Genomic DNA, 1,153,433 nt, shown 5'->3' on the forward strand with positions numbered 1-1,153,433 from the left:
AGCCCAGTGTATCAAAATACCATGGCAAGTGTTTTAATAAGCAAAAAACCTGTGCTTGCTAAGCAAACTCTGCCTTAAGATAATTCCACTATCCTTCCCTTGGCCTCTCTCAGCCATTCCCACACCCCCAAATCTTAGAGTTACCTGTGAGTCAGAGTCTTACATCCATCAGTGATAAAAATTTCTTTCATTGTATTTCTTGTAGACTAAGAAATAACATTTTGGAAGATTATGTTTGTATTGATTTTTATATATAGGTATAAAACTAGACTGAGCAGAAGCCAACTGCATTCTGGAAAGGCCTGCGTGTAAATAGGTCTCTTGGTAGAGAGCTGTCTATTTACATGCAGTTAGAGAAGGCATTTGTGAGAAGTGAACCGTTAGGGGAATTTCAGCTCTGTGTGGTGGGAATATAAGTTTGCTCTAGCTAAATCCTCAGTTGTGGTGACATTTCGTTTAGCGTTTCAAAAAGTTGTAGAAAGATAATACAGTTCCTCCAAGCCCACATAATACGTGGGCTGCCATTTCTTTAGTGATATGTCACTTGAGAATAATCTTGGAGTCATAAAACCTTATTTCCTTTATTAATCCAAGTCAGTGTGACTTGAACTGCATAAAATATTTTATGTCTTTTATGGATCTTAGGCACATAGAGTAAATTCATATGTAGACCTATGACTGGCTTCCATGGCTAACGAGGTGCCCATAGAAGCTATATCTTTTTCTTAAAATTGGCACTTACCTCACACCACAGATGAGACAGCCATCCAATAAAGGCCCATCAGTTGCCCCTCCAGAGAGGGTGTTAACTATATAACAAAATAGTTTCTGTTTTCCTTCAGTGGTTCATGCAGCAACATCAACACACAAAATGGCTGGGATGGTAGGATAGTCTGCAGGCAGCCACCTATGTCACACTTTTATTTTCCATTTAAATGCAAATCTGGAAAGAGTTAGTCAATTTGACATATTAACAGCCTTAGGGGAAGAAATGAAAGTAAGAGGGGAAAATTCCCTAACTGGTCATCTTTCCCAGGTATAAAATTCTGCCTATCATATTTTTCAGTGTGGACAGGATGCATCTACTACTCCTTGGGGTAAAATGTAACTCTCTATCATCCTGCCTCAGATTTCCTTTTCTTCATTCTAGGTTTTTGCTGCATTTACTGTTCTAAATAGTTCTTCTGTCTTTGGAGTTGTCGGTGTTAAGACTTCTAATATTGACTCTTCTATGGTTTCTTTCTTTTTTTTTTTAATTAAATCATACTTGTATACATTAACGCAATTATGGGGTACAATGTGCTAGTTTTATATACTATTTGAAATATTTTCATCCAACTGGTTAACATAGCCTTCATGGCATTTTCTTAGTTATTGTGTTAAGACATATATACTCTGCACTTAGTAAATTTAACCTCTACCCGGGTGGCGCCTGTGGCTCAGTGAGTAGGGCGCCGGTCCCATATGCCAGAGGTGGCTGGTTCAAACCCAGCCCCGGCCAAAAACCACACACACACACAAAAAAAAAATTTAACCTCTACCCTTGTAAAAACCCTCCCTCCATCCATCCTCGTCCCTCCTCTCTCTTCCCTCTCTTCTTTCCCCTTCTTCTTGGGCTATAGTTGGGTTATAACTTTCATATGATTGGTTTATAGTAGGGCTGAATACATTGGATACTTTTTCTTCCATTCTTGAGATACTATGCTAACAAGAATATGTAAACATGAAAGAGGTAAAGTCTCCGTCTTTTTTTAAGGCTGCAAAATATTCCATGGTGTACATATACCACAATTTTTTTATTTTTTATATTAAATCATAGCTGTGTACATTAATGCGATCATGGGGTACCATACACTGGTTTTATAGACCGTTTGACACATTTTCATCACACTGGTTAACATAGCCTTCTTGGCATTTTCTTAGTTATTGTGTTAAGACATTTACATTCTACATTTACTAAGTTTCACATATACCCTTGTAAGATGCACTGCAGGTGTAATCCCACCAATCACCCTCCATCCGCCCACCTCCCTTCTCCCTCCTCTCCCTTTCCCCCTTCCCCCTATTCTTAGGGGTTATAACTGGGTTATAGCTTTCATGTGAAAGCCATAAATTAGTTTCATAGTAGGGCTGAATACATTGGATACTTTTTCTTCCATTCTTGAGATACTTTGCAAAGTATCCGTCTTTCTTTAATGCTGCATAATATTCCATGGTGTATATATACCATAATTTATTAATCCATTCATGGATCGATGGGCACTTGGGATTTTTCCATGACTTAGCAATTATGAATTGGGCTGCAATAAATATTCTGATACAAATATCTTTGTTACGATGTGATTTTTGGACTTCTGACTATATGCCTAGTAGAGGAATTATAGGATTGAATGGCAGGTCTATTTTTAGATCTCTAAGGGTTCTCCAAACATCTTTCCAAAAGGAATGTATTAATTTGCATTCCCACCAGCAGTGTAGAAGCATTCCCTTTTCTCCACATCAACGCCAACATCTCTGGTCTTGTGATTTTGTGATATGGGCTAATCTTACTGGAGTTAGATGATATCGCAAAGCAGTTTTGATTTGCATTTCTATGATGATTAAAGATGATAAGTATTTTCTCATGTGTCTGTAGGCCGTGTGCCTGTATTCTTCAGAGAAGGTTCTCTTCAAATCCCTTGCCCAGCCTGCAATGGGATCCCTTCTTCTTTTCTTGCTAATGCATTTGAGTTCTCTGTGGATTCTGGTTATTAAACCTTTGTCGGAGACATAACCTGCAAATATCTTCTCCCATTCTGAGGGCTGTATGCTTGCTTTACTTACTGTGTTCTTGGCTGTACAGAAGCTTTTTAGTTTGATCAAGTCCCAGTAGTGTATTTTTGAAGCTCCTTCAATTGCCCGGGAGTCCTCCTCATAAAATACTCGCCCAGACCAATTTCTTCAAGGGTTTTCCCTGCACTCTCCTCTAGCATTTTTATAGTTTCATGTCTTAAGTTTAAATCTTTAATCCAGTGAGAGTCTATCTTAGTTAATGCTGAAAGGTGTGGGTCCAGTTTCAGTCTTCTGCAGGTAGCCAGCCAGTTCACCCAGCACCATTTGTTCAATAGGGAATCTTTTCCCCACTGAATGTTTTTAATTGGCTTTTCAAAGATTAAATAATGGTAAGTAGCTGGATTCATCTCTTGGTACTCTTTTCTGTTCCAGACATCTACTTCTCTGTTTTTGTGCCAATACCATGCTGTTTTGATCACTATCGATTTGTAGTATAGTCTGGGGTCTGGTAGCGTAATTCCTCCTGCTTTGTTTTTATTTCTGAATATTGTCTTGGCTATTCGAGGTTTTTTCTGATTCCATATAAAACAAAGTTGTTTTTTTTTTCAAGATCTTTAAAGTATGACAGTGGAGCTTTAATAGGGATTGCATTGAAATTATATATTGCTTTGGGTAGTATGGACATTTTAACAATGTTGATTCTTCCCAGCCATGAGCATGTTATGTTTTTCCATTTGTTAACATTTTCAGCCTTTTCTTTTCTTCGAGTTTCATAGTTCTCTTTATAGAGATCTTTCATGTCCTTTGTCAAATAAATTTCCAAATATTTCATCTTCTTTGGCACTGTGAATGAGATAGAATCCTTAACTGTTTTTTCAACTTGACTATTGTTGGTATATATAAAGGCTACTGATTTACGAATGTTGAGTTTGTAACCTGAGACGCTACTGTATTCCTTGATCACTTCTAAGAGTTTTGTAGTAGAGTCCCTAGTGTTTTCCAGATATACGATCATATCATCTGCGAAGAGCTAAAGTTTGATCTCTTCTGACCCTATATGGATACCCTTGATTCACCTTTTCTTCCCTAATCGCGGTGGCTAAAACTTCCATTACAATGTTAAAAAGCAATGGAGACAATGGGCAGCCTTGTCTGGTTCCTGATCTGAGTGGAAATGATTCCAATTTAATTCCATTCAATATGATATTGGCTGTGGGTTTGCTGTAGATGGTCTCTATCAGTTTAAGAAATGTCCCTTCTGAACACTTTTACACTGCTGGTGGGACAGCAAACTAGTACAACCTTTCTGGAAGGAAGTATGGAGAAACCTCAAAGCACTCAAGCTAGACCTCCCATTTGATCCTGCAATCCCATTACTGGGCATCTACCCAGAAGGAAAAAAATCCTTTTATCATAAGGACACTTGTACTAGACTGTTTATTGCAGCTCAATTTACAATCGCCAAAATGTGGAAACAGCCTAAATGCCCACCAACCCAGAAATGGATTAACAAGCTGTGGTATATATATACCATGGAATACTATTCAGCCATTAAAAAAAATGGAGACTTTACATCCTTTGTATTAACCTGGATGGACGTGGAAGACATTATTCTTAGTAAAGCATCACAAGAATGGAGAAGCATGAATCCTATGTACTCAATTTTGATATGAGGACAATTAATGACAATTAAGGTTATGGGGGGAAGCAGAGAGGGGGGTGGAGCCTTCGTGTGTGTCACACTTTATGGGGTCAAGACATGATTGCAAGAGGGACTTTACCTAACAATTGCAATCAGTGTAACCTGGCTTATTGTACCCTCAATGAATCCCCAACAATAAAAAAAGAAAAAAAGAAATGCCCCTTCTATACCTATGTTCTTAAGTGTTCTGATCATGAAGGGATGCTGGATATTATCAAAAGCTTTTTCTGCATCGATTGAGAGAATCATATGGTCTTTGTTTTTTAATTTGTTTATGTGCTGTATTACATTTATAGATTTGTGTATATTGAACCAGCCTTTAGACCCTGGGATAAAACCGACTTGGTCATGCTGTATAATTAGTTTGATGTGTTGCTGGATTCTGTTTGTTAGGATCTTGTTGAATATTTTTGCATCTATATTCATTAGTGATATCGGTCTACAATATTCTTCTCTTGTTTGGTCTTTTCCTGATTTGGGGATTTGAGTGATGTTTGCTTCATAGAACGTGTTAGGTAGTCTTCCTTCTTTTTCTACCTTTTGGAACAGGTTGAACAATATAGGTACTAATTCCTCCTTAAATGTTTGGTAGAATTCTGATGTGAAACCATCTGATCCCGGGCTTGTCTTTTTAGGGAGGTTTTGTATGGTTGATGCTATTTCCGAACTTGATATGGGCCTGTTCAACATTTCCACTTGATTCTGGCTAAGTCTTGGAAGGTGGCGTGCTTCCAAGTATCAGTCAATTTCCTTCAGATTTTCACATTTCTGAGAATAAAGTTTCTTGTAATATTCATTAAGGATTTTTTTGATTTCTGAGGAGTCTGTTGTTATTTCGTCTTTGTCGTTTCTGAATGGATGAGATTAGAGATTTTACTCTTTTTTTCCTGATTAGGTTGGCCAATGGTTTATCAATTTTATTGACCTCTTCGAAAAACTAGCTTTTTGATTTATTGATCTGTTGTATTATTCTTTTGTTTTCAATTTCATTTAATTCTGCTCTAATTTTGGTTTTTTTTTTTTTTTTTTTTTTTTTTTTTTTGGTTTTTGGCCGGGGCTAGGTTTGAACCTGCCACCTCCGGCATATGGGACTGGCGTCCTACTCCTTGAGCCACAGGCGCCACCTAATTTTGGTTATTTCTTTAGTTCTACTGGGTTTGGGGTTGGAATGTTCTTCCTTTTCCAGTTCCTTGAGATGTCCCATCAAAGTTGTTAACTTCCTCTCTTTCCGTTCTCTTGAGGAAGGCTTGCAGTGCTATAAATTTCCCTTTTAGGACTGCCTTTGTGGTGTCCCAGAGTTTGTGATAGTTCGTGTCTTCATTGTCGTTTTGTTCCCAAATATTGAGGATTTCTTTCTTAATCTCATCTCTGACCCAGCTATCATTCTGCATAAGGTTATTTAACTTCCACGTTTTTGTATGAGTATGCAGATTCCTGTTGTTACTAAGCTCAAGTTTTATTCCATGGTGGTCTGAGAAGATGCATGGAATAATTTCTATTCCTTTAAATTTACTGAGGTTAGACTTGTGACCTAAGATGTGATCGATCTTGGAGTAAGTTCCGTGGGCTGATTAGAAGTATGTGTATTCAGTTTTGTTGGGATGAAATGTTCTGGAGATGTCTGCTAAATCTAAATGCTGGATCGTTAGGTTTAAATCTAAGATTACTTTGCTCAGCTTCTTGTTGGACCATCGATCCAACACTGCCAAAGGAGTGTTGAAATCTCTGACTATTATGGAGCTGGAGGAAATCACGTTGCTCAGGTCTGTTTGAGTTTCTCTTAAAATTGAGGTGCATTCTGGTTGGGTGCATAGATATTAATAATTGAGATTTCATCATATTGAGTATTACCCTTAACAAATATGAAGTGACCATTCTTGTCCTTCCTTACTTTTGTTGGTTTAAAGCCTATTGTATCTGCAAATAAAATTGCAACACCTGCTTTTTTCTGATTACCATTTGCCTGAAATATGGATGACCATCCTTTCACCCTGAGTCTGTATTTGTCTTTTAAGTTAAGATGTAACTCTTGTATGCAACAGATATCTGGCCTGAGTTTTTGTATCCGGTCAGCTAACCTATGCCTCCTTAGAGGACAATTTAAGCCGTTCACATTAATGCAGAATATTGATGAATCTGGTGAAGTTTTGGGTATCGAGTTTTTCAAAAGTCCAGTGGACATTTTTTATCCTTTCGCCAGTATGAAATTTGGAGTTTGATTGAAGTTTCTGAGTGAGTTTACTTTTGTGGTATAGGATTGGGTTGGTCATTATGGAGGATAGGTCTGAGAATATCCTGAAGAGCTGGTTTGGTTATGGAAAATTTCTTCAACATGTGAATTAAAGTATTTAATTTCTCCAGTATAAATGAAACTCAGTTTAGCTGGATACAAGATCCGGGGTTGAAAGTTATTTTGCTTTAGGAGATTAAAAGTCGTTGACCACCCTCTTCTGGCTTGAAAAGCTTCAGCACAGAGATCTGCAGTCATTCTAATATTCTTCTCTTTGAAGATAATGGTTTTTTTTCTCCTGGCAGCTTTGAGAATTTTCTCCTTCATATTAACTTTAGTGAAGTTAATTATGATATGCCTGAGGGATGTCTTATTGGGGTTGAGTCGTGCTGGGGTTCTGAAGCTGTCTGCTATCTGAATTTCAGAATCTCTAGGCATGTCTGGAAAATTCTCTTTCATAATTTCATGCAGAAGGGCCTCTGTGCCCAGCGAGGCCACTTCATCTGTTTCAGGAACTCCAATTATTCAGATATTCACCTTCTTCAAATTATCCCAGAGCTCTCTGAGAGAATGACCCGTTTTTGCTCTCCATTTCTCTTCCTCTTTGAGAGTTTGGGAGCGTTCAATGGCTTTATCTTGGATGTCAGAAATCCTTTCTTCTGCTGAGGGATTCTACTGTATGTTTTATATCTTTGAGGGCTGCAAATTCTTGCTTTAGTGTGTCTAAGTCTTTGGTGGTTTTGTCTTTAAATTCGTTAAATTCTTGAGACAACTTTTGAATTTCTCCTCGAATTCCTAATTCCACTTTATTAATCTTGTCTTCAATCCAAATTCTGAATTTGATTTCTGTCATCTCAGCCAGTTGTTTATGAACAGGATCTTCAATTACATCTGCTATATCTTTCCTTGGGGGGGTGTTGATCTATTCTGGTTATTCATGTTACCAGAGCTTTTCCACTGATTCCGCCCCATGGTTGTTTTACTCCCCTTGATTTTTTCCCCTGGGGCCTGTACAGTGTTGTGGCCTGAGAAACTGGGGCCCTGTCTGGTATGGTGGGGCTAAGTGGTTCTGTCTTGTTTTCAGCTGGTTTCTAATGAAATAGATACTCTGGATTGAAGTCTCAGCTGTGGAGAAATATCAGCAATTAAGTCACCCTGCCCCCCACCGGAAAACAATTCGAAAGGAAAAATCAAACCTTCCTACCACCGTGTACCCAGGGCACCACCTGATTTGTCCTCAGGCGATTGGTTCAGTTCAAAAAGTCCAAATCAATTGTCTCAGTCTGCACCTGTCTCGGGTGAGAGAGTTTAAGAGGTCTCTGGGAACTGGAACACAGGGGTCTAGTGACTACTCTGGTGTGGTTTGCTCCAGTGCTGCATGGAGTCAGGAGGAGCCACCCAGCCAATAGATCAGTCTGGGAAGGTTGATGCCTCCTTCCCCACCTTGCACCGCTGTCACACCCAGTCACTGATAGCCCTGCAGTTGGCTGACCCAGTTGCCTGTAGTGAATTGGTACTCCAAGAGTTTGCACCTGCCTGAATCACAAGGAAGTCTGCCAGGCCACTGCACTCTGCCTCTCTCTAGCAGGAGGAGGTGAGGCCTGACAACCTCGGGTGCTTGATGAAGGTTGGGGGGTTTTCATTCAGGTCCAGTCTCGCCCCTGATTAATGTTGCTGACAGAACAGAACAGAACAACTTTGTGGTTCCCCTGCAGAAGAGAAGCTGAATTGAGTTCCAAATCAGCTTGTCTTTGCTCTTGTATTGTCTATAGGCTGACAATCCCCTGAGGGCCAGGTGCATCTTAGGTTCAGTAAAGCAGACCTCTGGGTCAGCCCCACCCTGGGAGTTTCCCTGGTTTGCAAGTTGTAGTTGCCTCAGGAAAATCCTATATTCAGAGTCTCTGGTTGCCCAGGGAGACAGGGGGTGTTGGCTTCAGAATATTTGGTAGTGAGCCATATTGCTAGCAAAAGAGGGCTGCTGTTTTATGCCTCAGGGAACTGCTGCTCCGGTGCAGCTCCCTTCTGGCCAACCATCCTCTCTCTGCTCCTGCGCCCCAGAGTCTGCACTGACCAGCTGCAGCCCCAGGACTGTCCACACCCCTCGAGCAATCGCCAAAGAGTCTGCACCCTGGGGGACAGGCCTCCAGACCTTGGAGCGAGAGCAGAGGGGAACGCTGGGAGCCTGGGGTTGTGGGCAGAGAACACACACAGTTCTATACAGTTTTATGCCTGGCCATATTGTCGCCAAAAGACGGCTGTTGCACTGTGCCTCAGCAAACTGCAACTCCAGCGTGGTCCCCTCTCCGCCAACCGTCCTCTCCTCACTCCCGTGCCCCGGAGCCGGCACCAACCAGCTGCAGTCCAGGCACCGTCCACACCCCTCGAGAAATCACCCAAGACTCTCAACTCCTGGGGTACTGGCCTCCAGACTTCAGTGTGAGTGGAGAGGAGCGCTGGGAGCTCAGATCTCCAGGCAGAGACTATAAAACAGTTTTATACAGTTTTATGCCTAGCAGGAGGATTCTGTGGCACCCTAGTAGGGAGATAGGTCCAGTTTTTAGAGGGTCTCTCCCATGAAGTGTAGTGGGAGGACCTTTGAACTCTGCCCGATTGTGGGGCACTCCGAGCCATTCTCATGGGGGAGGGGGACTTCCGTCTGCTCAGTTATGGATTTTGTACCTTATGTTTGTATACTTGTGGTCGCAGTTTACCTCAGCGGGGTTGACATGCATTCTTCAACCTTCTCTCTTAGTGCCGCTCAAATCCACCTGGTTACTTGCTGAATTTTTGTCCTTTAACTCTCCTTCTGGACGGGAGCCTCTGTGGAAAGCTGGCTTCAGTCAGCCATCTTGTCTCCTCCCTCCGCACCATTTGTTAAATAGGGAATCTTTTCCCCACTGAATGTTTTTTTTTTTTTTTTCTGTTTTTGGCCGAGGCTGGATTCAAACCCACCACCTCTGTCATATGGGGCCAGTGCCCCACTTCTTTGAGCCACAGGTGCCACCCCCCACTGAATGTTTTTAATTGGCTTGTCAAAGATCAAATAACGGTAAGTTACTGGATTCATCTCTTGGTTCTCTATTCTGTTCCAGACATCCACTTGTCTGTTTTTGTGCCAGTACCATGCTTTTTTGATCACTAACGATTTATAGTATAGTCTGAGGTCTTGTAGCGTGATTCCTCCTGCTTTGTTTTTATTTCTGAGTAATGTCTGGCTATTCTAGGTTTTTTTCTGATTCCATATGAAACAAAGTATTTTTTTCAAGATCTTTAAAGTATGACAGTGGGTCTTTAATAGGGATTGCATTAAAATTGTATATTGCTTTGGGTAGTATGGACATTTTAACAATGTTGATTCTTCCCAGCCATGAGCATGGTATGTTCTTCCATTTGTTAACATTTTCAGCTGTTTCTTTTCTTAGAGTTTCATAGTTCTTTTTATAGAGATCTTTCACGTCCTTTGTTAGATAAACTCCCAAATATTTCATCTTCTTTGACACTACTGTGAATGGAATAGAGTTCTTACCTGTTTTTTCAGCTTGACTATTGTTGGTATATATAAGGCTACCAATTTATGAATGTTGAGTTTGTAACCTGAGTTGCTGCTGTGTTCCTTTATCACTTCTAAGAGTTTTGTAGTAGAATCCCTGGTGTTTTCCAGATATACAATCATATTATCTGTGAAGAGCAAAAGTTTGATCTCTTCTGACCCTATATGGATACCCTTGATCGTCTTTTGTTCCCTAATAGCGGTGGCTGAAACTTCCATTACAATGTTAAAAAGCAGCGGAGAAAATTTGCAGCCTTGTCTGGTTCCTGATCTGAATGGAAATGATTTCAATTTAACTCCATTCAATATGATATTGGCTGTGGGTTTACTGTAGATGGTCTCTATCTATTTAAGAAATGTCACTTCTATACCACTTCTCTTAAGTGTTCTGATCATGAAGGGATGCTGGATATTATCAAAAGCTTTTTCTGCATCAATCGAGAGAATCATATGGTCTTTGTTTTTTTAACTTGTTTATATGCTGAATTATACTTATAGATTTACATATATTGTACCAGCCTTGAGACCCTGGGATAAAACCAACTTGGTCATGATGTTTGATGTGTTGCTGGATTCTGTTTGTTCGGACCTCGTGGAATATTTTTGCATCTATATTCATTAGTGATATTGGTCTATAATTTTCTTTTCTTATTGGGTCTTTTCCTGATTTGGGAATCAGGGTGATGTTTGCTTCATTGAACGTGTTGGGTAGTCTTTCTTCTTTTTCTACATTTTGGAACAGGTTGAGTAGCATAGGTACTAATTCCTCTTTAAAGGTTTGGTAGAATTCTGACATGAAGCCTTCTGGTCCTCGGCTTTTCTTTTTAGGGAGGTTTTGTATTGTTGATGCTAATTTAGAACTTGATATGGGCCTGTTCAAAATTTACACTTGAGTTTGGCTAAATGTTGGAGGGGGATGTGCTTCCAAGTATTGGTCAATTGCCTTCAGATTTTCATATTTCTGATAATAAATTTCTTGTAATATTCATTAAGGATTTTTTTAATTTCTGAGGAGTCTGTTGTTATTTCGTCTTTGTCATTTCTGATTGATGAGATTAGAGATTTTACATTTTGTTTCCTGGTTATGTTAGCCAAAGGTTTATCTATTTTATTGACCTTTTCGAAAAACCAGCTTTTTGATTTATTGATCTGTTGTATGATTCTTTTGTTTTCAATCATTTAAATCTGCTCTAATTTTGGTTATTTCTTTACTTCTACAGGGTTTGGGGTTGGAATGTTCTTCCTTTTCCAGTTGCTGGAGATGTCCCATTAAGTTGTTAACTACCTCTCTTTCCGTTCTCTTGAGGAAGGCTTGTAGTGCTATAAATTTCCCTCTTAGGACTGCCTTTGCGGTATCTCAGAGGTTCTGATAATTTGTCTCTTCATTGTCATTTTGTTCCCAATTTAGGCAGTTTCCTTCTTAATCTCTTCTCTGACCCAGCTATCATACAGCATAAGGTTACTTAAATTCCATGTTTTTGTATGAGTATGCAGATTCCTGTTGTTACTCAGCTCAAGTTTTATTCCATGGTGGTCTGAGAAGATGCAAGGAATAATTTCTATTGCTTTAAATTTACTGAGGTTAGACTTGTGACTTAAGATGTGATCGATTTTGGAGTAAGTTCCATGGGCTGATGAGAAGTATGTGTATTCAGTTTTGTTGGGATGAAATGTTCTGGAGATGTCTGCTAAATCCATATGTTGGATGGTTAGGTTTAAATCCAGCATTTCTTTGCTTAGCTTCCTTTTTTTTTTTTTTTGTAGAGACAGAGTCTCTCTTTATGGCCCTTGGTAGAGTGCTGTGGCCTCACACAGCTCACAGCAACCTCCAACTCCTGGGCTTAAGCGATTCTCTTGCCTCAGCCTCCAGAGTAGCTGGGACTACAGGCGCCCGCCAGAACGCCCGGCTATTGCTTAGCTTCTTATTGGAGGATCAATCCAACACTTCCAAAAGAGTGTTGAAATCTCCAACTATTATGGAGCTGGAGGAAATCAAGTTGCTCATGTCTGTTAGAGTTTCTCTTGTAAATTGAGGTGCATTCTGTTTGGATGCATAGATATAGATATTAATAATTGAAATCTCATCATATTGAGTATTACCCTTAACAAATATGAAGTGACCATTCTTATCTTTTCTTAATTTTGTTGGTTTAAAGCCTATTATATTTGCAAATAAAATTACAACACCTTCTTTTTTTTTGATTCCCATTTGCCTGAAATATGGATGACCATCTTTTCACCCTGAGTCTATATTTGTCTTTTAAGGTAAGATGTGAGTCTTGTATGCAGCAAATATCTGGCCTGAGTTTTTGTGTCCAGTCAGCTAACCTCTAAAGAGGACATTTTAAGCCGTTCACATTAATGGAGAATATGATAAGTCTGGTACAATTTTGGGTATTGAGTTTTTCGGAAGTCCAGTGGACATTTTTAATTCTTTCACCACTGTGGAAGTTGCAGTTTGATCAAAAGTTTCTGAGTGAGTTTACTTTTGTGGTATTGGAATGATCTGGTCATTATGGAGGATAGGTCTGAGAATATTCTTTTTTTTTGTAGAGACAGAGTCTCACTTTATGGCCCTCGGTAGAGTGCCGTGGCCTCACACAGCTCACAGCAACCACCAACTCCTGGGCTTAAGCGATTCTGTTGCCTCAGCCTCCCGAGTAGCTGGGACTACAGGCGCCCACCACAACGCCCAGCTATTTTTTGGTTGCAGTTTGGCCGGGGCCGGGTTTGAACCCGTCACCCTTGGTATATGGGGCCAGCGCCTTACCGACTGAGCCACAGGCGCCGCCTGAGGTCTGAGAATATTCTAAAGAGCTGTTTTGGTTATGGCAAATTTCTTCAACATGTGAATGTCATTGAAGTATTTAATTTCTCCATCATAAATGAAACTCAGTTTAGCTGGATACAGGATCCGGGGTTGAAAGTTATTTTACTGTAGGAGATTAAAAGTTGATGACCACCTTCTTCTGCCTTGAAAAGTTTCAGCAGAGAGATCTGCAGTCATTCTAATATTCTTCCCTTTGTAGGTAATGGATTTCTTACATCTGGCTGCTTTCAGAATTTTCTCCTTCATATTAACTTTAGTGAAGTTAATTATGATATGCCTGGGGGATGTCTTATTTGGATTGAGTCATACTGGGGTTCTGAAACTGTCTGCTATCTGAATTTCAGAATCTCTAGGCATGTCTGGAAAATTCTCTTTCATAAATTCATGGGGAAGGGCCTCTGTGCCTAGGCGAGGCCACTTCATCACTTTCAGGGATTTTACTGAGGCAGATATTAGCCTTCTTCAAATTATCCCAGAGCTCTCTGTGAGAATGATCCGTTTTTGCTCTCCATTTCTATTCCTCTTTGAGAGTTTAGGAGTGTTCAACTGCTTTGCCTTTAATGTCAGAAATCCTTTCTTCTGCTTGCTCCACTCTGTTACTGAGGGATTCTTCTGTATTTTTCAGATCTGAGGGCTGCAAATTCTTGCTTCAGGGCGTCAAAATCTTTGGTAGTTTTGTCTTTAAATTCATTAAATTCTTGAGACAACTTTTGAATTTCTCCTCAAATTTCTAACTCCTACTTTTGAATTGCTGCTCAAATTTCTAATTCCAAATTTTCCTCCATTTTATTAATCTTGTTTGCAATCCAAATTCTGAATTCGATTTTTGACATCTCGGCCAGCTGTTTATGAATGGGATCTTTAGTTACATCTGCCATATCTTTCCTTGGGCGGGGTTGATCTATTCTGGTTATTCATGTCACCAGAGTTCTTCCGCTGATGCCACCTCATGATTGTTTTACACCATTTGATTTTTCCCCTGGAGCTTTGTCGAAGACCCATACAGTGCTATGGCCTGAGAAACTGGGGACCTGTTTGGTGTGGTGGGGCTAAGTGGTTCTGTCTTGTTTTCAGCTGGTCTCTGTTTGACCCTAGTGAAACAGTTACTCTGGGTTGAAGTGTCAGCTGTGGAGAAATACCAGCAATTAAGTCACTTCGCCCTCCAGAGGCAACAATTGGAAAAGGACAATCAAACCTTTTACGACCACACACTCAGGGCACCACCTGAATAGTCCTCAGGAGATTGGTTTTGAACTAAGATTGGTCTTAGTTCAAAAGGTCCAAATCAATTGTCTCAGTCAGCACCTGTCTCAGGTGGGAGAGTTTAAATGTCTCTGGCAACTGGATCGCAGGGGTCTTGTGACTACTCTGATATGGCTTGCTCCAGTGCTTTGTGGAGTCAGGAGGGCCCACCCAGCAAATTTATCAGTCTGGGAAGGTTGATGCCTCCTTCCTCACCTTGAACCTCTGTCACACCCTGTCATTGATAGTCCCGCAGGGCTTTGACCCCATTGCCTGTAGTGAATAGATAGTCCAGGGGTTTGCACCTGCCTGAATCACAAGGAAATCTATTTCTGCTCAGCCAGGCCGCTGCACTCTGCCTCTATCTAGCAGGGGGAGGTGAGGCCTGCCAACCTCAGGCCTTGATGGAGGCTGGGGGGTATTCACTGAGTTCTAGCCCTGCCCCTGATTTATGTTACTGATGGAACAGAACAGAACAACTTTGAGGGAATATTTTTCTGTCCCTGCTAAATTCTGCTGTAGAAGAGTGCTGTTTTGAGTTCCCAGAACCTGCGCCTCAGGCCCTGTCTTTACTCCTAAAGGTTTACATTCGGTTACCTGTCAGTTCTAGCCTCCTGTCTTCCTTTGTCTATAGGCTGATGATCTCCTGAGGGCCAGGTGCATCTTAGGCTCAGTAAAGCAGTCCTCTCGGTCAGCCCCGCCCTGAGAATTTCCCAGCTCTGCTCGTGCATTTCTATTCCCTGCGCTCCACCCAGGCCGGTACCGCCTAAGGCAAACCCTTTACTCACAGGGCCTGCATTTCCCTCCCAGATCTGTTCCATGATGGTTGCCACCTGAGTAGATGCCCGGCCTCCTCTGGTTGCCCAGGCAGACAGGGGCTGTGGCTTCAGAATATCTGCGAGTGAGCCCTATTGTTGCTAAAACACGGCTGCTGCTATGTGCCTCGGGGCACTGCCACTCCCGTCCAGTTCCCTCTCAGCCAACCATCCTCTCTTCACTCCCATGTCCCAGAGTCAGTACTGACCAGCTGCAGTTTAGGCCCTGTCCCCACCCCTCAAGAAATCACCCAAGAATCTGGACTCCTGGGGGCAGGCCTCCAGACCTCAGAGTGAGAGTGGAGGGAGTGCTGGGAGCTTAGAGTTGCAGGTAGAGAATATATACAGTCTTATACAGTTCTATGCCTGGCAGCAGAACGCCGTGGCACCCTAGTAGAGGACGTAGGTCCAGTTTTTAGAGGGTCTCTCCCGTGGAGTGTAGTGGGAGGAACTTTGAACTCTGCTGATTTGTTTGCGGGGCACTCCAAGCTATTCTCATAGGGGAGGGGACTCCCGTCCGCTTGGTGATGGATTTTGTACTTTTTGTTTGTATCCTTCGCGTTGCAGCTCACCTCAGCAGGGTTGATGTGCATTCTTCAAACTTCTCTCTTGGTGCAGCTCAAATCCACCAGGTTCCTTGCTAAATTTCTGTCCTTTAACTCTCCTTCTGGACAAGAGCCTGTGTAGAAACTGGCTTCAGTCAGCCATCTCTACCACAATTTATTGATCCATTCATGTGTTGATGAGCACTTGGGCTTCTTCCATGACTTAGCAATTATGAATTGGGCTGCAATAAACATTCTAGCAAATATCTTTGTTATAAAGTGATTTTTGGTCTTCTGGATATACGCCGAATAAAGGAATTGTAGGATTGAATAGCAGATCTATTTTTAGATCCCTGAGTGATCTCCAAACTTCTTTCCAAAAGGAACGTATTAGTTTGCATTCCCACCAGCAGTGTAGAAGTGTTTCCTTTTTTCCACATCCATGCCAACATTTCTGGTTTTGGGATTTGGTGATATGGGTTAATCTTACTGGAGTAAGGTAGTATCTCAAAGTGGTTTTGATTTGCATTTCTCTGATGATTAAGGATAATGAGCATTTTTTCATGTGTCTGTAGGCCTTGCACCTGTCTTCTTCAAAGAAGTTTCTCTTCCAATCCTTTGCCCAGCCTGAGATGGGATCACTTTTTCTTTTCTTGCTAATACATTTGAGTTCACTGTGGATTCTGGTTATTAAACCTTTATTTTAGACATAACCTGCAAATATCTTCTCCCATTCTGAGTGCCATCTGTTTGCTTTACTTAATTTTATCAGAATTTCAATAATATATTTTTGGTGTTGCTTCAGTTGCCCCGGGGGTCTTCCTCATAAAATATTTGCCCAGACTGATTTCTTGAAGAATTTTCCCTGCAGTCTCTTCTAGTATTTTTATAGTTTTATGTCTTAAGTTTAAATTTTTAATCCAGTGAGAATCTTTCTTAGTTAATGCTGAAAGGTATGGGTCCAGTTTCAGTCTTCTACAGGTCTCCAGCCAGTTCACCCAGCACCATTTGTTAAATAGGGAATCTTTTCCCCACTGAACATTTTTAATTGGCTTGTCAAAGATCAAATAACGGTAAGTAGCTAGGTTCATCTCTTGGTTCTTTATTCTGTTCCATACATTTACCTCTCTGTCTTTGTGACAGTACCATGCAGTTTTGATCACTATTGATTTATAATATAATCTGAGGTCTGGAAGCATAATTCCTCCTGCTTTGTTTTTATTTCTGAGTAATGTCTTGGCTATTTGAGGTTTTTTCTGATTCCATATAAAACAAAATATTTTTTTTGAGACCTTTAAAGTATGACAGTGGAGCTTTAATAGGGATTGCATTAAAATTGTATATTGCTTTAGGTAATATGGACATTTTAACAATGTTGATTCTTCCCAGCCATGAGCATGGTATGTTTTTCCATTTGTTAACATTGTCAGCTATTTCTTTTCTTAGATTTTCATAGTTCTCTTTCACGTCCTTGTTTAGATAAACTCCCAAATATTACATCATCTTCTATGGTTTCTTCTTAGCCCCAAAAGCAAGAGTTGCCAGGGCTCTTTTGTTGTTTGTGAATAGAAGCAAATCATATTGAACCTCAAGGAAAGTTAGTTTTTTAAGTGTACTTATTTTAAAATTTCCTCTAAGGTTGAAAAACTATGTCTTAAGAGGGATATTCTCAGCCAGAGACAGTTTCTCCCTCAACTGGGCATTCAACGCCTGAGCACCTTTCTTGTCCTCACACATTGGAGGGGTTACTGGCATCTTGGGGGTGAGTGCTAGGGATACTGCCACATATCCCACAAAGCACAGGACAATCTCCTACAATAAGGATTTATTTGGCCCCAATGTCAAGACTACTAAGTGTAGCAGCCCTGTAGCCTATGGCTAGGAGGAATGAGAGTTATAAGTAACACCTGTATAGCTTGGTGAAAAGGGTATGGGGAGGGATTTAGCTCTCTTAACAAGCATGAGAGCTCGCCAGACAAGAGCATTAGTGAATTGGCAGTCTCTACACCTGTGGTGTAAAAAGTCACGAAATCAACTCTATATTAGGCTGGAGGAGCAGGCAGTCAGGAGTGCGTATTCTATTACAGACTGCTCACTCTGGCTTTGGCACTTTTCCTGCCTGCAGGACGCCAGTGCAGTGTCTCTCTGCTAAAGATTGCTAAGCTCTCTTCTTCTAAGACTGCTTTACTTTCTCAAAGACTCTCTCTCTCTCTCTCTCTCTCTCTCTCCTACTAAAGTAAATAGCCCTTGGGCACCTAAGAGCAATTGTTTCTGAGCAAGATAACAGCATAGGGTCAGTGTCAGGAACCTAGATAAACAGGGGGCTGGAGACCTGGCCAGTCCCAGTAACCTGGCCAGTCCTGGGCTGACCAGTGGCAACAACTAAGGTTGAAAAGCTGCTATGGAAACAGTGTATATTTTTCAGTAGTTCTTTTCAGGCTTCCCTCTTGTTTTTTTACTTCATTTTCTTCATAGTTTCTTTTGTGTTGAAATAGTGCCAATATTTCATATTGGAGATCTGGAGGTAAGAGTTAAGAATGGAAACAACCTTTCTTTTCAGCACTTGCCTCACCATTAACATCGGACATGACCAAATCCTATCCAGTCTTATTCCCAATTGGCTCTCCAATTTAGAACCTTCTCTCTACAACCATGGATCATCATCAATTTCTTTATAGTTTAATGGTATTGTGAATATAGAAATCTTGGGAAGTTGATTAAAAACACAGGCTTTTAACCCCACCTCTAGGATATTCTGGTATCATAAGTCTAGCATGGGGCTTAGAAAACCATACTTTAACAAAGTTGCTCTTGGGGTGATTGTGATAAACAAGCAGTATGAAGGAACTGCTAGTCTAAACAAGCTTCCTACCTATTCTCACCTTTAATTGGCTCATACTCTTGCTTTCTCTGCCACCTGGGGAACTTCACTGTTGGAACTGATACAAAATACAGTGTGTAAGCATTTTGAATGGGCCTTCACTGGCGGTCACCGCACAGGCCAGGTACTTTTTCACACCATTGCCATCTTCTTTCCCTACATACTCTTTCAAAATTCCACTTGTCTGTAACCCTAGCACTCTGGGAGCTGAAGCGAATGGATTGCCTGTGCTCAGGAGTTTGAGATCAGACTGAGCAAGAATGAGACCCTGTCTCTAAAAATAGCCAGGCGTTGTGGTGGGCACCTGTAGTCCCAGCTAATCAGGAGGCTGAGGCAAGAGGATCACTTGAGCCCAAGAGTTTGAGGTTGCTGTGAGCTATGATGCCATAGCACTCTACTGGAAGCAAGAAAGTGAAACTTTGTCTCAAAAAAAAAAAAAAGTTCAACTTATTTTTCAAGGTCAACCTCAAAGGACTCCTCACTCTGAGGTCCTTTCCATCCTGATCCCTATAGTCAGGGCTTGAAGTGCTCTGGGGGACCCTGAGGCCTGGGAGTGGAGCCACTATTGGTATTTCAGTAGCTCTGTCTCCAACAAAATTCAAATATAACAATGAGTCTTCCATACGCAATCAGCACAATAATTTTAAAGGAAAATAAATCTGTGTATCTTGTCATCCAACTTTTAATGTTGTCTAAAATGAGCTGGGCATGGGGAATGAATTAGCACAAATGACACTTTCAGGTTACACGTAGACACGTTAGGCCCAGAAAGAGCTAATGTGACAATAATCATTTCCTGAGAGCTACGCTTGTGACATCCACTGGGCCATTGCCATTTGATTCACATATTTTATTCCCTCTTCAGTATAACTGAAGGGGAAGCAATCACCATCATCTCTAGTCTGCAGATGAATAAATGAAGGCAGAGAGAGACAGTCTTCCCCACCACAGAACGTGGCCAGCTATGCCATTCAGTTGCTCAAGCCAAAGGCCTTAGAGTTGTCCTTGATTTCTCTTTGTCACAAGTCCTGCTGGATTCACTTTTTCTCACTGTGGCCAAAGTGATCCCTTTCAGTTAACAGTCTGGCCACACATTCATCCTCTCATCCTTGTACCTCAGATTCCTTGCGGTGGCCTGATGCTGGCTCATGCTTCTCTCTTCCTCTACCTGGGAAATGGAAAGTTCTTCCCCAGATACCCCTCTCTCACCTTTTCAAATGTCTCCTCACACCTCTTCTCTACAATCCTCTATAGACTAGTGGTGCTTCCCCTTCCATTATACTGTTGTACTATTCTCCACAGTCTATATTACCTTTAGACATATTATTTATTTACCTGTATCTCCAAACTCTTTCCCTTTGTAGAAGTTAGTAAACCATGGCTGTTGGCCAAATCCAGGTGTTGGCCTGTTACTGTATGTGTGGCCTGTGAATGGGTTTTACACTTTTAAATGGCCACAGAAAGCAAAAAAAATTTCCTAACACATGAAAGTTATAGAAAATTCAAATTTCAGTGTCTATAAGTGATGTTTTATGGGAATGGAACAAAGCAACAGCCATTAGTTCATCTATAGTCTGCTGCTGCATTTGTGAATAAAATAAAGGCAGAGTTGAGTGGCAGCTGCAGTGGCTGTATGGCCTGCAAAGCTGAACAACAGAGTTACCACATTAAATCCTTCACAGAAAAGGTTTTCCAGTCCTTGCTTTAGAACTGCAGTCCTCAACTGCAGGCTGCTGAGTGGCACTGGTCCAGGCTGCAAAGCAGGAGGTGAGATGCAGCAGGTGAGCAAATTTACAGCTGCTTCCCATCCCTGGTAGCGCCCCTGAACTCCGCCTCCTGTCACATCAGCAGTGGACTGGATTCTCACAGGCATGGGAACCCTACTGTAAACTGCATGTGAGCCATCTAGATGCACACTCCTCATGAGAATTGAATCCCTATCACCTCTGTCCAAAACTGTCTTCCATGAAACCCATCCCTGGTGCCAAAAAGTTTGGGGAATGCCACTCTAGAACACGAGTTTCATGAGGGTAGGGTGTTTGTTTCACTTGCTTCAGTCTACTGGGCACAAACAAAAGAGCAACTATATGAATTAATGGCCTATGTCAGGTCATAACAAGCCTGAGGTTTGAATAAGTATCTGATTGGGTCTAAAGACCAGGCATGATGAATATACTATCAGTTTACCTTGAAAATATTTTTGTAGTGTGATGGAAAGTCTTAGGTTTTCTTTTCTCCTAGAGCTGGTGTATTGATTGATCGACCTATAAAATATCTTATTTGACCAAGCTATAGAAACGACTATTCTGCTTTCTTAGATTATATGCAACGAGCCTGGTTATTTAAAGATGAAAAACACCTTCTTATGGATGCATGTTTACCAGTAAATATAGCCATTTCATAAAATGATCTATTTTAATACCATACAGTTAACTATCACTTTTTTAAAAGGAAACAAAGACATCTTGACAAACACTGATTTTAATTAGCATTCATTTAAAAATTTTTAGCACCATTAACAAAACATGTTCAGCATGTGTGAGTTGATGGGTGATGAGTGAACCTAATCAGATGGGATGTTTATAATCTCACGAAATACAAAGTTAAGGTGCCTTCTACCTTTTCATGGAGGCCTTTGTGTAAGTTTTCCTTGCGACATAGAAGCAAGGAAGAATTTGAACAGTTGATTTGGTATTGTTGCTTGCAGGTAAAGGTACAAACTGATAAACTATACAGACATAGGGTCTTATTTATCCTGATTGTAGAAATGGCTATTTTTGTGGGATGTCGAATGCTCGCTTATTTTTATTTTTATTTTAGGTAACACGGTAGCAAAGACAGAGGTGTGCTTCAGTCCTGGAGCTCCCTTGCTTGGATTACCATCCTGGCCCCTTTGTGGAAAATTGTCCTGGATTTCAGCAACTGTGTATATGTGTGCTGTAAGAATTGGAATTCACTTAAAACTGGCCCAGCCCTCTCAGCTTCATGATATTATTGCATTGAATTGTAACCACAAGATGCCATGCATTTGTCATCCTATCTGGACTCCAAAGGAAGAGATCTCCCAGGAAACAAACCAGGGACTTCACAATGGATCACTACTAAGGGAACATTTGGTCTTCAATTTCTTTCTGCCTTTATAAGAGTCCTCATTGTGTTCCTCCTTTGAACTTTTCCTTTAGCCCTTGTATTAAAGTGGTTTATAAAGAGTCTAAGTAATGAGGGTGATAAAGCGAAACTCTGTCTCTACAAAAAAAAAAAGAGAGAGAAAGAGAGTCTAAATAACAAAAGGATTTTAGCAAACTTTGCAGATGCAGATTAACTGGTAAAAAAATTTATTTTCTGAACCTTGAACAATAGAGAACTTAGCAGGGTTCTTGTGTATGCATTTGTATTTTTACTTTTGATAATTAAAAATTTTTGCATTTTGCATTTTCCTTTCCATTGTCAGGTTAGCAAAGGTAAAACGGGAGTGCACCATTTTAATACTCAGTGCACCATTTAAAACGGGAGTATTACTTTTGTAATACTCAGTGCACCACTTCAGTGCACCATTTTACTTAGTGCTAAGGAAGTATATAAATTCCAATATTTTATAACCAAAGCTCTATCATGACATATTTATAAAATAAATAAAACTCATTGAAATTTTTATAGCTTATATGTAATCATATAGGTAAATCATTTAAAATATAAAACAGTCTGTGTTTAGATCAAGGGTGATTTCTTAGACCCATCGTATGCCAATTATTTGAAAATATTTTGTTGATGCCTGGACAGGAGACTTTCAGTGCTAAACTTTTAGACTGTAAATGATTTCATCTTAACTTCTTGTTTGTTTGTTTGTTTGTTTGTTTTTTGTAGAGACAGGGTCTCACTGTACCGCTCTCGGTAGAGTGCCGTGGTGTCACACGGCTCACAGCAACCTCTAACTCTTGGGCTTACGCGATTCTCTTGCCTCAGCCTCCCAAGCAGCTGGGACTACAGGCGCCCGCCACAACACCCGGCTATTTTTTTTGTTGCAGTTTGGCCGGGGCTGGGTTTGAACCCGCCACCCTCGGCATATGGGGCCAGCGCCCTACTCACTGAGCCACAGGCGCCGCCCCTCATCTTAACTTCTTACCTCTTTCCCTACTTATTTGTTAGCCATCTTAGTTCTTTAAATGTTAGTAAAATCTGAGGTATTTTTATGGTTTTAATAATATTGCAGCAGGCATGTCTCCACATATTCTCATATGCTGTCATGCAGAAATATATGAAACAGATGAAGAGCAACTGACCCAGATTTTAAATGCATAATATTATTAAACACATATAATATGTTTACATATACACATATACTATAATAATATAAGATGGATTTTAAAGATTAAGAAATGCCCCAAACATTTTCTGCACTGAGTTAGTTAATTATACCTCTCTTTTCACAATTATGGCAGGAAAAAAATCAGTACTATTTATAGTGCTAACAATTACTTTATCCTTGCAGAAGGACTGGAAATAGGTGATATCCATTGGTTTGCAAAATTTTGTTTGAATTTGACTGACTAGATGCTTACCACATTTGTTATGCTCATACTAAGTAAAAAATTCATTCTGATGGTGTATAAGTTTTTGTGATTATTTTATGCCTTAAGATGTTAACATCTTACGCTTGCAAATTTTAGATGTAAATGTGAAAAACAACTTTGGGGTTATAAACTTGGAGGACATGAGATATATGTCAAAGGTATGTCAAAGATATGTTTGGGTGGCTACTTAGTTTCTTCTCCCATATCTACATAGCATTAAGGAGGATTTAAAATCTGGGGTGGTTTAGTTACATTTAGGCATACTTTTGATATTTTACACATACTCTGCTTTTTTTAGTATAAGGCCTCTTGTTAAAAGAAGGTTTAAAAACATGAAATTTTACAGCATATGAAATAATGACTTAGTTTGTTAGCCTCCACATCTGATCTTGTACACATACCCCAAGTGAGACCAAACTAATGACACTACTTCACAAGGAGGTACATTTCTAGAGAGTAAACCACTGTCAGGGCATCAGTGGTCTCTTACCTCATTCAAAAGTAAGCTTGAAAATGGAGTTTCCTTTGAGAAGCATTTTAATGTTGTTATTCCTATTCCTTTCCAGTAGGAACATACATAAGGGACTTTTCTATATTTTTACAGAATTTAAAGCAAAGATACCAAGGGATTGTGAGGCTGTGGTCATGTCAGCATTAGGTCCTGTGCCTGGCACATGAGTTCTCAACATCTGAGAAACCATCGATTGTTGTACCTGGGTGGATACAGCCAATCTCTCTCTAGAGGAGTGTTTTTCAACTTTTTTTTTTTAATTTCACGGCACACTTGAACCTATAGTTAAACTTCCATGGCACACTTAAATTATATTCATCAACAAAAGAGTAAAACAAGAATATACTTACTGTGCTTTGAACGTTAATGAAAATAATTTAATTAATGATGTTTAAAAAATTTTGCAGCACACCTAAGATCCTCTCACAGCATGCCAGTGAGCTGCAGTGCACTAGTTGAAAATCATAGCTCTAAAGGATGAGTAACTGCCTAGATTTTTATGTCTGTCCCTCATGTCCAGAAGTGCTGCTCCAAACTGGGTATACCTTTTCATTGTCCACCAAGGAAAAGTGGAACTCTGTTTCTACGTTAAATTCAACAGACACTTAATGAACCTCTCCAAACTACCCTGAGTTATTGGCAAAATTCTCTGTCCCTATACAAACAAATATATTTTTCCATTCAATTTGGGAAACATTTTATGAATGTTATTTCATAGAAGAGAATTTGAGACCCAGTAAAATTTAAGATTCAAACTCACACAGTGAGTTATTATTGGAAATTATACAATGAAGGGTCATGATAAAATACAGGAAATTATAGATTTCTCTTTAAGTACTTGTAGAAGAACACAGACTGGTCTGTATTTCTACATGTCAGGGAGTATCTGACCCTGATATATTTATTATATAGCACCTGCGTCTTTGCTATTACCTCATAATATATCAATAAACTGATGAAGATCATGCTACTAACATTTTTTAAATGAGTAAAATAATCATAACTGAATTTCTACTTGAGTTTAAAAGAATACCTGCACGGCGCCTGTGGCTCAGTGAGTAGGGCGCGGGCCCCATATGCCGAGGGTGGCGGGTTCGGACCCAGCCCCGGCCAAACTGCAACAGAAAAATAGCCGGGCGTTGTGGCACGCGCCTGTAATCCCAGCTGCTTGGGAGGCTGAGGCAAGAGAATCGCGTAAGCCCAAGAGAGAGGTTGCTGTGAGCTGTGTGACGCCACGGCACTCTACCTGAGGGCTGTACAGTGAGACTCTGTCTCTACAAACAAACAAACAAACAAACAAAAAAGAATACCTGCATTATTTTTATTTATTTGAAGGAAACTGTTGGCCAGGGAGAATATTTAAAATACTGTAATGCTCTGTACTTTGTCTTGGACTACAGGCCTCTCCTAGGGTCATCTTTATCACTGTGCTTATTGGCAGAGCCCCATACTTTCTGGAATCCAGCATGTGTTACGTGGCTTTTCAAGGCTTCTGGACTAAGATGTGGCAACATTGAGTCCATGTGTTCCCACGTCAGCACTATCGGATGGAGAAGAGAAGTGGCTCTCTTGATGGGTACCCTCTTCCCAGTTCCCCACCATCACCACTGTTTGGCCAACTTTCCTCATTTGAATTCTTGCCCATACTCTTCTATTCTTTCTTTCTTTTTTTTTGGAAAGCCCTTATTGGTGTCCAAGTTGGGAATTTATCCTTTAAAGTGGCAATGGAAAAAACTATGCCAAATGCCTATTTCATTCATTAAATGTTTTAGGATTAGAAAATGCTTCTGCACAAAATTCTTTGTGGGCTATTAGGGACCCACTGTCCCAGGATGAGTCCAATGCTAGTCTGATCATTAAATTCACCATTTAGGACAATAAATTCATTTTTCAAACAGTGTGCTGCAAATTTTTTTAAAGATTATTAATTAAATTATTTTCAAAAAGTTCGAAGCACAGTCAGTACATTATTTTTTTACTCTTTTCTTTGATCACCATAATGTAAGTATGCTATGTAAGTCTGTTATAGGTTCAAGTGTGCCATGAGATGAAAAACGTTGAAAAACACTGATTTAGGGGCTTTCTGAAGGAGACAAAACAGTTTTAACAGTTGTAGCTAAAGCATGTGGATTCTTCTACACTAGAGGATGGCAAACCCAATACGTCAAACCCAGCCTGCCTATTTTTGTAAATAAAGTCTTACTGTTACTCAGCCTCCCCATTCATTATGTATTATCTCTGGCCACTTTCACACCACAATGCAGGGTGGATTAGTTGTATCAGAGACCACAGGGCCTGCAAAGCCTAAAATATTTACTCTTTGGCCTTTTAAATAAAAAAATTTGCTGATCTCTGTTCTACTCAGTGGAGACACATGACACTTTAAACTCAGTTCACTGACACCATCATAGCAAAGGGTTCAGAAGCTGGAAGCAAACAAGCCTGAGTTTGAATCACAACTCTGCTACTTCCAAAGCTTCATACTCTATGAATTTCATTTTCTCTGCTTGTAAAATGGAAATAATATAAATACCTAATAGGAGTTTTTGTAAGAGTTTTTTGTATCATAAAAAAAAATCTTAGCATGGTGGTTAGGAAGCACAGTTTTTTCCCTCATTAGGGAATTGATTCTAGGAATACCACTGGACACCAAAATTTGCAGATGATCATATCCCTGATATAAAATGGCATAGTATTTACATCCTTACATATATTCTCTTTAGATCATATCTAGATTACATATAATACCTAGTACAAAGTAAATGCTATGTAAATGTTTGTAAAGATGTGTTATGTAGGGAATAATTTCAGGAAAGATAGTCTACATGTTGGTACTCAGTCACGGCATGGGGCAGGCATGGGAGCTGCACATGCCCTCCCGGTGCACACACCTGTCTGAGTGGCACAGTGAGCCTAGGCCCAGACAGGCTGCTCAGCGTGAATTTAGATAAAATGAGAATAAGATTTGGAAATCTTCATTCCTTTTTTAAGGTCTGAGTTTCTGGGGCAGCTCCACAAGGATAAGATGATTCATCTGTAAAGCCTAGGCACTTCTCTTTAAATGTTTCAGGAAAGAAGTGAAGAAATGGACTACAAGATTTTCTACCATAAATAACAAGGGTATTATCAGTAAGTAGGATGAATATGCCTCTGAATACTCTATCAGGGATATCCATGCCTGTTTGCACATTAAAAGCTCCAAGAAGGGGGCGGAGACAAGATGGCTGACTGAAGCCAGCTTTCCACAGAGGCTTTCAGAAGGAGAGTTAAAGGATAGAAATTTAGCAAGTAACCTGGTGGATTAAAGCTGCACCAAAAGAGAAGGTTGAAGAATGCACATCAACCCTGTTGAGGTGAGCTATGACCCCAAGGATACAAACGAAATGTACAAAATCCATCACCAAGCAGACAGGAAACCCCTCCCCCATGAGAACATCTCAGAGTAGTCCATACAAACAAATGAGCAGAGTTCAAAAGTCCGCCCATTATATCCCTGGGGAAAGACCCTCTAAAACCTGGACCTACTTCCCCTAATAGGGTCCCATGGTGCTCTCCTGCCAGGCATAAAACTGTATATATTCTCTACCTGCAATTCTGAACTCCCAGCACTCCCCACCACTCTCACTCTGAGGTCTGCAAGTCTGTCCCCCAGCATGGTGGTTAGGAAGATACTTGGGTATTTTCTTGAGATGTGTGGACAGGGCATGGTCAGTGCTGATTCTGCAGCATGGAAGTGAGAGGAGGATGGTTGGCTGAGAGGGAACAATACAGGAGTGGCGATGCCCCGAGACACAGAGCAGCAGCCACAACAGCAACAATAAGGCTCACCCCTGGATTATTCCAGAGTCACACCCCCATCTCACTGGGCAACCAGTGGAGGCCAGGCATCTTCTCTGGTGGCAGCCCATGGTGGAACAGATCTGGAATGGAAACATAGGCCCTGTGAGTAAACGGGTTGCCTGAGGCAGTACCAGCCTAGGCAGAGCGCAGGGACTAGAACCAGACATAGAGAATCTGTGACACAAAGCTGGCAGATTCCCAGGGCGGGGCTAACACAAAGGACTGCTTTACTGAGCCTGGGATACGCCTGACCCTCAGGGGATCATTAGCTGAGACAAAGGAGGGCAGGCAGAGGCTGGAACTGACAGCTAATCATGCGGTGACCGAGACTGGGCAGCAGCACAAACAGGGCCTGAGGCACAGTTTCTGCTTCTCTTCTGCAGGGGAATATAGCTGGGACAGAAACAAATTCTGCGAAGTTCTGTTCTGTCAGTAACATCAATTGGGGGCAGGCTGGTACTGAGTGAACAGCCCCAGTCTCCATTAAGCACCCAAGGTTGTCAGGCCTTACCTACCCCTGCTGGATAGTGGCAGAGAGCAGCAGCCTGGCAGAGGAGACATAGATCTCCCTGTGATTCAGGCAGATACAAACCCTTGGAGTATCTGCTCATTGGAGGCAACTGGGTCACAGCCCTGAGGGGTTATCAGCGACTGAATGTGGCAGAGGTGCAAGGTGGGGAAGGAGGCATCAACCTTCCCAGACTAATCTATTTGCTGGGTGGGTACTCCTGACCTCACGGAACACCAGAGCGAGTCATATTTGACTTGTCAGCAGACCCCTGTGATCTAGTTGCCAGAGGTCTTTTAAACTCTTCCACGTGAGACAGGTACTGACCAAGACAATTGATTTGGACTTCTTGAACTGGGCCCATTGCGCAAGGACTATCCAAGTGATACCCTGGGTGTGTGATTGTGGGAAGGTTTGATTTTCTTCTTCCAAATGTTGCCTGTGGGGGGTGGGGTGACTTGATTGCCAGTATTTCTCCACAGCTCAGATTTCAACCCACAGTAAATAATTCACTAGGAGAGGACAGAGACAAACCAAAAACAAGACAGAGACCATGAGCCCCACCACAACAAGCAGGTCCCAAGTTTCTCAGGCTGTAGCAAAGGGTCCTTGGCAAAGGTGCAGGGTAAAAGGTACACACACCAGTCCCAGATAATGGGCAAAGGACTGGTAAATCACTACTCCTGGAGCCCCAAATCTAACTTCTCTTTATCTGCTCATCTAGTCAAATGGTGTAAAATAATCATAAGGTGGAATCAGAGGAAAAACTCCAGTAAAATGAATAACCAGACTAGATCAACCTCCCCCGCCCCCCAAGAAAAGATATGGGAGATGCAACTGAAGATCCCATTCATAAACAGATGGCTGAGATGTCAGAAGTCAAATTCAGAATTTGGATTGCAAACAAGATTGATAGAATGGAGGAAAAGGTGGAATTAAAAATTCCACGAGTAATTCAAAAGTTGTCTTAAGAATTCAAAGAATTAAAAGACAAAATCACCAAAGATTTTGACATATTGAGTCGAATTTGCAGCCCTCGAAGATCTAAAAGATACAGTAGAATCCCTCAGTAACAGAGTGGAGGAAGCAGAAGAAAAGATTTCTGACATTGAAGACAAAGCTTTTGAACTCAGCCAAACTCTCAAAGAAGAAGAGAAATGGAGAACAAAAATGGATCATTCTCTCAGAGAGCTCTGGAATAATTCGAAGTAAGCTAATATTCACCTCATTGGAATCCCTGAAAGTGAAGAAGTGGCTTCACAAGGCACAGAAGATCTTCTCCATAAAATTATGAAAGAGAATTTTCCAGACATGCCAAGATTCTGAAATTCAGATAGCAGGAAGTTTCAGAACCCCAGCACAACTCAACCTGAATAAGACATCCCCCAGGCACATCATAATTAACTTCACTAAAGTTAATATGAAGAAGAGCATTCTGAAAGCAGCCGGATGTGAGAAAACCATAACCTACAAAGGGAAGAATATTAGAATGACTGCAGATCTCTCTGCTGAAGCCTTTCAAGCCAGAAGAGGGTGGTCATCAACTTTTAATCTCCTAAAACAAAATAACTTTCAACCCAGGATCCTGTATCCAGCTAAACTGAGTTTCATTTATGATGGAGAAATTTAATACTTTAATGACATTCACATGTGGAAGAAATTCGCCATAACCAGAACAGCTCTCCAGGATATTCTCAGACCTATCCTCCATAATGACCAGCCCAATCCTCTAATACAAAAGTAAACTCACTCAGAAACTTGATTAAACTCCAAATTCCACAGTGGTGAAAGGATTAAAAATGTCCACTGGACTTTCAACAAACTCGATACCCAAAATTTTATCAGATTTATCAATATTCTCCATTAATGTGAATGGCTTAGCCTGTCCTCTAAACAGGCACAGGTTGGCTGACTGAATATGAAACCTCAGGCCACATATCTGTTGCACAGAAGAATCTCATCTTACCTAAAAAGATAAATATAGAGACTTGGGGTAAAAAGATTCTAGTCCATATTTTGGGCAAATGGAAATCAGAAAAAAGCAGGTGTTGCAATTCCATTTGCAGATACAATAGGCTTTAAACCAACAAAAGTAAGGAAGGATAAGAATGGTCACTTCATATTTGTTAAGGGTCATACTCAATATGATGAGATTTCAATAATTAATATTTATGTACCAACCAGAATCCGCCTCAATTTATAAGAGCAATGCTAACAGACATGAGCAACTTGATTTCCTCCAGCTCCATAATAGAGATTTCAGCATTCCTTTGCAGTGTTGGATAGATCCTCCAATAAGAAGCTGAGTGGGGCGGCGCCTGTGGCTCAGTCAGTAAGGCGCCGGCCCCATATACCGAGGGTGGCGGGTTCAAACCCGGCCCCGGCCAAACTGCAACCAAAAAATAGCCGGGTGTTGTGGCGGGCGCCTGTAGTCCCAGCTACTCGGGAGGCTGAGGCAAGAGAATCGCGGAAGCCCAAGAGCTGGAGGTTGCTGTGAGCTGTGTGAGGCCATGGCATTCTACCGAGGGCCATAAAGTGAGACTCTGTCTCTACAAAAAAAAAAAAAAAAGAAGCTGAGTGAAGAAATTTTAGATATAATCCTTACCATTCAACATTTGGATTTAACAGATATCTACAGAACATTTAATCCCAACAAAACTGAATACACATACTTCTCATCAGCTGATGGAACATACTTCAAAATCGATCACATCTTAGGTCACATGTCTAACCTCAGTAAATTTTGAAAAATAAAAATTATTCCTTCCATCTTCTCAGACACCATGGAATAAAAGTCGAACTCAGTAACAACATAAATGTTCATATTCATACAAAAATATGGAAGTTAAATATCCTTATGTTGAATGACAGCTGGGTCACAGACAAGTTTACCAAATTTTTGGAACAAAATGACGGTGAAGACACAAATTATCGGAACCTCTGGGATACCACAAAGGCAGTCCTAAAAGGGAAATTTATGGCACTGTAAGCCTTCATTAAAAGAATGCAAAGAAGGCGGTGCCTGTGGCTCAAAGGGTAGGACACCGGTCCCATATGCTGGAGGTGGTGGGTTCAAACCCAATCCCGGCCAAAATGAAAAAAAAAAAAAAAAGTTCAAAAGAATGCAAAGACAGGAAGTTAACAACTTAATAGGACATCTCAGCAACAGGAAAAGGAAAAACATTGCAACCCCAAACCCAGTAGAAGAAAAGAAATAACCAAAATAAGAGCAGAATTAAACGAAACTGAAAAAGAAAGAATTATACAACAGATCAATAAATCAAAAAGTTGGTTTGTTGAAAAGGTCAATAAAGATAAACCTCTTACTAACATAACCAGGAAAAAAAGAGTAAAATCTCTAATCTTATCAATCAGAAAAGACAAAATAACAACAGACATCTCAATAATTAAAAAAATCCTTAATGAATATTACAGGAAAATTATTCTCAGAAATATGAAATTCTGAAGGAAATTGACCAATACTTGGAAGTACGTCACCTTCCAAGACTTAGCCAGAATCAAGTGGAAATGTTGAACAGGCCCATATCAAGTTCGGAAATAGCATCAACCATACAAAATCTCCCTAATAAGAAAAGCCCGTGAACAGATGGCTTCACATCAGAATTCTGCCAAACCTTTAAAGAGGAATTAGCACCTATATTACTCAACCTATTCCAAAATATAGAAAAAGAAGGAAGACTACCCAAAACTTTCTATGAAGCAAACATCACCCTGATCCCCAAATCAGGAAAAGACCCAACAAGAAAAGAAAATTATAGACCAATATAATTAATGAATATAGATGCAAAAATATTCAACAAGATCCTAACAAACAGAATCCAGCAACACATCAAACGAACAATATATCATGATCAAGTTGGTTTTATCCCAGGGCCTCAAGGCTGTTTCAATATATGTAAATCTATAAATACAATTCCTCACATACACAAATTTAAAAACAAAGACCATATGATCCTCTCAATTGATGCAGAAAAAGCTTTTGATACTATCCAGCATCCCTTCATGATCAGAACACTGTAGAAAATTGGTATAGAAGGGACATTCCTTAAACTGATAGAAGCCATCTACAGCAAACACACAGCCAATATCATATTGAATAGAGTTAAGTAGAAATCATTTTGACTCAGATCAGGAACCAAGCAAGGTTGCCATTGTCTCCACTGCTCTTTAACATTGTAATGGAAGTTTTAGCCATCGCAATTAGGGAAGAAAAGGTGATCAAGGGTATCCACATAGGACTTTACCTCTTACATGTTTACATGGATGGAGCTGGAACATATTCTTCTTAGTAAAGTATCTTAAGAATGGAAGAGAAAGTATTCAATGTAATCAGCCATACCATGACACTAATTTATAGCTTTCATATGAAAGCTATAACCCAATTATAGCCTAAGAATATTGGGAAGGGGGAGAAGAAGGGGAGGGGAGGGTGAGGATAGGTGGAGGGAGGATGATTGGTGGAACCACGCCTACAGTGCATCTTACAAGGGTAAATATGAAACTTACTAAATGTCTCAACATATTAACTAAGATGAAAATATGTCAAATGGTATATAAAACCAGTGTATGAAGCCCAATGATTGCATTAATGTACACAGCTATGTTTTTTTTTATTAATATTATTATTTTTTTTTGTCCGGGGCTGGGTTTGAAACCACCACCTCTGACATATGGGACTGGCACCCTACTCCTTGAGCCACAGGCGCTGCCCAGCTATGTTTTAATAATAAATAAAAAAAATTAAAATAAAAAAGCTCCGACGGAGGAGAGCAAGATGGCGACCGAGTAACAGCTTCCTTGCATCTGGGCACTGTGAATCCAGGGAGATAGGACTCCAGGCATCTCTGGCTGGTGGGATCTGCCTATCATCACCCCTGTGATACAGGGAGTCAGCGAGAGACTTCTGGACCCCAAGAGGAGGACTAAAACAGTGGAAAAACGGCAAGTGGTCACGTGTGTTCAACGGTCTAAACCCACCCGCAACTGTAAGTTCAGTAGCAGCGAGACTGCAAACCGGAAAGGCCTTACCTGTGAACTGTTTTGGTGTCTTTGGACTTGGCACTCAGTTGAACTGCCTTGGGGAGATCCTGAGCGGGAATGTAGAGAAATTTGGCCATTGTCTAGGGCTCCAGGTTGAGCCGCTGAGCCAGACGGAGCTAATAGTGTTTGGCTGTGGCGACAGGGAGTCATTGTGAGTGATGTGCCCCGGCAAGCTCTGCCCTCAGGGTCACAGAGCTAGAGTCAGGTGGGAGCTGGTACCCCAGTGACCGAGTAGCCTAAGGGTGGGGTCTGAGCCGCCTTGCAGACCTAACCCTCAGGGGCAGAGTGAGACCGGGTTTGGCACACTGGGTAAGTGGATAGCCACTTCAGCGACAAGCACTTTCCTGGGAAAGCTTCTGCTCAGCAAGTTTACAAGTTCAAAGTGACTTTTAAGTGGGCTGAAAAGAGATTTAGGGTGTCTACCTGCTGGGGTTTGAGAAATCAGCAGCCTCCAGTCGTATCAGAACTGTGATTAACATCTCATTTCCCAGAAGACCACGGGTTGCCCAGACAATATTCAACAACATATACATACTGCTTTGTTTTTGGTTGTGGTTTTTTTTTTTGGTTTGGTAGTTTTTTTTGTTTATTTTGATGTTGTTGTTGTATTTGATGATGTTTTGTATTTTAATTTCAACCTTTTCTGTACAGATCTTTTTTCTTTCTCAGTTTTTCTAGTTTAATTATAATTTCCCATTGCTGCCTTTTTCAATAACTAGAACTTCATTTTTGCTAGTGTTTCTACTGCTATTATTTGGTTTTTCACCCAATTTTATCCCGTAAAGTTTTCTGTTTGCTTGTTTTGGTTTGATTTATAGCATTTTTGTCTTTCCTCTCTACTTGGTGGAGGTGGGGTACTGTGTCTGATCAGGTTAGCAAAGAGCTGCTGACCTCAAGAGAACCACCCAATTGGGCATCCCCAGAGGTGGGTTTTTTGTTAAAGGTTGTGTGAAAGTACCCTACTATATACCTCTATTGCTCTGTCTCCCTCTTTCTGTGCCTCTCTTCTTTTTGTCAATATTCCTTTAACCCACCACCTCTCCTTTCTCTATTTTTTTTTTCTTTTCACTCTGTCCTCCTTTTTTCATCCCTTTCTTGCTCTTCAACCTTCTCACCCTTCTGGTCCTGTACCAAAAGGACTCATCGAACCCTTAGTCCACATGCAGGAGAACTTAAGGAATAAGAGGAAGTGAAAGGAAAATTGGGGCAAGGAAACAGATAAAAGAAATCACTCATGAGGAAGAATCAGCAGAAAACTCCAGGCAACATGAAGAACCAGTCCAGAACAACTCCGCCAAGGTACCATGAGGTAGCTACTGCAGAGATTTCCACCTATAAAGAAATGTTAGGAATGACAGAAAAGGAATTTAGAATACACATGATGAAAACAATGAAAGAAATGATGGAAACAATGAAGGAAACTGCTAATAAAGTGGAAAATAACCAAAAGGAAATCCAAAACAGAATCAAATAAGACATGAACGATATGAAGAATATAAAAAGGATATAGCAGAGCTGAAGGAACTGAAACAGTCAATTAGGGACCTTAAAGATGCAATGGAAAGCATCAGCAACAGTTCTGTTTAGACCATGCAGAAGAAAGAATTTCAGAGGTAGAAGACAAAGTTCTTGAGATACCTCAGATAGTAAAAGAGGCAGAAAAGAAGAGAGAGAAAGCAGAACGTTCACTGTCAGAATTATGGGACCTTATGAAGCGTTCCAACATACAAGGTATAGAAATCCCAGAAGGGGAAGAAGAATGCCCCAGAGGAATGGAAGCCATACTAGAGAATATTATAAAAGAAAATTTCCCAAATATCACCAAAGATTCTGCACACTGCTTTCAGAGGGATATCGGACCAAAGGTCACCTCAACTCTAACCGAGCTTCACCAAGACACATTGTGATGAACCTGTCCAAAGTCAAGACAAAAGAAAAAATTCTCCAAGCTGCCAGGAGTAAGCGCCAGTTGACCTACAGGGGCAAATCCATCAGAGTGACTGGAGACTTCACTAATAAAACTTTCCAAGCAAGAAGACAATGGTCATCTACCTTTAACCTACTTAAACAGAACAATTTCCAGCTCAGAATTCTGTACCCTGCTAAGCTAAGCTTAAAAATTGATGGAGAAATCAAATCATTTACAGATATACAAACATTGAGGAAATTCACCACAAGACCAGCTCTACAGAAATACTTCAACCTGTTCTGCACACTGATCAGCACAATGGATCAGCAGCAAAGTAAGATCTCAGAAATTAAAGGACAGAACTTAACCTCCACACTGATGCAAAAGATAAAACTAAGCAATGGACTCTCACAAAATAAGATGAGTAGAATACTACCACACTAATCAGTTATCTCAATAAATGTGAATGGCTTGAATTCCCCACTGAAGAGACATAGATTGGCTGACTGGATTAAAAAACACAAGCCATCCATTTGCTGTCTGCAAGAAACACACCTGGCTTCAAAAGACAAATTAAAGCTCTGAGTCAAGGGTTGGAAGACAATTTTTCAGACAAATGGAATTCAGAAGAAAAGAGGAGTTGCAATCTTATTTTCAGATACATGTGGATTTAAAGTAACTAAGTCAAAAAAGACAAACATGGTCACTTTATGACCACTTTATGACCATGGTCAAGGGAAAAATACAACAAGATGTTCAATTCTAAATATTTATGCACCCAATTTAAATGCTCCCAGATTCTTGAAACAGACCTTATTCAGTCTGAGCAATATGATATCTGATAATACAATAATAACGGGACATTAACACTCCTCTTACAGAGCTGGACAGATCCTCTAAACAAAAATTAAACAAAGATATAAGAGATTTAAATGAGACCCTAGAACAACTGTGCTTGACAGACGCATATAGAACATTCCATCCCACAGATAGAGAATACACATTGTTCTCATCACCTCATGGAACATTCTCCAAAATTGATCATATCCTGGGACACAAAACAAATATCAGCAGAATCAAAAGAATTAAAATTTTACCTTGTATCTTCTCAGGCACTAAAGGTGGAACTCAACTCTAACAAAAATGCTCAACCCCACACAAAGGCATGGAAATTAAACAATCTTCTGGTGAATAGCCGACGGGTGCAGGAAGAAATAAAACAGGAAATCATTAACTTCCTTGAGCATAACAACAATGAAGACACAAGCTACCAAAATCTGTGGGATACTGCAAAAGCAGTTTTGAGAGCAAACTTCATCGCTTAAGATGCCTACATTCGAAAAACAGAAAGAGAGCACATCAACAATCTCACAAGAGATCTTATGGAATTGGAAAAAGAACAATCTAAGCCTAAACTCAGTAGAAGAAAAGAAACATCCAAAATCAAATCAGAGACCAATGAAATTGAAAACAAAAGAATCATTCAGAAAATTAATGAAACAAGGAGTTGGTTTTTTGAAAAAATTAATAAAATAGATAAACCATTGGCCAGACTAACAAGAAATAGAAAAGTAAAATCTCTAGTAACCTGAATCAGAAAAGATAAAGGGGAAATAACAACTGATCCCACAGAGATACAAGAGATCATCTCTGAATACTGCCAGAAACTCTATGCCCAGAAATTTGACAATGTGAAGGAAATGGATCAATATTTGGAATCACACCCTCTCCCTAGACTTAGCCAGGAAGAAATAGAGCTCCTGAACAGATCAATTTCAAGCACTGAGATCAAAGAAACAATAAAAAAATCTTCCAACCAGATTTGGATTAAAGATGGCGACCAAGTATCAGCTTCCCTGCAACTGGGCACGGTGAGTCTGGGGAGATACGACTCCAGAAATCTCTGGCTGGTGAGATCTGCCTATAATCATCCCTTTGGGGATACAGAGAGTCAGCAGGGGGCTTCTGGACTCCAAGAGGACGACAAAAACATTGGGAAACTGGTAAGTGGTTGCGTGTGTTCGATCGACCTAATCACACCAGCAAGCGTGAGTACAAGCAGCAGTGAGACTGCAAACCAGAAAGGCCTTACCTGTGAACTGTTTTGGTGTTTTTGAACTTGGCACTCAGTTGAACTGCCTTGGAGAGAGCTTAGGCAGGAGTGCGGAGAACTTTGGGCATTGTCTGGGGCCCCAGACAGAGCTACTGAGCTGGGCTGCAGGGAGCCACTGTGTGAGAGAACTGCCCTGGCAAGCTCCGCCCTCAGGGTCCCAGAGCAAGGAGTAGGCGGGACCTAGTAACCTATCAACTGAGCAGCTTAAAGGCGGGGACTGAGCTGCCTTACAGCCTCAACCCTTAGGGGCAGAGTGAGACGGTTTTGGCACACTGGAGGCTTGGGCTGTTGCCCTGGGTACAGTGCCATGGTGTCACAACCCATAGCAACCTCAAATTCCTGAGCTAGGTGATCTGTGCCACTACCCCGCACAAACCAGGCCTCCGCATGCCCTGACAGAAAGTGCGGGAGCCATGCAACCCTGCGTCCTCCTTGCTGTGTCCTCCCAGCCTCCACACGGACCCACTCATCTGGTCAGGGATACTGGTAGCTGCGTGCCCTCTGGAGGACTCCCTGCCTCTATGCAGAGCCCTTCTCCTGGCCAGAGACTGCTGGAGCCTTGGGCTCTCTGTGCCAAAGTCACTGGGTGCCAGGCACTCCCAGAACTGTGCACACCACCTCCTGCCCTGTTGCTGGATCCAGGTGTATCACACGCCGGAGCTGCTTCCACAACCAGAACTTCCTAGCTGAAGCAGCCCCAGAGGAATGACACAGGGTCACTCCCTACAAAGATCAAGCAATAGAGTGATCCCGCTGGTATCTAGGAGAGACACCTTCCCAACTCTGAGGACAGCCAGAGGCAACAGTGAAAAACAATCATGAGGCAAAATCAACAGAAAAACTCTGGCAATATGAATAATCAGAGTAGATCAACTCCCCCAAGGATCAATGGGGTAGACACAGGGCAAGATCCCATGCACAAATAGCTGAGAGGTCAGAAATCGAATTCAGAATCTGCATCGCAAATGAGATTGAATTAGAACTCCAAGCAGTAACCCAAAGATATCTCAAGAATTCAACAAATTCAAAAACCAAATGACCAAAGATTTTGACACATTGAGACAAGAAGTTCCAGCCCTCAAAGATCTGAGAAAAACAGTAGAATCCCTCAGTAACAGAATGGAGCAAGCAGAAGAAAGGATTTCTGACATTGAAGACACAGTATTTGAACGCTCCCAAACTCTAAAAGAGGATAAGAAATAGAGGGCAAAAACAGATCACTCTCTCAGAGAGCTCTGAGATAATTTGAAGAAAACCAATGTTCGTCTTATAGGGATCCCCAAAAGCGACAAAGTGGCTACACACGACACAGAGTCTCTTGTCCATGAGATTATAAAGGAGAACTTTCCAGACATGCCAAGAGATTCTGAAATTCAGATAGCAGACAGTTTCAGAACTCCAGCACTACTCTACCCTAATAAGACATCCCCCAGACACATCACAATCAATTTCACTAAAGTTAATATGAAGGAGAAAATTCTGAAAGCAGCCAGACGAAAGAAAACCTACACGGGGAAGAATATTAGAAAAACTGCAGATCTTTCTGCTGAACCCTTTCAAGATAGAAGAGGATGGTCATCGACTTTTAATCTCCTAAAACAAAATAATTTTCAACCCAGGATCCTGTACCCAGCTAAACGGAGTTTCATTTATGATGGAAAAATTAAATACTTCAATGACATTCACATGTTGAAGAAATTTGCGATAACTAAACCAGCTCTGCAGGATATTCTCATACCTATCCTCCATAAAGACCAGCATAATCCACCACAAATGTAAACTCACCCAGAAAATTTTGATCAAATTCCAACTTCCACAGTCGCAAAAGGATTGACAATGTCCACTGGACTCTCAAAAGGCTTACCAATATTCTCAATTAATGTGAATGGTTTAAACCTCTAAAGAGGCACAGGTTAGATGACTGGATACAAAAACTCAAGCCAGATATCTGCTGCATACAAGAATCGCATCTTACATTAAAAGACAAATATAGACTCAAGGTGAAGGGATGGTCATCTATATTCCAGGCAAATGGAAAACACAAAAAAGCAGGCATTGCAATCCTGTTTGCAGACACAATAGGCTTTAAACTACCAAAATAATTAAGGATAAGGATGGACACTTTATATTCATTAAAGGTAATACTCAATATGATGAGATCTCTATTATTAATATTTAGACACCCAATCACAACGCACCTCAAACTCTAACAGATATGAGCAACTCGATTTCCTCCACTTCCATAGTAGTTGGAGATTTTAACACCCCTATAGCAGTGCTGGATAGATCCTCCAAAAAGAAGATAAGCAAAGAAATTTTAGATTTAGGGGCGGCACCTGTGGCTCAGTCGGTGGGGCACTGGCCCCATGTACCGAGGGTGGCGGGTTCAGGCCCGGCCCCAGCCAAACTGCAACCAGAAAATAGCAGGGCATTGTGGCAGGTGCCTATAGTCCCAGCTGCTCAGGAGGCTGAGGCAAGAGAATCGCTTAAGCCCAGGAGTTGGAGGTTGCTGTGGGCTGTGTGAGGCCACAGCACTTTACCGAGGGCCATAAAGTGAGACTCTGTCTCTACAAAAAAAAAAAAAAGAAAGAAATTTTAGATTTTAAACTCAACCATACAACATCTGGACTTAACGGGCATCTACAGAACATTTCATCCCAACAAAACTGAATTCACATTCTTCTCATAAGACCACAGAACATACTCCAAAATCGACAACATCCTAGGTCACAAATCTAACCTCAGCAAATTTAAAAAAATAGAAATTATTTCTTGCATCTTCTCAGACCATCATGGAATAAAAGTTGAACTCAATAACAACAGGAACCTGCATACACATACAAGAACATGGAAGCTAAACAACCTTATGCTGAAGGATAGATGGGTTATAGACGAGATCAAGAAGGAAATCACCAAATTTTTTGAACTAAACAACAATCAAGACACGATTTACCAGAACCTCTGGGATACTGCAAAGGCAGTCCTAAGAGGGAAATATATAGTAATGCAAGCCTTCCTCAACAAAATGGAAAGAGAGAAAGTTGGGACATCTCAAGCAACTGGAGAAGGAAGAACATTCCAACCCCGAACCCAGCAGAAAAAAAAGAAATAATCAGAGCAGAGCTAAATGAAATTGAAAACAAAAGAATTATAAAACAGATCAATAAATCCAAAAGTTGGTTTTTTGAAAAATCAATAAAATAGATAAAACTTTGCCCAACCTAACCAGGAAAATAAGAGTAAAATTTCTAATTTCATCAATCGGAAATGGTAATGATGAAATAACAACAGCTCCTCAGAAATTCAAAAAATCCTTAACGAATAGTACAAGAAACTCTACTCTCAGAAATACGAAAATCTGAAAGAAATAGACCAATACCTGGAAGTACACCACCTACCAAGACTTAGCAAGAATGAAGTGGAAATGTTGAACAGGTCTATATCAAGTTCTGAAATAGCATCAACTATACAAAATCTCCCTAAAAAGAAAAGCCCAGGAACAGATGGCTTTACATCAGAATGCTACCAAACCTTTACAGGAGAACTATATTAGAGGAATATAGAATAAGAAGAATATAGAAGAACTATATTATAGAAGAAATTACAAAATCTCTTCCAAAATATACTAAAATAATATTAACCAACACATCTACGAAGCAAACATCACCTTGATCCGCAAAAGGGAAAGCTCCAACGAGAAAAGAAAATTACAGACCAATATCACTAATGAATATTGATGTTATTCATTAATATTGATGTTATTCTAACATTAATATTGATGTTATTCTAACAATCAGAATCCAACAACACATCAAAAAAATTATACACCATGACCAAGTGGGATTTATCCAGGTCTCAAGGCTGGTTCAATATACATAAATCTATAAATGTAATTCAACACATAAACAAACTAAAAAATGACCATATGATTCTTTCAATCGATGCAGAAAAAGCATTTGATAATATCCAGCATCCATTCATGAACAGAACACTGAAGAAAATAGGTAAGGAAGGGACATTTCTTAAACGAATAGAGGTCATCCACAGCAAACCCACAGCCAATATCGCAATGAATGGAGTTAAATTGAAATCAAGAACCAGGAAAGGTTGCCCATTGTCTCCACTGCTCTTTAACATTTTAATGGAAGTTTTAGCCACTGCAATTAGGGAAGAAAAGGCGATCAAGGGTATCCAAATAGGGTCAGAAGAGATCAAACTTTCACTCCTCGCAGATGATATGATCGTTTATCTGGAAAACACTAGGGATTCTACTACAAAACTTTTAGAAGTGATCAAGGAATACAGCTATGTCTCAGGGTACAAAATCAACACCCAGAAATCTGTAGCCTTTATATATACGAACAATAACCAAGCCGAAAAAAGCAGTCAAGGACTCTATTCCTTCCACAGTAGTGCCAAAGAAGATGAAATACTTGGGAGTATATCTAACAAAGGATGTGAAAGATCTGTACAAAGAGAACTATGAAACCTTAAGAAAAGAAATAGCTAAAGATGTTAACAGATGGAAAAACATACCATGCTCATGGCTGGGAAGAATCAACATTGTTAAAATGTCCATAATAGCCAAAGCAATATCCAATGTTAATGCAATTCCCATTAAAGCTCCATTGTCATATTTTAAAGATCTTGAAAAAATAATACTTCGTTTTATATGGAATCAGTAAAAAACCCGAATAGCCAAAACATTACTCAGCAATAAAAACAAAGCAGGAGGAATCATGCTACCAGACCTGAGACTGTACTATAAATCAATAGTGATCAAAACAGCATGGTACTAGCACAAAAGCAGAGAAGTAGATGTCTGGAACAGAATAGAGAAGCAAGAGATGAATCCAGCTACTTACCGCTATTTGATCTTTGACAAGCCAATTAAAAACATTCAGTGGGGAAAACAGTCCCTATTTTACAAATGGTGCTGGGTTAACTGGCTGGCAACCTGTAGAAGATAGAAACTGGACCCACACATTTCACCATTAACTAAGATAGACTCTCACTGGATAAAAGATTTAAACTTAAGACTTGAAACTATAAAAATACTTGAAGAAAGTGCAGGGAAAACTCTTGAAGGAATCGGCCTGGGTGAATATTTTATGAGGAGGACTCCCCAGGCATATGAAGCAGTATCAAAAATACACCACTGGGACCTGATCAAACTAAAAAGCTTCTGCACAGCCAAGAACATAGTGAGTAAAGCAAGCAGACAGCCCTCAGAATGGGAGAAAATATTTGCAGGATATACCTCCAATAAAGGTCTAATAACCAGAATCCACAGAGAACCCAAAAGTATTAGCAAGAAAAGAACACGTGATCCCATCTCAGGGTGGGAAAGGGACTTGAACAGAAACTTCTCTAAAGAAGACAGATGCAAAATCTACAAACACATGAAAAAAAGCTCATCATCCTTAATCTTCAGAGAAATGCAAATCAAAACTACTCTGAGATATCACCTAACCCCAGTAAGAGTAGCCCAACATAAAGAATCCCAAAACCAGAGATGTTGGCGTGGATGTGGAGAAAAGGGCACACTTCTACACTGCTGGTGGGAATGCACACTAATACGTTCCTTCTGGAAGGATGTGTGTAGAATACTTAGAGACCTAAAAATAGACCTGCCATTTGATCCTATAATTTCTTAACTAGGTTTATAACCCAAAGACCAAAAGTCACAATATAACAAAGACATCTGTACCAGAAGTTTTATTGCAGCCCAATTCATTATTGCTAAGTCATGGAAGAAGCCCAAGTGTCCATCGACCCACGAAAGGACTAGCAAATTGTGGTACACCTATACCATGGAATATTATGTAGCCTTACTCTGCTATGAAGCTAAATTATAGCTTTCACATGAACCCAACTATAGCACAAGACTATGGGGAAAGGGCCAAGGAGGGGGAAGGGAGGTTGGAGGTTTTGGTGGAGGGAGGGTAGTTAGGTGGGGCCACCATGTATGGTGCATCTTAGAATGGGTACAGGCGAAACTTACTAAATGCAGAATACAAATGCCTACATACAGTAAGTAAGAAAATGCCATGAAGGCTACGTTGAACAGTTTGATGAGAATATTTCAGATTGTATATGAAACCCGCACATTGTACCCCTTGATTGCACTAATGTACAGAGCTATTATTTAACAATAAAAAGAATAAAAAGAAAATCTTCCAACCAAAAAAATGCCCTGGTCCAAATGGCTTCACACCAGAATACTATCAAACCTTCAAGAAAGAGCTTATTCATGTACTGCAGAAATTATTTCAAAAAATTGAGGATGAAGGAATACTTCACAACACATTCTATGAAGCAAACATCACCCTGATACCAAAACCAGGAAAAGATCCAAACAAAAAGGAGAATTTCACACCAATCTCACTCATAAATATAGATGCAAAAATTCTCAAAAAAATCCAGCCAATAGATTACAGCTTATCATCAAAAAAGTCAATCATCATGATCACGTATGCCTCATCCCAGGGATGCAAGGCTGGTTTAACATACGCAAGTCTATAAACATTATCCACCATATTAACAGAGGCAAAAATAAAGATCACATGATCCTCTCAATAGATGCAGAAAAAGCATTTGATAAAATCCAGCCTCCTTTTCTAATTAGAACGCTGAAGAGTATAGGCATAGGTGGCGTATTTCTAAAACTGATTGAAGCTATCTATGACAAACCCACAGCTCATATTTTCCTCAGTGGAGTAAAACTGAAAGCTTTTCCTCTTAGAACTGGAACCACACAAGGTGGTCCTCTCACAACTTTACTATTCAACAAAGTGCTGGACATTCTAGCCAATACAATTAGGCAAGACAAGAAAATAAAGGGAATCCAAATGGGAGCAGAGGAGGTCAAACTCTCCCTCTTGGCTGACGACATGATCTTATACTTAGAGAACCCCAAAGACTCAACCACAAGACTCCTAGAAATAATTGAAAAATACAGTCATGTTTCAGGATATAAAATCAATGTCCACAAGTCAGAAGGATATGTATATGCCAAAAACAGTGAAGATGAGAAGCTAATTAAGGACACAGCTCCCTTCTCCATAGTTTCAAAGAAAATGAAATACCTAGGAATATACGTAATGAAGGAGGTGAAGCACCTCCATAAAGAAAATTATGAAATCCTAAGAAAGGAAATAGCAGAGGTTATAAACAAATGGAAGTACACACCATGCTCATGGATGGGAGGAATCAACATTGTTAAAATGTCTATACTTCCCAAAGTAATCTACCTATTCAATGCCATTCCTATCAAAATACCAACATCATACTTTCAAGACTTGGAGAAAATGATTCTGCATTTTGTATGGAACCGGAAAAAAACCCGTATAGCTAAGGCAGTTCTTAGTAATAAAAATAAGGCTGGGGGCATCAGCATACCAGATTTTAGTCTATACTACAAAGCCATAGTGGTCAAGACAGCATGGTATTGGCACAAAAACAGAAAATTGTTTAATTTCCATGCCTTTGTGTGGGGTCGAGCGTTTTTGTTAAAGTTGAGTTCCACCTTTAGTGCCTTATGGTCTGAGAAGATACATGGTAAAATTTCAATTCTTTTGATTCTGTTGGTATTTGTTTTGTGTCCCAGGATATGATCAATTTTGGAGAATATTCCATGGGGTGATGAGAAGAATGTATATTCTTTATCTTTGGGATGGAGTGTTCTATATGCGTCTATCAAGCACAGTTCTTCTAGGGTCTCATTTAAATCTCTTATATCCTTGTTTAATTTCTGTTTAGAGGATCTGTCCACCTCTGTAAGAGCAGTGTTAAAGTCCCCTGTTATTGTGGTATTATCAGATATCATATTGCTCAGACTGAGTAAGGTCTGTTTCAAGAATCTGGGATCATTTAAATTAGGTGCATAAATATTTAGAATTGAAATGTCTTCTTGTTGTATTTTTCCCTTGACCAATATAAAGTGGCCATCTTTCTCTTTTTTGACTTTAGTTGCTTTAAATCCACATATATCTGAAAATAAGATTGCAACTCCCCTTTTCTTCTGAATTCCATTTGCCTGAAAAATTGTCTTCCAACCCATGACTTGGAGCTTTAATTTGTCTTTTGTAGCCAGGTGTGTTTCTTGCAGAAAGGAAATGGATGGCTTGTGTTTTTTAATCCAGTCATCCAATCTATGTCTCTTCAGTGGGGAATTCAAGCCATAAATATTTATTGAGATAATTGATAAGTGTGGTTGTATCCTATTCATCTTATTTGGTGAGAGTCCATTGCTTAGTTTTATCTTTTGCATCAGTGTGGAGATTCTGTTCTGTCCTTTAATTTTTGAGTTCTCACTTTGCTGCTGATCCTTTGTGATGGTCATTGTGCAGAACAGGTTGAAGTATTTCCTGTAGAGCTGGTCTTGTTGTGGCGAATTTCCTCAATGTTTGTATATCCGTAAATGATTTGATTTCTCCGTCAATTTTGAAGCTTAGCTTAGCAGGGTACAGAATTCTGGGCTGAAAATTGTTCTGTTTAAGTAGATTAAAGGTAGATGACCATTGTCTTCTTGCTTGGAAAGTTTCATTAGAGAAGTCTGCGGTCACTCTGATGGATTTGCCCCTGTAGGTCAACTGGCGCTTACTCCTGGCAGCTTGCAGAATCTTTTCTTTTGTCTTGACTTTGGACAGGTTCATCACAATGTGTCTTGGAGAAGCTCGGTTAGAGTTGAGGCGACCTGGGGTCCGATAACCCTCTGAGAGCAGTGTGTCAGAATCTTTGGTGATATTTGGGAAATTTTCTAATATTCTCTAGTATGGCTTCCATTGCTCTGGGGCATTCTTCTTCCCCTTCTGGGATTCCTATAACTCGTATGTTGGAACGCTTCATAAAGTCCTATAATTCTGACAGTGAATGTTCTGCTATCTCTCTCTTCTTTTCTGCCTCTTTTACTATCTGAATTATCTCAAGAACTTTGTCTTCTACCTCTGAAATTCTTTCTTCTGCATGGTCTAACCTGTTACTGATACTTTCCATTGTATTTCTACGTTCCCTAATTGACCATTTGCATTCCTTCAGGTCCTTTCTATATTCTTTTTTTTTTTTTGGCCAGGGGCAGCGTTTGAAACCGCCACCTCCAGCATATGGGACTAGCGCCCTACTCCTTGAGCCACAGGTGCTGCCCTCCTTTCTATATTCTTCATATCATTCATCTCTTAGCTTATTCTGTTTTTGGATTTCCTTTTGGTTATTTTCCACTTTATTAGTAGTTTCCTTCATTGTTTCCATTATTTCTTTCATTGTTTTCATCATGTGTATTCTAAATTCCCTTTCTGTCATTCCTAACATTTCTTTATAGGTGGAATCCTCTGCTGTAGCTACCTCATGGTCCCTTGGTGGGGTTGTTCTGGATTGGTTCTCCATGTTGCCTGGAGTTTTCTGCTGATTCTTCCTCATGAGTGATTTCTTTTATCTGTTTCCTTGCCCTAATTCTCCTTTCACTTCCTCTTGCTCTTTAAGTTCAAGTGCCTGTGGACTAAGGTTTCGATGAGTCCTTTTGGTACAGGACCAGAAGGATGAGAAGGTCGAAGAGCAAGAATGGGATGAAAGAAAGGAGGACCGGGTGAAAGGAAAAAAAATAGAGAAAGGAGAAGGGGTGGGTAAAAGGAATATTGACAAAAGAAGAGAGGCACAGAAAGAGGGAGACAAAGCAATAGAGGTGTACAATAGGGTACTTTGACACAACCTTTAAAAAACCCCACCTTCTGGGGGTGCCCAGTTAGGTGGTTTCCTTGAGGTCAGAAGCTCTTTGCTAACCTGATCAGACACAGTACCCCACCTCCACCAAGTGGAGAGGAAAGAAAAGAATGCTATAAAACAAGCAAACAGAAAACTTTACAGTATAAAATTATGTGAAAAACCAAATAATATCGGTAGAAACACTAGCAAAAATGAAGTTCTAGTTATTGAAAAAGGCAGCAATGGAAAATTATACTTAAACTAGAAAAGTTGAGAAAGAAATATCTGTACGGAAAAGGTTGAAATTAAAATACAAAACAAATCAACAACATCAAAAAAAAAAATAAAAAAAACCAACCAAACCAAAAAAAAAAAAAACACAACCAAAAACAAAGCAGTATGTATATGTTGTTGAATATTGTCTGGGCAACCCGTGGTCTTCTGGGATATGAGATGTTAATCACAGTTCTGATACGACTGGAGGCTGCTGATTTCTCAAACCCCAGCAGGTAGACACCCTAAATCTCTCTTCAGCCCACTTAAAAGGCACTTTGAACTTGTAAACTTGCTGAGCAGAAGCTTTCCCGGGAAAGTGCTTGTCGCTGGAATCACTGCTGAAGTAGCTATCCACTTACCCAGTGTGCCAAAACTGGTCTCACTCTGCCCCTGAGGGTTAGGGCTGTAAGGTGGCTCAGACCCCGCCCTTAGGCTACTCATTTGCTAGGTTACCAGCTCCCACCCATACTTGCTCTGCAACACTGAGGGCGGAGCTTTGCATGGCAGATCGCTCACAATGGTTCCCTGTGGCCCACAGGCAAACACTATTAGCTCCATCTGGCTCAGCAGCTCAGACTGGGGCCCTAGACAATGGCCAAAGTTTTCCGCACTCCCTCTCAGGCTCTCCCCAAGGCAGTTCAACTGAGTGCCAAGTCCAAAGACACCAAAGCTGTTCACAGGTAAGGCCTTTCCTGTTTGCAGCCTCACTGCTACTGAACTTACAGTTGCCGGTGGGTTTAGACCAATTGAACACACACGACCACTTGCTGGTTTTCCACTGTCTTAGTCCCCTTCTTAGGGTCCAGAATTCTCTCGCTGACTCCTTGTATCCTCACAGGGATGATTATAGGCAGATCCCACCAGCCAGAGATGCCTGGAGTACTATCTCCCCAGACTCATGGCGCCCAGATGCAACGAAGCTGTTACTCAGCTGCCATCTTGCTCTCTACCTTGGAATATTTAAATATTCACAAGTGCTCTATGTCTAACAGAGGACTGAAACTGATTCTTAATCCCCCAGTAATCATAGTAAAACCATGAAGCTTCAGCTTGAGAAAACTCTTGAAACTGTCGGAAAAATTGGTATTTGATGCTGCCATGTGCTATTTCCATCACTGTCTTTCCTGATTCACTTCTGGAGCACAGACAAGGAGTGGGAATGGAGCGGATAGCTTTGAGGGAGGTCTGACAAGGGAATGGGACTGGCTCTGATTTGCCAGTGTAGACATTTGGGCTGGGTTCAAAAAGAATGATGTAGGCAGTGGTTGAGTTTCTTTTTGGAGGGCTTTTGTTTTAGAAAAACGAGCAGGAAAAGAAGACTCATGTAGAAGACCTTCCTATTTGTTACTGCATTTATCTTTCTTTGATCTAAAGAATGCTATGTTGGCTTTTCTTTTCCCTCCCAACACTTCAAATGCAAAAAGGTGTCAGGAGAGGGATCAAAAAAGAGTAGTTTCCTAACTCTTCTGGTTTGCAGTAGGACCTGGAAGGCAGATCTACCCAATAGAAAATATTCATAAAAATGGATAGATCTAGTACAGAAAAAAACAAAACCTTAAATATGGCAAAACCATATAAACAAAACTCAAGTCAAACTGGGAATAGTATTTATATTTGCATGGCAGACAATAAAACCCCAGTGATAGGTATGCGAACATTTTGCGAACCAGTAAGCAGAAGGTGAACACCTCAATAGAAAATGAAAAAAGATGTTAATAATTAACAAGAGAAATCTAAAAATGCTAAACGTTTGCAATTTTTGATGGGTAGTTGAGATTGAACAGTCTTTCATGCATCAGTTTGACCAAAATTAAAAAATAGAGAATTTAAGAAGAATTACAGGGGTATAGTGCTGCACTATACATATTTCATATCAAAAGCTTACTAGTGTATCACCTATTGACTTTAATATTTCTAGTTGGAATTTACCTTAAGGGATTAAGAGGCCATGTGGCATGAGCAAGAATATGACTCATAGTGTCATTCATAAGACCAAAAACAAAAAAAATCAGAAATCCAAAGCAGTCATCCAAAGGGCATTGGCTGTAATTCTGGTTCTGGGCAAGGTGTACTCCATTTCATTCCTGCTCATCACAACAAAAATCTCTGGCAAAACACATAAGTAACCTAGAGGAGGACTTATGTGTGTTGGCAATCACAAAAGAGTCTGGGAGTGAGGTCCTGTGTTTAATTTGTTTTTTCTTATTTCCTGCATACACTAGGTTGGAACTAGAGAAGCCGGCAACTCAGCAATATCAATAGATCCAGACAAAGAATAACCCCAAGTATTCTCCCACATTCTCCCCCTCCAAAATTGGTAAAGGTGCAACTCCATAACAGAAATCTTTAGTGAATATTTACCTGTTCTTGAGATAAATATCATGAAAAAAAAACCTTTCTCTACTCTCCCATCACAATGGGTAAGAGTCTGTAAGTGGAACCATTTTGTTCTTTCATTTCCTTGTCCTACAGTGCTGAGATACCCTTTCTCTGCAGATCCTGTGGATGGGCGGTGCCTGTAGTTCAGAGGGTAGGGCACCGGACCCATATACCCAGGGCTGTGGGTTCAAACTCGACCTTGGCCAAACTGCAACAAAAAAATAACCGGGTGTTGTAGCAGGCAGCTGTAGGCCCAGCTACTCAGGAGGCCAAGGCAAGAGAATAATGGCACTCTGGCCAGGGTGATAGCTTGAGGCTCTTTAAAAAAAAAAGGTACTGTGGATGAACTGACTTCCATCACTCTTGTATAAACCCCAACCCCAGCACTACAGTCATGAGGCAGCATACCTGACCCTGCTTTCTGGATACTGTGGACAAGATTGTGACTGCATGCCCTCTGCAAGAAGAAAACAACTCCCTTGCCCAGATGGGTCAGTATGTAAAACCCATTCTTCTTTCCCCATCCTAAAGTAGTGAGGGGATGATTCCCATACCTCCTTTAGCCACTGCAAAGGACAGTGTATTGTGAAAGCTGGTCATCTAAGCAACACACAAGAGGGGTGAACCAGAATAAGACTTCAGAAGCATTACAGTTAAATAGACATTTGAATCATGGCCACAGAAGTGAGCTGAACATGGCATGAAAACAGATTGAATAATAGTCAAAATTAATTCACATAGGAACCAGGGATTGATACCAAAATATTCAAAATATCATGAGCACTGGGGAGGAGACAAGATGGCTGACTGAAGCCAGCTTTCCACAGAGGCTCCAGTCCAGCAGCGGAGTTAAAGGACAAAAATTCAGCAAGTAACCTGGTGGATTTGAGCTGCACTAAGAAAGAAGGTTGAGGAACGCACGTCAACGCCGGTGAGGCGAGCTGTGTCTTTTGAAAAACTCTATACCCAAAACTTCACCAGACTCATCAATATTCTCCATTAATGTGAATGGTAAACTGTCCTCTAAAGAGGCATAGGATAGCTGACTGGATACAAAAACTCAGGTCAGATATCTCTTGCATACAAGAGTCACATCTTAACTTAAAAGACAAATACAGACTCAGGGTGAAAGGATGGTCATCCATATTTCAGGCAAATGGTAATCAGAAAAAAGCCGGTGTTGCAATTTTATTAGCAGATACACTAGGCTTTAAACCAACAAAAGTAAAGAAGGACAAGAATGGTCACTTCATATTTGTTAAGGGTAATACTCAATATGATGAAATCTCATTAATATCTATGCACCCAACCAGAATGCACCTCAATTTATAAGAGAAACTCAAACAGACCTGAGCAACGTGATTTCCTCCAGCTCCATAATAGTCGGAGATTTCAACACTCCTTTGGCAGTGTTGGATCCATCCTCCAACAAGAAGCTGAGCAAAGTAATCTTAGATTTAAACCTAACGATCCAGCATTTAGATTTACAGACATCTACAGAACATTTTATCCCAACAAAACTGAATACACATAATTCCCATCAGCCCATGGAACTTACTCCAAAATTGACCACATTTTAGGTCACAAGTCTAACCACAGTAAATTTAAAGGAATAGAAATTATTCCATTCATCTTCTCGGACCACCATGGAATAAAACGAGCTGAGTAACAACAGGAATCTGCATACTCATACAAAACATGGAAGTTAAATAACCTTATGCTGAATGATAGCTGGGTCAGAGATGAGATTAAGAAAGAAATCTCCAATTTTGGGGAAGAAAACAACAATGAAGACACGAACTATCAGAACCTCTGGGACACGGCAAACGCAGTTCTAAGAGGGAAATTCATAGCACTGCAAGCCTTCCTCGAGATAATGGAAAGAGAGGAAGTTGACAATGTAATGGGATATCTCAAGCAACTGGAAAAAGAAGAACATTCCAACCCCAAACCCAGTAGAAGAAAAGAAATAACCAAAATTAGAGCAGAATTAAAAGAAATTGAAAACAAAAGAATAATAAATAAAAAGATCAATAAATAAAAAAGCTGTTTTTTTGAAAAGTTCAATAAAATAGATAAACCTTTGACCAACCTTATCAGGAAAAAGAGTGAAATCTCTCTGTTTTTTTTTTTTTTTTGAACTCGTACCTGTGTACTAATCTATCATCTCTAATCTCATCAATGAGAAACGACAAAGGCAAAATAAAAGATGCCTCAGAAATCTAAAAAAATTCTTATTGAATATTACAAGGAACTTTATCGTCAGAAATATGAAAATCTGAAGGAAATTGACTGATACTTGGAAGCATGTCACCTTCCAAGACTTAGCCACAATCAAGTGGAAATGAACAGGCCTATATCAAGTTTGGAAATAGCGTCAACCATACAAAAACTACCTAAAAAGAAATGCCCGGGACCAGATGGCTTCATGTCAGAACTCTACCAAACATTTAAAGAGGAATTAGTACCTATATTACTCAACCTGTTGCAAAAGGTAGAAAAAGAAGGAAGACTAACACGTTCTATGAAGCAAACATCACCCTGATCCCAAAACCAGGAAAAGACCCAAAAAGAAAAGAAAATAATAGACTGATATCAATAGTGAATATAGATGCAAAAATATTCAACAAGATTCTAACAAACAGAATACGGCAACACATAAAACAAATGACCAAGTTGGTTTTATACCAGGGTCTCAAGGCTGTTTGAATATACGTAAATCTATAAATGTAATCCAGCACATAAACAAATTAAAAAACGAAGACTATATGATTCTCTCATTCGATGCAGAATAAGCTTTTGATGATATCCATCATCCTTTCATGATCAGAACACTTAAGAAAATTGGTATAGAAGCAATATTTCTTAAACTCATAGAAGCCATGTACAGCACACCACACCCAACATCATATTGAATGGAGTTAAATTGGAATCATTTCCACTCAGATCAGAAACCAGAAAAGGCTGCCCATTGTCTGCACTGTTTTTTAAGATTGTAATGGAAGTTTTACCCACCGCAATTAAGGAAGAAAAGGCGAATCAAGAGTATTCATATAGGGTCAGAAGAGATCAAACTTTGGCTCTTCGCAGATGATCTGATAGTATATCTGGAAAACACTAGGGACTCTACTACAAAACTCTTAGACGTGATCAAGGAATACAGTAGCGTCTCAGGTTACAAAATCAACATTTATAAATCAGTAGCCTTTATATATACCAACAATAGTCAAGTTGTAAAAACAGTTAAGTAGTCTATCTCATTCACAGTAATGCCAAAGAAGATGAAATATTTGGGAATTTATCTAACAAAGGATGTGAAAGATGTCTATAAAGAGAACTATGAAAAGAAATAGCTGAAAATGTTAACAAATGGAAAACATACCATGCTCATGGCTGGAAGGAATCAACATTGTTAAAATGTCCATAACACCCAAAGCAATATATAATTTCAATGCAATCCTTATTGCATTGCAATCCACTGTCCTACTTTAAAGATCTTTAGAAAACAATACTCCGTTTTAAAAGGAATAAGAAAAAAACCTCGAATAGCCAAGACATTACTCAGAAATAAAAACAAAGTAGGAGGAATTACGCTACCAGACCTCAGACTATACTACAAATCAATAGTGATCAATGAAGCATGGTATTGGCACAAAAACAGAGAAGTAGATGTCTGGAACAGAGTAGAGAACCAGGAGATGAACCCAGCTACTTACCGTTATTTAATCTTTGACAAGCCAATTAAAAACATTCAGTGGGGAAAAGATTCCCTATTTAACAAATGGTGCTGGGCGAACTGGCTGGCAACCTGTAGAAGACTGAAACTGGACCCACACCTTTAACTATTAACTAAGATAGACTCTCACTGTATCAAAGATTTAAACTTAAGACATGAAACTGTAAAGATACTAGAGGAGAGTGCAGTGAAAACCCTTGAAGAAATCGGTCTGGGCGAGTATTTTATGAGGAGGACCCCTGGGCAATTGAAGCAGCTTCAAAAATACACTACTGGGACTTGATCAAACTAAAAAGCTTCTGCACAGCCAAGAACACAGTACGTAAAGCAAGCAGACAGCCCTCAGAATGGGAGAAGATATTTGCAGGTTATGTCTCCGACAAAGGTTTAATAACCAGAATCCACAGAGAATTCAAACGCGTTAGCAAGTATAGGAGAAGGGATCCCTTCGCAGGCTGGGCAAGAGATTTGAAGAGAAACGTCTCTGAAGAAGACAGGCGCGCGGCCGTCAGAGATATGAAAAAAGTTAATAAAATTAATGTGCCAAAAGCCATGGCACAGTGAGAACAGGAGTTTAGTCTCGCTTCAGCATATAAGTGGCAGCGTGCTTTTGGACAAAAGAACAGTTTACTTTCCTCAAGAAGGGTTACAGAATTAACCGGGAAAGACTTCTGCCAACTTCCATAACTCCTTGCGAATACAGAAAATTCATCTTCAAGTTCCTCCTTAAACACAATTCAGCGTGTTTGCACAGTGCAAACGCTACCAGAGAATACTTGTATGTATCGTACATGGAACTCAACACACCTCCTGAGGGAACCCATGTGAATTAATTCCTCAGCAGGAATTTTAGGAGAGTTATATGTGCGATCACTACAAGTATGCTGCGAAATAGATTGCACTTTGAAACAGGCTGAAGTGTTCATAATGAAAGCACATGTGCTCCTATGTCGGTGTGCCGATTGCATTGGTTATAAGTGCATGACTTCAGTAACAGTGGATCATTGCTCCCTTAAGCCAGCATATAACCGGCAGTATGCTTTTCAAAACAGTCCTAACATCCCATTTCTGACTGCGTGCATCCAAATAGCAATCCTTTTCCAGAGCACTTGCATCCTCAACATTCCTTTCAGCTAGTGTGAATCCAGCATGCACTCCTCTCCTTAAAAAATGCGAGTCATCACCTCCTTTTTCTGTAATTGTACATCCAGTGAGTAATGCTCTCCAAGGAGATCCGAATCCTCACATTGCCTTTCTGCTAGTTTATAAGAACTGTTGTATTCACGCACTTGAGGTCTAAGGAGAGTTGAGGGTTCAGGAGCTCTATCAGAGAACACAGGTCTTGCATACTAGCCGAAGGGAGTGATGAGGACAAAGTTAGCCAATGGCTATTCAAAGCTACGTAGGGTGTCCCTGAGATGAGCAGATCACCAGTGCGCCAGCTTATAACCGGCAGTATCTTACTGACAGAGAAAAGTAGTTTCTTCTCTTACGTCATGAATTACAGAGCAACTCACAGACGCCGTTTTCAATATCGCCCAATACCCTGGTTCCCAGACGGTTCATAGGCGCTTTCTTTATGAACACGTCAGCCTGTTTCAAAGTGCAATGTATTCTGTAGCATACTTGTACTGATCGCACATGTAACTCTCTGAAAATTCCTGCTGAGGCTACATCAATATACGTGAGTCCTGCACAAATAAAGTTAATATGCTGAGAACAGGAGTTTAGCCTCTTTTGAGTGTATATGTGGCAGCGTGCTTATGGAAGGAAGAACAGTTTCCTTCCTCAAGAACGCTTACAGAACTACCCGGGAAAGACGTTTCCAACTTCCATAATTCTTGCATATACAGAAAGTTCATCCTCAATTTCCTCCTTAGACACAATTCAGCGTGTTTCCACATTGCAAATGCTACCAGAGAATACTTGTATTGATCGTACATGTAACTCAACACTCCTGCTGAGGGAACTTCAATGCACATGTTGCTCCTATGTCGGTGTGCCGACTGCATTGCTTATAAGAGCACGCTTTCGGTGACAGTAGAACTTTGCTCCTTTAGCACAGCATATAACTGGCAGTATTCTTTGCATGAGATTTCCATCCTAACATCACATTTCTGACTGTGTGCTTCCAAACAGCACTCCTTTCCCAAAGCGCTTGCATCTTTAATATTCCTTTCTGCCAGTGTGAACCCAGCTAGCACTCCTGTCGTCCCTAAATGATGCCAGTCATCACCTCGTTTTTCTGTTTCTGTGCATCCTGTAATCCAATCCTTTTCAGGGTGATTCGAATCCTCACGTCGCCTTTCTGCTATGGTATAGTGTGCGAGTTATCCTCTCCAGGGTGATCCGAGTCCTCACATGGCCTTTGTGCTAGGGTACAGAGGGGAGTAGTCCTCTGCAGGGAGATCCGAGTCTTCACATCGTCTTTCTGCTAGTTTATAAGAACTGTTGTATTCACGCACTTGAGGTCTAAGGAGAGTTGAAGACTCAGGAACTCTATCAGAGGAGTCTGGTGTTGCATACTAGCCGAAGGGAGAGATGAAGAGAAAGTTAGCCAATGGCTATTCAAAGCTGTGTATGGTGTCCCTGAGATGAGCAGATTACCAGTGCTCCAGCTTATAACCGGCAGTATCTTACTGACATTGAAAAGCAGTTTCTTACGTCGTGATATTTAGAGCTACTCACGGACGCCTTTTTCAATATCACCCAATACCGTGGTTCCCAGATGGTTCATAGGCACTTTCTTTAAGAACACGTCAGCCTGTTTGAAAGTGCAATGTATTCCATCGCATACTTGTACTGATAGCACATGTAACTCTCTGAAAATTCCAGCTGAGGCTACATTAATACCCGTGAATCCCGGTACAATGAAGTTAATTTGCCAAAAGGCATGGCAGAGTGAGAGCAGGGGTTTAGCCGAGCTTCAGCATATAAGCGGCAGCATGCTTTTGGAGGGAATAACACTTTTTTTCCTCACGTTCACTTACAGAACTACCCAGGAAAGACTTTTCCACCTTTCACAAGGCCTTGCTATATACAGGTAGTTCCACTATGGACACAATTCAGCGTGTTTCCACAGTGCAACCGTTACCACAGAATACTTGTATTGATCGTACATGTAACTCAACACTCCTGCTGAGGGAATTTCAATGCACATGTTGCTCCTATGTCGGTGTGCGGACTGCATTGCTTATAAGTGCATGCCTTCAGTAACAGTATATCTTTGCTCCTTTAACCGAGTAGTATGCTTTTCAAAACAGTCGTAACATCCCATTTCTGACAGCGTGCATCCAAAGGGCAATCCTTTCCCAGAGCACTTGCATTTTCAACATTCCTTTCAGCTAGTGTGTATTCAGCATGCACATCTCTCCCTAAAGGATGCGAGTCATCACCTCATTTTTCTGTTTCTGTACGTCCAATGAGTAACCCTCTTCAGGGTAATTCGAATCCTTACGTCGCCTTTCTGCTGTGGTACAGCGTGCGAGTAATCCTCTCTAGGGTGATCTGATTCCTCACATTGCCTTTCTGCTAGGCTACAGCAGAGGAGTAATTCTCTGAAAGGTGATCCAAGTCCTCACATCACTTTCCAGAGAGTAATCCTCCAGGGTGATCTGATTCCTCATATATTCTTTCTGCTTGGGTACAGAGGGCAAGTAATCCTCTGCAGGGTGATCCGAGTCCTCACCTCACTTTTCTGTTTCGTTACGCAGGGCCAGTAATCCTCTGCAGGTTGATCCGTGTCCTCACATCGCCTTTCTGCTAGTTTGTAAGAACTGTTGTATTCAAGCACTTGGGGTCTACGGAGAGTTGAGGACTCAGGAACTCTATCAGAGCAGTCGGGGTTGCCTACTTGTCGAAGGGAGAGATAAGGACAGCGTTAGCCAATGTGTATGGTGTCACTGATATAAGCAAATCGCCAGTCCTCCAGCTTATATCTGGCAGTATCTTACTGACAGAGAAAAGCATTTTCTTCTCTTAAGAGAAGCACCATGCTATTTAGAGCTACTCATGGATGCCTTTTTCAAAGTCACCCAATGCCCTGGTTCCCAGAAGGTTCATAGGCACTTTCATTATGAACAAGTCAGCCTGTTTCAAATTGCAATCTATTTCGCAGCATACTTGTAGTTATCGCAGATACAACTCTCTGAAAATTACTGCTGAGGCTACAATACTACACATGAGTCCCGCACCAATAATGTTGATGTGCCAAAAGATATAGTGAGGCACAGTGAGAACAGGTGTTTAGCCTCGTTTCAGCATATAAGCTGCAGCATGCTTTTGGAAGGAAGAACAGTTTCTTTTCGTCAAGAACGTTTACAGAACTACCCAGGAAAGACGTTTCCCAACTTCCATAATGCTTACATATACAGAAAATTCATCAAGTTCCTCCTTAGACACAATTCAGTCTGTTTCCACAGTGCAAAGGCCACCAGAGAATACTTGTATTAATCGTACATGTAACTCAACACTCCTGCTGAGGGAACTTCAATGCACATGTGCTCCTATGTCGGTGTGTCAACTGGTTGCTTATAATTGCACGCTTTCTGTGACAGTAGAACTTTGCTCCCTTAGCCCAGCATATAACTGGCAGTATTATTGGCATGAGATTTCCATCCTAACACACCATTTATGACTGTGTGCTTCCAAACAGCACTCCTTTCCCAGAGCGTTTGCATCTTTCTGCTAGTGTGAACCCAGCTAGCACTCCTGTCCCTAAAGGATGCCAGTCATCACCTCGTTTTTCTGCTGCCATACATCCAGCAAATCATCCTCTTTAGGGTGATCCCAGTCCTCACCTCGCCTTTCTGCTAGTCTATATGTAGTGTTGTCTTCACGTACTTCAGGTCTATGGAGAGTTTTGGACACAGGAACTCTATCCGAGGAGTCATGTCTTGCATACTACGAAGGAGAGATGAGGACAAACCTAGCCAGTGGCTATTCAAAGTTGTGTATGTTGTCACTGAGATGAGCAGATAGCCAGTGCTGCAGCCTATATCCGGCAGTATCTTACTGACAGAGAAAAGCAGTTTCTTCTCTTAAGTCATGCTATTTAGAGCTACACAAGGACGCCTTTTTCTTTCTTTTTTGGGGGTGGGGAACGGTAGGAGACATACAATTGCCAGCATGAATTGCCCCATTCTGGAGATTTGACCTTGAGAAGCCTTAGAAGTTTTGCTTCTTCTGGTATTTTGTATCTATGACACAGAGCAGATTTTGGCCAACAAAATATTTCCAGATTGATTCAGATTATTATTAGTATTAATTTTTGGGTTTAGGCCGGGGCTGGGTTTGAACCCGCCACCTCCGGCATATCGGACCAGCACCCTACTCCTTGAGCCACAGGTTTTGCCCGGACGCCTTTTTCGAAATCGTCCAATTCCTCGTTCGTAGAATGTTCATAGGCAATTTCATTATGAACATGTTAGCCTGTTTCGAAGTGCGATCTATTTCGCAGCATACTTGTTGTGGTGACATATATAACTCTCCTAACGTTCCTGCTGAGGCTACATTAATACACGTGAGTCCCGCATCAATAAAGTTAATGTGCCAAAACCCTGGCACAGTGGGAACAGGAGTTTATCCACCCTTCAGCATATAAGCGGCAGCATGGTTTTGGAAGGAAGAACAGTTTCCTTCTGTCAAGAACGCTTACAGAACTACCCGGGAAAGACTTTTACCAACTTCCATAACTCCTTGCATATACAGAAAAGTCAGCTTCAAGATCCTCTTCAGACACAATTCAGCGGGTTTCCACAGTGCAAATGCTACCAGAGAATACTTGTACTGATCTTACATGTAACTCAACACTCCTGCTGAAGAACATCAATGCACTTGTGCTCCTATGTCGTTGTGCTGACTGCATTGCTTGTAAGAGCACGCTTTAAGTGACAGTAGAACTTTGCTCCCTTAGCCCAGCATATAACCGGCAGTATTCTTGGCATAAGATTTCCATCCTAACATCCTGTTACTGTCATTGTGCTTCCAAACAGCACTCCTTTCCCAGAGCGCTTGCATCTTCAATATTCCTTTCTGCTAGTGTGAACACAGCTAGCACTCCAGTCCCTAAAGGATGCAAGTCATCACCTCGGTTTTCTGCTGCCGTACATCCAGGGTGATCCCAGTCCTCTTTAGGGTGAGCCCAGTCCTCACCTTGTCTTTGTGCTAGTTTATATGTAGTGTTGTCTTCACGCACTTCAGGTCTATGGAGAGTTGCGGATACAGGAACTCTATCCGAGGAGTCATGTCTTGCATACTAGCCTAGGGGAGAGATGAGGACAAAGCCAAAGGCTAGTCAAAGCTGTGTATGGTGTCAGTGAGATGATCAGATGGCCCCTGACTGGTCTTGCTTACATCCGGCAGTATCTTATTGGAAGAGAAAAGCAATTTCTTCTCTTAAGTCATGCTATTTAGAGTTACCCATTAATGCTTTTTCAAAAATCCCACAATACCTTGTTTCCCAGCTGGTTTATAGGCACTTTTTTGAAAAACATGTCAGCCTGTTTCATAGTGCATACTGCTGTTTATTTGTTCACATGAGGGTGCATCTCCAGACTGTTATGCACACTCTAAAACAGAAAGAAGTTGAGACTCGGCAAGATATGAGAGGGATGCAATTTATGAACTATTTACTAAACTTCCCATCAGAAAGGCAGAAACTCAGAGGAAGTTCATAACAGTAACTGCTGCATAACCAGCCTAATTATCAGCTACATTTAGCAGCCAGAAATTCATTTTTTTTTTTTTTTTTGGCTGGGGCTAGGTTTGAACCCGCCACCTTTGGCATATGGGAACAGCGCCCTACTCCTTGAGCCACAGGCACCGCCCTCAGAAATTCATTCTTAGAACGCCTACAAAATAAACTAAATAGAAAAAAAAATAAAGGCACCGTTGGCTCAAAATCCCTGGCAAGGTAACTTGATTCATTATCTGTAACACTTCCAATTTCCAGGCAAGGGAAGAATGACGTTTTAAAATATGAAAAGTTGCCTCTACTGCAGAGGATTTATCTTAGGTTGGAATTTTCTTGAAATGATAGTTTGATTTCAACCTGTCAACATCAAGGAAAAGCCAGAGTGGTCACTTACCTTCAACCCCACCTTCTGTCCCTCCATCCTACTTTTCCAACTGCTGCTTTCCTATTCTTGAGAGAGTTGAATGGGTAACAAGCTGTGGTTCAGTGTGGCTTTGAAGTTCAGTAGACTTCCCACATTCCCCAGGCATTATTTCTCTCATTGAGAGTTGCTTTGAGCTCGAGGTAAAGTTTAATATTCTCAGAAGACTAAAAGAAACAAATTCATTGGGTGTGTGATATGATATGCCTCCTGCTTTCTAATCAGTTCATCCATCTGGAGGACAGGCCAGTGGGAAGGCTGGAACAAAGGTGAGGCCAAATTACCACTGCTTCTAATGTTGGCTATTGCTCCAGGAAACCCACTGATGGCCCCATAAAGTGAGCTGGAAAGGAGAAGAGATAAAGATGGCTGTGAGAACAAAGGGTATGGTAGACAAGGACTAATATTTCCTTAGGGCTAGTATGGACCAAATATTTTATAAAAATGACAGCAAAAAAAAAACAGTAGCAATACCAGTAAGAAAAAACCCTGCTCTTTAATTGGGTTCCTGCTATGCCCCAGGTATATAAAGTGCATCATATACATGGACTCATTTTTACAGGTGAGGCAATAGAGGTTAACAGAGGTTAGTGATTTGTCCTGTTACTTAACTAGAATGATTCAGAATTGGGACTCAAACCCAGATGTCTCACTCGACAGCCCTTCATCACACTAGATCTGAAAGACATTTTCATTGTAGTCTTATTTCTCTGTCTTCCCTGATTCCGAGGGCTTACATGAAGGAAGATGAAGCTGGCACTGGGTTACCCATTTTCCTGCGAGAGTGAGAGAGCTTGAAATATTTTCGTGTTTAAAGCTAAAATTAATCTGAATCGTAATGTGTTGGCAATAGGGAAATGGAGTGGTGATGTTTGCAGCTGAGGAGCTTAGGAAATGTCACCCCAATATATGACTCCTTGCTGTAATATATTTTGAATTAAAGGCTCTTATAGATTTACAGGCCATCAGAAGAGGCTTTCCCTCTGTCTGCATAATCTGGACTGACCTGATCAAAAGAGATCAAAGGTGACAATGGACTGCTTTTGCTCTCAATATACCCCAAGAAAGATTTAAAAATGCCTGGCCCAAATAATTTGAAATGTATTATTCAAGTCAATCTGTTTCCCCATCCATTTATCCTCCCTAGCAACCATTATTGCCTCTAAATAGAATTATTTACACTACTAATTTCCTCCCCTTCCCTCTAAAAAGTATGTATCAAAATATCTGATCTTCCTTGGGATAGTGTGTAATTGCTATGCAATTCTCCATGTTCATGGAATCAGTAAATAAACATTTCTCTTATTTATCTGCTTTAATTGTAAGTTGATCTTTCAGCAAACTTTCAGGGGAGAGGGCATGTTTCCGCTCACCCCTACACAGTCTAGTAGCAGATGAATAGCAGGTGTAGATGTGCCCATAGAGACACCAAGCCAAATGGAGCACCAAGCACATTTAGAACACTGATAAGTTACAGTTGGCTGGGCAGAAGAGATAGACTCAGAATAGGTTTCATGGAGGAGGTGGCTTTTGATTGGTGCCTTGAAGGCATGACTATGCTCTAAAAATTCTAACAGTGGAATTCTAATTTGTTGCATCCTAGAGATTTTTAGGTCAAGAGAAACTTGCATTTACTAACCTAGCAGTTTGTAAGATTGGATATCATGACACTCAAGTAGAAAAGACTTAGAATAGAAGGCCCGGTTTCCAGTTATAATTTTTGCACTGAGACGGCACTTAACCACACTGAGACTTAATTCCTTCCACTGTAAATCTGTAATAGACTCTACTCTACATTCCTTCCAGCATGGAAAATATCAAATGAGATAAAGTAGATGACCAGGTTGTAAGTGTAAGGATTTGTGGAAATTTTGTTTCCCTAGTCCACTCTGGGCATTTCTGGAGCTAAGGGTTTCCTCAGAAAATTTCCTTCAAGTTCCATTAGCTAAATGCCTTACCATAGGTCATTTAACTAAGTCAAATCTTTCAAGGTGTCTGAGTTTCTGAAACCAGTAAAAAAGTCTCAAACTATGATTATTTTGGTAGACTTTATCCTATTGTCACAGAATCATACTATATTATATATTACATATTATATATTGTAATGGAATCATACTCATTGTTGATTTCAATCTCTGAATTGCTTTAATGAATTATCAGAAATTTTAGTACCTTAAAGGTTGCAATGCTAACTTAGATGTCAAAACACTATGCTTCAAACCCTGTGCTGTTGGGAGGGAAGGCCTGTATTCATCAGTATTTTCCAAGTTAATGGGAATTTAGGGTTTGTGTGCTTACCCCAAGTACTCAGGAGGGCTTTGAGATTCGAGAACAAAATTACCTAAAAGATGAAAACTGGAATCATCCTTATATAAAACTTTGGGGGAGGAGAAACATGACAGGAGATAGAATGCTATAAAAATAATGAAGAGTAACACACAGCTAACAAAGTCTTCCTGCTGAACTTTGAAGAGACAGAATACCAGTGGTTGAATAACTGTACTGAATTGACAAACAAACAAATAAATGAATTAATTAATTACCTTGCCCATATGTTGTGCCTTTACAACACATCTATATGATCTCATTTAAGGAGGCAGGTATTATCATGCTCATTTTGCCATTCTAAGTTTTAAAGTTAAATAATTTGCCCAAGTTAGCTACTTTGTGGTAGAGGTGGCATTCTAACACAGAACTGTTTTGTCACAAAAGCTCAATTCTCTCACTTTATTGATCATTTGTACAAAAGATTAGAGATCTATTCGTTACAGAGGAGCCAAAATCTATACCTTAAAAAGTTAAACCAGATTACGTCTTTCTCCTTCTAATGCTGTTAGATAATTTCCCAACACTCAGAGAATAAAATCCAGACTTCTAGCTGGGGCTGAGCTGAATCTAACTTCAATAGGATTTTTGGTTTTTGCTGTTAAGACAGAATAAAACTTTAATTGATTCATCACAGAATCACTGAACAAAATGGTTAAGAATTTTAAATAGTGCAGAAAACGATATTAAACATTTGCACAATTACACACATTTTTAACACTTTCACATTCCTTTTTGAACCCAGGCTTTTAAATTTTGAAAACATGCTAACTTACAACAAAAAGAATGCAGATGAACTGATTCTATAGTTATAACAGTGCTACTTACTGTAGTCTTATTACCACACAGTAGTTAAACAATCTTTTAGAATCAAAGGAATCTGAATTTTTTTTTGATTTACCAAGAAAGCATGAAAGAATTATATTAGAAAAATGTGTACGTATTTAGGTGTAGTTACACAATGTCATATTCCCTGGTGTACTAGCTTAGATATATTTACTAACCTTGGTTCTGTTACCATAAATTTCGTAAAGATGCCAGATATCTCCAGAACAAGCAAAAAGTTCAAAAATGAAACCAAATGAACTAGGAACCATTTTGTTATTGACATCCATTTCCAGTAACAAGTTGCTAACTATCAATATTTTCACAGAACAAAATGAATGTAATAGTGTAAAGTATTGCAAAGTATAATTTTAATTAAATTTGATGGATTGATTTGATTTTCAAAAATTAAAACATTAAGCCATGAAATTCTGCTCTACGTAAGTGGACATGGGCTAGCTTGCTCATTCCTTGCCATCTTTTCTTGTTAACAAACGAGAAACTCAATATACATTCTAATTACATTTGGACTGAGTCGTAATGGAGAAGTGCCCATAATTTGAGACTTTCATATATAGAATTCAGGAGTTACCTTTAAACTTTAAGCATGGAATTTTTTGCCTGGGTTTAAATTTAACTCTGCTTCTGATGTGGCATGAAATAACCCTGGTCTACAGGTATGCTTTATAAAAGACTATATCGGCGCACTTTTTCTCAGGACCTCTTGAGGCAATGTGCTCCTGGCTGGTTACACACATTCAGTTCAAAATAGATCTATTTAAATTACATAAAACAAAAACACCTCCTCCCCTTAAAGACGATATCAAATTTCCTTGTCAACACCTCTGATAACACCTTGCTTTGTCAATTCTCGTTATAGGGGTAAAGTGATTATCCAGTGCTAGCTATAAAGTTTCATAACAAAGGAATCAGAATGCTAATCATTAACTAGTACATCACCTTGAAATTTTCCTCTGAATCCATAGATAATCTTTTAGCAAATTTCAAATCATATGAAACAGAACTGTGGTAGGTTTGCATGCCTGTGTGTCTGAATCTCAGTATTGTATTTGTACTGATCCACATAGTAACTATTTTGTATTTGAAATCAACTTTAACTATTAAAATTGTATACCAGGAAATTAGAGGTGTTGCAATACTTGGTTGCAAATAATTTGCCATCTGGTGTTGGGTCAGAGAACGCTATTTCATCAGTGCCGAGAAACAGCCAAAAATGAAACAATTTCTGAGAGAATCTACCAGTCGTCTTGCAATGCGCTTCCTTCTCTTCAATTTGAAAAATTCTACTTATCCCACAGACTGCAAGTTCTGGTTCATTTAAACATTGCCATACCCTAAGATATTCTTTAGAGCTTAAGGATTGTGGGCCACTTGGTTCAGGCAGGACCCGAAAGGCTTGTTTTATGGGCTCTGCAATTAAATACCGACTACTCTCTTTTCATCAGCTATAAAAAGAAAAGTTTTGGTTTTGCTTGGACTTCTAGAAACAACTTGCTGAAAGCCCAATTCACTATCAACAAGTTCTTGGACATCTTCTAACTTTCTGACAGCATAACTTGGATCATATGTCAGGACCAACACGATTTTCTCATCCCAATACTCGCTACTACTCGCTCTTTCTTCCATCTCACATATTTGATTCCTTCAAGAAATCTGTGGTGATACTGGACATGGTATATTTCATCCTCAGGGTGGGAAGCAGTATATATCATGCCACAAGACTTACACATAGTAGCTCCAAAATGTTTCTGACCTGCATCAGTGATGAGCTGCTATTTTGGTTCTTTATTTGTATCTCTGGCATTGCTACTTTTCTGGGTACTGGCATGTTTCAAGAAGTACATATAACAAAAGACTGATCTTCAGCTAGAAATTTTTTTGTATTGCCTGAAGACACATTGAAGATGGGATAGATGATGGACTCAGGAGAAATTGTCTTGGTCCCACCAAGAGAATCCTCTGAAGAAAAAAATACACTTATTTTTCTTTTCATTGTGGTTTATTTTCTTAAACTTAACTTCTATTTTATTTTATTTTTTTTTTTGTAGAGACAGAGTTTCACTTTATTGCCCTTGGTAGTGTGCCGTGGCCTCACACAGCTCACAGCAACGTCCAACTCCTGGGCTTACGCGATTCTCCTGCCTCAGCCTCCCGAACAGCTGGAACTACAGGCGCTCGCCACAACACCCGGCTCTTTTTTTTGTTGCAGTTTGGCTGGGGCTGGGTTTGAACTCGCCACCCTCAGTATATGGGGCCGGCGCCCTGCTCACTGAGCCACAGGTGCCGCCTAAACTTAACTTCTAAAAGAAAAAATTTTAAGGTCTTTTAAGGGTTAGAACTAATTTTAAGGGTTAGAACTAAGTGTATAATAATGTTAAAAGGATGACTTGTGCCTAAATAATTTAGGTTTGTGAACTTTTGAACAGGAATTTATCGAGTAAATTCTGCTAAGAAGGAATTAGGATCAACACTGATATCTCCTTTGGAAGACTTGAGAGTTAGGTATGTGAGTTTGAAAGAGAAAATACACAAGGGCATAACACTTGAAGAGCTGCCCCCATTCTCAGTAGAATCAAAATTGTTATCTGTCTTCTCTACTTTTACTTCCATAGTATGTATGCATGTATTAGAGGAAAAAATTTTACCTCATTTACACAGGAAACATACTAAACAGATTTTTTTTTTCTATCTTTATAGCTCATGAAAGAAGAATCACATGTGTAAGTTAATCTCGTCTAATTTAGAATTCATTAAATCTTAATTCAGTTAACATTAAATTTTCTGTTTTGGTCCCTATTTAAAGGATTGATGAATCCTTTAATGCAGTGTTTATTTTTTATTGGTATGTAATATTTGTACATATTTGTAGGATACATATAATATTTTGTTACATGCATAGGATGTGTAATAACCACGTCAGTGTATTTACACTATAAATCACATAATATATTTATTATTTCTGTGTTGAGAACATTTCAAGCCCTCTATTCTAGCTGTTTTAAAATATAAAGTGCATTGTTAATGATAGTCTGCTATCATTTAGCTCTTCAGGAGCAAATTCTGAACTGGACAATCAAGGTGCTCAAGATGATATTTCCTCAAACCTGAAAAAGACACCCTCTCAAGTAAGATTTTAAGAAAGTTTATCTGTATAAATTTTTAATTTTATGGCTTAAGTAAACTGTAATTTTCAGAAACTCTTGACTGTCCTTTTCACTCAACTAGGTTACTTTGTATACTACCGTTTGTGGGATGTAATTGAATAGAAGGAATATAATGATATATTTAAGTCCAGTCAAAATACACTTATTTTTATCAACTTCACATTCCCCTTGAAGAAACTACTCCACCTGATGAATCTTTTATTAACTTGTCTTCATTTTTGTTTTTCTCACTCATTAGCTAAACGTTCAATTTCCTTTCCAGGAATAAGCTTGTCTCTAAAGGTTTCATTTCACTGAAAGTTTCCACATCAGAACCTTCAATTATTACTGATTTATTCTTTTGGGTGAGTCCCAGTGACTCATTTTCCTGAGAAAATTTTTTCCTGAGAACAGCGGATTTTTTTCTACTAACAAAAAAAAATGCTGCTCCATCCTGGAGTGTAACCTGTGATTTTCTTTTTTGGCTTAGAACTCGTGGAACTTTAGGATTATTTTTAGCTGAATAACAATTATTCTCTTTCTCCATAATTGGCTTACAGGCCACTCAATTTTGCTCAAAACTTTTGCTCTAAACCTGTGCCATGCTGTGCTTACTCTCTTGACTCTCTGACTTTCTCTGAAATGACCACATTTGGTTTTGCTGGTCTTATTATCCTCTCATCCCCTTCTATTTGTCCAGAACATCTCAACTCAAGTGTTTTAATTCCATTTAGCAAATACAAGTGGAAAGAATAAAAAAGAGATATACGTCAAACACGAGACAGACAAAAATAAGTTCTCCTGGTGAACAGACATGTGTCCCATTAAACAGCTGCTGAGAATCTTCTGGGAAACTTTGCACAACTGCTTAGATCCAGTGAAGCACATATTTGTGGGCTTGCATGCTGTGGGTAAATGGAAGGATGATGGGGCTCTGATGACCTTTCTCTGAGATCCTCCATTATATTGCTATTCATTTGTGCACAATTAAGAAGCAATATATTTTTGTACCTCTTTCGAAAATACAGTACCACACACCTATATATTGATACAAGTGTAGATACAGGCATAGATGATCTGTATGAGAGATACAACACAAAAATGTTATATACATAGGAATTATGCATTAGTATGGAATTTTATGCACTCCCAAATTATGCCAGATTTTTTGACGCATCAATACCAGTAGAAAATAAATCCCAACTTCCTATGTGTTTCAGTTTTTCTATGGTATAACTTCAAATTCAATGTGATTTCAAGTAAGCTCCCAGTATCTTCAGAATCCTAAAGGGAGACTAACCAAACTCTATGTAGCAGATACTCTGACTTCCAATCATACCATCTGCATCTGTTTTTCTGAGTTTAGCCCTTGGTAGCTGAAACATTGGCTCTGCTTGTGCTCCAGGCAAGCCAGAAGTACCAGGGAACTAACACCCCTAGGAGTAGCCCTCTACCAATGATTGATGAATGCTGGCTTATATTACCGTTAGGTTATCTCTGAGGCTCCTGTTCTACAGTGGCTTCTACAGTGAATCCCAGCAAAATTCATATCCAGTTCCATCTGGCTCTTCTGCAACTTGCTTAATAACAGTCATGTTGTTTTCCTTTCTCTCTTCTCCCTTTCCTCCCAGTGTTTCCTGGGTTTACCTCTCACGTGAACCATTTACATTCAAAGCTTTGTGTCTGGGTCTATTTCTGGGAGACTTTATCCTGGTTGGATGTGTCACAAACCTTATTCCGACTGGAAAAGTGGGGACCACTTCAGCTCTGCACTAGTCACTGCAGCCTGGAGGTTTGTTATGACTATTAGTCAGATGTGGATCACAGTGGATCTGTGGGGCCAAGAGACCGCCCCAAGCAAAAAGCATGTGGACTACAGTTGGGGGATGATTATGTCCAAAGGACATCAAAGGAAATAGATCCTGAGTAGCACAGAAAATAAAATCAGCAATGCCCACTGCTACCTATGTCTTCATATTGCCATCAGGTAAGTATAGTTGCGTGTTCACTTCGGGGCACTAAATGATATATGTTATGGTCAGAGAGATCTTCTTTAGTGCAAATGACCTAGAAAAGAGGTCAGCAAACTATACTTTCGTGGGTCAAACACAGCTGGTATTTTTTGTAAAATAAAGTTTTATGGGAACCTGGCCACGCTCCTTTATTTATGCATTGTCTCTGGATGTTTTTATGTTCCAACACTGAAATTAAATATTTGAAACAGAAACCTTTGTTCACAAATTGTGAAATATTTGCTATCTGGCCCATTACAGAAAACCTTTTCAACCCTTGGGTTCGACAGTAGCTACTTTGATTTCCAGAAGTTGTCTCCCAGGTTCTAAGCCCATGAAGAATTATGATCCTCAACTTTTTCATTTGCCTTTTCTGTTCCTTCCATCTGAGGAGTAGCACCCGAGCAAATGGTGATTAATTTAGCCGATTCAACCTGTAATACTTCCTCAGGCATGAACCCTATATTAAATCACACAATCCTCAAGCTATTTTCAGTAGCTCAGTACCCACAGTACTGCTAATAGAATGCACTTAATACAAAAAGAAATTCAAGCTCTTCTAAACACAATTGTCAGCTGGAGAGAGTGAGTGAAAGACAAATGCTGATGGATTATGAACCTACAGTGACAAACTCAGGTGCACAAAAATTAACTTTGTTTCTATAAAACGCTTTGATTTTCTGACTCATAATTCCTCCAGAGAAAAGTTTAATATTAAGGATTTTCTCAATCCAATCCAGATAATTTTATTTAGCTACTTCTGGGTTAAAACTCAGTACCAACCATTCACATAACCATCTTGAGGTTCTATTCTTTCCTCTAATTAACTTCTGGTTTTAAATGCAGACAATTTCTGCAAGATGCCACTAGGGAGCCAAGTCCAGATCTTAGTATTTTGCTAGTTTTTTTTAATAGTGCAATCTGTCTTGCCCAAGTCTCAGATGTGCTACCCTGTCTATACTGGCACTTCACCTTCATAGTTTATAGTCATTGGCTTCTAGGTTCTCTGTCCTCTGAGATGTACAATATTTTATCCTAGCTCTGATCATCACGTTCTCATGTTATTCTCTGTGCTCTGCATCCCTCTATATTCAATTTCAGAATTTTCAGCCCAACCTCAGTGCCTCTGAGGGAACTGTTTCTTTTGTGGCAGTTTGTTGCCCTTCATCATTTGCAAATTACTGTTTTCTCCGACAGTGTACTCCCAGAGCATGAAACAAAATAGAATTCCAATCCTCTTTGTGAAGATTAAAATCAAACGGGAAACCGTTTTTCCCTCTCCACTGCCAGGATATGTTCTCAGAGGGGAGACAGAGTAAGTGGACCCTGCAACTTACTCCGTCTCTGGGTGAGAAATGGGAAATGTCTGAAGAAAAATTCTTTTCTTCGTCTTCAGGACAGAGGACGTTTTATAAAATCTGGGGACTGTACGAAAGCATTTTTTCCTGCGCATTCCACCTTTTAGAAGGATACCACCTTTGTTCTTAGCAGTAGACAATCTCTTCTGCAATGGTATTCATCCATTTGGCTACCAAAGACTGTTAGTGGTGTACTGGGAGGCAGTAAGTAGTCCTTCAGTTAATTATAGTTTGAAATATTCTTCTGTCCCATTGAGTAATAGCTGACATCCACAAAAGGTAGAGGGCTGCTCTACATGATAGTTATAGTTAGCATTTCTTGGATGCAAAGAATATGCTAGACTTTATCCTAAATTTTTCATAAACATTTCTCGTCTAAGTATCGCAAATCCCTAATTGGATAAGTGTGCTTATAATTTTCATTTTTAGAGGGGAGGAGTTTGAGAATATTGAGTTAGGTTATTTACACAAGACCATATGACCTCCTGTGGCAGAGATGGTGCTTGATCCCAGTCCCTTGCTTTCTTTTAAAGAGGAATTAGTACTTATATTACTCAAGTTGTTCCAAAAGGTAGAAAAAGAAGGAAGACTACCCAACACATTCTGTGAAGCAAACATCACCCAGATCCCCAAACCAGGCAAACACCCAACAGGAAAAGAAAATTATAGCCCGATATCAGTGATGAATATAGAAGCAAAAATATTCAAGATGATCCTAACAGAATCCAGCAACACATCAAACAAATTATACATCATGACAATATCGGTTTTATTCCAGGGTTTCAAGGCTGGTTCAATATACGTAAATCTATAATTTAGCACATAAACAAATTAAAAAAATAAAGACCACATGATTCTCCCAATTGCAGAAAAAGCTTTTGATAATATCCAGCATCCTTTCATGATCAGAACCCTGAAGAAAATTGGTATAAAAGGACATTTCTTTTTTTAATTTTTAACGTTGTGTTTTTTTTTATTAATGATAAATCATAGCTGTGTACATTAATGCAATCATGGGGCACCATACATTGGTTTTATAAACAGTTTGACACATTTTCTTCACACTGGTTATTATGTCCTTCCTGGCATTTTCTTAGTTTTTGTGTTAAGACAGTTATATTCTACATTTACTAAGTTTCACATGTACCCTTGTACAAGATTAACTAAGAAGGAACATTTCTTAAACTGATAGAGGTCGTCTACAGCAAACCCACAGTCAATATCATATTGAATGGAGATAAATTGAAATCATTTACACTCAGATCAGGAACCCAGCAAGGCTGTCCTTGTCTCCACTGCTCTTTAACATTGTAATTTAAGTTGTAGCCATTGCAATTAGGGAAGAAAAGGTGATCAAGGGTATCCATATAGGGTCAGAAAAGATCAAAATTTCAATCTTCGCAGATGGTATGATTATAAATCTGGGAAACACCAGGGATTCTATCACAAAACTCTTAGAAGTGATCAAGGTTCTCAGGTTTGCAGCGTCTCAAGTTACAAAGTCAACATTCATAAATCGGTAGCCTTTATATACACCAACAACAGTCAGGCTGAAAAAACAGTTAGGACTCTATTCCATTCACAGTAGTGCCAAAGAAGATGAAATATTTGGGAGTTTATCTAACAAAGGACGTGAAAGATCTCTATAAAGAGAACTATGAAACTCTAAGAAAAGAAATAGCTGAAAATGTTAACAAATGGAAAAATATACCATGTTCATGGCTGGGAAGAATCAACATTGTTAAAATGTCCATATTACCCAAGGCAATATACAATTTGAATGCAATCCCTATTGAAGCTCCACTGTCATACTTTAAAGATCTTGAAAAAAATAATACATCACTTTATATGGAATCAGAAAAAACCTCAGAAATAAAAACAAAGCAGGAGAAATCATGCTACCAGACCTCAGACTATACTGTAAATCGATAGTGATCAAAGCAGTATGGTACTTGTACAAATACAGAGAGGTAGATGTATGGAACAGAATAGATAGCCAAGAGATGAACCCAGTTACTTACCATGATTTGATCTTTGACAAGCCAATTAAAAACATTCAGTGGGGGAAAGGATTCCGTATTTAACAAATGGTGTTGGGTGAACTGGCTGGCAACCTGTAGAAGACTGAAACTGAAACACCTTTCACCATTAACTAAGATAGACTCTCACTGTATTTAAGATTTAAACTTAAGACATGAGACTATAAAAATACTAGAAGAGAGGGCAGGGAAAACCCTTGAAGAAATCCGTCTGAAGAAGAATATGTTCCAGCTCCATCTTATTTTATGAGGCGTACCCCCCTGGGCAATTGAAGCAGCTTCAAAAATACACTGCTAGGACCTGATGAAACTAAAATCTTCTGCACAGCCAAGAACACAGTAAGTAAAGGAAGCAGACAGGTTGTTTCTGCTTCTCACATTGGGAGAAGATATTTTCAGGCTATGTCTTTCACATAGGTTTAATAACCAGAATCCACAGAGAACTCAAACGTATAAAGCAAGAAAAAAACAAGTGATCCCATCACAGGCTGGACAAGGGACTTGAAGAGAAACGTCTCTGAAGAAGACAGGTGCATGGCCTACAGACATATGAAAAATGCTCATTATCCTTAATCATCAGAGAAATACAAATCAAAACTTATTTGAGATATCATTGAACTCCAGTAGGATTAGTCCATATCACAACCTCCTAAAACCAGAGAGGTTGGCGTGGATGTGGAGGAAAGGGAACACTTCTATACTGCTGCTGGGAATGCAAATTAATACATTCCTTTTTGGAAAGAGATATGGAGAACACTTAGAGATCTAAAAATAGATCTGCCATTCAATCCTGCAATCCCTCTACTGGGCATATACCCAGAAGACCAAAAATCACCTCATAACAAAGATATTTGTATCAGAATATTTATTGCAGCCCTATTTGTATTTGCTAAGTCATGGAAAAAGCCCAAGTGCCCATCGATCCATGAATGGATTAATAAATTGTGGTATATGTACACCATGGAATACTATGCAGCCTTAAAGAAAGATGGAGACTTTACCTCTTTCATGTTTATTTGGATGGAGCTGGAACATATTCTTCTTAGTAAAGTATCTCAAGAATGGAGGAAAAAGTATCCAATGCCCTATTATGAAACTAATTTATGGCTTTCATATGAAAGCTATAACTCAGTTATAACCTAAGAATCTGGGGAAGAGGGAGATGCAGGTGAAGGATGGGGGAGTTTTGGCAGAGGGAGGGTGATTGGTGGGATTATATTATACCTGCGATGCATCTTACAAGGGTACATGTGAATCTTAGTAAATGTAGAATATAAATGTCTTAACACAATAAGAAAATTGTAAGGAAGGCTATATTAACCATTGTGATGAAAATATGTCAAATGGTCTGTAAAACAGTGTATGGTGCCCCAGGATCGCATTAATGTACATAGCTATGATTTAATTTAAAAAAAGATGGAGACTTTACATCTTTTGTATAAATCTGGATGGAGTCAAAGAATATTCTCCTTAATAAAGTGCCACAGGAGTGGAAAAGGAAGTATTCAATGTACTCAATACTTATGTGAAACCAATAGACAAGCAGCTACATACCCAGATGAAAGAAAAACACTCCGTTAGAGTGAGGATGGGGGAGAGAAATGGGAAAAGGAAGGAGGGGGGAGTTGTTAAGTTTTCATCTAATGGACACAGCTTAAGGATACATAGCACACTTCCTGGGTGCAGGGCTCAACTACAACTTCGCCTTTACCTAACAAAAGGAAACAATGTAATCTTTTGTAACCTTGTACTAATTCTAAATTAAAAAAATCAAAAATACAATACACAATTTCTTAGGTCTTTGGCACTAGTTATTCCTGTCTGCCAACCTTATACATGTACCATTTTCTTTCAGTTCCCAAACTTGAGACTATAGAAACTGACCTCATTTACTCTATCCTAGTATAGTGATTAATTCCTTTTTGTGAACTTGACATACACCCAATGGAGGACAACTAACGCCCCTTTGTGTGCCCAAAGCTCCCTTAGTTGTGGGTTAGTGCCAGCAAACTAATTCTGGCTCCACTATTTTTTCCCTACCATCAGAGGAAGCACAGGAGAATGCAGATGCAGCAGAACAATGTAATTTTAGGTCAGATTTGCAAACTGCTGTTTTACAGACGTCAGCCACATCTTTTTAATAAAATTTTAATGGGTTATAAGCAAGTGAAATTTGGACACATTGAATCATGATATAGTGAAACATCATAGAACCTCCAAAGTAATGTCTTTTTGTATGCCAATGAGTTGACTGATGGCTGGGGCCCTGTGGATAGGGCTGGTCACTGACATTAGAGGCTTGGGACTTACTTCCAGCCCCCCCCCACTCCAACATCCCTGGAGGGGAGAGGGGCTGACGGTGAAGCTTATTAACAATGGGCAATGCTTTAATCAATTATGCCTATGTAATGAAATCTCGGAAACACACAAAGGGACGGTGTTTGGACCACTTCTAGATAGCTAAGTTCCTGGAAGTTGGAGCACCTGGGAGAGCATAGAAGCTCCCCACCCTTTCCCATACCTTGCCCTGTGTGTCTCTTCATCAGAATCTTCTGTAATATCTTTTCTAATAAACTGGTAAATGTGTTTCCCTGAGGTCCACGAGCCAATCCAGAAAATTATTCAAATCCAAGGAGGGTGTGTTGGGAACCTTAATATGTATAGCTGGCTGGTCAGAAGCAAGGGGGCTCGCAATTGGCATTAGAAATAGGGGGCAGCTAGGGAAGCTGGTAAGATCTGCCAATCTCACCCTTCGGGATCTGATGATAGGTCCAGGGAGAGTGTCAAAATTGAATTGAATTAGAAGACCCCCAGCTGTAGAATTGATTGCTTGCTTAGTGTGAAACACCTTTTTATGGGTAATCTATCTTCACATTTTCATAACTGTGTCATGGCATATGAGATGGGTCTACTGTCAGGTGGTAGCTTCTCTAAACCCATGAAAATCAGGGCTGGATAATTATTGCCTGTTCTGTAAATATACTCAGTTAGGGTTGGGGTCCTTGCTTTCACATTTGGTGATTGGTTATTTATATTTAGGCATTTATTTTTGTAAATGATATGACTAATAAATGAGAATAAATGAGAACTTAGTGTTTTTCAAAAATCAAACAAATTACCTAAGTAGAGCCACTCACTGTCCAATAACGCAAGCATGTCATAACATTCAATGAATGACATGTTCCTTAGCTCTTTTGCAAGGAAGAAAAATTTCTCGGCCTTTTCAAATTAAAATCTCTAAATCTTTAATAGCAGACTTATTGGAGGTGTGAATATGTGTGCAAATAATGGCTTTCTTGTTAATATTCTTTGAAGTGTGAGCATGATTCTGTTTCATCACTTTTGTATTATGCCTATGGGGGCTAGGCATTATATCTATCCCCGCTGCTACCAATTCTGACTTCTCACATTCCTTCTCCCATTCACTATATATATGGCTTTGGGAAAGTAATATTCTATTTGATTAAAAAAAAAAAAGATGTTGAATTGTGTGTTGGTGAAAACATTCTTTTATCATTCTATAACGAAAAAAATCCAAGTAGTAAACTTCTCAGTGTACTTGGCCAGTCGGTTAATAGATAAATCCAATCACCCAAAATGTCAACAAATAAGCTTTAACCCTACTTGAAAATCTTCATCTTATGAAACAAGTCCTATTTCTCCTTTCACCAAGAGAAGGGCTCTGGATGGAACTCTTTGCCTTCACTCTAATTATGTCGTAATGTTATTCATTATTCTAGATGCACAAGTTTAAAATCAATATTAGTTATACCACATCGAGATCTTTATTAGAAATATGGGATGTAAGTTTTTTTCATCAGAAATGATCACATTCAATAAGCAGATGTTTGATACTGAATTCCCCAAACTGAAGCAAGATAAATTTAAACAAAATTTGTCTTCACACATTTGTGAAGGGTAAGTGACTTGAATGTGAAGTGCTATCTCCAAGAAAACTAGAACTTAATTAGATATTTCCTTCTTATAAACACTTGCTAACTGTCAAAAAGAGAAGATGGTGAATAACTTCTTTGGGGGAAGGTGAGCCCTAAATCATCCCCATGACCAATACACAGGCCAGATAATGGGATTTGATGTTTTATCTTGATGACCACAGGCCTGCAAATACAGTAATGATTTTCTCATTTTCAAAATAGTGGGATTGAAAAAAATCACCATGATAGAAGCAAAGACCTTGTGGAAACAGTTTTGGTTGAATATGAGTCCCTGGGCAGGGTGTTCTTCAGATTTAGTTAAATTCAGTAAAAGTAAACGGCAAATAAAGAGGACAAGAAGGGTTAGAAAGAAGTTATTTACCACTTTAATAGGGCTGTCCAACATTTGGTCACATAGATCATTCTAAAAACCAGTTGCTTTCATGGCCTTTCTATCTCACCAGAGGTTATCTGAATACTCTTGGAAGAAAGCAAAGTAAACCAGAGGACATTTCTGCAGTCTAGGACAATGATACAAAGCCTTAAGACATTGTATTTACAGGACTTATTAATACAAGGATCCATATACTACCATAACTCTGCCAGAGTGTTAATAGCATGGTGGAGCAGCTCCCTCAAGGACCCTCATTTTCTTGTACATGGAAAAGCTAGTAGTTCTAAAAATATTTTCGTTGAAGAGGTTAGAACGGTTATTACACGTCGATTGAATATAAAGTATGGTTATGTAAGCCAGGCTTGCATGCTAATATTGCACAGGGTAGAAAGCAATAAAACAGGATGAAGTTCTTCTTTGGGCCATCCAGTAGAAACAGAAGTAAGCTCTTGACTCAGAATCATTATGATGCCTCAATTCCAGGAGTCCACCTGTATCTGGCCTTCCAGTGTCCGCGCCATTCTTGAATTCTTCCAAGGACAATTCCTATCCTTGTTGATAGGAAAAGAAATGACAAACGAAACAAAGCAAAATAGACCAAACATCCAAAACTCAAAGGGGGTAGGTACACCAGCCGACTCAAACTGTGGTAGTACTGTTCGTTTCTTGAAGAGAATATATAATATTTAAAAATATTATATATATACATATATTTCAAATGGTACAAAGTAACTATAGATTCAAATTAGAAGATCGTTCTTCATGATGCCGAAAAATTTCACTGAGAAAACCCTTTTTTAAAACCCACTTTCCATGGTGTTGCCAAAACTCTGAGTCTTCTCACTATACGATATTTTGTTATGTACACTAAATGCACTGTGATTATCTACTAACCAGAGTGCAAATAAGAAATCCATTTGGCTTGTAAATGTGTAAGATGTTTTCAATTCTCAAAGTGCTTTTTCCTCAGGGTTGGTTTTTCTTTACTAAGATAGATGCTTCTGTTAGGTTCTTGGGTGAATCTGAAACCAAAGAAAGAAAGAAAATTCAGGGAGAGCAGCACAAAACGAAGCCACAAAGAAATGTGAGGACTTCCTGGATTTTCAGGATGTCGACTCTAAGTGATTAGAATGCAGAAATCTTAAAAGTTTAGCGCAGTAGTTTATTCCAATGTGATCAAAGCATATTGACAGATATTTTCATCACTACATTAAATGAATTTTTGTCACAACTGAGAAGACTCTTGGAGCACTGTCTTTTACAATCATTTACTGATCATTTACAAATCACGTGTAGTCCTCTATCTTATGAGAATTTGGTTGAATAGGTCTTTCACTCCATGGGCTTGTCAAGTTGGCCTGTTGTAAGATGCAGAGGGTGAGCGTGATGTAAAATTGTTACCAAAGTTGGATCACATCTACATAAGAAAACAGGACATATTTTCACGGTGAGAAACTGTTCCACTCAATGGCACAGTGTCAAGGTCAATCAGATATAATCCTACAACTGTAGATATATTTTAATCCATTTGGATATGGTCTCAAGGACTATTTGTTTTAAAAATGCATGCACAGAGAATCACTAAGCGCACAAATAACAATTCTAGTAGGGTGGAAGCCTCTATTCTAGAGTTTGAAGAAATAAGGCATTTTTCTTTATCTGTTAATTGCTTTTAGTTTTTGAAATTAAATGTTCAGAGTCCAGGGTGGAAGCTCATTTAAAGCTTTTAGTGTTAGGAACAATAATGAAAGTCTAAATTCAAAAGGTGATTGGGTTAGGGGTAGAATGCAGGAGAAATCTCCATACATTAATTTTCTTTTCTTCATAAGTAGTAGCTTCTTCTTCCAAACCTAGGTTTCCTACATTCCAGTGGACTTCATCACCTTTTGTTTATATTGTCTTCTTTTTCACCAAAAGTGACATTTACAAAACTCTTCATGGGTCACACACTCATAAAGCAGGTCCCCAATAAGATAGTAATCTAAGAGTCTCCCCAATTTTGGGCCCTATAGAAAACGAGGGACTCTGTCATGTTCACAACCACACAACACATGACTACATTTAGATAATATAAATGTAAGTACAGGCTTACATTATTTATTAGCTAAAGAAATGATTGAATTCACTTAGAGCCAAGGGCAATTGTGATTATGTAAATTGGTTTATATATATGTTCTTCCTGCAATCTGCAAATCTCTCAACATTTTCCAAGTCTTTCAATGTCTCCTTCTTATTTTCCTATTCTTTACCCTTCTGGACAGTTATTGTTCATATTTCTTTAGATCTTTCTCTCTCTCTTTCATTTTCTCTTTAAAATAGACTGCAGTCATAATTGTAAAGTTATAGGTTCTCAATTTCAGATTAATACAAACATCAAGGTGATTAGAATGGGTGGAGGTATGCAAAGGCACAGTTGTCATTAAGAGGATGGACCTGGGAGAGTGTGGGCAAAGGATTGTGGTAGATATGTATTGGGCCAGTCACATAAAACACAGATTTAAGAAGATGGCTATTGAGTGTACTTGTGAAATGTAAGGTCTATTAACTCTTCCTTTTAGGGAATGAAACTTGATTTTCTGTTTTGCTGTAACTATTGATTGTCTCACCCTTTTGAGTGACATTCACATACTGGAATGGAGGAAATCCAAAGATGCTTGACATTTCCTCTGGTATAACTCTAGACTATGATCTGCTGTTTTAAATTGTTAATTTCTCTTTTCAAGTGACTTCGGTTGTCTCCTCCTTTCATCCTTTTCCTCTACCTATTCTTACACAATTGTTGTTCAGCTTTTAGCTGAAACTATTATAGCATTGTGAAATGACTAAATAGTCCCCAACCTTTTTGGCACCAGGGACTGGTTTCATGGAAGACAGTTATTCCATGGATTGGGGTGAGAGGGATTAGATACTAATAAGGAGCACATAACCTAGATCCTTTGTATGTGCAGTTTACAGCAGTGCTCCTGCTCCTATGAGAATCTACTGCTGCTGCTGATCTGACAGAAGGTGGAGCTCAGGCAGTGATGCAAGCAATGAGGAGTGGCTGTGAATACAGGTGAAGCTACACTGGCTCCCCTGTTTACTGCTCACCTGCTGCTGAGCAGGCCAGTTTCTAGTACACCATGAACTGGTACCATTGCACAGCTTAGGAGTTGGGGATCGCATCTGTAGTGGAACTCTGTCTTTCTAAATTAAGCCTGAGTAATTTAGAAAGACATTGTTCCTGAATATGAAAGATATAAATGTGTCCCTGAATGCATGGGTGGTAGCTTTCACAACATTCAACTGTATGCATTTGATTTATAAATTCAATGAAAAGAAATTAATGAAGAGGGATCTAAAGCCTATCTTTAGAAGGAAAAGATCTCTTTTCAATAATTAGGGTGTTAGTCTTGCTACTAACTACCAACAAATGAAACAATTTAAGCAATGATTAAGCAGAAATAGAGTTAAAATGTGGCCATGAAATGTCCCCAGATTAATTATTAAGCTTTGTCCCCAGGAGAATATGGAAATCTCTCTAGGGCAGGGATTTTTCAACCTGTGTGTCGCGACCCCTTTTTAAATGAAAATACATTGCAGCATTAGAAAGGTTGAAAACCACTGCTTTAGTGTAACTACTTCCTTTCTATAGTATGGCATGCAGAAATCATCCTCTCTTCCCAGGATTTAGTCCTCCAACTTTCTCAAACAGAAAGGATTTGCCCAATTCCACTGCCCCATTCTCCTTTCTGTGGGTTATATTGTTACAAAGAGCCAATGTCCCAGAGGTTTTCCTTGAGACAGTGGCCCATTACACAGGCTAGTCCATGTTCTGGGGTGTCTGGTGGTTTGTATGTAACGTTGAATTTCTAATTTTTACCCTCATTAAAAATTGAACACCATAAAATGTTAAATTAGATCATACTTTGAAACACCATTTGTTTATCTACATTTCAGAGAATTCTGAGAATTTTTTCTTAGGCTGATTATTTTAGAAGTGACCTACAGAGTAGAAAGATTTGGAAAAATCCTTTAAAGCAATGGTTGTCAACCTTCCTAAGGCTGCAATGTATTTTCATTGTTACAAAGGGGTCACGACCCAGAGGTTGAAAACAACTGTTTTATTTATTATTTTTACTTTTTTATTAAGTCAGAGAACTGCTGTTTTAAAGAGAAGGACAATGAACTTCCAAGAAGCTTTCCTGCTGTTATCTTTATATTGGAGTGACTTTCAAAATAAGAGTATGAAGAAAAGGCTCAGTTCCCATTAACAATCTGGGTGTGTTTCTTCAGCTTCTCTTTCGCTCTCTTTTTTTGTTTTTGGAGAAAAATCTTTTTGAATCAATCTTACAAAAAGAAAGAACAAAAGAGGTGACTTTATCTTTCTCATCTCTTTGATTAAAACAATGAAAACGTGACATAATCATTAAAGCACATCTGTGAATTAAAGTATTTTAAAAATAAAAAGGATAGAGTCAGTATTTGAAGTGTGTAGGCATATTCGTGCTCTGATGGGAAAAATACATAGGGCATGCAAGAAAAATTAACGTAAGTCCTATTTTCAGAGCATATGATCTAAGCACTGGTGTTTGGCCTTTGTGTTTAATAGTACTTATTTCGTTGTGAGTTTCTCAGGAAGGAGGGTGGAAAATATATGTTGGCAGCTGTGTGTGAGTCCTTTTAAGGTTTAAAAACTATAGCTTTTAAACAGTGTCCTCTTTTTCCTTCTCTAAAGACAGACGAGACTTCTCAGTAGACTGATAAGCAACTCACGTTGTGTAGAGCAGACCAACTGCAGGGTGATTTATTTCTCTTGTACTTTTGACTGGCTGAGTGCAATTTACCCTGCATAGCAGGGTACTTTAATTCACCAGTCAAGTGATAACACAACTCGTGACCGTACTTTTAAAATACTGACGTAATTTTGTGTTAGTGGGTAAATAATTACTACTTAAGTGTTCTGAGCATCTCCCTACCCTTGTCCCCATTAGGAGTCCCAGATTATCCAGTATTTAAGGGATAAGGTCTTATTGGTTGGGCCTTTCTGCCTTGTCCAGCATCAGGGCACCAATTATGATAGGCTGGAGCAGCTCACCCTAAAGGTTTTTATGTCTTTTGAGGAGCACTCCATACTCAACCAAAGAAAACAAGGAATGATTATTCACTTTAAAAAACATTTTCAGTTCTCTAAATCATTAAATAATTCTCTTAAAGAACCTTTTGAAAATGGTGGTACATAAGTGTAGATCTTTTCAGCATCCATGTGAATTGGGCAACACCTTTATTTGATCATCATCCTGAGCACCAGAGACATTGGGTAAATTATCCAAATAGTAACCTCACTACTCTTCTTTCCACTGGCTATGGCAATGCAATTTAATTTAGGACTCAGAAACTGCTAGGCATAGGAGAGTCAAGTTCATGCTCTAATTTCTTATTCATGGATGCATACTGATGATAATTAAGAATGTTTTCTGTAGGGGAAGAGTCATTCTCTCCTGTTCCAAGTGTCTCTACATGTTCTTGGTACAACATAAAGACAAATAGTATAGTGTGTAATATGCACTAGACATATGAAATTAGCAAACTTACCCGTGTGGTCTTAATTTTGTTGCCTGTAGCACACATCCATCCGGAATTGTCAGGGAGTGTCTTACATTCTTCTCCCTCTAGGCAAGGCTCCATCTCACACCACCACTTCCCAATCACTATGGAGGCTGTGCAGGGAACAGGAAACAATTATGTCTGCATGTCACCCAAACAACTGAGCGGTGACTCTGTGTTCCTCAACAGACATTCTTATTCTTTGAAGCACCCTACGTCCTCTTAATCTTCCATGACTAACTATGAAATATCTATTAAGAAAAATGTGAGATGGGTGGAGGGAGGGTGATTGGTGGGATTACACCTGCAGTGCATCTTACAAGGGTACATGTGAAACAGTAAATGTAGAATATAAATGTCTTAACACAATAACTAAGAAAATGCCAGGAAGGCTATGTTAACCAGTGTTACGAAAATGTGTCAAACGGTGTATAAAACCAGTGACTGGTACCCCATTAAGGATTTCATTCAAAAATCCTTAATGAATATTACAAGAAACTTTATTCTCAGAAACATGAAAATCTGAAGGAAATTGACCAATACTTGGAAGAACGTCACCTTCCAAGACTTAGTCAGAGTCAAGTGGAAATTTTGAACAGGCCCATATCAACTTCTGAAATAGCATCAACCATACAAGATCTACATAAAGAGAAAAGCCTGCGACCAGATGGCTTCACGTCAGAATTCTACCAACCTTTTAAAGAGGAATTACTATCTCTATTAGTACCTATATTAGTCAACCTGTTCCAAAATGTAGAAAATGAAGGAAGACTAACAAACACGTTCTATGAAGCAAACATCATCCTGAACCCCAAACCAGGAAAACACCCAAAAAGAAAAGAAAATTTTAGACCAATATCACTAATGAATATAGATGCAAAAATATGCACAAGATCCTAACAAACAGAATCCAGCTACACATCAAACAAATTATATATCATAACCAAGTTGGTTTTATCCCAACTTGGGATAAAGGCAGGTTCAATATACGTAAATCTATAAATGTAATTCAGCACATAAACTAATTAAAAAGCAAAGATCATATAATTCTCTCAATTGATGCATAAAAAGCTTTTAATAATATCCAGTATTTCTTCATGATCAGAACACTTAAGAAAATTGTTATAGAAGGGACATTTCTTAAACTGATAGAGGCCATCCACAGCAAACCCACAGCTAATGTCATATTGAATAGAGTTAAACTGGAATCATTTCCACTCAGATCTGGAACCAGACAAGGCTGCCCATTGTCTCCAGTGCTCTTTAACATTGTAATGGAAGTTTTAGCCACCGCAATTAGGGAAGAAAAGGCGGTCAAGGGTATCCATATAGGGTCAGAAGAGATCAAACTTTCACTCTTCGCAGATGATATGATTGTATACCTGGAAAATACCAGGGATTTTACCACAAAACTCTTAGAAGTGATCAAGGAATAAAGCAGAGTCTCAGGTTACAAAATCAACATTCATAAATCGGTAGCCTTTATATATAACAACAGTCAAGCTGAAAAAACAGTTAAGGATTGTATTCCACGCACAGCAGTGCCAAAAAAGATTAAATATTTGGGAGTTCATCTAACAAAGGATGTGAAAGATCTCTATAAAGAGAACTATGAAACTCTCAGAAAAGAAATAGTGGAAAATGTTAACAAATGGAGAAACATACCATGCTCATGGTTGGGAAGAATCAACATTGTTAAAATGTCCATACTACCCAAAGCAATATACAATTTTAATGCAATCCCTATTAAATCTCCACAGTCATACTTTAAAGATCTTGAAAAAATAATACTTCATTTTATATGGAATCAGAAAAACCTGAAATAGCAGCACATAACTCAGAAATAAAAACAAAGCAGGAGGATTCACACTACCAGAGACCTCATAGTGTACTATAAATCAATAGTGATCAAAACAACACGGTACTGGCACAAAAACAGAGAAGTAGATGTCTGGAACAGAATAGAGAGCCAAGAGACGAATCAAGCTACTTACTATTATTTGATCTTTGACAAGCCAATTAAAAAAAACGTTCAGTGGGGGGAAAAGATTACCTATTTAACAAATGGTGTTCCGTGAACTGGCTGGCAACTTGCAGAAGAATGAAACTGGACCCACACCTTTCAGGATTTACTAAGATAGACTCTCACTGGATTAAAGATTTAAACCATACTTGCACCCCTGATCTCACTTGATTTTGGTGGATTATCTTTTTGATCCTAGAAATTTGTTGAAGATTTTTGCATCTACATTCGTAAGAGATATTGGTCTGTAGTTTTCCTTTTCTGTTCTGCTTTGAAATCAAGGCGATATCAGCTTCATAGAATGAGTTAAGGAGAATTACCTCCTTCTTGATGTTATGGAAGGGTTTCAGTAGAATTTGTGCCAGGTCTTTGCATGTCTGTTAGAATTTCTCTGTGACCCATCTGAGCCAGGGATTTTTTTTTTTTTTTTGCTGGATATTTTATTACCATTTTAGTGTTGCTACTCATTATTGGTCAGTTCAGAATTTCTATTCCTTCCTGAATCAGGCTTGGAAGTCTGTGTGTTTATAAGAATGTATCAATTTCCTCAAGCTCTTCTAGTTTTTGTGTGTAGAAGTTTTTTATAGTATAGAGTTTGTACTTCTGCTGTATCAGTTGTAATGTTTCCTATTCGTTTCTAATTAAGCTTATTTTAGTTTTCTTTCTTCTATTTTTGGTTAATCCAGCTATTGGCGCATCAATTTTTTATTTTCACAGAGCCATCTTTCTGTTTTGTTGATCCATTGTATTTTTTTCTTTTTTGTATTTCACTTTTTTAGTTCTTCCTTGAACTTTGTTATTTCTTTCCTTCTGCCAGCTCTAGGTTTGCTTTGTTCTTCTTTTTCTAGTTCCTTTAAGTGTGACATTAGGTTGTTAATTTGTGATCTTTCTAACTTTTTATATTTAAGCATATTAGGCTATGAATTTTCCACTTAGCCTTCTTTTGCTGTATCCTGTAGATTCTGGAAGTAGTGTCACCTTTCTTCTTCAATTTGACTTTTTTAAAATTTCTGTCTTGATTTTGTCAATAATCTAAGGATTATTCAGCTGTGGGTTGTTTTTTTTTCCATGGTTTTGAGAGTTCTTCTTGGAATTGATTTCTAGTCATTCCACTATTGTTTGAAAAGACAAAAGGTATGATATAAATTTTTCTAGATTTGTTGAGACTTGTTTTGTGGCTTATCATATGATCTTTCTCAGAAAATGTTCCATACGTTGGTGAGAAAGTATATTCTGCAGTTTGTGTAAACTTGTATTAGGGCCATTTGCTTTAGAGTCCCATTTACATAAGTATTTCTTTCCTTTCTTTCTTTTTTTAATTAAATCATAGCTAGGTACCGTAATGCAATTATGGGGTATAATGTACTGGTTTTATATACAAATTGAAATACTTTCATGAAACTGGTTAACATAGCCTCACTGCATTTTCTTAGTTTTTGTGTTATTTTCATGACACGTAGCTTTCACCACAGTTTCTTTTCTCTTTTTCTTTTTTTTTGTAGAGACAGAGTCTCACTTTATGGCCCTCGGTAGATTGCCGTGGCCTCACGCAGCTCACAGCAACCTCCAACTCCTGGGCTTAAGCGATTCTCTTGCCTCAGCCTCCCGAGTAGCTGGGACTACAGGCGCCCGCCACAACGCCCGGCTATCACCACAGTTTCTTAGTTATAGTCTACACTTAGTAGATTTAACATGTACCCTTGTAAAATACACCATAGGCACCATTGGAGGGAAGGTAATACTACCAATTATTTTCCTTCCTCCCATCCTCCACCCTTACATTAGTATTTCTCTGTTGATGTTCTGTCACAATGATCTGTCTAGTTCTGTCAGTGGATTGTCATCCATCTACTAGGATGTTGTTGAGATCTAGTAGAATTTGCTTTGTGAATTTGGAACTCGTGTGTTACCTGTGTATAGTATATTGAAGATTATTATATCTTTCTGTTGAACTGATCCCTTTATCCATCTTTGTCTCTACTTGACAGGAGAATATCTACTACTGCTCACTTTTGGTTTCCATTTGCGTGGAACCTTTTTTCCACCCCTTAACTTTGAGTCTATGAAGATATTTGCAAATTAAATGGGTTTCTTGGAGACATAATATAAGACCACTTACATCTATGTTAGTATTGATATGTGAGATACAGTTCTGGTCATCATTTTGATTAATACTGACTTGCTCTGTTCTCTCCCTTTTGTTACTGTTTTATAAGACTTTTGTATTTTAACTTTTGGGTATTTTTATACCAGTATGTATTAGTTTTTCTGCTCCATGTCTGGCACACTTTTAAAGCATTTCTTGTAGGCAAGTCTAGTGGTGATCTATTCCCTTAGTATATGCTTATTTCTTAGTGTTTCATTATCTCTCCTTTATTTATGAAACAGTTTTCCAAGGTAAAAAAATTCTCGACTAGCAGTTATTATGTTCACCGATACTAAATATAGAACCACATTTCATTCTGGTTTTAAATTTCTGTTGAGAAGTCTCATGCGTTTTCGTCTCATGAGTTTTTTCCTTTGTAAGTTATTTAATGTTTTCACTTCACATCTCATAGTGTTCCCTCCTTCACATTCCCTTTGGCCAGTCTGATGATTTTTTGAGTCTGTTTTCCTTTTTCTCTTAGACATAATTGAGCTTCTTTAAAATCCATATCTGGAATTCTTTATCTGTCATTTCAGTATTTTAATTTTAGTTGGAATCCATTGCTGGAGAACTGGTGTGTTATTTGTGTGGGAGGGTTCCCTCATTCTGCTTTTTCATGCTTCTAGAGTTCTTACACCGATTTCTTCTCACCTGGAGCATTTGTCATTTCTTGTTTTGGAATTTTCTTTTGTTTCAATGGGACTCTAATTCCCCCCTCACTCTTAAGAGTGTGTTTTGTAACATATGTAGGGTACAAATCATTTGCTTTGTTTGTGGGTTCTCTAATGGGAATCTAGGTTGTCAATGAATAGTTTGGTTATAGATATGCTTAATGCAGTGGTTTTCTCGATGCTAGTTATTTGTAGATTGCAGCACTAGTGTATTGTGTGTGGGGGCAGAGTCCCTGTTTTTTATCAACACAGATGGAAGTCTTTGAAAACCTTTCTCTTTCATGGGCTTGGAACCACACACCACTTTCCTTTTAGTTATGTTGGCACAGCTCTGGCAAGTTTAGTTTCTAAGATTAGTTCATGTATCCCAGCTCTGTTCCTTGTTTCCCAAGATTAGTTCATATAGCTCACCTCTGTGCCTCCAAGCAACAGAATCAAGTCTTGGGAGGCCTGAAGGCTGTTCTCTAATCTCTCAGGTTCAATCGCTGATCATGCCAGGGAAAAACATGCTGGTCCTTAGTTGACGAGTGCTTAAGCAGGATCCATGGCCTTCCTCTTGGGAGAATGACCTGCCCTGCTGAAATATCCAGACAGGCAGCACTGGGGAGAGCTGATGGACAGGGAGCTCACCGTCTTAAGCACTTATTCATCCACCGCAGGTCTTTAAGAGGAAATGTAAATGCTAATCTCTGTGGGAGCCTGGGTGTGGTAGATGCACCAAAATCCAGGCTTCCTGGCTTAATTATCCCTTGGAGCACATAAATCAATTCATGTGGGAACTTCCATGGTGGTAGGGGAGGGGTGGAGGAGGAAAGAATCTGATGGGACAAGATTTGGCGCTCAGCTCCCCTTTGTCCTGGGCAGCCTTCCTTTGCAATTTGTACTCCCCTCTGTCCTGAAGGCAGCTTGCCCTAAATGTCCAAACTCTGGGATAACACAGTTATCCCAGGATTCACTAGCCCCCTGTGCTCACCACTGTCTGGGCAGGGGCTGAGATATGTTTTGTGGGGACAAGTGATGGGAAAACTAAAGGGATGATGTTTCCTTGGCAGGACAAAGGCACACTTTTTAGCAAAGTATCTCAAGAATGGGAGAAAAAGTATCCAATGTACTCAGCCCTGTTATGAGGCTAAATTGTAGCTTTCATATGAAGGCTATAACCCAACTATAGCACAAGAATATGGGGAAAGGCCAAGAGAGGTGAAAGGAGGGCAGAAGTCAGGGTGGAGGGAGGGTAATGATTGGGGCCACACCTACGGTGCATCTTAGAATGGGTACAGGCGAAACATACTAAATGCTGAATACAAATATCTACATACAATAACTAAGAAAATGCCATGAAGGCTATGTTGAACAGTTTGTATATGTTCAGACTGTATATGAAACCAGCACATTGTACCCCTTGATTGTACAAATGTACACAGCTATGATTTAACAATAAAAATAATAAACAAACAAAAAGCACATGTACTGGCAGCAAGAAAAATGGATATTGTTAAAAGGGATGAAAAATAAATTGTAAAACTTCTGGTAACATAAGATACAAATCAAAATTTGCCTGTCTTTAGTGAAAATCTATAATCATAATCTATAACCTTTTGGCCAGTGCTTAATCGGTACCAGCTAGATCATATTTATAAGCACCAGTTATAATACTTATCTGCTTAAAGCCCACCTAATATTCATAGAATTAGAAAACTATCAATTGGCCTGTGAATGAATTCTTTCTGCTGTATTCCTATTGAAAATAAAGTTCACATAAAACACAAACACTTGAGGAAAAGAACAACATTTAGTTTCTTTTAAAATTTAGTTAATTCAATAATTTTGGTTAGAGCCAGTTTATTACACTTGTTTCTTCCTGGTCTGTGTTACACATTGCTTGATTTCATTAGTTACAGCATTGTAATAGAAATTCCCACAAGTGAACAATTTCTGAAGCCAAGAGAAAATGTGAGGTATCTGTAGTTGTGTAACTGCTACAAGGACTTTTTATCCCCCTGAAGAAGTAAGTTAATTAAATGCCAACTACAAAATGCAATTTCTCTTATCTGTAGTGATTATGAAAGAGGCTCTTTAAGGTCTCTTTTAATCCTGAGGTTCTGGGATTTGCTGTATGAATTTTCCATGCTCAGGAAAACATCTGATCTTCAACTCCTTCCAGAATGTTCATCTTTCTTCAAGAGATTTTTTGAAACCACTAAAGCCACTTTAATCCTGAGTCTTTATTTCTCCCTTACATCAGGTCATGTTATTGTAGAGTGAAAGACAGCCTGTTAAAAGAGAATCAATCCATTTCTTTGTACAAGTCCTAAGTAGAAGAGAAAACCTTTTTTGTTTTTGCTGTTGTTCACTGATGAGAGATTTTCCCATGGAAACATAATGAGACACTAATAAGCAAGAGGCTTAATAAATGCAGCAAATAACATTATATTAACTAATAACTGTAGTCTTATTTATCCTTTCCATGTATAATATTTGAATTTCAATTCAGCAAATGTTTATTAAAACACTACTGATTTACCTGGAGTGATAAAATAAAGGACATGACATAGCTTAGACATCAAAGCTTATGGTTTATCTTAGGGTTTCTCAATATGGGTACTATCATTTTGGCTGAAATTGCATTAAGTATGTATAAATGCTCAAACTGCTCCTTTAGTAGTATACATATTATTACACTAAAAGAGCAAGCTCACACTGGGGAGCAGGAAGAGAAAACTTGCTATAGTTTGCATGTTTGTCCTCTCCAAAATTCAGGCTGAAATTTTGTCCCCAATGTTGGTGGTGGAGCCTAATGTGAGTTGTTTGGGTTATAGTAGTGGATCCTTCACTCATAAATTGAATAAAACATTCCCTGGGTGAGTTTTCCCTGTAATGTTTCCCAGTGCAGCCTATCTGCACTAAAACTGGCAGTTCCCCTACTCCTTTCTTCCTCCCTTGCCATGTGATCTCTGCACATGTCAGCTCCCCTTGGTCTTTGCCATTAGTAGAAGCAGCAGATATTTATTCTTCCAGCTAGCAGAATCATGAGCCAAATTACGTATTTTTACTTTTTTGTAAATTACCTATCTTCAGCTATTTCTTTCTAGCCAGACAAGTGGAACTTAACAAGGAAGATTATGAAACTCTTAAAAAAACAAGGGGCATGGGCTACTTTTGTTTAAAGGCATGGCAAATATAGATTCTATAAGTAAAAGGAAAGAAAATTATTAAATGAGGTAGTTGGGGAGGTGGAATTGGCAGTGGTGTGCAAGAGGGAGAAGGAAGTAACAGAAATGCCAGTTAAGTGCCACTGCATTCAAAGAGAAAAGGGATAATATCTTGATTTCAGATGCCTGCACTATAATTGCAAAATAAGGGCAAAGCTGAAAGCAATGTCCTAAACAACTACGGAAACACTGCAGCCTATCTATTTGCAATATACGGTTAGTTCCTTAAGTGAAACAATCACACTGCACTTATCTTTGAACGTCACAGAGTAAGTTAAGACAGGTTACAAATTTTTAAATGACTGGATTTTTATAAATGAAATTAAATGAGAAAGAAAAACATAGTCCTTGTATCAGGGTTGTGAGGATTCCAGGATAAAATACATTCAAAGCAGTTAGTAGTCAGTAAATGTTTGTTAAATGTTAGCTATCATCTTTTTTATTCCTCTAAGGAATAATGTCACAGCAATTGAAATTCTTCACCAAGTTAGAGAGTAAAACATATATTATTTTTGATGTTATGCCAAACTCTCAGCTTGCTTTCATGAATTATGAGTTTCAGAATTAATTAAATAGTTAAACATATGATTGCATGCATGTTCCCAGAGGTAGTACATCAATCAAGACAAATTTCCAGCCTCGTTCTTGTGCAACCTGTGATGCGATTTAAAGCATTGGTTAGAGCTCCACTAGAGGGATGGGACAGCATACCAAGACTGGCTTGCTCACATGTTGTTGAAACAACTGTTATAATTCTTTAAAAGATCTAGAGGTGACTCATGGTGTATTATTTTTATCAGAGCAAATAGGAAATTAAAGGCATTGAATACTCTTCCCTGAAGTCATTCCAAACCTCCTCTTTCTTATGTGCGCAAATTTAAAGACAGGATCCAATTTGGCGGCATTATTTATTGGTTATAACTGTAAACTCTTTGGTAGGTGATATGGGCACAATTATTTGAATAGTCACTCCACAACTTGCTAGTAGAATTGTTTTGGATAGTTGCTTAGCTCAAGATTCGGGTTCCTGGAGGCCTGTCCTCGACCTTCAGCCCTGCTGCTACCACCATGTTCTCTAGGACTGGCGTCGTGGGGCTCTCGGCCTGGGCCGTGCAGCCACAATGGGTCCAAGTTCGAAATATGGCAAGTTTGAAAGATATTACCAGGCGACTAAAGTCCATCAAAAACATCCAGAAAATTGGTAGTCTATGAAAATGGTAGCAGCAGCAAAATACGCTCGAGCTGAGAGGGAGCTAAAACCGGCTCGAGTATACGGAGTAGGATCTTTGGCTCTGTATGAAAAACCTGATATTAAGGTACCTGAAGACAAGAAGAAGCATTCTGTGTCGTCAGATCGAGGACTTTGTGGTGCTATCCATTCCTCAGTTGCCAAGCAGATGAAAAATGAGGTGGCTGCACTCACAGCGGCTGGGAAAGAAGTTATGATTGTTGGAATTGGTGATAAAATCAGGGGCATACTTCAAAGGACTCGTTCCGACCAGTTTCTGGTGACATTCAAAGAAGTGGGAAGAAAGCCCCCCACTTTGGGGGATGCGTCACTCATTGCCCTAGAGTTGTTAAATTCTGGATATGAGTTTGATGAAAGCTCTATCATCTTTAATCTGTGCAGGTCTGTCATCTCCTATAAGACGGAAGAGAAACCCATTTTCTGCCTTAATACTACTGCAAGTGCTGAGAGCATGTGTATCTATGATGATATTGATGCTGATGTGCTGCTGAATTACCAGGAGTACAACCTGGCCAACATCATCTACTACTCTGAAGGAGTCCTCCACCAGTGAACAGAGTGGGAGGATGACGGCCATGGATTACGCCAGCAAGAACGGAGATGATTGATAAATTGACTTTGATGTTCAACCGCACCCGCCAGGCTGTTATCACAAAAGAGTTGATTGAAATTATCTCCGGGGCTGCAGCTCTGGATTAATGAAAATCAACTTCCGTCCTCAGACAAGAGGTAAAGAAGGAAAATTCAGCCAGCTGATTATGTTTTTAGCTTACTGCTGTCTTTGGAAGAAGTTGCTCCTTTGTATTACTGAAGACAGCAGATATTTGTAAATTATCTTACAATAAACAACTTACAATAAAAAAGAAAAAGATTCGTGTTCCTGAGTTTTAAATAGACTTAAAAATTAGAACAGATTATTGTGAATTTTAGATGAGATACAACAGCATAATGCCTATTAAACTTTATCCTCCATACATGGCTGGTATTACTATAATTTACCCATGTGTCCATTATTCAGCCATGTATAATTACTTTTATACAGAGTTGATGCCTTATTTCTCATTCAAATTTATACTAATTCTGGGATTATATTCATTTCTTTTTTACAGATTAGATTGTAATTTTTAGAGAATCCATAAGACATCTCAAGGACCTATAGGGAATTAACAGCTAATTATGTAATTGATTAACATCGCATATCCTCTACAAATTCTATTCTACTAGTGCTGTTTAAACTGAGGCAATTTTATCTTGGAGAAGGTGGAAATGAAGGTATAGATGGTGAAAGGTGCAGCATTCAAAGCCAAGTGTGGTAGAATTACTTTGAGGGGTAGTTTTCCTGGGAGGTATTTGAGACAAAAGTCATCTTTTATTCATTCAAAAGCTATCCCTTAAGTACTATGCTAGATGTAAAATAGTTCCTAGTGAAGAAAGAAAAGAACTTTTATCGAGGAATACAAGTCTTTTTAAGTTCTCAGGCCCAGAGAGATATTAAAATGAGACAGTAGTCAGGTCCTCCTCTTCCCTTCAAGCCATGGACTCTTCTCTTAAAACCACTTGCTATTGTCAGAGGTAGGTGTAAATTAACATATCGGACTGTCACAGCAGAAAAATATTTTTCCTTGGAGCCATGGTATTTTATTAGTGTGAGTTTTACACACTTCATGAGACTCTGGGCTGAAAACCAGCATATATTAAATGTAACTCACATGGCAGTTAATGCATTAGCTTAATAAGCCATACTACCCACACCTTATAGCTGAACAATGTATAGACAATCACTAATCAATGTTATTTATATAAAACATTGAGAATTCCTGACAAAACTTCTTTTAAAATTTTTTTTATTAAATCATAGCTGTGTACATTAGCATGATCATGGGGCTTCATACACTTGGTTCATAGACCGTTTGACACATTTTCATCACATTAGTTGACATAGCTTTCGTGGCATTTTCTTAGTTATTTTGCTAAGACGTTTACATTGCACATTTACTAGGATTCACATATTCCCTTGTAAGATGCACGACAGGTGTAATCCCATTAATCCCCATCCCTCCACCTACATCCCCCCTCCCTCCCCTCCCTTTCCCCCTTCTCCCTATTCTTAGGTTGTAACTGGGTTATAGCTTTCATGTGAAGGTCCTACATTAGTTTCATAATAAGGGTGGGTACTTTTTCTTCCATTGTTGCAACACTTTACTAAGAAGAATATGTTCCAACTCCATCCATGTAAATGCGAAAGAGGTAAAAACGCCATCATTTCTTAAGGCTGCATAATATTCCATGGTGTACATATACCACAATTTATTGTTATTTTTTTTTTCCAAGCCAAACTGTATCCAGCTTTATTAAAGATACTTTTCATAAACAATCATGGTATTTCAGGCAGGACATGGGCAGACGATCGTTAACAGTATACAACAACTTTCAAACTCCCTTCTTCAATGTTCTACCAAAAATCAGAAAGCCACTATAAAACCCAATGAAGTCTTCATTTGATGCTCTGAACAGGGAAGTTTAGAGTGAGGGTTGACATTTCACATTTAGCATGTTGTTTAACAACTTTTCACAAGCCGACCCTAACTTTCAGGAAATGAAATGAAAATGGTAGAATTTATCTGAAGATCCAACAATCTACAAATGGAACCGCTGCTCTTTTGAGGGATGCATCTCAGTGGTATTATTGAAAAAGTCCAGATTCCTTGATATACTGGTAACCAATTATTGGGAGTCAGGTCCCAAGAGGTGACTGGGTTTAAGGGAGTTAAGACTATGCTGAAGACTGAGGGAGAATAGGACATAAAAACAAATTAGTTTTTCCATACCACAAGGCATTTGTGCCAAGGTAGCTGTGTGTCAACATCAGGGAATCCCTCCTCTTGGGAGCCAAGAGGAAGTCTCTCAAAACTAGAGGGAAAAACATTTTCCCTCATATCAATCTAGCTTTGGAGACATTCTATTAGTGACATATGCCCCTTTCCCAAAAAACAATGAAGTGTTCTGTGTGCTAACAACATAGATTAAAAAAAAAAAAAAAAAAGTAAAACAAAATTCTGCATTTTTATAAAACTTGATAAAAAATAGTATTTCAAACTGTACAGTCACCAGAAGTACACAGTTATCAAAAATGCACACACTTCACTTGGCATCTCCAGCACCTTCAGCTTTCTGTGCCTGGTCTGTTTTGGCATCTCCGTTTTCTGCAGGGTTATTCCCCTCCTTGCCAGCGTCAGCTTTTCCCTTTTTCCCTTTGGGTACCTTCTCTCCCTTCTTTGCAGGGGCCTTTTTAGGCTTGGGCTCTGGCTTTGGAGGAGCAGGTTTAGCAGACAACCTTGCGGATCTTCTCTGTGGTTCGTCCTTTGCCTTGGCTTTATCTCCTTTAGCATCCCCTTCAGCCTTTCTCTTGGGCATGGTGGCAACGGCGGCGGGACGTAGGCGCTGTACGCAGGGATGCAGCGACGCGCGAGCTTTGGTCGGTCCGGGGGTCGTTCTCGCCTCCTCTTCTTCACACTGCTCCTATACCACAATTTATTAATCCATTCGTGGATCGATGGGCAGTTGGGCTTTTTCCATGACTTAGCAGTTATGAATAGGGCGGCAATAAATATTCTGATACAAATATCTTTGTTATGATGTGATTTTTGGTCTTCTGGGTATATGCCCAGTAGAGGGATTACAGGATTGAATGGCAGGTCTATTTTTAGATCTCTAAGTGTTCTCCATATCTCTTTTAAAAGGAATTGATTAATTTGCATTCCAACCAGCAGTGCAAAAGTGTTCCCTTTTCTCCACATCCACGGCAACATCTCTGGTCTTGGGATTTTGTGATGTAGGCTAGTCTCACTGGAGTTAGAGGATATCTCAAAGTAGTTTTGATTTGCATTTCTCTGATGATTAAAGATGATGAGCATTTTTCACATGTCTGTAGGCCATGCGACTGTCTTCTTCAGAGAAGTTTCTCTTCAAGTCCCTTGCCCAGCCTGCGATGGGATCCCTTGTTTTTTTCTTGCTAATGCCTTTGAGTTCTCTGTGGATTCTTGTTATTAAACCTTTGTCGGAGACATAACCTGCAAACATACCATCTGCGAAGAGCGAAATTTTGATCTCTTCTGACCCCACGTGGATACCCTTGATTGCCTTTTCTTCCCTAATTGTGGTGGCTGAAACTTCCGTTATAATGTTAAAGAGCAATGGAGACAATGGGCAGCCTTGTCTGTTTCCAGATCTGAGTGGAAATGTTTCCAATTTAACTACATTCAATATGATATTTGCTGTGGGTTTGCTGTAGATGGCCTCTATCAGTTTATGCAGTGTCCCTTCTATACCAATTTCCTTAAGTTTTCTGATCATGAAGGGATGTTGGATGTTATCAAAGCTTTTTCTGCATCAATTGAGAGAATCATATGGTCTTTGTTTTTTAATTTGTTTATGTGCTGAATTACATTTATAGATTTACGTATATTGAACCAAGCCTTGAGACCCTGCGATAAAACCGACTTAGTCATGATGTATGATTTGTTTGGTATGTTGCTGGATTCTGTTTGTTAGGATCTTGTTCAATATTTTGCATCTATATTCATTTAGTGATATTGGTCTGTAATTTTCTTTTCTTGTTGGGTCTTTTCCTGGTTTGGGGATCAGGGTGATGTTTGCTTCATAGAACGTGTTGGGTAGTCTTCCTTCTGTTTCTACCTTTTGGAACAGGTTGAGTAGTATAGGTACTAATTCCTCTTTAAAGGTTTGGTAGAATTCTGATGTAAAACCATCTGATCCCGGGCTTTTCTTTTGGGGGAGATTTTGTATCGTTGATGTTATTTCTGAACTTGATATGGGTCTGTTCAAGATTTCCACTTGATTTTGGTTCCGTCTTGGAAGGAAACGTGCTTCCAAGTAACGGTCAATTTCCTTCAGATGTTTGTATTTCTGAGAGTAAATTTTCTTGTAATATTCATTAAGAATTTTTTTGATTTCTGAGGAGTCTGTTGCTATTTCTCTTTGTTATTTCTGATTGATGATATTAGAGATTTTAGTCTTTTTTTCCTGATTAGGTTGGCCAAAGGTTTATCTACTTTGTTGACCTATTCAAAAAACAAGCTTTTTGATTTATTGATGTGTTGTATTATTCTTTTGTTTTCAATTTCATTTAGTTCTGCTCTTTTAGTTTTTTCTTTTCTTCTGGATTTGGGGTTGGAGTGGTCTTCCATTTCCAGTCTCTTGAGATTTCCCTTTTTTTTGGCCGGGGCTGGGTTTGAACCCGCCACCTTCTGCATATGTGACCCGCGCTCTACCCCTTTGAGCCACAGGCGCCACCCGAGATGTCCCATTAAGTTGCTTACTTCCTCTCTTTCCGTTCTCTTGAGGAAGGCTTGTAGTGCTATAAATTTCTCTCTTAGAACTGCCTTTGCGGAGTCCCAGAGGTTCTGATCATGTATTCATTGTCTTTTTATTCCAGAAATTTGGCAATTTTCTTCTTCATCTCGTCTCTGACCCAGATATCACACAGCATAAGGTTAACTTCCATGTTTTTGTATGAGTATGCAGATTCCTGTTGTTACTCAGCTAGTTTTATTCCATGATGGTCTGAGAAGATGCATGGAATGATTTCTATTCCTTTAAATTTACTGAGGTTATACTTGTGACCTAAGGTGTGGAGGAAATCAAGTTGCTCATGTCTGTTAGGCAGTTCTAAGAGAGAAAATCTTAAGGACATTGACCGTTATTTGGAAGCACGTTTACTTCCAAGACTGAACCAAAATCAAGTGGAAATGTTGAACAGGCCCATATCAAGTTTGAAAATAACATCAACCATACAAAATCTCCCCCAAAAGAAAAGCCCGGGAACATATGGTTTTACGTCAGAATTCTACCAAACCTTTAAAGAGGAATTAGTACCTATACTACTCAACCTGTTCCAAAAGGTAGAAACAGAAGGAAGACTACCCAACACGTTCTATGAAGCAAACATCACCCCGATCTTCAAACCAGGAAAAGACCGATCAAGAGAAGAAAATAGTAGACTGATAGCACTAATGAATATAGATGCAAAAATATTCAACACGATGCTAACAAACAGAATCCAGCAACTCATCATAAGCAAGTCACTTTTATCCCAGGGTCTCATGGTTCAATATCCATAAATCTATAAATGTAATTCATAACATAAACAAATCAAAAAAAACAAAGGCCATACGATTCTCTCAATTGATGCTGAAAAAGCTTTTGATATTATCCAGTATTCCTTCATGATCAGAGCTCTTAAGAAACTGGGTATAGAAGGGATATTTCTAAAATGTATAGAAGCCATCTACAGCAAACCCACAGCCAATATCGTATTGAATGGAGTTAAATTGAAAACATTTAGGAAAGAAATGGCGATCCAGCATATCCATATAGGGTCAGAAGAGATCAAACTGTAGTTCTTTGCAGATTATAAATTGTACATCTGTAATACATCAGGGATTCTATTACAAAACCCTCAGAAATGATCAAGGAATACTGCAGTGTCTCAGGTTACAAAATCATAAGGTAGTTGCCACGAATATCAGGCAATCATTAGCAATTTTGTCTGTCCATTCAGGCTTCTCTAGCAAAATACCATAAAATCAGCATCTTTTAAGGGACAGAAATTTATTTCTCACTATTTTGCAGGTTGTGTAGTCCAAGATCAATTCTTCCTTTTCCTATCCTTGCCTCCTCCTTCTCCTTCTGCTCCTCCTCCTCCTTCTTTTTTTTTGTTGACAGAGTGTCACTCTGTACCCAGGCCAGAGTGCCATAGTGTTATATCCTCAAAGTCCTCGGCTCAAATATTTCTCCTGCCTCCTGAGTATCTGGGACTTCAGATACCCATCATATTACCTGGCTGATTTTGTCCATTTTTTGTAGCGACTGGGCCTTGCTCCTTTTCTGGAACTCCTGAGCTCAAGCAATCCTCCCACTTTGGTCTCCCAGAGTTGCTAGGTGCAAGCCACCAGTAGGTTCTGTGTTTTGTGAGGGCCTACACTCTGGGTCCTACATGGTGCCTTGTTGCTGCATCCTTACATTACAGAAAGAGGCAAGACTGCTCCCTGGGCTTCTTTCATTAATATAAGTGTACCCATTCTAGTCATGACAGTTCTGCCCTCAAGATCTAATCTCTTCTAAAAGGCCCACATTACATAAGTGCAATTGCTATGGCAAATCAAAAATGCCACAAGAAATGATCCCTTTTGATCTGGAGCATGTTCTCTCTTGGTTCAGGCAGTACTATTCTGGCAGATGAATTTCCCCTTCTGGGCCATGCTTCTGCATTTGCAAAGAGCAATTTTATAGGCAGCATTGGGGATAAATTAATTTGACAGGAGCAAGCATTCTATCCTCATCAAATATTTCCTTCTGTCCAGATCTCTATCAGATGCTGCTTGGAGGATACTTGTTCAGTGTTCGTACTGTTTATCTTATTACAGGCCACTTGACTGCACACTTGCACAGCTTCCCTGCACCCAGTTCCCAAAACAAACTGGGGATTCTTGGTTTATGAACAAAGAACCAGGCAAAAGCCAAAGCAAAAAAAAATAAGAACTATACAAGGCCACGACCAAAGCAAAGTGCTCCACCTGAATTTTAAAACAAAGAGTGTCTCTTTTAGGAACTACTTCCTTTAGTAAATGAATTTGTATAAAAAAGATATGTTAATTCCTAACCATAAATGGAAAGCCAGTGATATATGCGGTAATGTCAATATAAAGCAAATAACGCAATAACAAAAATGTGACATGGGTCTAGAGTGAAGTCCTCAGTCTGTTTTGAAAAGCTGGAGATGAAGACTCATCAGAGAGGAGCTAAAGATGCGAGAGTACAAAACTGAGATTTTCCTCTTAAAGATATCAAAGGGATTGAAGAAAATGAAAAAGGAATAATTTATTTACATCAATTGTTATTTAATGCCACCTCTATTATTACTGCAAATGACCTTATTAATCATCAGTAGTGTGACTCCAACACACTGAACACAGTGAAACCTCCTTTTCTTGTCTCTTTTAGTGCATTTTCTTGTAGCACAAGAGAGACTAAATCAATTTGCAGATGCCACGCAATATCTTGATGACATTCAATCTAAGATAATTTTTAGATTAAATTCAAGAATGAGGCACACTAATTGAAAAGTTATACAAACAAAACTGTAAAAGATGGAAGAGCAGCCAGTTATGCAGAGTAAGTTTTCAGCTGGTGTTCATATTAAAAAAATGCTTCAACTGGGCATGGTGGCTCAAACCTGTGACCCTAGCACTCTGGGAGGACCTGGTGGGTGGATCGTTGGAGCTCAGGAGTTTGAGACCAGCCTGAGAAAGAGGGAGACCTCATCTCTACAAAAAATAGAAAAACTAGCCTAGCATTGTGGAGGGTGCCAGTAGCCCCAGCTACTTAGAGAGAATGAAGCAAGTTGATAGCTTGAGTCCAGGAGTTTGAGGTGGTTGTGTTGAAGGTGAGCTGGTGAGCTGTGATGAAGCCATGACATTGCTACCCAGTGTGACAGAGTTAGACTGTCTCATAAGAAAAAAAATGAATAACCAAGGCTAACATTTCTCGATGGAAAACTCAGTTTCAGCAGCAACTTCATGATGAAATACACTAGACTGAGAAGTCATCTATCTAGTTGTGTTAAGACACATTTAATCATTGAATTTGGAAGACAGCTTCTAGCACCTGTGAGTCCCAGAAAAAATTTTAAACAATAAAATTTTATCAGTGATGACCAATAAAAGAGAAAAGCTAAAGTCAGCCCTAGATTTCATTATCAAGATGGGTTGAGCAACCTCCAGTATCTTTAAAGGACTGACGGCCTTGAAGGTTTTGGATTCTGAGAGAAATGCATCTATGGTGCAACTTACATGTACATGTGAAACTTATGAAACTTATGAAATGTAGAATATAAATGTCTTAACACAATAACTAAGAAAATGCCAGGAAGGGTATGTTAACCAGTGTGATGAAAATATGTCAAATGGTATATAAAACCTGTGTATGGTGCCCCATGATAGCATTAATGTACACAGCTATGATTTAATAATATAAATAAATAAAAAATGAAATGAGAAAGACTATGTCATGGCAAAGACATATAGAGGCACTCTCTTATGTAAACAGAGACTGAACTCAATGTACTTTTACTGATCAATGTGAAAATGTGAATTTGGGATATAAGGACCAATGTATCTTGGGAACCATGTTCGGTTTCTACACATTTGAAATCCTTGGGCTACTACGTTTCATGTTGCTCCCAAAAAGGTGCTAATTTCAAGAGGTTCCATCATAAAAAAAAGGAAATAAATGCTGAGCAAATTCTAAGTGTTGTGCCTCATCTAATGTGTGCAACCACCCTACAAAAGGTCATTACTATCTGCATTTTATTAATAAGGAAAGGATGGTTCAGATTTTGAGTAATTAGCCCAAGTTAGAGAATGGCAGAGTTTAAGATGTAAGCCTTTATAAATTCCAAATTTTAGTATCGTTTTTATTCCATAATGCCTGTTAGAATCACAAGGGTTGGTGATGTTAACAGCAATTTGTAACTTCGATCTTAGCATCTTCAACCTCGTCTTTTGGCAACAATAATTTTTCTTTGAGGCACTCCTCTACCCACGGTTAGTCAGATGTTTCAGGTACAGCTGACCTACCTCACTCCCTGAAAACAGAGATGCTCAAACATGACCAGGCTTGTCCAATCAGTGCATTCCATCTCTTTGTAGATTAAACATTGGTACAAAAAATGTAGCTACTCTGAACATTGATCAATGTTCCATTCCTATTGAACCTGGGTTGGCCCTAATGATTAGCTTGAATAATAGAATATGACTAAAGTATGGTGTAGGATTTCTTAAGATAGATCATAAGATATCTCACACTTCCACTCATCCTTCTTAAAATCTTTTGTGTGGGAGTCCCGAGACATCCCGTAAAAAGTCCAAAAAACTGAGATGACCATACTGCAAAGGGGACATGTGGATGCAAAGTTCAGTCTCCTTCCTTCTGTTCCATCCCCTTGGAGCCAAGGAAAATGGGGCATTTTGGGTTTCCTAAGGTAAATGAGTAACATGGAGTAACATCTGGCCGAGCCATGTAGAACAGAAGAATAACCTTTCTAAAGTTTATCCAAATTACTAATACAATCATGAGATGTAATAAAATGGTTATTGTTTTAAACCATGATGTTTTGGAGATATAATGTAGCAATTAAAAAGTGGAACGGTAGTGACTGATTTAGAGATGGGCTTGTGACATGAGCCAACAGATGATTTTTAATTACAGAATTTTTGCTAATGCTATCACGAAAGAGATGCTTTGGCTGGGTGTGTGTAGCTCAATGGTAAAAGCCCCAGCCCAGTGTAGGGGTGGTAAGTTTGAACCCAGCCTGGGCCTGCTAAACAGACATACATAGTTTGATCAAAAGCTATTAGGGAGAAAATAATAAGCAGAAGAGCATGATGGCCAAAACTATCAGCTGTGACTCAGTGGGCAAGCTACATTCATTTATGGCCTGAGTTTTACATAATACCTTTCCTGCTTCCTTCACAGGATTTTATTTTTGTTTTGAGATAGAGTCTCACTCTGTCATCTGGGCATAGCTCACTGCAACTTCAAACTTCTAGGCTCAAATCATCCTCCTGCCTCAGCCTCCTGAGTAGCTGGGACCCACCATAAGATCTGGCTGATTTTTCTATTTTTTGTAGAGAGAGAGTGTCTCACTCTTGCTCAGGCTGTTCTCAAATTCTTTTCTGCTCAAGTGAACTTCCTGGTCTGTTCTCCCAAAGTGCTAGTGTTATGGATGTGCATCACCATGTCTGTGTGTGTGTGTGTGTACACGTGTGTGTTTGTGTTTTTTGGAAGCAATTTGAAACAGAAACTAAAGTCATGTTTGGAGTCATAGTTTTTAGGGATTTATTTGAGTGCATCAGTTAAATGGATTAATTTAGTTAAGTTTAAATTAATTAAAAGTGAATTAATTTAAAATTCCTCTTTAGTCATAATAGCCACATTTTATGTGCAAAACAGCCAAATGTGGCTATTGGACAATACAGAGTGGAACATTGCCATCAGGACAGATAGTACTATTGGACAGCAGTGAGCTACAACACCTGACATTCCATCTGCCTGGCTTCCATTAGCCACCACTTGGCACAAACCCACCTACTCCTTCACCCCAGCTGCTCCAGGGGTAGGAAGTCTAATCTTCACCTTCCTTTCATGTGTTATGTTCATTGCTCTACACTTGTTTGTGCATGATGAGTGGAATGGAATCATTATGAGACGTGGCTCTGATACCATGTCTACCATGGATGTTGGTAAAAACTCCCAAAAATAATGTCATGTTATCAAGCCTCAGATTCTCATTCACAGTGTGGGTCTACCTCCCACTTGGCACAGTTGTTGACACTACAGGAAAGAACATCCATGCTTTGAACTCTATACAAAGATCGAGATTGACCAAGTCTTCAAAAGGTGACACTTTTTTTTAAAAAAAGGAATTTCTCAAGACTTATTTCTATAGTTAATGTAGTAACATAATCAAGATCGTGAGCTCTGACACCCAGGGAAACATGTTTTCTGTTTGTTTATTTAATCCCATTTTTGATCACGTACTAGTTGTAAGATCTTATAAACATTTTAAGCTCTTCTAACCTCATTTCATAGAATGAAGGAAAGAGACTAGTGATTTTGTGACTATAAAATAAAAAACGTTTATGATATTTTATCTGGAATACAGAATGGACTAAAAATTACTAGCTAACTCTCTGGGCCTGATCTCCCTCTGCTATTTCATACACATTGATCAGTATGTGTGCACTCTAGCTATGGGAGTGCACCTGTACTTTTGATGGTGGGTGGAGGAAATTGCAGAGAGTTATTTTCCAGCATCTAATTTTTTTTTAAAAGTACGTTTTGTTAAGCTAGCTGCCCACTGATGGTTCTCTATTCTATTCCAGATATCTACTTCTCTGTTTTTGTGCCAATACCATGCTGTTTTGATCGCTATTGATTTGTAGTAAAGTCTGAGGTCTGGTAGTGTGATTCCTCCTGTTTTGTTTTTATTTCTGAGTAATGTCTTGGCTATTCGAGGTTTTTTCTGATTCCATATAAAACGAAGTAATGTTTTTTCAAGATCTTTAAAATATGACAGTGGAGCTTTAATAGGGAGTGCGTTGAAATTATATATTGCTTTGGGTAGTACGGACATTTTGATAATGTTGATTCTTCCTAGCCATGAGCATGGTATGTTTTTCCATTTGTTAACATTTTCAGCTATTTCTTTTCTTAGAGTTTCATAGTTCTCTTTATAGAGATCTTTCACGTCTTTTGTTAGGTAAATTCCCAAATATTTCATCTTCTTTGGCACTACTGTGTATGGGATAGAGTCCTTAACTTCTTTTTCAACTTGACTGTTGTTGGTGTATTGTAAAGGCTACCAATTTATGGATGTTGATTTTGTAACTTGCGACGCTGCTGTATTCCTTGATCACTTCTAGGAGTTTTGTAGTAGAGTCCCTAGTGTTTTCCAGATACACAACCATATCTGCGAAGAGCGAGAGTTTGATCTCTTCTGACCCTATATGGATACCGACGAGCGTTTTTTCATATGTCTGTAGGCCGTGAGCCTGTCTTCTTCAGAGAAGTTTCTTTTCAAGTCCCTTGCCCAGCCTGCGATGGGATCACTTGTTTGAGTACTCTTGGATTCTGGTTATTAAACCTTTGTCAGAGACATAACCTTCAAATATCTTCTCCCATTCTGAGCGCTGTCTGCTTGCTTTACTTACTGTGGTTTCACAAGTTTTAAATTCCTTTTTCTTGTTTTATTTCAGGTTACTATGAAGATAAAAACAACCAAATCACAATATTTGAATTTCTTAGGTAGAATCCCTTTTGTAGCTATGTCTTGGATCCAGAAGGTGTGCCATACACTCCTATGGAGTGCTCCAAAAGCTGCCTTCCTTTTCTCCCCTACCCTCCAACTTGAATCGTAATTTGTTTTTCTCCTATGTTAGCATGAATTGGATCATCTACTGACTTTATATTAGTATTGACTACATTGGATACTTGCTTTTCCGTTCTTGTAATACTTTCCTGAGAAGATTATGTTTCAACTCCATTTGTGTTAATACAAAAGATGTGAAGTCACCATGTTTTTTATGGTTGTATAGTATTTCACACTATGCATATACCACAGCTTGTTAATCCATTCCTGAGTTGATAGTCATTTAGGTTGTTTCCATGTCTTGATGATTGTAAATTGAGGTGTGATAAACAATCTAATGTCTAGCTTCATAGCAGATAGCTACCATTACATATGTACTTGTGCATTCGATCTATTGCTGTTTTGCTTGAAGTACATTGAGAAAATATAGTCTCATATAGATATGCAATAGGAAAAGGGGTAGTATTATGTGATGATATAATTGCCTTTTAAGATAATTGTGGATATTCTTCTTTGGTATTTAAAAATCAAAACATAGTAGAATAGTTTCTTAAAGTTTAATTGCTATGTAGCTCTGACACTTTATCAATGAACTTTTAATACTAAGTTACCTGAAAATCCACTGGTCTCTGTTATACTTTAAATGATTGTATATGCATGATTTTGTAATATGTGTATGATAAATTATTTATTGAAAAATATTGGTTCCCTGAGTTAAGCAGATTTTTGAAATGTTTACATTCTTTCACTGTATAATGTAAAAAATTGTGCTACCTAACATTGTGACCAATCACATCAGAAAAGTCGGGACTCTGTCAAGCTAAAGTTTTTCAAATTTTTAATTTTTCACTTGTAAGCATGAGCTTTATCACCAGCAATAAATAGTATCTGTTATTTTCCTTGAAAGTGACAGTCTCACTTTTTGAGAAAAAGCCTGCCAAATCTGAATACTCATAGTTTGTCAAGTTTTCATTTAAGTAAAAATAATATGCCATAAAAAAGGTGGCTGGCCCAGCTTGCTATTTTATCAATGGCAATATTTTCTTAAGCCATTGTAGCTTTTAAAAATTAAACTGATTTAAGCATGAACCCTTAATAATCAGGAGATTTCATGTCAAAATCTATGTTCTAGACTTTTCTTGATCAATTATAGGACCTGATATAAGTGGCTCTGCATTCATTCATGGCAATAATGGCTGCCCCTTACCCACTCCTTCTCCGTTGCCACAGTTCCCATCTGCTTTATTTCATTCATTACCTTTATCTTCCTCGGTATGAAGCAATCTGAGTCTATGTATCCTATGATGAAAAGCAAAGCCTTTGAGTTGAATATGCATGAGTTAAAAATCCCAAACTCTTTTCCCTGTTAGCTATGTGACTCATGTAGTAATTTTTATTCTCACTTTTCTTACCTTCCTAATGGGAATAATGACACAAAAATTATAAGGATTAAATGAGATTGTGCAAGCAGTTAGCACAGAGCCTGTTAAATCTACAAATTCATAGTAAGTGTTAGTAAATGTTGGTTCTATTGGCAATGCCCACTGTAATAGAACCACAGGTCCACTCTGTCCTCATAGATATGCGGTATGTATTTCCATTTTAGAAATGAGGAAACTGGGTCACAGAAAGATTAAGAGACTTTCTCCAAATTCGATCATTAATAAAGAGAAACAGCTTGAATACCACCACTAATAACAAGGAGATAATAATGGCATGTATTAAACACTTGCCATATTATCTCATTTAATCTTTATAAAACTCTGTGACGGAACGATTTTATTGGAATGAGACCCAGAGAATTTAAGGAATTTGCTTTATATCAACTGGAGAGCCCGAGTTTGGACCCAGGTAGGGCTACAGTGTTTTTGTCCTCATATCCCTGAGTACTGCTCTCCACAAATACTAGCAGGTGCTGAGAAATATGCTTCTATCATTTTTACTAGAACTCTATCACTGGTAAGCAGAGGCATCTGCAAAGAAGAACTCTTGTGCTCCTTACTGCCAGCCTCTGGGTGCCAAACTACACAGGCACTTCTTTCTGTGGGAACCCTTCAATATGTGTCAATAACAAGCAGAAACACCCTCACAGGCTGTTTCAATAAAATTAATTTATAATTGACCACTTCACCTTTTTGGTACACAGAATAGTTTAACACTATTAAGGTAGTGAACCTGGCTACCAAAAGAGATGTGGTGTAGTCTGTAAACTACAGCTGCAGAAATGGTTATTTGTTCTGGGTGAGCTACAGGCCCTGAGGCTGGGGACTGCAACCAATGGGCCCTTTCATGACTACTCTGTCTGTCTAGAAATAGTCACACCTACCTTCTTGAAACTGCAATAATACCTTTACTTTTGCACGAGTGTGTGTTTCTCTGGAAGGTAATCAAAACATGGGTTAGACTAGCCCTGGTTATGATTCTTGCCTTGAAATTAAACCTCAGCCAGATAATTGTTTCCATTTTCCCTGAGAAGATTTTAAATCCAATTTATTTGAGTTTTCTATTTAAATTGGAAAATACTGTAGCATCTCATGCAAAGTGAAATCAATCTCTTTAGAAACAAGGGGGAGGAGAAAGGGAGAATGTGGGCCAAGTGTGTAAAGATTAAAACTTGCTTTTTCGAACATTCTGAAATATTAGAAACTACTTCTGCCTGTAAGATTAATGATGGATCCATGGGACAGAAGTACACTGTTCAATTGCTTTCCTGGGTGCCTAATAGGTATCTTGAACATAATAGATTTAAACCCAAGCTCCTCATTCGGCTTCTGCTTCTTTTTCACAGAAGATTTGCTCATTCAGAAATGGAACCAACAGTCTAGTTGCTTATGCCTACCCTGGAATAATTGTTCTCTTACCCCACCCCCTGCTAAAACCAGTTCATTGAACCAACCTTACAACAAGTCCTAAACTAACCTCTCTCTGCTACTTTCACCCTGGACCAAGCCCTTTCACCTAGACCACTGCAACAGCCTCCTCACTGGTCCCCTTGCTCTCACCCATATTCTAGGGATTTCATTTCCTGCTCTGTAGTCACAGAGATCTTTCTGAAACTATGCCATTTGACATGGTAGACATTATACACATGATGTGCCTCTAAGCCTGAATAGGTGGCTAGTTTCAGCTGAGACGTGCCTTGGGTCTAAAATACATACAGACTTCTTTCCAAAAGGAATTGTAGGCTGGAAAGGTAGGTCTACTTTTAGTTTCTTGAGTGTTCTTCAAACTTCTTTCCGAAAAGGTCATATTAACTTGAACTCCCACCAGCTGTGTAGAAGTGTTCCCTTCTCTCCACATCCATGCTAACATCTGTAGTTTTGGGATTTTGTGATTGTGGGCTAATTTTACTGGAGTTAGATGATATCTCAGAGTAGTTTTGATTTGCATTTCTCTGATGATTAAGGATGATGAGTATTTTTTCACGTGTTTGTAGGCCATGCACCTATATTCATCAGAGCAGTTTCTGTTCCAGACTCTTGCCTACATAGAAATGGGGTTGTTTATTCTTTTCATTTTGTTTACTTTGAGTTCCCTGTAGATTCTAGTTATCAGACCATTGTCGGAAGCATAACCTGTGAAAATCTTCTCCCATTCTGAAGGCTGTGTTTTTGCTTTACTTACTGTGCTCTTGGCTGTGACCCAGTAATGTATTTTTGGTGTTACTTCAATTTCCGGGGGGGGGGGTGTCTTTGGAAAAAAGTTTGACGAACACTCAAGGAAGTAAAAGTAGACCTACTGTTCAATCTTGAAATTCCTCTACTAGGTATATACCCAGATGATCAAAAATTATTTTAAAACAAAGATGTTTGCAGCAGAATATTTATTGCAGTCCAATTCATAATATCCAAGACATGGAAAAAGCCCAGGTATCCATCGACTCATGAATGGATTAACAAATTGTGGTATATGTACACCATGGAATACTGTGCAGCCATAATAAAGGAGGAGACGTCACATCTTTTATGTTTACCTGGCTAGAGCTGGATAATAGTCTTCTTAGTAAAGTACCTCAAGAATGGGAAAAAAAGTATCCAGTGTACTCAATACTACTTATGAAATCAATATATACTCCCATACACACTCATACGAATGGCAAAACATAACTATAGTCCCGAAAGTAGAAGGAAAGAGGACAGAGAGGGGAGGGGAAGAGGGGTATGGAAGGAGGAAGGGCATTTGGGGGACGTCATCTAACATGCATGATGCAATAATTGTGATGGATGTGTTACTTAGTTCAATGTAAGCATTTCACATTGTACATCAAAGCAGTACCCTGAACTCTGTAAATGCATCAATGTACAAAGTTATGATTTAATAAAAAACAATTAAAAATACTATTCCAACATAATAAAATACACACAGAATTTTAAAGATTTAATATGAAGAAAAAATGCAAAATATCTCATTCATTTTTTATATTGATTATATGTTGAAGTGACAATATTTTAGATGCATGTGGAATATTATCAAAATTGACTTCTTCTGCATCTTTATTTTTAAATGTGGTTGCTAGAAAATTCAAATTTATGTGTCCCTATTATATAAGGTGGGAAACAAGTTCTTCAACTCATCTTAGAAAAAGTACTACACAACTCATTGCTGAATATCACTATGGTCACCTTCAAGGCACTATCCTTGGGAAGCTATGCACTGATGCCAGTGCCTAGTCTACCCTTCAGATAAATTTTGGAACTCTTTCTGCAACGTCCATCAGAGTTGTCATTATAAGAAAGGTCTGACTATGAAGTTCACAAATTCTAGAAAAAGTGCTACATACTTAATTGCTGACTATCACCACGGTACTCCCCATTGCCATCACATGACTATAGTGATATTCAGTAATGAGGTACATAGCACTTTTTCTACGATGAGTTCACAAACTTAATTGTCTGACAGCTTGGACAATGTTATTTTCAAATGTATGTATCAAGTCATGTCTTTTCCTCCTTACTGTCCTTCAGCAGCTTCCCAAGGCTTACTACCTCAGCCAATAGAGCCCATAGTGGCCTGGACATGATCTACTCTGCCTCTCTATAGAGAGTATTTTATACTCGTGTAAAAGATGTTATCCTCTTGTCCTTCTCTTCCCATTTTCCCCCACCTCAACTGGAATAAAATTTCCCCTAGAGCTAAACATAACTTCACAGTCACATACTACTACTGAGCACACAGCGGTTTAGTGGGCTAGATGTACACAGGCTTTGTAACCCACACAGTGTTATACAGATCAGGAAATGTATTGTCTGTGATTGATTTCCTGCTACGTGGGCAGAACTGAGTAGTTTTGAAAAAAATATATAGCCAAAAATATTGGCCTCTTTACAGAAAATGTTTGCTGATCTCTGATAAATACCCTGTTTCCCTTTAAGGTATGCTCCCAAAGATGCGCAAGGTCTTATTTTCAAGGGATGTCTTATCTTTCATGTAAGTAGCTCTTACTTTCGGTGGATGTCTTATTTTCTGGGAAACGGTATGACTTTTATTTAAAGTTATACAGGATCCTTTGGGAATTGGGCATTGTCTTTCTCTGGTGGCTTTCTTCTAAGTTACTTCCTCACTCCCATCCTATGCTGTGGCTAAGGCAGACCATTTGCTGAGGCCTGAACACCTTTTTCTTCCAGGGAGCATGTCTTTCTACCTGTTGAGTCTCCGGCTGGAAATACTTGTCTTCCATATACTTGGTGGCTTAAGAAAGAAGTTGAATTCAGCAACTCTGTGCCCTGAAGTAGGAACCTAACTTTAGGAACTATCAGGTCTAAGGGATTAATATGCACCAACAGAATTTAATGTCTTTCTCTCTATTGCTCTATTCTTCCCCTTTATCTCAACAGATTTTTTACTTGTGCTTGCAAGAAGTCTTCTATAAGCTCCCAAAGCCCAGAACCCATCATTCTAGCATCATTCATCATGCTAGAAGAGCATGCTATTTTAATAGGCTGAAAACTAGGATAAGCGTCAGCCTGCTGAGAGAGGTCTGCGGACCTACAAAAAGTAGAGAGTAGGGGAGGCAATCTTACTGGGGGAGAATCAGGACTTTGTGACCAGAAGCAGCAGGAAATACAAGCTGTGTGGAGAAATTCTTGGATGTCCTTTAAGACAGTGGAAATGCTATCGTCTTTTGGAAGTTTTTTCCAACCGCTTACTTCCCCCTGTTGTAATAATTCCTACACCCAGTTTGGTCTCCCTGGGTTTCCTCCAGGTCAGCACTGCTAGTAATAATCACTTAACTTGGCTCTCTCCTGCCAAGGCTTCCGGCTTCTTGAAGGGCCTCTGACATTGTTCTTGGGGTCCACAATATTTAAACACAGTGCCTGGTATATGGGAGGATACCAGTAAATGCCAAATTAATGCTGTATCTACTCTTTTCTTAAGTGAGGGATCCTGTATTAAAGTCGTATTTTAGGAGAATTAGTCTGGTAGTAAATTGTAGGGTAAGTTTGGAAAGATTGCATCTTGAGGATCATCCCTGTGTTCTGGGGCGAAAAGAAGAGGAATAAGACAAAGGGCTGGGCAGTAGCAGAAGGAAAAAGATGAAGGAATTTGACGTCCAGAAATTCTTTCTCTGTGTTAATGATTTAGACACAAATTTCTGACTATTGATCAAAAACTTAGAACAATTTAAAAAATCTGTTGTTAATATCCTATGCATTAGACACTGTGTTATCTGCTTCATATAAACTAACAAATTAGGATCTCTCAATACACCCTGAAGGTCTTACTCTTTCCTATTAGAAATAGGAAAGGGTTTCAGCAATGCTAAGCAATGTGTTCAAGGTTATTCAGTGAGTTAGAGCAGAATCTAGCAGAAATTCTGCTTTTGAAGGTTGTATGTCTTTAAGGCCAAAAGAGGTATTATAATATCATCCAATTCTTCTAGAACTCCTAATTTCAAGATGAGTTACTTGAGATTGACAGTCTATATTAAGTCCTAGCAATTTGAGGAAGGTACCACTTGTTTGTGGAAATACTCTTTAGATACTCACCATATAAAGTCTCTCACTGTTAATAGATCCCCAAAGTCTATCCTCATAATAAAGTCTCAGTAGATGTCCCTGATAGAATCAGGTAAAGTCAGAATCCACAGAATGGTTGAGAATTGAATAGGGAGAGAGCTCACAGCTTTGTTTTCACAGGGCCAAATTTAAGATCTGCCAGTCAAAGAGATACTGAAAGTCTGTCATTAGGTATAAAAATATGACAGTTTGTAAAGTAGCATAGACCCGGCATACACCCCAGTTCGTACAGGGATTCTCATAGCCCTCATTCCCTTTTTATTTGCTATATGAAGTGATGGCTACTGAAAATTGGCTTTCTCATCTACCTTTTGTTCTTCAAAAGCTTACACTGAAAAAGAAAGGAAAGAAGTTCTTGGGGATTTGAGAGGTTCATAAAATATTGGGAGGGATATTACAAAACATTTATGTCAGTAGTTCTCAAAATTTAATGTGCTTTAGATAACTTGGAAGACATTCCCAGAATTCCTGATGCAGCTGGTCCTGGGCAGACCCCACAAATTAACATTTCCCACAATATCCAGGTCAGCTGATGCTATTTGTAGGGGAACATTATGAGAACCACCGATTTGGGCCAAATACCTCATTTTGTGAATGAGATAATCCAAGCCCGGAGAAGTGAAAGACTTTCCTCAAACTGTATTAGCTAATGTCACAGCTGAAAATAAGGCCAATAAGTTGTGGGTTTCTACCTAAAGTGGAAATACATATGTGAGAATTTGTGTACACAGGTGTGTGAGTGTGAATGTGGATGTATGCAGTTGTGTATATATAGGATTTATTTTTTTGGCCTATGAAGCATCCATTCCTCCTCCATTACTCTGATTAAAACAGTGCCTCCCATCCTCTCACTCTCTATGATTTGAATAAAGTTGACATTATGCACATCTGCAGAGAAAACAGTGTAGGGGAAAAAAACCTGGATATAATTTCCAAATTCACATAATCCCTATGATTGAGCATGTACATTTTCCAGAATATAGCCTACAAATCCATGTCTCACGGATGTCAAGTACGGATGTTTGTTCCAGTGTTGTTATAGAGAAAAATCACAAAGTACCACAAGCTTTATTAAAGAAAGACTGTTCAAATGAATTATAGTAGACATCTGTAAAGGAATTAGTATATATGTGATTCCTAAAAGGTAATGTGTATTTAAATTTTTAAAAAAATTTTCTTTTTGCAATCTTTTATAATATAGAAGTACAGAATTAACAATTTGCATACGTAACACCTATTTTTCAGGAAGTCATTTATTCATTTCAATATTTTTTTGATTACTTATACACTTAACATGTTACAGTTCAGGTTGTTCTAACATTAATTTTAAGATGTGCTTCCTGCAGATAGCAAATAGATGGCTGTTTTTAAAAGTTAAATCATAGCTGTGTACATTAATGTGATCATGGGGCACCATGCACTGACTTTATATACAATTTGAAATATTTTCAGCAAACTGGTTAACATAGCCTTCCTGGCATGTTTTTAGTCATTGTGATAAGACATTTATATTCTACATTTAGTAAGTTTCACATGTAGCCTTGTAGGATGCACCGTAGGTGTGGTCCCACCAATTACCCACCCTCCACCAATCCTCCACCCAGCCTCCCTTCCCTTTCCCCTTTCCCAATATTCTTAGGTTATAATTGGGTAATAGCTTTCAAACTATAAATTAGTTTCATAGTAGGGCCAAGTACATTGGACACTTTTTCTTCCATTACATTGGACACTTTTTCTTCCATTCTTGAGATACTTTGCTAAGAAGAATATGTTCCAGCTCTATCCATGTAAACACGAAAGAGGTGAAGTCTCCATCTTTCTTTAAGGCTGCATATTATTCCATGGTGTACATATACCACAATTTATTAATCCATTCATGGGTTGATGGGCACTTGGGCTTCTTCCATGATTTAGCAATTGTGAATTGGGCTGTAATAAACATCCTGGCACAAGTACTTTTGTTATAATGCAATTTTTGGTCTTCTGGCTTTATACCTAGTACAGGAATTGTAGGATTGAATGGCAGGTCTATTTTTAGATCTCTAAGTGTTCTCCAAACATGTTTCCAAAAAGAATGTATTAGTTTGCATTCCCACCAGCAGTGTAGCAGTGTTCCCTTTTCTCCACATCCATGCCACATCTCTGGTCTTGGGTTTTGTGATATGGGCTAATCTTACTGGAGTTAGATGACATGTCCAAATAGTTTTGATTTGCATTTTTCTGATGATTAAGAACGATGAGCATTTTTTCATTTCTGTAGGCCGTGTGTTTGTCTTCTTCAGAGAAGTTTCTCTTCAAAACCTTGCCCAGCCTGAGATGTGTTCACTTGTCCTTTCTTGCTAATATGTTTGCGTTCTCTGTGGATTCTGGTTATAAAACCTTCATCGGAGACATAGCCTACGAATATCTTCTCCCATTCTGAGGGCTGTATGCTTGGTTTACTTACTGTGTTCTTGGCTGTGCAGAAGCTTTTTAGTTTGATCAGGTCCTAGTAGTATATCTTTGATGCTGCTTCAATTCCCCGGGTGGTCCTCTCCATAAAATATTCACCCAGGCAGATTTCTTGAAGAGTTTTCCCTGCACTCTCTTCTAGTATTTTTATAGTTTCAAGTCTGAAGTTTAAATCTTTAATCCAGTGAGAGTCTATCTTGGTGAATGGTGAAAGATGTGGGTTCAGTTTCAATCTTCTACAGGTCACCAGCCAGTTCACCCAGCACCATTTGTTAAATAGGGAATCTTTTCCCCACTGAGTGTTTTTAAATGGCTTGTCAAAGATCAAGTAATGGTAAGTAGCTGGGCTAGTCTCTTGGTTCTATACTCTGTTCCATACATCTACCTCTTGTATTTGTGCCAGTACCATGTTGTTTTGATCACTATCGATTTATAGTAGCGTGATTCCTCATGCTTTGTTTTAATTTCTGAGTAATGTCTTGGCTATTCGTGGTTTTCTCTGATTCCATATAAAACAATGTATTATTTTTTCAGGATCTTTAGTATGTTGTTCTATTAGTTAATATCTTCAGCTATTTCTTTTCATAGAGTTTCATAGTTCTATGTATAGAGATTTTTAACGTGCTTTGTTAGATAAACTCCCAAATATTTCATCTTCTTTGGCACTACTATGAATGGAATAGAGTTTTTGATTGTTTTCTCAGCTTGACTATTTTTGGTACATATAAAGGCTACAAATTTATGAGTGTTATTTTGTAACCTGAGACACTGCTGTATTCCTTGATCACTTCTAATAGTTTTGTGGTAGAATCCCTGGTGTTTTCCAGATATACAATTATATCGTCTGCAAAGAGCAAAAGTTTGATCTCTTCTGACCCTATATGGATACCCTTGATCACCTTTTCTTCCCTAATTGCACCAGCTAAAACTTCCATTACAATGTTAAAGAGCAGTGGAGACAATGGGCAGCCTTGTTTCGTTCCAGATCTGAGTGGAAAGGATTTCAATTTAACTCCCTTCAATAGAATATTGGGTGTGGGTTTGCTGTAGACGGCCTCTATCAGTTTTAGAAATGTCCCTTCTATACCATTTTTCTTAAGTTTTCTGATCATGAAGGGATGCTGGATATTATCAAAAACTTTTTCTGCATCAATTAAGGGAATCATATGGTCTTTGTTTTTAAATTTGTTTATGTGCTGAATTATATCTATAGATTTACGTATATTGAATGAGACTTGAGACCCTGGGATAAAACCCACTTGGTCATGGTGTAAAATTTATTTGATGTGTTGTTAGATTCTGTTTGTTACGATCTTGTTGAATATTTTTGCATCAATATTAATTAGTGATATTGGTCTATAATTTTCTTTTCTTGTTGGGTCTTTTCCTGGTTTCATGATCAAGGTGATGTTTGTTTCATAAAATGTGTTGGTTAGTATTCCTTCTTTTTGTATATTTTCGAAAAGGTTGAGTAATATAGGTAGTAGTTCCTCTTAAAATGTTTGATACATTCCTGACGTGAAGCCATCTGGTCCTGGGCTTTTCCTTTTAGCGAGATTTTGTAACTTGATATAGGCCTATTCAGCATTTTCACTCAATGCTGGCTAAGTCTTGGAATGTGGAGTGCTTCTAAGTATTAGTCAATTTCCTTCAGATTTTCATAATTCTGAGAATAAAGTTTTTGTAATATTCAATAAGGATTTTTTGAATTTCTGAGGCGTCTGTGGTTATTTCATCTTTCTCATTTTTGATTGATGAAATTAGAGATTTTAGTCTTTTTTTTCTAGTTAGGTTAGCCAAAGGTTTATCTATTTTGTTGACCTTTTCAAAAAACCAATTTTTTGATTTATTGATCTGTAGTATAATTCTTTTGTTTTCAATTTCATTTAATTCTGCTCTATTTTTGGTTTTTTTTTCTTCTACTGGGTTTGGGATTGGAAAGTTCTTCCTCTTCCAGTTGCTTAAGATGGGAATTAAGTTATTAAATGTTTCTGTTCTCTTGAAAATGGCTTGCAATGCTGTAAGTTTCCCTCTTTCCGCCTTTGCAGTATCCCTGAGGTTCTGATAATTCATGTCTTCATTATCGTTTTGTTCCAAAAATTTGGTCATTTCCTCCTTAATCTCGTCTATGAACCAGATATCATTCACCATAAGGTTATTAGATTCCATGTTTTTATATGAGTATGCTGATTCCTGTTGTTACTGCGTTCAACTTTTATTCCATGGTGGTCTGAGAAGATGTAAGGGATAATTTCTATTCCTTAAATTTACTGAGGTTAGACGTATGACGAATGATGGGTTCGATTTTGGAGTATGTTCCATGGACTGAAGAGAAGAACGTGTATTCAGTTTTGTTTGGATGAAATGTTCTGTAGATGTCTGTTAATTCCAAATGTTGGATGGTTAGGTTTAAATCTAAAATTTCTTTGCTCAGCTTTTTTTTTTCTTTTCCTTTTTTTTTTATTGTTAAATCATAGCTGTGTACATTAGTGAAATTGCCTGTACCCATTCTAAGATGCACCATAGATGTGGCCCCACCCATTACCCACCCTCCACCAAAACCTCCCCCCTCCCTTCCCCTTCCTTGGCACTTTCCCCATAGTCTTGTGCTATAGTTGGGTTATAGGCTTCATGTGAAAGCTATAATTTAGCTTCATAGTAGGGCTGAGTACATTGGATACTTTTTCTTCCATTCCTGAGATACTTTGCTAAGAAGAGTATGTTCCAGCTCCATCCATGTAAACATGAAAGAGGTAAAGTCTCCATCTTTCTTTAAGGCTGCATAATATTCCATGGGATACCTGTACCACAATTTGCTAGTCCATTCATGGGTCGATGGGCACTTGGGCTTCTCCCATGACTTAGCAATTATGAATTGGGCTGCAATAAACATTCTGGTACAGATGTCTTTGTTATATTGTGACTTTTGGTCTTCTGGATATAAACCTAGTAAAGGAATTATAGGATTGAATAGCAGGTCTATTTTTAGGTCTCTAAGTGTTCTCCAAACATCCTTCCAGAAGGAACGTATTAGTGGGCATTCCCACCAGCAGTGGAGTAGTGTGCCCATTCCTCCATACCCACGCCAATATTTCTGGTTTTGGGATTTTGTTATGTGGGCTACTCTTACTGGGGTTAGGTTATATCTCAGAGTAGTTTTGATTTGCATTTCTCTGATGATTAAGGATGATGAGCTTATTTTCATTTGTTTGTAGATCTTGCGTCGATCTTCTTTAGAGACGTTTCTCTTCAAGTCCCTTGCCCACGCTGAGATGGGGTCACATGTTCTTTTCTTGCTAATAAATTTGAGTTCTCTGTGGATTCTGGTTATTAGACCTTTATCGGAGGTATAACCTGCAAATATTTTCTCCCATTCTGAGGGCTGTCTGCTTGCTTTACTCACTATGTTCTTGGCTGTGCAGAAGCTTTTTAGTTTGATCAGGTCCCAGTAGTGTATTTTTGATACTGCTTCAATTGCCTGGGAGTCCTCCTCATAAAATATTCTCCCAGGCCGATTCCTTCAAGAGTTTTCCCTGCACTTTCTTCAAGTATTTTTTATAGTTTCATGTCTTAAGTTTAAATCTTTTATCCAGTGAGAGTCTATCTTAGTTAATGGTGAAAGGTGTGGGTCCAATTTCAATCTTCTACAGGTTGCCAGCCATTTACACAGCACCATTTGTTAAATAGGGAATCTTTTCCCCACTGAATGTTTTTAATTGGCTTGTGAAAGATCAAATAACGGTAAGTAGCTGGATCCATCTCTTGGTTCTCTATTCTGTTCCAGACATCTACTTCTCTGTTTTTGTGCCAGTACCATGTTGTTTTGATCACTATGGATTTATAGTACAGTCTCAGGTCTGGTAGCGTGATTCCTCCTGCTTTGTTTTTATTGCTCAGTAATGTTTTGGTTATTCGAGGTTTTTTCTCATTCCATATAAAATAAAGTATTATTTTTTCAAGATCTTTAAAGTATGACAATGGAGCTTTAATAGGAATTGCATTAAAGTTATTTATTGCTTTGGGCAGTATGGACATTTTAACAATGTTCATTCTTCCTAGCCATGAGCATGGTATGATATTCCATCTGTTAACATCTTCGGCTATTTTTTTCTTAGTGTTTCATAGTTCTCTTTGTAGAGATCTTTCATGTCCTTTGTTAGGTATACTCCCAAATATTTCATCTTCTTTGGCACTACTGTGAAAGGAATAGAGTCCTTGACTATTTCTTTTAGCTTGGCTATTGTTGGTATATATAAAGGCTACAGATTTATGGGTGTTGATTTTGTAGCCTGAAACATTGCTATATTCCTTGATCACTTCTAAAAGTTTTGTAGTAGAATCCCTAGTGTTTTCCAGATATACGACAATATCATCTGCGAAGAACGAAAGTTTGATCTCTTCAGACCCTTGTTCGCCTTTTCTTCCCTAATTGCAATGGCTAGAACTTCCATTACAATGTTAAGGAGCAAGATTGCAATGTCTGCTTTTTTCCGCTTTCCATTTGCCTGGAATATAGATGACCATCCCTTCGCCTTGAGTCTAAATTTGTCTTTTAATGTCAGATGAGATTCTTGTAGGCAGCAGATATCTGGCTTGAGTTTTTGTATCCAGTCAGCCAACCTGTGCCTCTTTAGAGGACAGTTTAAACCATTCACATTAATTGAGCCTATTGATAAGCCTTTGGAGAGTCCAGTGGATATTTTTAATCCTTTTGTGACTGTGGAAGTTGGAATTTGATCAAAATTTTTTGGGTAAGTTTACTTTTGTGGTGGAGGATTATGCTGCTCTTTATGGAGGATAGGTCTGAGATTATCCTGTTTAGTTATCACAAATTTCTTCAACATGTGAATGTCGTTGAAGTATTTAATTACTCCGTCATAAATGAAGCTCAGTTTAGCTGGGTGCAGGACACTGGGTTGAAAGTTATTTTGTTTTAGGAGATTAAAAGTCGATGACCATCGTCTTCTAGCTTGAAAGGTTTCAGCAGAGAGATCTGCAGTTATTCTGATATTCTTCCCCTTGTAGGTAATGGGTTTTTTTTCATCTGGTAGCTTTCAGAATTTTCTCCTTCATATTAACTTTAGTGAAATTGATTATTATGTGTCTGGGGGATGTTTTATTTAGGTTGAGTCGTGCTGGAGTTCTGAAAATGTCTGCTATCTGAATTTCAGAATCTCTTGGCATGTCTGGAAAGTTCTTCATAATCTCATGGAGAAGAGACTCTGTGCCTTGTGAAGCCACTGCGTCACTTTCGGGGATCCCTATAAGACGAATATTGGTTTTCTTCAAATTATCCGAGAGCTCTCTGAGAGAGTGGTCTGTTTTTGCTCTCCATTTCTCTTCTTCTTTGAGGGTTTGGGAGCGTTCGAAAGCTTTGTCTTCAATGTCAGAAATCCTTTCTTCTGTTTGCTCCATTCTGTTACTGAGGGATTCTACTGTGTTTCTTAGATCTTTGAGGGATGCAACTTCTTGTCTCAATGTGTCAAAATCTTTGGTCATTTGGTCTTTGAATCCGTTGAATTCTTGAGATAACTTTTGGAATTCTAATTCAATCTTATTTGCTATCCAGATCCTGAATTCAATTTCTGACATCTCAGCTATTTGTTTGTCCATGGGGTCTTGTGCTGTTTCTTCCCCATTGATCCTTGGGGGAGTTGATCTACTCTGATTATTCATATTGCCGGAGTTTTTCCATTGATTTCACCTCATGATTGTTTTTCACTGTTGCCTCTGGCTGTCCTCAGAGTTGGGGAAGTGTCTCTTCAAGATTAGACCCCAGAGGGATCACTCTATTGTTGCTGGATCTTTGTAGGTAGTGACTCTGTGTAGTTCCTCTGGGGTGCTCTAGCTAGGGAGTTGTGGTTGTGGAAGCAGCTCTGGTTTGTGACACACCCGGATCCAGCAACAGGGCTGGGGGTGGTGCACATGGTTCTGTGAGTGCCAGGCCCCCATTGACTTCAGTGTTCTAATTAGAAAAGGATGCTGGATTTTATCAAATGCTTTTTCTGCATCTATTGAGAGGATCATGTGATCTTTATTTTTGCCTCTGTTAATATGGTGGATAACGTTTATTGACTTGCGTATGTTAAACCAGCCTTGCATCCCTGGGATGAAGCCTACTTGATCATGATGAATGACTTTTTTGATGATAAGCTGTAATCTATTGGCTAGGATTTTGTTGAGAATTTTTGCGTCTATGTTCATGAGTGAGATTGGTCTGAAATTCTTCTTTCTGTTTGGGTCTTTTCCTGGTTTTGGTATCAGGGTGATGTTTGCTTCACAGAATGTGTTGGGGAAGATTCCTTCTTCCTCAATTTTTTGGAATAATTTCTGCAGTACAGTAATAAGCTCTTCCTTGAAGGTTTGATAGAATTCTGGTGTGAAGCCATCTGGACCAGGGCATTTTTTGGTTGGAAGATTTTTTATTGTTTCTTGATCTCAGTGCTTGAAATTGGTCTGTTCAGGAGCTCTGTTTCTTCCTGGCTGAGTCTAGGGAGAGGGTGTGATTCCAAATATTGATCCATTTCTTTCACATTGTCAAATTTCTGGGCATAGAGTTTCTGGTAGTATTCAGAGATGATCTCTTGTATCTCTGTGGGATCAGTTGTTATTTCCCCTTTATCATTTCTGATTGAGGTTACTAGAGATTTTACTTTTCTATTCCTCGTTAGTCTGGCCAATGGTTTATCTATTTTATTTATTTTTTCAAAAAACCAACTCCTTATTTCGTTAATTTTCTGAATCTTTTGTTTTGAATTTCATTGATCTCTGATTTGATTTTGGATATTTCTTTTCTTCTACTGAGTTTAGGCTTAGATTGTTCTTCATTTTCCAGTTCCATAAGATCTCTTGTGAGATTGTTGATGTGCTCTCTTTCTGTTTTTCGAATGTAGGCATCTAAAGCAATGAATTTTCCTCTCAAAACTGCTTTTGCAGTATCCCACAGGTTTTGGTAGCTTGTGTCTTCATTGTTGTTATACTCAAGGAAGTTAATGATTCCCTGTTTTATTTCTTCCTTCACCCATCTTTTATTCAACAGAAGATTGTTTAGTTTCCATGCCTTTGGGTGGGGTCGAGCATTTTTGTTAGAGTTGAGTTCCACCTTTAGTGCCTTATGGTCTGAGAAGATACAGGGTAAAATTTCAATTCTTTTGATTCTGTTGATATTTGTTTTGTGTCCCAGGATATGATCAATTTTGGAGAATGTTCCATGGGGTGATGAAAAGAATGTATATTCTTTATCTTTGGGATGGAGTGTTCTATATGCGTCTATCAAGCACAGTTGTTCTAGGGTCTCATTTAAGCCTCTTATATCCCCCTTGTTTAATTTCTGTTTAGAGGATCTGTCCAGCTCTGTAAGAGGAGTGTTAAGGTCCCCTGTTATTATGGTATTATCAGATATCATATTGCTCAGACTGAGTAAGGTCTGTTTCAAGAATCTGGGAGCATTTAAATTGGGTGCATAAATATTTAGAATTGAAATGTCTTCTTGTTGTAGTTTTCCCTTGACCAATATAAAGTGACAATCTTTGTCTTTTTGACTGTAGTTGCTTTAAATCCACATGTATCTGAAAATAAGATTGCAACTCCTCTTTTCTTCTGAATTCCATTTGCCTGAAAAATTGTCTTCCAACCCTTGACATGGAGCTTTACTTTGTCTTTTGAAGCCAGGTGTGTTTCTTGCAGACAGCAAACGGATGGCTTGTGTTTTTTAATCCAGTCAGCCAATCTATGTCTCTTCAGTGGGGAATTCAAGCCATTAACATTTACTGAGATAATTGATAAGTGTGGTAGTATTCTATTCGTCTTATTTCGTGAGAGTCCATTGCTTAGTTTTATCTTTTGCATCAGTGTGGAGGTTTGGTTCTGTCCTTTAATTTCTGAGTTCTTACTTTGCTGCTGATCCATTGTGGTGGTCAGTGTGCAGAACAGGTTGAAGTATTTCCTGTAGAGCTGGTCTTGTGGCGAATTTCCTCAATGTTTGTATATCCGTAAATGATTTGGTTTCTCCGTCAATTTTGAAGCTTAGCTTAGCAGGGTACAGAATTCTGGGCTGAAAATTGTTCTAAGTAGATTAAAGGTAGATGACCATTGTCTTCTTCCTTGGAAAGTTTCATTAGAGAAATCTGTGGTCAATCTGATGGATTTTCCCCTGTAGGTCAACTGGCGCTTACTCCTGGCAGCTTGCAGAATCTTTTCTTTTGTCTTGACTTTGGACAGGTTCATCACAATGTGTCTTGGAGAAGCTCGGTTAGAGTTGAGGTGACCTGGGATCCAATATCCCTCTGAAAGCAGTGTGTCAGAATCTTTGGTGATATTTGGGAAATTTTCTTTTATAATATTCTCTAGTATGGCTTCCATTCCTCTGGGGCATTCTTCTTCCCCTTCTGGAATTCCTATAACTCGTATGTTGGAACGCTTCATAAAGTCCCATAATTCTGACAGTGAACGTTCTGCTTTCTCTCTCCTCTTTTCTGCCTCTTTTACTATCTGAGTTATCTCAAAAACTTAGTCTTCTACCTCTGAAATTCTTTGTTCTGCATGGTCTAACCTGTTGCTGATACTTTCCATTGCATCTTTAAGTTCCCTGATTGTTTCACTTCCTTCAGCTCTGCTATATCCTTTTTATATTCTTCATATTGTTCATGTCTGAGTTGATTCTGTTTTTGAATTTCCTTTTGGTTATTTTCCACTTTATTAGCAGTTTCCTTCATTGTTTCCATCATTTCTTTCATTGTTTTCAACATGTGTATTCTCAATTCCCTTTCTGTCATTCCTAACATTTCTGTATAGGTGGAATCCTCTGCAGTAGCTACCTCATGGTCCCTTGGCGGGGTTGTTCTGGACTGGTTCTTCATGTTGCCTGGAGTTTTCTGCTGATTCTTCCTCATGGGTGATTTCTTTTATCTGTTTCCTTGCCTTAATTTTCCTTTCACTTTCTTTTGCTCTTTAAGTTCTTGTGCCTGTGGTTTAAGGGTTACAGGACCAGAAGTGTGAGAAGGTTTAAGAGCAAAAAAGGGATGAAAGAAAGGAGGACCGAGTGATAAGAAAAAAAAAAAGAAAAATAGAGAAAGGAGAGGGGGTGGGGAAAAGGAATATTGAAAAAAAGAAGAGAGGCACAGAAAGAGGGAGACAGAGCAATATAGGTATACAGTAGGATACTTTGATACAACCTTAAAAAAAAATCCACCTTCTGGGGGTGCCCAGTGGGGTGGTTCCCTTGAGATCAGCAGCTCTTTGCTAACCTGATGAGACACAGTATCCTACCTCCACCAAGTAGAGAGGAAAGACAAAAATACTATAAATCAAACCAAAACAAGCAAAGAGAAAACTTTATGGGATAAAATTGGCTGGAAAAACCAAATGATAGTGGTAAAAACACTAACAAAAATGAAGTTCTAATTATTGAAATAGGCAGCAGTGGAAAATTATAATTAAACTAGAAAAATTGAGAAAGAAAAAGAATCTATATGGAAAAGGTTGAACTTAAAAAACAAAACAACAATCCACAACATCAAAATAAACAAAAAAAACAACCAAACAAAAAAAAAAAAAGCAAAAAAAAAAAAAACACAAGTAAAAACAAAGCAGTATGTATATGTTATTGAATATTGTCTGGGCAACACGTGGTCTTCTGGGGTATGAGATGTTAATCACTGTTCTGATACGACTGGAGGCTGCTAGTTTCTCAAACCCCAGCAGGTAGACACCCTAAATCTCTCTACAGCCCACGTAAAAGGCACTTTGAACTTGTTCACTTACTGAGCAGAAGCTTTCTCAGGGAAGTGCTTGTCGCTGGAATCACTGCTGAAGTGGCTAGCCACTTACCCTGTGTGTCAAAACTGGTCTCCCTCTGCCCCCGAGGGTTAGGGCTGCAAGGCGGCTCAGACCCCGCCCTTAGGCTACTTGGTCGCTGGGTTACCAGCTCTCACCCAATTCCAGCCCTGCGACCCTGAGGGCAGAGCTTGCTGGGGCAGATCACTCACAATGTCTGCCTGTGACCCAGAGCCAAACACTATTAGCTCCGTCTGGCTCAGCAGCTCAGACTGGGGCCCTAGACAAAGGCCAAAGTTCTCCACACTCCCGCTCAGGCTCTCCCCAAGGCAGTTCAGCTGAGTGCCAAGTCCAAAGACACCAAAACAGTTCACAGGTAAGGGCTTTCTGGTTTGCAGTCTCGCTGCTACTGAACTTACAGTTGTGGGCGGGTTTAGATGGATTGAACACACGCGACCACTTGCCGGTTTTCCACTGTTTTAGTCCTCCTCTTGGGGTCCAGAAGTCTCTCGCTGACTCCCTGTATCCTCTCAGGGGTGATGATAGGCAGATCCCACCAGCCAGAGATGCCTGGAGTCCTATATCCCCAGACTCACGGTGCCCAGATGCAAGGAAGCTGTTACTCGGCTGCCATCTTGCTCCGCCTCCTCAGAAGTGAAGGCAACCTTTTCTGAGTCAAAGATATTTTTGACTCAACCTTCTCTGAGTCAAATTAAAACTGAGAGTTAAAGGTTGGAAGTCATTTTTTTAGGCAAAATTAATTCAGAAGAAAAGAGGGGTTGCAATCTTATTTTCAGGTACATGTGGATTTAAAGCAACTAAAGTCAAAAAAGACAATGATGGTCACTTCATATTGGTCAAGGGAAAAGTACAACAAAAAACATTTCATTCTAAGTATTTATGCACCGAATTTAAATGCTCCCAGATTCTTGAAACAGACCTTGCTTAGTTTGAGCAATATGATATCCTATAACACCATAATAACAGGGACTTCAATACCCCCTCTCAGAGCAGGACAGATCCTCTAAACAGAAATTAAACAAAGATGCTAGAGATTTAAATGAGACCCTAGGACACCTATGCTTGATAGACGTATATACAACACTCTATCCAAAAGATAAATAATATACAGTCTTCTCATTGTCCCATGGAACATTCTCCAAAATTGATCATAGTCTAGGACACAAAACAAACCTCAGCAGAATCAAAAAATCAAAATTCTACCTTGCATCTTTGCAGGACACAAGGCACTGAAAGTGGAACTCAACTCCAACAAAAATGCTCAACCTCACACAAAGGCATGGAAGTTAAACAACCTTATGCTGAATGACAGTTGTGTGTGGGAAGAAAGAAAAAAATAAATCATTAACTTCCTCGAGTATAACAACAATGAGGACACAAGTTACCAAAACCTACGGAATACAGCAAAACTAGTCCTGAGAGTAAACATCAACAAACTCACAAGCCATCTGATGGAATTGGAAAAAGAAGAACAATCTAAGCCTAAACCCAGTAGAGGAAAAGAAAATCCAAAATTAAATCAGAAATTAATCAAATTGAAAACAAAAGAATCATTCAGAAAATTAATGAAACAAGGAGTTGGTTTTTTGAAAAAATAAATAAAATAGATAAACCTTTGGGTAGACTAACTAGAAATAAAAAAGTAAAATATCTAGTAACCTTAATCAGAAATTATAAAGGGGAAATAACAACTGATCCCACAGAGATACAAGAGATTATCTCTGAATACTATAGGAAACTTTATGCACAGAAATTTGACAATGTGAAGGAAATGGATCAATATTTGGAATCACACCCTCTCCCTAGACTTACCCCAGATGAAATAGAGCTCCTCAACAGACCAATTTCAAGCACTGAGATCAAAAAACAAAAAATTCTTCCAAGAAAAAAATGCCCTGGTCCAGATGGCTTCACACCAGAATTTTATCAAACCTTCCAAGAAGAGTTTATTCCTATACTGAAAAAATTATTTCAAAAAATTGAGGAGGAAGAAATCTTCCCCAACACGTTTTATGAAGCAAACATCACCCTGATACCAAAAACAGGAAAAGACCCAACTAAAAAGGAAAAATTCAGACCAATTTCACTAATAAATATAGATGCAAAAATTCTCAACAAAAGCTTAGCCAATAGATTACAACTTGTCATCAAAAAAATCATACTTCATGATCAAGTAGGTTTCATCCCAGGGATGCAAGGCTGGTTTAATATACTTAGTCTATAAACATTATTCACCATATCAACAGAAGCAAAACCAGAAACTGTCAACAAAAGATTAGATCATGGAGAAGAAAGAATCTCAGAGGTAGAGGACAAAGCTCTTGAGATAACTCAGATAGTTAAAGAGGCAGAAAAGAAGAGAGAGAAAGCAGAACATTCACTGACAGAATTATGGGACTATATGAAGCATTCAAACATATGAGTTATAGGTATCCTAGAAGGGGAAGAGGAATACCCCAGAGGAATGGAAGCGATACTAGAGAATAGTATAACTGAAAGTATCCCAAATATCATCAAACATTCTGACATACTCCTTTCAGAGGGATATAGGTCCCCTGGTTGCCTCAATTCAAGTAGAGCTCCTCCAAGGTACATTGTGATGAATTTATCTAAAGTCAAGACAAAAGTAAAGATTTTGCAAGCAGCCAGGAGTAAGCACCAACTAACCTACAGGGGTAAATCCATCAGGGTGACCATGGACTTCTCTTATGAAACTTTTCAAGCCAGAAGACAATTGTCATCTGTCTTTAATCTACTTAAACAGAACAACTTCCAGCACAAAATTCTATATCCCACTAAGCTAAGTGTTAAAATTGATGGAGAAATCAAATATTTAGTGATATACAAACATTGAGGAAATTTGCCACAACAAGACCAGTTTTACAGGAAATATTTCAACCTGTTATACACACTGACCATCACAATGGACCTTCAAGCAAAGTAAACACCCAAATATGAAATGACTGAACATAGTTTCCACAATGATGCAAAAGACAAAACTAAGCAATGGGCTTTCACAAAATAAGATGAATAGAATGCTACCACACTTATCAATTACCTCAATAAATGTTAATGGCTTGAATTCCCCATTGAAGAGGGAAAGATTGGCTGATTGGTTTAAAAACCACAAGCCAGGGGTGGAGGCAAGATGGCTGACTGGAGCCAGTTTTCCAAAGAGGCTCCCATCCAGAAGGAGAGTTAAGGGACAGAAGTTTAGCAAGCAAGCCAATGGTTTGGAGCTGAGCCAAGAGAGAAGGTTGAAGAGCATATATCAACCCTGCTGAGGTGAGCTGCAATCTGAAGGATACAAATAAAAGGTACAAAATCCATCACCAAGCAGACAGAAGTCACTTCCCCCATGAGAAGGGCTCGCAGTACTCCATACAAACAAGCAAGCAGAGTCCAGATGTCCTCCCATTTTACCCACGGGAGAGACCCTCTGAAAACCAGACCTACTTCCCCTAGCAGGGTGCCATGGCACTCTCCTTCCAGGAATAAAACTGTATAATACTGTATATATTCTCTAACTGCAATTCTCAACTCCCAGCACTCCCTTCCACTCACACCCTGAGGTCTGTACCCATGAGGATGAGATTCTTGAGTATTTTCTCAAGAGGTGTGGAGAGGGCATGGACTGTTGCTAGTCACTGCTGATTCTGCAGCACGGGAGTAGGGAGAGGATGGCCAGCTAAGAGAGAACGGTAAAGGAGCTGCGGTGCCCTGAGGCACAGAGCAGCAGCTGAGGCAAGAACAATAGGGTTTACACCCCTGGGGATATTCCGGAATCACACCCCCTGTCTCTCTGGGCAACCAGAGGAGGCCGGCATCTTCTCTGGTGCCAGCAACTGGTGGAACAGATCTGGGAAGGAAATGCGGATCCCTTGAGTAAAGTGTATGCCTGAAGAGGTACAGGCCTGGGTGGAGCATGGGGACTAGAATACACATGTGCAGAACTGACATATGCCCAGGTCGGGGCTGACCCAGAGGACCACTTTACTGAGCCTAAGATGCACCTGGCCCTCAGGGGATCATAGCTTGAGACAAAGGCAGGCAGGCAGGCAGAGGCTGGAACTGACAACTAAGTCTGAGCATAACTGGCCTACCCCAACTCAAACAGCAGCCAATACCGGGCTGCAGCACAAACCAAGGCTGACTCGTAGTTTCTGCCAACTCCAAAAGCATCTGATCCAAAGGGGAATATAGTCAGGACACAAACAAATTCTGCGAAGTTGTTCTCTTCTGTCAGCCACATCAATCAGGGGTGGGGCTGGAACTGAGTGAACTGCCCTAGTCTCCATTAAGCACCCAAGGTTATCAGGCCTCACCTCCCCCTACTGGATAGTGGCAGAGAGCAGCAGCCTGGCTGAGGAGACATAGATCTCCCTGTGACTCACACAGACACAAACCCCTGGAGCATCTGCTCATTGGAGGCAACTGGGTCACAGCCCTGCGGGGTTATCAGTGACTGAGTGTGACAGAGGTGCAAGGTGGGGAAGGAGGCATCAACCGTCCCAGAATAATTTATTTGCTGGGTGGGTCCTTCTGACCTCACAGAGCAATGGAGCGAGTCATACTTGGTTATGAGCAGACCCCGCTATCTATTTGCTGGAGACCTTTTGAACTCTCTCACCTGAGACAGGTACTGACGGACACAATTGATTTGGACTGCTTGAACAGAGCCAGTCACCCAAGAACTATCCAAGTGCTACCCTGGGTGTGTGGTTATGGGAAGGTTTGATTTGCTTTCCCAATTATTGCCTGTAGGAGACAGAATGACTTTATTTCTGGTATTTATCTACAGCTGAGACTTCAATCCAGAGTAACTGATTCACTAGGGTAGGACAGAGACCAGCTAAAAACAAGACAGGGCAACTTAGCCCCACCACAACAAGCAGGTCCCCAGTTCCTCAAGCTGTACTACTGTACAGGTTCTTGGCAAGACTCCAGGGGAAAAGTAAAGACACCAGTCCCAGCTTTTGGGAAAAGAGCTGGTAAATCACTACTTCTGGAACTCCCAACCCAACTTCTCTTTATCTGCTCATGTAGTCAGAGGGTATAAAATAATAAAGGGGTGGAATCAGTGGAAAAACTCTGGTAACCATTAATAACCAGAATAGACCAGCACGCCCAAGGAAAGATATGGTAGACACAATTGAAGATCTCATTCATAAACAGATGCCCAGAGGTCAGAAATCGAACTCAGATCTTGGATTGCAAACAAGGTTAATAGAATAAAGGAAAAGTTAGAGAATTCAGGAGCATTTCAAAAGATGTCTCAAGAATGTAACAAATTCTGGGGAGGCGGAGCAAGATGGCAGCCGAGTAACAGCTTCCTTGCATCTGGGCACCGTAAGTCTGGGGATATAGGACTCCAGGCATCTCTGGCTGTTGGGATCTGCCTATCATCACCCCTGAGAGGATACAGGGAGTCAGCGAGAGACTTCTGGACCCCAAGAGGAGAACTAAAACAGTGGAAAACCGGCAAGTGGTCACGTGTGTTCAATCTGTTTAAACCCACCTGCAACTGTTAAGTTCAGTAGCAGCAAGACTGCAAACCAGAAAGGCCTTACCTGTGAACTGTTTTGGTGTCTTTGGACTTGGCACTCAGCTGAACTGCCTTGGGGAGAGCCTGAGCAGGAGTGCGGAGAACTTTGGCCTTTGTCTAGGGCCCCAGTCTGAGCTGCTGAGCCAGACGGAGCTAATAGTGTTTGGCTCTGGGTCACAGGCAGACATTGTGAGCGATCTGCCCTGGCAAGAACCGCCCTCAGGGTTGCAGAGCTGGAATTGGGTGAGAGCTGGTAACCCAGTGACCAAGTAGCCTAAGGGCGGGGTCTGAGCCGCCTTGCAGCCCTAACCCTCGGGGGCAGAGGGAGGCCAGTTTTGACACACAGGGTAAGTGGCTAGCCACTTCAGCAGTGATTCCAGCGACAAGCACTTCCCTGAGAAAGCTTCTGCTCATCCACAGGCACGAGAACTTAAGGAGCAAGAGGAAGTGAAAGGAAAATTAGGGCAAGGAAACAGATAAAAGAAATCACCCATGAGGAAGAATCAGCAGAAAACTCCAGGCAACATGAAGAACCAGTCCAGAACAACCCCGCCAAGGGACCATGAGGTGGCTACTGCAGAGGATTCCACCTATACAGAAATGTTAGGAATGACAGAAAGGGAATTTAGAATACACATGTTGAAAACAATGAAAGAAATGATGGAAACAAAGAAGGAAACTGCTAATAAAGTGGAAAATAACCAAAAGGAAATCCAAAAACAGAATCAACTCAGACATGAACAATATGAAGAATATAAAAAGGATATAGCAGAGCTGAAGGAAATGAAACAATCAGGGAACTTAAAGATGCAATGGAAAGTATCAGCAACAGGTTAGACCATGCAGAACAAAGAATTTCAGAGGTAGAAGACAAAGTTTTTGAGATAACTCAGATAGTAAAAGAGGCAGAAAAGAGGAGAGAGAAAGCAGAACGTTCACTGTCAGAATTATGGGACTTTATGAAGCGTTCCAACATACGAGTTATAGGAATTCCAGAAGGGGAAGAAGAATACCCCAGAGGAATGGAAGCCATACTAGAGAATATTATAAAAGAAAATTTCCCAAATATCACCAAAGATTCTGACACACTGCTTTCAGAGGGATATCGGACCCCAGGTCACATGAACTCTAACCAAGCTTCTCCAAGACACGTTGTGATGAACCTGTCCAAAGTCAAGACAAAAGAAAAGATTCTGCAAGCTGCCAGGAGTAAGCGCCAGTTGACCTACAGGGGCAAATCCATCAGATTGACCGCAGACTTCTCTAATGAAACTTTCCAAGGAAGAAGACAATGGTCATCTACCTTTAATCTACTTAAACAGAACAATTTCCAGCCCAGAATTCTGTACCCTGCTAAGCTAAGCTTCAAAACTGATGGAGAAATCAAATCATTTACGAATATACAAACATTGAGGAAATTCGCCACAACAAGACCAGCTCTAAAGGAAATACTTCAACCTGCTCTGCACACTGACCACCACAATGGATCAGCAGCAAAGTAAGAACTCAGAAATTAAAGGACAGAACCAAACCTCCACACTGATGCAAAAGATAAAACTAAGCAATGGACTCTCACGAAATAAGACGAATAGAATACTACCACACTTATCAATTATCTCAATAAATGTTAATGGCTTGAATTCCCCACTGAAGAGACATAGATTGGCTGACCGGATTAAAAAACACAAGCCATCCGTTTGCTGTCTGCAAGAAACACACCTGGCCTCAAAAGACAAAGTAAAGCTCCATGTCAAGGGTTGGAAGACAATTTTTCAGGCAAATGGAATTCAGACGAAAAGAGGAGTTGCAATCTTATTTTCAGATACATGTGGATTTAAAGCAACTACAGTCAAAAAAGACAAAGATGGGGGCGGCGCCTGTGGCTCAGTGAGTAGGGCGCCAGCCCCATATGCCGAGGGTGGCGGATTCAAACCCAGCCCCGGCCAAACTGCAACCAAAAAAAAAAAAAAATAGCCGGGCGTTGTGGCGGGCTCCTGTAGTCCCAGCTGCTCAGGAGGCTGAGGCAAGAGAATCGCGTAAGCCCAGGAGTTAGAGGTTGCTGTGAGCCGTGTGATGCCACGGCACTCTACCTGAGGGCGGTACAGTGAGACTCTGTCTCTACAAAAAAAAAAAAAAAAAAAAAAGACATAGATGGTCACTTTATATTGGTCAAGGGAAAACTACAACAAGAAGACATTTCAATTCTAAATATCTATGCACCCAATTTAAATGCTCCCAGATTCTTGAAACAGACCTTACTCAGTCTGAGCAATATGATATCTGATAATACCATAATAACAGGGGACCTTAACACTCCTCTTACAGAGCTGGACAGATCCTCTAAACAGAAAATAAACAAGGATATAAGAGACTTAAATGAGACCCTAGAACAACTGTGCTTGATAGACGCATATAGAACACTCCATCCCAAAGATAAAGAATATACATTCTTTTCATCACCCCATGGAACATTCTCTAAAATTGATCATATCCTGGGACACAAAACAAATATCAACAGAATCAAAAGAATTGAAATTTTACCTTGTATCTTCTCAGACCATAAGGCACTAAAGGTGGAACTCAACTCTAACAAAAATGCTCGACCCCACCCAAAGGCATGGAAACTAAACAATCTTCTGTTGAATAACAGATGGGTGAAGGAAGAAATAAAACAGGGAATCATTAACTTCCTTGAGCATAACAACAATGAAGACACAAGCTACCAAAACCTGTGGGATACTGCAAAAGCAGTTTTGAGAGGAAAATTCATCGCTTTAGATGCCTACATTCGAAAAACAGAAAGAGAGCACATCAACAATCTCACAAGAGATCTTATGGAACTGGAAAAAGAAGAACAATCTAAGCCTAAACTCAGTAGAAGAGAAGAAATATCCAAAATCAAATCAGAGATCAATGAAATTCAAAACAAAAGAATCATTCAGAAAATTAACGAAATAAGGAGTTGGTTTTTTGAAAAAATAAATAAAATAGATAAACCATTGGCCAGACTAACGAGGAATAGAAAAGTAAAATCTCTAGTAACCTCAATCAGAAATGATAAAGGGGAAATAACAACTGATCCCACAGAGATACAAGAGATCATCTCTGAATACTACCAGAAACTCTATGCCCAGAAATTTGACAATGTGAAAGAAATGGATCAATATTTGGAATCACACCCTCTCCCTAGACTCAGCCAGGAAGAAACAGAGCTCCTGAACAGACCAATTTCAAGCACTGAGATCAAGAAACAATAAAAAATCTTCCAACCAAAAAATGCCCTGGTCCAGATGGCTTCACTCCAGAATGCTATCAAACCTTCAAGGAAGAGCTTATTCCTCTACTGCAGAAATTATTCCAAAAAATTGAGGAAGAAAGAATCTTCCCCAACACATTCTATGAAGCAAACATCACCCTGATACCAAAACCAGGAAAAGACCCAAACAGAAAGGAGAATTTCAGACCAATCTCACTCATGAACATAGACGCAAAAATTCTCAACAAAATCCTAGCCAATAGATTACAGCTTATCATCAAAAAAGTCATTCATCATGATCAAGTAGGCTTCATCCCAGGGATGCAAGGCTGGTTTAACATATGCAAGTCAATAAACGTTATCCACCATATTAACAGAGGCAAAAATAAAGATCACATGATCCTCTCAATAGATGCAGAAAAAGCATTTGATAAAATCCAGCATCCTTTTCTAATTAGAACACTGAAGACTATAGGCATAGGTGGCACATTTCTAAAACTGATTGAAGCTATCTATGACAAACCCACAGCCAATATTTTACTGAATGGAGTAAAACTGAAAGCTTTTCCTCTTAGAACTGGAACCAAACAAGGTTGTCCTCTGTCACCTTTACTATTCAACATAGTGCTGGAAGTTCTAGCCAATACAATTAGGCAAGACAAGGAAATAAAGGGAATCCAAATGGGAGCAGAGGAGGTCAACTCTCCCTCTTTGCTCATGATATGATCTTATACTTAGAGAACCCCAAAGACTCAACCACAAGACTCCTAGAAGTCATCAAAAAATACAGTAATGTTTCAGGATATAAAATCAATGTCCACAAGTCAGTAGCCTTTCTATACACCAATAACAGTCAAGATGAGAAGCTAATTAAGGACACAACTCCCTTCACCATAGTTTCAAAGAAAATAAAATTCCTAGGAATATACCTGATGAAGGAGGTGAAGGACCTCTATAAAGAAAACTATGAACTCCTCAGAAAGAAAATACCAGAGGATATTAACAAATGGAAGAACATACCATGCTCATGGATGGGAAGAATCAACATTGTTAAAATGTCTATACTTCCCAAAGCAATCTACCTATTCAATGCCATTCCTATCAAAATACCAACATCGTACTTTCAAGATTTGGAAAAAATGATTCTGCATTTTGTATGGAACTGGAAAAAACCCCGTATAACTAAGGCAGTTCTCTGTAACAAAAATAAAGCTGGGGGCATCAGCATACCAGATTTTAGTCTGTACTACAAAGCCATAGTGCTCAAGACAGCATGGTACTGGCACAAAAACAGAGACATAGACACTTGGAATCGAATTGAAAACCAAGAAATGAAACTAACATCTTACAACCACCTAATCTTTGATAAACCAAACAAGAACATACCTTGGGGGAAAAACTCCCTATTCAACAAATGGTGTTGGGAGAACTGGATGTCTACACGTAAAAGACTGAAACTGGACCACACCTTTCCCCACTCACAAAAATTGATTCAAGATGGATAAAGGACTTAAATTTAAGGCATGAAACAATTAAAATCCTCAAAGAAAGCGTAGGAAAAACACTGGAAGATATTGGCCTGGGGAAAGACTTCATGAAGAAGACTGCCATGGCAATTGCAACAACAACAAAAATAAACAAATGGGACTTCATTAAACTGAAAAGCTTCTGTACAGCTAAGGACACAATAACCAAAGCAAAGAGACAACCTACACAATGGGAAAGGATATTTGCATATTTTCAATCAGACAGCAGCTTGATAACTAGGATCTATAGAGAACTCAAATTAATCCACATGAAAAAAGCCAACAATCCCATATATCAATGGGCAAGAGACATGAATAGAACTTTCTCTAAAGATGACAGATGAATGGCTAAGAAACATATGAAAAAATGTTCATCATCTCTATATATTAGAGAAATGCAAATCAAAACAACCCTGAGATATCATCTAACCACAGTGAGAATGGCCCACATCACAAAATCTCAAAACTGCAGATGCTGGCGTGGATGTGGACAGAAGGGAACAGTTTTACACTGCTGGTGGGACTGCAAACTAGTACAACCTTTCTGGAAGGGAGTATGGAGAAACCTCAAAGCACTGAAGCTAGACCTCCCATTTGATCCTGCAATCCCATTACTGGGCATCTACCCAGAAGGAAAGAAATCCTTTTATCATAAGGACACTTGTACTAGACTGTTTATTGCAGCTCAATTTACAATCGCCAAAATGTGGAAAGAGCCTAAATGCCCACCAACCCAGGAATTGATTAACAAGCTGTGGTATATGTATACCATGGAATACTATTCAGCCATTAAAAAAATGGAGACTTTACATCCTTGTATTAACCTGGATGGACGTGGAAGACATTATTCTTAGTAAAGCATCACAAGAATGGCGAAGCATGAATCCTATGTACTCAATTTTGATATGAGGACAATTAATGACAATTATGGTTATGGGGGGGAAACAGAAAGAGGGAAGGAGGGAGGCGGGTGGGGCCTTTGTGTGTGTCACACTTTATGGGGGCAAGACATGATTGCAAGAGGGACTTTACCTAACAATTGCAATCATTGTAACCTGGCTTATTGTACCCTCAATGTATCCCCAACAATAAAAAAAAAAAAAAAGAAAAAAAAAAAGAAAAGGTTGCCTTCTGACACTATTATTATTCAACATAGTCCTGGAAGTTCTAGCCAATAGAATTAGACAAGACAAGAAAATAAAGGGCATCTGAATGGGAGCAGAGGACGTCAAACTCTCCCTTTTTGCTGATGATATGATCTTACACTTAGCGAACCCTAAAGACTCAACCACAAGACTTTTGGAAGTCATCAAAAAATACAGTAATATTCAGGATATAAAATCAATGTCCACAAGTTAGTTGCCTTTGTATATGCCAACAACAGCCAAGATGAGAGTTTAATTAAGGACTGAACTCTCTTCACCATAGTTTGAAAGAAAATGAAATACCTAGGAATAAACCTAACAAATGAGGTGGAGGACCTTTATAAAGAAAATTATGTAACCCTAATAAAGGATATAGCAGAAGACATTAAGAAATGGAAGACCATACCATGCTCATTGCTGGGAAGAATCAACATTTTTAAAATGTCTATGCTTCCCAGAGCAATTTACCGATTCAATGCCATCCCTATTAAAATATCAACATCCTACTTTCAAGTCTTGGAAAAAATGATCCTGCATTTTGTATAGAATCATTAAAAACCCTGTAGAGATAAGGCAGTTCTTAGTAATAAAAACAAAGCTGGGGGTATCACCATACCAGATTTTAGGCCATAATGGTCAAGACAGTGTGGTACTGGCAGAAAACTAGAGACCTGGAGAGATGTGGAGAGAAAGGAACACTTGTACACTGCTGGTGGGACTGCAAAATAATACAACCTCTTTGGAAGGAAGTATGGAGAAACCTCAAAGAATTCAACCTAGACCTCACGTGTTCTCCTGCAATCCCATTACTGTGCATCTATCTGAAGGAAAAAAAACAACAACCTTTTATTATATAAGACACTTGTACTAGGCTGTTTATTGCAGCCCAATTTACTATTGCCAAAATGTGGAAACAACCTAAATGTCTTCAACCCAGGAATGGATTGGTAAGCTGTGGTAATATGTATACCATGGAATATTATTTAGCCATAAAAATGGAGATTTTGTAGCATTTGTACTAACCTGGATAGGGGTGGAACACATTATTCTTAGTGAAGCATCACAGGAATGGAGAAGTATGAATCCTGTGTATTCAATTTTGATATGAAGACAATTAATGACAATTAATGACATGGCAGGGTATGGGGGAAGGGGAGACCAGACAGAGAAGGAAGGAAGGGTGATGGAAAGGAAAAGAAGAAAAAAAGAAAGAAAAGAGAATGATCAAGTAGAATGATTTTGAAGTATTTCTTCTTTTTCCATTGTCTATAAAATTTGGCATGATCTGTTTTTCAAAATTATCTTTTACTTTTATTTCTAAATATTAGTTGTCTATTTTTTGAGACTTAAAAAAATAATAATAAGTTAACTGATGACTTCATATTGTGTATCAGAGTCCAAGTATTCTATAATAAACATATTCTTATTTGACAATTGAATGTTACTTTTTTTGCATTATTATTGTTATTGCCACCATGTAGCAATTGTCTGATTCCTTTTCTGAATGTATTTATGTTCATTTGTTTTTTACGAGGTTTTTGTCTCTAGTCCTTATTTTAAACATTGTTATTCTTATTAAAATTTAAGCCTTTTTAATTTTGTTAAGGCAAAAAAAAAAAATGGAAACCTAATAAACATGTGTATATGTAAAAAAAAAAATAAAACAATTGGAAGAAAAAAAAGAAGTGCTCATTGGGGCTGGGCATGGTGGCTGGCACCTGTAATCCCAGCACTTTAGGAGGCCGAGGAGGGTGGATTGCTTGAGTTCACAGGTTGGAGACCAGCTTGAGCCAGAGAGAGACCCCGTCTCTAAAAAAAAAAAAAGAAAAAAAAGTAGCCGGGTTTTGTGGCAGTTGCCTATAGTCCCAGCTACTTGGGAGGCTGAAGCAAGAGAATTGCTTGAGCCCAAGAATTTGAGGTTGCTGTGAACTATGATGTCATGGCACTCTACCAGGGGTGCGAAAGTGAGACTCTGTCTCAAAAAACAAAAAAGTGCTCATTGTTTCAAAGCAAAAGTTGAGGACCACTTATAATAATGTCTTAGAATTTATAGATTCAATCTACATAAACCTATATTTATTCATTATATCTCATAGTTTATAAACTTCCACGTACAGAAATGATTCCAGAATTTTAGGGAAGAGTGATTATTTCAGCTTTTGGCATCTTATGGAGTGGGAATAAATATTCATTGTAAAAGAATTCCGTATTTTACAGATAAGCCTTTCTGAAAATAATTTTTACTTGTTTTTTTCCTACTTCCCCTATATGTCATAGAAGTTGCTGGATGTTTTAGCTCAAACAGATTGCTGAAATTCTTCCAGATCTCTTCCAGATCTCTCCGGCCTGCTGACTTTCTCGCTGAGGATCATGAACAGACCAAATAAATATGCACAGGTGTCTTGAGCACATTATAAGCATCACTGAGAATTCTCCTCCACTCTTCTGTCAACTTGCCATACCATGTTCCAATTTGTTAAACAAAGAGAGTGGCAAAGTAGGGAGTACCTAATGAGACTGCAAATGCTGCTGCTTTCACCTAGGAGAATTCAAGAATCACAGGAATTATGTCTGCTCAGACCTCCAAGGACCAACTTCAGTCTTGATCTTTGACAGTCCTCTTTGCTCATGAAATTTCATTCCATGATATGAAGAAATGTTCCTCTTTTCTGGTGGATAAAGCACCAAATCAAAATCACTCAGGAATAGATGAATGACTCCCAAGCCATCAACAGAGCTGTTTCCATGTTGCTGGTAGTCCATGTACCTTGTGCTAAACTCAAATTCTAAAACTCAAAGTCAAACAACAATGACACACCTTTATACATACAATAATATGATTTTCTGTTTTTTTTTTTTTTTTTTTTGCAGTTTTTGGCCAGGGCTGGGTTTGAACCCGCCACCTCTGGCATATGGGGCCTGCGCCCTACTCCTTTGAGCCACAGGCACCGCCCAATAATATTATTTTCTTAAAAACTCTAAACCTGATCATATCAAGTATTGGAAGAACCTCTTTGAAAAACTGGCCATAACTTTGAAAGCTGAAAATATGTATATTTTTTGACCCAGAAATTCCACTCTTAGGTTTATATTCAATAGAAATATTTATATATACTTGCCAAAAGACAGGTATAAAAATGTCTATAAAAGCATAACTCATAATCATCCCAAACCAGAAGCTACTCAAAATATCCATTAAGAGTAGAATGAATTTAAAAATGTACTACATTCATTCTGTGGAATGCTATATAGCTATATAACTACACAGTGAGGATAAGAAGAAACAACTGTTATGTGCAACAGTGTGGGTGAATCTCACAAACAATTTAAGTTTAAAGATACATAAAAGAATATATACTGTAGAATTTCACTGTATAATTTATAGCACAAAAAGAATTAAAACAAATATAGTATGTTAGGAGTCAGGGCAGTAGATATCCTTGGGAAAACAGAAGTTGGAAGATGACCCTCGAGGATCATGCTAATGTTCTGTTTTGTCATCTGGGTGCTGAATACATGGGTGTGTTCACTTTATAAATTCCAGGAGCTTTTTCATATGCATATATACATTCATAAATTAATAAAAATAACAACAGATGATGTGATAAAATTTACTCATTTCATCTTATTATGATATTAAAAAGACTAATAATTATAACTAATATGGGAATAGCATATTTCAGGTAGCTAATGGATATTATCTCTTTTTCTTTCTTTTATTTAAAAAATAGATCCTGGCAACAAGTCTTATGAATTTGAAAGGATATAGAAAATAATCTACTCAGGGTTAATTTAGGTGAGACCCGAGCATATACCATATTATTTTAGCTTCAACTGTTTAGAAAACAACAGATATCTGACTGTAAAGCCATCTTCAGCCTATCCAGAAATGATATTTATTGGACTTTTTTGTTGTTGTAGAGATAGGGTCTCATTCTGTTGCTTAGGCTAAAATGTTGGCATGTTCATAGCTCACTATAGCCTTGAACTCCTGGGCTCAAGATATTCTTCTGCAACATCCTCCCTAGTAGCTGGGAATATCAGAACATGCCACAATGCCTGACAAATTTTTTAAAAATTACTTTTCATCTAAATGGGGTCTCACTATGTTACCCAGGCTGGTCTTGAACTTCTAGGCTCAAGTGGTGCTCCCATCTGGACCTCCCAAAGTGCTGAGATAAAAGGCAAGAGCTACCATTCCCAGCCTGGACTTCTTTAATCATGTGAAACTACTTGTTATTACTCTATATTTTCAGACGTGTAGAAATAGATGCAAAATTTAGGGTGGTTAATCTTGAATTCTTCACTCCTTTGTGTACGACCAAAATCATCCAGTGCCTGGTCTCTGCATTTTTAAAGACTAATTGAGCTCCACATTCCCTTTTCACAACCTTGTGGCAAACAAGGTCAGTTTCAAGCATTTTTCTCGCAGTGTTGAAGGGCTTCAGGCTTTTGAAGACCGTGGCTATGTCAGACTTAGCAGCTTAAGGTCAAGGCCTTTAAAATGAGAAGCCAGCATTTTAAAAGTGGCTTTGGAGAATGGGACCAGAATCTTTTCACATCTGACCCTGAGCAAGTTTGATTTCCAATTCCCACATCAATGGTGAACTCAAAGAACCAGAGCCTCTTTGATAAGGAAGTAGGACCTTAGCAAATAGGTTCAGAAGATCTCATCTCAGCTGCAAGGAACTTTCCCCACATTTCTAATATTCAATAGAAAACAGCCATACTGAAAAAACAAAGCCATGCTAATGTGATAAACAGGAACGTTGTCCTGAGAGTCAAAGTTATCTTTGCCGTGTTCATTGTTTCTCTCTTGTGTTATTTTTTTCCTCTCTGCAAGAGACCATATGTTAGGGATGATTTCTTTGGCTCACTTTGTCTTAATCCCTTGTGTATGCCTTTCCCTATCTGACTCTGTCTACATTTGTTTTTTGTAGAGAAGTAATAGAAAGAGTAGGGATATAGCTAGAGGGGAGTTTTCAAGGATTTATGAAACCAGGATGTGGAAACTGGTTTACTCCCATGTAAACCTGGTCCTTTGATGATCACTGCTCTCTGGAAGCTGTAATTAATTATTTCCAGTTGCTAGAGACCAAATCTGCACACTGAGTCTAGACATTCCTGAGCTCGACTCTGATATCTACTAGACAATTTCCAAAACTTTTGAATGTGGATCAAGTTCTGACAGCTGGCTCTCTCTGGCTTGTTCTTTGTGGAGGGCACAGCCAACTTGCCATCATTTTAAGTAATGAGGCACAGGTGTGGAAATCAACTCTTGGGCAACACCTTAGATCAGTGATTTTCAACTAGTGTGCCATGAGAGGATATTAAGTGTGCCGCAAAAAATTTTAAAGATTTTAATTAAATTATTTCAAAAGAAGTTCAAATCATGTAAGTATATTCTTTTTTTTCCCAGTCTCTTTTTTGGTCAACATGAAGTGTGTTGTGGATGTTTAACTATAGGCTCAAGTGCACTATGAGATAAAAAAGGGTTGAAAAACATTGACTAAATGCATGAGTAGACAAGTGCTTCATTCCTATTGCAATCCTTGCTCCTTTCCCTTCAGAGAGGTGAAGCAGCCTGATGTAGTGGTGACAATAAAGGCTCTGGAAACATACAGTGTTATTAGTCACTTTGGTTTATTCACTTAATCTTTCTAGCCTTTGTTGTGTTGGCTATGGTTGGGATCAAAAATAACTACATGCTAGTATTATGGCACCAGAAAGCATTTCTGTAAGGTGTCTATGAAATGATTTGATACTTAAATTGTAGTTAAGACTCAGGCAGTTTGGCATTTTATTTATTTAGGGTGATACCTTTTCTTACAAATGGACTATTTAATACTAGACTCTGAGCTAATTCATTTTGCTCATGGTGACCTTTTTCTCCTTGAAGACTTTGTTCATTCAACAAATTTATCTTGAACCTTTCATGTTTCAGGCACTCTTAAGCCCTCTAGTGTAGAACAAGTTAGAAAGGGTCACACCCCTCTTGGAGATTATATACTAGTGGAAAGGAGAGAAAGAGTAAACAAGCATACAAATAAACATGTGAAATCATTACAGGTGGTGACAAGCTCAAGGAAGGAAATACACAATGTAACATTTGATAGAATAACTAGGAACAGGGAATGAGTGTGCAAACTTAATTAAGGGAAGGCCTCTCTGGCATCTTTTCTTAGCACATAGCAAACTGGAAAGTCAAGTGATTAAAACCTGGAATAATGTTTTTTTTGTGTGCGAGACTATTTGCTTGCACTGGGGCAGATGCAGAGACCTGAAGCTCATTATCTCAGGGGATCATTCTACCTTTGACCAGTTTCAGGTGGGGAGGCAAACTAAACAACAAGGTTATTGGTGTCTGGTGGCAAATTCCATTATGGAACAATTATACCCATGAACAAAACTGCTGGATTTTTAGTGTCTGGTAATAAATGCTAAATGTAAAAATAGACAGGAAAATTTAAAAAAATTGATTTAGTAAGTCACACAGCTAGAGCCATGAAAGAACTGTTCTGGATAGTCTGTCATTAACTCACAGCATAATCATAATTATAACCATCATACCTGTCTACATTTCCTCTTTGTCACTGGGAAGAAGCTTCAACTATATCTCCTAGAATGCCATTCTCCATGTTTCCTGGTTAGATACAGTCAACCAGAGGCATTTGAGTGAAGTCTGGGAGGTGGAAGAAAAGTAGAGGCCATTGAAGATGGCTGACTGAAGCTCCCATCCAGAAGGAGAGTTACAGGACAGAAATTTAGCAAGTAACCTGGTGGATTAGAGCTGCACCAAGAGAGAAGGTTGAAGAATGCACATCAACCCTGCTGAGGCAAGCTGCAACCCCAAGGATATAAACAAAAGGTACAAAATCCATTACCAAGCAGATGGGAGTCCCCTCCCCTATGAGAATGGCTCGGAGTGCCCCACACACAAACGAGCAGAGTTCAAAGTTCCTCCCACTATACTCCATGGGGGAGACCCTCTAAAAACTGGACCTACCTCCCCTACTAGGATGCCATGGTGTTCTCCTGCTAGGCATAAAACTGTATATATTCTCTACCTGCAATTATGAGCTCCCAGCACTCCCCTCCACTCTCACTCTGAGGTCTGGAGGCTTGTCCCCCAGGAATTTAGATTTTTTGGTGATTTCTCAAGGGCTGTGGACAGGTCCTGGACTGTAGCTGGTCAGTGCTGATTCTGCAGCATGGGAGTGAGGAGAGGACAGTAAGCTGAGAGGGAGCCATGCCAGAGCAGTGGTGCCCTGAGGCACAGAGCAGGAGCCGTTTTTGGCCAAAATAGTGCCTCACTCCTGGATATTCTGGAGTCACACACCCTGTCTCTCTGGGCAACCAGAGGAGGCTGGGCATCTTCTCAGGTGGCAACCACTGTGGAACAGATCTGGGATGGAAATGCAGGCCCCGTGAGTAAAGGGTTTGCTGGAAGCGGTACCAGCCTGGGTGGAGAACAGGGAATAGAAAACACATGCACAGAGCCAGGAGATTCCCAGGGTGGGGCTGACCCAGACAACCGCTTTACTTAACCTAAGATGCACCCAGCCCCCAGGGAACCATCAGCTTAAACAAAGGAGGGCAGGCAGAGGCTGGATCTGACAGGTAACCGTGCTGTGAATACGAACAGCTAAGATCATACAGCAGCACAAACAGGGCCTGAGGCACAGGTCTGGGAACTCAAAACAGCTTCTCTTCTGCAGGGGAATTTAGCAGGGGCAGAAACAAATTCCTGCAAAGTTGTTCTGTTCTGTCAGTAACATAAATCAGGGGCAGGGCTGGAACTGAGTGAACAACCTGCAGCCTCCATCAAGCACCCAAGGTTGTAAGGCATCACAACCCCCTGCTGGATAGAGGCAGAGAACAGAAGCCTGGCTGAGCAGACAGATTTCCTTGTGATTCAGGCAGGTGCAAACTCTGGGAGTATCTGCTCTTAGAAGCAACTGGGTCACAGCCCTGTGGGGTTATCAGTGACTGGGTGTGAGAGAGGTGCAAGGTGTGGAAGGAGGCATCAACCTTCCCAGACTAATCCGTTTGCTGGGGGGGGTCCTCTTGACTTCATGAAGCACTGAAGCAAGTCATATTTGAGTGGTGAGCAGACCCCTGCGATCCAGTTGCCAGAGACCTTTTAAACTCTTCCACCTGAGACAGGTGCTGACTGAGACAATTGATCTGGACCCTCTGAACTGATCCAATTGTCCGAGGACTATCCAAGTGGTGCCGTGGGTGTGTGGTTGTAGGAAGGTTTGATTTTAATTTTCCAATTGTTACCTGTGGGGAGGTGGGGTGACTTAATTGCCGGTATTTCTCCAGAGCTGAGACTTCAACCCAGAGTAACTGTTTCACTAGGGTGAGACAGAGACCAGCTAAAAACAAGACAGAGTCATTTAGCCCCACCACACCAAACAGGTCCCCAGTTTCTCAGGCCATAGCACTGTATGGGTCCTTGACAAATCTCCATGGGAAAAGTCAAACAGTGTAAAATAATCATGGGGTGGAATCAGGGGAAAAACTCTGGTAACATGAATAATCAGAATGGATTAACCCCCACAAAGAAAGATATGGCAGATGTAACTGAAGATCCCATTCATAAACAGTTGGCCGAGATGTCAGAAATCGAATTCAGAATCTGGATTGCAAACAAGATTACTAGAATGAGGAAAATCTGGAATTAGAAATTTGAGGAGCAATTCAAAAGTCAAAATTAGAAGTTTGAGGAGAAATTCAAAAGTTGTTGCAAATTTAACAAATTCGCAACAAAGACAAAACCACCATGGATTTTGACACACTGAAGCAAGAATTTGCAGCCCTCAAATATATGAAAAATACAGTGGAATCCCTCAGTAACAGAGTGGAACAAGCAGAAGAAAGGATTTCTGACATTGAAGACAAAGCTTTTGAATGCTCCCAAACTCTCAAAGAGGAAGGGACATGGAGAGCAAAAATGGATCATTCTCTCAGAGAGCTTTGGGATAATTTGAAGAAGGCTAATATCCACCTCATTGGAATCCCTGAAAGTGATGAAGTGGCTTCACAAGGCACAGAGGCTCTGCTCCAAGAAATTATGAAAGAGAATTTTCCAAACATGCCAAGAGATTCTGAAATTCAGATAGCAGACAGTTTCAGAACCCCAGCACGACTCAACCCAAATAAGACATCTCCAAGGCACATAATGAACTTTAATAAAGTTAATATGAAGGAGCAAATGCACAAAGTAGCCTGACATAAGAAAACCACCTACAAAGGGAAGAATATTAGAGTGACTGCAGATCTCGCTGCTGAAACTTTTCAAGCCAGAAGATGGTCATCATTGACTTTAAATCTCCTAAAACAAAATAACTTTCAACCCAGGATCCTGTATCCAGCTAAACTGAGTTTCATTTATGTGGAGAAATTAAATAATTTAGTGACATTAACATGTTGAAGAAATTTGCCATAGCCAAATATTCTCAGGATATTCTCAGACCTATCCTCCATAATGACCAGCACAATCCTCTACCACAGAAGTAAACTCACTCAGAAACTATTGATCAAACTCCAACTTCCACTGTGGCAAAAGGATTAAAAAATGTCCACTGGACTTTTGAAAAACTCGATACCCCAAATTTTACCAGGCTTATCAATATTCTCCATTAATGTGTCCATTAATGTCTCCATTAACTGTCCTCTAAAGAAGCACATGTTGGCTTACTGGATACAGAAACTCAGGCCAGATATTTGCTGCATACAAGAGTCATGTCTTATCTTAAAAGATAAATATAGACCCAGGGTGAAAGGATGGTCATCCATATTTCAGGCAAATGGTAATCAGAAAAAAAGCAGGTGTTGCAATTCTATTTGCAGACACAATAGGCTTTAAATCACAAAAGTAAGGAAGTATAAGAATGGTCACTTCATATTTGTTTAGGGTAATACTCAGTATGATGAGATATCAATTATTAATATTTATGCACCCAACCAGAATGCACCTCAATTTAAAAGAGAAATTCCAACGGACATGAGCAACTTGATTTCCTCCAGCTGCATAATAGTTGGAGATTTCAACACTCCTTTGGCAGTGTTGGATCGATCCTCCAATAAGTAGCTGAGCAAAGAAATTTTAGATTTAAACCTAACTATCCGACATTTAGATTTAACAGACATCCAAGAGAACTGAATACACATACTTCTCATCAGTATGGAACACACTCAAAATTGATCACATCTTAGGTTACAAGTTTAACCTCAGTAAATTTAAAGGAATAGAAATTATTCCTTGCATCTTCTCAGACCACCATGGAATTAACGTTGAACTCAGTAACAACAGGAATCTGCATACTCATACATAAACATGAAAGCTAAAGAACCTAATGCTGAATGATACATGGGTCACAGATGAGATTAAGAAGGAAATTGCCAAGTTTTTGGAACAAAACAACAATGAAGACATGAATTAACAGAACTTTTGGGATACCACAAAGGCAGTCCTAAGAAGGAAATTTATAGCACTGCAAGCCTTCCTCAAGAGAATGGAAAAAGAGGAAGTTAACAACTTAATGGGACATCTCAAGGAACTGGAAAAGGAAGAACATTCCAACCCCAAACCCAGTAGAAGAAAAGAAATAACCAAAATTAGAGCAGAATTAAATGAAATTGAAAACAAAAGAATTATACAACAGATCAATAAATCAAAAAATTGGTTTTTGAAAAGGTCAATAAAACAGATAAAGCTTTGGCTATCCTGACCAGGAAAAAAAAAGAGTATAATATCTAATATCATCAATCAGAAACAACAAAGACGAAATAACAACAGACTCGTCGGAAATCCAAAAAATCCTTAATGAATATTACAAGAAACTTTATTCTCAGAAGTATGAAAATCTGAAGGAAGTTGACTGATACTTTAAAGCACGTCACCTTCCAAGGCTTAGCCAGAATCAAGTGGAAATGTTGAACAGGCCAATATTAAGTTCTGAAATAGCATCAACCATACAAAATCTCCCTAAAAAGAAAAGCCTGAGACCGGATGGCTTCATGTCAAAATTCTACCAAATCTTTAAGGAGGAACTAGTATCTATATTACTCAACCTGTTCCAAAATATAGAAAAAGAAGGAAGACTACCCAACACGTTCTATGAAGCAAACATCACATATGTCCTTCTTAGAAACCAGATTTGAAGATAATGGGAAAATGCTGTTAATGTAGACTCCAGGTTGGCTGTAGCTAACCAGTGACGAGGCTCCATAAATCTCCATAATATTGCCAACTCTCAACTATTGAGAGTAATAGGGGTCTAGGAGAGCACAAAAGCTATAATTGGAATCCACTGATAATGTAAAAGCTTCATTTTATCTGATTGTTTCAGTGCCCTCTTGGGCTAAACTCTTGATGGGAATGGTCATTGTGACTGATTTGAGTTTCATCTCCATCTTCCTATCTTGGCTCAACCTAGCAGTGGAGGACCCACTTCCCTGGCCTAGATATCATAAATTAATATTTTTACTTCCCATTATTATGATGTAAGTAATGATGATACCGTGTTTACTTTCATTTTGAATTGAAAGCATAAATTTGTTAAATGTAAATGTTTAAAACATACAAACATATTGAAATCTTAAGTATCTCTTGTTTTTTTTTTTTTATGTAACAGGGATGTCTCAAAGTAGAAGTGACTTGTGTCACTGGAAGAAAATTTATGAGAATTTATGAAGAACTAAATAATATTTGGACATCACAGTAAGGTCTATAGCTATCTTTACTTTTCAAAAATAGAGGAAACCCATTAAATCTATACTATAATATATATAAGGTTTACAACTTTTTGTAGTTACTGGAACATTCACTGACAAGGATTCTGTCATTAACCGAATTCCACTCAGATCCCCTGAACTCTTTTTCAACTTGGCATGACTTTTAGACCTCCGTGTTAGTCTTTGCATTTTTTAGTTTTAGCAAGAAGCCTGCTAAGTCAGTTTAATCAGAACCTCCTACCCTCAAAATCTGCTTATTCTCATTATCTAATTGGGTTCTTCATTCTGTATCATCTTCCAGGTGAAATCTGACCAACCAGCTCTGCCTTCAGCAACAGTCATGTTTGGTCAGTTTAGCCAGAATATTCTGTTACCCCTGATATTTCCTTTCAGTAATTTTCTGACTCCCCCACATCCTGCTCCTTGGCTGTAAATTTCAACCTGCCCATGCTGTATTTGGAGTTGAACCCAATCTCTTTCCTCCACCATAGCCTCCATTGCAGTGATCTCAATGGCTCCCCTTGAAAAAAGGTTTTCTTATTATCTTTGACAAGTGTCATTAAATAATTTTTTCTTTAAAGGCATCCACCCCTAACTATGGTCTTAGAATGATTGCTCCTTGATTAATGAGCTAGTGTTAAAACAAAAATATTTATATCAAGGGTTGTGAGAGTCCAGGAAGACTTGAAAGATATAAATACAGTTTAGCCAACAGTATTTATCATTCAAATAAATAAGTAATTCAATATTAGGATGGGAGAATGGATAACTGGCTTAAGGGCTTATATTCCAGTGTTTCAAGGGATGTTCATTCAGAGCCCAGTGTTTCAAGAGTATGGTCTTTGACAGGTCACCTACCTTTTATAAACATCTGAAAAGTGGGGATGGCAACATTTACATTTTAGGGTTGCTATAATTTAAGAGAAAATACATGTATTGTATTTGTCAAGATAGGCTGGGTTACATCGGAAGAATCAATGTTAAAAACACAGTGGCTTAAAACAAAGATTTATTTCTCATTTATTTGCCCACCACAGATCATTTGGGGTCTGCTCCAGCTCATTGTTTTTTTTATATTCTGGGAATTGGAGCAACAAGGCAGCTACTATCTGGAACATTGCCAGATATTGTGGCAAAGGAAACTCTGTGTATGGTCTCACATTAATAAACAATGCTTTGCCAAAAAATGAAGATGTCACTTCACTCTTACTTTGCCCAACCTTGAAAGTGCCAGGAAATGCACAAACCCACCATGTGCCCAGAAGTAGAGGGAGAAGTGAAACATTTGGTTGTCAGTTCAAGTACTGCTACAGTAGCAATTATACAGCACAATTCATTCTCAATAGACTAATTATTGCTGTCTCTTGATTTAATGTCTACGGTGGAGAGACTGTCTATTATTCCCCCAACTCACTGTCCAGTATATTTCTTCTTTTTCTTTCAGTAATTGATTCCCTAAGTTTTAGCTGTATACATAATTTCCTAGCAAAAAGTCAATATTTTCCAGCTTAGAGTTTTTATGTGACTCAAGGCTTAATGAATAGAAATGTCGTCCTTAAAAGGAAAGGCCATATCCTTCCCTGACTTTCCTCCTTTCTGCTGGTCAGAACATGGACATGGTGGCTACAGCTGGAGTAGCCAGCCACCTTGCCCCATCGAAGAAGCTTTTGTAATGGACTTCACCAATGGTGGAAAGACTAGTTAGAAGACCCACTATTCTAGTCTTGAAATAGCTACAGTTAAACTTCAAGTTGAGAAATCAATTTCTAGGTTATGTACATCACTGCTATTTTAGATTTCCCTATTTCTTTCCCTTTCAATTATCAAGAGTTGGACAGGGCTTAGCAAATTTACACAGGTGTATCAATTATAATGCATTTTTCTGCAAGTAATACACCATCACATCAATAATGGCTTAAGGACTACAGACACTGGGAAGTAGCTAGACAAGGATATTTACATAGTTATTGCTGGTGGTGGTGTCTTTTAAGAGATGGGGGTCTCAATAGCCGGGCGTTGTGGCGGGCGCCTGTAGTCCCAGCTGCTCGGGAGGCTGAGGCAAGGGAATTGCGTAAGCCCAAGAGTTAGAGGTTGCTGTGAGCCGTGTGACGCCACGGCACAAGGGCGGTACAGTGAGACTCTGTCTCTACAAAAAAAAAAAAAAAATCAACGTTAACTTTTGGGTGGCGCCTGTGGCTCAAGGAGTAGGGCGCCGGTCCCATATGCCAGAGGTGGCGGGTTCAAACCTAGCCCCGGCCAAAAACCACAAAAAATAAATAAATAAATAAATAAATAAATAAATAAAAGAGATGGGGGTCTCACTCTGTTGCCCAGGTTGGAGCACAGTGGTGTGATCATAGCTTACTATAAGCTTGAACTCTAAAGTGCTGGGATTATAAGCATGAACCACCATGCTCAGCTGAATTTTGATGTTCACTAAACTCAGACTCTAACTTTCTAGTCTGTGATTCTCAGCATGTTAAATTTGGTTACTATATGACTACAAGGTGGCTGCTGCCATGGTAGTTATCCCTAGTAGGATTTGAGGCATGAAAAGGATAAAGGGCTCCTGCTATCTCTATTTTTATCGGGCAACTCTAACCTTTACAAATATTTATCATTCCTCTCCATTCAGCTCTCCTCCCACCACCAATAAAGAATCATCTTCTTCAGTATCTATTATAGAATTAAGTCAGATGCCTACCCTAAATCTGTTGCTAGCAAAGGGGATGGATTTACTATGTATGACTCGGGACACTGTGACTCATCTCCAGGCTGGAGAATGGGCTACTCTTACCTAAGCGTATTGCTTCTCAAATAAAATCAGGATTATATAGATTAAGGTAGGAGGAAGAACAGTGTCAGAAGTTAAAATATCTCTTTGATTTCTCCTCTCAATTTATACTTAGCAAGTCATGTAGTTTCATGTTTATGCTAAATACAAAGAGCTACATGAGAACATAGAAGAAAATATACCTTATTACTACCCTGCCTTTAAACCATCCTCCTATTAATATTAAAATAGCAGACATTAGGTACATTGTTTTTAAAATCATATAATGTTACTTTCCATACTTAAAACCCTCCCCAAATCACCCAATGAACAGATAACAACATCCACACCTCTGACTGTGTTCTACATGGGTCTATGCTAGGTGACCCTGGTGTCCCTCAGTTCCACATCTCATGTCACTTTCTTTTTTATTATGGTCCAGCCAGAAGGGGTTCCTGACTATTCTTTAAAAGTTATGGACTAATTCCTACCTTGAAGATTGTAAACCTGCTGTCACAGATTTTCAGAAAATGTTACCAGACTGGCTTCTTTTTGTCCTTTCAAATGTACCTTCTCTTGCAAGTCTAAAGGACCTCCCTCACCCCAACACTCCAGCCCTTTACATGGTTGTGTTTTCCTCATGACCATTTCACTACCTGAGATTATAAATGCATTTATATACTTCTTCATTCCTATTTACCCTTCTACCCCCGTTCAATAGACTGAGAACTGAATGAGAGCCAGGGATTTGTCTGCTTTCTTTATCTACATAGCTCTAGCAAATAAACAAGGACCTGGTAAGTGCTCAACAAATGAAGAAAAAGTTGGGCAAAGCTGGTGGTAATCATTGGTTCCTCTCTGCTTGGCTAAAGAAAATGGCATGGAATCAATTTTCTTTTGCCTATAAAAATGAAATTGCATCCTACATCATCAAGAGTGTACTGATTTAAATCTCTAAAGTTATATAAAACAGTTATTTTCAAAATAAAGTGAAAAACATAAACCTATCTACCACCTAATAAATAGTACTGTTTTAATCCATGTAGCCCACTAAATTTGTCTTAAACCCAATATTCTTTTATTTGGTAATGGCAGCCATCTTATTGGAAATGGCTGTTCAAGAGGCTATGAAATTGCCTGTAAGGCTGTGGTTCTTTTTCTTTTTTGTTTTAGAGACAGAGTCTCACTTTGTTGCCCTTGGTAGAGTGCCATGGCATCACAGCTCACAGCAACCTCCAGCTCTTGGGGTTAGGCAATTCTCTTGCCTCAACCTAGCTGGGACTACAGGCACCTGTGACAATGCTTGGCTATCTTTTTGTTGCAGTTTGGCCGGGACTGGCGAACGCGCCACCCTCAGTATATGGGGATGGCACCCTACTCACTGAGCCACAGGTGCCACCTAGGCTGTGGTTCTAATTGAGGAGATATGAAGAAGAATAAAATGAATGCCAACTACCCTCCCAAATTAAAAAAAAAAAATATATATATATATCATCAGATTTTGACTTCACCCAATATGACATCCAACATCAACTGGAGCTTGTTCTTGGGTATGTACACATGTTCAGCATTTTATATTGAACTATTCTTTTCAATAAAAATATGGAACACAGGACACAGAGTCAAGATTCACCAGGGAGATGGAAAGTGAGTTTAAAAATGACCAAGATGTAAGAAGAAATACAACTCAACAGGTAAAGATAGTTGGGACATATGTGGATAGAAAATCAAACTTTTATAATAATAAAATTCACATTTGCTTGTCAAAAAAAGGAGAGGGCTGATCAAAAAACTAAATAAACAGTGAAGCCTTTTGATAAAAACCTTATGAGTTAGAGGGAGCAAGATGGTGGCCGAGTAACAGCTTCCTTGCAAATGGGCACAGTGAGTTTTGGAAGACAAGACTTCAGGCATCACTGGCTGGTGGAATCTGCCTATAATTATCACTTTGAGGACACAGAGAGACAGCAAGAGACTTCTTGACCCCAGGAGGAGGACAAAAGCAGTGGAAAACTGGCAAGTGGTTGTGTGAGTTTGTTCGGTCTAATCCCACTGGCAGCTGTAAGTACAACAGCAGTGAGATTGCAAACTGGAAAGGCCTTACCTGTGAGCTGTTGTTGTTTTTTTTTTTTTTTTGACTTAGCACTCAGTTGAACTGCCTTGGGAGAGCTTGGGTAGGAGTGTGGAGAACTTTGGGCACTGTCTAGGGTCCCAGACTGAGCTGTTGAGCCAGGTGGAGCTAATAGTGTTCAGCTGTGGGCTTCACAGAGACATTGTGAAAACTGCCCCAGCAAGCTCCGCCCTCAGGGTCACAGAGCAAGGATCAGGTGGGAGCTAGTAATCTATTGACTGAGCTGCCTTACAGTCTTAGTCCACAGGGGCAAAGTGAGACTTATTTTGGCACACTGGGTAAGTGGATAGCCACTTCAGCAGTGATCCCAGTGACAAGTGCTTTCCTGGGAATGCTTCTGCTTAGCCAAATTTAGAAGTTTAAAGTGCTTTGTAAGAGGGCTGAGGAGGGGGGTAGAGACATGATGGCTGACTGAAGCCAGCTTTCCACAGAGGCTCCCATCCAGAAGGAGAGTTAAAGGACAGAAGTTTATCAAGTAACCTGGCAGATTAGAGCTGAGCCAAGAGAGGTTGAAGAACGCACATCAACCCTGCTGAGGCCAGCTGTGACACCAAGGATACAAACAAAATGTACAAAATTTATCACCAAGTGGATTGGGAGTCCCCTCCTCCATGAGAACGACTTGGAGTACTCCATACAAACAAGTGAGCAGAGTTCAAAAGTCCTCTCATTATATCCCACAGGAGAGACCCTCTAAAAACTGGACTTACTTCCTCTACTAGGGTGCCATGGTGCTCTCCTGTCATGCATAAAACTGTATAAAACTGTATATATTCTCTACCTGTAATTCTGAGCTCCCAGAACTGCCATCCACTCTCACTCTGAGGTCTGCAAGCCTATTCCTTGAGAGTCCAGGTTCTTGGATATTTTCTTGAGAGGTATGGACAGGGCATGGACTGCTGCTGGCCAGTGCTGATTCTGCAGCACAGGAGTGAGAAGAGGACAGTTGGCTGAGAGGGAACCACACTGGAGTGGTGGTGCCCCAAGGCACAGAGAAGCAGCCATTTTTTTTGGCAACAATAGGGCTCACCCCTGGATATTCTGGAGTCATACCCCCTGTCTCTCTGGGCAACCAGAGGAGGCCGGGTATCTTCTCCGGTGGCAGCCACTGGCAGAAAAGATCTGAGATGGAAATGCAGGCCCCATGAGTAAAGGTTTGTCTGAGACGGTACCAGCCTGGGTGGAGTGTGGGGACTAGAAAATGTACACTCATAGCCAGCAGATTCCCAGGGTGGGGCTGACTCAGAGGATGGCTTTACTGAGCCTAAGATGCACCTAGCCCCCAGGGGATCATTAGCCCAGACAAAGGAGGGCAGGAGGCTAGAACTGACAGCTAACTATGCTGCGAATACAAACTACTGGGCAGCAGCACAAACAGGGCCTGAGGCGCAGGTTCTGTGAACTCAAAACAGCTTCTCTTCTGCAGGGGAATTTAGCTGGGACAGAAACAAATTCCACAAAGTTGTTCTGTTCTGTCAGTAACATCAATCAGGGGTGGAGCTGGAACTGACCGAACAACCCCAGCCTCCATTAAGCACCTGAGGTTGTCAGGCCTCACCTTGTGCTGCTGGATAATGAAATAGAGCAGTGGCCTGGCTGAGGAGACATAAATCTCCCTGTGATTCAGGCAAGTGCAAACACCTAGAGTATCTGCTCATTGGAGGCAACTGGGTCACAGTCCTGAGGGGTTATCAGTGACTGGGTGTGACAGAGGTGGCAAGGTGGGGAAGGAGGCATCAACCTTCCCAGATGAATCTATTTTCTGGGTGGGTCCTCCTGACATCACAGAGCACCAGAGCATTCATATTTGAGTTGAATTGTCAGCAGACCCCTGCAATCCATTTACTGAAGACCTTTTAAACTCTCCCACCTGAGACAGGTGCTGACTGAAACAATTGATTTGGACCTCTTAAACTGAGCCAATCACCTGAGGATTATCCAAGTGGTACCCTGGGTGTGTGGTTGTAGGAAGGCTTAATTTTCCTTTTCCAATTGTTGCCTGTGGGGGACGGGGTGACTTAATTGCTAGTATTTCTCCACAGCTGAAACTTAAACCCAGAGTAACTGATTCACTAGGGTCGGAAAGAGACCAGCTGAAAACAAGACAGAGACACTTAGCCCCACCACACCAAGCAGGTCCTGAGTTTCTCAGGCCGTAGCACTATATGAAAATTGGTAGAGCTCCAGGGGAAAAGGTACAGACAGTCCCAGCTTTTGGGCAAAGGGCTGGTGAATCACCACTCATAATACCCTAAACCTAACTTTTCTTTATCTACTCATCTAGTCAAACAGTGTAAAATAATCATGGGGTGAAATCAGCAGAAAAACTCTGGTAACATGAATAATCAGAGTAGAACAACCCCTGCAAGGAAAGATGTGGCAGACATAACTGAAGATCCCACTCATAAACAGATGGCCGAGATATCAGATATCGAGTTAAGAGTTTGGATTGCAAACAAGACGAATAGAATGGAGGAAAAGTGGGAATTGGAAATTCAAGGAGAAATTTAAAAGTTGTCTAAAGAATTCAATGAATTTAAGGACAAGATTACCAAAGATTTTGACACATTGAAGCAAGAATTTGCAGCCCTCAAATATCTGAAAATTACAGTAGAATCCCTTAGTAACAGAGTGGAGCAAGGAGAAAAAAGGATTTCTTTTTATTTATTTATTTATATTGTTAAATTATAGCTATGTACATTAGTGCAATCAAGAGGTACAGTGTGCTGGTTTCATATACAATCTGAAATATTCTCATCAAACTGTTCAACGTAGCTTTCATGGCATTTCCTTAGTTATTGTATGTAGACATTTGTATTCTGCCTTTAGTAAGTTTCGCCTGTACCCATTCTAAGATGTACCGTAGGTGTGGCCCCACCCATTACCCTCCCTCCACTGTAACCTCTCCCTTCCCTTCCCCTTCCTTGGCCCTTTCCCCATATTCTTGTGCTGTAGTTGGGTTATAGCCTTCATGTGAAAGCTATAAATTAGCTTCATACTAGGACTGGGTACATTGGATACTTTTTCTTCCATTCTTGAGATACTTTGCTAAGAAGAATATGTTCCAGCTCCATCCATGTAAACATGAAAGAGGTAAAGCCTCCATCTTTCTTTAAGGCTGCATAATATTCCATGGTATACATGTACCACAATTTGCTAGTCCATTCGTGGGTCGAGGGGCACATGGGCTTCTCCCATGACTTAGCAATTATGAATTGGGCTGCAATAAACATTCTGGTACAGATGTCTTAGTTATATTGTGATTTTTGGTCTTCTGAGTATAAACCTCGTAAAGGAATTATAGGATCAAATGGCAGGTCTATTTTTAGATCTCTAAGTATTCTCCAAATATCCTTCCAGAAGGAACGTATTAGTGTGCATTCCCACCAGCAGTGTAGAAGTGTGCCCTTTTCTCCACTTCCACGCCAACATCTCTGGTTTTGGAATTTTGTTAATTGGGCTACTCTTACTGGGATTAGGTGATATCTCAAAGTAGTTTTGATTTGCATTTCTCTGATGATTAAGGATGATGAGCTTTTTTTCATGCATGTGTAGATTGTACATCTGTCTTCTTTAGAGTAGTTTCTCTTCAAGTCTCTTGCCCAGCCTGAGATGGGATCACTTGTTCTTTTCATGCTAATAGGTTTGAGTTCTCTGTGGATTCTGGTTATTAGACCTTTATCAGAGGAGGTATAACCTGAAAATATTTTCTCCCATTCTGAGGCCTGTCTGCTTGCTTTACTTACTATGATTTTGGCTGTGCAGAAGCTTTTTAGTTTGATCAGGTCCCAGTAGTGTATTTTTGATACTGCTTCAATTGCCTGGGAGTCATATTGCCTCATAAAATATTCATCCAGGCTGATTCCTTCAAGAGTTTTCCCTGCACTTTCTTCAAGTATTTTTATAGTTTCATGTCTTAAGTTTAAATCTTTTATCCAGTGAGAGTCTATCTTAGTTTATGGTGAAAGGTGTGGGTCCAGTTTCAGTCTTCTACTGTTGCCAGCCAATTCACCCAGCACCATTTGTTAAATAGGGAATCTTTTCCCCACTGAATGTTTTTAATTGGCTTGTCAAAGATCAAATAATGGTAAGTAGCTGGATTCATCTCTTGGTTCCATATTTGGTTCCAGACATCTACTACTCTGTTTTTGTGCCAATACATGCTGTTTTGATCACTATAGATTTATAGTACAGTCTCATGTCTGGTAGCGTGATTCCTCCTGCTTTGTTTTTATTGCTGAGTAATGTATGGCTATTCGAGGTATTTTCTGATTCCATATAAAACAAAGTATTATTTTTTCAAGATCTTTAAAATATGACAATGGAGCTTTAATAGGAATTGCATTAAAATTATATATTTCTTTGGGTAGTATACACATTTTAACAATGTTGATTCTTCCCAGCCATGAGCATGGTATGTTTTTCCATTTGTTAACATCTTCAGCTATTTCTTTTCTTAAAGTTTCATAGTTCTCTTTGTAGAGATCTTTCACGTCATTTGTTAGATAAACTCCCAAATATTTCATCTTCTTCGGCATTACTGTGAAAGGAATAGAGTCCTTGACTGTTTTTTTCGGGTTGGTTATTGTTGGTATATACAAATGCTACAGATATATGTGTGTTGATTTTGTAGCCTGAGACATTTCTGTATTCCTTGATCACTTCTAAAAGTTTTGTAGTAGAATCCCTAGTATTTTCCAGATAAATGATCGTATCATCTGTGAAGAGTGAACGTTTGATCTCTTCAGACCCTATGTGGATATCCTTGACCGCCTTTTCTTCCCTAATTGCAATGGCTAAAACTTCCATTACAATGTTAAAGAGCAATGGAGACATTGGGCAACTTTGCCTGGTTCCTGATCTAAGTGGAAATGATTTCAATTTAACTCCATTCAATATGATATTGACTGTGGGTTTGCTGTAGATGGCCTCTATTAGTTTAAGAAATGTCCTTTCTATACCAATTTTCTTAAGTGTTGTGATCATGAAGGGCTGCTTGGATATTATGAAAAGTGTTTTCTGCATTAATTGAGAGAATCATATTGGGTTTATTTTTTAGTATGTTTATATGCTGAATTACATTTCTAGATTTACATATATTGAGCCAGCCTTGAGACCCTGTGATAAATCCCACTTGGTCATGGTGTATAATTTTTTTGATGTGTTGTTGGATTCTGTTTGTTAGGATCTTATTGAGTATTTTAGCATCAATATTCATTAGTGATATTGGCCTATAATTTACTTTTCTTGTTGGGTCTTTCCCTGGTTTGGGGATCAAGGTGATGTTTGCTTCATAGTATGTGCTGGGTAATATTCCTTCTTTTTGATATTTTGGTAGAGGTTTAGTAATATAGGTCCTAGTTCTTCTTTAAAGGATTGGTAGTATTGTGATGTAACGCCATCTGGTCTTGGGCTTTTCTCTTAGGGAGATTTTGTATAGTTGATGCATGTTCAGATGCATATAGGCCTGTTCAACATTTCCACTTCTTTCTGGGCCAAGTCTTTGTAGGTGGTGCACTTCCAGCTATTGGTCCATTTCTTTCAGTTTTCATATTTCTGAGAGTAGAGTTTCTTTTAATATTCATTAAAGGAGTTTTTCAATTTCTGAGGGGTCTGTTGTTATTTAATCATTACCATTTCTTATTGATGAAATTAGAGATTTTACTCTTTTTTTCCTGGTTAGGTTGGCCAAAAGTTTATCTATTTTATTGACCTTTTCAAAAACCATCTTTTTGATTTCTTGATCTGTTGTATAATTCTTCTCTTTTTGATTTCATTTAAGTCTGCTCTGATTTTGGTTATTTCTTTTCTTCTGCTCTGTTTGGGGTTGGAATGTTCCTCCTTCTCCAGTTGCTTGAGATGTCCCATTTAGTTATTAACTTTCTCTCTTTTCATTTTCTTGAGGAAGGATTGCAGTGCTATGAATTTCCCTCTTAGGACTGCCTTTGCAGTATCACAGAGGTTCTCATAATTCATGTCTTCATTGTTGTTTTGTTCCAAAAATTTGTTGATATCCTTCTTAATCTCGTCTATAACCAATCTATCCTTCAGCATAAGGTTATTTAGCTTCCATATTCTTGTATGAGTATGCATATTCCTGTTGTTATTGAGTTCAACTTTTATACCATGATGGTCTGAGAAGATGCAAGGAATAATTTCTATTTTTTAGAATTTGCTGAGGTTAGATTTGAGGCCTAGGATGTGGTCGTTTTTGGAGTATGTTCTGTGGGCTGATGAGATGAATGTGTATTCAGTTTTGTTGGGATGAAATGTTCTGTAGATGTCTGTTAAGTCTAGATGTTGAATGGTTAAGTTTAAATAAAAAATTTCTTTGCTTAGCTTCTTTTTGGATGATCTATCCAGCACTGCTAAAGGGGTGTTAAAATCTCCAACTACTATGAACTGGAGGAAATCAAGTTGGTCATGTCTGTTAGAGTCTCTTATAAATTGAGATGCATTCTCATTGGATAAGTATTAATAATTGAAATCTCATCATATTGAGTATGAGTATTACCTTTAACAATTATGAAGTGTCCATCCTTATCCTTTCTTATTTTGGTTGGTTTAAAGTCTATTACTTCTGCGAAAAGGATTGCAATGCTTGTTTTTTTCTGCTTTTCATTTGCCTGGAGTATAGATGACCATCCCTTCACCTTGAGTCTATATTTGTCTTTTAATGTCAGATGAGATTCTTGTATGCAGCAGGTATCTGGCTTGAGTTTTTTTATCTGGTCAGTCAACCTGTGCCTCTTTAGAGGACAATTTAAATCATTCATATTAATTGAGAATATTGTTAAGCCTTTCGAGAGTCTGGTGGACATTTTTTATCCTTTTGTGACTGTGGAAGTTGGAATTTGATCATAATTTTCTGGGTATGTTTACTTTTGTGGTGGAGGATTATGCTGGTCTTTATGAAGGATAGGTCTGAGAACGTCCTGGAGAGCTGGTTCAGTTATGGCAATTTTCTTCAACATGTGAATGCCATTAAAGTATTTAATTTCTCTGTTGTAAATGAAACTCAGTTTAGCTTGGTACAGGATCCTGGGTTGAAAATTATTTTGTTTTAGGAGATTAAAAGTCGATGTCCATCCTCTTCTAGCTTGAAAGGTTTAAGCAGAGATCTGAAGTTATTCTAATATTCTTGCCCTTATAGGTGATGGTTTTCTTTCGCCTGCCTGCTTTCAGAATTTTCTCCTTTATATTAACTTTAGTGAAATTGATTATGATGAGTCTGGGGGATGTCTTATTTGGGTTGAGTTGTGCTGGAGTTCTGAAACTGTCTGCTATCTGAATTTCAGGATCTTTTGGCATGTCTGGAATGTTCTCCTTCATAATCTCACGGAGAAGAAACTGTGCCTTCTGAAGTCACTTTGTCACTTTTGGAGATCGTTATAAGATGAATATTGCTTTTCTTTGAATTATCCCAGAGCTCTTTGAGAGAGTGATCTGTTTTTGTCCTCCATTTATCTTCCTCTTTGAGAGTTTGGGAGCGTTCCAAAGCTTTGTCTTCAATGCCAGAAATCTTTTTTTCTGCTTGTTCCATTCTGTTACTGAGGGATTCTACTGTGTTTCTCAGATCTTTGAGGGCTGCAATTCTAGTCTCAATGTGTCAAAATCTTTGGTCATTTTTTCTTTGAATTCATTGTCTCAAGTCTGGTTCAATATATGAAAATCTATAAATGTAATTCAGCATATAAACAAACTAAAAAATTAAGACCATATGATTCTCTCAATTGATGCAGAAAAAACTTTTGATAATATCCAGCATCTCTTTATGATCAGAACACTTAAGAAAATTGACATAGAAAGGACATTTCTTAAACTAATAGAGGGCATCTACAGCAAATTCACAGCCAATGTCGTTTTGAATGGAGTTAAATTGAAATCATTTCCACTTAGATTAGGAACCAGGCAAGGTTGCCCATTGTCTCTATTGCTCTTTAACATTGTAATGAAAGTTTTAGCCATTGCCATTAGGGAAGAAAAGATGATCAAGGGTATCCGCATAGGGTCAGAAGCGATCAAACTTTCACTCTTCGCAGATGACATGATCATATATCTGGAAAACACTAAGGATTTTACTAGGACACTTTTAGAAGTGATCAAGGAATACAGAAATGTCTCAGGCTACAAAATCAACACACATAATTCTGTAGCCTTTATATATACCAACAATAGCCAAGCTGAAAAAAGTTAAGGACTCTATTCCTTTCATAGTATTGCCAAAGAAGATAAAATATTTGGGAGTTTATCTAACAAAGGATGTGAAAGATCTTTATAAAGAGAACTATGAAACTTTAAGAAAAGAAATAGCTGAAGATGTTAACAAATAGAAAAACATACCATGAGCATGGGTGGGAAGAATCAACATTGTTAAATTGTGTATACTACCCAAAGAAATATATAATTTAAATGCAATTCCTGTCAAAGCTTCATTGTCATATTTTAAAGATCTTGAAAAAATAATACTTGGTTTTATATGGAATCAGAAAATACTTTGAATAGCTAAAAAATTACTCAGAAATAAAAACTAAGCAGAAGGAATCATGCTACCAGACCTGAGGGTGTACTATAATTCTATGGTGATCAAAACAGCATGGTACTGGCACAAAAACAGAAAAGTAGAGAACCAAGAGATGAATCCAGCTACTTACCTTTATTTGATCTTTGACAAACCCATTGAAAACATTAAGTGGGGATAAGTTTCCGTATTTAACAAATGGTGCTGGGTGAACTGGCTGGCAATCTTTAGAAGACGGAAATTGAACCCACACCTTTCACCATTAACTAATGTAGACTCTCACTGGATAAAAGATTTAAACTTAAGACATGAAACTATAAAAATACTTGAAGAAAGTGCAGGGAAAACTCTTGAAGGAATTGGCCTAGGTGAATATTTTATGATGAGGACTTCCCAGGTAATTGAAGCAATATTAAAAATACATTACTGGGACCTGATCAAACTAAGAAGCTTCTGCACAGCCAAAAACATAGTAAGTAAGGCAAGCAGATAGCCCTCAGAATGGGAGAGGTTATTTGCAGGTTATACCTCCCAAAAAGGGCTAATAACCAGAATCCACAGAGAACTGAAACATATTAGCAAGAACAGATCAAGTGATCCCATCTCAGGGTGGGAAACGACTTGAAGAGAAACTTCTCTAAAGAAGACAGACGCATGATCTACAGACACATGAAAAGAAGCTCATCATCCTTAATCATCAGAGAAATGCAAATCAAAACTACTTTGAGATATCACCTAATCCCAGTAAGAGTAGCCCAATTAACAAAATCCCAAAACCAGAGACGTTGGCATGGATGCGGAGAAAAGGGCACACTTCTACACTGCTGGTGGGAATGCACACTAATATGTTCCTTTTGGAAGGATGTTTGGAGAATACTTAGAGATCTAAAAATAGACCTGCCATTCGATTCTATAATTCCTTTACTAGGTATATACCTAGAAGACCAAAAATCACAATATAACAAAGACATCTGTACCACAATGTTTATTGTAGCCCAATTCATAATTGTTAAGTCATAGAAGAAGCCCAGGTGCCCATTGACCCACAAATGGACTAGCAAATTGTGGCACATATATACCAAGGAATATCATGCAGCCTTAAAGAAAGATGGAGGCTTTACCTCTTTCATGTTTACATGGATTGAGCTGGAACATATTCTTCTTAGCAAAGTGTCTCAAGAATGGAAGAAAAAGTCTCCAATGTTCTGAGCCCTAGTATGAAGATAATTTATATCTTTTATATGAAGGCTATAACCAAAGTATAGCACAAGAATATGGGGAAAGGTCCAAGGGAGGGGAAGGGAGGGGGGAAGTGAAGGTGCAGGGAGGATAATGGGTGGGGCCACACCTATGGTGCATTTTAGAATGGGTACAGGTGAAACCTACTAAATGCAGAACAGAAATGTCTACATACAATTAGTAAGAAAATGCCATGGAGGCTATGTTGAACAGTTTGATGAGAATATTTCAGATTGTATATGAAACCAGCACATTGTACCCCTTGATTGCACAAATGTACACAGCTATGATGTAACAATAATAAAAAAAAAATCCTCATGCCAGATATCTGCAGAGTACAAGAATCTCATCTTACCTTAAAAGGTAAATATAGACTCAGGGTGAAGGGATGGTCGTCCATATTTCAGGCAAATAGAAATCAGAAAAACGGAAGGGGAGAGACAAGATGGCGGACTGAAGCGAGCTTTCCACAGAGGCTCCCATCCAGAAGGAGAGTTAAGGGACAGGAATTTAGTAAGTATCCTGGTGGATTTGAGCTGCACCAAGAGAGAAGGTTGAAGAACGCACATCAACACCTCTGAGGCAAGCTGTGATCACAAGGACGCAAAGAAAAGCAAAACAGCTCACTTCTGGATATTCTGAAGCCACACCCCCTGTCTCCCTAGGCAACCAGAGGAGGCCACCAGTGAGCAAAGGATTTGCCTGATGCTGCTCACAAACCCAGGAAGCTTCCAGGGCAGGGCTGACTCAGAGAGGTAATCAGACACAAACCTCCAGCAGCAAAGACATTTGAACTCAGAACAGCCCACTTTCTGTAGGTGATTTTAGCAGAAAACAGAGACAGAACCCCGCAAAGTTGTGTATTCTGTTCTGTTCTGTTAGCAACATCAATCAGGGACGGGGCTAAGCCTGAGTGAACATCTCCCCACCACCACCTGCATCAAGCACTCAAAGATGTCAGGCCCCATCTCCTCCTGCTACATAGCGGCAGACTGCGGGGGCCTGGCAGACTTCCTTGCAATTCAGGCAGGTTCAACCCCCTGGAGTATCTGTTCACTACAGGCAACTGGGTTAGCCATCTGCAGAGATACCAGTGACTGGGTCCGATGGAGGGGCAAAGTGGGGAAGGAGACATCAACCTTCCCAGACTGATCTATTTGCTAGGTGGCTCCTCCTGACTCCATGCAGCACTGGAGTAAGCCATATCAGAGGAGTCACCAGACCTCTGTGATCCAGTTCCCACAGACCTCTTGAACTCTCCCACCCGAGACAGGTGCTGATTGAGACAATTGATTTGGACCTTTTGAACTGAACTAATAGACGGAAGACTTTTCAAGCGGTGCCCTGGGTATCAGGTTGTAGGAAGGTTTGATTTTCCTTTTCCTTTTCAAATTGGTGCCAGAGGTGGGTGGGTGGGGTGACTTAATTGCTGGTTTTTCCACACAGCTGAGACTTCAAGCCAGAGTAAATGTTACAATAGGATCGAAAAGAAACCAGCTGAAAACAAGACAGAACAACTTCACCCCACCACACAAGAAAGGGCCCCAGTTTCTCAGGCCACAATACTGTACGGGCCCTTGATAAAGCCCCAGGGGAAAAATCAAAGGGAGTAAAACAACCATGGGGCGGAATCAGCGGAAAAACTCTGGTAACATGAATCACCAGAATAGATCAACCCCCCCAAGAAAAGATATGGCAGATGTAATTGAAGATCCCATTCATAAACAACTGGCTGAGATGTCAGAAATCGAATTCAGAATTTGGATTGCAGACAAGATTAATAAAATGGAATCAGGAATTCGAGGAGAAATTCAAAAGTTGTCTCAAGAATTTAACGAATTTAAAGACAAAACCACCAAAGACTTAGACACACTGAAGCAAGAATTTACAGCCCTCAAAGATATGAAAAATACAGTAGAATCCCTCAGCAACAGAATGGAGCAAGCAGAAGAAAGGATTTCTGACATTGAAGATAAAGTTTTCGAATGCTCCCAATCTCTCAAAGAGGAAGAGAAATGGAGAGCAAAAACGGATCATTCACTCAGAAAACTCTGGGATAATTTGAAGAAAAGCAATATACGAATAATTGGGATTTCTGAGAATGATGAAGTGGCCTCGATGGGCACAGAGGCCCTTCTGCATGAAATTATGAAAGAAAATTTTCCAGACATGCCTAGAGAATCTGAAATTCAGATAGCAGACATCTTCAGAACCCCAGCATGATTCAACCCCAATAAGTCATCCCCCAGGCATATCATAATTACCTTCACTAAAGTTAATATGAAAGAGAAGATTCTCAAAGCAGCCCGGTGAAAGAAAACCATTATGTACAAAGGAAAGAATATTAGAATAGCTTCAGATCTCTCTGCTGAAACTTTTCAAGCCAGAAAAGGGTGGTCATCTTGTATCCAGCTAAACTGAGTTTCATTTATGATGGAGAAATTAAATACTTCAATGACATTCATACATTTGACATTCAAAAATTTGCCATAAGTAAACCAGCTCTTCAGGATATTTTCAGACCTATCCTCCACAATGACCAACCCAATCCTACACCACAAAAGTAAACTCACTCAGAAACTTCGGATCAAACTCCAAATTCCACACTGGCAAAGGATTAAAAATGTCCACTGGACCTTTGAAAAACTCGATACCCAAAATTCCACCAGACTTATCAATACTCTCCATTAATGTGAATGGCTTAAACTGTCCTCTAAAGAGGCATAGGTTAGCTGGCTGGATACAAAAACTCAAGCCAGATATTTGTTGCATACAGAAGTCACATCTTAACTTAAAAGACAAATACAGACTCAGGGTGAAAGGATGGTCATCCATATTTCAGGCAAATGGTAATCAGAAAAAAGCAGGTGTTGCAATTTTATTTGCAGATACAGTAGGCTTTAAACCAACAAAAGTAAGGAAGGACAAGAATGGTCACTTCATATTTGTTAAGGGTAATACTCAATATGATGAGATCTCAATTATTAATATCTATGCACCCAACCAGAATGCACCTCAATTCATAAGAGAAACTCTAACAGACATGAGTAACTTGATTTCCTCTAGCTCCATAATCGTCAGAGATTTCAACACTCCTTTGGCAGTGTCGGATCGATCCTCCAGCAAGAAGCTGAGCAAAGAAATCTTAGATTTAAACCTAACCATCCAATATTTAGATTTAGCAGACATCTACAGAACATTTCATCCCAACAAAACTGAATACACATACTTCTCATCAGTCCATGGAACTTACTCCAAAATTGACCACATTTTAGGTCACAAGTCTAACCTCAGTAAATTTAAAGGAATAGAAATTATTCCTTGCATCTTCTTGGACCATCATGGAATAAAACTTGAACTGAGTAACAACAGGAATCTGCATACTCATACAAAAACATGGAAGTTAAATAACCTTAATGCTGAATGATAGCTGGGTCAGAGATGAAATTAAGAAAGAAATCGCCAATTTTTTGGAACAAAACGACAATGAAGACACAAACTATCAGAACCTCTGGGACACTGCAAAGGCAGTTCTAAGAGGGAAATTTTTTTTTATTTTTTATTTTTATTTTTTATTTATTTATTTTTTTCCAAGAGGGAAATTTATAGCACTGCAAGCCTTCCTCAAGAGAATGGAAAGAGAGGAAGTTAACAACTTAATGGGACATCTCAAGCAACTGGAAAAGGAAGAACATTCCAACCCCAAACCCAGTAGAAGAAAAGAAATAACCAAAATTAGATCAGAATTATATGCAATTGAAAACAAAAGAATTATACAACAGATCAATAAATCAAAAAGCTGGTTTTTTGAAAAGGTCAATAAAATAGATAAACCTCGGGTGAACCTAATCAGAAAAAAAAGAGTAAAATCTCTAATATCATTAATCAGAAACAACAAAGACGAAATAACAACAGACTTGTCAGAAGTCCAATAAATACTTAAGGAATATTACAAGAAACTTTATTCTCAGAAATATGAAAATCTGAAGGAAATTGACTGATACTTGGAAGCACGCCACCTTCCAAACTTAGCCAGAATCAAGTGGAAATGTTGAACAGACCCATATCAAGTTCAGAAATAACATCAACTATACAAAACCTCCCTAAAAGAAAAGCCCGGGACCAGATGGGGGTTTCATATCAGAATTCTACTAAATCTTTAAAGAGGAATTAGTACCTATATTACTTAACCTGTTCCACTAGGTAGAAACAGAAGGAAGACTACCCAACACGTTCTACGAAGCAAACATCACCCTGATCCCCAAACCAGGAAAAGACCCAACAAGAAAAGAAAATTATAGACCAATATCACTAATGAATATAGATGCAAAAATATTCAACAAGATCCTAACAAACAGAATCCAGCAACATATCAAACAAATCATACATCAATCGTACAAGTCGATTTTATCCCAGGGTCTCAAGGCTGGTTCAATATACGTAAATCAATAAATGTAATTCAGCACATAAACAAATTAAAAACAAAGACCATATGATTCTCTCAATGGATGCAGAAAAAGCTTTTGATAACATCCAACATCCCTTCATGATCAGAACACTTAAGAAAATTGGTATAGAAGGGACATTTCTTAAACTGATAGAGGCCATCTACAGCAAACCCACTGCCAATATCATATTGAATGGAGTTAAACTGAAATCATTTCCACTCAGATCAGGAACTAGACAAGGCTGCCCATTGTCTCCCTTGCTTTTTAACATTGTAATGGATGTTTTAGCCACCACAATTAGGGAAGAAAAGGCGATGAAGGGTATCCACATGGGGTCAGACGAGATCAAACTTTTGCTCTTTGCAGATGATATGATTGTATATCTGGAAAACACTAGGGACTCTACTACAAAACTCTTAGACGTGATCAAGGAATACAGCAGCATCTCAGGTTACAAAATCAACATTCATAAATCGGTAGCCTTTATATATACCAACAATAGTCAAGTTGAAAAAAAAATTAAGGACTCTATCCCATTCACAGTAGTGCCAAAGAAGATGAAATATTTGGGAGTTTATCTAACGAAGGACGTGAAAGATCTCTATAAAGAGAACTATGAAATTCTAAGAAAAGAAATAGCTGAGAATGTTAACAAATGGAAAAATATACCATGCACATGGTTGGGAAGAATCAACATTGTTAAAATGTCCATACTACCCAAAGCAATATATAATTTCAACACAATCCCCATTAAAGCTCCACTGTCATACTTTAAAGATCTTGAAAAAACAATACTTCGTTTTATATGGAATCAGAAATAACCTTGAATAGCCAAAACATTACTCAAAAATAAAAACAAAGCAGGAGGAATCATGCTACCAGACCTCAGACTATACTACAAATTGATAGTGATCAAAACAGCATGGTACTGGCACAGAAACAGAGAAGTAGACGTCTGGAACAGAATAGAGAACCAAGAGATGAATCCAGCTAATTACCGTTACTTAATCTTTGACAAGGCAATTGAAAACATTCAATGGGGAAAAGATTCCCTATTTACCAAATGGTGCTGGTTGAACTGGCTGGCAACCTGTAGAAGACTGAAACTCGACCCACACCTTTCACCATTAACCAAGATAGACTCTCACTGGATTAAAGACTTAAACCTAAGACATGAAACTATAAAAATAGTAGAAGAGAGTGCAGGGAAAACCCTTGAAGAAATTGGGTTGGGCGAGTTTTTTATGATAAGGACCCCCCCAGGCAATTGAAGCTGCTTCATAAATACACTATTGGGACTTGATCAAACTAAAAAGCTTCTGCACAGCCAAGAATACAGTAAGTAAAGCAAGCAAACAGCCCTCAGAATGGGAAAAGCTATTTGCAGTTTATGTCCGACAAGGGTTTAATAACCAGAATCCATAGAGAACTCAAACACATAAACAAGAAAAGAACATGAGATCCCATTGCAGGCTGGGCAAGGGACTTGAAGAGAAACTTCTCTGAAGAAGAAAGGTGCACGGCTTTCACACATATAAAAAAATGCTCATCATTATTAATCATCAGAGAAATGCAAATCAAAACTACTTTGAGATATCATCTAACTCCAGTGAGACTAGCCTACACCACAAAATCCCAAGACCAGAGATGTTGGCGCAGATGTGGATTAAAGGGAACACTTTTGCACTGCTGGTGGGAATGCAAATTAATACATTCCTTTTGGAAAGAGATATGGAGAACACTTAGAGATCTAAAAATAGATCTGCCATTCAATCCTGTAATCCCTCTACTGGGCATATACCCAGAAGACCAAAAATCACATCATAACAAAGATATTTGTATTAGAATATTTTTTGCAGCCCTATTCATAATTGCTAAGTCATGGAAAAAGCCCAAGTGCCCATCGATCCATGAATGTATTAATAAATTGTGGTATATGTACACCATGGAATATTATGCAGCCTTAAAGAAAGATGGAGACTTTACCTCTTTCATGTTTACATGGATGGAGCTGAAACATATTATTCTTAGTAAACTATCTCAGGAATGGAAGAAAAAGTACCCAATGTACTCACCCTTATTATGAAACTAATGTAGGACCTTCACATGAAAGCTATAACCCAGTTACAACCTAAGAATAGGGAGAAGGGGGAAAGGGAGGGGAAGGAGGGGGGATGTAGGTGGAGGGATAGGGATTAATGGGATTACACCTGTGGTGCATCTTACAAGGGTATATGCGAATCTTAGTAAATGTGGAATGTAAAGGTCTTATCAAAATAACTAAGAAAATGTCAGGAAAACTATGTTAACTAGTGTGATAAAAATGTGTCAAACGGTCTATGAACCAATTGTATGGTGCCCCATGATCATACTAATGTACACAGCTATGATTTAATAAAAAAATTAAAAAATAATAAACGTTAATGGCTTCCATTTTCCACTGAAGAGGCAGAGATTGAAATACCTAGGAATATACCTAACAAAGAAGGTGAAGGACCTCTATAAAGAAAATTATGAAATCCACAGAAAGGAAATAGCAGAGGATATTAAGAAATGGAAGAACAGACCATGCTCATGGATGGGAAGAATCAACATTATTAAAATGTGTATACTTCCCAAAGCAATCTACCTATTCAATGCCATTCCTATTAAAATACCAACATTGTACTTTCGAGATTTGGAAAAAATGATTCTACGTTTTGTATGGAACCAGAAAAAAACCCGCATAGCTAAGGCAGTTCTTAGTAATAAAAATAAAGCTGGGGGCATCACCATACCAGATTTTAGGCTGTTCTACAAAGCCATAGGTGTCAAAACATCATAGTACTGGCACAAAAATAGAGACATAGACATTTGGAATCAAACAGAAAACGAGGAAATGAAACTAATATCTTACAATCACTTAATCTTTGATAAACCACACAAGAACATAGCTTGGGGGAAAGACTCCCCATTCAATAAATTGTGTTGGGAGAACTGGATATCCACATGTAAAAGACTGAAACTGGACCCACACCTTTCTCCACTCACAAAAAATTTATTCAAGATGGATAAAAGACTTAAATTTAAGACATGAAACAATAAATATCTTCAAAGAAAGCATAGGAAAACCTCTGGAGGATATTGGCCTGGGGAACGACTTCATGAAGACTGCCATGGCAATCGCAACAACAACAAAAATAAACAAATGGGCCTTCATTAAACTTCTGTACAGCTTCTGTACAGCTAAGGAGACAACAACCAAAGCACATAGACAACCTACACAATGGGAAACGATATTTCCATATTTTGAATCAGACAAAAGCTTGATAACTAGGATCTATAGAGAACTCAAATTAATCCACATGAAAAAAGCCAACAATCCAATATATCCATGGGCAAGAGACATGAATAGAACTTTCTCTAAAGATGACAGATGAATGGCTAACAAACATGTGAAAAAATGTTCATCATCTCTATTAGAGAAATGCAAATCAAAACCACCCTGAGATACTATCTAACCCCAGCAAGAATGGTTCACATCACAAAATCTCAAAACTGCAGATGCTGGTACGGATGTGAAGAGAAGGGAACACTTGTACACTGCTGGTGGGACTGCAAACTAGACTACCTTTTTGGAAGGAAGTATGGAGAAACCTCAAAGCACTCAAGCATTTGATCTTGCAATCCTATTACTGGGCATCTACCCAGAAGGAAAAAAATCCTTTTATCATAAGGACATTTGCACTAGACTGTTTGTTGTAGCTCAATTTACAATCGTCAAAATGTGGAAACAGCCTACATGCCCACCAACCCAGGAATGGATTAACAAGCTGTGGTATATGTATACCATGGAATACTATTTAGCCATTAAAAAAATGGAGACTTTACATCCTTTGTATTAGCCTGGATGGAAGTGGAACACATTATTTTTAGTGAAGCATCACAAGAATGGAGAAGCATGAATCCTAATTTTGATATGAGGACAATTAAGGACATGGTGGGGGTGGGGGAATTGGAGAGCAGAGAGAGAAAGACCGAGGGAGGGGTGGGGAAAGGAAGAGCAGAGAAAGGGAAGGAGGCAGGTGAGTGGGGCCCTGGTGTATGCTACACCTTTTGGGGGCAAGACACGATTGCAAGAGGACTTTGTCTAACAAATGCAATCAGTGTAACCTGGTTTCTTGTACCCTCAATGACTCCCCAACAATAAAAAATAAAACAAACAAACAAACAACAAAAAACCTTATGAGTGACAGCATTTGAGTTCCAAGTTGTTTACATCAACTCTGAGATGAGATAATGGTTTTTCTACTGTGTTCCAGGAAATAGATGCTTGCTAAATAACTCCTTTAACTTTTTTTCTGGCATCTATTGATTATTTCTATAGAAATTAGGAGGAGAAGGCAATTAAGCTTAAAATTTAATGGTGTTCTAGGGCTGCTAATTTACTGGCTGACTCAATCAATATATCATCCTGGATAGAAATCTATGCCCCCCACGTGGTAAAAAACTCTCTGGTGCCCTTTCCACTAAAATTATAATAATCATGAGCAATCAGAGGACTAAGGAGCAGGTACCACACAAATTGGTGAGAACATGAGTGACTACAGTTGCCTTCAACTGTTGCATTATTCCACACTCTTTTAAAGAGGCCTTTTAAGGGATGCAAGGCTGGTTTAACATACGCAAGTCCATAAACGTTATCCACCATATTAACAGAGGCAAAAATAAAGATCACATGATCCTCTCAATAGATGCAGAAAAAGCATTTGATAAAATCCAGCATTCTTTTCTAATTAGAACACTGAAGAGTATAGGCATAGGTGGCACATTTCTAAAACTGATTGAAGCTATCTATGACAAACCCACAGCCAATATTTTACTGAATGGAGTAAAACTGAAAGCTTTTCCTCTTAGAACTGGAACCAGACAAGGTTGTCCTCTGTCACCTTTACTATTCAACATAGTGCTGGAAGTTCTAGCCAATACAATTAGGCAAGACAAGGAAATAAAGGGAATCCAAATGGGAGCAGAGAAGGTCAAACTCTCCCTGTTTGCTGACGACATGATCTTATACTTAGAGAACTCCAAAGACTCAACCACAAGACTCCTAGAAGTCATCAAAAAATACAGTAATGTTTCAGGATAAAAAAATCAATGTCCACAAGTCAGTAGCCTTTGTATACACCAATAACAGTCAAGATGAGAAGCTAATTAAGGACACAACTCCCTTCACCTTAGTTTCAAAGAAAATGAAATACCTAGGAATATACCTAACGAAGGAGGTGAAGGACCTCTATAAAGAAAACTATGAACTCCTCAGAAAGGAAATAGCAGAGGATATTAACAAATGGAAGAACATACCATGCTCATGGATTGGAAGAATCAACATTGTTAAAATGTCTATACTTCCCAAAGCAATCTACCTATTCAACGCCATTCCTATCAAAGTACCTACATCGTACTTTCAAGATTTGGAAAAAATGATTCTGCGTTTTGTATGGAACCGGAAAAAAACCCGTATAGCTAAGGCAGTTCTCTGTAACAAAAATAAAGCTGGGGGCATCAGCATACCAGATTTTAGTCTGTACTACAAAGCCATAGTGCTCAAGACAGCATGGTACTGGCACAAAAACAGAGACATAGACACTTGGAATCGAATTGAACACCAAGAAATGCAACTAACATCTTACAACCACCTAATCTTCGATAAACCAAACAAGAACTTACCTTGGGGGAAAGACTCCCTATTCAATAAATGGTGTTGGGAGAACTGGATGTCTACATGTAAAAGACTGAAACTGGACCCACACCTTTCCCCACTCACAAAAATTGACTCAAGATGGATAAAGGACTTAAATTTAAGGCATGAAACAATAAAAATCCTCCAAGAAAGCATAGGAAAAACACTGGAAGATATTGGCCTGGGGGAAGACTTCATGAAGAAGACTGCCATGGCAATTGCAACAACAACAAAAGTAAACAAATGGGACTTCATTAAACTGAAAAGCTTCTGTACAGCTAAGGAGACAATAACCAAAGCAAAGAGACAACCCACACAATGGGAAAGGATATTTGCATATTTTCAATCAGACAAAAGCTTGATAACTAGGATCTATAGAGAACTCAAATTAATCCACATGAAAAAAGCCAACAATCCCATATATCAATGGGCAAGAGACATGAATAGAACGTTCTCTAAAGACGACAGACGAATGGCTAACAAACACATGAAAAAATGTTCATCATCTCTATATATTAGAGAAATGCAAATCAAAACATCCCTGAGATATCATCTAACCCCAGTGAGAATGGCCCACATCACAAAATCTCAAAACTGCAGATGCTGGCGTGGATGTGGAGAGAAGGGAACAGTTTTACACTGCTGGTGGGACTGCAAACTAGTACAACCTTTCTGGAAGGAAGTATGGAGAAACCTCAAAGCACTCAACCTAGACCTCCCATTCGATCCTGCAATCCCATTACTGGGCATCTACCCAGAAGGAAAGAAATCCTTTTATCATAAGGACACTTGTACTAGACTGTTTATTGAAGCTCAATTTACAATCGCCAAAATGTGGAAAGAGCCTAAATGCCCACCAACCCAGGAATGGATTAACAAGCTGTGGTGTATGTATACCATGGAATACTATTCAGCCATTAAAAAAAATGGAGACTTTACATCCTTTGTATTAACCTGGATGGAAGTGGAAGACATTATTCTTAGTAAAGCATCACAAGAATGGCGAAGCATGAATCCTATGTACTCAATCTTGATATGAGGACAATTAATGAGAATTAAGGTTATGGGGGGGGAAGCAGAAAGAGGGATGGAGGGAGGGGGGTGCGGCCTTAGTGTGTGTCACACTTTATGGGGCAAGACATGATTGCAAGAGGGACTTTACCTAACAATTGCAATCAGTGTAACTGGCTTATTGTACCCTCAATGAATCCCCAACAATATAAAAAAAAAAAAAAAATAAAGAGGCCTTTTAAATTGAAGATAAATATTTTTGGATGTTGTTTTGTTTACTTTACTACTTGCCAATTTGGGGGTTCATCAAGTGATATATGTATCATACCCATAACAAAAGGTAAACTTTCCCTACCAATGAGAGCTGAAATATTTTTATGCCATCAAATTTCATTTTTCTTGTTGGGCATTGAAAAGAACTTCCCAGATATCATTTATCATTTAATCCCAGTTATCATTTAATGTGGAAAATACCAGAATACTTCCAAAGGGGATAATTCCATTGAACACAGTGAGCCTATGGCTCACTCACATCTTTGTTGCAATCCAGACAACAGCTCTAGGAACGATTGTGTGCAAAATACCATAGATAAGAGTCATACACACAGAATGCCAGAAAACCAGCAGAGAGGGATACATGTGGTGTCTTATCCTTAGTCACAGGACAAAGCAGGTAGAATTACCTGGAGGATGAAGGGAACCATCCGTGGCTTGAGAAGAGGTGAACATAATATGTGAGATAAGGTTTTATTCTTGCCGACATGGTGATGGTATGTTGGGGTAGGGCTGTGCTCTGCTAGCACTAGAGTTTCCACAAAAACCATACAGGCCATTGTTATAAAAGGGGTATAGAAATATGGTGAGGGCTGTACACTGAACAAGGCTAAAATTCTTCTTCAAGCTGCCACCCCTACTAAGATAAAGTGATTCAGTCAGTCTACCCAGAGCAGCTGAGAATAGTTTGGGTGCTGGTTGGGGGAAAAAAGTGTTGAATCACCTTGCCAGGTCCAACTAGCTAAAAAGTTTGTACATGGGTGCAGCATAATTATTCTAGGGTCCTTGAAGGTATCCTGGCCACGTTATGTGGACTTTTATCTTCTCTATCTTGGGCTCTGAGAGCTGCTCTTCCTTATCTGTTTTTGGAGAACGATTTCATTTTAAGATGCATTCCTCTCTTTAAACATGTTTTTTTTTGTGTGTGTGTGTGTGGAGGGGCAGGGGGGCGATATTTCTAGCACAGTGGTTGTCAATGTATGGTCTCCAATCCAGTAGCATTCGCATCACCTGGGAACTTGTTGAAACAGGGGCTCAGCCCAGGTCTATGGAATCAGAAATGCTGGTGGGTAAGGGATAGGGGAGGCAGAACCTGTGTGTTAACAAGGCACTTCAATCTGTGGCATCTGTGTGGGTGTGTTTCCAGTCTGTTTCTCTGGGCTCCACTCCTGGGAAGGAGCAGGGGATGTTCTGAATCTGGAATTTAGAGAAGAGGAGGAGGATGTTTTCACAGAGCTCTTGCCTCTGAATGCAATGTCTAAAACTGTAGTTCAACTACTTCCATTAGGACAGTTCTGTTCCTGCTGGCATCTGCTTGCTACCTTTGTATGCTTGCTACCTTAGTCTTCCCTGGACAGTATAAAAAAGAAAAATTAAAATACTTTGAGTGGAACCAGACCCAAAGCAGTGAGTGTCAAGGGGAAAAACAAAATCTTCTGCCCTCCTTGCGTGGATCTCTTCCACAAGGTCAGAAGGGAGGAGTTGGATGTGTCAGGTTGGCCAACCCAACCGCATCTTGAAAACAATTCTGTGAGACTCTGTTACAGGTAGACATAACTCAGATAAGAAAAACATGGTTCAGGCTCATCCTTGCACTGGCCGAGTTACAGGCACACCTGAGAGAAATATGCTGACATTCTGATAAGAAGAACCTGCCAGACTGACCTGATGATGTGATAACATCTGTGATGCCCTGATAAGAACAGCAGTTTTGTGGTCCTTGATAGCAATCAGTGCCCCCTTGTCTGGCTAAGACCAGCCTCCCTCCTAAAATCCCTGCTGACATCAGTTCCATCTCAGCACCCTTGCACTCAAGTGTCAAAATAAACAGTGCCAACTTTGTTCTCTTCATTCTTGAGTGCTCTGATCTGCTCCTTTTCAGGTTTTATTTATCAGGATGCATCAGATGGTCTGAGATACGGGAGGATTTCTCAAGTTTCCTTTCAGATCTGGAATTCTGAGATTTGTAAAGGCACATATTGTCCCATCCCTTTTTTAACTTCACTAATGCCACCCCTAGCTTTATCAGCTAAGTTTATGCTATAGAAAGAGGAAGCAAAAAAAAGCCTCATTCCTCCTTTCCTTTGGAGACCCCAAACAGCTAATTCTTAGCCCCACAGGGACATTGGGGGAACAATTCTAAAGTGAGTTTTTCAGAGATGACGGTGTAATTGTTCAATCTCAAGTCTCAATAAAGGGCTGTGAATGTGCTTCCCTGGAGGTCTGCCTAAACAAAACAGTGGTTAATTACCATGTGAATCTGAACAAACTAACTAATATTGAAAGCACAACCCAAATTTAAGGATAATGAGAACATCTTCATTATGTTTGCCAGAGTTTCAGGTACCTCTAATTACACATGAGAAATTTACCTTCATCAATTTCTTTGATTTCACTGGGGATAATATTACTTCATGAGCATTTGACTGGGGCATCTCAAAATGAAAGTTTTATATGGGCAAATAGGGAATTAGGGAAAAAGCAGTAATGAGATTTCTTTGTATTGATCGTATCACTCATTTCAAAAGATGTGATAATACTTTCTAGCAACTGCGAACACTTTCATTCAGTTCCCATAAACTAGTATTAGTTTCATTTATTTTTGTCCTCAGAATCGGGATTTAGTTATATTTACTCAATTCTCAGAACTTGTATTTTTCAAAAATGAACACTTAGGTTGGAATCATTGCTTACTTCTAGTGCATTAAAAGATAAAGAGAACAAAAAGATCACATCTTTGAAATTAGGCACTGCTTTAAAATGTTTATTTCTTTCTAATTTGTAGATCTTACATCAAAAGTATGGGATGAATTTTTCAATAACTCCAAGTGCTCTTAATATTAAAATCTGTCTACTCTTTTATTAAACAGTGTTATTGTTTAGTATCCTACAGGTTAAGGAACTTATTACTTGTGGTAGATGCTGTGGTGTGCTGCCTAGGTCCTCCCTGCTCAGGATATACTTATTCTCCAAGCTTCTGTGATGGTGGGTGGTTCATTGGGAATTGCTTTCAGCTGAAGAGAGGTTCCTGGCCCAAAGTCCTATGCCCTCCCAGGGGCATGACTGGAAAATGTGAAGATAGAATGGCCTTGTTCTTTGCTAAGGGGTGGAACGATTCTGAAGGGCTCTCTCCCTGTGAGATGGCCTGAGGCTCTGTTGTAGCTCCATCACTACTCAACTCCTTTCTGTGCCCCTCCCTACATTCTTACTCCATCTCTCCCACAGATGTTGATCCTGAGGACATTACCCAATATACCTTCTGCAAGTAAATCTTAGAGCTTGTTTCCCAGGACCCTGCCCCTGATACTACTAAACACAACCCGATTTACTCTCGGGTTTACCCTTTCCTCTAAGAGCAATGATACATTTTTTAAAAAAACTGGGAGGCACTGTATAAAAATGTCTCTGCTCTAACCATAATAAGACTGTCACCCAAGCAGTTCAAGGTGACCTTTATATGGAGTCATAAGACATCCAGAAATGTCATAACAGTGGTTTCCCCCAGGTCATTCATTTCCTATTGTGAATCTATGGAGCCACGTTGGTAAGAGTGAGGTGAATGATAAGCTTAGAATCGGAATCCTGTTTATAGAGATCTTTCACGTCCTTTGTTAGATAAACTCCCAAATATTTCATCTTCTTTGGCACTACTGTGAATGGAATAGAGTCCTTAACTGTTTTTTCAGCTTGACTATTGTTGGTATATATAAAGGCTACCGATTTATGAATGTTGATTTTGTAACCTGCAACGCTGCCAAGAAATGAATCCAGCTACTTACCATTATTTGATCTTTGATGAGCCAATTAAAAACATTCAGTGGGGAAAAGATTCCCTATTTAACAAATGGTGCTGGGTGAACTGGCTGGCGACCTGTAGAAGACTGAAACTGGACCCATACCTTTCAACATAAACTAAGATAGACTCTCACTGGATTAAAGATTTAAACTTAAGACATGAAACTATAAAAATACTAGAAGAGAGTGCAGGGAAAACCCTTGAAGAAATCAGTCTGGGCGAGTATTTTATGAGGAGGACCCCCCAGGCAATTGAAGCAGCTTAAAAATACACTACTGGGACCTGAAAAGTTTCTGCACAGACAAGAACACAGTAAGTAAAACAAGCAGACAGCCCTCAGAATGGGAAAAGATATTTGCAGGTTATGTCTCCGACAAAGGTTTAATAACCAGAATACACAGAGAACTCAAACATATTAGCAAGAGAAGAACAAGTTATCCCATCACAGGCTGGGCAAGGGACTTGAAGAGAAACTTCTCCGAAGAAGACAGACACACGGCCTACAGACATATGAAAAAATGCTCATCATCTTTAATCATCAGAGAAATGCAAATCAAAACTACTTTGTGATATCATCTACCTCCAGTAAGATTAGCCCATATCACAAAATCCCAAGACCGGAGATGTTGGCGTGGATGTGGAGAAAAGGGAACACTTCTACACTGCTGGTGGGAATGAAAATTAATACATTCCTTTTGGAAAGATGTTTGAAGAACACTTAGAGATCTAAAAATAGATCTGCCATTCAATCCTATAATTCCTCTACTAGGTATATACCCAGAAGACCAAAAATCACATCATAACAAAGATATTTGTACCAGAATGTTTATTGCAGCCCAATTCATAATTGCTCAGTCATGAAAAAAGCCCAAGTGCCCATCGATTCACAAATGGATTAATATATTGTGGTATATATACACCATGGAATATTACACAGCCTTAAATAAAGATGGAGACTTTACCTCTTTCATGTTTACATGGATGGAGTTGGAACATATTCTTCTTAGTAAAGTATCTCAAGAATGGAAGAAAAAGTATCCAATGACCTCAGCCCTACTATGAAACTAATTTATGGCTTTCACATGAAAGCTATAACCGAGTTATAACCTAAGAATAGGGGGAAGGGGGAGAGAGAGGGGAAAAGGGGGGAGGATGTGTGGAGGGAGGGTGATTGGTAGGATTACACCTGCAGTGCATCTTACAAGGGTAAATGTGAAACTTAGTAAGTGTAGAATATAAATGTCTTAACATAATAACTAAGAAAATATTAGGAAGGCTATGTTAACCAGTGTGATGAAAATGTGTCAAGCGGTCTATAAAACCAATGTATGGTGCCCCATGATTGCATTAATGTACACACAAAGAATCGGAATCCTGTATCCTAACACTGGGTTCTGAGTTGATGACTTTGGATAGACCATTCGACACTCTGGAGCCTTCTTAGAAATTATAAAATAGCAAACAGATAAGTGGCCTTTGTGAAAAACATGTGGTACTATCAGCTTATCAAATATCCATGTACTAATTCATTCAATATGCTACAATATTACAATATAGTAAAATAAGGTCAGATGATGAAAATATTTCATGGATTTGTCTCCTTGACTAAAGACTAAACTAAAGACTTAGCACTAAACTCTTTTAAAACATGATTCATGGGACAATGTCATAAGAGTCACCCAGGATGTTAAAAATGCAGATTCTCAAGACATAGAAGCAACCCAAGTGAACCCAATCCATTCATGGGTTAACAGACTGTGGCGTGTGTGTGTGTGTGTGTGTGTGTGTGTATTCAGCTATAAGAAAAGATGGAGACTTTATATTTTTTGTGTTTACTTGGATGGAGGTGAAATACATTCTTCTTAGTAAGGTATCTCAAGAATCGAAAATAAAGTATGCAATATACTCAATACTAATATGAAACAATTATAGGCCCACACGAAAGAAAAAACACAAGTATGTTCTAGCAAGGGGGAGGGTAGAGGAGAAAAGGGGGAGGAGGTAAGAGGAAGGGCAATTGGCAGGAGGAGGGAGGTTCTATTGATGGGCTTTCACCTAAGGCGCACAATGTGAGGGGGTTTAGCACACCCCTCTGGGTGATGGGCTCAACAACAACTTGAACTTTACCTTGGAATTGAAATCAATGTAACCGAAACGTCTGTAGCCTCATATTAATCTGAAATTTAAAAAAAAACAAAGCAACTTCTCCCCATAAAAATCCATATATGTGCACAAATACACAAATAAGATTTTAAAAATGCAGATTCTTATATCTCATTTATGTGTGGACTCTAAAACAGTTGAATGTGTAGAAGGGGAACAGAATTATGGTTACCAGGGGTTTGGGGAGATGTTGGCCAAAGAATACAAAATTTCGGTTAGAAATTCAACAGATCTACTGTAAACATGGTGACTACAGTTAACAACAATGTATTATAATTTTGAAAATTTCTAAGAGAATAGATTTTATGAGTTCTCTCCATAAAAAATAAGCACATGAGGTAATGCATATGTTAGCTCAATTTAGTCATTGCACATTTTTCTAAATGTGTTCTATGTTGGCTGTTACCTACTGTCCAAACAGCTAAAGATTTCTAGCCCTTCTTGTAAGTACAAGAATGTGCATGGAGTTGATGGGCTCCTGTTAATGCAGAGTTGGGGCTGTATCAAATAGAATACAGGGATGGATATGGAGTTCTGAGTTCACAGTTTTGGTGTAGGGATATTTGAAATAGCTTCCCCTGAGATCTGAGACTGGGGAAGGATGTGGGCATGAGATGGGATCTGATAGATGGGGGAACAGGGAGGGACTAAGGGGGTTCACAGTCATAGGGAAATCAAGTTCAGTGTAAGTGAATGGTTGTGATGAAAAGGGTAAAAGTTTAAAGACAGGGAAGCACATTTAAAGGACTCAGTAGATGTGATGATTCTATTTCTTATAAAGATAAGGCTAGAGAGCCTGGAAAAGCTTCTACTATTCTTTTGTTAATTTCTGGGTTGACTACAATAGGTGTCATATTTTGAAGTTGCAGAATGTTCAGTTAACAACACAATTGCAGTCACTGCTATAAATTTACAAGTTGCTATAGGTGCCCCACTGGTACAGAACATCTGTTTTTTTTTTTTTTTCAGAACATCTGTTAACCTGCTTTGACTTCCACAGGATGTGCAAAGAATTAATTTTTCATTTCAGTCCTTCTCCTTAAGCCTTTATTTATGCAGATACACTTAAGAATGAAGTTCAGATTTCCAGCAGAGTGTCAAGGTGAGGGGCCAGAGAAGCTGCTGCATCTTTATCAATAAAGAATACACATGGAGGATTACGGAAATGTGACTGCCTAGACTTCAGTATAAACCTTGGAGCTAATTGTCATTTAAATCATGGGGTTGATAAATAACATAATAATGAGTATTCAGCCTGACAAACAGTTCTTTAAAAACCATCTAACACAATTTTGGCATATTGCTGTTTGTCAAATTATTCCTAAGCTAGATGCTTACACGAAATCTGCTGACCATTGCCAAATGGCCTAGCTGTACATTTCTCATTAGGTACAGTTGATATTTTATGCATAGAAAGTATCAAATATAATTAAGGACAAAGAGATTCATATTTTCATTCTCCACCTGCAATGCCACTCATGCCATATCTCCACTTATCTGCTGGTTCAAGCCCATTTATATTCCATCCTTCTCATCTGGGGCATCCAGAATGCTCCAGAGTTGCTGAGTAGAGAATTACAGCTTGCACTTTGATAAGAACAGGAGTGAAAAGTGGCTTAAAGAAGAGCTGCCTTTAGAATGTGCACCATTTCTGTCATTTTGGAAACATGCTCTATTTTTTGATCGCAGACATTTTCACATCTTAATATAGGACTTGTCACTCCCCAGCAAAAATTACACCAGGGTGAAGGGAGTCTGCAATGATTTTCCTGTTTACCTTTGACCCATTCAAACCCCATCATTCTTAAAAAGAATTAAAAAATATTGAGTAGGGTAACTCTCAAGGTTATCAAATGGTTATGTATCCAGAGATTAATTCATTTGTTCAATCTTACTGAAATAAAGCATTGCTATAGCAGTGAGGGGAAAAAAAAACCTCCCAAGTATCTAGCTACATGTAATGTTTCAAATGTTTCAAATGAATTTATATTAGCATTCAGAGAGGTGAGTAGATAAGCCCATGATTGACAACTACAGTTTTCAACACTTACAATTCCCTCTTCAGGGATATTCTCAATCGATTGAAAAAGAATGCAGTGTTTAGGTACTGCTCAGGGGTACTTTCAATAAAATGCTTTAAATAATGATTCTCCAATGCTTGCTAGACACTTTGCAAATGTTAGAAACACATTAAATATGTTAAATGGACATGCTCAATATCTAGAAAGCATTGTAAGTGATTTATAATCAATTTCACACATGCCTCCCTGGTGGAAGACAAAATGTCCCTGATGCCTGGGGCACACTGATTCCAAGTTTTCATTTTGGTACAGGAGTTCACCTAACATGGCTTCTTAACATGGACCACGGGACATTACCTGGGAGGTAAGATTGATGTTGAATTTGCCTCCCAAGGCTGAGCAAGGATAATAGTGGATGTGTTCCTGCTAGTAGCAGAGTGCAACTCGATTCCTTACAGTTGGATTGGCCTTCTCAAATAACAGCCTTTTGTCCTTGAGGCCTTCTCAGGCCTTCCTTCTCCCCTTCCCTACTCTCCACAATGGGGGAGACATTCAGGCCCTTGGTCCCTATATTGTCTCCCAGCCCATCCTTCCCTCTCTTGGCCTCTCATTCATTCCTGAGTGATTATCAGAACTGCTTCTTCAGTAGCCACCTAGATGCCTTCATGGTTCCACTCTACCATCACCATGTCTAGGAAAACCTTGAAGCGGAACAGCACTATACTCATCTCCGCCATAAAATGAATGTTCTTCAACCTTGAGCCATCGGAACTGCTCTTTAATCCTTTTATTAGCCAACTCTATTGGCTCATTTTGGAATGGTCATTGTATATTCCAAATTGCCCCTCTTCCCTCCAACCTGAAAAATTATCTTACTCACAGTGGTTCTCAACCTTCCTAATGCCACGACTCTTTAATACAATTCCTCATGTTGTGGTGACCCCAACCATAAAAGTATTTTCATTGCTACTTTATAACTGTAATTTTGCTACTCTTATGAATCATAATGTAAATATCTGATGTGCAGGATATATTTTCATTGTTACAAAGGGGTCATGACCCACAGGTTGAGAACTGCTGGAAGCAGAAGATTCTAACGGCAATGGCATGGAAACAGTCTCATCATCAGCATGGTCTGAATCAATTTTCCTAGTAGTGTCTTTACATGCTGTTATACCCATATACATCCTCACTTTTGTTTTTGCTGTTTCCCTTCTTTTTTTTCAGCCCCCCTCTTTGTGCTTAGCACATTTGTTGAGTGTACAGATGGAATGAGAAAATGATAGGAATATGAATTTAGGAATAGAAACCTAATAGCTTTTATTAGCTTTTATCTAATAGGAGTGTCTTCCATTACTCTCTCCCTCTTTTGAGACATCACTGAATCAGTCATTCACTTTCTCCTATATTTACCTTCAAGTTGCTCCTCTACTGACAACTTCCCTTTGGTTTTATTAATACGTTCTAATCTTTATCCTCTAGGTATCAGCCAATTTCTCTTCTCCCCACATAATCCTCATTTCTGATGTATTCATTTAACATACATTTATCAAGAGTGTAAGAATTATGAGATACTAGGTACAAAGAATTGGCTCAAGTATTTACTTCTCTTTCATCCATTTGCTGCATTAGTGGGGTAGCCAGAATAACTTGTCATCAAAATCTGGAAAGGGATTGCTCCTTAGACTGCATGTTGGGACAATAGGCATAAGCTGGGTTAGCCTACTTGTTACCTGTTGCAACCTGAAAAGATAGTTTTATACTAATGACATTAGGAAGCTGGTACCTGCAGCAAGACTGCCCAAGTTAGAAACTTTAGGTCTATCACTTAGCTTGCTATGTTTCTTTAGGAAAGTTATGGAATTTCTATCCCTAAGTTTCTCACTGTAAAATGAAGGTAATCAAGGCACATGTCTCATGAGATGCTGTTCTAAATGGGTTAACATGTAAAACACTTAGGACTCTGCCTGCCATGTGTTGTGTAATTGTTATCTCTTGTTGTCCTTAAAATGCTACAAAAATTCATTCAGAGCAATAACGAATTTCAAATTCTCACAATGATTGTACCTTCTTTTCTTCACCTCTTATTATTACATTTGACCCATCTTAAAATTACACCTCCTTGGCTTCCCTAACACCTGTATCTTCTCACTGTTGTCCAGTTGTGTGTGTGTGTGTGTGTTTTCTGGGTCCATTTTGTGAGCTCTGCTCCTTAAATGTGCTGTTCCCTGGCCACCTCCCCATAGCCATTCTTGTCTCAAGCTCTCTTTGAGTGATTGGATTTACTCTTACAACTTCACCTACCAGTGTTCTGTGGCTGACTAGTTAAACCCAAGCCTTTACTCTTAGACCTCTCTGCTTTCAGGCTTACCTATCCTAGTTCATATTCAACCTTTCTACTGTGTGTCCCAACTTTATCCCAAACTCAACATGTCCAAAACTGACCCACTTCCTTACTTGAAATCTGCTGTTCCTTTCTTATCCCCTAGTTGACCAAACTACTACCAGCCTCTGAGTACAAACCAGAAACCAGGGTAATCATCCTTTTCCTCTTTTATCCACAAAGCTTACAGATCATGAATCCTGTGGTTCCATCTCCTATGGATTATTGGAATTGACCTCTTCTTATATCCTCAGGACTATAGTTTTAACACCTAATCTTTTTTTTTTTTTTTGGTCTAGAAATATCATGGCAACAATCCAACTGTCCTTCCTACCTCCAGTTTTGTCCTATAAACTCCATCTTCCACAAGTCTGACAGCCTGTGCTGTTCCTGGCAAGAGGGGCTGCAAGCTTGAATGTCAAACTCCAGGCAGGCATTGTGTATGAGTGAAATAGGCAAGAATAAAAAAGGAAATATAATCTCTCCCATTTTTTTTTCTTGAAGAACATGAACCTTTTGTTCTTTCACTTTCTCACTTTTGGCACAGACATGAGTACAAAGAAACATTTCTTTACTATAAGAAAAACGTGCCGTGAGCCCTATGATAAATGGTCACACTCACTTGGCACAGTATTGGCAAGGGAGCAGAGAATGGTGAGGACATGATCACCCGGAAAGACCATGTCTTGTCCAGGGACATCACTACCCAGATACCAAGTACAATGTGGGCTCAGAGATGTTGATCTTTCAGTGTTGGAGGGAGTGTAGTCTCCTGAGTTTTAAATCTAGGAAGAATATTAAAAATTCAATAGACTGTCCAACCACATATTTGAATTAGATTTTTCCAGAAGGTCACCAATTTGTGATTTCTTTTCAAAACAAAAATTTAACCATGTAAATAATCTACTCAGAAGATATTAAGGTCTCCCATCCCCTGTGAACTACTTTCCAGGGACCTTAAAACAGCAGGTAAGATGTTCCATGTTCTGGCCTCTATCTGACCCCTCTTCTCTCTCAAAAATTCTCTCACTTCTTTAGCACTTGGCGGTGATCTGACAGTGATGAAATGAGCGTCATTTTCTATATACATAAGCCAATATCTTGCCTCTGTGCTATATATTATGCTTCCCCTCTAACTATAACATCAATACCTCTTTCTTTGCATAACTCCTATTGAATCCTTATGGCTTGTTCCATCCGCTCCTGCAGAAAGCCTTCCCTGCCTCCTCTGTGTGTTTCTCTTCTACTGGAATTCCTTCACTAGTTTGTGGAGCTGTGTCTTTTCTTTGCCATGGTAGACTCCAACTTCCTTGAAAGTAAGGGCTTGTCTCATTTATGTTTGTACCTTAGCATGAAACCTAACTTAGTGTGGACACACAGTAGACAGCCATTTTTTTTTTTTTTTTTTTTTGTGGTTTTTTTTGGCTGGGGCTGGGTTTGAACCCACCACCTCCGGCATATGGGACCGGCGCCCTACTCCTTGAGCCACAGGCGCCACCCCATTTTTTTTTTTTTAACAGCATGAATAAAGGCCGAGTAAGGGGCAGCTCAAATTTTTATACTATCTTGTGTCTGCTTTTCTGATAAGAAAGATCTCTTAGAATTAATAAAGGGTTTTACAACTCATAAAGTCATTCCAACTAGATTATTTTTTTTCCCTTTACATCAGTCCTATAAGAGAGATTTATTCCCATTTTACAGTGAGAAAATGAAAACACAGAGATGTTAGGTGATGTATGCAGTTTACTCAATTACAGAGAATTGCCTTCTGCCTTTTGTATCCAGTTTTCCTTTTACAACATTAGAGCTGCTTTCAATGTAGTTCAGAGATTCAGTGGATAGAATTTGGCAGGCCTTTGACCTTAAATGGTGGAAAGATTACATCTTTCCTTTCATTAATCTTTATCTGCAATTGAGCCTCTTCTTTAATTATAAAAGAAGGTAGCAAACCACACTCAAATCAGTAGTACCAGCAACTTTGCCAGCAATAAAAATCATGAAGATATTCATACAACAGTACCATTGTTGTAGAATCATTAAAATGCAGTTTATGTTCTTCATTTGAAAACTCTGATTGCTGTTAGACTCACTGATGCATCTTGTTATTTACTAGATTAATAAAGAAGCATGCAAGCTCTGTGCCTATAGCTCAAGTGGCTAAGGCCCCAGCCACATACACCAGAGCTGGCAGGTATAAATCTAGCCCGGGCCTGCCAAATAATGACAACTGCAACCAAAAAATAGCCGGGTGTTGTAACAGGTGCCTATAGTTCCAGTTACTTGGGAGGCTGAGGCAAGAGAATTGTTTAAGCCCAGGAGTTGGAGGTTGCTGTGAGCTGTGACACCACAGTACCCTACCCAGGGTGACAACTTGAGGCTCTGTCTCAAAAAAAAAAGCATGCATATTATCTTCTCACAAATTCACATGTAAAAATATTTTGAAAACTGGATTTCAATGTAATTGTCTTATGTATTTTGTTTTATGCATTTAAAAATGTTATCCTAAGAAGAGGGTCTGTGAGCGTTATAAGCACTACTAAAAGCTCCATGGCACAAAACAGATTAAGAAGACCTGAGACTTCCTCCTTTTATTGTCCCTTCACTAGGAGATGACCCCTGGGATGCAATGTTTTCACACACCCTACTCTTCTCTCTGGCAGAACTGCTCATACCCTCCACAGATGCTGCAGCAGACTTCCTAGGCTCACATCTCAGCTCTGCTGTTTAATAATGCTGAATGTGTGGAATGGGCAAATTATTTAACTTTAGTGATTTAGTTCCCTCCGTTGTACCTATCTTTTGGTATTAAACGAGTTAGCAAAATGTTTAGATACTGATTCTTTAATTTACTAGTTATAGCATTCTTTCCTTCTAAGGCAGAAAGTAGCTTCAGAATGCTTTTCTTGCAGCTGTGATGTAACTGATCAGAGTTGACTTGAGAGGTTGAAATTATTTTCCAGCTTGGTTTAATTCCATAAACCAATTATTTTGGTTCATGAGCTAGGGCATGCTTCTCTATGCTGATGAGTTATACTAGTATATTTTTTACTTACAACTACCATTCACACTCATCTACCTTCACCTAGATCTTTGGACGGATCTTCTGGCTTATTAATGATCAGACAAGAAACTAGAGTTTAGGACCAATGGTCACAGCGTTGTGAGTGAGACTATTTTTTGTATAGTAGACGAGAGGCTCATTAGGAGAGCAAGTGGGTCCTGGAGAAGTGCCCCATGTGGATGAATCTAGTTATCACCTTTAGAAAAATTTAGGGGAGGAAATTTCCAGGGGGCACAGTGGAACAGCCAACAGTTTGTTGTTAGCACCAGTTTACTCCTGCTTCTGGCAATCACTGGTGGTGTGAACTTGAGAAAGTTCTTTTAGCTTTCTAAATTTCAGTTTCCTTCTCCATAGAATAGAATAATCTTAGTACTAAACTCAGAAGACTTCTAGTGCATGCATTGGAGCTGATATAAGCACATACAATAGTACATGGCACATTATGGATGTTCAACAAATCCTAGCTCTATTTTCTTTACTCATGTTTTATATATGGGGCATTATGCCAATGCTATGTAAATTCTTTTACAATTTCTTTTGCATTTACTGTCACCACTGTGACAGTAAGTGACCCAACACTACCAAAAGGATCTGATTCCTCAACCCTCACTGTTGGACAAAATCAGTAATGCAAGGGACAGATGATTGATGCCCCGAAGTGTAGTGATCAAAGCCAAGAAGTCACCAGATTGATATAGGTCTTTGCCTTCTGACTACTCTGCACCACTGATTATGACCTCATAAGCAGTGATTGTATTCAGATTATTTGATTCTATGCCCTGGGCATTTTGTTTCACTTCCTGTGCTTTAGATGCAGATGAGCATGCGTGGCAGTGAACCATTCATCACATTGATGGAGTCCATTTGTCACCTCAAGAAAGAAAGTTAACTGCTATGTCTTTTCTAAGAGTTATAGTTTTGAGACAAAAGCTGATTTTGTGATTTTTTCTTTTGTTGGACTTAAGTCTTCTATCCATCTTATAAAAATTGGGTATTAAAATGTGAAATTTGATTTTCTCTAATTTTCATTCTTTAATGACAGATGTATAGAAATGATTTATCTTTATAATTGAATATACTGCTAGTGAGCTCATAACTAATCCTTAATGCAGGGTAATGAAGAGAATTTATGTGGAGTTCAGCTGGAAGCAGGGGGCAGGACTCCTGCTGAATTCTTCCACGCTGTTTATTCTTTAGCCAGGGATCAGCAAAATTGTTCTGTTAAGAAACAGATATTAAATATTTTTGGCTTGGCAGGCCATATGGTCTCTATCACATCTATCCATTCCTGACATTATGGTGTGAAAATAGCCATAGATAATGCAGAAATAAATGAACATGGATTGTATTCCAATAAAACTTTATTTGTAAAACTAAGTGGCTGTCCAGATTGGATGTACAAGTTGTAATTCCCCAACTTCTGCATTAAGCTTGTGGTTTTCAAGAGCAGCAGCCACAGCATTTGGAAAGCATTTATAAATTCAAAGATTTGGTCCCTGCCCTAGAACTAGTGAGTCAGGAACCTTGAAGATAAGACCCAATAATCTGTATTTTCAGCAGCCTCCTAGTGATTCTGATGTATGCTAATGAGAAGCACCAATGTATGCCAAGGGGACACAAATCCAAACAGAAGAATTCCCTCCTACTCAGTTTTGAACTCATTTCAAAAAAATTTTATGCTGAATGTTCAATATCTGTAACTGCATCAGTACTTATATATTTAGTCAATATATATTACCTATGGAGATAACATCCCTGAGAGAAAATTAGTTTTCCATACTTTATTGCATAGATCATTTGTTGACTGATTAAAATAATAATCTTGTGAAGGAGATTCAGGGCTAAATTCTGCAAAGGTGCGCATCCCACCACCACACAATTTTGGATCAAACAGTGCACAATCAGAAGACTTTCTTCTATCTAAATTGGACTTGAACATCACTTTACCACAATGCAAAAAGAATTTTTTTTTTCAGAAATAGAAAATGTACTGTATATAATCTGCTAAGCAGATGTCATAGTAAACCAGCTAGTTTAGTGCAAAGGAAATAAAATGCTCAAAACTCAAAGTTTATATCGTTAAGTATAAAATCATTATGAAATCATTAAGTATGAAATCTTAATGTTGTTAATATCTAGCAGGTCCAAGTTTTGTCTAATTACCTGTAGGTTATGAGAAAAACTGAACACAGATATGGGCTACAATTATCAAGATAACTTTTCAAATTCTTTAAAAATTATTGGACCATTATTGGTAAGTTAGAAAAAGGTATAATTTCATAAAATAACCCTGGGAAGTAAGTGATACTACCAATATTTTGTAGATAAAAAAATGTTTTATTCAGAAAGGATAGAGTAATGCTTGAGATTATAGAGGTTGTAAATGGAGAAGGTGGGATTTAAACCCAGATCCATCATATCTACAAGAACAGCAGCAGCAGCAGCATTTTATGTTACATGCACAGGAAATATCAATATTCCTGCAAATATTCTTAGGCAGTTATAGTACCATGATCAGGTCTTTACCAAAGATTTGTTTTCCCTTCCATGGTGTGGTGTTATTCCTAGAAAGCCCAGCCCAGGGCTACATTTTCCAGGCTCCTTTCAGTCAGACAGAGGCAAATGACTATTCATGGCCAATGGCATGTGAAAAAATAATATGCATCACATAAGGGTGACAAAGGAAGCAGACTTGAGAATTGTTTCTAGGAATAGCACTGAACAGGATCACTAGAGGGTAGAAGTCATGGAGAAAGATAGACCTGGTAACTTCTGAGTATTTGAGGGCACTGTGGTGCCCAAACAACAAGATCAAAAATGTATTTCACTGTTCGAGCCTATAAAAATACTTGGATTCCCAAGTTTGTATAAAAAAATAGGCTGTGAGAGCCACAGAGCCCCAAGGTGGGCACACTTTCAGATGAGTCCATGCAGTATGATGGACAAGGAAAACTTGCCAGAGAGCAGGGCCAAGGCCATGGAGGAAAATGCATGGAGCTCCTCCCAGGCGTCCAGAGTGAGGATCCTCACAGTGCTTGCCCACAGGGTTCCACTTGTTAGGAAACAGTGACCTTGTTTCTTTTCCTTTCTTCCATGCTCTGAAAGGGAGTTTTCTGACAACTCATTTTGTAATTTGTAGGGAGGCCAGACTACGAGGAGGTGTCCCATCTAGACCTGATAGAGAAACTGCATCATCTGGAGATCTTAGACAGTGGGCTGAATGGCTTGAAGGGTAGGACTTTGGGCTGTTTCTTTTTGGTAAAGCATAAGCACAGATATTTGGTGCCCAGAATTTAGCATGGTGGAGGAAATAGCTAGCTGCCTTCCAGGGCTCCATGCTGATATTTCATAGAAGAAAGATATTATCAGGAAGAGGCTGTGTTGCTAGGGACTATATTTTCCAGGCCTCATGCTACAAAGTGAAACTCCTCACAGGTGGACTTTGAGTGCAAGTTCTGTGAGCCATTTCTGGGCTTAAGGCAGTTAAGAAGTAGACAGGCCTTCTGTACTCTCTGCCACTAGATGTGGATGACCTTCTGGTCTTGCCTGGCGGAGTCACAATATGGAGGGACTGAGGCTTCCTGAATCACTCCATGGAGGAGAGTCACATGCCATTCAGGTATCCCCAAATCAGTTTTTATGTGAATGAGAGGTAAATTTCTATCCTGTTAAGCCACTGAATCAAGCAACTGGAGTTATAAAGGAATTTAACATGAAATCCTTATCAGATGTCTGATGGAGAGAAATGATTTATAGGAAAATTTTCCTGGAATAGATTTAATCTAGAGAAAGGCCAGGGGTGTCCAATCTTTTTTCTTTTCTGGTACACACCAGAAGAATAAGAGTTGTTTGGGGCCACACAGTAAATGCACAAACACTAGCAAAAGCTGATTAGCAAAACAATAGTTCAGGCATACTTTTCATGGTATCCAACACCACAGATAAGCAAAAATGTCCTCACAAAATCAGCATATGGCCCATGGGCTGCAGGTTGGACATACCTGCTAGACACTAAGAATTATTTCTGGTTTTAGTTGGACTGTGTAAGTGCCAGTGCCCACACCGGGTCATTTTATGTACACACCTCTAGAATTCCTATTTTTTTTCTTTTCCTTCTTTTTAAATTTCAGAATATTAGGGGATATACTTGTTTTGTTTGCATACTTTGTTTTTGCATAGATTGAGTCAAAGTTATGTGTGCCCTTCACCCAGATAGTGTGCACTGTACCCAATAGGTGTGAATTTACCCCTCAGCTCATCTTCCCTCCCCTTAGCTTGATTTTCATTGATATTTACTTCCTATGTGTACTTCGGTGTTAATTGATTAGTTCCCATTTTAATTGAGTACACATGTTTGTTTCTCTATTCTTGTGATATTACTTAGAAGAATGGTTTCAGTTCTTTTCAGGTTATCACAAAAGATGTTCAATTGCCATTTTTTATGGCAGAGTAGTATTCCATGGTGTGCATATACCACATTGTAGCAATCCATTCATGTATTGATGGGCACTTGGGTTGTTTGTGCATCTTTGCTACTGTGAAATGTGCTGCTATAAACATTGGAGTGTAGGTATCCTTTTTATAGAATGACTTTTTTTTCCTTTGGCTATATCAAATTGTAGGTCTACTTTAAGTTTTTTGAGGTATCTCCATGCAAATTTCCATAGAGATTGTACTAGTTTACAATCACACCAACAGGGTATAAGAGTTCCTTTCTCTCCTCATCCATGCCAGTATCTGTTGCTTTGATACTTTATCATGTAAGCCATTCTCATTGGGGTCAGGTAATATCTCAACATAGTTTTGATTTGTATTTTTTTTATGATTAGAGATGATAAGAATTTTTTCCTGTGTTTGTTGGCCAATAGAATTACTTTTGTTGAATTTAGGGAGGCCATCAGCCCATGATGAGGAATATTAACAAAGCATCCCCTGAACTGTGTGGATTTACAGTACAGATTCCTCTGCCTTCTCTTCCTCTGTCTCAGTTTCTTTTTTTCTCGCTTTCATTCTTCTTCCATTCACTCAATAAATATATATTAGCAGCCACCATGTGTCATGCATTCTACTGGGATGTTGGGATGTGATAAGAATATTAGTATTGCTATTGTTTGAATGTCTCCTCCAAAACTCATGTTGAAACTTAATCTTAAATATTACAGTATTGAGAGGTAGGGCTTTTAAAATGGGTCATGAGGGCTCTGCCCTCATGAATGAATTAATGAATTAATGGATCATCATGGGAGGAGAACTGGTGGCTTTACAAGAAGAGGGAGAAAGACCTGAGCAAACATATTAGCATGCTTAAATCCTTGCCATGTGATGCCCTGTGCCACCTGGGACTCTGCAGAGTCTCCACCAGCAAAAAGCTCATACCAGATGTGGCCCTTTGACCTTACACTTCTCAGCCTCCACAATTATAAGAAATAAATTCTTTTTCTCTAGAAAGTGCTCAGTTTCAGATATTATAAGACACAGAAAATGGACCAATGCAGAATATTGGTACCTAGAAGGGGTATTGCTGATCATACCTGAAAATGTAGAAGCAGCTTCGTAACTAGGCATTGAGCAGAGACTGGAAGAACCTGGAAAAAGCTTAGATTCTAATGAGGGCTTTGAAGACACGAAGACTTGGGGAAGTTTGGATTTCCTCAGAGACTGGGTAAGTGGTCTTGACCAGAATGTGGGTAGAAATGCTCAAATGGCTGCATCTGGCTGCTGCCCAAGGGGAAGTCAACTCCCAGAGGAGATAGCAGGGTCTATAGCAGAGAGAGTTTATTCTGCATAATGCTAAGCAGGGAGACAGGGGGAATTTCAAACCCATCTCGCTGACAATCTGGGAGACAGGGTTTTTAAGGATAGTTTGATGGGCAGGGGATTAAGTAATTAGTTTTGCTAATTGGATAAGTTTGAGGAATAATTATAGGGATGTGGAAATCATGTGTTGCTTCATATGTTGCTTTAGCTCCTGGGGTGACAATTTCAGGTGAGTTGGTGGTTTCTTAGTATGGGCCAGGAAAGCTGATCCACTGGAATGCAGGGCCTGGGACATAGCTTAGAAACTATCTTTAGGGTTCCAAAAGGCACTGTTGTTCACAGAGAAAGTTAAGAATCTTTATAACCACAAGCTGTGACTCCAGAGTAACAATTACAGTGAAGCAAACAAGGGGACAGTGGTTGATTACTGTCATTATTTTAGCTAAGCCTGTTCTTTTATTGAGTTTTAGGGGCCTTACTTTAGTTCTTGCATTGTACTCCTTTGTCAATTTGTAAGGGAAGTTTCAGAAATATGAATAGTAAAGGCCATTCTGTTGAGGTCTCAGAAGGAACTGAGGAATAAAGTATTGGAAACTAGAGTAAAGGCCATCTTTGTTATAAACTGGCAAAGAGCTTGGCTGAACTGCGTCCACGCATGAGGGTTTTGTGGAAGGGTGAACTTGAGAGTGGTATGTGGCAAGGGAAGTTTCTAAACAAATTATAAAAGTAACTGCATGGGTACTTTTGGCCACTTACACTGAAATTTGGGAGCAAAGAAATAATTTAAAGACAGAATTTATAATTCAAAGAGAAGTTGTGAAGAGAGATTTGGAAAATTCTCACCCTCGTCAGTAGACTGAAAAAGCATGCTTCAGAGAGAAAATGACGGGTGTAGCTCAGCATTTTGCTACAGAAATCAACTCCAGTAGAAGGTACTATTCCTTAAGACCAGGAAAGGAAAGACCCTAAAGACATTTTAGAAATCTTCAAGGCTGCTCCTCCCATCAGAGGCCCAGATATCTAAGAAGATAGAATGGTGTCAGGAGACAAACCTGGGGCCAGGGCCACCTTTAGACTCTGCTCTAAATATCCTGACACAGCACTCTGCAGCCATCTGAGCTATAGCTATTATGGCCCAAGTTGTAGCTCAAACTGCACTTTAGAGGATGCAAGCCACCATCCTTGGTGGCACCAAAATGGTGCTAACTTGGGGGCAGGGGCAAGATGGCTGACTGGAGCCAGCTTTCCACAGAGGCTCCCATCCAGAAAGAGAGTTAAAGAACAGAAGTTTAGCAAGTAAGCTGATGGTTTGGAGCTGAGCCAAGAGAGAAGGTTGAAGAACGCACATCAACCATGCTGAGGTGAGCTGCGACCTCAAGGATACAAATAAAAGGTAAAAAATCCATCACCAAGTGGAAGCATGAGAAGGGTTCACAGTACTTCATACAAACAAATGAGAAGAGTTCAAACATCCTCCCATTTTATCCCACAGGAGAAACCCTCTGAAAACTGGACCTACTTCCCCAAGTAAGGTGCCATGGAGCTCTCCTGCCAGGCTTAAAACTGTATATATTCTCTACCTGCAATTCTGAGCTCCCAGGACTCCCCTCTACTCTCACCCCGAGGTCTGAAAGCCTGTTCCCCATGGAATCCAGATTCTTGAGTATTTCCTCGAGAGGTGTGGACAGGGCATGGACTGGGGCTGGTCAATGCTGATTCTGCAGCACAGGAGTAGGGAGAAGATAGTCAGCTGAGAGGGAACCATATAGGAGCAGTGCCCCGAGACACAGAACAGCAGCACAGCAGAAACCATAAGGCTCACACCCCTGGGGCTGTCCCAGAGTAACACCCTGTCTCTCTGGGCAACCAGAGGAGGCCAGGCATCTTCTCTGGTGGTAGCCACTGGTGGAACAGATCAGAGAGGGAAATGCAGGCCCCATGAGTAAAACGTTTGCCTGAGGTGGTACCAGCCTGGGTGGAACATGGGGACTAGAATACACACACGCAGAAGCACCAGACTCCCAGGGTGGGGCTGACCCAGAGGACCATTTTACTGAGCCTAAGATGCACCTGGCTCTCAGGGGATCATAGCTGAGACAAAGGTGGGCAGGCAGAGGCTGGAACTGACAGCTGAGTTTGAGCATAATCAGCCTGCCCCAACACAAATAGCAGCTGAGACTGGGCAGTGGCACAGACCAGGGCTGAGTCACAGTTTCTGTGAACTCAAACAGCGTCTGATTCACAGGAGAATATAGCTGGAAGCAAATTCTGTGAAGTTGTTCTGTTCTGTCAGTAACATCAATCAGGGGCAGGGCTGGAACTGAGTGAACTGCCCCAGCCTCCATTAAGCACCCAAGGTTGTCAGGCCTCACTTCCCCCTGCTAGTTAGTGGCAGAGAGCAGCAGCCTGGCTGAGGAGACATAGATCTCTCTGTGACTCAGGCAGGCACAAACCCCTGGTGCATCTGCTCATTGGAGGCAACTGGGTCACAGACCTGCAGGGTTATCAGTGACTGGGTGTGATAGAGGTACAAGGTGGGGAAGGAGGCATCAACCTTCCCAGAATAATTTATTTGCTGGGTGGGTCCTTCTGACCTCATGGAGCATACTTGAGCTGCCAGCAGACCCCCGCTATCTAGTTGCCGGAGACCTTTTGAACTCTCCCACCTGAGACCAGTGCTGACTGAGACAATTGATTTGGACCTCTTGAACTGGGCCAATTACCTGAGAACTATCCAAGTGGTACCCTGGGTGTGTGGTTGTGGGAAGGTTTGATTATCCTTTTACAGTTGCTGCCTGTGGGAGATGGAGTGACTTAATTGCTTGTATTTCTCTACAGCTGAGACTTCCACCCAGAGTAACTAATTCACTAGTGTAGGACAGAGACCAGGTGAAAACAAGACAGAGCCACTTAGCCCCACCACACCAAGCAGGTCCCCAGTTTCTTAGGCTGTAGCACTGTACAGGTCCTTGCCAAAGCTCTTGGGGAAAAGACACCAGACCCAGGTTTTGGGCAAAGGGCAACCCAACTTCTCTTTATCTGCTCATCTAGTCAAATGGTGTAAAATAATCACGGGGTGGAATCAGCAGAAAGACTCCGGTAACATGAATAACCAGAGTAGATCAACACCCAAGAAAAGATATGGCGAACACAACGGAAGATCCCATTCATAAACAGATGGCTGAGATGTCAGAAATCGAGTTCAGAATTTGGATTGAAAACAAGATTAATAGAAGAGAGGAAAAGTTGGAATTAGACATTCCCGGAGCATTTGAAAAGTTGTCTCAAGAATTCATTGAATTCAAAGACAAAATCACCAAAGTTTTGACACATTGAGACAAGAATTTTCAGCTCTCAAAGATTTGAAAAATACAGTAGAATCTGTCAGTAACAGAATGGAGCCAGCAGAAGGAAGAATTTCTGACACTGAAAACAAAGCTTTTGAATGCTCAAAACACTCAAGAGAAAGAGAAATGGAGAGCAAAAATGGATCATTCTCTCAGAGAGCTCTGCTATAATTTGAAGAAGATAAATATTCACCTCATCGGAATCTCTGAAAGTGATGAAGTGGATTCACAAGGCACGCAGGCTCTTCTTCATGAAATTATGAAAGAGAACTTTCCAGACGTGCCATGAGATTCTGAAATTCACATAGCAGACAGTTTCAGAACCCCAGCACAACTCAACCGAAATAAAACATGCCCCAGGCCATCATAATTCACTTCACTAAAGTTAATATGAAGGAGAAAATGCTGAAAGCAGCCAGATGTAAGAGAACTATTACCTACAAGGGGAAGAACATTAGAATGACTGCAGATCTCTCTGCTGAAATCTTTCAAGCCAGAAGAGGGAGGTGATCGACTTTTAATCTAAAACAAAATAACTTTCAAACCAGGATCCTGTAAACAGAGTTTCATTCATGATGGAGAAATTAAATACTTTAATGACATTCACATGTTAAAGAAATTTACCATAACTAAACCAGCTCTCCAGGATATTCTCAGACCTATCCTCCATAACGATCAGTGCAATCCTCCACCACAAAAGTAAACTCACTCAGAAACTCTTGATCAAACTCCAACTTATGCAGTGGCGAAAGGATTAAGAACGTCAACTGGACTTTTGAAAAACTCAATATCCCAAATTCCAGCAGGCTTATTAATATTCTCAATTAATGTCAATGACTTAAACTGTCCTCTAAAGAGGCACAGGTTGGCTGACTGGATACAAAAACTCAGGCCAGATATCTGCTGCATACAAGAATCTCATCTTACCTTAATATATATATATGGACTAAGAATGAAGGGATGGTCATCTATATTTCAGGCAAATGGAAATCAGAAAAAAGCAGGTGTTGCAATTCTATTTGCAGATGCAATAGGCTTTAAACCAACAAAAGAAAAAATAAGAATGGTCACTTCATATTTTTTTTTCTACCTCCCCCTCCCTCCCCCTCCCTTTCCCCCTTCTCCCTATTCTTAGGTTGTAACTGGGTTATAGCTTTCATGTGGAGTTCCTACATTAGTTTCATAATAAGGGGGAGTGCATTGGGTACTTTTTCTTCCATTCTTGAGATACTTTACTAAGAATAATATGTTCCAGCTCCACCCATGTAAACATGAATGTGGTAAAGTCTCCATCTTTTTTTAAGGCTGCATAATATTCCATGGTGTACAAATACCACAATTTATTAATCCATTCATGGATCGATGGGCACTTGGGCTTTTTCCATGACTTATCAATTATGAATAGGGCTGCAATAAATATTCTGATACAAATATCTTTGTTATGATGTGATTTTTGGTCTTCTGGGTATATGCCCAGTAGAGGGATTACAGGATTGAAAGGCAGATATATTTTTAGATCTCTAAGTGTTCTCCATATCTCTTTCCAAAAGGAATGTATTAATTTGCATTCCCACCAGCAGTGCAAAAGTGTTCCCTTTTCTCCACTTCTGCGCCAACATCTCTGGTCTTGGGATTTTGTGATGTAGGCTAGTCTCATTGGAGTTAGATGATATCTCAAATAGTTTTGATTTGCATTTCTCTGATGATTAATGATGATGAGCATTTTTTCATAAGTCTGAGGGCTATGAGCCTGTCTTCTTCAGAGAAGTTTCTCTTCAAGTCCCTTGCCCAGCCTGCAATGGAATCCCTTGTTCTTTTCTTGCTAATGCGTTTGAGTTCTCTGTGGATTCTGGTTATTAAACCTTTGTCAGAGACATAACCTGCAAATGTCTTCTCCCATTCTGAGGGCTGTTTGCTTGCTTTACTTACTGTGTTCTTGGCTGTGCAGAAGTTTTTTAGTTTGATCAAGTCCCAATAGTGTATTTTTGAAGCAGCTTCAATTGCCTGGGGGGGGGTCCTTCTCATAAAAAACTTGCCCAACCCAATTTCTTCAAGGGTTTTCCCTGTACTCTCTTCTACTATTTTTATAATTTCATGTCTTAGGTTTAAATCTTTAATCCAGTGAGAGTCCATCTTGGTTAATGTTGAGAGGTGTGGGTCCAGTTTCAGTCTTCTACGGGTTGCCAGGCAGTTCACCCAGCACCATTTGGTAAATAGGGAATCTTTTCCCCACTGAATGTTTTTAATTGGCTTGTCAAAGATTAAATAATGGTAATTAGCTGGATTCATCTCTTGGTTCTCTATTCTGTTCAAGACATCTACTTCTCTGTTTTTGTGCCAGTACCATGCTGTGTGATCACTATCGATTTGTAGTATAGTCTGAGGTCTGGTAGCATAATTCTTCCTGCTTTGTTTTTATTTTTGAGTAATGTCTTGTCTATTTGAGGTTTTTTCTGATTCCATATAAAATGAAGTATTGTTTTTTCAAGATCTTTAAAGTATGACAGTGGAGCTTTAATGGGGATTGCGTTGAAATTATATATTGCTTTGGGTAGTATGGACATTTTAACAATTTGATTCCTCCCAACCATGAGCATGGTATATTTTTCCATTTTAACATTCTCAGCTATCTCTTTTCTTAGAGTTTCATAGTTCTCTTTATATAGATCTTTCACGTCCTTCGTTAGATAAACTCCCAAGTATTTCATCTTCTTTGGCACTACTGTGAATGGGATAGAGTCCTTAATTGTTTTTTCAACTTGACTATTGTTGGCATATATAAAGGCTACCGATTTATGAATTTGATTTTGTAACCTGAGATGCTGCTGTATTCCTTGATCACTTCTAAGAGTTTTGTAGTAGAGTCCCTAGTGTTTTCCAGAAATACAATCATATCATCTGCGAACAGATGTAGATGGCCTCTATCAGTTTAAGAAATGTCCCTTCTATACCAATTTTCTTAAGTTTTCTGATCATGAAGGGATGTTGGATGTTATCAAAAGCTTTTTCTGCATCGATTGAGAGAGTCATATGGTCTTTGTTTTTAATTTGTTCATGTGCTGAATTACATTTACAGATTTACGTATATTGAACCAGCCTTGAGACCCTGGGATAAAACTGAGTTGGTCATGATGTATGATTTGTTTGATATGTTGCTTCATTCTGTTTGTTAGAATCTTGTTGAATATTTTTGCATCTATATTTATTAGTGATATTGGTCTATAATTTTCTTTTCTTGTTGGTTTTTTTCCTGGTTTGGGGATCAGGGTGATGTTTGCTTCATAGAACATGTTGGGTAGTCTTCCTTCTTTTTCTACCTTTTGGAACAGGTTGAGTAATATAGGTACTAATTCCTCTTTAAAGGTTTGGTAGAATTCTGATGTAAAACCATCTGGTCCTGGGCTTTTCTTTTTGGGGAGATTTTGTACGGTTGATGTTATTTCTGAACTTGATATGGGTCTGTTCAACATTTCCACTTGATTTTGGTTACGTCTTGGAAAGCGACGTGCTTCCAAGTAATGGTCAATTTCCTTTAGATTTTCGTATTTCTGAGAGTAAAGTTTCTTGTAATATTCATTAAGGATTTTTTTGATTTCTGAGGAGTCTGTTGTTATTTGGTCTTTGTTATTTCTGATTGATGATATTAGAGATTTTACTCTTTTTTTCCTGATTAGGTTGGCCAATGGTTTAACTATTTTGTTGACCTTTTCAAAAAACCGGTTTTTTGATTTATTGATCTGTTGTATTATTCTTTTGTTTTCAATTTCGTTTAGTTCTCTGATTTTGGTTATTTCTTTTCTTCTACTGGATTTGGGGTTGGAGTGTTCTTCCATTTCCAGTCTCTTGAGATGTCCCATTAAGTTGCTTACTTCCTCTCTTTCTGTTCTCCTGTGGAATGTTGTAGTGCTATAAATTTCCCTCTTAGAACTGCCTTTGCGGTATCCCAGAGGTTCTGGTAGTTCATGTCCTCATTGTCATTTTGTTCCAGAAATTTGGCAATTTCCTTCTTGATCTCATCTCTGACCCAGCTATCATTCAGCATAAGGTTATTTAACTTCCATGTTTTTGTATGAGTATGCAGATTCCTGTTGTTACTCATCTCAAGTTTTATTCCATGGTGGTCCCAAAAGATGCATGGAATAATTTCTATTCTTTTAAATTTACTGAGGTTAGACTTGTGACCTAAGATGTGATCAATTTTGGAGTAAGTTCCATGGGCTGATGAGAAGTATGTGTATTCAGTTTTGTTGGGATGAAATGTTCTATAGATGTCTGCTAAATCTAAATGCTGGATGGTTAGATTTAAATCTAGAATTTCTTTACTCAGCTTTTTGTTGGAGGATTGATCCACCACTGCCAAAGGAGTGTTAAAATCTCTGACTATTATAGAGTTGGAGGAGATCAAGTTGCTCATGTCTGTTAGAGTTTCTCTTATAAATTGATGTGCATTCTGGTTGTGTGCATAAATGCTAATAATTGAAATCTCATCATATTGAGTCTTACCCTTAACAAATATGTAGTGACCATTTTTGTCCTTCCTTACTTTTGTTGGTTTAAAGCCTATTGTATCTGCAAAAAAATTGCAACACCTGCTTTTTTCTGGTTACCATTTGCCTGAAATATGGATGGCCATCCTTTCACCCTGAGTCTTTATTTGTCTTTTAAGTTAAGATGTGACTCTTGTATGCAACAAATGTCTGGCCTGAGTTTTTGTATCCAGTCAGCTAACCTATGTCTCTTTAGAGGGCAGTTTAAGCCATTCACATTAATGGAGAGTATTGATAAGTTTGGTGAAATTTTGGGTATTGAGTTTTTCGAAAGTCTAGTGGGCATTTTTAATCCTTTTGCCATTGTGGAAGTTGGAGTTTGATCGGAAGTTTCTGAGTGAATTTACTTTTGTAGTAGAGGATTGTTTTGGTTATTATGGAGGATAGGTCTGAGAATATCCTGAAGAGCTGGTTTGGTTATGGCAAATTTCTTTAGCATATGAATGTCATCAAAGTGTTTTATTTCTCCATCATAAATGAAACTCAGTTTAGCTGGGTACAAGATCCAGCGTTGAAAGTTATTTTGCTTGAGGAGATTAAACGTTGATGACCACCCTCTTCTGGCTTGAAAAGTTTCAGCAGAGAGATCTGCAGTCATTCTAATGTTCTTCCCTTTGAAGGTAATAGTTTTCTTTCGCCTGGCTGCTTTGAGAATTTTCTCCTTCATATTAACTTTAGTGAAGTTAATTATGATGTGCCTGGGTGATGTCTTATTGGGGTTGAGTCGTGCTGGGGTTTTGAAGCTATCTGCTATCTGAATTTCAGGTTCTCTAGGCATGTCTGGAAAATTCTCTTCCATAATTTCATGCAGATGGGCCTCTGCGCCCAATGAGGCCACTTCATCTGTTTCAGGAATTCCTATGAGTCAGATATTTGCCTTCTTCGAGTTATCCCAGAGCTCTCTGAGAGAGCGATCCATTTTTGCTCTCCATTTCTCTTCGTCTTTGAGAGTTTGGGAGCGTTCAAAGGCTTTATCTTCGATGTCAGAGATCCTTTCTTCTGCTTGGTCCATTCTGTTGCTAAGGGATTCTACTGTATTTTTCATATCTTTGAGAGCTGCAAATTCTTGCTTCAGTGTGTCTAAGTCTTTGGTGGTTTTGTCTTTAAATTCGTTAAATTCTTGAGACAGCCTTTGAATTTCTCCATGAATTCCTAGTTCCATTTTGTTAATCTTGTTTGCCATCCAAACTCTGAATTCGATTTCTGACATCTCAGCCAGTTGTTTGTGAATGGGATCTTCAATTACATCTGCCGTATCTTTCCTTGGGGGTGTTGATCTATTCTGGTTATTCATGTTACCAGAGTTTTTCCGCTGATTCCACCCCATGATTGTTTTGCTCCCTTTGATTTCTCCCCTTGTCTTTTGTTGAGGACCCATACAATGCTGTGGCCTGTTTGGGGAGAAACTGGGGACCTGTTTGGTGTAGAGGGGCTAAGTGGTTCTATCTTGTTTTCAGCTGGTTTCTATTTGAACCTAGTGAAACAGTTACTCTGGGTTGAATTGTCAGCTGTGGAGAAAAACCAGCAATTAAGTCACCCCAACCACCACCGTCAACAAATCGTCACTTCACATTTGTTAAGGGTAATACTCATTGTGATGAGATTTCAATTATTAATGTTTATGAACCCAACCAGAATGCACCTCAATTTACAAGAGAAAGTCTAACAGACATGAGCAACTTGATTTCCTCAAGCTTCATAATAGTCAGAGATTTTAACACTCCTTTGGCAGTGTTGGATAGATCCTCCAATAAGAAGCTGAGCAAAGAAATTTTAGATTTAAATGTAACCATTCAACATTTGGATTTAACAGACATCTACATAACATTTCATCTCATCAACAGTGAATACACATTCTTGTCAGCCCAGGGAACATACTCCAAAATCGATCACATCTTAGGTCATAAATCTAACCTCACTAAATTTAAGGAAATAGAAATTATTTCTTGCATCTTCTCAGACCACCATAGATTAAAAGTTGAACTCAGTAACAACAGAAATCCGCATACTTATATAAAAACATGGAAGGTAAATAAACTTATGCTCAATGATAGCTGGGCCATAGATGAGATTAAGAAGGAAAGTACCAAATTTTGGGAACAAAATGATAATGAAGACACGCATTATCAGAGCCTCTGGGATACCACAAAGGCAGTCCTAAGAGGGAAATTTATAGCACTGCAAATCTTCCTCAAGAGAACAGAAAGAGAAAAAGTTAAGAACTTCATGGGACATCTCAAGCAACTAGAAAAGAAAGAACATTCCAATACCAAACCCAGCAGAAGAAAAGAAATAACCAATATTAGAGCAGAATTAAATGAAATTGAAAACAAAAGGATTATACAACAGATCAATAAAAAAAATTTTGGAAAGGTCAATAAAATAGATAAACCTTCAGCTAACCTAACCAGGATAAAAATAGTAAAATCTCTAATTTCATCAATCAGAAATGAGAAAGATGAAATACCTGCAAACTCCTCAGAAATTCAAAAAATCCTTATTGAATATTACAAGAAACTTTATTCTCCAAAATATGAAAATCTGAAGGAAATTGACTAATACTTGGAAGCACACCACCTTCCAAGACTTAGCCAGAATTGAGTGGAAATGCTGAATTGGCCTACATCAAGTTCTGAAATAGCATCAAATATAAAAAATCTCCCTAAAAAGAAAAGCCCGGGACCAGATGGCTTCACATCAGAATTCTACCAAACCTTTAAAGAGGAACTAGTACCTATATTACTCAACCTTAAAAAGAAGGAATACTAACCAACACATTTTATGAAACAAACATCACCTTAATCATGAAACAAGGAAAAGACCCAACAATAAAAGAAAACTATAGACCAATATCACTAATGAATATTGATGCAAAAATATTCAACAAGATCGTAACAAACAGAATCCAGCAACACATAAAACAAATTATACACCATGACGAAGTGGGCTTTATCCCAAGGTCTCAAGGCTGGTTCAATATACGTAAATCTATAAATATAATTCAGCACATAATCAAATTAAAAAACAAAGACCATAGGATTCTCTCAATTGATGCAGAAGAAGCTTTTGATAATATCCAGCATTCCTTCATGATCAGAACACTTAAGAAAATTGGTATAGAAGGGACATTTCTTAAACTGATAGACACCATCTCCAACAAACCCACAGCAAATATCTTATTGAATGGAGTTAAATTGAAATCATTTCCTCTCATATTAGGAACCAGGCAAGGTTGCCCATTGTCTCCACTTCTCTTTAACATTGTAATGGAAGTTTTAGTCATTGCAATTAGGGAAGAAAAGGCGATCAAGGGTATCCATATAGGGTCAGAAGAGATCAAACTTTCACTCTTCCCAGATGATATGAATGTAAATCTGGAAAACACCAGGGATTCTACCATAAAACTCTTAGAAGTGATCAAGGAATACAGCAGTGTCTCAGGTTATAAAATAAACACTCATAAATCTGCAGCCTTTATATATACCAACAAAAGTCAAGCTGAAAAAACAGTTAAGGACTCTATTCCAATCACAGTAGTGCCAAAGAAGATGAAATATTTGGGAGTTTATCTAACAAAGGACATGAAAGATCTCTATAAAGAGAACTATGAAACTCTAAGAAGAGAAATAGCTGAAGATGTTAATGAATGAAAGACCATACCATGCTCATGGCTGGGAAGAATCAACACTGTTAAAATTTCCATAGTACCCAAAGCAATGTACAAGTTTAATGCAATCCCTATTAAAGCTTCACTGTTATCCTTTAAAGATCTAGAAAAAATAATACTTTGTTTTTATATGGAATCAGAAAAAAACTTGAATAGCCAAGACATTACTCAGAAATAAAAAAAAAAGCAGGAGGAATCATGCTACCAGACCTCAGACTATACCATAAATCAATAGTGATCAAAACAGCATGGTACTGGCACAAAGACAGAGAGGTAGACATATGGAACAGAATAGAGAACCAAGAGATGAACCCAGCTACTCACTGTTATTTGATCTTTGACAAGTCAATTAAAAACATTCAGTGGGGAATAGATTCCCTATTTAACAAATGGTGCTGGGTGAACTGGCTGGAGACCTATGGAAGACTGAAACTGGACCCGCACCTTTCATCATTAACTAAGATAGACTCTCACTGGATTAAAGATTTAAACTTAAGACATGAAACTATAAAAATACTAGAATAGAGTGCAGGGAAAACTCTTGAAGAAATCGGTCTGGGTGAATATTTTATGAGGAGGACCCCCCGGGCAATTGAAGCAGCATCAAATATACACTACTGGGACCTGATCAAACTAAAAAGCTTCTGCACAGCCAAGAACACAGTAAGTAAAGCAAGCAGACAGCCTTCAGAATGGGAGAAGATATTTGCAACTGTGTCTCCAACAAAGGTTTAATAACCAGAATCCACTGAGAACACAACCATATTAACAAGAAAAGAACAAGTGATCCCATCTCAGGCTGGGCAAGGGACCTGAAGAGAAACTTCTCTGAAGAAGACAGGCACATGGCCTACAGACATATGAAAAAATGTTCATCATCCTTAATCATCAGAGAAATGCAAATCAAAACTACTTTGAGATATCACCTAACTCCAGTAAGATTAGCCCACATCACAAAATCCCCAAACCAGAGATGTTGGTGTGGATGTGGAGAAAGGGAACACTTCTACACTGCTGGTGGGAATGCAAACTAATACGGTCCTTTTGGAAAGATGTTTGGAGAACACTTAGAGATCTAAAAATAAACCCTGCCATTCGATCCTACAATTTCTCTACTAGGTATATATCCAGAAGACCGAAAATCACATTGTAACAAAGGTATTTGTACCAGAATGTTTATTGCAGCCCAATTCATAATTGCTAAATCATAGAAGAAGCCCAAGTGCCCATTGACCCACGAGTGTGGTATATGTATGCCATGGAATATTATGCAGCCTTAAAGAAAGATGGAGACTTTACCTCTTTCATGTTTCCATGGATGGAGCTGGAACATATTCTTAGCAAAGTATCTCAAGAATGGAGGAAAAAGTGTCCAATGTACTCAGCCCTACTATAAACTAAATTATGGCTTTCATATGAAAGCTATAACCCAATTATAACCTAAGAATACAGAGAAAGGGGAAAGGGAGGGAAGAGAAAGGGGGAGGATGGCTGGAGGGAGGGTAATTGGTGGGACCAGACCTGTGGTGCAGCTTACAAGGGTACATGTGAAACTTACTAAATGTAGAATATTAGTGTGTCAACCGAATAATTAAGAAAATGCCAGGAAGGCTATGTTAACCAGTTTGATGAAAATATTTCAAATTGTATATAAAAAAATGGTGCATATTCTGTACCACTTTGCAGAATTAGCACCACTAAATTTGTAGCAAGAAGGGCTGTGGACACAGACAGCTTCCACCCAGATTTCAAAGGATGTATTAACAGCCTGGGGGCCCAGCCAGAGCCTTGGTGTGGGGTGGAGCCACTGTAGAGAGCCCCCACAACAGCAGTGCTGAGCAGAAACATGGGGGATTCCCCTCAAGGACATGGCCTACTGCAGCCATGGGCATGGAACCACCAGTGAGACCCCAGAACTGCTGAGCTAACAGCACACAATGTCATCCTGAGATAGCTGGGTGGCATGTGTGGGGTTCCTACCTCAGCTACTGTCAGAGAATGCCAGATGTGGAGTCAAAGGAGAATATTCTGAAGTCATCATTTTTAATGTTTGCTCTTGGGTTTCACATTTGCTTTTCTTCTTGCCGCTCTCCTTTTTTTGGTATGAGCGTATATATTCCATGCTTGTCCCCATCATTGTATCTAGGATGTAGATACGCAGTTTTGATTTTGTAGGCTCCCAGATTAGATTTTAGACTTTGGACTTAACAATGGAGTGGGGATGGATGTATTTATATATGAGAAGGCATGAGTTTTAGGTGGCCAGAGCTGGAGTGTTATGATTTGGATTCTCCTAAACTCTTGTTGAAGTGTTCTCCCCAGTGTGGCAGTGTTGAGAGGTAGAGTTTAAATAAGGTGGTTGGGTCGTGCATACTCTTCCCTCTGGAATGAATTAACCTACTCATGGATTAATGGATTACTGGTTTATCATGAGAGGGGAACTGGTGGCTTTATAAGAATGGAAAAAGATACATGAAGGAGCATATACTTCTCTGCAGAGTCCCCACCAGCAAGAAGGCCCTCACCAGATTTAGTCCCTTGACCTTGGACTTCTCAGCCTCTATAACTATTACAAAAAAATTTATTTTTTAAAATAAATTATCCAATTTCAGGTGTCACAAGCAACAGAAAATGAACTAATATTACTATTTTTCCACAATATCCTACTTAAACTTGAAGATATTTCTCTTTAGCATTGTGCCAAGAATAGATGTGTCTTTCCTGAGAAACTGCCACGATTAGGTTGGGAGCACATTCTAAATCTTGTAACCAATCTTATTTCCCTCTTTGCATTGCCTGTTTGAAGGCTTACAGCTAAATGTGTAGTTCATTGCTGGCATATTTATAGGACTTTACAGTCTTCTCCTGGTATGCTCGCTCCCTACCAGACTTCACCTTTGGCTTTCTACTCACATTTCCCCTCTATTTTTAACTTCTTTTTTTTTTTTAATCTATATTACATTTTATCTCTACCTTGCTGTGTGGGTGTATCTGTGTAAGTCACCTTTAATCTTTTTTGGAGTATTTATAAATGAAAAAAGAAAAGAACAGAAATAGTTCTGAGCACAATTTGGAGTTTTCTAATAAAATGGGCAAAATCTGGACAGTAGAAGGAGAGTTGACTGTATCTGCTAATGAGAGCCAGGGTGTCACCAGGACAGGAAGCTGCCTTCCTGAGTGCCAGGGATTATTCCTACCCACTGGCTCCTTATTCATCTTCAAAGCTCTATGTCTATTTAATTTCAACTTTTCACAGACTCTTCTGCTGGTTCCACATTTGGAATAAATTCAAATCAGAGCTCAAGTTTTGGAATAGATTCAGAGCAATTCTTAAATCTATTCTACTTTGTACAATATATACCTGCTTGCCTCACCTGCTTGAAGACTGTGTTATTAGATGACCAATTAATGAGTACTTGCTAAAATTCAGACATTGGGCTAGAGCTCAAGAAAGCAATTTGGCCCCAACTTGACTCTGTAATTTTTTTTCCATATTACTCCCTGAAGCTCCAGACAAACTAATTGGTGTCTTTGAAACATGCCTTGTGATTTCTGTGCCCTCTGTCCTGTCTCTCCTATTAACTTCACCCAAGTTAAGAACAGTAGCTTATATTTATCAAACAACTTATTTGCCAGGTATTTGTGAATCACATTACCAACTTATTTAATCTTTGCATTGATCATATATAGTAGAACTATAATGATCCCATTTTACAAATGAAGAAACTGAATCCCTTTCATGTCTATGTTACACTTTTCTTTTTTCACTGTCAATTTTTTTTTTTTTTATTGTTGGGGATTCAATGAGGGTACAATAAGCCAGGTTACACTGATTGCAATTGTTAGGTAAAGTCCCTCTTGCAATCATGTCTTGCCCCCAAAGAGTGTGACACACACCAAGGCCCCAACGCCCTCCCTCCGTCCCTCTTTCTGCTTTTCCTCCCCCCTATAACCTTAATTGTCATTAATTGTCCTCATATCAAAATTGAGTACATAGGATTCATGCTTCTCCATTCTTGTGATGCTTTACTAAATAATGTCTTCCTGCAATCCCATTACTGGGCATCTACCCAGAAGGAAAAAAATCCTTTTATCATAAGGACACCTGTACTAGACTGTTTATTGCAGCTCAATTTACAATCGCCAAAATGTGGAAACAGCCTAAATGCCCACCAACCCAGGAATGTATTAACAAGCTGTGGTATATGTATACCATGGAATACTATTCAGCTATTAAAAAAAATGGAGACTTTACATCCTTTGTATTAACCTGGATGGAAGTGGAAGACATTATTCTTAGTAAAGCATCACAAGAATGGAGAAGCATGAATCCTATGTACTCAATTTTGATATGTTACACTTTTTACCTGGCTGTGTGGGAAATACCCGCATAAGTTACCTTTAATGCTTTATGGAATGTTTACAAGTGAAACATTAAAAGAACAGATATAATTCTGTTTGCAAAGGGAGCTGGAATTTTAGCCCACTCTGCCTTATTCTTCAGCCCATACTCTCAGCCACTGTACCTTTGGTTCTCAACTCTGGATATACCTTAGTATTCCTCATGGAGCTTTAAAAAAAATACAAAATGCCCAGGTCCTGCCCTACCCCAATTAAATAAAAATTTCTAGTGGTGTGGTGAAGACAGTGATATTTTTAAGAACTTGCCTGGGTGATTCTAATGTGCAGCCTATGTGGAGATTCATTGTACTCCTCATTTCTTTTCATTTTTGTTATTTGTTTATTATTTATTTTAAATTTCAGATTAATGGGAGGATACAAACAACCAAATCACAATATTTGAATTTGTTAGGTAGAGTTGTGTTGTTGTGTCCTGAACCCCAAATGGGTGCCATACACCCCTACATTGTACCCATTCAGTAGGAGCACCCCAAATCTCCCTCCACTTTCTTCTCTCCCTTGTTCCCTCTCCCACCAACTTGAATTGAAATGAGATTTTCCCCTATGTGGGCATGCATCAGATCATCTACTGGCTTCATTTTAGTATTGAGTACACTTGATATTTGCTTTTCCATTCTTGTTATACTTTACTAAGAAGAATGCATTTCAATTGGATCCAGGTTAACTCAAAAAACATGAAGTTACTGTTTTTTTAATGGCCAAATAATATTCCCTGGCATACATGTACCACTGTTTGTTATCCATTCCTGAGTTGATGGGCATTTAGCTTGTTTCTACATCTTGGTGACTATAAATTGATCTGTAATAACAATCTAGTGCTTATGTCCTTATGATAAAATGACTTTTTTTCTTTTGAGTAGATGCTGAGTAGTGAAATTATGGGGTCAAATGGGAGATCTAATTTGAGTTCTTTGAGGATTCTCCATACTTGCCCCAAAGAGACTATATTATTTTCCAGTCCCACCAGTGTTAAAGTGTTCCCCTCTCTCCACATCTGTGCCACATCTGCAACTTTGGGGCTTTGTGATGTGAGCTAATCTTACTGGGATTAGATGATATCTCAGAGTGGGTTTGATTTGCATTTCTGTGATGATTAGCGATGATGAGCATTTTTTTCATATTCCTCACTTCTAGCATGGAGCACTGCCTCTTCCATGGTTAAGACATCTTGATCCCAGACCTTTTCACTTTTTCTCTATTATTGGAATAAACTCTCCCCTTGCCCTAGTGATCCCTGGTGAAACACCAAATTCTTCCCTCAAGAACCCTGGAATCCTCTCCTAAACCTCTATACCATGCACAGTTGCACAGTCACGTGACTAATAAGATACTAAAATTTCCGATAAGACGTGAGGGAGGCGGAGCAAGATGGCAGCCGAGTAACAGCTTCCTTGCATCTGGGCACCATGACTCTGGGGAGATAGGACTCCAGGCATCTCTGGCTGGTGGGATCTGCCTATCATCACCCCTGAGAGGATACAGGGAGTCAGCGAGAGACTTCTGGACCCCAAGAGGAGGACTAAAACAGTGGAAAACCGGCAAGTGGTCGTGTGTGTTCAATCCGTCTAAACCCACCCACAACTGTAAGTTCAGTAGCAGCGAGACTGCAAACCAGAAAGGCCTTACCTGTGAACTGTTTTGGTGTCTTTGGACTTGGCACTCAGCTGAACTGCCTTGGGGAGAGCCTGAGCAGGAGTGCAGAGAACTTTGGCCTTTGTCTAGGGCCCCAGTCTGAGCCGCTGAGCCAGACGGAGCTAATAGTGTTTGGCTCTGGGTCACAGGCAGCCATTGTGAGCGATCTGCCCCGCCAAGCTCCGCCCTCAGGGTTGCAGACCTAGAATTGGGTGGGAGATGGTAACCCAGCGACCAAGTAGCCTAAGGGCGGGGTCTGAGCTGCCTTGCAGCCCTAACCCTTGGGGGCAGAGGGAGACCAGTTTTGACACACAGGGTAAGTGGATAGCCACTTCAGCAGTGATTCCAGCGACAAGCACTTCCCTGGGAAAGCTTCTGCTCAGCAATTGAACAAGTTCAAAGTGCCTTTTAAGTGGGCTGAAGAGAGATTTAGGGTGTCTACCTGCTGGGGTTTGAGAAACTAGCAGCCTCCAGAACTGTGATTAAGATCTCATATCCCAGAAGACCACGCGTTGCCCAGACAATATTCAATAACATATACATACTGCTTTGTTTTTGGTTGTGTTTTTTTTTTTTTTTTTGTTTGGTTGTTTTTTTTTCTTTATTTTGATGTTGTTTTGTTTTTTAAGTTCAACCTTTTCCATACAGATCCTTTTTCTTTCTCTATTTTTCTAGTTTAATTATAATTTCCCATTGCTGCCTATTTCAATAATTAGAACTTCATTTTTGTTAGTGTTTCTACCGCTATTATTTGGTTTTCCACCCAATTTTATCCCGTAAAGTTTTCTGTTTGCTTGTTTTGGTTTGATTTATAGCATTTTTGTCTTTCCTCTCTACTTGGTGGAGGTGGGGTACTGTGTCTGATCAGGTTAGCAAAGAGCTCTTGACCTCAGGGAACCACCCAACTGGGCACCCCCAGAAGGTGGTTTTTTTTTTTAAGGTTGTATCAAAGTACCCTACTATACACCTATATTGCTCTGTCTCCTTCTTTCTGTGCCTCTCTTCTTTTTGTCAATATTCCTTTTACCCACCCCCTGTCCTTTCTCTATTTCTCTCTCTTTTTTTTTTCTTATCACTCGGTCCTCTTTTCTTTCATCCCTTTTTTGCTCTTCAACCTTCTCACCCTTCTGGTCCTGTAGCCCTTAGTCCACAGGCACGAGAACTTAAAGAGCATGAGGAAGTGAAAGGAAAATTAGGGCAAGGAAACAGATAAAAGAAATCACTCATGAGGAAGAAACAGCAGAAAACTCCAGGTAACATGAAGAACCAGTCCAGAACAACCCCACCAAGGGACCATGAGGTAGCTACTGCAGAGGATTTCACCTATAAAGAAATGTTAGGAATGACAGAAAGGGAATTTAGAATACACATGTTGAAAACAATGAAAGAAATGATGGAAACAATGAAGGAAACTGCTAATAAAGTGGAAAATAACCAAAAGGAAATTCAAAAACAGAATCAAATAAGAGATGAACGATATGAAGAATATAAAAAGGATATAGCAGAGCTGAAGGAACTAAAACAGTCAATTAGGGAACTTAAAGATGCAATGGAAAGTATCAGCAACAGGTTAGACCATGCAGAACAAAGAATTTCAGAGGTAGAAGACAAAGTTTTTGAGATAACTCAGATAGTAAAAGAGGCAGAAAAGAGGAGAGAGAAAGCAGAACGTTCACTGTCAGAATTATGGGACTTTATGAAGCGTTCCAACATACGAGTTATAGGAATTCCAGAAGGGGAAGAAGAATGCCCCAGAGGAATGGAAGCCATACTAGAGAATATTATAAAAGAAAATTTCCCAAATATCACCAAAGATTCTGACACACTGCTTTCAGAGGGATATTGGATCCCAGGTCGCCTGAACTCTAACCGAGCTTCTCCAAGACACATTGTGATGAAACTGTCCAAAGTCAAGACAAAAGAAAAGATTCTGCAAACTGCCAGGAGTAAGCGCCAGTTGACCTACAGGGGCAAATCCATCAGAGTGACCGCAGACTTCTCTAATGAAACTTTCCAAGCAAGAAGACAATGGTCATCTACCTTTAATCTACTTAAACAGAAGAATTTCCAGCCCAGAATTCTGTACCCTGCTAAGTTAAGCTTCAAAATTGACGGAGAAATCAAATCATTTACGGATATACAAACATTGAGGAAATTCGCCACAACAAGACCAGCTCTACAGGAAATACTTCAACCTGTTCTGCACACTGACCACCACAATGGATCAGCAGCAAAGTAAGAACTCAGAAATTAAAGGACAGAACGTAACCTCCACACTGATGCAAAAGACAAAACTAAGCAATGGACTCTCACCAAAAAAGACGAATAGAATACTACGACACTTATCAATTATCTCAATAAATGTTAATGGCTTGAATTCCCCACTGAAGAGACATAGATTGGCTGACTGGATTAAAAAACACAAGCCATCCATTTGCTGTCTGCAAGAAACACACCTGGCTTCAAAAGACAAAGTGAAGCTCCATGTCAAGGGTTGGAAGACAAATTTTCAGGCAAATGGAATTCAGAAGAAAAGAGGAGTTGCAATCTTATTTTCAGATACAGGTGGATTTAAAGCAACTAAAGTCAAAAAAGACAAAGATGGTCACTTTATATTGGTCAAGGGAAAACTACAACAAGAAGACATTTCAATTCTAAATATTTATGCACCCAATTTAAATGCTCCCAGATTCTTGAAACAGACCTTACTCAGTCTGAGCAATATGATATCTGATAATACCATAATAACAGGGGACCTTAACCCTCCTCTTACAGAGCTGGACAGATCCTCTAAACAGAAATTAAACAAGGATATAAGAGACTTAAATGAGACCCTAGAACAATTGTACTTGATAGACGCATATAGAACACTCCATCCCAAAGATAAAGAATATACATTCTTTTCATCACCCCATGGAACATTCTCCAAAATTGATCATATCCTGGGACACAAAACAAATATCAACAGAATCAAAAGAATTGAAATTTTACCTTGTATCTTCTCAGACCATAAGGCACTAAAGGTGGAACTCAACTCTATCAAAAATGCTCGACTCCACCCAAAGGTATGGAAATTAAACAATCTTCTGTTGAATAACAGATGGGTCCAGGAAGAAATAAAACAGGAAATCATTAACTTCCTTGAGCATAACAACAATGAAGACACAAGCTACCAAAACCTGTGGGATACTGCAAAAGCAGTTTTGAGAGAGAAATTCATCGCTTTAGATGCCTACATTCGAAAAACAGAAAGAGAGCACAACAATCTCACAAGAGATATTATGGAATTGGAAAAAGAAGAACAATCTATGCCTAAACTCAGTAGAAGAAAAGAAATATCCAAAATCAAATCAGAGATCAATGAAATTGAAAACAAAAGAATCATTCAGAAAATTAATGAAAGTAGGATTTGGTTTTTTGAAAAAATAAATAAAATAGATAAACCATTGGCCAGACTAACGCGGAATAGAAAAGTAAAATCTCTAGTAACCTCAATCAGAAATGATAAAGGGGAAATAACAACTGATCCCACAGAGATACAAGAGATCTTCTCTGAATACTGCCAGAAACTCTATGCCCAGAAATTTCACAATGTGAAGGAAATGGATCAATATTTGGAATCACACCCTCTCCCTAGACTCAGCCAGGAAGAAACTGAGCTCCTGAACAGACCAATTTCAAGCACTGAGATCAAGGAAACAATAAAAAATCTTCCAACCAAAAAATGCCCTGGTCCAGATGGCTTCACTCCAGAATTCTATCAAACCTTCAAGGAAGAGCTTATTCCTCTACTGCAGAAATTATTCCAAAAAATTGAGGAAGAAGGAATCTTCCCCAACACATTCTATGAAGCAAACATCACCCTGATACCAAAACCAGGAAAAGACCCAAACAAAAAGGAGAATTTCAGACCAATCTGACTCATGAATATAGATGGAAAAATTCTCAACAAAATCCTAGCCAATAGATTACAGCTTATCATCAAAAAAGTCATTCATCATGATCAAGTAGGCGTCATCCCAGGGATGCAAGGCTGGTTTAACATACGCAAGTCTATAAACGTTATCCACCATATTAACAGAGGCAAAAATAAAGATCACATGATCCTCTCAATAGATGCAGAAAAAGCATTTGATAAAATCCAGCATCTTTTTCTAATTAGAACACTGAAGAGTATAGGCATAGGTGGCACATTTCTAAAACTGATTGAAGCTATCTATGACAAACCCACAGCCAATATTTTACTGAATGGAGTAAAACTGAAAGCTTTTCCTCTTAGAACTGGAACCAGACAAGGTTGTCCTCTGTCACCTTTACTATTCAACATGGTGCTGGAAGTTCTAGCCAATACAATTAGGCAAGACAAGGAAATAAAGGGAATCCAAATGGGAGCAGAGGAGGTCAAACTCTCCCTTTTGCTGACAACATGATCTTATACTTAGAGAACCCCAAAGACTCAACCACAAGACTCCTAGAAGTCATCAAAAAATACAGTAATGTTTGAGGATATAAAATCAATGTCCACAAGTCAGTAGCCTTTGTGTACACCAATAACAGTCAAGATGTGAAGCTAATTAAGGACACAACTCCCTTTACCATAGTTTCAAAGAAAATGAAATACCTAGGAATATACTTGACGAAGGAGGTGAATGACCTCTATAAAGAAAACTATGAAATCCTCAGAAAGGAAATAGCAGAGGATATTAACAAATGGAAGAACATACCATGGTCATGGACGGGAAGAATCTACATTGTTAAAATGTCTGTACTTCCCAAAGCAATCTACCTATTCAATGCCATTCCTATCAAAATACCAACATCGTACTTTCAAGATTTGGAAAAAGTGATTCTGCGTTTTGTATGGAACGGGAAAAAACCTCGTATAGCTAAGGCAGTTCTCTGTAACAAAAATAAAGCTGGGGGCATCAGCATACCTGATTTTAGTCTGTACTACAAAGCCATATTGCTCAAGACAGCATGGTACTGGCACAAAAACAGAGACATAGACACTTGGAATCGAATTGAAAACCAAGGAATGAAACTAACATCTTACAACCACCTAATCTTCGATAAACCAAACAAGAACATACCTTGGGGGAAAGACTCCCTATTCAATAAATGGTGTTGGGAGAACTGGATGTCTACATGTAAAAGACTGAAACTGGACCCACACCTTTCCCCACTCACAAAAATTGATTCAAGATTGATAAAGGACTTAAATTTAAGACATGAAACAATAAAAATCCTCCAAGAAAGCATAGGAAAAACACTGGAAGATATTGGCCTGGGGAAAGACTTCATGAAGAAGACTGCCATGGCAATTGTAACAACAACAAAAATCAACAATTGGGACCTCATTGAACTGAGAAGCTCCTGTACAGCTAAGGAGACAATAACCAAAGCAAAGAGACAAGTTACACAATGGGAAAGGATATTTGCATATTTTGAATCAGACAAAAGCTTGATAACTAGGATCTATAGAGAACTCAAATTAATCCACATGAAAAAAGCCAAGAACCCCATATATCAATGAGCAAGAGACATGAATAGAACTTTCTCTAAAGACGACAGACGAATGGCTAACAAACACATGAAAAAATGTTCATCATCTCTATATATTAGAGAAATGCAAATCAAAACAACCCTGAGATATCATCTAACCCCAGTGAGAATGGCCCACATCACAAAATCTCTAAACTGCAGATGCTGGCGTGGATGTGGAGAGAAGGGAACACTTTTACACTGCTGGTGGGACTGCAATCTAGTACAACCTTTCTGGAAGGAAGTATGGAGAAACCTCAAAGCACTCAAGCTAGACCTCCCATTTGATCCTGCAATCCCATTACTGGGCATCTACCCAGAATGAAAGAAATCCTTCTATCATAAGGACACTTGTACTAGACTGTTTATTGCAGCTCAATTTACAATCGCCAAAATGTGGAAAGAGCCTAAATGCCCACCAACCCAGGAATGGATTAACAAGCTGTGGTATATGTATACCATGGAATACTATTCAGCCCTAAAAAAATGGAGACTTTACATCCTTTGTATTAACCTGGATGGACGTGGAAGACATTATTCTTAGTAAAGTATCACAAGAATGGAGAAGCATGAATCCTATGTACTCAATTTTGATATGAGGACAATTAATGACAATTATGGTTATGGGGGCAAGCAGAAAGAGGGAAGGAGGGAGAGGGGTGGGGCCTTGGTGTGTGTCACACTTTATGGGGGCAAGACTTGATTGCAAGAGGGACTTTACCTAACAATTACAATCAGTGTAACCTGGCTTTTTGTACCCTCAATGAATCCCCAACTTTAAAAAAAAAAAAAAAAAGATACTAAAATTTCCTACAGAAGGCACTTCTTCTATAATCTTCATTTAGTTTTTGCCAGGAAAACTGTGATGTAACTTTGTTTTCCTAACTATCAGAATGGACCCACATCCTCTCTGCTATTTCTTAAAGATGGGGTCCAAGTATAATGAATGGCAGTTATATTCAAAGCACTTGAATTCTCATGCTCATACATTCGAACACAAAATTCAGTATGTAATTCATCTCCACAAAACCTGTCAGTGCCAGCTTCCATTACTCTTGGACAGAGTTTCAACACCTTCCCACAGCCAGTGGGCTGCTGTGGGAGGTCACTCCTAATGACCACACTGTCCTCTTTTTACATCCATCTCACTCTTCTCTCTGCTCAGGTACATTGAATTCTTCCATCAGGTTCCTTGTTGATGCTGGAATTTCCATATGCTGTCTCTTCTGGTTTGTCCAATCTATCCCATCGTCTTATCTGGTCACTTAGAGATTCAGTTTGGGGGTGTTCATTTTACTGGGAAGCCATCGAGACCCCCTGTCTTCTTACAATTTATTTAGTACCTTCATCTCCGATCTCAGAGCACTCTGGGCTTAGACACATCACACAATTTTGTAATCACCCATTTACCTATCAACTCCTCTGAACTTTAGAATCATTAGAGCAGGAACCATGTCCTGCTAGTCACTCCATCTCTGATGCTCAGCACCAAAGAAGATGAGTAAGGATTTGTGGAGTGAATCTTCTGATTTGGGCATTTTCTTGGGTCTTTTATGTATCATTTTTGGTTAAGTCAGGAGATAGAATTAACATGTTTCTCTTGATTTCCACAGACACTGCAAGATGAAATTCTCAAAAATGACAAGTTGTAGACAAATGGCGTTAACTCTGAAATGTGTACCAAAGCTGTCAATTGGTCAGGAGGCTAGCAGAGTCATTCGTGCAGTTTTCCCATCTGAATGATTACTGAGGATATTGCATAATTCTATCCTTGATCAAAAGTTATATGTTAATTCATACTGATGTGTTTTTTCCACTGGAAAATTAGGAATAGTCAAAGACAGACAAATGTCTACTCGAATTCATTTTTGTTTGTATCAAAATATATGCAAAAATTCTCAGTATATGAACATAAGGAAGGAGGTAGACACTATCAAGCCTTTCAATGAACTTTCAAACAGACATTTTAAGTGTTGGATTCTATTGTTGGATCTGTTTATTTTCAGTTTCTGGTAAGTAGCAGCCAAGAGAATATTTACATCATCTTTTATTTCTTGTAACAAGTTCATAGCCAGAAGAGGCTGTGTGTAGTTGGAAGAAGACAGGCAGCAGAGGAATCTTCTTCAGAACAATCCCTTAATGGCTGCAAAAACTTAGTCCACACCAACTCTATGTTATGCAATCATTGCAACACAGCAACTCAAAAGTAACGCAACATAAAAACTTAAGTTGATTTTGGAGCATATTAATGCTTAAAAGAGTTAACTGCCGTTTCAGGATTGTTGACAGAGATTATTATATGGTCTATAAAGTTTAAAAACAAAACACCTGGCTTTTGACTTGCCCCTGGTAATACCAGGTCTTAATTTTCACTCTGATATTCTTATATAGAAAAATGAAAGTGTAAATAGTCCAGCCGAGTCTGTAGACACAAATACTTAGGCCTAAAGACTATTCTATTCTGCATAAACAACACTCAGGTAAAAGTCTGAGAACTGTTCCTGTTCTGTCTTCATTTCTCCATGTTAATAGCAGAGAATCCCCAAGACAGTCTACCAAATCTTTCATATTAATTATCTTAATTATTAGAACTAATATTTATTAAGAACCCATTCTGTGCTAAGAGATCCACATGAATTTCCTCAAATAATCCTCATGATAACCTGTGAAGTTAAATTGTTTAATTTCTATTCCCAGATTGGTAAACTGAGGCTTAGAATCACAGAAGAGCTGAGATTGGAACATATATGTCTGTCTGATATACCTAATACCTAGGTACAAAAGGCATGAATTGTTTGATTATGAGACATGTGCTAGGCACAGGCATGAACAAGATGGTCCTGAACTTTGCCTTCATGTAGCATCTGTTGTACAGTGGTGAAGTTAGCACTGAAATGTAAAGTGGGAATTGTGTTCCCCAAAGGGAAGAACAAAATGCATGGTAGCCTAAATCTGGAGGATGTAGGTTAGTTCCTAAGTAAGCTAGAGACTTTAGGCAATAAGATGGGAGATCCTTTAGTAATTAAGGCAAGGGGTGACAATGGCTTTAACTTGGTTACTGGAAATAGAGATGGAAAAAAAGAAAAATATTGGAGTGATCTTTTTGTTTTTGTTTTTTTTTTTTTGGTTTTTGGCCGGGGCTAGGTTTGAACCTGCCACCTCTGGCATATGGGACCAGCGCCCTACTCCTTGAGCCACAGGTGCTGCCTGGAGTGATCTTTTGCAGTAGACTCAAAGAGGCCTAATAGGAGCCATGAGGAAGTAAGAAAAGGCAAAAATATTTTCCGAAGAGGCTAGTTTGAATAAGGAGTAGATACAGGTGCTAGTCACTGACATGGAAGCTGTGACCAAGTGCCATGCTGGTGAGAATGTATGCTCCATTTAGAGTATACTGGGTTTGAGATTTCTTCAAGAAATCCAAATAGAGATATCTAATAACTTCCCAAACAAAAACTCCCTGCAGTTTACAAGATTGGGTTAGGCTACATGCATGGAGTCAGGAGCAGTTTTGGTTCCTAATGCCATGAACAAACATGAAGTAACCTAGAGAGTGTGTATAGTGACAAGAGGCCGCCCTGGTGTGGGGGCTGAGAGAGGAGAGGTTAGAGATCTCAATTATTTATATTTATGCACCCAACCACAACACACCTCAATTTATAAGAGAAACTCTAACAGACATGAGCAACTCTATCTCCTCCACTTCCATAGTAGTTGGAGATTTTAACACCCCTTTAGCAGCACTGGATAGATCCTCCAAAAAGAAGCTAAGCAAAGAAATTTTAGATGTAAACTCAACAATTCAACATCTGGACGTAACAGACATCTACAGAACATTTCATCCCAACAAAACTGAATACACATTCTTCTCATCAGCCCATGGAACATACTCCAATATCAACCACATCCTAGGCCACAAATCTAACCTGAGCAAATTTAAAAAAATAGAAATTATTCCTTGCATATTCTCAGACCATCATGGAATAAAAGTTGAACTGAATAACAACAGGAACCTGCATACCCATACAAAAACATGGAAGCTAAACAACCTTATGCTGAAGGATAGATGGGTTATAGATGAGATTAAGAAGGAAATCACCGGGTGGCACCTGTGGCTCAGTCAGTAAGGCTCTGGCCCCATATACCGAGGGTGGCGGGTTCAAACCCAGCCCTGGCTGAACTGCAACCAAAAAATAGCTGGGCGTTGTGGCAGGCGCCTGTAGTCCTAGCTACTCAGGAGGCTGAGGCAAGAGAATCGCTTAAGTCCAGGAGTTGGAGGTTGCTGTGAGCTGTATGATGCCATGGCACTCTACCAAGGGCCATAAAGTGAAACTCTGTCTCTGCAAAAAAAAAAAAAAAAGAAGGAAATCACCAAATTTTTGGAATAAAACACCAATAAAGACATGAATTACCAGAACCTCTGGGATACTGCCAAGGCAGTCCTCAGAGGGAAATTTATAGCACTGCAAACCTTCCTAAAGAAAACAGAAAGAGAGGAAGTTAATAACTTAATGGGACATCTCAAGCAACTGGAGAAGGAAGAATACTCCAACCCCAAACCCAGCAGAAGAAAAGAAATAACCAAAATCAGAGCAGAACTCAATGAAATTGAAAACAAAAGAATTACACAACAGATCAATAAATCCAAAAGTTGGTTTTTTGAAAAGATCAATAAAATAGATAAAACTTTGGCCAACCTAACCAGGGAAAAAAGAGTAAAATCTCTAATTTCATCAGTCAGAAATGGTAATGATGAAATAACAACAGACCCCTCAGAAATTCAAAAAATCCTTAATGAATACTACAAGAAACTCTATTCTCAGAAATATGAAAATCTGAAAGAAATTGACCAATACCTGGAAGTACGCCACCTACCAAAACTTAGCCAGAATGAAGTGGAAATGTTGAACAGGCCTATATCAAGTTCTGAAATAGCATCAACTATACAAAATCTCCCTAAAATGAAAAGCCCAGGACCAAATGGCTTTATGTCAGAATTCTACCAAACCTTTAAAGAAGAACTAGTACCTATATTACTAAACCTCTTCAAAAGTATAGAAAAAGAAGGAATATTACCCAACACATTCTACGAAGCAAACATCACCTTGATCTCCAAACCAGGGAAAGACCCAACAAGAAAAGAAAATTATAGACCAATATCACTAATGAATATTGATGCTAAAATACTCAATAAGATCCTAACAAACAGAATCCAACAACACATCAAAAAAATTATACACCATGACCAAGTGGGATTTATCCCAGGATCTCAAGGCTGGCTCAATATACGTAAATCTATAAATGTAATTCAGCACATAAACAAACTAAAAAATAAGGACCATATGATTCTTTCAATCGATGCAGAAAAAGCTTTCGATAATGTCTAGCATCCCTTCATGATCAGAACACTCAAGAAAATTGGTGTAGAAGTGACATTTCTTAAACTAAGAGAGGCCATCTACAGCAAACCCACAGCCAATATCATATTGAATGGAGTTAAAATGGAATCATTTCCACTTAGATCAGGAACCAGGCAAGGCTGCCCATTGTCTTCACTGCTCTTTAACATTGTGATGGAAGTTTTAGCCATTGCAATTAGGGAAGAAAAGGCGATCAAGGGTATCCACATAGCGTCAGAAGAGATCAAACTTTCACTCTTTGCAGATGATATGATTGTATATCTGGAAAACACCAGGGATTCTACTACAAAACTTTTAGAAGTGATCAAGGAATACAGCAATGTCTCAGGCTACAAAATCAACACCCATAAATCTGTAGCCTTTATATATACCAAGAAAAACCAAGCTGAAAAAAAATGTCAAGGACTCTATTCCTTTCACAGTAGTGCCAAAGAAGATGAAATATTTGGGAGTATCCTAACAAAGGATGTGAAAGATCTCTACAAAGAGAACTATGAAATTTTAAGAAAAGCAATAGCTGAAGATGTTAACAGATGGAAAAACATACCATGCTCATGGCTGGGAAGAATCAATATTGTTAAAATATCCATACTACCTAAAGCAATATATAATTTTAATGCAATTCCTATTAAAGCTCCATTGTAATATTTTAAAGATCTTGAAAAAATAATACTTTGTTTTATATGGAATCAGAAAAAACCTTGAATAGCCAAAACATTACTCATCCATAAAAACAAAGCAGGAGGAATCACGCTACCAGACCTGAGACTGTACTATAAATCGATAGTGATCTAAACAGCACGGTACTGGCACAAAAACAGAGAAGTAGATGAATCCAGCTACTTACTGTTATTTTCTCTTTGACAAGCCAATTAAAAATATTCAGTGGGGAAAAGATTCCCTATTTAACAAATGGTGCTGGGTGAACTGGCTGGCGACCTGTAGAAGACTGAAACTGGACCCACACCTTTCACCATTAACTAAGATAGACTCTCACTGGATAAAAGATTTAAACTTAAGACATGAAACTATAAAAATACTTGAAGAAAGTGCAGGGAAAACTCTTGAAGGAATCGGCCTAGGTGAATATTTTATGAGGAGGATTCCCCAGGCAATTGAAGCAGTATTAAAAATACACTACTGGGACCTGATCAAACTAAAAAGCTTCTGCACAGCCAAGGACATAGTAAGTAAAGCAAGCAGACAACCCTCAGAATGGGAGAAAATATTTTCAGGTTATACCTCGGAGAAAGGTCTAATAATCAGAATCCACAGAGAACTCAAACGTATTAGCAAGAAAAGAACATGTGACCCCATCTCAGCGTGGGCAAGGGACTTGAAGAGAAACTTCTCCAAAGAAGACAGATGCACAATCTACAAACACATGAAAAAAAGCTCATCATCCTTAATCATCAGAGAAATGCAAATCAAAACTACTTTGAGATATCACCTAACCCCAGTAAGAGTAGCCCACATAACAAAATCCCCAAACCAGAGATGTTGGCATGGATGTGGAGAAAAGGGCACACTTCTACACTGCTGGTGGGAATGCACACTAATATGTTCCTTCTGAAAGGATGTTTGGAGAATACTTAGAGACCTAAAAATAGACCTGCCATTCGATCCTACAATTTCTTTACTAGGTTTATACCCAGAAGACCAAAAATCACAATATAACAAAGACATCTGTACCAGAATGTTTATTGCAGCCCAATTCATAATTGCTAAGTCATGGTAGAAGCCCATGTGCCCCTCGACCCATGAATGGACTAGCAAATTGTGGTACATGTACACCATGGAATATTATGCAGCCTTAAAGAAAGATGGAGACTTTACCTCTTTCATGTTTACATGGATGGAGCTGGAACATATTCTTCTTAGCAAAGTATCTCAAGAATGGAAGAAAAAGTATCCAATGTACTCAGCTCTACTATGAAGCTAAATTATAACTTTCACATGAAGGCTATAACCCAACTATAGCACAAGACTATGGGGAAAGGGCCAAGGAAGGGGAAGGGAGGGGGAAGGTCATGGTGGAGGGAAAGTAATGGGCGGGGCCACACCTATGGTGCATCTTAGAATGGGTACAGGCAAAACTTACTAAATGCAGAATAAATGCCTACATACAGTAACTAAGAAAATGCCATAAAGGCTAGGTTCAACAGTTTGATGAGAATATTTCAGATTGTATATGAAACCAGCACATTGTACCCCTTGATTGCACTAATGTACACAGGTATGATTTAACAATAAAAAATAAAATAAAATAAAATAAAATAAAATAAAATAAAATAAAGAAAGGTGTGCTGACACAGTGTAATCAGAGGAATTAATTAAGGTCAAGATATGAGTCTAGGTTATGGCAGTCTTGAAATTAGGGAATGAAGGGAAATTGGTAGTCTTGAGGTATATGGAATGTGAATGATGATGGTGTACAAATTAGAGGAAATTATTAAGCAAGAGCCGAGTGTGCCTGAACAGTGTCAACATTATTTTAGGGATTGAATATAAGAAATGAGAAGATACACCAAATCTTTCCTACCTATTCTCCTGATACTTTCTCCTGCCTATTATTTCTAGCAGTTCCCATTTGAGTTTTCAGATCTACCCTACCTTGTACTGGAAGAAATGATTTAATGTCTCTAAGGCATTGGGTTCCTCTTAACACGGGGTTAATAATAATACCTATTTTATAAAGAAGGCCCTTGTGAGTATTATAAAATGTGATGCATTTAGTACATAGGATCTGGCACATGATAAAAAATGCAATAATTATGAACCAGTAAAGCCACCAATTTTAAACTAGTACTCTAAGTAGTGCTTTATGTAATTGAGAAGACCCTTGATAGCTGACATGAATAGACTTAACTTTCCTGGTTTGTACAGAAAAGAGAGTGAGGCAGATACCAGAAAAAGCCCAAGATAAAAGTTGACATCTCCCATGAGCTAGAGTTATGGTGATCACAACTGACCTGGCTCCCCACTACACTGTGGATTTAATAATTGTCTTGAAGACTGCTACAGAGCCATTTCTTCCCTTGTATGTCATGGCCCCTGGTATAATAACATCCCTTTTTACTCCAGCCACTATTGAGAGAGTATAGGACTTTTGTACCTCAGAGACCGGTGATAAGAACAGGCACCCAGCATAAAGCAAAATTAGTATCTATGCATCAAGATTATGAGTGATAACTTCTAAGTTTATTTTTGTTCTAAGGTGTTTTTTTTTTTTAAAATCAGGATTGGAATAATGTCTAGTATATTAATTTCTAAACCTAACAGAATGACCAGCCTGTTAGTTCACCTTCTTTTGAATGAGTGGCTAGTTAACTGCCCAATCATTTTATTAACCTAAGCAATGGTACTTGAAAGTCCATTAAATTTTATCCTGATTTTTTAAAATGATGCAATAATTAAAGTACCAAATAATATCAGATGTTATTGAACTTACTCTCCAATTCGTAAGTGAAATAGGCAGGTCGGGGAAGGTGAGAGTGTTTCTTATGTTGTAGGTCAGTTGGACATGTTGAACCCATCTTGTCATTTACAGCTGATACTTGAGATTTCCTTTCTGTGACTACTCTACTCATTTAGAAGCCCAAGTTCTTTTTTTAATTTCTGGGAGATCATCTATGGAGGGTAGAAGGTTAAGGTGATCTGAGGACACTGATGGCTATGATTCCTGTTGAAGGATCAATGTACAATGCGCTAGATGTTGATGGATGGCTTTCATTGGAAGGCAACCAAAAGGATATCAACAGAGTGTGTGGAGCTGGCTGGTGGTTGAAGAAGTGAATATATAGGTGAAGACACATCTCTCAGGTACTTTGGCAGATGGCCTTTGCTCCAATGGACTATTAATGTGGTCCTTGCTTCCTTCCCTCCTTAGCTCACAGAGGTCTGGGAAGCAGGAAAAAAATCCATTCTTCAACTTTATATCTGAGTCTCTGAATAGCTTTTAAACTTAAACACCAAATACCTGAGCCTCTGTTCTCTGGTTAGGAGGTAATTCATGCCTTTCTATTTGGGCTGAAAGTAGGCCCTTAGAAATTTAAGGAACTTGAGAAGATAGAGGAACACATAATTACTTTTGGCAATCATATTCATCTGCATACATTTATACACAAGTCCCAGAAAGGAACACAAATTTTACTACTTTCTTAGATAAAGCTATTGGAATTTTCCTTGTAGAAATGTACCTCTGCAGCTTGCAGTACTGCTGCAGGACAGGGCTACTACAGATTTTCCTAGAACTGGGAAATAATTCACAAGACCTACTCATTATTCATATAGACATCACATTAATGTCACAGAACTCTGGAATCTTGCCTTATCTAGGCTGGATCCCAGCTAGAGGGATGAGGAACTGACTCTTTAGATTTAAAACATTTCCCCCTCTGCAAAAAAATAAGAATTGATTAAATATGCTTTTGTATTAGCCAGAACTTTGGACACACCTGACCTCTCTGAAGTTAAATGGAAACCAATGACTTTGGGGCTACTTTAGGGGACTTTTTTTTATGAATTTAGGATGAGATGTAACCAAGTTTATGCCAGTTAGATAACTGACAAGTATTTGAGGCATGTCATACCATGATCTCTTTCTCTTTCTCTCTCTCTCACACACACACGACACATACTCTAGCAGACATTTGTGCAGAGAATTTTGCATTGTCCAAGTGGCTATATTGGTGGGCTTACAATGAGATGTGCTATATTTAGATTCAAGAATACACACAATGTAACTTCATATTCGTTTCCCATTAAAATGACGTCAAAATTCTTAAATTTTTTTAAAAGAAGCTAATCCTGCTGATAAAATGCAGAGAATTAAACATCCCATAACTGTTAGCAAATAAAGCTGCTGCAAGCAGTTATAATGCATGTAATTTGTATTATGTTCCCTGAACACGCAGTCTCATTACAATATTTGTTATTTATCATCTTCCCTTTTGGTGAACCCAATAGAGAAGAATGATTAACTAATTGAGCTTGTAAGCCATTTATCACTAAGTATGATTTAAATGTAATTTTTCTGTCTCCCCTAACACTAGATATTACCAAACTTTTTATCTCTATTTGATTGATGAAACACTACATTTCCGTTTAATTTATATTTCTTTGATTGAGTGATAGTAAGCAGTTTTTCTATCTTTAAAGCCATTTCTTTTCAGTGAACTATTTAAGATATTTCATTATACTAAAAAATATAGATTCAGATCATTCTATACAATATAATGCTATTTTGATTTATGAAGTATTATGTGTGAGGCCAGGTGTGATGTCTCATGCCTATGAATCCTAGCACTCTGAGAGGCTGAGGTGGGTGGATTGCTTGAGCTCAGGAGTTCAAGACCAGCCTGAGTGAGAGCAAAACCTCATCTCTACTAAAAATAGAAAAAAAACCCACCTAGCCAGGTATTACAGCAGTCCCAGCTACTTGGGAAGCTGAAGCAAGAGGATTGCTCAGACCCATGTGTTAGAGGTTTCTGTGACCTATGAAGTCACAGAATTCTACTCAGGGTGACAGAGTGAGACTTTGTCTCCAAAAAAAAAAAAAAAAAAGCTATGGGTTATAATGTATTGTTTTGCTATATATTTACCTTGTGGAATGTATACATATAATTCTATTTTATACCAGGTTATTTACTATATACTACTTTTATTACAGAGTAAATATTTTTCTAAAAATTAATTTGTTTGTTTGCTTGAAATAGTAGGGAAATGACTATATGAGCAAATTGCCACACATTTCATTGTCATTTGGGATCAGGCAGGTAACATATAATAATTAGTAACTATAGTTAGTAACTATTATTAGTAACTATAATAATAATAATTAGTGAGGCCTGTGGGATACTGGAGTATCTCATCCAAAGGCATGCAGAGTCAACTTTTCTAATACTTTGCTGATCTAAGGAATGTGTCTGAGGATGGGTTTTGCCAGTGGGCTGTCAATTGGCAACTGCTGCTCTAAATTGGAGGAAAAAAAAAAGATGACATCTACTCTTAGAAGGAAAAGGTATATATAATGACTAAACTTCTGTTCTCTTTGAGAAGGAACAAATATAGATAGGTCCTTCATTAGACAGTATAAAATGAGTTGTCAGTTCTCTTACATCTTTCCTCTCATTCCTCTCACAAATGCACACTTGGAGTCCTCATACAGGTTCAGGTGCCAAGTTGGGGACCAAATGCTGTTTCAAAAGAGAATTTATGATTCAGAAATTACCCCTGAAAATGCCACCATTTTACTAATGATGCTACAGAAAATCTTCTTTTGCTGAGAACAACGGACTTTCCTTTTAGAAATGCCTACTGGTAAAGCCAATTGAACTCAGCATCTGTCTATTAAACAAGCTAGAGTCTGTTTTGAAAGAATAAGGAAAGTTTCAAACAGAGACAGTAATGAAGAGACCACAGACAGCTGCTGTGATATGCATCACTGATCCACCACAAAAATTCATTATCTTAGTATTTCATTGTGTGTGGATGACAAGTAATAAATGACAGAATCAAAATAGGTCATTCTTAGGAATGTTATTCTCTGGAAATATTTGTGAATAACAAGGCCTTAAGCTTTTTACATACTGTTTTCTCTGGAAGCTCTCTAGATGATTTCCAAACTGTAGTTGAGCCTGACATGTCACTGAGATAATTATAAATCATTTTACTACCAGGATTATTTGTGTACTATTTGGTTAACAAATCTTGGGAAAAACACTGAACTATGGGCATAGGAACTATCAGCTGAACTCAGAAGACCTAGAAGCTATTCCTAAAAAACAAAAACAAACTATAGTCTACAGGATCATGGCCCAAAGTCTGCTCCTGGAATATTGATGGCTGCAAGATGTGATTGAACAATATACAAAAAGGTTCTATGGTTTAAAAAGTCTGGGAAATACTGGTTTAAAGTTTAATAAGTTACTTGTCTGCATAACTTCTCAGAGCCTCTAATATGCTATCATATTTTGGAAGGCTAAGAAGCAGCTTTTATATGTAGTATTTCTCGTGTACATTTCATGTTATTCTTTGGAAAACTCTTGCTGAATTTTAAATTTCCTTCAATTCTCAGACATTTTTTTTCTATTATGGAAGTCTCTGAAGAGTATCTTGATATGTGGTTAAGAAGATTTTATTATATTTTTTCCAAAACAGCAATCTCTAGAGACAATTTTTGTAGAGATACTGGTTCTAGAATCTTATATAATGCAACTGAGGAGAAGAAAGAAAAATTTAAATCTATCAAATAAATTTTGTTTTATTAAAAATAATTACAAATAGTTTTATGGAAAAATGAATCCAGCCATCTTATGGACAGATGTATTAACAGCCCTTCTAAGCATCTATTGACTTACCTTTTTCTTTTACTGCTTGTCAGATCCTTTCTTTCCGAGAGCCCTCTTGGTATATTCCTTTCTTTCCCTATCTGCCTCCTTCCCTATCAGTCCGTCTTCCTGAGACTGACTTTTCATGTATTTCTTTCTCTTTTGCTCTTGGAGACTGAATATGATAAGCCAGGAACAAAGTGTCCGATATATTGTGAGTTTGTTTTTTTTTTCCACAGAAATAGCCAGGAATGTGATGACTTTTTCATTGCATTGACTAACTCTTTAAAAAAGTGGGTTTTCATTGCTATGAGAGTTAGAAAGTTCTCTAAAGTAAGCTGACCTCTTCTCTCTGCTCCCTTTGCCTGCTGATCCAATATAAGAGGACAAGAATTCAAATAAAGCTTGCTACTATAGAGTCATTAAAATTGCCATAGTTTACACTAAATGAGAAGGAAGATCTATGGACTTATTGGGGAGATTATGTCATAAGCAGAGTGATGCTAAAATCCACAATGCATTAAAAGACCTACCCTATTAACCAGTAATTGAATTTTGCCCCCATGTATTTGTCCAAGTTGGAAATAGATGTAAATTCCATGACAATAAAACCTTAAATAAACAAAACTGCATAATTTTCACCATAAAACTCACATTTTAGCCCTATCGTGCCACTTAAACCATGAACCTTCCATCCTTCTATAAAACTGAAAGCACTGTTTATAAAAATGTTTCTAATTATTCCACGACAGCAGCCTAAGAAAGTGCAAAAAAAATCATGTTTATGTCATAGAAAGGGAAGGGGCAGGTGCTGCTCAAAGGACTAGATATGTCTGCAAGTAGCCACGGGGTTTGACTTTGTTTTCTTCTCTTTCTCACCTAGATAGTTTGCATCTTGTAAGAAAGCCTTGAGAATATAAAATGTGTTTACATTAGATACTAGTGAGATACATTGATGAATAGGGGCCCCTGGAATCCAGCAGCCCAGGGTGACCTGCCTCCGCCATGCCTGCCTACGTGATTTGCAAGCAAGCCACTGAATCTCTCTGTGCCTCAGTTCCCTGACGACTAAAATGGAAATAATAGGAAGATACACCTGATAGGGTTGGTGTTAGAATTAAATAAATACATACACTTAAACTACTTGAAAGAGTGGCACATGGTAAGCTTTAAAAAATATTAAGTTTTATTAGTATTAATTATATTTAATTATCCATAAAACTTTAATAAATAAACTTTATTTCATGCCATTATAGATCAATTAGAATCATGAAACATAACCTTGCAAGCCCTCTGAAAATTTGTTTTTGTTTGATATGATTTTATCAGAAAAATTCTTTTCTTAAATAAATAGGTATGTTTTGACTCATGATCCTCTTGTTTATCAATCTTTATTTTAACTTTTATTCCCAGAGAAGTAATTGGAGATTACTGAAAGGCTATATTTTATGTTTTTGGTTGTTCTCAACCAAAGATATGGAGTACGGTCCTCCTTCTCCCACTTGGGGTTACAGAATAATTACTAATTAAAGTATCGCAACTCATATTTCACAGAATATTGCTAGGCATAGGTCCAAGGGTATAATGCTTCTATACGTGTTTATAAATGACAAATAATTTAAGTTGGTAAGTGTGTATTTTGGTGTTTTCAGTTATTAGATAATAGAATATTATTAAAAGACCAGCACTTACTTTTGAAATAGTTTACCCCAAAATTTATATCCCATATTAAATAATTAGTCTCAGATTTTGAATCTTGAAACAATCAAATATATTCCATTTTTACAATTGTATTATAGAAGGCAACTGACTGGCAATTTCAAAGGAAAGCAAATAACAGCTATTGGAATAGTTCCCATGGGAAACTCACTATGTAAAACAGGATATGTTTAGGAAAAACATGGTGTATGGATTCTCAACTACTGTCATGGAGAGAAGTTGATACTTATCAATTCTTAGGGACCTGAGCCTGTGGAATGCAAGAAACACTACAAATGTGGTATGGATCGTTAAATAAATGGTTTATCCATAGCTAAAAAAGTTTATGTAGCTATTAATAATTTTTGAAGAGGATGAATTAACTTTGGAAATGTTCATCATATACTAAGTAAAAGAAGAATTACAGAATTTTAACACAGTAAAATAATTAACAACATGAATGTGCTCTTCATTGTTGGGCTAAGAATGAATGGACATATACTATCATGTTATTTTATTTTTTTATAGTTGGGGATTCATTGAGGGTACAATAAGCCAGGTTACACTGATTGCAAATGTTAGGTAAAGTCCCTCTTGCAATCATGTCTTGCCCCCATAAAGTGTGACACACACCAAGGCCCCACCCCCCTCCCTCCGTCCCTCTTTCTGCTTCCCCCCCCATAACCTAAATTGTCATTAATTGTCCTCATATCAAAATTGAGTACATAGGATTCATGCTTCTCCATTCTTGTGATGCTTTACTAAGAATAATGTCTTCCACGTCCATCCAGGTTAATACGAAGGACGTAAAGTCTACATTTTTCTTAATGGCTGAATAGTATTCCATGGTATACATATACCACAGCTTGTTAATCCATTGCTGGGTTGGTGGGCATTTAGGCTGTTTCCACATTTTGGCAATTGTAAATTGAGCTGCAATAAACAGTCTAGTACAAGTGTCCTTATGATAAAAGGATTTTTTTCCTTCTGGGTAGATGCCAGTAATGGGATTGCAGGATCAAATGGGAGGTCTAGCTTGAGTGCTTTGAGGTTTCTCCATACTTTCTTCCAGAAAGGTGTGCTAGTTTGCAGTCCCACCAGCAGTGTAAAAGTGTTCCCTTCTCTCCACATCCACGCCAGCATCTGCAGTTTTGAGATTTTGTGATGTGGGCCGATATCTCAGGGTTGTTTTGATTTGCATTTCTCTAATATATAGAGATGATGAACATTTTTTCATGTGTTTGTTAGCCATTCATCTGTCATCTTTAGAGAAAGTTCTATTCATGTCTCTTGCCCATTGATATATGGGATTGTTGGCTTTTTTCATGTGGATTAATTTGAGTTCTCTATAGATCCTAGTTATCAAGCTGCTGTCTGATTGAAAATATGCAAATATCCTTTCCCATTGTGTAGGTTGTCTCTTTGCTTTGGTTATTGTGTCCTTAGCTGTACAGAAGCTTTTCAGTTTAATGAAGTCCCATTTGTTTATTTTTGTTGTTGTTGCAATTGCCATGGCAGTCTTCTTCATGAAGTCTTTCCCCAGGCCAATATCTTCCAGTGTTTTTCCTATGCTTTCTTTGAGGGTTTTTATTGTTTCATGCCTTAAATTTAAGTCCTTTATCCATCTTGAATCAATTTTTGTGAGTGGGGAAAGGTGTGGGTCCAGTTTCAGTCTTTTACATGTAGACATCCAGTTCTTCCAACACCATTTATTGAATAGGGAGTCTTTCCCTCAAGGTATGTTCTTGTTTGATTTATTGAAGATTAGCTGGTTGTAAGAAGTTAGTTTCATTTCTTGGTTTTCAATTAGATTATAAGTGTCTATGTTCTGTTTTTGTGCCAGTACCATGCTGTCTTGACCACTATGGCTTTGTAGTACAGACTAAAATCTGGTATGCTGATGCCCCAGCTTTATTTTTATTATTAAGAACTGCCTTAGCTATACAGGGTTTTTTCTGGTTCCATACAAAATACAGAATCATTTTTTCCAAATCTTGAAAGTACGATGTTGGTATTTGATAGGAATGGCATTGAATAGGTAGATTGCTTTGGGAAGTATAGACATTTTAACAATGTTGATTCTTCCCATCCATGAGCATGGTATGTTCTTCCATTTGTTAATATCCTCTGCTATTTCCTTTCTGAGGATTTCATAATTTTCTTTGTAGAGGTCCTTCACCTCCTTCGTTAGGTATATTCCTAGGTATTTCATTTTCTTTGAAACTATGGTGAAGGGAGTTGTGTCCTTAATTAGCTTCTCATCTTGACTGTTATTGGTGTACACAAAGGCTACTGACTTGTGGACATTGATTTTATATCCTGAAACATTACTGTATTTTTTGATGACTTCTAAGAGTCTTGTGGTTGAGTCTTTGGGGTTCTCTAAGTATAAGATCATGTTGTCAGCAAAGAGGGAGAGTTTGACCTCCTCTGCTCCTATTTGGATTCCCTTTATTTCCTTGTCTTGCCTAATTCTATTGGCTAGAACTTCCAGCACTATGTTGAATAGCAAAGGTGACAGAGGACAACCTTGTTTGGTTCCAGTTCTAAGAGGAAAAGCTTTCAGTTTTACTCCATTCAGTAAAATATTGGCTGTGGGTTTGTCATAGATAGCTTCAATCAGTTTTAGAAATGTGCCACCTTTGCCTATACTCTTCAGTGTTATAATTAGAAAAGCATGCTGGATTTTATCAAATGCTTTTTCTGAATCTATTGAGAGGATCATGTGATCTTTATTTTTGCCTCTGTTAATATGGTGGATAACGTTTATGGACTTGCGTATGTTAAACCAGCCTTGCATCCCTGGGATGAAGCCTACTTGATCATGATGAATGACTTTTTTGATGATAAACTGTAATCTATTGGCTAGGATTTTGTTGAGAATTTTTGCATCTATATTCATGAGTGAGATTGGTCTGAAATTCTCCTTTTTGTTTGGGTCTTTTCCTGGTTTTGGTATCAGGGTGATGTTTGCTTCATAGAATGTGTTGGGGGAAGATTCCTTCTTCCTCAATTTTTTGGAATAATTTCTGCAGTAGAGGAATAAGCTCTTCCTTGAATGTTTGATAGAATTCTGGAGTGAAGCCATCTGGACCAGGGCATTTTTTGGTCGGAAGATTTTTTATTGGTTCTTTGATCTCAATGCTTGAAATTGGTCTGTTCAGGAGCTGTGTTTCTTCCTGGCTGAGTCTAGGGAGAGGGTGTGATTCCAAATATTGATCCATTTCCTTCACATTGTGAAATTTCTGGGCATAGAGTTTCTGGCAGTATTCAGAGATGATCTCTTATATCTCTGTGGGATCAGTTGTTATTTCCCCTTTATCATTTCTGATTGAGGTTACTAGAGATTTTACTTTTCTATTCCTTGTTAGTCTGGCCAATGGTTTATCTATTTTATTTATTTTTTCAAAAAACCAACTCCTTGTTTCATTAATTTTCTGAATGTTTCTTTTGTTTTCAATTTTATTGATCTCTGATTTGATTTTGGATATTTCTTTTCTTCTACTGAGTTTAGGCTTAGATTGTTCTTCTTTTTCCAATTCCATAAGATGGCTTGTGAGATTGTTGATGTGCTCTCTTTCTGTTTTTCGAATGTAGGTATCTAAAGCGATGAATTTTCCTCTCAAAACTGCTTTTGCAGTATCCCACAGGTTTTGGAAGCTTGTGTCTTCGTTGTTGTTATGCTCAAGGAAGTTAATGATTTCCTGTTTTATTTCTTCCTTGACCCATCTGTTATTCAACAGAAGATTGTTTAATTTCCATGCCTTTGGGTGGGGTTGAGCATTTTTGATAGAGTTGAGTTCCACCTTTAGTGCCTTATGGTCTGAGAAGATACAAGGTAAAATTTCAATTCTTTTGATTCTGTTGATATTTGTTTTGTGTCCCAGGATATGATCAATTTTGGAGAATGTTCTATGGGGTGATGAGAAGAATGTATATTCTTTATCTTTGGGGTGGAGTGCTCTATATGCGTCTATCAAGCACAGTTGTTCTAGGGTCTCATTTAAATCTCTTATATCTTTGTTTAATTTCTGTTTAGAGGATCTGTCCATCTCTGTAAGAGGGGTGTTAAAGTCCCCTGTTTTTATGGTATTATCAGATATCATATTGCTCAGACTGAGTAAGGTCTGTTTCAAAATCTGGGAGCATTTAAATTGGGTGCATAAATGTTTAGAATTGAAATGTCTTCTTGTTGTATTTTTCCCTTGACCAATATAAAGTGACCATCTTTGTCTTTTTTGACTTTAGTTGCTTTAAATCCACATGTATCTGAAAATAAGATTGCAACTCCTCTTTTCTTCTGAATTCCATTTGCCTGAAAAATTGTCTTCCAACCCTTGACTTGGAGCTTTGTCTTTTGAAGCCAGGTGTGTTTCTTGCAGACAGCAAATGGATGGCTTGTGTTTTTTAATCCAGTCAGCCAATCTATGTCTCTTCAGGGGGGAATTCAAGCCATTAACATTTATTGAGATAATTGATAAGTGTGGTAGTATTCTATTCGTCCTATTTGGTAAGGGTCCATTGCTTAGTTTTATCTTTTGCATCAGTGTGGAGGTTAGGTTCTGTCCTTTAATTTCTGAGTTCTTACTTTGCTGCTGATCCATTGTGGTGGTCAGTGTGCAGAACAGGTTGAAGTATTTCCTGTAGAGCTGATCTTGTTGTGGCGAATTTCCTCAATGTCTGTAAATGATTTGATTTCTCTGTCAATTTTTAAGATTAGCTTAGCAGGGTACAGAATTCTGGGCTGGAAATTGTTCTGTTTAAGTAGATTAAAGGTAGATGACCATTGTCTTCTTGCTTGGAAAGTTTCATTAGAGAAGTCTGCGGTCACTCTGATGGATTTGCCCCTGTAGGTCCACTGGTGCTTACTCCTGGCAGCTTGCAGAATCTTTTCTTTTGTCTTGACTTTGGACAGGTTCATCACAATGTGTCTTGGAGAAGCTCGGTTAGAGTTGAGGTGACCCGGGGTCCGATATCCCTCTGAAAGCAGTGTGTCAGAATCTTTGGTGGTATTTGGGAAATTTTCTTTTATAATATTCTCTAGTATGGCTTCCATTCCTCTAGGGCATTCTTCTTCCCCTTCTGGGATTGCTATAACTCATATGTTGGAACGCTTCATAAAGTCTCATAATTCTGACAGTGAACGTTCTGCTTTCTCTCTCTTCTTTTCTGCCTCTTTTACTATCTGTGTTGTCTCAAGAACTTTGTCTTCTACCTCTGAAATTCTTTCTTCTGCATTGTCTAACCTGTTGCTGATACTTTCCATTGCATCTTTAAGTTCCCTAATTGGCCGTTTCAGTTCGTTCAGCTCTGCTATATCCTTTTTATATTCTTCATATTGTTCATCTCTTATTTGATTCTGTTTTTGGATTTCCTTTTGGTTATTTTCCACTTTACTAGCAGTTTCCTTCAATGTTTCCATCATTTCTTTCATTGTTTTCAACATGTGTATTCTAAATTCCCTTTCTGTCATTTGTAACATTTCTTTATAGGTGGAATCATCTGCAGTAGCTACCTCATGGTCCCTTGGTGGGGTTGTTCTGGACTGGTTCTTCATGTTGCCTGGAGTTTTCTGCTGATTCTTCCTCATGAGTGATTTCTTTTATCTGTTTCCTTGCCCTAATTTTCCTTTCACTTCCTCTTGCTCTTTAAGTTCTTGTGCCTGTGGTTTAAGGGTTACAGGACCAGAAGGGTGAGAACATTGAAGAGCAGAAAAGGGATAAAAGCAAGGAGGACCGAGTGATAAGAAAAGAAAAGAAAAATAGAGAAAGGAGTGGGAGTGGGTAGAAGGAATATTGACAAAAAGAAGAGAGGCACAGAAAGAGGGAGACAGAGCAATATAGGTATACAGTAGGGTACTTTGACACAGCCTTAAAAAACCCCCACCTTCTGGGGGTGCCCCACTGGGTGTTTCCCTTTAGGTCCGCATCTCTTTGCTAACCTGGTCAGACACAGTACCCCACCCCCACCAAGTAGAGAGGAAAGACAAAAATGCTATAAATCAAACCAAAACAAGGAAACAGGAAACTTTATGTGATAAAATTGGGTGAAAAACCAAATAATACTGGTATAAACACTAGCAAAAATGAAGTTCTAGTTATTGAAAAAGGCAGCAATGGGAAATTATAATTAAACTAGAAAAATTGAGAAAGAAAAAGGATGTGTATGGAAAAGGTTGAAATGAAAAAACAAAACAACATCAACAACATCAAAATAAACAAAAAAACCCAACCAAACAAAAAAAAAAAAAAGAAAAAAAACACAACCAAAAACAAAGCAGTATGTATATATTATTGAGTATTGTCTTGGCAACAAGTGGTCTTCTGGGTATGAAATGTTAATCACAGTTGTGATACGACTGGAGGCTGCTGATTTCTCAAACCCCAGCAGGTAGACACCCTAAATCTCTCTTCAGCCCACTTAAAAGGCACTTTGAACTTGTAAACTTGCTGAGCAGAAGCTTTCCCAGGAAAGTGCTTGTCGCTGGAATCACTGCTGAAGTGGCTATCCACTTACCCAGTGTGCCAAAACCGGTCTCACTCTGCCCCTGAGGGTTAGGGCTGCAAGGAAGCTCAGACCCCACCCTTAGGCTACTTGGTTGCTGGGTTACCAGCTCCCACCCGATTCTAGCTCTGCGACCCTGAGGGCGGAGCTTGGCGGGGCAGATCGCTCACAATGGCTCCCTGTGACCCACAGGCAAACAGTATTAGCTCCATCTGGTTCAGCGGCTCAGACTGGGGCCCCAGACAATGGCCAAAGTTCTCCACACTCCCGCTTAGGCTCTCCCCAAGGCAGTTCAACTGAGTGCCAAGTCCACAGACACCAAACAGTTCACAGGTAAGGCCTTTCTGGTTTGTAGTCTCGCTGCTACTGAACTTACAGTTGTGGGCGGGTTTAGACGGATTGAACACACGTGACCACTTGCCGTTTTTCCACTGTTTTAGTCCTCGTCTTGGGGTCCAGAAGTCTCTCGCTGATTCCCTGTATCCTCACAGGGGTGATGATAGGCAGATCCCACCAGCCAGAGATGCATGGAGTCCTATCTCCCCAGACTCATGGTGCCCAGATGCAAGGAAGCTGTTACTCGGCCACCATCTTGCTCTGCCTCTCTATCATGTTATCTTACAAAGCAATGATAATTTCTTGGCAATGGTATCATGGACAATTTTAACATAGAGATGCATTTCTATATTTTCAAAATTCTTTTTTTTTTTTTGAGACAGAGTCTTACTTTGTTGCCTTTGGTAGAGTGCCATTGTGTCACAGCTCACAGTGACCTCAAACTCTTGGGCTCAAGCGATTTTCTTGCCTCAGCCTCCCAAGTAGCTGGGACTATAGGTGCCCACTACAACTCCCAGCTATTTTTAGAGACAAAGTCTTGCTCTGGCTCAGGCTGGTCTCGAACTTAGGCAATCCACCCTCCTCAGCCTCTTAGAGTGCTAGGATTATAGATGTGAGTCACCACATTTGGCCTCAAATTTCTTACAGTAAACATGCATTCCTGAAGATGACCTATCACTATTGGTAATACCCAAGATAAAAGATCTAAGAAGAGATAATGACTAAGATCCTTCAGTATGCAATTAATATGGAAGCAAAACTTTACAAAGCAATCTCTGTCTCTATGAGATTTATCCACATTTATTAGCAAGAGAGAAAATAGATATTGCCATTTAATGAGCATTTATTTTATTTTTTTTATTTCAGATTAATATGACAGTACATAGATTAAGTTACATTGTTTGCATTTATTAGGTAAAGCCCAAGTTGTGGTTGTTAGGTGAGCATTTAATGGGAGCCAGGCATTATGTAAAGTACATGACACACATGGTTTCCATAATCTCCCCATGACCTTATAAAGTAGAAATGATTATTGTTCTTATTTTAGAGATGAAGAAACTGAAGTTAGGAAAGAAATGTGACTTTCCCAAGGTCATTTTATTAGTAATAAGTACAGGTGAGATTCTACTCACGTGTATATAATCTCTCAGTATATGGTGTTAATAACTGCATTGGAATTATGAATCTGTGAACCAGATTATGAACCACACTTATACATGAGAATGGATTTAAGGGTGTTAGAGAAGTAGAATGCTATCAGAAAAATGATAAATAATCAGCATGAAAAAAATACTCCATACTTTACTTACTTTTGCTTAGAAGATAGAGAGTCTCTTGTTTGAACTAACCACAAGTTCAAATAAACTTGTTCTGGAGGGAACATACCTATGGTGCATATTGCAAGGGTACATGTCTAATATATTAAGTGTAGAGTATAAATGTCTTAACACAATAATTAAGTAAATGAGGTGAAGGATATATTAACTAATTTGATATAAGCATTCCAAATTGTATATAAAATGAGCACATTGTACCCCACAAAGGCATTAATGTATACATGATCTATGTGTTTGTGACTTAATAACAAAAAAAATATATAAAACTTGTTCTGAGATGAAAACATCACTGTTACATGGCTTACTTTCTCACAAAAACTTAGGGCCAGATGCCATTTGACCCTCTGCCAGCATAGCCAATGCATTGTGCCTTGTGTTTTGCTTCCAGATCCTAAAGGCAATTCTATTTCTGTGTCATTAGAGATAAAAATGAAGTGGCAACAAATGGAGACATATAGTTAATAGTCTCAGTACCTCCTTTGGAAAGAACATGAACAACAATCATGGTCTTGTTTTATAACTCTTCTTGGCTTCTAGGACCAGGACTTCTGTAAGAAGGGGAAATGGCCCTTCTGGTGTCGCTGCCTGCCTGCCTGTCTGCCTGACTGCATTGAGGTGCCCCATGGAGTTGCTGGTGATGAGAATAAGCAAATAATCCTAGTGCAAGTTTATCAGCCTCTGTGCCATTGAGGTTCTGAGCTGGATAATTTTTTTCTTGCAGTGTAGGATGTCTTGGACATTGCAGGATGCTCAGTGTCATCTCTGGCCTCTACCCACTATGTACAAGCAGCACATATGAGTTGTGACCCAGGAGATCTCCACATTACCAAACTACTCCTGGGAGAAATTGTCCCAACTGAGAACACTGATCCTTGTATATTCCTAAAGTTGGCTTTTTCACATCCTTTTAAGCTTAATAAAGTGTTGGAAGGTTTAAGCTCACCTTCCAACACTACCACAATGACAACCAAATTTCAACATCAGTTTTAGAGAAGTCAGTCAAACCACAGCATCAGAGAAGTAAGAATTCAAAGTCATTCCTGAGGGCTGGCAGTTTTTTGACCTTTTAGCCTTTTGGATACACCTTTATTATCCTGAAACATGTTTAAATGAAACAAGAAAATATACCACACACTTGCATAGGGAACACTTTGACAAACTCCTAGAAAGAGAGATCAAGTCAGCTGCTTACCATCAACACAAGAAGGTCGGTTTCTTGTTGTTCCAGCGACTTTCCCGGGTAGACAGGAACACTTTACTGTTTGTGACCTCTCCTCAATGCGATTCTTGTTACAACATCTGTGTGCTGCAATCACTTCACATGTCCCTCCTTCTGGCAAGAGAGAAATAATGGGCACCCTGATTAGAAAGAACTCTTTGGCCATTCAAGCCTGTGGGAGTACATGTGGATGGGTTGGGGCAAGTGATAGGAATTGCAGAAATGGTTCCCAAGAAGTGTAATTGCTAAAGGCCTCTCTTTCACTGTGTTCAGTCTTGGAGAAGACATAGTTCCAAAGCAACAGAGAGTATCAATGAACAGCCCTCAAGCTGTGACAATTCTGGGCTGAATGTACTGAGAGGCAGTAAAACAGTGAATGTGCAGAGCTAACAACAGAGATATTACCTGATATAAATTTGTTGTATTTGGGGATCTCTCTCCTGTGTTATCATTGCGTTTAAGATTCACCAAGCTCCCACTAAAGACAAGCAACTGACACTCCAGTGATATAGAACATCCAGCGGCAAGAAAACTTTTAATTTCCCAATTATTATGGGTTGGGTTTTTTTTTTGTTGTTGTTTTAAGCACCTCCTTATGTTCTGGCCCCACAAGAATATTCCAGGCTTATTGTATATATTTCTTGCCCCAAGCTTAGAATCAGATATTTTTCTAAGAAGCAGGTTGGGGAATTTGAATAAAATATACTACAGTAGATGGAATGAGGTATTTTGCACATATGAGGTAGGATTAAACTGAAGTGGTCTTTTCTCTCTAGGGGTAGTCCTCGGTGTTGCAATGAGGCATGGTAAGAAATAATGGAACAATGAACTGGTGTGATCATATACTGCTCCAGGGCTGGGGTCACCAATCCCTGGGCCACAGACTCAAAATGGTCCCTGGCTTGTTAGGAACTGGGCCACACATCAGGAGGCCATGAAGCAGTGGGTGAGCAAGCAAAATTTGATCAGTGTTTAAATCCACTCCCCTCATTGCTGGCAGCACCACCTGAGTTTTACCTCCTGTCAGATCAGTGGTGGCATTAGATCCATACAGGAGTATGAACTGTCCTATAGACTGCACATGTGAGGGGTCTAGGTTGCAGGCTCCTTATGCGAATCTAATGCCCAGTGATTTGAGGTGAAGCTGAGGTGGTGATGCTAACACTGGAGAGAGGCTGCAAATGCAGATTATCATGAGCAGAGAGGTTTGACTGCATGAAGACCATAATAAATCAATTGCTTGCAGACTCATATAAAAACTATCCATTCCTCCCCCAACCCCAGTTGGTGGAAAAATTGTCTTCCATGAAATTGGTCTCTGGTGCCAAAAAAGGTTGGGGACTACTGCCCTCCGGTAACCACCCTGGCAGCTGTGTGCAGAGGGGAAGAAATAAATGCTATTGTAAAATACTGAGCAGGAAGTAAGAAGGCTAGAACTTGGATCAGGGAAGAATGCTTCCCTATGTCCGCACACACAACACTGGGACTAGAGTTAATGGAATAGGGCTAATCACACTTTACACTCTTCTAACCCAGACACTTGCAATCATGTTGATTTGGGTTATAATTGTCAGCTGCAAATACCCTCAGTCAAGTCAGTAATAGCTAGTTCTACATTTCATGAAAATGCCACTAATTTTAAACTCACCCTGTGGCTTTAATACAGGAGTGGAGCAATACTTATGATTGAAAATAGCATGAGGGCTCACTGCCGTTTACTGAGCTCTGACGTGGGTGCTTGGTGCTGTTCTCAGCACTTTCCCTACATTAATTATACACATCCCAGCAACTGTTGTCCCCACCTTACAGATGAGAAGCTGGGGCTCAGAGAGGTTGAATAACCCATCCAGAATCACACAAGTGTGAGCCTGGTCGATCAGATTCCAAAGATCATGTTTTTTGCATCTTGTCACAAGTTGTCATTCTTTGTGGACAAAATGCTTTCAAAAAGAAGTCTGATTCTTGGCTTAGAATAGTCATCAAGGTTAAGTGTCCTCCCATGCCTCTTCCTCCAGCTGTGTCTCTGAACTGATTTGTTTACTCTTGCTTGGCTTCCCTTTCTTCCAGTGACTCTGCTCATCTTGCTGGTTATTGCCTGCATGTGTCAGGCACCATGTCCTCCCACTCCCTACCCCTGTGGGTCTTTGCATCAGCTGGGAAACATTAGAAGATCTCTGGCTCATTCTTTCACCTCTACATCTTTGCTTAAATGTCACTTTGTTAGAGGCACACTCGACCTCTTACTTAAAATAAACCATTCCCTCACCTAACACTCATAACTCCCCTTATTCTGATTTATAGCACCTTACCTCCTGCATCATCATCTGTAACTTTCAAATACAGCAGTATAAAATTTACTTATTATTTTATTGTCTGTGTATCCCCCCCTTGGAATGTAAACTCTGCAAGGACAGGGATTCCTATTGCCTTCTGTATGTAATAATGTCTGGCCTACTATTATCAAAGTTTAAAAAGTGATTTTAACACATATTTCAAACATAGAAATAAGACTATTATTATTCCTCTTTTCTAGTAAGGACATAGACTTAGAACAACATAACCAGTAACTAATGGTAATAAGAACAGTATCAAAAGAGTTAATCATTTACATTTTTCTTCTGTGCCTGACACCATGGTAGGTACATCACAAAACTTCAGCTGTTTATTTTGTATGCACAAAAGTCCTGTGAGATTCTGATTATACTCATTTTACAGAAAAGGAAACCGAGACCAAGAGTGATTTATCATAAAAACTTGCTACATCTTACCTAGTAAGGACTCAGCAGCATCTGGATCAGAACCCAGATCCTTGGATGCCACACACAGTGCTCCTTCCCCTATCCTACCCTGCCACACACACTGCCATTCCTCTGGAAAGTGGGAGAGAACTTGGTAACTGGGAGTTGACAAATTCTCCATATACATTCAAGTCTTATTTTTGAAGTTAGTGACCCCAGGCTATATTTTCCTCTTGGGCTCAATAGATGATGGATTTATACTTAGGAAGCCAGAGAAGAGGTGTTGGGGTGAATAACAGGCTTATCTGGTCTGGACAAGTTGAAGTTTGGCTTCAATGACACACCCTACTCAGGTGCACGGACCCAGAACCAAGAAACATGTCTTTAAAAGGTCTGATTAGCCCAAATCTCCTGATTTCTAAGGTATGCATTTGTGACTGACCTAGCTACAGTAAATTAGAGCAATTTAATTTTTCAATCTTATCATGGAACTCTGGTTCGCTGGTTCATATTGACAAAATAAAAATATTAGATCTTTGACAGGAGACGTCTCACTTATACATTATATGCAGTCTGTTGCTCTCAAGTTATGTTTTGTGGGGCTCTGTGGATTACCTGAGGATTACCTCTTCTTTCCACTGGGGAAAGGAGAGTGCTGCTCTTGTTATTTTAACATGTGGTATATTTATCCATTCCCCAAAGGGATTACTCTGCCAAGGAAAAAGTGAAAACAATTATTCTTAGTTGGTTATCAGCTCCATAAAGGTAGCATTAAATGTTAAGTAATTGAGTGATTAACTAAAGTCTAGAGTTTATTCAGATTTCCCGAGCTTTTATCTAAATGTATTTTTTTGTTCAGGGTACCATCAAGGATAGCACATTACATTTAGATGAATGGCTGAGTGCACAAAATGAAAAATGAATAACAAAGCTGTTATGGATTTTTGCACAACCAAATAATATGGAACTTTGCTGTGGCAAAGTATAGTAAACTTGTAAAATATATTTCTCCCCCCCTTTTTTTTTGAGACAGAGTCCCACTATGTTGCCCTTGGTAGAGTGTCGTGGTGTCACAGCTCACAGCAACCTCAAACTCTTGGGCTTAAGTGATTGTCTTGCCTCAGCCTCTGAAGTAGTTGGGACTGCAAGCGCCTGCCACTATGCCCAGCTATTTTGTTGTTGTTGTTATTGTTGTTTAATAGGCCCTAGCTGGTTTGAACCCACCAGCCCCAAGGCATATGGCCGGCGCCCTAACCATGAGCTATCGGCACTGAGCCATATTCCCCCACTCCCTTTCTATGTGTTTTTTACTTTTTAGCTATATCAGGAGCCCACATTTACATTTTTTTCCTTGCATGACTTTGTCTCTGTTGTCTGGGCTAGAGTCCCATGGCATCAGCCTACCTCACAGCAACCTCAAACTCTTGGGCTTAAGCAATCCTCCTCCTTCAGCCTCTCAAGTAGCTGGGACTTCAGGTGCTGGCCACAAGCTAGTTTTTTTTTTTTTTTTCTATTTTTAGTAGAGATGGGGTCTCACTCATGCTCAGGCTGATCTCAACCCCTGAGCTCAGGAGATCCTCCCATCTCAGCCTCCCAGAGGCTGTGAGCTACTGTGCCCAGCTTCAGAGCCCACCTTTACTTTGGTCCACTTAAGATACACTGAGAAATTGATCATATTCTGTGGAAAGAAATAAAATTCCTGCCATAGATATGAAAGCTATAACCCAGTTATAACCTAAGAATATGGGGAAGGGGGAGAGGGAGGGGGGAGGATGGGCAGAGGGAGGGTGATTAGTGGGACTACACCTGCGGTGCATCTTACAAGGCTACATGTGAAACTTAGTACATGTAGAATATAATTGTCTTAACACAATAACTAAGAAAATGCCAGGAAGGCTATGTTAACCAGCGTGATGAAAATGTGTCAAACTATTTATAAAACCAGTGTATGGTGCCCCCTGATCGCATTGATGTACACAGCTATGATTTAATATTAATAAAAAAAATTCCTGCCATAGCTATAGAGATAGAATTTTTCAAGACCCCCATGGAAATGATTCTAAGGCCTTATTTACCTATTTTCCTCATCAGATGGCTGCTTGGAAAAGGGAATGAAAATGGTCCCCAGACTTGCTCCCAGTGAAAGGGAAAAGTGTTTGTCATAACGCTTTCTGAAAACTAGAAATCTAATTTATTTGCATTTTAAGGATTACTTTGTAAACGATTGCAATCATACAGCCGAAGTTATTTCAAAATCATATTGATAGCATTTGTTATATAAATCCATTTCAGACTTCTCTTTGGTGCCAATGACAAAATCTTTACTAAAATTTATCTCTTTTCAAGTCAAAATGATTTCAAGATGATCAATGGCTTTTTAAAGAAAAGTCACTTTAGTGCTCAGAAAATTGAGCTGCTCTTTCTTGCTTATGTATTATCTGGAAAATGACCTATTTTCTGGATTTCACCCAGAATCTACAGATCCAGAAAACATGACAAGTGAGGTAACATTTTAACAGATGACAGAGGATGGAGAATAAAGAACAAGCCAGTACAGAGTTTATCTATACTATGCACATTTTCCAGATTTTTGTTCCTGTTATCAATTTGCCTTATCTGTAGAAAACACATCTAAAATAAAATACCTATAGGAAATTAGCCTCATACCCTAAATCTAGCCTTATAAAGGATCCCAGTGTTCTTTCTAATTAGGAGGTAAATGTAGTAATTATCTGGCTAATGTATGCCAATCTAAAAAAGTTGGCTGTGTTAAATTCACATTGACTTCCTAGTATTCCTTTCAGCATAAATCTTCATTCAATACAGAGGTGTTCCTTCTTACTCTCTTTGCCCAGGTTGACCCTGATGGTAAGGTGAAGGTCCCCTGCAGGGGACCTCTGTGGGACATCGCTTTAGTTCCCTACCCACTCTTTTCTCTTGGGTTTGTCAGAGCTCTGAATGTATTTTCAAACCTATTTTTAAAAGGGAAAGAACATTTCTAATAGCCAAAAAGTGGAAGGAAAGATAGCATTTCAGGATTATTTCTGGCAGCAGCAACTCTCTGAGCTGGAGAAATAAAAAAAAGATTAAAAAAAAAAAAAAGAAAAGCTAAGCCCAATATGCTCCAAGCAATTGATCCCTCCTCCTTCCCAGCTCAATGTATCATTGTCTTAACCTGTACAAGTGAGGAAACACAAGGAAGCTAAATTGCTAAAGATAATGTTTACTGTAGAAAGAGTCCCCACTGATAACAGTTATGTGTCATGATGGAAAAGGGAAGGTGAGTTTAGGAGGCAAGTGGCTAAAAGCTTGAAGGTTGGCATCATTAACCAGGATTTGCCTCTAGACTGGACCTCTAATAGAAATAGCTCATCAGCCAACTGGATCACTCTGGATTATAAACTAGGTCAACCATTTAGGATGGGCACCTGTGGGAAATTGCAAATGCCTAATCCTTTTCATCTGCCAGGGAATTGGCCATTCAGTAGTATTTTGGTGTTGATGGCTTCATGTCCAAGACCAAGCATAGCCAAACAATTCAAAGTTATCTTCAGAGACGGTTTTCTAGGAAAGAAGAAAAGGTGCTAGGAGGAGATAGAAGTTGTATAGAGAGAAATTGACTTGAAAACAAAAAGAAATGGAACATAAGTGTGAACCCTATACTCTATGTCTGTGAGTGTGTGTGTGTGTGTGTGTGTGTGTGTGATTTTATCTCTGTGGAGGTCTTCCTAAACCATAATGCAAGTTATATTCTCCTGCTATGTGGTCCTACATCTTACATATAGTATCCAAATAAAAGAATGTATGACTTTATATAATAATGTATGATTATTAAAATGATGTATTAAAATAATGCATGATTTTGATTTTTTAAAAGTAATATCTCACTTTACCTATAAAGAGGAAGGAGAGAAATTTTTATGTTTCACCACTATCCCCAAGGTTGTAAACTGACCCTTGTTTGGTCTGTAAATATTTGTCAAATGAATGTCTTCCTCAACAACTTTAAAAAACTTTTCAAAAATTGACACAATATATTTGTACATATTTATGGGGCACATAATGATGTTCTAAGACATACAATGTATAAATGTACAGTGATCAGATCAGAGTAATTAGCATATTTATTATCTCAAACATTCATCATTTCTTTGTGTTGGGAACATTCAGTAGCTTCCTTTTAGCTATAATGTTGTTAATTATAGTCTTCCTACAATGCTATAGAGCACTGGAACTTATTCCTCTTATCTAATGGTAATTTTTGTTCTTAATGACTAATTTTTTAGCCCCATTGTATGCTCTCTTAGCCAGCCAAACTCTTTTTCTTTCTTTTTTTTTTTTTTGCAGGACTCCAAATTGGAATTGTTAGCAATCTCATTCCAAGAGGATATTGACTCCTAAATGTAGTTTCCCAGTCATTATCCTGAGAGGAGAGTAGGAAAATGAATGTGAGGAATGGTTCATGTTGGTGTAAAGAGGTAAAAATAAAAAATCATGTTTTGTTTCCCACCTACAATTCTGATCTAGCCAAAGATGATCATTTCAATAGCATTAGTAACTTTCAAATATCTTTTAGGGCCTTCTCTGAAGCAGGTATTGTTATAATCACTTTGCCTCTACTTATTGAATTCTCATACCCAGTTAGTCCTCAAAACAACCCTGGAAAGTTGATGCTACCATCCACATTTCATAGATGAGGAACCTGAAATGTGGACCGGAAACTCTAAGAAGCAGCAGATCCAGGACTTAAAATTTGGTAGGCTGGTAATAGAACCTGGGAAGTTATCAGTTATGCAATATTGCCTCAAATATACATCCTGCCCAGAATGTTTTCCTTACCTTTGTCTGCCCTTTACACACCCTAGAGCTCTGGGAGAGAGAAGATGGTAATTTGTTTAATCTCAAGCATAAACAAATCAAGCAGCCATTTTGCCTCCTTGACCAAAACATGCTTAAAGATCCATTAGTGTCTCTCTCATCAATGATTTACAGACAAGGACCCTGGGAGCTTCCTTCTAGTTCACTGGGTCAATAAAGCATTTTTAACCCAGTCCTAAACATGCATTTCTGACATCCACTACAATAGATTCCAAGACAGCTATTTATAAGACCTTGATCAAAAAGGCATATAAAGGCAAATCTAATTTGTGCTTTAAGGGATGGATGCTGTGAGCATTTGAGATTGTATATGGAAAGTAATCAATATACTGAGCAGCATATGTAGGTATAGTAGAAATAAGAACTACCATTCTTCTTATTAATATAAAAAATGGAAGCCAATTTCCTCCAACAGTGAAGAAAGTTTGCCAAACATATTCCATTTTGATGGAATATAGTATTCCAAAAGTCTAGACAATGAGGATATTTACCTTTCAAGTTCTAGGACCATCCTTTCAAAGACCCTGAATCTTCTCTTTATGTTACAGCCTCACTTTGTCTACTCTAGCCTAGGTGTGTAGTACGTTGTACCATCTAGGCTTGTATGAGTACAGTCTATGATGTTTGCACCATGACAAAATCACCCAAGAATGCATTTCTGAGAACATATCCCCTTGCATAAGTGACACATGACTATATAGTAGCAGATCGGGCTATGTTAAGCTGCAGCAACAATCTCCAAATCTCACTGGCTTGAAACAGCACAGATTTATTCCTTGATTATACAATATACCTATTGGGATTCACCAATGGTGGGACTGTGCTTGTTGTAGTTACTCAAGAACTTCTGGAACAGCTACCCTCTAAAATAGGGGTCAGCAAACTATGGCTTGTAGTCCAGTCTGGCCCACCATCTAATTTATATGGCCCACAAGCTAAGAATGGCTAGAAAAAAAACAATTGCATAGAACTCAAGTTCTATGTTACCTCTTTATTCATTTTTGCTCTATGTTTACTCATGGCATTTAATGGCATACAAGCAGTAATACATGCTCAGAAGGGAAGCCCAATAATAGTCATGGACTTTTTTTTTTTAATTCTCTTAAATTCTTCCATTATCCTTCACAGGTAAGTGTATGAGTGTTACAAGGAACATAGGTGGTGATTATACGCAAACTCCTTTATGAAAACATAAAAGTACAGTCAATGAAATAGATAACATAATGACTCTAAATCCATCACCTCTAAACCACTACTATTTCATGATGCCCCCTGCTGTTGAATGAAAAGCACACCATGGAGCAACATTCCTGAGGTGGCTTAGAAGCCAAGATGAGAAGATAAAGACAAAATTTGAGAAAATCAGAGGACAAGTGGCTGCAAAATACTGTCCCTTGCAAGTGCCATTCTCACTTTAGGGCCAGATGCCTACCAGTGGGTCCTTAAGCTGAGTCATAAATGGATCTTACATTGCAAGTTCTTTTCTTCTGGTCCCTATAAGAGAATCACACACAAATCCATAGCCATTAGATTTTACTTCCATCTATGGACTAATTACTAGTAGCTTCCTAAACAAACTATTAAACATTTTGTAAAAGTAAGTTCAAACACCAATATTAGTATTTTGCTTGTGCCTACCAAGTTCTATATTAAGGGTTTTGTGAGAAAGTGGTTTCTATAGTATCAATGGATGGATTTTTTTTTTAAGTCTCAGTGCATCCATGTATGATAGGATGCTTACAAGCAGAGTACATGTTTGCAATCAGATTTTGGAGTCATACTGATGGTGGTTTCAGTACTGCCTCTACCCTGTATTAGCTACATTTGCCTCAGGAAAATTATCTAAGTTTTCTATTCTTAGTTTCCTGATCTATAAAATGGGGAAAAAAAGCACTTTCATCATGGGATAATGTCTTGGGATAATGAAAGAACATAGGAAAAATAGAACGGTGAAGAAAGTGTGGGAACTACGTGTCTGCTATGGACACTGCTGCTGTTCGAGTTAGCTGGGGCAACTGTTAGGGTTCCAGTGACTGTCCCCTCCTCCTGGGTTTATGGCAGTTGCTGACATCTTTACAGGAGGAGAGGCCATTGACTCTCTCCAATCAACTGGGTATTAATGGAATTGCCATATCTCTGTCATGCTGAGATTTTAATTGCCTGTGCAAGGCCCTCCAGGGCTCTTTTCCTGCTGGTGTAGCAGCCGGCAATATTTAAGATGAGGAGTCATCAAACTTTTCCTATAATTGTCCAGATTGTAAATATTTTCAGCATTGTAGGCCATCTTGTCTCTGGGGCAACTACCAAACTTTGCTATTAAATCACAAAAGCCATTATAAACAATATGTAAACAAACTGGTATGACTGTATGCCACCACAATTTTATTTATGGAAACTGAAACTTGAGTTCTATGCAATTGAGGGGACTTTTGATTTTTTTTTTCTAGCCATTCTTAGCTTGTGGGCCATATAAATTAGATGGTGGGCTAGACTGGACTAGTTTGCCGACCCTATTTTAGAGGATAGCTGTTCCAGAAGTTCTTGAGTAACTACAACAAACACAGTCCCAGTGGTGAATCCCGATAGGTATATTGTATAATCAAGGAATAAATCTTTGCTGTTTTAAGCCAGTGAGATTTGGAGATTGTTGCTACAGCTTAACATAGCCCGATCTGCTACTATATAGTCATGTGTCACTTATGCAAGGGGATATGTTCTCAGAAATGCATTCTTGGGTGATTTTGTCATGGTGCAAACATCATAGACTGTACTCATACAAGCCTAGATGGTACAACGTACTACACACCTAGGCTAGAGTAGACAAAGTGAGGCTGTAACATAAAGTTTCATTTCCTCTCTGGCTGCATAGATGTGATCAGAAGTCTAAGGCCATCTGAATTCACTTACTTTGGCCACCAGGCAGAGGCTAAGCTACCCAGGACTGTCTGTGCTTGAAGTGAGCTTCACTTAGTGGATCCTCACTGAGCAGGTCAGTGCTAACCAAGGCATGTTTGCATGAGCCCATGAGCACTGGGGCATTCAGGGTGGGACTGGGGTTGGAGGGAAGAGAGTTATTTATGCTGGAAATTCTGCTGTCTAGAAATCTTACGCTAACCAATTTAAAAATGCACAGCTAGTTCTGTCTTCTGGGTTTCAGTAGATACTGCAAAGCAAGCTGGTTAAATTCTCAACATGCCAAGAATGTAGATAGAATGAGTTTTTTCTGGGGAGATATTGTAAGAAGCCCTTTTAAAATGAGTGTTTTTTCTTAGTATTGTTATTATTGTCATTGCTAGCTGTGGTGGTCATTAATGCCATTAGTTAGTTCTACTTTGTTTCGGCTTTCTGCCTGCTCAGCAAACAGTTCTACTGACAACTGCTTCTTGGTTTTCCAAGGTGGGAAGAGTTTATAAAGTTTGGGAAGTGTTGGTTTTATTCCCTGCTCCAAGAGAGGGCACATGACTCCCGACAGGTTATAAGGATTGTGCCACCTCCAGTGACCATGTGACTACTACAAGGGCTGGTACCTGTATCAAGCTACACACTGCAAGATCCACTTGTAAAATATTTATTATAGCAAAGTATAGTGCTTTTCTCTAAATGTTATTGTTGAAAAGACATAAGTCTGGAGAACTTGCCACTATCTTTGCTCCATGATGACAAAGCCTACACACAAATGGGGTCAACACCAAGAGAAGCTGAGTAGAGAGGTAGAGCACTTTCTGACACCACTGTTAATACACCTTGATGCAGCTGTACCTGAAGCTGAAGATGCATTTAACCAGTACAAGCCCATTTTTCTAGATTGAGTTTGAATAAGATTTTCTGCCACTCAAACACAAACAGCTATGAATCACAGTCATATTAAAGGTATCAGGAATATTTTTCTGCCTCACTCATGGCTGTGAACATTTGCCACCTATCTCTTTGGACTATGGATTTATTACATGCAGGCCCCTACAGTAATTGCCAAAGTTGAACGAGACACCACCCCATCTCAAGTGCTGCCTCCTCTGGGAAGCCTTCCTTACCTCCCTGTTAAGTCAGTTTCCACCTCCATTCTATTCTGAACTCTGAGTATCAGGACCTTATCTACTTCATTATATTCACAACTGCAATTTTATTGCGTTTGTGAAATACTTTTTATTTCAGATTAATATGAGAGTGCAAATGATTAGGTTGCATTGTTTGCATTTCTAACATAAAGTTCAGGTTATAGTTGAGACTCCTTATCCAGGAGGTGTGCTGTGTAACCTTACATGACACAAATTAGGTGAGAGTACACAAATGCCCCTCCTCCCTCCCCCTCACTTGACTATACTTGTGTTTTTCTCTTATGTGGATACGTAGTTGTTTTTCTACTGATTTCATATTACTACTGGGTACATTGGATACTTGTTTTTCCATTCTTGTAATATTTTGCTAAAGATAATGTTCTTCAACTCTATCCTGGTTAATACAAAAGATATAAAGTCTCTATCTTTTTATGGCTGAATAGTACTCCATGGTATACATATACCACAGTTTATTAATTCATTCATGGGGTAACAGGCACTTGGATTGCTTCCATGTCTTGGCAATTGTGAATTGAGCTCTAATAAACATTCTAGTACAATTGTCCTTGTGATAAAATTATTTTTTTCATCCGAATTGATACCTAATAATGGGATTGTGGGATTAAATGGAAGGCCTATTTTCAATTTTTTGAGGATTTTTCCATACTTTCTTCCATAGTGGCTGTATTAGTTTGCAATCCCACCAGCAGTATAGAAGTGTGCTCTCTCCACATCAATGCCAGCATCTGCAGCTTGGGGATTTCGTATGTGAGCTATTGTCACTAGAGTTAGGGGATAACTCACAGTGGTTTTGATTTGTATTTCTCTGATGGTTAGGGATAATGAACATTAGTACTTTTTATCATCTGCTTCCTCTAAGAAGCAAAAAAGCTCTATGAAGTAGGGGTCATGTCTGTTTCATTAATGTTTTCCCAACTGTCCATCACAATGCCTGACTACTGAAATCACTGTTGCCAATACTATACTTATTCTTTTCTTTTTCTATATGTATAGGGCAATAATTTTCCCACATTTAAGAAAATATTTTTCTGCCTCACTCATGGCTGTGAACATTTGCCACAGTTTTTCTCAATGGGATAAATATGAAAGGCTGAGGCCACCTAGGCCATCTCCCTTCTGAGGCCACCCAGGAAGAATTTGCCTTCCTGATATAGCTAGTATTCCTTGTTTCTATCTATCACCTCGTTTCTACCTAGAGAATTTTTCATCAGCTTTTTAGTTTGGTATTCATTAGGTAACTTCCATGTATAACTGTCCACCAAGTTTGGTGTTTGAGTCTAGTTACCAAGACATTAAGAATCAACAGTGTTTATAAGATTTATACAAATATGAAAACATAGATTTTGTTCTTTGAGAATCTGATCTAGAATTTAGCAATTTCTACTTTACCCAGCCTAAATAGAACTTCTTGTTCTCCTTATAGTTGTGATGGATTCCTGGGGTTCAAGTGCTAATGGTTCCTTGTTAGGTTTGGAAGAAGCAGCGGAAGCAAAAATAAATAAATAAATAAATAAATGAACAAAAAAAAGAAAAAGAAAAAAAAAGAAGGGTGGCGCCTGTGGCTCAGTGAGTAGGGCGCCGGCCCCATATGCCAAGGGAGGGGGGTTCAAACCCAGCCCGGCCAAACCGCAACAAAAAAATAGCCGGGCGTTGTGGCGGGCGCCTGTAGTCCCAGCTACTCGGGAAGCTGAGGCAAGAGAATCGCTGAAGCCCTAGAGTTAGAGGTTGCTGTGAGCCATGTGACACCATGGCACTCTACCGGAGGGTGGTACAGTGAGACTCTGTCTCTACAAAAAAAAAAAAAAGAAAATTTTACCTGTAGGTATAAACTTGGTAGGGAAGCACTGTAGTTTTGTGACTACCCTGAAGGTCTTTGGCTGAAATACTGTCAATGTTTTATACCTGGCAGATTTCAACAAGTCAACCTTCCTGAACCTTAGTTTACTAACCTGTGAAATGGGAATAATGTTGACTGTAACTACCTGTAGTGGAAATCCACTGTTCTCACTTGTCTGTGTCTCATTTCCTCTTCTAGTACCAGCATATCCAGGACCCTATAGTGAGTGACCACCCCTGCCCTGTTTTCAGTTGATGCAGTGTAAGTGAATAAGAGCTCCCAGGGTGGGACTGTGACCTGGACCCAGCCAACCAGCATGGTCTTTTCCCAGCCACAGTGAATAGTTCAAGGATGGGTTTGTGATCCAAGTTGTTTCAGTAAGACTGAACATGAGAGCTGTGTAGAAATATTGGGTAGAAACAAAGCTTTAGTTCTGCTGAAATTGAAGATGTGGGCTGACCTTTGGAGAGATCTTATGTGAGATGAGGTTGAGCTGACATGGTGAATAGTGCAGGGAAGCGATGGAGATAGACCCAGCCCTCCCACTAGAATCAACACTGCTGGTTCTACCTCTGAAATTGTTATTTCAGCATGCCAATATATGCTCCCTCTTTTATTTGCTTAATTCCTTTAGAATTAAGTTTTAGTGTTCTAACAATGTACCTTGTTGAGTAGTTGTGAAAATTGTTTTAAGAAAATAGCACATAAGGCACAGTGCCTAGAACATAGTATGCACTCAAAGTGAGTAGTCATTTGTTACTATTATTAGCATATTCATTTTAATGAAATGACAAGAATTGTATTTATGCTAATATGCATTATGGACCTGCAAGAATTCTTAAATATCTCTAAATTTGCTGAGAACAATTAGGAGAAAGAATCAATTAGATACAGATTTTCTGAAACTTCTACTGCGGGCAAAGTCCAAATAACTCACCATATTGATTCCTAGCAATTGATAGTTAAACAATCAGTTGAACTGACTCTCAGTCAACTGTAGGGTTGACCTTTCATTGTTAAGAAATTCCAAATATCAGGGAAATGAAATGATTGGTAAAATACTATTGATAAATCTCCTGGGTTCAGTAATCTATCAAATGTGGGTCCATATCCCAACTCTAATGCGACATGTAAAATGGTTATGTTTTACATAAACTCTCTGAGTTCTGTAAAATGGGAATATGAGAACACTTTTTCATAAATTAATTATAAAGAATAAATGTTGTAATATATATGAACTGCTCAGTATAGCCTGGCTCAGATTGTAAAATCTCATAGTCATCATCACTTTCAATGTTTTATTTATATTGACTATCATGAATAAATTAGTTCAGCTCTAAAGTGATGCAAATTAGACCTTAACATTTTTATGGCTAAAAAATATTAACTGTCACTTGAACAATATAATGGAAATGTGTAGAAATGAAATAATTTTGAAGTTAAATTGTTTAGACTAAATGAAGAGAAATTCTTCTACTTAATCTAAAAGAATGCAATGTGAAAATATTTATACTTATTCTTTCAGATAAGTTAAAATAAAGAATGTGTGACCCTGCAGTGAGAAGTCTGTCAAAGATGACTCCTCTTCTTTGATTAGCTGTCAGTTGGTCAGGAAACATTCTTTGAGTGATAATCCAAAGAGCAGAATACGGTTACTACAGTTTTGGGTTTCCTAAAGAAATAAGTGCATGACCATATGAAATTACATTAGGGAAAAACTGGCCAAAAAACACATACATTTCAAACTAATATTCAAGTTTTGTTCTCCACAGCTAATTATATCCAGATTCATTGGGTCAACATGGGAATTAAAGCTATTAGGGAGGCCCAGCCATCTCATACTAAACTTCAGTCAATATTCGCACTGCTGTCAATATGGAAGACATGGGGAAGGATGCCATCTCCAATGGCATTTGTGAAATTGCCAGGTTTTAAAAGAAAGTCTAAGAGAAAAAACACCTTTCTCCTTTTTTCCTCTTTAGTTTCTTAAGTCTTTGTTGGTAAGTGGAGAAGTTTTGCCCTAAATAAAATTGCCATCATTTTCAGTATGGCTGGAGATTAAAGCGCTGGATCAACATGTGGGAAGTTTCTGCCCAAGATAAGAAGAAGGAAAAGTGTAAAAGATAGTATGTCATAAATTCATAACTCACCTTAAAATACATTTTCAAATGTTCGTAGTTTATTAGCAGGACACTGAATTTCTTTTAAGATTTGAACAGGTAAAATGACATGACCAAAGTAGCATTTTAATACAATGGTTTAAAATTTTATAGACAATTGTTACCCCTCTCCCATGCATCTACTCAAGAATAATAAATATATCTACCAGGAAACATATAAAAATTTGCATAGAATCTTTATTCATTCAAACTGGAGGTAGCTGAGATGTTTATCAATAGCAGAGCTAAATTGTGGTATGTGTATACAGTAGAGTACTTGGCAGCAACAAGACGAACAATTTACTGCTATGTGCAACAAAAGTCAACAAAAGCAACCAGACGCCAAGGAGGATATAATATATAAATCTATGTACATACAAGTTTTTTTTTTTTTTAAAGACAAAACTCATCCATAGTGTTGGAAATTAGAGCTGTTGTTACTTTGGGAGAAGTGGTCGTGACAGGAGGGGTCACCAGGGGTTTTTCTGAACTGCTGGGTAACATTCCAGTTCTGGATGTGAGTTGTGTTGTCATGGTTGAGGTCAGTTATTGAAAACTCACCGAGCTGTTCATTCCTGACTTGTCTGCTTTTTGCCACATATGTTGTATTTCACTTTAAAATTTTCTTTAAAAATGAAGCAAAATACTAGAATTTCTGCTTTATAAGATCCCCCTTGAAACAGGGTTTATAACTCTAAAATAAATAAGGAAATAAATGAGCAAAACCAGAAGATCTCACTTATAACAAGAAAATATAAAGTAAACCTAGAAATATTCTTTCCCTAGTTCAGCAAAAATGATAAAGAGCATTAATATCTAAAGCTGATGAAGGTACACAGAAACAGACATTCTCAAGCACAATTGGAGAGAAGGTTAATAGTCATTTTTAAAAATAACATAATTTGGCAGTATTTACCAGTGTTTTGATGGATATATACTTTAATAACCCAGTACTATTAATTTCTAAAAGTCTCTTCTAATGATATCCTTGCAAAATTTTACAAAGCTATATGTACAAAGATATTCGGTGCAAACTTATTCATAGTAGACAGAAAAATGGGATACCTTTTAAAGATGATATAAAAATAAATTATGTTTAGTCACAAAGAGACCAGGCTGATTCAAAGCTTTCTTTTTATATGTGGCCAGTGTTCCCTCTGGTAAAAAATGTGAGCTTAGAAAGCCCTATCAAACACCTACTATACTTAAGCTTAGATGAGATAATGTAAAAATCAAGGCCAAGCATAGCACAGCCTTGAAGCTATCCTGGATGCAGAATAGAGATTGTCTAGGCATGTTCTCTGGGTCCTACATGCATAAACTTCAAAAATGCAGAACTGTCCTCATAAACATGAACGAGGTACTAAATGGCATGTTTTAATTTTAAATAAAAAAGAAATTTTAATTAAAAACTTCTTTCACCTTTAAATAATGGTGAGAGGCAGTTTTCTTATTTTTGTTGTAGAACAAGTTCACTCGAAAAGGATAAATAATGTATCATGGTTAATTAACTTTCACAAAAGAAAATTCTTTTCCAAACCACCTGTGTACAATGAGCCTCTTGGGCTAGTTTCCAAGATAAACATTACCTTACCCAACAAAACAAAAAAATTACAACCTAATCTTATAAGAAACAGATTTTCAACTTATCTCCATGTGGCTAATCACATGGAGATCTCTATTCCATTGTGATAGAATTGTTGGTTAATTACTAAGGTTTTAACAGGACCATTCAAAAGGACCCTTTTGTCCCCGAAGCTTATATTGAAATCACATGGCCATAAACTCTTTAAAAAGAATGTCTTTATTCAGAATGATTTGGTCCAGTAGAGTTGTTTGCCAGGTTCAGAATTTGGAATGTAGGCCCAAAGGGATCTGAAGGGACCCGGCACAATGAAGATCCAGTCAGCATGTTGTCTAATCTGTATATCACGGGGATTTGCTGGGAATAGCAAATAAATAGGATGCTGACAGTGAGGTCCAAAAAGAAATTTGTAGGCAGCAAAATGAGCTGAATATAGCAAAAAAGGAGATAATAGAGACAAATGTTAAATATAATACATGAGAGGAAAAGTGCACAGTATAGATGGAAAGGAGGTTTGGGGCAGCAGTGGTTTAAAAAATAGGGTCTGGAGTGGCGCCTGTGGCTGAGTGAGTAGGGCACTGGCCCCATATACCAAGGGTGGCAGGTTCAAACGTGGCCCCGGCCACACTGCAACAACAACAACAAAAAAATAGCCAGGTGTTGTGGCGGCCACCTGTAATCTCAGCTACATGGGAGGCTGAGGCAAGAGAATCGCCTGGAGAGTTGCTGTGAGCTGTGATGCCACGGCACTCTACTGAGGGCAACAAAGTGAGACTCTGTCTCAAAAAAAAAAAATAGGGTCTTAAATTGACAGTCAATTCAGAAAAGTCCTCTGTATTATTAAGTCACTAAAATGCTAGTGGGTTTTTAATCTTTATTAATAAAAGTTTATACTGAAAGCAAACAATTTTTTTCCTTGAAATCCACACTACCTTTTTATAAACATAAAGTTCAAATCCAGTGGTTCTCATTTGCATTCATTCAGTGCCATGTCCCTCCAAACCTCTGATAAGAATAATTATTTTTCTGAACATATCTTCCAACAAAGATTATTTTGATTCTAACTTTTTGTAATGTGAATTAAACAAGAGGAAATTTACCTTGCTTTCTAAAAATAACATTGCAAGTTTGTCTTAAAAATCACCTGTAAAGTCACTACACATGGGGAAAACGAGAAATTGTAGCTAAAGTACCTTTATTTATAAAATATTCAGTAAAAATATTTACAAAATATTCCCTTAGCTCTGAACAACTCTTTGTAAAATGTTGTAATGAATATTTAGTAAATAAAGGTACACTTAGCTACAATTTCCCATTTCCTTACATATGGTGACTTTAGGGAAAACTTTAGGGACATCTTGTATATTGAAATACTGAATATGCCCTTTCAAATGATGTAGAACATGCTTATTATGAGATTAATACTTAACATTCCTTCATAAAATGTATGAATTCCATTGGTAGAATGAGGAATTTTACCCTGAACCTCAGTAATTAGTTTTAATGATGCAGTCAGAGATGATTTAGACACTTTATTGAACATAGTGATAATTGTTTTATATGAAAACCTAAAGCTGAATGGACTGAATATTACAAATAAATGTGCAAGGCTATGGTCTCAGAAAGCGACCTTGAGTTTCTTGACACTGTCAGAACCGTATGAGAAGCCTTGACTAGAGCAGAGAACTGCCTTTCAAATGATGTCCTGAGTAAGAAGAGAAAGAAGACTCAATAAAGGAAGCAGAAAATCAGAGAAAATAGATCAATTTAATAGATGCTCATGCTTTTATTTCCCCAGCACCCAACATAATGCCAGGCACAGTTATTTCTCAGTAAATATTTATTGAAGGTTGAACACAAGGTAAAGACATACCAAGACTCTCTATTGAGACATAAATTTTTCATGGTATACTGGCACAAAATGCTATGCACAAAAGTTGCCTGGATGGCACTATTTAATATAAAAAGCATAAATAAATACAAATTAAGCTCTACAAACTATATTTAACCAATGACCCAAAGGAGATGGTTTTTGTGTAACTGGAGAACTTCAGATATAATTCTACAGTCCAATAATGTCTTTCTTAGTGTCTTGAAATAATCCTCTTTTGCAAACTGAACTAGACTGCCATTTGAAGTGTAGCATAGAAAATGTCAGGTTTGTGAGAAACCTAATTATCACTGGAAGTACAATGTCTGGATTTATAGTCACCAGAATTTTTAGTCCTACTTAGCCAACAAAAAAGACAGCTTTTTGAAGCTGTAGATTTGAGATTCATTCCATCAGACTCTTCTTGTGCTTAAGGACTTCATCCTTCAGAAAGTGTCTATATGCAGACAGCAAAAAAGAAACATTAGGCCCAGAGAGTATGGATTTAATCTTGAACTTTACAAAGAAAATTCTGAGCACACTGGTAATCTAGATGTAGGGCAAGTGTATATATTTACATATCAAACCAACATACACAAGAGAATGATTTTTCTTTCTAAACTAAAGGTTCTTGCAAATTGATCTCCTGGGAAATTTTTCCTAGGACCTAATTCTTATGCATATAATATATTTCAAAAATGAATCAAAGGGCAAAGAAGATGAAATATTTGGGAATTTATCTAACAAAGGACGTGAAAGATCTCTATAAAGAGAACTGTGAAACTCTAAGAAAAGAAATAGCTGAAAATATTAACAAATGGAAAAACATACCATGCTCATGGCTGGGAAGAATCAACACTGTTAAAATGTCCATACTATCCAAAGCAATATATAATTTCAATGCAATCCCTATTAAAGCTCCACTGTCATACTTTAAAGATCTTGAAAAAACAATACTTCATTTTATATGGAATCTGAAAAAACCTCGAATAGCCAAGACAATACTCAGAAATAAAAACAAAGCAGGAGGAATCATGCTACCAGACCTCAGACTATACTACAAATCAATAGTGATCAAAACAAGCATGGTATTGGCACAAAAACAGAGAAGTAGATGTCTGGAACAGAATAGAGAACCAAGAGATGAATCCAGCTAATTACCGTTATTTAATCTTTGATAAGCCAATTAAAAACATTCAGTGGGGAAAAGATTCCCTATTTAACAGATGGTGCTGGGTGAACTGGCTGGCAACCTGCAGAAGACTGAAACTGGACCCACACCTTTCACCATTAACTAAGAGACTCTCACTGGATCAAAGATTTAAACTTAAGACATGAAACTATAAAAATACTAGAGGAGAGTGCAGGGAAAACCCTTGAAGAAATCTGTCTGGGCGAGTATTTTATGAGGAGGACCCCCCGGGCAATTGAAGCAGCTTCAAAAATACACTACTGGGACTTGATCAATCTAAAAAGCTCCTGCACAGCCAAGAACACAGTAAGTAAAGCAAGCAAACAGCCCTCAGAATGGGAGAAGATACTTGCAGGTTATGTCTCCGACTAGGGTTTAATAACCAGAATCCACAGAGAACTAAAATGCATTAGCAAGAAAAGAATGAGGGATCCCATCACAGGCTGGGCAAGGGATTTGAAGAGAAACTTCTCTGAAGAAGACAGGCACATAGCCTTCAGACATATGAAAAAATGCTCATCATCTTTAATCATCAGAGAAATGCAAATCAAAACTACTTTGAGATATCCTCTAACTCCAGTGAGACTAGCCTACATCACAAAATCCCAAGACCAGAGATGTTGGTGTGGATGTGGAGAAAAGGGAACACTTTTGCATTGCTGGTGGGAATGCAAATTAATACATTCCTTTTGGAAAGAGATATGGAGAACACTTAGAGATCTAAAAATAGATCTGCCATTCAATCCTGTAATCCCTCTACTGGGCATATACCCAGAAGACCAAAAATCACATCATAACAAAGATATTTGTATTAGAATATTTATTGCATCCCTATTCGTAATTGCTAAGTCATGGAAAAAGCCTAAGTGCCCATCGATCCACGAATGGATTAATAAATTGTGGTATATGTACACCATGGAATATTATGCAGCCTTAAAGAAAGATAGAGACTTTTCCTCTTTCATGTTTACATGGATGGAGCTGGAACATATTCTTCTTAGTAAAGTATCTCAAGAATGGAAGAAAAAGTACCCAATGTAGTCAGCCCTACTATGAAACTAATTTAGGGTTTTCACATGAAAGCTATAACCCAGTTACAACCTAAGAATAGGGGGGAGGGGGAAAGGGAGAGGAGGGAGGGGGAGGTGGATAGAGGGAGGAGGATTGGTAGGATTACACCTGTGGTGCATCTTACAAGGGTATATGTGAAATTTGGTAAATGTGGAATGTAAGTGTCTTGGCACAGTAACTGAGAGAATGCCAGGAAGGCTATGTTAACCAGTGTGATGAAAGTGTGTCAAACTGTCTGTGAAGCTAGTGAATGATGCCCCATGATCATATCAATGTACACACCTATGATTTAATAATAAAAAAAAGAATCAAAGGGAAATGGTACCATCTCAAACAAAATGAGCTTCTGTCAGGCAAATCTTCAGATATACATTTCTACGGACTTCACATCTACTGGCTACAAAGCAGACATATAAGAGGCAAACAGAAAAGAAACCCATAGTCTACAAAATGAATTCACTGGCTACACAGCTGGGCTAGTCTTCCAAAGGCAATGCTGTTGGTGAAGGCAAATAGTTTTCTTTAGGGAAGGGGAAGATAGTGGTTAGCAAAGATACAACACATTTTTCTCAGCCAGGCCAGTGTCACCCAGCACTATCAGGCTAGATCATGTCCATAGCACTCTCTGTGAGTTCTCACCCTAGGTGAGATGGAACAGATCAAATATGTGCCATTGGATCCATCTACATATGAGATTAGAGACCAAGAAAAAGAGTAACTAGTAATCATTTCAGTCAGTATACTGTATTTTGCCATGTATATTGCACATCCACATTTTTAGCCCAAACTTTCAGGAAAAAAATCTTTTTTTCATTTAAATTTTTATTTGTGTATATTTAGGTATGTGTTATTTGTATTATAAAGAATTTTTTTTTTTTTTTTGTAGAGACAGAGTCTCACTTTATGGCCCTCGGTAGAGTGCCGTGGCCTCATGCAGCTCACAGCAACCTCCAACTCCTGGGCTTAAGCGATTCTCTTGCCTCAGCCTCCCGAGTATCTGGGACTACAGGCGCCCGCCACAACGCCCGGCTATTTTTTTTTTTTTTTGTTTGCAGTTTGGCCGGGGCCAGGCTCGAACCCGCCACCCTTGGCATATGGGGCCGGCGCCCTACCGACTGAGCCACAGGTGCCGCCCCTAAAGAATTTTTAGCATTTTTTTTTAAATGTATTATGGTATGAGAAAGAGATATACTTTTAATGCCTGGGCATAAGTAAAAGAATTAAAACATTTATAAAGATATGGAATTAGTGCTACCCAGGTATAATACACAACCTTATTTTTTCTCTAAAACATTTGTGCAAAAAGGTGTGCATCATACACAGCAAAATACAGTACGTCATCAAAGAACACTCCACCTTGACCTGAAAAGTATGATTAGGACTGAGGATATGGGCGGGGTGGGGCTGGGGTGGTGGTGTCCTACAATAGTGCTTCAAGTTTCAGCTTTGCCTTTTTTTGGTTGTGAGACTTTGGACATTTTACATGGTATGCTGAGTCTTTGTTTTCTCACATACAAAACAGAGATAACAATAGCACCTACCTAATGCTACTGACAGACAACGTACTCCATGGTATGGCCAAAGAGAAAAAGCTTTATGCTCTGGGGGCCGTATAAACTCTGCTGCAACTACTTAACCTGCCCTTGGGGCACAAAAGCAGTTACATTATAGAACCATAGCATGATTAGAGTTACCAATGACATACAGTTTCAAATATCCAGAAAGAGGACACTGAATGATCCCAATTAAAAAAAAAAAGACAAATATTTGTGGTGACATATATGCTAATTACTTGAGCTGATTGCTAGACAGTATGTGTATTGAAACATCTCTATGTACCCCTTAAATATATACATTATATGTTAATGGCGTGGATGTGGAGAAGAGGGAACACTTCTGCACTGCTGGTAGGAATGCAATCTAATACGGTCCTTTTGGAAAGATGTTTGGAGAATACTTAGAGATCTAAAAATAGATCTGCTATTCGATCCTATAATTCCTCTACTAGGTATATATCCAGAAGACCAAAAATCGCACTATAACAAAGATATTTGTACCAGAATGTTTATTGCATCCCAATTCATAATTGCTAAGTCATGGAAAAAAACCCAAGTGCCCATCGACTCATGAATGGATCAATAAATTGTGGTATTTGTACACCATGGAATATTATGCAGCCATAAAGAAAGATGGGGACTATACCTCCTTCATGTTTACATGGATGGAGCTGGAAAATATTCTTAGCAAGGTATCCAAAAAATGGAAGAAAAAGTACCCAATGTACTCAGCCCTAATATGAAACTAATTTATAGCTATAACCCAATCTCAGCACAAGAATATGGGGAAGCGGGCAAGGGAGGAGAAGAGAGGGGGAAGTATGGTAGAGGGAGGGTGATTGGGGGGTCCACACCTAGGGTGCATCTTGGAAGGGTGCAGGTGAAGTTTACTAAGTGTAGAGTATAAGGGTTTGAGCACAATAATTAAGAAAATGCCATGAAGGCTATGTTAACCAGTTTGGTGAAAATATTTCAGACTGTATAAGGAACCAGCACATTGTATCTCATGATTGCATTATTGTACACAGCTATGATTTAATAAAAAAAAAAAAGCCTCAATTTGTAAATGAATGAGTCTGTGTTCTAATAGAACTTCATTTATAGCAATAAAAATCCAGAAAGCAAGCTGGATTTGGCTGGAATGGTTTATAGACATGCTTAATAATATTATGAATAAATCTAATTATATTGAATATTTGAAATTGCTTATAATATGCCACATACTCCACTAAATGCTTCACCTGGATTAATTCATTGACTTCATAACAACTAATACTATCTCAATTTTAACAAGCTAAAACAGCCCTAGACACTTTAATTACTCACTCACAATTCCACAGCTAATAAGCTAAAAAGTCAGGATTCAACTATAGATTCTTAGGCCTTCAAGTCTATCCTTTTAGCCACTCACTCTGACACTGACCATTATCTACTAATAAATTGGTTTACCAAATATATAGTCTTTGACCAGAGTTTATGGGAGGGGAACACCATGTGTTTGCAGGGTCATTGGAAAATATTTCAAAATAATAAACAAAAGTTCATCCCATCTATGGGAAATGGTGCAGAGAACAATTCTTTGCCTGTTCCTCATAACAGCCTACATGTTTCATAATCTAATTTACTTATCAAGAGAAAATACCAGAAAGGGGGCTATGTTATCTCTATTTAACAGATGAGGAACTTGAAGTTCTGGGAAAGCAACCATCTTGTTCAAGATCACATAGTTACTAATTGTGCAGGGAGGACAGAATCCCAATGTATTAGATTCCAAAGTTTAAATCTTAGGGCACTTAAATTCTGCATAGAAATGTCCCTTTCAGCTCAGGGATCTCATATAATTGATACAGATTGAGGACTTGGGGCTCAAAGGCCCACATTCTGGTCAGTTTTATAGATCCTTGGAGAAGGGCTAATACAGCAGATACTAGTGCAAAGACCAAAAGACAGACAAAAGATAAAGTTTGAAACAAAGAGGAAGGTGAATGAAAAAACATCATTTAATTAAGATAGTATGTCACTAGCAATGCCTTTGGGAGGTTTTAAAAATATGTATGTCTCAGGTGCTTCTCCTAAGATTCACATTCATTTATAACCGGGGTGGTGTTAAAAGGCGGTATCCCCCTCTAGAGTACATTAGAATCCTCTGTGGGATATTATATAAACACATATAAAAATGGGCCACACTAATGCTCTTGAACTTGGACACACATTTGAATCACTTGTGTATGTCAAGTACTTGGCACAGAGCCTGATACACAAAAAACATTCAAAAAAGTATTAGTTATTATTGTTAATTAGGAGTGTTAAGAATGAAAAAGCAGACTTCGTAACTATTTAATGGATTGAGTTGAACAAGGAGCAATGATTCATAGTGGTCCTTGGACATCATCTGTAAAGTTAAGCTGATATTGATGACTTTTCCCAGACATGAGAGTTGATTAGACTTATTATATACAGAATATATAAATGGTGACTTCCTTAAAGTCAGGGACAAAATCTGATTCATCTTTATTCTGTTCTGTTCAGTGCTGTGTGAAGTGTGCCAATATGTGCTTCTTTGAATTGATTCAAAATATGTGTCATGTAGGTAAGCCAGCATTTATGATTTTAATCAACTATATTTTAATCAAAATAGTCTTAAAACTTAAGTCCAAGCTAATAGAAAGTCCTGATAAATATTGTCATATGATAATATCACTGTCTGGAGTAGGATACACAGTAGAAACCCAGCCAGTTCAAACAAAAGCAAGCTCTCTCTTTCACTGACAAAAGATGACCACAAAGCAGAGGGAAAAGAGTCAAGGCAGCTATTTACATTTGGGAGGATTAAAGTTCAGGTGGGAACACAGAGAAAATCTGGTGGAATCGTGTCAAAATTGGATCTTGTACAAAGATGCGGTTTTTTTATTTTTTATTTTTATTTTTTTATTGTTAAATCATAGCTGTGTACATTAGTGCAATCGCCTGTACCCATTCTAAGATGCACCATAGATGTGGCCCCACCCATTACCCTCCCTCCACCAAAACCTCCCCCCTCCCTTCCCCTTCCTTAGCACTTTCCCCATAGTCTTGTGCTATACTTTTTGTTCCATTCCTGAGATATTTGGGCTTCTTCCATGACTTAGCAATTATGAATTGGGCTGCAATAAAAGTGATCAAGGAATATAGCAATGTCTCAGGCTACAAAATCAACACCCATAAATCTGTAGCCTTTATATATACCAACAATAACCAAGCCGAACAAACTGTCAAGGACTCTATTTCTTTCACAGTAGTGCCAAAGAAGATGAAATATTTGGGAGTATACCTAACAAAGGACGTGAAAGTCTCTAGAAAGAGAACTATGAAACTCTAAGAAAAGAAATAGCTGAAGATGTTAACAGATGGAAAAACATACCATGCTCATGGCTGGGAAGAATCAACATTGTTAAAATGTCCAGACTGCCCAAAGCAATATATAACTTTAATGCAATTCCTATTAAAGCTCCATTGTCATCCTTTAAAGATCTTGAAAAAATACTTCATTTTATATGGAATCAGAAAAAACCTCGAATTGCCAAAACATTACTGAGCAATAAAAACAAAGCAGGAGGAATCACGCTACCAGACCTGAGACTGTACTATAAATCCATAGTGATCAAAACAGCATGGTACTGGCACAAAAGCAGAGAAGTAGATGTCTGGAACAGAATAGAGAACCAAGAGATGGATCCAGCTACTTACCGTTATTTGATCTTTGACAAGCCAATTAAAAACATTCAGTGGGAACTTGGATGGAAGTGGAAGACATTATTCTTAGTAAAGCATCACAAGAATGGAGAAGCATGAATCCTATGTACTCAATTTTGATATGAGGACAATTAATGACAATTAAGGTTATGTGGGGGGAGGGAGGAAAAGCTGAAAGAGGTATGGAGGGAGGGGGGTGGGGCCTTGGTGTGTGTCACACTTTATGGGGGCAAGACATGATTGCAAGAGGGACTTTACCTAACAATTGCAATCAGTGTAACCTGGCTTATTGTACCCTCAATGAATCCCCAACAATAAAAAAAAAAAAAAAAACATTCAGTGGGGAAAAGATTCCCTATGTAACAAATGGTGCTGGGTGAATTGGCTGGCAACCTGTAGAAGGTTGAAACTGGACCCACACCTTTCACCATTAACTAAGATAGACTCTCACTGGATAAAAGATTTAAACTTAAGACATGAAACTATAGAAATACTTCAAGAAAGTGCAGGGAAAACTCTTGAAGGAATCGGCCTGGGTGAATATTTTATGAGGAGGACTTCCCAGGCAATTGAAGCAGTATCAAAAATACACTACTGGGACCTGATCAAACTAAAAAGCTTCTGCACAGCCAAGAACATCGTGAGTAAAACAAGCAGACAGCCCTCAGAATGGGAGAAAATATTTGCAGGTTATACCTCCGATAAAGGTCTAATAACCAGAATCCACAGAGAACTCAAACGTATTAACAAGAAAAGAACATGTGACCCCATCTCAGCGTGGGCAAGGGACTTGAAGAGAAACTTCTCTAAAGAAGACGCACAATCTACAAACACATGAAAAAAAGCTCATCATCCTTAATCATCAGAGAAATGCAAATCAAAAAAATGTGTCAAATGGTTTATGAAGTGAGTGTATGATGCCCCATAATCATATCATTGTATACAGTTATGATTTAATAAAAAAATTAAAAAAAAAAAAAGTACTTTGAGATATCACCTAACGCCAGTAAGAGTAGCCCACAGAACAAAATCCCAAGACCAAAGATGTTGGCATGGATGTGGAGAAAAGGGCACACTTCTACACTGCTGGTGGGAATGCACACTAATACGTTCCTTCTGGAAGGATGTTTGGAGAATACTTAGGGACCTAAAAATAGACCTGCCATTCGATCCTATAATTCCTTTACTAGGTTTATACCCAGAAAACCAAAAATCACAATATAACAAAGACATCTGTACCAGAATGTTTATTGCAGCCCAATTCATAATTGCTAAGTCATGGAAGAAGCCCAAGTGCCCATCGACCCCTGAATAGACTAGCAAATTGTGGTACATGTATACCATGGAATATTATGCAACTTTAAAGAAAGATGGAGACTTTATCTCTTTCATGTTTACATGGATGGAGCTGGAACATACTCTTCTTAGCAAAGTATCTCAGGAATGGAAGAAAAAGTATCCAGTGTACCCAGCCCTACTATGAAGCTAAATTATAGCTTTCACATGAAGACTATAACCCAACTATAGCACAAGACTATGAGGAAAGGGCCAAGGAAGGGAAGGGAGGGGGGAGGTTATGGTGGAGGGAGGGTAATGGGTGGGGCCACACCTATGGTGCATCCTAGAATGGGTACAGGCGAAACTTACTAAAGGCAGAATACAAATGTCTACATACAATAACTAAGAACAGGCCATGAAGGCTACATTGAACAGTTTGATAAGAATATTTCAGATTGTAGATGAAACCAGCACATTGTACCCCTTGATTGCACTAATGTACACAGCTATGATTTAACAATAAAAAAAAATATATATATATAATAGGAGGAAATACACAACAACAACAACAAAAACCCTTTACAATCAGTAAACTCACACTCCAAATTTCGCCTTTGTGTTTGATTGTACACAGTAGGGATATATTTTTATCAGTACACATAGATAATGAATGGTATAGCTGGCAACTGAAGAGCGGTTAATCTTCTCAAAACCCATTCTCCCTCATTCCCCTCTTATGGCACCACACTTTTTTATAGCTGTGCTTCATCCATGCAGTTACCATGTAAGGAGCAATCACATCTATAAAATATGACCCATACTTTCCTAGTTTTAGTGGATTGGCTGGGAAACTGACCCAAGGCCGGATCAAAGGGAATTTAGAATTTTCATGATCTTAAACCTAGTTTGTCTCTTAAATAAAAGAATGTAATCACTAGTGTTATGGACAGATATGTTTCACCACGTGTGATGAGAAGCACAGAAAACTAGTTTGCAGGGTAGAAAGATAAAGAGAGGAGAGTAACACCATCTTTGGTCTGTTTTTGAGTCTCAGATACTTTCCTCAAGTTCCAGGAGACACTGTATTTCTTTATAATAAATTTCTGCCTTGTGTTTATTCTTGCTCTAGTTGGTGTCTATTCCTGCTCAATCAGAGTCTGAATACAAAAATGGGCTCTAGCTATTTGCAGAATCCATTCACTTTTACTCATGAAAGAAGGTCCTAACACAATGAATGTTTTCCAGGCAAGTTTTGGGTTTTCCAACCCAAGTTTTCGGTTTGAATACTGAAAAGTATTTCCCTCAATTGGAGTCAGGTTTGAAAATCTGGTCTCAGATTAAAATTGGCATTGACTACTGTCTTGATGTAAAATGAAATGACTTCTGTCTCTTATAGTAGCTCTGATAATCAACTTTTATTACACAGTCATAATGTGCTGGGTATCTGCTTTGTAAAACACGCTCGAAAGGTATCATTTGCCAAGGGCTCCTATGCGGAAATCAAAGCAGGTATGGAGATTTGGAATCTCCATACCCCAAGGGAAAAGAGGGGTAGAGAAGCTAAACTGGATTTACATTTTCTGTTTCTTTGAATATCTGGAACTCCCCTTCAGCTTATACTGAAGCTAAACAGAATAGTATGCAGAGAAAATATGCTCTTAAAGAATTAACTAGCCACAGGTCCAACTCTTCAACTTTTGCTATGAACTAGTCATATGAATTTAATTTAAGCTTTCTGAGTCTCAATTTCCTACTCTGTAAAATAAAAACTATGCTCTCTTCTCCCCTTAGAGAATTATAAGAGATATCATAAGAGCTCGGCACATAGTATTTATTACACAATAGTCACAGTTATTAGGCCAAATCAAAGTGTATTTCCTTCAGTTTTTCATTTACATATTCATTCATTCCACAAACATTTTCTGTGCCTATTTACCCACCAGGTACATTGTTAGGGGCTGGAATTACATAAGCAAAAAACAAAAATAATAATAAAAGGAATGTCTATGTCTTCAGGGTACTTCAAACTCAGTGGGCACTAAGACATTAAATGAATGCACTAGAAGATCAGACTTCCTGGTCTTTGAAGACTGTTAAACGCAGGTCATCATATAAGGTACTGTGGCCTTCTTGGTTGCTATCATTTTAAATACAACATTCATAAATGTCTTTTCTTTCTCCTGTTCATTCTTCAAGCATCCATAGGAAGGTTTAAACATTTGGGTAATTTTTTACTGGACACAATTTTCTAGGCTCTGATCTGTATCTTCTCTGCAGGCAGCATCCTGGTACTGAACAAATGGTAATGAAGACTGGCAATTTAATACTAGAAACATATATTAACTGTAATCTTTCCATATTGAGGGACCAATTTTTTTCCACTGGGATTTAAGTCAAACAAATCCATTTCCATCTATGGTGGGAAGATTGCCTGAGGGCAATTTGGGGGCCTTACACATCAGCTTCCTCTATAAATCTCAACAGTTTTTCAAATATATTTATATTTCTCAGCAGATTCCTAGACTGCTACTTATTGGAGCTATTCCTTTGTGTCTCTCACCATCCCCATCCCCACCCCAATCACTGATTTCTTTAGAGTTGATTTTATTTTTTTCCATCTGATTGGTTGGGCTATTTCATTTTATTAATTCAACCTTTGTTGCACATAGGTCTTTGCAGTTTATTCCACAAATTGTGCTCTTCCAGCTCCATTTTTATTTTATGTTGTATGACAACAGAGCTGTGCTGCATTGTGCTCTAAAATTTCTTCACTCTGCAATTTCATATCACTTGCCCTGTCTACAATAGGCTATTTGTCCTGTGATTAGCAATTAGTAAAAATGGCATTTTGAATGCATGCTGAGAGGAACACCAGAGATTGGTAGTCCGTCTCCAAACCCACCTGGCTCTCTTCATCAAAGCACTCATTAACTCAGAGTTTGGGCTCCCATGCTGTCAGTGTTTGGGACTGATTATTTTTCAGTAGATACTGGACAGTCTTTTCTTTACTTACATATACATTTGCATCTGTTACTAAATTATCATACTGCACCAGGTTCCAGAGAAACAAGGTTATGTTCTTCAGAGATTCCCTGGGCATTGGCCAGACCACAAAAACGTTATAGGAATCATTGTCTTTGTTGTAGTTTGAAAACAAATAAGCAACAACTAACTACTGTGATTTTTCTGTTCACTAATTTTCAACCTGTGGCCAAATCTTAAGTAACTTAAATATTTATCCTATAATTTAGACAAAAGTGGAGAAATAGGGAGGCACTTTTATCAAATACTTTGTTTGACTGCAAATCTCCAACTGCCTACAAAGTATTGGCCCAGTAGATACTGGCCTGCTTCGAGGTTTTCAAAAGTATAGATTGCTCACAATCTAATTTCACTAAGAATCTATATTTTTAGTTTCTCTGAAAAATATCAGGTTTGGCAACACTGGGTTACCATGTCCCCAGGGTAAAATTAGCAGGGGTTGACACTAACCAGTAGCTCTATTCCTAGTTAAAAAGAGCATGTGGTTACAGTGATCCCCACCACCCCCTTTAGTCTCCAAATTGAGCATTTTGGTTATTTTTAAATTTTTGGCATTACTTTATGCATCATTTGAGGTTTGAAATCTGGCTTATAACTTCAAGCATTTTAGTTTCATAAAAACCTTGAGAAATAAGAATTACGTGCAGTGTAGTAATAAGAAACAAAGGCTCTATAGAAAACAAAGGTTTTCTCTATAATCTGAGTACACCTGTGCTTATTTATATGGCATCAGCGGGGAGAAGAAAAAAATCAAAATCTCTTCTTAACAAAAAAGTCAATAAGAAAAATAAAGCGTTTTTGACTTGCTTGGCCTGTTGTATTTTCTTTGCTAATTTCTAGATTATTAAATCGTTCAGTTTTATAGTTAGAGAAAAGAAATAACTAATAAAAAAATACCTTAAGATTGAAAAAGGGAAAGAGATTTGCTGAAATACTATACCCCCAAATATCTTCTCGAATTAGAAGATACAGCCACAGATGGCAGTTAATTAAGGTAATAGATTTTTTTTTTCCTTTCTCCACTGAACTTGTTTGTTCTATTTGTTCCCTCACTGGCAAGAAATCAGAGCTGGCTGGTTGGCATCTTTGTACCACATAGAAGGAGAAAGGAATGCTTGGTGGTAAGCACCCATCCTGCATACTCTCTGGCTTCTCCCTAGCACTCCTCATGCTATTCAGGGGTTATAAAACTATTAAAGATCAATAGCAAAACACAAAACACCCAAAGGAAGTTTAACAAAGAGAAGAGCCATTCTCCAATTGTCTAAGACTAATTTTATAGCTCTTACATGTGGTTTCATGAAGATAACTTTTACTTCTTATAAGGTTTTCAATATCATGTTCCTTCTTCCACATACTAAAAAAGAAACTCCACCATTCTACTTCTAACATTTCTTTCCTTAAGTAGTCAAGAAATCATTTCAAGTCCTTTGCAATAAAAGTACAGCTATTTCTTTTACCTTGGTTAAATTTGAGAGGCAAACATTTTTAAAATTATGAATACTTTATATTTTAAAGCAAATATTTATTCAGGCATCAAATCCTTTGAGTGTTTTAAAGGCATATGGTGGTCTTCTTTTCTTTTCTATGGTCTTAAGGGAGGATTTTTCTTGTCTTTTAAAGGTGTGGAACTTGCAAATCCTTTGAGAAGGAACTGAGGTCTATTCCTAATAGACATGTGAAAATGTGCACACAACTCTAAAGATGGGAGCTCTTATTTAAGAAGAGTATTCAGAGAGACAACACAAGAGACAGCACCAATTTATTTTGAAATTGAAATGTGAGAGTGATGGCAAATGTCTATACTTCCCAAAGCAATCTACCTATTCAATGCCATTCCTATCAAAATACCAACATCGTACTTTCAAGATTTGGAAAAAATGATTCTGCGTTTTGTATGGAACCGGAAAAAACCCCGTATAGCTAAGGCAGTTCTCTGTAACAAAAATAAAGCTGGGGGCATCAGCATACCAGATTTTAGTCTGTACTACAAAGCCATAGTGCTCAAGACAGCATGGTACTGGCACAAAAACAGAGACATAGACACTTGGAATCGAATTGAAAACCAAGAAATGAAACTAACATTTTACAACCACCTAATCTTTGATAAACCAAACAAGATCATACCTTGGGGGAAAGACTCCCTATTCAATAAATGGTGTTGGGAGAACTGGATGTCTACATGTAAAAGACTGAAACTGGACCCACACCTTTCCCCACTCACAAAAATTGATTCAAGATGGATAAAGGACTTAAACTTAAGGCATGAAATAATAAAAATCCTCCAAGAAAGCATAGGAAAAACACTGGAAGATATTGGCCTGGGGAAAGACTTCATGAAGAAGACTGCCATGGCAATTGCAACAACAACAAAAATAAACAAATGGGACTTCATTAAACTGAAAAGCTTCTGTACAGCTAAGGACACAATAACCAAAGCAAAGAGACAACCTACACAATGGGAAAGGATATTTGCATATTTTCAATCAGACAAAAGCTTGATAACTAGGATCTATAGAGAACTCAAATTAATCCACATGAAAAAAGCCAACAATCCCTTATATCAATGGGAAAGAGACATGAATAGAACTTTCTCTAAAGACGACAGATGAATGGCTAACAAACACATGAAAAAATGTTCATCACCTCTATATATTAGAGAAATGCAAATCAAAACAACCCTGAGATATCATCTAACCCCAGTGAGAATGGCCCACATCACAAAATCTCAAAACTGCAGATGCTGGCGTGGATGTGGAGAGAAGGGAACACTTTTACACTGCTGGTGGGACTGCAAACTAGTACAACCTTTCTGGAAGGAAGTATGGAGAAACCTCAAAGCACTGAAGCTAGACCTCCCATTTGATCCTGCAATCCCATTACTGGGCATCTACCCAGAAGGAAAGAAGTCCTTTTATCATAAGGACACTTGTACTAGACTGTTTATTGCAGCTCAATTTACAATCGCCAAAATGTGGAAACAGCCTAAATGCCCACCAACCCAGGAATGGATTAACAAGCTGTGGTATATGTATACCATGGAATACTATTCAGCCATTAAAAAAAATGGAGACTTTACATCCTTCGTATTAACCTGGATGGACGTGGAAAACATTATTCTTAGTAAAGCATCACAAGAATGGAGAAGCATGAATCCTATGTACTCAATTTTGATATGAGGACAATTAATGACAATTATGGTTATGGGGGGGGAACAGAAAGAGGGATGGAGGGAGGTGGGTGGGGCTTTGGTGTGTGTCACACTTTATGGGGGCAAGACATGATTGCAAGAGGGACTTTACCTAACAATTGCAATCAGTGTAACCTGGCTTATTGTACCCTCAATGAATCCCCAACAATAAAAAAAAAAAAAAAGAGTTATAAAAATAAAATTGGTCAAAAGAGAAAGATCATTCAGAAGCAAGGTGGGACAATACCATTTGGAACTGTGACTACTTCTGTCGGCTAGTTAAATGTTAAAATTGGGTCTCAAATATATTTTATCAGCTTTAGATAGACCCTCATTGTTGACATGATTTCTGTGCAAAGAATACAAAATTCAGTCTTACGTTTTTTTTTTTCTTTTGTGCTTCAGCAAGTCAGTGCATGGCTTTCTTCATATCTAAGATAAAAGATATTTTGATCCAAAGGTTTTGTCAAAAGCTCATCTCAATTATTACAATGATTGGTAGCCTTTGTTAGCTTTTTACTACTAAATAATTTCTGAACTCTTTAGTTTGATTTTTGTTGCCTTTGTGTGTGTGAGAGTGCGCATATGCACTGGCACAAGTGTGTACTAGATGAATATCCCTGAACATCTCTCTCCTGAATAGGCATGAGGGATGGGAGCTGCAAAACCTGTTTTACAGAAATGAAGTATCTGCCACAGCAAAACACAGGCTATATATTATGACAATGTTAGAAAGTCATATTAGACAATAAAATAGCACTTTATATATTTTTTTGATATATCATACATAACAAATCTTATGTTCATCAGATGGTTTTCCTGAGTGATTTCATAACTCTTCCACCACACTCTGGTCCTGGGTCTAACATAAAGTTATTCACAAAGAAAAGAACAGGAAAGAAGTACGGGTATAAGCAATGAATTCAGAATACATTCTTGTGTGACACTGTCTTACTTCTAAATAGTAACTAACTTCATGAATGTGTTGCCTCCAATTTCCCTTGGTCTAGGCCCAGGTGAGCTGGGGAAGACATTGGTAGCACAGGTAGATGGGATTTTTATTTTGTGTTCCTTTTCCTTCTTTCATTTGGGCAAACAGTAAATGTTAAAAAAAATGATGCTCAGAAATTGAAAGAGGGAGTAGGGACGATAATCAAGAACCAAAAAATTTTTTCTCCATTACAAAGAACACTAAAAATCTCAAGATGGTCTCTGGTTAGTGGCCACCCTAACATGCCACCTGCTGTATTGATGTTCTGTAGGACAATCTTTTTTTTCTTAGACTACATTATCTCTTTGGGCCACAGTGATTTAAGGGTTTTAAAGTCTATCAGAAATGATTTTGTGATCTAGTGATGAGGTCATTGAACTTGTGATCCCAAAGAAGACCCGAAAAACATCTGTTCTCTTTACTGGGCTAAATTCTACACTGCTCAGCACCTAACTTGTTTAAAAGCTTAAGGATTATGGGTGCCAAGAGAAAACTTATTTATAAATATATATATATATCTTTTTTTTTGTAGTTTTTGGCCAGGGCTGGGTTTGAAACCACCACCTCTGGCATATGGGGTTGGCACCCTACTCCGTTGAACCACAGGCGCCGTCCAAGAGAAAACTTATATTAATCTAATATTAATTTATTAGATTTATTTCACCTCATCAATTTAGCTTAAGGAATAATGAAACAATGATGTTGAGCATGTTTTCAAAGACTACACAAGTTGTTTGCTACTTGGGGAAAAACAATTCCGTACTTTTCTCACTTGGAAATATTGACAAAATATAAATTCTGGGCAATTAACTGGCAGAATTGCATGTATATTTACACACAGAATGGCTTATTTTTCATTATAATTAGCTTTGAGAGTATTGCTAGGGATTCAAATAAATGTATGGCAATGTGTACATATAAATAAACTTTGCATTTTAGTTAATTTTTTTCACCACTAGATATAGGCAGCAGCTAAGTGAGCCATTAATGTTGAACATTAGTTTTACAGATAACAGAATCACTTCCTCCATCCAAATAGTTGTTTTTTATTTTTCTGTCTCCATCCAGGAATCTGATTTATTAAAACATTTATATCCTATTTCTTTTTTCTTTTTATTAAATCATAGCTGTGTACATTGATATGATCATGGGGCATCATACACTAGCTTCATAAACCGTTTGAAACATTTTCATCACATTGGTTAACATAGCCTTCCTGGCGTTTTTTTAAGTTATTGTGCTAAGACATTTACATTCTACATTTACTAAGTTTCACATATATCCTTGTAAGATGCACCCTGGCTTAAACTTAGAATTGCCCAGGGAGCTTTAAAGCAAGCAAACAAACAAACAAAGCAAGCAGATATTTGAATCCTACCTCAGAAAACTTCTTATTTTACCTAGAGTATGGATGGAATAGAAGATTTTAAAAATTGGCTCAGTGCCTGTAGCATAGTGGTTATGGCATCAACCACATACACCAAGGCTGGCAAGTTGGAATCCAGCCTGGGCTAGCTAAACAACAATGACAACTGCAACAAAATATAGTTGGGCATTGTAGCGGGCACCTGTATTCCCAGCTATTTGGGAGGCTGAGGCAAGAGAATCGCTTGAGCCCAGGAGTTTGAGGTTGCTATGAGCTGTGATGCCACAGCACTCTACCAAGGGCAACAAAGTGAGAATCTGTCTCAAAAAAAAAAAGAAGATTCTAAAAATCTTCTCAGGTGATTCTAACATGTGTCTGAGGTGGTGTTCACTGAATCACAACATGAGTTTTGTTAGATTTTAGGGACATAACCTTGATGAGTGCAACTCTTCCAGCCCTGTCTCCTTGCTTACAGGTGACTTGTGTTGTCTTTAATATGTTTATCCTTTGCCTTCTAATGGAGGAAAATCATGGCATGTGACTGTTGATGGACATTGAAAGCTATTACTAGACCAGAGGGCTGGAACTGTGTTTAATCTAATTGTTTTCTTTTGCTCCATTTTAATCTCACCACTGCAACATTATTAAAGCCTAAAGAAATCTTGCACAATTGACAAGATAATTCCAACAAGTTTCAGTTCAGGGCTGCTAAATGGATTGAGATTACCTGAGGATGGCACTGGTCATTTAGAAAAAGTTTAATTTTCCAGGGAAAAACCAAAGTGCGTTATACTCTGACGGTGTCACCCAACCTAAAACTTTAGGTGAGACTAAAAACAGGCAGCCTCGTCATTTATGTGCTGCCCGAGTCATAACATCCGGAGTACTTTACATATGGTAATCACCACATCCTCATGTGCACCCTGTAAGGCAGTGTGACACCTCATGATGATCTTGAATATGGTCATGCTGCTTAGGAGGTGAGGAAATGAAGGCTAACTAAGAAGAACTGGACTAGACAATATAGATGATGAATTCTGGAAGCTTTGACTGATTCATGGTCAATGTGCAGAGTGTCAAAACTGACAGGGAGCTCAACATGTAAATATCTTTAAATATGGCCAGGCTCAGGAGTGGCAGATATGATTCTTGGTTTTTCCTTCTAAATCTTGCTTCCAATAAAAGTGATGGGTCCTATTTATCAGGCACTTTACTGAACACTTCATATTCATTAATTCATTTAATAGCTATGAATCTTAGAAAAATACAATTATTCTTTCTGATTTACAGAAAAGAAAAATGTAGGCTTAGAGAAGTTTAAATAACCTGCCCCAAATCCAAAGTTTAGTATGAATGGTCTGGACTTGAAACCCCTATTCTGAAGCCATGCCACATACTGCCTTTTTCTCAGTGAAGAGATCACTTATATCTGTATCTACCACACGACACTATTTCATGGTTCTTTACATTTCCACCGAATGATGTTCCTGTTTCCATTTTTGACATTTCTACTTAGGAAGAATCAACACCATATCATACAATGATTGAACTGAGGATGTCAAAAGAAGACCCCGAATTACTGCTTCATATCCTTATGTTCTCTGCTCTTCTGAAAGTTAGGATTGAAAGCAATTTCCTTCCCTACTTACCTCTTATGATGAGTCTCTGCCAGGCTCTGCTACCCCTGCATGAGGGAAACTGGAAAGTGCACTCACCCATCTTTGTTGGAAGCATCCTTTGTGGCAACTCACATCTTTGATTTTTTTGAGTCAATGCCCCTTCTGCTTCCCTAAACCCCTTTCCCCTCTCATGGTCAAAGTGTGTTATACATTCCATTGTTGAAATATCCAAACTTCATCTCTTGCCCTCCTCTGTAATTTGGAAGTTCCACTAATACATTTAGATTCAGACATGCCCTCAGAAGCCGTGGTCCTTGCATTAGAAGTCTCATATAACCCTTGGATCTCATGTCCCCTGACTATAAATATTGATTCTACAAGCAACAACAGGTGGAATGGCCAGGTTTGTACATTCAGGAAACCTAAATCTATCATTTATTACCTGTGTGAGCTTATGAAAGTTACTGAGGATTTTACAAAAAAAATTGGTGTACTTGTTGGGTAATTCACAAGATAATACATATGAAGTGTTAGCGCATTGCTTGCTTAATGTACATGAGCTGCTATGATGAATACTTATTATTATAAACTCTCCCCCCATAAAAGGATCTCTCAGCTTGATGATCAAGGTCAAAGGCAAAAGGTTCTTTATAGACAAGCTAACTGAGCATCACCCAGAATAAAAGGTATATGTGGCAGGCAGATGTCTGAATTTAAACCCCTGCCTTGCCACTCTCGTACTACGTGACATTTATTAAGCTACTTTAGCTTCCCTATGCCTCAGATGCTTCATTTATGAAATGAGGATAAAAATAATACTTACATTGTGGGTTTGTTGTGTGGATTCAAAAGTTAATGAGAGTTAACATGTGAGAAGTCCTCAGAACTGTGTCTGGTACCCATCCAGCAGTATTTCAGTGTCAGCTACATTTGTTAATTGTTTCAGCTAATTTAATTTACCCCAAATTTACAATGACAAAATGGAATGGAAAAATATATATAGTCTATGATAATCTTAGATATATAAGTTTCCCTTGAAACTTATATGCTTATACATTATAAACTTATGTCTACAAATTTATAAGCTAAATGAGTTTCTCTAAAAATGTTTTCCCTGAAATACATCCCTCTCTTCACTACCCTTATCCTCCTTAATTAAGTCTTTGCATCAAATTCATCTTTAAAAAGTACTCTTCTTGTCATCTTATAACTTCTGTAATTTTGAAAATGTGCCTTCTGAATTAAACATAGTATCCAAGCTATGAAGTGCAAATAATAATTGTCATGGATCATTGCTTCCTAAAGTTCCCTGCTAGGGGTCACTGAAAGTGCTTGATAAAATACCCAGTTACCTGGTCTCTTCCCAGGAAACCTTAATTCAGCAAGTCTAGATTGAAGTTCAGGGATCTGTATTTTAAACATATATTACAGCATATTCTTATAGCTAGATCCTTCTGTCCTAACCACGGACTTAAAGCTGAGGTGGGAGGTAGCAACAAGGCCTCCAATTACACTTTATTCTGATTTCACTTTCTGTTGTCACTCCTCCCAGCCCCATACGGAAAATATCTCAGCTTTCTTTGTGTAATCTGCACAATTACTCTCCAACACACTGTGCAGTCTTCATTTCCAAGATTCCTAACTCCAGCAGCTCATGCTTTCCAGTCACCCAAATCCATCAGCGGGAAAGAGTTTTTCATGGCATGTTGAACAAAGCAGAGGCAATGTGACCCTTGAGACTCTGCAGAGTAGGGAAATGGGTAAAAACTGATGCTGGCATTGTTGTAACCTTGAGAAATCCAGCCAGGCTGTCTGTATCTTAGTTTTGGTATCCACAAAGAAAAGAGATATAATTTGCCTTTCTGTTTGGGGATATTAAGGGATTTCATTGTTTAGTCTGGGCCAAAAAAAAAAAAAAAAAGTGCCAATGCATAATGGTTTACGTCTTAAAAGGAACCAAAATTTGTCTTCTAAGGCCAATCAGGCAGAAGGCATTTAAAGTTTTTCTTACTTTTTATGTTTCTTTCAAATTACATTTTCTCAGGAAATGGCTAGAAGAGGTAAGAGCATCTTGGACTTGTTCTGGGTAGGGCAATAGCTTGAAGAGCAAAAGCAATCAATGTTTTTTTGGACTCTGAATTCTCATTTTTCCATGTACAGCTATGAAGCCTTAGAAAAGTCACTAGGATTCTACAAGGATTGGCTTTCTCATCTCTCAAGTGGGAATAGTGGTATCTACCTCATAGCATTTACTTCAAAGACTAAATGAAATAAGTTAAGCAGCCTGGTTAGAACAGGACAGAATGAAGACATGGTGTAACTCCCGGCCCCTGCAGTTCATTTTCCCTACCTTGAAGTCACTTCCTTCTTATTTCCATGTCTAGAAATTTCATTCATCCACTGAGGCTCAGCTCAAATACTTCTTCCTTCTAACTCTTCCCTCTTTAAAGTGTTGAGTGCCTACTATGTGCCAGGCTTGCACCCTAATACCCGTTCTCAGACTTTGTAATAACACAAGCCAGGAACTGAGTGCAAATCATAAACTAGTGGAGAGGGTATCTTCAGAATGCTGTTAGCTAATTAGCAGTATTGTCCAAAATAGAGAAAAGGTGGGTTCAACCAATTTTAAAGCCAGAACAGTTGAACCTTATTCTTACAAAGAGCATGTAGGGCAAGCTTTGAATCATTAAATAGAGAAGAAAACTAACTGGGGGTAAGGTGCCTTACAACTGTTTATGTTCTCCTTGTTTACTAAAACATGTAACCCACATTTGACTTCAAAGTAAAATGTGCTCAGAACTACACATTTGTCGTCTCATACCTAGTGATTGTAATCATTCACCAACCATTTTCCTCCCACAGTTTTGGTCCTGCCTTTTTATATCAAAACTCTCAGATTTAGCTTGCTATATTATAAAATCCCTCCTTAGAAACTCCTTCTGGCTTTATACTGTCTACAGAAATTATCTAACTGCATTTTCACATTTCCACTCCATTCTCATAAGGAACCTAACTCTGCTTCTTTTTTGCAAACAAACCAAACTCTTTGTGGTTTTTGTAGACAGTATTTCCTGAGCCTATAGTGCCATTTTGCCCTCTTTAATCTGTGAGAATTCTTCTCATATTGTAAAGCACAGCTAAAATATTATCTCCACAACTAATACTTTGTAAGTCTCCAGCTGTTACTAACAGCCTCTCTTATGACTCTCACAGCATTGGGAACGGATTCGCATTATGGCCTGTGCCCAGTCCAACTTAGAGTTCATCTAGCCTGTGAACACCATGTGCAGAAACCACCTTCCATCTTCCTCAGAAACCAGCACAGAAGTTTACCCATCAAGGTGGTGTTCAATAGCAGCTATGTGTTGAATTAAATCTATAAAGTCCATAGTAACAAACCCTAACCCAACATTATAAATTGATTCTCCATGGAAAGAGAGATGTGAAAGACATTATACTTCTCCTTTATGACACAGTATTCTAGTGTTTAAAATCATTTGGTGCTAAAATGGAGACTGGTCAGACCAGTTAGCAGATGAGTGACACTGTGTTAATAAAAAGTTCATTGATTCTGGATTTAGACAACTCTGTGAACTCAAATTCACTATCCTCTCAGAGACTCAGTGTCACTAGTAAATGGGTGTAACACACACCTTACAAATTTTGAGTCACAAATAAATTAATGTTCAGAATCACCTAACACAGCAGGTCACAAATGGTCCATGTTTATGTAATGTTGGTTCCCTGTTATGTCTTACCCAGCCAAGTCTATTGGGCTATAGTTTAACCCTACTTTTTCTTCTTCTTTTCTTTTTTACTGATAGAAATTATGATATGTGTTTAGGATGTAGATATATTTTGTTGAATATGTAATGATCAAGTCAGCTGTTTGGGGTACCTATCACCTTGAGTATTTATCATTTGTATGTGTTGGGAACATTTCAAATCTTCTCTTCTAGCTACTTTGAAATATCCCTGCTAACAATAGCACACTCCACTATTGAATGTAAAGCTTATGTCTTCTATCTTACTCTAAGCTTGTACCCATCAACCAACCTCTCATTATTCCCTCCTTTCACCCACACATCCTTTCCAGGCTTTCATATCCATCATTCTATTTTCTCTCTCCATGATCAATTATTTTTGTTTCCACACATAAGTGAGAACACATAGCCTCTGTCCTTCTGTGCCTGGCTTGTTTCACTTAACGTAATCATTTCCAGTTCCATTCATACTCCTGCAAATGACATAAAAGAAATTATACCCCCTCTATGAGATAGCATTCTAGCATGTTTTTTCTTGCTCAGCACCACTCGGCAGCCAATGGATTTTGAGTTCCCACTTATATACTTACTTAAGTACTTGAAGACTTGTGAGATCATCCCTTTAGATCAGGGGTCCTCAAACTATGGCCCACGGGCCACATGTGGCCTGCAGAGGACTTTTATCTGGCCCGCGGGGTGTTTTTGCCACAGCTGCCTGTCCTGCTTAGTAGTCTTCTTGTCCCGGGTTGCAGTGCGCATGTGTGGAATGTGCCCCACACTCTCCAATTCCCCTCCTACTCTCCAACTTTGCTCCTTCTCTCTGTCTCTCCCTGCCCCTCCTTCTCTCTGTCTCTCGACTCCTCATCTCAGTCTCTGGTGTAATCAGAGAAGTCACCAGGTTGCCTCTGCAGAGCCTGCTGCTTATCTAATGAGGTAAGAACAAGTTAGGATTTTGTTTTTTTTGAAGTTAGGAGGTCTCTCTCTCTCTCTCTCTGTTTTTTTTTTTTTCATTTTGCAGTTAGTAGGGTCTTTTTTTTTTTTTTTTGCAGTTAAGGGGGCCTTTTTTCCCTGAAGTTAGGAGGCCTTTTTTTTTTTTTTTTTGCAGATGGGGGCACTTTTTTTTGAAGTTAGAGAGCCTTTTTTTGAAGTTAGGAAAGCCTTTTTTTTAAGTTGGTTAGTTGGTTGGGGGTAGTTTCTAGGGAGGTTGCATCACAGTGATAACGCAAATAGTCAGTGCTCAGTGCTAATGCAAATTGTCAGTGCTCAGAGGTAATGCAAATGGTCAGAGCTCAGAGGTAATGCAAATAGTCAGTGTTGAGTGTTTATGATATTGTAAGTGCTCAGAGTTAATGCGAATTGTTAGTGCTTAGTATTAATGCAAATTGCCAGCAGTCAGTGTTATCGCAAATGGTCAGTGCTCAGTGTTAATGCAAATAGTCAGTGCTCAGTGTTATCGCATGGGGGCCCCAAACTGGTAATCTGCCTAGGGTCCCATGGGAATTTAATCTGGCTGTGCAGACAGCCAAGGAGTAGGAAACCCAATTTAATTGCCAGTAAGTGCGTTTATATTCTGATTGCTATTCAGTTGTGTATATGTTGTATGTTGTATGCTGTGTAAGCCCCGGTTCACACTGTTGTGATCTTTGAGCAGTGAAAGTTCAGCCATATGCTTGTATGGCTGAACTAGCATTAGATTTGGTAGAAAAAAGGCATATGTGCCTTCTTTTTTCCTGCAGTGGAATCTGATCGCATGGGTCTTCTCACCCATGCTATCAGATTAGTGTGCGAGTTCACAGATCACAGTGCAGTTTGCACAGTGTAGTGTGAACTGGAAAGGTGCTGGAGGTACCGGCTCTGTAATTGTGCCTGTTCCTGCACCACACTAGTGTGAGCCTGAGGTAAAAGCGGAGTTCCACCATATGGGCACTGGCGAGGCTGAAATGATGTGGACTGGCAAGGCTGCACGGATGGGCACTGATCAGACTGCATTGATGGGCAGTGCAGTTATGTCTCTGTGTGGGCAAAGTTATTGCTGGTATATTGTTTTTGGAGCGCTGTATATATATATTGGTATTTTACTAATAGCAATTTGGAATCCCTAGGAAACAATGATATCAAGAAAGAGAAAAATTGACTCGGAGTGTAGGATATTCAAAGAACAGTGGACTTATGATTACTTTTTCATGCAGTACAAGGAAAGAGGTGTGTGTTTGATATGCCAGAATATAGCATCTGTGTTCAAAGAATACAACTTACGTCGACATTATCAAACTCAATATAAAGATAAATATGATAGTTTGGTTGGAGAAGTGAGAAAAGATAAAATTTAAAACTGAAATATACATTGATAACTCAGCAAAATACTTTTGTGAAGCAGAAACAGCTAAATACTTCATCACTGTGAGCAAGTTTTCAAGTTGCCAAGATAATAGTGTGCACTGGGAGACCATTCATGGAGGGAGAATTTGTTAAAGAATGCCTTCTTTCTGTTGCCAAAGAGATATGTCCAGAGAAGGCCGATTTATTTAGTACAGTGAGTCTTTCAGGACTCTCAATTACACGAAGGATTGAAGAAATGGGAGATAATTTGCATCAGCATTTGCAAAACTCCGCAAAAAGCCTTTCCTATTTTTCCTTGGCACTTGACGAAAGTAATGATGTTCGTGATTCTGCACAACTTCTAATTTTTATTCGTGGTACGAATGACTATTTTGAAGTCACAGAACAGCTTGCTGCACTGCAAAGCATCAAAGTAACAACTACAGGAGAGGATATTTATGAAAAGGTTTGCCAAACTGGGAATAGTTTGGAGCTGGACTGGGCAAAACTAGCCAGTGTGACAACTGATGGTGCTCCTAGCATGGTGGGGTCTAAGAAAGGAGTAACTGCTCGCATTAACCGAGAGATGAACAAACATTTTCATCCAATAGCCATACACTGCCTTATCCACCAACAAGCGCTGTGTAGTAAATCACTGAAGTGGGACTCGGTTATGAAAACTGTGGTATCCTGTGTTAACTTCATTAGAGGTAATACACTAAACCACAGACAATTTCAGGAATTTCTGTCTGAGCTAAATGTTGCCTGTGAAGATGTTCTGTACCACACAGAAGTCCATTGGCTGAGTTGAGGGAGAATTGTGAAACATTTCTATGACCCACTTCCATAGATTACAGCTTTTCTGCTTTCAAAAAACAAGTACCAGAGCTCAATGATGCAGAATGGAAATGGCACCTTGCCTTTCTGACAGATGTAACAGAGCTACTCAACAATTTTAATGGGCAACTTCAAGGAAAGGGGAAGCTCACCTGTGATATGCAATCACATGTGAAAGCATTTGAAGTAAAATTAGGCCTCCTCATCAAACAAGTGAAGGAGGAAAATTTCTGCCATCTCCCCACAACTCAAAATCTGTTAGCGAAAAATCCATTGGTTGCATTCCCAAATAAAACATGTATGGATTCACTGGAAAAGTTGCAAGAGGAGTTCCAATTTAGATTTAAAGAGCTTCATCTCCATGAACAGGACATACAGCTTTTCTGTAACCCATTTTCTATCGACATTGAAAATGTGGATACGATTTACCAAATGGAACTGGCTGAACTACATAACTGTGACTCTCTGAAAGATGCATTCAAGTCAAGCAGCCTTCCTAATTTCTATGCATCTCTCCCCTCTGAGACATATCCTAATCTCAGGAACCATGCACTCAAAATGGCAACCATCTTTGGTAGCACTTATGTCTGTGAACAGACTTTTTCCAGAATGAAACATCTGAAATCTCCAACCAGATCTAGACTAACTGATGCACACTTACATCACTTGTCACGACTAGCAGTGACAAATATGGAACCGAACATTGACGATCTCTTTACCCAAAACAGGCCCATAGCTCCTATTGAAATACTGTAAGTTTGTTGATTTAACTTTACTTGTTCTTCATTTTAAATATTGTATTTGGTCCTATTTTGTTTTTTTACTTCAAAATAAGATATGTGCAGTGTGCATAGGAATTTGTTCATAGTGTTTTTTTTTAAACTATAGTCCGGCCCTCCAATGGTCTGAGGGACAGTGAACTGGCTCCCTGTTTAAAAAGTTTGAGGACCCCTGCTTTAGATGATAGTAATTAATTTGATGTTTCAGCAAAACTGCATTGTCCCTTATTACTTCTTTAGCATAAAATTGCACCACACCACACTTTTTTTTTTTTTTTTGCAGTTTTTGGCTGGGGCTGGGTTTGTACCTGCTACCTCCAGCATATGGGTCCTGTGCCCTACTCCTCTGAGCTACAGGTGCTGTCCTAGACCACACTTTTATTCATCATCATAATAAAAGACTGAAAACATAACATTTTTTGTGAACATTAAACTTAGTGATTTAAAACCCTCTCACCAGCTTTAATATTGATGAACAATAACAGATATTCATAAATTTTAGTTTTCATTAGAGTGCCATTAACTTTTTTCATGGTAGCAATATGTTGAAAACACACTAATGAATAATACACAGTGATTTTTTTGCCTGCATAAAATGTAAGCATTTCGGGGGACAGAGCATGATGGCAGACAGGACGGACGTGTAGCCCATCTCTCCCAAGACATCAGGTGAGAGGAAAGGTGGTCTGGACCTTCCCTGTGTGTGGTTTATTGGTGTGGATGGACAGCTTGAGACACTCAGTGAACTGGTGGATTGCTATATATGAGGGTAATTTAAAATCACAGACTCTGTTGTAGAGATTCTTCCCGCTTGGCTGTGCTGACCAGCAGGCCCCTCCCTTACGGAGGAGAGCAGCTTGCAAATGCTGAAAAACCCAATTGATGAATATTTATTCCTGAGGCATCCGAAAGGAGAACCACTCAAAACTATGGGGAGCTGGGCAACCTGTTGGACAATTGAAGGGAAGGGATCCCACCCGGGAAACAGACATTTTGAACTACCCAAAAGGGTGGCCCCTTCCCCCAGACCAGGAGCCGGAGCATTCCTGGGTGAGAATGTAGGAGGGGGTTGGCGGGTCAGGCTGCGCGGCGAACAGGCGGGTCCCAATCCAAAGGGAAACTCTGAACCATAAAACTCAGAATAAGGTCCCTGAGCACTCCAGCCACGGGAACTGGCTACAGCCGCTTCAGCTGTGGACCCACCAGCAACCCGGACTGCCAGTAACCGCGGGAACCCAGGAACACCCTCCCCCAAAGCTGAATGCAGTCACCAATTTACAGGAGAAACTGGGAGCAGAGTGGAAAGATTTGAGAAGCATGGACTCCTGCACTGAGTGGGAAGGTCGGTCATGAGTGCTGTCTGGAGTGGAACAGCCGAGGTTACAAAATACTTAGGTGACAAACTTTTACAGAAACTTCACAATGGCAATCGGCCATGGAAGGTGGTTACCATGGTAACAGTATAAACTGTGAATCAGGTATGAGCCTGGGAACCACTCACAGCACCACCCAGTGTCCTGAATGTATATTGCAGTATGAATATATTCCTATGAAAGTTGATCCCTACATCATACACATAGATGTATATATGTATATTTCTACATACAAGAATAACATTTTTGTAGTTGGTGCCATTTTTTTTTCTTTTTTTCTTTTTGTTGTTTTGTTCTGTTTTTTCCTCAACATTTTCTTGGAGGAGCTTTTGTTAATTTTTTATTATTACTTTTTACATAGATACGGTTTTTATTTCTATTTTTTCTAATTTTAATTTCTCCTTTCTTCTCTTTTAACTTTTCTATGAACACCACTTGTTTCTGTTTTTGTTATTTTTTTATTTTTATCAATTATTTTACAATTATCAATATTTTTATTGCAGTTGTTTTTATGTTGCTGTTGTTGTGGGTATTGTCTGTATGTCTATGGGTCTCCGTCTGTTTCTATATCCATGGGCTCGTCTGTCTGGTAGCCTTTGTATCTGTCTATTTGCTCATTTGCTCTCAATGAGCTCGGTGTTACGACCTGCAACTCTGAGCTCCCAGCAATCCTCTCCACTCTCACTCTGAGGTCTGCAGGCCTGCCCTCCAGGAGTCCAGTTTCTTGGGTGATTTCTCGAGAGGTGCAGACAGGACCTGAACTGCAGCCGGACAGTGCTGATTCTGCAGCACAGGAGTGAGGAGACAACGGTCGGCTAAGAGGGAATCATGCTGGAGTGGTGGTGCCCCAGGTGCAGAGCAGCAGCCATTTTAGCAAAAACAAGGCCTACCCCCAGATATCCGGTAGCCACTGCTCCTGTCTCCCTGGGCAACCAGATGAGGCCGGGCATCTTCTCAGACGGCAACCACCATGGAACAGACCAGGGACTGAAACACAGGCCCCATGAGTAAAGGGTTTGCCTGAGGCGGTACTGGCCTGGGTGGAACATGGGGACTAGAAAACGCACCCGCAGAGCCAGGAAACTCCCAGGGTGGGCATGATCCAGAGGACCACCTTACTGAGCCTAAGACACACGGGGCCGTCAGGGGATCATCAGCCAATAGACAAAGGAGGCCAAGAGGCTACACCTGACAACTAATCGTGCTGCCAATATAAACCTGCAGGAATAAAGACAGGGCCTGAGGCACAGGTTCTGGGAACTCAAATCAGCCTCTCCTCTGCAGAAGAATTTAGCAGGGTCAGAAACAAACTCCCACAGGGTTGTTCTGTTCAGCCAGTAACATAAACTAAGGGTGGGGCTGGAACTGGGTGAACACCCCCAGCCTCCATCAAGTGCCCAAGGTTGATAGGCCTCACCACTCACTGCTGGATAGAGACAGAGAGCAGTGGCCTGGAAGAGCAGATACAGACTTCCCTGTGATTTAGGCAGGTGCAAACCTCTGGAGTATCTGCTCACTGCAGACAACTGACAGGGTCACAGCTCTGCGGGGCTAGCAGCAACTGGGTGTGACTGAGCTGCAAGGTGGGGAAGGAGGCATCAACCTTCCCAGACTGATCCATTTGCTGGGTGGCTCCTCCTGACTCCACGCAGCACTGGAGCAAGCCATATTAGAGTAGTCACCAGACCCCTGTGATCCAGTTCCCAGAGACCTGTTAAACTCTCCCACCCGAGACAGGGGCTGACTGAGATAATTGATTTAGACCTTTTGAACTGAGCCAATAGCCTGAGGAGTATTCAGGTGGTGCCCTGGGTGTGTGGTTATAGGAAGGTTTGATTTTCCTTTTCCAGTTGTTGCCTGGTGGGTGGGGTGACTTAATTGCTGGTATTTCTCCACAGCTGAGACTTCAACCCAGAGTAACTGTTTCACTAGGGTTGAACAGAAACCAGCTGAAAACAGGAGAGAACCACTTAGCCCCACCACACCAAACAGGGCCCCAGTTTCTCAGGCCACAGCTCTGTACAGGTCCTTGACAAAGCTCCAGGGGAAAAATCAAAGAGAGTAAAACAATTATGGGGCGGAATCAGTGGAAAAACTCTGGCAACATGAATAACCAGAATAGATCAATGCCCCCCCCCCAAAAGATAAGGCAGATGTAACTGAAGATCCCATTCACAAACAACTGGCTAAGATGTCAGAAATCGAATTCAGAATTTGGATGGCAAACAAGATTAAAAAAATGGAATTAGGAATTTGAGGAGAAATTCAAAAGTTGTCTCAAGAATTTAACGAATTTAAAGACAAAACCACCAAGGACTTAGATACACTGAAGGAAGAATTTGCAGCCCTAAAAGATCTGAAAAATACAGTAGAATCCCTCAGTAACAGAGTGGAGCAAGCAGAAGAAAGGATCTCTGACATTGAAAACAAAGCCTTTGAATGCTCCCAAACTCTCAAAGAGGGAGAGAAATGGAGTGTAAAAATGGATCATTCTCTCAGAGACCTCTGGGATAATTCAAAGAAGGCTAATATCCGAATAATTGGAATTCCTGAAAATGATGAGGTTGCCTCGCTGGGCAGAGGCCCTTCTGCTTTGAAATTATGAAAGACAATGTCCCAGACATGTCTAGAAATTCTGAAATTCAGATAGCAGACAGCTTCAGAACGCCAGCACGACTCAACCCCAATAAGACATCCCCAAGGCATATCATAATTAACTTCACTAAAATTAATATGGAGAAGATTCTCAAAGCAGCCAGGTGAAATAAAGCCATTATATACAAAGAGAAGAATATTAGAATGACTGCAGATCTCTCTGCTGAAACTTTTCAAGCCAGAAGAGGGTGGTCATCAACGTTTAATCTCCTAAAGCAAAATAACTTTCAACCCCAGATCTTGTGCCCAGCTAAACTGAGTTTCATTTATGATGGAGAAATTAAATACTTTAATGACATTCATATGTTGATGAAATTTGCCACAACTAAACCAGCTCTTCAGGATATTCTCAGAGCTATCTTCCGTAACGACCAACCCAATCCTATATCACAAAAGGAAACTCACTCAGAAAATTCGGATCAAACTCCAACTTCCACACTGGCAAAAGGATTAAAAATGTCCACTGGACTTTTGAAAAACTCGACACCCAAAATTTCACCAGACTTATCGATATTCTCCATTAATGTGAATGGCTTAAATTGTCCTCTAAAGGCATAGGTTAGCTGACTGGATACAAAAACTCAGGCCAGATATTTGTTGCATATCAGAGTCACATCTTAACTTAAAAGACAAATACAAACTCTGGGTGAAAGGATGGTCATCCATATTTCAGGCAAATAGTAATCAGAAGAAAGCCGGTGTTGCAATTTTATATGCAGATACAATAGGCTTTAATCCAACAAAAGTAAGGAAGGACAAGAATGGTCACTTCATATTTGTTAAAGGTAATACTCAATATGATGAGATTTCAATTATTAATATGTATGCACCCAACCAAAGGCACTCAATTTATAAGAGAAACTCTAACTGACATGAGCAACTTGATTTCCCCCAGCTCCATAATAGTTGGAAATTTCAACACTTCTTTAGCAGTGTTGGATCGATCCTCCAACAAGAAGCTGAGGAAAGAAATTTCATATTTAAATCTAACCATCCAGCATTTGGATTTAGCAGACATCTACAGAACATTTCATCCCAACAAAACTGCATACACATACTTTTCATCAGCCCATGGAACTTACTCCAAAATTGATCACAACTTAGGACACAAGTCTAATGTTAGTAAATTTAAAGGAATATAAATTATTCCTTGCATCTTCTTGGACCACCATGGAATAAAACTTGAGCTGAGTAACAACAGGAATCTGCATACTCATACAAAAACATGGAAGTTAAATAACCTTATGCTGAATGATAGCTGGGTCAGAGATGATATTAAGAAAGAAATCGCCAATTTATGGCAAAAAAACGACAACGAAGACACGAACTATCAGAAACTCTGGGACACTGCAAAGGCAGTTGTAAGAGGGAAATTTATAGCACTGCAAGCCTTCCTCAAGAGAACGGAAAGAGAGGAAGTTAACAACTTAATGGGACATCTCAAGCAACTGGAAAAGGAAGAACATTCCAATCCCAAACCCAGTAGAAGAAAAGAAATAACCAAAATTAGAGCAGAATTAAATAAAATTGAAAACAAAAGAATAATACAACAGATCAATAAATCAATAAGTTGGTTTTTTGAAAAGGTCAATGAAATAGATAAATGTTTGGCCAACCTAATCAGGAAAAAAAAAGAGTAAAATCTCTAATCTCATCAATCAGAAATTACAAAGACGAAATAACAACAGACTCCTCAGAAATCCAAAAAATCCTTAGTGAATATTACAAGAAATTTACTCTCAGAAATACGAAAATCTGAAGGAAATTGACCATTACTTGGAAGCATGTCACCTTCCAAGACTTAGCCAGTATCAAGTGGAAATGTTGAGGAGGCCCATATGCAGTTTGGAAATAGTATCAACCAAACAAAACCTCCCTGAAAAGAAAAGCCCGGTACCAGATGGTTTCACGTCTGAATTCTACCAAACCTTTAAAGAGGAATTAGTACCTATATTACTCAACCTGTTCCAAAAGGTAGAAAAAGAAGGAAGACTACCCAACACGTTCTATGAAGGAAACATCACCCTGATCCCCAAACCAGGAAAAGACCCAACAAGAAAAGAAAATTATACACCGATATCACTAATGAATATAGATGCAAAAATATTCAACAAGATCCTAAAAAACAGAATCCAGCAACACATCAAAAAAATTATACATCATGACCAAGTGGGTTTTATCCCAGGGTCTCAAGGCTGGTTCAATATACATAAATCTATAAATGTAATTCAGCACATAAACAAATTGAAAAACAAAGACATATTATTCTCTCAGTCGATGCAGAAAAAGCTTTTGATAATATCCAGCATCCATTCATGATCAGAACACTTAAGAAAATTGGTATAGAAGGGACATTTCTTGAACTGATAGAGGCCATCTACAGTAAACCCAAAGCCAATATCATACTGAATGGAGCTAAATAGGAATCATTTCCACTCAGATCAGGAACCAGACAAGGCTGCTCATTGTCTCCATTGTTTTATAACATTGTAATGGAAGTTTTAGTGACCTCAATTAGGGAAGAAAAGGTGATCAAGGGTATCCATATAGGGTCAGAAGAGATCAAACTTTCACTCTTCGCAGATGATATGATTGTATTTCTGGAAAACACTAGGGACTCTACTACAAAACTCTTAGAAGTGATCAAGGAATACAGCAGCGTCTCAGGTTACAAAGTCAACATTCATAAATCAGTAGCCTTTATATACACCAACAATAGTCAAGTTGAAAAAACAGTTAAGGACTCTATCCCATTTACAGTAGTGCCAAAGAAGATGAAATATTTGGGAATTTATCTAACAAAGGATGTGAAAGATCTCTATGAAAAGAACCATGAGACTCTAAGAGAAGAAATAGCTGAAAATGTTAATGAATGGAAAAACATACCATGCTCATGGTTGGGAACAATCAACATTGTTAAAATGTCCATACTACCCAAAGCAATATATAATTTAAACGCAATCCCTATTAAAGCTCCACTGTCATACTTTAAGGAACTGGAAAAAACAATACTTCATTTTATATGGAATCAGAAAAAATCCTCGAATTGCCAAGACAATACTCAGAAATGAAAACAAAGCAGGAGGAATCGCGCTGCCAGACCTCAGACTATACTACAAATTGATAGCGATCAAAACAGCATGGTATTGGCACAAAAACAGAGAAGTAGGTGTCTGGAACAGAATAGAGAACGAAGAGATGAATCCAGCTACTTACCGTTATTTTATCTTTGATAAGCCAATTAAAAACATTCAGTGGGGAAAAGATTCCCTATTTAACAAATGGTGCTGGGTGAACTGGCTGGCAACCTGTAGAAGACTGAAACTAGTCCCACACCTTTCGCCATTAACTAAGATAGACTCTCACTGGATTAAGATTTAAACTTAAGACATGAAACTATAAAAATAGTAGAGGAGGGTGCAGGGAAAACCCTTGAAGAAATTCGTCTGGGCGAGCATTTTATGAGCAGGACCCCCCAGGCAATTGAAGCAGTATCAAAAATACACTACTGGGACTTGATCAAACTAAAAAGCTTCTGCATAGCCAAGAACATAGTAAGTAAAGCAAGCAAACAGCCCTCAGGATGGGAGAAGATATTTGCAGGTTATGTGTCTGACAAGGGTTTAATAACCAGAATTCATAGATAACTCAAACACATTAGTGAGAAAAGAACAAGGGATCCCATCTCAGGCTGGGCAAGGGATTTGAAGAGAAATTTCTCTGAAGAAGACAGGCGCATAGCCTTCAGACATAGGAAAATATGCTCATCATCTTTAATCATCAGAGAAGTGCAAATCAAAACTACTTTGAGATATCATCTAACTCCAGTGAGACTGCCCTATATCTCAAAATCCCAAGACCAGAGATGTAGGCAAGAATGTGGAGAAAAGGGAACACTTCTACACTGCTGGTGGGAATGCAAATTAATACATTCCTTTTGGAGAGATATATGGAGAACACTTAGAGATCTAAAAATAGATCTGCCATTCAATCCTGTAATCCCTCTACTGGGCATATACCCAGAAGTCCAAAAATCACATCATAACAAAGATATTCATACCAGAATGTTCACTAGCCCTATTCACAATTGCTAAGTCATGGAAAAAGCCCAAGTGCCCATCGATCCACGAATGGATTAATAAATTGTGGTATATGTACAACATGGAATATTATGCAGCCTTAAAAAAGAAGGAGACTTTACCTCTTTCATGTTTACATGGATGAAGCTGGAACATATTCTTCTTAGTAAAGTATCTCAAGAATGGAAGAAAAAGTACCCAATGTACTCAGCCCAACTATGAAACTAATTTAGGGCTTTCACATGAAAGCAAACCCAGTTACAACCTAAGAATAAGGTGAAGGGAGAAAGGGAGGGGAGGGAGAGGAAAGGTGGGTACCTCCCTCTTAGAGGGAGGGGGATTTTTGTGAATATACCTGCAGTGCATCTTACAAGGGTATATGTGAAACTTAGTAGATGTGTAATGTATTTGTCTTGGCACAATAACTGGGAGAATGCCAGGAAGTCTGTGTTGACCAGTGTGATGAAAATGTGTGAAACGGGTGAGCAGCTTTCCCAGGGTGGCACATCGTAAGAACTTCTGAGTCTGAGAGTGGTACAGCTTAGAAGAGCAACTTGGATATGTGTTTAATTAACGTCTTAGAGTCCACTTCCAGAAAGAAGCTACCACCAGGTGAAGATTCATCACATAGGCGTTAAAATTCAGGTGTTTTTGTTTTTGTTTAAAATCTAAGAACTGAAAAAAATGGGGGTGGGGTGGAGCATGATGGCGGACAGGGTGGACGTGTAGTCCCCCTCTCCCAAGCCATCAGGTGAGAGGAAAGGCGGTCTGGACCTTCCCTGTGTGTGGATTATTGGAGTGGACAGACAGCTGGATATGCCCAGCGAACTGGTATATTAGGGGTAATTTAAAATCACAGACTCTGTTGTAGAGATTCTTCCCTGCTCGGCCGTGCAGGCCAGCAGGCCTCTCCCCTACGGAGGTCAGCAGCTTGTAAATGCTGACAAAACCCAATTGACAAATAATTATTCCTGAACTGAGGGAGGCATCCGAAAGGAGAGCCACTCAAAACCACGGGGAGCTGGGCAAACTGTTGGACAATTGAAGGGAAGGGATCCTGCCCGGGAAACAGACATTTTGAATTACCCAAAAGGGCGGGCACCTTTCCCCCAGGCGTTGGAGGGGACTGGCGGTTTAGGCTGTGTGGCAAACTGGCGGGCGCCCATCCAAAAGAGAAACTCTGAACCATATAACCCAGAATAAGTCCCCTGAACGCTCCAACCCCGGGACCAGGCTTGAAGCCACGGACCGGCTTTGGCTGCTAAAGCTGGGTAGCTAATGAAGCTGCGGACCGGCTTTATCTGCTGAGGCCGCGAACTTGGCTTCAGCCCCGAGAGCCAGCTACAACAGATAAAACCGCAAGCCTGCCATCGACCGCACGAACTCAGCACCACTCCCTCTACAGCTGATTGCAGTCGGCAGTTTTCAGGAGAACCTGGGAACAGAGTGGAAAGACTTGAGAAGCGTGGACACCTGCACTAAGTGGGAAGGTTGGTCACAAGTGCTGTCTGGAAAAGAACAGCCGAGGTTACACAATTCTTAGGTGACAAACTTTTGCAGAAATTCCAAAATGGTGGTCAGCCATGGTAGGTGGTTACCATGGTAACAGTATAAACTGTAAATCAGGTATAAGCCTCGGAACCACTCACAGCGCCACCTGGTGTCCAGAAAGTATATTGCAGTATGAATATATTCCTACGAAAGTTGATCCCTACAAGCAGACATATGGATAAATATAGGTATATTTCTACATGCAAGAATATTTTTGTAGTTGGTGTCTTTTTTTTTTTTTGGTTTTCATGTTTTTTTTGTTTGTTTGTTCTGTTTTTGTCTGTTTTTTCCTCATCATTTTCTTAGAGGAGATTTCAAAAATTTTTTATTATTACTTTTTATATAAATATATTTTTTATTTCTATGTCTTCTAATTTTAATTTCTTCTTTCTTCTCATTTAACATTCCTAATAACACCACTTTTTTATCTCTGTTTTTCTCCTTTCTTTCAATTATTTTACTATTATCACTATTTTTATTGCAGTTGTTCTTATATTGCTGTTGTCATGGCTGTTACTTGTATGTCTATGTGTTTCTGTCTGTCTCTGTATCTATGGGCCTGTGTGCCTGGTAACCTTTGTATCTGTTTACTTGTTCATTTGGTCTCAATGAGCTTGGTGTTACAAACTGCAACTCTGAGCTCCTAACACTCCCCTCCACTCTCACTCCGTGATCTGGAGACCTGCCTCCCCAGGAGTCCAGATTCTTGGGTGAACTCTCGAGAGGTGCAGACAGGACCTGGACTGCAGCTGGCCAGTGCTGACTCTGTAGCAAAGGAGCGAGAAGACGACGGTTGGCTAAGAGGGAATCACACTGGAGCGGTGGTGCCCCGAGGTGCAGAGCAACAGCCGTCTTCAGCAATAACAAGGCCCACCCCCAGATATCCCATAGCCTCTCCTCCTATCTTCCTGGGCAACCAGATGAGGCCGAGCATCTTCTCAGATGGCAACCACCATGGAACAGACCTGGGACTGAAACACAGGCCCCGTGAGTAAAGGGTTTGACTGAGGTGGCACTGACCTGGGTGGAACAAGGGGACTAGAAAACACACCCGCAGAGCCGGGAAACTCCCAAGGTAGGGCTGATCCAGGGGACCGCTTGACTGAGCCTAAGACGCACCTGGCCCTCAGGGGATCACCAGCCTATAGACAAAGGAGGCCAAGAGGCTACAGCCGACAACTGATCATGCTGCGAATACAAGCCCACAGGACTAAAGACAGGGCCTGAGGCACAGGTTCTGGGAACTCAAATCAGCCTCTCCTCTGCAGAAGAATCTAGCAGGGTCAGAAACAAACTCCCACAGGGTTGTTCCATTCACCCAGTAACATAAACTAAGGGTGGGGCTGGAACTGAGAGAACACCTCCAGCCTCCATCAAGTGCCCGAGGTTGACAAGCCACACCACCCCCTGCTGGATAAAGACAGAGAGTAGCGGCCTAGATGAGCAGACACAGACTACCCTGTGACTTAGGAAGGTGCCAACCCCTAAAGTATCTGCTTACTGCAGACAACTGACTGGGTTACAGACCTGTGGGGCTAACAGCGACTGGGTGTGACAGAGCTGCAAGGTGGGGAAGGAGACTGATCTATTTACTGGGTGGCTCTTCCTGACTCCACGCAGTACTGGAGCAAGCCATATTAGAGCAGTCACCAGACCCCTGTGATCCAGTTCCCAGGGACCTTTGAACTCTCCCACCCGAGGCAGCTGCTGACTGAGACAATTGATTTGGACCTTTTGAACTGAGCCACTCACCTGGGGACTATCCAGGTGGTGCCCTGGGTGAGTGGTTGTAGGAAGGTTTGATTTTCCTTTTCCATTCGTTGCCTGAGGTGGGTGGAGTGACTTAATTGCTGGTATCTCTCCACAGCTGAGACTTCAACCCAGAGTAACTGTTTCACTAGGGTCAAATAGAAACCAGCTGAAAAGAAGACAGAACCACTTAGCCCCTCTACACCAAACAGGGCCCCAGTTTCTCAGGCCACAGCACTGTACGGGTCCTCGACAAAACACCAGGGGAGAAATCAAAGGGAGTAAAACAATCATGGGGTGGAATCAGTGGAAAAACTCTGGTAACATGAATAACCAGAATAGATCAACCCCCCCCAAGGAAAGATACGGCAGATGTAATTGAAGATCCCATTCACAAACAACTGGCTGAGATGTCAGAAATCGAATTCAGAGTTTGGAGGGCAAACAAGATTAACAAAATGGAACTAGGAATTCATGGAGAAATTCAAAAGCTATCTCAAGAATTTAACCAATTTAAAGACAAAACCACCAAGGACTTAGACACACTGAAGCAAAAATTTGCAGCCCTCAAAGATATGAAAAATACAGTAGAATCCCTTAGCAACAGAATGGACCAAGCAGAAGAAAGGATCTCTGACATCGAAGATAAAGCCTTTGAACGCTCCCAAACTCTCAAAGACGAAGAGAAATGGAGAGCAAAAATGGATCATTCTCTCAGAGAGCTCTGGGATAACTCAAAGAAGGCAAATATCCGACTCAGAGGAATTCCTGAAATAGATGAAGTGGCCTCACTGGGCACAGAGGCCCTTCTGCATGAAATTATGGAAGAGAATTTTCCAGACATGCCTAGAGAACCTGAAATTCAGATAGCAGATAGCTTCAGAACCCCAGCACGACTCAACCCCAATAAGACATCACCCAGGCACATCATAATTAACTTCACTAAAGTTAATACGAAGGAGAAAATTCTCAAAGCGGCCAGGCGAAAGAAAACTATTACCTTCAAAGGGAAGAACATTAGAATGACTGCAGATCTCTCTGCTGAAACTTTTCAAGCCAGAAGAGGGTGGTCTTCAACGTTTAATCTCCTCAAGCAAAATAACTTTCAACCCCGGATCTTGTACCCAGCTAAACTGAGTTTCATTTATGATGGAGAAATTAAATACTTTAATGACATTCATATGCTAAAGAAATTTGCCATAACCAAATCAGCTCTTCAGGATATTCTCAGACCTATCCTCCATAATAACCAAAACAATCCTCTACTACAAAAGTAAATTCACTCAGAAACTTCTGATCAAACTCCAACTTCCACAATGGCAAAAGGATTAAAAATGCCCACTAGACTTTCGAAAAACTCAATAACCAAAACTTCACCAAACTTATCAATACTCTCCATTAATGTGAATGGCTTAAACTGCCCTCTAAAGAGACATAGGTTAGCTGACTGGATACAAAAACTCAGGCCAGACATTTGTTGCATACAAGAGTCACATCTTAACTTAAAAGGCAAATACAGACTCAGAGTGAAAGGATGGCCATCAATATTCCAGGCAAATGGTAACCAGAAAAAAGCAGGTGTTGCAATTTTATTTGCAGATACAATAGGCTTTAAACCAACAAAAGTAAGGAAGGACAAAAATAGTCACTTCATATTTGTTAAGGGTAAGACTCAATATGATTAGATTTCAATTATTAACATCTATGCACCCAACCAGAATGCACCTCAATTTATAAGAGAAACTCTAACAGACATGAGCAACTTGATTTCCTCCAACTCTATAATAGTTGGAGATTTTAACACTCCTTTGGTAGTGATGGATCGATCCTCCAACAAAAAGCTGATTAAAGAAATTCTAGATTTAAATCTAATCATCCAGCACTTAGATTTAGCAGACATCTACAGAACATTTCATCCCAACAAAACTGAATACACATACTTCTCATCAGCCCACGGAACTTACTCCAAAATTGATCACATCTTAGGTCACAAGTCTAACCTCAGTAAATTTAAAGGAATAGAAATTATTCCATGCATGTTCTCGGACCACCATGGAATAAAACTTGAGATGAGTAACAACAGGAATCTGCATACTCATACAAAGACATGGAAGTTAAATAACCTTATGCTGAATGATAGCTGGGTCAGAGATGAGATCAAGAAGGAAATTGCCAAATTTCTGGAACAAAATGACAATGAAGACATGAACTATCAGAACCTCTGGGACACCACAAGGGCAGTTCTAAGAGGGAAATTTATAACACTGCAAGCCTTCCTCAGGAGATCGGAAAGAGAGGAAGTAAGCAACTTAATGGGACATCTCAAGAGACTGGAAATGGAAGAACACTCCAACCCCAAATCCAGTAGAAGAAAAGAAATAACCAAAATCAGAGCAGAACTAAATGAAATTGAAAACAAAAGAATAATACAACAGATCAATAAATCAAAAAGCTGGTTTTTTGAAAAGGTCAACAAAATAGATAAACCTTTGGCCAACCTAATCAGGAAAAAAAGAGTAAAATCTCTAATCTCATCAATCAGAAATAACAAAGACGAAATAACAACAGACTCCTCAGAAATCCAAAAAATCCTTACAAGATTTTTATTACAAGAAACTTTATTCTCAGAAATACGAAAATCTGAAGGAAATTGACCATTACTTGGAAGCACGCCTCACCTTCCAAGACTTAACCAAAATCAAGTGGAAATGTTGAACAGGCCCATATCAAGTTTGGAAATAACATCAACCATACAAAATCTCCCCAAAAAGAAAAGCCCGGGACCAGATTGTTTTACGTCAGAGTTCTACCAAACCTTTAAAGAGGAATTAGTACCTATATTACTCAACCTGTTCCAAAAGGTAGAAAAAGAAGGAAGACTACCCAACACATTCTATGAAGCAAATATCACCCTGATCCCCAAACCAGGAAAATACCCAACAAGAAAAGAAAATTATAGACCAATATCGCTAATGAATATAGATGCAAAAATATTCAACAAGATTCTAACAAACAGAATCCAGTAACATATCAAACAAATCATACATCATGACCAAGTCGGTTTTACCCCTGGGTCTCAAGGCTGGTTCAATATACGTAAATCTATAAATGTAATTCAGCACATAAACAAATTAAAAAACAAAGACCATATGTTTCTCTCAATGGATGCAGAAAAAGCTTTTGATATCTTCCAACATCCTTCATGATCAGAACACTTAAGAAAATTGGTATAGAAGGGACATTTCTTAAACTGATAGAGGCCATCTACAGCAAACCCACAGCCAATATCGTATTCAATGGAGTTAAATTGGAATCATTTCCACTCAGATCTGGAACCAGACAAGGCTGCCCATTGTCTCCAGTGCTCTTTAACATTGTAATGGAAGTTTTAGCCACTGCAATTAGGGAAGAAAAGGCGATCAAGTGTATCCACATAGGGTCAGAAGAGATCAAACTTTTTCTGTTCGCAGATGATATGATTGTATTTCTGGAAAACACTAGGGACTCTACTACAAAACTCTTAGAAGTGATCAAGGAATACAGCAGCATCTCAGGTTACAAAATCAACATTCATAAATCGGTAGCCTTTATATATACTAACAATAGTCAAGTTGAAAAAACAATTAAGGACTCTATCCCATTCACAGTAGTGCCAAAGAAGATGAAATACTTGGGAGTTTATCTAACAAAGGACGTGAAAGATCTATATAAAGAGAACTATGAAACTCTAAGAAAAGAGATAGCTGAGAATGTTAACAAATGGAAAAATATACCATGCTCATGGTTGGGAAGAATCAACATTGTTAAAATGTTCATACTACCCAAAGCAATATATAATTTCAACGCAATCCCCATTAAAGCTCCACTGTCATACTTTAAAGATCTTGAAAAAACAATACTTCGTTTTATATGGAATCAGAAAAAACCTCAAATAGCCAAGACATTACTGAAAAATAAAAACAAAGCAGGAGGAATCACACTACCAGACCTCAGACTATACTACAAATCGATAGTGATCAAAACAGCATGGTACTGGCACAGAAACAGAGAAGTAGACGTCTGGAACAGAATAGAGAACCAAGAGATGAATCCAGCTAATTACCGTTATTTAATCTTTGACAAGACAATTAAAAACATTCAATGGGGAAATGATTCCCTATTTAATAAATGGTGCTGGGTGAACTGGCTGGCAACCTGTAGAAGACTGAAACTGGACCCACACCTCTCACCATTAACCAAGATAGACTCTCACTGGATTAAATATTTAAACCTAAGACATGAAACTATAAAAATACTAGAAGAGAGTGTAGGGAAAACCCTTGAAGAAATTGGGTTGGGGGAGTTTTTTCATGAGAAGGACCCCCCGGGCAATTGAAGCTGCTTCAAAAATACACTATTGGGAATTGATCAAACTAAAAAGCTTCTGCACAGCCAAGAACACAGTAAGTAAAGTAAGCAAACAGCCCTCAGAATGGGAATAGATATTTGCAGGTTATGTCTCCGACAAAGGTTTAATAACCAGAATACACAGAGAACTCAAATGCATTAGCAAGAAAAGAACAAGGGATCCCATTGCAGGCTGGGCAAAGGACTTGAAGACAAACTTCTCTGAAGAAGACAGGCCTTCAGACATATGAAAAAATGCTCATCATCTTCAATCATCAGAGAAATGTAAATCAAAACTACTTTGAGATATCATCTAACTCCAGTGAGACTAGCCTACATCACAAAATCCCAAGACCAGAGATGTTGGCATGGATGTGGAGAAAAGGGAACAGTTTTGCACTGCTGGTGGGAATGCAAATTAATACATTCCTTTTGGAAAGAGATATAGAGAACACTTAGAGATCTAAAAATAAATCTGCCATTCAATCCTGTAATCCCTCTACTGGGCATATACCCAGAAGACCAAAAATCACATCATAACAAAGATATTTGTATTAGAATATTTATTGCAGCCCTATTCATAATTGCTAAGTCATGGAAAAAGCCCAAGTGCTTATCGATCCACGAATGGATTAATAAATTGTGGTATATGTACACCATGGAATATTATTCAGCTTTAAAAAAGGATGGAGACTTTACCTCTTTCATGTTTACATGGATGAAGCTGGAACATATTCTTCTTAGTAAAGTGTCTCAAGAATGGAAGAAAAAATACCCAATGTACTCGCCCTTATTATGAAACTAATTTAGGGTTTTCACATGAAAGCTATAACCCAGTTACAACCTAAGAATAGGGAGAAGGGGGAAAGGGAGGGGAGGGAGGGGGGAGGTAGGTGGTGGGAGGGGGATTAATGGGATTACACCTGCGGTGCATCTTACAAGGGAATATGTGAATCCTAGTAAAAGTGGAATGTAAAGGTCTTAGCAAAATAACTAAGAAAATGCCACGAAAGCTATGTTAACTAGTGTGATGAAAATGTGTCAAACGGTCTATGAACCAAGTGTATGGTGCCCCATGATCATACTAATGTACACAGCCATGATTTAATAAAAAAATAAATAAATAAACAGAAAAAAAATAAAAAAAAGAAAATGTGTCAAATGGTATATGAAGCTAGTGTATGATGTCCCATGATCATATCAATGTACACGGATATGATTTAATAAAATAAAAATAAAAATAAAAATAACAAAAGTAAGCATTTCCACATGAATCAATGATTTTATCATTGTTGTGTCTTCATTTGAGGCCAAGTTGTGAATTTAAATAGTAGGGTGTGTCATATGTACAGACAGTATTTCAGATGACTAACAATGACGATATTAGTAGCACCAGTTTGAAATCTCTAATCTGCTAAGTGGGCATCAGTGAATTAAAAGAAAAACAACTACATTAATTAACACAGCCACCTAGTAGATAAGGTGGTAACTTTTGGCCATTTTCCTCTACTCACATAGTTCTTTTGTCTGTAAATACTGGGTGACAAGTGAAGTTGACATCTGCTCTGTGAGGAAAACTTTAGTTATGCCAATAAAAGTACCGAGATGTCATCAACATGTTTTCTTATGGCCATGACTGGACAGTGACTCACAGACACCTATATTCTACTAACCATTTGAATTGTTAATTATGAAAGCCTTACATTTGTTCAAGTGGTTGCTCACAAGGGCTGCTGTTAGTGGTATAGTCAAGGTTCTCCAGATGTCATGTGCCTCTAAGAGAATCTATAGAATAAATGTTGTCTGCCAAATCATTGTGACATTTAGTATTATGAAGCACAAAATTGAAGAGTCATTTAAGTCTGTGGTTTACTCCTGTTGTTCAAGAGGGAAATCTGTACCAATACAGCAATCACAGTTGCAAATAATGGTGTAGCATAGAGTTTCTCCAACAAATATAAATTGGAGACTAAAAGACATACAACTAGAATGGTGAACCCATGATCCCACTTAATATAAGATCTTTTAAGGGAGCAAAAACTTGTATTTTCATCTTAAATTTGTCCATTAAAAAAAAAATCTCATATCAAGGTCCCCACTAATAGATTCTATGAAATGGCTTTTTAGGAAAATAAAAGGTGGTTCTTCTGATAGGAAAAGCTCTCTGCTTTGAAAGTGAAATGAAGTTTAGCTTCAGTTATGATGTAGTATTCTATGAAGGGCTATTTGGTGACTGTCTTAGTTTTCTATTGCTTCTGTAACAAATCGTCACAAACTTAGTAGCTTGAAACAACACAAATTCATTATTGTCCCACTCTGTAATTCAGAAATTTGACGTGGGTCTCACGGGGCTAAATGCAAGGCATCAGCAGAGCTGTGTTCCTTCTAGGAGGTGCTAGTGGAGAATATGACTTGCCTTTTCTGGTTTCATAGGCTGCCCTATTTCTTGATTCCTGGCCTCCCTTCCTTGATCTTCAAAACTAGCAGTGACAGCCTGCGTGAGTTCTTCTCACATCATATCATGCTAATCTTCTTTTGCCTCCCTTTTATATTTTTAATAATCTTTGTGATTATATTGGGCAAACTCAGATAATCCAGGGTAATCTCCCTATTTTAAAGTCAAATGATTAGCAGTTTTAATTCCATCTGCAATCTTAATTCCTCTTTGTCATATAAGGTCACATACTCACAGTCTCTGAGAATTAGGAATGGGACAACTTTGTGGGGCCATTGTGCTGCTTACTACTATGGCCAACTCAAGCAGTACTAAAATCTGTTCTATAAGTGCTGATAAACATGATTTAAAAATATCTACCTTTTGCCACAAAACATATGGGAAGAATTTCACATACTTACTAAATGTGTGAACAATAAGACAGGAGATCTCTCCATAGAGAAGGGTCCCATATTCATATGGTAGCAATGGTGTAGTAGGCAATGATGCATTGGGCACAAAGTTTATATCAAACAGATTAATGCAAGGAAAAGACATTGTGTTATAGTAGGGAGACCCAGGTATATTTTAGTGGTGTATTAGCCATAATCTTGACAAAAGATGATACCTGGCTATTTTTTGTATTATAATTATAAATATTATTATTAGCTCAATAAAAAGACAAGGAAAAATCTCCAAGATACAAAAGTAAGGAAAATTAAGACATAAAACTGGAATGATTCCTTTTTGTGTGTGTGTAAAACAACTCAAAATTATGTATACAGAAAGTTTATGTAAGTATAGAAAAAAATCTGATAACACACGTACCAAATTATTCATAGTAATTTTGGGAGCAGGATATGAATTTTAGCTTTATTGTTTATTTATAAGAATAAACAGCTTTGTTGAATACTTGTCCCCTGAAAATACCACCAAAACAACCTGCTGATAAGGTAATTTATTTAACAAATACATTATACTTTTGTAAGAAACAGTAACAAAACAACGAACCAACACATAAGGTGTATTTAAGCGTTTTGCATAACATTTGAAGCCTTTCATAATCTGATATTATTCTGTCATCTGTCAAAGAAAACCTTTCTGGGCAGCACTTGTGGCTCAGTGAGTAGGGTGCCAGCCCCATATACCAAAGATGGTGGGTTCAAACCTGGCCCCAGCCAAACTGCAACAAAAAATAGCCAGGCATTGTGGTGGGCTCCTGTGGCCTCAGGAGGCGGAGGCAAGAGAATTGCCTAAGCCCAAGAACTGAAAGTTGCTGTGAGCTGTGACGTCATAGCACTCTACTGAAGGTGATAAAGTTTGTCTCTGTCTCTAAAAAGGAAAAAAAAAAAAAAAAAAAAAAAGAAGAAGAAGAAAGGAAACCTTTCTAATTGCCAAGGTCCAAAATCTAAAATTAAATGGATCATCTCTTGTAATTCCCTGGGAACCTGAACAAATATAATTGGTGATCTACAAACTAGAGAACATTTACATACCTAGATGAAACATAAAAATATCTGATCAGTCCACTCTCAGGCTGCCTTTTGTACAATAAAGGAGAATCAGAAGCTTGGAAGGAATGCAATTGCCAAGAGCCATTTCCTCCCCCTGTATTTAGTTTCAGTAACACTTCTTTAATTAACCAATTGTTTAGCTAATTGGAGTTTTCTCCTTGGCAGGCTTAGAAGAGAAACAGTAGTACATAGACTAGGGTGGGAGATCTGATCTATATTTACAATAGAAAAGGTGGAAATTGCCTAAAGGTAAACAAATGTTCCCATAGCTTTTTAAGGAATTGAGCTAGAACAACAAAATAAAACTAAAAAGAAAACTATTGAAAAGGTCCTTCATCAGCCAATTTTTTTTTTCTGAGAAAAAATGGCATCTTTCACCTTAACTGCAGGCAGTATCAATAATTAAGATGATAACATATAGAGGATTGAACATCATACTTACTACAACAGTCACCAATATCATAACTCATCTGAGGAATTACTGAGAACAAGACATTCTCTCTTGTGACTTGGAAGGCAAGCCACCAAGTAACTCAGTAATCCTGGAGGAGCAAAGTTCAGGCCTGTCGTAGTAAGTTAAACATTAAGCATTTTATGACAGTTCCTTGAAGGATTAGTGGAGAAAAATTACATTTAGTATTTTGAAGATCATTTCCTTACCACTCTTGAAGATCATTTCCTCGAGTACATACTTTCTTGGCACCTATAAAGATCATTTCCCTGAGCACGCAGCCCCTGCATGTCTTTGCTCAGTAATCTTCCCACCTATTACTTATCTTCTCAATAAAAGGACTCTGCGAGAAGTGCTCAGGGCTATCCTGCACCTATGGTTAGCCTCACCTCTTGCAGCGTGTACTGTCAATCTGTGTGTCGCATGATCATTTATGCAGTCGCGACAATAACAAATATATACATAATGAACCCTTTCTTTTCTTTATTAAGATGGACAAGATTTCCCTCAAATAGTTTGCTGAATAAGAAACATTTCTTGTCAATCTGTCCTTTAAGATTTAGTCCAATAAGGCAAATAGTTATTGTATGCTTGTGTGTTCTGTACAATGTTGTGAGACATAGAAGAAAAAGATGTTACAGAAAATGTTGTAGATACAATTCTTTTTTTTTTTTTTTTTTTTGGCCAGGGCTGGGCTTGAACCCGCCACCTCCGGCATATGGGACCGGTGCCCTACCCGTTGAGCCACAGGCGCCGCCCCAATTCTTTTTTTTTTTGAGACAGAGCCTCAAGCTGTCACCCTGGGTAGAGTGCTGTAGCATCACAGCTCACAGCAACCTCCAACTCCCGGGCTTAAGCAATTCTTTTGCCTCAGCCTCCCAAGTAGCTGGGACTACAGGCACCTGCCACAACATCCAGCTATTTTTTTGGTTGTAGTTGTCATTGTTGTTTGGCAGGCCCAGGCTGGGTTCCAACCCTCCAGCTCTGGTGTATGTGGCTGGTGCCTTAGCCGCTTGAGCTATAGGTGCCAAACCTACAATTCTTGTTTGTAAGAATTTATAGTATCACTGTCCAAAGGATATATATGGCATCTTTATTTCTGTATGACAAAGACCAGAATGATTTCAACCCTTAAAGATTTTTTTCACCTGTCTTACAAACAAGAATGCTAGCTACTTAGGAATCTGAGGTGGGAACACCACCTGAGATCAGGATTTCCAAATCAAACTGGGCAAACTAGGGAGACACCATCTCTAAAAAAACTTTTAAATTAGCCAGGCACAGTCCCAGCTACTCAGGATGCTGAGGTGGGAGGAATTCCTTGAGCCCAGGAATTCAAGATTGCAATGAGCTATGATTGTGTCACTATACTCCAGCCTGGATAGCATCTCTAAAAAAATACCAAAACAAAAAACAAACCAAAGATGCTAGGCTGGGAGCACAGGAGTAAAGCAACTGTGCTGAAACAATCTATATTTAATTAATATAAGGCCTAATACAGGAAATGTGATAGAAGTCTGACTTCTACAGAAGTATAGCTATAGATAAAGTTAATTAGCCATTGTTCCCTAACTTGCTTACTGCTGGAACCATTTACTGCTTAAGTACCATGTATCCCCAACAGGGGCAAGATTTGTGATCTCCCCAAGTGCTTCTATAGATGACATCACTGTTGTAAAAATGTGGTCTTTGAGGTATCATCGAGACTCTGCATTTGGGGGCACCAACCAGTGGCCATGTGTGGGAAATAATCTAACAAGTCCTGTGACCCAGGAGCTGTTTCATCCAGGAAGACAATTCTGCTTTCCAACCCTATGAGTTCATCCCCAGCCAATCAGTAGACCCAATCCTCTCCCACTGAATGCCCCTTCCCTTGGCCAAGGAGAATTCATAAAAATCTTACAAGTGAGTTTCCAGCCATGAAGAGAAGAGAAGGAAAGGAAAGAAAGGAAAAGGGGAAGGGAGCGAAGGGAAGGGGAGGAGAGGGGAGGGGAGGGAAGGGAAGGGGAGGAGAGGAGGGGAAATTGGACAAACCTCATTATACACTCTCCCTTTTGGGGGTTTAGACGCAACAATTGACCAGCATTAATGTTAAAATAGATCATAAGACTGACAAAACAGGCTCTTATGACAGTAATATAGTAAATTATTAACAGCACCCAGGGCCATGCAGAGCAAAGGTTAAATGACCTGTAGGCCATCGGTTTGCTTAACATATCACTTGAGTTATTATATTATGGCTTATCTCTGATTGACAAACTTTTTTAACTACAAGACATCTTGGTGGTTTTTTATTTCATTTTAGACAGAGCTCACTCTGTTGTCCTCAGTAGAGTGCTGTGGCATCATAGCTCACAGGAACCTCTGGGCTCAAGTGATCCCTTGCCTCAGCCTCCCAAGTAGCTGAGACCTTAGGCACCCTCCACAATGCCTGGCTATTTTTGTAGACAGAGTCTTGCTCCTGCTGGAATTCCTGAGCTCAGTCAATCCACCTGCCATGGCCTCCCAGAGTGCTAGGATTACAGGCGTGAGCCACCACGTATGGCCTCTTGGTATCTTTTAACAATGCACTCATTTCTACCCTCAGATTAGAATGCTAAGACCAGAGAAGTGACATGGTTAGTCCAAAAACACACAGCTACTTATTAGAAGACTCAGCACTAAGTTCTTTCTGCCACAGATAAACATCATGATCAATGCTTAATTGTGTTGGAAATAAATGTTCTTACATGTAATTGACTCTGTCTTGAAGATACAGTCTGTTGCTTTTCTGTTAAAAAGGAATTTTAATTACATCCAATAAACAAATAGCAGCACAACACCCATGCTTATTTTATAGGGGCAGTTTTCCAAATGTTACAATACCTGGGGATCTCTTAAAAAGCAGAACCTAGGAGGCTAATTCAGGAAATTTGTGGCTGTCACAGGGATCATAAGAATATCTCTCTCCTGCCCCTCATAATTCTGATGCAAGTATTCCAGGGACCAGATTTGAAATGTTCTGCCAGGTCATTTGATCCCAAACACTGATGTAAGATGCTTAACTAAATAAACAACATCCAGCTCTGATCACATAGAGCACATATTCTACACTTTGTTTTTGAGTTTGCATAGAACATTAAACTCTTGCCTCTCTCCTACAATGGGTATTGTATCCTCAGCTTCTAAAGTGGGGCTCCATCAAACAAAGCCAATTGAAACACTGAGTACATATCAATTCCTTTATTTGCTGTCTTGTCATCCACATTTTTGCCCACCAGAGCATTAACAAAATGTTTGTTATTTATATAACAATAATTATGTTTATGAATTGCTCAGTTTATATCCTTTATATCAAAGTTACAGAGTCTAGATCATCCAGAGGCCAAATAAGAATAATGAATCAATAGGTTGGATTGGTAGTTCATAGGGAGTAGTGGGGCCTGGGGCAAAGCATATAGCTATGTGTGTCTAAGAAGAATAGTTAATTGCATTACATACTGTGTTCTTGGCTGTGCAGAAGCTTTTTAGTTTGATCAGATGGAAAGAAGTTTGGAGATCACGTAGGGATCTAAAAATAGATCTGCCATTCCATCCTGCAATTCCTCTACTAGATATATGTCCAGAAGACCAAAACTCACTTTATAACAAAGATGTTTGCACTAGAATGTTTATTGCAGCCCAATTCATAATTGCGAAGTCATAGAAGAAACCCAAGTGCTCACTGACCCACGAATGGATTAATAAATTGTGGTATATGTATACCATGGAATATTATGCAGCCTTAAAAAAGATGGAGACTTTATGTGTTTTATGTTTACATGGATGGAGCTGGAACATATTGTTCTTAAAGAATGTAAGAAAAAGTATCTAATGTACTCAACTATACTATGAAACCAATCACCCACACTTCCACATGAAAGCTATAACCCAACTACAGCCCAAGATGAAGAGCTGTGGAGGGGGAGAAAGGAAGCGGAGGGTAGAGGATGGGTGGAGGGAGGGTAATTGGTCCAACCACACCTGTGGTACATTTTACAAGGGTATATGTCAAATCTACTAAGTGTAGAGTATAAATGTCTTAACACAATAATTAAGTGCAGTGAAGGCTATGTTAACCAGTTTATTGTAAGTATTTCAAAATTGTATATAAAACAAGAATGTTGTACCCCATAAATGCATATTGTATACAGCTATGATTTAATTAAAAAAAAGGAATAGTTAATTGGTGCAAGGCTGTAATGGAAATGTGGGAATATGGACCTAGAGATATTTCTGATCTTCTGAGCTCCCCTTTCCAAACCCTACCTTCACCAGAAAAGGTGACAATCAGCATCAGGGGTCTACAGTCTAAGACCTGAGGGCCAAATCCAACCCCTTCCCCACATACTTTTCAAATAAAGTTTTATTAAAATGTAGCCACATCCCTTTATTTAAGTATTGCACAGGGTTGCTTTCTCCCTACAATAGAAGTGTTAAGTATTTGTGACTGAGACCCATGGCCTGCTAAGACGAAAATTTTTACAACTTGGACCTTCACAGACAAAATTTGCTGCTCCCTAAAGTTTTCTTCTTTAGAAAGTGTGAAATTGTGAAATTTTAAAATGCCAGCACAAAATTTATAAACACCAGATGTCCAAATAAAACACACATACTAAAGAACTAAATAACTGTTACTGTTAACTCTTCTTATATATAAGTGGAGTAGAATTTTATGGGGTATAGCAGAGATGGGATACTTATTTTCCTGATACCTTTTCAGATGAGAATATGTCCAGAAAAACGGGCATTTATGCATATTGTGATATTTAGTAAAAAATGTTTAGAAGTAAAAAGTATTTTGTTTGTGAAAAGAGAATGCAGGAATAAATGACTTTGAATTAGAAGACAATAAATGCTGATTTTAAAACTTAAATAAAATCTTTTTATTTAAAAAATCCCCAAAACCCTGAAAGAAGAGGTATATTCTAGATAATAGAGCCTTCAAAGAAATGCAAATCAAAACCACCCTGAGATATCACCTAACCCCCCCCCCCGTGAGAATAACCCACATCACAAAGTCCCAAAGCTGCTGATGTTGGCAAGGGTATGGAGAAAAGGGAACATTATGCACTGTTTATGCGACTGCAAAATAATACAGCCTCTTTGGAAAGAAGTATAGAGAATCCTCAAAGAACTCAAAGTAGACCTCCCATTTGATCCTGCAATCCCATTACTAAGTACTAACCCAGAAGAAAAAATATATAATTTTTAGATAACAGAGTCAGTAGGAAATTCGACCTCAAATTTTGTGATGCCCTTGGAATATTAGCAAATTTAGTGAATACATAGTGAATAATTTAGAAGTTTCCAGAAAGAAAAAAAAAAAATTAGCCCCCTACAAAGAAACAAGAAGCAAATTATCAAGAGCCTTCTAATAAGTTTTTAACATAAGAAATTCAGTTTGTTTTATAAGGTAAAATCTTCTCAAACGTCTATCAACCATGTTTTATAATTTTTTAGAGCCATTCCTGTTCCCTTTACCCAACCCTTATTTGATGTGATTCTTGGATCTTTCCACTGTTTTCCAGCCATGCTACTTTTCATGAAGGAATGTGATCCCTGTGGCTGTTGAGAGATTGCAGTAATTAATTTTTATATTGCACATTGAGTTTTAAAAATTGCTTTCTGAGGTTTTGGGGGTGGAGGAGAGAAGGAGAAAAGCAAGGATTATAAAGAAACTTGGGTTGAAATATTTCAAACTATAGCAAGATGGAAACCCTTTATAATTCACTAGCAGTCAAGAGTCAAACTTAAATTTAACTAATAGCTCAGAAAAAAAGAAGGCCTGAATTTGGTCATACAGTCTAAATAAGCCTTTCTCTACCTCTCAAATGTACCTACAGGAATAAAATTGGAAAATAGTTTTCAGGTAGCTTGCTGTGGTGTTCTAGCATAAGAAAGAATATGAGCAGGACAAAATAAGCTCTGTTATTTAAATAGCCAAATGTATTTGGTGGTAGAAAATAAGGTAATTTTGGCATTGTGTCTGAGTGTGTACTCTGGCTTGGAATTTATAAAGTGCTCCATTATCATCATAAATATAATGACAAATAAAAATTAAAAATACTAATTAGTGTGACTTACTATGTGCAAAGCTCCACAGTGAGCACTTTACACACATCTCATTTAAGTTTTACATGGTCTCACTGTCTTCCAGGCAACAACACTTTACAGTGGCTAACTAACTTGTTCTAGATAATACATCTACCAAGAGGTAGAGGCAAGAATCAAAAGTACTAACTTTTACCTTTCCAGTAGCCCTGTGAGCTGTGTCTGCTTTGTAAATAAGGATTGTGAATCTCTGAGGAATCGAGGAATTAGTTAGTAAATGGCAGCACCATGTCTTTTCATGTTGTTTGCCTTTCTATAATGCTACATAATTCTCCACCTGAAAACCCTGTAGCCAGTTATTCCAAATGGAGAGAGATACAGAAAAAGAATCTCAATAAGAACAGCTACTTACAGACCTTAATAGAATGAGGTGCAGAGAAGGATAAAAGTGAAGATCCCAAAATGCACCCTCTCAACAGGAAGATCAAGATAAGCCATGGCTAGAATATATGACATAATATATGCTGTGATTTGCGACAAAGCCACAAATGAATTTGAATTAGAAGACAATAAATGCTGATTTAAAAGCTCCAATGAAAGAAAAAAATCCCAACACCCTGAAAGAAGAGGTACATTATAATAGAGTAGATAAAATTTGCTCCTCCCTAATCTAGATTTTTCTTCTTATGAAATTTTAAAATGCCAACACAAAATTTACAAACACTGTATGTCCAAATAAAACACACATACTGAAGAACTACATAATTGTTACTGTTAACTCTTCTTATGTATATGGGTGGAGTAAAACTTTACAGGGTATAATCTCTTGTCTCTGTTTTCAGAAAGTAATGTCAAAGCTAGTGACTGTGAGTGAAAATCAGAGTGGCCCCAAGGGTCAATTTTGTCCTCCTGGGCCAATGCAGCCTAATATCTGCTGCTGTAAGTAAAGTTTTATTGCAACACACCCATGATCATTCATTTACATACTGTCTATGGCTGTTTTCACATTGCAGTGACAGAATTGGAGAGTTGCAACAGAGACCACAGCACCTGCCAAACCTAAAATATTTACTGTCTAACCCATTACAAAATAAGGTTACCCTGTTCTAAAAAAATGCTATGTCATACAGGAAGTGTTATCATAATGTATCATGGGGGAAATAGGTGCAGGTTGGACCTAAAGTAGGAAGTAAGATTTCCTTCAAACAAAAACAGAATAAAAAACTCTTGCCTTAGTGCTGGAGACTCAGGGAATACCCAGTCTTGATAGGTCCAGAGTAAGAAAGCAAGAGAAAGGATTTAGCCAGGAGCAGTGATAACACTCAAGGTATCCTTGTTAATTGGCAAAAAAAAAAAAGCAACTATTATTTGCAGAGTAGGTTAAAGGGAAGCAGATGTTTTGCAAAGACTCAGCAGTGAAAATCATACTTTCTGCAAAAGTGTAAGCAATAAGAACATTCCAGATGAATGTGATGTATAATAATGGTTGGGACTCACCAATTGTACATTCCAGTGTGGATGGCATAAGATAAGAGTGAGATCCCAGAACACAGTGGAGAAAACAGACTGGACCAATGCAAAGACCCTTTTTGGGGTAAGGGATAGAACTAGTTATCTCATAGATCTGAGAAGCTTAAGAAATTGCATCCATCAGATCTTGTCAGGATACTGATTCTGTCAGCCCTTCAGCTTTGCCAGGTACATTCCTTTACCCCAACATGCCATAAAAATGTTTCCCCTGTGTCTCATGTCAGAAAAAGAAGTTGAGGAGCACAGGTACAGCTTGATATTTAACAATGGGAAGACACTAGTCAGGAAATTTAAACTTGTGCGAGTTCCTATAAATAAAGTGAGTTACATATAGCAAGCTCAGTGTCCAGCAATGATTGGGCAAGAGGATCAGAAAATGTTAGCAGTCATTCACAATCAACCTTTCTGTTGTTGTCAGGAAGATCATGCGTTAAAGAACACTTCAAAACTATTAAGAAATGAGTATAATTGCGATGGATGTGTTACTTAGTTCAATGTAAATCTTTCACATTGTATATCGAAGCAGTACCCTGAACCCCATAAATGCATCAATGTACAGTTATGATTTAATAAAAAATAAAAAATAATAAAAAACAGAAAAAAGCCCCCCAAAAGACAAAGTACTATTGCTTCAAGTTGTTTGAGCTGGAAGATCCCTTTGTGAAAATGCTGGGCAAGATTTGGTGGTGTAGAGAAGGAAAATGGCAGATAAATAGCATCCTCTGTTGAATATTAACACAAAATTTAATTCCATCTGAGTAGGCTGCCCATTCCTCTAATACTTCTAAATATGTTAGCTTCTCAATTAGACAAATCCAATCTACATGTAGCTAGCAAGGTCTTAAATGAAACTGCTAAGAACAGCTGCTAAGCAGCCAGCCATTCCCTCTGGAGAAATGCTAAGCAGACTTTTAGTTGGCTGACAGAACCGGGCTTGTAACTTAACAAGCTGCTCTCACTGGCCAATTTTTCTCTCACTAAGAAAGAGAATATCCATTTCCTTATGAAGTATCTTCCGTATATATTTTGATCCACCCTTTCCTAATCCCCACTTCAAAAAATGTAATATAAATTCCCAACGCGGTATCTTTGGGTTTCCAAAATCTTCATTTAATAAACAAAGTCCAGCACCATAGGTTGTAAACACAATGCTTTTTGTGAAGGCCTGATTTTTGCCTTTAGTTAGAAGAGTATCTTCCAGGCAAGAACCAAAACTTGAGTGAGATGGTATCTCTCTGCCTTAAGGAAATGCTTAAACATCATGTCCTGGCTCTCCTTGGTGAGTTTAAATGTCATTCTACTATTCATATCAAAGGATTGCTGATTTCTCACATTTTCCCTTGACTTACACCCTGAACTCTCATTTTTTAAAATTAAGTCATATATACATATATCATGGATACATTTATACCTTTGTGGGATTCAATGTGTCAATTATTTGTACAAATTGGAGTGCTTACATCCTAGCAATTAACATAGCTTTACTCATTTATTAATCACAGTGTTAAGACATTTGTGTTCTATACTTGATAGATTTGACTTGTACCCTTGCAATATGCTCCATAAGTGTAGTCCCACCATTAAGCCTCTCTCTATCAAACCATCTCCCTCCTTTCCCATTCCCCTCCCCTTCTCTTCTTCATCTTGGGCTATAGTTGTGATTCATCTTAAAAAAAAAAAAGGATAAACTACGATGTTCCATGAAAGTTTTTCAGAGAACATCTATTTCTTCAACTCCACAGTAACCTTATTCTTCTTAGAAATCTAATTTGCTAAGTTGTAGAATATAAATGTCTTAACATAATAACTAAGAATATGCCATGAAGGATATGTTAACCAGTTTGATGAAAATATTTCAAATCGTATACAAAACCAGCACATTGTACCCCATGATTGCATTAATGTACACAGCTCAGAATAAATAAAAATTAAAAAAAAGAAAGTGTGAGTGATTATAAATTGGTTTCATAGTAGTACTGAGTACATTGGATATTTTTTTTTCCATTCCTGATAAAATCCCCAAACTACAGATGTTGGCGTGGATGTGGAGAAAGGGAACACTTCTGCACTGCTGGTGGGAAGGCAAGCTAGTACGTTCCTTTTGGAAAGAAGTTTGGAGAACACTCAGGGATCTAAATGTAGATCTGCCATTTGATCCTGCAATTCCTCTACTAGGTGTATATCCAAAAGACCAAAAATCACTTGGCAACAAAGATATTTGCACCAGATTGTTCATTGCAGCTCAATTCATAATTGCCAAGTCATTGAAAGAAGCCCAAGTGTCCATCGAGCCATGAATGAATTAATAAATTATGATATATGTATACCATGGAATACATGCAGCATTAAAAAAAGATGGAGACTTTACCTCTTTTATGTTTACCCCAAATGCTCTTAATCCCCTTTTCTATTTCCCTCAAGTTGAGGATTTTTTGTTGTGCAAAAGAGCATCTCTATTTCTATATTAATTGTTTTCTTTTTTTTTTTAAGAGACAAAGTCTCACTTTGTTGCCCTCAATAGAGTGCTTTGTGACATCACAGCTCACAGCAACCTCCAACTCTTGGGCTTAGGCGATTCTTTTGGCTTAGCCTCCAAAGTAGCTGGGTCTATAGGCGCCTGCCACAATGCCCATCTATTTTTTTGTTGCAGTTTGGCTGGGGCTGGTTCAAACCCACCACTCTCGGTATATGGGGCTGGCGCCCCACCCACTGAGCACAGGTGCCACTCTATTCATTGGTTTTCTTTAGAAACTCCTGGTACACAGGAAGGGCTACAGTGATGATAGCTACAGGCAGGAGAAATACGCAGCAGAGGCTGCCTGGTCCTTGATTCAGATTTCCTCTTCCTTTGCCTGGACTAGGTAGAGATTGTATCTGGCCCTGGTTGCTCTTTTTATTCCAATGCCTTGTGACCTCCTGCCTTGATGAAAAATCTGCAGGGATTTAACCGGAAGCAGGGTGTCCCCAGAGATTAACAGTTTGTCTGGTCCAAAATAGTGATTTCTTCTAGGCCCTGAATATAGACTGTTAGCAAAGGTTGACATTTTATTTATTAGACTCCATAGGATACCAATCTGCTAAGATCTAAATATGAATGAGGTACAAGATATTCTTTTTTCTATTTTGAAGACTACAAAGGAATTTAAACATATTTATCACTTTTGCAGGCAGCTGAGTAAAACCTTCCCTAATAAGAAAACAGAGAAGTGGCCTAGCCCAAACCACACAGCAAGGGGCAAAGTCAGGGCTAGGATCAAGATTACTTGTTAGCCAGTTCAATCTGACCATTATAGAGTGATGAGAATCATGAATTGACTAATGACACAGTACTAAAGTCTCCCCACATACACACCTGTACTCCAGAATTCCTTGATAAGATTATGATTTAAGAAGCACTGTTGAATAGACATAGCATTTAGATCCAAGTAGACTTGGGTTCGTAATTTATTTCCACAAATTCACAACTTAACCCAGAGATCCCCCAAACTTTTTAAGGTCAAATGGCACCTTAATGTTCCAGTAGCTTTTTTTATTATGCACAGTAGTCCCAAAGACTATCAACATAACTACTTATGAAGTAGTTCATACACCTTAATAGATGTTTACATCCAATGCCTTAGCCATTTGAAAAATAATATATTGATACATAATTTAGAAGATATTATAAAATATTAATTAGTATTAATACTATAATTATATAATATAATTATAATTATATAATATAATATATAATTATATAATATTATTATAATTATATAATATAATATATAATCATATAATATTTTATAATTATATAAATAATTATATATTATATATAAATATTTTATATATAAATTATATATAAAATATTATATAATTATATAATATTTTAATTAGTATTAATATTAATACTAATTAATACTAATATTTTAATACTAATTAAAATATTATATAATTATAATTATAGTATTAATATAGTAATATAGTAGTATTAATATAGTATTAATTAATTATAATATTAATTATAGTATTATTAATATTATTATTATTAATATAATATAATACTGTATTAATTAATATTAATATAGTAATATATAACTATATTAAATATTATATAACTACAATAAAATACCATAAAATAATGTTGCTATACAACTACTTAAATGTCAGAATCAGACTGGACACTGGCACTTTTTTGCAGTTTCACACTGATTTCCGTGTGGTATAGGCTTTTGTTTGTAGCAATTGCTGCCAACCAAGGTATACAAACATATGACATCATCAAAATATATGTAGCAAAAAGTACAAAAGATTTGCAGCCTGAAATTAAACCACTTTGAACTAGTCTAAGAGATGTCAAATGTGGCTTTATCTTCCTAGAAAATTTAAAATATCCCATAATGGGCGGTGCCTGTGGCTCAAAGGAGTAGGGCACCAGCCCCATATGCTGGAGGTGGCGGGTTCAAACCCAGCCTCGGCCAAAAACTGCAGAAAGAAAAAAAAAAAGAAAATCCCATAAAGTACTCTGAGAACACTGCAGTACCCAGGGATGCCTCAGCACACAGCTTGAGAATCACAGACTTACACCATTCTCAACCTCATTACCCTTACCTACAAATCGGGGAAACCTTTTTTTTTTTTTTTTGTAGAGACAGAGTCTTACCTTATTGCCCTCGGTAGAGTGCCATGGCGTCACACAGCTCACAGCAACCTCCAAATCCTTGGGCTTAGGCGATTCTCTTGCCTCAGCCTCCCGAGTAGCTGGGACTACAGGCGCCCGCCACAACGTCCGGCTATTTTTTTGTTGCAGTTTGGCCAGGGCTGGGTTTGAACCCGCCACCCTCGGCATATGGGGCCGGCGCCCTACTCGCTGAGCCACAGGCGCCGCCCCGGGGAAACCTTTTTTAAGAATACAACTAAATACTACTTGAAAGTATTGAGACCAGCAAGTCTCAACCTTTAGTTCTTTAGTGTATATAAGAATCATGTTATTCTTTTTTTCCAAATGTAAATTACTAAGTTGGAGTGGGGAATGCCCACTTGCTGGTCTCAATACTTTCACTGAGTCAGACTTTATGACTCAGTTGGAGTGGGGAGTGCCCCAGAAATCTGTGTTTTTAATTTTACAAGATTTATATATAGGTGGTATAAAGACTACACTTGAAGAAAAACTACTTGAGACATAAAGGAGAGTTAACTTATGGTATTTTTTTCTTTTCTTTTTTCTTTTTTGCAATTTTTGCCCGGGGCTGGGTTTGAACCCACCACCTCCAGTATATGGAGTCAGCACCCTACTCCTTTGAGCCACAGGTGTCGCCCAACTTATGACATTTTTTTCTTACTGGGTAATGAGAAGAACACTTGAAATGATTCCAGTGTCACTAAGTAAATATCTTTCATCCAGTTCCCTGAGTAATCAATCTGTAGATTCTCATCCACCCCTACACAGGCCACATGCCAGCTCTTTGTTAAAGCAACTAACCTATAGGAAATTTGATCTTAGAACAAAAACATCCCTAGAAAGGAAAAAAAGATACTTTGTATAAAGTAAAATTAGGGTTATTAAATTCTCCATAGATCACAAGGTAGGGGCAGCTCGAGTTGTGAAGGCCAGATTGGGCCTCCATGTTGCTGAACTTGCTAAGCACCAGGGAAGTAGACTTTGCCTCTTGAAGGATATTTGCCTACAGCATACTACCAATAATGGAAATAATATCAGATTATATAAAGTTGAGGCTTTTATTCTTCATAGAACTGAGAAACGATGAGAGAAACACTGGGAATTTTCCCTTTAAATATTTGAGTCATGACTGCCTGAGACAATCACATCCAGCTCAAAAATTACTTTACTATCTCAAGCATGCTGAGAATAAAAGACACTGGGTATCACAATTAAGACATGAAAATATTATTTTCTGTGGGATTTGTATTGTTAAGAGGAAAAAAAATTTGGATGGTATTTAACGTTTAAGCTAAATTAACTCCATCTTGTCACATTGAATAAGGAAATAAACAAGTTTACATCCTTTCTGAGCTGATTAAAGATATTCTGCAAAAACTCTCCCACTTCTAAGCAGGATCAGACAAGAGAAACAACACAAAGCCAACTGGGCAACCACTTTGTTGTTCTGCATCAAGGAGGCAAATCTGAGGTTTTCTAGCACCTTCTTACATTCACTTTCCAATAGGTTTGAATTTTGAATTCTGCTGATACATTATGGAGGCCTTGGAGGACAGAGGTGTTGCTTATTGTGTGGGTTTATTCCCTTTCTCTTATTTTTTTCCAGGGCCAGTGGTCATTTCTTATGGAGACCACTCAGCTTTTGGAAACATTCCATCCATTCATAGCTCAGCTAGTCTGTAAGTGTGACTGGTTTAGGAGACGACATCAACCACTGGATGATGCAATTTCTTTAGCAAGTACCCCTTTTCAAAATGTGCCTTCACTCAGTTCTCAACTCTAAAAGCCAGTAGTTCCAAAACCACCTTGATGCTCAAGCCACTTCCATGTCTCCTCATTTTCCCTTTTAAGCTCCAGCCAAACTGTGTAGTATTTCTTGGTGTTTACTGCCTGGTACCCTATCTCTGGACCTTTAATTCTGTGACAACTCCCATTCTGGAGGACTAGTTCATTCTGTCCTATCTTCTGTGTGTCAACAACTCACCCATTATCCAATGCTACCTCTTCTAGGAAGGCTTCTCAGATTCTCAATGACTTTGTGACAAAGTCTGTTTTCTTCTGTATGGAATCATAGCATTGATCTCAATGTTTGCTTCACTTTCCTCCTAATATCATGGAAATGTGGATATAGGTTATATTTCTGTCTTTCTCATTAGATTGCAACTTTTTAACAGATCAAATTTACTTTTGCATCCTTCCAATATGTAAGACAGAGCAAACAGCATAGTATCAATGAAAAGTAATTGAATCAATGAATTAAGAGAAAATAATAGGTGTGCACTTAGTCCTAGAAATTCCTCAAAGATTCTAATGTGCCTAAGGTAGAAATGATTGAGCACTCCGGTTTTTGTGCAATAAAATATTCATAGAAAGAGAATGGGAGAGAAGGATACACAGAATATGTGTCCATCACTGAACTCTGAGGGGAAGGGTAAGTTGTGGAAGAAAATGAGGCTGGTACAGGTAAACTTTACCCTGTCTCATCCTTTTGCTTAACACTTGGCACATGTAGGACTATTTCCCTCCATTAAAATGATTTGTACATTCAAAGCCATTCCATTCACATAGAAAAGAAAATAAGAAGACATAGGCACATATCCTGTTAGGTACATTCTCCAATAAAACCAACAGGATTAATTACTTGGATTCTGCATAGCTCATCCAAGATGAAATCCTAAGATAGAGAAGGAGATGGCCCTCTTTTGGTCTATTAATACCTTGTCTATTTAAATTAAAAAAAACCAAACCCTTAGTTTCCTTCCTTATACCATGATGGCCATGTAGCAAATGATGAGCTGAAAGACTATTCTTCGCTATCTTTTATTGTAGAATGCTTAATTTGCACGTACATCAATAACACTGTGGCTTGTTTCCAAAGCTTTAAACACCATATTTTCAAACTGGTTTTTGAAAATCCCTTAAGCCTGATTCATTGTTTGATGGTGTATAAGAATAAATTCAGACAATATAAAAGAATAATTAGAAGGGAATAAAAGAAATGAGAAACTCTTTAGAAAAACACATAGTATTTATATTAGGCGAGGATTGTAGGACCTGGCTTATAGCAGCATTCTGTGAGTTGATTATTAAGCTATTGGTAAATTGAAAAGCAGCCACAGTAGGAATATTTACACTATACACATTGGTAAATACTACAAATGTTTTTAAGAGATGGTTTACCAGTACACCACAGATAAGACGCTAATCAATAGACCAAACAATCATAGTTTGCAAAAAGAGGGGTAAGTAGATTGCAGTATTTTTCATGATGTTTTCCTTCCTCAAAATCTACATTAAGAACAAAAGTGTTGACTACGTATTTAAAAACACTGTCAATGTTTCACTTGAACACTTCATGAACTGTGTGGTTGTATTTAGAACAAGAGGGTGATAAGCCATAGCTCTAACAAATAAAGTAACAAATTAGACAAAGTAAGGATGCCTTGTAGGGGGCATGGAAAGAAAGAAAAATCTTGAGTAGCTTCAGGAGAAGTTCTGGGCTCCTGGCCAGCCTTGTAAAGTAAATGGACAATCTCATAAGAACAATGGCCCCCCAAAGTGTCTCTGAGGTGTTTTGGTTCCCCATAGAAACTAAAAGGTCCAACTTAACATCGATTTTGAAGTTTTTTCTTTTCTTTTTTTTTAAACCCAGTGGAAAATGCAGATCATGGGGAAACCGAGCACTACTCTCTATTCTAATTTTCTCCTCAGGGTCTATCATGCCCATTGTAGCATTTCTTTACCTTAATCAAATTATCTCTGAATCCACCTATGCCCTGCCTCACTACTTCAGAATATCCCTCCTTTTGGGGACCAATGTCTAATGTCTATGTATTGATTTGAAATTTTCCTTGTTTGAAATGTCCCCCTGCCTTAAAAAACCCCAGCTCATAAGTCATAGAGGAATTCAGGCTTTAAGCATTAGCTGCTCATTCCCCTTGAATGGAGCCCTGCAATAAAATCTTCTTTCTTTTGCCTCCAGTGTCTGATTTTAATGTACCATGTGAGCAGATTCCAGTTTGGTTGGATAGCAAAAATAGCTTTTAATAAAATACTTTTCTTGATACATAATTTTAAAATGTTTCTTGTGTAGTATATATTATATCTCCAAAGAATGTATGAAATGTAAATTTGTCCTTCTCTGTCAAATGTGGTTGGCTATTACCATCCACATTGTCATTATCATCTTTAAACAGTCATAGTATATACTGAAACATGTCTTTAATAATACAAAGAGTTCTAGGATGAACATGTTAAAAATAATACAGTAAATTTACTAAGATTCATAAAATCCTTTTATAATTTGTAGACAAATATAATTCTTTTAATGCTATGCTTCGAATCCAATGACATTTCTGTGACAGTGAGAAGGAAGGTGACATATTCCATCACTGCTTTGGTCCTTTATGTCCCCCTCCCTTTCCCAGTAGTTATGCTGTTGCATACTTTTCATCACACTGATGTTGGTCTTGGACATGTGACTTGCTTTAGCCAATGAATATAGATGAAATTGATAGTATGCTGGGTCTAGTTCAAGTTCCCAAGAGACATAATATGTCATTCTTGCATTCCTGCTACTGACCATGAGAACCCTATACCTAGGAAGCTGCTGCCCTTCAATCTCAGCTTTAGAATGAAAAACATGGCTCGGCGGTGTCTGTGGCTCAGTGAGTAGGGCGCCAGCCCCATGTGCCAAGGGTGGTGGGTTCAAACCCAGCCCAGGCCAAACTGAAACCAAAAAATAGCCAGGCCTTGTGGCAGGAGCCTGTAGTCCCAGATGCTTGGGAGGCTGAGGCAAGAGAATCGCATTAGCCCAAGAGTTAGAGGTTGCTGTGAGCGGTGTGATGTTATGGCACTCTATCCGAGGGTGGTACAGTGAGACTCTGTCTCTACAAAAAAAAAAAAAAAAGAAAAACATGGCTCAACTCTCTTGCCCACAAAGAAATGGGGTTCTTTGTTCTTTTCTTTTTTCCTTAACAATTTTTTTATTAAATCATTAACTGTGTACATTAATGCATTTATGGGTTACAGTGTACTGATTTTATGCACAATTTGGAATGCTTACATCAAACTGGTTAACATAGCCTTTTGTTCATTTCTTATTGATTAGTTTGAGTTCTCTGTGGATTCTAGTTATCAGATCTTTGTCAGAAACATAACCTGTAAAAATCTTCTCCCATTCTGAAAGCTGTCTGTTTGTTTTATGTACTGTGCTCTTGGCTGTGCAGAAGATTTTTAGTTTGATCAGATTCCAGCAATGTATTTTTGGTATTGCTTCAATGGCTGGAGTTGGGGAGGCCTCCTCATAAAATATTTCCCCCGGCTGATTTCTTCAAGTATTTCCCCTGCACTCTCTTCTAGTATTTTTATAGTTTCATGTCTTAAGTTTAAATCTTTTATTCAGTAAGAATAAATTTTTGATAATGTGAAAGGTGAGGGTTCAGTTTCAGTCTTCTACAGGTCACCAGCCAGTTCACCCAGCACCATTTGTTAAATAGGGAATCTTTCTCCTAGGGAATGTTGTTGATAGGCTTATCATAGATCAAATGACGATATGTAGCTGGGTTCATCTCTTGGTTTTCTATTCTGTCCCATGCATCTGCCTTTCTATTTTTGTGCCATTACCATGCTGTTTTGATCACTATAGATTTGTAGTATAGTCTGAAGTCTGATAAGTGAACAGAAGCTTCTCTGAAGAAGACAGGTGTACGGCCTACAAACACACGAAAAAATGCTCATCATCCTTAATCATTGGAGAAATGCAAATCAAAACCACTTTGAGATATCATCAAACTTCAGTAAGATTAGCCCATATCACAAAATCTCAAAACTACAGATGTTGGTGTGGATGTGGAGAGAAGGGAACACTTCTGCACTGCTGGTGGGAATGCAAGCTCATAAGGCTTTTGTAGAAAGAAGTTTGGAGAATACTCAAGGAACTAAAAGTAGACCTGCCATTCAATCCTGCAATTCCTCTACTAGGTATTTCAAAAATCATTTTACAACAAAGACATTTGCACCAGAATGCTTATTGCAGACCAATTCATAATTGCCAAGTCATGGAGGCAGCCCAAGTGCCCATCAACTCATAAATGGATTAACAAATTGTGGTGTATGCATACCATGGAATACTATGCAGCCATAAACAATGGAGAGTTTGCATCTTTTATGTTTACCTAGATGGAGCTGGAACATATTCTTCTTAGTAAAGTATCTCAAGAATGGGAAAAAAGTATACAATGTACTCAATACTATTATGAAACTAATATATAATCACCTATACATTCATACAAATGGTAAAACATAACTATAGTCCAGAAAGAAGGAGGGAAGAGAAGGGAGAAGGAAAGGGAGTGGGGAGGCTGGGAGGAGGGAGGGTATTTGGTAGGATCTTACCTAATGTGCATAATGTAATGGTACATTTCAAAACTATTGAGAATAGAGTATAAATGTCTTATCATAACAAATAAGAAAGCAAGGTGATGGTTATGTTAATTAGATGTAAGCATTCTACATTGCATATCAAATCAGTACATTGCGTTCTATAAACGCATTAATGTACACAGTTATAATTTAATTAAAAATAAATCATAAATAAATGGGGGGGGGGAAAAAAAAAGGAAAAACATGGCTCAGACTTGAATCCCATCTGTAGCCCAGACAAGGCTAGATGACACCAATCAAACTCCAGGTAACTCACCCACTCATGAGTAAACTCTTATGTCAGTGAGTTTTGGGGATAATTTTATTTTTTATTTTTTGGGATAATTTGTTATACATCAGTAGGGTAGCAACAGCTGATTAATATATTTATAAGACATAAGGCAGATGTTGAAACTATTTGAAATTTTCTTCTTGATAGTTTATTAAATCAGCCTTGTATAGGTTTGGTCATTTTATTTTTACTTTTTTAATTTTTTAAATTTGCTTTTTTTTTAGAGACAGTGTCTCACTTTGTCACCCCCTCGGTAGAGTGCTATGGCGTCACAGTTCACAGCAACCTCTAGCTCTTGGGTTTAGGCAATTCTCTTGCCTCAGCCTCCTGAGTAGCTGGGACTACAAGTGCCTGCCATAACACCTGGATATTTTTTTATTGCAGTTTGGCTGGGGCCAGGTTCAAACCTGCCACCCTTGGTATATGGGGCTGGCACCCTACTCACTGAGCCACAGGTACTGCCCAGTTAGCAAACTTTTGAAACCTGGTTCAACTGTTTAACATTTCCCTAGCCTCAGTTTTGCCATCTATAAAGAAAACAATAATGTTTCACAAATTTCTGGTGACGATGATCTCAACATGAAATGCTATATAGAGATTGACATAGAATATGGTTCACAACAATAAAAGCTCAAAAACTGATAGCTATATATTATTTTTATTAAATAATATTTATTGAACATTTGCTTTTTTTAACAGACGTGCTAATACTAATTGATTTCTAGAAGAGAAATAAACAAAGCATATTTTTGGTTTACAGTCAGAAATCACTAATAAAACAAAACCACCTGCAAGACAACATATTCAATATTGACTGTAGAACACAGCCAGAGGCATTTGCTTTGGAATTAAACACAGGCTTGGAACAGGGATTTATTTTTTTGAACATTGAAAAGCCCTGACCATATCAAAAAGGCTCTGCAAAATTTTGATGGATGATTTCCATTACATAAGTAAAAATTAAGGCATGGCCTCATCCAAGTGTTGTTAACAACAGGCACTAAAGATCCGTAGCAGGTAGCACAGAGCTCACCAGGGAGAATAGTTTTCAACATCAGCTTGTACTTCAAAAACAAATACCCACATCATTAAATGAACTGAACTCCAAGCCAAAGAACCTTAAGCCTTGTACTTGAACACGACTAATCTAATTTGACAGAAACCTGCTTAGTGATTAGAAAACTCAACCATGTGGTCTTCAGTGAGTTAATGAAATTGGCTGGGGACTTAACGTCTCAGACATGCTATGCTGCTCTTTTTTCAGACAGAAGGGAGAAGATAGGCAAATAGAAAAGAATGCAGAGTGTAGGTGGGTGTGTACCTCACTTCACATAGCAAGGAATGGCCCTCAGCTGCTACATTGTGCCCTGTCCCTATGTGATCCAGATACCATTTTATGAATATTTTCAAAAAAGCAGTACTTAAAAACATGTTAAGAGAATTGATCTTATGTTAAGTGACCCTCCCCCCGCCCCAAACAAAAACAATAACAAAGGGACACAAGGAATCTTTCAGAAGTGATAGATGTGTTCATTACCTAGATTTGGGTTATAACATGAGTATATACATGAGAATATACATGTTTAAACTCATGTGCAGTTTTTGTATGCCAATGCAGATTTTTTTGGGGGGATATATCAATTAAATATCACTAAAGCTGGAGAAAAAGGGCAACTCTTGGACTAAATTGTCAAAAATTAGAGGGCCTATCTGCCCAGACTCCAGGTTTCCTGATTCAGTAGTGTGGAGTAATGACTGGGACTTTCCTTTGTACCCTGAAGTCAGGTGATTCTGAAGCAGATAGTTTGATCCTCAAATGGCATAGTAATCTAAACTTATAAGGAAGTCACAAACTTCAGTCCCTGTCCAAAGATACATTTTCTCACAGATTTATTTGGTGGTGGGAAAAAAAAAAATTCACATAGATATGCAGGTATCTGGATTTACTAAAAAAAAAAAAAAAAAAAAAAAAGGGTAGGATAATTCTTGAGCCAGGCTTCTGTGTGATAAAAGTGCATTAGAGGTGAGTAGTTGCAGGACAGTCAGTTAGGAGGATCCTGAAAGCATGACAGTGAGAGACCAGAGATACCGAAGGTGGGTTGGGCTGTCAGAGTTAAGATTTTTAGATACTGAAGTCCAGTTCTGTGGCTTTATACTAATTACAGCTGGTATTTAAGGAATGCATGCCATGAACTGGGCCCCTTACTAGTGCTTTAAACATATTGCTTCTTATCCTCATAAAATCTAGCAAAATAGATATTGTGCTCTTTATTGTAAAGTTAGAAAGCCAGTGATCAGAGAGATTAAGTGTTTTACCTAAGGCCCCATGGTTGGCAAATGGTGGTGCTGGGCTTTAAGCTCAGTTTTGCCTTCTTCCTTTCTTAATGATCCACCCTTTTCCAACTCACTGTGTTAGGGAGGAAGAGAAGTATAGATCAAACATTGAAGGCAATGGGCTGGGCTTCAGAAATTGCAAAGAAGGCTTGCAAATCAAAATTTAACAAAATAACTAAGGAATGTTTTTCATAAGTATATCTTCTTTGTTGCTGGCAATATTATGGAAATTTCTTCTTATCTAAGGTCATTTTTGTTTGAGCAAATAATTCAGAATAACTTGGTGCTTACTCTAGCTAGTGATAGCATCCATTATTTATATAGTAATTTTTGGAATGAAAATTCTTATAAGTGGACTCAATCACCTGCCAAATTAGAATATGATCATATGAGTCTTTGATGTTATTGTGTGTGTGTAAAAATATGTCTTAAATTTTGTATGCTATCTTAAGGCTTAAAAATAATTGGTCTGATTATGCCCATAAACTATTGGAATAGCCTGGAAATTTCAATTATTTAGCACTGAAATTCCATTCTAATTGAACTCTTTTAAAATTTAAAGGACATGGCGGACAGGACGGATGTGTAGCCCACCTCTCCCAAGCCATCAGGTGAGAGGAAAGGTGGTCTGGACCTTCCCCGTGTATGGATTATTGGTGTGGATGGACAGCTTGAGACGCTCAGTGAACTGGCGGATTGCTATATATGAGGGGTAATTTAAAATCACAGACTCTGTTGTAGAGATTCTTCCCTGCTTGGCCGTGCTGACCAGCAGGCCCCTCCCCTATGGAGGACAGCAGCTTGCAAATGCTGACAAAACCCAATTGACGAATATTTATTCCTGAACTGAGGGAGGCATCTGAAAGGTGAGCCACTCAAAACCATGGGGAGCTGGGTAATCTGTTGGACCATTGAAGGGAAGGGATCCCGCCCAGGAAACAGACATTTTGAACTACCCCAAAGGGCAGCCCCTTCCCCCAGACCAGGAGCCAGAGCATTCCTGGGGGAGAATGTTGGAGGGGGTTGGTGGGTCAGGCTGCATGGTGAACAGGCGGGTCCTGATCCAAAAGGGAAACTCTGAACCATAAAACTCAGAATAAGGTCCCTGAGCGCTCCAGCCGCGGAACCGGCTACAGCCGCTTCAGCTGTGGACCCGCCAGCAACCCGGACCTGCCAGCAACCAAGGAAACCCAGCAACACCCTCCCTCACAGCGGAATGCAGTCGCCAGTTTGCAGGAGAAACTGGGAGCAGAGTGGAAAGATTTAAGAAGCATGGACTCTTGCACTGAGTGGGAAGGTCAGTCGCGAGTGCTGTCTGGAGTAGAACAGCCGAGGTTACAAAATACTTAGGTGACAAACTTTCACAGAAACTCCAAAATGGCCATCGGCCATGGAAGGTGGTTACCATGGTAACAGTATAAACTGTGAATCAGGTATGAGCCTGGGAACCACTCACAGCACCACCCAGTGTCCAGAAAGTATATTGCAGTATGAATATATTCCTACAAAAGTTATCACTACATCATACACACAGATGCATATATGTATATTTCTACATACAATAGAAATGTAGAACAATATTTTTGTAGCTGGTGCCTTTTTTCTTTTTCTTTTTTTGTTGTTTTGTTCTGTTTTTTCCTCACCATTTTCTTGGAGGAGATTTGTTAATTTTTCATTATTACTTTTTACATAGATACATTTTTTATTTCTATTTTTTCTAATTTTAATTTCTCCTTTCTTCTTTTAACTTTTCTACAAACATCACTTTTTTCTGTTTTTTATTTTTATCAATTATTTTATGATTATCACTATTTTTATGGCAGCTGTTTTTATGTTGCTGTTGTTGTGGGTGTTGTCTGTATGTCTATGTGTCTCCATCTGTTTCTGTATTCATGGGCTCGTGTGTCTGGTAGCCTGTGTATCTGTATATTTGCTCATTAGCCCTCAGTGAGCTCGGTGTTACTACCTGCAACTCTGAGCTCCCAGCACTCCTCTCCACTCTCACTCTAAGGTCTGCAGGCCTGCCCTCCAGGAGTCCAGATTCTTGGGTGATTTCTTGAGAGGTGCAGACAGGACCTGAACTGCAGCTGGACAGTGCTGATTCTGCAGCACAGGAGAGAGGAGATGACGGTTGGCTAAAAGGGAATCAGGCTGGAGTGGCGGTGCCCCAGGTGCAGAGCAGCAGCCATCTTTAGCAATAACAAGGCCCACTCCCAGATATCCAGTAGCCACTGCTCCTGTCTCCCTAGGCAACCAGATGAGGCTGGGCATCTTCTCAGACGGCAACCACCACGGAACAGACCTGGGACTGAAACACAGGCCCTGTGAGTAAAGGGTTTGCCTGAGGCAGTACTGGCCTGGGTGGAACGTGGAGACTAGAAAATACACCCGCAGAGCCAGGAAACTCCCAGGGTGGGCCTGATCCAGAGGACCACTTTACTGAGCCTAAGACGAACCTGGCCCTCAGGGATCATCAGCCAATAGACAAAGGAGGCCAAGAGGCTACACCTGACAACTAATTGTGCTGCCAATACAAACCTGCAGGAGTAAAGACAGGGCCTGAGGCACAGGTTCTGGGAACTCAAATCAGCCTCTTCTCTGCAGAGGAATTTAGCAGGGTCAGAAACAAACTCCCACAGGGTTGTTCTGTTCAGCCAGTAACATAAACTAAGGGTGGGGCTGGAACTGGGTGAACACCCCCAGCCTCCATCAAGTGCCCGAGGTTGATAGGCCTCACCACCCACTGCTGGATAGAGACAGAGAGCAGTGGCCTGGAAGAGCAGATACAGACTTCCCTGTGATTTAGGCAGGTGCAAACCTCTGGAGTATCTGCTCACTGCAGACAACTGACAGGGTCACAGCCCTGTGGGGCTAGCAGCAACTGAGGTGTGACAGAGCTGCAAGGTGGGGAAGGAGGCATCAACCTTCCCAGACTGATCCATTTGCTGGGTGGCTCCTCCTGACTCCACGCAGCACTGGAACAAGCCATATTAGAGTAGTCACCAGACCCCTGTGATCCAGTTCCCAGAGACCTGTTAAACTCTCCCACCTGAGACAGGGGCTGACTGAGACAATTGATTTAGACCTTTTGAACTGAGCCAATAGCCTGAGGACTATTCAGGTGGTGCCCTGGGTGTGTGGTTACAGGAAGGTTTGATTTTCCTTTTCCAATTGTTACCTGGTGGGTGGGGTGACTTAATTGCTGGTATTTCTCCACAGCTGAGACTTCAACCCAGAGTAACTGTTTCACTAGGGTTGAACAGAAACCAGCTGAAAACAGGAGAGAACCACTTAGCCCCACCACACCAAACAGGGCCCCAGTTTCTCAGGCCACATCACTGTATGGGTCCTCGACAAAGCTCAAGGGGAAAAAATCAAAGAGAGTAAAACAATCATGGGGCGGAATCAGCGGGAAAACTCTGGTAACATGAATAACCAGAATAGATCAACCCGCCCCCCCCAAAGAAAGATATGGCAGATGTAATTGAAGATCCCATTCACAAACAACTGGCTGAGATGTCAGAAATCGAATTCAGAATTTGGATGGCAAACACGATTAACAAAATGGAATTAGGAATTTGAGGAGAAATTCAAAAGTTGTCTCAAGAATTTAACGAATTTAAAGACAAAACCACCAAGGACTTAGACACACTGAAGCAAGAATTTGCAGCCCTCAAAGATCTGAAAAATACAGTAGAATCCCTCAGTAACAGAGTGGAGCAAGCAGAAGAAAGGATCTCTGACATTGAAGACAGAGCCTTTGAACTCTCCCAAACTCTCAAAGAGGAAGAGAAATGGAGAGCAAAAACGGATCATTCTCTCAGAGAGCTCTAGGATAATTCGAAGAAGGTTAATATCCGAATAATTGGAATTCCTGAAAATGATGAGGTTGCCTTGCTGGGCACAGAGGCCCTTCTGCATGAAATTATGAAAGAATATTTTCCAGACATGCCTAGAAATTCTGAAATGCAGATAGCAGACAGCTTCATAACCCCAGCATGACTCAACCCCAATATGACATCGCCAAGGCATATCATAATTAACTTCACTAAAATTAATATGGAGAAGATTCTCAAAGAAGCCAGGCAAAAGAAAGCCAATGAGTACAAAGGGAAGAATATTAGAATGATTGCAGATCTCTCTGCTGAAACTTTTCAAGCCAGAAGAGGGTGGTCATAACTTTTAACCTCCTAAAGCAAAGTAACTTTCAACCCTGGATCTTGTATCCAGCCAAACTGAGTTTCATTTATGATGGAGAAATTAAATACTTTAATGACATTCATATGTTGAAGAAATTTGCCACAACTAAACCAGCTCTTCAGGATATTCTCAGACCTATCCTCCATAACAACCAACCCAATCCTATACCACAAAAGTAAACTCACTCAGAAACTTCGGATCAAACTCCAACTTCCACACTGGCGAAAGGATTAAAAATGTCCACTGGACTTTTGACAAACTTTACACCCGAAATTTCACCAGACTTATCAATATTCTCCATTAATGTGAATGGCTTAAACTGTCCTCTAAAGAGGCATAGGTTAGCTGACTGGATACAAAAACTCAGGCCAGATATTTGTTGCATACAGGAGTCACATCTTAACTTAAAAGACAAATACAGACTCAGGGTGAAAGGATGGTAATCCATATTTCAGGCAAATGGTAATCAGAAAAAAGCAGGTGTCGCAATTTTATTTGCAGATACGATAGGGTTTAAACCAACAAAAGTAAGGAAAAACAAGAATGGTCACTTCATATTTGTTAAAGGTAATACTCAATATGATGAGACTTCAATTATTAATATGTCTGCACCCAACCAGAATGCACCTCAATTTATAAGAGAAACTCTAACTGACATGAGCAACTTGATTTCCCCCAGCTCCATAATAGTCGGAGATTTCAACACTACTTTGGCAGTGTTGGATCGATCCTCCAACAGGAAGCTGAGGAAAGAAATTTAAGATTTAAACCTAACCATCCAGCATTTGGATTTAGCAGACATCTACAGAACATTTCATCCCAACTAAACTGAATACACATACTTTTCATCAACCCATGGAACTTACTCCAAAATCTAACAAATCTTAGGACACAAGTCTAACCTCAGTAAATTTAAAGGAATAGAAATTATTCCTTGCATCTTCTTGGACCACCATGGAATAAAATTAGAGCTGAGTAACAACAGGAATCTGCATACTCATACAAAAACATGGAAGTTAAATAACCTTATGCTGAATGATAGCTGGGTCAGAGATGAGATTAGGAAAGAAATTGCCAATTTTTTGGAACAAAACAACAATGAAGACATGAACTATCAGAAACTCTGGGACACCGCAAATGCAGTTGTAAGAGGGAAATTTATAGCACTGCAAGCCTTCCTCAAGAGAATGGAAGGAGAGGAAGTTAACAACTTAATGGGACATCTCAAGCAACTGGAAAAGGAAGAACATTCCAACCCCAATCCCAGTAGAAGAAAAGAAATAACCAAAATTAGAGCAGAATTAAATGAAATTGAAAACAAAAGAATAATACAAAAGATCAATAAATCAATAAGCTGGTTTTTTGAAAAGGTCAATGATACAGATAAACATTTGGCCAACCTAATCAGGAGAAAAAGAGTAAAATCTCTAATCTCATCAATCAGAAACAACAAAGACGAAATAACAACACACTCCTCAGAAATCTAAAAAATCCTTAATGAATATTACAAGAAACTTTATTCTCAGAAATATGAAATCTGAAGGAAATTGACCGATACTTGGAAGCACGTCACCTTCCAAGACTTAGCCAGAATCAAGTGGAAATGTTGAACACGCCCATATCCAGTTTGGAAAAAGTATCAACCATACAAAACCTCCCTAAAAATAAAAGCCCGGGACCAGATGGTTTCACGTCAGAATTCTACCAAATCCTTAAAGAGGAATTAGTACCTATATTACTCAACCTGTTCCAAAAGGTAGAAAAAGAAGGAAGACTACCCAACACGTTCTATGAAGCAAACATCGCCCTGATCCCCAAACCAGGAAAAGACCCAACAAGAAAAGAAAATTATAGACCAATATCACTAATGAATATAGATGCAAAAATATTCAACAAGATCCTAACAAACAGAATCCAGCAACACATCAAACAAATTATACATCATGACCAAGTCAGTTTTATCCCAGGGTCTCAAGGCTGGTTCAATATATGTAAATCTATAAATGTAATTCAGCACATAAACAAATTAAAAAACAAAGACCATATCATTCTCTCAATCGACGCAGAAAAAGCTTTTGATAATATCCAGCATCCGTTCATGATCAGAACACTTAAGAAAATTGGTAGAGGGGACATTTCTTGAACTGATAGAGGCCATCTACAGCAAACCCAAAGCCAATAATCGTATTGAATGGAGTTAAATTGAAATCATTTCCACTCAGATCAGGAACCAGACAAGGCTGCCCATTGTCTCCACTGCTTTTTAAGATTGTAATGGAAGTTTTAGCCACTGCAATAAGGGAAGAAAAGGCAATCAAGGGTGTCCATATAGGGTCAGAAGAGATCAAACTTTCGCTCTTCGCAGATGATATGATTGTATATTTGGAAAACACTAGCGACTCTACTACAAAACTCTTAGAAGTGATCAAGGAATACAGCAACGTCTCAGGTTACAAAATCAACATTCATAAATCGGTAGCCTTTATATATACCAACAATAGTCAAGTTGAAAAAACAGTTAAGGACTCTATCCCATTTACAGTAGTGACAAATAAGATGAAATATTTGGGAATTTATCTAACAAAGGACGTGAAAGATCTCTATGAAGAGAACTATGAGACTCTAAGAAAAGAAATAGCTGAAAATGTTAACGAATGGAAAAACATACCATGCTCATGGCTGGGAAGAATCAACATTTTAAAAATGTCCATACTACCCAAAGCAATATATAATTTCAATGCAATCCCTATTAAAGCTCCACTTTCATACTTTAAAGAACTGGAAAAAACAATACTTCATTTTATATGGAATCAGAAAAAAACCTCGAATAGCCAAGACAATACTCAGAAATAAAAACAAACCAGGAGGAATCATGGTACCAGACCTCAGACTATACTACAAATCGATAGTGATCAAAACAGCATGGTACTGACACAAAAACAGAGAAGCAGATGTCTGGAACAGAATAGAGAACCAAGAGATGAATCCAGCTACTTACCATTATTTGTTCTTTGACAAGCCAAGTAAAAACATTCAGTGGGGAAAAGATTCCCTATTTAACAAATGGTGCTGGGTGAACTGGCTGGCAACCTGTGGAAAACTGAAACTGAACCCACACCTTTCACCATTAACTAAGATAGACTCTCACTGGATTAAAGATTTAAACTTAAGACATGAAACTATAAAAATACTAGAGGAGAGTGCAGGGAAAACCCTTGAAGAAATCGGTCTGGGTGAGCACTTTATGAGGAGGATCCGCGGGCAATTGAAGCAACTTCAAAAATACACTACTGGGACTTGATCAAACTAAAAAGCTTCTGCACAGCCAAGAACACAATAAGTAAAGCAAGCAAACAGCCCTCAGAATGGGAGAAGATATTTGCAGGTTATTCCGACAAAGGTTTAATAACTAGAATCCACAGAGAACTCAAACGCATTAGCAAGAAAAGAACAAGGGATCCCATCGCAGGCTGGGCAAGGGATTTGAAGAGAAACTTCTCTGAAGAAGGTGTGCGGCCTTCAGACACATGAAAAAATGCTCATCATCTTCAATCATCAGAGAAATGCAAATCAAAACTACTTTGAGATATCATCTAACTCCAGTGAGACTAGCCTATACCACAAAATCCCAAGACCAGAGATGTTGGTGTGGATGTGGAGAAAAGGGAACACTTTTGCACTGCTGGTGGGAGTGCAAATTAATACATTCCTTTTGGAAAGATATATGGAGAACACTTAGAGATCTAAGAATAGACCTGCCATTCAATCCTGTAATTCCTCTGCTAGGCATATACCCAGAAGACCAAAAATCAAATCATAACAAAGATATTTGTACCAGAATGTTTATTGCAGCCCTATTCATAATTGCTAAGTCATGGAAAAAGCCCAAATGCCCACTGATACACGAATGGACTAATAAACTGTGGTATATGTACACCATGGAATACTATGCAGTCTTAAAAAAGATGGAGACTTTACCTCTTTCATGTTTACATGGATGGAGCTAGAACATATTGTTCTTAGTAAAGTATCTCAAGAATGGAAGAAAAAGTACCCAATGTACTCACCCCTACTATGAAACTAATTTAGGACCTTCACATGAAAGCTATAATCCAGTTACATCCTAAGAATAGGGGGAAGAGGGAAAGAGTGGGGGGAGGGGGAGGTGGGTAGAGGGAGGGGGATGGTTAGGATTACACCTGTGGTGCATCTTACAAGGGTATATGTGAAACTTAGTAAATGTGGAATGTAAATGTCTTAGCAAAATAACTAAGAAAATTCCAGGAATGCTATGTTAACTAGTGTGATGATAATGTGTCAAACAGTCTATTAACCAAGTGTATGGTGCCCCATGATCATGTTAAAGTACACAGCTATGATTTAATAAAAAAAAAAAAAGATAAAAAAATTTAAAGGAGCACAAAATTCTTTTTAAGATCATATACATAATCACAGACATGGAAAATATGGTCTCTATATGGATAACTCATTCACTGTCATTTCACAGAGTTAGGAATGAGTAGTGGTCCCACAGAAAAGTTGGAAGCCCAAATAACTAAATTCTACATTTGACATTCCCATTCCTCAAAAGCAAAGTGCTCATCATTTTGTATGTCTTTGACTCTCCATTTATTCAATAAAATGATTGATAATAACTTCTACAATTCCTTTCAGCTCCAAAACTCTATCTATAAGAATTATCTTATTCTGGGCGGCACCTGTGGCTCAAAGGGGTAGGGCGCTGGTCCCATATGCCAGAGGTGGTAGGTTCAAACCCAGCCCTGGCCAAAAAAAAAAAAAAAAAAAACAAAAAAAAACCCACAGGGAAAGAATTATCTTATTCTACGAAGAGAAAGAAAACACACACCAAACTCCCTTATAAATACAAAGTGTGTAACAAAAGCTTTCATGCAAACATGTTTTATGTCGAACTTGTAAATAACCAACATAGTCATATGACAAACCCCATGCACAATTCCACACCTTCATGAGTTACTAAGGTCTACTTCTGAATACATAATTATATTTCTTTGCTCCCTTAAAGTGAGGTATACTCTTAGGAATACTTCTAGGAGTGACATGTGACACTGTGACGTCAAAATATTTAATCTCTTGGGCTCAGTTTTTCAACCCTCTCATTATCTGTCTCTCAGAAGATACAACAGTAAGCTGGCAGACCACCACTGACATGGGTCCCCGAGGGATTCTGAATAGCTGAGCAACTCATTGGCCCTTACTAGACATATAACTGAGACATATAGCATGAGGGTGAAAAGATAGGGATTTTCAGTTTAATTTCCTACCACAGCAAAAATCAAAGTGTGGTGCATTATCTCGCAGCACCTGTATTACTTAAGAGATAGTTAAAACTGCAGAATCACAGGTCTCACCCTAAGGCTAATTAGTAAATCACCGCATGATTGCTATACACAAGTTTGAGAAGCACTGAGAGTCTATTCTGATTTACAAAGTGCTTAAGTAATCTAACATAGATATATTTGAAAGATCTAGATTTCCCTAACAACTATAAACTTCTCTATGTGACGATATTTTTCAACATATTCAAAAGCTATTTTACAAATCTGACACATGTAACAAAAATAATTTAAATATGGTACATTAGCACTGCATTCAACTACATCTAATAGTATGAATGTTCTCTGTTCCTACCTTGAAGAATTAAGAAAGGAAAAGCATAATTGTCCCTACCTATGCATTTTTTTTTAAACTGGGTCTCACTCTGTTGTGCCTGGCTGGAGGGCTGTGGCATCATCCTAGCTCACAGCAACTTCAGACTCCTGGGGCTCAAGTGATTCTCCTGCCTCAGCCTCCCAAGTACCTGGGACTACAAGCACCATGCCCAGCCTTTTATAAAATATATGTATACTTAATAAAATTACCATAATATAACTGGTTAACATATCCATCACCTCACAGTTAACATTTTTTCTTTTGTAACGAGAATGCTTAAGACTACTCTCTTACTAAATGTCTAATAATTACTAAACATAATCCGCACATTGCCTGCAGAGCCTCCAGGACTTCATCTTTCAACTGAAAAACTGCACGCTTAGACCAGTGTCTCCCTATCTCCCCCACCTTCTGAAATCAGCTGTTTTCTGTCTCTATGCATCTGCCTGTTGCAGATTTTTCATATAAATGAGATCATACCGTATGTGGCCTTTGTGCTCAGCTTCTTCCACTTAGCGTAATGTCTTCTAGGTTCATCCATGTAACAGCATGTGCTTAATTTTTTTAGCAATGAATATTTTATTATATGCATATACCACATTTTGTTTACTCAATCATCATTTGATGGGCATTTGGGTTGTATTTCCCTTTTGTCTACTGTGCTGCTGTGAACATTCTATACAAATTTTTGTTTGAACACACGTTTTCAATGATATGGGGATGGAACCAATTTTAAATTGTGAGAAACACACAGATGAAATTCCCTTTGAGGTATTTAAATCTAGTAAGAGCAATAAAAATATTTATTGAAAGTAATACTTTTCAGAGCTACTTAGATTAAGACTATTAAGGCAGACTTTCAGTTAAATACCTCCAAGTTAAAAATCTCCAAGGCTATACAAACCAAAGTTAGGAGGGTTAGTAGTTAGTCATGCCTAGTTCTAATCCCAGTTCTACCACCTATTAATTGTGTAACTCGGGACGATTCTCTTAAATTTCTGGAAGATTTCATTTCCTCCTCTGTACCTTGAGGATAATGATAAGATACTCTGATATCCTGCTATTCCAGGGCATGTAATGTGATAATACATGTCAAGGATTGAGAGAGCTCAATAAGTGTTCCTTACTGGTGTGTGTATTTCAAAGCAAAATGAGGCTTAACTGAGGCAAAGTAAAAACATACGGAAAGGACCTGGTCTTGCTCTCTTCATAGCAGGGCTCCTTCCTTTTTGATTTATGGAAAACTCCTACTTACTCAGTTCGTAATCCATTTTATGTGACTTGGTGAAGCTGGCCTTGTTCTCCAGTTTCAGAAATGGGCATCTGAACCAGCTTCATTAAAAGAGGACTCTTATCACCTGGGCAGAGTAATAGTGTTAGGAAAGGGCAGCAACCTAAACTGAACTAAAGTCTAAAGTTATGAATAGGTGACATGCATGTGCTTCGTGCTAGCTTGCCAGTTTATGCAAGTCCCTGGAAAAATGTTATAAACAATTTGTAACAATCCACCAAGGTTGAAATGTTAACACCTTTCAGAAAACAGCTGAAATGCTTAGACTAGCTCTTCAGCCCAGCAGACAACTTTTCCCAGAAATTTCAGCTGAAGGTGCTTCAAAACTGGTTAATAACTACTTTCCTCAAAACACGAATCTGTAGCTAAATAGGATCATCAAGAGAAGAGACTGTCCTGAAACTGGGGTGGCAATTGCTGTATTCAATAAAAATAGTATCTTACCCAAACATCAAAAGCAATTTTATTAAATTGGTAATTTCAACACTCCACACAGCCTAAGCCAGGCACTGGGGAATGTGTTTGTGAGAGCAGCACAAAATCCCATTTGATCACCAACCAGCTGATTCATGAAAACTAGGCATGTAGAAAATATAAAAGTTGAGGCCAGCTTTCCAGTCAAGCAAAATCAGAAAAATGAGATCCGAGGCAGCGTCAAAATGTAATATCTCTTTATTCCAACAGAGTCGTAGGTCAATGTCAAGGAAGATGAGCAGAATATATTCCCTTAAAGATATTCTATTAAAAAATTATCCCTTCTGTAATCAATTAGTTGTCTAATACACAGATGGTTCCATTTAAAACTTTCCCTATACTACTAATTTTCAAGGATTTACAGGATGTCTAGTTTGTATGTAGATCACCTGGGTCCATTTAGTTCTCCTGATGGAGACTGACAATGAAGTACCTTGCTTTAAATGATGCAATTTAAAGCTTTATTGAAAAGCTTTCCTCCCACCATTCATGAGAATTTAGAGATCTGTATGCACTTTAGCTAATTATGAACAAATGATATTGAACTGTGCATAGAACAGTAATATGGCAACTAATATTCTTTGTTGAGTACTTATTTTGTGCCCAGAACTGTGACAAAAATTTACATGAATTAACTCATCTAATCTCACAAGCCTATGAAATTAGTATTGCTATTTCCATTTTACTGATAAAAAAATTAAAACTTAGAAAAGTTTCCTATTCTGACCAGTTTCACGCCTCTAAGTCATGATTTAGTGCTTGAACTCAAATGTGTCTGTATTTACATTGTTCTCAGTTATATATCAATTCTAGTTAGTTTCAAGATTTTGTAAAATGTATTTCTTGCTGAAACTGTACATGGTAGGTCTAAAATTTCTGAAATAGTCTCCCTGTCAATAACCAAATGTATCTGGGAGAGAGTGTAGGCAATGTAATCTGTGGTCTAGAAGTTGGAACCCTGTTTTAGGATTAGAAATCCAAACTCTGTTTTGAGCTTTGGGGTTTGTCACATAACATTCCATCAGCCCCTTTGTCTTTATCTTTTTAAAGGAGATGGTCATTCCTACTTCCCAGAATTATGTGGATTAAATGAAATGTTCATAGACATCTCTGGTATTGCGTTTACTTGATTAGGGCTCTTTAAATTCTGGTTTTGTGTCCTTCTGCCATGGTCCGTCTTTTTACTCCATAATTACTGTCTTTACTTCCCTTTTCATGGTGAAAAGCACTTTTCTTAGTGAAAGTGCTGACTAGGTGTGGTGACTCCCACCTATAATATCAGTACTTTGGAAGACCAAGAGACCAACTTGGGTTTCTACCAAAAATAATAATAAGCAACTGCAGATGCTTCCGAGTTTCAAATACAGAATACAGTGGACACTTTGAAATATAGGATACAGTGAACACTTTAGTTTAGATCAACAATAGCTTGAGTAAAAAGGAAACCCTTCTATTAGTCTGGAAATTATGATTGTCACATGAAAATAAGAAATAGCTTTGGGAAACAGCAGTCGGGATTTAGAAGCACTGGGAATGCCACTAAGTATTTTATTTATTTATTTTTCTGAATTGCTATTTGCTTGGATTCTCAGACATTCTGATTTATTGTATTTTGAATTGAAGTGTTTATATCTTGCCTAGCAATGACCCGTTGCATAACAGCTACCCAGTCACTAGCAGTATAAGTGTCACCAGGCAGATTATTTAATGTCTCTTATTTAATGTTGCAAGTTTCAGCTTCCTCCCTTCAGAAGGGGGCCTTGGAAGACCCTCTGGGAGCCTATAGAGTTATAACAACTGAAAAAGTGATGAAGAACAGACATGTACCAGCTGTTATAATTTATACAACTGTGGATCTTAAAATCAACTGCTTCATCTCAACGCCTACTGCCATAGCAGTTCTTAAGCGAGATTATCTAGGTTGCTCCTGGATTTAGCTCTGAATTTATGGAAAATAAGACCTGAGTAAAATGAAGTTAATTACTACATCTACACAACAAAGCCAGAATTTGGACTGTAATAAGTGTACCATTAACAGTGGGAGTGATGTGTGTAATCACTGTCATAAATAGCAGATGCAAACAGGCACCAAATGTCTATCTGAAGCCAGACATTGCTTTTCCTTATATTGCGTAATTGAATCATCCCAACAACCTTGAGACATAGTATTATCATCCACAGCTTACAGATGAGAAAGTTGACTAACTCAAAGTTCATGTAATCAGTATCAGGAGGGCTAAGAATCAAACTCAGACCACAAGACTCTTATCCCATATCCCCTATCCATAGTGCTCTGCAGGAAAGCTATATGTTTAACTCAGCCTCTTTCCATAATTGATGACACTGACATCGGGTGCCATTAAGTGATTTTTCTAGGGTCACACATCTAGTAAGGGACAAACAAGGGCTCTAGGGCAGCAGTTCTCAATCTGTGGATTGTGACCCCTTTGTAACAATGAAAATACATCCTGCATATCAGATATTTACATTATGATTCATAATAGTAGCAAAATTACAGTTGTGAAGTAGCAATGAAAATAATTTTATGGTTGGAGGTCACCACAACATGAGGAACTGTATTAAAGGGTCGTGGCATTAGGAGGTATTAGGAAGGTTGAGAACCACTGCTAGGGCAAACCACTCTATCCTCTATTGCAATGATTCTCAACTTTGGGGATTTAATTAGTAGTCAATTGAAAGCAAGGTAGAGAAAGATATCCCTGATCAGTGTCAGCTAAGAGCAGATCTGGCTGGAACAGCTAGATCATAATTTTCTTCTCCTGAACATAAACAATTTCACAGAACACCAACCGACATTAAACAAGGCTACTCTGTGACCATGATAACAAGTGACAAAAAGACTATTTGCTAATCATGTCTGATCACTGACAGTAACAAGGACATTGTTCAAATGACAAAAATGATAAAACCTCCCTTTTTCCTGGCACACGAGTGATTTATTTGCTAATTACTGCTTTAGCTGCATTTCGTTTCTTTCATTTACTTGTAAAAATTAAGATAGCCAGTCTAGAATTGCTCCTACTTTCTAATAGCATCTAGTTCAAAGTAAAACCATGAAACTTCCCCAAATTACCTCACAAGCCAAGTCCTATGACAACCCATCCTCACAGCATCTTTCTGTATGTCCTGTGTCCCACTACTTCCTTGAGATGTTATGTCCTCTATTACAAGCCAAGAAACTGTACTTTTATTGGCTACAAGTGTGTTTCTAACATACTTTGGTGCTCTTGGTACTGACATAGTTTTTCAAATATATTTTTTATTATGTGAATATACATTATCTTAAATTACCATCTATCTAGAGCCACCATTCCTAAGAGAAAGTGCATTTATCTCAACAAAACAAATTTATCTCAAAAACAAATGAAACAAAACCCAACACATTATGCCTAATACATATAATTAACTTGGCTTTATGGAGAAAAAATCTTTGTGTTATTCTTATTTTTCTTAATTCATTTTGGTTTAGCAAAACCTTTGCTATGGACTAGCACTGCCAGGGAAAGATAAGGGCTTTGGGAATCCTAAAGCTTACATAGTTTGGGAATGGGGGAGGCTGTTTAAGAAAAATAAAAAATAGGGCGGCTCAGTGAGCCTGTGGCTCAGTGAGCAGGGCGCCGGCCCCATATGCTGAGGGTGGCGGGTTCAAACCCAGCCCCGGCCAAACTGCAAAAAAAAATAGCCGGGCGTTGTGGCGGGCGCCTGTAGTCCCAGCTACTCGGGAGGCTGAGGGAGGAGAATCGCCTTAAGCCCAGGAGTTGGAGGTTGCTGTGAGCTGTGTGATGCCACGGCACTCTACCAAGGGCAATAAAGTGAAACTCTTGTCTCTACCAAAAAAAAAAAAAAAAAAAAAAAAAGAAAAATAAAAAATAATATAGGAACGTTGATGTTTGTTGAGAATAAGAAAACAAATGCAGTAATTCATGGAGTCTTGGAGACATAGGTTCTCTTTCTCTGATATCTCTTCAGGTACTTTATCATAAATGCTTAGATAGGAATTATTCCTGATTGCAATCTGTCTTCCCCTTTCCACCCAGAATACAACCCAGGAGCCCATGCAAGTGGAGGGCTTCAAGGCCCAAGTTTCATTTGATTCATACTAAATCCAGCAAGTGCTGGCATTTGGTAACATTGGCTATGTCATGCTGCTTCTGAGAATTATTTTTCAAGAACTGAATTTCAATTAACCTCATGGGTTAAAGGAATAAGCAAATATTTGTATAATATTATTTGGTTCACTTCACTAACTGGTATTTATTCTTCCTCCTATCCTTTCAGCGTAAGACAACTATGCGTATTTCAGCCTTGAAAAATCATAGGTGTGGGCGGTGCCTGTGGCTCAAGGAGTAGGGTGCCGGTCCCATATGCCAGAGGTGGTGGGTTCAAACCCAGCCCTGACCAAAAAAAAAAAAAAAAAAGAAAAATCATAGGTGTAATGGCCAAAAATACCTAGTTACACATATGAGGACAGTCAATTCAATACATTTGACCAGAGAATTGTCGATCACTGACCTGTGGTTAACTCGGCCACTCTGGCTTCCTTTCTCCATAAAACTCCAGAGTTTTGTTCACCCCTACAGTATTTTGCAGTTGAACAAGTCACAAAATCATCATTATGGGGACTTCCGTAGAAAATTATCAAAAGTTACACTTTTGGTTATTTTTCAACATTTAAAAAAATTTTTGTTTCAGAAATTATAACTATGGTATACTTGCTTTACTTTTGAGATTTACTGAATGTTTTTAGAGCTCAGGACAAAGACCTTTACTTACCTTTTTCTATTAGTTACCTTTTCTTTTAGTTACCTTAAGAAACTTAAGAAAACTCAAAAAGCATTAAAGTTTTATTTAGTCGTCTCTTTATAATCTCCCTTTAATGTAGCTAATAAGAATTAAGGAAAACTTAAAACTTTCTTATCTAGATTGCTCTATGTCAAATTTTAACCTTTAAAACATTCTTAAGGATATGTGAATATAAGTATTAGTAAGGTATAAAATAAGCCCTTTTCACATGACACAAAATTGATCTGTATATCTCTTTGTCTCCCCTTCCTCTTTGATATTTTTTTCTTTTCATTACCTACTTCAGACACCAAATATAATCTCTTTGCAGTATTAATGAAGATGTTTTGAAAAATATTTTTAATAGAAGTTTTAGAAGCTGACATAGAATTTACTCATTTTGTTTGCTTTTAGTTAGAACTCCATGTATTACATAAAATTGGAAGGAATATATTTTTGACATGAATCGAATTACTGGCTTCTCCAAAAAAAAAAAAGACTAATAAAAGCTACTTTATTTATGTCTTTTTTGGAATGCTTTATTATTCAGCATTTTATCATGTTAATCATAACTGAATCATTATGAATACATGACTCCAAAATCAGTCACTAAATTGTATATGTTATAGTTTTTGTTTGAAATAAATTTTAATTGTGCGTAAGATAAAGGCCAAAAAAAAAAAAAAAAAGAAAAAGAAACTCCAGCGTTTTGTTTGCTTTGGTGTAGTTGCTAACTCCCTATGGTTTTTCTCAGCATTTGTAGCGGCTGCTGTTTTCTGATGCTTCAATCGGTTCCCTAGTTCTGGCCACTTGAATCTATTCATTTCAGTGAATTTACACAGCTGGGTAGGTCTGCAGGTGGCAGCTAATGTATTGTCCAGGTGGCTGCATAAATTCTGATTCATTTCATCTGGAGGAGATGGCGTTTCTCCCTGGAACACCCTCAGTTAACCTGGGGCAAGGGCAGAAATCCCTGGGCATACTATACCTAATGTGTAAGGGGAGATGATACTCACCAAAGTTGCATTTGCCTTTTATGCAAGATTTATTTTGTTTCTTTGCATTACATATAACTGGTTTTAATAATCATTCAATATGTCTTAATAAAATCCCATTATTTTTTGCATTACTGTCATAGGTGTTCCTTGAACTGACAGCAGCAAATCTAAGAACCTTAGAATTTCAGGCCCGGGTGGGACTTCAGAGGTCAGAGGTCACTGTGCCCCACGCTCCCTGCTTGATGGCCAGTTCTTACAAAGGACTGCAGACCACAGAGCAGGGTCTGTGTTGGAAGGCTGTGCCTGTCAGGGAAGGGGCAGACCAGGAAAAAGGAGTAGGGGTCTTCGAGCATAGGCAGCCAGGATCACTGTACGTGGGGTGTTCTGGGATAAGATTTATTCTTCAAACATGTTCTTTTTTTTTTTTTTTTTTTATCTTTTACAAGATAATTCCTATATTGTTTTTATTAGTTTTTTGACTAACTAGAAAAACTAAACTTTATTATTTATTATTTAAAAATCTTAATTAAAGGGGTACAAATGTTTTTGTACACAGATAATGCATAAACCAGAGCTTTGGTGTGCCCATCACCAGAACAGTGTGGGTGGCACTGATAGGTAAGTTTTTATCCCACCCCTTCAGGGTGAAGTTTCAAGTGAGTGTGAGAAGAGTGTACAACATGGCTTTCATCAGAAAACTGATTACAAAGGAGGCCAAAGAGCTATGGAAGCCAAAAAGAAGCCACCTCTGGCTCTGGGTCAGGAGGAGAGCCAGAGGAGGTGAGTTCACTGGGGCTTATGTTCCAGAGTCCAGCAGTAGAAAGGGAAGTTGTGCCAGGCCTTTCCTGTAGGATCTGGAACCAAGGAGGAGATGGGGCTGCTGCAGAAATTGCTGCAGCGATGGAGAGAAAAGAAATACTCCAACTTCTCCTTTCTCAGCACCTGCCCACCTCCCATCACATACCCTGTTGGCTGGACCTAGTTGGCTTATGAGCCTGGGAAGTGCAGCCTGCAGGGGAGGGCCTCTTTCAGGCCAGAGCAGAGCAAAGCAGGGCTGCTGCCCAGATCTGAGGGTATGAAGTCTCCGGACTACATCTTGAGTTCACTGAAGTTAAAAGATACAAAGAAACCAGATTTTAGACACATACAGAAGCCTTGTCCTTAAATTGCTTTACCAGGATGCAAGCTAAAATATTTTAATCTTCAGTTGTATAATTTACACCATCTCTCAAATTGTCTTGATTTTACAGGGGGAATGGCAAAACTTATGGTTACACTGTAAGTATTAAAGGACTTGTTCTGCTCTGTTGCATTTGGACATACATCTATTTACTTCGTATAGAGATGTGTATATGTACTGTCTATATTCATTCAAATTGCACAAACTATTCAAGTAAAATCATCATTTTAGAAGAATCACTATTTTAGTAGTCTTCTCTTGCTTTTTACAAAGCTAAAAAGCATTCTAGTGCTACTATGAAAATAACTAATTATTTTTATGATAATGAAGACTTTAAATAGCTCAGTAGGATAAATTAGATCCAAGGCATGGCTTAGCTAGTTTCTTCCATCTTTGAAATACTAAACTGGAGTAAAGGATTTAATCCTTCTAATATGGAAACATGTCTTTTGAGCTTTAAGGAAAAAAAACTATTCTATTTTGAGGATATTGAATAAAGTTTAGGGATAAAAAAGTGACTTTTACTTAAGGGAAAAAGCCCAGAAAAAATTTCAACTTAAACTTCCAGGTGGTAATGATGGACAACAGCAATGCATGCCCAATGCGACAATATTGAACAAAATGTGAGGTATATGCCACCAGGGCAGGGTTTGACTGGAGCCTCTAGGACAGAGTTTCTTAAGCTCACAGTATTGACATTTTGGACTGCATAATTATTTTGCTAGGGATGGTGATTGCCCTGTGTAATGTAGGATGCCTCTCTGGCTTCTACCTGCTAGATGCTGGTAACCCCCAACCCACACTCGGCTGGCCTTACTCATGACAACCATGTCTCTAGTCACTGCCAAATGTACCTGGATTTTGGGAACAAAAGGCAAAATAACCCCTGGCTGAGAATTGCTACTTTAGAGATCTGTGGTTATCTTACTTATGTTATCCTTGGTTGTGATTTAGCTGAATTAGTTCAAGTTTTAGCTTTAAAAACCACACACAAATTGAACTGGACTCTACTAGTATAGAAGTGATATCCAAGGATTAAATCCCTTTGTGGGCTTAAATATTTTTAAAATATTTAAGTATCTCTTTCACATCCTTATGGTGAACCAAATTATAGTTTCAATATGCCTGATAGAACCCATGATACCTTAAGTACATTGTGAAAGAAATATACAAATTCTTATAAACGTATGAACTCATCCTAGAAGAAGTGCTGAATTCATTGCTGAATTTCACTATGGTCATCTTCGAGGTACTTCCCCTTAGGAAGTTATGCACCAATGCCAGTGATTAGTCCACCCTTCAAGGCAATTTTGGAACACTTTTTCTGGAATGGGCATCAGAGCTATCATCACGATGGCACACAAAAACACACAAGAACAATAATGAATGCCATTCAGCCAGAAGCAACCACACATAGACACGAACCTAGCGGTGAGACACTGATATATCAAGGTTATGAAAACTTACCAAGTTGTTTGTACAGTGTTGCCAAGGTAAACTCACGGTGGCAAATTCACAAACTTAAAGGTTGTGAATCCCACGCAATGACAGCTCTGATGATCATACCACAAGTTTAAATTCAATTAAAAGGTTTTAAATTCAATTAATTCTCAGGTAAATAAGCCTACTTAGACAAAATTATCTTTAAAAATCTTTTGAGTAATCAGAAGGAAAAAACTGGGTTTTATGTAAAACAAAAGCCACTCCATTTCTATGGGTTTTAGTTCCTCAGCCATAAACTAAGACAAGCAAAATTAGTGATTTTAAAGATCCCTTATACATTAACGGTATATGATTCTGTGAAGAAATGTCTATCCAACATATTATCACAATTTCAATTCAGAAACTTCCAATCTCTGCATGTCATGATTTCAAGGATATTCAAATACTTTCCATAAAACTCAATTATCAAAGAGGCCATATTTGATAATGAGGAGAGAGGGAAACATATGGCACATTCCATTCACTAGCAGATGTGTACCACCATTAGAGGGGTACAATCTGCCTTGTGTTGGAGGTCTCATCACCAAAAAGCATTAAATCAATCAATTTGCATGTGTGTAAATTTCCATCTCACTGAAAATCAGTTGGCAACATGTACTGTACTGCTAATAGAACATTAGAGTTCTGTTAGAATATTTCATATGCCCATATTCTCAACTAGAGGTGGCTTCAGAGGCATGTGATCAGTGATGTTTGAAAGGAGTCCAGGGGTATTGTCTAGTGCTCTGTAGTAATCATGCTGAAATTCTTAAGAGTTTCTGTTGTGTAAGTGAAGTCTGATGGGACAAAGGAGCATGAGCCAGGGGCATGAGGCCTTGGCCAACACATGGTTCTGTCTCATGTCTCCTGCCATTTTCTTTTCTTTCTTTCTTTTTTTTTTTAGAGACGGAGTCTCACTTTATCACCCTCGGTAGAGTGCTATGGCATCACAGCTCACAACAGCCTCCAACTCCTGGGCTTAGGTGATTCTCTTGCCTCAGCCTCCCAGGTAGCTGGGACTACAGGTGCCTGCCACAATACGCAGCTATTTTTTGTTGCAGTTTTCACTGGGGCCATGTTCGAACCCACCACCCTCAGTATATGGGGTCGGCATCCTATCTACTGAGCCACAGTCACCCCAGTTTCTTATAAGCTGCACTGTGTGTGATGCCTTGAATGAATGGGTCCTTGGTTGTCTGCTCCCACACACATTACATGATGAACCCTTTCTAGTCTCCTCCTCTCTACCTCACTCAGTAGCTGGTACCTCCCCTCACTCCCTGGTCCCTCTTCTTCCCTACTCCTATTCAGTGACTGCTACTGTTTCCTTGAGTGTGTGCCTACATTGTTTAGGGTAGGACATGGCCAATATCATCCCCCCCTGAGCTGGCAATGCCATAGTAAGTTTGGCAGATGACTTGGCCACTCATCATGGGACCAAAGACACTGCAGCCCCTTGGGCTACAGGCTTGTGGGAAGGGGGATGAACTTGCTCCCAGGAACCTGTTTGGGTCTGTGTTCATCAACAAGCACCCCTACACTTGGACAAGTATGACATTAAATAGTACATAAAAATAGCAGATAAATAGATCCAGAGAGAGGAAGAGAGGGGGCAGAACAAAGGATGATGTTTAATATTTTAGTAACTCTAACAATAATTTTCCCCCTTTTTTTTTAAAACAAAAGGTCCACCATTTTTGTTTTGCACTGGGATCTATAAATAATGTAGCTGGTTCTGTAATCAACAATTATTGAGCATCTGGCATGTTCTAGGAACCATACTAGGTACAGGAGACCTACTAATCAGCAAAAGAAAGCACACTACATCCCCCAGGGAGTTTTCAATGACTTCATCACTAGCACTCTGCCTTTATTTTGAAGTTTATCCCTTTTGTGAGATAAAATTAATTTTATTTTTATTTATTTTTTATTATTAAATCATACTGTGTACATTAATGCAATCATGGGGCACCATACACTGGTTTTATAGACCGTTGGACACATTTTCATCACACTGGTTAACATAGCCTTCTGGCATTTTCTTAGTTATTGTGTTAAGACATTTATATTCTACATTTACTAGTTTCACATACCCTTGTAAGATGCACCGCAGGTGTAATCCCACCAATCACCCTCCCTCTGCCCATTCTCCCCCCTCCCTCCCCTCCCTCTCTGCCTTCCCCCTATTCTTAGGTTATAACTGGGTTATAGCTTTCATGTGAAAGCCATAAATTAGTTTCATAGTAGGGCTGAGTACATTGGATACTTTTTCTTCCATTCTTGAGATACTTTACTAAGAAGAATATGTTCCAGCTCCATCCATGTAAACATGAAAGAGGTAAAGTCTCCATCTTTCTTTAAGGCTGCATAATATTCCATGGTGTACATATACCACAGTTTATTAATCCATTCGTGGATCAATGGGCACTTGGGCTTTTTCCATGACTTAGCAATTATGAATTGGGCTGCAATAAACATTCTAGTACAAATATCTTTGTTATGATGTGATTTTTGGTCTTCTGGGTCTGCCTTTTTTCATCTTGAGATTCTATTAAGATTTCTTATAAAGGCATTCCCTATACTTTGGTGATATATTAGCAAAATCAATTATGTTAGCTTGAATTACTAGTTTATCAAATATTCTGTTATCTATTCCTGGATATACCTCCTTTGGTTAAAAAAACAAGGTTATAAAACCAAGGTTAAGATATATATGTAAATATATGTCAAGGTTATGAAATATATATTATATATTATATATATCTCCTTTATCATCTCCCTGGTGAACTCAGGAGTGCCTGTGTGACTTGCTTTGATCAATGAAATATGGCCAGAAGTGCCATGTGTCACTGTGGATGGGGCTTTGAGAGCTGGCACATAGTTCACTATGTCTCTTTTTCCCTCTGTTGCAGTGACTGGTAATGTTCTAACTCATAGTTGCTCCTTTAGCCTGGGAAGGCAGCATAGAGCAAAGTATAGTGACATGGAGCCTAAAAGAGATGGTTGTGGCAAGTGACTGAGACAGGAGTTGTTTTGCTAATGCAGCATATTCCATTCTCACCAGTCCACCAACTGGTGACATTTCATGTAGGGGGAGGAATCTCTATAAATTCCCCAGAGATTTGGACCTATAAGCATATAATGTCCATTATTATATCTAGAAAATAACACTCTTTATTTTTTAAATTAAATCATAGCTATGTACATTAATGCAATCATGGGGTACAATGTGCTGGTTTTATATACCATTTGAAATATTTTCATCAAACTGGTTAACATAGCCTTCGCTGCATTTTCTTAGTTATTGAACAACACTCTTTTAAATGGAGGGTTGTAACTTTCTTACTACTCAACTTCCCATCAATCATCTTCATAGCCATTCTATTCTTCAATTAATTTGAATTTTATTTGACTTATTTTTTATGTTATATGGTACCTACTACTTTAAATATTAAGTTGGTTCTGTATCACTCACATAATATTGTCACATTGCAATGAAAAAATATAATTTGAAATAATGGCGCTATGAAGCTATTTTTCCATTATTCCAAACACTATAGAAACATTTGCTCATTAACTATACTCTCTTTACTTTTTTCTGCACCTTAGTAAAAGGCGAAAGATTTATACAATCTGAAGAGAAACCAAAGTATACTTTTTTCTGTACTTGAGAAAAGCAGAACAAGATGTGACCAAAGTCACTAAATTCAAATGTTAACACATAACTCCACTTAACTCATTCCACACCTACTATATTAGGGGCCAGACACTGCTGTGGGCAATGAATCTCCCAGTCTCGTGCACGTACAGAGTGGTCAACAAGTATTTCTTATAAAAGAGAAATCTAACAAATTTAATATGCACTCAAACCACCTCATGAAAAGTATAAGGTTTTCAATATGTTTCCTAAACTCACTACTTTTTCTTGTCTGAAAGGAAATGCCAAGAAAAAAAGGAGAGAGAAAAAGCCCAAACTGTTGGAAGTTAGCAAGTAAAGGGCAGAACTTATGAAAAACCCAGACAACATTACAGACACATTATTCAACAGAAGATTTAAACCTAAAGCTACATGAAACAGAATTGGTTAAGAATTAGTTCTGTTGACTTTTACTGTGGGGTGGATCCTGAGCTATTTTAGGGAAGGCGAGTTTTCTAAGCTACTGGGATTTTTTTTTTTTAACTATGTTGTTCATTTCGAAGGGGGAAATTCTTCTCAGTGGAGTGAACCTCTACCTCACCCCTGGGTATTGTCCACTTTTGTCAACTTTACAACGCAGGCAGTACAATGCATATTTGAAATAAACCATTTCATTATGTACATTAGTACAATTATGGAGAAAAATAGTCTTTACTTGGCTTAGGCTAGTGAATCCCTCATTTAATTACAACTGGAAAGGTTAGAAACTTTTTATCGTGTGCACATATACTCTGGGAATTATCTGGCTCTGAAATATAATTAATCATCCTCTGTCATGCTTTCATTACACGCAGTTCTCTCCAGAGCCAAAGCTTTCTTCTTTCTTCATTCATATTCCTCTGACCTTCCCCTGCCCTGTTACCACAAACCTCAGGTGAATTTTGTTGACTGTTCAGAAATGACCAGATATTGCTAACCCATTTGTCAGCCACATTATCAACTCATAAACATGAGCTCTCTGCATAGGCTGAGCCTTCTCCATGTACAGCAATCCAAGTATTAACATGGATGGCATCTGTCAATGTTGACAAAAATTGAATTTCAAAACTACAGTAAATAATAAAGCAGTCATATAAAGATTATTTCTCCAGAGCAGAAGCTACCAGTAAACATGATTTGCATATTGTGCTTACAGCTGTTCCCACATGAGCTGTTTGCTATGGTTCATTAAAATGATTTGATTTGTCAGATTCTAGGATAGTTGAAAGTTGAGGTATAGAACTATTTAAGGAAGTTTAGTAAAATTTTTTATTTTTAGAGCTGTGCCCATATGCTGTAAGAATGAAATGAATTGAGTAATGTATCTTTATGAGAAAATATTACAGTTTGAAGGTGGAGGAATTCATCATTAGTTCAATTCCAAATCAATTTTCCTGTTCCAGCAACACCCTTTCCACATGCAAGGATAGAGTGACTGCTTACACCATTCACGATGCGAGGTGAGAAGACCCGGCCACTTTCCTTACCAGCAACCGAATACAACAAAATGAAGCAAGGCCATGGTAGCTATTTCAACTTGTTTCTGACAAGTTTTCTGCAGAAATAATTTAATTAGATAATTCTTCATCTCTTCTAATCCATCAATTTTCAGTCAAAAAGCATAAAAATCTAAGGGCATGTAGATTGACATTCTCTCCTCCTAGAAAAGCAGAGCTAACTATTTTCAGAAAAATGTTTGGAACCTATTTGTTTTTTCGTGATTTTTAGGAAAGCATATTACATGATTTCTTACTTATTGAAGTCCTCTTTAACAAAGAAGAAAGCCTTTCTTCTATCTGATGATCTTCTTAATGTATTTTATCCTCTTTTTCTCTTATCTGCTTTGATATATTTTATATATATTTTTATATATATTTTACTATTAATATCTGTATAACATGAGACCCAAGAATAGACAACATTGGTCAAGCTTTAGCCAACTTTTTAAAAGTATGGATTTGAGTATTCCTTTAGATATTAACTGTGATTTTCTTTTTTTTTTCAGAGCTGAAGCTTCTCCTCTTTGATTAAGATGAAGGGACTAGGCTAAGGGTCTGTCATTATAAGTTATTTGTTTATTTATTTATGTATTTATTTTGAGACAGAGTCTCACTATGTCACCCTCTGTAGAGTGCTGTAGCATCACAACTCACAGCAACTTCAAACACTTGGGCTTAAGTGATTCTCTTGCCTCAGCCTCCTGAGTAGCTGAGACTACAGGTGCCCACCACAATGCCTGGCTATTTTTTTGTTGCAGTTGTTATTGTTGTTTAGGTGGCCCAGGCTGGGTTCAAACCCACCAGCCTAGGTGTATATGGCTGTTGCCATAACCACTGTGCTATGGGCGCCAAGCCTATAAGTCATATATTTAAAAAGAATGCTTATTATTGAATATAAAAGCACTAACTAAATGCATTCACCAATGCAGTGCTAGTATCAGTGAAAAAGTGGCTCTCATTAATTGTCTAGCAGTCATCAAAAATAATGGTCTTGTTTGTGTGCATGCAGATACACACCTACGTGGCCTGTGGAGTGATCATTTCTCTTTCAAAAATCAGTCCCATCAAAAGAAACAAATTTCACCCATTTTTATCTTGTCCACTGATGTGTGATTGACAATGATTTGTGGAACATGAATAGCAGGAGACTCAGCATAGGGAACTGAGGAAGTGACAGGAATGATTATGTGTTTGTGGCATGACTTTGCTATAACTCTGCTGTAAAAAGGCAGATATTAATTCCTTTATGAATAAGTATCCAAATAAAGCTCAGCTCTGAACATATGATCAACTCCTCTATGGACAAGAACAGGTGTTCCTATTTGAATTTTATACAAAAAAAAAAGAAAAAGTACAATTGTCGACTCACCCACATCAACTATTGCTATCTAATTTGACCAGGTGTTGCATACAGAGGGCAGTCTCCTCCTAAAATAAAAATCTCTCATAGGCTATCATAGGAATACAAAAATTAAACACCAAACTGAACATAATCCTAAAGCCCAGGACAGAAGTCACCCTAATCCAAGGCAGGGCTACTCACACATTTACCCTCAGGCAGAATAATGGAATGAAAATTGTGGTATGGCCTAATGTGGAAATAAAAGATTCCTCTTTATTATTCTATTTATTTTGGAGTCAAATATGGAAGGTGCCTTTGTTATTCCTGCAGGTTTCATACCCCCTTGTTAAAGAGAAACCATTCTCCTACCTCTATCCCATCGGCTTCTATGGAAACTGGCTTTGACTCCAGGGCCTGAGAGTAGAGGCAAGGCCTATTGGAAAAATTCATGCCCACTCACAGGGATGAAGCTGAAAGATCCATCCAGTCAGGGCACTTGTGTTGATAGAGTAAAGATTAGGGCTGTGGGGGACATTCTTTTCAGGAGACTTGCATTTAGTTGTCCAGGTTGAGCACTGAAGAAGAACATTACAGTTGAGTGTGCACCATTCACATTGATACATCCTCATTATTTTTGACATTATTTTCCTATTTTATCATAACCTTATCAGTACTAATATAGGTGATTCACATGTTTATCTGAACATTTTGAAAGGCAGATGGTGCTAAGGTGCTAAAATGTCTTATTCTAAGATAATCAGCATATTAGGACAATTTCCCAACAGAGGAAAGTAAACATTGTTGCTTTAGGGGGTAGATGTAGATTATTATACTTGAATTTATGAAAGAGACAGTTTAAGAATCAAGAGACTACACCTATATAGCATAATAAAACATAACATGTGATTCTAAGTCAGGAGTTTAATAAGTAGATAGATACTGGAATGCAAGAAAACACTATATTTGTCAAACTATTTTTTTCAAATGTACTTGTTTAATGCTAATTGGTATGCTGTTGTTAACAACATTAATGTTATAAGCAATATGAGGAGCAAGCAAAATTCAGCATACATAATGCATTTGAAAACACTGAAAGTCTTTGAAGAAAAATGATGTTTTAATAAATATACAATTGAAGCTAAATAAATTTTGAAATTTCCTAACATTAATACTGAATTCTTCAGAATAGAAAATATAACTCATTTGAAATATAAATATGATGGTTACACCTTCTATGATCCAGAACTAAACTTTAAAATACATGTCTTCCTTCACTATATTTAGATTCATATATACTGCTTTAAAAATGCAAGTTTATGATAGTTTATGACACTGTTTAAATGAAATGTTATTTGAGAAACTGTAATGAACATGAACAGTTTAGATGATGCAAGTATAAACTGTAAACTTGAAATTTACCAAGGAACATAGTAATGAGATATATAGGGGATATCGTTACATGAGGAATTAAGACTTATACACAGTATTCTAACATTTAGAATGTCTCTTGCTGAAATATCAATGGTCATAATTTACCACAAAAAACTTTCAAATACTTTTATTTTAAACTAAGATATATTAATATCCTATTTAACTTCATTAATAGTGGTCACTAGTCAAGACCTTGGCTTCTCAAAATCAAAATGAAAACTACTTAACGTTGTTTACTACTCTCATTAGAAAGATTGTGAAGTCTATGGTTTGACTGTAGGTACAAGTAAGCTTTGTAAAGTTATAAATTTATGATACTTCAAAAGCATTTTATTTTGTTTTTCTGAATAAAAGATATATTATTGTTCTATAACAACTGATCTATGGCAATGTCTTTGAATCTTTAATTTTTGTCACCAAAAATTTACATATTCTACTACATTATTTTCTGTAATATGATTTGTGTAACTTTATAGAGTGCCTCATGATGTATGTTTCCATAATTGTTATTGATAAGTTAATCATACTTTGGTGATATGCTGGAGAAAGAGGTACCTTTTTCTAATTTTCACAAATGTGCCATATGGGCTGACAGCAGCCTTGATTACTAGGGAAGCAAATTTCCTCTTTCCCACTGACATAAAAGAGAATAATGTAAATCTTGGAGCTGCAAGAATGGCCACCCTGCCATGTTAGCACCAAGGAAGTGGAATATGAAAAACCAGAGGAAAAGGTAGGTCCTGGAGACACGATTCGAGGACTAGAGTGAGCTGCCTTTAAAGCCATCCCTCTGGTCTTTTTAATTTTGTAGGCCAATACATTTAATTATTTTATAATTTTGCATACACAAATTTAGGTGGCAATTTTTGCCATTCCAAACAAAAGAATCCTCAATGATACAAATCCCAAGGAAAATATTCTCTCACAAATAACCATTTCCATTGTCCAGAGGAAAAAGTACCAGGTAGGTACATTTGTCTTTGGGTCTCCCATTGTAAATATTCTGGAATTTTTTCCGCATTTGTGTATAATGATTAATGATGTGGGGTTTTGTTGTCAGATGGACATGGGCTCAATTTCCCCTTGACCAGTGCTGTCATATGAAGTTCATGTGAGAATTAAATAATGTAAGTATCATACCTTGGTTTTAGTAGATATCCAGTAAATGATGGTGTTTATTATAAAATATTATTTTTGAGGGCAGAGCATGATGGCGGACAGGATGGACGTGTAGCCCACCTCTCCCAAGTCATCATGTGAGAGGAAAGGGGGTCCGGACCTCTTCCCTGCGTGGATTATTGGTGTGGACAGACAGCTGGAGATGCACAGCAAATTGGTGGATTGCTGTATGTGAGGTGTAATTTAAAACCACGGACTCTGTTGTAGAGATTTTCCCTGTTTGGCCGTGCTGGCCGGCAGGCCCTTCCCTCACAGAGGACAGCAGCTTGCAATTCCTGGCAAAACTCAACTGACGAAAATTTATTCCTGAGCAGAGTTTGACACCTGAAAGGGGAGACACTCAGAATAACAAGGAACTAAGCAACCTGATGGAAAATTGAAGGGAAGGGATCCTGCCCAGGAAACAGACATTTTGAATTCTCTGAAATGGTGGGCACCTTCCCCCAGGACAACAGGAGTGATTAAATAGATTAAATAGAACATTACTGATGGGGAATATTGGTGTGGGCTGGCAGTTCAGGCTGTGCAGCAAACTGGCAGGTGGCTGGACTCAAAACTCCAGAGCCACAAAAACTGAGTATAAGGTTTCTGTGCAACGCAGCTGCTGCAGCAGTGAGACGCGGCCCACCGCACAGGACCCGGCAGCAGCAGCTGTAGCCGGCAGCAGAGACACCCGGCTGCTGCCAGCACCCTCCCCCACAGCCGATTGCAGTTGCCAATTTGCAGGAGAACCAGGGAGCAGAGTGGAAAGATCTGTGAAGCATGGACTCCTGCACTGAGTTGGGAGGTCGGATAGAAATGCTGTCTGGAACAGAGCAGCTGAGGTTGCACAACAATTAGGTTAAAAAAAAAAAAAAAAACTTTTACAGAAACTCCAAAATGGCGATCAACCAGGTAGGGTGGTTACCGTGATAACAGTATAAATGGTGAATCAGTTATAAGCCTGGGAACCACTCACAGCACCACCTTGTGTCCAGAAAGTATACTGCATTATAAATATATTCCTACGAAAGTTGATCCCTACTTCATACATATAGATGTATATTTCTACATATATACAAGAATAATATTTTTGTGGTTGGTGCCTTTTTTTTCTTTTCTCATTTTCTTGGAGGAACTATCATTAATTTTTACTATTTATAAATATATTTTTTATTTTTAATTTTTTCTTTCTTCTTTTTTAAATTTTTTATGAACACCACTTTTTATTTTTCCCTTCTCTCTTCTTCCTCTTCCCTTTTTATGGTTTCTGAGAGTGCTAACATCAGATTTCTAGAGGGATTTTTGTTTGTTCGTTTTGTTTGTATGTTTTCTTTTTTTTCTCAATTATTTTATGATTAACATTTTTATGATAGTTGTTTTTTTTGTTGTTGTTTTGTAGTTTTTGTTGTCTATATGTCCATGTGTTTCTGACAGTTTGTGCATCTATGGGCTTGTGTGTCTGGTAGCCTTTTTATCTGTTTATTTGCTCATTTTGTCTCAATGAGTTTGGTGTTTTGACCTGCAATTCTGAGCTCCCAGCACTCCCCTCCACTCTCACTCTGAGGTCTGGAGGCCTGTCTCCCAGGAGTCCAGATTCTTGGGTCCCCCAGGTGACCAGATTGCAGCTGGTCAGTGCTGACTCTGTGGAACAGGAGTGAGGAGATGACAGTTGGCTGAGAGGGAAACACACCAGAGTGCCAGTGCCCTGAGGCGGAGAGCAGCAACCATTTCTGGCAACAATAGGGCCCACCCCCGCATATTCTGAAGCCACAATTCCTGTCTCCCTGGGCAACCAGAGGAGGCTGGGCATCTTCTCAGACGGCAACCACTGCAGAACAGATCTCCGACTGAAACACAGGCCCCATGAGTAAAGGGTTTGCCTGTGGCGGTACCAGACTGGGTGGAGTGCAGGGACTAGAAAACACATGCACAGAGCTGGGAAATTCCCAGGGCAGGGCTGACCCAGAGGACCACTTTACTGAGCCTAAGATGAAGCTGGCCCTCAGGGGATCATCAGCCTATAGACAAAGGAAGGCAGGAGGCTAGAGTTGACCGTGCTATGAATACAAACCTGCAGGAGTAAGGAGTAAGTACAAACCTGAGGCACAGGTTCTGGTAAATCAAAATAGCTTCTCTTCTGCAAAGGAATTTAGCAGGGACAGAAACAAATTCCCACAAAGTTGTTCTTTACTGTCAGTAACAGGGGTGGGGCTGGAACTGAGTGAACACTCCCCAGCCTCAATCAAGCACCTGAGGATCTCAAGCCTCACCAACCCTGCTAGATAGTCACACCTGAGACAGGTGCTGACTGAGACAATTGATTTGGACCTCTTGAATTGAGCCAATCACCTGAGGACTATTCAAATGGTGCCCTGGGTGTGTGGGTGTAGGAAGGTTTGATTTTCCTTTTCCAATTGCTGCCTGTGGGGGGCAAGGTGACTTAATTGCTGGTATTTCTTCACAGCTGAGACTTCAACCCAGAGTAACTGTTTCACTAGGGTCGAACAGAGACCAGCTGAAAACAAGACAAAACCACTTAGCCCCACCACTCCAAATAGTTCCCCAGTTTCTCAGGCTGTAGCACTGTATGGGCCCTCAACAAAGCTCCAGGGAAAAACTCAAATGGTTTAAAATAATCATGGGGTGGAATCAGTGGAAAAACTCTGGTAACATGAATAACCAGAATAGATCAATCCCCCCAAGGAAAGATATGGCAGATGTAACTGAAGATCCCATTCATAAACAACTGGCTGAAATGTCAGAAATCGAATTCAGAATTAGGATTACAAAAAAAGATGAATAGAAGGGAGGCAAATTTGGAATTAGAAATTCGAAGAGCAATTCAAAAGTCAGAATTAGAAATTTGAGTATAAATTCAAAAGTTGTCTCAAGAATTCAATGAATTTAAAGACAAAACCACCAAAGATTTTGATGCACTGAAGCAAGAATTTCCAGCCCTCAAAGAACTGAAAAATACAATAGAATCCCTAAGTAACAGAGTGGAGCAAGCAGAAGAAAGGATTTCTGACATTGAAGACAAAGCCTTTGAATGCTCCCAAACCTTCAAAGAGGAAGAGAAATGGAGAGCAAAAACAGATAATTCTCTCAGAGAGCTCTGGGATGATTTGAAGAAGGCTAATATCCGCCTCATTGGAATCCCTGAAAGTGATGAAGTGATCTCGCAAGACACAGAGGCCTTTCTCCATGAAATTATGAAAGAGAATTTTCCAGACATGCCAAGAGATTCTGAAATTCAGATAGCAGACAGTTTCAGAACCCCAGCATGACTCAATCCAAATAAGACATCTCCCAGGCATATCATAATTAACTTCACTAGTGTTAATATGAAAGAGAAAATTCTGAAACAGCCAGACGTAAGAAATCCATTACTACAAAAGGAAGAATATTAGAATGACTGCAGATCTCTCTGCTGAAACTTTTCAAGCCAGAAGAGGATGGTCATCGACATTTAATCTCCTAAAACAAAATAACATTCAACCCCGGATCCTGTATCCAGCTAAACTTAATTTATGATGGAGAAATTAAATACTTTAATGACATTCATATGTTGAAGAAATTTGCCATAACCAAACCAGATCTTCAGGATATTCTCAGACCTATTCTCCATAATGACCAGCCTAATCCTCTACCACAAAAATAAACTTACTCAGAAACTTTTGATCAAACTCCAACTTCCATAGTAGTGAAAGGATTTAAAATGTCCACTGGACTTTTGAAAAACTCGATACCAAAAATTTTACCAGACTTATCAATATTCTCCATTGATGTGAATGGCTTAAACTGTTATCTAAAGAGGCACAGATTAGCTGACTGGATACAAAAACTGAGGCCAGATATTTGCTGTCTAGAAGAGTCACATTTTACCTTGAAAGATAAATATAAACTCAGGGTGAAAGGATGGTCATCCATATTTCAGGCAAATGGTAGCCAGAAAAAAGCAGGTGTTGTAATTCTATTTGCAGACACAATAGGCTTTAAACCAACAAAAGTAAGGAAAGATAAGAGTGGTCACTTCATATTTGTTAAGGGTAATACTCAATATGATGAGATTTTAATTATTAATATTTATGCACCCAACCAGAATGCACCTCAATTTATAAGAGAAACTCTAACAGACATAAAAAACTTGATTTCCTCAAACTCCATAATCGTTGGAGACTTCAACACTCCTCTGGCAGTGTTGGATAGATCCTCCAATAAGAAGCCAAGCAAAGAAATTTTAGATTTAAACCTAATCATCCAAGATTTGGATTTAGCAGACATCTACAGAACATTTCATCCCAACAAAACTGAATACACATACTTCTCATCAGCCCACGGAACATACTCCAAAATCAATCACATCTTACGTCACAAGTCTAACCTCAGTAAATTTAAAGGAATAGAAATTATTCCTTGCATCCTCTCGGACCGTGGAATAAAAGTTGAATTCACTAACAACAGGAACCTGCATACTCATACAAAAACATGGAAGTTAAATAACCTTATGCTGAATGATAGCTGGGTCAGATAAGATCAAGAAGAAAATTGCCAAATTTTGGAACAAAATGACCATGAAGACAAGAATTATCAGAACCTCTGGGATACAGCAAGGGCAGTCCTAAGAGGGAATTTTATAGCGCTGCAAGCCTTCCTCAAGAGAATGGAAAGAGAGGAAGTTAACAACTTAATGGGACACCTCAAGCAACTGGAAAAGGAAGAACATTACAACCCCAAACCCAGTAGAAGAAAAGAAATAACCAAAATTAGAGCAGAATTAAATGAAATTGAAAACAAAAGAATTATACAACAGATCAATAAATCAGAAAGTTGGGTTTTTGAAAAGGTCAATAAAATAGATAAACCTTTGGCTAACCTAACCAGGAGAAAAAGAGTAAAATCTCTAATCTCATCAATCAGAAATGACAAAGACGAAATAACAACATACTCCTCAGAAATTCAAAAAATCCTTAATGAATATTACAAGAAACTTACTCTCAGAAATATGAAAATCTGAAGGAAATTGACCAATACTTGGAAGCACGTGACCTTCCAAGAGTTAGGCAGAATCAAGTGGAAATGTTGAACAGACCTATATCAAGTTCTGAAATAGCATCAACCATACAAAATCTCCCTAAAAAGAAAAGCCCAGGACTAGATGGCTTTACGTTAGAATTCTACCAAACCTTTAAAGTGGAACTAGTACCTATATTCCTCAATCTGTTCCAAATTGTAGAAAAGAAGAAAGACTACCCAACACGTTCTATGAAGCAAACATCACCCTCATCCCCAAGCCAGGAAAAGATCCAATAAGAAAAGAAAATTACAGACCAATATCACTAATGAATATAGATGCAAAAATATTCAAGAAGATCCTAACAAACAGAATCCAGCAACACATCAACCAAATCATACATCATTATACATTATCCTAGGGTCTCAAGGCTGGTTTAATATTTGTAAATCTGTAAGTATAATTCACCACATAAACAAATTAAAAAACAAGACTATATGATTCTCTCAAGTGATGCAGAAAAAGCTTTTGACAATATCCAGCATCCTTTCATGATCAGAACACTTAAAAAAATTGGTATATAAGGGACTTTCTGAAACTGATAGAGGCCATCTACAGCAAACCCACAGCCAATATCGTATTGAATGGAGTTAAATTGAAATCATTTCCACTCAAATCAGGAACCAGACAAGGCTGCCCATTGTCTCCACTGCTCTTTAACATTGTAATGGAAGTTTTAGCCATTGCAATTAGGGAAGAAAAGGCGATCGAGGGTATCCATATAGGGTCAGAAGTGATCAAACTTTCGCTCTTCACAGATGATATGATTGTATATCTGGAAAACACCAGGGATTCTGCAACAAAACTCTTAGAAGTGATCAAGGAATACAGCAGAGTCTGAGGTTACAAAATCAACACTCATAAATCAGTAGCCTTTATATATACCAACAATAATCAAGCTGAAAAAACAGTTAAGGACTTTATTCCTTTCACGGTAGTGCCAAAGAAGAAGAAATATTTGGGAGTTTATCCTACAAAGGACATGAAGTTTCTCTGTAAAGAGAACTATGAAGTTCTAAGAAAAGAAATAGCTGAAAATGTTAACAAATGAAAAAACATACCATACTCATGGCTGAGAAGAATCAACATTGTTAAAATGTCCATACTACCCAAAGCAATATACAATTTTAATGCAACCCCTATTAAAGCTCCACTGTCATACTTTAAAGATCTTGAAAAAACAATACTTCATTTTACATGGAATCAGAAAAAAACATGAATAGCCAAGACATTACTCAGAAACAAAAACAAAGCAGGAGGAATCACGGTACCAGACCTCAGACTATACTATATATTGATAGTGATCAAAAGAGCATGGTACTGGCACAAAAACAGAGAAGTAGGTCTGGAACAGAATTCAGAACCAAGAATGAATCCAGCTACTTACCATATTTGATCTTTGACAAGCCAATTAAAAACATTCAGTGGGGAAAAGATTCCCTATTTAACAAATGGTGCTGGGTGAACTGGCTGGCAACCTGCAGAAGACTGAAACTGGACCCACACCTTTAACCATTAACTAAAATAGACTCTCACTGGATTAAAGATTTAAACTTAAGACATGAAACTATAAAAATACTAGAAGAGAGTGCAGGGAAAACCCTTGAAGAAATTGGTCTGGGCGAGCACTTTATGAGGAGGACCCTCTGGGCAATTGAAGCAGCTTCAACAATACACTACTGGGACCTGATCAAACTAAAAAGCTTCTGTACAGCCAAGAACACAGTAAGTAAAACAAGCAGACAGTCCTCAGAATGGGAGAAGATATTTGCAGGTTATGTCTCCAACAAAGGTTTAATAACCAGAATCCACAGAGAACTGAAACGTATAAGCAGGAAAAGAACAAATGATCCCATCGGAGGTTGGGCAAGGGACTTGAAGAGAAACTTCTCTGAAGAAGGCAGGCACACAGCCTACAGACATATAAAAAAAATGCTCATGATCTTTAATCATCAGAGAAACGCAAATCAAAACTACCTTGAGGTACCATCTAACTCCAGTAAGATTAGCCCATATCACAATGTCCCAAGACCAGAGATCTTGGCGTGGATTTGGAGAAAAGAGAACACTTCTACATTGCTGGTGGGAATGCAAATTAATACATTTCTTTTGTAACAATGTTTGGAGAACACTTAGAGATCTAAAAATAGATCTGCCATTCAATCCTATAAGTCCTCCACTAGGTATATACCCAGAATATCAAAAATCACATTATAACAAAGATATTTGTGCCAGAATGTTTATTGCAGCCCATTTCACAATTGCTAAGTCATGGGAAAATGCAAGCGCCCATTGATCCACGAATGGATTAATAAATTGTGGTAAATATACACCATGGAATATTATGCAGCCTAAAAGAAAGATGGAGACTTTACCTCTTTCAAGTTTACATGGATGGAACTGGAACATATTCTTCTTAGTAAAGTATCTCAAGAATGGAAGAAAAAGTATCCAATGTACTCAGCCCTACTATGAAACTAATTTATGGCTTTCATATGAAAGCTATAACCCAGTTATAACCTAAGAATATGGGGAAGGGGTAAAGGGAGGGAAGGGAGGGGGGAGGATGGGCAGAGGGAAGGTGATTGGTGGGATTACCCCTGTGGTGCATCTTACAAGGGTACATGTGAAATTTAGTAAAAGTAGAATATAATTGTCTTAACACAATAACTAAGAAAATGTCAGGAAGTCTATTTTAATCAGTGTGATGAAAATGTGTCAAACTGTTTATAAAACCAGTGTATGGTGCCTCATGGTTGCATTAATGTACACAGCTATGATTTAATATTAATAAAATAATTTTTTAAAAAAGTGCAAAAAGACAAAAGAGCAAAAAAAGAAATAAAAATAAAATAAAATAAAATATTTTTTTCTTTCCCCTTCAAGGGACTATCTTTCTTTGGGAGTACTATGATTGATTACCTATGGCACTTTTGAATTTTACATTAATTATTATGTTGAACTAATAGTCTTTGGATAACAACTGTATTCTTTGTATGTTCTGGACTGGGAGTCCAGGGGTGAACAGGATGGACAAGTTCTTTACTTCCACAGAGATTATCTTAGCAAAAGATAACATAAGATTATCTTATGTAAAACGGAATAAGAAAACAAACAAACAATAAACCTTTGAATATTGATAGACACTATGAAGACAATAAAACAAGGTTGTGAGATTCAGAATGCCAGGGGAAGGTGAACCTTAAATTAAATTGGGAAGGCTTTTGCACTTAGATATAACTGATAAGAAAGAATTAGTTAAATGCATATCTGTGATAAGAGCAATCCAGAAAAAGATTAAGTGCGCTGTAGCAGGAACTGGTTTGTAATTCTAGAGACAAGAAGACTGGTATGGCAGTTAACATACCGAAGAAGCAAGGTGGTAAAGACTGGAGCAGCAGGCAGGAAGAATGTTAAAGCTGTGTGGGCTAGAGTGTTAAATTAGGATGTTAGTCTAGCACAACCAATGCTTTCCAACCACCTGATAGTGTGTGTGTGTGTGTGTGTGTGTGTGTGTGTGTGTGTGTGTCTTTTTGAAATAGGACAAGTTATCTATTACTTTTTAATAGCACCTTTATTCTGTGTCATTGACAAGCATACACTCAAAAATAAATGAGCATTACTTTCTTGATAAAATCATCTGATGAGAATAAATTTCTCATGCTAGCATGGGTGGGGGAAGATGATGGAAACAACCCCACCATTGTTGAGAATACAAGGCATATAATGTAGTGTATGTGAACAAACTGGCAAAGGAGAAAGTTTTTCTTTCTGGATTGTTTGTTAGAGAAGCGTCCACTTACTGTGCTCTCATTCTGGGTAACAGGTCTGTGCAGCAAACACCAAGATCACTGGGAAGGGTCGGAGGGAGTATAGGGAAACAATCATAGTAGCAAAGGTATTTATAATTTATTATAAAATTAAATGTAAGCACCTCTTTTTTAAAAACTAAAATAAAAGAGCAATAGCTTTGGGGACGGCATTATTTTAATGAAGAAAATACAACCAAGTGAAATTTTGTAGGTCAAGCAGTGTATGTGAAACAGTTACATTAGGCTTGAAACCTTCTTGGGAGCCTCTGAACTCACGTGATATTATTGTTTTACAAATCACAGGGTTTCAGTACATGGATGTTTTTATCATTTTGAGACTCGTTTTTAAGTTAGGAAGTAAAATTTCCATTGATATCACCTGATTTAATATTCTGCTTGGTAATTTGGGGAATGATTATACATATTGATTCAACACTTGGCAATTGTAAAATAGAGTGCTTTTTTCTTTAAAATATGTAATTTTGGAGCACTTAAGAAGGCCAAGATAGTTATATTAGAAACCAATGAAGTGACAAGGGCAGTTATGAATCTCTGGTGCACTGATGAGCCATTTCTTATGCATTTTTAAATATTATCAACCCTGACCTCAGGCTCACCTTCTTACATGGAGTTCACCCCTCATTATGTCGCTCTAGTTCTTTGAAGCCATCCTCTCATGAATGTGTAAACTCTCCACATGAAACTAATATGCTAAATCAACAAGAGTCTGGGGTACTTGAAATCTCTAGTCTTTTCAAGTGCTTTGTTCTGTGTAGTTAAACAAAAGTAACAATCACACAATGCAGATAAAATACAAATATTGTTTGTAGGTGGAGGAAAATTTCCAATAAAAACCACACATGAGAACTGGCGAAAGCCCACAAATCCAATAATTTTAAGAAAACTAGCACATCATATTACTCATATGTGTAGTAGAATGTTACTGCTGAATATAGATGTCACTGATCCAAATATCCTGTTGCTGGAACCGTAGAATTTGTAGCTAATCTGCATCTATATGCTTGCAGATCACCATACCTATAAGACCACTCTAGACTGGCAATAAAATGCCAGAAAAAAAAATATTCAAACTGTCTACCTTCTTTATCCTTTTGAATTCCAAGACTGGGAAAATGTTTCTCATTTAAGCTAACTGAAATAATTCCTAATGTTCAAATAATGAGGTACAAATAAATATTCTAGTTGTGTTTTTTTATTATTGTGTTATAGAATTGACTTTGGTCTTTGCAAATGTGGAATGAGAAAAAATAAAGTTATGTTGATTAGGCACATTGCTATGTTCTGTTAATGTATTAAACTCTTAACTGGCATATATTATCCAAATTATACTATTATTATTATCATTTTATGAATGAAGAAACATATTCCCATAAAAGATAAATGGCTTTCCAAAGTCATATGATGAAGCTAGTATTTGACCAGTCCTTGTTGAAACCAAAGATACTGTATCTTGAAATACTAGGAAAAGTTTAAAGGAAAATAAATGCGACTATTTGGTAGGAAAGTACTTAAAAATATGAGAATTAAGCCATAACTGGAGTCAGGGGAAGTATGGATTTGGGCTGATAGAGGCATGTGGACACCCTACAGAAAGATCTGTCTTTCTCCCCTCTCTACCCTTGCTTAGTGAAGATTCAGCACACCAAGGATAGTAACCTAGATGACCAGCCTGCTCCACAGGAGACCACAACTCAGTCCAAAAACCCAGAAAGAAATGCCTGTAGTTAGGATAGATTGACACATAACATAGCTCCAGAAACCAGCTTTAAATCCTTTGATATCTGGTTCCATTCAGTAGGGGGACTCAATGAATTTGTATGAGTCCAAATTCAAATGATTCAGTCAAAATATATTTTTGACAGCATATAAATTTAAACACATACACATATATACACACACAAACACAACTCTATGTTTGAGTTAAAAAAAAAAGTGTCACTATATGTGTGAAAACTAAACTCAGGCAGACTCTCTGGGGTGGCATATAAGCCTTTGATATTTCAAAGTTAATAGCAGCCCATAATTACTGTCATTTAATTAAATTTTCGCAAGGTCAAACCCAGAGAGACTTGTTATTTCCCCATAGGCAAATATGGGGGGGGGGGAACCTACCCACTATGGAGGAGGTACAAAGCTATAATGTAATAAAACTTTAAAGAAATATAACTACTTAGGTAGAGACTATGACAGTCTCTCACTAGACAATTACAGGTATCACAGTGTTATCCTGACAGCTGAATCTCCTTCTGGAATATGAAGTTTCCTAGTTTGTATTTTCTCTATAAGAACAATTTCAAAACATTTAGCCCTTATATGAAATCACACATTTTTTCTTTCCTCTTTTTTAATCATCAAAGGGCTTTAATTAGTAAGTTACGGCAATTCACTATTTTCAAACATTTCACACTGTGCCTCACCATGCATAGTATTTGAGGTGCTGCGTTTACTTGCTTGATACTTACAACTGCCTTGTACTATCTTTATCCCCATTTTACACAAAGAAACTGAGGTATGGAGCCACCACATGAGATGCTCCAGTTCATATAGCCGTACGTGGTTGGAGCAGGATGTGAACCAGCCTTTTAGTTTTTGAGTTTGTGTCCTTAAGTATTTCAGTGTTGCCTCTCAATATTCATATTACACACGCTTTTCTCTGGGTGGTATTTACAAAATCATTAGAGTTATAAGACACCTTCTTTCTACCCCTTGAGCCTCACTTGAGAATCACTGTAATTATATACTCCATTGAAAAAGCTTAGTGTATTCCTATGGTTCCCAGGGAGCTAAAGTGCCTACTGTTCACTTCTAGAAAATAAATTTTTTTTTTTTTTTGGTAGAGAAAGAGTCTCACTTTATGGCCCTCGGTAGAGTGCCGTGGCCTCACACAGCTCACAGCAACCTCCAACTCCTGGGCTTAAGCAATTCTCTTGCCTCAGCCTCCCAAGTAGCTGGGACTACAGGAGCCCGCCATAATGCCCGGCTATTTTTTGGTTGCAGTTTGGCCGGGGCCGGGTTTGAACCCGTCACCCTCGGTATATGGGGCCGGTGCCTTACCGACTGAGCCACAGGCGCTGCCCTAGAAAATAAATTTTTATTTCAAGGAATTTCCCTTTTCTCTAAGTCTTTGTTATAGGTTGATTTTTGTCCTCCCAAAAGATATGTTGAAGTCATAACTCCTGGTGCCTGCAAATATGACTTTACTTGGAAGTTAGGTCTTTGAAATTGTAATCATGTTAAGATAAGGTCAGTATGGTGGGCTCTAATCCAATATGTCTGATATCCTTATAAGAAGAAGAAAACACGAGGGAAAAATAGACACACAAAAAACAGACACACTCTGTGATGTGACACAGAGTCAGAGACTGGAGTTATGCACTATACACCAAGGAACAGTGAGGACGGATGGCCACTATCAGCAGTGAGGAATAGACAAGGGAAGATTCCACTCAGGTTCTCAGAGGGAACCTGGCACTGTCAGCATATAGATTCCAGACTTCCACCCTCGAGAATAAGTTGTATTAAGCCACCCAACTTGTGGTATGTTTTTTTGCCATCTTAGGAACTAAGTGACTTTTTTTTGCAACCAAACATAAATGAAAACATTCAACTGTACAACCCAATAATGATAATGATTGACCTCTCAATGATTAAGAGAGGTCAGGGTGGCCAGTAACAAGCAGAGCTGATGAATTACAAAAATTGGTTGAATTGTGCTTCAAAATTGTCAGTGGACTGTGAAAAACAAAGCTGATCAAGTAAAAATGGATAGAAAACAGTTTTTATCTGAAAATTTTTGGCTAACAAATCATAGCTCATGCATAATGACGATGCCCCAGTTCACACAGCACTGCTTGAGAGATAATTTTTAGCCAATAAACAAATAGCTGCATTATAACACCCTCCCTAATCAACTGATCTGGCTTTCAATGTCTTTTTCTTCTTTACCTAAAGGTAAAGAAAATATTGAAAGGAAGACATTTTAATGACATTCAGTACATCAAGTGTAATATATATAATGACAGCTTTGATGGCCATTTCAGAAAAAGAGTTCCAAAACTGATTTGAAGGGTGGACTGGGCACTGGTGTCAGTGCATAGTTTCTTAAGAGGAGTACTTTGAAGGTGACTATAGGGATATTCAGCAATGAGCTATGTAGCACTTTTTCTAGGAGTTTGTGAATTTAATTGTCAGACTTCATAATTAAGTACTTTTAAAATTATATTTCAGTGGATGTTTTAAAATAATAATTCTGAAACAATGTTATTAAGAATTGATCTCACTTCTTGGGTAGCACAGGTATGGGTATCACTCCATTATTATTACAAATCCTAGGAATAAGATATCTGAAAACTTTACGGACATCTCAATACCCCAAAGGGAACATAGGACATGTAGAGATCCAAATAGTACCCCTCAACGGACTATTTAGGAAAAACACTTATGTACTGAAAAAATTAGCCACAGTATAAGGATAAAATGATAGCCAGAAAGACCTTTGGTTCAGTTCCAAAACAAAGAAAACTTCTAGAACAGTGGTTCTCAACCTTCCTAATGCCGCGAGCCTTTAATATAGTTGCTGTAGGTCATAGCCCACAGGTTGAGAACTGGTGTTCTAGAAGAAGGTTTCTCACTGTGGTTAGAAATTTGCTTGTATTGACTTAGACTTTAACAAATAAAACCCCACAGCATTTGAATTTTATGTGGTTTATGATTGTGCAACCTTCTTCTTTACATGTGCTCATATCAGGCATATTTCATTTAAATTCACACTGATTGAATATTTTCTACTTTAATATGCGAAAGGATGAAAATATGGTTAGAATACTTCCATATGCTTTTAGATACTTCATTTTGCATGTTGAAATATCCAATTTTAAATTTCTATCATTTTGAAATAGCTCTGCCTCACTCTTTGTGGGTAAAACTATTACCTTGTACTTTAATTTTCCACTAACGTAATGTCTACTTTTGCTAAACAAGTATCATATTGTGGGTACAGTCCTAATATTTGAAATCCTTGTGAGCATATTTTCTGTAACACAAGAAAATAAAGTCATTTCTCTATTGAAAATTTTTTTTTAAAAAGAGAAGGGCTGTGATTTTCTAACTCCTTCTTAAATACATGTCAGAAAACCAGTGGCTTCTGATGAGAATGTTGGTTCCTTATAAAAATTCTTAAAAATTCTAAATATGTCACAACAAGGAGAATTGGAACAAAAGGTATTTTCTTTGTCCTTTCTTTAAACAGAGTAAATGGCTAATTTTGAAATGTCACATTAGGGCCAATCAAAAGCTTCCCTTTCCAAAATTTCTATCAGTATGCCATCATTTAGATATTATTATCCATGAATTTGGTTAAAAGCAATTTGGTTGCTGGGTGCAGTAGCTCATGCCTGTGATCCTAGCACTCTGGGAGGCAAAGGTGGGTGGGATTGCCTGAGCTCACAGGTTCAGGACCAGCTTGAGCAAGAGTGAGACCCCCATCTCTAAAAATAGCTGGGCATTGTGGCAGGTGCCTCAGTCCCTGCTACTCAGGAAGCTGTGGCAAGAGAATCACTTGAGCCCAAGAGTTTGAGGTTGCTGTGAGCTATGATGCCACAGCACTCTACTGAAGGTGACAAAGTGTGACTGTGTCTATAAAAAAGAAAAAAAAAAGAGCAATATAGTTACAGAAGTCTCCTACTAGAGGACAAATGTATTTTGTTTTGTTTTTCTGACAGAGTAACATGGTAATCTGGAACTACTTTATTTGTGTAGCTATAGTAAAAGTACTTTCATTTACTACATCTCATTGGGTTTTCTCACAATAATGCTGGTGATAAAAATGGTTACCATTTATTGAGCACTTACTATATACACAGTACCTAGCTATAGACTACTCCGAAGGGAATATGTAGTCACCACAACAAACCTATGAAGTAGATTGCTAATATTCTCCCTTTTAAAAAATGAGAAAACTGATGTACAATGGTTTAAGTAGCTTGGCCAAGATCCCACACATGCCAGTAAGGAGTAGTGCTGGGATAGAACTTCGGTGTTGACTCTACACCCCTTATCTGAGTGAGTGTCATCAAGTCTCATTTTACATATACAGAAACAGAGGCTTAGAGAAGATTGTTTTGCTTGCTGCTTATAGTGAGCAAATGTCTCAGTGGAGATGAGAATTCTAGTCTTCCAGACTTCTGGTCACGTGACCTATTCCTTTGTTCCATTCATTCAAAAGTATTGATTGCGTGCCTCTTATCCTCTAGACGTTGTCCTAGATGCTGAGGAAGCAACAATAAAAGAGACAGACTAGGATTCTGCTCCCCTAGACCTTTCATTTTCATGTATAAGGGTAAATCATAAGTAAACAAATGAATAATGGAACAAGGATTCATAAGAAAGAATAGATAGAAAGGCTAAGAAGAAAATTTAAAAGATTGTTGCATGAGTAGATGAGAGAGCTCACTGGCATTATCAGCCATTAGCCCATGAACTTGGTCCATTTATCAGAGCAGTTAATTGTCATCTGGAAATGCTTTGTCCAAAGAGGTCATAGTAAATTTTGATTGGCAGATCAGGAGATTCTCTGAGGGGGAAATGCCATCATGGACATGTGTGTAGTGTTTGATTAATAAGAGATGCTCTTAATAGTCACTGAATTTAACTAACTTTCTAGGGAACTCTTAGAATATAAAGTAGAGATCACCAAATAACCTAAAAACAAACATTCCTCTGTCTCTAGTAGTTTGATTAATGAGTTGAAATTTAATGTAATTACTACTTTAGTCTTTCAAATTCCAACTATAAATATTTCTCTCTTCCTTTAAATCAGGGTAAAAGAAGACATATGATTTTGGTAGTGATCATTACATATGTCTTAAATAGGTTTAGGTTTGTGTTATACATGTAAGTACAAGAGAAACTATGAAATAAATTCTGGATACATCTTGTTCATTACAAAAGATAAAATAACACAAAATAAAAATAAGTAATTAACCAAAAATGAACTAAGATAAAATGAATAAAATCTATAAAGATGAATAAGCCTGCCAATAAACTGAGAATACAAATATAAACTAAGAATATAAAACTGTATAAACTTACTTAAAAAAAGTGTGCATCTAAAATATGTACATTTAATCAATTACATCATTCTGAAACACAATCTTTCAACTTGTTCTAGACAGTTAGGTGATGTTCTTTCTTGTTTTATGACATGAATTGTCATTCATAAAATTGTGACAGATTTCTGAGTGTTGGTTGAGTTCAGTTATGACCTGATTATCTTAAATAGTTCAGATCATGTTCTTTTTTATTTAAAAATCTAAATCTAAATCTATCTTTTCAGTGGACAGATGTACTCCTTGATTTTAATTCTGCTTTCCTTTTACAAGTTTCGGTCAGGAGGCTACTTTTGTACCTCACTATCCATAGACCAGTCTGAGGTGACTGTTTACATTGGACACCTTCTCTTGAACTATACGAAGATTCTTGTGAGCTATGCTGTTCTTGGTTTTGTGACATAGAAAACCATGTAAAGATTGCTCTGGCAAATTAAAGATGCAGGGTTTATATAACAGTATACTATACAGCTATGAAAAGAATGAAGAAGCTCTTATGTAAGGATATGAAATGATCTCCAACAAGGTAAGTAAAGACAGCAAGGTGCAAAAAAAAAAAAAATTACGTAGCTAGATAACTTCCACATAAAGAGGATAGAAACAAAAATACATCTTAATTTTGCTTGTATTTTTAAGAAGTAATGGAAGAAAAACACAAGAAATTAGTAAAAGTGACTATGGGACAGTAGTAGGATAAATGAGTATAGTGTTATGATTGAAATGCTCTATTGAATATTTTTGTTATTATTTTGGTTTTTTAAACTATGTAAATAGTAAAACCTTTAAGAAAGATGCTATAGATTTTGGTGGTGGTTGCATGATTCTATACATGTGATACAGTTCCACAGACCTATACACTAAAAACAAAAAACAAAAAAACTGGAGAAATCTGAATAAGGTCTATAGTTTAGTTGTTAGTATTGTACCAATACCAATTTCCTGGTTTTGAGAATTGTACTATGGTTCTGTAAGATATTATCATTGGGTTAAGGGGATGAAGAATAAATGAGACCTCTCTGCATTATTCTGGAAATTTCTGAGTGAGTATAAAATTATTTTAAAATAAAAAGTAAATGTGAGGTCTAGCTTGAGTGCTTTGAGGTTTCTCCATACTTCCTTCCAGAAAGGTTGTATTAGTTTACAGTCCCACCAGCAGTGTAAAAGTGTTCCCTTCTCTCCACATCTACGCCAGCATCTGCAGTTTTGAGATTTTGTGATGTGAGCCATTCTCACTGGGGTTAGATGATATCTCAAGGTTGTTTTGATTTGCATTTCTCTAATATATAGAGATGATGAACATTTTTTCATGTATTTGTTAGCCATTCATCCGTCATCTTTAGAGAAAGTTCTATTCATGTCTCTTGCCCATTGATATATGGGATTGTTGGCTTTTTTCATGTGGATTAATTTGAGTTCTCTATAGACTTTACATCCTTCGTATTAACCTGGATGGAAGTGGAAGACATTATTCTTAGTAAAGCATCTCAAGAATGGAGAAGCATGAATCCTATGTACTCAATTTTGATATGAGGACAATTAATGACAATTAAGGTTATGGGGGGGAGGAAAAGCAGAAAGAGGGACCGAGGGAGGAGGGTGGGGCCTTGGTGTGTGTCACACTTTATGGGGGCAAGACATGATAGCAAGAGGGACTTTACCTAACAATTGCAATCAGTGTAACCTGGCTTATTGTACCCTCAATGAATCCCCAACAATAATAATAATAATAATAAAAAAGTAAAAAAAAACAGATGTAGCTTGTAATTTGAAGAAATTAGCATAATTAAAAAGTGAAAGAAACAACTTTTACTGAAACTAAGGAAAAATGATAAAAAATAATATTTAAAAGTAACAGAGGAATCTGACTATCAGTCTAATAGATAATTCAGGGGCAGGAAAGAAAACTAGATGGGCTTCACAATGGATTAAAACTCTTCAAGGAAAAAAATCTACTCGCTATCTCTCACCCCTTCTTTAGACTACACCTATCCCTATCCTTTTCATTTTCCTCTCTTTATATCATTGTTTCTCCCTCCCTGTGATTCTCTCCCCCATTTTCTCTTTCTCCTTGTCTCCTTTTATCTTTCTATCTCCCTTTTTTCTTAGTTTCCTTCTCTTTCTGTGTTTTGTTTTATTTTTTTCCTGCTTTCAATTTTTTCTATCCTTTAGCTACACAAGTTTTCTATCATGGCTCAATCCCCTTCAAGTCCTTCTTTTTCTGACCCTTACATTTCATTCCATCCCCATAGACTTCCTCAACAGCTTCTCAACACATAACACATACATCTTCTCATTCACCATTATTTATTATAGCCTCTCCAGCCTCTACATGGCCTTCCACTTCCTGTAGTCTGAATCAACTAATCAAATATGCTGGATCCCTGGTTCAAAGGCCTTCAAGAAATAGCTAAGTGGCTCCACTAGCAACCTCTGGCTGCTGCCCCAGTGAGAATGTCATTGGATTATCCTGTGTTTGTCAGAGACAGAGGGCACAGGCTCTCTTGGGAAGGTTAAAGGAACAGGAGACACCTCCACTGTCTGCCTAACAGACAGAAAAGGACTAACAGAATAGGAGACAATCTCCAAGTCCAGTGAACTAATTTAGCCTGAGAGGGAAACATTCGTATCTTACTTCTTAAGTATTCAGAAAGTATAAATTATATTTATTGCAAGAAAGTGTTAGAATTGTAAGTTATTCTTGAATGAAAAACAATATAAAAACAGTGCTGTTTGAAACTGCTAGCCCTGTTGAACTTGTTGTAATAATTGATCTGATGTTTCAGAATAAATAGAAAAACTAACTTATAAAGAATCAAAATTTCACAAGGATGAAAGCAAAAGAAGAGACATGAATGTATAAAAATATTCTTTATTACAGAAGACCTCAGGAAGTTCAAAAAACAGAGTATCGGAAATCCCATTCATATCAGAAGAGCAAGATCTTTCTGTAAACATTTCTCCTCAATAATTAATTTCCAAAAGTGACTGGTAAGATTATCTACTTCAGTGAGGTTGATAATATCTATAAATAAAAGGGAAATACACAAAATGAATTTCTAATGGTGTAGTTCCCCGCTTTTACTGTCTATCAGAATCACTAATGTTTAAAAGATAAAGATGAAATGGCTCACCCTAGAGCTATAGAATCAGAATCTCTTGGAATTGGGTTGGGAGGAAGTGTCTCTATCATCTAATTTGTTGCACATCTTTCCAGAGGCTCAGGATGAAGATGGAAAATTGGGACTGTTCTGGAAACTTAAGAAGGTGTCTCACTGGTAATTTTCGGCTTATAAGATAAAGATAGGCTAGTGGTGGTTTCAGAAGTCCTAATAACATTAGTCAATAAACAAGGATACTGTGTTCAGATGGGTTATTTAGTTTGTTTTCACCTGGGGTAAAGATCACCTTTGATTACAGTGTCTACTAGATCCCATGAAGCCTGAGCCTTATGACCTCTCTGTCCTCCTGTGCTGTCCTACTGCTTACTCTCTAAGCTTCAGCTATGTGTGCTTGCTCTGTCCTATACTAGTTGAAAGTCCTATACTAGCTCTACCTAGAGGTCCAGCAAATGTTATTTTATGTACAAGGAGGATCTACCGTCCATTTTTCCTATAGCATTTTTCATATTTTGAGTCTGACAGCAATTATAGAATTCTCATGGCTAGTTCAGTTAGGTCACGTCCTCTGTCAACCATCCAGTATCACAATTTCCCCCACTTTTGTGTGTTACTTGCTACTGTTAAGTTTTTTCCTCATAGAATTACCATATTTTGCTATGTATAATGCACTCTCACATCTAATGCACACCGACAATTTTGACCGAAACTTTCAGGAAAAAACAATCTTTTGTTTAAGTTTTTTTTTTATTTTTTATTTTTATTTATTTATTTATTTTTTTTTTTTGTAGAGACAGAGTCTCACTGTACTGCCCTCGGTAGAGTGCCGTGGCCTCACACAGCTCACAGTAACCTCCAGCTCTTGGGCTTAAGCGATTCTCTTGCCTCAGCCTCCCGAGCAGCTGGGACTACAGGCGCCTGCCACAACGCCCGGCTATTTTTTGGTTGCAGTTTTGGCCGAGGCCGGGTTTGAACCCTCTACCCTCGGTATATGGGGCTGGCACCCTACTCACTGAGCCACAGGCGCCACCCTGTTTAAGTTTTTAACTCAAATTTTTGTATATATCCAGGTATTTCTTTTTGTATTATAAAGGCAATTTAGCATTTATTTTTCAACCTATAATGGCATAAGAAATTTTATGTAATAAATATTACAAAACACACAAACAGACACAAGGTACAAGAAATTTTATGTACCAGTAACAAATATACAATATTTGCACATTACAAAAGGCCAAGAGTTCTTTTTTTTTCCCCTACCCCCATTGTTATATTGAGATATAATTGACATGAAAGTATGCATGTATTTAAGTGTACAATTATTTTTTTTTTTATTAAATCATAGCTGTGTACATTGATATGATCATGGGGCATCATTCACTAGCTTCACAGACCGTTTGACACACTTTCATCACACTGGTTAACATAGCCTTCCTGGCATTCTCTCAGTTACTGTGCCAAGACACTTACATTCCACCTTTACCAAGTTTCATATATACCCTTGTAAGATGTGTAATCCCACCAATCCCCTTCTCTCTACTCACCTCCCCCCCTCCCCCCTTCCCCCTATTCTTAAGTTGTAACTGGGTTATAGTTTTCATGTGAAAACCCTAAATTAGTTTCATAGTAGGGATGAGTACATTGGGTACTTTTTCTTCCATTCTTGAGATACTTTACTAAGAAGAATATGTTCCAGCTCCACCCATGTAAACATGAAAGAGGTAAAGTCTCCATCTTTCTTTAAGGCTGCATAATATTCCATGGTATACATATACCTCAATTTATTAATCCATTCGAGGATCGATGGGCACTTGGGCTTCTTCCATGACTTAGCAATTATGAATAGGGCTGCAATAAACATTCTGGTGCAAATATCTTTGTTATGATGTGATTTTTGGTCTTCTGGGTATATGCCTAGTAGAGGGATTAAAGGATTGAATGGCAGATCTATTTTTAGATCTCTAAGTGTTCTCCATATCTCTTTCCAAAAGGAATGTATTAATTTGCATTCCCACCAGCAATGCAAAAGTGTTCCCTTTTCTCCACATCCGCGCCAACATCTCTGGTCTTGGGATTTTGTGATATAGGCTAGTCTCACTGGAGTTAGATGATATCTCAAAGTAGTTTTGATTTGCATTTCTCTGATGATTAAAGATGATGAGCATTTTTTCATATGTCTGAAGGCTATGCGCCTGTCTTCTTCAGAGAAGTTTCTTTTCAAATCCCTTGCCCAGCCTGTGATGGGATCCCTTGTTCTTTTCTTGCTAATGCGTTTGAGTTCTCTGTGGATTCTGGTTATTAAACCTTTGTTGGAGACATAACCTGCAAATATCTTCTCCCATTCTGAAGGCTGTTTGCTTGCTTTACTTACTGTGTTCTTGGCTGTGCAGAAGCTTTTTAGTTTGATCAAGTCCCAGTAGTGTATTTTTGAAGCTGCTTCAATTGCCTGGGGGGTCCTCCTCATAACATACTCACCCAGACCGATTTCTTCAAGGGTTTTTCCTGCACTCTGTGGAGACAGGCCTCCAGATCTCAGAGTGAGAGCTGAGGGGAGCGGGCAGAGAACACACACAGTTTTACACAGTTTTATGCCTGGCCGTATTGTTGCCAAAAGATGGCTGTCGCACTGTGCCTCAGCGAACCGCCGATCCGGTGTGGTCCCCTCTCAGCCGACTGTCCTCTCCTCGCTCCCATGCCCCATAGCCGGCGCCGACCAGCTGCAGGCCAGGCACCGTCCACACCCCTCGAGAAATCACCCAAGACTGTGAACTCCTGGGGGACTGGCCTCCAGACCTCACTGTGAGTGGAGGGGAGTGCTGGGAGCTCAGAATTCCAGGTATAGCCTATGTACAGTTTTATACAGTTTTATGCCTGGCAGGGGAGGTAGGTCCAGTTTTTAGAGGGTCTCTTCCATGGAGTGTAGTGGGAGGACCTTTGAACTCTGCCCAATTGTTTGTGGGGCATTCTGAGCCGTTCTCATGGGGGAGGGGACTCCGTCCGCTTGGTGATGGATTTTGTACCTTTTTTTTGTATTGTTGTGGTTGCAGCTCGCCTCAGCAGGGTTGATGTGCATTCTTCAACCTTCTCTTTTAGTGCAGCTCAAATCCACCAGGTTACTTGCTAAATTTTTGTCCTTTAACTCTCCTTCTGGATGGGAGCCTCTGTGGAAAGCTGGCTTCAGTCAGCCATCTTGTCTCCTCCCCTCAAGGCCAAGAGTTCTTCATCGCTGTCAATATCAGAAATACCATTCTCTTCACTTTCTATATTGCCAGTGTATTCTGATGAGTCACTTTCTTCATGTCAGTAAATTTCACCATCCTTAGTTCCATCCATAGCATTGCTGATGCCACATTATTTAAACGATTTCATAACTGTTTTCTTCTTGACACTGTTCCATGATCTTAGGATCCAATCACAAACCTGGGCGATGGATGCTTTCTTGATTCTGCCTGTAGATGGTAAATCATTACCAGCTGACTGCATCTGGGATGTCTACTCATTCTTGATTAAGGCTTTAAAGGGTTAGCATATTAAGAGGTTGCAGTTGGCTGGTTAGGCCACCAGGTATCACAACAAGTCAGGTTTTTAAGTCTGATAAAATTGCTTTTGTACTTTGTGTGGCATGGGCTTTGACATGGTCAAAAATTAAGAAAACTTTTTTTTTTAACTAATCTTCCATGCTTTTGTGACCAGACTTTGTTAAACCATATTTTCATGCCTTCTTTTATTCAACCATCTTTTTCTCATGCAAACAGACAATAACTCCACTTGAAATCTTTCTATTCAAAATTCTTTTTTAAAGATGTTCATAGCTGGTATCTTTGTCCCATTAGCACAACAGGCTAGAACAGTGAAATATGTTTTCTCATGCCCACTAGTTTTGACAACCATGGTCTTTGCTCCTTTGACTTCCACAGTTCTGTTGGATGACACATCAAATGAGAGTGGGACCTCATCCATATTGTTGATTTGGGATGGCTCAAAGTTATAAGTCTTTTAAAGATTGATAACATAAGAATGAAATTCCAAAACATGATTCTTATAGGCTGCTGGAAGTTTTTATTTTTTAATTTTAATTTTAATTTTTTAAGTTCATTTTCTTTATTTATGACAGATCTTAGACATCCACTTTTTTTTGCAAAAAACTATACATTTCCAAACACAAAAAGAGTACTATGAAATATATGTCAGCTTTTGAAAATGTGATATTTCTTTAAAAAAAGTAAAATATAATTTCAGAGTGAAGAGCAGGTCTTAAATTGGAAAAATGCAATATCAAACTTACTTTGCATCAATAAATGGAATATAGATTACAATATTTGTACAGAGATTTTAAAACTTTTCCTATATGTTATGAAGAATATTGATATAAGTTAAAAGGCTGCAAGTTCGCATGTAACTGGGATGAACATATAACTTTTTAAAAAGGAAACTTTCTGGATGATTGAACATGACTCCTTTAATTATCAAGACACTTTCAACTGTTTGGTGAAAAAAGTTTCTCAAAACTACATTACACAACATTTATGCCTTTCTAATAAGATTACATGACACAGGCCGAGTGCACTGTCTCAGACCTTTAATCCTAGCACTCTAGGTGGCCAAGGTGAAAGGATCTCTTGAGGTCAGGGGTTCAAGATCAGCTTGAGCCAGAGCAAAACCACATTTGTACTAAAAATTGAAAAACTAGCTGGGCATTATGGGCAACTATAGTCCCAGCTACTGGGGAGGCTGAGTCAGGAAGATTGCCTAAACCCAGGAGTTTGAAGTTGTTGTGAGCAACTCCATAGCAACTCTAGCCTAGGGCAACAGAGTGAGACTGTCTCAAAAAAAAAAAAAAAAAAGCTGCAATAAACATTCTGGTACAACTATCTTTGTTATGATGTGATTTTTGGTTTTCTGGGTATATGCCTAGTAGAGGAATTATAGGATTGAATGGCAGGTCTATTTGTAGATCTCTAAGTGTTCTCCAAACATCTTTCCAAAAGGAATGTATTAATTTGCATTCCCACCAGCAGCGTAGAAGTGTTCCCTTTTCTCCACATCCACGCCAACATCTCTGGCCTTGGGATTTTGTGCTATAGGCTAATCTTACTGGAGTTAGATGATATCTCAAAGTAGTTTTGATTTGCATTTCTCTGATGATTAAAGATGATGAGTATTTTTTCATATGTCTGTAGGCCATGCGACTGTCTTCTTCAGAGAAGTTTCTCTTCAAGTCCCTTGCCCAGCCTGCGATGGGATCACTTGTTCTTTTCTTGCTTATATGTTTGAGTTCTCTGTGGATTCTGCTTATTAAACCTTTGTTGGAGACATAGCCTGCCTAATTTATAATTGCTAAGTCATGGAAAAAGCCCAAGTGCCCATTGATCCACGAATGGATTAATAAATTGTGGTATACGTACACCATGGAATATTATGCAGCCTTAAAGAAAGATGGAGACTTTACCTCTTTCATGTTTACATGGATGGAGCTGAAACATATTTTTCTTAGTAAAGTATCTCAAGAATGGAAGAAAAATTATCCAATGTACTCAGCCCTACTATGAAACTAATTTATGGCTTTCACATGAAAGCTATAACCCAGTTATAACCCAAGAATAGGGGAAAGGGGGAAAGGGAGGGGAGGGATGGGGGAGGTGGGCAGAGGGAGGGTGATTGGTGGGATTACACCTGCAGTGCATCTTACAAGGGTATACGTGAAACTTAGCAAATGTAGAATGTAAATGTCTTAACACAATAACTAAGAAAATGCCAGGAAGGCTATGTTAACCAGTGTGATGAAAATGTGTCAAACGGTCTATAAAACCAGTGTATGGTGCCCCATGATTGCATTAATGTACACAGCTATGATTTAATAAAAAAAAAGCTTACATGACACAGAATGTAAACTTCCATTATGCTTATTTAATAACACAGAGAAAAATGTGTAGTATTAGAAGGGCTTTTGTTATAAAATTTTTTAACAGTTTGTCTAGTTTGGGTTACCTCTCTGATATTTTTTTCATAACCTTCACCATGTCTCACACCTATGATTAAAGAAGAAAGGCGAACAAGTCCAAAGCAAAGAATTAGTGCCACCCACTGCTGCTCATCCTCAAGCTTCTGCTGTGCATAGACCAGTCAGGTCCTGTTATGTAACTGGGGCAGGGCAGTCTGTTTTCTCTGGGTAAGGCGGTGGGGATGCTCTGGGTGTCATTGAAATTTCCACTCCTCATCACTGGCTGGTATCACACACAGAGTGATGTACCCAGGCAGGAATGCCATTCACCTTCACTGCTGTTGGTGTGGACAGGAACACTAAGTCAGCAGGCTCACACTCCAATCTTTAATCCACACCTAGCTACCTTGAGAATAGAGATGGACTGGGGAAGATAAACTAACAGGATATCTATCATTCACCCATTCTAAAATCTTTTTTTCATTATTTTCCCCAGTGATACTAGTTGTTTAGTAAGATAGTAAGTTCTGTTTCTCTCAGTTCTCTCGGGGTCCCTGGTAAATTTCTTTACTTTTTTTTTTTTTTTTTTATAATTTGAAGACTATTTTTATTTTACTGAGATCAACAAAATATGTGCCTGTTCTTTCTAGGACTGTGAAACACATAATAAAGAAAGTAGCCATTATTTAACCATCATCCAAATGATGCTTTCTTGGTTCTGCCTGTAGATGTTAAATCATTATCAGCTGACTTTTGTACCAGGGCCACATGCGAGTGCTCACATGTAGCCCTGGTACAAATGAAATGTGGTCTTATGACTCAGGAATTTTAAGCCCTACTTAAATATAAATTGAAAAAAATAGAACTAGTATAGACTATTTTTTGTCTAAACATGAACTTAATTGTTTTGGCAGATCTGAAAAATTTAGTATCAGAATATAGATACATTGAAAGTGTCATAGACACTGGACTGTGAAGAGTTGGTATAAAAATAAGGATACAAAATATACCTTTAAGAAATTTTTATAACAATTATATGTTGAAATGATATTTGGGGTAAATTGGGTTAAGTAAGATTTATTTTAATATCTTTAAATAAGATATTACAAGTCATTTTACTATTTTTTACTTTTCACCCGGGAATATCATCCACAATGCATATTACTTTGGCCCATTGCAATGCCACTGACCCAGAACCATCAGGTATGAGGCCCTTGCATGTATGAATTTTTAACTTTCTTTTTTTTTTTTTTTTTGTAGAGACAGAGTCTCACTTTATGGCCCTCGGTAGAGTGCCATGGCCTCACACAGCTCACAGCAACCTCCAACTCCTGGGCTTAGGCCATTCTCTTGCCTCAGCCTCCCGAGTAGCTGGGACTACAGGCGCCTGCCACAATGCCCGGCTATTTTTTTGGTTGCAGTTTGGCTGGGGCCGGGCTTGAACCCGCCACCCTTGGCACATGGGGCCGGTGCCCTACCGACTGAGCCACAGGCGCCGCCCTATTTTTTACTTTTCAAAATGTGGCCACCTGAAAATTTAAAATAATATATGCAGCTTACATTTTACTTATATTGGGCAATGTTACTCTGAATTATACTGTCCTATCAATTTCTTGACCCCCGAGATAATTGTGCATGTATTAAAATTTGCATTTTTGTTGTTTGTTCAATAATTTGACAGTGAGGAATAATCTAAAGTATTTTCTAAAATAAAATTGGGCCCAAGAGGCAATTTCTTAACTGCTGAGGGTAGGTTTTAATAATTTTCCAGTGAGTGCATTTCACTGCAAATGAATGATAATCCTAAATCTTAATTGATAGCTTTGCAGAGAGATCCTCTGTGCTTTGATCAACTTCTGCTGCTTTGTGTTTTTTGACAAGGTGCACTTTTTTCCCTGACCTCATTCATAAGAGGGCCAGAGGGAAGCAGCCCCTTTGATCAAAATGAAAGAGGGGCTTTCCCACCACATATCTTGACTTGGAAGTTGCTCTTCAATTTCCCCCCAAAGTCTCCAAAGACTAGCTTCTTTGCTCTGACTTCTCTTCCTGCTGAAATGCCTAAGATAGTAAATGTAAATGCTTTATGGAGAGAGCAATTGCTCACATTAGTAGAGCACATGTGTCAGGCACCATGCTGCATCCTAATCTACACAATATCTCATTCAATGACCCAAGGATATAGTGCTAGTATCAATCATAGGCCTGGCTAGCATTAGACAGTTTGCCTATGATCACCTATGTAGGAAGAAGTGAGGATGGACATTGAGTCCTTATTTAACTGATCCTGAATACATACTTTTCATTTACTATTACATTCTAGTCCTGAGATAACTGAGAGGGTTGATCCACAACAAGGGTTCTTAGTCTGAGGTCCTTGGATGACTGTCAGAAATTTTATGAAGATACTGATATTACTGCCATATGTTGTCAGCACGGGACTATTTTTCCCTGGAGAGGCTCTATACCTTTCAAGACCTCATTAAAGAACTTCATCAACTATGAAGGGTTAAGCACCTTTAGTTTACAGAGAAGGTAATCTGCTATTGAACTTTTTAGCTATGAGGTTGCAGTTGTTAGTACAAACCTAAGGCATTTTAAAAACAGAAAGTCATTCTTTTATACTAACACTTTAAGGAAGGTACAAGACTGAATATGTAGCTTTTGAGCATTCATGAGAGAATAGAAGGGAAGCAATCAATGAAACACCTCTTCATCTAACCTATGGATAAGAATGAGGAAGTGATTGGTTTTCTTTCTAGTAGCTTTCACAAGATCAAAAAGAAGGGAAACAAAAGATTATAAAAACACTTCCATGAAACCTAAAGCACATGTATATAGAATTTCAAACAATTAGGAACATTTTCAGGAAGTTGTATGGAAAATGAGCAAATAAACACTGAGCAGAGAAGTTATAGAGAAGATGGTCTGGGAAATGACAAGTGTCTGGGCCTTCTTTAAATTTCCAGGTAGGTAAGAAACATAGCTACTGAGAATCATACATGTGTCTATATATGTATATCACACAAACATAGGCAAGCTGAATGTGGTCTGAATATGCTTAGTTGGATATTTATAGTACATAATATTTGATGCAATTTTGAAAGGGGAAACACAACAGGTCGATTTTGGCAGGTACAGAAGATGGTGATGAGAGAGTATATGACCTGAATAAAAACCAAAACCATGTTTTCATGAACAGAGAAATAATGTTCTAAAGATCTTAAAGGGTAAATTGTGAAATTACTGAAATCATTGTTAGAATACTAACAAAAGCTACAAAGCAAGATTCTTTGTCTAAGAATCTTAAGGAGTTTTTCCCCTTAAGTATTAACTCCCTAGTCTGGGGATATCACTTTTTCTCCCATTTTCCTGCTGGATCTACCTCCAGGGAAGATGACTTACTTGAGTTCTCTCAGATATTGCATACAGAGGTAGCTAAACTTTTCAGCCAGTTCATCTATTCTAATCCCATCCAGATGAAGACTCATTTCTTCTAAAACACCTTCATTTTCTCCCTTAAGAATGGTTTTCACTATCTCCTATTTTACCTGGTGGTTATACATTTTTTTCTGCATTGGTCTAAAGTTCTCTCAAGCACGCAGCCAGCTCTGATATCTTCATAGAGAAAATATATGCTTGGCACTATATTATCTCCCCACTATGCTAATTAGCTCTTTAAAGGCAATGTGTTTTATCTCTGTTATTCCTTGTATGGTAACTGAAACAGGATTCTCTAAACAAACATGTATTTATTTGGAAGGGAATATTCAGTCTAGTGGGATTTGCAGTTTTAGGGAAATAAAAATTTTGGTTCATAATACTTTAAAATTTCTTTTAACATAATCCAATTTCTTTTAACAATCCTTTTGTGGAAAATGGACATTCTCTTTTACATTGATTCTGTACTACCTTAATGTCAATATCCTTCTCTGCATCTCCTCCACCTTGTATATTACACAGTGACTTACTTTCACAAGATTCTTTTAACAGTAGTATTTGAGTATGTGTTCTGGATGCAAGCAGACTTAGGTCAACATCTACTTCCACCACTTACTAGGTCTTTGGACTTGGGCAAGTCCCTAGGCCTAATTTGGTGGTGTTCTAAAATGGGATCTGCAATACTGCCCACCTCATAGTAGGGCTTTGGGATTGACTGAAATCATGCCCATTAAGGGCTTAGCAAAGCACTGGACAGGTAATAAGTACTCTCTACATGGAAGCTATAGTGTTAGTCTCAAAAACACATTCTTAGATGCACCAATTGATCATAGTTAAATTGCCAGTTGTGTCTGAGGCCAGACAACATCTTATGGTCCATGACTCTAGTTACAAATATCTCTTGTTCTACTAATATAATAAAGGAAACTTTAATGGGAGTTAGGTTATTTTAATTCAGTGCCTATAGATTGAGCCTAGATTGCTGTCCAATTCAAAAATCTTTATAGCTAAGGTAGATCAAACTAACATTAAGAAAAAAGTATTTTCTATGGCCTAGATCCTGTTCTAATTCCCTTTCATCATAAATTTTATTTGATGTTCAAAATGATGCTATTTTTTCTATTATATAAATGAAAAAAAAAGATAGTTAGCATGGTGAAATAAAACATGCAAGAATTTATAGCTGTTAAATGGAAAGGAAGTTAGATCTTAAGGAAATAGAGTTTTTTAAAAGGTTAAATCAATTTTGACTTGCAATTCTCAGATTTATCTATTTGTGGTTGATAATGAGTAATTTCTTTTTAAAATTATTTTCTCCATTCAGATCAAAGGTTACAAATTAATAGTTAAACATATTGTGGGAATGCATTCTTTTTTGAACCAGCAATATAGAGATCAATTAAATAGCAAATTAGATAGGCCGTTTGATTTATGTGCAAAGAAGAGAATTACTACCCCATTAAAGGGTTTTTAACCTTTAAAATTAGGTAGTCAGGTAATTAGGAAGCTGTCAAAGCTTGTTATGTTATCTTGTAGCAATTGGTGTTCAGAATAGCTCTCACTACTCCTAGTCTGAATGGAAATGTGATTAATATACAGCTTCAGTCAACAAAAGTTCAAAGGGAACAATTTAATTATGACTCTGTAACTTCTAAATTTTCAATTATTATGATGTGGGGGTACTGCCCTTGAGAAAGGGCAGTTGACTGTTTTTTCAGCTTGACTATTGTTGGTATATATAAAGGCTACCAATTTATGAATGTTGATTTTGTAACCTGAGATGCTGCTGTATTCCTTGATCACTTCTAAGAGTTTTGTAGTAGAATCCCTGGTGTTTTCCAGATATACGATCATATTATCTGCAAAGAACGAAAGTTTGATCTCTTCTGACCCTATATGGATACCTTTGATCGCCTTTTCTTCCCTAATTATGATGGCTAAAACTTTCATTACAATGTTAAAGAGCAGTGGAGACAATGGGCAGCCTTTTCTGGTTCCCGATCTGAGTGGAAATGATTTCAATTTAACTCCATTCAATATTGGCCTCTATCAGTTGGCCTCAATCAGATAGCCTCTATCAGTTTAAGAAATGTCCCTTCTATACCAATTTTATTAAGTGTTCTGATCATGAAGGAATGCTGGATATTATCAAAAGCTTTTTCTGCATCAATTCAGAGAATCATATGGTCTTTGTTTTTTCATTGGTTTATGCACAGAATTATATCTATAGATTTATGTATACTGAACCAGCCTTGAGACCGTGGGATAAAACCCACTTGGTCATGGTGTAAAATTTGTTTGATGTATTGTTGTATTCTGTTTGTTAGGATCTTGTTGAATATTTTTGCATCAATATTCATTTGTGATATTGGTCTATAATTTTCTTTTCTTGTCGGGTCTTTTCCTGGTTTTGTGATCAAGGTGATGTTCGTTTCATAAAATGTGTTGGTTAGTATTCCTTCTTTTTGTATATTTTTGAAAAGATTGAGTAATATAGGTACTAGTTCCTCTTTAAAGGTTTGGTAGAATTCTGACATGAAGCCATCAGGTCCCGGGCTTTTCTTTTTAGGGAGATTTTGTATGGTTGATGCTATTTCAGAACTTGATATTGGCCTGTTCAACATTTCCACTTGATTCTGACTAAGTCTTGGAAGGTGACGTGCTTCCAAGTATTGGTCAATTTCCTTCAGATTTTCATATTTCTGAGAATAAAGTTTCTTGTAATATTCATTAAGGATTTTTTGAGTTTCAGAGGAGTCAGTTGTTATTTTGTCTTTGTTGTTTCTGATTGATAAGATTAGAGATTTTAGTCTTTTTTTCCTGGTTAGGTTAGCCAAAGGTTTATCTATTTTATTGACCTTTTCAAAAAACCACCTTTTTGATTTATTGATCTATTGTATAATTCTTTTGTTTTCAATTTCATTTAATTCTGCTCTAATTTTGGTTATTTCTAAGGACTCTATTCCATTCATAGTAGTGCCAAAGAAGATGAAATATTTGGTTAGTTTATCTAACAAAGGACGTGAAAGATCTCTATAAAGAGAACTATGAAACTCTAAGAAAAGAAATAGCTGAAAATGTTAACAAATGCAAAAACATACTAGGCTTGTGGCTGGGAAGAATCAACATTATTAAAATGTCCATACTACCCAAAGCAATATACAATTTTAATGCAATCCCTGTTAAAGTTCCACTGTCATACTTTAAAGATCTTGAAAAAATATGTTTTATATGGAATCAGAAAAAACCTTCAATAGCCAAGACCTTACTCAGAAATAAAAACAAAGCAGGAGGAATCACAGTACCAGACCTCAGACTATACAATAAATTGATAGTGATCCAAACAGCATGGTACTGGAACAAAAACAGAGAAGTAGTATTCTGGAACAGAATAGAGAACCAAGAAATGAATCCAGCTACTTACCGTTATTTGATCTTTGACAAGCCAATTAAAAACATTCAGTGGGGAAAAGATTCCCTATTTAACAAATGGTGCTGGGTGAACTGGCTGGCAACCTGTACAAGACAGAAACTGGACCCACATCTTTCACCATTAACTAAAATAGACTCTCACTGGATTAAAGATTTAAACTTAAGACATAAAACTATAAAAATACTAGAAGAGAGTGCAGGGAAAACCCTTGAAGAAATTGGTGTAGGCGAGTATTGTATGAGGAGGACCCCCCTCCCGGCAATTGAAGCAGCTTCAAAAGTACCCTACTGGGACCTTTTCTTCTGCACAGCCAAGAAAATAGCAAGTAAAGCAAGCAAACAGCCCTCAGAATGGGAGAAGATATTTGCAGGTTATGTCTCCGAAAAAGGTTTAATAACCAGAATCCACAGAGAACTCAAACGTATAAGCAAGAAAAGAACAAGTGATCCCATCACAGGCTGGGCAAGGGACTTGAAGAGAAACTTCTCTGAAGAAGACAGGTGCATGGCCTACAGACATATGAAAAAAATGGTCATCATCTTTAATCATCAGAAAAATGCAAATCAAAACTACTTTGAGATATCATCTAACTCCAGTAAGATTAGCCCATATCATAAAATTCCAAAAGCAGAGATGTTGGTGTGGATGTGGAGAAAAGGGAACACTTCTACACTGCTGGTGGGAATACAAATTAATATATTCCTTTTGGAAAGATGTTTAGAGAACACTTAGAGATCTAAAAATAGATCTGCCATTCAATCCTATAATTCCTCTACTAGGTATATACCCAGAAGACCAAAAATCACATTATAACAATGATATTTGTACCAGAATGTTTATTGCAGCCCAATTCATAATTGCTAAGTTATGGAATGGATTAATAAATTGTGGTATATGTACACCATGGAATTTTTTGCAGCCTTAAAGAAAAATGGAGACTTTATCTCTTTCATGTTTACATGGATGGAGCTGGAACATATTCTTCTTAGTAAAGTATCTCAAGAATGGAAGAAAAAGTATCCAATGTACTCAACCCTACTATGAAACTAATTTATGGCTTTCATATGAAAGCTATAACCCAGTTATAATTTAAGAATATGGGGAAGGGGGAGAGGGAGGGGAGGGAGGGGGGAGGATGGGCAGAGGGAGAGTGATTGGTAGGATTACACCTGCGGTGCATCTTACAAGGGTACGTGTGAAACTTAGTAAATGTAGAATATAAATGTTTTAACACAATAACTAAGAAAATGCCAGGAAGGCTATGTTAACCAGTGTGATGAAAATATGTCAAACTGTGTATAAAACCAGTGTATGGTGCCCCATGATCGCATTAATGTACACAGCTATGATTTAACAATAATAAAAAAGAAATCCAGCCCGGACCTGCCAAACAACGACAAAAAAAAAAAAAAATAGCTAGGCATTGTGGCAGGTGCCTGTAGTACCAGCTACTTGGGAGGCTGTGGCAGGAGAATAGCTTAAGCCCAAGAGTTGGAGGTTGCTGTGAGCTGTGATACCATGCCATCTATCCAGGGTCACAGCTAGAGACTCTGTCTCAAAAAAAAAAAAAAAAAAAAGAAGGAATTCTCTGGCAAGTTTGTGGGGAATTAGTAGGAGAACACAGTGGAATACTATACTCAGTAAGTATTGCCTATCATTTTTAATAAAGAGGCAGTACAATCTATACTGGCTAGGTTTGAATCCCACACTTATTAGCCTGATGAATTAAGCAAATTTAACTGCTTAACTGCTCTTTTCTTCAATTCCATCACTTGTAAAATAAGGAAAATAGTACTCACTTTAATGGTTGTGGTAAAGGTCAAGTTAGTTAAAATGTGTTTAGAACAGTCCCTGGCATATAGTAAGGACTGAATAATAGAGTAAAACTGTTTTTATGGTGATGATCATATTGAAATTTCCCACTTGTTTGTCTGGATGTCTTCTGGACTGAACTCCTTGAGTACCATGAGTATTCATGTTCACATCTTAAGTTTCTAGCATAGCACCTGGAACCCAGTAGGTAATCAATAAAATGTTTTCAAATTTATATAAAAAAAAGGGGGAAAGGGCAGTTGAAAAACATTTAATACTCGTATAAAATTATAGAAATAGATTTCAATAAGGATAAAACTTACTGTTGTGTGTTTTCAGTTTTAGTAAGACAGGAGGGTCTCCAGTGTACAATATGTACACATATATGTCTATTTATATTGTAACATGATAGCAGATTGAAGAATAGCTTTTCCTAAAGATTATTCCATAGAAGACTAATATTAGTGTTGTGGGTGTTAACATTTCTTCCTCTATGAACACTCCTATCCAAAAATTAATTTGAGAAATGTTGGGCTAACTAAAGCCTTAGAAAGCATTTTTTCCCTACAGAATTTCTCAGGGACACAAGTAAAGCATATAATAAATTATCAAGAGGTGTTTTATAAAATATGCCAAATTATTTGTTTGGAGGAGCTTTATTTTGCTTTTCCATAATATTTTGAAGCTATACTTCAATGGAATAGTCTGTGGGTTACATTCTTATAATGAATAAAAATCCTGAGCTTAGAGTCAAGATACTTGGGTGCTGTAGCTCTGCCACTTACTTGCTTACTTAACAGGGACAAGTCCATTGGTTCACTCATTCATTCATTTAATTCCACATATAGGATTCATCTCAAACTTAGCTGAGGTAAACGTAATTCTTCAATTTGCTCCACTAATCTCTTCTTTGATCAATCTTAATTGTACCACTGTGTGTGATGATATCATAATCACACTCTCCTATTTGCTCAAATCAAGACTCAAAGAGACATCCTTAATTTCTCTTCTTCCCTCAACCTCCATATTCTATCCTTCTGTAAAATTTGAAAGGTCAATTTCTGAAACATTTCAAATCCAACCACAGCTGTCCATTTCACTGCTAGCACCCAACACCTAGGCTTAATCATTTCTTACCTGAACTACTGCAGCAGAACATTTTAAATGTTCTCCCTGCTTCAACCCTTGTTGACAGAGTATCTAGAGGATGTTTTGTAGAATAAAATGGAAACCAGCCCATGCAAGCCTCTTGTATGAGTCTCACACTAACACCAAAATAAGTTTCTTGGTATATATAGATTTAATTATGAAAGACCTGCAGTGAGCCTTCTGAAGGCTGTTACTTCTGACTTTGGGGTAAAGAGAGATTTTAGAATAGGACATTCAGGAAAATTACCAACTGTAGAGAAAAGATACATAACTTGGACCACACTAAAATGAAGAACTTCTATTCATCAAAAGATACCATTAAAAAAGTGACAATGCAACCTATATAGTGGGCTTTTATTAAAACAAACAATGAATAGAAAATTCATATGCAGCATACATAAAGAAGGTATATAACCAATACCTATCAATCAATAACAGAGAAAGCAGAAACAATCCTGTAGAAGATGGGTTGGAGATATAGCACAAAAATATACTATTTCTTCATCATGGCAGTGGTAACACACTTTGTAATAATTCATTGAGCTCTACATTTATGGTATGGTATGGTATATGGTTTTCATTTCAATAATGTAACAAAAATTTATGTACCCAAACTTTAAGACATAAGCTAGCCTCCTTGGAGACTGCAGTAACTTGGCCTAGTTTCCATACTTATTTCTACAATGATCTTCAGAGAGCTAGTCATTTGTTCCTTAAAAAGACAGGACAGGGTGGCGCCTGTGGCTCAGTCGGTAAGGCGCCGGCCCCATATACCGAGGGTGACGGGTTCAAACCCAGCCCCGGCCAAACTGCAACCGAAAAATAGCCGGGTGTTGTGGCAGGCACCTGTAGTCCCAGCTACTCGGGAGGCTGAGGCAAGAGAATCGCTTAAGCCTGGGAGTTGGAGGTTGCTGTGAGCTGTGTGAGGCCACGGCACTCTACCGAGGGCCATAAAGTGAGACTCTGTCTCTACAAAAAAAAAAAAATAAAAAAAATAAAAAGACAGGACATTTGGGGGAGGGGGTGTGGATACAAGATGGCTGACTGAAGCCAGCTTTCCACAGAGGCTCCCATCCAGAAGGAGAGTTAAAGAATAGAAATTTAGCAAGTAACCTGGCGGATTAGAGCTGTGCCAAGAGAGAAGGTTGAAGAATGCACATCAACCCTGCCGAGGCAAGCTGCAACAAGGATACAAAGAAAAGGTACAAAATCCATCACCAAGTGGATAGGAGTCCCCTCCCCCGTGAGAACAGCTCAGTGTACCCCATAAACAAACGAGTAGAGTTCAAAAGTCCTCCCATTATATCTCACGGGAGAGACCCTCTAAAAACTGGACCTACTTCCCTTTACTAGGGTGCCATGGCACTCTCCTGTCTGGCATAAAACCTTATAAAACTGTATATATTCTCTACCTGCAATTCTGAGCTCCCAGCACTCCCCTCCACTTTCTCTCTCTGAGGTCTGGAAGCCTGTCCCCCAGGAGTCCAGATTCTTGGGTATTATCTTGAGAGGTGCGACCAGGGCATGGACTGCTGTTGGCCAGTGTTGATTCTGTGGCACAGGAGTGAGAAGAAGATGGTCGGCTGAGAGGGAACCACATGGGACGGGCAGTGTCCCAAGGAACAGAGCAGCAGCCGTTTTTGGCAACAATAGGGCTCACCTCTGGATATTCTGGAGTCACACCCCCTGTCTCTCTGGGCAACCAGAGGAGGCCAGGTATCTTCTCTGGTGGCAGCCACTGGCAGAAAAGATCTGGCATGGAAACGCAGGCCCTATGAGGAAAGGATTTGCCTGAGGTGGTACCGGCCAGGGTGGAGTGCGGGGAATAGAAAACACATGCACAGAGCTGGCAGGTTCCCAGGGTGGGGCTGACCCAGACGACTGCTTTACTGAGCCTAAGATGCACCTGGCCCTTAGGGGATCATCAAACTAGACAAAGAAGGGAAGGAGGCTAGAACTGACAGCTAACCGTGCTGTGAATACAAACTGCCAGGCAGCAGCAAAGACAGGGCCTGAGGTGCAGGTTCTGTGAACTCAAAACAGCTTCTCTTCTGCAGGGGAATTTAGCTGGGACAGAAACAAATTCCACAAAGTTGTTCTGTTCCGTCAGTAACATCAATCAGAGGCAGGGCTGGAACTGAGTGAACAGCCCCAGCCTCCATCAAGTGCCTGAGGTTGTCAGGCCTCACCTGCCCCTGCCAGATAGTGGCAGAGAGCAGCAGCCTGGCTGAGGAGACATAGATCTCTCTCTGATTCAGGCAGGTGCAACCCCCTGGAGTATCTGCTAATTGGAGGCGACTGAATTACAGCCCTGTGGGGTTATCAGTGACTGGGTATGACAGAGGTGCAAGGTGGGGAAGGAGGCATCAACCTTCCAAGATGAATCTATTTGCTGGGTGGGTCCTCCTGACCTCATGGAGCACTGGAGTAAGTCATATTTGAGTTGAGTTGTCAGCAGACCCCTGCAATCTAGTTGCCAGAAAACTTTTAAAATCTCCCACCTGAGACAGGTGCCGACTGTGACAATTGATTTGGACCTCTTGAAAAGGGCCAATAGCCCAAGGACTATACAAGTGGTGCCCTAGATGTGTGGTTGTAGGAAGGTTTGATATTCCTTTCCCAATTGTTGCCTGTGGAGGGTGGGGTGACTTAATTGCTAGTATTTCTCCACAACTAAGACTTCAATCCAAAATAACTGATTCACTAGGGTTGGACAGAGACCAGCTGAAAACAAGACAGTGCCACTTAGCCTCACCAACCCAAGGAGGTTCCCAGTTTCTCAGGCCATAGCACTGTACGGGTCCTTGGCAAAGTTCCAAGGGAAAAGGTACAGACATCAGTTCCAGCTTTTGGGCAAAGGGCTGGTGACTCACTAATCATGGAGCCCCGAACCTAACTTTTCTTTATCCACTCATCTAGTCAAAGGGTGTAAAATAATCACAGGGCAAAATCAGCGGAAAAACTCTTGTAACATGAATAACCAGAGTAGATCAACCTACCCCCCACCCCAAGGAAAGATATGGAAGACATAACCGAAGATCCCATTCATAAACAGATGGACGAGATGTCAGAAATCGAGTTGAGTGTGGATTGCAAACAAGATTAAGACAATGGAGGAAAGGTGGGAATTGGAAATTCGAGGAGAAATTCAAAAGTTTTCTCAAGAATTCAAAGAATTTAAAGACAAGATCACCAAAGATTTTGACACATTGAAGCAACAATTTGCAGCCCTCAAAGATCTAAAAAAATACAGCAGAATCCCTCAATAACAGAGTGAACCAAGCAGAAGAAAGAATTTCTGACATTGAAGACAAAGCTTTTGAATGCTCCCTAATTCTCAAAGAGGAAGAGAAATGAAAAGCAAAAATGGATCATTCTCTCAGAGAAATCTGGGATAATTCGAAGAAGGCTAATATCCACCTCATTGGAATCCCTGAAAGCGATGAATTGGCTTTGCAAGGCACAGAAGCTCTTTTACATGAAATTATGAAAGAGAATTTTCCAGACATGCTAAGAGATTTTGAAATTCAGATAGCAGACAGTTTCAGAAATCCAGCACGACTTAACCTGAATAAGATGTCCCCCAGGCACATCATAATTAACTTCACTAAAGTTAATAAATATGAAGGAGAAAAAAAAATAAATAAATATGAAGGAGAAAATTCTGAAAGCTGCCACACTAAGAAGACGATAACCTACAAAAGGAAGAATATTAGAATGACTACAGAGGTCTCTGCTGAAACCTTTCAAGCCAGAAGAGGGTGGTCATCAACTTTTAATCTCCTAAAACAAAATAACATTCAACCTAGGATCCTGTATCCAGGTAAACTGAGTTTCACTTACGATGGAGAAATAAATACTTTAATGACATTCACATATTGAAGAAATTTGCCATAACCAAACCAGCTCTTCAGGATATTCTCAGACCTATCCTCCATAACGACCCCCACAATTCTCTACCACAAAAGTAAACTCATTCAGAAACTTTTGATCAAACTCCAACTTCCACAGTGGCGAAAGAATTAAAAATGTCCACTGGACTTTCGAAAAACTTGATACCCAAAATTTAACCACGCTTATCAATATTCTCCATTAATGTGAATGGCTTAAACTGTCCTCTAAGGAGGCACAGGTTGGCTGACTGGATACAAGATCTCAGGCCAGATATCTGCTGCATTCAAGAGTCACATCTTACCTTAAAAGATAAATATAGACTCAGGGTGAAAAGATGGTCGTCCATATTTCAGGCAAATGGAAATAAGAAAAAAGCTGGTGTTGCAATTCTATTTGCAGATACAATAGGCTTTAAACCAAGAAAAGTAAGGAAGGAAAAGAATGGTCACTTCATATTTGTTAAGGGTAATACTCAATATGATGAGATTTTAATTATTAATATTTATGCACCCAACCAGAGTCTGCCTCAATTTATAAGAGAAACTCTAACAGACACGAGCAACTTGATTTCCTTCAGCTCCATAATAGTCGGAGATTTTAACACTCCTTTGGCAGTGTTGGATAGATCCTCTAATATGAAGCTGAACAAAAAAATTGTAGATTTAAACCTAACCATCCAACATTTGGATTGAACAGAGCATTTCATCCCAACAAAACTGAATACACATACTTCTCATTAGCCCACAGAACATACTCCAAAATTGATCACATCTTAGGTCCCAAGACTAACCTCAATAAATTTAAAGAAATAGAAATTATTCCATGCATCTTCTCGAACCACCATGGAATAAAAGTTGAACTCAGTAACAATAGGAATCTACATACTCATACAAAAACATGGATGTTAAATAACCTTATGCTGAATGATAGCTGGGTCATAAATGAGATTAAGGAGGAAATTACCAAATTTTTAGAACAAAATGACAATGAAGACACAAATTATTAGAACCTCTAGGATACGACAAAGGCAGTCCTAAGAGGGAAATTTATAGCACTGCAAGCCTTCCTCAAGAGAATGGAAAGAGAGGAAGTTAACAACCTAATGGGACATATCAAGCATCTGGAAAAGGAAGAACATCCCAACCCCAAACTCAGTAGAAGAAAAGAAATAACCAAAATTAGAGCAAAATTAAATGAAATTGAAAACAAAAGGATTATGCAACAGATAAATAGATCAAAAGGTTGTTTTTTTAAAGGTCAATAAAATTGATAAACCTTTGGCTAACCTAACCACGTTAAAAGAGTAAAACCTTAAATTTCATCAATCAGAAATGACAAAGACGAAATAACAGACTCCTCAAAAAATTCAAAAAATTCAAAAAATCCTTAATATTATAAGAAACTTTATTCTCAGTAATATGAAAATCTGAAGGAAATTGACCAATACTTGGAAGCACATCACCTTCCAAGATTCAGCCAGAATGAAGTGGAAATGTTGAACAGGCCCATATCAAGTTCTGAAAAAAGGATCAACCATACAAATTCTCCCTGAAAAGCCCGGGACCAGATGGCTTCACGTCAGAATTCTACCAAACCTTTGAAGAGGAGCTAGTACCTATATTACTCGACCTGTTCCAAAATATAGAAAAAGAAGGAATACTACCCAACATGTTCTATGAACAAACATCACCCTGATCCCCAAACCAGGAAAAGATGCATCAAGAAAAGAAAATTATAGAACAATATCACTAATGAACACAGATGCAAAAATATTCAACAAGATCCTAACAAACAGAATCCAATAACACATCAAACAAATTATACATCATGACCAAGTTGGTTTTATCCCAGGGTCTCAAGGCTGGTTCAACATACGTAAATCTATAAGTATAATTCAGCACATAAAAAAATTGAAAAACAAAGACCATATGATTCTCTGAATTGATGCAGAAAAAGCTTTTGATAATATCCAGCATCCCTTCATGATCAGAACGCTTAAGAAAAATTGGTATAGAAGGGACATTTCTTAAACTGATAGAGCCCATCTATAGCAAACCCACAGTCAATATTGTATTGAATGGAGTTAAATTGAAATCATTTCCACTCAGATCAGGAACCAGACAAGGTTGCCCATTGTCTCCACTGCTCTTTAACATTTTAATGGAAGATGGAAATTTTAGCCATCACAATTAGGGAAGAAAAGGCAATCAAGGGTATCCATATAGGGTTAGAAGAGTTCAAACTTTCACTCTTCGCAGATGATATGATTGTATATCTGGAAATCACTAGGGATTCTACTACATAAGTCTTAGAAGTGATCAAGGAATACAGCAGAGTCTCAGGTTATAAAATCAAGATTCATAAATTGGTAGCCTTTATATATACCAACAATAGTCAAGCTGAAAAAACAGTCAAGGACTCTATTCCATTCACAGTAGTGCCAAAGAAGATGAAATATTTGGTAGTTTATCATACAAAGACGTGAAAGATCTCTATAAAGAGAACTATGAAACTCTAAGAAAAGAAATAGCTGAAGATGTTAACAAATGGAAAACATATCAAGCTCATGGTTGGGAAGAATCCATATTGTTAAAATGTCCATACTATCCAAAGCAATATACAATTTTAATATAATCTGTATTAAAGCTCAACTGTCCTACTTTAAATATCTTGAAAAAATAATACTTTGTTTTATATAGAATCAGAAAAAACCTCTAATAGCCAAGACATTTCTCAGAAAATCACTCATTTACTCACTGATTAAAACAGCATGGTACTGGCACAAAAACAGAGAAGTAGATGTATGGAACAGAATAGAGAACCAAGAGATGAACCAAGCTACTTACCGTTATTTGATCTTTGACAAGCCAATTAAAAACACTCAGTGGGGAAAAGATTCCCTATTTAACAAATGGTGCTGGGTGAAGTGGCTAGAGACCTGTGGAAGACAAACTGGACCCACACCTTTCACCATTAACTAAAATAAACTCTCACTGGACTAAAGATTTAAACATGAAACTATAAAAATACTAGAAGAGAGTGCAGGGAAAATTCTTGAAGAAATCGGTCTGGGCAAATATTTTATGAGGAGGACCCCCTGGGCAATTGAAGCAGCTTCAAAAATACACTACTGAGACCTGATCAAACTAAAAAGCTTCTGCATAGCCAAGAACACAGTAAGTAAAGTACACAGACAGCCCTCAGAATGGGAGAAGATATTTGCAGGCTATGTCTTCGAAAAGGTTTAATAACCAGAATCCACAGAGAACTCAAAGGGATAGCCATCTCAGGCAGGGCAGGGGACTTGAAGAGGAACTTCTTTGAAGAAGACAGGCACATGGCCTACGGACATATGAAAAAATGCTCATCATCCTTAATCATCAGAGAAATACAAATCAAAACTACTTTGAGATATCATCTAACTCCCATAAGATTAGCTCATATCACAAAATCCCAAGACCAGAGATGTTGGTGTGGATGTGGAGAAAAGGGAACACTTCTACACTGCTGGTGGGAATGCAAATTAATATATTCCTTTTGGAAAGATGTTTTGAGAACACTCAGAGATCTACAAATAGACCTGCCATTCAATCCTTATAAATGTCAATCCTATAATTCCTCTAGTAGGTATATACCCAGAAGACCAAAAATCACATTATAACAAAGATATTTATACCAGAATTTTTATTGCAGCCCAATTCATAATTGCTAAGTCGGAAAAAGCCCAAGTGCCCATCGATCCATGAATGGATTAATAAATTGTGATATGTGTACATCATGGAATATTATGCAGCCTTAAAGATGGAGACTTTATCTTTTTCATGTTTACATGGATCGAGCTAGAACATATTGTTCTTAGTAAAGTATCTCAAGAATGGAAGAAAAAGTATCCAATGTACTCAGCCCTACTATCAACTAAATTATGGCTTTCATATGAAATCTATAATCCAATTATAACCTAAGAATATGGGGAAAGGGGAGAGGGAGAGGTGGGGGGAGGATGGGTGAAGGGAGGGTTATTGGTGTGATCACACCTATGGTGCATCTTACAAGGGTACATGTGAAACTTAGTAAATGTAGAATATAAATGTCTTAACCCAATAACTAAGATAATGCCAGGAAGGCTATGTTAACCAGTGTGATGAAAATATGTCAAATGTTATATAAAACCAGTGTATGGTGCCCCGTGATTGCATCAATGCATACAGCTATGATTTAATAATAATAAAAAAAGGAAAAAAAAAAGACAGGACATTTCATTTTCTCTTTATAGCGTAGTACTAGTAGAGCATTTTTGAATAAGAATTGCATGATTATATAAAGCCCTAGCTGTTCCATATCATGAAACAGTCATTAATAAGTCATGGGATCTGTCCATACAGCAACATTTAATACCGATGGAGGTCTCACTGTGGTGTTTTCCATAAGATGAATAAACAAAGAATCAAAGAGCAATAATTATGATATTTAATTTGAAAACAAGACAGGAAAATGTTAGCATTGAAAGTGGATAGGCAGTAATGGATGAGTACTGGAGGACAGACATCATTCAAAATATGGAATTTTAGTATAAAATTTAGAATTTAGAATTTAAAATTTAGAATTTTAATATAAAAGGAATTCTAGTCTTGCTTGACAAACAGCTTCACTAACTCAGTGCAGATGGCCACATAATCTTCCATGGGCCAATTCTCCAGTAAGCTGAGCCAATGAAATGAAGTTTCCCTACTCAATCTGCATTTTATTTGCCTCATTTGTGCTTTCACTGACTCCTTTGGATTCAACACAAATACCAGCCCAAGGGCAGCTTTACCTTAGCAAAGCTGCTTAAGAGATAAATGTTCTTTTTGTGCCTACAGCAATGTCTCAGGTTACACACAGGTCTAGAACCACGTTCTGTTTTGCACTGTGGAGTGAGCAGCAGGGTAAGCAAGAAAGTTATTACCATGGAAGGGGGATTTTCTATTTCTGCTAATTCAGGATTAGAAACAGTGTGAACTCTCAGCTATGCAAGAGGGGAGATCAACCATGACCTGAGAGCAAACTGATGGGAATGAGAGCGAAGGAGGCTTCAGGACACAAGGAAAGGGCTTTATTAATAGGAATCTTCATTGGTTTCTGAACAGAGGCCTGTAAAATCTGGTATTATAAATAAATAAATAAATAAATAGGTTCCCATCATTTTAGGATGCTCAGAAAAATAAAAATACCCCCCCCCAAAACTCGAAACTACTACTACAACAGAAATCCCTCTCCAAACATGAGAAGTAGGCCTGTTGAAAGATCTAAAATTGTCCTTTATTCCAGGCAAATAAGCAGATATAATTAGATTTCACAAATGGGCCTTGCTTCAGGGCACAGTGGAGGGACAGAGAAATAGTCCTAATTGGATATTTATATGATGTGCAATGCAGCCAGGAAACATCCACTATTAAAATAATTTCCTCGAATGTTATTTTTAAAACACTTATGATGTGTATGGAAACATCAGGAGGTGCCTTTAAAGCTATGGAGAGGGGGGTTTCTGCAAAACCAAGGGCCACAGGACTATAGAGTATGGTAAGACGGTTCTCACATGGGGCCCAGTTAGCCAGATCCATTGTCCTTTACTTCAAGGAACAGAGAGCAGTGCTTAATGCACCTGTCCTGTGATGGCAAGGGAAAAAATGTCTTGTTGCCCCTGACTGTGATTTTCATGTACAATAATCTCAATCCCAAATGGAACTCATCTGTTCTCTCAAGGAGCAGAGTAGGGGAGCAGAGGAGGTCAGGACAGAACAGCTGCCATTGAAAAAAAGCAGCTCAATTAGGTTTTCATAGTTAGCAGATGAATGACGGGCAAAGAGCAGCCTGCTTCTCGTGTAACAGAAGCCTCATTTGGCCTGCTGTATTCCACTTTGGCTTGTGTCAGCTTTTCCATTATACACTTGGCTTTTCAGGAAGGTGATAATTCAATTCAGGAGTAAGGAGAAATAAAACGAAAGTAAATTAACTGTGGGCGGAGGCTTGGCAAATAAGTTCTACACTTGGGCATGCAGAGCCCAAGGAAATATGAACACAGGTCACTTTTATTTCTAGGCCTAAGAACTGACTGTTTTCTGGCATTTTTTCTTTGCACTATGGTTGACCTCAGGGCCCTGTGACTACTGAGTTTCCCCTACTTGAAATGCAATGAGCCTCTATTCCAAGCGTAGAGCACCCAGGATGGCCCTATGAAAAGTGTGACTGACACCCAAGGGCCTGACTCTCCAGATGAGGTAGTCTCCTTGCTTGATACCAGCACCACAGAACAGAGCTCTTCTCCCAACCTTCCCATACAGGTAGGTGTTCTCTCTTACCCTTCTAGTTACAGTTAATACGCATTTATCTTGATAACTGTATTCCTGCAACTTTGTGTGGTATACCAAATATATTCCATTGGGACAGCCTCCAGAAGATACCAGCAGTGACCTCTCAATAACCCAATTCCAGTGTTGAGATAGTTAGGTGCTTGGAAAATAACTTACCAAAAGAAATTCACAAGATGCTTCTTGGGGGTGGGGGTGTCCTCCCAGTCTTTTGCTCACTCCAAATATTCTCCTTACCTTAGAATATCAACTTCAGAAACTGGAGAGCCTCACATCTTTCTTTCTAGTCCAGACCTCAAGGAAGAGCTCCTGGCTTACACAGTCAACAATTCCCTCTTGCATGCTTCACAGAACCTCCAGCTCTATTTCCCAAAATAGACTCCTTAACTCACCCTTCATCCTATCTGATATTGGCATATCATTTTGCCCTACACATTTCAGCCACACAACTCCTAAGTCTGGGCTTCATTTCCAAGATTCAAAATTTTGCCATACTAGTTTCATGAATTTTCTCTCACTTTGTTGGTTGAAATATTTAATGCAAATCTCAGACACTCTTTTATTTCACCTACAGTCATAATACCATTATCACACTGAAAAATATCAAAAATATTGATTTTTTAAAATAAGACCAAAACAAAATTCACAGAGATTGAATTTGATTGATATATCTTTTAAATAATTTTTAATCTATAACAGTTACTCTTATCCCTACTGTTCATGCCACATATTTGTTGAAAGAACTGAATATGCAGAGAGGGTTTTTTTTTTTTTTCAGAGTCTCATTATGTCACCCTTGGTAGAGTGCCTTGGTGTCACAGCTCACAGCAACCTTAAACTCTTGGGCTTTGATGATTCTCTTGTCTTAGGCTCCCAAGTAGCTTGGACTACAGTTGCCTGCCACAACACCCAGCTATTATTATTATCATTTTTTGCATTTGTCATTGTCATTTAGCTGGCATGATCTGAATTCAAACCTACCAGCCTTGGTGTATGTAGCCGGTGCCCTACCCACTGAGCTACGGGTACCAGCCTGCAGGGAGTGTTTTTTTATATAAAGTCATTAATTTCCTGTGAAACCTCTTATCTTATATTACTAAATCTCATCTGGCACAATATTTGAACTATTAGGAGTTTTTTGAGATACAATGTACATACAGTGAGACCTAAATATCTTAAAAGTACATTTTCTTGTATGTTTACATATAAATAGATAGGCATGGTCCGGATCATTGATTTTCAGCTGGTATGCTGTGGCATTCTGGTGTGCCATGAGAGGATCTTATGTGTGTATGAAGATTTTTAAAAGTCATTAATTAAATGATTTAATAAAGTTCAAAGCACAGTATGTATATTCCTTTTTATTTTTTATTTTTACTTTTTTTTGATCAACATAATTTAAATGTACAGTGGAAGTTTAACTATACATTCAAGAGTGCCATGAAATAAAAAAGGTTGAAAACACTGTTACAGATTAACATTTAGAATATTTTCATCTCCCCACCCCAAAAAGTTTCTTTGTGTTCCTACCATTCATCCACTACTCTCAAAGGTAAACAGTACTCTGACTTCTCTCAGCATAGATTGGCTCTGTCTATTCATACAATTTATGTTGATGGAATTACATCCTATGGCTCTTTTGTGCCTTCCTTCTTTCATTCAACATAACATTTTGAGTTTGGTCCTTGTTGTTGAATGCATTTGTAGTGTGTTCTTTTCACTGCCGTGTAGTTTTCAATTGTATGGAACACATCACAGTTCACTTTTACTCATTCTAGTTAATAGACACTTACGCAGTTTCCAATCTTGGCAAGTGCAAATAATGGTGCTAAAAACATGCTTGTATAATCTTTTTGAAGACGTATGCTCAATAGAAGGATTGCCAGGTCACAGGAGAGACATATATTTTATTAGAAATTGCCAAACCATTTTCCAAAGTTGTAGCATTTGACGTTCTTGCCTGTAAAATATGAGAGCCAGTTCCTCATTCTCACCAACACTAAATATTATTGTCTTTTAAGTTTTAGTCATTCTGATGGATTTGTAGTTCTAGAAATTTTTTTTAATTCCTAAATCTGTGGTAAGAAAATTAAGAATAACCCAGTGACTTTCAGAAATGTTAAGACTTTAGTGATTTTCAACCGATATGCACACTGGTATGCTGTGAGAGGATCTTAGGTGTGCCTTGAAAATTGTTCAACATTATTAATTAAATTATTTTCAAAAGAAGTTCAAAGAATATCAAGTATATTCTTTTTTTCACTGTTTTTGTTTGATCAACATAATTTAAGTGGAAGTTTAACTATAGGTTCAAGTGTACTATGAGATACAAAAGGTTGAAAAACACTGCTTTAGTAGAAGCTCACCCTTTTAAAGTTTTATCTTCTGACATGAATAAAACCTCAAAAACACTGACAGAGAAAAAAACCCAAATCTCATCTAACTCTCTCCTCTTTCAAAATGCATTGGCTGAAATGGGCATCTGTGCAGATTCATTATCAAAAACCTAATGACAACCTGTTCGGCTATAGCTAGCATTGCACAGAGCAATGGGCACGGTTCCCAAGAGGATATTTCAGGGGTTGGCTTCTGGTTAAAGTTGATATATCCTTTTACTTATAGAATTTATGTAACATGATAGGATGTGCTACACTGCACAACCATTTATCCAGGCAGATTCAATTAATCAATGAGTATTTTTCAAGTTATGCAGTCATAGAAGGAAGTTGAGAGCTGATAAAAACAGCCATGTGCTCCCAAAGCCAAGAATGATGATCCATTCCTGCTTCGCTATGGGATAGCCACAGGGAAGATGAGCTGGGAAGGGAAGTAACATTTGCTAAGTACTTACAATATGCCAGGCATTATGCTAAGACCTTTTGAGCAGATATAATGTTAAATCTAATTAGGTTCTCACTAAAATACTTCAAGGTGGTTTTATTACTCAGTTTTACTGAGAAGGACACTGATGCTTGGAGGGTTTAGGAGGTTTCACTATAAGTGCCCAGGGCAAGGATGCCCCCAGAAATGCAATAATGCCATGGAATTTCATCTTACAAGATGGATGAGGATTATATTTGATTTGGAGACAAAATTATGCATAAACTACTCAAAAAATCCTTTTAATTGCCCATAAAGTAGGACATAACTTGCTTGCTGTAGTACATATTCCTACTGAAGTTTGAGAATCACTAAGTGAGACTTATAAGAAAGAACAAAAAAAATCATATGCAGATTCAGGGCTCTTTCTCTCTTTGCATTTTAAGACAGTTATCAAATTTCTAGGGTGAACAAGTATAGCAGAAAAGTCTCAAGCAATCCTGCTGTGTATAGGGTTTACTCATTAAAGCATTAATTCTGTATTGTCTTAAACCACATTACATATCATAAAACATGTTACAGAGAATTTCACAATATAGTAGAATCACAGCTTCAATGACAGTTGCCTCCAAAGTCAGCCACAGAATGAAATATGTACACAATAAAATTCCTTTGGGTTCCTATTGTGTTATGAATAAAATGGAATTTCAGAGATATTTAAGATAAGAACCCCAAACTCTAGTATATGCCAGGATGAAAAAGGGAACCCCATTCATCTAATTATAAACTCAAAGTCAGAGGCCTTTTTCTGGAATCAATCAATCTGGAATTGACCTGGAATTTTATATATTTCAGATTGTCTTATTGAAATAAAAAGTGTGTGTGTGGGGGGCTTACTCATAAAATGATTATGTACTTTACGCAAATGCTCCACTTGCTAGAAAATAAAAACCACCGATTCTCCTCTTCACAGACACAATGCTTTAGGCATTCCCAGCCTTGACTCTGCTATGATGCTCAAAATGGATGGTGCTTTCCAGGAAGCAGAACACACTCAGAATACTGGGTTATGCATTCCATGAGTTTGCTGTATGTCTTTTTCTCTTATACTCAAGAAAACACATCAAAACACCAGGTAGATTCAGTGCCATTACCTAGGGAGCCTTGAAATTTCTTAATTTTTTATTAAGAAGTAAGTCATTCACAACTGGCTATCTTTTAACTTTTACTAGAGATTTTTTTGTGTGTGTGACACATCCACAACTTATCAGGGAAAGCACTGGGAACCTCTAGCTTTACAAAATATGGCTCCTATTCCTGTGACAATGATACCCCCACATTGATTTTAAATGGGCAAGTATGAATCTTTTGAGGATAAGCTAAATAGGAGAGCAGTAAAGTCAGGCTTTAATCCTAGCCCTATGTTGGACTACCTGTTAGATCAAGGGTCCTCAAACTTTTTAAACAGGGGGCCAGTTCACTGTCCCTCAGACCGTTGGAGGGCCAGACTATAGTTTAAAAAAAAACTATGAAGAAATTCCTATGCACACTGCACATATCTTATTTTGAAGTAAAAAAAACAAAACGGGAACAAATACAATCACACCGCTGCATGTGGCCCACGGGCTGTAGTTTGAGGACCCCTGTGTTAGATCTTAGATAACTTAAACTTTTTTTTCTTAATTTTCTTTTGAGACAGTCTCACTCTATCATCCAGGGTAGAGTGTTATGGTATCATAATTCACACCAACCTCAAATTCATAGTAATCCTCTTGCCTTAGCCTCCTAAGTAGCTTGGGACTAAAGGTGGTCAACATAATGCTCAGCTACTTTTTTCTATTTTTAGAAAGTAGAGATGGGGTCTCACTCTTGTTCATGGTGGTCTTGAATTCCTGAGCACAGGCGATCCACCAGCCTCACCATCCCAAAGTGCTGGAATTACAAGCATGAGCCACCCTGGCCACTTTACTTAAACTTTTTAAGCCTCAGTTTCCTCACCTGTAAAATGAGAGTGACAGTCATGCCTATTTCATAATGCTGAGGTAAATATTAAATAAAATACATGGAACATGCTCAGAGTGTTCAGTGCATAGTAAGTGCTAAAAGTGATAGTAGAAAAATGGAAGATGTGCCTAAACAATTAGGGAAGGAAGAAAAATGTGTATAACCTGTCATCTTAATGTCATTAGGAAATAGCTGTAACCTGTCATCTTATGTCATTACGCAACAAAGGCAGCGTATGCACTGAAGGGCTCTTAAGATAGTTTTCATTATCCTGATACACAACAGGGTGGTTAGAATGATGTGGATGAGAAGAAAATCAAGTATCGTAATATTAATCATATGGTCATAAGATGTCTCAGCCATTTTGGGACATTTTGCTGTAAAGAAATGCCTGAGGCTGGATAATTTATTTAAAAAAAGGAGAGGTTTATTTGGCTCATGACCCTGCAGGCTGTACAGAAGCATGGTGCCAGCATGGTGAGTTCCTGAAGCTGCTTTTACTCATGGTAGAAGATGACAGGAGGCCAGTGCGTGTAAAGATCACATGGAGGGAAGCAAGAGGGAGGAGAGAGAGAGAGAGAGGTAGTGGGCTCTTTTTAACCATGGGCTCTCTCAGAAACTAGTAGAGTGATAACACACTCATCCTGCAACCAGGAAGGTTATTAATTTCTCCATGAGGGATCTGATCCTGCTACCCAAACACCTTCTACTACGACCCACCTCCAACACCAAAGATCACATTTCAACCTAAATTGTGACATACCAGAGTCAGAAGAGATTCCAGTTCTGGAGATGCCCACACTTTTCCTTTGTATCATGTTAAGAAAGGCAACATGTCCTTGTCTCTAAGAGAATGGATGCTGGAGCTGGAGAACTAACCACTTCTACCATTTACTTGCTCTGTAACCTGGGACAAGTCACAGATCCACTCCTAGTTCTTAGTTTCCTCATCTCGACAACAGGAATAATGACTACTCCACAGAGTATATGGGGGATTTTGGGCAAAGATGCACAGTGTACTCAGAACAGCACTGATCCATAGTGCTATTGTCCATCACCTGTTGTCCAGGATCATGGCCATCAGGAATGACAAGAGAGCACAGTGGTTCCAGTCTCTTCTGTGGATCAGAAATAAGGCACATAAAAGAAGTGGAATAATGGCACCGCAGTTGCACTTATCCTATTGAGTATCCCAAGCAATATAAAACCTTCCCATAAAAGACGGCATACAAATTCATCTACCCCAACAGAACCATCACCTCAACTAGAAGATCCCTAATGACCTTATTGAATTCTAAAACAATTGACAGATTCTGTGTGAACAATGCCCTAGACCCTAATGAATCTGAACGTGAATTCTAAGTTGATTGCAATTTACCTATATGAACATGGTGCTATAAATAACTAGGATTAAATATCATACTTGTATTCTCTTGGCCTTCCTTTCATGACAGAAGCTATACACTTCATTAGAATGGTTAATGTGGAAATTGGTGCCCAGCAAAATAAGAACACCTTAGAAGTTGATGTCACAGCATGTTTTCAGCATTCCTGATTTTGAAAAGACTAAAAATAAATTCTTAACATGATATAAAGATAATCTCAAGGGTAACATGATGAAGAGGAAAAAGCACTGAATAAGAAAATGAGAATCCTAGTCTTATAATTTGTTTTTCTGCAACTTTAAGTTATTTTGTTATGTACAAGGCTGCAAGTTTATGTCCATCCTGTCCTCAAGCTCCAATTTACTTATCCATAGAACCTCAATTAAAATATTTATCATGTCTATCATACAGGACTGTTGTAAGAATCAAAGGGGATAGTGTTTTCAAAAATTTAACATGCTAACATCTTGTAAAAAAATACATTAGAAAGTCCTTGAATTTCTTATTCCATAAAATATTGTATAAGAATAAAAAATAAGTTGCATACCATCATATTGATCAACATCATAATTACTCTTTATCAAATGTTATCTTATTTAATTCTTCAATCACTTTATAAAATAGATAACCATTGTTATAACCATTAGGTAGAAGGAATAAAGGAGACTGAGGGTCAGAGATGGTAAGTTAATCACCCAAGGACGTAAAACTGATAAGAGACAAGATGTGAACTTTATCTGAAGACAGTGGGTATTATCCTGAGAGTGAATATGGTTATATTACTGTCATTTCAAACCTATTTCTGTCATGACTCAAACAAACTACATCTCCATCTTTGAAATTCTCCCCAGTCCCTGAAGTCCTATGGCCCAGATTTTAGATCCACGAGGGTAATATAATTTGGGTTATAGGGTAAAAAGATCGAAGGTCTACTCAATGCATGCTCAAATCCTTTGTGAGTGGAGGTAGAGTTGTTTTGTAATGATGTGTGGCTGCTGGCTTATACCATGCTTCCCTTGAATCATTATGCTGATCTGCCTAAAAAAATCACTCTTTGCTACACCCAAATTTTCCTAATTCACTTGCCAGGCTGCATTCATCAAGACATAGAACACTGAAACTGCTTAACAGTTAACCAGAAAACAGGGCAGAAGGAATGCCACTACCTTTGTAACTTAGAAAGAGTGATTGCCAGGTAGGGTTATTAAGTGGATCCATGGTATTGAAAGAATGAGTTGTGGTGAGCAGAGTACTGACCATTGAAAGGAGTGATGGACAATTATAGCCCTAGTCCAGTATCAGTGTTATTAAGGTCACTGCTGAAAGATACCTCAGTTCCCCCCTTTCAAAAGTCCTTTTATGCTTGATTACAGCTTTTTCTTCTCCATTACATTATTCTGTTTCTCAAGTGCTTCTTACAGAATCTTAATGATAGTGAATACTCAAATTTGATCTGTGAACCAGCAGTGTCACCTGGAAGCTTGTTCAAAAAGCTAAATCTCAGGGCCAGCAGCAGGTCTATTCAATCAAAAGCTGCATTTGAAGACAGTCTCCAAACATATTTCACTTATAAATGAGGATGCAATATCCTAAACAACATAATAACAAGTTGAATTAAAAATTAATATTTAAATAATGTACTTTGGTCAAAATTAAATCCAATTTACGTGAGAATTAATCACTATTTGCTTTTCTTTTTGTAATTTCTCCTTTATAATAATATATTTTCTCCAATTTTAATATCAGGTATACCCAGATCAAGTAGAATGATTTTGAAGTATTTCTTCTTTTTCTATTGTCTATATGATTTGGCATGATCTGTGTTTTGAAATTATCTTTTACTTTTATTTATAAATATTAGTTATCTATGTTTTGAGCCTTAAAAAACATAATAAGAAATTAACTGATGACGCCATACTGAGTCTCAGAGTCAAAGCATTATACAATAGACACACTCTTATTTGACAATGTAAATGTTACTTTCTTTGCATTATTATTATCATTATTGCTTAATATTTCAACGCAGCAATTGTCTGATTCCTTTTCTGAATGTATTTGTGTTCGTTCGTTCTTCACGAGGTTTTCATTTCTAGTCTTTATCTTAAATATTGTTATTGTTATTATTAAATTTTAAGCCTCTTTAATTTTGTGAAGGCAAAAAATGGAAACCTAATAAACACATGTATATGTAACAATAATAAAAAAAAAGACAGTCTCCAGTGATTCATGTGTACTTTAAAATTTGGAAGTACTGGTCTAGAACAATGCTAGCAAAATATGATGTATGGATAGAAAGCAACCATACGGCCTGGCGACGTGTTAGAAATGAAGAATCTTAGGTTCTCACCAGAGACCTATCTGTAGGAGTGGGGCCCAGGAATGCGTGTTTTAATAAGCTCTGCAGGTGATGCTTAGAGATGCTAAAGTTTGAGAACCACAGGTCTAAAGAACTGTGCTGAGTAGAGTTGCAATGGTATGCCTGAGCTTAGTGAAAAAACATGTGTTGCATAATTAATACTTTCTTCCCAGATGCAGAGGGGGAAAGTGAGCACCTATCCTGTGTATTTAGTATTTTTGTTCTAGACAGAACACTTGATGCATGGCTAAGATACTTTCAGACCAAATACAAGAACTTTTGAAAAAGTCAAAATTGGTACTAGAATGGAGTTAAGAGATGAACAACAACTCCTTGAAAAAAAGGATGGTAACAAAAATAAGAAAAGGATTAAATTCCATGTAGATAAAACAAGTGTAGCAATATACTGAAGCCGGGGAATGGATAATGGGACTCGTTATACTATTCCTTCTATTTTTGAATATGTGTGAAATTCTTTATATAAAAAGTTTAAAAATCCATCTGGAGATACATTATTGGCTGACAAGTTAGGAAACACTTAAAGATTGATAATATCTTGTTGAGAGCGAGGAGAAAAGGAAACTTCCATATATTGTTGGTGGGCATATACATGATTATGACCTTTTGTGAAGGCAATTTGAAACTAGTAGAACATATAAAGACGTTGCACATATATTGACCCAGCAATTCTATTTCTAAAAAGCTTATCTATAAGGAAAGTCACCCATTTGTGTAAGGATACAGTATAAAGATGTAGACTGTGCTTATTATACCCTCAATGAATCCCCAACAATAAAAAAAAAAAAAAAAGATGTAGACTGTGGCCTTAGTTATAATAACACTTTGGAGAGAGTTTATGTATCTACCAAGATAGGACAGTTTAGAAATATTGATTTGCTCATATTATGGACTACTGTACAATTATTTCCAAATGATTTATAGCTAAATGCATTGACCTGAAAGCTGTCGATGATATAATGTTGAGAAGGGCAAAATGTGCATTATCCCCTTTTAATAAGAAGGAAAGATGACCATAATGCTAATGTGCATTGCTATATATGGATTATAAACAGACAAGAAGCATGAGGTCTAACGGTGGTTACCTTGGAGAAGGGGAGAAGGAGTACGTCTGCTCTGGGGAGGCTGTCCCTCACTTTTAACTTTATACAATTTGTACTATTCTTTCCATCTTTTATATCTTGGGGTCCAAGTGGCATAGTTCTAGCCAATGAGATCTAAATATATGTTCCTTAGAAAACTCTTTTAAGTTCTGAGAAAGTTTGTTTATGGCTCTTCTCCACTTTTCCATTCTAGAGACTGGATAGATACCTAAAGAAGGAGAAGCTGTTTTGCAAGCTTAGAGCCATCAGTTCTGTGCTTAGAAATGGCACAATGGGAAGCTGGAAAGAGCTTGAGTTTCCAATGGGAGTATAAACTCCCTGTCAACCCTGGGTGATTCTACAAATAAGTTAATGTTTTTCATGTTGAAGTTAGTGCTTTTCAGGCTTCTGTCACTCACAAACAATTGCCAGCTAAACCGTTACTTAACTGTGTAGGTGTCCAGGCACATCTAGGTACACCTAAGACATACACACAAATATACGCAAATAGGTTTCACTTAAAGAAGATCATATACATCTGTATTCACGTATTCCTACTCTGCACAGTGCCTGGCACAGAATTTCCTCAAGGAGTATATGAATTTATAAAAACATAATGTATACAGTTATCTCTAAATTGTAGGATTATAGATGATTTTAATTTCCTTTTTGTACTTGCCTACATTTTCTGAATATTTAACATGAGAAAAAAACAATAAAGCTATTTTTTCTTTTTTTTCAATAAAGCTATTTTTGACAATTATTAGAAGTATATAGGAAAGCTGTGTGGTACAGCCTGAAGAAGTAGAACTGTGTTATTCCACAGATTTCAACATGTTGAAGATCAATTTTTTTTTTCCTTCTTTCCTCTCTCTTCAATAAAATATTTAAAACATAGAATAAAAATCCTGATAAAACTTAGTATACAAGATGGGATTAGTCTGATCCCCCATCAGGATGATAAAGGAGGTTTACTCTGCAATTATATTACACATTTATAAAGAAAACTTGGAAACTGGTTTCTTTCACATTGATGGATGTTTGAACACAAACCATAAGAAATAATAAAAAATTAAGCATCCTTGTTTTCTGCTAAGAATTCACATAAGATATACAGCATTTCAATTCAAGGGACATATTTATCATACCTCTTAGGAAAACTTTGCACAAGAATCACCTGAAAACCCCCTGGGTGTCACAACAATAACTTCTGCAACATTTGGAAAGGGGCATGGCATTAATACTTTATACCATTGGTCTCAATTGGGCCATATGACAATGCCTGGAGACACTTTGTGTTGTCATAACTAAGGGTGATGCTATCATTAACTAGTGGGTGGGCCTAGGGATGCAGCCAAACATTGCCCAGGACAGCACCCATGACCAAGAATTCTTCAGCCCTGATTGTTAACAGTACTGAGATTGAGAAATCTATTTTTCCCCTGTCTTGTGATTTAGGCTGTAGCTACCTTTAGAAAGAGTCTGACTACCTGGACTTCTTGGTTTTTTAAAATTGGGTTATTAAATTACTAATTGGCTGATTGTATATCAACATTTAAATTTTTTTTTTTCCTGGTCTTAGAATTTTAATAGTGGATATATGGCCACTTTACCTGAGAGACACCTTCATTCAATGCATTTGCACTGAGAGTCTAACAGGTTCTGAGAGTCTAACAGGTTCAGACAGCACCCCAAGCACTGAGTTCACATGATCCCTATGCTCAGTACTTAACCTAGTGAAAGACAAAAAGCTCCAAATTCTAAGCAAGTAGCACACCAGTTAAGTAGTTGCATATGGGGGAAGAGAAATGAATTTTGACCCAAGGCCCTGCACTAAATTCCAGTTAACTATTCCCTTCTTTCTGTTTACTAAATAAACAGCACAGCCCTGCTTACTGGTCCTTGCACCATTTACTTATTTATGTGAAATACTTTCTTCAGAGTGGGCAAAAAGGCATAGGAGACTCAGAAAGTGGGAAGGTCAGGGGGAACTGTGCAAAGAGAAATTCCTAACGGGTACTAAGTGCACTAACTGGGTGAGGGTCACACAAAAGCCCAGACTTTATCACTGTGCAGTACACTAAATCTGTACACATACCGGCTAAATCTACAAAACATTTATAAAGAAGAAATACTCTTTCTTCAAATGTCTTGTCTGCTGGCTGTTCTGCTCAAATGTCACTTCCTCTGAGAGGGCTTTCCCAACGATCCTGACTGTGATATCACCTTTAAACATCCTCTGTTCCATTGTTCTGTTTCATATTCTCTATCTGAAATTATCCTGCTTGTTTAGGGTTTGTCACCCCAACAGTGTTTTTTTATGACTTTTGCTAATATGTTCCCTAATCTTAGAAAACCTTTGATGAACTGATTTCCAGTATGCAGGTGGTCTTGCTTAAAGCTCTTTCTCTTTCTTTTTCTTCCACCTGCCCTGATATTGCTCTGTTCCTTCAATAGAACACACTCTCTCTGAGCCTTTTGACATCTCTCTTCTCTTTCCATCTTTCAACCATTATCTTTAAATATGATGAACCATAAAGATGGCCCTCCACATTCCTCCCCAACATTACTTACCATATTTTAATTCTTTGCTCCTTTCATCTGCCTTCCCTTTTGGTCAGAAGCCCTATAAAGGCGGGGCCCTTGTTTTCCAGTATTTCTTCCTTATAAGCACTCAACAAACATGGGTGAATTAACTTAGTCTATCCTGCAGACTTGAAATTGCTTTTTGAAAAATGAAATTTAATAAAACGTTTAATAAAATTTTTATCATTTATTTTGGTCTACTTTTCTCAAGAAATGCTAACTCGATAGACCCATCTCTATTGCACTTCTGCTTCTGAAAATTATATGTGATCTACGTTAATTTTGTGAAAATAAGAAAATGATGAAAACAAGGTCCTTTGCTAATGGAATCATCTCTATAGACAACAGCTAAACCAGAGGAACAGAAAGAGAGAAAGATGTCAAAATCTCATTAAAACAGACGCACAGATTGACCTTCTAAGGCTAGTGATACACATACACACACACACACACACACACACAGAGTTTTATGTGAAAAAAATGCAAACACCAAAACCCTCACTACTTTTGTGAGATGTTAATTTGATTTATGGGCACTGGAGTCATATAGGCTCCCAAAGTCCTCCCCATGGAAAATATCGCTCTCCACAGCAATTCTGGCCAACTCTTAAAGTAGCCAAAGCAGGCTATGTCTTGTCCTTGAGGACATCAGCTGCAGAACAATTTTCGCAAACCACACTATGAAGCTTGCATTGATCTGCCAGCAGCACTTGAATCTGCAGGCACAAATGAACTTTGGCTTCTTCTAGAACATATTGGCATCCCACGCTGTTTAGATCTCCTATTCATTTGCCCTGTTTTCTCTGAACACCAGAAAAGAAAAATGTTGGAGGAGCTTTGGAGAGCTTTCTCTTTCTAACCCTTCATTTAATACAACTTTCATTACAGCTCCTTTTTGTTTTCTTGGCTGCTGGAATGTTTTATTAAGTTAAGACGGTTCATAGGACAGGACAGAAATGCCTTCATGGGTGGCCCCAACAGTTACATGCCCAGCACCTCTTCCCCAGAGGAGGGGGCCTTGAGCATAGCTCCTGGCTCCCTCTATCCATCTGTCCTTCTGTCCAGAGTCCCCGGGTATGAGTCCATTCAGGGCAGGAAGTGTTGGTAGGAGGTAGGGTGGAGAGAGGGTAGCTGGCTCCCTGCCTCTCCCCACCAGAGACAACCCACTCTGGCCACTGCCTGGGCCTTGGCTAGACGCTTGGGTCTCAGTCAGAGCCCCAAAGCCCAAGCATGGAGTGGCTGAAGACAGAGTGGGAGCCAGGGGTGGAGGCATACAGCAACTGGGAATTGCTTTCTTAAAAAGTATAAAGTGTTGGGTGGTGCCTGTGGCTCAACAGAGTGGGGTGCTGGGCCTATATACTGGAGGTGGTGGGTTCAAACCTGGCCCCGGCCAAAAACTGCAAAAAAAAAAAAAAAAAAAAAAATTTATATATATATATATATATAAAGTGTGTTTTAGAGGATGGAGAAAATAATCTACATAAAAATCTCTTCACATATAAAATCCTGAAGAAGGTGCAAGGTGAGGCCCAATGTGAGGGGCACACTCAGATATACAGAGTGTGTGTGTACATATGTACGTGTGTGTGTTGTAGGGTGCAAGTGAACATGTGCATAATAGCTCTTTTTAAAATCTTTTGTACTTCTTCTTGAAAACCATCATCCTAAATACTGTGAAGTGAAACTTAATATTCGTAATCTGGAGTTATGAAATTTGTAGTCTGGATTTGAAACTGGAAGAGCATTTGTGTATCCGACTGACTGGACGGTTTTGAAGGCACCCCAACTGTAAAACAGAGAAGGTAATGCCATTTCTAGATCAGCCAACTCCCACAGTTCTCGGTTAGACATGCGCTAATTTCTATTTCTTGGCAGGTAATCCTTTTACCTCTCTACCTTAGGGTCTGCCGAGAGAGCTGGTCAGAGCAAATCCACCCCAAACCATATGAACTTAATAAATGAGTTGGTCCAGCTTACAGATATTTATAAACTAGAATAAAATATTGATACATGAGAGTCCTCAGAGATCGTATTCTATCTGCTCATGTTATAGACAGTGAAACTGAGTCCCAGGGATTTAAAAAGAAATTTGAGAGAGTTATACAACCAGGGATAAGGCTGAAATATTTCTTCCCGTGCATTATACTGTTATCACCTAGTTTAGCTCACGTTGACTGTTCTCTCTAGATTTCTCTATCAGTTTCCTAATTGTTCTTCCTGTTTTCATGCTTTTGTTTGTTTGTTTGAGACAGTCTCATTCTGTGACACAGGCTGGTGTAGAGTGGCATCATCATAGCTTGTTGTATTCTTCAACTCCTGGGCTCAAGAGACACTCCTTCCCCACCTGACCAATTTTGTTATTTTATTTTTTTGTAGACATGGGGGTCTTGCTATATTGTCCAGGCTGGTCTCAAATCTCAAGTGATCCTTCTGCCTTAGACTCACTATACCTGGCCTTGCATTCATTCTTATACTCTCCAATTTGTTTCTCAACAGTAGCGAGAATGGTTTTAAAATTACAATTTATATCACTCTAGTCCCTTGCCATAGTCTCAAGGCACTAAGAATACAATGCAAGCCTTTCAAAATGCTTTCAAGGCCATGTATAATCCAGCCTCTTCTTTTTCCCAGCCACATCCCATATCACTTTCTTTCTCTCCCTCACCAGACTCCCTGTCATTCAGTTCTTCAAATATACCCAGATCTTACTTGCCACCCCGTCATTCAATTCTTCAAATATACCCAGATCTTACTTGCACCAGGACCCTTATGCCTACTTTCTCTTCTGTTTGGAACGCTTTTCTTTCTTCCCTTTCCCTAACTGGATATTTTTTACTCCTAGCTTATCATGTCCTTTTAGAGGCCATTCTATATGAAAGTGAGATTGTCCCCACTAGTAATATTTTTTTCCCTTCTTCCCTCCCTCCCTCCCACATTCTATCCCTCCTTCCTTCCCTCCCACCGTCCCTCCCTCTCTTTGTTTGTAATTATTTATTTTTATGTTATATATTTTTATTCTCCTTCAATAATTAAAATGTAATCCCTGTACCTAGAACAGAGCTAGGCACAGTACAGACCAGGCCCTTGGTTCTTCCTTATAATATAGAAAATTGAGGCTGGGCACAGTGGCTCATGGATGTAATCCTAGGACTCTGGGAAGCCAAGGTAGGAGAATCTCTCCCTTGAACTCAGGAGTTCCAGACCAGCCTGGGCAAAAAGCAGGATCCTGTCTCTGGCTAGTTTTTCTATTTTTATAAAATACATTGTGTCAGGAGCCTGTAATACTTGGCAGGCTGAGGCAGGAGGATCACTTGAACCCAGGAATTTGAGGTGGCTGTGAAGTAGGCCAGGGCCACAGAACTTTAGCCTGGGCAACAGAGTGAGACTCTGTCTTAAAACAAATGATAATAAAAATTAATAAAAGACTGAATAGAATATACATTGAGTTGTCTGTCCATTGCATATCCAACTTTATGAAGATAAAGGTATTAAAGAAATGCAATTTTAATATTTTAGCACTTTTAGCCAGTATCACATCATTGCTTGGCCTGACTTCAAAGTTAGCTTTGGCTTGAAAATATTTAGCAAAAAGTAATAAGGCACAAAAACTAAATCCACTGAAATGTTTTACTGGATCCAATTTGAATCTTTTATTTCATAGATGAGAAAACTATAGTGCGGGACTTGCTCTCTTAACCTAACACCTTTAAAAAAAAAATCTAGTTTCTCAAAAATAGAATGAAAACATTATTTTGCCTAACTTGCACTGAATCATTATATTATTTACTTCATTCTCATATACTCAATAACCACATACTTATACATCCCCAATTTTTAGTGACTTTATAGTATGCCAGGCCCCACACTGCACATTTTATGAGTTTTATCTTTGTTTGTCCTCACAACTACCTATGCTTTAGGTAATTTTATAATTGTCACTGAAGAGATGAGAAAACTGTGGTTTCTCAAGCTAAGCAGGTATGGTCATCCAGCTAAGAAAAGGCTACATGGGAGAACAACACGTGGGGCAGATAGGTGCCCACATTTTAAGTTGGCTATCCCCTGCCGCTTTAAATTGAATTCCCTGTGGTGCACAGAAGCTAAGCTTTTCCAGAGTATTGTGTTTTATTACAAAAGAGCATCTTTTTATCCAGTGGGAATAAGGCTCTTTTTATATAAAGTGATTTTTATCTTTGGCAGAAAGCAACTGCAACACGAAGTCATATTTTACTCTGCTCTGGAGCTTAGAACTCCACATATATCTCCATAAGTCAATAGGACTGGGGAAAGAGATTTCCCTCCGAGCATCTATTTATAGTTACATAGTGCAAATTGCTATGTACTCGAAAATCACTTAACCATGTTTCAATCATGTTAGTGAAACCTCCGGCTGGCATCACATCCCTGTTTCAGAGGTGAGTAACCTTATGTATGTATTTAAATGTGTGTGTATATATGGTGGCAGTAGGGGTTGGTGAGGGCAAAGAGAAAGAAAGAGAGAAGTATCTACTATAGAAGTGGCAGACAAAACTTGGGTAGCTGTTATCCAAATGTCTCCCACCCCCATCCTCTGAACTATTAACTCTTTGGAAACTGTAAGGTATTTGGCAAAAATACCTTGTTTGTCACAGACATCAGGGAATGCTGCTCAATATAATTTTGTTGCAAAACATGGACTTCTGATCTCTTGTCCAAGTTTCTTTAAAAATGTATAACCTGGCCAGGCACAATAGCTCTTGTTTGTAACCTAGCCCTCTGGGAGGCTGAGGCAGGAGGATCCCTGAGCTCAAGAGTGTGAGATCAGGCTGAGCAAGAGCGAGACCCTGTCTCTATTGAAAACAGGAACAATTAGCCAGGCATTGTGGTGGACACCTGTACTCCCAGCCTCAGGAAGCTGAGGCAGGAGGATTGCTTGAACCCAAGAGTCTCCGGATGCTGTGAGCGAGACTGATGTCACAGTATTTTCAGCCTGGGCAACAAGGCTGAGACTGTCTCAAAGAAAAGAAAAAAAAAAATGACCTTTATTCCATTTTGATTCTTAGAAATTGTTTTCTTCCATCCAGCATTTATTCTTTCTTCTTCCTAGAATAATACTCCAGTTTTAAATCATCCTCATTATCTTCTCAGTTACAGTGTCGGGGTGGGGTTGATGCAGCCCAGGCCTAGCCAACAGAAGTAGACAATTCCCAGCCACATCCTGAGTTACTGGATGTGAGCATGAGAAAGCTAGGCCTATGAAGAGTGACCCTGAAACTTCTGTTTGCTCATCTGGGAAGGAGGAATTGTACATTTTGTTGGGATTTATGTACTAGTTGGAAAATCAACCCAGAGTAGTGGTTGGTGATTATACTTGCCACCTCCAGGAAAGATTTTTTCCCCCCAAATTAAAACCTATCCAGAAGAAAGTGGCACCAAGAGATGAAGAGGTGAGGGCTGGGCTGGGATTTGATGCAGTTTGGTCTCTTTCATCCTGCCATGTCCCAAACTAGCTACAATCTTGTGCGCTTCAGTTAGTTAACCCAACAAAATACACCTCCATTTTTTTTTTTTTTTTTTTTTTTTGCTTTTGGCTTAAGCAATGTTGTTTGGGTTTCTATAATTTTTGATAAAGAATCTTGATTAATATAGATTGCAAATCAGTATCATTAACTTATTTTCAGTAGAAACAATAAATTTAGTTATCTCTTCATCACTTTGTGAACTAACTTTCTAAAATAGTTCATATACACTAAATGGCCTCCATGTGCTTTCCTAAAAAATTTTAAATTGAGGGTTTATGTTTTCCTTACTGTTTAATTCTTAATATAATATATCCCATAGCTGCTGGTGGGCTAGTCTGTCACACTCTCAGGAAATGAAATTACTTTTCACCTTCTCTCTCAAACTTTCATACAAAGACTCAGCTCTAATGATGGAAGCTCCAGGCCAAGAGGAAGGATACTGTGGTTGAGAGAACCTTTTGCTAGTGCCAGGTGATACGTTCATACTTGGCCCACAGATAACACAGTCCTCTTGATAAACCCTATACACTGACTGTAAGCAACTTCCAGATCATTGCACTGACAGGGGAATCAATAATGGATAAAAAACATCAAGAGACTTACACACACTGAGAATGTTCTACCTTTTGGTCCACATAAAACTAAATCTTTTGTAACTTTTAAGGAGAGGAATATGAGAGGTTTTGGAATGTTCTCTCATCTTACTGGACACATACACACCAAATATGACAGAAGCCATTTCAAAATATTAGTGGCTAGCCTTTATAAAACCCCAACTGTGTTCTGACACATGCTAACCCTGTCACTGAGCCCTCTCTACAACCCCACTTGGTATTTACTACTTTCATCCTCATTCTAAACAGGGACTTAACGGAGGCTAAGTAACTCCCTTAAGAAAACAGGGGGCAGAGATTGCAATTCACTTCTATCTGCATCTAGAGATCTAAGACCCTAACTCTGTGGCACAGTTAAGTATGGTTTCCTACAGCCTGCCTTTCAGTGTGGGGAAAGGGGACAGACTTTCTAAGGTAGGCATGGGAATTATTTTACCCAATGAAATTCTGAGCAACAGATTCTGGCACAGTCTTGGTTGTGTTAATAGCACTAGACATGTGTGGATCATTACCTTGAAACTTTTGAAAGTGTTATCCTAAGGTCAACATCATTTTCATCATCCCCCAGAGCACTGATAGAAAGACAAAATCTCAGTTCCCACACGAGACCTACTGAGTCAGAATTTATATCTTTAGTAAGACTCCCAAATGATTAATATGCACATTAAAATTTGGGACAAGTTAGTCTGAGACAGTGCTATAAAAGTATGTTCTTTGGAAAGGCAGTGTTGGCATCAATGGGAGTATGTTAGAAAGGTGGAAGGAAAGAAGGAAAGGAGGGAAGGAAGGAGGGAGAATGGTTTGGGTAAAGAAAGGAAGGGAAGGGATATCCACATTACTGGGAATTCTTACATGCCAAATATAATGCGGTATAGGAATTAATGTTAGTGCACTCAGGCAAGACAGCTTAGTGTAATGAGTTAGTGTCAGCCACTCTGAAAGTTTACGTCTTTTTTAATTATTGTGATTACCCAACTGACTGGTTTCTTTCTAACAGCAGGGAAGGGCAGGGAGCAACATTAGCAGCCCCTCCAGCACATGCATAAGGAAAGCAGAGAGGAAATGTTAATCAGGCAAGAGATGGATATGTTTAGGCTCCTGGAAGAGAACCGGAAAGCTTTGTTTGACCCCTTCCCAGTGTCAGGGTATCTGGCCTCTACCTGCTATTCATCCATTCTTTTCCTTTCCATGCCTTTCACCTTTCATTTCCTTCCCCATATTTTCTCTCAGTAGGGGGAAAAATGATGATAATAGCCAACAAAGAGAGGTCAAATATCACAGGAAGAAAATATCTCAAGGACTCTAATATTTAGCTGACAATTGAACTGCTTGCCCACCCCCCTCCGCAGCGCCACACTCACAATGAATTGAGTCATGCGGGCCAGGGATTTTTGGTCTTTGGTTTGGATCTGCTAAAGCTCAAAATGTCAAAGTTTAGGGAATATCTTAAAATATGTCTTTCTTCCTTAAAACTGAATGGGAGCTTTGCCCCCTCTTATTTTCTTATATCCTGAAGTGGCTGTTCTTTTTTAGAATATCATCTTTCATTGACAAAACTTTGGTTATCTTCTCAGAATGAAGAGGACCCATAATGGAAGTCAAATACCTTTGAATTTTGTTTTTGGAGCTGGTGTTATAAAAGAGAGCAGCAGTATGACTCTGAAAACATACCTTACCTCTTAGCACCTCTTTGAAACAGAGTTAGAAATTTTCAACACAAAGAACAAGTAAAATGCATTCCCTGGGCTTCAATGGCAAAAGACTATAGCTCTTCTAATGAGTTCATGACTAAGAAAAACTCCAGAACTAAGTCATCCTTGCCAGTACATATTTATAGTAGCATCTAGCAGCCTTAATATTATCTGACAATTGCCTAGAAAGATTTATCATGTGCTAGTACTCTTCTTATTGCCGACTGCTTACACTCTCTTTTTTTCCTTCTTCTTTCTACCACTGTACAAATGAGTACCACTGAGGACTACTTACTTGGAGAAAGAAGAAGAGTCACAGAAAGTGCACTCCTAGGAAAACAAAAGTTACAATGTATACAAAGAATGATACATAGTACACAGGTTGTATCATTTCCTTCCCTTAAATATTAAAAAAAAGAAATTCTTCAAATAATCTGGGCAGGGTAGAACGTTTCCAGGAGTTGATAGAGAATTGTCCACATAAACAACAATCTTTTCATGAAGGCTCCCCCAAATTCCCTACACAAATTCACTTAAGTCAGGACACCAGTAGAAAGCTTTTCCATCCATAGGGGATAATTCTTGGGACAGTCCTGGGATCCCACGCTGAAACTCAAATTTTGGCTTCACACTTGATTTCCTGTATAACTTGTGTGAGTTACTTAAGCTTCTGGAGTTTAGCATCCTTGTCTGAAATGATAGTTACTTACCCATCATAGTACCCTGTTCCCCCATAGGACTGTTTGAATAAAATGATCCATTCAGTACTCAAAGTATGGGTTCAATAAGATTTAAAAAGTGTTTTAAAAGTGATAAATATTAATTCTATATATTTGTGGGTACAGTGTGATATTTTGATTTGTGTTCACACCGTGTAATGATTAGATTAGGCTAAATAACACAACAGGTCTTATCTGTGTGTTTCTATGGACCAGTTCACACAAATGAGAAGGAATAAACATGGCTGGCTGTGAGGAGAAACTTAGCTTTCTCTCTTTAGCATTTCCCCTGGGGAGGAGGGTCATTTGCATACAGGAAGACAATCAATGGGAAATCTGTTTTTATTGGCACCCAAAGTGCCCTGCACCTTTAGCAATATTCATAGGAGAAACCAGAATCTATTAGTCCACAGAAGCTTCTTTTGCTTTACTGAGCTGAAGAATGGATGTGCCTCATTAAAGACCAGTCAGGAAGGACGCGTAGCTTCAGATTATGGTAACGAGCCAATTAAAAGCACACATGTACCCCCTGAGGAGGAGCTTGGCAGCATCCTCCAGAGAAGAGGAACACAGAAGACAGGTTAACTGCTGGGCCAGGGTGGGGAGACTCTCAGCTTCCCTTTTCACACCTCTCTGTATCCCCAAGCATCTGGGAGAATGCCAGTTCTGCAGTAAGTCTTGGTAAAGGGAGAGTAACAGGACTGTGTACCCCGAGGAGGAATAATGATCAAATGAGTTTCTGTTTGTGAAAATTCCCAGAAACCGTAAAAACAAACCAAATATCAGTATCATTAGGGATGATTGAAGGGGCATCAGATATTTACTTAGGGCTGGGCTGTTTATATCTACCCTTCTGGGTAAAGACAGGAGTTATGTTTCTTATAAAACTCTCAACAACATGTGATACAGATCTCTTCAGTTAAGGATATTTTATATCTCAATCTCACTCTTTTAAGCCAAAGATCAAACTTCACTCTCTACCAACTGTGGGGACACCTTTATTACAGTGCATGAAAACTTAAATGACCGTGCTCACTGTAAATTAAATCACACTACATGAGAGAGATGACATTCCACTCTTGCCTCAGTCCAGCCCCAACTCTGACCACTTCCATTTAATGGGTGTTTTCTTTTGCCCATAAAGGAAACATTTTATGTCCTAATGTGCAGCTGCCACATAATGGCAAGAGTAAGAAGTTGCTGACCGTGTCAGGAAAGCCTCATCCAACAGCACGGTTCAATTTAGAAACTCAAGATGTTAGCACTCCATTGCCTATACAACCCTTTTTCCTTCTTAATATTCAGAACTTTCATTTCTAGGTATAAACCCTATAAGATGATTCGTGAGAGCTGTAAAGTATCCCAGGGAAACAGCCCAATATCACTAAGGGTTGGTACTTTAATTAACCCTGGGCTCCATCCACAGCCTGGATGCAGAGGGCCAACTAAGCATCTACAGTACCTGAAGTTCACAGACCATGATAAAGGGATTGGGAGCATCTTATGCCAGCTCTGTAATGAGCCTCAGAGAGATGGGCTCCCTCCAACCAGCCACAAGGGTGGCCATTCTGTTCTGGTAAATGTCATTTTTCTCAGTCCTGGACAGGAACCCAGTTAGTTCAGGCTTCATATTGCATCTGTGCCCCGAAAAAGTTCCTCTACCTAGTGGGAAAGATCAAAACATCTGTCCAAGGCTTCAGAATTCATAGAAATATCAAGTGTGACATAACCAAACCTTGCCAAGAGTCAGAAAGTTGTTCTTGGTGGGGTGCTGGGTGGGTGTGCTAAATCGCCTTTAATTAATGAATTAGTTGCCCTTGATTATGGGGAGTTATTTTTACATGGAAGGACTGCTCAGATTAGGTTGATACGGGAAGCAGTAGGGCAAGGGCTGTGTTAGACTTCTGGTAAGAAATGATGAACACGAAACAATGAAATCAACACATGTTAATAACAGCTGAGGAAAATTAAATAGGAAATCAAGATCTCAGTAATCAGAGCCTCAGAAAGGGGTTTTGATGAAACCCTCTTAACAAGAGCTCCCAAGTTTAACAGAATCATGATGAGGTGAAAATAAAAATTGGGATTATGGAAATTACAGTAAATTGAACACATATCTTGCTTTGCCAGCAAAGCAGTATATGAGTTTCTAAATTCAATATTATATAAAAAGGCCCCAATTTTGGATACATTTTCATAAAATTATGCCATTTCTATATGGAGAGACATATGTTATTATAGCAAACTTAGTAACTATCAGTAAAATGTTAACATATCTTACTTATGCATACATTTTGTCATAAAAACTGGCTATCTTTGTCTTCTCAGATGCAACATTCAATTGGTCAAATTGTAAAGGTCTTGAAATAACAACATATAATTAATTGCCTATCATTAAAACAGATTTTAAAAAATGTAAGCAGATTTTTTCAGAAGTTTTTCTCTGTGACATAATTCCTATAAACATTTTTTGGGCTATGTTAAAATCAAAATAGGTAATGTTAGTTTACTGCTATGCTAATACAGGAATTCTAAGATTTATTTCAAAAGGATTATACTAAAACGTTGTCCAGAACATATTATATCATAGCTCTCACTGTCTATCTGTTATAAGTTAACTGATGTAATCTTCACATGGTGGTTTCCATTTCCTTGACTGGAGTGACTGTAAGAGAACCACAGCCAGGGGAACCAGGCACACACATACAAATGGGGGATGGAAAGGTAGCATATATTAGCAATTTATGTTGGCAGTTTCCAAGCTTCAAAAATCTATCTCCACAATATTCACCATGTCCTCAAATGACTTGAACTATTCCTTATTTTTAAGAAAATCTATTTTATTTTGCCCTAAATAATTAACTTAATTAAAAGAAAGATTTAATCCTGGGTACAGTGGCTCACACCAGTAATCCCTTTGGAAGGACAGCAAGAGGATTTCTTGAGGCCAGGAGTTTAAGATCAGCCTGGTAACATAGACCTCCTCTCTACAACAAATTAAAAAATGTCACCTAGTGTGCATATTGCAAGGTTATATGTCAAATATATTAAGAGTAGAGTATAAATGTCTAAACACAACAATTAAATAAGTGAGGTGAACGCTATGTTAACCAGTTTGATGTAAACATTCCAAATGGTTTGAAAATCAGCACAATGTACCCCATAAATTCAGTAATGTACACAGTTGTGATCTAATAAAAAAATTAAATTAAAAAAAGAAACAAATTAAAAAATGAGCTGGATGTGGTGACGTGCACCTGTATGTAGTCCTACCTACTTGGGAGGCAGAGGCAGAAGAATCACTTGAGTCAGGAGTTCAAGGTCACAGTGAGGTATGATGACACTACTGCACAGATGCCTAGGCATCAGAGCAAGATACTATCTCAAAAGAAAAAATAGAAAGGATGTAAAAAACTATGCTATTGGGAAGTCATTCTCATTTGTAAATAGAAGATATGTAGATAATATACATTAAAATAAGTGAATACTGGCAAAATAGATGTTTGTCTACACATGGTATTTCCTAATATCACCTTTTGCACTTTGCTTCATGAAACACAGGTCTATAGAGTGGTGGAGGCTGGGTGCCTCATGCTGGGCCTGGCCTGGGACAGAGCATGCACAGGACAGTGTACTGGACTGAGACAGGACAGGTGACTTGGGGTCCCCCTCTCACTTGTTGTGAGACTTTGAGCAAGTGAAACAACTCTCAGCTTCAGTCCTTTGTTCTGTAAAGCAAGGTCATGGTACTAACTCTCTATTGTCTCTTCCAGAGCAAATTGCTAGTTATAATAAATGACATGAAGAGAAAGGTCGCTGTGCCTTGCTGGCAATGAGATTAGCGTTAGGGAAAAGCTGATTTAAATTCTGGGGTAGAGTGAGTTTTAAAGGAGTACTGTCTACTTCAATGGCATTTAGCCTAGATCTTAAGGATGAGCAGGAGTGACAGTGTGAATGGAAGATTTTTCCATATAGAAGAACAGCACGTTCAAATGTCCTGAGGCTGGAAAGAACCTAGTATTCAAGAGCTGGGTAGAAGGATGGCATAATGCAGAGCTTTACAAGAGAGGGGAGATGTGAGATGGAGCTGGAGAAGGAGGAGGCAGGAGCTTGCTGCTTTCTTTTTATCCAAAGTCCAAGTACATAGTGAAGCACAGGCAGGACATGATGTAGTGGAGAGTCTTAAGAAATCACATTGGCTGCTATGTGGAAAACAGACTAGAGGAGACACAAAGATCTTCCAGGCTTGTGGCTCTGTGGTTATGACAGAGGTTTTGGGAACTGACGATGGCAGCAGAGAGAGGAAAGTGGATGCATTTATTTGATAAACAAATAAACACACATCAAATTTCCTCCCATCTTCTCCTATGTTACCTAGCCTGATTACATTATGATTAACCTACCAGTCCTAGAACCCTAGAATCAGATTTGCTGTTGTCCTATTCCACAGTGTCCAAATAACATTCTGCATAATGCTAAGGCCATACACTTCCAGGTAATTGAAAAATAATTTTACAAATAGAATACTTTAAATGACCACTCTGCCTCTTAGGATAGAGGCCTAAGACCTTTAACAAAGAGTGATGCTGATTACTTGAATAGAAGAATTATTCTTTCAAAAAGACAGTAATAGTAAATAATAAACGGATTAAGCACTATTAAAATGTAACCTTTACTACAAGGAGAGACAGGTAATGTTATTATCCCCAATTACAGATGTGATAACTGAGGCACAAACATGTTAGCTTAATCAAGGTATCGGTCTTTTAGCTTGTGGTATTTGCTCTGACTGCTACATTGTATCACAGAGATAAGGGAGTTTGGGTTTGAGAGAACCCATGGCAAGGGGAAGCAGGATTTCCCCCATGGCTAAAGGATAACTTTTTGAGGTGAGGAAGCATATTTAGAAAATACAGAAACTCTTCAGCTACTCTAGGACCTCCCGCCAGAGTGATCCAAGACCACATGAAATTAAAAATTCCTTTATTCTACTCCTATTTGAAAAGATTGTTATAACACCTTCATTTAAAGGTACCTGAAGTAGCCAGCGGGTCCAATGTTAGTATCTAATATTTGGAAAATGTTTTAATACAACTTTCTGACTTTGATAAACAGTATGTACTATAACAGTTAAAGTCAGTATTCTGAAAGGGAACAATTATTAGTAAATAGATTCATCAATAAATTTGTAAATTACCAGTAAATTGATTCATTAGTCACTCTCATGACAGTTAAAAATAGATGTTTGTTAAAAGTGAAATCCCAGGTTATAACAGATTTTACTGCCTATCACCCCAAGAAAATAGATGACTCTTTCACTTTTCATCAGCCTGTCTCCAACCATCCCCTCTTATATTGACTTTAGTCAATATCTTTAGAACAGACCAAATATCAAGAAGCTTAGGGTCCCTTAAAAAAATAAGTAATTATCCTGTACAAACCAAAAACGCAAGCAAACAAAAAAAAGTATAAAGGTTGCAAGAATGAGCTTTAGTTTTCTCGTAGTGATTCCCTGTGCTGTAGCCATTGACCCCAATATACCTGAATGGCCGTATAGGCATTATTTAGCTCTAAATACCAGAAATAAAGTAAGATATATAGGTCCCTTCAAAAATAAATGTCACATTTAAGAAAAAATAGTGGTGATTACTGATTGTACACCAAGACCTTAAAAAAGTTTTGAATTCTCATACTTCCTTGGTGCACTGAAGATTAGGGAATGTTTTTCATTACCCAAATTTAATGATTACTGTACTGTAATTAGAACCAAACCAATAAATGTAAATGGATTATGTTTTACTAAATAAGACACAAACCAAGTTTACAAACTGCAGGTTTGTAAGCCAAATCTCATAAAAGAAAAACATTAATAAAAGATCATTTAAGAACTAAAGGATACTCATTATTCCTTCTCCATCCATTCATTCATATTTCTGAGATGGGATCATTCCACTTTTACCTAATTGTTTGGGGCTGTAGATGACCTAAAGTTGAATAAATACTCTTCATCTGTTTCACTAGCACTTCTTTGACTTATTGCTTCCTTTTTGGCAAAATGGCTACTCTTTAGAATGTTTTTTTTTTTTTTTTTTTTTTTTTTTGTAGAGACAGAGTCTCACCTTATGGCCCTTGGTAGAGTGCTGTGGCCTCACACAGCTCACAGCAACCTCCAACTCCTGGGCCCAAGCTATTCTCCTGCCTCAGCCTCCCGAGCAGCTGGGACTACAGGCGCCCGCCACAACGCCCGGCCCATTGTAAACCAGATATCTTTTTAGTGACAAGTAATTCATTACAAAATTCATTTCCTCCCTACCTTTTAAATGAGGACAAGTGGCTGCCATTTCCAGGGATTGTTTTAGCTAAAGTATCAAATTACCTTTTTTATTTATTGCACTATGTAGTCTGGCACTGTGGGTTTGGTTTATAGCTGCTGGGATTAATTTGGCATTCCTTGATTAATCAAACAATCTCATTACTCTCTTCTGTCTGAGTGACAGCACATCCTTGGTAGAGTCAAGCCAGACATGAGCATCTAGAAGGTCACATTCAGAAAACTGGGACCTAATTATGCTGGACGCACTGCTAATACCCAGGATTATTTGGAATATTCCTATATATCTTTAGCATTCTTTCACAGAGGTAATAACTATCCATCACAGGGTCTCTTTGGTTACTATATGGATGGATTCCTATAGTATCATTTAAAAAGTGAGTTTGGTATTTACAACCTCCTCTCCACCATGAAGGTTTATGGAATAGTGTTTTTTGTTTTTTTAGAGATTTATGCAAATAATAGCACAAGTATTTTCTTAGGTTTTAACAGGTATTAATGAAAAAACACATTTGAGGGCGGCGCCTGTGGCTCAGTTGGTAAGGCGCTGGCCCTATATACTGAGGGTGGCGGGTTCAAGCCCATCCCCGGCTGAACTGCAACCAAAAAATAGCCGGGCGTTGTGGCAGGTGCCTGTAATCCCAGCTACTCCGGAAGCTGAGGCAAGAGAATCGCTTAAGCCCAGGAGTCGGAGGTTGCTGTGAGCTGTGTGAGGCCATGGCACTCTACCGAGGGCCATAAAGTGAGACTCTGTCTCTACAAAAAAAAAAAAAAGAAAAAGAAAAAATACATTTGATTATTCCACCTCCACTAACAATCATCTCAGGTGGTTCAGTCTTGATGTAATTCATTTTCATATTTTCCCTGTACCTCTTTTCCTTGTCTCCATCCCAGAATCTAAAATGTGGATACACTGAATTCTCATGTTTTGCCTTCTATCCATGTTGAAGACCAATGCCCAGGATAAATCATACTCATTTCTCAGTAAAAAAAAGTTTCTGCATAACTTTCAGAACCCCTAAAGAAACTAAATTTCTAGTCATTTTAACAGATTAGGATTAGCATTTAGGATTGCAACTTCTACAAGGTAGGAAAGAACTAAATCAAAACACAGTTGCCAGATAATAATGACCTTCAATCTGAAACTAATGTCACACAATCATGACTTTTACTCTTCATCAACCTGTATTAAATAGGGTAAAAAAACCAAAACTGTTTGTACTTCAGAACTTTGTTTATAGCTCATTATCTGTTCTACTTTTCCACAGATTAGACATATATCTGACCTTTTAATTTAGTATTGTTTGCCAAGAAATGTGTCATGATAAATTTTTTCCTCTAAGATTTCAGAAAATAACTATTGTACTATACAGCATTGGTGCCAATTATCTGCCAGAAAGTTGAAATACAACAATTGTCACCTGCCATGCATCACCACTAGGATTCTTCAATCTGGCTGGAGAGAGCAAATATCAGCACCAGACAGGTAAGCAGAACGCAAAGGTGTGGATGAATGTGCAGTAAGTAGTGCACAAAATCAGAGCCAGAAGAATAGAGAGGAGTGAAAAATGATATCTGAATGGAATGAACAATGATGGTTTCACAAATGGGTAAGATTTGAAAAATGCCTTCCTTAAGAAATGGATGGGATTCCACAATCTTGGAAGATTGGACAAGCCATTTGGGAAAGAGGATTAAGGTCCATGCTCAGGGTAATGGGATTGTAAATGGCACATTCGATTTCACAACTGTATATAAACTCACCTGGTATACAGTAAAAGTTATGAACAGCAGCCTAAAAAAGGTAAAGGTAACTTGTGTTGAGTGATTTCTATGTCTATGACCATTGTTCTAAATGCTTTTGCATGTATTTGTTCATTTAATTATCTCACCAGAGACAGGAGGTAGTTATCATTATTATCATACCTTGTGAGGGAGTCACAGAGATTTTAAGTATCTGGTCAATATAATATTAGTAAGTGGTACAACCAGAATTCGAACCTAGGAAGTTTGGCTCCAGAAAGTACTTAGCCACTGTGCTTAACTTTAGACATGCCTGCGGTAGGTTATGTGTGATACCTGTGGGTGTCTGGTTGTAGGGAGTTGTAGAGATTGTGGAGAACTGGAGAACTCATGCAGTAACAGAGTGAATGACCTGGAAAAAAGATGGCAAAGATGTTTTCTGCCTCCTTAAAATGTTGCCCACTCTTTTTGGAAACTGAGACCTGCATTCCTGCCTCAGGAGCTGGTCAGGAGGGGTGGGGGAGATGTCTTTTGTTCTTTCTGCTATAGGAAATGGTTCAGCTAAACTGTTGAAATGGAGATGGAGGCCTAGAGCCTGGTGGGCAAGCACCTGCATTCCAGGTGGGCAGAGGTCCCGGCTTTGTCTTTGGTAGAGATGGAATGATCAGAATCATTCACTGTAGTCAAATGATAGTCCCTCCCTTTTAAAAGCTCCATGTTTCTGCTTATGTTCAGGAAATTTGGTATTTTGAGAAAGATAGTTGTCCATTTTTCTTCATTTTCTGGCAATGTAATAAATTTCTCTTGCCTACTCCTCAAACCACTTGTTCTCATTCTGACACCTAGAGAGCAAGTGCCAAGCTCTCAGTAACAATGCCCTACTCCAAATGGGCAGCACTTCTCAGATTCAGTCTTGTGAGAACATGAGCCCAGTATTATCAGATCTAATTTTTTAAAAAGACATAGCAGAAATCTAGTATCATGTAAAATCCTTTTATTTTTTTAAAGAACATATGGTCAAAATACAGCCTATAGGTGACCAATCTGCGACAGCAGAGGATAAGGAGGAATAAGATTGAAAAGGAAGGCTGGTACCAGATTGTCATGGCTTCAGAAGTCCTGGGATGTGTGAATAGACAAGGCTTGAAGCTTGATTAGCAGTAGGAGTAATAAAAAAGAAGGGCTACATCTGGTGAATTTTATAAGGGATAATAAATTGGCTCTGTAAGTAGAGGGGAAGATTTGTAGACAGTTAGATCAAAGATGATAAGAAGCTAGCTGAGATTTTGAGCTTGGTGATCTCCATAGAAAGAAGTTAGTTTTGAGAATTAAGCGTATTTATAAAGAGAATGATAGAGTACGTACTCATGGAAATATCGATTGTGTGACTGAGAAGATGTGCTGTGACTATAAATGATGAAGGCTTTGGATTCTAGCTGTGGGGCTTCTCACGTGCAAAATATCAACAAGTTATTAAACATCCTTTTCCTTTCAGTTTCCTCACATGTAATTCATGTTAATCCTCTTCTGTCACCCATGTGTGGCTTCCTTTATGATCAGGAAAAGAAAATATAAATTGTTTACCTGACCTATAAGGCCTTGACCCCATCTCAGCACATTCTATTCATAGAGACTGTGCTCTGTTCTTCACAACTACTATTACTACCTCAGGACCTTTGCACATGCTGGTTCCCCTGACTAAACTGCTTTTTCCCTGAGTTCATGACATCCCTTCATTTAGGCCTTTGCTTAACTATCACCTCCCTGATTTCTTCTCCTCCTCCTCCACCTTCTTCTTTCACTTACTATCTTTCTCTTGCACTAAAATGCAAGCGTTTGTCTTCCTTATTACTAGATTTATAGCATCAAGAATATTGCCTAGCTCAGAGTGAGCACTGGATGAGTAAGTGAAATAAAAATGACAAAAGAAGGGAATAATGGAAATGCTAATATAGAAGTAGTATGTACATTAAGTGAGAAAACATGTGTTAACACTTAACACATAGCCATAGTGGCATTTTTGAAAAAGTAGCTTAGAAAGATAGAAAATGTCCAAAATTGGGCAGAAAACTGGAGGTGAGCCCTGGAGCTTAGAGTCTGAGACAGTGAACAGGCTTCCAGGGAGCTCAGTCTGTATCCACTGTCACCACCCAAACCCTCAAGGCTTCTATTGTCTTAGTTCTTGGGGAGACGTTTGAATGTTATTCAATGAGAGGGTGATTAGCCACAATAGTGTATTATAGACTAAAAATTTCTTTTGTTTTCTTTCTTAAAAATAATCCCCAGGCTGCCATTTATTGCTGCTTTGCTGATAAGTGAGAGATTTGGGAATGGTATGGTGTGAAACTAAAAGCAATGAGCGGCTGAAGGAAGGCAAATACCATTTCTATTGTAAGTATTCTAGTTATTTGAAAAATTACCATTACATTGCCATAATAAGAGAAATAGGGTTCTTTTTCTAATTTTTGTATGTAATTATGTCCTTTATGAAAAGCAATTGACTTCAAAATAGATCTTTGTCCTGCAGGGTCAGACTTCAGGGAAGAAGGAAATTGCTAGATAAATGAGTAAAGGACGGCTTAGGCTTGCCCAATTTGGCTAGAACATTTTTCTTCTTCTCTGAATCCCTATTTAAAGCCCAACTCAAACAATTTTTATTTTGCTTTAGGGGCTGGTCACCTGACAGATAAATAATGGGTAGGAATTTTAAAGTGTGAAAGATAAACTTGAGGCTGAGTACATCAATGTTTTGGGAACAGAGCCAATCTTTTGACAATGGAAAGTACCATGGGTTATTCCCAGGAAGCCTAGAGAAAGAGGGCAACACAATATAGGAAGCAGGGTAATTTAAGAGGTCAGGCTGAGCCAGGAGTGATATTATTCCTAGTTTAGTTCCTAAGCTCCTAATATTGTACATTGATGCATTACATCTTTTTGGAATACTATAAACAAGTATGTATTATACAATAATATTATACTATAATCTTCTACCGTAAGATTTGTTCTGACACCATTTCCAAATGCAGCCAAAATACCCAAACAATGATTATAGCCATGTGTTTACTCTGTCAAGTACTATGAAAAAGAACCTCTGCAGGGGGTATTATTATTATAATATTATCTGCTTTGGATAAACAAGTAAACTGTGAGCCAGTTTTAGCCAGTTTTGCTGAGGGTTCCACAGTTAGCCTATAGAGAAGTTTGGACAACAAGGTGGGACACGACTATAGATTATGAGAGAGTATGGTTATTCACTGGAAATGCTTTTTCCCCAGAATGAATTTATTATATGATTTAACATTAATAAAATAGTCTCAACATACATTTGGGAGATAGAGAGAGCTGGAAAAACAATAGATGTTTAGAGAGCCATTTTTCCTTGTTTGATGTTATTCCAGATACATGGCCTTTGCAGGCTACGTGATATAAACACATACATCATACTAAAGTGTTCTACCTAAGAGTAGATGCTCTACGTTTGGCTCTAGAGGGTACTTACAAAAAATTCAACAAATGTCCTTGTCAGGGATTCATGTTGAGTCAACTATGTGACTTTTCTACTTTAAGTAGCCTTAATTTAATTTGCTCTTTTATGTCTGAGTGGGAGAGATGGACCTCAGGGGGTTTTCAGCTTTACCCTTTTCAGTTTTCTTGTTGTTTCTAGTCCTACTTGCTCATAGTTCTGTCTTTCTCCTATCCTGTATCTTTCAATTCTAGGCTTGGTAGATGGATGGTGGAGGATACTCAAGTTGTTCTTGTCTCCTGGTCAGCCATTTCTGACTTCCAATAACAGAATCTCAATATCCTTTGGGAAACCACCATCTTCTATTTTTATGCCATTTGACACAAAGGGCAAACAGATCTCAAGCCCAGACAATTGTTATTTTCTCAGTGATGGTCTTATGACCCAAACCAGGTAATGAAACTGAGTTTCAGAACTGTGGGTGAAATACCCGAGAAAGACATTTTCTCCTAAGTGGAATGACTAAGTTGGTAAGGTTGAACCCTGGAACTCCTAAAACTATCTTGACTTATTAGAAAGGGTCAGACCCTAGTGACATTCACATGAGGAAGGGATTGGGAGAAATCAAGGCCTGATGACATCATTAGTTTTGGGGTCTGGTTACTTTGAGCATTATTTTAGTTACTTGAGCTAATCCATTTTTTTTTTTTTTTTGGTGCTTCAGAAAATTTGAATTATATTTCTGAAGTCAGGTGGGTGTATATGAGTTGCCTTTCAACTAGACATGCCAGCTGTAATGAGATGTTTACCTTGAGGTCTTCTTTCAATCATTTTATGAACTTCTTTCTCTCCAAATGATTTATCCTATCTATAATCTTTTCTCAATAATTTTGTTTCTAGAAATGTCAGCCCTAAGGTAAATTGAAGTCTTCTCTCCATTAATGATCGGCGATTGCATAGCTTGGCCAAGTCTTTTTACTTAGTGGTTCTTATTAGGGTTTTGTATTAACCAAATGGATAATTTCTTACATTTGTAAAATAAACAGCTCTCACTTCACACTTTAAGATAAATCTTTATGCAATATTTCCACAGGGTAAAGATTACAAGAAATTAACGTGACAAATACGTTTAGTGTTTAACAATCATTTTTGCTATTTTGTTTTTCATAAGCATGAATTGAAAATTAGTTATGTACTGAAGTTTCATATTCACCCTATTCTCAAAGTCTAAGCCTTAAAAGGATTTTTTTTTTTTTTTGAGACATAGAGACATAGTCTCAGTTTCTTGCACCAGTAGAGTGCTGTGGCATGATAGCTCACAGAAATCTCACACTCTTAGGCTCAAGCAGTCCTCTTGCCTCAGTCCCCCAAGTAGCTGGCACTATAGATGCCCACCACACCCCCTGCCTATTTTTGGAGATGTGTCTCCCTCTTTCTCAGTTGGATCTTGAATTCCTGACCTCAAGCAATCCACCTGCCTCAGCCTCCCAGGGTGTTAAAAGGATCTTAAAATGAGATTTTACCCTCATCCAATAGTTCTGCAACTAAGTACTCCAGGTGGGGAAGATCCCAGATTCTGCTCTTTAGCCAATAGTGGCTTGATATTTAAGTTATCTCTACTTTATGAGGAATATAAACCATGGTATGGAAATTTGTCATCTTTCACAAATTATACTAAATTATTAGCAAAGACTGAATTCCAAACAAAGAAAGAGATAAAGTGATCAGGCCAATTGATTCAGGGTCAGTGCTGGAGGAATCAGGAGAGCTCAGATCTCAAGATGCCCCCTGGAACTTGATTTAATCATCTAGCTGAGAGTCATTAAGTTGTGTTGCTATTTTAAAATATATCTTATATGATATTCCTTTTTCCCATGCAGGACTGCACTGCATTCAGATCAAGGCTAAAAGGAACTTTCAAAAATGGAAAGAATCTAAAAAGTAAAAGCAAAAATGATGAGGGTGTAGGGAGGGAGTGAAACATTTTATAGCCACAATAGCACCCTGGGCCCCAGTGTGCAGGAATGTGAAATAGCTTGTGACCTCCAGGCCCTTCAGCTTACCTGTAGTGTGAGGGAATTGAAATGGCTTCAGGCAAAAAGCACTGACAAGGTTCCTAATGTTGTCCTTTCCAGGAGGTCTTTCAAATTCACCAGAGCTGAAACTAGGACAGGTGTTAGCTCTGGTGACATTTGGGGACAATATAAAATAATTTTTACATTCTTTTCATTCTAAATGTAGAGAGAAGGAATTTTAGAAAATTCTAGCATAAAGAAAGAATTTTTTCCCAAAAATGCATGTTAAAAAAAGAGAGAGATTTGTTTAGTATCTCTTAGTATCAAGAGGACATTTTAGGTAGACTTTCTTCAGCACATCAATATTTCCTGTGTTTCTAATCATAATCCATCTTTTAAGATCAAGATAGGGGAGAAGGGAGGGAGGCAAATCAATATATAGGTAATAAGTGGAGGAATTAATAATGTTTACATATTAACTCACATTCATTGATGTTTGCTACATGCCAGGCATGTTGCTGACCATTACATGTCATTTCTTTTCTCTCTCACATCCCATGAGTTGAATCATTATGATATGCACTTAAGTGACAGAGAAACTGAGGCACCAAGAAGTTCTGTAAGCATCAGGGCCAGTAGATGAGCCCAAGCAATTTCATTCCATATTCTAATCTTTAGCATCCTTCTGAATCCTCAGATTCCCCCAATCTTACCCTATTTTACATATGGCAAAAAGGAGACTTTGCCCATTTACAAAGTGTCTTAGTCCTAGCATTTAAGCCAACATTTGAACCAGTCAGCCTGAGCAGACACAGAGCTGGGGTACCACTTCACTGTTAGGCAATAGGAACAACACTACCTGGTTTGGGGATAGTGCTTTGTGGTATGGAGAGTCCTTTCACTGTATCATCTCATTTTGTAATAACACTAGACAGACCATTGAGGCCTGGAGTTATGTCCACAATTTACAGAAAGATTGTTGACACCACAGAAGGGCAAGGAGATTGACTAAGATTATCCAAGATTCTATACTTTTGGTTCATTCCTGTTTCCCCAGGATGGTTAGAGCCGGAGGGGAGGTTGGTTTGGGAACAATGAAGGCAAAAGATGCGTGGGGTATAGGAGTGCTGCCTAAAGATGGATGTGAGGCTCCAAGGCTACTTGGCCAAATTCCATTACTTTATAAGCTTCCCATGGAGATGTGGAAGCAGGCATTGAAATAACAGACAGCAGAGACTTTAAAGACAGAGCAGAGAACAAAACACACAGATCCCCTTTCCTCCAGAAGCTTCCATTATTGGAGATGGTTTTGTGTCACTTAACTATTACCCACACCTATGTTTTGCAGGCTACCCTTGACAGGTCCTCTCTTATAGCTTTGTAAAAAAAACCAACATACTTTCTCTTGCTTACAAAAGACCAGCTCATATATTTTACAAAGCAAGATAACAATGAAAGCTCACCCTCGAGAATAAAGTGTTTATTTCTTTGGTGATATGTACTTGTAAGATGGGCAGGTTTGGAATTGGAGGCTGTTCAAGGTCAGTCAGCAAGTAATCAGTAGACGAAGCAAAGCAATTCATCTTCTGATTTTTGTTCTATCCATGAGATTTTCTATTTGCAAAAGGTGACCAAGTATCAAATGTTTATGAAAGAAAGTAGAACTATGGTAGAATTCCACTATCAACCCCCTTCCAAGCAACATATGATGGTGGATGACCCTCTTGTTCAGCTTGCTTTAATGCAATTTCTAAACAAGCTTTCATGAATGGAAAAGTAACAGGTTAGAAATATATCCAAATTGAAGGTGTAACATGCAAATCACAATGAAATCATTACTACAGGTTAATGTCTGGGAAAATAGCCTATCAAGATTTTTAAAAGGAATTAGACATTTGATAAATAAGGAAAGTTATCCTTAGCTGAATGACTTTTGTTAAAAATCAACATAGCTCTTTTTGCTTAGTTTTTGACCAAAAAGAGCAAAAAACTGAGCAAAAAGAAGCAAAAATGTGCAACATGGCTCTGGCTGTAACTACTGGCACACAGCAAAGGGCAGTATCCAAAACTGATTCTGGATGAAAATTACCATTTCATTTTTTAAAGTGGGCAGAGTTAATATGGCAAATGCCTGGTCAAATTTTATAACTCTGTTGTCCAGAAAGCAGTTTGGTAATAAGCATGCCATGGGCTTTCAAGTCAGACAGACATGGATTCTAAGATCTTGGGCAAATTACTTAACTTTTCCAAAATTAATTTCCATATTTCCAAAGTGAGGATTATAATACTGCCCCACATGAGTTATTTTCTGCTAATGGTAAGTGGTTAATAATACAGGGAAATTACTTAGAAATATGCCAACCACAGAGGAAGTGCTCAAATATTTCTAATTACTATTATGTAGGGTACATACTCTATTTAAGGGCCATACATCTTTTAAAAACCATGGTTTCATTCAGTTCAAGAGGAATGATCTTCTCAAAAAATGGTGCTGGAACAATTGGATATGCACAGGCAAGAGAAGTAAGCTTGAACATAAACCTCACATGTTATACATAAATTAGCTAAAAATGAATCTTAGACTTAAATTTAAAATATGAAGGACTAACATATCTAAGAAAAAAAGTAGGAGAAAAATCTTCTGAGACCTAATTATAAACCTAGGAGTAGGCAAAGAATGCTTAAACTTGACTGTAAATAAACAATTAATGAAAAAAATAGATAATAAATTGGACCTGATCAAAATTAAAACCTTTTGCTCTGCAACCGACTCCCCAAGGAAGATGAAAATGTGAACTAGAGATGGGAATAAAATACTAACAAATCACATATGTGACAATGAAATTGTATCTAGAATAAAGATCTCTCAAAACCAGACATTAAAAAACAAACAACCTAATTATAAAATGGGCAAAAGACATGAATAGAAATTTCATTGAAGAGGATATTGCTATGGCAAATAAGCATATAAAAAGAAGTTGAACATCATTAGCCATTAGAAAATTGAAATTAAAAATCACAGTGTGATTTCACTGCACATCTATCAGAATTACAAAGCTGGGAAATAGTGATCACACCACATGCTAATGAGATTGCAGAAAAGCCGAATTGCTCATACATTACTGCCAGGAGTATAACATGATGCAGCCACTCTTGAAAATGGTTTGGCAATTCTTTAGCAAACTAAAAATGGACTTACCATACATACTACCTAGAAATTATAGACTTGGGTATTTCTCCCAAAGAAACTAAAACTCATTTTTCTCAGAATGTTCATGGTATCTTAAATCATAATAGTCAATAACTGAAAACTACCCAAATGGACTTAATGGGTGAATGGCTAAACAAATTATAGTCTAAACATAATTATGGAATATGACTCAGTAGTAAAAAGGAATGAACTATTGACACACACAAAGTTTGATGAAACTCAAGGAAATTATGCCCCATGAAAGAAGTCAATCTCAAAAGGTCCCACACCGTATGATTTCATTTACATAATTTATGTGGAATAACATAACTAAAGAGTTAGAGAAGAGATTAGTGCTTGTGAGGGGCTGATGGGGGAATGTGGCTATGGCCATAAAGGGAAGCTTGTGGAGCTGGTATATTAAGTACCTTCATTGTGGTTAGTGGTCTATGAAGCTACACACGTGATAAAGTGGAATAGTTCTATACACACACACGAGTATAAGAATAACTGGTACAGTCTCATAATTCTGTCAGTGAACAGTTTGCTTTCTCTCTCTTCTGCCTCTTTAATTATCTGAGTTATCTCAAGAGCTTTGTCCTCTACCTCTGAGATTCTTTCTTCTGCATGATCTAATCTATTGTTGATATTTTCTATTGCATCTTTAAGTTCCCTAATTGACTGCTTCAGTTCCTTCAGTGCTGTATCCTTTCTATATTCTTCATATCATTCATCTCTTATTTGATTCTGTTTTTGGATTTCATATTGGTTATTTTCCACTTTATCAGCAATTTCCTTCCTGGATTTTATGAAGCATTCAAACATATGAGTTATAAGTATCCCAGATGGGGAAGAGGAATACCCCAGAGGAATGGAAGCCATTCTAAAGAATATTATAAATAAAAATTTCCCAAATATCACCAAAGATTCTGACATACTCCTTTCAGAGGGATATCAGTCTCCTGGTCACCTCAACTCAAATAGAGCTTCTCCAAGACACATTGTGATGAACTTATTTAAGTCAAGATGAAAGAAAACATTTTCCAAGCAGCCAGGAGTAAGTGCCAACTGACCTACAGGGGCAAATCCATCAGGGTGACCACAGATTTCTCTAATGAAAATTTTCAAATCAGAAGATAATGGTCAGCTACCTTTAATCTACTTAAACAGAACAATTTCCAGCCCAGAATTTTATATCCCACAAAGCTAAGCTTTAAAATTGATGGAGAAATCAAATCTTTAACTGGTATGCAAATGCTGAAGAAATTTGCAACAAGACCAGCTCTACAGGAAATACTTCAATCTGTTCCACACACTGACCATCACAATGGACCTTCAGCAAAGTAAACACCCAGAAATTAAAGGACAGAACCTAGCTTCCACAATGATGAAAAAGACAAACCTAAGTAATGGATTTTCACAAAATATGATGAATAGAACACTACCACACTTATCAATTATCTCGATAAATGTCAGTGGCTCGAATTCCCCACTGAAGAGGAATAGATAGGCTGATTGGATTAAAAAACACAAGCCATCTATTTTCTGTCTGCAGGAAGCACACCTCACATCAAAAGACAAATTAAAACTCAGAGTTAAGGGTTGGAAGTCAATTTTTCAGACAAACGGAATTCAGAAGAAAAGAGGGGTTGTAATCTTATTTTCAGATACATGTGGATTTAAAGAAACTAAAGTCAAAAAAGACAATGATGGTCACTTTGTATTGGTCAAGGGAAAAATACAACAAGAAGACATTTCAATTCTAAATATTTATCCACCCAATTTAAATGCTCCCAGATCCTTGAAACAGACCTCACTTAGTCTGAGCAATACGATATCCTATAACACCATAATAACAGGGGTTAACATCCTTCTCTCAGAGCTGGACAGATCCTCAGAACAGAAATTAAACAAAGATGCTAGCGATTTAAATCAGACTGTAGAACAACTGTGTGTAATAGACGTATATAGAACACTCCATCCCACAGATAAAGAATATACATTCTTCTCATTAGCCCATGGAACATTCTCCAAAATAGATCATATCCTAGGACACAAAACAAACCTTAAGACAATCAAAAGAATTGAAATTTTACCTTGCATCTTCTCAGACCACAAGGCACTAAAAGTGGAACTTAACTGCAACAAAAATGTTCAACCTCACACAAAGGCATGGAAGTTGAACAACCTTATGCTGAATGACAGTTGGGTGCAGAAAGAAATAAAAAAGGAAATCATTAACTTCCTTGAGTATAACAACAATGAAGATACAAGCTACCAAAACCTGTGGGATACAGCAAAAGCAGTCCTGAGAAAAAAATTTATCACTTTAGAAGTTATATTCGAAAAACAGAGAGCGCATCAACAAACTCACAAGCCATCTTATGGACCTGGAAAAAGAAGAACAATCTAAGTCTAAATTCCAGCAGAAGAAAAGAAATATCCAAAATTAAATCAGAGATCAATGAAATTGAAAACATTAGAAACATTCAGAAAATTAATGAAAAAAGGAGTTGGTTTTATTAAAAAATAAATAAAATATATAAACCTTTGGCCAAACTAGAAAAAAAAAGGAAAAATCTCTAGTAACCTCAATCAGAGATGATAAAGGGGAAATAACAACTGATGCCACGGAGATACAAGAGATCATCTCTTAATACTACCAGAAACTCTATGCCCAGAAATTTCACAATGTGAAGAAAATGGATCAATATTTGTAATCACACCCTCTCCCTAGACTTAGCCAGGAAGAAATAGAGCTCCTGAACAGACAATTTCAAGCACTGAGATCAAAGAAACAATAAAAAAGCTTCCAACCAAAAAGTGCCCTGGTCCAGATGACTTCACAGCAGAATTCTATCAAACTTTCAAGGAAAAGCTTATTCCCGTACTGCAGAAATTATTCCAAAAAATTGAGGAGGCAGGAATCTTCCTCAACACGTTCTATGAAGCAAACATCAGCCTGATACCAAAATCAGGAAAAGACCCAACTAAAAAGGAGAATTTCAGACCAATTTCACTAATGAATAAGATGCAAAAATTCTCAACAAAATCCTAGCCAAAAGATTACTGCTTATCATCAAAAAAGTCACACATCATGATCCAAGTAGGTTTCATCCCAGGGATGCAAGGCTGGTTTAACATAAATGTTATCCACCATATTAACAGAAGCAAAAATAAAGACCATATTATCCTCTCAATAGATGCAGAAAACGCGTTTGATAACATCCAGCATCCTTTTCTAATTAGACCACTGAAGAGTTTAGGCATAAGTGGCACATTTCTTAAACCGATTGAAGCTATCTATGACAAACTCACAGCTAATATTTTACTGAATGGAGTTAAACTGAAAGCTTTTCCACTTAGAACTAAAACCAAACAAGGTTGTCCTCTGTAGCCATTACTATTCAACACAGTGCTGGAAGTTTTAGCCAATAGAATTAGGCAAGACAAGAAAATAAAGGGCATCCAAATGGAGCAGAGGAGGTCAAACTCTCCTTCTTTCCTGATGATATGATCTCATACTTAGAGAACCCCAAAGGCACAACCACAAGATTCCTGGAAGTCATCAAAAAATAAAGTAATGTCTCAGGATATAAAATCAATGTCCACAAGTCAGTTGCCTTTGTATACACCAACAACAGCAAAGATGAGAGGCTAATTAAGGACACAACTCCTTCCACTATAGCCCCAAAGAAAATGAAATACCTAGGAATATACCTAACAAAGGAGGTGAAGGACCTCTATAAAAAAATTATGAAAGCCTAAGAAAGGAAATAGCAGAGGACTTCAACAAATGGAAGAACATACCATGCTCATGGCTAAGCATTGTTAAAATGTCTATATTTCCCAGAGCAATCTACCAATTCAACGCCATGTCTATTAAAATACCAACATTGTACTTTCAAGACTTGGAAAAAATGATTCTGTGTTTTGTATGCAACTAGAAAAAACCCCATATAGCTAAGACAGATCTTGGTAATAAAAACAAAGCTGGCGGCATCACCATACCAGATTTTAGGCTGTACTGCAAGGCCATAATGGTCAAGGCAGTGTGGCAGTGGCACAAAAATAGAGACATAGACATTTGGAATCAAATAGAAAATCAGGAAATGAAACTAACATCTTACAACCACCTAATCTTTGATAAACCAAACAAGAACATACACTGGGGGAAAGACTCCCTATTCAATAAAAGATGCTGGGAGAACTGGATATCCACATGTAAAAGACTGAAACTGAACCAACATCTTTCTCCGCTCACCAAAATTGATTCAAGATGGATAAAAGACTTAAAGTTAAGGCATGAAATGATAAAAATCCTCCAAGAAAGCATAGGAAAAACACTGGAAGATATTGGCCTGGGGAAAGACTTCATGAAGAAGACTGCCATGGCAATTGCAACAACAACAAAAATAAACGAATGGGATTTAATTAAATTGAAAAGCTTCTGTACAGCTAAGGAGACAACAACCAAAGCAAATAGACAACCTACCCTATGTAAAGGATATTTGCATATTTTGAATCAGACAAAAGCTTAATAACTAGGATCGATAAAGAACTTAAATTAATCCACATGAAAAAAGCCAACAATACCATACATCAATGGGAAAGAGAGATGAACAGAACCTTCTCTAAAGAAGATAGACAAATGGCTAGCAAACATATGAAAAAATGCTCATCATCCCTAATTATTAGAGAAATGCAAATTAAAACCACCCTGAGATATGGGCCATTCTGTGATATGGGCCAGCAAGAATGGCCCATATCACAAAATCTCAAAACTGCAGATGCTGGCATGGATGTGGAGAGAACAGAACACTTTTATACTGCTGATGGGACTGCAAACTAATACAACCATTTTGGAAGGAAGTATAGAGGAACCTCATAGAACACAACCTAGATCTCCTGTTTGATCTTGCAATCCTATTACTGGGCATATATCCAGAAGGTAAAAAAAAAAAAAGCCTTTTATCATAAAGACACTTGTACTAGACTGTTTATCGCAGCTCAATTTACAATTGCTAAAATGTGGAAACAGCCTAAATGCCCCTCAACCCAGTAATGGATTGGCAAGCTGTGGTATATGTATACCATAAAATACTATTCAGCCACTAAAAAAAATGGACATTTTGCAGCATTTGTATTAACCTGGATGGAGGTGTAACACATTATTCTTAGTGAAGCATCACAGGAATGGAGAAGCATGAATCCTATGTATTCAACTTTGATATGAGGACAGTTAATGACACAGTGAGGGTTGGGGGAAGGGAAGAGCAGACAGAAAGAGAAGGAGGGAGGGGTTGGGGAAAGGAAAAGAAAAAAAAAGAAAAGAAAATAGTGACTATTTCTCACATAAATTTGATTTAATTTTGATAAAAGTACATTATTTGAACAGTAATTTTTAATTCAGCTTATTAATATGTTGTTTAGGATATTTCATCCTCATTTATATGTGAAACATGTTTGTAATTTCTCTTTATAATAATACATTTTTTCTAATTTTAATATCAGATATATCTAGATGAAGTAGAATGAATTTGAAGTATTTCTTCTTTTTCTATTGTCTATATGATTTGGCATGATCTGTTTTTTGAAATTATCTTCTATTTTTATTTATAAATATTAGTTGTCTATTTTTTGAGACTTTGAAAAAAAAGAATAACTGGTGTATTCTGAATAAGCTCTGTAGATCCTACCAATGTCAATGTCCTGGTATTCCTTGATTTTGAACTTTAATCATGCATGGTGTGAACTTTGGCGAGGCTGTGTGAAGGGTGCATGGGGCATCCTGGTACATTTCTTTGCATCTTTCTGTGAATCTATAATTATTCAAAAATAAAAAGTTAAATAAATCATTAAAGAAAGTTGAAGCTCCCTACTGTAATTAAGATGTATGATCCCATGCCAGCCACCACCCCCAGATCTAGTTTGTAGCCAAAATCCAGGAAAGACTAATAATCACAAAATTATATAATCCATCAGGGATAAATCGATCTTTTCTCTGCTCTCTTTTCAGGAGAATAAATATGAACTTCAAATTCTTCCTCAGGAGTAGAAGGCAAAAAATGTAGTATATTTCATCACATTTCTTCTAATGTACACACACACACCCATCTCACATCATTACTTAAGAGTCACCATATGCTAAGTGTTACATATAGCACATACAGTGAGAGATATGCTATGTAGTCTACATCAAAATGACAGTTTATATAACAATATATGGCTGCACTTAATTCTCACCAATAACGCTTAAGTAGGAAAAAATAAAAATGACATTTTTCAGTTCCAAAGCTAAATTTGTGATGTTAGGCAAATCACTCCAACTCTTAAAATAATTTTTTTTTTTTTTTTGGCCGGGGCTAGGTTTGAACCTGCCACCTCCGGCATATGGGACAGGCGCCCTACTCCTTGAGCCACAGGCACTGCCCTCTTAAAATAATTTTTAATATGGCAATTAAACTAGGTGATATTAAAGATCCTAACTATAATTAAATAACACCTAATTATGGAGCAAAAATTCATCAGGCACCAGCCCTAGAGATGTATTATACTTTAATGTACTGTAAAACCTCATTAATTTAGACACCACTAATTTAGAACTTATAACCACTTAGGATGTGACAAGTTCTGATAAATCACTCATTTTAATGTTTAAAAAAAATAAGGATTTACTACTTTTTTGTTGTTGTTTTGAGACAGGATCTCTGTCACTTAGCTGGAGAGTGTGGTGGTGTGATTATAGCTTGCTATAGCCTGGAACTCCTGGGCTCTAAGGATCCCAGCTGGGACAATAAGCATGTGTCATTACCTGGCTAATTATTATTATTTTTTTTTGTAGAGATTGGGGCTGGAGGGGATGCAGAGAGTTTTCATGTCTCACTATGCTGCTCAGATTGGTCTTGAAATCCTGGCCTCAAGTGATACTCCCACCTTGGCCTCCCAAAGTTTTGGGATTTCAGGCATAGGCCAGCCTGTCCAGTATCCAGCCAACTGTTTAGTGTATCAGTGAGTATTTAGAAGTTCTTGTGTATGTGCAAAAATGGATGGATTCATTAGAAACCATTCTTATCTACTCATTGAGTCACAGGGAACTTAGGCCAATATCACAAGCAGTGCAGGAGCTGAGACTAACACAAGATTCCCATAAGCTAACTTATTTCAAAAGAAGCCCTTACCAGCTCCCATCTAAAACCATGAAAAGTATGTATAGCTTGGTTTTAGGTTGTATTACTGCAGACTCAGGCAAGACAAGCAGTTGGTCAAGGCCGAATCCAAGGGTTTAAGATTGAAAAACTAAATTAACATGACAAAAGGGCAAAACAAAATCTCTGGAGTCGAAATTTCATGTGACACTATTCAGACAATTAGTGAAGCAGCAGGATTTTCCAATTATAGAATTTTAAAATATCTTTCTCACACCCTGTGCTTCCTGTTGGTCCTGCTTTTGGCTTTGGCCCCCAAATTAAGGTGGAATTTGTAGGTTGTGGGTTTTGTGGGGGTGAAAAGTAGTGATGACAGTGTGCCTGCTGCTACACCTTTACTCGCATTCATTTGCAGAGTCACCTATTGTTGGCTCTCAAAAAGGAGGGAAAAAGTTGGATCATTGGTCTAAAAAGAGTCATAAAGAAGGATAACGATCAGTTCACAGGAAATTAAGATTCAACAGTGGTATACCCAAGGCACCATGGGAAATAACTTAATACATCCTGAGAAAAGCACTTACTTGAGGTTCAGGGCTTGTGTTCCACGTTTCACTTTAAAGTGTTATTTCTAGAAGTAGATTAAAGATGGCGGCCGAGTAACAGCTTCCCTGCAACTGGGCACGGTGAGTCTGGGGAGATAAGACTCCAGACATCTCTGGCTGGTGGGATCTGCCTATAATCATCCCTTTGAAGATACAGGGAGTCAGCAAGGAACTCTGGACCCCAAGAGGAGGACAAAAACAGTGGAAAACTGGCAAGTGGTTGCGTGTGTTCGATTGACCTAATCCCTCTGGTAACCGTAAGTACAAGCAGCAGTGAGATGGCAAACCAGAAAGCCCTTACCTGTGAACTGTTTCGGTGTTTTTGGACTTGGCACTCAGTTGAACAGCCTTGCGGCGAGTTTGAGCAGGAGTGCGGAGATCTTTGGACATTGTCTAGGGCCCCAGACTGAGCCACTGAGCTGGGCCGCAGGGAGCCATTGTAGAGAACTGCCCCGGCAAGCTCCGCCCTCAGGGTTCCAGAGCAAGGATCGGGTGGGACCTAGTAACCTAGTAACTGAGGAGCCTAAAGGTGGGGACTGAGCTGCCTTACAGCCTTAACTCTTAGGGGCAGAGTGAGATGGTTTGGGCACACTGGAGACTCAGGCTGTTGCCCTGGGTAGAGTACCGTGGTGTCATAGCTCATAGCAACCTCAAACTCCAGGGCCTGGCGCCGCCCGGATCTCTGTAAGAGTTGCGCCATGAACCCCGACCTGTAACCCGCACCCACCAGGCCTCCGCATGCCATGACCAGGAGCTGCAGGAGCTGCGCAACCCTGTGTCCTCCCTCCTGTGTCCTCCAGGCCTCCACACTGGCCCACTCATCTGGCCAGGGATACTGGGAGCCATGTGCCTTCTGGAGCCCTCCCTGTCCCTGTGCAGAGCTCTTCTCCTGGCCAGAGACTGCTGAAGCCTTGGGCTCTCTGTGCCAAAGTCACTGGGCACCAGGCACTCCCAGAACCGTGCACACCACCTCCTGCCTGTTGCCTGATCCGGGTGTGTCACATGTCGGAGCTGCTTCCACAACCAGAACTCCCTAGCTGGGGCAGCCCCAGAGGAACTACATAGGGTCACTCCCTACAAAGATCCAGCAACAATAGAGTGATCCTGCTGGGGTCTAATCTTGGAGAGACACCTCTGCAACTCTGAGGATGGCCAGAAGCAATGGTCAAAAACAATCGTGAGGCGAAATCAACAGAAAAACTCTGGCAATATGAATAATCACAGTAGATCAACTCCCTCAAGGATCAATGGGGCAGACACAGCACAAGATCCCATGCACAAACAAATATCTGAGATGTCAGAAATCGAATTCAGAATCTGGATAGCAAATAAGATTGAATTAGAACTCCAAGCAGTAAGCCAAAAGATATCTTAAGAATTCAACAATTCAAAGACCAAATGACCAAAGATTTTGACACATTGAGACAAGAAGTTGCAGCCCTCAAAGATCTGAGAAACACAGTAGAATCAGACTATTATTCTTCAGTAACAGAATGGAGCAAGCAGAAGAAAGGATTTCTGACATTGAAGACAAAGCTTTCCAACGCTCCCAAAAGAAATGGAGGGCAAAAACAGATCACTCTCTCAGAGAGCTCTGGGATAATTGGAAGAAAATCAATATTCATCTAATAGGGATCCCCGAAAGCTACGAAGTGGCTTCACAAGGCACAGAGTCTCTTCTCCATGAGATTATGAAGGAGAACTTTCCAGACATGCCAAGAGATTCTGAAATTCAGATAGCAGACAGTTTCAGAGCTCCAGCATGACTCCAACCAAATAAGACATCCCCCAGACACATCATAATCAATTTCACTAAAGTTAATATGAAGGAGAAAATTCTGAAAGCTGCCAGACGAATGAAAAACATTACCTACCAGGGGAAGAATATCAGAATAACTGCAGATCTCTCTGCTGAAACCTTTCAAGCTAGAAGAGGATTGTCATCAACATTTAATCTCCTAAAACAAAATAACTTTCAACCCAGGATCAGCTAAACTGAGTTTCATTTATAATGGAGAAATTAAATACTTCAATGACATTCACATGTTGAAGAAATTTGCCATAACTAAACCAGATCTCCATATTCTCAGACCTATCCTCCATAAAGACCAGTGTAATCCTCCAGCACAAAAGTAAACCCAGCCACAAAATTTTGATCAAATTCCAACTTCCACAGTTGCAAAAGGATTAAAAATGTCCACCGGACTCTCGAAAGGCTTATCAATATTCTCAATTAATGTGAATGCTTTAAACTGTCCTATAGAGGCACAGGTTGGCTGACTGGATACAAAAACTCAAGCCAGATAACTGCTGCATACAAGAATCGCATCTTACATTAAAAGACAAATATAGACTCAAAGTGAAGGGATGGTCATCTATAATCTAGGCAAATGGAAAGCAGAAAAAAGCAGATGTTGCAATCCTGTTTGCAGACGCAATAGGCTTTAAACCAACCAAAATAATTAAGGATAAGGATGGACACTTCATATATGTTAAAGGTAATACTCAATATGATGAGATTTCAATTATCAATATTTATTCACCCTACCAGAATGCACCTCAATTCTTAAGAGAAACCTTAACAAACATGAGCAACTCTATTTCCTCCACTTCCATAGTAGTTGGAGATTTTAACACCCCTTTAGCAGTGCTGGGTAGATCCTCCAAAAAGAAGCTAAGCAAAGAAATTTTAGATTTAAACTCAACCATTTAACATCTGGACTTAATAGACATCTACTGAACATTTCATCCCAATAAAACTGAATACACATTCTTCTCATCAGCCCCTGGAACATACTCCAAAACTGACCACATCCTGGGTTACAAATCTAACCTCAGCAATTTTTATTTATATATTTTTCTTTTCTTTTTTTTTCTTTATTGTTGGGGATTCATTGAGGGTACAATAAGCCAGGTTACATTGATTGCAATTGTTAGGTAAAGTCCCTCTTACAATCATGTCTTGCCCCCATAAAGTGTGACACACACCAAGGCCCTACCCCCTCCCTCCATCCCTCTTTCTGCTCCCCCCCATAACCTTAATCGTCATTAATTGTCCTCATATCAAAATTGAGTACATAGGATTCATGCTTCTCCATTCTTGTGATGCTTTACTAAGAATAATGTCTTCCACTTCCATCCGGGTTAATACGAAGGATGTAAAGTCTCCATTTTTTTTAATGGCTGAATAGTATTCCATGGTATACATATACCACAGCTTGTTAATCCATTCCTGGGTTGATGGGCATTTAGTCTCTTTCCACATTTTGGTGATTGTAAATTGAGCTGCAATAAACAATCTAGTACAAGTGTCCTTATGATAAAAGGATTTTTTTCCTTCTGGGTAGATGCAAATGTTAAAAGAGAGAAATTATCCCTTGCATCTTCTCAGACCATCATGGAGTAAAAGTTGAACTGAATAACAACAGGCATCTGCATACCCATACAAGAACATGGAAGCTAAATAACCTTATGCTGAAGGATAGATGGGTTATAGATGAGATTAAGAAGGAAATCAACAAATTATTGGGACAAAACAAAGGTGAAGACACGAATTATCAGTACCTCTGGGATACTGCAAAGGCAGTCCTAAGAGGGAAATTTATAGCACTGCAAGCCTTCCTCAAGAAGACAGAAAGAGACGAAGTTAATAACTGAATGAGTTATCTCAAGTAACTGGAGAAGGAAGAACATTCCAACCCCAAACCTGGCAGAAGAAAAGAAATAACCAAAATCAGAGCAGAATTAAATGAAATTGAAAACAAAAGAATTATACAACAGATCAATAAATCCAAAAGTTGGTTTCTTGAAAAGGTCAATAAAATAGATAAAACTTTGGCCAACCTAACCAGGAAAAAAAGAGTAAAATCTCTAATTTCATCAATCAGAAATGGTAAAGATGAAATAACAAAAGACCCCTCATAAATTAAAAAAATCCTTAACAAATATTACAAGAAACTTTACTCTCAGAAATATAAAAATCTGAAAGAAATCGACCAATACCTGGAAGTATGCCACCTACCAAGATTTAGCCAGAATGAAGTGGAAATGTTGAACAGGCCTATATCATGTTCTGAAATAGCATCACCTATACAAAATCTCCCTAAATAGAAAAGCCCAGGACCAGATGGCTTTATATCAGAATTCTACCAAACCTTTAAAGAAGAACTAGTACCTATATTACTAAACTTCTTCCAAAATATAGAAAAAGAAGGAATACTACCCAACACATTCTACGAAGCAAACATCACCTTGATCCCTAACCAGGGAAAGACCCAACAAGAAAAGAAAATTATAGACCAATATCACTAATGAATATTGATGCTAAAATACTCAATAAGATCCTAACAAACAGAATCCAACAACACATCAAAAAAATTATACACCATGATCAAGTGGGATTTATCCCAGGATCTCAAGGCTGGTTCAATATACGTAAATCTATAAATGTAATTCAGCACATAAACAAACTAAAAAATAAGGACCATATGATTCTCTCAATCGATGCAGAAAAAGCTTTTGATAATATCCAGCATCCCTTCATGATCAGAACACTTAAGAAAATTGGTATAGAAGCGACATTTCTTAAACTAACAGAGGCCATCTACAGCAAACCCACAGACAATATCATATTGAATGGAGTTAAATTGGAATCATTTCCACTTAGATCAGGAACCAGGCAAGGTTGCCCATTGTCTCCATTGCTCTTTAACATTGTAATGGAAGTTTTAGCCATTGCAGTTAGGGAAGAAAAGGCGATCAAGGGTATCCACATAGGGTCAGAAGAGATCAAACTTTCACTCTTTGCAGATGATATGATCACATATCTGAAAAACACTAGGGATTCTACTACAAAACTTTTGGAAGTGATCAAGGAATACAGCAATGTCTCAGGCTACAAAATCAACACCCATAAATCTGTAGCCTTTATATATACCAAAAATAACCAAGCTGAAAAAACAGTCAAGTACTCTATTCCTTTCACAGTAGTGCCAAAGAAGATGAAATATTTGGGAGTATACCTAACAAAGGATGTGAAAGATCTCTACAAAGAGAACTTATGAAACTTTAAGAAAAGCAATAGCTGAAGATGTTAACAGATGGCAAAACATACCATGCTCATGGCTGGGAAGAATCAACATTGTTAAAATGTCCATACTACCCAAAGCAATATATAATTTTAATGCAATTCCTGTTAAAGCGAAATTGTCATATTTTAAAGATCTTGAAAAAATAACTTCGTTTGATATTGAATCAGAAAAAACCTCGAATTGCCAAAACATTACTCAGCCATAAAACAAAGCAGGACCTCAGACTATACTACAAATTGATAACGATCAAAACAGCATGGTACTGGCACAAAACCAGAGAAGTAGATGTCTGGAACAGAATAGAGAACGAAGAGATGAATCCAGCTACTTACCATTATTTGCTCTTTGATAAGCCAATTAAAAACATTCAGTGGGGAAAAGATTCGCTATTTAACAAATGGTGCCGGGTGAACTGGCTGGTGACCTGTAGAAGATTGAAACTGTACTCACACCTTTCACCATTAACTAAGATATACTCTCACTGGATAAAAGATTTAAACTTAAGACATGAAACTATAAAAATACTTGAAGTAAGTGCAGGGAAAACTCTTGAAGGAATTGGCCTGGGTGAATATTTTATGAGGAGGACTCCCCAGCAATTGAAGCAGTATCAAAAATACACTACTGGGACCTGATCAAAGTAAAAAGCATCTGCACAGCCAATGACATAGTAAGTAAAGCGAGCAGACAACCCTCAGAATGGGAGAAAATATTTGCAGGTTATACCTCTGAGAAAGGTCTAATAACCAGATCCACAGAGAACTCAAACGTATTAGCAGGAAAAGAACACGTGACCCCATCTCAGGGTGGGCAAGGAACTTGAAGAGAAACTTCTCCAAAGAAGACAGATGCACAATCTACAAACACATGAAAAAAAGCTCATCATCCTTAATCATCAGAGACATGCAAATCAAAACTACTTTGAGATATTACCTAACCTGAGTAAGAGTAGCCCACATAACAAAATCCCCAAACCAAAGATGTTGGCGTGGATGTGGAGAAAAGGGCACACTTCTACACTGCTGGTGGGAATGCCCACTAATATGTTCCTTCTGGAAGGATGTTTGGAGAATACTTAGAGACCTAAAAATAGATCCGCCATTCGATCCTATAATTCCTTTACTAGGTATATACCCAGAAGACCAAAAATCACAATATAACACAGACATCTGTACCAGAATGTTTATTGCAGCCCAATTCATAATTGCTAACTCATGGCAGAAACCCAAGTGCCCATCGACCCATGAATGGACTAGCAAAGTGTAGTACATGTATACCATGGAATATTATGCAGCCTTAAAGAAAGATGGAGACTTTACCTCTTTCATGTTTACATGGATGGAACTGGAACATATTCTTCTTAGCAAAGTATCTCAGGAATGGAAGAAAAAGTATCCAATGTACTCAGACCTACTATGAAGCTAAATTATAGCTTTCATATGAAGGCTATAACCCAACTATAGCGCAAGACTATGGGGAAAGGGCCAAGGAAGGGGAAGGGAGGGGGGTGGTCATGGAGGAGGGAGGGTAATGTGTTGGGCCACACCTACAGTTCATCTTAGAATGAGTACAGGCGAAACTTACTAAATGCAGAATACAAATGCCTACATACAGTAACTAAGAAAATGCCATAAAGGCTATGTCGAACAGTTTGATGAGAATATTTCAGATTGTATATGAAACCAGCACATTGTACCCCTTGACTGCACTAATGTACACAGGTATGATTTAACAATAAAAAAATAATAAGATAAAAAAATAAGTAAAGTGTTATTTCTCTCTGTACTGACTCATTTGTAAGCAGAAAACAAATTCTTTAAATGTTATGAAAAGTTGAACGTCATAACAATTTCTCCCATTATGTGTTGAGTTTCTTTGGAAATAGTATTGTTAGTCCAAAAGTATCCCCAAGAAGATAATTGAGCTAATCTCAGTATATCCAGAAAAATAAGGTCGAATATTACCGAGCAACTGCTTCATTCTTTTCCTTCTATTTAAATATACAATAAAGACAGACTTCACTTATTTTTTACTCTTTCTAGGACCACACACCGAAACTTTTTGTATGAAGTAATTATTCTTATTTACAATTTCATGAAAAATATAAATATTCTTTCACAACCCCAACTTTTTTCCTTACACTCTCAGATAACTGACATAACCTCTGTGAAGACATAAAAATTTCATACTTTAGTTTTAAGTAGGCAATCCAAAAATAATTAGTGATAGTTTACATCTATAGAGGTGTTGTTTTTCTCCCCCTCTTAATGAAAGAAAAATATGAGCATATCCACACCAAAGATGATTTTATAGCCTCTACACTTTCTCTGGCAGAAATAAGTGTGGATAAAACTCAAAATTACTTAATGCTTTTTACCATTATGTATCCATGGCTATGTTGTTTCTTGTCTCTGTGTGATGAAGCCTAAACTAGTAAATGGAGGGAACATGATTTTTTCCCCTGGCAGTAAAAATCAATAAAAGAATATACTGTATTTTGCCATGTGTAATGCACAATTTTTGACCCAAATTTTTGAGGGAAAAATAAAGATGTGCATTGTACATGGGCAGTACTAATTCTGTATCCATATAAATGTTAATACATAAGAGAGGCTTTTAGTGCCAAAACACTATTTATTTATAAGGTGCCATTATATATTCAAAAGGCAAGTTTGTTTCCCATGAAACTATCTGTCTTCTCATCTATATATGTGTCAGTGAGGTTGTTACAGGGACATGGGGGCTGCAAATGGTTCTAATTGTCTGAGGGATTCAGTCGATCAGTTGGCTGTCTGCTCTGAACAGCACAAAAGAAGCAGATGGACTGCTTCCTTCCCCTGACTAAACCTGCTAATTGTTTTGGCAACCAAGGCGTTGAGAGACTGGAAGCACTACTTGAAATAGCTATGTGTGACTTGACAACTATCCAAAATGCATGTGCCCATCTTTAAATACCAATAATATCATCATCATGGTTACTGTTTTTGTTTGGGGCTGGGTCCAGGTAGGCAGTGTGATTCACACAGAATGTTAGGTGCCACTCCTGAGTATAAGGTTAAAGATTAGAAAAAATATCCTTTTATGAAACATGAGGGACGAAAGAATGGTATCTGCCTTACCATAATTGGAAGTTCAACATAACTAACAGAGAAATGGAAACTTGGGCAAGGCACCTTAATTATAAATAAGTGTCTGAATTTAGATTCAGTGCTGTATTCTTATAACTTATTCATAAACTTTCTCATATCAACTCAAATCATCACTGTAATAATTTTTCATTCTTATTATCTTCCTTTTTATATTTATTAATACTAAATCCTTGATAAATGAAAAGTGAAGTAAAAGGAAGAAAGCAAAAATACTAAGAATATTCCTTATGTCTATTTGATTAAGGTATTCATAAAAGGCAATTTTGGTCCAAAAAGTATAAATACACATCTCTACCATGATTCAAATTTGTACCTCACGAAGTTCTTCTCCAGTAAAAAATTTAATATGCAAAAGGCAACATTCAGCTAAAGTATTTCCATCTGGGAAAACTTTCTTAGAAATTAGCCTAAATAAATAAACAAGAAAAAAGTGTGCTACTTTAAAAAATTTTTAGCCCCAAAGAACTCAAAAGATCATTAACTTCCACATTTCAGATAGAAATATTGATCTAAAACAAACAAAGCTTAAACTATGTGTTTAAATACTCATTAATAACATTTTCGTTCAGTGTAATTTTTTCTTATAAAATGAGTTATGTATTGATTGAGGATGGGAGAGCAGAGAAGTAAGCAAAAAAAAGTTTAACATTATAATTGTCTGAAATGTCTATGGTCCTGTTAAGATATTACAAAATATTAAATTAGCCATCAATTTGGCAATGCAAAGTATTAGAAAAAACAATTACACTTTTTCCTTTGTTATTTAGTCAATTTCTGCCAGCTTTTGGTTAAACAGTAAATTTTCATTACCAAAAATTAGTTGAAATAACAGATCACATAATGTACTATACATGCAAAATTAAAGCTTCATTTCTGCACAATTTGTCTGTAGGAAACTGGCAGTAGACGCCTTCTGCCAGACCTCAGATCTGGCATCATGTTGCCAATTCCTCTTCAGAGAAAACTCTTTATTTCTTTATCTAGTGCATAACTGTCAAAATCAAGAAGGTCCATGAAATCCAACAAGATCTAGATCTCAGCCTGAGAGAGGAGGTCCTTCCTAGGCTTCCCTATCTCAGTCCTAGAGTAGAGTTGCTCCTTATATCTGCTATTGTAATACCTCCATCATCGACCACCCACTATATTGACCACTTCCTTAAGTTGACTTAATTTTCAAAGATTGCATATGCACCACACGTACACCTTCATGTTTTTTTTTTCCCCCACACAAGTTGCCTTTACTGAGAAGGGAAGTACATTTCAGAGGGAGAAAAATGGGTCCGTTTCCAAGAGCAGAGAAGCTGCCAAAGTGGGGAAGAGGTCTGCTTTTTATCCTGCCTTCTTAAATAGACTAAGCTGGAAGTGGATTCTTTGTGAAATTTCTGGGAAAGAAGTGGAGAATTCATAGAATTTTGATTCCTCCTGTTTTCAGGTTTTATAAGGAAGTTTCCAGAGATTACAATGGCATTCGTAAATTGTCCTGGTACTAGTGGGTGTGACTTTTACTGTGCTATGAAGAAAGTTTACTTCAGGTTTGTGGGGAAGAAATCCTCAAGGCCCTAACAAGAATAGACATTATTCTTAGTAAAGCATCACAAGAATGGAGAAGCATGAATCCTATGTACTCAATTTTGATATGAGGACAATTAATGACAATTAAGGTCATCGGTGGGGAAGGAAAAGCAGAGAGAGGGAAGGAGGGAGGGGGTGGGGCCTTGGTGTGTGCCACACCCTCTGGGGGCAAAACATGATTGCAAGAGGGACTTTACCTAACAAATGCAATCAGTGTAACCTGGCTTATTCTACCCTCAATGAATCTCCAACAATAAAAAAAAAAAAAAAAAAAGAAAGAAAGAAAGGGAGGAGGCCAGCCTGGGGATCAAGGAGAAGTTTTATTAGGAGGAAAGAACAGAAAGGAGTCTGGCTAAAAGTCAACTCCCTGTCACAAAGCTCCAAGAGGCTTTTATTAATCTTCTCAGTGTAGATAGAATGTGAGAGGGAGTTCCTAGGGGAGTTAATCTCTTCTGCAGAGGGATTGATCTTTGCACCATGGGCTAATCTTAGAGTCACTCCCTTCTGCAGATCTTCATACCAGGAACTAATCTTTGGTGCCTGTTCTGTTGTTTCCTGGGAACACTGACCTTGAAACATTCCAGGAGTGTGGGGATTATGCAGTTTGGTTTCTGGCCTGTTTCCTCTGACTAGTTACCTGTTTTCTTTTTTTTTGAGACAGAGTCTCACTCTACTGCCTTTGGTAGAGTGCCGTGACATCGTAGCTTATAGCAAGCCCCAACTCCTGGGCTTAGGCAATTCTCTTGCCTTAGCCTCCCAAGTAGCTGGGACTACAGGCACCTGCCACAACATCCAGCTATTTTTTTGTTGCAGTTTGGTCAGGGCCGGGTTTGAACCCGCCACCTTTGGTATATGGGGCCAGTGCCCTAACCCACTGAAAAGGTGCAGCCCCCAATAAAGTTTTTGAAGCAAAAAATATATAGGTAAGACAGATTTAGGACCCAATTATGTTGATTATTTTGACAGCACCTGCCTCTAAGATGTGTTATAGCCCAAGATGTTATGAATTACATTCGTGAAAACATGAAGTCATACATATGTGCCTAGTTACCCAACTGTACCTGATGTATGAGGAGCATTTAAAACAAACCAACTGATGGGCTATTAACTACTTGAGGATCAAAAGTCTATGTTATTGCTATGGTCTGAATTCATATGTTGAAAACCCAACTTCCAAGGTGATAATATTAAGAGGTGCAGACTTTGTGGGTGATTAGATAATGAGGGTGGAGTCCTGAATGCCTTTAATACACTTGTAAAGGATGCCCTAGTGAGCTACCTTGCCCCTTTCACCATGTGAAGTTCCTGAAAGGTTCCATCTCTCAACCAGAAAGCAGGCCCTCACCAGATGACAGATCTGCCAGGCCGGAATCATGGATTTCCCAGCTTCCAGAACTGTAAGAAATACATTTCTGTTGTTGATAAACTCTCCAGGTTATGGTATTTTGCTAGAACAGCCCAAACAAATTAAGATAATTATGTATCCTGTCTTATAATGTTAACATATGCTTGTGACATTATTCAATGTTTTATTGTTTAGTGAGCACAGTCTAATTTTGATTAAAACAGCTAATTCATGCCTGATATCCCTATTGAAGCCACATTAATTCCAGCACACGTTTTATGAGCTCTGATGTGATGCACTGTCAATAGTCATCCACAAAGGATTCCATGATCTCAGGAGAAGGTGCTGCTTATCCCAACCTAACTCAGCTAGCCTTTCCAAGGAAGTAGTTTCAGTGATGATACCCTTCCATGAACCTGTGGTTAGAGATCATCTGATGAATTTCAGGAATAATTAAAACTTACTTAAGATGTGTGTTTTCAGCTTGGCACCCATAGCTCAGTGGTTACGGTCCCAGCCATGTACACCAAGGACGGCAGGTTCGAACCCGCCGTGGGCCACCTAAACAACTTCAACAAAAAAATAGCTGGGCATTGTGGTGGGCATCTGTAGTCCCAGCTACTTGGGAGGCTGAAACAAGAGAATCTCTTAAGCCCAAGATTTGGAGGTTGCTGTGAGCTGTGATGGCACAGTACTCTACTGAGTGCAACATAGTGTGACTCTGTCTCAAAAAAAAAAAAAAGATGTGTGTTTTCCCATGAATAATATTAACTTACTGTGAATATTAAAGACTGCAGTTGAAATACTTGGGGCAATAGAGATGTCTTCAACAAATTTACCCTATCATTTTTTCTTCTCATCACGTACTTGGTTAAAATGTTCATCTCCTGAGTGCGTTGGATCTATTAATAACTTCTTTCAGCACATCTTGTTAGAATGACTCTGTCACAGAGTACATTATAAAACAATGAAAAGGAGTTTAAGTGGTCTTAGTCCAGTTATTTTGCTGTATACAAGAATTCTACTTCCTAATTTCACTAATGAGAGAATTTATCAATTCGTTCTGAATGAGGTCTGTGGAGATATGTTTTTTAAAGTGTGAATTATGGAAATCAAGCTATAACCCGAACAATCCTTGGGTTGTGTTTTTAAATAAACAGTGGAAACTATTACCCTGTGTGCCCTGAAGAATGAGAGTCATGAATAATGATGAGGCTCCAGAATGCCTAGCTTTCTTATATAGTAGCCCTTTCTCTTGGTTCTATTCTATTTACCTATGTTCAGGCTTTAATGTGAATCAATCTTGAACAACAAGGTAGATTGGCACAGAAGGGTAACACAGTGGTGAATTTGTTCTTAATAATTACAGAAATATGTTAACCGAGACTCCCAGTTGCAGATGCCAAGAGCTTGACTCAAACTAGCTTAAACAAATTAGGAAAATGTAGGACACCTCTTAGTGGAAAAGAACTAAGTTTCAGGGATGACACTAAGTTACTCGACCCTTGTGAAGAGGGCTATCTTTTCCCCTATTTCAGCTCTACACTTCCTCACTTTATCTACATTCTCAAGAAGTGTCATGTGTGTAGTGGTTCTTGGAAGCTCTAAGCTTATACTCTCTCATCTTTAAGTCCATGTAAAAGATAATTTCCCTTGACTCATATTTTACAAAGGTTCCAGGTCTGAGTCTCACTGAGCTAATGTGAATCATAGAAAGCTTTGATTGGCCCACATGCTTATCTACAAAGCATGGGGTAGGATTAGCACCAACCAGATCATAATGACTCCCCAGAGAAAAACCCAGCTACTCAATCAGAAAAGTGGAAAATAGACCTTGGGCAGACATATACACAAGGTCTTCATTCCTAGAAAGTGCTATATATTTTGGCTGAGTACTAACTTATAAGACAATATTTAATCATCATAATAGCACCTATTTATTAAAATTATTCTATGTAATTTATGTACGAGATGGCTGGTGCTCAAAAAATTAAATAACATACCCAGAATTTTAAAACTGGTAGGTGTTAGAGATGTTATGAATATAATAGAGACTAAGTTTTTCCTCCTGAAGAGTCCAAGCCCGTAAAGTCACAATTTCTAAGATATTTTCATAACTAAATGATGGTGAAATGTGATGAGATAAGGGGAAAAGATAATAATTCATTGGGATAAAATTAGGTTTCTCTTCACAAAGATGCCATATTTGTGGCAATAAAATAGTGAAGACCCTACAGAGAAGCACGTGGCTTCTTCACTTTGAACTGAGATGAAAACACATATTGGCCACTAAAAGCAAGACCTTGTATGCACACGAGGTAGGGCAAGGGGTCAGGAATGATTTGGGTGTTTATAGAAGACAATGAAGTCATCATGGCTCCTCACTCATTCATTTAAGGGTCTTTAAAAAGCATAGGCACTCTTACAGATTTATAGAAAGCTGCATCAAAAAAAAAAATAAATCAAGCTATATTGCTTCAAATAAAACTTGCCTGCTCTGCCACTTTGCCTTTAACAACGTGATTTTGAGGAACTGAGTCATCAGAGGAAATCTAAGTATATTTACAGCAAACACTAATGTCATTACGTGTTTTGCTGGTTGGATTTTTAAGCTTCCTGAGGGTGAGAATAAAATGTGGGAGAAACTAACTAGTTAGTAAAATTGTGGGCAGGGATGACTCCTTCTTAAAAGGCCAAGCAGAACTTTGGGGAGCCAGGTGAAAAGTCTTGAAAAGGGAACCCAGAATAGTGTCACTTGGGAATGAGTCAGAAACCAATCTTTTTGGAAGTAGAAAACTGGGAACTGTGGGTGCACAGCATGTTGGAAGAACTGGTGCTTTTTTATATTATACTTTAATCACACCCAGATTTGATGAATGCTAAATACTCTCCTTTGAGTTAGCACTGACAATTTTATCTCTCAAAGAGAAGATACACAACATATGAAGGTGGCATTCCTGTTGCTCCCCCCTTGCCACCATATATATCTTCAGGGGATTTAATGTGAAAGAAACCTAAATCTGTTGGCTTGGAAACCTGCCATAGAAGCAACTTCCCTCTGAGAATGCTGTCGACTTCTCTCATCACCCACGAAGTCAGCATCTAGCTTCTTTCTATAGGAGGCCCATTCCAAATGCAGTTTCCAAACACCTGCCACTGCTATTCTTTGATTTCACTCTCAAATGCCATAGCGGGGAATCTGTTCAAGCAATAAGCACCCCAGCTCGTAAGCCACAGAAATATCAGCTGCTGTATAATCTGTATGCATTGCTCCATGCAGTGATGCTATGTGGAGGTACAGTGATATTCAGCAAAGCCAGACTCAGAGCAGTGAGCAGTAATAACAGTAGAGACCTCAGGGCTTGAATTCCACTGCTATCATTGTTTCCCTGCACTTCTTCTTTTTTATTTTATTTTATTTTTTTATCAGTAAAATGGAATTGATTTAGTGCTATAGACCCAAGGAGTGAGTGAGCATAATGACAGAAAAAAAAAATAGCCACAAGGAGATTTTTCTATGCCATATGACTTCTCCCCCACTAAAAAAGTAAGGCCCCTCTGGTTGGGTTAGATAATCCCAGACTTCTTAATCCTGGAAATCCTAGTATGGAAACATCCTGTGAATTCATGTTATGTTGGTTAAAACTTAAGTCTTTTTCAATCTATAGATTTAGTACAATCCCTAAAAAAAATACCAGTGACACTCTTCACATACATTTTTAAAAAATTCTAAAGTTTGTATGGAACCTCAAAAGCCCCTGAATAGGCAAAGTGGTCTTGAGCAAAAATAACAAAGCTGGAGGCATCACACTACCTAACTTCAAAACATACTACGAAGCTATAGTAACTGAAAATGCATGTTATTGGTACAAAAACAGACATGTAGAACAATGCAACAGAATAGAGACTCCAGAAAAACATTCATATATTTACAGCCAATTGATATTCAAAAGAGGCACCAAGAACATGCATGGGGAAAGGACACAGATTCCTCGATAAATGGTGCTGGGAAAACTACATAATCCACCTGCAGAAGAATGAAACTAGACCCCAATCTCTGATGATATACAAAAATGTACTCAAAAATCAATTAAAGACTTAAATATAACACCAAAAACTATAAAACTACTAAGAAAAAAGCATAGGGGAAATTTCTCAGCACACTGGTCTGGGCGAAGACTTTACAAGAAAGACTTCAAAAACGCAGGCAACAAAAACAAAAATAGACAATTGTGACTATATGCAATTAAAAAGTTTCTTTACAGCAAAGAAAACAATAGAGTGAAGAGATAACCTATAGAATGAGATAAAATATATATGTATATTCAAACTATTCATCTGAAAAGAGATTAATATCCAGAATATATCAGGAACTCAAACAACTCAAAAAAAAAAAAAACAAAAAACCCCACACATCATCCAATTAAAAAATGGACAAAGGATCAGAATAGACATTTCTCAAGCTAAGATACACAAATGGTTAATAAGTATAATTAACAATAATCATAACTAATCATCATGGAAAAACATACCAAACCACAATGAAATATCGTTTCACCTTAGTTAGAATAGCCATTATCAAAAAGACCAAACAAGACACATGTTAGAAAGGATGTGAGAAACAGGATCTCTTAAAAATTGTTGGTGGGTTTATAAGTAAGTAAGTTATTATGGAAAACAGTATGGAAGTTTCTCAAAAACTTCAAAACAGAACTACTATATAACCTGATATACTATATATCCCACTACTGGGTATTTAAAGGAAAGGAAAGGAAATAAAAAAATATATCTGTACCCTCATTTTTACTGTAGCACTCAATGGCTATTCCATGATATAGAATCAACCTATGTGCACATCAATGGATGAATGGATGAAGAAAAAGTGACGTACTCTATATACATGATATAATACTATTTAGCCATGAGAAAAGAATAAAATCTTGTCATTTGCCATAACATGGTTGAGCCAAGAGAATATTACATTAAGGAAAAAAACACGAAGCACACAAAGATAAATGCTACATGTTCTCAACTCATATCTGGGAGCTACAAAAGTTGAAGGTATCAAAGTAGAGTAGAATTGTGTCTATTAGTGGTTGGGAAGTGTGAGTGGGGGTTGAGCAGAGAACAGGAAGAGGGTGGTTGATAGCTAGATGGGAGAAATGAGTTCTAGTGTTCTGTAGCAATGTAGGGTGACTACAGTTAAGGACAGTTTATTGCATATTTTCAAGTAGCTAGAAGAAAGGATTTTGAACGTTCCCAACACAAAGAAATGATAAATGTTTGAGGGGAAAGATATGCTAATTACCATGATTTGATCATTATACATTGTATACATGGTACATGTACTGAAATATCGCTCTGTATCCAATAAATGTGTACAATTATTGCATGTCAACTAAAAATAAAATAAAATAATAACTTTATATTCAATACTACTATGAGATCAGCATATAGTCATCTACCCCATTCATAGGAATGGTAAAACATAACTACAATCCAAAAAGGAGGGAGGAGGAAAGAGAGGGGAGCGGAGCAGGAGGCTGGGAGGAGGGAGGGTTTGGGGGGTATCCAACCTAATGTGCATAATGCAGTGATACATTTCTATACTATTAAGAAGAGAGTATGAATGTTTTTTTCACAACAAATAAGTAAGCAAGGAGATGGTTATGTTAATCAGTTAGATGTAAGCATTCCAAATTGTATATCAAATCAGCACATTTTACCCCATAAATGTATTAATGCACACAATTATGATTTAATAAAGAAATAAAAAATAACTTTATGACTTTGTCCAATATAGAGACAGAAGGTAGATTTGTAAAAGGTGAAAGATTTATGCGATCTGAAGAGAAACCAGAGTATAGAAGGTAGATTTGTAGTTGCCCGGAGCTGAGGGTGAGAAGAAAGGGTAACTATGGATAGGCACAAAAAAACGTTATGGAATGGTGGAAATACTCTAGAATTGAGTGTGGTGATGGTTGCATCCTATGTAAACCTGCTAAAAATCTTTAAATTTTATCTTTAAAACAAGATGATTTTATGGTATATAAATTATATGTCAATAAAGCTGTTAGCAAAAATAAGATGTGTTGAGGGATGAGTGGGTGGCTAGATATGTGATACAGTAAATATAAAATAGTAATTGTGCAAGCTAGATGTTGGTAATGGTATTCATTATACAATTTTTCTACTTTTCTGAGTATTTAAAATGTTCATAAGGGAAGAAGAGAGGGGGATTGGAGTGCTCCCACTTAATGGACTCCTCTTGCGTGGAGGACACAACTACAAGAGGGACTCTACCTAACAGATGCAAATATTGTAAACTAGTTGCTTGTGTTCTCATATTAACCTGAAATAAATTAAAAATAAAATAAGATGAAATACTCATAATAAAATATCAGAAAATATATATGTGTATGAAATTGATATCTCTAGGTTTGGTGGAAAGGATGGGACATTTCACTTTGTATACTACATAAATACACAGACATATAGTTAAATAAAAAATATAAAGAAGCAATGCTTACTGTCTTTGAGGAAAAGTACCCTTGTGGTTAGAGAAGGCACTCAGTAAATACTGAATGATTGATAATTGAATAGTTGCTTATTAAATCATTACCCATGTCCTGTGCTATTCCAATGATTTTACATGCTTTATCACGTAGTTGTTATAAATAGCTATTGAGGCAGGCATTATACATACCTCCATTACGTAGATGAAGAAACTGAGTGTCTTAAAGGGGCTAAATTGCCCTTTTGTAAGAGGCTAGGCTGGACAGCCTCAATTAGGATCTGAAACAGGTATGACATCAAACAATTAACAACTATACTCTGGCCTAATGTATGCACATTGGGAGTTGCTCAAATGACAAGGATCACAATTTTATTACTCTAATTCTTTTTCTCCCCCCCAAAAGGTTAATACCAGGTGGCCATAAAGGTTATGGCCACAGACTTTATGGCCATCTTGTAGTGTGGAAAAAAACTTAACTGACAACTTACAAAGAGCTCAGCCATATTGCAGTTCTAGCCTATTTATACATTTCTACATTAGAAAAGTATTTTATATCATTTGCAAAAAAAAAAAAAAATTAGAAAAGGTGTTTTGTGCTACTACTTTAATTATTTTGGGAGATTTTAGCCCATCTCAACGAACCAATGAGAATGGTTAAGAGATGACATTTTTAGACAGTAGAGCTGTAGGTATTTCTTTTGTTTTGGAATAATTTAGCCTAGCAAGGATTTACATTTTTTCATCTATCAGAGAGAGAATTTTTATATATGTTTGTTTCACAGAGCTAAAACTGCTGTTTTTGAACTTTGAAAAGACATGGGAAAGAGCAATAGGAAATCTTAGTTATGTGCTTAGACTGCCAACAAAGAAAACAGTGAGGAAACATTCACTGTGACTTCCAAATCAACTCCAGCACAAAATGTTGCTAAGACTATTGTGCCTATTTGGTTCAAAATCTCAAGACTGTAGCCAAGATTTCTTGAATTTGATGGAAATGAAGCCACCTGTATTTCATAAATTGCATCAGATGCCAATTTGGAGGCGGCAGGTGGCCACAGGGTCAGAGGGGGAGAAATGAGTGGGAAATCATCTGGGGCAAAATGCATTATCAGGGAGCTTCCCCTAGAGCAGTGGTGCTCAACCTTCCTAATGCCGCAGTCTAATACAGTGGGTTGAGACCTGCAGGCTAAGAACTACTGCCCCAGGTCCTTTTCTGTTTTTTTTTCTTTTTCCTAATTTTCCTTCTTCAACCTTTACTTAACCTTAGGTCTTTGAATAAAGGATTAATCTTGGTGGAGGAAGAGTGCCACCTTGGTCTGACTCCCTTGCAAACTCAACATCAGATGACATGGTTTTATTCCAGTCTTCATATATTTCCTCAATGAGGTTTCACATCACAAAGTCCCAGATGTTTATGTGGTTGTGGAGAGAAGGGAACACTTTTATACTGTTGGTGAGATTACAAATTAGTGCAGCCTCTTTGGAAAGAAGTATGGAGAGTACTCAAAGAATTGAAAGTAGGCCTTCCTTCTGACCCTGCAATCCCATTGTTGGTATCTACTCAGAAGAAAAAAAATTATTTTACCATAAGGACATTTGCACTAGAATTTTCATTGCAGTTCAATTTGCAATTGCCATGATGTGCCATGTGCCCACCAATCCATGAATGGATAAATAAACTGTAGTATATGAATACCACAGAATACTATTCAGCCATGAAAAGATAGAGACTACATCTTTTGTACTTATCTGGATTAATTTGGAGAATATCCTTCTTAGTAAAGTACCACAAGAATGGAAAAGTAAATATTCAAAGTACTCCATACTAATATGAAAATGATAGATAAACAAATGCACTCCCACATGAGAGAAGCACATGACTACATCCAAATGAGAGGTGCAGAGGAGAGGGAGGGAGTTCGGTGTGCCCCACCTAACGGGCACAATGTAAGGGTATATTGCACACCTCCTGGGTGAAGGGCTCAACTACAACTTGGACTCTACCTAACAAATGCAAACAACGTAACTTAATTGTTTGTACCCTTATATTAACCTGAAATATAAACAAACAAAAAAGAAGCAAAGAATTGCCTTTAAATTCATTCAACTTGTATATATCAAAAAGTAGTGAATTATCAGATCTGTGGAGATAACAAAGACTAAACCTAGTTCTTGAGATGATCATAGCACAGTAGGAGAGATGGATAGGTAGGCAAAGTAATCACTAAGTGGTTGATCAAGAACAAGTGAAACAAGTGAAAGTACTGAGCTACGTGGTTCTACTAGAACAGAAACTATACTGTAATAAGGTACTTACTACAGAAGTGTTTCAGAGCCTGATTAACATACCTGACTTACTAGTTAATATTGATAAAGGGATTATAATATGTTAGGTGATATAATGCTTTCCATGCATTATATATCTTGTGTTTTCATCACAATGAATAACCACTTTTTGTTTCCCCACTTTTCCAGATGAGAAAACCTCAAATGCATCTGCTGAGAGAGTCAGCACTATCTCTCTCCATCATACAGCCTTGTTACTTATGCACTTGTCAGCCTGCCTCCCAGCTCCACTCTTGTGTGTTTTCTCTACAAAGCAGCCTCAAAAATAAAGCACAAGCTTAACTCCAAGTTGCAGCCAGTGATTTCCTTCTGGTGAATCACTTTTTACTTATACTGTAAAGATCTCAGTCTATGGTGAGGTCTCATCTGTGGTGGGAAAACAATTATATCATTTTAATACATGAAAAATCCCAGATGCTCCCAATATTGGGTGATAAATTCACACCCTGTTTGGAAATTCACCAAGGAATCTATCTAGATCTGTATAGAAAAGTTAATAATTTCTGACCAAAGCTGGAGAAAAAAGCCAACACTCTATTCTATAATATGTAAGTGATCGGCATTATATGTTCCATCTTTCCTTCATCCTGCCACTTAATTTTTCCCTTTATACTTGGTGGTCATTTATAATTCAGTATTTCCAAATACACGCATAAGCAACCTTGCTATGTAGGAAGTGGCATTTCAAGTTTGAAGTACTCATGCTCCAGCTTCGCCTGGAGGACAAAAATAGGCTTTCTCCAACTTGGCAAGGCTTAGAAGGGCCTGGCTGAATTCCAACCCCCCCAATTATGTTCTAATCTGTCTTTATTCCGTCTCCTCATTTTTCATGTAGCATTCTTAACACACCTTGAACCATAATTTCATTGCTTTTAGCAGGAAGGGAAATTAATGGATATGCTCTGAGATTATTTAATGACATATGATTTATTTTTAGTTTTCCTACTATTAGATGAAATCTAAACAGAGATTGCTAGGATACAAACTAATCCACATTCAAAAAGTATATGTTGCTATATGAACATTTGTATAGACTATAATAGAAATGTACTTGCCTCCTATTCCAAAAGGAGGAGGAGAAGGAGACAAAAATATCAAAAATATCTTGAAATGCTCAAAGACAAATCAATCAGTCTGCACGAGTAATAATGACTTCTTGACTCCAGACTCTCGACAGCTTGTTGTTTAACATGTGTACATCTGAGCTGCCTCATCACAGTAAATATTCTCTAAACAACAGAGGCTAAATCAGCTTCTCTTATGTACTCTGTAGGCCCTAGGCCAAGGCTGAGTACCTTTTACTCCCCTGAACTGCCTAGTCAGCCTCCTGGTGGCCCTCATTATTTTCCCAAGTGAGTGCTTGGCAGATGTGGCAGGATGCGGAAGGCACCTGCTTCAGGAGAGCTGAAGTAGGAAGTGACCAGGCTTCTCAATTATTGGCTCTGTGATTTGGGTCAATCACTTCTGAACTGTGGTTTGTCTGACTTCAAAAGAAGCTAATAATTCATGCTCTGCCTGTATCTCACGGAAGTTGAGCATCTTAGGTACTATAATATATATAAAAGTACCTTATAGGATGTGCTGCACAATGGAAGTGAATATGAAAAAGAAGAGGGCAAAGGAGGAGAAGCAATGATGAGGTCTCCTCTCCCCAGTCAAGTTCCTGGAGGTCAAGGATAATGTGCATCAAGTTTTATTATTGTTAATCCCTTGTGTCTACTAAATTGAAACTTCACAGAAAGACATGGCAGAAATGGGAATAAATAGGAGTAGTGTGGGGAGGAGAGCAAGTAAAGATTTGAAAATATTCATATGTTCATTCACATGTACATATGAAATGATATTCCTAAGAAGCATGAGAGTCATCCATTCATTACGGAAGACTTATGGCTATGCTAACATGGCTGACCTTCTTGGTTTATCAATGGGCATGAAAGTATGTCAGATCCCTTGGAGTACATCAGTTTGCCTAGAAGCAAAAAGCATTTGCACTGGGTGGTGCCTGTGGCTCAGTGAGTAAGGCGCTAGCTCCATATATCGAGGGTGGTGGGTTCAAACCCAGCCCCGGCTGAACTGCAACCAAAAAATAGCCGGGCGTTGTGGCAGGCGCCTGTAATCCCAGCTGCTTGGGAGGCTGAGGCAGGAGAATCATGGAAGCCCAAGAGGTAGAGGTTGCTGTGAGTCCTGTGTACATCATGGCACTCTACTGAAGGCGGTAAGGTGAGACTCTGTCTCCACAAAAAAAAAAAAATTAAAAAAAAAAAAAAAAGCATTTGCACTTGGTAAGAAGTCTTTTCATTTTCAGCTAAAACCTGACCCTTTCTTTGTTAACTGTCTGACCAAGAAGCTCTCAGGAATAGTAGTGAAAGGTGGGCCCTTGAGATGGAGAAAACTGCAACTCTTATCAATCAGCCAGTCTTTCTTTGAAAATAAACAAACTGAACTTTGAGAATGGGATCCATTTTGCTAACGGCTAATGCTAAGGAGTGTTTTGATATAAACACTCCTTATTATAAAACATGACTCTTTACAACCATGTTTCAATTACAGGCTGTATGTGTATACATAACTGTATCTTATCTTTCCATTTGATGCTTTTCAAAGTGTTTTCATATGGATTATGTTTATTTGATGCTCACAGCAACCCTGAGGTGTGGATTTCATTATTGCTTCCTTTTTGCAGACTGGCTGAGGCTCAGAGACATTAGAAAACTTGCTCAAGAACAGCTTCCTTGCATCTGGGCACCGTGAGTCTGGGGAGATAGGACTCCAGGCATCTCTGGCTGGTGGGATCTGCCTATCATCACCCCTGCAAGGATACAGGGAGTCAGCGAGAGACTTCTGGACACCAAGAGGAGGAATAAAACAGTGGAAAATAGGCAAGTGGTCGCGTGTGTTCAATCCGTCTAAACCCGCCCTCAACTTCAACAAGCACGAGAACTTAAAGAGCAAGAGGAAGTGAAAGGAAAATTAGGGCAAGGAAACAGATAAAAGAAATCACTCATGAGGAAGAATCAGCAGAAAACTCCAGGCAACATGAAGAACCAGTCCAGAACAACCCCGCCAAGGGACCATGAGGTAGCTACTGCAGAGGATTCCACCTATAAAGAAATGTTAGGAATGACAGAAAGGGAATTTAGAATACACATGTTGAAAACAATGAAAGAAATGATGGAAACAATGAAGGAAACTGCTAATAAAGTGGAAAATAACCAAAAGGAAATCCAAAAACAGAATCAAATAAGAGATGAACGATATGAAGAATATAAAAAGGATATAGCAGAGCTGAAGGAACTGAAACAGTCAATTAGAGAACTTAAAGATGCAATGGAAAGTATCAGCAACAGGTTAGACCATGCAGAAGAAAGAATTTCAGAGATAGAAGACAGTTTTTGAGATAACTCAGATAGTAAAAGAGGCAGAAAAGAAGAGAGAGAAAGCAGATCGTTCACTGTCAGAATTATGGGACTTTATGAAGCGTTCCAACATACGAGTTATAGGAATTCCAGAAGGGGAAGAAGAGTGCCCCAGAGGAATGGAAGCCATACTAGAGAATATTATAAAAGAAAATTTCCCAAATATCACCAAAGATTCTGACACACTGCTTTCAGAGGGATATCGGACCCCAGGTCGCCTCAACTCTAACTGAGCTTCTCCAAGACACATTGTGATGAACCTGTCCAAAGTCAAGACAAAAGAAAAGATTCTGCAAGCTGCCAGGAGTAAGTGCCAGTTGACCTACAGGGGCAAATCCATCAGAGTGACCACAGACTTCTCTAATGAAACTTTCCAAGCAAGAAGACAATGGTCATCTACCTTTAATCTACTTAAACAGAACAATTTCCAGCCCAGAATTCTGTACCCTGCTAAGCTAAGCTACAAAATTGACAGAGAAATCAAATCATTTACGGATATACAAATATTGAGGAAATTCGCCACAACAAGACCAGCTCTACAGGAAATACTTCAACCTGTTCTGCACACTGACCACCACAATGGATCAGCAGCAAAGTAAGAACTCAGAAATTAAAGGACAGAACCTAACCTCCACACTGATGCAAAAGATAAAACTAAGCAATGGACTCTCACCAAATAAGACGAATAGAATACTACCACACTTATCAATTATCTCAATAAATGTTAATGGCTTGATTCCCCACTGAAGAGACATAGATTGGTTGACTGGATTAAACAACACAAGCCATCCATTTGCTGTCTGCAAGAAACACACCTGGCTTCAAAAGACAAATTAAAGCTCTGAGTCAAGGGTTGGAAGACAATTTTTCAGGCAAATGGAATTCAGAAGAAAAGAGGAGTTGCAATCTTATTTTCAGATACATGTGGATTTAAAGCAACTAAAGTCAAAAAAGACAAAGATGGTCACTTTATATTGGTCAAGGGAAAAATACAACAAGAGGACATCTCAATTCTAAATATCTATGCACCCAATTTAAATGCTCCCAGATTCTTGAAACAGACCTTACTCAGTCTGAGCAATATGATATCTGATAATACCATCATAACAGGGGACTTTAACACTCCTCTTACAGAGCTGGACAGATCCTCTAAACAGAAATTAAACAAAGATATAAGAGATCTAAGTGAGACCCTAGAACAACTGTGCTTGATAGACGCATATAGAACACTCCATCCCAAAGATAAAGAATATACATTCTTCTCATCACCCCATGGAACGTTCTCCAAAATTGATCATATCCTGGGACACAAAACAAATATCAACAGAATCAAAAGAATTGAAATTTTACCTTGTATCTTCTCAGACCATAAGGCACTAAAGATGGAACTCAACTCTAACAAAAATGCTTGACCCCACCCAAAGGCATGGAAATCAAACAATCTTCTGTTGAATAACAGATGGGTGCAGGAAGAAATAAAATAGGAAATCATTAACTTCCTTGAGCATAACAACAATGAAGACACAAGCTACCAAAACCTGTGGGATACTGCAAAAGCAATTTTGAGAGCAAAATTCATCACTTTAGATGCCTACATTCGAAGAACAGAAAGAGAGCGCATCAACAATCTCACAAGAGATCTTATGGAATTGGAAAAAGAAGAACAATCTAAGCCTAAACTCAGTAGAAGAAAAGAAATATCCAAAATCAAATCAGAGATCAATGAAATTGAAAACAAAAGAATCATTCAGAAAATTAATGAAACAAGGAGTTGGTTTTTTGAAAAAATAAATAAAATAGATAAACCATTGGCCAGACTAACGAGGAATAGAAAAGTAAAATCTCTAGTAACCTCAATCAGAAATGATAAAGGGGAAATAACAACTGATCCCACAGAGATACAAGAGATCATCTTTGAATACTACCAGAAACTCTATGCCCAGAAATTTGACAATGTGAAGGAAATGGATCAATATTTGGAATCACACCCACTCCCTAGACTCAGCCAGGAAGAAATAGAGCTCCTGAACAGACCAATTTCAAGCACTGAGATCAAAGAAACAATAAAAAAGCTTCCAACCAAAAAATGCCCTGGTCCAGATGGCTTCACTCCAGAATTCTATCAAACCTTCAAGGAAGAGCTTATTCCTGTACTGCAGAAATTACTCCAAAAAATTGAGGAAGAAGGAATCTTCCCCAACACATTCTATGAAGCAAATATCACCCTGATACCAAAACCAGGAAAAGACCCAAACAAAAAGGAGAATTTCAGACCAATCTCACTCATGAATATAGATGCAAAAATTCTCAACAAAATTCTAGCCAATAGATTACAGCTTATCATCAAAAAAATCATTCATCATGATCAAGTAGGCTTCATCCCAGGGATGCAAGGCTGGTTTAATATACACAAGTCCATAAACGTTATCCACCATATTAACAGAGGCAAAAATAAAGATCACATGATCCTCTCAATAGGTGCAGAAAAAGCATTTGATAAAATCCAGCATCTTTTTCTAATTAGAACACTGAAGAGTATAGGCATAGGTGGCACATTTATAAAACTGATTGAAGCTATCTATGACAAACCCACAGCCAATATTTTACTGAATGGAGTTAAACTGAAAGCTTTTCCTCTTAGAACTGGAACCAGACAAGGTTGTCCTCTGTCACCTTTACTATTCAACATGGTGCTGGAAGTTCTAGCCAATACAATTAGGCAAGACAAGGAAATAAAGGGAATCTAAATGGGAGCAGAGGAGGTCAAACTCTCCCTCTTTGCTGACGACATGATCTTATACTTAGAGAATCCCAAAGACTCAACCACAAGACTCCTAGAAGTCATCAAAAAATACAGTAATGTTTCAGGATATAAAATCAATGTCCACAGTCAGTAGCCTTTGTATACACCAATAACAGTCAAGATGAGAAGCTAATTAAGGACACAACTCCCTTCACCATAGTTTCAAAGAAAATGAAATACCTAGGAATATACCTAATGAAGGAGGTGAAGGACCTCTATAAAGAAAACTATGAAATCCTCAGAAAGGAAATAGCAGAGGATATTAACAAATGGAAGAACATACCATGCTCATGGACGGGAAGAATCAACATTGTCAAAATGTCTATGCTTCCCAAAGCAATCTACCTATTCAACGCCATTCCTATGAAAATACCAACATCGTACTTTCAAGATTTGGAGAAAATGATTCTGCGTTTTGTATGGAACCAGAAAAAACCCTGTATAGCTAAGACAATTCTCTGTAACAAAAATAAAGCTGGGGGCATCAGCATACCAGATTTTAGTCTGTACTACAAAGCCATAGTGGTCAAGACAGCATGGTACTGGCACAAAAACAGAGACATAGACACTTGGGATCGAATTGAAAACCAAGAAATGAAACTAACATTTTACAACCACCTAATCTTCAATAAACCAAACAAGAACATACCTTGGGGGAAAGACTCCCTATGCAATAAATGGTGTTGGGAGAACTGGATGTCTACATGTAAAAGACTGAAACTGGACCCACACCTTTCCCCACTCACAAAAATTGATTCAAGATGGATAAAGGACTTAAATTTAAGGCATGAAACAATAAAAATCCTCCAAGAAAGCATAGGAAAAACACTGGAAGATATTGGTCTGGGGAAAGACTTCATGAAGAAGACTGCCATGGCAATTGCAACAACAACAAAAATAAACAAATGGGACTTCATTAAACTGAAAAGCTTCTGTACAGCTAAGGACACAATAACCAAAGCAAAGAGACCACCTACACAATGGGAAAGGATATTTGCATATTTTCAATCAGACAAAAGCTTGATAACTAGGATCTATAGAGAACTCAAATTAATCCACATGAAAAAAGCCAACAATCCCATATACCAATGGGCAAGAGACATGAATAGAACTTTCTCTAAAGATGACAGATGAATGGATAACAAACACATGAAAAAATGTTCATCATCTCTATATATTAGAGAAATGCAAATCAAAACAACCCTGAGATATCATCTAACCCCAGTGAGAATGGCCCACATCACAAAATCTCAAAACTGCAGATGCTGGCGTGGATGTGGAGAGAATGGAACACTTTTACACTGCTGGTGGGACTGCAAACTAGTACAACCTTTCTGGAAGGGAGTGTGGAGAAACCTCAAAGCACTCAAGCTAGACCTCCCATTTGATCCTGCAATCCCATTACTGGGCATCTACCTAGAAGGAAAAAAATCCTTTTCTCATAAGGACACTTGGACTAGACTGTTTATTGCAGCTCAATTTACAATCACCAAAATGTGGAAACAGCCTAAATGCCCACCAACCCAGGAATGGATTTACAAGCTGTGGTATATGTATACCATGGAATACTATTCAGCCATTAGAAAAAATGGAGACTTTACATCCTTCGTATTAACCTGGATGGACGTGGAAGACATTATTCTTAGTAAAGCATCACAAGAATGGAGAAGCATGAATCCTATGTACTCAATTTTGATTCAGGACAATTAATGATAATTAAGGTTATGGGGGGGAAGTAGAAAGAGGGACAGTGGAAGGGGGGTGGGGCCTTGGTGTGTGTCACATTTTATGCGGGCAAGACATGATTGCAAGAGGGACTTTACCTAACAATTGCAATCAGTGTAACCTGGCTTATTGTACCCTCAATGAATCCCCAACAATAAAAAAAAAAAAAAGAAAACTTGCTCAAGATTCTAGAAGTTGATAAGTAAGAATAAAGGCTTAGGAGATTTTAAAATGTAGAGATTTAGGCTTAAAGAAAATAAATAAATTACATGAGGTCTCTTAGTAAGTAGGAGACATAGGATTTGAACCCAGGGAGTCTGACTCCACACCCAAGTCTCTTAGCACTCTGCTATCTACCGTGCACGTAAGATGCCAGACACAGAGCCTTGCACATAGTTAAGCATCCAGGAAATAAATATTTCCTGTCACTATAGTATCTATGCCCTGAGGTAGAGCAGGCAGACATGATTAGAAGATAGGTGACCTCTCTAAGGTTGCCAGCTGGCCCTCCTTCCGTGGCACCATATTGCTACCACAGGCAGAAACTATTAGGTAATCTATCTTGACTGTTGCACTCGATGGACTCCTTTGGTGTGTGTAAATTTATTTTAATTAGGTGACCCTGTATAAGTTGCTATGAATATATGGGCGTAGCATCCCAAATAGACATTACAGGTTATTGAAAACTTTCCATTCATATCTCCTCTTGAACACAGAGCTACACTAGGTTTAAAGCCAGGAAATTAATACCAAAACAAATGAAGTGTAATAAGCTAAATGTTTTAGCTTTAGCTTACAGGCCCATCTAGCATCTGCCTTCAACCACCTGTCCCACTGCAAGTCTAGAATCCCCTTTCTGTATATTGACTGTGTTAATGAATTAAAAGTCTTTTGGACGGTGTTTGAGATAAATGGCTACTTCCAAAGATGGAGAAAATGAGGCCCAGAACAATGAAGAAAATTACCAATAATAAAAACCTATGAACCTCAGCCAAAGGGTAACTCTAGTCGCCAATGTCTCTGCCCGGTGCCTTTTTATTTTTTTAAACAACTGTGTACTATTCATCCTATTGAAGGCCATTGGCCAGAATATTTTCAGAAAGCAAACTAAATTTCCAAGTTAATATTCCTCTAATTACTAAATTTCTAGAATGTCAAAGAGTTTGCCACAGAAATTGATGTTCAATTAACATGCTTTCAGCTTAGATTCCAAAATTTTTTAAGCAGAGGATTAAAATTTGTTTAATTTTTCTGTGATTTCCTCTGTCTGAGGCTGGACAGATCAGTGTAATCTCTTATCCATGAAGACAAGTTAAATCAGCAGGGGAGTGTGGAGGTGGTCAGAGTACTGGGAGGGAAGAAACCCATTGGAGGGCATATCAGTATTAGTCTTAATCTAATTCTTTCTTGTAAGCAAGTCTTAAATCTACATCTACTTTTATTTACTAAAGGTAATTTGTACATGCATTTAAACCTTCCTACAATAGTTTAGATTTTATGTTGACTATGAACAGTAAGCCAGGAAACATCATTGGTCAGGGAGGGAGATATAAAACACTCCAAAATACTAACAGTTTCTCAATACTTGTATGGTTGATGGCTATAAAATCCGTGCTTAATAAATTTTATTCTCATTAACTGCATTCTGGCCAACCCCCCTCCCCCCCAGAGGATTAAGGTATAGTCAAATTAATATTTTTGATGAAGGCATTCACATAAACATGGCCCTATGACCTTGCATTCAATTTCAAATACAGAAGTTAAAATAAGCATGATGCCCAGAAAACATCAGTCACTGATTTCAGCCCAAGATTTCGAATTTCACATGTGCCATAAATACATTTGCCCTGATCAGCATCTATCATGACCCTGGATAAATAACCATAATTGGTAAGACTCTGCCATTTGTCTGAACTTCCTTATCCCATCAATGAGTTGGGGGGCTGGGGGAGAAGGAAAATCACTTTGGTTGTCTAAGTGTTCGGAACAGCACTTACAAAGTTTAGAAGGTTTTTCAAGAATTGCACATTATCGCAAAAAGGAGAATTTCAGACCAATCTCACTCATGAATATAGATGGGAAAATTCTCAACAAAATCCTAGCCAATAGATTACAGCTTATCATCAAAAAAGTCATTCATCATGATCAAGTAGGCTTCATCCCAGGGATGCAAGGCTGGTTTAACATACGCAAGTCCATAAACGTTATCCACCATATTAACAGAGGCAAAAATAAAGATCATATGATCCTCTCAATAGATGCAGAAAAAGCATTTGATAAAATCCAGCATCCTTTTCTAATTAGAACACTGAAGAGTATAGGCATAGGTGGCACATTTCTAAAACTGATTGAAGCTATCTATGACAAACCCACAGCCAATATTTTACTGAATGGAGTAAAACTGAAAGCTTTTCCTCTTAGAACTGGAACCAGACAAGGTTGTCCTCTGTCACCTTTACTATTCAACATAGTGCTGGAAGTTCTAGCCAATACAATTAGGCAAGACAAGGAAATAAAGGGAATCCAAATGGGAGCAGAGGAGGTCAAACTCTCCCTCTTTGCTGACGACATGATCTTATACTTAGAGAACCCCAAAGACTCAACCACAAGACTCCTAGAAGTCATCAAAAAATACAGTAATGTTTCAGGATATAAAATCAATGTCCACAAGTCAGTAGCCTTTGTGTACACCAATAACAGTCAAGATGAGAAGCTAATTAAGGACACAACTCCCTTCACCATAGTTTCAAAGAAAATGAAATACCTAGGAATATACCTAACGAAGGAGGTGAAGGACCTCTATAAAGAAAACTATGAAATCCTCAGAAAGGAAATAGCAGAGGATGTTAACAAATGGAAGAACATACCATGCTCATGGATGGGAAGAATTAACATTGTTAAAATGTCTATACTTCCCAAAGCAATCTACCTATTCAATGCCATTCCTATCAAAGTACCTACATCGTACTTTCAAGATTTGGAAAAAATGATTCTGCGTTTTGTATGGAACCGGAAAAAACCCCGTATAGCTAAGGCAGTTCTTAGTAACAAAAATAAAGCTGGGGGCATCAGCATACCAGATTTTAGTCTGTACTACAAAGCCATAGTGCTCAAGACAGCATGGTACTGGCACAAAAACAGAGACATAGACACTTGGAATCGAATTGAACACCAAGAAATGAAATGAACATCTTACAACCACCTAATCTTTGATAAACCAAACAAGAACTTACCTTGGGGGAAAGACTCCCTATTCAATAAATGGTGTTGGGAGAATTGGATGTCTACATGTAAAAGACTGAAACTGGACCCACACCTTTCCCCACTCACAAAAATTGATTCAAGATGGATAAAGGACTTAAACTTAAGGCATGAAACAATAAAAATCCTCCAAGAAAGCATAGGAAAAACACTGGAAGATATTGGCCTGGGGGAAGACTTCATGAAGAAGACTGCCATGGCAATTGCAACAACAACAAAAATAAACAAATGGGACTTCATTAAACTGAAAAGCTTCTGTACAGCTAAGGACACAATAACCAAAGCAAAGAGACCACCTACACAATGGGAAAGGATATTTGCATATTTTCAATCAGACAAAAGCTTGATAACCAGGATCTATAGAGAACTCTAATCCACATGAAAAAAGCCAACAATCCCTTATATCAATGGGCAAGAGACATGAATAGAACTTTCTCTAAAGACGACAGACGAATGGCTAACAAACACATGAAAAAATGTTCATCATCTCTATATATTAGAGAAATGCAAATCAAAACAACCCTGAGATATCATCTAACCCCAGTGAGAATGGCCCACATCACAAAATCTCAAAACTGCAGATGCTGGCGTGGATGTGGAGAGAAGGGAACACTTTTACACTGCTGGTGGGACTGCAAACTAGTACAACCTTTCTGGAAGGAAGTATGGAGAAACCTCAAAGCACTCAAGCTAGACCTCCCATTTGATCCTGCAATCCCATTACTGGGCATCTACCCAGAAGGAAAGAAATCCTTTTATCATAAGGACACTTGTACTAGACTGTTTATTGCAGCTCAATTTACCGTTGCCAAAATGTGGAAACAGCCTAAATGCCCACCAACCCAGGAATGGATTAACAAGCTGTGGTATATGTATACCATGGAATACTATTCAGCCATTAAAAAAAATGGAGACTTTACATCTTTCGTATTAACCTGGATGGACGTGGAAGACATTATTCTTAGTAAAGCATCACAAAAATGGAGAAGCATGAATCCTATGTACTCAATCTTGATATGAGGACAATTAATGACAAGGTTATGGGGGGGGAAGCAGAAAGAGGGATGGAGGGAGGAGGGTGGGGCCTTAGTGTGTGTCACACTTTATGGGGGCAAGACATGATTGCAAGAGGGACTTTACCTAACAATTGCAATCAGTGTAACTGGCTTATTGTACCCTCAATGAATCCCCAACAATAAAAAAAAAAAAAAAAAAGAATTGCACATTATCTATCTCTTTGTATGTAAAATTCTTGGAAGGCTTGATGTTTTATTAGAATGTGGTGATGATAAGAAAGGGTCCTACAGACTTACATGCATGTATGCGTATCCATGCATATACATATATACATGTGTACTCCTTTTTAAAAAAATTAGAAATTGTTTTACATTTGCTTTCTCTTTATAATTTAGTTAATTTGGTTGTAAATATTTCATACTATTGAATGACACAATGTATATAAAGTACTTAATGTAATATTAGGAGCTAGCAACTGTTCATTTGCTGAAAGAGACCATTTTGAGTGGGAATTTCAGCCCAATTTCTGGCAGAGATTTTCTCTCAAGTATACATGGAAATATTGAAAGGCTTGGCAAGCTATCTCAACTTTAAGTACTTTGAAAGAGCCTATATAATCATTGAATAGGCCCCCAAGGAAATTATTTTGGCAGGCAAGAAGTTCTCCCATCTTGAGTACTTACCTTAGTCCCCAAAGTTAGCTTTGAAAGACCTGCTTTCTTCCAAAAAGGAAATCAATCCTGAAAGAGTTGTAGCATTTATGAAAACAAGCCATAGACAAGGACATTCAGTAGAAAGTGACTCACATTTTAAAAAATAATACTCTCTAGCCCCAAGAAAGGGAATTATGCTTTAGATGCAGGGGTATCCAACCATTTTTTTTCTCTGCCACATATTGGAAGGATGAGTTGTCGTGGGCCACACATTAAATATGCAAATGTTAAGGAAAGCTGATTAGCCAAAAAAAAAAAAAAAATCCATTGTGATATGTGATACAACACCACAGATAAGCAAAAAATGTCCTCACAAAATCAGCATGTGGCCCGTGGGTTGCAGGTTGAACATCCCTGCCTTAGAGAAATGAATGTTTAATCTACCACATTGAGAAAGAATAAAGATCCTGCACAAATAAACTCTATAAAGTTAATTGAGTGAAATTAACTGATCAAATAAATATTGAATATCTGCCAAGTGGGAAAAATAAGATAGGAACCATGGAGGCATGAGAGAATGGAAATATATAAAGAAAAATGGCTCACCTCAATCTGTAAGAGACCAATCCTTATTGTCTTACTTTGTGCAAAGAAAGATAAATCATAAGAGAAAATAGAAAGGACCACATAGCGCTTTCCTAACTGGCATAAAATTCACCCTGTGAAAGAAAAATTACCTAGAGGCAGATTTCTTTCTCAACGACATCAGATGAAGTTTGCTCTAAAGGGCAAGACAAGCTCTACCTTAGCTATTTCTTAAGCTTTGTGTCATTTTTAGAGAATACACGTGTTAACTCATAACTTGTAAATCAGAACTACAAACTTAGATAAAACAGGTTTTTTTCTTCCATTCCTCTCATCCTCAGTAGAACCATGAAAGTTAAATGAAAAAGTTACAGAGGATTTTCGGTCTACTCAAGACCAACAGCCATTCATCTTGTGGAAATATGCCTAAAACACCTTGCAGTGTTGTACCCTGTTGTATTTCACTGTTCAACAAATACACAGAAACTCTCATTCTGTTACATAAATGAATATCAACTTTTTCTGTTCAAATTATATTGAAAAATATTATGATTTTTTAACAGTATATCCAAAAGGATTGAAAGAATCAAAATAGCACAATCACATCATATGTATTATAGATTGTATTCATTGAGTATATCCCCATTGCACTTTGCTCATTCTGTTTTCTCTACCTAGTTACCCTGCTAGTTGAAAAACTATTTAACCTTCTTTGAAATGATTTTCAAAAATATTAATGTGCTTTCCCTTCTTTCACTTTCTAACTCTGTACTTTTACCCTAGGTGTTCCAGTGTATCCATGTGAAGAGGAAGGTTATTAGGGTTGTAGAAAAAGAAACATTATAGGGAGAAAGATAACTCTTAAAAATAATTTATTTCATAAAGACAGAGAAAAGAATGACATTTACCAGAAGCTGGGGAAGGGTAGTGTGTGGTCAGAGGAAAGTATGGAATAAAGTGGGAATGGTTAATGGGTACAAAAATATAGATAGTTAGAATAAAATGATAGCACAATTAAAGGACTATCATCGATAATAAGTTAGGGTATACTTTGAAAAAACTAAAGGAATAGGGCGGCGCCTGTGGCTCAAAGGGGTAGGGCGCCAGCCCCGTATGCCAGAAGTGGTGGGTTCAAACCCACCCCTGGCCAAAAAAAAAAAAAAAAAAACTAAACTAAAGGAATAGAATTAGAATGTTCCCAACACAAATGAAAATGTGTTAAATACCCCAAATACCCTGATTTGATTAATTTACACCATATGCCTATATCAAAACATCACATGTACTTTACAAATATATGCTGCTATTATGTACCCATAATAATGAAAACAAAATCATGCTGTTGCAAAATACTCATGTTACCAACTAGGCATTTTTTTAAGAAAATACAATCCAACTTATTTTGTTTCTCATTTAATATATCAAGAGACAATTTAGCCTCTTTTGTCACAGAGTTTTATAAAAGGAAGATTCAGATCAGAGGGGGAATTGAAGCAAACCCACTGGGGAGTAAAGGGGAGACTACAAAATAATGGGAAGGAGAAAAGAGAAAGGAAGGGAAGAAAATAATGAATTTCCTTCATTCTAGGACAAATTCCAGTGGAGTGAAGTTAATTGGATGAGCAAAGGTAATACTGATGGTAACTAAGGGACATTTGCATCTGGACTGATGTTGTCTTTGTGCCACTTCTTGCGCCAATAGGAGACCCTGGCGTGGCGCTCGAGCAGGCAGGGAAAGTCCAGGGCTTCACGTTGCCGAGCTCCACTCTCATGGTCCATAGGATTGGAAGCTGCTAAAAATCTTCTACAGGGGTACGGTAACAGGAGTACGGTAACAGGAGTAATACTCCTAGGAGCATAAAGCATCTCCAGGATTTTGATGGAGATCACAGCCAATCTTCAGACACACCTATGGGACAAGTGGGAGGCAACCTAAGGCTGAACCAGCCAGGGAGACCCATGGGCTCCAAAGAAGCTGAAAGAAACCTAGTTAAGAATCATGCCAGCTACTCACAAAGTCAGCAGTATAAACAAGAAAAAGATGAAGAAGGGACATTACTTAGTGGACGGAGGAACCAAAGAACACCATGACCCAAGGACCACAACTCAGTTTCTCCATGAAGAGATTGAGAGAGCCATATCATTTCCGTCACAGAAAATCTTGGAGGTGGTGGTGGACATTTGACAGACTAATGATTTTTTGCAATCTGGAGATAACTGATCATTTTTATGCAAGAGACTGAATTATCCCTGAAGATACTGAACTAATATATTGGACAGAGCTATAAATCTGACTGGACATCCACCATTAGTTATTTTTTTTCTCTTCACTAATAAGTATGTTTCATGGACTTGGGAAGAAAGAAGATCATGTTAATTATAGACAAATTAAAGAACTACATGTACAAGTTGTTATGAGTACAAATTTGTGACCCTGTTTCGTTCCAAGCCTCAGCACAAACGCTCCCTCATCTGTGAGATTTTCCTCAGTTTGAATTAATCACTTTCTCCACTGAGATCTGTAAGACCTCACTCTACTTTATAACTTACTTCATTCAGCCTTGTTTTGTAGAAAATATTTATATACCTTTGTCACAAAATTATAAATTCTTTGAAGGCACCCATCCCAGTGATCATATAAAATCTGTGACTTGAGTTAATGAACTAACTGAACTTAGACGCTAAGTGGCATTCTAATTAAGAATGTTTTGTTTCAAAGGTCTAATCCATGCTCTCCTACAGTTAATACTGTGACTTGCACAATTAATTGGGGGAACTATAAAGCTTATAAACCAATTTATATTAAAATCTCAAAGAATTAGGGAGAACAAAACCTTCTTATGCACTGATAACTGTTATAGCCATTGTTTTTATTTGCTTATTATTTTTTTCTGGAAACAAATTACAAATAGTCCCTGGGCTTACAAAGGAGATAGGTTCTGTAGGTTTGTTCTTAAATTGAATGGGTATGGAAGTTGGAACAGGTACATTTGACTATTACCTGTAATAGCCTCTGTTCATAAGTGCGAGTCATACGTCAGTTGGATGTTTTAAACTCAGGGACTTATTGTAATAGCCTCCATTCATAAGTGTGAGTTGTATGTAAGTTGGATGTTTGTAACTTGGAGACTGCCTGGATAATCTCCAAATATATAGCTTGTGCTGAACCAAACCTAGTACCCTTCGGTGATAAGCATAATTTAAGAAGGTCCCCAATGTTTCTAAAGCCTGCTATATATACCCTATAAAACCTCTTCCCTCTGTGTGTGGGTAGGAGCAGTGATTACAATAGACTATCATTCCTTTGATTAGGTTCCTAATCACCTGAATTTGAGTTAATGAAAATAAAGATTATCCTGGTTGAACCTGACCTAATCAGGTGAGCCAGGCTCAGAGACATGCCTTCTGGAAGGCCTAGGCTGAAATCAATGTGTGGGAAAATGGAGTCTCTTGAGAACATGATCCCTGGCTATCAGCCAGACAAAAAGCTGGTTGAATGGACTCAGATATAGAGGCCAGACTCGAATGAGAGTTTATAAAAGATCTGTATTTATTTACAATCATTGTTGGCAAAGCTGAAAAGATAGGATAATAGAGTGCTACAACATCATGACCTAAGCCCCGTGCTTTCTAAATTATGTTTTGATATCCGATAATGTCCATGTTAGTAAACCATATACACAGGTGGCTTTAACTCCTCTGAGTTTTATTTTACTATAGTTCTTCTCAAATTTAAATACTTTTTATCAATGTCTTTGGGTTATAAAGAAACCTGTTCCAGAGGGGAATATAAATGTGTTTCTTACTGTCAGGCTATGCCTAAGATTTTTTTTTTTTTTTAAGATATAATGGCTGCAGCCATAGTTCCCCAGTGATAAAAAGAAATCCCCTTAGTAATCCCTGAAAAATCCTTAAGGACTAAAAGCAATGAAGAGGATTTCTAATGGTAAGTTATAAATCCTTTTAGAGAACATCTTGGTTTAAAATAATTTCAAAGAAAACTGCTTAGGAATTGAGTAGTATTCTTTAGAAATCCTTCAGCAATATCCAGGATGCTCAAAAGGATTTCACATTCAGAGTTGAAAAGATGGAATAAAGTTAAATCTGTGATGGTCATGGGCAGCAAGACACTATAGTTATCAGAGAGACAAAACTATCAACATTCAGAGCTTGACAGAAATTCATTGGCCATTTATTCAGCCCAAGCCGGGTCCACCCTCTGCACTGGCAATAGCAGGCAATAATCTCATCACCTCACAAGTCAAGGTATTTCTCAGGTTAATTAAGTAGAAATTTAACTCAATGTAAATATTAGCCATTTGTATAAGTTTTGCTTCCTGGAATTCTAGAGAAGTTCCATTTTTTCCTGACTGGATGCACTTTCAATATGTGAAAACAGTGGTTGTTACATTATTAATTTCTGTAGACTGCATCCTATAGGGCCAGCCATGAAATGCAAACAAGGGACATAGAGATAGCAAGATGTAAAGATTCAGGACAATGGAGTGGAGATCACTGTGGCAAATTGTGAGACACACACCCCATCTGCTCATTTCTACAGTGGTGATTTGGGAATCAATTTAGACAAGCCAGAAATCTGGATTATCAAGAATGATAAAAATTTTCTCTTTTAAAAGCTGTAATTCCTTAACCTATATAAAAACCTTAAAAAGATATCACATGTAATCTTCCTAAGAACATCATTACATCAAAACATGCTACAAACTGAAACTCTAGAACATCATTTATGTCTTAAAGCTATCTGTCAGTCAACGTTGATAATGTAAAATCTACATTTATTTCAATACATAGAAATAGAAATCGTGGGACTTTTCATTGTGTTTCTGTAATTGTGATTTGAGAGGGTGGAATATTTTACATTGAATTAATACTGGAAAATTAAAACATTAGATTATGTGGGACAGTGATTAAATCTCTAGGAAGAATACTACGTACATATCCATTTTTTATAAAGATCTAAAGACACAATGAGGGTCTTGGGATGCTTTTCACAAAAAGGCACACAGTACATAGCATTTAGTATATCACTTCAGAGGTTCAAACATCCCCTTGAAGGGTATTAATTTTCTTCAAATCTAAATACCCTTCAAAAATAATATGATAATGATATATAAAAGCTAACATATTAAGCAATAAAGATTATTGTGAAAATTAAATGAGATAATACGTGTATTTATCTCAGATAGTTCTTGTAAAAATGGAATACAGCTGTACATGTAAAATGTTTGAAAAATATGTCATCTTAATTATCATACCAATCCTCTAATATAAAAATATTTTTAGAACAGTACTAGATTTACAAAAAGCATGTAAAGATAGTACCAATTTCCTACATATTTCATGACTACCCTGTTTTCCCGAAAATAAGACATCCTCCGAAAATAAGACCTACTTACAGGAAAGATAAGACGTCCCCTGAAAATAAGACCTAGCGCATCTTTGGAAGCACACCTTAAAATAAGACACTGTCTTATTTTCGGGGAAACAGGGTAGTTTCCTCTATTACTGCATCAGTATGTACATCTGTTACAATTAATGGTTTAGTATTGTTACGTTATTATTAACTTAAGCCCAAACTTCATTCAGACTACCTTAGTTCTTCACCTATTGTCTTTTTTCTGTCCCAGGACCCCATCCAGGGTACCATATTATGTTTAGTCATTTGTCGTCTTAGTTTTGGCTGTAACAATTTCTCAAATTTTTCTTTTCTTTTTTTTTTTTTTGAGACCGAGTCTTACACTGTCACCTTGGGTACAGTGTGGTGGCATCATAGCTCACAGCAACCTCAAACTCCTGGATTCCAGTGATCCTCCTGCCTTAGCCTCCCAAGTAGCAGGGACTACAGGTGCCCACCACAATGGCTGGCTAGTTTTTCTGTTTTTAGTAGAGATGAGGTCTTCCTCTTGCTCACTCTGATCTCAAATTCCTGAACTCAAGCAATCCACCTGCCTCAGCCTCCCAGAGTGCAGGATTACCGTCCCAAACACGATGCCCAGCCAGATTTTCCTTGGTTTTGATGACCTTGACAGTTTTGAGGACTATTGGTAAGACAATTTATAGACTACTGCTCAATTTATATTTACCTGATTTTTTTTGTGTGTGTGTGTGTGTGTGTGAGGGGACTGAAATTATAGGTTTGGAGGAGAGGGGCCACAGAGATTAAGTATCTTTGTCAACTCATTATATATATCAGGGGCATATACCATCAATACACTTTTCCTTGTTTGTTAACCTTAGTCATCTGCATGGGGTAGTATTTATCAGTTTTTCCACTCCTTTTCTACACTATGCACTTGGGAAAAAAGTCACCATGCAGAGTCCAACCTTAAAGAGTGGGGAGTTATGCTCCACCTCCTTGGAATTCCTCTGAAGGGTATATTTGTCTATTCTCCTCAATTTATTTATTCAATCATATCTTTACATCAGTATAAGCCCAAAGTTTATTTTATACTTTGGGTTATAATCCCAAACTAATCATTTTGTAGCTTATTGTTGCAGTTCTGGCTATTGGTAGCTCTGTAGTTCTTTGATTTCACAAAAGTGAGATTCTATCTTTTCTGAGGACGTCCTCACTTTCTGATACTATAAGATGCTTCAGGATATATTTATTGCCCCATTCCTATAGATTATTCATTCTGTAATGTCCAATTTCTGTAACCATTAAGTTTAACTGTTGATATCTCTGACATTTCACCTTGACAATACTTGTTTTATTTTTATTATGAAGTTACATACTCATTCTTTCAAACACAGATTTTGGCTTGTGATTATCTTTGAAATATTTGTTTTACAGTAATTTTCCTGGAACTATGGATAAGTCAAATCCATGTTATTTATTATTATTATTATTATTGAGACAGAGTCTAACTATGTCACCATCCAAAGAGTGCCATGGCATCACAGCTCACAGCAACCTCAAACTCTTGTGCTTAAGCGAGTCTCTTGCCTCAGCCTCCCAAGTAGCTGGGACTACAAGTGCCCGCTACAATGCCCAGCTATTTTCTTGTTGCAGTTGTCATTATTGTTTAGTAGGCTCGGGCTAGGCTCGAACCCACCAGCCTCAGTGCATGTGGCTGGCACTGTAACCACTGTACTACGGGTGCTGAGTGGAAAATCCATGTTATTTTTGAATATGAGTTCTATTGTGGAACCAATGGAGGGCAGATAGCTTGAAATATTAACAAAGTATTTGAGAAGGACGTGGCTAATGAAAGCAGAGTATGTCTATGGTTTGAAAAGTTCTGGTGATTTTAATTTTGTTTTTTCTTTTTTAAAATTTCAAATTAATATGAGGGTAAAACAATTAGGTTACAATGTTTGCATTTGTTAGGTAATGTCCATGTGGTAGTGGTGCCCCTCCCCCAGGAGGTGTGCAGTTTATCCTCACGTTGTGCCCATTAGGTGAGAGCACACCAATCCCCCTCTGCTCTACCTTCCCCACAAATTGAATTGAGTTTTACTCTTGTGTGGGTGTGTATTAGTTTGGCTACTGACTTCATATAAGTATTGAATACATTGGATACTTGCTTTTCCAATCTTGTGATACTTTACTAAAGAGAATGTTCTCCAACTCTGTCCAGATTAGCACAAATTAATCTCGGAAATAAACCACGTAGATGACCCAAGACCAAAGTGGATGATGATGAGCTGAAAGCTGCAGTGAAAGTGAATCCATCTCAGCCGACATGTAAATTAGAGCAAGGCTTGACATTTCTATTCCAACAATATTGGCTCATTTGAAACAAATCAGCAAGGTAAAAATACTGGACAGATGGGTTTCATGTGAATTAAATGAGCATCAGAAGAGAATTTTCTCAAAGCTTGCCTTTCATTGCTGTCATGGCATAAAAGTGAACCATCTCTACATAGTATTGTTAGGTTTGATGAAAAATGGATTCTTCTGGACAATCACAAGCATATGGCATAATGGTTGAATATGAAATACCAAAACACAGTCCACAACCAAATAGTCATGAAACAAAGCTAATGATGTCTGCATGGTCATCTAGCACTGGTATCATCCACTATAGCTTCATGAAACCAGGTCAATCGATCACAGTGGATGTCTACCACAACCACTTGGATGAAATGATGAGGATGCTTATGAGTGAACAGCTGAGACTGGTCAACAGAGACAGGCTAATTCTTTTGCAAGACAACACTTGACCATGTCACACAACCAATGCCACTCAAACTACTGAACATGGACTTGAGCACGTTCTGTCTTCTACCATATTCACCAGAATTTACACCAACTGACTCCTTCCAGGCTTAGGACCACTTTTTGCAAGGAAAAATATTCAATTCTCAACAAACTGTGGAAAACACCTTTCACAATTTCATCACCACTTACCTTCCAGGCTTCTCTCTGGCATACACAAGTCACTGTTGAGATGGCAAAACTGTGTCCATAGTTTAGGTGCATACTTTTATTAGTTGTACTGCTTTTTTTTTTTGAGATATAACCAATTGATCCAAAATCAGACATATCATATTTAATGACCTAAAATAGTAGAATTCCATTTGTCCAAGGAGCCCTTGCCTCTTTCATTGAAGAATAGTACTGGAAACCAAGACTTGGGCACCAGGTATGTCCACTGCTACTTCAAGGAAATATGTATGTGCATAGCCCATAAGCACTCATCAAACCCATGCTCCTGTGGGATTCAGCTTCATCAGCTCAACTACAATGCATATGCACACTCTCTTTTTCCTTTAGTTTTACCAACCATACTTATTTTTAAAATCACTGAAGTCAGCATTGTGTTTACCAGCCTCCTTCAGTGGTTTCATATATTTTAATACAGTTAGGACTTTTGTTACCATCTGCATTCATCTGAGACTCCCTTATTCTCTGAAATGATTTTTTTTAATTTGCATACATTAAGCTTTGCTCTATGTGCCTTAAGTACAATGGGTTTTGACTAATGCATATCATCATGTGTGTTTCAAAATTACAGTATCATTCAGAACAATTTCACTGCTTTAAAAATATACATGCTTTACCTATTCAACCCTGCCTCTCCTGGAACTCCTAGCAACCAGTTTTTTCTTTTTTTTAACTTTCTCTAAATTTTTGCCTTTTCCTGAATGTTTTATGGTTAGAATCATACATTATATACTCTTTTCAGCCTGCTTTTTCCCACTTAGTAACATGCATTTAAATTTTCTCAATGTCTTTACAATTTCTTATGGTTTAATAGCTCACTTATCCTTTTTGGTTTTTTAAATTTGTTTTGTTTTGTTTTGTTTTGTTTTGTTTAGAGGCAGACTCTCACTCTGTTGCCCAGTCTGGAGCACAGCAGCACAGTCATGGTTCACTGTAATCTTGAACTCCTGGACTCACATGATGCTCCTCCCCCAGTTTCCCAAGTAGTTGGGGCTACAGGTTAGCGTTGCACAACTGGCTAGTTTTTCACTTACCTTTAAGTCTGAGTAATATTCACCTGGATGCATGTACCACATTTACCTATTGAAGAACATTTTGGTTGTTTCAGTTTGGAATAATTAGAAATAAAGCTGCTATAAATATGTGTAAAAATTGTTGTGTAGACAAAGTTTTTCACATCAGTTAAGTTAATACCTAGGAGAGTGATTACTGGATCATAGGGTAAGATTATGTTTATCTTTGTACCTTTGGTAAGGGGCTGTACTATTCTGTATTCCCACCCACAATAAACCAGAGGACCTGTTACTACTGCACATCTTACTATCATTTGGTGGTGTTGGTTTTTGAGCTTGTGGCCATTCTAATGGCTCATAGTCCTTTATCAGATATCTGTTTCGCACACATTTTCTCCCAGTTCAGCACTTATCTTTTCATTTTCTTAACAATTTCTTTCACAGAGAGGAATATTTTAATTTTAACGAAGTCTAATTTATCAATATTTTCTTATGAGTCATGGTTTTGGGGCTATAGCTGAAGACTTATTGCCAAACTCAAGTAAGGTCACCCAGATTTTCTCCAACATCCCATTTTTCAGGAATTTTCATACACACAGGTAAAAAGATAGGTTCTGCAGGTGTGTTCTTAAATTGAATTTGTATGTAAGTTGGAACAGGTACATTTCCCTGTTTTCTGTCATAGCCTCCATTCATAAGTGCAAGCTGTATGTCAGTTGGATGTTTGTAACTCAGGGACCTACTGTAATAGCCTTTATATTCATAAGTATGACTTGTATGTAAGCTAGATGTTTATAACTTGGGGACTGACTGGAATTTATTTTTCTGATGGTAAAATCAGGATGTGAAAAGTAGCAAAGTGAAGGTTATATAGCCTGAAGTCCAACCCAGACTTACTGGCCCAGACCCACACTTCTACCATGCTTTGATGCCTCTTAAGCACCTTGATGCTTACTGAGAAGATTAAATGAAATAATGCATGGGAAGTGCTTGGGACATTTTTTTTTTTGAAATGACGTATTTATTTGCACAGTGACATATAATAGTTATATTGACTGTACAAAACTAAACATTTTAGGTATGAAAAAGTTTTCAGATAATTTATTTAGAAAATCAGTTTAGAGATACAATGAAGGAGAAAAAGCATTAGGTTTCAAGCAGTGGTTATGCTATCCCTGAGGCTCTGTCTCCAAATAATAATAATAATAATAATAAATATGTTAGATCTTTAAGTTGTCAGACTTTTTGTTGAAATTCTCAATTTTCAACGATTATGGAAGTGAATTCAGTGCTTGGAATATTTTAAGTATGATTTATTTGTTATAATTTTGTTATTATTATTTCTCTTAGGTGTATATATTATCTCAGGTTTGATTTCAGCTTTAACCACACAAATTCGTAGTGAAACCTTGGCATACTAAGCTAATGATTCTTCACTGAATTTAAAGCAGTTTTATGAAGCTATATATTGATAAGATTAAATAATGCAGAAATCTGACTGTCCTTCATTTAAAAGATTAGCAATAGCATATACAACCTCTAAGCAAAGCCATAACTTACTTTCTTATTAAGACACTAGGACTGACATTGTGGAGAAGTCCCCACTCACTGCCTGCATCTCTCTTCCCTTCCCACTTTCAAAAGAAAACATTTGGCATCTATTATTTAAAAGGCAGGGACAATGGATTCTCTTATAAATGCGATAAATAATCAAAGACAGCATCTGTAAGAGGACAAGTAAGGAACAGGTAAGGAACAGGTAAGGAACAGCCTGTGAAGTATGTGGGAGGGCGCTGCAGTTGCTAAGGATAGCTTCTAACATTTTCTGAGCTCTTGCTGTGTGCTAGACACGGAATCAAGCACTCAGCACATATTATCTTACTTAACTTCAGTTGTTATTACTACATTTACTTGAAAACCAGGAAACAGAGGCCCATAAAAATTAAGTAACTTGTTTAAGTTACATGATTAGAAGAAAATGGCATGAGGATGTGAAGTCTGGTCTCTGGAGAACAGAACTTCATCATGCCAAATTTCTTGCAAACAGAAAGACCTAACAGAAAGTACCTAACAAATTAGACAAGAGAATCTTAGAAGACCACATTAAGAAATTTTACCTATATCACATGGCCAGGAAAGCAAAAAAGCATCACAGCTTGTATATACATAGTTCAATTCCTGATGGCCTTAGTAGGCAAGTAATGTTATTCTAAGTGTGCGTGGCACATTAAGGAAATTCCCGTATTCTACAATAACTAGAAAGTATAAGAAAGACAAAGGATTTGGGCCATGCTGAGTGTTTTCCATGAATGACAAGGAAAAGACCATTAGCCTATCCATCTGTTCCTTCCAGCAAGCTAATCCAAGTAACCATTACTAACATGTTAGACAAAGATACTCAGAATGAACTGAGATACAACTTCAATACAACCAATGGCATGTTACAGTAGACACACATATACACAGATGATAGTGGGAATAATATTACCTACTTTGAAGTTAATTATTCTTCATATAGTCATTTTTTGTGTATCACCAGACCCATCTGAGGCTAAGACAGGAAAAATCCAAATAATTTTTAATAAATGTCAGGGTTAAATTGATTCAGTACTAGAAGTATGTACTCATGGGTCTACTGACTTTAAACGGAACTTTCCTGCTGGCTTTTATAAAAAGATTCAAGCTGGGCACACGCGATGCTCTCAAACATTTATTGTGGGTGCAATTTCTAAATTGGAGGTTACTATGCAGACAGATGTGGCATGCGACTTCCTATAATTTACTTATCAAATCACCCTGAACATGTAAACTGGACATTTCCCAACCTGGCTGGGGGTGACTGATATAATGCATAGGCTTGATGCATGTCCCCTAAGATTTAACATCTTTCATATAGCCCAATTTTCCCCCAGTCTTCTAGGGAGTTTGGGGGTGGAAGAAATGAAAGTAAAGAAAAGCTATCTCTTTGAGTATTAGTAATGGCACCCCGATTTCCTTCTGAAATATTTTTCCTAACTGCTGAATACCAAGCTAGATTAATGAGCTCTGTCTTGAAATTGTTACTATTAAGCAGAAGAATGAAAAAAGGAAAAAAAAAAGAAAAGAATGATGGAGTTCATTCATTCCAGAATTGACAACTTGAAGAAACTGTGAACTAGACACTGTGTCTTAAATTATGGACATATGCTGATTTTCCCCCCGAAAGTTGTTTTTCTAACATTCCCTTCAATTTTCCAGATCTCATGGTAGTCATCCAATAAATTCATTTTCCACTTACATGAGCTGGAGTTGCTTTCATTTTCCATGGTAACAAAGTGTTATAATTGATCATATTACCTAAGAGAATCATGTACCAAGTTCTGCTGAAGTGCAGAGGAGCTGATAACCACCCTACGTATAGGTTGTGTTCCTTCTCTACCTAAACTGATTTTTATAAATACCACCATTTTCCAGTTAAGGTTGTTAAGCCCAGAGAAGAGTTAATAAGAGAGAATGTGGGTTATCTCTCATTTGTCTAAAGATGATGTTTTCCCCCTCTGGTTGGGGTGGGGTGTGCAGTTCCACCTGGCAGCTTAGTGTACGATTCAGCCACAAGGCCACGTGTGCCAGAGCAGAACTACGCAGAGACCCTGGCAGGGGTAAGGGGTAACTGCACAGTCACCATTCCCTTCCCCCATCCCTTCAAAGTTATAACTTCTCACTTCAGCAGGGCTCATTTAGACATGCTTTTTAAATAGTAATGGGCATATCATACAGATAACACTAAGGAAAGGAACTGCAGATAAAGCACAATTCTGAAAGGGGGCAAAGGCTGAGAAAATGTACAAAATGGGTGAATGAATACACATTATTCATAGTGTGTGAGAGATCTGTGATTTTTATAACATTCTACTAGAGGGAGGAATGAAGAGTGGCTGCCAATTGCAAGGGGAAGATGCCTTGGTTGGAAGCCCAAGACGTCTATCTGGATATGAACCTATAAAGAGACAAAAAGAGAAATAGAGATAATAGCAACTGATATTGACCATCCTTTTTCTAACTAGTAGCAAGACTGATCAGCCCAAAGAATAAAGAATATCATGTTGCTTCTCTACTAAGTACTTTTTAATGACTCCCCCTGCATTTAGAAGTGACCCACAGAATACCTTGTTATATGGCCTTTCTTCAATCTCATCTATTGCCCCTCCCATCCCTATTCACTTTGCGCCAGCCATGTTGATCATTTTTTCAGCTCTTGAACAGACCACACTTTTTTCTAAGTGCTTCTACCCTTGTTCTTTCCTTGCTCTGTCTCTCCTTCACCACTCCTAATCAGATCTCCATGTTCATGTCCCATTTTCATAATCATGCTTTGGTCTCAAGTCAAAAGCCATCTATTTAGGACATCCCACTGCATCCACTCTTTCTTATACAACCTCCACTTCCTGCTGAATTTTCATCATGATGCTTACAACAATGTCAATTTACTTGTTTAGAGTCTCTCCCCTCTAGACTCTATATCTCCAAATGCTGGCCTTTTGTCATCTTCAATCATCAGAGCATCCCTGGTGCCCAAAGAGTGACTGAGAGATGGCAGAATCTCAATATTTCCAAATATCCAGACTGAGGAGAACTCAGATGGAAGCATCATGAATATGAAGACATAAATTAGGAGGCTCAGAATCTTGTCTCTTAGATATATCCTTCGCTCCAGCATCTAATGGTTAGCATAGCATATAGAAAATACATTACCGGGGGTGGGGGTGGGGGACAAGATTGCTGACTGAAGCCAGCTTTCCACAGAGGCTCCTGTCCAGAAGGAGAGTTAAAGGACAGAAATTTAGCAAGTAACCTGGAGGATTAGAGCTGCGCCAAGAGAGAAGGTTGAAGAACGCATATCAACCCTGCTGAGGTGAGCTGCGACCCCAGGGATATAAACAAAAGGTACAAAATCCGTCACCAAGCAGAAAGGAGTCCCCTCCCCCATGAGAACGGCTTGGAGTACCCCATAAACAAATAAGCAGAGTTCAAAAGTCCTCCCATTATACTCCATGGGAGACACCCTCTAAAAACTGGACCTACTTCCCCTACTAAGGTGCCATGGTGCTCTCCTGCCAGGCATAAAACTATGTAAAACTGTATATATTCTCTACATACAATTCTGAGCTCCCAGCACTTCCCTCCACTCTCAATCTGAGGCCTGGAGGCCTGTCCCCCAGGAGTCCAGATTCTTGGGTGATTTCTTGAGGGGTGTGGACAGGGCCTGAACTGCAGCTGATCAATGCTGATTCTGCAGCACTAGAGTGAGGAGAGGATGGTCAGCTAAGAAGGAACCATGCTGGAGCGGCAGTGCCCTGAGATGCAGAGCAGCAGCCATTTTTGGCAACAATAGGGCTCACCCCTGGATATTCTGGAGTCATACCCCCTGTCTCTCTGGGCAACAAGAGGAGGCCAGGCATCTTCTCAGGTGGCAACCACCGGTGGAAAAGATCTGGGATGGAAATACAGGCCCTATGAGTAAAGGGTTTGCCTGAGGTGGTACTGGCCTGGGTGGAGCGTGGGGACTAGAAAATGCACACGCAGTGCCAGCTGACTCCCAGGGCAGGGCTGACCCAGAGGACTGCTATACTGAGCCAAGACAAACCCAGCTCCCAGAGGATCATCAGCCTAGACAAAGGAGAGCAGGAGGCTAGAACTGATAGCTAACCATGCTGCGAATACATACCTGCAGCAGTAAACAAAGGGCCTGAGGCGCAGGTTCTGTGAACTCAAAACAGCTTCTATTCTGCAGGGGAATTTAGCCAGGACAGAAACAAATTCCGCAAAGTCGTACTGTTCTGTCAGAAACATCAATCAGGGGTGGGGCTGGAACTGAGTGAACACCCCCCAGCCTCCATCAAGCGCCCGAGGTTGTCAGGCCTCACCTCCCCCTTCCAGATAGAGGCATAGAGCAACGGCCTGGCTGAGGAGACATAGATTTCCTTGTGATTCAGGCAGGTGCAAACCCCTGGAGTATTTGCTTATTGAAGGAAACTGGGTCACAGCCCTGCGGGGTTATTACTGTCTGTGTGTGGTGTGACAGAGGTACAAGGTGGGGAAGGAGGCATCAACCTTCCCAGACTAATCTATTTCCTGGGTGGGTCCTCCTGATGTCACAAAACACCAAAGACAGTCATACTTGAGTTGCCAGCAGACCCCTGTGATCTAGTTGCCAGAGACTTTTTAAACTCTTCCACCTGAGACAGGTGCTGACTGAGACAATTGATTTGGACCTTTTGAACTGAGCCAACTGCCCAAGGACTATCCAAGTGTGCCCTGGGTGTGTGGTTGTAGGAAGGTTTGATTTTCCTTTTCCAATTGTTGCCTGTGGGGGAGCAAGTGACTTAATAGCTGGTATTTCTCCACAGCTGAGACTTCAACCCAGAGTAACTGTTTCACTAGGGTCAGACAGAAACCAGCTGAAAATAAGACAGAGCCACTTAGCCTCATAACACCAAACATGTCCCCAGTTTCTCGGGCCGTAGCACTGTATGGGTCCTCAGCAAAGCTCTAGGGAAAAGTCAAATGGTTGTAAAATAATCATGGGGTGGAATCAGTGGAAAAACTCTGGTAACATAAATAACCAGAGTAGATCAACCCCTCCAAGGAAAGATATGGCAGATGTAACTGAAGATCCCATTCATAAACAAATAGCTGAGATGTCAGAAATCAAATTCAGAATTTGGATTGCAAACAAAATTAACAGAATGGAGGAAAATTTAGAATTAGAAATTTGAGGAACAATTCAAAAGTCAGAATTAGAAATTTGAGGAGAAATTCAAAAGTTTTCTCAAGAATTCAATGATTTTAAAGACAAAACCACCCAAGATTTTGACATATTGAAACAAGAATTTGCAGTCCTAAAAGATCTGAAAAATACGGTAGAATCCCTCAGTAACAGAGTGGAATGAACAGAAGAAAGGATTTCTGACATTGAAGACAAAGCTTTTGAATGCTCCCAAACTCTCAAAGAGGAAGAGAAATGGAGAGCAAAAACAAATCCTTCTCTCAGAGAGCTCTGGGATAATTTGAAGAAGGCTAATATCCACCTCATCGGAATCCCTGAAAGTGATGAAGTGGCTTAGCAAGGCACAGAGGCCTTTCTCCATGAAATTATGAAGGAGAATTTTCCAGACATGCCAAAAGATTCTAAAATTAAGATAGAAGACAGTTTCAGAACCCAGCATGGCTCAACCCAAATATGATGTCCTCCAGGCACATCATAATTTCACTAAAGTTAATATGAAGGAGAAAATTCTGAATGTAGCCAGACGTAAGAAAATTATAACCAACAAAGGGAAGAATATTAGACTGAATGTAAATCTCTCTGCTGAAAACTTTCAAGCCAGAAGAGGGTGGTCATCGACTTTTAATGTCCTAAAACAAAATAACTTTCAATCCTGGATCCTGTATCCAGCTAAACTGAGTTTCATTTATGATGGAGAAATTAAATACTTTAATGACATTCACATGTGGAAGGAATTTGCCATAACCAAACCAGCTCTTCAGGATATTCTCATACTTATCCACCATAATGACAAGCACAATCCTCTACCACAAAAGTAAACTCACTCAAAAACTTTTGATCAAACTCCAACTTCCACAGTGGTGAAAGAATTAAAAATGTCCACTGGACTTTTGGAAAACTCAATACCCAAAATTTTACCAGAATTATCTATATTCTCCATTAATGTGAACAACTTAAACTGTCCTCGAAAGAGGCATGGGTTGCTTGACTGGATAAAAAATCTCAAGCCACATATTGCTGCATACAAGATTCACATCTTACCTTAAAAGATAAATACAGACTCAGGGTGAAAGGATGATCATTCATATTTCAGGCAAATGGTAATCAGAAAAAAGCAGGTGTGGAAATTCTATTTACAGATACAATAGGCTTTAAACCAACAAAAGTAAGGAAGGATAAGAATGGTCACTTCATATTTGTTAAGGGTAATACTCAATATGATAAGATTTCAATTATTAATATTTATGTACCCAACCAGAATGTACCTCAATTTATAAGAGAAACTCTAACAGACATGAGCAACATGATTTCCTCCAGCTACATAATAGTCAGAGACTTTAACACTCCTACAGCAGTGTTGGATAGATCCTCCAAGAAGAAGCTGAACAAAGAAATTGTAGATTTAAACCTAATCATCCAACATTTGGATTTAGCAGACATCTACAGAACATTTCATCCCAACAAAACTGAATACACATACTTCCCATCAGCCCACAGAACATACTTCAAAATTGATCACATCTTAGGACACAAGTCTAAACTCAGTAAATTTAAAGGAATACAAATTATTCCTTGCATCTTCTCGGACCACCATGGAATAAAAGTTGACCTCAGGAAAAAAAGGAATCTGCATACTCATACAAAAACATGGAGGTTAAATAACCTTATGCTGAATGATAGCTGGGTCATAGATGAGAAGAAGAAGGAAACTGCCAAATTTTTGGAACAAAATGACAATGAAGACACGAATTATCAGAACCTCTGGGATACCACAAAGGCAGTCCTAAGAGGGAAATTTATAGCACTGCAAGCCTTCCTAAAGAGAACAGAAAAGAGAGAAATTTAACAACTGAATGGGACATCTCAAGCAACTGGAGAAAGAAGAACATCCCAACCCCAAACCCAGCCAAACAAAGAAATAATCAAAATCAGAGCAGAATTAAATGAAATTGAAAAGAAAGAATTATACAACAGATCAATAAATCAAAAAGGTGGTTTTTTGAAAAGGTCAATAAAATAGATAAACCTAACCAGGAAAAAAAGAGTAAAATCTCTAATTTCATCAATCAGAAATGACAAAGACGGAATAACAACAGGTTCCTCAAAAATAAAAAAAAAATTCTTAATGAATATTACAAGAAACTTTATTCTGAGAAATATGAAAATCTGAAGGAAATTGACAAATACTTGGAAGCACGTCACCATCCAAGACTTAGCCAGAATCAAGTGGAAATGTTGAACAGGCATATATTAAGTTCTGAAATAGCAACAACCATACAAAATCTCCCTAAAAAGAGAAGCCCAAGACCAGAAGGCTTCACGTCAGAATTCTACCAAACCTTTAAAGAGGAAGTACCTATATTACTCAACCTGTTCCAAAATATAGAAAAAGAAGGAATACTGCCCAACACATTCTATGAAGCAAATATAACCCTGATTCCCAAACCAGTTAAAGACCCAACAAGAAAAGAAAATTATAGACCGATATCACTAACGAATACAGACGCAAAAATATTCAACAAGATCCTAACAAACAGAATCCAGCAACACATCAAACAAATTATACATCATGACCAAGTTGGTTTTATCCTAGGCTCTCAAGGCTGGTTTGATATACGTGAATCTATAAATATAATTCAGCACATAAACGAATTAAAAAACAAAGACCATATGATTCTCTCAATTGATGCAGAAAAATATTTTGATAATATACAGCATCCCTTCATTATCAGAATACTTAACAGAATAGGTATAGAAGGGACATTTCTTTTTTTTTTATTGTTGGGGATTCATTGAGGGTACAATAAGCCAGGTTACACTGATTGCAATTGTTAGGCAAAGTCCCTCTTGCAATCATGTCTTGCCCCCATAAAGTGTGACACACACCAAGAAGGGACATTTCTTAAACTGATAGAGGCCATCTACAGCAAACCCACAGCCAATATTGTATTAAATGGAGTTAAATTGAAATCATTTTCACTCAGATTAGGAATCAGACAAGGTTGCCCATTGTCTCCACTGCTCTTTAACATTGTAATGGAAGTTTTAGCCATTGCAATTAGGGAAGAAAAGGCGATCAAGGGTATCCATATAGGGTCAGAAGTGATCAAACTTTCGCTCTTCGCAGATGATATAATTGTATATCTGGAAAACACCAGGGATTCTACTACAAAACTGTTAGAAGTGCTCAAGTATTACAGCAGAGTCTCAGGTTACAAAATCAACATTCATAAATCAGTAGCCTTTATATATACCAACAATAGTCAAGCTGAAAAAACACTCAAGGACTCTATTCCGTTCACAGTAGTGCCAATGAAGATGAAATATTTGGGTGTTTATCTAACAAAGGACATGAAAGATCTCTATAAAGACAACTATGACACTCTAAGAAAAGAAATAGCTGAAAATGTTAACAAATGGAAAAACATACCATGTTCATGGCTGGGATGAATCAACATTGTTAAATGTCCATATTACTGAAAGCAATATACAATTTTAATGCAATTCCTTTTAAAGCTCCACTGTCATGCTTTAAAGATCTTGAAAAAATAATACTTTGTTTTATATGGAATCAGAAAAAACCTCGAATAGACAAGATATTACTCAGAAATAGAAACAAAACAGGAGGAAGCATGCTACCAAACCTCAGACTATACTATAAATTGATAGTGATCCAAACAGCATGGTATGGGCACAGAAACAGAGAGGTAGATGTATGGAACAGAATAGAGAACCAAGAGATGAACCCAGCTACTTACCATGATTTGATCTTTGATATGCCAATTAAAAACATTCAGTGGGGAAAAGATTCCCTATTTAACAAATGGTACTGGGTAAACTGGCTGGCAATCTGTAGAAGACTGAAACTGGACCCACACCTTTCACCATTAACTAAGATAGACTCTCATTGGATTAAATATTTAAACTTAAGACATGAAACTATAAAAATACTAGAAGAGAGGGCAGAGAAAACTCTTGAAGGAATCGGTCTGGGCAAGTATTTTATGAGGAGTACTCCCTGGGAAATTGCAGCAGCTTCAAAAATACACTACTGGGACCTGATCAAACTAAAAAACTTCTGCACAGCCAAGAACACAGTAAGTAAAGAAAGAAGACAGCTCTCAGAATAGAAGATATTTGCAGGTTATGTCTCCAAAAAAGGTTTAATAACCAGAATCCACAGAGAACTCAAACGTATAAGCAAGAAAAGAACAAGTGGATCCCATCACAGGTTGGGCAAGGGACTTGAAGAGAAACTTCTCTGAGGAAGGCAGGCACACGGCCTACAGACATATGAAAAAATGCTCATCATCCTTAATCATCAGAGAAATGCAAATCAAAACTACTTTGAGATATCATTTAACTCCAGTAAGATTAGCTCATATCACAAAATCCCAAGACCAGAGATGTTGGCATGGATGTGGAGAAAAGGGAACACTTCTACACTGCTGGTGGGAATGTAAATTAATATATTCCTTTTGGAAAGATGTTTGGAGAACACTTAGAGATCTAAAAATAGATCTCCCATTCAATCCTATAATTCCTCTACTAGGTATATATCCAGAAGGCCAAAAATCACATCATAACAAAGATATTTGTACCAGAATGTTTATTGCAGCCCAATTCATAATTGATTGCTAAGTCATGGGAAAAGCCCAAGTGCCTATCGATCCACAAATGGATTAATAAATTGTGTATATGTACACCATGGAATATTATGCAGTCTTAAACAAAGATGGAGACTTAACCTCTCTCATGTTTACATGGATGGAGCTGGAACATATTCTTCTTAGTAAAGTATCTCAAGAATGGAGGAAAAAGTATCCAATGTACTCAGCCCTACTATGAAACTAATTTATGGCTTTCATAATGAAAGCTATAACCCAGTTATAACCTAAGAATATGGGGAAGAGGGAGAGGGAGGGAAGAGGATGGGCAGAGGGAGGGTGATTGGTGGGATTATACCTACAGTGTATGTTACAAGGATACATGTGAAACTTAGTAAATGTAGTATATAAATTTCTTAAAACAATAACTAAGAATATGCCAGGAAGGCTATGTTAACCAGTGAGATGAAAATATGTCAAATGGTCTATAAAACCAGTGTATGGTGCCCCATGATCGTATTAATGTACACAGCGATGATTTAATAATAAATAAAAAAATGAAAATACACTACATAAGCACAAATTATATGTTACACCTACATCTGGTAGCCACCCTTCAAGATGGCCCCACCATCTGGTATTCATGTTTCTGTGTTGCCTTCTCCCACTCTGAAGAGAGGTAACTTGAACAGCCAATTAAATACAGCAGAAATGGTGATGTGTTATTTCTGAGGGTAGGTCATATAATATACAGCTAGGACTGCTTGCTTTTTCTTGGATCTCTTGCTTGTTGGAAACTAATTGTCAAGGTAAAAAGAAAGTAGTATCTTATGCAGAAGTCCAACAGGTAAGGGATAGAGGTGTCTTTGCATCAACTTGCCACTTGTGAGTGTGGGTTATCTTAGCACTGAGTCTTCCATTCCCATAAAGCCTCTCATGACTGCAGTTACAGGTGGTATTTTAACTATGCCCCCATGACATGACACCCTTAGCTGGAACCACCCAGCTAAGCAAGTGCCAGAAAGTGTGAGAGATAATAAATTTGTTTATCATCTAACTCCAGTAAGATTAGCCCACATAACAAAATTCCAAAACTACAAATGTTGGTGAGGAAGTGGAGGAACTAATACATTCCTTCTGGAAAGAAGTTTGGAGAACACTTAGGGAACTAAAAATAGACCTGCCCTTTGATCCTGCAATTCCTCTACTAGGTATATATCCAGATGATCAAAAATCATTTTACAACAAAGACATTTGCACAAGAATGTTTATTGCAGCCCACATCATAATTGCCAAGTCATGGAAGCAGCCCAAGTGCCCATCAACTTATGAATGGATTAACAAATTGTGGTACATGTATACCATGGAATATTATGCAGCCATAAAAAATATGGAGATTTTACCTCTTTTATGTTTATATGGATGGAGCTGGATCATATTCTTCTTAGTAAAGTATCTGAAGAATGGAAGAAAAATATCCAATGTACTCAGTACTGTTGTGAAACTAATATATAATCACCCACACTTTCATACGAATGATAAAACCCAATTACAGCCCAGAAAGAAGGAGAGATGAGGAGGGCAAGGGGAGGGGAGGAGGGTGGCTGGATGGAGGGAGGGTAACTAGTGGGACCTTACCTATTGTGCATACTGCAAGGATATATATCAAATATATTAAGAGTATAAATGTCTTAAAACAAGAATTAAGTGAGGTGAAGGCTATGTTAACTGGTTTGGTGTAAACTTTCCAAATTGTATACAAAATCAGCACATTGTACCCCATAAATGCAGTAATGTATACAGTTATGATCTAATAAAAAAATAAAAATAAATAAATAAAGTTGTTGTTTTAGCTGCTATGTTCTGAAAGGTGATTTGTTACTCAGCAACAGGTTACCACATACTACCTCCTAGTGCCTGGAACATAGTAGATATTACAAAAATGGTAACCAGTAGTACCTTCATTATTTGTACCAGTGACAGTAGCATGGCTCCCTGGGTAGGGCTGGGGAGGATATGTGCCAGTGTATGGCCAAGAACAGTTGAGTACTTATAGTTCTCCTTAGCCCTGAGAAGTTGAGACAATGTATATTGGATATCAAGACTGGTTCCTTTATATCATAGTGTTATATGAAGAAAGAAAGGCTGTCTTTCTTGGTGCCCTCATGGTGATAATCCCTGGTCTCTCAGGATGACCCCCAAATGGGGTCAACTTTCATTTTAGAGGGCAGACCCTAAGAAACAGGCTTTAAGACAGCTTGGTTTTCCTGACAAGTCAAGAGAGATGTTTGTGAGGAAGCCTGCTAAGTTATATTTCAGTTTCTTCAGGTTCTGATAGCTGAATCAGATGTTGTTTGGGGACTCCTATGAGCACCCAGAGGTCAGTCTCTGGCCTATGCCATGTGGCCCTATTCATGAAATGGCAGATGTTGTTTCAAGGCAAGCAGGAGCACATCTCTGAATGCCAGGCCAAAACGTAAACTCCAGAAATTTGAGATGGTTCAGTCTCTGTTATTTGGCTAATTGCTGAAGGTATGGCCACTTGTGAAAAGGTCCCAAGTCCATACCCATCAGATTACCTAATGGATGAGCAACATCCAAAGCCTCATTCATGCTGCTAATCATGGTGATAATTCCTGGTCTCTCAGGATGGCCCTCAAATAGGGTCAACTTTCATTTTAGAGGGCAGACCCTAAGAAACAGGCCTTAAGACAGCTTGGTTTTCCTGACGAGTCAAGAGAGATGTTTGCGAGGAAGCCTTCTAAGTTAGATTTTTGGTTTCTTCAGATTCTGATAACTGAATCACACTTTTAGGGTAAAACAAATGGAAGGTGTTAAATAATAGAAACATCTTCAAAAATAGGACTTGGTGGTAATGTGAGAGACAGTTCCAATTATTTTCTCCCTTTCTCTTTCTTTCAAACACAAGCTCATTACAAATCCAGGGCAGCCAAAAAAAAAAAAAAAAGAAAGAAATCGATCCGTGATGGAGTATGGGGATTTCAAATCACTTTTGAGCATATTTTGGAAAAAAATTAAGAGTGATGTTGATGAGTTTCAAAAATAGGCCCACAATTTACCTACTATAAGTTACATCTATTAGTTACCTCTGTTGATTTGGACTATGTATTTTTTTCTCCTTTTTTTTTTTTTTATTGTTGGGGATTCATTGAGGGTACAATAAGCCAGGTTACACTGATTGCATTTGTTAGGTAAAGTTCCTCTTGCAATCGTGTCTTGCCCCCAAAAGGTGTGGCATACACCAAGGCCCCACCCCCCTCCCTCCTTCCCCACCCCTCCCTCTTTCCTATGTATTTTTGACTTTCAGTCTGGGATAATACAATACATATATAAATTGTGTTGGGTTTTATGCCTCTCATTACAACTCTATCTGTATTATAATGTGAGAAAAATTAAATTTTATAACACAGCAAACATGAATATAAAGAAAAAATTCATAGGAATGTTATAGCATTTATTGATAGAATAGTAATGTTTTAGCAATTAAAAAAAATCAAAACATACTACTGCAATTTTGAATCAACATCTAAACACATTGGGAGACAGAAAATCATGGACTGAAACTGCCGAGAACAGACGTATAATGTGATAATGAATGTGGGAGACAGCAAATAAACTGGTTAAGAAGCAAGAAGGGACAATGATAATATGATATGCCACACTCTTAACTGAATTGTCTATGAGAATCACAGCATTTCTGTGTTGCTTTCCATTTGTTACAAAGCCACATTACCCATCTTTCTATATAGCAGTCCTGGAAATTGCTGGAACATAATGTAGTACTTCTCATGGAAGCGAGGCATGTTCTGGTGTGCACTGGTTTTCTATTGTTGTGGAACAAATCACCACATCTCTAACAGCATAAAACAACACATGGCACAGTTTCTATGTATCGGGTCTCATGGGACTGAAATCAAGGTATCAGCTAGCTGTGTTGTCATTTGGAGGCTCGACTTGGTAAAGACATGCTTCCAAGTCCCTTCTAGTTTCTGTCAGAATTTATTTTCTTTGTTGTTATATGCCTGTGGTGCTCATTTTTCTGCTTGATGCTGTTTGGGGACTCCTGTGGCACCCAGAGGTCAGTCTCTGGCCTGGGCCATGTGGCCCTATTCATGAAATGGCAGTAGTTGCTTCACGGCAAGCAGGAGCACATCTCTGAAGCTTTGAATTTCTCACACTTTTTGTCTCCGACAATCATATATGCTTTTTGAAGGGCTCACCTGATTAGGCCAAGCCTACATATATTCAAAAAGAGGCAATTGACTTATTCAGTGCACATCAGGGAGTGAGAACCTTGGGGGCTGACTTAAAACTGTGCCCACTATCACTAAAAGAGAATTTTGCATAGAAAGGCATCCTGAGCTATAGCCACATGCATACCACAGAAGACCTGGCTTGGTCCTTGTTTTTCTATGGGAAGATGAGTTGCCTTGGACTTTGAAAAGGTAGAGGTTAAAATACATAGTGTCCCAAAGGTCATCTCTAAAGTCTCCATACATAGGGAAAATGGGAAATTGTAGCTAAATGTACCTTTATTTATAAAATATTCATTACAAAATTTTACAAAGAGGTAACACATAGAGAATATTTTATAAATATTTTATAAAATTTTGTAATGAATATTTTGTAAATAAAGGTACATTTAGCTACAATTTCCCATTTTTCCTGCGTATGGTAACTTTAGGGGTGATCTTTGGGACAATCTTATTGTTTGGGCCAACTGGTACTACTTCCTCACCAAAATGAGAATGAGTGCATCTCAGTGTATTTCAAGAATCAGCACAGACTCATGTTAGAACCAGTATCCTAACAGAAGAAGCCGATTGAGGAGCTTTGTCCTGATTGGTGACATGAGCCAGAGTGCAAAAATGCAATGGTGCAGAAAGGAATCAGGTCTTTCCTTAAACCTGCTGGGACCCTACATACACAGAACACACCCCAGAAGCTGCTCAGGGCCAAAGGAAAAGCTGTGCTTAGACATGTTACAACTCAGCTTGCTCTAACCACTTGGCTGAAAAAATGGGAACTGGGCTAAACAGCTGATCAACTCTGTGAGTTCTAATATTATAAGTTATGGACTCTACTGTTGCTACATGTTATTGAAACAAAATGACCAGGAAGGACAGAACAGAACAAAATGATAGACAGAAGGAAGGGATAACTCCCAAATTTCCATATCCTTTACCCAGCAGTCATCGGCATATTGCATCATACAAAGAAACTGTAAGGTTTTTAAAAACACTCCATCTTCTCTTTTTCCATAATACTAAAAACATAAAGAGACAAAATTTACATTCAAATGGATAAAGTAAGACAGCAAAGGCTCTTCCTATTGCTAAAAGTCTCTCTGAGTTTAATGTTACTCCATTGCTACCTGGGAAGAGTGCCTTTCCATGTGCCAAAATTATAGAATGGGATGGGTAAAAGGAAGTGATTTTACTTACTAGTTGTTTGATTTTGACTAAGCACATCGTTTTTGTCCTCAATCTTCTATCCTGTAAAATGGGAGTAACAAGAATATCTAACTTCTAGAGTTGTGGTCATCAAATGAGATGTGCGCAGTATCTGACCTACGTATAGTAAGGGATTAATAAATGTTATAATTTACTACTACTATTATTACTATTACCACTATTACTATCAGAGTAAAAATGTTAATGAAATTTTTATTGCTATAAAATTGTCAACAACAAACTATGTATTGAAACCCAATTTGTAGTTCATAAATATTAGTGTTCATGAGAATCACCCAGTGGACTTGTTAAACACAGACTGCTGGGACCTACCTGTAGAGTTGCAGACTGAGTCTGAGAATTGACATGACACACCCAGGATCACTATTGACTACTCTGTGAAGTCTTTCACTTTACCAAGGGGACAAAAAGGTAGTCAACTGAAATGGTTATATGAAATTCTACAGCACAGGTAACATGTGGTCATATTTTTCACTGTTATGGATTTTTCTGATAGTCTATAGAAATAGTACTATTTTAATTATCTATGACATTTTACTACCACTTAATTTGGAAAACACAGAAATTATAACATGTAGGAGGCTCTGCTTCACCAATAGTAAATGTTCAGAACACAGTCAATTTGTGAATTTTTATTACTAAGAGGTCACTTTATATTAGTCAATACAGAGCAGTATCTACATTTTTCTTTTTCATTTGCTAATTTTGTACTGAAAAATATGTTTTCTAAAAACCATTCATCATCCAATTTGGTAACATTAAGGGTAGTCCTTACTAGGCAAGTTGGCATTATTAACCCTGACCTTAAACTTTTCATTTACTACATATATAAATTTGGGGGATTTTATTGATATTAAACTACCCTCTTCCCACCTTGGTAAAAGCACTATTAATCTGAGGAGTCTAACCATTTCCTTCTTTATCATCGTGGTGTGGGTATGACTGACCTCAGCTCTCAGCTGTGTGGTCTTGTGATCTCCATCTGGCCAATCATCATATTGCATTCTGCTAGCTACAACAGCTGGCTCAGGTTTGGACATAAAGCCCAAGTTAGTCCAAAGAGGCATAATTCCAGTACTTTGCTTGAAACCATTTGAAAAAAAATCATCTAAGACTTAAGGCAAATAAGATGCCAGAATGTGAACCAGGAGCTGGAGTTACTTCCCTTGTTTCCACATAGAAAAGTTTTGCTATATATGACTAACCCCAGTGAGATCAAGCTCAGAGATGGAGGGTAATTAATGATGACATTGAACAAAAGAATTCAACTATATGCCGGAAGCTATGATATCATCATTTTTTTTCTCATAGAGGTATCAGTAAATCCTCTTTTTTACTTAATCCAGTTTAAGTTGGTTTTTCTATCTGTAAGTGAAAGAGCTCTCAATAATATTGTTTGGAAATTATATTTTTTATTAAAACATAAGTAACAATCTCAATACATGATTGACAATATTTTATAGTATTTCATGACAAATCACAGACATGTTAAAGAGGAAAAAACTTAAAATATATCTCATTTTAAGGCAGTCAAAATGCTATTATCTATTTGCCATTGGTTATCATTCTACATGTCCTTTTTTTCTTTTCCTGACAAGATATCATATTGTCTACATTGATATAGCAGTAAATTCAAATCAGTCATTGTCTTATCCCTTTGATAAACATGTAATGTATCTCTTTCCTGATATAATGATGTTAGACATAGGTTAAAATTGATTCCAACATTCATCAGTATTCACCAAAGACTGGTGATTATGTGCAAATCTATAATTTTAAAATAAAGTGTACAAAAAAATTAAAACAATTAAAATCATTTCATTCTCTGCATGACACATGTATTGATAAAGGAATTTGATGCTATATCTTTAATCAGAGGATGTCTGTGTCAGACTATTTTCACTTTTACTGAAATAAATTACAATGCATTATAATCACAGAATTTTTCACATGGCTTCTGAAAGAAAGCTCAATGAACTGATGAGAAAATCTTAATTACTTATTTTTCCATATTAATGTTTTCTTATTAGTGTGAAGGAGACCAATGCTGTAATTCATGGCTCTTTTTCATTAATCTTTTCTTAGGTGAATGATAATTTTGGTCTTCTAGCACACAGCCTATAGTCATTTATACCACATTAATAGTTTGTTCCTGTAGAATATCACAATAATTATAAACAAATGTGGTAGTTTAAAGAAAATATCATCTAGGGACAGTTCTAGTCTCTAAGGGTCTAAAGTCATGATAAGTTCACACCTCTGTCCTATTCTAGGAACATACTTACCAAACACAGATGGAGCCAACCCAGCATTTGAGCTCTAAATATCCACATATCATAGAAGCAGAAAGTGAAACTTAGGGATGGTGTGCTTTGCTGGAGTCCCAGAGTCCTGATGGACACCTCGCCCTATGTTCTTTTTCATTCTCTCTATCCCTCACAGTCATTTACCTCTTCTTAAAGCTTTGAGGACACAGTCTAGAATATCATATGTATACCAGCTGAACAAGAGATCCTGTTAAGAGGGACTTTGAAATGAACATAGCCAGAGGCTTTGTTCCTTGCAATGATTTTCACTGGGTTATCTACTAATGGTTTCAGCTCATAAATCACCAACACTTGTTATTGAATTGATTTATGTCTTGGAGTGCATGATGCCTAGAAATCACTTGTATCTTACAGAACAAGTTAAAATAAATCTTCCCTCATGTAATCCATGCACTGCAGAATTATTAAGTAATCATTCATTTTCTTGGGTTTACCCAGTTTAAGGAGTTCCAACACATTACATACAAGGCCAGATGTATACAGTGTGTGGAACAGCAACTGGCCAATCACTTTATAATTCTGTAGCAGAATATGATTTACTATAGGGAAATAGTTATGCTTGCAATGAAGTGGGGAAAGGATGCAGATTTATGGGGCATCTGGGAGGCCAAGTGATCGGGAACAGTGGAAACAGGCTTTTCACTAGGAAACTTTAGATCTTGGTTATCTCATAGATTAGTCATTAACTTGCTGGATGACCTTGAGCAAATCACTTCAGCCTACAGAATTTCAGTTTCTTTGTAAATGGAGTTGGAAAAGTTCACCATCAAAATCAATTAATGCTCTATATATGAATCTTGTTAGAGGTAATGTGGTGACTATCTGAACATCTGTGGTTGTTGCTTTTAATCTCTCCATTCTTTGGGACCTGTCTCTTCACTCCATGAGCTCCTGTGAGGTGCCAATCCCAGTTACATCTTCCTAGCCCTTGGAAATGCACATGATTCTGATAGATCTATAAAAATGTTCCTTTCTTCACTTCCTCTTTCTGAACACAGTTTTTGGCCCAGGACTGAGCACATCACCAAAGAAAAGCCAATTAGGGTCACTTTTGGAAATTCTAATGCACAATGGGTATGGACAATTGAACTAACTTTTCTGGGATCAATAACTGAAAGGCCAGTGTGAGTCTGATCCTTTCTATGGTCATCTTTGCTACCAAACAGAGAAGTTCCTAATAATTAAGTCAGTCTAAAGGAAAGCAGAGATGAGCAATGGAAAAGAGACTTATGGCTTCATGTTTTTTATGTAAGAAGCTTAGAAGTCACCATACCATTCTGATGAGAAAAACTCAGCAAATAGAAAAATAAAAACTAAATCTTAGCTCCATAAGAGAAGTCCGAGGAAAAATGGCTACCCCTCCTCCCAAATTGGAAAGACAGACAAGTAAATGCAGAGAATCACAACATACCAGAACAAAAACCTCCCCGGGAACCAGTGCTGGGGTAAGAAAACCTTAACTGTAATCAAAGAATTGCTGGAGGCTTGATACGGACAAGTCTGAGTATAGAAATTCCAAGGGGATCCAAATGGAGGAGGCCTCCACACTTCTGTGAGTTTTACCTCCAGGATTTTGACCACATTTTCATAGTGAATACTGCAGAAAAATTGCCTGTTGCTTCCAACCGGGAGACAGAAAAAAAGCAACCATTTTGAAAAATGTCAGAGTACTCTGTTCTTAACAAAGTCTATCCTCAGGAGACACTCATTAACTAGAGTCTAACTTGCTGGGGTTTTACAGAGCCTAACTGACTTGGGTGAAGGGAAAGATACAACTCCAGGTAGCTCTTGTCTTCCATGTGAGAGAAGGGAAATACCAACTGCAGCTCACTTTAATCACCTCAGCAGGGAGAAGAAAACTGAAAAACCACCTATGAAGTTCATAGTCCACAGACATAGGTTTACTAAAATTCTTGCACCTAATAATAGGACTGTAGAACACTGCCCCTCTCCCTCTACCTTACCACTACATTACCTATTCTGGCAATTCCTTTTATCCAGTATATCATGTCTGGCTTTAGGAAATGCAAGGCATACTAAAAGGCAAAAAATATAGTTTGACAAGTCAGAGTAAGCATCAGAAACAGACTTAAAAGGGATGCTGGAATTACCAGATAGGAGATTAAAAAGAACCATGATTAATTTGCTAAGGGCTCAAACACATAAAGTAGACAGTGTGCAAGAACAGATAAAAATGTTAAGTGGGGACATAAAAATTTTAAGGAAGAACCAAAGAGCAATGCTAGAGATAAAAGACAATAAAAGAAGTGGAGAATTCTTTAGATGGGCCTATTAGTAGACTAGATATGACAGGAAAAAACTCAAAGCTTGAGGGTATCTCAATAGAGACCTCCAAAATGTAAAAGGAAGAAGTAAAGAAGACATGCAACAATAACAACAACAAACATGAAAAACTAAAAAAAAAAAAACAGAAAAAAATACAGTTGTACCTTTGTACATATGCAGGAGATTGGTTCCAGGACTCCTTGAGACATCAAAATTTATGCATACAAATGTCCTGTAGTTGCCCCAGCAGAACTTGTAGGAAAAATCGGCCCTTCATCTGTATTGTTTTATATTCCACAAATACTGTATTTTTGATCCATGTTTGGTTGAAAAACATCTTCATAATAAGTGGACCTGCACAGTTCAAACTTGTGTTGTACAAGATTCAACTGTAACTAAGAATTATGGTACAACTACAATGGTTGTAATATATATGTGTATATACATATGGAATGTGCAGAATTAAAAAAAGGAAAAAAGAAGCAAATGAAATAATTGAAAGCATAATGATGGAATTTAATCCAAATTAACATTCAACGACAAACAAGATTTAAAATAATAACAAGATACCCTACACCTATGCACACCATTTTCAGATTATGAAAAATCGAAGATAAAATCAGAGGACAAAACACCTTACCTATAGAGGAACAATAATTTTATCCAACTTCTCCTAAGAAACTATATAACCAAGAGAAGAGAAAAGTGAAATATCTGAAATGTTGGAAAAACATACCAATCTCAATTTCTGTACCCTGAAAAATTACCCTTCAAAAGTGGAGGAGAGACTTTGTGATGTGGGCTGTTCTCACTCTGGTTAGGTGTATCTCAGGGTGGTTTCGATTTGCATTTCTCTGATGATCAGGGATGAAGAGAACTTTTTCAAATGTTTGTTAGCCATTCATCTGTCTTTGTCAGAAAAGGTTCTGTTCATCTCTCTTGCTCAGAGGTAGATGGGATTATTTACTTTTTCTGTTGATTAATTTGAGATCTCTATAGATTCTAATTATCAACCCTTTGTCAGATTGATATCCAGCAAATATCTTTTCCCATTCTAAAGGTTGTCTTTTTGCTTTCCTTGTTGTGTCCTTAGCAGTGCAGAAGTTTTCAGCTTAGTTATAGCCCAATCACCAAGTCTCAAAACTGCAGATGCTGACATGGATGTGGAGTGAAGGGAACACTTTTACCCTTCTGACGGGACTGCAAACTAATACAAACTTTTTAAAAGGAAGGATGGAGAATCCTTAAAGAGCTCAAATTAGACCACCCATTTGATCCTGCAATCCCATTACTAGGCATCTACCCAAGAGAGAAACATTCATTTTGTCATAAGAACATTTGCACTAGACTGTTTATTGTAGCTCAATTTACAATTGCCAAAATGTGGAAACAACCTAAATACCCACCAACCCAGGAATGGATTAACAAACTGTGGTAGATGTATACCATGGAATACTATTCAGCTATTAAAAGAGATGGAGACTTTATATCTTTTGTATTAAGCTGGATAGAGGTGGAACACATTCTTCTGAGTAAAGAATCACAAGAATGGAAAAGCAAGGATCCAATGTACTCAGTTCTAATATGAAGGCAGATCTAATATAAGGTGGGGGTTAGGGGAATGAGAGATGAGGAGAGGGAAGGAAGAAGGGGGACAGGGAGATGGCACACCTCTTGGTGGGTGGGACACAATTGTAAGAGGAACTTTACCTAATAAACACAATGAGTATAATCTAATTCTTTGTACCTTCAATGAATCCAAACAACAACAAAAAAAAGTGGAGGCGAAATAATGACTTTCTAAAACATAAATTGAGAGAATTTATTGCTAGTAGATGTGCCTTGTAAAATGTGTTAATAAATTTCTTTGAAGTGTAGAAATATAAGTCAGGGTTCCTCTAAAGACAGGCTTATGAGAAAAGAAGAACATTGGAGAAAAAAATAAGTGAAGGTAAAATAAAAACTTTTTTTAAATTTTAATCAATCTAATAGATAACTTTAAAATAAAAATAGCAACAATTTATTCAATTATTATTATGTTATCACATATACTACTTATGTTTATATATGACAAATTATAGTAATAATGCAAAAAATGAGAGTGTAAAATTAAGATTATTTTGTTTATAAGATACTTATTCTTATATTCTACCCACGAAACAGTACAGTGTTATTTGAAAGTGGGCTTGATTAGTCACTAATGTATATTGCAAACTTTAGGGTAACCACTAAAAAAAGTGGAAAAACAATGAAACAGATCAACTAAAGATAGGAAAAATAAAAATAATAAATGCTCAAGTAAAATTAACAAAGGCAGAAAAAGGATGGGAGGCAAAAAGAGAAACAAGGAAAAGGCAACAAAGAGAAAACAGTAACAAATATGGTAGTTATTAATATGACTGTATCCATATTCACTTGGAACAACATTGGTCTAAATCTACCAATTAAAGAACAAACATCAGAATGGATAAAAAACAAAATCCAACTAACTATAAGTTGTCTATAAAAAATCTACTTTAAATATAAGGAAACATGTAGATTAAAAATACATGGAGAAAGGTATGGCATGATAGCACTAGTAAAAATAGTGACAATTTGGGAGGCAAAGGCAGGTTGCTTGAGGGGAGGAGTTCAATACCATCTTGAACAAGAGCAAGACCCTGTTCTACAACAAATAGAAAACTTAGCAGGGCATGGTAGTGTGTACCTATAGTACCAAATACTAGGAAAAATTCCTAGCATTAAGCTTAGGAGTTTGAGGTTGCAGTGAGCTATGATGATACCCTTGCATTCTAGCTAGGGTGACAGAGTGAGACTGTCTCAAAATAATAATAATAATCATTACAACAACAACAACAATAATAACAATGAGAAGAAGTAGCTGCTATGGTTTAGATATTGTATGTTGTCACCAAAACTCATGTTGAAATTTGACCACAAATGAAGTGGTGTTGGGAGGTAGGGCCTAATGGGAGGTGTTTGAGTTGGTATTATTCTTGTGGTGGCAAGATTTCATGCTGGTGGGATGGTTCTCAAAAAATATTTCCCCGAGAGTGGGAATTGGACACTTCTTGGGTTTTACTTCCTTGTCCCTTCCCCTTGATCTTCTTGGCCATATTATGATGTAACACGAAAAGCTTTCACCAATGTGGAGCTGATACCAATGCTCCACTTCTTGCACTTCCCAGACTGTGAACCATGAACTAAATAAACCTCTTTTCATTATAAATAACCCAACCTTATATATTCTATTATAGTAACACTAAGCAAAATGAAACAGTAGCTATATTATTTGAGATAGAGTGGATTTCAAAACAAGGGATGTTAAAGAGGGGCATTACTTAATAATAGAGGGGTCAGTTCTTCAAGAGGACATAATGATACTTATCATGTATGTGCCTAACAAAGAAGTATCAAAATATGTTAGGCAAATATTGGTAGAACTGCAAAGAGAAATAGATGAAGACTGCTGTAACAGTTGAAGACTTTAATACCTTTTTTTTTTTATATCAGAAATGGACACATCTGGCAGTTAGAAAATCAGTAGGAATATAGTTGAACTCAATAACTCAATAACAATGCTTCTGAACTTGACAGAAATTCATATCTATAAACTACTTCATTCAACAACAGCATTATACATATTCTTTGCAAGTTTACATGGGACATTTCCCAAAATATACCATATGCTGGGCTATAAAACACACTTTAACACATTTGAAAGAATGGAAATTATAAAATGACTGTTCCCAGGGCACAAAGGAACTAAACTAGAAATACATAGCAAAAAATCCCCAGAAAATCTCCCAAATCCATGGAGATTAAACAACACACTTCTAAATAATATATTAGTTAAAAAATCTTAATACAATTTTTTAACATTTTGAAGTAAATTTAGTGAATTAAAATGAAAATATAACTTATCAAAGTTGGTGGAAGGTAGCAAAACTCATGATAAAATGGAAACTTATAACATTGAATATAAATTAAAAAAGGAGAAAAATCTAAACTCAATTATTTAAGCTTCTGCTTTAGGAAATGAGAAAAAAAGCAGATTAAATCCAAAGTGAGCATAAGAAAAGAAATAGTAAATATTAAAGCAAAAATCAATGAAATTAAAGGCAGTAAATCAATAAAGAAAACCAGTGCAACCAAAAGCTGATTGTTTGAAAAGACAATTAAAATTGATAAGCCCCTATGTAGGCTAATTAAACAAGAGAGAGGACACAAATTACTAACATCACAAAGAGAGCATATTGCTACAGATCACATGGACATTAAAAGGATAAAAAGAGATATTATGAACAACTCTGTGGCCATAAATTTAATAACTGAGAAGAAATGGACCAATTCCTTGAAAGACATTTGCTGTAAAATTCACACGTAAAAACACAGATAATCTGAATAGGCCTATGAGCTAGAAAGAGCGGAAATACTTCCTAATTCATTCTCTTCTTAGGCCTTCACCCTAATATCAAAACAAGACAAAAAATTACAAACAAACAAAAAAAATTACAGACCAATATCTCTCATGAACATATATACAAAAAAATCATCAACAAAAACATCAGCAGATCCAATAAAATGTGCAAAAATGTAAGGTATGCAGTGCTGGTTCAACATTTAAAAATTAGTTAATGTAATGTATCACATCCATAGACTAAAGCAAAATCACATAATTTTATCAATTGCTGCACAAAAAACATTTAACAAAATCCATTCTCATTAATAATAAAAACTCTCATGAAACTGGGAATAAAGAGAAACTATTTCAACCTAATAAAAAATATCTACAAGAGGACAGAGAAAAATAGCTTATTACAATGGAGCTCTCCTAGAGTGAGGAAAAAGAATCCAGCCATACCTGGCACAGGGTCCCTACCCATAGCTCAGGAATCATGGTGAGGAGGTGGTGAGCTGGATACAGTGTGTGATCTGGAGTGGTGGAAATCTGGTGAATTAGGCAAGTGATTGCTACCCACTGGCAATGGATGGACCCCATTGAGGTCTAGAATGGGAAGAAGTCTTTCTGGAGTTTTCACTTGTTGGGGGAAGCTGTGCATAAAGTGGAAAATTGGGAAAAGTGGATGGACTCCAACAGTATACAGTAACCAGATTTGAAACCAGATGGAGTGGATTTGCCATAGCTTTGGTGAATGGTAAGGCAGCCATACTGAGAAGGTCTAGGCAGCCAGGGGGCTGCCACTGTGGGAAGGTCAGGAGAAGGTCTTAGCAAGGGCCTAACATGCAAATGTCTTAATTCCGCCTGTTGGGATCAGAACTTCACTGTTGGGACAGGCTGAAGGACACCTGCACCCCATGGGAACTGGAGTCTGAGGGCACTGTGAGATTTGCCCTTGAAGGATTCTTGTAAGCTTTAAAATCCCAACCCAGCAGGGTCTGAATGCTGAGGAAACAATCAGGCAATCACCAAAGGCAGCTAAGTTTGCCATAGAGGTTGCTGGCTGTTCTCTGACTCCAAATAAATAAATAAATAAATAAATAAATAAAATAAACAAACCATAGCACCACCTGGTATCCTGGTAATACATTGTAACACACTGTCATCAAAAGCAAGGACTCATGTTTTTGTGGCCAAGAGGAATAGTTTGGCTTTGCTCAGGCTGAGGTCACTTCAAGACCTAAGCTCTGAGACAAGGTAATGTAAAGCAAAGGAGAAAGTGAGAAGGAAAAAGAAGGAGAAGAGGTGAACAAGAAGAAAGAACATATGAGGAGGAATCAACAGAAAATTTCATGCAACATGAAAAACTGAAACAGAGCAACTCCCCCAAGGGATCATGAGGCAGCTACTGCAAAATACTCTACCTACAAAGAATTAATGGATGACAGAAAGGGAATTTAAAATATGGCTAATAAAGACAATAAAAGGAATGGATCAGAAAATGGAAAGATGGAAACAGAAGTAGGATGAGAGATATCTAGAATATAAAGAGCTTAAGAAAATCAGGGAATGTAAAGATGCAGCACAAAGAATCCAAAATAAGTTAGAACTTGCATTTCTCTGATGACTAAGGATGATGAGCATTTTTTCATATGTCCATAGGCCATGCACCTGTCTTCTTTAGAGAAGGTTCTCTTCAAGTCCCTTACCCAGTCTGAGATGGGTTCACTTGTTCTTTTCTTGCTTATACATTTGAGTTCTCTGTGGATTCTGGTTATTAAACCTTTGTCAGAGACATAACCTGCAAATATCTACTCCCATTCTGAGGGTGGTCTGCTTGCTTTACGTACTGTGTTCTTGGCTGTGCAGAAGCTTTTTAGTTTCATCAGGTCCCAGTAGTGAATTTTTGATACTGCTTCAATTGCCTGGGAGTCCTCCTCATAAAATATTCACCCAGGCCGATTCCTTCAAGAGTTTTCCCTGCACTTTCTTCTAGTATTTTTATAGTTTCATGTCTTAAGTTTAAATTTTTAATCCAGTGAGAGTCTATCTTAGTTAATGGTGAAAGGTGTGGGTCCAGTTTCTGTCTTCTCCAGGTCACCAGCCAGTTCACCCAGCACCATTTGTTAAATAGGGAATCTTTTCCCCACTGAATGTTTTTAACTGGCTTGTCAAAGATCAAATAATGATAAGTAGCTGGGTTCACCTCTTGGTTCTCTATTTTGTTCCCTCATGTCACAACAATCCCAAGACCGGAGATGTTGGCATAGATGTGGAGAAAAGGGAACACTTCTACACTGCTGGTGGGAAGGCAAATTAATACATTCCTTTTGGAAAGATATTTGGAGAACACTTAGAGATCTAAAAATAGACCTGCCATTTAATCATATAATTCCTCTACTAGGTATATACCCAGAAGACCAAAAATCACATTATAACAAAGATATTTGTACCAGAATGTTTATTGTAGCCCAATTCATAATTGCTAAGTCATGGAAAAAGCCCAAGTGCCCATCGATCCACGAATGGATTAATAAATTGTTGTATATGTACACCATGGAATATGATGCAGCCTTAAACAAAGATGGAGACTTTACCTCTTTCATGTTTACATGGATGGAGCTGGAACATATTCTTCTTAGTAAAGTATGTCAAGAATGGAAGAAAAAGTATCCAATGTACTCAGCCCTACTATGAAACTAATTTATGGCTTTCATATGAAAGCTATAACTCAGTTACAACCTAAGAAATATGTGGACTGGGTAGAGGGAGGGGAAGGGAGGAGAAGGGGGAGGATAGGTGGAGGGAGAGTGAATGGTGGGATTACACCTATGGTGCGCCTTACAAGGGTACATGTGAAACTTAGTAAATGTAGAATATAAATGTTTTAACACAATAACTAAGAAAATGCCAGGAAGGCTATGTTAACCAGTGTGATGAAAATATGTCAAATGGTCTATAAAACCAGTGTATGATGCACCATGATTGCATTAATGTACACAGCTATGATTTAATAATAATTTTTTAAAAAGCAAATATATCCTACACCTAAAAAAAAAAAAAACTAGAACCTGGAGAAGAAAGAACACAGAGCTAGAGGATAAAGTTTTGCGTTAACCCAGGTAGTTAAAGAGGCAGAAAAGAAGAGAGAGAAAGAAGAATAGGCACTTAGAGAACTATGAGACTCCATGAAGCATTCAAATATATGAATAATAGAAATCCCTAAAGGGGAAGATTGTCCCAAAGGAATGGAAGCCCTACTGTAGACTATCGTAAACTAAAACTTCCCAACTTTTACTACAGACCCCAACACACTCCTTTCAGCTGGATATTGAACCTCGGGTAATCTCAACTCAAACAGAGTCTCTCCAGGACACATTGTAATGAATCTGTCCAAAGTCAAGATGAAAGTAAAAATTCTGGAAGCATCCAGGAGTAAGCCTTTAGGATGACATCAGTTTCAGTTTTCAACTGAAATTATCCAAGCTAGAAGAGCATACTCATCCACCTTCAACATTCTTAAAGAAAACAATTTTCAGGCCAGAATTCTGTATCCTACTAAATTATGCTTCAAAATTGATGAAGAAATCAAATCTTTCATGGATATACAAACACTGAGGAAATTTGCCACAAGACCAGCTCTACAGGAAATACTTAGACCTATCTTAACAAAGACCATCACAATGGACCACCAGCAAAGTACACACAAGGCAAAGGTCAAAATTTAGCTTTCACAAAAGCACAAAGGATAAAACTACATAACAGACATTCACACAATAAGATGAATAGAACTCCACCGCACTTATCAATTCTCTCAGTAAATGTCAATGGATTGAATTCACCACTGAAGAGGCCCAGGCTGGCTGATTGGATAAAAAAGCACAAGTTATCCATATACTGTACTGGATAAAAAAGCACAAGTTATCCACATGCTGTCTCCAAGAAACACAGCTCAACCTTGAAGGACAAATCAAGACTCAGAGTTAAGGGATGAACAACAGTATTCTAAGCAAATTGTAATCAGAAGAAAAGAGGAATTCCAATCTTATTTTCAGATACAAGTGGATTTAAAACAATTAAAGTTAAGAAACACAAAGATGGACACTCTATATTGGTTAAAGGAACAATACAAGAAGACATTTATGCACACAACTTAAATGCTGCTATATTGGTTAAAAGAACAATACAAGAAGAAGAAATATTTATGCACACAACTTAAATGCTGCTAAATTTATGAAACAGACTTTGATGGGTCTGAGCAATATGATAGCCTCTAAAACCATAATAACCAGGGACTTTAACATCCCTCTGACAGAACTGGACAGATCCTCTAAACAGAAACTAAACAAAGATATAAAGAACTTAAATGTGACCCTAGAACAAATGGGACTAATAGACATATACAGAACACACCACCCCAAAACTAAAGAATATACATTTTTCTCATCAGTGCATGTCCAAAATTGACCACATCTTAGGATACAAATCAAACCTCAGCAAAATTAAAAGAATAGAAATTATACATTGTCTCTTCTCAGACCACAAGGCAATAAAGATGGAACTCACCTCCAACAAAAATATTCATCCTTACACATAGACATGAAAATTAAACAACCTTATGCTGAATAATAGTTGGGTTGAGGGAGAGATAAAAGAGCAAATCATCAAATTCTTCAAACATAACAACAATGAAAGCACAAGTTACCAAAGCCTGTGGGATACTGCAAAAACAGTCTGAAGAGAGAAATTGATCACATTAGATGCCCACATTCAGAAAAACAGAAAGAAAGCACAACAACAAACTCATCAACCATCTTATGGAATTTGAAAAAGAAGAATGATTCACCCCAAACACAGGAGAAGAAAAGAAATAATCAAAATTAAATCAGAGATTAATGAAATTGAAAACAAAAATAATTCAAAAAATTAATGAAACAAAAATAGGTTTCTGAAAAATAAATGAAATTGATAAAGCTTTGGCCAGATTAACTAGAAACAGAAAAGTAAAATCTCTAATAATCTCAATCAGAAATGATAAATGGAAAATGACAACAGATGCCACAGAGATACAAGAGATCATCTGGGAGTACTACAAGAAAACTCTATGCCCAGAAAATTTAACAATGTGGAGGTAATGAATTGATATTTAGAACTGCACCCTCTCCCTAGACATAACCAAGAAGAAATAGATCTCTTGAACAGAACATTTTCAAGAACTGAGATTGAAGAAACAATAAAAAATCTCCTAATAAAAAAAATTCCCTGGTCTAGATGGCTTCACAGCAGAATTCTATCAAACCTTCAAAGAAGAGCTTATGTTCATACTGTAGAAATTATTGCAAAAATTGAGAAGGAATCTTCCCTAACACGTTCTATGAAGCAAACGTTGCCCTGATACCAAAACCAAGAAAAGACCCAACTAAAAAGAACTTCAGACCAATTTCACTAATGAATATAGATGCAAAAATTCTCAACAAAATCCTAGCCAATAGATTACAGCTACACATTTTAAAAAATCATTCATCAAGATCAAGTAGGTTTCATCCCAGGGATGCAAGGCTGGTTTAACACACACAAGTCCATAAACATAACTCACCATATCAAGAGAAGCAAAAACAAAGACCAGATGATCCTCTCAATAGATGCAGAAAAAGCATTCCCTAAAATCCAGCATCCTTTTCTAATTAGAACACTTAAGAATATAGGCAAAAGTGGCCCATTTCTTAATCTGATTGAAGCCATCTATGACAAACCCACAGCTAATATTACACTGAATGGAGTAAAACTGAAAGCTTTTCCCCTTACAGCTGGAACCAGACAAGGTTGTCCTCTATTGCCACTTCTATCCAACATAGTGGTGGAAGTTCCAATACAATCAGGCAAGAGAAGGAAAAAAAGGGCATCCAAATGGGAACAGAGGTGGTCAAACTCTTTGCCAAAGATATGATCTTATACTTAGAGAACCCAAAAGAGTCAACCACAAGACTCCTGGAAGTGATCAAAAAAATACAGCAATATCTCAGGATATAAAATAAATGTCCACAAATTGGTAGCCTCTGTATATACCAATAACAGCCAAGATGAAAAGCTAATCAAGGACACAATTCCCTTCACAGTAGCTTCAAAAAAACAAAAAAAGAAATACCTAGAAATATACATAACAAAAGAGATGAAGGACCTCTACAAAGACAATTATGATACTCTAAGAAAAGAAATAGCAGAGGATATTAACAAATGGAAGAACATACCATGCTCTTGGCTGGGAATAATAAACATTGTCAAAATATCTATATTTCCCAAAGCAATCTACAGATTCAAGGCAATCCCCATTAAAATAACATCATCATACTTTCAAGATCTGTAAAAAATAATTCTTTGTTTTATATGGAACCAGAAGAAACCCCATATAGCCAAGGAAATTCTTAGTGATAAAAACAAGGCCTGGAGTATCAGCAGACCAGAGTTTTTGCTATACTACAAGGCCACAGTGATTAAAACAGCATGGTATTGGCACAAAAATATTGGCATTTGGAACTGAATAGAAAACCATGAGATGAAACTAACTTCTTACAGCCATCTGATCTTTGATTATCAAATAAGAGCAGACATTGGGGGAAAGAATCCCTATTCAATAAATGGTATTGGGAAAACTGGATAACCACATGTAAAAGACTGAAACTGGACACACACCTCTCACCACTTACAAAAATTGATTCATTCAAGATGCATCAAAGATTTAAACCCAAGGCATGAAACAGTAAAAATCCTTGAAGAATGTATAGGGAAAACAATTGAAGATATTGGGCTGGGGACAGATTTTATGAAGAAAACTTCTGAGGCAATTGCAACAACAACAAAAATAAATAAATGGGGATTAATTAAACTGAAAAGCTTCTGTACAACTAAGGAGACAACAACCAAAGCAAACAGACAACCTTCAGTTGTCTGAAGGGGAAAAGATATTTGCATATTATGAATTGGACAAAAGCTTCATAACTATTATCTACAGAGAACTCAAATTAATCAACCAAAAAAAGACCCAACAATCCCATGTATCATTGGGCAAAAGAGATGCATAGAACCTCTCCAAAGAAAACAGACAAATGTCTAACAAACATATGCTCATCATCACCAATCATCAGAGAAATGCAAATGAAAACTATCCTAAGATATCACCTAACCCCAGTAAGAATGGCCCACATCACCAAGTCTCAAAGTTGCAGATGCTGACATGGATGTGGAGAAAAGGGAACACTTTTACACCACTGGTGGGACAGCAAACTAATACAACCTTTTTGCAAGGAAGTATGAAGAATCCTCAAAGAACTCAAATTAGACCTCCCATTTGATCTTGTAATCCCATTACTAGGCATCTACCCAGAAGAAAAAAAAATTCCTTTATCACAAGGACATTTGCACTAGACTATTTATTGCAGCCCTATTTACAATCGCCAGAATGTGGAAACAGCCTAAATGCCCACCAACACAGGAATGGATTAACAAGCTGTGATAGATGTATACCACAGAATAAGACTTTATATCTTTTGTATTAACCTGGATGGAGGTGGAACACATTCTTCTGAGTAAAACATCACAAGAATGGAGAAACAAAAATCCAATGTACTTAATTCTAATATCAAGGGGGTGGGGGGCTGGGAAGTGAGAAAGGGGGGAGGGGTGGAGGATGGGGGGGTCATGGTGCATGGCATACCTCTTGGAGGCTGTACACAGTTGTAAGAGGGACTTTAACAAATGCAATCAGTGTAACTTAATCCTTTGTACCCTCAATGAATCCTAAACAATAAAATATTAAATTTTAAAAAACTAGAAAAAAAAAACCTTCAGCAAATATTGTAACTAATGATGAGAAACTAGTATTTTTCTCTCCAAGATCAGAGCAATGCAAATGTATCCCGTCTCTCCATTTCTTTTTTGGTATTTGTACAGAAAATCTAGCTAATAAAGTAAGACAAGAAAAGGAAATAAAAGATATACTAATGGGAAGGAGAAATAAAGCTTTGTTTGTTCTCAGATGACATGATTGTCTGTGTATTGAATCTAAAAGAATTGGGGAAAAAACCCTCCTGGAACTAGGAAAGTGATTGGATTTTGTATACGATACAAATATGCAAAATCCAATCATTTTCCTCTGTATCAGCTATTAACACATGTAATTTGAAATTAAAAACAATGCTATTTATGTTAGCATACCCACAAATGAAATATTTTATATAAATCTAACAATATAAAATCTATGAGTAAAACTGTAAAACTCTGATAAGAGAATTCAAAGAAATAAATAAATTCCATAGTCATGAATAGAAAAACTACATATCATTAAGATACCAGTTCTTTCCAAGTTGACCTATAAATTCAATGCAGCCAATCAAAATCCTAGTAAGTCTACAACCTAATTCTAAACTTTATGTGGAGAGGCAAAAAACTCAGAATATCCAACACAACATTGAAGGAGAAAAACAAAGCTCAAAGACTGACCACACCTCCTTTTGAGACTGACTATGAAGCGACTATAACCAATACAATGTGGTACTGGTTAAAGAATAGACAAATAAAGGGGACAGAATACAGAATTCATAAATACAACAATAAATATAGTTAGCTCATCTTTAACAAAGAACAAATATAATACAGTGTTTTAAACAAATGTCCTGGAACAACCACACATCATATGCAAAATAAATAAATAAATCTAGGCACAGACCTTATATCCTTGCAATAAATTTACTCAAAATGGATCACAGACCTAAAGGTAAAATGCAAAACTACTGAACTTCTAGAAGATAACATAGCAGAAAATCTAGATGATCTTGGATTTGATGATAACTTTTAGACATCTCACCAAATATGTGATCCATTAGGAAAAAAAAAAGAATTGATGCGTTGTCCATCATTAAGCTTAAAAATTTCTGTTCTGCGAATAGCAATGTCTCAGAAATGAGAAGACAGGCCAGACTGGGAGAAAATATTTGTAAAAGGCATATCTGATAAAGGAGTGTTTTCTGAAATATAAAATTTCTTAAAACTTAACAATATAAAAACAAACCACCTGATTAAGAAGTAAACCAAAGACCACAACAGATACCTTACCATACTTTACCATAGATGATATATAGATGGCAAATAGGCATTTGAAAAGATGCTAGACATCATATGTAATCAGAGAAATGGAAATTAAAACAACAATGGGTTATCCATATATACCTAGTAGAATAGCCAAAATCCAAAACACCGACAACACCAAATATTGGCAAAGATGTGGAACAATAAGAACACTCCTTTGTTAATGGTGGGAATGAAAATGACACAGCTAATTAAAAGACATTTTGGTGGTTTCTTTCTTTTTTTCTTTTTTTTTTTTAGACAGAGTCACCCTGGGTAGAGTGCCATGTCGTCATAGTTCACAACAACCTCCAACTTGGGCTTAAGCAATCCTCTTGCCTTAGTTTTTCTATTTTTAGTAGAGACAGGGTCTCACTTTACTTAGGCTGATCTTGAACTCATGAGCTCAAGCAATCCACCTACCTTAGCCTCCCAGATTGCTAGGATTACAGGCATAAGCCACTTCGCCTGGTCTTTTTTTTTTTTTTGAAGACAGTGTCTCACTTTGCCACCTTTAGTGCTTTGGTATCATTGTAGTTCACAGCAACCTAAAACTCTTGAGTTTAAAGGATCCTCTTGCCTCAGCCTCCTGAGGAGCTGGGACTACAGGCCTTGTGCCACCATGTCTATATATATATATTATTATTTGTTTTTTTTAGTAGAGACTGGGTCTTACTCTTCTTGGATGGTCTCAAAATCCTAAGCTCAAGTGATCCTCTGCCTTGGCCTCCCAAAGTGCAAGAATTACAGGCGTGATCAACTACACTCAGCTGGTTTGGTGGTTTCTTACAAAACTAAACATAATTTTACCATAAGATCCACAAATAGTGCTCCTTGGTATTTTTCAATAGAGCTGAACCTAATATCCACACAAAAACCTACACATACATGTTTATAGAAGCTTGATTTATAATTACCAAAATTTGGAAGTAATCATGATGTTGTTCAGTAGGTGAATGAATAACCTACATATAATCAGACAACTATGAGACCTCTGGAAAAGGTAAAACTTTTAAGATGGATATTTTCATTTTTAAAGACTAATATCACAATTCATTCATTTATTACATGAGAATTTATTGAGCAATTATTGCATGTTAAGCATTAAGGGTGCAGTGGTGAACAAAAGGGGCAAAGTTCTATGTACATACTAGAGAAGGTGCAAGAGGTGCTAGAGGATGAGAGTTGTATTGTGTTTAGCTATGTATAATACAAGTCTCGGAAACCTTCAACCAATCTATATTCAGCAACAATTAAACTCAAGTTGAAAAGTAATGCTTTGTACCTTATGGATCGCAACTTTCCAAATGCTTTTACTCAGTGAATTTGGAACCAAATTTGTCATCAGAACCTGAAAGTATGATATTTTTTAAGTTTTTAAACAAGGGCTCCCGCTTGCTATTTTCACAAATATATTCATGCCTTATCTGATTGCATGTTTCTGTAGGAGATAATTTTGAGTAGTTCCTGTCAACTAAAGTTAATACAACCACCTGCCAGCAATAAAAAAAAAGCATTGAAATTTCCTTTTTATAATTATATACTGCCACTGATATGGGGAATGAAGACACCATGGCCCTATACTTAAATTGTTGCCTGGCAGAATGCTCATTGCATTTCCCGAACCTGAGAAGAGCTTGTTCTTTTGATTGAATTGTCATAAAACTTGCCAAGTAAAAATCAGGTAATTGCAAAAGATACACCTGATCTGATAAAGGCAAATACTCCAAACCCACATATTTTTATTAAATTTCACCACTTTCTTAACAAAAGGGATTCCATATACTCACGGAACACATATTTTAGAAGAGTATAAATGTTCTATTTACAAACCAGAAAATTTTTCATGCACTGTGCTGGCAAATCATTCCAAACAAATCATTATGTTGCTAACACCTAACATAGTAAACTAGGGCATGATTACTTCAGGTGGTGACTATATATACTAACTAATTTCTGTGGGGAATAAAGCATGGTTTTAGTCCTTGTGGAAGAAGGTGACATACATAGAAGCTGTGACATATTGGATATCCACTATGTTTTCTTATCCAAAATTTCTTTTTGCATATTCTCCTAATAACAAAATATATCTTCTCTTAAATTCATTCCATGAAGTTGGCTGAGACTTTCTTCACCTCCTCCAAGCAGAAGGATGATCCCACAGTTGGCTCTGATCAAGTGATCTAATTCCCTTGGCCAAAGTGGTTAGTTCGGTTGTCAGTAAATGACTCAAACTAGACCATTTAAAAAGTTCTTTGTAGGACTGTACTGAAGGAGTTATGGAAATAATCACTCAGTAGGCATTGATATTGATGGGCCATCTAACCCATCTAACCCATATGTTGAGAGAACAAGGCTGTGGACAGAGACAAACAGTACTAACAATAGTAGTCTGAACCCTTGGTTCCAATAACAAATGGAAATAGAACAAAGTAAAAGAGAATAAGAGAAATGAGAGACAGAAATTTGACATCATTTTTCTCCCTATCTGCAACTGTATTTTGGGACTTTGAAAAAAAATATTTGAGGCAATAAGCCTCCCTTCACTTTTTTCTTACACTAATTCAAACTACATTTCCTCAGCTAGAAGAATGCTATATGCACACTGGAAAACAGGTGAGTCAGAACAAATATAGATCCCACAAAAGTATCATCAAAATTGACTGGCAGGTTTATAGATTGATTGTTAGGCACATTAATCCATTCAAACCCACATTGAGCACCCACCATGTGCTTAACATGTAGGGAAATAAAGGCAAAGAAGATGAAATCCCATAAGGAGTTTACTGTATAGAGGGAAAGGCAGAAATACCAAGGAGATATTATACTACAACGAGATGAGCACTTATTGCAGTGTGCAGAATTCCTTGAGGAAAGAATTATACAACAAATTAATAAATCCAAAAGTTGCTTTTTGAAAAGGTCAATAAAATAGATAAACCTTTGGCCAACCTAACCAGGAAAAAAAGAGTAAAATCTCTAATTTCATTAATCAGAAATAGTAAAGATGAAATAACAACAGACCCCTCAGAAATTCAAAAAAATCATTAACGAATATTACAAGAAACTTTACTCTCAGAAATATGAAAATCTGAAAGAAATCAACAAATACTTGGAAGTACACCAGCTACCCAGACTTAGCCAGAACGAAGTGGAAATGTTGTACAGGCCTATATCAAATTCTGAAATAGCATCAACTATACAAAATCTCCCTAAAAAGAAAATCCCAGGACCAGATGGCTTTACGTCAGAATTCTACCAAACCTTTAGAGAAGAACTAGTACCTATATTACTAAACCTCTTCCAAAATATAGAAAAAGAAGGAATACTACCCAACACATTCTACGAAGCAAACATCACCTTGATCCCTAACCAGGGAAAGACCCAACAAGAAAAGAAAATTATAGACCAATATCACTAATGAATATTGATGCTAAAATACTCAATAAGATCCTAACAAACAGAATCCAACAACACATCAAAAAAATTATACACCATGACCAAGTCAGATTTATCCCAGGGTCTCAAGGCTGGTTCAATATATGCAAATCTATAAATGTAATTCAGCACATAAACGAACTAAAAAATAAAGACCATATGATTCTCTCAATTGATGCAGAAAAAGCTTTTGATAATATCCAGCATCCCTTCATGATCAGAACACTTAAGAAAATTGGTATAGAAGGGACATTTCTTAAACTAATAGAGGCCATCTACAGCAAACCCATAGCCAATATCCTATTGAATGGAGTTAAATTGAAATCATTTCCACTTAGATCAGGAACCACACAAGGTTGCCCATTGTCTCCATTGCTCTTTAACATTGTAATGGAAGTTTTAGCCATTTCAATTAGGGAAGAAAAGATGATCAAGGGTATCCACATAGGGTCAGAAGAGATCAAACTTTCACTCTTCGCAGATGATATGATCGTATATCTGGAAAACACTAGGGATTCTACTACAAAACTTTTAGAAGTGATCAAAGAATACAGCAATGTCTCAGGCTACAAAATCAACACCCATAAATCTGTAGCCTTTATATATACCAACAATAGCCAAGCTAAAAAAATAGTCAAGGACTCTATTCCTTTCACAGTAGTGCCAAAGAAGATGAAATATTTGGGAGTTTATCTAACAAAGGATGTGAAAGATCTCTACAAAGAGAACTATGAAACTTTAAGGAAAGAAATAGCCAAAGATGTTAACAAATGGAAAAATATACCATGCTCATGGCTGGGAAGAATCAACATTGTTAAAATGTCTATATTACCCAAAGCAATATATAATTTTAATGCAATTCCTATCAAAGCTCCATTGTCATATTTTAAAGATCTTGAAAAAAATAATACTTCATTTTATATGGAATCAGAAAAAACCTCGAATAGCCAAAACATTACTCAGAAATACAAACAAAGCAGGAGGAATCACGCTACCAGACCTGAGACTGTACTATAAATTTATAGTGATCAAAACAGCATGGTACTGGCACAAAAACAGAGTTGTGGTGACTCACAACCATAAAATTATTTTCATTTCAAAAAATGGAAGAGCAAGAATAATTTTATGCTTGTGAGTCACCACAACTTGAGGAACTGTATTAAAGGGTCGTGGTATTAGGAAGGTTGAGAACCACGGGCTAGACAAAGTCCCTTGCTATGCTTTCAGATCCCTTTTTACTTCTCCTATATCATTCATCATCATTTTATCTTATTTTTAATGCTAAAGATTTCATGTAAAGATAAATCACAATACTAGGAATATTTCAAGATCTATTGATAAATGCTTATTGTTCAGCAGTAAGAATATGGATATACAAAGTAAAGACAGCGCAAAAGGAATTGTAATCAAATTCTCTTCTAAGATTTTGGTTATAAACAGTACAGCTCACTGTCAGATTCAGACTCCATTTGATGGGATAATTAAGGCATATCTTAATAGGTTTCCAGGCCAACTTGTATATTCCCATCAAATTCAGTGTCTCATCAGTTTTCGTTTGTAATATAGTGGAGGAGGCTGTAACCATGTGATTGAGACCTGAAGGCGAGGTGGTCAAGAAGGCAGAGCTTTATCCTGAAGTCACTTGGTCTTCAACTATTTGCCAAATGTACCATTTTGGAGAGAACTGCAGGGCAGGAGAGGGTGGAAGACTTAATTTATCATAATTTTAATCACATTTGTTTACTTTAACTGTGGTGATCTCCATGAGAACATTGGCACAGAGTAGTCACTCTATAAAGCGTGATTGGGCTAGAGTGAACAGAGCTTTTATTTATTTTGAGACAGAGTCTCCATCATGTTGGTAGAGTGCTGTGGCATCACAGCTCACAGCAACCTCAAACTCTTGGGCTTAAGCGATTCTCTTGCCTCAGCCTCCCAAGTAGCTGGGACTAGGGGTGCCCACCACAATGCCCAGGTATGTTTTGCTGCAATTATTCATTGCTGTCTAGCTGGCCCAGGCTGAATTGGAACTCACCAGCCTTGGTGTATGTGGCTGGCATAATAACCACTGTGCTATGGGCGCCCAGCCTGAACAGAGCTTTTATAGTTCAAAAGACAGGAAGTAGTTAGGACCCAAAGCTAATGACACATATAGGAAGGATTTTGGAAAGGAAGGGGGAAGTGAAGCAAAAGCAGAAAAGCCAGGGTGGTAGAGGGAGGTCCTATTTTGAGAATTCAGCCAAGAAGGGTCAAAGCAGACAAACAGCGATTCATGCAACAGCTATTATGACATTGAGGCAGTTACTAAAATACCATCAAATCATATCCTGGATCATGATGACATCACTCAGGCCTCCTAAATTTCTCACAGTGAAAATTGGGTGCCTATTATCACTTAGTTATGTGCCTGTGGGTATTTGTACCAAATTTAAGTGAAACAAAGTTTACTCACCAGTGGCCAAGCAGTGGCCCAATTTTTAAAAAGTTTTCTCTTCCCTTCCTTGACTCTACTGTCTTTACTGTAATAAGAAATTTTGTGGCAACTATAGAATGAGGACGAGCTGCTAAGCACAGTCCACCTTGACTTAATCATAAGCACTTCCTCAAATATTTCACTCTATAAAGTTCTACAGGTAACTAAACTAAAGCCAAAGCAACAAATAATTGGATACAACTTGTAGCTTAGCCTCTTTAGTGTACCATAACTTTTAGTTTCAATTTTCCATGAAGGTGATTAGCTTTATTCTGATTATAGTCATGATTTTCCAGCACTTGAACAGGCTTAATAAATGCTTCCATGATGACAGTCCTGTATGTCTTGTGGGAGTGCTTTTAAACTCTGAATTAATGATACTTAAAACCAGAGTACATGTTCAGCTTCTGCCTTGTTGACAATACTGGAAAAGACAGCAAATTACACAATGTGTTCACCACTGAATTTAAAAATGGAAAGGCAGAACAAACAAACAAACAACAAGATGGGGACACAATGGACTCATTAAAAAAACAGGGCTCACTTTTCCCTCCTCTTCACATGGAGATTCCTAGTAGGGTTTGTTTGAATTCCTGACCCCAGGCCAGTTGAATCTGAATGCCTGAATTCAACCAGCTATACAGATGAGTTTTTAAGGTCCCTAAAACATGAGTACTATGATACAGTACTTAAAACTATTAAGCTGTCAATTAGAGGTAAGAGGAATTTCTTAAAATTGTATCTTGGGATGGATTATTTATTTAATTCATGTTCCAGTCTCATTGGAAGTATATATCACATTGCTTGGGAAAGCCCTAGATACATACTTAATTAGGAGTAAATGAAAGTGTTATCTTTCCCAGCTTCCTAAAGATATATTAAGAAAAAAAAAATTAACAGCCCATGAGGTGAATTTCCTATTCTGCTCTCACAAAATTCTCCTAGCACATGAACATTTATTTACCAACAAGAAACTAGGCTGTAGCTCTCTAACTTAATGTACAGGTGAATTACATGGGCATCTACTAAAAATGCAAATATTCTCACTGATACAGAGTAAAAAAACAGGAAGATAAAGGCACTGTCTAGGATTCGGGTGTTTACCCATACCCCAAATGAGCCTGAGGCCAGTGGTCTGAAGGATACACTTTGAGAAACACAGAACAATGGAATGATAGACTCCCAGAGGGTCATTTTCATACCTTAATATTTTCTTTTCAAAAAACAAAACTCTTGAATGTCAAGTTCAAATGGATGAGTGGAATCATCTCTAAGAAAGACTTGGTAATGCCTTCCTAGTGATACATGGCTATCATCGAAAACACATCCAGAAGCCTAGCCAGCCTCCCAGTATCATGGAAAGACTGCCAGGCTGCCATCTACTGAAAGCAAGATAAGTTGTGATCTAACTAATCATTTCTTCCACTATGGGGTAATGTAGACGTAAAAGAAGCATTGATGACTGACAATGAATACTGGAGAGGAAAAAAAGAATGACAAAATGTTAGAATTCATTAGTATCACTTTGTGACACCAGTCAAGGAAGAGATCAGGCTGATTCCATATGACTAATAATGGTTCTTTTGACAGAATTTCCTGCAAGTGGAGAAAGACAATTCATTCAGTTATCAGTAACTTTATAAATATCTATAAAGTTCACTAGCTTCCTTTGTTCTAATTCATCCTCACCAAGCAAACTTACTTACTCTCTATAACTGGGTCTTCAAAATTCATTCACACACCAGGAGAAATTCTCCTATGTCAATGACTAATAATACCAATGGTATTATTCCACACTAAGAATTATAACAGTGATAATTGCAATATTAATGGGAGCTCCTTTTGTGCCAGGCATAATGCCAGACCCCACCTCGCATTACTTCTTTTTATTTTCAAAGGATCCTGTGAGGAAGGTATAATTATTATACTCATTGTAGAGATGAAGAAACTGAGGCTCAGTGAGATTAAATAAATTAGATGAAGGTCATATCGTAATCAAATAGATAGGCCTCAATTCAGGCCATTTTCATCTAATTCTAGAGCTTACTATACTTCCAATTTTGCTCCCCTTTCCTAGACTACCAGCTGGTGACTTGGTTTGTGAACTTCTGTTGGGCCAGTGCTGGAAGTGAAAATTTCTCACTGAGGCCACGGAGTCAGGGCGAAGGGCGGAGCTCTGAGTGGGTAGCCATATTTGACGTATGCAAAAGGGTAACGAGAACAGATTGCCAACCCCGGGGCTGATATTTAAACTGAGTACAAAGCCAGAAATTTACAAAATGGAGATGGTAAGAACAAATACAGGGTTGAATATTATTAAAGATCAGTTTGAAGAGATATTGAAAACAAAAGTTACTTTCTGGGGCTAGATTTCTTATGCCAGAAAATAGTGGCATTTGACAGTGTGTGTCAAGAGCCAAGGATGGGACAGGAAGTACTAGTTAATTCTGTCTAGCATATCATTCTTTCTTTCATTGAGCCAACATTTATTGAGCACCTACTATGTGCCTAGCCACTGTGAGTATATGACCTAGTCTTTACCTTCACAGAACCTCTATTCTGATTTTACATTCTAAGATTGTAGATTATGTCTTAAGGATTTTATTTGGTGCAAATCAGCCTCTGAAAATATAATCACTAGTGTACATCCAATTGAAAAGTCTGACTGTCTAAAACTGCTGAGCAGAGCCTAGAATTATGAAGTCTTGTGCATGGTCACAAGGCTTCCCCACTTATGGCACACACCTGGCCCCACAACCATTAAGGAAATGAAAATGACAGGCCACAAAGAGAACATTTGACTAAATTACCCAGAATGACAAAAATTAATCAAAATAAGCATTGCATAAAATGTTGGTGGTGTTTAAAAGCCATTTCTCCCTACTAACCTATAGTTTTGTCTTTAATGCAAAAAAAAAAAACCCAGAAAACATGAAATTCAAGAAAACCTATACTCCTTTCTTTCAAAGCCATTAATGCTTAATGGAAACACAAAGACTGCATTGCAAAAGCCAGGGTTGCTTATGTAAACAAAACACAGATACAAGAAATACTAATTTCAAATGGCTATATATACATAAAAAATAAAATTAGAGAGATTCTAGCTTCTAATGACTATAAGTTCTAAAAATTAGAGTGCTATTAGTTTCAAATGTTTATACAGTAAAAACATTTAGAGTGATTCCTTAGAGACAGGAAAAAAAGAACCCTTTACAAGAAGCAGAATAGGGGTAAAGGGGAAATATCTATTTTAAAATTCTGCACTGAAGCCAAATGACTGCTTAAAATAGTCAACCTAGAAAGCAATACAGTAGAAAACTTATTCTTACCAATGTCCAAGGTAGGTATATACTATGGAATTTAATACTTCCTAATTTAGGATTTCCTAAACAGGGTGCAAAAACACTTAGAAATTTGCATTAAAATTAATAACTTCTGTTCATTTTTAAAGCAAGGAAGCAAAAAGAATGAATGAAAAGGAAATCTACAGAATAGAATATGGAGCATGGATGACAAAGGTCTTAATTCAGAATCTGAAAGAATTTCTACAAATCAATAAGACAAAGTTAGACAGCCCCCATAGAAAAATGGGCAACTTCACAAACAAAATACCCCCATGGCAAATAATTACATAAACAACTGCTCAACTTCATTAGTAATTAGTAAAATACAAATTAAAGTCACAATGGCCCATGATACTTACTACAAAGGCAAAAATTAAAAAGACAGAGCCAAGTGCTGACAAAAATGTAAAGCCAAAAGGATTATCATACATTGACTCTGGCATAGGACAAACTTGCATTACATGTTGGAAAACTGCTCGACATTTTCTACTAACTCTGAACAAGGCATTGCTTATAACAACCCCAAATTCCACTCCCAGCTATGTACTCAACAGGAATACAGGCACATGCTCCTGACACACACACAAAAAAGTCTATGGCAGTGTTATTTGTAATATCCCCAGATTAGAAGCCAATATTACAGAGCCATTTCTAAAAATTGTCATGTAATCATACCATGCACAGATAAACTAAATAATCAATTTCACAATCATACTGTAGAACAAATGAAGCACAGTATACTAGCCTGCTAAAAAGTTCAAAAACAGACAAAGCTAATCTATAGGGTTAAAAGTACAATGATACCACTGGCCAGGGGTGGGGATGATTAGAAAGGGCATGAGAAAGGCATCTGAGTCACCAATCATGTTTTATTTCTTGATCTGTTTATATTTGTTTTGTGATAATCCATTCAGTAATATTTTTGTCTACATCTCTCTTTATGTGCTATACTTCCATAAAAACAAATTTAAAAGATACCTTGAGAGGCTGCTTATAAACAGAAAGTGTATGTGGAGAGTAAACAAAAAGGTAATCCCCATGTTTTATTCTTTAACTGCCCCAAATAATAATTGGTAAAAGGAATTTACTTTGGACTCAGGGATTCATTATTGCCAAGGTACTCCTCCTAATTTCCATGAGAGTTTTGCCTGAAGTGAAGAGTATAGATTTACAGATAGGACAGATATCTAGAAAAAGCAAACTGGCCTGATTCATTTTCTTTTTTTTCATAAACTTCACACATTTTCAAGAAACTGTTAATTATCCACAGTAGAAAGAAGGACAGATGATTTCCAAGAGCATCATTTGTGGGTGAGGGACGTGGTACATTTTGAAGGGGCCAGTTCCCAGGAAGATGAAAAATTAATATATCAAAAGCTTGAGGTTTCTTGGCAGTCTGAAGCAATTCAATACATCCTAAGTACTTACTAAAGAGTGCCACACACTAGTATTCATTGAATAAATGGATGAATGAATGACAGAGCGGAAAGAAATGGGGGTGGGGGGCGGGAAAGCCCAGGCAGATTAGGTGGCTGAATAAAGGCCAGCAAATAGATACCTACAGAAGAATCATCAAGAATTCGCCCCTCCGGGTGAGGATGGGATAAGACTTCTTAACCACGGAAATCCAACCCAGAGTCTCTCATTTAAAACAGGTGAAAGCTGTATTGCTTTGGTTAAACCAAGTAATGAGAACCAGGAGTTCTGTTTCCTCACTAATTAACACTGCCAAAGACATCTTGGAAGCATATTTTTAAAATAGAGTAGAAAGATGAATTTATTGACAATTCATAAACTTATTTCCCTCAGTGTGGGAGAGAATTTACAATTTGCATTCAATTTATAATTTTCAAACCTGAAAATGCACAATAGAAGTGAAAAAAAGCAAAAACAAAAAAACTTAATCTCAGCTCTCATATCTTAGTAAATACAGGTTTTACTCAATGGTCTAATATTATTCTAATGAGAGAAAGGGTTACATCATGCTTTATTTTTATTTTATTTCTTTTTTATTAAGTCATATACACATAGATCAAGAATACATTTATGCATATGTGGGGTACAATGTGTTGTTGTTTTATACAATCCGACGTGCTTACATCAAACCAATCAACATAGCTTTTGCCTCATTTAATTGATTATTGTGCTAAGACATTTATATTCTACACTTGACAGAGTTGACTTGTACCCTTGCAATATGCTCCATAGATGTGGTCCCACCTTTTACCCTCCCTCTATCACTCCCTTCCCACTCCATTTCTCTTCTTCACCCTGGGCTATAGTTGTGGTCTATCTTTCATAAGAAAGCATAAGTTGGTTTCACAGAAGTACTGAGTACATTGGATACTTTTTCCTCCATTCTTGAGATACTTTACTCATGAGAATATGTTCCATGTCCCTCCATGTAAACATAAAAGAGGTAAAGTCTCCATCTTTTTTAAGGCTGCATAGTATTCCATGGTATACATATACCACAATTTATTAATCCATTCAAGGGTTGATGGGCACTTGGGCTTCTTCCATGACTTGGCTATTACAAATTGAACTGCAATGAATAATCTGGTGCAAATATCTTTTTTGCAAAGTGATTTTTGGTCTTTTGGATATACTCCTACTCTTTCCCCGAAAATAAGACAGTGTCTTATTTTAAAGTCAGTGTCTTATTTTAAAGACCTAGTGCTCCCAAAGATGCACTAGGTCTTATTTTCAGGGGACGTCTTATCTTTCCTGTAAGTAGGTCTTATTTTTGGAGGATGTCTCATTTTCGGGGATTTGTCTCATTTGCAGGATCCAATGGCAGGTCAATTTTTAGATCCCTGGGTGTTCTCCAAACTTCTTTCCACAAGGAACATATTAGTTTGCATTCTCACCAGTAGTGGAGAAGTGTTCCCTTTTCTCCACATCCACGCCAACATCTGTAGTTTTGGGATTTTGGTACATGGGCTACTCTTACTGGAATTAGCTAGTATCTCAAAGTGGTTTTGATTTGCATTTCTCTGATGATTAAACACGACGAGCATTTTTTCATATGTCTGTAGACCATGCACATGTCTTCTTTAGAGAAGCTTCTGTTTAGGTCTCTTGCCCATAGTGAAATGGGATCACTTGTTCTTTTCTTATTAATAAGTTTGAGTGTTCTGTGGATTCTGGTTATCAGACCTTTGTTGGAAATGTAACCTGCAAATATCCTCTCCTATTCTGAGGCAGTCTACTTGCTTTACTTACTGTGTTCTTGGCAGTGCAGAAGCTTTTTAGTTTGATCAGATCCCAGTAATGTATTTTTGGTATTGTTTCAATTGCCCTGGGGGTCCTCCTCATAAAGTTTTCTCCCAGGCCAATTTCTTCAAGTGTTTCCCCTGCACTCCTTCCAAGAATCTTTATGGTTTCATGTCTTAGGTTTAAGTATTTTATCCAGTGAGAGTCAATTTTTGTTAGGGGTGAAAGATGTGGGTCCAGTTTCAGTCTTCTACAAGTCGCCAGCCAATTCACCCAGCACCATTTGTTAAATAGGGAGTCTTTCCCCCAATTTAAGTTTTTGATAGCTTATTGAAGATCAAATGACGATAAGTGTCTGGATTCATCTCTTGGTTCTCAATTCTGTTGCATACATCTACCTCTCTATTTTTGTGCCAATATCATGCTGTTTTGATCACTATAGATTTATAGTATTGTCTGAAGTCTGGTAGCGTGTTTCCACCTGATTTGTTTTTATTTCTGAGTAATGTCTTGGCTATTTGAGTTTTTTTCTGTTTCCATATAAAATGAAGTACTAGTTTTTTCAGATCTTTAAAGTATGACAGAGGTGCTTTAATGGGGATTGCATTAAATCTGTAGATTGCTTTGGGTAGTATGGACATTTTAACAATGCTGATTCTTCCCAGCCATAAGCATGGTATGTTTTTCCATTTGTTGACATCTTCGGCTATTTCTACATCATGCTTTAGAGCACAACACTGCACTTGAATGTTTAAAACAGAGCAGGAAAACAAGAGACGCTTTCAACTCACTGCTTTGGCTCTAGGCAACTCTGGGTACTTCTGCGGAGTCAGGGAATCACAACAGGAACTGTTTAAAAATTCCCCACCGGTTTCTAATTGTCCTTATGACAAGTCAAAATCCCTATGATTTATAATAATTATTTTCTAATACTAGAAATGTACTATAAAAGACCATCCAGAAGATACTTGATCATACACCCAAGGGTAACTAAGGCACTAAACAACTATAAATTCCACAGTGAGTAAGCTGGGTGTTTTGTCTTTTGTTTTTTACCTTTCTTTCTAAGGATAAAGTCTCATGTTTGTGGTAGGATGCTTCCCAACACGTCCTCACCTCCCTTTTTGACAAATTGCAACCTTAATGCTCAGCAATCTTCTTATGACACCAACAGTGAGTTAGAATTCAACACCTTTATTTTGCTTCAGTTTAGTTTATTTTAAAAGTGACCTTCTATTAATGTCAGATAATGTTGATGTTGCATTTGCATAGTGAAATTAAGTTTTTTAAAAATTCATTTAAGGAAGCAAATGAATAGATTATATGAAGAAAATAATAGTACAAGTGGTATTTAGATGGAGTAAACCATAAAAACTTTTATGAAAATACCAAAGAGTAGAAAAAACAGGCTTGTGATACCCTCTAGGGTCCAGCCCCTCTGGCCTCTTCTATAACACAAACTTCTCTCTCTTCCAGGCATTGCTTCTAAATCCACTTTCCTTTTTTGAATCTTGCCCTGTAAATGTGATTTATAGTACATGGAAATACCCTTTCCCTTTCTTCTTTCTCTTCCCATTCTTGCTTTCCCTGGACTGACTTCTAGGCAGCCTTCAAGGGGTCCCTTCACATGTCACTTCTTCAGGGATGCCTCCCTTGCCGTTCCCCATGTGGATTAGATCCTCTGGCTACGCACCTCCACTCAGTGCTTGCTCAGCTGTCTGCCATCCCTGACAGCCTAGGAGCTCCTTGTTCAGGCAGAGCTCTTGCCCTAGAGCAGGGCTAAATATTTATTGGCTTAAATTGAAACAGCATATTAAAGAGAAGAAAAAGAATTTATACCAAAGATTGTTGGGAGGTGCCTGTGACTCAAGGAGTAGGGTGCCGGCCCCATATGCCGGAGGTGGCGGGTTCAAACCTAGCTCCGGCCAAAAAAAAAAAAAAAAACCACTAAAAAAAAAAAAAAAAGATTGTTTGAGTGAAAGATGGAGAATAATATCCCACATGTTTACATGGAACACATTTTCCCATGTCTCCCAAGAACCGGCTTCCTTACATTGGTTTCAAGAGTAAACACTTTTAATAAGTAAAATGATGGTCCATAGAACACTTTGAGAAACATTAAATCTATACAAACAGCAGTCAACAATCTTTGGGCCTGATACATTTATCTAAAGCAATTCCACATGAGTGAGTAGATAACCATGGCTTATTTAATCAAACCCAGTATGTATTCGATATCTACTTTGTTAGCAAATGGAAGCTTCCATGTGTATATAGAGGGTACCAAAAATGTACACATATTTTAAGAAAGAAAAACTTGTAATACTCAATATATATATCCATAATAAAAGTTGAATACAAGTCATGTATGTGCACCTCTTATAATTGCAGAAGTCAAACATGACTTGAGTATTACAATTTTAATACAGTTTTTCCTTTTTTAAAATGTGTATACATTTGGGAGAGCACGCTCTCTATACACCTATAGGAGCTAATTAATAGTCCTGTTTTAGGGATAGAAGAAGAAAGCACATTCCAAAAATACCCATCTAGCATTTTTAAATGCTATTTATGTGGAGGGTGAAACTTAATTTTTATCCTGATAAAGGATAAAATAAACTCTTTTTATTTTTGCCTCTCTCACATACACACAGCTTATCATCTTAAATGTGAAAAATATTTCTGGCCACTGTGTTTCTATAATACAGACCCTAGTAATTTTCTAAGCCTCCAACCCTGCACAGTTTATCAAATATATTTCCTTTCATGGAAGATTTGGGCTGCTTTGAGATTATTGTTATGTAACTTGTGGAGGTGATCTATTTCATCACTATATCCATCCTCTGCCAGTCATCTGAATTGTTATAAATGTTAGTGTCAACTCAATCATTGGATTCCTTATTCACAGAAATTCACAGGTAATTTCTGGGAGAATATAGCATGTAAGGTACTTTTTTCATGTCCAGTTCCTGAGGCATAGGAATGTAAAATATATTGTTATCCAAGAGAAAAGCAGCTTAGTATTAGTGTTTGGATAGGATGTTTCAGTTTATTGTTCAGGTTACATATTAGGAGCAATTACATTAAATTGTGATGAAAGGCATTATTTTTTTCAGTGGATTAGCTTTGCATTATTGAAAACCAAGGTTAGCTCTTTTCCCCTCATTGTGGTTATCTCTGAAGCACACAGCATTATACGACACATTTGTGCATTCATTTTCCCTGACATATTAACTACAGTTACGACTGTTTTGTATGCATGGATTCACATTCTCAGAGCAAAATGAAAACTATAGAACTGACTCTGATCTAAATAGAATGTGCTTAGAAGCAAATATGCTATCTTAATCCCTCGTATTACCAAAGTGGGTTGGAAATCACCACATAGGAAATGAAGGAATGAAAGTCCCTAGATTCAAAAGTGATACATGAACAAAATGCTGCATTTCAAGTGGATTGCACAAACTGTGCAATGATCAAATAACCTTGTCTCTTGTGGTTGAGGGCAACTAATAAATAATAATAAAATGTAAACAGGGTCCAATAGAGTCTTCTGAATCATAATGGTTCCAATCAGAAAGTATTATATCAAAAATACAGTTCTCAAAATGAGAACTTGACCAAGCTATTAATATGCACCTCACTCTATACCCTGCTGGAAATGATACATCTGAAACATAATAAGTTGCTGGAGTATCCATATGCATGACAATGCATGACTTCTAGTTCATTATTCCTGGTGCTATGACCTTGCTGTCCAGTCCTAGGGCATAATGGGAAGCTTGAGATCTTATATTATCACTTAATGAAGTCCAATTAAGAATCATTAACCTTTGATCTACTTCTCATACTTGAGACACAATGAGTGGTCTTGGGAAAACTTTAAAAGGCGAACTTGGGCAAGATTAGCCAAAGGATATTTTGGAAGTGGCAAAGCCCTCTCAGACCACTATTTCCACCAGAAGCAATGGGGCAGTTAATGCTTTTGACTGATGATAGAAACACACGCACACCACTCAGGTCATATGTATTGAACAGTGCAAGGATTTTCATGGTAGGATAATATTGGAGAGTGTTGATTGATCTGATAATAAAGAAACCTGACTTAGATGATTTATTGTCTCAACATTTTGTCTATGAACCTCCTGAACCTAGCTAGACACAAATTATATTTCCTTTTATTTTTAATTCAATCCAGTCCATACTTATTACCACCATATGCATAAAATATAAACAACATCCATAAAACATGACATTATTACTACATAAGAAACTGAATTGGCCAAAATTGCTAATAAGTGTGCATGGTGCATAAAGCAATATGTTTTACCAAAGGTTTACAAGAATTCAAGGTTTAAAGAAATTGCCTAAGGGCTATAAGATATTATGTTAAACACTTCAAAATATGTGCAGCTGAGCATCATGAAATACTTTGAAAGGGTGTTGGATGTTGTTCAGGTTAATACTCTTAAGATCAGGGAAATTAAGACATAATAAAAGTACCAGTTGAAGCAAGAAATCTAACGCTGATAATTCCTAAATCCCATTATGAATATTCGAATATGTCAAACTGTCAAAGTAGTTTTGAATAAAATACTCCTGCGTTGTATGTAGAATTTAAAATTTAAATATCACAACCTCAGACGCTCACAACGCCATGCATCACACTCCACATCTCATTCACCCTTATCTCCATACTGAGCACAACACCTGGTAACACGTGGTGGCTTTTACAAAACTTGCTGAATAAAGAGATGAATAGTCCCCTATTTCCCAACTGAGAAAGTGATACCAGGCAATCCACCGAAGGTAACCCATGAGCAAGGTCTCACATCCTATCTTTGAAGACCATGTTCTGGTCCTGCTCGGCTTATCTCATAACTTAGATTTCACATTGTTCTACAGATGAAGGAGTTGAAATCCTCAGGCTTCTCTTCCCACTGCACACTTAGAGTGCCCAGCTGGGTGTCTATACCAGTGGTCTTGAGGAGCCTGATATTCTGGTGTTTGTCTTGGATAATAGCTTCCAATATTTTTGAATCTGAGATATACTTCTGATAACCAGAATATTTGGAGGCATATATAAAAGGATGTTAAATGAAAAGATAAACTCACACACTAATTAAAAAGAAATAATTACCCTTAAGCAACATATCAATGTAATAGTCACAGTTAACTCACCAGTGGTCACCGTTAGTTCTTTACGTAGTTACTGAGCAACTCAGACATTGCCTTCTATACTGAAACTGCAGTCATGAGAACCAAAAAGTTCACAGCCTTGACTTATGATCCCAAGGCTAGTATTTGGTATGTTCCAGTCAATACACCTTCTTTCTTTTGAGTAATCTACCACTGCATAACAAATTACTCTAAAATTTAGCAGCTCCGACCAAAACACAGTTTCTGTGGGTCAGAAGTCTGGGCACATTTGAGCTGTTTTTTCTGCTTTCAAGTCTTTTGCCAGGCTGCAAACAACATGTCAGCTATGACTGTGGTCTCACTGCAAAGCTCCACTGGGGAAGGATCTGCTCACTTATGTGGGTGTGACTCAGATAGATGAAGGATGGGAGGGAAGGCTATCCTCCCAAATTTCTAGAGCATACATTCAAACATAGTTGTTTCGTTTGACTTCAAACTGAATCCAAGAGAAGCTATTTGCTGCTTATCATAGTTGTACTATCCAACTCATTTGATAATAAATGGAAAATTCTAACATTGTAAGGGTATGTCAAGAAGGGACTGATAAGCCAGTGTTACTTTAGAAACTTTACAGAAAAAACATTTTTAATGTTCTCCATGGGCAGAGTCACAAATAAGTTTTTGAATAAAGCACTAGGTAAGTGCTTGTTATTGCATTATTATTTAATAATTCAGAACACATGAGTACAAAAAAAAGAAAACCTCCAGTTTAATTTTTACATCAAATTCTCTAAAAAAGCAGGGCACCATGAAATGGAATGAAGGAGAGTGAACAAAGTAAGTATACAACACGATGCATTTGAAATCTCCTAGTGAATCCTACTCTCATCCTATACTTGTGCACTCAAATTAAGTTCTGCATGTTGTTTAGCAATACAGTGTTGTAACAAGCTTAAAAATGTTTTCTCCCTTAAGAGAAGAGAAATCAAAGAAATATGTTGCTCTGCTACATACCCTAGAATTTTAAAACTAAAAAAATACCCAAAGTAGTGGGTATTCCTGCCTTTCTGTGCAGGAAAGATGTGAAAATACAAAATATAATTTTCCTGGAAGTTATGACCTAATGAAATTATGATAGATGATATGAGTTTCAAAGTACCAATAATGCAATTCTGAGTGGTTCAGCTATAAAAAGCTGCTCTTACTCATCAAGTAAATGCCTTCTAGCATCAGACCTCCTCCTTGATGTGTTAATAATGTAAACATTTAACGTCTCAGTTTATCATGGAATGCAGTGGCCACGGAATAGACCCCAATGTTGGTGTTTAGGGATTTCCTCTTTGATGGCTAAGGAAGCTTAGAGATACACTATTGTCTTTCTTTTGGCCATTCTCCATACACAGCTTGAAGTACCTCCTTAAACAGTGCCCCTCATTATATCATCTCTTCCAGGACTCTCACCACACTCTAAATCAAATCTAAGCTACTTACATAGATAACGGAGTCCTATGCTACTTTGCCTGTTTTTCCTTCTCCAAGTTAATCTCATCATGATACTTCATTTTCCTTATGGTCCAGACAACAAACTGGTTTTCTTTTGGATCCTTGTACTTGCCAGGCTCTTTCCATCTCTGGGCATATATACACACCTGATGATCATTTGGCCTGAGATACTTCCCCTGAGCTGGCCTTCCAGTCTCTCTTTGTCAGTTAGGTATCAGCTTTGTTGATACCTCACTTTAGAAGCCTTCCCTGAATTCACTCTTGTACTCATCTCCCCATTGTTAATTCCCATTTAAAGCCCTTACTGGATTCCTTCCTAATACCTATCATGATTATTTTATTTCTCTGATAATTTTTTTGTCTGCTTCTTCCATAAAAGATTAGCTGGATGAGAAAGAAATTATGCTAGCCCTGACCACCCTTATAGCCAGCATCTAAAAAGAGTTTTTGGCACAGGGGATGGACTGACAGATAGGTGTAGTATGAATGAGTGAATAAATAAATGACAAATTGAAAAGCCATTTTGGTAAGGCCACTGTGCAACTTAACATAGTAGCTACAGTGTACCACGTTCTGTGCTTTGCAGAGTTATCTTTTTATATTTTGTAGCAATCCTCTGAAGTAGTTACTATTATCACCACGATATTATAGAAAGAGAAACTGAAGCTCAAGGACATTAAGTCATTTGCCCAAATCCCAGACAGACAGTAATGGGAATATTTAAATATAGTTCCATCTTACTTAAGAATTCCACCTTGTAACTATTACAGAAACTGTTAACAGGAAAGCCTTTGATGAAAATCAGGAGTTTCTAATTATTTATTTTGGTCCCAATCTAAACCATACATTTAAACTTGTACCTAGGATGACAATGTATCTGATCACAAATTAATAGGTCACATTTGTTTTATTACTAATTAATTAATTAATTTTTTGAGACAGAGTCTCACTATGTTGCTCTCAGTAGAGTGCTGTGGCATCATAGCTCGCAGGAACCTCAATTCTGTTTTATTCTTGATTACTACAGTTAGGAGTCTCAGGATGGCAAGTTTCTCTCTTTAAAAGAGCAAAGTGATAGCAAAGGATAAGCAGCACAGGATCCGAGGATTTTTTTAGTTATTGAGGTTTCTCCCTTTAGCCACTGGCTCTGTAGATATATCTAAGGGAAGTCAAATGTGAACCAAAGTTTTGTAGAAGGGCTGAATCTAAACTTTTCTGAGCATTAATGTTGATTTACCAATTAAATATCCCAGAGCCATTCAAGGGAGTATGCCTCAGTGTCTACTTGGCAGAAATATATAAGCAACTGAGGAATTCACTGCATTCTGCTTTGATAAAATGTTACCATTTCTGCCTAATTAGAATCACCCCTTTTCCCTTTTAATTGCATCCCTATGCATATTTGTCCCCATTCACATCATACAAATGCTGCCAATATCTGAGTTACCATCATATTTATAGCCTGAGTATGCTCTATGACGATTTCAGTGAAAATATCAGTTTTTGATGATTACCAGTCTATAAAACATCTTAATTTAAATTCTGCCAAGAACTGGATGTGCAGTATAGCAAATCATAAACAATCAAATCAATTTCCCCCCACACTCTTCACAGATCGGGCAAACAATCTACTCCCAGGTTGAGCTTTTGTGCTGAGTTTCATCCCAGAGTACAACTTTACAGCAGAGTTATAAACCCTGAAATTGCTGATGTAGCTTTAATTATAGCTATGCTGGTGACATCGTTCTAATGAACTCTTTGCTATTTTATGTGGCCTGCATATCCCAGAAGGAGCATTGTCTAAATGTACAAACATACGGGTCAGGGTTTAGTGGGAATGAAGAAATGGAAAATATATATGTGTATATATATGCAAAAATGAATTATACAAATTTTAATGAGTATATCAAAATGGTATTAGCATTTGCCATTATAGAAAACACTTGAAATGCTAATTCTCCCAATTCAAAAAATTTATCAAGATTAAGAGGGAGAACAAATGATCTACCTATAAACTGTGTTCATATTTACATTATTTCCTCTACTGTTACGGACAATTCACTTTCAAACCAAAATATTAACCACCATTTTTTTTTTCATTATTTAAGACCTTTATTAACAGGTGCTTGCAGTTTGTTGACTTTTTTGAAAAAATCAAATTGTAAACTTTTATTACAAATTAAAAATGAAGTTCTTAAAAATCTCAACTTGACCAGATATGAAACAATTTAAAAACCTTTAAAGGCATTATTGAGAAAAACCAGACTTTTTTAAAAAACACGTTTGTTATTACCAAAAAAGACTTCTTTAGGTAAAAATAATAAAAACCCCATGCTGCATAGATAATGCAGATAGTTCTAGTTATCTGGTCAACGGGCAAAAAGCAAGCACTTAAGGTCTTCAGCTTCAATCTTTTGGTCATTTCTTATTGCTGGAATTTCATATTAGTTTCTTCTTGTTGGATAACTAAATCGGATGATGGTAGAGATGGTAAACTGGCATTTACTCAGCCCGGCCCTGCTCAGCCTCTGGAGCGGACGAATTCTCAGCAGGTGGATCGGCTGCTTTTGTCTCTTTGCCATCTTGTGGTTTACGGTTTTCTGGATGTCTGCATTGGTAATCGAAGTTGCAACGGTACTGACGTTGAGGTGGCTGCTGACCTTGGGTGTCATCTCCTTGATTCTCTTTATCCTCTTCATTGCCATCCTCTCTGGGCTGTCTTTGGCGAGGAGGGCCCCTGTGGAATCTTGGTCTATAACCCTGAAACATATTCTGTCTTACTGGTCTACCTTGTTCTCCTGCACCCTGGTTGTCAGCACCCTCCATCACTTCTCCCTGCACAGGAGGGTTGGAATACTGTGGTCAACACCCATAGGGTCTCCGCATGTAGTAAGGTGGGAACCTTCGCCTGGTAGGGCTGGTGTTGTTGGGCCTGGCCTTCAGGAGCACTCTCCGATCCCTTGTTCTTTTCCCCACTCTCACTATTCTGGTAATTCTGCTGGTAATTGCATGGAGGACCCCTGCGACGTGGATAGTGCCTATAATGGTTACGGTCTGCTGCATATTTACTGCCTTGAACTGGAATTCCACCAGGGCCTGTAACATTTGCTGCCTCTGCACCCTTTTCTCCTTCAACAACATCAAACTCCACAGTCTCTACATCTCCTACACTGCAAAGGTACTTCCTGGGGTTATTCTTCTTTATGGCAGTCTGGTGTACAAATACATCTTCCTTGGTGTCATTCCTATTGATGAAACCATATCCGTTTCTCACATTGAACCACTTTACTGTTCCCAAAACCTTCGTTGAGATGACCTTCTTTTTTTTTTTTTTTTTTTGGCTGGGGCTCGGTTTGAACCCACCACCTCCAGCATATGGGACCGGCGCCCTACTCCTTGAGCCACAGGCACCCCCTGAGATGACCTTCTTGTCCCCGCCAGCAGGCGCCGCCGATGTGAGGTCACCCGGGCCATTGCTCCCTGCGCCACTGCCAGTAGTGCTGGGCTTGGTGTCGGCAGCGCTGAGGGCGGGGGCGGCTGGCGGCTGCTGGGTCTCGGCCTCGCTGCTCATGGTTGCGGTGATGGTGACCGGGGCCAGCTGCAGCAGCTGCAGCTCCTCCCCGTGTGTGATGGTAACTAGGCCAGTGGCAGCCATGGGGCTGCTCAGGGCTCTCTGGGGTCTGCTCTCCGCTCCCGCTACCGATCCAACTCTTAACCACCATTTTTTAATTCTAATCAATGCTTCTTAAAATGAAATGTGCTTATCCAATTAAAATTCAGATTTTGATTCTGTAGGTATGAAACAAAGCCTTTTTCCACATTTCTCACCAGTTACTGGTCCATCTTATTTATTTTTAATGACATTTCTATAAGAGATTTTAGCTATCATTGCACTGTTTTATAATATTTAATAAAACACTTTGAAAACATGTTGGGTGACAGATTCACATCCAGAAATATGTGTCTTCTTGGAAGGTAGAGAATTATTTTTACAAAATTAAATATTCTATAACCTTATTATCTAAATGTAGGATAATATTTAGAAATAAACATATCCTACATCAAGCACACAAAGTGAACTCAGTGTGAGTTTAAAATGGGTTGCTATTCTTGCAGAGGCTTAAGGGACCTGGGCCCCCCTGGGACATGCACAGAGTTAGCGTGCCTGGAGTTAAAATTCCACAAGCCAATTCTCTGAAGTTGTGCACGCCGTTAAGCCTGAGGCCAAAGGGCATGCCGCCCTTTCTCAGAGATACGGGCCAGAGGGTTGATGTATGTTAAAAACATATTGCCAGAGGTCTATATGTGCTCTGCCCTGAGGAGAGACACAGTCATTACTTCACGCTGAGTAAACTGAGTGAACGCTTGAAGGTACTCTTCCATTAACTCTGTTCCCCTGTGGCTGATTTCTTCTTTGTGATCTTTATTTAGATACCTACCCAAGAGATTAGTCAATGTCTAGAAGAGGATGTTTACTGCAGAAGTGATTGTGTTGATGTGGTAACAGGATATTTCCTTATAAGTTAATTTCAGATAGGTAAAATGAGGTAATGGTGAAACTAGCAGATGATAGATTAAGTGTGTACGTGACTAGAAGTGTATAATATCAGATCCCTGAATAAAGAACTTCACTACACCCCATCCCATACTATGTAGTCTGTTTCTTGTTTACCCTTAATAATTGCAGTAGCAAGCTTATACCCATGGGAAAGCTGCTATTCTTTCATGTCTCCGGTCATGCAACATCTAAACCTCTTTTAAGAGGTTCTACTGCTGTTTCAAAAACCTAAAACCTTCTGGATATCAATGACTTTTGAAATGAAGGAAATAGCTGTAAAATATCTATAAAGAAAAGCAAACAATCATCACAGCACACCACGTTGCTAATTTACGAGCATTCTGAGACATATCAGAATTAATACTGAGAAGGCAAAAAGCAGCAAGAGAGAAAATGCTCATATGCCTCCATCCCCTGTTCTCTAAATGTACTATCAGAGGAAAGTGAGACTGGAATCCTATAAGTTCTCAAGTGTTTGAGATTTTCAAAATAGACCTTTTATATTTAAAAGCTAGAGTTCCAATTAGTGTAGTGTTGCTAGATCACTGACATTTCATCTGAGAGAATGTCAAATTTGTGAATCACAGAAGTCATTCAAAAGCCACTTTGCAAATACTTGAGTGGCAGTTCACACTCAGAAATATGTGTATTTTCTGACAAGTTGGAGAGGTAATTCGTCCAATAAATATGACAGATGATATATTCATTTCTATAGGGCACATAGGTTGCCTCTTCATGTTTCTGTGGCAGTTGATTTTTAAATCTCAGAACATCTGAATTAAGGTACATGTCAAGCAAATTCATCAAGCTTAGTAGCAGTATTTTGTGCTTATTGATTTTTGTTTGTTGGTTGATTTTTTATCAGAGTAGAAATTAGAATCAGTAGTAACAGAATGTGGCCTAATATCTCCACTGTAATTCTTTTCATATTGATCTTAAGGACAACAGTTCTTGAGCTAACCCTCCATTTTTATTTAAAAATTTCTCAGATTTTCCCTAAAAATAATAGTCTTATGTTGCAAAATTGTGGTTTTTAGTATAGTCCCAGAGTTAGACAACCATCAATACTAGTTTTAGAACATTTTATCACTATAAAATAAAACCCTATATCAATTAACATAGTACTCACTATTCTTCCCTACCTTCAGTCAGTACAATCTACAAACTCATCTATTTTCTATCTCTATAGATTTGCCTTGTCTGAACATTTGGAATAAACAGGATCATGTATTATATGGCCTCTGTGACTATCTTCATTTATTCAACATAATGTCTCTAAGATTTATCCATGTTATAGCTTGTGCCAGTTGGTCATTCCTTTTTATAGCAAATAATATACCCTGATATGTATAAACTACATTTTCTTTATCCATTCAGCAGCTGATAAACAGTAGGGTTGTTTCCACTTTGGGGCTGCTAGGAACATTTGGGTATGAGATTTTTGTGTGGATGTACGTTTTCAAATCTTTGGGGGGATTTACTTAGTAGTGGAATTTCTGGGTCACGTAGTAACCCCACATTTAACATTTAGAGAAGGGACCTGATTTCCAAAGTCTCTGCACCATTTTATAATCCCATTAGCAAGGTAAGAGTATGTAAGGTCTAGTTTTTCTACATCTTTGATAAACTTGTCATAAAAAAAAAAGTCAGCCAAACTAGTGAGTATGAAGTGATACTCCATTGTGGTTTTGATTTGCTTTTACCTAGTGATCTTGAGCATATTTTCATATGTTATTGGTCATTTGCATACTTCTTTGGAGAAATGTCTATTTAAATCCTCTACTCATTTTAAAAATTTAGTTGCCTTTTTGTTATTGAGTTGTTAGAACTCCTTTTATGTTTGGATACAAGACACTCAGGTGTGTGAGCTGAAAATATAACCAATCTGGAGTTGTCTTTTTACTTTCTCATGGTATCCCCTGAAAAATTAAAGTTTTGAATTTTGATGAAGTTAATTCATTTATGTTTTTCTTTGGCTGCTTGTAGTTTTGTGTCATGTCTAAGGAATTTTTGCCTAATAAAAGATTATAAAAATTTATTCCTATGTTTTCTTCTATTTTAATGTCTTAGCTCCTACATTTTGATCGATAATCCATTATGAGTTAATTTTTTATATGATATGAGGTAGGGATATAACTTTATTCTTTTGCATAAGGCTACCTGTTTGTTAAACAGGTTGTTTTTCCACATTAAACTAAGTTGATACGCTTGTTGAAAATAAGTTGTTCATATTTCTAACTTTAATTACTATTGTGTGTACATACATATGCCTGCATGTCAGAAACACATTATCTTGGTGGGTATAGCTTGGTAGTCAGTTTCATTTGTTATTTTTCAGTCATTTGTTCTTTTTCAAGATTATTTTGGCTATTCTGGGTCCCTTTCATAACCATATTAATTTTAGAATCAGTTTGTCAAATTTTTTGAAAGGTAGCTAGAATTTTGACAGAGATTACATTGAATCTGTAAATCAATGTGGAGAGTATTGTCATCTTATGCCTTTCAATCATGAACATATGATACTTTTCAATTTATTTAGATATTTATTTCTTTATTTACAATCTGTATTTGGCAAGGCATTTTCCTTATACTTCCTACTAATTCTTTATAGTAATCTCTTTTAGTTCTTTAAATATCTTATTTAAAGTCTATGTATAGTAGGTCTAACACATGTCTTGCTGAGGGACAGTCTCTATTGACTTTTTTTTGGTGTGTAGACCATATTTTCCTTTGAGGATGATGGTAACTAGACATTTTAAATATATAATCTGGGTTGGGAAAAGTCAAAATGGCCAACTAGAAGCAGCTTTTTCAGAGGCTAGTGTCCAGAAGGAGAGATGTTTTACTGAAGTAAACTCAGAGAAGCCAAAGGTAGGGAATTGAGCACAGAGAAAAGAAAGTGAGATGCATATCATCCCCACTGAGACAAGAAGCAAGACCAAGAAAGAGGAAGAAACATAACAAAGATTAGGTATGGAGCAAATAGTCAGAAGGTGCCCATTGCCAAGAGGACAGGAGACCCCCACATCCAAATGAGAGGGCCACAGTGGGCTTTTAGCCAGTAAGCAGGGAACAAAATACCTCTCCTCTCACCCCACAGGAGAGAAATGTTAAATCCTAGTCCTCCTATACCAGGGAAGTCTCACGTCTGAGCTTAGGCCCATCCTGCCTGGCACAAAAGTGAACAAAATATTTTCTCTGCAATCCTGAGTACATAGTTCACCCTTCTCCCAATCTTGGTTGCCTGAAAGACTGCCCCCCGAAGAGGCCAGAGTGTTTGGTGAGTTGCTGAGAGGCCAGGGCATTGTATCAGCCACTCAGCTATATATGGAAACAGTGATATTGCAGTTCTAACTTTGGGGAGGAGAGGGATGAACTTTCCTGCCTCCCTTTCCCACTATAAAAGAGCCGTCTCCAGCCCCTTGGGAACTCTCAGACATTTATGACTGTAGATTTTGTTTTCTAGTCACCTGGGGATCCTCTGGACTCTTTTGTGTAGGTGTTGCTTGTGTTGCCTGAGCAAGTTTGACTAGAACCATAGGCCAGAGTTATCTGTGGATTCTTTTTTTTTTTTTATTGTTAAATCATAGCTGTGTACATTAGTACAATCAAGGGATACAAGGTGCTGGTTTCATATGCAATCTGAAATATTCTCATCAAACTGTTCAACATAGCCTTCATGACATTTTCTTAGTTATTGTATGTAGACATTTGTATTCTGCATTTAGTAAGTTTCACCTGTACCCATTCTAAGTATGGATTCTTATTCTTCTGGTGCCACTGCCTGGGACTGCAGGCTCACCACTTGTTTTTCTTCATTTGAGCAGCAGTCGTGTTGCAGCAGTGAGGGGGGATTTCCCTCTTCCAGCTATTGCTGGTGGGGGGCAGAGCTGCAGATATTTGTATCTTTGCCCAGGACACGTTTCAGTGAAATATCATGACTCATTAGAATTCGGTAAAGGGCATCTGACATCAAGACAGAGTCAGCTTGCACTATCTCACAAACCCTCTCCCTATCTCGCAGAGCCTCAGAGCCTCTGGCTGTAGCCTGAAAAAAGACCTTTGTGATGCTGTAGGAGAAAAGGCATAATCATAAGCCCCAGCTCATAGAACAAGGGGTGGTTAGCTCCAGTTCCTGAGGTCTCCTGATCCAGTCTTACCCCACCAGTTTTAATTGCCAAAGAGGATAGTACAGTGTTTCCCAAGGGTCCCCAATTATATTACCTATCAATAACTATTCAAGGATAACCTATCCTTTCAACTAAAAAGGTGTAATTAATATATTTGTTAAAAAGCTAAAATACTCATGGGGAGGAGCCAGCAAAAGAATTCTGGCAACATGAAAAATCCCAAGAGATTACAAGGGAGCTGGCTCAGCTCTTGTAGCTTAAGCGGCTAAGGCACCATCCACATACACCACAGTTGGCGGGTTCAAATCTGGCCCAGGCCTGCCAAACAACGACAACTACAACCAAAAAATTGCCAGGTGTTGTGGTGGGTGCCTGTATTCCTAGCTACTCTGGAGGCTGGGCAAGAGAATCACTTAAGCCCAGGAGTTCGAGGTTGCTGTGATCTGTGATGCCACAACACTCTACCCAGGGCAATAACTTGAGGCGCTGTCTCAAGAAAGAAAATAAAAGAGAGAGAGATTACAAGGGAGCTAAAACAGAACATCCCATCCATAGAGAAATTGCTGAAATATTAGAAATAAAATTCAGAATATTGATGACAAATAACATGATTGGAATAGAAGAGAAGATGGAAATAGAAATCAAAAAAATAGTTCAAAAATTGTCTCAAGAAATTAATGAATTCAAATACAAAGTCACCAAGAATATGGACATAATGAGGAAACATATAGCAAAGCTTAAAGAATTGGAAAAGGCATTTGAGGAGCTTTAAAATGGAGTAGAGACCTGCAATAATAGAGTAGAACAGGAAGAAGAAAGAATTTCAAAAACTGAAGACAGGTCTTTTGAACTATCTCAATCATTCAAAGAGGCAGATGAAAGGAGAACAAAAACAGAATATTCCCTGAGAGAGTTGTGGGATTATTCCAACAGATAAAACATCCAAATTAAAGGGATTTCTGAAGAACAGGATTGTCCGAAATTCACAGATGCTCTACTCTAGGACATTATGGTAGAGAATTTCCTAAGCATTGCAAGACACACAAAAATTCAGATAGTAAATAGTTTCAGAACCCTAGCATAACTCAATCCAAACAAAACAACTCCTAGCATTCTGTAATTAACTTTGTTAACATTAATATGGAGGAGAAAATCCTGAAAGCTGCCAAGCATAAGAAAAATCTTACCTACAAAGGGAAAAATATCAGGATGGATGAAGATCTTTTAGCTGAAACATTTCAAGTCAGAAAAGGGTGGTCATCTACCTTTAATCTTTCTAAACAAAACAATTTTCAACCCAGGATCCTGTATATTCACTAAATTGAGTTTCATTTGTGGTGGAGAACAAATATTTTAATGGTATCCAAATGTTGAGGAAATTTTCCATAACTAGACCACTTCTACAGGAAGTGCTCAGACTCGTTCTTAAAAATGACCAGCACAGGGCAAGGGACTTGAAAAGAAACTTCTCTGAAGAAGACAGGCGCACAGCCTACAAACATATTAAAAAATGCTCATCATCCTTAATCATCAGAGAAATGCAAATCAAAACTACTTTGAGATATCAAACTCCAGTAAGATTAGCCCATATCACAAAATCCCAAGACCAGAGATGTGGAGAAAAGGGAACACTTCTACACTGCTGGTGGGAATGCAAATTAATACATTCCTTTTGGAAAGATGCTTAGAGAACACTTAGATATCTAAAAATAGATCTGCCATTCAATCCTATAATTCCTCTACTAGGTATATACCCAGAAGACCAAAAATCACGTTATAACAAAGATATTTGTACCAGAATGTTTATTGCAGCCCAATTCATAATTGCTAACTCATGGAAAAAGCCCAAGTGCCCATCGATCCATGAATGGATTAACAAATTGTGGCATATGTACACCATGGAATATTATGCAGCCTTAAACTAAGATGGAGACTTTACCTCTTTCATGTTTACATGGATGGAGCTGGAACATATTCTTCTTAGTAAAGTATCTCAAGAATGGAAGAAAAAGTATCCAATGTACTCAGCCCTACAAACTAATTTATGGCTTTCATATGAAAGGTATAACTCAGTTATAACCTAAGAATATGGGGAAGAGGGAGAGGGAGAGGAGAGAGGATGGGCGGAGGGAGGGTGATTTGTGGGATTACACCTACGGTGCATCTTACAAGGGTACATGTGAAACTTAGTAAATGTATAGTATAAATGTCTTAACACAATAAGTAAGAAAATGCCAGGAAGGCTATGTTAACCAGTGTGATGAAAATATGTCAAATGGTCTATAAAACCAGTGTATGGGGCCCCATGATCGCATTAATGTACACAGCTATGATTTAATAATTAAATAAAATAGATTACCTTCTACATTCTGAGAGATAAACATTGATTCTGTCAAATGTGCTTTTTTTCCTATTCATTTTTAGGCTATATTCCTCAGTTTAAGCAAGAGTATAAGGGGAGACTGTTTCACCAAAATCTTAAGGTCGAAAATGTAAAATATTCTATGCTTCTAGAGACTAGAAAAGATTATAACCTCTCAGGTGAAAACATATTATAAATTCTTCCAATCTCAGATTTTTTCAGTGGCTCTCTTTTAACATGAAAATTTGATAAAGATTTTAATAAAACATGTATAGTTTTGTGACCGTTCTTGAAGTCTTTTTGGAAATAAACAAGTATGGATAATAAAACAAACAAACAAAAATGACCAGCACAATGGTCCACCACTAAAGTAAATTCACCCAGCAGAAGAAATAACCAAAATTAGAGCAGAATTAAATGAAATTGAAAACTAAAGAATCATTCAGAAGATCAGCAAAACAAAAAGTTGGTTCTTAGAAAAGATTAATAAAATTGATAAACCTTTGGCCAGCCTAACAAAAAACAGAAAACTGAGATTTCTAGTAACTTCAATCAGAAATTGAAAGGGGTTTCTCCCAGCAAGGGTCACCATGCATCTGCGCCTGGGCGGGGAGTGCAGTCATGAGTCTGCCTTTTCCTCCATCTCTTTTCTTCTCCCCGCCCCCACCCCATGCAGCTCCCCTGTTGGCGCTTGTGCAGAGAACTCAGCGCTGAGTGTCTAAGGCCACAGGGGCAAATGGTGGAAAATTCACTGTTGCCATTGCCAGAAAGAGCGATTTATGGCTTTGTTCTTTTCTTTCTTTCTTTCTTTTTTTTTTAAATTAAATCATAGCTATGTACATTAATGTGGTCATGGGGCACCATACACTAGTTTCATAGACCATTTGACACATTTTCATCAGACTGGTTAACATAGCCTTCCTGGCATTTTCTTAGTTATTGTGCTAAGACACTTACATTCCACATTTACTAAGTTTCACATATAACCTTGTAAGATGCACTGCAGGTGTAATCCCACCAATCCCCTTCTGTCTGCCCACCTCCCCTCTCCCTCTCCTCCCTTTCTCCCTTCCCCCTATTCTTAGGTTGTAACTGGTTGCAGCCCTATTCATAATTGCTAAATCATGGAAAAGGCCCAAGTGCCCATCGATCCGCGAATGGATTAATAAATTGTGGTATATGTACACCATGGAATATTGTGCAGCCTGTTCTTTTCTTAAGCTCCCAGTTTGGCTTTATACTTTGTCTCGTGTGGGCTTTTATTCTTGAATCTTGGCTGAACTCCTCAGGCTTAACCTATTGGCCTCAGAAATACTGGGCATCTGCGTTACTTGTCTATCTCCTTATTACTATACTAATTGGTTATGTACTTTTGTTTAGAATTAATATGATGAGAACCTTTCCACTCAAATCCATTCATACAATCACAGATAATTATGATAAAAATCAACAGCAGAAGAAATACCAAGAAGAGGCCATTCCAGCATTAAGAAATATTCCTATTAGTGAAGTAAAACAAATGTTCTTTCTTGCAGCCAAAGAACTTTACACCAAAAGCTAAATTGTAACACCAAGCATTTACTTGTAAATGTTTAACATAAAAATTTTGGCCATAATTATTTTGACTATCTCTTTTACTAATACCAGTAATGAGATGTGAAAAAGTAAGTTGATCTTCTGTTAGATAAAGTTAAATTAATATTGTAAATGTTCTCAAACAAAGGTTATTAAAGGGCAGAATAAACAAAATACTACATTACTACCATATATTAGATTTTTATTTTTTAAAGTCTAATATATGGTAATGTAGTATTTTATTTATTCTGTAGTTTTTTTATTCAAGAAAAAAAAAGAAATGATAAAGGGGAAATAGCAACAGGTACTACAGAAATACAAAAAACTCTATTCCCAGAATTATGAAAATGTAGAGGGAATGGACCAAAACCAGGAAGCATGCCACCTTCCTAAATTCAATAAGAATTAGAAATTTTGAAACGATCTATATCAAGCACTTAAATAGCATTGACTATACACAATATTTCTAAAAAAGAAAAACCCTGGGCCAGATGGCTTCACACCAGAATTCTACCAAACCGTGAAAGAGGAACTAGTTCCTTAATTGCACAATCTATTCCAAAACATAGAGAAGGATGGAATATTAACACATTCTACAAAGCAAATATCATCCTAATCCCCAAACCAGGAAAGGACACAACAAAAATGAAATCTATAGATCAATATCATTAATAATATAATTGCAAAAATATTCAATAAGATCTTAGCAAGCAGAATACAGCAACACATTTAAAAAGTTATATGCTTATCCCAGGAATACAAGGTTGGTTCAACATATGTAAGTCCATAAATGTAATTCACCACATAAATAAAATAAAAAACAAAGACCACATGATTCCCTAAATTAATGCAGAAAAGTATTTTGACAATATCCAGCATCCTTTCTTGATAAGAAAACTTAAGAAAATAGCTTAGGTTGGAAATTTCTTAAACTGATAGAGGCCATCTATGACAAACCAACAGTCAATATGATATTAAATGGAGTAAAATTGAAAGTATTTCCATCTAGATCTGGAACTAGACTAGGATGCCCATTGTTACCATTGCTATTCAACATAGTGCTGGAAGTCCTAGCCACTGCAATCAGGCAAAGAGATTAGGGTATTCAAATGGGAGGTCAAACTCTTTTCTTTGTGGATGACATGATCTTATACCTAGAAAGGAGATTGAGAGTATTCAAATGGGAGGTCAAACTCTTGTTCTTTTTGAATGACATAATCTTATACCTAGAAAACCCCAAGGGCTCAACTAAAAAGCACTTAGAAGTGATCAAGGAATATAGCAACATCTCAGAATACAAAATCAATACCCACAAATCAGTAGCCTTTGTATATGCCAACAACATCCAAGCTGAGAATAAAATCAAAGACTCTACTTCTTTTATTGTAGTGCCAAAGAAAATTAAATACCTGGGAATTTAACTAACAAAGGACATGAAAGATATCTATAAAGAAAACTATAAAACTCTGAGAAAAGAAATAGCCAAAGATGTTAACACATGGAAGAACATACTATGCTTGTGGCTGGAAGAATCAACATGGCTAAAATGTCCATACTACTGAAAGCAATCTACAGATGTAATGCAATCCCAATCAAAGCACCAATGTCATACTCTGAAGAACTTAAAAAAAATAGTACCTCATTTAATAAGGAACTAGAAAAAACCCTATATGTCCAATACTATTTTTGGTAATAAAAACAAATTTGGAGGCATCATGTTACCAGACTTCAAGTTATACTACAAGTCAAAACAGCATGGTACTGACATAAAAATAGAGACATAGATCTGTGGCATAGAATAGAGAATCTAGAGATGAACCTGGCCACACAGGTCATTTGATATTTGATAAGCCTAACAAAAGCATTCACTAGGGAAAAAGAATCCCTATTTAATAAACGGTGCTTAGAGAACTGTAGAAGACTGAAAGTAAACCCACACCTCTCAACACTTACAAAATTTGATTCTCCTTGGATAAAAGATTTAAATTTAAGACATGAAACAATAAAAATTCTAGAAGAGAGTGTGTAGAAATTATCAAAATACTGGACTGGGAAAAGATTTTAATGAGGAAGACCCCCTGGTAATTACAGCAACACCAAAAATAAATAAATGAGGTTTGATCAAGCTAAACAACTTCTGCACAGCTAAACGTACCACAAACAAAGCAAACAGCCTTCAGAATGGGAGAAGATTTTTGCATGTTATGAAACTGACAAAGGGCTGATAACTAGAACCTATTAATATAGTTAATCTATTAACTAATTTGATTAATCAAATTAATCAAAAGAAGAGCAATCAACTCCATTTATAAGTGAGCAAGAGACTTGAACAGAAACTTCTCTGAAGATGATAGACAAATGGCTAACAAACACATGAAAAAATGCTTATCTTCTTTAATTATCAGAGAAATTTAAATCAAAACCACACCGAGACATCACATAATTCCAGTGAGATAAGCCCACAATACAAAGTCCCAAATCTGCAGATGCAGGTGTGGCTATGGAGAGAAGGTAACACTTCTATGCTGGTGCTGGGATTGCATACTAATATAACCTTTATGGAAAGAAGTATGGAGAATTCTCAAAGAACTAAAAGTTGACCTTCCGTTCTGTAATCCCATTACTAGGTATCTACCCAGAAGAATAAAAATCATTTTACCACAATGACATTTGCACCAATTTTTACTGCAGCTCAATTCATAATTGCCAAGTTGTGGAAGCAACTCAAATGCGCATCAACCCACCAATGGATTAACAAACTGTACTATATCTGTACCATGAAATACTATTCAGCCATAAGAAAAGATGGAGATTTTACATCTTTTATGTTTACCTGGATGGAAATTAGAACATATTCTTGGTAAAGTATCTCAAGAATTGAAAAAAATATCCATTGTACTCAATGCTAATATGAAACAAATATATAAACAATTTTACATCCATATGAACAATAAAACACAAATATAGTTTAGCAATGGGGAGGGATAAGAAAGGAGAGGAAAAGGGAAGCAGGGAGGGGAATTGTGGGAGGAGGGAAGGCATTTGTCAGGATCTCACTTTATGCACAATGCAAGGGTATTCAGCACACCTTCTGGGTGAAGGGCTCTTCTACAACTAGAACTTTACCTTGGAAGTGAGAACAAAGTAATTGAAAATTTTGTATTCTCACATTAATTTACAATAAAAAAATCGAACAAAAAAATTAAATATATAATCTGGAAACTCTTAAAATCAGATCCTCCCCCCAGTCCATATTACTTTTCTACTGCTACTGAAATGAATTATCACACATTTAATAATTTTAAAGCAATGCAAATTTATTTTGTAGTTCTGCTGATCATAAATCTGAAATGTGTCTCCCTGGACTAATATGAAGGTATCATCAAAAAGACTACATTCCTTTCTGGAGGCTTTATGGAAGAACCTATTTGCTTGTCTTTCAAGAAGCTATCTACATTCTTCACCCTTGGCCATTCATCTCATATGTAATTAATGGCTATTTCTCATATTGCATCACTCTGATCCTAATTCTTCTTCCTCCCTCTTTCATGTTATAAAAACCTTTATGATTATATTGGGCTCATGTGAGGAATCTAAAATAATATTCTTATTTGAAAGCCAGGTGTTAGCAACCTTGATCCCCCACCCCCCACATACACACGTAACATAACACTCACCCATTCTTAGAATTAAGACATGAACATCTTTTGGGAATGACATTATTCTTCCTACCTCCCTAGGGATTGTTGTTGTTGTTGTTACTGATTTAATGAGTTTTCTGAGTAAATTCTGTAACATCTGTCTTTGTGTGCCTGAATCTATGGAAGTTTCCACTTAATTACCTCAATGGTGAGGTAGTGATTAGACAAAGATTTCCCAAAATGGTCTGAGCCAATAAGTCTTCCAGCTTTTGCTGAGGAGCTGTGTGTTTGTGGGCATGCCTCCAATGTTCTGGTAGTTTACAACTCTGCCTTAGCCTTCACTTCTCTCTCTGTGCTGAGGCTTGATACTAGGCAGATAGTAAAGCTTAGGGTCTTCTCAGTTTATTTCCAGGCATAAACACAGCCCTGCACATTCACATTGCCTTCCAGATTTCCAGAAATATGTTGGAGCATTTCAAATGCCACTATGGACATCTCATGTACTAGTTTTATTTTTAAGTTTTTGGTTCAGCCTTTTGTTTGTCCTACTTGTGTAACTGCCCCAAAAAGCTACAATGTGAAACAATTGTAGCCAATTGATTTTGACAAACACTCTGAGACAGGGTTTTGCAAAGACACATCTCAGCATGTAAAAAAACAAGTTCTGAAAATGGGGCATTTATAGGGAGCTACCAGACAAGTAAAATAGTAAAACTTACCTGGGGCTGGGGCTTTTGCAGAGCCCTCAAACTGTTTTTCTCTTCCAGTGGCTGCAAGAATATTTCTTCTTCTTCTCCTTCTTCTTCTTCTTCTCCTCCTCCTCCTCCTCCTCTTGCTCCTCCTTCTCCTCCTCTTCTTCTTCTTCTTTTTTATAAGTACATGGTTGTAAGGCTATTGGTTTTTAAGGATATTGCAGACTTGAGGACAGGGTGATGTGTATAAAACATGTTAAAATGCCATAAATCTTACTTATATTTGTCCGTTCTTCCCAAATAAGTAATCCTTGGATTATTATAAGCATTCAGTTAATTTCCTGAGTTCGATAAAAGGTAACATTGAGAATTTTTACAAGTGCTATTCATTGCCTTTACAAGAAGCAGGTATGGGGTTTTTGAAAGGTTTTCCTTAACCTTCAATATCTCTCTGCCCTTTCTGTAACTGTCATACTTGGTTATGACCAGGACATCAAACCTTCTGGCCAACCACTGAAGGCAACCAGACTTCAAGTCTTTCAAGCAGTTGCCACATATATAAGTTGTCTTTATGTACTTGACTACCACAATATATTCCTGTAAAACTTTTTTAAAAACCAACTTTTCTCTAAAAATGTCTAAATCACCAATGGAATGAAGTATAAACTCATAATCATCATGGAGTTTGGCATGGATCAAATAATTTCATTTGTCATAATCTTGCCTTTGACCATAAAATTCTATGTTTATTATTGTTGAATAATAAACTTCCCAAAACTTACTGGCTTAAAGCAGTTATTACCATTCATTAGCCATACAATTCTATCTACTAATCAGATGCTCAAAGCTACATGATCAAGCATAGTTTCTGTGGGAAAGGAAGTAGAAACAGTTTGATTAGGAAATTCCACCTCAGGTTTCTTCATATTGCAATCAGAGGTTGACTGATTCTGAAAGACAGATCCCTTTCCAAGGTGACTCAGTTATAGGGCTGGCAGCTTAGTTCCATCTTTTAGTTACAGACCTCAGCTCCTCTCCACATGGGTATTACCAAAGTATTGCAAGTCATCATAATATGGCAACCAGTATCATCCATAGTGCATAGTATAAGAGAATAAGGAAGAACTTCCAGCCCCTTTTATGACCTAGCTTTTGAAAGAAGCTGGCATATTCTTTTTTTTTTTTTTTTACATATTATTTTTTCCCTTTTTATATACTAACAGTAACATGTTATACACAGCTGGCATATTCTATCTATCATACAAAGGCAGCCCTGGTGCAGTATGGGAAGGGCACCAATATATGGAGACATAAACCATTTGATGACATCTTGGAGGATAACTACTATTTTACCTAAAACCCTATTCAGTATATAAAATTTTATAAATAGGTCTATCCCTTAAAGAAGTAAAAATTTATAGAAGAAAAGGCATTCATTATAATAAAAATAATACTACTACAGACCCATTCCTGGGTCATAAAGGAAAGAAAAATGATATCTTCGAAAATTTGGAGAAGGGAGGGATTGCATCCAGCTTCCAGAATAAGGGGTTTGGATTGATAGGGTTTCTTGGCTAAAAGAGAGATATCAGAAAACAATTCTCTATTTTTTAGCCCCCCAAATTTCCTTTTCAGGTAGAAATGAAAATACATTTACTCGATTTCTAAGGTCAAAAGCATATTTAGAAGCCTTGAATAGAAGATTTGTAAATAGACTTGCCAACGGATGGTGGCCAAGACAACTCCAAAATCATAGGAATAATTTTCACAAAATTATCTGCTCAAACATTCTGAATTTCAGTGAATGATTGCTCCATTGATGCTAAGACTGTTGAACCTGATTCATAGGCACACATTTATTCAAATTCTGAAATTCATGGACATATTCCAATTTTGCTGTATTTACACAGAAAATGCCACTGGGGGGTGGGGGAGGGGTAGGCTAGAATGAATAGAACCCAACAAAAAAGAGCAGTTCCTATAATTTTCTGTTGAAGCAAACAAATCAAGACTATTTTCTTTTATATCTGAAAAGAAACTTATTAGGACCAATAAATAGACAAAATGTTTTTAAACTCATGACAATAATCAGTGGTCCCTAAAAATTAAAAAAAATTGCAATCAAAGATGGACAAATATAGGACACTGTCATAGGCCAATGACCTTGATAGTGACCTTTAAACTTATCTTTGATTTTGGCTTCATGGTATTTTAAGAAATACTTACATGAGTTCTCCTGTGTTTTTAAGTTTTATATTGGGAATGATTTAGGCTTCTGTAACTTTTGTTAAATATTTCAGCCTATGTTAGGTGTTCTTTGGTGCAGTGATTCTCAAACTTTTGTGTGGTAAGGATTCCCTATTTTCCTGTTAAAAATGCAGATTCCTGCAATCCTTATAGAGAGGTTGATTAACTGAGGCCCCCAAATCTGTATTCTTAGTCCTATGAAATGATTTTGAAGCTGTCACCCAACAACACATTGAGAAGTGGAGTGTTACTGCATGAAAGTTAAATTTTCTGAACATAAAGGAATATCCAATATTTTGATTCAACAGACCCAAGTTCATGCACCAACCATTGCACTAATGACCTTGGTAGACTTGTTTAACCTTCCTAAAACTCCTCTGAACGGCGGTTTAAAAAAAAGACAAAATCCTGTTTTGCACTGAATAAGGCTAAAGATGAAAAGAGGCAGCATTTGCAAAAGCCTTTATAAACTTCAAAGTCTCCACAAACAATATTAAGAATAGTCTTTTTACTGAGGCATCTGCCAGAGGTGGCCAGTTTACATCCTTTCTCTTATTTATCATTCAGAAGATATTTACTGCACGTCTACTCAGTAAGGCTTCATGGTGAATGTACTTCCCCTGGCCCTAATATAAGCCTATAAGGGGATTTCAAGACTCACAAATGGGCAATTAAATCTCCAGCCTCTTCCTGAGAGTTCTGCCCTTCATTTGATTTGCAGAACTTTCTTCTGATGATTAAATTGGCACCTCTATAGGAAACTGGTCCCTTCCCATCCTCTGGGAAAGGGCGCTTCTCCCATTATGTGCCTCACAAAGGAGAAGTGTAGCAGGCTTTCCTGTATATTGCACGCTGTTAATTTTTAATGTGGGAATTATGGTACGGAATGCACTGCTGGCCTCTCATCTGCTATGCAACATACCACTTTGGCTGCTCCTGAAGGTGGATTTACCTTGTGAGGGGTCTCAAGATGGCAAATTGTTATGTTATTTTCTAAATAAAAGAGACACAGGACTTAACTTGGCTTATTGTAAAGGACTAGTCTGAAAAGGCCTCAAAGTGATAACAGATGGTATAATTGGATGACAGAGTGGAAAAAACACCAGTAACTTGGGTGGGAAAAGTGGCTCCAGAAAGGAGGACTCTGGACATATTCTTTTTAGTAAAGTTATCTCAAGAATGGAAGAAAAAGTATCCAAAGTACTCAGTACTTTTATGAAACCAATTTATAATTACTCACACTTTCTTTTTTTTTTTTGAATTTTGTAATGTTCTTTTTTTTTTTTCTTATGAAATATACTTTACATTTATAGCCCAGGATGAAGGAGAGAAATGGAGGCGGATGGGACGGGATGGAGGAGGTGTGATAGAAGGAGGGTAAATGATGGGACCATGCCTAAGGAGCATATTGCAAGGATACAAGTCAAATCTATCAAGTATAGAACACAAATGTCTTAACACAATAATTAAGTAAATGTGAAAGCTATATTAATTCGTTTGATGTAAGCACTCCAAAGTGTATAAAAAATCAACACATTGTACTCTACAAACGAATAAATGTATTCAATATCTATGTGTATATGACTTAATAAAAGGGAAAAAAAAAGAAAAAGAAAGGAGGAGCCTGAAATGCAGGTAGGTTCAAGCCCCACTATACTTAAAATTTTAGGTGTCTACTACATTCATAGTAGAAAAGCCACCTTCTGAGCAAAGAAGACCTTCATACCCATCTCCAACTCACCTGTTCAGTCTGAGCTTTGGCCACACTGAATTTCAATATATGGGATGTACTCTGTTTGATCATACCTTCGTGTCTTTGCTCAGAATTTTGTCTTCTTCTGGCATGGCCATTTCCACTCACCCTAATTTCCAGTTTACTGTAGATAGTTTAAGGTTGGATTGGACTTCTCTATCTCCTGCAGTCAGAATGAACTATTCCCTCCTCAGTCTTCCATGATCACTTATGCCATGTAAATATTTCCAGTTTTTTAGCATTTGTTGTACTTGATTTAATTCAAGTTATAAAATATTTATGGAGTACGTACTATGTGCCAGGCACTGCAGAAGAGCTGGGGTACGACAATGAGCAAAACTAGCCACTTGCCTCCCAAGTTTAGCTCTTTATCTGCTTGGTCTGTCTTTCCCAGAAGACCAAAAGACAAGGTCTTTTCTGTTTAGTTTGTCACCATATTCTCACAGCCTAGAACAGCTTCTGACACAGAGAAAGCATTTCATGAATAAATATTTCTCGAATAAATAAGCCTTTATCTTAATAATAAACTTACTGTAAGATGCTATTTGGTTATGTTTTCCACTTGTTTCAGGCAATTTAATGGTAAAGATCATATCTTCTTTACCTTTTGCATCTCTATGGAAGAGAAAAGTAGCTGGTATGGAATAAATATTCTTGAGGGAATAAAACTAGGTTACTTTAGCTATTCCTATGTACTTTATATTCAGAAGCTATGTGGCCAACTTAGACAATTATTTGTCCTGAGATCAAATGCTGATTAGTATGATGTAAGCACTCCAATTTGTACAAATAAGCAACACACTGAAATGGGCATAAATGTATTTATGATCTATGTACAAAAGAATTAAAAAAATTATAAAGAAATAAATGTTTACACGAGAAAAAGCAAACAAACAAACAAACAAAAAAAAAGTGTTACCTTAAAAAGTCTTTCTGTAAAGTCTAAATCTAGGGCTTCAGACAAAACTGACAGAAGACAGAAATCTGCGTGTAGGATCATTTCATTATTGCTAAGTAGGCACTTTTGCTGGTGAAAGAGCTTGCAGAGTTCTTGCCATGTTGACTGCCACAAATTTATCAATAGTCTTTAGTGTTAGACATATTGATATGTCATTGGTATGTCACTCATCGGGTAGAAGATGAGATTCTGAAATTCCAACAATTGATGGTTCTCCATGAACAAAACAGAATAGATCTCTGTACTAGCATTCTATTCCCAAATTCTCTTCTAAGTTGTTCTTGGGCTGAACATTGTCCTTTTTTAGCAATTGTACAAGTGTACAAAGAGTTCATGTATGTATAGTCAGCTTTTGTTTATTCACAATATCGAAGGAAGAGGACCTAGACACTACAAAAGTACTGATACACACACACACACACACACACACACAAGCATTTAAATAACTGGCTTTCAACATGTTTTACGGAGTTGATAGAAAGTTGAGGGGAATATGTTCCTAAAACGATATACCTCAGAGGATATACAAAGGTTTTTACACATTCACTAAGTGCGTTTTAGAGCAAGGGAAAGGAGTCAATTTGGTTATATTTCAGATGGAAAGGGAAAGTAGAAATGGCAAGAAAATACATCCAAAATAATCCACAAGGCCAGGCACAGTGGCTCACTCCTGTAATCATAGCACTCTGGGAGGCCAAGGCAGGTGAATTGCTTGAGCTCACAGACCAGCCTAAGCCAGAGTGAGACCTTATCTCTAAAAAAAATAGCTGGGCATTGTGGCAGGCACTGGTAGTCCCAACTACTCGGATACTTGGGAGTCTGAGATAAGAGAATCATTTAAGCTCAAGAGTTTGAGGTTGCTGTAAGCTGTGATGCCATGGTACTCTACTGAGGACAACAAAGTGAGACTCTGTCTCAAAAAAAGAGAAAGGAAGAGAAGAAAATAAAATAGAAGAGAAAAAAGAAAAGAAATGTAAAGAAAAGATCCACAAAATAGATAATCATATGGGAAGGTTGAGAGATAACCCTAAACACTAAATATTAATTTCCTCATGAAGCCACCTCTTACACACACACACACACGTGTGTGTGTTAGTGTTGCAAAGAGAAAAAAACACGGTAAATGAGATCATGGAAAAAATTCCACATAAGAGCAAAGGCAGGTGAAAAGGGACAGATAATGTAATGAAAAAGAAAGATTCTAAAAAAATGAGAATGATTTGAGTCAAAAAAAAACTGGGAGTATTCTAAGTAACATACCCAGGGCAGTTACCCAAGGGGAAAAAAGGACCTATTCAAAACTTGCCTGGTGACACATACTTCCATGATGAAGTGTCAAGATTTCAGATGATACCATAAATTGCAATGCCTTTTCTTTTCTTTTTTTATTATTATATCATAGCTGTGTACATTAATGCTATTATGGGGCATCATACACTGGTTTAATAGACTGTTTCATACATTTTCATCACACTGCTTAACATAGCCTTCCTGGCATTTTCTTAGTTATTGTGTTAAGACATTTACGTTGCACATTTACTAAGTTTCACATATACCCGTGTAAGATGCACCGCAGGTGAAATCCCACCAATCACCCTCCCTCTGCCCACCTCTCCCTTCCCCCCCCCTTTCCCCCTACTCTTAGGTTATAACTGGGTCATAGCTTTCATGTGAAAGCCATAAATTAGTTTCGTAACAGGGCTGAGTACATTGGATACTTTTTCTTCCATTCTTGAGATACTGTACTAAGAAGAATATGTTCCAGCTCCATCCATGTAAACATAAAAGAGGTAAAGTCTCCATCTTTCTTTAAGGCTGCATAATATTCCATGGTGTACATATACCACAATTTATTAATCCATTCATGGATCGATGGGCACTTGGGCTTTTTCCATGACTTAGCAAATATGAATTGGGCTGCAATAAACATTCTGGTACAAATATCTTTCTTATGATGTGATTTTTGGTCTTCTGGGTATATGCCTAGTAGAGGAATTATAGAAATGAATGGGAGATCTATTTTTAGACCTCAAAGCGTTCTCCAAACATCTTTCCAAAAGGAATATATTAATTTGCATTCCCACCAGCAGTGTAGAAGTGTTCCCTTTTCTCCACATCCATGCCAACATCTCTGGTCTTGGGATTTTGTGATATGGGCTAATCTTACTGGAGTTAGAGGATATCTCAAAGTAGTTTTGATTTGCATTTCTCTGATGATTAAGGATGATGAGCATTTTTTCATGTCTGTAGGCTGCGCGCCTGTCTTCTTCAGAGAAGTTTCTCTTCAAGTCCCTTGCCCAGCCTGTGATCGGATCACTTGTTCTTCCCTTGCTTATACGTTTGAGTTCTCTGTGGATTCTGGTTATTAAACCTTTGTTGGAGACATAACCTGCAAATATCTTCTCCCATTCTGAGGGCTGTTTCCTTGCTTTACTTACTGTGTTCTTGGCTGTGCAGAAGATTTTTAGTTTGATCAGGTCCCAGTAGTGTATTTTTGAAGCCGCTTCAATTGCCTGGGGGGTCCTCCTCATAGAATACTCGCCCAGACCGATTTCTTCAAGGGTTTTCCCTACACTCTCTTCTAGTATTTTTATAGTTTCATGTCTTAAGTTTAAATCTTTAATCCAATGAGAGTCTATCTTAGTTAATGGTGAAAGGTGTGGGTCCAGTTTCAGTCTTGTACAGGTTGCCAGCCAGTTCACCCAGCAACATTTGTTAAATAGGGAATGTTTTCCCCACTGAATGTTTTTAATTGGCTTGTCAAAGATCAAATAACAGTAAGTTGCTGGATTCATCTCTTGGTTCTCTATTCTGTTCCAGACATCTACTTCTCTGTTTTTGTGCCAGTACCATGCTGTTTTGATCACTATTGATTTATAGTATAGTCTGGTAGCATGATTCCTCCTGCTTTCTTTTTATTTCTGAGTACTGTCTTGGCTATTCAAGGTTTTTTCTAATTCTACATAAAATGAAGTATTACTTTTTTTGAGATCTATAAAGTATGACGGTGGAGCGTTAATAGAAATTTCATTAAAATTGTACATTGCTTTGGGTAGTATGGACATATTAACAATTTGATTCTTCCCAGCCATGAACATGGTATGTTTTTCCATTTGTTAACATTTTCAGTTATTTCTTTTCTTAGAGTTTCATAGTTCTCTTTATAGAGATCTTTCATATTCTTTGTTAGATAAACTCCAAAATATTTCATCTTTTTGGCACTACTGTGAATGGATTAGTGTCCTTAACTGTTTTTTCAGCTTGACTATTGTTGGTATATATAAAGGCTACTGATTTATGAATATTGATTTTGTAACCTGAAACGCTGCTGTATTCCTTGATCACTTCTAAGAGTTTTGTACTAGAATCCCTGGCATTTTCTAGATACACAATCATATCATCTGCGAAGAGTGAAAGTTTGATCTCTTCTGATCCTATATGGACACCCTTGATCACCTTTTCTTCCCTAATTGTGGTGGCTAAAACTTCCATTGCACTGTTAAAGAGCAGTGGAGACAATGGGTAGCCTTATCTGGTTCCTGATCTGAGTGGAAATTATTTCAATTTAACTCCATTCAATTTGATATTGGATGTGGGTTTGCTGTAGTTGGCCTTTATAAATTTAAGAAATGTCCCTTCTATATGAATTTTCTTAAGTGTTCTGATCATGAAGAGATGCTGGATATTATCAAAAGCTTTTTCTGCATCAATTGAGAGAATCATATGATCTTTGTTTTTAATTTGTTTATGTGCTGAATTATACTTACAGATTTACATATATTGAACCAGCCTTGGGACCCTGTGATAAAACCGACTTGGTCATGATGTATAATTTGTTTGATGTGTTGCTGGATTCAGTTTGTTAGGATCTTGTTGAATATTTTTGTATCTGTATTCATTAGTGATATTGGTCTATAATTTACTTTTCTTGTTGGGTCTTTTCCTGATTTGGAGATCAGGGTGATGTTTCCTTCATAGAATATGTTGGGTAGTCGTCCTTCTTTTTCTACCTTTTGGAACAGGTTGAGTAATATAGGTACTAATTCCTCTTTAAAGGTTTGGTAGAATTCTGACGTGAATCCATCTGGCCCCGGGCTTTTCTTTTTAGGGAGATTTTATATGGTTGATGCTATTTCAGAGCTTGATATGGGCCTGTTCAACATTTCCACTTGATTCTTGCTAATTCTTGGAAGGTGATGTGCTCCAAGTGTTGGTCAATTTCCTTCATATTTTCATATTTCTGAGACTAAAGTTTCTTGTAATATTCATTAAGAATTTTTTGAATTTCTGAGGAGTCTTTTGTTATTTCATCTTTGTCTTTTCTGATTGATGAGATTAGAGATTTTACTCTTTTTTTCCTGGTTAGGTTAGCCAAAGGTTGATCTATTTTATTGACCTTTTCAAAAAGCCAACTTTTTGATTTATTGATCTGTTATATAATTCTTTTGTTTTCAATTTCATTTAATTCTGCTTTAATTTTGGTTATTTCTTTTCTTCTACTGGGATTGGGGTTGGAATGTTCTTCCTTTTCCAGTTGCGTGAGATGTCCCATTAAGTTGTTAACTTCATCTCTTTCCGTTCTCTTGAGGAAGGCTTGCAGTGCTATAAATTTCCCTCTTAGGACTGTCGTTGCGGTATCAGAGGTTCTGATAATTCGTGTCCTCATTGTCATTTTGCTCCAAAAATTTGGCAATTTCCTTCTTAATCACATCTCTGACCCAGCTATCATTCAGCATAAGGTTATTTAACTTCCATGTTTTTGTATGAGTATGCATATTCCTGTTGTTACTAAGTTCAACTTTTACTCCATGGTGGTCTGAGAAGATGCAAGGAATAATTTCTATTCCAAAGATTTTGACACACTGAAGCATGACTTTGCAGCCCTCAAAGATCTGAAAAATACAGTAGAATCTCTCAGTAACAGAGTGGAGCAAGCAGAAGAAAGGATTTCTGGCATTGAAGACAAAGCCTTTGAATGCTAACATACTGTCAAAGAGGAAGAGAAATGGAGAGCAAAAACAGATCATTCTCTCAGAGAGCTCTGGGATAATTCAAGGAAGGCTAATATCTGCCTCATTGGAATCCCTGAAAGTGATGAAGTGGCCACACTAGGCAAAGAGGACCTTCTCCATGAAATTATGAAAGAGAGTTTTCCAGACATGGCAAGAGATTCTGAAATTCAGATTGCAGACAGTTTTAGAACCCCAGCACGACTCAATCCCAGTAAGACATCCCCCAGGCACATCATAATTAACTTCACTAAAGTTAATATGAAGGAGAAAATTCTGAAAGCAGCCAGACATAAGAAATTCATTACCTACTAAGGGAAGAATATTAGAATGACTGCAGATCTCTCTGCTGAAACTTTTCAAGCCAGAAGAGGGTGGTCTTTGACTTTTAATCTCCTAAAGTAAAATAACTTTCAACCCCGGATCCTGTATCCAGCTAAACTGAGTTTCATTTATGATGGAGAAATTAAATACTTTAATGACATTCATATGTTGAAGTAATTTGCCAGACCCAAACCAGCTCTTCAGGATATTCTCCATAATGACCTATCCTCCATAATGACCAGCCCAATCCTCTACCACAAAAGTAAACTCACTCAGAAACTTTTGCTCAAACTCCAACTTCCACAGTGGCGAAAGGATTAAAATGTCCACTGGACTTTCGAAAAACTCGATACCCAAAATTTTACCAGACTTATCAATATTCTCCATTAATGTGAATGGCTTACACTGTCCTCTAAAGAGGCACAGGTTAGCTATCTGGATGCAAAAACTCAGGCCAGATATTTGCTGGATACAAGAGTCACATCTTACCTTAAAAGATAAATATAGACTCAGGGTGAAAGGATGGTCATCCATATTTCAGGCAAATGGTAAGCAGAAAAAAGCAGGTGTTGCAATTCTATTTGCAGATACAATAGGCTTTAAACCAACAAAAGTAAGGAAGGATAAGAATGGTCAATTCATATTGTTAGGGGTAATACTCAATATGATGAGATTTCAATTATTAATATCTATGGTCCCAACCAGAATGCACCTCAATTTATAAGAGAAACTCTAACAGACATGAGCAACTTGATTTCCTCCAGCTCCATAATTGTTGGAGATTTCAACACTCCTTTGGCAGTGTTGGATTGATCCTCCAATAAGAGGCTGAGCAAAGAAATTTTAGATTTAAACCTAACCATCCAACATTTGGATTTATCATACATCTACAGAGCATTTCATCCCAACACAACTGAATACACATACTTCTCATCAGCTCACAGAACATACTTAATCGCTGGTATTTCTCCACAGCTGAGACTTCAACCCAGAGTAAAAAACCCAGGGTTTCACTAGGGTTGACAGAGCCACTTAGCCCCACCACACCAAACAGGTCCCCAGTTTCTTAGGCCATAGCACTGTACGGGTCCTCGACAAAGCTCCAGGGGAAAAATCAAATGGTGTAAAACAATCATGGGGCAGAATCAGTGGAAAAACTCTGGTAACATGAATAACCAGAATAGATCAACCCCCCCTCCCCCAAGGAAAGATAGGGCAGATGAAACAGAAGATCCTCTTCATAAACAGCTGGGTGAGATGTCAGAAATCAAATTTGGAATTTGGATTGCAAACAAGATTAATAGAATGGAGGAAAAATTGGAATTAGAAATTCAAGGAGCAATTCAAAAGTCGGAATTAGAAATTCAAGGAGAAATTCAAAAGTTGTCTCAAGAATTTAATGAATTTAAATTGAAATGCCTTAAAGGCCCTTTTCAGAAATCCACTAGAATATTTGTAAATTCCATGTGTGGAATTTACATGTGCATTAAACAGTTTACTTAGACATTCTGTTTGAAAAATATCATTCAGAAGCAAGACCTATATCAAGTTTCTACCCTGAGTGAATTTTTATGGCCAAATTAGAAACCCTGGAAAAGACAGATTATAATAAAGGTGCTGACTTAGCAATGAACTGCAGAACTGTAGCATGGAAATGGGGTATTTTAACAACACTAGAGCTGAAATGCATCATTCCTGAAAATAGCATATATTTAAAAAAATAAAAAACAGAGACCTTCAGTGAACTGAGCTAACACATTTTGCCAGTGGTCAGCAGAAAAGGAATTTTTGCATAAATAGGAAGATTGGGAGATATGATCAGATGATTTTAAACAGATTGCACAAATTTAGACATAACAGTTTTAACTCTGAAAATCTAGAAGGTGTTTCAATCTTCTTTTTTTTGCCTAACTTGTTCCAGAAGTATGTTCTTTATCACTCTCTCTGGCAGATTTTGACTAGCTACACAAAGTCTGCTTATATGGGCCTTCCCATCCTTCTAGCAGATCTTCTGGTTTATTAGCTAAAAATTAAGCCTCTAAATTAGCTCATCTATCAGGAATGTATTTAGCATCCATGGTCTACGAGGTACCTGAGATATCCAGATGATCAAGATCCAGCTTCTACGCTCAACAATGTTGTAATTCATAAGGAGCTACAGACGAAACAGCCAGTAATTTTAGGCCAAAGTGAATTATGCAATGATAGTGATAAGTAAGCAGAGGATATGAGGGAAATGGAAGGGATGTCTGATCTTGGTTTGTGGAGGTCAGTGAAAGAAAAAGTTTAACCCCTGGTAGGAGTTGATTCAACCTTTAACAAACTTTTTCTAGAATGATTAACTCTTCAAAGTGTACCATCAACTTCATCAGACACTAACATCAGTTTAATGTCTAGATATAGGCAGAGCCAGCTGATGAAATAGAACAAGTTTTAGTCCAAGGTTATGTACAGCAAGGCCATACACAACTTATATGGAAATGATATTGGCCAATTCCCAGACCACAGGATTTTCCAACGTACTAATCTGGCGTCATCCTATGATTTTTCCCAATTATCAGAACTTAGTTAAAATCCAGCTGACACACTGGGAAAGGCTGATCAATACATAGAGAAGATTGCACAGAAAGAAAAATAAATTGCTATGCCCTTGAAAGAAAAGCTACTTTTATTTAAGTTAATAAAGCTTTATTTGTTTTCTAGCCATTAAATTTATAGAAACTAAAAGTCTTGACTATTTGTCTTTTGCCAACATGAATTTAAAAGTTGCTTTAAAAAATCTCATTAACGTTGTGCTTTTTTTTTTCAGCATTGTCCCAAGATTCAATACAAAACAGATTACCTCCTGTCTGTGCCACTAAAGTGCACATAAATATTTCACAAACCAATTTATCTAAAAATTTTGTCATTCCTCATTCTGAGTCTGGACACAGAGTGCACCATAAAGCACTTAGGTTTTTCAGATAGCATAATCAGAGAGATGAGAGTATATTGTATTTCCTTTTTAACTTCTTGTCTGGGCTCTTGGAGTATATTCAGAATTTTGTTATGTCAAAGTGGTACATGCAAAAGTTGCTCATGTTAATGGGACTCCTAGAAAATATCTAATTGAGTTTAATAAACAGAATATTGATAGAATTCACACTATAGAATTGCAGAGGAAGGAGAGAATAAACTTAGTTTTACTGATTCCAGTGGAAAAAATATTATAGTCCTAATGAACAAAGAGGTCTAGACCACTGAGAAACACATGCACTGAGGAGCTGAGGAAACTTTGATGCTGGAGTGAAAGTTAGGAAACTGAAGTTAATGGCCTTCTCTTCTGCTATTTTAGTGATCAAGATTGACATAAGAAATCTGTTGCCTCTAGGCCAGTGATTGGCAAACATTGTCTATAAAAGGCCAATATAGTAAAGATTTTTTTTTTCTGTTGCAACTATTCAACCCTGCCTTTTTAGTACTAATTTTCAGGAAATGCTGATATTGCTAGTCTGAAGATGACTCTTTGAGAATCTCTGCTGTACTCTTAACGTAAATTGAATGGTAAAACTGGAGGTTAAGTACACAGATGGAATTCCAAACCAGAAAATTTAGGATTACGTACAGATTTACGAATAATGAGCATCCCTAATTGTACATCTACATTTGTTTTGATTCAGCATATCATGGCATTATATCTTTCATAGGAGAATTTATGTCCCTGTGATAAAGCTAAACATTGTAGCTAGCTTCCCAACAGAGACATACAAAGTGGCCACCCTATATATTTAGATTATATTGGTATCACAGTAGTTTCACAGAGTTTCAAACAAAGCATTTAAAGGCATGGTTCTGATTGTTTTTTAATATGTAGAACTCAACAGATAGTGGCACACAGACTTAATACCCGGTCATTTACATTATGACCCACATGATATCTACACAGCATGGTGAGCCAGCATGAACTCGGGGCTTAGCCAGACCCAACACAAACTCTTTTTCCTCTATCTCTGAGAAGGCATTCCAAGGTAGAGTTTGGATAAAAGCACAAGCTCCAGAATCCATCCTTCTGAATGAAAATCCTATCCCTGCTTCTTTTTTTTTTTTTTTAAACTTTTTTTTTTCCAGGTTAATGTGAGGGTACAAACAACTAGGTTACAATATTTGCATTTGTTAGGTGTGCTATTTACCTTAACATTATGCCCATTAAGTGGTAGCACACAAATCCCCTCTTCCCCCTCATGCTCCTCCTCCCTTCTTGAATTGAGTGTTTCTCTTATGTGGGCATGTATTAGATCATCTTCTGGCTTCATGTTAGTATTGAGAACATTGGACTCTTGCTTCTCCATTCTTGTGATAACCTTACTAAGAAGAATGTGTTTCAACTCTATCTAGGTTAACACAAAAGATGTAAAGTCATCATCTTTTTATGGCTGAATAGAATTCCATGGTATATATATACCACAGTTTGTTAATCTAATTCCTAGGTTGATGGACATTTAAGTGGTTTCCACATCTTGGCAATTGTAAAGTGAGTGGTGATAAACAATCTAGTGCAGAGGTCCTCAAACTTTTTAAACAGGGGGCCAGTTCACTGTCCCTCAGACCGTTGGAGGGCAGGACTATAGTTTAAAAAAAAATTATGAACAAATTCCTATGCACACTGCACATATCTTATTTTGAAGTAAAAAAACAAAACGGGAACAAATACAATCACACCACGTCATGCGGCCCACGGGCTGCAGTTTGAGGACCCTTGATCTAGTGCAAATATCCTTATGATAAAATGATTCTCTTTTCTTTTGGGTAGATGTCTAGTAATGCTGTCCCCACTTTTTAATGACTATGTAATGGCAGGGAAGTTGCTTTACCTGAGTGATACCAAAAATGAATTTATTAGGGTCTAGGTGCTATTCTAATAATTTTTCAGATATTATTACATTTAATTTTCACAACTCCAAGGTAGGCGCTATTATCATGTCCATACCATTGAGCCGAAAATGGAGGAATGGGGAGGTTAGACATCTTCTGTAGTGTCACCAGTCAAAAAGAGACGTATCTGGGGACATTAACCTAGGTGGTTTGGCTCCAAAGCCCACAATATAACCATAATGCTCTACTATAATGTTTTTTTTTTTTTTTGGCCGGGGCTAGGTTTGAACCCGCTGCCTCTGGCATATGGGACTGGAGCCCTACTCCTTGAGCCACAGGCGCCGCCCAATGCTCTACTATAATAATTGACAAATTATGTATGGTTTGGCTAAATCCAATTGCTACTTGATGTTGTAAATAAAGTTTTATTGGAACACAGCCACATCCATTCATTTACACATTTTTCGAGAGTAGAGTTGAGTAGTTGCAACAAAGACTGTGTGGCCCGCAAAGTCTTAAATATTTACAGTTGGTCCTGTTACAAAAACATTTTCTGACCTCTGCTCTAAGAGGCATTATAATTAATTAGCTTCCCTGGCCATCTGGAAAGTTACTTCATTAATTTCAGCTCTAGTTTCCTTCACTGTAAATAAGATCACTGACAACGGCAGGATTGTAAGAGCTTTCCATTTCTACTATACACATGTGCATGGTGTCTATTAGAAAAAACAGTCACTAATAATTTCTTAAAGTGTTTGATTACAGAATTTGTGGTGTATTTTGCCTTTGTAGGTCTCCAGTTAATACCATGAAGAACTAGTTTCCCAAGGAGCACAATTTAGGAAATTTTATAGGATCTGCCATGTTTTTGAGATGGAGAAACTGAGGTACTTTTGTGAAGATCCCCTTCAGTCAACTGATGAGGAGACTTAAATCAGATTTCCTGATCTCAGAATGGGTCTTCTCCCACCCCATGCTCCTGGTACAAAATATATAGTTAATGCTTTAATATACATTTCAGTTAAAGTACGTGAAATTAAGGGTACTTACTTCATAAAAGAGAAGGAATATGTGAATCGAAAAGAATCCGAAAGCAAAAATAATTGAATTTGGTTATAAATTTAGGAGTTTCTTGCAGATTGAGGCCATTTCATCTCAGAGAATGAATCTAGCATTTAGTGGCACAGTTTTTATACAAATGGCCTAAGCCAATAACTTTAACTTATATTCAACTGAAGATTGCATACAGTTTCCTAACCCTGAAAGCTCAGCTGAGTAGGAATTTCTGATTAGTGAGAGCTCATGCTTATCTCCAAATGGGCACCAAGATGGCCCCAAGGCATTTAGTACCTATGTTATTCAAAATTCAATAAGGAGAAAATTATACCTGCTTTATGATCAATTCATACAATTTATATCATAAAACAAGTTGAATTTGAAATCAACCCCTGCCCAAGACATCATTCCACTCTACTGCATGTTCCAAAAAACATTTGTGGTGTTTAGAGTTGTGAATAAGAAGCAGGCAATTCCCAAGGCTGCTGAGACACTGGCCTCATGGACACATTAGATTTGGAAGGCACCTCTGAATCAGTTTTGCTGCCGAGAAAATTCAGCAAGATCAATGCCAGTGTAAATCATATGCTGAAATCTGAAGCCCATTTCATATTAAGCTAGAACTGTCAAGAGAATAAAGGTCTAGCAAAGCCATTTGACTGGGTCCTAGGTATTTGAGCTACTTTATAAAAGGGCTGGGTGAAGCCTCACCCCATATTTTAATTTCTGCAGATTCTAACAGAAAGGTATTGATCTCTAAAACTTGTTAAATCTAAGATTGTGGGGCTAGCTAGAGAGTGGAGAGATTCAAACAGTGGCAGCTGGCCAGGCCTAGGTAGCTATTCCCCATGGGCCAAAAAGCATGATGAAATTTTTCAACATCATCCTTCAAACCAAGTAGCATTATTTTAGTTAATAAAGAAACCAGAGGCAAGTTGTTATCTGCCTATCCACCTAGCAGTTGATTTTGCTAAAGAGAGTTCTAAAATGAAATTTGCAGCCAGAACTATTTGGAGACAAACTAAAGATGCCAGCCCTATTTGGAAATGACTAAAGAGACCACATCTGAGTTTTTATTATCTTGGTTAAATAAATGGGAAACATAAAACCTGGAAGATGAGAACATAAGATTTCTTAGTCATTTCTATTGATCAGAAGACAACTCCTAAAAAGATTTGAAACTATTTAAAATAAACAAACTGCATTTTTTTTTCCTGTTTGCTTATATGCCTTTCAAGTAAGGGTTTTTTCCCCCTCCTCTTGACAGCAGGTGGAAAAAATTAGTTTCCAGTAAAGGACAGGCTTATTTACTGGATGTTCTTGATAGAGCTATGATCATCTTTATTGTAATTATTTTTAATACCTTTCTGCAATGTTCTGTTTTTCTGATTTCAGATCATAAACCTATAAAAGTTTCTGATCTGCCTCTTAACATTGACCACAGCATGAATTCCTACAGGATACTCAAGAGCACATTTTTGAAGCACAAAGACAGCAAACAAGAACAAAGTTAAGCTAATAAATAAAAAATAAAAGTAACAAATAATAATATTCTCAGATTCCAAGTATGCATACATTCCCACCATATGTTTTCCACATGATACTGATTGTTTCTGAAGTGAAATCTGAATAAAAGACAATGGCTAGGCTAGGATAACCTGGCACCCAAACTTAAATGTTTGTTAATATTTCCAAACGGAACCTGAGAACATTTTCCTGAGGGTTTATAAAAGCAATAAAGCACAGTAGTTAAGGGTGATGGAATTAGATACCTGAATTCCAGCTCATCTCCCTTGTTTACTAGCTGAAAATAATTGAAAATCTCAGGTAAGTAATGTGACCTGTCTGTGCCTTAGTCTTTCATTTATACAATGGGCATATTAATAACCTTAAGGTTAAGGATGACATGAATTAAAGCTAGTACAGGACTTAGTGTTGTGTTTTCCTTGGCACATAACACATACTCAGTAAACTGTGGCTGTTAGAAAGATGATGATGACAATGTTTATCGTTTCAAAGTTATTTTCACTGTCAACCATCCTAATTCAAAATGCAGGTCACTCAACTGTTCCTCTTTTGGATACAATGCAGGTAAAACAGGTGAACATGAATGGATCTGTTTGCTACACCATAGACTTCATGCAAAGCAATGTTCGCGCATTTTCTCACTTAGTGAGCCCAGATTATCCATTTTTCTTTTGCAAATGAGGTAATTGTGTTCTAACAAAGTCATGTGACTTGCCCAAGGTCTCTTGCTTAATAAGAAACATTTCCAGGGGAAATTAAAACAAATAATCAAGCAGACAGACAAACAAACTCTACTTGATTTTAAATCCAATGCTTATGACCACTAAGCAACATTGCCTCTCACTGAAGATTGCATGGCTGCCTTGGTGTTGGGATAGTCTGAAAGGCTGAAAGTCAAAAGCTCAGAGATAGGACTGCTGGCCTAAGAGTCTATCCTTCCTCCAGACTTTATCTTGGATGCCACATCCTTATCCTCTCTTCTGCCTCTGTAATGCCAGCTCGGTGCTTGTGTTTTTCACCCTATTATCTACAGCCTCTTCTGCTGCTGCTCTTAGTTTCTTCAAAAGAACTCCAGTGTCAAAAATGGTACGCTTGGGCCAAATACAATCTGCCTGACCCTGGGGTTTGGACCACCTGGTACTTGAAGGGGGAGGGGGAAAGTAATAACCTAATTATTGCAACCACCTGCCTGCCATTGCTGTTGTGCTCCTGACTGCTGCCAGGTGCTACGCTGGCAGGTCTAGATCAATTAGTAATTGTAATTGAAGCTGAATGCCATTAATTATATAACTTTAATTTGTTCAAGTTTAATACCCTGAAATTACTTCATGAGACTGGGATAAAATGGAGGTTTGCAGCAAATAAGAGAAAATAGCTATGAATAGGTTTTTATCCATATTTTTTTCAGGTCTGGATCATACTAAGTCCTCATGTTCATGTTCATTCCCAGCCTTTTCCATTTCCCCCTTTTTTTGAGACAGGATCTCGCTCTGTCACCTGGGCTAGAGTGCGGTGGTGTCATCATAGTTCACACAAGCTTGAACTCCTGGGCTCTATAGGTGCCTGCCACCACACTCAGCTAAGTTTTCTAATTTTTTGTAGAGATGAGGTCTCTCACTCTTGCTCAAGCTTGTCTTGAACTCTTGACCTCAAGTAATCTTCCCACATCAGCCTCCCAGAGTGCTGGGATTACTGGTGTGAGTCACTGTGTCTGACCCAGTTTCCTCTTTCTGATGGTAGGATTTATTAGTCTCCAACATGTGTCCCTAGACTGAAAAGGGGTGGCTGTTTACTCTCATGGACCCTGAGGTAGAGTGACTTCCTTCTTGGGCAGTACTGGGACAGGCCTTCTGAGAGGAACAGGAGAGTAGAACAGAGTGTGAATTACCAGGTTTGAGACCTGAATCCATCCTTAAATAATTGGGGTTTGAGACCTGTATCTGTTCTTAAATAATTTGGCAAGTGATAACCATACTCAGCTTCCACTTCTTCATGTGTAAACTAGAAATAATATTAATGCTGGATAAAGTAAGAAAGAGAGGATGTACAAATTGATTCACACAATATCTGGCAAAAGCAAAGTTTGGTAAATGCTAAGGCACCATCCCTGTCTACTAACCCTGCACAGTTGAGGGGATTGGCGAGCCGCCTACTGAGACTCCATCATCACTGTCTATAGCTTCCCTGCTGCCCAGGGACTTCAGTGTGACATGCATAATGACCCAGGATTTGGAATTTGTTGTACGTGGTTTTCATCATAAATACCACCTCACAAGGAGTGTGTCTAGGGACCACTTATGTAACTTCTTCAAGTCTCAGTTTTCACATAATAAAATGGAGCAAAATGTCACCTTCCTCACAGGTTTGGTCTGAGCAACTGCAACATGGCATATGCCTGATGAAGGTAGTCAATATAATCAGTACAGCTCAACTTTTATACATAGCACAATTATCTGCTGGAATTATGATTTGTATTTTTTATTGGCATTTTCCCCTAACTTCATTCCCCAATAGTAGACAAGTCCTTCTCTTCTTTCTTAATCCACAGCTTTTGGTGGGGCAGAAAGTAGAAGTCAAACTAAATGTCCCAGTGCACTGGGGAGGTGTGTGTGTGTGTGTGTGTGTGTGTGTGTGTGTGTTGAAGGCTAGGAGAGGGGGAAAAACTATGTGAGAATGACAAAAGTTCAAGGAGAGAGAGAGCAGAACTACTAAGACATAGCCTAAAGAGCAGAGAAAGCCACCCATGTTCCTTGCAAAGTAGAATTTTAGCAGGAATGTGGGGTAGATGACTACATGGCTTCCCTAGGAAGGGGGGACCTAGCCTCCAAATTGCCACATGGGCACCAGAGAAGAGAAACATTAGCCCCAGTGATAACTGTAGCAGGAGGTGGCTGAAAGGTCACTTAACCCAATTCCTCTTCTTGGGATGCCAGGAAGTTACCTGTTTCCCTGCCACTAATGTGAGGCTTTGCAGGTAGATCTAGCCAATGTGGGCAGAAATGGTGTAGACAACTTCCAGACCTCTAAAAGCCCTCAGGTGACATGCCACACTGTCTTTGCACATTAGCTAACTGAATACATAGGACCCAGAAGAGGAACCTGGGGATGTCTTAGGAAATACTGTCACAAAAATATGGAAGCATGCTGCAGAACCCCTGAACACCAACCATGTCAATAGTCACTTGCCAAATATTCAATCAGACTAAGTAAGACTGAAAGGTAAATTTACAAGACCTGAAACTACTAAGGAATGGATACTATTTATTAGGCTGTCTAGCATTAATTACTCTTATTAATAAAAGGCCTGACATAGAAGTTTTCATCAATCCTAAAAGATGGAGGCTTTAAAAAAAAGAATTAAAGTGATTTAAGAGGAATAAAGATTATAATACAACTCATACTTCATGAATAGCTTTGTTATTATAAAAATTGAAACTTTTTCTAAGCAGCGGTCTAAGCAACTTGGGGGCAATAGCAAATACAGAAGCCAAGTACTTCTCACTATGGGGTGTTCTGATGACTATGTCAGGGAAGTCATACAATAAGGATGTATGCCAAGAAAGTGCCAAGGTTGGAGAACACATCAATTCACCAGACTGGTGCATAACTCTTAACCACCCCATGAGGTTCTCTCTGCAAATACAAGTGATGCTAATATCTGGAAGTTTAAAATAAATAAAATATAAACAAATAAAATAAACTAGTCTTTGAGAGCTCCATCCCAGAGCCTTTCAAAGCTTCAAGAGAGCTTTTCAAATCACATCTCAGAGAACCCTCACCTCCATGGATAGCTTTCAGTTTTCCCAGGGAAATTCCCGTTCTCTCCACTCCCTCCTCTGACCACTTTCTCAGCTTCTAATCATGACCTCCCTGCTCATCCCAAATGGCCTTTGAAAGTGTCTTATGACTTGTCATAAGCCACATTATTCATATTCATTTCAGTGACTTGAAGCACCTGGGAAATAAAATTCATTAGAATGTTAATTGGGTCTAATGTGAATAGTTTTCTATAGCTCTATACAGAGGCACACCCAGCAGAGCTCTGGATCATGTTAGATTTGGTTCCATTACAAAATATTTCCCTAGAAAATTATGCTAATGTAGTCACTTAGGAGAAAATGATAGCCTTATCTATTCATGAGTGAGAAGGGCACCCATTGATTTGCCTGACCAATATCCATTCCATTTATTTGTAATATAAAACCCATCTCTCTTCTGGGAACCAAGCTTCCCTCATTCTCAGTTTATGTGGCTCATTGGAGACCTATTGCAGCTTCTGTTGCCTTCCCGCTCCAATTTCAGGACTGTGAACAAGATTCAAGTTTGTTCAGAGCTTGCTACCATTCTGACTCTTTTAGGGAGGTAATAATCTGAGTTCAAGTCTCTAGGACTTTTGAAAGAATTATTTTGAAATATGTACTCTTCCCATTGCGAATTCTAACCCGGAAGCCTGGAGCTGCTGAGGGCCACCTCATTGCCACTTTGGAAGTGGATACTTAAGAATGAAACCAACACAGAATAGAGATGAGCCAAGGCATGAAGGAAAGAGGAAGGTATTCATGATGATTATATGGAAGCACCAAATCTAGGTGTATTTTAAATAAGTATATACGTTGCCTTGTATGTTTCAGCCAGTTTGAATTGGGTTTCTCTACAAGCATCAAGTCTAATATCACAAGACTGAATTTAACTGATAGCGTCTTCATGGAGGTGGTATATTCAGTCAATTCAGCTGTCCAAATCATCTTGCACACTGATTTGCACCACTCTAAAAATATTGCCATTGTATTTACTTCCCCAAAAGTCATACACTTTTTTACCTGAGTAAAAATATATGATGTCTGCGGGGACTGGGAAAATTGTTTTAAAAAAGTGCAGATTCCTAAGGCCAATACTCAAAAGTTATGGTTTAAAAGGTCTTTTGAGCTTTCTGAAAACCAGTATTCTCATGAAGTGGCATAGGTGATTCTGACACAGGTAGCCCAAACTTTCACAAACAGTCCTTCAGTGAAAAGGTAAGAACTCAGGGACTAAAGTCACAATAGAAGCCAATTTCAAGTCTTGCTTCTACTGTCTACCAAGCTATTCTTAGGGCAAATCACTTAATCTGTGTGCCTCAGCTTCTAATTTATAAATGAAGCTAAATATGCCATCATAGAGGACTTTGAAAAGTAGCATTTGTAAAGAATTTAGCACAATGTCTTATCATGCAACAAAGCTTCAATAAATGATATTTAGGTATTTGGATTAGGAATTCTGGGAAGATGGCTGACTGGTAGCAACCCTTGGCAGAGGCTCCTGATCACAGGAAGAAAAACTGGACAGAATCAGACTCTATGTAGCCAAAGGTGGGGAATTGAGTGAAGTAAGAAGTTTGGCAAGCTGTAACTCCAACGAAGAGCATTCAAGAAAACAAATTTCAGCTACAAAGCCTATTGACTAGAGGATGGGAGACCGTCCCCCAAGCAGGAAGCCTGCCACAGGCTATCTGTGAATGAGCGAGAACAAAAGACTTCTCATCTTACCTCACTGGAGAGAGCCGCTAAACTCCAGGTCTCTTTCTCCAGGGAGGTCCCACTATGAACCTAGACACCATCCTGCCAGGCATAAAATTGAACAGATATCTTTCCTCACAAGTCCAAACTCCCATTCCACCCTTCCCTCTCACATGGCAATCTGAAGTTTTCCCCTCTGCAGAGCACAGAGTGTTTGGTCTTGTCCTGAGAGATCTGGACATAGTGTGGACTTCCAACCATTAGGACAGAATCTGTGACTATCAGGGAAGACAGAGGGTGTGGGAAGAAAGAGACACTTGGTGGAAGGAGGAGCAGTCCCCTGGTTATGACTATGCCCAGCCAGTGATGGTGTTGACCCTCAGTTTGGGCTGTGTCTGGTGGGATGGGGTGTAGAACCTGTAGCTCTGATGGCACCCACAGTGGGAAAGTGAGTGCTCCATGTGGACTGAGTTCAGCAGACATGGCTGGTCCCCAGCCCCTGCTGGGCCTGTGAACAGAGAGGCTTGCTAGGCATGGACAGAGACCTGAGAGGAAGGGTGTGGCCTCCTGATTCCAACAGACCCCTTGAGCAGTGGCTTGCTGGGTGTGAACCAAGACCTGAGTGCTAAGGCGTGGTCCCCTGTCTCCAGTGGGCTGGAGAGCAGAGGTTTACTGGGTGAGGACTGAGACCTATGGGCAGGGTGTGGTGCCCTGACTCTAATAGAGCCTGCGAACAGAGGCTTGCCAGGCAATATGAACTGAGACTGGCAGGTGGGGGCATGGTCCCTTGACTCCAACTGGTCTGGCAAGCAGAGGCTAGCTGGGTGTGGACTGAGACTGGTGGGTGGGGTTGTGGCCCCTGGCTCCAACTGGGCCTATAAGCAGAGAAACAGACAACAGTGTGGACTGAGTCTGGTGGGCAGGAGTGTGGATCCCTGGCTCCAATTGTGCTATTGAAGACCCTTGAACCCCTCTCTGTTGAGCAAGGTTTCCACTGCCTAAGACAATTTAATTGGAACTGGGACTGTCTGGGGCTGTCCACTTGGGACATTCTGAGGTTGCCCTTCAAAGTTCTATAGCAGAAAAGAACTGAAGGGTGCCGCAGCTGGGTGCCACAGCTGTTTGTATCTCTTCACAGTTGAGATTTAAACCCAATACTGTGGCTTCTTAGGTTAGGCTAGAGGTTGGTTGATATCAAAACAGAGCTAGCTTGTGCTATCTCACCGAGTAGGTCCTCAGAGTCTCCAGCCAAAACTGTGAAAGGGGCCTTTGTAAGATTGTAGGAGACAAGCCACAATTACAAAGTCTAGTGCTTTGGTAAGGGGCTATCTCTACTACCTGGGAACCCCAATTCAATTTCACCCTACCAGTTCTAATAACCAAACAGTGGAAAATAATGGTGCAGATCCAACAGAAAAACTCTGGCAACATGAATAACCAGAGTAGATCAACCTCCCCCAAGACATGACAAAGGAGATACAACTGAAGATGCCATGCATAGACAAATGGCAGCAATGTCAGAAATGTAATTCAGAATATGGATTGCAAATAAGATAAATAGAATGGAAGAAAAGATAGAAATTAAATTCCTAAGAGTAGTTCTAAAGTTGTCTTAAGAAATTAATTAATTCAAAGCCCAAGTCACCAAAGATATAGACATAATGAGAAAAGAGATAGCAGAGCTCAAGGAAATGAAAAAGTTAGTTGAGGAGCTTCAAAATACAGTAGAATCTCTCAGTAATAGAGTTGACCAGGCAGAAGAAAGTATCTCTGAAAGTGAAGACAAAGCTTTTGAACATTCCCAAACACTCAAAGAGGCAGACAAATGGAGAGCAAAAACTGATCATTCCCTGAGATAGTTGTGGGATCACTCCAAAAGATCAAACATTCATCTTATGTGAATTCCCAAAGGCGAAGAGGATGGCCCTAAAGTTACAGGTGCTTTCTTCAAGAGATTTTGGAGGAGAATTTCCCAAGCATTTCAAGAGATACAGAATTTCAGATAGCAGACAGTGTCAGAACCCCAGCAAGACTCAATCCAAATAAAGTATCTCCTAGACACATTATGATTAACTTTGCCAAAGTTAAGACAAAGGAAAAAATTCTGCAAGCAGCCAGATGTAAGAGAAGCATCACCTACAAAGGGAGAAGTATCAGAATGACTGCAGATCTCTCAGCTGAAACATTTCAAGCCAGAAGAAGATGGTCATCAACCTTCAGTCTCCTAAAACAAAACAACTTCCAGCCCAGGATCCTCTATCCAGATAAACTGAGTTTCATTTGTGATGGAGAAATCAAATACTTTAATGAGATAGACATGTTGAAGAAATTTCCCATAACTAAACCAGCTCTCTAGGATATTCTCAGACCCATGCTCCAACAACCGGCGCAATGCTCTACCTCCAAAGTAAACTCACCCATAAATTTTTGAACAAAACCCAAATTCCACAGTGGTGAAAGGATTAAAAATGTCCACTGGACATTTGAAGATCATGACACCCAAAACACAACCAGGCTTATCAATGCTCTCAATTAATGTGAATGGTTTAAATTGTCCTCTAAAGAGGCACAGGCTGGCTGCCTGGATACATAAACTTAGACTGGATATCTGCTGTATACAAGAATCTTACCTTACCTTAAAGGATAAAAATAGCCATAGGATGAAGGGATGGACTTGTATAATACAGGCAAATGGAAACCAGAAAAAAGCAGGGGCTGCAATTTTAGTAGAAGATGCAATTGGCTTTAAACCAACAAATACAAAGAAAGATAAGGAAGTTCACTACATATTTGTCATGGGAAACACCCAACATGAAGAGATTCCGATAATTAACATTTATGCACCCTACCAGAATGCTTCTCAATTCATAAAGCAGACCCTAATGGATATAAACAACTTGATATCTTCCTGCACTGTAATAGTCGGAGATTTTAACACACCTTTGACAATTTTGAATAGATCCTCCAGAAGAAACTAAACAAAGATTTATTAGACTTAAACCTGACCCTAGAATAAATGGACTTTACAGACCTCTACAGAACATTTCACCCTAATAAAACTGAATATACATTCTTCTCATCAGCCCACAGGTCATCCTCCAAAATAGATCATATCCTAGGACACAAGTCTAGCCTCACCAAATTTAAAAGTATAGAAATTATTCCTTGTGTCTTCTCAGACCACCATGAAATAAAAGTTGAACTCAATAGCAACAAAATCTTCATACTCAAATGAAGTCATGGAAACTAAATAATATTAGGCTGAATGATAGCTGGGTCAAAGATGAGATTAAGAAGGAAATCACCAAATTTTTGGAACTAAATGATAATGAAGACACAAATTATCAAAACCTGTGGGATACTGCAAAGGCAGTCTGAAGAGGGAAATTTATAGCATTGGAAGCCAACAATCAAACTCTCACTCTTCGCTGATGGTATGATCCCATACCTGGAAAATCCCAGGGACTCAACTTCAAAACTCTTAGAAGTGATCAAAGAATATAGCAGCATTTCAGGTTACAAAATCAATACTTACAAGTCAGTAGCTTTTGTATATGCCAACGATAGTCAAGCTGAAAAAATAATCAAGGACTCTATTCATTTTATAATAGTGTCAAAGAAGATGAAATATCTGGGAATTTACCTAACAAAGAATGTGAAATATCTCTATAAAGAGAACTATGAAACTCTGAAAAAAGAAATAGAAAAAGAAAGAGAGGAAGCCAACAACTTAATGAATCAAGAAAACAGAAAGAGAGGAAGCCAACAACTTAATGAATCATCTTAAGCAACTGGAAAAGAAAGAATATACCAACCCCAAACCCAGCATAAGAAAAGAAATAACCAAAATTAGGGCAGAATTAAATGAAATTGAAAATGAAAGAATCATTCAGAAGATCAACAAAATGAAAAGTTGGTTTTCTGAAAAGATTAATAAAATTGATAAACCTTGGGACAACCTAACCAGAAATAGAAAAGTAAAATCTCTAATATTGTCTATCAGAAATGATAGAGGAGAAATAACAACAGACATTTCAGAAATTAAAAAATCCTCAATGATTACTATAAAAATCTCTATTCTCAGAAATATGAAAATCTACAGGAAATGGACCAATACCTGGAAGCATGCCAACTTCCTAGACTCAACCAGAAAGAATTAGAAATATTGAATAGACCTATATCAATCACTGAAATAGCACCAACAATATGAAATCTCCTAAAAAAGAAAAGTCCCGGACCAGATTTCTTCACATCCGCATTCTATCAAACCTTTCAAGAGGAACTGGTACCTATATTATACAACCTTTTCCAAAGCTTAGAAAAAGAAAGAATACTTCCCAACACATTCTATGAAACGAATATCACCCTGATACCCAAATCAGAAAAGAATCCAACAAAGAAAAAAATATTTAGACCAATGTCATTAATGAATATCAATGCAGAAAATTTCAATAAAATCTTAGTAAACAGAATTCAACAGCACATCAAAAAAATTATACATCATGATCAAGTTGGTTTTATTACAGGATTACAGGTTGGTTCAACATACGTAAATCTATAAATAAAAAACAAAGACCATATGATTCTCTCAATTGATGCAGAAAAAGCCTTTGATAATATCTAGCATACTCTCATGATCAGAACACTTAAGAAGATAGGTGTAGAAGGGACATTTGTTAAACTGATAGAGGCCATCTACAGCAAACCCACAGCCAATATCATATTAAATGATGTAAAATTGAAAACATTTCCACTCAGGTCAGGAATGAGGCAAGGATGCCCACTGTCTCCCCTGCTATTCAAAATAGTAATGGAAGTCTTAGCTATTGCAATCAGGCAAGAGAAAGCAATCAAGGGTATCTAAATAGGGTCAGAGGAGATCAAACTCTCACTCTTTGCTGATGATATGATCCTATACCTGGAAAATCCCAGGGACTCAACTTCAAAAATCTTAGAAGTGATCAAGGAATATAGCAGCATTTCAGGTTACAAAATCAATACTTACAAGTCAATAGCTTTTGTGTATGCCAACAATAGTCAAGCTGAAAAAATAATCAAGGACTCTATTCATTTTACAATAGTGCCAAAGAAGATGAAATATCTGGGAATTTACCTAACAAAGAATGTGAAATATCTCTATAAAGAGAACTATGAAACTCTGAGAAAAGAAATAGCTGAAGATGTTAACAAATGGAAAGACATACCATGCTCATGGCTGGGAAGAATCAGCATTGTTAAAATGTCCATACTACCATTGTCATACTTTAAAGAACTTGAAAAAATAGTACTTTGTTTTATATGGAATCAGAAAAAAACTCAAAGAGCAAATACGTTACTCAGAAATAAGAAAAAATCAGGAGGTATCACGTTACCAGACTTCAGGCTATACTATAAATCCATAGTGATCAAAATAGCATGGTACTGGCTCAAAAACAGAGCAGTAGATTTATGGAACAGAATAGAGAACCAAGAGATGAACCCAGCTGCTTATCGTCATTTGATCTTCGAAAAGCCGATCAAAAATATTCAGTGGGGGAATGACTCCCTATTTAACAAATGCTGCTGGGTTAACTGGCTGGCAACCTGTAGAAGACTGAAACTGGACCCACATCGTTCACCATTAACAAAAATTGATTCTCACTGGATAAAAGATTTACACTTAAGACATGAAACTATAATGGAGCTGGAACATATTCTTCTTAGTAAAGTATCCCAAGAATGGAAGAAAAAATACCCAATGTACACAGCCCTACTATGAAACTAATTTGGGGCTCTCACATGAAAGCTATAACCCAGGTACAACTTAACAATAGGGGGAAGTGGGAAAGGGGGGGGTGGGTAGAGGGAGGGGAATCGGTGGGATCACACCTGTGGTGCATATTACAGGGGTATTTGTGAAACTTGGTAAATGTAGAATGTAAATGTTTTGGCACAGTAACTGAGATAACGCCGGAAAGGCTATGTTAATCACTGTGATAAAAATGTGTCAAATGGTTTACGAAGTGAGTGTATGATGCCCCATAATCATATCATTGTATACAGTTATGATTTAATAAAAAAATTAAAAAAAAAAAAAAGACATGAAACTATAAAAGTACTAGTAAAAAGTGTAGGGAAAACACTTGGAGAAATTGGCCTGGGAGAATATTTTATGAGGAGGACCCCCTGGACAATTGAAGCAACACCAAAAATACATTACATGGATCTGATCAAACTAAAAAGTTTTTGCACAGTCAAGAGCACAGTAAGTAAAGCAAACAGACAACCTTCAGAATGGGAGAAGATTTTTGTAGGTTATTCTTCTGACAAAGGGCTGATAATTAGAATCTACAGAGAACTCAAAATAATCAATAAGAAAAGAACAAATAACCCCATTTCTATGTAGGCAAGAGACTTACACAGTAACTTCTCTGACGAAGACAGGCACATGGACTATAAACACATGAAAAAATGCTCATCATTCTTAATCATAAGAGAAGTGCAAATCAAAACCACTTTGAGATATCATCTAACTCCAGTAAGATTAGCCCACAGTACAAAATCCCAAAACTTCAGATGTTGGTGTAGATGCAGAGAGAAGGGAATGCTTCTACACTGCTGGTGGGAATGCAAGCTAATATGACCTTTTTGGAAAGAAGTTTGGAGAACACTCAGGGATCTAAAAGTAGATCTACTGTTCGATCCTGGAATTCCTCTACTGGGTATATACCAAGATGATCAAAAATTATTTTACAGCAAAGACATTTGCGCCAGAATGTTTATTGCAGCCCAATTCATAATAGTCAAGACATGGAAACAGCCCAAGTGCCCATCAACCCATCAATAGATTAACAAATTGTGGCATATGTACACCATGGAATACTACAGAGCCATAAAAATTGATGAAGACTTCACATCTTTTAATGTTTATCTGGATGGAGCTGGAACATATTCTTCTTATTAAATATCTCAAGAATGGGGAAAAATCCAATAACTTAATACTACTATGAAATCAATATGTAATCCCATACACACTCATATGAATGGCAAAACATAACTATAGTCCAGAAAATAGGAGGGAAGTGGAGAAAAAGGGGAGTGGAGGGCGGATATGGGAGTAGAGAGGGTATTTGGGTAGACCTCATCTAATATGCATGATAAAATGGTACATTTCAAAACCATTAAGAAATTAGTAAGAGGGACTTTACCTAACAAATGCAATCAGTGTAACCTGGTTTCTTGTACCCTCAAAAATAATAATAATAAAAAAAGAAATGAGTATAATTGTGATGGATGTATTACTTTAGTTAAATGTAAGCATTTCACAGTGTATATCAAAGCAGTACCCTGAACCCCATAAATGCATCAATGTACAAAGTTATGATTTAATAAAAAATAATAGAATAATAATTTTAAAAATGGTATCTATTGGTAATTCATTTACATGGATGAGCTTCTCTGATAAACTAATTATTACTGATTAGAATCTGGTAGCATGTAAGACCTTGTAGCAATAGGACATGTGATACGTAAGATTTGGTATGCAACAGGGGAAGCAGGATCTATTCCTCAGTACTGTGGTTTGAACATGTCCCCCAAAGTTCATATATTGGAAACTTAATCCGAATGCAACAGCATTAACAGGTGGGACCTTTTAAAGAAGAGGTCATGATCTCTGCCCTCATGAATGGAGTATGTTAGTTATCACTAGAGTGAGTTCCTAATGAAAGGATGAGCCTAATCCCTTTCCTTCTGGGGCTCATATTCTCTTACCCTTTTCCCTTCTATCATGGGATGATAGAGCACAAAAGCCCTTGCCAGATGCCAGCACCTTGTTATTGGACTTCCCAGACCCCAGAACCATAAGAAATTTCTTTTCATTCTAAATTGCCCAGTCTGTGGTACTCTGTTACAGAAACACAAAACAAATAGATGAAAACACTCAGCCTGATAAATGTTCTGGTGTACAAAGGATAGGAAAACACCAAACACCACCAAAACACCAAGGACAGGAAAACACCAAATTGTCAGTATAATTTTAGCCTTCATCCTGAAAACCTTTGTACATTAAATAACGTAGCCTAAATATAAAAATAAAGCAACAGAGCTGGCACAGTATCAAATACATTTCACAGCTTGGGTAACAAGTATGGCTGTACAAGGGAGGACGCTAATAGTGAAAGGTATAGGGAGAATAAGGAGGATATCTATATGCAAGGTATAAGTCTGCATGACATTGTGATACAGCAGAAAGAATTTGAAGGATGGCCATCTCAGGTTTAAACCTCAGAAGCCCATGTACTAGATGAGCCATCATGTCAGCAGGTCACTTAGCTTCTGTAGCTTCTGGTTTCTCATGCATAAATTTTGGGAAATGAAGCCAATCTTGTTAGGTTGTGTTAAGAACTCAGTAAGATGACTGATGCAACATGTTTAATAAATAGGATTTTGCACATATATATGGTCTGTGCTCAGAAAAGTAGCCATTACTATTATAATTTTTTAATTGAAAAGTAAATTTATTTCAGGTTAATGTAAGAGTATAAACAACCAGGTCAAAATATTTGATTTTGTTAGGTGGAGTCCCTCTTATGGTTATATCCCACACACAAAAGGTGTGCCAAACACCCCTACCCCATGCTCCTTCAGTGCGAATACTCTACCCCATTCCCTTGATACCCCTCCTCCCAAGTTCAATTGAAATGAATTTTTCTCTCATGTGGTCATACATTAGATCATCTCCTGGCTTCATATTAGTATTGAGTACATTGGATACTTGCTTTTTCATTCTCGTGATACTTTACTAAGAGGAATGTGTTTCAACTCCATCCAGGATATTATTATGGTTTATTATAGATCTTGTTTTTTCAAAAAATTGACCAAGATGAGAATAAATGTTTGCAGGAAAAAATGTACAGATCATTTCAAAATGTACAGATATTATGACAGATGTGAAAGTGAGGAGAGCAACCAATTAGAAACATTCCTAATGCACCCATTTCAATAGGTGGGAAAGCAAGAAGAAAAGGGAGGTTCACAACAGCACTTCCTGTAGGTACAGAATGATAGCAGTCCATTTCCCAGATGAGCCTTGGTTAACACTGGCCTTGGGACATGGATGGAGCCGCAAGAACCTGCCAGCATAAGCCATGGCTCTCATGTTAAAGAGTCTCCAACAGCTATCTCCAAAATCCATTTTTTTAATGATTCATTTTTGCTTCTATAACAGTTGCAAGAAAAATCAATTCCACAATTTTCTTCCTTTCCAAACTGCCCTGGGTTTTGGATGATAAAGCAATGATTTAAGTCAATGCCTGAGGTTGGAATTTCAATATGTTCTTAACAAATATTTACTAGGCGCCTACTTGAGATGGATCTATTTTTAACCAATCACTCAACCTCAGAGTGTGGTAATTAAACAGAGAGGTGTAGAGAACACCACAAGTGAAAACTGAAAACCAGCTTCATTGGTTTTTTCACCTTAAAAAACTGCATGTGTGTGTTAATGAATTACATGACTGGTAAAATAAAATTAAAGGCAGCTGCATGTGTTTACAAAACTGTAGCAGCAAATTATAGGTATCTGTAGCATCCATAATTCATCCATAATTGACAATTTTCATATTACAGAAATAAAGAATCAAGTCATGCAGATGATTACAGAATTTGCTTCTCGTCGCTAGAGATCTTGCTTTGTTACCTATGCAGCATCTCAAATAAAATAAACAGACTTGAACTGGACTATAAGGTGAAGAACCAAAGTATTGCAGACAATCAGGCCACAGCCCTGTCTCCCTGTTTTCAATTTCTCGACCAGGAGTTTTCAAGAGGTGTGTGGTGGCACTCTGGTGTGCTGTGAGAGGATTTTAGGTGTGCTCTGAAAATTCTTAAAGATCATTAATTGCCTGGGTATAGTGTCTCATGCCTATAATCCTAGCACTCTTAGAGACAAAGGAGGGTGGATTGCTTGAGCTCACGAGCTCGATACCAGGCTGAGCAAGAGTAAAACCCTATCTCTACTAAAAAATAGAAAAACTAGTTGGGCACTGGGGCAAGTGCCTATAGTCCCAACTACTCAGGAGGCTGAGGCAAAGATTCCTCAAGCCCATGAGCTGGAGGTTGCTGTGAGTTATGACACCATGGCACTCTACCCAGGGTGACAGAGTGAGACTGTATCTAAAAATAAAGAAATAAATAAAGATCATTAATAAAATTATTTTTTAAAGAAATTTAAAACACAATAAATATATTCTTTTTTTAACTCTTTTTTTATCAACATAATTTAAGTGTGCTGCAGATATTTAACTATAGGTTAAAGTGTGTTGGAGACACAAAAGGTTGAAAAACACTGTTCTAGACCCTTATCACTAGAGGAATGAGCTTGCACAGAAGCTTTAGAAATGTACAAGCTGGGTCTATTTTTGACCTTGCTACCTAAATCTAGAAATGTAAGGTAAGTTTCTCAAGACCCTATGCCTTAATTTCTTCATTTATTAAATGGGTTAAAATAGTTCCTAACTCACAGGGTTAATTTTCATTTAGTTAATTAAGACTAACTGACTTCATACCTGGAAAGTGCTTGAGTAATGGCTGGCACCAAGTAAACACTGAGTGAATGTTTAACGATAAATATCTCAAGCTTCAGTTTCTTTAACCATAAAGCAGGGGTAAACACATTGCTTACCACATATGGTGTGAGGAGGATGAAATAAGATAGAGTGTGTAGACTGCTTATTTCCATGCACATAGGGGACACCCAGAATTATACTCAATGGCAGGCATAGTAATAGCAGCAGCCAGACCTCAAATAGGATAAATGAATACTGCTAATTTTTTAAAAGCTTCTTTTGTATGTAAATTCCAAGTCTTGGGCTTATCACTCACTTGAAAGATTTTTTTTTTTCACTTGGGTGGTCTGTATTCCGTTTCAGAGTGATGCAGATACTACTGGGGACTGGATTTTTACAAAGCATCTTGGACCTGAATACATTTAATCTTGACCAAAGTCCATTGTGTAAAGCGGTGCCATGTGCATCAGAGGAAGACTCCTAGCTCTACCCTCTGAGGAGGACAGAGCAGAGCCATACCTGGACTTCTCTGCTGCTTGATGTTGATGTGATTAGGAGGCAGCTTTAGGAAGGCAGCTTTAGGAAGTAGGAGGAAAACTGGATAAAGAGGGGATATGACAGAGACACAGTTGCAAACTATGGGGCACAGGCCAAATGGTTTTCCCAAATCTTTTTTTTTTTTTTTTTTATTGTTGGGGATTCATTGAGGGTACAATAAGCCAGGTTACACTGATTGCAATTGTTAGGTAAAGTCCCTCTTGCAATCATGTCTTGCCCCCATAAAGTGTGACACACACCAAGGCCCCACCCTCTCCCTCCTTCCCTCTTTCTTCTTCCCTCCCCATAACCATAATTGTCATTAATTGTCCTCATATCAAAATTGAGTACATAGGATTCATGCTTCTCCATTCTTGTGATGCTTTACTAAGAATAATGTCTTCCACGTCCATCCAGGTTAATACGAAGGATGTAAAGTCTCCATTTTTTTTAATGGCTGAATAGTATTCCATGGTATACATATACCACAGCTTGTTAATCCATTCCTGGGTTGGTGGCCATTTAGGCTGTTTCCACATTTTGGCGATTGTAAATTGAGCTGCAATAAACAGTCTAGTACAAGTGTCCTTATGATAAAAGGACTTCTTTCCTTCTGGGTAGATACCCAGTAATGGGATTGCAGGATCAAATGGGAGGTCTAGGTTGAGCGCTTTGAGGTTTCTCCATACTTCCTTCCAGAAAGGTTGTACTAGTTTGCAGTCCCACCAGCAGTGTAAAGTGTTCCCTTCTCTCCACATCCACGCCAGCATCTGCAGTTTTGAGATTTTGTGATGTGGGCCATTCTCACTGGGGTTAGATGATATCTCAGGGTTGTTTTGATTTGCATTTCTCTAATATATAGAGATGATGAACATTTTTTCATGTGTTTGTTAGCCATTCATCTGTCGTCTTTAGAGAAAGTTCTATTCATATCTCTTGCCCATTGATATATGGGATTGTTGGCTTTTTTCATGTGGATTAATTTGAGTTCTCTATAGAGCCTAGTTATCAAGCTTTTGTCTGATTGAAAATATGCAAATATCCTTTCCCATTGTGTAGGTTGTCTCTTTGCTTTGGTTATTGTCTCCTTAGCTGTACAGAAGCTTTTCAGTTTAATGAAGTCCCATTTGTTTATTTTTGTTGTTGTTGCAATTGCCATGGCAGTCTTCTTCATGAAGTCTTTCCCCAGGCCAATATCTTCCAGTGTTTTTCCTATGCTTTCTTGGAGGATTTTTATTGTTTCATGCCTTAAGTTTAAGTCCTTTATCCATCTTGAATCAATTTTTGTGAGTGGTGAAAGGTGTGGGTCCAGTTTCAGTCTTTTACATGTAGACATCCAGTTCTCCCAACACCATTTATTGAATAGGGAGTCTTTCCCCCAAGGTATGTTCTTGTTTGGTTTATCGAAGATTAGGTGGTTGTAAGATGTTAGTTTCATTTCTTGGTTTTCAATTCGATTCCAAGTGTCTATGTCTCTGTTTTTGTGCCAGTACCATGCTGTCTTGAGCACTATGGCTTTGTAGTACAGACTAAAATCTGGTATGCTGATGCCCCCAGCTTTATTTTTGTTACAGAGAATTGCCTTAGCTATACGGGGTTTTTTCTGGTTCCATACAAAACGCAGAATCATTTTCTCCAAATCTTGAAAGTACGATGTTGGTATTTTGATAGGAATGGCATTGAATAGGTAGATTGCTTTGGGAAGCATAGACATTTTAACAATGTTGATTCTTCCCATCCATGAGCATGGTATGTTCTTCCATTTGTTAATATCCTCTGCTATTTCCTTTCTGAGGATTTCATAGTTTTCTTTATAGAGGTCCTTCACCTCCTTCATTAGGTATACTCCTAGGTATTTCATTTTCTTTGAAACTATGGTGAAGGGAGTTGTGTCCTTAATTAGCTTCTCATCTTGACTGTTATTGGTGTACACAAAGGCTACTGACTTGTGGACATTGATTTTATATCCTGAAACATTACTGTATTTTTTGATGACTTCTAGGAGTCTTGTGGTTGAGTCTTTGGGGTTCTCTAAGTATAAGATCATGTCGTCAGCAAAGAGGGAGAGTTTGACCTCCTCTGCTCCCATTTGGATTCCCTTTATTTCCTTGTCTTGCCTAATTGTATTGGCTAGAACTTCTAGCACTACGTTGAATAGTAAAGGTGACAGAGGACAACCTTGTCTGGTTCCAGTTCTAAGAGGAAAAGCTTTCAGTTTTACTCCATTCAGTAAAATATTGGCTGTGAGTTTGTCATAGATAGCTTCAATCAGTTTTAGAAATGTGCCACCTATGCCTATACTCTTCAGTGTTCTAATTAGAAAAGGATGCTGGATTTTATCAAATGCTTTTTCTGCATCTATTGAGAGGATCATGTGATCTTTATTTTTGCCTCTGTTCATATGGTGGATAACGTTTATAGACTTGTGCATGTTAAACCAGCCTTGCATCCCTGGGATGAAGCCTACTTGATCATGATGAATGACTTTTTTGATGATAAGCTGTAATCTATTGGCTAGGATTTTGTTGAGAATTTTTGCATCTATATTCATGAGTGAGATTGGTCTGAAATTCTCCTTTTTGTTTGGGTCTTTTCCTGGTTTTGGTATCAGGGTGATGTTTGCTTCATAGATTGTGTTAGGGAAGATTCCTTCTTCCTCAATTTTTTGGAATAATTTCTACAGTAGAGGAATAAGCTCTTCCTTGAAGGTTTGATAGAATTCTGGAGTGAAGCCATCTGGACCAGGGCATTTTTTGGTTGGAAGATTTTTTATTGTTTCTTTGATCTCAGTGCTTGAAATTAGTCTGTTCAGGAGCTCTATTTCTTCCTGGCTGAGTCTAGGGAGTGGGTGTGATTCCAAATATTGATCCATTTCTTTCACATTGTCAAATTTCTGGGCATAGAGTTTCTGGTAGTATTCAGAGATGATCTCTTGTATCTCTGTGGGATCAGTTGTTATTTCCCCTTTATTATTTCTGATTGAGGTTACTAGAGATTTTACTTTTCTATTCCTCGTTAGTCTGGCCAATGGTTTATCTATTTTATTTATTTTTTCAAAAAACCAACTCCTTGTTTCATTAATTTTCTGAATGATTCTTTTGTTTTCAATTTCATTGATCTCTGATTTGATTTTGGATATTTCTTTTCTTCTACTGAGTTTAGGCTTAGATTGTTCTTCTTTTTCCAATTCCATAAGATCTCTTGTGAGATTGTTGATGTGCTCTCTTTCTGTTTTTCGAATGTAGGCATCTAAAGCGATGAATTTTCCTCTCAAAACTGCTTTTGTGGTTTTCCCAAATCTTAACATGTTCCTCAGAACCAACTTTCTCAAGTGCTCACCATTGCACAGATGAGAAGCCAAGGGTCTGATCTCACCTATTTTGATGCCCATAACTGAAATTTCAGAAGACAGAATAATGCAAATACATAGTAATATTAAAACAAAATTTCTGAGGCAAACAGATCTGAATACATATCAAAGTTTATTGCCCATTAATAAAAGAACCCTGTTGGCAAAATATGTGCATGTATAATGATGAGTGAGAGAGATTAAAGACATAAGGCACCTTGCAAGGTATAGACTGCTGTGTTACTCCAGATGGTCATGGAAAGGTCGTATTTTTATCAATGGTGTAAATTTGTGGAGCAATATATAGCCATCTTTGGACACAACACATTAGTCAAAAGAAAAAACAAAAATGAAGTAATCTATAAGAGAAGCAAATTACAAACAAATTGATCGGTAGCTATTAATTAGGCAAACCAGGTAACAAAGTTCGTCCTGCCTCTCCGACACAGACCAATTAGCACCAAGATGCTGAGCAGAGGTCAAAGACAAATACATGGGCAGATGTAAAGTCTGCTTTTTCTCAAACAAATTCTGCAGCATATAATCAAAGATGGCAAACAATTGACTTAATTTTCTGAAAGGGAGACAATATTTTTCTTTCATGACAATAAAAACATTGTGCAATATTTAACATGTGTTTGGCACATCATTTTTCTAAGATTTGTGTTTTCTCTGCACAGGGCCACATTTAATGTTCACGATAGGGCTGAAAAGTTGTCAGGGCAGGTACAAGCCCCATTTTTGTACACAAGGGACAAGACACCTACAGAGGTTAAATGTCTTTGTTCAAAGTCTATCATTAAGTGGAAGAAAGAGACAGGGGTGGAATTTATGTCTAATATAGCTCTGAAAAATGTTTTGCTTTCCAAAATTTCAGGTATCACAAGAAAATTGTCTCTGGTCAGAGACTATTGGAGACAAGGATGGAGCTGTGCATTCAATAGCATGGACAGTTTTGAGGGGTGCTTTATACTCTTTCAAGTGACGGTCAGTCAGGTATGGCCACCAGAAGGGACAGAGAAGAGGCTCAGGAAAGCAAAGCTGATACTCACAGGTGCTCAAGATGGTGGCATGGAACATCATGAAGAGTCAAACAAGAAAGACACCAGGGTGGATAGGAGACAGGGACCTCTTTATTGGGGCTTTCTTGGGAAAGGCAGGGCAAGGTGAACTGTGTAGGATCAGCTAGTTTAAGTAATTTCAGGTGGGCTCTAAACTATCAGGATGGTCCCTGAAGAGGTAAGGCTCTGGACCGGTTAGTTGCCATATCAAAGGTGTGCTCCTTCCTAGCTCTAAGAATTCTTCCCTCTAAGAATGGGTAGCCCTGGGAGACGTAGTCTCTCCCTAACTAGAAAGTTTGTTATTTTTCATATTTCCAAATGTCATAATATATAAAAAATAAATATATATAAGGGTGTTTGAAAGCCCTTGTGCTCTCTGTACTCAATATTTCTGCTCTAACGTTCCCAAAATTTCAGCTCAATTTAAATCATTTAAGTCTTTTTAAACAAAAATTTTATGGGACAAATGTGGGGTTACCACTAAGCAGTGATTCATAACCTTCCTAATGCTGCGATGTATTTTCACTGTTACAATGGGGTAGCGACCTACAGGTTGAGAACCACTGCACTACAGGAATTAGTACCTTATCCCATCCAATCAACAATTTGTTATTAGATGAGCTATTTCAGCTATAGGATTTTCTCTAGGTATGTGCTGTTAGAATTTCCTACTCTGTCCCAAATTGGCCTCCACCTCAATATACACTGGAATCACTTAGGAAGAGTTAAAAACTAGTGATGTCTGGGTTTTACACCAAGATTCTACAAGTCTTATACTTGTAGACTATATTAGGGGAATTCTGGATTAAACCATGTGAAACATGGGGCTATTTTTTTAAAGCAGGACTTTTCAGAACCACACACATCATGTGGGTCTCCCAGATGGGGAGCTATGGTTGATAATGTTGGGCAAATGGTCCCTGGATATCAAATATCTTCTGGGATTCTTGTCCCACACGAACTTCTGATTTCTGGGAGAGGAGGAGAAATGTTTCAGTAGGGTCTGAGCTTCAAGTAAGAGTCAAAGCACCCCCTCCAAAAAAGGACTGCAGCTAAAAATAAATGCTGTTAAGATAATTCTTCTTATTTACAGCTTTGCTACACAAAATGGAATCTCTACACCATTCCCGCCAGGATCCTTGGGAGCTTGGTATAACTGCTCTACCAGGATCTACATTTGGACAAGATTCTCAGGGGAGTCATATGCACATTAAAGTTTAAGAAGCAGTGTCCAAATTCACCCCTTTTTTTCCCATGGTCTTGTAGGGTTTCATCATTCTGACTTTGAAGATATCTTTACCAATTCATAAACAGCAGGTCCTTCTACAGAAAATATTCCTCATTCCACTGAAAAAGAGTAAAAGCCAGGACTGTGTCTACAGAACTTCAGGGGTACCAGTGACATTGAAAATAAAGTGGACAATGTCCCATAGGTTGTATAAACAAAGAAATACCAGCAGCTCTAAAAAAATGTATACACATTGTAAGCAATGTTATCAATGTATTATATATTACATAATGTATATACTTTGAGTATCTCTTGTAATTGCAGAAGTCAAATGTGACTTGTATTCATCTTTTGTTATTTGTATATACTGAGTATAATAATTCTAATACAGTTTTTTTTTCCTCTCGTAAAATCTGTATTCATTTTATTGGCATCCTTTGTATTTTCAACATTGACATTGTACCATGTGTATGATAAAGGCATTTTATATCAATATTTGTCAAAGGGCTTTAATGAATTCAAGTGTATCAGTAATAGTTAATACTTTTTAAGCAACTTCATGGGGTCTGTAAAGTCATTCCCTTATATTATCAACATCACAGCTCTATATGGTATAATCTATTGTTCTCATGTTTTGATGAAATAGAGGTTCCTATCAGTTTGTGAAAGATATTGTGCTCAAGCTCAAGATCAAAGAGCATGAAGGTGAAAATAGCAAAAGTTGGGATTTTACATTAAGTCTAGAAACTGTGTTCTCACTAGATAAATACTAGGGTTAAAACAAATTGTAGAATAGACTAAAGAGGTGGTAAATTGAAGAAGAATTAATACAATATGCCAGAATGTGTTCTTAGGAAACATGTTCTTGTTTTTCCCCAATTTGGAGGAAAAGAAAAAGAGAGAGAGAGAGAGATAGCCCTGGATAAGGAGACAAGGAAAAACATTTGCTGTAAGATCACAATGTCTAGTCATATTAACAAATAATTTGCATAGTAATTTTGAAATCTACAAATAGCTATCATCTTGTTTTATTCTCGTGGAAGTCCAGTGGAGAGTCTCAACATCCACATTTTTAATGACAAGTAAAGCATAGAAATTCAAAAGAATTTTTCCTGAAATCTCAAAGTGAGAAAGTGGTGGCTATAAGATTCAAAACCAGGTCTTAAACCTTTCAACCTTCAGCACAGCCTTCAGATAAATATTAGGACCTTAAGAATAAAAGATGGAATACACCTCAGTTAGCCAGTCCACCATGGACAGGCAACAGACAGTAGATGAAAAGACTCATGGAAATAAGTTGATAAAACAACAATAATGAAATTTAGAAAATGCCTTCTAAGAATTTTTCACACTTTAGCAGACGCTTAGCTCTAACAAATGGTTGATTCTGGTACCTTAGAGCACAGAAAGTTATTTTCCACAGCTCTTAAATTTGTTTTCTCCCCTCTTTCAGAAAGAACATTCCTGCCAAATTTTATCAAAAACAAAAAGAACTTTAAAAAAACAGAAAGTCCTCTAGGCTGCCTGCTGACATAAAGGGCATTCTGGATAATGAGGCTGTCAGCTGTCAAGTACAATCATTAGTCTGACACCAGGGGGATGTGGACAGAGACAAGCCAGACCACTTTTATGGGTAAAAAGTGTCCCAGAATTCTAGGGTGGGCTGGAATCTTAAGAGGTCATTTTGTCCAATTCTCTGTCTCAAGGAATTACTAGTCTTTCTCTGTGAATTTGAACCATCATAGAATAGAATTGATTGTGTTTTAGATAATCCTGAGATGTAAGTTTTTCTGTGATCAATAGCAGAAAATGCCTCTCAAATTTTACTGTTAATCAGCTGCTCTCAGTTTTGGTTCAGCTTATTGGTTCTCAATCAGGGTGATTTTTCCCACCCCAACTCCCACTGAAGAGACATTTGGTAATGTCTGAAGACTCTTTTGGTTGTCAGAACTGGGGAGGGGAGGTTAGGCACTGTTAACAGCCAACATCTAGCAGGCTGAGGCTGAGGATGGTGCTAAAATTAACCCTACATTGCATGGGACACTCCCTATGACAAGGAATTATCTGACCCAAAAGTGAACATGCTGAGGTTGATAAATTGTACAGAACAGACAAAAGAAGGTCATCATTCTTTACATATAGCTGTCAGAGTAATATAGACAGAGGGTAGATAATATAATGTTTGTGAACACAAAGTCCCACCTATAATGGGACTAAATTCCTTATTATTCAGAAACACATTTTTTCATACACCAATGTAGAACCAATTTTTTGTGGCCAGAGTGACATAACACTCTACTGAGCTATCCAACAGTAAGTTCCATGATGGTAGAAATCATGTTTGATTAATTTTTATTCTCCTAGAGCCTACCTCAGGGAATACCACAGAGTAGACATTCAAAATATGCTTTGAAAATTTCTCTATAAAAATTTAAGTCATCTAGCTATGTAAAAATAGCAAGATGGACTTTTAGAAATTAGGAGCACATGCCTATCTTAAAATTGCATACTTTAAGTTACTGGTCATTTGGGGTACTTCATAGTTTGGGGTTCCCTAGGTGAGGCAAGTCAAAGAGATGGATAGTTTTCCAGAGGCTACCATATATATGTACATTAAGATTTTATAGATTAAAAAAATAGTGGTTTTCCAAGTGAATCCCAAAGTGAAAAATCACTGGAACAGATTCTTCTAACTGTGGATGTTGCTTTGCTTTCCACAAGGGCAACCCTATTTAGTTACATACTAGGTCACTCTATGGAAATGTGTCACCTCTGAGAGGAATGTCTGAAAGAGAATCAGAGATGAGCAATTCATGGCATGGGGTGCGTTTAAAGTGCTCTTGGAAAGCTACCAACCACCACTATCATAGACACAACCCATTTCTGTTTTAACAGGAAATTCTTTAGCCCATCCTGCTAGAGTAGGAGGTTTTGCCAACTTCCTTTAGACTTTAATTGATAACACACAAATCTGTTGCCACAGATGGTTGGGTAGGCAGCATCTGAAGCTTAGGTCTGGCGAAAGGCTTCCCACCCCCAGCAAAAGTAAGAACATTCAAGGACTATACATGCATGGTGTATTATGGAAACAGAATGGAGGGAAGAAATCTGGGATCCACACCAAAGCATAAAGGGTCTGGATTAAAGGTGTCCCTACGTGAAACAGGCTTTAGGTTTCCAGCTTACCTTTCTGTCACATGCAGATAAGACATAGTTTTGAATCCCAGAGGTATTAGTTGCTGACTGTGTGATCTTGGGTAACATTAAATGTCTCTAAGTTTTAACTTTTCCTCATAGGCAACAGAGATTGATATTAATACTTCCCTTTTGAGATTTAGAGGAGCTTGAATGAGATCTAAAGCAATTTTCTTAATCGTTAGTATTTCCCCATGCATGAAACAGATCTACCCTGGACAAGATCTCTTCTTTTTGTCTCAAAACATCTTTCTCAATATGATGCCTTTTACTAATGGTCCAAGGGCAGAACTCAAGAGTCCAAAAGCTCAGTAACTTCAAATCCTTCAGAGATGACTGATGAAGTCTCCTGTCATGCAAGCTCTCAGAAGAAGGTGACCTGAGAGGACAAACATCTTACAATGGAGATGAAATTTGCTGAACTGGTACTTTTCAGTGACAAATGATTGAAAGTCAACTAAAACTGAGTTAAGGAACAAATAGGAAGATATCCATAAACCCTCAGCATAGATGAGAAGCCCAGTGGAAAGATGTAGGCCAAATGGTGTTCAGTGGATCAGAAGAAATGATCAGGAATGTGTCTTTTCCCACCTCTTGGCTTGGCTTTCTTTTGTGTTGACCTCACTCTTGGCAAGGCCCTCTGCAGTAGCATCTCTGAGGAGCTCACAGACCAAAACTTATCTTCCCCAATCACCCCCTATGTGTCAGAATCGAGTCCATTTTGCTCAGGTGGGTCATATGTCTACTCCTGCAGTTGGCTCCCATCTGAACCAGTTAGACTGAGAGGGTAGAGGAATAACCAGGAAAGGCGGGATAGAAGCAAGTTCGACAAAGACAGAGGCACCCACTGACTGCACCTGCTAATCATCTGAGTTGTCTCTTTAGATAAGGATCATAGCCACCTTCTTCCCTCCTGTCACAGGATGGGGGTAGTTATGGAATTCAGTTCATTAAGGGCTGAAAATGAGAGTCTATTATGTATAGCTGGCCTGGGGGCAGTTTCTTGTGAGATAGTCAAGTCTGGTTAAAAACACGTCCACCTTAGAAATAAGTGCCCTGTTGCCTCTCACTCATGCTGCAAGTTGGCTGCCTGAGAAAAGCAGTGTCTTATGAATTGCTTCCATCCTCAACATCTGGTACCCCTTAAATATCCTTGGGCTCCAAAGAGCTAAGGCTGTCAAAGCAAGGAGTGGGGATTAGCTTGGGTACAAGATCCTGAGCATAAATGCTGTCTGATAATCTCATTGGCAAGCAGAAATTTAAATTCATTCTAGAACATTTTTGCCATGTCTCTTTCCCACACAGGTTTGGTATATTTCACTGGGGTCACTTCAAACAACTATAAGTGGTTTTCAAAGATGAAAGAGCATCAGATTCATACTTGTGTAGGGTGAATGCTAGGAAACAGGCAGCTAAATGCTGAGATTTTGAAAGTAGGTGGAGTGAGGTCTAAAATAAAGCCCTGGGCAAATTGTTTAACTGTCCTGAGACCATTTATTCTTCTATAAATTAGAGGTAAGTGTAATACTGACAACTGCCCATTGGGCACTTTCAATGTGTCCTAGTCTTAATGTTTTATGAGCTTTAATGCACTGAATTTTCATATCCTTCTCTATGAGGTAAGTACCATCATTTCCTTCATTTTTATAGATGGTGGCGTAAGAGGTTCAGAACTTAACCCAGGTTGCAACTCAAGTGAGTGGCAGGAAAATATTCAACATAGGTACTCACGCAGAGTAGGCACTAAAAAAATGTTTGCAGAGGGGGAAGAGTTGGTGATACATGCACTTATTCCATTAAGACAGCTATGATCCACAAACTCGAGAGGGACTCTACCTAATGCAAACATTGTAACCTAGTCATTTGTGGCCTCACATTTATCTGAAATTTAAAAAAAAGAAATGTATGATCTAAAACTAGTGGCTATCATTCAAGATGTCTGAAGAGGAAAGGGTATGATTCTTGATTAGAAAATGTGCTACTTTCATGTGGAAGGGCTTTCTGGAAAATGAGCCTTGTTTTTATATTCTAGTAAGAGACCATCATATTCAGCTAACTCTGAAAAAGACCCAGGCTTCCTTCCTTTAAAGTTTTAGAAGATCACCTTTATAGGTAAGGAGTAAAGGGCACTGGCCCCAAAGCTAGTTGCATTTTCTAAATCTACTTTGATAACCAATGCAAAGTGTGATTATTACAAAATTACCCTTCCAACTCTGCTTGAATAGCAGATGGTATAACTGCTAAAACATGATACGTATGATTCTCTGCAGTTTGAGATGTAAGTATGAAACAGAGCCCAATGAACCACAGGAAATAATGCATGTGAAATTCTAAGTAGGTAAATAAATCCCAGGAAAGCCAATGTGATAGAATTTCACATGCATTATTTCATTTAGACCTAACAACCATTCATTCATGGGATAAGTACTGTAATTATCTCCATTTTTCAAATAAGAAAACTGAGATTTTTTTTTTTGAAGGACGTGGCCCAAGGTCACAGACAGCTAGTAGTGGTAGGGCCAGCCAGTAACAAAGAACTTACTCTCTTTACCACATTCTTCTCATTTTCCCTTATTGTCACAGGTTGAGATATACCAGGAGTTCAGATAAGTGAGATGAGACTTGCTAATTCCCATACCAGACTACAGACTTAATCAAAATGCAAAAACCATAGCTGGCATTTCAACTTTTTCATAACCTTGGAGGGTGTCCAGGTCATGAAAATCTTGCTGGGGCCCCAAAATCATCTAGTTTATCCTATAAAAGGAAGCAATCTAAATATCCGAAGTTCAATATCTTTGAAGAAGAGAAGGTGAAATGAAATTACAGACTCTATCTTTATCATAAGAAGACTCACAGTGCCCACAGTGAATCAATATTTCCCTATAATGTTCCTTGCTTCCTACTGTATTCCTGGCAGATTATACAGAGGAAGCCAATGTTTACAGTACATTATTACATTGATGTTAGGGAGAATTATTCATTTTCACATATTATTGAAACAGTGTTCACTTTACAGATCCTATTCCCCACTCTAACTTCCAATGGTGTGTATTTCTCCTCTTACTGCTCTTTAAATACACAATTAATTTCTAAGATTAATTGACCTGATATTTGGTATGTCATTGTTTGTAAGTGCTAACATAAATAAATATTATAGATAATGATGGATATAATAATGCAGTAGAAATTCATTTCCCAAAGGACTTTCTTAATAATTAAAATATGTTGGTAGTTCCCAGAATTCTAAAGGGACAACACTGCAAATATAAAGCATAGGAGCAAAACAATCTGCTTGTATCTACGTGGCCACATTCAAAGACAGAGGGGTTGTCAACCTGTTGGTTCATTTATAGTTTCTCTCTTTGACAGTGGCTGTTCGAACCCCAGTTTCACTAGTTCTAACAACTTCCAGCAATGTCAGACATACCTCAACTCTACCCTTAAAAGACTTAAAATGATTTATTTCTCTACTAAATGCAACCTCAATATTATAAAAATCAACTATCAATTGGAACAAACAATAAGTACGATTACACACATTACTGAATTCACACCACTTATTACTTGGTGCTACGTGGAATGCTGTATGCTATTAACAGTTATTTCATATGAGCTTGCTCTCATGTGAAAGGAGTTTCTGACATACACGTAAGTAAATGGAGGCATCAAGATATTAAATAATTTGTCTTAATTTGGGGTACATACATACCTGCTCATTGAATCTGTATTTTTTCACTATATTTAGTAGTCATGTGTGTTAGCAATTAGGATATTTGGCTACAAGAAAATACCTTTGGTAAAGGTAACTGTGGAGTAGCAAGATATGGGTTTGGACATCTTTATTCCTTTAGTACTACCAGGATAATATTGCCTTTAGTTTTATTATTATTATTTTATTTATTTTTCTAAATAACAGAGTTTCTATTATCTCTCAACAGATTTTATAACAGTTTTTCTTACATTTCTCCCAGTATTTATTATTTATGCCTTAACTTTCTGACCATAGCTGATCAAAGTAACTCCAGGTTCAAAGGCCATCCTTACCAAGGGCAATAACTTGTGTGAGACGCATCTTTTCCCTTTATCTTTCTTTACTTCACTAAACCTGGAGGTCAGATTTCAGAGTAAGAACCCCTCTGTATTTATAGATTTCCTGGTTTTAGTTTTATGAGCTTTGTGTATAATCCAGGAAATCAAAAAGTTTCTAGAACTTTCTATCATGCAGAACTTTCATATGAAAGCTAAAAAAAAATTTCATAGTAGGGCTGAGTACATTGGATACTTTTTCTTCCATTCTTGAGATACTTTACTAAGAAGAATATGTTACAGCTCCATTCATGTAAACATGAAAGAGGTAAAGTCTCCATCTTTCTTTAAGGCTGCATAATATTCCATGGTGTACATATACCACAGTTTATTAATCCATTCGTGGATTGATGGGCACTTGGGTTTTTCCATGACTTAGCAATTGTGAATTGGGCTGCAATAAACATTCTGGTACAAATATCTTTCTTATGATGTGATTTTTGGTCTTCTGGGTATATACCTAGTAGAGGAATTATAGGATTGAATGGCAGGTCTATTTTTAGATCTCTAAGAGTTCTCCAAACATCTTTCCAAAAGGAATGTATTAATTTGCATTCCCACCAGCAGAGCAGAAGTGTTCTCTTTTCTTCACATCCACACCAACATCTCTGGTCTTGGGATTTTGTGATATAGGCTAATCTTACTGGAGTTAGATGGTATCTCAAGGTAGTTTTGATTGGCATTTCTCTAATGATTAAAGATGATGAGCATTTTTTCATATATCTGTAGGCTGTGTGCCTGTCTTCTTCAGAGAAGTTTCTCTTCAAGTCCTTTGCCCAGCCTGCGATGGGATCACTTGTTCTTCTGTTGCTTATACGTTTGAGTTCTCTGTGGATTCAGGTTATTAAACCTTTGTCGGAGACATAACCTGCAAATATCTTCTCCCATTCTGAGGGCTGTCTGCTTGCTTTATTTACTGTGTTCTTGGCTGTGCAGAAGCTTCTTAGTTTGATCGGGTCCCAGTAGTGTATTTTTGAAGCTGCTTCAATTGCCCGGGGGGGTCCTCTTCATAAAATACTCACCCAGACCGATTTCTTCAAGGGTTTTCCCTGCACTCTCCTCTAGTATTCTTATAGTCTCATGTCTTAAGTTTAAATCTTTAATCCAGTGAGAGTCTATCTTAGTTAATGGTGAAAGGTGTGGGTCCAGTTTCAGTCTTCAACAGGTTGCCAGCCAGTTCATCCAGCACCATTTGTTAAATAGGGAATCTTTTCCCCACTAAATGTTTTTAATTGGCTTGTCAAAGATCAGATAACAGTAAGTAGCTGGATTCATCTCTTGGTTCTCTATTCTGTTCCAGACATCTACTTCTCTGCTTTTGTGCCAGTACCATGCTGTTTTGATCACTAGTGATTTGTAGTATAGTCTGAGGTCTGGTAGCATGATTCCTCCTGCTTTGTTTTTATTTCTGAGTAGTGTCTTGGCTATTCGAGTTTTTTTTTTTCATTCCATATAAAATGAAGTATTATTTTTTCAAGATCTTTATAGTATGACAGTAGAGCTTTAATAGGGATTGTATTAAAAATATATATTGCTTTGGGTAGTATGGACATTTTAACAATGTTGATTCTTCCCAGCCATGAGCATGGTATGTTTTTCCATTTGTTGACGTTTTCAGCTATTTCTTTTCTTAGAGTTTCATAGTTCTCTTTACAGAGATCTTTCACGTCTTTTGTTAGATATACTCCCAAATATTTCATCTTCTTTGGCACTACTGTGAATGGAATATAGTCCTTAACTATTTTTTCATCTTGACTATTATTGGTATATATAAGGGCTACAGATTTGTGAATGTTGATTTTGTGACCTGAGACACTGCTGTATTCCTTGATCACTTCTAAAAGTTATGTAGTAGAATACCTGGTGTTTTCCAGATATACAATATATCATCTGCGAAGAGCGAAAGTTTGATCTCTTCTGACCCTAGATAGATACCCTTGATTGGCTTTTCTTCCCTAATTGCGATGGCTAAAACTTCCATCACGATGTTAAAGAGCACTGGAGACAATGGACTGCCTTGTCTAGTTCCTGATCTGAGTAGAAATGATTTCAGTTTAACTCCATTCAATACGATATTGGCTGTGAGTTTGCTGTAGATGGACTCTATCAGTTTAAGAAACGTCCCTTCTATACCAATTTTCTTAAGTGTTCTGATCATGCTGGATATTATCAAAAGCTTTTTCTGCATCAATTGAGAGAATCATATGGTCTTTGTTTTTTAATTTGTTTATGTGCTAAATATACTTATGGATTTAAGTATATTAAACCAGTCTTGAGACCCTGGGATAAAAACGACTTGGTCATGATGTATAATTTGTTTGATATGTTGCTGGATTCTGTTTGTTAGGATCTTGTTGAATATTTTTGCATCTATATTCATTAGCAATATTGGTCTATAATTTTCTTTTCTTGTTGGGTCTTTTCCTGGCTTGGGGATCAGGGTGATGTTTGCTTCAGAGAACGTGTTGGGTAGTCTTCCTTCTTTTTGTACATTTTGGAACAAGTTGAGTAATATAGGTATTAGTTTCTCTTTAAAGGTTTGGTAGAATTCTGACGTGAAGCCATCTGGTCCTGGGCTTTTCTTTTTAGGGAGATCTCATACAGTTGATGCTATTTCAGAACTTGATATTGGCCTGTTCAACATTTCCACTTGATTCTGGCTAAGTCTTGGAAGGTGACGTGCTTCCAAGTATTGGTCAATTTCCTTCAGATTTTCATATTTCTGAGAATAAAGTTTTTTGTAATATTCATTAAAGAATTTTTTGATTTTCTGAGGAGTCTGTTGTTATTTCATCTTTGTTGTTTCTGATTGATGAAATTAGAGATTTTACTCTTTTTTTTCCTGGTTAGGTTAGCCAGAGGTTTATCTATTTTATTGACCTTTTCAAAAAACCAACTTTTGGATTTATTGATCTGTTGCATAATTATTTTGTTTTCAATTTCATTTAATTATGCTCTAATTTTGGTTATTTCTTTTCTTCCACTGGGTTTGGGGTTGGAATGTTCTTCCTTTTCCAGTTGCTTGAAATGTCCCATTAAGTTGTTAACTTCCTCTCTTTCCGTTCTCTTGAGGAAGGCTGGCAGTGCTATAAATTTTCCTCTTAGGACTGCCTTTGTTGTATCCCAGAGGCTCTGATAATTTGTTTCTTCATTGTCATTTTGTTCCAAAGATTTGGCGATTTCCTTCTTAATCTCATCTCTGACCCAGCTATCATTCAGCATAGGGTTATTTAACTTACATGTTTTTTTATGAGTGTGTAGATTCCTGTTGTTACTGAGTTCAACTTTTATTCCATGGTGGTCCAAGAGGATGCACGGAATAATTTCTATTCCTTTAAATTTACTGAGGTTAGACTTATGACCTAAGATGTGATCAATTTTGAAGTATGTTCCATGGGCTGAGGGAGAAGTATGTGTATTCAGTTTTGTTGGGATGAAGTGTTCTGTAGATATCTGATAAATCCAAATGTTGGCTGGTTAGGTTTAAATCTAAAATTTGTTTGCTCAGCTGCTTATTGGAGCATCTATACAACACTGCCAGAGAAGTGTTGAAATCTCCGACTATTATGGAGCTGGAGGAAATCAAGTTGCTCATGTCTGTTAGGGTTTCTCTTATAAATTGAGGCACATTCTGGTTGGGTGCATAAATGTTCATAATTGAAATCTCATCATATTGAGTATTACCCTTAACAAATATGTAGTGACCATTCTTATCTTTCTTTAATTTTGTTGGTTTAAAGCCTATTTGTTTAAAGTCAACAAATAGAATTGCAACACCTGCTTTTTTCTGATTACCATTTGCCTAAAATATGGATGACCATCCTTTCACCCTGAGTCTATATTTATCTTTTAAGGTAAGATGTGATTCTTGTATGCAGCAGATATCTGGCCTGAGTTTTTGTTATCCAGTCAGCTAACCTGTGCCTCTTTTGAGGACAGTTTAAGCCATTCACATTAATGGTGAATATTGATAGATCTGGTAAAATTTTGGGTATCAGATTTTTCTGAAGTCCATTGGACAATTTTAATCCTTTTGCCGTTGTGGAAGTTGGAGTTCGATCAAAAGTTTCTGAGTGAGTTTATTTTTGTGGTAGAATATTGGGGTGGTCATTATGGAGGATAGATCTGAGAATATCCTGAAGAGCTGGTTTGGTTATGGCAAATTTCTTCAACATATGAATGTCATTAAAGCATTTAATTTCTCCATCATAAATGAAACTCAGTTTAGCTGGATACAGGATCTGGGGTTGAAAGTTATTTTGTTTTAGGAGATTAAAAGTCGATGAACACCCTCTTCTGGCTTGAAAGGTTTCAGCAGAGAGATCTGCAGTCATTCTTATATTCTTCCCTGTGTAGGTAATAGATTTCTTGCAACTAGCTGCTTTCAGATGTTTCTACTTCATATTGACACTGGTGAAGTTAATTATGATATGCCTGGGAAATGTCTTATTCGAATTGAGTTGTGCTGGGGTTCTGAAACTGTCTGCTATTTGGATTTCAGACTCTCTTGGTATATCTGGAAAATTTTCTTTCATAATTTCATGGAGAAGGGCCTCTGTGCCTTGTGAGGCCACTTCATCACTTTCAGGGATTCCAATGAGGTGGATATTAGCCTTCTTCGAATTATCCCAGAGCTCTCTGAGAGAATGTTCCATTTTTGCTCTCCATTTCTTTTCTTCTTTGAGAGTTTGGGAACATTCAAATGCCTTGTCTTCAATTTTAGGAATTCTTTCTACTGCCTGTTCCACTCTGTTACTGAGGGATTCTACTGTGTTTTACAGATCTTTGAGGGCTGCAAATTCTGGTTTTAGTGAATCAAAATCTTGGTGGTTTTGTCTATAAATTGGTTAAATCCTTGAGACAATTTTTGAATTTCTCCTTGAATTTCAAATTCTGACTTTTGAATTGCTATTCAGATTTCTAATTCCAAATTTTTCTGCATTCTGTTAATCTTGTTTGCAATCCAAATTCTGAGTTCAATTTCTGACATCTTGGCCAGCTGTTTATGAATGGGATCTTCAGTTACATCTGCCATATCTTTCCTTGGCGGGGGGTTGATCTATTCTGGTTATTCGTGTTACCAGAGTTTTTCCGCTGATTGTGCCCCATGATTACTTTACACCGTTTGATTTTTCCCTTGGAGCCTTGTCAAGTACCTGTGCAGTGTGCGGCCTGTTATGTTTGGGACCTATTTGATGTGGTGGAGCTAAGTGGTTCTGTCCTGTTTTCAGCTGGTCTCTGTTCACTCCTAATGAAACAGTTACTCTGGGTTGACGTACCAGCTGTGGAGAAATACCAGCAATTAAGTCACCCCGCCCCCCACAGGCAATAATTGGAAAAGGAAAATCAAACCTTCCTATAACCACACACCCAGGGCACCACTTGAATAGTCCTTAGGCGACTGGCTCAGTTCAAAAGGTCAAATCAATTGTCTCAGTGAGCACCTGTCTCAGGTGGGAGAGTTTAAAAGGTCTCTGGCAACTGGAACACAGGGGTCTGGTGATAACTGAAATATGACTTACTCTGGTGCTCCGTGAAGTCTGGAGGACCCACCCAGCAAATAGATTAGTCTGGGAAGGTTGATGTCTCCTTCCCCACCTTGCAGCTCAGTCATACCCAGTCGCTGCTAGCCCCATAGGGCTGTGACCAAGTCAGTTGTCTCCAGTGAGCAGTTACTCCAGAGGTTTACACCTGCCTAATTCACAAGGAAGTCTCTATCTGCTCATCCAGGCCACTGCTCTCTGCCTCTATCCAGCAGGGGGCAATGAGTCCTGTCTACCTTGGGGGCTTGATGGAAGCTGGGGGGTGTTCACTCAGTTCCAGCCCAAAGTGTTGTCCGGAGTAGAACAGCTGAGGTTGCACAATAGTTAGGTGACAAACTTTTACAGAAACTCCAAAATGGTGATCGGCCAAGAAGGGTGGTTACCCTGGTAACAGTATAACCTATGAATCAGGTATAAGCCTGGGAACCACTCACAGGGCCACCTGGTGTCCAGAAAATATATTGCATTATAAATATATTCCTACAAAAGTTGATCCCTACATCATCATATAGATGTATATTTCTACATATATACAAGAATAATATTTTTGTGGTTGGTGCCTTTTTTTTTCTCTTCTCTTTTTCTTTTTTTTTTTTTGTTCTGTTTTTTTCCTCACCATTTTCTTGGAGGAGCTATTGTTAATTTTTTATTATTTTTGTATAGATATATTTTTTATTTCTATTTCTTTTCTATTTTTAATTTCTCCTTTCTTTTCTTTTAACTTTTCTATGAACACCACGTTTTTTCTTTTTTTTCAATTATTTTACAATTATCACTATTTTTATTGTAGTTGTTTTTTGTTGTTGTCATGAGTGTTGTCTGTATGTCTATGTGTCTCTGTCTGTTTGTACATCTATGGGCTCGTGTGTCTGGTAGCCTTTGTATCTGTTTATTTGCTCATTTGGTCTCAATGAGCTTGGTGTTATGACCTGCAAATCTGAGCTCCCAGCACTCCCCTCCACTCTCACTCTGAGGTCTGGAGGCCTGTCCCCAGGAGTCCAGATTCTTGGGTGATTTCTTGAGAGCTATAGACAGGACCTGGACTGCAGCTGGACAGTGCTGATTCTGCAGCACAGGAGTGAGGAGACGATGGTCAGCTGAGAGGGAATCATGCCTGAGCAGCAGTACCCCGAGGTGCAGAGCAGCAGCTGTCTTAAGCAATAACAAGGCCCCACTCCTTTGAGCCACAGACACTACCTCTTTTTATATATATTATCTGATGGGTAAACTATTTAAGAAAGGCAAAATATTGAAGGAGTTCAACCCCTAGTCAAGTTTTGCTCTTTCATTTAATTATGAAACTGAAAGAACAATGAAAAATAGAAGATTTTGGAAGAAAAGAAAGGCAAGGTATTTATAAGTAGTTTGAAGTGACTAATGTTTCTCTGTTTAAAGAAGCCACTAAAGTTATTCCATGAGAACAGAAGAGAGGTTTTTCCCTCAGAGTACTCCTGCATCTAGTCCTTGAAAGGGGAGTTTAGAAAACATTATTTCTCAGACATAATAGAAGAATCATTCTGGTGATCTCAGTTCCCCCTTCTAAAAACTTACATTCTTGAAAACACTTTTCTGAGATTCCCCCTCCCACCTTGGCCTAATCATCCAGGCCTGAAGTGCTGGTGACAGTCCTTACTAAATAGCTAGAAAGGAGACTGATGTATCCTCTGAAATTTCAGCAAAACACTGGGCTAAAACTTAGTATCAACTGTGATACAGATTAATTGATCCAAACCATGTCTCTCAAGGAATCTTAATGATGGAAGAAAGAACCCAATGTACAAAGTGAATTTTAACATTTCTTTTTGCCTCATATCCCTCTAAGAAGGAGACAAATTAAGAAAAAGGGAAAAAAGTTCTCCACTCTTTTCCTGGTATCTGTTTCTCCCTCCCTTTTTCCATTTAGGAACTCAAACATGCATATTCCACTTCCTTCCCAATGTGTTCATTTTTAAAAAGAGAAAAGCAATCAATATGCCCAATGAAGGGGTTGCCATGGAGAAGCCATTCCAGGTAAAGAACAGTTACTATGAAAAGTGGCATGTAACTTGTCAGCAGAAATGCTGCAGCGACCCCAGAGTGATCATCATTTCTTTCCCTGCTAATTTAAATACAAGCGCGATTTTCTTGGTCTCCAGAAGAACCCTTCAGTGGATGTGCCATGCTTCACAGAAGAGCTGCATTCTGACTGTTCGAATTTAAGTCAAAATACATTCCAAATGCATGGTGCCATATTTAACAGAACCCTGATCGCAATTTTTTGTGTAAAGCCTTCCCCCTCCTGTATAGAGTTTTTATGGGTTGGGTTTCCTTATAGTTGGATTAACATGTAGAATTATGACTCCTTTCCTCTCCTAGCTTGATAGAAATAAAGATCCAACATTTGTTGCCTTAGTTATATCTTCTCTCATTATTGAAAAGAGGCATCAGTCAAAACCAGAGGAATGTGTGAAAATCTATTCTGTGTTGACTGAGAATTATTTAAGAACACATAAGAACATATATTAAGAACATTTATTAGACTTCAGCAAGACTGCCCAGGTTTGAATGAAATGAAATACCCTTACATGCACATGAGAAACACACACACACACAAAAAAAATATGTGTTAAACATACATCTATCATCTGACTTTGGGTAAATGTAAAAGGAAAAGAAAAGTTGTATTACATTGAAAGGAATAAGGAAAAATCAATTGTCATTCAATAATACCTGTTTAAATATTCTGGTATTCAGCAAGATAAAATGGTTGGATCCTTAAAGAATCGCTTCCAACCTTGAATATATAGGAGATAATACTGACAATTCTGAAGCATCTATTATATTCTGAGCACAAGGCTAGGTCCTTTATATTTATAATCTCAACTGATCCTCAATGCAACTCTATAAGATGGTGGTTTGTAAGCAACAAAAAAGAGACTTAGAGTTGTTAAGCAACTTCCCCAAGTTTATTTTAGTATACAGACTGCAGCCAATCTCGCGGCGTGAATCTTGGTCTCATGACTCTGGAATACATACTTTTTCCTCTACCCTGCCTGGAAATCAGGAAATGCCAAAATTCAAATGCAGGTGCTCAGACATGCAAAGCACATGTCCTAGGAGTTCTAGGAGTATGTCAAAGAAAAAATTATGAGCTTTGTTTGGCCAGAATTAGCTACCTGGAGATGTATTACAGCAGATATTTCTTGATGACTCCCCAGAATCTGTTCTCCCCTCCCCTTTACTAACATGTGGTAATGTGGCCGGTTGAAGAAACTACACCTGCCAGGCTTTCTTTCATATATGCACGGCCAGTGAAATGGAATCAAAAGCTGATAGGCAAGGTTTTCAGCAAAGCTTTAAAAAGGGGTCTTACATAGCTGAAATGTGCCCTTTTGTCCTTTCTCCTTGTCTTGTTCTTCCTGTCCAGAATGTACACTCAGTAGCTAAAAGGTGACAGGTGATAAGTCATAGTCACAAAGCAACTCAGAAGACAGAAACCACATGCTAAACTTCACCTGCCTGGAGACGATGCCTCTATGTTTTTCCCTTTAGTATAAGAAAAAAAAATTACTTCTACAGTATTTAAACCACTATTATTTAAGGTTTGTGTTTTATGAAGCCAAATCTGGCCCAGTAGAAACTTACATGTTACTAGAATAAGAAAGACAAAGAAGTCAAGATTCACAACCTCGTCTTCCCTGTAATGGTAACTTCCTAAAAGTTAGAAAATACCTTTTATAACACCTAGAACTTTGCCAGATAAATAGCACATAATCTACAGTTACTTGTTGACTTAAGCAAGTAGATATTTTAGAAGAAGCACTGAGGAAAGTCTAACTTTCTAGATGTCAGCTTTTTTTTTAAAGCTAAATCCTATTTAAATACTCTAACTGTAAGAAAATGTATTCTAGACAGATTCCAACAGGCCTCTGACACTGAGTGACAGCGAGAACCAACTGTTCCTCAACCTGAAGAAAACAACCACCCAGAATTAAATTTGCCTCTCTAAATGTCAGCGGCTAACAAAGGAGTTCTATGGATCTTTAAATAAGTACAGTTGGCGAAGAAACAACCAGATATACATACATGTAGATATCCTTTTATAAACTCAGCCCATTAAGAATCTGAATGTGAGTTGAGTGTTGGTCTCCTGATTTAACTCCATTTTCCTTCAGAACTCACAGTGGCTTTGTTACCTTTCAGACTGTGGGAACCATTTGCTCTTGAAATCCCCACTCTCCCCTCCACCCTAGGGCCCAGCTTATATACTTCCTCATCTCATGTAGGCATGGCTTTCTAAAGGCTTTCCTCTATAGCCATGATCTCCCCACTAGGACATGGATACCAAGAGAAACAACTATCATGAATTAATGCATTTGGTATGGCATCCAATGCATGAAATGTGTCTCATCTTCAAAAGTCAATTCCACAGTCACCCATTTAGCTTTCCCTTTATTCCAGTGAATCAATAAATCAATCATCAGTTTCCCTTCCATTAATCATCACACTTGGCATTTCAGCTAAATCCTATCCCTGTTCCAGCCCAACTCCCACACTCTCCAAGAGGCCAGTCCTGACCAACCTGAACTCAGAAGTGTCTCTGCCCTTTGTGAGTCCCTCTTTCCTTAATTCTCTCTCCAATTAATCATATCTTTACATAGAACTATCCTTTCCTTGTATGGATATCATGTTTCTTCCACAAGCTTCTATGGTTTTTGAGGATAAAGACTCTGCCTCTTAGATCTCCAGCCGCCTTGGACCCTAATATCCAGTAAGATTGTGTTAGATGATGGCAATTTGTTTCATTGGGATCTTTCTTTCTTTGAAACCGGGGGCGTAGCAGTTTCTGTAAGAAGTGAGTTCATACAAGTAGGATCCAAAGAAACGTCAGTGTTTACTGTTTCCCAAGTCATATTCTGAACGGTTGGTAGGTGCCAGATCCTGGGTTAAATGTTTTACATATGTTCCTCTCAACAGATGGGAAGCTTTTATAATCATTCCTGTTTCACAGGTGAAAAACATGAGACACAGAAACTAAGTAACATACCCCAGTCCACATCTGGTAAGTGGCAGAGCCAGCATTCTCAGCCAGACGAAGGTATGAGCCTTTAATGCTGCAGGTGTGTGCAGCCCAGCCTCTGTGCAGGCTCGCACAGCATCTAGCTCAGCCTGTTCAGGAGCCGAAGCCCAGATTTATTCTTTGTGGATTTAATAGTTCACAGCAATAGCCACCAAGTTTGCTTAATCTACGCAGGAGCAGCACTAATAAGGACAGCAGCAGATTGAAGAAGGGCAGCAGCAGATTGAAGAAGGGCAGCAGCATGGCGCTGGGAAATCTAAAAATAAAAGTAAGAATTCAGGAAGGGTGAGACTTGAAGGTAATTAACCTTCACTCTTCCTCCCTTGGGGAGAACAGAAGACAACTAATTGGCTAGCTTAATTGGCTCTGACAGCATCTTAGAGCCAGAACTCAGTGAGGGTGTATATGTGCGTGCATGCATGTGTGCATGTTTCCAGGGATGGTCATAGAGAGACACTATTACACAGCACCAAGAGTGTGCGAGAGTGTAGGATTTCTGGAGAGAAACTATATTAGAGTTACCAGTAAGTAAGAAAAATAAACACGGCTTAGTCATGCATTCACAGATCCCACATGTGACCAGTCACATAGAGTATAGGCGATTCCCCTGGCAGTACATAATTCACCAGTGCACCTGTTCCATTTGTATTTATTTCCTAACATATTTAATAAGAGCCTTCTATGTACCATGTGTTATACACAGTTACAGAAGACAAAGTGGTCAACAGTTAGGAAAGGGCCCTGTCTTCATGAAGCCTGCCTTTCCTACAGAGAAGACAGACCACAACCAAGCCAACCAATGTATAAACAAGAAAATTCCTATTATAAAGGAGACAGTGCAATCAGATGGAACAGTGTCTTTAAGCTTTTTTTTTACCTCATGCACACTCCAACCTATAGTTAAACTTCCATGGCACACTTAAATTATGTTGATTAAAAAAAAAGAGTAAAAAAAAAAAAAGAATATGCTTACTGTGCTTTGAACTTCTTTTAAAGATAAGTTAATTAATGCTCTTTAAAAATTCTCCTGGCACACCTAATATCCTCTCGTAGCGTGCCAGTTGAAAATTGCTAAGCTAGAAAATATGAAGGAAGACAGAGAGGTATTGGATGGGGAGGTAATCTCTGAGTTGAGATGTCCAAGATGGGAAGGAGCCACCCCTAGTGCTGGAAGGAGAGAGAGCCCTTCAGGAAACCAGATCCAGAAGTGCAAAAGGCCTGAGGCAGACAAAAGCTTCAAGGTGCTTGAAGAAGAGAAATGTGGCTGAAATGAAGTAGCACAGGGACACTGGGATGAGAGGAAGCTGTAGACGTGGGCAGCAGCCAGATGGGAAGGGCTTTGCAGGCTGTGCTACAAACTTGGGGTTCTATTCTAAGGAAAGAGAAATGTATAGATGGTTGTAAGGCAGAAGGCACCATGCTGCACTGTGGAGAGAAATAAATTTGATTACTTGGTGGAAAAGGGTGTTCAGTGAAATAAGATTGAAAAAGTGAATTAATTAGGAGGTTGCTGTGGCCCAGGAGGTTTGGATGAGTGTGCTAAAGGAAGAAATGGAAATACAGAAAAAGGCCTGAGTTATATCTTAGACAAAGAACCACATTTGCCTTTTACCCAAAGGTTCCACTGCCCCAAATGTCAGCAGTACACTGCTCCAGTGCCTGAAATTCCTGGAATTAAATCCTTAAAAACCTAATGGGGGGGGGGGGAAGGAGGGAAGAGGCTGGAGTGTTCCCACTTAATGAGCACAATGTTAGAGTGTATGGCACACCTCTTGAGAGCAGTACACAATTGTAAGAGGGACTTTATCTAACAACTGCAAACATAGTAACCTAATTCTTTGTACCCTCAATTAAGCTGAAACAATAATAAATAAAATAAAATAAAATAAAATCCTAATGGGATATGTTCCACAACTAATTCAAGAAAGGATTTTAAGCCATTTTCTTCCAGCTTCAGCTTTTATTTTATTTATTTATTTATTTTTTTATTAAATCCTAGCTGTGTACATTAATGCAATCATGGGGTACAATGTGCTGGTTTTATATACAATTTGAAATATTTTCATCAAACAGGTTAACATAGCCTTCATGGCATTTTCTTAGTTATTGTGTTAAGACATTTGTATTCTACATTTAGTAAATTTCACATGTACCCTTGTAAGATGCACCGTAGGTGTGGTCCCACCAATTACCCTCCCTCTACTCATCTTCCCCACTCCCCTCTGCTCCCTATCACCTTTTCCCATATTATTGGACTATAATTGGGTCATAGCTTTCATATGAAAGCTTGGTTTCATAGTAGGGCTGAGTACATTGTACACTTTTTCTTCCATTCTTGAGATACTTTGCTAAGAAGAATATGTTCCAGCTCCATCCATGGAAACATGAAAGAGGTAAAGTTTCCATATTTTTTTAAGGCTTATTCCATGGTGTACATATACCACCATTTATTAATCCATTCGTGGGTCGATGGGCACTTGGGCTTCTTCCATGACATAGCAATTATCAACTGGGCTGCAATAAACTTTATGGTACAAATATCTTTGTTATGTTGTGATTTTTGGTCTTCTGGGTATATGCCCAGCAGAGGAATTACAGGATTGAATGGCAGATCTATTTTTAGATCTCTAAGAGTTCTCCAAACATCTTTCCAAAAGGAACGTATTAGTTTGCATTCCCACCAGCACTGTAGAAGTGTTCCCTTTTCTCCACATCCACACCAACATCTTTGGTTTGGGGATTTTGTGATGTGGGCTAATCTTACTGGAGTTAGATAATATCTCAGAGTAGTTTTGATTTGCATTTCCATGATGATTAAGAATGATGATCATTTTTTCATATGTCTATAGGTCATGAGCCTGTCTTCTTCAGAGAAGTTTCTCTTCAGGTCCCTTGCCCAGCCTGAGATGGGATCACTTGTTCTTTTCTTACTAATACGTTTGAGTTCCTTGTAGATTCTGGGGTTTTTTTTAGAGACAGAGTCATACTTCGTTGTCCTCGGTAGAGTGCTGTGTCATCATAGCTCACAGCAACCTCCAACTTTTGTACTTAAGCAATTCTCTTGCTTTAGCCTCCTGAATAGCTGGAACTACAGGCACCCACCACAACGCCCAGCTATTTTTTTGTTGCAGTTTGGCCAGGTTGGATTCGAACCTGCCACCCTCAGTATATGGGGCCAGCGCCCTACTCACTGAGCCACAGGCACCACCCAGATTCTGGTTATTAAACCTTCATTGGAGACATAACCTGCAAATATCTTCCCCCATTATGAGAGCTGTCTGCTTGCTTTACTTACCATGTTCTTGGCTGTAGAGAAGCTTTTTAGTTTGATCAGTTCCCAGTAATGTATTTTTGGTGTTGCTTCAATTGCCTCGGGGGTCCTCCTCATAAAATATTTATCCAGGCCAATTTCTTCAAGTGTTTTCCCTGCACTTTCTTCTAGTATTTTTGTAGTTTCATGTCTTAAGTTTAAATCTTTAATCCAGTGAGAATTTATCTTAGTTGATGGTGAAAGGTGTGGGTCCAGTTTCAGTCTTCTACAGTTCGCTAGCCAGTTCACCAGCACCAGCTTCAGCTTTTAAATGAGTGGCTGCATTGCTGTTAGCCGACTCTTTAACTTCCCCCAAGGCTCTGTAGGCTCTCTGTCCCATGGTAATGCTGCCCTGACTACTTGGCAGGGTTGTTATAAGAAATTAACTAGTAAGTAATAAATAACATAAAATGCTTTATGGTGCTAAGCCATATTCCTCCAAACTAAAACATGTCTGTGATGTTGCTCAATGTGAAATGTGAAAATACATGTTCCATGGACAAATACTCTATATGCATGGGTTTCTATAGGTTTCTACACTGCAGGACTTATCAGAGCCTTTAATGAGTTAAAGTGTATAGAAGCCTCCCAGAGAATGCTGTATTTCTCAAACTTATTTAAAGAAGAAGCTTTTTTCAGACCATGTGGTTACAATTCCCATTGTAAATACTGTATTACAGATGTGAAAGACTATTACTGAGATATCAGGAGATATAGAAGGTCTTTGTATTTTACAATTCAAAATCTCCCATCATGTATTACAAATGTATAATTATTAGTGCTTTGAAAAATAATAATCATGTTTGGGAGCTGGCATCCTGCATAGGTGCTAAGACATAAGACATTGATCAGAGAATAAAATAGAAAAGCATGCTTAGGTAAGACATTGAGGAAATGATGTTGCCCTTAATCCCAGAAGAACTTGTGAGGTAGTCATTATGATTCCCATTTAGCAGATGAGAAAACTGGAGCTTGAAGAAGACAAGTAATTTGCAAGTTCATCCAACTGATGTGTAACTGACATGTGTACTTCCACAGCTCTTGTAGAATGCTGAAGGTAGGTGTGGCAGTTCATCAGCTAGAATGGTTCTGTTTGAATTGTAACTTGTGAGTAGCAGCAGAGAGCAGAGCAAGGCAGTCAAGGGATTTCAATCCTGGTCTTAGCACTTACCAGCTGTGTGTTGCTAGGCAAACTGCTTAACCTCTCTGAACCCTGGCTAATGAATCTGTACCAAACAGAAGACAACAATGCCTCCCATCCAACCCTAGGTTTGTTGTGAGGATTAAACAAAACAATACTAGTCAAATCCTTAGCCCGGTTCCTGACACAATGGGAGTCCCTATTAAATGTTTAGACTTACACATTTTTTTGTATAATATTAAAAGTTAGGATTCTTTTGGAGAGAGATGACCTCCTAAGGGGATTAGAGTACCAAGAGATGAGAAAACGGTTTGCCCCTTTCTGAGTTTTGATTAGCATCATTTATCCTTTGTGTTGTCCAGATTTAAGTAACAGAGGAGAGGACAAAGCTGTATATTTTTATTTAATGTAGGAAAATCACCTTGTTCTAGAAATCAGCTGTGAGTAAAGGTTTTCTTTTATTTCTATCTCATTTTTTCCCTAGAAGCACTTAGTTTGGAGTTAACTCACTGAGCCTGAATAATACAAGAAAAACTGGAATCGTAGTGAGAGATAAGGACTTAGTTGCTGATGGCTAAATGATTCCCAAGGTTCTGCTCTAAGTACCACAGATTTACCCACTATAGACCATATCCACAATGCAACAGGTGGGGAGCAGAGGGAGGAAAGATCATTAGAACCTGGTGACAATATGGAATTTGCACACATGCATGTAGAAAGTCATCTCAATGAAAAAATCTTCTGATTTCACATAACACCTTATTTTTGTCTTAATTAAATCTACAGGGAAGCCAGTTTTTGCCCTTTTAAAACACATCAGCTAGTTCTTAGCCTCTTTGATATTTGCTTGTCTACTTAATGAAATTGTTGCCTGACTAATAAAGTTGTGGTTGGAGTCCTACCTCCTAACCATTAACCTCAGGATCTGTGCAAAGTTTTCCATTCATTACCTTCTGAAGTTCCTTAGCAGTGGATGTGGGGGGGTCTTGCTTAGAACTGAATTTGGATGGTATCTGATCTTGATGAGTTTAAAACAGAACACAAAGTGTTACATTAATGTAAAGACTACTGTGGCATTCAGTGTGTGACCTCTGGGGACAGCCCATCTGAGTCGGAGACTTGGCTCTACTATATGTTAACGTGTAAACCTCTCCAAGCCTGTTTCTCCAGCTTTAAAATCTGAAAATACCTGCCCTGCACTAGTGAGTACTTATGAAAACTAAAGGAGGAGAGCTCCTGAACCATAATAAACATTAGCCATCATTATTATTATCACCAACACCACCTTCATCACCACCACAACTTTCGCCAGCAGCAGCAGCAACAGAAGTGGCAGGGTCCTCCCAAACCCACTAACATAAATCTGTAAGACCCACTCAATGTCTCTATCTCATCTTTAATCCTCACATTTTTTCTCTGCCCCCACATGTTCATTTCACCTGTGCTCATGTTTAGCAATATTATAACTAAAAACAGTTTGAAAGCTAGTGAGAGGGCTTTCACGACAGAAACCTTACTGGCAGCAATTCAAACATTCTTCCCTTTATCCATTTCTATCTCTCATACATTATTGATGGCCTTAACATTTTAGTATTAGTCATTCTCTTTTTAAAAATTTTCTATAAATTTTTGTGGCTCATTCTGTTTTTAAAATTTACCCATAGAGACATCTTCCTTTTTTAGTGACCAAGTAGAGGCAGACCTGCACTGGAACTACTCTAAAATTCTGACTTGGGAATTTTGCTCGTGGTCTGATGGACTCAAAAATCAGCTAATAAAGTTCATCTGTGAATCTATAATTTCTAGTAATTGTTCTTGCAGTGAAGCCCGATTGTACACAATTTATCTTTTCAGGAAGTGTAAACATTTTCGTTGTTCTAAATGAATATCTAAAAAGAGTTCATCAGAATCTTCAGATCAAATGCTCTAAACCCTTTAGAAATGTTGAATCTAAATCTTCCTCCCTTTAGAAATGTTGAAATTATGAGCCCATTGCATCAAAGAATCCATGCAAGGTGCCCTTATGTAATGAAGCAGGAACAGACTACATGTTGAAAGAGTACCTCATGTTCTCAAATCAGTCTGGGAGGCCTGTTAGGTTATTATATTAGCAAGGAAATGTGTGGGCAATTGAACCTTCACATAGCAGAAGTGCCTCTGAAAATCGCTCCCTTCTTAGTGTCCAAATGTTGCCATGATGCATCTTGCCTGTATTTCTGGTCTATAGGCTCCCTTTTGCAAGGTACTCTTGCACACAATAGTTCACTCTTCTCTATTATCCAAATCTGGGGCAGGGCTCACAATAGAGAATCCATGAACATAGCTGCTATGTATCCTTGGAGATATATATAAAGAGAGGGTTTTTTAAAAAAACATAAAGAACGATCAAATTTATCAATTTTCTTTTCCTTCAAGATTTCAGGAGAAAACTGAAAGATTTCCAGGACTAAAGATAGAAGTAACAAGGTAAGAGCCCTCCAGTTTTTTAAGCATGCTAAAATACTGGCTAGTTATTTTCCCACACTCTTAACTTCAAGGTTCATGGCTCCATTTAAGAATTAACAATGTTGAAAGTAGGCTTCCCTCACAAATGCACATAAGCAGACAATTCTACATCCATTCTCAAAGACATCACAACCCCTTCAGCATCCCTGTGGGCTACTTGGCAATATCTCTAGGCTGACCCAACAGAAATATCTGATATCCCTTATGTTAGCCAGTACACAGGAAATCTTACCCAAGAAGTTTTTCAGACAGTATAGAGTGACCAGAGGCTACATCAACTGCTAAGAACTGTGAGAACAAAAAGGAAAAAGGACCTTTCCTCATTTTTTTTTATTGTTAAATCATAGCTGTGTACCTTTACTAATTATAAAATCCCTGTTATCATTGAGTGGCAAGGCTTACAGCCAGCACAATTAAAATTTTAATTACTTAAGCTGAAGACAACATCAACTTATTTAAAAAATTAAAAAACAACCAACCCCTGAACCCTTTATATATGAAGTCTAGCATAAATTAGCAAGTCAGCAAATATTTCAAGGATTTGAACATGAAAATGACTCTAGGCTCTCACATCTAACATAGTCCAGTGGTCTGACTTAAGGAAAGATTGATAAAATCCAAGTTTCTCAAGGACAGTAATAGCAAAAGTTTCTAATGAATTACTAGAAATGGTTTTTGGTAAAACATATTACTGTTTATCAGAGCATCAAAGCAATGTAGATATCCTTGTAGAGTAGCTGGTTGAGAAAGTAAAGGTGTCCCCTAGCAGATGGACAAATAATCATACTTTGTTATTAATCTAACACTTCAAGTGTATAACCACATAGATTTAGAAGGGAACTTTTAGGCCAAGCCACCATCTTAATTGGGAAGAGATAAAATCATGTTAATAAAATAGATTCCACCATTTACTGAAAACTATTCAAGATAGACTGTCACTTCAGACAAATGAAGAAATCTTCAGACTGGAGATCACTGTACACATGTCAGTCCACCACATGATCTTGGGCAATAGAATAGGGAAAGTTCTATATTATCTCAGGCAGGACTCCTTTAGGCCTGGGCAAAGTTGTGTGAGAGAGAATGACTTTTCTATTCTCCCATGTTCCTCATCAGTGTTCATCCATCTCTTCCTAATAGAACTCTTGGAAGTATGTAAATGAAGTGGAGTCTTTGGTGAGCCTGTAAATCATACCCACGAGGCAGCAGCCTACTCTCTGTTTTGTGCTGCCTCTGCTATCTGGAGAACAGCTCCTCCCTCTTCAATTCTTCTCCACTAAAGTGCATCTTACCATCTAAGGAGGTGAACCTGGAAAGGAGCTTGATAGAGGGTCATCAAGGGGGAGAAATAAGGCACTTTGCCTAAGGCAAAAGGAAAGTTTTGCATGAGAACTGTCCAGGATGGGGAAAGAAGGAAGGAGCAAAGGGAGAGAAGAAGGGAGAATGGAAGAGAGGAGGAAATCTACAGAAATATTTTTGACAGGGAAGGTTTTAACTTCGTTATTTTCTTTACTGTTATTTCCAGTGAGTTAACCCCCTCACCCCAATGTGTCATGAAAATTTGGGAGGGGGATGTATATATAAAAAAAGTATGTGTAAAATATATAAATATGTATACATATATATTTTACATAGGCACATATGAAAATTTGGTATATACACACATATATACACAAATGACATGAAGAAAATTATGATAAGAACAACCAAAATCTTACTATAGAAATAATAAATTTCTTAAAGATTGTAAATTTTATTTATAGAATTACAAACAACTTGCTTTATTCCAGGCTTTGCATTTTATGAAAAACAAATAAAACTATGGCAATGGTAAACACTAGGTTTATCTTGACATTGGACTTCATTAGAACATTGACCTAAATTCACATTTAACTAATTTTCTCTCTCCATACTGGAATAAGTGTTGCTGTCATATGGACTGCTTAAGTTGCACATTATATTTAACCCAAACAATCTTTTTATTCTATTATCTTCATCTCATATATAATTCTTTTTTAATTTGTACTTCTTCTTAAACATATCCAATTATTCAATTTCTATAACTGAAATTACACAGAAGACAGAATCTACTTTGGCCAAGTATATTTACAAACATTATGAAATCTCTACATTGTAATGCATAGATCACGCCTATAGGGGTCATCCCTCCTAATATTAGGGTCATTGCCAAAAGGGAAATGAAAAAGTGGTGCATACCAGAATGAGAAGTCTTCAAAATCATTGGGAAAGTTGAAATTCATAGAAAGCCTCAGAAATAAATAACATGAAGAACATTTGTATTAGAGACCAAGACAAAATAGGAGCATCATGGAAATTTCACTCTTGTGTTAGGTGAAATGAGGTTAGAATCCTAGATCCATAATTTACTAGCAGACCTAAATCCCTTTTCTATAAAATGGAGATAAAAATAGTACCTACCTTTTGAGGTAACTATGAATATAAAGAAAAAAAAAAAAACAATATACCTAAGGGCTTTCAGAGTGTTTGGTTTATATTTATGAAGTAGATAAAGTGCTCTATGGATATTGGTTGGCATTGTTAACACTTACAAAGGTCCTCAATATAGTTATAAATATCCTGAAATTAATCTTCCCTTCATGATTCCAGGATATCTTTCTGCAAAATTATGGGACTAATTTCTAAGCATCATACTTAAATTTCCAAAGGGAAGTATGCCCCTTTTGAATTCATTGTTAATTGCTCTGAGAAATTGCTGTGTATGCTATATTTTCCTTGATCTAAAAGATAAAACAGGATATTGAACTAAATAGCAAATTATGTGCTGTAAATTAAAAATATATGTAAATTAAAAATATATATTGAACTAAATAGTAAATTATGCGTGTAAATTAAAAATATATGTTAATATTTTTAAATTAATATTTTATGTTAATATTTTAAATTAAAAATATATGTTAATATTTTTAAATTCAATCATGAACACTACCTCATTTTAGAAGAATTAGAAACCCATGATTATTGAATTAGGAACATCATGGAGAACTTAGTATCCCAGCTGGTTCATTTGCACTCCAATCATGTACTGTTCTTGTTGACTACAGCCCGTACATTTAGTTCAAGAGTGTTCTTCAAAAACCTTGTCAATGAACTTTAGATTTCTTGGAACACCAAAAATAAGCTTGCATATGTGAAAGATCCACTGACACAGAATAATGAGCTCTGCCAGGACTGTCAAAAACACAGAGAAATAGTATTACTTTGTTTATAACATTTAACAATTACTAAGCCAGAATGACTTGAATTCACTCTTAGGAAGTCTCAGCTCTGGTGAGAGATATATACATAATGTATACATACATGTACACACAAATTCATATATAACATTTCAAAAATCTAAATTAAAATGCGTCTTATGACTAATGAGAATAGAATGCATCATAAAAGCATTTCTTTCAGGCTACATGGAAATATTATTAGGAAAGGGAACTAAGATATAGCTTTCCTTTACTAATACTTGAAGAAATCTATATCCTGGCTTTTCATCCCAATACTGAAGACTCTATTGTAGATTTTAGCTGAGACAAAATTTAAAGCTCTAAGAAGAAACTACTAACTCCATTAAGGATTTGAATTTGCAATTTGGCCCTCAATTAAAAATAAAATTATTACATGGTCTGTAATTAACCTTTCAAGTATGTTTCCATAATAACTGAAACCAGACCATCACATTCTAAAGATGATAAGTACCTGGAAAAAATGGTATTAATGTTTTTACTACTTCAGATCGTCCTCTTTACTTTCCTAGAAGAACAATGTCTCCTGAAAAGATCCTTTACCATGGGTTTGTGTTAATAGATTCCAGAAGACTCATGAAATGAAACAAGATTCTTTCATGAATTTTCATAAAAGAGTAGATGCACAATAAATATCTATTTCCCAGAAACATAAAGATGGGCATTAGTGTCTTTTCAAATAGTCCTTTTGCCAAAGGTTATGAACCTCACTTCATGAGGTGTAACATGAGGCTATATCATCTCTATACCTCTGGGGTAAACAGAAATAAAAATGAATGTAGGGATTTACTATGAACACTGAATAGCATGATCTTGCAGGTAAGCAGGGTCACTTGAGCACTCTCTACTGCCATCCCCCACCCCACCTCACACCAAGTGTTAAGGATTTCATAGTTCTCTTAAAGGAAGAATAGATTGAAAGCTCCTAGCAGACATTTGCATACATTGCATTCTTTTTTCCCTTCTTTCAACCAGGGGTAATAAATAGTGTTCAAACTTTAGTATACCCAAATTTTACTTCACAGAGTTATAAATCACTAGGTATACAAAATTATATGAGTGATCTCACTAGCCAAACAATCTGGAAAAAAAAAAAAAGGAACAAAGTCGGAGGTCTCACACATCCTGATTTCAAATGTAATACAAAGCTACAGTAATAAAAACAGTGTGGTATTGCCATAAAGATAGACACATAAACTAATAGAACAAATAGAAAGCCCTGAAATAAACCTGCACATATTTGATATATGATTTTTGACAAGAGCACCAAGATTATTCAATGTGAAAGGATTATCTTTTCAACAAATGGTGTTGGGAAAACTAGACATAAAAGAATAAATGTGAGCTCTTACTTTTAATACAAAAATATTGCAATTCAGAATGGGTTTAAGACCTAAACTTAAGGGCTTAAAAGAAAACAAAGAAGAAAAGCTTTGGGCATGTATTTAGCATGTCATTTCTTAGATATGACAACAAAAGCACAAGCAACAAAAGTAAAAATAGATAAACTGGACTACATCAAAATTTAAAACTTCTGTACACCAAATGTTACAGTCAATAGAATTAAAAGACAATGTATGGACCAGATGAAAATATTGCAAATCATACATCTGATAAGGGGTTAACAATCTTAATGTATACAGAACTCCTACTACTTAAAAATAACAAAAATCAAACACCTGAATTTAAAAATAGATAAAGACTTGAATAGAAATTTCTCTAAAGAATCTACACTAATGGCCAATAAGCACATGAAAAAATTATTAACATCACCGATCATAAAAGAAATGAAAATTGAAATCACAATAAGACCTTATGTCCATTAGGATGGCTACTATCAGAAAAACAAAAGCAAAACAGAAAATAACAATTGTTGGTGAGGATATGGAGAAATTAGAATGCTTGGGCACTTGTAGCCTCTATGGAAAATAGTATGGTAGTTCCTCAAAAAATTAAAAGTAGAATTGCCGTGTGATCTAGCAATCCTACTTCTAGGTATATACCCAAAAGAATTAAAGCAGGGCCTCAATAGCAGCATTAATCACAATAGCAAAAAAGTGGAAGCAACCCACTTGTCCATTGATGAATGAATGGGTAAACAAAATGCAGTATATACACATAATGGAATATTATTCAGCCTTTACAAGGAAGGAAATCCTGTCACATGTAACAACATGGATGAACCGTGAGGACATTATACTAAGTGAAATAAGCCAGTCATAAAAATACAAATATTGTATTTTTCTAGTTATATGAAGTACCTAATGTCAAATGCATTGAGATGGAAAGCATTAATAGAATGGGGGTTGCTAGGGGTTGGGGAAGAGGGGTAAATGGAAAACTGTTGTTGAATGGCACAGAGTTTCAGTTCTGCAAGATGCAAAATTTCTGGAGATTGGTTGCACAATAGTGTGAATATACTTAACAGTGTTAAAGAAAGGTCAGATGGTAAATTGTATGATATGTATATTTTACCATAACTTAAAAAAATGTATGGGCCACTTGAATAAAAAATCAAAGGTAATTTTGACTACATGAAAACTTTAAGTTTCATTATGAAGTAATAGATACCTTTAATCCCTCACCCTTATTGTAAACTGATTCCATTATATTTTTCTGGCTGTTTGTAATCAGGTTTCTTACTTACAAAGCAATATAAGGAAATGTAAACCTCAACTATGCTAGATTTTCCTACTTAACTAAAGAAGAAACTGAGAAGCATTCACTTGGAAAAGTGACTCAGTACCCCAGGTTGCATTGATAGTTAATGGGATTACAAATGTAGAAACCATTTCTCTGTGCTTTCTGCTATCTATTAAAGGATAGTGTACTTCATTTCCAAATGCTGATAACCTATCATTAAATACAACTGGGGATTATAGCAAATCATAGCCGCTACTTTAATACACCACATTCCATCCTTATTAACTTGGCTTTCCATTTAACTTGTAATCTGATATACTATTGCCACTCCTCTGAGAACGAAACAGAGCTTGAAAAAAATCTCACACTATGTAATTAATGTGTTCCTAAGAAGTTGTGCATAAATTGATTCATATATTCCCATATCTTGTACTTTAGCATAACCAAAACCCCAGATAGGCTCCAAGGGAAAATGAAGGGTACTTAATAATGCGATGGGGAGAGTAAGTTTCCAAGGAGAGACCGCAGTGGAATAAAACAATCAATTAAGGGTAACACGCAAAAAGAAACTTATTTGAGCAAAAGAGAGTTGTTTAGAGACACTAATAAATGATTATTTTGTTCATTCAACATTCAACAATTATGAAGAACCCACTCTATGCTAGCCATTCTTCTAGAACAGGGATCAGCATGTAGTTTCTGTAAAGGGGAAAGTAGTAAATATTTTAGGCTTTTCAGGCCAGATGGTCTCTGTCACTAGCTACTCAATTCTGCCACTGTAGTGTGAAAGCAGCAATAGATAACGTATAAATCAATGGGCAACAACTGTACTCCAATACAACTTTATTTATAAAAATAATCAGGTGGGCTGGATTTGGCCTACAGGCCACAGCTATCAAACTGTGCTCTGTATGCTTGAAGGAAGTGGTGAACAAGATCTAGAGGTCCTTATTGACATGAGGTTTATATTCCAGCTGGAAGGACAGGGGAAAGCAGAAAAAAAAATTTAATAAACAAAACAATGTCACATGATATTAACCAAAAAATATCTCATTCTATAGAGAGACTATTCTAATATCTTCCAAACTGAGGGTTTTCAAACCTAGCAGATTTTTAAGAGGGATTTGTAGAAAATTCTGTTAATAGGGCTGTATTGGGGGGGAAAATTGATTCTGTGGGTCTAGCAGGAAGCCTATAAAGTGTTTTTTGTTTTGATTTTTTAAAGTTCTCCAGGTGATACCTCTGGTTTAGGTCAAACAACTTTGTTCCTATGAGTATTACTAAGAATAAGTGGATTGTTAATGTTAATTTCTTTCAAAGAAAAACAGAAATATTAATAGCAAAGTTGAATCATCTACTTATGAAGTAGCTTCCATAATATATAAAGGCTACCACACGTGCATTATAAAAAATAGCAGGGCTGATTGGGATGCTTCTATGAGAAAGCTAAATAAATTTGCTTTATGGGCGGCACCTGTGGCTCAAGGAGTAGGGCGCTGGCCCCATATGCTGGAGGTGGCGGGTTCAAACCCAGCCCCGGCCAAAAACTGCAAATAAATAAATAAATAAATAAATAAATAAATAAAAACACACAAACAAAAAACTAATGAGAAGTCAGAGAATCACAAATCTATTTGGAATAAATGAATATTGACATTAAAGTCTCAGTGGACTAAAATTAATTCAATTTAAAAAAAATAAATAAATTTGCTTTATGAATATAATAAAAATTCCATGTTAGTCGTTAAGCAGTTCTCAAAAAGACAAATTTTTATGACAGGATAGTCTTACATATCTTCACTAGAGGGTAGTTCATCCCCAAATTTTGTTTTTACCAGGAATGTTTTATGATGGCAATATGACATGTGTTATACATGGATTACAACCAATTCTAAGTCATCCCTAGATACACTGAGCAGGCTTTAAATTAGATAAACAATCTTTATGTCACAAAAAAAGGAGTAGAGAAGCAGAACCTCGGAATGAACTGATAAGGTGTGCATACCTCCTGATGAGCATCCTGCTGTGTTTTTTGGTGATGAGTGTGTAAAACTCAGAGATAGGGACACACCTTCAGCTGTTCCCTTGTTCAGCGAGCAGGCAGCAAAGCACTGTAAGGGGTACCTTAGATGATGTGCACATCAAATCATGTCAGAACCTCAACATGGTCCGTCAGATGTCATTTCTCACCAAGCCCAGGGCTCGCTATTTAGGCTGAGTATCAAAACTACTTATTAATATCCTACTTTAACACTTATTGCAAAGTGCTGAAGAAAGACTTACAGCTATCTGGTCAACCTGTTTTTTTTCTTTTTCATAGATGAAATAAAGGTGATAAGAGCAGGGAAGCAGTAACAGGCTGATTGAATTTTTATGCCGCTGTATCGCTTTAACATTTTTATTATGGACTGTAACATGCTAACAGTAAGTGCATAAAACATAACTATACTGATTAATAAATTACCATATAGCAAACCTTCCTGTAACTACCACTCAAGTCAAGAAATAAAACTTTGCCAGTCTTCTAGTAGGATCCTGGTTGCCTCTTCCCAATTATAGCCTCCTCCACTTCCTGCTAAATGGAACCACCGTTCTGACCTTTATAGTTACCACTTCTTGCTTTTAAAAAATACTTTTATTCCTCTATGAACTATAAACTATAATATAGTTTGATTTTGCCTCTTTTTGAGCTTTATGTAATTAAAATAATATAATATGCATTCCTTCTATCTAATTTCTTTTGCCCAGAAGTCACCATGTGAGAGTCATCATGTTGCTGCTTTTACCTTTTCATTGCTGCGTAGCATTCCATGGTGTGAATATACAGATCACCACTTACCCATTTTACAACTGATGACATTATGTTTTCAATTTAGGACTATTATAAATAATGCTGATAATAAACATTCTTTTGTATATTTCTTTATATACAAATGTACATGATTCTTTTAAATATATTACTATAAATCAAATTGCTGCTCCATAAAGTATTTGTATTTTCAATTGTGTTAGCTAAAGCCGATCTGTTTTTGTCAAAGTTTCTCATGTAAGTTTACACTCCTACTAGCATCATATAAAAATCAAAGTTGATCATCTCCTTTTCAGCCCTTGATATTGCTAATCTTTGATTTTAGTTATTCCAGTGGGGATCTCATTGAAGATTTATATTTCCCTAATGATTAATGAGATTAAGCATCTTCTTGTATGCTTATTGGCTATTTAGACATGTTCTTTTGTAAAATACTTTTTAAAAAAAGTCTCTTGCTTATTATTATTAGTTAGCTGTTGCTAAGTGACAAACTATTCCACAACTTAATAATTTAAAACAGTAAGTATTTATGTAGCTTACAGACATTGAGACTCATGGGTGGTTCTTCTGCTCCAGGCTAGGTTCTGTGGATTGTTACTGGGCTTGCTCTGTCTCTGTGGTGAGCATGCAAGTTGGGTCTAATAGTTGGCCAACTTAGGTCAGGGTTATGGGAAAGATTAGGGCATATTTTTCTGGTCTTCTAGAAGACTATCTTGAGTTCAATGTATCTAAGGGAACTGAGATTTAAGCCACAAGGTCTTTTAAGAACTACATTCCAAACTGCCACACAGTCACCTCTGCTGCATTTTTCTAGCCAAAGCAAGTCACAATAGACTTCTTTTTCATAAGCATTGCTACAAAGTCACAAAAGATGTTGATAAAGGAAAAAATGAATGGTTGTGGTCATTACTGCAAGTGATCTACAAACCATTTTTCCATTAAATTCTGTTTCCTTATTACTTGGTAGAAATTTTTTAGAAAGTGTTTATACAAATATTTTGTTATTGTGTGTGTGTGTGTGTATGTTTCACCTTCTCCCACACTGAGAATTTTTGAATAATTTTTATGAAGTCTTTTAATGAGCAGAGTTTCTTAGTTTTAATGTAGTAAAGTATTGGGCTCCAGAGTAATGGATAGTATAATTTATTACTGTTTTAAGAAACCTTCTACCCAAGCTTATGAAGATATTCTCCTATACATTATTTTTAAACATTTATTGTATTATATTTCATACTTTAGTATGAAATATTTAATATGAATATTCACCTGGATTGGGGATTTTTTTTTTTTTTTTTTGCAGTTTTTGGCCGGGGCTGGATTTGAACCCACCACCTCTGATATATGGGGCCAGCGCCCTACTCCTTTGAACCAGAGGTGCTGCCTTGGATTGGGATTTTCATTCATGGTATGAGGTAGGTGCACAGTTGGTTTCTCCATATGGATTTTCAATTTTCCCAGCACCATATATGAAAAAGACCATCATTTCCTTACTGCTATCCAGGGCTGCCTTTCTCATGAACCAAAAGTATCTTTATATGTGTGTTTGTTGCAGAAATCCATTTTAATCAATAGTTTTATTTGACCAACCTTACAATAACATAACACTGACTTAATTACTGTACTATTAAAATATATCTTGGGATTTGGTAGGAAAAAAGGCTGCTTGCTTATTGTTGATCTTCCAAGAATATCTTGATTATTAATTGTCCTTCCCATTTCCATATAAATCTTAAAGTCATCTCACCAATTTCTAAAAACTACCCTTTCAAGATATTACTACCTAACGTTGAGCATAAAAATTAATCTAAACCAATTAAGTTGATGATAATTGATATCTTTAAGGCTGTTCTCCAGTCTATAAATATGGTAAGTTTTTCTACTTAGGTCTTTTTATTTTCTCTGAATAATGTTGCATCATTTTATTGAAGGAAACAGTTCATGAGTTTTGTAAATGTGTTCTTAGTATTTGATTATTTTGAAGATCTCATAAATGGTATTTTTAATTATTTTCTTGCATGTATCTGTCACATAAGAATTTAGTTGATTTTTGTATTTACCTATTCATCATCTTGCTAATATCAACTATCAATTATCTTAACATCCCATGAATGTATCATTTCCTTATTGCCAAACCTTGTATTTTTTTCTTACATTATTGAACTGCCTAAGGCAAATGATACAGAGTTGAAAAATAATGTTTTATAGCAGGAGCAGACATCTGTGTAACAATCCCACAATCAAAGGGAACTGAGATGAAAGTCACCATTGAGGGGGTAGAGGCAAGATAACTGACTGAAGCCAGCTTTCCACAGAGACTCTCATCCAGAAGGAGAGCTAAAGGACAGAAGTTTAGCAAGTAACCAGGTGGATTAGAGCTGAGCTAAGAGAGAAGGTTGAAGAAGGCACATCAACCCTGCTGAGGTGAGCTGTGGCCCCCAGGTTACAAAAAAAGGTACAAAATCCATCGCCAAGGGGACAGGAGTCCCCTCCCCTATGAGAATGCATCACAGTACTCCATACAAATAAGCAAGTAGAGCTCAAAAGTCCTCCAATCCCACAGGAGACACACTCTAAAAACTGGACCTACTTCCCAAACTAGGGTGCCATGGTGCTCTCCTGCCAGGCATAAAACTATATAAAACTGTATATATTCTATACCTGCAATTCTGAATTCCTAGAACTCCCCTCCACTCTCACTCCAAGGTTGGGAAGCCTGTCCATGGTACTCTAGATTCTTGGGTATTTTCTTGAGAGGTGTGGACAGGGCACAGACTACTGCTGGTCAGTACTGATTCTGCTGCATGGGAGTAAGGAGAGGTCGGTTGGCTAAGAGGGAACCATACAGTAGTGGTGGTGCCCTGAAGCACAGAGCAGCAGCCACAATAGCAACAATAGGGCTCACCCCTGAATATTCCGGAGTCACACCTACTGTCTCTCTGAGCAACCAGAGGAGGCCGAGCATCTTCTCTGGTGGCAGGCAATGGTGGAACAGATCTTGTATGGAAATACAGACCCTGTGAGTAAAGGGTTTGCCTGAGGCAGTACTGGCCTGGGCAGAGCACGGAGACTAGAATATGCAAGTGCAGAGCCAGAAGATTCCCACGTCGGGGCTGACCCAAAGGACTGCTTTACTGAAAATAAGATGCACCCGGCTCTCAGGGGGTCATTAGCTGAGACAAAGGAGGGCAGGCAGAGGCTGGAACTGACAGCTAACAATGCAGCTCCAAGACCGGGCAATGGCATAGACAGGGCCTGAGGCATAGGTTCTATGAACTCAAACAGCATCTCTTCTGCAGGGGAATACAGCTGAGATAGAAACAAATTCTGTGAAGTTGTTCTGTTCAGTCAGCAACATCAATCAGCCTCCATTAAGCACCGTTTGTCAGGCCTCAACACCCCCCGCTGGATAGTGGCAGAGAGCAGTGGCCTGGCTGAGGACACATAGATCTCCCTGTGATTCAGGAAGGTGCAAACCCCTAGAGTATCTGCTCATTGGAGGCAACTGGGTCATAGCCCTGCAGGGTTATTAGTGACTGGGTGTGACAGAACTAAAGGTGGGGAAGGAGGCATCAACCTTCCCAGACTAATCTATTTTCTGGGTGGGTCCTCCTGATGTCACAGAACACCAAAGCAAGTTATACATGAGTTGCCAGCAGACAACTGTGATCTAGTTGCCAGAGATCTTTTGAACTCTCCCACCTGAGACAGGTGCTGACTGAGACAGTTGATTTGGACCTCTTGAACTGGGCCAGTCGCCTAAGGACTATATAAGTGGTATTCTGGGTGTGTGGTTGAGGGAAGGTTTGATTTTCCTTTTCCAATTGTTGCCTGTGGGAAGCGGGGTAACTTGATTGCTGGTATTTTTCCACAGCTGAGACGTCTACCCAAGTAACTGATTCAGTAGGGTAGGACAGAGACCACCTGAAAACAAGACAGAGCCACTTAGCCCCACCCCACCGAGCAGGTCCCCAGTTTCTCAGCTGTAGCACTGTACAGATCCTTGGCAAAGCTCCAGGGTAAAAGGTACAGAAACCAGTCCCAGCTTTTGGGCAAAGGGCTGGTTAATCACTACTCTTGGAGCCCCAAACCAACTTCTCTTTATCTGATCATCTAGTCAAACAATGTAAAATAATCATGGGGCAGAATCAATGAAAAACTCCAGTAACATGAATAACCAGAGTAAATCAACCCCCCCTCCCGCCCCCAAGGAAACACGCAACTGAAGATTCCATTCATAAACAGATGGCAGAGAAGTCAGAAATCAAATTCAGAATTTGGATTGCAAAAAAGATTAATAGAATGGAGGAAAAGTTGGAATTAGAAATTCCAGGAGGAATACAAAAGTTGTCTCAAAAATTCAAGGAATTTAAAGACAAAATCACCAAAGATTTTGACACATTGGGACAAGAATTTGCAGCCCACAAAGATCTGAAAAATACAGTACAATCCCTCAGTAACAGAGTGGAGCAAGCAGAAGAAAGGATTTCTGACATTGAAGAAAAAGCCTTTGAACGCTCCCAAACTCTCAAAGAGGAAGAGAAATGGAGAGCAAAAATGGATCATTCTCTCAGAGAGCTCTGGGATAATATGAAAAAAAAAAAAAACACTAATATTCGCCTCATAGGAAACCCTGAAAGCAATGAAGTGGCTTCACAAGGCACAGATGCTCTTCTCCTTGAAATTATGAAAGAGAATTTTCCAGACATGCCAAGAGATTCTGAAATTTAGATAGCAGACAGTTTCAGAACCCCAGCACGACTCAACCGGAATAAGACATCCCCCAGGCACATCATAATTAACTTCACTAAAGTTAATATGAAGGAGAACATTCAGAAAGCAACCAGATGTAAGAAATTCATAACTTACAAAGAGAAGAATATTAGAATGAATGCAGACCTCTCTTCTGAAAACTTTCAAGATAGAAGAGGGTAGTCATTGACTTAATCTCCTAAAACAAAATAACTTTCCACCCAAGATCCTGTATCCAGCTAAACTGAGTTTCATGTATGATGGAGAAATTAAATACTTTAATGACATTCACATGTTGAAGAAATTTGCCATAACTAAACCAGCTCTCCAGGATATTCTCAGACCTATCCTCCATAATGACCAGCACAATCCTCCACCACAAAAGTAAACTCACTCAGGAACTTTTGATCAAATTCCAAGGTGGTGAAAGGATTAAAAATGTCCACTGAACTTTCAAAAAACTCAATGCCCAAAATTCTACCAGGCTTATCAATATTCTCTATTAATGCGAATGGCTTAAATTGTCCTCTAAAGAGGCACAGGTTGGCTGACTGGATACAAAAACTGAGGCCAGATATCTGCTGCATACAAAAATCTCATCTCACCTTAAAAAAAAAAAATACATATATATATACATATACACTCAGGGTGAAGGGATGGTTGTCTATATTTTTGGCAAATGGAAATAGAAGTCAGAAAAAAGCAAGTGTTGCAATTTTATTTGCAGATGCAATAGACATTAAATGAACAAAAATAAGGAAGGATAAGAATGGTCACTTCATATTTTTAAGGGTAATACTCAATATGATGAGATTTCAGTTATTAATATTTATGCGCCCAACCAGAATCCACCTCAATTTATAAGAGAAACTCAAACAGACATGAGCAACTTGATTTCCTCCACCTCCATAATAGTCAGAGATTTTAATACTCCTTTGGCAGTGTTGGATAGATCCTCCAAAAAGAAACTGAGCAAAGAAATATTAAATTTAAAACTAACCATCCAACATTTGAATTTAGCAGACATCTACAGAACATTTCATCCCAAAAAATCTGAATACACATTATTCTCATCAGCCCATGAAACATGCTTCAAAATCGGTCACATCTTAGGTCACAAATCTAACCTCACTAAATTTAACGGAATAGAAATTATTCCCTGCATCTTCTCAGACCACCATGGAATAAAAGTCAAACTTGTTAACAATAGGAATCTGCATGCTTATACAAAAACATAGAAGTATAATAACCTTATGCTGAATGATAGCTGGGTCATAGATGAGACTAAGAAGGAAATTACCAAATTTTTGGAACAAAACAACAATGAAGACACGAATTATCAGAACCTCTGGGATACCACAAAGGTACTCCTAAGAGGGAAATTTATAGCACTGCAAACCTTCCTCAAGAGAACGGAAGGAGAGGAAGTTAACAACTTAATGTGACATCTCAAGCAACTGGAAAAGGAAGAACATTCCAACCCCAAACGCATTAGAAGAAAAGAAATAAAAAAATTGGAGCAGAATTAAATGAAATTGAAAACAAAAGAATTATACAACAGATCAATAAATCAAAAAGGTGGTTTTTTGAAAAGTTCAATAAAATAGATAAACCCAACCAGAAAAAAAAGAGAAAATTTCTAATTTCATCTATCAGAAATGACAAAGATGAAATACCAACAGACTCCTTTGAAATTCAAAAAATCCTTAATGAATATTACAAGAAACTTTATTCTCAGAAATATGAAAATCTGAAGGAAATTGACCAATACTTGGAAGCACATCACCTTTCAAGACTTAGCCAGAATCAAGTGGAAATGTTGAACAGGCTTATATCAAGTCCTAAAATAGCATCATCCATACAAAATCTCCCTAAAAAGGAAAGCCCGGGACCACATGGCTTCACGTCAGAATTCTACCAAACTTTTAAAGAGGAATTAGTACCTGTATTACTCAACCTTTTCGAAAATATACAAAAAGAAGGAATACTAACCAACACATTTTATGAAACAAACATCACCTTGTTCATGAAACCAGGAAAAGGCCCAAAAAGAAAAGAAAATTACAGACCAGTATCACTAATGAATATTGATGCAAAAATAATCAACAAGATCCTAACAAACAGAATTCAACAACACATCAAACAAATTATACATCATGACCAAGTCGTTTTTATCCCAGGGTCTGAAGGCTGGTTCAATATACATAAATCTATAAATACAATTCAGCACATAAACAAATTAAGAAACAAAGACCATATGATTCTCTCAAATGGTGCAGAAAAAACTTTTGATAATATCCAGCATCCCTTGATCAGAACACTTAAGAAAAGGGACATTTCGAGGAGGCGGAGCAAGATGGCAGCCAAGTAACAGCTTCCTTGCATCTGGGCACCGTGAGTCTGGGGATATAGGACTCCAGGCATCTCTGGCTGGTGGGATCTGCCTACCATCACCCCTGAGAGGATACAGGGAGTCAGCAAGAGACTTCTGGACCCCAAGAGGAGGACTAAAACAGTGGAAAACCGGCAAGTGGTCGCGTGTGTTCAATCCGTCTAAACCCGCCCGCAACTGTAAGTTCAGTAGCAGCAAGACTGCAAACCAGAAAGGCCTTACCTGTGAACTGTTTTGGTGTCTTTGGACTTGGCACTCAGCTGAACTGCCTTGGGGAGAGCCTGAGCGGGAGTGCGGAGAACTTTGGCCTTTGTCTAGGGCCCCAGTCTGAGCTGCTGAGCCAGACGGAGCTAATAGTGTTTGGCTCTGGGTCACAGGCAGACATTGTGAGCGATCTGCCCTGGCAAGCTCCGCCCTCAGGGTCGCAGAGCTGGAATTGGGTGGGAGCTGGTAACCCAGCGACCAAGTAGCCTAAGGGTGGGGTCTCAGCCGCCTTGCAGCCCTAACCCTTGGGGGCAGAGGGAGACCAGTTTTGACACACAGGGTAAGTGTATAGCCACTTCAGCAGTGATTCCAGCGACAAGCACTTCCCTGAGAAAGCTTCTGCTCAGTAAGTGAACAAGTTCAAAGTGCCTTTCAAGTGGGCTGAAGAGAGATTTGGGTGTCTACCTGCTGGGGTTTGAGAAACTAGAGCCTCCAGTCGTATCAGAACTGTGATTAACATCTCATACCCCAGAAGACCACGTGTTGCCCAGACAATATTCAATAACATATACATACTGCTTTGTTTTTGGTTGTGTGTTTTTTTTTTTTTCTTTTGGTTTGGTTGTTTTTTTTGTTTATTTGATGTTGTGGATTGTTGTTTTGTTTTTTAAGTTCAACCTTTTCCATACAGATCCTTTTTCTTTCTCAATTTTTCTAGTTTAATTACAGTTTCCCATTGCTGCCTATTTCAATAATTAGAACTTCATTTTTGTTAATGTTTCTACCGCTATTATTTGGTTTTTCCAGCCAATTTTATACCATAAAGTTTTCTGTTTGCTTGTTTTGGTTTGATTTATAGCATTTTTGTCTTTCCTCTCTACTTGGTGGAGGTGGGGTACTGAGTCTGACCAGGTTAGCAAAGAGCTGCTGACCTCAAGGGAACCACCAAACTGAGCACCCCCAGAAGGTGGTTTTTTTTTTTTAAGGTTGTATCAAAGTACCCTACTGTAGACCTATATTGCTCTGTCTCCCTCTTTCTGTGCCTCTCTTCCTTTTGTCAATATTCCCTTTACCCACCCCCTCTCCTTTCTCTATTTTTCTTTTTTTTTTACTTATCACTCGGTCCTCCTTTCTTTCATCCCTTTTTTGCTCTTAAACTTTCTCACCTTTCTGGTCCTGTAACCCTTAGTCCACAGGCATGAGAACTTAAAGAGCAAGAGGAAGTGAAAGGAAAATTAGGGCAAGGAAACAGATAAAAGAAATCACCCATGAGGAAGAATCAGCAGAAAACTCCAGGCAACATGAAGATCCCGTCCAGAACAACCCCGCCAAGGGACCATGAGGCAGCTACTGCAGAGGATTCCACCTATACAGAAATGTTAGGAATGACAGAAAGGGAATTTAGAATACACATGTTGAAAACAATGAAACAAATGATGGAAACAATGAAGGAAACTGCTAATAAAGTGGAAAATAACCAAAACGAAATCCAAAAACAGAATCAAATCAGAGATGAACGATATGAAGAATATAAAAAGGATCTAGCAGAGCTGAAGGAAATGAAACAGTCAAACAGGGAACTTAAAGATGCAATGGAAAGTATCAGCAACAGGTTAGACCATGCAGAAGAAAGAATTTCAGAGGTAGAAGACAAAGTTTTTGAGATAACTCAGATAGTAAAAGAGGCAGAAAAGAAGACAGAGAAAGCAGATCGTTCACTATCAGAATTATGGGACTTTATGAAGCGTTCCAACATACGAGTTATAGGAATTCCAGAAGGGGAAGAAGAATGCCCCAGAGGAATGGAAGCCATACTAGAGAATATTATAAAAGAAAATTTCCCAAATATCACCAAAGATTCTGACACACTGCTTTCAGAGGGCTATCGGACCCCAGGTCTCCGCAACTCTAACCGAGCTTCTCCAAGACACATTGTGATGAACCTGTCCAAAGTCAAGACAAAAGAAAAGATTCTGCAAGCTGCCAGGAGTAAGCGGCAGTTGACCTACAGGGGCAAATCCATCAGAGTGACCGCAGACTTCTCTAATGAAACTTTCCAAGCAAGAAGACAATGGTCATCTACCTTTAATCTAGTTAAACAGAACAATTTCCAGCCCAGAATTCTGTACCCTGCTAAGCTAAGCTTCAAAATTGACGAAGAAATCAAATCATTTACGGATATACAAACATTGAGGAAATTCGCCAGAACAAGACCAGCTCTACAGGAAAAACTTCAACCTGTTCTGCACACTGACCACCTCAATGGATCAGCAGCAATGTAAGAACTCAGAAATTAAAGGACAGAACCTAACCTCCACACTGATGCAAAAGATAAAACTAAGCAATGGACTCTCACAAAATAAGACGAATAGAATACTACCACACTTATCAATTATCTCCATAAATGTTAATGGCTTGAATTCCCCACTGAAGAGACATAGATTGGCTGACTGGATTAAAAAACACAAGCCATCCATTTGCTGTCTGCAAGAAACACACCTGGCTTCAAAAGACAAATTAAAGCTCCGAGTTAAGGGTTGGAAGACAATTTTTCAGGCAAATGGAATTCAGAAGAAAAGAGGAGTTGCAATCTTATTTTCAGATACATGTGGATTTAAAGCAACTAAAGTCAAAAAAGACAAAGATGGTCACTTTATATTGGTCAAGGGAAAAATACAACAAGAAGACATTTCAATTCTAAATATCTATGCACCCAATTTTATTGCTCCCAGATTCTTGAAACAGACCTTATTCAGTCTGAGCAATATGATATCTGATAATACCATAATAACAGGGGACCTTAACACTGCTCTTGCAGAGCTGGACAGATTCTCTAAACAAAAATTAAACACGGATATAAGAGACTTAAATGAGACCCTAGAACAACTGTGCTTGATAGACGCATATAGAACACTCCATCCCAAAGATAAAGAATATACATTCTTCTCATCACCCCATAGAACATTCTCCAAAATTGATCATATCCTGGGACACAAAACAATTATCAACAGAATCAAAAGAACTGAAATTTTACCTTGTATCTTCTCAGACCATAAGGCACTAAAGGTGGAACTCAACTCTAACAAAAATGTTCGACTCCACCCAAAGGCATAGAAACTAAACAATCTTCTGTTGAATAACAGATGAGTGAAGGAAGAAATAAAACAGGAAATCATTAACTTCCTTGAGCATAACAACAATGAAGACACAAGCTACCAAAACCTGTGGGATACTGCAAAAGCAGTTTTGAGAGGAAAATTCATCGCTTTAGATGCCTACATTTGAAAAACAGAAAGAGAGCACATCAACAATCTCACAAGAGATCTTATGGAATTGGAAAAAGAAGAACAATCTAAGCCTAAATTCAGTAGAAGAAAAGAAATATCCAAAATCAAATCAGAGATCAATGAAATTGAAAACAAAAGAATCATTCAGAAAATTAATGAAACAATAAGTTGGTTTTTTGAAAAAATAAATAAAATAGATAAACCATTGGCCAGACTAACGAGGAATAGAAAAGTAAAATCTCTAGTAACCTCAATCAGAAATGATAAAGGGGAAATAACAACTGATCCCACAGAGATACAAGAGATCATCTCTGAATACTACCAGAAACTCTATGCCCAGAAATTTGACAATGTGAAAGAAATGGATCAATATTTGGAATCACACCCTCTCCCTAGACTCAGCCAGGAAGAAATAGAGCTCCTGAACAGACCAATTTCAAACACTGAGATCAAAGAAACAATAAAAAATCTTCCAACCAAAAAATGCCCTGGTCCAGATGGCTTCACTCCAGAATTCTATCAAACCTTCAAGGAAGAGCTTATTCCTGTACTGCAGAAATTATTCCAAAAAATTGAGGAAGAAGGAATCTTCCCCAACACATTCTATGAAGCAAACATCACCCTGATACCAAAACCAGGAAAAGACCCAAACAAAAAGGAGAATTTCAGACCAATCTGACTCATGAACATAGATGCGAAAATTCTCAACAAAATCCTAGCCAATAGATTACAGCTTATCATCAAAAAAGTCATTCATCATGATCAAGTAGGCTTCATCCCAGGGATGCAAGGCTGGTTTAACATATGCAAGTCCATAAATGTTATCCACCATATGAACAGAGGCAAAAATAAAGATCACATGATCCTCTCAATAGATGCAGAAAAAGCATTTGATAAAATCCAGCATCCTTTTCTAATTAGAACACTGAAGAGTATAGGCATAGGTGGCACATTTCTAAAACTGATTGAAGCTATCTATGACAAACCCACAGCCAATATTTTACTGAATGGAGTAAAACTGAAAGCTTTTCCTCTTAGAACTGGAACCAGACAAGGTTGTCCTCTGTCACCTTTACTATTCAACGTATTGCTGGAAGTTCTAGCCAATACAATTAGGCAAGACAAGGAAATAAAGGGAATCCAAATGGGAGCAGAGGAGGTCAAACTCTCCCTCTTTGCTGACGACATGATCTTATACTTAGAGAACCCCAAAGACTCAACCTCAAGACTCCTAGAAGTCATCAAAAAATACAGTCATGTTTCAGGATATAAAATCAATGTCCACAAGTCAGTAGCCTTTGTGTACACCAATAACAGTCAAGATGAGAAGCTAATTAAGGACACAACTCCCTTCACCATAGTCTCAAAGAAAATGAAATACCTAGGAATATACCTAACGAAGGAGGTGAAGGACCTCTATAAAGAAAACTATGAAATCCTCAGAAAGGAAATAGCAGAGGATATTAACAAATGGAAGAACATACCATGGTCATGGACGGGAAGAATCTACATTGTTAAAATGTCTGTACTTCCCAAAGCAATCTACCTATTCAATACCATTCCTATCAAAATACCAACATCGTACTTTCAAGATTTAGAAAAAATGATTCTGCATTTTGTATGGAACTGGAAAAAACCCCATATAGCTAAGGCAGTTCTCTGTAACAAAAATAAAGGTGGGGGCATCAGCATACCAGATTTTAGTTTGTACTACAAAGCCATAGTGCTCAAGACAGCATGGTACTGGCACAAAAACAGAGACATAGACACTGGAATTGAATTGAAAACCAAGAAATGAAACTAACATTTTACAACCACCTAATCTTTCATAAACCAAACAAGAACATACCTTGGGTGAAAGACTCCCTATTCAATAGATGGTGTTGGGAGAACTGGATGTCTACATGTAAAAGACTGAAACTGGACCCACACCTTTCTTCACTCACAAAAATTGATTCAAGATGGATAAAGGACTTAAACTTAAGGCATGAAACAATAAAAATCCTCCAAGAAAGCATAGGAAAAACACTGGAAGATATTGGCCTGGGGAAAGACTTCATGAAGAAGACTGCCATGGCAATTGCAACAACAACAAAAATAAACAAATGGGACTTCATTAAACTGAAAAGCTTCTGTACAGCTAAGGACACAATAACCAAAGCAAAGAGACAACCTACACAATGGGAAAGGGTATTTGCATATTTTCAATCAGACAAAAGCTTGAGAACTAGGATCTATAGAGAACTGAAATTAATCCACATGAAAAAAGCCAACAATCCCTTATATCAATGGGCAAGAGACATGAATAGAACTTTCTCTAAAGATGACAGATGAATGGCTAACAAACACATGAAAAAATGTTCATCATCTCTATATTTTAGAGAAATGAAAATCAAAACAACCCTGAGATATCATCTAACCCCAGTAAGAATGGCCCACATCACAAAATCTCAAAACTGCAGATGCTGGCGTGGATGTGGACAGAAGGGAACACTTTTACACTGCTGGTGGGACTGCAAACTAGTACAACCTTTCTGGAAGGAAGTATGGAGAAACCTCAAAGCACTCAAGCTAGACCTCCCATTTGATCCTGCAATCCCATTACTGGGCATCTACCCAGAAGGAAAGAAATCCTTTTATCATAAGGACACTTGTACTAGACTGTTTATTGCAGCTCAATTTACAATCGCCAAAATGTGGAAACAGCCTAAATGCCCACCAACCCAGGAATGGATTAACAAGCTGTGGTATATGTATACCATGGAATACTATTCGGCCATTAAAAAAAATGGAGGCTTTACATCCTTTGTATTAACCTGGATGGACGTGGAAGACATTGTTCTTAGTAAAGCATCACAAGAATGGAGAAGCATGGATCCTATGTACTCAATTTTGATATGAGGACAATTAATGACAATTATGGTTATGGGGGGGGAAACAGAAAGAGGGAAGGAGGGAGGTGGGTGGGGCCTTGGTGTGTGTCACACTTTATGGGGGCAAGACATGATTGCAAGAGGGACTTTACCTAACAATTGCAATCAGTGTAACCTGGCTTATTGTACCCTCAATGAATCCCCAACAATAAAAAAAAAAAAAAGGGACATTTCTCAAACTGGTCGAGGGCATCTACAGCAAACCCACAGCCAATATCGTATCGAATGGAGTTAAATTGAAATCATTTCCACTCAGATCAGGAACCAGGCAAGGTTGACAATTTTCTTCCCTGCTCTTTAGCATTGTAATGAAAGTTTTAGCCAACCCAATTAGGGAAGTAAAGGCAATCAAACGTATCCATATAGGATCAGAAGATATCAAACTTTCACTCTTTGCAGATGATATTATTGTATATCTGGAAAACACCAGGCATTCTACTACAAAACTCTTAGAAGTGATAAAGGAATACAACAGTGTCTCAGGTTACAAAATCAACATTCATAAATTGGTAGCCTTTATATATACCAACTGAGGGCTAGCCTTTATATATACCAGTCAAGCTGAAAAAACAGCAGGGACTCTATTCCGTTCACAGTAGTGCCAACAAGATGAAATATCTGAGAGTTTATCTGACAAAGGATGTGAAAGATCTCTATAAAGAGAACTATGAAACTCTAAAAAAAGAAATAGCTGAAAATGTTAACAAATGGAAAAACATACCATGTTCATGGCTGGGAAGAATCAACATTGTTAAAATGTCCATATTACCCAAAGCAATATACAATTTTAATGCAATCCCTATTAAAGCTCCACTGTCATACTTTAAAGATCTCAAAAAAAATACTACTTTGTTTTTATGGAATCAGAAAAAAACCTTGAATAGCCAAGACATTACTCAGAAATAAAAACAAAGCAGGAGGAATCATACTACTAGACCTTAGACTATACTATAAATCGATAGTGATCAAAACAGCATGGTACTGGCACAAAGACAGAGAGGTAGATATCTGGAACAGAATAGAGATTAAGAGATGAACCCAGCTACTTACCATTATTTGATTTTTGACAAGCCAATTAAAAACATTCGGTGGGGAAAAGATTCCCTATTTAACAAATGGTGCTGGGTGAACTGCCTGGCAACCTGTAGAAGTCTGAAACTGGACCCACACCTCTCACCATTAACTAAGATAGACTCTCACTGGATAAAAGATTTAATCTTAAGACATGAAACTATAAAAATACTAGAAGAAAGTGCAGGGAAACTCTTGAAGAAATCAGCCTGAGCAAATATTTTATGAGGAGGACTCCCCAGGCAATTGAAGCAGCATCAAAAATACACTAGTGGGACCTGATCAAAGTAAAAAGTTTCAGCACACCCAAGACCACAGTAAGTAAAGCAAGCAGACAGCCCTCATAATGGGAGAAGATATTTGCAGGTTATGTCTCCGACAAAGGTTTAATAACTAGAATCCACAGAGAACTCAAACATATGAGCCAGAAAAGAACAAATGATCCCATCTCAGGCTGGGCAAGGGACTTGAAGGGAAACTTCTCTGAAGAAGACAGGTGCACAGCCTACAGACATATGAAAAAATGCTCACATCCTTAATCATCTGAGAAATGCAAATCAAAACTACTTTGAGATATCATCTAACTCCAGTAAGATTAGCCCCTATCACAAAATCCCAAGACCAGAGATGTTTACATACATGTGGAGAAAAGGGAACACTTCTACACTGCTAGTGGGAATGCCAACTATAAGTTCCTTTTAGAAAGATGTTTGGAGAACACTTTAGAGATCTAAAAATACACCTGCCATTTGATCCTACAATTCCTTTACAAGTATATACCCAGAAGACCAAAAATCACATTATAACCAAGATATTTGTAGCAGAATGTTTGTTGCAGCCCAATTCATAATTGCTAAATCATGGAAGAAGCCCAAGTGCCCATCGACCCACGAATGGACTAATAAATTGTGGTATATATACACCATGGAATATTATTAAATAAGGAAAAAATCTGTATAAAAACACAGCATGTAAACAAAACATGTGTACCCACTAATATTCCAAAATTTAAAAAAATTTAAAGATAGACCAAAACCTTAACAATTAAAAAAAAAAAGTCATCATTGAATCATCAGGTTTAGTATTTACTTATAGTTTGGACAAAATACTACATTTCAAATATTCTCTTTTTGTTATTTCCTAAGCATTTTTAAAATCTGAAATAATTTAATCATTTTTTACCATTAATTGAAAGGATATTTTTCTTCTTTTATTCTGTTAACGTGGTATATTACACTTAAACATTGATCAACATTAAGCAAATCTGAATTTGTGAGTGAGCCCTATGAGGCATGATGCACAGCTGGATTAAATTTGCTAATATTTGTTTAGAATTTCTGCATCTATACTCATGAATTTTCCTTTCCTGTAATTTCCTTCCTGGGTTTTGTGGAGAGCAGCTGGCTAACCACAGGGTACAGATACCCACAACTGAAGCTGATCTTGTTTTGTCTCTACTTGATGTGAGTCAAACATTGTTCCTCCTTGTGTTTGACAGCCTTGTGTTTTCCCTGGCAGCTCTGATACCATTATGCGATGGACAGGGAGTGCTCAAATATGCACTCCTGTTAACAGGCAACAGACGCCTCTGGCTTGACAGCTAGTGCTTGCATGGAGCATCTTTTCGTGTTCCTTTAGTAAAATAACCATCTGAAAACCAATCAGCTTTTAGTTGGGGCATTTAATGTAATTATTAATGTATTTGTGTTTAATCTACTACCTTGTTACATGTTTTAAATTTGTGCTGTCCTTTGTCGCTGTCTCTCCCTCCATCCATCTTTCTCTGTCATGAATTTTTTTATTTGTATTGTTCTTTAAAAAAAATTAACTTATTTCTTTGCAATTCTTCTGGCAGTTACTCTAGTGATTAAAACATGGTTTCTTAACCCATTATAATCTAGTGCTGACTGGTATTTTTATTTTTGTCTTTTTTTTCCAGCAATTTAAGACATTTAGAACACTTTAGCCATCTAATCTCTACCTGACCTATATGTTATAATTATTATAGATTTTATTCTCTATATGTAGTTTATATTCACAACCTATGATAATTATCAGTTGATTCATTATTCCTCCTTAATTCTCCAACTTTCTGGGAAGATTTTTATTGTCTGTAGAACTTTCTTTAGTTTACAAAAACCTTTGCGTATCTCTATTTTGCCTTCATTCTTGAAGGCAAAATATTGGAAGGTTTCTTTCTTTTGGCACATTGAAAATGGTATTTCATTGTTATTCTGGCTTCCGGTATTTCTTTTGAAAAGTCATCTAGTGGTATATCCTTCCTACCCCAAAAGTAGTCTAGGAAATAGCAGCAAATTATGTCTTGTTTCATGCCTAGTTATCTTTGATTATGTTCTGGACATTTTATTTTAAATGTCATATATAGATTTAATTTGGGCCCTAGAGATATTCTATATTTCTATAGAAAAGATAAACATTTTGGTTCAGCTCAACATCTGGGCCCTAGCAATTAGTGATCCCATTAATTCTAGGGCTATAAATTAGAATTTGGAGGATCATTCAAACAACTCTTACTGTGATACAGTCCAGTCCAAGTGATGTCTGCTTTACTTTTGGTTAATTCTTACTTCCAGAATGCCACCCTTTATGATCCCAGACAAAAACAGAAAGCAGTTTACAATAGAATTCATCCCTGTTGGGCTCTGGAATTTTTTTCATTTCCCCACTGCTGTGAACTGTCAAAGTTACTTCTCTGACAGATAATCTCCTCATCTGAATCGAAAGATATCCACAATTCTTTTTCTAACACATTTCATATTGAATTGATCAGTAAGTCCCATTGGTTCTACCTCTAGAACATATCCTTACTCCACAACAGCTTTCAGTCCCCAATGTATGACCTTGCAAATCACCCCACCTCGCCCATTATCCCACCTGCCTCCTTGTTTCCACCTTTGCCTTTCTTAGTCCATTCACCAAACATTTAAAATCAGCCACTTAATCTCATAAATCACATTATGATATTCTGCAATTTAAAAGTCTCCAGTAACTTCCCAATGAACATGAAGTACCTTGTATTTCTAACATCCAAACTTCTTACCCTGGCTCTCCAGGCAATCTATAATTTGGCTCCTGCCTTTCTTTCTAACCATTCTGGAATAATGGCTATTCTGTAAGTAATTGAAACTCAATCCTGCTTTAGTTTCTTTTTACTCATAGTTTCCTTTGTCTGACTATCTTGTTTTGTTCTGTTTTGTTTGGTATAACTCATGGCTGGCTCCCCTTGGTCACTAACTCAGTTTCTCCTGGAATGTTAGCTACCTCTTCCAAGATGCTCTCAATCAACAACCCACCTAAAGTCCTCCTCCCTCAGCAACTCTCTGGAATGTTACTACATTTAATTTTATTCATACATTTACAACTCTGATATTACTCCTTTTATTTCATGCAACAAACCTCAGTCAAAGATAATCAAAAAGATCTCTTTTTTCCTGACATAGAAAAGAGTGCCTGAAACTGTCATACTTGAATACAAAATCAAGTATTCTTCTTAGTAAAGTATCTCAAGAATGGAAGAAAAAGTACCCAATGTACTCACCCTTATTATGAAACTAATGTAGGAACTCCACATGAAAGCTATAACCCAGTTACAACCTAAGAATAGGGAGAAGGGGGAAAGGGAGGGGAGGGAGGGGGGAGGTAGGTGGAGGGAGGGAGATTAATGGGATTATACCTGCGGTGCATCTTACAAGGGTATATGTGAATCCTAGTACATGTGGAATGTAAAGGTCTTAGCAAAATAACTAAGAAAATGCCAGGAAGGCTATGTTAACTAGTGTGATGAAATGTGTCAAACGGTCTATGAACCAAGTGTATGGTGCCCCATGATCATACTAATGTACACAGCTATGATTTAATAAAAAAAAAAAAGAGAGAGAAAAAAAACAAAAGGGAAGAGATAACACATAAATATATGTGGCACAGTGCTGGCACATGGAAGATATTTTAAATATATTTGCTGTAATTTAAAACACAAAGCTCTGGATAACACACAGAAATCATTAATCCAGTCACAGTGTTATAAATTCATCCTTCATATGACAACCTGATTTTCTTCCTTTTTATCTGTCTATCCAAATCTTCAATTTGATATCAACCAATTTCCTTTCCAAGAAAATATTTTTTTTCTTTTCAACCCCAAATCTGTTTCTAATAACCTATCCAAAGTGACAGCTACAGAAGCAGTGAGTAATTGGATCACAAATGTGCACTGTAGTAGGGAAATAGCAGAAAACCTAAATGTTCATTGACAAGGATTTTAGTAAAATAAGTTAGTGATAAATTACCAGCTGAAAAAATTATAGAAGTGGATATGCAATATGACATAGCTTTTATTTTTAAAATAACTGGGCAGTGCCTGTGGCTCAAAGGAGTAGGGCACTGGCCCTCTATACCGAGAGGTGGCAGGTTCAAGCCCAGCCCCGGCCAAAAACTGCAAAAAAAAAAAGGAAATATCTATATGTGTTGCATAAATATATGTTACCTCAACAGAGTGAATTTGGGATTGGGCAAAGACTATTACTTCCTATTTCTATTTCCACATTCCTGTTTTGTTTTAGTATTTTATTTTACATACTCTGTTTTTATAACAAAAGGCCAATTAAGTTACATGGGAATTTTAAAAATCATATCTTACTAAATTCTGATCATTGCATTTAGGTGGATTTTTATATCTTCATCTAATCATCAATGACAATATTCTCAAGGTGTCAAAAATTACTAATGTGATTGAAAGTGTTATGCTGTCTAGATTAATTTGTTCTTCTCACTTTATGTGAGTTTGGCAAGCATTTCCAGAAACCTAATCCCAGGTCACTAAACAACAAATGCTGTGCATTCCCAAGCCCAGTACAGTAGACATGACAGCAAATGGACAGACCATATCCTTAATTCTTTACTGTATACACACACACACACACACACACACACACACACACACTCTCAAATAAACATCTTTCCCACTGCCTTATTTTAGCTTGAATTCTCCAAAGAGAAAATTAGCTTGAATTAGCTTGAATGCTCCAAAGAGAAAATTTACTAATTTGAACATTTTTGGTCAGTCTCTCTCTCTCTGTTTTTTGTCCTGGAACCTATTGATGCATTAGAAAAACATTACTTAAAACAATTCAGTTCAATTGGTTTGCTGCATTCAAGAGCAGCTCTCACAGCTGAGGTGAGATCTTGCACAGGTTTCTACATTTTTTGACATGAAATAATACTTCAGAGGAAATAAATAATAAACTATTATGTACTATTTGGCACCTCCATTATAAAATAATTATCTACAAAAGGTGAATTTACATTTACTAATGCAAAATCCCTAAAAACGTTGGTGAGAAATATTAGAACATAATATGACTAGGAAAAAAATCTAACCAGCCTATTATTTCCTGCATTTTTCATCCATACATTATTGTTTTGAATCACCAAGGTTTGGTTAAGAGCTAGATAATTTAGCTCTTAACATTAATGTACCTGCATCTGGATGGACATATGTTTTCATTTTCCTAGGATTACAAATACCAGGCCATATACAGCACTATACTCGTAAACATTTAATAATTGACTATCCTCCTACCCACCAAAAGTCCCTAATTTGTAGCATTTGCCAATTCCTGTGGTGTAAATATTACCACCTTAGCCTATTATAAGCCTTCAATGTGTCATTTTTGAATGTGGAGTTAGAAATAGGTGTAGATAATTGGCATTCATGAGTTGTTAAGGGTTGACTACAACATAATGGTGGACATAGGATAAGTAAGTATTTTACTTTATAAAAACCTGCAAAACCATTTTTCAAATGGGATTTGACATTTTGCATTCCCATCAGCTATGTATGAGAGTTCCAGTTGTTCCTCATCCTATCTAGCGTTCAACATTGTTCAGGGATTGTGTCCCTTTATTTTAGCCATTTTATTAAGCACATAATGTTATGTTGTAGTTTTAATGTGAGTTTCCCTGATGACTAATGTGATAAACAACTCTTATTATGCTTATTTGTCTTTTCTATCTCTTTCTGTTGTCTCTTCATTTGCTCATTTTGTTTCCTCAATATGGCATTTTGAGAAATTTTTGTATGTATTCTTGATATTGGCCTTTTATCAGGTTGCAAGTATTTTCTCCAAGTCAGTATCTTCCTTTTGTTTTCTAACATTGTTTTTCACGAGGTATAAGTATTTAATATTGTTAGAGAACTATTTATCTTTTTGCTTTTATTGTATGTGCTTTTTCATCCTATATAAGAAATCTTTGCTTAACCCAAGTTATAAATATTTACTCCTATAAGTTCTTCTAGAACTCAAATATCCAACATAATAACCACTAGATAATTAATTTCATTCACATGTGAATTAGATTTAAGTTTAAATTAATTAAAATCAAATTAAATTAAAAAATCAGTCTGATTCACCACATTTCAAGTCCTCAATGGTCTCCCTGGCTAGCAGCTATTCAACACTTTCATCACTATTCAGTGCTCTAAAACTCTTACAAAAAAATAACACAGGAAGGAAAACAAAGCAATAAGGTACTACCCAGCAGGGTGAACAGATCAAAATCCCACAGATTAATTCTATCACTTAATGTTAATGATCTGAATGCTCCCCTCGAAAGACATGGATGAAAATAACATAATCCAAGTATCTTCTGTCTTCAGGAAATACACCTAAACTACAGGATGCACACAGACTCAACATGAAATGGGTGAGAAACAAATTCCATGCAAATATCAATCAAAAAACAAGAGGTGTAGCCCTTCCCTTGTCAGATAAAACTGACTTTAAGCCAACAAAGGTAGAGAAAGACAAAGAGGGTCATCATATAATGGTAAAGGGACCAATTCAACAAGAAGACATAACAATCTTACATATATATGCACCTAACACTGCAGCTTCCAAATAAAGCAAATTTTACTAGATCAAAGCAAAGAAATAAATACCATTGTAATTGCTGAGTACCTCAATACCCCATTGTCAGAGCTGAAGAAATCATCAAAGCAGAAAATAAACAATGAACTTAAAGCAGACTCTAAATCAAATGCACCTAAAGACATTTATAAAAAATTCTACCCCAGACCTACTGAATGTACTTTCTTCTCAGCAGCACATGGGATATTCTCCAAAGCTGATCGTATCTTAGGCCACAAAACAGGTCTCAACAATTCCAAAAAAAATGAAATCATACTATGTATTTTCTCATACGAGATGAAATAAAACCAAAAATTACTCAGACCTACATAAAGTTATGGAAATTAAACAACCTGCTGCTAAACAATTACGGTTTTGATATATGTGTACATTTCAAGTCAATCTTTGTATATGATGTGAGGTATGGGTAGATTATTTGTTTCTTTGATTTTTTGCATATGTATTCCAAATTGTTCCAGAAACAGTTTTGACATCTACCTTTCTTTTTCTCACCATGTAATTTTTGTGTGTGTAAGTTAGCCACAGGGGCTTTTCTTTGGCATTTTTAAATTTCTTTCAAAAAAAGGGCATACTTAGAAATAAAATATGATATACCAAAGCTGTGGTTGAAATAAACCTACCAATTTTACCAAGTGATAATTACATTTGCTTCTGTACTTGTCTGTCAAGTGAGCATGTGTTTCTGATATATCTGTTCTACCAGGCCTTAGGAAATTAATCTGTGAGTACCAGGTAGAGGCAGCCTGGTTTACATGGAGGCATTTAAAATGAAAGGGAAATCAACCACTTACAAAGAAACTATTGAACAATCAAATCAAGGTAGGAAAACATCACTTTATATCATTAATAGAGATGGGCCTCTGCAAATGTATCACTATCAGTTGTGACTCTGTGTATGTATGTGTGTTTTACTTTAAGTGAGTTTATATAGTAGAAAAAAATATATTTCTCACATGAGCTTTGGTGTTTATTTCTTCCCATTTTAATTCTGCTTTAGAGTAAAAGACAAATACTTGATTCTGCACTTTATCACAAAACCTTGCATGGCTTTTGAAACTTTCCAACTTTTTTCTTTATTTAGTAAATTTTGATGAGCATATTTTTTGCTTAAAGAGTAACCATAGGATTGAGATAACTTCACCTCGATTTTGTGACACTTTACAAATCAAGTCTATCAATAAAATAAAATATTTCTTAACGAGCTGAACATTTTAGTGTCTAAAAATCATTGTGACACAACTATATTTCTGTCTCTTTGGAAAGTCTCAGGTGTTAATGGGATGTACAGCAACCAACATTTCAGTTTGGAAAAATTATTCACCACAGGGGTCAAACGTTTTTAATAAAATATGGATAGTAAATCTTTCAGTTTTTGCATGCCATACAGTCTCTATCACAACTACTCAATTCTGCTATTATGGCACAAAAGCAGCCATAAACAATATGTAAATAAATGAGCATGGTCATCTTCCAATAAAACTTTATTTATAAAAATAGGCTGTGGGCCAGATTTGACCTACAGGTTCAGGCTGTATTTTGTTGACTCCTAGTTTAGAGTTACAGATCTTCCATTATCACTCTCTCAAATAACTTTACATATTCAAGGAATGTAATAACCAAAATATAGAAGTAATGAATTTTTCCAATAATATACTTTATAATTTTTAGGTATATTTTTCTGATTTAAAGATTCTATATGTTACTATTCATTTGAAAAGATAATAAAGACTTAATTGAATGACGTAAGAAATCCTAGAGAATTCTCCTTGTAATTATTTGATCTAAGTTTATCACTTCAGTGGCTAGTTAAATAAATTCAGATCCATCTTAATCTGAATTTTGGCAGTCTCCTAAGCATCTTAATGACTAGAGTAAGAGATTGGTATAAAGTGGCCACTGAGTATAGCATGTGACAATTATAATAATAAGGGCAATAAAAATTAATTATCATACACAAGATGGTCTAACATTAGACTTTAAACTTCAGTGGTGCACTGGAGACATATAAAGGATATAGGTATTAAATCAGGTTAACAAAAGACACATGCAATTAAAGTGAGAACCTTAAGCCAATGGGAGGAAACTATCTGAAGACATGGGTTCAAATCCTGGTCTTACCTGCTACTTACTAACTCTAGGATGTGGGCAAATCATTTGTACTCTCTGCCTCAGTTTCTATCATCTATCTGACAGATACAATGAAAGTACCTCCTTCATAGATTCTATGATGATTCAACGATATGATTCATGTAAGGTACTTAGAATAGATCCTGGCACAGAACAAATACTTAATAAATTTTAGTTACTGGTTTAATTATTCTGATGACGATGATAAAGATGATTAGAGTGCTGAAGCTTGTAGTTTAGCAGATTCAGGGAACTCTAATACTCTTCTAGACAATTACTGACTTACCACCAATGAATTTTATTAATCCTGTGATTTTCTCTCTGAGCCTCTCTAGGTGACTGGCTAATGGAATGAAAGCATACAAAGACTGGTAAATAAAACAGATCTATTAGCATCCCCCACCCCCCAAGAATCACTCACATTTTAGCAAAAATTCAGCATCTACACTTTAGGAATGAATAGCTAAAATTGGAATTACCATGACATGTAGGTAAAGAACATAATTTGAAAAGAAAAGAAACTTTTAAACGCACTTTACCATTTAATGCTTATTCCTTTACATTAAGCTAACCCTTCCTGAAGCTGATTCCCCTGAACTTCCTCCATAAGGGTGGAAATTAACAGTTCTAACCAACCCTACACTAACCCTTGCAGGGCCTGAAGCAAGAATATAAATAGAGACCCCTTCCAGCTCACCTCTCTTCCCATGAGCTGAGCCCATGACTTTCGACACGAGAGCCCTTCCTTTTTACCTCTGGGTGATGTATGCTAAAAATATTGGGCAATTCACCCTAAAAATGTTGATCACTTTAATTATGCATACTCCTAGCATCCTTCTCTGACCCTGAAAAGATGAACTCAGAAAGAGAGAATGAACCTGAAAACAGGATCAGAGCCACTTGTGCTAAAACTCTTAACGCCTTCAGTATCCAGAATATGGTTTGTGTAGGAAGACATAGCTCTGGGCCTAAGGATTCCCTGCCACAGGGAAGAACATAACCAGGAGATAGAGAAGCCCAAAACCTTGGAGCAGTTGGCCTGGGTTTCAGGGTGGTACAGACTATAAATGACTAAACATAAACTTAAAGATCAGAGAGGTAATATGACTTGCCTTCTGGCAAGTAGCAGAGGTATGTTACAAGCTGAAATCACCTGTAAGTTCTGATATCATTTTCCTATCTTATGCAGTAATTGATCAATAAGTTTAGGATTATCATAATACATAATGGCAACTTGACTGATGTTTCTATAGAAGTGCTGATCTGAGACTCAGCCCCAACTAAAGCTCTAGCAATTAAGTTTGCAGGGGTGGGGGATGGTGAGAGGAAGCTTTCTGTGCATTTTACAGACATTGATGCCTCTACCCAGTTCCCCTGTTAATTAGGATTGTTTAAAAAAAACCTGCTAAACACATAATTGAATGTCTGGACAGAGAACTACAAGATGTTGCAAAATTGTAATATCACAATCACTTGCAAACTAGATAATTAAATGGTAGTAAAATAGCAGCTTTTAAGTCCTAAGCACAGGATATTTAAAGAATTGGAAAGTTGCTTTAGAAGTTTCTTTGCAGGAGAGTTTACAGCCTTCTAAACCTCAAGAGATACCATCAACTTCCTTACATCATAGGCCAACCTTGATGTTTCTACTTAAACTAGCGCAGGAGGAAAGGAAGGAAGCATTTCTACTGAATCTAAAGGCAGGATAACTTCTAGAGTTGAAATGTCAGAAAGCTACCTCATCTCTAATACCTCTGTTTTTATTCTTGTAAAAAGGAAAACAAAGTCGTAATGCATTTTTGTTTTTGACAAGACAGTTGACCGAAAAATGAGTCTGACTCCACCCCTCTTGAAGAATCTAGACCTGCTTAGCACGTGTCAAGCAAGTTTCTCTATCTAGAACAATCCACTCTGAGATCTGTGTTAACCCGGGTTTCCAGAAATATGCTTAGGAAGTTAACTGGCCACATAAACGTCAGGAGTCGTCCAAAGATAAAGAAACTTCTGCTTGGAAGTGGGTGGAAATTGCCAGAGTCTTTGGAGAGGGCTCTATTGCATACACTTCATTTTGACATGCTACAAATTGTCCCATGAGAAACCACACCCAGCAGTACTTAGAAGTGACTCCACTTCTCAGTTGTATTTCTCACAAGATGAGGGAGGTGCTGCTTTTTAGTTCAGGTTATAGTCTCCTCCTTCCTCTTCAAAAACAGAAGGCTGCTGAATAACCTCTTTGACTTTGCATTCAAGATCTTTGAGCTCCTGCCCAGTTTGGCCGAACTTCTCCTTTTTCCCAGAGCCAAAATGGGGGTCTCACACATACGCCCTTTCTCAGTCTTCTGTTCCTGCTACATTGTTTTGCCATATTCTGACTTGGGCTTTGGTGATCTAAATTTTTCCCACATCATTTCCTAGATTGGATGCTTCTTAAGCAGAGGAATGACCTCTCACTCATCCCTGATTTCACAGCAGAGGACCTGAAACACAATACACACTCAGGAAATATCCCTTTATTCAGTAAGAGCAGCCTTCTGCGTTTTTGGAGAGGAAAGGGGAGAACACGAGCAGAAAGGAATAGCAGAAAATACTCCTTTATTAACTCATAGATTGATGTTGGGTCAATAGATGCTGGAATAATGAATTATGAGCCATGAAAAAATGTTTAGAATTGAATTGAACTGAATGTAGTCTGAACAAAAATGAAAAGCCCATTGACAAGCTGTGTTACACTAAATTTGGGATTAAGTTTGGGTTTCAGACCGCAAAAGATCCACATGGTAGCCCTCACAGTTTCTTGCTAAGCCAAGACTCTCTTTCTACATGCCCACAGCCCCTGGCATCTCCCTCTATCATAATGCTTACTCCCCTCCCTTGCAACAATTTGCACATGTATCTGCCTTCCCACCACCACTCTACCATGTGCTCTCCAAGGCAGATATCCCATCAAATGACGGGTGCAATGCATTGCATATAACCAGGGGCCCATAGATAACCAATAAAGAAGACCTTAGGCAGACATAAGCCTAGCAAAATCTCTGAAATGTAGATATTAATACCATTATACATTTATTTTCATTCATTCCATTTTATAGCTCTGGAAACTACAGGTCTTGGTCATCCAGTGGCTTCCGCTGAATCATAAACTAGGAATCAGCTCAGAATAATAAAACATCCTATTTTTCTTAAAAAGAAACACCAGTCATTTAGATACTAGTATAGAAATGTTTAAACAATTAGTTACACTTTGAAATGTCTTAAGCTGAGAGGTCCTGGCTTCTTTTACTTATGCATTCCATTATTACATGAATTCCATAACTCCATCACCACTCTATTAAAACTCTGAATCTAATCCAAAGTGTCACTTGAGAGGGATAGCATAATTCCACACAGTGAGAATGGAATGGGTCCTTTGCAGTCAATGGCAATTATAAATGTTGACTGTTCTGGTCAGTGCATGAGCTGGTCACTAAGAGTATCACATTGGGATAATGGGATGATGTCCCATTTTATATCAGAAAACTGAGGCCTGGGTGGGATAACTGACCTCACGGGTAAGATAGTAAGATTTAGACCTATTTATCTGACAGTGGAGGCCACGTTTTAGACTTCTGTGCTATGGTGATTCTCTTTCTGAGAGTTTCCATTTCATTTCTTTATTCCCTTCCCCAGGGGAAATTGGTCTATCAGCATACATTTCCATGGTGCTCTAGTAACCATTAGATCATAGCTCTTACTCTGCTTTGTCATGGATATGCTGACTCAGCGAGTATTTGTTGAACACATATTAACTGCCAGGCACTGGGCACAGCAGTGAACAAAACAGACAAAATTTTGACTTCTTTCCTCTCATATCATTATTGAATGAATGAGATAAGTTAAGTCTACGTGGATCAGAGTGCTGAAATAACTGCTTTGAGTAATGGAATACAATACCAAATTGCACACAAAGAGACATTTCATGGAATGCTCATTTCAGAACAAATGAGAAATGTTTAGTATTGATGTGCCATGCAGTGAACATGGAACCAAACACAGAGGGGGAAGGAAAACAGAGATGATCATTTATTTTGTTTACTCTAATATAAGTAGAAACTAATTGCTCTTCAACCTGAAACATAATTATTGTGGCCTTGAGGCTGAAAGGTGTTCACTTCAAATAAGGGTTATTATGGGAGAGAAGTATCATGCATAAAAACCTGTTAATGAGGCTGAGATACCGTAATTATAATCACGAAAACCCCAACTCCAGATCATCCTTCCTATGGCTTGTACATCAGGATATCATTTCTCTTATGATGTGTTCATGGTGAGAACAAGGATGGAAAATGCCTCCATGGTGACAAAAGACACAATTCTTTTGCTTCAATAAGAGTGATCCCAGAGCACCTGTTATTAAATCCCTCAGTTCACAGAAGCACAGGGTAGACAGAAAGGAAAGGAACATTTAGTGAAAGACGCATTCACTCAGGCCCCCAGATATCATTTCACCTGCTGAGGGTGCCTAGGGACAAACACCTGCTGGATGGTAACTAGATGTTTTCAAAACCTTCCAATCCATCTGATTGCCATTACCTCTAAGAATAACTTTCTCAAACTCTCATTTTTAGGCTATAAAAAAGTGTTTTGGGTTTCCTGCCCTCTCTTAAAGTGCTGGGTGAGGGTGGGTGTGCCTTTGTATAGGATCTAGAAGTATTCCACATTAGTGATGGTGTCCTTTTTTTAAAGATCAAGCCAGCATAACAAGAGTTAATTTATAACAGTATAGGCTTTGTTGTTCCAAAACTCAGTTTTGCTGTCTGATCTTGGAGAAGTTACTTAATTTCTCTGAGCCTTAGTTTCCTCAGTTGTAAAATGTATTTGAAAAATAAAGTCAGGTGTCCAAAGCAGTTTTAGTAAAGGAAACCCTCTGAAGTCAGCTTTACTATCTTGGCACACATCTTGTTTCTCTAAGCCCAGTTTCAAGATCTGTAAAATGGAGACCTAAAAGTACCTAATCCTCAGTTGTTGACGGGATTAAGTTGATTTGTGTATGGATAGCAAAGATATGGAATCAATTTAAGCATCCATCAGTGGATGACTGGGTAAACAAAATGTGGCATGTGTACACATGGAATACTATTTCGCTATAAAAAAGAATGAAATCCTGCCATTCTGCAGCAACATGGATGGAAATGGAGGTTATTATGTTAAGTGAGATAAGCCAGGTACAGAAAGACAAACATTGCCATGTTCTCACTCATATGAGGGAGCTGAGAAAACTAATTTTAGGTAGGTAGAGGGTAGAATGATGATAACCAGAGGCTGGAAAATGTGTGTGGAGAGGGAGGAAGGTACAAAGAGAAATTGGTTAGTGGGTATAAACACACAGATCGAAGGAATGAGTTTTACTGTTTTGTAGCAGATTGGGGTGACTGTAATTAATGACAGTGTATTACATATTTCACAATAGCCAGAAGAGAAGATTTGAAATGTTCCCAACACATACAAATGACACATGCTTGGAGTGATGGATACTCTAATACCCTGACTTGATCATTCTATGCATGTACATTATACATTCTATGCATGTAACAAAATATTGCATATACCCCATAAATATATATAAATGTTATATATAAATAAAATACATAAATCTAAGCATGCTTCTTTAAAATTAATGGATTAATTAGTTGAGGCACGGAATATGCTTACCACAGTGTCTGAGACATAGTAAGTGCTTGATAAATATTACCTATTAAAACTATCATAACTATAACTGCCATAGTCATCATCATCATCATCATCGTTATTATTACCAGATAATCTGCTCAAGAGCAGGAGTCATGCCTTATGAATAGTTCCTCAGCCCAGATCTTTATTTTTAAGTTTTAATTTTTTTAAATTTTTATATATTTAGGGGTTACAAATGCAGTTTTGCTACATAGATATAGTGCACAATGGTAAAGTCTGGGCTTTTAATATAGCCATCACCTGAAGAGTATACCTTGTACCCTTATAGTAACTTTTCATCCCCCTGCCCTTATCTATCTCTCCCACTGTTTGACCCTTTCAAGTCCACAATGTCTAATACTCTGATCTCTACACTCATATGCACATGTTATTTAGCTACCACTTATAAGTGAAAACATGCAGTATTTGGTTTTCTGTTTCTGAATTATTTTACTTAAGATAATGGCCTCCACAACATCCATGGTGTGACAAAAAAACTAGGTTTCATTCCTATTTATGTCAATCTAGAACCTGGAGGGCTAAATTTTCCTTAATATTTGTGGGTGGCTATCTTGAGAATTTTTGGATGAAATCTCTGCAGAATAAAGACACACCACCATTGCAAGAGGGGCCTGAATTTAAATAATAAATGTTAAACCCAATGTTCTAGGACCAACATATGAAACTTTTCAGGTCTGAGTGCCCACAGACTTGAATAGCACCACGAGGTATCTCATTGTAATATACTCTTAGATTAATAAGAACTTTTTTAAAAAATGAAAAACCACTTAAAAGAAAACTCAGGAGGGCAGCACCTGTGGCTCAAAGGAGTAGGGCGCTAGCCCATATGCTGGAAGTGGTGGGTTCAAACCCAGACCTGGCCAAAAAAAAAAGAAAAGAAAAGAAAACTCAGGAATATTTCCATGTGAACTGACACAACATGGAGGAATTCTGTCTCATGGGATGCAAGAAATGAAAGAATACATAATGTCAAAAGGTAGAACCTAGGAGCTGTATCAAATGTGGGCAGAATAGAAGTGTCCAGGGAGTGCTAAACACACTTTAGAAAATAATTGATCAGATACCTCTCGCTCAAAGACAAAGGATCCAAATCCACTTGCCTGAGACCAAGCCACCAACGGATGGGCCTCTGAGAGGGTTCAGCCCATTTCCATGATGGGTAGCCTTGAAAATCTGCTGTAAGAGTAATGTTCTGGGTTCCAGATTAACCAACAGTTAATCTACAAGCTGGCTCCCTATTAACTAGAAAAGGATAAACAACTTTAGTTGAACTAAAGCAACTTCAAATTATGATTGAGGACCAAGTTCATGTTCAATTTATTTTGTCTCCATTCTCTTCTCTGACTTTTCACATTACCCTGGGGAAGTGAAACAGGAAGAACACCAGCATTCACTGCGTATGAATGAATACGCAGAGGGTAGATAACCATGTCTGTATTTTACATATGGGAATACTGAGAGGCTCACAGTGGTTAAGTAACTTGTCTAATACTACATAGCTAATAAATGGAAAGACCAGAATTAAAATAATTAATCTCTCTCCTTCTCTTCTGCCATAAGAACTGGCACATATCTGTTCTATATTGTACCTTCAGCACTTGACACTTTCTAAATGTTTCTCAATTAATATTATTAAGACAACCTATGTTTGTACCTATATACAAGATACAACTTTCTTTCTTGTTTTTTATAAAATAGGTATAGGCGAGTCTGTTTCTTTTATTTATTCATTCAGCATCCCTACTATGTCCCAGACACCAGAGATATATCAGTGAGTAAAACAGACTAAGAGCCCTGCCCTTGTGAATGTTATATCCAAATGAAGGAAGTGAGATGGTAAGTAATGAACTTAATAAATAAACAAATTACTTAGGTTGCCAGAGAAAGATCCATTGGCTCCGAAGAGACAAGTAACTTACCATACCCAAAAGCACACCAAAGTTGGAAATCATAACTTGATGGAATTAGAGTTTTGATAGTATAATATTTTTGAAAAAATATTAAACTTGTGTATTTTTCATTCATCTTAAATCACAATACCCTAGGGCCCTCCCGCCCTAATGGATTCAGCACTTCAGAGAAAGAGTAAGCATAATCTAGAATAAAAAAATCCTTGCTTCATGTTGACCGTAAAATTGGATTTATTTTAACTCCATACCATGATAATAGTTCTGACAGGCATTGTCAAAAGAGAAAAATGTATATATAAATTCCAAAAACTCCCTTTACATAGCAAGAGACAATCCTTATACAGGGGACTTTTCTGTATGCCACGGGTAGAAAAAACTCAGGATGGGATACAATGTACGTTCCCATCTAAGCAGGAAATAGAAAATGCTTCAATGGCAGTCAAAAACTCAGGTTCTTGTTTTTCATTAACCCCTAACCACCTTTAAGGATCAATTCTCAAGGAGAGTAATAAAAACACAAGATATACTGATGTGGGATATCATAAACAGCTTTCCACCTATAACTCTGGGAGATACGACTAGCAGTATACAACCTCTAGGGGCTGCTGCAGAAGAATATATATGGCCACCTGGAGTAGTTAGAAAGTAACTCCATCAGGCTGACCTACCTCCCCAGCTCCCATCACAGAGTCTCACAGATTGCTCATGATATGGGAAGGATCCAAACGTTTCTGGTAGTTCTTGGGAACAATTAATGTTAGTTGTGGCCTAAGAACGAAGGAGGGCCTGCAGTGAGCTGCTGGGACAATGTTTAAGGTCTTCCTGATAGCTGAAATAAGAGGAATGCACATCAGTTTCACATCACAATGGCAAAGACCAAAAAGGACCTCTTGAACCAGCAGTAGCCAGACAAGACCAACTTATGGGAAGGGATAGGGGAACTGGGAAGGAAAGGCATATGCAAAGACAGTTTCAACCCCTGGGAATTTGGGAGACATATACAGAAAGATGCTCAGTGTGCCCAGAGAAGGTCAACAAGAGCCCAGGTAACAGTCCAGCAACCTGCTCACCCCACCTTCCTCCATCATCATGAGTACACAAAAGTTGGTTCTCTATACCCAATTCCATTTTATATATTGAGGAAGGACAGGGAAAATTTTTGAGAGGAAATAAACCTACACAAAAGTGAACTTCAACCATTAATTTGAGTGAATATTTATCCAAAAGACACTGAGTTCATCTGAAAGAGACTGTTTCAAACTTGCAGGGAATAAAATGCCTAAAATTAAGTTTTTCCCAGCCAACCTGGCTCAGCAAGGATTATAATGTTTACTGAGGCCTAGTGTATAAATCTCCACTCCTTGGGTGAAAGGGCCAATGACTCACCATTGTGATTTACCGTGCCTTGTTCAGAACACACATTGAGCCAGCTGATTTTATTTTGCCATATTCAGGGAATGCAATAGCTCTTCTGGTGGGTGTCCAGATACTAAGAGTTTTGGTTACGACTTCTGAGAGCTGTTTGTTGGAAGAGAGAAGTGTTCTTTTGCCTGTTAATGTACTTCTAAACTCCTTGAGGAAAACTGCTTAATAAGCCCCATGAAAGATTTACCTGAGATGGAAGGAAGAATTTACCGGCAGCACATGGCTCAATTTCCTCCTCCTTTTCATGCACATTTGTCACAAGAGATCTCTAACTTGTCTAAAACTCTTCTTTGAAAAAGTTGAAATTTCTCTCTACCCTAGTTTCTATTCTTTAGGGCTTCTTTCCAAGAAGTTGTTCTCTTCCCAAGCCATTCACAGATCACCACCTTCTCTGAATCTTTCTGGGTACCACTCAGGCCTCTGGACCTTTCTGAGTTCTCTCTATAACAAGTTACTGTTGACTAAGCTATTTTTCCTCAAGTGTATTTACTTTTAGCAGGTTTTTATTCTACATCCTGAATCAGCATTTCAATCAGTGATAAAATCTTTAGGCATCAGAAAAAGATCCATGTTTCATTCATCAGTGCCCTTAAACCAAAGACCAGGGTTTATTGATTTGTTTTGCAACAGGGAAGAAATGGTACCCTGGAAGCTGAGGGATATTGGGCAGGAGTGGCAATGGTTTTTAGGAAGGGCTAATTATAGAATTTGGGCAAGTGTTAGGTGATTTGGAAGATAGATCAAGGAAATGGGACTTTGCTCCAAATTGAACACTATTAGGAAGATTGTGGTTGGGCAACTTAATAACTTTTACCTAGGAGATGAGAACACAGAACAAGGCTAATAACAGTAAAGAAATAACAGTCCCTCTTATTAACTATTATAGGAGAATATTTTATTATTTTTGTGCTTTGGACAATATTTATGCTTTTGTCTGTGTTTAGAAATGATTACAGAGTCAAGTTGCCAGAATCACAGAGTGACCTTGTCTAATGTTGATGTTCTGTGAAATTGTTCAGGTTCAACAGAACACCAAGGCTCCACCACGTGTATGAGGTTGACTCCTGCCTCTCAAGGCTGCTTTCCTCATTTTTAGTGTGTTCATTCATTTGTTCACTTGTAGTGGCTTCATAGAATGGCTAAGTATCTGATTCGTTGGTCTGCCTACTTGACATTTTATCAGTTCCGTATATTAGAAAATAAGATACCATGTGTTGTGCTCATCATTTTATCCCAAGAAATTTCCCAGTGCCCAAGGAACAAAGCACCTGGCAGGCTGGGGAATCTTGGAAGATCTCAAATTAGACACTGATAATTAAATTAAGCCTATGGCTTAAAGCACTAGAGGAGTAGGAATAGATAGAAAGTCAGCCAGCTGTTCCAGACTAAAAAAGGAAAAAAAAATCATTGGAAAAAAATGCACATATTGTTTTCAAGATACACTGTATGTTTTCAGAGTTAGCCATCAAGGCAAACTTCTTTATTAGACTATTTGTTTCAGATAACCTGCCAAGCTATTTAAAATCCCCAATTATTAATGCTCCATTATCCCCAGAGAGAAGTCTGTGAGTATCCCAGGTGATCGTAAGAAAGGTTTAGGGAAACATGAACTTATATTGTCATTTTATAAGTGAAATCATTCCACTAAGATTGTCCAACTGATTAGTACAATATTAGGGGAAAAACCACTCTTCATCAAGGAATCTATTTTGGAATATATTATTTTTTCAGACTTGATTTCAAGACATTTTACACAACTATAAGAGGGACTTTCCCTAACAAATGTAAATAATGTAACCTAGTTCTTTGTACCCTTAATAAACCTAAAACAAACAAACAAACAAACAAAAAAAGACATTTCAGTGGTTGGCTGACGCAATTCATATTGGACAGTTTTGAAGAATAGTATTTTTCCCATGCATCTCAAAACATAAGTATTTTGGTTCTTTGGGTATATGGAAATCTTTCTAAAGAGAACAGATTTGGGTTTAGAGAAGCAAAGGCCTTCCTGACATTGATTTTCAGTAGCTTCCCCACTAATATCCTAGTTTTCTCTGATCCATCTCTTAGACTTTACATCCTTCGTATTAACCTGGATGGAAGTGGAAAACATTATTCTTAGTAAAGCATCACAAGAATGGAGAAGCATGAATCCTATGTACTCAATTTTGATATGAGGACAATTAATGACAATTAAGGTTTTTTTTTTATTTTTATTTTTATTAAACCATAGCTGTATACATTAGTATGATCGTGGGGCACCATAACTTGGTTCATAGATCGTTTGACACATTTTCATGACATTAGTTAACATAGCTTTTGTAGCATTTTCTTGGGGGGGAAAGCAGAAAGAGGGACAGAGGGAGGGGGGTGGGGCCTTGGTGTGTGTCACACTTTATGGGGGCAAGACATGATTGCAAGAGGGACTTTACCTAACAATTGCAATCAGTGTAACCTGGCTTATTGTACCCTCAATGAATCCCCAACAATAAAAAAAAAAAAAGAAAGAAAGAAATGCACTTATCTCAGCTGGGGAGATTAATTGATTCTCTCACCCAAGTAAAAGTCAACCAGTCTCTCTAAGTTACAAAACTTTGCAGAAGCCATAGAAACAATAGTCAATAGCAGATATAAGTTTTTCGCTCTGGGGAAAAACTATAGTCACAAAGGAAAGGCAACATTGAACAAGGAATTACTAGTGAGCTGAGTGTTACTAAGGAGAGAAGCACGGCATTACAGAGCACATACTGGTCTATCTCCAGACCCATCCTATCACAGGTGGAGGGGAACAGCATGGGGTTCAAAAGGGGAGAAATACCATGAGCTAAGATATCTTTGCATGCTTTCAAAATTGTGGTTTCAAATCTTCCATTTGTACAACTAATGATACCAAATCTTAATGTAAAAATAAATTTGCAGTATTCTGACTGTGATATTACACTATAGTTTTGCAAGATGTCACTATTGGAGGAAACTGAGTACAGGGTACATGAGATTTCTCTATGTTATTTTTTATAAATGAATGCAGATCTACAAGTATCTCCATATAAATAAATGATTTTTTAAAAAGTTAAACAAGTCTTGCAGGGATTTGTTTGTTTTATGTGTTGGAGAAAAGACTCTTGTTTATTAACCAGTGATGACTCAGCCATTACCTCTCTAAAAACCCTGTAATTCTCAGCTATTAGGATGTCTGGCTCATACTAGTTGCTCTTTGCAGCTTTGGTGATTGCTTCTAACCTCAACTGCAAAATCTCGGTCATTAACAATGAAATTCACTTAGTGTTTAAGAGGGCATCCTGAGGGGTCAGCCAACCAATTTCATTTTCAGAGATCACATGTATATTAGCTTTTGTTAGTTATGAACATCTTTTTTTAAATAAGAAAGTATAATTTGAGCCACGATTTTTTACATTTCTCTGTTTAATATTTTATCCTTTATTTCTAACAAGGCCTACCCCCAAATATCAGGAGGCCATCTAAATATAGTTGACTAAAAGATTAAAAGGATTCTCTCAGTGCACCTCAAGAACTTCACAGGCTTTTCTAGTTAACATTTCCATATAGGCAGAGGGAGTCAGGACCATGCTTCAACCACAAAGATTGTAGTTGGCACAGTAAACTAGGATAATATTGACCCAGAAATTCATGGCCCAGGTCTCTCCAAAAGGTGTGTTCAATAACTGACAGTTATGTAACCTCTAGTGTAAATAAATAGTTAGGATCAACCTTTTCTCCCATATCCAACCTGCCCTACAATAGAATCAGATAAACATACTTCTCTATTTTCTCCAAGATGGGCCAATCCTCTGAATTGGGTTTTATTAACAGAGTGTTCTTGTTGATGAATTAACTCATCACCAATCCATCCATCAATCTATCCAAAATTATAATGAAGAGGAAGAGCTAAATAGCAGTGTGCTGAAAATTTTATAAAATTCATATTATCTCTTCTGATCTTCATGCAAAGCATCACCTCGGTTTTACAAACGAATAAATCAAGGCATAGCAAAATTAATTATCTTGATCAAGGTTGCTTAGCCAATGCCAATAATTTTCCAGAACGTAAATTGCCAGCCCTGAACCCTTTTCTTGAGTTTCCAACTCACAAATCTAACTCTGCATTCAAACATCTCCAGCTGTATGTTCAACAGGCATCTCAAACATAACACATGCAAAACCAAAACATTGGTCATCCTTCCCCTCCCATCCACTCGAAAACCTCAGGGCTCTTCACTCAGGGAATGGCAGTCATCTTCTGTCCAGGTGCTTAGGCCAAAAACTGTAGTCACCTTCAGCATCTCTTTCCCTCTCACCCTACATTCTAACTGTCATCATGTCCAATCAGCTATATCTTCAAATAGAGCCAGAATGTGACTATGTCTCACAATCTCCAGTGACACCACCATCATCTCTCACCTTGTCAACTGTAATAACCTTCCAACCAGTCTTTCCACTTCCACATTTGACTGTCTGTAATGTATTCAAACACACAGGATGAGAATAATCTTTACAAATTTTATATATCATATCACTCCTTGGCTCAAAGCTCTCATTGTATTTATTTTTTTGTTAGCCCTGTTGCTCAGTTTGGCTTTAATAAATGGAATCAATATTCATAATAGGGTATCTGACAATGTCAGTGTTAACTTCCAGTAGAAATAATGAAAAGCCACTGGTTCAAAACTGCCAGAATGAGGTTCGGCACCTGTAGCTCAGGGGCTAGGGTGCCAGCCACATACACCGGAGCTGGTGGGTTACAACATAGGGCCTGCTAAAAACGACAACTAAAACAAACAAAAAATAGCCAGTTGTTATGGTGGGTGCCTGTAGTCCCAGCTACTTGGGAGGCTGAGGCAAGAGAATTGCTTAAGCCCAAGAGTTTGAAGTTGCTGGGTTCCTGTGAACTATGGTGCCACAGCACTCTACCACGGGCAACATAATGAGACTCTTGTCTCAAAAATAGAAAAAAAAAAAACTGCTAGAATGGTAAAATCTAAGAAAATACCTAGCAATGTGCTCTCATTCTACAAAGCAGAAAACTGAAGCTCAGGAATATTTGATGACCTCCAAATGCAAAGGCGCTAATAATTAGAGGATTTCGGGCCCCTGGCCAGTGTCTTGTACGTGATGTCTTCCACCTACCTGGTTGTTGCTATGAGCAACAACTTCTGTATGTGTCAAAAGCACCAATGATCAATAAAACCAAAATTTATGAATAGATAAATTCTCTGTGAATTCTCTGAATTCACCAATTCACTGTGGCAGTGGAAGTGGTCAGATAAAACAATCGCTATATTATTTTTCAGTTAAATTAATATTGGCCAGGTATGCTCTGTGAGCACACATTATTATTTCCAAGTCTGCATTATGATGTTACTTATATAAGATCTTTTAATGGCCTTGGGAAATAATAACTACCAGTATTAACTTTCTAACAGATAAAGACTGTCTCAGCTAAAATAATGTTGTTACTTCAAACTCAATTTAAATGATCTTATTTTATTTATTTATCGTGGAAGCACAGAAAGGCAGAAACATGAGCGTTGTCTCCAGCAAGGTTGCAGTCTCAGAAACTGGCACATAGTATCAGCTCAACATACGGACTGGATTAATTGAATGGAGGATGTTTGTACAGATATATTTGTAAGAGAAAAATAAGAACAACACAAATGTTCAATCGTAAGGGGGTTAGATATATAATTTGTAAGACATTTACGCAATGAAATAAAACTCCTATGAAGTAGAGGCATATTTACTGGTATGAAAAATATTTGAAGTACACTGCTTCGTTACAGAATCAGATTATAAAAAGTTTATTTAATATAATGTTATGTTTTAAACACAAAGATGGATGGATAGAGGAACAAACATAAAGAAGGAAAGAATGGTGGAGAAAAGGGAGGAAGGAGAGAAGGAAAAAAGACTGACAAAAATAAAATCTGATAGGATATTTTCTAAAATGTTTTCAACAGATGATAATTATAAACTTTTAAAATATTTTATGTTAATAAATTACTTATATTAACATTATTGGTTCTTTTAAATATGTCTAAGGCAGATAGTTAAATTTTATTGGCAACTTCATGTCCCCTAAATGAAATTCAAAATATTGAGGGAAATTATTTTCTGTTCACCATCACCAACAAAAACCTTCTAAACCTAATTAACATCTATTTCCCAGCAGTTTCAGCTATTGTCTCAAAAGGATTTCTACTGAAGTATCTGGGTATGAGAGCTTATAGATTTTGCAAATCAGATGCAATTCCCGTACAACAGTAAGTATCCAGTGGTAACTAAGCAGGCTTATTTGAACAATGCATAAATATTTCATAGTGTGTGAAAGCCACAAATGACAAACTCTAAAATGTCTGCAAACATGCAAGATTTCCAGTTCCAAGAATGTAATTATTGTCTTGGGATTTGTGGGGTATCTTGTTGAAGACCCTTTTCATTTTGATAAAATGATGATCTTGCAAGGAGAATAATGCTCTAACATCCCATGTTAACCTCAATGGTCCTGATCAGGGAGAAAGATTCCTTTTGTAAATAATTAAAGAGACACTACCCAAAGGCTTTCATTATCTGTTAGCATCACAGAATACCTCTCCATTAGGCCACTGTCTGTGACAATGGGTTTATATCCCAATAGGATGTGTGCCCACAAGTCTGACAACTTCAAAATTGTTATTGTTGTCAAAATCTGCCATCACACTTTAGATTACATTAAAATAAGTATATGTTATATTATCTCCCTCTCCCCTCATTCTCATTCCAGAAAAAAAGATCTTTTTTAAAATAAGCCAACAATTACCTGGCCCGGGCCAGCTAACCAACAATGACAACTGCAACAAAAAATAGCTGGGCATCATGGCAGGCGCCTGTAGTCCCATCTACTCAGGAGGCTGAGGCAAGAGAACTGCTTAAGCCCAAGAGTTTGAGGTTGCCGTGAGCTGTGATGCCACCGCAATCTACTGAGGGTGACACAGTGAGACTCTGTCTCAAAAAAAAAATACTGCTAGAAACAACATCAAAGCTAACTTCTGTTCAGAAATCAGAACCTGCAAAACAATGTCAAAATCTTTTTTCTCTATCTTATTAACAAATAAATGATAAAACAGATAAATAATGTTGAATATGACAATTGAGTGTGAAGAAAGATGCTCTGATACTCTGCTGGTAGTTACAGAATTGCTTTCTTTTTCAAAAACAATTTAGTAAACATTTAAAAGTTTCATATATTTTGACCCCATAATTCAACCTGTAAGAATTTGTAAGAAAAAAATCAGAAATATAATCAAATTTGTATTCATTTAGGCAAATGAGTATTCATTGTATTATTTTTATCCTTGGCTATTTTTCAAATTTTTCATTATAAAAAGTTTAAAATAAGATCATGGGATCTTTGATAGCTTTCAAAGAAAAATAAGTATGCATTTATAACAAAGAAATACACAGTATGGCCAAAGAAAGAAGAGCCTAGAATAAGATAAGTCAAGTTTATAGCTAATTTAGTAAATAACTAAGGTTGATGTAATATGGTCCAGATTTGAGTAATAAAGGAGGGAAAGAGAAAAAAAGAAGAAGAATTATAGTAACTGCAAAAATTGGTAACAATCAAGTACAGCTGAGGTAGAAACAAAATGTGAAAAACAGAGAGAGCTGATTAACAGAAACAGGAAACCTGGGAAAGGAAAAAAATTGAGAAAGGGAAATTAAAAGAAGATATAAAATGCAGTCTGGAAGAAAATACTTATGAGTTACATATTTTAGAAATGACTGATATCCACAACATATATAAAGAATTCTTACAACTGAATTAAAAAAAAAAAAAGACAAATGACCCAATTAGAAATGCACAAAACTACACACGAAAACATGTTCAACATCATTAAGCTTCAAAAAATACAAATTAAGGAGAGAGATTAAAGATGGCGGCCAAGTAACAGCTTCCCTGCAACTGGGAACAGCGAGTCTGGGGAGACAAGACTCCAGGCATCTCTGGCCGGTGGGGTCTGCCTATAATCATCCCTTTGAGGATACAGGGAGCCAGCAAGGGACTTCTGGACCCCAAGAGGAGGACAAAAACAGTGGAAAACTGGCAAGTGGTTGCGTGTGTTCGATCGACCTAATCATGCTGGCAACCATAAGTACAAGCAGTAGTGAGACTGCAAACCGGAAAGGCCTTACCTGTGAACTGTTTCGGTGTTCTTGGACTTGGCACTCAGTTGAACTGCCTTGGGGAGAGCTTGAGCAGGAGTGTGGAGAACTTCAGGCATTTTCTGGGGCCCCAGACTGAGCCAATTAGCTGGGCGCAGGAAGCCATTGTGAAAGAACTTCCCCGGCAAGCTCCGCCCTCAGTGTCTCAGAGCAAGGATTGGGTGGGTCAAAGTAACCTACTGACTGAGCAGCCTAAAGGCGGGGGCTGAGCTGCTTTACAGCCTTAATCCTTAGGGGCAGAGTGAGACAGTTTTGGCACACTAGAGCCTTGAGCTGTTGCCCTGGGTAGAGTGCCGTGACATCACAGCTCATAGCAACCTCAAACTCCTGGGCTTGGTGCCACCCAGACCTCCATAAGAGCTGTGCAGCGACTCTCAACAGATGACCTGCACCCACCAGGCCTCCATATTCCCCGACCAGGAACTGTGGGAGCCACGCAACCCTGCATCCTCCCTCCTGTGTCCTCCCAGCTTCCACACAAGCCCATTCATCTGGACAGGGACTCTGTAGCTTGTGTGACCTTTGGAGCCCTCCCTGCCTCTGCACAGAGCTCTTCTCCTGGCCAGAGACTGCTGGAGCCTTGGGCTCTCTGTGCCAAAGTCACTGGGCACTCCCAGAACCGTGCGCACCACCCCCAGCCCTGTTGCTGGATCCGGGTGTGTCACAAACTGGAGCTGCTTCCACAACCAGAGCTCCCTAGCTAGAGCAGCCCCAGAGGAACTACACAGGGTCACTCCCTACAAAGATCCAGCAACAATAGAGTGATCCCGCTGGGGTCTAATCTTGGTGAGACACCTCCCCAACTCTGAGGACAGCCAGAGGCAACGGTGAAAAACAATCATGAGGCAAAAATCAACAGAAAAACTCTGGTAATATGAATAATCAGAGTAGATCAACTCCCCCAAGGATCAATAGGGCAGAAACAGCACAAGACCCCATGCCCAAACAAATAGCTGAGATGTCAGAAATTGAATTCAGGATCTGGATAGCAAATAAGATCGACTTAGAATTCTAAAAGTTATCTCAAGAATTCAACGGATTCAAAGACCAAATGACCAAAGAATTCAACACATTGAGAAAAGAAGTTGCATCCCTCAAAGATCTGAGAAACACAGTAGAATCCCTCAGTAACAGAATGGAGCAAACAGAAGAAAGGATTTCTGACATTGAAGACAAAGCTTTCGAACGCTCCCAAACCCTCAAAGAAGAAGAGAAATGGAGAGCAAAAACAGACCACTCTCTCAGAGAGCTCTTGGATAATTTGAAGAAAACCAATATTCGTCTTATAGGGATCCCCGAAAGTGACAAAGTGGCTTCACAAGGCACAGAGTCTCTTCTCCATAAGATTATGAAGGACAACTTTCCAGACATGCCAAGAGATTCCGAAATTCAGATAGCAGACAGTTTCAGAACTTCAGCACAACTCAACCCAAATAAGACATCCCCCAGACACATCATAATCAATTTCACTAAAGTTAATATGAAGGAGAAAATTCTGAAAGCTGCCAGACGAAAGAAAACCATAACCTACAAGGGGAAGAATATCAGAATAACTGCAGATCTCTCTGTTGAAACCTTTCAAGCTAGAAGAGGATGGTCATCGACTTTTAATCTCCTAAAACAAAATAACTTTCAACCCAGGATCCTGTACCCAGCTAAACTGAGCTTCATTTATGACGGAGAAATTAAATACTTCAATGACATTCACATGTTGAAGAAACTTGCCACAACTAAACCAGCTCTCCAGGACATTCTTAGACCTATCCTCCATAAAGACCAGTGTAATTCTCCACCACACAAGTAAACCCACCCAAAAAATTTTTGATCAAATTCCAACTTCCACAGTCGCAAAAGGATTAAAAATATCCACCGGTCTCTCAAAAGGCTTATCAATACTCTCAATTAATGTGAATGGTTTAAATTGTCCTCTAAAGAGGCATAGGTTGGCGGACTGGATACAAAAACTCAAGCCAGATATCTGCTGCATCCAAGAATTGCATCTTACATTAAAAGACAGATATAGACTCAAGGTGAAGGGATGGTCATCTATATTCCAGGCAAATGGAAAGCAGAAAAAAGCAGGCATTGAAATTCTGTTTGCAGACGCAATAGGCTTTAAACCAACCAAAATAATTAAGGATAAGGATGGACACTTCATATTTGTTAAAGGTAATACTAAATATGATAAGATCTCAATTATTAACATTTATGCACCCAACCACAACGCACCTCAATTTATAAGAAATTCTAACAGACATGAGCAACTCGATTTCCTCCACTTCCATAGTAGTTGGAGATTTTAACACTCCTTTAGCAGTCCTGGACAGATCCTCCAAAAAGAAGCTAAGCAAAGAAATTTTAGATTTAAACTCAACAATTCAACATCTGGACTTAACAGACATCTACCAAACATTTCATCCCAACAAAACTGAATATACATTCTTCTCATCAGCCCACGGAACATACTCCAAAATTGACCACATCCTAGGCTACAAATCTAACCTCAGCAAATTTGTGGCTCACTGAGTAGGGCGCCGGCCCCATATGCCGAGGGTGGCGGGTTCAAACCCAGCCCCAGCCAAACTGCAACAAAAAAATAGCCGGGCATTGTGGTGGGTGCCTGTAGTCCCAGCTACTAGGGAGGCTGAGGCAAGAGAATCACGTAAGCCCAAGAGCTGGAGGTTGCTGTGAGCCGTGTGATGCCACGGCACTCTACCGAGGGCAATAAAGTGAGACTCTGTCTCTACAAAAAAAAAAAAATTCCTTCCATCTTCTCAGACCATCATGGAATAAAAGTTGAACTAAATAACAACACAAACCTGCATACCCATACAAAAACATGGAAGCTAAACAACCTTATGCTGAAGGATACATGGGTTATAAACGAGATTAAGAAGGAAATCACCATATTTTTGGAACAAAACAACAATCAAGACACGAATTACCAGAACCTCTGGGATACTGCAAAGGCAGTCCTAAGAGGGAAATTTATAGCACTGCAAGCCTTCCTCAAGAAAACGGAAAGAGAGGAAGTCATTACTTAATGGAACATCTCAAGCAACTGGAAAAAGAAGAACACTTCAACCCCAAACGCAGCAGAAGAAAAGAAATAACCAAAATCAGAACAGAATTAAATGAAATTGAAAACAAAAGAATTATACAACAGATCAATAAATCCAAAAGCTGGTTTTTTGAAAAGATCAATAAAATAGATAAACCTTTGCCCAACCTAACCAGGAAAAAAAGAGTAAAATCTCTAATTTCATCAATCAGAAATGGTAATGATGAAATAACAACAGACCCCTCAGAAATTCAAAAAATCCTTAACGAATACTACAAGAAACTCAGAAATATGAAAATCTGAAAGAAATCGACCAATACCTGAAAGCACACCATCTACCAAGACCTAGCCAGAACGAAGTGGAAATGTTGAACAGGCCTATATCAAGTTCTGAAATTATACAAAATCGCCCTAAAAAGAAAAGCCCAGGACCAGATGGCTTTACGTCAGAATTCTACCAAACCTTTAAAGAAGAACTAGTACCTATACTACTAAACCTCTTCCAAAATATAGAAAAAGAAAGAATATTACCCAGCACATTCTACGAAGCAAACATCACCTTGATCCCCAAACCAGGGAAAGACCCAACAAGAAAAGAAAATTATAGACCAATATTACTAATGAATATAGATGCTAAAATACTCAATAAGATCCTAACAAACAGAATCCAGCAACACATCAAAAAAATTATACACCATGACCAAGTTGGATTTATCCCAGGGTCTCAAGGTTGGTTCAATATACGTAAATCTATAAATGTAATTCAACACATAAACAAACTTAAAAATAAAGACCATATTATTCTTTCAATTGATGCAGAAAAATCTTTTGATAATATCCAGTATCCCTTAATGATCAGAGCACTTAAGAAAATTGGTATAGAAGGGACATTTCTTAAACTAATAGAGACCATCTACAACAAACCCACAGCCAATATCATATTGAATGGAGTTAAATTGAAATCATTTCCACTTAGATCAGGAACCAGGCAAGGTTGCCCATTGTCTCCATTGCTCTTTACCATTGTAATGGAAGTTTTAGCCATTGCAATTAGGGAAGAAAAGGCGATCAAGGGTATCCACATAGGGTCAGAAGAGATCAAACTTTCACTCTTCACAGATGATATGATTGTATATCTGGAAAACACTAGGGATTCCACTATAAAACTTGTAGAAGTGATCAAGGAATATAGCAATGTCTCAGGCTACAAAATCAACACCCATAAATCTGTAGCCTTTATATATACCAACAATAACCAAGCCTAACAAACAGTCAAGGACTCTGTTCCTTTCATAGTAGTGCCAAAGAAGATGAAATATTTGGGAGTATATCTAACAAAGGACGTGAAAGATCTCTACAAAGAGAACTATGAAACTCTAAGAAAAGAAATAGCCGAAGATGTTAACAGATGGAATATCATACCATGCTCATGGCTGGGAAGAATCAACATTGTTAAAATGTCCATACTGCCCAAAGCAATATATAATTTTAATGCAATTCCTATTAAAGCTCCATTGTCATACTTTAAAGATCTTGAAAAAATAATACTTCGTTTTATATGGAATCAGAAAAAACCTCGAATAGCCAAAACATCACTGAGCAATAAAAACAAAGCAAGAGGAATCACGCTACCAGACCTGAGACTGTACTATAAATCCATAGTGATCAAAACAGCATGGTACTGGCACAAAAGCAGAGAAGTAGATGTCTGGAACAGAATAGAGAACCAAGAGATGGATCCAGCTACTCACCATTATTTGATCTTTGACAAGCCAATTGAAAACATTCAGTGGGGAAAAGATTCCCTATTTAACAAATGGTGCTGGGTAAACTGGCTGGCAACCTGTAGAAGATTGAAACTGGACCCACACCTTTCACCATTAACTAAGATAGACTCTCACTGGATAAAAGATTTAAACTTAAGACATGAAACTACAAAAATACTTGAAGAAAGTGCAGGGAAAACTCTTGAAGGAATCGGCCTGGGTGAATATTTTATGAGGAGGACTCCCCAGGCAATTGAAGCAGTATCAAAAATACACTACTGGGACCTGATCAAACTAAAAAGCTTCTGCACAGCCAAGAACATAGTGAGTAAAGCAAGCAGACAGCCCTCATAATGGGAGAAAGTATTTGCAGGTTATACCTCCGATAAAGGTCTAATAACCAAAATCCACAGAGAACTCAAACGTATTAACAAGAAAAGAACACGTGACCCCATCTCAGGGTGGGCAAGGGACTTGAAAAGAAACTTCTCTAAAGAAGACTGCCGCACAATCTACAAACACATGAAAAAGAGCTCATCATCCTTAATCATCAGAGAAATGCAAATCAAAACTACTCTAAGATATCACCTAACCCCAGTAAGAGTGGCCTACATAACAAAATCCCAAAACCAGAAATGTTGGCGTGGATGTGGAGAAAAGGGCACACTTCTACACTGCTGGTGGGAATGCCCACTAATATGTTCCTTCTGGAAGGATGTTTGGAGAACACTTAGAGACCTAAAAATAGACCTGCCATTCAATCCTATAATTCCTTTACTAGGTTTATACCCAGAAGACCAAAAGTCACAATATAACAAAGACATCTGTACCAGAATGTTTATTGCAGCCCAATTCATAATTGCTAAGTCCTGGAAGAAGCCCAAGTGCCCATCAACCCACGAATGGACTAGCAAATTGTGGTACATGTATACCATGGAATACTATGCAGCCTTAAAGAAAGATGGAGACTTTACCTCTTTCATGTTTACATGGATGGAGCTGGAACATATTCTTCTTAGCAAAGTATCTCAAGAATGGAAGAAAAAGTATCCAATGTACTCAGCCCTACTATGAAGCTTATTTATAGCTTTCACATGAAAACTATAACCCAACTATAGCACAAGACTATGGGGAAAGGGCCAAGGTAGGGGAAGGGAGGGGGGAGGTTTTGGTGGAGGGAGAGTAATGGGTGGGGTCACATCTATGGCGCATCTTAGAATGGGTACAGGCGATTGCACTAATGTACACAGCTATGATTTAACAATAAAAAAAGAAAAAAACTACAAATTAAAAGCACAACAAAATACTACTTTATACTCACTAAAATGGCATTATCAAAAAATCAGATAAGAAAAGGTCTTGGTAAGAATGAAGAGAAACTGGAACCCACTGACACTATAGATGACAGTGTACACTGATGCAACCACTTTAGAAATTAGTATGGTCTTTTTTTTTAAGTTACAAATACATTTACTCTATGACTTAAAAATTCTGCTCATAAGTATCTATCCTGGAGAAATGAAAATATGTGACCAAAGACTTGTACATGAATATTCACAGCAGCCAAATAGTATAAACAATCTACATGTCTGTTAATTAGTAAATAAACAAAATGTAGTATATTTAAGCAATATGAGTATGAATTCATGTATACAACATTCATACAATATGCTGAACACACTACTAGTCAACAATAAAAAAGAACAAAATATAGAAAGATTGTACAACATAGATGAACTTTGAAAACTTTATGCTAATTAAAAGAAGCCAGATATGAGACCACATATTGTATGATTCCACTTATATGAGATATCCAGACAAGGTAAAACTAAAGAGACAGAAAATAAATTAATGTGTGCTTATGGGCTATGACTGCAAATGTACAGACTGCAAAAAAGTATGCAATATCTTTTTGGAATGATGAAAATATCCTAAAATTGGATTATGAAAATAGTTGCAAAATTCTGTAAATTTACTAAAAGTCATTGCTTTGTACACTTAAAATGATAAGTAAATTATACCTCAATAAAGCTATGAAAAACAAAACAAAAAAATAAGCTAACAATTCAAATATGAATTTTGGAATCAGATGGGAAAATTATTGTCAGAATGCTTTTTCATACAGTTGATTGACCTTGTGATTTACAAATAAGTAAAAATGAAAGCAAGAATTTTTTTTTTTTTTTTGTAGAGACAGAGTCTCACTGTACCACCCTCGGGTAGAGTGCTGTGGCGTCACACAGCAACCTCTAACTCTTGGGCTTACACGATTCTCTTGCCTCAGCCTCCAGAGCAGCTGGGACTACAGGCGCCCGCCACAACGCCTGGCTATTTTTTGGTTGCAGTTTGGCCGAGGCTGGGTCCGAACCCGCCACCCTCGGCATATGGGGCTGGCGCCCTACTCACTGAGCCACAGGCGCCGCCTGAAAGCAAGAATTTTTTAACATGCAAAAATCAGAGATACTTTCAACAGCCAGGCGATTGAAACATATAAAATACGCAGCACACGTTGCTGAAATCAGCGGGCAAAGAGGAAGATGAAAAGCTCTACGCATTGTGAGGGACCACCCATAAAATCACTTGCATCGCCCCAAAGCTCCAAACATACTCTGGACTCTGCAGTTATTGACACGTGAAACTGGTTAGACCTTTTCTCAGATGAAGCCGATGACCAATATCATCAATAAATTGAAGAATATTCTGGAAGTGTCTGTGACCCTAGGATACTTTGAGAAAGGAAAGGAAGAGACCTTAGTTAGGTGGTTTACGTTCTGGACCACTAGTCCAGTCAGAACATCAGGTGATTCTCCACTTCCCGATGTTGTGGTTGGTCAGTCAGTGTTCATAAATGGCTGTGCCTCCTGTAAGCACTGCAAACTCCTTCAGGGCAGAAGGGAAAACAGCAGATTCCATCAAAGTGTCAGGTGTCAATTTTCTCAAACACAGCAATTATGGCTCAGCTTCTGCAATAAAGTTTGAGACCTGCAGCTAGAAATTTCCATCTTAGGTGCACCTGTTTGGGCACATCTGTATATTGTGCTCTCACTGCCTTAAGTTGGGAAAAAGATTTTGGGGACTGCTTCAGAAGACTATCAACATTGTCACTTCGGGAATTTTATAGAAAAACCACTCAACTATGGACAGAATATCCTTTCCCTGACTCTCTGAATGATTAGGTAATTCTAGTGAATTCTAAATATCTGACAGGAACTTGGACTATTGGAATAGGGAGATGTACTCTTTGCAGTGAAAGTTAAAAATAAATACAAGTCACTTCAATGCTCTGCAGAATACAGTATCTTGATCTTCCGTCTCTTATGACGATCAGGAGTGATGATAATCATTAAAAGTTATATTTGACAATGAACTAAGAAACTCAGTTGCATTTAATATCAAGGTCACACTTAATTGGAAGGAGAATTGCTGAAATGCTTGAGTTAGACACTACCATTCACCTTGGTGCTGCTCAAGATGTGATCCTCTGTGTACTAACCTTACAAGTTACTCCTCAAAATATGCACTTGTAATCAAAAAAGTTAGGAAATATTGCATACTATGCGTCCTTCTCAGAGGCTCCTAATGGGTGTTCCATAATTAAGGCCTTGATAAGTTCTGTTGGAGAGAAAGCTGTTAACTTTCTCTAATTGAATATCTCCAGATTTCTTCAACCAGAGAATCCTTTTAGTAGTTATTAATTTTAGACTTCCTATCCCCCATTATAAGATAAAGACAGCAATGCACAACCCTCAAGAGGCATAAAAAGCATCAAGTAAGTAAGCCCTTGACATGTAATAGGTGAGAAATCCTAATGTAAGCCCATTTTATCATCCCGGCAGTGCAGCCTCAAAGTGTGTCACTTAAACATACATGTATGTTTACAATACTTACTATGTGCTAGGCAGTGTGCTAACAATACATGGATAACAAGATAAAACAGTGGTTCTCAACCTGTGGATCACGACCCACAGGAACTGTATTAAAGGGCCACGGCATTAGGAAGGTCGAGAACACTGAGATAGACTTTTTACATGACCTGGAGTTTGTATTACACTGGGGAGACAAATACACGCAGCCACAACTCTAACATAGGGCAGGTATTTCCAGGCACCATAACAAAAGTACAAGGAACTAAAGAGTATAAGACAGAAGGCAGCCAATTCCCATTGACATAGAGGGAATAACTTTTTAAAGGAGATAAGATTAATGGTTAGAGGTGAAACTTGAATTTTGGAGGCATCTTGACAAAAGAAATTTTTATAGATAATTCTTCCAAGCACAGGGTATAAAGTAAGCAAAGACATGACAGACAGCATACAAATATGGCCAAAAAGAGCTATTGATATAACAAAGTCATATATAAAGAGACGCTATCTTTACTAAACTTGGGATGTGAACAAAATTCTTCTAATAATCTATTTCAAAAACTAAAAATATATTTTTAAGAGTGTAAAGGATAACATAATAACTCTAGTAGGCATGTGCCTGCCATACTAACCTTCCTCCATTAAGGAACAACTCCTACCCATAGCCCCTGCTTAGGGGTAGCCCTAGGCAGCCATCCAGTATATTCACTAAGTCATAGGTTTGTTCACCTCCAGTATTAAGAGAGACCAAATGATTAGCTAGCCAGGGCATCTAGTGTATAAGCATGAATAGCAGTGGCTACATAGAAATGAGCTGGGCCACTAAGATTCTCACTCTGGGGCCAGGCATGGTGGCTCACATCTATAATCCTAGCCCTCTGGGAGGTAGAGGTGGGTGGATTGCTTGAGCTCGGAGTTCTAGACTAGCCTGAGCAAGATGAGACCCCCATCTCTACTACTCTGTCTCAAAAAAAGAGAAAGATTCTCACTTTCTGAAATTTAAAAAGGGAAATATGGAAAGAAGAGACTTTGCAATGATGGCTGAATTTGAAAGTATGCAAAGAAAAGAGAGCCTCTTGAAGTAGTGCAGGGGTTGGGAGGGATACCAAAAAGACGCAAATGAGCAGAATTTCTGAAGAAGCAGAGACCATGATAAAATAGAAATTAAGGGAAAGAAAAAATATAACGGCTGACTGTTAGCTAGTTGCTAATGAACCAGAAGCAAGGAAATGTGCCAAAAGAGCCAAGACCAAGAAATGTGTAAGTGCCAGCATCTGGAAGGAACTTCTGTTGCTAAGAGCTGCATTGATGCTTCCCATTCACCTGCATTGCCCTTGAGCCTCAGTGACAGCCTCACACCTGCTCACAGATTCGCAAGGGATCCCATTGGCCTGGTGGCCATAAACACCCATGCACTTATGCTGGTCTGAATGACTCTGCTCCAAGGCACATAAAGAGCTAATTGATAATAAGAAAGAACAAAGAGATCATCTATAATCTCACTGCTCACACATAATAAACAATTTGTGGTGTTATTCTCCAGTCTTTTTGATGTATAATTTTATTACAAATGATTTTCACATTAAATTCATAGAAAATAGTCAATTAAAATCCAGATAAGTCAGGCAAAGGCCAGAGTGATAATCACCTAAAATATTTAACTACTTAGAAATGAATAGGTCAGGGTTGGAGGTTTGGTGCAGTTGAATGCTGCCATTAATGTTCTCATTGCCCAGAATGCATTTTATTTCCAGACAGAGCCCTCCTCTGAGTTTAGAGGCACTCTTATTTGACATGTACATGACATAAGGCTTGGCCTTCACACTGTTTCATCTGAGGCCCTTTATGCTGTTGAGCACCTTACAACTACGAAGGAAGGAATGAAATGGAAGGCTGTGAACTTCATTAATATTAAATATTAATCCCTCATAAATTAAGGTACAATTTCCCATTAAATGTTAAACGCATTCTTTCAGCATCTCTGAAGGGCAGGTAGAATATCACCTCCTTGTATATGGAAAAGTGGATAAACCAAGAAGGGCATTGACTTCCTCAATGTCAAACTGTGGCATAATCAGTAATGGCAAGGTGGGCCTTGATATCAATGAAGCTTCAATTCCTTCCATTCGGTCCTAACATTTTGCAGATACCTGCAAAATAGCTAAAACAGTGTCAGTCCCTGGAGAAACAACAAAGACTGCAGTTTGTTTCTACTTTCAAGGCAATAACTGTATACTAGAACAGGCAGACCTAAACAAATTATTGTAGCCTAATATAAAAATGGAAACATTATCATTATCTTCATCAATGATAATGTAGTGTGCTGTAGTCCTAACTTGAGCTCCACTCTTCAGTGCTCAAGCAATCAAAATAGTTTGAGTTCTTTGTATTGCTCCATCTTACAGCTGTGGAAATGAAACATTGAGAAATCGGTCATTATTTTTTATGTCACAAAGCTAGAAAATATCATGGTTAGGATGTGAACCCAGGTTCATCAGTCTGGAAAGTTCAAGCTCATAACCACTGTGCCTCCTGTATTTAAGCTTTGTATAAGTTGTTCAAGAACAAAAATGAGGAATAACTTAATTAAGAAATAGGAATAATGGAAAGATTTCTTGGGGCTTATGGGCTTTTGTATGGCTACTTATTAGTTCTCTTTACCAAACTCTATTCTCCAAAGGCCACTAGAACAAGAGTTAAAACACCTGAGGTCGATCCTTGCTTTTCCATCCATCTTTTACTAAGAATGCTTAAATAGCAATAGGACAACACAACAAAAACTTACAACGTTTCTATGATGCTCATCTAATTCTGCAGCTGGCTATTTTTCCTATATTATTGGGATGTATTTTTTTTTCTATGTTAGATAGTGGTTCTTTGCCCATCAGCAGTAGTGTCGACCCTGGCTTTATTTTTCTATCCACTTGAGACACTTAGGAGATATCTAATGGTTATAAGGTTGACTTACTTACATGGCATCTTAATTGCTACTTCTTCACAATGTGTAATAAAATAGCATTTACTTTTAATAGCCCCTTGTTAAAGTCCTTGGGACTTAAAATGGTTTAAAATGAAAGCAATTCATTATAATTCCACCAAAGTAGACTTTCTTTGTAGAGTTGAATGTGATATCCCAGTAAGGTTTTCAATAATCTTATCACAAACTATAAGTTGGTTTCTGAATCAGCTTATAGAAAAGAACCAACGAGAAGGAAACTCATTGAAGGTGAGTAATAATCTATTAGCCTAGAAATAAGAGTCAGAATCACAGAGGTCTCGGACTTCAATGGAGAGGCAAACAGCAGCTAATTCTATCCCTGCTGCCAATAAGTCTGCCCATACAGAGGGGCAGGTGGTAACTATGAGGCTGTATAAAGCGGGATCAGACCGAGGCCAGTCTCAGTTCAACATTGTATAGAAAAGAAACAGGATAGAAAAAGAAACAGAATAGTAGTTTTAAATACTCTTCCAAGAAAAGCACATATTGACCCTGAGTCTGTCTCTGTGACTCTACCTTGTCTAGTGTTTATTCTTATCTACTAAACATATGTCATTTGTCAGCTGTCATTTTCCTAAAAAGAAAGACTTGCGATCCAAGGGACTAATGTTTACAACAAATGCATCTTGCTGCCACAATCCTGGTTACTCAGCAAAGAACAATCTACATGTGAAAAATGCCCTGGAGTAGAAAATACAAAGACACCTAAAGAACGTGTTTTTAAAAGATTCAATAAGTAATTTTCAAGATTCAAGATTGAAGTAATTAATCTAAAGAAAATGTATATGGTGGTCATAAGACAAGCTCAGGAGTCAGATAGACCTGGTATCAATTTTAGCTCTACCATAAAACTGACTTGTAGATTTTTTCACCTCCTGAGTTTCCATTTCCTAATGTGTAAAATGAGGATATAACACAGTCTGTCTCCCTCACAGTCAAATTTATAAGCTTTGCTGGATGCTTTACACACTTCTTCTTCTTCTTCTATTTTTTTTATTTTCGTCTCATCATATTCCTTTGATGTGGACACTTTTATGTCCCTTATTTTTACTGATGAGGAAATGGAGACTCCAAGAATATAAATATTTGTCCAAGGTCACATATGGAATATCATCCCAGAAATTTGAACTTGAACATCCAAGTTTTCACTTATGTGTCTGTACAGAGTGCCTGGCACATATAAATAACGTATTATCCTCACCACGCCCAGCATCTTCATTATTACTTCCAGCCCTACCCTTCTCCTGTAGCTACTTCCACCACTGCTGTGCTAGTACCATTCCAAGTGCAGCTAATACACATTTGAGAAAAAAAAAAAAAAAGATTGTGCCTAGGAAGGTGACATGTTTTTCAAATACAGAAACATTTTACTCCCAACAAAATTCTCTAGCCAAACCTTATTGAACTAGTGTAAGACTAGTTCTATCTTGTCAGCTTACTGGAACTTTTGTTTACATTAGACCCCATGCTCTATCTTGCTGAGGAACTTTCCAAGACAACACAGCCACACTTATATGTTTTTTTTTTTTGTTTGTTTGTTTTTTTGTAGAGACAGAGTCTCACTTTATGGCCCTCGGTAGAGTGCCATGGCATCACACAGCTCACAGCAACCTCCAACTCCTGGGCTTAAGCGATTCTCTTGCCTCAGCCTCCCGAGTAGCTGGGACTACAGGCGCCCACTACAATGCCCAGCTATCACACTTGCATGTTTTAATGTTCTCTGTAGTTGTGGGATTTTTTTTTTAAGGCAAGAAGAAGAATTAAGGGATGGAGATATATTTTTAATGTAGAAGCTCCAGCATGGGGCACTGGAGAAGCCCACTGTCCTGGGGACATGGACCTTGCGGCTGGTGCCTGGTCCTGCCATCCTTCTGAGGTGAAAGCAGGGAAAGGAAAGACACCCAGCCTCAGGGGATGGCTTCTTTCCTACATGTAAGATCAGGTAGTATCTAACTCTAACATTCTTTAAGTCTATAAAAATTTCCTTTTAATAAAGCCATAGGTGTAAGTGATCTCCCCAAAACCTTACAACAAACAGAAAACCTATCTAAACAAGCCCTCCACTGCTGGTTTGTCTACTTATTTTCAAGTAACCAAGAACAGAGATGGCCTGTCTGAGAATTTGTTTTGGAAACCTGAAATTTAAGTGCAGGTCACTGTATACAGTATTTTCTTTTCAGAAACCCTTCTAATGAGCCAGGGAAGAGTACGTTGTTTTGTTGTTCTCTTTCATAAGAAAATTTTTGCTGGGAGGCGGAGCAAGATGGCGGACAAGTAACAGCTTCCTTGCATCTGGGCACCATGAGTCTGGGGAGATAGGACTCCAGGCATCTCTGGCTGGTGGGATCTGCCTATCATCACCCCTGTGAGGATACAGGGAGTCAGCGAGAGACTTCTGGACCCCAAGAGGAGGACTAAAACAGTGGAAAAATGGCAAGAGGTCATGTGTGTTCAATCGGTCTAAACCTGTCCGCAACTGTAAGTTCAGTAGCAGCGAGACTGCAAACCAGAAAGGCCTTACCTATGAACTGTTTTGGGGTCTTTGGACTAGGTACTCAGTTGAAATTCCTTGGGGAGAGCCTGAGCAGCAGTGCGGAGAACTTTGGCCGTTGTCTAGGGACCCGGTCTGAGCTGCTGAGCCAGACGGAGCTATAGTGTTTGGCTGTGGGTCACAGGGAGCCATTGTGAGTGATCTGCCCTGGCAAGCTCCGCCCTCAGGGTCACAGAGCTAGAATCGAGTGAGAGCTGGTAACCCAGCGACCCGGTAGCCTAAGGGGGTGGGGTCTGAGCCGCCTTGCAGCCCTAACCCTCAGGGGCAGAGTGAGACCAGTTTTGCACACTGGGTAAATGGACAGCCACTTCAGCAGTGATTCCAGCGACAAGAACTTTCCTGGGAAGGCTTCTGCTCAGCAAGTTTAAAAGTTCAAAGTGCCTTTTAAGTGGGCTTAACAGAGAGATTTAGGGTGTCTACCTGCTGGGGTTTGAGAAATCAGCAGCCTCCAGTCGTATCAGAACTGTGATTAATGTCTCATACCCCAGAAGACCACATGTTGCCCAGACAATATTCAATAACATATACATACTGCTTTGTTTTTGGTTGTGTTTTTTTTGTTGTTTTTTCTTTTTTTTTCCGGTTTGGTTGTTTTTTTTTGTTTGTTTATTTTGATGTTGTTGTTGTTGTTTTGTTTTTTAATTTCAACCTTTTCCATACAGATCCTTCTTCTTTCTCAATTTCTCTAGTTTAATTATAATTTCCCATTGCTGCCTTTTTCAATAACTAGAACTTCATTTTTGCTAGTGTTTCTACTGCTATTATTTGGTTTTTCACACAATTTTATCCCGTAAAGTTTTCTGTTTGCTTGTTTTGGTTTGATTTATAGCATTTTTGTCTTTCCTCTCTACTTGGTGGAGGTGGGGTACTGTGTCTGATCAGGTTAGCAAAGAGCTGCTGACCTCAAGGGAACCACCCAACTGGGCACCCCCAGGAGGTGGGGTTTTTTTAAGGTTGTGTCAAAGTACCCTACTGTACACCTATATGGCTCTGTCTCCCTCTTTTTTTTTTGTAGAGACAGAGTCTCACTTTACGGCCCTCAGTAGAGTTCTGTGGCCTCACACAGCTCACAGCAACCTCCAACTCCTGGGGCTTAAGCAATTCTCTTGCCTCAGCCTCCCGAGTAGCTGGGACTACAGGCACCCGCCACAACGCCCGGCTATTTTTTTGGTTGCAGTTTGGCCGGGGCCGGGTTTGAACCCGCCACCCTCGGTATATGGGGCCGGCGCCTTACCGACTGAGCCACAGGCGCCGCCCCTCTGTCTCCCTCTTTCTGTGCCTCTCTTCTTTCTGTCAATATTCCTTTTACCCACACCCCTCCCCTCTCCTTTCTCTATTTTTATTCTTTTTTTTTTTTATCACTCGGTCCTTCTTTCTTTCATCCCTTTTTTGAAATTCATCCTTTTCACCCTTCTGGTCCTGTAACCCTTAGTCCACAGGCACGAGAACTTAAAGAGCAAGAGGAAGTGAAAGGAAAATTAGGGCAAGGAAACAGATAAAAGAAATCACTCATGAGGAAGAATCAGCAGAAAACTCCAGGCAACATGAAGAACCAGTCCAGAACAACCCTGCCAAGGGACCATGAGGTGATTCCATCTATAAAGAAATGTTAGGAATGACAGAAAGGGAATTTAGAATACACATGATGAAAATAATGAAAGAAATGATGGAAACAATGAAGGAAACTGCTAACAAAGTGGAAAATAACCAAAAGGAAAGCCAAAAACAGAATCAAATAAGAGATGAATGATATGAAGAATATAAAAAGGATATAGCAGAGCTGAAGGAACTGAAACAGTCAATTAGGGAACTTAAAGATGCAATGGAAAGTATCAGCAACAGGTTAGACCATGCAGAAGAAAGAATTTCAGAGGTAGAAGACAAAGTTTTTGAGATAACTCAGATAGTAAAAGAGGCAGAAAAGAAGAGAGAGAAAGCAGAACGTTCACTGTCAGAATTATGGGACTTCATGAAGCGTTCCAACATACGAGTTATAGGAATCCCAGAAGGGGAAGAAGAATGCCCCAGAGGAATGGAAGCCATACTAGAGAATATTATAAAAGAAAATTTCCCAAACATCACCAAAGATTCTGACACACTGCTTTCAGAGGGCTATCGGACCCCAGGTCGCCTCAACTCTAACCGAGCTTATCCAAGACACATTGTGATGAACCTGTCCAAAGTCAAGACAAAAGAAAAGATTCTGCAAGCTGCCAGGAGTAAGTGCCAGTTGACCTACAGGGGAAAATCCATCAGAGTACTGCAGACTTCTCTAATGAAACTTTCCAAGCAAGAAGATAATAATCATCTACCTTTAATCTACTTAAACAGAACAATTTCCAGCCAAGAATTCTGTACCCTGCTAAGCTAAGCTTAAAAATTGATGGAGAAATCAAATCATTTACAGATATACAAACATTGAGGAAATTCGCCACAACAAGACCAGCTCTACAGGAAATACTTCAACCTGTTCTGCACACTGACCACCACAATGGATCAGCAGCAAAGTAAGAACTCAGAAATTAAAGGACAGAACCTAACCTCCACACTGATGCAAAAGATAAAACTAAGCAATGGATTCCCACAAAATAAGACAAATAGAATACTACCACACTTATCAATTATCTCCATAAATGTTAATGGCTTGAATTCCCCACTGAAGAGACATAGATTGGCTGACTGGATTAAAAAACACAAGCCATCCATTTGCTGTCTGCAAGAAACACACCTGGCTTCAAAAGACAAATTAAAGCTCCGAGTCAAGGGTTGGAAGACAATTTTTCAGGCAAATGGAATTCAGAAGAAAAGAGGAGTTGCAATCTTATTTTCAGATACATGTGGATTTAAAGCAACTAAAGTCAAAAAAGACAAAGATGGTCACTTTATATTGGTCAAGGGAAAATACAACAAGAAGACATTTCAATTCTAAATATTTATGCACCCAATTTAAATGCTCACAGATTCTTGAAACAGACCTTACTCAGTCTGAGCAATATGATATATGATAATACCATCATAACAGGGGACTTTAACACACCTCTTACAGAGCTGGACAGATCCTCTAAACAGAAATTAAACAAAGATATAAGAGATTTAAATGAGACCCTAGAACAACTGTGCTTGATAGACGCACATGGAACACTCCACCCCAAAGATAAAGAATATACATTCTTCTCATCACCCCATGGAACATTCTCCAAAATTGATCATATCCTGGGACACAAAACAAATATCAACAGAATCATAAGAATTGAAATTTAACCTTGTATCTTCTCAGACCATAAGGCACTAAAGGTGGAATTCAACTCTAAAAAAAATGCTCGACCCCACCCAAAGGCATGGAAATTAAACAATCTTCTGTTGAATAACAGATGGGTGCAGGAAGGAATAAAACCGGAAATCATCAACTTCCTTGAGCATAACAACAATGAAGACACAAGCTACCAAAACCTGTGGGATACTGCAAAAGCAGTTTTGAGAGCAAAATTCAGCACTTTAGATGCCTACATTCGAAGAACAGAAAGAGAGCGCATCAACAATCTCACAAGAGATCTTATGGAATTGGAAAAAGAAGAACAATCTAAGCCTAAATTCAGTAGAAGAAAAGAAATATCCAAAATCAAATCAGAGATCAATGAAATTGAAAACAAAAGAATCATTCAGAAAATTAATGAAACAAGGAGTTGGTTTTTTGAAAAAAGAAATAAAATAGATAAACCATTGGCCAGACTAATGAGGAATACAAAAGTAAAATCTCTAGTAACCTCAATCAGAAATGATAAAGGGGAAATAACAACTGATCCCACAGAGATACAAGAGATCATCTCTGAATACTACCAGAAACTCTATGCCCAGAAATTTGACAATGTGAAGGAAATGGGTAAGTATTTGGAATCACACCCTCTCTCTAGACTCAGCCAGGAAGAAATAGAGGTCCTGAACAGACCAATTTCAAGCACTGAGATCAAAGAAACAATAAAAAATCTTCCAGCCAAAAAATGCCCTGGTCCAGATGGCTTCACACCAGAATTCTATCAAACCTTCAAGGAAGAGCTTATTCCTCTACTGTAGAAATTATTCCAAAAAATTGAGGAAGAAGGAATCTTCCTCAACACATTCTATGAAGCAAACATCACCCTGATACCAAAACCAGGAAAAGACCCAAACAAAAAGGAGAATTTCAGACCAATCTCACTTATGAATATAGATGCAAAAATTCTCAACAAAACCCTAGCCAATAGATTACAACTTATCGTCAAAAAAGTCATTCATCACGATCAAATAGGCTTCATCCCAGGGATGCAAGGCTGGTTTAACATACGCAAGTCCATAAACGTTATCCACCATATTAATAGAGGCAAAAATAAAGATTACATGATCCTCTCAATAGATGCAGAAAAAGCATTTGATAAAATCCAGCATGCTTTTCTAATTATAACACTGAAGGGTATAGGCATAGGTGGCACATTTCTAAAACTGATTGAAGCTATCTATGACAAACCCACAGCCAATATTTTACTGAATTGAGTAAAACTGAAAGCTTTTCCTCTTAGAACTGGAACCAGACAAGGTTGTCCTCTGTCACCTTTGCTATTCCACATAGTGCTGGAAGTTCTAGCCAATACAATTAGGCAAGACAAGGAAATAAAGGGAATCCAAATGGGAGCAGAGGAGGTCAAACTCCCCCTCTTTGCTGACGACATGATCTTATACTTAGAGAACCCCAAAGACTCAACCACAAGACTCCTAGAAGTCATCAAAAAATACAGTCATGTTTCAGGATATAAAATCAATGTCCACAAGTCAGTAGCCTTTGTATACACCAATAACAGTCAAGATGAGAAGCTAATTAAGGACACAACTCCCTTCACCATAGTTTCAAAGAAAATGAAATACCTAGGAATATACCTAACGAAGGAGGCGAAGGACCTCTATAAAGAAAACTATGAACTCCTCAGAAAGGAAATAGCAGAGGATATTAACAAATGGAAGAACATACCATGCTCATGGATGGGAAGAATCAACATTGTTAAAATGTCTATACTTCCCAAAGCAATCTACATATTCAATGCCATTCCTATCAAAGTACCTACATCGTACTTTCGAGATTTGGAAAAAATGATTCTGCGTTTTGTATGGAACCGGAAAAAACCCCGTATAGCTAAGGCAGTTCTTAGTAACAAAAATAAAGCTGGGGGCATCAGCATACCAGATTTTAGTCTGTACTACAAAGCCATAGTGCTCAAGACAGCATGGTACTGGCACAAAAACAGAGACATAGACACTTGGAATCGAATTGAACACCAAGAAATGAAACGAACATCTTACAACCACCTAATCTTTGATAAACCAAACAAGAACTTACCTTGGGGGAAAGACTCCCTATTCAATAAATGGTGTTGGGAGAACTGGTTGTCTACATGTAAAAGACTGAAACTGGACCCACACCTTTCCCCACTCACAAAAATTGACTCAAGATGGATAAAGGACTTAAATTTAAGGCATGAAACAATAAAAATCCTCAAAGAAAGCATAGGAAAAACACTGGAACATATTGGCCTGGGGGAAGACTTCATGAAGAAGACTGCCATGGCAATTGCAACAACAACAAAAATAAACAAATGGGACTTCATTAAACTGAAAAGCTTCTGTACAGCTAAGGAGACAATAACCAAGGCAAAGAGACAACCTACACAATGGGAAAGGGTATTTGCATATTTTCAATCAGACAAAAGCTTGATAACTAGGATCTATAGAGAACTCAAATTAATCCACATGAACAAAGCCAACAATCCCATATATCAATGGTCAAGAGACATGAATAGAACTTTCTCTAAAGATGACAGACGAATGGCTAAGAAACATATGAAAAAATGTTCACCATCTCTATGTTTTAGAGAAATGCAAATCAAAACAACCCTGAGATATCATCTAACCCCAGTGAGAATGGCCCACATCACAAAATCTCAAAACTGCAGATGTTGGCGTGGATGTGGAGAGAAGGGAACACTTTTACACTGCTGGGGGGACTGGAAACTAGTACAACCTTTCTGGAAGGAAGTATGGAGAAACCTCAAAGCACTCAAGCTAGACCTCCCATTTGATCCTGCAATCCCATTACTGGGCATCTACCCAGAAGGAAAAAAATCCTTTTATCATAAGGGCACTTGTACTAGACTGTTTATTGCAGCTCAATTTACAATCGCCAAAATGTGGAAACAGCCTAAATGCCCACCAACCCAGGAATGGATTAACAAGCTGTGGTATATGTATACCATGGAATACTATTCAGCCATTCAAAAAAATGGAGACTTTATATCCTTCGTATTAACCTGGATGGAAGTGGAAGACATTATTCTTAGTAAAGCATCACAAGAATGGAGAAGCATGAATCCTATGTACTCAATTTTGATATCAGGACAATTAATGACAATTAAGGTTATGTGGGGGGGAAGCAGAAAGAGGGACTGAGTGAGGGGAGTGGGGCCTTGGTGTATGTCACAGTTTATGGGGGCAAGACATGATTGCAAGGGGGACTTTACCTAACCATTGCAATCAGTGTAACCTGGCTTATTGTACCCTCAATGAATCCCCAACAATAAAAAAAAAAAAAATCTAAACTGGATCTATCCTAAAAACTTAGAAATACTGCTTTGTTACATTTTAATCTTTTGATATTAAATCAATTCAACCTTTAAAAAAAAAAAAAGAAAAGAAAATTTTTGCTGGAGTTCTTGGTGTTCTAACATGAACATATCATGCTAAAAACCTCTAGAGCAGAAGAGTCCAGCTCTAAATGCTTTAAATTTTTGGTATTCTTGTCAGCTTACTGGAACTTTTGTTTATAATATGCCCCATGTTCCAAACTTCAGACCAGACCAGCTGCTAAACTTTAGAGCCATAATGTCCACCTGCCCATCTCTATGGGCACACCTCATGGGTGCCACAAAGGCCAGGGCCCCAAAATGAACTCACTAAATGAGTAAAAACTCCCTTCGGCTTATCTCTGTGGTCTTGCCATTCACCTACTTCCAAGACAGAAACAGGGCTTTCTTTGTCTCTCTCTTATTGCTAATCTCTCCTTTTAAAGTCAGGATGTGTCGACTTGGTGCCCATAGCACAGTGGTTATGGCACCAGCCACATAAACCAAAGTTAGTGGGTTCAAACCCAGCCTGGGCCAGCTGAAAAAACAACAATGAAAACTGCACCAAAAAGTGGCCGGGCATTGTGGCAGCCACTTGTGGTCACAGCTATTTGGGAGGCTGAGTCAGGGGAATCGCTTAAGCGCAAGATTTTGAGGTTGCTGTGAGCTGTGACGCTACAGCACTCTACCACGGGCAACATAGTGGGACTCTGTCTCAAAAAAAAAAAAAAATCAGGATGTGTCTATTTTATCTCCTAGACCTTTTCTCACTGTTGCTCTTTCCATCCTGTTCTATCTCTCCACCATCTGTCCAGTCACTGGGAGCCCCTGCTGGTCTGCTTACTGGTCACTTCTGCCTCCAGCATTATTTTTCCCAAATCTGCGTTCCCTGTCTCCACCACAGCAACTGCTAAAACACCACCTCTCTTATTCCTGGGGATGGTCCTCCCTCAGTTTAAAATTCACATTGTAGGGCGGCGCCTGTGGCTCAGTCGGTAAGGCGCCGTCCCCATATACCAAGGGTGGTGGGTTCAAACCCAGCCCCGACCAAACTGCAACCAAAAAAAAAAAAATAGCCGGGCGTTGTGGCGGGCGCCTGTAGTCCCAGCTACTCGGGAGGCTGAGGCAAGAGAATCGTCTAAGCCCAGGAGTTGGAGGTTGCTGTGAGCTGTGTGAGGCCACGGCACTCTATCGAGGGCCATAAAGTGAGACTCTGTCTCTACAAAAAAAAAAAAAAAAATTCACATTGTAAATTCCAGCCCTTCATGACCTGACCTCTACCCCCTTCTTCAGCCTCACATCCCGTAGTCTGTGCTCCAGCCACACGCAGCTGTTTCTCATGTCTGTACTTTTGCTCATCGTGTCTCCTCTGCCTCAGAGGCCACCCGCCAGCACCTTATCTGGTCATTCACCTAGCTGACTCCTCCTCATCCTTTAAACCTCATTTCAGGGACTACATCCTTCAGTAACAAAAACATAAAGAGTGCAAATTTTAGGAAGGACTAATAACATGCCAGGCAGCGTTCTAAGCAAATTACAGTTATTAACTTTCTTAATTCTTGTGATGATTATATAAGGAAAGTACTACTGCTATTCCCATTTCACAGGTGGGAAACTGAGGTACAAAAAGGCTAAGTGACACTACTAACAAGTAGCTGAACTGACATGGAAACCTCCTGGGAGCATGAGGCTTCCTGGCTCCAGAGTTCTGCTCACAAATCCTCCAGTGAGCCCTCCCCATGATTCCTTCCCACCACCCCACTCTCCCTACTGGTAAAACATCATTACTGGCAGTCCCAAACCTCCTGATTTCTTTACCCACCATTGTTTCCCAAAATGCAGTGCTAACAACACCTTTGTTAGAATGTTCCAGTATGTGTTTAAAAAAAAAAAGAGTTCAAGTTACTATCTTTCTTAAAACCACCAAAAAAAATATAGAGCTCTGCACCTCACTCCAGAACTACTGAATTAAAATCTTCAAGGGTAGAGCATAGGAACCTGCATTACTAACAACTGTATCCACAAATAGGGGGGATTAATCAGATAACTATGCCTGGCTGGCCCTTGTGCCACAGCTTCTCCTGTAGTAAGTGTTCAGAAATTAGCTCCTATTATTTTCATGGTTTTTTTATTGTTTGACTGAAAGACAAGAGAATAAACAAGGAAATTTAATAAATTTCTCATTCAGTGAGAAATAGAAAGGTAGGTAAAAGAGATAGCATGTTACCAGAACCATGACACATGAGGTCTTTTAGGATCAGACAGAGAATAATTTTGGAGGAAATAAGAAGTTTGTGGTTTCCAGATCTATGTTCTTTGGGGTTTGTTTTAGGTAAACCACAGGGGAAGAAAAGACACAGATATGTTTTTGTTTTAGCAGCTCTACTCCTGAGAAGAGTGGCGCCTACTTAAGTAACATGACCCTAAGTACAGGAATTAGGGTGATTAAAGATTTAAAAGCTCAGAGTCATCAGCATTGTCATACTATGAAGTCTCAAGCCTCAGACCAGCAGAAATAGCCAGCTGAAATAAATAAGAGAAGAATCTGTTTGAGCTAGAAATAAGTATCTGATGCTGGAAAAGAAGATCTATAAGAAAGTTACCCCCCTGAGGAGAGCATCAACATCCTTGGTAGACAAAGTGCCATCTCAAACATAGTTTTGTAGAACTTCAAAATCTAGTTCCTTCTTGTATTACTTATTTTATATGCACTGCTTATTGAACCCACTTATTTAACTTGTCTGTCATCTGATAGTCAATTTGAAACCTTTTAAGCTGAAAGGTTTTGCCTAGTAGGCATTAGTTCCTAATCTCCAGCACTGATGTCCAGAGCCAGGTGATCTTCAGTTACTCACTTTCTTCAGTTATTGAAGGCATTGCTGTCTCATGAAGAACTGCATCAGAGGCAAACGTCAAAGGAAGCAACAAGAACTGTGACGGAGGCCACACAAGAGTAGCCATGCCTACTGCCACAGTTTTGTTTAAGCACTTCATAGTTCCTCTTTTAGAGAAACTATTGTTCCTAATTGTAATTTGTTTTGCTTCTGTCTTTCTGCCACTCAGGAAATAGGGACAAGGTCTCTCTCAACTTTGTGCCATCGGATTTAGCAAAAAACAATCAGTAAATGCTTGTTAAATGCTAAGGAAGAAAAGAAGGAAAGAAGGAAGGGAGTAAGGGAGGAGGAAGGAGGAAGGAGGAAGGAAAGAAAATGGATCATCGTAATGCTTAGCTATTTATAATTGGAATTGATGAAAATTCCAAACTTGCAATAGCAACACAATGAAAAAATTTTGTAAAGTGATTCTCTCCACAAATAAATGGTGGCACCTGCTGTGTGCCAGGCACTGTGCTAATTCCTGAAACTAAGTGCTTTTATTACCTCTAAAGCTATATACAAAATACAAATGATAGCCACCTTACTCTCAAGAAGTTTCCAGTGTCAAAGGGAGAAAGACATTGAACTTTTAATTGAAAGCCAATTTTCATGACAAATGGGGAAGTACTCAATGATAGAGTTACAGAGAAGCTGGTGAGAGAATATGAATATATATTATAAAAAAGAGGGTGAAGGAATAGGGATGTTTAACCTAGAGAAAATAGGAAGATTATAAAGTGCTCTGGGGCAACTCAAGCAGCACATCCTTACGTTAGGTACATTTATATTTGGGATAGCCACAAAAATGCAAAATAAGGGCCAAAATTGCAAAGAAGTCAATTTGGGGTTAATTTGAGGAAAAATAATCTGGCTGTTACCTTCAAAATTGAATCCGGGTCAGTATTATAAAGACCCTTAGATTTTAGTATAATGCTCTATGTTAGTCTTCCCAAATCAAATCCAAACTTGAAAGCCTACTTATGAGTTATTCCATGTAGGGTTGGCCATCTTGCATGGTACCATATCAAAGACTATGTAGCCTTGTACGAGGCACCATAGGTGTAGTCCCACCAATCACCCTCCCTCTACCCATCCTCTCCCACCCCTCCCCTCACAATTGCATTAATGCACACAGCTATAATTTAATAAAAAAAAGAGCAAAGACTATGTAGCATTGATTATTTTTATTTAATTGCCCCTCAAAATCCCTGTGCCTCAAGGAAATCTGTCACTCTTCCTCCACTCTGACAGAGATCCAGAGGCATTAGTTTACTATTACCTCTTAATATCTTTTCATAATCTTACCATTATTCCCAGAATCCCCTGGAAGTTTTATCTCCTGAATATCAGGAATTAAGTATGTGTGGTCAGCTCCTCTCTTGAAATATTTATCTAATCTACAGCTGGAATATCTTCCTATATGACCAGGGTACTGCTTAGATCTTGGCAACCTGAGGTTATTTCTTACATTTTTCAGGACCTTGTGGCTTATATCCCATTCCTGCTCTACTAAGAAGAGAGAGAAAAAGATGGTGATTATTATTAGGCAGACATGCATTTTAAAGAAGAAACAGAATGCTTATTTATATTTATATCTACAGAGAACTATATATCCACTCTTTGCATTTATTTATTCCTTAAACGAATACTGGGAATATAGCAGTGTGAAGCACCATTCTAGAAGCTGGAAATACACCAGCTGACCAAAGAGAAAATTGTTTGCTCTCATAGAACTCATATTCTTTGTTGGCAAAGGGAGAGTGCATACATGCATACATACACAATGAGCACACACATAATAGCTTTATTGACATATAATAAGTTGCAAATATTTAGTGCACAATTTGATAACATTTGACACGTATACACCTGTGAAACCATCACTACAACCAAGGTAATTTCCTCCTGCTTCTTTATAATCCCTCTGTCCAACATTCTCCCAAGTAACCACTAATCTGCTTTCTGTTACTTTTGTTTGTATTTTTTAAAGATTGTATAAATAAAATCATACAATATGTACACATTTTTGTCTGACACAATTATTTTGAGATTCACCCATGCTGTTGTATATGTCAGGAGTTCCTTCATTTTATTGCCAAGTATCCCTTTGTATGGATATAACATAGTTTATTTCTCTATCTACCTATTAACAGGCATTTGGGTTGTTTCCAGCACGGGGAAAGAAAAATGAAAGAAAGAAAGAAAATATGCATATATCATGTCTATATGTATCTATACATATATACATACACAACACAAATTCATATTTGTTTCCACTCACTATTTCTACTCTCCAGCACTTTCACTAGCTCCGTTCTGGGTTCTCAGTGAAAGAGAGTTGACAGTAATAAGGCTGTGAATAAGATTCAAGTATTAGGCAGGAAAGTTTACACAATAACCTCAGTGTTCTTTTGAAACACAGAGAGCAAGAGACTAGGACCCTCATCCCTCTCAATCGCTCAGTAGATACTTTCCCAATAATTGCCCTTCCTAGCAAGTTGCTCTCATTCTAGTGGAGAAAATCTCCCAGAATTTGAAGATCATAAGCTCAGATGTACACAGTCAAATAAAAACACATTCTGCAGTCAGCCTTGGAAAGTTTTGAGTAAAACAAACAACAAAACCCTACACTACACCAGGAAAACAGATCACTTCTGAAAAATTGCAACTCAATAAACATCAAAGTCACAATGGACATTCGTGGTGGCTCTCTGTCCCCAATTTGAGGGCCATTGTAATTTGGATAAGAGATGATGCAAGGTGATTGAATATATAGTCAACAGGAAACAGTCTGCAAACAACAAATCCATGGCTACTATTAAATACATGAGTTTGCTCTCTTCCATGTGTCTGGATTTATTCCTGAACCCATAGCACTGAGAGAGAAACCACCATGAAAAGTGTTAATTAGCTAAAATGTATACATCAAAGGCAAGTTTGTTTTTGTTTTGTTTTGTGACAAAGTCTCACTTTGTCATCCTTGGTAGAGTGCAATGGAGTCACAGCTCACAACAACCTCAATCTCTTGGGCTTAAGCGAGTCTCTTGCCTCAGCCTCCTAAGTAGCTGGGCCTACAGGTGCCCACCACAACACCCAGCTATTTTTTTGTTGCAGTTGTCATTGTTGTTTAGCAGGCCCTGGCCAGGTTCGACCCGCCAGCCTTGGTGTATGTGGCCAGCGTCCTAACCACTGAGCATAGGCACCAAGCCCACTCAAGTTTTTTTTCTCAAAAATACAAATAGATATTTTCCAGAAAGAACAGAGTTTAAGTGAAGAAAAAACAAAAAAAGACTTCCAGAACTTACATCTTTGTCAATCTTATAAAATGTATAACATTAAACAATTTTATCATTAAAATTATGTAATGGCATAAACCACAATAGGACACTTCTCAGGTGGAAAATGGCAAAAAAAGAAAAAAAATTACACAAAATGTTTTCCAAGGAGTTAAGAAGCTTTCTGGGACAAGTTATGTTACAATAAAATATTAATGCTTGCTCATTTATCATATATTAATTAGCAGAATAAGCTGTAGGAAGCCCAGATTACCATGCAAATGTTAATTAGGTCATAATTTATGTTAAGCATTTCTGAGTTTAGAAGCCCTGTGTCTCATTTAGCAGCAGTTGAACTTTAGAAATAATTTGCATGTGCAACTGCTAGTTTTCAATTTTAATATGACTGTCAATTCATTTTAATAAATACAAGAAACTGCATTTAAATAATAGCGAATTCAGAACTAATTTGGTGACACCAGTGTGTTTCCCTCAGAGATAGAAACTTTGCCCTTTCATCATTATTCAGGCAAAAAACACAGCCTTAGAAAATATTTTTTTCTAAAAGAGCTAAGAGAGTCCTCATGGCTCCCTGTCAACCAGTGCCATTTCTTTTTTTGTAGAAAATGTGCTCCTAGCCACTTCGTACATGATCCAGCCTAACCATCCTCTTTCCCTCCTCGTCATGTTCTTACCTATCCAGTTCATTTTGCTACAGACTATCCATATAGCAACATTCAGCCAATTTTTTCCTATTCTGTTTTGACATTCAGATTTCCTTTTTTTTTTAATTGTCACCTTTTTAAGTTTAATCTTTGCTCTGTTTGAGAGCAATGTATGATTCTAGCCAAACTCCCACAAACCACAGAAACCTAAATGGAAAAGGTAGAAAATCCTTATCTCAGGTAGGAAATCTTCAGAAATGAAAGCAATCATAGTATCTCCAGGGTGAGTGATCTTTTATTTACTGCTGCACTGGTTCAGAGCAGGCTTCTTGATCTGTCTCATGCCACAGACCCCTTCAGTGGTCCAGTGAAGCCAAGTGACCCCTTCCCAGACTAATGTTTTTAAACCTTCAAATACAAGATTCAAAAGGGAATTAATTACAGTAAAATATTATTTTTTAAATATATGGTATAATAATATGTGTTTCTTTATTAATGCATTAAAGAATATAATCCAACAGCAGGTCAACTAATTACTATAATTTCAAAATACCTATCGTAATAACCCTAATTGATATTTCAAGCCATCTGTTTTTCAACAGTATGAAAATACCTGGGATTTCCCTTGGTGATAAAGTCACAGAACTCTAAAAAGATATTTTCAGGGGCAGCGCCTGTGGCTCAAAGGAGTAGGGCGTCGGTCCCATATGCTGGAGGTGGAAGGTTCACACCCAGCCCCGCCAAAAACTGCAAAAAATATAAATATTTTCAATCAATGTTTCCCTAATTTAAAACCTTACATTATAATTAAAAACATAACATTTCAAAATATCTTTTCACTGTCAAAAAGTATTTTTATTTCATACCTATCCATGTATATACTTTTTTTCTACATATTTATAATTATAGTATGTGCTGGATTTATTATATCTTTAATGGTTTCCTATTTTAGTAGCAACAACATTTAAAATATTCTAAGATGGGGGACCCATGATCAGCTGTCTCAGCTCCAGCTCCAGGAGAAGAATGCAACTCACTGACTCTGGGATGTGTAACCTCACGCCCACTGCCCAGCAACTGAGTTTATTTTACATATGGGCTTCCAAATAAGCTTTGATTCACACTTTTCTTTTTTAACGTGAATTTGCTGCCAACATTTTAAAAATCCTAACTTGCAAATAAAAACCCAGATTTCAAACTTCTTGTAGGCAATGCTGGCATCACATTTCTACATGGCAAAGCCCTACTGGAGTTGAGCCTGTTTCTTACTGGAATGTAAGGTCCCATTCTCCAAAAGTCTTTTTCCCTGTAAGTTACCTGCTGGTCCCTGTGGGCATTTGAGTTGTCAACCACCTGCTAGATGATAAAATTTATACTCGCTAGCCTATCACTTAAGACTAGTCAAAAACTAGCACTTTCAACTAATTGCTTTTGTGATCTTTTGGTGTTACCATGGTCCCAGAAAATGAACTGGTATCTTTTTCTACCATGGAGTTTTTCTTTCCTTCATTCAGCTCATTAGGATTATCTCTTCATTGTGTTTGTCTCTTAACCAGGTCATATCCATAGCCTCCCAATATTAGTAGTCTTAAATAAGTAGTATTTTATTTTAGAACCTGTCCATTTGCTGTTTTTAAAGCAAAATGACTACATTTCTAGCAGTCAAAATGTTTTGGTGATGATCACTTTTTTTTCTTTAATGATCTTATTTTAGTGTAGACTAAAATAAGTCTAGTGTAGACTTGGTTGTCTTAAACCAAGATGCTTCTGGTGGAGGGAGGCATGGACTGTCAAGGTGGATGAAGAGTACTATTATAGGGAAAAAAAAAAGACTACTAATACTTTCTGGCAGCATTGGAACGCCCACCAAGAATTTGGAAACAGAGACTATATTGTTTGAAGTATCACGTCTACATTTGCCAATAGAGAATTACATCTCTCTTGGATGAAGGATAAATGTGACATATTCAGGGAACATAAAAATGTAGCAACTAGTGGCTTAACTTCCTCTTCCTTCCCTGAAGGGTGTTTTGTGGAGAAAGATGACTTCATCCTCAAAAATAGAGATATTTCCTGAATGTTCTTAATGTACTTTTAAGTGTCATTTTTACTCTTCATTTATTTATCTGTTCTTTTTTGGAACCTACTTCTCTTTCAAGAAACTGCACGTGATCAATAATGCTTACGCCTTGTGCAAAATGCATACATTATTCTGGTCTTAAATCACCTCTTTTAAGCTTTGAAGCAAAATTCCTCCATTTTTCAGTGACATGATAAAGAATGCATGTTCATCTGCCTCTACCCTCACTATTATGTCTGTTTACACCATTCCTGCTCAGACCTCAGATCCTGGCAGTGATGCCCACTGTGCCTTTTAACCTGTTCTCATAGAGAAACCACTTTCTCCAAGAGAAGCCTGCTTTCTTTATACTTCTGCATTCCCACCCTGTTTGAGCCACACAGACTGAATTAAACCTAGAATTCTCAGTATGGAAATGTCTGTATATACACAGAGACATTTCTCAAGCACAATGCAATATATCAATGTAACACAATTGTACTTGTCCTCTCATGAATAAGTACAAATAAAAATAAATGGGAAAAATTATACTTATGTCATTTTCATAATCAAGATACAAAACCCAGCTCTCAGCCTGAGACTTAATAAATGTCCTTTTCAACGTCTGCGAGCTGGTATCCACCATCTGCACACAGCATCCATGAGAGAGACAGACGCACATATGCCACGTCATGGGGCTTTCTGCCGAGATTCTCAGTGGCTGCTCTCCACTCGGTTTAAGCAGATATTTACTTTCTACAACTGTTAGCTCCATTTCCAAACAAAGCTCAGAAAAAAGATCTGGAGAGAGACATCATGCTACAGAGGAATATACAGTTGGCACGTGTTTGAACCATGTCAAGTCCACTATGGGAATGAGTTGAATCATCCATCCTGATAAGATGTTTTGTAACATTGGGACCTGACAAATACACATTTTCATTATATAGAGGCTGCTTAGTAAGAAGAGCAATCAAAAGCCAGCTAATTGAATTATCCATGAGCCCATTTAAAGAAGAAATATTGTTCAATAAAATTATACAGCCTCTTTCAAGCCTGCCTCTTCAAGTCTTTTATCTTTCCTCTAAAGAATATGTACCTGACATCCATGACAAAGACCCACGGCTCAACAGAGAATTGATCCAACACACCATGGAGGCCAGTCTATCCACATCCCCAGAGGGTGGGCCAATGTTACTCATACCAAACAATAAGTTCTCCTTAAAAACACAATGGAGGGTGCTCGCTTAGGCAGCACATATACTAAAATTGGAACGATACAGAGAAGATTAGCATGGCCCCTGCGCAAGGATGACACGCAAATTCGTGAAGCGTTCCATATTTTTTAAAATAAAAAGAAAGAAAAAAAACACAATGGAGGGATTTTGTCTTAAGGGCCCACAATCTCACTTGCTGTCTAGAATATTCCCCCCACCTGTCTGCTTCTCTGCCTGAAATTCTACCATTCTAATTTCATTCCTTCAAGGTATGTTGTGATGACCTTAAACAAGGCTGACAGTGAGATCATCCACCCTGGGGTAACAATTTAGGTGCATTAGTCATTTGTGTGGCCAGTGTCTGCCTAGGCCCCTTCTATCCATGAGAACCAGCCGGCATATGAGAGCCATCCTGAAAGGAAGATGAGGTAATGGGGGCTGCTGGACACATGTGATACAACACTGGAAAGCTGGGGAAAGCAAGGACTGTCATGAGAGCATTGGCAATCTAGGAAGGTGACACCTGCAAGGGGAGATAGAGATTCTGAAAGATTTTACACACACAGTTGGAATGGTGGACTTTTGAAGCAGCAAGGAAGGTAAATAAAAAAAAAATATAGAGGCACAAAGATAAACTTCTCTCGCTTCCCAGTTTTGCTCCAGCAAGCCTTATCAAAGAAACAGCCCCCTTTAAAACTTTCAGGCGTCAACTCTCACTTTATCTTCATGAATATGACTTGAACAGCAGGGTCACCCAGCCCCCACATAGCAGCAGAGGCCAGGAACAAGCATGCGGACCCCACCCCCACCTCCCAGCTGCCTCATAGGAATAGATTTGCACCCAGCAACTTAAGCTCAGGTGCTCTTCTAAATAAAAACAATTATGCTCACTCCACCATGGCACTTGCATTAACAATTCCCAGCAAAGCCAGTAAACCAAACAAGCATACTTTTACAAAAGAACTTACTTCCTCTGAATCTTTAATTCATTTAGTTAGGGTTGGCCCCTGGCTAAACCATGGGCTAGAAAATGACTCTTCATTACTGGCTCTTTCTACCCTAGGCACTCTTGTCCTTGTGCAGACATATATTCAGTGAGTATCCCTTCTTACCACACAGGGTGGGGGGCTGCCTTGCCTGCAGCTAACTCTCTGTGTAGCACTCTCTTTTCATGCACTCAAAACTCACCTGTTCTGTGTTCTAAGCTCTCTCAGAAATTCATGCTCTACCTTCTGAGGTCAGTTACCAGTGGTAGGAATATAGGCTATGGGGCCAGGCTGCCTGAGTTCAAATCCCACCTCTGCCACTTAGTAATTTTGTGACCTTGAGAAACTTAGCCTCTCCAACTCAGTTTCCTCATCTATAATAAATTCAGACAAATAATAGAGTCTGCTATCCAGGGTTGTTATAAGGAACAAATGTATTTCTGATTAAAGCAGTGCCTAGCATGTTCTAAGCACTCAATGAGCCTTAGCTAGTGCTATAGTTATAAATAGCATCTATTGCAATAGTCCTCCTCCCACATGGTCATCTTCTGACCATTGGCATGAATTTCCCCAGTATTTCTCAGCTCCTGGAGAAAATTTGAGGACATGGGAAGGGAGGCACTTTGATATTCATTTATACCATGAAAGTGAAAGAAAGAATAAATAATTTCTCCCTTAGCATATGGGGATGTTACATAGAATAGCAAACATGTCCCATCTTCAGCAATCACTGAGTGGCTTCTGATCCTGAATTCTCTTACTTTATGATATTTTTCTGCCACCAAATCTCATCCCTGTAAATAGTTGTTCACTGAATCCAAAGACAGAACAGCCATGTAGACCATTATACAAGCCTTTTTCTAAGGCCTATTCACTTAAAAATCATCAAACTGTAATTTTTCTAAAAGACTAAAAACAGGTATCACTATACAACTCTGTTCAACAAGCAGCAGCCAGTTGTATTTCAAGAGACACTACTAAATGTGTATGGCTTTGCATGTCCCACTATTTTAAAATATTTTTTCTTTACTCCTGGAATGTAGGAAGTAATTATTATTATTTAGGAAGAAAATATTATTACATGATATTTTCAGCATTGACTCAGGAGTGAAAAAGAGAGGCCAGTTTCAGATGTGCCCAATAATAACTCAGAGACCTTGTGAACACCCACTACCTTCTCCAGGACTCAATGTGTCTACCTGGGAAATGGTGAGGGTGAGATGAAGGGGAAAAGTAATCTCCTAAGATTGATTTCAGTTGAAACTAATACAAGTGAGAAGACCTTATGTGCTGAGATCATCACAAACATAGCTCTTTATTGTTACGTTGTAGTAATAGGCAATGTTTTAGAGCTTTTAATATGGATTATATATCCTGCTCAATGACCTTGACAACAATATAAGATACATATTATTATTGTGTCCTCTGTAAAATGGGGACAATAATAATCTGTATGTTATATCATAATAATATAAGGAATAATAACATTCCTTGAAGAAACCAAGGCTCAAGATGTTGAAAAACTTTCTGAAGGTCATATAGCAAATAAGCAATAGAGCCATGGAACTTGATTTCAAGTAACCAGATTCTTAGCACCTATACTATAGTTCCACCAGAAATAGAGATATCACAACCTGTAACTCCAAAGATGATGGTCTCTGTTGCACCTGTATATTAGTTCCCTATTGCTGCTATAACAAACTTAGTGGCTTAAAGCAACATTGCAAATGTATTATCTTATTGTTCTAGAGAAGTCTGAAATAAGTCTGAAGTCAAGACGTCAGCAGAGCTGCATTCCTCTGGAGGTTGTAGAAGAGAATGCATTCCTTGCTCTTCTGTCTTCTAGAGGCTGTCCACATTGCCTGGTTCATGACCCCTTCCCATCTTCAAACCCAACAATCACATCACCCCAATGGCATGGTTTCTGGCCTTACTTTTCCTTCTCTGACTTTCTGAATCTGATTGGACCTATATCTTTCACTTCTTAGGACTCTTGTGATTATACAGAGCCCACCCAGGTAATCCAGGATGATCTCCCTGTATCAAAATCCCTAATCTAATCACTTCTGCAAAGTCCCTCTGCCACATAATATAACGCACAGAGGATTAGAATATGGACATCCTCAGGAAGAACCACTGTTTTTCCTATCACACACTGCAATGACCAAGTTATACAATTACAATTAAAGAATTGTTGGTAATATATAAAAATAAAAAGGAAGTAGATTGATTCCATACTATGGTATTTTCTGAAACAAAGATCCAGGGTTAAAGGAGGTATGGAAGTTGATGTTATCTCATCAATTTAACGAAATGATTTATGTGGTCTGCAACAGGGAGGTGAGAAAGATACACATCACTTCCTTCTCACACCTAAGAGAGGAAGTTGGCTTTGAGGGGATATAGGAGCTCCGTTTCAAGTGATAGGATTTGGTCCCATAACATAGATAACTTAAATATCTCTAACTATGAGCCATGAAACAGCCTTTGAGTTATCACAGTGGCAAATTTATGACTATAAATTTCTATCCCTGACTCCCAATTCAAGGGAGGGGGATACACATCCACTCTGATCCTAGAAAGGATGTTTTGCCCTCACTGGGAGAACAAAATTGCTGGCCATGGGTAAAAGAAACATAAAAAGGATGTTAGAAAAGGGAGATGATATCCAGGATTGTAGTTTTTCTCATAAACCTTCCAGTGATAAGTTATGATCCATAGGTCACCCCCTTACCATAAAGAAGTCACCTTAATATGGATCACAAGTGGATCTGAGCACTGCATGGGGTGAGTGGTTACACCCCACTCATCTTCTCCAGGCCCTTCAGTGTCTCTCATGAAATTCCACCTACTATTGTCCACATCCTTGGGCCAGAAGATGCTTTTTTTCCTATGAACTATGATCAAGCCACCTTGTTTATAGTGAGCAGGATGGAAGGGCCTACAATTTAAAGTCCTCTAGGAGTCGCTTTTAGCCAATGACTCTCCAGAATTGGTATGTAATCCCCCAGCACCTTTCTTCTCTACTGACAAATTTCTGAATCATGTCTTTTGCCATATTTCCCAGTGATTCCCATGGAATTAAACCCTGGATGCTTGCTGTGCTATCTGGCTTAATATAGTTTCCTTGTCTGGTTATCTTATCTTGATTATATCATATTAAAGTTTTTTGCACATTCAAAATAAACCTGGATATACCTCAGATTCTATTTCTTCAGTAATAAGGCAGTTGCAATTGGGGTGACAAACTAACTAATTCACTGAGATTTGAGGGAGGCCCTGGGCCATGGCACTTTCAATTTTAAAACCACGGTAGTCCTAAGAAAACCATCCCAAGTTTGTCTGGAGCTGAGGGTTTGGGGGGATGTGAGATTTTCAGTACTAACACCTGGGAAGGTCCTTGGTAAACCAGCAACCCTACCTGGAACTCAAAGTAGCTTTAGAAATCAGATCTTTAGAATTGTTTTTTGGTGCTAAAAACTAGCAAAGTTCAACCAAACCACCAATACTTGTAGCAAGTGGAGTGGTGTACTATGACATCATAATTGTGAGGATGCACCTGAGATTGATTTGGGATGGGCAAAGCTGGAAGAGGTTACACTAGCTTGTGCATTCTCTCTAGCACTTGAGAGATGTGGTGGCCATGGCCATGGGAAATATTGTCAAACTGAATAGTTGTGCCAAGTACCATCAATGAGCTGAAAGAAGAAAATGATGGGCTTACGTGAACCAAACACCAGCCCAGGGCATAGTGGAAAAGGCGGAAAGTCTCTCTGACAACATTTAAGGAGACTCTCATCATCTGTAGGCTGAAAGAAGATAAGGCTGAAAATCAGAACTAGGGCCTGATGTTAAAAAAAAAAAAAAACTGTCAAAAAGAATAAGTAATGGCCCCAGCAAACTTACTAAGCATTAATAAAGAAGATGAGGGACCCTGAGATACAGGATAGGGACATCTGTGCAAATGTACTCTAGACTCTTGAACTCTCAGATTCTCCTTAACCCTCCGAGACTTCAAAAGTTACCTACATTCCATGATTTGAGTGTAGCATCCTCTCTTTGCTCAGAGATCGACTAGAAGCTTAATTTGCTATTTGGGTGATTCTACTTCACCAAATTATTACTGTAAAATAAAATGTTACTAAATGAAAAGGAAAGAAAGATTCCATAGGCTGCATACACAAGTAAAGTAATAAATACACACTTTTGGGAGGAGAAATGCGAAGAGGTATTATAGAATGACCTTGTAGGTAAATCTGGTTTTGTTTTTCTCCCCATTAGAAAAGTACCCATGGATTCTAGAGTTAACCATACTTAATGCATTAAATGTCAAAATTTCTTACACATGGAGATTAAGGTCTTCATCACATCTGTTATAATTTAAATAGGCAATCGTGGGGAGTGATATTTTATTTTTTTTTATTAAATCATAGCTGTGTACATTGATATGATCATGGGCATCATGCACTAGCTTCATAGACCACTTGACACATTTTCATCACAATGGTTAACATAGCCTTCCTGGCATTATCTCAGTTACTGTGCTAAGACATTTACATTCCACATTTACCAACTTTCACATATACCCCTGTAAGATGATATTTTAAACAATTATCATTGGTGTTCTCCTCAGCTCACCCATCTGAAAGTGGTTGGTGGGTTCACCTCCCACCAGCCACCCTCCTTCACACACACTGCTGTCTGGCTGTCATTGCACTCAGATCTAAAATGTCTGTATATTTGAAAATTGTCTGTACTAGAGTTAGCAAAAGCTGTGAAGACTTTGAAATGAACCAGAGATGACCACTGTAGAATGCTGGATGGTGGTTGATGTATACTCCAGGGATAATCTGATTTCATGGGTTATATATACAGACTTTATTTCAAGAGAAAGAAGTTATATTGTGGATGGTGCTGGTGAAGTTTCCTGTCCAAAGCAAGGCAAGTGATTTCAGCCTGTGGCAATGAAAATGAATGTTGTCTGCAAGAAAGTACAAATTTTTATAAATCCAATTCTTATTCAAACCAACTATAAAATCTCCTGCTCCCATCATTAATTAATGAGTCAAATAAAATCTTCGACATGTGTTCATTTTATGCACCTATTTGTGTAAGTCATGATTTTACCTTTTTGAAAATTATCCTTTAACACTAGATACAAGATTCCAAAGTCAACCAGATAAGGAATTTTGTCTTGTTCAGTGTTATGCCAGGCACGTAGTGGAAAGTCAATAAGTGTCTGTTGAGCGAATGAATAAATGAACACATAAATAAAAAAAATAAACTGAATAGAGATGGCCAAACAGGAAGTAAAGCCAAGGGGAAACCCCAGAGTGTAACTTTCAGGAATACCTTGTAAGGATATATAGGTTGTGTATTGAGCAAGAGCTCACAATCAAAGCTCTGTGTATTTGTTCATGAATTGTATCATCTCAGAGAATTTTCTTTAATAAGCCCCAAATTCCATGTTGGCTATAGGATGATATAAAAACATTGTAAGGACAATGGAGGACCCTAAGTACTCAATGGGAATTTGGGGATATTTGGTTGAATGTTCAATATCAAAACAAAAAAGGGTGTCATTGAAAAGAGATATTTTGATAGAGATGGCCCATGTAGAGGCATTTTTCGAGAAAAATTCCCTAGAAAATTCATCTGTCAAGAAAATCTCAATACTTAGGAAATAAGAGAAAGAGAGGAGGTCATGGAGAGATTTCTTGACAGCAAAGAGCTATTAACAATCATGCTCGTGGTAAAATTCAGTACAGAAAACATTTGAATGGGGATATTCCATTTCAAAAGTCATGCTGTCATAATATTGAGAGTTAAACAGGTATAAATAATAGCCTTGCACACTCTTCATTGACAGACACCTCAGTAATTTATGGAGAAAATACTTCCTTAAATCACAATAAGGTTGAGGGATTTGGGAGGCTGTCTTCTGTCATCTCAGATTGTCCTAGACTGATAGAAGGATACGGAATGCAAAAAATATCATTTGTATTGTTAAAAAGATTCTTCAACATGTAAAATTATTTTAGAAGAAAATTAATTATGTGATTTTTGTCAACTAGGCACCTGACATAAATTTTTTTAATGATAGTGTCATTCAAAAAAGATAGGATTCCACACATAAATCTATTTCTCATGACGAAAATATTTCCACACATCTTTTCAAAGGCTGTGAGCTAGAGATTTTGTGATAATAGTTTACAAATCATGTGAGATATTGAGACTGTGCCAAATGTTAGAGGGTAAAAGTTCAGAAGACGGATATATAATCTAAACCAGAGTTTCTCAACCTCAACACCAGTGCCATTTGGTGAACTGTCCTGTACATTGTAGCAGCATACTTGGCCTTCACCCATGAGATGTCAGTAACCCCATATCCCCTAGATAGGACAACAAAAAGAATGTATAGACATTGCCAAATCACCCCTGCCTAAGAACTGCCATCCCAAACTCATACAGTTCTAATAGGTTATTCAAATTCAACTAGTAAGTTTCTGTGCCAGATCTAAATCTTAGTAAAAATCTCAAGACTTATCCTGTTTACCCCCCCCAGTGGAATTCCAGTATATTCTGCCAATAAAAAAAAGCATGGCAGTACCAGAAATTAAAATGAATGTAATAGAAACATTTATTCTTATATGGCAGGCACTATGCTAAGCCTAGCACATGGGTTAGCCCTTCCAATGCTTCATCACAATCATATAAGGCAGATGAAGTTCCTATAGTCTCCATTTGCAGATGAGAAAACTGATGGTTAGCCAGAATAAATGTTTTGTATAAAGTTACCAAAGTAGAAAGTCTTCAAGCTGAGATTCAACACCAGGAATGCAGACACCACCTGTACTTTCAATGTCTGTGCTCTACTGTCTCCTGAGAAGTAAACACTGTTTTTATCTCACATTACACAACTGTGGAAAAGGATACTTGGGCTCAAAGGATACTCATGGGCCAAACAATGGGCAGTGAATGAAATCTAGCCTGTTTTAGTGAATAAAGTTTCACTGGAATATAGCCGTTTCCATTCATTTACATACCATCTTTGTTTTTTTTTATACTTTTTTTCCCTTAATATTAAATCTTAAAAGGCCAAAAAGGACTTAAGAGATCATCTAGGAACAGAATAATAGACAGCATTGTGCCAACACTGCTTTCCCCAGTGCCCAGGGTAGACATAATCCACCTAGCCACAGCGCCAGGTTCTCCTTAAGGAACCCAAGGTAACTATTGCTCATTAATCCCCACTAGGACTCAAGTCCCAAAACCAAACCGTGGCCCTATGACTGGTAGCAGAACTTCACCACTTTATAGATGTTGAAAAATAAGGACTAGAAAGGGAGAAGGATTTTCCCAAGGCCACACAATTTGTGCTAAACCCAGGTAGGAGAAGAACCCAGTTTTCCTGACAATGTATATTATTTTCTATAGTAGTCTCTGTGGTTGATGAAATTATTATTTAGTTCATTATCCCTTCCTATATTCCTATTTTTTTGCCAGATGACTTTGTAACTAATCTAACAAAAGCAGTGTATAATACTCCACTTCTTAAAACTTGGCTCATATATATATGACTTTATTTGTCCATAGGACTGTGGGCATAGGGGACATGGTGCCAGTTCCAAGCCTTGGTCTTCGGGGGTCTCTTGTGTCATTTTTTGCCCTCTTGTTCCTCTGCTCTTGTCGTGAAAAGAACTTCCTTCAGGTAGCTGGTGTTCTTCCACCTGGGCCGGAGAATGAGTCACAAGGAGCAACTCTGAGTTGACTGATTCCAGAAGTCAGAGCAGAACCCCCAGCCGAGACAGCAGAGTCCCAGTTATATAAGGTCAGTTAAGGTGCCCCAACTCTATTGACTGAGGCCTACAGGGAAAAACATGCTAATTTTTTATGCCCTGAGATTGTTTGGCTATGTTTAAATCAGTATCAATCAGTAGTAACTACTGACTGATACTGAGGAAAAATATTAATACCCCCTTCTAGGGAATCTGACACCTAAGGGTTAATAGAAAGCAATGGCTTAAGATTAATATAGGAAAAACCACAAGGCCTTTAAGGCACCATAAACTCTGCCTTCTAAGCCAATTTAGACTGCCTGTGATCACTTTTGGTGTCTTGTAGTACCCTTTAACTGATTGTAATACTAAAATCCTCGCCTAAGGGAGAATCACAGTATTGTCCTGGGTTATATGACAACACATGATAATTGTGCCGTGTGTGTTTACCATGTCTGGCCTGTACACAGACGAGGATGTCGAGAAAGACCCACATCATTTCCTATGGAAAAATTTAAGGCGTCACAACTGGCAGGCAGTGTGGATTTTACTCTCCAGAGAATTCCTGTGCTACCCAAGAGTGAGTGCCCTGTGTCAGTAACCTCTAATAAATTCATCTGTCTTGTCAAGCTGGATTTTTCTGACACATTCTTTGGCCTCTTAGTGACATCTCAGTGTGTGTGTCTGGGGGGGTGGGGGGGATGGGTCTTTACCATCCTAGGCTTTTTCCAAAACAAATACAATTATGATGAACACAGTCATTGATAACTGCTGTCAAGTAACTTCAAAGTGCCAGGCATTTGCCACTTTACATCTAATCCTCAGAAATTTTGGAAACAAAAGTATTATTATTCTCATGTTAAAGACTAGGAGATTATACCCAGAAAATTTTTCAAACTTGCCAGAAGTCTAACACCTGATAAGTTAACTGGTCTACTATTTGAGCGCTGGTCCAACTTTAAAATTCCATACTCTTTCTGTCTCCTCTTTTATCTCCTATTTGTCAACATCAATACATCAACGTGAAACCATGAAATTTCCTGAAGAGAATGTATAGAAGGTGTCAAAAATATGTAGACACATTTTAAGGAAGAACAGTATTAAAATTGTAATACTCAATATGTACCAATAACAAACGATGAATACAAGACACGTTTGAGCACTTCTTGCAATTGCAGAAGTTAAACATGACTTGAGTTTGAAGATTTACATACAGTTTTTTTCCTTTCTTAAAATATGTATGTGTTGGGGTCCGGCCCTGGGGGCAGGGTCTGCTAAGACCTGTGGAACTGGTGCAACTGGCTGAAGAAATATAAAGTTAGGAACGATGATGAAGAAAGAGACATTGGGGCTGTAATAGGGGTTGCATTAAAACTGTATATTGCTTTGGGTAGTATGGACATTTTAACAATGTTGATTCTTCCCAGCCATGAGCATGGTATGTTTTTCCATTTGTTAACATTTTCAGCTATTTCTTTTCTTAGAGTTTCATAGCTCTCTTTATTTTTTTTGGGGGGGGGGCAGTAATTCAGATGGATATTTTATTTTATTTTATTTTATTTATTAAACCTTAGCTGTGTACGTTGATAAGATCATGGGGCATCATACACTAGCTTCACAGACCGACTGACACACTTTCATCACATTGGTTAACATAGCCTTCTTGGCATTCTCTCAGTTACTGTGCCAAGACACTTACATTCCACATTTACCAAATTTCACATATACCCTTGTAAGATGCACCGCAGTTGTAATCCCACCAATCCCCCTCCCTCTACCCGCTTTCCCCCTCCCTACCCTCCCTTTCTCCCTTCCCCCTATTCTTAGGTTGGAACTGGGTTATAGCTTTCATGTGGAAACCCTAAATTAGTTTCATGATAAGGCTGAGTACATTGGGTACTTTTTCTTCCATTCTTCAGATACTTTGCTAAAGAAGAATATGTTCCAGCTCCATCCATGTAAACATGAAAGAGGTAAAGTCTCCATCTTTCTTTAAGGCTGCATAATATTCCATGGTGTACATATATCACAATTTATTAATCCATTCGTGTATCGATGGGCACTTGGGCTTTTTCCATGACTTAGCAATTATGAATCGGCTGCAATGAACATTCTGGTACAAATATCTTTGTTATGATGTGATTTTTGGTCTTCTGGGTATATGCCCAGTAGAGGTATTACAGGATTGAATGGCAGATCTATTTTTAGATCTCTAAGTGTTCTCCATATCTCTTTCCAAAAGGAATGTATTAATTTGCATTCCCACCAGCAGTGCAAAAGTATTCCCTTTTCTCCACATCCATGCCAACATCTCTGGTCTTGGGATTTTGTGATATACGCTAGTCTCACTGGAGTAAGATTTCTCAAATTAGTTTTGATTTGCATTTCTCTGATGATTAAAGATGATGAGCATTTTTTCATATGTTTGACGGCTGTGCGCCTGTCTTCTTCAGAGAAGTTTCTCTTCAAATCCCTTGCCCAGCCTGTGATGGGATCCCTTGTTCTTTTCTTGCTAATGCATTTGAGTTCTCTCTGGATTCTGGTTATTAAACCTTTGTTGGAGACATAACCTGCAAATATCTTCTCCCATTCTGAGGGCTGTTTGCTTGCTTTAATTACTGTGTTTTTGTCTGTGCAGAAGCTTTTTAGTTTGATCAAGTCCCAGTAGTGTATTTTTGAAGCTGCTTCAATTGCCTGGGGGGGTCCTCCTCATAAAATACTCGCCCAGACTGATTTCTTCAAGGGTTTTCCCTGCACTCTCCTCTAGTATTTTTATACTTTCATGTCTTAAGTTTAAATCTTTAATCTAGTCAAAGTCTATCTTAGTTAATGGTGAAAGGCGTGAGTCCAGTTTCAGTCTTCTGCAGGTTACCAGCCAGTTCACCCAGCACCATTTGTTAAATAGGGAATCTTTTCCCCACTGAATGTTTTTAATTGGCTTGTCAAAGATCAAATAACAGTAAGTAGCTGGATTCATCTCTTGGTTCTCTATTCTGTTCCAGACATCTACTTCTCTGTTTTTGTGCCAATACCATGCTGCTTTGATCACTATCGATTTGTAGTATAGTCTGAGGTCTGGTAGCATAATTCCTCCTGCTTTGTTTTTATTTCTGAGTAATGTCTTGGCTATTTGAGGTTTTTTTCTGATTCCATATAAAACAAAGCATTGTTTTTTCAAGATCTTTAAAATATGACAGTGGAGTTTTAATAGGCATTGCATTGAAATTATATATTGCTTTGGGTAGTATGGACATTTTAACAATGTTGATTCTTCCCAGCCATGAGCATGTTATGTTTTTTCCATTTGTTAACATTTTCAGCTATTTCTTTTCTTAGAGTTTCATAGTTCTCTTTATAGAGATCTTTCACGTCCTTTGTTAGATAAATTCCCGAATATTTCATCTTCTTTGGCACTACTGTGAATGGGATAGAGTCCTTAACTGTTTTCTCAGCTTGACTATTGTTGGTATATATAAAGGCTGCCGATTTATAAATGTTGATTTTGTAACCTGAGACACTGCTGTATTCCTCGATCACTTCTAAGAGTTTTGTAGTAGAGTCCCTAGTGTTTTCCAGATATACTATCATATCATCTGCAAAGAGCGAGAGTTTGATCTCTTCTGACCCTATATGGATACCCTTGATCGCCTTTTCTTCCCTAATTGCGGTGGCTAAAACTTCCATTACAATGTTAAAAAGCAATGGAGACCATGGGCAGCCTTGTCTACTTCCTGATCTGAGTGGAAATGATTCCAATTTAACTCCATTCAATATGATATTGGCTGTGGGTTTGCTGTAGATAGCCTCTATCAGTTTAAGAAAAGTCCCTTCTAGACCAATTTTCTTGAGTGTTCTGATCATGAAGGGATGCTGGATATTATCAAAAGCTTTTTCTGCATCGATTGAGAGAATCATATGGTCTTTGTTTTTTAATTTGTTTATGTGCTGAATTACATTTATAGATTTACAGATATTGAACCAGCCTTGAGACCCTGGGATAAAACCAACTTGGTCATAGTGTATAATTTGTTTGATGTGTTGCTGGATTCTGTTTGTTAGGATCTTGTTGAATATTTTTGCATCTATATTCATTAATGATATTGGTCTATAATTTTCTTTTCTTGTTGGGTTTTTTCCTGGTTTGGGGATCAGGGTGATGTTTGCTTCATAGAATGTGTTGGGTAGTCTTCATTCTTTTTCTACTTTTTGGAACAGGTTGAGTAATACAGGTAGTAATTCCTCTTTAAAGGTTTGGTAGAATTCTGACGTGAAACCATCTGGTCCCGGGCTTTTCTTTTTAGGGAGGTTTTGTAATTTGTTGCTATTTCTGAACTTGATATGGGCCTGTTCAACATTTCCACTTGATTCTGGATAAGTCTTGGAAGGTGATGTGCTTCCAAGTATCGGTCAATTGTCTTCAGATTTTCATATTTCTGAGAATAAAGTTTCTTGTAATGTTCATTAAGGCTTTTTTGAGTTTCTGAGGAGTCTGTTGTTATTTTGTCTTTGTTGTTTCTGATTGATGAGATTAGAGATTTTACTCTTTTTTTCCTGATTAGGTTGGCCAGAGGTTTATCTATTTTATTAACCTTTTCAAAAAAAACAGCTTTTTGATTTATTGATCTGTTGTATTTTCTTTCTTTTCAATTTCATTTAATTCTGCTCTAATTTTGGTTATTTCTTTTCTTCTACTGATTTGGGGTTGGAATGCTCTTCCTTTTCCAGTTGCATGAGATGTCCCATTAAGTTGTTAACTTCCTCTCTTTCCGTTCTTTTGAGGAAGGCTTGCAGTGCTATAAATTTCCCTCTTAGAACTGCCCTTGTGGTGTCCCAGAGGTTCTGATAGTTCGTGTCTTCATTGTCGTTTTGTTCCAAAAAATTGGGCAATTTCTTTCTTAATCTCATCTCTGACCCAGCTATCATTCAGCATAAGGTAATTTAACTTCCATGTTTTTGTTATGGGTATGCAGATTCCCATATGTTACTCAGCTCAAGTTTTATTCCATGGTGGTCTGAGAAGATGCATGGAATAATTTCTATTCCTTTAAATATACTGAGGTTAGACTTGTGACCTAAGATGTGATCGATTTTGGAGAAAGTTCCATTTTCAGTTTTGTTGGGATGAAATGTTCTGTAGATGTCTGCTAAATCCAAATGCTGGATTGTTAGGTTTAAATCTAAGATTTCTTTGCTCAGCTTCTTGTTGGAGGATCGATCCAACACTGCCAAAGGAGTGTTGAAATCTCTGACTATTATGGAACTGGAGGAAATCAAGTTTCTCATGTCTGTTAGAGTTTCTCTTATAAATTGAGGTGCATTCTGGTTGGGTGCATAGATATTAATAATTGAAATCTCATCATATTGAGTATTACCCTTAACTGATATGAAGTGATCATTCTTGTCCTTCCTTACTTTTGTTGGTTTAAAGCCTATTGTATCTGCAAATAAAATTGCAACACCTGCTTTTTTCTGATTACCATTTGCCTGAAATATGGATGACCATCCTTTCACCCTGAGTCTGTATTTGTCCTTTAAGTTAAGATGTGACTCTTGTATGAAACAAATATCTGTTCTGAGTTTTTGTATCCAGTCAGCTAACCTATGCCTCTTTAGAGGACAGTTTAAGCCATTCACATTAATGGAGAATATTGATAAGTCTGAGGAAATTTTGGGTGTCGAGTTTTTCAAAAGTCCAGTGGACATTTTTAATCCTTTTGGCAGTGTGGAAGTTGGAGTTTGATCCAAAGTTTCTGAGTCAGTTTATTTTTGTGGTAGAGGATTGGGTTGGTCATTATGGAGGATAGGTCTGAGAATATCCTGAGGAGCTGGTTTGGTTAAGGCAAATTTCTTCAACATATGAATGTCATTAAAGTATTTAATTTCTCCATCATAAATGAAACTCAGTTTAGCTGGATACAAGATCCAGGGTTGAAAGTTATTTTGCTTTAGGAGACTAAAAGTCGATGACCACCCTCTTCTGGCTTCAAAAGTTTCAGCAGAGAAATCTGCAGTCATTCTAATATTCTTCCCTTTGTAGGTAATTGTTTTCTTTCTCCTGGCAGCTTTGAGAATTTTCTCCTTCATATTAACTTTAGTGAAGTTAATTATGATATGCCTGGGGATGTCCTATTGGGGTTGAGTCATGCTGGGGTTCTGAAACTGTCTGCTATCTGAATTTCAGAATCTCTAGGCATGTCTGGAAAATTCTCTTTCATAATTTCATTCAGAATGGCCTCTGTGCCCAGCGAGGCCACTTCATCTGTTTCAGGAATTCCAATGATTCGCTCTCTGAGAGAATGGTCCATTTTTGCTCTCCATTTCTCTTCCTCTTTGAGAGTTTGAGAGCATTCAAAGGCTTGATCTTCAATGTCAAAAATCCTTTCTTCTACTTGCTCATTCTGTTGCTGAGGGATTCTACTGCATTTTTCATATCTTTGAGGGCTGCAAATTCTTGCTTCAGTGTGTCTAAGTCTTTGGTGGTTTTGTCTTTAATTTCGTTAAATTCTTGAGACAACTTTTGAATTTTTCCTCGAATTCCTAATTCCATTTTATTAATCTTGTCTGCAATCCAAATTCTGAATTTGATTTCTGACATCTCAGCTAGTTGTTTATGAATTGATCTTCAATTACATCTGCCATATCTTTCCTTTGGGGGGTTGCTCTATTCTGGTTATTCATGTTACCAGAGTTTTTCCTCTGATTTGCTCCATGGTTGTTTTACTTCCTTTGATTTTTTTCTCTGGGGCTTTGTCAAGGGCCCGTAGACTGTTGTGGCTTGAGAAACTGGGGCCCTGTCTGGTGTGGTGGGGCTAAGTGGTTCTGTCTTGTTTTCAGCTGGTTTCTGTTCAACCCTAGTGAAACATTTACTCTGGGTTGAAGTCTCAGCTGTGGAGAAATACCAGCAATTAAGTCACCCCACCCACCACTGGCAACTATTGGAAAAGGAAAGTCAAACCTTCCTACAACCGCACACCCAGGGCACCAACCGAAAAGTCCTCAGTCTATTGGTTCAGTTAAAAGGTCCAAATCAGTTGTCTCAGTCGGCACCTGTCTCGGGTTGGAGAGTTCAAGAGGTCTCTGGGAACTGGATGATAGGGGTCTGGTGAGTACTCTAATATGGCTTGTTCCAGTGCTGCGTGGAGTCAGGAGGAGCCACCCAGAAAATAGATCAGTCTGGGAAGGTTGATGCCTCCTTCCCCACCTTGCCCTTCTCTCAGACCCAGTCACTGACATCCCTGCAGATGTCTGACCCAGTTTCCTGTAGTGAACAGATACTCCAGGGGTTTGCACCTGCCTGAATCACAAGGAAATCTGCCAGGCCTCTGCACTCTGCCACTATCTAGCAGGAGGAGGTGAGGTCTGACATCCTCGGGCGCTTGATGAAGGTTGGGGGATGTCCCAGCCCCGCCCCATTGATGTAACTGACAGAACAGAACAGAACAGAACAGAACAACTTTGTGGGATTCTGTCTCTGTTCCTGATAAATTCGCCTGCAGAAGAGAAGCTGTTCTGAGTTCCAATGTCCTGTCTTTGCTGCTGGAGGTTTGTATTCAATTACCTCTCTGAGTTGGCCCTGCCCTGAGAACTTCCCGGGTTTGTGAGTCACCTCAGGCAAATCCTTTACTCAAGGGTGGCCTCCTTTGGTTGCCTAGGGAGACGGGGGTGTGGCTTCAGAATATCCAGGAGTGAACCGTTTTGCTTTTGTTTGCATCCTTGTGGTCGCAGCTCACCTCAGCGGGGTTGATGTGCGTTCTTCAACCTTCTCTTTTGGTGCAGCTCAAATCCACCAGGTTACTTGCTAAATTTTTGTCCCTTAACTCTCCTTCTGGATGGGAGCCTCTGTGGAAAGCTGTCTTCAGTCCGCCATCTTGTCTCTGCCCCCCATAGTTCTCTTTGTAGGGATCTTTCACATCTTTTGTTAGATAAACTCCCAAATATTTCATCTTCTTTGGCACTACTGTGAATGGAATAGAATCCTTAACTGTTTTTTCAGCTTGACTATTGTTGGTATATATAAAGGCTACCAATTTATGAATGTTGATTTTGTAACCCGAGACCCTGCTGTATTCCTTGATCACTTCTAAAAGTTTTATAGTAGAATCCCTGGTGTTTTCCAGATATACAAGAAGCTTCTCTGAAGAAGACAGGTGCACAGCCTACAGACATATGAAAAAATGCTCATCATCTTTAATCATCAGAGAAATGCAAATCAAAACTACCTTGAGATACCATCTAACTCCAGTAAGATTAGCCTATATCACAAAATCCCAAGACCAGAGATGTTGGTGTGGATGTGGAGAAAAGGGAACACTTCTACACTGCTGGTGGGAATGCAAATTAATACATTCCTTTTGGCAAGATGTTTGGAGAACACTTAGAGATCTAAAAATAGATCTGCCATTCAATCCTATAATTCTTCTACTAGGTATATACCCAGAAGACCAAAAGTCACATTACAACAAAGATATTTGTATCAGAATGTTTATTGCAGCCCAATTCACAATTGCTAAGTCATGGAAAAAGTCCAAGTGCCCATCGATCCATGATGGATTAATAAACTGTGGTATATGTACACCATGGAATATTATGCAGCCTTAAAGAAAGATGGAGACTTTACCTCTTTCATGTTTACATGAATGGAGCTGTAACATATTCTTCTTGGTAAAGTATCTCAAGAATGGAAGAAAAAGTATCCAATGTACTCAGCCCTACTATGAAACTAATTTTTGGCTTTCATATGAAAGCTATAACCCAGTTATAACCTAAGAATATGGGGAAAGGGGAGAAGGAGGGGAGAGAGAAAGAAGGATGGGCGGAGGGAGGATGATATGTGGGATTACACCTGCAGTGCATCTTATAAGGGTACATGTGAAACTTAGTAAATGTAGAATATAATTGTCTTAACACAATAACTAAGAAAATGCCAGGAAGGCTATATTAACCAGTGTGATGAAAATGTGTTAAACTGTTTATTAAACCAATGTATGGTGCCCCATGATTGCATTAATGTACACAGCTATGATTTAATATTAATAATAAAAAAAAATTGGCTCAAAAAATTCACATAACCAAAACATTTGTATGCCCATGCTATTCTAAGTAAAATAAGATGAGATAACACAACAACAGAAAAAAAAAAAAAAAGAAAGAAAGAGGCACGAGGCACAGAATAGAATTTTCAAAGGTGGGAGCTCAGGGGACCACCACCTGTTCATGGGCTCCAGAAAGTGGCCCTGAGTCTTTGTTCCACAGGACTTTTATTGAAATCTATCTGCCCAGGTAGTAAGCTGAGGGAGGGAACAAAGACACCAACAGTTTCTCTGAGCAAGCATATCAGCTCCTATTGTTGTTATTAATTTTAAGGATTTGAGTAGTTTTGTAGTATCTGAAACTTGTGCCTTGTGTGGGAGAAGTCTCCTGTCTGAAGTCACACACAGAGATTCCTAGGGAGGTGTTAAGCTTCACTAGTTCACTGTGGAATAAAACTCCACTGGTGTTAATCTCCTCTGAGGAATTGGTGGTAGAGAGGCTTTTTCCTCTCATCACTACCACAGAGGATTTTCCTCTGTGATAAGGATTGTTAAACTTTCCTGCCCATATCTCAGGGCTCTAGCTATTCTTTTGGTCTGGGCCCCAGCCAAATGTAAATCTCCACAATGGGTATCTGTTTTGTCTGTTTAATGGGCAGGAAATGACCTAGATGTATCTATTCTAGGTCTTATCATAATCTCTTTTATAACCATTTTCTTCCTCAGAGTGTTTACAGACTCAGTAGGGTATTGGTGTAAGCTGTATCCCCAATAGGTCAGAGTTTCAAAACAGAACAGAAACTAAGTAAGATAAGAAGCAATGGCTAGCTTAAAGATAAACTAACTGATTTTTCTTTGTTTGGAATCCTTCAGCTTACTTTTAAATTTTCCCTTTTTCTGGGGGAAAATTCCCTCCCCTGCCATTAATGGGATCTTCAGTCCCCACTCTTACTACACGTATACATTTTTTGGCACCCTCTGTATATGTTTTTTTTAAACCATGAAAGAACTCAGGTGGAGGATGGAATGAAGTGTCCAAAATGGGAAGAAGCAGGAGATGATATTGAGGAGGTGACCACGGGCTGGATTATCCAGGGACTTGTTGGTCATTGCAGAAAGTTCAGATTTTTCTCTGACCAAAATGGAAGCCATAAAATGGATTAACATAGAAGCTGTGCACCATGTTTTCATGCGACACATATTTAATAAGCACTTTGGCAGACACTGGGGCTTCACTGAATGAGCCAAAGAAGAACAAAATTCTCTACCATCAACTTTAAGGTGCAAAGAGCAACATATTAATTAAAGAATCAAAACTAAAGGTAGAAATATAATGGGGTAAGTGTTACAAGGGAGAAGTACATAATTCTTTTGAGATTTTAAAGTAGGAAAGAAGTTTAGTGAATGAACAAACAAATGAACAAAGTGATAAAAAAGATTCTATCCAAATCTAAGGACAGGATATGTTTGCTAAACATGGTACCAAACTGGGTCTTCAAAGAGTTGAATCCTAAAATTGAGGACTATGAATTTTCTAGGCTTTATTTCATAGTGGAAAAGGCTGGCTGGGATAATGGGAAGGGGTTTCTAGCTCAGAAAACAGGAATGAATTTTTCTGGTAGAATTCCACATATATCCCTTAGGACTAGCCTACTTCAAAATAAATGCCATCAGCAATAATGTAGGCAGGTTTCGACTCTGGCAGGCACCATCCAACAGCCTCTGAAATGACCTAGGAAGAAATAAATCTAAGAGAGAAAAAAATGCTTAAATCCTGTGAGCAGCCTTAGCCTCTTTTAGAATTCAGAAGAAAAAAGAAGGCAAAAGTCCAACTTCACTGTTAGATGCCAGAGAAAAAGAACTCATAGAAAATTCTATGAATAATGAACTCACTTTTTTTATTTTTCATGTTGTGGCTTCAGCTCTTTTTTTCAGTAGCAAAAGCAAAATCAGCCTACTTTGAAGAATTCTGATACATATTAAAGGAAATTAACTTAGTTTCAAAGATATACCAAACACGTATGTGTTTTGGTCTAGCTAATCTTTTAATCATCTTTCTTGAAAACATACATTCAAATACATATACATTTACCCAAAATAAAAATTTGTATATAATTTCTTTGAAACTGAATGTTTTTGCTTATTCTATTTAATTAATTCTTCACTTTTGAAGGAATTTTTTAAGTAAGTTAATCTTTCAGTTAATTTTTAAAAACAATAATTCTCCTACCCCAAACAGAAGAACTCAAACTGACTAGGGGACCTACGTGTATTTAAAAGAACAAAAAGGAGAAAAGGTTATGACAACAATTTTAACTGTTCCTTTTCTTCCTCCAGTCACTTTAAGTAAATAGTACCAGAGGCACACTGGGAAGGGCAAAGCAAAAGACAGAATCTGCTACATTTTTACATAACGCACTATACCCTACCCCTGTTAATATGAACTCATAAGAGCAAAGTATAAATGTTGATTAAAATGAAAATTAATATATACTTGAGAGTCTGGGGAATTAAACCAGTCTCCAGCCTCTGTGCACCTCTCAACTATAAGATAGCAAAAATAGAGCCGCTCTACATAGAAAGTGGAATAGGAGGGAGGAAGAAGGGAGTTGGATGAAAAATTACTTAATGGGTACTATGTGCACTAACCAGGTGAGGGTTACACAAAAAGCTCAGACTCCACCCCTACACAATATATCCATTAGCAACCACAATAGCAACAAAAATAGTACCATTGTAAGAGATGTGTTATGAGCATGACAGTGTATACATACATAGGCTATGCACAGCTATACAAGGTACGTCATTTACATATGAATATGAAAAGTTCAATGTTCTGGTCAATCTGAACAGTTCAAAATTCTGGTCAATTAAAAACAGTATCTGCTATTTACAATTCACAGGAATGTAATCACTAGACAAATGTAAAGAATTAAAGAGTTGGAGATATTGTATGTTACTGAGTTTGCAAAATATGAAGTTAAGACTATCCATACAACACCCTTATAGGCTCAAGGCAGGTGAACTAAATTAGGATAGGAAAGAGAAGTTATAAAAACTTGGTGTGGAGAAGCATGTATGGTATTGAGGCCAGTCATAGGAAAACAAAGGCTCGTCATGGCCAGATCCACCAACTATTCTAGAAAAGTCAAAAATTTGGATTTTAATAAAATTTTAAAATATTGGCAATAATTTAAAATCTTTGAACAATATGAGGACAACACTGATGATTTCCAGCAAGAGCACTTTATAAGATACATTTGCAATCTCCAGTCTAGGTCAATGGATTTCAAACCATGCTATGTTAATGACCAAGAGCTAGGGCATACAGAAACACCAGGGACAAGCCAGATCTTCTTGGGTCCTCTGGCCCTTTCTTTCACCAGAATAACTCAGATTTCATCTGTTACATGTTGACCTTCTAGATAAGGCACATTTGAATGAAAAGGTTCCTTCCACTTTTACAAGGAGTTGGGAAAACATCAGTTTATACTGGGAGATGAACTAGAGAACATGATTTTGCCCATTTTAGACCAAAAGTTCCACTGTCCCATCTGTCCACACATCCCCAGCACCCAGTACAATGCTTAATATAGTAGACAATAAATGTTTCTAAATGAATGAACAGTAGAATGAGCAAAGCATTGGCTCCAAATCTTTTCAACGCAGACTCATTTTCTGAACTTCTCTACTTTTGAGTGATTGCTATCAGGAAAACATGAGAAAAACAATTGCATCCTTTACTGGGAGGCAGTAAAGATGCATGAAATAACCTGAGTGCCAGATGTTCTCAGTAAGAACACTTCCATACAACTTCAAGGCATATGCTATATGTATGCTCTCTCATTTTAATCCGTGCACAAACTCTTAGAGAGCACAAAAACTAAATTTTGGTAAACCAAGTCAGTTGGTTCATTTTTTAATCAGACCCTTTTACATGTCAGAAGGATATGTTGTATGTAAAAGAATCTCAACAATGTAAAGTCTTTTGAGAATGTGAACAATCACAAAGGGTGAAGAAAGAGCAATTTTTTTAAAGAGAATTTTTTTTTGGATTATAAATTTCCTCATAGTGAGGCATGTAACTTTATACTTACTAGCCAAATTACTTGTAAATATTATCAAGCCATTCTATAAAAATAATTTCATAAGATAATTTATGTGTATACTTGCAATAATTGCTGATGTATTGGCAGAAGAGAGGCACTATCTTAATGTGATTTTCAAAATAATGTTGCATTATCCCAGAGTTGCATAGTCCATGATGTTCAGGAACTGCAGACACTGGAATCTTCACTGGTGATGCATGCATTAGCAAAGAAAAAAAATTGAGAATGGGAAGGAATTTGTTTCTTTGCTCAAAAAATTATTTTATAAAGCTTGAACAAAAATACTTGGATAAATATAAATTGTAAATACCTAGAAAACAATGATTCTCAAACATTAGTGCTCATGAAAAATCTGGAGAACTTTTTAAAAACAGATTGCTGTGTCTCACTGCCAGAGACTCTGACTTGATGGGTCAGGGGAGGAAAGGAGGGAGGGACCAAGAATGTGCACCTCTATTAGGGTCTGGGTGACAGTGATACTGCTGGTATGATGACCACCATTTGTGAGCCATTGGACTAGAGAAAACCATAACATCCTTGTAAAAATAAAGCTCTGGTGGCTAGAGGTACATCATTAGTTCATTGTCAGAGCACAAGTAAAAATTACATCCTGTTTAGTCAGTATTAATGGAGACACTTTCTTGGACAAACATTTTGCATTGCAATTTCAGAGTCATTAAATCTGACTGCATTCCGTGACTCCGCTTAGTTGAAACCCACCTGTAGGAGCAGTGACGCTCCCCTAGGAGGAAGTTACAGCAAGACAGACTTGGGTTGTCTATCAGGAGAACCCAGGACTAGGTCATAACAATTAAGGTGATTAGCTGAGGTGATCAGCAGGAGGGACACCAAGGAGAAGAGAAGTTCTGAGTGGGGCAGAACAAGGGAGCAGATAAGACTATGTTGTAATAAGGTGTTTTTTCACAAGAAACACACTTAGCCAAGATACGGTCCAGTTACATATGTTAAAAGAATAATTTGGATATTACCCAACAAATACTTATCAAAATATGACCACAAACACACAGAATGCTGCAGCAGATTCTCTTGGTGTCTGTCCATATCCTATTAGAAGTCATCACACCTGCACAGGTGCAGCAGCAGCTTCCTGTTGGGAGCAAGTATGACTGTGTGAGGGCTTTCTATGAGCATGAATGGGACATGCTTGGCCCACTCACAGGGCAGGTGAGAAGTGTGAGGGGTTAATGCCTCTGGGAGCAGTCCAGAGCCAATGACAAGCTGGAGGTGGTGGGTTAATACTCTGGTTTATTCATCCTTCAAATGGCACTTCTTCGTGTTCTACATAGTCCTGCAGAAGGCCCCAGTGGGACAGAGTCCCAACTGTCTGCATCAGTAACCTGCTGTTGGAAGGAACACACCACATGTTGGCTGCCTTCCTTTCCCTGTCTCATTCCCCACTTAAATCCCTTGAGATCAAAATCACCTCTGTGTAACTATCTGCACTCAAATCCCTGTTTCAAGGTCTGCTCTGGGATAATTCCACTGTTCATTGAAGCATTGTTTAAAATAGTAAGAAAAAAAAAAGACTTGTTCTTCATAATATACCTGTAAGACAAAGTGCTACACAATCATTGAGTTGGGAGAAATTTTCAGAATAAGTACCACATTATGTCAATTGTATAAAACATATACACGCAATAGCATATACTTTCCTTAGTGCATAAATATTACATAAAAATCTAAAAATACCCCTCAAAGATCAAATCAAATAGGTAATTATGATTCTCCCTGCATGGAAAAGTACTTGGTAAAGAGCATTTTTCCTTTATCTGTGAGGTTTCCACTTTTATTAACACATGGTAAAATATTCATGTATTATTCTATAATGAATAATTACTAAAATAATTTAAAGTCTATATAATTCCTAATGTTGCCCTGGGTGAATTTACTCATGGATACTCCTGTGAAAAATGTTTTTTAATTCTAAAATTCCAACAAGAGCAGATCATGCAAATAAATTATGCTGTATTCAGAGAATAAGAAACCATGCAATTAGGACAAACAAAATAATAGCCACCAATCAACCAATGTTTATATATAAACAGACAGATGGCAGGGCCTGGATACAGGACTGGAGACAAGAGAAACACAGCCCCTGCCTACCTGGAGTTTACAGACTCCTGGAAAAGGAAGATACTGAGGCAGAATCATGTGCAGTGCAGGTTGTATAAGTCAAAATACAGATATTTGTGATGGTGTGACCAAAAGCTCAGTACTTCCCCTTGAGGCCCCATTACAAGAATGAGGACAGAACAAGTGGTTTGGGGAGAAAGGAAATAGGGGTTTATTTGTTTGCCAACAAATGAGTAGGATGGAGACTACTGTCAAAAAGCCATTCCCTTAAACGTAAGCAGAAATACAGAACTTTTAAAGGGAAGGTCCTCACTTCTAGACGACTATCCTTCAACTACAGTTAACGATTTTAACATGCCAACTTTGCTGAAGACAAAGCCAAGCCATGGCTTCCACCTCCCTGGGAGGCCTACCCAGACCCGGACCTCTGCCAGCCCAGCCTACGCAAGCGCCCACATGCATGTGCACACACACCCTGGAGGACAGTTCAGCTGAAGGTCTCCTGCTGTACGAAGAACAAAACACATCCAACCACCCCTCCAGAGGTTTGGCCAAGGCAGGAATGCAAGTCTCAGTTCCTCAAAGCACTGAGGGAAGTTTTAAAGAAACAGAAAATGTTTTTGCTATCTTTTTTCCCCCAAGCCATTCCCTCTGTTACCTATTCCCCACTCTCAATTTTACAACTCCATATCTATGGGAGGAAGGGTGACTATTCTGTTACAACAGATCAGTAGGAAAAAAGATTATGCAAAGAAGGTACAGTAGCATCCATCTCTATGAAAATAAATGCATATATCTATTTATGCATTATAAACAAGATGAGAGATTACATAATGAAATGGTAACAGTAATTAGCTCTTGGTAGTGAGATTTACTCCAAAGCATCTTGATTAATCATCTCCCAGGACCCAGTGCTGGTGGTTATTTTTCTACTTTTAAAGTAACTTATTTTCTTATAAGTATTGACCCCGGTGTAGTTTTTAAAGTTTTTGTAGTTGTTTTTATTGTTTTTTAAGATTGCCTTTGCTTTAAACTGTTTGTGGTTTAGTAAGTGCAACTATCCCCAACCCCAGATCAATAATGCAGCCATCCAGGCATCATTCATTCAGTTAGCTTTACTGAGCCACTGGTCCGCACTCTGTGCCACCTGCTAGAGTTTCAGCTGTGAGGAAAGAGAGACATGGCTCCCAGTTTCAGAGACCTTATGCTCCAGCAAAGGGGACATTATGCAAAGCATGGGACAAATTATCACACTAACTTCTCTGTATTATTTCCTATTGGTTACAATGAAAAGAGAGCTTTCCAGCAACATTGACTCAAGAGTCCTGTGATACAAAACCTTGACTCTTAAAAGAATTGATGATTTGTCTCAACGTTTCCAAATTTCTTCTTGTACATTACCTTCCCAAAGTGAGTCACTAAAAAAGCATAAGGAAGGATGGGGTTAAAACACATTCGTCTTAATAAAGTATCACAAGAAAGGAGAAGTATCACAAGAAGAATAGTTTTACTGAACTGTATGTCTTCCAAAATTGATTATCTATTCTATTGAGTAAAAGAATGTCATTAAGAACAATAGAAACTATGGTTTAGACATAAATATTAATACCTAGACATTTTTGAAAAGCAACAACGATGTATCCAATGTAGTCAATACTAACATGAAGCCGATAGATAATCTAATACACACTCACACAAGAGAAAAAAACCAATTCAAGGTGGGGGTGGGAGGAAGAGAGAGGGATGGATGTGCTCTCACTTACTGGGCACAATGTATGGGTATATGACACCCTCTTGGGGGCGGGACACAGTTATAAGATGGACTATTCCTAACAAATGCAAACATTGTAACCTATTTATTTATATCCTCAAATTAACCTGAAATTAGAAAAAAGAAAAAGTATAAGGAAGAATTTTCAGACTCAATGTTACATTGTTCTTAAATATGACAATGACAGCCATTAATATTATGATAAAATATGATAAATATTCTACAAGGCAAAACAAGAATACATTATGCTAAATATGCTATAGACAAAATTCAGCATTGCTCTAGAATTTTCTGATATTTCTATCTGTGGTCTATTAATGGTACAATCAGTTGAGAATTAGGTATAAATAATTCAAATGACATCAGGCTTCTATGTAATTATATGGAAAGGTGTTTTGTGGTTTTCTTTGTTTTTATTTTCCTCATTTCTCTGGGGAGAGGGACCACACAATTTTCATCAGATTACACTCCCACTTGCATAAAATAGCATACAGTGAAAATATGTTTTCTTCTCTCATCCTATCTGACCAAAAGAAGCTTTAAAAGGATTTGCTCACGTTGAGCCTCCAGAGCAGTACAATCATACATTTTGCCGAAGACCTTCTCTCTACACTTTGCCTCTGGAATGATCTTTCTAAAATGCAAATCTTACTGTGTCTCTTTCCTGCTGAAAACCATTTAAAAGGACCCCTTCCATATACCAAAGGAAAAGATTAAAATATTTATTGAATTTTTTTTCCACTAAACCTGAACATAGTTTTGCTGAACTGTATGTCTTCCAAAATGGATTACCTACTTTACTGAGTAAAAGAATGTCATTGGAAAAAACTGAAACTGAAGTTTAGACATAAAATATTAATACCGAGACATTTTTGAAAAGCAGCAACAAGGGGGTAGCTTTTTAATCTTTCAACCTGAAGCAAGATTGTGAGCTCAGGGAGGGTCACATAGGATGCGTGGCTTGTGGCTTCCTCAACACAAGCTTGGAAGATAAAAGTACAAATTCCTCAGCATGCTATGCAAGGCCCCGTGACTCTGGTCTTCACCAGACACAACTCCTTTGTATGTCACCCACTAGCAATTCTACATTCCTGAGATTTCTCTGAACACACTGTGCTCGTTCACACCTGGTACTGTTCCATTTGTTCTTGCTTCTGTCTGGAGTGCCCTTCTTCTACCCTTCCTTGCCTAGCAAAAACTACTTATTCTTCAAGACTTAGCACAGTTACCCACATTTTTATTAATTCTTCCTTAACCTCTCCCAGGAAAAAATTAATCACTGTTTCTCCAACGTTCTGGGTAAGTGCTGCGATTACTACACTGCATCTAACCATCACATATCTGTCTACTGTAGATCATAGAATTCAGAGCACAGGACGTGGTTCTACTACATTAGTTCCTGGCTCAGGACTTGGTACTTAGCAGGTGTTAGATAAGTGTTCAATAGGTGAATGATCGTGCAAATGAAAAAAAAAAAACAAAAACAAATAAATATCAATGTGGCAGGCAATAAAGTTTTCAAAATCTTGTTAATCTTGGAATGGCCACAGACTAGGTAAAGAGATAGTTTTATTATAAAATTTTCTGGGCTCCTGGCAAATAATGGAAGGCAAAGAAATTGAAGGACTTGTCCTGGAAGTGAACATCTGTTTGGGGACCCACAGAGTAGCCTTCATGCTCTAACATTTACTTGAGAGGATGTGGCCAATATTTGTAGGCCAGGGCAGATAGACAAGGAGGAAAAGGGTTAAGGGGTCCACCTTGACTGGTAATTGTGCAAGTAGTCTGACAGGGATTACCAAGCCAACTCTGAAGGTTACCTATCTCCAGTCATGACACTCCCAGGAACAGGTACACTCATGGAGAGTTTTACCCAACTCAAAAGATAGGTCAAAAATCAGAAGTCACAGCTTCCATGACTTTAGGCAAAACATGCAATCAACATATAAATGATGCCAGGGGATCTTTTTGTTTTAAAGTTTATGCTCTATTTTTAATTTTACTTACAGTAAAGTTCATTCTTTTTGATGAACTGTCTCTGACTGTCAGCAAATTCATATAGTCACATAACCACCACTGCTGACACATTACAGAAGGTGCCAAAAAAACCAACACATTATAATAAAGTGAAAACTGCATTAAAATTATAATACTCAATATATATCAATCATCTTTGTTATCATATACCTTGCATCTCTTGTAATTGCAGAAGCCAAACATGACTTGATTACCACAATGTTAATACAGTTTTTTGTTTTCCTTTGTAAAAATCTGTATACATTTTTTGGTACTCTCTGTATGTGGAGTACTTCCATCAATCCCGAAAATTTTCTTATTCTGCCTCTTTGTAGCCAACTTCTACCTTCAATCCTAGTCTCCGGACACCGATAATTAACTTTGTGTCCCTTACTTTTGCCTTTTCCAGAATGTCACATGGATGGGACCATGTCTAGCTTTGCATCTAGCTTCTCTCACTCAGCATGACGCAGTGGAGATTCAGTGATGATGCTGCATGTTTCAGTAGTTTGTTCTATTCTATTGCTACTCTGTTATATGGATGTACCAGTTTGTTTATCTACGCACCTATCAAAGGACATCTGAAGCAGCTCTCAGTGATTGTAATCAGAGCTTCTATAAATATTCACACACACAGTCTTTGGGTGAAGGTACGATTCATCTCTCTTGGGCAAATACCAAGAAGTGGGATTGCTGAGTTGTATATCAAGCGTATGTTTAATTTGATAAGAAATGGCAAAACTGTTTTTCTAAGTGATTGTGTCATATTTCTTTGTTCCCATACAATGGTTTCACACCCTCACCAGTACTTGGTATTATCAGGACTTGGGGGATTTTTGTCATTCCAGTCAGAGCATTTTTTAAGTGAGACACTTGGAAGGAGAGGAAGGGATTTTAAGTAGATAAGAATTATGTCTAATCTCATAAAATAAGTCTGTACCAATGATATACTAAAAGTAGAGAATTTTCTTTGAACCAGATATATTAAATCTTTAATCAATATAAGGAGAAGTTTGGGGAATATACACAGAGTCTTCAGTGTAAGAAGACAGAGTTACGGTTATTGGTGAAATAGAAAGTTTGTCCTAAGTGAGAAATGCCTCAATATTGCATGTAGGAAATATTGGTTATTTGGTTGAAAGGTCCATAGGCCAAACTGAGACACAAATCCCTGGGAAGAAGAGTCCAATTATAGACCATAGACTTAGGGATGCTTGTCTTTTTTATAAAGTTACAGACATATGAAAAAATGCTCATTATCTTTAATCATCAGAGAAATGCAAATCAAAACTACTTTGAGATATCATCTAAGTCCAGTAAGATTAGCCCATATCACAAAATCCTAAAACCAGAGATGTTTACATACATGTGGAGAAAAGGGAACACTTCTACACTGCTGGTGGGAATGCAAATTAATACATTCCTTTTGGAAAGATGTTTGGAGAACTCTCAGAGATCTAAAAATAGCCCTGCCATTCAATCCTATAATTATACCTATAAATATAAATATAATCCTATAAATATAATCCTATACCTTCTGGGTATATGCCTCCTCTAGTAGGCATATACCCAGAAGACCAAAAATCACATCATAAGAAAGATATTTGTACCAGAATGTTTATTGCAGCCCAATTCATAATTGCTAAGTCATGGAAAAAGCCTAAGTGCCCATTGATCCACGAATGGATTAATAAATTGTGGTATATGTATACCATGGAATATTATGCAGCCTTAAAGAAAGATGGAGACTTTACCTCTTTCATGTTTACATGGATAGACCTGAAACATATTCTTCTTAGTAAAGTATCTCAAGAATGGAAGAAAAAGTATCCAATGTACTCAGCCCTACTATGAAACTAATTTATGGCTTTCACATGAAAGCTATAACCCACCTAAGAATAGGGGGAATGTGGAGAGGGAGAGGGGAAGATGGGTGGAGGGAGGGTGATGGGTGGGATTACACCTGCAGTGCATCTTACAAGGGTACATGTGAAACTTAGTAAATGTAGAATATAAATGTCTTAATACAATAACTAAGAAAATGCCAGGAAGGCTATGTTGAATAGTTTGATGAGAATATTTCAGATTGTATATGAAACCAGCACATTGTACCCCTTGATTGCACAAATGTACAAAGCTATGATTTAACAATAAAAAAAATTAAAAAAAAGAAACTTAGTACATGTAGAATATAAATGTCTTAACACAATAACTAAGAAAATGCCAGGAAGGCTATGTTAACCAGTGTGATGAAAATGTGTCAAACGGTCTGTAAAATCAGCGTATGGTGCCCCATGATCGCATTAATGTACACAGCTATGATTTAATAATAAAACATAAATAAAAAATAAAAAAATAAAAATAAAAATCTTTAATAAAGATTTTTTTGACAGGAGAAACACATACTCCACTTCCATGTTCTACAGAGGAAAACAAATACTGCCTACTTTAAAAAGAATACTTAATATGCTAATTTTTCATTCTATCCATTCTTTAATGAGGAAGTGTCCAGCACAGATTTAATTCAGCAAATCATAAACTGTCATTTGTCATGTCATATTGGCTTATAGGTATATAAAAGTACAATGCTTTTGGGGGGGTATTGACATTGGGTAGAGACTGTTCTTGTTTGAAAGAGAAACGTCTAACATATAATGCAAAGTACATATCGATGTTAGGAGCCAAATTCCTACACTGTGAATGCCTTAAAATGTGGCATTTACTTTTATAAGAAGTAAAACTAAAAAGGACAATTCTAGTAGTCTAGTGCTTTTAAAAGCAAGATGTAAAGATGAATGACTTTGAGGTAGATTGCTCCAGACATGTCAGGTGTTGAAAGTCAGATTGTGATTCCCAACAGAGAGGACAGAGAAAAGGTGAAGATTGGAACAGCTGAACAAGTTGGCAAAATAGGAAGGGAGTATGAAAGCTCAGACACAGAAAAATGTGAGTCCCCACTTTTGTACAATGAAATAGCAAATAGGTCAATGGAAAAATGTGGAAAATTACAAGAGATGTCATCTATTTTTTGTTGAAAATTGAAGGCAATTTGACCACTTTTTCATTATTGTGAAAGTGCTTTACAACTAGGCATTTCCTTCCTAAATAACTGGTGAGTATATGTATTTTCCATGAACCATTTATATATAAATGTTCTTTCCTCTGACCTAACTTTGGGAGGAATGGAAGGATACTATACTTAGGAAGGGGAAGGAAGGGAATGAAGAATTGGGAGGGGGTGAGATAAGGAGCAAAGTTGAGGAGGAGGAGAAGGAAGGGCAATAAGAACCAATCATTAATTTGCGAGTTTTAACGTTATCCCAAATTCTTGGGTCTGTGGGTCATTTTGCTTTATTGAGCAAGAGGGAATGAGGGTGAAACACAAGATGTGCAGATTTCTGTACACAGGAAATGGCTTGAAGGAAACAGACAGAGGAGGCTGTTTCCTTCTCTGGAAGGGAAGAAGCAGGTGTGGGGAAGAAAGTGGAGCCAGGCAAAGGGAAAGAAGTGGTTTGGGGTCTGGAAGAACAAGGACAAGAATGACACAGGCAGCTGCCAGGAGGACTGGGGCTGAGCATGGTCAGGGGAGTCTTAGCAACTTTTCATTCTGCATTATAAGGAGTATTTCACTTTGTGCTGCCTCTACAAGAGACTGTTGACAAAGGCTTACTTTCCTTCTCAAACTTTTATCATCAGTTTGATGTTTCTTTTGGATGTGTTAGTGAGTTGAAATAGGCTTTGGGGGTGGGAGCTAGATGCCCAGAATTTCTATGGGATAAGAGATAAAGGAAAAGAGGTGAGAAATAATAAGAAATCAACACAAGAGTAGACTACGTATGCCGGCATTTGATGCTCTTAGCACTTCTTCTTTCATATTTCCTCTCTGTATTCTAGTGGACTTCCTCAGGTAGAGAGAATATTTATCTACATTTTAGAATGTAAAACAAAACAAACAAACAAAAAAACACCAGTATTTTGAGAGTTTCACTAATGAACCTCAGATAAACCGAATAAGCTCTTGTTCCGCAAAGATGAGGCTGCCCAAATTCAAAATAGCCCCAAAGATCCAAAGATACCTATATGAGGCTTAAGATTAAAAATACAAAGAAATCTCAGAGAAAATAAAAATATCAAGACTCAGATTTCAGTATGTTCAGTAAGTAAATAAGTAAATAAACCCTGCAGTTTAGAGAAGGAAAATCTATAAGAAGATTCAAATAGTTTTAATTTAGAGATTAAGTATAAAAACCATGTTCCCTCATTTCTGGCTTGGTTTATCACAATGAGATATAACTCAAGCAGTACTTAGATTAGAACAGAAAATAAAAGCCACAAGAAAGACGATGGAAAATTCAAGTCGTCCGATCTAACCTTCTGACTTAAATAGCTCTTAGTTATTTGGGATGATCGATGTTTATACAATGAAGCCTAAAATTTTTTAAATAAAACTTTTGAAGTTGCTTGTTTCATTCTCTCACCATGTGAGGCTTCAAAATCTATGGCAAGTCTGCCACCTAGGAACAACTCCAATGAAAATGACCCCTTTCATCCTTCTTCCAGGCCCAGTCTTCCGCCATCTCTTCCACAGATGAGGTATGCCCAATTTTTCTAGGAGAGGGGTTATCCTTCCTTCTTCCTCACCCCTTTATTTGGCACTTACTTTTACTTGCCTGATATTATTATTTTTTATTTTTAAGCATTGTCTACTACTTCATATGCTTCGGTGATAAATGCTCCTTTGATTCATCCTCTCCTTTGACACCTGTCAGTGTTAACACAGCACCCCATAGAAATCCAGTGAGACATGACATTGATCACCAAATATCCCACAAGGAAATTACATCCATCTCTCAAACTGGATAATTCTAGGTCTCAACCTATACTGAATGTCTATCATACTTCAATAGTGATTATATTATAATACTTCCTGATTTCTACTCTTTAAAAAAAAAAAAGATACTTTTTTTAACCTAAAAATGTTTTGGAAGTTGATTCTGAATTAAGAACTTCTGTGTTGACATAGGAAAAAATTCCAAAGTTAGCACTTGATGTAACTAAATAGTAACAACATATTTTAGAAACTTAACTATCTCAAAAGTTACAAGATTTTGTTGTTGCTGCAATTCTTTCAGGTATTGAATTTAAACTCTTGTGATGTAATATGAGTTGATTTGTGGATTTTTTTTTTTGGAGCAAGATGGCAGCCGAGTAACAGCTTCCTTGCATCTGGGCACGGGGAGATAGGACTCCAGGCATCTCTGGCTGGTGGGAACTGCCTTTCATCACTCCTATGAGGATACAGGGAGTCAGCGAGAGACTTCTGGACCCCAAGAGGAGGACTAAAACAGTGGAAAACTGGCAAGTGGTCGCATGTGTTCAATCCATCTAAACCCGCCCACAACTGTAAGTTCAGTAGCAGCGAGACTGCAAACCAGAAAGGCCTTACCTGTGAACTGTTTTGATGTCCTTGGACTTGGCACTGAGTTGAACTGCCTTGGGGAAGGCCTGAGCGGGAGTGCGGAGAACTTTGGCTGCTGTCTAGGGCCCCAGTCTGAGCCGCTGAGCCAGACGGAGCTAATAGTGTTTGGCGGTGGGTCACACAGAACCATTGTCAGTGATCTGCCCCGGCAAGCTCCGCCCTCAGGGTCCCAGAGCTAGAAACGGGTGGGAGCTGGTAACCCAGCAACCAAGTAGCCTAAGGGTGGGGTCTGACCCGCCTTGTAGCCCTAACCCTCAGGGGCAGAGTGAGATTGGTTTTGGCACACTGGGTAAGTGGATAGCCACTTCAGCAGTGATTCCAGTGAGAAAGCTGGGAAAGCTTCTGCTCAGCAAGTTTACAAGTTCAAAGTGCCTTTTAAGTGGGCTGAAGAGAGATTTAGGGTGTCTACCTGCTGGGGTTTGAGAAATCAGCAGCCTCTAGTCGTATCAGAACTGTGACTAACATCTCATACCCCCGAAGACCACGTGTTGCCCAGACAATATTCAATAACATATACAAACTGCTTTGTTTTTGGTTGGGTATTTTTTTCTTTTTTTTTGTTTGTTTGGTTTTTTTTTGTTTCTTTATTTTGACATTGTTGATGTTCTTTTGTTTTTTAATTTCAATCTTTTCCATACAGATCCCTTTTTCTTTCTCAATTTCTCTAGTTTAATTATAATTTCCCATTGATGCCTTTTTTAATAACTACAACTTCATTTTTGCTAGTGTTTCTACTGCTATCATTTGGTTTTTCACCCAATTTTATCCCCGTAAAGTTTTCTGTTTGCTTGTTTTGGTTTGATTTATAGCAGTTTTGTCTTTCCTCTCTACTTGGTGGAGGTGGGGTACTGTGTCTGATCAGGTTAGCAAAGAGCTGCTGACCTCAAGGGAACCACCCAACTGGGCACCCCCAGAAGGTGGGGTTTATTTTTTTTTAGAAGGTGGGGTTTTTTAAGGTTGTGTCCAAGTACTCTACTGTACACCTATATTGCCCTGTCTCCCTCTTTCTGTGCCTCTCTTCTTTTTGTCAATATTCCTTATCCCCACCCCCTCTCCTTTCTCTATCTTTCTTTTTTTTCTTATCACTTGGTCCTCCTTTCTTTCATCCCTTTTTTGCTCTTCAACCTTCTCATCCTTCTGGTCCTGTAACCCTTAGTCCACAGGCACAAGAACTTAAAGAGCAAGAGGAAGTGAAAGGAAAATTAGGGCAAGGAAACAGATAAAAGAAATAACTCATGAGGAAGAATCAGCAGAAAACTCCAGGCAACATGAAGAACCAGTCCAGAACAACCCCGCCAAGGGACCATGAGGTAGCTACTGCAGACGATTCCACCTATACAGAAATGTTAGGAATGACAGGGAATTTAGAATACACATGTTGAAAACAATGAAACAAATGATGGAAACAATGAAGGAAACTGCTAATAAAGTGGAAAATAACCAAAAGGAAATCCAAAAATAGAATCGAATCAGAGATGAATGATATGAAGAATATAAAAAGGATATAGCAGAGCTGAAGGAAATGAAACAGTCAATCAGGGAATTTAAAGATGCAATGGAAAGTATCAGCAATAGGTTAGACCATGAAGAAGAAAGAATTTCAGAGGTAGAAGACAAAGTTTTTGAGATAACTCAGATAGTAAAAGAGGCAGAAAAGAAGAGAGAGAAAGCAGAACGTTCACTGTCAGAATTATGGGACTTTATGAAGCGTTCCAACATACGAGTTATAGGAATTCCAGAAGGGGAAGAAGAATGCCCCAGAGGAATGGAAGCCATACTAGAGAATATTATAAAAGAAAATTTCCCAAACATCACCAAAGATTCTGACACACTGCTTTCAGAGGGATATCGGACCCCAGGTCGCCTCAACAATAACCGAGCTTCTCCAAGACACATTGTGATGAACCTGTCCAAAGTCAAGACAAAAGAAAAGATTCTGCAAGCTGCCAGGAGTAAGCACCAGTTGACCTACAGGGGCAAATCCATCAGTGTGACCACAGACTTCTCTAATGAAACTTTCCAAGCAAGAAGACAATGGTCATCTACCTTTAATCTACTTAAACAGAACAATTTCCAGCCCAGAATTCTGTACCCTGCTAAGCTAAGCTTCAAAATTGATGGAGAAATCAAATCATTTACGGATATACAAACATTGAGGAAATTCGCCACAACAAGAACAGCTCTACAGGGAATACTTCAACCTGTTCTGCACACTGACCACCACAATGGATCAGCAGCAAAGCAAGAACTCAGAAATCAAAGGACAGAACCTAACCTCCACACTGATGCAAAAGATAAAACTAAGCAATGGACTCTCACCAAATAAGACGAATAGAATACTACCACACTTATCAATTATCTCCATAAATGTTAATGGCTTGAATTCCCCACTGAAGAGACATAGATTGGCTGACTGGATTAAAAAACACAAGCCATCCATTTGCTGTCTGCAAGAAACACACCTGGCTTCAAAAGACAAATTAAAGCTCCGAGTCAAGGGTTGGAAGACAATTTTTCAGGCAAATGGAATTCAGAAGAAAAGAGGAGTTGCAATCTTATTTTCAGATACATGTGGATTTAAAGCAACTAAAGTCAAAAAAGACAAAGATGGTCACTTTATATTGGTCAAGGGAAAAATACAACAAGAAGACATTTCAATTCTAAATATCTATGCACCCAATTTAAATGATCCCAGATTCTTGAAGCAGACCTTACTCAGTCTGAGCAATATGATATCTGATAATACCATCATAACAGGGGACTTTAACACACCTCTTACAGAGCTGGACAGATCCTCTAAACAGAAATTAAACAAAGATATAAGAGATTTAAATGAGACCCCAGAACAACTATGCTTGATAGACGCATATAGAACACTCCACCCCAAAGATAAAGAATATACATTCTTCTCATCACCCCATGGAACATTCTCCAAAATTGATCATATCCTGGGACACAAAACAAATATCAACAGAATCAAAAGAATTGAAATTTTACCTTGTATCTTTTCAGACCATAAGGCACTAAAGGTGGAACTCAACTCTAACAAAAATGCTCGACCCCACCCAAAGGCATGGAAATTAAACAATCTTCTGTTGAATAACAGATGGGTGCAGGAAGAAATAAAACAGGAAATCATTAACTTCCTTGAGCATAACAACAATGAAGACACAAGCTACCAAAACCTGTGCGATACTGCAAAAGCAGTTTCGAGAGGAAAATTCATCACTTTAGATGCCTACATTCGAAAAACAGAAAGAGAGCACATCAACAATCTCACAAGAGATCTTGTGGAATTGGAAAAAGAAGAACAATTTAAGCCTAAACTCAGTAGAAGAAAAGAAATATCCAAAATCAAATCAGAGATCAATGAAATTGAAAACAAAAGAATCATTCAGAAAATTAATGAAACAAGGAGTTGGTTTTTTGAAAAAATAAATAAAATAGATAAACCACTGGCCAGACTAACTAGAAATAGAAAAGTAAAATCTCTAGTAACCTCAATCAGAAATGATAAAGGGGAAATAACAACTGATCCCACAGAGATACAAGAGATCATCTCTGAATACTACCAGAAACTCTATGCCCAGAAATTTGACAATGTGAAGGAAATGGATCAATATTTGGAATCACACCCTCTCCCTAGACTTAGCCAGGAAGAAATAGACCTCCTGAACAGACCAATTTCAAGCACTGAGATCAAAGAAACAATAAAAAAGCTTCCAACTAAAAAATGCCCTGGTCCAGATGGCTTCACTCCAGAATTCTATCAAACTTTCAAGGAAGAGCTTATTCCTGTACTGCAGAAATTATTCCAAAAAACTGAGGAAGAAGGAATCTTCCCCAACACATTCTATGAAGCAAACATCACCCTGATACCAAAACCAGGAAAAGACCCAAACAAAAAGGAGAATTTCAGACCAATCTCACTCGTGAATATAGATGGAAAAATTCTCATCAAAATCCTAGCCAATAGATTACAGCTTATCATCAAAAAAGTCATTCATCATGATCAAGTAGGCTTCATCCCAGGGATGCAAGGCTGGTTTAACATACGCAAGTCTATGAACGTTATCCACCATATTAACAGAGGCAAAAATAAAGATCACATGATCCTCTCAATAGATGCAGAAAAAGCATTTGATAAAATCCAGCATCCTTTTCTAATTAGAACACTGAAGAGTATAGGCATAGGTGGCACATTTCTAAAACTGATTGAAGCTATCTATGACAAACCCACAGCCAATATTTTACTGAATGGAGTAAAACTGAAAGCTTTTCCTCTTAGAACTGGAACCAGACAAGGTTGTCCTCTGTCACCTTTACTATTCAACGTAGTGCTAGAAGTTCTAGCCAATACAATTAGGCAAGACAAGGAAATAAAGGGAATCCAAATGGGAACAGAGGAGGTCAAACTCTCCCTCTTTGCTGACGACATGATCTTATACTTAGAGAACCCCAAAGACTCAACCACAAGACTCCTAGAAGTCATCAAAAAATACAGTAATGTTTCAGGATATAAAATCAATGTCCACAAGTCAGTAGCCTTTGTGTACACCAATAACAGTCAAGATGAGAAGCTAATTAAGGACACAACTCCCTTCACCATAGTTTCAAAGAAAATGAAATACTTAGGAATATACCTAACGAAGGAGGTGAAGGACCTCTATAAAGAAAACTATGAAATCCTCAGAAAGGAAATAACAGAGGATATTAACAAATGGAAGAACATACCATGCTCATGGATGGGAAGAATCAACATTGTTAAAATGTCTATACTTCCCAAAGCAATCTACCTATTCAATGCCATTCCTATCAAAGTACCTACATCGTACTTTCAAGATTTGGAAAAAATGATTCTGCGTTTTGTATGGAACCGGAAAAAAACCCGTATAGCTAAGGCAGTTCTTAGTAACAAAAATAAAGCTGGGGGCATCAGCATACCAGATTTTAATCTGTACTACAAAGCCATAGTGCTCAAGACAGCATGGTACTGGTACAAAAACAGAGACTTAGACACTTGGAATCGAATTGAATACCAAGAAATGAAACTAACATCTTACAATCACCTAATCTTCGATAAACCAAACAAGAACTTACCTTGGGGGAAAGACTCCCTATTCAATAAATGGTGTTGGGAGAATTGGATGTCTACATGTAAAAGACTGAAACTGGACCCACACCTTTCCCCACTCACAAAAATTGATTCAAGATGGATAAAGGACTTAAATTTAAGGCATGAAACAATAAAAATCCTCAAAGAATGCATAGGAAAAACACTGGAAGATATTGGCCTGGGGAAAGACTTCATGAAGAAGACTGCCATGGCAATTGCAACAACAACAAAAATAAACAAATGGGACTTCATTAAACTGAAAAGCTTCTGTACAGCTAAGGAGACAATAACCAAAGCAAAGAGACAACCTACACAATGGGAAAGGATATTTGCATGTTTTCAATCAGACAAAAGCTTGATAACCAGGATCTATAGAGAACTCAAATTAATCCACATGAAAAAAGCCAACAATCCCTTATATCAATGGGCAAGAGACATGAACAGAACTTTCTCTAAAGACGACAGACGAATGGCTAACAAACACATGAAAAAATGTTCATCATCTCTATATATTAGAGAAATGCAAATCAAAACATCCCTGAGATATCATCTAACCCCAGTGAGAATGGCCCACATCACAAAATCTCAAAACTGCAGATGCTGGCGTGGATGTGGAGAGAAGGGAACACTTTTACACTGCTGGTGGGACTGCAAACTAGTACAACCTTTCTGGAAGGAAGTATGGAGAAACCTCAAAGCGCTCAACCTAGACCTCCCATTCGATCCTGCAATCCCATTACTGGGCATCTACCCAGAAGGAAAAAAATCCTTTTCTCATAAGGACACTTGTACTAGACTGTTTATTGCAGCTCAATTTACAATCGCCAAAATGTGGAAACAGCCTAAATGCCCACCAACCCAGGAATGGATTAACAAGCTGTGGTATATGTATACCATGGAATACTATTCAGCCATTAAGAAAAATGGAGACTTTACATCCTTCGTATTAACCTGGATGGAAGTGGAAGACATTATTCTTAGTAAAGCATCACAAGAATGGAGAAGCATGAATCCTATGTACTCAATCTTGATGTGAGGACAATTAATGACAATTAAGGTTATGGGGGGGGGAAGCAGAAAGAGGGATGGAGGGAGGGGGGGTGAGGCCTTATTGTGTGTCACACTTTATGGGGGCAAGACATGATTGCAAGAGGGACTTTACCTAACAATTGCAATCAGTGTAACTGGCTTATTGTACCCTCAATGAATCCCCAACAATAAAAAAAAAAAAAAAATATGAGTTGATTTGTGGTTTCTCTAAAACCACTAAAAAGGGGACATCCTTTCTATTCCTAAGGAGAGTACATTGCTAGGAGAAACAAACAAATAAAAGATGGCTTAAAACACCTGTTATGGTAAGAAAGGATAAGAATAAGAATAAGATAAGAATAAAAGATACAAACTTACTCTACAAATTGTTTTACCAATGTGACATTATTGTTTGCCATCATTAATGACGCTATCCATTTTATTTCCACTTATATTCATTCTCTGGACATTTTAACTATATTGTCTTATTTCTTCATCTTAATAAACATCAAGTTAATATTCTGAAGAAAAAAGGAACTTAGAAAGGCATTCAGCTCCTTCTTGATATGGAAAGTGCAAGATGAGGTTCTACTGACGTTGTGATCACAGGATCTCAGTAAACACTTTCATATGTGTTTATCCATTGGCTTCCTTACATGTCATCCCATCCTACCATAACAACTTCTGGAAACTGAGACATGGGCCAGTTAAGAAAACTAAGGTACATTCAGATAGAAAATTCCAGGAGAAAGGAACCATGTCCATCCCATTGTTTACCATATTTTCAGGTCTTGGCATACTGTTGGTGCTCAAAATATTTTTGGAGTAAATTACCAAACCTAATACTACTCAAAGTCATTATATAACAGACTACACCAGCTATTATGCCTTACAGTTAATTTTATAACTGAAGGACATGCTAAGGCCGCATTACAATACAATATAACCAGTAGCCACTGGCTACGTGTAATTGTCAATCACTTAAATATGGCTAATGAGATCAAGAAAATGAAATTTCAACTTCTACTAATTTATTTCATTTCAATTTTAAAATTGATGTTTTATTTAACTAGAAACACTCAACAGTGGTTGGAACAACTTGAGCATGTGAATCAATTTTTTCAAATACAAATTTTATACTATCTAAATGTAAATCAAGCATTTCCAATGAACATTGAACATCTAAATTGAGATGTACTGTCAATGTAAAAGATAGCTCATATTTTAAAGACTTCAACAAGAAAGAAAAATGCTCATTAATAATTCTTTTTTTTTATTAAATCATAGCTGTGTACATTGATATGATCATGGGGCATCATTCACTAGCTTCACAGACGGTTTGACACACTTTCATCACACTGGTTAACATAGCCTTCCTGGCATTCTCTCAGTTACTGTGCCAAGACACTTACATTCCACATTTACCGAGTTTCACATATACCCTTGTAAGATGCACCGCTGGTGTAATCCCACCAATCCCCTTCCTAATAATTCTTTATATTGATTCCATGTAGCATAATTCTAGGGAGCTGATGGCCCCCAGAAGGATATATCCATGTCCTAGTTCTCAGAACCCATGAATATTACCCTATGTATGGTAAACAAATGAATATCACTTTACGTGGTAAAAAAGAAATGTTATTGAGAATCTTGACAAAAGGAGCTTATCCTGGATTATCAAAGTGGCCTTAAGTTGAATGACAAGTGTTCTTATAAGCGGGGGGTTAAAGGATTTAACAGACAGAAGAGGAATGGGCCATGTGGCCATAGAAGCAGAGACACTAGAGTGATGTGACAGCCACAGGTCAAGAGAGACCAGCAGCTAAAAGAGTCAAGGAGGGATTTCCTCCAGAGAGCCCAGAAGGAGTGTAGGCCCCACTGACACCTTGATTTGGGACTTCTGTTTTCCATAACTGTGAGCAAGTAAGTTCTGTTGTGTTAAGTCACACAGTTTTTGATAACTTGTTAAAGCAGCCACGAAAAACTAATAAAATAGTATTTTGGATAGCTTCACTTGAAATAATATTTTTATTCATTTTTCCTTTTTTGTGGGAAGATAGGATTTTATTAGATAGAAAAGAATACACAAGGAGTAAAAAGCACCAGAGCTTCTGGCAAACGGGAAGACCCAAGTCGGAAGTCTCCCTATTTTTTCTTTTTTTAAAACTTTATCAAATGTGGCTAAAATTTTAAATCATGTATGGGGCTTGCATGATATTTCTATTGTATTACACTGTTCTAGAATCAGAGATTGTCTATCTTTCCAAATGAAACAGAAGCTCAAACCTCTTTTTTTTTTTATTGTTGGGGATTCATTGAGGTCAAACCTCTTTTTAAATTTACAAAATGACAAATGGTGAGCATGCTATCACCATTCCTGGGGTGCAATAGTGCTCCATTCATGTTTAGGAATTAATTTTTAATTTGTAGCATTCTTTTTTCATACAGAAATATTAAGCTAAGAACTCTAATCAATACATTAAATGAAAGAATTGAAATTTTTTATGTTTCCAATAAGATGAAATGAAGGTTGAAATCCAATGAGATGGAAAGTCATTGGGATAAATTCAAAGTCCACACTTGGGTCCAAAAATGCAGCTGCGAAAACAGACTTGAGGAGATGACTTCACGGTAGCATGTGTGAAAGAGATCTGGGAGGTTTCATTGACCGTAGACTCAGTTGAACTTGGCAAGGTGATACAGCTGCCAAAATAGCTTTTGTGACTTCAGGCTATTTAAATCAGAACTGGGGTCCACAAGTGATAGTCTTGTCCTAGTTCACAGCTGAACCATTTCATATGACAATCAATTAGCCTGGAAAAGGAACGATCCAGGTATAGCAAACATCCTGACTATCTTTACATCCGAATGTCTCTTCCACAGTAGACAGCTGGTTTTGAAACCAAACCTGCCACAAAGTTAAAAACAAGCCAGATGTTCTTCCCTAGCCCCAATTTCCTCAAAATTCTGCTGTCAGAGTGGGAAAAAAGTCTAATTTCAGTTCTCCAGTACTGAAATGGTCTACCTCAAAAGGTAATAAACTTTCCATATCTTACAGGAGATTCTTAGAAAAGTGCCCAAGCATGAGGTCTGAGAAAAATGTTTACTTTTCTTTTGAATGACACTTGGAGATAACTGTGTATGCCTTTTTGGAGATAGGAGCAAGACACAGAAGTAACAAATCAGACAGTGGTTAGGAGCATAGCCTATAGATTCAGATCACCTGGGTTTGAATCCCAGCCTTGTCATTTATCGGCTATATGTGATGCTGGGAAAATTATTTTGAACTTCTATTTCTTTGTATGGAAAACAGGGATAATGACAGTTCCTACTTCTCCAGGTTATTGTCAGGGTTAAATAGTATGGAGAGATGTGTGCTTGTGCGTGTGTGTGCATGTCTACATAGCTTAGTAAGTCTTAATACATAATAAAAGCTTTATAAGTTTTTAATATTATTATTACATCAGAGGAAAGTACACGTAACTCTGAAAGTTTTCTTTTTAAAATTCCTCTATAAAAATCATAGAGGATTGGATTTCTGTTAGAAAATAGGAGAAAGTGGACCCTCTGGGTGGGATATAATTTAATATCATCATTGGCCATAACTAGAGTCATCCCAGTTCAGAGGAATGAAAGGTGTAAGCAATGGCACCTAGGGGACGAGACCAGAGAGGAGATGTTCAGGCCAGGTTTATTGAAAAGGGAGGGTGACCCACCTGGGCTGTGCAAAGGTGTCTGTAAGCACTCAGGGGCAGTTAGAGTCCCCTTTTATATGAGGCCATGGGAGGATGAGCAAATTCCACAGCTTGCCTGGAAAGTTAGTCTTTGGCTAGAACTTCTGGGAGGGGGAGGCTAGCCAGATCCTTTGTGTCTTTGTCTTAGGAGGAGAGAAGAAGGAGGAGAAGGAGAAAGCATTCATGCGTGGTAGCATTAGCCCCCCATCTCCCAACAGGGACCAGGGCCCCTGAAGTTAGCAATGAATTCCATTTGAGCAAAAAGCTGAAGACTATGGGGGAATATGTAATACTTTGATTACATATGATAGGAAACAGAGGAAATGGTGTTTACCTCATGAGTCCTAATTTTTTTCTTTGATTTTTTCCATTCATTTATTCAGGAAATAAGAGCCTTCTTTTTGCCCTTCAATATAAAAGGGATCAAACTGATTAAATTTTCTGCTCTTGTGGAATTTACTTTCTAATGAGGGGGATACAAATAATAAATTTAATAAGTAAGTGAATTCGAGTGAGTTTAAAAGCAGCAGGGGCTACTGAAAAGGTAGAACAGGATGAGGGGGGCCTGGAGCTCTGGGAGGAGGGAGAAGTGAAAATAAATAAAGTGGCCAGAGGAAATCTCATAGAGGAGGTGATATCTGAGCAAAAATTCAGAGGGAATAAGAGTGTGCCATGCAGATATAACCAGGGAAGAGCGTTCCAGGCAGAGCAAGAGACAATGAACACACAAGTGTGTCTGACTTTGAAGGCGCGGCAAGGAGGCCAGGTGAGTAAAGAGTGGCAGAAGAGGGTGTCACAGAGATAACAGGGGTAACGGTGGCGGCTGATTGTGTAGGGCCTCATGTTTAAAAACTTGTCTAGGCCAGATAAAGAAATCATTCCAAATTTTAGCACTCCCCAAAACAATATGGCAGAGAGTACAACCAGTAAATCAACAACCACTTGATGTTTTGAAATGATTGAAGTAGTCAGTGAAAGTTTTGTCCAATCAGGAGTGTCTCACCTCTGCCCTCTCAGGCCAAATGCTGATTTCTTTCTTTCTTTTCTTTTTCTTTTTTTTCTTTTTGAGAACATTTTTTGCTCACCCATGGTGTTAAATATCACAAAAAGTATGCACAGACCTTTTCTTTGCTAATAATTTTCATTAGTGTCTGTGTATTTAATGTGTGTCCTGAGACAACTCTTATTTTTCCAACGTGCAGCAGGAACAAAAAAGGTTGGATACCACTGGATGATTGCTAAAGTAATTTCCAGTTCTTTAATATTGGAGTGTGATTTTAAAATGCCTCAGCAATGTATGGTGTAGTGTGTGTTGTAGTGTGTGTGTGTGTGTGTGTTGTGTGTGTGTAGCAAGAAGATAGTCCAGAGAGTTCTTTAGTATCTTGCCACATAGTTGCCTCAGACTTATTCCACCCTTAAGAAATGGGGGGTCAGGTATTAAAGCCTCATTTCACAAAACTAAACTTGATATGGAAATGTTGTCTTTCTGAATCATCCACGGCTGAGCATCAGTTGGTAATAGCATTTGTGACAGACAGAAGTATCAGCAAACCAAGCTTGTCTTCTGGTCTTTATTTCCCCTCCTTTAGCTTCACAGTGGTGAGTATAGCTTTCCCTACTCTGCTCATCTGCACAGATTTTTTTTTAGCTAATAGGAAAAATCCCTGTTCATTAAATAACAGCTCTCAGGAAACTTAACTCTCACTAAAACAAGTTTTCTTCAGCGGAGGTCACTATGCACTACAAGAATTCTTAATTAAAAGGAAGGAGGAGATGGGTAATATCACCGTACTCCTAGGGTTTGAAAATAAGTCATTTAGCACCTGAAATTGCAAGCTTCTCTGTTATCACTGTTTCCTTAGCTTCATTAATTTACTTCTTCTTCCAAAGTCAGCATCTGCCTTTATAAGATTTTTGTCTCCTACAGTCATCAAAGCATGTATAGGTATTAATCCATGATAAATGGATGCGTTTGATCCATAACTGATTCTCTGCCTGCCAACTAGAAAGAGATACAGTTCTGGAAATAAAAATAAGAATAAGAAATACTTAGGATAATATAAAAATATCATCTACACACTGAATATACCCTATAAAAGTTTCATCAGAAGCAAACACCAGCATCTCAGATAGTGTATGGCGATTCTTCTTAAAACTGGAAATCTATTCACAGATTAAACTCACACAAATGAGACAAGAGAAGGAGGGAAGGAGAGAGAGCCAGCAAGCAAGAGAGCATTCAGGTTTTGCTATGGGAAAGAGACTTAATGAAAAAAGGTTACGGAACTCCCACAGCCTCAAAGTTTTAAATAAGGAATTGAACCATACAATACCCATTCATTCAAAAATCAGTTGTATGAAAACAACAAACAAACAACCTTGGTTTTTTTGTTTTTTTTTTTTTTATTTTTGGGATCATCTCCTTCTTTAGTCTACAATTTTGCCTCCTTTATTAGACTGAGCAACTGAAGTTTCTGGATCCTTATCCAGATGCTAAAATAAGCTAGCTAAGCCTGGGTATATAAGAATGGAAGAGAACTATAATAAAGGAAATATTCTGTACTAACCACAAAGGCATTTTGTGGGCACCATCTCTCACTCTCTGCCCTCTGGAAACAGGATAGTACTTACCTTTGGGTTAAACTGTATGACCAGGCCTGGCCAATGAGTTATGAGAAATGATTTGCATTCCTTTTAAGCTAAAGCATTTATTTGATGTTAGACCCACCAAAATTCTTGTTTCTGCCATGATGAATAGACCTATTTCAAATAGATACTGTTCTGAATTCTGGATTGAAGATAATTGGAATACATCCCTCAGCCAAACTCAGTGGACAGTGGCATGAGCAAGAAATAAGTTTTTATTCTCTTAGGTTACAGAGAGTGGGGGTTGATTGTTAACATAGTACCACCTACCTATCTTGACATGAGTTTATCTCCATCTCAATACGGTCCATCACAATAAACACTAATGGCACTGAGAGACATGCAGTTTTTTGTATTGGAGTCATTAAGAGCATGAAATCTGGAACTAGATTACCCTAGTTCAAACCCAGGTTTCACCACTTACTAGCTGTGCACTTTGGGCAAGTTATTTAACCTCTCTGAGTCTCATTTCTTTCATTCAAATGAGGTCAGAAAATTAATTTCACGAAGTCATCCTAGAAAAGGTGTTGCGTACCTCATTGCTAGATATCACTACAGCCACCTTCAAAATACTTCCCTTAGGAAGCTATATACCAATGCCAGTGCCTTGTCCACCCTTCAAAGCACTGTTTCTAAGATGAGTTCACAAACTTAATTGTCAGATCTCATACAATAACAGCTCTGATGGCCATTCCAGAAAAAGAATTCTAAAATTGCTTTGAAGGGTGGACTAGGTGCTGATATTGGTGCATAGCTTCCCACAGGGGGTGATATTCACTTCAAAGGTGGCCACAGTGATATTAAGCAATGAGGTAGGTAGCACTTTTCTCAGGATGAGTTCATGAACTTAATTGTGTGACCTCATAGAAAAAAGAGAACAAGAATAGCTGTGTCACAATGGTAAGTATAAGGTTGCATGAAATAATGTGAAATTAAGTAAGTACTTTATAAAAATCTTAATTACATTTATATGGAAACTCAGACACAAGTGAAGGAGAATGCTCAATTTTTTTCTTTCACAGTTAGCATCTACTCTGCCTCCTATGATCTTCAAAGCACCATTAATTCATGACAAAGCAGTGCCTTCTCCCTAATCATTCTAATGTAACTTCTATTCTGCTATTATCCTTGTCTAGAATTCTTTCCTACCCTAACTCTATCCCTAAGTCTTGAGATAGTGCCCATTCCTACCTCTTAGCTCTTATTTGAAGCACTGTTTCTCAAGGAAACCTTGATTTGGCTTTGAGACCCTTCCCCCTACTGATAACCTGTCCAATGAAGGAAAGAACAATGGACAGGTGACCTTGGCACTGTCCAACAGCCACGGTAGAAAGACGGGATGTTTTTCCTATCAACAACCCCACTTTATTTTACATAACACTGAATATAAGATTTTAAAAAATACTATTTGAAGCTTCCACTTCTAAATATTCTGTTATGATGACAACTTTTTTGAGTTAGCATTTTTATATTGCTTTCTGTTGATGACTAATACCATATCTAGTATAAAGAACTTTACACCAGATTTTATTCACACACACAAGTACATCAATAGGGCTTTCTGCTTATAATAATAATAATCAATAACAAGCTACCTTTACTTGTTCTCAACAATTTAATTAAATACAATTAACTCTAGTTTGTTTTGGCAACTTATTAATGTCACAATTGAATATAAATAGACTCATGAAAAGATTATAATTTATAAATCCTTTACACTACTGTAATATTATCTGATACTATGCTTGCCAGAAATACTTAACAATATTTTTGAAGTATGTTAATGAGAACAGTAAAAAAGAGACAATAAAGTTTTATCAAAGAATTCAGCAAGGCTTCTAGAAGGTTTTTGACCTCTTCAGCAGAGAGCTAGTGCCTGTTGGGTATAGTTCTTATAAGACTGTGAAACACTAATTGCAAATTTATCATTGTCTTGTAGCATCTTTAATCTCGGGTTTTAACTATATAGGCTATTCTCTCAAGGTAGCTTAAATTACCTAGAATCTTAAAACATAAGAAATTGCCAACTGGTGCTTCTTGTTTTTCTTTTTCTTTTTCTTGCTAGGGCTTAAATATTAGACACCATGTTACTTAGGCAATTTTTAATACAAAGATATCATTTTGTATCAGAGTAGAAAATATGGGGTACACCTAAGAGCATAGCTGAAAAACCTAACTACTACTCTGGGTTAAACATTTAGGTGCCATTGTGTTTATCATTACATACCTGAATTTCTTCCTTTTGTGATTGGGTCCTATGATAAGAAGGTGATGGATTATTAACACGATTAATTTAAAAATATCTGAAGAAGGCTCAGTGTCTGTAGCACAGTGGTTATGGTGCCAGCCACATCACCGAGGGTGGCAGGTCCAAACCCAGCCCGGGCCAGCTGGACAACAATGACAACTGTAACAAAAAATAGCTGGGCACTGTGGCAGGTACCTGTAGTCCCAGCTACTTGGGAGGCTGAAGCAAGAGAATCACATAAGCCCAAGAGTTTGAGGTTGCTGTGAGCTGTGAAATCATAGCACTCTACCAAAGGTGACATAGTGAGTCTGTCTCAAAAAAAAAAAAAAAATTCTTTTTGAAGACATGTATAAATGGCATAAGAGTTCAGCTAATAGTTCTTTTAATAGTGGTCTAATAGGGTTTTAAGCCAGTCTGAGAGTCAGAAAATACACCTGTTAACTTTGGGACTGTCTCTTTTTAATTAGTTATTGGTCAGATATTCAAATTAATTAACCAAATTTTCCTTATTAGTTAGCATCACACAGACACCACCAAATTTCTTTATTAGAGCACCTTCATCAGTAATTACATATACTAAATGCTTTTGGAATGAAGTCTACTATAAGTACTGACCTTTTCTTATTGACTTAGAACTCATGGCTAACTATTATGTATTCTATAGTAGAGATTAACCATAAAAGCCCTACCTTTGCTTGTAGTAAGTACATGTATTTTATTATCAGAAGACTCAGATGTGATCGTAGTAAGTAAATAAGTCCAGGTTGTAAAATTTCTATGTGAATCTTTTTTTATACAATAAAGTGTTATAAATGTGTTTATATAAAGCAGTTTATTTATCACATCTTTACTCTGAAATTCATATATTTACATAAAAATATAACAAGATACATCATATTCTGAACACCTACTGGATGGCAGGTGTGGAATACACATCACTTCTATTTCTTACTCAAGCCTGCAAGGTAGGAGGATCTTATACCCAGGAATCTCTATTTTACGCGTCAGTCAGGGAGAGTCACACTGACTTGGTCACACTTACAGCAAATAAGTGTAACAGATACAGATGGGATGTCAACTACTGTTTGGTCTAGTATACTGAGCTGCTCCTATTTCTATAGATTCCTTAGACTAACAGTCACTAGCATCAAACAGGGTGGGGTCAGGTAAAACACTGGCAAGCAAATCAACTCTATGCCCAGTTCCCAAAGGTGCAGGTAGATGCTATAGTTATAGGGCATTTACTCTATTCCAGGAATCATTCTAAGTGCTTTATATGAATTAACTTGCTTAGTCATTTAAATCACTATTTTTAAGTGAATAACATGACCCACCTTGAAGGGACAAGCAAATTACATAAAGGAATAGTCTAACCCAGGATAGTCAACACGTTTCCTCTCCCAATTAAATAGGTAAGTCTAATAAGGCACTTAGCACAGGACGTGGCACATGGATAATGATCGTTCTAAGGAGGGGCTTCTCTGGTTGTTTTTGAAATCATTCCTACCTTGTTTAGTAACTCAATGATTGAAATGCTTTGCTTGGAAGGATTCAGAGGTTGCATCTATGTTCAAATACAAAGCATGCCATAATTGATTAGCAATGTCTGCAATGATGTGATCATGGAGAGAATGGTCTGCGTGTCATAAATTTGCCATCACTGGCCATAGTGATTCTTTTGAAACAGAGGAAAGTATTTTGATAATGTCAGGAATTGCAAAAGGAAATTTCAGGTCTGATTATATAAGCAATTTCTACATCGGAGGTTACTGTCTAGCATGTTTTATTTGAAAGACAGTGGTTCTATATTTTAGCTCAAAGATGCTGCTGCAAATGATCAAATCACTTACCAGAAAGGTCAACACATTTTACAATACTCTAGATAATTTATAAAGTCTCAAAATGATAAATGCCAAAAAATCTCATGAAGAAAAGTTAAATTGCAGTTGGAGAGAATTCTTTTCCAGTGTGAATGATTTATAACTTTATTTTAAGTAAACCAAAAAATCCACACTCAGACCAAGTCTAATAAATGTAGATTTATCCTATGCTGTTGTTTCTGTGCCTGGAGCACAAAAGGGTCTCCAAAGTCTAAAAGAATTTATTGGGAAACAACAGCCCTATAAAATAGACTTGAAAATAGGTGCCGTTAATTCAAAAAGGAAAGAAAGCATGCTTTCAGCCAGGCCTGTTTGTACAGTGAAATTAAGTCTCAAGCATTATTTAGTCACAGTATTCAAATGAGTTGTGTGATATAGACCAAACTACATGCCCAAGAAACAGACGCCTGGCAAATACAAAACAATGCTCCTCAACATAGAACTTTATTTTGTCATTTCAGTTGACGAGCTTGCTGATATTCCTAAAAACAGACCTCACTTGTAATGGAAACAGCACCTAACTAAAAGTCAGCCCAAGTTTTTCTGTCTCCTTTATAGTGATTACCCACATTTTGCAGGGTTCTGCAACCTTGTTGTGGTTCAGACCAAAGGTCATATCATAAGAAACACCCCATACTGGAGCCTGCATACTGAGGCAAAACTCCTGATTTGCCCTCCCCAAGCTAGATGACCTTGAGCAAATCAGCTAATTTACTCTTTCACATTTTATTTATTAGTAAAATGGAAAGATGGTCTACCTCACTAGGTCATTGTGAGGATGAAATGAAACATCAAATGGCTAGGATCATTCATTCATTCATTTAGTATTTATTTGGCCCTAACCCTGTGCCACATGCTGTCCCAGGCATTGCTAGACTGCTGGATTCCTTCCCCTCACAAATCTTGTCACACGGTGGGGAAATCAGTGCTCAAGCCATGATTATCACGAAATATCGTTTCTGTCACTACTTGGAAAGCGTAGTTCTCTGCACCTAGCTGGTGGTTAATAACATTGGTTGAATACCATACATTAAATTTGTTATGTGTTAAAAATAAAAATAACCATCCTTAAACTCTGAATTAGAGATATGCAGCTTCTTTTAAGATAAAAACCAGATTTTACATAAAATCAATAGTCATGACATATTTTGTCTTTTACTGCACAAAGGTAACAGTAATTCAAAGATGCAAAAGGCCTCATGGGGCTTAGAGAGTCTGGCCAGAATGTGGTTACTGCACCACTGATATGAAACCCGCATATTGTACCCCATGATTGCACTAATGTACACAGCTATGATTTAACAATAAAAATAAATAAATTAAAAAAATAAATTAAAAAAAACAACAAAAAACCTCTCATTGTGATAGTGGGGCTTTTTCTACCCATTTAACCTCTAGCTGTCCATCTGCAATTATCAGTGCACATTGGTAACGCAGCCTTTAGATTGCAAAACAGTAACTAATAAAAAACATCTTGTTTTCCTTTTAATTGGAATGATACAAAAAATTTTCTAACTAGTGAGGAGCCTCCAGCCAGCCAGGTTCACTGCCTCACATCATCACCCTTGCCTGCTTCTAAGTCTTTACTCATTCTGTTGCCTTGGGTTAAATAGACCACCCTTGACCTGTTCCTACCACCTGACTTCCTACCCAACCTTAAAGCCCAACACAAAATTTTCCCCTTGGAATCTTCAAATCTTCTCTGCTCAGAAAGAATTGCTTCCTGCTTTGTGATTACATAGCACCCTATTCATTTGGAGCCCATACACCACAAGCAGCTTTCCATCTTAAACATAGAGTTAGGAATTAAAGCTTTCTGGAGGCAATGTAAAGACAGTTTTGCAACTTCAGAAGTTCACAGTATTGTCTAAAGCTGCTCTTGTCTAAACTGTAACTACTGGATCCATGTGGCATGTGGCTCTTTAAGTTTGATTTAATTAAAATGTCTTTTATAATGAAAAGAATTTCATGACATGCTTTTTTTATTTTATTTATTTATTGGATAGAAAAGAAGTTCTTTTTTTTTTCTTCTCAATTTTTGGCCAGGGTCGGGTTTGAACCCGCCACCTCTGGTATATGGGGCTGGCGCCCTACTCCTTTAGGCCACAGGTGCCACCTGAGAAGTGAAGTTCTGAAGATAGTTAGGCAATGACCCCACATCAGGGATGGTCAAAAAGACTCACTTTGTGTGCCAGTGTCAGTCAATTGATAAGCAGTGCCTGGAGAAGGAATGAGAAAGATTCCAAAATCACATCTAAGCTCTGTGGGACAATCACTGTGATTGATTAACATAGGCCTGTGATAGAAAGATGGAGATTGGCAACATGCACACCATAAATTTGCTCTTGTTTCTAAGCAATCTTGGAAGCAGCTGTCAAAAATGTTGCCCTATAAATGTCCACCCAGTGACCTAGATTGTCCAGCACTTGTCCAGTACCTGGCATCTTGCATTTTCATTAGCTAAAGAGATGTAAAAAGCTACAAACCCAATTCATTTTAATAAGACCTCATCAGGGAAGCTTCCATATGGCATGTTCTCATATCTTATATCTTATCATTTTGCTTCAGAATAACAGCTTTATTTTTACTTTTTGTCATGCCTGTTATTTTTAAATTCACAGGTTTATGAAAAGCTGGTATCTAGTTACAATTTCTTTGTAGGACAGTAGTGTTCAAACTTTCCTGAACACAGCATACTGAGAAGGTGAAACATTCAATTCCTACCTCTTTCTTCCTCCCAGTGAAAAACAGTCAAGTAATAGGCAAATTCTTGGAAAGAATGCTTATGAATCACTAATTATTTTTATAAGGGGAAGCTATTAAAATGCTATTATAAAACTATGCCCTTAAGTCTGGGCAAGGTGGCTCACTCCTATAATCCTAGCACTCTAGGAGGCCAAGGCAGGTAGATTGCCTGAACTCAGGAGGTCAAGACCAGCCTGAGGTAGAACGAGACCCCATCTCTAAAAACAGCTGGGAGTTGTGGTAGGTGTCTGTAGTCCCAGCTACTCAGGAGGCACAGACAAGAGGATTGCTTGAGCTCAGGAGTTCAAGATCAGCCTGAGCAAGAGCAAGACCCCATCTCTAAAACTAGCCAAGCATTGCGATGGGCATCTGTAGTCCCATCTACTTGGGAGGCTGAGGCAAGAAGATCTCTTGATCCCAAGAGTTTGAGGTTGCTATGAGCTATGACACCACAGCATTGTACAGAGGGCAACAAAATAAAATAAGTCTCAAAAACAAAACTATGCCATTAGACAAAAAAAAAAAGCAAAAATTTTATGTACCAGAAGAATAAGTTGCAAAGGTTCATAGGCAGCATCTAAACAATGTTACTGAATGTTACCATATAAGCACACTGTGGGATGATTACATATATAGTCATTCATGGCTTAGTGATGGAGCTATGTTTTGAGAAATGCAATGTTATGTGATTCCATTGTTATACAAACATCATAGAGTATACTTAAACATAGAAAAGAAAGGGTAAAAACATGGTGTTATATGCTCACAGAACCACTATGGAATGTGTGGTTCGTTGCTGACTGATACATCATTATGTGACATGTGCCTATACATGTTTTAGTAATAAGAATATACATAAATCTTTTCTGAACCACAATTCAGGAAGGTCTTAAAGTCTAATCTTCAGCAAATTTAAAACTTTAAATCCCCTGAATAGCCCACAGCAAATTTCATGGATAATGATGAAACTAAACCAACACTAATTTATAATCAAAAAGGAAAGACCACAAGAAATGAAAATTGCTAACAACTCAAGACACCACTCATGATAGACCAATAACAAATTACCCATCCCCAAATTGCATGAATTCTAATTCTTTGCATGCAGAAACTTTGCAATGTTTCAGGAGCTAGGAGCCAGTTTTCTTAGTAGAATACTGAATTAAGGAAGTTCAGTAAACCTTAGTTAATGTCACTTCCAGTAGAATGGAACTTCCTAAAAAGTTGCCTTTATTCATATACAAAATGAATGCATGTGAAAATGTAAATTATATGCTCAAAAGAATAACAACCAAAAAGGAAAAACCTTGGTTTTCAAGATAAACTTATAAGGTATTGCAAGCTGGTCACAGGGGCTCACACCTATAATGCTAGCACTTGGGAGGCTGAAGCGGATGGATTGCCTGAGCTCACAGGTTCAAGACGAGCCTGAGCCATAAGACCTTGCCTCTAAAAAATAGCTGGGCATTGTGGTGGGTGCCTGTAGTTTCAGCTACTCAGGAGTCTGAGGCAAGAGAATAGCTTGAGCCCAAGAGTCGGAGGTTGCTGTGAGCTGTTGTTGCTGCTGTTGCCACAGCAGCCTACCAGGGGCAACAAAGTGAGACTCAATTTCAAATAAAAAAGGTATTGAGGGCTACAGACTAAATTTTGAGAGCTTTGATAAAATATTAAATTAAGAGTTATATACAGGCATCACTGTGCTGCCTGATGCCACCTCTGTTTCATTATAATTACTGATGATCATTTCTTTCAAATCTGAATTTATAGGAAAGTTAATTGATTTTTAGTCAAGATTTGAGTGTGACTTCTAATTAGACCATTGGCTTCATTAAACAGAGGCTTTCTGTTTACCAGAGCCCCAGAGATACCATTTTGCTTCATACAAAGAGCTTAAAGACCCAGTGCTTTAGCCTGTTGGGTATAAGAAAGGAAGGACTAAACCATGGGCATAATTTTAAAGCAGGCCAAGACACATGTGCACAGAACGTCTCCTTTTGACCCTACTTCCCTTACCTCTCCCAACTCTGTTTGCATAAAGATATTGGGGTAAATTCATTAAGAATCATGAAGTGTGGACTGGCACGTTGGCTCATGCCTGTAATCCTAGCACTCTGGGATGCCAAGGCAAGAGGATCCCTTGAGCTCAGGAGCCTGGGCAAAAGTGAGACCCTGTCTCCACTAAAAATAGAAAAACTACCCTGGCATTGTGGCAGGTGCCTGTAGTCCCAGCTACTCAGGAGGCTGAGGCAAGAGGATCTCTTGAGCCCAAAAGTGTGAGGTTGGTGTGAGCTATGATGGCACAGCACTCTACCCAGGGTGTCTCAGTGAGACTATGTCTTAAAAAGCAATAGAGAGAGAGAAGGAAAGAAAGTAACAAAGAAACATACAGTGTAGGAGCTGAAGATGACCTGTCTGGGTTATATACCAACAGCCTGCAGGTAGAACATAGACCTCAGTCAAGTTTTGTTTGTCCCACCTGACATTTGAAAGGCAAGGAAATAAGACATAACATTCTAGTTTCTGGCTTCTCTGGAAATATCAAATGGTCTGTGGATCTCTCTCTCAGGCAAAGCTAAGGACGTGTTGTGCCTTCCAGATGTGCACATGCTCTTGGGTCACCAGCGCCTTCAGCATTTCCTAATGTCTGGCACATTATTTTTGTTACCTGTCTGGTCTGTACAGGTATTTCTCTTGCTGATCTATGAGAGCATCCACAAAGTTTTCAAATAGTCTCAGCAGAAAGCCTTTTTACATATACAAAAGTAATTTTGTGGTGAACTTTGCTATATCAAATAGATAAAATTAATAAATCAGTTCCTTATGCAGTTAAAAGCTTTATTATTTGTCAGAATACAGTTTATGTTTTTTAGGAAACACATGAATTGCCCCTTTGAGTTACAAGGCTTAATATGGAAATTGTTGATTCCTTCCAACCCTCTCATCAGAGCCCTGCAATTTGCCAACTTAAGGCAGATCCTGAAAGATCCCAACCTTTGATTCCTGCTCTGGTGCTTTTTTTCTCACTCCAACTTGAAATTTAAAAAGGCTTGATGTGGTCTTTTCCCAGTAGTATTTGAATTTTGAAAAATAAAAAGTTATGGCTTAGCAAAAGCCTTGTTGATCAGTAAATATTACTGAATATCTACCCAATATTTATTCAACAGGAAGTATTGACCTGCTGTCCGGTTGACCTTAATCCAGAACATGTTGTTAATTTTAGGAGCATGGAAGTGCTTTTCCTGTCACTGTGTGAAATCTCTATCTGGGAGCTGCCATTCTGTTTTCACTTCAAAGCATGTGACTCAGTTGTCCATTATCCATCCACAGGAGCGGGAAATAAGAAAATCCTTTGGATGTACACATAGTCAGCTTGGATCTATTCTTGGGTGACATGAAAGCATGCCTTAAAAAGGTCTAGAAAGGGTGTATGCAGTAAAGGAAAATGCAAGTGATTGCATCAGGAGGACAATGGCCACATCTGAGGATATAGGAGGTCTCTAACCCAGCTCAGGGTGAGACCTGGTGTGATGCCTGCCCTGCACAAAGAAGAATCCACTTACTGAGTGGGCAGATTGCTCAGCATTTCCATCCACCTTCTGAGAGGACATCTCGCTGATAATATATCATTTCTCTTTTCTTTTTCCAGACCTTTATTATATAAAGTCAGGGAAGGAGGAAAAATTAGTGAGCCAAGAGAGTTCCCTAAGTGCTTTGAGAACATTATCTTCGGGGAATTCAATTAGTTTATACAAATTGTTAACAAAATAATTAATCTTTTGTTTACTCCAAAGAAAGGAGAAATTGCTTGTCTGGTGCTATTTTCTCTCTGCTACAAAAATGAAGTGATTTTTTTCTCATGATATCAAAAGAACTGAAAAGTAAAAGTCTTTTTCTTATTTGCTAAGTGAAGCTTCCTCTTCATTCCCTCAAGACCACTCCTACAATATTTTCTAAACCTATAGGGAAAACAACAGAATAACCACTGCCCCCTCACCAAAAAAAAGACCTCCTTATGCTGTGACTGAAAACCTTAGAGATTTTTTTTTGCTCCATTTATAAGTATATTCTGTGAATTATTTTCATGAATAAAATAGCTGTCAGAAATTGAATAGTTAAATATCTACCCAAAAAACACATATACATACATATATGTTTACGAACAATTTAATGTTTATAGAACTCTCCATATCAGACATCTCCAGATTATAAACAGACACAAATACAGGTGCATTCATATATATACACACACAAACTCTCACACCCAAGTAGTAATGACAAAGAGAGAGTTTAAGATGCCCCAAAACCTTTATTCCTTATTTCCTTCATAATTTAATAAACATTTTCTGTGTACCTACTATTTGTCAACCTTAGAAGAGAGAGAAAGATGAATAGCACAGTATGTCAGAATTATCTTGGCCCACTCTTCGCAATGAATGGGATATGAATAGGCACTGGGATGATGCCCAGATCAAAAGTGTTCGAAAAATCTTAGTTAAACAAAATTTCCTAATTGCAAATCTTTTCAAAATTTTTATACACTTAAACATGGACTACAGATCTTTAAGGGAAGAACATACTGAACAATGAGTGCTACTCCCAAAGGCCTTCAGCAACAGGTTGCCTCCAAGGAGCGTCTTGAAGGAACAGTGCCATTATGAAGTGTAAGTGAAGAAATGCTGCCCATTTCTTAATGTGGGCTACATGTTTTATCAGATTAAGGCCTTTGGAAGAAAAATAACTTCATAATATTTTCCCACTTGTTCTCCCTTCTTTTGTCTTCAACTGAAACATGGTTTAATGTATTTCTAACTTTATCATTAAAACACTCTAGAACTAGTAGTTTAAGCTTTTTGTTAGAAAACAATATATGCTTATATCAAAAGTGACTCTAAAACATACAAAATTATAGGAAGTAAATAGCTTTAGTCATTCCAGGCCTCTCGCCACATGTAGCTACCACTGTAGAAAGGTTGTTTATATCCTTTTTACCTTTTTTTAAATGCATGTGCAACTATTTTTTTCTCCAAAATTATTTTGAAGCATTCTGTTCCTTGTTTTCTTCACTCATCAATGTATGGTGGGTATTTTTGCACGAGTACATGTACACACTTCTTCTTTGTAATGGCTACATCAAATCGCATTGTGTGGATGTACTATGGTTTATTTTACCAATCCCCTTTTGAGGGAGATGACACTCCTCTCCAAATTTTTACTATTAAACGCACTGTTGTGATAACTATACCTTAACATACATCTTTTCATATCTTGCCAATAATTTTCTTCGTGTAAGCGCTTAGAAATGGAATTACTGTGTCAGAATTTGCAAATTTTACATTTGGGGAGATATTGCCAAATTGTAATAAAAAATAGTATACCCTAAAGTAAAGTGTTGAGATTTATACAGAGTTTAAAATTCAAAATTCAAAGTGCTTTAAAGACAGTTAAAATTGTCATCATAAATGAACTTTAAAACATTAATAATTAAAGGCTAATGTTCATTTGTGCCATTTCTAAATATGTTTGTTTGCAGTGGGATATAACATCTATTTTCCTTAGCTGTGAATTAAAGCCATAGGCTTGAGCTCACATAAGTAACAGTTTTTGTAGCATTATAATAATTCTATTATAAATTCATGAGATTAACAGAAAATATTTATTTGCATCTCTACTTGGTTTTGATATTGTGGGGCCTTATCAAATGTCTCTAAGCAGTACTCTGCCTTGGAGATAAGGTCAATATCATCAATCAGATGATCAATGGATTATCACTAGCACCTGTTTACACCAAATAACAACCTGTCTGCTCCAATCCTTAGGCCAATTCACTACACTTAGCGACCTAGCACTGGTGTGCATTCTTAAAAAGCCAACATGCAACCTTGGTTGTTCCCACTATTTCTTCTATATTACTGCTATAAAACAACCCTTTATTGTAATGTACCTGGGATTGCAGTGCATATTCTTTAAGCAGCTTTCAATAAAGTAATATTGAATGGGAAGGTAAAAATCAGTGCAACGCATATAAGAATGCTTTTCAATATTGTAACAAAAATACCACACTTTAAAATGGATGGTGATGTTCAGTATGCAATAATCCAGTCATAAATGAATACCTCTAACATACTTAGTTTGCTTAATATAGCTTTAAATCAGGTCAAGTATAAATTACACAGACCAATTCTCTTCAGAGTAATTTTTTTCTATATCATTTCCATTCACTTTTGTCAATAAAATAGCAGGGACTCAGGAATAAATGATTCATTAGGCACTGACAAATTCATGTCTCATGTAATTTATCTATATAATTTTAAATTACTAAATAATTCCAAGGATCTTTTCTTGCTAAAGAATTTTGAGATGATCCCTATTTCATTAAGTTACAAGGACATCCCTCACTCTCTCTCACACACACATATACCCACACACTCAAAATTAAGCAACCATTAAAACTGCTGTCATACTTTGTATATCCAGAAGGGGAAAAAATTAGAAAGTTACAGTTAGCAAAAACTATTCATCTTTTCTTACCTGTACACAAAACACTGATGATTACAAATAGCTGAAGTGATTGTAACTACCTGAAACAACTGAACACCACTTTTGAATTTTCATCATTTGAACTTTTTAAAAAATAAATGCCTTTCTATAGCTTTACTGCAAAAAAATTAAAAAGAGGCACCAGTATTCTTCAAGTTGTTATGATAATTTCTGACATAGTTCCCCAAATAAAAACTTGATCTAGCCAAATATTAAATTATTGAAATTATAAATCTGTTAATCCCATTTTACTCATTTGTATAATTTTAAAATTCACTTGCATTTGATTGACTGTTTTAATCTTCCTTAACTAGTGAGTAACTGAAAATAAATGGCGCATCCCTAATACTATAAATATGAAAAATAGGAAGTACTTAGGGACTGTAGGCGAATACATTAAAATCAGTCAGTTTTCTAGTTAACATATTCTCATTCTGTTTGTATAAACGCACTGCATTGGGAAAATAGATCACAAATTCACGGCCTCACAAAAACACGGTCTCAGTTTCATGTTATGACAGGAGAAATTGGCCCAAATCTCTAGCCATTTCCCCTAAAGGACCCTGGCTGGCTGGTGCCATCCAGGTGCGGCAGCATGAATGAGGGGAACATCGCATCAAATTCCACTCATCCGTCAGTGTAGTGGATTATTTCTTAAGAGACTGAAATTGGCTGCTTACAATCTGAACACCATCAATCTTACTGTGCAGGGAACAATCCAGCTGCCTGTAAGAGGCTGGGAGGTGGGGGGGGAGGGGCTGGACACAGGGATTCCTGAACAGGTGAGGAGGTAGCCCCAAGTAAAGGATTCACTCCACTTCCCCATTCAAGGCTCTGAGTGAAAGATTTGTTATTTTCCACATTTCCCTGATACTTGGTATGCACACACAGTCTGCCTGTTCTTGCTTTATGAAAAAGGTGATTTTTCAAGCTTAGGCAAATGTGGCAAAGCTCAGGGTCTACTGGTGTCTCATTCTTTCTCATCATGTCACTTATTTTAACCGATTTGATAAAATGAGATTATGTTTTTTCCTTTTTACTCATTTATCCAGCTATTTATTTATTTATTTGCTCATTTAGGGGTGGATTGTCACAGATAACTGGCCCTGATTTCTCTCTTGTGTTCATACGTATTTCATTAGTGTCCTTGAAGATTTAAGACCCACAAAGGGAAATGTCACAACTCTCATCAAAAAAAGCATATTTTTGCTTTTAAAATCAAAACAGAAGATTATTAAAAAGTCTGGCTAGAATAATCTAGAATATTGCTATGACCAAGATCTATCACTTTAATCTTTGCAGCTATTGTTGAAAAACCTAGAAAGTTGAATAAACATCTTACATAGAACCATTGGATGTTAAACTTAATATCATTTTAATCTCTCTGCATAAACAAAAGGGTATTTATAGCTTCTTCATTTCAACATTGAAGCTGAAATGGGTCTCAAATGCATAAGCACTTGGGGTTGAAATTGGTTTTAGTGCTGCACTTTCTTGGAGTTCTTCATGTACACATCAACCAGGTGTTGGTTGATAATAAGCAAATTCTAAAGAAGACAACAGAGAAAATAAATATTGAGTTAAATTTCAGTGTTTAATATGTCTTTCTCTGCTTAAAATAGTATGTTTTAATAATAAACCCTACAAAGATATGAAGAGTTTACTTATTACACATAATCCCCACCAAAAAAATCTGTACATTAACCTGATTAATATAAACAACCTATGTGAAAGCTCATTGCAAACTGTACTGCATCTATTTCATGATTATATGTGTAGAGTGTAAAATAAAACACATGGCACTTGGCATATTCTAGCCACGAGCCACACAATTTAAAGAAAAAAATAGCACCAAGAGAGAAAAAACAAGTTTTTGTTCTGGGTACATGGATTATTAGCTGTATGAACAGCAAAACTTTGCTCATTCAACATCCCTGATTTATGGGCTTGTAGTCTTATTAAGAGGAGGCCTCACAAACATTCCTGATATTTATGAAGAACTTTACAGCTTACAAAAAAGACTTCCTTGGAAGTTATTTTATTTTCATTATACCCCCTACCATATCCCCAGATAGGAAATCAGAGAAGAAAAGTCATTTGCCCAAGTTCATGTCACTAACCTCAAGGGACAGACAGAGATGGTGGCCAACGCTGAACCCTGCTTTCCCCCTCATCTCTTGCTACTCACCAGTTTAACCAGTCCTACCAGTTCTGCATGGACAACCTCACGGAATGGGTTTGCATTCAAATGAGCCCATGAATTGACATAATGAAAAATTTCACAAAGTACGTGAAGGGGCTCACACCTCCTCAAAGAAGCTACCTGGCACAGTCACTCTGGGCACTCAGAGGCATTTCCCCTTCCTAGGGACACCAGCTCTGGTGGTGGAATCAGATCTAACTTCCAGTGGCAGCTCTTCTGCTGTGTAGCTTCAGACAAGTCATCCAACCCCTCAGAACCACTGTTCCCTGGACAAAACGCGGGGTGAGGATAGGGATCGTGACACCCACTCGCTCAAGGATTATACCTAACAATGTGAATTCACTCCGGGCACCATGCCTAAAACATCACAATTTATAGGGGGGGGTTTTCATTATAAATTCATACTGTTGAGAATGATTAGTGCAGATTTCCTATAGTATTTGTATGACTATGTAACAGTCTAAGACCTTTTTTTTTTTGGGAACAGATAGATTAATGATTAAGTAATTTGGAGGTAAGAGTAGAGCTCCCAAAATCCGTGTTTGTCTAGTGGTCCCCCGCGCCAGACTCTGGACGCAGGATGCAGAAACAAACCGGGGCGCACGGTAGAGAGTGGTTTCCACGCCCACCTGCAGGGGCACCAGCGCCCCCTCGCCTTCCGTCCCTGACCCAGGGTGTGGGGAAGGAGAATGGCTGAAGCCCGGGGACAGCCAAGGCCGTCCAAGCACAGGCCGTCCCCTTCCTGTCCTCCCAGGACAGCTGGGGCTCCAGCACCAAGCGGGCTTGCGCGCTTGCTGCAGCCGGGTGTGGGTGCGGGCGCGCGGGAGGACCCTAGCTACGCCGGGGCTCTGCCGAGCCTGTCCCCACCCTGGAAGCAGCGTCCCAGGAGGCACCTAGTGGCGCCCCCAGAGCTGTGGCTGGAGGATTGTGCTGAAGAGCCAGGATCAGTGTCCAGGTCGGCTGGGGAGCCGGGAAAGGCAAGGGCGTAGACGCTCGACCGTGCAGCCGGAGGAAGCTCCACGGATGGGAGGAGGCCATGGAAGGGATCTGGAGAGGGAGACTGAGGGCTGGGAGCACTTCTTAACTGAAGATCAGAAACTTGCACGCGCAACCGGTCCCCAGAGCCCGAACTGGACCACCGCGCGGCTGGAGAGCAGGTGGGGGAGGAGGAGGGAGGAAGAGTGAGGTAGTTACAGGACGCAAAGGCTGCAGCCAAACACAAAATGGGAGGAAACCTTATCCAGAACAAGGGAAGGTAAGGACGGCGGAGCTGGGGGTGGGGAGGAGGACTGCAATGAGAAAGCTGGAGAGGGAGGCAAAAAAGGGAAAAATCCAGACTGAAGAGTGAGGCCACGGCAGGACGAGAAATATACTTTGACCAGAAAGAAGAAGAAAGCAAAGTTACGTCCGGAAGTAAATATTCAATACAGAAAAAAAAAAGGCGAGAGAGAATGTGTCTGAAACTACCAAAAGGAAGGGTTATAGGGGGGAAGCCACTGAACATCCTGGAAGAACACAAAGTGAAGGAAGGGAGAAAAGAAAGGAAGCAAATTAAATCAGGCAAGAAAGAGTAAGTTACTTTTCTTTTTCATTGGCAACTTACTTTTAAAGCTCGTTTGGGGACTCTCTCTCTCTCTCTGTCACACACACACACACACACAATCCTTAGCCACATACAGACTAAAACTATCATATTTGTACTAGGGGAAAATGTATTCCAGAATGGACAAAGATGCTATTTTGCCTCCCTAAAAATTAGAGAACCTCAAGAGTTGAAAGTTAACCCACATTTTGCAGAGTATTTTGCTATTGGCCAAAGCATCCAAAAGTAAATGTCTTCTACTTTTCAAGATGTGTGGAAGGGGGTGGGATGACACTGAGAGAAACCCTCCTTTCTTGAGATATTAACAGAAATATCTCCAAAACATTTTGGTATACTCCCCTTCCCCCGGAAGCATCCAACCAACGATATGTCTTGGGATTTAAAGGCAAGCTGCCCACACGATAGCACTTTCTGTCACTCACATTCAACCATCTGTTAAGGAGACAGCGGTGAGACTGGAGGAGGCTGCAGAGAGCCAGCTCCAACTTACCTGGTCTGTGCAGGTGGTGCTGCTGGAAGGTGTGCTGAAGGGATCCATGGCAGAGGAGCATTGCACAAGCACTTATCCACAAATACAGCACCCAGGACATTGCAGAGACCATTGCCATTCTCTAAAGAGAACATTCAATAGGAAAGATTATCCCCTAGCTTCAAGCCCCTAGATCAGTCAGCCCTGCTAATGAGGGAAAGGAGGTCCTAGACATCATGTTCCGTTGCTATTTCTCTGGCTAGACTTAATGACCCAGCAGAGGTAATGCCGTGAAGTGGGATTGAGGGAAAGCCCTTTCCAGAAGATCACAAATTTATTTATTTTAATTCTACAAAATAAAACTAAAAAGATTGCCAAAATACAATATAAAGTTTTTTGACTATCAGTTAGACAGTTTGAAACAATGTATCCTAAGAATCCTATTTTACACAGTGATCTCTGAACTAGTTATGCCAGCTCTTGAAAAGCTGCAGACTCCTGTTCATTCTTACTTCATTGCAAGTCTGACATAAGCCTGGAAGGAAAGAGTGTTTTTTTTTTTTTTAATTCTATATTCATGAATTTTTAATTGCAATTCTGTCTTCTAAACTAAGTAATCATTTCTCAGAGGCATGTTGTACTCTCCTGATAGAACCAATTTTTTCAGGGGGTGGGGGCTGGATTTAAAATCAGAAGGAATTGTCAGCCAGAATGTGTTTCAACTGCAAGCTGTATGTGTCTGTCCTGGAGCTAGCCATAATTGACAGTATCGCTCCTAAGATTCCATTGTGGCATTTGTGTGGAGTGCTGATGAATATGCATATACAAGTGGTATATGTATTTACGGATGAACATATACCTTTTCTCAGGTGTAGAAACTTTGACAGTCTTATCTGTACCTATGAGAATCATAGGAGCTACAAAAGCTCAAATGCACTACACATTGTCCAATTTCTCGAACACCTTATGCTGCATTACATATTCCCAAATTAATCAAACTTGAAGCATCATCCTTATTCAGCCAAGGATAGGGAAGCATTTTCTATATAAGAATCCAGTTAACTATATGCTTTTCTCTTAGCTAGACAGAGCTTTGGGACCAAGATCATTTCTTTCTTCTGTCAAATCATACCCTTAAAGAATTTTAACTGTACGTTGAAAAACCTGCTAGTGACCTCTCAGCATGCCTTCTTTATTTATGGAAACTGGTACTGTTTAAAAACTCTGATGTTCAGAAAGCAAAATCATATATCACACATGCATGTAATAAAGGATAATTTTTGTGTTTTAGAAGAGAGACGTAGCCATTGAAGAGAGTTTTAGGACTGTATTAGACAAATGGTAACAACTATAACTAACTGCAAAGTAGGAAAACATTATTTTCCACAGCAGGATGCTATTCATGCCCCAGTCCGTGATTCAGAGGCAATATTCACTTTCTAACACTTTCACAGCCCACTATCTACTTTTGTATACACCATACTTTGCCTCATTGTTTTCAGAATTATCAGGATAACATCGGTGCATTCTCTTTCGTAGAGATAAATAATAACACCCCTTCTGTGAATCCTAAAATGAATGCATTTTTAGACTTTTTCAGAATACCTTTTACATTATACAAAGACAGAACAGAAGTGATTGTGTTTTATCAATTCACCATGCTCTGAATTGCAGTTAAAATGCACTAGGAATTAATCTAAACTTGAAAAAATCCTACCAGAGTCAAAACTTAACAGCATTTTAGTGACGGCTTTCTGTTGCTCATTTCTTCACCTGCACAGATCTTAGTGCTCAGAAAGATTGCTGTGACTTAATGTTTGCAATATCTATATTTTTATTTAACTTTAATTCTCAGCCTTACTTCCAATGTTCCTGCATATTGCCCTCACTACTTGCTCCTTTCCCGAGAGGTTGTCTCAATGTTAGTAAGTGTCCTCCCTCCCCAAAAAAGGCATTCATCCTTGCATCGTTCTCTCAAAATGATTGAATATGTTTTAGATCTGTCTTCACAATCTTAAATCCTTAAAAAGGTGTCTTACCTGAAAAATCCAGCCAAGAGCAGAGTACTCTATTAGCGTTCATTGGAAAAAGCTAACACTTTTTAAAATCCATCTGTGCCACAATTTAAGATTTTTTAAAAAATAGCTTCCCAACAATCTTCCTTATCAGGAGTCAAAAAAAAATATATATATATATATGTTTTCCTCTGTTGATCCTATTTCCACAGTAAAGACATCGGTTTCATTCAGACTGTATTGTCAGAAAAGGAGCCAAGGTTTGAGGGGTGGAAATCTTGTCATTTTCACCTTTAAATCATCTCCTGGTGTCACCTCTGCCTGACGAGACCTTTGAAGTGATGGAGAGATAATGTGCAGTTTCCTGAACAGAATCAGTTTATACTTGCCGATGGACCGTTCCCATTCCAGTGCATTTGGGGCAGAGTAAGGCAGCAAAATGTAGGAGCAGGGCTGCTATACGGTGCTGCTGTAAGTAGCAGTAGTCTTTTTCAATACATCCCTCCTCTCAGTATCACATGTCTTAAAGTGACATTACCCTCTATTATAGCTACAGTGAATTGTAATATCTGCCCACTAACTCTTCAACAACTCAAGCTGTGCTTTAACACTCTATTGCCTGATATATTAACATTAGAGGTTTTACTATACCATTCATTTGCTGAAAGAGTAAAGAAGGAAGGAGTAACAAAAGAAACATTCTGCAAAATATCGATAGTGCTAATGGGAGTCAGACTTCCAACGGTAAATGGGAAAGTGAAATATAAGACATTTCTTACCTCATAATGTTCTTTCAATAAGTGAGTTAACCAAAAATATTGTCAGGTTTATACCAATTTAAGTCTGTTGGTTGCTTCAGCAGTTAAATCTGAGAATAGACTATATGTGGAAAAGAGCATAGGTGTTTATAGGTGTAAGCCAAATAAAATCTTCTGAGTTTTTTTAAACATGTTTAATGAATAGAAATATGTCATTTTCAGCACCAGATATTGGTTTTTGATGAAGAAATATGCTCAAAGCTGTTTTTTCCTTTTTTTTTTTTTCTTTTTTAAAGTGTTCTCTCTCAAGTAACATGCTGCAATGGGGAGGGAAAACAGAAGTTCAACACTTGTTTCCAGTAATATGAGTGGAACCCTTTTTTCTTCAGAAAGACAGTATGATTGTACCTGAACTTAAGTAATGCATGTAAGGTGACCTAGCTCTCACTTATAGTTTGCACTAGTAATAATTCTTTTAAATACTCATTCAGTTATTTTACAAATCACTTATAAAGCACCTATTGTGTGTTAGATGACTGGGGACAAAGCAGAAAACATGATTGGGGAGATCCCCACTGTCATCAGTCATATTGTCTAGAATTTTATATTGTTTTTAATAATGAGGTAGTTTTCATAAATTTCCTTCCTCAGAAACCTTTTGAAATTCTTCAGAATACTCTTTTACCTTTCAGGGGCATTATAAAGAAGGTTCAATGCTGCAGTGCATCTTTGGAAGTGATTCTGTTCTCTCATGTTATCAAGAGTGAGAGAATGAGGGACGCTTTGGACTGGTCAGTCTTCCCCATTGGTCTTTCACATTCACAAAATACATATCAGACCTCTTAGTAGTCTAATAAATGTTTGTTCAACCTTACTGCCACACAGATTTCAAAATAATAATAAATATTAATCTTACAGATAAAAATAAATTAAGAACACCACAAAGTTCTTTCCAGTTGGTGTTGCCTATTTCACTTTGATGGTTCATTACTGCTGTGTTAGTGGGTATGCACAGAAGTTTATACTGACTGTGCAATATCAAGACAATAATAATAATAATAGCAGTTGCAGCACTAATGTTTATCAGAACTCCACTAGGTGCAAGCTCTATTCTGTAGCATATTTTATAAAGTATAATTTGATTTTTTTACTTACTTTACTATTATTATTTATCTCCATTTTACAGATGAGGAATGTAAGGGGAGACAAGAAGGTTAAAGAACTTATACACATTATATAGGTGCTAAATGACATAGCCGATTTCAAACCTAAATGATCTGGCTCAAGAGCCCATTTCTTAATACAAGGATAAAACAATTTCATGAGAAAAAAATATCAAAAAAATTAACCACTATATTTTCTTATTTCTTTCACAGTAAGACAGTCTTCAAAAAGTCTTATTCATTCATTGTAGAGGCATGTATTTTGCCAGGCATTTGAAATAAAAAGTGCATAATAAAGAAGTCTTTGCCCTTTGTTTGTATTTGTGTTTTTGCTATACTAATGAATTAAAAGTAAAAGAAAGTTCACATTGGCTAATAGAGGCTAGCATTTTGAAAACCTATAACCATTATGTTTTTCATTTTTAGTGAAATTAAGTGAAAATCAAGATAATTATCCTATAATTCAATTCAATTTAATCCATCAACTAATGGATTATGTTCAAGGCATTCAGAGGGCATGGCTAAAAAAAAAAAAAAAAGACTTGCCTTAAAGGATATTCTATGTGTATGCAATGAAATAAGAATATCTACATAATTTCATTTTTTTCTTCCAAATACTTTGCACTTTTTTGCGCTGCAGCCAATGATCATTTGTCCTAATAATATAAGAACCAACAGGTACTGATCTTAAAGCCATTTAGTTCATTTCCGCCTTCCCCACCCCCCAACTCAAAGCAAAACTACTCTTACTCCTCTCAGAGAAGTTGAGCTCTCCCACATTCTGACCATGGCAGGATGGCACTTTCTGATCTATTTAGGGTTAAGTGAGCTATGAAGTTCTGCCTAGTGACAAAGCAGTAGAACTGATGGTATCACTTCAAAACCATAAGCTAGAGCAGTTAACTGTTGAAACAACACCCTTTGGATCTCTTTTTGCTTTTTGCTTTTGGAATAAGGATGAGTCACCCTATCAGCCTGGATCCTTGTGTGACATCTATGAGCAGAGGTCTTCCCCCTCCACCACCAACTCATGCTGAATGTACGTACTGATAATAGTTTATTGTTTAAGCAGCTGAGTCTTAGGAGTTGTTATTGCAACACAACCTAATCTATCATGCCTGATGAAGACTTTAACCTTATTATTCATTTTTAATCAAATTTTTAAGTTCCACAAACTACCCTGAGTCATGAGGAGGCAGCATCATATACATCAGACAAAGTTCATGGCTTCACAGAGCCCACTGAAATGAAAATATTTGACCACAGTAATGTTAAATCTAAAGCATTGATCAATGTAGTTAGAGCCCGTTAAGCCAGGAGTCATAAGCTGATCACTCACGTGGCCCACAGTTGTGCTCCATTCAGCCATTTTGACATGCTAAGCACAGTATCTGAAAGTCAAAGGACTATAGCATCATCATTTTAGCCAGGATCATGAATTCAAGATAACACAAGCATTTGGATACTCAGTTTGTGCTCCAAGCCAAACTCCTAAAGATACACATTTCAAATACTATATATATATGTGTGTGTGTGTATGTGTATATATGTATATACACATTGTGTATGTAAAAAAAGAAAGAAAATCCTATTCACAATTTCTCCATAGGGAAGCCCACATTTATTCAAAAGAAATGCCTCCTGCCATTAATTGGGGATAAAAGTTGAAACATTCTAAATGCTTAAATAACCAAAAATATTCCACCAAACTTCTCTGCTTAATATAAGGCAGATAGTGGCAATAAAGGGGGAAAGGAGGACAGAGGATATAATAGGGCAGAAACCTGGAAAGAAAACAATAGTGGGGCCAAGAGGCAGACAGAGAGAAAGAGAGTGAGAGAAATACAACCTAGAGGCTGTGGAAGAGGACCAAGAGAAACAGAAATGTCCAATGTGGATTTCTTAGTGGAAAACTATTTGTAATTATGGAGTATGACTCTGTCTCTAATGATTATAGAAGTCTTAAAAAAAAATAATCCACATACTTGATGTGATCAAGTTACTTGGGAAACCCATTGAAAGGGCTGAATCCTGCAACCAGTACCACTGTGCAGTTTCTCAATGATGGAAAATCCTTCATTACCCTAATTATCATACCTTTTCCCCCTTGTCATTAGAAATGAATGTTGTCCTTAGTTCAATTTAAGAACAAGCTACTTAATAATTTGGCTAATTTTAATTCATAAATGTGCAGAAAAAAATGTGAGACATGCAAAATTTTATGTCTATGAATATTTCTAAATTGAAAAACAACTAAAGAAATTTAAATAAATTACATCTGGACTGAGAAACATGCCAAGTTTCAGTCTAATGCACATTAAAGTGGCTTAGATGTGCACCATTTAAATCAGTTTTGAAATAACATATTTTGGTTATAATTTCACAGCCTTGATATTTTTTCTTATTTCATTTCAATTGGCAAATGAAAACAGAGGCATGGATAAAAGGATCATTGCCATGGCACCTTATCTCTGCTCTATATGCCTTCCTTAGCACTGAAGCCAAATTTCTCTTTTCTATAGTCATTGGGGTTACATATCATTCAGTTGACAATGTCTATTTAAATCCCTAACAATGTGAAGGCAATAGACTTTTTCCCTTGGCTAACTAATAATGTCACCCTATCTTTCTCCTACAACCCAATTTCTGAAATCATTTGTGTTATATCATTTTTTTCTAATACTTACCTGGAACTGTTCCATCCACTATGGATTCCTAGTTTGTGCTCCATATCAGATATAAAGCTGAATCCCTAAATTGGGACCTAGATAAAATGTATGTACTTGCTTATTAAGTTCTCTGTTCTGTATCTCATCTCAAAATTTATTTAAGTTAAGGAAAGGAAAAAGATATTGAAAAGAAAACGAATGAAGCATAGCAAGAGAACGTGAGCTGATAATAACAACAGTGATGATGCTGTTATATTACTACCTATTTAAGAGACAGAGAAGTCTTTCTATGTCCCAAGCACTGAGCAGAGGCTGTATATCACACATCTCATTTAATACTCACAAAAGGGCTAACAGATCCCTATTACAATATTAGTCTATTTTATGGGTGAAAAGACAAATTTCTTTAAAAAAAATTAGCAATTGGACAAATGTCATACCTCTAGTAAAGTTGAAGAATTATGATTTCAGACTCAATCTTTGATTTCAAAAGCCAGAGCTCTAAGAATTCAAACAAAGCAAGACACAATCAATTTTAAATCATAAATATAAGACAAAAGTCCAAGTTAGTAGAGATGAGTGGATATGAAATCAGAACATGAAAATTAAACATCAAGTAATATAGACAAAGCACTGTTTTGACATTAAGCTTCCTAGCAGTAAAAGTGAAGAAGGGAACAATTAGTTCTTAAAAATGCAGAACATTCACAAGACAAAGACAAAACAAAAACAACAACTAGGAAAAAACTAAAACCTAACTACTGCTGAAGAAAGAATTAAAGTGATTGATAATAACAGAAAATGAACAGAGTTCGAGAGGCCAAATAATTTTCCATAAAACGGGTGCTATTAAATGCTTCCTATAATTTGGATTTGAACACATAAAGCAGAATTTTCAGTAACTGTTAAAAAAAAAAAAAAAGAAAATGGGAGACAAATTTTTCTCAGGTTTGAAGAAAAGATAACCTTCAGGTAGGAATCTCATTTTTCACCTCCAGTAGCTTATCTCTACAATTATTTTATCAACTCTAATTTCTCATTGCTTATCTTGTCTGTCTTCTAGGCAGAAGAAAAAGATAGAAAAAGGTCACTTCTTTTGTTCTTACACTTCTTGTTTCTTTATTCTCCTTTTAGGACAGAGAGCAAGTTGAAATCCCAACAACTTCACTTTCTTCTGTCTAACCAAAGTAATAAATACACTGTTATGATAGAGTTGAGATGGTCTCTTTATTATAAGGATATGACAAATAGGTATATAGAGGTCATGAAAATGATGGCTTTGAGAATAATAAAAACAAAAACATAATTTATTTGGTTTATAAAACTGTCAGATCCATAGATGATCTGAGATAGATCCCCTACTCCCAAATCTACTCTAATCTAAAAAAGCAACCTGACAATTACCAGAAATGAAGTGTTTTTCCTCTCCATAACTTCCACATCCAATCCAGCCTCTCCTTCCTATTAATTCTACTTCTTGCCTACGCCTCACATCTATCCGTTCTCTCCCTCTCTATGCACACATCCTGACTCCAGCCTACAATCATCTTTTACCTAAACTGTGGCAAGTCCAGTTGCCTTGGAGTGTGCATCTGTCACCCATGACTTCCCAACTCTGCAGATGGACATCATGTGTCCATCATGATGATCATGTCACCCTGTTGAAAACCCTCAGTGGTTTTCCACTGAGCTTAAACTAAAATCAACAATCTTGACCATAGTTGACAAAGGTGTGCATGAGCTGGTCCTATCTCATTCTTCAACCTTGTCTCTTACAAACACTGTCATTCTTGGCCTTTATTATAGTCTTTTCATGGGCCCTTGAATAGGACAGGACAGGGAAATTTCACTCTGAAGTCTTGTGTAGTATTCCAGACAAGATCAGATCATTGTTCTGTGTTCTTATAGCCCTTGGGATAGCACCTCCAGAATGTTTACTAACATCGTAAGCAGATATTTGTGGGATTATTTGCTTAATATCTGCTTTATCTCCTTACTAGAATCACCATGAGAGCAAGAAGAACAATCATCTTACTCATTGCCACATCTTCAAAATCAAACATATGCCTGGCATATAGTAGATGCTGAAATGCTTGAACGAATAAATGAAAAATAATGAATTCATCAAAAACAAAGTACTAATTCACAATTAAGATGACATGCAAAATGAATCATTTTTATAGAAGTAAGTAGATTTAGTGACTCTTCCCCGCAGCCTTTGCTAGTTCTTTTTTTGGTAACCAATACATTCATTTATGAAGTGGTGACACATATTCAGGGTGAATGTCTTGTCCTGTGTTGGTCTGTTGCAATGACACTAAGTAAAAGAAATTGGTCTTACATTGTAGGGACCCACACAATAAATAAATAAACCCTACCAATAAATTTTTGTTGCATTTTTTTTTTTTTTTGGCTAGAGGGAAAAAAAAAAGAAAGTCTCAGTACTTGGTTCTCAGTATTTGATATCCAAATACGATGTGATGGTAAAGCTCACAGCTGAGCCCCCCCCAAATAAAAAAGTCTACAAATGTTAAAAATCAAATGAAAGCATGTAGAGTTTCATTATATTGAACTTAGAAGAGATCCTCCATGACTTCTAGTCTAGAATCTTACTTTCAGAGGTAATAAGACAGGGGAAGTGACTTAATAATAAAGATAATCTATAAATTTCTTATAGATTGACAGCTCACAGGTGGAGCTCACCTGTGGGTTTTATTCAATTCCACTAAACCATCAAGGACTTAGTTCATTTCCAACCATGTCTCTGCCTTCTGACTGTTCATGGATGAAGCAAGGTTCACCATAGCTGTGTTGGCTGTGTTCTTCCTCATCCACATGGTGACAAGAGAATGGATTGTTTTGAGAAGCTCTCTCACATGTGCATGGATTATTCCTTCCTAGCTTCCCCCCAGCAAACCACTTGTCATTTCTCATTAGCTTGACTTGGGTCATTTGCCCCTTGTTGGCCAATTACCTTGACCAGGAGAAAAGAGCACAGTGGTAGGTTGAGAACTTCGATGTATGTCCTGTCCCTAATCAAGAGAGAAACCAGCTTCCCTTAAAACAGATGCCTGGAGTGAGGGAGGTGGGGTACTGGAGTATTAGAGTTACAATGAAAAAAAGGGAACAAATATTGAAGACATAATCATAAGGCTGACTAAAGTTAGTGATGTTTCCATATGTACTTTTAGGACTCGAGTACTTTGACTTTTTTACCATTTTTTTCTACCTATAAAACGACATATCTATCTTTTCAAAAGGTAGATCTAAACTGAAAATTTCACAAGTCATTTGTAACCTATCACATACAAGTTATCAGTATTCATATTTAAGTGTACATCCATATTCCTAACACTTTTCCAAACATTCCTATTTGGTTCTGTTGCTTTTTTAAAATATTGTACTTTAAGATACATGTTTTATAATTCTTTTCTCAAAATACCAGTTTTTCATGTCAGTAACTATGTCTCCAATGGTGCCCTGAATCTACTTCACCAATCTAAAGTACTAGACTTCTGTTTCTTTAAATAGTCTACATCTGGTTTTTGCTTGTAAATTATGGTTCATCTTACTTTCCTGGCAGTAAATTTTTTACAGTGCAAGATAAAGAATTAACAAGAATGTTTTCCTTGTTCCATAAGATCTGACAGGTATCAGTGGTTAACTATAACAACCAAAAAATCCCATCAATTTCCTTTTCCTGGTGAGAGATTACATTCTATTAACTTTTCTCCACTCCCTAGGTTTGTATCTGATTTGCCTTCAAGTAAATTTCTAGTCAAAGACCATATTATTAATATGGTTGATTAGCTGTTCTCTTTTATCTGGTTTGGATTTTCAATTATAGGAAATAGACAATTTCTAGAAATAGTAGAAAATATAGAAAATAGATATATATTTTAATCCATAACTCTTTGGACCTTCCTCTTTTTATCCCTTCATGTTTTTTTTTTTTTATCTCATCAGTGAGGCAATATAAATAGCAGAAATAAAATAATGAACTCCAGAGTCAGACTACTTGGTTCTCTATGTCACTCCACCTGTTAGTATCTGTTGGACTCTTCAGGTACCTGCACCTATGTTGCTTCACTGGTACCTAATTCAAGGGATCGGACATTACATGCACATTGTGGTGCCTGGAGACTACAAATCTCTATAAAGTTTTTACCTTTAATTTGATTTCTATGATGTAATTAAATTCTCAGAATTTTAAGGCCCTCTCTCACCTCTGTATTTGCCTTTGCAAATTCAACTTTCTATTTTTGAAACATCCTTGTTCACTCCTCTATTTCCACATAGCATTCCCCCTTCCTTTCCTAACTCAAGTCACTGGCATAGATTTGGTGCTTGTATGTCATTCCTATGCAGTTCCTCTTGGCCTCCCACGTCTAGGCTAGATAGCCCTCCTCGGCACTCACATAAGATTCAATGCTGCCTTTCCTGCAGCACAACAGCTCTCTGGTATTTGTCCATCATTGTCTCTTCACTAGACTATATTTTATATCCATATTCCCAGGAAAAGCATAGTATCTTTAACTTCCTCAAACATATACCCTTCTTGACTCAAAAGTTTTTACACATTCTATTCTCTTTCTTTCTGAAACATTGTTTCATTCTATTTTTTGCCCCAATGGTTCTTCTTTATCCTTCTGATTTCAGATGTTTCCTGACCTTATCATTCCCTGCTTGAAAACCAGAAATGGTTTTCCAATGCACAAATAGAACATCTGACTTCCTTTAAAAAAAAAAATAGGCCCACAAGGTCCAGCATGAACTCACATCCATCTGTCTGTATGGATGAACTGGCATTCCAACCTAATATCGTTCTGCTTTCCCTATCCACTCATATGCAGCACACTCCAGTCATTCTGGGCTTTTCTCATTAGTTCCTTCCAGTATCCATTCATTCAGCATTAATCAAACAAGGTTTGGAGAGTAAAATACAAGAAATGGAGAACAAGATAATCGCTGTTCTCTTTTACGGACTCCAAAAGCTTTCCAGATCTAGGGATTTTATATGAGCTATAAGCTCTTTTATTCACAACTGTTCACTCATCATCTGGCAATGTACCTGGCACACAGTAGGTGCTCACTCAATATTTATGGGACATATGAATAAGTGAGTGTGTGAATGAACTAATAAATATAGTCACTTCTTGCTTATTCATGTTTTAGGTGTTTTATGAATTTGCAGCCAGATTCTAAGCAAGTGGTTGGCAGTGGGCTGAGCAGGGAGGAGGCTGGGAAGGATTTCAGATGATGTATCTGTGTGTGTATGGGTGTTTGTGTGGGAATCTGAGTGTGCCTAAATATGCATCTCCAACTACATCCCAGTGCCAGAGAGAAATGCTTTTTGCATCGATTCTTGTTTCCTCCACCCTTTTGTCCCTTTCTTCTAACACACCATATTGATAGTAGGCCTTCCCCACTCTTGGTTTCCACCCTCACATTCAGGGTTTTTCATACTGTAATGGAGAGCATGTGGTATCTCTGGGAGTCCCAGCTCAGGGAGAAGAATCTAGCAGTTACTAGTTCAGAGGAGAGAAAAAGAGAATTATAAAAGGGAGCTCAAGAGAGGAAGAGAATGCTCTGAGAGTACTCATATTTAGATTCCCTAAACCAGAAGGGCCTCCATGTTGGCAGCAAATTATAATAACCTGAGGTGTTTTTAAAACTCTAAATGCACAGGACCCCACTCTGGATCAATCAAATCAGGATCCCTGGAGGTGGGACTCAGGCAATAGTATTTTTCAAAGCTCACTAGGTGGTTCTAATTCACTGCCAAGTTTGAAAAACACTGCACTAAAACAAAAATGTACAGCAGTTGGCCTCTGGTCACTATGGCAACCCCAGAAATACCTGCAGCTTCTTGGTAATTAGTTGCCAACTAAAAGGCATGTTCTCTGTTTTTAACAGATTTAAGGTGAGCCCAATTTAGGCATCTATATTGAATGCCTACTATGTGTTTAATATGATAACAGCTACCATATGAAACCTCCATTTCCTTAATTTGGAGTTTTGCTAGTTCTTATTTAACTGCGTAGGTTATATCAAACTTCAATGTTCCATAACTTATCTAGTTCTTATTTAACTGCATAGGTTACATCAAACTTAAATGTTCCAAACACCATTTAGTAGATTTCATGGTTACCATACATTCCTTCTTCTTGATTGTCAATTCCTTAACCCCAATCCTCCTGCTGAGTTAACTGCCAATTGGAGGAGTCTCTTCTATGGTTCAGGGTAGCCCCATCCCCTGGCTAAGATTGGCAACATGAACAAAAGTCCATTTGGGTCAATGATACACAAGGAGGGGTTTATAGTTACCTCTCAGAAGGCTAATTTCTTCACTTGTGTAAAGCATTTTCAGGATTTTAATTTTCTCTTTTCATTCAGAGTTGAACAAGAGAGGACATCACTAACTAAAGTGTCACTAATAGATGTTTTGAGATCCCAAAGAGGCATCAACTTTAGGATAAGATTAATACTTTGGAAAGCTGAGTAAACAAATTGGAAAAATGTTCCTTGGTTAATTAACTCAAATCAACCCCCAAACCCACTCAACACTAGACTGTTTCTGGTATAGGTTAAGTCAGTTTGAATTGAGTTTTCTGTCACTTGCAACCAAAAGCATCCTAATTAATAGAGCATTAAGTGACAGCCTAGGACAATGGAAATACAAAACTAAAAATATCCTGAAGATTATTTAATGCAATCTCTCAATTTAAAAGTTAAAAAAAGAAAAAATAAGACCCAAAGAGCTGAAGTATTTGTGCAAGGTAACACAGTCTACCAAGGTCTATGTTACCTAGAGCTGGGTCTTGACCTCAAGTGTCCTCATTGCCAGCCCTTTACTCTTTCTACATATACAATAACGTCATCTTCACAGTGAAAATTCACTTTTATTGTCCCGTACTGCTAAATTAGTTATAATAACCCTAACCTTTGGAATGTTATTAAATTTCCTTAGAAGAAACTCTCTCTAGAAATAGATATTCTCAACCCTCCCTCAAAAGACCTACTGAAAACCTGTAAATACCATTTGATTGTTAAATGTGGATATCATGAAAGAATACGCAAAACTGTTGCAAATATATATCACATAAGGCACCCCAAACCAAGAAAAAATATTAAAAATTCTATCCAGTTAGGCTGCTTCAGTAAATGATGTTGCTGAATATATAAAATACTTGAATCTAAATTTAAAAATGCTCCCCCCACTTGATTAACCAGATTGTCCCCTCCCCTATATATAGGAACGCTATGTGCCTGAGCCCACTTGCCATCTGTCACCACATTTTCCAAACTTCTCTTCCACCCCCTCCTCTTACACAATCTTATCACATAAAAATATTAGATTTCAGGGATTTGTATAATTTCATCAGATTTTCTGAGCCAAGTAAAAATATAGAAAGTACTGGTAACCAAACTGACTTTTTGAGTGCCCAACACATATCTATGGTAGCCAGTAATGCCCTTTAGGCAGACCTTATGTAGCCAGGACTAGCAAGAAAGAGTTTTTCCTTTATGATAGCATTTCATATTACAAATTTTCAGGTATTATCCATATTACAGAGAAGAATTTTGGATAGTTTCCAGAGTCCTGACTCATATAGTATTATATTGCTTTGTTTATTAGTTTTTGTTAAGTTTTATTACTTTCCCAGATCACTGGGAAAATACCTACAAGCCAACTGCAGATTATTCATGTTGTCTTTTCCCCCTAAGTTTGGGAGACGAATTTTAGGCATCTAAATCTGTGGTACCTCTACTCACTTATTGGCTTAGGTGAGAAACTGAAGAGTTTTCTTTCGTTGCTTCATTTCCCACCTCTCACAACAAATCCATCAGAAATACCAGCCAATGCTTTGATTTCCAGGCCCCATAGGAGTTCTTTGAGAAATGTTCAGGAACACTGGATGTGACACATCAGGCCTACTACTCAATGAGGGTTTGTTAGGGATGATCCCTCTGAACTAGATTCTTCCCTCTCTGCATGTATAGGAGAAAGGAGGCTTGTAATATGCACCCTTTCTGTCTACCAAGCATCCTACTTCTCCCATCCACACCCTGAAAGGCTCATCAATCATAGTGCCTCAATATTCTGATCACAGGTGTTGTCACATGGTCCAGGCTTGATTAACCAGAAATTTTCCTCATCTGTCAATGGGGAGTGGTCCATATATAGGCACACTACCCAAGGAAGAACACAGGGAGAAAAGGATTTACTCTCAGTGTAACAAAAACTTAGAGTTACTGTTGGCTATTTCTATTTATGAGGAAAATGTCTACCTGTGCCAGCAGAGAATACAATTACACTCATGGGGATAAGAGAAAAACTAGGGCTGAAACATCGAGAGAGAGAAGGAGGAGAGAGATAAAAATAATAAATAAAATAATAAAAAAAGTGCTGGTGAAATATAATATTACTGGAAATATTTAGAGAATATGAATAATACGTAGTAGTCAGGGTTCTCTACAGAGACAGAACCAATATGAGATGGAGATAGAGATAGATAGAGATGGAGATAGAGATATGAGAGAAGATTTACTGGGGGGAATCAACACACATAATTATGGAAGCTAAGAAGTACCATGATCAGCTATCTGCCAGCTGGAAACCATAGGATGACAGTAGCATGGCTCAGTCTAAGTCCAAAGCCTCAGGACCAGAGAAGCTGATGGTGTAATTCTCTGGTCAAGGCCCAAAGCCTGAGAATCCAGTAGGGGCTGGCATAATTCCTGGAGTCCAAAGTCCAGGGAACCTGGAATTATGATGTCCAAGGGCAGGAGGAAGAGAGCAAATTCTTTTCTCTTCTTTTTCATTCTGTCTGGGTTCCCACACAATTGGATGTTCCCTGCCTACACTGAAGGCAGATATTCCCCACTCAATCTGTTGATTCACAGGCCACTCTCCTCTGTAAACCCTTACAGACACACATAGAATTAATGCCTTACCAGGAATCCTCAGGTATTCTTTAATCTAATCAAGGTGACCTCTGAAATTAACCACCACAACCATGAATGTTTGCCCAAAATCAGTATTATTAGTCTTCATTTTCTAATGAGAAAGTATTACAAGAGGAATTAGACCTCCTGAGGCTGTCAGCTACTAAGTAGTAGGCCTTGATTTGAACACAGGTCAATATGAATCTAAATCCCAAGTTCTCTTTTGTCGCATGTCAATGTCTTTTCTCATCAGCTTTGTTTTAGATGGTTAGATAGAATAGAAAGTTTACATGATGGAGGACCAAGCAAGAGATTTGATGAGCTTGGAAACAGTAAGCCCTTTAACTTTTTTAATTAATACATTTACATTATATAAGTAGTACTAGAGAAAGATATGATGGCAGAATTTGGCTTTGGGTGGTCTGGGGAACAGTGCAAAAGTTAGATTGAGATTATGAAAAAAAGGAATAGGAGGAGGAAGAGAGAGAAATTAGTAAGTGGGAAGGAGGTTTTAGACATAGACCTTTTCTGTTCTTGAGTACTTTAAGTATAATTCTTTTCTAAAAGGCTTGGGTTCAAATATTTATGAGACAGAGTTACTATTCATTTTAGAGGCTTGTCAAGTGTAAAAGAGGAGGAAAAATCTGTTTGTGAAGGGAGTTTACAGTATACTCAAAGTTTATTTTGAAAATAAATAGGACTTGATAGAAAGGGTAATAAACAACAGGTCCCATCAGTAACCTGCCAGGAGCACTAACAGGAAGCATCTGTAGGCTGCCAGGAGCCAGAAATAAGAATGAACAATTCTTACCATCAGAGAGTCACAAGAACATTCACAAACAAAGAGAATATTTAGGATGCAGGGTCTCTAAGCCAAGTTACTCTCTGTCATGAGCACACTCACAGTTTATCTGGAATATACCCACACAGGTAAAGTCACATCTGAATCAGATGTTATTGATTCCCTTTGCTATGAATTCCAGGTTTAGTTTTAGCATGGAATTATGACATGGTATACAAAAACATGCATGGATCTTTTAAGAAATGTCATATCATAGGAATGATAAACTTTGTATAACCTCAATAATTAGAAAGTATATGTGGCCAAAAAGAGATTGCTTGTTCTTGTAAGTATGAGGTCAGGCAATTAAGTTTGTGAACTCGCCCTACATACCTCATTGTTGAAGATCACTACAGTCACTTTTGAAGTACTCCCGTTGGCCATTTGGTGACCATAGCGATATTTACTAAATGCACTTGGCATGATTAATTACTTATATGCACCTGCTATATGCTAGACATGATTATAGGAGCTAGGGATGAGCATGTAAAGAAGGGAAACAATCTTAACTCTCACGGAGCTTCATATTTTAGTAGAAGACCAAAGTGAGGAAACAAATACCCAAGGTGAGTAAAAATAGGGGTATATGGTTTAAAGTTCTGAAAATAAAGAGGCAATAGAGAACATGTGGGAAAAGGAATGAGACTGACTTATAGTAGTGGCCAAGGGACCCATTAGGGTGCTGACTTTTGAGCTAGGACCTGAAAGGTAATAAGCCAACCATGCAATGACAAAGCATGACAGATATTTGGGCCTGTTTCAGTTGACACAGACTTTCTTCCTGGAGACAAAAAATAACAGAGCTATGATAAAAGTTCATTGGATTGGAGATCTGAGTTTCTTCTACCTGAGATGTGAGTCTCTGGTCTGCCGCTTAACAGCAGTGGCCATGTAAATTTTATGAGTCTGGATTTCTTTCCATGTGAAATGTATGGATTGGAGCAGCAAGTCTCTAAAATCTCCTCTAACACTAAAAGTTTATTCTATTTCTTCTCCTGTTCCCACTGCATGTGCGAATACACACCCATATACTCTGTTTCACACATACACACACACATATACACTCATAGATCATGTGTATTAAGTCTTCCTCTTTCCAATTGCTGTCAGGAATATACCCTGGGAAAAATAGGAGATATGTAACCAATATGATTTGAATGTAAGTGAAAACCACTCTGCCCACTCTTAGCTTTTTACTAAAGCTGCCTTTGCTGAAATGCCACATTAGCCATTTCATAAAGATCCCTGGGGAACAAATGTGACTACCTTATACTAGCAGATACAACCACCCTCTTTCCTCAAGTTGCCTGTCACTGGCCACAGCTCAGATACCCCATGTGCATCTTCCTCCATACTCTCCTCTCAACAACCTCAATCCTACTCCATCTGATTGCACCAGACATGAACACCTTAGTTAAAGAAGGGTCAACTATAGGTTGTCCAACGACCTTGGAGACTATGGAAAAGGTGAGGCAGGCCAGCAGACTTGCTTCTAAGGAATTTGGATTTGGGATTGTGAAACATCGTATGGGTTGGCGATAGGGCCAAATATTAAGGACACATAAGAAGCTGCCAAAGCATCATGATAACAAAGCATTCAAATAAAGTGTGTGGATTCATGCCCATTGAAGCTCCCAGAGCTTTTAAATCCAGACTCACTTTCTAGTTTCATCTCCCATAAGGCCCTGGCATTGCAATATTTCCCAGCCTCAATTTCTAAGAAATTTCTTTGTGTCCTATCAACAACCCTCATTTCTAGTGAACCAGCTTTCCTGGAATTCTTTGCATCAAATTGTATTCACTAAAACAAAGGGTAGCTTACCCATACTGAAGATAAACTATGTGGAGATGTTAATAGTGACCAGATTTAGAAATAGGAGTAATAAATGCTTCTTTCAAGAAATAGAAGTCAGATGGCCATGAGCTGCTGGCACCAGGAGATATAAATGATTCTCATAGCAGAAAATGGGTTCCAAGAAATTTGAGGTTTGGGGTGGTGGGAAGCAAGGCTCCAAAACTGGTCTGAGAGGATATAAATGAGAAGCCCATAAAGGGGAAAATTCAACCTAGAATTATGCTAATGAGTAGTTCCATAGGAAAGAAACAACCCTCCACATTCTCAACCATATCCATCGTTCCTTGCTCCCATATACCTTAGCACCATGCTTAACATATAGCAAAAGTAATAATAATACTTACTCTTGGAGGCTTGAAGTTCTTTGTCAGTTACCTCATAGAAAGAAATTTTCTTACATTCTTTAAAAAATATTCTTCCACTGTGTGTAACTCTTCAAAAGTCTTTTTTTTTTTTTTTTTTGAGACAAAGTCTCAAGCTGTTGCCCTCGGTAGAGTGCTGTGGCATCACAGCTCACAACAACCTCAAACTCTTAGGCTTAAGTGATTCTCTTGCCTCAGCCTCCCAAGTAGCTGGGACTACAGGTGCCTGCCACAACACCTGGCTATTTTTTGGTTGTAGTTGTCTTTGTCTAGTGGGCCCCAGGCTGGATTTGAACCCACCAGCTCTGGTGTGTGTGGCTGGCGCCCTAGCCACTTGAGCCATAGGTGCTGAGCCAAAAGTCTTTCTTAATAATACAGCTTCAGCTCCCAAACTTAGGGATCACAGGAAGGTCAACTGAGCTCATCATTGTTAAAAGGAATGCGGTATGGAAAGATTGTCCAATAGTCCCTTCCAACTGCTATTCATGACAAGTCTGTACAACATTTCCTCTGCATAATATATAGGAACTCTATTAAAAACAGCACATTGTTGTAAAAAGATGGAAATATGCTAAGTCAAATTGTGTTCCTTTACAAAACAGTACCCTTAATACCAGCAACAAAGCAAGAGTTCTTCTGTTACTTTAAATTAAAAAATCTACCACTCAAAGACTTACTGAATAGATGCTAATCCTAGATTTATCCAGTTCTGTAGACATGTTGTGAAGTTCTAATAAAAGTAATGCTAAGCAAAAGTCATTTAGCAGACAGATGCCTGCTTGGACTGAACACCTTCTCTGCTCTTGGGTAAGGAAAGACAGACCAGCAATCAGTTTATAAGCATGAGGACTGTGTTCCATCCACAATGTAGACCTATATCTGACCTAAATAGGCCACTGTCAAAAATGTATATCAAATATTTTACCTCTAAGAAAAGATCTTTACATTTAGTCAGAAGTAGGCCAGCACACTGATATCTTGACAGCATGCTGAAGAATCTAGCAGAGGGAGATGGTGAGTATGTGGACTTCATTCCTTCCCTGCCCCCCTCAGAGCACAATGACATCTTTGCTCTAAAAAAAAAAATGACACTCAGTCTGTTTGTCCGAGGCCTCAAATTTTTAAACATGTGCAATAATCCTTTCTATGTAAAACCTGATTGTTGCTATAGATGCAGCTTTTAGAAAGCCGCCAGATTAGCAAAACAAAGATCATGGTTGTTATATACTGACCATTTGAGTAGCTCCCAACATGCTATCCAAATTTTGATGATCCCTTGGGCAGGGAGGTTTGGGGGATAGGACAGGAGAAAGGACAACAGGACAGGGAAATGAAAGGGGGAGTTTGTCTTCCGCATTCAAATTAATCCAGTCTCATAAAGTGATTTGAATTATCAATGGGTGGCTTAAACCCAACTGAAATGCGAGCCCTGGAAATAACCTTAGGGGGAGGCATTTTGAATAGTTTGGGTCCAACTCTGTATAGAACATTCAACCCAGGGCTAGAAAAACTTATAAGTGCTTTTCCTTTCCAAACAGCCTGAATGACAGCCACTCCCAGATCATACTTCTTTCCAGACAGACAAGGAGAGCAGTTTGCTGTTCTGTCTCAATTCACTGCTGTCTTTTATAAGCAACATGGTTAAGTGAGCTGCTAAAGAGAACGGTCTCCAAAGCCATGCTGTCTAATTTTAACAATACCAGGATTAAACCTCACGTACTTGAAGTGTTTTATGCAACTTGCCTTAAATTTGCCATCTGAGTGTTAAAACTTGGACAACCTCCCTAAAAATAAATACATGAGAAGTGTATAATTTTCTGTGCATTTCTGCCACAATGGTCTACCTCTTGATTTATGTAGGCATTCTCACATTCAGAACTCTGGCTCAAGGTTTTAATGACCCCATCTTTTTTATCCCATGAACAAGCACAGATCCACCAAACTCTAAAGCCACACTTGGATGTGCATTTTCCTTAAATGAGCTTATCATGTACTTCCCACTGTGCTGAACATGTATATTCTTTACCTGTGTTAATCTCACAACACTGAAAGATCAATGCCATTTTATACATGAGAAACAGAATCTCAAATGAGCTGGTATCTTTTCCAAAGTTACACAGCTCATAAACAGATCAGAAATGCAAACATGGAGTATAAGGTTAAACCCCACATTCTAACCCACCTAACATTTCCTTTATTTAATCCCATTACTCAGAGAGATGCTCAAGTGCTGGCCCTATTAACAAAGTATGATCAATAGCAGCCTTACTTACCTTTGAAATTCTAATCCAGCCTTCTGTTTTGGTGAATTTCCACTTGGCCACTAAATAATGGTATTATTTTCTGCCTGGACTGGGTGAAAAGAATTTGATTTTCTTCAGGGTAGTTATAAAGATAATTCCAGCAGGCTTATTGCATGAAAAGGGTGGCTATCATACAACTACACACTCACTTATATTTAACCCCCTTTTACAGTGCAAATTCCACAAGTTCCAGAAATGTAGCCTTGTATCCCCAGGTGGTAGCTCAGGGCTCAACACTTAGATAGTCAAGCATTTGTTAAATGAGTGAATGAGTAAGTGAATAAGTGAGTAAGTGAATAAGTGAACAAGTGAATGAACAGAGACAAGGGACAAGATACCTTGGTGTGGCAGCTTTTTTCTCTGGTTTTTTTTTTTTTTTTTTTTTTTGCAGTTTCTGGCTGGGGCTGGGTTTGAACCCTCCACCTCTGGCATATGGGGTCGGCGCCCTACTCCTTTGAGCCACAGGCACCACCTGCAGCTTTTTTCTCTGTCTCTCACTTTGACTAACTATGCTGATTTCAGTCCATTCCTAGCTCCTGACTGCTGGAGTTATTAATCCAATAATATCCTCAGCTCCAAAGCTTCCCTTGGGTCTTTCCCTGATAGTAAGCCCTGCCCATTCACAAACATTAGTTTCAGAACAAACATAACCTTTCTGAGGTGGAACTTTCATTCTACTACTCTCTCTGCGCCTAGCCTCTAGGGGATGAAAATATAAACAGAGGTTGATTATGGGGATTTAAATTAAAAATAAGTAATTGTATTTCTTAACAACTAAATGATGTTATTAAAGATCCATCATTTCCTTTTTTATTTCAGAATTTTCGGGGGTACACATGTTTTGTTTACATACTTTGCTTTTGTACAGACTGAGTCAAAGTTATACACATAAGTATAGATTCACCCAGAAGGGTCTATCGTTTTCATTCACTCGACAAATATACTTTGAGCCCTTACTGTGTGCCAGGTATGTTCTAAAAGCTGTGGATATTGTAGGGGATGAACAAAAGGGCCAACAATCCTTGCCCTTATGAAACCAAAATTCCAGTGGAGGGAGCCATTTGGTAAATCAAATAGATAAGTGAAATATAGGGTGTATTAGGAGGGCATACACTGCAAAAAGAGGAACAAAGGCCAGTAGTGGGGTGCACTGTGAGAAAGGCAAGGAGCAATTTTAAATAAGGTGGGTGTTAGGGGTTGAATAGCAACCCCCCACCAAACTAAGGTATCCTTCAATTGCTCTTCCCCAGAACACAGATGTGATCTCATTTGGACACAGAACTGTTGCAGGTATAATGAGTCAAGATGAGGGGGTGCGGGAGAGGGGTGGGCTCTTCATCCTTTACACTGGCATTCTAAGGAGACAACAGGATGAAGAGATGGGTAAAAGCAGGTGATGGCAAAGACATTGGTGAGGGAACAGTGACGAGTTGAGGGACAGAAACCAAGGGCTTGTTATATGAAGCATCTGTTTAAAAGTAGTCTTGAGCTAATATATGTTGCATACGGCCCAGAGTATTTTTGGAGGAAGGAGACTTCAGGTTCATTCAGAGAAAACAAATCTATAAATAAGAGATTGACTGACCTGGGGTCTTGAAAGCTAGGTCTTCATAGAGAACAACATTTATCTAATAGCAATTACATAGCTCCTGAGGGGTGCCCCTGCACTCACCTCCACATAGCCAATTCAGCAATCAAGCTCATGTCACATCTTGAAAATTTTAATGGATCCTGTCCAGGCTTCCCTGGGAGTTGATTCTCTGGATTGCTTTTGAAGGAGAAAAACATCCTTTCATTCCACTGTCATATCAACTTGGGATTCTGGGAATTTTAACAGATTTTATTTAAGTAGCTAATGAGAACCTCAATGAGCACATCCTGGTTAAATTCTCAGTTCATTACAGGTGAGAAGCCTATAAGTAAACCTTTAAATGGTTCCATTTTGTGAAGGCAAGTTTAAAGTCTTTTGTGAGTTAGAAAGGAAAAAATCCTGGATAGAACTCAATATGTGGCTTAGAACCTAATCATGTAAAAGTGATTTGGGGAGGAGCTTCGTGAAGGCAGGGCTGCAAGAAGTCACCTGTATATCTCAGGATTTTCCAGACTACTCCCTAAAGATGATTAACAGCCTCCAGCTGGTCAAACATTCAAACAGCTTATTTCCCCAGAATCTTGTTTTGTGGTTGTGTTTTTGATTACTTAACATAAGACTATCTTTAGTGAAGTAGTTATCAGTTAAACTGGTTCAACCTTAGCCCATAAGGATAACTTTAGATAATGTTAGTAAAATGGTTATCAGTTAATCTGATTTGTCCTTAGGCCCATAAGTACCAGGCAGTAAAAGGCCTGGGGCCAAGGTTTAAGTCATGTGCTTATTGATTAAGTTATGTGCCTATCTAAGCTTTGGTAGAAGAAATAGATTGTCACTTGCCATGAGAGTATAAGCGGACCTCCTTATTACTCAGACTATTTCATTGCAGGACTCATTTCTCTGTGCAACTGGTCAATTGGAAGACTTTCACGCAACAGGTCATTCCCAAGGTGACCTTTAGGAAGGTCCTAAAATAGAATATGTTTATGTACTATCTTTATATATAAATCTCAGATTTTTGCGGCGGATGAAATTTTCAAATATGAAAAATAAAGGAAAATACTAGGATTGACAATGAGAGAAAAAGTAATATTTCAAAGAGAACAAGAGGTTCAACCTGTTGCTGCATTTCCTTTTTACTCTATGTGTGCTCTCACCCTCCCATGGATCTATCTCTTGACAATATGCACATAACAACTACCCAGATCACTTCAAAAACATAATGGTCTTATGTCTTGGCTGTTTGGAAGCCATCTTGAATTTTATAATTCTGGTTATACAACTACGTTGGTTTAAGAAAAAAGCAATATTTTGTCTAATAACCAAAATCTTCAGAAAAGACATAGCTTATGATTTTTCTAGTCGAATAAAAAGAGGAAAGCATCTTCCAAGTCTTATTTAGACTACTTAAATGCTGAAACACTATATTATCAGTCATATGACTATAGCAAAACCTAACTTCTCTAAGTTGATCTCATGGAGATATAAAGTGGAATAATAAGTGCCAGAGGCTAGGAAGGGGGGTGGTAGGGATGATGAAGAGAGGTTGGCTAATGGGGATGAACATACAGTTACTTAGGAGGAATAATTTCCCATGATTGATAGCAGAGTAGGGTGACTAGTCAACAATTTATTGTATATTTCAAAGTAGCCAGAAGAGAGGGTTTGAAATGTTCCCAACATATGGAAATGATAAATGCTCAAAGTGCCAGATGTCCTGAATACCCTGATTTGATCAATGCACATTCTACGCATGTAACAAAATACCACATGTATGCCATAAATAGGTACAATAATGTATCAAAAATTTAACTTCTCTGCTCCTTTGTTTCATGATCAGTAAATTAAGAGGGTTTGGACCAGCTCATGAAGGCCGCAGTAAGTTCTAGAATTAGCTGATTTAAATTGTACCATTGTGCCCTGTGTTTGTTTTGGCTTTAAAAGAGGGAAATTATTTTAATTTGTGTCCTCTATGTTATTAACAAACTGAGATTGAAAGTCAAATCCCCTACAGGAGCTAAGCTGGTAGCTTAAATGAGCAAAATAGGAGCAAGGAAAACAAAGCCACAGACGGAAAAGGGGCAAGCAAGGAGAGGACAGAGGCAACCTATAAATGAAAGGCTCTGATACTCAGATCCAGACTTTTCTTTGTGTTGTTATTTCAAAATATTAAATGGTACAAATGATTTTTGGTTACTTGGATCACTTTTGTATGCTTGAGTTATGGCTACAATTGTGCCCATTGCCCATATAGTGTTCACTGTACCCATTAGGTGAATTTTTGCCCATTCCCTCCTCCCTCCAACCCTGGCTTGATTTTCCACTGAGTTTTACTTCCCCCTGGGTGCATGTGTGCTCATCTGTTAGTTAGAATTTAATAGCGAGTACATGTGATCTTTTTTTCCCATTCTTGAGATACTTCACTCAGGATAATAATTGCCAATTCCATCCAAATTATTGCAAAAGGCACAAATTCACTCTTTTTTATGGCTGAGTAGTATTCCAGTGTATCACATTTTGCTAATCCATTCATGAATTAGTGGGCACTTGGGTTGATTCCCCATCTTTGCAACTGTGATTGTGCAATAATAAACAAATCCAGGCTATTTAATTCATGAAGTGTAAAAATAAGACCCAGGTTTGTTACAGTGTCCAACATTTGTCAGACCTCAAAATACTCATTTTTGTGTAAAACACTTAGATCTTTAAATAGTAAGCTATTCAAATTAAAAACATTGTTATTATTCTGTGGACCAAACCACCATATCTTCCATCAGAATCTAACCTGCAAGTTATTGATTTGTGTGATAAAAGCTATATGAGTAAATATTTACCCCTTTAGGGCTTATTGTTCCATACTAAGTTCCCATAAGGGGTCAATCAGGTTGCAGGAGTCTATATATAAATTAATTTTCTCTAAAAAAAAAAAACCTACTAACCTCATGCATGGTCACTATAAAGAGAAAGCTAAGTAAAGCATTACTAACATTACTTACTAATTACTAACATTATCTAAAGACTAAGATAAACAGAAAAATAAGCACAGGACACTGTAAAATGCTAATAGAACAACACAAACTGGTTTTGCTAAGGAGCCTTAGGCAACTGTGATTTGATCTGTACAGCCATAAATCAAGATATTCTGTATTTCTGATCAGTTCCACTGGCCAAGTGGTAAACAGCAGAATTCATAAATTATAAGAATTGTCCTGATGCCCACAGCTAGAAAATAGACAAGTGAGAACATAATTAACTCTATAAATATGATTTTATTCTTTCATGGAGAAATGAAAAGGCTGGCCAAGTGTGGAGCTCATGTCTGTAATCCTAGTACTTTGGCAGGCTGAGGTTGCTGGGTTGCTTGAGGTCAGGAGTTCAAGACCAGTCTGAACAAGAGTGAGACCCCTGTCTCTACTAAAAATAGAAAAAACTAGCCAGTGTTGTGGCAGAACAGCTGAGGCAAAACGATCGATCAAGCCCAAGAGTTTGAGGTTGCTGGATTGCTGTGAGCTATGATATTAGAACACTCAACTCAGGGTGACAGAGTAAGAGTCTGTCTCAAAAACAAAAAACAAAAAAAGAACAAAGAAAGAAAGAAAAGGTTCAGGTTGTAAGTACAGTTAAGATAGATAAGTGTTTTCTTTAAGTAATAATATATTTGACATATAGGGAAAGACTCAAAAAATTTCAAAGAAAAAGTTCTGAGGGTTATGGATTTTCTATATAAATAAAATTAATTAACTTCTGTCAGTTCTCCTTGTTACCACATCACACACAAACACACAAATCTGGATAAATTTTTACCAATTTTGGACAGTATAGCTATGAAGGTCTAAATGAAAATATAAGTTCTATTCTGCATCTCAAGTTGGATTTCTCCACAAAAATCCAGAAAGAAAGTCTTGAGTAATTTATCTGAGGGATGATTCTGAGAGTAGAAAGGATGGAAGGAGAAAAAGCCAATAAAGCTGCATTGTTGAACTGGGGAATGACTGTCAGCAGCTAGGCTCATATTCCCACTGAGGATGCCTGAGAACCATGCAGAATGTGTTTTAGAATGATCCCTTCAAAAGCCAGAGATGCTGAGATATTTATCCATGGACTTGTGTTCTCTAATGGTTGAGATTTGCCTTAGGTATAATCTTCTTTGAGGATAAAAACTGTTTATGATTTTGGAAGAAATCTTAAGGCAGAAGAACAATGAGATGCTAGTGGCCTTTAAAGTGTGAAAGTGTCAGTGTCATAGAACTGTCCTCATCAGCTGCAATCCAGGTAAATTGCCTCCTCCTCCAAAAAAAACCACATGTACACACACACAAAGAAAAAAACTCCACTAAATTATGTATGTAAAATTGGAGACCGTCAAAGAGAAAGGATGCCATCTTTGAGAGCAGCTGGCACTGGTATACAAAGAGAAAACTATGTATTTGCCAATTGAGAGAGAAAAGCTATCTTTATCATATCATGGGTGCCAACTGTATACACTGTCTCATGCATTTTACCCAGATCCATTCATTCATCCTTACCACAAATCAAGGCCATAGTCACTACTTTTATCCACATCTTACGATAAACTAATATTATAGAGATTAAGTCACAATACTTTATTATAGCAAGAGAACAAACACCAGCTCTGCTACATGTGAAGTCCAAATTAAGTCAAAGGGAAGACACCTGGAATCTCAGGCTTTGATTTGCCATGAGCTGCTTCACATGTGAGCAACCCTAGAGAGTATTCCTGAGCCAGTAGCCATAAGATGCATTTATTTAATTATGGTTTATGATTCTGTCTGTCCTCTTCCTCTCAATTCTATCTTTTAACATGTAATTCCAACAAAAAGGAAGCACCAGGTAGCAAGGTGGTAGGAGAAAAAACAAGCATATTGTTTCAAAATTTAAGAGATTAAAAACAAAATATTTGCTTTTTTAGTGAAAATACTTCTATGGTTATCTCATTGAGTGCCAACTAAAGAACTATTTGGATATAACATTACACTTTTTAGAAATACTTTACATTAAATATATACTTAAGTCTTTCACAATATATTGGCTTTAAGATTCTCTTAAGCAATGCTAAGTATGCCAGCAAGTAATAAAAAGTTTTCTGAAAATCTAGTTAAATTCTCTGGGTAGACAGGACTCAAATTAGAAACATCGCATGGATACTGAACTTTCAGGTAACAACACAAGATCTGTTCGTAAGAAACAAGCATTTACTCATATGTACTTGATGGTACATTCACACTAAAGGGAATTATTTTCTGAAAAATAACTTTTCTTTCCTGCTGGGTTTCACCATTGGGGGTGGGGGAAATCTAAAACAGAAGCAGGTGTTTGCAATTCATAACCTTGAAACCACCACTTGAGTACCAAAGACTGCACATGCCCCATACAGAGACCTTAATTCCCTTTCATGGTAACTAATGAGTTGCCTGCCCTCTGCTCTCCTGGCTTCCAATAAAGGTTTTGAATAACAAGGTAAGGAAGGTAGAAAAAGAAGTAGAGAATGAAAAAGGAACAGCTGAAAAAAAATGGGTAAATAAGCAAAGGAGTAAATGCTCATGCCACAATGAACCTTTTTATTCTAAGTCATTTAATTTTGTTTAGGCAGGTCAAGTGGGTAAATGTTGCAGGTGTGGTCAAAGGAGTCCTTTAAGGTAAAAATGACTGGAAATCCTCTTAATGAGGTCAAAACGAACTGTTAAAAACAGATACCTGGCAATTAAGACATTGATCCACCCAGATTGGTAGTATTTTCTTTGCTGTTCTTGATTGATATCTCTGTAATTTGAGTTTCAATTATGGCACTAGAGAGATTTTAATTCCTGCTTTTAATTCCACTCTATTATTTAGCTAGCTAATTCAATTTTCTGTGATATGAAATCATACTGAGAAGCAGATATATGACACTGTCACAGAAATCTTCTCTATGTTGCTTTAAAAAGTGAAAAAAAGAAAAGAAAGAATAAGTAGACACCTAAAAATTGTAGATATAAATGATAATGAACTTAGCTGTGATGAGAGTTGGCGTGTCCAACCTAACAGACTGTCAGAGATGCTGGTGTCTTGCTTAGTTTCTCATACAATTTTAATTTTTCAAAGAATCTGATTTTGTTAACAATTGACCAAAGATATTTTCTGAATATTCTTGAATTTCTGAATTTCCACAATTTGCCATTGGTTGCCACATGTGAGCAACCCTAGAGAATATTCCCAAGCCAGTAGTCATAGGATGCATTTATTTTGAAATTTATTTTGAAAATTAAAATTGTATAAGAAACATGGAGGAACTCAGTGAGACACCAACATCTCTGACTGTATGTTAGCAGGTTGGACAAGCAAAGTTCATCACAGCAAAGTTCATCACAGCAAAGTTCATTATCATTTATATCTACAATTTTTAGGTGTCTACTTTTTCTTCTTTTCTATTTTTTTCACTTTTATATTTTAAGCAACATAGAGATTTCTGTGACAGTGTCATGTATCTGCTTCTCAAATTCAAATTCTTAAATTTGAATTTGGAACACCTGAATTTTCTTAATCAGAGCTTATAAAAGCTAATCCTTTGCTGGTCAGTACTTGAACATAGTAACATGAATATTTACTGAGGATTATGTGAGAACAAGATGTTTCTCCCTTTTTGATGATAGTATAGTAATGGGAAAATGGACATTTTAAGATTTCTACGTGGTCTTCAGAACCTCTTTGATACCCCTGATACTGTATGCCAAATTATGGGCAGATGTATATAAGTTCATTTTTCTGGAGATGGCATCCATAACTTTCATCAAAGGAGTCTGGGACATCTCACCATGGCACACACAAAAAAGTAAAACCAACCAAAAGAAAATAAACAATCCTGCAGACACAGTTTGATCTTCAATTGCTTTTGTTTATTTGGTCTTAACCAATTGTGAGATATGAAAGAGTCCTCCACTCTATCACATGTAATGTACTCAATACAGGAAAATCCTTCCATGTCTCTATTTATGCAAAACATTCTTCTAGTAAGCACTTGGACGGTATCCACGTTTTACGCATAGCCAGCCTTAAACGTGCATATTCCTTTCCGCTTTGGCCAAGAGGACATTTAGTGTCAAGTCCATGGCCAGCATCCAGCCACTGTACTAGGCTGTAAAGTCTATGTTTCTGGGATCTTATTTAACCCTGGACTGTAATAATTTTTCTAACTTTATACCCAACTCCCTCGAATATGTATGTCATTATTCTGTACCTCATGCATTTTTATAAGCTGCTTCAAATTCCCATGCCATTTGAAATCATAAAGTAAAGTTCTTTGTGAGGAAAATTAAACCCATGGCAATCAGGTCACGTTCCTATTATTTTCAGCTCCAACTTAGCTTTATTTTTTCCTGGTAGCACTTAAGGCTAACCTCCTTGACAGCATATTACTGATGAATTTATTTATAAATTTTGTCTGTTTCCCCAAAAGGGAGTAAACACTATCGAGGCAGTGACATTATCTAACATGTCCAGTTAGATATCCTTAGTGCTTAGAACAAAGTCTAGTTCAAACAAAACCTCACTAGAGATTTGTTAAATGAATTTAGTAATCTGAGTTCACTGAAAAAGTTAGCCATGGATTGATCAGTAGACCCCCAAGGGGTTAACTCTGCCTCTGGGCTGTTTTGATCCCCCCCACTATGAATTTTCCAAAGTATTCAAATAAAATCATGTTCAAATTTTGCAATCTCCTAAGCTTAGACAGAAATCCATTCTGTACACAAGAATGTTCCCTATTTAAATAACAATATAATTCTTACCACTTGTTTTAAGTGGCTCTAAGAGGAAGAAATCATTGGCTTTACAAGAATTTTGTAATTGGAAATCTGGGTACATTTTAGCAAAGGCTAATGGGTGCATATTTATTTTTCTGTAGAGCTGCTTTTCTATAGTGCCTTGAAAGGAACTCTTATTAAACTTTAAAGGATATTCAAAACAAGCTTTCTTTTATGTTCCTACAGAAAATTAACATACCGTTTGCAGCCTTATACCGATTTCAGTTTCATGGCCCTTAAATCATCATTTATACACCCTTAGTGTTCAGGAAAGAACAAAATATGTGTCCCATAGAATTTGTGGTTTGTTTTAAAGATGTATGAGAAGACAATTGAGAGCCATGCAATTCATAACAAATTCAATCTGGACAAGACAGTATACCATTAAATGCACCTCCACCTATTTCTCCTTGCCCATAAGAGACTGAAGAATGGAAGCCATTCACTCAAATATGAAATTCATGAAACACTTTAATTCTATGACAACCATACACCAAGAAACAGAAAAATCATTTCATCTCATAATGTTTTAGAGACCCCAGGCAAATGTAAACAGTAGATGCTGTTAGACATTAAGGATTCATTATGAGTACTAAACAGCCGAACTGAAAATCTACTGATTTATTTGAAATTTCATGGGATTCTAGTAGGAGATTTATTAAATTATTTATCAAACTTCAGCAGGAAAAATTACCATTTACTGAGTCAGAATATATGCTTATAGGCTTATTTATTTCACAATCTGGTTTATATTACAGGCTAAAATATGAGGTAAAATAACATCCAGTGTCAACCATTAATTCACCAGTAGTGATTCATTTTAATATAAGACTGCATTGCTCCTGTGGGCTGACTCACTGGTGATTAAACATTCCTAGGATTTTGTGATAAGATTTGCCTTCTGTCAGTGAGACTTGTCTGGGTCTCAGAGGCCAAGAATTGGTATTTATACAGAAAGAACAGTTCTCTGTCTACCAATATCTTTTGAGAAAACTATCTACATAATTCCATCCACCAGTTCCATATAATTCATCTTCAAAACTTTCCAAATATATAGCACAAGCCCTGGATACTATTCTTTCCATAAGTGAGTATGTTTTTGCCAAATACTTATGTTTATAAAATATATATTTATATATGTATATCTATACACATATCCCTATATTATGAGCATCTGTACATGCAGCACTGGAGAATCAGGATTAAGCCAGGCAACTCAGAATAATAGCAAATGCGTGGAGAGAATGGAATGAATGACACACACCTATCAAGCACAAGAAGAGTCCAGCAGCATTACTGCAAGATTATAAAGTCCTCAAAGTCTTGAGAGGACTGATGTCCAAAACTTACTTTATCTCAATAAATATGTTTCCTGGGAGATAATCAAGTATAATAAAAGGGTAAGTTATGTTAATAAAACAACACTAATCTAAAGGAAGACCTGAGTTTATCAAGCCATGATGATGAAGGGGATAAGAGAATAAGAATAGGGAAAAGCTGAACAGAGAGAAGACAGAGATGGCACAAGGAAATTATGTCTTTATGACAAAGGCTGGTTGCATCCAGTCCTGATAAATTGAAAAGGGAGGCAGAAGAGAGTGTGAAAGTTAGGAGAGATTTGAAGATGCTATTCTTCTGGCCTTCAAGATGCAATAGGGCAGTAGAGCCATAGCTGTGGAACATGGGCAGTCTCGAGAACAGTGGTTCTCACCTTCCTAATGCCACAACCCTTTAAGACAGTTCCTGTGGGTCGTTGAGAACCACTGCTCTAGAAGATGGCAAAGGAAAGGAAATGGATTCTCCTCCAAGGCCTTCCAAAGCATTGCAGCACTGATAACACCCTGATTTTTAGCCCAGTGAGCCTTCTGAGGGGCAGAACTGTAGGAGAATAAATCTGTGTTTTAAGCCACTAAATTTATGGTAATTTGTTACAATAACCATAGGAAACTAATGCACCCACTTGTAAACCAGAACTAAACTTCTTTCACTTACATGGGAATTTTCTGGAACTATCTTGTCCAATAAATTAGAACCAACATTTTCACTAATAATCACTCCCCTATTAGCATGCAGTTCCATTTTTCCACAGACCATTCAGAAATACATTGAATGGTGTAGTATCTGTAATCAAAATTTATAACAAAAGTCAACATGTTTTGTCATTTATTCTATGGAAAGCACTGTTCTAAGTGTTTAACATGTATTAACTTACCTGATACTTGAAAGACCTTAACACACACACACACACGCAGCATTTGAGAAAACTCAGGCAAAACTCCCCAGTGTAATTATTCAATAAAATTTTACTTTGTCATTAAGTTCTGTCCTTGCAGGTTAAAAATGATTTGTGCCCTACCTTCTCTCTCAACATTTATGTGTCTTTTCTTTTATTAGAGCACAACTGAAATTCTAATTTGAAAGTAATTTTAAATATCTAAGAAGGTTTCATAAATGCATTTAGGTTATATATTTAGCATAACATGTTCTAAACTATCAAATGCCAAATATAGGAAATAGATTACTATGTTATAGGAAGGCTTTAGTACTGGCAGGAAAGCTTCAATCATTTTAAAAGAGAAAATTTTAAATAAAGGGTAAGATCAGGAACTATTCCCAAGAAAGATGAAAACTCCAGAGCTGCCCAATAAAAATATGAGGCATACATGTGAGCCACATATATTTTATATTTAATAACCACACAATGAATTATTTAAAATAGGTAAAATATTTTTATTTCAGTGTGCAATATTAAAAATAAGACACTTAACATTCTTTTTAAAATTAACTTTTTTTTAACTTAACAAATAAAAGTTGTATGCATTTATTGGGTACAACATGATGTTTTAAAATACATCTATATGTATACACACACACATATATATATAGTGAAATACCTAAATCAACCTAATTAACACTTGCATTAGCTCACATATTTACAATTTTTTTGTGGTATGAACATTTAAAATCTACTCTTAGTGATTTTCAAAAATGCAATACATTGTTATTAACTATTGTCACCACATTGTGTAATACATTTCTTGAACTCATTCCTATCTAACTGAAAGTTTGTATTCTTTAAACAGTGCCTCCCCAATCTGACCCTCCAACCCCCATGTCCTGGTAACTACTATTCTACTCTCTGTTTCTGAGTTCAACTTTTTTAGATTGCACATATAAGTGAGATTATATGACATTTATCTTTCTGTGGTGGGTTATTTCACTAAACATAATGTAGCCTAGGTTCACATATATCACATATATCAGTGGTTCACATATATCAGCGGTTCTCAACCTGTGGGTTGCAACCCACTGGAACTGTATTAAAGGGTTGCAGCCTTAGGAATGTTGAGAACCACTGACCTATGTCATCACAAATGTCAAGATTTCCTTCTTTTGTAAGACTGAATAGTATGCTGTATTCTATTGCTTATGTAGATAAAAATTTATTTATCCATTCATTCATCAATACTCTGATGTTGATTCCATATTATGGCTATAATGAATAATGCTACATGAACATAGGATGGCAGACAAAGTGATATCACTTCTTTGGATATATACCCAGTAGTGGGATTGTTGGATCCTATGGTAGTTCTATTTTTAATTTTTTGAGGATCAACCATACTGTTTTCCATCAACAGTGTGCAAGTGTTTCCTTTTCTCCACATCCTCTTTTCTTTTTGATAATAGCCATCCTAACATTTATGAGGTGACGCACGTCTCATTGAGGTTTTATTGTGCGTTTTTCCCCTGATGATTAGTGATTCTGAGCATTTTTTAATATACCTTTAGGCTATTTGTATGTCCTCTTTTGAGAAATGTCTTTTCAGGTACTTTGCCCATTTTTTAAATCAGATTATTTGCCACCATTTGAGCTCTTTATATATTTTTGGTAATTAGCCTGTTACCAGGTGTATAGTTTCTTCTATAGTTGTCTCTTCACTCCGTTGGGTGTTTCCTTTGCTGTATAGAAGCTTTTTAGTACATTCTTTCTTTATACTAACTTTTGGAATTCAGTACATATTTAAGACTTAAAGCTAAATTCAAACTACTTACATTTCAAGTACTCAATAGCCACATGTAACTAGATACTAGCAAGTTGGATAATAGGTCCAGGTAAAGCAAAACTGTAAGTAATGTCCAAGGCACAATCATGAGCTAATCTATGAAAATCATGTACTCTAGCTTGAGATTCAAGAATTGTTTTAATGAGGTATCTCTAGTTTACACAGAAATCCCTGCTTTGTTATAGGTGATGGGTTTGGGTTTTACAAATATTGAGATTACACAAAGAAGGGAAAGAACCCAAGGCAGAGGCAGAAGGCCTAGTAGAATCAAGTCTTAGTTTTGGAAAGTCACTCAAAATGCATATAGCTCATTGTCCTTTTCTCCAAGTTGTTCTGTCTACTTCCCAGTATTGCTTTGAGGATTAAATGAAATAATTAAGTGAACTTTTAAAGAAGAACATGATATGAGGAGTGGTAACTATGATTATTGTTAAGCTACAATGTGACAATATTATCAGCATTGTTATTCTTTTTAAACTAAATCCAAATAAAAATTCTTTGTTAGGAAAATATTTCTAAAAGATAGGGCTTTGCTTAAATCACTGTTAAAAAATTATTAAAACTAGAAGCACCAATAGTTACATAATTTTTGAATGTGCTTAATAATTTATCTTGATTTCACTTAATCCCAAATATCAGACCTTTAGTTAAAAAAATTATCAGGAGATAAAGAAGATAAGCATGAAGAACATAGATTTATATTTCCAGAAGTTATATAAAATAAAAAATATATTATAGACAAGAGAAAAGTCATTTTGGCTATGTTACCATACAAAACCATTATGTCAACATTTTGTGTCAATAAACAGGTAAAGTAGATTATTAGAAAGACATTTGTAGAACAGATGAATTACCTTACTGTCAATAATTCACTTATTTTAGACTTATCTATCACAAATATTAAGTTCCTTCCAAGTAAGACTATATAATTTTATGTTAGAATATGTTAGAAAGTATTTAAAGAAATTTAGGAAAAGCATACAGTTAAAGAAGTAAGTTGTAGCTAGCCCTCATCTTTGGCAAGAGAAAAGTTAGGCAGACATTTACAAGAGAAAAACCTAAATTAACTTTTTATTTTTATTATTTTTTTGCAATTATTGGCCAGGGCCGGGTTTTTGAACCTACCACCTCCCATACATGGGACCAACGCCCCACTCCTTGAACCACAGGTGCCGCCCCTAAATTAACTTTTTAAAAAGTTTTTTCAAAACCCTATGAGGAATACTCAAAATAAAACAGAGAATATATACTCTTGATTTCAAATTCTACCACCACCAATCTTATAATTTTCAGTATATGGGTCTTTTGTCTCCTTGATTAAATTTATTTTAAAGTATTTTTTCATGATTTCTTTTTCAGATAGGTCATTATATAAGTATACAAATACCATGGATTTGGTATTTTGATTTTATGTCCTGAAACATCACTGAATTAATAGATAGAACAGTTCTTTGGTTGAGTCTTTGGGTGTTTCTATATATAGGATGTCATCTGCAAATAGAGATAATTTTATGTCTTCCTTTGAAATGTGAATACTTTTTCTTTTTCTTCTAATTTCTCTTGATAACAAGAGTATCTCCAGAGATTGCTAAATGTCCCCCTGGCACTAACATCACATTCAGTTGAGAACCATTGTAAAGAGTGACTGGACCATGAGTTGTGCTGTTGTGAGTGTTACTGCTTGGTCAGGGAAGGACTTGTTGATAAAAATGGGGTGAAAATATCCAAAGAGGCAATGGTCTGGGAAGGTTTCTACCCTGTTTCCCCGAAAATAAGGCAGTGTCTTATTTTCAGGTGTGCTCCCAAAGATGCCTTAGGTCTTATTTTCAGGGGACGTCTTATCTTTCCTGTAAGTAGGTCTTATTTTTGGAGGATGTCTTATTTTCGGGAAAACGGGGTAGGCAGGGAGAACAGCAAATGCGATGGTTGATAATAAACTTGGAGCTACCAAAGAACACACTAAATATTTGTATATGTAAAGCACACAAATAAAGTAGGAAATACGACCAGAAAGACATAAAAAGCCTTTTAGGCCATGATAGACAGCTTGGACTTACTCTTTTGTAAGTGTGATAAGAAGTTTTAATGAAGGAAAGAATTTCTGATGAGCTATAAGTTAGAAAATGCTTCAAAATAATACATTAAATGCTAATAGGCCCGAATTTTTACAGCCTGGTGTGAAGGACAGAAGTATTCCAGGTGCGGACAGGGGACCCTAGCTGGGCTGGGACAAGAAATGCAACAACAGATTTCAGGATTATCAGAAATACAGAGTCTAATGCTGGAAGAAGGGACTTTTGGGGAACATTTTCCACTCCAATCACTCCTGGGATGACAACTCAGAGGCACTCTCTCAAGGAGAATATGTTCTAGGAGACATATTGGCAGCAGCTGTGAGCTGTGGTACCCACTGTGTGTTTATAAACCCTGGCTCAGCCCCAAACATGTTCCTTTAGGAAGAAAAGGCCTAAAGCCAAGGGCAGGACAAGTTACCCAAAAAAGAGCCAGAGGCTGACAACCCAGGGACTGGCAACAAATGACACAAAAATGTCAGTGGCTTCACTTTAAAATGTTCTCATTAGAGATTTACAGAACCAACACCTTCAGACAAGTGGAGTCAAGGATAATAGACTTCAGGTCTTTAGTCCAACTCCTCATTGTTGTTTTATTGCTATTGGCATGTGCAATCATTTAAACTTCTGAACAATCCTATGAGGTAGATTCTCTTATTTTCAGCATTAAATAAAAAGAAAAAACAGAGCACAGAAGCCTAGAGATGTTGTTTTCTGTGCATGGAATCTAAAACTCAAGCAAATTGACTCAAGTACAGCTTCTTGACCATCACATAATACTCAGATTAAGCAATAGCTATATTGCTCAGATGACACAATGGCAAAGATAAAATTCACTTGCCGAAGGTCATACCCAGATAACTCCTAATAATTTGAGAAACAACTATTAGTAAATTGCTAATGTTTAAACAACTAATTGTACAGTTGTTTTTCTAAGAACGATATATATATCACACTTTTTAATCTTCATAAAAACCTAAGAGAAAGATCTTAGTAGTTGTTCCACTCTATAGATGAGAAACCTGAGCTTTACAAATCTTAAGTGTCTTCTTCAAATTTACCCAAGTGAGCAGTGGAAGTGAGATTGTAATTCAGGCAGTCAAATAGCCATTCAAATAACCACTGACACTAAATCATTGACTTCAATTCTCTACCCATAAGGAAATTTTTAAATAACTCCAAATTTTATTTGGCAAAAAGTTGTATGATTTAAAATTATGCAACATTCTTGAAAAGAATATTACAAATGACAATCGTTGATAATGTTCTAAAAAAAAGCAATCTCTTGGAAAACTTCCATTACATTCTTACTGTTCATGCAATTGTGAAGTTTTAAAGATAATATAGGGCACAAGAACATACCCTAGGGGAAAGAACCCCTATTCAATAAATGATGCTGGGAGAACTGGATAACCTCATGTAAAAGACTGAAACTGGACTTGCACCTTTCTCCACTCACAAAAATTGATTCAACATGGATAAAAGTTCTAAATCTAAGGCATGAAACAATAAAAATCCTCAAAGAAAGTGTGGGGGAAACACTTGAAGTCATTGGCCTGGGGAAAGACTTTAAGAAGAAGATTTCAGTGGCAATTGCAACAATAATAAAAATAAACAAATGAGACTTAATTGAACTGAAAAGCTTCTATACAGATAAGGAGATAACCAAAGCAATAGACAACCCTCAGAATGGGGAAAGATATTTGCATATTATGAATCAGACAAAAGCTTGATAATTGGGATCTATAGAGAACATAAATTAATCAACAACAAAAAAAAGAGCCAATAATCCCTTATATCACTGGGCGGGAGAGATGAATAGAACCTTCTCTAAAGAAGGCAGACGAATGGCTAACAAACATGAAAAAATGCTCATCATCCCTAATTATCAGAGAAATGCAAATTAAAACTACCCTGAGATATCACCAAACCCCAGTGAAAATGGCCCACATCACAAAGTCTCAAAGCTGCAGATGCTGGTATGGATGTGGAGAGAAGGGAACATTTTTACACTGCTGATGGGACTACAAACTATGTATGGCACACCTCTTGGGGGCGGGACACAATTATAAGAGGGATTTTCAGTACCAAATGCAATTCAGTGTAACCTAATTCTTTGTACGCTCAAAGAATCCCAAACAATAAAATAAAAAAATTAAGATACTACAGTTAATTTGTCAATTTATTTCATGATACCTGAATCTCTAAATGAATATATGCAAGGAAGACTTGGTTTGTCAATTCTGTAACTTTTTATTAATGCAAAGTAACATGATAACAGGTTCAATATTTCCGACATACCTTATATAAAGATTTGTCCCTACCCCATCCACACCCTCACCTCCAAATTTTCTATGCAAACACAGTTTGAGAAATCAGCAAACACTTAAGAGTTCCAGAAGCCACCGACAACATTTTGGAATCTGTGTTTGTCAGTTCCAGCATCTGACATAGAATGACAGAATGCTGCTGGGTACGTACTTGTACACTTCCCTAGGTAACAGAAAACACTGACCCAATCTGTTTAAAAGTATCTATTTTTGAGTAAAAAAAAATTAGTGGTATGAAAAGGCATCCATGAAGGAGTAAAGAAAATCAGAACTTAGCATCGTGAGTTTCAGATTTGAGTCCTGTTGTGCTGTATAAGTTTTGTGGCCTTGGGCAAGTCACTGTAAATGTTCTAAGGTTAGGGTTCTTTATTACACAAGGGGCAAAAAAATCTCAAATCTGCCACCAGGAAGGTCACAGTGCACATCAATGAGACAATATGTGCATGAATGACTTATAGTCTGTACAGCATTCTAACAACAACAGCAGATATTCATATCAATGTCACATAGCAAGTTATAAAACTGACTCTTCACTGGACCAGGGATGGTATGTCTCTTCCCTGTCCTCAGGTCTTTTTGACAATGGTTTTATGTACTGAAGCAGATCTGATTCAAACCAGTATGATCTGGAGATAGAATAGGGAAAAGACCAATGTAAGGTGTTTATACTTGTGGCAGATGCTCAAGATAAAACTTCTCAGTATTTTAAGGCAGTAAATAACTGGTCTAGTTACAATCAGTGAGTGTAAGGTAAACTTTGCAAACTGAAGAGCAACTATGTTTATAATCTTTAATGTCAAAAATTATTATTATAACAGTAATAACAGATCATATATTAGTCAACTGCTTTTGCAAACAAAGTGATCTAAGATTCATAGGCTTAAAACAGTTATTTATTCTCAGTTCTCCAAAAGCATATCAACTGGGGATTGGTTACTTGAGACTGGGCTCAGACAGGCAGCTGTGCTTCGAGTTGCAGGCCCACTTGGGCTTGGATTCTCATTATGGGCTGGGCTCATGAGTTCATTCTGGAACCAGGGCAAAGACCTGGGGGTAAGACCTTTTCAGAGGTGGAGGTGCAAAAGAAAATGGATATAAATACATTTCAAGTCTTTGACATTATCTACCAAAATATTCACTAGGGGCTTACTATGTGTTCAAGCAACTGTGTACCAAGAGCTTTAACCCCCACTCTTTGATATAATTTTTGAAACAACTCTATGAAGCAAGACCCATTTTTATCTTGAGAAAACTATGACAAAGACAGGTTAAGAAATTTTCCCAATATCCTGACCCTCGTAATCAACTGAGTCAGGATTTCAGTGTAGGCGGTGTTACTCCATGGACAAAAAAAGTTTGCTAGAACATTCTATTGATTAGTTAAATCCTACTCTATCAGCACCACAATTAAAATAGGGCTAGTTTCAGAGCCCCATTCAATATATGTTTAATATATCTGAGCTCCCATATCATGACAATTAAAATATATATGAATTTAGTTTTATTTGTATTATGAAATATTTGCTATCCACAAGCATTCATAATGTCCATCTACCTCATGATGTCTAATAAAGTAAACACATAAGAATCTACTAATCTATACCAATATCTTTTTTTATATTTCTCTGGCTCAATTTCCTGCCTCCTATCTTGCATTTTATATTTATCATTCTCTTGTTTTAAACATACATGTTGGTCATATATGTCTGTATCAAATTGTTTTGCTTGGTTGAACTGTGCTGTTACATGTATCTATAATTAATTCGTTACTGATTTATAATAGTGCATTAAGTGAATAAATCACAATATATCAATTATCTTACCGATGATTGTTGGATTACTTCTAATGTTTTGCTATCATAAATAAGGCTTCCATGAACAATCTCACTAGTAACATATGGGAGTCCCTGTTAGGCTAAATCCTTGGCCATACTTAGTATTATTAGACTTTATAACTTAAGGGGAGTAAAAGAATATTTTTCTGGTGACCTTAATTTGAATTTCCCTGCTTATTACAAAAGCTTAGCACATTTTTATAAAGTAATCCATCGTATATGTTTTCTCTTCTGTGAACTGCTTATTCATGACTCTTGCCAATTTTCCTACTGGATCATTTATCTTCCTTATTGATTTATATCAGTTATGTATATATTTATATAGTACATTTACATAAATTTTGTCCATTATATATTATTAATATCCTCTTTCAGTTTATGGCTTATCTTTGTTTTCCTTATAGTAAACAGTGAAATACTTTGTTAATCTTTTTTTAATAGTTATGCTACTTTGAATAGCATTTCCTCAAAATTCACATGCAGCCAGAACCTGTGAATGTTACCTTATTTGGAAATAGAGACCTTGCAGACCTAATCAAATTAAGCTAAGGTCACAGTGGGGACTGGGGTAGACTCCAAATCCAATTAAACACTGATATCCTTACAAAAGGAGGAAAATTTGGACATAGAGACAGAGGAGACATAGGGAAGAAGGCCACATGACAAAGTAAACAGACATTGGAATGGTGAAGTGTGAGTTAGAGTTGTGGGCTGACTCTAAATGATACAGGCTGACATCCCTGAGGATCTGCTGGCAACAGCCTGATTCCTCCACACAGTCCCTGTGCTGAACACAGTACCTGCAGGACACCACCAGGGGATCAGGAGTGTTCAGAAGTTTAGATATAGATCTATGGGTCAAAGGTTGAAATTACTTAAAGATTAAGGTATAGATTAGCAGATAGAATAGGGAAATTAAAAGTTTACCCTCTTGAGGCATTGTAACCATTTCTTTTTTACTTTGTAATCTTATGAGAATCCCTTTTCTCTTTCATTCCATTGTTCCCTCAATTCACTGAAGTTGCAAAACTTCTTTGTTTCTTTCTAGCTATAATAACTACAAAGTATGTTCCTTATGTAGGACTTTTCCTAGTTCAATAAAAGACCCTTGAGGTTTTTGTTCAGGGCAGCACTTCCATGATACCATTTGGCATGTCAAGTGGCTTGCCTCTCCAAGCCTCATCAGTATCTCGTTGAAAATAACTGAGTGTGAGAGCTCATTTTTTTAGCTGTCCCCTCACCATTTTATACCTAGGACCAGCATAGCAACAGTGTAGCATCAAGCCAAGGAATGGCCAAGGATTTCTGGCAAACACCAGAAATTGGAAAAGGAGATGAATTCTTCCCTAGAGCATTCAGAAGAAATGTGGACCCAGCCACACTATAACCTCAAATTTGTAGCTCTTGAACTGTGAGAGAAGAAATTCCCATGGTATAAGCCACCCAGCTTGTGATAATTACAGCAGCCATAAGAAGTTAATATACTGATTAACAATTTTTGTATTACATAAAATTTTTTAAATCTTAAAGCTATGAAAATGTTTTGTGTATTGCCTGCTAAAATTATCAGTCCTGGCCTTCACATTTTAGTTTTCGATTTATTAAGTAATCATAAGTCCACTGTTCTTTAAATATCCTACACTCTGAGTCAATTTTTCTCTTTCTTGATATCATTGTATCCTAGGGATTCCAAATTGCTATTAGTAAAATACCAATATATATATACAGCGCTACAAAAACAATATACCAGCAATAACTTTGCCCACACAGAGACATATAGACTGCACTGCCCATCAATGCAGTCTGATCAGTGCCCATCAATGCAGTCTGATCAATGCCCATCAATGCAGTCTGATCAGTGCCCATCAATGCAGTCTGATCAGTGTCCATCAATGCAGCCTTGCCAGTCCCCATCATTTCAGCCTTGCCAGTGCCCATATGATGAAACTTCGCTTTTACCTCAGGCTCACACTGGTGCGGTGCAGGAACAGGCATGATTACAGAGCTGGTTCCTCCACCACCTTTCCAGTTCACACTACTCTGTGAGAACTGTACTGCGATCTGTGAACTCACACGGGCATCTGATTGCATGGGTGAGAAGACCTATGCAATCAGATTCCACTGCAGGAAAAAAGAAGGCATGTATGCCTTTTTTCTTCCAAATCTAATGGCTGAACTCGCACTGCTCAGAGATTGCAACAGTGTGAACCAGGGCTTACACAGCACACAACATACAACATCATACACAACTGAATAGCAAACAGAATATAAATGCACTTACTGTCAATTAAATTGTGTTTCCTACTCCTTGGCTGTCTGCAGAGCTGGATTAAGTTCCCATGGGGCCCTAGGCAGATTACCAGTTTGGGACCCCCATGTGATAACACTGAGCACTGACCATTTGCATTAACACTGACTGCTAATCATTTGCGATAACACTGAGCACTGACCGTTTGCATTAACACTGACCACTGACCATTTGCGATATCACTGACTGCTGACAATTTTCATTAATACTGAGTATTAACAATTTGCATTAACACTGAGCACTTACAATTATCATTACCACTGAGCACTGACTATTTGCATTATCTCCGAGCTCTGACCATTTGCATTACCTCTGAACACTGACAATTTGCATTAGCACTGAGTGCTGACTATTTGCATTATCACTGTGATGCAACCCCCCAGAAACTACCCCCAACCAACTAACCAACTTAAAAAAAAAGGCTCTCCTAACTTCAAAAAAAAGGCTCCTCTAACTTCAAAAAAGGCTCCCCCATCTGCAAAAAAAGACCTCCTAACTTCAGAAAAAAAAAGGCCCTCCTTAACCGCAAAAAAAGGACCTACTAAGTGAAAAAAAAAATAGACCTCCTAACTTCAAAAAAAAAAAATAAATCCTAACTTGTTCTTACCTCAGTCCTTAGGCAGCAGTAGGCTCTGCACAGGCAACCTGGTAACTCCTCCGATTACACCAGAGACTGAGAGGAGGAGTCAAGAGATAGAGAGAAGGAGGGGAGTCGGAGAGTGTGGGGCACATTCCACACATGTGCACTGCAGGCCAGGACGAGTGGGCTGCTAAGCAGGATGGCAAAAATCCAGCCCAGCAGAGAGAGACAGAGAGAAGGAGGGGTGGGGAGAGACAGAGAGAAGGAGCAGAGACGGAGAGTTGGCGCACATTCCACACATGCACACTGCGGCCTGGGATGAGTTGGCTGCTAAGCAGGACAGGCAGCGGTGGCAAAAACACCCTGCGGGCTGGATAAATGTCCTCGGTGGGCCGCATGTAGCCCGTCAGCCATAGTTTGAGGAGCCCTGTTCTAGGGCATTTCCTGTCAATTAAACAGGGAAAGCAGATACCCATTGTGGAGATTTGCATTTGCCTGGGGCAGACACCAAGGGAGTAAATCAAGCTCTGAGATATGGGCAGAAGAGCTTATATCACTTATGACAGAGGAAAATCTTCTGTGGTGGTGATGGGAGGAAAATGCCTCCCTCCCACCCTTCCCTCAGAGGAAATTAACTCTGGTGGCATTTTACTCTACAGAGAACTAGCAGAACTTCAAACCTCCCTAGAAATCTTTGTGTGTGATCTCAAGCAGGAGGCTCTCCCAGTACAAGGCTCAGATTTCAGATTTCTGAAGGCTATCCTTAAGGTTAGTAATAATAGCAATAGGAGCTGATATGATCAATCTGAGAAACAGCTGACATCTTTGTTCTCTTCCTCATCTTACCCTCTGAGCAAATAGACTTCAATAAAAGAGTGGAGCAAACACTCTGGGCCATTGCCAGAATCCCACCAGGGCAATGAGCTCCCACTTTTAATTCTACTGTATGTCTCTTGTCTTTCTTTACCATCACTTCTAACTATATTTCTTCAGTCAATTGCCGCCAGTTTCCACAGGTCTCAGCAGATGCTGCTTTTGGAGCGGGACCAACTCTGTGCTAATTACAACTTTACTACAACTCTTATTATCTAGTAAAGCTAGACCTTTCACCTTCTCCCTTCTTTTTTTCCTTCAGCACCCTTTTGGTTATTTTTGGGCATTTCATTGTACATTAAAATTTAAAATCAGCTTAAAAATTACCTTTAAAAATTACATAATTGAATTACATCATTCATGGGGGGACAATTTGAACTTGGTTTGAATTTATAATCTTTATATTTAATAAAATCCCCTTATATGTCTTTTATTAATTTTTACCTAAAACCCCTTTACCTCTTTAGCAACCCCTGACATTAAAAATTAATGTTCTAGTATATAAATCTCTGATTGTGTCCTATTTCCAGGTGACACAATCCAAGCCGTAAAGTTGTAAGGCCGGAGATGGTAACATTTTTAGGTTCCTTTTAACCTTCAGTCATCTTATGCAAAATGAAAAACTTTATTTACAAATTTCTACTCCTAGAAGAAGTAGATGTGAATGAGAATGCTTACCTGGCTGCAGTGCCACCAGCATTCAGCACAGCAGTCCTTCTTTGCTAGGTAATGTGAGACTGTAAAAATGACCACACAAGCTGACATCATATGTTGTGATCTTTTTTTGTTTTTGTTTTTCATTTTACCTTTTTATTCTGAAAAATTAAAACCTATAGAAAGCTGAAAAAATAATACAATGGAATTTTTATATTCTTCACCCGAATCCACAACATTTTAACCTTTTTATCACATTCATTTTTCCCTCTTCTGTATGTGTACACATACATACATAGATATTATATATGTGTATTTTTATTGTTGAACCATTTAAAAGTAATTTGCATGCATCATGACATTTAATGCATAAATACCTGTCACATCTAAGAAAACTAACTTCAATTCAACATCTAAGACATAGTCAATATTTTAATTTCTCATCTTCTCAAATATATTCTATACCTGTATGTTATAAAATATTATATGACTTATTTTATTTTTTAATTCAGAATATTATGGGGTAAATATGTTTTGGTTACCTGAATTGCTTTTGTACAGTCTGAGTCTAAGTTGTAAGTGTCCCCATCAGCCAGATAGGATTCATTGTACCCATCACATCATATATTGTAAATTTAAAAATTAATAGAAAAAATTACAATTATTTTCTGACCTTTGAAACTTTGCCAAATCATTAAAAACTGACATACTCTCAGTTGTGAATGTACAGGGAAATAAAAAATTGTAAAACTAACATATTTAGTAGAGAATTGCATAATGTCAAACTTTAAAAACATTGAAAATTAAGGTGTGTTATGAACTTGTGACCCCATCCCCCCCACCCTGGGACAAAAAAAAATTTGTATATTGAAACTCTCATCCTCAATGTGACTGTATTTAGGAGATAGGGATTTTAGGAGCTGATTAAAGTTAAATGAGGTCATATAGGTGGACATATCCGATAGAATTGGTGGCTTTATGAGCTCTCTTCCCTCGTTGACATATGTGAACACAGTGAGACAGCCATTGCCTACTAGAGAAGAGGCCTGGGAATTAAACTACCTAACCAGAACCTTGATCTTAGACTTCTCAGCCTCCAATACTGTGAGAAACACATTTCTGCTGTTTAAACCATCCAGTTTATGGTATTCTGTTTTGGCAGACTGAGCTGACTAAAACAAGGTGTTCTGTTCTTTGTTAAAAACAAACAAAAACTTTGTTTAACTTTGTTAAAAACAAACAAAAACTTACCAAGAGTATTCCTAACAGTGCTTGCTTTTATCACCTCATCACATAACTTAGGATACTGTGCCAGATCTTACTGTCTTCCTATAATTTCTGTTAATTTTAATGTTATCTTATCTATTCATAATTTATTTGAGCAATTCACAAGAATGTTATTTACTGACTTTATAAGCCATAGCTCCCATACCAAAACAGATGAAAAGTTTATTTCTCCAAAAATCACACGTTCTCTAGAAACTTAGTATTTCAGGAGATACTTTATATTTTGAGATGGAAAAAGAGAACTTGTATACAGATGGGCTTCTTCTTTGAAGCATGTGCTAAGATAATAAAACCACCAGTATTTTTTCTATATAGAATTGTGTTAGAGGATTATATTGCATGAGACTGCTTTGAAAGGACTGTTTTCTAATGTGACACCTTGGTCATATTTAGGAAAGAAAACAAAAGGCACTAGACACAATGGAACAAAAAAAGATTGTTTTGCATTAAAAAGTATTTTTTAAATGAGTGTGAACCATAGATTAGGCATTTCTAATGGTTTAAAAAGATAAAGAAGAAGAATAAAGAATAAACATAAGCCAGCTATCATCCCCCTTAATTAAAATTTTAATTATTTCATGTTAATATTTTCATGAAAGTGAGTTTACTGTAATACTGTTGAGAAGAACACTATCTTCCCTCTTATCAACAAAGATTTCTTTTGATACTTAGAATTGTTAACCTGGAAACTTGAGATTATATATATTTATTACTCTAGGAAGTTTAATCATTACAATGTTTTAGGTAAGAGGGAACCATACTAGCTAAAATAAAAGAGGGAAAATACCAAATACTAGGAGCTCTCATATACTATTGATGGGAGTGAACTGGCCACCAGTTTTGGAAACGGACATGTTCTAACAAACATGTAAACAAGCACAATCTATGACTCCAAAACTTCATTCCTAAATACATGCACAACAGAAATGGGACATGTGTTCATAAAAAGATATTGGAGTATTCATAACAGTATTGGTTTTAATAGCACCATTGTTTTAATGGTGACAAATTCACTCATTAGCAATGAGAATGAACCGTCTGCAATGACATGCAATTCATGGATCAATCTCTCACACTTGCCTACATGTATTTCGTATTGGAATCTAATGATACACACACACAAAAGTAGATCTCATTAGATTCCAATACGAAATACATGTAGGTAAAATTAATCTATACCATCAAAAGTCCGAATTGTGGTTACTCTGGGAGAGAAGGGGTTTTGCATCTGGAGAGGACAACAAAGGGCCTTCTGGGTTCTTGTTTGTCAGTGTGAAAAGATGCTGGGCTGTATACTTTCACTTGTGCATTTCTCCATTGTAATTATATTTGAATGAAAATTAAGCAATTAAAAAAATAAAAACAGAATGCTTGTGATAAGATAATTTTGTTTTCTCACTTCATTTTATATACTGTTTTTACATTAATTTTATACTAATCAACAACTAAGTATACTTAATAACAAAACTATTGGCTTCCTTGCAGAGGTTTTTTTGGTTTGGGGGGCTCTAGGGGGGGAGTTGCTAATTAACTAGTGATTCATTCATTGAGACTCTGTCTCAAAAAATAAATGAATAGTGTGGCACCTGTAGCTCAGTGGGTAGGGCTCTGGCCACATACACTAAGGCTGGAGGGTTTGAACCCAGCCCAGGCCAGCCAAACAACAATGACAACTGCAACAGAAAAAATAGCCAGGTGTTGTGGCGGGAGCCTGTAGTCCCAGCTACTTGGGAGGCTAAGGCAAGAGAATCACTTAAGCCCAAGAGTTTGAGGTTGCTGTGAGCTGTGACGCCACAGCATTCTAACAAGGGTGACATAGTGAGATTCTGCCTCAAAAAATAAATAAATAAACAAATAAATAAATAAAATACACTCCTCTAGGCAATATATCACAGCTAAATTTGCATCCTACTAAGTTTTAGGGTTAGAACTCTTCTGAAAGAGAAGTCAAAATTATCCATGAAACTTCCCCAGTAATGTGACACACTAGTGACTGAATTACACCTTACAGTCCACATAAGATAGATGGTTTTTCTTTTAACACTAGTTTGATCATTTATTCTCTGATTGAACAGTAGATAAAGGAGCTGGCTTGAATTTAGAGCTATATAATTAAAAGGAAACAAAAATATGAGAATCATACCAGCCTTAGAAATGCATGGGAGCTATAATTTACTGGGATAATAGCAAAATCTGTGTCCAGTCCCCCGGGTAGAGTGTGGTTGGTTGAATTGCCCATATTGTATAAGTTATTTTCTCTTTCATCCTTTTCCAACCCCAGTGTGGTACACCCATATGTAATTCATGAAAATTTTGTTTATTCTTCTGAAAAATAGAAAGGAAATCTATCTTATATCTTAGGGGTTAAAATGATATATATATATATATATATATATATATATATATATATATAAAATAAAATGATCCATGGATGGTTTAGTATCTGCCATAGTATGAGTGTTCAGTGAACAACAGCTATTATTATAGTAGAATATAAAAAAAAATAAAAGATAAAAAAATTATGACACACTCCCAAAACTAAGTTTAAAATTAATTACTCTTCTTCAGACTGTGTGGAAAAATAAAAATGTTCTAAATACATACATTTCACCTGACTTGGGGTCATTTTCCCAAAGCTTAAGACCACGTGGCCACAATGGTTCCCTTTCCAGGACACATTCTGCTGGCAAGATAGCTTTGAAAGCCCTCCCACAAGTGGCAGAGTCTATTTCTCAGGCCTTTGCATCTGGCCTGCCTGTGGAATGATTGGACACCAGAATGCAGAAAAGGGGAAAGAGTACCCCCTCCAGACTTGGGCCTCTAGAGGCCATGTGAGCACTCACTTTGTCTTTGGTAACTCTGCCCCAGTCATGAGAATAAGCTCAGGCCAACCTACAGGAAGAAGAGAGACAACATGACCACAGGCCAGTCAGCCTAATAGTGCCAGGTGAGGTCCTAAACATGTGTCAACCCCACACTGATTAGCAGAGCTAACTGATGGCTCTACTGTGGTCACTCACAGCTGGCCACAGACACATGAGGAAGATTAGGCTACACTGAAACTGCCCAGCAGAGTTATAAGCTAAACAATATGCTTGTTAGTTTTAAGTCATCATATTTTGAGTGGCTTTTCATTCAAACCATACCTATCTGATAGAGACTATATATTTTGTCCTCAATTAAAAATATTCTTCTATCCCTAGAGCATTAGTTATAATTTGAGGTTCAGATATGTGATAGTATTCCTATATGTTATTAAATATGTTCAGACATTCCATAATAGCCAGTGAGACATAGACACGCATAAAACTATAGTTGGTTGTATAAAAATGCTTCTCATGGCTCAGTTCCTGTAGCTCAGTGAGTAGGGAGCCAGCCACATACACTGGAGCTGGTGGGTTCAAAGCCAGCCCAGGCCTGCAAACAACAATCACAACTGCAACCAAAAAATAGTCATGTGTTGTAGCGGGTGCCTGTAGTCCCAGATATTTTGGGAGGCTGAGGCAAGAGAATCGCTTAAGCACAAGAGTTTGGGGTTGCTGTGAGCTGTGACGGGATGCCATAGCACTCTACCCAGGGCAACATAGTGAGACTCTGTCTCAAAAAAATCAAAAAATGCCTCTCATTAACTCACATCAGAACCTTCTATAATCTCTTTCATAACAGAACTCCTATGGACCTATAGAACAAAGCCTATACTGACCCTAAATACCAGTACAATCTGGTCATTTTTTTGTCACATCATATATAAATTATTTAACCAACAAACATATGAGAGTAATGGGGGTAAGCATCTTCTTTCAAACGTATCACATAATCGGGAGACAGTTGAAGAGCTCAGCTTTAAATATCAGTTTAAAATTATGAATAGTTAATAGGAGGAGTTACTTTTAATCTTCTTTTTAAATTTAGATGGGTAAAAATGAATATAGGACGGGGTGTATGTGGCTCAAAGAAGTAGGGCGCCAGCCCCATATGCCAGAGGTGGCGGGTTCGAACCCAGCCTAAGCCAAAAACTGCACACACAAAAAAAGAATATATAGTAAAAAAATAAGATCATATTCTTTCCCTGTTCCATTCTAAAGGCAGTGTCATTGCCAGTTCATTATGCATCCTTTTAGAAATATTGAGTCAGTTTTATATTATATACGTAAGTGTATTTGTGTGTATACTTATTCCCCTCCTTCACATGTTACAATTTATCTTGGAAATTATATTATATCAATACATATGGATTGTAAGGCAGAGACCTTAAATAAGACAAGTCTGAATCAGGCTATACAGAGGTTAATGCTATTGAGTGACTATGATGGCAAGTCCTCCAGTGTCTAGAAGACTGTTAACAGTATCAACATTCAACATTTTTTTGTTTCTTTCACAGAAAAGAAAGACTGGGTGTGATTGCCATGAAGTTGGGGGTCATTAGAACACCATTTCTCTACTCTCTTCAAGCAACATTTGATGAACCCATAGAATGTGATCAGCCCTACAGTCATCACTGACTTATATTCTAAATTAGCCCCCAAACTTGAAAAAGCAGAGCAAATTTGGCTTTAACTTGGATCCAAGTTTTTTATGGGTTCAATCATTTGTTTAAGAAAGAATTTTTGTTGTTTTAATAATATGAGCCATGATTTAATAAGAAGTCTATATATATATATATACTGGTTTTTTTTTTTTTTTTTTTTTGCAACAGAGCCTCAAGCTGTCACCCTGGGTAGAGTGCTGTTGCATCACAGCTCACAGCAACTTCCAATTCCTGGGCTCAAGTGATTCTCCTGCCTCTGCCTCCCAAGTAGCTGGGACTACAGGCACTTGCCATAACACCCGGCTATTTTTTGGTTGCAGCCATCATTGTTGTTTGGTGGGCCCGGGCTGGATTCGAACCGGCCAGCTCAGATGTACACTTCTACATTGCCAGTGGGAATGCAAACTAATACGTTCCTTTTGGAAAGATGTTTGGAGAACACTTAGAGATCGAAAAATAGATCTGTCATTTAATCCTACAATTCCTCTACTAGGTATATATCCAGAAGACCCAAAATCACATTATAATAAAGATATATGTACCAGAATGTTTATTGCAGCCCAATTCATAATTGCTAAGTCATGGAAGAAGCCCAAGTGCCAACTGACCCACGAATGGATTAATAAATTGTGGTATATGTACACCATGGAATATTATGCAGCCTTAAAGAAAGATGGAGACTTTACCTCTTACATGTTTACATGGATGGAGCTGGAACATATTATTCTTAGCAAAGTATCTCTAGAATGGAAGAAAAAGTATCCGATGTATTCAGTCTTACTATGAAACCAATTTATAGCTTTCTTATGAAAGCTTTAACCCAATTATAGCCCAAGAAGAAGGGGAAAGGGAAGAGGGAGGGGAGGGAAGGGGGGAGGATGGGTGGAGGGAGAGTAATTGGTGGGACCGCACCTACGGTGCATCTTACAAGGGTACATGTAAAATTTCCTAGGTGTAGAATATAAATGTCTTAACACAATAACTAAGAAAATCCCCTGAAGGCTATGTTAACCAGTTTGATGAAAACATTTCAAATTGTATATAAAACCAGCACATTGTACCTCATGATTGCATTAATGTACACAGTTATGATTTAATAAAAAATTTTAAAAAAATAGATGTACCACAAACACATCTAAATTCCTTTTAGTACCCAGTACAGTAAAACAAATATCCATGATTTCATTTCTAATTTCTGAGACAGTTTCTAGTCTTTTATACCCTGAAGAAATATGACTTAGGTTTTGTTTTTTGTTTTTTTTTTTTCATTTTATCATTTACTGTAGGTAACTTTACCTAAGTTAATAAGAGAGTGCCAAGCTATTATAGGAAATTGAATCTGCAGATTTTTAAAATAATCAGATTAAATTCAGGGTACATTTCCTATGTTAAGGATTCAAAGTGCTTAAAATCTGGGACAGATTTTTCAGCAATGTTACAGGAACTAATGGGGGAGGAAGAAAAAAGGGAGAGACGGAAGAAAATGAAGAGAAAAGAGGAAGATGGAGAGAAGGAAGGAAGCAGAGAGGGGAAAAGAGAGAGAAAGGAGAGGGAGAAGAGACTGGAGACAGCCTGCTCCCAAATGTAGTGTTTCCATGGAGAAGCAATGCTGTTAGAGATGCTCAGCTGGCTAGAGGACTAAAAGACATTCTTATCTGAACTTTAAATTGGAAGATTACTGTGTATGCTGGTTTTATCACATATGAGGCAGCAAATTTCCTTAGAATACCAACAAATGGGCTTCAGAGAATTACATAGCAAGGACATGGTGATTGCTACAAAAATAAACAAAAACTTATTTTTTATTTATTATTATTTTTTATTATTCTCTCTGGGAGAGAGCCTGTAAAAGAATGAACTTTTTCAAAAGAGAAATCTGATGTAAAAACTCCATCTAAGGAAACTTTAACTTGAACATCCGGGGTGGTGGGAGTGGAAAATAGTTCACATTCAGTGGAAAACAGTTCACACTATTTTTTCCCCTGCTATTATATTTTCTCTTCCTGATAATTTTGGGAATAACATCATGTCCTATATTCTTCCTCCAGAATGCTCTGCCTGCTAATGCTCTGAACTTTCTGTTTCTGCCTAGCAGGGATCCATTAATCCTCAGCCTTTGCCTATTAAATCTGTTTCTCAATATAGGTCACTTGAGTCAAAGTTACTCAGTTACGGGTAAAATATAACCCTCCACTAGAGGGACATATTTTTATCTCAACATTCAAAGAGCTGCCTTTTTAACATGTCCCAGAGTTAATGGAGGTTACACTCATAACTCTTCAAAAAGAGAATATAATTTAGAAATCTACTCTCCCCTTGATAATTAGATATAACTTCTATTAACATAAAATGAGAATTATGTGGCTTAGAGGAGGCAAGATCAGTGGCCTTAATTTAAACTAATGGTGAAAGTTGTGACTTCTCCATATTGTGGAAGTTTCCTCTGAAATCACACCAAGTATTTATGGAAATAGCACAATAACCTCCATAGCTGTTGCCTAGAACCCAAATAGTGAGAAAAAATAGAAGAACCTTTGTACTGAGTCTGTATGTTATTAGTGCCACTGAACTTCCTTATTCTTTATTTTAAATAATGGTATGTTATACTTCAATAGTAAGAAAGACTCAGTTTGTCACTGGATAGTTGGCCACAAGAGACGGATTCACTTTTTCCCCTCGTTATCTCTTACCACTGCTTACAAAGTGCCTGGTAAAACTTTTAGCACAAATTCTGACTTGGCTTTATAATATGTAAACACAAATGTGGACATCTATTAGGTGTTTAGTCAAGAGCATAATACTTAGACAATTCTGATTAAAAACTTTGTTTTGATACTATTGAAAAATCTACTGCATTTCCAAGTGGTATATTGTAGACGTTATTTAGAAATTTTTACCTTTAAATCCTAATGTTTTCCTTACTAATATTATATAAAAAACAAAGAAAATATTACCTATTATCAGCTGTTAGAAAAATGAATATTAAATATAGCCCACCAGTTGAACTTATGAAATTATCAGAGCACTTTGTGACACTAATTAAGTCTGGTGGAGAACTTTTTTCAAGCAAACCCATATTTGGAATTCAACCAGAGAGGAGATTTCATTAAATAAGACATAATCTTGAGATACTGCAATGTATAAAGGTCACCTATGTATTTTATTCTTCATAAAGTATGTTCGCTAACAATTTACTTACATTTAGACATACTTTTAACAATCTTTTTTATTTCCCCGTACATAAGCTACTATCAAAAATGAACTATAAATGGAAAGAAAGTTGTTAAGACAAACTTTCCACAAGAAGTGGTATCTAATACTTCAGGAAAAGAGCAGAAAATGATATAATACCCGGTACAAGTATTCAGAAAGTTGACACTCTGGAATCAGTAAAGGTATCTCAAGATACCTTTGATGTCCACATGGTTTAATAACAGTTAAAAGAAAAAAAAAATGTAATCCTAGGTATCTTACAAAAGACATGATCTTCTGTTCAAAATACCATTTAAGGTGGCAGAGAAAGCTATAATTCATTGTAGGAAGACTTTCATTTTAAGGATAAGGATTTTTTGTTATTGTTAAGTTTTTGCTCACAGTAGAGATAGCTATAATTAGCCAAGCAATTCATCTATGAGGACTTGAACTTCCCATTTCATAAGGGAAACAAGTTTAGCAAGTGTGCTTTGATTATGAACTATTGGGAATCAATTTCAATTGACCAATATTAAGCCCCTATGCTAGGCCAGACACTTGCTAAGGAAAATGCATTTGGAATGAATAATATTATTACAAATGTTAACTTTCTAATCCATTCAATATAATAATTCATTAATGCAGTTGTTAATGACATTATTTCCCTGGAGAAATATTTTATACCTATGTCTTACATGTTCCTCCTCACCCTATTAAAACACAGCTACAGCAAAGAAAATGAATTTTAATAACATCAGCAAACCCTTCTCTAGCACTAGCTAAATTTCAGGCACTGTTCCAAGCCTTTATATACAGTAATTTATTTTATTCTTATAACCCTTTGCAAAATAAGGACCCTCATAGAGAGACTGGGAAACTTGTTTAGGATCCCCTCTCTCTGTAGTCCTTTGTTTCTGCATGGTGAGTTCTTCTAAATATTCAGTTGATTTTCCAGTGACAACTTCATACCACTGATACTTCAACTCAGCAATGTTTTGCTGCTTCAAGTATGTCTAATTTGGAGAACATAGTCCAAAAGTGCAGCAAACCCCAAAACCTTAGCAAGAGCAGTTCTGGATTTTATGGACAGCTGACCTTCTAGTTCTTCTCTCTCTTCCTTTTTTTTTTTTGGTGTTTCTATCCCAAGCATATATAGTTGTTTGGTCAGCTAGTGATTTGTGGAGAGTTTATACCACATAATCAAATTTGAAGCATCAGTACTTCTGTACCTCTCTCACTTCCAAAGCTTTCTCTTTAAAGCCCTTAATACTATCATCTACCCTTTGGTGTTACCATCTAGTCCTTTAAACTAGGAAGGAAGGTTGAAGTAGCTCACTGAAGAAACCATAATGTACAAAAGCCATAAAACTACAGTTTTGCCAGTCCATCTAGTAGTATAATTTTTTTTTGAAATTTGTATTAAGATAATTATAAACTTACATGAAGTTGTAAGGAAAAATAAAGAGAGATTCCATATAGACTTTACTTAGTTTCCCACAAAGGTAACGTTTTGGAAAATTCTAGTACAATATCACAACCAGAATACTGATGCTGATACAATCCACTGATCTTATTCACATTTTCCCCTTTACATGTATTCATGGATGTTTTGTTCTAGAAAATTTTATCATGTGTGTAGATTCATGTATCCACTACCAAGGCCAAGCTACTCAGCAATCTCCTCGCCACAATATGCCTGTAGTAGTCCTTCCCTGACCTCATCTACATCCCTCCCACTTCCATTCTTCCTTAACCCTTGGCAACCATTCATCTGGATTCCATTTCTCAAATTTCATCATTTCAAAATGTTGTATGGAATGGAAAGGTTCATAACCTTTTGGGATTAATATTTTTCTCTTAGCATAATTCTTCAGAGATTCATCCAAATTACGACATACATCAATAGTTATTACCTTCATGTTTCCAGTTTTTGGCTGTTATGAATCAAGCGTCTATGAACATTTGTGTATAGAATTTTTTTGTAAGAACATATATTCCATTTCTCTGGGATTAAATGCCCAACAGTGATCTTCCTGAGTCATGTGGTAATTGTATGTTTAATTTTAAAAGAAATTACCAAACTGTTTTCCAATGTACTATTTGTCACCAGCATGAGTGATTATTTTCTCTACATCCTCACCAGCATTTGGCATTTTTATTATACTTTATTTTTTCCATTCTGACAGGTGTATGATGATATCTCACTGTGGTTTTAATTCATTATTTCCCTGGAGAACTCACATCTCAAATAGGTAAAGAGGACTCTCAAAACAACCTTAACGATCAATTAGAAAATAGGCAATAGGCAATGAGAGATGTTTCACTGTAGATGACATACATGGAAAGTTCTAGATATGAGTCTTTTTAAACTGTTTCTGCAAGAGGAATTGCCTGATATCTTCATGTTAACATTACTGTATGTCCCACTCTTATAAGTTTATATAATCATTTTTATCATGTAAAAAACGATTTTCAAATTACATGGAAAATGATTATAATTTGAATATTTTTACCTGCACATAAAAGACTAGAAATAAATATACCAGAAGATATTATATTATGATTTTCTTTTTAATAGTAACATAAGTGACTTTTGTCTATTTTCCATTTCTTTATACTAGTAGGTATTTAGAAAGTTATCTTCTATACTTACTAATTTATTTTATCGTTTTTATTAGGTTAAAATTTAATCATTGCTGAAAATAAGTTTCTCAAAGAGGCTAATGAAAATTCCAACTTGATTATAACATAATCTCCTGAAATCCCAAGTAACTTCAAATAAGGAGAGCATATGGGTTTTTATATTAAGTACATGTTTAGGTAAAAATTCCTACTAGATTTAGTGTTATCATCCACATAAATAACATTCATATAAAATAGTAACATCCCATAAATAATTTGAACAAGTTTTATAGCTATAAAGCTATATCATATCCCAAAATAAGGAGGTTAAGGCTAGCGTCCTAAAATATTACAATGTTAAAGAGCAGTGGAGACAATGGGCAACCTTGCCTGGTTCCTGATCTGAGTGGAAATGATTTCAATTTAACTCCACTCAATACAATATTGGCTGTGGGTTTGCTGTAGATGACCTCTATTAGTTTAAGAAATGTCCCCTCTATACCAATTTTCTTTTCTGATCATGAAGGATGCTGGATATTATCAAAAGCTTTTTCTGCATCAATTGAGAGAATCATATGGTCTTTGTTTTTTATATTGTTTATGTGATGAATTATATTTGTAGATTTATGTATATTGAACCAGCCTTGAGACTCTGAGATAAATCCCACTTGGTCATGGTGTATAATTTGTTTGATGTGTTGCTGGATTCTGTTTGTTAGGATATTGTTGAATATTTTTGCATAGATATACATAAGTGATAATGGTTTATAATTTTCTTTTCTTGTTGGGTCTTTTCCTGGTTTGGAGATCAGGGTGATGTTTGCTTAATAAAATGTGTTGGGTAGTATTCCTTATTTTTCTATATCTTGGAAGAGATTAAGTAATACTGGTACTAGTTCCTCTTTAAATGTTTGGTAGAATTCTGACTTGAGCCATCTGGTCCTGGGATTTCCTTTTAGGGAGATTTTGTATAGTTGATGCTATTTCAGAACTTGATATAGGCCTGTTCAACATTTCCACTTGATTCTGGCTAAGTCTTGGAAGGTGATGTGCTTCCCAGTACACAGCAATTTCCTTCAGATTTTTATATTTCTGAGAATAAAGTTTCTTGTAATAATCATTAAGGATTTTTTGAATTTCTGAGGAGTCTGTGGTTATTTCAACTTTGCCATTTCTGATTGATAAAATTAGAGATTTTACTCTTTTATTTTTGCTGGTTAGGTTAGCCAAAGTTTTATTTGTTTTATTGACCTTTTCAAAAAACCAACTTTTCATTTATTTATAGACTTATTGATTTAATTTTTCAAAAAACCAACTATTGATTTATTGATCTGTTGTATAAGGCCTTTGTTTCCAATTTCATTTAATTCTGCTCTAATTTTGGTTATTTCTTGTCTTCTACTGGGTTTGGAATTGGAATGTTCCTCCTTTTCCAGGTGCTTGAGATGTCCCATTAAGTTGTTAACTTCTTCTCTTTCCATTCTCTTAAGGAAGGAAGGCCTACAGTGCCATAAATTTCCCTCTAAGGACTGCCTTTGTGGTAGCCCAAAGGTTCTGATAATTTGTGTCTTCATTGTCATTTTGTTCCAAAAATTTGGTATTTACTTCTTAATCTTGTCTATGACCCAGCTATCTTTCAGCATAAGGTTATTTAGCTTCTATGATTTTGTATGAGCATGCAGATTTCTGTTGTTGCTAAATACAACTTTTATTCCATGGTGGTCAGAGAAGATGCAAGGAATAATTTCTATTCCTTTAAATTTACTGAGGTTAGATGTAGGACCTAAGAAGTGATGGGTTTTAGAGTATGTTCTCTGGGCTGATGAGAAGAATGTGTATTCAGTTTTGTTGGGATGAAATGTTCTGTTAAATCCAAATGTTGAATGGTTACATTTACATCTACAATTTCTTTGCTCAGCTTCTTATTGGAGGATCTATCCAACACTGCAAAAGGAGTGTTAAAATCTCTGACTATTATGGAGCTAGAGGAAATCAAGTTGCTCATATGTGTTAGAGTTTCTCTTATAAATTGAGGCACATTCTGGTTGGGTGCATAAATATTAATAATTGAAATCTCATCATATTGGGTATTATCCTTAATGAATATGAAGTGACCATTATTATCCTTCCTTACTTTTGTTGGTTTAAAGCCTATTGTATCTGCAAATAGAATTGCAATACCTGCTTTTTTCTGATTTCCATTAGCCTGAAATATAGATGACTATCCCTTCACCCTGAGTCTATATTTATCTTTTAAGGTAAGATGAGACTCTTGTATGCAGTAGATATCTGGCCTGAGTTTTTGTATCCAGTCATCCAAACTGTGCCTCTTTAGAGGACAATTTAAGACATTCACATTCATGGAGAATATTGATAAGCCTGGTAGAATTTTGGGTATCGAGTTTTTCAAAAGTACAGGGGATATATTTAATCCTTATGCCACTGTGGAAGTTGGAGTTTGATCAAAAGTTTCTGAATGAGTTTACTTTTGTCGTGGAGGACTGCACTGGTCATTATGGAGGATAGGTCTGAGAATATCCTGGAGAGCTGGTTTAGTTATGGCAAACTTCTTCAACATGTGAATCATTAAAGTATTTAATTTCTCCATCATAAATGAAACTCAGTTTAGCTGGATACAGGATCCTGGGTTGAAAATTATTTTGTTTTAGGAGATTAAAAGTTGACGACCATCACTTCTAGCTTGAAAGGTTTCAGCAGAGAGATCTACAGTCATTCTAATATTCTTCCCCTTGAAGGTTATGCTTTTCATACGTCTGGCTGCTTTAAGAATTTTCTCCTTCATATTGATACTGAAGTTAATTATGAAGGGCCTGGGGGATGACTTATCCAGGTTGAGTAGTGCTGGGGTTCTGAAACTACCTTCTATTTGAATTTCAGAATCTCATGACATATCTGGAAAGTTCTCGTTCATAATCTCATGAAGAAGGGCCTCTGTGCCTTGCGAAGCCACTTTGTTGCCTTCAGAGATTCCTATGAGGCCAATATTAGTTTTCTTTGAATTATCCCAGAGCTCTCTGAGAGAATGATCTATTTTTGCTCTCCATTACTCTTCCTCATTGAAATTTGGGAGCATTCAAAGCTTTGTCTTCAATGTCAGAAATCCTTTCTTCTGAAAGATGGCTGACTGAAGCCAGCTTTCCACAGAGGCACCCATCCAGAAGGAGAGTTAAAGGACAGAAACTTAGCAAGTAACCTGGTGGATTAGAGCTGTGCCAAGAGAGAAAGTTGAAGAATGCACATCAACCCTGCTGAGGTGAGCTGCAACCCCATGGATACAAACAAAAGGTACAAAATCCATCATCAAGCAGACAGGAGTCCTCTCCCCCATGAGAATGTCATGGAGTACCCCATAAACAAACAAGCAGAGTTCAAAAGTCCTCCCATTATACTCCATGGGAGAAACCCTCTAAGAACTGGATTGACTTCCCCTACTAGGGTACCATGGCGCTCTCTTGCCAGGCATAAAACTGTGTAAAACTGTATAAATTCTCTACCTGCCAATCAGAGTTCCAAGCATGCCCCTCCACTCTCACTCTGAGGTCTGGAGGCCTGTCCCTCAGGAGTCCAGATTCATGGGTGATTTCTCGAGGGGTGGGGACAGGGCCTGGACAGATGCTGGTCAGTGCTGATTCTGCAGAAGGTGAGTGAGGAGAAAATGGTCAGCTGAGAGGGAACAACGCCGAAATGGTGGTGCCCTGAGGTGCAGAGCAGCAGCCATTTTTGGCAACTATAGGACTCACTCCTGGATATTCCAGAGTCACACCCCCTGTCTCTGGGCAACCAGAGGAGGCCAGGCATCTTCTCAGGTGCCAACCACTGGTGGAACAGATCTGGGACAAAAAAGCAGTCCCCAGGAATTTAGGCGGGACAGAAATAAATTCTGCAAAATTGTTCTGTTCTGTCAGTAACAGCAATCAGGTTTGAAGCTGGAATTGAGTAAACACCCCCCAGCCTCCATCAAGCAGCCAAGGTTGTCAGGTCTCACCTCCCCCTGCAGGATAGAGGCATAGAGCATCAGCCTGGCTGAAGAGACACAGATCTCCTTGTGATTCAGGAAGGTACAACCCCCTGAAGTATCTGCTCATTGGAAGCAACTGTTTCACAGCCCTCCAGGGTTATCACTGACTGGGTGTGACAGATGTGCAAGGTGGGGAAGGAAGCATAAACACTCCCACACTAATCTATTTGTGGGTGGGTCCTCCTGATCTCACAGAGCACTGGAACAAGTCATATTTGAGTTGTCAGCAGACCCCTACGATTTAGTTGCCAGAGACTTTTGAACTATTTCACCTGAGAGAGGTTCTGACTGAGACAATTGATTTGGACCATTTGAACTGAGCCAATCGCCTGAGGACTATCCAAGTGGTACCCTGGGTATGTGGTTGTAGGAAGGTTTGATTTTCCTTTTTCATTGTTACCTATGGAGGGGTGGGGTGACTTAATTGGTGGTATTTCTCCACAGATGAGACTTCAACCCAAGTAACTGTTTCACTAGGGTCAAACAGAGACCAGCTAAAAACAAGACAGAGCAACTTAGACCCACCACACCAAACAGGTCCCTAGTTCTCAGACCGTAGCCTTGTACGGATCCTTGGCAAAGCTCCAGGGGAAAAGTCAAACAGTGTAAAATAGTCATGGGGCGGAATCAGCAGAAAAACTCTGGTAACATGAATAAGCAGAGTAGATCAACCCCTCCAAGGAAAGATATGGCAGATGTAACTGAAGATCCCATTCATAAACAGATGGCCGAGATGTCAAAAATCGAACTCACAATTTGGATTGCAAAGAAGATTAATAGAATGGAGAAAAACGTGGAATTAGAAATTTGAGGAGAAATTCAAAAGTTGTCTCAAGAATTTAAAGAATTTAAAAACAAAACCACTAAAAATTTTGACAGATTGAAGCAAGAATTTACAGTCATCAAAGACCTGAAAAATTCAGTAGAATCCCTCAGTAACAGAGTGGAGCAAGCAGAATAAAGGCTTTCTGACATTGAAGACAAACCATTGAAGGCCCCCAAACTCTCAAAGAGGAAGAGAAATGGAGAGCAAAAACTAACCATTCTCTCAGAGAGCTCTGGGATAATTCAAAGAAGGCTAATATCTGCCTCATTGGAATCCCTGAAAGCAATTAAGTGGCTTCACAAGGCACAGAGGCCCTTCTCCATGAAATTATGAAAGAGAATTTTCCAGACATGCCAAGAGATTCTGAAATTCAGATAGCAGACAGTTTAAGAACCCCAGCACTACTCAATTCGAATAAGACATCACCCATGCTTATCATAATTAACTTCACTAAAGTTAATATGAAGGAGAAAATTCTGAAAACAGCCAGACATAAGAAAACCATCACCTACAAATGGAAAAATAATAGAATGACTGCACATCTCTCTGCTACAACTTTTCAAGCCAGAAGAGGGTGGTCATCATCTTTTAATCTCCTAAAAGAAATAAATTTCTACACAGGATCCTGTATCCAGCTAAACTTAGTTTCATTTATTATGGAGAAATTGAATACTTTAATGACATTCACATGTTGAAGAAATTTGCCATAATGAAACCAGCTCTTTAGATATTCTCAGACCTATCCTCCATTATGACCAGCACAATCCTCTATGAAAAAGTAAACTCACTCAGAAACTTTTGATCAAACTTCAACTTCCACAATGGTGAAAGGATTAAAAATGTCCACTGGACTTTCAAAAAACTCAATACTCAAATCTTTTTCCAGACTTATCAATATTCTCCATTAAAGTGAACGGCTTAAACTGTCCTTTAAAGTGACACAGGTTGGCTGACTTGATACAAAAACTCAGGCCAGATATTTGCTGCATATAAGTATCATATCTTACCTTAAAAGATAAATACAGACTCAGGGTGAAAGGATGGTCTTCCATATGTCAGGCAAATGTTAATCAGAAAAAAGCAGGTGTTGTAATTATATTTGCAGATACAATAGGCTTTAAACCAGCAAAAGTAAGGATGGATAAGAATGGTCATTTCATATTTGTTAAGGGTAATACTGAATATGATGGAATTTCAATTATTAATATTTATGCACCCAACCAGAATGCACCTCAATTTATAAGAGAAACGCTAACAGCCATGAGAAACTTGATTTCCTCCAGCTCCATAATAGTCAGAGATTTTAACACTCATTTGGCAGTGTTGGATAGATCCTACAAGAAGAAGCTGAGTAAAGAAATTTTTGATTTAAAGCTAACCATTCTACATTTGGATTTAACAGACATCTACAGAACATTTCAACCCAACAAAACTGAATACACATACTTCTCATCAGCCCATGGAACATACTCCAAAATCGATCACATCTTAAGTCACAAGTCTAACCTCAGTAAATTTAAAGGAATAGAAATTGTTCCTTGCTTCTTCTCGGACCACCCTAGAATAAAAGTTGAACTCAGTAACAACAGGAATCTGCGTACTCATACAAAAACATGAAAGTTAAATAACCTTATGCTGAATGATAGCTGGGTCATAGATGAGATTAAGAAGGAAATTGCCAAGGGGAGACAAGATGGCGGACTGAAGCCAGCTTTCAACAGAGGCTCCCGTCCAGAAGGAGAGTTAAGGGACAGGAATTTAGTAAGTATCCTGGTGGACTTGAGCCACACCAAGAGAGAAGGTTGAAGAACGCACATCAACACCACTGAGGCAAGCTGTGATCACAAGGACGCAAACAAAAGGTACAAAATCCACCACCAAGCGGACGGGAGTCCCCCTCCCCCATGAGACCGGCTCAAGAGCCCCACAATTAAACAAACGGGCAGAAATTAAAGGCCCTCCCACTACACTCCACGGGAGAGACCTTCTAAAAACTGGACCTACCTCCCCTACTGGGGTGCCGTGGCATTCTCCTGCCGGGCATGAAACTGAATAAAACTTTAAAAATCCTTTGCCGGCAACCCTGAATCGCCAACACTCCCCTCCCGCCCACTGAGGTCTGGAGGCCTGTCCCCCAGGAGTTCGTATTCTTGAGTGATTTCTCAAGGGGAGTGGACAGTCCCTGAGTTGCGACTGGTCAGCATTGACTCTGAGGCACGTGAGTGAGGAGAGGGCACCGGGCTGAGGGGGAGTCACGCCTCAGTGGCACTTCCCTGTGGCACGGTGCAGCAGCCCTCCCCGTGCATCAACACGTCCAGGCATAAAACTGAATGGAACTCCAGCTTCCCCCCCACTCTCACTCGGGGTCTGGGGGCCTGTCCCCCAGGAGTTCGGATCCTTGGGTGATTTCTCGAGGGGAGCGCACAGTGCCCGAGCCGTGACTGGTCAGCGCTGACTCTGAGACACGCGAGCGAGGAGAGGGCACCGGGCTGAGGGGGAGTCACGCCTCGGCGGCACTTCCCTGCAGTGCGGTGCAGCAGCCCTCCCCGGGCAACATTAAAACTGAATAAAACTCCAGCTTCCCCGCTGAGCGCCCCTACTCTCACTCGGGGTCCGGAGGCCTATCCCCCAGGAGTGCGGATCCTTGGGTGATTTCTCAAGGGGAGTGCACAGTGCCCGAGCTGCGTCAGGTCAGCGCTGACTCTGAGACACGTGAGCGAGGAGAGGGAACTCTGCTGAGGGGAAATCAAGCCTTGGTGGCACTTCCCTGCGGTGCGATGCAGCAGCCCTCCCCGGGAGGGCAACAGTACGGCCGGGCATAAAACTGAATGAAACTCTAGCTTCCCCCCCACTCCCACTCGGGGTCTGGGGGCCTGGCCCCAAGAGTTCGGATTCTTGGGGGATCTCTCGAGGGGTGTGGACCCAGCATGAACTGCGGCTTCTCAGTGCTGACTCTGGGGCACGAGATAGAGGAGAAAAGGGTCGGCTGAGTGCCCACACCAGAGCGGCAGTTCCCTGGAAGCAGAGCAACAGCCGTTTTTTCTTTAACAGCAGAACGGCTCAATTCTGGATATTCTGAGGCCACACCCCCTGTCTACCTGGGCAACCAGAGGAGGCCACTGGTGAGCAGGGGATTTCCTGACACTGCTCACAAACCCGGGAAGCTTCCAGGGCAGGGCCAACACTGAGAGGTGATCAGACGCAGCCTTCAGCAGCAAAGAGGACACAAACCTCCAGCAGCAAAGACATTTGAACTCAGAACAGCCCGGCTTCTGTAGGCAATTTCGGCAGGAACAGAGACAGAACCCCGCAAAGTTGTCTGTTCTGTTAACAGCACCCATCAGGGACGGGGCTAAGCCTGAGTGAACACCTCCTTCCCATCACCTGCATCAAGCACTGAAAGATGTCAGGCCCCATCTCCTCCTGCTACATAGCGGCAGTCTGCGGGGGTCTGGCAGACTTCCTTGCGATTCAGGCAGGTGCAAACACCTGGAGTGTCTGTTCACTGCAGGCAACTGGGTTAGCCATCTGCAGAGATACCAGTGACTGGGTCTGACGGAGGGGCAAAGTGGGGAAGGGGACGTCAACCTTCCCAGACTTCTCTGTTTGCTGGGTGGCTCCTCCTGACTCCAAGCTGCACTGGGATGAGCCGTGTCAGAGGAGTCACCAGGCCCCTGTGATCCAGTTCCCAGAGACCTCTTGAACTCTCCCACTCGAGACAGGTGCCGATTGAGACAGTTGATTTGGACCTTTTTAACTGGGCTAATAGACTGAGGACTTTTCAGGCGGTGCCCTGGGTGTGCGGTTGTAGGAAGGTTTGATTCTCCTTTTCCAACTGGGGCCAGAGGGGGGCAGGCAGGGTGACTTAATTGCTGATTTTTCCACACAGCTGAGACTTCAAGCCAGAGTAGAAGTTGCAATAGGATCGAACAGAAACCAGCTGAAAACAAGACAGAACCACTTACCTCCACCACACAAGACAGGGCCCCAGTTTCTCAGGCCACAACACTGTACAGGCCCTTGATAAAGCCCCAGGGGAAAAATCAAAGGGAGTAAAATAACCATAAGGTGGAATCAGCAGAAAAACTCTGGTAACATGAATAACCAGAATAGATCAACCCCCCCAAGAAGAGATACAGCAGATGTGATTGAAGATTCCATTCATAAACAACTGGCTGAGATGTCAGAAATCGAACTCAGAATTTGGATTGCAGACAAGATTAATAAAATGGAATTAGGAATTCGAGGAGAAATTCAAAAGTTGTCTCAAGAATTTAACGAATTTAAAGACAAAACAACCAAAGACTTAGACACACTGAAGCAAGAATTTACAGCCCTCAAAGATATGAAAAATACAGTAGAATCCCTCAGCAACAGAATGGAGCAAGCAGAAGAAAGTATTTTTGACATTGAAGATAAAGTCTTTGAACGCTCCCAATCTCTCAAAGAGGAAGAGAAATGGAGAGCAAAAATGGATCACTCACTCAGAGAGCTCTCAGATAATTTGAAAAAAAGCAATATATGAATTATTGGGATTTCTGAGAAGGATGAAGTGCCCTCGAAGGGCACAGAGGCCCTTCTGCATGAAATTATGAAAGAAAATTTTCCAGACATGCCTAGAGAATCTGAAATTCAGATAGCAGACAGCTTCAGACCCCAGCACGATTCGACCCCAATAAGTCATCCCCCAGACATATCATAATTAGCTTCACTAAAGTTAACATGAAGGAGAAGATTCTCAAAGCAGCCCGGCGAAAGAAAACTATAACGTACAAACGTAAGACTATTAGAATAACTGCAGATCTCTCTGCTGAAACTTTTCAAGCCAGAAAAGAGTGGTCATCAACTTTTAATCTCCTAAAGCAAAATAACTTTCAACCCAGGATCTTGTATCCAGCTAAACTGAGTTTCATCTATGATGGAGAAATTAAATACTTCAATGACATTCATATGTTGAAAAAATTTGCCATAAGTAAACCAGCTCTTCAGGATATTCTCAGACCTATCCTCCACAATGACCAACCCAATCCTATACCACAAAAGTAAACTCACTCAGAAACTTCGGATCAAACTCCAACTTCCACACTGGTGAAAGGATTAAAAATGTCCACTGGACCTTTGAAAAACTCGATACCCAAAATTCCACCAGACTTATCAATACTCTCCATCAATGTGAATGGCTTAAACTGTCCTTTAAAGAGGCATAGGTTAGCTGACTGGATACAAAAATTCAAGCCAGATATTTGTTGCATACAAGAGTCACATCTTAACTTAAAAGACAAATACAGACTCAGGGTGAAAGGATGGTCATCCATATTTCAGGCAAATGGTAATCAGAAAAAAGCAGGTGTTGCAATTTTATTTGCAGATACAGTAGGCTTTAAATCATCAAAAGTAAGGAAGGACAAGAATGGTCACTTCATATTTGTTAAGGGTAATACTCAACATAATGAGATCTCAATTATTAATATCTATGCACCCAACCAGAATGCACCTCAATTTATAAGAGAAACTCTAACAGACATGAGTAACTTGATATCCTCCAGCTCCATAATCGTTGGAGATTTCAACACTCCCTTGGCAGTGTTGGATCGATCCTCCAGCAAGAAGCTGAGCAAAGAAATCTTAGATTTAAACCTAACCATCCAATATTTAGATTTAGCAGACATCTACAGAACATTTCATCCCAACAAAACTGAATACACATACTTCTCATCAGCCCACGGAACTTACTCCAAAATTGACCACATTTTAGGTCACAAGTCTAACCTCAGTAAATTTAAAGGAATAGAAATTATTCCATGCATCTTCTTGGACCATCATGGAATAAAAGTTGAATTGAGTAACAACAGGAATCTGCATACTCATACAAAAACATGGAAGTTAAATAACCTTATGCTGAATGATAGCTGGGTCAGAGATGAGATTAAGAAAGAAATCGCCAATTTTTTGGAACAAAACGACAATGAAGACAAAAACTATCAGAACCTCTGAACACCGCAAAGGCAGTTCTATGGGGGAAATTCATAGCACTGCAAGCCTTCCTCAAGAGAACGGAAAGAGAGGAAGTTAACAACTTAATGGGACATCTAAAGCAACTGGAAAAGGAAGAACATTCCAACCCCAAACCCAGTAGAAGAAAAGAAATAACCAAAATTAGAGCAGAATTAAATGAAATTGAAAACAAAAGAATAATACAACAGATCAATAAATCAAAAAGCTGGTCTTTTGCAAAGGTCAATAAAATAGATAAACCTCTGGCCAACCTAATCAGAAAAAAAAGAGTAAAATCTCTAATATCATCAATCAGAAACAACAAAGACGAAATAACAACAGACTCATCAGAAATCCAAAAAATCCTTAATGAATATTACAAGAAACTTTATTCTCAGAAATATGAAAATCTGAAGGAAATTGACCGATACTTGGAAGAACGCCACCTTCCAAGACTTAACCAGAATCAAGTGGAAATGTTGAACAGAGCAATATCAAGTTCAGAAACAGCACCAACTATACAAAACCTCCCTAAAAAGAAAAGCCTGGGAGCAGATGGTTTCACGTCAGAATTCTACCAAACCTTTAAAGAGGAATTAGTACCCATATTACTCAACCTGTTCCAAAATGTAGAAAAAGAAGGAAGACTACCCAACACGTTCTATGAAGCAAACATCACCCTGATCCCCAAACCAGGAAAAGACCCAACAAGAAAAGAAAATTATAGACCAATATCACTAATGAATATAGATGCAAAAATATTCAACAAGATCCTAACAAACAGAATCCAGCAACACATCTAACAAATTATACATCATGACCAAGTCGGTTTTATCCCAGGGTCTCAAGGCTGGTACAATATACATAAATCTATAACTGTAATTCCGCACATAAACAAATTAAAAAACAAAGACCATATGATTCTCTCAATTGATGCAGAAAAAGCTTTTGATAATATCCAGCATCCCTTCATGATCAGAACACTCAAGAAAATTGGTCTAGAAGGGACTTTTCTTAAACTGATAGAGGCCATCTACAGCAAACCCACAGCCAATATCATATTGAATGGAGTTAAATTGGAATCATTTCCACTCAGATCAGGAACCAGACAAGGCTGCCCATTGTCTCCACTGCTTTTCAACATTGTAATGGAAGTTTTAGCCACCTCAATTAGGGAAGAAAAGGCGATCAAGGGTATCCATATAGGGTCAGAAGAGATCAAACTTTCGCTCTTGGCAGATGATATGATTGTGTATCTGGAAAACACTAGGGACTCTACTACAAAACTCCTAGAAGTGATCAAGGAATACAGCAGCGTCTCAGTTTACAAAATCAACATCCATAAATCAGTAGCCTTTATATACACAAACAACAGTCAAGTTGAAAAAGGAGTTAAGGACTCTATGCCATTCACAGTAGTGCCAAAGAAGATGAAATATTTGGGAATTTACCTAACAAAAGATGTGAAAGATCTCTATAAAGAGAACTATGAAACTATAAGAAAAGAAATAGCTGAGAATGTTAACAAATGGAAAAACATACCATGCTCATGGCTGGGTAGAATCAACATTGTCAAAATGTCCATACTACCCAAAGCAATATATAATTTCAACGCACTCCCTATTAAAGTTCCACTGTCATATTTTAAAGATCTTGAAAAAACAATACTTGGTTTTATATGGAATCAGAAAAAACCTCGAATAGCCAAGACATTACTCAGAAATAAAAACAAAACAGGAGGAATCACACTACCAGACCTCAGACTTTACTACAAATCGATAGTGATCAAAACAGCATGGTATTGGCACAAAAACAGAGAAGTAGATATCTGGAACAGAATAGAGAACCAAGAGATGAATCCAGCTACTTGCCACTATTTGATTTTTGAGAAGCCAATTAAAAACATTCAGTGGGGAAAAGATTCCCTATTTAACAAATGGTGCTGGGTGAACTGGCTGGCAACCTGCAGAAGACTGAAATTGTACCCGCACCTTTCACCATTAACTGAGATAGACTCTCATTGGATTAAAGACTTAAACTTAAGACATGAAACTATAAAAATACTAGAGGAGAATGCAGGGAAAACCCTTGAATAAATTGGTCTGGGTGAGTATTTCATGAGGAGTATCCCCCGGGCAATTGAAGCAGCTTCAAAAATACACTACTGGGACTTGATCAAACTAAAAAGCTTCTGCACAGCTAAGAACACTGTAAGTAAAGCAAGCAAACAGCCCTCAGAATGGGAGAAGATATTTGCAGGGTATATCTCTGACAAAGGTTTAGTAACCAGAACCCACAGAGAACTCAAATGCATCAGCAAGAAAAAAACAAGGGATCCCATCGCAGGCTGGGCAAGGGATTTGAAGAGAAACTTCTCTGAAGAAGACAGGCGCACGGCCTTCAGACATATGAAAAAATGCTCATCATCTTTAATCATCAGAGAAATGCAAATCAAAACTACTTTGAGATATCATCTAACTCCACTGAGACTAGCCTATATCACAAAATCTCAAGACCAGAGATGTTGGCGTGGATGCGGAGAAAAGGGAACATTTCTGCACTGCTGGTGGGTATGCAAATTAATACATTCCTTTTGAAAATATATATGGAGAACACTCAGACATCTAAAAATAGATCTGCCATTTAATCCTGTAATTCCTCTGCTGGGCATATACCCAGAAGACCAAAAATCACAACATAACAAAGATATTTGTACCAGAATATTTATTGCAGCCCAATTCATAATTGCTAAGTCATGGAAAAAGCACAAGTGCCCATCGATCCACGAATGGATTAATAAATCGTGGTACATGTACACCATGGAATACTATGCAGCCTTAAAGAAAGATGGAGACTTTACCTCTTTCATGTTTACATGGAGGGAGCTGGAACATCTTCTTCTTAGTATAGTATCTCAAGAATGGAAGAAAAAGTACCCAATGTACTCAGCCCTACTATGAAACTAATTTGGGGCTCTCACATGAAAGCTATAACCCAGTTACAACCTAACAATAGGGGGAATTGGGAAAGGAGGGGGTGGGTAGAGGGAGGGGGATCGGTGGGATCACACCTGTGGTGCATCTTACAGGGATATTTGCGAAACTTGGTAAATGTAGAATGTAAATGTTTTGGCACAGTAACTGAGATAACACCGGAAAGGCTATGTTAACCATTGTGATAAAAATGTGTCAAATGGTCTATGAATCGAGTGTATGATGCCCCATGATCATATCAATGTATACAGTTATGATTTAATAAAAAAAAAAAAGGAAATTGCCAAATTTGGGGAACAAAATGGCAATGAAGACATGAATTATCAGACACTCTGGGATATTGCAAAGGCAGTCCTAAGGGGGAAATTTACAGTACTGCAAACTTTCTTCAAGAGAACGGAAAGAGACGAAGTTAACAACTTAATGGGACATCTCAAGCAACTGGACAAAAAAGAACATTCCAACCCCAAACCCAGTAGAAAAAAGAAATAACCAAAATTAGAGCAGAATTAAATGAAATTGAAAACAAAAGAATTATACAACAGATCAAGAAATCAAAATGTTGGTTTTTTGAAAAGGTCAATAAAATAGATAAACTTTGGGCTAACCTAACCAGGAAAAACAACAGTAAAATCTTTAATTTCATGAATCAGAAATGGCAAAGAGTAAATAACAACAGACTCCTCAGAATTTCAAAATAATCCTTAATTAATATTATAAGAAATTTATTCTCAGAAATATGAAAATCAGAAGGAAATTGACGAATAGTTAGAAGCATGTTACCTTCCAAGACGTAGCCAGAATCAAGTGGAAATGGTGAACAGACCAATATCAAGTTCTGAAATAGCATCAACCATACAAAATCTTCCTAAAAAGAAAAGCCCAGAACCAGATGGCTTCAAGTCAGAATTCTACCAAACCTTTCAAGAGGAAATTGTACCTATATACTCAACCTTTTCCAAAATAGAGAAAAAGAAGGAAGACCACCCAACACGTTATACTAATGAATATAGATGCAAAAATATTCAACAAGATCCTAACAAACAGAATCCAGCAATACATCAAACAAATTGTACATCATGACCAAGTCGGTTTTATCCCAGGGTCTCAAGGCTGGTTCAGTATATGTAAATTATAAATATAATTCAGCACATAAACAGAGTAAAAAACAAAGACCATATGATTCTCTCAATTGATGCAGAAAAAGCTTTTGATAATATCCAGCATCCCTTCATGATCAGAACACTTAAGAAAATTGGTATAGAAGGGACATTGCTTAAACTGATAGAGGCCATCTATAGCAAATGCACAGCCAATATCAAATTGAATGAAGTTAAATTAAAATCATTTCCACTCAGATCAGGAACCAGACAAGCCTGCCCATTGTCTCCACTGCTCTTTAACATTGTAATGGAAGTTTTAGCAAGGCAATTAGGGAAGAAAAGGTGATCAAGGGTATCCATGTAGGGTCAGAAGAGATCAAACATTTGCTCTTCGCAGATGATATGATTGTATATCTGGAAAACAGGGATTCTACTACAAAACTCTTAGAAGTGATCAAGGAATACAGGAGCATCTCAGGTTACAAAGTCAACATTCATAAATCGGTATACTTTATATATACCAACAATTGTCAAGCTGAAAAAACAGTCAAGGACTCTATTCCATTCACAGTAGTGCCAAAGAAGATGAAATATTTTGGAGTTTATCTAACAACGGACGTGAAGGACCTCTACAAAGAGAACTATGAAACTCTAAGAAAAGAAATAGCTGAAAATGTTAACAAATGGAAAAACATACCATACTCATGGCTGGGAAGAATCAACATTGTTAAAATGTCCATATTACCCAAAGCAATATACAATTTTAATGCAATCCCTATTAAAGCTCCACTGTCATACTATAAAGATCTTGAAAAAAATAATACTTTGTTTTATATGGAATCAGAAAAAACCTCAAATAGCCAACACATTACTCAGAAATAAAAACAAAGCAGGAGGAATCCTGCTACCAAACCTCAGACTATACTATAAATTGATAATGATCAAAACAGCATGGTACTGGCACAAAAACAGAGAGGTAGATTTATGGAACAGAATAGAGAACCAAGAGATGAATCCAGCTACTTACCATTATTTGATCTTTGACAAGACAATTAAAAACATTCAGTGGGGAAAAGATTCCCTATTTAACAAATGGTGATGGGTGAACTGGCTGGCAACCTGTAGAAGACTGAAACTCGAGTCACACCTTTCCCCATTAACTAAGCCAGCCTCTCACTGGATGAAAGATTTAAACTTAAGACATGAAACTATTAGAACAGAGTGCAGGGAAAACTTTTGAAGAAATCAGTCTGGGCGAATATTTTATGAGGAGCACCCCCTGGGCAATTGAAGCAACTTCAAAAATACACTACTGGGACCTGATTAAACTAAAATAGTTTTGCACAGCTAAGAACACAGTAAGTAAAGCAAGCAGACAGCCCTCAAAATGGGAGAAGATATTTGCAGGTTATGTCTCCTACAAAGCTTTAATAACCAGAATCCACAGAGAACTGAAACGTATAAGCAAGAAAAGAACAGGTGATCCCATTGGAGGCTGGGCAAGGGACTTAAAGAGAAAATTCTCTGAAGAAGACAGGCACGCGGCCTACGGACATATAAAAAATGCTCATCATCCTTAACCATCAGAGAAATACAAATCAAAACTACTTTGAGATATCATCTACCTCCAGTAAGATTAGCCCATATCACAAAATCCCAAGACCAGAGATATTGGCGCGGATGTGGAGAAAAGGGAACACTTCTACACTGCTGGTGGGAATGCAAATTAATACATTCCTTTTGGAAAAATGTTTTGAGAACACTTAGAGTTGTAAAAATAGATCTGCCATTCAATCCTATAATTCCTCTACTAGGTATATACTTCAAATACCAAAAATCACATTATAACAAGGATATTTGTACCAGAATGTTTATTGCAGCCCTATTCATAACTGCTAAGTCATGGAAAAAGCCCAAGTGCCCATCAATCCACGAATGGATTAATAAATTGTGGTATATGTATACCATAGAATATTATGCAGCCTTAATGAACGATGGAGACTTTACCTCTTTCATGTTTACATGGATGGAGCTGAAACATATTCTTCTTAGTAAAGTATCTCAAGAATGGAAGAAGAAGTATCCAATGTACTCAGTCATACTATGAAACTGAGAATCTGGGTATTTGCTTGGTGTGGTGGACCTAAGTGGCTCTGTCTTGTTTTAGCTGGTCTCTGTCCTACCCTAGTGAATCAGTTACTCTGAGATGAAGTCTCAGCTATGGAGAAATACCAGCAATTAATTCACCCTATCCCCCACAGGCAACAATTGAAAAAGGAAAATTAAGCCTTCCCACAACCACATACCCAGGGTACCACTTGGATAGTCCTCGGGGTGATTGGCCCAGTTCAAGAGGTCCAATCAGTTGTCTCAGTCGGCACCTGTCTCAAGGGGGAGAGTTCAAAAGGTCTCTGGCAACTAGATAGCAGGGGTCTGCTAGCAACTCAAGTATGACTTGCTCCGGTGCTCCGTGAGGTCAGGAGGACCCACCCAGAAATAGATTAGTCTGGGAAGGTTGATGCCTCCTTCCCCACCTTGCCCCTCTGTCACACCCAGTCACTGGTAACCCTGTAGGCCTGTGACCCAGTTCCCTCCAATGAGAAGGTACTCCATGTGTTTGAAGCTGCCTGAGTCACAGGAAGATCTATGTCTCCTCAGCCAGGCCACTACTCTCTGCCACTATCTGGCCGGGGGAGTTGAGGCCTGACAACCTTGGGTGCTTAATGGAGGCTGAGGCAGTTCACTCAATTTATTTCTGTCCCAGCTATATTCCTCTGCAGATCAGATGCTGTTTGAGTTCACAGAAACTGCTCCTCAGGCCCAGTCTGTGCCACTGCCCATTCTCAGCTGCAGTTTGTGTTGGGGGCAGGGCAGATAGAGCTTATACTCAGCTGTCAGTTTCAGCCTCTGCCTGGCTGCCTTTGTCTCAAGCTATTATCCTCTGAGGGCCGGGTGCATCTTAGGCTCAGTAAACAGTTCTCTGGGTCAGCCCTGCCCTGAGAGTCTGTGGTCTCTGCGTGTACGTGTATTATTATCCCTGCCCTCTGCCCAGGCTGGTACCACCTCAGGAATACCCTTTACTCATGGGGCCTGTGTTTCCTTCCCAGACTTGTTCCACCAGTCACTGCTACCAGAGAAGATGACCAGCCTCCTCTGGTTGCCCAGAGAGACGGGGGTGTGACTCCAGAATATCCAGGAGTGTGAGCCCTATTGTTGCTACTGTGGCTGCTGCTCTATGCCTTGGGGCACTGCTGCTCCTGTATGGTTCCCTCTCAGCTGACTGTCCTCCTTACTTCCTTACTGCAGAATCAGCACTGACCAGCAGCAGTCCATGCTCCATCCACACCGCTTGAGAAAATACTCAAGAATCTGAACTCCATAGGGGACAGGTTTCTAGACCTCAGAATGAAAGTAGAGGGGAGTTCGGGGAGTTTAGAATTGCAGGTAGAGAATATATACAGTTTTATACATTTTTATGCCTGGCAGGAGAGTTCCGTGGCACCCTACTAGGGGAAGTAGGTCCAGTTTTTAGAGGGTCTCTCCCATCGGATAAAATGGGAGGACTTTTGAACTCTGCTCACTTGTTTGTATGGAGTACTGTGAGCCATTCTCATGGAGGAGGGGACTCCCATCCGCTTGGCCATGGATTTTGTACCTTTTGTTTGTATCCTTGGGGTTGCAGCTCGCCTCAGCAGGGTTAATGTGTGTTCTTCAACCTTCTCTCTTGGCTCAGCTCTAATCTATCAGGTTACTTGCTAAACTTCTGCCCTTTAACTCTCCTTCTGGACAGGAGCCTCCTGTTGTAGTCTTCCACTTACATACATTGAAAGATTCAGCTTCATATACTCAGACTTCACATTAATCTCTATACAAACAACCCTATTTGGGACCCTTCTGAGAGACAGGATTCTGTGAGGGTAAGCCAAGCCCCAATTATGATTTCCAAAATGTCCACCTGAGTTGAACATTTTAAAAACAAATTTCACATACAACAAATCAAAACTAAGTAATGAGTGAAAATGTTCTTGGACATTTAGACAAAGTCTTTTAAGATAATCTGGGCCCCAGTTAACTCTTTCTAATTTGCCAAATACGATACTTTCAAGTTATTGAGTGAGTTAGGATTTCCCATAAATGCAGCTGAATATTCTGGATTGGCTTAGATAAATTTCTATTATCTATTTAAAATTTATTTTGGTTCATTTTTCCCCGTAATGCCAAAAAGAATACTGTCCTCCCCCAAATCAGTAAATCCACATAATAAACTCAGTCATTTAGACTTAATTATCATATACAATAGTCCAGAAAGTATTGATTTTTTAGTTTCTAAAAGTTTATAAGTAATTGTAATTAAGAGAGAACTAAAACTTACTTACAAGATAGTCAAGTCATTCCCATGCCAGGATTACAAAATTCTGGAATCTATAGAAGAGCATAAATCTTTCATAGTTACCATAGGCCATTAACATTTAAAAATTGGCAAGGTTGACCAATTCATGTACCATATATTTTCTTATGATACTACCATCCACATATCAGTGCCAGTGACCCATATTCTCTGTCCTAACTTGAACATGCTTATCTAGGAAGTCATGAATATTACTTTTAAGAACATCTTTTTCACCTGGAATAAGAGCTGGAGAGAGAAATCCTCAGAGTACAATTTTAATAATTAGCATGTTGATAATTAGTGTACCTTTAAGAGGTCATAAATTAGAAGTTTAAATCATGAATACCAAAAATATTCTACTAAATATATGCTCCTAAAAACACAGTGGGTCATAATGAGGGAGTTGAAAAGAGGTATTTTTTAAATGTATATTTTATTCATTTCCCATTGGTTTTTATAAGAAACAACTCCTTGAAGGAAATGAGCTGCCAAGGATAAGTTACAGCAATGTAATCTTGGAACTAGGACTTAATCAGGGAATAAGAAAGTATTTTATTATTGCTGGAAAATCTGCCCCCAACAGATAAAGCTTCAGACTGGATATAAAAGCCCTTATTTGCTCCTAAAGTCACAGGAGAATTAAGAGAATTAAGGATTTAACTTACTGCTTCCGAAAGGCAATTTTAAGTTATTCAACAGAAACAAAAACTGGCAATATGGTTATACTGGTATTACATGCTTCAGAAAGACCTTCATACATTTCTCAGCAGGCCACATCTTCAATTTACTTCATCCAGTAGAATGTTCATTTCTGCTCTAAGCACCTTATATTAATTTGAAAACTTCCCATTGAGTACTGAGCACATATGAGGAGTTTCCCCTCTTGGTGCCATTCTCATTTTGGAAAATGTTATTAAATTGATACATGTTATGCCTTGATAGAAATATCCAGTTGACCATGTGGAATGCTCCAGAATGATGCATTGGTCTTTTCACTTTTTTCAATGACATATTTTTCAGGGATACATGTTAAGGATTGGGAACATATGAAGCCCACTTCCATCAGAGAACCTTATGTTTTAGTCCATTGAGCTCTCTCATTATGAACATTTATGTTTGCCCACTGATCTGAAGCTAGCATGCTGTAGCACGCTTCTCTCAGGGACTGCAACGATAGATGCATGGCTTTTCATTCCAGTCTTTCTCTCTCCATTGGCACTAAAACATGTAGACAAATTTATGCCACTGACCATTCTGTTATGGTATCACTACTAGTTTAAAGTTAAACCTATTGTTTTTGCAAAAAGTTTAGGGATATGGCCTGTGCTATGGAGTGAACGTTTGTGCCCCATGCTCTCCATATTCAGATGTTGAAGCCCAGTCCTCAATGTAAAGGCATTTAGAGGGGAGGTCTTTGGAAGGTAATTAGATCTATATGCAGTCCTGAAGGTAAGCCCCCATGGTGGGATCCATACCTTTATAAAAAGGAGAAGAAACAAAAAATCTCTCACTCCCTACATATACCCACCAAGGAAAACCAGGTGAAGACATAACCAGGACAGGCCTTGCTAGAACTTGGCCATGCTGGCATCTTGACCTTGAACTTCCAGTCTCTAGAACTGTAATGTATTTCTCTTTTTTATAATCCACCTACTCTGTGGTAAATTGTTATAACAGCCCAAACTGACAAAGCCAGCCTATAAAGTCTTACTTATGTTTTTGAAATTAATTTAAATTAAAAACTAATAGTTATCTATAACTATTCAACACTGCTTGGTAAGAAATACTAGGACACAAATGTATTCACCCTTTATTAAAGAGTAGTTAAGCTCTGAGAAGCAAGAGTAAGGGAAAGGGGGGAAGTGAATCAGGGAAGGAAAGGAAACCAAGGCAGGGTGGCTGGTTTGGCTCGTTACCAACCTGGCCTCAGCCTGCCACAGAACACAGCACTTTCACTCAATGGCTTATGTGGGCTGGGCATGTGTAAGAATAGTCCACCAAGGGGAATGGTAGCAACATTTTATCCACTGGCTCCTCCTCTCCTGTCACTTACTAACTGTTCTCCCCATGGGCTATCATTTTCCCCACACTTTGGGTTGTAGTAAAAGGCCCTCTGGGTAGCTATGGGAAGGTCAGAGCTTTGTGAGTCCAGACCCAGAGGCCGGAACTACTGTACTTGTGCCACAGTTAGTATAACAAACTCCAGGCTTGGTCCTCAGGAAAGAGATATCCACAATAACTTTAAAACCATAAGAACAAGGGTCTCTTCTGGGCCATTTAGAAAGAAAGCTGGTTTAGCAACTGAGGCCCAAAGTGAAAGAGTAAAGACAGACTGACTAGGCCTGATGTGTCATACAACTGGATCTAATTCTCCTCCCACCTCCCCTAGAAATGGATATATGGAGGAGGAGGGGCAAGGTGGCCAACTAGAGGCAACTTTCACCAGAAGCTCCTGTCCAAAAGAAGAAAAGTTGGACTGAAATGAACTAAGAGAAGTTGAAAGTGGAGAGTTTAACACAAGGAGAAGAAATCAAGGTGCACATCATCCCCACTGAGACAAACTATGAGGCCAAGGAAAAGGAAGAAAAATAACAGAGATCAGGTATGAAGCAACTAGACTGAAGGCACCTGTTGTTAAGGGAATGAGAAACTCCTTCCCCATCCAGGAGGCCCACTACAGGCTTTCCACCAGTGAACAGGGAACAAAGAACCTCTCACCTCACCCCAGTAGAGAGAACACAAGGCCCTGGTTCTCCAACACTTGGGAATTTCTACCTCTGAGTTCAGTCCTCATTCTTCCTGGTACAAAAGTGAACAAATATTCTCTCTGCAATGCTGAGCCCACAACCCACCATTTCCCTTCTCTAATTCCCAGATGGAATGCCCGTTGCAGAAGCTAGAGTGTTTGGCAAGTTCTCTGAGAGGCCCCTGCATTGTGTAGGCCACCCCTGCTGCAAGAGGAAACAGTGGTGCATAGTTCTAAGTTTGGCATGGGGAGGTGTTGTGTCTCCTGGCTTTCATTCCTGCTAGAAGAAACCATTCCCAGTCCCCTGAAGAGCCCTGGCATGGTGTCTGTGCCTGATGACCCCTGGTAACCCTCTGAACTTGATTGAGTGGGTGTTGCTTGCGCTGCCTGAGTGAGTTTAACTGAAACTCTCAGTCAGAATTGTCCATGGATTATTGTTCTCTGATGGGGAGGAGGGGAGGGAGTTGGAGGAGTTAGAGGTGGAATTGGTGGGTCTGTCTGCAGATACTCCTCCTCCAACTATCATTGGCAGGGAGCAGAGCCGCAGCTGTTCACATCTTTGAGCAGCACAGGCTCCAGTGAAATACCATGACTCCTTTGAGTTAGATAAAGGGCAGGCTGACACCAGGATAGAACCAGGATATGCTTTCTCCCCAAGCCAGCCCTCAGAGTCTCTCAGTGCAGCCCTGAGAAGGAGCATCATGAGGCTGTAGGGGAAGGGCCACAAGCACAATCTCCACCTCATTGACAAAGAGTGGTTACCTCCAATTCCTGGGGCCTCCCAATCTGTCTCACTCCAGCAGTTTTAGTTGCCAAATAGGTCTGTATGGTGTTTCTTAAGGGTCTCCAATCATATTATCTCTCTATAACTATTTTGGGACAACCTATAATTTCAACTAAAAATGTATAATTAATATATATTTTTAAAAGCTGAAATCCTCATGGGGAGGAGCCAGCAGAAGAATTCTGGCAACATCAAAAATCAGAACAGACAAATTTCCTCAAAACATTACAAGGGAAAAACAACAAAAAAATACCATCCATAGAAAAATTGCTGAAATGACAGAAATAGAATTCAGAATATGGACAGCAAATAAGATGATTGGAATTGAGAAGATGGAAATAGAAATCAAAACTATAGTGCAAAAGTTGTCTCAAGACATTAGTGAATTTAAAGACAAAGTCACTAAGAAGATGAGCATAATGAGGGAAGATACAGCAGAGCTTAAGAAAATAAAAGAGGCATCCAGTAGCTTTAAAACACAGTAGAGGCTCTCAGTAACAGTAGAAGACGGAGAAGAAAGAATTCCAGAATTTGAAGACAAGACTTTTGAAATATTGCAATCATTCAAAGTGGCAGAATAAAGGAGAAAAAGAAACAGAATATTTCCTGAGAGAGTTATGGGATTATTCCAGAAGACCAAACATCCAAATTATAGGGATTCCTGAAGGAGACGATTCTGATCATTCCTGAATGATGATCCTAAAGGCACAGAAGCTCTATCCCCAGGACATTATAGTAGAGAATCTCCCAACCATTGTAAGAGACACAGAAATTTAAATAGTAGATAATTTCAGAACCCCAGTAAGACCCAATCCAAACAAAGTATCTTCTAGACACGTGGTATTAACTTTGCCAAAGTCAATATGCAGGAGAACATCCTCCAAGCAGCCAGGCATAAAAAAGTCTCACCTACAAAAGGAAAAATATCAATATGACTGCAAGTTCTCTCAGCTGAAATATTTCAAGTCAGCAAGTCAGCTTGAAAGTTTGATCATTGGCTTTAACCTTCTTAAATAAAACAATATTCAGACCAGGATCCTGTACCCTGCTAAACTGAGTTTCATTTGTGATGGAGCAATCAAATATTTTAATGACATCCATATGTTGAGGAAATTTGTCATAACTAGATGAGCTATACAGGAAATACTCAGACCCATTCTTTAAAATGACCAGCATGATAGTCTATCACCAAAGTAAACACACCCAGAAATTAAACATAGCCTAGCTTCTACAATGGTGAAGGATAAAAGTAAGCTCTGGACCTCTGAAAAACAAGATGACCAAAATTCCATCATACCTATCAATTTTCTCAATTAATGTGAAAATTTTGAATTCTCCTCTAAAGAATCACAGACTGACTGACTAGATACAAAAGCTCAGGCCCAATATCTGCTCTCTGTAAAACACCTAAACTCAAAGGATAAAAACAGACTCAGCGTGAACGGATGGAAAACAGTAATGCAAGCAAATGGAAATCAGAAAAAAGCAGAGGTTGCAATCTTATTTGCAGGTATAATTAGACTTAAACAAAGAAAAATAAGTAAAGACAAGGATGGATACTACATACTTGTTAAGGGAAGCACACACATGAAGAGATTTTAATAATCAACACTTACACACCCAACCTGAATGCTCCTCAATTCATAAAACAAACCCTAAATGATCTGAACAATGTGATATCTTCCTGTACCATAATAGTTGGGGATTTTAACACACCTTTGATGGAGTATTATACAGATTGTCCAAACAGAAATTAAACAAAGGACTTTAATATAACCCTAGAAAAAATGGACTTAACATATATATACAGAACATTTCATTCTAACAAAATTAAATACACATTCTTCTCATCAGCCCATGGATGATCTTCTAAAATTGATCATATCTTAGTACACAACTCTAACCTCAACAAATTCAAAAGAATAGAAATTATTCTTTGTATCTTCTTGGACCATCACAGAATAAAGGTTGACCTCAATAGCAACATAAATCTTTATACCCAAATAAAGTCATGGAAACTAAACAACCTTAAACTAAATGACTGCTGGGTCAAAGAAAATATTAAGAAGGAAATAATTAGATTTACAAAATGATAATGAAGCTGCAAACTATCAAAACCCATGGGAGACTGCAAAGATAATCCTACAAGGGAAATTTATAGCATTAGAAGCCTTCATCAAGAAAACAGAAAGAGAGCAAGTCAGTAACCTAATGGGCCCTGTCAAGCAACTGAAAAAAGAAAAACAATCCAATCCCAAACCTAGCAGAAGAAAAGAAATAACAAAAATTAGATCAGAATTAAATAAAATTGAAAACAAAAGAATCACTCGTAAGATCAGCAAAACAAAAAGTTGGTTCTTTAAAAATATTAATAAAATTGATAAACCCTTGGCCAGCCTGACCAGAAACAGAAAAGTAAGATCTCTAATAACTTCAATCAAAAACAATAAAGTGTTGAAATAACAGGTACCACAGAAATATAAAAGATCCTCAATGATTATTATTTAAAAGCTCTATGCCCTTGGCTTGGCACCTGTAGCTCAAGAGGCTAAGGCACCAGCCACATACACCAGAGCTGGCAGGTTCAAATCCAACCCAGGCCCACCAAACAACAATGACAACTACAACCAAAATATAGCCAGGCATTGTGGCAGGTGCCTCTAATTCCAGCTACTTGAGAGGCTGAGGCAAGAAAATTGCTTAAGCCCAAAAGTTGGAGCTTGCTGTGAGCTGTGATGCCACGACACTCTACCCAGGGTAACAGCTTGAGACACTGCCTCAAAAAAAAAAAAAAACTCTATGCCCAGAAATAAGAAAATGTAGAGGAAATGGACCAGTACCTGGAATCATGCCACCTTCCCAAACTCAACTAGAAACAATTAGAAATTCTGAATAGAATCAACAATCAACAAAGAATCAACAATCAACAATACAAAATCTTCCAGAAAAGAAAAGCCCTGGATCAGATAGTTTCACACCAGAATTCTACAAAACCTTCAAAGAGGAACTAGTACATATATTGCATAATCTATCCCAAAACATAAAGAAGGAAGGAATTCTCCTCAATACATTCTACAAAGCAACTAGTACTCTGATTCCAATACCAGGAAAGGACCCAACAAAAACAAAAACTATAGGCCAATATCATTAATGAATATAGATGAAAAAATATTCAATAAGATACCAGAAAACAGAATTCAGCAACACATTAAAAAAGTTATACATCATGATCAAGTAGGTTTTATCCCCAAGATGCAAGGTTGGTTCAACATACATTAATCCATAAATGTAATTCACCACATGAATAAAATAAAAAACGAAGACTATGTTATTTTCTTAATTGATGCAGAAAAGGCTAACATATCCAGCATTCTTTTCTGATAAGAACATTTAAGAAAATAAGCTTAAGTGGCACATTTCTTAAACTGATAGAAGCCATCTACAAGAAACCCACAGCCAATATACTGAATGGAGTAAAAATGAAACTATTTCCACTCAGATTTGGAACTAGACAAGAATGCCCACTATTGTCACTGCTATTCAACACAATGCTAAAAGTCCTAGACATTGCAATCAGACAAAAGAAGGAGATCAACAGTATTCAAATGGGGACAGAGGAAGTCAAAGTCTTGATCTTTGCAGATAACATGATCTTATACCTAGAAAACCCCAAGGACTCAACTAAAAAGCACTTAGAAGTGATCAAGGAATATAGTAGCATTTCAGGATACAAAATCAATGCCCATGAATCTGTAGCCTTCATATATGACAGTAACAGTCAACCTGAGAATAAAATCAAAGATTCTATACCTTTTACAGTAGCTCCAAAGAAGATGAAATACCTGGGAATATATCTAACAGAGGGCCAACAAACATATGAAAACATTTTCATTGTCCTTAATCATCAGAGAAATGTAAATCAAAACCACTCTGAGATATCACCCAACTCCAGTGAGATACCCACATCACAAAGTACCAAATCTGCAGATGCTGTCCTGGATGTGGAGAGAAGGGAACACTTTTACATTGGTGATGGGATTTCAAACTAATACAACCTTTATGGAAAGATGGGTGGAGAACGCTTAAAGAACTAAAAGTCACCTTCCATTTGATCCCACAATCTCATTACTAGATATCCATGTGGAAGTACAAAACAAAAATCATTTTACCACAAAGACATTTGAACCAGAATGTTTATCACAGCTTAATTCACAATTGCCAAGTCGTGGAAGCAATTCAAATGCCCATCAACCCATGAATGGATTAGCAAACTGTGGCATTTGTATATCATGGACCACTATTCTGCCATAAGAAAAGATGGAGGCTTTCCATCTTTTATGTTTACTTGGATGGAGTTGAAACACATTCTTCTTAGTAAGGTATCTCAAGAATGGGAGTGAAATATCCAATGTACTCAATACTACTAGGAAAAAAATATATAAACAACTGCACACCCATGCAAATGATAAACATAAATATAATCTAGCAAGGGGGAGGGAAAAGGAGGGAGGGCAATGTGCAAGAGGAGGGAGGACTATTTGGGGATCTCACCTCATGTGTACAATGTGAGAGCATTCAGCACACCCCCTGGGTGAAGAGCTCAACCACAACTTGAACTACCTTAGAAGTGAAAACATTGTAATATAAAAATTTGTATGCTCATATTAATTTGAAATAAAAATATAATAAAAAGAATATATAGTTCTTCCTCACAGATAAAAGATGGATCAAGGATCTTTTACATGATATCTTTGAATAACAAAATGTCATGACTAAATGGCAGCAAGAGCCAACTGCATTATTGTTTAGCCAATTTAAACCCTGGATAAGAAGAACTACAGTTAAGATTTCAGCAGTCTTTTTAACTTTCAGGGTTGGTGACCCTTGGAACTTCTTCCACAAATCTGATTATAAGTCAAGCATTTCTGTTCTTGATGGCTGAGAGAGGCATGGCTGCTTGGAAGCAGGGGATGGATGCAAATGACTTCTGCTACTATTCTATTTTTAAGAAATGTTGCAGAAATCTAAAGCAACAGGTAGCATTCTGCACAAAATATGTTCTGCCAGCTGGTGCCACTAGTCAGTCCTTCTCTATTACAACTTTTTTTTTTTTTTTTTGCTAACAAGCCTCTCCAGGGTCTGGCTGGGCTATAACTGACTGTGCAGTGCTTGTGATCACTTTTCCAGCTTTCCTCCCAATTAGGGACTGACCCTTGCCTTCTTCGACTAAAATGCACTTGTCATTAACCTCCAATTGATGTGAACAGCTCACTGACTAGGAGATGAGTTTCTGAATAAGCATGTCTGCCTGAGATTTCTAGCTTCCTGTCTGCATCAGTCCTGTGTGCAATTAGCAGCTTAATTTCTGTTTGTAAATAATAGAAAAAATAAAAAAAGCTGCTGGTGGCAGTGGCAGTGGCAGTGGCAGCAAAGAAATGGCATTGAAATGACTTGTTTCCTCATGTGTCTTTAATTGAAAGGGCTCCTCAAGGGCAGGAGCAATTTCTTGTTAGCTTTGTATCCTCATTTGTTAACTAGAATCTTCCATATTGGAAGAACTCAATAAATATCTGTTGAATAAATAAATGGCACAAGACAACTTTCTCTCATGGAAAGAGTTAGCCATACAAAGCACAAATTTAGAATAGCAGGAAGAAAATTGTATTTTTTCCATTACAATGTTATATAGAAAATTACATGAAATCCATCCTCATGAATAAGCAGGATGGAAACTATATGTGCACTCACACGAATGGCAGCTCTGTTTTAAAAAGCATATGATTACAAATAGATACATGCACATGTACTGTAGAGATATGTAAAGGAAAACATTGAAAGAAAATGCAGCAAAATGCAAAGAATACATGTCTGTAGCCAGTGGGATTCTAGGTCATTTCTGTTGTATTTTTTTATTTTTCATATTTTCTGAATAAACACATATATATTATAATGGATAAATCAAAAATGGATGCTATAAAAACTCCACCCAAAATTAAGTAAAAAGGAGAGGGAAGTAGGATAAGAAATCATCATTTTGTAATTTATCAAAATACAGGATAAGGATTGTACCTATTAGGATAAAACCCACCCAACAGTAGACCTCCTCCCTTATTCATGGTTTCTTTTTCTGTAGCTTCAATTACCCGCAGTCAACTGCAGTCCAAAAGTAGGTGAATACAATGAAATAAGATGCTTTGAGAGAGACCATATTCACGTAACTTTGATTATGACAGTGTGTTGTTATAATTGTTCTATTTTATTATCAGTGTTTGTCCTTAATCTCATACTGTGCCTAATTTATATATTAAACTTGATCATAGGTATGTATTTGTACAACAAAACAGAGTCTATATAGGGTTCAGTGCTATTCATTTACTGTTCACTGCTCCAGACATGCAGTGGGGATCTTGGATCATGTCTCCACATTTAAGGAAAGGTTTAGTTTCTCCTCCTCATTGTCACCATTACCATCAAGTAATGTATTGGACAAAAGGATGAGGTCAATTCTCTGCCTGGAATATATTTCTGCTATAGGGTTTTCTAATACCCCAAGACCTGCTGTGCAACATCAGTGGGAACAGAAGAGCCTCCACAGAGGTTCCCAGGATGAAGATGTGGAGCAGCAATGTGCCCACCTCTGCTCACACTGCCAACCCAGACACTAAGTCCTTCAGTCTCTCTCAGCAGAACTCTGCAGTTCTAGTGATGGAAAGCCTCATCTTCATCCTTTGCTCCAAATTCTTGCTCTATGCAACTCTTTTAAACGTTCTCCTTTTTTTTTTCAAACCTTATACACAACACAAAACCAAACAAGACAATTGGAAGGGTCATTGTAGCAGACTCTGATTTGTGATGGATGGTTCTCAATGGGAGGCAATGTTGGCCCCTAGGGGAGGTGTAACAATGTCTGAAGATGTTTTCTGGTTGTCCCAGCTTTGGAGGGAGGGGACAGGTGCTACAGACATGTGACTGGTAGATGCTCAACCTTCTACAACGTACAGGATAGCCCCCTTCAATACACCATAATATTGAAAAACTGAGGTCATTTGACACTGCTTTAGAATATGAAAGAATGGGTCCAAAATGAGAATTACTACCTCTACCAGTGCCAGGAAAATATGCCACACAGAAGCCACAGTGGAATGGTCCATTCTGGGGACTAACACAGGTACCAGAACACCATTACACCTGCCACCGTCACAACTATTGATTTCAGAACTGCACCCTGTTTCTTAGATCCATGTTGGCAGGAAGAAAATTGGATGCCCTTTCCACTGCTTGGTCCCCACAATTCATGATTACTCACTGGAGCAGGGCAAGAGAAAAACTGGAGGCTTCCTCCTGGGTGCCTGTCACAGAGAAAGCAAAAATAAACAAAGTGAGCCAGCACACTTCTGCTTTCAGAACCCTTGAGGGGTGTCCAACTTGTCAGACCACATGCAGTTTATTAGAGGACTGTTTTGTTTATCTGTGGTGTTGGATACCTGAAAAGTACACATGGATCTTTTTTGTTTTTTTTTTTCCTGCTCATCAGCTTTGTGTTTGTGCACTTAATGTGTGGCCCAAGACAACTCTTACTCTTCCCATGAGCAGCAGAGAAGAAAAAAGGTTGGACACCCTGGCAGAGCATCTGATTGACAGGTTCTAAACTCAGGGATGCTGGGAAATGAACGTTTGGTTTTCACAACCTTGCACTACAAATAGAGGTCAGGATGGCCTCTGACTGATTCACTTTCCTCTGCCCAACACAATATTGTATTTGTATTTAAATACAATCAGCACTCCCACAGACCCATTTATCATTCCTGGCTTTGTCATTTCAGAATTCGTAATTTAATAGGTCTCTCAATTGGCTGGCTTCAGATTTCAAGTTATCTCCACCCCCACCCCATCCTCTAAGAAGGGCTCACAGACTCTATCTTTCCTGTTTTTATTCATTTTTGATAATGTCTTTGTGATCATGAGAAATAAAAGCAACTTTGCTGGGTAGTATGCCTTAGGTGGTGCGCTCTCCTCCTCAAAGCCCTGCAGACGTTGTTCTCTATCTTCGGGCATTGGGAGTCACCACGGAAGTCTGAAAGCAGCTGTATGTCCTACCCCAAGAACATGACTTTCTTTTTCTGCCTGGAAACCTGAAGGGTGGGATATGCTCCCGAGTCAGTGTATGCTATTGATCTGCAGCTGTGGTTCTTTCCTTGTTTCAGGGAAATTCTTTTGTATAATACTCTTTAATGGAATTTTTCTTTTTTCTTCTTCTTTTTTTTTTTTTTGCTTTGGGGGGTTATATAAACCTTAAAGAGACCACTTATTCTTATGTTGGCTGTTTGGGTCTTATTTATCTATTAGCATTCTTACTGTTTTAATCTCATCTGGATTCAGTATGATTATGTATAGTTTTCCCTCTGTGTCAGTAATTAAATTTTTGATGTTGATTCTCTTACTTCATATTTCTACTTATTGATCTGTTTCCTTAGGTCTACAAATCACTCTGTTGTCTCAGCAGCTATATATGACAAATGCCAGACACCACAGGATACGCTCAGGGAAAAAGTTGATATGCTTCCTCCCACCGTCTCTTCCAACCTGTGCTGTGCTGATCTTTTCTTGTTCTTACACGAAAAGTTGAACAAGTCTCTGAGCTTCTAGGGTCCCTTTCAAGTCATAAGAACAGTCTCATTTCAATAACTGTAAAGTCCAGTCTAAAGTAATATCATAATTTTCAACTTTAAATTGTTATCTTTGCCCAGTTCAGATCCACTCCAAGCAGGCAAGTCTTTAGTGGGTACAAGAGGCATGGTCACCTCTCTTCTTCCTCTGCCCATCCTTCTACAGCTGCCACACAGGCTCAGATTCTGCAGTTGGGAGATTCTAACGCAGGAAGAAGCTGTGGTTTAGTAGTCAGCCCTTTAGAAGATGGCAGGAGTACCAGGCAAATTCTACCAGGTGGGAACTCCTAGGATCCCCTCCTTTGGAGGGCTTCAGACCACAAGTCTAGTGACACTGATATTGCCCCTGTCCTGCATCCCACCTTCCACCCTCTCCTGAGTCATTTGGCCCCACTTTGAATTCTCTTGGAGGAGTCTCTCACACTGCCTCTGTGAGACCACCATATTTCTTTAAAGTGGAGATAAAAATATATGGCTTTCAACTTACAATGGTTCAATTTACAATTTTCAACTTCATGATGGTGTAATGGTGCTTTGAGTACCCAGACACCTGTTCTGTTTCCCAATTTCAGAACAGTATTCAATAAATCACACAAGATATTCAATATTTTATTATAAAATAGGCTTTGGATTAGGTGATTAGGTAGGTTAATCTGTAGGTTAACCTAAGTGTTGTGAGCACATTTAAGGGAGGCTAGCCTCAGCTGTGATGTTTGGTCGGTTGGATCTATTAAATGCATTTTATGTATCATCAACTTATAATAGGCCTATAAAGACTTAACCCCAGTGTAAGTTGAGGAGCATCTCTATAGCTTCTTCATCTTTGCTCTACCACCACAAGCCTAAACCAGAGAGGGACATGCGTTCATCCACCTCTGTTAGTGTATTCCTTGCAACACATTCAGCTGGACTCAGATGCGATATATAGCCTTCCTCTCCTCCACGGCAGAAGATGGACCATACCAATACTTTCTTCATATCTTCCCCCAACCTTAACTGCCTATGAAAACCAGAGGTGGGGAGTCTCAAAACTGGCCCACCAGCTTTGCCATTTCTCAGTTTATACTACTTTGGTGATTTAGTTCTTCACTTTGAGATAAAAGATTATTCAGCATCTATTTCATTTTTAAATATAAGTATGTTGCATGTGATAATTGAGACATATTTATACTATAATTGCCATAACAAATCACCACAAGTGCAGTGATTTAAAATAACACAAATACATTACCTTACAGCTATATGGATTAGGAGTCCAACGTGGATCTAACAGGGCCAAAATCAAAATTTTAGTTGAAAGACTTCCAATCACTTCTGGAGGCTAACGGAGATTTAACAGGGCCAAAATCAAAATTTTCATTGAAAGACTTCTGATCACTTCTGGAGGCTAACGGAGACCCCTAATGTTGGGAACACATCCTCCTTGTTATTTATGCTATGTCAATGAGCTTTGCCCTCCTCTGGCCACTGAAGGCCAAAGACAATTTTCATCAAATTTTTAAATTTTAAGGTAAGTAATCCATTGGATTGGAAAGGATTGGACTGGAATCCATTTAAGTTATTTCATCACATCTGAGGTATTCTAAAATTACTGGTCATCTAATTTCTGCCCTTTCTGAAGTCCATCTTGACTCTTTGAGCTGTATCTTACCTTTCCAAAAGACTTTTTGGTGTTTTTTAAATTTTTTTTTTATTTTGGTTTTTTTTTCTTTTGCCAAAATTAACCAGAGTCCATTTCCATTACCAAATAATCCTAACTGATCCATACTGTTAAATAGAAGCAAAGGGTGGGGGGGGGGGCCTTCTACACTGTTGATTTCCCAGGGAAGTTCTGTCAGTGTTACTGTGACATATTGGATAGCAAGAATCACAGATCAATAATATCTTAGTAAAATATAATACTTGCCTTACTCAGGGAAGAATTCATTTTCTTTGGAAGAAGTCAATGAAAGAAGGATAACTAATAAAAATTCAGTGTTTCTTTACAGTGATTTAGGTTTTTGCTGAATTTAAATTTTTATGCCAATACTCTGTGGGTCACTGATTAAGACAAATTAAAGACATAAATCATATGAAAAGCTGTAATTGCCACAGTGGTTTGGTTTTCACTTTATATTTATAAAATCTATTTGTTTTGTTCTATTTTATTGTCTCTGTTTTACCTGTTTTATTCCTTGGGATATCCATCTATCTATGCCCTGCTTAGAAACTGTTGAATCATAGTTAGAGAATGCTAAGTTTTACCTGTTTACCAAAGTGTACTAACACCTTTTAAAAGGAAGCCAGTTTTTACGCATAATATTATCAATCTATGAGAAAGTTCTTAGGGAAATATCAGAGTTAATAAGTACCTAGCCAGTATATTACAATGTGGAATTATCCTTTAAGACATTTGTTCCTTAATAAATAATTAACTATAAATAATAGATACTTCATTAATTTATTGCTCATATGCTTGGTAAAGACTCATGATAACCCTATGATTTAGGAATTTATCACCCTCAATTTATAGATAAGGAATCTGAAACTTGGGGATTGTAAACAACATGCTTTATTTTTTTAATTTTATTTTTATTGTTAAATCATAGCTCTGCACATTAGTGCAATCGCCTGTACCCATTCTAAGATGCACCATACATGTGGCCCCACCCATTACCCTCCCTCCACCAAAACCTCCCCCCTCCCTTCCCCTTCCTTGGCCCTTTCCCCATAATCTTGTGCTATAGTTGGGTTATAGTCTTCATGTGAAAGCTATAATTTAGCTTCATAGTAGGGCTGAGTACATTGGATACTTTTTCTTCCATTCCTGAGATACTTTGCTAAGAAGAATATGTTCCAGCTCCATCCATGTAAACATGATAGAGGTAAAGTCTCCATCTTCCTTTAAGGCTGCATAATATTCCATGGTATACATGTACCACAATTTGCTAGTCCATTTGTGGGTCGATGGGCTCTTGGGCTTCTTCCATGACTTAGCAATTATGAATTAGGCTGCAATAAACATTCTGGTACAGATGTCTGTGTTATTTTGTGACTTTTGGTCTTCTGGGTATAAACCTAGTAAAGGAATTATAGGATCGAATGGCAGGTCTATTTTTAGGTCTCTAAGTATTCTCCAAACATCCTTCCACAAGGAACGTATTAGTGGGCATTCCCACCAGCAGTGTAGAAGTGTGCCCTTTCCTCCACATCCACGCCAACATTTCTGGTTTTGGGATTTTGTTATGTGGGCTACTCTTACTGGGGTTAGGTGATATCTCAGAGTAGTTTTGATTTGCATTTCTCTGATGATTAAGGATGATGAGCTTTTTTTCATGTGTTTGTAGATTGTGCATCGGTCTTCTTTAGAAAAGTTTCTCTTGGAGGCGGAGCAAGATGGCAGCCGAGTAACAGCTTCCTTGCATCTGGGCACCGTGAGTCTGGGGATATAGGACTCCAGGCATCTCTGGCTGGTGGGAACTGCCTTTCATCACTCCTATGAAGATACAGGGAGTCAGCGAGAGACTTCTGGACCCCAAGAGGAGGACTAAAACCGTGGAAAACCGGCAAGTGGTCGCGTGTGTTCAATCCGTCTAAACCCGCCCACAACTGTAAGTTCAGTAGCAGCGAGACTGCAAACCAGAAAGGCCTTACCTGTGAACTGTTTTGATGTCCTTGGACTTGGCACTGAGTTGAACTGCCTTGGGGAAGGCCTGAGCGGGAGTGCGGAGAACTTTGGCCGTTGTCTAGGGCCCCAGTCTGAGCCGCTGAGCCAGACGGAGCTAATAGTGTTTGGCGGTGGGTCACACGGATCCATTGTCAGTGATCTGCCCCGGCAAGCTCCGCCCTCAGGGTCGCAGAGCTAGAAATGGGTGGGAGCTGGTAACCCAGCAACCAAGTAGCCTAAGGGTGGGGTTTGAGCCGCCTTGCAGCCCTAACCCTCAGGGGCAGAGTGAGACTGGTTTTGGCACACTGAGTAAGTGGATAGCCACTTCAGCAGCGATTCCAGCGAGAAAGCTGGGAAAGCTTCTGCTCAGCAAGTTTACAAGTTCAAAGTGCCTTTTAAGTAGGCTGAAGAGAGATTTAGGGTGTCTACCTACTGGGGTTTGAGAAATCAGCAGCCTCCAGTCGTATCAGAACTGTGACTAACATCTCATACCCCAGAAGACCACGTGTTGCCCAGACAATATTCAATAACATATACAAACTGCTTTGTTTTTGGTTGTGTATTTTTTTCTTCTTTTTTTTTGGTTTGGTTGTTTTTTTTGCTTCTTTATTTTGACGTTGCTGATGTTCTTTTGTTTTTTTAATTTCAATCTTTTCCACACAGATCCCTTTTTCTTTCTCAATTTTCCTAGTTTAATTATAATTTCCCATTGCTGCCTTTTTTAATAACTTCAACTTCATTTTTGCTAGTGTTTCTACCGATATAATTTGGTTTTTCACCCAATTTTATCCCCGTAAAGTTTTCTGTTTGCTTCTTTTGGTTTCATTTATAGCAGTTTTGTCTTTCCTCTCTACTTGGTGGAGGTGGGGTACTGTGTCTGATCAGGTTAGCAAAGAGCTGCTGACCTCAAGGGAACCACACAACTGGGCACCCCCAGAAGGTGGGGTTTTTTAAGGTTGTGTCAAAGTACCCTACTGTACACCTATATTGCCCTGTCTCCCTCTTTCTGTGCCTCTCTTCGTTTTGTCAATATTCCTTATACCCACCCCCTCTCCTTTCTCTATCTTTCTTTTTTTCTTATCACTCGGTCCTCCTTTCTTTCATCCCCTTTTTTTGCTCTTCAACCTTCTCACCCTTCTGGTCCTGTAACCCTTAGTCCACAGGCACAAGAACTTAAAGAGCAAGAGGAAGTGAAAGGAAAATTAGGGCAAGGAAACAGATAAAAGAAATCACTCATGAGGAAGAATCAGCAGAAAACTCCAGGCAACATGAAGAACCAGTCTAGAACAACACCACCAAGGGACCATGAGGTAGCTACTGCAGATTCCACCAGTATAGAAATGTTAGGAATGACAGAAAGGGAATTTAGAATACACATGTTGAAAACAATGAAAGAAATGATGGAAACAATGAAGGAAATTGCTAATAAAGTGGAAAATAACCAAAAGGAAATCCAAAAACAGAATCAAATAAGAGATGAACGATATGAAGAATATAAAAAGGATATAGCAGACCTGAAGGAACTGAAACAGTCAATTAGGGAACTTAAAGACAATGGAAAGTATCAGCAACAGGTTAGACCATGCAGAAGAAAGAATTTCAGAGGTAGAAGACAAAGTTCTTGAGATAACTCAGACAGTAAAAGAGGCAGAAAAGAAGAGAGAGAAAGCAGAACGTTCACTGTCAGAATTATGGGACTTTATGAAGCATTCCAACATACGAGTTATAGAAATTCCAGAAGGGGAAGAAGAATGCCCCAGAGGAATGGAAGCCATACTAGAGAATATTATAAAAGAAAATTTCCCAAACATCACCAAAGAGTCTGACACACTGCTTTCAGAGGGATATCGGACCCCAGGTCGCCTCAACTCTAACCGAGCTTCTCCAAGACACATTGTGATGAACCTGTCCAAAGTCAAGACAAAAGAAAAGATTCTGCAAGCTGCCAGGAGTAAGCGCCAGTTGACCTACAGGGGCAAATCCATCAGAGTTACCGCAGACTTCTCTAATGAAACTTTCCAAGCAAGAAGACAATGGTCATCTACCTTTAATCTACTTAAACAGAACAATTTTCAGCCCAGAATTATGTACCCTGCTAAGCTAAGCTTCAAAATTGATGGAGAAATCAAATCATTTACGGATATACAAACATTGAGGAAATTCGCCACAACAAGACCAGCTCTACAGGAAATACTTCAACCTGTTCTGCACACTGACCACCACAATGGATCAGCAGAAAAGTAAGAACTCAGAAATCAAAGGACAAAACCTAACCTCCACACTGATGCAAAAGATAAAACTAAGCAATGGACTCTCACCAAATAAGACGAATAGAATACTACCACACTTATCAATTATCTCCATAAATGTTAATGGCTTGAATTCCCCACTGAAGAGACATAGATTGGCTGACTGGATTAAAAAACACAAGCCATCCATTTGCTGTCTGCAAGAAACACACCTGGCCTCAAAAGACAAATTAAAGCTCCGAGTCAAGGGTTGGAAGACAATTTTTCAGGCAAACGGAATTCAGAAGAAAAGAGGAGTTGCAATCTTATTTTCAGATACATGTGGATTTAAAGCAACTAAAGTCAAAAAAGACAAAGATGGTCACTTTATATTGGTCAAGGGAAAACTACAACAAGAAGACATTTCAATTCTAAATATTTATGCACCCAATTTAAATGCTCCCAGATTCTTGAAGCACACCTTACTCAGTCTGAGCAATATGTTATCTGATAATACCATCATAACAGGGGACTTTAACACACCTCTTACAGAGCTGGACAGATCCTCTAAACAGAAATTAAACAAAGATGTAAGAGATTTAAATGAGACCCTAGAACAACTATGCTTGATAGATGCATATAGAACACTCCACCCCAAAGATAAAGAATACACATTCTTCTCATCACCCCATGGAACATTCTCCAAAATTGATCATATCCTGGGACACAAAACAAATATCAACAGAATCAAAAGAATTGAAATTTTACCTTGTATCTTTTCAGACCATAAGGCACTAAAGGTGGAACTCAACTCTAACAAAAATGCTCAAGCCCACCCAAAGGCATGGAAATTAAACAATCTTCTGTTGAATAACAGATGGGTGAAGGAAGAAATAAAACAGGAAATCATTAACTTCCTTGAGCATAACAACAATGAAGACACAAGCTACCAAAACCTGTGGGATACTGCAAAAGCAGTTTTGAGAGGAAAATTCATCGCTTTAGATGCCTACATTCGAAAAACAGAAAGAGAGCACATCAACAATCTCACAAGAGATCTTATGCAATTGGAAAAAGAAGAACAATCTAAGCCTAAACTCAGTAGAAGAAAAGAAATATCCAAAATCAAATCAGAGATCAATGAAATTGAAAACAAAAGAATCATTCAGAAAATTAATGAAACAAGGAGTTGGTTTTTTGAAAAAATAAATAAAATAGATAAACCATTAGCCAGACTAACTAGAAATAGAAAAGTAAAATCTCTAATAACCTCAATCAGAAACGATAAAGGGGAAATAACAACTGATCCCACAGAGATACAAGAGATCATCTCTGAATACTACCAGAAACTCTATGCCCAGAAATTTGACAATGTGAAGGAAATGGATCAATATTTGGAATCACACCCTCTCCCTAGACTTAGCCAGGATGAAATAGACCTCCTGAACAGACCAATTACAAGCACTGAGATCAAAGAAACAATAAAAAAGCTTCCAACTAAAAAATGCCCTGGTCCAGATGGCTTCACTCCAGAATTCTATCAAACCTTCAAGGAAGAGCTTATTCCTGTACTGCAGAAATTATTCCAAAAAACTGAGGAAGAAGGAATCTTCCCCAACACATTCTATGAAGCAAACATCACCCTGATACCAAAACCAGGAAAAGACCCAAACCAAAAGGAGAATTTCAGACCAATCTCACTCATGAACATAGACGCAAAAATTCTCAACAAAATCCTAGCCAATAGATTACAGCTTATCATCAAAAAAGTCATTCATCATGATCAAGTAGGCTTCATCCCAGGGATGCAAGGCTGGTTTAACATACGCAAGTCTATAAACGTTATCCACCATATTAACAGAGGCAAAAATAAAGATCACATGATCCTCTCAATAGATGCAGAAAAAGCATTTGATAAAATCCAGCATCCTTTTCTACTTAGAACTCTGAAGAGTATAGGCATAGGTGGCACATTTCTAAAACTGATTGAAGCTATCTATGACAAACCCACAGCCAATATTTTACTGAATGGAGTAAAACTGAAAGCTTTTCCTCTTAGAACTGGAACCAGACAAGGTTGTCCTCTGTCTCCTTTACTATTCAACATAGTGCTGGAAGTTCTAGCCAATACAATTAGGCAAGACAAGGAAATAAAGGGAATCCAAATGGGAGCAGAGGAGGTCAAACTCTCCCTCTTTGCTGACGACATGATCTTATACTTAGAGAACCCCAAAAACTCAACCACAAGACTCCTAGAAGTCATCCAGAAATACAGTAATGTTTCAGGATATAAAATCAATGTCCACAGTCAGTAGCCTTTGTATACACCAATAACAGTCAAGATGAGAAGCTAATTAAGGACACAACTCCCTTCACCATAGTTTCAAAGAAAATGAAATACCTAGGAGTATACCTAACGAAGGAGGTGAAGGACCTCTATAAAGAAAACTATGAACTCCTCAGAAAGGAAATAGCAGAGTATATTAACAAATGGAAGACCATACCATGCTCATGGATGGGAAGAATCAACATTGTTAAAATGTCTATACTTCCCAAAGCTATCTACCTATTCAATGCCATTCCTATCAAAGTACCTACATCGTATTTTCAAGATTTGGAAAAAATGATTCTGCGTTTTGTATGGAACCGGAAAAAACCCCGTATAGCTAAGGCAGTTCTTAGTAACAAAAATAAAGCTGGGGGCATCAGCATACCAGATTTTAGTCTGTACTACAAAGTCATAGTGGTCAAGACAGCATGGTACTGGCACAAAAACAGAGACATAGACACTTGGAATCGAATTGAACACCAAGAAATGAAACTAACATCTTACAACCACCTAATCTTTGATAAACCAAACAAGAACTTACCTTGGGGGAAAGCCTCCCTATTCAATAAATGGTGTTGGGAGAAATGGATGTCTACATGTAAAAGACTGAAACTGGACCCACACCTTTCCCCACTCACAAAAATTGATTCAAGATGGATAAAGGACTTAAATTTAAGGCATGAAACAATAAAAATCCTCCAAGAAAGCATAGGAAAAACACTGGAAGATATTGGCCTGGGGGAAGACTTCATGAAGACTGCCATGGCAATTGCAACAACAACAGAAATAAACAAATGGGACTTCATTAAACTGAAAAACTTCTGTACAGCTAAGGACACAATAACCAAAGCAAAGAGACAACCTACACAATGGGAAAGGATATTTGCATATTTTCAATCAGACAAAAGCTTGATAACCAGGATCTATAGAGAACTCAAATTTATCCACATGAAAAAAGCCAACAATCCCTTATATCATTGGGCAAGAGACATGAATAGAACTTTCTCTAAAGATGACAGACGAATGGCTAACAAACATATGAAAAAATGTTCATCATCTCTATATATTAGAGAAATGCAAATCAAAACAACCCTGAGATATCATCTAACCCCAGTGAGAATGGCCCACATCACAAAATCTCAAAACTGCAGATGCTGGCGTGGATGTGGAGAGAAGGGAACACTTTTACACTGCTGGTGGGACTGCAAACTAGTACAACCTTTCTGGAAGGAAGTATGGAGAAACCTCAAAGCACTCAAGCTAGACCTCCCATTCGATCCTGCAATCCCATTACTGGGCATCTACCCAGAAGGAAAAAAATCCTTTTATCATAAGGACACTTGTACTAGACTGTTTATGGCAGCTCAATTTACCATTGCCAAAATGTGGAAACAGCCTAAATGCCCACCAACCCAGGAATGGATTAACAAGCTGTGGTATATGTATACCATGGAATACCATTCAGCTATTAAAAAAAATGGAGACTTTACATCCTTCGTATTAACCTGGATGGAAGTGGAAGACATTATTCTTAGTAAAGCATCACAAAAATGGAGAAGCATGAATCCTATGTACTCAATCTGGATATGAGGACAATTAATGACAATTAAGTTTATGGGGGGGGAAGCAGAAAGAGGGATGGAGGGAGGTGGGTGGGGCCTTGGTGTGTGTCACACTTCATGGGGGCAAGACATGATTGCAAGAGGAACTTTACCTAACAATTGCAATCAGTGTAACTGGCTTATTGTACCCTCAATGAATCCCCAACAATAAAAAAAAAAAAAAAAAAAAAAAGAAAAGTTTCTCTTTAAGTCCCTTGCCCACCCTGAAATGGGGTCACCTGTTCTTTTCTTGCTAATAAATTTGAGTTCTCTGTGGATTCTGGTTATTAGACCTTTATCAGAGGTATAACCTGCAAATATTTTCTCCCATTCTGAGGGCTGTCTGCTTGCTTTACTCACTATATTCTTGGCTGTGCAGAAGCTTTTTAGTTTGATCAGGTCCCAGTAGTGTATTTTTGATACTGCTTCAATTGCCTGGGGAGTCCTCCTCATAAAATATTCACCCAGGCCAATTCCTTCAAGAGTTTTCCCTGCACTTTCTTCAAGTATTTTTATAGTTTCATGCCTTAAGTTTAAATCTTTTATCCAGTGAGAGTCTGTCTTAGTTAATGGTGAAAGGTGTGGGTCCAGTTTCAATCTTCTACAGGTTGCCAGCCAGTTTACCCAGCACCATTTGTTAAATAGGCAATCTTTTCCCCACTGGATGTTTTTAATTGGCTTGTCAAAGATCAAATAACGGTAAGTAGCTGGATCTATCTCTTGGTTCTCTATTCTGTTCCAGACATCTACTTCTCTGCTTTTGTGCCAGTACCATGCTGTTTTGATCACTATGGATTTATAGTACAGTCTCAGGTCTGGTAGCGTGATTCCTCCTGCTTTGTTTTTATTGCACAATAATGTTTGGGCTATTTGAGGTTTTTTCTGATTCCATATAAAATGAAGTATTCTTTTTTCAAGATCTTTAAAGTATGACAATGGAGCTTTAATAGGAATGGCATTAAAATTATATATTGCTTTGGGCAGTATGGACATTTTAACAATGTTGATTCTTCCCAGCCATGAGCATGGTATGATATTCCATCTGTTAACATCTTTGGCTATTTCTTTTCTTAGAGTTTCATAGTTCTCTTTGTAGAGATCTTTCACATCCTTTGTTAGGTATACTCCCAAATATTTCATCTTCTTTGGCACTACTGTGAAAGGAATAGAGTCCTTCACTGTTTGTTCAGCTTGCTTATTGTTGGTATATATAAAGGCTACAGATTTATGGGTGTTGATTTTGTAGCCTGAGACATTGCTGTATTCCTTGATCTCTTCTAAAAGTTTTGTAGTAGAATCCCTAGTGTTTTCCAGATATACGATCATATCATCTGCGAAGAGTGAAAGTTTGATCTCTTCTGACCCTATGTGGATACCCTTGATCGCCTTTTCTTCTATGAAGCAAACATCACCTTGATCCCCAAACCAGGGAAAGACTCAACAAGAAAAGAAAATTGTAGACCAATATCACTAATGAATATAGATGCTAAAATACTCAGTAAGATCCTAACAAACAGAATCCAGCAACACATCAAAAAAATTATACACCATGACCAAGTCGGATTTATCCCAGATTCTCAAGGCTGGTTCAATATATGTAAATCTATAAATGTAATTCAACACATTAACAAACTTAAAAATAAAGACCATATGATTCTTTCAATAAATGCAGAAAAAGCTTTTGATAATATCCAACATCACTTCATGATCAGAGCACTTAAGAAAATTGGTATAGAAGGGACATTTCTTAAACTAATAGAGGCCATCTACAGCAAACCCACAGCCAATATCGTATTGAATGGAGTTAAATTGAAATCATTTCCACTTAGATCAGGAACCAGGCAAGGTTGCCCATTATTTCCATTGCTCTTTAACATTGTAATGGAAGTTTTAGCCATTGCAATTAGGGAACAACATGCTTTAGACTCAGAGGCAGTGGTAGGTCTTGAAACCAGGTCCAAATGAGTCAAAATTCATTGCTTCCAACAACAACCCTTACATTCTGGCTTTTCCTCAACTTTCTACTCACTTCCTAATTAAGTCAAACACTGTTTCTACTAATTTTTTATGTTTTCATCAAAATGAAAACACACATTTTTCAATGAGTTGATGTCTAGAACTCCAAAATATCAGCAGGGGGGTTGACCTTTACAGTTGGACCATCTATCTTATTTCAGAGTGGCTGTTTGGATATTACTGTGGGTACTGTGAAGTCTTTAGGAATCAGTAGGGGAGTGCTGGCTAATACTTTAAAGGACAACAACCCTCATAAAGGTGCAATTTCCATGCATCTGTGAATTTGAAATATCAGTCCACCCACATTTTTTTGTATGGCAGCACGTGGGAGATTCCAACAAGCAGGCCTAAACATTTTCCTGGCTAAACCACACTTAAGGGAGAACAAAAATCAAATTAAATGGCACAACTCGAGATCTGGGAAGCATCTCGCTGCAGTCCATTTCTTCATTTTCTACAGGATGATACTAAATCCATGACTCCAGGCACAGTCAAAAATCTGAGTATAACTTTTAGCATCCCAAAACTTAACTTCCTATATCCTATTGTTGACCAGAAACTTTACTTATAACATGAACAGTTGATTAACACGTTTTATATGTATCCTATACTATATTCTTACAATAAAGTAAGTTCTAAAAAGGAAAATTTTATAAATAAAATCATAAGAAAAAGAAAATACATTGATAATACTGTACGATATTTGTTGATACCATGAGTTTACATCACAAAACAAATCATCCATATGAATGGTGGACAATCGTACCTGCAGACTTCAATCTATGCTACAGATCAAGCAATCCAGCTTTTTCTTATTAATGCATGACTTTTCTCTGCTTCTTGGAAGTACTTCCAGCATCACTTGTGGCACCTTTTACAGGTCCCATGGTATTATTCAAGGTTTATGACATTGCACCAAACATGATGAAAAATATGCAGGAACCGAAAGAAATCACTTTTTACTGTAATATACAATTTACTGGAGAGAGAAACTGCTTACAGGGAGATGATTAGGGTCATACAGTATTTTAAGTGGATACTCAACAACACTTGAGCTCACCACAATAGCAATAGGATGTGGTTAGGAAATTATTACAGTAATACAGTGTGCACTAGTTAATTTTATGAAGTTTTGATTTAATACTGCATCTTTAGAATTGTTTACATTCCTCCAGACTGGGAATGGTACCATGTACTCTGTGTGTGTGTAAGTTTTGATACCTTTTGACTATTTATAATAGGTTTGTATATATTTTCTGGCAGTAAATGATAAAATAGTCTAGCATTTACATATACTTAATGCCTTCACAATGTATTATTTGTTAATTTTTTGATATTTCTAGCCCACTCAGTTTACCTGTAAGGTTTTTCTTAATTGTTGCAAATACCTAAAACATTTTTCATTATACTTAGTGAAAACATCTGTGTATAAGTGGACCCACAGAGTTCAAGCCTGGGTTGTCCAGGGTCATCTGCACTCACATATACACTCTTCCTAGCACTTTATGGGTGTTTGTGTTTCTACCTGTATCTACACTTCTTCTTTTTTTTTTCTTTTTGAGGCTTGTTAGAGAAGTAGTCAAGTTTATTTCAATAAACTACCAAAACACCAGCCCAGATGGCTACTCTTTTTTTTTTTAATTGTTAAATCATAGCTGTGTACTTTAGTGCAATCAAGGGGTACATCTATGCAACTTTATATGTGATGTAATGGAACCTGGAGTTAATTGTAGGCTCTGAACTCAAAATACGTGGGCTCAAATTCTGGCTCTGTCACTTCCCAGTTGCGTAGTCTTGAAGCAATTAATTTAGCTGTCCTGTGATGCATTTTCCTCATGTGTGAAAAGAATATTATAGTAGAACCAACCTTACAAATTTTTTGAGGATTAAAAATTTTAATGCTTGCCAGGCACTTATAAAAGTCCTTAACACATAGCAAATGTTTGATAAACATTAACTATTATTCTTACAATAATTTCCCCATTATCTGGCACCCATGGAGATCAGTAGATTCTGGATAAATGTAGTTTGTGGTTGCTTGAGAATTACTATTAAAAATAGGCTTAACTAATTTATTAGTTAACTCCATACTATACCATACCATGAATTTTGTATTGATATGAATAATGAAACACACTAATTAAACCCAATTTAAGACAAATAAAGACAAACTTCACTTACTGTAACACAGTTTTACTGTATTATAAAACAACTTTATAAATGCAGTGTACAGCACAATTTTACTTGATGGCAGTCAATACAAATTTCAACATTACTACCATATTTTTTTTAACATATTTTAACACTTAAAACTGTTACAGAAAGCACATGGGAGCTGCAGGAATGATGCACAAAGTGTCAACTCCCTGACAATATGGTGCACAAAGTTTAAACTCTGATTTTTGGGGGGATGTGGGGAGGAGGGTTGTGTGCTGATTGATTGAGAGTACCAGCTGCTCAAGTTCAGATAACAGGGAGTTCACTGTATTTTATGTATGCATGCAGGTGTATGTCTCAAATTTTTATAAGAATACTTGAGATTGAAAAAAGCGCCCTCAAAAAAATGACTCCCATGATCTTACAATAATAAGATCAAATAACAAGGAAAAAAATAAATTAAATCACTCCCTCGAAAGAATCACTATATACACTAACCTATGGGTCAAAGGCATCAGTTAGCTTAGTCTAATTTTTACTATTATGTAAAACATCCTCAAAATCTCATTGATTTGCAACAATAAAATTGTATTTCTGGATCACCTTATGGCAATACAACTGAAGGTGGGCTACATGTCACTTCATGCATGCGTCCTTTCTGAAGGAGCAGCTCATACCTGGGATTTTGCTGGCCTCAAAGGCAGAGGGACAAGGGAGCATTGAGGAAGTACTCCAAGCCTTCTACTTGACATGATTTGCCAAGTAAAATGCAAACTTTCATTTGCATTTTACTTGACAAATCATGTCACGTGGCCAATATCAAAAGGTCAGGAACCCATAATCATCCTGGGAGGTGGTAAGGGAAGGAGGAAAACATTCTGAAGAATAATACTATTTATTGAGCAACTCCTATATGGGAAGCTTTATGGTATGTGCTATCAGATGTATTTTTTTTTTTTTATTGTTGGGGATTCATTGAGGGTACAATAAGCCAGGTTACACTGATTCCAATTGTTAGGTGAAGTCCCTCTTGCAATCATGTCTTGCCCCTATAAAGTGTGACACACACCAAGGCCCCACCCCCCTCGCTATCAGATGTATTATATCTCATCTTCACAAAAAACCCTGAAAGGTCTTTTTCTTTGTCTACAGATGAGGAAATTCATATACTGAAAAGTTTTATGTATGGAACTAAATTCTTGCATTAAGCTCAGTGGTTAGTATTGCACTTCAGGAGAGGCACAATTATGACCAGAAAAATCAGGCTCTTTACTTACATAGAATCTGATATTAATGGGAAAGGCTGGATAATATATAATTATTTGATAGCAATCATGACAGTTGCTTAAAGAAGAGGTAAAAGATGTTATGAGGCTACAGGCAGAGAGGGGTCAAGAAAAGTCTCCCTGAGAAAATGATCTTTAAGCTGAAATCTAACAGATGAATAAAAGTTTGCAGGACATACAAATGCAAAGATTTGGGTGAAATAATTGGTGGCTTTCTTGTCACAAAAGATTTGAGAAGGGAAATGGTACAGTTCTGAGTTCACAGACACACAGTCACATGCTGGATGAGACTATGTCCCAAGTCACAGAAGAGGAAATAAGTTCTTTTAAGGAGCAAAAGAGAAATTGTGCAGGCTGAACAGTATCTAGTTCAAATCCTGCTTATCCCACTGACTATGTGTACAATATCAAGCAAGTTATTTAACCTCTTATCATCTCAGTTATCTCAATTACGGAATGGGGATAGAAGTGGTACCTACCTTAGAATTTCATTAAATGAGTGAATTTTTGCAAAGCACTTAAAACACTGCCTAGTACATGGCTAGGCTCAGTAAACTTTTGCTGTTTATCTTGTTATTCAAGGATATAGACCAGGACACACAAGGCCACATCTTCTGAGCAAACAGGTGTCAAGGTAGTCAGTTAGGTCAATGAGCCAAACTGAGAGAAAAAATCCAGCCTTTATACACTTAGTTGGACCTTGCAAGGAAGGAGCAAAAGAGGGATGCTGGCTCCCCTATGTTCCATTTCCCCACAGAACAGGGTTGGGTTAGGGATAGGTGGATGTGTTGCAGATGGAGGGGAGTCGTCTCACAACCAAAGAACCCCTAACAAATTGCTCCTCCCTCATTATGGGCCATGGGCTTGGTGGGGCAGGGGAGAAAGAAGGAGAAAAGAGGAGAGAATAGGCTTCTGAATAAAGGTGCTGGGGCAGGCAATAAAGATGCAGTAAGAGCATGGCTGGCACAGTGTGGCCTGAGTCTTCACCTGCAGCTCCCTCCAGGGACCAGCAATGCACTTGCTGCCTGTGCACCCGCTATGGTGCAGGGAGAACAGCTTCTCCCATTAGGCCTGCCAGGCAAAGCTTTGCATGTAATTGCCTATGGTTGGATCTGAAAGATCACACACAGAATTTTTGGCTTGGAACCAAACTCCTCAATATTCAATCAGAGCTGCAAATTTTTGGCTTACATTGGCCCATGATGTTTCCCAGATGCTGATCATACTGTGATTGGAATAAGAGCTGTAGCAGGTCATCTGTTTGACAGTCTCCTTTTTTTAAATTTTTCTTTTAATTTCAGGTTAATATAAAGGTACATACGATAAGGTTATATTGTTTGCATCTGTAAGGTAAAGTTTGAGCTTTAGCTGAGCCCTTCACTCAGGAAATATGCCGTCTACCCCTGCATTGTACCCATTAGGTGAAAACTTACCAAATCCACCCTAACCCTACACGACTTTTTTTTTTTTTTTTTGCAGTTCTTGGCCGGGGCTGGGTTTGAACCTGCCACCTCTAGGTTTATGGGGCTGGCGCTCTACTCCTTGAGCCATAGGCACTGCCCACCTCCAGATTTAACTGCTAAAAGCCCTAGCATCTTGCTGAGTGCCACTCATGTTGAGTTTCCCAGGTGTATCAATCCCCTAGTACTCTGAGGCTTCAGGCCCACTCTAAGACAGATCCTGCAACTTATTTCAATAAAGAGACTAAAAGATCAGTATGAGTGAAGTAAGATTAAATGGTAGCTCAAGATAAGGCTGGAGGGTATAAAAGGACCAGATCAAAATGTAAGTGAATCCACCAAGGCCACAGAGGGAGTTAATCAATAGGGAGTTAAAACTCAAAGCCTTGCATACCTGGCTCCAAAACCTTGCTCCAATACACTGGGCCACATCAAAGGGGAAAAAAAAATCATTGGTTTAGGAAATTGTTTTAGTATTTCTAGGAAATTGTAGTGAAGTTAAACATGTCATTGACAAGAATGAACAGAAATTTTGCTTAGGATCCTAGAATGAAATTTTGATCTTTTGGTTTCAACAAAAAACAATGATGTTCACAGGGCTGTGGAGCTGGTGGGCAGTGACAGCTTGGATAAATGACCTGAATCCCACAAGTTATCTGTGCAGATGTATCTAATACCTTTTCAGCTTTTAGCTTTTCCATGCAATATAAAGGGGAAAAGTAAATCTGAGCCAATGATACATCTGCTCATAAACTTCCATTTGTTAAATATGAAGCAAAATTCTGACAGCCATAGAACAGGGTGAACAGTTGTGTGTTTGTATTAAAATATCATTGACATAAGCAATAACCTGCTATCCGAGCAAAGGAACATCTGCGATATTATCATGCTATTTCTAGCTGAGTCATCTCATGCTGGGAGAAAACACAGGAAAATGGAGTTATCACTTGTGGCATTCTTAACAGACTTTAAAAAAGGCTCTGTTTTTCATCTTCCTGGAGTGTATCCTAGAAATGCAATAGGTACCATTCAAAAATAAATTTTTAGCTGACTCTTAAAATTAACTGCAAATCAGCTCTGGCAACCAACTATCAAATTTTGCTCTGATAATTTCTGTAACAAAATGCACTCAAAGTCTTATAATTAATGAATTTGTCTCTATTATTTGCATTTTTGAAAGAACTTTTTGGTTTTACCTCTGGAGAGGAACACAGTACATCAGAAATATTTGATAATGCTGGTTCCCAGGTTTTTCCCATGAGAAACTTACCTACTAGGCAAAGCTACTTCCATAATTATTCCTAATAAAATACCTAATAACTTAACCACACATCTTAGATAAGGATAAGACCCAAGAGGCACTTATTACACTGAACTATTCTACGAAAAGTTATTGAGTTAATGGAATCAAGATTTCATACTTTTGCAAGAAGTCTTATAAGTAATTCACTGTTAATTTCTCACTATATAAATGGTAAAAGTGTACCCACAGAAATGAAATTTCCTGCTGTATGTTGTGGAAGGTAGGAATCATTGGTTATATCTAATATGCCGGGATTCAATATTGAATTTTTGGCCTTGAGCTCATTCTGAGCCTCAGTTTGTTTCTCTGTAAAAGGGGAAGAAAACATTAGTCTTGCCTTGTACAGCCCTTGCATTAACTAAATGCAAGGGCACAGAACTCTGGTTTTATTAATCAGCTCCATCAGAGTTGGGGTAAAACAATAGAACCCAGGTAGCCAGTTATTTACATCAAGTTATTTCTGCATCAACAGTAAAACAGAGAAAGAAATCTGAAGTTCCTAGATGTTGAAGTGTTTTGTAAGTTTTTCCAGGTATATTGACCAAGCCTGCAAAAGCACAGCAGTATATCTAAAGCTGTCCACAATTTAAATCACAAATTTTAACGATAGTTTTCTGACAATCCAACTAATCCAAAAAATAAAGCAACAAAGGTTAACTGAGGATTGACAGCAAAGAATTAGACTCAACAGATAACACTCCCACTTAACTCTCTATGTGAGATAGAGGAGCATGCATTTTTATCCTCATTCCCTACAAGGTAAATCTTACCAGGTAGTTTTGGTTTGGCCAGCGTCATGTTTTGTTTTCATGTCTGATACACAAATGTCTTCGATCTCTCTATATGCCTACTGAAAACAATGAGCCCACTGCCCAAAGATCTTTCACATGAGCAAATTCAAAGCCAGATGTGCAGATAAGATGTAGACTGAATTTTAAAAGTAATTATCTCTGGGTATGTCTCCATTGGATATGGAGATCCTTTCAAAAATTATCTTCCCGAGGAGGAACAAGATGGCCAGATGGAGCCAGGTTTCAACAAAAGCTCCCTTCCAGAAGGAAGGATTATGACCAGAAAGTACCCAACAATGCTGAAGACTGGGAGCCGAGCTGAGAGGGGAGTGATAACTGCATATCACCTCTGCTGAGGCAAGCTGCGACTCCAAGAAAGCAAATTTCAGGTACAAAACTCATCCCAAAGGAAAAGTATCCACACCCTCCCACAAGAGTGTTGTTTTTTTGTTTTGTTTCGTTTTTTTTTTTTTTTTTCTTTTTGGCTCACTGTAGGTTTTCTATAGGCGAGCAGTGAACTGAGGACTTCTTGTCTCACCCCACTGGAGAGAGTTGCAGGAAGTAGGGACTACTTATCCAGAGGGACCCTGCTGTGACCCTGAGCACTCTCTTGCCAGGCACGAAAGTTGAACTAACATTTTCCCTGCCATTTTGAACTTCTAGTCCACCCACCCTTCCTCACCTGATGGTCCAGAAGCCTAACCCCTGCAGAGACCAAAATGTCTACGGTTTATTGCCTGGTCCAGGCCCTGCAAGGGCCATGGTAGAAAAGCTACACTGTAACAGTGAGCCCAGCAGTAGTGCAGACAAAGGGTGGAGGCTGTCTGGCTTGGCTCTGTGAAAGTGCAAACCAGTTGTGGGAGGAGGCTTGCAAGCTGTGTACTCTGCCCTGCTGGAAACAAGCTCACCGGGCCCCACCGTGCCAGAACCACACATTCTGCCCAGCAAGAACCACCCTGCCTGAGCTGCCAGGCCCAAACTCCACTCAGCCAGAGCCACGTGCCCTGCGTTCAGCCCAGCCAGAGCTGCTCACTGCATGTCCACCCAGCCAGACCTGCTCTTCCAGAGCCACAAACCCCACGCCCAAACCAGCCAGAGCCGCTCATTGCACCCCACCCTGCCAGAACTGTGTCGTGTGCCTTGTCCTGCTGCTGGAGTCTTGGAACCCTGCACTCTCAGAGCAGCCGCTACTTCCCTGACCATGGGAGCCTCCCAAGAAGAGGGAGGCTCCCATGGGACACCTCCCAAGAAGATCCAGTGACAGTAGAGCAATCCTGCCAGGGAATAATCTTGGAGAGATACCTTCCCAACTCTGAGGACTGCCAGAGGAAGCCAGACCTCACCCTATACAGATACCAGTGCTGCAGAGTGGCTGGGGCAAAGGCACAGTGGCTAAGGGATAAAATCATTTGCTGACTAGTTTTTCCTCAGGTTTGGACTGAGCTCCAGTTGCCATTGAATACCCGAGGCAAGCAGACCTCACCTCCCCCAGCTGGCAGGTGGCAGAGGGTGGTGGCCAGGCTAAGAAGGCATTGACTTTTCTTTGACTCTGGCACATGCAAAGCCCTGACACATCTGCTTATAGGAGGGAGCAGTACTACAGCCCCGTGGGGTTACCAGTGACTGGGCATGAAAGACGGGCAAGGTGGGAAAAGAGATACAAGCCCCCTATTTCAACTCTGCTAGTGGGCGGACTTTTCTGACCCCACAGAGTGCCAGAGAGAGCCACACTTGAGCAGCAAGTAGTCCTCTGCTGTCTAGTTGCTGGAGACCTTTTGAACTCTCCCACTTCAGAGTTGGTACTGACTGTGTCTATTGGTTTGAAACTCCTAACCCAGGCCAATCAACCAAGGACCCTCTTGCATGGTATCCTGGTTGTGTGGTAATGAGAAGGGTTGATTTTCCGCTCCCAGTTGTTGCAATGGGGGGGTGTGGTGTCTTAGTTGCTTGTATTTCTCTATAGCTGAGATTTAAACCCAGATTCACTGATCCACTAGGATCAGAAAAAGACCATCTGAACATAAGACAGAACCACCTACCCCCAACACACCAATTAGGTCCCCATAGCCTCAGTCTGTAATACTGTACATGCCCTTTGCAAAGCTATAGGGAAAAAGCTACAGTCACCAGTCCCAGATCCTGCCAAAAGGCTAGTTAGTCACAACTACAGGAGCCCCCAATCAAATTTCACCTTAACTTCCCCTCTAGCCAAATGGTAAAAAATAATCATGGGGCAGAATCAGCAGAAAAACTCCAGCAACATAAATAATCAGAGTAGATCAATTCCCACGAGAAATGATAAAACAGACACACCAGATGATCCCATTCATAAATAAATGGCTGAGATGTCAGAAATCGAGTTCAGAATTTGGATGACAAATAAGATCAACAGAATGGAGGTAAAGATGGAATTAGAATTTTAAGGAGTAATTCAAAAGTTGTCTCAAGAATTCAATGAATTCAAAGACAAAATCACAAAAGATTTTGACACAGTGAGGCAGGAGCATGTAGCCCTCAAAGATCTGAAAAATACAGTAGAATCTCTCCCTAACAGAATAGAGCAGGCAGAAGAAAGGATCTCTGACATTGAAGACAAAGTTTTTGAATACTCCCAAATGCTGATAGAGGAAGAGAAGTGGAGATAAAAAATGGATCATTCTCTCAGAGAGCTCTGGGATAATTCAAAGAAAACTAATATTCACCTTATAGGAATTCCTGAAGGTGACAAGCTTGGTCCAAAAGGCACAGATGCTATACTTTAAGAAATAATCAATGAGAACTTCCCAAACATGGCAAGAGATACTGAAATTTAGATAGCAGACAGTTTCAGAAACCCAGCATGACTCGACCCAAATAAAGCATCTATAAGACACATTATAATTAACTTCACCAAAGTTAACCTGAAGGAGAAAATTCTGAAAGCAGCCAGATGTAAGAAAACCATAACCTACAAGGGGAAGAATATTAGAATGACTGCAGATCTCTCTGCTAAAACCTTTCAAGCTAGAAGAGAATGGTTATCAACCTTTAATCTTCTAAAACAAAATAAACTTTCAACCCAGAATCCTGTATCCAGCTAAAATGAGTTTCATTTATGATGGAGAAATTAAATACTTTAATGACATTTACATGTTCAAGACATTTTCCATAACTAAACCAGCTCTCCAAAATATTCTCAGACCTATCCTTCATAATGACCAGCACAATCCTCTACCACCAAAGTAAACTCACTCAGAAACTTTTGATCAAACTCCAACTTCCATGGTGGCAAAAGGATTAAAAATGTCTACTGGACTTTTGAAAAAATCAATACCCAAAATATTACCAGGCTTACCAACACTCTCAATTAATGTGAATGGCTTAAATTGTCATCTAAAAAGACAGGTTGGCTGACTGTATACAAAAACTCAGGCCAGATATCTGCCACATTCAAGAACCTCATCTTACCTTAAAAGATAAATATAGACTCAGGGTGAAGGGATTGACATCTATAATTCAGGCAAATGGAAATCAGAAAAAAGCAGGTGTTACAATTTTATTCGCAGATCCAATAGGCTTTAAACCAACAAAAGTAAGGAAAGGTAAGGATTGTCACTTCATATTTGTTAAATTTCAATTATTAACATTTATGCACCCAACCAGAATATGCCTCAATTTATAAGACAGACTCTAGCAGATATGAGCAACTTGATTTCTTGCAGCACTAATAGTTGGAGATTTTAACACCCTTTTGGCAGTATTGGATAGATCCTCCAATAAGAAACTAAACAAAGAAATTATAGACTTAAACTTAACCATTCAACAATTAAATTTAACAGACATCTAAAGAACATTTCATCCTAACAAAACTGAATACACATTCTTCTCATCAGCCCATGGAACATCCTCCAAAATTGATCACCTCTTAGGTCACAAGTCTAGCCTCAGCAAATTTAAAATAATAGAAATAATTCCTTGTATTTTCTCGGACCATCACCTTCAATAAAAGTTGAACTCAGTAACAATAGGAATCTGCATACTTATACAAAGTCAAGGAAACTAAATAACCTCATGCTGGGTCATAGATGAGATTAAAAAGGAAATTACCAAATTTTTGAAGCAAAATGATAATGAAGACACAAATTACCAGAACCTCTGGGATACCGCAAAGGCAGTCCTAAGAGGGAAATTTAGAGCACTGCAAGCCTTCCTCAAAAGACGGAAAGAGAGGAAGTCAACAACTTAATGGGACATCTCAAGCAAGTGGAAAAGGAAGTACATTCTAACCCCAAACCCAACAGAAGAAAAGAAATAACTAAAATTAGAGCACAATTAAATGAAATTGAAAACAAAAGGATTATACAACAGATCAATAAATCTTAAAGTTGGTTTTTGAAAAAGTCAATAAAATAGATAAACCTTTGGTCAACCTCACCAGAAATAAAAGAGTAAAATCCCTAATTTCATCAATCAGAAATGATAAAGGCCAAATAACAACAGATTCCTCAGAAATTCAAAAAACCTCAATGAATATTATAAAAAACTATTCTCAGAAGTATGAAAATATGAAGGAAATAACCAATACTTGGAAATACACCACCTTCCTAGACTTAGCCAGAAAGAAGTGGAAAAGTTGAACAAGCCTATATCAAGTTCTGAAATAGCATCAATTATAAGAAATCTCCCCAAAAAGAAAATCCTAGGACCAGATGGCTTCACAGCAGAATTCAACCAAACCTTTAAAGAGTAACTAGTACCTATATTACTTAACCTTTTCCAAAACATAGAAAAAGAAGGAATACTTCCCAACACATTCAAATATCACCCTGATTCCCAAACTAGGAAAAGACCCAACAAGAAAAGAAAATTATAGACCAATTTCTCTAGTGAATATTGATGCAAAAATATTCAATAAGATCCTAGCAAATAGAATCCAGCAACAAATAAAACAAATTGTACATCACGACCAGGTGGGTTTCATCCCAGGTCCCAAGGATGGTTCAATATATGTAAATCCATACATATAATATATCAAATAAACAAAATAAAAAACAAAGACCATACAATTCTCTCAATGATGCAGAAAAAGCTTTTGATTATATCCAGCATCTTTTCTTGATCAGAACACTTAATAAAATAGGTATAGAAGGAACATTTCTTAAACTGATAGAGGCCATCTACAGCAAGCCCACAGCCAATATCATATTGAATGGTATAAAATTGAAATCATTTCCAATCAGATCAGAAACCAGGCAAGGATGCCCATCGTCTCCACTGCTTTTTAACATTATAATGGAAGTCTTATATGACTGTATATCTGGACAACCCCAGGGACTCAACTACAAAACTCCTAGAGGTGATCAAGGAATACAACAGTGTCTCAGGATACAAAATTAACACTCACAAATCTGTAGCCTTTATATGTACCAACAATAGTCAAGGGGAAAAAACAATCAAGGACTCTATTCCTTTTACAATACTGACAAAGAAGATAAAATACCTGGGAGTGTATCTACAAAGGATGTGAAAAATCTCTATAAAGAAAACCATGAAACTCTGAGAACAGAAATAGCTGAAGATGTTAAAAAATGGAAAAATATACCATGCTCATGGCTGGGAAGAATCAACATTGTTAAAATGTCTGTACTTCCCAAAGCAATCTACAGATTTAATGCAATCCCTATTAAAGCACTGCTGTCATACTTTAAAGATCCGGGAAAATTAGTACTTCATTTTTTATGGAAACAGAAAAAAACCTCAAATAGCCAGGACTTTACTCAGAATTAAAAACAAATTGGGAGGAATCATGCTTCCAGACTTCAGACTAAACCATAAATCAATAGTGATCAAAACAGGACGTTACTGGCACAAAAATAGAGAGGTAGATGTATGAAACAGAGTTGAAGACTAAGAGGTATACCCAGACACATATCATCATTTGATCTTTGATAAGCCTATCAAAAATATAATTGGGGGAAAGATTCCCTATTTAACAAATGGTAAATTGGCTGGTGACCTATAGAAGACTGAAACTGGATCCACACCTTTCACCTCTAACAAAAATTAACTCTCATTGGTTAAAGGACTTAAGACATGAAACTATAAAACTTCTTGGAGAGAGTGCAGGGGAAACACTTGAAAAAAGTGGCCTGGGAGAATATTTTATGAGGAGGACACCCCGGGCAATTGAAGCAACATCAAAAATACTTTACTGGGATCTAAAGAAGACAGGCACATGTTTTATAGATACATGAAAAAATGCTCATTATCTTTAATCATCAGAGAAATGCAAACCAAAACCACTCTGAGATACCATCTAATTCTAGTAAGGGTAGCCCACATCACAAAATCTCAAAACTGCAGATGTTGGCATGGATGTGGAGAAAAGGAAACACTTCCACACTGCTGGTAGGAATGCAAGCTAGTACCTTCCTTTTGGAAGGAAGTTTGGAGAACATTCAGGGATCTAAATGTAGACCTGCCACTTGATCCTGCAATTCCTCTACTAGGCATATATCCAAAGACCAAAAATCAATTGGCAACAAAGATATATGCACTAGATGGTTCATTGCAGCTCAATTCATAATTGCCAAGTCTTGGAAGAAGCTCAAGTGCCCATCGACCCATGAATGGATCAAGAAATTGTGGTATATGTATACCATGGAATACTATGCAGCATTAAAAAAAGATGGAGACTTTACCTCTTTTATGTTTACATGGATGGAGCTGGAAAATATTCCTTGTTGTTGTTGTTATTGCCGTTTTGGCCAGGGTCGGGTTCAAACTCGCCACCCTCAGCATATGGGGCTGGCGCCCTACCCAGTGAACCATAGGTGCTGCCCAGGAAAATATTCTTGTTAGTATAGTATCTCAGGAATAGAAAAAAAAAATCCAGTGTACTCAGTACTACTATAAAACCAATTTATAATCATTCACACTTTCATATGAGAGATGAATCACAACCATAACCCAGGATGAAGGAGGGAATGGGAAGGAAATGGGAAGGGAGGTGGGTGGTTTGATAGAGGGAGGGTTAATGGTGGGACCACACCTATGGAGCATATTGCAAAGGTACAAGTCAAATCTATCAAGTATTGAACACAAATTTCTTAATACTGTGATTAAGTAAATGAGGTGAAAGCTATGTTAATTAGTAGGATGTAAGCACTCCAATTTGTACAAATAATTAACACATTGAATCCCACAAATGCATAAATATATTCATGATCTATGTATATATGACTTAATAAAAAAATTATCTTCAAACAGGGAAATGCAGAATAAACAGTTGGTGACTCAAAATAAAAATTGAAGTAGCACAAACTATAGTCATCAAATTTGTGTTGTTTAACAAGACCAGATATAGCTTTGTGCAGTGCCATTTAGTCATACTGTATTAACCAGATGGCACATTAAAAGTATAAAACATTAAATAACTATTAGTGATGCTAAGAGCTCCAGAAAGGTTGTTTTACTTATAGTACGTGGTTCCTATTTAAATATAAACTACCTGATTCAAAGACGTAATAAATATATATCTTCCTTCCAAATTCTCAGCCCTGTAAAATTGATCTTCTTGACAGCTTATAAAGAGTGAATACACTGGTGTTTTACCTTCTTTTTCTACATGGTATACTAAGAGGATAATTGCTTTCCAGTGTGATGGCTGTTGGAGCACAGTGGATGTGGTGTCCCTTGCAGGTGTACAGCATGAGTCATGTTTGCTTCACAAAGGGTGGCTTCCCATGGCACATGTTATCTCCAAATATTGCAAGCTTTGATTGCATGGCTCTTCCCCTATAAACTCTTAGACTGAAAGGGACAGCATCTACGTTCATGCTTTGCATCATTTCTTACAGATACTGACTGCAGCCCTTTTGATAATGTTTAAGAGATATCCACAAGACCTCTGAATTCTAAGAGACACATCAGGAGTCTTCCTGCCCATCCCACAGGGAAATCTCAGAACCAGATGACCCTATATGTACAGCCACTGAGTATCCAGAGTTGGCTAAAATGATCATCTGTACCTGAAAACATAAAATGACTTTTAAAGTATCATAGCACTCACACTCTCAGCATTTGTAACGCCATAAGGCATTGACAGTCAGTTGCTGATAACTATTAACATAAAAATTTTCAGTGAGTGGCAAGAATGTCACCACCATACATCCTCTAGACGTTGGCAGTTTGGTTTTTTAAGTGTTACTTGGTATTGCTATTTTTACAAATGCATTATTTAACACCATACAAAAACCTATCTGTCATCCTTAATTATGGTTTGCATCAGAGTTTATATCGATTGGTTTTTGATTGGCTCTGAACTCTTTGTCCAGAGACAAAAAAGTAATTTCCACGAGAAATTGCCATTAGTTACTTTCTGTGGTGTTTAAAATATACTTTTTAAAAATGCATGCTGTTACAATGATGGGGATAACAATCATTTTTAACCATATCTAAACTCTAATAATTGGGTTGTGTGAGTAAAATAATATAAGGTTTACAAGTAACCTAAAATAATTTAGGACCTATAGTTGCCAGTTTGTATTAATGTTTTACAAAGTCTAACCAATTTTCCCAATAATGGAATTTTTATTTATATTATCTCAAAATGCTTGAATTTATATTTATACCAATTTTTAAAAAAATAGACTAATATACCATTTCTCCACATATTGTTCAGAATCTTCTGGAGGTACTTGTTATAAATCCTAGATTGCCCTCAAGTCTTCATGAATCAAACCATATAAAGATTATTACAGTGGATTCACATTTGATTTTAATGCTAAAAGGCACATATTATAATTGCCCTTGTTTTTATTCCCATCTTAAAAGCAAGGGAACTGAGACTTAGGTTAGGAAATTGCCCAAGGTTAACTAGATATTTAATAACAGAGCCAGGACTTAAATACACATGAGTCCAACATCACAGCCTCCGTAATTAACCAAAGGCATCAAGATTTTGCCAAATTTCTTTAAAATATATAAATTGATACAAATGTGTGCCAAAGATTTGCATAGAATAGAGGTAAGAGAAATGAGGCTGATGAAAACAACACAAAGAGAATGGAAGAACAGAAAGGTTGGTTTTTTGTTGGGAGTTAAGGTTTAACTGATATAGCAAGCTTCAGATTGGGAAGCATCTTGAATATCAGGTTGGGGAAAATGCTGTGGTTTCTGACTAGAGATGCTGGCATGTAATTCTCTCTCAACACCGTCAAATCAGGCCACCACCCCCTCTCAACTGGTCTGCAGTAGCATTCTGAGCAGGCTGTCCTCCTTCAGTCTTGCCTTTCCAGGGTACCTGCGGAGCTGTGTTCATAGACACTTTCAAAATGAAAATCTCAAGTTCTCACCTAATAGTTAAAATGTATGGATAAATGGGACTTTCCTGAGTGAAGGACTCAACTACAACTCCCACTTTACCTTACAGATGCAAACAATGTAACCTAATCACATTTACCCTCATATTAACCTGATACAAAAAAATAAAAATGAAAGAAAAAAACAAAATGAAAATCTTATGTCATTACTCTGCTTGAAATCCACCTTGACTTCCCATTACCACCTGAATAATGGAATCCAAGATGCTTACCATGGCTTCTTCTGTCACATAAAATCAGGTCCGAGTATCCCTGCTCACCTCCCCCATCTTTACGTTCAATGACATCTTTCCTCTGCTCTGTCTCCTGCCAAGCTTCCCACTCACCTATTACCCTCTGACATCAAACATTTCATTTCTTCCCAAGGCCATGGTACTTTCCACTACTTGGCCTTTACACATGCTGGTCCGTGTACATGGAATATTTTTATATTATTCCTAGACATTCACCTGCCTATTCTTTTTCTTTTCTTAGAAACAGAATCTCATTATGTTTCCCAGGCTTAAGTGCAATGGCTAGTCACAAGGCCTGATCATCCTTGAACTCCTGGGCTTAAGTGATCTGCCCACCTCAGCTCCCTGAGTAGCTGGACTATAGGCCTGTTCTGCAAGTCTCTGTTTAAATACAATCTTCCCCCTCCCTAATCAGCCTCCCAGGAACATTTACTATTACTGCCCTTACTTATTCTAGCATTTATGTCACAGTGTCTTAATAAGCTTTGTGCTTTTCTAGAAATCCCATTAGAGGTAGTACTCCCTTGGGATGGGTTCAATCTCTGTCTTATTTTCTGGGGAAGCTCTATGCTCATTACCCTGCTGGCCAGTAATAGCTCAACAAATATTGTTTTTCAGATAAATAAGGAAATGGATGAGCCCAATGAATGATGGGAAGGGAATATGACAGGACTGATAAGAAAGGACAGAGATGAAAAAAAACAAAAAAACAAAGCATTTAGTCACCTTGAATACAGGAATGAAAGAGTAATACATTCAATACAATAATGTATCAAAGAAAAAATTTATCTATTTCTTCACAGCATCTCTATAATGTCTGGAAACACAAATAAGATTTTATTTTTTATAAAATAAGGATTTCTTTGATGACATATAATAATAAGGACATTATTATTTTCTAGACTTTTTGACACCCATAGCACTGTGCAAATGACTTTCACAATCCCTGCTGCCCTTAATTTTTGCTTGGCTTGGGGAGACTTGCAGCCCTACCCTGTTTTCCCGAAAATAAGACATCCTCCGAAAATTAGACCTACTTTCAGGAAAGATAAGACGTCCCCTGAAAATAAGACCTAGCACATCTTTGGGAGCACTCCTTAAAAGAAGACACTGTCTTATTTTCGGGGAAACAGGGTATTAGTGAGCAAAAAGGAAGAATTTAGTTGATGGGAATAGTTGATCAGGAGCACCTCATTAATCTGGAGCACCTTAATAGGGCTACTTATGGGAAAGCCTTCTCTGTCAATGAGCTCCTCCCACTTAGGTCTCTTGCAGGTTCACATGACAGGCTGAGGGAGCAGGCTCATCAAGAATGTGGGTGCAAAGCTCAGCAGGGCCAGTGTCACCTTGGAAATTCTAGGCCTCAGTTTCTTTATCCATAAAATGAAATTAATAAAGGGGCTTTTAAGAAGTGTATTTGAACATGAAAGAGGTAAAGTCTCCATCTTTCTTTAAGGCTGCATAATATTCCATGGTGTACATGTACCACAATTTATTAATCCATTTGTGGATTGATGGGCACTTGGGCTTTTTTCCAGGACTTAGAATTATGAATTGGGCTGCAATAAACATTCTGGTACAAATATCTTTGTATAATGCAAGTTTTGGTCTTCTGGGTATGTACCTAGTAGAGGAATTATAGGATTGAATGGCAGATCTATTTTTTTTTTTTACCTCTTTCATGTTTACATGGATGGAGCTGGAACATATTCTTCTTAGTAAAGTATCTCAAGAATGGAAGAAAAAGTATCCAATGTACTCAGCCCTACTATGAAACTAATTTATGGCTTTCACATGAAAGCTATAACCCAGTTATAACCTAACAATAGGGGGAGGAGGAGGGTGATTGGTGGGATTACACCTGCAGTGCATCTTACAAGGGTATATGTGAAACAGTAAATGTAGAATATAAATGTCTTAACACAATAACTAAGAAAATGCCAGGAAGGCTATATTAACCAGTGTGATGAAAATGTGTCAAACGGTCTATAAAACCAGTGTATGGTGCCCCATGATCGCATTAATGTATACAGCTATGATTTAATAATAATAAAAAAGAAGTGTATTTGAGTGTATCTTGATTTTTGAAGTAGTCTTAATTAATCTTCCTTTATTTTTCAGGAAGTTTTACCCTCAAGGCAGTAAGGAGCAAACAGGTCAAATTCTACATCTTCTCTGTTCTCTGGGCCCCCTGCCTGAAGCATGGTTCTGATTTAATATTCCTGATAGTTTTCCAGTAGGCTTTATCTTACCTCCCAATTTATGCTTCACATTTGAATCCCATGACCTCTTCATCCTCTTTATTTATTACCCCCCTATTTATTATAACGCAATTACATCCCAATGGCTAGATGTCACACTCCACTCTCCATACCCAAATAATGTCTTTCTTTTTTTCCCCTGTCCTGGGAAGTGATGTTAGGACCACTACAGAAAAACTTCATCAACAAGAAACAATTTTCCCCAAAGCTTCCTGCCACTTTTAAACAATCAAAAGAAAACTCCAAATAACTCTGGGATAAAGTAATATCTGTAGAAGAGAAAAAACTGAATAAAAAGCCTTTCTACATAGAAATCAGGAAAGTTGTTGATTACAAAACTACGGGCAGAAAGGAAGAAATTTCCAAAGGTGAAAGACAAAATACTGCACATGAAGAAAAATGTTACTGTGGAAAATGTGAATGTTACATATGCATATAACCATCTAACATTATATACAAATTGCTGTTAATCTGTAGTTGTCTTAGTGAGGGAAACAATGTTCACATTAATTTCCTATGGTGTTTATTATAGAACATTTGTTGCTTCTAAAATGTTTTTTTTTAGATGGGGGGTGCCTCTAATGCTAGGATTCCAGGAAGCCCAAGACAGATGGATCGCTTGAGCTCAGGAGTTTGAAACCAGCCTGTGCAAGAGCCAGACTTCATCTCTACTGGAAAAAAACAATGAAAAATTACCTGGGCTTTGTGGTGGGCACCTGTAGTTCCAACTACTCAGGAGGCTGAGGCAAGAGGAATTCTTAAGCCCAAGAGTGTGAGGTTGCTGTGAGCTATCATGCCGTGGCACTCTGCCCAGTGTGACAGAGTGAGACTCTGTCTCAATAATAAATAAATAAATAAATAAATAAATAAATAATTTTATGTACTTCTATTATTTAAAATAAATAGAAAAGGGCTATGATAAATTGTTTTTTAAAAAAATACAGACCACAGTCTATTGTTAGAATTTCTTCCTGAAGCCTGAAAATCTTTCCAGAGGTTCTTATTTTGGTGTTTGAAGGTCATGATAAGGGTTTTGAGACATTATGCTATATATTAGTTTCTTTAGAAATAACAATTCTGTATCAGACATTCAATTATTGGGCTTTTCATTCATTTTTAGAATATTTCAGGATCATGGGTTATACTTCCCCTTTTTGAAGGGAAATCATTCTTTGCATCTGCTGCAGTTAGAGCAAGAAATACATTTCTCTCCAAATCGCCTTTTTATTTTTTGCCGTTGTGTTACAGCACAAGCTTCTGTGTATAGCATACAAATGATAGGTGGTAAAGATATTGTGTGTTTGAATGCATGATAAATATGATTCCATTTCAGTAGTTGGTCAGTATTTCATAATACAAGAGTAAAAAATGGGTCAATTTAAATATTTGGGAAGGCTTCAGCATATCTTCACTGTCCATGCATATACATATTTACAGATAATTTTCAACACTCTTATTAAGCAAATAACCAAACAAGCAATTATTTGTATACAGGCCAATATAACACAGTCAATGGTTGGAAAACATAGGCTCGTTAACTAACTCATTACTGTAAAATAGAAAATGGAAGTAAGGTATATCAGCAATTTGAAACATAAGCCACTAAAGATAGAATAGTTCTCTTGGAATCAAATTTAGGAGCTGTGTTTAGATATAAGTCCTCTCATTTTTGTAATATTTAAAAAAATATGGAAATATAAAACATTTGAAAAAGCCACTTAGAATAAAATGTGGCCCAAAACCTTTCCATAAAAGAAGCTGGCAAATCAAAACCAATATACACTCCTTATGAGTTCACATTTTATTCTATTCTATTTTATTTTTATTTTTGTTTATTTTATTTATTTATTTTTTTTTTTGAGACAGAGTCTCCCTCTGTCACCCTGGGTAGAATGTCATGGTGTCATCATAGCTCACAGCAACCTCAAACTCTTGGACATGAGCAATCCTCTTGCCTCAGCGTCCCAAGTAGCTGGAACTGCAGGCATACACAACCACACCTGGCTAGTTTTTCTATTTCTAGTAAAATGGGAGTCTCGCTTTTGCTGAGGCTGGTCCTGAACTCCTGATTTCACATTTTAATTCCTAACAATGTTATGTTACTTGGACGGTGCAGCTTCTAATGCAGTTAGTCATTTGAATCACGAATGGTAATATGTGTAGAGAGTGGTAGAAAAAACCTAATCAGTTCTTACATGAGTGTCAGTGTCTGTGGAAGTCAAGTATTTGAAATTACTCAAAAGAAGTAGAAAGAGGAGGCAGACATCCTACAGGATGAGATGAGCTGGTGAGTTAAGCAATCACAGGCATGTGCCAGATGCAGCCAGCACTCCATCAATGCCCATCCTGCTAAAACACTGAATGGAAATGACTGATCTATAATTTGCATCCCTGTTTCAGTCCATCAACAGAACATTATTAAGACCAGTCAGCCAAAACCCATTAGAACAGCACTCACGTATGAAACAATGCCCAGGTCTACTTGTTCTCCATTTTTATGCACTGCTACAGGGCTATAAATATTCATCGTAATGTAACTGAAAATTATTGAAGTGAGAAAAAAGAGAAACAGGGAAGCCATTTGCTCCAATTCATAAACAGCATCTGTTGGGAAGTTATTCATAGACTGCTTCAGGGCCTGCTGAGCAGCAAGCCCACAGAAAAGGATGCCATTGCAAGCAAATTTGTGCAAAGTGCATGGAGATGCCATTAGATGTGATTCACTGACAGCCAGGGAGAATGATCAGGCACTGGGCTGTTTTATGTGTTCTTTTATCATTGTGACACAGAACTACCCTCCAGCCAAAGTCTCACACAGTTCAAATTAGACGAGCAACCTTCTAAGTGTATTAAGGGCTAACTAGTGGCGAGGGAAAGGCAAAGGAACAGCCACACTCCAGGTGCTAGAATTCGTTCATTTGCCCACCCCTTAGGCACACTTCAAATCCTGCCTGTACAACCTGGCAGATTTGAACATCCTTGGTAATACACTGTCCATCAAGAATTAAACATTAAAGAAAAAAGTTTCCAGAAGGTTGAAGCTAAATTGGTGATGTGTTAGCCCTGAAAAAGCATGAATCTGAATGCTCACCACTCACTAAAGCAATGCTAAGAAGAAAAATTAGCAGGGAACTCTCTCCAATCTGGCATTGTGGTGAAGTCGTATTTCATCAAAAACTGGATTTATGACTTCCTAGTTAAAGCCCCAAATTCAGTTCAAAAAAAATAAACACAGCAAGAGTTTTCAAATGTGAAGTGATCATGAATAAAATACATGGGTTGATTTAGTAACTGTTTATACTCATATATTGATTTATGTGTTTGTGGTTAAAAGGCATCTTTCGAGACTGAGAAAGAAAATATTTATCTCAGATTTTGGGTGTTCTTTTTGGCAATGTGAATGTCATCTGTTGCAGACTGAACCCACCAATCGATCTTAATATCACTATAGGAGGAACAAGTAGACATAATGCTTCTGCAAATATGAGGCAATGAGGAAGTTTTCCCCTTCCTTGTGAAAGACCCCATGTAGTTGCTTATGCAACTACACACACACACACCCTACTTTAGATCTAATTACCACTTCGCTTTCTAGGAAAAAACAGGGGACAAGAAAACACACTAACACCACAAAAGTACTATCAACAAATTTCAGACAGTGGAAAACTATGAGATAAGTGAGCTGGCTTCCCCAACAAATAAATTCTAAAGAAAATAAAAAGAAGGGGGAATTTATAGTTTAAAAGAAAATTAAGAGACATATCAACTAATGCAATGCATAGATCTTGCTTAGATCCTAATTGGAATAAGCCTACTGTATACTTCCTAGGGAAATTTTATATATTTATATAAAATATATTAACACATAACAATATATTAAATATATAATACATGATATAATAATATATTAAAAATATATATGCATTGAGGCTAATTTGATATTGACTAGATACTTACAATTTTAAGGAATTATTTTTAATTTTTATGTAATAATGGTTTTGTGGTTATATTTTTAGAGTTCTTATCCTTTAGAGACACATATTGAAGTCTGAGACCCAAAATAATCTAGTTGGGATGTAAGAAGCAGGTAGGAAACAGATAAAACAAGAACTTTGTATGGTTTGATAATTACCAAAGCTGGATAATGGAGCCATGAGTCTGTTAGACAATTCTCTCTACTCTCTGAAACTTTCCGTAGCAAGTTTTTATAATTTTATAGTTAACTTATTCAGCATTTTGTTGGAGCTAACACTGGCTCATAAGGGCTGATTGTTGAGTTTCCAGAAATTTTACAAGTCTGTTTTAGACTTGTCAGCTTGAGATCAGCCCTGGTGGGATAGATGACTTCCTGATTCACTCGGCCATGGGAGTCAGCTAATGCTACAAACCAGGGTGTTATTTTTCCTGAAGAGTCGATTGTTAAACATTAACCAGCTTTCCACTGCTTATGACCCCAATACTGAATGCACAGGACTATACTACTACATATTTATGTACACACATGTTTCGTATGAAATCAGGAAAATCTTCTTAACAGTAAAGGAAGCTGGCTTTTCAGCTTAGGCTCTGCTACTTTCCTTCTTCTCCACTATACTATTTTTAAGTTGTTTCAAATCCCACAGATTTGCCTCAAATCTGTGACACTGCAACATTGTACCTGGGCTCCAATCATTAAGTCCTTACTGTTTCTTTTTCTTTTTTCCTTTTTTTGGAGACAGACCTTCACTGTGTCACTCAGGCTACAGTGCCATGGTGTCAGCCTGGCTCAAGTGATCCTCCTGCCTCAACTTCATGAGCAACTGGGACTATAGGTACCTGCCATCATGCCCGGCTAATTTTTCTATTTTTAGCAGAGACGAGGTCTCACTGTTGCTCAGGCTGGTCTCAAACTCCTGATCTCAAGCAATCGTCCTGCCTCAGGCTTTCATTGGGCTAGGATTATAGCTGAGAGCCATCATGTTCAGCCAGTCCTTACTGTTTCTTCTTCTATCAAAACTTATGCCATCTGTGGTATTTTCCCCACAGGACATAATTTGCCATAAACCTGTGTTTGACTGATAAGATTAACTGATTCTGGCCAGGTGTAAAGAAGACTGAATCATTTTCATTTAACATATCTGGACTTCTGATAGCCTTCATATTTGGGGCTAATTCTGCACCTCCGAAGCTCTCGTATGCATTTCGTTTCATTTACTTATTTATTCTTGACATTTCTTAAGTAACTCTGTATCCTATATAGGATAAACCCTTATTAGCACATCATCTTATTAAATCCTCCAAACAAAAATATGATCAAATAAAGGGGCTGGAATGATCCACCTCTGGCAAATAAGAGCATCAACAAAGGACAGAAATTAAGTGTCTTATCTAAGGCCACCTGACCAGAGACAAAACCAAGATCCAAGCCAAAGAATAGCCGAAGAATTCTTCCTAAGAATCTTTCAACAAAGCACTAGTTCATTGTTTGTGTGGCAGGTTTGTGTAAACATGTGGACCACAAAGGAAAGAAATTTCAAAGGCATTTTTTTCCTTGCTCACATGCATTGGTATGAAGGCCGTTAGCTAGTTCTATCCAATCCATAAGAGCTTATGAAGTTCCTGAGTAATAAATGCAGCTCCCAATAGCATGCTAACTGCTATCGGAAAATGAAAACATCCTACAATTTAAGAAAAAGACATACTGGCTCCCTTAATTTCTAGCTATCCCAGATTGCCAAAAGGGTGTGTTTTGTTTGCAATACTGTGATTTACAAAATTATGTGGTTGTCATTCCTGGTTTCTTCATGCATTCCAATAGAAGCCTTGCCAGGAACTGTTTAGAAGGCTGGGGCTACTGTATTAACATATAAATATACTGCATTTGCATCCTTCTCAAACAGAGGAGCAGGACTAACAATTCCATCTGCACTTGTGGTTTCCTTCTGCTTTTCTATGACTATAAATTCTAACTCAGATCCTAGGGAAAATGTGATCTTCATACTAATGCTAAATAAAAAGGACATATTCTGACCCTGTGTGCTCTTGGCAGAAATTTGAGGAGAAATTAAATTCTCCTAATTGCTCATTAATTCCACTATCTCTTTTTATTTGTGCATTCCTGTATTTTATTATTGACCACCTGCTACCTGCCAGAGACTGTGATTAGTACTTGGGATATGGCAGTGAAAGACCCTGCCCACAGGATCTCATTCACAGACACGTTATTAGTGTATGCAAAGTGCCATGAGGAGGCTAAATACCCACGTGCTTACTGAGAGCCCACAGGAGCATCTCACCTATAGTCTTGAGTACAAAGAACATTCATAGAGGCCGAATATCTAAACTAAAACCTGAAACTACAATGGGAAATCTTTCCAATGAAGTCATTTCAAAGGAGTGCCTCACCTGTCGTCTTGGGTAAAAAGAATATTCTTAGAGACTGAGACATCTAAACTAAAACCTGAAGCACGACAGAGGAAATCTTTCCAATGAAGTCATTGAACCGGGAGCAGGCACTGCAGACACTGGGAACAGCATGCAGGCAAAGGCTGCAAAGATTCCATTCTGAGATATTTTGATTCAACAAGTTTGAAGTGAAGCCCAGGAAAATGTAATTTTAGCGAGCACCCCCAAGAAATTCTAATGCAAGCGATTTAAATCTTTAAGAAGATCAATGGCAATATGATAGTTTCAACTGGTTCAGAATATGATCATCCTGGAAAATTTAGAAAACTTGCCCCATGTACCCATGAAGCACCTTCTTTAGCAAATATTTATACATGTATTACCAGCTCCAAGCACATTATGTTCATGCTAAGCTTCAGAAGCTAAAAGGTGAACCAGGTATCCACCAAGGTAGAGAAAGTGCTGATGGGTTATACACATGAGAATTATTAGGACAGCTCACTGGGCTGCAAGACGCTGAACAAGCACTTGAAGAAAGGGTGGAGCAGGGCAGAGGACAGTATAGCATTTCAGGTAATTGAGATTTTCTACCATCAAGGTCTGAACAGATCTAGGTTTGACTCCTTCCTAGATGTGACGTTCAGCAAGTGCTTGACTCCTCTTTGTTTCAGTTTATTCATGTGTAAAATGGAAATGATAATAATTAAGATGATCATGAAAAGTATATGAAAGGATACATGAAGCAAAATGCTTAGGGGGCCTGCTATGTAGTAAGGGCTCGCTCGATCTTTATGGAATAAAAATTAAAACTAGCTATTATTACTTTGCTCTCTTGAGGGAAGGTCCCGATTTTGCTAGAACTTCAATAAATATTTCTGCAGGTGATGACTCAATATGCCATCTCCACAAAGCTTGTATGTTATCATAGAACCATTGGTCTCAGCTTTCAGGGACTCATTATAGCTCTCTATTTTGCAGAAGACAGAATACGGTTTTTTAAAAAGTGGCAGAGATTTTAGAATTAGTTGTAGCTAGAATTGAATTGTGGCTCACTACAAAGTGGCTCTGTAACCTTGAGCAGGTTTCAGAAACTCTTTCAGGCTTCATTTCTTTATAATGTGATACGCCTATAACTCAGAATTGCTAAGAGACCTTATTAATTCATTCCCCCAAAAATATATGAATTAAGCATTTGATATGTGCGAGAAACTCTTCCAAGACCTGGGAATCAGCAATGAACAAGAGACCCAGGCTCTCATCTAGCTATCATACAACAGGTGAAGACTGTAACAGATTACTACAAACTGGGTGGTTTAAAACCAAAGAAATTTATCTTCTGGTGGCTATAATTCTGCAACCAAAGTGTCAACAGAGGCATGCACCCTCCAAAAATTCTGGGGAAAGATCCTTCTTTGCCTCTTCTAGCTTTAGGTAGTTGGCAGAAATCCTGAGTTTTCCTTAGCTTATGGACCTACCACTCTATTTCTGCCCCCATATTCAAGTGCCATTCTTCCAGTGTGTCTGTGTGTCCAAATTTCTGTCATCTTATAAGGACACTTGACTATATCTGAGAAGACTCTATTGCCAAATAAGGTCACATTTACAGGCACCAAAGATTAGGACTTTGAAATAGTTTTGGATGGTTGACACAACTTAGCCCACAATAGTAGGGAACAAACAACCTCACCAGGTAATGTCTGGTAGGTCATCCCAAGATCATGGCTTTTCAGAAAGCCCTTAGTAAATGATAGCTAATATGAGTAACATATTTTTCTCATATTTTACAAATAACCGTTACAAGCTTGTTAAACCCATGATTTTGCAGATAATACTTATGGAGTACTCACTGGGAGAGTTGACATTTAAAACAATTAGATATATTGTACCCTCAATGAATCCCCAACAATAAAAAAAAAACAATTAGATATTTAAAGTGAAACAGTTGATAGAAAAAGTTGATAAAAGAGTTTTGTTAGCAAAACTACCGCAATGATACGAGAATGATTCGAATTTCAGAAATACCAAACTCCCATGTGTTATTTCTTTTCTCATCCTATCAAATAAATTAGTTTTTCTGGATGTATGTTTGACATAGATCCAATCTGCAAAATACAGTTTAGGAAGTTCCCCAGTTGGGACACTGTGCATGAAGACTATAATATATCTGCATGTCAGCCACCTGCTACACTGATGATCATTTCCTTCAAATTCACATTTTAAATGCCTTCTAAGCATTTCAAAGCTTACCATGAAGCTATAGTGTTCAAGACTGTGTGGTAATGACACAGGGATATATGTAGAAATCAGTGAGATAGAAGTAAGATTCCAGAAATGAACTCATACATGTATGTTTTAATTGATTTTCTTTCCTTTTTCTTTTTTTATTAAATCATAGCTGTGTACATTGATATGATCATGGGGCATCATTCACTAGCTTCACAGATGGTTTGACACACGTTCATCACACTGGTTAACAGAGCCTTCCTGGCATTCTCTCAGTTACTGTGCCAAGACACTTACATTCCACATTTACCAAGTTTCACATATACCCTTGTAAGATGCACCACAGGTGTAATCCCACCAATCCCCTTCCCTCTACCCACCTCTCTGCTCCCTCACCTCCCTTTCCCCCTCCCCCTATTCTTAAGTTGTAACTGGGTTATAGCTTTCATGTGAAAACCCTAAATTAGTTTCATAGTAGGGCTGAGTACATTGGGTACTTTTTCTTCCATTCTTGAGATACTTTACTAAGAAGAATATGTTCCAGCTCCATCCATGTAAACATGAAAGAGGTAAAGTCTCCATCTTTCTTTAAGGCTGCAACCAAAGTGCCAAAGACAATTCATTTGGCAAAGAGTAGTGTCTTTTAACAAATGGTGCTGGGACAACTGAATATACACATGCAAAAAAACGCAGTTGAACCCTATCGCACACCACAAAAAAATTAACTCATTATTTGTCTGGCAAGGGTATATTTTCCAGTGTCTTGTGTGTGTGCGCATGTGTGTATCCATGTATGCATTCATGCATGCAAATATTTTCTTCCATTTTAGGGGTTGTCTTTTTCTTTTCTTGATAATGTCCTTGAATCTATTTTTAATTTGGCTGCTATGCTTTTTTTCTGAGCATTTTATAGTTGAGGCATTTACATTTGGGTCTCTGATCATTTTGAGTTAATTTTTGTATATGGCATTCTCTCAGTTCTCACTGACCTTGGAGTGTCTTTATTTCCCTTTAATTGTTATGAGATGTTTCAATGGATTTATTGGTTAACCATATTTTTCTTTGAATACATTGAACATATCATCCTACTGTCTCTGACTTACATGGTATCTGAGGAGCAATCAGTTTGAGTACCCTTTTTAAGTGATGAGTCACTTCTTACTTTCTAAATTCTCTATTTTTTGGTTTTCAATCTGATTATGATTTGGCTAGGCTTAAATCTCTTTGACTGTACCTGACTTGGAGCTCTTTGAGCTTCATCGATGTTTGTCATCAAATTTGGAGAGTTTTAGCCTTCATTTCTTCAAATATTTGTTCTATCTCTTTGGCTTTCATCTCTCCATCAGGGTTCCCATCATGTGTATCCTGATACACTTGAGTTCATGTTTCTTTTTCTATTTTCTTTTTGCTCTTCAGACTCAATAATCTTCTCCTGAATAATCACCTATCTTCAAGTTCAGTGATTCTTTCTTTAATCTGCTCAAATTCACTCCAGTGAATTTTTTAGTTTTAGTTATTATACATTTCACCTCCAGGACTAGTTTTTTTATATATGTAATTTTGTATGTAATTTTTGTATGTAATTTTGTATGTAATTTTTATGTCTTTCTTAGTAGCCTCTATTGGTGAGAAATTGTCCTCATATTTTCCTTTAGTTTTATGACCATATTTCCTTTAATCATTTTAAACATGTTTGAAATATTGATTTGAACTTGTCGTCTACTTAGTCCGGCATTTGAGCTTCCTTGGGGATAGTTTCTATCAATTCCTTTTTTCCTATATACAGGGTGGCCATAAAGTTCGTGTTCAATTTACCATTCCACACAAACTTTATGGCCACCCTGTATAGGCTTTATTTTCTTTCTTTTCTTTCTTTTTTTTTTTTTTGTATGTCTCATAATTTGTGTTGAAATCTGAACATTTTAAATAACATACAGAAACTTTGAAAATCAAAATCTCCCCCTTTAGGGTTTGTTGATGTTGCTGATTATTGTTATTATTCATTTGTTTAGTGATTTTTCTGTACTAATTCTGTAAAATTTGTATTCTTTGTCTTGTTTGGTCAATGAAATATATTTTCTTTTAGCCTTGTGATGCTAATGATTGAACAGATATGTCTTTATGCATCCAAAACCAGTAGGGTGTTCTATTTTTTGCTATGCAGCTCTGTATGCATGGAGCTATAGGGAAAGAGGCAGATGGAAATGGAGCAAGACAAAATGCAACAATGCTTATTTTTCTCATAAATATTCACCTGCCTTTCTTAAATAAATGCTCCCCAGATCGCTGAAAGTGTTCAGTTAATTTCCAAAGTTCTGAGTAAGTTGGTTATGACAATTTTTCTGAGTTTTATCACTGTTTTTATGAAAGAAGTTTGAGAGATCCTTACATCATTCTTTTCAATGGTGTCACCACTGTTCTCCTTTCTTCATCTCTAAAAGCAGGGTTGGGTTACAACCTGCACTGTGCTAACTCTTCTCTTTTTTTGCCTTTTTATTTTTTCCTCTTCCTTAATTTATTCCCAGAAAAGATCAAGTGTCAAAAGTTGGGTAAAGATGCCTGGGTCATGTTTGGTGAGTGTTCAGAAGATGAGAATCATTGAAAAGTAAGTCCTTTTTTAATGTTTTTAAAAAACATTTAATGTTCACAGAGGTGATTATTCAATTAATCACATGGATATTTACACTACAATAAAACTATCTACTAAAGCACAAGCATTAAATGACATTTGTGTCCTAATATTAAGAAGTACATAATGAGACCATCAGCTAATAAAGCACACACATTAAATGACATTTGTATCCTTACATTGAGAAGGAAATACATTTGTATCCTTACATAAGACCATCACAAATGTTCAAGATCAACTTCTTCCTTTTTAGTAACATCAGACCTTTGAGGTTGCCACTGCATAGCTTAAACTCTGAGTTTTTGAATAATAAAGATCAAGATGTCTACATAAAGTTGAGAGATTTCCTTTAAAGTTGCTTTTTAGAATATAATAGCTAAAAGCAAAAGTAGCATCACCAGTTATTTCAAATGCCCTTTCCCATCAGACTTGACTTTTTCTTCAATGCTTCCCCAAATTCTAAATTCTTTACTGCCCGAGGGAAGAAAAAGCATTTTCTCCTGCCAGAGACAGCCAAGATGCTGCAGAAGCAACAGCTGGCCAGAAGTGATTTTCCCTTCCTGTGGAGCAAGCCAAGTCATAGAGGTGGACCATTATGTTTCTAGGTAAGAATCCCAGATTGGTAATTCTACGGGCTTTATTTAACTTCTTTTGTTTGGTGAACATTAGCACACCATTTCTCTATACACAAAAGTCTAGCCCTTACAGAGCATAACCACAAATACATCGGACCAAATAGAATGAAGAAAATTATTTCAATCAATGCTACAATGACAACATTAAGGGAAAACTCATACCATAGTACCTCGATGCAATTAACCCACAAACACAAGATATCATGTACAGATGGTTATGGTCCTGAGGTCTCATAGGCAGTAGGGAAATGGAAACTTGTGTTTTAGCAAAAAAATTATTCACTAAGAGAAAACCTAGTGTTCTATGTTTGACCAATTTGGGTCATATGAGGGAACTCATTTACCACTTATTTCCTAAATACTTGTGGTTTAGAGATTTGAGTATTTGGTTTTTCATCTTGCAACTAAAATGTGATCAGAATGTGTGTGTTTGTTTTTAAACCATTGTGTTAAGAAAGGGTCCCTCCCCTATAGGAGAACAGCCCAGGCATTTCCTACCTGCTCGGTGAAGCTATTTTGATCTGTCAGAGACAAGGTCACTGGTACAAAAAGTGATTTTTCCTCTGGACATATTTGTCTGCCTCTGAGTGTGGTCTGAAATATCTGGTGGGGACAGACACAGCCACCTTGTTCATAGTTGCAGATGGATCTTGAATGATATGGGTCTGGGGAAGGAAACATACCACAATGTCCTGGCCACTTATTTTAATTCAAGAGGGAGATAAGGAAGTAATAACCTTGATCCTAAGGTGAATTATTCTAAGGATAAAGCTAAATAAATTGCTTCTTCTCTACCCAAACCACTATTAATCTATACAAACACTGGTCAATTAAATTCAATTACACTTATAAACTGCTTGGCACCAGGGCCCAATACATAGTATGGGTTCCTGTAAATCTTAGCAGCAATGAATAATAAATTATATTCTGAAATATTTAGTGAGGTTTTGCATGCATTTAAAATTCCAACAGAGAGGATGACCTAAGTGCAGAGACACCAAAGTGCCCTTTGTAAACACATTGGCATCATGTAATATTTTATGTGTCTGAGATGTCAGACATTCTGTTTTGAACATACACAAACATTATGTGGGAAGGACATTTGGGGGGAAGAGAGACAGGTTATCAGCAACTATGGAGGTGAGCAGTTTTGAGGCATACAGTTACTGAAAGTGAAATGTGAACTGCCTGTCACTTACTCCATTGTAGATAGCCAATGAACCAGCAACATTTGAATCTTTGAACAATGATGGATTAAGCAATAGCATACTACTTTGTCTCAACATTCTTTGAGTAGGGGCTCTCAGTTAATTTCTGCTTTGAGATATATTTCAGGAAAAACCATTGTCTTTGTAGATTAATATAGCTTCTATTTTCAGAAATCATACTGCTTCACTTGGCATCTTTCATTTGTTGCTTTAGCCACTTTATAATTGTACCTAAGTTTATCACCCAGGTGGGTAAAATCTGCTCAACCAATATGTGGAGTGCTAAAAACATCAACTCCTTCTGCTTTCTCCAGATGGTTTGGAGATGTCTCACCCCACTCAGCATTTGAAGTTGCCTTCAGCATATAGAGGTATAAAGAATAGCATAAAATAGCATTTACAAGATAGTGTGTATAAGAGAGCAATGCAGCATTATGGTAGGTTAAATGTTATTCACATTCAGAATGCAGGGGTTTGAAGATTATTTCCACCTGTTACTTGTCTCTTTACCTTCTGCAATGTCATTGCTCTTTGCCTTAACCTGGGCAGAAAGTTCCCCTTCTCTTCTCTCACCTAAGGCAAGCTAGTGGTCAAAAATTTTCAACTTCCATATCCTTGGCAGAGCCTCTGAAGACAACCCATGTCAATTACTGTATTTCTGTCCCTCCAGTGACAGTGAATGGCTCAAAAGAATGTGTGACCCCAGATAGTCTCATCAGAGCAAAATGTCTTCTTGCCTTGTTCCTACTTTTGTAGGAACCACTTGAGGAAGACAAACTCTCCTTCCACAAAGTCTGGGCTTTCTGGTAGCTATTGACCCCCAAAAGGAAGAAATTGTCTGAAATTAATAGCAGCATTGAGGGAAAAAAGTTTCAACAGATGGAGATGACAGATACTTTCAGTATTTAGAGCTAGTCATACCTGAAACTGTGTGTAAGAGACTTTTGTGTCATATTGAACAATAAATTATTGTTCATGGTTAAACCTGTTTGAGTTGCATTTCTCTCACTTGTTGCTAAAAGTCTACTTCCCAACATACTGCACCAGGCTCAGTGCTGGGAATTCAGTAGTGACCAAGGATACGTACCCCCTGCCGTAAGGAGTTAGCATTCTTGTGAGAGATACTGATACTGTTAAAGAGTCAATGAATCCTAATAACTGCTACCATTGGAGACACACCTGGGCTATGGAGCACTGACCCAGCATAGAGGAGCCAGAGAGGAGACCCCCTAAGAAAAGAACCAGAGAAAACTGCCTGTCAACTGTTCTTCATGGGTTAAATTAAAGCTGTTATATTTTTACCCTCAAACTGAGTGCACCATGAGTAATAATGTTGACACCTAGATATAGGTACCATTATTATATTTAATAACTCTAAAGCTATAACTTCACCTTTAAATTCCCACCCAGTAAGATGTCATCACTTTGTTCTATTTTCATAGTTAGATTTGCATTATTCATGATAATTGCCTTAAAAAAAATCCATCAATTATCCCAGCTGTTCAGCCATCATATATATAGTTTCCAACCCCACCACCCACTCCCAATCAGAATTTTGGCTATGGCCCCAGTTGGTACTGAAAGAGAACACATAAACGCTAAATACTATAACAATCTGTGGTAGAAGGTGGAAAAAAATCAGCAAGTGACAGTGCTGCAAAATGTAACTATGAAAACAAAAATACCTCATCCAAGTGCCTTTTAAAAGTGATATATGCTGACATAGCAATTCTTTGATAGATTTCGTAAACCCGTCAAAAAGCTGATGGAATGGACTCAATAAAACCTTTTTATGTCTCTTTTCCTGAGAAAACAGTAGAGTTGGTCAGCACTTGAGCAGTAGATTAAATTCCAGTAACCAATGAAGGAAAACATGGATTTCCATGTATAGAGTAATAGACCAGAAATATAAGAACTGAAAATTTTTAACCCTGAGTTAGAAATGTCAACAGATGATATGAGATTGCTCTATTTCTGGTTTAGATTGCTCAGTATCTGGTCTTAGGGTTTTTGTTTTTGTTTTTTTCCCCAATCCACATGCCCTTTGGTAGTTAGATATGAAAGGTTTTGTAAGGAATTGTACTCCTGGAGATCCAGAATGAAATATTATCAAGCTGTTCTACAAAACACCTATATAAAGAGTGACTTCAAAATAAAAAAGTACAAAAGGAAAAAACACATTAAACTATACAATTATACTAAGACCATCTTGTATTGAGATATTTCAAACTTGGATATTTGAAGTAAATCTGTAAGGGTAGGCCCGATCAGATGTGGAGGCCAATGTCCAAGACAGCCCTGAATGATTCTGGACTCTGGGCATTTATGCCCTTGCATTGTCCCTTCCCACAATGAATAGGGCTGGCCTGTGAAACCAATAGGAGATGGCAAAAATAAAGCAGAATAACTTTTGAGGTCAAGAAAAAGACATTGTGCCAGAAGCAAAGCCGCCATTTGCTGCTTCATGGTATTAGCATAAAAATAGAGACATAGATCTATGGAACAGAATAGAGAACTTAGAGATGAAACCAACCTCATATAGCCTTCTGATCTTCAACAAACCAAACAAAAGAATAAAATGGGGAAAAGAATCCCTATTATAAACAGTGCTAGAACTGGTTAGCCACATGTAAAAGGCTGAAACTGGACATGTACCTCTCACCACTTACAAAAATTAACTTATGCTGGATAAAAGATTTAAATCTAAGACACTAAACAATAAGCCCTAGAAGAAAGTATGATAAAAATTTTTACCAATATCAGCCTAGAGAAAGATTTTATGATGCATTATTGGTAATTCAGCAACAACAAGTAAACAAATGGGCTAGGGTTAGGGTTAAAACTTCTGTATATGGGGCACAATCAACAATGCAAATAGACAACTTCCAAAATGAAAGAAGATATTTGCATGTTACAAATCCAACAAAGAGCTAATCACCCAACTCTACCAGGAATTCAAGCAAATCAACAAAAAAAGAGCAAACAAACCCCATTTATCATTATGTAAAAGACATGAACAGAACCTTCTTCCAAGAATACAGATGGATAGAAAACAAACACGTGAAAAAATGCTCATCATCCCTAATCATCAGAGAAATGCAAATCAAAACTACCTACCCAACCCCAGTGAGAATAGCCCACATTAAAAAGTCCCAAAGCTGCAGGTGCTAGAGAAGGTGTGGAGAAAAAGGAACACTGATACACTGTTGGTGGGACTGCAAACTAATATAGTCTTTTTTTTTTTTTTTTCTGGCCAGGGCTGGGTTTCAATCTGCCACCTCCGGCATATGGGGCCAGCACCCTACTCCTTTGAGCCACAGGCACCGCCCCTAATATAGTCTTCTTGGAAAGAAGTATGGAGGATCCTCAAAGAGCTAAAAGTAGACCTCCCATTTGATGTTACAATCTCATTACTAGGTATCTACCCAGAAGAGAAAAAAAAAATCATTTCATCATAAGGGCATTTGCACTCTAATGAATATAGCAACTTAATTCACAATCACAAAAATGTGGAAACAATCCAAGTGCTAATTAACCTATGAATGTATTAATAAACTGTGGTATATGTATGTGACTCTCTCTTGGAACAGTTACTCTAGAGGAAGTCATAATAAGAGGACACTTAAGTAGTCCTATGAAGAAGGCCAAGCGGAGAGGAACTGAGGTTTCCCTCCTATACCTGACACCGACTTGCTAGTCACATGAGTCAGCCACATTGGACACAGAACCTCCAGACTCAGTCATGCCTACCGATGGCTGCAGCCCTGTTGACATCTTGATTATGACCTCTTGAGACACTCTGAGCCACAACTGCTTAGCCAAGCCACTCCAGGATTCCAGATCCACGGAAGCCATGGGATAATAAATGATTATTATTGTTTTAAGGCCCTATGTTTTCAGGCAATTTATTATGCAATGATAATTAATTCACTAGACAGACAACTGATTCTCTATTCTCTAGACTGTAAAATGCTTATTTATTTAAGACTAGAAGGAATATTTATTGTTCTAAATATCCATCAATGCTGATTCCTGTTAGAGAAGAAACCTACAATATTATTTCAATGCCCTGGTGTTTCAAGTGTGGGATGTGACAGATTCCTAAGAATGAAGACATCTGTACCTCCCTTTAGTGCAGTGGTTCTCACCTTCCTAATGCTGTGACCCTTTAATATAGTTCCCATGTTGTGGTGACCCCCAACCATAAAATTATTTTCATTGCTGCTTCATAACTGTAATTTTGCTACTGTTAAGAATTGTAATATAAATATATGATATGCAGGATGTATTTTCATTGTTACAAAGGGATCACAACCCACAGGTTGAAAACCACTGCTTTAGTGCATGTCCAGTTGCAGGGCACACTGGCATAGTGGACAAACAGCCTGTCTATTCCATCTACAAGGAACTGTTTGGGAAAAGATGTCCTTACATCCACGTACCCAGAATGTCTCTCTGCACATTGGTCTTCAAGAAATCATGAAATAACAAACCTCATAAAAGATCATCAACATCCTTAAATCCAATCCTTCCCAATACGCAGTTGTAAGCTCCTCAAACTAACACCATACACCTTCAATGACAGGAAATCATTATTCATCAGAACTCACTTGAAAACTCTCAAGCAAATGTATTCAAACACAATATCTCTGTCTCTGCCAAACACTGGCCTCAGACACCAAGTAAGTCTCATTCCCTTCTAGTCAGTGCTTCAAATATCTGAATATTGTATCCCATTTGAGTTCTCTCTTACACAAGATAAAGTATCTAGCACCAACTGTTGTTTATAAGATATGATTGAATGCCTGGCATCCTTGATGTTCTGAATTGCCTCAGTTTATAATCACAACTATCAGCCTACAAGTCTGTGAACCCTATTGTGTGTGTCTATTATTTCCAGCTATTTGAATTTGGATACTTCTTGATGCACTGTTCTGTTTCTTGTACTCATAAACACCAGGACTTCTTCCTTTTTTATAAGTCAGTTCATTTCAACTATTTCTTACCTGTCTCATGGCTCTTAAAACACAGCAAAGGTCCTGGCCTATGATAACTTACAAAAGCTGCTGCTCCTACACCATATGTCACAGTTATAACCCATTCTGAATGCTTCCTATAGTTATTACAGGGTCAAAATCTGGATTTCATTACCTTCTTGGTTCATTTTTAGGCATATAAAGTTTATAAATATCTATGGAGCATGTCCTGGGTACCTCAAACCAGGAGAATCATACAGAAGATAGAAAACTTGCCAGTCTGCATCTCACAGTCAGAAACAATATCTGCCTCATTCATCCCATTGCCCTGCATGGGATCTAGCACATGACTTACCAACACATGTGGAAAAAGGGAAGAAAGCAAGTGGACTTGCTGCCTTGACAGCAAGATAAAGCCAACAACCAGCAAACCTTGCTTGGTAAAATACAAGCAATAAATGCTGTGACATTTAAGCAGAGGGGAAGATGTATAAAGGTTGGTATGGTCAAAGGAGGTAACATGGAACGAAATGAATTTCTCTCCAGAAAACTCTCTGCAGAGTCTGCTCAGCCCATACCTGAGTCTCCCCGAAGAACAACCACTTTGAGTGTATTTAATCAGTACCTGGCAATACCCACGTCTGTTTTCACTTCCCTGTGTTAGCAACTGTAAGAAATAGGAGACTTTTTATTATCATTATTCACTGTGTGATTTAGTGATGATATAAATTTGGAAGAGGTAGATTGAATACCTTTACCTTAATAGAAAGATAAAGATTCCTTGGTATATGGGGCCGGTACCCTACTCACTGAGCCACAGGTGGGTTCAAACCCAGCCCCGGCCAAACTGCAACAACAAAAAAAATAGCCGGGCATTGTGGTGGGTACCTGTAGTCCCAGCTGCTTGGGAGGCTGAGGCAGGAGAATCGCGAAAGCCCAAGAGCTGGAGGTTGCTGTGAGTCCTTTGACGTCATGGCACTCTACCGAGGGCAATCAAGTGAAACTCTGTCTCTACAAAAAAATTAAAAAAAAATAAAAGAAAGATAAAGATTCCTTTGCCTTTCTATTTACCTTAATATTTAACTTAATATTTACCTTTCTATTAAGGACAAAGTTACAGTGGATCAAAAATGTAGGCAGTGAGTTGTTCTCAGTGAGAAATGTTAGGTGGAAATAAATAATCCATGGCACACCTCAAGAGGTCTATCTTTATTACTTGTTTCATGGTACACACATCCTGCAAGACTCAAGTAGAATAATTACTTCTCTAAATATAAACTGAAAGGGAGACAAAATCCAACACACAATGGCTCTCAACTTTTAATTCCAGTGACAGCTAAAACACCATTAAATTGTACTTCAAGTATTAAAAGCACTAAAAAGTTCAGTTAGGAATTAGGACATGGCCATGTATCCAATTTAATAGCTAACGTAGTTCTCCCTCTTTGCAGTTGAGAAGACATTCAAAGTACAAAGAATGGAGCTGGAAGCTTTAAAGGCCCAAAGTAAAATAGCAAGCCTTTCAGAACAAGTTAAAAAAGTTGAGGAAATCATAACCTCCTCTTCCCACTTCACTGTCATTATCCAATCACATCTGACATCCTTGAGAGGCAACAGAGATTATTGGTTAACAGTCTGAGCTTTCTCTGAGGTCAGTCAGACCTCAGTTTGCCTCCTACTCTGTAGCCCACAAAGTGTCATCCTGATTCAACAACCTGACTTCTGTTACCCTCAGTTCTGTCATTTAAAAATTAAAGTAACAGGAGTACTTACCTCATAAAAGTCTCAGGATGATTAAATAAATAGTAATCATAGCTCTAAGCCACCATTTATTGGGAGCTCACTATGGGCCATGCTCACAGCTAAGTGGTGCATTATCTTTTTGATTCTTAAGAGTGGTGCTTCCTTGTGTTAAGAAAGAGAACACTAAAGGAGTAGGAAGTAGAGAGAATGATGTTTGATTCCATTTCTGACATATTGAGTTTGAAGTATCAAGAGGCCATATGAGGAAACAACCTGGTGTCTACATCTCTGAACAACATCTTTAGGTTCTCCTTAGAAAACGCCATCCCAGAATTTCATACTTCTCTCGCCTGTCATTAAAGAGGTCCATATTCTAGACATAACCTTATAATATTATATGTAGAGGCTTAAGGCCTGTACCCAAGGTCATATCATCTATGTAAACATCTACATTGTAAAAACAGTGCTTGTTGCATCTAAGACCTCTATGTTTCCCCCTCACAGGTATTTTTTTAATTTCAAAAATTAAGGGAGTACAAATGTTTTTGTTTCATGGATACATTACATAATGCTGAAGTCACTGCTTTTAGTGAGCCTGTCATCAGAGTAATGTTCATTGTACCTGGTAGGGAAGTTCTTATCACTCCCCTTCTTTCTCCTCCCCCATTCTTGATGTCCAATGTTCTTGACATCTCTTTGTGCCCATTGTTTAGCTCCCACTTCCTAGTAAATCTGTTTTCCTACTTCTGAGATACTTCATTTGGGATAATGATCTCCAATTCCATCCAAGTTGTTGCAAATGGCATTTCATTCCTTTTTATGGCTGAGTATTACTCCCTGGTATAAGGGTGTTTGTGTGTGTGTGTGTGTGTACACATCACATTTTCTTTACCTGTTCTTAAATTAATGGGCACTTAGGTTGATTCCATATATTTGCAATAGTGCTGTGATAAACATTTGAGTGCACATGTCTTTTTTATAAATTGTCTTATTTTCCTTTGGGTAGATACCCAGAAGTAGGATTGTTAAATTGAATGGTAAGTTTACTTTTATTTCTTTGCAGAATGGAGGCTGGACTAACTTGTATTCCCACCAACAGTGTGTAAAAGTGTTCCTTTTTCTTTGCATCTATATCAGCATCTATTTTTTGTTACTTTTTAGGAATTGCCATTCTAACAAAAGCTGGGTGATATTTTGAGATACATAAAAATTAAGAAATGTAAAATCTGCATGGATGGAAACAAATTAAGTCTTCCCAGCAACAGGAATAAGCCAAGCAAGTTGAAACCTGCACAGGTAAATCAGAAAAGATGCTGTCAACTGTGTTTCTTGGAAGTAAAATAATGGACCATAATACACTGTCTCAAAACTTTCATTGTGATTTTAATTTGTATTTATCCAATAATAAGCAATGTTGAGCATTTTTTCTATGTTTCTTGACCATTTGTCTGTCTTCTTTTGAAAAACTTCCGTCTGTATCTTTGCCCACTTTATGATGAGGTTGTTTTTGTCTTGCTAAATTGTTTTAGTTCTTTGTAGATTATGGATAGTAGCCCTTTGTTAGATGAATAGTTTGTGAATATATTCTCCTATCCTCTAGGTTGTCTATTTACTCTATTGATTATTTTGTCTGCTGTATAGAAGCTTTTTAATCTAATCAAGTCCCATTTATTTATGTTTTTGCTGCTGAATTTGTTTTGGGGGTCTTAGACTTCTTTGCCTAGAAGAATTTGTTGTCTGCTTTGTTGAATACTAGTTGGTTGTAGCTATGTGGTTTTATTTCTTGGAGCTCTATTCTGTTCCACTGATGTTGTATTTTTATACCAGTAACCACATAACCTTGTAGTATAATTTGAAGTCAGGTAATTGATGCCCAAGATTTGTCCGTTTTTGCTTCAGATTGCTTTGGCTATTCAGTCTCCTTTTTGGTTCCAAATGAAGCTTAGAATTATTTTTCCTAGATTTGTGAAATATGATGTTAGTATTTTGATGAGGATGGGGATGACTTTGTAAGCCACTTTGGACAATATGGACACTTTAACAATGTTGATTCTACCAATCCATGAGCATGAGATATTTTTCCATTTGTATGTGTCAACAGTTTCTTTCATTGGTGTTTTGTATTTCACCTTGTAGAAATCTTTTACCTCATTGGTGACACATATTACTAGGTATTTTATTTTCTTTGTGGCTATTATAAATGATATTGCCCTTAATTTGACCCTCAGCTTGATTGTTATCAGTATATAGAAATGCTACTGATTTGTGTACATTAATTTTGTAACCTGAAAACTTGCTGAACTTACTTATCACTTCTAGGAGTCCCTGTTTGCGGACAATAAGATCTTGTATTTAGAAAACTCCAAAGAGGCCAGGTGCAGTGTCTCACTCTTGTACATCTGTTTCACCATAGCACATGTGAGGCAGTCTGGAACAGCTAGGAGCCACCGACATACATATGCCAGAGGCTGGCAAACTTTTTCTGTTAAGAGGTAGTTAGTGTACTGTGGTTCATACCTGTAATGCTAGCACTCTGGGAGACTGAGGCAGGAGGATTGCTTGAATTCAGGAGTTCAAGATCAGCCTGAGAAGAGCAAGTCTTCACCTCTAAAAATAGAAAAATTAGCTTGTCATTGTGGCTTGCCCCTGTATTCCCAGCTACAGAAGTCTGAGGTAGGAGGATTGCTTAAGCCCTGGAGTTTGAGGTGTGAGCTACATTGAAGCCATGATACTCAAAAAACAAACGAACAAAAAACCACTACAGACTCCCCGTGAGTCTTGGTGATGCCAGACTATGTCATGATGATACCAGTCTTGGATTTGTGATGCCTCTGAACTTTTATTGTTTTAGAACTAATATTAAGGGAATTCTCCATTATTCTAACTTACCCTATTGGATTTTCATTTTGGTTTTGGAATTTTTAATTTATCATCTCCTCCTTTCCAACAGTGATATCACTACAATAGAGTCTTTCTGATGGGCCAAAAATAAAAAAACAAAAGAAACCCAAACAAACAGTCTTTACTGTCTATGTAAAGAACATGGTGAAGCATTTTTGTCATTAACCGGAGTCCAGCAACTGACGTACCATGTCCAACATTATCCAATGCAGAGCAATTAACATACCACATATTGTCTATATCCTGTAGTATGAAATATTTGTACCTCTGTATATCCAGTAGTTTAATCCTCAAGCCATGAATGGAAATGTAACAGCAGAAGAAATACTAGAAACTTACAAGTAAAATTTACTACAGTTAGCAAAGACATGTTAGTTATATGGCAACAAGTTGACTTTAGACATTCCTTTATTTGAAAGTCTAACTTTTTGTGCAAAGTGATACACAGATTCTGGAGCTGGAAATTGCTCTTCAAAAACTCATTTTACAATCAGGTTCAGAAGTCATTCCTTTGTGAATTCACTTGCAGAATTACCTCTTCTATATTGGATGTGTCCAGATTATCTTATGACAAAAACTGCTTACTTTTCATTTCTTTTTTTTTTTTTTTTTTATTGTTGGGGATTCATTGAGGGTACAATAAGCCAGGTTACACTTACTGTGATTGTTAGGTAAAGTCCCTCTTTCAATCATGTCTTGCCCCCATAAAGTGTGGCAAACACCAAGGCCCCACCCCCATCCCTCCATCCCTCTTTCTGCTTTTCCTCCCCCCCGCCATAACCTTAATTGTCATTAATTGTCCTCATATCAAAATTGAGTACATGGGATTCATGCTTCTCCATTCTTGTGATGCTTTACTAAGAATAATGTCTTCCACTTCCATCCAGGTTAATACGAAGGATGTAGGGTCTCTATTTTTTTTTAATAGCTGAATAGTATTCCATGGCATACATATACCACAGCTTGTTAATCCATTCCTGGGTTGGTGGGCATTTAGGCTGCTTCCACATTTTGAAGATTGTAAATTGAGCTGCAATAAACAGTCTAGTACAAGTGTCCTTATGATAAAAGGATTTTTTTCCTTCTGGGTAGATGCCCAGTAATGGGATTGCAGGATCAAATGGGAGGTCTAGCTTGAGTGCTTTGAGGTTTCTCCAAACCTCCTTCCAGAAAGGTTGCAGTGTAGTTTGCAGTCCCACCAGCAGTGTAAAAGTGTTCCCTTCTCTCCACATCCACACCAGCATCTGCAGTTTTGAGATTTTGTGATGTGGGCCATTCTCACTGGGGTTAGATGATGTCTCAGGGTTGTTTTGATTTACATTTCTCTAAAATATAGAGATGATGAACATTTTTTCATGTGTTTGTTAGCCATTCGTTTGTCATCTTTAGAGAAGGTTCTATTCATGTCTCTTGCCCATTGATATATGGGATTATTGGCTTTTTTCATGTGGATTAATTTGAGTTCTCTATAGATCCTAGTTATCAAGCTTTTGTCTGATTGAAAATATGAAAATATCCTTTCTCATTGTGTAGGTTGTCTCTTTGCTTTGGTTATTGTCTTTTTAGCTGTACAGAAGCTTTTCAGTTTAATGAAGTCCTATTCGTTTATTTTTGTTGTTGTTGCAATTGCCATTGCAGTCTTCTTCATGAAGTCTTTCCCCAGGCCAATATCTTCCAGTGTATGTCCTATGCTTTCTTTGAGGATTTTTATTGTTTCATGCCTTAAATTTAAGTCCTTTATCCATTTTGAATCAATTTTTGTGAGTGGGGAAAGGTATGGGTCCAGTTTCAGTCTTTTACATGTAGACATCCAGTTCTCCCAACACCATTTATTGAATAGGGAGTCTTTCCCCCAAGGTATGTTCTTGTTTGGTTTATCGAAGATTGGGTGCTTGTAAGATGTTAGTTTCATTTCTTGGTTTCAATTCGATTCCAAGTGTCTATGTCTCTGTTTTTGTGCCAGTACCATGCTATCTTGACCACTATAGCTTTGTAGTACAGACTAAAATCAGGTATGCTGATGCCCCCAGCTTTATTTTTATTACTAAGAACTGCCTTAGCTATACGGGGTTTTTTTCCGGTTCCATACAAAATGCAGCATCATTTTCTCCAAATATTCAAAGTATGATGTTGGTATTTTGATAGAATGGCATTGAATAGGTAGATTGCTTTGGGAAGTATAGACATTTTAACAATGTTGATTCTTCCCATCCATGAGCATGGTATGTTTTTCCATTTGTTAATATCCTCTGCTATTTCCTTTCTGAGGATTTCATAATTTTCTTTATAGAGTTCCTTCACCTCCTTCATTAGGTATATTCCTAGGTTTTTCATTTTCTTTGAAACTATAATGAAGGGCTTTGTGTCCTTAATTAGCTTCTCATCTTGACTGTTATTGGCATGTACAAAGGCTACTGACTTGTGGGCATTGATTTTATATCTTGAAACATTACTGCATTTTTTGATGATTTCTAGGAGTCTTGTGGTTGAGTGTTTGGGGTTCTCTAAGTATAAGATCATGTCATCAGCAAAGAGGGAGAGTTTGACCTCCTCTGCCCCCATTTGGATTCCCTTTATTTCCTTGTCTTGACTAACTGTATTGGCTAGAACTTCCAGCACTATGTTGAATAGTAAAGGTGACAGAGGACAACCTTGTCTGGTTCCAGTTCTAAGAGGAAAAGCTTTCAGTTTTACTCCATTCAGTAAAATATTGGCTGTGGGTTTGTCATAGATAGCTTCAATCAGTTTTAAAAATGTGCCACCTATGCCTATACTCCTCAGTGTTCTAATTAGAAAAGGATACTGGATTTTATCAAGTGCTTTTTCTGCATCTATTGAGAGGATCATGTGATCTTTATTTTTGCCCCTGTTAATGTGATGGATAACATTTATGGACTTGCGTATGTTAAACCAGACTTGCATCCCTGGGATGAAGCCTACTTGATCATGATGAATGACTTTTTTGATGATAAGCTGTAATCTATTGGCTAGGATTTTGTTGAGAATTTTTGCACCTATATTCATGAGTGAGATTGGTCTAAAATTCTCCTTTTTGTTTGGGTCTTTTCCTGGTTTTTGTATCAGGGTGATGTTTGCTTCATAGAATGTGTTGGGGAGTATTCCTTCTTTCTCAATTTTTTGGAATAATTTCTGCAGTACTGGAATAAGCTCTTCCTTGAAGGTTTGATAGAATTCTGGTGTGAAGCCATCTGGACCAGGGCATTTTTTGGTTGGAAGATTTTTTATTGTTTCTTAGATCTCAGTGCTTGAAATTGGTCTGTTTAGTAGGTCTATTTCTTCCTGGCTAAGAATAGGGAGAGGGTGTGATTCCAAATATTGATCCATTTCCTTCCCATTGTCAAATTTCTCGGAATAGAGTTTCTGGTAGTATTCAGAGATGATCTCTTGTATCTCTGTGGGATCAGTTGTTATTTCCCCTTTATCATATCTGATTGACGTTACTAGAGATTTTACTTTTCTATTTCTCATTAGTCTGGCCAATGGTTTATCTATTTTGTTTATTTTTTTTAAAAAACCAACTCTTTGTTTCATTGATTTTCTGAATGATTCCTTTGTTTTCAATTTCATTGATCTCTCATTTGATTTTGGATATTTCTTTTCTTCCACTGAGTTTAGGCTTAGATTGTTCTTCTTTTTCCAATTTCATAAGATGGCTTGTGAGATTGTCGATGCACTCTCTTTCTGTTTTTTGAATGTAGGCAACTAAAGTTATGAATTTTCCTCTCAAAACTGCTTTTGCAGTATCCCACAGGTTTTGGTAGCTTGTGTCTTCATTGTTGTTATGCTCAAGGAAGTTAATGATTTCCTGTTTTATTTCTTCCTGCACCCATCTGTTATTCAACAGAAGGTTGTTTAGTTTCCATGCCTTTGTGTGGGGTTGACCATTTTTGTTAGAGTTGCGTTCCACCTTTAGTGCCTTAAGGTCTAAGAAGATACAAGGTAAAATTTCAATTCTTTTGATTCTGTTGATATTTGTTTTGTGTCCCAGGATATGATCAATTTTGGAGAATGTTCCATGGGGTGATGAGAAGTATGTATATTCTTTATCTTTGGGATGGAGTGTTCTATATGTATCTATCAAGCACAGTTGTTCTATAAATCTCTTATATCTTTGTTCAATTTCTGTTTAGAGGATCTGTCCAGCTCTGTAAGAGGAGTGTTAAAGTCCCCTGTTATTATAATACTATCAGATATTATATTGCTGAGACTGCGTAAGGTCTGTTTCAAGAATCTGGGAGCATTTAAATTGGGTGCATAAATATTTAGAATTGAAACGTCCTCTTGTTAGATTTTTCCCTTGACCAATATGAAGTGACCATCTTTGTCTTTTTTGACTCTAGTTACTTTAAATCTACATGAATCTGAAAATAAGATTGCAACTCCTCTTTTCTTCTGAATTCCATTTGCCTGAAAAATTGTCTTCCAACCCTTGACTCGGAGCTTTAATTTGTCTTTTGAAGCCAGGTGTGTTTCTTGCAGACAGCAAATGGATGGCTTGTGTTTTTCAATCCAGTCAGCCAATCTATGTCTCTTCAATGGGGAATTCAAGCCATTAACATTTATTGAGATAATTGATAAGTGTGGTAGTATTCTATTCATCTTATTTTGTGAGAGTCCATTGCTTAGTCTTATCTTTTGCATCAGTGTGGAGGTTAGGTTCTGTCCTTCAATTTCTGAGTTCTTACTTTGCTGCTGATCCATTGTGGTGGTCAGTGTGTAGAACAGGTTGAAGTATTTCCTGTAGAGCTGGTCTTGTTGTGGCGAATTTCCTCAATGTTTGTATATCCGTAAATGATTTGATTTCTCCATCAATTTTTAAGCTTAGCTTAGCTGGGTACAGAATTCTGGGCTGGAAATTGTTCTGTTTAAGTAGATTAAAGGTAGATGACCATTGTCTTCTTGCTTGGAAAGTTTCATTAGAGAAGTCTGCTTTCACTCTGATGGATTTGCCCCTGTAGGTCAACTGGCACTTACTCCTGGCAGCTTGCAGAATCTTTTCTATTGTCCTGACTTTGGACAGGTTCATCACAATGTGTCTTGGAGAAGCTCAGTTTGAGTTGAGGCAACCTGGGGTTCGATATCCCTCTGAAAGCAGTGTTTCAGAATCTTTGGTGGTATTTGGGAAATTTTCTTTTATAATATTCTCTAGTATGGCTTCCATTCCTCTGGGGCATTCTTCTTCCCCTTCTGGGATTCCTATAACTCGTATGTTGGAATGCTTCATAAAGTCCCATAATTCTGACAGTGAACGTTCTGCTTTCTCTCTCTTCTTTTCTGCCTCTTTTACTATCTGAGTTATCTCAAGAACTTTGTCTTCTACCTATGAAGTTCTTTCTTCTGCATGGTCTAACCTATTCTGATACTTTCCATTGCATCTTTAAGTTCCCTAATTGACTGTTTCAGTTCCTTCAGCTCTGCTATATCCTTTCTATATTCTTCATATCATTCATCTCTTATTTGATTCTGGTTTTGGATTTCCTTTTGGTTATTTTCCACTTTATTAGCAGTTTCCTTCATTGTTTCCATCATTTCTTTCATTGTTTTCATCATTTGTATTCTAAATTCCCTTTCTGTCATTCCTAACATTTCTTTTTAGGTGGTATCCTCTACAGTAGCTACCTATGGTCCCTTGGTGGGGTTGTTCTGGACTGGTTCTTCATGTTGCCTGGAGTTTTCTGCTGATTCTTCCTCATGAGTGATTTCTTTTATCTGTTTCCTTGCCCTAATTTTCCTTTCACTTCCTCTTGCTCTTTAAGTTCTCGTGCCTGTGGACTAAGGATTCAATGAGTCCTTTTGGTACAGGACTAGAAGGGTGAGAAGGTTGAAGAGCAAGAAAGAGATGAAAGAAAGGAGGACCAAGTGAAAAGGAAAAAAAAAAAGAGAAAGGAGAGGGGTGGGTAAAAGGAATATTGACAAAAAGAAGAGAAGCACAAAAAGAGGGGGACAGAGCAATATAGGTGTAAAGTAGGGTACTTTGACACAACCTTAAAAAAAAAACCCACCTTCTGGGGGTGCCCAGTTGGTTGGTTCCCTTGAGGTCAGTAGCTCTTTGCTAACCTGATCAGACACAGTACCCCACCTCCACCAAGTAGAGAGGAAAGACAAAAATGCTATAAATCAAACCAAAACAAGCAAACAGAAAACTTTACGGGATAAAATTGGGTGAAAAACCAAATAATAGCAGTGGAAACACTAGCAAAAATGAAGTTCTAGTTATTGAAAAAGGCAGCAATGGGAAATTATAATTAAACTAGAAATATTGAGAAAGAAAAAAGATCTATATGGAAAATGTTGAAATTAAAATACAAAACAACATCAACAGCATCAAAATAGACAAAGAAAAAAAACAACCAAACACCCCCCCCCAAAAAAAAAAAAAACACAACCAAAAACAAAGAAGTATGTATATGTTGTTGAATATTGTCTGGGCAACACGTGGTCTTCTGGGGTATGAGATGTTAATCACAGTTCTGATATGACTGGAGGCTGCTGATTTCTCAAACCCTAGCAGGTAGACACCCTAAATCTTTCTTCAGCCCACTTAATAGGCACTTTGAACTTGTAAACTTGCTGAGCAGAAGCTTTCCCAGGAAAGTGGTTGTCACTGGAATCACTGCTAAAGTGGCTATCCACTTACCCAGTGTGCCAAAACCGGGTTGACACTCTGCCCCTGAGGGTTAGGGCTGCAAGGCGGCTCAGACCCCACCCTTAGGCTACTTGTTTGCTGGGTTACCAGCTCCCACCCGATTCTAGCTCTGCGACCCTGAGGGCAGAGCTTGCTGGGGCAGATTGCTCACAATGGCTCCCTGTGGCCCACAGCCAAACACTATTATTTCCGTCTGGCTCAGCGGCTCAGACTGGGTCCCCAGACAATGGCCAAAGTTTTCCGCATTCCCGCTCAGGCTCTCCCCAAGGCAGTTCAACTGAGTGCCAAGTCCAAAGACCAAAACAGTTCACAGGTAAGGCCTTTCTGGTTTGCAGTCTCGCTGCTACTGAACTTACAGTTGTGGGTGGGTTTAGACCGATTGAACACACGTGACCTCTTGCCGGTTTTCCACTGTTTTAGTCCTCCTCTTGGGGTCCAGAAGTCTCTTGCTGACTCCCTGTATCCTCACAGGGGTGATGATAGGCAGATCCCACCAGCCAGAGATGCCTGGAGTCCTATCTCCCCAGACTCACGGTGCCCAAATGCAAGGAAGCTGTTCTACTTTTCATTTCTTATACACACGAAACAAAGAAAGATTTATCAAAATTGGTGAAAAGAAACTTTTATACATCAAAAATTTTCATGTGAACTGTAAAAAATAATGAATCAATTACATATTGTATGTAACTGTTTATATGGAAAGAAGAGCTTCCATTTTCTGTAGACAACAAATATTGAGTTCATAGCTATTATATAAGGACCAAAATTATTTAAAATATTTGTTAATAACTCTCTAGATACTAAGAAAGAAAGTTGTGAATGGCTGATAAATAAATACGGTTGTGAAAATTCAATCAGTAAAGTTACACATAGAATATATCAAAGTTGTTCTTATACTTAAACCAAAACAAATGTCTAGAATTTTGTCTATAAACTATGAATTCCAGAGAAGAATCTCCATTGTCCAAGACTATTATAGGTTATATATTTAGAAATCCATGTGGGCATTTAAATGTTTTGTTGGTTTATTCTCATAAGAACCTTTAGAAAAGGGAAAATGGAACATCTTATGGCATAGGCTTTTTCTCCCCCTAAGAGCAACCATCTACAACATTTTTCTGGGATCATTTTCCTAAGAATGTATCACGGTTCATGTCCTGCCCCCATCCTTCAGGCTTAATGGATAATAATAAGGTTTTCTATTCTGTTCCATCTGGATTTGACTCAAAGCTCTACAGCTTCAAAACTCTGTGATATTTGACTCATTACTTAAATTCTCTGAGCCTCAGTTCCCTAACCTGTACAATGAGGATTATAGTGGTTTTAAAATATTAACATGTAGGCAGGACACAGTAGCTCACGCCTGTAATGCTAGCAATCTGGGAGGCCAAGGTGGGTGGATTGCTTAAACTCATGCATTGGAGACCACCCTGAGCCAGAGCAAGACCTTGTCTCTGAAAATAGCTGGGTGAATAAAAAAAAATAAAAAAATAAAAAATAAAAAAAAATAAAAAAATAAAATAAAATTAGGCACGTAAAAAAAAAAAAAGAAAATAGCTGGGTGTTGTGGGAGACACCTGTAGTCCTAGCTACTTGGGAGGCTGAGACAAGAGTATGGCTTGAGCCCAAAAGTTTGAGGTTGCTGTGAGCTATGATGCCATGGTACTCTTCTGTGGGTGAAAAAGTAAGACTAAGTATCACAAAAAACAAGAAGAAAAGAAAGAAAGAATATTAACATTTAAAATGTTTTAATGAAGAGATTTCTTTTTTGTTGTTGTTGTTGTTGTTTGTTTTTATGAATTCCTAAAGTTATTCTCAGAATTTCTCTTTATTTCCTAGCATGGTCTCAAGTTTAGCTTTTTGATTCCAAACAAAGGGTAACTTTTGGGCTGCTAATCATTTGAGCTATGGGCTTAATGAACCCTTCCTATCAACTATGAATAAACAAGAAGAAAAGAACTTGCAAAAGGGGGGAGGAGGAGAACTTGCAAAAGGGGGTTGGAGGAGAAGCAGGGAGATCATAGAAAAGCAGAAGCATAACTTTTTTTATGGGATGTTAGAATCTGATCCTAGAGACACCTGTCTTAAAAAAAGGAAAGCCCAACCCACCCAAGAAAAGCCAGGTAGTAAACTCATGGAAAGATCACTTGTGGTGGCACTGTTCACATACAGCAGACGGTCACACAGGAGATGAGAGATTTCACCCTTATCACTAACTGCCTAACCATGATTACAGGAAGAACCTTGAGCTGATCTTCACTGGAGAGCCAAAAGAACAGTATATCAGCTATAAGGACTCCACAGGAGTAGTGCCTATTTATGGAAAAACACTTGGTAGATTGCATTTCACTGGCCCAAGTGACAGCCCATGAATACACAACTTCTCTGGGGACCTGTAAGCCCCTCAAATAATAATGAAACTCTATACCCTAATTAGGGTGATGATGGAGAACATTCCCTTTCTGTGCTAGGAGGTAAGAGAGACGAGGTTAAACTAAATAAAACTAAGACTGTCACATTAAATCAGTGATTACATATTGCATATTAATTCCTTGTAATTAATTGAGTTCTTAGGAAGACTAAGTAAAATGGCTTATAGGAAGTATTTAGTGTTGTGAAAATTTTAAATAGTTGTTATTTTCCTAACTCTTATCACAGCTAGCTGCAGTACCTTCTTGTGGTACTGGGGCATGAGGAAACATAAACAGAAGTAAGAAAGTGAGATGAATGGCAGGATATACCCTAAAACTTCACAAGAGTTAGTCACCCCACTAAGAACTGGTAGGAAGTACAAGAGAGATCATGAGGTCATTGACAAATAAGCTGTCTCAAAATTTTACACATTTGACCTGGAAGTAAACTTGAGATCATCTAATTCAACCACTTCTAGCTACAGATGTGCAAACACTGGTGAGAGTTTAAGTTTCCAAACATGTGTATTCAAGAACTGATTACATAGAAGGTGTATGATATATACTCCTGACTTTCATTAGCCAAGGTCTAAAGGCTTTGCTTTCAGTCAATTCCATCAAAAAGTAAAAAAATATAAAAGTGTATTAAACAGGACCCTTTTGGATTGCAAGTGAACTTCCATTCAAATTCAATGAATTTACTAGCTGACCCAGTTGTAACGGATAGGATAGAAGAACTTCCGTCAAGAAAGGATTTAGATACTGAGATGTCCTCAAGACTCATTTTTTCCCCATTAGTTTCATTTCCTTTGGATTGGCTTCACTTAGGCTGGTTCTCTTCTTTGGTAATAATCAACACAGCAACTCTAGTTAAAGGATGACTTCTCTTTCACAACAGTTAAACCAAAGTCTAAAGATTCAATGTCTTTTGGACCACCTGCCCATTCTTGAGCCAGTGCTGTGACCAAGGAGATAGCCTGTGTTGATTGCCCTTGTTTGGGGGGGGGGGTGTCCCAGGTCCCTAATAAGAATTGACCTGGTTGGACCACTCAGCTGAGCTAGAAAGTTCAACAAAGGCACCATGGTAATTGAAAGTAAAAATGAACAGAAAGGGAAATAAAACTGAATTGGCACAGGCAGTGTGGATAGAAAGCAAAAATCATCTGCATCAGTTTCAGGGTAACAAAGAGAGATTTTATTTAGGAAGAACAAAGAGAAAGTTTAGAGCACTTACAAAGAGAGTTGGAAGTGGGTCCCTCTCATGAAGAAGAAAAGGTGAGGAGATGGAGACACAAAGGCCTGCAGGGGTATAAATACTCTCTTCATTTGAAATTGGCAACAAGTCTTTCATTGCCTTCTATGTGGCTCCAAGCAGTACTCTACTGGTCATTGATCGTCTCATTCTATTGGTCACTGGTTACCTAGGTTATCTCATACCCACAAGCTTACGGGCCCTCCAGACTTCCTGGTTCAGCAGACCAGGTTTTCCTCACCCCACCCCCAATATCCCTTTCTTACTGTCCCTTCTCAGCCCTGGCCTGGGTGACATGGCTACTCCTAGATGCAGAAGAGTAGTACATCCTTACACAAATCAAATGGATGAGACTAGGAAGCCATTCCTCAAAACAAAATGGGAAGCTGTTAGCACAAAAAAAAAAAAAAAAAAGCAGGAGAAAGAGGGGAATAAATGCAGGACAGCAAAAACAACAGGTGCCTACTAAAACTACTTTTCTGAGAATACAGAGACTATTAGGATGGACAAAACCCAAGTGTAAATTCAAAGTTCTTCAGGATACGTTATTATTGTTTTCAGACCACAGGCACCTGTCCAACTCTTAAAGCATTTCCACAAAATGCAGAAGATCAGAGGTCTGCAGACTCTTGTCTCTCATCTCCATAGACTTACAAATACTAAATTGAGCATTTACAGTTAAATTATGGTTCCCTTACCATCTTAATGACCAGGTATATGCATTCAGATTGGCCATTGAATCGATCCTATTCAATTATAAAGACAACCCTAAACCTCAAATTGACCTTCTCTGTCTAGGACTTTTTTTTTAATCCTAGACAATGTCTACTTCATTTTCACTTACAGTTTTCCATCCATTTTTTTCTTCTGCTTTCTTCTCATATACATGCTCACTCATATGTATGTTTTCACATTAGATCCTTGAATTAAACTTCAATTTGTCATTTATTTTTCTCTGAGTCAAAGATATTGGCTAAGATTTATCTAACAAATATCTCTATTCTGGCCACTATTTCAGGCACTTGGGTCACAGCCACAAACAAGTTAGAGAAAAATCCATATTCTCATGGAATTTATATTCTGTTGTGGCAAACAGACAAATGCACCACCTACATATGCTCCCTTGCCTACTGCTGTCCTCAGTGACCTGTGATCATTATAAACTGTGGGTGGCTTTTCAAAACACGTCATCTGATTTAATCTTCCCAACTCACTGAGAGGGATGGAGCAAGTTACCCTGATCCCATTTTTCAGATACCATTGAACAAAGCAGTAAAGTGAGATCATTAATTCCATCATTCAATAAATATCTACCTATAATATGCAGATACCATTTTAAAATTTTAGAAGTACATTAGTCAATTACATTGACAGTCTAGTGAAGGACATCAACAAATAAAATAGCAGGTAAAATACATATGAAATCACACAGCAAATGAAGGGTGAACCTAAAATAGTATTTCTGACTAAAAGTCTGCTACTCATACATATAATATGACTACTCCCTCAAAATGACTCTACTGCTCAACATTTTACTGAAGGTCTTCTTCAATGCAATGCAATAAGACAAGACAGTTAGGATAGGGTGTGGTAGGAGGCAGCTCATCTCCTATCCAGGCAGCCTAGCTGTAGAGACAAGGTTCCTGAGTATTCTGCTATGCTGCCTCTTCCCAAAGAAGCCCCTCATCAATGAAAAGTATAACTCAGAAAAGAAAAAAACATAATTTTCCCAAGTTTAGTATCAACTTACAAATAATGTAAGCTAATGTAAACAGCCAACAGAATACAAATAGCTATTTGTAATCCACCACAAATAAGATTAAATATTAAGTACAGCATTCAGAAAAGATAATAGTCTGAGGTCTGGTAGCGTAATTCCTCCAGCTTTGTTTTTATTTCTGAGCAATGTCTTGGCTATTTGAGGTTTTTTCTGAGTCCATATAAAACGAAGTATTGTTTTTTCAAGATCTTTAAAGTATGACAGTGGAGCTTTAATAGGGATTGCATTGAAATTATATATTGCTTTGGGTAGTATGGACATTTTAACAATGTTGATTCTTCCCAGCCATGAGCGTGGTATGTTTTTCCATTTGTTAATATTTTCAGCTATTTCTTTTCTTAGAGTTTCATAGTTCTCTTTATAGAGATCTTTCACGTCCTTTGTTAGATAAATTCCCAAATGTTTCATCTTCTTTGGCACTACTGTGAATGGGATAGAGTCCTGTTTTTTCAACTTGACTATTGTTGGTATATATAAAGGCTACAATTTATGAATGTTGATTTTGTAACCTGAGATGCTGCTGTATTCCTTCATCACTTCTAAGAGTTTTGTAGTAGACTCTAACTGGATCAAAGATTTAAACTTAAGACATGAAACTATAAAAATACTAGAAGAGAGTGCAGGGAAAACCCTTGAAGAAATCAGTCTGGGCAAGTATTTTATGAGGAGGACCCCCCGGGCAATTGAAGCAGCTTCAAAAATACACTACTGGGACTTGATCAAACTAAAAAGCTTCTGCACAGCCAAGAACACAGTAAGTAAAGCAAGCAAACAGCCCTCAGAATGGGAGAAGATATTTGCAGGTTATGTCTCCGATAAAGGTTTAATAACCAGAATCCACAGAGAGCTCAAACACATTAGCAAGAATAGAACAAGGGATCCCATCGCAGGCTGGGCAAGGGATTTGAAGAGAAATTTCTCTGAAGAAGACAGGCACATAGCCTTCAGACATATGAAAAAATGCTCATCATCTTTAATCATCAGAGAAATGCAAATCAAAACTACTTTGTGATACCATCTAACTCCAGTGAGACTAGCCTATATCACAAAATCCCAAGACCAGAGATTTTGGCATGGATGTGGAGAAAAGGTAACACTTTTGCACTGCTGGTGGGAATGAAAATTAATACATTCCTTTTGGAAAGAGATATGGAGAACACTTAGAGATCTAAAAATAGATCTGCCATTCAATCCTGTAATCCCTCTACTGGGCATCTACCCAGAAGACCAAAAAGCACATCATAACAAAGATATTTGTACCAGAATGTTTATCGCAGCCCTATTCATAATTGCTAAGTCATGGAAGAAGCCCAAGTGCCCATCGATCCACAAATGGATTAATAAATTGTGGTATATGTACACCATGGAATATTATGCAGCCTTAAAGAAAGATGGAGACTTTACCTCTTTCATGTTTAAATGGATGGAGCTGGAACATATTCTTCTTAGTAAAGTATCTCAAGAATGGAAGAAAAAGTACCCAATGTACTCAGCCCTACTATGAAACTAATTTAGGGTTTTCACATGAAAGCTATAACCCAGTTACAACCTAATAATAGGGGGAAGGGGGAAAGGAAGGGAAGGGAGAGGGGAGGTGGGTAGAGGGAAAGGTATTGGTGGGATTACACCAGCGGTGCATCTTACAAGAATATATGTGAAACTTGGTAAACGGTCTGTGAAGCTAGTGAATGATGCCCCACAATTATATCAATGTACACAGCTATGATTTAATAAAAAAAAAAGATAAGATAAGAAGCTCTACACATAAGTTAAGAGAAAAATGAGCCAAAGATATAAAATACAAAGTAGAAACCCAATAGCAAAAAAGAGCAACAGCAACAACAACAAACTCAACTTCAGCTAGCAACCAAAGTACTGCAAATTACATGAACAAAGGGATACCATTGTAAGCTCTTTGATTGGACGAAAAATGTCTGACTTCACAAAGTGTTGATAACAGTACACTACATGCTTCTGGAAGAAAGTGTGCAACCCTTTTGAAAACAGTTTGGTGACGTATCACTAATCTTTAAAACAACATAATCTATAATTTAACAGTTCCATTTCTACATATGTACCAGTATTATATAGAAGTTCTTGCACTGGCATCCCAAGGTTTTTGTAAAAAAAACTAAAAATTGTCTAGCTGGATTGCTTGGCACACCCATGAGATGTAATTTTGTGTTAGTTTTTATTAATAAATGATGTTTAGTGCTTGTTATTTTTGTAAAGACTTGAAAAAAATAAAAACAGCCAAATGAAGACATGAAAGGAAGAGGTGGTGGGGGGCAGGAGCTTTCTTAGGAGAAGAAACAAAGCCAGGAAAAAAATGGTACATGAAGGCTCAATGGTGAGAGAACAGGGCAGATTGAAGGAAGTTTAAAAAAGTTCACTATGCATTAACCCTGAAATGGATTCACAGCTATGTTCTATACCACTCTCTACAATCTAATGCAACTGGCTTTTTCTTCTTACCTCCTTAAAAACAAACTTTTGGCAATGGTAGTATTGGTGTTCTGGTTTTCTTAACTTATTTTTAGGCATTTCATCTAGAAAATCAAATCTCATGTACAGTTCAGGCTTTTCCTCATGTTGGAGTATTTTATTCACTCCCTTTCAATGCCAGATATATAACTGGGACACCAAACAAAGTCCTGCATCCTTCTCTGGGAGCTTCCCCCTCCTTGCTTTCCGTGATGTTCTGTTCACAGAATTCTCTCAACTAGACTGTCTTCTACTCCTAGCCTGCTGTGGTCTCTACCACAAAAACTAGCAAGAAGGACATATTAAAATAGCAATTCTGATGTTGCCATACTGCTTCAAACCCTTAATATTAATAATAGTTACTCACTGCTTTTCAATATAGGTGAAATTCCTACCCCCATTAAAATGGGGCCTTTATTAGCCCAGCTTTCAATTTTCATATTGCACAGTATCCCCTCTCCCTTCTCTGTCTCTCTCCATATTCAGTTCTTCCAAAATCCCCTGGTCCCTCCAGCTCAACCCCAGCCCCACTACACCAGCCCAACACATCTGCAGAGTCCACACCAAGCCATGAATCTTCTGCAGCAAAGGCCTAACTCAGATCGTTTGGCCTGATGCCCTCACAGCACAATCGTGCTTTTCTTTGAAACATTTCCTTAGTTTGAGGACTAAAATTCAACTGTCCACCCTGTCTGCTGACTCTCACATACAGCAAATGGTTCTCTTTTTTGTATTATCTGTGAGAATTTCTCCCTCATGCTCCATAGACAAGGCAGCCTGAACTTTAGCCTGCACTCTCCTCTTTGGTTTTTAGCTTCTTCTTTTTCTCTTTTTCTGACCTCTGAAGACTTTCTGAATTTTTGAGGGGCTCAGCTCTGCTTTTGAAATGTTCCTTATTATATTTCATCCAGTTTGGGTATTTTGAGACTGGAGGATTTCTTGTTATCCTAGTACAAAATATTAACCCCCCCCCAAAAAGTGTAATAACCTAAGGATGTAAATGTATTCTTATTCTATTATTTAAGAAAACATGTCCATTTCACTACATTGTCATCTCTATAAGACAAAGGGATGTTTTGGTGCATCACTGCCCTGAGTTGTTTTTTTTTTTTTTTTCTTTTTCCATCAATCCCTGGCACAGGTAGGAACTCAAAAAATATTTATGAATGAATGAACAGATCAGAGCCAGAGGGTGGGGTTTTTTCCTTCAAGAACCTTGCTGAATAGCAGGCTGAGTTTAACCAAAGGCAATATGACAAATTACAAGATGTTCAACATTCTCCCAGGCATTTGCAGATGAAAGCCTCAGAGTCTTTGATCACCAGAAAATGTGGCTTTCCCACTAGTCTAATGTCATTAATCTTTAATGCATTTGCCCCATCCATCCATCCCACACTTAAGTTTTCATATTCTTCATTAATCTGACATCAGATTAATGCTGAATTCCTCTGAGGCTCAAGGTACTAGAGCTCTGCCTTCAAATCCCAACAGCACATTTTTTAAAAGGAAGGCATAATTTTCGCCCACATTTTGTATAACAATATTACCAATTAGCCCTTTGTACCATCCAAATAAATTGCCTACTAGTCATCACTTTAAGGGATTAATTGACCATGCAAATATTGAGAGGGATAAAATTCTGCTGCCAAAGAGAGACCCAGTTAAGGCCTCTTTAAGTGTTTGTCCTTGGGAGCAAACTCCATTACATTTTAATCATATTGTGTCATTTGGATAAAATTCAGAAAATCCACCTAAGTTTTGCATTTGTAGGTTCATCCTCAATTTACCTATTCTTTTACATCTGGGATTGATTGGCCATATTTCCTTCAAATATTTCACATGAAGGAGGCAGATGTGAAAAGGTAAATGTTGGGACTCTAGCTGGTTTTCCTTATCTCTCCTTGTTCCTTAGAGAGATTAACCATAGAAGAATTTTCCTTGAGGTACAAGGGAAGTGTAAGCTTATCTGAGCTATGGATAGAGGCAGGATGTTGGAAATAGGAGGTCCCATAAAGATGTTCTAAGTCCAGTAAAAGAATAGGGAAGTGGATAAGGCAGAGTCTATGAGGCAGGGTCTTAGCAGGAAATAAATGGCACCATCAAATAGAATGATGAGGAGTTTTAATAAAGCGACTGTTTACAAGGGGTGCAAGAAAACCATAAAAGCTGTAACAGTGTCCTGATGTTAGTGCCAGCAGAGCTGATACCCCTCCTTAACCAGAAGAGGGCAAGGAGAGGGAACAGTTATCAGAACTTGGAATGAAAGGGACCTACAAAGAGCAGCATCTTCCAAGGAGCTGTGATTTTTGTTTAAGGCAACAGCCAGTCCAAAGTGATCCTTTTAAAATACCCCATTCCCCTTTCCTTCTTCTTACTACTCCCCATTGGCTAATCCCAACAGGAGGCCAAGAAGCCAAGGACTTCTCCAAGGTATTCCTGGGGCTATCTTCTGAGACTATTGAATGGTACAGGTGTGTGTGTGGGGTGGGGGGGTGGCGGGGTGAATGTGCATTCAAGGAGGACACTTACTATAGCTGGACCCAGAATATGCTGAAAACGATTTTTTTTTAAGTAAAAGAATCCTGTGTGCTAATGGGGCTGTCTTAAGAAGATGACTGACCTTCATCAAGCTATTTAAACTCTGTGCCTCAGTTTCTTTTTCTTTATCACTTAAAGACTGAAAAAGAAATCAAGAAAAAGCCCACCTCACAATGTTCCTGGTCACAGCACCATATTTTTCAAAATTGACCTCATATTGGTCAGAAGAACAAAGAAAAGAAGAAAAAGAAAATGATAAAGTCAAAATAAGCAGAAAAACAACAACAAAAAGAAACATATTCAGATATGTAGCCCCACATAAATACAACACCTGTCATTTAGGAAGCTATTATACTTTTCCAAGTGTCCACAGCAGCTTTGCACACATTTTGTCTTCATTAAATCCTAATAGGTAAGATTTTTGTACTAAAAATCTTGTACTAAACAGAAGACTTAGCTCAATTTACAATCTCGTTATTATAAAACTGCTTACAAGCCAACCACTCACATTTCATTTCAGAAAAAAGAGAAAATGACATAGTATCAGTTTTGAGTTGGGGACTCACAAAATTACTTTATAGAGAAAGGCACATTTTCTTAAGACTTCAGTATTTACCTAGATTGGGCAAATTCTAGAATGCTAATACACGATAAAGGGTCAGTCTTCTGAGTGCTTTAGAGATCCGTAAGCAAAGTTATTGATTTCTCCCTTTGCAAGACCTTATTTACGTGTTTATTAACATGATTGATGTGAAGTAACTTGCGTCTCAGGAATCCTAGTTGTAACAAAAAAGTAGTTTCGCAGGAAATTGCACGTTTTGGGTTCTTCCAACTCTTTTCCATCCCCATAACTAGGTAGATTTTATCTTCAATCCCATTATCCCTGGGAAACTGGCCTTACAGGATCTACCACAATGTTCTTCAGTAAAGACCACTGTGGTGGCAGGAAGAAAGTACAGTTACAGTTAGGTGACTCTTTCAGAATAGAATAAGAGGAAAGTTTAAAAAACAAAATAATGTGTTTTTCTGTTCATAAAAAAACACTGACTTTGGTTCTTAGGTTCTAGAACTTATGGAAAATTTATTACCATCACCATAACTTTCACTTAAAATATATAGAGTGGGACTGGGCATGGTCGCTCACGCATGTAATTCTAGACTTTGGGAGGCTGAGATAGGAAGAATGAGCTCAGGAGTTCGAGACCAGCCTGAGCAAAAGCAAAACCCTGTCTCTAAAAATAGCCGGGTGTTGTGGGAGGCACCTATAGTCCCCGGTACTTTGCTTGAGCCCAGGATTTGAAGCTGCCATAAGCTATGATGCCATAGCACTCTACTGAGGGTGAAAAAGTGAGACATTGTCTCAAAAATAATAATAAATAAAAATAAAATACATACAGGGCTGAGCTTTACCTGCTAATCTCAGGAAATCCGTACTACGGCCACACGACGGTCATGATTCTACTGTCCCAGCTTTTCAGAGTGAATTGGGGATTCATCTAAGGTAGTAGTTCTTAAGAGTGTCTGTTTGTCAGGAAAGCAGAATCTGGAGCTCTACCCTAGAGCTCTTTAGTAAGAAACTTAGAGCATTTAACAAGTTCTTCAGGTGATTCCCATTCATGGCCAAGTTTTAGAGCCACTTCTGTACACCAGAGTTCTTAAATTTGCCTGATAAAGCTCATCTGGGATATTTTTCTTCAACTAGGGCTTCTAGCTGGTCAAAGTGATAAGCCTCTGTAAGTTCCTCCCTCCACAATTCTATCTCAGCAGGTCCCAGCTGGTGTTATAGCCTGAATTATGTCTCTGTAAAATTCAAATGTTGAAGTCTTAACCCCCAGAACCTTGAGATGTGACCTTATTTGGAGATAAGAACTTCAAGACGTAATTAAGTATTAAAATGAGGCTATTAGTATGTGCCCTAATTCAATCTGACGGACCAGTGTCCTCACTGGGAGAGGGGATTAGGACACACAGACTCACCAGTGGTGCACCGGCACAGGGGCACCACCCTGGAAGAATGCAAGTCAAGAAGAGAGGCTGTGGAAGAAAAAAACCCTAATGTACCTTGCTCTTGGACTTCCAGCCTCCAGAACTATTGAAAAAAAAAATACATTTCTGTTGTGTAAGCTACCCAATCTGTAGTCCTTTTTTATGATAAAATATCTGTATTTTCAGTAGACACCACAGGTGATTCTTCTACTCCTGCAAGTTCAAGAAACTCTCCCCTCACCCTTTCCATTCATACGTGACCTTTAGAACAGCAGCCCCAACTTCACAACTGCTCAATCAGTTTGCATTTTAACAAAATTCCCAGGTGAACAATATACACGGGAAAGTGTGAGAAGCATTGCCCTGCACCACAGTCTAGTGTAGTCCTATATAGCAAAGAAATATTGACACTATTTGGGACATACTTGTCAACACATACATACATACATAAGTAGACCTATTTGTACTAAAAATATTCCTTGTTTATCTGAAATTCAAATTTACCTGGGCGTCCTGTATGCTATCAGGCCACCCTACACAATAGCCCCTCCCAGCTTGGGAGGAAACTGTCATGGTTTCCGGAATGATATCAGAACACAAAAACTCAACTTTAGTTTCTAAAAGCATCCTTTAGAATTGTATGCTTCTTATTCCCAAATTGAATCATGTAACACTCGAAAGGACTGACATTTCCATTAATTGAAAGAATAGCAAATCTGTATGATCTTGTCTCATCTTCAGGTACTGAAATTTCTCACTGGAAATATCTACATCAATCTTCACCCTTACGGCCAACAGCTTGTTCTCTGGAAGGCAGCCCTGAATTCAGAGTCCCCTCATCACCCAAAAAGTTTGGAAACATCGCATAGTTATTTCCTCAGATGGTGCCATATCTCTCAACATTAAAATGGTAGGTCATTTTTTTTTAATTTTTTAAAAAGAAAATCTTAGAATGTTAGACCATAAATATTATTGTAAATATCTGCATGTCACCTGATCTCCTAATAATAGATTCATAACACTATTTATAGAACAGTTTATAAAGATCCAGAACAATTTACAAACTTTTGTTTTTTTAAAAAATCTTTCTTCCCCCGGTAGGTATTGTGATCTAGTTTTCTTTCTTTTTTTTTAATTTTTATTTTTTTATTTTTTTATTATTAAATTATAGCTGTGTACATTAATGCAATCATGGGGCACCATACAATGATCTTATAGACCATTTGACATATTTTCATCACACTGGTTAACATAGCATTCCTGGCATTTTCTTATTGTGTTAAGACATTTATATTCTACATTTAGTAAGTTTCACATGTACCCTCTTAAGACGCACCATAGGTGTGATCCCACCAATCACCCTCCCTCTTCCCATTCTCCCCCTTACCCTAAACTCCCTCTCCCCCTTCCCCATATTCATAGGTTATAGCTTTCATATGAAAGCCATAAATTAGTTTCATAGTAGGTCTGAGTACATTGAATACTTTTTCTTCCATTGTTGAGATACTTTACTAAGAAGAATATGTTCCAGCTCCATCCATGTAAACATGAAAGAGGTAAAGTCTCCATCTTTCTTTAAGGCTGCATAATATTCCATGGTGTACATATACCACAATTTATTAATCCATTCGTGGATCGATGGGCACTTGGGCTTTTTCCATGACTTAACAATTATGAATTGGGCTGCAATAAACATTCCGGTACAAATAACTTTGTTATGATGTGATTTTTGGTCTTCTGGGTATATACCTAGTAGGGAAATTATAGGATTGTATGGCAGATCTATTTTTAGATCTGTAAGTGTTCTCCAAACATCTTTCCAAAAGAAATGTGTTAATTTGCATTCACACCAGCAATGTACAAGTGTTCCTTTTTCTCCACATCCACGCCAACATCTCTGGTCTTGGGATTTTGTGATATAGGCTAATCTTACTGAAGTTAGATGATATCTCAAAGTAGTTTTGATTAGTATTTCTCTGATGATTAAGGATGATGAGCATTTTTTCATATGTCTGTAGGCCGTGCACCTGTCTTCTTTGGAGAAGTTTCTCATCAAGTCCCTTGCCCAACCTGAGATGGGATCACTTGTTCTTTTCTTGCTAATACGTTTGAGTTCTCTGTGGATTCCAGTTATTAAACCTTTGTCGGAGACATAACCTGCAAATATCTTCTCCCATTTTGAGAGATGTCTGCTTGCTTTAATTACTGTGTTCCTGGCTGTACAGAAGCTTTTTACCTTGATCAGGTCCCAGTACTGTATTTTTGATGCTGCTTCAATTGCCCAGGGGATCCTCCTCATAAAATATTTGCCCAGACCACTTTCTTCAAGAATTTCCCCTGCACTTTCTTCTAGTATTTTAATAGTTTCATGTTTTAAGTTTAAATCTTTAATCCAGTAAGAGTCTGTCTTAGTTAATGGTGAAAGGTGTGATTCGAGTTTCAGTCTTCTACAGGTCACCAGCCAGTTCTTCCAGCACCATCTGTTAAATAGGGAATCTTTTCCCCACTGAATGTTTTTAATTGGCTTGTCAAAGATCAAATAACGATAAGTAGCTGGGTTCATTTCTTGGTTCTCTATTCTGTTCCATACATCTACCTCTCTGTTTTTGTGCCAGAACCATGTGGTTTTGATCACTATCGATTTATACTATAGTTTGAGGTCTGATATAGTGATTCCTCCTGCTTTGTTTTTATTTCTGAGTAATGTCTTGGCTATTTCAGGCTTTTTCTGATTCCACATAAAACTAAGTATTATTTTTTCAAAATCTTTAAAGTATGACAGTGGAACTTTAATAGGGATTGCATTAAAATTGTATATTGCTTTGGGTAGTATGGACATTTGAACAATGTTGATTCTTCTCAGCCACGAGCATGGTATGTTTTTTCATTTGTTAACATTTTCAGCTATTTCTTTTCTTAGAGTTTCATAGTTCTCTTTATAGAGATCTTTCATGTCCTTTGTTAGATAAACTCCCAAACGTTTCATCTTCTTTGGCACTACTGTGAATGGAATAGAATCCTTGACTGTTTTTTCAGCTTGACTATTGTTGGTATATATAAAGCCTACTGATTTATGGATGTTTATTTTGTAACCTGAGACACTGCTATATTCCTTGATCACTTCTAAGAGTTTTGTAGTAGAATCCCTGGTGTTTTCCAGATCCACAATTATATAATCTGTGAAGAGTGAAAGTTTGATCTCTTCTGTCCCTATATGGATACCCTTGCTCACCTTTTGTTCCCTAATTGTGATGGCTAAAACTTCCATTACAATGTTAAAAAGCAGTGGAGACAATGGGCAACCTTGCCTGGTTCCTGATCTGAGTGGAAATGATTTCAATTTAACTCCATTCAATAGGATATTGGCTGTGGGTTTGCTGTAGATGGCCTCTATCAGTTTAAGAAATGTCCCTTCTATACCAATTTTCTTAAGTGTTCTGATTATGAAGGAATGCTGTATATTATCGAAAGCTTTTTCTGCATCAATTGAGATAATCATATGGTCTTTGTTTTTTACTTTGTTTATGTGCTGAATTATATTTATAATTTACATATACTGAACCAGCCTTGACACCCTGGGATAAAAACAACTTGGTCATGATGTATAATTTGTTTGATGTGTTGCTGGATTCTGTTTGTTAGGATCCTGTTGAATATTTTTGCATCTATATTCATTAGTGATATTGGTCTATAATTTTCTTTTCTTGTTGGGTCTTTTCTTGGTTGGGGGATCAGGGTGATGTTTGCTTCGTACAACGTGTTGGATAGTATTCCTTCTTTTTCTATATTTTGGAGCAGGTTGAGTAATATAGGTACTATTTCCTCTTTAAAGGTTTGGTAGAATTCTGACATGAAGGCATCTGGTCCCAGGCTTTTCCTTTTAGGGAGATTTTGTATGGTTGATGCTATTTCAGAACTTGATATAGGCCTGTACAACATTTCCACTTGATTCTAGCTAAGTCTTGGAAGGTGACGTGCTTCCAATTATTGGTCAATTTCCTTCAGATTTTCATATTTCTGAGAATAAATTTTCTTATATATTCATTAAGGATTTTTTTAATTTCTCAGGAGTCTGTTGTTATTTCTTCTTTGTCATTTCTGATTGATGAAATTAGAGATTTTCCTCTTTTTTTCCTGGTTATGTTAGCCCAAGGTTTATCTATTTTATTGACCTTTTCAAAAAACCAACTTTTCGATTTATTAATCTGTTGTATAATTCTTTTGTTTTCAATTTCATTTAATTCTGTTTTAATTTTGGTTATTTCTCTTCTTCTACTGGGTTTGGGGATGAAATATTCTTCCCTTTCCAGTTACTTGAGATGTTCCATTAAGTTGTTAACTTCCTCTCTTTCCATTCTCTTGAGGAAGGCTTGCAGTGCTATAAATTTCCCTCATAGGTCTGCCTTTGCGGTATCCCAGAGGTTCAGATAATTCATGTCTTCATTGTCATTTTGTTCCAAAAATTTGGTACTTTCCTTTTTAATCTCATCTATGACCCAGCTATCATTCAGCATAAGGCTATAATACTTCCATGTTTTTGTATGAGTATGCAGATTCCTGTTGTTACTGAGTTCAACTTTTATTCTATGGTGGTCCAAGAAGATGCAAGGAATAATTTCTATTCCTTTAAGTTTACTGAGGTTAGACTTGTGACCTAAGATGTGATCAATTTTGGAGTATGTTTTGTGGGCTGATGAGAAGCATGTGTATTCAGTTTTGTTGGGATGAAATGTTCTGTAGATGTCTGTTAAATCCAAATGCTGGATGGTCAGGTTTAAATCTACAATTTCTTTGCTCAGCTTCTTATTGGAGGATCTATCCAACAGTCCCAAAGGAGTGTTAAAATCTCCAACTATTATGGAGCAGGAGGAAATCAAATTGCTCATGTCTGTTAGAGTTTCTCTTACAAATTTAGGCACATTTTGGTTGGGTGCATAAATATCAATAATTGAAATCTCATCATATTGACTATTACCCTTAACATATATGAAGTGACCATTCTTATCCTTCCTTACTTTTGTTGGTTTAAAGCCTATTATATCTGCAATAGAATTGCAACACCTTCTTTTCTTCGGATTTCCATTTGCCTGAAATATGGACGACCATCCTTTCAACCTGAGTCTATATTTATCTTTTAAGGTAAGATGAGATTATGTATATAGCAGACATCTGGCTTGAGTTTTTGTATCCAGTCAGCTAACCTATGCCTCTTTAGAGGACAGTTTAAGCCATTCACATTAATGGAGAATATTGATAAAATTTTGGGTATCAAGTTTTAAAAAGTCCAGTGGACATTTTTAATCCTTTCCCCGCTGTGGAAGTTGAAGTTTGATCAAAAGTTTCTGAGTGAGTTTACTTTTGTGGTAGAGGATTGTGCTGGTCATTATGGAGGATAGGTCTGAGAATATCCTGAAGAGCTGTTTTAGTTATGGTAAATTTCTTCAACATGTGAATGTCATTAAAGTATTTAATTGCTCCATCATAAATGAAACTCAGTTTAGCTGGATACAGGATCCTGAGAGGAAAGTTATTTTGTTTTAGGAGATTAAAAATTGATGACCACCCTCTTCTGGCTTGTAAGGTTTCAGCAGAGAGATCTGCAGTCTTTCTAATATTCTTCACCTTGTAGGTTATGGTTTTCTCACGTCTGGCTGCTTTCAGAAGTTTCTCCTTCATATTAACTTTAGTGAAGTTAATTATAATGTGCCTGGGGGATGTCTTGTTCAGTTTGAGTCATGCTGGGATTCTGAAACTGTATGCTATCTGAATTTCAGAATCTCTTGGCATGTCTGGACAATTCTCTTTCATAATTTCATGGAGAAGAGCCTCTGTGCCTTGCGAAGCCACTTCATCACTTTCAGGAATTCCAATGAGGTAGATATTCACCTTCTTCGAATAATCCCCGAGCTCTCTGAGAGAATGATCCATTTTTGTTCTCCATTTCTCTTCCTCTTTGAAAGTTTGGGGGTGTTCAAAACTTTGTCTTCAATGTCAGAAATCCTTTGTTCTGCTAGCTCCACTCTGTTAGAGGGGTTCTACTGTATTTTTTAGATCTTTGAGGACTGCAAATTCTTGCTTCAATGTGTCAAAATCTTTGGTGATCTTGTCTTTAAATACATTGAATTCTTGAGACAACTTTTAAATTTCTCCTCAAATTTCTAATTCCCACTTTTCCTCCATTCTATTAATCTTCTTTGCAATCCAAACTCTGAACTCGATTTCTGACATCTCGGCCATCTGTTTATGAATGGGATCTTCAGTTACGTCTGCTGTATCTTTTTTTGGGGGGGGGGGTTGATCTGCTCTGGTTATTCATGTTACCAGAGTTTTTCTGCTGATTTTGCCCCATGATTAATTTACACTGTTTGACTAGATGAGTGGATAAAGAAAAGTTGATTTCGGGACTGCAGTAGTGATTAACCAGCCCTTTGCCCAAAAGCCGGACTGGTGTTTGTACCTTTTCCCCTGGACCTTTGCGAAAGGATCTGACAGTGCTCTGGCCTGAGAAACTGGGGACTTGCTTGGTGTGATGGGGCTAAGTGGCTCTGTCTTGTTTTTAGCTAGTCTCTGTCTGACCCTAGTGAATCAGTTACTCTGGGTTGAAGTCTCAGTTGTGGAGAAATACTAGCAATTAAATCACCCCACCTCCCACAAGCAACAATTGGAAAAGGAAAATCAAACCTTCCTACAACCACACACCCAGGGTACCACTTGGATAGTCCTCAGGTGATTGGCCCAGTTCAAGATGTCCAAATCAATTATCTCAGTCAGCACCTGTCTCAGGTGGGAGAGTTCAAAAGGTCTCTGGCAACTAGATTACAGGGGTCTGCTGACAACTCAGCTCAAATATGACTTGCTCTGGTGCTCCGTGATGTCAGGAGGATGCACCCAGCAAATAGATTCATCTGGGAAGGTTGATGCCTCCTTCCCCATCTTGCACCTCTATCACACCCAGTCACTGATAACCCTACAGGCCTGAGACCGTGTTGCCTCCAATAAGCAGATATTCCAGGGTTTTGCACCTGCCTGAATCACAGAGACATCTATGTCTCCTCAGCCGGGCCCCTGCTCTCTTCCACTATCCGGCAGGGGGATGTGAGGCCTGACAACCTTGGGTGCTTGTTGGAGGTTGGGGCTGTTCACTCAGTTCCAGCCCCACCCTTGATTGATGTTACTGACAGAACAGAACAACTTTGTGGAATTTGTTTCTGTCCCAGCTAAATTCCCCTGCAGAAGAGAAGCTGTTTTGAGTTCACATAATTTGCGCCTCAGGTTCTGTCTGTGCTGCTGCCTTGTTGTCAGTTCTCACCTCCTGCCCTCCTTTGTCTGGGCTAATGATCCCTGGGGGCCAGGTGCAACTTAGGCTCAGTAAAGTGGTCCTCTGGGTCAGCCCCACCCTGGGAATCTGCTGCCTCTGATCGTACGTTTTCTAGTCCCCATACTCCACCCAGGCCTGTCCCACCTCAGGCAAACCCTTTACTCACGGGGCCTGCATTTCCATCCCAGATCTTTTCTGCCAGTGGCTGTCACCAGAGAAGATGCCTGGCTTCCTCTGGTTTCCCAGAGAGACAGGGGGTTTGACTCCAGAATATCCAGGTGTGAGCTTTATTGTTGCTAAAAAATGGCTGCTGCTCTGTGCCTCAGGGCATTGCTGCTCTGCTGTAGTTCCCTCTCAGCCAACCATCCTCTCCTCATTCCCATGCCACAGAATCAGCACTGGCCAGCAGCAGTCCTTGCCCTGTCCACACCTCTAGAGATAATACCCAAGAATCTGGACTCCTGGGGGACAGGCTTGCAGACCTCAGAGTGAGAGTGAAGGGGAGTGCTTAGAGCTCAGAATTGCAGGTAGAGAATATATACAGTTTTATACAGTTTTATGCCTGGCAGGAGAGCGCTATGGCACCTTAGTAGGGGAAGCAGGTCCAGTTTTTAGAGGGTCTCTCCTGTCGGATATAATGGGAGGACATTTGAACTCTGCTCGTCTGTTTATGGGGTACTCCGAGCCATTCTTATGGGGGGATGGATTTTGTACCTTTTGTTTGTATTCTTGGGGTCGCAGCTCACCTCAGCAGGGTTGATGTGCGTTCTTCAAACTTCTCTCTTGATGCAGCTCTAATCTGCCAGGTTACTTGCTAAATTTCTGTCCTTCAACTCTCCTTCTGGATGGGAGCCTCTGTGGAAAGCTGGCTTCAGTCAGCCGTCTTGTCACTGCCCCTCCTGTGATCTAATTTTCATAGCAGTAGTTTGGCTAATGTTAGGCATTACTCACTGTATGCTGGGCACCACACTGTGTTACTGTACCTGTATTTATTCCATTTCTATAGGAATCCTCCAAGGTAGATTTGTGCCATTATACAGATAAAGTAAGTTATTGTCTCCAGGTTTTCACAGCTGATATATGATTGAGTCAATATCAAAACCCAGACAAAACATCTCCAAAGCCTTTGCTACTCATCACTGACTCACTTGAGAGAGGAGAAAATTCACAAAGAATTTAAACCATTTCTCAGATATCAGAGCTGATGTTGGAACCCAAGTCTGTGCTTTTTATATGCCATACCTTATGTGAGAAAAATAGAAGTGTTAAGTGGCTAAGGAACCAGGCTTTGGTCTCACAGAGACTAATAACTCAGTCATTATTAGGGCTCTATACTGAAGAGCTCCAGTTTAAAGATTTTCCAACCATATCAGTGTGGCAGATAGACAGGAGACAAGAAAGGCAGGAAGGCCACTTGGCAATCCACATTCGCCATAACTGATCCACTGGACCTCTGCTTGGCAAGATGTGTGAACCTAACAGAAACACACCAGGAAGAAAAACCTAGGAGTGAACACTTGGAAGCGTGTCAGCCATGTGAGGTTTCAAGGATTAATGTTTGAAAAATATTGAAAAAATATTAAAACATGTTTATTCATGCAACAAGCATGCACTGAGTGCTCTGTATTTGCCACACTTTCATCTACCCTCCAGAGAGCTGACCTCAGTTCCAATAGAAGAGCAAAGAATACTTCATATACGCCACTTTGACCATTATGGCAAATATTCCTTGCCCATCACCAAATAGCAGTAACCACCTCTCACTTTAAGAATTTTTAAATTTAAAATCAATTAGGGGTACTTTTTCTTGTAAGTTTTACAGAACCACATTGTAGCTACCTACTAACAGTGTCAACTGTGGGCAGGTTACTTAGCTTCTCTTAGCCTCAATACCTCATGTTTAATATATGAGTACAAAGATAGTCTGGCACATAGAGTAGTAGTGAAGACTGAGTTAACAGATGCAGCTGGAAAGGTGCCTGGTACATAGTAATTGCCAAGAAGTGTTGCTTCATACTGTCAAGTAAACTGAGGTTCTCAGATAAGAATTTTTCAAGTATGCCCACTGGCATACCATTTCATAGTATGCCCATCTATGGCAGAATCCCTTAGGGTGCCTGTTAAGTAAGGTAAATTCCTGGGTCTCATCCATGAAATCAGAATCTCAGGGATCTCTTGTTACTATAAGCTCTTTTCACAGTCCCACCCAAGTGATTCTTGTGTATGTGAATGTTTGAGAAACCCTGTCAGGGGGGTTCTCAGAGGCAGTATCTTTGCTACTTCATAATGTATATGACACACAGGTACATCAGAAAGAACTCGGGCTCTCCTACTGCCAGAGTGCCGAATTGAAGGGAAATTCAAGTAAGGTAGCAAACAAGTTACTCTAGTAACAGCTAGAACCAGGACTTCAATGCACATCTCTGACTATGAAGATCTGTTCTCACCCACCCTGCTAGCAGGACACAAATCTACCCAGGAGAAGCTCACCTGTGTCTGAAAATGGAGTAGAAGGAAGTCTTCCAAAACATCCTGTTTTTCCCCTAGTACTGGACTTTAAGCTGTCTTTTTCATTAAACCAGAATGTCAGTTCTGGAATTAATTTATAGCCATCACCCTTTCTCTGAGAAAACTTTGTTCTGAACTATGGATCCTCCTCCAGAATCCTTGATGCAAAGACATGGCCTCCTGAGCAACCTGTCAAAGCTGATCCTGACAATCAAGGGCATCTGTGTGCTGGGGATATCCTGGCTTTGCAGCAGCCCACACCTGCAGGCCCAGGGCTCATATTAAGAGACCCAATGGTATGTCTGAGAATTTTCTTTAAAACTTGACTTTTTAGTGCTCAGAAGGGGAGAAGGTCAATATTTGGGTGTCTTCAACAAGTCGATGTTAAAAGGGAAAACGAAAGTGGTAGGATCTGTATTTGAAAGACACGTTAGAGACACAACAATCAAGTGTATGATAATAACTGGTCCTTGATTGGGTCCTAATCTGAAAACATACTATAAACACTTTAAAAGACATTTTGGATAATTGTGGAAAAACTTTTAAGTGGACTTTGTGTTATTGATAGATATTAGGGAAATATATTTAATGTTGTTATGTATGATAACTGTATGCTGGTTATGTAGGGAAATGTTCTCTTTTTTGTGAGATATACTATAAGGATGAGATGTCATAATGGATATGTTTTATTTTTAAATACTCAAGAATAACCTAGACAAAACAAAAATAGCAAAATGTTAACAGGATAAATATATGTGCTAGCAATATACTAATTTTATTATATTATCTTTCTAATTTTCTGTTTTAAAATATTTTCATAATAAAAACTAAATTTTAAAAATTGAATGTGAGAGTTTGGGCCCAGCAAATAACATAACTTTGTCAATATTCACTGGTTTATTTAAAAAAAATAAAAGTGGTTCAGCACCAGTAGCTCAGTGGTTAGAGTGCCACATACACCAAGGCAAGTGAGTTTGAAGCTGGCCGGGGCCTGCTAAACAACAATGACAACTGCAACAAAAAAAAATAGTCAGGCATTGTGTCCCAGCTACCTGGGAGGCTGACGCAAGAGAATCACTTAAGCCCAAGAGGTTGAGGTTGCTATTAGCTGTGACACCACGGCACTCTACTAAGGGCAAGATAGTGAGACTCGGTCTCAAAAAAAAAAAAAGTGCCAAACAATTAGAAAATATTTAGGCAGTATGTAAGTCAATTATTGCAGTGTTATATTAATATACAAAAGGTAAATATCTGGGCATTGTGGCGGGTGCCTGTAGTCCCAGCTACTTGGGAGGCTAAGGCAAGATAATTGCGTAAGCCCAAGAGTTGGAGGTTGCTGTGACAACATGGCACCCTAAAAAGGGTAAATATCCAACAATCAGAAACAAATTGTGGTTCACATACACAATGAAGAAGTATGCATGTCATAAACGTGATAAGGCAGATGTATCCAGAGTCATATAGAAAAATATTCAAGACAAATTTACTACATGAGAAAAGCAGATACATAACAACATTCATGCTAAGTTTTTTAAATGGTACCATTTCTGTAAAAAGAAATATTTGTTGAATAGTGATCTTACAAACTAATGATCTTTGAGAACTTACTCTTTTCCAAACCTTGGACCATCTTATAGGATTATTTTATTGCTACATGTTTTAGACTAGGAAGCTGAGGCACAGAAAAATTAAAGTAACTTGACCAAGATCATACAACTAAATGAGAGAGAGCTGGGATTCAACCCCCGGTCTGTGGGATTTTCTATCCCAAGGCTCTTGTTCACTGCCCTGGCCTTCATGCAGAAAGACGACATGGCCAAACCCCAGCACATGCACTTGGATTCTGATTGTGTGGTGGGATGATTAAGAATTATTTTTATGTTATGTTCTCCTATAGCTTTTCTTTTTGTTTTTTTTCCTATAACATGTATTACCTAGAGCTCTTTTTATAAGTTTAAGAACAAATCATAAAAAATCATGGGAAAAAAATGCAACAATAGGCAGAATTTTCCTGACTTGGGCTCAGACATCCATTATCATCTGGCTGTGTAATGCTATCTGCTCACTCTGCTATGACCCCGGGAGACTGCTTCTAGTTATCTGCTCTAAATTTCTCTCTCTGTTTACTTGTGCCTGGCTTAAACCAAGAGCCCAATGTATCTAATTTTGTCAAAGCTTCTTGCCTTAATGAATTTCACTGGTAAAAATATCTTCTACTTTGTTGAAGATTGCATTTTCCAAAGATGGCCATAACAATGTCCTATCCCAAGTTCTCTTAACTTGTGACTTTGCCACTCCCCCACAAAGAGGTAGTGTCTATATCCCTTACCCTTGAACCTGGTGGAACTTTGTACCTCCTGCTATGCATAAAGTATGGTGATTCTCTGTGATTTTCCAGGGCAGATCACAAAGAACGACATAGCTTCCACCTAATTCTTTCCCTTTAGGAATGCTTATTCTTGGAACTCATCCACCATTCTGTAAAGAAGCCCAGAGCACAGGGAGAAGTTCTAGCCAACAATCCAAGCTGAGGTCCTAATAAGTTCTCAGCCCCGCCAGTCCTCCACGAGCAAGGAGGACTTTGAGATAACCGCACTATCTGACCGCAGCTACGTGGCAGAGCCAATCAAAAACTACCAAGTTGCATCCAGAACCACGAGAGATGAGAATAAATTTTTGTTCTTTTACATAACTAAGTTTGGGGTATCTTATTACATAGCAATCAATAGCAAATGCAGACTTAGACAGTACATTGTAGTTTATAAAGGGCTATTTTCATATAACCCTGACAGTTTTATAAGTGTAGATAAGATAGAAAGATTATTTTTACAAAGGAAAACTGGAGTTTATGAGTCCAGGAGTATAAATATCAGAGGCCCAGGCCTAAATTTCAGGCACTTACTAGTTCCATAAACCTAGGCAGCTTACTTAAATTTTGAAGGCTCAATTTCTTCTTCTGTAAAGTGGGTATAATAATATTAACAACCTTACAGGACTGAGCAGTGGGTTGTCTAATGTATGTGAAGTTGTTAGCACTATCTAATCTCAGCAAATGTTTCTGGTTTAGGGACCCAAAACCTTGTAGGCATCTTTGACTCCTTCCCTTCATTCCTTGCATGCAAACATCAGCATATTCTAGAAGCTCCAGCTTCATAATGCATGAAGAATGCCAAGACATATCCCAGTCTTCCCCTGGTCCAAGCCCCTGTCATCCTTTCCCTTCATTAGAGCAGTTGTCCTAATGGTGTCCTTGCTCTGCCCTTGCAGGGTCTGCCCTCAAGATGAGTCTATTTTCTTTTCTTTTTTTTTTTATTATATCACAACTGTGTACATTGATATGATCATGGGGCATCATACACTAGCTTCATATACTGTTTGACACATTTTCATCATACTGGTCAACACAGCCTTCCCGGCATTCTCCCAGTTATTGTGCTAAGACATCAACATTCCACATCTACCAAGTTTCACATGTACGCCTGTAAGAGCACCGCAGGTGTAATCCCACCAATCCCCCTTCCTCCACCCACCTTCCACCTCCCTCCTCTCCCTTTCTCCCTTCCCCTTATTCTTAGGTTGTAACTGGGTCATAGCTTTCATGTGAAAGCCCTAAATTAGTTTCATAGTAGGGATGAGTACATTGGGTACTTTTTCTTCCATTCTTGAGATACTTACTAAGAAGAATATGTTCCAGCTCCATCCATGTAAACATGAAAGAGGTAAAGTCTCCATCTTTCTTTAAGGCTGCATAATATTCCATGGTGTACATATACCACAATTTATTAATCCATTCGTGGATCCATGGGCACTTGGGCTTTTTCCATGACTTAGCAATTGTGAATAGGGCTGCAATGAACATTCTGGTACAAATATCTTTGTTATGATATGATTTTTGGTCTTCTGGGTAGATGCCCAGAAGAGGAATTACAGGATTGAATGGCAGATCTATTTTTAGATCTCTAAGTGTTCTCCATATATTTCTCCAAAAGGAATGTATTAATTTGCATTCCCACCAGCAGTGCAAAAGTGTTCCCTTTTCTCCACATCCTCGCCAACATCTCTGGTCTTGGGATTTTGTGATATAGGCCAGTCTCACTGGAGTTAGATGATATCTCAAAGTAGTTTTGATTTGCATTTCTCTGATGATTAAAGATGATGAGCATTTCTTCATATGTCTGAAGGCCGCGCGCCTGTCTTCTTCAGAGAAATTTCTCTACAAATCCCTTGCCCAGCCTGCGATGGGATCCCTTGTTCTTTTCTTGCTAATGTGTTTGAGCTCTCTGTGAATTCTGGTTATTAAACCATTGTCGGAGACATAAGCTGCAAATATCTTCTCCCATTCTGAGGGCTGTTTGCTTGCTTCACTTACTGTGTTCTTGGCTGTGCAGAAGCTTTTTAGTTTGATCAAGTCCCAGTAGTGTATTTTTGAAGCTGCTTCAATTGCCTGGGGTTCCTCCTCATAAAATGCTCGCCCAGACCGATTTTTCAAGGGCTTTCCCTGCACTCTCTTCTAGTATTTTTATAGTTTCATGTCTTAAGTTTAAATCTTTAATCCAGTGAGAGTCTATCTTAGTTAATGCTGAAAGGTGTGGGTCCAGTTTCAGTCTTCTACAGGTTGCCAGCCAGTTCACCTAGCACCATTTGGTAAATAGGGAATCTTTTCCCCACTGAATGTTTTTAATTGGCTTGTCAAAGATCAAATAACGGTAAGTAGCTGGATTCATCTCTTGGTTCTCTATTCTGTTCCAGACATCTACTTCTCTGTTTTTGTGCCAGTACCATACTGTTTTGGTCACTATCGATTTGTTGTATAGTCTGAGTTCTGTTAGCATGATTCCTCCTGCTTCGTTTTTATTTCTGAGTAATATCTTGGCTATTCGAGGTTTTTTCTGATTCCATATAAAATGAAGTATTGTTTTTTCCAGATCTTTAAAGTATGACAGTGGAGCTTTAATAGGGATTGCATTAAAATTATATAATGCTTTGGGCAGTATGGACATTTTAACAATGTTGATCCTTCCCAGCCATGAGCATGGTATGTTTTTCCATGTTAACATTTTCAGCTATTTCTTTTCTTAGAGTTTCATAGTTCTCTTTATAGATATCTTTCATGTCCTTTGTTTGATAAATTCCCAAATATTTCATCTTCTTTGGCACTACTATAAATGGGATAGAGTCCTAACTGTTTTTTCAACTTGACTATTGTTGGTGTATATAAAGGCTACCAATTTATGAATGTTGATTTTGTAACCTGAGATGCTGCTGTATTCCTTGATCACTTCTAAGAGTTTTGTAGTAGAGTCCCTAGTGTTTTCCAGATATACAATCATATCATCTGCAAAGAGTGAAAGTTTGATCTCTTCTGACCCTATATGGATACCCTTGATCGCCTTTTCTTCCCTAATTGCAGTCGCTAAAACTTCCATTACAACATTAAAGAGCAGTGGAGACAATGGGTAGCCTTGTCTGGTTCCTGATCTGAGTGGAAATGATTCCAATTTAACTCCATTCAATATGATGAGTCTATTTTCAATACAGCTACAGAAGTGATGCTGCAATCATGGGATTGGGCTGTTTCATGCCTCTTCTCAAAATCCCCCATGGCTCCCCATTCTACTCAGAGCAAACGCCAAAGAACTAACCGGGACAGCCAGGCCTATCACTGTTCTCCCATACCTGTGAGAAGATGGAAGATCAGAGAAGGTGAATACCCAAGGTCACACAGCTAGTGAAGGGCCAGTATTCACACTCAAGTCTTTGTGGCTAGGACCTAGACTCCTTAACACTGTGCTATACTGCCACCTGTTACAGTTCAGTGAGCCAAGACCGAGAAAGGTGAAAAGGTCCCCCAAACTTGTGCAGCTAGAAAGTAACATGGAGTACTTCAACTTGCCATTAAAGGATCCCTCACCCAGCATTCCGGCTGCAACAACACCCTGCCTCATATCACTCGGAAAACCAGGAATGTTTAAACTTCAGCTCTTGTCATAAAAGCGCCTTCTCATCTTGTGGCTCTTCCCCCTTTAGTACTGAAGAAGAAGTCTGGCTGGTGTCTTTAAAAAAGAAACTTTTTAAAATAAAAAAAATTCTTTTGGAAAAGGCAACATCTTTGATCACCAAAAGAAAAAAAAGACTTGTATTCACACAGAAAAAGTTAACCTGTTTAAAATATTAATATAGTGTTTATATACTGCCTTTCTTCCAGGAACTGAGAGTTTAACACACCTCATTAATTCTTAGACTATTTCTGAGAGAGAAGAGAATAAGCATCATTATCTGTATTTTAATATGAGGAAACTGAAGCATAGAACTAACTGCAGAGTTGTGAAATAGAGTAAATTTGCATTCCAATCCTATTGAGAAAGACGTGCTTATTTTTTTTTTTTTTTTTTTTTTTTTTTATTTTTTTTTTTTTATTAACTCAAGTTGTAGCTGGTGCGTTCGTTGAATGTGAATCACTTCTGGGCAGGACGTTGTCCTTTGTTTGAGATGCCTTGAGAGGCTCAGGGTGTGATAGATTTAATCAGGGAAGACTGCAATTTATAGCATTTTTCTTGAAGTGAAAATTTGTAAAAAAGTGATTTTCAAATCTGAGAATGTATCAGAATCATCAGGATTTACCTCCAAAACTTTCTGATTCAGCAGATCTAGACTGTGGCTGAGATTCTGTATTTCTCCTAACTCTCCAGGTGATGGTGGTGCTGTGGATTCATGAACACACTTCCAGAATTATCCATCTAGAGCAGCCTGCCCTCCTGCCATCACACATGGCCCACAGGAGATAAGCACTCAGACCCTGCCATTAAAGCCGCTCAGGTTTGAATCTGGCCCTGCTACCTACTAGCTATATGACCAGTGATAAATATAGGTGGTTCTCCTGTATTTAATTTTTTTCTTTTGAAAAGATGAAACTTATGATAATAATTTTACTCAGTGAGTGGCAGATAGAAAGTGCTCAATAATTGTTAGCTACCCTCGTATTTTGTCATGACTCAAGCTCCATGCTCAGCAACCTTCCTAGATGCTACAGAAGCTCTCACTAACAAGGTATCATAAATTAGGAAATATGTATCTCTTCTAAGAAGTTGGGCAGTCCCTAGGGAAATTAGCATCAGGCAGAAAACTTAATTATGGGAATGATCATGAAACTTGTAGGGCCTGAGACTTTGATCAACAAGAAATATTGCTTTAGGATATGAACTCACAAGACTTCCTTTAAAAGTTCTATTAGCAAGGGTATGGCCCCTGACTTTGATATATTTCCAGAAAGTTAAGTACTGTAACAAATTATCCCATTTTAATGATGCTGGTGAAGATAACTATGTTTGATGGAGGTATATTCAGTGATACTTAGTCTGAATTTTAATGAAAGACAATTTTCCTCAATTCCTAGGTTGCATTTGTTCCCACCCAGAAGGAGGCTGTCTATGTGCTGAATGATAACGATATTAGGAAATTTCTACCTGCATTTTCACAATTCTCCTGGAGAAATGGAGGATTTGTTCCCTGTGTTTAAATTAAATCACTTAAAATCTTCATTGCTTGCCCTCTTCAAAGGAATATGGAGGGGATGGGGGGTATTATTTAAATAATTTATGCTAAACATTCATTTCAAGCAGTTAATAGACCTCATGTTTTCTCCAGCACTTCATGAATGTGAACAGGTAATACCGTGGATTTAAAAAAAGAAAATAGTTGGTCAGACAGTGCCAGCTCAACATCTCACAAATGCCCAATCCCGCATCCCTTCCCACCTCCCGTCCTCCCCAGCCTACAGGGATGAGTGTACATTCCTTCCCAGATCACCTCCACAGGGCAGCAATTTTGGGTTTTAGTAACCTGCACACAACTCAAATTCCCAAAGGAAATTGATCAGTGTTTTTCAACCTTTTTTAATCTCATAGCACACTTGAACCTATAGTTAAATTTCTACACCATGCTTGAATTATGTTGATCAAAAAAAAGGGGGGGTGATAAAAAAGAATATACTTACTACGCTTTGATCTTCTTTCAAAAATAATTTAATTAATGATCTTTAAATTTTTTTCATGGCACACCAGTGGGCTGCAGCACAACGGTTGAAAATCACTAGAAGTTGGTCGGTCCTAAATTATAATACATAGAGCTAGTACAGTGGCCCTAACAAACAACACGTCCATGCATTCATCTCATTGGTGGTCCTCCCCAGTTGAATCCAGGCCAGCCTTAAAATCCACAGAATTCAGCAGAAGTGATACTGTGCCCATTTTGTGCCTATCTTCAAGAAGTGTAGTACCAGTTCAACATCTCACAAATGTCCTCTGCATTTACACTCTGGGGAAAGCCAACCACCATGTAAAATCTGACCATTCTAAAAGCCAGGCTGTGTCAGGTCCAACCTAGTCATGCAGACAGGCATATGTAGAAGAAAACTGAACCCCAAGCAGGGGCCCAGTCACACTCCCAGCCCACAGCTGGTTCCAACTTTTCTGCCATGTGGCTGAGGCTGTTTTAGAAATGGATCCTCCAGGCTCTGGTACACCAGCTCTACACCAGCTGATGTGATTTGGGAGCAAATATATAAAATAGCATTGTTTTAATCTACTGAGTTTGGTTGTGGCTTAATTTCCTGAAGTAGCAACAGATAACTGGAAGAGCTAACTTGGACAATAGCCCACTACCGTTCAGCTTACGTGTAAAAGTTCATCTTGTACAACCCTAACCAGCCCCTGGTGCCTTCCTGGTGCTTGGTAGAACATATCAATTCCAAATAAGCAATTACATGTATGTTATTTGATACTAGTTGCTACTCATTTTATTTTACTGTTTTGTTTGTACTTTTTTTGGTTTGATTTTTATGTCAAGGAAGAAGAGGAAATTTTCTTTTTTGATTCTTATTCTGACAGTCTGATAATCTAGACCTGACATTTAATTACTTTTATTGTAAAAGCATCAGAAAAAAAATAAAACAATGGAGATGATGTAACTGATCAGATTGTTTCAAGTGTATTTAAATCTGTGTGTACCTCAATGCAATTGGTTGCTTGGTGGCTAACGATAAAAGATAGACTGCAAAGTGCCACCATCCATTCCTAGCCTTACATTACCTTGGCAGCAGTACACATTTCTGTGGGGGTGTAACTTATATGGCCTATGTAGTCATCCCTTTGTGACTTTTGCTCCAAATGACTGACATAAATTGTTTCTCTTTCCTTACATCTTTGCATTAAACTTTCTTTGCATTCTGGAATCCACTCCTCTTTGGCCCATATGACCATATGAGTGATGCTTAACTTCTCTTTACCTCTATTTTATTAACTAAAATTGAGGGAAATGATAAAAGCAACCTTATAGATCTGTGGATTAAATGAGCTAATCATTCGAAAGGTTATGAATAGTATCTAACACAGTACTTCTGAACCCTGGCTGTCCATTCAAATCTCCTGGGAACTGTTTAAAAGTTCCATTGCCTGGGCCCCACTCATGACCAAATGAATCAAAGAATTTAGGGGTGAGGTCATCACACTAATAATTTTTTTTAAAGCTCCCTAGGAGATTCAAATGAGCAGGAGGGATGGGGACCACTAGTCTTATGCTCAATACATATTGGCTAGTTATCACACAGTTTAGATAAACAAAGAAGTAAAATGTTCTACATTTCAGTTCTTCTGGATTTGGCTTCTTTCTCCCACTTCTATCTGCTTTGATCCAGCATGTATTTGAAACCAATAAAAATCAAAATCAAAGATGTCTTAAGGTGTTCCCACTGAGACAAAGGTGCCTTTGAATACAGGTCTTCCCATGAACCTAGACATGAGAGGGGAAATGTCAACTTCTCCAATGGGGGTCCTTCCTTTGATATCAAGATGAGGTGTGTTCCAAAAAGCTCAGCACCCTGGGGGTCTTTGGGAGCAGAGAGGACTTCAGTCAGGTCACCAAAGATCCCTAAATAATGCAAAGCAGAGAGGCAAGGCATTGAAGGGAATGTTAAGTTCTTAAGCTTATGTTTCTCTGTCAGAGTAGATAATCATCTTTCTGAAAATGTCCTTTAGTCACATTTATGATGGTGACACATTTATTATGAATACAGTAGGTCATTGGCAATATGACCTGACAAATATTGAATGTACTAGGCTACATTTAATTTCAAGGTAACTAAAATCATGTCTGTTTCTTAGCAATCAGAAAGGATTTGGATCACACAAAGCTGAAAATAGTGGGACTGACTTGTCCTGCACAATCAATCCACCAACCAGGGCCAGAATGGGGTTGAGATAGAAGCTGGAGGAGTGGAGAATCAAGCCAATTTGGCCTCAAGATGAAGAGGACCTCAATTTCAGGATGAGATTCAGGGACAAGTTTTGTGAAGGAAGCTGGGAACAACAAACAGGTTCCTAACTACTTTCACTAACGACTTCCTCGAGCTAAGTCAGGAACAAGGGTTACAGACCCAAAGCAATAAGGAATCAATACAAAATACAACTTAGGGAGACTCTCAGAGGCCCATGTCCCCACGTCCAATTGTTTCATGCCTGCTACATCTGCTGAGATGTGGGTCTAAGAGAAAGAAGGAGATCTTGCCCAGAAGCTATTTCTTTTCTATTTGGCTCCCCAATTCCTGAACATCCAAGAAGGAAATGCCAAGAGATATTACCAGATAACATAGGTTTTGATGGCAAAAGAAGCATGATAGTCAGGGCAGTGTTTTTAATGACTTTTGTAGCCATTGTGGGTCCTGAAGTTAACTGAGTAGCTTAAGAGAAAAAAAAAATTTTTTATTAAATCATAACTGTGTACATTAATGCAATCAGGGGGTACAATGCACTGGTTTTGTATACAATTTGAAATATTTTCATCACATTGGTTGACATAGCCTTCCTGGCATTTTCTTAGTTATTGTAATAAGACATTTATATTCTACATTTACTAAGTTTCACATGTACCCTTGTAAAATGCACCGTAGGTGTGGTCCCACCAGTTACCTCCCTCCAACCATCCTTCCTCCTCCCTTCCACTCCCTTTCCCCTTTCCCCATATTCTTAGGCTATATTTGGGTTATAGATTTCATATGAATGCTATAAATTAGTTTCATAATAGGGCTGAGTATATTGGATACTTTTTATTCCATTCTTGAGATACTCTGCTAAGAAGAATATGTTCCATCTCCATCCATGTAAACATGAAAGAGGTAAAATCTCCATCTTTCTTTAAGGCTGCATAATATTCCATGGTGCACATATACCACAATATATTAATCCATTCATGGGTCGATGGGCACTTGGGCTTCTTCCATGACTTAGCAATTATGAATTGGGCTGCAATAAACATTCTGGTACAAATAACTTTGTTATGATGTGATTTTTGGTCTTCAGGGTATATACCTAGTAGAGGAATTGTAGGTTCGAGTGGCAGGTCTATTGTAGGATCTCTAAGTGTTCTCGAAACATCTTTCCAAAAGGAACTTATTAGTTTGCATTGCCACCAGCAGTGTAGAAGTGTTCCCTTTTCTCCACATCCACACCAACATGTCTGGTTTGGGGATTTTGTGACATGGGCTAATCTTATTGGAGTTAAATGATATCTCAAAGTAGTTTTGATTTGCATTTCTCTGATGATTAAGGATGATGAGCATTATTTCATATGTCTGTAGGCCATGCACCTGTCTTCTTCAGAGAAGTTTCTCTTCAAATCCCTTGCCCAGCCTGAGATGGGATCACTTGTTCTTTTCTTGCTAATAAGTTTGAGTTTTCTGTGGATTCTTGTTATTAAACGTTTGTCAGAGACATAACCTGCAAATATCTTCTCCTATTCTGAGGGCTGTTTGCTTGCTTTACTTAGTGTGTTCTTGGCTGTGCAGAAGATTTTTAGTTTGAACAGGTCCTAGTAGTGTATTTTTGATGCTGCTTCAATCACCCAGGGGGTGGTCCTCCTTATAAAATATTCACCCAGGCCGATTTCTTCAAGAGATTTCCCTGCACTTTCTTCTAGTATTTTTATAGTTTCATGTCTTAAGTTTAAATCTTTAATCCAGTGAGAGTATATCTTAGTTAATGGTGAAAGGTGTGAGTCCAGTTTCAGTCTTCTACAGGTCGCCAGAGAGTTCACCCAGCACCATTTGTTAAATAGGGAATCTTTTCCCCACTGAATGTTTTTAATTGGCTTGTCAAAGATCAAATAACAGTAAGTAGCTGAGATCACCTCTTGGTTCTCTATTCTGTTCCATACATCTACCTCTCTGTTTTTGTGCCAATACCATGCTGTTTTGATCACTATCGATTTATAGTACAGTCTGAGGTCTGGTAGTGTGATTCTTCCTGCTTTATTTTTATTTCTGAGTAATATCTTGGCTATTCGAGGTTTTTTCTGATTCCATATAAAGCAAAGTATTACTTTTTCAAGATCTTTAAACTATGACAGTGGAGCTTTAATAGGGATTGCATTAAAATTGTATATTGCTTTGGACAGTATGGACATTTTACCAATGTTGATTCTTCCCAGCCATGAGCATGGTATGTTTTTCCATTTGTTAACATCTTCAGCTATTTCTTTTCATAGAGTTTCATAGTTCTCTTTATAGAGATCTTTCATGTCCTTTGTTAGGTAAATTCCCAGATATTTCATCTTCTTTGGCACTACTGTGAACAGAATAGAGTCCTTGACTGTTTTCTAAGCTTGACTATTGTTGGTATGTATAAAGGCTACAGATTTATGAGTGTTGATTTTGTAACCTGAGATGCTGCTGTATTCCTCAATTACTTCTAAGAGTTTTGTAGTAGAATCCCTGGTGTTTTCCAGATATACAATCATACCATCTGCAAAGAGTGAATGTTTGATCTCTTCTGACCCTATATGGATATCCTTAATTGCCTTTTCTTCCTTAATTGTGGTGGCTAAAACTTCCATTACAATGTTAAAGAGCAGTGGAGACAATAGGCAACCTTGCCTGGTTCCTGATCTGCTTGGAAATGATTTCAATTTAACTCCATTCAATACGATATTGGCTGTGGGTTAGCTGTAGATGGCCTCTATCAGTTTAAGAAATGTCCCTTCTAAATCAATTTTCTTAAGTGTTCTGATCATGCTGGATATTATCAAAAGCTTTTTCTGCATCAACTGAGAGAATCACATTGTCCTTGTATTTTAATTTGTTTATGTGCTGAAATTAGTGATTTTATTCTTTTTTTGCTGGTTAGGTTAGCCAAAGGTTTATCTATTTTATTGACCTTTTCAAAAAACCAACTTTTTGTTTATTGATCTGTTGTGTAATCCTTTTGTTTTCAATTTCATTTAATTCTGCTGCTCTAATTCTGGTTATTTCTTTTCTTCTGCTGGGTTTGGGATTGGAATATTCTTCCTTTTCTAGTTGCTTGAGGTGTCCCATTAAGTTCTTAACTTCTTCTCTTTCCGTTCTCTTGAGGAAGGCTTGCAGTGCTATAAATTTCCCTCTTAGGACTGTCGTTGTGGTATCTCAGAAGTTCTGATACTTCATGTCTTTATTGTCATTTTGTTCCAAAAATTTGGTACTTTCCTTTTTTTTTTTGTTTTTTTTATTGTTGGGGATTCATGGTACTTTCCTTCTTAATCTCATCTATGACCCAGCTATTATTCAGCATAAGATTATTTAGTTTCCATGTTTTTGTATGAGCATACGGATTTCTGTTGTTATTGAGTTCAACTTTTATTCCTTGATGGACTGAGAAGATGAAAGGAATAATTTCTATTCTTTTAAATTTGCTGAGTTTAGACTTGTGACAAAAGATGTGATCAATTTTGGAGTATGTTCCATGGGCTGAGGAGAAGAATGCATGTTCAGTTCTGTCATGATTAAATGTTCTATGGAAGTCTGTTAAATCCAAATGTTGAATGGCTACGTTTAAATCTAACATTTCTTTGCTCAGCTTCTTATTGGAGTTTCTATCCAATACTGCCTAAAGAGTGTTAAAATCTCTGACTATTATGGAGCTGAAGGAAATCAAGTTACTCATGTCTGTTAGAGTATCTCTTATAAATTGATGTGCATTCTGGTTGGGTGCATAAAAATTAATAATTGAAATCTCATCATATTGAGTATTACCCTTAACAAATAAGAAATGACCATTCTATCCTTCCTTATTTTTGTTGGTTTAAAGCATATTATATCTGCAAATAAAATTGCAACTCCTGCTTTTTAATGATTTCCATTTGCCTAGAATATAGATGACCGTCCCTTTACCCTGAGTCTATATTTATCTTTTAAGGTAAGATGAGATTCTTGTATGCAGCATATATCTGGCCTGAGTTTTTGTATCCAGTCATCCAACCTGTGCCTCTTTAGAGGACAATTTAAGCCATTCACATTAATGGAGAATATTGATAAGCCTGGTAGAATATGGGGTATCAAGTTTTTCAAAGGACCAGTGGATATATTTAATCCTTACACCGCTGTGGAAGTTGGAGTTTGATCAAAAGTTTCTGATTGAGTTTACTTTTGTGGTGGAGGATTGTGCTGGTCATTATGGAGGATAGGACCTGAGAATATCCAGGAGAGCTCGTTTAGTTACGGCAAATTTCTTCAACATGTGAATGTCATTAAATTATTTAATTTCTCCATCATAAATGAAACTCAGTTTAGCTGGATACAGGATCCTGGGTTGAAAGTTATTTTGTTTTAGGAGATTAAAACTCTATGACCACCCTCTTCTAGCTTGGAATGTTTCAGCAGAGAGATCTACAGTCATTCTAATATTCTTCCCATTGTAGGTTATGGTTTTCTTACATTTGGCTGCTTTCAGAATTTTCTCCTTCATATTAACTTTAATGAAGTTAATTATGATGTGCCTGGGGGATGCCTTATTCAGGTTGAGTGGTGCTGGGGTTCTGAAACTGTCTTCTATCTGAATTTCAGAATCTCTTGGCATGTCTGGAAAGTTCTCTTTCATAATCTCATGAAAAAGAGCCTCTGTGCCTTGCAAAGATACTTTGTTGCCTTCAGAGATTTCTATGAGGTGAAAATTACTTTTCTTTAAATTACCCCAGAGCTCTCTGAGAGATGATACATTTTTGCTCTCCATTTCTCTTCTTTGAGAGTTTGGGAGAATTCAAAAGCTTTGTCTTCAATGTGAGAAATCATTTCTTCTGCTAGCTCCACTCTGTTACTGAGGGATTCTACTCTATTTTTCAGATCTTTGAGGGCTGCAAATTCTTGCCTCAATGTGTCAAAATCTTTGGTGATACTGTCTTTGAATTCGTTGAATTCTTAAGACAACTTTGAAATGCTCCTGGAATTTCTAATTCCACCTTTTCCTCTATTCTATTAATCTTGTTTGCAATCCAAATTCTGAAATCGATTTCTGACATTTCGGCCATCTGTTTATTAATGGGATCTTCTGTTCTTTCCGCCATATCTTTCCTTGGGGGGGTTGATCTAATCTTATTATTCATGTTACTGGAGTTTTTCCACTGATTCTGCCCCATGATTATTTTACACCATTTGACTAGATGAGCAGATAAAGAGAAGTTGGGTTGGGGGCTCCAGGAATAGTGATTAACCAGCCTTTTGCCCAAAAGCCGGGACTGGTATCTGTACCTTTTCCCCTGGAGCTTTGCCAAGGGCCCATAAAGTGCTACAGCCTGAGAAACTGGAGACCTGGTTGGTGTGATGGGGCTAAGTGGCTCTGTCTTGTTTTCAGCTGGTCTCTGTCTGACCCTAGTGTATCAATTACTCTGGGTTGAAGTCTCAGCTGTGGAGAAATAACAGCAATTAAGTCACCCTGCCCCCCACAGGCAACAATTGGAAAAGGAAAATCAAACCTACTCATAATCACACACCCAGGGTACCACTTAGATAGTCCTTGGGTGATTGGCCCAGTTCAAGAGATCCAAATCAATTGTCTCAGTCAGCACTGGTCACAGGTGGGAGAGTTCAAAAGGTCTCCAGCAACTAGATAGCAGGGGTCTGCTAGCAGCTCAAGTATAACTTGCTTGGGTGCTCTGTGACATCAGAAGGACCCACCCAGCAAATAAATTAGTCTGGGAAGGTTGATGCCTCCTTCCACACCTTGCACCTCTGTCTTACCCAGTCCCTGGTAACCCCGCAGTGCTGTGACCCAGTTCCCTCCAATGAGCAGATGTTCTAGGGGGTGAGCCTGCCTGAGTCACAGGGAGATCTATGTCTCCACAGCCAGGGTTCTGCTCTCTGCCACTATATGGCAGTGGGAGGTGAGGCCTGACAACCTCGGGTGCTTAATGTAGGCTGGGGCATTTCAGTCAGTTCCAGCCCCACCCCTGATTGATGTTGCTGACAGAACAGAACAACTTCACAGAATTTGTTTCTGTCACAGCTAAATTCCCCTACAGATCAGATGTTGTTTGAGTTCACAGAAACTGCTATCAGCCCCGTTCTGTGCCGCTGCCCAGTCTTGGCTTCTGTTTGTGTTGGGATAGGGCTGGATAGGGCTCACACTCAGCTGTCAGTTTCACCCTCTGCCTGCCTGCCTTTGTCTTAGCTATTATCCCTGAGGGCTGGATGCATCTTAGGCTCAGTAAAGCAATCCTCCATGTCAGCTCCACGCTGGGAGTCTGCTGTCTCTAGTCTCCCTGCTCCACCCAGGCCAGTACAATTTCAGACATACACTTTACCCACAGGGCCTGTGTTTCCAGCCCAGATCTGTTCTTCCAGTGGATGCCACTAGAGAAGATGCCTGGTTTCCTCTGGTTGCCCAGAAGACAGGGGGTGTGACTCCGGAATATCTCCAGGGGTGTGAGCCCTATTGTTCCCATGGCTGTGGCTGCTGCTCTGTGCCCCGAGGGACCACCTCTCCTGTATGGTTCCCTCTCAGTTAACCATCCTCTCCTTACTCCCGTGCCACAGAATCAGCACTGACCAGCAGCAGTCCATGCCCTGTCTACACCCCTCAAGAAAATACCCAAGAATCTGGACTCCATGGGGACAGGCTTCCAGACCTCAGGGTGAAAATGGAGGGGAGTGCTGGTAGTTCAGAATTGCAGGTAGAGAATATATACAGTTTTATACCTGGCAGGAGAGCACCATGGCACCCTAGAGGGGAAGGAGGTCCAGTTTTTAGAGGGTCTCTCCTGTGGGATACAATGGGAGGATATTTGAACTCTGCTTGCTTGTTTGTAGAAAGTATGCTATGAGCCATTCTCATGGGGGAGGAGACTCCTGTCCACTTGGCAATGGATTTTGTACATTTTGTTTGTATCCTTGGGGTCGCAGCTTGCCTCAGCAGGGTTGATGTGCGTTATTCAACATTCTCTCTTGGCTCAGCTCCAATCGACCAGCTTACTTGCTTAACTTCTGTCCTTTAACTCTCCTTCTGGATGGAAGCCTCTGTGGAAAGCTGGCTCCAGTCAGCCATCTTGCCTCCACCCAAAAAATTATTTTTATAATAGAGGAAAGGAGAGCAGTTCAGTTTCCTATGCTAAATAGATTGTTAGGATTAAGAACTTTTTTCCAAAGTTTTGGTTCATTCATGTATGTTTACATCTGTGCATATTAGACTATGATATGAAATGGAATATTTTTACTGTGGTTCAAGTTCTAAAAAGAATTAAAATTTGGAGCAGCCCGGAGACAAGATGGCTGACTAAAACCAGCTTTCCACAGAGGCTGCTGTCCAGAAGGAGAGTTAAAGGACAGAAATTTAGCAAGTAACCTGGTGGATTTGAGCTGCACCAAGAGAGAAGGTTGAAGAATGCACATCAACCCTGCTGAGGCAAGATGCAACCACAAGGATACAAACAAAAGGTACAAAATTCATCACCAAGCGGACGGGAGTCCCCTCCCCTATGACAGTGGCTCAGAGTGACCCACAAACAAATGAGCAGCGTTCAAAAGTCCTCCCACTACACTCCATGGGAGAGACGCTCTAAAAACTGGACCTACCTCACATACTAGGGTGCCATGGTGTTCTCCCGCCAGGCGTAAAACTGTATAAAACTGTATATATTCTCTACCCGCAACTCTGAGCTCCCAGCACTCCCCTCAACTCTCACTCTAAGGTCTGGAGGCCTGTCCCCCATGAGTCCAGATTCTTGAGTGATTTCTCGAGGGTTGTGGACAGTGCCTAAACTGCAGCTATTCAGTGCTGCCTCTGGGGCACAGGAGCAAGGAGAGGACGGTCAGCTGAGAGGGAAACACACTGGAGCAGCAGTGCCCTGAGGCACAGAACAGCAGCCATCTTTTAACAATAATAGGGCTCACTCCTGGATATTCTGAAGCCATATCCCCTATCTCCCTGGGCAATCGGAGGAGGCTGGGCATCTACTCAGGTGGCAACCACCACAGAACAGATCTGGGATGGAAATGCAGGCCCTGTGAGTAAAGGGTTTGCCTGAGGCAATACTGACTTGGGTGGAGCACAGAGACTAGAAATGCACTGCCAGACCCGGGAAGTTCCCAGGGTGGGGCTGACCCACAGGACCACTTTACTGAGCCTAAGATGCACCAGGCCCTCAGGGGATTGTCAGCCTATAGACAAAGGAAGGCAACAGGCTAGAACTGACAGGTAACTGAATACAAACCTGCAGGAGCGAAGACAGGGCCAGAGGCGCAAGCTCTGGGAACTCAAAACAGCTTCTCTTCTGCAGGGGAATTTATCAGGGACACAAACAAATTCCCACCAAGTTGTTCTGTTCTGTCAGTAACATCAATCAGGGGCAGGGCTGGAACTGAGGGAATACCCCACAGCCTCCATCAAGCACCCGAGGTTGTCAGTTCTCACCTCCTCCTGCTAGATGGAGACAGAGCACAGTGGCCTGGCTGAGCAGAAATAGATTTCCTTGAGATTCAGGCAGGTGTAAATCCCTGGAGTATATGTTCACTACAGGCAACTGGTTCAAAGCCCTGAGGAGCTATCAGTGACTGGGTGTGACAGATGTGCAAGGTGGGGAAGGCATCAACCTTCCCAGACTGATCTATTTCCTGGGTGGGTCCTCCTGACTCCACACAGCACTGGAGCAAGCCATATCAGAGTAATCACTGACCCCTCTGATCCAGTTGCCAGAGACCTTTTAAACTTTCCCACCTGAGACAGGTGCTGACTGAGACAATTGATTTGGACCTTTTGAACTGAGCCAATAACCCGAGGACTATTCAGGTGGTGCCCTGGGTGTGTGGTTGTAGGAAGGTTTTATTTTCCTTTTCCAATTGTTGCCTGTGTGGTCGGGGTGACTTAATTGCTGGTGTTTCTCCACAGCTGAGACTTCAACCCAGAGTAACTGTTTCACTAGGGTCGAACAGAAACCAGCTGCAAACAAGACAGAACCACTTATCCCCACCACACCAAACAGGTCCCCAGTTTCACAGGCCATAGCACTGTACAGTTCCTCAACAAAGCTCCAGGGGAAAAATCAAACAGTGTAAAACAATCATGGGGTGAAATCAGGGGAAAACTCCGGTAACATGAATAACCAGGACAGACCAAAGCCCCCCCCCCAAGGAAAGATACGGCAGAGGTAACTGAAGATTCCGTTCAAAAACTGCAGGCCGAGATGCCAGAAATCGAATTCAGTATTTGGATTGCAAACAAGATTAATAAAATGGAGGAAAATTTGGAATTAGAAATTCGAGCGGCAATTCAAACGTCAGAATTAGAAATTTGAGGAGAAATTCAAAAGTTGTCTCAAGAATTTAATGAATTTAAAGACAAAACCACCAAAGATTTTGACACACTGAAGCAAGAATTTACAGCCCTCAAAGATCTGAAAAATACATTAGAATCCCTCAGTAACAGAGTGGAGCAAGCAGAAGAAAAGATTTCTGACATTGAAGACAAAGCCTTTGAACACTCCCAAACTCACAAAGAGGAAGAGAAATGGAGAGTAAAAACGGATCATTCTCTCAGAGAACTCTGGGATATTTCGAACAAGGCTAATATCTGCCTCATCAGAATCCCTGAAACTGATGAAGTGGCCACGCTAGGCACAGAGGCCCTTCTCCCTGAAATTATGAAAGAGAATTTTCCAGACATGCCAAGAGATTCTGAAATTCAGACAGCAGACAGTTTCAGAACCCCAGCATGACTCAATCCCAATAAGACATCCCCCAGGCATATCATAATTAACTTCACTAAAGTCAATCTGAAGGAGAAAATTCTCAAAGCAACCAGATGTAAGAAATCCATTAACTACAAAGGGTAGAATATTAAATTGACTGCAGATCTCTCTGCTGAAACTTTTGAAGCCAAGAGACGGTGGTCATCGAATTTTAACCTCCTAAAGCAAAATAACTTTCAACCCCAGATCCTGAATCCAACTAAACAGCGTTTCATTTATGATGGAGAAATTAAATACTTTAATGACATACATATGTTGAAGAAATTTGCCATAACCAAACCAGCTCTTCAGGATATTCTCAGACCTATCTTTCTTAATGAGCAGCCCAATCCTCTACCACAAAAACAAACTCACTCAGAAACTTTTAATCAAACTCTAACTTCCACAGTGGTGAAAGGATTAAACATGTCCACTGGACTTTTGAAAAACTCGATACCAAAAATTTCACCAGACTTATCAATATTCTACATTAATGTGAATGGCTTAAACTGTCCTCTAAAGAGGCACAGCCGACTGGATACAAAAACTCAGGCCACATATTTCCTGCATACAAGACTCACATCTTTACTTAAAAGACAAATATACACTCAGGATGAAAGGATGGTCATTCATATTTCAGGCAAATAGTAATCAGAAAAAACCAGGTGTTGGAATTTTATTTGCAGACACAATAGGCTTTAAACCAACAAAAGTAAGGAAGCATAAGAATGGTCACTTCATATTTGTTAAGGGTAATACTAATATGATGAGATTTCAATTATTAATATTTATGCACCCAACCAGAATGCACCTCAATTTATAAGAGAAACTCTAACAGACATGAGCAACTTGATTTCCTCTAGTTCCATAATAGTTGGAGATTTCAACATTCCTTTGGCAGTGTTGGATCAATCCTCCAATAAGAAGCCGAGCAAAGAAATTTTAGATTCAAACCTAACCATCCAACATTTGGATTTAGCAGACATCTACAGAACATTTCATCCCAACAAAACTGAATACACATACTTCTCATCAGCCCACGGAACATACTCCAAAATCAATCACATCTTAGGTCACAAGTCTAACCTCAGTAAATTTAAAGGAATAGAAATTATTCCTTGCATCTTCTTGGACCACCATGGAATAAAAGTTGAACTCAATAACAACAGGAATCTGCATACTCATACAAAAACATGGAAGTTAAATAACCTTATGCTGAATGATAGCTGGGTCACAGATGAGATTAAGAAGGAAATTGCCAATTTTTGGAACAAAACTACAATGAAGACACGAATTATCAGAACCTCTGGGATACTGCAAAGGCAGTTCTAAGAGAAAAATTTATAGCACTGCAAGCTTTCCTCAAGAGAACAGAAAGAGAAGAATTTAACAACTTAATGGGACATCTCAAGCAACTGGAAAAGGAAGAACATTCCAACCCCAAACCCAGTAGAAGAAAAGACATAACCAAAATTAAAGCAGACTTAAATGAAATTGAAAACAAAAGAATTATACAACAGATTAGTAAATCAAAAAGTTGGTTTTTTTAAAGAGGTCAATAAAATAGACAAAACTTTGGCTAACCTAACCAGAAAAAAAAAGAGTAAAATCTCAAATCTCAAAAACAACAAAGATGAAATAACAACAGACTCCTCAGAAATTCATAAAAACCTTAATGAATATTACAAGAAACTTTATTCTCAGAAATATGAAAATCTGAAGGAAATAAAGCAATACTTGGAAGCACGTCACCTTCCAAGACTTAGCCAGAAACAAGTGGAAATGTTGAACAGGCCAATATCAAGTTCTGCAATAGCATCAACCATACAAAACCTCCCTAAAAAGAAAAGCCCGGGACCAGATGGCTTCACATCAGAATTCTACCAAAACATTAAAGAGGAATTAGTACCTATATTACTCAACCTGTTCCAAAAGGTAGAAAAAGAAAGAAGACTACCCAACACGTTCTATGAAGCAAACATCACCCTGATCCCCAAACCAGGAAAAGACCCAACAAGAAAAGAAAATTATAGACCAATATCACTAATGAATATAGATGCAAAAAATATTCAACAAGATCCTAACAAACAGAATCCAGCAACACATCAAACAAATTATACATCATGACCAAGTCGGTTTTATCCCAGGGTGTCAAGGCTGGTTCAGTATACATAAATCTATAAATGTAATTCAGCACATAAACAAATTAAAAAACAAAGACCATATGATTCTCTCAATTGATGCAGAAAAAGCTTTTGATAATATCCAGCATTCCTTCATGATCAGAACACTTAACAAAATAGGTATAGAAGGGACATTTCTTAAACTGATAGAGGCCATCTACAGCAATCTCACAGCCAATATCATATTGAACGGAGTTAAGTTGAAATCATTTCCACTTAGATCAGGAACCAGACAGGGCTGCCCATTGTCTCCAGTGGTCTTTAAAATTATAATGGAAGTTTTAGCCACAATATTAGGGAAGAAAAGGCGATCAAGAGTATCCATATAGGGTCAGAAGAGCTCAAACTTTCGCTCTTCGCAGATGATATGATTGCATATCTGGAAAACAGTAGGGATTCTACTACAAAACTCTTAGAAGTGATCAAGGAATACAGCAGTGTCTCAGGTTACAAAATCAACATTCATAAATCAGTAGCCTTTATATATACCAACAATAGTCAAGCTGAAAAAACAGTTAAAAATTCTATTCCATTCACAGTAGTGCCAAAGAAGAAGAAATATTTGGGAGTTTATCTGACAAAGGATGTGAAAGATCTCTATAAAGAGAACTATGAAACTCTAAGACAAGAAATAGCTGAAAATGTTACCAAATGGAAAAACATACCATGCTCATGGCTGGGAATAATCAACATTGTTAAAATGTCCATACTACCCAAAGCAATATACAATTTAAATGCAATCCCTATTAAAGCTCCACTGTCATACTTTAAATATCTTGAAAAAACAATACTTGGTTTTACATGGAATCAGAAAAAACCCCGAATAGCCAAGACATTACTCAGAAATAAAAACAAAGCTGGAAGAATCACGCTACTAGACCTCAGACTATACTACAAATCGATAATGATCAAAACAGCATGGTACTGGCACAAAAACAGAGAAGTAGATTTCTGGTACAGAATAGAGAACCAAGAGATGAATCCAGCTACTTACCGTTATTTGATCTTTGACAAGCCAATTAAAAACATTCAGTGGAGAAAAGATTCCCTATTTAACAAATGGTGCTGGGTGAACTGGCTGGCAACCTGTAGAAGACTGAAACTGGACCCACACCTTTCACCATTAACTAAGATAGACTCCCGCTAGATTAAAGATTTAAACTTAAGACATGAAACTATAAAAAATACTAGAAGAGAGTGCAGGGAAAATCCTTGAAGAAATCGGTCTGGGCGAGTATTTTATGAGGAGGACCGCTGGGCAATTGAAGCAGCCTCAAAACTACACTATTGGGACTTGATCAAACTAAAAAGCTTCTGCACAGCCAGAACACAGTAAGTAAAGCAAGCAAACAGCCCTCAGAATGGGAGAAGATATCTGCAGGTTATGTCTCTGACAAAGGTTTAATAACTAGAATCCACAGAGAACTCAAATGTATAAGCAAGAAAAGAACAAGTGATCCCATCGCAAGTTGGGGAAGGGACTTGAAGAGAAACTTCTCTGAAGAAGACAGGAGCGTGGCCTACAGACATATGAAAAAATGCTCATCATCTTTAATCATCAGAGAAATGCAAATCAAAACTACTTTGAGATATCATCTAACTCCAGTTAGATTAGCCTATATCACAAAATCCCAAGACCAGAGATGTTGGCGTGGATGTGGAGAAAAGGGAACAGTTTTGCACTGCTGGTGGGAATGCAAATTAATACATTCCTTTTGGAAAGATGTTTGGAGAACACTTAGAGATCTAAAAATAAACCTGCCATTCAATCCTATAATTCCTCTAGAGGCATATACCCAGAAGACCAAAAATCTCATCATAACAAAGATATTTGTACCAGAATGTTTATTGCAGCTCAATTCGTAATTGCTAAGTCCTGGAAAAAGCCCAAGTACCCATCGATCCATGAATGGATTAATAAATTGTGGTGTATTTACACCATGGAATATTATGCAGCCTTAAAGAAAGATGGAGACTTTACCTCTTTCATGTTTATATGGATAGAGCTGAAACATATTCTTCTTAGTAAAGTATCTCAAGAATGGAAGAAAAAGTATCCAATGTACTCAGCCCTACTATGAAACTAATTTATGGCTTTCATATGAAAGCTATTACCCAGTTATAACCCAAGAATAGAGGGAAGGTGGAAAGTGAGGGGAGGGAGGGAGGAGGTGGGCGGAGGGAGGGTGATTGGTGGGATTACACCTGCAGTGCATCTTACAAGGGTATATGTGAAACTTCATAAATGTAGAATGTAAATGTCTTAACACAATAACTAAGAAAATGCCAGGAAGGCTATGTTAACCAGTGTGATGAAAATGTGTCAAATGGTCTATAAAACCAGTGTATGGTGCCCCATGATTGCATTAATGTACACAGCTATGATTTAATAATAAAAAAAGAATTAAAATTTGCTGTATTACGGGATGGAATCTCTTAAAGGCAGAAATTTACAAACTGGTGCTCACAGGATTCATATAGCCCTTAGGAATATATAGATTGAGGATTTCGTGGTTGGTGCTGTTTTATGGTTCATAAAATGATGTTTGGGAAAAAATATGAGTCAAGGCCAACAGCTAAAAGTCAGAAGCTTTCATGTTTTAAAAATACAAATATTCAGTTTCTCCTCAAATATCAGAATATTTGGAAATAATAAGCTTGCCTTTCCACACAGGCCAGGATAGCCCAGACAAACTTTCTTCTGAAAAAGAGGTTAGACCGATGTGTAAATCAAGAGTGTCTATTCCAGCATTATTCTCTGTTACGGGATCCTCTGGTTTGACCGTGATTTGGACCTGCCAGATGCTCTTACCCAAGCACATTTCTGGCCATATCACTCACCCACCTTCTACTTTATTCAAACTAGAAAACTAACTTATCCAGGAATGGTTCCTACTCCTCTAAATATGCAGCACTCTTTGTCCACTCCAGGCCCTCTGCTGGTTGAGACCATTACCAAAGCTCAGTTCTTTTGTTTTCTGGCAATGCCCATCCCCAAATCCTCCCACTATATCCTGCCTCTCTACTGTGCTTGCAGTACTCATAATTCTTTAAAATATATCATCCTTATTTATCATTATCTGTCTCCTGGAGTATATCATGAGTTTCTTGAATGCAGAAACATTGTCATCTACAACTTTGCTGTGCCATCCCCTGTCCAGACCAATGAATTGCAGAGAGCAGATACTCAATAATTGCTTGGAAAATTAAATTACCAAAGACTTTAATATAATGTTATCCATTACAGCATTGTTTAAAATAGCAACAAAATTGAAAACAATCCAACTGTCTATCAGTTGAGTTTGAATAAATCAATTATAGCACCTTCACACAATGGAATACTCTGAGACTATTAAAAATGATTTAGATCTATATTTGGTAATGTAGAAAGATGTTCAGGGTATATTACTAAGTAAGAAAGCAATTGCCAGAACCACAAAAACAGCATTATCTGAAAATTTTTTTGAATAGACATTTTTATGCATAGAAAAGATAGGAAAAGATATGAATTAATTCACCTCACAAATATTTACTGAGTGCCAACCATAAGTCAGAAACAATTGTAAGAGCTGCATCTATAGGATTAAACTAAGCCAAGTCTTTATGAACGTGGAGCTCACATGCTAGGGCAGAGTGTAGGAAAATGCTATACATAAAATGATAATAATACAACAAAGGGAAATGAAGCAGGAAAATTTAACAAACGTGATAGGACTAATGTAATAAACAGTCCTAAGTTAAATAAGTAGTAAGAAAACACCTCTCCAATAAAGGATTATTTTTCCCAGAAACCTGACTCAAGTGAGAAAATAAGCCTAGGGGAAGAGATTCATTCCAGGCAGAGGGACCAACCAGCAAGGGCAAAGGTCTAGAGGCACAGGTGTCCTGGGTGTGTTGAATTAGGAGGTAAAAGGAGATGTAGTAGAAGATAGGATTGAAAAATGAGTGTGAAAGCACATTATGTGATACCCTATAGGAGACTTTAATTTTTATTCTGAGTAAAGAGAGGGCAGAAGGGTACATGTGAAACTTAGTAAATGTAAAATGTAAATGTCTTAACACAATAACTAAGAAAATGCCAGGAAGGCTATGTTAACCAGTGTGATGAATATGTGTCTAAACGGTCTGTAAAACCAGTGTATGGTGCCCCATGATCGCATTAATGTACACAGCTATGATTTAATAATAAAAAAAAGAAAATTTCTCCGCAAAATATGATTCATTGGTACAAAAATTATTTTGAATTAAAAGCTATTCATAATCAGAAAAAAAAAGAAAAATAATAAAGAGTTTGGAAATTAAATGGTAATTTTGAGAGACCTATTAGACCTCCAAATGGGACACAGACAATTTAATACATGATCTAGAGTTTGGGAGTAAAATGTAAGCAGTATTATAGATTTGGAATGACATAGAAAGTAGTATTTGAATACATTTTCTAGACTGGTGAGGCTACTTCGAAAATAAATGCAAGAAGCAAAGGGATCTGAGGCTGAGCCTGGTGGCATTCCATCATTCAGGAGTCTGGAAGATTCAGAAAGTTGAGCAAAGGTGGTGCATCTTACAAGGGTATATGCAAAACTTAGTAAATGTGGAATGTAAATGTCTTAGCACAATAATTAAGAAAATACCAGGAAGGCTATGTTAACCCTTGTGATAAAAATGTGTCAAACAGTCTATGAAACTAGTGTATGATGCCCCATGATCATATCAATGTACACAGCTATGATTTAATAAAAAAAGAAAGAAAGAAAGAGGTATCACTGAGGAAGGAAGATAAATGAGAGAGCCATGGAAAGGAAACCCGCTGAAGAAAGTCCAGTGGGAATGAATGCATGCTGATCAGCTCAGCTATGGTAGCAGGAGCTTTTAACGTTTTTTGAGCATCTCTACTGACAAACCCCACAGAGCCCAGATGAGGATGTCAATAGTGCTTTTAGGTTAGCTGGTTGATGGAATGAATAGCAGGTATTTTCTTTCTTGGCTAATTTTTCTGTCCTTTGGGTATCCCCAAGTCCAAAAGTTAATTGCAAAAATGCCTTTTGTCAGGTAACTGAAGAAACTATATGAGACCAGTGTGTTATGTAACAGAATTCAGTAGAAGAGAGTATACTAGTAGACAGACAGATTATGAAACAAATTATTTTCACTCAGCATTTGCAGGCTCCAATGCTACCATGCATAGTGCTATTCTACATTTTAATCTTAGTGAATTTTCATATGAGCCTAGTGTGTTAGGTCTTCCAGGTAGTGTTACAATTATCAGTACAGCATCTTACTTGGCAATTGGGTTCTAAAGTACATAAGGAGAGAAATGATTTACAGTCAGAATGACCCCTGAGAATTTTCTTTCCCAAAAGTCCAACACCAACTGGGCACAGTGGCTCATGCCTGTAATCCCAGCCCTCTGGGAGGCTGAAGTGGGTGGATCACCTGAGCTCAGGAGTTCAAGACCAGGTTGAACAAAAATAGAAAAGCTAGCTAGGTATTGTGATGCATGCCTATAGTCCCAGCTACTTGGGAGCCTGAGGCAAGAGGATCTCTTGCACCCAAGAGTTTGAGGTTGCTGTGAGCCATGGTAGTACCATAGCACTCTACCTAGGCAACAGAGACTCTGTCTCAAAAAAAAAAAAAAAAAAAAATCCAACACCATTAATTTTCTAGTAAGTATTAGAATTCGTTGCTGCTTCCCCCACTCATTCTTGGTAAAGTGGATGAGTTCTCTTCAGGTTCATGCTGTTGGAGAAAATAGATATATGCTCAGTATACTAAGATGCTATCTCACTATTTCACCATTCCTTTTTTTTTCCCTTCTCGCTCTTCTTCCCCAACTTTCCCTCCACAAATAGTTTTGGCCTCATGTATGTCAAGCATTATGATAAACACTGGATATACAATGATGAACCACAGAGACCAAATTCTTGACCTCACAGGTACATTGTGAGAGGCACATAGGATCCAGGAACAACATAATGGTCCAGCTCTCTGAAGCACACAGCTATTGCCGTTAATGGTTAGCAGAACTCTTGCCCTGATTAAATTGTTTCTTTCTCTTTTTGCTGAGCACTTTTATTTGAATCTGAGTAAGATAAATTCTCACCAGATGCAATTCTGTGTTCCCATAACACAAATGAAGAAACAAGCTTAGAGCAATAAGGTAACTTGCCAGGAGTCATCTGATCATAGCAGAATTAGTTTTTTGAATCCAGGTTTTAAAAACTCCCACATCCTCCCTCCTCTACTTTCCTTGGCGTTTTCTCTCTCCTCTGTCTTGGTCAGTCTTTGGGACCTAAACCGGCACTTTTCCTTGCCCCTTTTCAGTCTCACCCTCTGTCTCCACTCTTGCTCATTGTTTACTGACTTTTCCTTCCCCAGATACAAATTTATGTTTCTATCCTGATCTTAGCCTCACCTAAAAAAATTAAAAATCTGCCTCTGAATGTCTTCATTACTTAGACTTTTGCTTCTGATATGCTTGACTGGTACTCAGGATTAGTCCAGGCACAGCTATCGGGTAGGAAGGACCTAATTTCACTTCACTGACATCTTGACTTTCCAACTTCCCTGGAGTTTCCATTATATTCCTACAGCCCAGGTAAGGGATTGTCATTTTTACTGAGGATAAACCTATTTATGTGAAGGGTCCTCTGCAGAATCATTTATCTTCCATTCCAATTTATACTGCAGACATGGCTCTTGTCCAAAACACAATGATTTATTAGGGTTTCTATTTAAGACATGGTTTAAAGACACTACGCCCTACATTGTGAGATTGTTAAAGTAAGAAATCCCCATATAATTAAATATAGAGCAGAACAATTGGTATAGGGGAGTAGAGAGAGTTGTCTGAAGTACATCTCATTCATACCGGTGAGGTTGTGAAGCCCTCCGACTGTCATGTCAGGCTGTCCTCACTTATTACTGGATAGAAGTAGAAAGTTGAAGCAATGCAACTTCATTTATCTGGATGTGCTACGTTATAAAGTTGCTTTAAAGGTTTTTGAATAGTTTCCACTGTAATTTTATGACATAATAACTTGTTTTGTCATGGTCATTTAGTGAATTTTTTATACTCATCCGAGACAAGCTGTGAGAAGAAACACATGACTACTTGCCAACAGAGATGTTTTACAAATTCATTTTTAAAAATAAGAGAAAGAAAAGGGTGAACTCTTCACATGCTTTTCTTCACTAAAGAGCAGCGGGCATGCAGTCACATTTCTGGACCTCAGTTTCTGTCAGGGTAAATAACACTAGCTGCTGTTAACAACCTCCAAATCTCAGCAGAATTTTTGTTTGCTTGTTTTTAGATTTTTTTTTGTTTTTTCTTTCTCTTTCTTTTTTTCTTTTTCTTACCATAAGTTTCTTTCTTGCTCACCTCCTGTAGAGGAAACTGAGCCCTGATCTTTAACATAAGACTTGCTTCCTGCTTGAGAGACCTGGAGAATCATGAGAATGGCATGTGAGTTGTGTGCTTGCAGGAGATGAGAAAACTGGCCTCCAAGGGAAAATGTGCATGTGAAGTGGGCAACCCCAGGCCCAAGGGTTATGGTAAAGATTCTCTAATTCCAAAGGTGTCCTGATGCTAGAGGCAGAGGTTCTGCTTAAGAGCTCAGATTTTGCAAAACAAATTGGAGATTGTCTGACACTTTCCATATTCCCCCTTTTTTAATGCTGATGTCTGATGTGTAGCTTTTAACTACCTTTTCCTGCCTGGTTATAATAAATATGGATGTGGGATGTGGGGTTAACCAGGAGGGCTCCTCCTAGAGTTCCTCAGTTCCCCTTGCACAAACTCTGTGTCAAGCCTCTCCATTCCTGGCGCCAAGCCCATTTTGGTGACCCCCAACCCCTTCAACCTCCATTTAAAGAATGTGTATTGGAAGGTAAATTCTGGCCCATCCACACTGTGGCTCCATCTCCATCTCAAATTAATGCCATGTGAAATTTTTTTAGTGATTAAACAGCATTTATGATGACAATGAGCTTGTTCTTTGCATGATTTTCCCTCCTTATTTCTACCCCAGTTACTAACTACAACTTTCATTCAGATAATAATTTGGTACCAAATTATTATTACATCGTTCCCTATCTCTAATTATGTAACATCTTAGACTTCTTAATTACTTAAGTATTTAAAATAACAAATGTAATAACCTTTTAGTTCATTGAAGTGTTCCTCACAAAATTTCAGCCATAAAAGCAAGGATGTGTGCTTGTTTCAGAAGTTATTTTTTCCAAACACTGTTTTCTTTAAAAATCACTTAATGGAATTTTAATGGTTTTTAATATCCAAGTTCTTCTCTAATTTCTTTCTCATCTAAGAAAAAAGAAACTAAAATACAAAGTAGATTTTGGGTCATCAGAAAAGAAGAACTTGGACACAAGTCTTAGCATTTCAGTATTTTTTTCCTACTTTTTTTTATTGTGTATATTCAAGTTTTACAACATGTTTTGATATGCATATTGAAATAGTTATACAGACAAGTCAATTTACATAGCCATGATGATGGCTCAAATAATGACCTTTTTGTGGCCATAAGAGCCCCCAAAATAAACTTAGTAAATTTCCAGCATATTATATTCATATAATACTAATAACTCCAGTGATCACACTATATATTTGATCTCTAGGTTTATCCATCCTACATAAGTATAAGTTTGTACCTTTTGACCTACAACTTCCTATTTCACTCCCTATCCCCTCTCTGGTAACTATTTTCTCTTTTTTTAATGTATTCAAAATTTAGTTATTTTATTTCCCATATAATCTGGAATTATATGTGCAATCTAAGAAAAATACTACATAATCTTTTAGAGAGATCATGTAGTATTTTTCTTTCTGTGTGTGGCTTATTTTACTTAACATCCTCCAGGTTCATCCTTGTCATCTTAGATGGCAGGATCCTCTTTTATAAGGCTGAATAATATTCCATTGTGTGCATGCACGTGTGTGTGTGTGTGTGCATGCATGTGTAAGCCACGATTTCTCTATCCAGTTAGTCACTGACAGACACTTAGATTTTTTTTCTTTATCTTGGCTATTATGAATAATGCTACAGTGACTATGGGAATACAGAGATATCCTTGAAGTCTTGATTTTATTTCCTTTGGGTAAGAGAGATTGCTGGGTCAAATGGTAGTTCTATTTACTGAGGCATTTTCTGAGGAAACTCTGTACTGTTTTCCGTAACAGCTCTACCATTCAAACTCACACTAACAGCATACAAGGGTTCCCTTTTCTCTATATCCCTCACCATCATTTACCTTCTTTCTTTTAGATAATGGCCATAATAGTGAGAGATGATATTTCATTGGGGATTTGATTTGCATGTCTATGATAATTAAATGACAATGATGATTTCTTCACCATATCTATTGGCCATTTGTATGTCTTCTTCAGAGGCAGGTCAATTCAGATCCTTCAGATAGTTTTCCCATTTCTTAATGTCTTTTTCTGCTTGTTTGGTTGGGTTTTGTTTTTCATTTTTGTTTTGTTTTGTTTTGCTATTGAGTTTGGAAGTTACTTATATATTTTGAATAGTAATTTCTTAGTAAGTATATGGTTTGCAAATATTTTTTCCTAACATGTGGGCTGAGTTTCATTCTGTTGATTTTTCCTTGGCTGTTCAGAAGCTTTTTGGTTTGATGTAGCCCCATTTGTTTACTTTTGCTTCTGTTAACTGTACTTTCGGTATAATATCAAAAAAAAAAATTATTGCCACAATCAATACCATGCAGCTTTTCCCATGTTTTCTTTTAAAAGCCTTACTGTTTCTGTCTCACAGTTAAGTCTTTCATCCATTTTCAGTTGATTTTTGTATATGGTGTAAGACAAGGGTCCAATTTTATTCTTTCACCTTGGATATTCAGTTTTCCCAGCACCATTTATTGAAAAGATTATCCTTTTCTCAAGGTGTCTTCTTGGTGCCCTTGTTGAAAATCAGTTGCCCACATATACATGGGTTTATTTCTAGGCTGTCTGTTTTATTTCATAGGTCTCTGTGTTTAATTTGCTTTTATACAGCACTGTATTGTTTTATGTTGAAATAAGTTCATTCGATGCCTCCAACTTGGTTTGTCTGCCTCAGGATTGCTTTGGCTATTCATGATCTTTCAAGGTTCCATATGAAGTTAGGAATTTTTCTTTCTATTCTATGAAAAATGTCATGGAATTTTGGTAGAGATTGCACTGAATCTTCATATCCCTCTGGGGAGTATTGAAATTCTAATAATAATCGTTCACCCAGTCCATGAACACAGGATATCTTTCCATCTATTCATGTCTTCTTCAATTCTTTTCATCAATGCAATATTGCTCATATTTCTTTCTGTCCTTCTAATCTACGAAAACGTTGTATAGTAAATTACATAAAACTAAGTTAATACTTCAGTGGGAAAATTTATATTGTTTTTAACTTTTTCATACCTTTTATCTCTTTCATCCTATTTTCCTAAATGACATTAAGGTAGTTTGTATTAAATTGGGACAATGCATGTATGTTAATAACATCAAAAAGTCATTTTTAAAGACTGTTTTTGAAAATTGGATGATCATTGTATTACAACTGAACTAGAAATTTGGCATCTTCATCAACAGAAGCTATTTAATTTTCATGATGCTGCTGAGGAATTTTGTGTGTGTGTGTGTGTGTGTGTATGTGTGTGTCTTTAGATATTTAAAGGAAATGCCGTTTGGATAAACTTTTAACTCCTTTTTCATACTACACATGAATTATTTACACTATTAGTTTTTTTATTACTCACAGTATTTATTAAGATTTGTGAGGGATGGTTGCTTTGTTTTGTTTTTAATTAAGAGTTGTTGGGGTTAGGGGGCTGGGTGTATGAATTTATTAACTATATGCTGAACTTCCTCACTTTTAGGCTATTCCTGACCACTGTGTAACATCCTCTAATTATTCAAACCAAGATGATTTGAAAAGTAAAAAACTTTCACTTTTTTTCTACCATTGATAACCTCACACATAGCTTTAGGCTCTAGGGAAATCATCTTTATGTGGAATTTCACCAGAGTGGAATTTTAAATGTGTCTTATAGGAAGAAAGGGAGCATGACAATCAAGGTTTATGATGCTAAAGGGGAGTTACTAGTTAGGGGTGTTATATGCAAAATACATCTTCTATTTTGGCTGAGTTAGAGAGAGTAATGTGGGGAGAGGCATTAAGGGTAGCCTCATATAAATACATAGAATATTTGAACTCTAGAGAAAGCTTCCCCAAAGTATATTTCAGAGAACACAATCTCCTTACTCTGATCCATAAAAAAGGGAAATCACATATTTAAGATACATTGCCCACAACTATTTCCTCTATTATTAATATCTAACTTTTAGTTAATGCTTACTCATGTTCCAGGGCCAGGAGTGTCCAACCATTTTCCTTTTCTGCCAAACATTAGAAGAATAAGAGTTGTCTTGGGCTACACATTAAATAGACAAACACTAATAAAAACTGATTAGCATATTACAGGGGTATTTGCAAAACTTGGTAAATGTAGAATGTAAATGTTTTGGCACAGTAACTGAGATAACGCCGGAAAGGCTATGTTAACCACTGTGATAAAAATGTGTCAAATGGTTTATGAAGCGAGTGTATGATACCCCATGATCATATCAATGTATACAGTTATGATTTAATAAAAAAATAATAAAATAAAATAAAAACTGATTAGCAAAAAAAGAGTTTTGTGCATAATTTTCATGATATCCAACATCACAGATATGCAAAAAAGTCCTCATAAAAGCAGCAGGTGACCTTGGACCTCAGGTTGAACATCCCTGCATCTAAGCAATGGCTAAGTATATTGCCGGCATTATCATTTGTTTATGGTAGGTAGATACTATATTACTATCATCACCATCATATTACTATCATCACCATCATATTAGTTATTGCTATATAACAAATTATCCTAAAATTGGCTTAAAACAACAATGAATATTTATTCTTTTTTCTTTTCTATGGGTCACATATTTGGCAACATTTAACTTGGTGGGTCAGACTCAACATCCCTCATTAAGCTACAGTTGACAGGTCAGCCTCAGTTGATGTTCTCTGCAAGTTTTGACTAAGTCTTGATTAAGGAGAGTCACCGACATGGCTGGCAGGTTGGTGCTGGTTGGCTCAAGACCTTAGTTCCTCTCTACATGGGGTTTTTAAAGGGATCTGAGTATTCTCAGCACAAGGCAATAGACTTCCTTTAGAGCAAATAATTCAAGAGCGTGAGGGGGAGACACAATGTCTTTCCTGACCCAGCCTTACAAAACAATTCTACAGTATGCTATTTATTACGCAAGTCAATCCTTTCCTGTGGAGGAAGAGACTACATAGAATGTGAATACCAGTAGGGGAGAAAAGGTTGGGGCCATTTCAGAGACCACAATCATTACCTTGTTTTATAGACAAGGTAAATGAAGTCAGAAAAGTAAAGCTACTTGACAAAGAACATAGAACATTGGGGAAAGTGAGACTTGAAAGCAGAGGCTGTAGTTTAGAGAAAGCAAGGTTTTAACCATTCTATATTTGTCTCCAACAGATGATTTCTTTCTCAGTGTCACATGGATATTCACATAATAAATCTATCTCTAATGAATTCTAAACTTATTTGAGCATAGGTCAAGTTTGCTTTGTTTTTTTCTTTCCCTTTTTCCTCTTCTTTCCCTCCTTCTCTCCCTTCCCTTTTTTCTTTTCTTGTCCTTTCTTTCTTTCTTTGATATAAATAGAATATCTACTAAAATCTCAAGGAAAATGGTTTTGGAAATGATACTGTAGGAAATAGGCAGAATTAGAAGATTTTAAAATATGGCCAACAAGTAAAGAAAATGATATTGAAGTGGATTGATTTGACAAGTGTTTGGAACAGGTTGGTGGGAGCAGGGACCAGAGAAGCATGCAAATGTACTTTGTTGAGAAAACAAATGATAGAAAGAAAAATGAAAAGTGAGGGACTGTTGCATATGTTAATTCAAAAGAAAAATAAAATCAAAGGAAAGAGGGAGAGCTAATACAGAGTGGTGAAAGGGGGGAAAGTTTCTACAAAACACAGAAGGCAGGAAAGTAGAATGGTCAAGGGCAATGATGTTGAGTCAACATCAATGATGTTGATGAGAATTTGTTTATTGGAATGCATCCCTGTCATTGAGTGATACATGATTGTGCTTAATTCTGCACTTGTAGGCAGGAAACAGTCATAGACAATATGTAAATGAATGGGTGTGATTGTATTCCAATAAAACTTTATTACACAAACAGGTTCTAAGCCAGATTTGGCAATCCTGAATGTAGATCATCACTCCTATTCAGGATCTTCTAGTCTACAAAACCAAGACTCCAACTCAAGCCTATCTCATGTATGTCAGAACCTACTCTCTAAATCATTGCATTATACTGATTGAAATCAGGCTTTAGAAAGATAACTTCAGCAGAATGGGGGCAGAATTGCAAAAGAAAAACTGGTGGCTGGAGACAGGGAGACCAGATGGTAAAAATCCTAACAGGATTCACTGACAACTAAGCTGGGAGAGGAGTAGTAAAAACAGATAGAAGAGAACAGATGGGGATCCACAGTAGAGACAGAATCTCCATGGTTTTGCAAATAATTGGCTACCTGATCACTGGCTAGAACTGGAAATGCATATACATTTCTCAAGGAGGCAGAAGAAACTCCATCAAATTCTGCTGAAAGTTTGAGTAAGAGAAGGACTGATAATTGACCATTGCATTTTGTGACGTGAAGGTCACTATTGACCTGAATAAATGCAATCTTGGAAGAATGATAGGGACAAAAGTCAGAGTGAATGAAGATCTCAAGAAAATAGAAAAAAAGGGCTGACAGTAATTTTATACCTTTCAAAGCCTCTTCAAAATTAAGAGATATTAAACAAATTGGGAGGCTTCTAGAGATCAACTGGCCTGTTCTCCACAAAATTGTCCAGTGTCATGAAAGACACAGGAAAGCTGAAATGTTCCAGATTTAAAAGACCAAAGAGACCTGACCTCTTTATATACGAATGGTGGCTGAACCTAGGATTAGTGGGAAATTATTATAAAGAACATTATTAAAACAATTGATAAAATTTGAATATAGACTGTATTTTAAACAATAGTGTTGTATCAATGCTTAATTTCCCAGACTTGATCACTAAATACTGGTTATGTAATGGAATCTTCTTGCTCTTAAGAAATGTACCTGGGGGCGGTGCCTGTGGCTCATTGAGCAGGGCGGGCACCAGCCCCATATACCAAGGGTGGCAGGTTCAAACCCAGCCAACCCAAACTGCAACAACAACAACAACAAAATAGCCTGGTGTTGTAGGAGGCGCCTGTAGTCTCAGCTACTCGAGAGGCTGAGGCAAGAGAATTGCCTAAGCCCAAGAGATGGAGGTTGCTGTGAGCTGTGATGCCACAGTACTCTACCCAGAGCAATAAAGTGAGATTCTGTCTAGAAAGAAAGAAAGAAAAAAAGAAAGAAGGAAGGAAGGAAGGAAAGAAGGAAGGAAGGAAAGAAGGAAGGAAGGAAGGAAGGAAGGAAGGAAGGAAGGAAGGAAGGAAGGAAGGAAACCCTGAAGCACTTCAATATAAAGGGTTATGATAGATGCAACTTACACTCAAATGATAAAAATAACAAATATATATGTGTATATCTGTAAATATAAAACTAATAGATATATATGTAGATATAGAATCTGAGTGAAGGGCATATGGAAGTTCTCTGTATTATTCTTACAGTCGTTCTGTAAATTTGAAATTATTTTATAATAAAACATTTTGAAAATATTATTAATGATTAGTTCTTAGTAATAAAATATTTCTCTATCTCCTTATCTCTATTTGCTGCTTTTTCAACAGCAAACAAGGATTAATTGTGTAAAAACATACTTTTTTGTTGTTGTTGTTGTTTTTCTTTTTTTTGTAGAGACAGAGTCTCATCCCATGGCCCTCGGTAGAGTGCCATGGCCTCACACAGCTCACAGCAACCTCCAACTTCTGGGCTTAAGCGATTCTCCTGCCTCAGCCTCCCGAGTAGCCGGGACTACAGGCACCTGCCACAACGCCCAGCCATCTTTTTGGTTGCAGTTTGGCCGGGGCCAGGCCTGAACCCTCCACCCTCAGCACATGGGGCCAGCGCCCCACTGACTGAGCCACAGGCGCCACCCCGAAACATACTTTTTTTTAATAACAGAAAATATATCAAAAAAAAATTTTTGAGACAAAGTCTCCCTATGTCACTATGTCAACTGCAGTAGTGTGGCATCACAGCTCACAGCAAGCTCAAACTCTTGGGCTTAAACAATTCTCTTGCCTGAGCCTCCCAAGTAACTGGAACCATAGGTGCCCACCACAACACCCAGCTAATTTTTTTTTCAGGTTTCTTTTTTTTTTTTTATTAAATCATAGCTGTGTACATCAATATGATCATGGGGCACCATACACTTGGTTCATAGAATATTTGACACATTTTCATCTCATTAGTTGACATAGCCCTCCTGGCATTTTCTTAGTTACTTTGCCAAGACATTTACATTCCACATTTGCCAAGCCTCACATGTACCCTTGTAAGATGCACCACAGGTGTAATCCTTTCAATTCCCCTCCCTCTACCCACCTCCCCCCTCCCTCCCCACGCTTTCCCCCTTCCCCCTATTCTTAAGTTGTAGCTTTCATGTGAAGGTCCTAAGTTAGTTTCATAGTAGGGGTGAATACATTGGATATTTTTTCTTCCATTCTTGAGACACTTTACTGAGAAGAATATGTTCCAGCTCCATCCATGTAAACATGAAAGAGGTAAAGTCTCCATCTTTCTTCAAGGCTGCATAGTATTCTATGGTGTACATATACCAATATTTGTTACTCCATTCGTGGATCGATGGGCACTTGGGTTTTTTCCATGACTTAGCAATTATGAATAGGGCTGCAATAAAGATTCTGGTACAAATATCTTTGTTATGATGTGATTTTTGGTCTTCTGGGTATATGCCCAGCAGAGGAATTACAGGATTGAATGGCAGATCTATTTTTAGCTCTCTAAGTGTTCTCCATATATCTTTCCAAAAGGTATGTATTAGTTTGCATTCCCACCAGCAGTCCAAAAGTGTTCCCTTTTCTCCACATCCATGCCAACATCTCTGGTCTTGGGATTTTGTGATATAGGCTAGTCTCACTGGAGTTAGATGATATCTCAAAGTAGTTTTGATTTGCATTTCTCTGATGATTAAGGATGATGAGCATTTTTTCATATGTCTGAAGGCCGCACACCTGTCTTCTTCAGAGAAGTTTCTCTTCAAATCCCTTGCCCAGCCTGTGATGGGATCACTTGTTCTTTTCTTGCTTATATGTTTGAGTTCTCTGTGGATTCTAGTTATTAAACCCTTGTCAAAGACATAACCAGCAAATATCTTCTCCCATTCTGTGGGCTGTTTGCTTGCTTTACTTACTGTGTTCTTGGCTGTGCAGAAGCTTTTTAGTTTGATCAAGTCTCAGTAGTGTATTTTTGAAGCTGCTTCAATCGCCTGGGGGGTCCTTCTCATAAAACTCTAATTTCTTCAAGGGTTTTCCCTGCACTGTCTTCTAGTATTTTTATAGTTTCATGTCTTAAGTTTAGGTCTTTAATCCAGTAAGAGTCTATCTTGGTTAGTGGTGAAAGGTGTGGATCTAGTTTCAGTCTTCTACAGGTTGCCAGCCAGTTCACCCAGAACCATTTGTTAAATAGGGAATCTTTTCCCCACTGAATGTTTTTAATTGGCTTGTCAAAGATTAAATAATGGTAAGTAGCTGGATTCATCTCTTGGTTCTCTATTCTGTTCCAGACATCTACTTCTTTGTTTTTGTGCCAATACCATGCTGTTTTGATCACTATCGATTTGTAGTATAGTCTGAGGTCTGGCAGCATAATTCCTCCTGCTTTGTTTTTATTTTTGAGTAATGTCTTGGCTATTCGAGGTTTTTTCTGATTCCATATAAAACGAAGTATTCTTTTTTCAAGATCTTTAAAGTATGACAGTGGAACTTTAATAGAGATTGCGTTGAAGTTATATATTGCTATGGGTAGTTCACAATGTTGATTCTTCCCAGCCATGAGCATGGTGTGTTTTTCCATTTATTAACATTCTCGGCTATCTCTTTTCTTAGAGTTTCATAGTTCTCTTTATATAGATCTTTCACATCCTTTGTTAGATAAACTCCCAAATATTTCATCTTCTTTGGCATTACTGTGAATGGGATAGAGTCCTTAATTGTTTTTTCAGCTTGACTATTGTTGGTATATATAAAGGCTACCAATTTATGAATGTTGATTTTGTAATCTGAGACAGTGCTGTATTCCTTGATCACTTCTAGGAGTTTGGTAGTAGAGTCCCTAGTGTTTTCCAGATATACAATCATATCATCTGCGAAGAGCAAAAGTTTGATCTCTTCTGACCCTATGTGGATGCCCTTGATTGCCTTTTCTTCCCTAATTGCGGTGGCTAAAACTCTATTACAATGTTAAAAAGCAATGGAGACAATGGGCAGCCTTGTCTGGTTCCTGATCGGAGTGGAAACGATTCCAATTTAACTCCGTTCAATATGATATTGGCTGTAGATGGCCTCTATCAGTTTAAGAAATGTCCCTTCTATACCGATTTTCTTCACTATTCTGATCATGAAGTGATGTTGGATGTTATCAAAAGCATTTTCTGCATCGATTGAGAGAATCATATGATCTTTGTTTTTTAATTTGTTTATGTGCTGAATTACATTTATAGATTTACGTATATTGAACCAGCCTTGAGACCCTGGGATAAAGCCATCTTGATCATGACGTGTGATTTGTTTGATATGTTGCTGTATTCTGTTTGTTAGGATCTTCTTGAATATTTTTGCGTCTATATTCGTTAGTGATATTGGTCTATAATTTTCTTTTCTTGCTGGGTCTTTTCCTGGTCTGGGGATCAGGGTAATGTTTGCTTCATAGAACGTGTTGGGGAGTCTTCCTTCTTTTTCTACATTTTGGAACTGTTTGAGTAATATAGGTACTAATTCCTCTTTAAAAGTTTGGTAGAATTCTGATGTGAAACCATCTGGTCCCGGACTTTTCTTTTGGGGGAGGTTTTGTATGGTTGATGTTATTTCCAAACTTGAAATGGGCCTGTTCAACATTTCCACTTGATTCTGGTTAAGTCTTGGAAGGTGACAAGCTTCCAAGTATCGGTCCATTTCCTTCAGATTTTCATATTTCTGAAAGTAAAGTTTCTTGCAATATTCATTAAGGATTTTTTGGATTTCTGAGGAGTCTGTTGTTATTTCGTCTTTGTCATTTCTGATTGATGAGATTAGAGATTTTACTCTTTTTTTTCCTGATTAGGTTGGCCAACGGTTTATCTATTTTTTTGACCTTTTCAAAAAACCAGCTTTTTGATTTATTGATCTGTTGTATTGTTCTTTTGTTTTCAGTTTCATTTAGTTCTGCTCTGATTTTGGTGATTTCTTTTCTTCTACTGGGTTTGGGGTTGGAGTGTTCTTCATTTTCCTGTTGCTTGAGATGTCCCATTAAGTTGCTAACTTCCTCTCTTTCCATTCTCCTGAGGAAGGCTTGCAGCGCTATAAATTTCCCTCTTAGACCTGCCTTTGCGGTGTCCCAGAGGTTCTGATAGTTCGTGTCTTCATTGTCATTTTGTTCCAAAAATTTGGCAATTTCCTTCTTGATCTCATCTCTGATCCAGCTATCATTCAGCATGAGGTTATTTAACTTCCATGTTTTTGTATGAGTATGTAGATTCCTGTTGCTACTCAGCTCAAGTTTTATTCCATGATGGTCTGAGAAGATGCATGGAATAACTTCTATTCCTTTAAATTTACTGAGGTTAGATTTGTGACCTAAGATGGAGTCACAAATTTTGGAGTACCTTAGAGGTTAGATTTGTGACCTAAGATGGAGTCACGATTTTGGAGTACGTTCCATGGCCTGATGAGAAGTATGTGTATTCAGTTTTGTTAGGATGAAATGTTCTGTAGATGTCTGCTAGATCTAAATGCTGGATGGTTAGATTTAAATCTAAAATTTCTTTACTCAGCTTTTTGTTGGAGGATCGATCCCTCACTGCCAAAGGAGTGTTAAAATCTCCAACTATTATGGAGCTGGAGGAAATCAAGTTGCTCATGTCTGTTAGAGTTTCTCTTATGAATTGAGGTGCATTCTGATTGGGTGCATAGATATTAATAATTGAAATCTCATCATATTGAGTATTACCCTTAACAAATATGAAGTGACCATTCTTGTCTTTCCTTACTTTTGTTGGTGTAAAGCCTATTGTGTCTGCAAATAAAATTGCAACACCTGCTTTTTTCTGGTTACCATTTGCCTGAAATATGGATGACCATCTTTTCACCCTGAGTCTGTATTTGTCTTTTAAGTTGTGACTCTTGTAAGCAACAGATATCTGGTCTGAGTTTTTGTATCCAGTCAGCTAACCTATGTCTCTTTAGAGGACAGTTTAAGCCATTCACATTAATGGAGATTATTGATAAGTTTGGTGAAATTTTGGGTATCGAGTTTTTCAAAAGTCCAGTGGACAATTTTAATCGTTTCGCCATTGTAGAAGTTGGAGTTTGATCAGAAGTTTCTGAGTGAATTTACGTTTGTAGTAGAGGATTGGGTTGATCATTATGGAGAATAGGTCTGAGAATACCCTGAAGAGCTGGTTTGGTTGTGGCAAATTTCTTCAACATATGAATGTTGTTAAAGTATTTAATTTCTCCATCATAGATGAAACTCAGTTTAGCTGGGTACAAGATCTGGGGTTGAAAGTTATTTTGCTTCAGGAGATTAAAAGTCGATGACCACCCTCTTCTGGCTTGAAAAGTTTCAGCAGAGAGATATGCAGTCATTCTAATGTTCTTACCTTTGTAGGTAATGGCTTTCTTTCGCCTGATAACCATGAGAATTTTCTCCTTCATGTTGACTTTAGTGAAGCTAATTATGATATGTCTGGGGGATGACTTATTGGGGTTGAATCGTGCTGGAGTTCTGAAACTGTCTGCTATGTGAATTTCAGAATCTCTAGGCATGTCTGGAAAATTCTCTTTCATAATTTCATGCAGAAGGGCCTCTGTGCCCATCTATGCCACTTCATCGTTTTCTGGAACTCCTATTATTCGTATATTTCCCTTCTTCGAATTATCCCAGAGCTCTTTAAGAGAATGATCCATTTTTGCTCTCCATTTCTCTTCCTCTTTGAGAGTTTGGGAGCATTCAAAGGCTTTATGTTCAATGTCAGAAATCCTTTCTTCTGCTTGGTCCATTCTGTTGCTGAGGGATTCTACTGTATTTTTCATATCTTTAAGGGCTGCAAATTCTTGCTTCAGTGTGTCTAAGTCTTTGGTGGTTTTGTCTTTAAATTTTTTAAATTCTTGAGACAACTTTTGAATTTCTCCTCGGATTCCTAGTTCCATTTTATCAATCTTGTATGCAATCCAAATTCTGAATTTGATTTCTGACATGTCTGCTAGTTGTTTATGAATAGGATCTTCAATTACATCCACCATTTCTTTCCTGGGGGGGGGTTTGATCTATTCTGGTTATTCACGTTACCGGAGATTTTCCACTGATTCCGCCCCATGGTTGTTTTACTCCCTTTGATTTTTCCCCTAGGGTTTTGTTGAGGGCCCGTTCAGTGTTGTAGCCTGAGAGACTGGGGCCCTGTCTGGTGTGGTGGGGCTGAGTGGTTCTGACTTATTGTCAGCTGGCTTCTGTTTGACCCCAGTGAAGCACTTACTCTGGGTTGAAGTCTCAGTTCTCTGAGTCGGCCCTACCCTGGATGTTTTCAGGGTCTGTGAGTCACCTCAGGCAAATCCTATACTCAGGGGTGGCCTCCTCTGGTTGCCCAGGGAGGCAGGGGGTATGGCTTCAGTTGCCTCAGGGAACTGCCGCTCTGATGTGGGTCTCCCCCAGCCTCAATCCTGTGTCCCAGAGTCAGGACCGACCAGCCGCAGTTCAGGCACTGTCCACGCCCCGACAAATCCCTCAAGAATCTGGACTCCCAGGGGACAGGCCTCCAGATCCCAGAGTGAGGGTGAGGTGGGGTGCTTGGAGCTCAGAGCCACCAGCAGCAAGCTCACTCAATTCCTCCCAAAATTTGGCTCCACCGCACTGCCGCAGCCCAAGTCTCCAGGCTTCAGAGTGAGGGCGGTGTGGGGGGAGCAGCTGGAGCCCAGAACCGCCAGGCAGCGAACAGACTCGGCTCCACCCAGTTCCCTGCCTGGCCACATGGCAGGCACTCAGGTCTCCGGACCACAGAGCGAGGGTGGGGGGGAGCGCCGGGAGCCCAGAGCCAGCAAGGGCTCAGAGCGACAGGGAGGCCAGTCGGCAGCAAGCAAATTCAGTTTCTCCCAGTCTCTCGCCCAGTTGTACCGCTGCAGCTCAAGCCTTCAGGCTTCAGAGTGGGGGTGGGGTGGGGAGAGCGGCTGGAGCCCAGAACCACCGGGCAGCGAACAAACTCAGCTCCCCCCAGTTCCCTGCCTGGCCACACGACAGGCGCTCAGGTCTCCAGAGCACAGAGTGAGGCGCAGGGAGCACCTGGAGCCCAGAGCCAGCAGGGGCTCCGAGCCGTAGGGAGCCCAGCCGACAGCGAGCAAATTCAGTTCCTCCCAGTCTCTCGCCTGGTTGTACTGTCACAGCACAAACCTTCAGGCTTCAGAGTGGGGGGGCGTTGGGCGAGCGGCTGGAGCCCAGAACTGCCGGGCAGAGAAAAACATACTCAGCTCCACCCTGCTCCCTGCCCTGTCACACGGCAGGCGCTCAGGTCTCTGGACCACAGAGTGAGGGCGGGGGGAGCACCAGGAGCTCGGAGCAGCAGGGAGCTCAAAGCAGCTGGTAGCGAGGTCCACACAGTTTGACTCAGTTATATGCCTGGTTGTATTGTTGCCCAAGGAGGGCTGCTGCACCTCGCCTCGGGGAAGCGCCGCCCTGGTGAGGGTCTCCCTCCGCTGACTCTCCTCACCTCTCTCCCATGCCCCAGAATCAGCGCTGGTCAGTCACAGCTTGGGGACTGTCCTCTCCCCTTTAGGAGTCACCCAAGAATCCAAACTCCTGGGGAACAGGCTTTCAGACCTCAGAGAGAGTGGAGGGAAGTTCTGGGAGGTCAGGGTTGCCAGATTTATACAGTTTTATGCCTGGCAGGAGAACGCCTAGGCATCCTAGTAAGGGAGGTAGGTCCAGTTTGTAGTAGGTCTCTCCCGTGAAGTGTAGTGGGAGGGCCTTTGATTTATGCCCTTTTGTTTGTGGGGCACTTAAGCCAATCAGGTGGGGGAGGGGGGACTCCTGTCCGCTTGGTGATGGGTTTTGTACCTTTTGTTTGCTTCCTTGTGGTCGCAGCTCTCCTCAGCGGAGTTGATGTGTGTTCTTCAACTTTCTCACTTGGTGTTGCTCGAATCCATCAGGTTACTTGCTAGATTTTCATCCCCTATCTCTCCTTCAGGACAGGAGCCTCTGTGGAAAGCTGGCTTCAGTCCGCCATCTTCCCATCATCCCCCCCAGCTATTTTTTTGTTGTAGTTGTCATTGTTATTTAGCAGACCTGGGCCTGGTTCAAACTGCCAGCCCCGGTGTATGTGGCCAGTGCCCTAGCCACTGAGGTACCGGTGCTGAGCCAGAAAAATATATCAATTAACTTCATAAACCACTCCAAAGAGAAGTGCTTCAGTGATTTGGGAAAATACTAAATTTATGAGAAATATTTATCAGATTTTTTTTTTAACTATAAAACAAGTTTTAGGACAGCTCTTTAATGGTGAGATTATATAACCACATACTCTGTGTGATATTTTATGGGACAATGTTCCATGTATCAAGAAAGAAATTAATAAATTAGGATATGACTTTAATGATTTTTATATCAGTTGTAACAGTAAAGTACCAAATAAACTGTTAATTTTGACTTTCTATAACTCAATTGGCTCAGCTTCCTTCAGAACTTAAATTATTATCTCTATTTTTTATGTGTTGGCTTGACCACTTACAGAGAAAAAAATCTCAAAAAGCAATTAACTATATCCTTGAGTCACCCTGAGAAATTCCTATGGGAAATCTGTGAAAGAAGGGGCAGGATTAGGGTAATCACAGAAAATCAGTCATATTTTCACCCTAGGGAAAATCTGGCCTAATACTCTTCGGCAAACAGAGCAAGTTTGCCATTATCACAGTAAAAGAGTTCTGGTAAAAACTCTATTTTTTACCAAATGGTCAAAAAAAAAAACAAAACTCAATGGTCACTTGTTGATTAAATGGCAAGCAGGAAAAGAGTCTACAATTTGACTTTGCAAGATGTACTAGGGTTAGCATTAACTCTCACTATCTCAGAATCACAATAGAAAAGCTATAATGTTAGGAGACAGGGCGAATTTTTTTTTTTTTTAGTTATGCAATATTTAATTTAATTATAAAATTATAGTAGCAAGTACAACTTGTATAAATAGGACTGTGACCCAACACCATTGTTAAGTGTGCCCTTGAACTGGCAAGATCCAAGTATACCAATTTATTATTTTTTTTTATTAAATCATAGCTATGTACATTAATGTGATCATGGGGCACCATACACTGGTTAAATATACCATTTGACATATTTTCATCACACTGGCTAACATAGCCTTCTTGGCATTTTCATAGCTATTGTGTTAAGACATTTATATTCTACATTTACTAAGTTTCACAGGTACCCTTGTAAGACGCATCAAAGGTGATCCCACCAATCACCCTCCCTCTACCTATCCTCCCTCCTCCCTCCCCTCCCTCTTCCCCTTCCCCATATTTTTAGGTTATAACTGGGTTATAGCTTTCATATCAAAGCCATAAATTAGTTTAATAGTAGGGCTGAGTACATTGTATACATTTTTTCCATTCCTGAGATACTTTACTAAGAAGAATATGTTTCAGCTCCATCGATGTAAACATGAAAGAGGTAAAGACTCCATCTTTCTTTAAGGCTGCATAATATGCCTTGGTATACATGTGCCACAATTTGCTAGTCCATTCGTGGGTCGATGGACACTTGGGCTTCTTCCATGACTTAGCAATTATGAATTGGGTTGCAATAAACATTCTGGTAAAGATGTCTTTGTTATATTGTGACTTTTGGTCTTCTGGGTATAAACCTAGTAAAGGAATTATAGGATCGAATGACAGGTCTATTTTTAGGTCTCTAAGTATTCTCCAAACATCCTTCCAGAAGGAACGTATTAGTGTGCATTCCCACCAGCAGTGTAGAAGTGTTCCCTTTTCTCCACATCCACACCAACATCTCTGGTTTGGGGATTTTGGTATGTGAGCTACTCTTACTGGAGTTAGGTGATATCTCAGAGTAGTTTTGATTTGCATTTCCCTGATCATAAAGGATGATGAGCTTTTTTTCATGTGTTTGTAAATTGTGCGTCTGTCTTCTTTAGAGAAGTTTCTCTTCAAGTCACTTGCCCACCCTGAGATGGGGTCATGTGTTCTTTTCTTGCTAATACATATGTGTTCTCTGTGGATTCTGGTTATTAGACCTTTATCGGAGGTATAACCTGCAAATATTTTCTCCCATTCTGAGGGCTGTCTGCTTGCTTTACTTACTATGTTCTTAGCTGTGTAGAAGCTTTTTAGTTTGATCAGGTCCCAGTAGTGTATTTTTGATACTGCTTCAATGGCCTGAGGAGTCCTCCTCACAAAATATTCACCCAGGCTGATTCCTTCAAGAGGTTTCCCTGCACTTTCTTCAAGTATTTTTATAGTTTCATGTCTTAAGTTTAAATCATTTATCCAGTGAGAGTCTATCTTAGTTAATGGTGAAAGGTGTGGGTCCAGTTTCAATCTTCTACAGGTCGCCAGCCAGTATACACAGCACCATTTGTTAAATAGGGAATCTTTTCCCCACTGAATGTTTTTAATTGGCTTGTGAAAGATCAAATAATGGTAAGTAGCTGGGTTCAGTTTTGGTTCTCTATGCTGTTCCAGACATCTACTTCTCTGCTTTTGTGCCAGTACCATGCTGTATTGCTCACTATCGATTTACAGTACAGTCTCAGTTATGGTAGCGTGATTCCTTCTGCTTTGTTTTTATTGCTGAGTAACGTTTTGGCACTTCGAGGTTTTTTCTGATTCCATATAAAACGAAGTATTATTTTTTCAAGATCTTTAAAATATGACAATGGAGCTTTAATAGGAATTACATTAAAATTATATTGCTTTGGGTAGTATGGACAGTTTAACAATGTTGAATCTTCCCAGCCATGAGCATGGTATGTTTTTCCATCTGTTAACATCTTCAGCTATTTCTTTTCTTAAAGTTTCATAGTTCTCTTTGTAGAGATCTTTCACATCCTTTGTTAGGTATACTCCCAAATATCTCATCTTCTTTGGCACTACTGTTAAAGGAATAGAGTCCTTGACTGTTTTTTCAGCTTGGTTATCGTTGGCATATATAAAGGCTACAGATTTATGAGTGTTGATTTTGTAGCCTGAGATGTTGCTGTATTCCTTGATCACTTCTAAAAGTTTTGTAGTAGAATCTCTAGTGTTTTCCAGATATACAATCATATCTTCTGCAAAGAGTGAAAGTTTGATCTCTTCTGACCCTATGTGGATACCCTTGATTGCCTTTTCTTCCCTAATTGCAATGGCTAAAACTTCCATGACAATGTAAAAGAGCAATGGAGACAATGGGCAACCTTGCCTGGTTCCTGATCTGAGTGGAAATATTTTAATTTAACTCTATTCCATACAATATTGGCTGTGGGTTTGCTATAGATGGCCTCTATTAATTTAAGAAATGTCCCTTCTAAACCAACTTTCTTAAGTGTTCTGATCATAAAGAGATGCTGATATTATCAAAAGCTTTTTCTGCATCAATTGAAAGAATCATATGGTCCTTATTTTTTAGTTTTTTTTATGTGCTGAATTACATTTATAGATTTATGGATATTGAGCCAGCCTTGAGACACTGGGATAAATCTCACTTGGTCATGGTGTATAATTTTTTTGATGTATTGTTGGATTCTGTTTGTTAGGACCATATTGAGTATTTTAGAATCAATATTCATTAGTGATATTGGTCTATAATTTTCTTTTCTTGTTGGGTCTTTCCCTGGTTTGGGATCAAGGTGATGTTTGGTTCGTTGAATATTTTGGGTAATATTCCTTCTTTTTCTATATTTTGGAAGAAGTTTAGTAGTATAGATACTAGTTCTTCTTTAAATGTTTGGTAGAATTCTGACATAAAGCCATCTGGTCCTGGGCTTTTCCTTTTAGGGAGATTTTGTATAGTTGATGCTATTTCAGAACTTGATATAGGCCTGTTCAACATTTCCACTTCATTCTGGCTAAGTCTTGGTAGGTGGCGTATTGGTCGATTTCTTTCAGATTTTCATATTTCTGAGAGTAGAGTTTCTTGTAGTATTTGTTAACGATTTTTTGAATTTCTGAGGGGTTTGTTGTTATTTCATCTTTACCATTTCTGATTGATGAAATTAGAGATTTTACTCTTTTTTTCCTGGTTAGGTCAACCAAAGGTTTATCTCTTTTATTGATCTTTTCAAAAAACCAACTTTTGGATTTATTGATCTGTTGTATAATTCTTTTGTTATCAATTTCATTTAGTTCTGTTCTGACTTTGGTTATTTCTTTTCTTCTGCTGGGTTTGGGGTTGGAGTGTTCATCCTTCTCCAGTTGCTTGAGATGTCCCATTAGTTATTAACTTCCTTTCTTTCCGTTTTCTTGAGGAAGGCTTGCAGTGCTATTAATTTCCGTCTTAGGACTGCCTTTGCAGTATCACAGAAGTTCTGATAATTCGTGTCTTGATTGTTGTTTTGTTCCAAAAATTTGGTGATTTCCTTCTTAATCTCATCTATAACCCATCAATCCTTCAGCATAAGGTTGTTTAGCTTCCATGATTTTGTATGGGTGTAGGTTGCTGTTGTTATTGAGTTAAACTTTTACTCCATGATGGACTGAGAAGATGCAAGGAATAATTTCTATTTTTTTTAATTTGCTGAGGTTAGATTTGTGGCCTAGTATGTGGTCGATTTTTGAGTATGTTCTGTGGGCTGACGAGAAGAATGTGTATTCAGTTTTGTTGGGATGAAATGTACTGTAGATGTCTGTTAAGTCCAGATGTTGAATGGTTGAGTTTAAATCTAAGATTTCTTTGCTTAGTTTCTTTTTGGAGGATCTATCCAGCACTGCTAAAGGGGTGTTAAAATCTCCAACTACTATGGAAGTGGAGGAAATCAATTTGTTCATGTCTGTTAGAGTTTCTCTTATAAATTGAGGTGCATTGTGGTTGGGTGCATAAATATTAATAATAGAGATCTCATTGTATTGAGTATTACCTTTAACAATTATGAAGTGTCCATCCCTATCCTTAGTTATTTAGGCTGGTTTAAAGCTTATTTCATCTGCGAACGGGATTGCAATGCCTGGTTTTTTCTGCTTTCCATTTGCCTGGAATATAGATGACCATCTCTTCACCTTGAGTCTATATTTGTCTTTTAGTGTAAGATGCGATTCTTGTATGCACCAGATATCTGGCTTGAGTTTTTGTATCCAGTCAGCCAACTTATGCCTCTTTAGAGGACAGTTTATTTTTTTTGTTGTTTATTTTTATTTTTTTTTTGGCCGGGGCTGGGTTTGAACCCACCACCTCCAGCATATGGGACCGGCTCCCTACTCCTTGAGCCACAGGCGCCACCCGTTTAGAGGACAGTTTAAACCTTTCACATTGAGAATATTGATAAGCCTTTTGAGAGTCCAGTGGACATTTTTAATCCTTTTGCGACTATGGAAGTTGTAATTTGATCAAAATTTTCTGGGTGGGTTTACTTATGTGGTGAAGGATTACGCTGGTCTTTACGGAGGATTGGTCTGTGAATATCCTGGAGAGCTGGTTTAATTATAGCAAATTTCTTCAACATGTGAATTTCATTGAAGTATTTAATTGCTCCATCATAAATGAAACTCAGTTTAGCTGGGTTTAGAATCCTGGGTTGAAAGTTATTTTGTTTTAGGAGATTAAAAGTCGATGACCATCCTCTTCTAGCTTGAAAGGTTTCAGCAGAGAGATCTGCAGTTATTCTAATATTCTTCCCCTTGTAGGTAATGGTTTTCTTACGTTTGCAGCTTTCAGAATTTTCTCCTTCATATTAACTTTAGTGAAATTGATTATGATGTGTCTGGGGGATATCTTATTTGGGTTGAGTCGTGCTGGAGTTCTGAAACTGTCTGCTATCTGAATTTCAGAATCTCTTGGCATATCTGGAAAGTTCTCCTTCATAATCTCACGGAGAAGAGACTCTGTGCCTTGTGAAGCCACTTCGTTGCTTTCGGGGATCCCTATAAGATGAATATTGGTTTTCTTCGAATTATCCCAGAGCTCTCTGAGAGACTGATCTGTTTTTGCCCTCCATTTCTCATCCTCTTTGTGAGTTTGAGAGCGGTCGAAAACTTTGTCTTCAATGTCAGAAATCCTTTTTTCTGCTTGCTCCATGTTGTTACTGAGGGATTCTACTGTGTTTCTCGGATCTTTGAGGGATAGAACTTCTTGTCTCAACGTGTCAAAATCTTTGGTCATTTGGTCTTTGAATTCGTTGAATTCTTGAGATATCTTTTGGGTTACGGCTTGGAGTTCTAATTCAATCTTATTTGCTATCCAGATTCTGAATTCGATTTCTGACATCTCAGCTATTCCTTTGTGCATGGGATCTTGTGCAGTGTCTGCCCCATTGATCCTTGGGGGAATTGATCTACTCTGATTATTTATGTTCCCAGAGTTTTTCTGCTCATTTTGCCTCATGATTGTTTTTTTTTTTTATTGTTGGGGATTAATTGAGGGTACAATAAGTGAGGTTACACTGATTGCAATTGTTATGTAAAGTCCCTCTTGCAATCATGTCTTGCCCCCAGAAAGTGTGACACACAGCAAGGCCCCACACCCCTCCCTCCATCCCTCTTTCTGCTTTTCCTACCCCCCAATAACCTTAAATGTCATTAATTGTCCTCATATCGAAATTGAGTACATAGGATTCATGCTTCTCCATTCTTGTGATGCTTTACAAAGAACAATGTCTTCCACTTCCATCCAGGTTAATACGAAGGATGTGAAGTCTCCATTTTTTTTAATAGCTGAATAGTATTCCATGCTGACCATATACCACAACTTGTTAATCCATTCCTTTGTTGGTGGGCATTTAGGCTGTTTCCACATTTTGGCGATTGTAAATTGAGCTGCAATAAACAGTCTAGTACAAGTGTCCTTATGATAAAAGGAATTTTTTCCTTCTGGGTAGATGCCCAGTAATGGGATTGCAGGATCAAAAGAGAGGTCTAGCTTGAGTGCTTTGAATTTTCTCCATACTTCCTTCCAGAAAGGTTGTACTAGTTTGCAGTCCCACCAGCAGTGTAAAAGTGTTCCCTTCTTTCCACATCCATGCCAACATCTGTAGTTTTGAGATTTTGTGATGTGGGCCATTCTCACTGGGGTTAGATGGTATCTCAGCATTGTTTTGATTTGCATTTCTCTAATATAAAGAGATGATGAACATTTTTTCATGTGTTTGTTAGCCATTCATCTGTCATCTTTAGACAAGGTTCTATTCATGTCTCTTGCCCATTGATATATGGGATTGTTGGCGTTTTTCATGTGGATTAATTTGAGTTCTCTATAGATCCCAGTTGTCAAGCTATTCTCTGATTCAAAATTTGCAAATATCCTTTCCCAATATGTAGGTTGTCTCTTTGCTTTGGTTATTGTCTCTTTAGCTGTACAGAACTTTTCACTTTAATGAAATCCCATTTGTTTATTTTTGTTGTTGTTGCAATTGCCATGGCAGTCTTCTTCATGAAGTCTTTCCCCAGGCCAATATCTTCCAGTGTATTTCCTATGCTTTCTTTGAGGACTTTTATTGTTTCATGTCTTAAATTTAAGTCCTTTTTTCATCTTGAATCAATTTTTGTGAGTGGGGAAAGGTGTGAGTCCAGTTTCTGTCTTTTACATGTAGACATCCAGTTCTCCTAACACCATTTATTGAATTTGGAGTCTTTCCCCCAAGGTATGTTCTTGTTTCATTTATCGAATTTTAGGTGGTTGTAAGATGTTAGTTTCATTTCTTGGTTTTCAATTCTATTCCAAGTGTCTACGTCTCTGTTTTTATGCCAGTATCACGCTGTCTTGACCATTATGGCTTTGTAGTACAGACTAAATCTGGTATACTGATGCCCCCCGGCTTTAATTTTATTACCAAGAATTGCCTTAGTAATTTGGGGTTTTTTTCCAGTTCCATACAAAACGCAGAATCATTTTCTCCAAATCTTGAAAGTACAATGTTGGTATTTTGATAGGAATGGCATTGAATAGGTAGATTGCTTTGGGAAGTATAGACATTTTAACAATGTTGATTCTTCCCATCCATGAGCATGGTATGTTCTTCCATTTGTTAATATCCTCTGCTATTTCCTTTCTGAGGATTTCATAATTTTCTTTATACAGGTCCTACACCTCCTTCGTTAGGTATATTCCTAGGTATTTCATTTTCTTTGGAACTATGGGGAAGGGAGTTGTGTCCTTCTTTAGCTTCTCATCTTGACTGTTATTGGTGTATACAAAGGCTACTGACTTGTGGACATTGATTTCATATCGTAAAACATTACTGCATTTTTTGATGACTTCTAGGAGTCTTGTGGTTGAGTCTTTGAGGTTCTCTCAGTATAAGAACATGTCGTCAGCAAAGAGGGAGAGTTTGACCTCCTCTGCTCCCATTTGGATTCCCTTTATTTCCTTGTCTTGCCTAATTGTATTGGCTAGAACTTCCAGCACTATGTTGAATAGTAAAGGTGACAGAGGACAACCTTGTCTGGTTCCAGTTCTAAGAGGAAAAGCTTTCAGTTTTACTCCATTCAGTAAAATATTAGATGTGTGTTTCTCATAGATAGCTTCAATCAGTTTTAGAAATGTGCCACCTATGCCTATACTCTTCAGTGTTTTAATTAGAAAAGGATGCTGGATTTTATCAAATGCTTTTCTACATCTACTGAGAGGATCATGTTATCTTTATTTTTGCCTCTGTTAATATGGTGGATAACGTCTATGGACTTGCATATGTTAAACCAGCCTTCCATCCCTGGGATGAAGCCTACTTGATCATGATGAATGACTTTTTTGATGACAAGCTGCAATCTATTGGCTAGGATTTTGTTGAGAATTTTTGCATCTATATTCATGAGTGAGATTGGTCTGAAATTCTCCTTTTTCTTTGGTTCTTTTCCTGGTTTTGGTATCAGGTTGATGTTTGCTTCACAGAACGTGTTGGGGAGTATTCCTTCTTCCTCAATTTTTTGGAATAATTTCTGCAGTATAGGTATAAGCTCTTCCTGGGGGCATTCTTCTTCCCTTTCTTGGATACCTATAACTCGTATGTTGGAATGCTTCATAAAGTCCCATAATTCTGACAGTGAACATTTTGCTTTCTCTCTCTTCTTTTCTACCTCTTTTACTATCTGAGTTATCTCAAGAACTTTCTCTTCTACCTCTGAAATTCTTTCTTCTTCATGGTCTAACCTGTTGCTGATACTTTCCATTGCATCTTTAAGTTCCCTAATTGACTGTTTCAGTTCCTTTAGCTCTGCTATATCCTTTTTATATTCTTCATAGCTTTCATCTCTTACTTGATTCTGTTTTTGGATTTCCTTCTGGTTATTTTCCATTTTATTAGTAGTTTCCTTCATTTTTTCCATCATTTCTTTCATTGTTTTCATCATGTATATTCTAAATTCCCTTTCTGTCATTCCTAACATTTCTTAATAGGTGGAATCCTCTGCAGTAGCTACCTCATGGTCCCTTGGCGGGGCTGTTCTGGACTGGTTCTTCATGTTGCCTGGAGTTTTCTGCTGATTCTTCCTCATGAGTGATTTCTTTTATCTGTTTCCTTGCTCTAATTTTCCTTTCACTTCCTCTTGCTCTTTAAGTTCTTGTGCCTGTGGACTAAGGGTTAGATGAGTGCTTTTTGTACAGGACCAGAAGTGTGAGAAGGTTGAAGAGCAAGAAAGGGATGAAATAAAGGAGGACCGAGTGAAAAGAATAAAAATATAGAGAAAGGAGAGGGTTTGGGTAAAAGGAATATTAACAAGAAGAAGAGAGGCACAGAAAGAGAGAGACAGAGCAATATAGGTGTACAGTAGGGTACTTTGACACGACCTTTAAAAAAACCACCTGCTGGGGTTGCCCAGTTGGCGTGGTTCCCTTGGGGTCAGCAGCTCCTTGCTAACCTGATCTGACACAGTACTCCACCTCCACCAGGTAGAGAGGAAAGACAAAAATGCTATATCAAACCAAAACAAGCAAAAAGAAAACTTTACGGGATAAAATTGGGTGAAAAACCAAATAATAGCGGTAGAAACACTAGCAAAAATGAGTGTTAGTTATTTAAAAAGGCAGCAATGGGAAATTATAATTGAATTAGAAAAATTGAGAAAGAAAAAAGATCTATACGGAAAAGGTTGAAATTAAAAAACAAAACAACATCAAAATAAACAAAAAAAAAAGAAAACAGAAAAAGCAAAACACAACCAAAAACAAAGCAGTATGTATATGTTGTTGAATATTGTCTGGGCAACACGTGGTCTTCTGGGGTATGAGATGTTAATCACAGTTCTGATACGACTGGAGGCTGCTGATTTCTCAAACCCCAGCAGGTAGACACCCTAAATCTCTCTTCAGCCACTTAAAAGGCACTTGGAACTTGTAAACTTGCTGAGCAGAAGCTTTCCCAGGAAAGTGCTTGTTGCTGGAATCACTGCTAAAGTGGCTATCCACTTACCCAGTGTGCCAAAACCGGTCTCACTCTGCCCCTGAGGGTTAGGGCTGTAAGGAGGCTCAGACCCCACCCTTAGTCTATTTGGTCACTGACTTAACAGCTCCCACCCAATTCTAGCTCTGCGACACTGAGGGCGGAGCTTGCCAGGGCAGATCGCTCACAATGTCTCCCTGTGGCCCACAGCCAAACACTATTAGCTCCGTCTGGCTCAGCGGCTCAGACTGGGGCCCTAGACGATGGCCAAAATTCTCCACATTCCCGCTCAGGCTCTCCCCAAGGCAGTTCAACTGAGTGCCAAGTCCAAAGACACCAAAACAGTTCACAGGTAAAGCCTTTCCGGTTTGCAGTCTCATTGCTACCGTACTTACAGTTGCGGTTGGGTTTAGACCGATTGAACACACGCGACCACTTGCCGGTTTTCCACTGTTTTAGTACTCCTCTTGGGGTCCAGAAGTCTCTCCCTGACTCTCTATATCCTCACAGGGGTGATGATAGGCAGATCCCACCAGCCAGAATTGTCTGGAGTCCTATCTCCCCAGACTCACAGTGCCCAGATGCAAGAAAGCTGTTACTCGGCTGCCATCTTTCTCTCCTACTCTCATGATTGTTTTTCACCATTGCCTCTGGCCATCCTCAGAGTTGGGGAGGTGTCTCTCCAAGATTAGACCCCAGCGGATCACTCTATTGTTGCTTGATCTTTGTAGGGAGTTACCCTGTGTAGTTCTTCTGGGGCTGCTCCAGCTAGGGAGTTCTGGTTGTGGAAGCAGCTCTGGCATGTGACACACCCATATCCAGCAACAGGGCATGACGTGGTGCACACGGTTCTGGGAGTGCCTGGCGCCCAGTGACTTTGGCACAGAGAGCCCCAGGCTCCAGCAGTCTCTGGCCAGGAGAAGGGTTCTGCGCAGAGGCAGGGAGGGCTCCAGAGGGCACGCGGCTACCAGCATCCCTGGCAAGACAAGCGGGCCAGTGTGGAGGCTGGGGGAACACAGGAGGGAAGACACAGGGTTGTACAGCTCCTGCAGTTCCTGGTCAGGGCATGTAGAGGCCTGTTTGGCACGGGGTCGTGGCACAGATCTTATGGAGGTCTGGGCAGTGCCAAGCCCAGGAGTTTGAGTTTGCTATGGGCTGTGACAGCATGGCACTCTACCCAGGGCAACAGCCGGAGCCTCCAGTGTGCCAAAACCGTCTCACTCTGCCCCTGAGGGTTAAGGCTGTGAGGCAACTCTGTCCCCGTCTTTAGGCTGCTGAGTCACTAGGTTACTAGGTCCTGCCCGATCCTTGCTCTGGAACCCTGATGGCGGAGCTTGCTGGGGCAGTTCTCTCACACAATGGCTCCCTGCAGCCCAGCTCAGTGGCTCTGTCTGGTACCCCAGACAATGCCCAAAGTTCTCCGCACTCCTGCTCAAGCTCTCCCCAAAGCAGTTCAACTGAGTGCCAAGTCCAGAAACACTGAAACAGTTCACAGGTAAGGCCTTTCCGGTTTGCATTCTCACTGCTGCTTGTACTTACGGTTGCCAGTGTGATTAGGTCAATCGAACACACGCAACCACTTGCCAGTTTTCCACTGTTTTTTTCCTCCTCTTGGGGTCCAGAAGTCCCTTGCTGACTCCCTCTATCCTCAAAGGGATGATTATAGGCAGATCCCACCAGCCAGAGATGTCTGGAATCTTATCTCCCCGGACTCACCATGCCCAGTTGCAGGGAAGCTGTTACTCAGCCGCCATCTTTAATCTCATCTCAAGTGGTCCTCTTGCCTCAGCCTCTCTGAGTAGCTGAGACTATATACACCCACCACAACACGCAGCTAATTTTGTTTTGTTTTGTTTCTACTTTTTTAGAGACAGGATCTCACTCTTGCTCAGGCTGGTTCCCAACTCCTGAACTCAAGCAATCCACCTGCCTTGGCCTCTCAGAGTACTAGGATTACAGGCATAAGCCCACTATCTCCTCCCCACTATCCCCCACATATCGGGCCGGCACCCTACTCCTTGAACCATAGGCACTGCCCTGCCTATTTTTAAATAATGGAAATTTATCTCTCACAATTCTGGAGGCTGGGAAGTTCAAGATCAGGGCCCTGCAGATTTGATTTCTGGAGAGGGCCTAGTCTCTGCTTCCAAGATGGCAGCTGGAGCACTGTGTCCTCCAGTGGAAGGTAGAAGGGCAAATGGCTATTCTTTTCTTGCTCATACGTTTGAGTTCTCCGTGGATTCTGGTTATTAAATCGGAAGTATGGAACAGAATATAGATCCAAGAGATGAACTCAGCTACTTACCATTATTTGATCTTTGACAAGCCAATTAAAAACATTAAGTGGGGAAAAGATTCCCTATTTAACCAATCATGCTGGGTGAACTGGCTGGCGACTGTAGAGGATTGAAACTGGACCCACACTTTTCACCATTAACTAAGATAGACTCTCACTGGATTAAAGATTTAAACTTAAGACATGAAACTATAAAAATACTAGAAGTATAGGGAAAACTCTTAAAGAAATTGGTCTGGGCGAATATTTTATGAGGAGTACCCCCCGGGCAATTGAAGCAGCTTCAAAGCTACACTACTGGGACCTGATCAAGCTTAAAAGCTTCTGCACAGCCAAGAACGCAGTAAGTAAAGCAAGCAGACAGCCCTCAGAATGGGAGAAGATATTTGCAAGATTTTTTAAAATGCCAATCCTTCTAACGAGAAGGATAAGCTAACTGCTAACTTTGTTGATTACAAGCCTTAGAGTGCTTTATTGACTTAACAGCCAAATAGGAAAAAAAAATGCAGAGAGAAAAAAAAAATCAGGTAAAGAAAGTTGAACGACAATAATATTGCTACTGAGTGTGTAATTCAATTGAACCAAGTCATTTAGATTCACCCTTTAAAAATAATGATAGAGGTATCTTTTTGTGATTATTATAAATATTGGGTTTAGAAGGCATTTATATAAATGTATGTATCTCAATTTCAGTTTCTGACAGCATAGCAGACTAAAGAACATAATTAATCCTCTTGATTGAAACAAATATAAATATCTATTCTAATGAACTGACAAATTGGCAAGAAGATAAAGATTCTCTAGAGACCTAAAGTTAATGGACAAAGAGTCCAATGTGGTAAACAAAGCATCAAAGCTCATTTTCACCCTGAGGGCAACTTATGAGTCCAGATGACTTTGGGCTTCATTTTTCATGGACTCGTGGTAGGTGAAAACAACAGAAAAATCTTTCAAAGTAGTAAATCTAACAGGAGATTCTACACATATACCTGGAGCTAATAAATTTATACTCACAACAGATAAACTAAAACTAAAACTTCACCTCTTAAAGTAAAAATAAAATGAGATATCCTTACCTTGTTCAAAGTCAATGAAAAATATCTAATAATTTAAAAGAAAAATACCCCAATATACTAAAAAAAAAAACCTGAATTCCCATATGAAAAAACAATTGAAAATGCAATTATGTTAAAAATACCATTTGCAATAGCACCAATAAATCAATCTAACTAAAGATATATAGACCTTAATGATAACAAAAAACTTTGAAACATCATTGAAATTTATTAAATACATTGTAAATAAATGTAGAGATGTACTATTGCTCATCAAAGGGAAGATTCAATGATGTAAAGACGTTACTTCTTTCCAAATTGATCTGTATAGTCAATCTCCACTGGGTTTACTTTGAAACATAAAAATATTATACAATTCAAATAGCAGGACAATGACCAAGAATGGCCAAAATAGCACCACAGGAAGTACATGGTAAGATATTTGTCTTACCAAATAGAAAGAGTTATTATAAAACTTTAATACTTAAGGCATGTGGATTGGGCCCAGGAACAGATAAATTGGGTGATAGAACAATATCTAGAACCCAGAAACATATCCACACACATATGGAAATTTGATTGTCAGATTAGTATGGATTTTTCTATCAATGATGCTGAAACAAAACTGAGCCTTTATCTAAAACCAGACAACTTCATATGAATTAAAGACCCAAATGTGAAGAGCAAATGTATAGCAACTTTAGAGGCAACGTAGAAAAATATCTTCACCATTCCATTTAAGGAATCCTCCATTTATTCTTTCTGACGTTGTAGTAGGGAATTATAAATATAATACCTGCATATTTCTACCCACAGTTAACTGAATTGATGTTGTAGTAGGGAATAACTTTCTAAATAAGATAAAAGTAGAAACAATAAAGAAATAGAGTTTGGTTAAATTAGATTAAAATTAGAGCATCTATTCCTGCAATGATACCATGTGGCAGAGACTATTAGTACTCCCAAATATCTATGTACTTGCCTTCTCTTGCACTTCTGCTTCTCTTGCAATAGATTGGAGACTCATGACCAGTTATGTTTTGGATAGTAGTGACACAAGCCACTTTTAGACCTAGCACTTAAAAACAACTTGTGCAGCCCTCTAGCTTTCCTTCCCTCATTGCAGCAACTTAGAAGACCATGTGTTTTACAAGGTATGGCTGCTAACATTAGTATCTGTTATTCCACTCACATTTGAGATTCATTTGTTACTCCCATTTAGCCAATTCTGTTCTCACTAATAAACACCATACATAAATGGCAAGTACAAAGTGAAAAAAACATATGCAGTGCATATAATAAACAAAAGATTAGTATCCAATATACTTTTCAAATTCCTGTGAATGTAAGAAAAGGATAAACATCTCATTAGAAAAATGGGCAAAAAATTTGAACAGCTTCTTTCAATAAACACATAAAATAGATATTAATTCTTTCTAATAAGTGAAAAAATGATACCTCTTTATTTTCATACCCATCAATATGGAAACATTTTTAAGGTCTGATACTACCCAGTATTAACACAAATGTGGAACAAGAATTCTTATCCACTGCTAATGGAAGTATAAATCAATACAACCACTTTGGAAAACACCTTAGCATTGCCTGATAAAGGTAATAAAGCTCATACTCTTCAACCCAGTTAAACTCTTCTCTTAGGTGTATACTCTAGGCCAGTGCTACCCAATGGAATTTTCTTTTTATGCTGATAGAAACATATTTTAACTTGGTTGTTTGTCATGTTAACTATTGTGGCTCAGGAAGGAGCCTTAATATGACAGACTGAGAATTCCCCAAGAGGGGACTTTCCAGACCACCAGCTTCAGTCAGAGGCTGAGGGAGAAACAGCACACAGAGAAATTAATAAGCAGAGTTTCTGTGAAAAAGTCTGCTGAGACCCAGAAAAGTCTGTCTGGAAAAGTCTGTCATATCAGCCTGTATGAAGGCAGATAGGTGCCACCCTGAACCAAATTCTCAAGAGGTTTTATTAAGATTTTAGGGCCTATGTTTCCAGAATGAAGAAGTAAGATCATGTGGGTGGTCTTTGGATTAAGAAAAAAGTCATCAGTATGGGTGGGTTTACACCTACAGCACATCTTACAAGGGTACATATGAAACTTACTAAATGTAGAATATAAATGTCTTAACACAAAAACTAAGAAAATGCCAGAAAGGCTATGTTAAGCAGTGTGATTAAAATATGTCAAATGGTATATAAAACTAGCATATGGTGCCCCATGATCGCATTAATGTACACAGCTATGATTTAATAAAAAATAAAGTCATAGAATAATTCTCAAGGGCACAATTAAGTAGATAACAAATAAAGTTACCTTAGAGATAGGAGAAGAATGCTTATGGTTACAGCCTCAAGCTAGATTGTCTCAGCTCGGGGTAATTTTTAATCCTCTTCTAATTCTGCTGATATCCTATCTCCACTAAGCTGCTGAATTTTACTCAGATGTCCCCAAACTAGTGTTCTATCTATGCAGGTGAACATTCCAATCCCCCAGCCACTGTAGGAGTGCTGAGCGGTGGGGGTTTGGGGGTAAGGCCCAGGGCCATTCCCAGGCCCAAGCAAGTCCTCTGAAATGTCTACCTGCATATTTCACAGTTAACCATCTGCCACATATGCCTATTGAGCACTTGAAATGTGGCTACTATGACAAAGAACATATTTTGTTTTATTTCATTCGAATTTTAACAAAAACATTTACATGTGCTAGTGGCTACTGTATTGGACATAAAATACCTAGAAAAATTCTTACACATGTATATCAAAAGATTCTTTAAAAACTCACCCAGGGACTGCCACTGTCACCAGCAGAGCCCATGAGCAGCATCCAGGGGCTCAAGGTCTGACCCCTTCAGGGAACACCACTGCTACCACTAGTGTCCATCCACACTACTCATGGATGAAAGGACTGAAATTTCTTAGGCATGCTACCAGTACCACCATTGCCTATGTATACCACTCAGGGGCCCAAAGAGCACCCCGCCTAAAACCTACTATTGCTACCATTTAGCAACACAACCGCTTTTAGGGGTGGGGCTGTCACGCATCTTTGTGAGCCCCTCAGGAGCCCAACAACTGGCTCATATAAATTTCATTGTCACCAGCACCAGTGTCTGCACACCTCCTCCCTACAGGGCCCAAGGACTGGATCACTAACATCTCCATTTCCACCACAGCTATGCCACAAACAATTATACCTCAAGCCACTGAGGAAGTATTGGACACCACTGATGATTACAGCTGAAGAAAGTGTACATAGACTACACAACTACTACAAACTACATAGACTACACTACTACTACAAACTCTTGTTCCCAACAAGAGTCAAAGCCAAACCAAACTTACCCAACCAGAGAAGCATTCTATACACAAAAAAGTCTTACCCTATGAAAGCTACTCCATAAAATTGAAAATAACTATTATACCAGATGCACAGATATCAACACAGAGATACAAGAAACACAATAAAGCAAGGAAATACAACACCTCCAAAGGAACACAATAACACCTCAGTAACTGACTTCACAAAAAATCCGTGAGATGCCTGAAAAGAAATCCAAAATAATGACCTTACAGAAATGTACCAAGATACAAAAGAACACAGACAATACAAAGAAATCAGAGAGAAAAAATTCAATTTTTATATCTACTTAAAAATTTGACTTAAGTTGGATAAAAGATTTAAATATAAGGCATAAAACCATAAAAATCCTGGAAGAAAGTATGGGGGAAACCCTTAATTATGTCAGCCTAGGGAAAGATTTTATTAAGAAGACTTCAATAGCAATTGCAATAACAACAAAAATAAACAAATAGGACTTAATGAAGCTGAAAAGCTTCTGCACAGCTAAGGACACAACAACTAAAGCAAATAGATAACCTTCAGAATGGGAAAAGATATTTGCATGGTATGAATCTGGCAAAGAGTCAATAACTAGAATCTACAGAGAACTCAAATTAACCAACAAAAAAATAGCAAACAATTGCATCTATCACTGGGCAAGATACATGAACAGAATCTTCTCTGAAGAAGATGAATGGCTAACAAACATATGAAAAATGCCCCTCATCCCTAATCATCAGAGAAATGCAAATCAAAACCACCCTAAGATATCATCTAACCCCAGAGAGAATAGCCCACATCACAAAGCCCAAAGTTGTAGACGCTAGTACAAATGTAGAGAGAAGGGAACACTTTTACACTGTTTGTGGGATTTCAAACTAATACAGCCTCTTTGGAAAGAGGTGTGGAGAATCCTCAAAGCACTCAAAATAGACCTCCCATCTGATCCCACAATCCCACTAGTAGGCATCTACCCAGAGAGGGAAAAAATATTTTACCATAAGGATATTTACACTAGTTATTGCAGCTCAATTTACAATCACCAAGATGTGGAAACCTAAATGCCCATCAATCCAGGAATGGATTAATAAACTGTGGTCTATTTATACCATGGAACACTATTTAGCCATAAAAAGATGGAGATTTCATATCTTTTGTATTAACCTGGGTGGAGTTGAAACACATTCTTCTTAGTAAAGTATCACAAGAATGGAAAAGCAAGTATCCAATGTACTCAACACTAATATGAAGCCAGTAGATGAACTAACACACATCTACACAAGAGAAAAACTCAATTCAATTCAAAATGGACGGGAGAAGGAAGAAGAGAGGGGAGAGAGGAGGAAGGCCAGGAATTGGTGTACTTCCACCTGATGGGCACAATATAAAGATATCTAGCACACCTCCTGGGTGCAGAACACAACTACAACAGGTTCTTTACCTAACAAATGCAAACATTGTAACCTAATCATTTCCCTCATATTAATCTGAAATTTAAAAAAATAAATATATGAAAATCACTTAAAAGAAATTTGTGACCTTAATGAGAAATTCAACAAGAGATAGTATCATAAAACAATAACTAAACAGAAATCCTGGAACTGACAAATTGAGTAAATGAAATAAAAAACACCATTGAGAGCTTTAACAATACACTATAGCAAGCAGAAGAACTGACTTTGAAAGTTCGTTTTTTGAAATAACCCAGTTAGACAAAAAAAAAAAAAAATGAGCAAAGGCTATGTGATATATGGGACACCATTAAGTGAATAAATATTCACATTTTCAAAAATTTAATTTTTTAATTTGAAAATATTAAAAGTTACAAATGTTTTAGGCTACATGGATCTTTTCTGTAATATTTGAGTCCCAAATAAAGGTCTTCCCATCACCAAAATGGTGTTCATTGTGCCTATTAGGTAACCCCCCCACACCTTCTTGATTTCCAATGAGTTTTACTTCTCTCTCTGCATATATGTGTTCATTGATTAGTTCCAATTTAATAATGAGTATATGTGGTGTTTGTTTTTCCATTCTTAAGATACTTCATTTAGGAGAGTGGTCTCTTCTAGATTCCAATCTAGTTCCATCTAGATTGTTTCAAAAGATTTTAATTCATCTCTTTATGGCTGAGTAGTACTTTATGTACACATATACCACATTTTATTAATCTGCTCCTAAATTGATGGGCTCTTGGACTGTTTTCACATCTTTGTAATCATGAATTATACCACAATAAACATTCAAGTGCAGGTGTCTTTCTGATGAAAATTCTTCTTTTCCTTTGAGTACATACTCAATAATGGATTTGCTGGATTGAATGGAGGATCTACCTTTTAGTTCTCTGAGAAATCTCCATACTGTTTTTCATAAAGTTTTATTAATTTACAGTCCCGTCAAAAATCTATACGTGTTCCTTTCTTTCTGCATCCACATCAGCATTTATTGTTTGGTAATTTTTTAATAAAATCAATTCTAGCTGAGATAAACTGATATCTTATTATAGTTTTAATCTGCATTTCCCTGATGATTAGCGACATTGAGCACTTTTTCATATGTTTATTGGCTATTAGTCTTTTTCTACAGAAAGAGAAGGAAAGGCAAAAGGCACAGAAAATCTATATAGGAAGTCCCCAGGTTATAAATGAAATATATTCTATAGGTTTGTTTACCTTTGTTAAGATGAATTTGAATGTAAGTTCGAACAGGTACATTCATCTATTATCTGTAAAAGCTTTCATTCATAAGTGTGAGTTATGAAACACAGTCAGATGTTTGTGACTCAGGGATTTACTGTAATAGCCTCCATTTGTGTGAGACGCATATAAATCAGATATTTAGCTCCAGGACTGACTGTGTAATAAAATAACAACTAAAAATTTCCAAAGTCTTGAGAAAGAAACAGACATCCACATATAGAAAGCTAAAAAGTCCCTAAACAAGGGCGGCGCCGGTGGCTCAGTCAGTAAGGTGCCGGCCCCATATACCGAGGGTGGAGGGTTCAAACCCGGCCCCGGCTGAACTGCAACCAAAAAATAGCTGGGCGTTGTGGCGGGAGCCTGTAGTCCCAGCTACTTGGGAGGCTGAGGCAAGAGAATCGCTTAAGCCCAGGAGTTGGAGGTTGCTGTGAGCTGTGTGATGCCATGGCACTCTACTGAGGGCCATAAAGTGAGACTCTGTCTCTACAAAAAAAAAAAAAAAAGTCCCTAAACAAATTCAACCCAAAAAGTCCTATTCAATCATATGATAGTCAGACTGTCAAAAGTCAAAGACAAAGAGGAAACTCTAAAATCAGTAAGAGAATAGCATCAAGTCATATACAAGGAAATCCCATCAAACCAACAGCATATTTTTAGCAGAAACATTACAAGCCAAGAAAGAATGAGATAATATATTCAAAATGCTAAAAGAAAAAACTCACAACCAAGAATGCTACCCCCAGCAAAGTTATCCTTCAGAAATTAAAGAGAAAGTCTTTCCCAGACGCGCAGAAGTTAAGAGAATTCATCATCACTAGGCCAGCCCTGCACAAAAAATGCTTAACGTAGTACTACATCTGGAAGGAAAAGAGCGATATATGTCATCATGAAAACATGTAACAGTACAAATCCCACTCATACAGAAGATATACAAATGAGAAAGCAAAAGGATTCAAGCTTTATCACTATAGAAAACCACCAAATCACAAAGATAAATAATAAGAGAGGAAGAGAGAAACAAAGGATTTACAAAATAATCAGAAAACAATTAATGAAATGACAAAAATAAGTCCTCACCCATCAATAAGAAATTGTTTATAGAAATATTATCTGTAAATATTTTGCTAAAATAATTAAGCTACTTCCATTTCTGGGAAGATAAATATAAATACATGCATTCATTCTGAACAGTAGAGAAAAGTAGGCAAACTGACTGGGAAATAGGGACCTGAAAAATGACACAGTGATAAGTTCCCTGGGTGCTCTTTTTGCCTCATATATAACAAAATTAGAGCTGAAGAATCTAACAATCCAAAAATGGAAGCAAGCAAAGAAACCAGCAAAATCTATCCAAAAATGCTCTTTCACCAAAGAGACAATATCCTTAGTACAACAGAAAAATGCCACAGAATGAAACCTGTGGATCCAACCCCACACACACTATAAAAGGTCAAATGGAGAACCTAAACTTTCATCTTTTCAGGACTATAAAAAAAAGATAATAACTAAAAACAAATCCCACCACGGGTGTCAATGGAGGCTAAATGGAGAAACTTGACTTCTAGCTCTACCTGGAAGTAACAAGGCTATGCCTCCTCTATCCCTTGTCAAAGTTGTGTCAAAAAAGCCAAGCTAAAACCAAAAGTTTAAACAACATTCAGAGTCTCATAAAATAAACAAAACTCCACAGACTTAAAGAAAAATGTATTCACTATCCAAAAACCAAGAAGATATGAAATTAAATTAAAATAATAAGCAATAGGTGTTAAAACCAAAGTTATAGAGATAGTAAAATTATCTGGCAGGGCAGCGCCTGTGCTCAAGGAGTAGGGTGCCGGTCCCATATGCCGTAGGTGGTGGGTTCAAACCCAGCCCCAGCCAAAAAAAAAAAAAAGACAAAAAAAAATCTGGCAAAGATTTTAAGGCAGTCATAATGAAAATGCTTCAGCAAACAATTACAAATGTCTTTGAAAAAAATAAAAAAACTGGGACTCGGGACAAATGGAAAAAAGAGCACCAGAAAAGAAATTAAAAGTCAAATCAAAGACATAAGAAAAACCAAAGGGAAATTTTAGAACTCAAAAAATGCAATAAGAAAAAACAGCCGAATGGATACGCTTACCATCAGAATGGATGCGGCAGAGGAAAAACTCACTTTAGAGAAGGGAAAACAATATAAATTACCCACTCTGAACAAAATAGAGAAAATAGACTAAAAACAAAAAGAATAAAGCCTGCTAGGACTCTAACAAAATATCCAGCATTCAGTTTGTTGGAAGGAGAGGTGGAAAAGGGGTAAGAATAAGTAAGCACTCTGAGAAACAAAGACTAAAACTTGCCAAATTTAGCAAGAAACAAAAACTATAGATTCAAGAATCTGAGCAACCCTAAATATGATAAACTATAAATAACCAAAAAAAAAAAAAAAATCATGCCAGACCACATCATAATCAAACATCTTAAAATTTAAAAAAAAGTAAAGAAATACCAAAAGTAACTAGAGAAAATTAAAACATTTTCTATAGGAGATAACTGTTAGACTGACAGTACATTACTCATCAGAAACCATGGAAGTCACACGGCATATTTTCAAGTTTTGAAACAAAAGTATTCTCAACCTGGCATTATACATACAGTAAAATACATTTTAGGAATGAAGGAGAAATCAAGACATTCTCAAATGAAGGGAAACTATCACAATTTTGAAACAGGAGGCCTGCCCTTAATATGGCTTAAAAGAAGTTCTAAACAGAAAGAAAAAAATAGGCCACAGATTGGTACAGCATGTTACCTACTAGTGTAACTAATCGTAACACAATGTTAAGTATTTGTGTGTCTAAACTTATCTAAACCTATAAAAGGCACAGTAAAAATATGGTATAAAGGATAAAAAATACTACATCTAAACTAGTGTATGCTGCCCCATCATTGCATTAATGTACACAGCTATGATTTAATAATAATTTTTTTAAAAAAAGAAAATAATATTCAATGAAAAAATAAATAGCACATCTGTATATGTCCCTTATGTGATGGAACCACAAATGGAACTTACAGGACTGAGGGTTGCTCTGGGTGAATCAAAATGAGTGAGCAGTGAGTGAACATAAAAGCCTAGGACATTACTATACACTGCTGTGGACTTCATAAACACTGTACACTTAGGCTACACTAAATTTATTGAAAATATTTTTCTTTCTTCAATAATAAATTAACCTTAGCTTACTATCACTTTCTTTATAAATTTTTTAATTATTTTAATTTTTTGACTCCTCAGTAACTATACTTAGCTTAAAATGAAAATATATTGTATAGCTGTACAAAAATATTTTCTTTTTTATATTATATCCTTACTCTCTTTTTAATTTTTTTTTTTAACTTTTCAAACTTTTTTGTTAAACACTAAGACTCACATGTTAGCCTAGGCCTACATAGAGGGTCAGGATGATCAATATCACGGCTTTCCATCTCTGCATCTATCTTATCCCACTGGAAGGTCTTTAGGGACAATAAAACACATGGAGCTGTCATCTTCTATGATAACAATGCCTTCTTCTGGAATACTTCCTAAAGGAACTGCCTGAGGCTGTTTTACAGTTAATTTTTTCTAAAATTAAAAGAGCATGTGCTAAATTAATGATGAATAGTAAATACTAAACCAATAACATAGTAGCTTATTATCAAGCGTTACGTACTGTATCAATTGCAACAGTTTTGTTGGTTGCATGACAGAGACCTAACATGACAAGTGAAACGCTAGCTCTGACATGGCTGGGAAAGAAACGGAGTTCTAAAGTCAAGGACTTAAGGGATGCCTCATCTTTTCCAAGTATTTTGAAAGAGGGCAAAACCTCAACTTTTTCTGTATGTTTGAAAAGGGAAAGTAATTTGCCCAAACAACAGCAGCACACTTAAAAAGGAGTTCTCCCTCCCCAAAATGACAACATACTTTCCAAGAGCACAGAACTTGCTGCCTCTTGGGGTAACTCAGCAATGCTTCTACCCATTGGCAGAAATAGCAGACATTTCCTGTAGACCAAATTTGCAATTTCTCTCAGAAAATATCTTGGGTTTTGAATATGCATATTCATAAAATGAAAATAACTTGATTTGCTGGCACACTAGGCCTGGAAGCAGAGGGAATGAAAAGAGAATATTCCTAGGGGTTCACAAAAAAGAGTAGGGCCAGAAAAAGCAAGAAAGTGAAGTGAAAACAAAGGTTAGGTTCTGGGAAGAACAGATGTGTACAGATGTTAAGAGTGCAGATGTACTTGGGAAAGAAGGTGGTTTTTCTCCTCAGGATCCTACAATATGTACTTGAAAACACTGGTTGCCTAACTCTGATGGTGGAGACTCTTATGTCTGCCAGTGCAGAGCTGAAGGTATGTCTGGCTGCAAGCTGACTGGGATTCCAGCCAGGGAGACAGAAGTGAGGCTGTGAATGAGAGCGAGGCATCTGATCTTTCCTAACAGAGGTGCCCTTCAGAACAGGGTTCCTGTCTGCTTAGGTGGCAGCAGCTTATAGAAAACCAGAGGGATAATTGGGATACGCTTTCTGTGCTTTTCCAATTCTATGCTCTACCTTTGTCTTTCTTTTCTTGACAGATTGGGAAGACATCGCAGTTTTATTCCCCAGCCCCTTTCCTGCCAGGCTATATAAGGCAACAGTGGCTGTTTTCTTCTTCCAAGGCCACAGCTGCTATTGGACCGTAGTAACTGCTCCCTGCTCTTGCTAGCCATGGGGGGAGACCATCATTTGCAGGTCTCTCTTATGACTGCCCATACCTATGCAACTTTCCTCTCATAAAACTCAACTCAGTTATCTCATTTGAAAGTGTGATCTCTTTCCTGCCTAGACCCTAATTTAGGGAGTGAATCGGTCCTGGATCATAAATGAGTTCCAGAAAGGCAATTTGAAGTGGAGGAAAGAGCACTGGCAGTGATGGCAGAGAAACCTCCAAGACAACATGCTGCTGTGGTCCTTGGCTATCCTCTAGGAAAGCAGCACTACTCCCTAAGCCATCTGGCTTAGGTTATAGCATTGCAGAAATTAAGAAAATGACATTAGGTCTCATTGGGAGCTGGCGATGGGAAGCAGTATGAAGTTATGGAGTTATGGAAAGAATACAGGAGCGAGGGTTACACAAACTTGAGTCTGTTACTTAACATTTGTGTGGCCCAGTGAAAGTGACTTAAATCTCTGAGCCATGGTTTTTTCATCAGTACAAAAGCTAATAGTGTTCACGTCTTGGCAATTTGGGTGATTGTTAATTTTTAAAGGCAACTAATATAATGCATCTCGGAGAGGGTCCAAGGCTTTGTAGTTTCTAGGTCAATATTAGTTCCCTTCTTCTTTCTCTGCTTCTAAGCAATAGGCCAAGTCATGGGATACAAGGCCTGGGAAAGTATGTACTTCAAGAGCAGGGGGGCATTCAATAGCTTTACTAAGAGACTGGGGCACAGTGGAGGTGACCTACACTGACATCAGACATGGATTCCAGGTTTAGATAATCTACAAAACCAGTCAATTTTATGGAAGACACTTGTCCTCCCTGATCCCCAGTAAAGTAAATCATTTGGGCCATATAAACTCTTCCCAAGGTATTGACCACAATCTAGAAACGAGGGGAAGAGGAGAGCATAAGCAGGGGAGAACATGCCCCCTGAGGTTCCAAAAGGAAAAAACAGAAGGCAATAGAAATGACAGCAATGCATCTAATTACCTGTAGCAGAAATAATGTTGCCAGGCCATATAAGCCGGATACATTTACAGATGTGTTATGATTAACCTGCATGTTTGTGTTTAAAATTTTGCATTATTTGACAACCATTAAAAGTTAGGCAACATCATATGAAAATTCAGCTTATCAGCTTCTCTTGAAAAGATGGCCCTATTCTCAACCCTACCACACAAATTTCTACTGGCTAATGGTGGCCAGAGTGGAGTACCTTTTCCCATTCAGAAAAAGAACCTAAGCCCTACCAGCAGCCAGTCTTCATCTGGCCCACTTTACTCAGGGATGTTTCATGGCAGGTTCTTGAGGCCATCTGAACGTCTGATGCTCCATATATTAAGAATGTATATCACGGGCTGCACCTGTGGCTAAGTGGGTAGGGTGCTGGCCCCACATACCAAGGGTGGTGGTTCGAACCTGGCCTCAGCCAGTTAAATAGTAATCAAAATTACAACAAAAAATAGCCAGGTATTGTGGCGGGTGCCTGTAGTCCCAGTAACTAGGGAGGCTGAGGCAAGAAAATCGCTTAAGCCCAAGAGTTGGAGGTTGCAGTGAACTGTGACGCCACAGCACTCTACCAAGGGAGACAAAGCGAGACTCTGTCTCAAAAAAAAAAAAAAAAAAAGAATGTAGATCACAATATTAATGGTTCTGATAGATCAAAAATTGCCATTTATCGTCATTAAAATAGAAGATAAAAATAAGAACCAAGAGCACATTGGTACAGTATAGCTTATAATTGACACAAGTAACAATTCAATAGTAACACTATTTTTGCCAACAAGAATTTGATGGCAAATTCTCTTACATTGTCACCTTTGCAAGGGAAGCAGTTACCTAATTTGGAAACCTATTAATAGTAAATGAGGAGGAAAAAAATTAAAGTTGTATCCCATTTTTCTTACACGTGTGTATAAACAATATTTTTTGATAATCAATATTTAATGGGGTGAAATCTTCTTTAATCAAGTATCTCAGCCAATAACTGCAAAATAATATAATTAGAATATCATAATTCTGTAACATCTGATGAAATTATGATTTTGATAAGCATTAATAATAGTCATTGACTCCACAAAATAAGGAAAGATCAGGTTATAATGGACTTTTGACAGATATACACAACACCACCTACAAAGTATTCTTACTAAAAAAAAAAAACCTGAAATATACCCAAATCTATAATTCAAATGACCTCACATTTCCTCAAAAATTATGAGGGACAGAGGAACTGCTTGAATGATACTGTCAAGCTAGGAAACCCTACATTAACTCAACAAAGAAATCACAAGGAAAAAGTAAGAGAGGCAGGGGATAATCTTTGGATTAATACTTGACATGAATCAACCAATGAATGAACCTTAACTGGAAATTGATTCAAGCAAACAGTAAAAATCTGTATAAATCAAAAATAAACTCATGAGACTGTCAAGAAAATTTAAATATTGACTAAATATTTTATAACATTTGGGAATCATTCAACAAATATCTGTTATAAGAATCATACTACTAATTTGTTTTAATTATTAATAAATTTTAATTTTTAGAGCAGTTTCAGGTTTACAACAAAAATGAGCAGAAAGTATAGAGAGTTCCAATCTACCCCCAACCCCTATCCCACACACAAAATACCCCAGTGAGACTAGCTATACCACAAAATCCCAAGACCAGAGATGTTGGCATGGATGTGGAGAAAAGGGAACACTTTTGCACTGCTGGTGGAATTGCAAATTAATACATTCCTTTTGGAAAGATATATGGAGAACACTTAGAGATCTAAAAATAGACCTGCCATTCAATCCTGTAATCCCTCTACTGGGCATATACCCAGAAGACCAAAAATCAAATCATAATAAAGATATTTGTACCAGAATGTTTATTGCAGCCCTATTCATAATTGCTAAGTCATGGAATAAGCCCAAATGCCCATCGATCCACGAATGGATTAATAAATTGCGGTATATGTACGCCATGGAATACTATGCAGCCTTAAAGAAAGATGGAGACCTTACCTCTTTCATGTTTACATGGATGGAGCTGGAATATATTCTTCTTAGTAAAGTGTCTCAAGAATGGAAGAAAAAGTACCCAATGTACTCACCCTTATTATGAAACTAATCTAGGACCTTCACATAAAAGCTATAACCCAGTTACAACCTAAGAATAGGGAGAAGGGGGAAAGGGAGGGGAAGGAGGGGGATTAATGGGATTATACCTGCAGTGCATCTTACAAGGGTATATGTGAATCTTAGTAAATTTACTTAGTAAATCTTAGTAAACATTAGTAAATGTGTAAAGGTCTTAGCAAAATAACTAAGAAAATGCCAGGAAGGCTATGTTAACTAGTGTGATGAAAATGTGTCAAATGGTCTATGAACCAAGTGTATGGTGCCCCATGATCATACTAATGTACACAGCTATGATTTAATAAAAAAATAAATAAATAAAAAATAAAAACACAAGCCATGTAAAAAAAAAAATACCCCATTCTCCTATCCCACATTAGAGTGGTACATTTATTACAGCAGATGAACTTAGGTTGACATATCATTTTCAACCAAAGTCATAGTTTACATTAGGAAGTTTACATTTACTCTTGGTGTTGTCCATTCTGTGAATTTGGATAAATGCATAAGGACATGTATCCACCGTTAAAGTATCACACAGAATAGTATCATTGCCCTAAAAATCCTCTGTGCCCTGCCTATTCATTCCTCCCCACTACATAACTTCTGGCAACCACTAAGCTTTTTACTATCTCCATAGCTTTGCTTTTTCAAGAATGTCATGCACAGATATGTGTCACTTAACTATGAGGATACATTCTGAGAAATGAATCTTTACACAATTTTGTCATTGTGTGAACATCATAGAGCATACTTAGACAAACCTACAAAGCATAGTTTACTACATAGGGTACTGCTCCTAGGCTATAAAACTCTATAGCATGTTACAGTACTGAATATTAAAGGCAATTACCACACAATGGTATTCGTGTATTTAATATATCTAAACTAGAAGAAGTGTAGTAAAAACATGGTGTTATAATCTTATGGGACCACTATCATATATGCAGTCATCATTGGCTAAAACATCATTATGCAGCACAAAATTGTAGTAGGAACAATATGGTGTATAGCCTAGTATTGGCTTCTTTTACTTATTAACACGCATCTACGTTTCCTCAATGTCTTTTCATGAATTGATAGCAGATTTCTTTTCAGTACTATAGTTTATACATGCATTCACCTATTAAAGTCCATCTTGGTTGAGTCCAAGTTTGGAACAAATAGGAATAAAATTTCTATAAACATCTGTGTGCAGGTTTTTGTGTGGACATAAGTTTTCAATTCTTTTGGATAAATACCAATGGGGCATAATTGAAGATATAAAGCAAGATCATGTTTAGCTTTCAAAGGAATTACCACACTGTTTTTGAAAGTGGCTGTACCATTTCACCCTTTCATCAACAATGGATGAGAGTTCATCATTAATCTACGTCCTCATCAACATTCAATATTGTCAGTATTTTGAATTTTGTCTGTCCTAATAGGTATGTGGTAATATCCCATTGTTATTTTAATTTGCAATTCCCTACTAGCACATGATGAACATTTCTTTGTATGTTTACTTGCAATGCATACATATTCTTTGGTGTAGTATGCTCATTTTTTAATTATTTGTTTATATATTGTTGAATTTTAAGGGTTTTTTATTTTAGATAACAGTTGATAAATTGTTTATCAATGGTACTTGATAAACTACTCAGTGTTATCTAAAATCAATTGATCAACTTTGTCTATCAATATTGAGTTGGCTGTTCTGAGTCTTTTGCTTCTCCATATATATTCACACTTGGTCATGATACATAATTCTTTTTATAGATTGCTAGATTGGATTTGCTAATAATTTGTCAATATTAGCAAATCTAATTTTGCACCTGTGTTTATGAGAGACATTGTTTTTGTTTTTTTTTTTTTAACTTTCTTTTTTTTTTTTTTTTTTGTGGTTTTTGGCCGGGGCTGGGTTTGAACCCGCCACCTCCGGCATGTAGGACCAGCACCCTACTCCTTGAGCCACAGGCGCCGCCCGAGACATTGTTTTAGAGTATTCTTTTCTTGGAATATCTTTGTCTGGTTTTAATATTAGGTTAATTCTGGCCTCACAGATTGAATTAGAAAATTATTTTCTCTGGTTTAGTCTTCTGAAAAAGATTATAGAGAATTGGTGGGTTTTTTTTAATTATTTGGTAGAATTCACCAGTGAACTCATCTGCTGATGGGCCTGGTGCTTTTTATTTTGAAAGGCTATTAGTTATTGATTCCATTTCTTAAATAAATATTGGCTTATAATTGTCTCTTCCTTCTTATGTAAGTTTTGGCAGATGTGTCTTTCAATTAATTGGTCCATTTACCCCAGTTGTCAAATTCGTGGGCACAGAGTTATTCATAATATTCTTTTATTATCCTTTTAATACCTATAGGTTTTATAGTAATGTCCTGTTTCATTTTTTATATTAGTAATTTACATTATCTCTCCTTCTTAATTAGCCTTACTAGAGTCTTTATTAATCTTTTCTTTCTTTGAGACAGAGTCTCACTCTGTTGCCAACACTAGAGTGCCTTACCATCAGCCTAGCTTACAGTAAAACTAAACTCAGCCGCAGCCTCCCAGGTAGCTGGGACTACAGGTGCCTGCCACAATACTTGGCTAATTTTTCTATTTTAGGTAGAGATGGGGTTTCACTCTCACTCAGGCTGGTCTTAAACTCCTGAGCTCAAGAGCTTCTCCCACCTTGGCTTCCCAGAGTACTAGAATTATAGGCATGAGCCACATGCCTGGCCTTTACTGATTTTTTTAAAGAATCAGCTTTGGGTTTCAACTAATTTCTCTATTGACTTCCTGTTTTTCATTTTTGCTAATTTCTGTTCTTTTATTATTTTTTTTATTTGCTTTCTTTGGATTTAATTTGTACTTCTTTTTAGTTTATTAAGGTAATTATTGATTTGAGATACTGCTTCTTTTCCAAAATGGGCACTCCCTGCTAGAAATTCCCCTCAAAGCACTGTTTTCACTTCATCCTATAAATTTTGATAAGTTGTATTTTTATTTTTATTTAGTTCAAAATATTTTTAATTTTTTGAGATTTTTTTCTTGACCCATATGTTATTTAGAAGTATGTTAATCTTCAAATGAAGAATTTTCCAGCTATTATTCTATTATTGATTTCTAGTTTAACTCCATTCTGGTCTAAGAGCAGACATTTTATGATCTATACTTTCAAATTTGCTAAAATCTGTTTTATAGCAGGGAGGCCTGTCCCCGACCTTCAGCCCGGCTGCTAGCACCATGTTCTCTAGGACTGGCGTCGTGGGGCTCTCGGCCCGCAGCCACAATGGGTCCAAGTTCGAAATATGGCAACTTTGAAAGATATTACCAGGCGACTAACATCCATCAAAAACATCCAGAAAATTACCAAGTCTATGAAAATGGTAGCAGCAGCAAAATATGCCCAAGCTGAGAGGGAGCTAAAACCGGTTCGAGTATACAGAGTGGGATCTTTGGCTCTGTATGAAAAAGCTGATATTAAGGTACCTGAAGACAAGAAGAAGCACCTCCTTATTGGCGTGTCATCAGATCGAGGACTTTGTGGTGCTATCCATTCCTCAGTTGCCAAGCAGATGAAAAATGAGGTGGCTGCACTCACAGCGGCTGGGAAAGAAGTTATGATTGTTGGAATTGGTGATAAAATCAGGGGCATACTTCAAAGGACTCATTCCGACCAGTTTCTGGTGACATTCAAAGAAGTGGGAAGAAAGCCCCCTACTTTTGGGGATGCGTCAGTCATTGCCCTAGAGTTGTTAAATTCTGGATATGAGTTTGATGAAGGCTCTATCGTCTTTAATCGGTTCAGGTCTGTCATCTCCTGTAAGACAGAAGAGAAACCCATTTTTCTCCCTTAATACGATTGCAAGTGCTGAGAGCATGAGTATCTATGATGATATTGATGCTGATGTGCTGCTGAATTACCAGGAGTACAACCTGGCCAACATCATCTACTACTCTCTGAAGGAGTCCTCCACCAGTGAACAGAGTGCAAGGATGACGGCCATGGACTACGCCAGCAAGAACGCTTCTGAGATGATTGACAAATTGACTTTGACGTTCAACCGCACCCGCCAGGCTGTCATCACAAAAGAGTTGATTGAAATTATCTCCGGTGCTGCAGCTCTGGATTAATGAAAATCAACTTGCGTCCTCAGACAAGAGGTAAAGAAGGAAAATTCAGCCAGCTGATTATGTTTTTAGCTTACTGCTGTCTTTGGAAGAAGTTGTTGCTCCTTTGTTTGAATTACTGAAGACAGCAAGATATTTGTAAATTATCTTACAATAAACAACTTACAATAAGAAAAAATAAAAAAATAAAAATAAATAAAATCTGTTTTATAGCCCAGAATGTGGCATACTTTGGTGAATGTTTAAAATGAACTTGAAAAGAAAGTGTAATCTACTATTATTAAATGAAATAGTTGGGTGGTGCCTATGGCTCAAGGAGTAGGGCGCTGGTCCCATATGCCGGAGGTGGCAGGTTCAAACCCAGCCCCGGCCAAAAACCAAAAAAAAAAAAGAAATAGTCTTTAGATGTCAATTGTAACCAGTAGATTGATGGTGATATTGAGTTAAACTATGTCCTTACTGATTTTCTGCCTGTTGGATTTGGCCATTTCCTTTATTTTATTTTTTTTTTTTTATTGTTGGGGATTGAGGGTACAAGAAACCAGGTTACACTGATTGCATTTGTTAGGTAAAGTCCCTCTTACTATTGTGTCTTGCCCACAAAAGATAAGTCACACACCAAGAAGCCCCCTTCCCTCTCTCTGTTCTTCCTTTCCCCCACACCTTCATCTTTCTCTCTCTGTTCTCCCATTCCCCCACCCCTACTGTGTCATTAATTGTCATTAATTGTCCTCATCAAAATTGAGTACATAGGATTCATGTTTCTCCATTCTTGTGATGCTTTGATAAGAATAATATGTTCCACTTCCATCCAGGTTAATACAAAGGCCATAATGTCTCCTTTTTTTTTTTTTTTTTTTTTAGTGGCTATATTCCATTGTGTACATATACCACAGCTTGTTAATCCATTCCTAAGTTGGTGGGCATTTAGGCTATTTCCACATTTTGGCGATTGTAAATTGAGCTACAATAGACAGGTTAGTGCAAGTGCCCTTATGATAAAATGTTTTTTTTCCTTCTGGGTAGATGCCCAGTAATGAGATTGCAGGATCAAATGGGAGGTCTAGCTTGAGTTCTTTGAGGTTTCTCCATACTTCCATCTTAAAAGGTTGTATTAGTTTGCAGTCCCACCAGCAGTGTGAAAGTGTTCCATTCTCTTCACATCCATGCCAGCATCTGCAGTTTTGAGATTTTGTGATGTGGGCCATTCTCACTGGGGTTCTCTCTCAGGGTGGTTTTGATTTGCATTTCTCTAATAATTAGCGATGATGAGTATTTTTTCATAGGTTAGCCATTCATCTGTCTTCTTTAGAGAAGGTTCTATTCATGTCTCTTGCCAATGGATATATGTTAGCTTTTTTCATGTAGATTGAGTTCTCCATAGATCCTAGTTATCAAGCTTTTGTCTGATTCAAAATATGTAAATATACTTTCCCATTGTGTAGGTTATCTATTTGCTTTGGTTGTCATCTCCTTAGCTGTACAGAAGCTTTTCAGTTTAATTAAGTCCCATTTGGTTATTTTTGTTGTTGTTGCGATTACTATGGCAGTCTTCATCATGATGTCTTTCCCTAGGCAAATATCTTCCAGTGTCTTTCCTATGCTTTTTTGAGGATTTTTATCATTTCATGCCTTAAATTTAAGTCCTTTATCCATCCTGAATCAATTTTTGTGAGAGGAGAAAGGTGTGGGTCCAGGTTCGGTCTTTTTACATGTGGGTATCTAGTTCTCCCAGCACCATTCATTGAATAGGGAGTCTTTCCCCCAGTGTATGTTCTTCTTTGGTTTATTGAAGATGAGGTGGTTGTAAGATGTTAGTTTCATTTCTTGGTTTTCCTATTCGATTCCCAATGTCTATGTCTCTATTTCTGTGCCAGTACCATGCTGTCTTGACCACTATGGCTTTGTAGTATAGCCTAAAATCTGGTTTGCTCATGCCCCTGGATTTGTTTTTATTACTGAGAACTGCCTTAGCTATATGGGTCTTTTTCTCATTCCATACAAAATGCAGAATCATTTTTTCCAAGTTTTGAAATTTCAATGTTGATATTTTAACAGGGATGGTGTTGAATCGGTAGATCGCTTTGGGAAGTACAGACATTTTAATGATGTTGATTCTTCCCTGCCATGAACATGGTATGTTCTTCTATTTGTTATAATCCTCTGCTTTTTCCTTTCTTAGGCTTTCATAATTTTATTTATAGAGGTCCTTCACCTCTTTTGTTAGGTTTATTCCTAGGTATTTCATTTTCTTTGAAGCTATGGTAAAGGAAGTTGTGTCCTTAATTAGCCTCTCATCTCAGCTGTTATTGGCATATATTATGGCTGCTGACTTGTGGACATTGATTTTATATCCGGATTTGTCCATTTCTAATAGAAGAGTGTTGAAGTCTCCATCTATAATAGTGGATTCACCTATTTCTCCTTGAAGATTCTATTACTTTTTACTTCATATATTTTGACATTCTGTGGTTAAGGTATGAATTAAGGATTGTTATGTCTTCTTGGAATATTGACCCCTTTATCATTATGTAATGCCCCCTCTATACCTCACAAATTCCCTTGCTCTGAAATCTACTCTATCTAAAATTAATACAGCTACCTCCATTTGCTTTGAATAGTGTGAGCATGGTATATCTTTCTCCATCCCTTTATTTTTAATCTATATTTGTCTTTATATTAAAAATTTGTTTATCACAGACAATATAGAGTTGAGTCTTGTTTTTTGATCCATTCTGACAATATCTGTCTTTTTATTCAATACCTGTCTTTTAATTGGTGTCTTCAAGCTATTAACATTTAAGGTGATAACTGATATGTTATAATGGGTTAATATATACAAAATGTATTACTTTTTTATTCTTTGTAATCATTTTTTATTCCTATTTTTGTCTTCTCTTTTTCTATCATTTCTGTCTAATTGAACATTTTATATGATTCTCTTTTCTATTTTAGCATATCAATTATACTCCTTTTTAACTTTTCTAATAATTGCTCTAAAGTTTTCAAAATACATTAACAACTAATCCAAGTCCACTTTCAAATAACACTATAGGTAGTGAAAATACTTTATATAATTTAAAAAATTTTGAGACAAGTTTTCTCTCTTTTACCTGGGCTACAGTGCAGCTCAATGCAACCTCTAACTTCAGATCTCTTACAGTCCTCTCCCTCAGCTTCCCAAGTAGCTGGGACTACAGTGTGCACTGCCACATTTGGCTAACTTTTCTTATTTTTTTTTTTTAATAGAGAAATGTTCTAGCTATTGCCCAGGCTTGTCTTGAACTCCGAGCTTCAGGTGACCCTCCTGCCTCAGTCTCTCCAAATGCTAGGATTACAGGCATAAGGTACTGCATCTGGCCTTAAAATATTCTTAATTCCTCCCTCCTATTTCTTATATCACTGCTGTCATACATTTCCCTTATACATAAGCATACATAAATGTGTGTATGTATGTATAGTTAAATACATTCTTCTATTATTAATTTGAACAACTGTTGTCTGTTAGATCAATTAAGATTAATAATTTTTTTCTTTTCATTCTACATTCATATGTAGATAGACATGAGATCTCCCAAGTAGATCTTATATGACTCTTTTTTCTATTTTAGCATATCAATTATACTCAATCATATGAGATCTGACCTATATCATTTTCCTTCTCTCTGAAGACTTGCTTTTAATAATTTCTTGCAAAACAGGGCTACTGACAAAAAATTCCCTCAATTTTTGTTTTTCTTGAAAAGCATTTACTTCTCCTTCACTTTTGAAGAATAATTTTTCACAATACAGAATTCTAGATTGAGGATTGTTTTTTCTCTCTCAACATGTTTAATATTTCACTCTACTTTCTTTTTGTTGGCTTCTGAAGAGAACTTGGATACAGTTTATTTCTTTGCTCCTCTTTAGGCAAAGTGCTTTTTCCCTTTTTACATTTATTCTATTTGCTGTTCTCTAAGTTTCTGGATCTGTGATTTGGTGTCTGACATTAATTTAGGAAATTCTTGCTCATTATAGCTTCAATTATGGCTTCTGTTCCTTTCTATTTTCCCTTTCTGGTATTTTCATTATAAATATGTTATGCCTTTTGTAGTTCTCCCACAGCCCTTGGATAATCTGGGGTCTTTGTTCTTTTTGCTCTTCAGTTTGGAAAGTTTCTATTGAGATACCCTCAACCTCAGAGATTTATCCCTCAGTCTTGCACTATCCACTAATGAGCCCATAAAAGGCTATATTTCTGCTTTCTGGTGGTGACGGCCTCCACACACCAATATGCCTCTCGCAAAGGATCTCCTTCATCCCTCTCCAGAAGAGGAAAAGAGGAAACACAAGAAGAAGCACCTGGTGCAGAGCCCTAACTCCTACTTCATGGACGTGAAATGCCCAGGATGCTACAAAATCACCACGGTGTTTAGCCATGCACAAACAGTAGTTTTGTGTGTTGGTTGCTCTACTGTTCTCTGCCAGCCTACAGGAGGAAAAGCAAGGCTTACAGAAGGATGTTCCTTCAGAAGGAAGCAGCACTGAAAGTACCCTGCTTGAATGAATGGGAAACCATCCCAATAAAGGCATTTTGGATATATAAAAAAAAAAAGGCTATATTTCTGTTACTGTGTTTTCGGTCTTTAGCATTCCTTTTTTATTTTTACCTAGAATTTTCATCCTTTGCTTACATTTTCCATCTTTTTTTGTATACTTTTTCCATTACAGGCTTTAGCATAGAAATCAGTTTGGGGTTATATTTAAATGCTCGTTTGATAATGCCAACATTCCTGCTATATTTGACTAGGATTCTGATGCTTTGTCAGTCTCTTTAAACTGTGTTTTTAGTCTGTCTTGTAACTCTTTTGTTGGAAGGTAGGTATAATAAACTGAGTAAAATGGAATATGGTAAATTGACACTCAGTGATGTAGTCATAGGGTGTAGGGGAAAGAAAAACTTGTAAAGTTCTAGGAGCAGGTTTCAGTCCGTTGGCAGGCCATGTCCTTGGACTATAAACTTCACCAGTGCTTCTCAGACTCTTTCCCACCTCAGAAGGGACAGAATGGTTAGAGGAAGCTAGAGTTGTGCATTTACCATCCCCTAAATAGGAAATTAAAACTCCAGGAGGGTAAATCATAAAATAGTTTGGTAAAACAGTTTCCTTTGTGAAAAGACCTTGTTAAGAAGACAGGAGTACTGTGGTGTGTTTCAAAATCATTCCTTTTCCTCTCCATTCACTGGAAACACAAAGGTATTTTTCTCTAGTATTCACTATGGGAAACTGGTAGAGCTCCTAGAGTTAAAATTCATCAAAATGCAGGGCTTCCCCGATGACTGGGTGGTCCTGGGGCTCTTAACCCAGAGTTTTCCATGCTAAGTCTCCACCAATTTGTCAACTACAGTTCAGATCTTCTTACCCCAGCAATTTTTCCTACAGAACTTTCTGCTTGTGGATTTCTGCTATTGTACATTGTGATTTTCTGTATCCACCTGTCTCTCTAACTGTAAGAGATGCAGTTTTGACTGCAACCTCATTTCTCTGATGGACATAAGAATATTTGTTGATTTTTCAGTTTGCTCATGTTTTTACTTTCTGTTAGGAGGAAGTAGCAACTCCTCAGCTTTTTACATGGCAGAAAGGAGACTAGAAACCTATCGTATTTTGCCATGCACATTGCACACCTACATTTTTGGTCTAAACTTTTAGGAAAAAGAATCTTTTGTTTTAAATTTTTAATTCAAATTTTTACTTTTGTGTACAGTTATTAGGTACTTGTCCTTGTATTATAAAGGAATTTTAGGTTTTTTTTTTAAACATTTTGGAATATGAGAAATTTTGTGGAACAAATACAAAACACAAGAACAGATACTACGTACAAGAACCGTACTAGTAATTAGTAAGATATCTATGTCAGAGGAGGAGGAGCAAGATGGCGGCTGAGTAACAGCTTCCTTGCAACTTGGCATGGACTCCAGGCATCTCTGACTGGTGGGATCTGCCCATAAATATCCCTTTGAGGACACAGGGAGTCAGTGAGAGACTACTGGATCCCAGGAGAAGGACAAAAACAGTGGAAAACTGGACTCATTGAAACCCTGCTCCAGAGGCATGGCAACTTCAAGACCAAGTGGAAGTGACAGGAAAATTAGAGCAAGGAAACAGATAAAAGAAATCGCTCATAAGAACAAATCAGCAGGAAAACCCTGGCAACATGAAAAACCAGTCCAGAGCAACCCCACCAAGGGATCAGTGAGGTAGTTACTGCAGAGGATTCCAGAAACTTTTCACTTGTTATGTTCACTTTTGTAATATTTGGCTTTTTAAAACAAACTTGTATCACCTTAGTAATTAAAAATGTAAAACTTTAAAACGTCAATGACCTTCACTAGAGGACTTAGTCATGCTTACTCCATATTGAGTGCCTACTGTGCTCAGCATGGGTTATCATAGCGTTGCAGAAAGTGAAAGAAGGAGTCATTGGAATCCCTGACTAGAAAGGACCAACAGCTTTTGGAAGGAAACACTGAAGATATGTGCAACACATCCATCATGGCTAGGAAAATGTATGGGGAGGTTCCATCTAGGTTCTTTGTGGATCTGCTGACTTGGGCACACAAACAAAAATTTTATATACAATTTTGTTTGGTTTAGAGATTCCCTCAAGACCACGGATTCCCAGGGTAATACATTTTTTATTAAAGATTTCCAAAAAAAAAGAAAGAAAGAAAGAAAAGAAAAAAAAGAAATGTTAGAAATGACAGGAAGGAATTTAGAACAAAGATGATGAAAACAATGAAGGAAATGATGGAAACAATGAAGGAACCTACTGATAAAGTGGAAAATAACCAAAAGGAAATCCAAAAACAGAATCAAATACGAGATGAACAATATGAAGAATATAGAAAGGATATAGCAGAGCTGAAGGAACTGAAGCAGTCAATTAGGGAACTTAAAGATGCAATAGAAAGTATCAACAACAGACTAGACCATGTGGGAGAAAGAATCTCAGAGGTATAGGACAAAGCTCTTGAGATAACTCAGATAGTTAAAGAGGCAGAAAAGAAGAGAGAGAAAGCACAACATACTCTGACAGAATTATGAGACTTTATGAAGCATTCAAACATACAAGTGATAGGTTTCCCAGAAGGGGAAGAAGAATGTCCCAGGGGAATGGGACATTCCCTAGAGAATATTATAAATGAAAATTTCCCAAATATCACCAAAGATTCTGAAACACTCCTTTCAGAGGGATATCAGACCCCAGGTCACCTTGACTCTAACCAAGCTTCTCTAAGACACATTCTGATGAACCTGTCCAAAGACAAAAGAAAAGATTCTTCAACCTGCCAGGAGTAAGCATCAGTGGACCTACGGGAGCAAATCCATCAGAGTGACTGCAGACTTCTCTAATAAAACTTTCCCAGCAAGAAGACAAAGGTCATCTACCTTTAATCTACTTAAACAGAACAATTTCCAGCCCAGAATTCTCTATCCTGCTAAGTTAAGCTTTAAAATTGATGGAGAAATCAAATCATTTACGGATATACAAACATTGAGGAAATTTGCCATAACGAGACCATCTCCACAGGAAATACTTCAACCTGTTCTACACACTGACCATCACAATGGAACAACAGCAAAGTAAGAACTCAGAAATTAAAGGACAGAACCTAGCTTCCACACTGATGCAAAAGATAAAACTAAGCAATGGACTCTCACAAAATAAGATGAATAGAACACTGTCATACTTATCAATTATCTCAATAAATGTTAATAGCTTGAAATCCCCACTGAAGAGGTATAGATTGGCTGACTTGATTAAAAAACACAAGCCATCCATTTTCTATCTGCAGGAAACACACTTGGCTTCAAAGGACAAATTAAAACTCCAAGTTAAAGGGTTGGAAAGCAATTTTTCAGGCAAACAGAATTCAGAAGGAAAGAGGAGTTGCAATCTTATTTTCAGATACATCTGGATTTAAAGCAAATAAGTCAAAAAAAACAAAGATGGTCACTTTATATTGGTCAAGGGAAAAATACAACAAGAAGGCATTTCAATTCTAAATATTTATGCATCCAATTTAAATGCTCCCAGATTCTTTTTTTTTTTTTTTGTAGAGACAGAGTCTCACTTTATGGCCCTCGGTAGAGTGCCAGGGCCTCACACAGCTCACAGCAACCTCCAACTCCTGGGCTTACGCAATTCTCTTGCCTCAGCCTCCCCAGTAGCTGCGACTACAGGTGCCTGCCACAATGCCCGGCTATTTTTTGGTTGCAGTTTGGCCGGGGCCGGGTTTGAACCCGCCACCCTTGGTATATGGGGCCGGCACCTTACCGACTGAGCCACAGGCACCGCCCTATGCTCCCAGATTCTTGAAACAGACCTTACTCAGTCTGAGCAATATGATATCCTATAATACCATAATAATAGGGGACTTTAACACTCCTCTTATGGAGCTGGACAGAGCCTCTAAACATAAATTAAACAAAGATGTAAGATTTAAATGAGACCTGAACAACTGTGCTTGATAGATGCATAAAGAATACTCTATCCCAAAGATAAAGAATATACATTCTTCTCATTGCCCCATGGAATATTCTCCAAAATTGATTATATCCTTTGACACACAAAAAATCCTTTACAGAATCAAAAGTATTGAAATTTTACCTTGTATAAGACCATAAGGCACTAAAGGTGGAACTCAACTCTAATAAAAACGTTCAATCCACACAAAGGCATGAAAAATAAACAACCTTCTGTTAAATGACAGTTGGGTGCAGGAAGAAATAAAACAGGAAATCATTAACTTCCTTGAGCATAACAACAATGACAACACAAACTACCAAAACCTGTGGGATACTGCAAAAGCAGTTTTGAGAGGAAAATTTATCACTTTAGATGTCTACATTTGAAAAACAGAGAGTGCATCTACAAACTCACAAGCCATCTTATGGAATTGGAAAAAGAAGAACAATCTAAGCCTAAACCCAGTAGAAGAAAAGAAATATCCAAAATCAAAACAGAAATCAATGAAATTAAAAACAAAAGAATCATTCAGAAAATTCATGAAACAAGGAGTTGGTTTTTTGAAAACATAAATAAAATTGATAAACCTTTGGCCAGACTAACTAGAAATAGAAAAGCAAAATTTCTAGTAACCTCAATCAGAAATGATAAAGGGGAAATAACTGATCCTACAGAGACACAAAAGATCATCTCTGAATACTACCAGAAATTTTATGCCCAGAAATTTGACAATGTGAAGGAGATGGATCAATATTTGGAATCACACCCTCTCCCTAGACTTAGCCAGGAAGAAATAGAGCTTCTCAACAGACCAATTTCATGCACTGAGATTAAAGAAGTAATAAAAAAGCTTCCAACAAAAATATGCCCTAGTCTAGATGACTTTACACCAGAATTTTATCAAACCTTCAAGGAAGAGCTTATTCCCGTACTGCAGAAATTATTCCAAAAAATTGAGACGGAAGGAACCTCCCCCAACACATTCTATGAAGCAAACATCACCCTGATACAAAAACCAGGAAAAGACCCAACTAAAAAGGAAAATTTCAGACCAATTTAATTAATGAATATAGATGCAAAAATTCTCAACAAAATCCTAGCCAATAGATTACAGCTTATCATCAAAAAAGTCATACATCATGATCTAGTAGGTTCCATCCCAGGGATGCAAGGCTGGTTTAACATATGTAAGACATAAACGTTATCCACCATATTAACAAAAGCAAAAAGAAAGACCATATGATCCTCAGAATAGGTGCAGAAAAAGCATCCAGCATCCTTTTCTAATCAGAACACTGAAGAGTATAGGCATAGGTGGCACATTTCTGAAACTGATTGAAGCTATCTATAACAAAACCACAGCTAATATTTTATTGAATGGAGTAAAACTGAAAGCTTTTTCTCTTAGAACTGGAACCACACAAGGTTGTCCTCTGTCACCATTACTTTTCAACATAGTGCTAGAAGTTCTAACCAATACAATTAGACAAGACAAGGAAATAAAGGGAATCCAAATGGGAGCAGAGGAGGTCAAACTCTCCTTGTTTGCTGATGACATGATCTTATACTTAAAGAACCCCAAAGACTCAACCACAAGACTCCTGGGAAGTCATCAAAAAAAATACAGTAATGTCTCAGGATTGATAGATGCATAAAGAATATTCCATCCCAAAGATAAAGAATATACATTCTTCTCTAAAACCAATGTGCACAAATCGGTTGCCGTTGTATACGCCAATAACAGTCAAGATGAGAGGCTAATTAAGGACACAACTTCCTTCACCATAGCTTCAATGAAAATGAAATACCTAAGAATGTAACTAACAAAGCAGGTGAAGGACCTCTATAAAGAAAATTATGAAATCCTCAGAAAGGAAATAGCAGAGGATATTAACAAATGGAAGAACATACCATGCTCATGGCAGGGAAGAATCAACATCATTAAAATGTCTATACTTCCCAAAGCAATCTACCAACTCAATGCCATCCCTGTTAAAATACCAACATTGAAATTTCAAAACTTGGAAAAAATGATTCTGCATTTTGTATGAAACAAGAAAAAGACCCATATAGCTAAGGCAGTTCTCAGTAATAAAAACAAATCCAGGGGCATGAGCAAACCAGATTTTAGGCTATACTACAAAGCCATAGTGGTCAAGACAGCATGGTACTGGCACAAAAATAGAGACATAGACATTGGGATTTGAAAAACCAAGAAATATCTAACATCTTACAACCACCTCATCTTCAATAAACCAAAGAAGAACATACACTGGGGGAAAGACTCCCTATTCAATGAATGGTGCTGGGAGAACTAGATACATGTAAAAAGACCGAACCTGGACCCACACCTTTCTCCACTCACAAAAATTGATTCAGGATGGATAAAGGACTTAAATTTAAGGCATGAAATGATAAAAATCCTCAAAAAAGCATAGGAAAAACACTGGAAGATTTTGGCCTAGGGAAAGACATCATGATGAAGACTGCCATAGTAATCGCAACAACAACAAAAATAACCAAATGGGACTTAATTAAACTGAAAAGCTTCTGTACAGCTAAGGAGATGACAACCAAAGCAAATAGATAACCTACACAATGGGAAAGTATATTTACATATTTTGAATCAGACAAAAGCTTGATAACTAGGATCTATAGAGAACTCTAATTAATCTACATGAAAAAAGCTGACAATCCCATATATCCATGGGCAATAGACATGAACAGAACCTTCTCTAAAGAAGACAGATGAATGGCTAACAAACCTTTGAAAAAAATGCTCATCATCCCTAATTATTAGAGAAATGCAAATCAAAACCACCCTGAGATAACATCTAACCCCAGTGAGAATGGTTCACATCACAAAATCTCAAAACTGCAGATGCTGGCACGGATGTGGAGAGAATGGAACACTTTTACACTGCTGGTGGGACTGCAAACTAATACAACCCTTTTGGAAGAAAGTATGGAGAAACCTCAAAGAACTCAAGCTAGACCTCCCATTTGATCCTGTAATCCCATTACTGGGCATCTACCCAGAAGGAAAAAAATCCTTTTATTATAAGGACATTTGCACCAGACTGTTAATTGTAGCTCAATTTACAATCACCAAAATGTGGAAATAGCCTAAATGCCCACCAACACAGGAAGGGATTAACAGCTGTGGTATACGTACACTATGGAATATTATTCAGTCATTTTAAAAAATGGAAACTTTACATCCTTTGTATTAACCTGGATGGAAGTGTAACACATTATTGTTAGTAAAGCTTCACAAGAATGAAGAAGCATGAATCCTATGTACTCAATTCTAATATGAGGACAATTAAGGACATGGTGGGGGTGGGGGAAGGGGAGATCAGAGAGAGAAAGAAGGAGAGAGAGGCAGGGAAAGGAAGAGCAGAGAGATGGAAGGAGGAAGGAGAGTGGGATCTTGGCATGTGCCACACCTTTTGGAGGCAAGACAGGATCCTAAGAGGGACTTTACCTAACAAATGCAATCAGTGTAACCTGGTTTCTTGTACCCTCAATGAAACCCCCCTCCAAAAAAAAGAACTGTACTAGTAACAAATAGTACTACCCATATGTAATGTAAATCCTTATTTTTCACATAAAATTTTGAGGAAAAAAGTGCACATTACACACAAAAAAATATGATACATTTAAAAAAAATCCTTCTCTTAAAAAAAAAAAAAATCTTTTTCTTTTAAGATCAAGTCTTACTCTATTGCTCCATGGCATCAGCCTAGCTCACAGAAACCACACACTCCTGGGTTTCAGTGATCCTCCTGCAAAATCCTTCTCTTTTAATGATGCATACTGATATATTTATAGAAGATATGATATGATATCTGAGTTCTGCTTCGGAGTAATCAGGGAGGAGGAAGAGAAATGGATAGGGATACATGTTAGGTCTAGGCTAATGTAGAAAAATACCAGTTAATTCCTGATAACTTCCCGGCTGCAAGCCCTCAACAAAATGGAATAAGTCTAGTTCACTCCCAAGGTAAATGGGAAAGAACTCACTAACTTCTTGCTTGACTAACTCCCAGGCCTGGGAAACAAACTGACTATCCCCAGACTGACCTTTAAAAAATGCAGGTGCAGAGAATGAGACAAGGATGTATGGAGGAAAAGTACTGGAACTAAGATGTGTGAGAAAATATTAAAACAAAGATGTATGACATATGGCTAACTAATTGCAAAATTCTGCTTCTGTACAATGCTTGGTTGCTACCCCCAGCCCCCAATACACCTGGACAGCCTGCCTGCCAACCAGGTTGCAGACCAAGCCTTAAAAACCTGACGCCTAAGCACTCAGGGCTGCTCTTAGAAACCCCAAGTTGGGACACTGAGGTAGTCGCCAGCTGGCTCTTCAATAAAAGGACTCTGCTATAAATTTGACTTGTTTGGCAGTGTGGTCTTTGTGGAACTCCTGGGCACTATACACAGATGAGATGAGATTGGTCAGAACACGGTCGTTGTTGAATTTAGAGGATGGCTACATTTGCCTTCATTAAATTTGTTTGTATTTGTTTTTTCAAAATATAATTTTTAATGTGCCTCTTTTTTTAAATCACTGATGAACTTCTAATAACTATCATAATAGGCCATGTCCATTTTTCTCCCTCCTCTGCTCTCTATTCCTTTTCTTCAAATACCCTGGAAAAGTTGAAGAAGGTTCACCTATATCTTAAGAGGAAGAAAAACCTATGCCCTAGAATAATTCCTCATACTTCAGTACTTCACTTTCTTCTTGTATATCTTACATACCCCTATTATTTTCTCCAAAATTCTCTTTAACTTTTTTAAAGATTAATCCTCTATCACTTTGCTCTAAGAATTTTATTCATGAAACAAAGAGTGGAGGTTCTAACAATATTTTAATACATATAAAAATGAATCCCCAACCAGTAAATAAAATACACTGTTTTATGTACAACATCAATCAGTCTGCATTTTTATAGCAGTTACATGCACTGTGCCATGGGAGATAACTACACTAGCCATAGTGATGGTCACAGTCAGGGAGAGAGGTGCATAGGTTCCTAGCCCCCTCAAAAATTTATGTTATACCTCCTCTTTCCTGTTGTAACATTCAGAAGTTGACTAAGTTGCAGAATTAATAGTTTGTCTCACATCTAACTTTTCAGAAGAAAGTGCACCTACAAGATGGTGCACATTCCCGATAGTGTCAGAGAACTCACCCACCATCCTGGCTGTTCGCCCAGTGAGGGAGGAATACATGTTTGCTTCTTCAGGGGTATTTCAGAGCTACAGCTGAAGGAGGATCTGTTGCTTTGGATTCACTTTGTTTTTAATCTATCTGAAGACATTCTGCATGAACTGATCACAAAGGATGGTATTTTGTTTCAGAGTTCAGTCATGTAAAACTCTATATCAGTGATTCTCAACCTTCTTAATGCTGCAACACTTTAATACAGCTCCTCATGTTGTGGTGACCCCCAACCATATTACTTTGGTTGCTACTATATGAAGTAGAGTCTATGCACATGTAAATGTGATGATCCATTTCAGTGGTGTCTTGGAGTCTTGGCTTCTCTTTCACCTTCTAGATTGAGTTTCCTTTCATCAGATCATTGCTTTAGAGAACTCAAGGGAATGAAAATTTGGGCTCTAATTACATATTTCAGAACTTGAAAAATGATAAGTCTTTGTTTCTTTAGTCATTGCAATGCAATAGGACCAGCAGCTGAGAGATTATAAGAAAATTAAATGCACTGACAAATTGGTCAGGTACTACTATCATCATAAAAACCTGAGCATTTACTTCTCAGAGCCCCCCAAATTCATAAAATCCATGTAAAAAAAAGAGCTTCTGAAAATTGAATGACTATTGAACACTAACTTTATAAACAGCAATGAGGAAAACTTCTATAAGTGCAGCAGGCTTTTAAATTAGGTCTAAAATAATGAATGTCAATTTTCAACCTTTGGGTGCTATTTTATATCAAAAAATGTGATGAGGGTGGTACAAGGAGTAGAGTGCCGCCCTCATATACTGGAGGTGGAGGGTTCAAGCCCGGCCCCAGCCAAAATTGCAAAAAAAAAAAAAAAAAAAGTGATGAATGCTGCAATATCACTTTTTACTCTGGTGCAAAAAGTAATATTCTCTGTAGACATTGCAACATAAAATAAAAATGCTTTTATTACCAGTATGAATGATGTGACAAGTCTGACAAATGCAAGTTTAAGATTCCTTTGGGTTGTGGTATCCTTTCACACTTATTTTCAAGTTACTAATAGATTCTAGAGGTTTGACCAGCCATCATTTAAGAGTATCATTTAGTTTGAAGTGACAAAAAAGTGAAATGTTCTTAAATGTCCAATTTTTTTCCTTTTCCTGAATGAATTGCTAATGACTAAGAGTAATGTTGTAGGCGCTTGCCAACTGGAAGAAAGATTTGGACCCCACTTTAGGTATAAGTCAGATGGTGATTTATTATACCTGTGCAGGTGGGCCGCCACTCAAAGTTGAACAACCCTGAAGAGAAAAGCAGGTTGCCTTTTATACCTTTTTTGTTGCCATTCAAGCAAGCAAAAACAAAAGCAGAACATGGCAGTTAGCTGGGGCGGAGTTACAATGAGTTTGCTCAGGGAGTTACAAGGTGGCAACTGCGTAGCATACAACGTGGTGGTTGGCATGGGGACAAATTTAGGAGACTCAGTAGCTTGGGAACTTTTGCTTATGTAAGTTTTCTACCATTGTTTAGCTATTGCTAGGGGGTTGGGGTAAGTTTTCCAATTGTTTTACCTGTTACTAGGAGTTCTTGGGAACTCAGGGAACTTCCTTGTTCTATTCTGAAACCTGTTTGAGGAATTAACCCAAGTGGGGAGGTTGAGACGTGCAGGGACTCAGGCTGAGGAAGTTAAGGGCCTAAGGGGTCTTTTTCCTGGGTATTACAGTAATATCTTTTATTCATGTTGTCCGAGTAAAGAAACAGTCATTGCCAAATGATGAATGTCAAGCAGAGATGTTTTTATTTAACACTTTTGAAAAAAAATTTAACAGGAACCTGGAAGACCTATTTGTATCTTGTTTTGTCTTGTTTTTTAATTAATTAATTTTTTTTTCTTTTTTTTTTTTTTTTTTGTAGAGACAGAGTTTCACTTTATGGCCCTCGGTAGAGTGCCGTGGCCTCACACAGCTCACAGTAACCTCCAACTCATGGGCTTAAGCGATTCTCTTGCCTCAGCCTCCCGAGTAGCTGGGACTACAGGCGCCCGCCACAACGCCCGGCTATTTTCTGGTTGTTTTGCATTTTGGCCAGGGCCGGTTTGAACCCGCCACCCTTGGTATATGGGGCCGGCGCCTTACGGACTGAGCCACAGGCGCCGCCCTTAATTAATTAATTTATTTATTTTTAGAGACAGAGTCTCACTTTATCGCCTTTGGTAGAGTGCGGTGGCATCACAGCTCACAGCAACCTCCAGCTCTTGGGCTTAGGCGATCCTCTTGCCTCAGCCTCCCGAGTAGCTGGGACTACAGGTGCCCGCCTACCTTGTTTTTTAAAAGACTTGAATTGATAAGTAAATTCTTCCAACTGATTGGGCCTTAAATATCCCCCAGGTAAAACCTCCACATGTGAGAGAAAGCCTGCTACATAGCATGGTGTTACTGTTGTTTCTTCAACAAGGGAAGTTTCTAAAATGGTGACAGTTGTGTACCTACACGTTAATAACAAAACGACCCGAGGCTTTCCAAGCAGCATTTTCTTTGAAAGTTATGTAATCATATTCAAGCACCACATAACAACCACATTTCAGATGGCTGGGCTGGTTACAGTGAATTGTTAAACGTAAATAACCAGCTCAGATCCCTCAAAGTGTCTCTGAGGTTGAAATTTAACTCTTATATTTTGTGGGGTTTTTTTGGTTTGTTTGTTTTTTAGAAACAAGTGCCAAAGATACAATAGGCATCTCAAAGCTTGTATGAAGCAGTGCTTATCATTATTGGAACTTTTCATCCATTCATTCATATTAATTTCTTCACTTATTAATTCATTCCCTCCCCCCGCAATGTATTTTAGTTTCAACTGTACGCTAAGCACTGTGCTACCCACAGGGGGAAGGGAGACAACAGTAAACAAGACAGGTCGCCTTTCCTACTGTATCAATAGGGATTGAAATAATGCAGAATAAATAAGGCAGATTCACATAGTGAAAGAATTTAAGGAAAGGACTGTGCTGCCTGAGATAGAAGGAACAAAAAAGGACTCCATGGCTGTGCCCAATGATCTCAAAGTGTGTTGGCTCCATGAGTATCATCTGTATCACCTGAGATCATGATGGAACCACAGACTTGAGCCCCATCCCTGACCCCTGACTTACTGAATTAAAAACTCTAGAGGTAGGCCCTGGTATCTGGTTTTAACAAACAACAGCCCCCCACCAGGTGATTATAATGCCCTCTTGAAATGTGGATGGGGCCCAGCAATCTCACTTGAACAAACAAGCCCTTTCTAGGTTATTGTACCTTGAAGTTCTTATGGCTCTTACCCACTTTGACCACACACTTCATTCCTACCCATCCCCCTTGATTGTCCATTTCTTTGCTCCTCTTTACAGCAAAATCCTGACAGTTTAATTTTTTCTTATAGTCTCTCTTAATTCTACTCCAAGTTTAAATCTACCACAATATCAAAATTGCTCATACCAAAGTCATCGATGACCTCACATTGCTAAATCCAAAAGATTTTGGTCTTCATCTTCCTTGAGTTATGCAAAGCATTTGACACAATTGACCTACCTTCCTTCTTGAAGCACATCCTTCCTTTGGCTTTCTTCTGCCTTCACAAGGAATCTGCTCTGTTAGCACCCCTTTTTGTGATCTGCCTGTACATGTTGCCATGTCCCAGCACTTAGCCCTAGGGCCTCCCATCGATCCTATCTACACTCACTTCTTCAGTGATCATGTTTAGCTTCATGGGTTTACCCTTTATATGCTTTCAACCCCCAAAGTTAGATCTCTATCTTTGACTTCTACTGAAACTCCATACTCCCACTTTCCATGTGGCTGTCTAACAGGGATCTTAAACTTGATGAGTCTGTAATAGAACTTCTGGTTCCCCACCTCCATAAATGACAACTTCATGTTTCTGAACTGCTCTGACCTCAAATCTTGGAGTCATCCTTGACTCTTCTTTTTTACCCAAACATCTAATCTTCTATTATGTCTTTCCTCTTATCTTTGCCTTTAAAATTTGTCTCAAATTCAACTATTTAACACCACCGCCCTATTACCATTCTGGTCCAAGCCACCATCATGTCTCACTTGGATAATTTGCTCTACATCCTCCTGGGTGTTCCTGATCTCACCTTGCTCCCTACAGTCTATTTTCCACCTGCAGGCAGAGTCATCCTTATTCAAAGAAAAAGCCTATATTTTCACCATAAACCACAAAGCCCTGCATGAGATAGATTGCTATTTTATCTTTGGACTTCTCTTCTACCACCCTTCACTTCATTCACATTGGCTTCCTAGCTTTCCTCAAACAAGCATGTTCATATCTCAGGGCCTTGGATTTGCTTTTCCAACTGCCAAGAGGACCTTTACCTCCAGAAAAGGGGTGGGCTTCCCTGTGCACATAAAATGGTGAGGAGAATCCCTAACCTCTACTCCATGAATGCCAGCAGCAACTCCCCATGGTATAACATAACAACAAAATGTCCCTAGGCATTACCAAAAGTTCATGGAGGGCAAAATACTGCCCTCCTACCCTGGGATAACCACCAAGTGGGATGTCTACCTGCTCAGAGGCTACAGATTTAGCCTCCCTGAGACACCCTCACTAGGATTCTATGCTCTCTAAAAGCAGACGGGCCCTGCAAGGAGTATACACTTTTATCAAACCTAAAAAGAAGATGCAGAATAACAGGATTAGTATGATACCACATGGCTTAAATAAACCTTAAAACCCACCTACACCAAAAAGATTAAAAATATTCCCCCCAGGCTGTTCACATCCATTACCTCAAGGATGTGGCTGGAGTGGCAGTATAAAAGACAGTGAGCTTTTCCTCTGTGTGTTTGTGCTGTGGTTTCACTTTTAAGATTGGGTAAAATTTACCTTCTCAAGTATTTTTATCGATCACAATTAAACATGCAGTACATACTAGAGTCTCCAGTATGTGCAGATTTTAGCTGGACATGGTGAAGGAGACCAACATGAAGCACAAAGTCCCAGCTGAAGCCATCCGTGAATGCTTTCTGCATATCTTGGGAGATTTCAAAATCTAAACAAGTGGTTGAATGTTCTAGAAATGGCCATCTGAGGTTGTGGGCCCTAAATTAATTCTGAGTATATCAATGCCCTGTATCCTAGCAGTCCTCAAGCAACCTCTCTTCTGATTACTTTCTAGCTCCACTCTGATTACGAAGGTCCAAATCATAGGCAACAGGATTTTCATTCCCTAGAGCCAAAGAGCTGGTAATTTCCTGCCTGTACTTACTCCAGCCATTTTCTCCATTCCCACAAGAGCAAGATAAGTTATGTCCCCAATGGAAAGCGAAAAAGAAGTTGTTGATTCTTTACTCAATTAATAACATCAGCTACTAGGGTTGTAAGTTCTGTGAATTTAGGACTGTATTACTCACCTCTGGAAGCCCATAAACACGCAGTAGTTCAATGTTTCTCAAACTAATTGAATAAAAATTACATGAGATCCACACCAGATGTACTGGATCTGAATATAGGAGTGAGGCCAGTGGTGGTATAGAAATCTGATTTTTAACAACTCAGAGGGATACTTTTGCACAGGAAGGATAATATCTTCTATACAGTATGCATTCAATAAATATTTTTTAGCCATTTTGAATTGATTTAGATGAAAAGTAAGTGACTCTTTTCCTCAGATGCTGAAGTATAATGAGATGTTGCATTGGAAAAGTGTGATTTCTTTTTCAAGGTTGCCATTTTCCTTCCATAAACCTCTGTGATTTGGGTAAAAGCAGACTAGCTTTCAAACTAAAGAACAGTCTAAAAGTCTAAAAGGCCTTTAGAAATAGATGTCACTTTCATCGTGGCAAATGGCCTCACATTCCAGTAGACTTTGGAATTTAAGTCTAACATCTAGGCAAACTATTACTCAAGTCTTTTCCTCTGAGAAGCATTTGAGAGCATAAATGAGTATTAAAAACATCACCAGAAGGTCATTTTATCACTTTCCTAATTTCATTTTAGAGGATCTAAATTTCCTTCTACCTGGATGTTTGCCTGGAGCAATCAAATCATCTCCATGCCAGCCAGCTGAAGGGGACTGATATGGGAACATACTTCTGAGAGCACTGAGCTTTCAAGTTTTTAAGTTACTGAAAGTTTCAAGCCATATTCTAACTCAAAAGGGATGTGCTGTAAATTATCACATGCAAGGGGAAATAGGAGTGTCACTTTAAACAAATTCTAAAAAGAATCTGGGTAAAACAAATGAAGAACAGAAAAAGAAAGAGAAAGGAAAGGAAACAGATCTAAAACAGTAAATAAACATTAATTAGTATTTATAAGGTGATAAATTAAATGAATACTGAAAGGATAAAATTTAGGGGGAAGGATGCATGAAAGGCTTTATTTTAAATTATATATTTTCATCTAAAGAGCAAATTGTCTTAAAGGCTCCATTTTATTACCCAGCACTGTTTTCACTTTATGGAATATTTTGCATCATATTTTAATTAAAGTTATAATTACAGAACTAAATATAATTAGCTTCTTTCTTCAAAAGAAATTAGAAGTGAACTTACTTTATTAAATTTTCAATTTGTTTCTTGCAGTGTTACATAGTTTATTCTAATTAATTGAAGGAGAGCTCATAAATATTTTATAAACATGGGATGTGATTTAAAACTCAAGAATTTTTCCCTTACTTTTTATTTTATACCCCCTAATTTTTGGCTTGTGCTGACATGTGTACAGATGAAGTTGATAGATGAAGCCTCCCACTGTTGTCCCTCCTGACATGACTCTGAGCATCCGAGTTGGTGGAAGGATTTATTCCTTCACTTTCTTTCTTTTTAGGTCAGCATTTTAAAATCTTCCCAGAGGAGGAAAGGAAATTATCTTTCCTGAGTGGATATAATGATGGACACCATATGGTTCTGCCCAACATGATATTTCTGTCAGCTTCATCCTCAATCCCAATTTCCTGTGGAGACAGATACTTCATTGGTTTGTTGGTGTTTATCTACCAAAAATAATAGTACCCAGCACACAGTGAGTGCTCAATAAATGTTTGTTGAGTCAATGAATGGACCCAAATTTTCCAAAAGGTGTCCCTCTAAAGACTAGTCCTGAATGATGTTTATAGTGAATACTCGTTCAAATAATTCCGTGTCAGGTAAGAGAGCACACTTAGTTTCTTCACAGGAAGATTTGCAAGAAGAACATCAAATATATAATGTTACCAACATTTATTTGACCAGAAATATTTTTTTCTTTCACCCATCTCATGACACTAGCATCCAGAACACTGGGTCTGCTGCTGTCATCCTAAAAGATTTGGAATAAATATTTTAACCTTAAGTACTTGATAGTACCATTAGTCTTGTCCCTTGGTTCATTGTTCCTTATCAATGATCCCTAAGTCATAACCCTATTTTGAAAAATTGATTGATGATAAATTCCCCCTTAGGTCCACTCTCTTTGGGATTCCTTATAGACAACCATAGTACTATGTTTCATGTGAGTATTTTTTTCATAAGTATTCCTGTGTTGAATTGGGGGAGGAAGGGACGGAATATGGAAAGAAGTGACCTCTAAATATTCCTTTCTGTACATAGTTTTGGCTTTCTGAAGCCATTAATTTTCTACACATTAAAAAATAAATCAATATGACTCAAAGGAGTAGGGCACTGGCCCCATATGCCAGAGGTGGTGAGCTCAAACCCAGCCCTGGCGAAAAACTGCAAATAAATAAATAAAATAGGAATTGAAAGATAAGCTCGGCACCTGCAGCACAGTGGCTATGGCACCAGCCACATACACCAAAGCTGAGGGGTTCAAACCCAGCCCAGGCTGCTAACCAACAATGACAACTGCAACAACAACAAAAAATAGCTGGGCATTGTGGCAGGCGCCTGTAGTCCCAGCTACTTGGGAGGCTGAGGCAAGAGAATCACTTAAATCCAAGAGTTTGAGGTTGCTGTGAGCTGTGATGCCATGGCACTCTACTGAGGGCAACATAGTGAGACTAGGTCTCAAAAAAAAAAAGGACAGCACCTGTGGCCCAGTGGGTAGGGCACCAGCCCCATATACTGAGGGTGGCAGGTTCAAACCCTGCCCCGGCCAAACTGCAACAAAAAATAGCCAGGCGTTGTGGCCAGCACTTGTAGTCCCAGCTATTCAGGAGGCTGAGGCAAGAGAATCACCTAAGCCCAGGAGTTGGAGGTCGCTGTGAGCTGTGTGATGCCATAGTACTCTACCAAGGGTGATAAAGTGAGACTCTGTCTCTACAGAAAAAAGGAATTAAAAGAGAAGTAAACTAAAATTGAAAGTCAATCTAACCACATGAATTCAATTAATATTCCAAAGGAATGCCATAACTACCCTTAAGTAGAACAGAAAAAGAAAGAGAAAGAGGAACAGAAAGAAAAAGGACAAAAGAAAGAAAGGGGAAGTCATGCAGGAAGGAAGAAGAGGGGAAATGACAGTAAAGAGAAGAAAAAAAGGAAACTTCAAATCGGCAGGGGAGACAAGATGGCGGACTGAAGACAGCTTTCAACAAAGGCTCCCGTCCAGAAGGAGAGTTAAGGGACAGGAATTTAGTAAGTATCCTGGTGGACTTGAGCCTCACCAAGAGAGAAGGCTGAAGAACGCACATCAACACCGCTGAGGCAAGTTGTGATCACAAGGACGCAAACAAAAGGTACAAAATCCACCACCAAGCGGACGGGAGTCCCCCTCCCCCATGGGACCGGCTCTAGAGCCCCACAATTGAACAAGCGGGCAGAAATTAAAGGCCCTCCCACTACACTCCACGGGAGAGACCTTCTAAAAACTGGACCTACCTCCCCTACTGGGGTGCCGTGGCGTTCTCCTGCCGGACATAGGGCTGAATAAAACTTTGGGAATCCTTTGCCGGCAACCCTGAATCCCCGGTGCTCCCCTCCCGCCCACTGAGGTCTGGAGGCCTGTCCCCCAGGACTTCGGATCCGTGGGTGATTTCTCAAGGGGAGTGGACAGTCCCCGAGTTGCAACTGGTCAGCATTGACTCTGAGGCGCGCCGAGTGAGGAGAGGGCACCGGGCTGAGGGGGAGTCATGCCTTGCGGCACTTCCCTGCGGTGCAGTGCACCAACCCTCCCCAGGCATACGGGGCCCAAGACTGAATAAGACTCTGGCCTCCCCGCTGAGAGCTGAGAGCCCCTACTCTCACTCGGGGTCTGAGGGCCTATCCCCCAGGAGTTCGGCTCCTTGGGTGATTTCTCGAGGGGAGTGCACAGTGCCTGAGCTGCATCAGATCAGCGCCGACTCTGGAATACGTGAGCGAGGAGAGGGCACTCTGCTGAGGGGAAATCAAGCCTTGGCGGCACTTCCCTGCGGTGCAGTGCACCAACCCTCCCCGGGCATAGGGGGCCCAAGACCGAATAAGACTCTGGCCTCCCCGCTGAGAGCTGAGAACCCCTACTCTCACTCGGAGTCCGAGGGCCTATACCCCAGGAGTTCGGATCCTTGGGTGATTTCTCGAGGGGAGTGCACAGTGCCTGAGCTGCGTCAGGTCAGCGCTGACTCCGGGACACATGAGCGAGGAGAGGGCACTCTGCTGAGGGGAAATCAAGCCTTGGCGGCACTTCCCTGCGGTGCAGTGCAGGAGCCCTCCCCGGACCGTAGTGTTGCGTAAAACTGAATGAAACTCTAGCTTCCCCCCGCCCCACTCCCAATCGGGGTCTGGGGGCCCATCCCCCAAGAGTTCTGATTCTTGGGGGATCTCTTAAGGGGTGTGGACCCAGCACAAATTGCGGCCGCTCAGTGCTGACTCTGGGGCGCGGGACAGAGGAGAAAAGGGTCGCCTGAGTGCCCACACCAGAGCAGCAGTTCCCTGGAGGTAGATCACCAGCCGTTTTTTCTTTAACGGCAGAACGCTCACTTCTGGATATTCTGAGGCCACACCCCCTGTCTCCCTGGGCAACCAGAGGAGGCCACCGGTGACACGGCTCACAAACCCGGAAGCCTCCAGGGCGGGGCCGACCCAGAGAGGTGTTCAGACGCAATTCTCCAACAGCAAAGACGTTTGAACTCAAAACAGCCCGTCTCCTGTAGGCGACGACAGGAACAGAGACAGAACCTCACAAAGTTGTCTATTCTGTTCTGTTCTGTTAGCAGCATCCATCAGGGACGGGGCTAAGCCTGAGTGAACACCTCCTTCCCATCACCTGCATCAAACACTCAAAGATGTCAGGCCCCATCTCCTCCTGCTAGATAGTGGCAGTCTGCGGGGGCCTGGCAGACTTCCTTGCGATTCAGGCAGGTGCAAACCCCTGGAGTGTCTGTTCACTGCAGGCAACTGGGTTAGCCATCTGCAGAGATACCAGTGACTGGGTCCGACGGAGGGGCAAAGTGGGGAAGGAGACGTCAACCTTCCCAGACTGCTCTGTTTGCTGGGTGGCTCCTCCTGACTCCACGCTGCACTGGGGTGAGCTGTGTCAGAGGGGTCACCAGGCCCCTGTGATCCAGTTCCCAGAGACCTCTTGAACCCTTCCACCCGAGACAAGTGCCGATTGAGACAGTTGATTTGGACCTTTTGAACTGGGCTAATAGACTGAGGACTTTTCAGGCGGTGCCCTGGGTGTGCGATTGTAGGAAGGTTTGATTCTCCTTTTCCAAGGGGCCAGAGGTGGGCAGGCAGGGTGACTTAATTGCTGATTTTTCCACACACCTGAGACTTCAAGCCAGAGTAGAAGTTGCAATAGGATCGAACAGAAACCAGCTGAAAACAAGACAGAACCACTTTGCTCCACCACACCAGACAGGGCAACAGTTTCTCAGGCCACAACACTACGGGCCCTCGATAAAACCCCAGGGGAAAAACCAAAGGGAGTAAACCATGGGGCGGAATCAGCGGAAAAACTCTGGTAACATGAATAACCAGAATAGATCAACCCCCCCAAGAAAAGGTACGGCAGATGTGATTGAAGATCCCATTCATAAACAACTGGCTGAGATGTCAGAAGTCGAATTCAGAATTTGGTTTGCGGACAAGATTAATAAAATGGAATTAGGAATTCAAGGAGAAATTCAAAAACTGTCTCAAGAATTTAACGAATTTAAAGACAAAACCACCAAAGACTTAGACACACTGAAACAAGAACTTACAGCCCTCAAAGATATGAAAAATACAGTAGAATCCCTCAGTAACAGAATGGAGCAAGCAGAAGAAAGGATTTCTGACATTGAAGATAAAGTCTTCGAACGCTCCCAATCTCTCAAAGAGGAAGAGAAATGGAGAGCAAAAACGGATCACTCACTCAGAGAGCTCTCAGATAATTCGAAAAAAAAACAACATAAGGGTTATAGGAATTTCGGAGACTGATGAAGTGGCTGCCAAGGGCACAGAGGCCCTTCTACATGAAATTATGACAGAAAATTTTCCAGACATGCCTAGAGAATCTGAAATTCAGATAGCAGACAGCTTCAGAACCCCAGCACGATTCAACCCCAATAAGCCATCTCCCAGACATATCATAATTAGCTTCACTAAAGTTAACATGAAAGAGAAGATTCTCAAAGCAGCCCGGCGAAAGAAAACTATAATGTACAAAGGTAAGAATATTAGAATAACTGCAGATCTCTCTGCTGAAACTTTTCAAGCAAGAAGAGGCTGGTCATCAACTTTTAATCTCCTAAAGCAAAAAAACTTTCAACCCAGGATCTTGTATCCAGCTAAACTGAGTTTCATCTATGATGGAGAAATTAAATACTTCAATGACATTCATATGTTGAAAAAATTTGCCATAAGTAAACCAGCTCTTCAGGATGTTCTCAGACCTATCCTCCACAATGACCAACCCAATCCTATACCACAAAAGTAAACTCACTCAGAAACTTCGGATCAAACTCCAACTTCCACACTGGCGAAAGGATTAAAAATGTCCACTGGACCTTTGAAAAACTCGATACCCAAAATTCCACCAGACTTATCAATACTCTCCATCAATGTGAATGGCTTCAACTGTCCTCTAAAGAGGCATAGGTTAGCTGACTGGATACAAAAACTCAAGCCAGATATTTGTTGCATACAAGAGTCACATCTCAACTTAAAAGACAAATACAGACTCAGGGTGAAAGGATGGTCATCCATATTTCAGGCAAATGGTAATCAGAAAAAAGCAGGTGTTGCAATTTTATTTGCAGATACAGTAGGCTTTAAACCATCAAAAGTAAGGAAGGACAAGAATGGTCACTTCATATTTGTTAAGGGTAATACTCAATATGATGAGATCTCAATTATTAATATCTATGCACCCAACCAGAATGCACCTCAATTTATAAGAGAAACTCTAACAGACATGAGTAACTTGATTTCCTCCAGCTCCATAATCGTTGGAGATTTCAACACTCCCTTGGCAGTGTTGGATCGATCCTCCAGAAAGAAGCTGAGCAAAGAAACCTTAGATTTAAACCTAACCATCCAATATTTAGATTTAGCAGACATCTACAGAACATTTCATCCCAACAAAACTGAATACACATACTTCTCATCAGCCCACGGAACTTACTCCAAAATTGATCACATTTTAGGTCACAAGTCTAACCTCAGTAAATTTAAAGGAATAGAAATTATTCCATGCATCTTCTCGGACCATCATGGAATAAAACTTGAATTGAGTAACAACAGGAATCTGCATACCCATACAAAAACATGGAAGTTAAATAACCTTATGCTGAATGATAGCTGGGTCAGAGATGAGATTAAGAAAGAAATCACCAATTTTTTGGAACAAAATGACAATGAAGACACAAACTATCAGAACCTCTGGGACACTGCAAAGGCAGTTCTAAGAGGGAAATTTATAGCACTGCAAGCCTTCCTCAAGAGAACGGAAAGAGAGGAAGTTAACAACTTAATGGGACATCTCACGCAACTGGAAAAGGAAGAACATTCCAACCCCAAACCCAGTAGAAGAAAAGAAATAACCAAAATTAGAGCAGAATTAAATGAAATTGAAAACAAAAGAATAATACAACAGATCAATAAATCAAAAAGCTGGTTTTTTGAAAAGGTCAATAAAATAGATAAACCTCTGGCCAACCTAATCAGGAAAAAAAGAGTAAAATCTCTAATATCATCAATCAGAAACAACAAAGACGAAATAACCACAGACTCATCAGAAATCCAAAAAATCCTTAATGAATATTACAAGAAACTTTATTCTCAGAAATATGAAAATCTGAAGGAAATAGACCGATACTTGGAAGCACGCCACCTTCCAAGACTTAACCAGAATCAAGTGGAAATGTTGAACAGACCCATATCAAGTTCAGAAATAGCATCAACTATACAAAACCTCCCTAAAAAGAAAAGCCCGGGACCAGATGGTTTCACGTCAGAATTCTACCAAACCTTTAAAGAGGAATTAGTACCTATATTACTCAACCTGTTCCAAAATGTAGAAAAAGAAGGAAGACTACCCAACACGTTCTATGAAGCAAATATCACCCTGATCCCCAAACCAGGAAAAGACCCAACAAGAAAAGAAAATTATAGACCAATATCACTAATGAATATAGATGCAAAAATATTCAACAAGATCCTAACAAACAGAATCCAGCAACACATCAAACAAATTATACATCATGACCAAGTTGGTTTTATCCCAGGGTCTCAAGGCTGGTTCAATATACGTAAATCTATAAATGTAATTCAGCACATAAACAAATTAAAAAACAAAGACCATATGATTCTCTCAATTGATGCAGAAAAAGCTTTTGATAATATCCAGCATCCCTTCATGATCAGAACACTCAAGAAAATTGGTCTAGAAGGGACTTTTCTTAAACTGATAGAGGCTATCTACAGCAAACCCACAGCCAATATCATATTGAATGGAGTTAAATTGGAATCATTTCCACTCAGATCAGGAACCAGACAAGGCTGCCCATTGTCTCCATTGCTTTTCAACATTGTAATGGAAGTTTTAGCCACCGCAATTAGGGAAGAAAAGGCGATCAAGGGTATCCATATAGGGTCAGAAGAAATCAAACTCTCGCTCTTCGCAGATGATATGATTGTGTATCTGGAAAACACTAGGGACTCTACTACAAAACTCCTAGAAGTGATCAAGGAATACAGCAGTGTCTCAGGTTACAAAATCAACATTCATAAATCGGTAGCCTTTATATACACCAACAACAGTCAAATTGAAAAAACAGTTAAGGACTCTATCCCATTCACAGTAGTGCCAAAGAAGATGAAATATTTGGGAATTTACCTAACAAAAGACGTGAAAGATCTCTATAAAGAGAACTATGAAACTCTAAGAAAAGAAATAGCTGAGAATGTTAACAAATGGAAAAACATACCATGCTCATGGCTAGGAAGAATCAACATTATCAAAATGTCCATACTACCCAAAGCAATATATAATTTCAACGCACTCCCTATTAAAGCTCTACTGTCATATTTTAAAGATCTTGAAAAAACATTACTTCGTTTTATATGGAATCAGAAAAAACCTCGAATAGCCAAGACATTACTCAGAAATAAAAACAAAACAGGAGGAATCACACTACCAGACCTCAGACTTTACTACAAATCGATAGTGATCAAAACAGCATGGTATTGGCACAAAAACAGAGAAGTAGATATCTAGAATAGAATAGAGAACCAAGAGATGAATCCAGCTACTTACCGCTATTTGATTTTTGACAAGCCAATTAAAAACATTCAGTGGGGAAAAGATTCCCTATTTAACAAATGGTGCTGGGTGAACTGGCTGGCAACCTGCAGAAGACTAAAATTGGACCCACACCTTTCACCATTAACTAAGATAGACTCTCATTGGATTAAAGATTTAAACTTAAGACATGAAACTATAAAAATACTAGAGGAGAATGCAGGGAAAACCCTTGAAGAAATTGGTCTGGGTGATCATTTCATGAGGAGAACCCCCCGGGCAATTGAAGCAGCTTCAAAAATACACTACTGGGACTTGATCAAACTAAAAAGCTTCTGCACAGCTAAGAACACAGTAAGCAGAGCAAGCAGACAGCCCTCAGAATGGGAGAAGATATTTGCAGGGTATAACTCTGACAAAGGTTTAATAACCAGAATCCACAGAGAACTCAAACGCATCAGCAAGAAAAAAACAAGGGATCCCATCGCAGGCTGGGCAAGGGATTTGAAGAGAAACTTCTCTGAAGAAGACAGGCGCACGGCCTTCAGACATATGAAAAAATGCTCATCATCTTTAATCATCAGAGAAATGCAAATCAAAACTACTTTGAGATATCATCTAACTCCAATGAGACTAGCCTATATCACAAAATCTCAAGACCAGAGATGTTGGCGTGGATGCGGAGAAAAGGGAACACTTCTGCACTGCTGGTGGGAATGCAAATTAATACATTCCTTTTGGAAAGATATATGGAGAACACTCAGAGATCTAAAAATAGATCTGCCATTCAATCCTGTAATTCCTCTGCTGGGCATATACCCAGAAGACCAAAAATCACAACATAACAAAGATATTTGTACCAGAATGTTTATTGCAGCCCTATTCATAATAGCTAAGTCATGGAAAAAGCCCAAGTGCCCATCGATCCACGAATGGATTAATAAATTGTGGTATATGTATACCATGGAATACTATGCAGCCTTAAAGAAAGATGGAGACTTTACCTCTTTCATGTTTACATGGATGGAGCTGGAACATATTCTTCTTAGTAAAGTATCCCAAGAATGGAAGAAAAAATACCCAATGTACACAGCCCTACTATGAAACTAATTTGGGGCTCTCACATGAAAGCTATAACCCAGCTACAACTTAACAATAGGGGGAAGTGGGAAAGGGGGGGGTGGGTAGAGGGAGGGGAATCGGTGGGATCACACCTGTGGTGCATATTACAGGGGTATTTGCGAAACTTGGCAAATGTAGAATGTAAATGTTTTGGCACAGTAACTGAGATAACGCCGGAAAGGCTATGTTAACCACTGTGATAAAAACGTGTCAAATGGTTTACGAAGTGAGTGTATGATGCCCCATAATCATATCATTGTATACAGTTATGATTTAATAAAAAAATTAAAAAAAAAAAGAGAAGAAAAAAGGAAAATAAAATAGAAAAAAATCCAAGTAATTGACTATACACATCAATTAGCAGTTGTGGGGTTGGAAGTAAAAGTAAGAATTACAAAAAAATCCTGGATTATTTTTATTAAGCTTGTTTACTGTAATTTCATAGGGGAAGTTGTGAAATTACTGTAGATGTATTATAGAACTGAGCAAATGAATCAATTTGGAAGCTAGTATTCTCAGCCACAAAAAAGGCATAAACAAATATGAAATGGGGAAAGACAAGAGGTCTGTAGAGATCATTTGGCAATTGGGGGTATTAGCATAAATTTATGATTTCAAAAATATGTAGATATATGTGCATGTGCACATATACATGTACATGTTTAAGCATATGTGTGCACATGTAAGTATATATACATAAATGTATGTATGTATATATATACATATATATATATATACACGCAGGTATTTCCTCTGTTCACTGGGACAGACCAAAATGCCACACCCAGTAGCAATGAGAATACCTTGTGCCCAGAGCTTGGTTTCTAATACCATTCCCAACTGAAAGGAACCAGGGCTCTTTGGGGAAATGGCTGATTCCAGGGTTTGAATGGATATGATATAAGCCTAGGACATCTTGTTATGCTATAAAGTAAATGCTCTAAAAATTGATGGGGACATGCCCAAGGACCTTTAAGGTGCCTCCATCAGCCAAATATGGAACAATTTCAACACCACAATAATTAACTGTAGTAATCTATTAAAAACTATTTGAGGGAAAAAAAGGAACACACTATTTCATATTGGTAATAGATAGAGAAATAATTAGGGAAGAAAAGAGGGTTCTTGCTTACAACAGAATGCCATATGCTAACTAATAAATGTGGAGGTAGTACCAGGTTAGAAAATCAGCAATTTGCAACCATTATAATGTAGATTGGCTCAGACAAAAATTATGAATAGATACTAAAACCTAAGGAAAAAATATGAAGAAGAGAAGAATATGTTCAGGCTCTTGACATATATTCCCATAGACCGAAGATTGCAGGGAAAAAAATATGTATTATACAATGGAGAAATCACTCAACATCTTGACCAAATAATCAAAATAAACACCACCAATTGGGGTCAATTGGGTATACTACCTCAAGATGTGACACCCTGAGAGATGCCATCACCTATGCACTGTTCTGGCCAAGTGTGCCTCACCTGAATCTAATCATAAGGAGACATTAGATGAAGACAAAATGAGCAACATGTCATTAACACACATGGGTATTGTTTGCTTTTAGATTGTTGATGTTATAAACAAACAGACTAAGATTATTCCACATTAAAGATAGCAAAGAGACATGACAGCCAAAAGCAATACCTGACTCAAGACTGGATCCTGTAATGGAGAAGGAAAAATGATATAAAAGACATCTCTGGGTCAACTAATAAAACTGGAATATGATAAAATTCTATCCATATAAATTTATGAGGTTGATAAGTATGCTATCTTCATGTAAGAGCATATCCCCAGTCAGGCAATGCATGGTGAAATGTTTAAAAGGGCCATAATGGGTATAAATTATCTTCAAATAATGCAGAAAATGTTAGAGAGAATGAGAAAGTAGTAAAGAGAGAGAAAATGTGTGCCAATGATAAAGAAAAAAGTAAAATATTAACAATTGGTGACTAGGTAAAGGGTCTATGGGTATTCTTTATATTATTAGAGTTCTATTTGTATTACAGTTTTGTGTATTATTCTATCCATACATTCTTATTTGAAATTATTTCCAAAAAAAGTTTTTTAAGTCAAAAAGAATATTTTTTTAATAGTCTCTGTAGAATAGTGACAATATTGAAGCTAAACAATGGGTATCTGAAAGTTCTCTATGCTATTTTGTTTCCTGTGTATACATTTGAAATTTTCCATAATAAAGAACTGTTTTGTTTTCCAGAAATGCTTTGACTTTTCAGTAGTTTTCATTGAAGTGGCTGATTTCATATGTTGACCCTGGGCTATTTGGAAAGGCCCCATATGTGAGATGCTATCAAACTCCTTTGCACTGGGCAAGTGAATGTCATACCACACAAAATGTGTCTTCAAAGCTGCCACTTGTGCAACCCTCCAGGGTCATTTAGTCCAACAGTGAGATCCTGATTTAGAAGTTTTTTCTCTCTCTTTTTGTTGTTGTTGTTGGTGGTTTATTTCTCATGGAGCCCCTTCAAACAATTAATGCCCACCCACTCCCACCCCTGAGGTTTAGAGACATTTCCTGCTTTGGGAAAGTCAATAGTGACGTGAAAAAATAGGACACCTTCTGGTTTCCTTTTATCCAGGATATTTTCTCACTTTCTTCCAAAATTTTCCATCCTTTAACACTTGTTTAACATTGCCTTGCTCCTCTATAGCATAATTATATTTTCCAAAACACTTTCACATACACAATGTCAGGCTATCTATAACCGTTCTGTGAACAGGTATGCATAGAACCATGGCAGCTTAACCATCAAAGAACCTAGGGAGGGAAGTGTTGAGTCCAAGCTCAGGAGGAGCAGGAATTAGAACCCAGAGCATTTTCCTCTATCTACACGTCACCCAATTCAATACTACATCATGAATTTAGAGAAGAATGGCAAAATCATGCACGGCTCATGCCTTTTAAGAGTTTCTGGTAAGCTTTTAAATGACAACCTGGGGCTTGTTTATCGCTTATGATCCGCTTCAACATCCACATCATTTTCTGCTGTGACTGGGCCTAGCCCAATGTTCCCTGTCTTGGAACTGTGTCTTTTGCATTTGTCCATATTGACTTCACTTCCTATGAAATATTTACATATGTTTAAAGCTTTGTCATCATTGAGAGTGGCATCTGTTTGCCAAAAATGAGTCAGGTCTCAGGTCACAGCAGCTTGTCAGATCGGCTTGAGCATCGGCTTGAGTAAAGGAGAAAGTGCCTTTTCTGGTAGGTTCCCTTAAAAGTAGGTCACATTATTCATTATTACTTTAAATTTCATTACCTTATACTTTCAAATATGTTTTGTGGGTTTTCCTTAATTTCAGACTTATACTAACCTGTAAAGCAGCTTTGTTTTCCGAGGTGGTGGTGATGAACTCAAAGTCTTAGGAAACCAAATGATTTGGAAAAAGTCACAGAGCTGAAAGCACAATGACCTAGGTCTCCTGACTCTCAAGTCTGCAATCTTTTATTAAATATACTGAGTCACATCATCAAACATGAAGACACAATGACTTTTCAAAGGTGCCAGAAACTAATTTTATAATTAAAATAACAACTCCCATTTGTTGAGTGTCTAAGTATTAATTTAGATATATGAAAGGATATGAAACACAATGTTTTCTGTGGTTTTGGGAAACCAACTGAAGTCCCAAGAGGCTATAGGTAATAACCCCTCATTCAAAATAAAACTGGTCCTTTGACCTTCATCCCATCATCTCATCCAGCCCATATAAGCAGAAAACCAGAGTTAAGAGGGATTATTGAGTCAGGATAATTGTTGGTATAGAATCTTTTCCATAAGCTAAGTGAGGGCATTTCTCAGAAGTGAGTGGAGGCAGCTTATCAGATGGGAAGATCGAGGTCTCACCTGTCAGACTGCTTGCAGGATCCCTATCCCAAACCCTACCCCACCAGCACAAAACTCATCAACAAAATTCTTGAAGAAGTTTTACATGTATGTCTTAACTTTAGGAGCATATGTGAAACAGCAAGCTGCTATTCACTTTCTGCCTGAAGTTTTCTGAAGATGGGAGGCTGACTGGAGCCAACCCCTCCAACACAGAGAGAAGATAACAGAGGAATAGTCTGCACACCCAGCAGGATGAATTTCCCATGCATCAGGTAACTTTGTCACCTGAACCAAACCACCCTGCATGGGCCATACCAAGTCTTCCCTGAGGAATGCAGGGAGACCCCTCAGAAATAAACTGGGCTGGAGCCACATAGGAAGCAGCCAGTCAGCACCTCCAAACCCTCACACAGCTAGAGAGGAACATGGCTGAATGATGGCCCTGTCTTAGGTCAAGTTTCCTGGGTCCAGCCAAGATTGAGATAAGGATTCAGAACCAAGAATTTTCCTGATGGATTTTATTCTGGGATAAACCTATAAAGAAGGGGATAAAACAGAAGGGGGAGGGGAAAGAGCTACACTTGACCACACAGGTGTGGTCACCTGTCACTCTAGCCTTGACCTGATCCATAGTAGATAAGGTCTCTGTAGCATCAACTACCCAGCAGAATCATCCCTGTGGAATTTCTCTTCCTCGTTCATTGGCTTTTGGCAACTGGAGTAGTCTTAAGGAAGGATAATTGTCACTAGCATAGACAGGGGACAGCAGTGAGCTGTCCAATGTTCAGAGGAACTAAGAAGCAGGCACGTTCAACCTTTTTTCTTTTCTGCTGCATGTAAGAAAGAGTTGTCCATTTTTCTTAGTAAAGTATCTCAAGAATGGAAAAAATATATATCCAATATACTCAATACTAATATGAAACCAATATGTAGACAATGACATGACCACACAAATGATAAAACACAAATATAGTCCAGCAAGGGAGAGGGGAATGGAAGGAGAGGGGAATGGAAGGGGAGGGGAGGGGAGGGGAGGGGAGGGGAGGGGAGGGGGAGGAGAGAGAGTGATTGGCAGAATCTCACCTACTGTGCACAATGGGAGGATGTTCAGTACGCCCCCTTCCCCCACTCCCCCAGCCCCGTGAAGGGCTCAACTACAACTTGAACTTTACCTTAGAATTTAAAACAATGTAAACTAAAAATTTATACCCTCATATTAATTTGAAATTTTAAAAAAGAATTGTCTTTGGCCACACATTAAATATATAAACACTAAAGAAAGCTGATAAGCAAAATAAAAAAGTCTGTGCAAACTTTTCATGACACCACGGACAAGAAAAACAGTCCTCAAAGAATCTGCTTGCAGCACACAGGCACATTATGGACACCCCTGATGAGGATGTTTGTGTACACCTCAGCAGGCTTCTAGCAGCAGCCCCTGCACCCCGCCTTCCAAAGAGAACATTCTCTTAAGGGTGTCCAATCTCTTTTCTTCTGTGCTACACATTGAAAGAATAACAGTTGTCTTATGCTACACATTAAATACACAAACACTAATGAAAGCAGATGGGCAAAAAAGGCCTATGCATAATTTTCACAATATTCAACACTACAGATAAGCAAAAATGTCCTCATAATTAGCATGCAGCCCATTGACCACAGGTTGGACACCCCTGTACGGTATCTTCCTCATAGTGTTTCAGAGAGATTCAGCCCCAGTTACTCATAAATGTGACCTGCTCATAACATAGATTGTATTAGGTTTTCTTTCTTTCCTGTCTTTCTTCCCCTTTTCTTCACTTGTCCTACCTGGACTCACATCCCAAATAGACCAATTTCACCCACATTCTGCTCTCAGGGTCATTATTTTTGGAAACACAAACTAAGACAATTACCAGCATGAAATTATTCTTATTACTAAATGTTACCTAAAAGCCATGGGCTCTAACTAGATAGCCTGAAGGAGCAAGGAATTAAAGATTTTGTTTGCTTGCAGGAAAATCAAAAAAAGAATAAAGCTCTTTTCTGGTTGTACCTCCATGGGATTTAGGTGGCTTAATATAATAAATTGCTACCCATTCATTATCTCATTTAATCTGCAAGCAACTTTCTGAGGCAGGTGTAATTATCTCCACTTTATAGGAAAAAAACAGAGGTTCAGAGAATGTAAGTATGTTGCCCAATGTCTCCCAGCTGAGATTCAAGTTCAAGTAATCTGATTCTAAAGTCAGCAAATGTCCTTATCTACTAATCCACACAACATTCCTTAAAGTTTCAGAAACATGACCTGGATATGAATTTGCTTCTCTCTAAATTAAATGTAAGGCTCCTAGAATGACTCTAAAGATGATGATGATGAGAAGTACACCTTTTATGTGATGAAAAGGTGCATTTTTCTTTTCTAATATATCCAGGAAGATGAAAAAGGCAGATAACATGTTCTGTTGTTAAACTGACATTATTGATATTTTTCAAATTATTACAAGAAAGTTCCAGCATTCCCTTGTTTTATTTAAAGCATTTTCTGCATTGTTTGTACATTACATCATATATGTCAAAAACAGCATTTGGGGGTGAACATTAGATCACCCAAAAACATTTGTTAGTTATAACTAAGCAGTTTTAAGACCAGAATAAAAGATTGGGGGAAAAGGGTGGTTGGGGGAAATAAACTAGTGTCTTATTCTTCTGGCACTGTATCCAACATATAGAAATTTTGTTCAAGTTATAAAATAAATTCCCAGCATTTGCTCTATCGAGTTGACACAACTCCCCAGGCACCAGCTGACTATTAAATCAGCCAGGTAAATAGGAGGATGTCAACCACAGGTCCTGAACAGGAGGCTGCGCAGCATGGTGATTAGGGTGATATAAATATTAGTATCAGACAGTCTTTGATTTCAACTAGGCCCTGACACTTACCATCATGCAATCTTAAACTAAGTAATTATGCTCCTTAAGACTCAATTCTCCCCAATAAAAACTGGAGGCAGTAATAGTAGCTCCCTGATGGGGTTTAAGAAGGACTCACTTTGTGATCAAATTACATAGTATCTGACAATAGAATGAATACTCACTAAATTTTATATATAATCAATAAAATAGTTTTCTGATTAATATAAGGTACAAGGAGAGTACTATGAAGAAAAATAATATGGTTCATTTTGCAAAGTTCTGATGGATGTAATTCCAGTCTTAGGCACACTGTATTTTCCTAGAGGCCACTAGCCAAATGCCCAGGAGGAGGTTGGACAAGCAGAAATTCACTGGGCACTGAACATCAGGACAACTGCATTACTGACATTGTTTATCTGGAACAATGCCACTTATAACAGTCCCCCTATGCAGTACATTTTGGGGATTAACCCTCTCACTTGGGAAAGCAGCAGGAGTAGAGAGGGATTGCAAACACAGTGGAGAGAGAATCTGTGTCTATTACTTATAAGTGTAAACTCATATTACTGTGAATCTGGGATGACAGCATAAGTCATCAGAAGGGAAGTGTCAAATGAATTACATAGGCCTTCTCCAAGAAGTGGCAATAAAACGGTGGAGAACACTTTGCCATCCTATATTTCATTTGTGCCACATAAATTCAAACTAAGAATTTTATCTTAATTCTTTTCTATTTTCAGCATCCTTCTTAATACCCCTGTCATATGACTTGGAATTACTCTTTCATTTAACATATATTTATTAACTGCTTTCTCCTTTGTATAAAAGTTCCTTTGTGGCACTTTCAAGCTATAAATGCAAGCCACAATGGTTATCCCCATGGCTCTCTCCCTTAATTAAATTGTTTTCCTGATGTAAAGGATGGATAAAAGAGAGCCAGGTAAGATATAAATGGGTATTAAGCATCATAGGTAATCACTTTCTAACCAACACCATTACTTTATGTAAATTAAGAGTAAATGTCAACTGCTTTTGTGGTTGAACTTGGGAAAAAATAGTATAACAAGGAAGGACATTGAAAAGTCATCTCTCACTAATCTGCTGAAAACACATTGATTCCTTGTGGGTCTGGGTAGGAGGAGGGAATAATTATTAAAAAATAAAGTGATATGGCATCCCAAGTTAGTCTAAAGGCTCATTAGTCTCCTGATTGAGCAATCATATAAATGCAACACATGCTTCACCACCCCACATACACATACATGGATAATTGATCACAATGCTCTTGCCCACCACATGTTGACATAGCCTCAGAATCTTTCCCAGGACAGGAAATGTTTCCCCATATCAATGTGAGTGTGTGCAATTATATCTGTCTGGGAGCTGATGGGGGGCTTTTTGAGCTTTCTGACAAGCTGAATCCTTCACCTCCTTAAACTTGAGCATCTCACACATACATTCCACCCACAGGAAAAAGAAAAGACACTCGCACACACAAACAACTTAGTCAACTTAGTGCCTTGAATTGAGAACATTTGGGTTTAACTTTGCAATTTCAAATAATATTTTTAACACAGTTTTATTTGTGTATTCCACAAAGATCTCCATTCTGCTCATTCTGTTTTCCAGGATCACCAAGGAAGTAGAAAATGGAGCAGGCATTGTATATAAAAGGAGTTGCTTGGATGGACGAATTCTCACCCTGGAATATCATAGAGATAAAATTCCCAATCCTAATATATCAAATCCCAAGTGTTGATTCTGAGCTCCCATCCTCAAAATCCACATAACATTTCTAATAATTTGCAGAATTAAGTCAGTGGTAGAGGTGGGTGGAATGCTTTCTATTTAAAATATAAAGCCCTTACTCATTTATCTAAAAGGAAAACTAGGGTAGGAAAGAGACCAGCTTAAAACTAGACAGAGACACTTAGCCACATCACACCAAGCAGATCCCCAGTATCTCAGGCTGTAGCACTGTACAGATCCTTGGGAAAGGTACAGATACCAGTCCCAGGTTTTGAGCAAAGGACTGGTTAATCACTATTCCTGGAGCCCCCAACCCAACTTCTTGTTATCTGCTTATCTAGTCAAACAGTGTAAAATAATCATGGAGCAGAATTAGTGGAAAAACTCCAGTACCATGAATAATCAGACTACATCAAACCCCCGCCAGGGAAAGATATGGCAGACGCAACTGAAGATCCCATTCATAAACAGATGGCTGAGATGTCAGAAATTGAATTCAGAATTTGGATTGCAAACAAGATTAATAGAATGGAGGAAAAGTTGGAATTAGAAATTCCAGGAGAAATTCAAAAGTTGTCTCAAGAATTCAATGAATTTAAAGACAAAATCACCAAAGATTGTGACACATTGAGGCAAGAATTTGCAACTCGCAAATGTCTGAAAAATGCAGTAGAATCCCTCAGTAACAGAGTGGAACAAGCAGAAGAAAGGATTTCTGACATTGAAGACAAAGCTTTTGAACACTCCCAAACTCTCAAAGAGGAAGAGAAATGGAGAGAAAAATAGACCATTCTCTCAGAGAGCTCTGGAATAATTAGTTTTCTCAAAGAAAACTAAGATTCGCCTCATAGGAATCCCTGAAGGCGACAAAGTGGCTTTGCAAGGCACAGAGGCTCTTCTTCATGAAATTATGAAAGAGAATTTTCCGGACATGCCAAGAGATTCTGAAATTCAGATAGCAGACAGTTTCAGAACCCCAGCACGACTCAACCTGAATAAGACATCCCCCAGGCACATCATAATTAACTTCACTAAAGTTAATGTGAAGGAGAAAATTCTGAAAGCAGCCAACATAAGAAAACTACAACCTGCAAAAAGAAGAATATTAGAATGACTCAGATCTCTATGCTGAAATCTTTCCTAGGCATAAGATGGTGGTCATCAACTTTTAATCTCATAAAAGATTATGAGATTATTTAATCTCAACCCAGGAGCCTGTATCCAGCTAAACTGAGTTTCATTTATGATGGAGAAATTAAATACTTTAATGGCATTTACATGTTAAATAAATTTGCCATGACTAAACCAGCTCTCCAGGATATTCTCATACCTATCCTCCATAATGACCAGCACAATCCTCCATTACAAAAGTAAACTCACTGAGACACTTTTGATCAAATTCCAACTTCCATAGTGGTGAAAGAATTAAAAATTTCCACTGGAATTTCAAAAAACTCAATACCCAAATTCTACTAGGCTTATCAATATTCTCCATTAATGGGAATGGCTTAAATTGTCCTCTAAAGAGGCACAGGTTGGATGAATGGATACAAAAACTCAGACCAGATCTCAGCTGCATACAAGAATCTCATCTTACCTCAAAAGATAAATACTCAGGATGAAGGGATAGTCATCTATATTTCAGGCAAATGGTAACCAGAAAAAAGCAGGTGTTGCAATTCTATTTGCAGACACAATAGGTTTTAAACCAACAAAAGTAAGGAAGGATAAGAATGGTCACTTCATATTTGTTAAGGGTAATACTCAATATGATGATATTTCAATTATTAATATTTATGCACACAACCAGAATGTGCCTAAATTTATAAGAGAAACTCTAACAGACATGAGCAACCTGATTTCCTCCAGCTTCATAATATTCGGAGATTTTAACACTCCTTTGGCAGTGTTGTAGAGATCCTCCAATAAGAAGCTGAGCAAAGAAATTTAGATTTAAACTTAACCATTCAACATTTGGATTTAAAAGACATCTACAGAACATTTCATCCCAACAAAACTGAATACACATACTTCTCATAAGCCCATGGAACATAATCCAAAATTGATCACAACTTCGGCCACAAGTCTACCCTCAGTAAATTTAAAGGAATAGATATTATTCCTTGCATCTTCTCGGACTACCATTGAATAAAAGTTGAACTCAGTAACAACAGGAATCTGCATACTCATACAAAAACATGGAAGTATAATAACCTTATACTGAATGATAGCTGGGTCAGAGATGAGATTAAAAAGGAAATTATCAAATTTTGGGGGGAAAATGACAAGGAAGACATGAATTATCAGAAATTCTAGGATACTGCAAAGGCAGTCCTAAGAGGGAATTTTATAGCACTGCAAGCCTTCCACAAGAAAACAGAAAGAGAGGAAGTTAACAACATATGGGAAATCTCAAGCAACTGGAAAAGGAAGAAAATTCTAACCCCAAACCCAGTAGAAGAAAAGAAATAACCAAAATTAGAGCAGAATTAAATGAAATTGAAAACAAAAGAATTATACTACAGATCAATAAATCAAAAAGCTGGTTTATTGAAAAGGTCAATAAAGTAGATAAACCTTTGGCCAACCTAACCAGGAAAAAAAGGGTAAAATCTCTAATCTCATCAATCAGAAATGACAAAGACAAAATACCAACAGACTCCTCAGAAATTCAAAAAATCCTTAATGAATATTACAAGAAACTTTATTCTCAGAAATATGAAAATCTGAAGGAAATTAACCAATACTTGGAAGCATGTCACTTTCCAAGACTTAGCCAGAATCAAGTGGAAATGTTGAACAGGCCTATATCATGTACTGAAATAAAATCAACTATACAAAATCTCCCTAAAAAGCAAAGCCTAGGACAAGATGGCTTCATGTCAGAATTCTACCAAACATTTAAAGTGGAACTAGTATCTATATTACTCAATCTGTTCCAAAATATAGAAATAGAAGGAAGACTACCCAACATGTTCTATGAAGCAAACATCACCTTGATGCCCAAAAGGAAAAGACCCAAGAAGAAAAGAAAATTATAGACCAATATCACTAATGAATACTGATGCAAAAATATTTAACAAGATCCTAAGAAACAGAATCCAGCAATGCATCAAACATATTATACATCATGACCAAGTGGGTTTTATTCCAGGGTCTCAAGTTTGGTTCAATATACATAAATCTATAAATATAATTCATCACATAAACAAATTAAAAAACAAAGACCATATGATTCTCAATTGATGCAGAAAAAGCTTTTGATAATATCCAGCATCCATTCATGATCACAACCCTTAAGAAAATTGGTATAGAAGGGACATTTCTTAAACTGATAGAGGCCATCTACAGCAAACCTACAGCCAATATCCTATTGAATGAAGTTAAATTGAAATAATTTCCACTCAGATCAGGAACCAGGCAAGGTTGCCCATTGTCTGCACTGCTCTTTAACATTGTAATGGAAGTTTTAGCCACCGCAATTAGGGAACAAAAGGTGATCAAGGGTATCCATATACGGTCAGATGAGATCAAACTTTCACTCTTTGCAGATGTCATGATTGTATATCTGGAAAACACCAGAGATTCTACTACAAAACTCTTAGAAATGATCAAGAAATACAGCAGCATCTTAGGGTGCAAAATCAACACTCATAAATTGGTAGCCTTTATATATGCCAACAAAGGTTAAGCTGAAAATATAGTCAAGGACTCTATTCTGTTCACAGTAGTGCCAATGCCAAAGAAGATGAAATATTTGGGAGTTTATCTAACAAAGGATTTTAAAGATCTTTATAAAGAAAACTATGAAGTTCTAAGAAAAAAAATAGCTGAAGATGTTAACAGATGGAAACACATACCATGCTCATGGCTGGGAAGAAGCAACATTGTTAAAATGTCCATACTACTCAAAGCAATATACAATTTTAAGGCAATCCCTATTAAAGCTCCACTGTCATACTTTAAAGATCTCAAAAAAATTATATTTCATTTTATATGGAATCAGAAAAAACCTCGAATAGCTAAGACATTACTCAGAATTAAAAACAAAGCAGGAGGAATCACACTACCAGACATCAGACTATACTATAAATCATAGTGAGCAAAACAGAATGGTACTGGCACAAAAACAGAGAGGTTGATTTATGGAACAGAATAGAGAACCAAGAGATGAATCCAGCTACTTACCATTATTTGATCTTTGACAAGCCAATTAAAAACATTCAGTGGGGAAAAGATTCCCTATTTAACAAATGGTGCTGGGTAAACAGGCTGGCAACCTGTAGAAGACTGAAACTGGACCCACACCTTTCACCATTAACTAAGATAGACTCTCACTGGATAAAAGATTTAAACTTAAAACATGAAACTATAAAAATACTAGAAGAAAGTGCAGGGAAAACTCTTGAAGAAATCAGCCTGGGCAAACATTTTATGAGGAGGAACCCCCGGGCAATTGAAGCAGCATCAAAACTACACTACTGGGACCTGATCAAACTAAAAAGCTTCTGCACAGCCAGGAACACAGTATGTAAAGCAAGCAGACAGCCCTCAGAATGGGAGAAGATATTTGCAGGTTATGTCTCTGACAGAGGTTTAATAACCAGAATCCCCAGAGAACTCAAACATATTAGCAAGAAAAGAACAAGTGATTCCATCTCAGGCTGGGCAAGGGACTTGAAGAGAAACTTCTCTGAAGAAGACAGGTGCATGGCCTACAGACATATAAAAAAATGCTCATCATCCTTAATCATCAGAGAAATGCAAATCAAAGCTACTTTCAGATATTATCTAACTCCAGTAAGATTAGCCCATATCACAAAATCCCAAGACCAGAGATGTTGGTGTAGATGTGGAGAAAAGGGAACACTTCTACACTGCTGTTTGGAATGCAAACTAATAAGTTTCTTTTGGAATGATGTTTGGAGAACACTTAGAAATCCTAAAATAGACCTGCCACTCAAACTTACAATTCCTCTACTTGGTATATACCCGGAAGACCCAAAATCACATTATGACATATATATTTGTACCAGAATGTTTATTGTAGCCCAATTCATAATTACTAATTCATGGAAGAAGCCCAAGTGCCCATCGACCCATGAATGGATTAATATATTGTGGTATATGTACGCCATGGAATATTATGCAGCCTTAAAGAAAGATGGAGACTTTACCTCTTTCATGTTTACATGGATGAAGATGGAACATATTCTTCTTATCAGAGTATTTCAAGAATGGAAGAAAAAATGTCCAATGTACTCAACCCTACTATAAAACTAATTTATAGCTTTCATATGAAAACTATAACCCAATTATAGCCTAAGAATATGGGGAAAAGGGAAAAGGAGTGGAAAGGAGGAGGAAAGATGGGTGAAGGGAGGTAATTGGTAGGACCACACCTACGGTGCATTTTAAAAGTGTACATGTGAAACTTAGTAAATGTAGAATATAAATGTCTTAACACAATAACTAAGAAAATGCCAGGAAGGCTATGTTAACCAGTGTGATGAAAATATGTCATATGGTATATAAAACCAGTGCATGGTGACCCATGATTGAATTAAAGTACACAGCTATGATTTAGTAAAAAAAAAAAAAAAGAAAGAAAGAAAGAAAGAAAAGAAAAGAAAAAGAAAGGAAAAAATAGTTAAAAAATATCTCTACTAGTTAGTGTTGAAAAAATGTAAAAACTTCAAACCTCCCCCAAAATTCTAGAGGTGATTACCTAGTGATGGTTTAACCTTCATTTAAACCAAGACAGAATTTACCTCCTGAGGAGATTAGTACCCTGTTTCCCTGAAAATAAGACATCCTCCGAAAATAAGACCTACTTACAGGACAGATAAGATGTCCTGAAAATAAGACCTAGCACGTCTTTGGGAGCACACTGTCTTATTTTCAGGGAAACGGGGTAACAGTTTTCTTCGATCTGAACAATTTTTGTTAAAATGAAATGGATTTTCTTTTAAAGAAGCTGCATCCATTTTCCTACAAAACAACTCAAAGCCCTCAGATACACAGTGGCCCTTCAAAATCTTTAAAAAGCTGCATTGTTTGCCTGAGCTTGATTTTTATTATGATAAATACTGTTCATGGTTATTTTTCTTGAGAGATAATGCTCTGGGCTAAATATTTCTTCTTGAGACATATTCGAATGTCACTAATTTTTTTTTTTTTTACAAGAGATTACAGTATTGTTTGACAAAAGTAACAGAGAGGCTATGGTCGCCAAAGGTAGGGGAAGGGAAGTAGGGACAGTTATAAAAGGACACCAAAAACTAAAGATCTCTGTGGTTGTAGACTTGTTTTGTAGCTTGACTGTAACAATGTCAGTATCTTGAGTGCAATATTGTACTGTGATTTTGCAAGATGTTATGATTGGGAGAAACTGAGTAAAGAGTACACATGCTATTCTTATATTGTTTCTTAAAAGTACATGTTGATCTTCAATTATTTAAAAAGTTTAATTAAAATGAAAAAGAGAGAGGCAGGGCCAAAGACAGGGAGGCAAAGTGGATGACCTAGTCTCTAATTCTAAATTGTCACAAAAAGCTGAGGACTTATAACAAAATTTACTGTAAACCTCCATATCCCAACAAGCTCTGGGTAAGTCATGCTAGATGTGTATAAATAAGCTGAAGTGCTGTATACCTCCTAATAGCATACCCAAGAAATATTAGTATATGAATGCCAACATGCTAATATTTGGAGGAGTATGCAAATGTATTAATTGCATTGTCCTCATACTTTGTCTTTCCAAAATTAATGTCCAAACACTGCAAAACTCTTGGAGTCCTCTTTTCTTCTTCTTTTATACCCCGTGCCCAATCTGTCAGCAAATTCTCTTATTTCTGTCTTCAATCACTTTTTCATCAACTTCTCTGCTACCACTATGTCTTACCTAGGTTATTCTGATATCCTCATAAATGGCCTACAGTCTCCCCATTCCTTCTCTACAGTCTATTTTCAACACAATAGCAAGAGTGATCCTTTGAAATCTTAGTCAGATCATGACATTCTTTTCTTGAGAACGCTTTGATGGCTTCCAAGCACAAATATAATCATAGTAGAAGTAAAATTTCCTGCCAGCACTTCCCAAGTCCTACCTGATCTGACTCCCCTCCACCTTACATGACTATATATCTTTTACTCTTCCCTCCCTCTATCCTTCACTGCCACCCTCACCAGTCTTTTGGGGATTATTCAAATATGCCAGTCAAATCCCTGCCTCAGGGCCTTTGCACTGGCTATTTCCTCTACCTTGGCTACTTTACCATAAGATAACCCTGTGACTCACTCCCACACCACCTCCAGGTATTAACTTGAATGTCAAGATTCCACACACTCCTTGTTCCTCTCCCTGATCATATTTTTTTCTGTACAACTTAGCCCCAGATCCACATATTATCTATTTATCTTATTTTTTAGCCTCGCCATTAAATTTATTTTTGTTCACCAGCACCAAGAATATTGACAAGCACATAGGAGACACTCAGGAACTATTTACTGAAAAAAAAACTAAGTGAATATATAATTGAGATGAATCGATAAGGAAGTTCCAAAACAGAAAACAGTGGCTCACTCCTGTAATCCCAACACTCTGGAAGGCAGAGGCAGGTAGATTGCCTGAGTTCGAGACCAACCTGAGCTAGAATGAGATCTGGTCTCTATAAAATAGCCAGGCATGGTAGCATGCACATGTAGTCCCAACTACTCAGAATGCTGAGGCAAGAGGATCGCTGGAGCCCAAGAGTTTGAGGTGGCTGTGAGCTATAATGTTACAGCACTCTACTAAGGGTAACAAAGTGAGACTCTCTCAAAAAAAAAAAAAAAGAAAGAAAAGAAAGAGAATTTGATGAAATGTTCTTTCTCTGAGTCTAAGCCACAGACCCATTATATTCTGTTCCTTGTGCAATTCACAACTTCAGCAATACACAACCCTTTCATCAAATTCACAAACTTCTCCACATCACCCACTGCTTCATTTTTTGTTCAGATGATTCTGTGTGGCTTCTCAACTCAACTTGAAGTTCAAAAGTAAGAGCCATATTCCAGCCCATCTTAATCCTTCACCATTACTAGCAGAGCACGACATACAATTTACCATTTCTGTTTTTGGATTCCATGATACCTCCTCTATTGTTCCCACTTTCATGTATTTCTTATAATATATTTTAATCTTATGATTATGTCTCTTTTTTGTTTTCTTTTGTTTTGTTTTTATTATTAAATCATAGCTGTGTACACTAATGCAATCGTGGGGCACCATACAATGCTTTTATAGACCGTTTGACACATTTTGATCACCCTGGTTAACATAGCCCTCCTAGCATTTTCTTAGTTATTGTGTTAAGACATTTATATTCTACATTTACTAAGTTTCACACGTACCATTGTAAGATGCACCACAGGTGTAATCCCACCAATCACTCTCCCTCCACCCATCCTCCCATTTTGCTCCCCTCCCTCTCCACTTTACCCATATTCTTAGGTTATAACTCGGTTATAACTTTCATATGAAAGCCATAAATTAGTTTCATAGTAGGGCTGAGTACATTGGGTACTTTATCTTCCATTCTTGATCTACATTACTAAGAAGAATATGTTCCAGCTCCATCCATGTAAACATGAAAGAGGTAAAGTCTCCATCTTTCTTTAAGGCTGCATAATATTCCATGGTGTACATATATCACAATTAATTAATCCATTTGTGGATCAATGGGTCCTTGGGCTTTTTCCATGACTTAGCAATTATGATTGGGCTACAATAAACATTCTGGTACAAATATCTTTGTTATGATGTGATTTTTGGTCTTCTGGGTATATACCTAGCAGAGGAATTATAGGATTGAATGGCAGATCTATTTTTAGATCTCTAAGTGTTCCCCAAACACCTTTCCAAAAGGAATGTATCAATTTGCATTCCCACCAGCAGTGTAGAAGTGTTCCCTTTTGTCCACATACATGCCAACATCTCTGGTCTTGGGATTTTGTGATATGGGCTAATCTTACTGGAGTTAGATGATATCTCAAAGTAGTTTTGATTTGCATTTCTCTGATGATTAAAGATGATGAGCATTTTTTCATATGTCTGTAGGCTGTGTGCCTGTTTTCTTCAGAGAAGTTTCTTTTCAAGTCCCTTGCCCAGCCTGCGATGGGATCACTTGTTCTTTTCTTGCTTATACGTTTGAGTTCTCTGTGGATTCTGGTTATTAAACCTTTATCGGAGACATAACTTGTAAATATCTACTCCAAGGCTGTCTGCTTGCTTAACTTACTGTGTTCTTGGCTGTGCAGAAGCTTTATAGTTTGATCAGGTCCCAGTAGTGTATTTTTGAAGCTGCATCAATGCCCGGGGGGTTCTCCTCACAAAATACTTGCCCAGACTGATGTCTTCAAGGGTTTTCCCTGCACTCTCTTCTAGTGCTTCTATATTTTCATGTCTTAAGTTTAAATCTTTAATCCAGTTAGATACTATCTTACTTAATGGTGAAAGGTGTGGGTCCAGGTTCAGTCTTCTACAGGTTGCCAGCCAGTTCACCCAGCACCATTTGTTAAATAGGGAATCTTTTCCCCACTGAATGTTTTTAATTGGCTTGTCAAAGATCAAATAATGGTAAGTAGCTGGATTCATCTCTTGGTTCTTTATTGTGTTCCAGACATCTTCTTCTCTGTTTTTATGCCATGCTGTTTTGATGCCTATCAATTTATAGTATAGTCTGAAGTCTGGTAGCATGATTCCTCCTGCTTTGTTTTTATTTCTGAGTAATGTCTTGGCTATTTGAGGTTTTTTCTGATTCCATATAAAATGAAGTATTATTTTTTTCAAGGTCTTTAAAGTATGACAGTGGAGCTTTAATAGGGATTGCATTAAAATTGTATATTGCTTTGGGTAGTATGGACATTTTAACAACGTTTATTCTTCCCAACCAGAGCATGGGATGTTTTTCCATTTGTTAACATTTTCACCTATTTCTTTTCTTAGAGTTTCATAGTTTTCTTTAGATAGGCCTTTCACGTCCTTTGTTAGATAAACTCCCAAATATTTCATCTTCTTTGGCACTACTGTGAATGGAATAGAGTCCTTGACTGTTTTCTAAGCTTGACTATTGTTGGTATATATAAAAGCTACTGATTTATGAATGTTGAGTTTATAACCTGAGATGCTGCTGTAGTCCTTGATCACTTCTAAGAGTGTTTTAGTAGAATCCCTGTTGTTTTCCACATATACAATCATGTCATCTGCGAAGAGCAAAAGTTTGATCTCTTCTGACCCTATATGGATACCCTTGATTGGCTTTTCTTCCCTAATTGTGATGGCTAAAATTTCCATTACAATGTTAAAGAGCAGTGGAGACAATGGGCAGCCTTGTCTGGTTTCCTGATCTGCATGGAAATGATTTCAATTTAATTCCATTCAATATGATATTGGCTGTGAGATTGCTGTAGATGGCCTCTATCAGTTTAAGCAATGTCCCTTCTATACGAACTTTCTTAAGTGTTCTGATCATGAAGGGATGCTGGATATTATCAAAAGCTTTTTCTGCATCAATTGAGAGAATCACAAGGTCTTTGTTTTTTAATTTGTTTATGTGCTGAATTATACTTATAGATTTATGTATATTGAACCAACCTTGAGAGCCTGGGATAAAACCAACTTGGTCATGATGTATAATTTGTTTTTGATGTGTTGCTAGATTCTGTTACGATCTTGTTAAATATTTTTGCATCTATATTCATTAGTGATATTGGTCTATAATTTTCTTTTCTTGTTGGGTCTTTTCCTGGTTTGGGGATCAGGATGATGTTTGCTTCATAGAATGTGTTGGGTAGTCTTCCTTCTTTTTCTACATTTTGGAACAGGTTGAGTAATATAGTTACTAGTTTCTCTTTAAAGGTTTGGTAGAATTCTGCCTTTGAAGCCATCTGGTCCCGGGCTTTTCTTTTTAGTGGGATTTTGTATGGTTGATGCTATTTCAGAACTTGATATTGGCCTGTTCAACATTTCCACTTGATTCTGGCTAAGACTTGGAAGGTGACGTGCTTCCAATTATTGGTCAATTTCATTCAGATTTTCATATTTCTGAGAATAAATTTTCTTGTATTCATTAAGGATTTTTTGAATTTCTGAGGAGTCTATTGTTATTTCATCTTGTTGTTTGTGCTTGATGAAATTATATATTTTACTCTTTTTTTCCTGGTTAGGTTAGCCAAAGGCTTATCTATTTCATTGACTTTTTCCAAAAACCAACTTTTTAATTTATTGATCTCTTGTATAATTCTTTTATTTTCAATTTCATTTAATTGTGCTCTAATTTTGGTTATTTCTTTTCTTCTACTGGGGTTGGGGATGGAATGTTCTTCCTTTTCCAGTTGCTTAAGATGTCCCATTAAGTTGTTAACTTCCTCTCTTTCCGTTCTCTTGAGGAAGGCTTGCAGTGCTGTAAATTTCCCTCTTAGGACTGCCTTTGTGGTATTCCAGAGTTTCTGATAATTTGTATCCTCATTGTCATTTTGTTCCAAAAATTTGGCAATTTCCTTCTTAATCTCATATCTGACCCAGCTGTCATTCAGCATAAGGTTATTTAACTTCCATGTTTTTGTATGAGTATGCAGATTCCTGTTGTTACTGAGTTCAACTTTTATTCCATGGTTGTCCGAGAAGATGCAAGGAATAATATCTATTTCTTTAAATTTACTGAGGTTAGACTTGTGACCCAAGATATGATCGATTTTGGAGTATGTTCCATGGGCTGATGAGAAGTATGTGTATTCAGTTTTGTTGGGATGAAATGTTCTGTAGATGTCTGTTAAATCCAAATGTTGGATGGTTAGGTTTAAATCTAAAATTTCTTTGCTCAGCTTCTTATTGGAGGATCTCTACAACACTGCCAAAGGAATGTTGAAATCTCTGACTATTATGGACCTGGAGGAAATCAAGTTGCTCATGTCTGTTAGAGTTTCTCTTATAAATTGAGGTGCATTCTGGTTGTGTGCATAAATATTAATAATTGAAATATCATCATATTGAGTATTACACTTAACAAATATGAAGTGACCATTCTTATCCTTCCTTACTTTTGTTGGTTTAAAACCTATTGTGTCTGCAAATAGAATTGCAACACCTGCTTTTTTCTGGTTACCTTTTGCTTGAAAAACGGATGACCATCCTTTCACTCTGAATGTACATTTATCTTTTAAGGTAAGATGTGACTCTTGTATACAGTAAATATCTGGCCTGAGTTTTTGAATACAGTCAGCTAACCTGTGCCTCTTTAGAGGACAGTTTAAGCTGTTCACATAAATGGAGAATATTGATAAGTCTGGTAAAATTTTGGGTATCAAGTTTTCGAAAGTCCAGTGGACATTTTTAATCCTTTTGCCACTGTAGAAGTTGGAGTTTGATCAAAAGTTTCTGAGTGAGTTTACTTTTGTGGTAGATGATTGGGCTTGTCCTTATGGAGGATAGGTCTGAGAATATCCTGAAGAGCTGGTTTGGTTATGGCAAATTTTTTCAACATACGAATGTCATTAAATTATTTAATTTTTCCATCATAAATGAAACTCAGTTTAGGATCCAGGGTTGAAAGTTATTTTGTTTTAGGAGATTAAAAGTCAATGACCACCGTCTCCTGGCTTGAAAAGTTTCAGCAGAGAGATCTGCAGTCATTCTAATATTCTTCCCTTTGTAGGTAATGGATTTCTTACATCTGGCTGCTTTCAGAATTTTCTCCTTCATATTGACTTTAGTGAAGTTAATTATGATATGCCTAGGGGATGTCTTATTCAAATTGAGTCATGCTGGGTTTCTGAAACTGTCTGCTCTCTGAATTTCAGAATCTCTTGGCATGTCTGGAACATTCTGTTTCATAATTTCGTGGAGAAGGGCCTCTGTGCCTTGTGAGGCCACTTCAACACTTTCAGGGATTCCAATGAGGCGGATATTAGCCTTCTTCAAATTATCCCAGAGCTCTTTGAGAGAATGATCCATTTTTGCTCTCCATTTCTTTTCCTCTTTGAGAGTTTGGGAGCGTTCAAAAGCTTTGTCTTCAATATCAGAAATCTTTCTTGTGCTTGCTCCACTCCGTTACTGAGGGATTCTACTGCATTTTTCAGATCTTTGGGGGCTGCAATTTCTTGCTTCCGTGCATCAAAATCTTTGGTGGTTTTGTCTCTAACTTAGTTAAATTCTTGAGACAACTTTTGAATTTCTTCTCGAATTTCTAATTCCGACTTTTGAATTGCTCCTCAAATTTCTAATTCCAAATTTTCCTCCATTGTATTAATCTTGTTTGCAATCCAAATTTTGAATACGATTTTTGACATCTCGGCCAGCTGTTTATGAATGGGATCTTCATTTTCATCTGCCATATCTTTCCTGTGTGGGGTGGAGGGTTGATCTGTTCAGGTTATTCATGTTACCAGAGTTTTTCTGCTGATTCCAGAGCATGATTATTTTACACCATTTGACTTTTCTGCTGGAGCTTTGTCGAGGACCCTTACAGTGCTATGGCCTGAGAAACTGGGGATCTGTTTGGTGTGGTGGGGCTAAATGGTTCTGTCTTCTTTTTAGCTGGTCTCTGTCCAATGTTAGTGAATCAGTTACTCTGGGTTGAAGTCTCAGCTGTGGAGAAATACTAGCAATTAAGTCACCCCACACCCCACCCCCAGGCAACAATCGGAAAAGGAAAATCAAACCTTCCTATAACCACACACCCAGGGTACCACTTGGATAGTTCTCGGGCAATTGGCCCAGTTCAAGAGGTCCAAATCGATTATCTCAGTCAGCACCTGATTCAGGTGGGGGAATTTAAAAGGTCTCTGGTAACTGGATCGCAGGGGTCTGCTGACAACTCAAATATGACTTGTTCCGGTGCTCTGTGAAGTCAGCAAATCAATTAGTCTGTGAAAGTTGATGCCTCCTTCCCCACCTTGTACCTCTGTCACACCCAATCACTGATAGCCCCACAGGGCTGTGACTCAGTTGCCTCCAATGAGCAGATACTCCAGGTGTTTGCACCTGCCTGAATCAGGAAATCTATATGCGCTCAGCCAAGCTTCTGCTCTGTGCCTCTATCCAGCAGGAGTAGGTGAGGCCTAACAACCTTGGGCACTTGATGGAGGCTGGGGGGTGTTCACTCAGTTCCAGCCCCACCCCTGATCGATGTTACTGACAGAACAGAACAACTTTGCAGAAATTTGTTTCTGTTCCTGCTAAATTCCCCTGTAGAAGAGAAGCTGTTTTGAGTTCCCAGAAACTGCTCCTCAGGCCCTGTCTTTTCTCCTGCAGGTTTGTATTCACAGCCCGGTTAGCTGTCAGTTCTAGCCTCCTGCCTTCCTTTGTCTATAAGCTGATGATCCCCTGAGGGCCAGGTGCATCTTAGGTTCAGTAAAGCAGTTCTCTGGGTCAGCCCCACCCTGAGATTTTCCCAGCTCTGTGCATGCGTTTTCTAGTCCCCGCGCTTCACCCAGGCTGGTACCGCCTAGGCAAACCCTTTATTCACAGGGCCTGCGTTTCCGTCCCAGATCTGTTCTGCAGTGGTTGCCACCTGCGAAGATGCCCGGCCTCCTCTGGTTGCCCAGGGACACAGGGGATGTGTCTTCGAAATATCCAGGGGTGAGCCCTATTATTGCCCAAAACAGCTGCTTCTCTGTGCCCCGGGGCACCGACACTCCAGCATGGTTCCCTCTTAGCTGACCATCCTCTCCTCACTCCCATGCCGCAGAATCAGCACTGAGCAGCTGCAGTCCAGGTCCTGTCCACACCCCTCAAGAAATCACCAAAGAATCTGGACTCCTGGGGGACAGGCCTCAAGACCTCAGAGTGAGAGTGGAGGGGAGTGCTGGGAGCTCAGAATTGCAGGTACAGAATATATACAGTTTTATGCCTGGCAGGAGAATGGCATGGCACCCTAGTAGAGGAGGTCAGTCCAATTTTTAGAGGGTCTCTCTCTTGTAGAGTGTAGTTAGAGGACCTTTGAACTCTGCTCATTTGTGGGGCACTCTGAGTCATTCTCATGGGGGAGGGGACTCCCATCCACTTGGTGATGGATTTTGTACCTTTTGTTTGTATCCTTGGGGTCACAGCTTGCCTCAGTGGGGTTGATGTGTGGTTCTTCAATCTTCTCTCTTGGTGCAGCCCTAATCCACCTGTTACTTGCTAAATTTCTGTCCTTTAACTCTCCTTCTGGATGGGAGCCTCTGTGGAAAGCTGGCTTGTCAGCCACCTTGTCTCTGCCCTGATTATGTCTCTTTCTTAATGTAATTGAGTGTGAACAGCACTCTGGCTTCTCAAGATTTTCCACTGAAGTGATTGAATATAACTTTTCACCACCCAGCCCACTAACCTTTCCCAGTGGTAGCACCTATCCCCAGGTTCTTCCAATTAGTTAACCTAGTAGATAAGGGGTGTCATCATGAATATGTAAGTCACAATGAAAGAGATTACAAGGGAAAGTTCATCATCAGGGATGGAGAAAATGTCTTGTAGCTCACAGAAATAAGGAGAGGTTTGAATTTAAAAAATGTTCCTGGCCATGGGGCTTTTACCACTTCAGAAATGCAGATTCAGAGAATTCATTTTAGAGCAAATCAGAAACTTATCTATTTATCTGACTGTTTCTATCCTTAAATGTCACTCTGGGTTTAAAGCTCCTGAATATTGTTTTATGTAGAGTCCTTAGAGATAATTTTGTATATTGCAAATTTGGTTTGGATAGCATTGAGTTTCAAGAAAAGGGCTAAGGCAGTAAGAAAAACTATAGGGAATAAAAAATCATAAAGGAGACTCTACTGACATAAAAAGGGGTGGACAGGAAAAAAACAAGGTTTTTGTGAAAGATAATAAAATACAGTAAATGCTATTGGGAAGAACCTAAAATTCATTTATTTCAGCCTCTTCATGTTATGGAGGAACTTCTTCCCCAAATGGGAAAATAAATTGCCCAAGGTCACAGAGTGGTTAAGGACCAGGTACTCATCATAAGCATAATAATGGCAATGATAATAATAATGTGCTCTACAGCACTCCGCAAATCACTGGAAATAACCATTACTATTTAGATTCAAGGCTTATTCAAACCAGATGGAAATTCTGTGCCCACTTTCTTAGCATGGGTTTTTACTATTATAATTATTATTATTATTATCATTATCATTATTGTAAGTACAGTTAACATGAGATCTACCTTCTTAACAAAATTTTACATGTACAATACAGTATTATTATCTATGGATATAGTATTATACAGCAAGTTTCTAGAACTTATTCATCTTGCATGACTGAAACTTTATACTTTTGGAAGAGTAATTCCTTATGTCCCCATACCTTTAGCCCCTGGCAACCAACACCCTACATCCTGATTCTATACAATTGACTATTTTAGATGGTTCATATAAGTGTAGTTATGCACTATTTCTCCCTCTGAGACTGGCTTATTTCACTTAGCATAATATCCTCAAGGCTCATACATGTTGTCACATAAGGCAGGATTTCCTTCTCAAGGCTGAATAATATTCCACTGTAAGCATATACCATATTTTCTTTATCTATTCATCTGTTCTAGGACATTTAGGTTGTCTCCATATCTTGGCTATTGTGAACAGTGCTGAAATAAACATAAGAATGAAGATATCTCTTTGACATCCTTATTTCATTTCCTTTTTATGTATATGCAGAAGTAGGATTTCCGGGATTATATGGTAGTTCTAATTTTAATTTTTTAAAGGAAACTACATACTGTTTTCCACAGCCACTTCACCATTTTATATTTCCATCAACAGTACATACAGGTTTCATTTCCTCTATATCCTTACCAACACTTACGATTTGGTGTGGGGGGCGGGGTTCTGATGCCTCTGAAAATTGCATTATGATTTTGATTTTTATTTCCATGATAATTAGTGATTTTGAATACCTTTTCCTGTGCCTATTGTATGACTAGCCAGAGCAGTTAGGCAGAGGAAACAAGAAAGGGCATCAATCAGAAAGGAAGAAGTAAATTATTTCTGTTTGCAGACAGCATAGTCTTATACGTAGAAAGACTCCACCAAAAAACTTAGAATGAATAATTCAATAAATTTGCAAGATAAAAGATCAACATACAAAAATCATTTGCATTTCTATATACTGACAACAATCTAGAAATGAAATAAAACTAGCCCATTTACAAGCATCAAAAAGGACAAATTACTTAGGAATAAACTTAACTAAGGAGGTGAAAGACCCATGTAATAAAAATTACTAAGCATTGATGAAATAAAGAAAACATAAACAAATGGAAAGATATCCCACATTTATGATTTAGAAGATTTAATATTGTTAAAATGCTCATAGCATCCAAAGAAATATACAGATTCAATGAAATCCCTATCAAAATCCTAAGGGAATTATTTATAAAAGGAAAAAATAATAATACTGAAATTTATTTAGCCATAGATTTTTTTGTTGTTAACCAGGGCTGCCCCTAACATTGGCAGGGCCCAGAGTAAGATTACAAATAGAAGTCCACAGATCATGTATCTAGATGTTTAACTCTCACATAGCATACTAACTGTGAAATAAATACATTTGCTTTTCCTACATTGACAAATATATCCTGCTCTAGATTTTGAAACTCAGGTTTGAATTTAGAATCCCCAAAGTCAGTGTGATTGTGAAGCAGAGAGTAGTAGCATGGGGAAAGTCATCCTTCAACCTTGAATATGGCTTGCTCACCTTTTACACACTCCATTTCATTGCAAATATCTGCTCCTTTAATACTCCTCAGGTCTGGAGGCTTCCATACTGGAAACACATTTTGTCCTTAGTAGGACAAACTCAGTGAGGAGCCCAAATGGACTTTGTAAGTGGAATTAGGACCCCTGAAGCTTGGCATTACAGGTCTAAGTACAAAAAGCATACATTAGAAGGGTGCATAACCTCCACATAAATAAATGCCCCATACCCTCCATGAACTCTTCATCCTGAGGAGGGCCAAAGTTGGGCCCTCTAAACCAAGGGGTCCAGGGGCCCCTCTTGCAAAACCCTGAAATATAACATGGTACATACATTCTGGAGAAAAAAAAAAACTGTCTTCAGCAAAATACCACATTAAAAGAAAAAAAAAAAACAGCACTTATGGGAAAAAAATATGGTTAAGAATACTCTCTAGGCTCGGTGCCTATAGCTCAGTGGCTAGGGCACCAGCCACATACACTAGAGATGGCGAGTTCAAATCCAGCCCAGACCTGCCAAACAAAGACAACTACAACCAAAAAATAGCCAGGCATTGTGGCGGGTGCCTGTAGTCCCAGCTACTTGGGAGGCTGAGGCAAGAGAATCGCTTAAGCCTAAGAGTTTGAGGTTGCTCTGAGCTGTGATGCCATGGCACTCTACCCAAGGCAACAGCTTGAGAGTCTGCCTCAAAAAAAAAAAAAAAAGAATACTCTCTAAACCTATTCAACTTTATAACCAATTAAGTTTTTTAAAAAAATAGAAATTAGTATGTTGGAAGAGAACTTAAATAGCTCAATAGGGCAGCTCAGGGTAACTGCTTGACAGACATTAGAAATGATCATGAAACAATAAAATATGAATGCTTTCTGTGGGCACTGAGATAATACCTGTGTAAAAACATACTGAACAGTGGATCTGCTTGCTGTTAAGGTGTGCTTGGGAGGAAATGCAGCCTGCTCCAAGGCACATGCTTTCCAGGTTAGGGTGCACCTCTTTGCAGAGGAAGCTGGTTGAAGGCATTTATTTTTTACTTTCTTAAAAATGGAGTTGAAAAGTCTTCTGCATACACAGCAGGTGAACTGATGGTTTTTCCTTTCCTGCTGAAGGTTATAATTCTACTGCCATCGTTCCCTCTTCCCTCACCTAACAGAAAGTACATATGATACCAACATTACCTCCATGTTCAACTGACATCATGGCCTATTTTCACTGCATGGAAACTACTTAGTGTTAGAGAAGTGCAAGTATTAGCAGAACAGACTCCATAGCTCATTTACCTTTGTTACAAAAATAAGAATTTCACTAACAATGATTGAAAGAATAAAAGCAATCTGTTGCCTAGTTGAAAAATTTGCCCAGGATGCAAATATATGCCACATTAATTCATACTCTGTGTTCAAGGGCCCATTCAATTGTCACTTTTCCCTGATTTTTTCTTTACTGTTACAAGTTTAAAGGGATCTTAAAGCTTTAAAGTCTGCTCCTATAACCTTTTTACACCCTCTCCCTACATCATACATACTAATACATATGTTATTCATGCAGTTGTATTACCTGCTTGAGGGCAAAGTTGAGGTTACATCCATCTTTCCATAGGCCACTGTACCTCACCCAGGTACAGCTATCAGAGGTGTTCAATAAATGCTCAAGAAAATAAATAAAACCTGGGATCTGGAAGCCATGATTCTCTGCTGAACCTCAGTCTTGAATGATGATAATTAAACGGTGATTCTTCCCTTTATTATCCACCAACTCTATGATTGCCCCAAGGGGCTGAATGAGGCTGTAGAAAAACTGACAATATTAATATACACAATAATTATTATAGCATTTTTAGAAAATCACGCATGAAGCTAAATGCATAATGTACATTAGCTCAGTCAATAGCCATTCTAGAAGCAAATGGTGATTCCCCTGTTTTATAAAGGAAAAAACTGATGCTCAGAGAGGTTAAATTATTTGTCCAAGATGGCATACTCAGTGGAAGGGATGGACCTCTCTTGTGTGTTCTTTAAATTTCAACTCCCTCATCTATAAAATTAAGTCAAATATTTTCCCTGTAGACCTCACAGAATCACTGTGAGGTTGAAGAGAGCTCCAAACAGCCCAAGAAAATACTAATTTCTTACATTTGCAAGGAACATTAGAGCTTTTTATCTAATACATGATCTAATGAATCACGTATTTAAAAAGCCCTAGGGTAAAGTATTATTAATTTCTTGTACTGTTTTTAATCCCTTACATGTTGTAGGCACTATAAAATAATAATAGTATCAACAACTAATATTAAAATATGCTAAGATTGGTACTTAGAGCTTTACACAGATTGTTTACTGTGTTACACAGATAGTAAAAGAAAAGTTAAACGTATTCTTAGTAACCCACTTTAAAGATAAGAAACTATATAGAAATTAGGCAATTTGCATAATTCATTTTTAGTGCCTTAACACATTAAGATTTCAATATACATTATTACTCTAAAAAGGAATTTATTTCACAACAGAATTAATCCCAAATATCTTATGATTACAATATTGTGTGTAATTCAGTGTGTGTGTCATTATCACTGATTATGACGCACAAGGATGAAAAGAAATGCTGGTCAGATTTGACAGAGGCAGGACTAGATGCTTTTCTGACACCACTATTGGTGAGGAAACCTGGATTTACCAGTTTGATCCAAATAATAAGCATCAGTCAGCATGTGGATTTTTTTTACCTGATGAAAATCCACCAATAAAAGTGAAGCAGCCCTGAGGTGTCAGAAAGAAAATGGCAGCAACTTTCTTCTCCAAAAGTGGTCATGTTGCAATTGTTCCTCTGGAGGAACAAAGGACTATTACTTCTCAATGGTACACAATAGTATGCCTCCAAAAGTTTTCCAGAAGCTTCAAGAACAGCAGCCAAAGACAGTTGAGGAGGAACACCTTGCTCCATGACATTGCACCTGCCCTCACAGCCAACATTACCATTCTGCTCCTGGAGTCCTCAGAAGTTACACTTATGACTCATCCACCCTACAGTCCTGACCTGGACCCATGAGATCATTGCCTAATCCTTACAGTAAAAAATTGCATACATGAAAGAAAGTTCTCCAGCCCTGAAGCAGCTGTTCATACCTACAAAAGTGAACTATGGAAAATTATTTTCAAACATGGTTTACAAGAATGCACAAGTGGATAGAATGCTGTGGTGATTATTTTGAGAAAACATAATAATCAAAATCTTTTTACATTTCTTAATTTTCATGTATCTCAAAACTTTAATAATGTCTCTTGTAGAACAGCAATTGTATATTAACCTTCTATCCTACAACTGTGATGCAATCACGTACTAGTTCCAGGGCTTTTTTCTTGATTTTGAGGGTTATAGATAATCACATCATTTGTAAAAAAGATATTTTTATTTCTTTCTTCCCAATCTATATATCTTTTTTTGTTCCTTCTCTTCTTACACTAACTAGGGCTTCCAATAGGATGGTGAATTAAGAGTGGCAAGAGAGAACATCCTGACCCTGTTCCCAGTGACAGAAAGAAAGCATCTTGTCTCTCACCATTAAGTATCTAGAACAGCTAAGGAAATTACCACTCTCACCATAGGTAATTTCTTTAGCTGTTCTAGATCAGGAATAGGGAACCTTTCCATGTTAGAAGGCTACATTAATTTAGTTATAATCAAATAAATCTACAAAAACTTTCAAGGATGTACTTAAAATACACATTATTTTATAAAAAATATAGCTACTACACACTATAATTTAAAAAACAAAACTATTAATTTTAAAGTTAGCCAATTTTTTTTTTTTTTATACAGAGTTTCACTATGTCACCCTCAGTAGAGTCCTGTCACATCTTAGCTCACAGCAACCTCAAACTCCTGGGCTCAAGCCATTCATTCTCTTGCCTCAGCTTCCCAAGTAGCTGGGACTACAAGTACCCACCACAACACCCCCCATTTTTTGTTGCAGTTGTCATTGTTGTTTAGCAGGCCCAGTCTGGGTTCAAACCCGCCAATCTTCGTGCATGTGGCTGGCACCATAACCACTATGCTACAGGTGCTGAGCCTAGCCAAACTTTTAATGACTTTGGTTGTGTCACCTCTTTGTTGGAAAGCACTTGAATACTTGGTTGCAACCTGAAAATCCGTGTTCTCAGTTAATCCTCTAGGTCACTCATTTTTGATCTTGAGGGCCTCATGATTTGAGGAGGGTAGGAGAATGTGGTTTTACATCAATAAGTGGCTGAAAATCAAGAGAGTATTTTGGGGGCATGTTGCTGAAGGCATGGTGTTCTACCGCATTTTCCCATATTTTTATTGGATCTTTCTTAGCATCAAACAATGACCATAAATTAAAATGTCATCTACTAAGACCTCAATCAATTTCATCTGTAGTTCTTTAGGTGCCTTGGGTGATACCAATTAGGTGAGGCTGAAATGCTAATTTGAGTTTGATGTCATGAGTCTCAAAGTCAGTGAACCTTTCTTTGTATGCTTCAATAGGTCTATAACAGCTGCATATTTTCCAAATCAATCACATATGCCTTCCTGCTCATCAGCGAACTTTGCTAACTGAGGAAAATGTTCATCTGAAATTTCCTTTTGAAGAAGTGTTTTGACAAAAAATAGCTTTTTTCAAAATGCTTACATTTTTTGCCACATATCATATACAGTCTTAGTTTTTTACCTTGCAAAGAATTATTCAAGTTGTTTTGATTTGGTATTATAGCACACAAAATAGAAATCTTCTTTCAATAATTCACATTGCTGATTCTCTTCTTCATAAAACTGACCTTTTTTCACAGAGATAAAATTTTGGCTAACAACTTTCCTTATGATAGCCAATGCACTTTTTAGAATGATACAGCCAATCCACACTGAATAACACATTGTTCAACTTTAGAAATTGACGATGCCATAGGCGGCGCCTGTGGCTCAGTTGGTAAGGCGCCGGCCCCATATACGGAGGGTGGCGGGTTCAAACCCAGCCCCGGCCAAACTGCAACCAAAAAATAGCCGGGCGTTGTGATGGGCGCCTATAGTCCCAGCTGCTTGGGAGGCTGAGGCAAGAGAATCGCTTAAGCCCAGGAGTTGGAGGTTGCTGTGAGCTGTGTGAGGCCACGGCACTCTACCGAGGGCCATAAAGTGAGACTCTGTCTCTACAAAAATAAAATTAAATTAAAAAAAAAAAGAAAGAAATTGACGATGCCATGTTACATTTGCACAAGTATAGTTAACAATATGTATAACTTGTTACAAAGCATCACTTAAGGGGCAGCACCTGTGAGTAGGGCACTGGCCCCATACCCATAGGTGGCAGGTTTGAACCTGGCCCCAGCCAAACTGCAACAAAAGAATAGCTGCACATTGTGGCAGGCGCCTGTAGTTCAAGCTACTCAGGAGGCTGAGGCAAGAGAATCACCTAAGCCCAGGAGTTGGAGATTGCTGTGAGCTGTGATGCCACGGCACACTACCAAGGGTAATAAAGTGAGACCCTGCCTCTTAAAAAAAAAAAAAAAAAAAGCAAAGCGTCACTTAAAATAGTAGGTTTAGGCCTTGCATAGTAGCTAACACCTCTAATCCTAGCATTGAGAGGCCAAGGCAGAAGGATTGCTTAAGGTCAGGACAGAGACCAGCCTGAGCAAAATAAGACTCCATTTCTACTAAAAATAGAAAAATTGGCTTTGCATGGTGGCATACACCGATAATTCAGCTTCTGAAGAGGCTGAAGCAGGAAGAATCACCGGAACTTAGGAGTTTGAGGTTGCTGTGAGTTAGGCTTATGCCATGGCACTCTTGCCCAGGCAACAGAGCAATATTCTGTCTCAACTGGAAAAAAAAAAAAAGTACTTTTAGCACAGAGATTTTGCTGATGCAAGATAAAATTAAGAGAAATGAGAACATCTGGATTTGGTAATACGTTTTTATTGAAACAATACACTTCATGTTTTCCTGTCATAGAAGAGGTACCATCTGTACATACACTTACTAATTTACCAAAATCAGTCCAACTTCACAACATTTACATTGAAAGCTGTTGAGATGCGATAGTCCCTGTGTTCTGTTCTCAAGAGTTCCCAAAGCAAGTAATACTTTGTAGAGAAGAAAATCTTCTATTATGACCTGAATGAAGTCTAAATCTTGCAGCAAGTCAATACCATCAGTTGATTCATCCAAAGCGAGTATTGTACTTATTGCCACCTGTAAGAAAAACTCGGACCCTACTACTTCAGGCATAAATCAGATGGTGATTTATTACACCTGCACAGTGTAATAAAGTGAGGAGCAGGCTGATTTTTATACCATTTTTGTTCTACGTGGCAAGCAAGCTGGTGGAGCAGAGAAGCAAAACGTGACAGTTAGCTTGGGGTGGGGTTACAGTGTGGCAGTTTGGGAAACTTAGCTTGGGAAAATTTGCTTGAGTAAGCTTTTTCTATTGTTTTACCTGTGGCTAGGAGTTCTTGGGAACTCAGGGAACTTCTTTATTCTATTCTGAAACCTGTTCCTGGATTTTGCCGGGGGTGGGGGGCTTCAGGGGGTGGTTTGAGACATGTGGGGACTCAGGCTGAGACAGTTAGGGGCCTTTAGGGGTCTTTTTGCTGGGTCGGTTACTATAGTATATATTTTCCTTTTGAAGTATAGCATAAAGTTGTTCTGTTAAGTTGAAGCCTAATTCATGCTGCTAATCAGTTATGCTTCTCCTTGAAAGAGGCAGTTGCTTGCCTTTTGAAACGTGATCAGTATCTTAAACATCCTACAACTCTTATGTCCCTCTGGAGGAGGATGTTCCCTGGTTCTTGGTTCCCAGTGTCAGGAATGAGCACTGGTGCCTAGACCATAATGGAGTGACTATAGACACAGAGCCATCACCATCAACTTACATTTATTGTGAAACAAAAGCACACAAAGTATAAAGAAAATACATCTCAAGAGCAAGATGGGTCTCTCTACCTAAATGGAAAAGAGACCCCAAATCTGAACCCACACCATCCTTTGTAGGCTAACTGGTTTGTCCCAGCTTTCTCCCCACAAGATTGGCTATTGGCTCCCACCTCCAGGGTCACAGCATGAGCTGCTCCTGGCAGGGGAAGCACCTTTACAGGCTGCCTCCGCTCTGGATGGGCCTGCTCTGTGTGAGCCTGGCAGTGATCAGGGCATAAGACACCTTCAACAACGCACTCTTTCACAATTTCTATATCACTGAATAGCTGCCCTTTATTCCCAAATACATAAATATATAAGTAGCTTCAGTGGCATTTATTTTCAGGTCTTACTGCTGTTTTGAGAGAATAATCTTTGCTTTTGCTTTTCTTCTTGTAATTTTTCTTCCTGTAATACAACCTTTCACATCTCTTCCTCTAATTTAAAATACGTATTTGTGGCCCTTGTGAGTGTTATAATGCCAATGAGCATTGAATTTCTTTAATGTTGGTATTGCATTATCACAAATCATCTCATCTTTAGCAAAAACAAGTTGCTATTGCAATTCCCAATCCTCACTTCAAAATGTTTTCTTCCTTCACCATTCTTGTGGTCTTCTTTGACAAGACGGGCTGTTAAGCAGACAGAATTTAAAAATATTGTCAAGCTGTATAACTATTCATACATTTCACTTCTAACAGAAAGTACACCCTTGTCAAAAGGTGATAGCAGACTGGCATACTTAATCTGCATGAACTCTCACTAGCCAGCCTCCTGAAGTAGTGGTGCCTGTCAGGAGGGAGAAGTTAGAACTAAATTATCAGTGTAGCAGCTGTCAGTTTAGCCCCTATAGCTTACTAATATTCTAATTGTGCCAGTCAATCTGGGAGGATTATTTCATTAAAACTTATTTTGTGGCTCAGTGCCCATAGCACAGTGGTTAAAGTGTCAGCCACATGCACTGAGGCTGGCGGGTTCGAGCCCGGCCTGAGCCAGCTAAACAACAATGACAACTGCAATAAGAAAAGAGCCAGGCATTATGGCGAGTGCCTGTAGTCTCAGCTACTTGGGAGGCTGAGGCAAGAGAATCGTTGAAACCCAAGAGTTGGAGGTTGCTGTGAGCTATGACACCATGGCATTCCACTGAGGGCAACATAGCAAGACTCTGCCTCAAAAAAAAAACCCAAAAACTGGGCAGCGCCTGTGGCTCAAAGGAGTAGGGTGCCGGCACCTTATGCCAGACGTGGCGGGTTCAAGTCCAGCCCCAGCCAAAAACTGCAAAAAAAAAAAAAAAAAAAACTTATTTTCTTCTTCTGTATTTTAAATATATTCATTTTAAAAACAAAAATAGAAAAGATGAACAAAATATATTAATACAAGTAAAAGAATATGTTCTGTAAAATTTGGATTCAGTCAAAAGGCCACACTTAAAGACTTAGAAGGCACATGTGGCCTTAAGGCTGCAGGTTCTCCGCCCCTGTTCTAGATCAACTTGAAGATGTTCTTCTCTATTCCCAGTCTTCTAAAACTTTCTATCAGAAATGTATGTCGGAGATGTTGGAGTCTGTCAAATGCTTTTTCTGCATCACTTGATAGAATCATATATTATTTCTTTAGTGTGCTAATGTGAAATCACATTAATGCATTTTGATTTTTGTCAGACCAATCTTACATGCCTGAAATAAATCTCACTGATTATGGCACATATCTAATTTTATGCATTGTTAAATTCAATTTCCTAATACTTCAGGATTTTTGCATTGATGCCCAAAAATACATTGGGCTATAGTTTTCATTCTTTGTAATGTTTTTCTCTGATTTGGGTATTAGAATAATTTTTTCCTCACAGATTGAGTTAGACAGCATTCCTAATGCTTCTATTTTCTAGAAGTGATAGTAAAGAACTGATGTCATTTCTTCTTTAAATATTTGGTAGAATTAGCCAGTGAAACAATCTGGGCCTGGTAATTTCTTTTTTGAAAGATTACTAAATGTTTATCAATTTCTTTAATAAATACAGATCTACTCAGATAATCCATTTTACTTTACAAGTTTGGATGATATACATCTTTCAAAAAACTGCTCCTTTTCACCCAAATTACCAAATTTTTCAGTATAGATTTGTTATGTTCCTTTATTATCTCTTTAATGTCCATGGAATCAATAGTAATAACTCATCTTTTACCTTTTGTCTCTGATATTAATTTTGTCTTCTCCCTGTTTTCCTTACTGGTCTTGGCTATGGATTTATCAATTTTATTGCTCTTTTCAAAGAACTACTTTTGGTTTTGTTAACTTTCTCTGTTAATTTCCTGTTTTCAACTTCATTGATTTCTGCTCAAATTTTTATTGTGTCTTTTCCTCTGTTTATTGAGGCTTAAATTGCTCTTCTTTGCCTTCCTAAGGAATGTTTCTATTAATTTTATTATTTTTGTGATCATTATCCATTTGTTTTTTTTTTAATTTCAGATTAATATGAAGGTACAAATGATTAAGCGAGATTGTTTGCATTTCTCAGGTAAAGCTCAAGTTGTAGTTGAGTTCTTCATCCAGGGTATGTGCTGTACCTTCACATTGTGCCCATTAGCTGAGAGTTTCCCCTTCCCTCTCCTTCTCCTCCTTTCTCTCCTCCCTTCTCCCTCCACTTGAATATACTTATGGGTTTTTCTTACGTGGATGTGTAGTTATTTTTCTATTGGTTTCAAATTAGTATTGAGTACATTGAACACTTGTATTTCCTTTCTTGTGACACTTTACTAAGAAGAATGTGTTTCGACTCCATCCAAGTTAATACAAAAGATGTAAAGTCTCCATATTTTTATGGCTGAATAGTATTCCATGGTATACATATACCACAGTTTATTAGTCCATTCATGGGTTGATGTGCAATTGGGTTGCTTCCACATCTTGGCAATTGTGAATTGAGCTGCAATAAACATTATACCACAGGCACCAAAAATATTTTATTAGCCATTTTGCTAACTTGAAAATAAACTTTATGCTAATAATATAAACATTCATTAGTGCATATATATAGTTAAGTTTGAATTTGCTATTCACAAAACTCAATCAGAGAGAGAGTGGTGACTTTTAACACATTAAGCATGAAAACTTAGTTTAATTCTCCTTCACAACATGTTGCTATTAAGTCTTGAGAAGAAACAGAGTGAATTTCACAAGGAAGTGAGGCTTAAAGATTTAGAGATACTCTTCTTTACCCACAAGAATAAGACTAGTAAACAATTACATAAATCCCCTAAAATGTTTTGAAGTTTGACACATCCTATAGCAATCTACATCATTCATGTGGTGATACTGATACGTTTATAATCTATCAGCCATGGCAAAGTGCCTTGCTTTTATCTTGGTGAAAGGGAAACAAGATGAGCAGATTGCAAACCCATCTACTATGATATATGTTCATATCTACACAGTTGATGGCCCCTCCTTTTCAGGATAGTAGGCAGCTGCTTTGCATCAGTACTTTGATAGAAGGGAATTTTCAAAATTTCACACTCTCTTGCCATCCCTTATTGTACTGAACATATATTTTTCTACTTTCATTATAACCTGATAACTCAGAAAGTTTAATTATAATTGGTTTTAAGAAAAGTTTCTCAAGCCAAGAACCAAGAGAGCTCATCAGTTTAATACTGTCTTTGGACAAGTTAGAAAAATGTTAACAAATTTGAAAGCAATTGTCATGTCTAGACTTGGATATTTGTTTTTAAAATTTTGGTATCATTCAAATTTATAATTAAAAGATGAATTCAAGACAGTATTGTCAACATTTTTTGAGGAAATGAGAGAAAAGGCAAAGCTGCAAAAGAATAAAGAGTCAGAGATCAATGATATTAACAAAAAAGGTAGTTACATGGCCATCTATACATCTGTATAAACTTCAGTTTATGTCAGTTATCCTTAAAGACTTATCCTGTAGGGTTAGGTTGAATACATATTATCATACCTATTATAGATAGGGAAGCATTATATGATTAAACTAAATTCTCTTTAACAACAGAGCTAGGTCTAGAATCAAAAGTCTCTAACTTCTTAGTCTTAAATATGAAAACATATCAAAACAAAAATAAAATATCTAGAAAATTGAGATTGACTTTGGGAAGGAAAGTTACCATTTGCTTCATTTTTAGTGAATTTACAATAATACCATTTAGAGTCTCTGCTTTTACTCTGTGCATTGTTCTGGTAACTCAGTTTAAAATATGTAGAAATCAGCCAGGTGTGGTGGCACACACCTATAATTCAAGCACTCTGGGACAATTACTTCAGCTCAGAAGTTCAAGCTTAGCATGCACAAGACTGAGACATCATCTCTACTGAAAAAAAAAGAAAGAAAGAAAATTAGCCAGGCATGGTGTGGTGCGTGCCTGTAGTCCCAGCAACTTGGGAGGCTGAAGCAAGATCACTTGAGCCAAGCGATAAAGGTGAGCGATGATGCCAGGGCAATAGAGTGAGACAACAGAGTGAGACTCTGTTTCAAAAAAAATTAAATTAAATTAACAAAAATCCTATAAAGTTAGACTGATTATATCCATATTCCAGGTAATTTGCCAAAAGTTTCATCTGATAGATAGAGAGAAACATTATTAATATCCTATTTTAAAACACATAAACTAACAAAAATATCCATCCATGAAGAAACTAGAGTCAAGATTATGGTTATTAATTCCATTCTCCAATAAAAGAACCAAGGGTTCCTTGGGGGGAAATTGCTCATTCTAGGACTGGGAGAAGAAATAAGATGAGACGGGAGCAGCTTATAGTGCCAGAAAGTAAAGAAGTACCCCTCCCAAAAAGAAAAAAAAATGCATATTTTTAGAGTATATCAAAAGGACACAGTCAAACAAAGAGCTTCCAGTAGCCAAAATTGAAATAATTTAACAAGAAAATAAGTAACATTGGATAATAACCTAAAGTATAAAATAAACGTTCATAAGTTCATACTAATATAAATAAATGACTGCTGGGCATGGTGGTTACTGCCTATAGTTCTAGCTATTCAACAGGCTGAAGTGGGACAGTTTCAGAAACCCAGCGTGACTCAATCCAAATAAGACATCTCCCACACATATCATAATTAACTTCACTAACCTTAATATAAAGGAGAAAATTCTGAAAGCAGCCAGACATAAGAAAACCATTACCTACAAAGGGAAGAATATTAGAATGACTGCAGATCTCTCTGCTGAAACTTTTCAAGTCAGAAGACAGTGGTCATCGACTTTTAATCTCCTAAAGCAAAATAACTTTCAACCCCGGATCCTGTATCCAGCTAAACTGAGTTTCATTTATGATGGAGAAATTAAATACTTTAATGACATTCATATGTTGAAGAAATTTGCCATACCCAAACCAGCTCTCCAGGATACTCTCAGACCTATCCTCCATAATGACCAGCCCAATCTTCTACCACAAAAGTAAACTCACTCAGGAACTTTTGATCAAACTCCAACTTCCACAGGCAAAAGGATTAAAAATGTCCACTGGACTTTCGAAAAACTCGATACCCAAAATTTTACAAGATTTATCAATATTCTCCATTAATGTGAACAGCTTAAACTGTCCCCTAAAGAGGCACAGGTTAGCTGACTGGATACAAAAACTCAGGCCAGATATTTGTTGCATACAAGAGTCACATCTTACCTTAAAAGATAAATACAGACTCAGGGTGAAAGGATGGTCATCCATATTTCAGGCAAATGGTAACCAGAAAAAAGCAGGCACAATAGGCTTTAAAGCAACAAAAGTAAGGAAGGATAAGAATGGTCACTTCATATTTGTTAAGGGTAATACTCAATATGATGAGATTTCAATTATAAATATCTATGCACACAACCAGAATGCACCTCAATTTATAAGAGAAACTCTAACAGACATGAGCAACTTGACTTCCTCCAGCTCCATAATAGTCAGAGATTTCAACACTCCTTTGGCAGTGTTGGATCAATCCTCCAATAAGAAGCTGAGCAAAGAAATTTTAGATTTAAACCTAATCATCCAACATTTGGATTTAGCAGACATCTAAACAGAACATTTCATCCCAACAAAATTGAATACACATACTTCTCATCAGCCCATTGAACATACTCCAAAATCGATCACATCTTAGGTCACAAGTCTAACCTCAGTAAATTTAAAGAAATAGATATTATTCCTTGCATCTTCTCGGACAACCATGGAATAAAAGTTGAACTCAGTAACAACAGGAATCTGCATACTCATACAAAAACATGGAAGTTAAATAACCTTATGCTGAATGATAGCTGGGTCAGATATGAGATTAAGAAGGAAATTGCCAAATTTTTGGAACAAAAAGACAATGAGGATACAAATTATCAGAAACTCTGGAATACCACAAAGGCAGTCCTAAGAGGGAAATTTACAGCACTGCAAGCCTTCCTCAAGAGAACGGAAAGACAGGAAGTTAACAACTTAATGGGACATCTCAAGCAACTGGAAAAGGAAGAACATTCCAACCCCAAACACAGTAGAAGAAAAGAAATAACCAAAATTAGAGCAAAATTAAATGAAATTAAAAACAAAAAAATTATACTACAGATGAATAAATCAAAAAGTTGGTTTTTTTGAAAAGGTCAATAAAACAGATAAACCTTTGGCTAATCTAACCAGAAAAAAAGGATAAAATCTCTAATTTCATTAATCGGAAATGACAAAGACAAAATAACAACAGACTCCTCAGAAATTCAAAAAATCCTTAATGAATATTACAAGAAACTTTATTCTCAGAAATATGAAAATCCAAAGAACATTGACCAATACTTGGAAGCACGTCACCTTCCAAGACTTAGCCAGAATCAAGTGGAAATGTTGAACAGGCCTATATCAAGTTCCAAAATAGCATCAACCATACAAAATCTCCCTAAAAAAAAAGTCCGGGACCAGATGGCTTCACGTCAGAATTCTAGCAAACCTTTAAAGAGGAACTAGTACCTATATTACTCAACCTGTTCCAAAATGTAGAAAAAGAAGGAATACTACCTAACACGTTCTATGAAGCAAACATCACCCTGATCCCCAAACCAGGAAAAGACCCAACAAGAAAAGAAAATTATAGACCAATATCACTAATGAATATAGATGCAAAAATATTCAACAAGATCCTAACAGAATCTAGCAACACATCAAAAACAAATTATACATCATGACCAAGTCGGTTTTATCCCCGGGTCTCAAGGTTGGTTCAATATATATAAACATATAAGTATAATTCAGCACATAAACAAATTAAAAAACAAAGACCATATGATTCTCTCAATTGATGCAGAAAAAGCTTTTGATAATATCCAGCATCCCTTCATGATCAGAACACCTAAGAAAGTTGGTATAGAAGGGACATTGCTTAAACTCATAGAAGCCATCTACAGCAATCTCACAGCCAATATCATATTGAATGGAATTAAATTGAAATCATTTCCATGCAGATCAGGAACCAGAAAAGGCTGCCCATTGTCTCCACTGGTCTTTAACATTGCAATGGAAGTTTTAGCCATCGCAATTAGGGAAGAAAAGGCGATCAAGGGTATCCATATAGGGTCAGAAGAGATCAAACTTTTGCTCATCACAGATGACATGATTGTATATCTGGAAAACACCAGGGATTCTGCTAAAACACTCTTAGAAATGATCAAGGTCTACAGCAGCGTCTCAGGTTATAAACTCAACATTCATAAATCTGTAGCCTTTATATATACCAACAATAGTCAAGCTTAGAAAACAGTCAAGGACACTATTCCATTCACAGTAGTGCCAAAGAAGATGAAATATTTGGGAGTTTATCTAACAAAGGACATGAAAGGCCTATCTAAAGAAAACTATGAAACTCTAAGAAAAGAAATAGGTGAAAGGTCTACGGCAGTGTCTCAGGTTACAAGCTCAACATTCATAAATCGGTAGCCTTTATATATACCAACAATTGTCAAGCTTAGAAAACAGTCAAGGACTCTATTCCATTCACAGTAGTGCCAAAGAAGATGAAATATTTGGGAGTTTATCTAACAAAGGACGTGAAAGGCCTATATAAAAAAAACTATGAAACTCTAAGAAAAGAAATAGGTGAAAATGTTAACAAATGGAAAAACATACCATGCTCATGGGTGGGAAGAATCAACCTTGTTAAAATGTCCATACTACCCAAAGCAATATACAATTTTAATGCAATCCCTATTAAAGCTCCACTGTCGTACTTTAAAGACCTTGAAAAAAATAATACCTCATTTTATATGGAATCAGAAAAAAAACCTTGAAAAGCCAAAACATTACTCAGAAATAAAAACAAAGCAGGAGGAATACCCTACCAGACCTCAGACTATATATATAGCTAAATAGACAGATCAAAACAGCATGGTACTGGCACAAAAACAGAGAAGTAGATATCTGAAACAGAATAGAGAACCAAGAGATGAATCCAGCTACTTACCATTATTTGATCTTTGACAAGCCAGTTAAAAACATTCAGTGGGGAAAAGATTCCCTATATAACAAATGGTGCTGGGTTAACTGGCTGGCAACCTGCAGAAGATTGAAACTGGACCCACACCTTTCACCATTAACTAAGATAGACTCTCACTGGATTAAAGATTTAAACTTAAGACATGAAATTATAAAAATACTAGAAGAAAGTGCAGGGAAAACCCTTGAAGAAATAGGTCTGGGTGAGTATTTTATGAGGAGGACCCCCCTGGGCAAATGAAGCAGCTTCAAAAATACACTACTGGGACCTGATCAAACTAAAAAGCTTCTGCACAGCCAAGAACACAGTAAGTAAAGGAAGCAGACAGCCCTCAGAACGGGAGAAGATATTTGCAGGTTATGTCTCTGACAAAGGTTTACTAACCAGAATTTACAGAGAACTCAAACGTATAAGCAAGAAAAGAACAAGTGATCCCATCACAGGCTGGGCAAGGGACTTGAAGAGAAACTTCTCTGAAGAAAACAGGCACAAGGCCTCCAGACATATGGAAAAATGCTCATCATCTTTAATCATCAGAGAAATGCAAATCAAAACTACTTTGAGATATCAAGTAACTCCAGTAAGATTAGCCCATATCACAAAATCCCAAGACCAGAGATGTTGGCGTGGATGCAGAGAAAAGGGAACACCTCTATACTACTGGTTGGAATGCAAATTGATACATTCCTTTTGGAAAGATGTTTGGAGAACCCTTAGAGATCTAAAAATAGATCTGCCGTTCAATCCTATAATTCCTCTACTAGGTACCCTGTTTCCCAGAAAATAAGACATCCTCTGAAAATAAGACCTACTTACAGGAAAGATAAGACATCCCCTGAAAATAAGACCTAGCGCATCTTTGGGAGCACACCTTAAAATAAGACACTGTCTTATTTTCGGGGAAACAGGGTATATACCCAGAAGACCAAAAATCATATCATAACAAAGTTATTTGTACCAGAATGTTTATTGCAGCCCAATTCATAATTGCTAAGTCATGGCAGAGGTCTAAGTGCCCATCAATCCATGAATGGATTAATAAATTTTGGTATATGTACACCATGGAATATTATGCAGCCTTAAAGATAGATGGAGACTTTACCTCTTTCATGTTTACATGGATGGAGGTGGAACATATTCTTCTTAGTGAAGTATCTCAAGAATGGAGAAAAAGTATCCAGTATACTCAGCCCTACTATGAAACTAATTTATGGCTTTCATATGAAAGCTATAACCCAGTTATAACCTAAAAATATGGGGAAGGGGAAGAGGGAGGGAAGTAAGGGGAAGGATGGGCAGAGGGATGGTGATTGGTGGGATTACACCTGCGGTGCGTCTTACAAGGGTACATGTGAAAATTAGTAAATGTAGAGTGTAAATGTCTTAACACAATAACTAAGAAAATGCCAGGAAGGCTATGTTAATCAGTGTGATGAAAATGTGTCAAACGGTCTGTAAAACCAGTATAGGGTGCCCTATGATCGCATTAATTCACACAGCTATGATTTAGTAATAATAAAAAAAAGAATATTCAATACAAATGGAAAAAAATAAAAGATAAAAATGATTGTTTACCTCTCTAAAAAAATTTAAAAAATTAAAAATTAAAATAAAAAAAGAAATTAAAAAAAAGAGGCTGAAGTGGAAGGATCATTAGAGCTCAGAAGCTCAGGAGCAGACTGGGCAACATAGCAAGACTCCATTTCTAAAAATGAATAATAATTAAATAAACCATTGAGTAAATAAATTGGATGGAAATAACCAACAAATCTCCTGGCAAGAAATATTCCAAATATTTTATGTTGTTATTCCTCCTTTGATGAGATGGAGCATAACTCCTCACTCTTAAATATGGGCAGGGCATAGTAACTTGCTTCCAAAGACTATAGTATGAAAAGTGGGTAAAATTAATTTTACAGTGGAGAAATCTGACAAACACTACCTCAGTTGAGTGATCAATGTCACAATATCAGTAATAAGTCAGGTTAGTTGCATATATCCTTGCTATGATGTGATGAGAATGACTCTTTACGTCTATGAACTGTCTTCCAAAACCCATAGTCCCAGTTCAAACACAAGAAATTTATCAGACAAAGCCCCATAGAAAGACATCCTAGAAAATACCTGCACAGTACTCCTCAAAACACTCAGTCATTAAAATCTTGGCTGAGAAACTGTCCTGGCTAAGCGGAGCCTTAGGAGACATGACAACTACACGTCGTGTGGTATTCAGGATGGGATCCTAGAACAGGAAAAGGATATTAGGTAAAAAAACAAGAAAATCCAACTAAAGTAGGAATGTAGTCAGTATCACATCATCAATGCTGGTTCATTCATTGTGACAAATGCACCATACTAACGTAAGTTGTTAGTAATAGGGGAAGAATATGAGGTATATGGCAACTTTTGATATTCTTTGCAACTTTTATGTAAATCTAAATGTCTTCTAAAATTAAAATGCTTATTACCTCACAAAGAAGTAACTTATTTATTTACTAATTAATCAATACATCAGTTCATTAATTTACTTGTTCATTCACTGATACCTTTAATTATTCAACAAATATTCTTTGGGGTCTAGTTTGTAGCACTATACCACTAAGTCATAAGTATACCACAGCTCTGTAATGGGTGTTTTCTCCATCTGATGCCTGGTATACCCTTGAGAAGCTGTCGTATTCCTTATTAGGTAGTTTAAAATTCTAGCACAATGTAGTAAATAGTACCACCTGTGTGTAGAATCCAGAAAAGAAGGGAGAGAAATATTGAAGAACACTAGTTACTCAAAGATCATTGTGAGTGGAGAATTTCTTATAACAGAATTCTGATTATGGATTACATTGCACAAAATATGGAAAATGGTTTTGATTGTTTTATTTTTTGACTACGTCATCTTCAAAAGCACTGTGGTGTCACTCAGAGCTTGCAATAATTACCTGCTATTTATTGACTATATAACACCACTTTCTGATAGTGGCAAGTAATTTGGTCAGTTTAGGAAGTGCACCTCTTTTGGCCTGCAATGTACTTCAAAAAACAGCAGATATGGCCAGATGCAGTTGCTCGTGCCTGTAATCCTAGTACTTTGGAAGGCCAATGCGAGTGGATTGCCTGAGCTCACAAGTTCAAGACCAGCCTGAGACAGAGCAAGACCTCATCTCTAACAACAACAACAAAAAAAAAAACTAGCAAGGCAGTTTGCCACTATGTGGCAGGTGCCTATAGTCCTGGCTACTTGGAAGGCTGAGACAAGAGAATCATTTGAGTCCAACAGTTTGAGGTTGCTGCGAGGTATGACACTACTGCACTCTACTGAGGACGACAGTAAAACTCTGTCTCAAAAAAAAAAGAAAACAGTGGATATTATTTTCAAAGTCCTATACTTTAGAAGAAATGATTAAATTATTGTCCTGGTCATTTTTCCTTCAACTAGGAGTACACTCTGATCATCAAACTCATTTTCCACTGTAAAATATATTGAATACAAAAATGAAGTTCTTGACTCACTTAAATGTTCTTTTTTTTTTTTGTAGTAACCACTGTAATGTTGATGAAAGCTGACTAGAAATATACCCTAAACTTGGTGTTCGGCCATCCCCCATGCCCATAGAAATAACACATGGCATAAATCTGTGTTTTCTGAAAATTCCACATTGTATTCTTGAGGTCATCATCATGGAAATGATCTCCAGTGTAAAATCTGTATGAGATGTATGGGACTCCATACATGGAATATTGGATTATTATACTCTGTAGATTTTAAACTCATCTTTCCTGGATGCCAACAGAAAGCTTCAATATACTTGCATAAAATTATAAATGACAACCAGTACTCTTGTTAAGGCAGCAACAGGATACTTTTCTAAGAAAGACCCTTCAGTCTCTAGATGCTATTACGTATCCGTTACACCAAAGATTTGCCTTTGGAAATACTTTAGTATTCTAGACATTTTTTAGTAAATTGAACATAGTACTCAAAGACTGATTTTCTTTTCTTTCTGTTTTTATTTTTTTCTTTTAATTCTCAGACTCATATAGAAATGTATTTAACCTGAAAATGAAGTCATGGCTTTTAAACAATTAGCCACAAAGAAAAATTGAGTTCAAAGAAAGACTGTCTCTGAAGGGGTATGATACAAAACTAACATTGATTTTGGAGTATGGCTTTTTAATAGTTCAGACTCGCAGGTGCCTTTACTGTCAGTAGGGCAATGGAGGTACTCACAGATCACAAATCAACACACTCCTCTTCAAAGACCCACTGCTGGCTCTATTCACATTCTTTTGCATACCTTGTTTTGATGTTCTTTCTAAACACTGTACACATTTTCGGACACTTATACCATGAGCATTTTTCATGTCAGCAATTATCTTTAGTGACAGATTACATAAATAAATACTCAGTTGGATTTTACAAAAGTACTTGCCATTTAAAAGCCAATGGAACATAATCAAACTTCTTCAGCATTCAAAGGGAAGATTATTCAACCTAAAAAAAAAGGTAGAGATTTTATTTTGGTTCTTTACTTTAGCAAAAAGTACTTTTTTAATACCTTAGGGTGATTTTCTAGTGAATTATATGTGGATAAATTCTAGAGTCTACAAAGAAAGAAATCAAATAAGTGTGTTTGATATTGGATTGTGGAGATTTAATTTTTTTTTCTGACAAGATAAAGTATTAACAGAAAGTACCCTAGCTTCACAGTCCTACTATCTTATATTGTTTTGAAAAAAAATTCTAAAGTAAAGTTTGACCTTAGAAGGATGTAGAGGCAAGACTACTGGGAAATGAGTCCAGAGACCACAGAAATTTTAGTCTCTTTTCTGGGGTTAGCTGGATGGGTGACTGAGGGTGAAATACATACCTTATCAAACTACAGAATTCTCATTTGTGATAAATTTTCCATAGACTTATTATGAATGATTGGATTTTAGTAAAATGGAGTTAAAAGGTAGATTATGACTATCATTTCAGAGTCACTAAGCCTTACTAAATGACAACCAGTACTCTTTGTTCTTGAGAATACTCAAGAGCTTTGTGCATTAGTATCACAAATATATAAAAGTGATTTCAAAAAAGTAAATGCTCTAAAAATGTAATGTATGAATTTGCAGTTTCAGCTTTGACGTGTAAAGTACTAGGTAGTCATGTTCCAACCACTCCCGCTCTTATAACAATAAAAAATCCTGTACAAAATGAAAATCATTAGACTCATTAGAGAAGTGAGATTCCAAGCAAACCATCATCTTGACATCTGGATGATGTGGTTACTATGGAAAACTACCAAATCACAAAAATAAATAATAAAAGAAGAAAGGAACAATGAACAACAAAATAATTAGAAAACATGCAAATGATCTAAATTTTCCAATTAAAAGATATCATCTGGCTAAATGGTTTTAAAAATAAAAAACAGACCCACTATATACTACCTGCAAGAAACACGCCTCATCTTTAAAAACATAAATAAACTGAAAGTAAAGGGATGGAAAAGGATTTACACACAAACAGAAACCAAAAGCATAAGGAATAGTTTTACTTACATCAGATAAAATAGATTTAAGTGAAAAAAAAGAAGAAGAAGAAATAAAGAAGGTAATTATATAATGATATAGGGATCAGGTCAACAAAAGGATATAACAACTAAAAGTATATATGTACCTAACACTATAGTACCCACATATATAAAGCAATTATTAGAACTAAAGAGAAAGATTCCAAAACCTTAACAGTGGGAAACTTGAATAGCCCACTTTCAGCTTTGTACCAATCCTCTATAGGAGCGATTCTCAACCTGTGGGAGAATTTTATTAAATGGCCACAGTATTAGGAAGGTTGAAAACCACTGCTCTAGAGAGAAAAATCAACAAAGAAACATCAGACTCATCAGACTGAAAACAAGCAATCAATGAAGTGGACCTAACAGACATTTACAGAACTGTACATGAAAATTAAACATCATGCTCCTAAGTGACCATTGGATCAATGAAGAAATTAAGAAGAAAATAAAAATATTTCTTGAAACACCATAGAAATGCCACACACCAAAATGTATTGGATACAGCAAAAGCAGTATACTAAGAGAAAAATTTTTAACAATGAATGCCTATATCAAGAAGTAGAAAGATTTCAAATAAACAACATAAAGATGCACCTCAAGGAACTAAAAAAGTAACAACAAGCCAAACCCAAAATTAGCAGAAGGAAAGAAAGAACAGAGATCAGAGCACAACTAAAAGAAGGAGGGACCTAAACATAATTATAATAATAAAAGATTAACAAAATGAAAAGCTATTTTTTTGAAAAGATAAACAAAATTGACAAACCATTACATAGATAAGAAAAAAATACAGAAGACCCAAATAAATCAAATCATAATAAAAAAGGAGACATTACAACTGATACCACACAGATACAAAAAATTACTAAAGACTATTAGGAATAACTGTACACCAACAAATTAGAAAACCTAGAAGAAATGGATACATTTCTGGACACACATGACCTACCAATATTAAACCTGAACAGATCAATACTGAGTAATAAGATTGAATCATTAAAATATCTTCCGACAAAGAAAAGCTCAGGTTCAAATGGCTTTACTGTACTTTCCATCAAACTTCTAAAGAAAAAGTAATACCAATTCTTCTCAAAATATTCGCAAAAAGTTGAATAGGAGGAAATTCTTTCCAACACATTTCATATGGCCAACATTATCCTGATACCAAAACCAGGCAAGTATACAATAAAAAGAAGAAAACTACAGGCTAATGTCTCTGATGGATATAGATGCAAATGTTCTCAACAAAATACTAGCATACTGAGTCCAACAACACTAATAATAATAATAATAATAATAATAATAATACACATGATGAAGTGGGGTTTATCCCCAGGATGAAAGTTGTTCAACATATGCAAATCAATAAATGTGATACATCACATCAATAAAATGAAGGACAAAATCATAGAATCTTCTCAATAGACCCAGAAAAAGCACTTGATAAAATTCAATATCCTTTCATGATAAAAACCTTAACAAATCAGATATATAAGGAATATGCCTCAACACAATAAATGCCAGATATGACAAACCCATGGCTAACAACATACTAAATAGTGAAGGGCTGAAAATACTTCCTCTAAGAACTAGAACAATATAAGGATGCCTACTGCCACCACTCCTATTCAACACAGTACTAGAAGTACTAACCAAAGCAATTAGGCAAAAGAAATAAAGGATGGGAAAGAGAAATTCAAATTGTCCTTCGTTATAGATGGCATGATCTTATACATATAAAACCTTAAAGATCCCACCACAAAACTCTTTGGACTGATAAGGAAATTCAGTAAATGGTTCTTTGTACCCTCAATGAATCCCCAACAATAAAGAAGAAAAAAGAAATTTAGTAAAATTGCAGGATACAAAATCAGTATCCAAAAAATCAATAGTGTTTCTATCCATCAATAATGAACTAGCAAAAAAAGACATAAAGAAGGCAACACCATTTTCAATAGCTATCCCCCACACACACACATATACAATACCTAGGAAGAAATTTAGCCAAAGAAGTAAAAGATCTCTGTAATGAAAACCTAAACACTGATGAAAGGATATTGAAGAAAGATATATTCATCTACTAAAAAATGGAAAGGCATCCCAGAAGAATTAATAGTGTTAAAATGACCATACTATCAAAAGAAATCTACAGATTTAATCTAATCCTTATCATAATCCCAAGGTCATGCTTCACAGAAACAGAAAAAAAAATTCTAAAATTCATATGGAACCACAAAAGACTACAAATAACCAGAACAATACTGAGTAAAAAGAATAAATCTATAGGCATCACACTTACCTGATTTCAAAATATACTTATGTCTATAGTAAATAAATCAGCATAGTGTTAACATAAAGGCAGACATATTGACCATTGGAACAGAATAGAGACCCCAGGAATAAATCCACATATTTGCAGCCAACTGTTTTCTGCGCCAAAAAGACACATTGGAGAAAGAATACCTTCTTCAATAAATGGTGGTGGAAAAACTGGATATGTACATGCAAAAGAATGAAAGTAGACCTCTGTCTCTCACTATACACAAAAATCACTCAAAATGGGTTAAAGACTTAAATATAAAACCTGAAACTATAAAAGTACTAAGAAAATATAAGGGAAAAAAATCAGGACATTGGTCTAGGCAAAGGTTTCATGGATAAAACTTCAAAACCACAGACCACAAAAATAAAATAGACAAATGGGAATATATTAAATTAAAAAGCTTCTGCACAGCAAAGGAAATAATCAACAGAATGAAAAGACAATCACTAGCATGGAAGAAAATATTTGCAAACTAGTCGTATGACAGAAACTAATATCTAGAATATACAGGGAACTCAAAGAACTCAACCATGAAAAAACTCATAATTTGGGGCAGCACCTGTGGCTCAAGGAGTAGGGTGCTGGTCCCATATACTGGAGGTGGCAGGTTCAATCCCAACCCCGGCCAAAAACTACAACAACAACAAAAACATAATCTGATTTTTAAAATGGGGAAAGGATCTGAATAGATATTTTTCAAAAGAAGACCTACAAATGGTCAACAAGTATATGAGAAAATATTCAACATCACTGATCCTTAGAGAAGGGCAAATAAAATCACAATGAGATATCATCTTATCTAAGTCAGGTGGTTATTATCAAAAAGACAAAAAGTAACAAAAATTAGTGAGAATATGGAGAAAGGAAACTCATAAAGAAACACCGCACCCCTATGTTTAAAACTGCAGCCATGATATGGAATCAACCTAAATGTTCATCAACAGATGAATGGATAAAGAAGATGTGATAGCAAGGTCAACTTAGCTGAAGATGGCATTAATCCAGTCAGAGATCACAAGATCATTTTAGCTGAAGATGGGATGAACCTATAGAGGATGTGGAATTATTTTAGCCTAAAATGGGATTATAGGGTTAATTAGAACCTTTAAAAGCGTTATGCTTCTCTTCAGAAGAGAAACACCAGTATTTTCTGAGATAGGAGTATGCCAGCTTCCACATTTGCTGGCAAACTAACAAACTTCTCTTTCCTTCCCTTCAGGGGAAAAAAAAGTGATATATACACAATGGAATACTATTCAAACAAAAAATAACAAAATCCTCTATGTAGGTCATGTCAGTATGGTCCTTGAGGCCTTTATGTTAGTAAAATAAGTCAAGCACAGAAACATAAATGAAGGAGAACATGTGGTAACTAAAAAAACATGAAGGAGAACATGTGGTAACTAAAAAAAAAAAAAAATGAGCTCATACAAGTAGAGAGTAGAATTGTGGTGATTGGAGGATGAGAGAAGCAGGAAGTAGGGAGGGTAAGAAGAGGTTGGTTCACAGACACAAAATTACAGCTAGATGGGAAAAATAGGTTCTAGTGTTCTATACTATCACAGGGCAAATGTGGTTAACTATAATTCATGTTTTCACATACCTAGAAGAGAGGATTTTGAGTGTTCACAACACAAAGAAATGATAAAAGTTTGAGATGAAGGATATATTAACTACCCTGATTTTATCATTATACATTGCATACATGTATCAAAATATCACCCCACATCCCATAAAATGTACAGTTATTACTGCAACTCAAAATAAAAGGTAGAAAAAAATAAGTCAGGTGCAATAGAGTACATATTTTGCAATTGGGTTAGTACAAAGCACAAAAAGAGGAAAAACTAATATGTGCTGTCAAAATTCTAGATAGCAGTTATCTTCAGGGAAAAGCTAAGAGGCAAGACTCAGTGGGATGGGACAGCTGTAAACCTTGATTTCTCAACCTGGGTGTTAGCTACATGGTTGCGTTCAGCTTGTTAAAGTCTTCAACCTGGCACAGTAACTGAGATAATGCCGGAAAGGCTATGTTAACCACTGTGATAAAAATGTGTCAAATGGTTTATGAAGCGAGTGTATGATACTCCATGATCATATCAATGTATACAGTTATGATTTAATAAAAAAATAAAAATAAAAATAAAGTCTTCAACCTGATGATTAAGGATGATGAGCAGAGACTTTACCTCTTTCATGTTTACATGGATGGAGCTGGAACATATTCTTCTTAGTAAGGAATCTCAAGAATGGAAGAAAAAGTATCCAATGTACTCAGCCCTACTATGAAACTAATTTATGGCTTTCATATGAAAGCTATAACCCAGTTATAACCTAAGAATAAGGGAAAGAGGGAGAAGGAGGCGGGGGAGGAGGAAAGGGAGAGGATGGGCGGAGGAAGGGTGATTGGTGGGATTACACCTGTGGTGCATCTTACAAGGGTACATGTGAAACTTAGTAAATGTAGAATAAAAATGTCTTAACACAATAATTAAGAAAATTCCAGGAAGGCTATGTTAACCAGTATGATGAAAATGTGTCAAACGGTCTGGAAAACCAGTGTATGGTGCCCCATGATCGCACTAATGTACACAGCTATGATTTAATAAAAAAAATAAATAAATTTGGAGAAACACTACAGATGATATTCTTCTCAGATCTTTAACTCTGTTACAATAGCAGGTTAAAGATTCTTACAAGTACTGTAATAAAAGGAACAGATTTAACTTAAAAAAAAAAAAAAACAAAAGATGAAAGAGGGGGAGGAGAGCAAGATGGAGGTCGAGTAACAGCTTCTTTGCATCTGGGCACCGTGAGTCCGGGGAGATAGGACTCCAGGCATCTCTGTCTGGTGGGATCTGCCAACCATCACCCCTGTGAGGATACAGGGAGTCAGCGAGAGACTCTGGCCCCAAGAGGAGGACTAAAACAGTGGAAAACTGACAAGTGGTCACGTGTGTTCAATCGGTCTAAACCCTCCTGCAACTGTAAGTTCAGTAGCAGCGAGACTGCAAACCGGAAAGGCCTTACCTGTGAACTGTTTTGATGTCTTTGGACTTGGCATTCAGTTGAACTGCCTTAGAGAGAGCCTGAGCGGGAATGCAGAGAATTTTGGCCATTGTCTGGGGCCCCAGTCTGAGCCACTGAGCCAGACGGAGCTAATAGTGTTTGGCTGTGGGCCACAGGGAGCCATTGTGAGCGATCTGCCCAGGCAAGCTCCGCCCTCAGGGTCACAGAGCTAGAATCGGGTGGGAGCTGGTAACCCAGTGACCAAGTAGACTAAGGGTGGGGTCTGAGCCGCCTTGCAGCCCTAACCCTCAGGGGCACAGTGAGACCAGTTTTGGCACACTGGGTAAGTGGATAGCCACTTCAGCAGTGATTCTAGCGACAAGCACTTTCCTGGGAAAGCTTCTGCTCTGCAAGTTTACAAGTTCCAAGTGCCTTTTAAGTGGGCTGAAGAGAGATTTAGGGTGTCTACCTGCTGGGGTTTGAGAAATCAGCAGCCTTCAGTCGTATCAGAACTGTGATTAACATCTCATACCCCAGAAGACCACGTGTTGCCCAGACAATATTCAACAACACACACATACTGCTTTGTTTTTGGTTGTGTTTTCTTTTTTTATTTTTGTTTGGTTGTTTTTTTGTTTATGTTGATGTTGTTGATGTTGTTTTGTTTTTTAATTTCAACATTTTCCATATAGATCTTTTTTCTTTCTCAATTTTTCTAGTTTAATTATAATTTCCCACTGCTGCCTTTTTTAATAACTAGAACTTCATTTTTGCTACTGTTTCTACCAATATTATTTGGGTTTTCACCCAATTATATCCCGTAAAGTTTTCTGTTTCTTGTTTTGGTTTGATTTCTAGGATTTTTGTCTTTCCTCTCTACTTGGTGGAGGTGGGGTACTGTCTGATCAGGTTATTAAAGAGCTGCTGACCTCAAGGGAACCAGCAAACTGGGCACCCCCAGAAGGTGGGGTTTTTTTAACATTGTGTCAAAGTACCCTACTGTACACCTATATTGCTCTGTCTCCCTCTTTCTGTCTCTCTCTTCTTTTTGTCAATAATCCTTTTACCCATCCCATCTCCTTTCTCTATTTTTTTTTTCCTTTTCACTCGGTCCTCCTTTCTTTCATCCCTTTCTTGCTCTTCAACCTTCTCACCCTTCTGGTCCTATACCAAAAGGACTCATCTAACGCTTGGTCCACAGGCACAAGAACTTAAAGAGCAAGAGGAAGTGAAAGGAAAATTAGGGCAAGGAAACAGATAAAAGAAATCACTCATGAGGAAGAATCAGCAGAAAACTCCAGGAAACATGAAGAACCAGTCGAGAACAACCCCGCCAAGGGACCAGGAGGTAGCTACTACAGAGGATTCCACCTATGAAGAAATTATAGGAATGACAGAAAGGGAATTTAGAATACACATGATGAAAACAAGGAAAGAAATGATGGAAACAATGAAGGAAACTGCTAATAAAGTGGAAAATAACCAAAAGGAAATCCAAAAACAGAATCAAATAAGAGATGAATGATATAAAGAAATTTAAAGATATAGCAGAACTGAAGGAACTGAAACAGTCATTTAGGGAACTTAAACATGCAATGGAAAGTATCAGCAACAGGTTAGACCATGCAGAAGAAAGAATATCAGAGGTAGAAGACAAAGTTCTTCAGATAACTCAGATAGTAAAAGAGGCAGAAAAGAAGAGAGAGAAAGCAGAACGTTCACTGTCAGAATTATGGGACTTTATGAAGCGTTCCAACATACGACTTACAGGAATCCCAGAAGGAGAAGAAGAATGCCCCTGAGGAATGGAAGCCATGCTAGAGAATATTATAAAAGAAAATTTCCCAAATATCACCAAAGATTCTGACACACGGCTTTCACAGGGATATCGGACCCCAGGTCACCTCACTCTAACCGAGCTTCTCCAAGACACATTGTGATGAACCTGTCCAAAATCAAGACAAAAGAAAAGATTCTGCAAGCTGCCAGGAGTAAGCACCAGTTGACCTACAGGGGCAAATCCATCAGATTGACCACAGACTTCTCTAATGAAACTTTCCAAGCAAGAAGACAATGGTCATCTACCTTTAATCTACCTAAACAGAACAATTTCCAGCCCAGAATTTTGTACCCTGCTAAGCTAAGCTTAAAAATTGATGGAGAAATCAAATCATTTACAGATATACAAACATTGAGGAAATTCACCACAACAAGACCAGCTCTACAGGAAATACTTCAACCTGTTCTGCATACTGGAGCACCACAATGGATCAGCAGCAAAGTAAGAACTCAGAAATTAAAGGACAGAACCTAACCTCCACACTGATGCAAAAGATAAAACTAAGCAATGGACTCTCACAAAATAAGATGAATAGACTACTACCACACATATCAATTATCTCAATAAATGTTAATGGTTTGAAATCCCCACTGAAGAGGCATAGATTGGCTGACTGGATTAAAAAACACAAGCCATCCATTTGCTGTCTGCAAGAAACACACCTGGCTTCAAAAGACAAATTGAAGCTCCGAGTCAAGGGTTGGAAGACAATTTTTCAGGCAAATGGAATTCAGAAGAAAAGAGAAGTTGCAATCTTATTTTCAGATACATGTGGATTTAAAGCAACTAAAGTCAAAAAAGACAGAGATGGTCACTTTATATTGGTCAAGGGAAAAATACAACAAGAAGACGTTTCAATTTAAATATTTATGCACCCAATTTAAATGCTCCCAGATTTTTGAAACAGACCTTACTCAGTCTGAGCAATATGATATCTGATAACACCATCATAACAGGGGACTTTAACACTCCTCTAACAGAGCTGGACAGATCCTCTAAACAGAAATTAAATAAAGATATAAGAGATTTAAATGAGACCCTAGAACAACTGTGCTTGATAGACGCATACAGAACACTCCATCCCAAAGATAAAGAATATATATTCTTCTCATCACCCCATGGAACATTCTCCAAAATTGATCATATCCTGGGACACAAAACAAATATCAACAGAATCAAAAGAATTGAAATTTTACCTTGTATCTTCTCAGACCATAAGGCACTAAAGGTGGAACTCAACTCTAACAAAAACGCTCCACCCCACACAAAGGCATGGAAATTAAACAACCTTCTGTTGAATAACAGATGGGTGCAGGAAGAAATAAAACAGGAAATTATTAACTTCCTTCAGTGTAACAACAATGAAGACACAAGCTACCAAAACCTGTGGGATACTGCAAAAGCAGTTTTGAGAGGAAAATTCATCGCTTTAAATTCCTACATTCAAAAAACAGAAAGATAGCGCATCAACAATCTCACAAGCCATTTTATGGAATTGGAAAAAGAAGAACAATCTAAGCCTATACTCAGTAGAAGAAAAGAAATATCCAAAATCAAATCAGAGATCAATGAAATTGAAAACAAAAGAATCATTCAGAAAATTAATGAAACAATAAGTTGGTTTTTTGAAAAAACAAATAAAATAGATAAACCATTGGCCAGACTAACCAGAAATAGAAAAGTAAAATCTCTATTAACCTCAATCAGAAATGATAAAGGGGAAATAACAACTGATTCCAAAGATATACAAGAGATCATCTCTGAATATTACCAGAAACTCTATGCCCAGAAATTTGACAATGGGAAGGAAATGGACCAATATTTGGAATCACACCCTCTCCCTAGACTTACCCAGGAAGAAATAGAGCTCCTGAACAGACCAATTTCAAGTATTGAGATCAAAGAAACAGTAAAAAAATCTTCCAACTAAAAAATGCCCGGGTCCAGATGGCTTCACATCAGAATTCTATCAAACCTTCAAGGAGGAGCTTATTCCTGTACTGCAGAAATTATTCCAAAAAATTGAGGAAGAAGGAATCTTCCCCAACACATTCTATGAAGCAAACATCACCCTGATACCAAAACCAGGAAAGGACCCAAACAAAAAGGAGAATTTCAGACCAATCTTACTCATGAATATAGATGCAAAAATTCTCAACAAAATCCTAGCCAACAGATTACAGCTTAGCATCAAAAAAGTCATTCATCATGATCAAGTAGGCTTCATCCCAGGGATGCAAGGCTGGTTTAACATATGCAAGTCCATAAACATTATCCATCATATTAACAGAGGCAAAAATAAAGATCACATGGTCCTCTCAATAGATGCAGAAAAAGCATTTGATAAAATCCAGCATCCTTTTATAATTAGAACATTGAAGAGTATAGGCATAGGTGGCACATTTCTAAAATTGATTGAAGCTATCTATGACAAACCCACAGCCAATATTTTACTGAATGGAGTAAAACTGAAAGCTTTTCCCCTTAGAACTGGAACCAGACAAGGTTGTCCTCTGTCACCTTTATTATTCAACGTAGTGCTGGAAGTTCTAGCCAATACAATTAGGCAAGACAAGGAAATAAAGGGAATCCAAATGGGAACAGAGGAGGTCAAATTCTCCCTCTTTGCTGACGACATGATCTTATACTTAGAGAACCCCAAAGACTCAACCACAAGACTCCTAGAAGTCATCAAAAAATACAGTAATGTTTCAGGATATAAAATCAATGTCCACAAGTCAGTAGCCTTTGTATACACCAATAACAGTCAAGATGAGAAGCTAAATAAGGACACAACTCCCTTCACCATAGTTTCAAAGAAAATGAAATACCTAGAAATCTACCTAACGAAGGAGGTGAAGGACCTCTATAAAGAAAATTATGAAATCCTCCGAAAGGAAATAGCAGAGGATATTAACTAATGGAAGAACACACCATGCTCATGGATGGAAAGAATCAACATTGTTAAAATGTCTATACTTCCCAAAGCAATCTACCTATTCAATGCCATTCCTATCAAAATACCAACATCGTACTTTCAAGATTTGGAAAAAATGATTCTGTGTTTTGTATGGAACCAGAAAAAAACCCGTATAGCTAAGGCAGTTCTTAGTAATAAAAATAAAGCTGGGGGCATCAGCATACCAGATTTTAGTCTGTACTACAAAGCCATAGTGGTCAAGACAGCATGGTACTGGCACAAAAACAGAGACATAGACACTTGGAATCGAATAGAAAACCAAGAAATGAAACTAACATCTTACAACCACCTAATCTTCGATAAACCAAACAAGAAATTACCTTGGGGGAAAGATGCCCTATTCAATAAATGGTGTTGGGAGAACGGGATGTCCACATGTAAAAGACTGAAACTGGACCCACACCTTTCCCCACTCACAAAAATTGATTCAAGATGGATAAAGGACTTAAATTTAAGGCATGAAACAATGAAAATCCACAAAGAAAGCAAAAACACTGGAAGATATTGGCCTGGGGAAAGACTTCATGAAGAAGACTGCCATGGCAATTGCAACAACAACAAAAATAAACAAATGGGACTTCATTAAACTGAAAAGCTTCTTTATAGCTAAGAAGACAATAACCAAAGCAAAGAGACAACCTACACAATGGGAACGGATATTTGCATATTTTCAATCAGACAAAAGCTTGATAACTAGGATCTATAGAGAACTCAAATTAATCCACATGAAAAAAGCCAACAATAATAAATAAAAATAATGTTTACAAAAAAAAAAAAGAAAAAAGCCAACAATCCCATGTATCAATGGGCAAGAGACATGAATAGAACCTTCTCTAAAGATGACAGACGAATGGCTAACAAACTAATGAAAAAATGTTCATCATCTCTATATATTAGAGAAATGCAAATCAAAACAACCCTGAGATATCATCTAACCCCAGTGAGAATGGCCCACATCACAAAATCTCAAAACTGCAGATGTTGGCGTGGATGTGGAGAGAAAGGAACACTTTTACACTGCTAGTGGGACTGCAAACTAGTACAACCTTTCTGGAAAGAAGTATGGAGAAACCTCAAAGCACTCAAGCTAGGCCTCCCATTGGATCCTGCAATCCCATTACTGGGCATCTACCCAGAAGGAAAGAAATCCTTTTATCATAAGGACACTTGTACTAGACTGTTTATTGCAGCTCAATTTACAATCGCCAAAATGTGGAAACAGCCTAAATGCCCACCAGCCCAGGAATGGATTAACAAGCTGTGGTATATGTACACCATGGAATACTATTCAGCTATTAAAAAAAAATGGAGACTTTACATCCTTCGTATTAACCTGGATGGAAGTGGAAGACATTATTCTTAGTAAAGCATTGTAAGAATGGAGAAGCATGAATCCTATATACTCAATTTTGAAATGAGGGCAATTAATGACAATTAAGGTTATGGTGGGGGGAAGCAGAAAGAGGGATGGAGGTAGTGGGGTGGAGCCTTGGTGTGTGTCACACTTTATGGGGGCAAGACATGATTGCAAGGGGGACTTTACCTAACAATTGCAATCAGTGTAACCTGGCTTATTGTACCCTCAATGAATCCCCAACAATAAAAAAAAAAAAAAAGGAAAGAAAGAAAATGTGTCAAATGGTTTATAAAACCAGTGTATGGTACCCCATGATCGCGTTAATGTACACAGCTATGATTTAATTAAAAAAAATAAAATCGACCTGTACACTTATGACTCATGAATATGCCATATAATACTGTAATAAAATATTGAAATAATGGACTCAAAACTGAAATATACAGGATTTGTGCTCAGGAAGAGATTTATACAAATGATGCCTTCGGTAACTGCCCTCTCTGCTTATCTGTCCTGCTTTCTTTTTCATTGGTCATGACCTTGAACAGACTCTTCCTATGTGATGTCAAAATCTTCACCAGCAGTCCCAGACTCACATGGCTGTCCAATTCCTCCTCAGGTTCAAGGAATTGAGCCTTATTGGATCTGACTTAGACATATGTCTATCCCTGTTCAAAGTAGTATTGGCAGGGTGTTAGAACTGTACTGACGGGTGAGGTCACATGCCTATCCCAACAGCCATTGTATCATCATCATCTTCATCATCTTCATTGCCATCATCATCATCTGTCTCAGATCCGTTGGTTGCAATCTGCTAAGCTGTTCTCACTGGGGCTCCTACAGTGTAGTTGTATTCAGTTGGTGGCTAAGCTGGACTCATCTTGAAGACTTCCCTTGCACATATCTGTTAGAGAAGACAGTTCAAATGGCTAGGCCCTGGGCACATCCTTCTATCTCCATGTAGTTTTTCCTCATGACCTCTATAGCATGCAGCTTCAGGGTGGCTAAACACGCACACTCCAGGAGAGAACAAGAGCCACACAGAAACTGTATCATCTTTTACAGCCTAGCCCATGGTTTGGCAACCTGTAGCCTGTAGATCAAATCTGACTCTTCCACTTAATTTTATAAAGTTTCAAAGTTTAGTAACGTATCACAAGAATGGAGAAGCAACTATTCAACGTACTCAATACTATGAATATGAAATATGTAGATGAACAAACACACACCCACACAAGAGAAAAACACAAAGTCAAGGGGGCAGGGAGAAGAGGTAGGGGGAGAAGGAAGGAGGCAGAGGGATTGGTGTGCTCTCACCTAACAGGCTTAATGGGTATGTGGCACACCTCCCGGGTGAGGGGCACAGCTACATCTTGGACTCTACCTAACAAATGCAAACAATGTGACCTAATCATCTGTACCCTTGTATGAATCTGAATTTTTTAAAAAAATAAGAAAGTCACTAAGGCCAGTTCATACTCAAGGGGAGAAGAATTTGAGAATATGTTCTAAACCACTGCAGTGGTAGAGTCACCTAATATATAAGCACTGGGAGGAAAAGTAGGGTTTTACCACGTAAAGAAGCCTCAAAGATACCTAACAGATCAAAACAGAGAAACCCCTTTAAGGTGAGACCTGGTGCTTCTAATTCTCTGAGAAGGCTGAGTTGAGAAGGCACAGATGATGCATTCCTTCTGTAACTTAGTTAACACTATTGTCCCCACCAGGGTAGTAAAGGCAGAACTTGTTGCCCTCCAAAATTATACCTATTGCTCAGGGCACTTACGCTGAAGTCATTTTGACAGCTTTTACAATGCTATAATTGAACTGCCTGGGCAACAAAAGAATTGCTTCCTGCTAAAGTAAAATAGCTGGGAGAATTACAAAAATGGCATATCAGAAAAAAATGCAATGCATTCTTAGCTTTTGAAATGTCAGACTTCTGGGTACCAATATATCTGACTTTCATTATAGGGCTACAAACACTCAGCAACTCTTATTTAGCCATTTTTCACAATAAAAAAAAATTTCTAAGTGCTATTTTAGTTCCATAATGATTGTACAGATCTACTTATTTTTCATTTATATGTGTGTATGTTGGGGGAAGGGTGGTTCCCTAAGTAATACCTTGCCTTTGGCAATGTTTGGCAACAAAGGAAAACGTATTATATTAATCAGATTGAATCACTTGCTTAGTGCAAAGAATGTAATCTGGATTTTAATGCAAAGCATTCAAAATCCACATGGAAAATTAAGCAGTCATTGAGTTCTTCCTACAGGAATATGTCACTGACATTGTCTCTTCAGCTGCAAGGTAATAGAGAAGGCTGAAGGCCATTATTATAATCACGAAGAGTTTTCCTCTGATCGTGCAATGCCCAGAGAGGCAACTTAAAAGGTGGACTGGAAAGTGGAAAGTGGGGATTGGGAATGACTACTAATGTAGGAGAACAGCAAACTCCTTCCAATGGGCCACACCTCTCACATTAATAGACACTCTTAGCAACTGAAGCAGGAAATACTGGCCAGCAGAGACTGTATGAAACACAAACCAGATGCTGGTGGCAATGATATTTTTGTCACCTCTACTTCAAGCATGTGTGTGGACCAAGAGATTTTTTATAAAGGGGAGAGGCGCTCTCCTCAAGAAGCTGGCCACCTAATAAGAGAACTAGTCATGTGCACAACTCATTATAATGCAAGAAATAATGTAAAGAGGCACTATCACAGAGTAGGTGCTCAATGAACACAGGTTGGGTGACAGCTAACATTTACATAGGGCTTACACCTAGCAGGCAATATGGAAAATGCTTGATATACATTCAACCCTCATAATCACTCTATTAATTATATGATATTTATATATTTTTTTTTCTTTTTTGCAGTTTTTGGCTGGGGCCGGGTTTGAACCTGCCACCTCCGGTACATGGGGTCAGCGCTACTGCTTTGAGCCACAGGCACCACCCTTATTATACTCTTTTTACAGGCAAGGAATTTAAGGCTTCGTGAAGCTCAGTATCTTGGTTCAAGGTTATATATATTTTCCTTTGGAACATGATTTTTAAACTAAGTAAATCAGGTATCAGAGCTTGTTCCTCTTAATTACTATTACAGCCAATGGATGGATGGATGGATGGATGGGCAGACAGATGGAGAGACTAAATGTAATCAAAAATGCTATGACAATGTAGCAGAAGAAGAAGTGACATTTGATCTGAATCCTAAAAAAGGCAGATGTGCATGGGTGTAAGAGCTGGACTTCCTAGGCTGGCAGGGGAGCATGAACAAAGACACCTAAATCTCCACAAAGCTAAGAGGCTGACAAGTAGTCCTTTACCACAGGGACACAGGACATCCAGGAAAGCTGCCCAGAGAAGAGGCTACCGAGCAGAACTCCATAATAGGCTGGATGCAGCAGTTCACAACCCTAATCCTAGCACTCTGGAAAGGCCAAGGCCAGGGACTTCCTGAAGTTAGGAGTTTGAGAACAGCCTGTGCAAGCGTGAGACCCCATCTCTACTAAAAATAGAAAAACTTGCCAGGCATTGTGGTGGATACCTGTTGTCCCAGCTACTCAGGAGGCTGAGACAAAAGAATCACTCAAACCTAGGAATTTGGAGTTGTGAGCTATGATGATGCCAGGGTGACAGAGTAAGACTCTATCGAAAAGGAAAAGGAAAGAGAAAAGAACTACATGATGAAGGGTCTGGAATGTTATGGTGAGAAGTTTGGGCTTTCTTTTGCAGGCAGTAGAAACCCTTCAAAGTTTTTTGTTTGTTTGTTTTAATGATGGATAACAACTATTGATGACTTAACTTGTGCTAACCAGCAAATGTTTAAATCCTCACAAAAACCTCATTGATGCAAGTGCTGTGATTATTCCTTTATTTTATAGTAATGGAACTGAGGCATGAAGAGGTTAAATCCACTTGCCCAAAGTCATAAAGTCTAGAACTGCTTGAATCAGGATTTGGACTCACACAGCACTCCAGACAGCAGAGCAAAACAGAGCAGAGAGTGGCATGAGTCTACATGTGTTTAAAGAGCTACCCATAGTAGCAGCGTGGTTGAGGATAAAACTAAAAATAGTGAAATTAATTAGGAGGCTATTTATGTTCAGATGAGAGGTTGGAGAAACAGACAAAGGCAGAGTTCTCAACCTTGGTGCTATTGACATTTTCACTGCATAATTCTTTGCTGTGGGGGCTGCCCTGTGCATTGCAGGACCTTATCAACATCCCTAGCCTCTACCCAATAGATATTAGTAGGATCTGCCTTCAAATCATGGCAAACAAAAATGTCTTCAGACATTTCCAAAAGTCCCAGGAGAGCAAATTAACCTCAGTTGAGAAATGAGTTAAGCTAAGGCAAATTAGAGAGCCAGAGAAATTTTGGAAATAGGATAAACCAGACTAAGTGATTACAGGGTATGGGTCAAAGAAGTGTCCAGACATGTGCCATAGTCATGGAAGGCAGCAGTATGCCCAGAGGTCTGGAGCTTGTAGCCTGGATCCAGCAAATCTGATTTAAAACCCAGCTCTGCCATCTGCCACTATGTAAACTTGGGCAAATTACTCATACTCTCTAGTTCTTAAAAAGAAGAAATTAATAGCACCTACTTCAAAAAGTTGTGAAGATTAAAACAAAACACAATGAATAAGAGCTTAGCAGAATTTCTGGCACTTAGTAAGTGTTCAATAAATGCCACTACTAGCCAGTAAAGGAAATATAGGGGCACTTTCTTCATTCTCAGTTTATGACATTGTTTATAATAATAAGTAGGCACTGTGAACTCTATAAACTATTTTCCATTTGATGAAATATTTTCAAATTCGTTAAAGTTAAATTGCAAAAGGAATATACAACTGAATATTTGGTTTGAAACCTATTGTGTGTGTCTGGTGTATATATATGTGTGTGGTGTGTCCGTTTCTAGATATGCTTTATGGATGAATTTATACATATAAATTAGATCAAGGGAATCACACCAAAATATTATGACCATTACTACTGGATGTAAGATTATGAGTGAATTTAGTTTTCTTCTCTATTTTCCTATTATCCTTTATATTTTTTGTAATGAATAAGTGCCACTTTTATAAAAAGGGAACAAAAGAAAATGCTCCAAAATAATGTTTTCCTTTAGGATACAGTGATTGAAACATTATTATATGCCAGGCACTATGCCCAAAACTAAGATTACAATAATGAAACCACTCCCTACACACACATACACACACACACACACAGAAACAAAAGCAATGAAACCATAATAACCAATTACATATAACAAGAAATCCAGAAGTTTAGCCAGGCATTGTGGCAGGTGCCTATAGTCCCAGCTACTTGGGAGGCTGAGGCAAGAGAACCACTTAAGCCCAAGAGTTTGAGGTTGCTGTGAGCTGTGACGCCATGGCACTCTACCGAGCATGACAGCTTGAGACTGTCTCAAGAAAAAAAATAGAAATCTAGAAGTTGAAAACTCCAGTTCAAATGTAATATTGATCTGCCAAAATAAATCTGGCTGGTTTTAGCCATGCCATCCTAATCATGCATTTAAGCCTGGCAGAATATCCAAAGAATTTTCTAACTCTACCTTACAAATAATTCACTAGAAGACACCATTGTGTTCTCATTTTTAGGATTTTGCTTCTCTCACTTAGGAATTTTTATCCTGAGAGATTATCATATAATTTTGTCATGTCCACTTCGACTTTGAGTCTGATCAATAGAGATTCTCCCCCTGGAAACTATAATTTTCCACAGGGAGACTTATTTCAGTAACAAAGACTTTCTTTAGAAAGTGTACAGAAGGTTGGGGCGGCGCCTGTGGCTCAGTGAGTAGGGTGCCGGCCCCATATACCGAGGGTGGCGGGTTCAAACCCAGCCCCGGCCAAACTGCAACAAAAAAATAGCCGGACGTTGTGGCGGGCGCCTGTAGTCCCAGCTGCTCGGGAGGCTGAGGCCAGAGAATCACGTAAGTCCAAGAGTTAGAGGTTGCTGTGAGCCGTGTGACGCCACGGCACTCTACCCAAGGGCGGTACAGTGAGACTCTGTCTCTACAAAAAAAAAAAAAGTGTACAGAAGATTTTCTATTTAAAAATAAAAAGTCTTTGCCTCCCTGCACATTGAGACAAACTTAAATAGTATGTATTTTTCAGAGTTCCCACAGACTTATGAAAACAATAATTTGGGCCTCTAGAAAATTCTCCAACATCCTGGCTGTGTGTTTAAGTAAGATGAAAGTACCTGCATCAGACTCACTGTAACACAGCGATTCTAACATGACGTTGTCACTCTCAGTTTCAACCGGTGACTTTGTGTGGAGAGTAATGGAGATGATCAATCAAGGATGCTTTACCCTCTGTGTCTTTTTAAAGGAAGTACATACGGAAATGACAGACTTGGACGGCAGACTTGATAGTACAGGCATTCTGTGTCTGCCCCTTGTCATTCATCTCACTGCTCCACTTCCTGAATTAGGTTTCATGTTCTGTCATCTTGAATATTTTAATACCTTATTGATCGCAAATGTGTTTAGCCATAGGAGGATAGCAATAAAATAAAATGTTATAGCAACAAAATTCTTTATGCCTAAAGCTTATTATACATTTTCTATTTTCACAACATGCTGTTCCTTGAAATTCTAAAATACACATAGCTGAGCGGCGCCTGTGGCTCAGTGAGTAGGGCGCCAGCCCCATATGCCGAGGGTGGCGGGTTCAAACCCAGCCCCGGCCAAACTGCAACCAAAAAATAGCCGGGCGCTGTGGCGGGCGCCTGTAGTCCCAGCTGCTCCGGAGGCTGAGGCAAGAGAATCGCGTAAGCCCAAGAGTTAGAGGTTGCTGTGAGCGGTGTGACGCCACGGCACTCTACCGAGGGTGGTACAGTGAGACTCTGTCTCTACAAAAAAAAAAAATAATAAAATAAAATAAAATACACATAGCTTCCTCAAGATAAAATGCGTTCCTGTTCTTTTTTTTTTTTATTTTCCTTATCAAGCGTTGATTCCATTATCAGGGTAGAAAGAATTCCTGATAATTTTCCTGAGTGGTTGGATTCTAGTAGAAAAGTGTGTTTCTCCAAAAGTGTTGAAACAAACTTACAGCTGTTCTATGTGAGAGAAAGGCTCCATTTTGATGTTTGCTTCCAAACTATATATGTTCTCCATTCAAAGGGACTATTTTCCATAGACTCTTTCGTTTTCCTCAATAGGGTCAGAATTTAATTCCATTTCAACCAACAAGTCAGGGAAGCTGATTGATAAAGCATGAAGACATTCACTGACTTTTCATATAGTTGATATTTTCTGATAACAACATTTTTGTTATCTGGGGTCTGTAAAGATGTTTTCTGAAGGTAATGTCAGAATTACTGTTTTCTGTAGTGATGATTTTAAAAAATAATAATTAGCATTTTTTTCATGCTTCTTGGTTTGGAAAGTTGGTATAGTGGCGCCAGAATTGATGGGAAAAAAATTTAATATGATGCAAGACATTAAAGGAGCTGCCATTTTTTCACAGATCAAGCTAAAAACCTATATTTATTTATTTATATATTTATTTACAGCAGTTATTCAGCAAATAAACAAACCAAAGGAAAAAATAAACTATGGTGTTTTCCAAGTTTCAGAGGGCATCCTAGAAGAGTATAATGGAAGTGAAACATCACTGTACTGGATCTGATCCCTGGTTCTGATGCTGTTATCCAGAAGGCAAATGATTCAGTTGCTCCATTAGTAAAAAACAAATGAATAATAATGGAATGTGCTTGATTTCTAAGATCCTTTTCAGCTCAAAATTTCTCTACTTCTACTTTGATCCCGACTTCATCATTGTCAAGGATTAATTGGATCATAAGTTCATTCATATCTCCTATCAAGATTCATTAAACAACCAACATTCATTAAGACCTCAATATCCTGCATCTGTCTTTACCACTAACACTTCCTCACAGGGTATGTTTTGGCACATTCTTAGGAGAAAGGGTTAAAAAGAACACTAGCTGCCATACAGAAATAAATCACTGATCTTCTTGGTCTTACTGAGCTCTTGACCTATTTTCTTCCCTGAACAGCCAGAAAAGAAATTCAAAAGCCTTTAACCCTCTTCATACTTAGAATCTAAAAATATACAGGTCAGATAGAAGTTTCTCTCCATCTCTTATTATCTCCAAGGATGAGATCACTGAGTCTTAGAATGGGAGTGGTGCAAAAGGGGTCACCATTTCTGGATGCTGACCTCACATCTGCAAAACTCTTGGGCCATTGCTGTCAGATGCCTAGTCTTCTCTAAGGCCATGTTAAGCACTGAAATGTACCAGAAAAAGCAGAGGTTAATTGGGTGGTGCCTGTGACTCAAAGGGGTAGGGCACCAGCCCCATATGCCAGAGGTGACGGGTTCAAACCCAGCCCTGGCCAAAAACAGCAAAAAAAAAAAAAAAAAAGCAGAGGTTAGTTTTTGGATTTTTTAATGACTTATTTCCCCCAATAGTCCTATGGCCAGGAAGTTCACTCGATTGTCCACCTTGTTTGGTTTCAATATAAATGTTTTCTGTCTAGTGTGTCTTCCACTGGGATGGACATGAAGCCCCCTATGCTTCTTTGAACAGCCCTTCTTACCTTTGAATATGGTTGTTAAAGTGCCCTTCAGCCATCATTACTGTAATCCATATATCCTTTGTTATCAACATAATTAAAAACTGCTCCAGGGTCTTCTTAAAGTAATGTGAGGTTTTTCCATTTTTATGCTTTGCATGGGTGATGTTAAAGCAAGTGGCACTAGAATGGGAAGGTAGGAGAGATGGCAAAAGATACCCTCCATCCTTAACACTCCCTTGATGGCAATGACAGCCTTATTTGTTTTTTTAACCAGTTCATAATTAAAAGTCAATATTCAAGATCATAATAAAAATCTGTATAACTACCTTCGGTGTGAGTCTGAGGTTTGGAAGGAAAATCCATTAAAACACAGCCATGTGTAATTTACAAGAAATCAGTAATAAAATGTTTGCTCTCAACATTATCTGCAAAATGGTCTGTATATTACCAGAATAAATCCATATTACTTGGAGCCTGTAGATAAACATCCATAGGCAAAGTTCACATTGAGGTTATCTGCCTTCTGCTCTGAACAAGGGAGCTCAATTTAGAGGAGATAAATTGTGGTTTACTTCCCCAAGTCTCAAGTACATTGTACAGAAATGAGTTTAGTTCCTGAAAGAGTATCTGTCATGTCCAAATAGGAAAAAATGCCATTACAGGGTTGTGCCCATTGCAGAAAGAATACAGCTTTTATTCTCAGTGATAAACAAACATAAAATTCTTAATAATTAAAAGCCATAGATGTACCTTCTGTTCATCAAAAAGGGAGATATTTCATGGTTTGTAAAATGCTGATTCACTGGCAGTATGGCAGTATCTTATTTTAAGTCATGGGTGAATTCACTGCTCATATATGTAAAACTGCTAGTGTGGCTATACATTGGGTTCTGAAGTAAGATTAATCTTCTTATCTATTGGGGGGGGATCTAACAGTAGTAGGGCAAGGCACTGAACCACCCTGGCAGAGAAGTTAAGGAGTATGTCTGTCTGACAAGCCCAGTGTGGTTTAGAAGAGAATAAAAAGTGACTGGGCTGATGCTCTTGCATTTAGCAAGCAAGGTGAGGCACCTTCATTCATTCGGCACTCGTTAGGTGCCTCCTAGGTTTTAGAAGTACAAACGGGAAGGAGGTGAGGACATTTTCTTCAAGAGTGGGCATCATCTGGGGATATCTGGGTGTCAGAGAAGAAAGGCTTCTCAGAGATGCAATAGCTAAAGGGTGCCAGAAAGACAAAGGAGAGGCACCTCTCTCAGTCTTTCAGTGGCCAGTGCCCACTGCTAATCTTCAGGCATCGCCCTGGGGCTGTGCAGCAGCTTTGCCCAGAGGCACAGGGCAGCTCTTCACTAATGCTTTTCAGTCTCCTGGGAGCCAGAATAGCCCAGCTCCCTTACCTTGGTTTGAGACAACTCTAAGGTAGAATTACATCCAAAGTCCCCCTGAATACTCAGGCTGAAGCCTTCCCTTTAGGACTTGTGACTGAGGTCAAGATGATGCACAGGGTGAGCATCCTGCAGGTCCAACCTCTAGAGGTTGAGAAGGGAGGACCCCATGAGCCCAGGAGCTAACATCTCTAGGCCACATAGTGACCATGCCTCTTAAAAATAAGAACTTTTTTTTTTTTTAATATCTCGCTTTGTCACCTCTAGTAAAGTGCCATAGCATCATAGCAACCTCAAACTCCTGGGTTCAAGCAATCCTCTTGCCTCAGCCACTGGGATAGCTGGGACTATAGGCACCTGCCATAATGCCTGGCTAGTTTTTCTATTTTTAGTAGATATGGGATCTTGCTGTAGCTCAGGCTAGTCTCAAACTCCTGAGCTCAAGCAATCCCCCACCTCAGTCTCCCAGAGTGCTAGGATTATAGGTGTGAGCCACTGTACCCAGCCAAAAAAATAGAAACAATTTTAAAAAGATTTTTTTGAACGAAAGATGGCACACTTGCTTGCCTTCCATCTACCTATCATGATTCTTCTAGGCTCTCACTGGCCTGTCTTGGGAGCACTTCCTCAAACGACCACAGAAGTGAACACATCTTTCAGAAACCCCAACCTTGGACACAAAGACTTCTAACATTAATTTGGTTGGAACATGAGGAGCAAGATGGAGAAAAGGTAAGAGAGAGGTAAAGGATATTTTACTTTTGTATTTTTGTCTGACTGGTCAGTGATGACAAGGCCAGCTTCATGGGACCTGCACTCAGAGGCACATTTTGCACTTAATGTAATGCTCTGCTATTGCTACCATTAAACTCTTAGCTTCTGAGCTAGGACCCTGTGTTTTCATTTTGCACTGGGCTCCACGAGGCAATACTTGACTGATAAACAGGTGGTTTTCCAGCCTTTGAAGTTTTCAAATCCTTTTTCTCTAAAAAATTTTTCTAAATAAATAAAATACTTGAATCAGTGATTCCTTGGATGGTTACTGTAATTACCCTTTTACCCTCTGCTGCTTACTTAGCAACATTTGTACTCTGCAATATGCCTATATAGGTTTGTTTTTTTTTAAGTCCTTAGAAGGTATCTCAAATGTTGTCCCAAATGAGTTTGATTTAGCAGGGCCTGCTAGGCCGTCCTGCCCATTGCGATATCAGATTCTATTAAATTTCTCCCCTGTGAGCCGCCATTTTCCACAACCACCGTACCCATCAAGAGGGCACAGGTGCTGGCAGGCCCTCTGTGGCAAAGCCAGGATGCCTGTCCCTCAGCTCTGTCCAAAGCCCCTCAAGCAACACAGCTTGGGTCGCAATGTACAAAGGAGTATAAATGTGTTTTTGAGATTATATCTGAAAGTAAAAAGATACATCTAAGGGCTAGACTAGGAACAAATTAGAATATCAGTTAGAATATCAGTCACCACACTGTCCCTACTCCTCTGATGGCTTTATTAAGGGGACTTTTACATAATGACTGCTTCCTATTTATAACGTAAGTTCCAGGCTGGGGGTGGTGGCTCACATCTGTAATCCCAGCACTTCAGGAGGCCGAGGCAGGTGGACTGCTTGAGCTCAGGAGTTCGAGACCAGCCTGAGCAAGAGTGAGACCCTGTCTCTACTAAAAATAGAGAAAAACTAGCCCACCAGCATTGAGGCTGGTGCCTACAGTCCTAGCTACTCAGGAGGCTGAGGCAAGGGGATCACTTGAGCTTGAGAGTTTGAGGTTGCTGTGAACTATGATGTCATGGCACTCCACCCAGGGTGACAAAGTGAAACTCTGTCTCAAAAAAAAAAAAAAATGAGTTTCCCCTTAGGAGGTGCCTCGGCCCCCTTTGATTTCCCTTGATAACCCCTGCCCCTCAGTTCACCAGCAATGTCCAAGGTATGAAGGTCAGCAGTGCCCAGCCAGGCCCCAGATGAGAGCCCAGACATGGTGGGAGCCTTCCAGGGTCTGTCAAGATTTTAGTTCTAAGTATCAACAGAGAGTTTTTCAGGGTCCTCACTTTTAATCTTGGTATTAAAAGAAAGGCGCAGATTACAAGAGTGTTATATTTCAAATAAACATTTCAAAATCACATTATTTTTGTAGCTTATTAAAGTCCCTCTGAAAAGTATCAGTCCCAGAAATAACATGTGATGGGGTTATAATGTAACCAGTATGCAATCTCTAGCACTCCCCTGTTACCAACTAAAAAAAAAAAATTGTTGTTTTCTTTCTCCTTTTTCTTTAGAGCTCCCATTCTGAGTTGTTGTGGTGAAGAAACACACTTCTATGGTCTCTCCAGCTCACTACAAGCACATGTAGGTAAACCGCATGCTTCACAGTTAGAAGCTCAGCCCTGCTAGTTTGTCCCTCAGTCTCTCTGAGCTTCTGCCCAGGGAGTGTGGCACCGTCTGCTTCTGGTGTTGACTTTCTGGCACGTTCCCAAGAACCGCCCAGTGTGCTGATGCTGTTTCCTGCTGGCCTCTGCCCACTGGATTCTTCTGAGCCCCTGCTCCTCAAGCGTCCCAGCAGGTCTCTTTTTTCACTGTGGGTAATGCCAAAGCTTCTTCCCCAGAGACAGTCTCCCCCACACCAAGCTCAGCAGGAAACATCTGTGCTGTGCTCTGCAGCTGCTCCCAGGAACACCTTCTGACTTTTTATTCTCAGCTACCTTCTGCATCCCCGCTACCCTGCCATCCAAGCTCTCACAGAAACATCTAGATTGATTCCACACCATGCACAGGCCATACAGAAAAACTAGGCAGTGTCTCCTACCCTCTTCCTGTCCCTGGTTACCAAACAGGCCAGCTTCTGCACTTGATCCATGATGGGTCAGATCTTCATGAGAAGCCTGAACCAACCAAGCCAAGAATATGAGCGTCTGCTTGGGCTGGCAGTGGTTGGAAAGAGACAAGAGTCCACTGACCACCTGTGTGAGCCTACCCGAGACACTATCAGCCCCAGATAGGGACATTTCCATCAGGAATTCACAAGTTCATAAAGAGCTGTCTTTTGTCTGAGGACTGCAGTCTTCACTTTTGTGAATACACCCAAGACACCTACACTTAATAATCTGGTCTTTTACTATAATAAACCAGAAGGGGAAACACTCAATATTTCATAATGGGTGAAGGGTGAATTGTATCTCAGAGGGTGGTTTTTCTTCTTCATTTTAACCATGGATAAAAATGAGCAAAGATTTTGCAACCTATTGGAGTAATTACTTAAAATTTAGCTATAAAATAAGCCAATTATATGGTGCTGATTTTTACTTTTTCTACAGCTATTGAATGTCTCTAGAAAAGTTTTAATTCCAAGTGGAGTAGGTTGCTGGTAGTATGTTAACAAGATATTTAGAATATAAAATTATGTCGTATGTATAGGTTCAAATACAAAAGTATGAATTCAGCCCTGAATTGTATTTTAATATATTTGTCAATATGTTTGGTTTGGGAGACTCACAATATTAACTTCCTTGCCACAGGCTGTTGAACAAGTGACTTAGGGTGCTCTATTGGCTCAAGTGATGTCTATACAAAATGAAAATCTGTGTTTGTTTTATGCCTAATTTAGAACAGCCAAAATCTACAGTGGAATAAATTTAAAATCTATTTCTTCTCTGTCTTTCAGAGTCTCCTTATGCTTCTTTTGCATATGTTGCCCAGAGTTTAGAGTTGTACTTAATAGGAAGCATAGTGAGAAGGATGTCTACTTCACCTTCGCTGATATGGAAATGCCCTGCACTTAATCATTTAACTGCTAAAGCACCCCATATCCGAATAGCCAATAAGCATATAAAAATACCCTCAACACCATTAGTCATTAGGAAAATGCAAGTCGAGGCCACAGTGAGGTACCACTCACACCCACCAGGAAAGCTATAATCAAAAAGACAGACGATATAAGGTATTGGCATGATGGGGAAAAAATTAGAATCATTACACATTGCTGGTAGAAATCTAAAGTGGTATAGCCACTTTAGAAGAAATCTGGTGCTTTCCAAAACAGTTAAATATACATATATATCCAAGCAATTCCACACCTAGGTTTACATCCAAGAGGAATGAAAACATATGTTCATACACAAATGCCCATAAAAATGTTATTTATATGAGCCCAAAAGTAGAAACAACCCAAATGCTCAACTGATGAATACACAAGAAAAAAAAAAAATATATATATATATATATATATATATATATATCTTCATTCAGTGGAATGTTATTCAGCCATAAAAAAAGAATAAAGTACTGCTTTGTGGTAAAGACACTGAAAATATTGTGGTGCACAAATTATAACACAAGTATAGTCCACCAAGAAGGAGGAGAAAGGATAGAGAGGGGAGAGAACGGAAGAAGGGTGATTGGCAGAATCTCACCTAATGTGCACAATGTGAGGGTGTTCAGCATGCCCCCTGGGCAAAGGGCCCAACTACAACTTGAACTTTACCTTAGAATTGAAAACAATGTAACCTAAAAATTTGTACCCTCATATTCATTTGAAATTTAAAAAAGAAAATATCGTGGTAAGCAAAAGAAGTCAGACACAAAAGGACATGTATTATATAATTACATTTACATGAAACATCTACAGTAAGCAAAACCATAGAGATAGAAAATAGATTAGTGCCTTCCAGGAGCCAGGGAAAAGGGAGAATGGGACGTGACTAATAAGTTAAAGACGTGTTGAAAAAGTCATGGAATTAGATAGTGGTGGCTGCTGCATAACTTTGTGGCTTTACAAAAACTATTGAATTGTACTCTTTAAAAGGGAAAATTTTACAGTATAAACATCATGTCTCAAATTTTGTGGGAGTTGCTGTATTATATTAGATAACATAGACTTCAGCACAAGGAAAATTACCAGGGACAGAGAAAGACTTTGTATATACACACACGTGTCAATCCACCAAAATGATAGCAATCCTGAATGGATATGCACCAAACAGAGATACCAAATATGAGAAGCAAAAACTGATGGAAATGAAAAGAAATAGATATATCCACACTCACTGTTGGAGACTTCAATACCCCTCTTTAACAGTTGATAGAACAACTAGGTAGAAAATCAGCCAGGACATAAAAGAATTCAACACTATCAATGAACAAAATCTAATCAGCATTCACAGAACACTAAGCAGCAGAGTACATATTCTTTTCAAAAGCCTAATACAATATACGTACAAAAATAGACCTTATCCTCAGCCAGAAAACAAACTTCAACAAATTTAAAAAGATTGATATATAGAATGTTTTCCAACCACAATGGAATCACACTAGAAGCCAATAACAGAAAGATAACAGGGAAATCTCTATAAACAGTTGGAAGCTAAACAACATACTTCTAAATAATCCATGCCTCAGCCCTACTATGAAACTAATTCAGGGCTTTCACATGAAAGCTATAACCCAGTTACAACCTAAGAATAGAGGGAAGGGGGAAAGGGAGGGGAGGGAGGAGAGAGTTGGGTAGAAGGTAGGGGATTGGTGGGATTACACCAGCGGTGCATCTTACAAGGGTATATGTGAAACTTGGTAAATGTGGAATGTAAGTATCTTGGCACAGTAACTGAGAGAATGCCCGGAAGGCTATGTTAACCAGAATGATGAAAGTGTGTCAAACGGTCTGTGAAGCTAGTAAATGATGCCCCATGATCATATCAATGTACACAGCTATGATTTAATAAAATAAATAAATAAATAAATAATCCATGGGTCAAGGGGAAGTCTCCAGGAAATAAAAAATATATGGAACTGAATGAAAATGAAAATACACATATCAAAATGTGTGGAACACAGACATAGACATGCTGAGTGGGAAGTTTGGAACTTTTTCCTTAACTTTTAATTATTATGAGTATATAATAGTTGTATATATTTATAGGGTACATGGGGTATCCATCACCTCAGGCATTTATCATTTATTTGTGTTGGGAACATTCCAATTCCACCCTTAGTTATGTTAAAGTATTCCCTAACTTATTGATTATAGTCACATTTATGTGCTATGAACTAACTACAGTAGAACCTCCATAGTTGACCACCTCCCTACATTGACCACCTCCTTAAGTTCACCTAATTTTCATAGACCACATGTACATATCAGTACAGTAGGCCTAGTTTCTTATGTTGACCACCTCCGTATGTTGACCAGTTACTGTCACTAGGGTGGTTAACTTACAGAGGTTCAACTGTATATTTTTGTATCCATTAACCATTTCCACTTCATTCTCCCTCCTTGATACCCTTCACAGCATCTAGTAACCATCATTCCATGCTCTATCTCCACGAAATCAATTGTTTTTAATACTTAGCTCCCACATTTGAGTAAGAAAATGTGAGATCTGTTTTTTTATGTTTGCCTTATTTCACTTAACATACTGTTATCCATTATGTTGTTGCAAATGGCAGGATTTCATTACTTTTTATGGCTATATAATATTCCTCTGTGTACATATGCTACAATTTTTTTAACAATTCATCTGTTGATGGACACTTAAGTTGGTTCCAAATCTGACTATTGTAAATAGGGCTGCAATAAACATAGAAGTACAGATATCTTTCCAATACTGACTTTCCTTCTTTTGGATATATATCTAGCAGTGGAATTGCTCAGTCATATGGTAGTTCTATTTTTAGTTTATTGAGGAACCTCCATACTATTCTCCATAGTGGTTGCACTAATTTACATTTTCACCAACAGAGTACAAGGGTTCTCTTTCTCCACATCCTCACCAGTGTTTGTTACTACCCATTTTAACTGGGGTGAAAGAATATCTTATTATCGTCTTGATTAACATTACTCTAATAACTAATGTCAATGTCAAGTGTATTTTTATATTGCTATTCTCCATTTGTATGTTTTCTTTTGAGAATGTGTAATCAGGTCCTTTGCCCATTTTCTAATCAGATGATTTGATTTCTTCCTTTTGAGTTGTTGGAGCTTCTTATATAATTTAACTTTTAATCCCTTGTCAGATGAGTAGTTTGCAAATATTTTCTCTCATTCTGTGGATTCCCTCTTCACATTACTATTTACTTTGCTGCACAGAAGCATTTTTGTTCAATTTAGCTTTAGTTGCACTTTGCTTTGGGAGTATTATTCAGGAAGTCCTAAAATGTTTTCCCAATGTTTTATTTTAGTAGTTTCATAGTTTCAGGTCTTAGATGTAACTCTTTAATCTATTTTAATTTGATTTTTGTATATGGCCAGAGATGGGGGTCCAGTTTCCTTCTTCTGCATATGGTTATCCAGTTATATTTTATTTTGTTTTGTTTTTTGAGGCAGAGTCTCACTCTGTAACCCTGGTAGGGTGATGTGGTGGCATAGCTCACAGCAACCTGAAACTCATGGGCTCAAGCAAGATCCTCTTGCCTCAGCCTCCCAAGTAGCTGGGAGAACAGGTGGCTGCCACAATGCTCACCTAGTTTTTCTACTTTTTAGGAGAGATGGAGTCTCACTCTTGCTCAGGCTAGTCTTGAACTCCTGAGATCAAGTAATCTACCCTCCTTAACCTCCCAACATGCTAGGATTACAGGTGTGAGCCACTGTGCCAGGCTGGACATCCGGGTTTTTTTAGCACCACTTATTTAAAAGACCACCCTTGGGCAGCGTCTGTGGCTCAAAGGGGTAGGGCATCGGCCCCATATGCCAGAGGTGTGGGGTTCAAACCCAGCCCCTGGCCAAAAATTGCAAAAAAGAAAAGAAAAGACCACCCTTTCCCCACAGTATGTTCTTGGCATCTTTGTTGAACGTAAGTTCACTACAGATGTATGGATTTATTTCTAAGTTCTCTATTCAGTTTGTATGTGTCTGTTTTTATGCCAGTATGGTTACTAGAGCTCTGTAGTATAATTTGAAACAAGGAATGTGATACTTTCAGGTATGTTCTTTTTTATTATTATTAGTATTAGATCATAGCTGTGTACATTAATGCGATCATGGGGCACCATGCACTGGTTTTATAAACAGTTCGACACATTTTCATCACACTGGTTAACATAGCATTCCTGGCATTTTCTTAGTTATTATGTTAAGACAATCATATTCTGCATTCACTAAGTTTCACATGTACCCTTGTAAGATACACCGCAGGTGTAATCCCACCAATCACCCTCCCTCTGCCCAACCACCCCCTCCCTTCTCTCCCTCTCCCCCTTCCCCATATTCTTAGGTTATAACTGGGTTATAGCTTTCCTATGAAAGCCATAAATTAGTTTCATAGCAGGGCTGAGTACATTGGATACAATTTCTTCCATTCTTGAGATACTTTACTAAGAAGAACATGTTCCAGCTCCATCCATGTAAAGGTGCAGGTATGTTCTTTTTGTTTGACTTGGCTGTGGGTATTCTGGGTCTTTTGTGTTCCACATAAATTTTAGGATTATCTTTTCTATTTCTGTGAAGAATGTCATTAATATTTTGACAGAGATTGCACTGAATCTATAGATTGCTTTAAGTCGTATGGGCATTTTAACAATGTTGATTCTTTCGATCCATGAGCATGGAATATCCTTTCATTTTTTTTGTGTATCTTCTTCAATTTCTTTCATCAATGTTTTACAGTTTTAATTGCAGAAATCTTTCATTTCTTTGGTCAAGTTTCATTGTAGAGATCTTTCATTTCTTTGATTAAGCTATTTATTTTATTTAAGGTACTGTAAATTGGATTACTTTCCTGTTCTTTTCAAATTGTTTACTATTGGCATACAGAAATGATACTGATTTTTATACGTTGATTTTGTATTCTGCAGCTTACTAAATTTTTTTTTTAATCAATTCTAGGGGGGTGGGATTTTTTTGTTTGGTTTTGTTTTTCCTTTTCTTCCTTTTGTTGTGGAATCTTTAGGTTTCTCTACATATTAGATTACAGTTGCAGATTGTATCTGCAAATAAGGATAATTTGACTTCTTTTCCAATTTGGATGTCTTTTGTTTCTTTACTCTGATTGATCTGTCTAGACCTTCAAGTATTATCTTGAATAACAGTGGTGCAAGTGGGTATCCTTGTATTGTTAGAAACATTAGAGGAAATGTTTTCCATTTGGCTTCTATCCTATTTCAGTAAAGCTTTTTTATTTATTTTTTATTTATTTTTTTTTTTTTGCAGTTTTTGGCTGGAGCTGGGTTTGAACCCGCCACCTCCAGCATATGGGGCCGGTGCCCCACTCCCTTGAGCCACAGGTGCCACCCAGTAAAGTTTCTTTTACACTCAGTTTTTTGAAACTTTTTATCTTGAAGGGTTTTGCCTTCCATTCTGTTGAGAGGATGTATCACATTGATTTGTACATGTTGAACCATACTTACATCCCTGGGATGAATTCCACTTGATCATGATGAAAACTCTTTTTAATGTGTTGAATTTGGTTTGCTACTACTTTGTTGGGGAATTTTGCATCTATATCCAGCAGAGATATTGGCCTATAGGTTTTTTGTTGTTGTAGTATCATTATCTAATTTTGGCATCAGGGTGATACAGATTTTGGAAGTATTCCCTACTCTTCAATTTTTTGGAATGGATTAAATAGATGGAATTTTCTATTTGGCCGTCTTGCTCTGGTCCCTTCTCCCTAGGTGGGAAGTTTGAAGCATTGAATCCATTTTAGAAAAGAAATGTTCACATTCAGAATTTAAGGTCCCATCTCACCAAGAAAAAGAACAAAATAAACACAAAGCAAGCAGACAAAGGGAAATAATAAAGATGAGAGCAGCAATCAATATTGAAAAGAGAACAGCAGTAGAAAAAAAATCAGCTGCCCAAAATGAAGGAGGGAGAAGGGCAGCGAGGAGGTCAGATCCAGGGTGAGTGAACGGTGAGATCACACTTACAGTGCATAATGCAAGGGTACATATCACATCTATTAGTATAGAGTATAAATGTCTTAACACAACGATTAAGTAAACGAGATGAGGTATATATTAACCAGTGTGATGTAAGCGTTCCTAATTCTATATGAAATCAGCACATTGTACCCCATAAATGCATTAATGTATACATGATCTATGTATTTATGATTTAATTAAAAAATTAAATATTTATCAACTGACTAGCACTTTTAGAAAAAAAAGTTGGGGTGGTGCCTATGTCTCAGTGGGTAGGGCGCTGGCCCCATATACCGAGGGTGGCGGGTTCAAACCCAGCCCTGGCCAAACTACAAGAAAAAATAGCCAGGTGTTGTGGTGGGCACCTGTAGTCCCAGCTGCTTGGGAGGCTGAAGCAATAGTATTGACTAAGCCCAGGAGTTGGAGGTTGCTATGAGCTGTGATGCTGTGGCACTCTAGTGAGGGTAATAAAGTGAGCCTCTGTCTTTAAAAAAAAAAAGAAAGAAAGAAATCAATGACAAAAAATTGCTTCTTTTGGGTGTCACCTGTGACTCAGTGGGTAGGGAACCGGCCTCATATACCAAGGGTGGTGGGTTCAAACCTAGCCCCAGCCAAACTGCAACAAAAAAAATATAGCTAGGGGTTGTGGTGGGTACCTGTAGTCCCAGCTACTCCAGAGGCTGAGACAAGGGAATCTCCTAAGCCCACGAATTGGAGGTTGCCGTGAGTAGTGTGACACTACGGCACTCTACTGAGGGCGATAAAGTGAGACTCTGTCTCTACAAAAAAAAAAAAAAAAAGTTGCTTCTTTGAAAAGATTATCATGGGCTCCACACCTGTGGCTCAAGTAGCTAAGGTGCCAGCCACATACACCTGAGCTGGCCGGTTCGAATCCAGCCCAGGCCACCAAACAATGACAGCTGCAACCAAAAAATAGGCCAGCACTGTGGCAGGCACCTGTATTCCAGGCTACTTGGGAGGTGGAGGCAGGAGAATTGCTTGAGCCCAAGAGTTGGAGGTTGCTGTGAGCTGTGATGCCATAGCACTTCACCCAGGGCAGAAGCTTGAGGCTCTGTCTCAAAAAAAAAAAAAAAAAGAAAGAAAGAAAAAGAAAAGATTATTGTGATTGAAAAACTTTAATCAATGGGGGAGGAGAGAAGATGGTGGCCTAGTAACAGCTTCCTTGCATCTGGGCACCGTGAGTCTGGGGAGATAGGACTCCAGGCATCTCTGGCTGGTGGGATCTGCCTATCATCACCCCTGTGAGGATATAGGGAGTCAGCGAGAGACTTCTGGACCACAAGAGGAGGACTAAAACAGTGCAAAACCGGCAAGTGGTTGCGTGTGTTCAATCGGTCTAAACCCGCCCGCAACTGTAACTTCAGTAGCAACGAGACTGCAAACCGGAAAGGCCTTACCTGTAAACTGTTTATGTGTCTTTGGACGTGGCACTAAGTTACTGCCTTGGGGAGAGCCTGAGCGAGAGTGCAGAGAACACTGGCCATCGTCTAGGGCCCCAGTCTGAGCTGCTGAGCCAGACGGAGCTAATAGTGTTTGGCTGTGGGCCACAGGGAGCCATTGAGAGCGATCTGCCCTGGCAAACTCCGCCCTCAGGGTCGCAGAGCTAGAATCAGGTGGGAGCTGGTAACCCAGCGACCAAGTAGCCTAAGGGTGGGGTCTGAGCCGCCTTGCAGCCCTAACCCTCAGGGGCAGAGTGAGACCGGTTTTGGCACACTGGGTAAGTGGATAGCCACTTCAGCAGTGATTCCAGCGACAAGCACTTTCCTGGGAAAGCTTCTGCTCTGCAAGTTTACAAGTTCCAAGTGCCTTTTAAGTGGGCTGAAGAGAGATTTAGGGTGTCTACCTGCTGGGGTTTGAGAAATCAGCAGCCTCCAGTCGTATCAGAACTGTGATTAACATCTCATACCCCAGAAGACCACGTATTGCCGAGACTATATTCAACAACATATACATACTGCTTTGCTTTTGGTTGTGTTTTGCTTTTTTATTTTTGTTTGGTTGTTTTTTTGTTTATTTTGTTGTTGAAGTTGTTTTGTTTCTTAATTTCAACCTTTTCTGTACAGATCTTTTTTCTTTCTCAATTTTTCTAGTTTAATTACAATTTCCCATTGCTGCCTTTTTCAATAACTAGAACTTCATTTTTGCCAGTATTTCTACCGATATTATTTGGTTTTTCACCCAATATTATCCCGTAAAGTTTTCTGTCTGCTTGTTTTGGTTTGATTTATAGCATTTTTGTCTTTCCTCTCTACATGGTAGAGGTGGGGTACTGTGTCTGATCAGGATAGCAAAGAGCTGCTGACCTCCAGGGAAACACCCAACTGGGCACCCCCAGAAGGTGGTTTTTTTTTTTTAAGGCTGTGTCAAAGTACCCTACTGTATACCTATATTGCTCTGTCTCCCTCTTTTTGTGCCTCTCTTCTTTTTGTCAATATTCCTTTTACCCACCCCCTCTCCTTTCTCTATTTATTTTTTTCTCTTTTCACTCAGTCCTCCTTTCTTTCATCCCTTTCTTGCTCTTCAACCTTCTTACCCTTCTGGTCCTATACCAAAAGTACTCATCAAATGCTTAGTCCACAGGCACGGGAACTTAAAGAGCAAGAGGAAGTGAAAGGAAAATTAGGGCAAGGAAACTGATAAAAGAAATCACTCATGAGGAAGAATCAGCAGAAAACTCCAGGCAACATTAAGAACCAGTCCAGAACAACCCAGCCAAGGGACCGTGAGGTAGCTACTACAGAGGATTAGACCTATAAAGAAATGTAAGAATATCAATTTAACTCCATTCAATACGATATTGGCTGTGGGTTTGCTGTAGACGGCCTCTATTAGTTTAAGAAATGTCCTTTCTATACCAATTTTCTTAAGTGCTCTGATCATGAAGGGATGCTGGATACTATCAAAAGCTTTTTCTGCATCAATTGAAAGAATTATATGGTCTTTATTTTTAGGTTTGTTTATGTGTTGAATTACATTTATAGATTTACATATATTGAACCAGCCTTGAGAACCTGGGATAAATCCGACTTGGTCATAGTGTATAATTTTTTTGATGTGTTGTTGGATTCTGTTTGTTAGGATCTTATTGAGTATTTTACCATCTATATTCATTAGTGATATTGGTCTATAATTTTCTTTTCTTGTTGTGTCTTTCCCTGGTTTGGGGATCAAGGTGATGTTTGCTTCATAGAATGTGCTGGATAATATTCCTTCTTTTTCTATATTTTGGAAGAGGTTTAGTAGTATAGGTACTAGTTCTTCTTTAAATGTTTGGTATAATTCTGACATAAAGCCATCTGGTCCTGGGCTTTTCCTTTTAGGGAGATTTTGTATAGTTGATGCTATTTCAGAACTTGATATAGGCCTGTTCAACATTTCCACTTCATTCTGGCTAAGTCTTGGTAGGTGGCGTATTGGTCGATTTCTTTCAGATTTTCATATTTCTGAGAGTAGAGTTTCTTGTAGTATTCGTTAAGGATTTTTTTAATTTCTGAGGGGTCTGTTGTTATTTCACCATTACCATTTCTGATTGACGAAATTAGAGATTTTACTCTTTTTTTCCTGGTTAGGTTGGCCAAAGGTTTATCTATTTTATTGATCTTTTCAAAAAACCAGCTTTTGGATTTATTGATCTGTTGTATAATTCTTTTGTTTTCAATTTCATTTAATTCTGCTCTGATTTTGGTTATTTCTTTTCTTCTGCTGCGTTTGGGGTTGAAGTGTTCTTCTTTCTCCAGTTGCTTGAGATGTTCCATTAAGTTATCGACTTCCTCTCTTTCCATTTTCTTGAGGAAGGCTTGCAGTGCTATAAATTTCCCTATTAGGACTGCCTTTGCAGTATCCAAGAGGTTCTGGTAATTCATGTCATGATTGTTGTTTTGTTCCAAAAATATGGTGATTTCCTTCTTAATCTCGTCTATAACCTATGTATCCTTCATCATAAGGTTGTTTAGCTTCCATGTTTTTGTATGGGTATGCAGGTTCCTGTTGTTATTGAGTTCAACTTTTATTCCATGATGGTCTGAGAAGATGCAAGGAATAATTTCTATTCTTTTAAATTTGCTGAGGTTAGATTTGTGGCCTAGGATGTGGTCGATTTTGGAGTATGTTCCATGGGCTGATGAGAAGAATGTGTATTCAGTTTTGTTCAAATGAAATGTTCTGTAGATGTCTGTTAAGACCAGATGTTGAATGGTTGAGTTTAAATCTAAAATTTCTTTGCTTAGCTACTTTTTGGAGGATCTATCCAGGACTGCTAAAGGGGTGTTAAAATCTCCAACTACTATGGAACTGGAGGAAATCGAGTTGCTCATGTCTGTTAGAGTTTCTCTTATAAATTGAGGTGCGTTGTGGTTGGGTGCATAAATATAAATAATTGAGATCTCATCAAATTGAGTATTACCTTTAACAAACATGAAGTGTCCATCCTTATCCTTAATTAGTTTGGTTGGTTTAAAGCCTGTTGCATCTGCGAACAGGATTGCAACGCCTAGTTTTTTCTGCTTTCCATTTGCCTGGAATATAGATGACCATCCCTTCACGTTGAATCTATATCTGTCTTTTAATGTAAGATGCGATTCTTGGATGCAGCAGATATCTGGCTTGAGTTTTTGTATCGAGTCCGCCAACCTATGCGGACTCTAAAGAGGACAATTTAAACCATTCACATTAATTGAGAGTATTGATAAGCCTTTCGAGAGACCAGAAAAAACTTCAAATAGCCAAAACATTAAGGAGCAATAAAAACAAAGCAGGAGGAATCACACTACCAGACCTGAGACTGTACTATAAATCCATAATGATCAAAACAGCATGGGACTGGCACAAAAGCAGAGAAGTAGATGTCTGGAACAGAATAGAGAACCAGGAGATGAATCCACCTACTTACCATTATTTGATCTTTGACAAGCCAACTAAAAACATTCAGTGGGGGAAAGATTCCCTATTTAACAAATGGTGCAGGGTAAACTGGCTGGCAACCTATAGAAGATTGAAACTGGACCCACACCTTTCACCATTAACTAAGATAGACTCTCACTGGATTAAAGATTTAAACTTAAGACATGAAACTATAAAAATACTTGAAGAAACTGCAGGGAAAACTCTTGAAGGAATCGGCCTGGGTGAATATTTTATGAGGAGGACTCCCCAGACAATTGAAGCAGTATCAAAACTACTGGGACCTGATCAAACTAAAAAGCTTCTGCACAGTCAAGAACATAGTGAGTAAAGCAAGCAGACAGCCCTCAGAATGGGAGAAAATATTTGCAGGTTATACATCCGATAAATTTATAATAACCAGAATCCACAGAGAACTCAAATTCATTAGCAAGAAAGGAACATGTGACCCCATTTCAGGGTGGGCAAGGGACATAAAAACAAACTTCTTTAAAGAAGACCGATGCAAAATCTACAAACACATGAAAAAAAGCTCATCATCCTTAATCAGAGAAATGCAAATCAAAACTACTCTGAGATATCACCTAACCCCAGTAAGAGTAGCCCACATAACAAAATCCCAAAACCAGAAATGTTGGCATGGATGTGCAGGAAAGAGCACACTTCGACAGTGCTAGTGGGAATGTCCACTAATATGTTCCTTCTGCAAGGATGTTTGGAGAATACTTAGAGACCTAAAAATAGACCTGCCATTCGATCCTATAATTCCTTTACTAGGTCTATACCCAGAAGACCAAAAGTCACAATATAACAAAGACATCTGTACCAGAAAGTTTATTGCAGCCCAATTCATAATTGCTAAGTCATGGAAGAAGCTCAAGTGCCCATTGACTCATGAATGGACTAGCAAATTGTGGTACATGTATACCATGGAATATTATGCAGCCTTAAAGAAAGATGGACACTTTACCTCTTTCATGTTTAAATGAATGGACCTGGGACATATTCTTCTCAGCAAAGTTTCTCAGGAATGGAAAAAAAAGTATCCAATGTCCTCAACCCTACTAAGAAGCTAAATTATAACTTTCACATGAAGACTATAACCCAAATATACAACAAGACTATGGGGAAAGGGCCAAGGAAGGAGAAGGGAGGGGGGAGGTTTTGGTGGAGGGATGATAATGCGTGCGGCAACATCTGTGGTGCATCTTAGAATGGGTACAGGCGATTGCAATAATGTATACAGCTATGATTTAACAATAAAAAAAAAAGAAGAGGGAAAAAAAGAAATGTAAGGAATGACAGAAAGGGAATTTAGAACACACATGATGAAAACAATCAAAGAAATGATGGAAACAATGAAGGAAACTGCTAATAAAGTGGAAAATAACCAAAAGGAAATCCAAAAACAGAATCAAATAAGAGATGAATGCTATAAAGAAATTTAAAGGATATAGCAGAACTGAAGGAACTGAAACAGTCATTTAGGGAACTTAAAGATGCAATGGAAAGTATCAGCAACAGGTTAGACCATGCAGAAGAAAGAATTTCAGAGGTAGAAGACAAAGTTCTTGAGATAACTCAGATAGTAAAAGAGGCAGAAAAGAAGAGAGAGAAAGCACAACGTTCACTGTCAGAATTATGGGACTTTATGAAGCATTCCAACATACGAGTTATAGGAATCCCAGAAGGGGAAGAAGAATGTCCCAGAGGAATGTAAGCCATACTAGAGAATATTACAAAAGAAAATTTCCCAAATATCACCAAAGATTCTGACACACTGCTTTCAGAGGGATATCAGACCCTAGGTCACCTCAACTCTAACCGAGCTTTTCCAAGACACATTGTGATGAACCTGTCCAAAGTCAAGACAAAGGAAAAGATTCCGCAGGTGGCCAGGACTAAGCACCAATTGACCTACAGGGGCAAATCCATCAGAGTGACTGCAGACTTCTCTAATGAAACTTTCCAAGCAAGAAGACAATGGTCATCTACCTTTAACCTACTTAAACAGAACAATTTCCAGCCCAGAATTTTGTACCCTGCTAAGCTAAGCTTAAAAATTGATGGAGAAATCAAATCATTTACGGATATACAAACACTGAAGAAATTTGCCACAACAAGACCAGCTCTACAGGAAATACTGCGACCTGTTCTGCACACTGACCACCACAATGGATCAGCAGCAAAGTAAGAACTCAGAAATTAAAGGACAGAACCTAACCTCCACACTGATGCAAAAGATAAAACTAAGCAATGGACTCTCACAAAATAAGATGAATAGACTACTACCACACTTATAAATTATCTCAATAAATGTTAATGGTTTGAAATCCCCACTGAAGAGGCATAGATTGGCTGACTGGATTAAAAAACACAAGCATCCATTTCCTGTCTGCAAGAAACACACCTGGCTTCAAAAGACAAATTAAAGCTCTGAGTCAAGGGTTGGAAGACAATTTTTCAGGCAAATGGCATTCAGAAGAAAAGAACAGTTGCAATCTTATTTTCAGATTCATGTGGATTTAAAGCAACTAAAGTCAAAAAAGACAAAGATGGTCACTTTATATTGGTCAAGGGAAAAATACAACAAGAAGACGTTTCAATTCTAAATATTTATGCACCCAATTTAAATGCTCCCAGATTCTTGAAACAGACCTTATGCAGTCTCAGCAATATGATATCTTATAATACCACGATAACAGGGGACTTTAACACTCCTCTTACAGAACTGGACAGATCCTCTAAACAGAAATTAAACTAAGGTATAAAAGACTTAAATGACATCCTAGAACAACTGTGCTTGATAGACACATATAGAACACTCCATCCCAAAGATAAAGAATATACATTCTTCTCATCACCCCATGGAACATTCTCCAAAATTGATCATATCCTGGGACACAAAACAAGTATCAACAGAATCAAAAGAATTGAAATTTTACCTTATATCTTCTCAGACCATAAGGCACTAAAAGTGGAACTCAACTGTAACAAAAACGCTCAACCACACACAAAGACATGAAAATTAAACAACCTTCTGTTCAGTAACAGATGGGTGCAGGAAGAAATAAAACAGAAAATCATTAACTTCCTTGAGCATAACAACAATGAAGACACAAGCTACTAAAACCTGTGGGATACTGCAAAAGCAGTTTAGAGAGGAAAATTTATCACTTTAGATACCTACATTCAAAAAACAGAAAGAGAGCGCATCAACAATCTCACAAGCCATCTTATAGAATTGGAAAAAGAAGAACAATCTAAGCCTAAACTCAGTAGAAGAAAAGAAATATCCAAAATCAAATCAGAGATCAATGAAATTGAAAACAAAAAAATCATTCAGAAAATTAATGAAACAAGGAGTTGGCTTTTTGAAAAAATAAATAAAATAGATAAACCATTGGCCAGACTAACGAGGAATAGAAAAGTAAAATCTCTAGTAACCTGAATCAGAAATGATAAAGGGGAAATAACGACTGATCCATCATCTCTGAATACTACCAGAAACTCTATGCCCAGAAATTTGACAATGGGAAGGAAATGGATCAATATTTGGAATCACACCCTCTCCCTAGACCTACCCAGGAAGAAATAGAGCTCCTGAACAAACCAATTTCAAGCACTGAGATCAAGGAAACAATAAAAAATCTTTCAACCAAAAAATGCCCTGGTCCAGATGCTTCACTCCAGAATTCTATCAAACCTTCAAGGAAGAGCTTATTCCTGTACTGCAGAAATTATTCCAAAAAATTGAGGAAGAAGGAATCTTCCCCAACACATTCTATGAAGCAAACATCACCCTGATACCAAAACCAGGTAAAGACCCAAACAAAAAGGAGAATTTCAGACCAATCTCACTCATGAATATAGATACAACAATTCTCAACAAAATCCTAGCCAACGGACTACAGCTGAGCATCAAAAAGTCATACATCACAATCAAGTAGGCTTCATCCCAGGGATGCAAGGCTGGTTTAAAATATGCAAGTCCATAAACGTTATCCATCATATTAACAGAGGCAAAAATAAAGATCACATGATCCTCTCAATAGATGCAGAAAAAGCATTTGATAAAATCCAGCTCCTTTTCTAATTAGAACACTGAAGAGTATAGGCATAGGTGGCACATTTCTAAAACTGATTGAAGCTATCTATGACAAACCCACAGCCAATATTTTACTGAATGGAGTAAAACTGAAAGCTTTTCCTCTTAGAACTGGAACCAGACAAGGTTGTCCTCTGTCACCTTTACTATTCAACACAGTGCTGGAAGTTCTAGCCAATACAATTAGGCAAGACAAGGAAATAAAGGGAATCCAAATGGGAGCAGGGGAGGTCAAACTCTCCCTCTTTGCTGACGACATGATCTTATACTGAGAGAACCCCAAAGACTCAACCACAAGACTCCTAGAAGTCATAAAAAAATGCAGTAATGTTTCAGGATATGAAATCAATGTCCACAAGTCAGTAGCCTTTGTATACACCAATAACAGTCAAGATGAGAAGCTAATTAAGGACACAATTCCCTTCACCATACTTTCAAAGAAAATGAAATACCTAGGAATATACCTAACAAAGGAGGTGAAGGACCTCTATAAAGAAAATTATGAAATCCTCCGAAAGGAAATAGCAGAGGATATTAACAAATGGAAGAACACACCATGCTCATGGATGGGAAGAATCAACATTGTTAAAATGTCTGTACTTCCCAAAGCAATCTACCTATTCAATGCCATTCCTATCAAAGTACCTACATCGTACTTTCAAGATTTGGAAAAAATGATTCTGTGTTTTGTATGGAACCAGAAAAAACCCCGTATAGCTAAGGCAGTTCTTAGTAATAAAAATAAAGCTGGGGGCATCAGCATACCAGATTTTAGTCTGTACTACAAAGCCATAGTGGTCAAGACAGCATGGTACTGGCACAAAAACAGAGACATAGACACTTGGAATCGAACAGAAAACCAAGAAATGAAACTAACATCTTACAACCACCTAATCTTCAATAAACCAAACAAGAACATACCTTGGGGGAAAGACTCCCTATTCAATAAATGGTGTTTGGAGAACTGGATGTCTACATGTAAAAGACTGAAACTGGACCCACACCTTTCCCCACTCACAAAAATTGATTCAAAATGGATAAAGGACTTAAATTTAAGGCATGAAACAATAAAAATCCTCCAAGAAAGCAGAGGAAAAACACTGGAAGATATTGGCCTGGGGAAAGACTTCATGAAGAAGACTGCCATGGCAATTGCAACAACAAAAATAAACAAATGGGACTTCATTAAACTGAAAAGCTTCTGTACAGCTAAGGAGACGATAACCAAAGCAAAGAGACAACCTACACAATGGGAAAGGATATTTGCATATTTTCAATCAGACAAAAGCTTGATAACTAGGATCTATAGAGAACTGAAATTAATCCACATGAAAAAAGCCAACAATCCCATATATCAATGGGCAAGAGACATGAATAGAACCTTCTGTAAAGATGACAGATGAATGGCTAACGAACATATGAAAAAATGTTCATCTCTATATATTAGAGAAATGCAAATCAAAACAACCCTGAGATATCATCTAACCCCCGTGAGAATGGCCCACATCACAAAATCTCAAAACTGCAGATGCTGGCTGGATGTGGAGAGAAAGGAACACTTTTACACTGCTGGTGGGACTGCAAACTAGTACATCCTTTCTGGAAGGAAGTATGGAGAAACCTCAAAGCACTCAAGCTAGACCCCCCCATTTGATCCTGCAATCCTATTAGTGGGCATCTACCCAGAAGGAAGAAAATCCTTTTATCATAAGGACACCTGTTTATTGCAGCTCAATTTACAATTGCCAAAATGTGGAAACAGCCTAAATGCCCACCAACCCAGGAATGGATTAACAAGCTGTGGTATATGTACACCATGGAATACTATTCAACTATTAAAAAAAATGGAGACTTTACATCCTTCGTATTAATCTGGATGGAAGTGGAAGACATTATTCTTAGTAAAGCATCACAAAAATGGAGAAGCATGAATCCTATGTACTCAATTTTGATATGAGGACAATTGATGACAATTAAGGTTATGTGGGGGGAGGGAGGAAAAGCTGAAAGAGGGACGGAGGGAGGGGTGTGGGGCCTTGGTGTGTGTCACACTTTATGGGGGCAAGACATGATTGCAAGAGGGACTTTGCTTAACAATTGCAATCAATGTAACCTGGCTTATTGTACCCTCAATGAATCCCCAACAATAATAAAAAAAAAAAAACTTTGATCAAGACTGACAAAAAAGAAGAGAGAAAACGCACATTATCAATATCAGGAATAAAACAGAGGGCATCACTACAGACCCTGTAGACTTCAAAAGCATAATAAAATGGTCTGAATCACTACACATACAAATATGACTATGTATATAAAAATTACCAATGCCTCAAAAAAAACAAACTCCCACAACTTGCCTGATAGGAACTAGATCATTTGAATAACCCTAAAAGTATTAAACAAATTGAATTTGTAATTTTAGAACTCCTCCCTCCAAAAGAAATCCTTAGTTCTATAGATCATTTCATTGAAGAATTCTACCACATGTTTAAAGAGTTAACGCAGATTCTGTATAAAATCTGTTCCAGAAAATGGAGGAGGGGGGAACATTTCCTAGTTCATTTTATGAAGCTAGTGTTACCCAGATACCAAATTATGCTTAGTGAAAAAAATGAATCCCAAAAGATTACATATTACATAATTCCACTAGCATATTTTGAAAATGGCAAAACATAGAAATGGAAAAAAAATATTGGTGTCTTCCAGTGGTTAAGGAGAGGGCAGGAGAGAGGTTGGTGTGGCTACAAAAGTACAAGAAGAAACTTAAGTGATGGAAATGTTGGTTGTGAGTGTATCAATATCTAATATCCTGGTTGTGATATGATACTATGGTTTTACAATATGTTACCATTGGGTGACCTATGTAAAAGGTAGGGGATTGTCTTGCAACTGCATGTGAATCCATATTTTGAGATAATTAAGAATATCTCTGAAATTCCATTTATTAGTGTGAATGCAGCCACTTCATTTTAAAAATGCCACTTACCAGTATGAATGCAGCCATCTGCTAATAGGAATATCTGCAAAATGTATGCTTAGCTCTTAATAAAAATGAAATAGAGGACAATATGAATCTAAAATATACATATCTATATGTGAATGAAATCCTGATGGCTCTGAGTATTCTCAGCTGGTTTCCACACAGATTTGCAATGTATGAATCCATATGTCCTCACAGCACTTAAAATGATTTTTCTCAAAATGGTTTTAATTAAGCCTTAGACCATCCCCTCTCTTTCTTCATTAAATTATTAGAAACTAAGCCTGTTTCTTAAATGACCTGCCATAAAAAAATACATGTGTTATGCATATTATATATGATTTCCCATAATTAGAACAACCGTGACAAACCTGTTCCTCTGACAGAAATCTCAAAATTATACAGCATGGTAATAATTCAAATGGGTTGATTGATGAGACCCTGCACAGCAGAATCCTTAGGGAGTAACACACAGGAGCTTTTTCTGTTGTTCCCACTGCCTGATTCCTGAAAGCGAGTTAGTGAGAAGCCACATTTTGCTCTACCCCATGCTGACTTGGTTGTTACATACTTCTCCCTTAAACCATCATCGAGCCCCCTTCTAACACTGAAAATCTGGTAGTGGGAATATCTTCTCAGTGCTTACTGAGTGACAGGTATATATTTAGTAACAATAGCCGTTAAGTGTCAGGTACTCTACTTCTATAATAATCTCTCAAACTTAACAAAGACCTAAAGCTCAGAGAGGTCAAATAACTTGCCCAGAGTTACACAGTGTAGTGGTAAAGCCGGGATTAGAACTAAGCAGATTTGAAACTCAAGCCTTTAACCCATACAAGGGTCCTCAAACTGTGGCCTGTGGGCCACATGAGGTGGTGTGATTGTATTTGTTCCCGTTTTGTTTTTTTTACTGCAAGGTAAGATATGTGCAGTGTGCATAGGAATTTGTTCATAGTTTTCTTTTTCTAAACTATAGTCCGGCCCTCCAATGGTCTGAGGGACAGTGAATTGGCCCCCTGTTTAAAAAGTTTGAGGATGCCTGCTAGTAGTTCCCGAACTTTGCTGCATGTTAGAACTGACCAAGTTTTAAACATCTTGGTGCCAGTTCACATACCAATTAGATCAGAATGTCTGTAGTGGAAGCCAGCTTCAGTAGCTTGTAAGAGTCCCAGGTGATTTCAATGCACAAGCCCGTTGGGGAACCATTGCATATTACTGTCTTAACTTTTGACTAAAATGCTGCCTACCCAGGTGCCTTCATTCACACAGCTCTGTCTATTCCTTGTCCAAGTACATTCTACCCCTTTGAATCTTCTCAGCCTGAATCTGACTTCCTAAGAAATTGGTTAGAATTTCCGGATTACCTGGGGGATTCATCTACATCAGCCTTTAGCTAATGAAGGCTCAATGCCAGTTACATGGGAGACTTACCAGCAGCCCACCTGAGTAGATGCAAGACCCACGTGTAAGCAATGAGTATTACAAACTAAAAAATGTAAATGGGACTGGATCATTGGTTTTCATAAACGCCTCAGCAAAGACTTAGAAAGGCTCTCAGTATCAACTGTATATCAGTTAAGCTCGTCAAGTTAATAGAAGTAACAGCAGCAGATAAGGAAAAGAGGCTCAGAGAGTAGAAAAGCCAAGATCACAAAGCTCATAAGGGGTGCCACTGAGAGGATTCTATCTGGAAGGATGCGGCTATTGTGAGGACAGATGGGCTAATGTGTGCACAGCATGTGCTGTCTGCTTATTTATTCATTGATAGTCACCAAATTTCTTTGTCTTCATTCAACATGTTCACAGATGTCAGTAAATTGGGGGAGGGATGGTTAAATAGTGGGCACAAATATTAGTAGATAAGGAAAGAAAAATATGTATAGAAGAGAACTTATCAAATCCATAAACAAAAGGCAAACAACCAAAATATATGTGTATCATTCAAAATAAGTTGAAAATATAGAAGTGGAGTTTAGCTGGCACTCTATCTGAATCCAAATTTGAGACCAAAGTCAAGTGTAAAACATATAGAACACAAAAGTTTTCTGACTACTCCTGTCTGTTTTTCACACACACACACACACACACACACACCAGAGATAGTTACTCATTAGCTTATTAGCCATGGCTCAGAGACAACATCTTGAAAATTTCCAGAACAATGTTGGCAACTGTTTCTTCACAATTGCCCTTTGATCAAGGTAGCCATATCTTGTACCAGCTTGCACTCCAGTTTTCCTCGCTGTTAGTGACTCTATGTCCCTTTTTAATACACTTGATATGTTTTTCTTTTAAATTTAAACCATCATAAAAATCTTGAAATGGTGTTTACCTCTCAAGAACTGAATTTTCCTGGGCTGATCGTAGGAGAAGAAAACAGTTCCCTGTACAGCAGTGAAATCACAGGCAGTGGGAGGGGTTGTCCCTCACTGGGGCACAGCGTCCAGCAAACCTCCTGTGAGACCTGCAGCGAATCTAGGCACCAGGTGTATATCTGTTCTTCTCAAGTAGCTTCAAGCCCATTGCATGTCAAAGAGACACAGCTGCAGAGAAATTCATTAGCATACAAGGTATTAACCCAGTGAGCTCCTCTGGGAAGCATTAACTTCACCCCTGTCCCTCCATAGGCTAGTCACCATCAGTTTCGAATATGGCCAGTTCTCATAGAGCAAAATGAAGAAATTTTCCTAAGGAACAGAATGTCTGATGCTTATTTCTCAAGTCTCAATACCCCTTCCAGTGCAGAATTAGTAAATTAACCAATATTCTGGGCAATAAATCTGCTTCTTCTGAAGTAGAAATTTCAGTAGAAAGGATATCTGTGCATCCTGAAAACTGACACCAATGTGTATTAGCTATCTATCACTGCATAATGAATTTTCTAAAAACATATCACGTTAAAATAACAAGTCTCCATTACCATAGTTTCTAGGATCAATAGTCCAGAGACAGCTGGGTGTTTCTGTTTGTGTCTCTTGGCTGGCTACAATCGTCTCATATCTTGGCTGGGAAAGGGTCTGTGAGCTAGCTTGCTCACGTGGCTGTTGGTGGCTGATGGCAACGAACATCAGTTCCTTACCACATGGGTTTCTCCAGGGAGCTACTCACAGCTTTTTTCTACTAGAGCAAGAAATAAAAGAGGGTAAGAGGGAGCAGCAAAAGAGAAGTCACAGTTTTTTGTAACATCATCTCAGAAGTGACAACCCATTACTTTTTCCTGCTCCGTTTATGAGAAGCCAGTAAGCCTGGCCCACATTCAAAGGGACAGGATTCTATAAAGGTGTGAATACTAAAAGGCAGGGATTGTTGGGGCCCATCTTACAGGCTCTTTGGCACATAACATAACTCCTCCCCACGTTAGACAATACTGCAACCCAAAGTCCCTGCCCAACTCCATGTTAAACATTTTTGGGATGTGGCATACTTTTCCTAAATCAAACAATGCTAAGAAAGAACAAAAGCAGGAGGCGGAGCAAGATGGCAGCCGAGTAACAGCTTCCTTGCATCTGGGCACCGTGAGTCTGGGGAGATAGGACTCCAGGCATCTCTGGCTGGTGGGAACTGCCTATCATCACTCCTATGAGGATACAGGGAGTCAGCGAGAGACTTCTGGACCCCAAGAGGTGGACTAAAACCGTGGAAAGCCGGCAAGTGGTCGCGTGTGTTCAATCCGTCTAAACCCGCCCACAACTGTAAGTTCAGTAGCAGCGAGACTGCAAACCAGAAAGGCCTTACCTGTGAACTGTTTTGATGTCCTTGGACTTGGCACTGAGTTGAACTGCCTTGGGGAAGGCCTGAGCGGGAGTGCGGAGAACTTTGGCCATTGTCTAGGGCCCCAGTCTGAGCCGCTGAGCCAGACGGAGCTGATAGTGTTTGGCGGTGGGTCACACGGATCCATTGTCAGTGATCTGCCCCGGCAAGCTCTGCCCTCAGGGTCGCAGAGCTAGAAACGGGTGGGAGCTGGTAACCCAGCAACCAAGTAGCCTAAGGGTGGGGTCTGAGCCGCCTTGCAGCCCTAACCCTCAGGGGCAGAGTGAGATCGGTTTTGGCACACTGAGTAAGTGCATAGCCACTTCAGCAGCGATTCCAGTGAGAAAGCTGGGAAAGCTTCTGCTCAGCAAGTTTACAAGTTCAAAGTGCCTTTTAAGTAGGCTGAAGAGAGATTTAGGGTGTCTACCTGCTGGGGTTTGAGAAATCAGCAGCCTCCAGTCGTATCTGAACTGTGACTAACATCTCATACCCCAGAAGACCACGTGTTGCCCAGACAATATTCAATAACATATACAAACTGCTTTGTTTTTGGTTGTGTATTTTTTTCTTCTTTTTTTTTTTTTGGTTTGGTTGTTTTTTTTGTTTGTTTATTTTGACGTTGCTGATGTTCTTTTGTTTTTTTAATTTCAATCTTTTCCACACAGATCCCTTTTTCTTTCTCAATTTTCCTAGTTTAATTATAATTTCCCATTGCTGCCGTTTATAATAACTTCAACTTCATTTTTGCTAGTGTTTCTACCGATATAATTTGGTTTTTCACCCAATTTTATCCCCGTAAAGTTTTCTGTTTGCTTCTTTTGGTTTGATTTATAGCATTTTTGTCTTTCCTCTCTACTTGGTGGAGGTGGGGTACTGTGTCTGATCAGGTTAGCAAAGAGCTGCTGACCTCAAGGGAACCACGCAACTGGGCACCCCCAGAAGGTGGGGTTTTTTAAGGTTGTGTCAAAGTACCCTACTGTACACCTATATTGCCCTGTCTCCCTCTTTCTGTGCCTCTCTTCTTTTTGTCAATATTCCTTATACCCACCCCCTCTCCTTTCTCTATCTTTCTTTTTTTCTTATCACTCGGTCCTCCTTTCTTTCATCCCCTTTTTTTGCTCTTCAACCTTCTCACCCTTCTGGTCCTATAACCCTCAGTCCACAGGCACAAGAACTTAAAGAGCAAGAGGAAGTGAAAGGAAAATTAGGGCAAGGAAACAGATAAAAGAAATCACTCATGAGGAAGAATCAGCAGAAAACTCCAGGCAACATGAAGAACCAGTCTAGAACAACCCCACCAAGGGACCATGAGGTAGCTACTGCAGATGATTCCACCAGTATAGAAATGTTAGGAATGACAGAAAGGGAATTTAGAATACACATGTTGAAAACAATGAAAGAAATGATGGAAACAATGAAGGAAATTGCTAATAAAGTGGAAAATAACCAAAAGGAAATCCAAAAACAGAATCAAATAAGAGATGAACGATATGAAGAATATAAAAAGGATATAGCAGACCTGAAGGAACTGAAACAGTCAATTAGGGAACTTAAAGATACAATGGAAAGTATCAGCAACAGGTTAGACCATGCAGAAGAAAGAATTTCAGAGGTAGAAGACAAAGTTCTTGAGATAACACAGACAGTAAAAGAGGCAGAAAAGAAGAGAGAGAAAGCAGAACGTTCACTGTCAGAATTATGGGACTTTATGAAGCGTTCCAACATACGAGTTATAGGAATTCCAGAAGGAGAAGAAGAATGCCCCAGAGGAATGGAAGCCATACTAGAGAATATTATAAAAGAAAATTTCCCAAACATCACCAAAGAGTCTGACACACTGCTTTCAGAGGGATATCGGACCCCAGGTCGCCTCAACTCTAACCGAGCTTCTCCAAGACACATTGTGATGAACCTGTCCAAAGTCAAGACAAAAGAAAAGATTCTGCAAGCTGCCAGGAGTAAGCGCCAGTTGACCTACAGGGGCAAATCCATCAGAGTGACCGCAGACTTCTCTAATGAAACTTTCCAAGCAAGAAGACAATGGTCATCTACCTTTAATCTACTTAAACAGAACAATTTTCAGCCCAGAATTCTGTACCCTGCTAAGCTAAGCTTCAGAATTGACGGAGAAATCAAATCATTTACGGATATACAAATATTGAGGAAATTCGCCACAACAAGACCAGCTCTACAGGAAATACTTCAACCTGTTCTGCACACTGACCACCACAATGGATCAGCAGCAAAGTAAGAACTCAGAAATCAAAGGACAAAACCTAACCTCCACACTGATGCAAAAGATAAAATTAAGCAATGGACTCTCACCAAATAAGACGAATAGAATACTACCACACTTATCAATTATCTCAATAAATGTTAATGGCTTGAATTCCCCACTGAAGAGACATAGATTGGCTGACTGGATTAAAAAACACAAGCCATCCATTTGCTGTCTGCAAGAAACACACCTGGCCTCAAAAGACAAATTAAAGCTCCGAGTCAAGGGTTGGAAGACAATTTTTCAGGCAAACGGAATTCAGAAGAAAAGAGGAGTTGCAATCTTATTTTCAGATACATGTGGATTTAAAGCAACTAAAGTCAAAACAGACAAAGATGGTCACTTTATATTGGTCAAGGGAAAACTACAACAAGAAGACATTTCAATTCTAAATATTTATGCACCCAATTTAAATGCTCCCAGATTCCTGAAGCAGACCTTACTCAGTCTGAGCAATATGATATCTGATAATACCATCATAACAGGGGACTTTAACACACCTCTTACAGAGCTGGACAGATCCTCTAAACAGAAATTAAACAAAGATGTAAGAGATTTAAATGAGACCCTAGAACAACTATGCTTGATAGATGCATATAGAACACTCCACCCCAAAGATAAAGAATATACATTCTTCTCATCACCCCATGGAACATTCTCCAAAATTGATCATATCCTGGGACACAAAACAAATATCAACAGAATCAGAAGAATTGAAATTTTACCTTGTATCTTTTCAGACCATAAGGCACTAAAGGTGGAACTCAACTCTAACAAAAATGCTCAAGCCCACCCAAAGGCATGGAAATTAAACAATCTTCTGTTGAATAACAGATGGGTGAAGGAAGAAATAAAACAGGAAATCATTAACTTCCTTGAGCATAACAACAATGAAGACACAAGCTACCAAAACCTCTGGGATACTGCAAAAGCAGTTTTGAGAGGAAAATTCATCGCTTTAGATGCCTACATTCGAAAAACAGAAAGAGAGCACATCAACAATCTCACAAGAGATCTTATGGAATTGGAAAAAGAAGAACAATCTAAGCCTAAACTCAGTAGAAGAAAAGAAATATCCAAAATCAAATCAGAGATCAATGAAATTGAAAACAAAAGAATCATTCAGAAAATTAATGAAACAAGGAGTTGGTTTTTTGAAAAAATAAATAAAATAGATAAACCATTAGCCAGACTAACTAGAAATAGAAAAGTAAAATCTCTAATAACCTCAATCAGAAACGATAAAGGGGAAATAACAACTGATCCCACAGAGATACAAGAGATCATCTCTGAATACTACCAGAAACTCTATGCCCAGAAATTTGACAATGTGAAGGAAATGGATCAATATTTGGAATCACACCCTCTCCCTAGACTTAGCCAGGAAGAAATAGACCTCCTGAACAGACCAATTTCAAGCACTGAGATCAAAGAAACAATAAAAAAGCTTCCAAATAAAAAATGCCCTGGTCCAGATGGCTTCACTCCAGAATTCTATCAAACCTTCAAGGAAGAGCTTATTCCTGTACTGCAGAAATTATTCCAAAAAACTGAGGAAGAAGGAATCTTCCCCAACACATTCTATGAAGCAAACATCACCCTGATACCAAAACCAGGAAAAGACCCAAACAAAAAGGAGAATTTCAGACCAATCTCACTCATGAACGTAGACGCAAAAATTCTCAACAAAATCCTAGCCAATAGATTACAGCTTATCATCAAAAAAGTCATTCATCATGATCAAGTAGGCTTCATCCCAGGGATGCATGGCTGGTTTAACATACGCAAGTCTATAAACGTTATCCACCATATTAACAGAGGCAAAAATAAAGATCACATGATCCTCTCAATAGATGCAGAAAAAGCATTTGATAAAATCCAGCATCCTTTTCTAATTAGAACTCTGAAGAGTATAGGCATAGGTGGCACATTTCTAAAACTGATTGAAGCTATCTATGACAAACCCACAGCCAATATTTTACTGAATGGAGTAAAACTGAAAGCTTTTCCTCTTAGAACTGGAACCAGACAAGGTTGTCCTCTGTCACCTTTACTATTCAACGTAGTGCTGGAAGTTCTAGCCAATACAATTAGGCAAGACAAGGAAATAAAGGGAATCCAAATGGGAGCAGAGGAGGTCAAACTCTCCCTCTTTGCTGACGACATGATCTTATACTTAGAGAACCCCAAAGACTCAACCACAAGACTCCTAGAAGTCATCAAAAAATACAGTAATGTTTCAGGATATAAAATCAATGTCCACAAGTCAGTAGCCTTTGTATACACCAATAACAGTCAAGATGAGAAGCTAATTAAGGACACAACTCCCTTCACCATAGTTTCAAAGAAAATGAAATACCTAGGAATATACCTAACGAAGGAGGTGAAGGACCTCTATAAAGAAAACTATGAAATCCTCAGAAAGGAAATAGCAGAGGATATTAACAAATGGAAGAACATACCATGCTCATGGATGGGAAGAATCAACATTGTTAAAATGTCTATACTTCCCAAAGCTATCTACCTATTCAATGCCATTCCTATCAAAGTACCTACATCGTATTTTCAAGATTTGGAAAAAATGATTCTGCGTTTTGTATGGAACCGGAAAAAACCCCGTATAGCTAAGGCAGTTCTTAGTAACAAAAATAAAGCTGGGGGCGTCAGCATACCAGATTTTAGTCTGTACTACAAAGCCATAGTGCTCAAGACAGCATGGTACTGGCACAAAAACAGAGACATAGACACTTGGAATCGAATTGAACACCAAGAAATGAAACTAACATCTTACAACCACCTAATCTTTGATAAACCAAACAAGAACTTACCTTGGGGGAAACACTCCCTATTCAATAAATGGTGTTGGGAGAACTGGATGTCTACATGTAAAAGACTGAAACTGGACCCACACCTTTCCCCACTCACAAAAATTGATTCAAGATGGATAAAGGACTTAAATTTAAGGCATGAAACAATAAAAATCCTCAAAGAAAGCATAGGAAAAACACTGGAAGATATTGGCCTGGGGGAAGACTTCATGAAGAAGACTGCCATGGCAATTGAAACAACATCAAAAATAAACAAATGGGACTTCATTAAACTGAAAAGCTTCTGTACAGCTAAGGACACAATAACCAAAGCAAAGAGACAACCTACACAATGGGAAAGGATATTTGCATATTTTCAATCAGACAAAAGCTTGATAACCAGGATCTATAGAGAACTCAAATTAATCCACATGAAAAAAGCCAACAATCCCTTATATCAATGGGCAAGAGACATGAATAGAACTTTCTCTAAAGATGACAGACGAATGGCTAACAAACATATGAAAAAGTGTTCATCATCTCTATATATTAGAGAAATGCAAATCAAAACAACCCTCAGATATCATCTAACCCCAGTGAGAATGGCCCACATCACAAAATCTCAAAACTGCAGATGCTGGCGTGGATGTGGAGAGAAGGGAACACTTTTACACTGCTGGTGGGACTGCAAACTAGTACAACCTTTCTGGAAGGAAGTATGGAGAAACCTCAAAGCACTCAACCTAGACCTCCCATTCGATCCTGCAATCCCATTACTGGGCATCTACCCAGAAGGAAAAAAATCCTTTTATCATAAGGACACTTGTACTAGACTGTTTATGGCAGCTCAATTTACCATTGCCAAAATGTGGAAACAGCCTAAATGCCCACCAACCCAGGAATGGATTAACAAGCTGTGGTATATGTATACCATGGAATACTATTCAGCTATTAAAAAAAATGGAGACTTTACATCCTTCGTATTAACCTGGATGGAAGTGGAAGACATTATTCTTAGTAAAGCATCACAAGAATGGAGAAGCATGAATCCTATGTACTCAATCTTGATATAAGGACAATTAATGACAATTAAGGTTATGGGGGGGAAGCAGAAAGAGGGATGGAGGGAGGAGGGTGGGGCCTTAGTGTGTGTCACACTTTATGGGGGCAAGACATGATTGCAAGAGGGACTTTACCTAACAATTGCAATCAGTGTAACTGGCTTATTGTACCCTCAATGAATCCCCAACAATAAAAAAAAAAAAAAAGAAAGAACAAAAGCAACTTACAAGCTTATATCTGGAAGATAAGAGCCTAAATTAAAACTGCATATTTTGGCCAGGTGCAGTGATTCACACCTGTACTCCTAGCACTCTAGGAGGCCGAGGCGGGTGAACTGCTTGAGCTCAGGAGTTCAAGACCAGCCTGAGCAAGAGTCAGACCCCATTTCTACTAGAAATAGAAAAACTAGCCAGGCATTGCTACTTGGGAGGCTGAATCAAGAGGACTACTTGAGCCCAAGAATTTGAGTTTGCTGTGAGCCACGATGCCATGGCACTCTACCCAGAGTGACAGAGTGAGACTGTCTCCAAAAAAAAAAAAAAAGCATATTTTGAACTTTTTGCTTATGAGGGCTACTCTCAGACCTTCACCTCACAGCGGTCACCAGTCCAGACTTACAGCCTCATAGACTCTGCCCAGTCACAACCAGTTTTCTCTCCTGTAAGATTCACCTTAAAATCACCCAGCCCACACCCTAAAAACCTGTAAATGTCCTCAGCTAGTTTCTCTTTTTCTCCTGGTACTAAGACTTTGATGAAGTGTGTTCCCCATTATTGCGGTAGGTTTAATAAACTTAGCATTGTGTGACCAATAGATTTTTCTGGCTTTTTGAGAAATCAACAGGTGGCAATCACAAGTATACAAAGGATTGTTTCCGTTTTCCATAACCAATTAAATCTTGACCCATAGTCACTACAGAACGATACAATAGGAAGATAATAGTAACAGTGAAAATCTTCTTTTTATTGTATGATTATTTAATCAAACTGCCCCAATATAAAGATGAACTAAAAAGAAAAATGAAGTGATAACTAATCCATTGATATTTAGGAAAATGAACTGTGGCTTGTTATGCATTCAGAGGTCATACTAAATCATCTTACTTAGAAGAATGCATTTGATTAGATTTATTGACAGCAAAACATTTAATGTTGGTGTTTTCTTCACATTATTCTGCTATTTCTTACTTGTTTATTGGGGATGGCTCTTTGCCACCTTTCTTCACCATCTCTATGAACAGGAAAGTTGTAGAATTGCTAAACCTTCTTTTTGCTACACAAAATCTTCACTAGATTCATCACTTACAAGGTAATATTCTTTCACATCTCAAAATATTACCTTGGCCTTTCAATGTTTTGAGCTACTCCTTGATTTGTTTAGAATCTTTATTGACTTTTTTTTCTGGTGAAAAATAAAGCATCAAGCTCTCTTTTCTGTGTCCAGTGTCAAAAGCAAACACCACTGTGATTCACAGCATTTATCTCTGAGGTGCTTAATGAATATGAAATATTTTATGGGGTGAGATTTTTCTTGTCTTTGTTCACTTATGAAAATTAATGGTGTTACTCATGTGAAAATTATACTTGACACTTAGACCTTTAATGTGATTATGGCATCTAAAATATAAAATAATCTGACTCACTTTGTATCTCTTCTTATTTTTTTTTTTCAGAGTCTCACTATGTCACCCTCAGTAGAGTGCTGTAGCATCAGATTAGCTCACAGCAACTTCAAATTCTTGGGCTTACATGATTCTCTTGCCTCAGCCTTCCAAGTAGCTGGGACAACAGGTGCCCACAACAATGCCCAGCTTTTTTTTTTTTTTTTTGGTGCAGTTGTCATTGTTGCTTTAACTGACCTGGGCTGGGTTCAAACCTGCCAGCTCTGGTGTATGTGGCCAGTGCCCTACCCACTGAGCTATGGGCACTGCCCTTTCTTCTTATTTTTCAGAATTGATTCCTCTTTACTTAATAACAAGTTTCCCACTACCTAATCTCTATCCTCATTCACTCTAAGTTGAAGTGTGCAGTGGTAATGATGGAGAAAATATTTTCAATATGTAAGGAAGTCATCCTTACATGCACTATTTATCTTCTAATGATGATTAATACTTAATACTGCTAATCTGATGCCTGAATGAATTTATGAATTTTAAAATTTGGCTATTATTTAAACAGCAACATAGGCCACCATTGTGAAAGAGAACCATTCAATTAGCTGTGCAAAATGGAGAAATGTTCATCTATAGATGATTAAGCCTTCAAAAGGAAAAAAAAAATACACATTCCAACATTTTAATTTTTAAAATGTATGTAAGCAAATGGGAACCTGTTATTGATCTTACAGTGGGAACTTTTGATTAAATAATCATATAATAAAGAGGATTTTCACTGTTAGTATTATCTTTCTAAGATAATTTCCCTTTAATTTTAGATCAAAAGCATGTTCTTACAGCTCAAAATACAAACCTATGGAGATTTCAAGCCCCAGCCAACCCTTTGAATAAAAAAATCACTACTTTTTTTTCAAGTGCTTGGGTATGCTAGTCCTTGCATTCTAATGAGTAATTAGTACCACTACCAACCCATTAATCACACATATGGCTGCTTCAATAAGTAATTTTTCCGTGAATGTACCTTAAAGATTATGATTGAAATGAAAATACCTCTGTTTTATTAGCTTATTGATATTCTTGATGAATTAATTCAAACCCCATGTTTTCATGTATTTGGAATTGGTTTCACAAAATAAATTATGTCATTTTTGATAAATGTTCATACTCTATCCTATGTTTAATATTCAATCTGATCAAGCATTACATTGTAAATATTAAGATCCAATAAAAAGTCTGATGTCAACATGTAATGAGATAAATTATTTTAAACATATTAATCTTTATTTTCACAGAAAAGAATCACTTGTTGATTTACAAATATGCCTCTCTAGACAGTGTTACATAGATGTTAAATGTCTACATTTGTGTAATTTCTTCAGATACAGAAATCCTTTCCCACCAGCTTTCAGTCATCACGGCTTCCAGCTGAGGAATTAGACAGTCAAAAGAACAGAATCAAGTCCTAAGCTTTATTCCTTTTCAGAAATGAAAATCTAAAAGACAGACTCTTTTTTTTTTCTGTGAGCTAATATTTATCTGTATAACCACCACTACCCCCAGATCAGGGAAAATTAGTTTTGGAAATGAGCAACTCTCCATTAAAATTTCTTTCTAGTGCCAACTTCTCAAAGATTTTTATCTGTCCAAATTATAATTCTGAATCTAAATCATTCATTGTTAATCAATTGTTTATTTGGATTTTTTATTCCAAGACTGAGTCTCACTCTGTCTCCCTGGGTAGAGTGCCATGGCATCATAACTCATAGCAACCTCCGATTTGGGGGCTCTAGTGATCCTCTTGCCTCCACCTCCTGAGTAGCAATGCCCACCTAGTTTTTCTGTTTTTAATAGAGACAGGGTCTTAGTCTTCCTCAGGCTGGTCTCAAACTTCATAGCTCAGGAAATCTACCTGCCTCAGCCTCCCAGAGTGCTAGGATTATAGGTGTGAGCCACCCCGCCCAGCCTAATTTTTTTATTTGTATAGCTGACAAAACTTATCTATCTATATATATATATAGAGAGAGAGAGAGATAGCAAAAATTAGACAATTAAACCTATGCATGAAAAAGAAAAGGTAAAATCCTATCTGGCACATCTCTTTCCCCACTTCCACTGCCCAGAGATAATCCTTGTTTGTTGTTAAAAATTTGGGGCATTCTTTAATCAATTTTCAGTGATTTTTAATACTAGCAAATGATTGGGAAATTTTTTAATATCCTTTCCTAGGAGACTAGTAAATAGTACATCCATATAATAGAATTCTCTGAGGCTGTGAGATCTTAAAGTTATACCGTCAAATGAAAAAAGCAAGGACAGGTATACTTCGTATTGCATGACTGCATTTGTATAAAAAGCATGTATCTCTAAAAGAATTCAACAACAACAAAGCAACTCAAAACCTGATAACCTCAAAGAAAGAGAATCAAGTGACTGGGGTAGAAGTGACAGGGTGTCTCCTCACAGATAATCTTTTACATATTTAAATAATAAAACATATAATAAAATTAACATTTCAAATACACAAATCTTAATTTTAAAAGTACCTTTTAAATTGTATCCTGAGACTTTGTTTATATTGTCTTAACAATTTGTCAAGTTTTATTATTTTCTAAATCTGCATATTATTCCAACATAGATAAACCAAAGCTTATTTTAAAAGTCCCCTGCTAAAATGTAAAATCACTGGGTTGGGGCCAGTCAATAAATGTTTCTGACCTGATTGAATTAAGCTGTCTTTATTTACAATTACCTTTTCCTTTATTACATCTGTTAGTATGTAATAAATATAACAAAAATGTTCAATCCTTAGCTTGGCGTTGTGGGGGGCACCTGTAGTCCCAGCTACTCGGGAGGCTGAGGCAAGAGAATCGCTTAAGCCCAGGAGTTGGAGGTTGCTGTGAGCTGTGTGAGGCCATGGCACTCTACCAAGGGCCATAAAGTGAGACCCTGTCTCTACAAAAAAAAAAAAAAAAGTTGAGTCCTACTAATAATAGAAGAAATGATAATTAAAATAACAATAAGAAAAAATCCATTTTTTCAGATGTGAATAACAGGGTACAAATATATGTTGCTAGTAAGGTATAAAATGCTACAATTCAAAGGACAATCTGGAAATTGAATGAAAAATATTCAAATGCATATATTTTTTTCCATAAACTCCACATCTGTGAGTTATTCTTAATTAATAAATTGGACAAATTAGCCAAAATAAATGTGCAGCTTTTATTACAGCATTTTTATGAAAGCAAAATATATCTAACAATAATAGATAATTAGTGAATTTATTATAAGTACATCCATATAATAAAATACTATGGGTGGATGGGAGACAAGATGGCTGACTGAAGCCAGCTTTCCACAGAGGCTCCCATCCAGAAGGAGAGTTAAAGGACAAAAATTTAGCAAGTAACCTGGTGGATTTCAGCTGCACCAAGAGAGAAGGTTGAAGAACGCACGTCAACCCTGCTGAAGTGAGCTGCGACACAAGGATACAAACAAAAGGTACAAAAGCCATCACCAAGCAGACAGGAGTCCCCTCCCACATGAGAATGGCTCAGAGTGCCCCACAAACAAACAGGCAGAGTTCAAAGGTCCTCCCACTATACTCCATGGGAGAGACCCTCTAAAAACTGGACCTGCCTCCCCTACTAGGGTGAAATGGCATTCTCCTGCCAGGCATAAAACTGTATATATTCTCTACCTGCAACTCTGAGCTCCTAGCACTCTCCTCCACTCTCACTCTGAGGTCTGGAGGGCTGTCCCCCAGGACAGGAGGTGATTTTTCGAGTGGTGTGGACAGTGCCTAAACTGCAGCTGGTCAGTGCCTGACCCCCAGGAGTTCAGATTCTTGGGTGATTTCTCAAGGGGTGTGGACAGTGCCTGAACTGCAGCTGGTCAGTGCTGACTCTGGGGCACGGGAGCGAGGAGAGGACAGTTGGATGAGAGGGAACCCCACCAGAGCGGCAGTTCCCTGAGGCTTAGAGCAGCAACCATCTATTAGCAGCAATACGACCAGGCATAAAACTGTATAAAACTGTATATATTCTCTACCTGCAACTCTGAGCTCCCAGAACGCCCCTCCACTCTCACTCTGAGGTCTGGAGGCCTGTCCCAAGGAGTTCAGATTCTTGGGTGATTTCTCGAGGGGTGTGGACAGTGCCTAAACTGCAGCTGGTCAGCGCTGACTCTGGGGCATGGGAGCGAGGAGAGGACAGTTGGATGAGAGGGAACCACACCAGAGTGGTGGTTCCTTGAGGATCAGAGCAGCAACCGTCTATTAGCAGCAATATGGCCAGGCATAAAACTGTGTAAAACTGTATATATTCTCTACCTATATATATTCTCTAGCCTTCTTCAAGAGAACGGAAAGAGAGGAAGTTAACAACTTAATGGGACATCTCAAGCAACTGGAAAAGGAAGAACATTCCAACCCCAAACACAGTAGAAGAAAAGAAATACCCAAAATTAGAGTAGAATTCAATGAAATTGAAAACAAAAGAATAATACAACAGATCAATAAATCAAAAAGCTGGTTTTTCAAAAAGGTCAATAAAATAGATAAACCTTTGGCCAACTTAATCAGGAAAAAAAGAGTAAAATCTCTAATCCCATCAATCAGAAACAACAAAGACGAAATAACAACAGACTCCTCAGAAATCCAAAAAATCCTTAATGAATATTCCAATAAACTGTATTCTCAGAAATATGAAAATCTGAAGGAAATTCACCGATACTTGGAAGCACGTCACCTTCCAAGACTTAGCCAGAATCAAGTGGAAATGTTGAACAGGCCCATATCAATTTCAGAAATAGCATCAACCATACAAAACCTCCCTAAAAAGAAAAGCCCAGGACCAGATGGTTTCACTTCAGAATTCTACCAAACTTTTAAAGAAGAATTAGTACCTTATTGCTCAACCTGTTCCAAAAGGTAGAAAAAGAAGGAAGACTACCTAACATGTACTATGAAGCAAACATCACCCTGATACCCAAACCAGGAAAAGACCCAACAAGAAAAGAAAATTATAGACCAATATCACTAATGAATATAGATGCAAAAATATTCAAGAAGATCCTAACAAACAGAATCCAGCACCACATCAAGCAAATTATACATCATGACCAAGTCGGTTTTATCCCAGAGTCTCAAGGCTGGTTCAATATACGTAAATCAATAAATCTATAAATCAGCACATAAACAAATAAAAAAAAGACCATGTGATTCTCTTAATTGATGCAGAGAAAGCTTTTGATAATATCCAGCATCCCTTCATGATCAGAACACTTAAGAAAATTGGTACAGAAGGGACATTTCTTAAACTGATAGGGCCATCTACAGCAAACCCACAGCCAATATCATATTGAATGGAGTTAAATTGAAATCATTTCCACACAGATCAGGAACCAGACAAAGCTGCCCATTGTCTCCATTGCTCTTGAACATTGTAATGGAAGTCTTAGCCACCGCAATTAGAAAAGAAAAGGCAATTAGGGTATCCATATAGGGTCAGAAGAGATCAAACTTTCACTCTTCGCAGATGATATGATTTTATATCTGGAAAATACTGGGGATTCTACTCAAAAACTCTTAGAAGTGATCAAGGAATACAGGAGAATCTCAGGTTACAAAATCAACATTCATAAATCGGTAGCCTTTATATATACCAACAATAGTCAAGTTGAAAAAACAGTTAAGGACTCTATCCCATTCACAGTAGTACCAAAGAAGATGAAATATTTGGGAGTTTATCTAACAAAGGACATTAAAGATCTCTATAAAGCGAACTATGAGACTCTAAGAAAAGAAATAGCTGAAAATGTTAACAAATGGAAAAACATACCATGCTCATGGCTGGGAAGAATCAACAACATTAAAATGTCCGTACTACCTAAAGCAATATATAATTTTAACACAATCCCTATTAAAGCTCCACTGTCATACTTTAAAGATCTTCAAAAAACAATACTTCGTTTTATATGGAATCAGGAAAAACCCTCGAATAGCCAAGACATTACTCAGAAATAAAAACGAAGCAGGAGGAATCACGCTAACAGACCTCAGACTATACTACAAATCGATAGTGATCAAAAAGCATGGTACTGG

The 1,153,433-nt window shown here is 38.1% G+C and overlaps 4 protein-coding genes, 1 non-coding gene and 4 pseudogenes across 8 annotated transcripts; 5 read left to right on the top strand and 4 right to left on the bottom strand.

Annotated features, from left to right (window-relative positions):
- Positions 1 to 64,549: 64,549 nt before the first annotated feature.
- Positions 64,550 to 76,858, bottom strand: LOC128591304 (N-acetyltransferase ESCO2-like; annotated as a pseudogene).
- Positions 76,449 to 784,285, bottom strand: TAFA1 (TAFA chemokine like family member 1). 3 transcript variants are annotated; one of them, XR_008381748.1, is made up of 6 exons: positions 771,694 to 771,774; positions 768,921 to 769,041; positions 238,923 to 239,063; positions 81,912 to 82,036; positions 77,232 to 77,359; positions 76,449 to 76,888 (listed from the first exon to the last, which is right to left on the bottom strand). XR_008381748.1 is itself a non-coding variant. In XM_053599873.1 (5 exons), the coding sequence occupies exons 1-5, from the start codon at positions 784,099 to 784,101 to the stop codon at positions 77,342 to 77,344; spliced, it is 432 nt and encodes a 143-aa protein (XP_053455848.1). In that variant the 5' UTR covers positions 784,102 to 784,285; the 3' UTR covers positions 76,449 to 77,341. The 3 variants fall into 3 exon arrangements, 2 of the variants coding, with proteins under 2 accessions (XP_053455848.1, XP_053455849.1); XM_053599873.1 differs by lacking the exon at positions 771,694 to 771,774 and adding an exon at positions 784,075 to 784,285 and having other exon boundaries at positions 76,449 to 77,359; XM_053599874.1 differs by lacking the exon at positions 771,694 to 771,774 and adding an exon at positions 770,939 to 770,950 and having other exon boundaries at positions 76,449 to 77,359.
- Positions 91,011 to 92,012, top strand: LOC128592035 (ATP synthase subunit gamma, mitochondrial-like; annotated as a pseudogene).
- On the bottom strand, positions 93,590 to 94,743 carry LOC128592039 (non-histone chromosomal protein HMG-17). The gene has a single exon (XM_053599875.1). It carries the CDS (start codon positions 94,636 to 94,638, stop codon positions 94,366 to 94,368), a length of 273 nt encoding a protein of 90 aa, XP_053455850.1. The 5' UTR covers positions 94,639 to 94,743; the 3' UTR covers positions 93,590 to 94,365.
- LOC128592036 (Y-box-binding protein 1-like) lies at positions 545,491 to 546,661 on the bottom strand (annotated as a pseudogene).
- On the top strand, positions 552,817 to 555,623 carry LOC128592327 (phosphatidylinositol N-acetylglucosaminyltransferase subunit P-like). The gene is made up of 2 exons (XM_053600240.1): positions 552,817 to 552,918; positions 555,243 to 555,623. Exons 1-2 carry the CDS (start codon positions 552,817 to 552,819, stop codon positions 555,597 to 555,599), a joined length of 459 nt encoding a protein of 152 aa, XP_053456215.1. The 3' UTR covers positions 555,600 to 555,623.
- LOC128592812 (U6 spliceosomal RNA) lies at positions 705,450 to 705,556 on the top strand. The gene has a single exon (XR_008382025.1). It is a non-coding gene; the product is annotated as a U6 spliceosomal RNA (small nuclear RNA).
- A 230,591-nt stretch (positions 784,286 to 1,014,876) lies between the features above and the next one.
- LOC128592224 (ATP synthase subunit gamma, mitochondrial-like) lies at positions 1,014,877 to 1,015,963 on the top strand (annotated as a pseudogene). The gene has a single exon (XR_008381805.1). The product of XR_008381805.1 is annotated as an ATP synthase subunit gamma, mitochondrial-like (transcript).
- Positions 1,015,964 to 1,020,037: 4,074 nt separating this feature from the next.
- LOC128592225 (40S ribosomal protein S27-like) lies at positions 1,020,038 to 1,020,372 on the top strand. The gene has a single exon (XM_053600098.1). The coding sequence runs from the start codon at positions 1,020,065 to 1,020,067 to the stop codon at positions 1,020,317 to 1,020,319; it is 255 nt and encodes an 84-aa protein (XP_053456073.1). The 5' UTR covers positions 1,020,038 to 1,020,064; the 3' UTR covers positions 1,020,320 to 1,020,372.
- Positions 1,020,373 to 1,153,433: the final 133,061 nt, after the last annotated feature.

Source organism: Nycticebus coucang, chromosome 8, assembly GCF_027406575.1.
Source record: "Nycticebus coucang isolate mNycCou1 chromosome 8, mNycCou1.pri, whole genome shotgun sequence".
NCBI classification, from domain to species: Eukaryota; Metazoa; Chordata; class Mammalia; order Primates; family Lorisidae; genus Nycticebus; species Nycticebus coucang.

Coding starts and splice junctions, on each gene's coding strand:
- LOC128592039 (XM_053599875.1), bottom strand. CDS start 94,638: ATGCCCAAGAGAAAGGCTGAAGGGGATGCTAAAGGAGATAAAGCCAAG.
- LOC128592327 (XM_053600240.1), top strand. CDS start 552,817: ATGGAGGAGAAAATCCTGAAAGCTGCCAAGCATAAGAAAAATCTTACC. Junction 552,919..555,242: donor TTTTAGCTGAAACATTTCAA/GTCAGAAAAGGG, acceptor AATATTGTGCAG/CCTGTTCTTTTCTTAAGCTC.
- TAFA1 (XM_053599873.1), bottom strand. CDS start 784,101: ATGGTACTTCTTAGCTTCCATAATTAT. Junction 769,042..784,074: donor TTCTTAGCTTCCATAATTAT/GTGTGTTGATTC, acceptor TGTTCTCTTTAG/AGAATGGCAATGGTCTCTGC. Junction 82,037..238,922: donor CCGACCTTCTTGTGTTGATG/GTAAGCAGCTGA, acceptor TTCCCTGCACAG/CCTCCATAGTGATTGGGAAG.
- LOC128592225 (XM_053600098.1), top strand. CDS start 1,020,065: ATGCCTCTCGCAAAGGATCTCCTTCATCCCTCTCCAGAAGAGGAAAAG.